This window comes from Calliphora vicina, chromosome 3 (assembly GCF_958450345.1).
Source record: "Calliphora vicina chromosome 3, idCalVici1.1, whole genome shotgun sequence".
NCBI classification, from domain to species: domain Eukaryota; kingdom Metazoa; phylum Arthropoda; class Insecta; order Diptera; family Calliphoridae; genus Calliphora; species Calliphora vicina.
In genome coordinates, this window is record NC_088782.1 from 14,570,096 (window position 1) to 15,723,528 (window position 1,153,433).

At 29.2% G+C, this 1,153,433-nt stretch overlaps 30 protein-coding genes and 2 long non-coding RNA genes across 39 annotated transcripts; 17 read left to right on the forward strand and 15 right to left on the reverse strand.

The window, feature by feature from the left end:
* The first annotated feature begins 1,814 nt into the window (after positions 1-1,814).
* Positions 1,815-51,360, forward strand: Msr-110. Of its 2 annotated transcripts, XM_065505479.1 has the most exons (7): positions 1,815-2,299; positions 18,785-18,819; positions 27,979-28,180; positions 48,483-48,751; positions 48,823-49,531; positions 49,588-50,131; positions 50,710-51,360. In XM_065505479.1, the coding sequence occupies exons 1-7, from the start codon at positions 2,204-2,206 to the stop codon at positions 50,730-50,732; spliced, it is 1,878 nt and encodes a 625-aa protein (XP_065361551.1). In that variant the 5' UTR covers positions 1,815-2,203; the 3' UTR covers positions 50,733-51,360. The 2 variants fall into 2 exon arrangements, with proteins under 2 accessions (XP_065361551.1, XP_065361552.1); XM_065505480.1 differs by lacking the exon at positions 18,785-18,819 and having other exon boundaries at positions 1,826-2,299; positions 27,983-28,180.
* Positions 51,361-51,454: 94 nt separating this feature from the next.
* bc10 lies at positions 51,455-54,155 on the reverse strand. Its single transcript, XM_065505481.1, has 2 exons — positions 53,298-54,155; positions 51,455-52,036 (listed from the first exon to the last, which is right to left on the reverse strand). The coding sequence occupies exon 1, from the start codon at positions 53,668-53,670 to the stop codon at positions 53,431-53,433; it is 240 nt and encodes a 79-aa protein (XP_065361553.1). The 5' UTR covers positions 53,671-54,155; the 3' UTR covers positions 51,455-52,036; positions 53,298-53,430.
* Positions 54,156-54,520: 365 nt separating this feature from the next.
* Positions 54,521-57,515, forward strand: Uxs (UDP-xylose synthase). Its single transcript, XM_065505130.1, has 2 exons — positions 54,521-55,630; positions 56,477-57,515. The coding sequence occupies exons 1-2, from the start codon at positions 54,821-54,823 to the stop codon at positions 57,017-57,019; spliced, it is 1,353 nt and encodes a 450-aa protein (XP_065361202.1). The 5' UTR covers positions 54,521-54,820; the 3' UTR covers positions 57,020-57,515.
* Positions 57,516-62,534: 5,019 nt separating this feature from the next.
* Positions 62,535-69,143, reverse strand: ERR (estrogen-related receptor). Of its 2 annotated transcripts, none has more exons than XM_065503885.1 (3): positions 68,488-69,143; positions 64,123-64,760; positions 62,535-64,057 (listed from the first exon to the last, which is right to left on the reverse strand). In XM_065503885.1, the coding sequence occupies exons 2-3, from the start codon at positions 64,708-64,710 to the stop codon at positions 63,017-63,019; spliced, it is 1,629 nt and encodes a 542-aa protein (XP_065359957.1). In that variant the 5' UTR covers positions 64,711-64,760; positions 68,488-69,143; the 3' UTR covers positions 62,535-63,016. The 2 variants fall into 2 exon arrangements, with proteins under 2 accessions (XP_065359957.1, XP_065359958.1); XM_065503886.1 differs by lacking the exon at positions 68,488-69,143 and adding an exon at positions 64,865-65,014.
* A 1,450-nt stretch (positions 69,144-70,593) lies between these two features.
* On the forward strand, positions 70,594-206,481 carry Abl (tyrosine-protein kinase Abl). Its single transcript, XM_065502729.1, has 9 exons — positions 70,594-72,298; positions 173,750-173,803; positions 196,418-196,961; positions 197,033-197,448; positions 198,376-198,962; positions 199,269-199,494; positions 199,610-199,730; positions 199,801-200,225; positions 202,559-206,481. The coding sequence occupies exons 1-9, from the start codon at positions 72,004-72,006 to the stop codon at positions 205,465-205,467; spliced, it is 5,577 nt and encodes a 1,858-aa protein (XP_065358801.1). The 5' UTR covers positions 70,594-72,003; the 3' UTR covers positions 205,468-206,481.
* Positions 206,482-212,973: 6,492 nt separating this feature from the next.
* On the reverse strand, positions 212,974-215,113 carry LOC135955147 (uncharacterized). Its single transcript, XM_065505457.1, has 2 exons — positions 214,779-215,113; positions 212,974-214,711 (listed from the first exon to the last, which is right to left on the reverse strand). Exon 2 carries the CDS (start codon positions 214,310-214,312, stop codon positions 213,032-213,034), a length of 1,281 nt encoding a protein of 426 aa, XP_065361529.1. The 5' UTR covers positions 214,313-214,711; positions 214,779-215,113; the 3' UTR covers positions 212,974-213,031.
* A 3,071-nt stretch (positions 215,114-218,184) lies between these two features.
* Positions 218,185-220,995, forward strand: Mo25 (calcium binding protein Mo25). Its single transcript, XM_065506534.1, has one exon. It carries the CDS (start codon positions 218,778-218,780, stop codon positions 219,798-219,800), a length of 1,023 nt encoding a protein of 340 aa, XP_065362606.1. The 5' UTR covers positions 218,185-218,777; the 3' UTR covers positions 219,801-220,995.
* A 4,434-nt stretch (positions 220,996-225,429) lies between these two features.
* Prosbeta6 (proteasome beta6 subunit) lies at positions 225,430-226,392 on the reverse strand. Its single transcript, XM_065504670.1, has 2 exons — positions 226,212-226,392; positions 225,430-226,147 (listed from the first exon to the last, which is right to left on the reverse strand). The coding sequence occupies exons 1-2, from the start codon at positions 226,298-226,300 to the stop codon at positions 225,529-225,531; spliced, it is 708 nt and encodes a 235-aa protein (XP_065360742.1). The 5' UTR covers positions 226,301-226,392; the 3' UTR covers positions 225,430-225,528.
* Positions 226,393-227,791: 1,399 nt separating this feature from the next.
* On the forward strand, positions 227,792-232,923 carry ntc (nutcracker). The gene is made up of 2 exons (XM_065504583.1): positions 227,792-228,439; positions 232,101-232,923. Exons 1-2 carry the CDS (start codon positions 228,223-228,225, stop codon positions 232,889-232,891), a joined length of 1,008 nt encoding a protein of 335 aa, XP_065360655.1. The 5' UTR covers positions 227,792-228,222; the 3' UTR covers positions 232,892-232,923.
* A 25,761-nt stretch (positions 232,924-258,684) lies between these two features.
* LOC135954095 (myb-like protein Q) lies at positions 258,685-356,288 on the forward strand. The gene is made up of 3 exons (XM_065504160.1): positions 258,685-258,738; positions 268,225-269,287; positions 356,071-356,288. The coding sequence occupies exons 1-3, from the start codon at positions 258,685-258,687 to the stop codon at positions 356,286-356,288; spliced, it is 1,335 nt and encodes a 444-aa protein (XP_065360232.1).
* Positions 356,289-371,055: 14,767 nt separating this feature from the next.
* LOC135955306 (cuticle protein 5.1-like) lies at positions 371,056-371,578 on the reverse strand. Its single transcript, XM_065505659.1, has 2 exons — positions 371,529-371,578; positions 371,056-371,358 (listed from the first exon to the last, which is right to left on the reverse strand). Exons 1-2 carry the CDS (start codon positions 371,538-371,540, stop codon positions 371,137-371,139), a joined length of 234 nt encoding a protein of 77 aa, XP_065361731.1. The 5' UTR covers positions 371,541-371,578; the 3' UTR covers positions 371,056-371,136.
* A 7,134-nt stretch (positions 371,579-378,712) lies between these two features.
* LOC135955145 (vitelline membrane protein Vm26Ab-like) lies at positions 378,713-379,240 on the forward strand. Its single transcript, XM_065505452.1, has 2 exons — positions 378,713-378,761; positions 378,832-379,240. The coding sequence occupies exons 1-2, from the start codon at positions 378,750-378,752 to the stop codon at positions 379,099-379,101; spliced, it is 282 nt and encodes a 93-aa protein (XP_065361524.1). The 5' UTR covers positions 378,713-378,749; the 3' UTR covers positions 379,102-379,240.
* Positions 379,241-395,510: 16,270 nt separating this feature from the next.
* LOC135954101 (cuticle protein 38-like) lies at positions 395,511-395,870 on the reverse strand. The gene is made up of 2 exons (XM_065504167.1): positions 395,859-395,870; positions 395,511-395,786 (listed from the first exon to the last, which is right to left on the reverse strand). The coding sequence occupies exons 1-2, from the start codon at positions 395,868-395,870 to the stop codon at positions 395,511-395,513; spliced, it is 288 nt and encodes a 95-aa protein (XP_065360239.1).
* Positions 395,871-397,950: 2,080 nt separating this feature from the next.
* On the forward strand, positions 397,951-398,461 carry LOC135955853 (cuticle protein 16.5-like). The gene is made up of 2 exons (XM_065506221.1): positions 397,951-397,994; positions 398,064-398,461. The coding sequence occupies exons 1-2, from the start codon at positions 397,983-397,985 to the stop codon at positions 398,337-398,339; spliced, it is 288 nt and encodes a 95-aa protein (XP_065362293.1). The 5' UTR covers positions 397,951-397,982; the 3' UTR covers positions 398,340-398,461.
* A 3,313-nt stretch (positions 398,462-401,774) lies between these two features.
* Positions 401,775-402,325, reverse strand: LOC135955276 (cuticle protein 16.5-like). Its single transcript, XM_065505613.1, has 2 exons — positions 402,220-402,325; positions 401,775-402,149 (listed from the first exon to the last, which is right to left on the reverse strand). Exons 1-2 carry the CDS (start codon positions 402,229-402,231, stop codon positions 401,874-401,876), a joined length of 288 nt encoding a protein of 95 aa, XP_065361685.1. The 5' UTR covers positions 402,232-402,325; the 3' UTR covers positions 401,775-401,873.
* Positions 402,326-402,924: 599 nt separating this feature from the next.
* On the forward strand, positions 402,925-403,431 carry LOC135954469 (cuticle protein 16.5-like). The gene is made up of 2 exons (XM_065504647.1): positions 402,925-402,972; positions 403,043-403,431. The coding sequence occupies exons 1-2, from the start codon at positions 402,961-402,963 to the stop codon at positions 403,304-403,306; spliced, it is 276 nt and encodes a 91-aa protein (XP_065360719.1). The 5' UTR covers positions 402,925-402,960; the 3' UTR covers positions 403,307-403,431.
* Positions 403,432-408,135: 4,704 nt separating this feature from the next.
* On the reverse strand, positions 408,136-408,866 carry LOC135954468 (vitelline membrane protein Vm26Ab-like). Its single transcript, XM_065504646.1, has 2 exons — positions 408,820-408,866; positions 408,136-408,547 (listed from the first exon to the last, which is right to left on the reverse strand). Exons 1-2 carry the CDS (start codon positions 408,829-408,831, stop codon positions 408,278-408,280), a joined length of 282 nt encoding a protein of 93 aa, XP_065360718.1. The 5' UTR covers positions 408,832-408,866; the 3' UTR covers positions 408,136-408,277.
* Positions 408,867-409,437: 571 nt separating this feature from the next.
* On the forward strand, positions 409,438-409,935 carry LOC135954467 (vitelline membrane protein Vm26Ab-like). Its single transcript, XM_065504645.1, has 2 exons — positions 409,438-409,486; positions 409,561-409,935. The coding sequence occupies exons 1-2, from the start codon at positions 409,475-409,477 to the stop codon at positions 409,828-409,830; spliced, it is 282 nt and encodes a 93-aa protein (XP_065360717.1). The 5' UTR covers positions 409,438-409,474; the 3' UTR covers positions 409,831-409,935.
* A 51,527-nt stretch (positions 409,936-461,462) lies between these two features.
* LOC135954412 (myb-like protein Q) lies at positions 461,463-863,646 on the forward strand. Of its 4 annotated transcripts, none has more exons than XM_065504580.1 (11): positions 461,463-462,920; positions 534,612-534,776; positions 537,582-537,680; positions 544,543-545,118; positions 822,864-823,121; positions 825,469-825,759; positions 828,701-829,019; positions 829,510-829,539; positions 859,741-860,084; positions 860,154-860,430; positions 862,041-863,646. In XM_065504580.1, exons 1-11 carry the CDS (start codon positions 462,050-462,052, stop codon positions 862,054-862,056), a joined length of 3,246 nt encoding a protein of 1,081 aa, XP_065360652.1. In that variant the 5' UTR covers positions 461,463-462,049; the 3' UTR covers positions 862,057-863,646. The 4 variants fall into 4 exon arrangements, with proteins under 4 accessions (XP_065360652.1, XP_065360651.1, XP_065360654.1 ...); XM_065504579.1 differs by having other exon boundaries at positions 461,464-462,920; positions 859,738-860,084; XM_065504582.1 differs by lacking the exon at positions 829,510-829,539 and having other exon boundaries at positions 461,465-462,920.
* Positions 550,986-584,727, forward strand: LOC135954415 (uncharacterized). Its single transcript, XR_010576257.1, has 2 exons — positions 550,986-551,532; positions 583,362-584,727. It is a non-coding gene; the product is annotated as an uncharacterized LOC135954415 (long non-coding RNA).
* Positions 718,472-889,169, forward strand: LOC135954414 (peptidoglycan-recognition protein SB1-like). The gene is made up of 4 exons (XM_065504584.1): positions 718,472-718,477; positions 888,353-888,400; positions 888,470-888,808; positions 888,876-889,169. The coding sequence occupies exons 2-4, from the start codon at positions 888,361-888,363 to the stop codon at positions 889,055-889,057; spliced, it is 561 nt and encodes a 186-aa protein (XP_065360656.1). The 5' UTR covers positions 718,472-718,477; positions 888,353-888,360; the 3' UTR covers positions 889,058-889,169.
* LOC135954978 (peptidoglycan-recognition protein SB1-like) lies at positions 881,196-881,955 on the forward strand. The gene is made up of 3 exons (XM_065505242.1): positions 881,196-881,278; positions 881,344-881,682; positions 881,744-881,955. The coding sequence occupies exons 1-3, from the start codon at positions 881,239-881,241 to the stop codon at positions 881,854-881,856; spliced, it is 492 nt and encodes a 163-aa protein (XP_065361314.1). The 5' UTR covers positions 881,196-881,238; the 3' UTR covers positions 881,857-881,955.
* A 2,227-nt stretch (positions 889,170-891,396) lies between the features above and the next one.
* Positions 891,397-904,335, reverse strand: LOC135955895 (uncharacterized). Its single transcript, XR_010576314.1, has 3 exons — positions 904,200-904,335; positions 903,183-903,402; positions 891,397-902,492 (listed from the first exon to the last, which is right to left on the reverse strand). It is a non-coding gene; the product is annotated as an uncharacterized LOC135955895 (long non-coding RNA).
* LOC135955894 (uncharacterized) lies at positions 903,437-904,183 on the reverse strand. Its single transcript, XM_065506299.1, has one exon. The coding sequence runs from the start codon at positions 904,119-904,121 to the stop codon at positions 903,591-903,593; it is 531 nt and encodes a 176-aa protein (XP_065362371.1). The 5' UTR covers positions 904,122-904,183; the 3' UTR covers positions 903,437-903,590.
* Positions 904,336-918,157: 13,822 nt separating the features above from the next.
* On the forward strand, positions 918,158-926,127 carry pyx (pyrexia). 2 transcript variants are annotated; one of them, XM_065505134.1, is made up of 7 exons: positions 918,158-918,536; positions 919,075-919,861; positions 922,529-922,873; positions 923,146-923,639; positions 923,717-923,800; positions 924,703-924,968; positions 925,047-926,127. In XM_065505134.1, exons 1-7 carry the CDS (start codon positions 918,510-918,512, stop codon positions 925,918-925,920), a joined length of 2,877 nt encoding a protein of 958 aa, XP_065361206.1. In that variant the 5' UTR covers positions 918,158-918,509; the 3' UTR covers positions 925,921-926,127. The 2 variants fall into 2 exon arrangements, with proteins under 2 accessions (XP_065361206.1, XP_065361207.1); XM_065505135.1 differs by having other exon boundaries at positions 918,158-918,518.
* Positions 926,128-930,176: 4,049 nt separating this feature from the next.
* LOC135954541 (uncharacterized) lies at positions 930,177-931,603 on the reverse strand. Its single transcript, XM_065504730.1, has 3 exons — positions 931,555-931,603; positions 930,670-930,741; positions 930,177-930,585 (listed from the first exon to the last, which is right to left on the reverse strand). Exons 2-3 carry the CDS (start codon positions 930,701-930,703, stop codon positions 930,287-930,289), a joined length of 333 nt encoding a protein of 110 aa, XP_065360802.1. The 5' UTR covers positions 930,704-930,741; positions 931,555-931,603; the 3' UTR covers positions 930,177-930,286.
* Positions 931,604-934,362: 2,759 nt separating this feature from the next.
* Positions 934,363-937,123, reverse strand: Kaz1-ORFB. The gene is made up of 3 exons (XM_065504795.1): positions 937,023-937,123; positions 934,906-935,253; positions 934,363-934,698 (listed from the first exon to the last, which is right to left on the reverse strand). The coding sequence occupies exons 1-3, from the start codon at positions 937,042-937,044 to the stop codon at positions 934,658-934,660; spliced, it is 411 nt and encodes a 136-aa protein (XP_065360867.1). The 5' UTR covers positions 937,045-937,123; the 3' UTR covers positions 934,363-934,657.
* A 3,433-nt stretch (positions 937,124-940,556) lies between these two features.
* On the reverse strand, positions 940,557-948,117 carry Dis3l2 (Dis3 like 3'-5' exoribonuclease 2). The gene is made up of 3 exons (XM_065503896.1): positions 945,396-948,117; positions 945,204-945,323; positions 940,557-942,525 (listed from the first exon to the last, which is right to left on the reverse strand). The coding sequence occupies exons 1-3, from the start codon at positions 947,960-947,962 to the stop codon at positions 941,895-941,897; spliced, it is 3,318 nt and encodes a 1,105-aa protein (XP_065359968.1). The 5' UTR covers positions 947,963-948,117; the 3' UTR covers positions 940,557-941,894.
* On the forward strand, positions 942,764-944,812 carry LOC135953874 (V-type proton ATPase catalytic subunit A-like). The gene is made up of 2 exons (XM_065503897.1): positions 942,764-944,647; positions 944,704-944,812. The coding sequence occupies exons 1-2, from the start codon at positions 942,812-942,814 to the stop codon at positions 944,797-944,799; spliced, it is 1,932 nt and encodes a 643-aa protein (XP_065359969.1). The 5' UTR covers positions 942,764-942,811; the 3' UTR covers positions 944,800-944,812.
* A 2,249-nt stretch (positions 948,118-950,366) lies between the features above and the next one.
* Positions 950,367-955,534, forward strand: elg1 (enhanced level of genomic instability 1). The gene is made up of 5 exons (XM_065504234.1): positions 950,367-950,594; positions 950,840-951,679; positions 951,838-952,900; positions 953,119-954,944; positions 955,029-955,534. The coding sequence occupies exons 2-5, from the start codon at positions 950,868-950,870 to the stop codon at positions 955,309-955,311; spliced, it is 3,984 nt and encodes a 1,327-aa protein (XP_065360306.1). The 5' UTR covers positions 950,367-950,594; positions 950,840-950,867; the 3' UTR covers positions 955,312-955,534.
* Positions 955,384-959,033, reverse strand: LOC135954162 (cytochrome b5). The gene is made up of 3 exons (XM_065504235.1): positions 958,884-959,033; positions 958,682-958,813; positions 955,384-955,886 (listed from the first exon to the last, which is right to left on the reverse strand). Exons 1-3 carry the CDS (start codon positions 958,995-958,997, stop codon positions 955,758-955,760), a joined length of 375 nt encoding a protein of 124 aa, XP_065360307.1. The 5' UTR covers positions 958,998-959,033; the 3' UTR covers positions 955,384-955,757.
* A 5,270-nt stretch (positions 959,034-964,303) lies between these two features.
* On the reverse strand, positions 964,304-1,127,269 carry fwd (phosphatidylinositol 4-kinase beta fwd). 2 transcript variants are annotated; one of them, XM_065504576.1, is made up of 12 exons: positions 1,126,369-1,127,269; positions 1,032,385-1,034,081; positions 975,434-975,545; positions 972,510-972,885; positions 971,985-972,230; positions 968,851-971,466; positions 968,670-968,788; positions 968,467-968,604; positions 968,131-968,405; positions 967,972-968,060; positions 967,716-967,880; positions 964,304-965,955 (listed from the first exon to the last, which is right to left on the reverse strand). In XM_065504576.1, the coding sequence occupies exons 2-12, from the start codon at positions 1,033,680-1,033,682 to the stop codon at positions 965,768-965,770; spliced, it is 5,622 nt and encodes a 1,873-aa protein (XP_065360648.1). In that variant the 5' UTR covers positions 1,033,683-1,034,081; positions 1,126,369-1,127,269; the 3' UTR covers positions 964,304-965,767. The 2 variants fall into 2 exon arrangements, with proteins under 2 accessions (XP_065360648.1, XP_065360650.1); XM_065504578.1 differs by lacking the exons at positions 1,032,385-1,034,081; positions 1,126,369-1,127,269 and adding an exon at positions 978,882-979,055.
* Between the last annotated feature and the right edge of the window lie 26,164 nt (positions 1,127,270-1,153,433).

Sequence of the window (1,153,433 nt, forward strand, 5' to 3'; positions counted from 1 at the left end):
GCAAATTTCTTGATTGAATCAGAAATTTAATTCTTTCTGTGTAAAAACGCTGAAATTTACTGTATTTTAATAGAATACCCATATGGTAACCATTAAAAAATAGTTACCATATCGAGGGCCAATATTCAAAATCCTCTATCTTGAAAAACACAACTTTTTAGGAGAGCAAAACAACTGTTTTTTTCGCGTATTACTTGAGTTATTAAAATTTGGTATTCTACAATATTTTTTAGACGCACCTACTGAATCTCACATATAATTGGTTTTTAAAATTTTGCATTATTGTGGACTTTATGATAGATAGAGGGTTTTGCTTTTCAAAAATATTTAATGGTTATGTATGAAATGATCAGATAAAGGGTTTTGCACTTTAATACAAATTAATTATTTTTATTTCATTCATGTCATCTATCAGTTTTTAACGTGATTTACTTAAGACAACTTGATTTATTTAAGATAGCGTCTAATAATACAATATTATACCAAAAATTATGGAACAAAATGTTTTTATTTTGCTTTTGTAAAAAAAAGATAGAGGGTTTTGCATTCAGAAAAAATATTTGTGTAAGATAGAGAAATAACAAAAATGCAAATAAAACAGCAAAAAAAGAAACATGTTTGTTATAAAATTCATACCATATATGAGGGCTGTTTTACTGAACATTTTACCATCAAAAAGTAATTTTCGTGAAAATCAAAGATAGAGGGTTTTGAATATAGGCCTTTGCTATACATTATTTTGTAATGAGTGGTCGTTACCCAGCACATTATTTTATTTATTGTAGTAGGGTAGGTACCTATTTTTATACAGGTTGGTAATGAACTTTTGCATTTAACGAGACATTAAAACCACTACATATTAACTTGAGATAAATTATCTCGTATATGGAGAAGTGAGAGAGCTAGACTTTAAAACACAAAAAACAATCGATCTTGCCGGTTCGATTCCCACACAAGGATAATTTTTCTGTTTTTTTTTAAGCTACATATTTTTGGGGTGAATACATTTTTAAGCGAGACGCAAGAATTTTGTCAAATCGCGAACAAAAATAACTAGTGTTCCAGTGAAATAATAAGTAGTTATTGGAGCTAATATTACTTGCTGGCTTACTAGGTAAGTAGAGTTTTTTTATGGGAACCTAATAATTTTGAATTTATCTTAGAAATATACATTAATATTCATGGCCATGTTTTTGAAAACTGAAATTACGAAATGTAGATTTCAAACAAAGTTTCCATTGTTATTGTTACTCGCTGTATATTTCCAATCTCAGTTTTCGATATATATTTCTGTCTTTTATGAACTTCCAACAAAAATCGCTAAATCGACCATACTGTTAGCTACTAGTTTTTTTTAATTTTTCCTCGGATTCATTCAAATGATCATATTTAAACCTCATTATTATGAATTGTTTTGTTTTGTGTTGTTTTTTTTTATCTTCAATATTTTTTTTGTTTGTATGTTTGTTTTTATATATTTTTTTAACCATTTTGCTTTGTTAACAATTTTCGTTTGTTTTTTTCACATTCATTTAAGTCTGATGATGGACTTTGTATGTATAAAGCAGGGGGTTTGAATGTGTTTTTTTTCAATTTTTAATTCGCTTTTTTTATTTATTTGTTTGTGTTGCCTACATTACGTTGAGGTGTTTTCGTAATGGTAGTGGTTTAAAGTTATTTTTTTATTTTTTTTTTTAATTTTTTATATTTCAGCTTGATTATTTCAACTAAACAAATCTGTAGAAAAATCTGAAACTCAATGCTGAACTAACTGCAGACGTCGAGTGGCAGTCGTTGTATTAAGACGTGTTTTACGGATCTGAAAACCAACAAATAAATTTATTTAACAAAAAAAAAATTCAAATAAAAACTAGTTTTAAATTTCTTATTAAATAGAAAATAAAAAACAAATAAACAAGAAATAAAAGAAAATTCCTTTTACTTTTATTTACAAAGAAAAGTTGTGTTAAACAACTTGTTTGTAATTATTAAAAATAAAAATAAATAAAACATAAATAAGAAAATTACAAATTTGATAACAAACTGTGATAGTTTTTTAACAAAAAGTACAGAGAAAGAAAAACAACAGAACATTTTGTTTTTAACATTTAAAAACAATTTGATTTTATTTTGTGAAAATCAAGTGATCAAGTGGTTTTGTTTTCAATTTGGGATCGTTTGAGTGACTGTGTGTGTTTTATAGATGACCGAAAAGGATACTGCTTCAATGACTACCGTGCAAATGAAGGCCGATTATGCCGCTAGTGAGGTGTATAGCACCGCTAGTGAGCCACCACCGGTAAGGATGACTTTTTTTTATTTATATATTTATAGTACATATCTATACTTCATTCATTTTTTAGGGATTTAATTTTTTTTTTAAAAAAGAATTAAATGTTTTTTTAATCCTTTAAATTTTTTTATAATTCAACAAAAATTTTTTTTTTTCATTAGATCTGCTTAAGAATTTGTTTTAAATCCCTTGAAATATGAATTTTTCTTTCATTCATTTTTAAGAACTAAATATTTTTTTAGCTCGTTAAACATTTTTATAATTCTCAAAATTTTTATTTTTTTTTACATTAGACCTGTTTTAAATTCCCTGAAATACTTATTTTTCTTTAAATATTTAAAATGTTATTTAAAAGTTTAGTAAACCATTTATATTCAATATTATTTGAGCTGAGTTATTTAAATTTGAAGAATTAGCTTCCTTTATTAAAGAATTATTTAGAGGTTTATACATTTATATAACTCCGATTTTTTTGGACGTTTTTAAACACAAACAAAAAATAATTTTTTTTAAATTTTTAATATTTAAAAAAAGACAATTTATTTGTTTTTTATTTAGCAGTATTTCCGTAAAAAATAAATTTTTAGTTTAAGGACATATTTTTACCTCTTTGGTTTAAAATGAGATCGAAAGTAATCAACATGTTGAAAATTTAGTTATAAAAATTATGCAGAGATTCTCATGTAGCAATTCTTGTTATGTTGTAGCCCATAGAGTGTGAAATATTTCTAGTTTTTCACGATCACTTTGTTTTAATTAAATAAGTTGCAACTTCAAAACATCATTAATATTTTCTTTTGAAACTAATTTTAAAATTGTTTATTTTGTTTAAAAGATATAAGTTTCACCTTTTAAATAGAAAAAGATTTCTAAAAATCAGTTAGAAAATGGCTGAGTTACGACAGTTTAAAGCCAGGATGCTCCCCCAACTAAAAGAAAATACTGTCGGTTATGTTTTTTTTAAACACCTGTTTTGGAAATCTACTTTAATATGATTTTTCACTAAAATAAGAAAACAATATTTTACTGCTTTATGATCAACTTGATCGTCAAGGAAATAAAATTTTGTTGAAAAATTGTAGTTTTTTGAAAGTTAAACGATCATAACTCAAGTGTTTTCCAAACGATTTCCTATTTGAAAGGTAAATCATATAAGATTTTAATAAAATAAACAATTTTAAAATCAATTTAAAAACAACATACTTACCCCTATTTTCTCAATATCTGGTTATCGTTTTTCGTAACGATAAACCTCCAAATAACATTTTTTTTGTATGAGAACTGCCAGTTTATCGTCACGATAAAAAATAACCAGAGATTGAGAAAATTGGGGGTTATACTTTCGAAGATGTGATCGAGTACATAAAAAAGTACCAAACGAAGTGATCGAGAAAAACTGTATTTCCGAACTCGATGATATTCTATACAACAGAATTGCTATAAGAGTATCCCTACATATCTTTGGTGTTATTAAGACTTCGAAAAACCATAAATATTCATCAGGATTTTTGAAATTTTAGGAATTGTAATAGAAAACCAAATTATGTATTGTTTAACACAGAGAACATATTAACATTTAACAGAATATTATTCTATCTTTAAATTTAAATAAAACAAAATGTGTATGACACTATGTCGAAACTTGACACATTTTTGTTATGATAAACGTCAAAATTGTTGTCAGGATATAAAAATGTCCGTTATAGTCGCCATTTATTTGTATTATTGCTTTGTTATTACAAAATTGTTACCCCCATTTTCTCAATATCTGATTATCGTTTTTCGTAACAATAAACCTCCAATTAACATTTTTTTCATAATATACATAATTTAAATAATCAGAGATTGAGAAAATGGGGGTTAGTGTTTTTACTCCGACAACTTTGTCTTGTAAACAAAAGTCATTTATTGTTATGACATATATTTGTCAAGTATAGACAGGGGTGAGATATCGTCGACATTTTTTATTCGTTTGAAAGACCTATCGATGCCATTATGTATTGAACATAACATCGTGCATATGTCCATGACACTAGCGCATTCTAAATTTGATGGATGGCATGGATTATGTTGAATTTTTGAGGGCCGCTGTGGTTTGTGGCTTAATTGCTTAGACCAGCGAGAAAATGTCTAAGCGGTGCCACGTGAGATGATACTGCCCCCAAATCGCTCGTGCAGAATGTCTAATGTGGCATGAGCTGTGTGGAACGTCCAAAAGATGTGGGTAATCTTCGACCTGAAGCGTTTACCATAAACGGTAATGACCTGATCAACGTCGTTCTCGAATAATTATGGACTACATGTCAAAATTGTAATATATAGGGAATTATAGGATGTCCGTTGTTTTTAGGGACTTTTATTTTGCGAATAATTTAGACAATTGCGAAACTAAATGAAATAGTTCTCGAATGTATTCCTCCATTTTAATCAAAACATGTTTGTGGAATAAATCAGTTTTGGGTAAATATGACATTTACATATTTCGCATACAAATTTATTCAAAGTATTGGCCATTCCCATCTTTCTGGCAACATATGGATTCCGAGACAAAAGAAGTGCACATTTTTCGAGGTTAAGAACGATTCAAGTCAATATCGGATAATCTGTTCCAAAGTGAAGCGTATCCGATCTGCATTGATCGAAACAAATACACCGAGAAAACAGATTCATAGTAGCAACCGAATTTCATGCCAATCGAATGATTCTGCCTTAGTGAGCGAATTTTTCAGTTGTTACAACTAAATTTTAGAAGCGATAACATAAGTTTGGTTGCTTCATTCGAAATTCTTCTTTATCAACTGATTTTCTGATTCGGTTGCTACTACGAATCTGTTTTCTCTGTATAGTAGTCGGATGGGACACGGACTTCATTCTAAATACTTTTTAACAGATATTGCAATATGTGGCCGAGAGTTGTCATGATGGAATATTACGGCCGCATATTCTGGTAATTTTTCGGGCATTAGTCGCTTCAACCGAATCAGTTGCGTTCGTTACAGGTTTGCTGTGATGGTCTGGTCAGATTTCAGCAGCTTATAATAGATAGATCCTTTTGCTCCCACAAAATATAGAGAATTACCTTAGCGCCATGGATATTTGACTTTGGTGTCGATTCGGCTGGTTGTCTTAGCTTCACATACGATCTCTTACGCTTGGGGTTATCGCAATGGATCCATTTTTCATCGCAAGTATTGATTTTCTTTTATAGCGTTCAAGCATCATTTCGGACAAGCAAAATCGTCTTTCAAGGTCTCTCGGCTTCATTTCGTATGGTACCCATCTCCAGGTTTTTGGATAAATCCTTCTGCTCGAAAACGTTTCGAAATTGCTGCTTGAGTAGCTAAAAATGATTTTGCAAGCTCTTGTTTAGTTTTACAATAATCTTCATGGAGTAATGCCTCCAATTCTTGTGCTTCAATCTTTTTTGGCTCGTCTGGGTGATCTTTGTCTTTCGTATCAAAATCACCACTTCTGAACCGCATAAACCATCTCACTCACATTGAAAACGATGGAACACATTCACCATAACCTTTGGTGGCAATCGGCACTTTTTTCAAATTAAAGAAGTAAAGCAAAACTTCCCGCATATAATGCTTTGTTGATACAAAATTCGACATTTTCGAAGCAAAAACAAGTAAGAAAGTATGGTCGCTCAAGACCGACCATATAATACCCTACATTAAGTAAAAGAGCAAAAACATTTTTCTTTTAAAATTTCAATTATTTATATTTTTGAGTGATTTTCGGAAGTCGGCCTTATTTGGGGGCTATGACCAAATATGGCCCGATCACCATGAAATTAGGTCTTGTGATTTTTGTCTATATTAAAGTTTACTATGTTGAATTTTGTGTGTATACCAACATTTTTAAGCGATTTATCCACGTTAAAGTGATTTTCGGAAGCGGGTATATATGAGAGCTACGACTACTTATGGACCGATCGTAACAAAATTTGGTGGCATGAATTTTGTGTATATAAAACTTATTTGGAGCGGAATTTGTGGAGATACATATATAAATTAACATTTATTACCGATAAAGTCCAATTTCGGGAGGACATTTGTATGGGGGCTAGGTGAAATAATGGACCGATTTCAGCCAGTTTCAATACGCTTGGTCCTTGAGCCGAAAAAATAATATGTAGCAAATTTCATCGAAATATCTTCAAAATTGCGACCTGTACTCTGCGCACAAGGTTTACATGGATAACCAGCCAGCCAGCCGACCAGACGGACGGACGGACATGGTTTAATCGACTCAGAAAGTGATTCTAAGTCGATCGGTATACTTCCCCACTATGGTGGTGTAGGGTATACAAAACTTTGTTGTTTACACTATAATGTTCACTAACTAAGTGAGAATAAATGACAGATATTTACCTTTTAAAATGACATATGTATCTCTTGTAAATCCCTCATTTAATTTCAAATGGTGGATCAGATAATAATATAAGTATGAAGGTGATCAGTAATAATGAGTATTATTAAGAGTAAAATTCCCAAAATTCCAATACTCCAAAAATATAGAGTGGTATTTAATTCAGAAAAATGTGTACTTCTAAAACAATGTATTGCCCTTATTTTATAAAACCCTTCACCATATTTCAAACCATTTTTCACAACGTTTTTTTTTTTTCTAATATTTTGAAACACAAACAACAGATGGCGCTTTAAAGTACACAATTTAAATGTTGTTTTACCTTATAAAGTTCACTTGCTCTAGATTCAATGCAATTGACAAATATGTCATTTCAACAAAAAAAGTTTTGAAATTGAATTTCTGACAAAATTCTCTTATTAGCCTAAAATATTTTGGCTAATTAAATTTAAATCAAAAATAAAATAATTTAAACTTAATTCATTTATATTAAATGTCCTCAAAAAGTTTAAAAAGCTGCTAAATAAAACAACACTTACCTAGTTGATACGAGTACAACTCTAATTACCTTTAAAACAAAACACTAGTTTAGTTGAAAACCTTGAATCTGGGTTAGTGATGTGTGAGTTCGTTCAGTTTTTTTTTCACATTATTACAAACTATAACTGCTAGAGTAACTGCAAAACAAATTACAAAATAAAAAAGGTAACTACATCTTACTTAGTAGTTTGCGGCATAAATTCTCAACAATCTCATTGTACATAGTATTTATTTTTAAATACTAGATTTTTCTTACAGCTTTTCTCAAAGTCTTTGTTGTGGCTTTTAGTTCTCTTCTTAGTTCGTCAATCTCTAAAGCTGCGTGCTAGTTTCGATTTCGAAAAAAAAGAATTGAAATAAAAAATGCCATGGCCATTTTATGGTAGGAAATTAAAGATTTATTTTAGTTTTTTCTCGTCACATCAGAGCTAAAGAACAAAATTTCAATTCAATGTAGTCACGTTCGTTCGTTCGTTAGTCTCACTTTTTGTTTTGCAAGCTTTATCAAAGAGTTTGTGCAAGATTTGGTAGCTATGCTGTGATATTGAAGTTGCAATAGAATTTGAAATATTCATTTAGTCACAACACGAAATTGTAGGCCAGCGCAAATGTTGCAAAAGTTTTGTAAGTAAGTAGTAGGTGAAACCATAAAATCAAAAGTCAAATGTTTGATCAAAAATATTCAGCAAAAGTTTATTTGATTACTCAATACATTTTTAAACTATTTTGTAATGGATTTGAATTAAATAAAACTTGAATAATTCAATAAGCCATTAATTCTATAAAAACTGAATTCTCAAAGGAATGAATTCAATCAATTTGAAGCACAAAGGAATTAAGCCTATGAATTAGATCGTAATGAATTCTTTAATGAAATGGTTAAGAGGAAAAGTTTAATTTGATTTAGAAAATTGAGTTAAGAATTAATTAATTCATTCCAACATTTGTTTAAACATACATACATACTTTTATTTTATTTAAATTGTGTATTTATTTGTACTTTTCCTAGACATCAACAATTTCAAAGACCTCTGTATTTATTGCAAAAAAAATGTACTTTAAAATAATATTAAAACATGGATTGCATGTTAAAAAGCCGGATTTAAACATCATTGTTAGTTATACTTATTAAATTAATGCATGGTTTTTAAATAACAAACACGAGGGCAGCATGATAAATAAATTGGCCTTAGGGAGTTAAAAGAGATATTAATATTAAATACAATACATTGTTTTGAGTTAGGTAAACTGAATTTAGCAGCCACATTTAAAACCGTATTAAAATCAGCTCAACAGAAACATAATTTAAATTAAAATGTAAAGAAACTCCCTTAAAATATTGTAGATTTTTTAAATGGAAACAATTTTCAGCTGAAAATCTTCTTCCTGGTTGTTTAACTGAGATCAAACTGCAGGAAATTTTTATCGATTTTAAACTCAGTAGTGATTAATCTCGTGACTTATGCAATTAAATTGAATACAGTTTTATGTTCCGTATCAGGTAAGTTCCTTAACCTGTTATGGATATGCTGAGAAGTATTAATTTGACCCCTTTTCGGAAGCCTTCATATAAAATCTTAGAATTGAATGGTTTATTTCAAAAACCAATCAAGCAACAAATTATTGAGTTTGAGTAAATCAACTTAGCAATCTAAAAATTACTTTTACAAAATTGGGCATTAAGTAATCGCTCAATAACTCAATTTTGTATGTTTTGTTGCTTGACTGGTTTTTGAAATAAACGATTCAATTAGAACCGATCCCTATACCCGAACAACTTCTGTGACAGTTTCCTAAGACTTTCAGACAAAAATAGCATATGAAACTCAAAATCCTGTATGATGAGAGCATTATCCAGAGTACTTTCATTGGTCTCCTAAGTTTGTCTTTATTGAGCTATAATAACATTATAATAAGTCCCGGTCCACACTGTGAAACATTTGCTGCAAAACATTTGAGTTTGTTGATGAAAGGGGAAAGAGGAATGAACAAGGGAACTTTGTTTCATGTACATGAATTTTTTGTTGAGTATGTCATCCACATTTATTCGTTCATATTCGTACTGTACAGAAATGTTAAAAACTGAAAAGCAAAAACTTCACTGTGTGGACACGAATACAGTTTCAAAAGAGAATTTAAAAATGTTTTGCAGCAAATGTTTCACAGTGTGGACCGGGACTAACGAGCAAATCAACCCACGAAAACATATCCCTAACACCCATTAACACGAAGTCTGGTTATGTGTTAACTAAGAGTTATACTGACAGTTTTCATACAAAAATAATTTTAACCGACATTATAACTATTAGTTAACGCATAACCAGGCTTCGTGTTAATGGGGGTTAGAGTACCAAATAACCATGAAAATACAACTAAAAGTTGTAAAGAATTAGTTATTAATTAAATTTTCAAAATCAAATTAAATTTTAGCTAAGTACCATTCCATTAAAGAATTCATTGAAACTTATTATGAAATCTATAGAATTGAATTAACAAAAATAGAACTATTTTAAAGCTTAATGAATTTTATTACAAATTAATTCAATAATGACAGAATTATAATCAAATAAAACTCTTGAATGAATTGCTGACATTTTTTTAAAAGGTTCGAAAGAATTAATTCTTAATTAAATTTCCAAAATCAAATTAAATTTGATATCTTAAACATTACATCAAAGAATTCATTATGAATTAATTCCTTAAAACTTTAATGGTATTGAATTCATTCGTTTGAGAATACCTTCTTTATAGAATTAAGTCCTTATTAATTGAATGAAGAACAAATAATTTCATCCAATTTGGATTATATAAGGCATGAATTGCTGACATTTTTTAATTTTGAATTAACCCAATAACCACAAAAGCCCCCAAAATACCAGCACTTGAACATTTTGTTGGAATTCGACTTGAATGTAAATATAATTATGTTTTAGACTTGAAAAATATTTCATTAAATCCCAATAAGCACAAAAGGCCCAAAAATTCAAGTTCTTGAACATTTTGTTGGAATTTGACTTGAATGCAAATGTAATTATGTTTTAAATTTGAAAAATTAAATATTTTTCAAACAAAAAGCATATGGCTTGAATTTATGTTTCCTTTTTACTGGAGAATGCTATTGAAATAAAGTGCAATACAACTGTAATTCAATTGCTTGACTATAATTCAAGGCTTGAATTACACTTGCTTTCAACTTGAATTCCAGTAAAAATGCTTAACGGCAATATTTTGGAGAATAAATTAATTTGAAGCTTTGAAGAGAAATAAATTTCTAGACGTCTTATTAAATTAGAAATACATTATTATTCTTGTATTTAAAGAAAACCTGTTATTATTTGTAGAAAAACTCCAAAGAATTCGTATATTTCAAATAAAAAATACGTGTTAATATTCTTGTTAAAACAATAGTAGTGGAAATGGCTCAAAATAACTCAATAACATAACAATAACCACCAAAGCCCAAAAAATTCAAGCACTTGAAGATTTTGTTGGAATTTGACTTGAATGCAAATGTAATTATGTTTTAAACTTGAAAAATATTTGAAAAATTAAATATTTTTCAAACAAAAAACATATGGCTGAAATTTATGTTTCCTTTGAAATAAAGTGTAATACAACTGTAATTCAATTGCTTGACTATAATTCAAGGCTTGAATTACACTTGCTTACAACTTGAGTTCCCGTAAAAATGCTTATTGGGAATGTAAACATTTACTAAATTAATTTTGTACAATTATTTGACATATTCTTATTTATAATTTAAATAATAAAAAAAATCCAATCATTTAAGGTTCCGTTTTAAGCAAAAAACCCCCATAACCGATAGCAGAAAGTTAAAATGCATAATAATGCAAACAGAACTTTATTTAAAAATAAAAAATTTTCTCAACAATCATGCAAAAATTAAATAAAATGACAACAGCCACCACCATAAACGTGACATTTTCTTTAATTGAATAACAACTGCTAAATAATAAAAAACAAATAAAAAAAACAAAGTTAAAATGCAATGAAAATAAATTGCAAAACCTCTTTGGTTATGAAAAAAATACAAACAAATTTAATTTTCAAAAAATAAACGTAGCCAAAACAGCTTTAAACCTGAAAAGAATTTCAATGCAATTTAATGAGAATTTATCATTAAACCAAAAATGAACGTGCATAAAACTTCAAAATCTGTTTTTAAATTTAAAAGAAGAAAAAAATATATAAATTCTGTATGATCATCTTTCTAATGATCATGTTTTTTTTGAGAGCCGCGATTGTCACTTAAGTTATGGAGAAGGGGATGTATAATACGTTTCGTATTTCTTTAAGTGACGATAATAATCACCTGTTTGGCAAAAATTTATTTAGTTGTTAAACATTTTAGCTTGAGATTGTACACTTGTACTCGTATATTGTAATTTATAAAATTGCATATGAAAAACAAACACACTTTACTTACATACATACATATGTTTATAAATATTTATCTATATCTCAAGAAAAAAAAATAAGTTTATATGCATTAATAAAGCTTTAAAAAAAGATTTTTTTATTATCATCATTTATCAAAAGTAATGGTGTTGCATTTAAATTAACAAAAAAAAAACATGTACACATTTTTGCAAAATTTACATTTACATCGGATGGTTAATTTAACGAAATGACGCATTTGCGTTAAGTTAAGCAATGCTGCCATAAAACCAAACGTCAAAAAAAATAAAAAGAAAAAGGTTTAAGATTTTGCAAGCTTAAATTACCATAAAGTGGAATTGTATTAATAAAAATTTATTTGAATACTTTTAATTTCAAGAGGTAATTATAAAGCTGCCGTTAGAAAAGTGTTTAAATGTGTTGGAAATTTATGGACCAATCCTCTTCAAAGCCCCAAAAATTCAAGCACTTTTTGTTGGAATTTGACTTGAATGCAAATCCTCTTCAAAGCCCCAAAAATTCAAGCACTTTTTGTTGGAATTTGACTTGACTTGAATGCAAATGTAATTATGTTTTTAACTTGAAAAATTAAATATTTTTCAAACAAAAAACATATGACTTGAATTTATGTTTCCCTTTTACTGGAGAATGCTCTTGAAATAAAGTGTAATACGACTGTAATTCAATTTCGAGACTATAATTCAAGGCTTGAATTACACTTGATTTCAAGCACTTGAACATTTTGTTGGAATATGACTTGAATTGAAATGTAATTATGTTTTAGATTTGTAAAATATTTGAAAAAATTAAATATTTTTAAAACAAAAAACCTGTGGCTTGAATTTATGTTTCCTTTTTACTGGAGAATGCTATTGAAATAAAGGCTTGAATTACACTTGATTTCAACTTGAATTCCAGTCAAAATACTTATTGGGTTTTATTTGAGTAGAACTCATTCATTCAACTTTTGAATGGTTCAATGTTTGTTAGTACTAATTCAAAGAAGATTTATTCATTGATGAATTAATTCATAATAAAATTCATTCAGCCTTTGAATGGAGATTTTTATTAATTCAAATCTAATCCAAATTGAATGAAAATATTTACACTTCGTTCAATTAATAAGAAATTAGTTCTATAAAGAAAGAATTTTCAATGAAATAAATTCAATACATTTGAAGTACTAACGAATTAAGCCTATGAATTAATTCGTAATAAATTCTTTAATGGATTTTGAAAACTGAATTAAGAATTTATTCTTTAATAAATGTTAGCAATTCATTCCATAAATACATTCCGAAAGAAACAAATTCTTTCCATAAATTAGCATAAACCCTAAATTTTATCGCAAAAATAAAATTCTCGAGTCTCTGATCTGTCAAAAAAAACTTTCTAGAAAATGTCTCTTTAGAATCATTTTAATTAATTCAATTTAAGCTTAATTCACTCCAACCTTAATTCGGAATGAAAAGATATCAGCATTTTATTTCATAAAATTCTTTATCTTAATTCAAAGGCTTTTATTTCATAATAAACTTCATTAAATTTTAAATAATTCAAATCTATTGAATTATTTAATTCAAATTTTAAATAATTTAAATCTAAACCAAATTGTAATAGATTTGAATTGAAGAAAAATTCTATCCTTCAGAAAATGTTATCACACATTTTGATTTAATTCAATAACGAATTAATTCTCAAAGGAATGAATTCAATACATTTCAAGTAAAAAGGAATTGAGTCTATGAATTTATTCTTAATGAATTCATTAATAGAATAGTTGAGATATTCAGTTTTATTTAATTTTTAAAATTCAATTAAGAATTAATTCTTTCAAACCTTTTATAATCCAAAAGTGATTGAAAATATTTTTACTTTCATTCAATTAGTTTGGGTTTTGCTTTTAATCATTAAAAATTAATTGAAACGCAGTGTCTACAGGATATTTGTATTAGATTTGAATTGAAGAGAAATTTAATCATTAAATAAATTTAATATATTTGTAATATATTTGACTTAAAGAAAACTTTAATGATTCAAAAAGAAATAAGTTTTATAAAGAATGAATTCGCAAAGGAATAATTCAATACGTTTGAATTAACGGAATTAAGCCTATGAATTAATGTATATTGAATTCTTTAACGGAATGGTTAAGAGATAAAATGTTTCATTCAAATCTTTAGTTTAAACCCATTAACACGAAGTCTGGTTATGCCTTAACTAATAGTTATACAGTCGGTTAAAATTATTTTTGTATGAAAACTGTCAGTTTAACTATTAGTTAAAACATAACCAGACTTCGTGTTACTCGGGGTAACTAAAAAAAAATATACAAACTTAAACCTTTAAAAACTTTCAATTTCCAGTAACTAATGTCAACTTAAAGCCAATTACCTTTAACTCCTCTCTAATTAATGCTAATCTCCTTCTTTTATATTAGACAATAAACAACTTTATGTAAAAATTTACGACATTTATTACACCAACGTTGTATCATGTGATCTCCTTAAGTCTGACTTAAATCTCTCTAAAAGCCCTAAATGTTAAAACATCATAAAACATGTTAAATGTTAATTGCAATTATAATAATAATTAATAATTAACTTAATACACAGCAACAATAAACAAACGTAACTAGTTACAGTTGCCTTATTTAATTATAGTCTTAAATAGACAAAAGTAAATGTAAATTTTTAAATTAAATATTTAAACATAAAAACCATTGATTTCCTTAAAATCAGAGAGTGGAAAAATATAATATAAAACTAACTCACGATATTTTATCTTATCGACAGTTACACTGCAAAAACCAGTTCAAATAATTTATAAAAAATGTAATAAACAAGTTACTTTTTATGAGTATTAACAATATAATAAAAAGTAAATAAATTAACATCAAGAGTCATGCACTTGTTGTATAAAATATCAACACAATTTAAATTATTTTTTTGTAGAAATAAATTATAAATTGCGAGTTTTATACATGAGGCAGGGGGTTAAAGGCAGGGAAATATTAAATAAAGAAACAAATCCTAGTTATATATTAAAAAAAAATTTAAAATTTATAAATTATAATAGTTAATGCACAAATGCAGCATTGCTGCTTTATAATGAAAGTTTAACGTTGAAAAAAATGCATATTTGGCATCATTGCTTTATGTCAAACTTGTCAATTTGATGTTGTTAGTGATGCCACACAAATTACAGATCACTTACCAAGGTACTCTTTATCTTAAAATATGTCCGATATTTTACAAACCTACTCACACTACGTCCCTAGCCAAGGTTCGAAAGAATTCATTTCTAATAAACTTCTCAAAATCAACTTAAATGTTATCTCTTACGAATCAATTTGTTGTATTAATTCCTTAGTACTTCAAACATATTAAATTCATGAATTCATTTCATTCAATTCATTCATAATAGAATTAATTCTTTATTGAGTCATTCAAGATTTCATTAATTCAATAAAAAAAAGTTCAAAAGAAATAATTTTCAACTCAATTTTCAAAATCAAAGGTTCTGGCCAAGGCGTGTTAATACGTCCAGGTTCTGGCTTTAATGAATAAGTTATTCAAAAATATGTATATATGTCCAAAAATATTCATATTATATTAATAATTTGAGAGAATTAATTTTCGAAATTCAAATTAAATTTTCTGTCTTAATCTTTCCATTAAAGAATTCATTACGAATTAATTCATAGGCTTAATTCCTTAGAACTTCAAACGTATTAAATTCATTCGTTTGAGAATATATTCTTTTCATTATTTATTGAATGAAGAACAAATATTTGCATTCAATATCAGCAATTAATTCCAAACCTACTCCAAGATTTGGAATTAATTGCTGACATTTTTCCTAATAGAATTAATTCAACGATAAATCAATTTTATTCAAATAAAAGCTTTTGAATGAAGCTAAATGAATTGCTGATATTTTTAATTATGAAGATTTTAAGGTATTAAGGTATTAAGCTCAAATTGAATTAATACGAAGCTCTGATCCTGATATATTGTCGATATTTTAAACGCCTTATTACACTATGTTCAGACTATCTATCGAGCACAAGACCAGAAATTACGTACATAAGTTTGTTTATGATATTCTGTGTGGGGAAAACGTGTCGATGTTCATGTCCACTCAAGGCGAATTCACACAAGGTGGAGTCAGTCAAACAGCTGATTACTTTTTATTCGCTTGTTTGGTTCTAGCGTCTGTCAAAGTTTGTTTTTATATTTCAATATCTGAATTAAGATCTAATTGAATTAATAAGAAACTATGATGAACTATGTTCAGATTATCTATCGTTTTTGTGAGCACAAAACAAATCGTCGGCAGAATTAGGGACACCAGTTTGTTCATAATCTTCTGTGTGGGGAAAACGTGTCGATGTTCATGTCCACTCAAGGCGAATTCATACAAGGTGGAGTCAGTCAAACAGCAGATTACTTTTTCGCTTGTTTGGTTCTAGCGTCTGTCAAAGCTTGTTTTTATAATTCAATATCTTACATATTCTTTGTTTATTAACAAAATATTTATTTTTTACATAAATAAGTTAAGCCTCCACTATATTAAGTTTTAATAAACATTTTTTTTAATTTTTGTTTTTTGGCATTTGGTAAGACGTATTGTTGTTTTTGTAGAACTGCGGAAACCTTGTATGAATTTCTAAATAAATTCATGAGCAGAAAAGAAATTATTTGCTGAGTGAACAAATTGATAGCTCGTCTAGACAGGTGACATTTCTCTTTGTAATATTTTAAAATGTCAGACTTTTTGTGTGAAAATGACATTTGAGGGCTGACAAAAATGTGTAAACAAATATTCTGATAATATTGTTCAAACAATAACATAACATCGACAAGAGTTGTCCACACGAGACAAAAAAAACATGAACTTATCATCGTTAATAGTTATCCACACGAGACAATTTCAGGAGGGGACAAATTGATGGCCCTTCAAGACGGGGGTTAATATTATTATCAAAGTGGAGTTGTCAGCAATTTTAATGGTATCACTGCCAACTATTGTCATTAAAGATACGTTTAGATTATTTAACAAATCCTGACAAGCGGCGTCTCATTGCGAATCAATTTCAATATGTATTTCTGTCTTGACAATGTAGACAATTTGTCAGCCTAATGACAAACGTGTCATTTCATTTTTCAAAAAATCTTGTCTAAGTGATGATTAGAAACGTACATTTTGTATAAATAAATTCCAAAACAAATTCCTTTGCGTAAATTGTGATTTATAATAAAACGTGATAATGAAATACAATTATAATGGAAAGAAAAAAAATTCATTAATAAACACATTTTCTACAATTTACTAGAGGTGTATGAAAAAATATAGTATATGAGTTTGTTGTTCCGTTAGTATCACTTATAAATATTCATTTAAAAACCCTTCAAATGTCTAAGTAATACAGTAATAAAGTAGACGTCAAAAATACAAAGACAAAATGAAGGAAATTCTGTCAAAATATATTTTACTGCCCTAAGCTTTTGGTCACAGATTATTAGAGATATAGAACAAATGACAGTTGTCACAAAAGTAATTTCGAACCGTATGGTTATTTTGACGTTCTACAATCACTTTTCAATAGTTGCGGTTTGCAGAGCGAGACAAATTACAATTTTCATTAGGCAATGAGTGGGATATCCAAACCACAACCATTTTGACATTATCTTTGGTTCGTTTTCTATTGCCATATTATTGAAACCAGCTGATTCACATCTGTATAATTTGTGCTTTTGGGTATTGAAAATCAAACAAATTGGGTTTGCAAATAAGGCTAAAACTCAATCTCCAAAAAATTTTCTGAAAAGTTTACTAAAAATTATTTTAATTGTTGTTGTATTTGTGTATGTGTATGTGAAGAGGTATCAATGTTGTGACTAGAGTAATTAATCTTTATAATTCGTATTATAAAATTAGTTTATTTATTTAAAACAAAAATTATCTCAATACCTTTAATTGCTGTTTGTGATTTATGTGTTTAACATTATAAAAAGCTTTTAATTTTATTTATTTTGTCAGGTTTTAATATCTCAAAACTAATAATTAAAAATCTAAATATTATTTTAATGGCGCATTTAAAGATACCGGAACTGATGACATTTAAACACCATAATCGAATTTTTAACCACGCTTTTATAATAAAACACTATTGTTATTATTATAATTTTTTTTCGAAATTTATATTCAATATATTGCTGATCAAGATATAACTGAAATAAGTTATAAACGCCGGCTTTTGAATCAATAATAATTTAGTTGCTGTTCCTTAGGCAACAACAAATGTTAAACATATGCAAGACAGCAGCTTTTTTTTTGAAATGTGATAAGAATTTTTTAATTAGTTATGTCTAGAAATTGTTTTTAAATTAATTATGAGTAATTGTAAGCGTAAGCTATTTATAGTTTAAACAGTGTGACAAATAATTTCACATACCTACATAGTTTTTTTTATTAATTTCTAAAGGTCTAATACAAATGGATGATTTAGAATCGTTTTTATAGTATCGAAATTTCGTAATTGTAGCAAGCAAAAAAAAAACTTCTCCTGTAAAGTTAGGACTCGATATAATAGTTAAATTATATTATTAGTTTAAAGAAAATATGAAATTTATTTCTCGAAAGTATTGCCGAAAGACTTGTCATTCTAGAATTTGCTTTCTAAGCCAATTCTAATTATTTTACTTTTCTAGCTATATTATTAGTTTAAATGGTTTTCATATACTTAGCTAATTTATTTTTTTAAAAATCCAGCATATTCATTTGATTATTTTGAGTTATTTTTCTTAATCTTCTGTTTTTTTTCTGTTAACTATATTTTGTTTTTATTTTTTTTTTCTTCTATATTTTATGTGTCGGTTCATGTTATGTTATCAACCTCCACCCCATAATTCCAACAAAAATTCCCTTCATAACTTTCAAATAAAAAAAAAACCAACACCTCCACCAACCACCACCAACGAAACATGATGGGTTAAATGGATTCAAAAATAAATACAAAAATACCATTAAATGAATATAAAAAAAAAACATAAATAAAATAAATGTATAAATCCCCTTCACTCACATGATAAATGTCTGAACAACCAACAACAAATAATTTTGAAAATTAAAAAAAAAACAAAACTGCAGCTGGGATTTTTTAACTATAATCCACAACAACAACAGGTTTGTTGCTTAAGTCTTTTGTTTCTTCTTCTTCTCTCTCTCTCAACTACTTCTCTGCTCTACCACTTTGAACTACTTACTACACATAACCATTCAAACTAAAAACTACTTACTTCAGCTACAGCTACATGTACATTTAACTACATTTTTTTGTAATTTTTTGCATTTTTACTTATTTCTATTATTTCGAATTAAGAAATGCCAAGCACTCATTAGTTTTGCACTAAAACTAAAATTTGTTTTAAGAAAAAATCTCACAACACACTTTCGCAATTGCACCTTTATATGTACTTATTTCAATATATTTTTATTTGTATTATATTGTAGTTATAAAACATAATTAAAATGTCATTGTTTTTTTTATTTTATTAATGTGTAATATAAGCCAAATAATATAGTTTCATTAGTTGCTTACATTTTGCATTTTTGTTAATTTTCTTCATCTTTAAATAAAACAATTGTTTTTCATAGTTTACTTAGTTTTCAGCCAAATTATGAAAATATCATAATAAGTAATAAAAAAAATTACGTTAATGATGAGAAAGGTGATATAAAAAAGACATTCACTTTTGCCTAAAACTTAAATATACATGAAGATGTCATTATTAGTAATAAATGTAGCAACTTTTAATAGCTACCCAAATATACAAATTATTCAAATTGTAGACAAGGCGGATTTAATTAAGTATGATGTCTTAATGTAAATTCATATAACACTTCACACCTTTACTTTACTTTTTTATATCTTTTTGGCAAGTAGTTACTTTGGCATTTCACTCACTACCAATTACAGCAACGAAAGAGTAAATTTTAAAATTCAAATTAAATTCTTTCTCTTAATCATTGCATTAAATAATAATTACAAATTAATTTAATTGAATGAATAAAATTCATTTAATTGAATATTTTATGCATCTTAGGATATATAGATAAGATTCAATTGACACTTCATTGGCCCCATGTAATGTAGAGTGTAGATAGTTTACAATTTTTAGTATTTCACTTTCGGTAGTAATACTCAATTGTCTCATCATATGTAAGTTATTTTTTCTGACATAAATTATACCTTTATTCTGCCTTTTACCCTTGTTTATGTTCTTTTCTGAAAAAATGTAGTTTGGTAAGCGTTCTTTTCAAATAATGTTGCCCTAAAAACCTGAAAATGTGCTACACGTTTCACCCTCAATTTTATCAAAGGGTTAAAGCTGGGTTAGCCGAACGTTGATGGAATATAATCGTAATTTTTACTTTACGTAAGGCAATTACATTTTATCAGTATAACTGCTCTAATTACTTGATACATAACAGAAACGATCAGCTGTTCCGTTCCGTTAAGGATACATTATACTACTGTCGGCTAATCCACCCTTTAGGAAGGCAGCACCAAGATGCATTTAATAAGGTGTCATCGGGAGCACAGCTAATTATAGAAATAGCAAGCGATAACGTCAAACTATACTTATAAAAAATATTCGCCGGCACGCATTTATGTCAAACTCCGTATAAAAAAAAAATTGTGAATTCGCCTGTATTTATTTCAATTCGCCACTGCTGTCACCAAGGCGTATTTAACAAGGTGACAGCAGTGGCGAATTGAAATAAATACAGGCGAATTCACTTATTTTTTATATATAGAGTTTGACATACGGGCGTACGTGCGAATATTTTTTATATATGTAGTTTGACATTTGTGCGTACTATTTCTATAATCAGCTGTGCTGCCGATGGCACCTTATTAAATGCACCTTGGCTGTCACCTTATTAAATAAGCCTTGGCCAGCACTTTTTCCATTAAACAGCTGTTCTTGTTATTGTTTTAGAAATTCGTTTGTGTTAATGAAATATTTTTTGAATAAAAGTGTTAAACTGGAAGCAAAAAATCCATAAAAAGTCCTTTATTATGTTTGCCTTTAGTATATTTTATGTATCCTGGGTAATCCAACGACCGGTCAATTGTCACTATAGAGTCCCTATGTAATCTAAAGTGTAGTTAGTTTTGTTTTTTTATATTTCACTTTGGCAAATATCGCTTTATCTGCAGGTTGCATTAATCAATACAAATCCTATAGCTTTGGGTCTATTGTAATTTTACTGACTCTTATTATATCACTTCGAATATTTTATTATATTTGCCTTTAGGATTTTTTATATATCTTGGGTAATCTAGCAAAGAGTCATTTGTCACTTTAGTGTCCCTAAGTATCTATAGTGTAGTCAGTTTAATATTTTTTTTATATTTTATTTTTTTTATTTATATTTATTATAATATTTGCCTTTGGTAACTATCTGCTCAATACTCTTATTTTAATTCGATTTAATTTTATAAGTAGTTTAAAATAATACAAAGGATTTTGCTAGCATTATGCTGATATACGATTGAGTTGAGTAATATCAACCATCTTTTAGTTGGAATGTTGAGGTCTATTAAGTAAGCATATAGGTAGCTAGTGAGGTAACTGATTCATTGTAGTAAATAAGTAGTAAATGCTTTTCCAAACGTTCACTACTTTGAACCAGCTACCACAATACATCTAGGAAAGCCATGTAGGGTTAATTGACTTCCTTGTATACAACAATAAATCATCACATTCATATAACACTTCACACATTTACCTCACTATCAGTCCTATATATGATCATTATGATCATTATCTTGCTTTTAAACCATTAATATTGCATTTATGTAAAATATTTTTTTATAATTTTTTTTCTCTTACCCAACAAATGTAAACATTTTTTACAAAACAGAATATGTTAATTACGTTTTAACCTTATATGGGAGTGCCTTTGGTAACCGCCAGTTACTGGCACACATGCTGCAACGTTAAGATCAAACATTAAACCCACATATTGTTAAACAATTTTATTTTGAAATACATATAGGTAATCAAGAAAGTTAGTTTTTGGTTTCAATCTTTAGTACAATAGTTGCTCTTATTTCCAAATACTTTGATTACCTTATAAAACTGAACAAGTGTTTAAGTATTGCACAGATTTTTAAGTAAAGTAGTTTCCTAACAAGTGTTAATTACAGAATAATATTAACAAATGTTCAATCATATCTATTATAGAGAATTTTATTAATGTTTGAATGAAACACAGATTTTTAATTAAAGTAGTTTTCTAAACAGTAGAAATTTTCAAAATGTTCCAAATCTATTATAGAGATATTTTTACAATCGTTTGAATGAAATACATATAAAATTTGTTCAACATTTTCTTTAACAGATTGAAATGAAAATTAATTTGAGCAAGTTTACATTATAAGATGGCGAATGCAAAGAAATATTTTACATTGCCAAAGTTTCATACTCACTTATTTACAAACTTACTAAATGTTCCTTCATCCCTTACTCTATGTCTATACTTGATAAATTTTTGTCATGACAAACGTCAAAATGGTTGACAAGATAAAAAATTATGAGGTTAGTCCCCATTTATTAGTACTATTGCTTCGTTATGACAGAATTGTTAGTACTTTTGCACAGACAATTTTGTATTTACAACAAACATCATTAATTGTTATGATAAATATTTGTCAAGTATAGACAAAGGTTAACAGATTAAACGCAAAACAAACACAAATTGAATGAAGAAAAAATATTTTCATTCTATTTGGATTAAATTTGATTTAACAAAAATTTAAACATTCAAAGATTGAATGAATTTAATTATGAAATAATTAATTTCATTTAATTTTTATTTTATTTAGGAACAATTTCTTGCCCACACATGATTTTGTCTCGTGTAGACAACTCTTCACGATGTTATGTTCTTGTTCAAACGACATTTTTATGAACATTTGTTCGCACATTAGTTCAAGGACGGTTATCAAAAATGCTGGGTCATTACAAATTGTAATATATTTTTTTAAATTAATCTCTAAAAACATTTTTACTTTCTTTGAAAGTTACACAAAATAAAATAAATTTAATAATAATAAAACATCAAAATCAAGCAACAGCAGATAAAAATTTTAAATAAACACTTACGATATATAGCTTCACTTCTAGACACTTTTTAAACACTTTTTAACAAAATCAACTTAAATTTACATTGTTGTCAAGATTTACTGACTTTTTATTAAAAAAAAAAGTAAAATAAATATTTAACAACACACAACTCTAGATAGGATTTATCTACCGAAAATATAAAATATAAAATTTTATTAACAACCTAAAAAAAATATTTCGCATTTCAGTTTTCGTAGCACTCCAAGCTGTCATAAAGTGCAAACAAATAAATTCATGTCATTTCGAATTTGGAAATGTTAAAGTTAAGGTTCAACCAAAATCTCTTTTTTCTTCATATGAATCACTATTGTTTGACTGTTGATTTATTTTTAACAAAAGATTGTCAACAAAATTCATGATTAAGAGAAAAAAAAAATTGCTCAAGTAAAAGTATTGTTTAAAGATGAATTTACGTGTACTTGGTGTATTTGTATCACTTTGTTTTTGTGTAGCTGGGGCTGGGAAGGCTTTACTTACACACGAAATTTCATCATGAAATTAACAAAAAGGGTATAAATTCGTTTATGTGACAAAGCAAAACTTTCTTTATTTATGGGTGAAAGTCTTAGAGATTTATTACTAGTGAATGGTTTTATTTGTTTTAACAAACATTATTTTGGTACTTTAAATGGTTACTGTAGTTATGGATAACAATTTGTAGGAAATCAGTTACGAGTTAGTCGATTTTAAGCTACAAATTATATTTGATTTAGCCGCTACTAACAAAAGACTAGATCATCTTAAGTCTACTCCAATTATCCGCCGAATGCATCTATGATTTACCGCCGACAATTCTATGTATATCGACTTCGTTCTCTGATTAGTGTGGTTGCCATGTTTCTTAGCTTTGTCTTCTTTTTCTTGCAATTGTCATTCATTAGAAACTAATATGTTTGTTTACAAACAAAAGGTTATCTACTCTCTATATAGACAGGGAGTAATAAATGAGGACTATACCTGATAATGGTTTATCTTGACAACCATTTTGACATTTATCATGACAAAAATGCATCAGGTATAGAGAAAGGGTTAAAAGTTTCAATAAACATAACTAAAATAATGTCATAATGTACCCACAATAATCCATCTTTAAATTGGACTTTAAACCCCGACTTTTTTATATATTGCATATCAAAAAAGGTCATTGTTTTAACAAAATAATTTAACATATTTTTCAGCATCTTTTATTACCTTTAAAATAATCAATATCTTAAACATTATAAAATCTGGTACGCAATAATTTAAAAAAACCTAAATTTATTTTATAAAAAATTTCCATTTAATGTCAGTTTTTTGTTTTTTGTTGTTTATAATTAAAATTAACAAAATTTTATAATTACTTTTCATTTCAACTCCCCCTTAGCCAACCTCTTATAAATTCAAGTTTAATTTAAAATATCAGCTGAAACTGATATTTGTAAAGTAATACAACAAGATTTAAAAAACAGACGTTGTTGAAAAAAAAAGAAAAAAAAATTTAAAACCTTTTCAAATTAATGGCGTCTGTTTGCTTGATTAATTTTTTTATTCAATACTTTTTTTTATTTTGTTTATTTTTTTTTCTTTTGAGCTCTTCAAATTGCTTAAGTCTTAATTGAATTTGCAAATATTAAGCTGTTTTTTTTTATTATTATTAAATATATATTTGAAAAAAAGTTACACTTGATTGCTAGTTTAGCAAATTCAATAAATATTGTTATTGTGAATTTTTTTTATTTTTTTAAGTTAATTTTAGAGTGAGTGTGTGATTTCTAGAAGCTTGAAAAACGTGTAGAAGATAGTAGAGAGCAAAAAAAAACAAGAAACCAATAAATTGCGCAGCAAAATAATAAAGAAAACAGAAATATGGAGAAAAAAACTTATTTCAAATTTGTTAAGCTTAAATTATTATGACACAAATGTTTCAATATTTTAGTATTTCTATATTATATGTAGTGCGAGTATTTTTATAGTTAATAGTTGTTAAATTCAAATTGTTGGCTTTTTCCATAAACTTACATCATTTTCATAATAATGAGAAACATAAATATTTGTTATTTCTTCACAATATTCACAATAATAATGTCTATGCTAAATTACTTTAGTAATGGCGCAATATTAGAAATACCTAAAGTATAAACTTCAACAAATTCCAAACATTTACAAATACATTTTGAAATTTCTTATTTGAAAAATTTACAAAAAAATTTTCAACATTCGAGAATAGTTTTACAAACTTGAGTGGAATATATACTCAATTTTAGAAATACTTTTATTCTCAAATGTCGATTTCAAATAAAATATATCTGTGAAATAGAAATTATGTTTCATTATTTTAAATTTTATGTATGTATGTCCTTTATATCATCTTAATGTTTGAGAATGATTTGAGAAATTACAATTTTTCAAACTTTTTTCTCAACTCAAAAGTAATTTTATTTTAGGTTTAAATATGGTTTTACAATAACATTTGATATCAAATGGAGAAATTACCATTTTTCTAAAATTATCAAACCTCAAATCAACCCCAAATTTAGTTTTGAGAAAACATTTGATATTGAATTCCTACAAATCAATCAATCAACCTCAAATTCAATTTAAATATGAAATTCACAGGGGTTTGAATTGGGTTTGAGAAACCTTTGAGAATTACATTTAATATCCATGGAGAATATAAGCTTTGTTGATATAATTTAAAAATAAAATCTATATAAACAGTCTTTCTTTGCCATAAAACCAATTTGTTAATTTTAGGTTTGAATATGATTTGAGAATTCATAATGTTTCAAACTTTTTTCTCAACTAAAATTTAATTCTAGGTTTGAAAATGATTTGACAATAACATTTGAAATGTAGAAAATATAATTTTTCTAATATTATCAAACCTCAAATCAACCTTAAATTCAGGTTTGAAAAACCTTTGAGAATTGTTGATTTAAATTTAAAACAAAAAAGTATATAAACTGACTGTCTTTGAACAGTCATTTGAGACGAATAAAACCTATTTGGTCACTTGAGTTTTGAGAAAAATGATGATTTCTCAAATCTTCAAATCAACCTCAGGTTTTAGAAACCTTGGAGAATTGCTGATTTAAATTTAATTTATATAAACTGACTTTCTTTGAATAGCCATTTGAGACGAATAAAACCTATTTGGTCACTTGAGGTTTGAAAATGATTTGGGAAATCATAATTTTTCAAACTTTTTTTCTCAACTAAAATGTAATTCTAGGTTTGAAAATGATTTGACAATAACATTTGCTATCAAATGGTGAAAATACCATTTTTCTGAAATTATGAAATCTCAAATTCAGGTTTGAGAAAACTTTGAGAATTGTTGATTTAAATTTAAAACAAAAAAGTATTGTATATAACCTAACTTTCTTTGAATAACCATGAGGTTTGAAAATGATTTGAAAAAAATCATAATTTTTCAAACTTTTTTTCTCAACAAAAATGTAATTTTAGGTTTGAAAATGATTTCACAGAAACATTTGATACAAGAAATGAAGAAAATACAATATTTCAAATAATATCAAACCTTAAATTCAGGCTAAAACTTTTTTCTCAACTACAATGTAATTTTAGGTTTGAAAATGATTTGACAATAACATTTGAAATGGAGAAAATACGATTTTTCTCAAATTCAGTTTTGAGAAACCTTTGAGAATTGCTTTAGATGGTAAATTGCTACAAATCAATTAAACTCAAATCAACCTCAAATTCAATTTAAATATGAAATTCTCAGGGGTTTGAATTGGGTTTGAGAAACCTTTGATAATTAATTGATTTAAATTTAATTTATGTAAACTAGGGTTTTTATCCCGGGAATTCCCGGTACAAATTTCCCGGGAATTTTTCACTACCCGATTCCCGGGATTTTTAGTCGGGAATCCCGGGAATTAAAAACTGATGAACAAGTTAGAATACTATTTTTTTTCACCAAAAAAACAGTAAAAAGTTTTTTTCAGTTTTTTGCTTATATCTCGGCAATAATAGACCTCTTATTATTATTTATTTGGGGTTTTTCGTATGAAAATTTAAAAAGTGAATTCATTATTTATAGATTTTATTTCCTAATTGAATCATTCTAATTTCTTTAAAATTCTTCTTCAAATCCTTAACAAAATAGCTTCACAAATTTATTAAATCATTAAATTTTTCTTCAATTTTTCTTCAAATCTAGTACAAAAACTCTTAAGACAATTTTTTCAATTAATTTTGTAAATGATTTAATTTAACAAAAATTTAATCATTCAAAGTTTAAATAAATTCTGTTATTAATTAACTTTAAAATTAATTCAGTTTAAACAAAGGCTATGAAATGAATCTAAAAAATTCAATATTATGAATGGATTTATGGAATGAAAGGCTGACATTCTTTAATTACGGATTAAGATTTTAGTGAATTAAGCCGGGTACCCGAGAATGTAGAAAAAAATTTCCCGATTCTCGGGTATCAAAAAAGATCGGGAAATTAAAAACCATTATGTAAACTGACTTACTTTGAATAGCCATTTGATACGAATTCGGTCACTTGAATTTTGAAAATGATTTGAGATCGAGACATTTTTCAAACTTTTATCACGATTTGGAAAAAATTAATAAAATCATTGAGTATTTACGAAAAACTTAAAATAACTCGTTCTTAAATCCAAGTGTTAGAAATCGACACTTATTTTCTGAACTTTTGAAACCCTATTTTATGTAATAGGAAGCTTTTGATGATAATTATTTTTTGATTTGGCGAATTGTCCAAAAAAACTATGATAAAGTTCGGGAACTAATATTGTAAGATAGTCATAAGAATTGTAGTGGAATTGAAGCATGATTTATATCCGAAATATTTTGATTCAAAAGTATTTAGCACTTGTCATTTAAAATTGTAATTAGTAATTAGTAATATTTATATCTAATTTTCTCATGATCACTTTTTAAAAAACGATCACCAAAAGTTGAAATAACGCCAAAATGTGCACATTTTATCAATTAACACTTTTACAAACCTATTAGTATTGAAAATTAGTCATAGTTTTGTAGAATTTCTATAATATTTATCACCTTCATCTCTAATTAGCAAACACTCTATCTATTATACAGCTAGAAAATTGTATTTTCCCACAATTTTATCATAAAATTTATTTCAATTCTCTATTATTTCCCTTTACAGGCCTACAAACGTCAATCCAATTCCGTGAAAATTGCCAAAATTACCGCATTCACTATAATTGTGTGCTCATTTATCTTGGGTTCCTTCATTTTGGCCTCTTCGTATTTGCAAGCCAAGGCTTCGTGCGATCAAGTGCAGGCACTTGATTCGGTTTTGGAAAAAGAATTGATGTTGGAAACCTTGCAACAAGTCAATAAGGTAAGTTTATTAAACTATGTATTGAACAATTTTTGTAATTTAAAGGTCTTGGTCAGTAGTCGTAATTAAAATTTAATTGTGATAATTAAATTTGTAAATTTTCACACAAATACTTAAATAAATAAATTGTATTGGCCAATTTATAACTACTTAAATAAATAATGGAAAATTCAAATTCAAACATGTATGTATGTATGTACCTAGTACCGACTAGCACCTACTTTATAAATTTGAAAAATAAAACCTTGTTTGAAACTAAAACTTACTACTACTACTTAAATAAAACTACAAATAAAAATAATCATCAAGGTTCATCTTGGTTTTATTTTTTTTATTTTTGCAAATTATTTATACGAGAGAAAAAAAATTTAATTTAGCTTTTAAACAATAGTTTTAGACATGCAAAATAAAACCAATGGATGGATGGTTAGATACAATAACAATAAACTGCATGTACTTCCACATAAATTGCTAAATAATGGCTGTCTATTTGAAATCTAAAAAATCTTCCATATTTTTTTATTTTTTGCTGCCGGTCATTGCACACGCTATATTTTTTTAACATTTTCTATATTTAAAAACAAATTTCAAATATTTTGTTGTTTTTTTTCAAATAATTAGCAGATGTTTCTCGGTAATTAACGGATATTATTGGTCTATTGTATATTTTTGTTGAGTAAATGACATGAAATTAATTTCAAGCTTTATTAGTTTTATTTTATTTTTTTGTTTTAATTTTTGCAACAATTTACGTAAATTGTTAAAAATAATTTTAATGGAAACTTAGTACAACCCAATAGACCAGAAAATTATGTTGGACTTTTGATTTGTGTTAGTTTTCTGTTTTACTAAAGGGCTAATGACTTGAAATTTAATGCTTGATTGCTATTGGATTTAAAATAATTTAGGGATAATAATTAGCAAACATTTTTCAATATAGATTCATAATAAGCAACTTTAAAAAACACACACACATAAACTGCAAAGCGTTTTGATTGTCTACAGATACACCCAGAGTCTCTGGTGGGAATCGAACCCGCAACCCTCTATGACTTAAAAACGCTGGATTTTTTTTAAAATTTTTCGCTTTTATTTTGAAACATTTGTACAATATAAATTTATTCAAAGCATTGGCCATTGTTAGCTATGACATTTTCCCATCTTTCTGACAAAAAGATCATAATTTCTTTTGATGAAAGAACGAAACAAGCCAATTTCGGTTACTCTGTTCTAAAGTGAAGCATATCCCAGAGAAAGACTTCTGCATCGATCGAAACAAATAGTAGGGGGATGGGGCAAGGTCTGGACTACAAGACGGGTGAGGCAAAACTTCCCAAACACATCTTTCTAAGTTCTTTTTGACAGGTATTGCAACATATGGCACTGTTTCAAGTCTTGCCACATATTCTGGGCGTTTTTCCGCCAATGTTCGCTTCAAACGAATCAGTTGTGTTTGGTTTAGGTTCCCTGTGATGGTCTGGCCAGATTTCAGCAGCTCATAATATATAGGACACTTTGGCTCCCACCAAATACAGAGCATTATCTTAGCGCCGAGGGTATTTGGCTTTGGTGTCAATTCGGCTGTTTGGCCGGGCTTCACATACGATCTCTTACAATTCGGTTTATTCTAATGGAACCATTTTTCAACGCAAGTAATGATTCGTAGCAAAAATTATATTCTTTCGCACATTCAAAATCGTCTTTCAAGGTCTCGCGGATTTCAATCCTGCAGCTCGCAAACATTTTGAAATTGCTGCTTGAGTAGCTCCCAATGATTGTGGAAGCTGTTGTTGAGTTTGACAACAAGCTTCATTGTGTAATGCCTCCAAATCTTGGTCTTCAATTTTTTTGGCTGATCTGGACGATCTTTGTCTTCCGTGTCAAAATGGAATGGCGGCTAGTGGACGGACCACAATTTTGGTTGCCTCGGGACGCTTGCGATGGTGCCATGTCCAATTGTCTTCCAAAAATAAGCGACCATTTTCTTCGACGAGTTTCGTATCTTAAAAGATCCCCACATATGTATTTCAAACAATAATCGAAGCATTTTGTTCACTCCATAAAAGGGAACTCCATAAGATTTAAACAAATCAATCTATGCTTCTGGCCTTTGCAAAATTTCATCTCCCAAAATGTGTAGAAAACAGCACACAATTTGCTTCAAAGTACTTCATGTGAAATCAAATTTTGTTCACAAAGAAAACTGATTCCTAGTGAAAAAAGTCTTTTGTAGGCAATAGAATGATTGGATTGTAACTCTGGCTTCTTACGGCTCCATTATTTGAAATACAAAATACTGAACAATTTTATTGTTGAATCTTAATCATTATACTAACAACTTAATTGGGTTTCCCAAAGAAACTCGATTATTCTTGGCTCGTTTTGAGTGATTTATCCATTCGTTAGCTGTGAGATTTCAAGATAAAATGCATATGTGCAATATATGTCGTCTGTCGCAAGCTGAGAGACATCGATGAGAGTATTCGCATTATATTTCTTTGACAGACATTCAAATATTTTGTATGGCTTTTAATAAAATCCTCCACTGCAAATGCTTTAACTTCAAATACTCCAACCTCATCTCATTAGACTTCGAAAAATGTTGTCTTCGCTATTTGTTTTTGTTGGGCTGAAATAAATATATATTACAGAGTTCCAAATCAGGGCATGATCCATGAATTTGATGATTTGAACACACAAATTGTTTCAGCTGTCCTAGGAGAGCTGTCATTATATTCAGCTACTTATTGCTGCTTTAACTTATCTCTTTAAGAATTTCTGACCTTTCATTTATGCATTGCTATTTTGAGTTTAGCTAGTTTCAGCCGATCTGAAAAAGCTCGAATTGTACCTTGGATGAGCTTTTAGTTTACAGCTTTTAGAGCTCACTCCTTCAGTCGTCACTAAGAGAGAGACCTTGCACTGTCTTTGAGAAGGAGTATTTTATTGCTGTTTTATTTTATTTCTTTAGGAATTACTGCAAAATAAACCAGATGGTCCATTCTATTTATGCGTTTATGCTTTAAGTCAGACATCGGCAAAGAGCCACCTTAAGAGCTCTCTGGTTTTATTTTCTTTCACACGTACGTAATTGGCAAAAAAAATGACAAGAAATCATTCTTACAAACCTTTGTATCAGTGCACTGAATGCCAGAGAGCGGTACTCAAAAAACGCAAAGTGGTGTTAGTGTGCAAAGGCAATTTTACTCTCTGCCGATGTCTGCTTTAAGTGGTCTTAAACGTTCATGTTTCAATCGACCTAAGAGAGCTGAAATGGTAATAGTGGAGAGATTGTTTGACAGCTTGTTTCCTTCTTTCTGAAATATCCCTGCACATTCACATTGATTTTTATTCTTCGAGAGAACTTTCACATCGAAGAAATTTGTACATAAACTACTCTTGTTAAATTGTACATCTTTAAAAATTCCATGGACAATTACAGTTCGATTTCGTTATCTGTAAAGTCGACATAAAAAACGAAATGGCACGATTAACTAACCCTAAGCAGGGGGTTAGTTTACCTCATTTTGATTACAATTAGACTGTCTGTTAGATGCTCCAAAGCAGTCAACTCATTGGATTCACATACCGGTTACATAGTCAGTTACCTTACCAGTTAGCTGGTTACTTGATCAGCTACATAACTAGATATTTTAACATGTACGGGGCTAACTGAACTCAAAAAGACATCTCATAGACTGTCCAATAACCGATTGCTTGTAAACAAGGCACCATCTGACAACTCTCCTAACAACTTTCTAAAGTGCAGAACCAAATAAGCGTTTAAAGTAACTACATTCTAGATTACTTAGAGACACTTAAGCGACAATTGTCTTCACACTAGATTACCTGGGATATATAAAGTAACCAATTGTCATCTCTCTTCACTACAAAGAGCACAGACGTGCCGAATGACCCAAAATGTATAAATTGGAGTTAGCCTAGTGATTAGACATTAGTGACAATTACTGTCTTTAAGGAATCCATTGACTATTTGCTTAATTGCTTGGTAATGCCAATAAATACTTCAATGTTTAAGTCTCATGGCTCATAATCTTTCACTATCAGTTCTTGTATCGATTTCTTGTGGCAAAACAAAGAAGAAATTAATCAAATATGTCGGCAATCGAAAAATCTGTTAATATAATAAAATGTTTGGATTTTTTTGGAAGAAATTTATAAAAATTGTCCTGGAGCGAAGGATAAACAGGGACAACAATAAAAAAAATTATAGAATTTTCGGTTTTAGCAACTGAAATTCAATTGAAACCACATGAACAAGGTTAACTAAAACGAATTTGTATTTTAGAAAAATTGTTTTATGCTAAATTCCCAATTTTTAATTTGATAAATTCACTGAAATTTATTGTTGTGGGATAAGCTAGTTCCTATGCGCATTTCACTGGTTGCTTAGGCCAGATCATCAGGAAACCTTTTCCCAAAAGGCTTTAGAAAAACTAAAGATATTATATAAAATAAAACTATAGAGTGTTTGAGAATTACAGACACTCAAGCTTTATTTGTAAAAATATCAAAGCTTATTTGGTTGCAGGGAATAATATTTTGAGAATAATATTTTAATATTGGTTGCAGAGAATAATATTTTGTAACAAAAGCAAATTTGGTAGTGGAAACTAAAAGAACTGACAGATGTCGAACAATTCAGTTGAAATAATTATTCAATATGGTTCACAGAAACGAATGTAGGCTAAACAAACTAATATTTTGTTAAAGCAAGTGAAGCAACTAGTTATACAAACTAATTATCTCGCTTTACAACAAGTTCAATTGTGTCATAGGAAACTGTGTTCTCTGTTCAAGACTGGGAAACTTTCCCGAATAGTTTTACAGTATAAGAAAGAGTTGGAATTTGAATACTTTGTGTAACCAGGAATTATATTCTCCTCCAAAATTAATCAAACTATTTCAAAGCATCTGCAGAAGATGACACATACAATTTGAGAAAATAGTGTGGAAATTTTCCACAAACTTACTTACGAGTATTATATAAAAGTAAAAGTTTATAATTATATGTTAACAAACTCCCACGGATTATACCAATATACATACAAAGATGTTTATTGCTACAACTCATACAAATAACAAATATTTCATTAACCAAACAATTTTGGAAAAACGCAGATTCCATCATAAATCGAAATGAATATGTATGTATGTTGTATTTTTGGAGTATGTTGCAAATAGTAAAACACTTCAAAAACTATTGTAACAAAACAATGAAATCAATGAAGTAAATTTCCATAAATTATTTCCAACTGACTTAACAATAACAATAAGCAACAACTGCAAATGAATTAAACAGAAACAAATAAAAGAAATGTTAATATGAAAATGAAATAGATTGATACAGATTTGAAATGCATTGGCAAATGCCAACAAAATGCATTACAAAACAATAACAATAACCATTTTTTCCTTTTTTTTTGTCTGTTTTTTTGAATTGGGTTATTTATGCAAATTTTTTATTTTTTTTTTTGCGCAAACAAACATTTAAATATGGAGTTTATAAAGTAAATTGCATTAAAACAAACTACGTAAATTGAAAATAAAGTAAAACAATAACAATAACACCACAAAGTGAAAGCTGTATTTGTTATTAAACATTAAACAATGTTTTCACAAAATCTTAAGAAAATAAATAAAATAAAATTGTTATAAAAAAAATTACAAAAACTTATATACAATACATAAGACACTCGATACGATACGCTACGCTACAAATACATATAATAAATGCATCTCTGGCAAATGCCAAAGTTAAGCTTTAGCTTTAGCCAACATACTCTACAACAATCTCTTCTCTATATACGTCAAGTGGTTTAACAGCAGCCCATTATATAGAAAATTTAAAACAAAGATAAATTTTTATATACAATAAAACAGCTTAAATATTTTTTACAGCTGTAAGATGGCAAACATCCAAAATAAAAATAAAAAAAAACCACTGCAATTTCTTAAAATTTTTTATTTAGTTGGTGTCTTTTGGTGTACACTGGTGCATGGCACCAGTCATTTTGTTGATTATGCTTGTTTATTTTATAAACATACTGGTATTTGCCACATTTCTGTTGCTGCTGCAGCGGCTGTCGAGGATGAAGATGATGATGACGTTAATGTTAAACAAAAGCTTAAGTAAATCAAAAAAACCAGCTTAAAAAGCCATTTACTTTTAAATATAATAAACAACGAAAAATAAATACAATTTAATTTCAATTCACATACTCACACATACTCGTATAAACCCAGCAGTTTTAGGAGACAGTCCCGAACTAGTGATTTTATCCATTATTTAGGGTGACAACTCGCTAAATGACTAGATACTTAGCACTTGCATATCCTAAGAAGGGGGACAATTGACCGTTTTTATTTACAATGAGACTGTCTAATAGCTGGTCCAAAGTAGTCAACGCATTGGATTCATATACCGGTAACATAGCGTTAGTTACATTTCTAGCTACCAAACTGGTTACTTAATCAGCTACATAACAAGTTATTTTAACTTGCTAATTGACATTAAATAGTCAGCTAAAATGACATCATAGACAGTCTAATAAAGGATTGCAAACCCACCTTCGACAACTCTCCAATGGATTGCTTTCTAAAGTGCAGTAAAAATAAAGGTTTAAAGTGACTTCACCATAGGTTACTAAGAGACACTAAAGTGACTATTGACTTCACGCTATTTTACATGGGTTGCCAGTATACTTAACTAAAAATAAACTGAATGAGAATAATATCAACACAATTTGTATAAAACCAGTTTGTTCGAATTACTCACAAAACGTTTAAAGATACTTAAGTGACAATTTTGTCTTCACTCTCGATTACCTGGGATATATAAAGTAACCAATTGTCTTCTCTCTTCACTACAAAGAGCACATACGTGTCAAATGACCCAAAATATATAAATTGGAGTCAGCCAAGTCACAAAGTATACAGAGGCGTCACGAGACAGAAAATAATATAGTTCTGTATTTGTTTCATTTTTAGTAACTGACCTTTTCATTTTGTTTTAGTCTTAATTTTCTGCCGCAATAATTCAATTTCTTTCCGATTTAGTTTGATGCAATCATTTATTTTTGTAATATTTCACTTTTAATTGCCATTGTACATGTGGAGTTTTATTTTGCAAATGTAAAAAACAACCAAGAATTTTGTTTCATTTAAATTTACACGTAAACAATAAACACATTTTTATAATTTTCCATTTTCAAAAATTTTGTCACAGACTACGAAAAAATTGTCTTACAAATTTATTTGTTTGTTTTGTTCACATTTCTTTGTCTACCAAATTCGTGTTGTATATAGCGTTTTGCTTTAACACATCACTGATATTGTAGTACAAAATATATTGCTATCTTTTTTTATGAGAACTGCACTAACATCTGATTTGGCGTTTTTTAAACGTCAACTTTGACACTTCTGTATATTCTGTGGCCAAGTGATAGAACATTAGTGCAGTAATGTTCACGCCATACAACAATTGTTTGAAAAATTTACACACATTTGTTACGCTCTTTTAAAAACTTTTGTTCATTCATCGTTTAGCTCTCGATGAAAACACATGCGACGGACTATCGTCATTTTTTTCAGACATTTACTAAGCATTGTTGTTGGTTGTTTTTGGACGAAGCATAGCAAACACAAGCGTTTCAATTGCAATTGAACACATAATAACAAAGTCAAAATTAAATAGAATTTAGGCCGTATAATGCATATTTTTTCTTTTCCTTAAAATTTAAATTACATTCATTAAATAAATTGGTTATATGTGACAAAAATTCTAAATCTAAACTTTCATTATTTTGTTCTTATTTTAAATGTTTGACATTATGTTTGCTGGGTAGCTCTCTCACCAATACATCTTCATTTTTATTTTTGAACATCACTGCATTAGTGACAATTACTGTCTATAAGAAATACATTGACTACTTGCTTAACTGCTGGGAAGAGTTGGAGTACACACATATTTACATACATGTGTGAATGCTCTTACTTTGATATTCAAGTTTCTCTCTTAAATTGTTTGTTTTATTTGGGGTTTTTCAGATGACTAGAGCACAGTGGTTCGGGCAAATGATTTTGATTGTTAAAAGTTCATTCAAATTTAAGAAAAACATTTAATATAGCTGTTAACAATCTTAACCCTTTAATGCATATTGTTGCCAATTGTCTACATTCCAGTTCCACTTAATTTTAGACGAATATAAGCTTGATACTAATTCAGATTCTAATTCCGAAAAAATCAAATGGAGTACGAAAAGTTTCAGTTAAAGAAATTCTAAATCAAACTAAAGCTAAAGGAAATATAATAAATAAAAATCAACTAAAAATTTGATATTTTATAGAAAAATTAAAGTAAAAATCTTGCATTTAAGGGTTAAATCGCTTTAATCATCTTTAAAAAGGGTTTTTCAGTTAGAGTTTTTCTTTAGTTTTAAATTAAACTCTTAAAATATAATTGGGAGTCAGCATTGTTACCAGTATCTCTCGAATTATGTGAGTAATGTTGGCTTCCTAGAATTAAATCGTAGCTGGTTTATCGACGAATACGTTTTACTTCAATATAAATTTATTTAAAGTATTGGCCATTGTCAGCTATGACCTTTTCACATTTTGCTGGCAACATATTGTTACGAAATTGTACTTGAATTCAAATATAACGATTTTAACGGCTGATTTAAAAGTAGCATAATGCTTTCAAGTAACAGTGCTGTAAAACTGTAACATATCTGTGGGCATTGTTAAATAAAAGCTTTCAGTTGATTAGATTGTAAGTTGGCAACACTGTATTCGAGTTCGAATATTCAGTTAAAGAACATTGTAGAAAGTACACCACAGATGGCGTATGATCTAGAATATTCGAACTTTGACAGTTAAAGAGCTTTCTAGATGGTAATGCAGTGTTATAAACAGTGGCAGAGGTTGCAGTCGTGAGTGAGTTTATCAGAGACGCTTTTCGGATAAACATCATCTAAGTGCCTTAAAGTGTGTTGTGTTTTTAAAGTAAATTCGTGTACATTATAAATTGTGTCTGTAATTCTGAGAATTTATAAACGCGTATAAAAAAACATTGAGAGGCTATTTAATTCTGTTGTTGTTGAACATTTTAAAGAAATAAAGAGTTGTTACAATTTTCAAACTACTAAACGGCTTTTATTTGCAATCAAAAGTATCCGGTTTATTTAAAGGAAATAAACCAGCGTTTTGAAAAGGTTAAAACGTAACAATATATATAAAAATGAAATGGTCCATGTATGTAAAGTCATCACGTGAGAACGGCTGGAGCTATTTGGCTGATTTTCAGGACATGGTTTGTTAAGAAAAAAAATTAAAAAAGTCCGGGTAAAACTATGAATTTATTTTTTTGAGTCCAGCCAACAGTAATAAAAAATCTCCCTAAAGTATGTAGTACAAATTTAGATTTTTTATTTACAAATAAATAAGAACAGGCGTATGTGGGTTGGAGAAACTTGAAGAACTAACATTAGTAAATGCTACCGGGCGAAGCCGGGGCGGTCAACTAGTTTTAAATAGTTTTTAACAGGTATTGCAACATATGGCCGGGAGTAGTCATGATGGAATATTACGGCCTCATATTCTGGGCGTTTTTCGGCAAATATTCGAATCAGTTTCATTCGGTACAGGTTCCCTGCGATGGTCTGGCCAAATTTCTGCAGCTCATAATAGATGCTCCCACCAAATACAGAGAATTACCAAATACAGAGATATTTGGCTTCGGTGTCGATTCGGCTGGTTGGCCGAGCTTCATATACGATCTCCTATGCTTCGGGTTATTGCAATGGATCCTTTTTTCATAGCCAGTAATGATTTGGTGAAAAAATTAATTTCTTTTATAGCATTCAAGCTGCATTTTAGACATACGAAATCATCTTTCAAGGACTCTCAGCTTCAGTTCGTATGGTACCCTGCTTTTGGATGAATCCTGCTGCTCGCAAATGTTTCGAAATTGCGGCTTGAGTAGCAGCCAATGATTTTGCAAGTTCTTATTGAGTTTTACAACAATTATTGGTCTTTAAACATTTTTGGATGACCTGGGCGATCTTTGGCAAAATCACCACTTTTGAAGCGCACAAAGCATTTTCCGCACGTTGAAACCGATGGAACACATTCACCATAAGCTTCCGTGAACAATCGCAGCTGCACTTTTTTTAAATTAAAGAAGCAACGCAAAACTTCCCGCATATGACGCTTTGTTGGTACAAAAATATCCATAAATAACTGCGTAATTTAATTTAAATAATAAAATATAGTTTTATAGCGTTTGAGACAAATGTATGATAGATATCTAAACATCGTAAAAATGAAGCCATAAAACCACAGTTTACACTTTGTGATGAACAATAAATTGTCAGACTCTGTCATTGAGTCTCTGCCCAGCAGTTAAGCAAGTAGTTAATGTATCCCTTTTCACTAATCTCTAATCACTTAACTGACTCCAATTGATATATTTGTGGATCATTTGACACATATGTATGTGCTCTTTGTAGTGCAAATAGAAGACAATTGGTTACTTTATACATCCCAGGTAATCTAGTGTGAAGTTAGTTGTCTCTAAGTAGTCTGGAGTGTAGTCACTTTAAACGTTTATTTTGTACTGAACTTTTTTGTGAGTTTTTATACAAAGTGTGTTGATATAATTCATGTAACCTAGCGTGCAGTCATTTGTCACTTTAGTGTAGTCACTTTAAACGTTTTAGAAAGTAGTTATTTTACCAACCAGAAATAATGTTCTATGATATGTCTCTTTAACTGTCTATTTGAAGTCAATTAGCACCCATACATGTTAAATTAACTAGTTATGTAGTTGATCAATTAACCAGTTAGGTAGCTAGTAAGGTAACTGACTCTATGTAACCGGTATGTGAATCCAATAAGTTGACTGCACCAGCTAATTGCAATCAAAGAGGGTAAATTGACCACCTGCTTAGGACATGCAATTGTTAAAATAACTAGTAACGTAGCTAGTTATGTAACTAGTTGTCACTCAAAATGATAGGTAAAATCACTAGTTCGAGATAGTATCCTAGAACTGCTGGGTGTCTATATAGTATGACTTGTTCGATTGTTTGTCTATTAGATGAGTGACTCAAACATTAGCACCATTATACATAAATACATTAATACATATGTCAAACTATGTATATAAACATGTATATAAACATTTATGTATATTAAAGTACACTGAAAATGAATGTCTGTCAAATATGTTGAATGTTTTTTTTTTCTTATAAAATGTTATTTTGTTTTTTTAAAAGTTGTTTTGTTGTTGTGTTTTCAAAATTATGTAATAGTCAATATTGTATTTGTTTCTAACAAATTGTTAAATTTTGTTTTACATGCTTAATGACAAGTAAACAAAAAGCTACACGTTTGTTTCAAAATGTATATTTAATCATAAAAACATCTTTTTGTGTCCAAATTTTTCGGTATATTTCTTCTACATTCATTTTGTTATTTCCTTATATTTTTGGTTTTTTTCCTCTATCTATTACTTAATAGTAATTTAATGTGTGTTTTTTTTTTGTTTATTTTGCTACCTGTTTTGTTTTGTATTTTTTCTTTGATTTTTGTTATACTCCAAAAACTTTAAATGAAGGGGATTTTTAAGAAAGAATCATTAAATAACAAACAAAAATAAACAATTTAAAGATTTATTATAGAGATTTACGGAGCTGGCTAGAATTGTATGGAAGATTTTTATTTTAATTATAATTGGTGGTTGTAAAGTAGCAAAAAACTTGAAACGATTAAATTAATTTCAATCATAAAAATAATTAATTTCTTTTTTTTTTTGACACACAATTTGTGGCAAAATTTTATTTATATGCGCAGAATATTAATGGATTTTAGGTTTTGATTTTAATTGCACTTTGGGAAACACAAGTTTTAATTATTTAAGAGTTTTGCGGTTTCGTGAGACTTTTTTTAACAATGATTTTTAAAATAAAATACTTAAAGCAGCCTTATTTAAAAACTCAATAATTTGAAGATATTTAAAATGGCAAACATTTTTTCAATCTGGCTAAATTTGTTCTTCTTAGTAATGTACCCTTGCAAACCTTGCAAATGTAGCAAGTCTAGCAATAAAGACAAGGCCTTGTAAATATACAAGACAAACAGTTCAATGTTATACATTTTGAAGCTTTTTCTACGATAAAACAATTTAATGTTAGATGTTCAAACTCTGGCAAAAGGGTATTGTAAATTTGCAAGACAAACAATTGAGTGTTGTGAACAAATTTAGAAGCTTTTTATACGATTTGATAAAACAATTTAAAACTAGATAGTCGAAATGGAAAATACTGGCCAAATTTGCTCTTCACAGTAATATACCCCTGCAAATCTTGCAAATGTATTAAGTCAAGCAAGTAAATATATGCAACTGTGATTTACTACAATCTAGCAAATTTTTCCGAACTAGAAACCATTGCAAATGTAGTACTTACGTCTAGCAAAAACAACAAAATCTATGAAACTTTGATTTACTACACTCTAGCAAATTTACAAGACTGGAAACCATTGTAAACTAGCCTTGTAAATATGGAAGAAAAACAGCTGACAAAGTATAAAACAGCAAAATCTATGAAAATGTGATTTACTACACTCTAGCAAATTTGCAGGACTAAAAACCAACTATGCAAGACAAACAGTCGGCTATTACAATAAGTAGCTTGTTCGATTTCAATTAAGCAGGGTTTGATATTGATTTTGGGCAATAATTAGAGACTAGCATCATTACCAATTGTCTTGGGAATGTCATGTTGAATTTTTCAAAATTAGAAGCTAATGAATTTTGTTAGGAATCTTGCCATTCTCTTTGAAATTTTTCAGCTCTAATAAATTAAATATTCATTTACATGTTAGATTTCTATCCGCTTAGTTGTGTGGTGTTAAGTGATTTCTAAATTACTCTAGTTTCTTTACTTCTTGCTCCACAGATTTGTTCTTATTTTCTATACTCTGACAGAACACTAGTAGTCATATTTTCGCTTTTCATTAACACTAAAGTTCTAATTGTTTTTTGGTAATTTCTTGGGTCATGTTTACACATGTCTTTTGTGTCTAAACATATGTAAAAAAAATATATAGGTCTTTGTAAACATTAGTATGTGCCCCATAAAAATTGTTCCCTTTTTTCAAACTTGTTTCATCTTATTGTTTTTTTTTTTTTAATAAAAGGTTGCTAATACTTTGTGTTCTATATATTTTTTTTTGAAATAATAAAGACCAGTCTTTTATTTGTTAAGCTGGTTTTTAGTTTATTCAAATAAAGTGAGTCATGTTGTTTTGTTAAGTATTTCTTATTAAATACAAATAAATTAACTCTAAATTGATTCAGGGAAATGAAAGTTAAAGAAAAAAACAAAATACTAAAACGGATGTTTGTTTAAGATATTGGTATTTGGTGAGCTTAACTATAGATAAAATGATTAATAAAACAAATAGAAAGGAACTAAAACAATGTATGTATATAGTATTATTATTATGAAAACTTTACGTTAAAGATTCTTAAAAATATCAGGATGTTATGGTCTAATTTCATGAGTATATTATAAAATATGTTGCTGCAACATGTTGCTAATATTAAGTTGCAAAACTTGTTGCGGTAGGTTTTTAGCTACAAAAATATATAGTATATAAATAAAAAATCTGAAATGTAGCAACATGTTGCCATTAATGTTTAATTAATGCATAATGTTGCTGTTATATATATAAATACAAAATCTAAAATATTGCAACATGTTGTCAGAAAAGGGCAAAAGACAATATTTAAAAAAAAAATTACTTGAATATTTATAAAATAAATCACAATGCTCCTATTATAAATAATGCAAAGTTTTCCTGTTAAATCTATAACATAAAACTTTGACAAAAAAGCAAGACACAATTTTTAAACAATTTGTTTAAATATACAAACTATCTCTGAAACATGTTAATTTCACTATTATTAAAAAACAAATATCATAACAAATAACGTGTTTTAATGAACTAATATATCACCTGTAACTAGATATTTTTACATCCATTTATGACAATGCTTCTGCAACATGTTGCTTTAAAGGTTAATGAGTAAAATATGTTGCTAGCAAAATATTTGTCAAGGCAGAATTTAAGTATAAAAAATCTCTCTGCAACATGTTGCTTGCATTATTAGTAAGCTTATATCAAAATTGTTAATTTTTCTAAACAAACATGTTGTCAGTTATTTTATAATATATTATAAAATGCTGGTTCTAAATCTTTTACATAGAATTATAAAAATATTTTGCTAATATCAGCAACTAGTTTTATGTTACGCAATGAACTTAAAATTATCATCAAAACGTGGCCATATATGTTTTGATTCATTTTTAATTCCTTTAACAATGTTTCTGCAACATGTTGCTTGCAATATTATTAATAAACTAATATATATTAAGTAATGAACTTAAAAAACTCAGTAACATGTTGTTAGATATGTTTATATTCTTTTATGTGATATAAAAAATGTTTCTGCAACATGCTGCTTGCCTTAATATTAATAAACAAATATCAACAACTTTAAAATAACATCAAAATGTTGCTTACAAAATTATTAGTATACTGATATCCGCAACATGTTGCTAGATATGTCTATATTCAACTATACTATAAGTATATTAAAAATGTTTATGTAACATGTTGCTTGCGTTATTATTAATTAACAAATATGAGCAACTTCTTTTATGTAACATAATGAACTTAAAAATGACATCAACATGTTGCTATATATGTTTATATTCTTGAAATGAATTTAAAAATAACATGTTGCTTGCTTAATTATTAATATACTGATATCCGCAACATCAACATTTTGCTACATGTTTTATTGTATCTATATTAACAATTTTTCTGCAACATGTTGCTACATATGATTCTTGCATTATTATTAAGCCAATATCAGCAAATTTGTTTTATTTTATGTCAAGAACATAAAAAACCCATCAACATGTTGCTAGATATGTTTATATTCCAATTTAGTATATTACATTGTTTCTGCAACATGTTGCTTATACTATTAATGTGTTAAATGTAATACCTGCAATATATTCTTAAAATTTCCATTAAATATTAAAATTTCATAACAATTTCTTGCTATATATTTAAGTATATGCCATTTAAATTCACCAGTTTAGTTTTATTATACAAACACCCACAACATTTTTGTTAACAGATAATTTATTGTTTACTTTAAAAGGCGGAAATCTTTTTTTTTTGCACAATTTCTACTCAATTTAAGTTTTATGCTTAAATGATTTCTTCAAATAACAACTAAATACATACTTTATTTGAAAAACGAACATTTAACAACCTGAAGTATTATGCAAGTAACAAAACAAAATTTATACATAATTTACCACAAAAGAAACCAAACAACAACTAACAACTAAATAATAGAGTAAAATGAAGCAGCAGTTGTATTTACAAGATGTTAAAGGGTCATTTCCTTTACTATTTTTTTTTTTTGTTTAATTTGTTAACAAAACAGCTTCTTCATTTAAAGCCAAAATAAATCGTGGTTATAATTCATCTTCTCATCATTAGCGTTTGTTTTTCTTGATTTTTTTTGGTTAAAGGAAAGGAAAAACAAGTTTTTCTTTTATGGTCTATAAGACATTTTAACGATTCGTTTTGTAGCTTTTTGCCATTTTTTCAAAGTTTTTTTTTTTCATTTTGTTGCTTGAAGCTGTTGTTAACAATTTTGGTATATTGTTTATGCCAAAAAAAAAACCAAAACTAAACACAAAAAAATTGTTATAAAAGGTTGTTGTTTTGATTTTGTGGTAGCTAACGCTGCTGCTATATTAGCTGGTTACTTAAAGTTTATTGACTTTTTATAAAAGCTTGATTTGTTAACCTAAAATTGTTGAAAAATGCCAAGAAAAACAATATAACAACCAGAAAACCAAATATTTGGTTGTGCAATAAATTGTAAAGATGATGTTCGCGTTATTTACATAAAAAACAAACAGAAAATTACATAAAATTTTAATAAATATTTTTAACAATTGCGGCCATATGAGAAAGGAAATGTGTGCAACATGTTGCCAACGTTATGCCTAAATGGGTTATTTCATTATAATTTACTGAAATTAAAAACTTAATTCAAATATATGAATATTTTTTGTAGCTTCTAAAGACACGTAAATATTTTAAACATTTATTTTCAAAAATATCTGTAATGCAACCTGTTATCTTTACACATTACTTTAAATAACGACGAGATCAATATTTCCGATAGAATTAATTATGTGGGATCATTCTGATTGGAAAGAAATCTGGTCAAACATAATGTCATGGAATGGTTAAAAAAGGCGACAGAGGGTCTTTACTCTTCCGAAGCTCTATTGAAAAGGGAGTTTTTTCCCTTTTCTCATTTTTCCTATTCAAATTCTATGTTAAAACAAGTAAGAGAGCTATATTTGGCTGTGCCGAATCTTATATACCCTTCACCAAATTATACTTTAAAATACATTTTTTTAAATATTTTTAGGTAAATTGTTTTTCAAAAATTTTTTTTTTTTAAATTGTTTTTTAATTTTTTTTAAAAATTTTTTTTTCCAAATTTTTTAAAAAAATTTTTTTTTAAAAAATTTATGACAAAAAAAATTTTTGATGAAAAAAAAATTCGGGTTAAAAAATATTTTTCCCGAATTTGACCCATTGTAGGTCCAACTTACTATTATAGCCTTATCTACATCGTTGCAATGGACTTTGAAATATCTATCATTAGATATCCATATTGTCTATATTAATGACTTAGTAATCCAGATATAGATAAAAAATAGGTCAAAAATCGAGGTTGTCCAGGTTTTTGGCTCATATCTCCGTTATTTATGAACCGATTTTGCTGATTTTAAATAGCAAACTTCTCGAAAGCATGTCTGACAGAATTATTGAAGATTTGGATCCCGAAGATATCTGGGGTCTTCAGAAAATTGATTTCAACAGAAAGACGGACGGACATGGCTTAATCGACTCCGCTATCTATAAGGATCCAGAATATATATACTTTCGGAAATGGAAAATGTAGAAATTACAAACGGAATGACAAACTTATATATACCCTTCTCACGAAGGTGAAGGGTATAAAAACGAAAAGGGAAAAAACTCCCGGGGAATTTTTTTTCTTAATTGGGCTGTATATGTATGTTGTTGTTACAACAGGTCTGCTGTCGCCGAAAGTTCTTCCCTGAAAAAAAAACTCCGGTGGATACAGCTGTCACCGAGTTGATAATATTTGACCAAGTGAGACTTGAATCGTTTCAAAGTGAAAATCTAATTGTCGTGGTAATGGAAGTTTTCATCAGACATTGATTGTGACAGTTGAAGAGGAATATATTCCGATAATTTAGGACTAAAGAGTTGTAGATAACGAAATGGATTATCAGGAATAGTTCCTGAATACATCTAAACAAACAGCGTATTAACTCATTGCTTCCGATGACTGGAAGACATATCTCTTTGGGCAGCAGATGATGATTGGATGTTAACTACAAACATACCTAGCGAATACTACAAACATACCTGAGATCGAGGAGAGTCTTAAATAAATGTTATGCCATTGTCCCAAGTTGGAAAAGAAATTAATAGTATTTACTGTTAAGCATAGTCCGCACGGTAGAATTAATCTAAGTTTAATAAAGCATATAATAAGCTCCAATTTAATACCTAAATTGTTCCCATAGTTCCAGCTTTGTATCGAGCTCAAATTGGTTCTAATGTGGAGATTCTATTTGCACAGTATTCCTTTATATTGCTCCGATTCAATATTGTCTGATCTATTGGATGTATTCGGAACTTTATTGAGCTAAGATTAGTGCTAATGTAAAGACTCTGTTTGCCTAGTATTCCAATAGGTTTAAGTATGTTGGAATTGAATCAACCAAGCATTCTCCTCTAAGCGAAATCGGAGACATAGGAAATTAGCCATCTATACGGACTCCCATAAAATAACTTCTGAACATCTTAAAGATGAAGCAAAATTTCTACTCTGGAACAATTCCAGCAACAACTCCTGGAACAATGTATCGTGCAGGGTTTATTTGATCGCGGTTCTTGACAGTTTTGAAAGAAAATCAAAGATAATCTATCAGTTTCGCGATAACTTCTGAACACCATCTTAAAGATGAAACAAAAGTTCTACTCTGGAACAATTCATTCTGGAAAGTCGTCGCGGAGTCATTCAATCTCGGGATAACACAGGACCACGGTACTTATGAGGATAACATACAGAGATAACTATGTGCAGGGTTCATTTAATCGCTTGACAGTTTTTAATGAAATTCATATAGAATCTACCTGTTTCTCGATCGAAGGATAACGTGTCGCATATAAGAGACGTCTAAAACATTCTGGAAAGGTGTGGAGAACAGACTAATTGTATTCTTAACCCGTTTAGAATGTGCCATCACCAACCGTCAAGATCCCACTGACACCACAATATGTTCAACTGACCAGCCAATCTTATAAATCTATTATCACTGGACTTCACATCCATGGAGAACTCGTTGATGTGTTGACTCGCTCTCAATAGTTGTTGATCATGAACTTGACTACCGATCCCCAAAAAAAAAATATTTCGATGTTTGCGAGGGTTGTATTGAAAACTAGGATCATGAAACAGATCGTCACAACAATTGCGAACACGATGATGAAGATATCAAAGTTATGAAAGCTATTCGCCCCATGTTTAAACGAAGGCCTCTAATACACGGTTGTCATATTCGTACAAAGTTGTCAGAAAATGTACAATAAATGGTTAACAACCATATGTTTCAACATAAGTTTTCATGGTTGTGTTAACCATTTTCTGAGCATGTTTCTGACAATCTGACAACCGTGTATAGCTGAAGACATAGGGTAACATAGAGACGAGACTAGTCAATGTCAATGTATTTTGTTTTTGTATCAGACATATGATTTGTTGTTTGACAAATCGGAGTGTCTCGTCTCTATGTATAATTCTCTATGGCTGAAGACATGAGAGATTAAAATAATGCCATCACAAACATTAAGAGTTATGTTGCAAAAAATAAAAAAGTTTGAATTGTTATAAATTGGAAATTTGAATAACATATTTGTTTAAAAATCATTTAAGTTTAATTAAATACAAAATTATAATTTTAAGCAACAAATTATTGTTGCTTACTAATGTATTTAATTATAACAAAAATGCACTTTCATTTATGATAAGTATTTTTGTTTTTAAACTAAATTTAAACAAAAAGATTCGTTTTTTTAAAAAACGAAATACAAGTTTTTCTTTTTAACTGACCATAACCCAGTTTTTATTATTAATTTTTTTTTTGTTCATTTAGTTTTTCTTTAATAATGTTTTAATGTTTTCAGTTGGAAATCAAAACAACCATTGTAATTTATTTAAATTAATTTATCATGCTTTGCAACATTTTAGTTTTGTATTTTTTTCATACAATAAATTAATGTGCAAACCCATTAAGCTTTTTAATATAATAAATCGTGATTTAGATTTTTGTTTAAATAGCCATAGATTTAATAAGATTTATATATTATTATTATTATTGTTGTGTTTGTTAAACAATAATTCATTTGCTGATTATTACAAACTAAAAACAGGTAAAAATTATCAACACAGCAGAGCGTGAACTGTGAAATTTTAATTTTTATAAAAAGCTCCAAAAGTATTTATAACTCGGGGCATAGAAACATTTCTGGTGTATATAGTTTTAATTTGAATTTAGATACAAAAAAATTTGATAATCATGTAAAAATATGTTGCTTTTGTTGTCACTATATTCTAACAAAAATTTGTTTAAAAGTTTAACTAGTACAAAAATGTATGTATTTAAGTTATTAACCTAAATTTGGTTTAAAATTTATTTAGGCTTTTTTTGGCGTCTAAAATACATCCGTTAATTATTTTATTACAAAAAAATTACAATTGTTGTAGTTTAAAATGTATGCAACATGTTGCTAAAGTTATTATCAACATGTTTTGTAAACATGTCAGATTTTCTAATTGTTCAAAAATGCCTGAAATATTTTTTGGAAATTGCTGCTTGAGTAGCTTGCAATGATTGAGCAAGCTCTTGCTGAGTTTGCCTCCAATACTTGGTCTTCAAACTTTTTTTTGTGTGGCTTAGGCGATCTTTTAAATCCTACTTTTAAAGACCTTAAATTTAGTTTTAATTTAATTTGGAATTTTTCTTAAACCTTTTATATTAAATATATTTTATTTTGCTTTCTTTAATTTTAGGAACTTCCTCGCGCTGAAGCTCTATTGGGTCGTGAAAATATCAATGATGATGATTTGCAAAATCTCGACAAAGAAGAGCCCATCAGAAAGGTGGAACATAAAATGCATAAAGCTGAACACAAGCCCTCCGAAGAAGAGACCAACATGAATGAGAATAACGATAGCGAGAACAGTGAAGAGGTCGATGAAATGCAAAAGTATCCGGGTAAAATTCCTTTGGAATTGGACTTAAGTGATTTGGCTGCTGCCTTATTGCAAAATAACAAAAGGTAATTTTATTTTACAACAAAATTTAAAGAAATTTATTAAAATTGTAAACATATTTTAAAACCTTTTACAGATCTCGCATGAATTGTGTTGTAGAACGTAAACATGCCGAAGAAATTGTTGACTCGCCCTCGAAAACTGTTGCTCTGCCCTTCGGCATGAACTTGACCACCGATCCCAAAAAGGCTCGCATTACCGGCGAACGTATTTCCATCTTCTGCGAGGGAGGCAATGAAAACAAGGATCAAGAATCGGGTCGTCACAACAACAACAACAACCGTGAAGAGGATGATGAAGATATCGAAGATGTTGAAGCTATTCGTCCCATGTTTATACCCTTCCAACGTGTACCCATACCATTCGGTGCCATTCCCAATCGTTTCCCCTTGACTCATATGCCTCAGCGTATGGAACCCATGATGCCACCTCGTCACCAACAAGAACCACAACATGGTTTCTTGCGTCAATTGCCTCCTCCACCACCACCATTCCAACAGCAATTGCCCATGCGTCCCCCTATGCCACCACAAGAGATGCAAGCTCCTCATCCAGAACCTCAACGTATTGTACGCATTCAATTCCATCAGATTCCTATTAGAGAAATGATTCATGTTGCCAACGATGTACCTCAACAAATCTCTGTGCAACAACATCAACAACCTTCTGCAGTTCAACAACAACAACAGCAGCCCCAACAAACCCAACCCCAACAAGTGCAAATTCAACAACAGCCCCAACAACAACAGGTGCCCCAGCAACGTCAAGAATTCCCCTTCTTCCAAGTAATTTCGAATTCATAGCTCTTTTAGCATCAAGTTATTTTGTATCTTCTTTTCAGATTCAACGCATGCCCTTGGGTTTGGCTTTGGAACGTGCCGGTATCACTGCTGAAGATTTAAACAACATTCAACGTCTCACCGAAAATCGCATCAACGAAGAATTCCGTCTCTTGGCCAATGAATCCGATGAAGATGAGACCAGCAACAGCTCCGAGGATGATGATGAAAACGATGATAATGAAACTCCTGTTGCCCCTCAAGCACAGCAACAACAACAGAACAAACCTCAAGCTCAAGATCAACAACAAGCTGAACAACAGCAGCAACAGCAACAGGCTGAACGTCAAGCTCGCATGCAAGAATTGCCCATGCCCATCCAACGGCTTATTCTTCAACCTTTGCCCGAACAACCCCGTGATACCATGACACCACCAATGCCCGATCAACCCATGCAACGTTTGCCCATGGGCCATCCCGGCTGGGGTCGTAGTTTAGCTCAACCCGTCAGCATTCCCGTTCCCATGATGGAGGCTCAAAACGATATGTCAGCTCAGGATGATCAATCGTCGGCCCAAACAGCTGAAGAGTCTGAAAGACCACACTGTAAGTTTTAGGAGACACAGGGGTTTTGTGTAACTAGTGAAAGTAGAGGAGAGTAAATTTCTACTCGCATCAGGCGGGTTATTCCGTAACTCGTTTTGAAATTAAACATTTTCGAGAACACGAACTGATATTCCTAGAGTGTCTTATGACTTATAGTTCTGGGGTATAATCGCCTATTAGGTACACTTGCATTCATTTAATATAAAATTAAAATTTGTGGTTCGGGAAAACTGCACACATAGCAAGCGTTTAAACTTTTTCTTTCCCCTATAGAAGAGATTGATGTTAAACATCAGAAAAAAATATTTTGGTTGGTTTGAAAATTGCTTTAAAAGGAAGTATTAAAACAGTAAATCTTGCAAATTTTGCGACTTTACATTGAATTTGAAATCAATGATTTTGATCTCCTCCTTATTTTGAATAGAATTGACAGATTTTATAAGTAAAATCGAAGTTCGGTCATTTATTTTGAATTCATCAAAATATTGATATTTTTTTCTTTTTATTTCTTTTTAATATTCTAATATTTTTTAATTCTCATATATTTTTTTCTTTTTATTTAATTTTACCCCTTCTAGTTGTCCAGCCCCGTTCCGTCTAATCGTTTGATTGTAATAAATCATCTGTGATGTTTGCTGCTGTCTTTTTGTATCATCTACTTTAAATCTATAAAAAAAAGAACACAAAATTGAATTTGAAATTCTTATTTTTCTTTCAAAAACAAAATAGAATAAATATTCATATGGCAGCCTTAATGTTTTTTGAACAACATGTATAAATTTTTTTACCCTAATTAATTGTTTGGTTATTTGTAAAAAAAATGATGTTAATTGGTGTATAATATACATTATATATATATAGAAGATATAAAATATATTCCAATAAAGTGAAAAATTTTAATTTATAATTTTTTTAACGTTTTCTTTTTTTCGTTTGTTTTTAATTTTTTCCCTTCTACACTTGTACTATTTAATACAATATGTATGAATGTTTTTTTGTTCAATCAACCAATCAATCAATCTTTATAATGTATAAAATTTATTAATGTATTACTACTATATAAAATATACTATATTTTTGTGAATCTTTTATTAAAGTTATAAATAATTGTTGTTAAATTTTAGAAATTTTTTTGTAAAAGGAATTTAAAATAAATTTGTTTTGTAAGAGAAATCAGAAAACCCCAATAAAAAAATAAAAAAAAAAAATTGTAAATAAGAAAACAAAAATGGATAGTGTGATTTTATTTGAAAAAGGGAAATTTCGGAAAAGAACATTCTTAGTCACTATTAACTTTTTTAAGCAGCTTCATAAAAAAAGACGTTTGTTCATTTAATTGTAATTTTAAATTTATTTGTTTTAATTTGTTTGACTAAATTTGTTACGTTTACCGCAGTAATACAAATTAAATATAGATCTTTACTTAAAAATTCTAAAAAAAAATGTTATGTGAAAAAACAATTTAAAAACAATTTCTTTTAAATCAGTAATACATATTTACAAAATCTCAAATGTTTAACTACATTTAAAAGAAAATAAACACAAAACGATAAAACAAATTCTTATGAATTATACACTATAATTTCTAGGTATGAAATTATTAAATGAATTAAACTTAATTTTCTTTTTTTGTTTCGTTTACATAAAATAACAACCACTCTTGTTAATATTTATTAATTATTATTAAATTTTTTTTGTTATAAATTATTTTAAAATCGTCGTCACTTAGGCTTTTAAAATTTAATCGTTTAATCATTTATTGTTTTAATATTATTAAAAGGTGTCGTCTAGAAATCGTGTAAAAAGCGTATTTTTAAATTTTTTACATGCCTTAAATTTTAAAAGCACTTGACATCTACGAAGACTACGGTTTCTGTGTTTTTGGGGGGGTTTACATTATTTTGTCTAAAAAAAAAGTAGATAAAGAAAAGGTTTCCAGAAAAAAAAATTATATTTAGTAAATTGTTGATTTATTATATGATATATAATAATAAAAATGGTTGTTAGTGTAATTAAAAAATAAATGATAATGTTAAGGAACTGATAAGAAGTCAGGGATTTAATTTATATCAAAGTAAATTAGGCGAGCATAGTACAGAGAAGGGCTAATTGTTTTGAATATAAAAAAATACACTTTTATCAAAAGTGATCCCGTGTTATTAGTCAGACCGAAACAGTTCTTTTCAGGCTAAACCCGAACCTAATAAAAAAAACAAGTAAAAGAGCTATATTCGAATGTACCGAATCATATATACGCTTCACCAAATGATACTTTAAGATATAAAGATTGAAATCAATGTTTGGTGAAATGTTCTTTAAAAAATGGAGGTAAAAAAAATTCTGAAGATAATTATTTTAGGTGGAGAACATGATATGGTACGAGAGTGCGATTATATCTTGTTTTGTTCTATCATGCTATTTCCTATATAAAATACTGTTTTTGAACAAGTATTTTGAACAACCAATTTTTCGGGATGACTTTTAAATATCTATTAAGTGTCTTCAACATTTTACGAAAATATATTAGTAATCAGGTTTAAGCTACAATATTTTACAATTGTTTCTCCTTAAAAATTCCATAAACTTTGTATTTTATTCGGCAAATTTTGCACGAATGTTAACCGAAACCCGATATCGATCGATCGAACCCCAATGATTTGATCTTATTTTTAATTTTTTTATCAGAAAATACCATATTTATAGATATTTTAGTTTTAATATTTATTCAGGTATGTCACACACTTGAAATTCGTACGAAAGTGTAAACTAAAATACGTTTTAGTTATCACTTTTATAAAAACAAAAATCACTTTCATGTGATTTTTCAATGTAAAAATGGAAATAAAAGAAAAATTTTAAAATGTTTCATGTATACTTTTAGGAGGACAAATTAATATTTCTTTCATAAGATTAAAAACAATATAAAATGTGCCTTAAGGTATGTGAAGTTTTTGTAGCAGAACGTTTTTACAAAACGTCATGAATTGGAACATAAAATTATTTCCACTTTCGTACAAATTCTGTTTACATAATTTATTCGAAACTACAGTCTGCAGTTTTTACGGGTTTGGACCGAGAATCCAAGAAAATTGTTAATTATATTAAAAAATTGAATTAACTTAAAAATAAATTTTTATAAATATTAAAAGAAAATCCTTCCACTTACCTTTAAAAATGATTTATGGTATCCACTCTGCTATCTCTCATACATCTAAATGTATTTAAACTATCGTGTCTGGTTTGAAAAGTCCAAAAGATCTTATTAACACTAAAATTATCACAATTCTTATCACCAGGGTTTAGCCATTTTCACATTGATGTCCCTCACAGTTGCCCCAGAAGATGCAATTGCCAACACCACTGTAGCAGATGAGAAAAACAGCTGTTAAGAACACAAGACTACAAATGGTGCAGGGTTTGCGCTCCAGAAAGAAACCAATTAAATACAGCACAATAAACATTACATGTGTTTCCATAAGAGCAGGATTGGTGGGCTTTGGCAACAACAGCACCGGCAACAAACATTGTAAGCAATACATATTGACTTTATATCGAGGTATTACAGGCTATTTGCCGGTAAGCGCTGATCTTCCGTTGTTTGCTATAGTAACAAGCAATAGCAATTCTTCGGTTTGTTTAAAACAAATTTTGTAGTAGCTTAGTTACAATCATTTATAGCACTATTCGTCGGGGCTATCTCTTGCGTTTGTAATGAATTTTACAAAGAATTTTTTACAGCAATTACTTTTTGCTGGCAGGCTAAATAAGTAGACTTTATCATCGATAAAAATAATAAAAGACACGCGTCCGGTTTCTTTTTCTTTCTATTTACTGCTAATTTTTTTCGTTTGTTTGCACCAGCCCCTTTAAGACAATATTTATTGCCTTCAATTGACTCTAATGCTAATTAACTTTAAGCATTTTTGTTATTTCTTTGAATACACTATACTGTTTTTAATTTAAACGAGTTTTAAATGATTATTTTTAGATTTTAAAGGACTAACAAGTTTTTTCTGTAAATAGTTTTTTTCCATTTAATTTTCTGACAGTTCACGCTTGTAATAAAAAATAACACAGAGTTGATGTTTTAAGTACTAACCTTAAGCAGAGTTGCATTAATAAGTCTAATCTTTAACATTTTACCGGTTAATGAAAATTCTGATAAATTACAATCTATTTCGTTTTATTTTTTAGTTTAATTAGCTGTTATTATAAATATATGTAATATAAATAATTTACCCCTTAATATCTTCTTATATTTAAATAACGTTCATTTTTAAAAAAATATAATACTTTTGACAAATAGATGTCACCCCTCATACTTGTTTACTATCAACAGCTGATTGGCTCAGCGTATACCAACAACAACACATAGAAACAGAAAACAATACAGCAACAACACAGATGTGAGATTTCAGGCCGATAAGAACCATAGAAAGACAAAAAAAGATAAAAACAGAAAAATTATAAATTTAAATGCAAATACAACTTGTTTTCAAACAACCACAGCTTAAAGAAACTTACTCGACACGTTACGTTTAGCAAGAACCAGAAATCGGAGCAATATTTGTGTGTAGAGCACAGTGTTTTTCCACCGCCATCACTACAAACAACAAAGCAACAATCCGCCGCTTCAAAATAACACCCAGAAATCCCGAAACATTGTCCACAATCTATGAACTAATCATTATGTGGACAATAACAATAACGAAAAAGCGCTGGAAAGAAATAGCAATTGCCGTGGTATTCTTCATATTTATTGTTGTGTTCTATAAATCCTTGTCAGCCAATGATTTAAACCAGTTCAAAGATAGATTTCGCAGCAATCAGGTTTCCGACATAGAGTCTGAAGATTTGCTGACTATATATGCGAAACAACAACAGCTGTTGCAGCAACAACGCTATGAATTGGAGAAAACCAAAGCCGAATTGGTGAAACTACAAGACGATATGCGTGCCTTACAAGCGAATACACCGCGCAAATATCCCAAAGTGAAATATTTAAATTATAAAAACCGCAAACGAATTTTGGTGACGGGAGGTGCGGGTTTTGTGGGTTCCCATTTGGTGGACAATCTAATGTTGGCCGGCCATGAAGTAATTGTGGTGGATAATTTCTTTACCGGTCGCAAACGTAATGTGGAACATTGGTTGGGTCATGAAAATTTCGAATTGATACATCATGACATTGTGAATTCTCTGTTCATAGAGGTGGATGAAATCTATCATTTGGCCTCACCGGCCTCGCCACCCCACTACATGTTCAATCCGGTAAAGACTATCAAGACAAATACTATGGGTACGATAAATGTTTTGGGTTTGGCCAAACGTGTTATGGCCAAGGTGTTGATAGCCAGTACCTCGGAGGTATATGGTGATCCCACAGTACATCCTCAGCCGGAAACGTATTGGGGTCATGTGAATCCTATTGGTCCGCGAGCGTGTTATGACGAGGGCAAACGTGTTTCCGAGACTCTAAGTTATGCGTATGCAAAGCAGGTAAGTGAAAAGTGGTGAAGGGTATATAAGATTCGGCACAGCCGTTAAAATTTCAAAAAATTCTGTCTTTTCAAATTTTATTTTGTTTTAATGATGCTAACAAGAGATATGAATGTTAAACAGAAAATTGTACTTCTTAACAAAATATGTATTTTATTGTTAAACAATTCTCTCCATTCAAAAATCATTTATTTAAATACATTTGCTTTTTATTTGTCTTTAACGGAAGCGTTTCATTATTTAAATATGTTTTAGGCAAAGTGGCCTAGTTTTGTTATTATTGACAGAAAAGAAAACAACTTTTTGAAATGACCTTCAAATAACCTTCAATATATGCAACCGTTATTACTTGTTTAAATTGAATTACAAATAAAGAATTTGTATTTTAACGGCGTTGTAAAAATTCTGTTTCCTTTAAAAACTTATGGACCCAGTTGTTGCATAATTGAGAATGTTAATATTGAAAATCTTAAAAATCGGTTCACATAATTTCAAAAAAGCCAATTAAAATTCATATATGTATTTAACAATCAATCCATTTTTGTGGAGCATCATTACTGATTCTACTTTTTTCAGAATATTGTGAAATTGAAATGGAAAAGCAATAACAAATTGACTGATGTTATTCTACTTGTTAGATATTTTTGTTTATCAAAACAACAAATCTTTATAAAAAGTGACATTATCATTAAATAAAAACATTATCATTAGATAATAACAATAGAAATACTATTACCACCACTCTATTTACAAAATCACAAAAAGTAGTAATTACATATGTATTTTCTTTAAAATCATTAAATTAAAACTTGTTTCTTGTTTAAAATTGGTTTGCTTTCATTGTAGGAAAAGGTGCAGGTACGTGTTGCCCGCATATTCAATACTTTTGGCCCACGCATGCACATGAATGATGGTCGTGTTGTTTCCAATTTCATTTTACAAGCCTTACGCAACGAAACCATAACCGTTTATGGTAATGGCAAACAAACCAGATCATTTCAATATGTCTCTGATTTGGTCGATGGCCTTATAGCCTTAATGGACTCCAACTACACACAACCGATTAATATTGGCAATCCAGTTGAGCATAGCATAGAAGAGTTTGCGGTAATCATAAATAAGCTAGTGGGCGGACAAAGTGAAGTGAAACAAACCCAAGCCATGGAGGATGATCCTCAGCGTCGTAAGCCTGACATAGCCAGGGCCAAGAAATATCTCAATTGGGAACCCAAGGTGCCGCTCAAAGAAGGTCTTCTTAAAACCATCGACTACTTTCGCAAAGAATTGGAGCGTTCTGATCGTTTTGCGAAAAATTCTAAAAAATATTTTGAATCTCGAGATTTAGAGCGTTCCCAAATTCGTTTTCATTTTGATCCCGGCAATGATTAGTGCTAGTGGTTAATTACTAAAGTAGTACGAGATAAAAGGTTCATTTGTAATCATAATATAAACTGTACTTAGCTTAGTAGACATTTTCAAAATACTGTTAGTTATTTAAGTAACATGAAAAACACACATTTTTATTAATATAGAATCATACATTGAATCTAGTCGCTTTTTTACACATGTAAATAATAATTAAATTGTAGTAGAACTAGTTTACTTTCGTTTTTTTTATTTTATTTTTTATATTGTCGTAGTTTTAAACCACTTCAATTCTCATATTTTATATAAATGTAATATGTATGTGCAAAAACGTGCAAAATGCACCACCACCAACCCCTTACTCACGTTATATTTCTATTATTGTAGTTTTCTTTTTTTATATGTGTAATATACATAATTATAAATATGTTTCTATATAAGGTTTTAGTTTAAGTATAAATTAAACATATTTTACTAAGAAGATTGGAAAATAAAAGACACGAAATTTTAAAAACACTAATTTCGACTTTATCACTTTAATTTTGAATACTTCATAGATACAGATTATAATCCTTCATTAATTTGGGTAGGAAATCTAAGTGACCACAGATTATCTTCCTTTTTCAATTTAGACCACTATTAAAGGATCTACAGCCTATTTTATAATTCCACATAAAAAATCGATTTTTGGTTGAAAATCTAAGTGATCACAGATTATCTTTCTTTTTCAATTTAGTCCAATATTAAAGGATCTAGAGCCTATTTTATAATTCCATATAAAAATTCGATTTTTGGTAGGAAATCTAAGTGATCACAGATTATCTTTCTTTTTCAATTTAGTCCACTTTTAAAGGATCTACGGCCTATTTTATAATTCCATATAAAAAATCGATTTTTGGTAGGAAATCTAAGTGATCACAGATTATCTTTGTTTTTCAATTTAGACCACTTTTAAAGGATCTACAGCCTATTTTATAATTCCATATAAAAAATCGATTTTTGGTAGGAAATCTAAGTGATCACAGATTATCCTTGTTTTTCAATTTAGATCACTATTAAGGGATCTAGAGCCTATTTTATAATTCCATATAAAAAATCGATTTTTGATATGAAATCTAAGTGATCACAGATTATCCTTGTTTTTCAATTTAGACCACTTTTAAAGGATCTACAGCCAATTTTATAATTCCATATAAAAAATCGATTTTTGGTAGGAAATCTAAGTGATCACAGATTATCTTCCTTTTTCAATTTGGACCACTATTAAAGGATCTACAGCCTATTTTGTAATTCCATATAAAAAATCGATTTTTGATATGAAATCTAAGTTTTCACAGATTATCCTTGTTTTTCAATTTAGACCACTTTTAAAGGATCTACAGTCTATTTTATAATTCCATATAAAAAATCGATTTTTGGTAGGAAATCTAAGTGATCACAGATTATCCTTGTTTTTCAATTTAGATCACTATTAAAGGATCTAGAGCCTATTTTATAATTCCATATAAAAAATCGATTTTTGGTAGCAAATCTAAGTGATCACAGATTATCTTTCTTTTTCAATTTAGACCAATATTAAAGGATCTAGAGCCTATTTTATAATTCCATATAAAAAATCGATTTTTGGTAGGAAATCTAAGTGATCACAGATTATCCTTGTTTTTCAATTTAGATCACTATTAAAGGATCTAGAGCCTATTTTATAATTCCATATAAAAAATCGATTTTTGGTAGGAAATCTAAGTGATCACAGATTATCCTTGTTTTTCAATTTAGACCACTATTAAAGGATCTACGGCCTATTTTATAATTCCATATAAAAAATCGATTTTTGGTAGGAAATCTAAGTGATCACAGATTATCCTTGTTTTTCAATTTAGACCACTTTTAAAGGATATACAGCCTATTTTATAATTCCATATAAAAAATCGATTTTTGGTAGGAAATCTAAGTGATCACAGATTATCTTTCTTTTTCAATTTAGACCACTTTTAAAGGATCTACAGCCTATTTTATAATTCCATATAAAAAATCGATTTTTGGTAGGAAATCTAAGTGATCACAGATTATCCTTGTTTTTCAATTTAGACCACTTTTAAAGGATATACAGCCTATTTTATAATTCCATATAAAAAATCGATTTTTGGTAGGAAATCTAAGTGATCACAGATTATCTTTCTTTTTCAATTTAGACCACTTTTAAAGGATCTACAGCCTATTTTATAATTCCATATAAAAAATCGATTTTTGGTAGGAAATCTAAGTGATCACAGATTATCCTTGTTTTTCAATTTAGACCACTTTTAAAGGATATACAGCCTATTTTATAATTCCATATAAAAAATCGATTTTTGGTAGGAAATCTAAGTGATCACAGATTACCCTTGTTTTTCAATTTAGACCACTTTTAAAGGATCTACAGCCTATTTTATAATTCCATATAAAAAATCGATTTTTGTTAAGAAATCTAAGTGATCACAGATTATCCTTGTTTTTCAATTTAGACCACTATTAAAGGATCTACGGCCTATTTTATAATTCCATATAAAAAATCGATTTTTGGTAGGAAATCTAAGTGATCACAGATTATCCTTGTTTTTCAATTTAGACCACTATTAAAGGATCTACGGCCTATTTTATAATTCCATATAAAAAATCGATTTTTGGTAGGAAATCTAAGTGATCACAGATTATCTTTCTTTTTCAATTTAGACCACTTTTAAAGGATCTACGGCCTACTTTATAATTCCATATAAAAAATCGATTTTTGGTAGGAAATCTAAGTGATCACAGATTATTCTTGTTTTTCAATTTAGACCACTTTTAAAGGATCTACAGCCTATTTTATAATTCCATATAAAAAATCGATTTTTGGTAGGAAATCTAAGTGATCACAGATTATCTTTCTTTTTCAATTTAGACCACTTTTAAAGGATCTACGGCCTACTTTATAATTCCATATAAAAAATCGATTTTTGGTAGGAAATCTAAGTGATCACAGATTATTCTTGTTTTTCAATTTAGACCACTTTTAAAGGATCTACAGCCTATTTTATAATTCCATATAAAAAATCGATTTTTGGTAGGAAATCTAAGTGATCACAGATTATCCTTGTTTTTCAATTTAGACCACTATTAAAGGATCTACGGCCTATTTTATAATTCCATATAAAAAATCGATTTTTGGTAGGAAATCTAAGTGATCACAGATTATCTTTCTTTTTCAATTTAGACCACTTTTAAAGGATCTACGGCCAATTTTATAATTCCGTATAAAAAATCGATTTTTGGTAGGAAATCTGAGTGATCACAGATTATCCTTGTTTTTCAATTTAGACCACTATTAAAGGATCTACGGCCTATTTTGTAATTCCATATAAAAAATCAATTTTTGTACGAGATCTAAGTGATCACAGATTATCTTTCTTTTTCAATTTAGACCACTTTTAAAGGATCTACAGCCTATTTTATAATTCCATATAAAAAATCGATTTGTGGTACGAAATCTAAGTGATCACAGATTATCTTTGTTTTTCAATTTAGACCACTTTTAAAGGATCTACAGTCCATTTTATAATTCCATATAAAAATGGGAAATAGGAAATCTAAGTGATCACAGATTATCTTTGTCCTCCTTAAGGGCATTAAGGATTATCTTTCTTTTTCAATTTAGTCCACTTTTAGTCCATTTTATAATTCCATATAAAAATTCGATTTTTGGTAGGAAATCTAAGTGATCACAGATTATCTTTCTTTTTCAATTTAGTCCACTTTTAAAGGATCTACGGCCTATTTTGTAATTCCATATAAAAAATCTATTTTTGGTAGGAAATCTAAGTGATCACAGATTATCCTTGTTTTTCAATTTAGACCACTTTTAAAGGATATACAGCCTATTTTATAATTCCATATAAAAAATCGATTTTTGGTAGGAAATCTAAGTGATCACAGATTATCTTTCTTTTTCAATTTAGACCACTTTTAAAGGATCTACGGCCTATTTTATAATTCCATATAAAAAATCGATTTTTGTTAAGAAATCTAAGTGATCACAGATTATCCTTGTTTTTCAATTTAGACCACTATTAAAGGATCTACGGCCTATTTTATAATTCCATATAAAAAATCGATTTGTGGTACGAAATCTAAGTGATCACAGATTATCTTTGTTTTTCAATTTAGACATCTTTTAAAGGATCTCGGCCTATTTTATAATTCCATATAAAAATTAGATTTTTGGTAGGAAATCTAAGTGATCACAGATTATCTTTCTTTTTCAATTTAGTCCACTTTTAAAGGATCTACGGCCTATTTTATAATTCCATATAAAAAATCGATTTTTGGTAGGAAATCTAAGTGATCACAGATTATCTTTCTTTTTCAATTTAGACCACTATTAAAGGATCTACAGCCTATTTTATAATTCCATATAAAAAATCGATTTTTGGTTGAAAATCTAAGTGATCACAGATTATCCTTGTTTTTCAATTTAGACCAATATTAAAGGATCTACAGCCTATTTTATAATTCCACATAAAAAATCGATTTTTGGTAGGAAATCTAAGTGATCACAGATTATCCTTGTTTTTTAATTTAGACCACTTTTAAAGGATCTACGGCCTATTTTATAATTCCATATAAAAAATCGATTTTTGGTAGGAAATCTAAGTGATCACAGATTATCCTTGTTTTTCAATTTAGACCACTTTTAAGGGATCTAGAGCCTATTTTATAATTCCATATAAAAATTCGATTTTTGGTTGAAAATCTAAGTGATCACAGATTATCTTTCTTTTTCAATTTAGACCACTTTTAAAGGATCTACAGTCCATTTTATAATTCCATATAAAAATGGGAAATAGGAAATCTAAGTGATCACAGATTATCTTTGTCCTCCTTAAGGGCATTAAGGATTATCTTTCTTTTTCAATTTAGTCCACTTTTAGTCCATTTTATAATTCCATGTAAAAATTCGATTTTTGGTAGGAAATCTAAGTGATCACAGATTATCTTTCTTTTTCAATTTAGACCACTTTTAAAGGATCTACGGCCTATTTTATAATTCCATATAAAAATTCGATTTTTGGTAGGAAATCTAAGTGATCACAGATTATCCTTGTTTTTCAATTTAGACCACTATTAAAGGATCTAGAGCCTATTTTATAAATCCATATAAAAAATCGATTTTTGGTAGGAAATCTAAGTGATCACAGATTATCTTTCTTTTTCAATTTAGTCCACTTTTAAAGGATCTACAGCCTATTTTATAATTCCATATAAAAAATCGATTTTTGGTAGGAAATCTAAGTGATCACAGATTATCTTTCTTTTTCAATTTAGACCACTTTTAAAGGATCTACGGCCTATTTTATAATTCCATATAAAAATTCGATTTTTGGTAGGAAATCTAAGTGATCACAGATTATCCTTGTTTTTCAATTTAGACCACCTGGTTTTATATTGATAGAAAATAAGTCTTTGTTCCGGGTAGACTTATAGTTAGGCAATTTTTCAAAAATAATTTTAAATTAAAACCACATTGTTTTTTTTTGTTGTTATTCTTAAAAATTTACATTATATTTACATATTTATACATAATATATGTATAAAAAATAACTTAAAATGAATTCTTTTGTTAATTAATATATTTCTATAGAAGTGTTTTAATATGAGCCTTTCAATTTCTATATAAAGTAAACTAAAAACCAAAAAATCTTATAGTTTTAAAAAAACTCTTTGGTTGTATGTATGTATTTATGTTTTTTTTTATAAAACTAGTTAAACTTACTATTTTATTGTTTAAAGAAAACAAATTAATGAATTATTTAAATGTGAGTGAGGTAATCTAACCACTGCCATTAGGTACTATTTCTTTCAATAGTTTTTAGCTTAAAAAAAAAATAAATTCACATAAGACTAAAAAATAAAATAAAATTCAACAAATCATATTAACTATTGTATATTTTTAGATCTTATACAATTTAAATGAACGAAATGCTAAGATTGTGAAACTGTTAAACCTCACCGTGATACAGGTTCTAACATTTCGGCAAATAACTTCTTGAGAGTTACCAAACCTTTGGCTTTAACGCTACGCCAAAAACTGCGTAGAATACTATCGGCTTGTCGCAGGGCTGGCAGTAAAAGTAGCAGTTGTTGTTGATGCGAAACAGCTGAGCTGTGTCGCAATAGATAGACAACATCATTGAGAGAATTCAAGATGGAATCACGAAATGCCCTTAAGGAGGATTGATCATCCAAATTGATATCACAATTGGTTAAAATCAAAGCTTTAAGTAGATAATATTCCTCGCGTCTAACCGAAATGCGTTCCAAGCGTTGGGCCACCTGCAGACAATGATAATAGAATTCAGTGTAGCCACATTCTTTGGCCAACAACTCATCCATCCACAGATCTGAGCCAAAACACAATTTACCATTGAAGGGCAGCGAACGAAAGATGAGCTGCAGTGTCAATATTTCCGGCCAGGTGACCTGTAACAAATTCATTTGATCACTTAACTGCAGCTCCACAAAACCGGGTATACTCTTGGCCCAGCCTATAACATTCACCAGTTCGGTATCGTACAAATTACTCAGAGTTACCAGTATATCGTGAGCATCGCTGTTGTTATTGGTGGGCGATGATTTCAATTGAAAAATGCAAGTTGTGGTGGTGGAAGGTGTATTCGAACTTGCCGCCGTCGAAGAGGTTGGTGTAGAGGGTGGTGACAGTTCCCCGTTGTCGTTTGTATTGCTACAGTTCGTTAAAAGATTGAGCTGATGTTCATGTTTGATATTTATGGGTGATGAATTGGTAGTGGCGATTTCATCCTCTAGGAGCGATGACGAGGAACTACCGCCAGTATTGCTTTGCTGCTGCACTGATTTGACGGAGAGTAAATCCGGTTCATTATTACTAAGAGCATCCAGAATTTTGACATCACTAAGTGAGGTAATGCTCGACTGATAGAGTAATTGCATTGTTTGATATGAATTGGAGACGGGATTACGACGATACTTTTGGCGACCACCACGTACGCGATCCAAGCGTACTCCTTCCTGAAAATGTGTGGACATTGTTTAATAGATCAGTCAAATGAAAAACTTCTTGGTTTTCAACTTACCTTCAACATGCCCATTAGTAGACATTTCTGAAAACGACACGCCTGACAAGCCTTCCTCCGTCTCTTATTGATCTCACACTCATTGTTGGCCGGACAGGTATATTCAATGTTGCCTTGTATGGTGCGTTTAAAGAACGCTTTACACGCCTCACAACTTGCCACACCATAATGAAATCCGGAAGCAACATCTCCACACACCAAACACAAACGTCTCAGGTCATCACGTATGGAATTACCTGAACTGGAACTTTGACTAGGATTTGAAGCCTGACCAGCAGCTGAACCATTATTTCCACCCTCTTCCGGATTATTGTATGAACCATTACTGTTGAGACTTAAGGTGGTCGTAGAACTGCACATTTGACGTTCCGGCGAAACAGAAGGTGAAGATTTCATACCATTAGCCATGCCACCACCACCGCCACCACTGTTTGATCCACTGTTACGTCTATTATTATTATTGCTGTTGCTGTTGCTGCTGGTAGTCGGTGTTGTGGTGGAGGGACTATAGCATGTGATATTATTGAGATTAGATCCCGTATCTTGAATTTCCTGTTTTATATTAAGGACACTCATGCTGTCGGTCATTGCTTATTATTGCTATTGGTGTGGGTGTGTGTTTATAGTTTTGAATTTTACTGCAAATAATGATAAACAAAAAAAATTAATATGAATTTGCAAAGATATAAACGATTAGCAGGCAAGAAATTAGTTAAATGTCAAATAGTACACTATCACATACCTACAAATTTTGATGTGATAGAATATGAATTTATATATTTGTAAAACGTTTCTTCTGAGTTGCCCCACTGCCTGCCAGTAGTCTCAGTCAATCAGTCAGTTAGTCCATTTGATTACAATCTGCTCACCACTATACTCTTCAAACTACACTACACTAATGCAATTCTAATTTTTCATTTGATTTAGAGGTTTTGAAACAGAGTTGCCCTGAAGAGGAACGATCTAAAATTTCTTAAATAAATTTAGAATAAAATGTTTTCAATAAATATTGTCTTTATTTAGTTAAATCTAATGTTTTATTTAACTACTACATATTTCTTTAATAATATATGTATGTACCTATGTAGATATTTATTAGTTTCAATTAGTGCTCAAATTCTATGTATATTAATTTAGTTTTCTTATCTGGCAACAGTATCTCGTTAAAAATGCACAAGAGTATGGCCAGCAATTATCGAGAGAAAGTATAGCAGAATTGTGCTGAGAACTCAAATGGAAAAATAAATTTAATCAAAATGTAAAATATTTTCATTTTGAATGCAAAAAATAAATGACATTTTATTAGTACACACATGCAATGGGGAAATATGGATCAGGGTCAAATGTGTAAAATATACTTTTAAATTTAAATTATCCTATGTTTCGGGAAAGGATTATTTTTGCAGAATAATGTTAGTTTAACCTTTTTGGATACGATGGTCGCGCAAAACTTTGGAAAAAAAAAGTGAAAAGTATTGAAGAAATTAAATCGTATGTAGAGTTTTGCTTTTTTAAAGAAGCGATTAATTGTATCTGCATCGACATCAATTCCATAACCTTTTTGATATATTTTTGTTCATTCTACGCTAATTTATTTGTAATTTCTAGGACTTCTCTTACAATTTTCATTAAACTTTAATGGACATCCTGTTCGTGACAAACTTTCATATCTATCAAACCGTTTATAGTTCCTATGGATAGTTTGGACTCTAGATTTTGACAAACTAACGATTTCCCCCACATTTGCCTAAATTTTCCTTTATTTGACAACTTGACAACTAATGTTCCGAAGTCGGCGGATATTTTCTATATTTGCACCATTTTGAGATTCATTGTATTACAATTAATAAAAAATTAGCACCAAATCTCACACACGCTGCTACTATAAATATAAATCAACTGATAAATTGTGAAATTAACGGCTTTATCATAACAATTTTGTTTTGGAACGCTTCATATGTAGACTGTTGCAATAATTTAAATTTTAACAAACAGTGACCATAGTTTTTTAAAAAAATGTATTGCAGTGATGTAAAGTGTACCCTGGTAAATATTTACAAGTGGTAATTTTCAAAGATTAAACATTAAATATAAAATTATTCGCAAATTAAATGAAATGTCGATATCGTATGTAGAGTTTTGCGACTAAGTGTATGTCTAGTATGTGAAACTTGGCTCAACAAGTATCTTTCTATTAAACATAAAGATTTTTACTGCTACAGAAATGATCGTGAGGAAAGAAGAGGTGGAGGTGTAGCAATTAGTATTAAAAAAATATAAACCATCAACTTTTACACCCCCTAAATTCATCACTTATTGAAAACATAGGCCTAAAAGGTAATGAGTGCATAAATATCTACTCATGTTATTTCCCCGGTGGTTCAGTTGGAATCGATTCAACTCGTAAAGAATTATTCAAATCGAATATTCGGAAACTGACATCCTACGAAAATTTCATACTCGGTGGTGATTTCAATAGCAGACATAGTAGCTGGGGCTGCCTTAGAAATAACAGCTGGGGGAATTTATTACAGCAAAATCTCTACAATCACCATTTTGAAGTTGTATCTCCATACGAACCTACATATCTTCCTTCTGACCCGAGGAGACAACCTTCCACGTTGGACTTCTTTATAACCAACATGTCACAAAATTAGCTGTAAGAACAACGATCTTTCTTCTGACCACCTTCCAATTATTTCCATTGTTAGCTTAAGTGTTAATAGAATTGTGAATTGTTTTCCAGATTTTAGCAAAACAAATTGGAAATTATTCGCAAATTATATAAATAGAAAGCTTCCCACACCAATTAATTTAAATGAAATCCATCACCAGCACCAAATTGATAACATGATAACAAATTTTAATAGTGTTATTTATACCAGTATCGATGCTTGTGTTCCCAAAAAGCAAACAAAAACAAACCAATTCGTTTTGCCGAATAACATAAAGGTTCTGATCCAACAGAAGAAATTCTGCGGATATAATATACAATTTAGAAAATGCCTTATCAATTTTAAATTTGTATTTCAACAAATGGAAAATGCTTGTAAACCCTGAAAAAACCCAGGCTATATATTTTTCAAGAAAACGTAAATTATGTTTCTTACCTCAAAGACCATTGCAGTTCTTAAATAATAATATTGTCTGGGATAATAATGTTAAATATTTGGGTATTCTAGTTGATAAAAAACAGAATTTCAATGAACATATATCATATACTATAAACAAAATTCATAAAATTACAAATATTTTATATCCATTAATCAATAGAAATTAAAAATTAAACATTGAAAACAAAAAATTAATAATTAAAGCAATTTTTCATCCTATAATGTTTTACTGCGCACCTGTATGGTCGACAACTGCTAATGTCCATATCAAAAAAACTACAAGTGACACAAAATAAGTTACTTAAAATGTTATACAATATGTTTTGTTTTTACTGGAGAATGCTATTGAAATAAAATGTAATACAGCTGTAATTCAAGGCTTGAAATACACTTGTTTTTACCTTAAATTCCAGTAAAAATGCTTATTGGAATTGTTAAAAAAAATGTTGGTGCAAAATGATTGGACAAATTTAGGTATTCATGGGTTTTTGGTTATATGTCAGCCATTTGTTGGCCGATTTTCTCGATTGGGTGTATGAGATAAAAATGGGGGATGTTTTAAAATTTTTAGATTTTATTTTGAAACATTTGTACAATATAAATTAATTCAAAGTATTGGCCATTGTTAGCTATGACCTTTTCCCGTCTTTCTGTCAATATATGGAAGCCGCGCCAAAAGAACTGCTCATCTTTTGAGGCTAAAATCTCCTAAAATCATAAAGGCTTGATTTTCCAATTAGAAAGATACCTATATGAAAACTCTCTTCATGTCAACATTTTTTCAAACTTGCCCATATGATAAGCATTAGAAATCGGAGTCGAAAAAAATTTGTTCTGTGTAAACTACAATATATTTTACGGAATTTGTTTAAATTTTACATCTAAACTTTCGAAATTCCTCTTTAAAGAAATTATTTAAAAATCCATTTCATAATCTCATTAAAATCGCATTTAATTCCAACTGAAACAATTCTCTAAAAAAAAAAACACTCACGATTATAGGCATTACTTCCCATCATAGTAATCACTAGTTAACGGCACTTGAATGTAAGTATTATTGTAATAAACAATAACAACTAACGAATAACAAATACAAAATAATAAAAAACAACTACAACAATAAAAAACGGGAAGAGAGATAACAAATCAAAACAATTGATAACGAAATCACATTTTATATTTTCGCAATTTCAACATGAAAAAAATAAAACATTTTTATTTAATATATGAAAAAAACACAACCTGTACTTACTTGTTTATTTATGGATTAACAACAGTTTATTTTTTTCTTATTGCGCTTTTCAATTTTAATTAATTTCAAACAAATACATTATTTTTGCTTAAAAATCCAAAGTTGAATGGAAATTTGGTATTTTTCTTTGTTGTTGTGTGTTGCCTTGAATGTCAGCAGACGATACAAAATTTATATGCAAATTTATGACACCAGCCACAGTGACAATTTTTTCTGCAGGTGGGGGTGCTCCACAATAATGAGACACACAAAAAAATATGTAGTACTTGAAAAAAACTCTACACCTTCATTGTGAACAAAACAATTTAAAAAATAAATAAATATTATTTGTCTTGTTTACGGCTAAACATTTGTGTAAATTGCAGCAGAAAAAAATAAATTAATTGCTACGCTTTCTTTCGCTTTTTTATAACTTTTATACAATAATCGATTTTTTTCTTATAATTTGTTTTAATGACCACCATAAAATCATTATGGAATCATTTATGTTTTTTCTTTCTCTATTTTTGCTTGATTGTTTTCAATTTATTGCAATAATTTTTGTTGTTGGCACATTTATTTAATTTTAGTTAAATTGTAATTATTTCTCAATGTTTAATTCTTAATTAACACAAAGTTTACGAAATATTTTGTTAAAAATGGAAATATAATTTTTTTTTTTACATCAAATATAAAATGTCAAATTTATGAGTCTAGACCTCAGAGTTGTATTTAGTGGTAGTATTTTGTATTTTTGGTACTAAATGTGGGGGTAGGATTATAAAAAGGGAGTGCAAAGAAATTGATACAAATCGAGATATCTGACAATGTTTATATTTCAATATTCTGTATATCCCAGGGACTGTCTCCTCGGGGTGTATGGAAATAATTTTCGAACAGTTTTGCCAAATGTATCGCGGGGAGATAGCAACCAATACCAGTTTAATTTTCCCTGCGGTTAACAGTTCGAGAACTAGTTTCCAATTCTAGATTATTGATAGCCTCAAGGGGAGTAATTTTTAAGAATTTCTTAGTTTTACGATACCAAATGTGTAGTTGTTCTTAAACTCTCTTGCTATTTTAAATTATATTATTTTGGAGTAGTTTTACGAGAGCTTTCTCCAAAATGTTGAGTTCTTACAGTAATTTTTTATAATTTAACTGCTGTAACTGCTGATACATATATAAATTGAATATTTATCACATTAGTTTTTTGCTTCAATCTCGAATTAAAATATTTTATTATTTTGAATTTTTTCAAATCTTGACTCTAGCCAATTTCATAATGAACTTATTGTGCAAAAAATTAGAAAAATAAATTAACAAAATTAATAAATTTTGTAATAAACATGTAAAACATGTCCTAAATATTAATTTTAATTAATTTAGTTTCTTTCTTGTAGGACTTTTAAAATTTCCATTGTTTTGCTAGTGCTAAGTATAACCACATTCTATAAATAATTTTTTGTTAAACTTTAATGATTAAAAACGCAGAAGTTTACTATATTTAAATAGAAAATATAAAAAACTTTTCATTTTTTCTCTTAGAAATATACATTAATATTTTATAAAAGGTAATGTTTTTCAATACTGACATTACGAAATATTGTTTTCAAAATAAGTTACCATTATATTGTCACTGACTCACAGTTGTTAATTTTATAAGACAATAATGACACTTTGTGTTCCATTGGATTATACAATGGGTCAAATTAAATATTACTCGAAAATTATTAGGAAGACATCACATATATAACAAAATGTTGAAACCAACGATATTTATATAAAAAGGAGCATACCAAAATGGATTACATTTCTTTACTCAGAAGAAAAATAACTATTAAATCATAAAAACATATTTGAATATTTGGTGTGATGTTGTTCTTCAATTATCAAACTAGACTTGCTTTATTTGTTAGATTCCACAATTCTCCTACACAAATTTCCAATTAGATTGTTACTTGCAAATAATGTACTACTTTTCGGCACAACTCTGTACATTTAAGAAACACTACAAAAGAAAAAACATGATGAAAATGTAGAACGAAAGAAATATACAAAAACGAATCTTGTAGTAAAAAGTAAATGAAAACAATGAAAATTACTACGAAATTTTACAACTACGTCAAGAAATACAAGAAAAATTGGAAAAACGAACAAATGCAGTCGGAATGTCTATAAAGGCGCACGACGTGTAATTATTATTTTTTTGCGGTGCGCATGAAATTTAATATAAAAAATCTAATAAATATTTCAAAGAAAATTAATTAAATATCCCCTAAAACAAAAGAAAAATTGCAAAAAAAAAAAAATTTAAGAAGAAAAATGTGAAATAAAAGTTAAAATTTGTCAACGTAAAAAAATTGTCGCCAGACAATTGGAGAAAAAAAATATAAAATACAAAAAAAAATTAACCATTTCAAGGAAGAAAAAAGGAAATCGCAAGAAAAGTTGAAGAAATTAACAAGTAAAATGATGTACTACCAAATATTAATATTAAATGGAAACAATTTTAACATATTTCAAAAATGGCAAAATTATTTATAAAGATTAAAACAAATAATTTAAACGTGAGTTAATAAATTATAGCAAAAATAAAAGTGCAGACATTGAAGTGCAAGTGCTCCGTAACACAGCCAGCCACAATCACCGACAAACGACTCTAGTGTTTAGGGCGTGTTTAAAGTGTTTGGAGAAATTAATAAAGAAATTGTTTAACTTAAATATTTAATAAAAATAAATCACCTATAAGTTTCTTAAATAACAAAATAGTTTTGAAGAGGTAAACTTATTTGCAAAACTTACAACAAAAGAAAAAAGTTGATACCTTTGAAAATAAAAAAATCAATTTGTAGTTTTTTTTAATGATTGCAACTTCCTTTTTGTAGTTACATTCTTTGGATACGGTGTCTACTACAAGTGCGAATTATAACAACATAAGCAAATACAGATAAAATTTAAAACGAAGTCTTTCCATGAAAAGATAAATATAAATATACAAAAAAGTGTTAAACAACTTTTTTAAAATAAAATATGTTTTGCAAAAACAAATAAAAATAATTGCCAAAAATAAATTCAACTGGGAAAAAATCTTACAAAAAACCAGCAGCTTTTACACCCACCCACCACCGTTTTGTTAATTTCCTTGTTTTCTTCTTCATTCTTCCTATTTTAAATTCTCTTCTCAGTAATACCGTTATTTCACAATAGTGTTGTTAGTGTACGTGCTTGACAAAGTGTGTGAGTGTGTGTGTTTAGTTGATCCTTCGTGTAATCCTAACAAAAAAAAAACAATACATTATTTTCTCTTATTGTTGTAATTTTTTTAACACAAAACATTTGTCTCATTTACAACTCTCTTTGTAAATTTTCTTGTGAGTGTGTATTTGTGGCTCTGTATTTACAATAAAAGTAAAAACGCAAAAGAAGAAATTTACGAAGAAGAAAAGGAAGTATTTTCCTGCTTAATTTAACTCTTATTTGACTGCCTTTTGACCCCTGTGTTTTTGACAATATCACATAGAATAGAAAACAATAATGGGTGCTCAACAAGGCAAAGAACGTGGCTCGCATTCTAGCGGCAGCCATGGTGGCACTGCCAGTTGTATTGGTGTCTCCAGCAGCAGTCCTGTTGGCTCTCATGGTTTGCCGGTGAATGCTTTAGGTGCTGGTTCCACATTGCGTGGCTCCCGCATAAAGTCATCGCTGCCACCAGCTGCTGTCAGCGGTGGTGGTTTACATCGTTCGGGTGGTGTCTCATCAGCATCGTGTCATAATCCCAAGGATAATCGCTGCAATCCAATTGGATTGAATATCTTTACAGAACATAATGGTAAGTTTGATTTTATTTGTAATAGGTATGTATTATTTTTTATTGGGATTCTTGTTGGAATAATTGGATTTTTTATTTGCAAATATTTGAAAACAGGTTTTACATGTTTTAATTAATAAGGACGTTTCAATCCAGTTAGAAAATTCAATAAAATTTTTCTTAATGAAGAATGCAAGTAGTTAATAAATATAACCCTAGTGCACAACAAATTTAAATTTACTAAATATTTATTTGAAAACATACATGTTTAATTTTCAAACTCTTTCTATCTTTGATAATAAATATGAATTTTTTTTAAATTTGTTGTTGTTATAGCAGCGTGAATAATTTTACAATATTAAATCTGGGGGTTCTGCAATATTTTATTTTTATTTTATTTTATTTTATTTATTCAATTGTAATATACACATCTGCTCAAAATAATAGATACACCAAAATTTATTTTTTAAAAACGAAAAAAAATAATGGTATATTGTAAAATTATAAAAAAAATTCAGTCGATTTTTATTTATAGTTAAAAGGAGAGTAAAAAACAAAAACAAAATATTTCATAATTAATAATAAATATTATAAAGTAAATTAAATTTCTTAAATTTCGAAAAATTTGGTGCTCATAATAATAGATACATTTTTAAAAATTATTATTAAACAAAAGCTAATAAATTTTATCTTAAAAAAATTAGTTTATTATTAAAGTAAAGCTAGTATCCAGTATATCCACCTTTGTTTTGTAAAACTTTCTCCACTATTCTGGGCATACTGGATATCAAGTTCTGACACTTCTCCAATGGATTCTCGTACCATATTTTTTGCGTTTTCTCCCATAAATCGTCTTTATTTTTGAAAACTTCCTTCGAAAGCCTTATCTTTAATTCACTCCACAAGTTTTCTATTGGGTTTAAATCAGGGGATTGGCTGGGCCAGCTTAAAACAGGTACGTTATTCTCCAAGAACCAGTTTTTAACTAATCTTGAACTATGTTTTGGGTCGTTGTCCTGCTGGAATGTCCATATTAATGGCATATTTTCCGATGCATATGGAAGCATTACGTTTTCCAATATGTCTCTATACCCACTAGCATTCATGGTATCTTCTATTCGGAATATCGGACCAACACCATTCCATGAAAAGCAACCCCAAACCATTATGTTTCCCCCGCCATGTTTTACCGTCTTTTTTGTAAATTTAACGTGGAATTCTTTTCCTTTTGGTCGGCGTACATTTCTTTGGCAGTCGTTTCCAAACAAATTTATTTTTGTTTCGTCGCTCCATAAAATATTTCTCCATTTTTTTTCGCCTTCACACCCGGACCATTGTAAGTGCTCTTTAGCAAATTCTAATCTTGTCTTGATATTTTTTTTGGCGCATTAGTGGCACTTTTCTGGCAATTCTTCCCGGCAATTTAGCTTGTAAAAGACGACGACGAACTGTTTGTGGACTGATTTCGTTACATAGCTCCGCAGAAATAGCTTTCGATGATATGAAAGGGTCTTTTTTAACCATAAGGACGATCCGCCTATCTGTTTCTGGACTGGTTTTCTTTGGTCTACCGCGAGTTTCTCTTTTTTGTTTTTTAGATAAAGCATTTTGGACAAAATGTAAAGATCTTCCTATGCTCTTTGCTATTTCCCGTAATGATTTTCCTTGATTTCTCATCGTTTGAACAATTTTTTTCTCATCTTCGGTACAATGATGATTTCGTCCCATTTTCTTCAAAAGAGTCCTATTTTTTATAAAATTGTTGCTAAAATTTAAATTATACTTACTGTTTCACGTAAATAGGAACAAAAAATTGCACAAAAAAAAAATTGTATATAAACAAATTACAAATTACTGATGTGTATCTATTTTTATGAGCAAATAATTTTTTGTAATTCAAATAAATTCGTTTTTAAAAATCAACATGAAAGCAAATAGTTGCCAGATTTTTGACTGACATGACATTGCCAGATAGAAATTTTAATAATATGATGTATTCTTAACGCTTGCGAGGAAATTTTCAATGTTACCGCCATTTAAATTTTTTCCAATTAGGTGTATCTATTATTTTGAGCAGATGTGTATGTAGCCATTTGGCCAATAACAAATTATATTACAAGTATTCTTATTATCTATGAGAGCTTCCATACATCCTGACGACTCCTACAAATATATGTTCAATTAAAAAAAATGAGATAAGATTTAATAACCCTAATTATCAGTTTAAATCAAATATCATTCAAATTAAAAAAAAAACAATAAGTTTACGCTTAAAAGTAACAACTGCCATTGTAAAAGATATCAATCCAAAAAATTCTGCTACATCTGCTGGACCTAGTCAAGTAGGGCTGGTTGGACAGTTGAAAATGTGGAGGGACTCTTTTTTGTTTTGAATTCGTAAATTGTGCCAGGTTTTCATTAGTATTTAAATATAATTAATATTAAAAAATCAATGTATTTTTTTACTTTATCTGAAAGGAACAGATTTATAAATCGGTTCAAGATTATAATTTATCAGATTTTGTAATTATGGTACTTTTGGAAATTTTTGTTTCAATGAACTAATTTTATTTCGTATATATTTTTAAAATAAAGTTTTCAAAATTCTATGAAAACAAAGCAAAATAGTTGGAAAACTGTATGAATTTCTAACCAATATCAAATGAATTTGTACAAGGTGTATTAATACGCTGAAGTTACGATTATTATTTCTTTATTTATGTTGTTTTTTTTTCGATTCTAAGCTCTCACCTGATTAATACGCCTTGGAATTTGTATATTAAAATAAAAAAATACAGTATACAAAAGCTTTTAATATATAATTTATAATACATAATTTGAATATTTTTATTAATATCAAAATTTATAATTTATTATGAAAATTTGAATTTTCATATTTATTTCAAAGAATAATTTTCTTTCTTTGCATACAATTTTAAAAATACCTTATTTATTTAATAATTTTTAAATTCATAGGTTTGAATCGATGTTTATTGGTTAAGGACCAGATTCAGAAAAACATCATTTTCAATTTTTTTTAAAAAAATTCGAAATCGAATTTGTGTTTGGGAAAAAATCGAACAGTTAATTTCGATATTCCAAGAAAGTCGAATAGTCGATAGAAGTGCAAAATAGTAAATGCAGAAAATCAAAAAATTTATAAATAGAAAGTACGGTCTTTTTTTAACTATCGGGGTTGTCGTAGAATCCAAACGGTTTTGAAAACGACAGAAAAAGTACATTGGTCTCGTAAAATCAAAAGTTATCGGTTTTATATGCAATCTAGAATTCCTTATCGATTAAACAAAAAATTATATTGGATTTCATAAGTCAAATGTACATTTTTTGTAGTTTTCAAAACCGCTTCCACCAATGATTGGATTCTATGACAACCCCGTATATAGCAAGTATTTTTAAAAAAAAAATATATTATTATTATACCGTTTTTGTAATCGTTTTAAAAAGAATGTCAAAAATCTATTCTTCTTAGGGAAAAATCGTTTAATATCTCTGGAGTAGTATAGAAATATATTGGAGTGAACTTCATCTAGGAATTTAGTTATGAAGATTTTTTTTAAAGATTTTTTAATTCTTTTTTTGCAAATTTGAAGCCAAGACCCACTCGAAAGTTCTCGTTGTCATAAAATAATATATATGTATATGTACTAGGGTGATCGGCCCGGTTTTTAATAACCGGTTATAACCGGTTTCGGTTTTTTTTGAAATGCCCATATTTCGAATATCGAAGAAACCGGTTTTTCCCCCTCGAATAGCCGTTTTTTTCTAAAAGTGTGTTTTTTTGAGTTTTAGTGTATTAAAATAAAAACTCTAACTTTAAAAAAATCGATATACTCCAAAGCAATTAAACTGTGTTTTATTCCTAAGAGGTTATTTTAGCCTTCATAAGGGTTTCAAATTTACTGACGTTAACGATCTTCGGGTCAAATTTGACCCAAATAGAAAATATGTATATATATTTTTCGGCAACTTTTTTTATAAAACCTAACGTAGTTTTTGACATTTGAAATTAAATAAAAGTCATAAAAATACAATTTTAATTTCAAAATGGGTCAAATTTGACCCGAAGACTTTATGAAGTATAAGAAAAACATAGCTTTGGCATCTAACCGGAAAATCGAGGTTCTCATACAAGTGTAATGTTCAGCTGGTATGATGAAACGAGACAGATATATGTATGTATATTAGTGCTACCAAAGCTCTGAAAACATTTAACTTAATTGTGCGTAACAAAAATTCAAGATTTTAGCTCCAGGTCAAATATGACCCCAAAAAAAAACAAAATAATGTATAGATATGTGTGCCAATTTGTTTTTCTAAAAACCTAACGTAGTTGTTGACATTTGAAATGAAATAAAATTCATAAAATATGAAAAATATCAACCACTCACTTTTAGAAAAAATTCAATTTTAATTTCAAAAGGGGTCAAATTTGACCCGAAGACCTTGTGAAGGTTAAAAAAGTAATCAAAATTAGAATTAAAGGCTTATATTTCGTTATTAGAATATATGTTTTTTCTTTATCTTAATAATATGATCTCTTTTTATACCCTTCACCTTCGTGAGAAGGGTATATATAAGTTTGTCATTCCGTTTGTAATTCTACATTTTTCATTAAAGTATATACATATATTCTGGATCCTTATAGATAGCGGAGTCGATTAAGCCATGTCCGTCCGTCTGTTGAAATCAATTTTCTGAAGACCCCAGATATCTTCGGGATCCAAATCTTCAATAATTCTGTCAGACATGCTTTCGAGAATTTTGCTATTTAAAATCAATAAAATCGGTCCACAAATGGCTGAGATATGAGGAAAAAACCAAGACAACCTCAATTTGTTACCTATTTTTGAACTATATCTAGATTACTAAGACATTAATATAGACAATATGGATATCTAATGATAGATATTTCAAAGACATTTGCAACGACGTATATAAGACCATAGTAAGTTGGAACTACAATGGGTCAAAATCGGAAAAAAAAATTTTAACGCGATTTTTTTTTCCAAAAAACATTTTAAAATTTAAAAAAAAAATTGAAATAACAATCAAACAAATTTTTTTTCCAAAAAATGAAAAAAAAACAACTGGAAAAAAAATTAAATTTTGTTTACCTAAAAATATTTAAAATTTTGAAGTATAATTTGGTGAATGGTATGAAAGATTCGGCACAGCCGAATATAGCACTCTTACTTGTTTTATTTTGTTATTTACTATTATTTTAATAAATAAAACTTTTTTATTCTTATTTCTATGCGTTGTAATATTTTGCCAAAAAAAAAAAACCGCTTAACCGGTTATTATTAAAAAACCGACACCGAAACCGGTTTATATTAAATTGCAATTTTTCGAAGAAACCGAAAACCGGTTTCTAAAAAATGTCGAAGAATCGATCACCCTAATATGTACTCACTGACATAAAATTTAGTTTACAATATAAAAATTTTCAGTAGAATCTAAAAATCGGTTTTTAAAAAAAATAATTTTTGGCTTATTCTCGGTCAATTTATAAACCGATTTGAATAATTATTTAACTTATGCTGTCTTTGTATTGGTTTTTTTCAAACTTTTTAAATTCAAAATGACATATAAGTTATTTAAAAAAACCGCGTTCAAAAGATGCGACATATATTGTAAATCCCGCATTTTTAAATCATACAATATGAAAAATTTCCGTAGACACCAAAAAATCTGGTGTTTTTGTAGCTTATTTTCTGTCAATTATAAAACGATTTGCATAATTATTTCAACAGAGTTAATTCTGAAAGTATTCCTGCGAAATTTCAAACTTTTTATAGCTATATTAAATGTTTGTAAAATTGGGGAAATAATCGACTTATTCATCTGGGTTTTTACTTATATCTCAGTCTGATTTTTATATCATTTTCTGATTTTTAATACTCATGACTATATGTACATCAATCTACATAAATACATACATTGTGAAGAAAATAAATATCCAAAATGTTATATTAATTGTCCAAAAATTTGATGGATTAGTTTTGCAAAATAAATAATAAAAAAAATAACTTTCAAATTTACTATATCAAACAGATGTCTTAACAATAAAAAAAAATACTAACGTTATCTATAAATTTACATATAAATTGAACTTGAATTCATTGTGAGTTAATTTCCAATAAACATCTGTTTTGTTTCAAATTTAAAATGATAATAATTTATGGTTAAAATAAAAAAAACTGCAACAATTTTATAACAGTAAAAAGAATGATATTTTTTATTTAAATAAATTATAAATACATATTCAATCTCTTTTTTAAAAACAAATTTTAAATAAAGAGATTAAAAATTTATTTCGAATGGGCACCAAAAAGAAGAAGAATTCGTTTTATTATTATAAGAAAAATATGACAATTATAAAACTAATAAAAGTTATTATATGTTATTAATAAATCAAACAATTAATATATGTTTAAATATCATTAAATTGTAACTTCTTCAAAATATTATTAGTAATTCTGAGTACCCACCAATAACCAGCATTTGCCAAATCAAACAAAAATATGTTTTGTTATAGCAAATTTATTAAATGAAAATTAAATTAACTTAAGGATCAAAATTGTTTACTTTGCACTTTATATTATCTCGGAAAAAAAGCACAAAAAACGTAGCATGTATAAAGTTGAATCAATATCATGGCAGAATAACATAAATACAAACAATAAAGTGTGTAACATGTGAAACGTGAAGGAGTAAAGTACATTATTGTGTACTGGCTGGGGAGGGGTAGAAATATTCTTACAAAGTACAATAATACACAAACAAAACATTTGAGTAAAAAAAATTAGAGTTTAGTGGAATGGAAGGAGGTTTAATAAAAAGAGCTGAAACGAAATTATATCAACAATATAACAAATATATTATTAATATTAATGAAATCGGCAGTTATTATTGGCAGAGATGTCAAAGAATTGTATTTTTTTTTGTCAAAAATCTCTAAAAATTATACTATACCCTTGCAATATTAATTTGTGGCGCTATAAACTAGAATATATTGAGGATTAATGTATGTTCGTCTGTTCAGTTTGTCGGTTACGAAGGTCCCCGACATCTGACGGACGGCAATATTCATCCTTATCGTGGTTGACGTAGGCGTTTACCCCTATAACCCAATTAACTTTAAACAAATGAATTATAATTTGAAAGGCCCAGCTAAAAATAATCTATAGCTTTATAGAAACGTCAAAAATTGTGAATATTGTCAAAAACCGCAATATTTTTCAGTGTTGTACAATTGGTACAAATTTCATACTTTAATTAACATCCCTGGCTCAGATTTGTTCTCTGCCTAAGTGTGAAAATTAAATTTTGTAACTTTATTTTTTTTTCTCTTTAAAATTTTATTTATTTTAAAGCAATTCTTTGTATTTTTTTTTTGTGTTTGGTGTGACTTTGAGTTTTGGTGCTTTAGATTTTATACACATAGTCACCCACACTTTATTACTAAAACCCAACAACCTCCCACCCATTACCCACCATCATTTATTCATTCATACCTTCATCCATCGTACAACAAAATTAAACAAAAGAAATGCTCATACTTTAATTTTCTTCTTTTACTTTACCAGCAGTTCTAGGAGACAGTGTCGAACTAGATTACTTATGCCCGTAATTTCAACAAATAGATATCTACGGTGTAAAATACCTAGAAGATGAATTTACCTAAAAGGTAACTTGACATTAATTTCAAATCAATATCTTACGGTTTAAAATTGCCAAATATTTTTACTACATAGGTATCTAAGCACTGATAGATTATCTATTTGTTAAAATTTCGGGCATTAGAGATACATAAGTGACAATTGACTTCACGATAGACTACCTGGGTTATATATCCCAGTTACTAGTTGACTTCTATATACACTAAATAGCCCAAAATATATAAATAAGTGCAAATTAGTGTCTATAAGGGATACATTAACTACGCAGCAGTTCTAGGAGACAGTACCGAACTAGTGATTTTACCCATTATTTAGGGTGGGAGCTAGTTACTTCAACAGCCACATGACTAGTCATTTTAACACGGGCATGTCCTAGGCAGAGGGTCAATTGTCTCTTTTTGATTAGAATGGGACTGTCTAATAGCTGGTCCAAAGTAGGCAACGCATTGGATTCACATACTGGTTACATAGCGTCAGTTACCTTGCTAGCTTTGTAACTGGTTACTTGATCAGCTACTTGACTAGTTATTTTAACACGTGCGTGTCCTAAGCAGGGGCTCGGTCAATTGACCCTTTTGATTACAATGTGACTATCAGATAGCTGATCGAAAGTAGTCAACGCTTCTGGTGGGTAAAATAAAGTGTAGTACAAAAAAAAAGTATGAAGTGACTTCTCCATACGTTACTAAAAGACACTAAAGTGACTATTGACTTCATGCTATGTTACATGCGATACCAGATACTTAAGCAAAAATAAAAATAAACTGTATGAGAATTATATCAACACAATTTGTATAAAACCAGTTTAGAGACACTTAAGTGTCAATTGTCTTCACGCTAGATTACTTGGGATGTATAAAATAACCAATTGTCTTCTCTCTGCACTACAAAGTGCACACACGTGTCAAATGACCAAAATATATAAATTGGAGTTAGCCAAGTGATAACACATTTGTGACAATTACTGTCTTTAAGGGATACATTGACTACTTGCTTAACTGCTGGGATGTTACATGGGATACCCGATACTTAAGCAAAACTAAAAATAAACTGTATGAGAATTATATCAACACAATTTGTATAAAACCAGTTTATACGAATTACTCACAAAAACGTTTAAAGTGACTACACTCCAGATTACTTAGAGGCACTTAAGTGTCAACTGTCTTCACGCTAGATTACTTGGGATGTATAAAGTAACCAATTGTCTTCTATCTGCACTACAAAGAGCACAGACGTGTGAAATGACCAAAATATATAAATTAGAGTCAGCCAAGGGGTAAGACATTTGAGGGATACATTGACTACTTGCTTAACTGCTGGGTTGTTATTATTTTTTTCCTTTTTGTTGGATTCCGTGTTGTTGTTGTTGTTATTGTTGCTTTGCTTATTAAATGTGTATGCGTGCGCACTTATACAAATACACACAATGAAAGAGTGGAAAAACATGTCATGTTGTCGTTTTTCTTATAAGAAATTGCATTTTACCAACAAACAATAATAACAGCAGCAACAACAACAACAACAAGTGGCTGTAAAACATGGTATATAAAGTAATTTATTCATTAACCATTAACTACGGAGCAGATACTTGCGCCTAACGGCTGTAAGCCGGCTGAGGCGAGCAGCCGATAAATTTTAAAAACCGCCGAAATTTTTCCGGCTTAAGTCGGCTTGAAAATAACAGTTCCTTAGTAATTTCAAAAATTGTTTGGAATTTCACTTTTTAAATATTTAGAATTTGAGTACATAGTTATTCTTTAGTCGGCCACTTTTGGATTCAGCCGCTGCCGCCGTGAAATACAGTCGGCGCAGGTCTTTCCTGCGGAGGTGGGTCAGCCAGCACTAGGTTGGGTCGAATTGTAGGGGGACCGAAATTCATTCCAAGAAACTTTGTATATGAAACTATAGCTCAAAAGTGAATTTCGAGCCTCTGGATTTTGTTATGAGAAAGTCAAATATTCGTTAATTTTCACAATATTTTCCTAAATTTTCCACAAAAAAAGCGATAAAATAAAAAAAGTACTAAAGCGCTCTCTGGCGGTATTTATTATTTGGCGAAGAAACTATAGCTCAAAAGTAAATTTCGAGCCCCTATATTTCATTAGCAGAAAGTTAAATATTCGTCTATTTTCACCACAATTTCCTAAATTTTTCTCAAAAATAAGGAGATAAAATTAAAAAAAAAAATACGAAACCGACCTCTGGCGGCACTCACAATTAAAACCCCCACATACACATTTGGCTAGAGGTAATAAAATTAAATTTTATCTCGATTCTTGAATATATTTTGTGAAAAATACCTATTTTGAAAAATCTGGGTGAACGAAATTCAATTTTGAGCCCATAGAATGGGGCGATTTTAGATGCCAACCGAACTTTAGATGCGTTGCAAAGGCAACCACAAATTTCTGGTTGCCAATTTCGCAACAGAAAATCATAGCTGCCAGTAGCCATATCTAATACCATTTTGGAAGCTGACAACTCAACTTTAGTTCTGTTCATAATAGATCCACAAGAAACGCGATGCGCTAAAAAAATTTGACCTTCAAACGAATCCGTTGCGTTGGATGCAGGTTCCCTGTGATGGTCTGGCTAGATTTCAACAGCCAATAATAAATAGGACACTTTTGATCCCACCAAATACAGAGCATTACCATAGCGCCATTGATATTTGGCTTTAGTGTCAATTCGGCTGGTTGGCCAAGCTTCACATACGATCTCTAACGCTTCGGGTTATCATAATGTATCAATTTTTCATTGCCAGTAATGATTCGGTGCAAAAATTATCTTCTTTTATAGCGTTGAAGAAGCAAAAGACATACAAAATCGTATTTCAAGTTCTCCCGGCTTCGATTCGAATGGTGCCCATTTTCCCTAATTTTGGTTAAATCCTGCTGCTTGCAAACGTTTTAAATTTGCTGATTGAGTCTCAACGATCTCTTGTTGAGTATGACAACAATCTTCAGGGAGTAATGCCTCCAATTCATGGTCTTCAAACTATTTTGGCTGGCCTGAGAGATCTTTGTCTTCTTCTTCAAAATCATCAGTTCTGAACCGAACAAACCTTCTCTCGCACATTGAATTCGATGAAACACATTCAATATAAGCTTCGCTGAGCAAGCGTTACTATCTTCAAATTAAAGTAAAGCTAAACTTAGATTTGTAACATCTCAATAAAATCACAAATATTTAAAACTAGTTGACCGCCCCGGCTTCGCCCGGTAGCATTTACTAATGTTAGTTCTTCAAGTTTCTCCAACCCACATACAACTGCCTGTTCTTATTTATTTGCAAATAAAATATCTAAATTTGTACTGCATACTTTAGGGAGCTTTTTTTATTACAGTTGACTGGACTCAAAAAAAAAAATAATTCCGAGTTTTACCCGGAATTTGTGAATTTTTGTTTTTTTTACAAACCTGAAAATTTCGAATCGAATAAAAACAAGTAAGAGAGCTATATTCGGCTCTGCCGCATCTTATATACCCTTCACCAAATTATACTTTAAAATAAATTTGTTTAAATATTTTTAGGTAAACAAAATTTAATTTTTTTTGTTTTTCAAAATTTTTTTTTTTTTAATTTTTCAAAATTTTTTTTTTTTTAATTTTTTTAAAAAAGTTTTTTCCAAAATTTTTTAAAATTTTATTTTTTAATTATTTTTTTTTTAGATTTAAATTTTTTTTTTTGAAAAACAAATTTATGACAAAACAAATTTTTTGATGAAAAAAAAATTCAGGTTAAAAAATATTTTTCCCGATTTTGACCCATTGTAGGTCCAACTTACTATAGCCTTATCTACATCGTTGCAATGGACTTTGAAATATCTATCATTAGACATCCATATTGTCTATATTAATGACTTAGTAATCCAGATATAGATCAAAAATAGGTTAAAAATCGAGGCTGCCCCGGTTTTTGCTCATATCTCCGTTATTTATGGACCGATTTTGCTGATTTTAAATAGCAAACTTCTCAAAGCATGTTTGGCAGAATTATTGAAGATTTGGATCCCGAAGATATCTGGGGTCTTCAGAAAATTGATTTAAACAGAGAGATGGACATGGCTTAATCGACTCCGCTATCTATAAGGATCCAGAATATATATACTTTATAGGCTCGGAAATGAAAAATGTAGAAATTACAAACGGAATGACAAACTTATTTATATATACCCTTCTCACGAAGGTGAAGGGTATAAAAATCAGCCAAATCGCTCCAGCCGTTCTCACGTGATGCCATTACATACATGGACCATATAATTTGTATATAGATAGATAAGTTCTTTTCAGCAGTCACTTTAAAGCAATAAGTCATGCTTTTAACATTGTACTTTTTAGGTTTCAATTGTACCCTTCCCCCCCCCAAGAAGCAAAAGTACATTAGTAGCAATTTCTTCATCCCTGCTTTAAACCCATAAGGGCTAACGTCCTAAGGTTATAAATAATGTTTGCTTCTATTCTATGTAATTTAAGCCCCTATGGTGGTGTTTCATTCTCTGATGTTTCCTCTCTTTCTTTGCTTCGTTATTATTTTAATTTTTTTTTTCTACGTGTATTTTAACAAGAAGAGGGTTGAAAAAGTATTGTACAAACACTTAGACAAACATATCTTTATATTTGTTGTTGTTGTTGTCTTTATTTACTTGGATTTTTATTATAACCGGAAGATATTTTACGCATTTCTTTAATTTGCTTGACATTTACTAACTCTCAGTATATGTAACTACGCATGTAGTAAACTATTATACATACTTGTTGTTTTAATTTAAAAAAGAAAAAACAAAAAAAACAAAAACCCACCGGAAAACTTTATTAACTGCCAGCAGTTTTATGATTTTTTCAACTGGATTTTGTATTTGTTGTATAATTGCACTTATCACTCATTTATTCACTCACTTACGCACTTATTCACTCAGTGGGTACTGGTGGGGGCCATTTTAGAATAAATATTTGGCTGTCTGTGTGTTGGAGTTTACTAATTGGCCATTTAAGTGGCCATAATAAATCTAATCTCTTCTAGGAAATAAAAGTGTTTGAGGGAGAGTGAAATTAAATTGCATGCAAAGATTTCTGGGCCATAAATCTCTGTCCTACCACAATTCAATTGAAATGTTTTGAATGTTTTTCTATTTTTGTCTATTTTGTGTTTAAATGAAATTTGATTATAATACGATTGTGGTTTAAAGGCATTTAGATTTAAGAGAGATTTTTCGAATGGGCTAAACAATTCGTTTGATGTACAGAGAAAACGGATTCGAAACCGAATTTAGCAACCGAATTTGTTGCCAATCGAATGATTCGATTGCACACAAAGAATTTTTCGGTTCTATCAACAGAAAGTCAGTTGACACAAGAAGAATTTCGGTTAAAGCAACCAAACTTTTGTTACCTCTATTTATTACCTTTCTATTTCTATTTGTTACCTTTCTATTAAGTCTAATAAGTTCTTAGCTTCTCTGATATTGTTCAGTACAGTTGTTTCCTTCATGTTATTTTCTTCTCTTATTTTTGTTACAAAACATTGTAAATCCTCTTATGTTCCAATAACCGGCCGGCATTTACAATTACGAACAAGTACGCTAACTTTGGTCTCGTGTTAAGTACAATTTTAAGTATTGTTTAGCGTTTTTTGTTTGTTTTAATTCTTCTATTTGCTTTTATTTCTATGTCTGTATTGTCTGAATCCCCGTTCGTATGCGTGACCAAGTGTCATCATAAGCTCCGACACCTCACCGGACCTTGAGCGCAATTGAAAAAAATTTAAAACAATTTGTTTAATTTAAGTGAACGTTAACGGAAAATATAAAATATAAAATACCAAACAAACTAAATAATAATAAACTAGACACACAGTTAAGCGCTCGTTTAAAATTTAGTTTTGTTTAATAAAAACGCATTGGTCTCTTGTATATTAAATAATTTGACAAATAGAATTTGTGTCATATTGAGGTTAGTTTTAATGAAAGAAGAAAACCATAAATTATTTGTTTGTTTTGTTGGCTTTGTTTGTGTTTAAATACTAAACAAACTTGGGATTTAGTTTTGTTGTTTACTGTATTGTATGTAAATGATTTATTATGGAAATTAGGAATTTGTAAAGAAAGAATGCTGGCTGTAGCATAAGTGTGTTTTTAAAAAGTTGTTGATTTCTAATTTTGTTGTTTATTGTTTTTCAAAAACAATAAATCGTGAAACAGACTTCAATCTATCAGATTCAATTCTATAGGGCCTTAATTCGTTAGAATATTGGCATAAATGAAAGTTTGTGATATGGAGGTTCCTCATGTTTTTGGCTACATTTTAGCTACAACTCCTTTGTAGGTAAGAGCTCAGACTTCTATTTCAATGCAAGAGTTAAGTATATACCGATAAAAATTACATTATCACCACATAAATTTCGACGAATTCAATTATTCATAGATTTGTTGGTATTGAAATTTCAGAAAGGCAAACAGATCAAAGACAGTCTATTGTCCTTCATGACAGGGTCCTGTCGCCTCTAATTTTCCTCCAAACTACTTGGAATTTCCTAGCTTTGTTGGTATTGAAAGTTCTTCGGTGAACAGATCAAGGACAGTCTTAACACTTTACTAGTCTCCTCCAAAAATGCAAACAGATCAAAGACAGTCTAACACTCTTTGTCCTTCAATATGGAGTCCTGCAGCCACTAATTTTCCTCCAAACTACTTGCAATTCCGTAGCTTTGTTGATTTTGGAAGTGAACAGATCAAGGACAGTTTAACTCTACTAGTCTTCTCCAAGACTAATCTTCTCCAAACTCCTTGGAACTCCACAAGTATTAGACATGATTGTATACTTAGACGAATGCAATATTCACCCTTGTCGTTGTTGCTGTAGGCGTTTTATGTCGTCCACAGTTTCGTAGTAGATAGAATAAACATTTCAATTCCCCATAGTTTTAATGGTATTGACATTTTGAAGGTAAACAGATCAAGGACAGTCTAACACTCCACTATTGACCTTCAAGAAGGTGTCCTGTCGCCACAAATTTTCCTTCAAATCACTTGGAATTTCCTAGCTTTGTTGGTATTGGAAGTTCTTCGGTGAACAGATCAAGGACAGTCTTAGCACATTACTAGTCTCCTCCAAAAATGCAAACAGATCAAAGACAGTCTAACACTCCTTGTCCTTCAATATGGAGTCCTGCAGCCACTTTCCTCCAAACGACTTGGAATTCCGTAGCTTTGTTTCTCCTCCAAGACTAATCATCTCCAAACTCCTTGGAACTCCACAAGTATTAGACATGATTGTATACGTAGACGAATGCAATATTCACCCTTGTCGTTGCTGCTGTAGGCGTTTTATGCCGTCCACAGTTTCGTAGTAGATAAAATAAACATTTCAATTCCCCATAGTTTTAATGGTATTGAAATTTTTAAGTTAAACAGATCAAGGACAGTCTAATACACCACTATTGTCCTTCAAGACGGTGTCCTGTTGCCACTAATTTTCCTTCAAACCACTTGTAAATCCCTAGCTTTGTTGGTATTGGAAGTTCTTCGGTGAACAGATCAAGGACAGTCTTAACACATTACTACTCTCCTCCAAAAATGCAAACAGATCAAAGACAGTCTAACACTCTTCTATTGTCCTTCAAGATGGAGTCCTGTAGCCACAAATTTTCCTTCAAACCACTTGGAATTTCCTAGCTTTGTTGGTATTGGAAGTTCTTCGGTGAACAGATCAAGGACAGTCTAACATTACTAGTCCAAGACTAATCTTCTCCAAACTCCTTGGAACTCCATAAGTATTAGGCTTGATTGTATACGTATCCGTAGGTGTTTTATGCCGTCGGCAGTTTTGTAATAGATAAAATAAACATTTCAATTCTCCATAGTTTTAATGGTATTAAAATTTCTTAGGTAAACAGATCAAGGGCAATCTAACACTCCACTATTGTCCTTCAAGACGGTGTCCTGTCGCTTCTAATTTTCCTCCAAACTACTTGGAATTTCCTAGCTTTGTTGGTATTGGAAGTTCTTCGGTGAACAGATCAAGGACAGTCTTAGCACATTACTAGTCTCCTCCAAAAATGCAAACAGATCAAAGACAGTCTAACACTCCTTGTCCTTCAATATGGAGTCCTGCAGCCACTTTCCTCCAAACGACTTGGAATTCCGTAGCTTTGTTGGTTTTGGAAGTGAAGAGATCAAGGAGAGTTTAACTCTACTAGTCTCCTCCAAGACTAATCATCTCCAAACTCCATGGAACTTCACAAGTATTAGGCTTGATTGTATTCGTTCACCTTTGTCGTGGTTGCTGTAGGCGTTTTATGCCGTCCACAGTTTCGTACTAGTTAAAATAAACATTTCAATTCTCCATAGTTTTAATGGTATTCAAATTTCTTAGGTAAGCAGAACAAGGACAATCTAACACTCCACTATTGTCCTTCAAGACAGGGTCCTGTCGCCACTAATTTTCATCCAAATTACTTGGAATTCCATAGCTTTGTTGGTTTGGAAGTTCTTTAGTGAACAGATCAAGTACAGTCTAATGGCTCGATTATGGTTGGCAGCCGAACTTCAGTTGCGTTGCTAGAGGGCATCCACAAAGTTCTGGTTGCGATCTGTAATACCATTTCGGTTGCCATCTATAATCGACCGATAACACTCAACTAATCTCCTCCAAGACTAGTTTTTTCCAAAATCCTTGGAACTCCACAAGCATTAGGCTTGATTGTATACGTGGACGAATGTAATATTCACCCTTGTCGTGGTAGTTTGTAGGAAAATTAGTGGCTTCAGGAGTCTGGCTTGAAGGACAATAGTGGAGTGTTAGATTGTACCTGATCTGTTAACCAAGAAATTTCGTTATCCCAAATGAACACTTTGGGTGTTACTTTTTCACATATTCCGAAATAGGAAAGTGCTTGTCGGCAGCTCTTGAGGCATGATTCAAGAAACCTTGCTAACTACAAACAAAACGATTGTTCGGTCAGTGGTCTACTAAACAGCTTACGTTTGGTCACTTTCGTTGATACCCGGTGGAGAAATATTAAAAGCTATGAAAATGCAACCTTAAAAATTTCCGAAAACTATATACATAAGAAAACATTATTTTCAAGCAACAGTTCCTTATAGGATGTCAATGGAGGAAATATCCCATCTTCGGCATCACTTAGTTGAAGGCTGTTCCCAGTTCATTCTAGATCGGACCTACTTAAGTACGTGGAGAGCATACAGAGGTATGTATGTGCAGGATCCAGTCTCTCTTACATTCATAGAGACTCGGAGTTACTCTCATGCTGACACATTACTTTCTCTGTCGATGTCAACGGAGGAGTCATCTAAACTCCAACATTATACAGTTGGAGTTTTCAACCGAGACATGTCGGGAAAGACCTTTCTATGCACAAAGTAAAACATTGTACACGAAAGCTTTACAGGTATAGTAGGATACTTCATGAATATCGTACTTCGAGGTCTGTCATCGGCTATAGATGACGCACAGAAGAATCTGTTGGGGAAAACAAGGAAATTGCTCTTCGGCTCTTGAGACATGATTCAAGAAACCTTGCTAACTACAAACAAAACGATTGTTCGTTCAGTGGTCTACTAAACTGCTTACGTTTGGTCACCTTCGATGATACCGGAGAAATATTAAATTCTGTCAAAATTCATCCTTAAAAATTTCCGAAAACTATCTGCATAAGAATACAAAGATTCTGCTGCTTCAACATTATTTTCAAGCAACAGTTCCTTCTAGGATGTCAATGGAGGAAATATCCCATCTTCGGCATCACTTAGTTGAAGGCTGTTCACAGTGCATTCTAGATCGGACCTACTTAAGTACGTGGAGAGCATACAGAGGTATGTATGTGCAGGATCCAGTCTCTCTTACATTCATAGAGACTCGGAATTACTCTCATGCTGACACATTCTAAACTCCAACATCAATGAGTTGGAGACATGCCAGGAAAGACCTTCCTATGCACAAGGTGAAACATTGTACACGATAGGTTTACAGGTGTCGTAGGATACTTCATGAATATCATACTTCGAGGTCGGCCATCGCCCATAGCTGATGAGCAGTAGAACCTGTTGGGGAAAATAAGACTGGTTCTGGCTCAAATGAGTTCGATATGGGTTAACATAGTTAATACCCAATGGTGCCGAATATACACTTCCTTCTGGAACTATTCAACTACCAGGCAACCATATTTAACTTCGCCTGTTGGATTTAGACTACAATTCCTTGGGATTGAACTCAATTCAGAATTAGGATTAAAAAAATGTTAGAAATAAGGAGAACAACAAATAATTTCCTTGAAATATCATTTATAATGTTTAGAAGACATCAGGTAACCTCGAACTCGAACACTTTGAGGTTTCCTGACTAGTTTTTGAGCCTTTGAAGGTATTAAATTTGATGTTTAATCAAAGAACGTTGAATGACAATTCTTAACTACTCCAAAATATTTCAACATTTTGGAACTTTCTACAAATATTAGTTTGAATCCATTTTTGACGTGACTTTTCCACATCGAACGAAACTAGTCTGAATTATGAGTTGGTAGTTTGGTAGTTAGTTCCACATTTTACACCTTTTGATCGAATATTTTTTAGCATTCCTTTTGACGAAGCGAAACCAGCCTTGTTTGAGCGATAGGGATGACGACTGTCGATCTTAAAACATCAGTTCCCCTTGCATATCGATGTTTTATGTCACAACAATCGATTTTGCAATATGTTCACTAAATTCGTTCTGGATCGAAGGAAGATTACGTTTAAATTGGGAAAACGACGAAATGTGATTGTTAACAGAGATTTCCTTCTTCATGAATGAATTTCGTTTTTTGAGCAGACAGCCAAATATTCATACAATTTAATGATTTGCGAGTACCTAGTTTCAGTAATAAGTCATTGGACGATTTTTCAATATTAGTTTCGATATCTAATAGATGTTTTCGGTTACAACAATCTATTTCGGAAGATGTTCATGTAATTCGTTCTAGAGCAATTCGGGAAATTTCGAAATTTAGCTATTCTTCTCGAATAAATTTTAATTTGAGACATCAGTCGCTGATATGTCCAGATACCCAGTTGGATCAAGCTCAATTCAGTGATAGAGTTATATGATGATCTCACAACATTAGTTCTGGTAGCTGCAGAACAATCGATTTTGGACGATCTTCAAGAAATTTGTTTTGGAGTAAACAAGGATTGCGTTTGTATTTAGAATATAGCGAAAATCAGATGTTCTCTCTTAAAGGATAAATTTAAGTTTGATACAGACATCACTGAGTAGCAGTGGGGTAGTACTCGATCTAATTGTTGCGAGAACGCGATATGGTATGATGTTTCATCATCAGTTGAAGCAATTAGATTGGCACAAAGGAGATTCTTTCATCTAGTAGTTGTAAAAATAGCTAAAAACACTTGTAGTATAAAATATCAAACAATATGAAATAAGATTTGACGTATCTACATCATTGTCAAACCAGAGTACCAAAAAGAAGTACAATTCGGTAATAGTGAAAAGAGAAATGTGAATTTATCCTAGGATTGTCCTAGGATTTACTTTTTTATTTCCATTTTTTGAGGTTCTGTCATGAAAATGTGCTATGATTAGAAGTACTTTAATTATTTTTCTTTGCTGGGAAACATTATAGACACTAAAACTTATTAATAAAAACCAATAGAAGAAACGAAATTGTGGAAATAAATTAACAAACAAACCAAAACAAAAAAAAGAAAAAAGAGTTCCCATAATGAAACCAAACAAATTCAGTTATTTTTTCTTTATTTTTTTTCTGAACTCAATGAAGTCCCCAACATGCCAACAGCAAACGGCAGCCAGGTAAATACCAACCATGAAGACTGAATATGCAAGAGACAAATTGTAAACCGAAGATTACATACTCGTACTACAATACAAACACTAAATACACTGAATGCTAACCAAACAGTGCTTATTACTACAAAATATGCACCAACATTTTATTTCTATTTTTTTTTAGTTTTTAGTTTTTGTGGATCTAATTACTGCTAAAGTAAAGAAAACAAATTGTGATGTAACAATGAAAATCGTATGCAACCAACAACTTAGTTTACAAACTATAGTAGAAATATGTTGTATGATGGATGCATGCAGATAATAGGAAAAACAATTATTCGAATAATTGAGGAAAAAATTTATATTTTTTATTTAAATGAATAACATTTTTCAAATTTAGTTTAAAAAATTATTCGATTAATAATTGCCGATTAATCGAATAGTCGATTAAATTAATTTTCAAGATAAAATTTTTAAAAAAAAATTTTAATTAGAAAAGAGTGCCATTGCTCACCAAAGCTTATGGTGAATGTGTTCCATCAGTTTTGACACGAGAGACAAAGATCGCCCAGGCAATTATTAAAGACCAAGAATTGCAGTCATTACTCCATGAAGATTATTGTAAAACTCAACAAGAGCTTGCAAAATCATTGAGAGCTGCTCAAGCATTAGTTTCAAAACGTTTGCGAGCAGCAGGATTCATCCAAAAGCAGGGAAATTGGGTACCACACGAATTGAAGTCAAATTAGATCGAAATATCTTCAAAATTGCGGCCTGTACTATCCCACAAGGTTTCCATGGACAGCCAGTCAGTGTGCCAGATGGACGTAAAGGCGGAAAGTTATTCAAAACGTTTGCGAGCAGTATAATTCACCCACAAGTAAGAAAAATTGATACCGTACGAGTTGAAGCCGATAACCTTGAAATACGATTTTGCATGTTCGAAATAATGCTTGATCGCCATAAAAGAAAATCATTTTTGCACCGAATCGTTGAAAAATTGGTTTCATTACGAAGCGTAAGAGATCGTATGTGAAACCCAAACTCAAATATCCATGGCGCTACAGTAATTCTTTGTATTTGGTGTGACCAAAAGGGTCTTACCTATTATGAGCTGCTGAAATCTGGCCAGACCTTCAGAGAGAATCTGTGCCGAACATAACTGATTCGTTTCAAGCGAGCATTGCCCGAAAATCGACCGATCAACCAGCCAAATCGACACCAAAGCCATATATGCATGGCGCTACTGTAATTCTCTGTATTCGGTGGGACCAAAGGGGGCCTATCTATTATGACCTGCTGAAATCTAGCCAGACCATCACAGGGTACCTGTACCGAACACAACTGATTCCTTTCAACTGAACATTGCCCGAAAAACGACCGATCAACTAGCTGAATCGACACCAAAGCCATATATCCATGGCTCTACGGTAATTCTTTGTATTTGGTGTGACCAAAAGGGTCTTATCTATTATGAGCTGATGAAATCTGGCCAGACCTTCAGAGGGAATCTGTACCGAACAGAACTAATTCGTTTGAACCGAGCATTGTCCGAAAAACGACCGATCAACCAGCCGAATCGGCACCAAAGCCATATATCCATGGCGCTACTGTAATTCTCTGTATTTGGTGGCCTATCTATTATGACCTGCTGAAATCTGGCCAGATCATCACAGGGAACCTGTACCGAACACAACTGATTCGTTTAAAGCGAGCATTGGCCGAAAAACACCCAGAATATGCAGCCAGACATGAAACTAAAATATTCCATCATTATATCACTCGGACACATGTTGCAATACCTGTTAAAATCTATTTAGAATAAAGTGGTTGGGAAGTTTTCCCTCACCCGCTTTATAGTCCAGGCCATACCCCGTCCGACTACTATTTATTTCGATCGATGCTTAACACTCTCTTCAAGCTTCACTTTGGAATCTGATATCCGATATTAGCTAGATTCGTTTATGGCCTCAAAAGATGAGCAATTCTTTTGGTTCGGAATCCATATGTTGCCAGAAAGATGGGAAAAAGTCACAGCTAATAATGGCCAATACTTTGAATTTAAAACCGATAAAGTCCTATTTCGGTAGGACCGATTTCAGTCAGCTTTAATAGGCTTCGCCATTGGGCCAACATATACAGTATTGGCCATAACTAAAGCACCCCCTCAATGGATTAATTTTGTTGATAAAAACGATAATTTTATTAAAAATTAATTTAAAATGATAAATCATATAAAAACTCAAAACGCAACGGACAAAACAAAAGCACCCTCTTATAAGATGTTTAAAAATTTGACTCGGTAGTGTATATTTGCAATATGAATTATCGGGAATCACAATAAATGGACTTAAAAATTCCAAAAGATAAAAATAATGGAAGTTGTAGTGTGTAAAATTTAAGTTTTTTACAGTTTATTGTGAAAAAAAAACAATGACAAGGAACAAGTACTCCAGTGAATTTAAAATTAAAGTTATTGAAGACTGGAAGATGGGGTTATCACTACATGAATTGAGTAAAAAATATTCAATTAACAGATCAGTTATTTCCAGGCACGTTTCAAAATTTTTTAAGACTGGTCGCATATCACCGGTGCATTATGGACACGATATTATGATTCCTTGATCAAAAGAGCAATACAAAAAGATCCCACAGCATCAGCTATTCAAGTACGAACAAGTTTAAGATTATGCGTTAGCGAAAGAACAATCCGTATAAGAGTAGTAGAAGCCCGATTATTCAGCTGACGACCAGCAAAAAAACATTTCTATCAGTTAAGAACAAGAAAGCTAGACTGAAATTTGCCAAAGCCCACATCGACTGGAGTGTCCAAAAATGAAAGACAGTACTGTTCCCTGCCGAATCCAAATACAACTTAAAAAGTTCCGCTGGAATAAGGCGTGTACGCAGACCAAAAGGAGAAAGACTGAATCCTAAGTATTGCAAAGGAACAATTAAACATAGAGGTGGCAATGTAATGGTCTGGGGTTGCTTTTCTGATCAAGGATTTGGGCAAAATCATAAAATTAATGGGATTATGGATCGGTTCATGTACCGTGATGTATTGAAAGCTGTAATGTTGCCTTATGCCAGTGAAGTGATGCCAATTATAGGGAGCTTCCAACAGGATAACGATCCTAAGCACCCCTCCAAAGTTTGTAAGACTTGGCTACAGAGCAATAAGATTCAAGTTCTTCATTGGCCTGGTCAATCTCTCGATCTCAATCCTATTGAGAACTTGTGGCACATTGTTAATATGAAAATAAATCGTGAAAATTGCTCAAATAAGGATCGGAAATTTTCACGATTTATTTCATGTCGTTAAAATAGACTGGGAAGGAATATCGAAAAACGCCATAAAAACATAATATCTTCTATGCCAAAAGATGTTCTTGTTCCATCTAAATTAAAGGATTTGCAACAAATAATTTTGCTTTAGTTTTGTCCGTTTCATTTTCTACCTTAAAATATTTTTTAATTTTAAGTTACCTCTTATAGAAAGGTTAACTTTGAAAGTATTTGTTTATCAATACTAAACATATTAACAAAGGAAAATAATACATAATAGATATTTAAAACTTTGATTATATACAAAAAAAATATCATATGAAAAAAATTCATTGAGGGGGGTGCTTTAGTTATGGCCAATACTGTATGTACGACCTGTACTTTGCGCACAAGGTTTACATGGACAGCCAGCGAGATGGACGGACTGACATCGTTTAATCTAGTCAGAAAGCTATTCTGAGTCGATCGGCGTAGGGAGGGTATGCGTTTGTGATGTGGTGTGGTGTGGTATAGGCTATAAAAATTCTGAACTTTTATTCGATTAAAATTAAAACTCGAATAATTGACAAGCCTATCAGATACTAACTATACTTTAGTATATTAGCAGTGGATATATTACCAAAAAAAAACAACAACACGATTTGCTAATATAGACATCGTTCGAGTGTGTGTTGATGTAAAAGATTTGCGAAATTTATTTTTAGTTTCAGTTGTTTTTTTTTTCGTTATTTTCGCATAAACCATACAAATGTTGACAAATTATACAGTAGATAGCAGCCAAAAGATACATTACATACTACATACGCAAAAGTAAAATTTTGTTTAAAATTACTAAACAGTAGTAACGTTAAAGTTTACATAAATGTGTAATATTTGAATGTTTATTTTTTTACTTTTAATTAATATTTATTTAATTAACAAATACATTGTAAATAATAAGGTTTCTTAATATAAATACAAACATTTGTTTAATAAGAGAGTTAAATGAACTCAAATCTATATAAAGTTATTACCACTATTTAATGAATATTTATTTACATTTAACTCTTAATTATTTGGAATTCCTTGGCCAAAAGTGTGGTTAACTATGTATGGTAAATAAGCTATGAACTAAAGTGGCAGAGCACTATTAGGCAATTTTTGTGCTGTAATTAACATGCCAGACAGGTACCGAGTTTTGTCACTTAATTAACACACCTTCATGCAAACGAAAAATAATAATAAATAAATTGAAAAAAAATGCCCATTTGCTGCAACTGCCAAAATTAACTAAATTTGTTATATTAGGACACATTTCCATAATAAAAAAGTATAAAAAAGATTTCAGAGAAATACATCTGATATTTTCACACTCGTCTAAGTCAGAGTTGAATCTATTAAGATCACTTTTAAAGAAGTTATTCAATCTGAATTCTTAAGTGATTTAGAAGATCACAACTCTTGTCGACACTCTCCAGTTTGGATACCAATTTGGAAAGGACATACTATAAAAAAAATTTTATTTAATTTTTTGTTGCAAATCCTTTTTTTGGATGGCACAATAACATCTCTTGGCATTGAAGATATTATGTTTTCATGGTGTTTATCGATATTCCTTCCCTGGCTTTTTTAACGGCTTGAAATAAATCGTGAAAATTTCCGATCCTTATTTCAGCAATTTTCACGATTTATTTTCATATTAACAATGTGCCACAAGTTCTCAATAGGATTGAGATCGGCAGATTGACCAGGCCAATGAAGAAATTGAATCTTATTGCTGTGTAGCCAAGTCTTACAAACTTTGGAGGGGTGCTTAGGATCGTTATCCTGTTGGAAGTTCCCTATAATTGGCATCACTTCACTGGCATAAGGCAACATTACAGCTTTCAATACATCACGGTACATGAACCGATCCATAATCCCATAAATTTTATGATTTGGCCCAAATCCTTGACCAGAAAAGCAACCCCAGACCATTACATTACCTCCTCCATGTTTAATTGTTCCTTTACAATACTTAGGATTCAGTCTTCCTCCTTTTGGTCTGCGTACACGCCTTATTCCAGCGGAACTTTTTAAGTTGTATTTGGATTCGGCATGGAACAGTATTGTCTTTAATTTTTGGACACTCCAGTCGATGTGGGCTTTGGCAAATTTCAATCTTGCTTTCTTGTTCTTAACTGATAGAAATGTTTTTTTTTTGCTGGTCAGCTGAATAATCGGGCTTCTACTACTCTTCTACGGATTGTTCTTTCGCTAACGCATAATCTTAAACTTGTTCGTACTTGAATAGCTGATGCTGTAGGATCTTTTTGTATTGCTCTTTTGATCAAGGAATCATAATATCGTGTTTTTTCGCGAACGACCTCCAGAATGCACCGGAGATTTTCGACCACTCTTAAGAAATTTTGAAACGAGCCTGGAAATAACTGATCTGTTAATTGAATATTTTTTACTAAATTGATGTAGTGATAAGCCTGTCTTCCAGTCTTCAATAACTTTAATTTTAAATTTACTGGAGTACTTGTTCCTTGTCATTGTTTTTTTCACAATAAACTGTATAAAACTTAAATTTTGCACACTACGTCTTACTATACTTTTATCTTTTGGAATTTTTAAGTCCATTAATTGTGATTCCCGATAACTCACATTGCAAATATTCAGTACCGAGTAAAATTTTTAAACATCTTATAAGAGGTTGCTTTTGTTTTGTCCAATGCGTTTTGAGTTTTTATATGATTTATCATTTTAAATTAATATTTAATAAAATTATCTTATACTAAATGAAAATTAAATGAACATTACCAATATTAGTTAATAAAATATATACAAAATACATCCCAAAAAAGCCGTTTTTATGAAAAAAATTATGATTTGAAAAAATGCATTGAGGGTGTGCTTTAGTTATGGCCAATACTGTATGTCTGTTCTTAACAAAGAGAAATATAGCGATCAGTAATACCAACTATTTATGACTAAAACTCGTAGTTAATTACCTCCAAACGCGCTAAAATTCTGAATGTTATTTCAAATGAGATCTTTAGTTAAAAGTAAGGTTATATTTATATTGGCAGGAATATTAATCGAAAGTTCTGCTAATTTGATTGCTTCCAACTTAATTCTTTGAAGTTTCTCTTGAAGTAAAGGACAAAACAGAAATTTTACTCCTTAAATAAAAAATTCAGTAAGCAATTTTTTATTTGAATTATTTTTTTTTTACTTAAAGCTAATAAAAATGAAATGAAAATTGTTGAAAAATCTTCCTAAGACCTTAAAAATAACCATAATCTTTCTTGAAGATTGTCAAATAACCAAAAAGTGTCAGGTATCCATATGTATTCAATATAGCGAAAGGGTTAACTGAAGTAGTCATTTAATACCAAAATATGACTATCGAATTGAAACTATTTTTATTTTTTACTTTTTGTTTATATTTAACCACAAATATTGAGGGGCAAAACGCTTAGCCTTATTAAAACCTCAATATTAAGTATATTGTGGTTAAGAGTGAGGGAAATACATACTTTCAACTGGCCATTTTATCTATATATATAAAAGAGTAACGTTACTGACTGACTGACTGATTCATCATCGCACAGCCCAAACGGCTGAAGCTAGAATCACGAAATTTTAACTGTGGGTTCCTCCCTCCCCAAAACGATCCGATAAGAAGGGATTTTTGGAAATTCGAACGTTTAGGGGGTAAAAAAGGGTAAAAACGGGTAAATTCGGTAACCTTATATCTTCAAAACTAATAAAGATACAAAAAAACTTAAAATAGCATGTTACTCCATTTAAAAAATAAGCTGACAGGTGTTTCGTACTTTTTGGAAATTCGAAACTTTTAGGGGAGAAAACGGGTAAAAACTGTATTTTGGTACTTTTTTTGCACCCTATGTATCTTTTAAACCAATAAACATAGAAACAAATTTTAAATCGTATTCTTTAATTAACAAAAAATAAAAAATATAAGTTTGGTACTTTTTGGAAATTCGAACCTTTAAGGGATAAAAATTGTGTTAATTTTTGGTACTTTTTCATAAAATATGTTTTTCTATAATTTGACATAGACATACGAATATTTTATTATGAGCTCCCACCACGTTACAGAAATTTATTTGAATGAAATTGTACCACCTCAATGGGGATAAAAAAGGTACCAAAAAGGGGATAAAATCGGGAAAATACATTATATTTGAAATTATTAAGCCAATTTTGATAATTTTTTTAACGTTGGTTCCTGGATTCATACAAAAATTAACTGACAGGGTGTTATTTGGAACTCGAGTACCAAGGTGTATATTGGGCCAAATCCGGGTAAACAGTTTGGTACTTTTTTTAAAACATATTTATTCTTGGGCACATTAACACAGATTTTAATATTTTGATACATGCCTGTAGCATAAACAATTTTGGCAAAATGGAATATTTTTAAATTTCAAACTTGAGGGGTGTTCAAGTAAGAAAAGGGAAATTGGTACTTTTCTCCTAATGGTACTTTTTTAACATTTTAAATTATTTCAGTTATCGACATTAAAGTTAGCTGATATGTATTTGAGTGAAGTTAGTGTTAGGAATAGGGGATAATATTTAGGTACCAAAATGTGTGAACTGTACTATAGGTACTTTTTTGTTCTTCTAATGGTACTTTTTTGCAATTTCTATAATAATGGACTTAGAAACATGAAATTAAGCATACATGGTCCTAAGTGAGTGAGAATTCTAAGGGGAGACTTTTTGGTACTTTTTCTTTATTCGAATGGTACTTTTTGTAATTTCTTCACCAATGAACCTAGAATCATGAAATAAAGCTTATATGAACCCGAGTGACTGGAAATCCACAAGTGTATACTTTTTAGTACTTTTTCTATATTATAATAGTTCTTTTTTGAATTTTCTATAACAATGGACTTAGAAACACGAAATTAAACATGTATGGTCCTAAGTGAGTGAGAAGTCTAGGGGGAGACTTTTTGGTACTTATTCTTTATTCAAATGGTACTTTTTGTAATTTCTTCACCAATGAACCTAGAAACATTAAATAAAGGTTATACGGACCCGAGTGGGTGAGCAACTACAAGTGGATGCTTTTTGGTACTTTTTCTATATTCTAATGGTACTTTTTGAATTTTCTATAATATAATGGACCTAGAAATATGAAATTAAGCGTATATGGTCCTAAGTGATTGAAAATTCAAGCGGATACCTCATGGTACCTTTTGTTTATTCTAATGGGACTTTTTTTTAATTTTCTATAGCAATGGACTTAAAAACATGAAATTAAGCATACATGGTTCTAAGTGAGTTAGAATTCAAGGGGAGACTTTTTGGTACTTTTTCTTTATTCGAATGGTACTTTTTGTAATTTCTTCACCAATGAACCTAAAGCCATGAAATTAAGCTTATATGGCTTATTGGAGTGAGTGGGAAACCACAAGTGGGGGATTTTTGGTACTTTTTATATATTCTAATGGTACTTTTTTGAATTTCCTATAATAATGGACCTAGAGTTTCCAAAAAATCGAAGAATTTCAAAACCGCGGTTTCGGTTTTAAAAAATTAAAAACCGATCGGTTTCGGTTTTGTGATAATTTATTAAATCTTAAGTATTATAGAAACAAAATTAGTTGATAATATAGGAAATGATATACAAATCTAAAATTCAAACTTGACGGGTTATGGATTAGTGAATGCGAATTTAAAAGTGATAATCAATGGTACTATTTCCTTATTGCAATGGTACTTTTTGAATATTTTATAATAATAAACCTAAAAATTTTAAATTAGGAACACATTTTGCATTTTCTATAATAATGGACCCAGAAATATGAAATTAGACATTTACAATTAGATTCACAAAGTGAGACTTGATAGTACTATTTCTTTCTTCTAATTGGGGTGGCGAAGCGCACCGGGTCAGCTAGTATTTAATAAACTTGTGGTCACTTATTAAAACTTAACAATAGTTATAGCTAAAAAATAAACACCCAAAACAATTTTAAAATTTTCTTCATATTTCTTCTTTACAAAACCTCATTTCTTTAAATCTTTTAATGGACCCCCACAAATTGTTGAGCTGCCATGTAAAAAAAATAAACAACTTTTCTCATACTAATAATAAAGTTGTGAGAATGAGAAGAATTTTAAACAAAAATTAATACAAACACACCCATCCCCCCCCCGCTCACAATTGTAACAACAACAACAACAAAAACCAGATTAGCATTAGAAACATTAAATGAAAGTATGAAAATAATAAACATAAAACAATATAAAGTGATTGTAGGAAAAACAATAAAACTAGAAAAATAAATCTGGGAAGTTTTTTTTGCTTTTGCGATTTATTACAACAATCTAAATTCTTGAAAAAACTAAAACTAGAACATACTTTTCATACTTTTAAGGAAAAAATAAGAATAAGCACCGGGAATATATGCAAACAAATACAACAACAAATCATAAAAATGCAAATTTTCTAAATGAAGGAAACACAAAAACAACTCTTAACTGAATTGATATACATATAACAACAACGACAACTACAACAATATTTGAAGTATTATTGAAGAGAGTAGAGTATGATGGCTGGCAAAACAAACAAAAAATACATATTTAGAAGAGATGAAAAAGTGAAATCATTGACGTAGAGAATTGAAAACAAAAAACAGAAATACTCGGTATAATAAAAACGAAAAAAGGGGCGATAAAAAACCCACAAAGTACAAGTTTGATAATATTTGCTTACAGTCAGTCAACTACATATTATAATAAATTTATCGTCAACTGCTGGAACAGAATTGTAGATGTTTGTATTTGTGCGGTTTAAACAAATTAACACTTTTTTTATAAATAATATAAAAAAATATAAAATCAAGTAGTTTAAATGATGAAACAATCTTTAACTTTAAGAAGAAACGTGTGTAACTGGGAATTTTTTCAGTCTATCCATAAAAATTATATATTTCTAAGAAAACCAATAGAAGAAATCACTGAAAAATACTTATCATTTCTTCAAAATAGAAATAAATATTGTATGTTAGGCTTAAAAATACGTTATATGCAATAGATGGCGTATCTTTTGAACGCGATTTTTGTTTTCAATAACTGATAAGGAGTGAGATCGTAAAAACCTTAACACACGTTTTTCCTTAAAACTGTTAACCCAAGTATTATTTGATTTTTTTTGATCAAGTTACCTTTGAAAAGTATATCAGTTATTATGTTTAATGTCAATTATTTTCATTTGTTGTTAATCTGATTAAAATAGGTGACGAGAAAAAATTGAGTACTAAAATTATTAAATATTTTCAATATAACCCAACTTGGTCCTACAAAAAGTTGGCCAAACAATTAAATCCAATGTTATTAAACAGTATCGGTAGAACTTGTCCCTTACTAGAAAACCTAGTTCGTTTAGAAGGAAGGTAGAATGTTGTTTCTAAAGCCAATAAATATAAAGCATTTTCAAAAGAGTTCCGGAAAAGGTTCATTAATTCATCACTATTGATTAGAACTATAAAAATAATATTTTTTACTAGCTTGACCCGGTGCGCTTCGCTACCCCTGTCGCAGTAAAATAAAAAATATATAGCCTATTGACGCTTCCCAGTAATGATCTATCTACGTTCCAAATTTCAATAAAATCGGTTCAGCCGTTTAGGCGTGATGCTCAAACAAATAAACAAACCAACAAACAAACTTACAAAGACATTTATATTGATATACAGTATTGGCCATAACTAAAGCACCCCCTCAATGGATTTTTTCAAATCATAATTTTTTTTGATAAAAACGGCTTTTTTGGGATGTATTTTGTATATATTTTATTAACTAATATTGTTAATGTTCATTTAATATTCATTTAGTAAAAAATAATTTTATTAAAAAAAAATAATTTAAAATGATAAATCATATAAAAACTCAAAACGCATTGGACAAAACAAAAGCACCCTCTTATAAGATGTTTAAAAATTTGACTCGGTACTGCATATTTGCAGTGTGAATTATCGGGAATCACAATGAATGGACTTAAAAATTCCAAAAGATAAAAATATAGGAAGACGTAGTGTGCAAAATTTAAGTTTTATACAGTTTATTGTGAAAAAAAAAACAATGACAAGGAACAAGTACTCCAGTGAATTTAAAATTAAAGTTATTGAAGACTGGAAGACGGGCTTATCACTATATGAATTTAGTAAAAAATATTCACTTAACAGATCAGTTATTTCCAGGCTCGTTTCAAAATTTTTTAAGACTGGTCGAAAATCTCCGGTCCATTCTGGAGGTCGTTCGCGAAAAAAACACTATATTATGATTCCTTGATCAAAAGAGCAATACAAAAAGATCCTACAGCATCAGCTATTCAAGTACGAACAAGTTTAAGATTATGCGTTAGCGAAAGAACAATCCGTAGAAGAGTAGTAGAAGCCCGATTATTCAGCTGACGACCAGCAAAAAAAAAAAACATTTCTATCAGCTAAGAACAAGAAAGCTAGACTGAAATTTGCCAAAGCCCACATCGACTGAAGTGTCCAAAAATTAAAGACACTACTGTTCCCTGCCGAATCCAAATACAACTTAAAAAGTTCCGCTGGAATAAGGCGTGTACGCAGACCAAAAGGATGAAGACTGAATCCTAAGTATTGCAAAGGAACAATTAAACATGGAGGAGGCAATGTAATGGTCTGGGGTTGCTTTTCTGGTCAAGAATTTGGGACAAATCATAAAATTTATGGGATTATGGATCGGTTCATTTACCGTGATGTATTGAAAGCTGTAATGTTGCCTTATGCCAGTGAAGAGATGCCAATTATAGGGAGCTTCCAACAGGATAACGATCCTAAGCACCCCTCCAAAGTTTGTAAGACTTGGCTAAACAGCAATAAGATTCAAGTTCTTCATTGGCCTGGTCAATCTCCCGATCTCAATCATATTGAGAACTTGTTGCACATTGTTAATTTGAAAATAAATCGTGAAAATTGTGAAATAAGGATCGGAAATTTTCACGATTTATTTCATGCCGTTAAAATAGCCTGGGAAGGAATATCGAAAAACACCATGAAAACATATTATCTTCTATGCCAAGAGATGTTCTTGTGCCATCTAAAACAAAGGATTTGCAACAAAAAATTAACTAAAATGTTTTTTTATAGTATATCCTTTTGTCCGTTTCATTTTCTACCTTAAAATATTTTTTGATTTTAAGTTACCTCTTATAGAAAGGTTAACTTTGAAAGTATTTGTTTATCAATACTAAACATATTAACAAATGAAAATAATACATAATAGATATTTAAAACTTTGATTTTATACAAAACAAGTAAGAGTGCTACATTCGGCTGTGCCGAATCTTATATACCCTTCACCAAATTATACTTCAAAATTTTAAATATTTTTAGGTAAACCAAATTAAGGCCCTAATTTTATAAATCACGTCACCAAAGTGATATTTATGTGCAAAGCAAAAACAATAATTCACACATTTCAAAAATTTGTTTTTGTTTTATGTACACAATTTTCAAATTATGAAAGGCAAATCAACGCTTGAATTTTTGTGCGTTTGTTTGGTTCACAAGTTGTACATAAAACAAAAACAAATTTTTGAAATGTGTGAATTGTTGTTTTTGCTTTGCACATAAATATCACTTTGGTGACGTGATTTACAAAATTAGGGCCTTAATTTTTTTCCAGTTGTTTTTTGAATTTTTTGGAAAAAAAATTTTTTCGATTGTTATTTAAAATTTTTTTTTTTTAAATTTAAAATTTTTTTTTTTTAAATTTAAATTTTTTTTTTTTTGTTTTTTCAATTTTTTTTTTTTTTTTTAAAAAAATTCGGGTTCAAAATTTTTTTCCCGGTTTTGACCCATTGTAGGTCCAACTTACTATGGTCTTATATACGTCGTTGCAAATATCTTTGAAATATCTATCATTAGATACCCATATTGTCTATATTAATGTCTTAGTAATCCAGATATAGGTAAAAAATAGGTCAAAAATCGAGGTTGTCTTGGTTTTTTCCTCATATCTCAGCCATTTGTGGACCGATTTTGCTGATTTTAAATAGCAAAATTCTCGAAAGCATGTCTGACAGAATTATTGAAGATTTGGATCCCGAAGATATCTGGGGTCTTCAGAAAACTGATTTCAACAGACAGACAGACAGACGGACAGACAGACAGACAGACAGACAGACAGACGGACATGGCTTAATCGACTCCGCTATCTATAAGGATCCAGAATATATATACTTTATAGGGTCGGAAATGAAAAATGTAGAAATTACAAACGGAATGACAAACTTATATATACCCTTCTCACGAAGGTGAAGGGTATAAAAATACCACATGAAAAAAATTCATTGAGGGGGTGCTTTAGTTATGGCCAATACTGTAGATAAGTTGTAATAATAATGTTAATCAAATAAAAAAATCAGAACTATAGGTTTAGTGGTTTCTTTTTTATTAACATTTAAGTATGTTAAGATTTTTTTCGATCTCACTCCTTATGTCATTTTGAAGGGTGCATATCTGTAATTTATTCTCAAATAGTTATTGAAATTGGATACAATATGAATTGAAGCCGAGAGACCTTGAAAATTTTGCAAATCATTTTAACACCGAATCATTACTTCCAAAGAATAATGTTAATCCATTACAATAACCAGAAGCGTAAGAGATCGTATGAGAAGACTGGCCTAACTGGCCTAACTGGCGCTAAGGAATTATCTGTATGGTGGGACCAAAAGGGTCATATCTATTATGAGCTGCTGAAATCTAACCAGACCATCACAGGTAACCTGTATTGAAAGCAATGTTTCGTTTGAAGCCGAGCATTGGCCGAAGAACGACCAGAATATGCAGCCACACATGAAACCGTAATATTCCATTACGACAACGCTCGGCCACATGCTGCTATACCTGTTAAAAAGTATTTAGAATGAAGTGGTTGGGAAGTTTTGCCTCACCCGCTTTATATTCCAGACCGAGCCCCGTCAGACTACTATTTGTTTCGATCGATCAAGAACATTCTCTCGAGAAACGCTTCTCTTTGGAATAGAGTATCGGATATTGGCTTGATTCGTTCGTGACCTCAAAAGATGAGCAGTTCTTTTGGCTCGGAATCCATATGTTGTCAGAAAGATGTGAGAAGGTCATAGCTAACAATGGCAAATAATTTAAATAAATCCCGCATTTGTAAGTCATAAAAACATAACAAGTTCGTTGGTTTGCCCCTTTCAATTCATTTCAATTGCAACTTAATTTCTTTTAAATGGACTCTAAACCACAATAATGATGACAGTAGTAACAACAACAACAGCAATAACAAATGTTATTTATATTTGTCATTATTCACTCGTCTAAAACATGTTTCTTCATGTCGCTGCCTGTTAAGTAGTATTTCCTCCTTTGGCGTTTAATTTTCGCTGAGACGACGAGTATTTAAGTAAATGAAAGACAACAAAATAAAATAAAACAAGAAACAACCATTTGAGATTTTCAATGAGTTTCAGTTGCTGCTGCTTCCACTCACATACATATTTTCTTCTTCATACTCTTCCTCCTAACACTATGACAAAAAGTCTTAAGCTTTTCCTTAGTATAAACTTTAAAAACACAAGGAGAAAAAGAGGAAAAAAAAAGTGATTAAATAAATAAATATTTGCATAGTAGCAAGCAGGCAACAGCTACAAATTATGAGGAGTCAATGAAATGACGACTTCCAGCGATACGGCAACAATTTACGTACGTCCATCTATCTACGTGCAGTCTATATGAAGGGATGTTAAAATAGTTGTAGTAGTAGCAGCAACAGCAGTAGTTGTAGTGGAGTAGTTTATTTTATTTTTATTATTAGCATTTATGTCGCTGTGGTTGTTGTTGCTGCTGTAGCTGTTTTATTTATGAGTGTTTTTTGCACAAGTATTACACGGCGAGTGTACGTACCTACGAAGATCAGGGATGACAAATATTGATTTCTTTTTTTTTTCGTTCCATTAAATATTTAGAGCATGTTCTCAATCTAAACCTGTCCCATCATGATTTTTGTTTTACAATTGTGGATCGCATTAATATCTAGTAAAAGACTTATCATTGCATTCAAAGGGATATGCTTCAAAAGCGACCTGGACCTGTCGACTATACTTTTATTTGGCATGTTCATTTATTTTATTTCTTTAGGGTGCCAAATAGTTGAATAATTCTGTTTCTATAAAGGAATGTTTTAAAATTATTTAAAACCAAAATTTATGATTCAATTCCTTCAAATCTAATTGATAATAGAGTTTGCTGGCATAAGACCGCCATGGTCTTCTTTAGTTCGAGGTGTTTTCCTGACTATGGTTGTTTATTTCATTTGCCTGTGTCATACTTGAGGCTATTTTGACAGTGCACTATGGTTCAGAATACAAATATGTTTTAAATGTACGAAAATTCAAAATGTTTTGTCTCACATTTCCATATAAACTCAAGTAAAATTTGCAAGATATTAAAATATTTTCAAAACGCTGGTTTATTTCCTTTAAATAAACCGGATACTTTTGATTGCAAATAAAAGCCGTTTAGTAGTTTGAAAATTGTAACAACTCTTTATTTATTCAAAATGTACAACAACCACAGAATTAACTAGCCACTCAATGTTTTTTTTTTATACACGTTTATAAATTCTCAGAAATAAAGACACAATTTATAATGTACACGAATTCACTTGAAAAATACAGCACACTTTAAGGCACTCAGTTGATGATTATTCAAATAGCGTCTCTGATAAACTCACTCACGACTGCAACCTCTGCCACTATTTATAACACTGCATTACCATCTAGAAAGCTCTATTTCTACAATGTTCCTTAACTGAATATTCAAATTCAAACAGCGTTGCCAACTTACGATCAATGGTCAACTGAAAGCTTTTATTTAATGATGTCCAGATATAATACAGTTTGCTATTACAGCACTGTTATTTGAAAGCATTATGCTACTTTTAAATCAGACCTTAAAATCGTTATATTTGAACACGAACAATTTCGTAACAATTGATCATTGATCATATTCTATAACACAACCAATTTCCAATTATCACGCATCCAAATTCCAATTAATTTATGATTTTCTGCGATATTTCTCTGAGACTTTGCAAGTGTTCCTACCAATCGCCATGACAGTCTTGATCCTTTCTCCTGTCAAAGAATTCTAGACATCATGGAAGTGACAATTGTTGCCCAAGGGCATGTTCTTGCTAGCCACAGTATCATCCAAAGACGAACCTTACACTACATATTATTGGGTACATCACTTAAAAATGTGAGATTTTTTTTCAAATGTTTAGCTTCTATTTGGAAACATTTGTACAATATAAATTTATTCAAGGTATTGGCCATTGTTAGCTATGACCTTTTCCCATCTTTCTGGCTACATATAAATTTCTTTTGAGGCCAATATTGGATACTCTTTTCCAAAGTGAATCATATCCCAGAGATATCGTTCTTCATCGATCGAAACAAATTGAAGTTGGACGGGGCAAGGTCTGGACTATAAGGTGGGCGAGGCTAAACTTCCCAACCAATTATTTCTAAATAGTTTTTAACAGGTATTGCAATATGTGACCGAGCGTTGCCATGATGGAATATTACGGTCTCATGTCTGGCCGCATATTCTGGGCGTTTTTCGGTCCATGCTTGCTTCAAACGAATCAGTTGCGTTCGGTACATTTTCCCTGTGATGGTCTGGCCAGATTTCAGCAGCTCATAATATACAGAATCCTTTTGCTCCCATCGAATACAGAGAATTACCTTATCGCCTTGAATTTTTGGATTTGGTGTCGATTTGGCTTGGGCTTCACTTACGATCTTTTACGCTTTGTGTTATTTTAATGGATTAATTTTTTATCGCAAGTAATGATAAAAAATTAATCCATTAAAAATTAATCCATTAAGTGTTCAAGCCTTATTTCGGACATACAAAATCGTCTTTCAAGATCTCTGATCTTTAATTCGTAAGGTATTCAATTTCCCTGCTTTTGGATGAATCCTGCTGCTCGCAAACGTTTTTAAATTGCTGATTGAGTAGCTGCCAATGATTTTGGAATCTTTCGTTGAGTTTGTCAGCAATCTTCATGGAGTAATGCTTGCAATTCTTGGTCTTCAAACTTGTTGTCTTCCTTTTCAAAATCACCATTTTCGGAATACCATTCCTATCATGATTTGATGTGCTATCAAGAATGAATCTTAGACGAATCTACTCCTTCATAAGCGAATCTGGTTGGTTTAACTCGTAGACAACGGAAGTATTATTAATACCCTGCTGTTTAAATCTTGGGTATCACAATGAGATCAGTTTTGAATGGACCCAAGTGAACTGCTTGACGAGTGGCTGCCCGTGGTAGCTAACCGAGCAAACCGTTTCTCGCAGTCAATTGAGAGTAAATATTGCCTGTTTCTCTAAATGCGAACGAACGTTTTCTTTCGTATTTGAAATTGAAAACAACAAATCAATTTTAATTTTTTTGTTGTTTTCAATATAAAATACGAAAGAAAATGTTCGTTCGCATTTAGAGAAACAGGCAGATAGTTTTGGTTTCAATATTTAAATACTTATTGTAAAGTCAGTTGTTGATATCTCAGTCGTATTTATGATGTAAATTTCCGCCTGGACTACGCAGGTACTGGGCAGTCTGAAAGACATAAAAATTTATTAGTTCAAATTCCCGAAGCCATACAACCTGAACCCAGCTCGATCATTGCGATTGCCCAACCACATAAAAGGGTCGCACATCAGATTTAAAGAGGCAAGACAAAAACCGTTCCTCAACTTGAAGATCCACACACCCGGTATTCAGAGAAAAAGCTCTTCCTCTTATTTTGGTGTATAAAGCCATAGTAACACTTATAAATAGTCAGAATAAGATCCTTGATACAGAGGACTACAAATAGTTTAAGTTCTCCTATTTTGTAACAAAAAGTTACACTTATAAATTGTCAGAATAAGGTTCTTGGTTGGACGTTTTATAATTTTAACCTCAAAAATGTATCTTTTGAACCATAGTGCTGTTTTCAGTTTTACATGACACATCTCTTATGCATGCATTGGCATGCGTGTCTCAAAAAGTGTTGTAGTTTTTTTTTTTTGTTTAGTTTAGTTTCCTCTCGTCTACAATTGAGGAAGACGACGAAGTCGTCTGGTAATTTTGAGACAGTCATTATAAATTTAAGGCAACAATCTTGTTTCTCTCTATTTTTTTTTTGCCATAAATCTTAAATATTTATTTAAATTTTGTTTTATGATGAACAAAATTATGCGTAAAATATTATTAAATATATGAGTAAATTAGTGAAGGAAATTATAAATTTTATGAAAATTATTGATTTTTTTATAAATAAAATGTTTTATTTATAACATTTTATGTAGTTTTTGGAATGTAGAAATGGAATGGAAGCTTTAAATTAAGAATAATTAAAGCAAATAATGTTGATAATATAGGGTGCATGCTTAAATGTCAGTAGAACGACATTACTGGGCATGGCCATATTGACTCTGAGGGATGTTTTTAATCCTTAGTCTGTAATCATGGATCAAAATTGTCCAAACTGTTTTTAAGGTTTTTTATTTATAAAGTGAAATATTCGAATTATAATTGGATATTGTTACATTTTTACCTTTTAAAAGCGGTGGTTTATTTCCCTTAAATAAACCAGATATTTTTGATTGCAAATAAAAGCAGTGTTAATGCCAAAAGGTCTTATCTAGTCTTTTGGTATTAATAACAGTAATCTTTTATGTTTTCAACATACATATATGGTAGCTGTATGCTACGAAAATATATATGTCCTTGTCTCAAATAAGACCTAAACTAAACTGTCAGAATGTTTAAAATGTCTAAATGATGTTTCCCTTGGTTCTCCTAACTAAAATTCTGTCTATTCCTGTTCAACAGTCAAATTAAGAGATAAACTTCTCCGAATAAAGAAAATATTCATCCTAAATCCTAATACTTTGTATTTGTCTTTTTATTTTTATTTTTATACCCTTCACCTTCGTGAGAAGGGTATATATAAGTTTGTCATTGCGTTTGTAATTTCTACATTTTTCATTTCCGACCCTATAAAGTATATATATTCTGGATCCTTATAGATAGCGGAGTCGATTAAGCCATGTCCGTCTGTCTGTTGAAATCAATTTTCTGAAGACCCCAGATATCTTCGGGATCCAAATCTTCAATAATTCTGTCACACATGCTTTCGAGAAGTTTGCTATTTAAAATCAACAAAATCGGTTCATAAATAACGGAGATATGAGCAAAAAACCGGGACAACCTCGATTTTTGACCTATTTTTGATCTATATCTGGATTACTAAGTCATTAATATAGACAATATGAATATCTAATGATAGATATTTCAAAGGCCATTGCAACGATGTAGATAAGGCTATAGTAAGTTGGACCTACAATGGGTCAAAATCGGAAAATATTTTTTAACCCGAATTTTTTTTTTCATCAAATAATTTTGTTTGTCATACATTTTTTTTCCAAAAAAAAACTTTAAAAACTAAAAAAAAAAAATTTTAAATTTTTTTTTAAAAATTTGGAAAAAACTTTTTTTAAAAAAAATTAAAAAACAATTTTTTGAAAAACAATTAAAAAAAAAATTAAATTTTGTTTACCTAAAAATATTTAAAAAAATTTATTTTAAAGTATAATTTGGTGAAGGGTATATAAGATTCGCACAGCCGAATATAGCTCTCTTACTTGTTTTTTCTATTTTCATTTCCTATTGGGGTTTTCAAATCGTTTTCGAGAAAACAAAATAAATAAATTATTTTGTTTTCTAAGGACTCTGAGATTATTTAAATAATTCCCAGCCAGAATCCTATTCCCGTAGCTTTTCATCTCATCAAGCAGTTTAGTAGTTTACAAATTGTAACAACTCTTTATTTATTGCAAATTTACACTACAACAGTTTAAATTCACAACTTATACGGCACACTGTAAGGCAGTTAATTTATCTTTACTTAACAATGCTTCAAATTAGACTGACTGGTGGATGTTTTCACATACACTGCATTACCATCCAGATGTTTCCAGCACCATTTATCGATGCTTCTTGAAAGTTCTATTTCTACAATGATCAACTCAATGCTCAAAGCCAAACCAAAAATTATGTTATTTGCGTTTCATTTTTGAAATAGGGTTAATCTCTCACCACAGAGGAATTTAAGCTGCATTCTTGAACTCAAGCTGTTATGATGAAGTTTAAGGCCTGCACTTTTGAGTCGTAAGGCATCTTTTTAGATTAGTCTAATAAGACTGCATTGAAATTATCTTTATTTCTTTAATAGGAATTTAATTATTTTCAATTGTTCTTTAGTTTAATTTATATTTTCGTCTTCAATTATTTGGTCAATTCACAAGGTCTCTTATCATGTCATATTGTGTTAATGTTCTAATATTTCACAATGGTTTAAAAATGTTATTGTTGCCATTCAAGCAAAAAATGTCCTAAACTATTACTACTCTGTTAGCTATGTTTATTGTGCTGTCGTAACCAACCAGCAGAGACCTGCGCCGAACCCTAATAGCCGCATACGCCGAGCCGCCGAGTCGCTGATAATATTCGGGAGCCGACACTGAGAATCGCAGTCAAAAAGTTATAGTCTGGAAAAATTATGCAAAGCCGCCATACCATTTTTCACAAGCCGCCGCCACCGATAAAAGTGTTCGACACAGGTCTCTGATAATCAGCTGTTTTTGTTTACAATTATTTTTTGAACAAAATTTGTTTTCGTAAAAGTGTAAAAGTGGTTGCAGAATAATATGCAAACAAATTTAAGATAATCTTTATTTACTTGAGTCAGCCATTACCACCTCGAAAATGTATTTTTCGCACAAACCGGATATTATTTTAGATTTCTCACTTGGCATTGTTAAAGAAAATTTTTGTTATTGTTTTATTTTGTATCTGTCTTTTATATCAGCTGATTTAGATTTGAAATAGCACACTTAGTTATGAGGGGTTGTTCACAACAGTCGTATTTTTTCTTGTTATTATTTTAGTACTTCTGAAATTAGGACACCTTGTGAATTAGCTTATTGTTATTTCTTTTATTTTTAACACCAAAATCTAAATTTAAATTCAAATATTTTTTACACAATTTTATAAATATTTGTATATTGTTTATTCAACCTCTCTCAAGTTCAAGTTTATAAAAATCATTTAATTTCAATTTGTTTATCTCAAAAAAATAAATAAGAAACTGAAAAATGTTTGTATTTAATCAAACAAAAGAATTTCCCATTCTTTTGCCTGTCATTCGTTTTGTTTTTCTCTTAACATTTGATGTTTATAATACTCTACTTAATATTTTTCATTAATTTGTTAAGTTAATTATTGTAGACAGTTTTCGAATCGAACGGAATACTGAAAGAAATATTGCCAACCATATGGCAGAGTGGCGAGTAAGTGAGTGCATGAGTAAGTGTTAAAGAAAACAAAGTTCAAAATTTTTATTTTTATTGCAGGCGTCAAATGGCGGCATACAGGCGCTGTCGCCTGTCATCCATGCTCTCGCTATATTTTTAACACAATTAATTTTGTGTTGGGTGTGGAAGCGAGTTTTTCTTTTTTAATTTTAAAGTCAGATGCATAGCAGACAAGATGATTTGACGTTATTGGGGAATTTTGAGTTGGAAATTTCTACTCCCTAAAAATAATTAGGAAAATTTTACTATACAGCAGCCATTATTGTAATTATTGCAGTCAGTTTGTCAGTCATGCTTTTGAGTTACAATTAATGAATTTTGTTGTTTGCAGCTTGTCGCCATAGTTTTCCGAGACAAATTGTTAAGAAAGATATGGTACACTGGGAAAAATTGGGAATTTGCACATAAATTTCACTATCACAAGTAAAAAAAAATTTGTCAGCCATTTTTGTCTGTGTCTAGACCTCTTTTAAACATTTACATAAATTTCTAAAAATTTTACTTGATTTCCAGCCATTTTTTCTTTAAATGTATTTCATACTTTATCAGTATAATATTTTCATGTAATATTCTATACTTTTTTATTTTGCTTCATGTGTTCTGCTAAACTTATAAATTTTTTCCTTGATATTCATGACAATTCTTCAGGGAATTCATCTCCTAAAAAAAGCACAACGAAACCAGTCAAAACCCCCCTTAAATGACATTGTTTTGTTTTTATTTACGATATTTTCATAAGAAAATGTCTGTTTATTATTGTTGTTGCTGTTGACAATGAAGATTTTGTTGTTCATTGGTTTTTGGTTGAGTTGTTGTTACATTTTTTCTCCTTCTTCTTCTCGTCATAATGGGAGCATAAATTACTTTTGGGGATTTTCTTACTCATCATTCATTAGTATTTTTTTTTATTTGTGTGTAATGTTATTGTATCTCTTTGTTTTGTTTTTGTTTTGTTTTGTTTTTGTCATGCTTGGTTGTTCACATTCAATTGAGTGTGTGTGTGACCATTGGGTATTGATCAAAAGGGAGGGAATTTATCTAAATTTAATTATAAGTAAGTTTTTAATTTTTTTACTCGAAATTCAAATAAAAAATGAATTTGTTTTACCCCATCTATGATGTAGTTTTAAATTTGTTAGCATCATAAATGTTATAATTTATAATAATAAAACGTTTGAATGATTTTTTTTAATGATATCATTAACAATTTTTTAAAAATTTTTGGGATTTTTTTTTGGGACTTATGTTATTTTAATAGGGAGTGTGTGTTAGAAATTAAAATTGCCTTATATGGCTTAAATATGTGTCTTATCTAAATAATAATTTGTTATACATGTGTTTTATATAAGAATTTTTACGTATTTTTGTATTTTTTATTAAATTTTTTATAGCATTTTGTTGATATAAATTAATACTTATTTTATTTATCTCTTTTCTTTCTAGGTAAATATAAAATTTTATTGATTTTTAAATACTTATAAATGGTATGTGAACATATGGTATGTAAGAAATTATAAACTTTTATTCACTTAATATTGCAATCAAAAGATATTGGAACATTCCCGAGTTAAGATAATTTAAAATATTTGTTTTTTAATTATATAAATGACTAATAAGGAGACAGGACAAGTCCAAGAAAATTTTTAGCTTGACACTGTACAAGAGCTTAAACAGCCTGAGGCTGTGATCTAAGAACTTGAGGGTCAGCAAACTTCGGAGTTTGCTACAAACAGACCTAGTTTAAGCGGAAATGGTCAACGAATATAAATCCAAAAACATATAAATCATCATAATAAGGTCCTTGGTACAGAGGACTGAAAAATTTGATATAAATAGTTCTTTTGAAAGACTTCATCTTCATATTTTTAGTATAAAGGCACAGAGGACTGAAAAAATGCATAACTTCATGATCATGCATTTCACTCAATACTACTATGCAATTTAAAAAGTACTATTACTACTAGTTTTTCTAAAAAAAAGTAGTATTTCTACTACTTTTTTCAAATAGTAGTATTTCTACTACTTTTTTAAAAAAAGTAGTATTTCTACTACTTTTTTAAAAAAAGTAGTATTTCTACTTTTTCTACTACTTTTTTTTCAAAAAAAGTAGAAATACTGCTTTTTTTAAAAAAGTAGTATTTCTACTACTTTTTTAAAAAAGTAGTATTTCTACTTCTTTTTTCAAATAGTAGTATTTCTACTACTTTTTTCAAATGGTAGTATTTCTACTACTTTTTTCAAAATGGTAGTATTTCTACTTCTACTCTTTTTCTTTTACTATTTTTTAAAAAAAAAGTATTATTTCTACTAGTATGTATTAAAAAAAGTATTATTTTTTTAAAAAATTAGCAAAAAAAAAGTAGTAAAAATTACTTTTTTTTTTAAAAAATACTACTTTTTTTTAAAAAAATATGTAGTGAAAAACTACTACTTTTTTGAAAAAAGTATTTCTACTACTTTTTTCATAAAGTAGTATTTCTACTTCTACTCTTTTTCTTTTACTATTTTTAAAAAAAAAGTATTATTTCTACTAGTATTAAAAAAAGTATTATTTTTTGAAAAAAATTAACATTTCTACTACTTTTTTTTTAAAAAATACTACTTTTATTAAAAAAGTAGTATCTTTACTAATTTTTTTAAAAAAAGTAGTATATCTACTACTTTTTAAACAAAAAGTAATATTTTTTTGTATTTTTACTACTTTTTTTAAAAAAAGTAGTATTTTCTACCACTTTTTTTCAAATAGTAGTATTTCTACTAATTTTTTGAAAAAAGTAGTATTTCTGCTAATTTTTGGAAAAAAGTAGTATTTCTAATTTTTTTAAAAAAGTAGTATTTCTACTACTACTACTTTTTTTAAAAAAAGTAGTATTTCTACTACTACTACTTTTTTTTAAAAAAAGTAGTATTTCTACTATTTTTTCAAAAAGTAGTATTTTTACTACTTTTTTTAAAAAAAGTAGTATTTCTACTATTTTTCAAATAGTATTATTTTTACTTAAAAAAGTAGTATTTCTACTACTACTACTACTTTTTTTTAAAAAAAAGTAGTATTTTCACTTCTTTTTAAACAAAAAGTAATATTTCTTTTTGTATTTTAAAAAAGTAGTATTTCTACTACTTTTTTCAAATAGTAGTATTTCTACTACTTTTTTGAAAAAAGTAGTAGAAATACTAAAAAAAGTAGTATTTCTACTACTTTTTTTTTAAAAAAAAAGTATTTCTACTACTTTTTTCAAATGGTAGTATTTCTACTACTTTTTTCAAATGGTAGTATTTCTACTACTTTTTTCAAATGGTAGTATTTCTACTACTTTTTTTTAAAAAGTAGCATTTCTACTACTTTTTTGAAAAAGTAGCATTTCTACTACTTTTTTGAAAAAGTAGAATTTCTACTACTTTTTTCAAATAGTAGTATTTCTACTTCTTTTTTCAAAAAGTAGTATTTTTACTACTTTTTAAAAGAAAGTAGTATTTCTATGACTTTTTAAACAAAAAGTAATATTTCTACTAATTTTTAAACAAAAAGTAGTATTTCTACTACTTTTTTGAAAAAGTTGTATTTCTACTACTTTTTTGAAAAAGTAGTATTTCTACAACTTTTTTCAAATAGTAGTATTTCTACTACTTTTGTCAAATAGTAGTATTTTTACTCCTTTTTTTAAAAAAACTAGCATTTCTACTACTTTTTTAACTACTTTTTACGAATCGATCGAAGCAGAACCTTGTGTCTGGGATACTCTTAACTTTGTAATAGAGTATCCGATATTGGTTTGATTCGTTCATGGCTTAAAAATATGAGCAGTTCTTTTGGCTCGGAATCCATATGTTGCCAGAAAGGTTGAGAAAATGTCATAGCTAACAATGGCCAATACTTTGAATAAATTTATATATTGTACAAATGTTTCAAAACAAAAGCTAATATTTTGAAAAAATTCCACATTTTTAAGTCTTACACCCAATTATTATATTTTAATTTCTCTAGAAGGCAATTTTGAAAAACAAAAAGTTGTATAGGTATTCAAAATTTAAAATTATTTTTATAGAATAACTGTACTTTCAGCTGATAGGGTTGTGTTTTAGGTGTAACTGTAGCCAACCTTGCTGTAAACAAAGCCACAAAACTTTGACAAATGTTTCTTGTTTTTCTTTTTGACAATCAAAAGTTTTCATTTCGAAATTTAATTTTTCCAAATGTCAATTTTTAATAGCAATTGTAATAAAGTAAATTATTAACAGACCACAAATGCAATAGAAGGAAAATCCATATAGTAAAGTTCTGTTATTGCTGCATATATTTTGATATAACCCCTTATTGTTGCAACATGTTCAAGTGCAGCATGCGTAAGTAGCAAGCAGCAGGGAAGTAACACAATGACAACAGCTTTAAACAAATGTTGTTGCTAAAAGAAAACTGGGTGTGTTTAATAATATTTTTTCATTTTCTTTATATTTTTCTTTTTCCTTAGAAGTTTTTTATTTTCTTTTGTGTTTAAAACATGATTGACAACATGTTTTAAGTTAATAAAATTATAAGGAAGAACAACCAACAGATTTAAATTTTGCTATAAACAAATAAAATACTGAGGCAGTAGAGCCCAACTAAATAGCACTAAAGTGCAAATGAATTATAAAAAATCTTAATGTTATTTGTATAACTAAGAATTAAAGCCGATACTATCTCAACTCAATTTAAATTTATTATAAATTTGTGCTAGTTAAATAACCAACACTGTTTATTTTCCCTTTTATGCAAAAATATGCATTTTTATTTTATTTCAATAGTCACGTCTACAATCCACAGCCACTTATAGTGTACGTACATACGGGTAGCTCACTCCATATCACGTGCTTTACAGCCACACGCACTCTCATTCCTTCACACAAACACACACACACTCTGCAGAACACAGAAAATGCATCTCACTGCCATGTGACGACGATGTTGAATCCTCTGGCAACATTTTTGCACAAAATAAATTGTAAAAGTGCATTCTTCCATTTATTTACACATTTCATTGGAAATTGTTTTAAAATAAATGTTTAGAATATGCGACTGACTGACTGACTATTACTGCTCGCTCCTTGCAGTTGAAAGAAAAATACTTAATAAATATAAAATAAATAAGAAATGAAATGAAAATAAGAAGAATTGTAATGAAATATAAAAAAAGAAAAATCTATAAATAGAATTTACATGTTCAGCAAATGTGTTTATTCGATAGTTCTTTTCCATAAAATGTCATGGTCGGTCTTTCTTCCAAACACCATTTCAATATGCAAATCAGAAAAACAAAATAATCCATAAAAATGCAGGATTTACAATAGATGGGGTATCTTTTGAAAGCAGTTTTTGTTTTTAATGACATATACTGTATGTCATTTGAAAGGGTACATATCTGTCATTTATTCTCACTTAAATATTGAACAATATAGTGTAAAAATGTCGAAATTTGTGCCAACGAATCGTCATATGCGGGAAGTTTTTCTTTACTTCTTTAATTTGGAAAAAAAGTGTCGCTGAAGCAAAATGATTGATTAGCAAAGCTTATGGTGAATGTGTTTCATCGGTTTCAACATATGAGATATGGTTTGTGCGGTTCAAAAGTGGTGATTTTGATATGGAAAACAAAGATCGCCCAGGCCAGCCAAAAAAGTTTGAAGACCAAGAAACGTTTTCCAGCTGCAGGATTCATCCAAAAGCAGGGAAATTGGGTTCTAAACGAATTAAAAAAGTACTATTTTTTTTTTAAAAAAGTAGTAGAAAAACTACTATTTTGAAAAAAGTAGTATTTCTACACCTTTTCTCAAATAGTAGTATTTCTACTACTTTTTTCAAATGGTAGTATTTCTACTACTTTTTTTTAAAATGGTAGTATTTCTATTTCTCCTACTTTTTTAAAAAAAGGAGTAGAAAAACTACTACTTTTTTTTAAAAAATTAGCATTTCTACTACTTTTTTTTAAACAAATAGTCCAATGTCCATACGAAATCGTCTTTCAAGGTCTCTCAGCTTTAGTTCGTTTAGTCACTATTTGTTTTTTAAAAAAAGTAGTAAAAATAATACTTTTTAAAAAAGTACTAAAAATACTACTTTTCCAAACAAATAGTAGAAATACTACTATTTGAAAAAGTAGTACAAATACTACTTTTTTAAAAGTAGTAGAAATACTACTTTTTTAAAAGTAGTAGAAATACTACTTTTTTAAAAAAAAGTACTAAGAAATAATACTTTTTTTAAAAAAGTAGTACAAATGGTACTATTTTTAAAGTGTAGTAGAAATAATCCTTTAAAAAAAATACATACTACTTTTTTTAAAAAAATACATACTACTTTTATTAAAAAAGTAGTATCTTTACTACTTTTTTTTAAAAAAAGTAAAATTTCTACTTTTTTAAAAAAATGTAGTATTTCTACTTTTTTTTTAAAAAAGTAGTATTTTTACTTTTTTTTTAAAAAAAGTAGTAGAAAAACTACTACTTTTAAAAAAAGTAGTATTTCTACACCTTTTTTTAAATAGTAGTATTTCTACTACTTTTTTTCAAAATGGTAGTATTTCTACTACTTTTTTCAAATAGCAGTATTTCTCCTATTTTTTTTAAAAAAAGTAGTAGAAAAACTATTACTTTTTTGAAAAAAGTAGCATTTCTACTACTTTTTTGTTTAAAAAAATAGTCCAAGGTCCAATAATTTTTAGATTTCAAACGTCATTTCAGACATACGAAATCGTCCTTTAAGGTCTCTCAGCTTTAGTTCGTTTAGTCCCTATTTTTTTTAAAAAAAAAGTAGTAAAAATAATACTTTTTAAAAATGTACTAAAAATACTATTTTTCCAAACAAATAGTAGAAATACTACTATTTGAAAAAAGTAGTAAAAATATTAATTTTTTAAAAGTAGTAGAAATACTACTTTTTTTTAAAAAAGTACTAAGAAATAATACTTAAAAACAGTAGTACAAATGGTACTATTTTAAAAATGTAGTAGAAATAATCCTTTAAAAAAAAATATTGAAAATAATACCTTTTTAAAAAAAATTCATACTACTTTTATTAAAAAAGTAGTATCTATACTACTTTTTTTTAAAAAAGTAGTATCTATACTACTTTTTTTAAAAAAGTAGTATTTCTACTTTTTTAAAAAAAATGTAGTATTTCTACTTTTTTAAAAAAATGTAGTATTTCTACTTTTTTTTTTAAAAAAAGTAGTATTTCTACTTTTTTTTTTAAAAAAAGTAGTAGAAAAACTACTACTTTTGAAAAAAGTATTTCTACACCTTTTTTCAAATAGTAGTATTTCTATTACTTTTTTCAAATGATAGTATTTCTACTACTTTTTTCAAAATGGTAGTATTTCTAAAGTAGCTTCTACTACTTTTTTGTTTAAAAATATAGTCCAAGGTCCAATAATTTATAGATTTCAAACGTCATTTCAGACATACGAAATCGTCTTTCAAGGTCTCTCAGCTTTAGTTCGTTTAGTCCCTATTACTTTTTTAAAAAAAGTAGTAAAAATAATACTTTTTAAAAAGTACTAAAAATACTACTTTTCCAAACAAATAGTAGAAATACTACTAAGTATTAAGAAATAATACTTTTTTTTTTAAAAAAGTAGTACAAATGGTACTAAAAAAAATTACTAAAAATAATACTTTTTTTAAAAAAATACATACTGCTTTTATTAAAAAAGTAGTATCTTTACTACTTTTTTTTTTTAAAAAAAGTAGTATTTCTACTTTTTTAAAAAAATGTAGTATTTTTACACCTTTTTTCAAATAGTAGTATTTCTACTACTTTTTTCAAATGGTAGTATTTCTACTAGTTTTTTCAAAATGGTAGTATTTCTACACCTTTTTTCAAATAGTAGTATTTCTACTACTTTTTTAAAAAAAGGAGTAGAAAAACTACTACTTTTTTGAAAAAAGTAGCATTTCTACTACTTTTTTTTCAAAAAAACATAGTCCAAGGTCCAATAATTTATAGATTTCAAACGTCATTTCAGACATACGAAATCGTCTTTTAAGGTCTCTCAGCTTTAGTTCGTTTAGTCCCTATTTCTTTTTTAAAAAAAGTAGTAAAAATAATACTTTTTAAAAAAGTACTAAAAATACTACTTTTCCAAACAAATAGTAGAAATACTACTATTTGAAAAAAGTAGTAAAAATATTACTTTTTTAAAAAAAGTATTGTTTTTTTAATTTTTTTAAAAGATTATTTCTACTACATTTTTATAATTTCCTGCAGACAAACCCATAGGATTTCGCGGGTTTAGATTTAAGATATAATGTAAAATCAAATATTGAATTAAGATATTAAAAAAAAATAGTACTATTTGTACTACTTTTTTAAAAAAAAGTATTATTTTTAGTAATTTTCAACAAAAATTGTATTTTTTCTACTTTTTTCAAATAGTAGTAGTATTTCTACATTCTACCGAATGAAATACTCTTTTTAGTTTCTTACTTGCAGTGGTCAGCCTCTATTTAGCAGCAGGAGCTCTGTTTTATTGCCAATCTCCTCTACAATTCCTCTCTTTGGTGAGGAATCTATAAATTTCTATATTAGAAATATATATTTTAGGTTTATGAGGAATTTGGCACTTAGAGTAATCCAAGGCCATTAAGATTAGATACTTGAATTCTCTGATACAATTGTTGATATCTTCCTGACACTGTATTTTTTTGTATTTCAACCAATCAGTCTTGAACAATGAAAATTCTTTATGAGACGATGGATATTGGCAGTAAAAGTTTTTTTGAACGGGAAGATAGTTCGTATGATATTTCTGCAGTAATAGAGTCTCTATTTAAATTCCTTGTTATGGCAAAATCTCTTAGATGAGGAATTTTTTTTAGGATCAGAAGGCCAATAAGTAGACTGATCAGGTGATATAAAATCTACGCTATTTTTTCGATCAACTGGAGTCCTGTAAACGTATGATTCATTAATCTGGTTACACAGAAGTCATTATCAGTAGAATAAAAATGTGTTAATGACTAGAAAATAATCAGTTATATAACAGCCTTAAAAAAAGTCTTAATACGACTACTTCTAAGTAATACAGTGGGTATGTAGTAGTGATTGAAGAGTCTTTACCAAGTTATTGTTGCGTTACCAAGAAAATACCAAATTGAAATGTAAACAATATTGAGTAACAGCAAATGGATATGCAGAGAAAAACCAAAATAATATTGAGATATAGAAATGGTGTTGTGTGTCTCTTTCACAGTTTATAAATATAAAATTTATATCCCTTTTTTTATTGTTTTTGTAAGAAAATTATTGTGATAAACAATGACATCTTTAAAGGAGTGGAACAGACACAAGAGAGGCAGAATTGGAGGGAGTTATAGCTTTACAGTTTATTATAATGATGATGTTGGGTAGTGACTGACTACAACTTGCATTTTCCATGGAAATCGAAATAAAATTAACATTTTTATTACATGTGCTGACAAATAATTTATTAGACTTTGGAATAGAGGATGAATAGAGCAGGAAATACTTTAAGTTTTCTTAAGCGCCCCAAAAATAAAAAAAAATAAAATGCATATAAATAAATTTGTGGGGAAATAAATGTCATTAGAGTGGTAAAGTTGTAAAAGAACTTTGTCTATGTTGATTTTCACAAGAGCTAACAGGCGCCTTTATTATAAAATTTAAGAACTTGTTAGATTGTAATGAAAAATGTTATGTTTATTTATTTGTAAAATTAACGAAATAAATCATTTAATCACAGTTCTATAAAACAAATAAAATTTACAACTAAATTAATACAAATTAACCTATAAAACTAAATAAATAATTACAATTTGAAATTAAAATAAACACAAACAATAATAGACAGTAAAAAACATTAAACAAACAACACAAGGTCGAAAATATTAAGGTTATGCAAAAAAAAAACACGAAAAAACTAAATAAATAAAACTAATCAAACAAATATTTAAATAAAACAAAAATAAAAACTAGCTACTACCAGCCACAATTTACTCAACATGTACCACAGACGACAGAGCAAATAATTTAAACAAAACAATATATTAACAAGAAGTCAGAACACAAGCAACCTGTCATAATGACAGCCAGCAAAAATGAGCAAAAAAATATTAAATAAATATGGAAAAAAAGTAAAGAAAGAAGAAAACAGAAAACCAACAAAAAAAAACAATGACAGCAACCACAACAAAAATAAACTAAAAACTATTAATGCCAAAAACTAGAGCAATTTACAGTTGACTAAACCTGTTAATAATTTGCGTTAACAACCACAACAATAATAATAATAATAACAGCAGCAGCATCAGCTACAACAATAACAACAACAACAAATCATATTTTACCATCATCTAAAACGAGCTGAACACAACGACTAATGGCAGGCGGAGGCTCAGGGAAATAGAATTAGCAACTTTACGATACAGTGGGGTTGTATGAAGGAAATGTTGAGCTACAGTGAGTGACATATGTAACAGAAACTTTTTTTGAAAACTATGACCTTTTATTTATTGAAATCTAAATGGAAATTTCTAAGATACAAGGGCGGGTTATTAAGTCCGTGACTTTTTGAATGAAACACAGGTTTTTGGATAAAAAATTATGTAATTTTTCAACATAATATCCTTTGAGCTCTATACACTTTGTCAAACGTTTCCTTCCAAAAATAAGATTTGTCGAGATCTTCAAAATATGTATTTTTTGGAGTGTAATCTCTTTCCACGGAGGCATTTCTTCAGGTTTGGAAACAAGACAGGTGGGAGAGGGAGCAATTCGTAACCTAATTCAGACATCGGCAGAGCGTAAAATTGCCTTTGCACACTAACACCACTTCATTTTGTATTTGCGTTTTTTCAGTAGCGCTCTCTGAAATTCAGTGCACTGAGGCAAAGGTTTGTAAAATTGTTTGCGATAATGATTTCTTTTATTTTTTTTGCCAATTAGGTACGTGTGAAAGAAAATAAAACCAGAGAGCTCTTAAGGTGGCTCTTTGCCGATGTCTAATTCATGTAGTTTTGCCATGGAAACTGCACATGTGTGAAACCTTTCGTGCGCCCGATTGTGAGCAAATGCGGCAATCATCTTGCGGAAAGCTTTCTCATACCCAAGTGATCATTCGAAATTGAAACCACCGAGCCATGTGAGATTTCAATATCTTTCAATATCAGATCGGCCAACACTATATCGTTAAATTTTTCAATTGTTTCGGATATAAAGACCTCAACTGGGAGTCCAGAACGTTCGGAATCTTCCGTGCTTGTACGACCACAACGAGATTCATTAAACGATATTTTTACCATTGAAATTGATGGTACCCATAGTATTTATCAAGCTTAGCCTTTATTTGAGTGACGGTTTTTCCGCAAAAAAAATGCTTAATGAGCACAGGAAATTCACTTTTTTCCAATTTCTCCTCAAGTCACAAGGTAGTCTGCTATTAATGGCTGTCAAACACAAACTAAATGATGCAGCTTATTCAAATTTTGACAGGAGTCAATTGACAGGTGGATGTTGACAGGAGCAGTGTTGCCCTTTCAGTTTAGAACATAATCAATTTCAGAGTTTTTAAGATTTAATACATTTTTTTAGAGAGTGTTTTTACTTATTAGCATTTCAATGCATTGGCAACAAATTTAAACTTTTGTAGAGTCCGCCGGGAGTTTTTTTCCCTTTTCTTATTTTTAACATTGAATTGGAAAAGGAAAAATAAGAAAATTGAAAAAAACTCCAGTGGAATTTTGGTTCACAATTGGGCTGATAGCCCAATTATCATATGATGAAGGACTTATCATAATATGTTGCTCTTGGCTCATAATCTGGGAACAACATATTATGATAATATAATTCATCATATAAATGGTTGTCACAAACATATACTTGTTTACTGTAACCATATATATGGTTGACACAATCATGTGAATTGCTAATTAACCATATTATGGTTACCACAACCATGTAAATAGTTACTGTGACTATAATATTGTTAAAAAACTTAAAACACTATTTAAATGGTTACAGTAACCATGGACAACTATATTTTTTCTCTGCGTGTTGAAACCATAATGCTAGGCCACATGTTTCAATACCTGTTAAGAGCTATTTAAGGAGTGAGATCGTAAAAATATTAACACAGGTTTTTCCTTAAAACTTTTAGCCGAAGTATTACTTGTTTTTTTTGTGATCAAGATTATGCTTAATGTCAATTATGTTCATTTCTTGTTAATTTGATTAAATGATTAAATATTTTCAACAAAACTCAACTTGGTCCTAAAAAAAAGTTGACCAAAATATCAAAGATCTGCCGTCAAACTGATTCCAATATTATTAAACAGTATCGGAGAACTTGTCCGTTGATAGAAAACCTGGTTTCTAAAGCCAATAAATAGAAAGCATTTTCAAAAGAGCTCCCAACACACCCAATAGGAAAGCAGTCCGGATAGCTCAGTACTCGGACTATTTGTTACGAAAAGTTAAAGTCAATGCAGGTTTAATAACATACAAGACTCAAAAAGTTCCTGGCAGGAACTCTGCTAAAAATTTAGAGGCCAAAGGCGGAGCATGGAAATTGAAGTCAAATTTTATAAAAAAAAAATACTGCTGCTGCATAATAGATGACGAAACGTATGTTCTGGAAATTGTTCGCAGCTTCCGGGTCAATATTGTTTATGTTGCTGACGCTCGAGGGAATGTTGTAGCAATGTTTAGGATCCAAAAGCAGAAAATTTTCCCAAAAAGGTCTTGGTATGGCAAGCAATATGCAGTTGCGCTAAAAGAAGCCAAAAATTTGTTACAAAAGGGTTCTATAAATACCGATATTTGCATCAAGGAATGTTTACAAAAGAGGATGCTTCCATTCATAAGACTTATTAATGTGTCTACTTATTTTTGGCCAGATTTGGCATCATGTCACTATAGTAAGCAAGGTCTGGAGTGGTAAAAGAACAATAATGTGGTATTTCTACCAAGAGAGACAAATCCTCCAAACTGTCTGGAGCTAAGGCCAGTGGAGAGATATTGGACTCTTGTTAAAAGAGAATTGGAAGGTGTCCAAAAGTGAGTGAAAGCTCAATAAAAACCTTAATGGAAGGGTTTCCGTAAAAGGTTCATAAATTCATTACTATTGATTAGAACTACACCATTTTTCATTGAAATTGAGAAAATTCCAAATGAAATTGAGAATTTCAAATTGAAATTGAGAAAATTCCAAATGGAATTGAGAAATTCCATTTAAAATTGTGAAAATTCCAATTGAAATTGAGAATTTCCATTTGAAATTGAGAATTTCCATTTGAAATTGAGAAAATTTCAAATGGAATTGGGAAAATTCTAAATAAAATTGAGAAACATTATATACATAAATTATTTTAAATTAAAAAAAAAAATTAACGATTATATCAGATGTGGAAGGATGTGGTGGTCTGGATAGAGAGACCAATTTCAATTTATTTTGTCGTAGAAAATTTGGTTGGTCTCGTTTTGGATCCCGAACAGTTCTTTAGATACCTACTTCCCCTACATCCACCTGATAGGTGCAATTGGTACCGCAGGTATTATTCAAATGGATAGTCGCAGAGGTTCGTTCACTGCCGAAAGCGCAAACAAATGGGTCAAAAGTGTTGATAGCAAGAGTTGGGTAATCAGTTATCTGAACTCGTTCTGGTATGTGACAATGTCCCTTGCCACAGTCGTTTACGTGAAATTTTCGACAACTCTCCAGCAAAACTTTTACCATTGAGTCCCTATTCACCAATGTTTACCCTATTGAAATAATTTGGTTAAAAATGAAAAGTATTGTAAAGTCAAAGATGAATATACCAACCGTAAATCCTCCTAATGTAGGAGAGCAGAGGATTTTATATCTCCAAGAATTAATTAACGATTCCAAGTCCTGTATAACTACTGGAGATTGCAGTAGAGCTATACAACATACAACATCATTCCACCAAAGTGCTTTGGAATTGCTAGATATTCCTGTTGGTCAATAAGACTGTGTATATATGTTCTATGTTTAATGTATATTATTTATGTAGAGTAAAATAAAATTTTCTCAATTTCATTTGGAATTTTCTTAATTTCATTTGGAATTTTCTCAATTTCATGGAAATTCGCAATTTCAATTGGAATTTTCTCAATTTGAAATGGAATTTCTCAATTTCATTTGAAATTTTCTCAATTTCATATTGAAATTCTCAATTTCATTTGGAATTTTCTCAATTTAAAAAGGAAATTCTCAATTTAATTTGAAATTTTCTCAATTTAAAGTGGAAATTCTCAATTTTAATTGGAATATTCTCAATTTAAAAAGGAAATTCTCAATTTAATTTGGAATTTTCTCAATTTAAAATGGAAATTCTCTATTTCATTTGGAATTTTCTCAATATTGTTACGAAATTGTACTTGAATTCAAATATAACGATTTTAACGGCTGATTTAAAAGTAGCATAATGCTTTCAAATAACAGTGCTGTAAAACTGTAACATATCTGTGGGCATTATTAAATAAAAGCTTTCAGTTGATTTGATCGTAAGTTGGCAACGCTGTATTCGATTTCGAATATTCAGTTAAAGAACATTGTAGAAAGTACATCACAGATGGCGTATGTATTAGTAACTTCTAGACAGTTAAAGAGAAATCTAGAGTGCAGATGGCAGTGTTATAAATATTAGCAGAGGTTGCAGTCGTTAGCAGTTTCATCGGAGACGCTTTTCGAATAAACTTCAACTAAGTGCCTTAAAGTGTGCTGTATTTTTCAAGTGAATTCGTGTACATTATAAATTGTGTCTTTATTTCTGAGAATTTATAAACGTGTATAAAAAAAACATTGAGTGGCTATTTAATTCTGTGCTTGTTGTACATTTTAAATAAATAAAGAGTTGTTACAATTTTTAAACTACTAAACGGCTTTTATTTGCAATCATAGTATCCGGTTTATTTAAAGGAAATAAATTAAACGTTTTGAAAAGGTTAAAACGTAACAATATCATGTATAATGTTCTCAATTTCAATGAAAAATGGTGTAGAAAAATAATAAATAAAAAAAATAAAAATTTTAGGTTTAGTGGTTTCTTTTTTATTAACATTTATGTATGTTAAGATTTTTTTGATCTCACTCCTTATAATGAAGTGGTTGGGAAGTTTAGCATGACCCCCCTTTACAGCCTAGACCTTGCCCCGTCCAACTATTATTTGTTTCTATCGATGCAGAACACTCTCTGGGATACGCTTCACTTTGGAACAGAGTATCTGATGTTGGCTGGATTCGTTCTTGGAATCAAAAGATGAGTTTAGAATTTAGAAGTTATTTATTTAGTTTGCCCCACTGTGCTTTATTAGTAGCACATCATTATCATCATTATAATAATAATAAAGCTGACTACTACTACTACTAGTAAATTCTCAACAGATCGCTACTATGGAGATACAGTAATATGAAAATTAATATAACAGTTTCTTTCTTTTCATGCCTTTCATTTAATACGATTATCACAAATTGTTCTTGTTTAGATTTCTTTTATTTAAAAATTACTATTACCTACAAAGTTCTTTGGAAATGTTAAGATCATTAACAAGTTCTGTTGCCAGAACATAAGTTCAAATTAGCCAGACAGCCAGCTATATTTCTTTTAACGTATCTGGCAAACTTTATATTTTTGCTTTATATGATGTGTTAATTTATTTTATTATGTTCTTCTTTTGTTTTTGTTTAATAATTCTGTAAAATTGTGTTTTGCTTTAATTAAGATTTAACAAATCGATTTTTGTTTTTATTGTTTTCATATCACGTTCTCATTTCAGTTCAGTACTTGTGTTGTTTTGTACTTGTAATAATTGCGTATTTCTTTATGGAGTTGGGGCTTCGTATCACGTAATTAGAGTACAATAAGCCTTGACCTCCAATATCGATGTTGGAAAAATAAGTGAATATGCAGATTGTATTTTTATTTATTTTTTTTGCTGATCTCTTTGTTTTAACACATACAATTTGTGTTATTTTTTTCTTCTCTTCACTGAAATTACTAAAGATTCTTGGGCTGTTTTGTAATTTGTTTGAAATAAAAGTTTTCCAATTACGATAATAAATTATAAAGGGCTTACGGGTGGTTTGTTAATTGCTTGGAGTGATGGTTATGAGTAAAAATGGGTTAAATTTAAAACTGCGACAAGAAATATCTTATAGATCCATGGGATTTGGAGAAAGAAATCTGCTAACTGCGGAATGAACGAAAATTGTCATAGGTTTTCATCTTGATGTTTTAAATAAGGTGCAGAAAATCTAAAAATCCGCAAAAGTTTGTCTACAGTTTTCGAGTTCAAGTTCATGAAAACTATTTTTGTAATTTCTTATTTTTATGACTATTTTCGATGCGATATATGTGAAAATAAATTTTTCTGCGGTCCACACGTGAACAAATGATGTTGGCTATAATGATTTCCAAGTTTATTGCACGTGGAGACCCCATGTTAACAATTCTTTGACATAAAGCAGTGATGACAAATACAGCTTTTCAAACGCTTAACTTCTTTTTAACAATATATAAATATTTTGCTGTAATTTTTTCTTTTATTAAATAAAAAATTCTGTTGACAAAAAAAAACAACTCAAAACTTTTAGCAAGTAACTGTAAAACTTGAAATTTTGTTAATGAGTTTATATTATGGTTTTTTATGCATGACAACAAATTATTATGTTAATTTACATAATAGTTGAGTTTATAAAAGAAAAAAAAACATAACAAAAACTACAACTACTATCTATTTATATGAATCACCAGTTCAAACAGAAATACCTAACAACTTTACATACTTATACAATAATATATTATAAATAAATTAAAAATAAAAGCAGCACTCGCATTAAATAAAATAATAACATACTGTCTGCATATAAAATTGAATGCACTCACTGAAGCGTATAATTACAATTGTATGCTAAACTGATTAAAATTATATAAAAAAAAAAAATTAAAATTAAAAATTTATAATGAAACTCTTGCCATTATAGCTGGTGGTTTAATATTCGTAACAAGTGTTTGAAATTTGAGGCAAATATTTGTTTTTATTTCAACAAATTTAAAAAGGAACCATGGTCAATGTCAAAAATGCACTGAACAAAATAAAACAAGATAAACAGTATGTTTAAAGTCATATAAAGGTGTTTTGAAATTAGTACGGGAAATATTGTGTAAGGAAAATAACAAATAAACTACTGTAAACATTTATAAACGAACTACTAGTAAAAACGTAGGATTGTTTTTTTTTTATATTTTCAGCAGCTTACAATTTTCAAAAATGTAATTTAAAAATCTAATTTTTCAATTTCTAATAAAGTTTTTGCTTTTGTAATGGGGATTTTTCGTATATATTTTAGGAATTCATAATTTTACTTCAAAGATTTATTTTCCAATTAATTTGAAGTAATATTTAGCATTTTAAATAATAAATAATAAATTTTAGTTTCCCCGTAATGGGGATTTTTCGTATATATTTTAGGAATTAAAAATTTTACTTCAAAGACTTATTTTCCAATTAATTTGAAGTAATATTTAGCATTTTAAATAAAAAATAATAAATTTTAGTTTCCCCGTAATGGGGATTTTTCGTATATATTTTAGGAATTCAAAATTTTTGTTTAAAAATCAGTTATTTCAATTAATTTGAACAATTATTTATTATTGGAAACAAAATCTAACAAATTTAAAAAATCATAAATTTTTCCGAAATTTGAAAATCTAATAAATTTTGATTTCCCCGTATGGGGATTTTTATATAATTATTTATGAATTCAAAATTTTTGTTTAAAAAACATTTTTTTTAATTAATGTAAAGTAATATTTATTATTTTAATTAAAAAAATAATTAATTTTAGTTTCCCCGTAAAGGGGATTTTAAGTACATATTTTAGGAATTCAACAATTTTAGTTTAAAAAATCTATTATTTCAATTATTTTGAACAATTATTAGCATAAAGAAAAACTAACTAATTTTAGTTTCCCCATAATGGGTATTGGGATTTTTTTACGTTTATAGGAATTACAAATTTAACACAAAAAAATCAAAATATTTAATGAATTTGAGGTATTATTTAACATTTTCAATAAAATCTAATAAATTTTAGTTTCCCCGTAATGGGAATTTTTTGTACATATGTATTTTAGGAATTCAAAATTTAAGTTAAACAATTTATTTCAATTAATTTGAACAATTATTTATTATTATAAACAAAATCTAACAAATTTTAATTTCCCCAGATTGGGGATTTTTTGTACGTATTGTAGGAATTCCAAATTTAACTTGAAAAATCTAATTTTTCAACGAATTTGAAGTATTATTTAAAATTTTCTCCAAAATCTAATACATTTTAGTTTCCCCGTAATGGGTATTTTTTGTACATATTTTAGGAATTCTAAAAGTTACTTAAAAATTTTAGATTTTCATTTAATTTAAAGTTTATTAAATATTTCAGATTAAAAATAATAAATTTTAGTTTCCCCGTAATCGGGATTTTTTGTACATATTTTAGGAATTCAAAATTTTAGTTTAAAAATCAATTTTTTAATTAATTTAAAGTATTATTTAATATTTTTAATAAAAAAATAATAAATTTTAGTTTCCCCGCAATGGGGATTTTTTGTTCATATTTTAGGAATTCAAAATTTTGGTTTAAAAATCTATTATTTCAATTAATTTGAACAATAATTTATTATTAATAAACAAAATCTAAGAAATTTTAGTTTCCCCATTATGGTAATTGGGATTTTATGTACGTATTAGTGTTCCTAATTTCCCAGACTTTTTCCTTTCCCGGGAGGAAATTAAAAAATCTTTTTAATCCCGGAAATTCCGGGGATTTTTTTAATACTAAATTAAACCAAAAACCAGTAAATTTTTTTCGAATAAAATTCTGAAATACAGTTAGAAATTTCTGAAATTCAATTAAAAATTAAAAAATGGATATAATAGAATAATTCAATTAGCAACAAATTTGGGCATCATAAAGAATCTGAATATTGTAACTTTCGGAAGAAAACGTATAAGGAAATTCCCGAAAATTCCCGACAAACATTTCCCGAAAATTTTCCGGGAAATTTTTCTCGCGTAGGAACACAGTACGTATGTATTGTAGGAATTACAAATTTGACATAAAAATCAAAATTTTCAATGAATTTTAGGAATTATTTAATATTTTAGATCAAAAATATATATTTTAGTTTCCCCGTAATGGGGATTTTTAGTACATATTTTAGGAATTCAAATTTTTAGTTTAAAAATCCATTTTTTTAATTAATTTATAGTATTATTTTATATTTTAAATAAAAAAATAATAAATTTTAGTATCCCCGTAATGGAGATTTTTTGTTCATATTTTAGGAATTCAAAATTTTAGTTTAAAAATTTATTTTTTCAATTAATCTAAAGTAGTATTTAACATTTCAAACAAAATCTAATCGATTTTTGTTTCCCCGAAAAAGGAATTTATGCAAATATTTTCGGAATTCCAAAATTTACTTTACAATTTAAAATTTTCAATTAATTTGAAGTTGAAATTCTATATTTCACATGATTTAAAGTATAATTTAACATTTCAAACAAAATCGAATAAAGTTTAGTTACCCCGTAATGGCAATTTTTTGTACATATTTTAGGAATTCAAAATTTTAGTCTAAAAATAAATTTTTGCAATTAATTTGAACCAGTATTTAACTCCTCAAATAAAATCAAAAAAATTTTTCTTTCCCCGAAATGGTGATTTTTATTACATATTTTGGGAATTCAAAATTTTAGTTTAAAATTCTATTTTTGCAATTAATTTGAAGTAATATTTAACATTTTAAATAAAAAATAATAAATTTTAGTTTCCCCGTATTGGGGATTTTTAGTACATATTTTGGGAATTCAAAATTTTAGTTTAAAATTCTATTTTTGCAATTAATTTTAAACGTTAGATAATAGAATTTACTTTATCTTTTTGTTGCAAAGTTTTAAACACAAAAATTCTAAATTGTATTAATGTTTTTTTTTTTATTTTTAATGACTGTGAATTCAAGCAATTAATTTAGCTGATAATTAAGATTTTTAGTGTCTTTCTGGTAGCTAGTAATATTTACTATTCTTGTTATAAAGAGTTATTTATTGTTTATATTTGGAGTTGTTTTGTTTTAATGCAAAGGAAGTTCTTATTGTTTATGGAAAAAAAAAAAACGTTCAAGAATATTTACTTTTAATTCCTATAAAAAGACATTGATGCCACTTATTATTTACGTGCAGTAAGAAATAAACCAGACATGACGTGAAATTCATTTCCGTTTTACTTTGAATTTCAAGTTTTATTTTAATTTCCAATGATATCTCTCTTTCTATCTCTCTCTCACTGGATATCTTAAACTAACTGTATGTCTGTCTGTCTCTCACTATTGTCTCTGTATTTACTTTACTTTGATTGCAATAACAAAAACAACGGTTGTTAATTTTGTGTAAATGAGATGCTGCTCGAGAATAATGCAAAATATGATATTAAGGGTATTCATTTAAAGCGGGTTTTTAACATATTAAACTATTTACATGTTATCCTCTTCTTGTGAATATTCTTATTTTGCTGCCAATGTTTGTTTATATGCTGCTATTCAAAGTAATAAACGAATGAGTGAACAACTACAAAACCAGAATTTAAATAAGTACGAGAGTTGTAAGTAGTTGCTGCTGCTTCAGAGAAATGTAGCAATTGAAAATCATCATGTCATATTAAATTCTATTTATTTACACTTGTTAATTTCTTTCTTCTTCCTTTTTGTTTGTTTCTTCAATAGTGATTTTGAATACATTAGAATTTTGCATTTTGAAATCAGAAAAGAAAAACAGAAATTTTATTAAGAAAAAAATAATGCACAAATAAGAGATTTTAGCATTTGAATTTAAGACAAAAGTTTGTTTTACTAAAACGTTATGATGTGAAAAATTCCTATAAAAGAGCAAAATATTTATAAGACATTGAAATAATTAGGGCTGCTAAAAGGATTTGCTCAAGCAAATTTAGGTTAAAGATATTTTCTTTTTAAGGCACTAATTTCACTTTTCTTTTATAAATTATTATTTGTGATTTCTGATTTTTTTTACCTTTAAAAAATCATTTGTTTTTTTTATTTTCTAATTAACCTCATTATTTTTAGTTTTTGTTTGTGATTTTAATAGTTTTGCAGAAAACTTGTAGTTAAAGTTTTGTGAAAATCTCTGCATCATGAGTTTAATTTCATGTTAATCATCAAAACTGCTTGTAATTATGTTTTAAATGCCAAGATTTTTAACTAATAAACTTTTATTTCTTACTAAATAAGAAATAATATGCGAAAATGTGTCTTGGGTTTTTGTCATTACAATAGAAAATCTGTGATGAAAAGATTTGATTAAATTTAAGTGCTTTGAAAAGGCAGTAAAATGGGACATTAAAAGAAATTTGAGAGTTTCAAAGTATAAGGAGTGAGATCGAAAAAAACCTTAACACACGTTATTCCTTAAAACTTTTAACCCCCAAGTATTATTTTGATTTTTATACCCTTCACCATGAGTGGCAAGGGTATATATAAGTTTGTCATTCCGTTTGTAATTTCTACATTTTTCATTTGAGACCCCACAAAGTATATTCTGAATCGTTATAGATAGCGGATTCGATATAGCCATGTCCGTCTGTGTGTTGAAATCAACTTTCTGAAGCCCCCAAATAACTTACTCCGAAATTCTTCCGGTTCGGTTGCTATTTAAAATCGAAATCGAGAAAATCGGTCCACAAATGGCTGAGATGTAAGGAAAAAACCAGGTCAACCTCGATTTTTGACCTATTTTTGACCCATATCTGAATTACTAAATCATTAATATAGACAATATGGATATCTAATGATAGATATTTCAAAGACCTGTGCAACGACGTATATAAGACCATAGTAAGTTGGACCTACAATGGGTCAAAATCGGAAAAAATATTTTTTAACCCGAATTTTTTTTTTCACCAAAATTTTTTTTCACTAAATCATAAAAAAAAAATTTTTTAAATTTAAAAAAAAAAAATTTTAAAAACAATTTCGAAAAAACAACTGGAAAAAAATAAAATTTTATTTACCTAAAAATATTTAAAATTTTTATTTTAAAGTATATTTTTGTGAAGGGTATATAAAATTCGGCACAGCCGAATATAGCTCTGTTACTTGTTTTTAATCAAGTTACCTTTGAAAAGTATGTCAGTTATGATATTTAATTTTAATTACGTTCATTTGTTATTAATCTGATTAAAATAAGTGAAGAGAAAAATGTGCGTACTAAAATGATTAAACATTTTCAACAAAACGCAACATGGTCCTACAAAAAGTTGGCCAAACAATCAAAGGTCTGCCTTCAAACTGATTTCAATGTTATTAAACAATATCGGGGGCACTTGTCCATTGATAGAAAACGTGGTTCAGGTAGAAGGAATGGTCCACATGATGTTTTTAAAGTCAATAAATAGAAAGCATTTTCAAAAGAGCTCCCAACACATCCGGTAGGAAAGCAGTCCGGTTAGCTCAGTACTCGGACTATTTGGTACGAAAATTTAAAGTCAATGCAGGTTTAAAAACATACAAGACTCAAAAAGTTGCTGACAGGAATGCTGCTAAATATTTAGAGGCCAAAGACAGAGCACGGAAATTAAAGCCAAATTTTATATATTCGGCTGTGACAAATTATTCTTCAAAATTGAAATTTTAAATATTTTTAGGTAAACAAAATTTATTTTTTTTCCAAAGTAGTTTTTTTTGGATTTTTTTTCCAATTGTTATTTTAATTTTTTTTTTAAATTTAAAAAAAAATCTTTTTTTTGGTGAAAAAAAAAATCGTGTTAAAAAATATTTTTTCCGATTTTGACCCATTGTAGGTCCAACTTACAGTATTGGCCATAACTAAAGCACCCCCTCAATGGATTTTTTGAAATCATAATTTTTTTGATAAAAACGGCTTTTTTGGGATGTATTTTGTATATGGGGGATTTCATGTCAAGTGAACCAACTTTTGAAATCGATGTCTTCCGATCGGGATGAAATTTGCACCAAGGTTAGCTCTATTGGATAGTAACTCAGACACAATTTTTCAACAACATCGGTCGAGAACTCTCTGAGTTATAGGGGGTAAAATTTTGACAATTTGGTCAAACAGGGGTTTTTTCTTATCCATGTAACTTATTACCTATTGTTCTTAGCAAAATGTGTTCCAAATAGTATAGATAGCTATTTCTTCGATCTTTCGAAAAAAAATATTTAAAAAAAAAAATAAAAAATTTTTAATATTTTTTTTCCGAAATCAAAAACTTTTTTGACTTTTTTTTAAAATACGCTATTTTTTTTTATTTTTTTTTTTTTCTTAAAATAAAGTTTAGATATTTTCCTTGAACACCTACTTGGTCGCTTAGTGGGATGCGAGTGGGATATCTATCAAAATAAATATTTTGTAACTCAAAACATACAATTTTTGACTTTTTTTGCAAAATCAAAAACTTTGTTGACTTTTTTTTTTCAAAATGGACCCTTTTTTAATCTTTTTTTTTAGGTCAAACAAAAGCTTAGATATTATCCTTGAAGACCCTTTTGGTCGCTTAGTGGGATGCGAGTGGGATATCTATCAAAATAAATATTTTTTAACTCAAGACTTACAATTTTTGACTTTTTTTTTTGCAAATACGATTTTTTTTTCCAAATGGGCCCTTTTTTTTAAATTTTTTTTGTAGTCAAAAGAAAGCTTAGGTACATTCCTTTAAGATATTTTTAGTCCCTTAGTGGGATGCGAGTAGGATATCTATCAAAATAAATATTTTGTAACGCAAGACATACAATTTTTTAATTTTTTTTTGCAAAATCAAAATTTTTTTCCAATATGGGCCCTTTTTTAATTTTTTTTTTTTGCTCAAAAGAAAGCCTAGGTCCATTCCTTTAAGATATTTTTAGTCCCTTAGTGGGATGCGAGTGGGATATCTATCAAAATAAATATTTTGTAACGCAAGACATACAATTTTTTAATTTTTTTTTGCAAAATCGAAATTTTTTTCCAATATGGGACTTTTTTTTAAAAATTTTTTTTGCTCAAAAGAAAGCTTAGGTCTTTTCCTTTAAGACCTATTTTGTCACTTAGGAAGATGTGAGTAGGATATCTATTAAAATAAAAATGTTGTAACTCAAGACATTCAATTATTGACTTTTTTTTGCAAATTCGAATTTTTTTTCAAAATGGGCCCTTTTTTAAAAATTTTTTTTTAGTCAAAAGAAAGCTTAGGTCCATTCCTTTAAGATATTTTAGGTCCCTTAGTGGGATACGAGTGGGATATCTATCAAAATAAATATTTTGTAACTCAAGATATACAATTTTTGATTTTTTGGCAAAATCAAAAACTTTTTTGACTTTTTTTTAAAATGGGCCCTTTCTGTAATTTTTTTTTTTGCTATAAAGAAAGCTTAGGCCTATTCCTTTAAGATGGTTTTGATCGCTTAGTGGGATGCGAGTGGGATATATATCAAAATAAATGTTTTGTAACTCAAGACATACAATTTTTGTGTTAAAACATTTATTTTGATAGATATCCCACTCGCATCCCACTAAGGGACTAAAAATATCTTAAAGGAATGGACCTAGGCTTTCTTTTGAGCAAAAAAAAAAAATTAAAAAAGGGCCCATATTGGAAAAAAATTTTGATTTTGCAAAAAAAAATTAAAAAATTGTATGTCTTGCGTTACAAAATATTTATTTTGATAGATATCCTACTCGCATCCCACTAAGGGACTAAAAATATCTTAAAGGAATGGACCTAAGCTTTCTTTTGACTACAAAAAAAATTTTAAAAAAAGGGCCCATTTGGAAAAAAAATCGTATTTGCAAAAAAAAAAGTCAAAAATTGTAAGTCTTGAGTTAAAAAATATTTATTTTGATAGATATCCCACTCGCATCCCACTAAGCGACCAAAAGGGTCTTCAAGGATAATATCTAAGCTTTTGTTTGACCTAAAAAAAAAGATTAAAAAAGGGTCCATTTTGAAAAAAAAAAGTCAACAAAGTTTTTGATTTTGCAAAAAAAGTCAAAAATTGTATGTTTTGAGTTACAAAATATTTATTTTGATAGATATCCCACTCGCATCCCACTAAGCGACCAAGTAGGTGTTCAAGGAAAATATCTAAACTTTATTTTAAGAAAAAAAAAAAATAAAAAAAAATAGCGTATTTTAAAAAAAAGTCAAAAAAGTTTTTGATTTCGGAAAAAAAATATTAAAAATTTTTTATTTTTTTTTTTAAATATTTTTTTTCGAAAGATCGAAGAAATAGCTATCTATACTATTTGGAACACATTTTGCTAAGAACAATAGGTAATAAGTTACATGGATAAGAAAAAACCCCTGTTTGACCAAATTGTCAAAATTTTACCCCCTATAACTCAGAGAGTTCTCGACCGATGTTGTTGAAAAATTGTGTCTGAGTTACTATCCAATAGAGCTAACCTTGGTGCAAATTTCATCCCGATCGGAAGACATCGATTTCAAAAGTTGGTTCACTTGACATGAAATCCCCCATATATTTTATTAACTAATATTGTTAATGTTCATTTAATATTCATTTAGTAAAAGATAATTTTATTAAAAATTAATTTAAAATGATAAATCATATAAAAACTCAAAACGCAACGGAGAAAACAAAAGCAACCTCTTATAAGATGTTTAAAATTTTGACTCGGTACTGCATATTTGCAATGTGAGTTATCGGGAATCACAATGAATGGACTTAAAAATTCCAAAAGATAAAAATATAGGAAGACGTAGTGTGCAAAATTTAAGTTTTATACAGTTTATTGTGAAAAAAACAATGACAAGGAACAAGTACTCCAGTAAATTTAAAATTAAAGTTATTGAAGACTGGAAGACGGGGTTATCACTACATGAATTTTAGTAAAAAATATTCAATTAACAGATCAGTTATTTTCAGGCTCGTTTCAAAATTTTTTAAGACTGGTCGAAAATCTCCGGTGCATTCTGCAGGTCGTTCGCGAAAAAAAAACACGATAATATGATTCTTTGATCAAAAGAGCAATACAAAAAGATCCTACAGCATTAGCTATTCAAGTACGAACAAGTTTAAGATTATACGTTAGCATAAGAACAATCCGTAGAAGAGTAGTAGAAGCCCGATTATTCAGCTGACGACCACCAAAAAAAACATTTCTATCAGCTAAGAACAAGAAAGCTAGACTGAAATTTGCCAAAGCCCACATCGACTGGAGTGTCAAAAATTAAAGACACTACTGTTCACTGCCGAATCCAAATACAACTTAAAAAGTTCCGCTGGAATAAGGCGTGTATGCAGACCAAAAGGAGGAAGACTGAATCCTAAGTATTGTAAAGGAACAATTAAACATGGAGGAGGTAATGTAATGGTCTGGGGTTGCTTTTCTGGTCAAGGATTTGGGCCAAATCATAAAATTTATGGGATTATGGATCGGTTCATGTACCGTGATGTATTGAAAGCTGTAATGTTGCCTTATGCCAGTGAAGAGATGCCAATTATAGAGAGCTTTCAACAGGATAACGATTCTAAGCACCCCTCCAAAGTTTGTAAGACTTGGCTACACAGCAATAAGACTCAAGTTCTTCATTGGCCTGGTCAATCTCCCGATCTCAATCCTATTGAGAACTTGTGGCACATTGTTAATATGAAAATAAATCGTGAAAATTGCTGAAATAAGGATCGGAAATTTTCACGATTTATTTCATGTCGTTAAAATAGACTGGGAAGGAATATCGAAAAACGCCATAAAAACATAATATCTTCTATGCCAAAAGATGTTCTTGTGCCATCCAAATTAAAGGATTTGCAACAAAAAATTAACTAAATTTTTTATTTATAGTATATCCTTGAAGCGGTGCTTTAGTTTTGTCCGTTTCATTTTCTACCTTAAAATATTTTTTGATTTTAAGTTACCTCTTATAGAAAGGTTAACTTTGAAAGCATTTGTTTATCAATACTAAACATATTAACAAATGAAAATAATACATAATAGATATTTAAAACTTTGATTTTATACAAAAAAATACCATATGAAAAAAATTCATTGAGGGGGTGCTTTAGTTATGGCCAATACTGTACGTTGTTGCAAAGGTCTTTGAAATATCTATCATTAGATATCCATATTGTCTATATTAATGACTTAGTAATCCAGATATAGGTCAAAAATCGAGGTTGTCCTGGTTTCCATATCTCAGCCATTTGTGGACCGATTTGGCTGATTTTAAATAGGAAACTTTTCGAAGATATCTGGGGTCTTCAGAAAATTTATTTCAATAGACAGACTTCTCACGAAGGTGAAGGGTATAAAAATATTCCTGCTGCATAATGGATGACGTAAAGTTTTTTCCTCATATGTATGTATCTTAGCCATTTGTGGACCGATTTTGCTGATTTTAAATAGGAAACTTCTCGAAGATATCTGGGGTCTTCAGAAAATTGATTTCAACAGACAGACAGACTTCTCACGAAGGTGAAGGGTATGAAAATATTCCTGCTGCATAATTTAAAAATTTTTCGCAGCTTCCGGGTAAATATTTTTATATTGCTATCCTCCAAACTGCCTGGAGCTAAGGCCTGTGGAGAGATATTGGGCTTTTGTTAAAAGAGAAATGAAGAGCACAAAAAAGGTGTCTAAAATTGTGGTAGATTTTAAACGTAGATAGGACAGGAAGATTTTTTCGATCTCACTCCTTAGATGGAGTGGTTCGTAAGTTTTGCCTCACTCGCTTTATAGTCCAGACCTTGTCCTATTCTACTACTATTTGTTTCGGTCGATGCAGAACGCTCTCTCTGCGGTACGCTTCACTTCAGAACTAGCTAACAATGGCCAATACTTTCAATAAATTTTCAAATGTACAAATGTTTCAAAATAAAAGCTAAAAATTTGAAAAAATCCCGCATTTTTAAGTCAAGCTCCCAATATTTTGAGCAAGAAAATTATACAGAAATTGTTAAGAAAAGTGTGTAGTATTACCTAGTTCATGGATTGCTCTCCCGAGCAATATTTTAGACTTAACCAAGTCTTTCTAAAAGCTTAAATCTACATATCTCTTATTTGCTAATAAAACCCACTGTAAAACTTTTGGACTTGCCTTCATTATTTAGCTTAAACAAGATAAAATATTGACTTTTGAACAGTTTCACCCAAAAAACACTTGCATGCAAACAAAAATGACAAATTCGTCATGTTGTCTCTTTATAACAAATAAAAAAAACAAAACAATCATAAAATAAAACTTAATTTGTAAACCAAAAGAAACGATAATAATAAAATTATTATTTGCCAAAAAAAACATATTTGTTTGTAGGCCTTTTTTTGGTATAAATTCCAATAGGAAAATAATATTATTGTTTACTTTCGTTTTTTTTTCTCTATCCCTCTCTCTCTTTATTTACATTTCATATATCTAAAATTGTTGTTATTATTAGTTATTCAGTTAGTAAGTAATGCCAACTAAAAGTAATAAAACTAAAAATATTATTATAAATGTTGTTTTCCGTTTGGCAATGTTCCCAATATTTCTTACTTTATAAGCAGCAATTTCAGTTTCTAATTTGTTGTCAGTTTATTTTGTTCATGTTTCAGTTTGATTTCAAAAGTTTAAAGACCCGCATTTCATGATTATTTGGAGCTGTTTTATTTAGTTTTTTTATATTTTTTCAAAAATATACAATTGCAATTTTTTATGTTGCATGTTGTTAATGTTTATGGCCAATTTTGTGTATTTTTTAAAGCCAATTTCTTGTTATAGTTTGTAGTGAAAGAGTAAAAAAGTGAAATTATTTTTTTTTCTTTCTTTCTTTCTTCGTTAATGTTGCTATTAATGGGTATTTTTAATAGATTTTGTAATTATTATTAATCATTTTAACGGTCATTATTCGGACAGGTGATTTATAATGTTTAGTGTTAAATAGAAAAAAAGTATAAATAAATCATTTTGTTTTGTTAATTATTACAAATATTTTATAAGCAATTAAAATTATCAATAACACCTAAATATTTCATATTTTTATGGTTAATAAAAGTGACATTCACTTAGTAACTATTGTAATTAATAATAAAAATATGGACAACTTAATGTCATTAACATGTAATTTCTAATCAATCATTAACAATGAGAGTATTTTGTACAAACTTATCAAATTTCGTTTGTGCAATATTAAAATTATTTTTAATATTAATGAAAAACAAGTAAGATATTCGGCTGTGCCGAATCTTATATACCCTTCACCAAATTATTCTTCAAAATACAAATTTTAAATATTTTTAGGTAAACAAAATTTTTTTTCCAGTTGTTTTTTTAATTTTTTGAAAAAAAAAAAATTTCGAATTGTTATTTTAATTTTTTTTTTAAATTTAAAAAAAAAATTTTTTGTTTTTTAAATTTTTTTTTGGTGAAAAAAAAAATTCGGGATAAAACATATTTTTTTCCGATTTTGACCCATTGTAGGTCCAACTTATTATGGTCTTATATACGTGGTTGCAAAGGTCTTTGAAATATCTATCATTAGATATCCATATTGTCTATATTAATGACTTAGTAATCCAGATATATGTAGGTCAAAAATCCAGGTTGTCGTGATTTTTTCCTCATATCTCTGCCATTTGTGGACCGATTTTGCTTCTCGAAAGCATGTCTGACAGAATTATTCAAGATTTGGATCCTGAAGATATCTGTGGTCTTCAGAAAATTGATTTCAACAGACAGACTGGCATGGCTTAATCGACTCCGCTATCTATAAGGATCCAGAATATACATAAGTCTAAATCAGGGCGTATTGATTTAACTGGAGTGTTGATTTAACTGTTGGTAGTTTTAAGTTAAAATGCAATTGTTTTTATTATAAATTAGTTGACCGCCCCGGTTTCGGCCGGTAGCATTTACTAATGCTAGATCTTCAAATTTCTCCAACCCACATTCACCTACCTGTTCTTATTTATTTGCAAATAAAATATCTAAATTTGTACTGCATACTTTAGGGAGCTTTTTTATTACAGTTGACTGGACTCAAAGAAAAAAATTTCCCAGTTTTATCCGGAATTTTCCATGTCCGTCTGTATGTTGAAATCAACTTTCCGTAGCCCCTAAATAACATACATACATATGTACATGTCGGGAATTCTTCCGGCTCGATTGCTTAAAATCTACAAAATCGGTCCACAAATGGCTGAGATATAAGAAAAAAACCGGGAAAACCTCGATTTTGGCTTATTTTTTATCTATATCTGGATTACTAAGTCATTAATATAGACAATATGGATATCTAATGATAGATATTTCAAAGTCCATTGCAACGATGTATATAAGTAAGTTGGACCTACAATGGGTCAAAATCGGGAAAAATATTTTGAACCCGAATTTTTTTTCATCAAAAATTTTTTTTGTCATAAATTATTTTTCTAAAAAAAAAATTTTTAAAAATTAAAAAAATAAAAATTGGAAAAAACTTTTTTAAAAAAAAATTAAAAAACTATTTCGAAAAGAAAAAATTTAAAAAAATTACAAAAATTTTGAAAAAAAATTTAAATTTTTTTTACCTAAAAATATTAAAAAAAAAATTATTTTTAAGTATAATTTGGTGAAGGGTATCTAAGATTTGGCACAGCCGAATATAGCTCTCTTACTTGTTTTCTTTACAAACAATCTCATGAACATTTGGAATCGAATAAAAAAAAATCATCCAAATCGCTCCAGCCGTTCTCACGTGATGCCTTACATACATGGGCCATTTCATTTCAAATAATATATAGATATAGACTTATATGTACACAAAAAACTGTGGCTGAAAGAGTTAAGCATTTAGAAGTTTTAGTTAAACCCATTGTGCATTTATTTTCAAAGTTCGCTCTTAAATGTTATTTTGTTTTTTTTTTTATTAAATTTTATTATTTTACTTTTTAAATTAAAAAGTAGGTTATCATTACAAATAATTACATCACATATGTTTGCCATAAAATGTTTTTTTTTTTTTAAATGTCAAGACATGTCAAACAATCATAAGGTTGTCATAAGACAAAAAAGTGTATGAAATAAAAACAAAAAGTTAAACATTTTAGAGTTTATATACAATTTTGAACTGTAATTATAAATATGTCTGGTTGTTTTTTAAAAGGGTTACGTTTATAATAAAAGAAAAAAAGTTTTCATTAAAGTAAAAGGCTTTTTTTGTGACATAGAAAAGTTTAACTGACAGCGTAATAATAATTATTTGTAAAACATTTGGTTAAAAAAGAAACGAAAATTGTTAACAAATATTAAAAAAACGATTCATTAAATATGTATTTCCTTTATTTTTAACCAAGCTGTCAGTTCAAGGATACTGTGAAATTCACCTTAAATCAAGTTGACAACAGCTCCTTTTTATTTATTTACGTTTACATTTATTTACAGCTTACTCACATACACACTCGCTCTCTCACACACATCAAACATAACTTATGGCTGACATTGTCATTTAAATGGCGGCTATGTTTATTGTATTTAGAATTTTTGTTGTTATACAGTTTTTTTTTCTTCTTTTTGTTTGTTAATTTTCTTTTATTACAACAATTTTATTAAAGAAGTGGGAAAAACAAATTCATTCATGACATTCTTGTTGTAAATATTCATTCATTGATTCCCAGTTTCTTTCTTTTTGCTTTTTGTTGTTGTTGTTAGTTTAAAGTGGGTGCCACTCTCATGCAACACACCCACTTGAATTTTTCAGTTTTTTGTTTGTTTGTGTCAGAGAATGTTGTGTATTTTACTTTTGTGGGGGGATAAAATTATAACAAATCATTTGTAGAGTTTAGGAAGAAAGAAAAATAATCAAAATCAAATTCTATGATATTTATGCAAATGAAAATTATACTCATTGGTTGCTTTAAATAATAAAGTTATAAAATGTTGTATTGTTAAGTAAATTAAGGGATTTTGAAAGAAGCAATAACAATAATAATAATAATAATTTTAAGATATAAAACCAAACATTCCAAATGTCAAATGCATTTTGTGTGTTCATTAAGGCATTATTAAGAAGTAGATAAATAATAATAACTCAAAATATCTACATTAACTTATTATTACACCCACTACAGTAAACATAATAATGTGATATCTATAATTTTTGATTTATATGATTAATTTTAATGAAAATTATATTTTATTATAGAATATTTAATACAAATTTATTTTGTGTTATTAAATAATAATATAATAATTAATATTTTTGTATTTGCTCTTTTCTTTGCAGGTAATTATTGAAATAAATTTAATTTAATTGAAATGTTTGATTACTTCATTACATATTAGTAAGTACTTTATTCACCTCATTTTGCCTACTCGAAGATTCTCTGAGTTTTCATTCATCAATGAGCTCTTAATTTATTTTTGGGTTGGACCATTTGTAAAAATAATGTAAAAAATGCATGAAGAAATTTCTATTTTATTAAAACAAAAATTATATTGAAAATTTTTTTTATAAAGGACGTTCGTTAAAAACACCTAATTGTTTTAAAATTGTTTTACAATATTAAATTTCTATATTATTTTTTCTTAATGTTTGATTTTTGTCTAAGGACAACAATGTCTGAAAAACAAAAATTAATGTGTATTTTTAAGCAGCAGACATCAAACATTAATCATACTCAATCCTTTTAAGAGGCAATCATTTGTGTTTTTTTTTTGCACTGTCATTTCTCCATCTTTCTCTATCTCACACTCTCCACTATTTTTGGCAATGCCATCAATTTCTGTGATGCCAAGTTTCATTTTTTTTTAAATGCTACCGCAAAATTGATAATTTGTCCATGATGCCAAGTTGGAATATACTCGTATGTAGCTGATAAAAATAAAATTAAAATTTAATTCGTAAAAACTAAAATCAATTCCAAAAAAATATCTAAAGTAATTTTTATAAATTAAAGATTATTTTTATTTTATTGTATACAAATATATACCTACGACAATCAGATCTGAGGTGTTTCTGTTTTGATATATATTTACATGTATTAGTAAAGGGTCTTCCATTAGGGAACTTTGACAGTTGATGGAGGCCATATTGTTGAAGCTACATCAGTAGAATTGGCTGTCATTTATTCAGTTTATTTTGTCGCAAAGGGTCTTCCATTAGGGACTTGCGAACTATGACAGTTGATCGCGGCCATATTTGTTTTGTCAAATCACCATGGACGGACAGACAACACATGGAAATGATAAAATTGTTTTATCAAAATGAATGTACTGTTCGGGCAACGTTCCGTTAATTTTCATCAAAAAATCATCTTCAGCGATAAGGGCCATTTCCTGATGGTGATCTAAAAGCTTCACTGTTTAATGTGGATTTTGGGTTGGCGACGTCAAAATGCAAATATATCTGCATTTGTGAGGGACAATCCTCAAAAAAATTAACATGACATTTTTAAAGACATTTTTCAGTTCTGAACCTACCAGAAAAGATTCCGAGACGTGATATACAGTATTGGCCATAACTAAAGCACCCCCTCAATGAATTTTTTTCATATGGTATTTTTTTGTATATAATCAAAGTTTTAAATATCTATTATGTATTATTTTCATTTGTTGATATGTTTAGTATTGAGAAACAAATGCTTTCAAAGTTAACCTTTCTATAAGAGGTAACTTAAAATCAAAAAATATTTTAAGGTAGAAAATGAAACGGACAAAACTAAAGCACCCCTTCAAGGATATACTATAAAAATTTTAATTAATTTGTTGTTGCAAATCCTTTGTTTTGGATGGTACAATAACATCTCTTGGCATTGAAGATATTATGTTTTCATGGTGTTTTTCGATATTCCTTCCCATGTTATTTTAACGGCATGAAATAAATCGTGAAAATTTCCGATCCTTATTTCAGCAATTTTCACGATTTATTATATTAACAATGTGCCACAAGTTCTCAATATGATTCAGATCGGGAGATTGACCAGGCCAATGAAGAACTTGAATGTTATTGCTCTGTAGCCAAGTCTTACAAACTTTGGAGGGGTGCTTAGGATCGTTATCCTGTTGGAAGCTCCCTATAATTGGCATCTCTTCACTGGCATAAGGCAACATTACAGCTTTCAATACATCACGGTACATGAACCGATCCATAATCCCATAAATTTTATGATTTGGCCCAAATCCTTGACCAGAAAAGCAAACCCAGACCATTACATTGCCACCTCCATGTTTAATTGTTCCTTTGCAATACTTAGGATTCAGTCTTTCTCCTTTTGGTCTGCGTACACGCCTTATTCCAGCGGAACTTTTTAAGTTGTATTTGGATTCGTCAGGGATCAGTACTGTCTTTCATTTTTGGACACTCCAGTCGATGTGGGCTTTGGAAAATTTCAGTCTAGCTTTCTTGTTCTTAACTGATAGAAATGTTTTTTTTGCTGGTCGTCAGCAGAATAATCGGGCTTCTACTACTCTTATACGGATTGTTCTTTCGCTAACGCATAATCTTAAACTTGTTCGTACTTGAATAGCTGATGCTGTGGATCTTTTTATATTGTTTTTTTATTCGCGAACAACTCCAGAATACACCGGTGATATGCGATCAGTTTTAAAAAATTGTGAAACGAGCCTGGAAATAACTGATCTGTTAATTGAATATTTTTTACTCAATTCATGTAGTGATAAGCCCGTCTTCCAGTCTTCAATTACTTTAATTTTAAATTCACTGGAGTACTTGTTCCTTGTCATTGTTTTTTTTCACAATAAACTGTATAAACCTTAAATTTTGCACATTACGTCTTCCTTTATTTTTATCTTTTGGAATTTTTAAGTCCATTCATTGTGATTCCCGATAACTCACATTGCAAATATGCAGTACCGAGTCAAATTTTTAAACATCTTATAGAGGGTGCTTTTGTTTTGTTCGTTGCGTTTTGAGTTTTTATATGATTTATCATTTTAAATCAATTTTTAATAAAATTATCTTTTACTAAATGAACATTAACAATATTAGTTAATAAAATCTATACAAAATACATCCCAAAAAAGCCGTTTTTATCAAAAAAATTATGATTTGAAAAAATTCATTGAGGGGGTGCTTTAGTTATGGCCAATACTGTACCTCAATTAAATTGAAACTTCTACCTTTTGAAAATGTAAATTTTTAGATTTTTAATGATTTTTCGAAAATTCACATATTGACATGTGAATTAATGAATTTTTTAAGTTCTGACCATGAGATTACAGGACGGGATATACCTCAAATTTGAACCTGCTACCGAAATCTTTAGAACTTATTTTGAAAATCAACATTTTTCTGTTTTTAAAGATTTTTTTAAAAGTCACATATTGACAATTTTACTGAATTTTTTAAGTTGTGACGCTACCAGAAAAGATTCAATGACGGGACATACCTCAAATTAAAAGTAATTGAACGTGCTACTGGGATATTTTTAACTTATTTTGAAAATCAAAATTTTAGATTTTTAAAGATTTTTTTAAAAAGTATTACCATTTTACTGAATTTTTTTAGTTCTGATCCTAGCAGAAAAAATTCCAGGAAATACTTGAAATTAAAGGTAATTGAACGTGCTACCGCAATCTATAAAATTTATTTTGAAAATATAAATTTTTCGATTTTTAAAGATTTGAAAAGTCACATATTGACATTTTGGACTTGGCATCATTACAGTTCAAGCTAACAATATGTAAATTGTTTTCGTTCACTTTCGTGTATTTTTGGTCCAGTGGGGAATGGTTAATGTTCAAATGTGCCTTTAATTTACATTTTCTTGTAACTTTTTCCAATTTTTGGCATCCCTTTATACTAAAATGTAGTTGGCATCATTGCTTTTAAATGAAGGAAAACAAAGATGTCTGTCTCTCCCTCTATCTATCTCCACTCTCTCTCTCTGTAGGGAAGCTGTTTTATGCAATTTGTGTTATTGACATTTAACTAAAATATGTAATAAATGGATGGCAGAAAAAATATTATATATTGTTCCCAAAAGAACACAACTATTTTATATATGAATTTACATGCGGGTGGTTAAATTCCGGTAGTTTTTATAACAAAAAAAAATGGAAGACAACCAGCGCCATTTACAAAAATTGTAACTCTTACTTTTTATTATGGCTTTTTTTGTAGTTTTTGTTATTATTAATGGTCATGTATACATTTTTGTTATGTTTGTTTTGCTTTTAAAGTTTCTACCATAGTTTTGGCATTAAGCCAAACAAATATACAAAATATGTATATTTCTACATGTAATATTGACAACTACCCGCCTACCCATTACCATTACCATTTTCAACATAGTAGACACAGCTCCATAGAATTATCTAAAGTCTGGCAAAATATTTACGTGCTTTTTATGTTTCTTTTCTCTTTCATTGTGTACTTGCTACTAGACTCTATTATTTTACAAGTATTGACAAAAAAAAAAGAACTTCTATTCTATAACAACTGCTGCCTGCCATTTCTTTTTTATTTACTCATACTCTTGAGAGGTATTCCGAAAATGGTTATGTTATGGCTGTAGCCCAAGAATGCCAATATAACTTCCGCTTTAATGGTCAAATGTAATAAAATTGTATAAATTAAGGAGAGAAAACACCAGAAGTTTGTTTATTTATTTCTATACATTCGTTGATAGAATTTCAAACATAAATATTTATGTATTTTTTGGGGGTTTCATTGTTGTTAGTTTCATGTAATTGTTGTCGTCGTTGTGCCCTTTATTATTGCCTTTCTCTATTTAGTCTAATCTAGATGAGGCCAAGGTTATTGCACGTACTAGTACGTAAATAAATAGTACGTACTACCGACCGTATGCTGTCAACAACTATAAAACTGCAGCCAAACCTCAACCTTCATCGAGCCAACCAACCAACCACCACCATTCAATAATTTTCTGTCTACTGATTTTAAGATTCTGTTGTAATAACAACATTTTCAGGGATTTTCATGTGGTAAGTGTGGTGTCATCGTAATGGCATCTTTAAGTTTTCCTTTCCATGACACATACAACTTCTCATACAGAGGAACGATTGGGAGATTTGATTTCTTGATTTTTTTATTTTACAGCGATAAAGGAAGCTAGCATTTTATATTAAACAAATTTAGCATCACTTCTTTATAGTAAATAGCAAAGTTGGCTACCGTTACCGTTAAGCTACCGTTACACCTAAAATATCCTTTCAGCTAAACTACGGTTATCGTTAAGCTACCTTTACAGAAATAACTGCAATTACAGTTACCGATATAATGGTAAAAATCGTTACCGAAATATTTGCAAATACCGTTTCATATAAGCTACCGTTGCCGAAAATATAGCTAACGGTAATTTAGCGGTACCGTTACCGGTATAATCATAATTTGTATTACCGTTACCTTTGAACTATTTCGAATTATTAGCCAATATTGTCTATTCGATCGGACTCGGTTTCGGATTACGACAAAAATCAGTCTAATAACAGTATTCGGTAAAAATTTGGAGGAATATCGAAATCCAAACTTTTATAATGGAAAAACATTGATTATGGAAATTTAAAGGAGAAACAAGTTTTGAATATATTGGGTGTATGACATAAAAATGTAGGATATACAGTAGATGGCGTATCTTTTGAATGCGGTTTTGGTTTTTAATAAGTTATCAGCCCAATTATGAATAAAAATTCCCCGGGAGTTTTTCTCTTTTCCCTTTTCTCATTTTTCCTATTCAAATTCAATGGAAAAAACTCCCGGGGAATTTTTTATTCATAATTGGGCTGTATATGACATTTTGAAGGGCACATATCTGTTATTTATTCTCAAATAGTTATTGAACATTTTAGTGTAAACCACAAAGTTTTTTTTTGCTTCGAAAGTGTCGAATTTTTTGGCAACAAAACGTCATATGCGGGAAGTTTTGCTTTACTTCTTTAATATTGAAAAAAGTGTCGCTGTAGCACACCGATTGCTCAACAAAGCTTATGGTGAATGTGATCCATCGGTTTCAAAGTGCGAGAGATGGTTTGTGAGATTCAGAAGTGGTGATTTTGATACGGAAGGAAAAGATTGCCCAGGCCAGCTAAAAAAGTTTGTAGACCAAGAATTAGAGGCATTACTCCATGAAGATTGTTATCAAACTTAACAAGAGCTTGCAAAATCGTTGGGAGCTACTCAATCAGCAATTTCAAAACGTTTCTAAGCTGCAGGATTCATCCAAAAGCAGAGAAATTGGGTAACACTCGAATTGAAGTCGAGCGACCTTGAAAGACGATTTTGTATGTCTGAAATTCAGCTTGAACGCTATAAAAGAAAATCATTTTTGCAACGATTCATTACTTGCGATGATAAATGAATCCATTACGATAACCCGAAGCATTTGGGAAGCCCGGCCAACCAGTCGAATGGACATCCATGGCGCTAAGGTAATTATCTGTATTTGGTGGGCGTAAAAGGGTGCTATCTATTATGAGATGCTGAAATCTGAACAGACCATCACAGGGAACCTGTACGCAATACATCTCATTCGTCTGAAATGAGCATTTGCCGAAAAACGGCCAGAATATGCAGCCAGACATAAAACCGTAATATTTCATAATGACAACTCTCGGCCATTACCTGTTAAAAATTATTTATAATGAAGTGGTTGGACGCATAACGCTCTCTCTGGGATACGCTTCACTTCAGAACAGAGTATCAGAAATTGTCTTGATTCGTTCTTGGCCTCAAAAGATGAGTAGTTCTTTTGGCGTGGAATCCATATGTTGGCAGAAAGATGGGAAAAGATCAAAGCTAACAATGGCCAATACTTTGAATAAATTTATGTTGTAAAAATGATCAAAATAAAAGTAAAACATTGAAAAAATCCCGAAAAATCATACAAAAAATATGACAAAAAGTCTAGTCATTAGTCCGGTCAATAGTCTACTCAATAGTTCGGTCAATAGTCTATTCAGTAGTATAGTCCGGTCAATAGTCTACTCAATAGTCCAGTCAATAGTCTAATCAAAAGTACAGTCAATAGTCTAGTCAATAGTCTAGTGAGTAGTCCAGTCAATAATCCGGTCAATAGTCTAGTCAATAGTCCAGTCAATAGTCTAGTCAGTAGTATAGTCAATAGTCTAGACAATAGTCCGGTGAATAGTCTAGTCAATAGTCCAGTCAATAGTCTTTTTTTTCTATTTAATAGTATAGTCAATAGTCTTGTCAAAAGTCAAGTTAATATTCCAGTCAATAATCTGGTCAATGGTATAGTCAATAGCCTAGTCAATAGTCTAGTCCATAGTCTAGTCAGTAGTACATTCAATAATCCGGTCAATAGTCTAGTCAATAGTCTGGTCAATGGTATAGTCAATAGTCTACTCAATAGTCTAGTCAATAGTCCGGTGAATAGTCTAGGCAATAGACCAGTCAATAGTCTAGTCAATAATCCGGTCAATAGTCTAGGGTAGTTTTAAATTTATGTTCACTCTAAATAAAAGTAATTTTCTCATTTGTTTTTTTTTTGTTGCAATTCAATTTCTATTTTTACTATATCCTTTTTAAACAATTTTACATATTTATTTTACTTCCCTCCCTAAATCAAAATAAACTGTTTTACTATCATTCTTTCTATTTAAGGTTTAATGACAAATGAACTTCTTTATTCATTTCTTCATTATCTCTATAATGAATGACAAATATTTATTGATTTTTTTGTGTCTACTTTTAATATTTGTTTTTTTACATTTTCTCTTTTTTCCATCTTCAATGAATTGGTATCCGTTTTTGTTTTATTTTTTGCACAACATATGACAAATCTTTTCATTCATTCATGCATCCATCCAATCCTTCAGACATCCCAGGCTGCCTGCCAGTCATTGACGAAAGCTACACAAAAAATAAAAAAACCAACAGTCAGTTGTCAACACTTGCATAATGGATATTTAACCCTTAAGTGCTAAAGGGTGTAAAATTGGGTTTGACGGATTTATAAAATTTTGATTGATTGATTGCAGATTAATTTTGAACAATTCTAAAATAAATTTTGACTATTTGCAACCGTTTACTTAAATCTTGTGGACAATAATGTGTATAACAGTGTTTTCTATAGAAAATCTTGTGTATAATACAATTTTATATTGAAAATTTAAGGCTTATTTAAAAAGTGATTGATTATATATGATATTTTATGTTTTCCATGTAAATATATCGATTTTTAATCAGTTATAATTAACATTTTATGATACCAGTGTTTCCTGTTTCAAATTCCCTTTTAAGGGTTAATATAGTAGTAGACTTATTTGTGTAGTACTACGTAGTACTTTCATATAGTAAAAACAAATAGAGTAAACTAGTGGTATTGTTTGAAACGAGTAGTAATTGTCGTACTCTAAACTTGTAGCCATTCATTTATTTTCATCCTTTGGAGAACAAAAAAAAAACATAAAATATCGTCCAGAGCAAAACCTTACAAAAACCATACTTTGCACTTCAAATCAACATAACCAGCGGGAAAAGCCTGCAGTAACGAGGCCTTTCTAAACGCCTTTTATTTCCAGCCACAATGTTTACACGACATGTCATTGGAAGCCAAGGCCTTGGCTACTTGCTTCTGTTAGAGGTTTGGTAGAAGGTCTTGCGTCGAAGTCCTGATACCTGCCGTTTTTGCCTCATAAAAGGTCTACATAGGAACTTTTTATTAATGTCCGTAATTTCAACAAATAGATATCTATGATGGAAAATTGAAACTTGACATTAATTTCGGGTAAAAATTACCAAATATTTTTACTTCATCAGTAACTAAGCACTGATAGATATCTATTTCTTGAAATTACAGGCATTAAACGCATACAAATTAAAAAAATAGTTGAAGGTCTGCTGACGCAAGCCTTTAAATGGGGTTATTATTGAGTGTATGACGAGAGATTTTTTTCAAATTTGTAGCTATTATTTTGAAACATTTGTACAATAAAAATGTATTTAAAGCATTGAACATTGTTAGCTATAACCTTTTCCCATATTTCTGGCAACATATGGATTCTGAGCCCAAGAACGAAGCAAACCAATTTCGGATACTCTGTTCTGAAGTGAAGCTTATCCCAGAGAGAGCGTTCTGCGTCGATCGAAACAAATAGTAGTTGGACGGGGCAAAGTCTGGACTATAAAGCGGGCGCTGTAAAACTCTCCAACCACTTCTTTCTAAATAGTTTTTAACAGGTATTGCAACATGTGGCCGAGCGTTGTCATGATGGAATTTTACGGTTTCATGTCTGGTTGCATATTCTGGGCATTTCTCGTTCAATGCTCGCTTCAAACGAATCAGATGCTTTCCAGATTTCAGCAGCTTTTGGAGCCACCAAATACAGAGCATACCTTAACGACATGGATATTTGGCTTTGGTATCGATTTGGTTGGTTGGTCGAGCTTCACATACGAACTCTTACACATCGGGTTATCGAAATGGTGCAAAAATGATTTTCTTTTCAATTCGTATGGTAGCCAATTTCCCTGCTTTTGGATGAATCCTGCTGCTTGCAAACATTTTGAAATTGCTTATTGAGTAGCTCCCAATGATTTAGCAAGCTCCTGTTAAGTTTGACAACAATTTTCAACAATTTTTTTGGCTGGCCTGGGCAATCTATGTCTTCCGTTTGAAAATCATCACTTCTGAATCCATCTATCTATCGCACGTTGAAATCGATACACATTCACCATAAGCTTGAGGCCAAGAACGAATCCAGCCAATATCGAATATTCTGTTCCGCACTGAAGCGTATCCCAAAGAGAGCATTCTACATCGATCGGAACAAATAGTAGTGGGGCGGGGCACGGTCTGTACTATTAAGCGGGGACGCAAAACTTCCCAACCACTTCATTCTAAATACTTTTTAAGCGTCATGAATATTTGGCTTTGGTGTCGTTATACTTCGGGTTATCGTAATGGATTCATTTTTCATCGCAAGTAATGATTCAGTGCAAAAATTATTTTCTTTTATACCGTTCAAGCTGCATTTCAGACATACAAAATCATTTTTCAAGGTCTCTTAGCTTCAATTCGTATTTCCCTGCTTCTAGATGAATCCTGTTGCTTGCAAACGTTTTGAAATTGCTGCTTGAGTAGCTCTCAATGATTTTGCAAGCTCTTGTAGAGTTTGACAACAATATTCATGGAGTAATGCCTTCAATTCTAGGTCTTCAAATTGTTTAGCTGGCCTGGGCGATCTTTGTCTTCCGTGTCAAAAATTACCACTTCTGAACCGCACAGACCATTTCTCGCACGTTGAACGCGATAAAATAATTTCACAATAAGCTTTGGTGATCAATCGATGTACTTCTGCAGCAATTTTTTTAAATTAAAGAAGTAAAGCAAAACTTCCCGCATATGACACTTTGTTGGCAGAAAATTCGATATTTTCGAAGCAAAAAAAAATCGTTGTTGTTTACACAATAATGTTCAACAACTATGTGATAATAAATGACAGATATGTACCCTTCAAAATGACATATAACCAATAAAAACAACAAACCGCGTTCAAAAGATACGCCATCTTTTGTAAATAGAAGGAGAAGCAAAGCTCTTCTGGAACACCTCCTGAGAGAAAACAGAATTAAGAATGATTGAGTATCGGATCTTATAGAATATGTAAACATGTCTTTTAGAAGGCCTACGAAGTGAAGCCCTAAATATTTTTTTCCTTTGGATATGTATTTCACACATACTCTCTCACACAAACACCCATACAAATGCAATTAATTGCAGCTCTGTATGCACATGTACTATGAGTATTTTTTGTTGTTGAGCTTATAGTAAGTGAATCCTTATAACAAAGGTCCTGTCAAATTTGTGATTCTTGCCTTTTTTTTGCATTTGTTCGGTTGACTTTAAAATAGAGGGTGGTTTCAATTGTAATTCTGTATTTAAACATGTACTCGTCTCGTATTTTTTTCTTCTCTTTTTTTTTTGTATGAGCCTGAGTGTTTCTTGTTATTTTTACATCTAAATTTAATTTTATTGCTCCCTTTTATTTGTTGGAGGGTTAACCCTGGCATTTAGTGTTAATACCTTTATTCGTTTTCTTTTTGTTTTGTGTGAATTTTTCTTTTTTTTTTTGTCATCAGCATATAGTTTTACAAAAACCAATTAAACATATTGCTTTTATTTTTGCTCAAGGAAATAAAAGGGGAAAAAGGCAAAAATAAAAAAAGAAATGTTTTGGTAATAGGAAAATCGTGTATGAGTTGAATTGTAATGTTGTAATTTCATATGTTCTCTATTGTACTTAAAGTTTCTGGCTATAGATTATTTATTTTATTTTTTTAAATTATATTTCTTCGTACATCATGGTTTGTTTTGGATAATTGTTTGAAACGTGTGTCAGGTTAATATGTCTTTATCTGTGAATGTGTGCTGGGTGTGTGTTGACCTTATGTCAACAAAAAAAAAAGCCAAATGTCATCTGTTTAAGGTTTCAATCGATTTTTCTCTATTTGTTTTAGTTTGGTAATAAATATATTATTAAATAGTTTGGGATTAAATTGAAAAGGGATTGTAAATTTAATAACTGTTAAAGGTTTTCTATAGAAAATAATGCTAGACTTAAGGGTTTTCGAATTAATTACTTCAATTTGAGCTTAATACACTCAAATCTTAATTCGTAATTAAAAAATGTCAGCCATTCATTCCATAAATTCATTCCCAACTTCTAATTGTGTTGCTTCATTCAAAGTCTTTGAACAGAATTCACTCATAACGGAATTTGTTCATGACAGAATTCATTCAACCTTTGAATGAATCAAATTTTGTTATTGGGTGTATGACTTAGAAATGCTTGAAAAATCATTAGGAGCTACTCAAACAGCAATTTTAAAACGTGTGCAAGCAGCAGGATTCATCCAAAAGCAGATAATTTAGGTACCATACGAATGGAAGCTGAGAGACATTGAAAGACGATTTTGTATGTCTGAAATGCTGCTTGAACGCTATAAAAGAAAATAACTTTTGCACCGAATCATTGATTGTGATGAAAAATAGTAGCATTTTTACTACTTTTTTAAAAGGTACTATTTCTACTACTTTTATTTAAAGGTACTATTTCTACTACTTTTTTTTTAAAAGGTACTATTTCTACTACTTTTTTCAAATAGTAGTGTTTCTAGTACTTTTTTAAAATATTAGTATTTCTAGTACTTTTTCTACTACTATTTTTTTAAAAAAATACTATTTGTACTACCATTTTTTAAAAAGTAGTATTTCTACTACTTTTTTCAAATAGTAGTATTTCTACTACTTTTTTCAAATAGTAGTATTTCTACTACTTTTTTTAAATAGTAGCATTTCTACTACTTTTTTAAAATAATAGTATTTCTATAGAAAAATTAGCATTTCTACTACTTTTTTTTAAAAAAATTAGTATTTCTACTACTATTTTTTTAAAAAGTAGTATTTCTACTACTTTATTCAAATTGTTGTATTTCTACTACTTTTTTAAAATAGTAGCATTTCTACTACATTTTTTAAAAAAATTATATTTTTTAAAAAGTATATCTACTACTTTTTTCTTAAAAAAAGTAGTATTTCTACAACTTTTTTCAAATAGTTGTATTTCTACTACTTTTTTTTAAAAAAATTACTATTTCTACTACTATTTTTTAAAAAGTAGTGTTTCTACTACTTTTTTCAAATAGTAGTATTTCTACTACTTTTTTCAAATAGTAGCATTTCTACTACTTTTTTAAAATAATAGTATTTCTACCACTTTTTTTAAAATAGTAGCATTTATAATACTTTTTTTAAAAGTATTAGTATTTCTACCACTATTTTTTTAAAAAGTAGTATTTCTACTACTTTATACAAGTTATTGTATTTCTACTACTTTTTTAAAATAGTAGCATTTCTACTACTTTTTTAAAAAAAATTATATTTTTTAAAAAGTAGTATATCTACTACTTTTTTTCAAATAGTTGTGTTTCTACTACTTTTTTCAAATAGTTGTATTTCTACTACTTTTTTTGAAAAGTAGTATTTCTACTACTTTTTTTGAAAAGTAGTATTTCTACTACTTTTTTCAAATAGTTGTATTTCTACTACTTTTTTTGAAAGTAGTATTTTTACTACTTTTTTAAAATAGTAATTTTCTACTACTTTTTCAAATAGTTGCATTTCTACTTTTTTTTTTGAAAAGTTGTATTTTTACTACTTTTTTAAAATAGTAGTAGTATTTCTACTACTTTTTTTTAGAAAGTAGTATTCCTACTACTTTATTCAAATAATAGTATTTCTACTAATTTTTAAAGGTAATGCTCTGTATTTGTGGGATCAAAATCATAAGCTGATGAAATTTATCCAGACCATCACTGGGAGGGAACCTGTATCGAACGGAACTGATTCGTTTGAATCGAGTATTGGTCGAAAATCTGCCAGAATATGCGTCCAGACATGAAACCGTAATATTCCATCATGACAACTCTCGATCACATATTGCAATACCTGTTAAAAAGTATTTAGAATGAAGTGGTTGGAAAGTTTTGCCTCACCCACCTTTTGGTCCAGATCTTGTCCCGTCCGACTACAATTTGTTTCGATCGATGCAGAATGGTCTCTCTGGGATACGCTTCATTTTGGAACATAATATCCGAAATTGGTTTGATTCGTTCTTGGCCTCAAAAGTTGAGCAGTTCTTTTGGCGTGGAATCCATATATTGGTAGAAAGATGGGAAAAGGTCTTAGATAACAACAATGGAGAAAACACTTCAAAGCTAAATCAAATTCTATAATATTTATTCATTGGTTAGTTTAAATAATAAAGTTGTAATATGTTGTATTGTAAAGTAAATTAAGGGATTTCAAATGTCAAATGCATTTGTTGTGTTAATTGAGGCATTATTAAGAAGTAGATAAATAACAATAACTCAAAATATCTACATTAGCGTATTATTACACCCACTGCAGTAAACATAATAATGTGATATCTATAATTTTTGATTTATATGATAAATTTTAATTGAAATTACATTTTATTACAGTATATTTTATTCAAAATTAATTTTATGCCATTAAATAACAATATACTAATTAATATTCTTTTATTTGCTCTTTTCTTTGCAGGTAATTATTGAAACAAATTTAATAGAAACATTCGATTACTTCATTACATATTAGTAAGTACTTTATTCACATCATTTTGCCAACTCAAATATTCTCTGAGTTTTCATTCAATCTCAAAATGTAAATATGTTTTACACATCAATCCAACATTTATATACCAGATTTTTAATATTTTTTTTCTATTATTTTTCATAAAATCCGTTATATAAATAAAGATTTTAATATTTAAGACATTAGGGCAATTTTTGTAATTTCATTCATAAAAATCTAGGGAAAAATATGAGGGTTAGCAATTGTAAGATTCTTAGATATACAGTGGTTGACAATACAACTGAAACGGATTACGAACTGTCAATTTTGTTAGCATTGCCATACTTTTCAGTCAAAATTGTTCATACGAATACATATAAATATTGGAAAAAAATTAAAGTAGAGTAAATTATGTAAATATTAAAAACTATAATAATGTTAATAAAGCTAATAATGTTTCAGATGTTTGTGTTTTGACAGTTCTAGTTTAGGGTTAACTGGCCAATGACCTAGATTATAAACTATATAAACAATAAGTAAAAAACTAAAATTAAAGTTTATGCTAGATTTAAACATGTAGACATGTTAGCTTTTTAATGAAAGCCTGTTTAAATTCTAAAATTGTTTAATAAAGATTTCAATTAATTTCTCAGAAAGATTTGTCACTTCATTATTAATCCCCACTATATTAAAAAAATCTTTTAATTTTTCTACAAAGAAACTAATCTTTCAAGCAGTTTTTTTTATCTTTTCTGATTTAATTTTTATGAATTCAGCTCGTTTATTTGAAATTGTACTTTAAACTTTTTAAATGTCACTGCATAACAATAATTCTCATTTGCTTTTATTGTGAGACGACAACGACGTCGACGACAACGAAACAAACCAAATCATTATATTTAGTTCTAATTGTGTTGTGATGTACTTAGTTTCTCCTTTGCCTCTCTCAAACAAAAGTTCCAGTGAAAAATCTCACGCCATCACAAATGTGATGATTATAATGTTTACGAGAACGGCAACTGATGATGAAAACTAGGTCACAATATAAATGATAAATTCATGCAAAAATTATATTTTATGTATAAATATAACAAGTGAACAAAAGCTAACAAGTTTAAAAATAGTTGGTCATAAAAGACGACTTTAAACGGGGCATACAACATAGTTTTAAAACTAAATAGAAATTTCCAAAAAATGTTTTTAAAATAATTAAGGCGATTTAATGACAAGTCATTTTACATTAATTCTCTGGGTGTATTATGACAAGTGTACTTAGTTTAACCAACTGTTTAGTACCAAAAACAGCAACCATGTAATAATCTATCTAGCGTTTAAAAAAAAACCTTAATTTAATGATGATATTTTTGCGATTTATTATTTATCATCTCTAAACTATGCTCATCAGTTTTTATGTAGTAGGGTATAATAAAATAGATTTAAAAGAACTTTATTGTTTATTATGCACTACAAAAACACAAAACAAAAAAATATTGAGCGCAAAACAATTTTATTGCCCTTGGCAAATTTAAAGAAACTTTTAACTGTGTCTACAATAAGATTTCACTCTAGAAATCAACACACAAATATAATAAAATGCGTACAATTCTCTAAATCTAAATTTACTTTTAATTTACAACGCAAAAATTGTCAATGTACTTGTAAATACATTTGTTACATACTTTAAAATTAAATTGAAAAAGTATGTACAAGTGCAGGATAAACTTAAAAATAAAAACTTTTACACAAATGAAAAACAATTTGTTAAAATAACTTAAAAAAAAATTATATAAATAGGGATGATTCTTTGATGATTTTTGCTGAGATCTAAAGTTGGAAGAACAACCCAAAATTCTACTTTACTTTATTTGTCACCACTTACGCCTTCTTCTTATTTTTTGTTGTTATTGTTGTGTTCATTTGCTAAAGTTTTAAAGTACTTTGCCAAAAAAAAAAAACAAATCAGAAATCTCCCCCATTCTGCAAAACATGTTAAAGATTTCAAAACATGTAAAATTACATTTTAGATTTTTTGAAGTGTCACAAAATAGTTAAGAATTAAACAAAAATGTTCTATAGAAAATCTTGGGTCTTAACACAAAAATTTTCTATAGAAAATCTTGGGTCTTAACACAAAAATTTTCTATAGAAAATCTTGGGTCTTAACACAAAAATTTTCTATAGAAAATCTTGGGTCTTAACACAAACATTTTCTATAGAAAATCTTGGGGCTTAACACAAACATTTTCTATAGAAAATCTTGGGTCTTAACACAGAAATTTTCTATAGAAAATCTTGGGTCTTAACACAAAAATTTTCTATAGAAAATCTTGGGTCTTAACACAAAAATTTTCTATAGAAAATCTTGGGTCTTAACACAGAAATTTTCTATAGAAAATCTTGGGTCTTAACACAAACATTTTCTATAGAAAATCTTGGGTCTTAACACAAACATTTTCTATAGAAAATCTTGGGTCTTAACACAAAAATGTTCTATAGAAAATCTTGGGTCTTAACACAAACATTTTCTATAGAAAATCTTGGGTCTTAACACAAAAATTCTCTTTAAAAATCTGGGGTCTTAACACAATTTTATATAGAATTTAAAATTCCACTTCCCTTCCTGCATGTAGCTGATTCTGAACAAAGTTTTTTTTTTTAAGTTCCTGTCACCTAAAGTCTGAAAGTGACTGATGAATGTAATTCTGTAGTCCTCTCTTTGTCTCTATCTAGCTGTATGTCAAATTGTACATAAAAAAAGTTGGTATATTTTGTCATCTTTTATACTTTTCTTTTGTTTTACTGCAGTGTAGTGTGTCTGTTTGTCCGTCTGTCTGTCTCTCTTTATGTCATTTTGATGTCGAGTACTGTTGTAGATGGGAGGAGGTTAGTTGGTTTTTGTCTCGTTTTCTGTACCCAAAAAAAAAAAGTCATTTGTGATATTTATTTGCATTCATTAAATTTCATTCATTTTAAGCAACAACAATGAAAAAAAATGTCTTAATTTTTACTTTTAAGTTGTTTTTTATTTTACTCATTTCGTTTCGTCTCGTTTGTTGATTTTTTGAAAAATTACAATTGTTTAATGACAAAAAAGCCAAAAGTAAATGATAGTCTGCTATAAGAAAAATAAATTTAGATAGAAAATAAACAAATATAGTGATTTAGTTGTGGTGATTTTAACAGAAAAAAAAGGAAATTTAAAAAATTCAAGACTAGACATGAAATGTCTCATTAACCCTTTATAGGATATGGACATTAATTTTATTTGGAAATTAACTTCAAGTTTAAAATCACTGTTTGTAGGTTTAAGAATTTAGTTTTTATTTTATCAAATTAACAAAATTTAATAAATTTGATAAAATAAAAAAATAGCACAATGAAACTTTCATTGAGATGGTTTCATTGAATTTAATTTTTTTTGTTTGAATTTTTTTATGAAAAATTTAATTTTTTTTATATTTTTACTCTAAACTTTCTTATTGAAGTTTTTTAAATAAAAATCTCTGATGGAAATATTGCCAATTCAATTTGGCAACACTATGCCAACACTGCTTAATATTCCTGTTATTGTCAACACAGTTTGTGAAATGTAAACAAAACAAATCACGATTTTACCGTTACTTGATTTGAGAAACAAAACAAACAACAGAAAAATATCAGTGTTGCCGCTAATTGCAATTAATACAGGGTTAACATTTCAATATATGCGAAAATTCAAAAAATTTCATGCTGGATTGAAACAAAAAGCTCTCTCTGATAAATATTCATGTCATAAATCCAAAGTTTACAAAATTATAAAAGATTTTGTGAAACAGTTACTATAAAAACTCAACATTTGGGAGAAAGACTTCGTAAAACTATTTTAATTTAATAGAAAGATAATTTAAGAAATTTCCAAAAATTACTCTACGGCAGATTATCAATTTAAAATGATGCTGGTTAGGTTGCTATCGTCCTGCGAAAAAAACCTCTTAGTTCTAAAACAAAAAAGTACTACTTGCTAAAAAACATTTAAACTGGTCGAGACAGAAATTGAATTCTGTTCTCCTTTCGGAAGAAAACAAATGCAATTTAAGAGTCAGTGATCAGAGAAGAGACTGGACCCCAAGTACACAAATAAGACAGTCAAGTTTGGCGTTTTCTATTGGAGCTGTTTTTCAGGGCATGGTATGGGTCCAATTCATATCATGAAAGTTAGCTATGGTCTTTTCTCATCTTTCCGCGCCAAACAATCTTTTGAGGTCAAGAAAGAATCAATCCAATATCGGATACTCTGTTACAAAGTTAAGCGTATCCCAGAAAGAGCGTTCTGCATCGATCGAAACAAATAGTAGTCGGACAGGACAAGTTCTGGGCTATAAGGTGGGTGAGACAAAACTTCCCAACCACTTCATTCTAAATACTTTTTAACAGGTATTGCAACATGTGGCTGAGCGTTTTCATGATGTAATATTACGTTTTCATGTCTGGCATATTCTGGGCGTTTTTCGGCCAATGCTTGCTTCAAACGAATCTGTTGCGTTCGGTACAGATTTCCTGTGATAGTCTGGTCTGATTTCAGCATCTCATAATAGGTAGGACCCATTTACTCCCACCAAATACAGAGCATTACCTTAGCGCCATGAATATTTGGCTTTGGTGTCGATTCGGCTGGTCGGTCGGGTTTCACATACGATCTCTGATGCTTCGGGTTATTGTAATGGATCCATTTTTCATCGCAAGTAATGATTCCGTGCAAAAATGATTTTCTTTTATAGCATTCAAGCATTATTTCTGACATGCAAAAAATCATTCAAGGTCTCTCGGCTTTAATTCGTATTCCCTGCTTTTGGATGAGTCAAACTGTTCGCACACATTTTAAAATTGCTGATTGAATAGCTCCCAATGATTTAGCAAGCTCCTGTTGAGTTTGACAACAATCGTCGTGGAGTAATGTCTCCAATTCATGATATTCAAACAGTTTTGACTGGCCTGGGCGATTTTTGTCTTCCGTGTTAAAATCACCACTTCTGAACCGAAAAAACCATCTCTCGCACGTTGAAACCGATGGAATACATTCACCATAGGCTTCGGTGAGCAAGAAGTAAAGCAAAACTTCCCGTATATGACGCTTTGTTGGATCATAACCTCAAACTTTCCCACCCTATACATTTACTTACTTTTGCCAGATTTAAACGTTTAATATATAATTTATAAATCTCTAAAATGTTTGCAAGTGAAAAATGTTTCATTAATATTTTTTATTCATAAGCAAATTTAAGCCACAAGACCTTATTTTTTTACATATAAATACATATCGTTGGTGTAACCAAAAAAAGAGCTAACAATGTAAATGTAAGGGATAAATATCACCCATAAAGATATATTCTAATGACTGTAAGCTTTCAGATGGTCGAATAAAAATCTAGTAATAGGAAAGATAATCTTTTTGTGGGCCCAGCAACGGTATGTAAACTTTTCTTAGTTTCTTTTTTTTTATTATTATTTTAGTTAATCTCCATTTATTATTCGTTCTTGAAAAATGTTTTTTTTTCAACATATTTTTTGCATTTTAAACTCGTTTGTTGAAAAACTCACCCACATATTGTGACAAATGTACTCTTGATGAGCACTTATGCACACATTCTGGTGCATTAGACACAGCTCTCCGCTACAAGCTGTCTTAGTAGTCAGTAGTCGGTACTACATATAGCAGCCAGAAGAAAATAAATGTAAATGTTTTAGCACCATAAAATATAATCATGCGACAATATATCAAGCACGTCTTAAAACACTTTATGTGCAGAAAATTTTATCAATTTTTTTTTATTTTTTTCTTTCAACATTACACTTCTTTTGTTTTCGCAAGGAACACATTAAATAAAGCAAGGAAAAGAAACTTAAAGATAAACAACACAGCGATTTGTTATCGCAGAAAAATATACTTAAACATTTCTGGTATACCACCATACATACATATTCTATTTATTAATATTTTCCAACATTTTTCTCTTGTGGCTGAAACCCACACGTATTATAAACATTATAGGGACTTCTTATGAAAGAACAGCACAGAAAGAAGAAAAAAAGATGTTTAAGAATAATAAGGAAAAAATGTCAAGAACATTTAAAATATTTCTTTTTTTTTAAAGAATTTCATGTTAAAAAGTGACTTAACATGAAGAAATTTAAAGCGTTTATACTGCTGTCTGTTTTTATATTGCCCCTTAAGTTATGCTTTATGTATTTAAAATAGAAATAAGGATAAGCTGTAAATGTGTGTGTGACAATATAAGCAACATAAGGAGTGTAACAATAAAACGAGTATTACACATTTTGCTTATCAATTTCATTAATATTTAAATGACTAGGGAATTGAACTCAAAACCAACAGTCTTAAAAAACTTTCGAAATATTAGACAAAACCATGAGCAAGATAATAATCTAATAGGACGGGTCAATAGGTCCTTGACTTTTTGAATGAAACACAGGTTTTGGGACAAAAAAATATTTTATTTTACTAGTCTCCTCTGAGTTCTATACACGTTTCTCCAATTTTTGTATACCTTTCAAAAAATAAGATTTCTCGAGGTCATCAAAACAGGTATTTGTTTGTGAGATGATTTCATCGTTGGAGTCAAATCTCTTATCGCCCCGCCATTTCTTCAGGTTTGGAAACAAGAAATAGTCACACGGGACTAAATCTGCAAAATGGGACGGATGAGGGAGCAATTCGCAGCCAAAATCAACGATTTTTGCCATTGAATCTAAACATGTCTGCACTCTAGCATTGTCCTGGTGAAAAAGAACTTTTGTCTTGACCATAAACGTCAAATCCTCATTAAATCGACCTAATAAATTGGCATAATATTCGCCATTGATTGTTTTACCCTGTTGACTAAAAACGGTCGCCATGACTTTATTGGCTGACACACCCATCTTGGCTTTCTTTGGCGCCGTTTCATATAGATAAACCCACAGTTTAGAATGTGTGTAAATATAAATTCGTATTTAACTAGTAGAGACACAAACCACATTTTGCAACAGAGCTTATTTTGTAGTTAACAGTGCACTGTTACGCATTTAACAGAGGTAGTATTTAAGAGGTAGTATATTTAGGAGGCTAATACAGGAGAATGGAACCAAGTCCATGACCAAAACTATATTGAAGTGGTACTCCATGAGGTCTATAATAATGAAATATCGAAAATATTTATAGAATTTACAAATTTGGATTGTAAAAATGGTAATTTTTGGAATGGTACACGTCACACACTATATAGGTTTGGTAGTCCAAGGGGTGCCTAATGATGCACTATTAGAAGGATAGCCTTTAAAGGGGTTATTATTGGGGTTATGACTTAAAAATGTGATTTTTTTTTTTAAATTTTTAGCTATGACCTTTTTCCATCTTTCTGTCAACATATGGATTCCGAGCCAAAAGAACTGCTCACCTTTTGAGGCCAAGAACGAATCAAGCCAATATCGAATACTCTGTTCAAAGTGAAGCATATCCCAGAGAGAGTGTTCTGCATCGATCGCAACAAATAGTAGTCGCACGGGGCTAAGTCTGGACTATAAAGCGGGAGAGGCAAAACTTCCCAACCACTTCTTTCTTAATATGTTTTAACAGATATTGCAACATGTCGCCGATCGTTGTCATGATGGAATACAGTTTCATGGCTGGTCGTATATTCTGGGCGTTTTTCGGCCAATGCTCGCTTCAAACGAATCAGTAAGATTTCAGCAGCTTATAATAGATAGTACCCTTTGGCTCCTACCAAATACAAAGAATTACGTTAGCGCCATGGATATTTGGCTTTGGTGTCGATTCGGCTGGTTGGCCGCACTCCACATACGATCTCTTACGCTTCGGGTTATTGTAATGGATCCATTTTTCATCGCATGTAATGATTTGGTGCAAAAATTACATGCAAAATCGTCTTTTAAAATCTCTCGGCTTCAATTCGTATGGTACCCAATTTCCCTGCGTTTGAATGAATCCTGCTACTCGCAAACGTTTTGAAATTGCTGCTTGAGTAGCTCCCAATGATTTTGCAAGCTCTTGTTGAGTTTGACTACAATCTTCATGGAGTAATGCCTCCAATTCTTGGTCTTCAAACTTTTTTGGCTGGCCTTGGCGATATTTGTCTTCCGTGTCAGACCACTTCTGAATCGCACGTTGAAACCGATGAAACACATTCACCATTGGCATTGGTGAGCAATCGCTGTGCTTCAGCCGCACTTTTTTTCAAATTAAAGAAGTAAATATGGTTTTTATCCCATACACAGTACAACATTTTTCAGTTCATTGCTTTGGGACTCAATTCTGACAATTGCACGTGAAAGTAGCCCCTAAAATAAGAACTTCTGCATCATTAGTTTTGTCAAGTTGGCTGCCGTAATAATTTAATGACCATACGAATTTTTATTCCTCAAGGTGGATTTTTATCACTTTTTCTATATTTTAGCACGGTTATATCTCGTATACCGTACGGACTATCTCTTTTGTGGCTGAAGGAAAGTTGTAGATATTGAATAGTAGAAAAAAAGTACGGAACACACCTACCCGAAAAAGATGCATCCAGTGCCTTAAAATCGCAAAAATACCCATTTTTTTAAAAAAAATACCAATTTTTCACCTTTTTTGCTCAATAACCGGATTACAAGTCCAATTATGGACCGATCACCATGAAATTAGGTCGCGTGATTTGTGTCTATATGGAAGTTATTTATCATGAATTTTGTATGTATACCATCATTTTTAACAGATTTATGCACTTTAAAGTGATTTCCGGCGGGTCTTATATGGAAGCTATGAATAATTATGGACCGATCATAATACAAATTTTTGACATGAATTTTGTATATACAAAACTTATTTGGAGCGAAATTTGTGTAGATACATATATAAATTAAACATTTATGACCGATAAAGTCCAATTTCGGGAGGACATTTGTATGGAGGCTAGGTGAAATAATGAACCGATTTCAGCCAATTTCAACAGGCTTCTTCTTTGGGCCGAACAAATTATATGTACCATATTTTTTTATGATCGGTCCATAATTAGTCATTGCTCCCATATAAGACACGCTTCCGAAAATCACTTTAAAGTGCATAAATCTGTTAAAAATTATGGTATACATACAAAATTCATGATAAATAACTTTCATATAGAAACAAATCACACGACCTAATTTCATGGTGATCGGTCCATAATTGGATTTGTAATCCAGTTATTGAGCAAAAAAGGTGAAAAATTGGTAAAAAAAAATTAAAAAATGGGCATTTTTGCGATTTTTAAGGCACTGGATGCACCTTTTTCGGGTAGGTATGTTCCGTACTTTTTTTCTACTATTCAATATCTACAACTTTCCTTCAGCCACAAAAGAGATATTCCGTACGGTATACGAGATATAACCGTGCTAAAATATAGAAAAAGTGATAAAAATCCTCCTTGAGGAAAAAAAATTCGTATGGAAATTACATTTTTACGGCAGCCAACTGGACAAAACTAATGATGCAGAAGTTCTTATTTTTGGGGCTACTTTCACGTGCAATTGTCAGAATTGAGTCCCAAAATCATGTGTTGTACTGTGATATGGAATTACCGGTACAAATTTCCCGGGAATTTTTCCAATTTTTCACTACCCGATTCCCGGGATGTTTAGTCGGCAATCCCGAGAATTAAAAACTGACGAAAATACATAGAAAACAAGTTAGAAATACATTTTTTCACCAAAAAACAGTAAAAAGTTTTTTGCTTATATCTCGGCAATAATAGACCGTTTATTATTATTTATTTTGGGTTTTTCGTATGAAAATTTAAAAAGTGAATTCATTATTTATGGAATTTATTTCTTATTGAATCATTATAATTTCTTTAAATTTCTTCTTCAAATCCATAACAAAATAGCTTCAAAAATTTTTTCATTTAATTTTGTAAATGATTTGATTTAACAAAAAATTAATCATTCAAAGTTTGAATAAATTCAGTTTAAACAAAGGCTTTGGAATGAATCTAAAAAATTCAATATTAGGAATGGCTTTATGGAATGAAAGGCTGACATTCTTTAATTACGGATTAAGATTTTAGTGAAATAAGCTTAAATTTTATTAATTAATTCGAAGCTCTGATATTTAATAATTATAACACTAAGTTTTTATAGGAAATTTGGCTATAATATTACTAATTTACAGTATCATTATATATTTCGGGAATAGCCGGTGTAGAAAAAAATTTCCCAATTCCCGGGAATCAATAAAGGTCGGGAAATTAAAAACCCTAGAAGTAAAGCAAAACTTCCCGCATATGACTCTTTGTTGGTACAAAATTCAACATTTTCTAAGCAAAGTTATTAAAAACAAAAATCGTGTTCAAAAGTTAATACATTTAGTGGAAATCAGTTCAGTTTTTGTTTAAAAATTCAAAACTAACAGTTTCGATGTGATGGAGAGACAATGCAAAAAAAGACAATTTTTAAATAATGTCAAATAATCGCTTAAATGAAAGTGGACCCCTTATTTTTGTTATCTTGCTAGAAATTAAATTGCTCATCTTTGGCAACTACAACACTTTCTTCATTTTCACATTAACACACTGAAAACTAACATGTGAAGACACTTAAACTATTAATATTTAATATCAAAACATTATTAACAATTATTATAATGTATTTTTTATTGCTCAGAGTGAACGTGTCAACACAAACGGCAAGAAGCACTTAGGTTAATGACCTGAAATTTTTACTAAATAAATGTACATACGCTATTTATAAATAGAGTAGTAGAGTGTTTATATTTAGGATTTGTTTTTTTTCTTTTTCATTTTCGTATAAATGTTGCTATGTTTAACATCATTCTGTCATTCATTCATTTATTTATTTATTCAACCATACAATTCTATTTCAAAGACCTTTTTTTTAAAAATCACTTGCACTTAGGCCTTACTAATCATTTAAGATGCATTTTGTCTTGAGGATTTAAAAAATAATACAGTTTTCTATTTTGTTTGTTAACTATAATAAAGGAAAAAAGAAAAACCATAAAATTAGCACAAAGTCGATTAACTTTTAAAAGCAGCTTCTTCTTAATCTATATAAATATAGTTTTTTTTTACATTTACTTCAATTTTCAAGTATTTATTCATTCATTCATCCATATAACAATTTCAGCATTTTAGCCAAATATGTATTTCTACTTAAGAAGAAGTTGTGTGTTTTATGTTTAAATGTAGGCTTTTCTTTGTAAAACAAAGAATTTTTCCACTTCATTTTCCATATTCTACATTATTCATTTATACATAGAGTGTGTTTTTTTAAGACCGATAGAATTTACAAAAGGATTAACTGTGAAACCATAGAGAATAGACATAGAGCGGAAACTCTCTTGTTAAAAACCTAACTCAGTTGACAGAAACCTAAGTGGTGAGAATCTATTAGGAGAAAAAACTATGTGAAATCAAAAACAAGTAAGAGAGCTATATTCGGCTGTGCTGAATCTTATATACCCTTCACCAAATTATACTTAAAAATAAAATTTTTTAAATATTTTTATGTAAACAAAATTAAATTTTTTAATTGTTTTTCAACATTTTTTTTTTGAAATTGCTTTTTTATTTTTTTTAAAAAAAGTTTTTTTTTCCAAATTTTTTATTTGTTTTTAATTTTTTTGGAAAAAAAATTCGGGTTAAAAAATATTTTTCCCGATTTTGACCCATTTTAACTCAAACTTACTATAACTTTATCTACATAGTTGCAATGGACTTTGAAATATCTATCATTAGATATCCATATTGTCTATATTAATGACTTAGTAATCCAGATATAGATCAAAAATAGGTCAAAAATCGAGGTTGTCCCGGTTTTTTGCTCATATCTCCGTTATTTATGGACCGATTTTGCTGATTTTAAATAGCAAACTTCTCGAAAGCATGTCTGACAGAATTATTAAAGATTTGGATCCCGAAGATATCTGGGGTCTTCAGAAAATTGATTTCAACAGACAGACGGACAGACAGACATACAGACGGACATGGCTTAATAGACTCCGCTATCTATAAGGATCCAGAATATATATACTTTATAGGGTCGGAATTGAAAATTGTAGAAATTACAAACGGAATGACAAACTTATATATACCCTTCTCACGAAGGTGAAGGGTATAACAAGTAAGAGAGCTATATTCCTTATATATACCCTTCTCACGAAGATGAAGGGTATAACAAGTAAGAGAGCTATATTCGGCTGTGCCGAATCTTATATACCCTTCACCAAATTATACTTCAAAATAAAAATTTCAAATATTTTTATGTAAACATAAATTATTTGTTTTTTCCAAAGTTTTTTTTTTAATTTTTTGGAAAAAAAATTTCGAATTGTTTTTTTTAAATTTAAATTTTTTTTTTGTTTTTTAAATTTTTATACCCTTCACCATGAGTGGCAAGGGTATATATAAGTTTGTCATTCCGTTTGTAATTTCCACATTTTTCATTTGCGACCCTATAAAGTATATATATTCTGGATCGTTATAGATAGCGGAATCTATATAGCCATGTCCGTATGTGTGTTGAAATCAACTTACCGAAGCCCCCAAATAACTTACATACACGATTCATACATCAATATCTCCGAAATTCTTCCGGCTCGGTCGCTATTTAAAATCGAGAAAATCGGTCCACAAATGGCTAAGGAAAAAACTAGGACAACCTCGATTTTTGACCTATTTTTGAACTATATCTGGATTACTAAGTCAATAATATAGACAATATGGATATCTAATGATAGATATTTCAAAGACCTTTGCAACGACGTATATAAGACCATAGTAAGTTGGACATACAATGGGTCAAAATCGGAAAAAAATATTTTTTAACCCGAATTTTGTTCATCAAAAATTTTTTTTGTCATAAATTCTTTTTCCAAAAAAAATTAATTAAAGAAATTTAAAAAAAAAAAATTTGAAAAAACTTTTTTTAAAAAAAATTAAAAAACAATTTGGAAAAAAAAGGTCTTTGAAATATCTATCATTAGATATCCATATTGTCTATATTTATGACTTAGTAATTCAGATATAGGTCAAAACTCGATGTTGTCCAGGTTTTTTCCTTATATCTCAGTCATTTGTGCACCGATTTTCTCGATTTTAAATAGCAACCGAGCCGTACGTATTCCGGAGATAAAATAAACAAATTACTCAACAAAATCAAACAACTGAGTTAGGTCTTTGACAGAAGAGTTTCCGATGTATGCGTATTTATCTATGTGTCATACGAACTGTTATACTACGTTCACTTTTTGAAATTTATGATCAGTATACTCTGGCAAATCATCATGAAAAGATTGAAACTTCAACAACGCTACCAAATTATCCAAATTTACTTTGAAAATCAGACATCCAACTTATAGACGACAAAATTTTGGTTAGCGATGAGGCTAATTTTTTGGCTTAAGACTCCATTACATTCAGAAAAATGCACCGTTTCATTAAAAAATGAAGCCGGAGCTCGAGTTACTGTCAATGGAGATTGTTACCGCACCATGATCAATGATTTTTTGTTTGAAAATATGGATGACATTGATCCGGGCGAGATGTCGCTTCAACAGGATGAAATCAAAATTTTGCGATAACTTGATTTCGAGAAATGAACCTGTCAATTGGCCTGCAAGGTGGTATTTGACATCTGTCGATTATTTCCTGTGGGGTCACTTGAAGTCACTGGTTTATGCTGATAAACCAGCAACAATTGATGCTTTGGAGGTCAACATTGTTCATGTTATTCGTGACATACGATCAGCAACTCTCGAAAAAGTGGCTCGATATTGGACGTCCAGAAATATGCCCGAAATCATTTTCAAATGTTAATGCCATGTATTGATCTTTCGAATAAAAACAATTTTGTGGTTAAAGTTTCCTTTTTCGAGTTATTACAATTTCAAGTTCTATCGGGTCTTAAAAAACACCCTTTACATACCTATGTAACTAAATATATCTTATAATCTTATAATCGTGTTTAACATTTATTATATAGTTTAGTCTCGTTTCATGTTTGTTCTTACTAATTTATTAACAATAAATACACACTCACAAAAAAAAAGTAATATATATTATTTTATATCGTTTTTTTTTCTTATTCCCCTTCTATTTTAGGCACACTACACAGAATACCACAACGTGATACAGGAAAATATCAAATTAATTTAGGTAAAATTTAGTTTTTAGATTAACACTGCACAAATTTTCTATTTAATTTCTAGAAATTTATATAATATTTTATGTGTGTGAAGTTAAATTCGAATTTAACTAGCACAGACAAAAACCACATTTTTTAACATTGATCATTTTACAGTCTACATAGCACTGTTAAGCACTTAACAGTCATCATAAATAAATTGTAGTACATGAAATATATCTGAAATATGTATCTGAAATAATTTCAGAACTATAAAAAATAAAAAAAATAATAAAAAAATAAATTTCTGACGTGAAATAAAAGTAAGATAGTAATAATTAATATTGGAATTTAAATAAAATTGAGTTTTTTGAAAACAAAAGCTGGAGAGGATTAGTGACCATTTTGGGAATTGTGTGGAAGGTTCGCATATTACACTATATAGATATGGTGGTCCAAGAGGTACTTGTTGGAACTGTTATAGTGGGATACCTGAAATAATCTTGGGATTTGAGAAAACTTAAGTTTTTTGAAAAAAAAGCTCGAGATGATTTGTGACCATTTTGGAAACTGGGTGAATGGTTCGCATACTATACTATATGTAAGTGTTGGTGCAAGGAGCACTTGTTGGAACTGTGGTAGTGGGATATCTGAAATAATCTTGGGATTTGAGAAAATTTGATTTGAAAAATAGTATTTTTTTGAAAAATTTTCTGGAGAGGATTTTTGTCCATTTTGGGAATTGTGTGGAAGGTTCGCATATTACACTATATAGATATGGTGGTCCAAGAGGTACTTGTTGGAACTGTGGTAGTGGGATATCTGAAATAATCTTGGGATTTGAGAAATTTCGACTTGAAAAATGTAATATTGCTGGAGAGGATTAGTGTCCATTTTGGGAATTGTGTGGAAGGTTCGCATATTACACTATATAGATATGGTGGACCAAGAGGTACTTGTTGGAACTGCGGTAGTGGGATATCTGAAATAATCTTGGGATTTGAGAAATTTCGACATGAATAATTTTATTTTTTTTTTTGAAAAATTTTCTGGAGAGGAGTTTTGTCCATTTTGGGAATTGTGTGGAAGGTTCGCATATTACACTATATAGATATGGTGGTCCAAGAGGTACTTTTTGGAACTTTAATAGTTTAATTAATTTAATTTTCAAAAAAAAAAATTAAATTTTTCAAGTCGAAATTTCTCAAATCCCAAGATTATTTCAGATATCCCACTACCGCAGTTCCAACAAGTACCTCTTGGTCCACCATATCTATATAGTGTAATATGCGAACCTTCCACACAATTCCCAAAATGGACACTAATCCTCTCCAGCAATATTACATTTTTCAAGTCGAAATTTCTCAAATCCCAAGATTATTTCAGATATCCCACTACCACAGTTCCAACAAGTACCTCTTGGACCACCATATCTATATAGTGTAATATGCGAACCTTCCACACAATTCCCAAAATGGACAAAAATCCTCTCCAGAAAATTTTTCAAAAAAATACTATTTTTCAAATCAAATTTTCTCAAATCCCAAGATTATTTCAGATATCCCACTACCACAGTTCCAACAAGTGCTCCTTGCACCAACACTTACATATAGTATAGTATGCGAACCATTCACCCAGTTTCCAAAATGGTCACAAATCATCTCGAGCTTTTTTTTCAAAAAACTTAAGTTTTCTCAAATCCCAAGATTATTTCAGGTATCCCACTATAACAGTTCCAACAAGTACCTCTTGGACCACCATATCTATATAGTGTAATATGCGAACCTTCCACACAATTCCCAAAATGGTCACTAATCCTCTCCAGCTTTTGTTTTCAAAAAACTCAATTTTATTTAAATTCCAATATTAATTATTACTATCTTACTTTTATTTCACGTCAGAAATTTATTTTTTTATTATTTTTTTTATTTTTTATAGTTCTGAAATTATTTCAGATATATATTTCAGATATATTTCATGTACTACAATTTATTTATGATGACTGTTAAGTGCTTAACAGTGCTATGTAGACTGTAAAATGATCAATGTTAAAAAATGTGGTTTTTGTCTGTGCTAGTTAAATTCGAATTTAACTTCACACACATTAATATTTTACTAAATTATTAACAATTATTACTAAAATTACATACAATTATTTATTTAAAAATTTATGGGTAAAACAATTTTGTAAGGAAAATAACTTTAACTGCTAATATTGAGGGTAAGACTTAAAAATGTGAGATTTTTTCAAATGTTTAGCTTTTATTTTTAAACATTTGTACAATATAAATTTATTGAAAGTAAAGGCCATTCTTAGCTATGATCTTTTCCCATCTTTCTGTCAACATATGGATTCAGAGCCAAAAGAACTGCTCATCTTTTGAGGCCAAGAACAATAATCAAGCCAATATCCGATACTCTATTCCAAAGAGAAGCGTTTCTCGAGAGAACGTTCTTGATCGATCGAAACATATGAGGTGGTCTGAAGGGACTCGCTCTGGACTATAAAGCGGATGAGGCAAAACTTCCCAACCACTTCATTCTAAATACTTTTTAACAGGTATAGCAACATGTGGCCGAGTGTTGTCATGATGGAATATTACATCATGTCTGGCCGCATATTCTGGGCGTGTTTCGGCAAATACTCGATTCAAACGAATCAGTTGTGTTCATAACAAAATCCATGTGATGATCTGGCCAGATTTCAGCTGTTCATAATACATAGGACCCTTTTGGTTCCACTAAATACAGAGCATTACCTTAGCGCCATGGATATTTGGCTTTTGTATCGATTCGGCTGGTTGGCAGGGCTTCACTTACGATCTTTTACGCTTCGGGTATAGTAATGGATCCATTTTTCATCGCAAATAATGATTCGGTGCAGAAATGATTTTCTTTTATAGCGTTCAAGCAGCATTTCGGATATGCAAAATCGTCATTCAAGGTCACTCGACTTCAATTCGTATGGTACCCAATTTCCCTGCTTTTGGAGGAATACTGCTGCTCGCAAACGTTTCGAAATGGCTGATTGAGTAGCTCCCAATGAATTTTCAAGCTCTAGTTGAGATTGACAACAATCTTCATGGAGTAATGCCTCCAATTCTTGGTCTTCAAACTTTTTTGGCTGACAGATCTTTGGAGATCTTTGTTTTCCGTTTTAAAATCACCACTTCTGAACCGCACAAACCATATGTCGAACGTTGAAACCGATGAAACACATTCTTCAATTCGTATGGTACCCAATTTCCTGGCTTTTGGATGAATCCTGCTGCTTGCAAACGTTTTGAAATTGCTGATTGATGTGTAGCTCTCCATGATTTTGCAAGCTATTGTTAAGTTTTACAATTCTTGGTCTTCATACTTTTTTGGATGGTCTTGGAGATCTTTGTCTTCCGTGTCAATATCAACACTTCTGAACCGCACAAACCTTCTCTTGCACGTTGAAACCGATGAAACAAATTCACCATAAGTTTGGTGAGAAATCGGTGTGATAAAGCGGCACTTTTTTTAATTTAAAGAAGTAAAGCAAAACTTCCCGCATATGACGCTTTGTGGGCACAAAATTCGACATTTTCGAAGCAAAAAAAACTTTGTTGTTTACACAATAATGTTCAATAACTAAGTGAGAATAAATGACAGTTATGTAACGTCATCTATTGTAAATCCCCTATTTTTTATATAATACAGAGAGCCTCAAAAGTGAGTAAACACCAGTGATTTTTTTAAGATCATGAAAATCATTATATTCCGACTTAAATCTATTTGAGGCTCTTTGTATATTTTCCAAGGCTTATCTCTTTCGGCGTGTCCTTCAAATCTATCATCCTCCGCGACTTCGGTGCTTGCATCTTCATATTGGAATACATAATGACTCCACCAACAAACTTCTGCAAGCAATGCATGCAGCTTTTATTTGTTCCTTTGGAACCGCTCTCCTTTTCCTGCCAATTCGGTGGGCAATTGGTGTAAGAACTCATCAAAGTGATGATGCAGAACATGTAATTTCAATGTCATTGCTATGCATTGATTTTATGAAAGTAATTTAATTTACTGAATTTCCCATTGCAGAAAAATGGTGAAAAAAGATATAAAAAATTTAAATTTTTGGACATCTTAACAATTTAGAGGCACTTTTTTCTGCTAGTCTGTAGCTAAAATTGTGCCGAAGACAGGAAAACAAAATTCCAATTGGTTTCCGAGATATAGCCGGGTGAAGTTTTGATAAGTACTTCGATAAATTCCACACGAGATGTAGTTTGCATTTTATGTGTTGCACACTGTGTGATAACAAATGTAAACATAAACAAAGTTTGACAGAAGACCTACATTAAACCACGGCGAATTGAGAAACAGCTGATTTTATGCACTCACCTTGCTAATACGCCTTGGTCTGCCGTAAAAATCTATTTAAAAGACATTTTGTCGAGAAATATTTTTAATAAAAAGTTTTAACAGCTTATAAGGCACAAAATAAAAATCAATTTGATTTTCATTACAATTATTTTCAAAGTTATCTTTTAACTCTCTCTCCCTTAAAGTGGCCATTTTTTTCTTATATTTTGTATTTTTATACCCTTCACCACCATAGTGGGGAGGGTATTATGCGTTTGTGCAAAAATATTAGTCTAACACCCACCTTAAAGTATACCGAACGACTTAGAATCACTTTCTGAGACGATTAAACGATGTCCGTCCGCCTGGCTGGACGGCTGGCTGTCTGGTTGTCTGTCCATGTAAACCTTGTGCGCAAAAGTACAGGTCGCAATTTTGAAGTTATTTCGATCAAATTTGGTGCATATAATTTTTTCGGCCCAATGACCAAGCCTATTGAAATTGGATGAAATCGGTCCATTATTTCACCTAGCCCCCATACAAATGTCCTTCCGAAATTGGACTTTATCGGTCATAAATGTTTAATTTATAAATGTATCTCCACAAATTGCGCTCCAAATAAGTTTTATATATACGGAATTTATGTCACCAAATTTTGTTAGGATCGGTCCATAATTAGTCATAGCTCCCATATAGACCCGCTTCCAAAAATCACATTAACTTGCATAAATCTCTTAAAAATGTTGGCAAACACACAAAATTCAACATAAATAACTTTCATATAGACATAAATCACACGACTTAATTTCATGGTGATCGGTCCATAATTGGTCATAGCTCCCATATAAGACCCACTTCCGAAAATCACTGACGAATATAAATTATTGATATTTTAAAAGAAAAATGTTTTTGCTCATTTACTTAGTGTAGGGTATTATATGGTCGGGCTTGACCGACCATACTTTCTTACTTGTTTTGTTATATGAAAGGTTTTTTTTTTAATTTCAAACGATTTTATTTACACCTGATATACAGATTTAAATTTGTAAATGAAAAATTATTAAATATGCTTATTAAAGATTGTCCAAACATAGGTTAAAAATCTGATATTTCTGAAATTATATATTTCTTGAATAATTTGTAAACATAAAAATAACTGTAGGTTCTACCTTTATTTTCATGTACTTACCACTTACCCTAGACCCCATTTATACATATTTATTGTTTGAAAACTCAATAAACAATAACAAAAACCTGCTCACTCGTACGAATACAAAATACGACCATATTTTATTAAATTAATTAATTAATATTCATTGCAGCAGATGAAATTTATTAAATAATTACAAAGAAATGGTCATTTATAAATCGAACAGAAATTTAATAAAAAATAATTTGAATAAATTTTGTATGAGTGCATATAATATTTATTAAACAGAAAAATGAAAATAATAAACAATAAGTAAAAAAACTCATTGAAGTTTATAAACAATTTCTGCCAGACTTTTTTGTTATAAAATAATAAAAATAATGAAGGTGTATTATATGAATATATGTACATATAAATTATTTGCACACAGTAATATTTATAAAATGAACTATAAAATAATGGGTGTTTAACAAAATTTAAAGCAAATAAACAGATTTTAAGAAAGTTATAAAAGTTTAAATTAAAATTGTAACTTATTGCAAAAAATACTGGAATAATAAGTGGTTAGTTTTAAGTTTCGTATTGAAATACACAGTATATTTGATACCCTGATTCCTAATTTTTTCAATGCTACTTGAAGTGTTCGAGAAATTGCAGGGGTAAAATAAACGAATTTACAACATTTTATTAAATTATTTTAAAAGTTAGGAGCTTTTTAATAACAGCTTATAGTTTTTCTATACATAAACCTGGAAACTTTCTTGAAGAAAAGGCAAAACATGGACCAGTTTTATCTAATGCCTTGACATACTGCTTTTTAAGCTCCAATTTGATGTGTAACAATGTGTGTAATTTTTTGAGTCATGGAAATATAACCATATACGGACACCACTACCTGATAAAAGACCCAAAAAAAAGACCCATGTCTCCCAGTTTTACCCAAAGTCATGCACTTTTTTTATGGGCCCTCAAAGATTTGGGGCCTCGGTTTAATTTTTTGCAAAAAAGTGATAATTTTCTCAGGCTCATATCTTGCAAACAGTTTGGAATTTTGATTTACTCTTTGAGGCAAAGTTGTAGCCCTTGTTATAAAGAACAAAAATTGTGAACATATAAAATCAAAAAAACTTCATCTTCAAGATCAAAATCGCAAAAAAACTTTAAAAAGGTCAAAGGTCTTATCAAGACACTTAAGGCATCCTGTGAAATATTTGAAGACATCGTTACCACTTCAAAATCGCTATCATGTTCATCCGAAACATCTTCCAACATCTCTATGTCCGACAAATCTGATAGATGTTGATTCATAGCAGATGCTACGTACATTGAATAAAGTAGAGGTCTGTTAGCAGACGTTAAATCAGGATATAACATTTTCATTTAATTAATATCATGTAATTTAACAACACAAATATAACAGATATTAATGTGGTTTGTCGGTTCTGTAACTTAAAAATCTGTTTTTTTTCTTCAAATTTTAGCTTTTATTTTGAAACATTTATTTTGAAAATATCTTCAAAGTATTTGCCATTGTTAGCTATGATCTTTGCCCATCTTTCTGGCAACATATGGAATTCGAGCTAAAAGAACTGCTCATCTTTTGAGGCCAAGAACGAATCAAGCCAATATCGGATACTCTGTTCCAAAGTGAAGCCTATCCCAGAGAGATCGTTCTGCATCGATCGAAACAAATAGTAGTCGGACGGGGCACTGTCTGGACTATATAGCGGGTGAAGAAAAATTTCCCATCCACTTCTTTTTAAATAGTTTTTAACAGGTATTGCAACATGGGGCCGAGCGCTGTCATTACGGAATATTACGGTTTCATGTCTGGCCGCATATTCTGGGCGTTTTTCGGCCAATGCTCGCTTCTAATGTGAAGGTCTGGCCTGATTTTAGCACCTCATAATTTTTCATCGCAAATAAAGTATATATATTCTGGATCCATATAGATAGCGGAGTCGATTGTGCCATGTCCGTCTGTCTGTTGAAATCAATTTTCTGAAGACCCCAGATACCTTCGGGATCCAAATCTTCAGTTATTCTGTCAGACATGCTTTCGAGAAGTTTCCTATTTAAAATCAGCAAAATCGGTCCACAAATGGCTGAGATTTTTGACCTATATCTGGATTACTAAGTCAATAATATAGACAATATGAATATCTAATGATAGATATTTCAAAGACCTTTGCACGACGTATATAAGACCATAGTAAATTGGATCTACAAAATATTTTTTAACCCGAATTTTTGAAAAAAAAAAATTAAATTTAAATAAAAAATTTTAAATAACAATTGGAAAAATTTTTTTTTCCATAAAATGAAAAAAACAACTTAGGGAAAAAAGAAATTTTGTTTACCTAAAAATATTTAAAATTTTTATTTCGAAATATAATTTGGTGGAGGGTATATAAGATTCGGCACAGCCGAATGCAGCTCTCTTACTTGTTTATATATATCTGGATTATTAAGTCATTAATATAGACAATATGGATATCTAATGATAGATATTTCAAAAACCTTTGCAACGACGTATATAAGACCGTAGTAAGTTGGACCTACAATGGGTCAAAATCGGAAAAAAATATTTTTTAACCCGAATTTTTTTTTTACCAAGTTTTTTTTTTTGCTAAATATTAAAAAAAATGTCTTTATATTTAAAAATTTTTTTTTTTTAAATTTTAAAAATTAAAAAAAACAATTCGAAAAAAATTAAAAAAAAAACAACTTTTAAAATTTTTATTTTGAAGTATAATTTGGTGAAGGGTATATAATATTCGGCACAGCCGAATATAGCTCTCTTAATAGTTTCGTATTAAGTAAAGCAAAACTTCCCGCATATGACGCTTTGTTGGCATAAAATTCGTCATTTTCAAACAAAAAAAAAAAAAAAAACTTTGTTATTTATAATGCACAATAACTAAGTGATTATTAAAGACAAAAACCACGTTCAAAAGATACGTCATCTATTGTCAATCCCTATCCCTAAATTGTACCAAATAAGTCATTGGTGTACCATTTTACTTTTCAAGATGGAATTGTACCAAAAAATCCCTGATAGAAACTCAAACAAGCCTGCGGATTTGAATACGGATTCTGATTATCAGAAAAATTGTAAATAACGCAGTTTATTTTGCATTATTATCAAATTATGTGGCAACCATATTCAAAATGTGTAATAAACACCCGTTATATTTAACTTGCGAATAGTGAATATAATTTTCAACTTAGTAAACAACAAATTAAAATGAGAATTGATAAACCGGGGTAAATACTTAATAGTAGTAGACACAAAACGGAAGTTGTTTGTTGAATGTTTGAAAACAGTTCCGTTCAAAATATAAACAAAACACACACAATATTTTCACCTCTATTAAAAATAAAAACAAAATAGTATTGAAAAAAAACACTAGAAAAATAAATTTTAAATCATATTGAATGAAATGTATAAAAACCATAAATAATACAATAATTAATTAATTATTCCTTAAGCATACAACTGCTACTATATATTTATAATTAATTAAATGTTTGTTTTGTTTTTTTTATTTTTTTTATTTTTTTATAAACAATCTTTCTCTACTGAGAATGATGATTATTATTATTTATATACATTTCTTGTCTATTTTAATTGACCCACTAAATTACTGGCCACATATTTTTTCAATGTACACACAGAATTTATTGGAATTTCCTACAACAATTTTTGCTGTTTCAGTTTTGTTTTCTAAAAATTTGTAATTCCCATTCATTTATTTCTTCAGTCAGTCAACTGGCATAAAAAATAAAAGAAAAATAAAAGCAAAACATATTCAAAACTCAGTCAATAAAAACAGATTTTATGATGATGTGTATAAATGTTGGGAATAGACACTGTGTATCTATATTATAAATGTTTGCATTTTTTTTTTAAATAAAATCCTCCTCCCCACTTAAAAATCTAATAGATACACAGAGAAAATAGATTCGGAATAGCAACTGAATTATGATTCAGACTTAGTGACCGAATTTTATAGTTGTGGCTATCAAATTTTAGAAGAGATAATAGAAGTTTGGTTGCTTTTATCGAAATTCTTCTTTATCAACAAGCTTTCTGTTCATAGAACCTAACAATTCTAGGTTTGCAACCGAATCATTCGATTGCCAACAAATTCTGTTGCTACTACATACTATCTGTTTTCTCTGTGTATAGAGATTTGTTTGTTTAGAAAAATATTTCAAAGAATACAATGAAATCTTTTCAAATAGTCTAAAAAATTCTCTACTCACATTCATGCTACATTTATATGAGTCTTCTTCCACGATGATGTTAAGTTGCAGAGGCAACTTTATAAGATCAATGATGGTCATATCCGTTCCTATATAAATATTAATTTTTCTTTCTTTTTATTGTACATGTTATACTCGTTCGTTGTGTGTGAAAAAAGATGTGAACTATTTTCTAAATTTATTTACTTTTTTTTTCCTCATCTTCGTTTTTTTTTTTGCTACTCGCTATGAGAAAAACTTATGACATGTGATTTATAATAAAGGAAGTGTCTTGCTTTGGAAAACAAAAACTTGTAAGAAATTGGAATTTTTAGATTAAAACATAGAGATAATAATAGTTTACAGAAATCTGTAAATTGTCAAAGTTATTACTAAATATTGTAAAGGGTTTGTTTTGAAATATTCAATTTGAAGAAAAAGTGACTAATCTATAACCTTTTTCCATCTTTCTGGCAACATATAGATTCCGAGCCAAAAGAACTGTTCATCTTTTGAGGCCAATATCGAATCCGGCCAATATCGGATACAATGTTCCAAAGCGAAGCGTATCACAGATAGAGCGTTCTGCTTCGTTCCCAGCCACTTATAAATAGTTTTTAACAGATATTGCAACATGTGGCCGAGTGTTGTCATATTGGATTATTACAGGGTGCCTTGATAGACTAGTCGATAGTGTGCTGGACTATTAATTTGAGGGTTGCGGGTTCGATTCCCGCCAAAGACTCTGGGTGTATCTGCAGACAAGTTAAACGCTTCGCAGATTGTGTTTTTTTTTTTTTAAAGTTTCATGTCTGCTCGCTTCAAATGAATCAGTTGTGTTTGGTACAGGTACCCTGTGATGGTCTGGCCAGATTTCAGCAGCTCATAATAGATTGGACCCTTTCAGCCCCACCAAATACAGATAATTACCTTATCGCCATGGATAGTTGGCTTTTGTTGGACCATAGTAAGTTGGACCTACAATGGGTCAAAATCGGAAAAAATATTTTTTAACCCGAATTTTTTTTTTCGCCAAAATTTTTTTTCACTAAATATAAAAAAAAAATTAAAAACTAAAAAAATTTTAAAAAACAATTTCGAAAAAACAACTAAAAAAAATTTAAATTTTGTTTACCTAAAAATATTTAAAATTTTTATTTTAAAGTATAATTTGGTGAAGGGTATATAAGATTCGGCACAGCCGAATATAGCTCTCTTACTTGTTTAAGTTCATATAACAACATTAATTGTTAAAGCTTCTAACATTAACATTAAAGCTCTAGAAATAGAACATTCTAGTTTTGTCCGTTAAATAATTCATGAAACTACTAGATGTATATAAATAGTAACAGCAAGTTGCAGAAGGTCAAGTTTACCCTACAATCTTTAAAACAGTAATTTATTTATTTATTTTATAACTAAAACTAGCTGATATTTTGAGAAATTTAAATATGTGGAGGAGTTATTTATTTTCCATCTGGAATTTCAATTTCAAAAATATTGTAGCGAAAAATAAAAACAAAGTGTTTTTTAAATATGTAGCTTCAAATCACATCATTAATGTAAGTAAGTTGGAACTTACTTAGTAGAAAACGAGATTTTTATCCAAATTTAGAAGGACCTTTCAATTTACGTTTCTTTTGTAATTCATTACTTGTTCAGGAAAAAGGTTACTTCATACAAAATCTTAACAATGAACCAAAAAAAACCTTCTAACTTTCAAAAAAAATGGCTGCATATAATGAAAAAGAAGCCAACAGAAACAAACATGCAGTACCAAACCTACATAAATTGACAACATTCCAAAGCAGAAGTACTGATCGCTCGTAATTGTCTGCTTAAAACAAAAAAGGGCAACAAAATGTGTCCGGTCTTTTTTTTTCAACACACAACACAACAGAAACAAACAATCGAGTTAAAATTCTTTCATTCCATAACAAATAAAACAAAAGAATAAAGAGAAAAAATTAAACAAGTTTATTTTCAAAAATATAACTAAACAACTACTCGTAACTAACATTGAATAGAATTTTCATAACTTTCTTTGAGGCTTCTTTTTTTTGTACATATTTAGTACAACATATTGTTGTTTGGTTTATTTGGTTGATTCTTCCTGTAAGTAGAAAAAACAAGTTACGCCTGATTTCACCTTGTCGTTTTTTTTGTTTCCTCTACTGAAAGCTATTTATTCTTGCTGCTATTTTCTTTAGTAAATTACCTTGAAACTATTATTTCCACTTTTTTTTGTACTTTTAGTAGAATGTACAAAAAAAAACAATCTTATTATTTCTTTGTCATAGACAATATGTTGTCTTTTTTTATATATATTTTGCTTCTTTTTATTATTAGTGTTCTTTTTCAACAAGTTTGTTATTATGTTCCAGCGTATTATATCACTATTTCGCAAAGAAAAGAAAAATACATTCACGTTTTTGTTCTTTATAATTTTTTTTAGAAAAAAATAACAAATTATGCTTCTAATGGTGAGTTAGTGTTGTAATTTGTTTGTATTCGATTAAGAGAGTTATCGATTAAGGTAGCTTTACTAGATCTGGGCATTAATCCGGTATTGTAGGTGTTACAACAGCTGATTCTTCTGATAACTACAATGTAGTGTAATCCATTAAATTAGATTTCTAGGTATTTAGAGAACTTGAATGTAAAGACAAATTTAATTTAAATATGGTATATTCAAACTCAAATGAGTTGTTATGCATTGCTATGCTAACTCAAACACATTGTTATGCTATGTCCTTGCAATGAAACCAAATTGTTTTGCTGTGTCATGAATTATACTAGCTGCTGTTCATGTTTTTCTATAATACTCGGCTATTATCATGACCTTATAACAAATATAAATGCATATTTCTAAGATACGAGAGCGGGTCAATAAGCCCAAGACTTTTTGAATGAAACAGAGGTTTTTGGATAAAAAATAATTTTATTTTTCAACATAGTCTCCTTTTAGCTCTATACACATTGTCCAATGTTTCTCCAATTGTTTTATCCCTTCCAAATAATAAGATTTGTCGAGGTCATCAAAATTGGTATTTGTTTGTGAGATGATTTCATCGTTGCAGTCAAATCTCTTTCCGTCGATCCATTTCTTCAATTTTAGAAACAAGAAATAGTCACTCGGGGTTAAATCTGGGGAATAAGGCAGATGAGGTAGCAATTCGAAGACTATTTCATCGATTTTTACCATTTAAACTGCACTCTTACCTTGTCCTTGTGAAAAATAACTTTTTTATTGCCCAAATGTGGTTGTTTGTTCAAATTCTTATTAAATCGACCCAATAAGTTGGCATAATATTCACCATTGCTTGTTGTACCCTTTTGAAGGAAGTTAATGTGGATTCTAAATCCCCAAAAAGGTAGCACAGACCTCATTCCTGGTAAAAATTTAATTTATTAAATTCGCAGCTGACTAGAGTCTTATCTAGTACCACGGGGATCCTATGGCCCCAGAACTTCGGTCCTGTAGGATCATTGGTGAGATCACTTCGGTGAGCACGTTGTGGCTGTGGTTTAAAACCCAAAGCGAGTAGAAGATCGTTGGTTAATGCACTGATATTTGGGCTAGTTACTAAATGCTGTTGCTGACCCAACAGAGCCATTGAAAGTAGCAGATAGCAACTGGCGTTGTGCTCAGGAAACGTATTGGGGTAGTAGCATTCGTGATGTACTGGTCGTTGGGCTTGGTTCTCGGTCGAGGTCACTTTGACTTTTATCGACTGCGAACTTTTGAAGATCACACATCGGACTGGATTACCAGGCCGGATGTTGCTCATTTGATAATTGTCAGCTACTTGTCCATATAGCGGTTGAATAACGCCTAACTCTCCTGCTAAGTTGTCACCCATACGGCGGAAAGCTTTCTCATACCCAACTGATCATTCAAAATTGAAACCACTGAGTCATGTGAGATGCCTATGCTTTCCACAATCTCTCCGCTCGGTCTACCCATATCGTGAATTTTTAAAAATTGTTCGGTGTAGAAACTTAAACTAGGTCTGCTTTTACACAGGGCAAGTTTTCTTGCGCAAGTCTAGAGTTTATAGGAGAGAGAGGCAAGAAGAAAGAAGAGGGGTACACACTTGCTTGTACTGGCAAATCTCTTCAATTCTCTTTTGTTTTCTCATTTTCACTATGGCGTCTATTAGGTTTTGACATATAAAATTGAACACAGACTTGCTGTGTGTAAACAGACGAGCAAGTTTAAAAGGGAATCGAAGAGACTTGCTTCAAGTAAACTTGCCCTGTGTAAAAGCAGACTAGGCGTCCAAAACATTCGGCATCTTTCGTGCTTTTACGGCCACAACGAAATTCAGTAAACCACTTTTTTGACATTGAAATTGACGGTGTAGAGTTCCCATAGTATTTATCAAGTTCAGCCTTGGATGAGCACGCGAAATTCACTTTTTCCATTTTCTCCTCAAGTCACGCAAACAAAATGACGCAGCTAGTTAAAATTTTGACAGTAGTCAACTGACAGATAGATGAATGTTGGCCTTTTTCGCGCAAGAGTCATAGGAAATCATGGGACAATATTTGAGAGAAAGACCTTGTAAAACTACTACTCCAAGACAATTGTTAGGGAGAGAATTCCAAAAATGACTTCCCGGGACACAGAAAAAACTAAATTCAGTAGAAGCTATTATAAAATTTTGTTTTTGAGCACATGATTTGAAACTGTTTAGGAAATAGATTTTTCTGTGTCCCGTGAAGTCATTTTTGGAACTCTCTTCCTAACAATTGTCTTGGAGTAGTTGTTCAAAATTGGAAATAATTAGTTCTCGAACTATTAGCCGCAGGGCAAATGAGGCTGGTCTTTCGCCCCGCGAAAATAATTCATATTTCTAAGAAACAAATTACTAATCGTATGCAATTTGCTAAAGAGCATTTAAACTGATCGAGACAGCAATTAAATACTGTTCTCTTTTCGGATGAATACAAATACAATTGAAGAGGCAGTGATGGGAGAACATTTGTAAGACGACCGAAGGGGAAGAGACTAGGCCCGAATTACACAAATAAGAGAGTCAAGTTTGACGGTGGCAATATTATGGTTTTAGGCTGTTTTTCAGACCGACTGCATTTCATTTCAAAAATATATTACTATACCTGGAATTCAATCAATTATATTTCTATACGCTGAGGAAAGCCCCTACTTCGGAGATTCCAGCACGACAATGATCCCAAACACATCTCAAGGGTTGAAAATGTAAATGTGGTGGACTAAACTTAAATTTATCAGAATTTTTACAATATTTTGAATACAAATGAATCGAATTTAAACGATTAATTTCCTCTAACGAATAATCGGAATCACTAACCTAACAGTTTCAATAAAACACTATGTATTTGTTGCATGCATGTTTCAGAGCAGCAGTAAGAAAAATTCATTGTCTGTTTTTTTTTTCGTTTGTTTTCATTTGTTATACGAGCAATGTACTGGTTTTTCATGATCACATTCCAAGAAGAAATTGTTTTTATTAAGCAATTTCTTCTCCGCTCTCTGCCATCTTTTCCTATACAAATCCCCAGTGGTTGTGATGTGAGTTGGATGGATGAATGTTTCGACGAGTAAGACTTTTGCCTTGCCTTGTCTTGTACAATTTTACTAAATTATTCATTAGTATTTTAAGTGAATCTGTTACTGTTTTTTATGTTCAAAGTCTTGAATATAAATACTTACAGTACAACTACATCCTCTGGGGTATTTTATTAGTAATGTTAAAGTGAACATGTACTAAAAGGATAGATCAAGGTCATTTTAGACATAGATTGAACAAATACAAATTAAACGTGATAAAACTTTTGAATTTTTTTTTTTTTTTTGGGAAATTAAGTTGTAGGTTATTTCCAATTTTTGGAGAATAAAATTGATGGTTAAGCGTCTACAAAGTAGCTATGTTGGCTTCCAATAATACACTGTAATTTGTCAATTATTTCAAAAGCCCTATATTTGATTTTGATATGCTGAATACTTTATTTTAAACGCAGAATAACGGCGACATTTTAGTTTTGTATTAAAATAGCTTATAAATAAACAAAATTAATAATATTATTAACCTGAAATGAATGGCTTTATTATCTCGAAACCTTCTTCTATTAAAATTCATATATATAACGGGTGGACAAATTTGAGGTTAGGAAGTAAATTGACTGTCAAATGATGAATATCAAGTATTGAACTGTCATCCTTTGACATTTATTTAGTACAAACATGGAACATTTTTAACCATGGAACGCAACACTCATGAGCAACGAATTTTAAATATGAATGTTTACTTTGAAATGTTGAAAATTTTTCTGCAGCTTTTCGTAAAATTCTAGCAGTTGTTCCTCGTTGTCAGGCTCCTTCAGAAATAATGATAACAGATTTTTTGTGTTCACGATTGGCTAAAGTTGAAGCAAGAACAATTCAGTTGGTGCATGGAAAATGTCCCAGTTGCATAATTTCCCGATTTTAATTTAACCGCTGGACTATTTTATCTGGGGTCACAAAAAACTGATGCTCGATTCATTGAGAAAAGCAATGTATTCTTGCAAAATATGGTTCAAAATTTTGTGAAAAGAGTGGACGTCTGCAGTCGTGTTAGAGGTGGACATTGGCCCGTATCATATTCGATTATTAATTCCCATATTTCGACTTTATATTGCATCAATAAAACTAAATTTGTCAAAAAAAAGACAATTTACTTCATAACCTCAATTTTGTTTGATTACATTAAAAATTTTATACCGGAAATATTAACAAATACTAATTATAATTATAGCCAACCAATTTTCAATAGTAACTACACCTATTTTTCAATTAATATTAACTACCTAAATTGTATACATTTATAAAATACATTTAAAGTTTATATTGTTATTGTAGCCCAACAAAAACCAATCAATTTCTAATGTCTTTTTGTCTTTCAATTCATATATGTATTACATTTCCACAGTTCCACTTCATCTAATGTTAAGCTCTGTTTTCTTGAGATAATATTAATTTCCCAACATGGGAAATATGCAAAGCACATACATACATATCAACATAGTTTGAGAAATATAATCAGTAACACCCTCTAACTATAAGTATCTCATGACAAATCAAGCATGGCTAAACAGGAAAAAGATATTACCAGCCAATAAAGACGACAAACATGAATTCAATACAATACAATACAAGTAGAGATGAATGACAATTGATAGAGTTACAAATGCATAAATATTATGGGTATTCACAGTCAACTAAAAATATCTTAAAGTTAAGATACAAGATACATAAACATCGTGTGGTATTTTACACTTTACTGTGATTATCCTTTATATGTATTTGCATTTTGTTTTTTTCCAAAATGATTTCTTTCTCACATGGGAATTTATGACATTAAATTGTTATCGTAACAGTTTTCTCTATTTTTTTATTTTTGAGATATCAATGACAAATTCGTTACTAATAATAGTTTCAAATGTAACAAGCAATTGATTTCTTTATTCCAACTGGTACCAGCAGTAAAAAAATATATTCAAGTCAGTTAAAGTATGGTTTTTATGGGAAAACTATGACAAACTAAAGGTTGTTGGTAGTGAGATTTGTATTAATATTTCAACAAAATCTTATGAGAAGTGGTTCGATTTAATTTTAACGTTGTAGATTCTGACTTTATGCAGTTGTTGGCAATACAATTCAAAATATTCAATAAATTGGTTAAAATCCAAAAGTTAAAAAAAAATTAAATTCTGGCTCTTTTAGTGACTCAGTATTTTGTTGGCTATCCCTTGTTTTCATTACCGCTTTAAAGCAACGATCCTTTGAAATATGTATTTTGTCATTCCCTTATAAACGCATTTGATAAAACTTCCTTCGAGATCAAATTTTGAAACCGTATTTTGCGATCTACAATTTCCCATAGGTTTTCTAAGCAGTCCACTTCAAAACACGTACCACTCGGTTTTAACCCAAGATTGATCCTGTCAAAAGGCATCTGTCAGTGAACTCCTGTCAAAATTTGAACAAACTGCGTCATTTAGTTTATGTTTGACAGCCATTGATAGCAGACTACTGCGGAAAAGACCATCACTCAAATAAAAGCTAATGTACTGTTTTTCTATAGCGAACGAGTGCTTTGAGTGGAAATTTAACATGTATTTTGTTATTGTAACAAAAACAAAATACATGTAAAACGTCCACTCAAAGCACTCATTCGCTATTGAAAAACAGCACATAAGCTTGATAAGTACTATGGGAACTGTGCACCATAAATTTCAATGGTAAGAAAGTGTTTTACTGAATTTCGTTGTGGACGTAAAACACGGAGGATGTCAAATGTTTTGGACTGCGAGTTGAGGTCTCTACTCCCGAAACAATTGAAAGAAAATTACGATATGCTGTTGACCGATCGGAGATTGAAATTTCGAGAGATCTCAGATGGCTTAGCGGTTTTTGGGAATTTCTTAAACTCTGTTGCAATGTCTTGGATTAGTTTTACGAAGACTTTCTCCCAAATGTTGAGTTTTTAAAGTATCTATTAGGGTATTCAATTAATCGGGTTTCTAGTTTAATCGGTTAACCGAGCAAATAATTAATCGGGATTTAGATTTATTCGGTTAATAATCGGTTAATTTAAAATTATTCGATTAACCGAATAATGTCTATTTTAATTTTACATTGAAAATACAACCACGAATTTTGGGTACAAAAACATAAAAAACAAACAAAACCATAACAATTCAACCAAAAAATAATAGCAAATAAGGTATTTTAGATCCTTTTTGTATACAAAAAACTAAATTTTTTTTAGGATTTTAGTGAGATCTTCTGAAATAATGTTTTAAAAAAAAGAATATAATTTAATTTTTTTCCTCTTAAACGATTTTTTTCTTTAGATTTAATAAAACTTGACTTGGAAAAAACTCTCTCGATGATTGTAGATGTTAGAGAAATCGAAAGCATGATAAAGAATATCCAATATCTCAGCTTTTTTAGTTTTTTCTAAGCATATCAAATATTTCGTTATATCATCGGATTGTTTTAAATATTGAATACTTTTGATAGTTTCGTTAAGTTCTGCCCATTTGAAAGTATTGTAACATGAAATTTATTGAATATTTAAACCTTTTTATACTTAGGTTTATTGTATTACTATGTAATATTATTTTGGCCAAATTGGCTTTTTATTACTGAATAAAATAAAAATAAAATAAAAAAAATAAAAAATGAACATGTAAATGCAAACAAAGTTTCAAATACATGTAAATTAAATATGTCAGTTGTTATTCTCACTAAACATTTTTCTTGGATGTTTGAAAAAATATATAATTTTAATTTGAAATTTGTATTTGAATTGAAATGGAAAAAAGGAATTTCGGTTAATCGGTTAATCGACACAAATTAATCGGTTTATTTGTTATTTGAAAATCGGCAATTTTAAATTATTCGAACAGTTAACCGTCCAAAATTAATCGGTTAACCGATTAACGGTTAATCGATTGAATACCCTAGTATCTATCTCACGAATTTATTTATAGTTTTAGAAAACTTAGTAAATTCGAATTTGTCTTAGAAATATACATAGATTTATATTTGGTAAGAGGTCATGTTTTTGAAATCTGAAATTACGGAATATAATTTTCAATGTAATGTAACTCACTGTACATAAATAATCAGCTTTTCATTCCAAGGAGCGATTATTAATCGATGATGGATGAAGCGATGAAAATTTAAACCTTTTTATTGCCCAAAAATTAAAATTTCTAGGAATATGACACATATTTCCTTGATAAATTCCAAAACGAAATTCTGACAACTTTTTTGATTTGTTTGCCAGTTTTACTTGAGGCAATCAATTCAATTTACATACAAATAACTTCTTAATGTTTGCAATGATGTTTGTGTTTTTCTTATTTTTTTTTTTTGGTACATATTTATATTTATTCTCAATGACTTAACTTTCCTTCTTGTTCCATTCATAATTTCAATATTTTGTTCATCTTTATATTCTTCCTCTTCTTTTACTTTAAACTCAAACAAAAACAAATAGTAAATAAAAAGTTCACCCACACAAATGCACGCATAAGTAAACAATTTATTATTTGACATTTTACTCAATTTGTTGTTGTTTTTTTTATTTTTTTCTCTTAATGAAAATGGGGCCCCCCTTTGAGAGCAAAAACAGCAACAACATCGCCATCATCAATGCAATGAAAACGGAAGTTTTGTATTATTTTCTTCATAAATGCCCATTTTATTTTCACTAAAACATAAAAAAATAAAAACAAATCCACATTCGGTTGTCATAAAATTATCATTTTATATGAATGGACGACATAAACAGAGATACAGATAACGAAAGATATTAATGAACAGATGATGGGACAAAAACATGAACGACCGACATATTATCATGTCATGTCATTTTGTATATTCGTATTCTATAATAATGTAAAAAAAAATAGACAATTTTTAGTGATGCAATGGAAATGCATCACTAAAATACAAACAAATAAATATAGGGACATTTATTTGAATGAAAAATTATATGAAAAATTTTTATGACAAACAATTGTCAATTTATGTGAAATCAAAGATTCTAAAGAATTAGTTCTTAATTTAATTTTCCAAATTAAATTCTCTTAACAATACCATTACGAATTAATTTATTATCTTAATTTCCTTAGTACTCCAGACGTAGTATTGACTTCAGTCCTTTAAGAATGCAGTCCTTATTAAATCTTTCAAGATTTCTTTAATTCAAATCCATTACAAAATACATAGCTTAATAAAATTTATTGAATGATTTAATTTTTCTTCAATTCAAATCCATTACAAATAGGCTGAAGTCAATTTGTTTTGGATTTGAATTAACAAAAATTTAATCATTCTCAACCTTTGAATTTTGTTGTGAATTAATTACATTGTGAAAAAAGTCTTTGAATGAAGCTAGATTATTTTATTTTGGAAATGGATTTATGGATTGAATAGCGACATTTTTTTTAATTACGAATTAAGATTTTAGTGATTTAATCTCAAATTGATTTACAAATTAATTCGAAGCTCTGTGTGAAATACTGTTGAAATTGAGAAAATTCCGTACATAATTGAAAATTTAAAATTGAAAAAATTCTAAATGAAATTAAGAGTTTAAATTTCAAATTATTCACGCGCAATAAGCTTGGAAATAATTATGTACTCAACTGTCAAATTCTATTGGCAATATCATATATATGTTCACGTATGGACCTCAGAAATATTTATTTTCAAATATATTGCGAAATAATTGTTCAAACTTTTTTGTAAATAATATTCAAAATATGCTTTTTTAACCTTCGCTTTACCAAAGGTTTTTTATGTTCATGGTTTACCAATACCCACCCGGGTGACACTACACTTCTATACGAACGAAATTTTAAAAAATTTAAAAAACCTTATAAAAAGTTTAAAATGTTTGTATTAAATTCTATAGAACTCTAAAATTTGTTCAGTGAGTACAAATTTCATTTAAATCGAAACAGAATTAAAAAAAATATTAATCCAATAAAAAAGATGTGGTCACCCGGGTGGGTATTGGTAAAGCGAAGGTTAAATAGTGTTTTTAATTTGCAAAACAAAATAAAAGTAATAATGATAAAAGAATATAAATTATGCTGAAAAATCAAGGAATAATAAAAAAGTATTCATAAACGTCCATTTTAAATAAAATTCCGTTATTCTGTGGACGTTATTTCTTATGTTAAGAAATTAAAATTACGCGTGGAGAAAATTCCGAATGATACTGAAAATTTAAGATTGAAATTGGTAAGATTTCCATTGAAATTGCGTAAATTTCTCAATTTCATTTAATTTGTTTCCTTACTTCAATTGCAATTTTTCCAATTTGAAATTCTCGATTTTATTCGGATTTCTCTTAATTTCATATTGAAATTCTCAATTTAATTTGAAAAATTCACAATTTAAAGTAGAATTTCATTTGAGAAATATTGAAAATATCATTTAAAATATTCTCAATTCCAATAAAAAATTGTGAAGTTTTGGGTGTATGACTAGTTTTGGCGGTATTTTTCAAAAATTTTTGTTTTGAAACATTTGTACAATATAAATTTATTTAAAGTATTGGCCATTGTTAGCTGTGACCTTTTCTGATCTTTCTGGCAACATTTTGAAGCCAAGAACGAATCAAGCCAATATCGGATACTCTGTTCCAAAGTGAAGCCTATCCCAGAGAGAGCGTTCTCATGGATTAAAAGAAATAGTAATTGGAAGGTTCACGGTCTGGGATATAAACCGGGAGAGGCAAAACCTCCTAACCACTTCATTCTAAATACTTTTTATTCGGTGCAAAAATTTCTTTTATATCGTTAAAGCATCATTTCGGACATGCAAAATCGTCATTCAAGGTCTCTCGTATGGTACCTAATTTCTATGCTTTTGGATGAATCCTGCTGCTTGCAAACTTTGTTGGCTGGCTGAGTAGCTCATTGTATTTCATTCTGAAGTTTAGTCTATTTTCTACGTAATTTTTAATGCCCATTCCAAAGATTGCAGTTTTAAATTAAAAAAATATTTAGTTATAAAACAAATATCTAAACAATTCGAATACATTTTGCAAAACTTTTTGGTTGTGATTAAATTTGTTTGTATTTTAAATTAAATGTTTACTCACATGAGCAAAACAAAAAACCTAACAGCACTCAAACATATTATACCCATGAGAATAAAAACATAAAATCCAAATTTAAATTGGTTGTTGTCTGCAAAGTTGTTAAAATAAAAAAGAAAAACATTTGGCCAACATTTCATTTAAATGAATATTTGTTTTGATTTAAACAGACAGAAATTAGCCTAGACAAAAACACACTCACAGTTTACTTTTATTACAAACATATTTTAATGAATTTTATTTACTTTTTCCTATGATTTCAGAAGCTCTCTTGCAATCGAGACCCCTGCCACATATACCAGCTGGTAGCTCACTACTAGGCGGTGTACCAGACACAGGCGACCTTTTGGGACAAAGTCAAGATGGCATTTCATTGCACACAACACAATCACATAGTCAGGGGGGACACAGTTCAACTACATCGGGGTTTGAGTCAGCCCACAGATGGACTTCCAAAGAAAATCTCTTAGCGCCTGGACCCGAAGAAGATGATCCACAATTGTTTGTGGCTTTGTATGATTTTCAGGCGGGCGGAGAAAATCAGTTGAGCCTCAAGAAGGGTGAACAAGTACGCATATTATCGTACAACAAGTCAGGCGAATGGTGTGAGGCCCACTCCGATTCAGGCAATGTGGGCTGGGTGCCCTCAAATTATGTTACACCCCTGAATTCCTTGGAAAAACATTCCTGGTATCATGGTCCCATATCGAGAAATGCGGCCGAATATCTATTAAGTTCGGGTATAAATGGTAGTTTCCTGGTAAGAGAAAGTGAAAGTTCACCAGGTCAAAGAAGTATTAGTTTAAGGTAAATATAATTGTTTATAACTAAATTATTTTTAACTAAAAATTTAACTTGAATATTTGTTTAAATTTCAGATATGAAGGACGTGTTTATCATTATCGAATATCTGAAGATCCCGATGGTAAAGTGTTTGTGACAGCCGAAGCCAAATTTAATACTCTCGCCGAATTGGTGCACCACCACAGTGTGCCACACGAGGGTCATGGACTGATTACACCCCTCTTGTATCCAGCACCAAAGCAAAATAAACCAACAGTATTTCCTCTAAGTCCCGAACCCGATGAATGGGAAATTTGCCGCACTGATATTGTTATGAAACACAAACTGGGTGGTGGCCAATATGGTGAAGTTTATGAGGCGATATGGAAACGTTATGGCAATACGGTTGCTGTTAAAACACTTAAAGAAGATACAATGGCCCTTAAGGATTTCCTTGAAGAGGCAGCCATTATGAAAGAAATGAAACATCCCAATTTAGTGCAACTAATTGGTAAGTAAAGACCAAAACTGCAAATAATATTAAATATATGCACCGCACAGTTTGTGGCAGCAGTTGAGGGAGGAGAATTTTTTTGCTTAAATAAAATTTGAAGGAGTTTTAGTTAAAAGGATGATGTTAGCTGAGTTTCTAAAAAAGGGTTATGATTATATTTACAAAGCTGTAGTTGATAATCATAACCAAATTACCAGTTATTGTAGCCAAGGGATAGAAAGAGTTTTTCATGTGCTTTTTGTAAATGATGTTTTTTCATTCATGTTTCCTAAAGAGTGTGTAAATTAGTACAAGAAAAAGTTTATTAGTGAAACCAAACAAAAAAAAATATCAAATGAGGAGGATGCTGGTTTCTCTGTCTGTCTGTCTATGTATAATTAAAAACGTTCGCTTGTATATTAACTTTGGAGTTCTTGTGGATAATTAGGTTTTAAATATTTCGTTTCTTTCTTTTACTTTTTTTGCTAGTCATAAGTTTATGCATTGTAAGCTAGTTCCTTTATGAAGTTGAAATATTTTTCAAAAGAAAAGTAATGTTATATGCAAAGGCACGTGAAAATGACATTTACTAAGAGAAATCTTATAATTTAATTTTAAGTACTTTTTGGAAACAAAATTTAAAATAAATCTTGAACATATCCAGCTAAAAAAAAGTGAGGGAAAAGAAGATGGGTGACCTGAAGTAGTTAAAATTTTGTTGAAAAACCAATGAATTTGTTGTCATTGGAGGGATGTTGTTAATTTTTGACAACTTGTACTGTAAAATTTCGATATTTAGATGTAATATTTAAGTAAGGTGTACTAAGGATTTTGATTTGCTCAATATTAACTCATTATTATCCTGAAAAAGTGTTCTTTAAACTAACCACTAAACTGGTAACTCTATGTTTAATATTTCCTCTCATTTTCATATTTCTTCCTTAGGTGTATGTACCCGTGAGCCACCATTCTATATAATCACTGAATTTATGTCTCATGGCAATTTGTTGGATTTCCTGCGATCAGCCGGTCGTGAGACCCTCGATGCCGTAGCCCTGCTGTATATGGCAACACAAATAGCGTCGGGCATGAGTTATTTGGAAGCTCGTAATTACATACATCGTGACTTGGCTGCCCGTAATTGTTTGGTGGGCGATAATAAATTGGTTAAAGTGGCCGATTTTGGTTTGGCTCGTCTGATGCGTGATGACACCTATACGGCACATGCGGGCGCCAAGTTTCCCATCAAATGGACCGCCCCCGAGGGATTGGCCTACAATAAGTTCAGTACAAAGTCGGATGTGTGGGCGTTCGGTGTGCTGCTATGGGAAATAGCCACGTATGGCATGTCGCCATATCCGGGCATCGATCTAACCGATGTTTTTCATAAATTGGAGAAAGGTTATCGCATGGAAAGGCCACCGGGCTGTCCACCAGAAGTGTATGATTTAATGCGTCAATGTTGGCAATGGAATGCGGCGGATAGGCCGACATTTAAAAGCATACATCATGCTTTGGAACATATGTTTCAGGTGGGTGAAATATGGGAAAGTGGTTGTTTAATTGGTGGTGGTCGTGTTGGTGTTGGTTATACGAATAATGTCGATGACGACGATCACAATATCGACGGTGACGATGAATATGAAGATGACGGCATTGAGCTTTGATTTAGACTTGATCCATGTGAGTGGGCAAATGAGCAAAATCATGGCTATAACAACAATGCTATATGTAGACAAATTACTAAAAAACTAGATAAAAACAATTGTTGTTTAGATAAAACAAATAATAATAGATATAGTAATGGACAACCACATCTTAATTTCTTCGATCTGCAGGAATCATCTATAACCGAAGCGGTCGAAAAACAATTGAATGCCACGACAACAACGACGACGACAAATATTGGTCAAAGTTTAACGCCACAAATGTCGAAAAAGGGTATAATGCAAGGCAATACGCAGGGTTCACAGGGTAATAGTGGTGGTGGTGGTGGCGGTAATAGTGGTGGTGGTCTAACACCAGGTGGTCATCACGATCAGCAAGCCAGTACCCCCATGTCAGGTAAATTAAAACTGTTCTTACAAAATTCTCTAAAAAAAATTCCCCACACGAACAAATTAATACAAAAGTTTTTACATAATTTTTGTTTTAAAAAAACAATTGTTTATCGTTACAGAAACTGGTTCAACCTCAACGAAACTATTAACGTTTTCCAGTCAAGGCAAAGGTAATGTGCAAATGCGTAGAACCACCAACAAACAGGGCAAGCAAGCACCAGCTCCACCCAAAAGAACCAGGTACATTAGCTTTTTTTATTATTTCCCTTGAGCTTTTCAATATAATTAAGATTTTATTTCTGTTTTGTAGCCTACTGTCATCAAGTCGTGATAGCACATATCGTGATGAGGACAACTCGGCCTCAGCTCGTCAGCTTATAGATGAAATGCATACCAATGGTAAAACTGTTTACAAATCATTTACCTTAAGTAGAAATTGTAAACCCCTACATTCAACCTATTATTCTACCACTGCTACTACTGCTTTTAATAACAACAACGACAATAACAATGATATTGCTGATGTTGTTGTTGTTGGCGGCAATAGTTCTTGTACACAAAAATTATTAAATAGTGATAGTCAAAATTATTCTTCTACTTGTACTACACCTACAAAATCGTATCGTACCACAAACATTGCGAGTACTACTACTAGTTCTACTCCCCCCAACGCGGGTTTTGCTATAAAAAAATCCACATCTTGCAGTAGTTTTCTAGTTGATATATTATTTCGAGGTATTTGTCCGAAGCGCAGTAAGATTAAATGTATTTTTTTTACTTTTTTTATTATTTTATTTTTATGTAACTTCATATATAATTTTATTGATTTTTTTAATGTAACGTTTGTCTAATATTTTAGTTTTTGTTAGTATTTTGTTTGGTACATTTGTTTTTTTTTAATTGGCTTGATTTTATTTACGGTAGTTTACTAAATATTTTTACTTTATTTACTTTTTTAAAAACTTACTAACATGTTTATTTTTGCCTTAATTTACAGATAAATTTTTAACATATTTGAAAATGGATTTGCAACATACATACTTGTTATTACAGATTTATTTTGAAACATTTCAAAATTCTACAATCATCTCTATTCTCAATTGAAATCTGCTTATATTATCTGATTAAAAGTTTGTTTTACTAAATTTATATTGGAAGGCATTAAAAATTTTCGACAAGGCATCGAAACTTACCCGCTCCAAATTTGTTAAACAAGTTCTTTATGGTCATACAAAATTTGAAGTTTTTCAGTGTTTTTTTATCGAGTTTCGAAGTTAAAAATTTATACAAATTTACAATATATAATCACACCTATCGTGAAAAACATGTGAAATTTATGTTCCCATGAAATATCCATTTCCCTCGAAGGGAAAATTGCTATCGTGATATTCCTCTAAATTTGTCATTCACAATAGTTGATTTTCCATCTAAAAATTTCACAACATTGTGGATTTTTTCACATGAACAAAGTTTATGAACGAAAAATGGCAAAAGCGAACATATTCCATGTGAAATATTGATTCGCGATAGGGGTGAATGCTTCCTTATAGGGAACATTTCGGGAATTTCTTTATAAGTTTTTTTCTTAAAGTTGCACAGTTAAAACAGATTCGTTGGGAGTTTTTGCAAATTTAATAAGTTTAAGGTCATATATGAACCCTCATTCTAAGATTGTGCAAATTTTCAAGTTGAACACTCGAATAATTAAAATGTTATGAGCTAAAATATGGTCTCAAGCTAGTTCTTTAAAGAAATTAATATGAAAATCTAACAAAATCTCTGTGATTTGATATCGGAGAAGGCTTCCTATGTATTGAAATAAATAAATTGAATTAAAACAAGTAAGAGAGCTATATTCGGATGTGCCGAATCTTACATACCCTTCACCAAATTATACTTTAAAATTCAAATTATAAATATTTTTAGGTAACAAAATTAAAAATTTTTTTTTTTCAAAATTTAAAAAAAAAAATTTCAAAATTTTTTTTTTTAAATTTTCAAAATTATTTTTTTTAAATTTTTTCCTAATTCCAAAAATAAAATAATAATTATGACAAAAAATTTTTTTATTGAAAAAAGAAAATTGCGTTAAAAATATTTTTTCCGATTTTGACCCATTGTAGTTCCAACTTACTATATCCTTATATCGTTACCATGGACTTTGAAATATCTATCATTAGATATCCATATTGTCTATATTAATGACTTAGTAATCCAGATATATAAAATAGGCCAAAAATCGAGGTTGTCCCAGTATTTTTCTATATATCTCAGCAATTTGTGGGCCGATTTTCTCGATTTTAAATTGATGTATCAATCATGTTTGTAAGTTATATGGGGGCTACGAAAAGTTGATTTTAATATACAAACGGACATGCCTATATCGACTTCGCTATCTATAACGATCCAGAATATATAGGTATACTTTGTGGAATGACAAACTTATATACATATACCCTTGCCACTCACGGTGATGGGTAAACAAATTACAATTCCGGAAATAGCTATTTTCTGACCCTTTGGGTTAAAGTCTCTCATAAACCGAATCCTCTCAATAGTCAGATTTACAGATTACAGTAAGATTTTCTTTAAAAAATTTTCAAGTAGTCAACATTTTTGTATTTATTAAAGTAAAGCATCTAATTCTGGCTAATACGGCAAGCAAACATGGTAAAAACTAGTCAGATTTACAAATTTGAGTCTGAAAAACAAAATATTACATTGAAATGTTGAGTATAGGAACCTGCTAATCTGACTATTACTAAAAGAAAACTATTATTTATTTATTTCACTCATTTGCTTTTATTTATGTTATTTATTTATTAATTTAATTATATTAATAACTGGTTTATTTATGTTCTTGCTACGCTTTGGAATGTGGAAATGGACATCACTCATCTATTAACTGTCTCTTCTGTCCCTTGTTCTTTCTCTAAAAACACCACTGAAAAACAAATAAAAAGATACATGACTCTATATTTTCATAACTTATTCCCAAAACATGTTTGTTTAATAAAAAAAAAACCCAAATTTAAAATCATTCTCATATCCTCATCTCTCTCTTAAAGGTCTCACCCGTGACATAAATAATCTTAACCAACGTCACGACTCGGAAAATGACAATACAACCGGTGATCCTGATACCGATCATACAGGCGATAGTTTGGAACAGAATTTAACAACACACTCAAAAATGCAACATTCCATGCATGTTGCCAACAATATAGCACCACGTGGTGCCCAGACTCACTCTTCATTCAAAAGACCCACACCCGTTATGGGTAATCGTGGCCTGGAGACACGTCAAAGTAAAAGATCTCATCATGCTGGCAGAACGGATGCGAACACAGTGGCTGTCACTACACCGACCATAAATCAAATTACACCTGTGGCTCAACCCATACAAGTGGGAGCTTTGGAGGTAATGAATGTTAAGCGTGTGGTAAATCGCTATGGAACTTTGCCAAAAGTCCAAAGAATTGGCCAATTTCTAGACAGTTTGGAAGACGGTAATGAGGGCACTGGTGTTGCGACACCCACAAATGTGGTGGCACCACCAGCTACAAATGGCCTAAATGGCAGACTACCTAAGAATACTCCCCCTCCTTTGGCTGCACCCTTGCCCCAACAAATGATACGCAGTAATTCATCGGGGGGCGTGACCATGCAGAATAATGCCTCGGCCAGTTTAAATAAGTTGCAAAGGCATCGTACTACAGCAGATGGTAGCAGCATGATGACATTCTCTTCCTTCCGTGGCAATAGCTCGAGCAATTCGCCCAAACGTAATCAACAGCCGGCATTGGCTAATTTGGAATTTCCACCACCTCCTCTGGATTTGCCACCACCCCCAGAAGAGTTTGAAAATATGCCTCCACCACCGCCGCCACAGCCAGAATGTGATTTGACATCTCCTCAACCTTATACCCTGCAGTTGGGTATTAAAACCAAAACTATCTGCAATGATGTTTCCAATACTGCTCCCAGTGTTGAGGAAGCTAGTTCCAGATTTGGTGTTTCTCTGCGCAAGCGTGAACCCTCTACAGACTCCTGCAGTTCGCTGGGCACACCGGCTCAAAATGACAACAATAATGGCAATTTGCAAAGTCAAGAATTAACCATGAAGGAAAAGTTAATGGCTGAAATAAAAGACAGACAGGTCAAAGACAATTCCTCCACTACGGCCAATATACAAAATGGTAACTCCAGTGTAGATCCCGTGGCTCTATTGGTCAACGAATTGGCCGAGAGTATGAACTTGCCAAAACAAAACAAGCAATTGGCCGCAAATCCTCCAGCACCCAAATCTCCGGCCTCTACGAATGAACTAAACTCGGCTAGTAATACGAACACATTCAAGGCGCAATTGAAAAAGGTGGAACCTAAAAAAATACCCACCCCCACTCAGAAACCCGAAAATCAAACCAACATAATCGATTTCAAGGCTCACCTACGTAGAGTTGAGACAAAAACCAATACTCCCGAGACAAGCGCAAAAGACAAAGATATTAAAAAAGACTTAGAAAAGGACACTTCATCCGCAAATGCAACATCATCAACGACTGTTAACAAATCACCAAATGCCAATGCAAAAACCATCACTAATTCGTCAGGTTCATCGACTTTGAATCGCAAAGATGATAAGAAATTTTCCACCACCACACATTTAACACAAAAGACTGAAATTAAAATTGACCTACAACAGCAGCAGCAGCAACAACAGACAACCCAAATACAAAATAATACCAATCAATCGAATGCCAATAATAGCGAAAATAATACAGATTCGACTACAACTTCTGCTGCTACGGCGAACAGTGAGGCCAGCGTGGAATGTGGAAAACGGCGCAGCACAGGTAGTATTAATAGTTTAAAGAAATTATGGGAACAACCGGGTCAAACGACTGCAACCGGAAATCAAAATCAACCAGATTATGCCAGCACACAAAATATGCAAGGGAATGCTACCATTACCAATGCCATCACTACCAACAACATTAGCTCCTCCACACAATTGTCTCCTAAATTTGCATTTAAACCTACCACTAGTGGTGGTTTAACAACACCCACATCTGGCACCAACTCCTCGCAACTACTGCAACAACAACAACGTTATCCCCTTAGTAGCACACAAATATCACCCAGAATTACCAACAATAATAGCAATAGACCACCACCATTACAACCTCCACCCCCACCACCTCCTCAACACCACCAACAACATCATCATCAACAACAGCAACATTCATCCCATACCAATTCCAACAATCATAGTAACTCAACAACATCCACACATTTAACAAATTCTATTTCCACACAATTCACAGAACTCAACACAGTTAATAGTTCACACAAAACTACATCCGCAGCAGCAGCAGGAGAAGATTCGCAACAGCAGCAGCAAGAAAATGATCTCATGACTCAGTCCATGTTCGTGGAAAATACCAACTCATCTGCCGGAGTCAATAACAAACTCACCACATCGACTATAAACTCAAAACCAGCCGTGCCACTAAAACCCACCAAACTCACCATTTACGCCACGCCCATGGCTCAGAAAATTGCCTCAGCTGGTGGCAATACAGACATCACAACCAACACCAACACTACCACCACAAACTCAACCACCAATAACGCAGCGCCCGAAAACTCAACAAAAATCTCACGAGAAAGTATTTTGGAATTGGTGGGTCTCTTGGAGGGCTCCCTCAAGCATCCCGTCAACACCATATCGGCTTCACAATGGCTACAACTCAGCGATAAATTGAATATACTACAAAACTCTTGTGTCGTCTTTGCCGACAACGAGTGCATGCCGCCACACTCGAAATTCCATTTTCGTGAGCTGGTCACGCGGGTGGAAACACAATCGCAATCATTGCGTACAGCCGGTACGAAAAATGTCCAGGACAATGAACGTTTGGTCACCGAAGTTGGTCAATCACTCAAACAGATAACGAATGCATTGCATAGGTAAATATTAAGAAACGGGGTGGGCGGGGAATTGTGGTTAGATTCAGAGGGGAATTTTATAAAAAGACAAAAATAAAGCAACAAAAAAAATATATACGAAATAACAAAAAAACAACACACAACTCCAAAGATAAAAGACAGATTTATAATTAAATACATAATAATAAAAAAGGGAAGTAAAGATAAAACTTAAATATAGTACATACAACAATACATACACATATGCATACATACAATTTATACATAAAATTTATGAAAAAATAAAAGAATATAAAATTCCCAGCTAAATCTTAGTGAGATTTGTTTATGGAATTTAAAAATACGTACATATGTTGGATTAATGGATTTTTCTATATAATTTTTATTAAGATATTGGGAGAAAATTTTAATAACTTACTTACTACCTCTAAAACTAGGATAAGTAAGTTATCAACTTTTAAATAATCTCATTTATTGCAATATTGAAAGCCACAAATCAAACCAAACAAAGAGTTCTACCAATAACTAAAATTCATAGACTTTCACTTGTGTTTTATGAAACTTTTTCATAAAATCTGAATAAATTTTTATAAAAACTTTTTTTAAAATTTTTATTGGCATTTTTGGAGCACAATCTATCTATCTATATATATAAAAATGAAATGGTCCATGTATGTAATGTCATCACGTGAGAACGGCTGGAGCGATTTGTCTGATTTTTTTTTATTCGATTCGAAATTTTCAGGAGATGGTTTGTAAAGAAAAAAATTTTAAAAATTACAGCTAAAACCGGCTTTTTTGAGTCCAGTCAACTGTAATAAAATTTAGATATTTTATTTACAAAAAAATAAGAACAGGCAGGGTTGGAGAAACTTGACGAACTAACATTAGTAAATCCTACCGGGCGAAGCCGGGGCTGTCAACTAGTTTATAATAAATCTTAACAGATTTTAATTACCGAACAAACATATTATACAACAGTCTTATGACATTAGAAGATTCAAAATTGATATATTTGGGGGATTACAACGGTCTGCTATTAAGTCATATTGTCATAATGTCCTATTATATTATAATAATTGTTGTTGTGTTTTAAACAAAAAAAGTATTATTTTATGACAAAACAATAAACATAGTTCAAATGGTCTTGTTAGTTTAGAACTTTTTTGTTTGAAACACAACAAAAATTTGATTAAACTATCATAATATATTAGGACATTGTGACAATACCATTGTGTGAATACCCCAATAGTTCAGAATGTCCTATTAGTTCAGAACTTTTTTGTTTGAAGCACAACAATTTGTTTAAACTATCATAATATATTAGGACATTATGACAATATGACTTAATAGCAGGCCGTTTGAATCCCCCAATTTGTGTAGGAAAACAAAAAAATAAATCATTTCAGCGCTAAGAAAACTTTATTAGACTTTTTTAGTAAAAATATTAGATGAATAGATTTTTTTTATTCGATATTTCGAAATTTTTCTATTTATTTTCTCAAAACACAAAGACAGCTACAATTTTCTTCTTCTTATTCCTAAATTACGCACTGTTTTGATAATAAAATGTGTCATTCTCTGACGTTGTGTATAGCAATATTACGAATATTAAACTAGTAGATCAAAGTGGACTACGGTTAGATTAAATTTATCTGATTATTAATTAGCATTTGATCATCAATTAAAAACCGCATTAAGAAGTTAATTATCAAGAAATTCAGGCAATTACTAAGCAAATATTCCCGGAAATTTTTCACGAGTAGGAACCCTGTGACAGACTTTTTTTTGTCTTGAATATTTCTATGTAAATTATATGTACATTTATAAAAATTTTAATATATCGTCCACTTAACAAAACAATAGTGTATAATTTGTTTGTCATTTCGAAATAATTGATTTTAAATTTTTTGTGTTAGTAGACATCTGGAACAAAAGTAATATTTCAATTGATCTTTGGAAGTAGAATTTCACCAAGTTTTGACCACATATAGAATCAGTTATGTAGATTCTTTAAACTCGGCTGGAATTATATATGAAACTTTTCAAAATTCGATTTCCAAAATTCTCCTGTTATTATTGCCTCAACCTAAAACTGAAAGCTTCTAGGTTGTTGCTGAGGTTACTATAACAAACTATGACATGGTCCAACTACAGGCCTAAAATGCTGAAAAAAATTAATATGTAATAGAAAAAATAATAACATGGCAATAATATACATACATATCTGTGGACTTTTGATAAAACAACTTAAGTGAAATTTTCAAAATTATCAGGAGAGTGTAAAAACTGTTGAATTGATCGATAATTTTTTATATTATTTGTCCTTAAAGAATTTCGAATGCTTTGTATAATTCTTAGAGAGCTTTCAAAATTATTTAAGGACAACTAATATAAATAATTATCTATCAATTCAACAGTTTTTACGCTCTCCCCTGAAATTTTTAAAATTCCACTTAAGTTGTTTTGTGAAATCATATTATGATTTTCAATCAGTGCTTCGAATTGATTAATTCAATTAAAGTTAATTCGATAAAATCTTAAATCAGAAATTCATTCGATAAAATAATTCCCAATAAAACGAATTCTTTAGTTTTTTTCAACATTTGAATTTAATGAATTTTTTTTTATTTTTGGTTTTGTTCTTAATCATTTACAAAATTACTGCCTGTTTCTCTAAATGCGAACGAACGTTTTCAATGTAAAATACGAAAGAAAACGTTAGTTCGCATTTAGAGAAACAGGCAGTTAATTAAAAAAATAGTTTAAGGCTTATTTGAAATCGATTTGTATTGAAGAACATTTTATTAAGCTATTTTTTAATGGATTTGAATTAAAGAAAACTTGAATGATTCAATAAGAAATTATTTCTATAAAGAATGAATTCAACACGCTTGAAGTGCTAAAGAATTAAGACAACATATTAATCCGAGCTGAATGGTTTAATGGAATTGTTAAGAGGATATATAAGGCCATCAGCGCAAAAGTGTTGTAACCCACAAAAGTGGTGTAAGTTGAATATACCACTAAATAAATAGTTTGGGGTTACAACACTTTATAATATGATTTTGAAAATTGAATTAAAAATTAATTCTTTGAACGTTTAATAATAGATTTGAATTGAAGAAAAAATTTATCATTCAATAAATTTTATTGAATTGAATTATGAATTAGTTCTTACATTTGAAACTCCATTTAGTTTGAAAATTATGTTTCTAATTTTGATTTATATAAAAGTCTATATAGCGACTGAACGAAAAGTGGTCTGCTGTCTTCTTACTGATTGGCGGCTAACATATTAACAAAAATGAAATGTATTTAAAAATTTAAAACCTCCATTGGATATAGTGAACGTTTTGAAACAGCTGACATATTTTTCATGCAATTGTTGTCATACAAAATGTTGTCTTGATACAGGGTATAACTTTTAAAATATTATTAACTGGCATTTTAAAAATGTTGCCCTGTAACAAGGCAAACTTTTTTAAAGAAAACTCCTGTAATATTTGCTAGTTTTTGCAGCTTGACTTTCATATCGTTGAAGCTGTGTGTCAAAATTCAAATATCGTGTGAGTAATCTAGGTTGTTTAAGCTTCCATTCAGATCCCATCTTATACCATTGCTATTCTGCATTGCCCTAGCCGTAATAGTATCAAGAACAATGTTGAAGAGAAGTGGCGATACTCGTATTATGCATTCTATTAAATAAATCGTCAACAAATTAATATTAAACCTAGTATATTCGAAATTTTTATATAAACTTAAAACATAACTTTTATTACCATTTCAAATAATATTTTCCATATACATATTTCCAATTCCAAAAAAAAAAAAAATCCAAACATTTAAATTAATTTAAAAAAAACTGTGTACATTTGAAAAATGTTTATTTCTTTATGAAATTCACCAAACCAAATACGAATATTTGAGAGCATTTTAAAATGTTTTTAAAATTTTATTATATTATTCTACCTTATAAAGTATTCTAATCTATTCAGCTACATAGGACTTTTACAAATTTTCATTATTCCTTTTAAATTCCATAAACAAATCTTTATTTTATTTGTAACTCAATTAAAAACATTTTCGAACACTTAACCACAATTCGTTTTTTTAGTTTGTTTTTTATTAAAACATAAAGTAAATCATAATTTTTAAGCTTCTATACAATTTATACATCTACCAATACTATATACATACATATATATATATATAATCTTAAATAAAAAAATATCGTACATATATTTTTTCTTGATAATCTATCTATATAAATGAAAACCAACAAAAAATGATATATTTATAAAATCTAGTCATAAAACAAAACATTATTATATATTTAACAACAACAACAAAAGTAAATAATAAATAAATAAACATAAAAAGAAAAAAACTAAAACATATTATTATATAAAATAAAATAAAAACAAACAAACAAAAAAACATATTCTAAAATGAAAATAAAGAATAAGCAAGAAAACTCCATTTAAATAGTAGAACGTAGTAGTTTCATACATACTTACATAAATATATTTATCATGCATATAAATACATACGATACATTAAATACATATTATACTTTAATTACTTATAATAATATTAATAATAATAATATACATTTACATATATGCCTAATTATAATTTTGTTATTTAACTTAAACTCTCTACAAAAAATATAATTTTTTTCTTTTACTTTTTTTTAAAAAAAAAAACTCTACTTATTAAACATTTGTTTCGACCAATTTTGTGTTTGTTTCTTCTATCTAAGCTTTAGTTTATACATAAATATTTTTTAAACATTTTTATTTCTTTTTTTTAATTTGCAATTTATTTCCTGTATTTATTTGATTGATTTATAATTATTATTATTTAAAAAAAATGTTTGTTTATTTTTTCCTATCAAGCCAAATTAATTTTAAATAAAAAGAAATCATATTTTTATTAAATTACAAAAAAAAAAAACACATCCAACATTATTAATTGCATTTTATTATACAAACATAAAAAATATATGTATATCGCACTTGATCAACTCAAAATTTTTAAAATTTCACTTTTTGCAAGAAATATTGAAATATTTACAGAAGAAAGATATTGATGTTGTTCAATATCTATCTACTGTAAATATTTCAACGTATTCCGATTACTCTTTCATCTCGAAAACCACTTTTGAGAGCATTTTCGTGATAGTGTAGTGACTACCTTTATATAAACACAAAAGTATTATTTTGAGTTAATACAAAAGTTGAAATAGAAATGGTATTATTTTGACTCAACTTTATTCAAGTTAAAAATAATCAAATTGTTTTATTTAAATTTGGTTTTATTTTGAGCTGATACCATAGAGAATAGACATAGAGCGGAAACTCTACTGTCAAAGACCTAACTCAGTTGTCAGAAACCTAAGGGGTGAGAATGTATTAGTAGAAAAAACTATGTGAAAACAAAAACAACTCTCGTATGAGTTATAATTTTGAGTAATTTTTTTTTTTTTGAGTTTTTTTCTAGTTTCCGATCTATGTTTCTCTATGGTTGATACTATTTTGTTGATAAAATAATACAAAATAATATCGAAAATTTTCAAAAAAAATGGTATTAACTTAAAAAATTTATTTTTTTTTGCAATAATTCCCAAAATTTAAAAAAAAAACAATATAAATATATTTTTAAATGGAATTTGTTTACTATGATGTATTCGGATTATCAAATTCTCTTAAAATGTAACCACAAAAAGTGTTTGACTTATACTGAAAATTTTGAGTTAATACCCTCTTGTTGATCAAGTACGATATTGGTTTCTGAAATTTCCCTTGAAATTTGTTATTAATTTTTGCTAATTTAAGCAGTGGTTTATAAATTTCATAAGACTGGAGCTGAGGAGTTTTCGAGTTGATATACAGTAGTTCAGCCCCTCAAAGTTGGTCACATCGGGACTCACATTTAAAAAAAAACGCCAAAAATCCATTTATGATCCGAATGAGCTGAAATCTAAAATATAAATAGTCCTGGAGAAGGTCTACAAAAATGCGGTTATCTCTATTAGTTCAAGAGATACTTATTTAGGTTTATTTTTTCTTCTTAATTTTGCTCGATTTTTTCGTTTCTTCAATATGACAGGCCTTCGGAGGGTCGACATTTTTGTTTAAGTATCAGCTATATTTGCTATAAAACTCTAAATAAAATAAAAGAAACTTTCTAACTGTTATCTCGTCCTTATAAAAAGTTCCACGCCTCCAAAGTGAGAACATGTAAAAAGGGCCGTATTTTTTACGTTTTTTCCCAAAAAAGTTCCTATATTTTTTTCTTTTTCAGAAAAAAAATTTCTTCGAGACTATATTTACTCTTCAAAAGTTCCATAAACTTTGCCCCTTTTGAAAAATTTATACATTTTGTCATATATTGCATAAAAAAAAGTTTTTAAACCGCACAGTGGTCATTGTTAAAAAACATAACTCTTGCAACAACAAAATACATACTAGTCAATAGGTGTGTTCGCGTACTTTCCAGTAAAAAATATCCAGTAACTTTATTTTAGAGAGTAAAAATAAATTTCTCTCAATCTGAAAAGTAACAAAATAAAATACGCGAACAACAATTTGTAAAAATAAGTTGTATTTTATTATAAATTAATTTAAAACGTTTGTTTTGGGCTATTTTACTTCTTTTCTTTGCAAAACTTGTAAATTGTATTAATTTTCAACTTTTTAGTTTTGTTTGCATTTGCAACCATATGTTTTAAACGTTTTTTATGTTGATATTTTTTACTGGACAAAAAATGTCCAGTAAAAAATATCATGTTCTCTATCTACGAACTGTCAATTTTAACACTCTCTTGCTCTCAAGTTTTTAAAAGTAAACGAACGGAATCCCGTAACTTCCAGTAATAATTTGTACAAATTATTACAAATTATCAAGTACGCTAACACAACTAATGTATTTTGTTGTTGTATCAGACATATGATTTTTTGTAGTTTTATATACCACAGCTGAGATTGAAAAACTTGGCCATATTTCAATGAATAATTTTTACGTTTTTACGAAAAAATAAGTATTCTTGAGAATAACTCTTATTAGGCAACGTACAACATATACTAAATCAAAAATAAAAGTTATGAGTAACGAAAAAAAATATTTAGAATAACTTGTATTACATTGCATTTATTGTAATATTTAAAGCCACATTTGAGCAATTATACTACTACATACTTAACTTTGAACATCAATATTAATTAAATTTATTTTTATTGAAAATAAATATTGGTTATGCCCGTAACTTCAACAAATAGATAACTAACTATGGTCTAAAATATCCAGCCGAAAAATTGACATACTTATAACTTAATATTAATTTCAAATCTATATCTACCGGTAAAAATTACTCCATAAGTAACTAGGCACTGATAGATATCAATTTGTTGAAATTAAGGGCATTAAAGAAACAAAATTTAATTTTTACCATATAACAATTATGTATAAATTTTTTTAGATATTTCTTATAACAGTTATGTCTCTGGTATAATTCCATATGTTTGACTAAATTTATTTGGAATTGTAAACAATATAATTTTGTTTAAATTTTAAAATTCAATTTTCTATAATGGAGCTTCTTCACTTAGCTCAGAACAGTATTCTTCGTGAGTATCATCTGCCACAACGATCTGTTGTTGATAATTATTAACAAAATCTGCATAGAATTTTAGATTTTCATAATTCTGCCAGTGCTGGCCAAACAGTTTTTCCATCAAATTACTAACGTATCTAACTTTCAGAGAATTAATTTTTACAGAATATGGTTGGATCAGTTCTGGTTGTATATTTTCCAGTTTAAAATCTTTTTTACAGATACTGCGATATTTGTTTTGATTAACATGAGTTCTGTAGTTTTCTTCACCTGTTATAACAACTTCTCCTTGATGGGTTTTTCTGAGAAAGAATTTGTTTGTAGTGGAGAATTTAAAATGCCATCTTCTGGGTGGCTGTAGAAATTCTTTGCTTACATCTTTCCATTTTTCAACACTACACACATCTATAATTTTTAGAACGCTACCAAATTCTGTTAGAACTTTTTCATATTCCTCGGGAAATAAAATGTTTTCGATTTTCTTTATACGTTTCTCAGCATTGGCAAAAACTCGGTGAGCTGGTAAAAAAGAGTGACCGACAATGGGAAATATAAGTTCAATTTGTTTCAGTGATGAAGGGGCTTGAGAAAACCACTTTAATAACATTGCAATTATAATGGCATTTTTATTTTGACCTGCAGAGTCGTCTGCTATTAGGCGTAATGTGATGATGTTATCATTAAATCGGGTATTTTGTAAACGATGATGGAGAGCGGATGCAATTAGGTTTGCATTTTTAGAAAACTGATTTTCAGTCCAGGCATAAATGAAGACAGTCTCGCGTTTGAGTTTTGTTGTAGATGGTCCTTGGACAATAGTAAAATTTTGAAAGTAAAGCTGGGTACTGTTAGACTCAGCTTGGCCATAAACTTTTGGTAGAACTTGTTTTTTCTGGCAGTCAAAACTGAGAATCAAAATTTCAGGATTTTCATCTTTTAATAATTTGTAAAATTCTTTATATTTCAATGAGTGTATCCGCTTTTGTGCCATGAAAGTTGGTTTTAAATGTTTGTCCATACATGTTGTAATTTTGTCTGACAAATCGCTGCAAGTTGAGCAGACAATTTTTCTTGGAAGTTTTACTTCCAGATTGAATTTTGAATTAAATATTGAACGGAAATAGGTTTTCTTTACTTTTAATTCATCCGGGCTATTTTCATTATATATTTTAAAAAGTTTATTTTTATTCAATTCATTTGACTCAACACATTTTAAAGAACTCAAAAAGCTTGATACAGCTGATTTTTTCATCTCATATTTGTGGCTGCAATGATCTCCACCACGTTTTTCAACCGGTGTCGTTCCTTGTTCATGAAATCTTTCATAACATAGTTTAATCTAGATCTTGTAATGCTGAGTACAGCAAGGAAACTTTTTTGGCAAACAGGCACCAAACGTGTATTATCAATTTTGGGAACAAAGCATTTCGTTTGAAAGATTTTTGAAGTCCTTTCACATTTTGTGGGCCTTCTTCGCTGTATTGACGATGTAGAACAGTATTTTAGAATAAAGTCATCTTGGTAAGCCTTAGATTTTTTCGCATAAAATATATTGTGAAAGTACTGAATGTCCTCTTGATTTAATGATTTGCAATCGTAAGCCTTGCTATTGTGGTCACAAACTATCTTGGGCGATTGTTTTGATGAGTATCTGCAAGCAAATTCATGCAATTTTAAATTATATTATATTCTGAAAATTGTATACATACAATAAATACCTTTTTATTTTTTCTAAATTTCTTTTCCATTTATTGGGGTTTTTTGCCCTAGCGCTAGCACACAGCTCCATTTTAATAATATAAAAAAACGTATGAACTCCAAGCGAACAGTTGAGAGGTATAAAAGCAAATGCAGCAATCTCCACTTGTTTAGTTTCTGTAAAAAATAACAAAAACCTGTATCTGTATCTATATCTATATATGTACCTATTTATGTTTTGTTACTCAGTATAATGGAATTAGTTGAAGATAAGAAACAAGTTTTAACCAAATACACATAGGGGTTTTCAAACAAATACGATAAGAAATTTGGAGATTGTTATGTTTGCTTTAACTTAAATAAACATTTCTACGTTTGAGATAGTAAAATGAGTAATCGAAATTAAAATAACATGAAAAGAGACTGATCTGTCAAATTCAGCAATGTTTGTTGTTATAACAAACACAATAGCAACAAAAACAACAGGGAAACTTTGACAGCCCAGCCAACATAAACAAAAACAAACTGCAAGTGGTTTTTGTGAATGTTGTAGTTGTTGTAGAATCGCTTTCACCAAATAATTAATTCACCTTGATAAACAATTTAAGATAAATTGAGTGATTTAGAAAGGAATAGGAATTCATTCCTTTCTTAAAGTAATTAAGATTTTTTTAAATTAATTAGACTAAAGAATTAAGTCTATGTTAATTGCGACGGGTTCAACTTTAGTAATGAAATTTTATATGTAATTTTCAATCAAAATCCTTTAAACAAAAGTATATACAAGTAGTCCCACTCTTTGACAACAGTACCTAACTCTATGTATAGTGAAAAGGTACCTAACTCTAAATATGTGTTAGTAACCAAATTAAATGTTCAAATTTCAAGACATTTCCAAAGAACTCTGAACGCACATGGTACCCGTATATGTAAGAGAGTAATTTTAAAAAATTGACAGTCGGACTACTTGTTATACTTTGCTATAAAAAAAACTAATTTTTGAGATTTATAAATTAATATTGAGAACAAAACAAATATAAATTAAAAAAATCAAATTAATATTGAACAAATACCAATTGAAATTGAGAAAATAAAAATTATAATCGAGAAATTAATAATAATAAGTAGGAGTCACCCTCGGAGTGCAGGTTTTTTTAAAAAATTTAAAATTTGAATAATGAATTTATTAGTTTTTAATCTTTGTTAAAATTTCTTAATATTACCTAGGAATTTTCTTAATTTTCGTAGACTGATCACAGTTCATGGAATAATTTAAATTTTCTTCAATTTATTTTTAAATTGTAAATAAAAGTTTTATTCGATCTTAATTTTGGTGAAAATTAAAACAAACATATTCAGAATTTAAAATTTTTAAAAAATTTTATGTATTGAATACGGAACTTTTTCGAACTATTTTGCAAAATTCATGATTCGAGTTGCAAATTTTGGTAGGAATTTTTATTTTTAATTTGTACGGAAATTTTATAATTTATTTATTTTTTATTGAACTTTTGTAAGAGTAACAAAATAATGCAAGTAACTAAACTACGATTTTATAAATAAACTATATTTTATTTGAACAATTTTCAATTTTGCTTAATTATTTCATATAGCTTACAAAGCCTATATTTATGTATGATTTGAAAACTCGATTTATTTTTTTAGCGGTAAATTTTTTAGTTTTTTTGTTATATGAAAAAAAAACAATTTAAAATTCAGAAACAAAAACCTCATGTGAATGAACATCATTCAGAAAAGGCTGCAAGTCTTTCTTTTATAAAATTGATTAAAACAAGTTTGATTAAAATTAGTTTCGTAGAAATTAGAAATGAATATTAAAAATTTTCTATGAAAATTATTTTTACTATAATTTCGAATTTCAGTATTATTTAAATTTTGATAATCAAAAGTAGTGTTATACGTACATATTTCTCTATTACTCCCAAGTTAAGACCAAACCAATTTTGTAAAATATTTTATTATTTACTTTAAAATTTGATTTATTATTATTGTTTTAATAAATAAAATATTTTACAAAATCAAAAGAAAAACCATTTTCATTCGTATAAAAACTAAAAAGAAAATATTTATAAATATTAATAATTTATATAAAAAGAAAAAAGTATTTAACTCAAGTAGCAAGTAGTTTTGATATTCAAATATCGATGTCCGTTTTTTGCCGCAACTTTTTTAGAAAACAACAAAAATAAAATATTTTTATAAAAAATTAAACAACAAAAAAAAAACATACGTAAATAAAAACTATTATAAAGCTTTTATTAGTAATTTCAATATTATTTTTTTAAAAAACAAAAGAACAAAACAAAAAAAAACTACAAATCATTATAAAATGAAACTCAAAACAACGCATTTTTAAAACTTCATTAACAAAACCATTAACAAAATATATCAGAAAAATATTATTATTAAAACAAAAACAAATATATATTATTAAACAATAATTATTTCTCATTAATAATAGTATTATGTGTGTGTGAATTACTATATTAACAAAAAAAATTAATATATATTAAAACAATTTAAGGGCTTTATCTCCATTTTAAGGATAAAGAAATTGATATTAATTTTTATCTTAAACATACATATATTTTCATTATTTATTTTAATCTTATAATTTAGTTTTAAACTTATAAAAAAATATATGTTTTTAGCATTTAATTGTTAGTCATTAATATTATTAAATAATTTTAGTCATTATAAACAAACATAAGCATTAATAATAAAAACAATAACTTTAGATTTTGTCATTTTAATTATTATAATTATTAACATTTAAACACATTCATAATAATTATCCTAATTTATTTATATTCTTTTCCTTTAGTTATTTTTTGGAATATAATGAAAAAATTTCTCGAAATGCAGAATTATAATAAAAAAAAGAAATGTCGTATTTAAATAACGAAAAACTATAATAAAATTAACAAACACAAAAATATATAAAATAGTTTTGTCATACCAAAAATATTAAAATGAGTTGTATTATTTCGGGGAAAAATGGTAAGACATTTTGATGAAATGGGGATGCAATGATTGTTTACTACTTCATAGGTTCGAAGAAATTAAGTTTGATATATTAATTATTCTATCTTAACGAATTGAATCATTTATTTCAAAAACCAGTCAAGCAGCACATTATTAATTTTAAGTAAATCAAAAACCAAATTAAGCTCAAATAAATTTTTTATAATCCGAACTCGCATTACCAAACTTAATGATGATCGGTCCATAATTAGTCATAGCTCCCAATTTAGTACCTTGAGACTCCGACAATTTGAAATTAACAGTTGAATTACACTAATCGAAACCCCTACCCCAAGAGTTGCAACATTTAAGGCAAATGATTGGCAATACCGTTGAGAGAAAGGAACACACATCAATAGTATGGCAGCACGACGGCACTAACAAAATTTGACATTTCACAAGAGTGGCAGCACGACATACAAAAGGTAAAAAGAAACTTTTTTACATATACGCAACTCGTAAAAGAGAAAAATTATAAAAAAAATTATTGAAAAGTAATTACAAAACGATAACGATTGCTGTAAAAACATTAAGAACTCTTAGCCAAACGAAATTTGTTAACAAGCATTAAATACGAATTAAACCAGTGTTAAGAAAACAAAAAAAGTCTTCGACAAAAGAGTTTCAATTGTATTGTCTGTCCGGTTGAAATAGTCACACACGCTGCAAGCAGAGCCAACGGCAGAGAACGAAGAACGACATAAGAAGAAGGCAACAGACACACAATACACTAACTACACCACTGTACTAAGCACACAGTGAAACGACGACGAAGAAGACTACTACAACGCTGTGAAAAGAAGACACCCTTTAAATAAAACAAAAAAAAAATATATAATAAAAAATCGGAAAACAAAAGAGAAATTGAGACAAAATAACGCAAAGGTTTTCTGTTTTAGATAATCTTTGAACAAATAACAACAGTTTTTTCCTTCTCACGGTTTTATTAAAGATCCATCACCATTCGCAGCATCATGCCTTTGTTTGGTAAATCACAAAAGACACCTGCTGAACTGGTCAAGTCGTTGAAGGAGGCGATCAATGCTCTGGAAACCGGCGGAGATCGAAAGGTGGAGAAGGCCCAAGAGGATGTTAGTAAAAATCTTGTGAGTATAAAGAATATGCTGTATGGAAGTTCAGACTCTGAACCACCGGCCGACTATGTGGTCGCTCAATTGTCTCAGGAATTGTACAATAGCAATTTGTTGCTATTGCTGATACAAAATCTACAACGTATCGATTTTGAGGGTAAAAAACATGTGGCTTTGATATTCAATAATGTGCTAAGGAGACAAATTGGAACAAGATCCCCCACGGTGGAATATATTTGTACGAAACCCGAAATATTATTTACCCTAATGGCTGGCTACGAAGATGCCCACCCGGAGATTGCTTTGAATTCGGGCACTATGCTGAGAGAGTGTGCCCGCTACGAAGCGCTGGCCAAGATAATGATACACTCCGACGAGTTTTTCAAGTTCTTCCGCTATGTGGAGGTGTCTACCTTCGATATTGCCTCGGATGCGTTTTCCACCTTTAAGGAGCTGTTGACGCGTCATAAATTGCTGTGTGCCGAATTCTTGGAAGCCAACTATGATAAGTTCTTCACCCAACACTATCAGCGTCTGTTGAATTCAGAAAACTATGTGACACGACGCCAGTCCCTCAAACTATTAGGCGAGCTATTGTTGGATCGTCATAATTTTACCGTCATGACACGGTACATTTCTGAACCGGAAAATCTTAAGTTAATGATGAACATGCTCAAAGAGAAATCCCGTAATATACAATTTGAGGCCTTCCATGTCTTTAAAGTGTTTGTGGCCAATCCCAACAAACCTAAGCCCATACTTGACATCCTGCTACGTAATCAATCCAAACTGGTTGATTTTCTGACCAACTTCCATACGGATCGTTCCGAAGATGAACAATTCAACGATGAGAAGGCGTATTTGATTAAACAAATCAAAGAATTAAAACCTCTGCCCGAGGCTTAGTGGGTTTGAAAAAATACAATAAATAACATCAGCAAACAAAACAACATCATCAAGCAAACAACTACAACTTCAAAAAAACAACAACAAAATATCCTATTTAAATATTAAAGAAAAAATGCCAAAATGCATAGAAACGATTAAATGAAGACGTTAGAACTGCATACAAAAAAATTAAATTAAACATTAACGGGAAAAATCTACGCAGCAGGAGTCGATGGAGGACGTATGCCGGCCCACAAGGAGAAAACAAAACCAAAAGACTGCTTGGCAGCCGAGTTTGGTTTTTTTAACATAAAAAACTTTAAACCTAGTAATAGTTTTTCTAGTAGTTTAACAAAAAATTAAAAAAAAACGTGTTAAAATAATGCGTTACCGAACCGTTTAACGACCGACAGAAAAAAGAAGAAACACTACTTTTAGCTTATAATAAATTTATAAAAAAAACATATGAACACTTAAAAAAAAGAAAAAATACAATAATTATTTAATTAAAAATTAAATTTTTAAAAACTGAAAAACAACTGAATTTAAACTAAAAGAAAATTATATTTTATAAAAGTAAAATTTAAAACAAACAAACACTCTTTAAAAACACACACTCAACTCAACACATGCAAAATCATTCACAAACACACCACAACCTTTTAAATTAAATCTCTTGAGATTTAGAAATAAAACAGAAATAAAAGCAAATCCACAGAAATTTAACTTAAACCCCTGCCGACCCCCTGTTTCCACACCAAACACTTCCTCTTAACAAACACACATTCAATCACTCACACAAGTTGTTGTTGTATATTCCATAAAAAACAACCCTTTTAACATTTTTATTAGTTCAAACAAAAACCAAAAGTTTTTAAAAATTTTTAATTGTTTAAAATTAAAGCCTCTTCCTTCCCCCTTCTTACATTGTTTCCCTCGCCAAACACTCTCTATATCAAACACTTTTTATCTGTTTTGAACAGTTTCCAAAATATTTGTATTTGTTTCGTTTAATTGTCAATAAATTGCTTTCGAATTAAGCTGAACTTAAACTAATTAAAAACAAACACACACACACACACATCATATTTAAAACAGTTTATTCAAAATAAAAACAACAACCTCTACATTACTGCATATATTATTATAAATTATATTATTATATAATAAAGGAGAAAAAAAAAAGAAAGAAATAAAAACACTAAAACGAAAACGAGTAACGAACAACCAACAACTTCATGAAGGTTTCGAGCACAACAACAGCGGAGTCGCAAGGTTACAAGGATGTTATACTGCAGTGTCAAATAAGGATATTTTTGGCAAGGGTAGGTGAGCAATACATGTTTGTTTTCAATAATAAATCAGATTTTGAAAAGTTTTCCCAAGGTCTGTATAAGCAATTAAAGTTTCTTTTTCTAATGCAAGAAAAAAGGTAAATTAACTGAATACATAAATCACAATTTGGTACATAGAAATTTTAAAATATAATTATTACTGAAACAAGAAATGAAAAACGATTTATTTTTGAGGAGGAAGGAAAGAAATTCAAATTTGTAAAAACTTGGTATACAGGTTATTTATGGTCATATGAAGTTGCTTATAAATGTTTAACTCGCATTGGTTTTTCTTTTATCGTGGTTCAAATTTCAAATTTTATACAAGAATGATGTAAACTTGTTCAAGTTCAATTTTATAAAACTTTTTAACCGCTTATCCAATTTTTTACAATATTGATCTGTAATGTTTATGTACCCTAGTTTCATTAGAAATATAGTATCTCAGCCAAATAAAACAGGACAACCTAAATTTTTGGCATACTTTTTATCTATATCTGGATTACTAAGTCATTAATATAGACAAATATGGATATCTAATGATAGATATTTCAAAGTTCTTTGCAACGTCGTATATAAGTCCATTGTAAGTGGGACCTACAATGGGTCAAAATCGGGAAAAATATTTTTAACCCGAATTTTTTTTTCGTCAAAAAAAAAATATTTATAACAAAAAACATTTTATTTTTTCAATAATAAAATTAAATTTTAAACAAATTTTGAAAAAAAAAATTTGGTAAATTTTGTTTACCTAAAAATATTTAAAATTTTTATTTTAAAGTAAACCTTTACGTATATAAGATTCGACTAACCCCCATTAACACGAAGTCTGGTTAGGTGCTAACTAATAGTTATATTGTCGTTTAAAATTATTTTTGTATGAAAACTGTCAGTATAACTATTAGTTAATACATAACCAGACTTCGTGTTACTGGGGGTTAATAAGATAAAAATAACCAGAGTTTTATAAAAATTGAGCATTAAGTTATAAAAATATTCACAAAACCGTAAATACATTTTTTCAAAAATAAATCCCTAAATTTCATGTCCCAATTCTGAATTTCATATGTATTTTTAATTGTGCAATGAATTATATTTAAGGAAAATCGTAGGAAAATGGAAGATGTCTTCTTTGAGATATCATTTCTTCAAACTTTAAAATCTACGATTCATTGATTATCGTTAATATGAGATCAAACATTATAAAATGTTTGAGTTTTATTTTATGTATTTTTCACGCGTCTATTAAAATATATGAACTTATGTATATAAAAACGAAAGTAAGGCGAATTTCGAAATTCTGGAAAACTTTAAATTTTCAGAACAGTTAAGGTTCAACAATTTATATTTCGTTTCGTCATTATACATACTAGTATTTCTAAAAGCATTTCGCACATATTTTTTATTTATTTTTCCATTTATATAATTTGTCGCCAAACATTATTAAACAAACGTGTCATTAAGTTAAATTTCATAGCAATTTCCTATAAATTTCTTCGATTTTCTTAGGAATCCACAAATTTGTCATGGTCTAAATTAAACTGACCTACTGATAAATACTTAAAATTTCAAATTTAAATAAATTAACTAAATTCATAGAATACTTTTTTTTAATTATGAAATACACAGTGTGTTTATTATTAGTCATCGTTTGTCCACTACTACAAACATTTTATTGTTATCTTTTAGACTCCCTTTTGTCATAACTTTTTTTTTTCTGTTTATGTTAAAAAATACGAAACCTAAATATTTTTATTATTTATCAATGAAACAAGATACAAGTGTAAGCGTTTATTTGCAAAAGCAAAGACCATTTCATTCATTAAATAAATACAATAATAACTGCAATTATTTATTTTGAAATTATAACAATCAACACTAATCCCTAGTATGACGGGGATTTGGAAATATACATATCGTCACCTGAAATTCAAAAGGTCGTAAAAACCAAAAAATTCAAAATTAAGTTTTAATTCGGAAATTTTTTTCCTTTCTAATGATTAGTTGTGATGACCAAATTTGTTGCTGATCGAATGATTCCATTATTTCTATAGATTTTTCAGCCCTAGACAATCAGACAATCAGTTTTCGAAAAGAAGCATTACGGTTGAAATAAATTAACTTTTGTTATCCCAACATAAATTTGTCTGCTTTATTAGTTTTTAGTTTAATTTATTATTTAGAGTGTTGTATTCGGATATGCCGAATCATATATACCCCTTTACCAAAGTATTTTTGGTGAAATTTTTTTCTCGATTTTAAATTGGGAAAACCCGGTTTCGGTGTTATCCGAAAAGTGTGTTTTTTTTTTTAAAAAAAAAAGTGTTTCTAAAAAACCATTTTGATATTAAATTTTTTTAAGAAAAATTCCAAAAATACATATTTCATAATTCTGTATTTCTGATTTCAATTTGACAGCGTTTTTCATATTAAAACAAATGTGATTTTTTTGATTAAACATTTTAAAAAATTTTAAACATAGTTAAGGCATAATCAATGTTTAATTAAATACATATATTTTTTTCATACAAAAAAATATTTAGACATTGATTAAGCTTAACTATGTTTAAAAATTTGATAAGTTACCCGGCCTTAGTTTATAAATTTTACAATGATATGCTTAAAAATATATATGAAGTTCTTTCATTATTGTTCGAAATATTAGGAACTTTTTACTTAGTGTTTTTATCTTGAAATCCCCTCATGGTCCCACTCTTAATTGTATATGTAAAATTCTTTAGAAAATGGATAGACGATCCTGAAAGGCCATTTATAGATAAACAATTCTACTATATTGGTTCAAGAGCTACATTCGGCTGTGCCGAATCTTATATACCTTTCACCCTTTAGCTACAAAATTTAAAAAAAAAATTGTTTTCGAAATTTTTTTTTAAATTTATTACTGAAAAAAAAATTATTTTTGATGAAAAAAAAATTCGGGTTAAAAAATATTTTTCCCGATTTTGACCCATGGTATTTGCAAATTACTATGGCCTTATATACATACATCGTTGCAAAGGACTTTGAAATACATATCTATCATTAGATATCTATATTGTCTGTATTAAATTAATGCTTTAGTAATCCAGACTGTCCTGGTGTTTTCCTAATATCTTAGCCACTTTTAAGCAAACGAACCGGATCTATAGCGGATATATTGATGTATGAATCATGTATGTAAGTAATTTGGAGGCTACGGAAAGTTTATTTCAACATACAGGTGGACAGACGGACATGGATATATAGACGCTGATATCTATAACGATCCAGAATATATATATACTTTGTGAGGTCGCAAATGAAAAATGTTGAAATTACAAAGGGAAAGCTTTAGGAAAATATAGGGTACATAAGTAATGTGAGACAAATATTGTAAAAATTCGATTAGCGGTTAAAAATGTATATTAAACTAGTTGATCGCCCCGGCTTCGCCCGGTAGCATTTACTAATGTTAGTTCTTCAAGTTTCTCCAACCCACTCACACCAGCCTGTTCTTATTTATTTGCTAATAAAATATCTAAATTTGTACTGCATACTTTAGGGAGCTTTTTTATTACAGTTGACTGGACTCTCAAAAAAAAGAATTTCCGAGTTTTACCCGGAATTTTTGAATTTTTTTTCTTTACAACCATCTGAAAATTTCGAATCGAATAAAAAAAAATCAGCCAAATCGCTTCAGCCGTTCTCACGTGATGACATTACATACATGGACCATTTCATTTGTATATAGATAGATTGAACTTGAGCAATTTTACATCATTCTATATAAAATTTAAACTATGAAACTCGATAAAAGACAAAACAAAGCAAATTACTAATTATTGTATGACCATAAAGAAACTGTGTATCAAATTTGGAACGGGTAAGAAACGGGATGCCTTGTCGAGAATTTTAGTTTCCTTCCAGTTTTCTTATTTACAATAAAATATAAGTCCTCGGGTTTGAGTTATATTCAAAACGTGTTTCTCCTTTCATAATCAATCATCCTTATATTGTAAGGCACTGGCGTTTTACGCCATCGACAGTTTATTTAATCTAGTACGAAACTGTTTTTGGCGTAAAACAAAAGCTTCGGCATTCGGACAAATACTGGCCGAAGCCCGATTTTAGGGTTAATCGGATGGTAAATATTCGGTCAGACTCTACTCAGAACCACTTTCTGGTCCATAGTAAAAAATTTTGAAATGAGGTAACACGTTGTAATTATAAAGCTGATACTCTACATTTAGTTCGCAAAGGATAATTTACTTTTAAACACGTTGTGTTCCACGAATGTTCTCAAAATGCATTCTCAAAGACAGTTTCCCAAAATATTACAAAAAAAATCTTTTACGTTTATTGAATAAACCCATTTCAAAATAATTTCACTCGGAAATACACATTAAATTTATTATATTAAAAAATAACTCCGTTTAATCCTTTCTCAATTGAACTTCCTTAACTTCGATTCCGTCCTTGGTAATGATATTAATCATAACAGCATCACCGGTATAAATGTCACGTTCAGCGGCCGAAATAAAGGTATCAGTGGCAATAGCCACAGCACGTTCTTTGGGTACTTTGGGAATTTCGCCACCCTCCAACTTCATATTCTTAAAACCAATTTGATTATCCAAAACAGGTTGCAACAAGGCACCAGCTGAACCGCCAGCTCTATAGGTGGTTCTTTCACAATGACCAATGGGATCATATGAGTATACTACACCCTTACCCTCATTATCCAAACCGGCCAAAACATTCGAAACATAGTAGGGGAAGAAACGTTTGTTGTACATCAATATAGACAACATTTGAGCTATGGCATCTGTGGACATAGTCTTCAAGTGGGTGTGTTCGTACATTTGCATGCGGGCCCTTACCAAAGCGGTCAAAGCCAAAGTATCACACCAGCAACCGGTAGAACCCAAAACAGTTTTAGGACTCAATTGGAATAGTTTGTTTTGTTTGCGGGTGTGGATGGAGTAGCCACTACTTAGACGAGTATCAGCCGCAATAACCACATAATCATCTCCAGCAATAGCTACAATGGATCTGAAAACAATAAATTTGACTTAAGTCCGAACTCTTTAACCTCATTTCTCGAGCAATAACTTACCCTCCATTGGATTCATAAGGCGAGAAATCGTGATGCTGGGCACCGGGTACTTTATAGTCTGGAAACTGTTCAATGCCAAGGAAATTCATTGTAAGGTTTTTTTATTATTTTCTACAATATTTGCAGTGATTTTGCGTAAAAAATTGCGGCTGTTGTTTTTACAGACGACAAGAATGACAAACGAAATTTTGTTTGACGCTGGGTTGTATTTTAAGGTAGTATATGAAAGCTTTATGTAGCCTACGAAAATGCAACACTGCATTTGTTTACGTATCGTGTGGAAAAGAGAAGCAGAGATAAAATGTCATATTTGAAAGGAGTTACCCGACTTTTTTAAGTTAATAAAACGGATATATCGTCTATGCGCCAACAGGAAATCGGCTAAACTCTAGTTTATTGGCGCCTCTCCGGATTGTTACCAAATTTTCAGGAGTGGTACAACATTGTATGCTATTTGTATTGTTTTTGTCAGCAGTCCATATTGTGCTTTTACAATTTTTTGACAAAAATAAAAAATGTGTTATTTTCCCGATCATTTTTAGAATATTTATATATTCAAATATGTTTAAAATATGTCAAATTAAACATATGCATTATATTTACGATACTTAAGGCTTTCATTTAAAGTATCATACGGCCTATTAACTTTATTTATTTGAAGCCGGTGTTCGGAAAACCTGAGTTTAAATCCCTTTCGCAAAGCTGTATGCCGGCAGTTTGAAATAATTTTTATGCAAATCCTCAATTCTACTACCAATAAAACAGATATTAAAAAGCTATAAATATTGGCTACAATTTATTGTACAATAATAACTACCATTATTTCGGAATATTCTGAAAAAATAGTTATAAAACAACGAAAATCCTGAATTGGATTGAAATACATATACATATATGTCAATAATTTGGAATGCTTCATAATTCCATTTTGAAGCTATTTCGAAAAGCTTTCATACGATATAAAAAATGTTGCGACCCCACACAAAATATCTAGGATATTATAAAATTTACGTTTCTGGCTATCAAGCTTCAGTTTGATTCACAAATTGATGGGACTACATATTATTGTTTGCTTTGCATTTAATTTTTTCTAATCATTTAATTGATATCAATTTTATTGGTTGTTTGGTTGGCTCCGAATAGGTTAAAAATGAGAGAATAATGAAAAACTTTGCCAGTTTTGTATGAACTGGGACATAAAAAAATCTTCGGATCAAAATTCCAAAATCTGGAATTGGGTCCAAAAAATATCGTAATATAATTTCAGTTTCATCTTCAGAGGCCCATAACTCTGAAAATATGGACCGGCGAAAAAAGTTTGTTTTTCAAAGAAACTACTTTCAAAGTTTTTTTCAATGTTGGCCATAAATAGATTTGATCCAAATTTTCCAAAGTGGATCGGATTTTTGTAATAATGTTTTTCAGAAAGTACACATAATAATCAGATGAGGCAAACAAGTTATACTGGCAACCCTACATTCTAATCAGAATAGTACCTTTATTGTACAACTCTGCAACGAATCTGGTTTGCAAAAGAAATGTCACAAACTTTTTGCAAATTAGTTTTTTTTTAACTTGTTGAATCTTGTTTTGTAGAATTTTTGTTTTATTTTAAATTGACGCGAGTGTTTGTGTTTTTATTTTATGTTTATGATTTCTTAAAAATAAAACATTTAATTGACTACATTACAATCTATAATTAATTATAAAAAATAATGTGGTTTCAATAAAAATCGAAAATAAAATAAACGACTTTGATAGTGGTTTTCAATTGCAAAGAATAGAATGAAAAAAGAGCTGCAAAAAGCTTGAAGCCGTGAATTTGTGTAAAATAAAATGCGAAAAAAATAAATTAAAAACCAAATGATTAGTGTTTCTTTTTTGAGTGTGTGTTTCAAATGAAAAATAAAATGTCATGTAATATTTAATTCATGAAATTCGTTTGTGTAAAAATAAATTAAAAAAAAGTGCTAAATTCCTTTAATTAAATAAATTCATTAAAAAATCAAACATGTCTCAACATTCCGCTGCTTCTACTACTACGAATACAACTACTGCTGTTACTACGACGACTACTAGTGAGGAGTCCTGCGTTAAACCTGGTTCTTCTTCGACGGGATCTTTGAAAAAACAAAAGCATAAGGATGCCGAAGTACCCTTAACTGATGACTTTGTTTTAATGTCTGCTCCTGATAAATTCAAGGATAAAAATATCAACGAATGTAATGGTAAGTTCTAGAAATTAAAATGCAGCAACGAAACTTGAATTAGATACTTTGAATACAAACTCTGATTCAGAATTGTAAATTGTTGTTATTTCCTTTTTGTGTTTTTAATTTTTATTTTTGCATTAATCTTTGATTATTTTAAATTGATTCAACTTTTAGTTGTGGTTGAAATAATTGAATTGAATTGCCATTGCTATTTGTTGTTATTGCCTGATTTGTAAATTTTTTTAATTTTGTTTCGAATGTTGCGTAAATTTGTTTCAATCTATTAGGAAATTAGCTTATACTGATTTTAATTAAATTATTATGCACAATTTGAAGTTGCTACTCTTTTTTGTATTCATTTTTTAAGATATTCTCAGTTTGTTTGGAAAAATTTAGGTCAATGACTCATTTGTAGCATAAAAAAGATAAAATGTTAAGTTAACTTAAGTTTGTTAAAGACCTTGATCATGACTTTCTTAATTAGGTATTTAAAAATCAACAAATTTCAGTTGTCTCTCGGTGTTACTCAAGTCGTTAAAGATCAGCTGTTATAAAAAAAAATGCAATTTTAAAGTTTTCTAATTTCCTAAACGATAAAATCGCACCAGTTTTTACTAGTGATTTTTAAAATGACTTAAAATTTTTATTTATTTGTTCAATTTCAAGTTCAGTACTGACTGCATCTGCAAGTTTAGATATGCTTTTTAGAAAATGGAAAAAATAAAAAATATTCTTTTTCAATCTACATATTTTGCTTTTTAAATTAAATAACTGGCGTTTCACGAAAATATATATTATCACTAAAAGACCCATTTCACCAAAAAACAGATATTTTTCACTATTAGCTTTTTTCACTAAAAAACATTATTTCACTAAAAAAAAAATTACTGAAAAAACAAGTTTTCACTAAAAATCTAATTTTTACTAAACATTAGATTTTGCATTGTTTTTCAGTAAAAACTGAATTTTTACTAAAAAACCGATTTCTCACTAAGAAACCGAATTTTTCCCTAAGCAATTGATTTTTCACCCAATTTTTCAAAAGTTTTTTTTTTCCAAAAATATGTTTTAATATCAATTGTATTTCAATAATGATTTAATGCTAATTTTTTAATAATTTATTTATTTATTTACAATTTTTATTTATTTATTTATTTATTTAATTTCACGTAACATATGAAGCCTCTGTAGGCCAATAAAATATATATTACAAAGATTTAATTTGGTACCAACTTAGTGGAAAAATAGGGCTGGCAAATATCTGTCGATACCAGACTCTTATACTGGGCCATTTTTATCTAGAACTGCTGATCTTTTGAGAACAATAACGAATCAAGTGTTCTGAAGTGAAGCGTATCCTAGAGAGAGCCTTCTGAGTCTTCTTTTAGTCCCAACAAATACAGAGTATTAAGTTAGCGCCATTGATATGGGCTTTGGTGTCGATTCGGCAGATTGGCCGGGCTTCACATATGATCTCATGCGCTTCGGGAAATGGATCCATTTTCCATCGCAAGTAATGAATTGGTGCACAAATGATTTTCCTTTATAGCGCTCAAGAAACATTCCTGCATATGACGCTTTGTTGTCACAAAATTCGACATTTTCGAAGCAAAAACAACTTTGTTGTTTACACTATAATATTCAATATCTAAGTGAAAATAAATGGCAATTATGTATGTAACCTTCAAAACGACATAAAAGTTATTTTATAAGGAATTTTATTTAAACATAAATAATGAAATTCTATTAGAATTTTGTGATTTTAGAGAAAAAAATCAATATTCGAAATTAAGTTCCCATTCTCGAAATAGCTAAAAACCATACAAATTTAAGGCAACCTATAAAGAACAGTATTTAAATTAATTAAATAATTTTAGCAAAAATTTATATTGTGGTTTTTGCTGTAAATCTAATTTTCAAAATTAAGTCCAAATTCTAGAAATTTCGAAATTTCGAACTTTTAAAATTTTGATATTTTATTAAGAAATTTTATTTAACTTTGCAAATATAGTTGTATTTAGGATTAAGTTCGAATTTTCGAAATGAATAAAAAATTTAGTTTAGGTTTTAGCTGTAAATCAAATTTTCAAAATTAAGTTCGAATTTTCGAAATTACAAAAAAAACGTTTAAAATTTTGATATTTTATTAGCAAATTTATTTTAACTTTATGGCTATGCAAAAATAAATGTTTTTAGGATTAATCCATAATCGAAGCAAAGTTCGAATTTTCGAAATGGATAAAAAATTTAGTTTTTATTTATTTTATCGGAAATTTAATAGTTTAGTGATTTTAGAGTAAAAATCAATATTCGAAATTAAGTTCGAATTTTCGAAATAGTGGAAAACTATACAAATTTATGCCAACTTATAAGAAATTGCATTTAAATTAATAAAATACATAAGTTAATTTTAGCAAAATTTTATAGTTTTTGAGGTATAGCACATTTTGAAAGTTAAGTTCGAATTTTTAAAATTAAGTTAGAATTTTCAATATTAAAAAAAGTATGTTTTTTTTCGAAAATTTATCTTAACTATATATTTATGCAAATTTATGCAGATTTTCGAAGTTAAGTTCGAATTTTTGAAATTGATAAATAATGGATTTTGTCAGAAATTTAATTTAAACCAAATAAATTTAACAATTTTGATACAAACACATTATCGAAATTAAGAATGATTTTTCGAAATTACAATAAAATTTTCAAAACTATGATGTTTTATAAGTTTATAAGAAAATTTATTTTAACTATATACATACATAACTATACATACATATTTAGTTGATTTTAAATTTCGGAATTTATATATTCGAAATTAAGTTCGAATTTTAGAAATTGTTAAATACTTTTTCAATTTTATTTTTATTTTTATTTTTATTTATTTTATCAGCAATTTTATTTAAACTCAATAAATCAGTAATTTTTATTAAAATTTTGTAGTTTTTAAGTGGAGATTCAAATTCGAAAATAAGTTCCAATTTTCGAAATTGCCAAATACCTTCAAATTTATAATATTCTACTAGGAATATTATTTTAACTATATAAATGATGCAATGCTATATAAAATTAATTGGTTTTAAGTTAAAATCCATATTCGTAGGTATGTTCGAATTTACGTATTAGTTTTTATCAGTGAATTTAGTGCAAAACTGGTGGGTGTTGTACCCAAAATTATAATTTTCTCTATTTGTTTGTATATAAAATTATTTGATTAATTATTTATATTACATTGCATGTGAATTCCTTTTATAATAAAATAATGTAAGGAATACCGGCAAACGAAAAAGAATATATTTTCCTTGTAATAGTTAAATCTTATATTTTTTTATTTTGTAAAATATTTATCTAAAAATATATGAAACATATGTTATTTTAATTCGATTATTTGTTTACCCGTGTATGTGCCTAATTTTTTAATAACCTAAAAACGTTTGTGCTCCTGCTGTTTTATTTTTGCAACTCAAAAAAAGTTTTAATTTTTTAACATTGAACACCAACAGGTTTGTTAATCATATATTTTTTTGTTATTTTGTAAATTAATTTTTGCATGGCTTTAATTTTGACTACACTTTGATCCCCCCCCAACAACTCAATTAATCATAATCACTTGTTTAATCCTGTTTCAATTATTTGTATTTGTATTTCTTTCTTTTCTTCTCTTTATTCTCCTTTGCAGTGGTAAAAAGACATCGCAGTGACGCATCGCCAAATGAAAAAATAAATCTTGAATGTCTGCTCTTATCGGATACATCACTAACAAGTGGCATACCACAGCATGTTGAAGTTCTCCTGCAACATTTCAATAATACACAACTAACACAGGCAGAAATACTATTTTTACTTGTTTATATAGTGGCCTTAGAATCTGGATTTGTTGGTCTAGCGGGTTATGAGCAGGCGAAATTGTATCTGGAACATTTATTAACCATAAGCTCATTTCATGCAAAAAATGTTTTACGTTTATCACACCTTAAACCCAACTACAACTTAACGGAAGACAAAACACGTTTCTGCTTAAAATTACGCACACTAATAAATATGCAAGATGCTGGCGACTATGTGTTTGCTTTACTCACTGGCTTTGTTACCGGTGACTTTTTAATAGTCACCTTAACTCCAGCCACTTCAACATGTGCCAACGGTTTTAGCTTAGCTCTATCTATTGGTCGCTATGTACTTTCCATGCAGTCGAAGAATAAACCTTTATATCAACGTTTTCATAAACTAGATGAACTCTCGAATATTTTGCGTGATCAATTGTTTGTGCCCATGCGTTGTCATCATATTCGCTTGTTGCAGGGATTTATTTATACCGCTTTAGATGGCTTGCCTGTGGAACTTTATGATCATATTTTTAAATACTTAAGCAAAAATCAATTAAAAATATTGGCCAATGTTAATAAATCATTGTATGATTCTGTTAAAGGCAGCAAATTTACACAAAAATATAGGGACACAAAGGTTTAAGGTTTAGTTTTAAGGGTTTTTTTCTATTTTGGTAAAATGTTAATAAAAACAAAAATATTTTGAAAACTTAAAGCAAACTGTTGTTGTTTTATTTCAATAAAATGTGTTTATTTTTTATATTTAGTTTTATTATTTTGAGTTCTTTGTTTAATTGTTTGTGTTGGTTTCAATTCTGTATTTAAATTTAATTTCAGAAACGCCGGACTCTCCTACCTCAGTTTTAGGTGTAACCTTTGCTGATGATACTTTAGGTAAGTGGTGAACTAAAATTTTAAATTATTTGTTTTAAGTTATGCTGGTCTTTTGCAATTTAAAATTGATATGCCAAAGATTGGCAACAAAGATGATTTGAAGATTTCAGTTCATATAAAACTTGTTTATGTCCAATTTCATCACCATATTAATTATAATGAATCTTCAAGTCATTTTCTGAGTGTGACCTTTTATGGAGTCTAGAGATAAATGTTGGCCGATTTTCAAGCCAATTTGAATCTGTTCTCTGTATAATTTCAGAGTACTTCAATCAATATATTTATTACTTCTCAAACAGTATTCCAAGGGGACATTTCTATGGGGGCAATGTGAAATCATAAACCGATGTTGCTCATTTTTCAATACCAAGCAAACCTTATCAACAGAGACCAAGCTAGCTCCTTTTGTTTTGGATCCTATTGTGTTTTCAAATAGACAGACGGACGGACATAGCTAGATTTTTATACGCTCACCATCAGAGAGCTACGCCGAACGGCTATTAGCCGGCTGAGCCGAGCCGACGATAAATTTTCAAAGACGCCATTTTTGATAAAAGTGCTGTCGCAGGTCTCTGTCCACCATATCTTTCGATGGTGTGTATAAAAATCGTACACAGAACAATAAATTGGGATATGGGTCAAAAATAGGTCAAAAATCGAGGTTGGTTTTTTCCTTATATCTCAGCCATTTGTAAACCGATTTTCTCGATTTTAAATAGCAACCGAGCCGGAAGAATTTCGGAGATATTGATGTATCATTCGTTATTTGGGGGCTTCAGAAAGTTGATTTCAACACACAGACGGACAGACGGACATGGCTATATCGACTCCGCTATCTATAACGATTCAGAATATATATACTTTGTGGGGTCGCAAATGAAAAATGTAGAAATTACAAACGGAATGACAAACTTATATATACCCTTGCCACTCATGGTGAAGGGTATAATAAACTTCATCTTCAAGATCAAAATCGTAAAAAACTTTAAAAAATTCGATTCGTGTTGCACTGTGTTACGCAGCAGATAAATTTACCTAAAAGGTAACTTGACATTAATTTCAAATCAATATCCAGGGGTAAAAATTACCAAATATTTTTACTCCATAAGTAACTAAGCAATGATAGAATCTATTTATTGAAATTACGGACCTTAATCGTTTTTAAATTTTTCTTTTTATACCCTTCACCTTCGTGAGAAGGGTGTATATAAGTTTGTCATTCCGTTTGTAATTTCTACATTTTTCATTTCCGACCATATAAAGTATATATATTCTGTCAGACATGCTTTCGAGAAGTTTGCTATTTAAAATCAGCAAAATCGGTCCATAAATAATGGAGATATGAGCAAAAAACCGGGACAACCTCGATTTTTGACCTATTTTTGATCTATATCTGGATTACTAAGTCATTAATATAGACAATATGGATATCTAATGATAGATATTTCAAAGTCCATTGCAACGATGTAGATAAGGCTATAGTAAGTTGGACCTACAATGGGTCAAAATCGGGAAAAATATTTTTTAACCCGAATTTTTTTTCCAAAAAAAATTTTTTTTGTCTTACATTTTTTTTCAAAAAAAAAAAAATTTGAAAAAACTTTTTTTTAAAAAAAATTAAAAAATAATTTCCAAAAAAAAAAATTAAAAAAATAAATTTAATTTTGTTTACCTAAAAATATTTAAAACAATTTATTTTAAAGTATAATTTGGTGAAGGGTATATAAGATTCGGCACAGCCGAATTTTATTTTAATAAAATTTCATAAATTTTCTTTAATAGATTATTGTTTGTATTGAATTGTTGTTACGCATTCTTTAAATTTAACGTAATTTTTAATTCTAAATAATCTTCTTGATAAGATAATACAATTGAAAAGAAATCTATAAAAAATGTGATAAAAGAAATTATTAAAATATATGAACATACATATGAGTTTTGTAATAATTTTTAATCAGTCATTAGATCATTTCTAAAATTTTTAGAATTTGACGTCTTTTAAATGCAATTAAATATCATTGATTTGAGGTTTTTTTGTGCGAATGTCAAAATCTCATAGAGTATTCAAATGTGCACTTGTCCTTTACAGGGTTAAGCTACCAATTCCTCTGCCAGTTATGTTCAGTGTATAAACATTTACTTGCATTTCTTATTGCTGATGCCGTGTACCAAATGAATATAAATAAATATTCCTTTAGAGGGTGTTTGGGGGTATGTTTAGGTGGTGGAATTGTATATTTTTATTTCATCTTTTGTTTCTATTTTGTAAAGAATAAAAAAATGTTGTGTAAATACTATTTACTTCTTTCTATTGCTATTTCCAACGTCAATTCGTGGTTGCGTTGTGCTGTGAATTTTGCTGAGAACCTATTCAATGTTTGAATAGTGATATCATTTAATATTGAAATAAAATTGATAACAAATATTTGCGCTATCAACGACAAATGACTGACATTTCTTATCATTGGAAAATGAAAAATAACAACAATTATATAAACAAAATATATGTACATATATATTTATTACTACAGACTTACGTACATACATAGTATATATTTTTATAAACTTACAATCTAAACATATGTTGAGGGAATACAACTATTATTAGTAAAATTACTGCACTAGATTTTAAACTATACTATACTAAGTAAATACAAACAGTAAGGTCCAACTATTTAGCACAAATTCAATTAAAAGTAAATTTAAATAGGCAACTGCTAACTACTTGACCAAAACTGTTTTTATACCTAAACTTTTCTAATAAGTTTATACAACTTGTTCTCTAAACTCTTAATTTGTTTCTTAAACAGTAAATAAGTTACAAATATAAAATGCGCCAAATATATTTATCATCCAACATACTGCAAGAGTGAGTTCCTTATCAAAGTTCCATCTAGGAACGTATGTATGTGCCTGTATTGCAAACAGCATCCTTTAAAAGCTTTTCAATTGTAAAAGCTCAATTTTTTTCATTAAATGGATTTGAGTAAAGTTTATCACTGTTAAGTTATCTCTCTCTCACTCACTCTCACCATTACAAATTTAAAAAGAGAAAGTTTTACTATTCACATCGTACTCTCTGGCTCTCTGTGTGTAAATTTTATATAGTGTAGTTGTTTTTACTACTAAAGTTCGATTCATATAACAAAATATCCTTTATTAATACCCGTGTGTATAGTTAAAGTTCGTTCAACTTATTTGGGTGTGTGTGTGTGTGGATGAGTGTGCCAGTGTTTGTGAGTATGATTTGAAATGCAAGTAAAAGTCTTTTGTATGCCACATTAGAGATGGAAATTGAAAATCACAATAAATGAAAAATAGTACTTTTTAAAAGGTTTACAATAAAGATAAACGATTAAGAAAAAAACTCGTCAACAACTTATCAAATGCCCGATGAAATATTATATTGGGTGTATGACTTAAAAATGGTGATTTTTTTTATTTTTAAGTCATACACTTTGAAACATTTGTACAATATACATTTATTCGAAGTATTGGCCATTGTTAGCTATCTTTCTGGCATCATATGGAAGATATCCTCATCTTTTGAGGCCAAGAACGAATCAAGCCAATATCGAATACTCTGTTCCAAAGTGAAGCGTATCCCAGATATAGCATTCTACATCGATCGAAAGAAATTGTAGTCTGGGCACGGTCTGGACTTTAAAGTGGGTGAGGCAGAACTTTCCAATCCATTCTAAAATAGATTTTAACAGGTATTGCAACATGTGGCCGAACGTTGTCATGATGGAATATTACGGTTTCATGTCTGACCGCATATTCTGTGCGTTTTTCAGCCAATGCTCGCTTCAAACGAATCAGTTGCGTTCGGTACATGGTCCCTATGATGGTGTGGTCAGATTTTAGTAGCTCTATTATGAGCTACTAGGACCCTTTTTCTCCCACCAAATACTGATAATTATCTTAGCGCCATGGATATTTTGCTTTGGTCGACTGGTTGGCCGGGCTTCACTTACGATATCTTACGCTTCGGGTTATCGTAATGGATTGATTCATTTTCATCGCTAGTAATGATTGGGTGAACAAATTATTTTCTTTTATAGCGTTCAAGCTAAATTTCGGACATGCAATATCGTCATCCAAGGTCTCTCGGCTTCAATTCGTATTGTACCCAACTTCCTGTCTTTAGATGAATCCTGCTGCTTGCAATCGTTTTGAAATATCTGCTTGAGTAGCTCTCAATGATTTCGCAAGCTCTTGTTTTGAGTTTTACAATAATCTTCATGGAGTAATGCTTCTTTCTAATTCATGGTCTTCAAAAATTTTTGTCTTACTTGGGCGATCTTTGTCTTCCGTGTCAAAATCACCACATCTGTACCGCACAAACCATCTATCGCACTTTGAAACCGATGGAACACATGCACCATAAGCTTTGGAGAGCAATCGGTGTGATTTAGCGGCACTTTTTTTTTCAAATTAAAGAAGTAAAGCAAAACTTCCCGCATATGACGTTTTGTTGGTACAAAATTCGACATTTCGACTCTGTTGTTTACTCTATAATGTTCAATAACTAAAGCTGGCCGGCCACACACGGAATGATTTGTTCGCCTGATTTGTGATTGAAAATTTTCAATTACTTGTGATTTTGTTCGCGCACAGCCCCATTAACAAGTAACAAGACGTCGAACACGAACAAATCGAACTCATAAATCATCCGTGAGAATAAATGACAGATATGCGCTCTTCAAAATTACATACTGTACCCCCCTTGGGAGCATATGGCTTCCACAAAGCATCTCCATTTTTCACGATTTGTTGCAGTTGTTTTCGCTTCTTCCCATGTAAGATTGCACTGTCCTATATCTTGAACAGCGTTGCCACTCATAAAATATTTTTCCTACCAAATTTCTAATTAAAAACTACCAAAACCTACCAAATGTATAATATTTGAGAAATGCTATATAGATTCGTTTCAAAATTAATAGTTAACTTAAAATTATATTATTGCTGCTATAAAATTACCCACACAGAGAAACCAAATTCGTGATGGCCGAAGTAACCGAATTTTACAGTTGTGGGTAAAAAATTTTAGAAGGAGTAACAAAAATTTGGTTATTTCAACCGAATTTCTTCTTTATTAACTTACTTTCTGTTGAAAGAACCGAAAAATTCTATGTGTGCAACCGAATCATTTGATTGGCAACAAATTCGGTTGCTATTACAAATCTGTTTCTCTGTGCAGAGGAAGAAAGTTATTTAATAACACTACAATCATAAATATGTTAAAATCGTTCAGTTTTCGAGATTTTATTTTTGAATCGATTTAACGATGTCCTTCCGTACGTCTGTCTGGTTGTCCATGTATTTCACATAGCCCCCATATAAATGTCCTCCAGAAATAAGACAATATCCGTCATAAATGCTTGATTTATATAGATATTAAATAACATTTTTACAAATAAATTACACCTAAAAATTCAATTCATAATTGACCATAGCTCTCATATAAGGCCCGCTTCCGAAAATTACTTAAACGAGCATAAAACTCCTAAAAGTGTTGGTATCCCGAAAAAATTCAACACAAATAAGTTTCATATAGAAATAAATTACGCGTCCTAATTTCCATAATTGGACATTTAAAGTGTCAGATGAAACTGAAATATTGAATAATAACACATATTATTAGAAAATAAAAGTTTTGAGAGCCCTTTGGCATTTTTTGAACTCAACACTACTAAATAAATACACATTTACCTGACTAAACTAAATATTTAAGAAAAAGCTATCTTCATATTTTGCAAATATGTAGTTTTATTATTTTGGCTTAACATAAGTAGTTTTTTCGTTATTATTTTAATTATTTTGTTCTTAAAAATACTTATGTATTCAGAAATATCGTAGCCTACCAAAATACGACAAATATCGGAACAAACCAACCAAACTACCAAAAGTCAATTTGTTAACTTGAAACTACCAATTTTGGTCCAATTGGACCAAAGCGGCAACGCTGATGTTGAAGTATCTTGCGCCTCCATGTATTCTTTGGCCGACCACGGCTTCTTGAACCTTGAGGGTTCCACTCTAGCGTCATCCTTGTTTTACTGTCAGGATTCTTTCTGATGGTATAGCCGATCTACCTCTATTTCCTACGTTTTATTTGTGTTAGTATGGGTTTCTCGTTGGTAAGGTTCCGTGTTGCTAATGTTTTTAGGCCAGAATATTTTGCATATGATTCTGAGACACTTGTTAATCATCCCTATCGTGAAAAACATGTGAAATTTATGTTCACATGAAATATCCATTTCCCTCGAAGGGAAAATTGCTATCGTGATATTCTCATGAACTTTTCATTCACAATAGTTGATTTTGTTCGCTACAGCTGTTTAATTTTACAACATGGGAAATTTTTTCACGTGAACAAAGTTCATGAACGAAAAATCGGAAAAGGGAACATATTTCATGTGAAATATTGATTCGCGATAGGGGTGAATGAATACCTGTAGTTTTTGCGTGATGCTGTTCGATATTAACCAAGTTTCACTTCCGTACAACAGAGTAGAATTTCCACAAGCATTGAATATTCTAAGCTTGGTTCGTCTGGATATTTGTAAGTTTCCCCATACTGGTTGTAGTCCTCCAAATGCCGCTCTCGCTCTACGCCTGTTTCAGCCCCGCCATTCGTTGATACTGTACTGCCTAGTTTTCTACGTATTCAACTGGTTGTTCTTGTAGCATGATGTTATCGGTGCTAAAGTTGTTGATTCTTATAGCTTTGGTTTTCTTGATATTTATCTCAAGTCCAACATTACGTGATAATCTTTGCAAATCTTCGATTTTTGCTTGCATGTTGGCGATCTTATGCGAGAGTAGACAAATATCATCCGTGTAATCCAAATCCTCGAGTTGCCGTGAGAGGCTACATGTTATTCCTCTTCTTTCTGAATAGCCTTCGCTCATAATATCATCCTGCACTATAATGAATAGCAGAGGTGATAGGGGACATCCTAGGTTTACTCCAGTGTTTGTGTGAAATGCTTGACTATATTCCCGTTGTGAAGAACTGATAGTTCTGCATCCTTGTACATAGCTCTTCTCAATGCTTTCCATATGACAGGCCGTCTGATGGTATCGGAGTCTTTCTTAAAATCTACGAACAGTAGCTACAGGGGAATACGTCATTCTAGAGATTGTTCTATTATAAATCGTAGAGTGTTGGCCTGGTCTACTGAAGTGATACGCCATCTTCATCAATCCCGCATGTTTAAGTCATTCACCCAATATATTCGGATTTTTTATATACTAGGCGGTAATTATGATCATTCTTAAAAAATCATATTGGCGTCTTTGATTTCTGTCTACATTTGAAGCTGAGTTATTGCTGAATCCACAACACCATATTGTTTTTATACCCTTCACCTTCTTGAGAAGGCTATATATAAGTTTGTCATTCCGTTTGTAATTTGCACAATATAATTTTCTGATCCTATTAAGTATATATATTCTGAATCCTTATAGATAGCGGAGTCTGTCCGTCTGTCAGTTGAAATAAACTTTTCGAAGCCCCCAAATAACTTACATACACGATTCATACATCAATATCTCCGGAATTCTTCCGTCTCGGTTGCTATTTAAAATCGATAAAATCGGTCCACAATTGGCTGAGATATAAGGAAAAAACCAGGACAACCTTTATGGATATCTAATGATAGATATTTCAAAGACCTTTGCAACGATGTATATATATAAGTTCATAGTAAGTTGCACCTACAATGGATCAAAATCGGAAAAAAAATTTTAACCCGAATTTTTTTTTAACAAAAATGTTTTTTCGCTAAATATTAAAAAAAAATTAAAAAAACAAAAAAAAAAATTTTAAATTTTAAAAAACAATTCGAAAACATTTTTTTTCAAAAAATTTAAAACAAATTAAAATTTTGTTTACCTAAAAATATTTAAAATTTTTATTTTGAAGTACAATTTGGTGAAGGGTATATAAGATTCGGCACAGCCGAATATAGCTCTCTTGTTTTTTTTTATCAATTTGTAAATATTTGTTTAAAAGCTATTCAATTGTTTGTTTGAGTTATTGTTTGGTTATTGATATAATTAGGGAGTTACTAAAACTAAATCATCAATAAAAAGGTTTATTTTCTAGTTCAGTTGACTTGCGGCGATATTTTTATTTGAGTCTGGACACAAAATTTACCCCCAAATTCTGCACTTTATAAAAAAAACGTTCAACTTTCAAACAAAAGTTGTAATCTGTTCAGCTTTATTATAATTTTGTCACTGTCCCTCCCTAACTTTGTCATTGCTTAAGATGTTATTAAACTCTGAAAACTTTGCTAGTAAGTAGAGGGATTTAAGTCTATCATAGTTAGTACCTTAACAATTGAAATAGTACCTTGAAAGTTACAATTGCACCATTTACTTTATCCCTGTACCACATTATTATTGTGTTTCTGCATGAGTATGTCACTCTTTCTTTCTTTTTTACTATTTTGCTCAACAGCATCCTAGTTTTTTTTTCATTCCATTTTTTTGCCAGTTTTTTTGTCGATTTTTTCGTGTATTTCAAACTTGTACTTGTTCGTTTTGTTGTTGTTGTCGTTGCTGTTGCTAGTGTTCCTCGTTGTTTGAATGTCAGTGAGAGAAAATTGGGTTCTGTCCCAGTTGGTTTAGTTTGTTACTGTCATTTGTTAAAATTCAACCAAGCATATGGACGTCTAAAGTAGAAGAATAAAAAAAAAACGTATCCGAGCCAACAAGCTGCAAATAAACATTTACTATTTTATTCCCTTTTCCATTTTCAGCCTCTCTCTTCTGTGTCTATCCTTAAAACAAATGAAACATTTATTCTTTCTTTACTCTACTTTTTTCATCTTCTCATTTGTGTATATGTATGTGTGTATGTGTTTCTTAGTTTGTTTTGTTTTGATTTTGTGGTCTTTGTTTTTGCTACTTTTTTGTTTGTTATTATTTATTTATACTTCTTTCATTTAAACTTAAATACACACACTTAGTCATTTGAAACAAGCAACATCCCTTTAGATTTTATGGTGGTAATGCTTTCATTTTTATCCTGTTTTTTACTCCAATAGCTGACTTCAATTTTTATATATATGTAATTGTTTCCCCTGTAATTGACTATTGTGTCACTTTAGTGTCTCTAAGTAATCTAGAGGATAGTCAGTTTAAATGTTTTGTTTTGGTATTTCAATTTTGGAATATTGATTTTAAAATCATATTGTTATTTTACTGGCCCTTATTAGACTGAGTAATCACACGTTTTTTACTATATACCATTATCGGTGCTGCCCTTTTGGCCCAATTTAATCACTTAAATAGTATATAGTTATACTGCAATAATAAAATGCATTTTGATAATATTTCCGACTAAGAACTTACTATTTATTAGGGTTGTCAATTATTAGATTTTTATTTTAATTGAATAAAAAAATTATTATTTTGTAATTATTCTAGTGATCGTTTAATGTTTACAATTTCCTCAATTATTCCAATGAATATCGAGTAAAAAATATTAGAACAGTGAATAAAAATACGACTTTTTGAATTTCCCGGCTCCTGTCAACACGCATCAGTCAGTTGACTCCTGTCAGAATTTGAACATTTGAAAGCAGCGTCATTTAGTTTGTGTTTGATAGCCATTGATAGCAGGCTACCTCGTGACTTGAGCATTATTTTTTGCAAAAAAAAACATCACTCAAATAAAGGCACCATGGTAAAAAAGTAGTTCATTGAATTTAGTTGTGACCGTCAAGCACGGAAGATGCCGAAAGTTTTGGACGGCCAGTTGAGGTCTCTACACCCGAAACAATTGAAAAAATCGCAATATGGTGTTGGCCGATCGGATATTGAAAGTGCGAGAGATTGTGGAAACCATAAGGATCTCACATGGCTCAGTGGATTCTAATTTAAAGGATCACTTCGGTACGAGAAAGCTTTTGTTGACAATCGGGTGCACAACTGGGTACTCACAAGTGCATATTCCATTTCAAAAATCCTTGAATTAGGCTACGAAATGTTCCCTCTTCCACCATATTCTCCGGATTTAGCAAAGAGTGAATATTTGTTGTTTCCAAACCTGAAGAAATAACTCGGAGGAAAGAGATTTGACTCCAACGATGAAATAAAACAATAGTGTATAAGCATAAGAATCTACATAACTGATTCTAAATATGGTCAAAATTTGGTGAAATTCTACTTCCACAAAGTGGGTCAAAAGATCAATTGAAATATTACTTTTGTTCCACATGTCTACTAACACAATTCAATTATTTCGAAATGGCAACAAAATTATACACCATTGTTTTATTAAGGGGGCGATTTGTAAATGCCATTGAAGATATTGCACTTTTATGCTCATATTGCATCCAAGATTTTTCAGCTTTCTCATTTCCTAGGAAATTTTTCATCACGGCAACAAAAGATTTACAAGTCGCTGCTGCTAAATCATTCATTGGATGTATAAAATCGTTGTCTTTCAATAAAAATTCCTATCAAAAATACCATCTTTAAGGTTTTCTGTACTCAAACTTTATGAAAAAGTGAAAGCTCGTTAACACTTTAAAATCGATGTCATGTTAATCAGAAAAAAATTTCACCATCCCTCTGACCCACAAAACTGATACATGTTGATTCATAGGCACATCCTCTGAGTACAGTAGAGGCCTAAGGAGTGAGATCGAAAAAATCTTATCATACATTAATAAAAGTTGTTATTTTTTTATTTTATTGAAATTATTATTACAACTTACAAAAAATATTATTTGTATAGTTCTAATCAATAGTGATGAAGTTAAGAACCTTTTCCGGAAACCTCTCCATTAAGGTTTTTATAGTGCTTTCTGTCACTTTGTTCGAACAGATAGTCCATCTTCATTTAAAATCTACCACATTTTTGGACAACTGTTTTGTGCTCTTCAATTCTCTTTTAACAGGAGCCCAATAACTCTCCACTGGCCTTAGCTGCTGGTAGTTTGGAGGATTTGCATTTCTTGATACAAATATCACATAATTGCTCTTTTACCACTCAAGACCTTGCTTACCATAGTGACAGGATGCCAAATCAGGCCAAAAATACGAGGACACATTAAGAAGTCTTATGAATGGATGCATCCTATTTTGTAAACATTCCTTGATGTAAATTTCGATATTTATAGAGCCCTTTGTAACAAATGTTTGGCTTCTTTTGCCGCAACTGCATATTGCTTGCCATACCAAGAAATTTTTGGGAAATTTTTCTGCTTTTGTGTTCTAAACTTTTCTACAACATTCCCTCGAGAATCAGCAACATAAAAATATTGACCCGGAAGCAGCGAAAATTTTTCCAGAACATACGTTTCGTCATCCATTATGCAGCAGGTATATTTTTTATAAATTTTGACTTCAATTGCCCTGCTCTGTCTTTGGCCTCTAAATTTTTAGCAGAGTTGCTACCAGGAACTTTTTGAGCCTTGTATGATTTTACACCAGAATTGGCTTTAACTTTTCGTACCAAATTGTACGAGTACTGAGCTAACCGGACAGCTTTACTACAAGATGTTTTGGGAGCTCTTTTGAAAATACTTTCCATTTATTGGCTTTAGAAACATCATGTGGACCATTTCTTCTACCTAAACCAGGTTTTCCATCAACGTATAAGTTCTCCCAATACTGTTTAATAACATTGGAATCAGTTTGACGGCAGCCCTTTGATTGTTTGGCCAACTTTTTGTAGGACCAAGTTGGGTTTTGTTGAAAATATTTAATAATTTTAGTACGCACTTCTTTCTCGTCACTTATTTTAATCAGATTAACAACAAATGAACTTAATTGACATTCAACATAATAACTGACATTCTTTTCAAAGGTAACTTGATCAAAAAAATCAAATAATAAATAAAAGTTTTAAGGAAAAACGTATGTTAAGGTTTTTTCGATCTCACTCCATAATATGGTCCTGTGGCCACAACTATGCTATGGTTATTTCATCTAAAAGGTTTAAGAGTAATAATTATATGACTGAACTGGAATTATAATATGGATGAGTTCAACCATAATATGATTGTGCTACAATCATTATATGATCAACATCAGCCATCATGTTCTTACACAACCATATTAAAGTTCATAAGGAATCATAATATGGTTGGCGGGAAATGGATAGCCACCAGAAGTGCAGGGATAATTAAACGCACACGTGAGTGTGTGTTACCACTCGTTAGTAGATTTCTTTTTTGTTCTTGTTTTCTGTTGTTTGATTTTGTGTTTTGTTTGTTAGTATTTGTGTTAATGATGCATATTTGTGCGTGCTGAAGCAAATACGAGGATAGGCTGAAAAGTTTATTTGCAAACACCAGAAGAAATGTTATATGGAATTGTCTATTTTAAAGACTTTAAAAAATTCGTTAGTTTGAAAGGAAATTTCACATTTGTAGTAGCTACAAATCTTTCGTTGCGTCTCATTTATCATTTATATATCTTTATTCTTTGTACAGAGCTGCTGTAAATTATTAACAACTCAACTTTATTTCTTTTCTGTCATTTGCCTTTCAAAAAACAGCGCGAAACTCTTCACTTTCTAGGGTTTACTTCACCCAGAGAAAAAATATAGTTGTACATATTTACTGTAACCATTTAAATATTTTTACAAGATTTTAACAATATTATGGTCACTATGATTATATATATGATTGCGGTAACCATAATATAATAAAGTTACCATCCACGTGATTATCGCCAACTATATATGATTGTAGTAAATCAATAGATTATGATAGCCGAGAACAACATAATGAGGTAAATTCTTCATCATAAAAATGGTTGTCACAAACATATACTACAATCATATACAGTGGTTGACAAAACCATGGAAACTTTCCAAATATTTCATTAGTGGCCTAAAATCTGAAATAATTTTTTAAAAAATTTTAAAATTTTTGTAGTATTTTATTTGTATACTTTTATTAAACTTAATTTAACAAAAAACAAAGGACATAATTAATTAAATTCTAAAAATGAGAAAACAAAATTAAAAGATTTCTTTATTACGGCATTGACAAAACAATGGAAACTTAGGTATTATTTTAACAAATATGGTCTAAACTTTGCAATAACTCAATATTTTGTTGGGTATCCCTTATTTTTTATAACTGTTACACATCGACGATGCATTGAACCAATTAAAGAGTCAATGGTCTCCTTAGAAATATTTTGCCATTCCCTTATAACCGCCTCCGATAAATCTTCCTTCCTGGTGTAATTTTGTGTCCTTATTTTACGATCTTCAATTTCCCATAGATTTTTTATGGGATTGAGATCTGGCGATTGGGCAGGCCACTTCAAAACACGTACCTCGTTGGATTGTAACCACTCGGTTACAACCCTAGAGGTGTGTTTCGGGTCGGTTTTCGTGTTGGAATCTCCAAACTAGGGGCATATTTTCCTCAGCGTATGGATACATAACATCGTTTAATATGTTTCTGGTATGGTATCTTTTATAATATGAATTGGGCCCATACCTTGCCCTGAAAAACATCCCCATACCATAATATTGTCACCGCCAAACTTTACAGTCTTATTTGTGTACTTTGGAGCTAATATTTTTCCCTTGTTCATCTTACAAATGTTCTCCCATCACTGCCTCTTAAATTGTATTTGGATTCGTCGGAGAGGAGCAGAACGGTTCTTTTTAGAAATGAGTGGTTTTTTCACAGGACGATATCAACCAAGACCAGCCTCATTTGCCCTGCGACTAACTGTTCGGGTACTTATTTCTAATTTTAGGCTATTAACAACCTCTCGAGGAGTTATTTTTGGGAATTTCTTGATCTCTCTCGCTATTAAATCATCTTATCTAGGAGTAGTCTTACGAGGTCTTAAACCTAAATGTTGAGTTTTTACAGAACCGGTCTCACGAAATTTCTTTATAATTTTTGAAACTGCTGATTTATTTATTGAAAAAAAGCAATTATGCGAAAAACTTAGAAAAAAAAATTGTGAAAAATTACTAGAATTTAAAAATAGAAAAAAAAAATTTTTCAAAACAGGATGCTTTTTACATCGTTCTTTTAAATATTATTTTCGTTTTACACTTCTTTCTTGCAGAAGTTTCAAAGTTTCCATTGTTTTGTCAGTAGCGAAATAGTGAATATTTTTAATTTTGTTCCCTTTTTGTTGTTTGTTTTTCAGTTAATTTATATAAATAAAACTATACAAGTAAAATACTAAAAAAAAAAATTTATTTTAAAAAAATATTTTAAATTTTGGGCTACATATGGAATATTTGGAAAAGTTTCCGTTGTTTTGTCAACCACTGTATATATGATTGCTACAATCATGTAAATCGAAACTTGAACATATTATGGTTACCACGATCTTATAATTAATTACAGTGACCATAATATTGTTAGAGAACCCTATATTTTTTTTCTGAAATGACTTTTTGGAACGTCTCCTTATGTGTACTTTATAATTACGTCTGTGTATGTGTGCGCGTTTCCTTCAAAACAAATACAATCAACATACATTCTTTGTTTCTACCAATTCACATCAAAATTTATGGGAATTCTTTCAATATGTGTGTGTGTGAGTGTGTTTATCTCCTACCATTTATTTGCAACAATTATTTCACATCTTTAATTTGAGATAATTTTTTTTAATTACGAGACATAAAATAATGTTGTATTTAAACGAATGGAAACGATGGAAATTCTAAGGAATTTCAGTAAAATATGTGAGCTGATTTGTATAATTATATGCGAGTTAAGTTAATTCAACAACAGTGTGTATATTGAAACCGACTTTCATTATTAATGATAGTCCCATTGGGTAGGGAGCAACACTTGTTTTTCCTATTTTTGGAATTTATCATTGCCTAGCGAAATTCGTGAAGTTTCCATAAAATCACTGATTTTATGAATGAAAAGTTCATGGGCTAATCACGATAGAAATTTTCCCTTCGAGGGAAATGGATATTTCATGGGAAAATTAATTTTCACATGTTATTGCCGATAGGGGTGATTTTTAGCTTTAAATTTTACAATTTAAGGCAGCATTTCAGACATGCAAAATCTTCTTTCAAGGTCTCACGGCTTCAATTCGTATGTTACCCAATTTCGCAGCTTTTAGATGAATCCTGCTGTTCGCAAATGTTGTATTTGGAGTAATGCATCCAATTATTGGTCTTCAAAAAATCACCACTTCTGAACCGTACAAACCATCTCTCGCACGTTGAAACCGATGAAACACATTCTCCATTAGCTACGGTGGGCTTCAGCCGTACTTTTTTTCATGTTAAAGAAGTAAAGCAAAACTTACCGCATATGACGCTTTGTTGGCACCAAATTCGACAACTTCGAAGAAAAAAAGAAACCTTTATGTTTACACTATAATGTTCAATAACTAAGGAGTGAGCTCGAAAAAATCTTAACACACGTTTTTCCTTAAAACTTTTAGCCCAAGTATTATTTGAAAAGTACGGCAGTTAAACATAATTAATGTCAATTATGTTAATTTGATTAAAATGAGTGACGAGAAAAAAGTGCGTATTAAAATGATTACGTATTTTCAACAAAACCCAACTTGGTTCTACAAAAAGTTAGCCAAACAATAAAAGGTCTGCCGTCAAACTTATTTCAATATTATTAAACAGTATCGGGAGAACTTGTCCGATAAAAGAAAACCTGGTTCGGGTAGAAGGAATGGTCAATATGATGTTTCTAAAGCCAAACAAATAGAAAGCTTTTTCAAAAGAGCTCCCAACACATCCGGTAGGAAAGCAGCCCGGTTAGGTCAGTACTCGGATTATTTGGTACGAAAAGTGAAAGCCAATGCAGATTTAAAAAAACATACAAGGCTCAAAAAGTTTCTGACAGGAACTCTGCTAAAAATTTAGAGGCCAACGACAGAGCAGGGAAATTGAAAACAAATTTTATACTAAAAATATACCAGCTGCATAATGGATAACGAAACGTATGTTCTGGCAAATTTTTCGCAGCTTCCGGGTCAATATTTTTATGTTGCTGATTCTCTAGGGAATGTTGTTCAAAAGTTTAGGACCCAAAGCAGAAAATTTTCCCAAAAAGTTCTTGATATGGAAAACAATATGCAGTTGCGGCAAAAGAAGCCAAACATTTGTTACAAAGGGCTCTATAAATACCGAAATTTACATCTTGGAAAGGATGCTTCCATTCATAAGACTTCTTAATGTGTCCACTTATTCTTGGCCTGATTTATCATACTGTATCTATGGTAGGCTAGGTCTTGAGTCGTACAAGAACAATAATGTGGTATTTATACCAAGAGAGGCACATCCTCCAAACTACCTGGAGCTAAGCCCAGTGGCGAGATATTGGACTTATGTTAAAAGGGAATTGAAGAGCACAAAAAAGGTGTCCAAAAGTGTGGTAGATTTTAAACGGAGATGAACCACCTGTTCGAACAAAGTGACAGAAAGCTTAATAAAAACCTTAATGGAAGGGTTTCCGGAAAAGGTTCATAAATTCATCACTATTGATTAGAACTATACAAATAATATTTTTTGTAAGTTTTAATAATAATTTCAATCAAATAATAAAAAATAATTTCAATCAAATAATAGGTTTAGTGGTTTCTTTTTTATTAACATTTATGTATGTTAAGATTTTTTCGTGCTCATTCCTTAAGTGAGAGTAATTGACAGATATGTACCCTTCAAAATGACATGTTAATTATTAACAAGTAAGACAGCTATATTCGGCTGTGCAGAATCTTATATACCTTTCACCAAATTATACTTCAAAATACAAATTTTAAATATTTTTAGGTAAACAAAATGTATTTCTTTTTTTCCAATGTTGTTTTTTTTAATTTTTTGTTAAAATTTTGTATCGATTTTTTTTTTTTTTAATTTAAATTTTTTTGGTGAAAAAAAATTCGGGTTAAAAATTTGTTTTATTTTTTTTTTAAATTTTAATTTTTTTTTTTAATTTTTTTGGTGAAAAAAAAATTCGGATTAAAAAATATTTTTTTTTCAGATTTTGACCCATTGCAGGTCCAACTTACTATGGTCTTATATACGTCGTTGCAAAGGTCTTTGAAATATCTATCATTAGATATCCATATTTCGTCAATTCACAATGTGTGTGAAGATAAATATGCCGAGTTAAATACGTTTTTGAAAAATATCGCATGCGATAAAAAAGTACTCAAAATGTTAAATAGGCATATGTGCGTAAAAATTTAAAACTTTTAATACTATTTTACGAAAAAATACATTACTTAGAGTAAATCTATAACTTCTATAAACATTTTGTTCATAATTTCTTTGTAAAAAATTATATTCGTGCTTGAAAATTTGACAGTAAAAATTTCTCAAAAATGAGTTATCTGAGGGATTTGGACACTGTGACCAAATCCTACTTCCTCAAGGAATAAAACCTAGTGGGGAATGAAGGTATTGAATAGTGCTATCAAACTGCATTAACTGTTTTTTCCAATTGTATTTGTGAAAAATTATATTTAAGGGAAGAAAAAGGGAAATAGTACACAATTCGCATACATGAGTTCTGTGAGGGATGTGGCCACTGTGACCAAATCCTACTTCCTCAAAGAATAAAACCTAGTGGGGAATGAAGGTAATGAATAGTGCTATCAAACTGCATTAACTGTTTTTCCCAATTGTATTTGTGAAAAATTATATTCAAACAAAAAATAAGGGAAATAGATCAAAATTCTCATATATGAGTTCTGTGAGGGATGTGGCCACTGTGACCAAATCCTACTTCCTCAAGGAATAAAACCTAGTTGGGAATGAAGGTAATGAATAGTGCTATCAAACTGCATTAACGGTTTTTCCCAATTGTATTTGTGAAAAATTATATTCAAACAAAAAATAAGGGAAATAGTTCAAAATTCACATATATGAGTTCTGTGAGGGATGTGGCCACTGTGACCAAATCCTACTTCCTCAAGGAATAAAACCTAGTTGGGAATGAAGGTAATGAATAGTGCTATCAAACTGCATTAACCGTTTTTCCCAATTGTATTTGTGAAAAATTATATTCAAACAAAAAATAAGGGAAATAGTTCAAAATTCACATACATGAGTTCTGTGAGGGATGTGGCCACTGTGACCAAATCCTACTTCCTCAAGGAATAAAACCTAGTGAGGAATGAAGGTAATGAATAGTGCTATCAAACTGCATTAACCGTTTTTCCCAATTGTATTTGTGAAAAATTATATTCAAACAAAAAATAAGGGAAATAGTTCAAAATTCACATACATGAGTTCTGTGAGGCCAGTATTGGGGATTTGTCCCCAAATATGGGGATTTTGTAATGATTTTGGGGACAGAAAATTTCGTTTGGGGACTGGGGATTTTATTGGGGATATATTAAAATATTTCGCGGATTTTATGGGGATAAATTATTTAGGATAGGTTTGTTTTTAGTACCGGTAATAGCAATAAGTTATCAATAATTGAACTTTATTTCATGTTCTTTGAATTGAAAATGGAGATGTTTAATGCTATTAAATGTGCGTATAATAACACTTAATATGTTACAATCTTTAAATCCGAATCAGTATCTCCAAAAAGTTGTCTAATTGTCGAATTTTATGTGCAGATCACAACAAATTTAGATGGTAAGGTTAAATTGAATTTTCAATCGGTTATTCTCAAATCGGTTTATGCAAAATCTTTGGATGAATATTATCAAAAGTAACTTTGACTAATTTATAAGAATTTTGGGTTGAAGGAACTTTCTTAATATTTTAACAACTAATTTGATCGGGTATTGGCCAATTAATTTAATATGAAGTTTAGTTTTTGTGAAAATTTCAAGAAAAACAATATTTTTGGGGATATATTTAATTTTGATTGGGGACAGGCATCAAAAGTACCTGGCATCTCTGGTTGCACATCCAAAAGAGAATTCTCTTTCAAATATCAAGAGAATCTTCGGGTTGTGTTAAGCTGCATCAATGTTGGAGTATGTGTGCATGAGTTAAATAAAAAACTAAGTTGGAAGTTGGAAGGTTGAATTGTATCAATGTCAGTGTATATGTGCATAGAACTGCTGAAATAATTGAAATAAAAAATGAGTTAGAAGGTACATTTAATACATACATGCTTTCATCTGCAGATGTTTTTTCTTAAAGTTCGATCATTTTTTATAAAGAAACCACTTGCTGCATCATCGAGTTGTGTTATGTTGATCAATATAATGATAAATTTCTTTAAAACACTTACAAAACATGCAACATCGCAGTAATGACATGTTTAGCAACACTAGCTAGAAACATTTTAAATAGCATGTTTACATTTAACTAACTTCGTTTTCTAACAGATTTTAGTACTATTTCCCTTTTTCTTCCCTTAAATATAATTTTTCACAAATACAATTGGGAAAAACGGTTAATGCAGTTTGATAGCACTATTCATTACCTTCATTCCCCACTAGGTTTTATTCCTTGAGGAAGTAGGATTTGGTCACAGTGGCCACATCCCTCACAGAACTCATATATGTGAATTTTGAACTATTTCCCTTATTTTTTGTTTGAATATAATTTTTCACAAATACAATTGGGAAAAACAGTTAATGCAGTTTGATAGCACTATTCATCACCTTCATTCCTCACTAGGTTTTATTCCTTGAGGAAGTAGGATTTGGTCACAGTGGCCACATCCCTCACAGAACTCATGTATGCGAATTTTGTACTATTTCCCTTTTTCTTCCCTTAAATATAATTTTTCACAAATACAATTGGAAAAAACAGTTAATGCAGTTTGATAGCACTATTCATTACCTTCATCCCCCACTAGGTTTTATTCCTTGAGGAAGTAGGATTTGGTCACAGTGGCCACATCCCTCACAGAACTCATATATGAGAATTTTGTACTATTTCCCTTATTTTTTGTTTGAATATAATTTTTCACAAATACAATTGGGAAAAACGGTTAATGCAGTTTGATAGCACTATTCATTACCTTCATTCCCAACTAGGTTTTATTCCTTGAGGAAGTAGGATTTGGTCACAGTGGCCACATCCCTCACAGAACTCATGTATGCGAATTTTGTACTATTTCCCTTTTTCTTCCCTTAAATATAATTTTTCACAAATACAATTGGAAAAAACAGTTAATGCAGTTTGATAGCACTATTCATTACCTTTATTCCCCACTAGGTTTTATTCCTTGAGGAAGTAGGATTTGGTCACAGTGGCCACATCCCTCACAGAACTCATATATGAGAATTTTGTACTATTTCCCTTATTTTTTGTTTGAATATAATTTTTCACAAATACAATTGGGAAAAACGGTTAATGCAGTTTGATAGCACTATTCATTACCTTCATTCCTCACTAGGTTTTATTCCTTGAGGAAGTAGGATTTGGTCACAGTGGCCACATCCCTCACAGAACTCATGTATGTGAATTTTGAACTATTTCCCTTATTTTTTGTTTGAATATAATTTTTCACAAATACAATTGGGAAAAACGGTTAATGCAGTTTGATAGCACTATTCATTACCTTCATTCCCAACTAGGTTTTATTCCTTGAGGAAGTAGGATTTGGTCACAGTGGCCACATCCCTCACAGAACTCATATATGTGAATTTTGAACTATTTCCCTTATTTTTTGTTTGAATATAATTTTTCACAAATACAATTGGGAAAAACAGTTAATGCAGTTTGATAGCACTATTCATTACCTTCATTCCCAACTAGGTTTTATTCCTTGAGGAAGTAGGATTTGGTCACAGTGGCCACATCCCTCACAGAACTCATATATGTGAATTTTGAACTATTTCCCTTATTTTTTGTTTGAATATAATTTTTCACAAATACAATTGGGAAAAACAGTTAATGCAGTTTGATAGCACTATTCATTACCTTCATCCCCCACTAGGTTTTATTCTTTGAGGAAGTAGGATTTGGTCACAGTGGCCACATCCCTCACAGAACTCATGTATGCGAATTGTGTACTATTTCCCTTTTTCTTCCCTTAAATATAATTTTTCACAAATACAATTGGAAAAAACAGTTAATGCAGTTTGATAGCACTATTCAATACCTTCATTCCCCACTAGGTTTTATTCCTTGAGGAAGTAGGATTTGGTCACAGTGTCCAAATCCCTCAGATAACTCATTTTTGAGAAATTTTTACTGTCAAATTTTCAAGCACGAATATAATTTTTTACAAAGAAATTATGAACAAAATGTTTATAGAAGTTATAGATTTACTCTAAGTAATGTATTTTTTCGTAAAATAGTATTAAAAGTCTTAAAATTTTACGCACATATGCCTATTTAACATTTTGAGTACTTTTTTATCGCATGCGATATTTTTCAAAAACGTATTTAACTCGGCATATTTATCTTCACACACATCAATTCACAAGGTCTCTTATCAGTCATATTGTCATAATGTCCTAATATATCACGACTCGGCAGCTCGGATTAACCTACTCTTAGGCATTCGGCACAGGCCTCTGCTGGTTGGTTACGATAACACAATAAACATATCATACAGAGTAGTATTATTTGAGGAAATTTTTTGCTTGAAAAACAATAAAAACCATTGTGAAATATTAGGACATTATGACAATATGACATAATAAGAGACCTTTTGAATTGACCAAATGTCTATATTAATGACTCAGTAATCCAGATATAGGTGAAAACTAGGTCAAAAATCGAGGTTGTCCTGGTTTTTTCCTCATATCTCAGCCATTTGTGGACCGATTTTGCTGAATAGGTTGGATCCCTAAGATATCTGTGGTCTTCAGAAAATTGATTTCAACAGACAGACATGGCTTAATAGACTCCGCCATCTATAAGGATCCGGAATATAAATATTTATAAGGTCGGAAAATTATATTGTGGAAATTACAAACGGAATAACAAACTTATATATACCCTTTTCACTAAGGTGAAGGGTATATAAACAAAAACCCCGTTTAAAAGATACGCCATTTATTGTAAATCCCTTATTTTAAGAGACAGTTTTTGACATCGTATTTAAATATGAATTATATTTAAGTTCTATTTAAATACGAAAATGAGTTTCTCAGTGCTTTTTTAAATGATACTTAAATGGTCAACGTTGGCCATTTAAATTCTATTTAAGTTTCATAAACTATCATATGTTTTTGACAGCTGACTTTTGTTGTTTGGTTTTTTTCACTCTATTGTAGTGAAAACAAGTAAGAGTGCTATATTCGGCTGTGCCGAATCTTATATACCCTTCACCAAATTATACTTCAAAATTTTAAATATTTTTAGGTAAACAAAATTTAATTTTTTTTTTTGTTGTTTTTTTAATTTTTTGGAAAAAAAAATTTTCGATTGTTATTTTAATTTTTTTTTTTTAAATTTAATTTTTTTTTTAAAATTTTTTTTTTTTTTTAAAAAATTTCGGGTTAAAATTTTTTTTCCCGATTTTGACCCATTGTAGGTCCAACTTACTATGGTCTTATATACGTCGTTGCAAATGTCTTTGAAATATCTATCATTAGATATCCATATTGTCTATATTAATGTCTTAGTAATCCAGATATATGTAGGTCAAAAATCGAGGTTGTCTTGTTTTTTCCTCATATCTCAGCCATTTGTGAACCGATTTTGCTGATTTTAAATAGCAAAATTCTCGAAAGCATGTCTGACAGAATTATAGAAGATTTGGATCCCGAAGATATCTGGGGTCTTCAGAAAACTGATTTCAACAGACAGACAGACAGACGGACATGGCTTAATCGACTCCGCTATCTATAAGGATCCAGAATATATATACTTTATAGGGTCGGAAATGAAAAATGTAGAAATTACAAACGGAATGACAAACTTATATATACCCTTCTCACGAAGGTGAAGGGTATAAAAAACCTAAAAACAGCGTCTTGCTCAACTACAATTCCGATGCGGGGCAATTGGAGCTTCTTTTGTGCATTTTCCTACCAATAATTTTATTGTTTAATGAACTTTTATTCCTTATTGGGCAAAATGTATCAATTTTTGTTTTGGTTGAACAGCTGTTTTAAGCAAAACTATCGATAAATTTTTGATATTTAGTAGTGCTACCATACTTTTATCTTATTTAAATAAGACAAATTATGTAGCACTGAAAAACTCAAACTGTATTTAAATACAATTTAATTTTAAGTAAAAATTAACTAAATACGTAAATAACAAGTCAAAAACTGGGCATAAGTGATACAATTGGCTACTGATTTGTTTCGAACTCATATGTATGCCCCGAAAGTCAGCATTGTTTGTCTCAACTGATAGCCAGTTTCATTTCTATTGTCCGGTTCGAATGAATGTAGTTTTCATTTAACTTTAAACATTAGGAAAATTCCCCTAAATAATTTATATATTGTACATATACACATGTACCTGGGAGTATCCCTATTTTAATTTGACCTGGAAACCTAATTTTCTATATCAATTGAAAAAAAAACCATGAAACAATATTTAACAGATTTCTATGGAAATTTCATACATATTTGAAAACTTGCTTAAACACAATAAAGACATTAAAACAATGGACCGTTTTTGTTTGATTATAAAGATAATAAATGTTTAACTACAGTCCGACTAAAGACAGGACTTTGCAGTTCATCCTGAAAACTACACAAACATATTGTTTATACTTTTAAAGAGGGTTGGGAGGGGGTGTTTAAATGTCTAAATGTCGTAGTTATTTTGGGTTTTGTTATTATTATTTTTTACTTTTACTATGAAACACACAATAACAACAATATTTATCAGTGTGTTTTGTTTATCTCATCTCTCATAGCTCAAGGCAATATATACATTTTTTGTTTCATTTTGTTGTAAGACAGGATAATACAAAATTACAACAACGAAAAAAAAATATGGCTAAAAACAAAATATTACAAAACCATAGAAAATAAATTAGCCCAAAAAAAAAAATTACAAAAAAAAACAATGTTTATTGTTCATTTGTAGAACAGGCACACTCTGACAGCTGAATGTCATACACTTGGCTTTTGTTGTAACAATTTTCACTCTTTATTACTCACTTGCAGTTTTAAGGCAAAAAAAGAAGAAAATGTAAAGCTTTTAGCATCACTAAAGCTTTTTCTTTACTCATTTCCATTTATCTGGCTCTCTTTCTCTTTTACACTCGGTGTAGTTTCTTTTTGGGAGTTTTTGTTTGACTTTATTTTGACAACAACAACAACAACAGCAACTATACGAGTAGACATTTTTATAAATGAACCGTTTTACAGGACATTTCATTTAAGGATAATGGCACATATTTCAGTTTCATTTCGGTGCTGGTTACAAGAGTTTCTAACCTTTGCTTGTTGTCTCTTAACGCAACCACAATTATGTGGAACGAAATTATTTTACACACAACATAACCCATACAAAATCTCAGCAACAAAATAAAAAAAAATAAATAAAATAATAATAAAAAAAGAGCAGGGAAAATCGCGTCGTGAACTTGACACACAAAGTAAGAAATTTTGAAATTTAGCAGTGTTTACCGTTACGTTTTGTGGATATTTGATGTGTGTATTTAAACCAAAAAAAACGAAACTTTACGAAATATTAAAGTAACGACAACAAATTGAAATAAAATAAATAAATAAATAATAAATATTACTGGTTTTTAAGGAAAAATTAAAAAATAAATATCTCTATTTTATTAAAGCTGGCTGCTGCGTATTTAGTTTTTCTTTTTATTTATTTTTTTGTATCATAACATTAATGTAGCTCTTAAGCTTTAAAGAAGTTTGTGGTTTTATACTTCTTTGGATATTTTCATCTTTCTACTACTTCTTCAAAGTGAATCTCTTAGTGGTGTTTGATAGAGTTTGTTGTTATTGTTATTTTTTGCACTCTACACCATTTCCTTAAGGATTTTTTAAGGGAATTAAGGAATATTAAAAAACGAAATGAAAATTTTAAATTTAAATTTAAGTAAATAAAATAATAAAATAAAAAAGTGTATTCGTGCAAGTATTTTGAGTGAAAATTTAACAAGAGTTCTGCAATTTTATTGGGTGTATGACTTCAAAATGTGGGATTTACTATAGATGTTTTGAACCCAGTTTCTGTTTTTAATAACTCATATGTCATTTTGAAGAATACATATCTGTCATTTGTTCTCACGTAGTTATTGAACATTATAGTATAAACAACAAAGTTCTTTTTTGATTCGAACATGTCGAATTTTGTGCCAACAAAGCGTCATATGCGGGAAGTTTAGCTTTACTTCTTTAAGTTGCAAAAAGTGCCGCTAAAGCACACCGATTGCTCACCAAAACTTATGGTGAATGTGTTCCATCGATTTCAACGATCCAGATATGGTTTGCGCGGTTCAGAAGTGGTGATTCTAAAACGGAAATCAAAGATAGCCCAGGTCTGCCAATAATTGGAGGCATTACGCCATGAAGATTGTTGTCAAACTCAACAAGAGCTTGTAAAATCATTGGAAGCTACTCAAGCAGCCATTTCAAAGAGTTTGCGAGCAACAGGATTCATCCAAAAGCAGGGATTTTGCACAGTCAAAACACATTCGTAATAGCAACCGAATTTGTAGCCAATCGAATGTTTCTGCCTTAATGACCGAATTTCGCAGTTGTGGCTACAAAATTTTAGAAGTGGTAGAGTTTGTGGTAAAGTTTGGTTGCTTCAACCGAATTTCTTCTTTATTCACTGATATTCTGTTGCTAGAACCGAAAAATTCTATCTGTGCAACCGAATCATTCGATTGAGAATAAATTCGGTTGCTATTACGGATCTATTTTCTGTGTGTGGGTACCATACGAATTGAAGCCGAGAGACTTTGAAAGACGATTTTGCATGTCCGAAATGATGTTTGAACGCTATAAAAGTAAATAATTTTTGCACCAAATCATTACTTGCAATGAAAAATGGATACATTACAATAATTCGAAGCGCAAGAGATCGTATGTGAAGCCCGGTCAACCAGCCGAATCGACACCAATGCCAAATACCCATTGCGCTAAGGTAATGCTCAGTATTTGGTGGGACCAAAAGGTTCTTATCTATTATGAGCTGCTGAAATCTGAACACATCTTCACAGAGAAGCTGTACCGATCGCAACTGATACGTTTGAAGCGAGCATTGGCGTAAAAACGTCCAGAATATGCGCCCAGATATTCCATCATGACAACACTCGGCCACATGTTGCAATACCTGTTAAAAACGATTAAGAATGAAGTAGTTAGGAAGTTTTGCCTCACCCGCTTTATAGTCCATACCTTACTCCGTCCGACTACTATTCATTTCGGTCGATGCAGAACGCTCTCTCTGGGATACGCTTCAGTTCAGAACAGAGTATCCAATATTGACTTGATTCGTTTTTGGCCTCAAAGGATAAGCAGTTCTTTTGGCTCGGAATCCATATGTTGCCAGAAAGATGGGAAATGTCATAGCTAACATTGACCAATACTTTGAATAAATTTATATTATACAAATGTTGCAAAATAAAAGCTAAACATTTTAAAAAATCCCGCATTTTTAAGTCACACACCCGGATTTATTTTCCCTTAAAGGCAGTTTTTGGTGAAAAATCGTTTTTTTTTAAAAAGCTTTCTTTGTTTTTTAGGTTTGAGAAAGATTTGAGAATAAAACATCATATTTCAAACAGTTTCCTTAGTTGAACAGACCGAAATCTTCATTGTAATTGCTCTAACCTAGTATTTTGCATTTAAATTCAAATTGATTTGAGAAATAATGTTTTCTTAATTTGATATCAAATGTTAATCTCAAATCTTCTTCAAATGCTTTTGATAAATTGTGGTTTCTCTAATTTGATATCAAATATTTAACCACAATTATTGTCTTTCTAATCTAAAGTCAAGCCTAGATCTTAATATTTAAAATTATTTAATAAAAATAACCGAATAAGGAGTGAGATCGAAAAATCTTAACATACATAAATGTTTATAAAGAATAAACCACTAAACCCACAGTTTTGATTTTTTGTTATTTGATTGAAATTATTATTACAATTTACAAAAAATATTATTTTTATTAATCTAATCAATACTGATGAATTTATGAACCTTTTCCGGAAACCTCTCCATTTAGGTTTTGGACACATTTTTGCAGCTATTCAATTCTCTTTTAACAAGAGACCAATATCTCTCAACTGGCCTTAGCTGCAGGCAGTTTGGAGGATTTGCCTCTCTTGGTACAAATACCCCATTATTGTTCTTGTACAACTCAAGACCTTGCTTAAAATAGTGACAGGATGCCAAATCAGGCCAAAAATAAGTGGACACATGAAGAAGTCTTATGAATTGATGCATTATCTTTTGTAAACATTCCTTGATTAAAATTTCGGTATTTATAGAGCCCTTTGTAAGAAATGTTTTTGCTTATTTTGCCGCAACTGCATATTGCTTGCCATACCAAAAACTTTTTGGAGACATTTTCTGCTTTTGATTAACTTTTCTACAATATTCCCTCGAGCATCAGCAACATAAAAATATTGACCCGGCAGATGCGAAAAATTTCCGAACATACGTTTCGTCTTTTCGTTTTTTATACCCTTCACCTTCGTGAGAAGGGTATATATAAGTTTGTCATTCCGTTTGTAATTTCTACATTTTTCATTTCCGACCCTATAAAGTATATACTATATTCTGGATCCTTATAGATAGCGGAGTCGATTAAGCCATGTCCGTCTGTCTGTCTGTTGAAATCAATTTTCTGAAGACCCCAGATATCCAAATCTTCAATAAATCTGGCAGACATGCTTTCGAGAATTTTGCTATTTAAAATCAGCAAAATCGGTCCACAAATGGCTGAGATATGAGGAAAAAACCAAGACAACCTCGATTTTTGACCTATTTTTCACCTATATCTGGATTACTAAGTCATTAATATAGACAATATGGATATCTAATAATAGATATTTCAAAGACATTTGCAACGACGTATATAAGACCATAGTAAGTTGGACCTACAATGGGTCAAAATCGGAAAAACAAATTTTTAATCCGAATTTTTTTTTTCAAAAAAAAAAAAAAATTTAAAAAACAAAAAAAAAAATTTTAAATTTTAAAAATTTAAAATAACAATCGAAAAAATTTTTTCCAAAAAATGAAAAAAACAACTGGAAAAAAATTAAATTTTGTTTACCTAAAAATATTTAAAATTTTGAAGTATAATTTGGTGAAGGGTATATAAGATTCGGCACAGCCGAATGTAGCACTCTTACTTGTTTTTTATAAAATTTGACTTTAATTTCCATGCTCTGTCTTTGGCCTCTAAATTTTTTTTATTTACCCTTGTCACTCATGGTGAAGTGTATTAGAATGTCCCTTTTGTAAATGGTGTAGTTCAGTGTACTGACATATTCCCCATAAACCGTTCAAACTTTGTGTATGTTTTTATTTCTGTGGCTGTATGCTTTTCTTCCTACGCTGATACGTGCAAGTATGTGTATGTATTTATGCGTAAATATACCCATACACAAAAGTGCGTACATACTCTTATTTAAAGTTGCTTCTTTTCTACACTGGAGTTTTATATAAAATCCCTCTATTTTTATACCCTTCAGCTTCGTGAGAAGGGTATATATAAGTTTGTCACTCCGTTTGTAATTTCTACATTTTTCATTTCCGACCCTATAAAGTATATATATTCTGGATCCTTATAGATAGCGGAGTCGATTAAGCCATGTCCGTCTGTCTGTCTGTCTGTCCGTCTGTCTGTCTGTCTGTCTGTTGAAATCAGTTTTCTGAAGACCTCAGATATCTTCGGGATCCAAATCTTCAATAATTCTGTCAGACATGCTTTCGAGAATTTTGCTATTTAAAATCAGCAAAATCGGTCCACAAATGGCTGAGATATGAGGAAAAAACCAAGACAACCTCGATTTTTTACCTATATCTGGATTACTAAGACATTAATATAGACAATATGGATATCTAATGATAGATATTTCAAAGATATTTGCAACGACGTATATAAGACCATAGTAAGTTGGACCTACAATGGGTCAAAATCGGGAAAAAAAATTTTAACCCGAATTTTTTTTTTTCAAAAAAAAAAATTTAAAAAACCAAAAAAAAATTTTTTAAAATTTAAAAAAAAAAAATTTTTAAATTTAAAAAAAAAAAATTTTTTTCCAAAAAATTAAAAAAACAACTAAAAAAAAATTAAATTTTGTTTACCTAAAAATATTTTAAATTTTTAAGTATAATTTGGTGAAGGGTATATAAGATTCGGCACAGCCGAATATAGCACTCTTACTTGTTATCTAATACACTCGTACAATTTTTTTTGTCGATATTAAAATGGTTTTGTGTCTGTGTTGAGAATGTGTATGAATTTACATGTGTTTAAGTGCGATCACGCACAAAATAATGTTATTTGCATAAATTTTTTTTATATTATTTTCTTTCGGCACCAGTGTAAGTCCTGCGGAAAAAATAGAGAAAATAAAAAATAAAAACAAAATAAGTAATAAAGTTGTTCAATTTAGTAAGCTGAAAGAAGAAAAAATAGTATTTAAGTAAAATATAAATTTTCAAAGAAATAAATGAAAATTAATGCAAAAATAAATAAAATTAAAAGTGAAAATTTTAAATCTTGCAAAAGTTTTTAAAGAAATATCTAAATAAATCTATTAAACGTGTTTAAAAAAAGTGCAGTGCGTAAAAATCAAAAATTAAGTGTTTTTAAATTAAATTACGAGAAAATATTGTAATCATCTGCAAACCTATTTAAGTATGTGTTAAAATCCTGTTTTTTTGTGGGTTTGCTGAACTTTATTGGAAAACCAAAACAATTCTAGCTGAATTCATAGTAATTGAATTGATATTCTTCTTAGAAATTGTTGAATTATTTGTTGGCACTTAAGTAAGCAGGAGGTTACTTGAAAATATTTGAGAATGTTTAATGAAATTTACTGTTTTATTTTGTGGATTTTGAGTATTAAATGTTTTTTGTTTTATTAAAACAATTTTGGTTTGGCTCAACCTTTGCCCTAAATTATTATTATTTGAACCCATTCAATTAACTAAAATCAATAATTTTCAATTGTAATAAATTGGTCTTTCATTAATAATATTTGAAGACTTACAAACAAAGGCCATACTAATGAAAAGTTAACTGTCATAAAACTAGTTACATGATTAGTTTCTAGGGATTTGACACCGTTACAGAGCCCTAGTGGGGGAGAGAACAGACACAAAACTAGTCTCGTGAGTGGTTCATTGTGGTTATGACACTATTTATGGAACGCAGGGGGTAAATTGACATCTTTCGGACACTCTTGTCACGGATCTAACTAACCCCAACGAAATTATTCCGTTTGAATATACTGGACAAAAAATTGTTATTCAAATTAATAGATATTATTTTTTTCATTAAAAAGTACAATTTAGTTCACATGTCACGGAAATTGTGTTCAAAACAACACTGTGTGTAATTTTGTGAGTCATGGAAATATAACCATATACGGACACCACTACATGATAAAATACCAAAAAAAAACAAGTAAGAGTGCTATATTCGGCTGTGCCGAATCTTATAAATAAATATAAATATAATAAATATTTTTAGGTAAACAAAATTTAATTTTTTAATTTTATGGAAAAAAAAATTTTTCGATTGTTATTTTAAATTTTTAATTTTTTTTTTTAAGTTTTTAAATTTTTTTTTTTTAAATTTAAAATTTTTTTTTTAAATTAAAAAAAAATTTTTTTTGTCTTTTAAATTTTTTTTTGGAAAAAAAAAATTCGGGTTAAATTTTTTTTTTCTTCCGATTTTGACCCATTGTAGGTCCAACTTACTATGGTCTTATATACGTTGCAAATGTCTTTGAAATATCTATCATTAGATATCCATATTGTCTATGTTAATGCCTTAGTAAACCAGATATAAGTAAAAAAATAGGTCAAAAATCGAGGTTGTCTTGGTTTTTTCCTCATATCTTAGCCATTTGTGGACCAATTTTGCTGATTTTAAATAGCAAAATTCTCGAAAGCATGTCTGACAGAATTATTGAAGATTACTCTCTGAGGCAAAGTTGTAGCCCTTGTCATAAAGAACATATACAAATTGTGAACATATAAAATCAAAAAACTTAATGTTCAATCGCTTCGAAATAATTTAGAAATACATTTCTTTAAAGCTGCCTAAAAGTATGCTTTATTTTATAATAATTTAATAGTTTATGGCCCAAAACACTTAATTCCTTTAGTTTTTTCTTACTAACTTATATTGACCTACCTAAATGGTGTTAAGAATCATTCCTAGGAGGTTCATATATTCTAGAAAGTTGTTTATTGAGATCTTAGGTACATTTTTGTAGTTGATTGTTTTTTGCGATTTTGATCTTGAAGATGAAGTTTTGGAGATCACGTAGTGAAGGAGAAGGTTTTTTTTGATTATTTTGAAATTTATACATAAAATTAAAAATGTTATGATGCGATATAATATATGTAATTTCGTTCAAGCTATTTGCTTATTTTTCAAAAATATTTATAACTTTTGACAATTAAAAATTCGTGGAATACTTTATTGAAAAATATGACAAAAAATGTTTTTTATTGAATTTTTGCATAGATACAAATATTTCGAATTGAAATTAAATTTATTTATTTATTTATGAATAGTTTTTAATGAAATTTCACAGATATGTAGATTTTTCTATTTAAAATGGAAAAAATAAAAACGAATTTTGAAATTTATTATCAAAAAAGTATTGAAAAAATCCAAAAATGGGAATTTTTAGTTTTTTGGCTATAATATCCATACCAGGGTTGGGGTTATAGGAACCCCTTACAAAATAATTAAAAACATATTAGGCCACCTAAAATTGGTTACTATATTTAGATATCGAATATGCGATTTTAGAATTTTTGCTCCAAAATTTAAATTTACATAAAAAATTTATGTTTTTTGAATGGACCTGGTCCCCTCGGTAACAACAATTTTTTAATTTTTTTTTCATTTAAAATATTTTATGCAAACTTAGCTTTCAGAAAGTAAATATTCCTTATACATCCTCTTAGAAATTTTTTGCGATAATTTAAAAAGAAAAAAGTACTTTTTTCCAAGAAAATTAGCGAAAAATCGTCTTTTTAAATTTTTTTGTAATTTTGGATTTAAGCATTATTTTTAAACAAATTTTTTTCTATTTGACACATAAATGTGTTGTTACTCCAACAAACGAAAATTGTTGAAAATCGGAAAATATTTGGACCCGCTGTTATCAAAAAACTGGAGTGCGGTGGGTAAAAATTTTGAAAATTTAATTTTCAAATGCGAATACCTCCTGAGCTATAAGAGATATTTGACAGCTAGGACAAGGTTTTTAATAGTGCTCGATGAGAAGATTATATGTGTGTAATTTTTTTGAAATTGGAACACAAACGAGGTCCGAGGTGTCCTACTTTGAGGACCCGTGGTCGTTCCCCCGGTGGTTCCATGAGGTCAAGGTTCAAATCTTTTTTGCGCATGTGAAATTTCATTCAACCAATCTAACCATTTGGAAGTTACAGATTTATTTCCCTTTTTTTCTGATACCACTATATAGATATAAACATTGACTTACGATAAAGTCTTACCTGCTATATTTTTTTAGTTATTAACAATTTTGATATTCTGAAACATCAGTTGGTATAAAAAATTTAAATTTTTGCAATAAAAAAAATTTAGAAAATGTCGCTTACGATAATTTGGCGCTAAGGGCTCGACATGGTTATTTTGTTTCGTGTTGCATTGTACAATTTATTAAAATGTCGCGCAGGTTGGCAACAAAATTGGATTAAAATTAAATAATTTGTTTACTTTATTTAGATATTTACACCAGTTAAGTGATAAATTCACTGGACTAGAACATTTAACGGAATTAGATTAGATTAATTCATCCGAAAAAGTCGAAACTTCGATTAACTAAAAAATACTAAATAGTTGATAAAAGTTGAAAAAGTCGATTTTTTTTATTGAAAATGTTTTTAGCAAATATCTAGCACCTTAAATGCAGATAGACATAACTACATTTATATTTTATTTACAGGAGAAGCTAAAAACGTTATAAAATCAATAATAATAAAGTATTTTTGATCGTAGGGGTCTAAAAATTAGCATGAGCATGTAATTTGATAAATAGGACCATAATCAATCAAAAAATCGATTTTGAATTGTTGTGTAGTTATTTACGTCCGTTTGCATTTAAGGTGACGATATTAGGATTCTATAAGATTAAAAAATTTCGAAAAGTCGATATCGACTTTTTGTTCGGAAAAAAGTCGAACAATCGATTAAGTTATCTCAAAAGTCGAATAGTCGAAAAAGTCGACTTTTATTTGGTCATATTGTCCTAATGTATTATAATAGTTTAAATAAATTTTTGTTGTGTTTCAAACAAAAACATTTGGAAACTAATTGAACTATGTTACTTGTTTTGTCATAAAATAATATTTGTTTTGTTTAAAACACAACAACAAATATTATAATATATTAGATCATTATGACAATATGACTTAATAGCAGACAATGTGAATACCCCAATTGTAAATACTCAATCGAATTGCAGAAACTCTAACGAAAGTGTTTGAAAATAAACAAGCCCAATTAGTAATGTAAGTTTGTTTACTATTTTATAAATTTAAATCTAACTATTAGAAACAAAAGTGATAATAGTCCAAACTAATTAAAAAGTCGAAAGTTCGAAAAGTCGACTTTTTGTTTCAACTATAGAACTCTCGATAATATATCTTTTATGTTAAAATAAGATGAAAGATCGAAAAGGTCAAAAAAAGCTGACTTTTTATAAATAGCTAAAGTCGACAAGTCGATTATTCACAAATTTCAAAAAGTCGAAATATCGACTTTTTATTTCAAGACATGCATGAAATATGAAAATCAAACAAATTTTAAAATTTAACTCAACTGGAGCAATAAAATTAAAACAGTAAAAGTCTGCTTTTACACAGGGCAAGTTTACTTGAAGCAAGTCTCGTCGATTCCCTTTTAAACTTGCTCGTCTGTTTACACACAGCAAGTCTGTGAGCAATTTTGTATGTCAATACCTAATAGACGCCATATTGAAAATGAGAAAACAAAAGAAATTTGAAGAGACTTGCTAGTACAAGCAAGTGGTTACCCCTCTTCTTTCTTCTTGCCTCTCTCTCCTATAAACTCTAGACTTGCGCAAGAAAAATTGCCCTGTGTAAAAGCAGACAAAGCGCTACTGACAATCAAGTTTTGTCTTGCTGAAATTTCTCTAATTAAGAATTTTTTAAATGGCAGCAAAGGATTTTTGAACATTTACAAATAATTTTGAAATAGATTTAGATGTTAATATTTCATTAAAACCTTTATTATTAGCTAAATTTGCTTACACATTCAAAGATAAACGATCTTTGAACTAATTCCAACTTTTTCTTTCTATTTTTCTATATTAAAACCCAAATTTTCCTTTACTAACTTTGTGTTTTTAATTTCCTAAAACAACTAAGATTTGTAATTTAAGTAAATTTTATTAAACATTTGTATAAATTGAAATTTTCCTTAAACAAATGTGCACTCTTACACAAACACACACTTACACAGAGACACATACACTTACTTACAAAATTGATGTTGAAAAAGTGCCAACAAAATAAATTCGGTTTTACCCAATACAAAAGCAAAAGTGAAAAGAAAATTAAAAAAAAAAAAAATACAACTAAAATAAAGGGTTGAAGGTCAGGTTTATTTACATAGAGAGAAGAGGATGCCACCAACAGTGTAACACTGACACTCCAAAATACCAGCACCAGCAGCAAAACCAAACAATCAACCACACTAATACTTGCAAACACAGAATTTGTTTTTTGTATAAATATTGGATAAATTTAATGACTACCAGCACCACGAACAAACTAAGCAAGATGATGATGATGATGGTGGCGATAACGATGATGTTGCTTAAATTTTAAACACTCGAAATACATTAAAGGAAGGTGTAATTACTTCAGACATTTGTTTCTTACTACATACCTGATTTTGTTGGTGCTTGGAAATAATTGGAAAAGTTTTGTAATAACAACCAAATTGTTGAACAAAAACTAAGATCTAAACCAGAGCAAATAGTTACACTTTGTAAAGTGTTCCTGCTGTTGTAGTATTAGCCACAGTTAAACACAGAGACAGCATCAACATCGCTCATCAAGTTGGATTATTCAACAAATAACGGACCATGGGAGAAAAACCCCGCTGTGTTATCAGTTGCCACTGGCAACACCGGAAATGCCGGAAACGCAAATCAAACACACACTTCTTCCGCTACAACGGCCATCAACAATCAACATTCAACAGCATTAACGACAAATGTGGTTCCTACTTCTTCCTCGTCGTCGGCTGGTGGTCAACAAAATACCCAATCAACCCTAAAAGCCACCCATCATCAGATAATGCAACAACTACAACAGCAACATCATCAACAGCAGCAGCACCACCACCATCAACAGCAACAACAACGTCAATTGCAGCATCAGCATAGTATTGCTGCTGTAGGAAGTAATCATGCCCATCACTCCCACTCGCATAATGTGTCACGTCAACTAACCCATCAGCACTCACATCCACCGCTGCTACATGCCATGGCTAATACTAATGCAAACACTACAACAACAGCAGCCCAGCATCATCTACATCAACATCAGCATACACATCAACATCAGCACCAACAGCATCAGCATCATCATCCTCCCCTGCAGCATCATATGTCTCTAAATAGTGGCAATATATCAACATCTGTGGCCACTTCCTCGGCCGCCTCCTCTTCGGCCTCCTCGTCTGCGGCAGCAGCTCATCGTCATTGTCAATCTTCCAGTGTCAACAACACATCAAATATGGCTAATACGGTGTCATCAGTTAAAGTTTCCACACATCATCATGCTCGTCATCATTTGACGCCACAACACAGATCCCTGTCGCAACAACATGCGGCTGCCACCCTAAGACGTCGTACACTCAGTCATGTACCACGTTCTTATTCAGCATCGGCTGCCACCAGTGCCGCTTCTACGGCGGATCAAAATACTAACACTCTAACCTCCTCCATGCGGGGAAGTGGCAAAAGTGGAGGTGGCAATAAGGGACAGAATGTTGTTGTTGTTGAGCGTTCACGTTGCCGGTCACCGATGATGCTGTGCCACAGTCATAGCGATGGTGAATTTCCTATGTACAAAGGTGAGTTAAAGGACAGAGAAAAATTTTTAATTTGGAAGAAATTTAATTCAAGTTATAACAAATCATTTGTTTGAACAAGTTGAAGGTTTGGGAAACTGAGAACCGGTCCCATCAACTATTGGGTGAATGACTTAAAACTGCGAAATTTTTTAGCTTTTATTTTGAACACTTCTACAATATAAATTAATTCAAAGTATTGCCCATTGTTAGCTACAATATTAGTAGAAATACTACTTTTTTTTTAAAAAAAAAGGAGTAGAAATACTACTTTTTTAAATAAGGAGTAGAAAAAAAACTTTTTTTTAAAAAAGGAGTAAAAATACTACTTTTTTTAAAAAAGGAGTAGAAATACTACTTTTTTAAAAAAGGAGTAAAAATACTACTTTTTTTGAAAAAAAGGAGTAGAAATACTACTTTTTTTGAAAAAGGAGTTGAAATACTACTTTTTTAAAACTGGATTAGAAATTCTACTTTTTTTTGAAAAAGGAGTAGAAATACTACTTTTTTTTAAAAAAGGAGTAGAAATACGACTTTTTTTTAAAAAAGGAGTAGAAATACTACTATTTTTGAAAAAGGAGTAGAAATACTACTTTTTTTGAAAAAGGAGTAGAAATACTACTTTTTTTAAAAAAGGAGTAGAAATACTAGTTTTTTTGAAAAAGGAGTAAAAATACTACTTTTTTAAAAAAGGAGTAGAAATACTACTTTTTTAAAAAAGGAGTAGAAATACTACTTTTTTTGAAAAAGGAGTTGAAATACTACTTTTTTTAAAACAGGATTAGAAATTCTACTTTTTTTGAAAAAGGAGTAGAAATACTACTTTTTTTTAAAAAAGGAGTAGAAATAATACTTTTTTTAAAAAAGGAGTAGAAATACTACTATTTTTGAAAAAGGAGTAGAAATACTACTTTTTTTGAAAAAGGAGTAGAAATACTACTTTTTTTGAAAAAGGAGTAGAAATACTACTTTTTTTAAAAAAGGAGTAGAAATACTACTTTTTTTGAAAAAGGAGTAGAAATACTACTTTTTTTTAAAAAAGGAGTAAAAATACTACTTTTTTTGAAAAAAAGGAGAAGAAATACTACTTTTTTTGAAAAAGGAGTAGAAATACTACTTTTTTTGAAAAAGGAGTAGAAATACTACTTTTTTTTAAAAAAGGAGTAAAAATACTACTTTTTTTTAAAAAAGGATTAAAAATACTACTATTTTTGAAAAAGGAGTAGAAATACTACTTTTTTTGAAAAAGGAGTAGAAATACTACTTTTTTTAAAAAAGGAGTAGAAATACTACTTTTTTTTGAAAAAGGAGTAGAAATACTACTTTTTTGAAAAAGGAGTAGAAATACTACTTTTTTTGAAAAAAAGGAGAAGAAATACTACTTTTTTTGAAAAAGGAGTAGAAATACTACTTTTTTTTAAAAAAGGAGTAAAAATACTACTTTTTTTGAAAAAAAGGAGAAGAAATACTACTTTTTTTGAAAAAGGAGTATTTTTACTTTTTTTTAAAAAAGGAGTAAAAATACTACTTTTTTTAAAAAAGGATTAAAAATACTACTTTTTTTGAAAAAAGGAGTAGAAATACTACTTTTTTTGAAACAGGATTAGAAATTCTAATTTTTTGAAAAAGGAGTAGAAATACTACTTTTTTTTAAAAAGGAGTAGAAATACTACTTTTTTTAAAAAAAGGAGTCAAAATAATGCAGAACCCTCTCTCTGGGATACGCTGTACTTTGGAACAGAATATCCGATATTGGCTAGATTCGTTCTTGGCTCATATTTTGATGATGAACTTATCTTTTATCTTTGGAAGAGAGTATCCGATACAGGCTAAATTCGTTCAGCGTATCCCAGAGAGAGGGTTCTGCATCGATCGAAACAAATAGTAGTCGGACGGGACAAGGTCTGGACTATAAGGCGGTTGGGGTAAAACTTCCAAACAACTTCTTTCTAAACATGTAGTTTTTAACAGGTATTGCAACAGGTGTTGTCATAATAAAATATTACTTCTTCATGTCTGGCCTCATATTCTGTTTTGCGGTTTTTCGATCAATGCTCACTTCAAACGAATCAGTTGCGTTCGATACAGATTATCTGTGATATTCTGGCTAGATTTCAGCAGCTCATAATATATAGGACCCTTTTGCTCCCAGCAAATACAGATAATTACTTTAGCGCATTGGATATTTGGCTTTCGTGTCGATTTGGCTGGTTGGCCGGACTTCACGTACGATCTCTTACGTTTCAGGTTAACGTTTTATATGTCAATTTTTCATTGCAAGTAATGATTCGGTGAAAAAATGATTTTCTTTTATAGCGTTCATGCATCATTTCCGACATGCAAAAAGGTCTTTCAAGGTCTCTCGGTTTCAATTCGTATGGTACCCAATTTCCCTGCTTTTGGATGAATCCTGCATGGCCTAGGACCTAGGATTTTTTATCGAAATTTTTCGTTTCCTACTAGGTGGTAGAAATTCTGAAATTAAGTGGACTCTTTATAAGCGTTTATTAGATTATCGCAAATAATGTAATAATAATAATTACATCATATATATTTCTGCTTAAAAACTCCATTAAACTCTACTACTAAATCGTTATTTTTTTTTGCTAAAACCTCTAAAAAACACTTGTTATTCATAAAGTTTTATCAATAAATATGCAAATTTGAAACAACAATTAAACTGAATATAATTTCATATAAATATGCATAGAAATTTAACAATGATTTTAGATTTTAAACTACAAAATTTAAATTACTACGACGATAACAGCAACAACACAATAATCAAAACACTACATCAATGTTGTTTACACGACCATCACACGACCATGTAAATATACTAGATATATAGATGTATGTTTGTATGTAAATATGTATGAATGAATATGTATCAGTGTTTCCAAATACTTTAATATTCAAAACACAGTGTCACTTAAACGTACATACACAGATACTTAAACCAAACAACAACAGCGATAATAAATACAAACATCCTTCCCCTCTATATACATCCATACATACATATTCATACATCCATACATACTTTTACATACAAATATTTTTTTAACTAAAAGCATCAGCAAAAATGCAAGTGTGGACTTGAATATATATCCATACATTCATTCATATAAAACATGCCAGAGAATGAGAGGATATGAAACAAAAAGGAAATAAAAAATAACATTAATGTGAATTAAATTTACTTTTTAACTAATACTTTTACAAAAACAATAATAAACACACTCTCGACTACAACATGCAGACGCTGTTAAACTTAATCACAAACACATTCCAGCGCAATCTATTACAGTGGTGAACATAATATTACATATTAATAGTAAATTTAGCAAGACTATAGCTGTAGTATATGCTAAATTTACCATCTATTGTAAATTTTGCTAGAATTTACTATAAATATTAAATTTGCTAAAGATGGTAGTTTGACTGAAAGTCGGTTGTCTGACTAAAAGACGATTGTATGACTAAAAGACGGTTGTCTGACTAAAAGACGGTTGTCTGACTAAAAGACGGTTGTCAGACTGAAAGGCGGTTGTCAGACTGAAAGGCGGTTGTCAGAATAAAAGACGGTTGTCTGACTAAAAGACGGTTGTCTGACTAAAAAACGGATGTCTGACTAAAAGACGGTTGTCTGACTAAAAGACGGTTGTCTGACTAAAAGACGATAGTCTGACTAAAAAACGGTTGTTTGACAAAAAATCGTTGTCTGATTAAATGACAGTTGTCTGACTAAAAGCCGGTAGTCTGACTAAAAGGCGGTTGTCTGACTAAAAGACGGTTGTCTGACTAAAAGACGGTTGTCTGACTAAAAGACGGTTGTCTGACTGAAAGGCTGTTGTCAGAATAAAATACAATAGTCTAACTAAAAGACGATAGTCAGACTAAAAGACGATAGTCTGACTAAAAAACGGTTGTTTGACAAAAAATCGTTGTCTGATTAAATGACAGTTGTCTGACTAAAAGCCGGTAGTCTGACTAAAAGGCGGTTGTCTGACTAAAAGACGGTTGTCTGACTAAAAGACGACAGTCTGACTAAAATACTAAAAGGCGGTTGTCTGACTAAAAGACGGTTGTCTGACTAAAAGACGATTGTCGGACTAAAAGACGGTTGTCTGACTAATTGACAGTTGTCCTACTAAAATACGGTTGTCTGACTAAAAGACGATAGTCTGACTAAAAGACGGTTGTTTGACAAAAAATCGTTGTCTGATTAAATGACAGTTGTCTGACTAAAAGCCGGTAGTCTGACTAAAAGGCGGTTGTCTGACTAAAAGACGGTTGTCTGACTAAAAGACGACAGTCTGACTAAAATACGGTTGTCGGACTAAAAGACGGTTGTCTGACTAATTGACAGTTGTCCTACTAAAATACGGTTGTCGGAATAAAAGACGATTGTCTGACTAAAAAACGGTTGTCTGACTAAAAGTCGGTAGTCTGACTGAAAGGCGGTTGTCTGAATAAAAGACGTTTGTCTGACTATAAGACGATAGTCAGACTAAAAGACGATAGTCTGACTAAAATACAGCTGTCTGACTAAAAGACGGTTGTTTGACTAAAATACGGTTGTTTGACTAAAAGACGATAGACTGACTAAAAGACGATTGTCTGACTAAAAGACAGTTGTCTGACTAAAAGACGGTTGCCTGACAAAAAATGTTTGTCTGAATAAATGACAGTTTACAGATTAAAAGATGGTTGTCTGATTAAAAGACGGTTGTTTGACTAAATGACGGTTGTCTGGCAAAAAGACCGTGGTCTGACTAAAAGTCGGTTGTCTGACTAAAAGACGGTTGTCTCACTAAAACGAAAAGACTGTTGTCTGACTAAAAGACGATAGTCTGATTAAAAGACTTTGTCTGACTAAAAAACGGTTGTCTGACTAAAAACGGTTGTCTGACTAAAATACGGTTGTCTGACTAAAGGTCGGTAGTCTGACCAAGAGACGGTTGTCTGACTAAAATACGGTTGTTTGACTAAAAGACGATAGACTGACTAAAACACGATTGTCTGACTAAAAGACAGTTGTCTGACTAAAAGACGGTTGTCTGACAAAAAATGGTTGTCTGAATAAATGACAGTTTACAGATTAAAAGAGGGTTGTCTGATTAAAAGACGGTTGCCTAACTAAAATACGGTTGTCTGACTAAAAGAAGGTTGTCTGATTAAAAGACGGTTGTCTGACTAAAAGACGATAGTCTGACTAAAAGACGGTTCTCTGACTAAAAGACGGTTGTCCGACTAAAAGACGGTTGTCTCACTAAAACGAAAAGACGGTTGTCTGACTAAAAGCTGATAGTCTGACTAAAAGACTTTAGTCTGACTAAACGACAGTAGTCGGATTATAAGATTGTCTGAGTATGATAAAAAATTAAAATTTCTGTGTTAATTTCTTTAGCAATTTTTAAATATATTTTATTCTAAAGTTAAATTCCATACTGTAAACCAAAAACATATAAAAATTGCATTTATTACAACTTTACAGGGCGTCATATTGTTATATATTTAATACAAGCAAACCAAAAAATAATAATAAAATAAAGTTGTTAAAAAAAACTGGCAGACATTTTTATTAAAAAACATTAAAATTAATCTTTATTCCTTTTACAAAATAAAATAAAGCCAATAGTAATTTAATTATTGCGGCAAAATAGAAAAAAATACAATTTTTTAGCAACAAGTTTTTGTCGTAACTTTTCATTGCCCATCAGCGTATACTTAATAATTAATTAATTGATTGGTTGGGTGTAATAAATAATATTAATCATACGCTTCTAGTGAAAATGTTAAAAGTGCTTTTGCTAAGCATTTAATTCGGATTTCTCAAAAAGATTTATGTATGAATATACAAATAGATTAGGTTTTAAAATAATAGTTTCAATTCTAAAAATAAATGTCTATAACTACACTCAAATAAATTTTCATGTAAATTTCCTACATTAATAGTAGGAAACTTTTCTCCTTCTATAATTAGGGTAAAAATACATGTTGTGTGTAAATTCAATTTTTTTTTTTTGATAACAAATGGTTTTTGTTTTTTTAGAAATAAAATATTGACAATTTGTGTATTAAACGTTTAAATTAGTTTACACACTTTATGTGTAAAACTTCAATTTATGCACAATATATGTAATTTTAAACATAAAATGCCTATTATGTTATAAAAATTGAGAATACAACATTTTGTTTGTATTTTTGCTGAAAAAAGTATGTAATTGATTTTGATAAACATATTGTGCTTAAATTTACGCATATTATGTAATTTTACATGAAAACTTACTTATTTTATAGTAGTAGATTTACATGCATTTTTTAGAGTCTACTGAACTTAGTTTTTTTTTAAACATAATTTAACAATAATTATTTTGTAAAAAGATTAACATTTGAAAATCCTTTGAAATCTAAGTCTAAAAGAGAAACCATATTATGTTCAGTTGATTCCCCTGGCGACATTTCCCCACAAAAATGTATTTATAAATATAAGTATGTCTGAGAATTCCTGGTTAAAAAAAACACTCTGTGGCATAAAATACAAATTGTGTTGTAGTTAAAGACAAAAATTATAAATTCCACCCAGCGGTATTAAAAGTACTTTACAAAATACTTGTATGTGTTTGGTACATATATTTTTCTTAATCATTTCTCTTTAAATTTAGTTTAGAATAAAAATTATTTACAACATGCCATTAAAGTACATCTAATGACTTTGTTATTGTTGTGTGTGTGGTGTACACCATTTCCAATTGAATTTCAAGAGGCTACCGTATTGTCTTTTAGTCAGTCTACAGTCTTTTAATCAGACTGCCCTATTTTCTTCAGACTATTGTCATTTAGTCAGACAACTATATTTTAGTCGAACTAAGGTCTTATACTGAAACTACAGTTTTATACTCAAACTACCGTCTTTTAGTCAGGCACCGTCTTTTAGTCAGATAACTGGCTTTTAGTCAGACAACCGTTTTTTCGTCAGACAACCTATTTTAGTGAGGCAACCCTCTTTTATTCGGACAACCGTCTTTTAATCAGACAACGGTCTTTTAGTCAGACAACCGTCTTGTAATCAGACAACCGTCTTTTAATCAGACAACCGTTTTTTTAGTCAGACAACGTCTTTTAGTCAGACTATCGTCTTTTAGTCAGACTATCGTCTTTTAGTCAGACAACAGTCTTTTAGTCAGACTTTTTGCCAGCAACCGTCATTTAGTCAGACAACCGTCTTTTAATCAGACAACCGTCTTGTAATCAGACAACTGTGATTTTTTCAGACAATTTTGTCAGACAACCGTCTTTTAGTCAGACTATCGTCTTTAAGTCAGACAACCGTCTTTTAGTCAGACAGTCGTATTTTAGTCAAACCATCGTCTGTTAGTCTGACTATCGTCTTTTAGTCAGACAACCGTTTTTCGTCAGTGAGGCAACCGTCTTTTAGTCGGACAACCGTCTTTTAATCAGACAACCGTCTTTCAGTCATACAACCGTCTTTTAATCAGACAACCGTATTTTACTCATACATCCGTCTTTTAGTCAGACAACAGTCTTTTAGACAGCCAAACGTATTTTAGTCAGACTATCGTCTTTTATCCAGATTAACGGCTTTTACTCAGACAACCGTCCGTTAGTAAGAAACGCCTGAAATACAATTGGAAATTGTGTAGTCTCTATAACAGGTTTTTATGTTTAAGTATGTGTTTGAGTGAGCGTTGAGCCAGTGAGTCAGAGAACGTGTCTAAGTGTGTGTGTGTGTAAGTGAGTTTGTGCGTGTTTGTGTGCCTGTGTTTATGTGAAAATATTATTGAACAACAATCCTAATGACTTTGTGGTTTATTTCCACCCATCATTGTTCGATGTCAAACTGTTTTCTATTATGGGTTTATCTTTTACCACTACATTTAGAAAACACAAAATATCCAGAGCTCTAGAGGAAGTGGAAGGGAGTTTGCATGTATTTATGTGTATGTGTGCTGGTGTATAAAAACACATAAAACAGAAAATAAAATAGAACAACACACTTACATAGGGACAACAACAGCATAGACATTTTCTGGGTATTTAGAGGCTTTTTACTTGCAACCAGTAACATTGACACACATTTGTAGAAATATATGGTTAAATACAAATACTCTACTCTTTCACAAGAATTCATATGAGGGACAGTCGAAAAATTTGTTTAAATCACTTGTCAAATGAATCTTCCTTAAACTGGCTGATATTCCAAATTGTTGAACAATTTAAGTCTAAAGACTCTTATATGCACAAATTCTTCTCCATCTCGACTAACTTCTTCAACTCATACTACCGACTTATAAGCAGCTGTCTTGGTTTAGATGTAATGAGAGCTTTATCAGGAAATGGTATAAATTCATACATGTGAAAACCACAAACAGTTTTGTCTTGTTTTTAGCAAAAATCCATCAATGTAAATTTATGTTAAAGCAATTTTTGTCCTGCCTTAGTTTTTTTTTTTTTTGGTTTTTGGAAAACTTTAGCTCAAATTATAATTCAATCATGGAGATAATGCTCGTTTCATGTTGCGTTTTTTTCGTTTAGTTTTGCTAGGTTTTTTTTTTTTTGTTATTTGTCAATGCTAAATGTTTTTGGCCAAGTCTTCAAGCCAATCAAGTTTTTTGTTGTGCTTGTTTTTGTTTTGGAAAATAAATTACTGTGTGACAGTTTTCTGTGTTCAAATCGAACAAAGAAATCCTAAACTAATCCAATCTTGTCAAATTGGTTTTCTTTACGTTTGTTAAAAACCACAAATGACATTTTTGCGAAATTTATTTAAAGAAATAATGCATAAAATATAAAGGTAACGAATACATACATATATTTATTTATTTATAAGCTTTATAAACTGTAAGATTTCATTGTTATTTATTTTAAGCAGTTAATTACACAAATATTCCAAAAAGTTTATTTTTGGATATCTTAATCATTTAATTTAATTTAATTTCTTAATTTTGCTTAGTATCTTAAAATAATTGTTTATTTACACGTGCTGCGTATACTTGTTACTGAATATTTCATAACGATATTAATCATACGTCTGAAGTTTTACATCAATTAAATTTGTATGTGCACAATCTCAACAATAATTAATAAATCATTTATATAAATGAATGTTTAACAAAGTTGATGTTTAACATATTTACATACCAGATTTTTGTTTAGCTTGTTGGGAAAAACAGTGCAAACTAAATTATACGTTTGATGATAATTCATAATGACATGTTAGGTGATTAGCTTTAAAAGTTCTTATAAAATTATTATAAAAGGAAACTAAAATACAATATACGCTAATAGAACCTCTCTAAACGATTTTGCGAATTTTTGGCGAATTATAAAAAATGTATGTTTTTTCTTTTGTTTTCCATTCCTCGGTGCTTTAATTATCGCCATGCTGCTTTCTTTTAGTCAGAATACCGTCTTTTAGTCAGACAACCCTCTTTTAGTCAGACAACCGTCTTTTATTCAGACAACCGTCTTTTCGTCAGACAACCGTCTTTTAATCAGAGAATCGTATTTTGGTCAGACTACAGTCATTTAGACAGACAAACGTCTTTTAGTCAGACAACCGTCTTTCAGTCAGACAATCGTCTTTTAATCACACAACCGTCTTTTCGTCAGACAACAGTCTTTTAGTCAGACAAACGTCTTTTAATCAGAGAATCGTCTTTTCATCAGACAACCGTCTTTTAGTCAGACTATGGTCTTTTAGTCAAACAACTGTCTTTTAGTCAGACAAACGTCTTTTAGTCAGACAACCGTCTTTTAGTCAGACAACCGTCTTTTAGTCAGACAACCGTCTTTTAGTCAGACAACCGTCTTTTAGTCAGACAACCGTCTTTTAGTCAGACAACCGTCTTTTAGTCAGACAACCGTCTTTTCGTCAGACAAACGTCTTTTAGTCAGACAACCGTCTTTTAGTCAGACAACCGTCTTTTAGTCAGACAACCGTCTTTTCGTCAGACAACAGTCTTTTAGTCAGACATACGTCTTTTGGTCAGACAAACGTCTTTTAGTCAGACAACCGTCTTTTAGTCAGACAATCGTCTTTTAGTCAGACAACCGTCTTTTAGTCAGACAACCGTCTTTTAGTCAGACAAACGTCTTTTAGTCAGACAACCGTCTTTTAGTCAGACAACCGTCTTTTAGTCAGACAACCGTCTTTTAGTCAGACAACCGTCTTTTCGTCAGACAACAGTCTTTTAGTCAGACAAACGTCTTTTAATCAGAGAATCGTCTTTTCATCAGACAACCATCTTTTAGTCAGACTATGGTCTTTTAGTCAAACAACTGTCTTTTAGTCAGACTATGGTCTTTTAGTCAGACAACCGTTTTTTAATCAGACAACCGTCTTTTCGTCAGACAACAGTATTTTAGTCAGACAACCGTCTTTTAGTCAGACAACCGTGTTTTAGTCAGACAACCGTCTTTTAGTCAGACTGGTCTTTTAGTCAAACAACCATCTTTTAGTCAGACAACCGTCTTTTTGTCAGACAACCATCTTTTAGTCAGACTATGGTCTTTTAGTCAAACAACTGACTTTTAGTCAGACAACCGTCTTTTAGTCAGCAACCGTTTTTTAATCAGACAACCGTCTTTTCGTCAGACAACAGTCTTTTAGTCAGACAAACGTCTTTTAATCAGAGAATCGTCTTTTCATCAGACAATCGTCTTTTAGTCAGACTGGTCTTTTAGTCAAACAACCATCTTTTAGTCAGACAACCGTCTTTTAGTCAGACAACCGTCTTTTAATCAGACAACCGTCTTTTCGTCAGACAACAGTCTTTTAGTCAGACAAACGTCTTTTAATCAGAGAATCGTCTTTTCATCAGACAACCGTCTTTTAGTCAGACTGGTCTTTTAGTCAAACAACCGTCTTTTAGTCAGACTATGGTCTTTTAGTCAAGCAACTGTCTTTTAGTCAGACAAACGTCTTTTAGCCAGACAACTGTCTTTTAGTCAGACAAACGTCTATTAGTCAGACAACAGTCTTCTAGTCAGACAAACGTCTTTTAATCAGAGAATCGTCTTTTGGTCAGACTACCGTCATTTAGACAGACAAACGTCTTTTAGTCAGACAACCGTCTTTTAATCAGACTACAGTCATTTAGATAGCCAAACGTCTTTTAGTCAGACAACCGTCTTTTAGTCAGACAACCGTCTTTTAGCCAGACAATCGTCTTTTAATCAGACAACCGACTTTTCGTCAGACAACCGTCTTTTAGTCAGCCTATGGTCTTTTAGTCAAACAACTGTCTTTTAGTCAGACTACAGTCATTTAGACAGACAACCTTCTTTTAGTCAGACTGCAGTTTTAAGGTGTGAAATCGAAAAAAACGTTAACACACGTTTTTCCTTAAAACTTTTAACCCAAGTTGTATTTGATTTGATCAAGTTACCTTTGAATAGTATGTCAGTTATTATGTTTAATGTCAATTATGTTCATTTGTTGTTAATCTGATTAAAATGAGTGACGAGCAAAAATTTCGTATTAAAATTATTAAATATTTTCAACAAAACCCAACTTGATCCTACAAAAAGTTGGACAAACAATCAAAGGTCTGCCGTCAAACTGATTCCAATATTATTAAACAGTATCGGGAGAACTAGTCCGTTGATAGAAAACCTGGTTCAGGAAAGAATGGTCCACATGATGTTTCTAAAGCCAATAAATAAAAAGAGTGCCCAACACATCCGGTAGGAAAGGTTAGGTCAGTAGGTTAGGTCAGTACTCGGACTATATGGTACGAAAAGTTAAAGCCAATTCAGATATTTCCATTCATTATTTTTGGCCTGATTTGGAGTCCTGTCACTGTGGTAAGCAAGGTGTTGAATATTACAAGAAAAATAATATGTTGTTTGTACCAAGAGCTAAGGCCCGGAGCTAAGGCCAGTGGAGAGATTTTGGGATCTTGTTAAAATAGAATTGAAGAGCAAAAAAAGGTGTCCATAAGTGTATTAGATTTTAAACGGAGATGGACTATCTGTTCGAATAAAGTGACATAAAGTTCTATAAAAACCTTAATGGAAGGGTTTCCGCAAAAGGTTCATAAATTCATTACTATTGATTAGAAATAATATTTTTTGTAAGTTGTAATAATAATTTCAATCAAATAACAAAAAAACAAAATTGTAGGTTTAGTGGTTTCTTTTTTATTAACATTTATGTATGTTAAGATTTTTTCGATCTCAGTCTTTATACATATTCAAGGTGCCTTCTTAATCTCAGAATAGCAACTTATATTCAAACTTATATTGGAATTTTATTCTCTTTCTTAGTAAATTTTGTGTTATTCTTAAACATTTAACTAATAAATTATTTTTATTCTGTTTTTCTTTCCAGGTAATTATTTAAAAACAAAATAATATTATTGTCTATTTTTAGTAAGTATCTAGGTTAGTTGATGTTAATTTTCTTTCTCCGAAATTCTCTTTCATACATAATTAATAAGTAAAATGTTGTTGCTTCTTTATTTTCAGCCCACTATTAGAATTTATTTTACATATTTTTTTAAAACCAAAAATAAATTTGTTTTTCTTAAACTGTTATTGATTAACTGCATGAGAATTTCAAGAAAATAATGTTTACTTTTATAATAGTATTTGTTTAGTAAAATTTGTGTTTACTGCCTGCCCACTACTAAATCGAGATTGGTAAACAATTCTTAGTATAACCAAGTTAAAAATAAACTCTCTTTATGCTTGATGTGTGTGTAGGCTTATTAAAAGTTAATAAACCAAAATTTGGTATGCCACCAACATTTATGGTGGAAAGAAAAACATTTACTTTTACTTAAAACCTTTTAAATCCCTTTTCTTGCGAAATAAATGAATAAATAAATAAACAATACATAAGGGGTTTTGCTGCTGCCACTGTGTATTGTATTGTATTTACATCTACACCCTAAAGTATGCTATAAATTATATTCTGTTTTGTCGCAACAATATTAATCATACGCTTAGACGATCTAAACACAGTAAACAAAAGCTGAACACAACATCATTCATAATACAAAAACAGTGGGATAGAGAGCAACTAAGTAAAAGTAATAAATATTTATTGCATAAAAAGTAAAAATTAACTAAAGTGATTAACAAAAACATGGTTTATCCATAGAATAGAAGTTTATCTATTGTTTTTTGAAATTCTATAATTATTACTATTCATTTTTAATTTGGCCCCACTGTTTCTTGTTATTTTTGTTTTATTTTTCATACATATTTTCTTTCACACATTTTTTAAGTGAAAACATACAAATAATAAACGTTTTTTTGCCGTGTTATTATAACAAAAGAATCTAAATAAATGAATTTTGTTTTAAATTTTTTTATTTCATTTTATTTCTTTCACAAACAAATTAAAAAAAAAAAACGCAAACGTTAAAAATCATAAAATTTCTTGCTAATAAACAACAACAAGAACAACGGAAAAATCATTTATTTCATTACAACAATAACAAACACTTTAATAAACAAAATGGAAAATTTTTTATTCAAACGTGTGTAAATGAAGATAAACGTACCTGGCAACCGTACAACATTGAGTCTGTATATAAATAAATATATAAATATGTATGTGTTTGTATGTATGTATTTGTATTCATACACACGTCTATAGAATTAAACCATTTGACATACAAATAAACTCAATTTGCAACAAATTTACCCGAAAATTGCTTTATTCGATCGCTTGTAAAAAAAAGAAAAAAATTATAAAAAATAAAAATAAAATTTAACCTGGTCTCAATTAAAATTGTTGTTTCGCCATTCATAAAGACACACACACACACAAACATACTCACATTTATACATACACAAACATACTTAATTTATACTGTTGCTACAAATTTGTTTTGGTCTTTATGCAGGAAATTATAGTCTAGTTTAAGGGGTATGAAGACGCGGAAATGAACTGGGTAGAGAGAGCGAGAGTCAGTGAAAAAAGGAAATTTATTTCGTTTTGCCAATTTAATTGAATGAATATTCTTTCTTCAATTAGTTTAATAACACAAGGCTGCACAGATTTTACATTTAAATTATAAAATATAATTTATGCGTGCTTATGCTCTTATAAACAGACTACCCGTCTTATACTCAAACTAAACTTAAACTATCTTTTTATCAGACAACCGTTTTTATGTCAGACTATCGTATTTATTTCATACTACTTAGTCAGACTACCGTTTTTCAGATAACCGTTTTTATGTCAGACTATCTTATTTATGTCATACTACTGTCTTTTAGGCAAAAAACCGTCGTTTAGTCAGACAATCGTCTTTTAGTCAGACTACCGTCTCTTGGTCAGACAACCATCTTTTAGTCAGACTATCGTCTTTTAGTCAGACTACCGTCTGTTAGTCAGACAACCGCATTTTAGTCAGACAACCGGCTTTTAGTCAGACAACCGTGTTTTAGTCAAACTACCGTCTTTTGGTCAGACAACCGTCTTTTAGTCAGACTACCGTCTTTTCGTTAGCCAACCGTATGTTAGTCCGATAACTGTGTTTTAGTCCGACTACCGTCTTTTAGTCAGACAATCGTCTTTTAGTCAGACAACCGTCTTTTAGTTAGACAACCGTCTTTTAGTCAGACTACAGTCATTTAGACAGACAAACATCTTATAGTTAGACAACCGCGTTTTAGTCAGACTACCGTATTTTAGTCAGACAACTGTCATTTAGTCAGACAACCGTCTTTTAGTCAGACAACCGTCATTTAGTCAGACAACCGTCTTTTTGTCAGACAACCGTCTTTTAGTCAGACAACCGTCTTTTAGTCAGACAACAGTCTTTAATCAGACAATCGTATTTTAGTCAGACTACTGTCCCTTGGTCAGACAACTGTCTTTTAGTCAGACAACCGTCTTTTAGTCAGACAATCGCCTTTTAATCAGACAACCGTCTTTTAGTCAGACTATCGTCTTTTAGTTAGACAACCTTATTTTGGTCAGACAACGTATTTTAGCCAGACAACCGTCTGTTAGTCGAACTACCGTCTTTTAGTCAGACAACCGTCTTTTGGTCAGACAACCGTCTTTTAGTCAGACAGCCGTGTTTTAGTCAGACAACCGTGATTTAGTCAGACAACCGTCTTTTAGTCAAACTACCGTCTTTTATTCTGACTACCGTTTTTTTGTCAAACTACCGTCTTTTAGTCAGACAACCGTGTTTTAGTCAGACAGACGTGTTTTAGCCAGACAATCATGTTTTAGTCAAACTACTGTTAGTCGAACTACCGTCTTTTAGTCAGACAACCGTCTTTTAGTCAGACAACCGTCCTTTAGTAAGACAATCGTCTTTTAGTCAGACTACCTTCTCTTGGTAACACAACCGTCTTTTAGTCAGACAACCGTCTTTTAGTCAGACAATCGCCTTTTAATCAGACAACCGTCTTTTAGTCAGACAACGTATTTTAGCCAGACAACCGGCTGTTAGTCGAACTACCGTCTTTTAATCAGACAACCGTCTTTTAGTCAGACAACCGTCTTTTAGTCAGACAGCCGTGTTTTAGTCAGACAACCGTGATTTAGTCAGACAACCGTCTTGTAGTCAGACAACCGTCTTTTAGTCAAACTACCGTCTTTTAGTCTGACTACCGTTTTTTTTGTCAAACTACCGTCTTTTAGTCAGACAACCGTGTTTTAGTCAGACAGACGTGTTTTAGCCAGACAATCATGTTTTAGTCAAACTCCGTCTTTAAGTCGGACAACCGTTTTTTAGTCAGACAACCGTATTTTACTCAGACAACCTCTTTTAGTCAGACTACCGTATTATACTTAGACAACCCTTTTATACACAGACTACCAGACAGACCCTATGATGGCCAGATTCCAGCAGCTCCAGACCCTTTTGCTCCCACCAAATACGGAGAATTACCTTAGCGCCATGGATATTTGGCTTTGGTGTCGATTCGGCTGGTTGGTCGTGCTTCACACACGATCTCTTACGCTTTGGCTTATTGTAATAGATCCATTTTTCATCGCAAGTAATGATTTGGTGCAAAAATTATTTTATTTTAAGATTTAGCATTATTTCGGACATGCTAAATCTTCTTTCAAGATCTCTGTATTTCAATTCGTATGGTACCCAATTATCCTGCTTTTGGATAAATCCTGCTGCTTGCAAACTGTTTGAAATTGCTGCATAAGTAGCTCCCAATGCTTTTGCAAGCTCTTGTTGAGTTTAACAACAATCTTCATGGAGTAATGCCTCCAATTCTTGGTTTTCAAACTTTTTTGGCTGGCCTGGGCGATCTTTGACTTCCGTGTTAAAATCACCACTTTTGTAACGAATAAACCATCTATCACGCGTTGAAATGAATGGAACAATTCACCATAAGCTTTGGTAAGCAATCCGTGTGCTTCAGCGGCACTTATTTTCAAATTAAAGAAGTAAAGCAAAACTTCCCGCATATGACTCTTTGTTGGCACAAAAATTCGACATTTTCGAAGCAAAAAAAAACTATAATATTCAATAACTAATTGGAAATAAATGAAAGCTTGTGAAACCCCCATTTTTAAGTCATTTAAATGTCTGCAGCTTAGTGTAATTAACATTATTACAATTCAAGGTCGTTTTTAGCATTTAAATTAGTTCACATTTTTGTTTTTTGTAAACTTGCTGGCCATTGTAATGGCAAATATTTAAAATAATAAGTGGCAGCTGGTTAAACCAATAGACAGACAGTTTAACAAGGACTGTTTAAAGTAATCTTTTTTTTTAACACAAATTTCAAATTTAAATGTTAAAAGAAACGTGTTTTCCTTTTGTAAGTTTCAACATTTTTTTATTCATGATTTTAGCTATTGCCTAACTTTTCTTTAGAATTTCAATTTATTTTGCTTATTATTATTACAATTGCTGTTATTGTAGCTTTTATCCTTTTTTGTGTCTCCTGGTTTATTTGTAATAAGTGCGTGTGTTTTGTTTTTTTGTTATTTTTCTTTTCTTGTTAAAGTTATTAAATTTTTCACCCACGCTGTAGTAAAAACATGTTTAATGTTCTTGGTTCTGGATATATTTTCTGTTGTTTTTTTGGGGGGTTTTCATCCTCATCATTGGTATATTCCTTTGTCATTGTTATTTTTCATTTTTTATTATTGTTATTTTGTATTTTAGGGGGCGGATGTTTATAAAAATTTACATTTCAGTTGTAACAACAATGTGTGGGAATGTTGTTTTTGGTCAACAAGAATTGCTAAGGTCACTTAAATGTTTTTGTGCTAGATTGGTATTTAAGGTAATTTAGAAAGTTTGGGGAACAGGAACTGAACAGGAAGTTAAAGGAAATTTGAGACAAATTAACCCTTAGACATACACAAGGGCCTGGCCAGCCTTTTTTGAATTTTTTTTTTACAATTTAAAGGTCTTTGCGGTATCGCTAGAGACTTGATTTTTCAGGTACCCTCTTGAAATTTTCTTGGCTTTATAATGGTCAAAAACGGGACAAAAAAGTAACCACGAGAGGAGATAGAAGGAGTTTTAGGCGAAAGGGAGATTTTCTGAATATTGTATTGCATATTTTTAGGGATCAATTTAAAATATCTCTAATAAACAGAATAAATGCTTGTTAATCGATCTTTCGGTCACCTTATTTTCAGTGGGAGTTGATCGTTGTACAAAGAAAAGTGAGATGAAACAAAATTCTAAAGAATTTTAAAAAGTAACCCCCTAATTCAGAAATACTAATAATTTTGTATGAAAACCACTACAGAAAATAAAAAAAAGTTTAAACAAATCTTACATTCGTGTTCCCAAATCTTTCACAAATGATTTTCATACAAGTATGTACAACTAAGTTTTCTCTCGATATCAGGGAACTGATTTTGTTACCAACTCTTTCCCCAACTTAAAGGTGTCAGCCATTAAAAGTAACGCCAGCAGGCTTAAAATATGTGGATGAGTGTAAAAAAACACCTGTAACTGTTTATTATTCTATGTGTCGTTTTTGTAACTTTTTATTTTGCGTTTAATGTCTTTTGACGTGTTTTTTGCTCCAGTGAGTGGGATGAAGATGATTTTCAAAATTTTATTTATATTAAAATGTATCCTTTTTTGTTGATCAATATACAAAGAAATTTACGCTGGCAAACATGTCTTGTCACTATATATTTGAAAACAATTTGTTATTGAAAAGACAACATTAATATTTGTTTAATGGTTAGTTTAAAAAAAATTTATTTTATGTAAAACAATGATTAAAGCAGTCCCCTGTGTCTTGTCATTGTTAACAAAGAGAGCTGAAAGTCACTTAAGATGTGTTATAAATTACATAATGTTATATTATTTAAGGAAAATTAAGTTTTATCCTTTTGTATGTTTGTGTAAAACACGCTAATATCCAGAATAATGAATATTTATTAATGAAATTCATGATGAATGTTGGTTATTGTTCTAGAATGTTTGGTATTGAAAATCAGCAAAATTGGTTTAATAGAAACAAAGTTATATAAATATAAATGGGAGACAATATCGATAAAAAATTAAATGCGAAAATAGTTCTAAATCTCTTCTTGTCTTGCAAGGAGCTAAAATTCACTTGAGTTGTGCTATAAATTACACTGTGATCCATCATTCATGGAAAATGTAGGTATATCCTATTGTCTGTTTGTGTAAAACACGCTTACATCCCTAAAACTTAATATTTATAAATGATATTCCTGTTGAATGTTTATCATTGTTCTAGAATGATTGGTATTGAAAATTAGCTAAATATGTTTAAATGAAACAAAATTATGAATCAAAATAAATGCGTAAAATGTGATAAAATAGTTTTAAATCACACAATGATTTCCTCTTTGTCTTCTCTTGCTTAACAAGGAGCTAACAGCCCCTTAAGTTATGCTATAAATTACAGTGTAATCAATTACTCGTGGAAAATGAAGCTATGTATGTGTAAAACACGCTTACGGTCATAAAACTGAATATTTATTAATGATATTCTCGCCGAATCTCCATTATTGTCCTAGAATGTATGGTATTGAAAATGAACAAAATCGGCTTAGTAGAAACAAAGTTATGAACCCAAATGTAACTCAACCTCTATATAATTTAGTGCCAGAAATATGATTAATGATTCAATGAAATTTAGACCCCTGCATTTTGTCTAAAAATCCGCTATTATCTACACAGTGTTGCATCATCACTAATGGATAATAAAGTTAGAGTCCTTTATATGTTTGTGTAAAACACAATTACTTAAGTTTAAAATGCGTCGAATCTTATATACCCTTCACCAAATTATACTTCAAAATAAAAATTTTAAATATTTTTATATAAACAAAATTTATTTGTTTTTTCCAAAGTTGTTTTTTAATTTTTTGGAAAATTTTTTTTTCGAATTGTTTTTTTTAAATTTTAAAACCTGGACAATCGATGTTGTCCAGGTTTTTTCCTTATATCTAAGCCATTTCCGGACCGAATTCCGGAGATAAAATAAACAAATTTCTCAAAAGAATCAAACATTACTAATACATTTTTAGCACATAGTTTTTCGACAACTGAGTTAGGTCTTTGACAGGAGAGTTTCCGATGTATGCGTATTTATCTATGTTTCAAACGAACTGTTAACTACGCTCACTTTTTGAAATTTATGATCAGTATACTCTGGCAAATCATAATGAATAGATTGACGCTTGAACAAAGCTACCAAATTATCCAAATTTACTTTGAAAATCAGACATCCAATCGCGACAAAATTGTGTTCAGCGATGAGGCTAATTTTTTGGCTTAAGACGAATTGTTTTTTTTAAATTTTAAAATTTTTTTTTTTGTTTTTTAAATTTTTTATTAATCACCCCTATCGCAAATCAACATTTCAAATGAAATATTTTCCCTTTTCCTCTTTTAGTTCATCAACTTTGTTCACGTGAAAAAATTCCCCATGTTGGGAAATTTTTAGATGAAATTTTGTAAACAATAAACAGCTGTTACGAACAAAATCAACTATTGTGAATGAAAAGTTCATCATGATATTCCCGATAGCAATTATCCCTTCGAGGGAAATGGATATTTCATGGGAACAAAATTTCACATGTTATTGCCGATAGGGGTGAATATTAGCGAAAAAAAAAAATTCGGGTTTTAAAATATTTTTTCCGATTTTGATCCATTGTAAGTCCAACTTACTACGGACTTGAATATGTCGTTGCAAAGGTCTTTGATATATCTATCATTAGGTATCCATATTGTCTATATTAATGATTTAGTAATCCAGATATAGGTAAAAAATAGGTCAAAAATCGAGGTTGTCCTGATTTTTCCCTTATATCTCAGCCATATAAACCGATTTTCTCGATTTTAAATAGCAACCGAATCGGAAGAATTCCGGAGATATTGATGTATGAATCGTGTATGTAAGTTATTTGGGGGCTTCGGAAAGTTGATTTCAACAGACAGACAGACGGACATGGCTTAATCGACTCTGCTATCTATAAGGATCCAGAATATATGTATATACTTTTTGGAGTGAATAATTCATTAATTGAAGGCCTTCACATTTTATCCTATGCAGCTATCTATCTATATATATAAAAAAATGAAATGGTCCATGTATGTAATGTCATCACGTGCGAACGGCTGGAGCGATTTGGCTGATTTTTTTATACCCTTCACCTTCGTGAGAAGGGTATATATAAGTTTGTCATTCCGTTTGTAATTTCTACATTTTTCATTTCCGACCCTATAAAGTATATATATTCTGGATCCTTATAGATAGCGGAGTCGATTAAGCCATGTCCGTCTGTCTGTTGAAATCAATTTTCTGAAGACCCCAGATATCTTCGGGATCCAAATCTTCAATAATTCTGTCAGACATGCTTTCGAGAATTTTGCTATTTAAAATCAGCAAAATCGGTCCACAAATGGCTGAGATATGAGGAAAAAACCAAGACAACCTCGATTATTGACCTATTTTTGACCTATATCTGGATTACTAAGATATTAATATAGACAATATGGATATCTAATGATAGATATTTCAAAGACATTTGCAACGACGTATATAAGACCATAGTTAGATGGACCTACAATGGGTCAAAATCGGAAAAAAAAAACATTTTTAACCCGAATTTTTTTTTACACAAAAAAAAATTCAAAAACAAAAAAAAAATTTTAAAATTTAAAAAAAAAAAAAATTTTAAATTTAAAAAAAAATAACAATCGAAAAAATTTTTTTTCTAAAAAATGAAAAAAGCAACTGGAAAAAAAATTTAATTTTGTTTACCTAAAAATATTTAAAATTTTTAAGTATAATTTGGTGTAGGGTATATAAGATTCGGCACAGCTGAATATAGCACTCTTACTTGTTTTTTTATTCGATTAGAAATTTTCAGGAGATGGTTTGTAAAGAAAAAAAAATTAAAAAATTCCGGGTAAAACTCGGAAATTATTTTTTTTGTGAGTCCAGTCAACTGTAATAAAAAGCTCCCTAAAGTATGCAGTACAAATTTAGATATTTTATTAGCAAATAAATAAGAACAGGTTGGTGTGAGTGGGTTGGAGAAACTTGAAGAACTAACATCAGTAAATGCCCCGACTAGTTACTTATAATTATTTAAGAACTTTTTTCTGTATACAGAAATCATAACTAAAGTTATGATTAGAAATGGATGCAGTTTAGTGTGAAGAAAATTTTAGTGTAACGTTTTTAGGAATAATATTTGTTACATTTTTATTTTTACATTGACTTAATAAAATATTTTCACCAAATTTACTTTTAAATTTTAGTAATATGTAGATATTTAATATAAGGAATTTAATTTTAAAAATTACTCATTATTTTCTTTCCTTTTCATGTGTTTTTAATAAGAAATTTCTCACCCCCTTTTCAATTAGTATGCTTTCACATTTACAGGTCTCTACAAACTAATACAAACTGTAATTCAAAGTTTGATTTAATAAAAACAAAAATATATTTTCCAAATAACTATGTGTGTATTCATTCAATTTGTATTTAAAACTGTGTGTAAATATTTTCCAAATAAATCTTTATTAGTTCAGAGTACAGCAACTTATCCAGCAACAATTTTCAATGACTTAAAAAAGTATTGGTCATTGTTAGCTATGATCCTTTCCCAATTTTCTGGCAACATATGGATTCCGAGCCAAAAGAACTGCTTACTTTTGAAGGCCAGGAATGAACCAAGCGAAAATCGGATACTCAGTTCCAAAGTGAAGCTTGAAGAGAGATGGTTATACATCGATCGAAACAAATAGTTGTCATACGGGACATGGTCTGGACTATAAAGCGGGTGAGGGAAAACTTCCCAATCACTGGTTCATGTATGTGATCACGTTCATGCATCACGTGAGAACGGCTGGAGCGATTTGGCTGATTTTTTATTTCAATATAGAAGCTCCCTAAAGTATGCAGTACAAATTTAAATATTTTATATGCAAATAAATAAGAACAGAGAAACTTGAAGAACTAAAATTAGTAAATGCTACCGGGCGAAGCTGGGGCGGTCAACTAGTTTTATATACTTTTAACAAGTACTGCAACATCTTTTTCAAATAAAACAAGTAAAGCAAAACTTCCCACATATGACGCAAAATTCAAATATTATTAAAGTACAATAATATTAAAGATATTTAAACAATAATTGCTGCAAATATAGGGTACCATACATTCGTCTATCTATTTTAAATGTATGAATCCAAACACACTTTCATTTTAATTTTTTTTTGTCTTCAAATTTCTTCACACTTGGGCGCCCTAAAGACTGACCTAGAAAATTGTTGTGCTGTAGTCGTCGTTCAGAGAAATGTTAAACTGAAACAAATTGTCATAGAAAAAAGTCGGTTTTTATATACTATTTTTTTTTCAGCATGAAAACAAAAGCTATGAAAGAAAAAAACTTGGCAATTTATAAAATTTTATTTATTTTGTCACTTCTAAAGCTAGACAAAGAAATAAACAGGGAATACAAAGAAAAGTCTTTAAATTGAAAGAACCTAAGTACTCGTACACTTGCTTAAATGTAAGGATATTTTTTTTTGTAGCTAAAAAGAGTTTTGTAAACGTTATATTTGAAATTTGGTAATTGTTTGAAGTTCTTTTATGTGTTTGAATTTTATTTATTGCAAAAATGAATATTTCAATTTTTCCCTTACAATTTGTTGTAACTTATAAACCTGTCATTTGCATAAAAACTGAGAGAGAAAAAACATAAATAAAGCAAGCATTTGAATAAATTTGTATAAATAAATTTTATTTTATATAGTGGTTGGTGCAGGTATTTAAGATTTACACAAAAAAATATTTCCGTTTCCTTTCTTCTTAGCAACTTAATAAATTGTCAATATGTGACAGCATCAGATTCCAACAGTTTGAATTAGCCTTGTGGCTAAACTTCTTCTCTTTCGTTTTTCTCGTTATTTTGTAGTTCCTTAAAGGGGAAAGAAAAACTGCTTAACAACTGTTTTGTAGGAAAAAAAAAGGATACTAGCAAACCCGGTTAACTTTGCTACACCAATTGCAGTTAAACTATAAAAGGTTTTTGCAAAAAAAGTGATCGTTTTCTCAGGCTCATATCTTGCAAACAGTTAGGAATTTTGATTTACTCTCTGAGGCAAAGTTGTAGCCCTTGTCATAAATCACAAAAACTTCATCTTCAAGATCAAAATCGCAAAAAACTTTAAAAAATTCGAACTAAATTTATAAATAAATTTTTTTTATGCTGCCTAAAAGTATGCTTTAGTTTATAATAATTTAATAGTTTATGGCCCAAAACACTTAATTCCTTTAGTTTTTTCTTACTAACTTATAAACGGTGTTAAGAATCATTCCTAGGATGTTCATATGTTCTTGAAAGTTGTTTAATGAGATCTTAGGTACAATTTTGTAGTTGATTGTTTCCTTAAATTTTGAACGGTTTGCTACCTATGAACCTGAAATGGGGAAAAAGGTAAAAAATCGAATTTTTTTAGTTTTTTGCGATTTTGATCTTGAAAATGAAGTTTTTTTGATTTTATATGTTCACAATTTTTTTTTATGGCAAGGGCTAGAACTTTGCCTCAGATAGTAATTCAAAATTCCGAACTGTTTGCAAGATATGAGCCTAAGAAAATGATCACTTTTTTGCAAAAATAACACCGAGGCCCCAAATCTTTGGGAGCCCATAAAAAAGTGCATGACTTTGGGCAAAACTTTGTCTCCCAGTTTTTTTTTTTTACTTTTATCACGTAGTGGTGTCCGTATAAGGTTATTTTTTTTCTCGTTGCACTGTTTAATTTTAAATAGTAAAAAAAGTACCATAAGCAGATAAAGTACCAATTTCCTTCCCTTTTCACTCTTGAATACCCATCAAGCTTGAATTTTCAAAATATTTCATGTTTGCGGACATTTTTTGGGATATAGATTCCAATCTGTATTTTTCATTTAGAAAAGTACCAAACTGTTTACTCGGATTTGTCCCAATCTATACTTTCACACTCAAGTTCCAAATAACACCCTGTTAGTTAATTTTTGTATGACTGCAGGAACCAATATTTAAAATTTTATTAAAATTTGCCTTGATAATTTCGAATAAAATTTATTTTCCCGTTTTTACACCTTTTTGGTACTTTTTTGTACCCATTGAAATTATACAAATTTCAGTATCGCAGTGGGTAGTAATAATAAAATATTCATATGTCTATTTAAAGAAAAGATTATTTTATGAAAAAAGTACCAAAAATAAATAAAATTTTTACCCATTTCCAAAAAGTACCAAAATTATATTTGTTAATTTCTAATAACTCTCATGCACATCGGCTGATTTTTTGTGATGATAAGTTTAATAATTTTAAATACTAAAAAAAAGTATCATAAGGAGAAAAAGTACCAAATTCCCTTTTTCACTGTTTTCAAAATACTCCATGTTTGCGGAATTTTTTTGGGATATAGATATGTTTCAAACGATTCAAATCTGTATTCATATTATAAAAAAGTACCAAACTGTTTACCCAAAAATAAATAAAATTTTTACGCCTTAATTGTTCGAATTTCCAAAAAGTACCAAAATTATATATGTTAATTTTTAATAAGAATCCGATTTGAAATTTATTTCTATACTAGTTGACCGCCCCGGCTTCGCCCGGTAGCATTTACTAATGTTGGTTCTTCAAGTTTCTCGAACCCACATACGCCTGTTTTGTACTGCATACTTTAAGGAGCTTTTTTATTACTGTTGACTGGACTCAAAAAAATAAATTCCGAGTTTTACCCGGAATTTTTGATTTTTTCTTTACAAACAATCTCCTGAAAATTTCGAATCAAATAAAAAACAAGTAAGAAAGTATGGTCGGTCAAGCCCGACCATATAATACCCTACACTAAGTAAAAGAGCAAAAACATGTTTCTTTTAAAATTTCAATAATTTGTATTTTTGAGTGATTTTCGGAAGTGGGCCTTATATGGGAGCCATGACCAATTATGGACCGATCACCATGAAATTAGGTCGTGTGATTTATGTCTATATTAAAGGTAACTATGTTGAATTTTGTGTGTATACCAACATTTTTAATCGATTTATGCACGTTAAAGTGATTTTCGGAAGTGGGTCTATATGGGAGCTATGACTAATTATGGACCGATCGTAACCAAATTTGGTGACATGAATTTTGTATATATAAAACTTATTTGGAGCGGAATTTGTGGAGATACATATATAAATTAAACATTTGTGACCGATAAAGTTCAATTTCGGAAGGACATTTGTATCGGGGCTAGGTGAAATAATGGACCGATTTCAGCCAGTTTCAATAGGCTTGGTCCTTGGGCCGAAAAAATAATATGTACCAAATTTGATCGAAATATCTTCAAAATTGCGATCTGTACTCTGCGCACAAGGTTTACATGGACAGCCAACCAGCCGACCAGCCAGACGGACGGACGGACATCGTTTAATCAATTCAGAAAGTGATTCTAAGTCGATCGGTATACTTTAAGGTGTTAGACTAATTTTTGGGCGTTACAAACATCTGCACAAACGTATAAAAATCAGCCAAATCGATCCAGCCGTTCTCACGTGATGACATTACATACATGCACCATTTCATTTTTATGTATATAGATAGATTTATTGATTGAAAGGATACATGGGGTTGCAAAAATGTACCAAAATACAGTTTTACCAAACACCCAGTATAAATTTACGTATTGTAGTGGTAGCTCGTAATTAAATTTTTTATGTCAATTTAGAGAAAAACATATTTTATGAAAAAAGTACCAAAAATAAACATGAACCTTTAATATTTGTTAATTTTTAATAAGTAAAGAATGCGATTAAAAATGTAATTCTATAATTATTGATTTTAAAGATACATGGGGTTGCAAAAAGTACCAAAATACAGTTTTTATAAGTTTTCTCCCCTAAAAGGTTCGGATGTTAAAAAGTACCAAACACCCAATATAAATTTCCATAACGAAGAGGAAGCTCATTAAATTTTCGTACATGTCAATGTAGATAAAAACATATTTTATGAAAAAAGTACCAAAAATAACTAAAATTTTTACTCCTACTAAAATTTTCGAATTTCCAAAAAGTACCAAATTTATATTTGTTGATTTTTAATAAGTAAAGAATACGATTTAAAATGTATTTCTGTAATTATTGACTTAAAATACACATGGGATAGCAAAAAAAGTACCAAAATATAGTTTTTATCCACTTTATCCCCTAATAGGTTAGAATTCAAAAAAGTACCAAACAAAAAGTACCTTTAATTTTTTAAGTAGATCAAGATGCATTTTAAATTTTATTTATATCTATATTAGTTTAGAAGATATATAGTTATCAAATTTACCCTTTTTATCCCCTAAACTTTCGAATTTTCAAAAATTTCTTCTAAGTGTACCTACATAGGGAGAGAGGGATATATGCAGTGCAAAATTCATATCTCTAACTTTTTGCGTATAGGCTGGGCGATGTGGAATCAGTCAGTCACTCAGTAACGTTACTCTTTTGTATACATAATATATATGAGGAAAAACCCCCTGTAGTAACTACTATTCTTTGCATTTATACAAAATATTTTTTATTAAACTCATGTCTGTATCTTCTATATCTATTATTTAACCAAGATTGTTGTCCTTGTTATGGTTCGTAGGCCTTTTGTAGTAATTCAGAGTGACACAGAGAGCTTGAACTTGTAGTTGTTATCATAGTAAATACTTTAGTAGTGGACTTTTTTTCTTTTTCCTTACATTTTCCCATTACTACTTGACTTAATTTCATATTATTGTCACGCATTTGCCTTAAAGCTTGTAACAACTATTTAAAGCTTTAAAGGCGATAAGAAATTATAAGATGGCAACAAAATTGTTTAGGCCAGCAAACACACACAAAATTATGTATAATTTTTGTCATTATTAAATGGGTTGGGGGGGTTCATATATTAAATGGGATTATCTGGGATTGTCAAATAAGGATTATTGTTTGAAATATTTATTTAAATTTCTTTCAAACTGATTATTTCATTTGGCAGGCGATAGAATAAGTAATTTTTATTATTAATGGGTGGAGAAAAACGGAAGTTTAGTTAAATGAAATGTGTCCTTTTATAGTTTAAAAGAAAATGGAATTTTAATCGATTTTATGGCAAGTTATTAAATATAGTTTAGCATATTATTTATAATAGTAATAATATTTACTGAAATTCAAGTCGAAAACAAGTGTAATTCATGCCTTGAGTAAAGCTATTGAATAATAGTTGTATTACACTTTATACCAATAGCATTCTCCAGTAAAAAGCAAACATAAATTCAAGCTTCTTGTTTTTTTGTTTGAAAAATATTTTCAAATATTTTTCAAGTTTAATATTTGCATTCAATTCAAATTCCAACAAAAAGTTCTAGTGCTTGAATTTATAGGGATATGTTTAAATTAAGGCAGATTTAGGAATGATCTAACAAAAACTTGCATGTGGCTAGATAATACTGATTATTTGATACTTTGTAATGACTACTACATGCCACATACATTACCTAGAAGTAGTTGAGCAAAGGCTGTGTTCTAAGAAATTAGGTAACATTTGTTTAACGGCTTCTACCAATTGGTTGAAGGATATTAAGAATATTAGTTAATACTTTTTTGAGTAACAAAATATCAAACGTTGGAGAATGATTTGATAAACATTTGAGAATATCTACGTTGTTATTTTAAAACAACATCTCAACAAAAACACAATGACAATTTGAGAAAAAATTTCAAACGTTTGAGAATGAACATAAACCTTTGAGAATATCTACGTTGTCATTATTAAGCAACATTTCAACAAAAACAATTTGTTAATTTGAGAAATTGTGTTATTTTCATTTGATATCAAACTTTATTCTCAAAGCCTTTCTCAAGCCTAAAGAGAGCATACAATTTGATGTTGATTTGAAGAAAGAAATGATCAGTAAAAGGATTGAGTCGATTGGTTGAAATATATTTTTTTTTTTGGTGTACAAATTTCAAACGTTTCAGAATATTTAATAAACATTGAGAAACCTTTGAGAATTATATTAATAAATTTTTAATATTTTTTACTTTAAATTAAACTCAAACTCTATTAAAATGTAAAAAATAAATTTATATTTAGGTTTGAGAAACCTTTGAGAATTATATTCCACGATTTTTAAAACACTTGACATATTTTTATGGGAAATATAAATATTTTTTGATTTCTAATCAAGCTCTAACTAAATTTAACGATAAAAATAATTTTTTTTTAAGTTTGAGAAACCTTTGAGATATATGTTACATGATTTTTTCCAACATTTGACATATTTTTTGATTTCTAATCAACCTCTAATCAAATTTAACAATAAAAATAAATTTATATTTAGGTTTGAGAAACCTTTGAGAATTATATTACAGGATTTTTCAAAAACTTGACATATTTTTAATGGAAATATACATATTTTTTGATTTCTAAACCAGCTCTAACCAAATTTAATGATAAACATAAATTTCTCTTTATGTTTGAGAAACCTTTGAGAATTTTGTTTTATGATTTTTCAAATACTTGACACATTTTTATGGAAAATATAAATATTTTTTGATTTCTAATCAAGCTCTAACTAAATTGAACATTAAAAATAAATTTTTCTTTAGGTTTGAGAATCCTTTGAGAATTATGTTACATGATTTTTCAAACACTTGACATATTTTTATGGGAAATATAAATATTTTTTGATTTCTAATCAAGCTCTAAACAAATTTAACGATAAAAATAAATTTTTCTTTAAGTTTGAGAAACCTTTGAGAAATATTTTACATGATTTTTCAAAAATTTTACATATTTTTATAGAAAATATATATATTTTTTGATTTCTAATCATGCTCTAATCAAATTTAAAGATACAAGTAAATTTCTCTTTAGGTTCGAGAAACCTTTGAGAATTATATTACATGATTTTTTCCAACATTTGACATAATTTTTGATTTCTAATCAACCTCTAATGAAACTTAACAATAAAACTAAATTTATATTTAGGTTTGAGAAACCTTTGAGAATTATATTACAGGATTTTTCAAAAACTTGACATATTTTTATGGGAAATATACATATTTTTTGATTTCTAATCCAGCTCTAACCTAATTTATCGATAAAAATAAATTTCTCTTATGTATGAGAAACCTTTGAGAATTTTGTTTTATGATTTTTCAAACACTTGACACATTTTTATGGAAAATATAAATATTTTTTTTTGATTACTAATTAAGATCAAACTAATTTGAACGTTAAAAATAAATTTTTCTTTAGGTTTGAGAATCTTTTGAGAATTATGTTACATGATTTTTGAAACATTTGACATATTTTTTGACATATTTGATTTGATTATAATCAACCAAATTTTACGATAAAATTGAATATCTCTTTTGGTTTGAGAAACCTTCGAGAATTATATTACATGATTTTTCAAACACTTGATATATTTTTATGGGAAATATAAATATTTATTGATTTATTTTCAATCTCTAACCAAATTTAACGATACAAATAAATTTATATTTAGGTTTGAAAAACCTTTGAGAATTATGTTACATGATGTTTCAATCACTTGACATATTTTTTTATTTCTAATCAATCTCTAACCAAATTTAATGAAAAAAATAAATTTCTCTTTACGTTTGAGAAACCTTTGAGATTTATGTTTTATAATTTTCAAACACTTGACATATTTTTGTGCTAAATATAAATATTTTTTGATTTCTCATCAAGCTCTAACCAAATTTAACGATAAAAAATTTAGGTTTGAGAAATCTTTGAGAATTATATTACATGATTTTTCCAACATTTAACATATTTTTATGTGAAATATAAATATTTTTTTGATTTCTAATCAACCTTTACCCAAATTTAACAATAAAAATTAATTTCTATTTAGGTTTGAGAAAACTTTGAGACATAATTTTTGAAACATTTAACATATTATTTAATTACTAATCAACCTCTAACCACATTTTATGGTAAAATTGAATTTCTCTTTTGGTTTAAAAAACCTTTGAGAATTAATTTTTATGATTTTTGAAACACTTGACACATTTTTATGGAAAATATAAATATTTTTTGATTTCTAATCAAGCTCTAACCAAATTGAATGATAAATTTCTCTTTAGGTTTGAGAAACCTTTGAGAATTATATTACATGATTTTTCCAATGTTTGACTTTGTTTTTGTGTGGCATTTACATGCAACTTTAATTTTTCTTTTCGTTTTAATTTTTATATCACTGCAAGAGTTTGTCATGGTCATAAAATGATGTAAAGACATCTTGTGATATTTTAAGATACTTAATTTTTACTGCTTTTAATAACATTTTAGTGCTACAAATTGCGTGGTATTACAATACTATTTTATTAAACTCTTTTATATCTCCAGAGATAAATTGAAACATTTTTGTTTTTTTTTTGTAATATTTACTACATTTCTAACCAGAAAATGTTTATTATCTTCATAGTAGTGTTATCAAATTGTTAGAACATTAAATTGCAAAGCTAAGTATAAATAGTGATGAATTTTTCATCACCCATATTTTTTTTTTATGTAGCTAATAACAATTTGTTTAGATAAATTCTTTATATTACAACTAAAAGAGGTTAGAAAGTCATTTTCAATATTGTGATAATCACCAATGTAATATGAAGTGTTTAATTTTAGTTCATAGAATATGATAAACAAAAAAAAATTCATCTGTATGATATTTTTGTGTAAAATAGTTTCGTTTTTTTATGGTAAAAAGTGTTTTACCAAATAGAGCAGTGAAAGTTTACCTCAATTAATTATTGCATTTGACAAATTTGTTTCATACAACACGGCTACTAAACTGTATTGGTTTTTCCATTACACCCCTAAATTGTTATACAATATTTTAATCCGTTGTTTGTGTTAGAACTTTAACACATTTCCCATAAATTGTATCTCTATGATGGCTTTTCCCATTGACAGATTTTGCTCAAAGCAAAGCTGTTACATTTGTAATAAATTATTATCACTATCAGTATTTTTCCTAGAATTCTGAAACAAAAAACTGTTTGAAGTTTGGTTTTTTCACAGATAAATTTATGTCAATGGTAGGTTTAAGCTTTTGATGTAAAAAAATACATTTCTCTCTTGTACATATATAAAGTTATTAAAAAAATATATCACTGTATGTTTGTTGGAGAGCATACATATCTACATTTTTCTAACACCAGCAAAACTAGTTCAGAATTGTTGAAAAACCTTGACACATTGATAAGTATTTTTGTACAATATATCTGTGATATGTTTTTTATCACTGTGATTAGTTTGACTAACACAATATGAAATGAGCATGAGTAAAACTAGAAACTGATCAGTTTTATTTAGTAGTTAAATCATTGAGATTATTTTGTATGGGGGGTATAGCTGGATTATTTGATTTATTTTGTTTGGTGGTCACTTTTCTAACCACCTTTTCTAGAGTCTTTAAAACATTTTTTGCTAAACTATTACATTGGTAACAATTGATTTATTATGTTAACTTTTTAACACTGTTATGTTATAATGTCCTTAAATTGAATATCTCTCAATTATTATTATTTTTTTTAGTATTAACAACACAAATATTTCTATATAAATATATTAAACAAATGTTGTGGAAATACAGGGAAAATTTAAATGACTTGACAAGAATTTGCATAGAATTTACATTAAATATCATGGTTTTGAAATGTATGAAGTAATAGTTGTAGTTTTCCATTTAACTAAAGAGATTTACAAAATTTAACTAGAAAATCTATTTTATAAATACATGGAGAATATTTGTATTGAATTGTAAATGATTTTTTGGAAAAAAATTAAATAATTTAAGAATACGTCTGTGCCGAATCCTATATACCCTTCACCAAATTCTACTTTAAAATAAAAATTTAAAATATTTTTAGGTAAACAAAATTAAATTTTTTTTCAAAATAGTTTTTAGATTTTTTTTTTTAATTTTTAAAAATTTCTTTTTTTTAATTTTTTAATATTTTTTTTTTGAAATTTATTGAGAAAAAATTTTTTTGATAAAAAAAAAAATTTGGGTAAAAAAATATTTTTCCCGATTTTGACCCATTGTAGGTCCAACCTACGTTGCTGCAAAGGTCTTTGAAATATTTATCATTAGATATCCATATTGTCTATATTAATAACTTAGTAATCCAGATATAGATAAAAAATAGGCAGAAAATCGAGGTTGCCCGGTTTTTTATATCTCAGTCACTTGTGGGCCGATTTCGATTTCTTGTAAAGGAAACTTACACTTAGAGAAACAACAGGGTCGAGGTAAACATAATTTAAGAGCAAAATATTATGATGAGCAGGGCAACCAAAAATATGCTCTAAAAAAAGTGTTTTATGCGCATAAAATATGCACTTAAAAACGAAAAATATGCTATTAAAATATAAAAAAATATGCACTTAAAAATAGTTGGTTATTGTTTGATTTCAAAATTTCATTAAAAAAATATATGTATATGAAGTAAATAAAATATTGAGATCATAAATTAAAATTGGTTATTATAGGATTAAATTTTGGTTATTATAGGATTTTAGTGAATTTGGCACTACATGAAAATAGTTTGATTCAATTAATTTTATTATATTTAGCAATAAATTACTATGTATTTACTTAAGTTTTAAAATTTTTAAACTAAATCTTTGTTTTAGATTTTCGAGTTTCTTAGACAATCTTAATCAATTGATTTGTCTCATCTTTTAAACTGCCTAATACTTCAAACTTTTTTTTTGGTAATTAGTGGCATAATATTTTACTTTCTCAATCCATGTGTCCCAATGTTTATAGGATCCCTACTGAGGATGTCCAAATCAATTTCTCGAAATGTTTCTATTCTATATGAAGCTTTAAAAACGTTTTTACCATTTAAATAATGTTTCAAAAACTCTATGAATAGCCTGTGTCATTTTATGCTACAAATTGCAATGGATTTTGGAGCATTCGTCATGTATCTAGATTAATATCTGAATACGGTTTCTAAAATTTAAATAGAATTATAAAAAAGCCTTACAATAGTGGAATGACTGCTGTTTACGCCAAAAACAACACTTAGCAATTTTCCTAATTTCCCTGCAATTCCTATTTTCCCACAATATATATAAATGCAGAATGTTATATGTTGCAGTATACTTCCACTTGTCATTAAGTACTAAATTAATCGTAGAGTCGTAAATACTTCTTTTTTGGGGGAGATACAAATCTAACTCTAACCTGTTCACATCGCTGTATTACTCCTATTGTTCCTTATGGTAAGAATCCACCTTCCAAATAATTTAATAAATAATTAGAAAATTCCTAATTCATTTGTTTTATTCCTTCCTTTTCGTTTCATATTGTTTTTTAAATTATTCTGAGTACAAAATCTAAACGATTTTGTTTCGGCTCAGAGAGTTTGAACATCTCTTCCAATTATCCAGCCTTTTCCCCCTTCACCCAGCTTCTCAGCTCAACAACTGCAATTAAAACAAGTAAGAGTGCTATATTCGGCTGTGCCGAATCTTATATACCCTTCATCAAATTATACCTTAAAATTTTAAATATTTTTAGGTAAACAAAACTTAATTTTTTAATTTTTTGGAAAAAAATTTTTTTCGATTGTTATTTTAAATTTTTAAATTTTTTTTTTTTAAATTTAAAAAAAATTTTTTTTTTGTCTTAAATTTTTTTTTTGAAAAAAAAAAAATTCGGGTTAAAATTTTTTTTTTTCCGATTTTGACCCATTATAGGTCCAACTTAGTATGGTCTTATATACGTCGTTGCAAATGTCTTTGAAATATCTATCATTAGATATCCATATTGTCTATATTAATATCTTAGTAATCCAGATATAGGTAAAAAATCGAGGTTGTCTTGGTTTTTTCCTCATATCTCAGCCATTTGTGGACCGATTTTGCTGATTTTAAATAGCAAAATTCTCGAAAGCATGTCTGACAGAATTATTGAAGATTTGGATCCCGAAGATATCTGGGGTCTTCAGAAAATTGATTTCAACAGACAGACAGACGGACATGGCTTAATCGACTCCGCTATCTATAAGGATCCAGAATATATATACTTTATAGGGTCGGAAATGAAAAATGTAGAAATTACAAACGGAATGACAAACATATATATACCCTTCTCACGAAGGTGAAGGGTATAAAAATATAAAAAAACTTTTTATTCAAGTTTTATCATTGGGACTCAAAATTCCCATGTTTCTTCCTTTCTTATCCATTGTACGTACCGTCTATCGATATCCACTTATATTGTTTTTTAATGATTTCTTAATAACTTTTTTTTAAAAGTTATGTAAATACATATATCAATGGGTTTTGAACGCGAAATTTTCGATGGATCATAATATTCGGAACATCTGTTGAATACTTATTCAATTTTACATTAGTGGTAAACTATTAATGCCCAACCTCCTTAAATTCCTTCTTTTAAATATATCCAAAAATTTGTTATGAAGTTGCCCATAATAACATACAATTTTGGAATTTTCTTTTAATTGTTTACGTATTTTTACTATTTGTTAAATTGTAATATTTATGTGTGTGTATATTTTTAATTTAATTGAAATATATGGAAACTAAGCACCCTTAAGTCAACGAAAATTCTATGAAGATAAGTCGATTATGGGTACTCTATTTTTGTATTTAAGTAGCTTAGACCAATTATCATTGGACCTCAACAAAATAGTAAAATATAGAAATGAAAAATTACAATACAAACAATAATATTATATCAGGAAAATAAAATAATGAAAAATAAAAGAAAATATGCAACAAAAATATGCAGTTATGAGTTAAATATGCAAAAATATGCTATAGAACGCAAAATATGCTAAAATATGCAGTAAAGAGCAAAATATGCAAAAATATCCACAACAAACAAATCGATGCCAAAATTCTTAAAATTGTCTGAAACTGATATAAAACTAACTCATATGTTTATACGACACACAGCAAAAAATATGATATTGCATATTTTTGGATGCCTTATGATTGTAATCCAAACATGTTATGATCAATATTAGCATTATAAAATATCATATTATTACCATTTTCTAAAGTACTTGTATTATGTTCCAAAACAAATATAATATGATCCAAAGTAATCATATTGTGGCCCAATGAAATCATATTATAATCCAAAGTAATCATATTATCATTACAAGTTACTTTGTGTATACGACAAGAATATATTGTTACAAAGAACACATTATGGTTGCCGTAACCATGCTGAATCAGGTTTTTTATCTGCATGTAGTGAGTAATACACATTTTCCTCTGTACTATATTAACACAACTTTTTAATTTTTTCCTTGTTTTTCATAACCTCTACGATTTTGACAAACTATCACTGTGATATGTAACTATCACTACTTTTTTTTGTTACAAATTCCCTTTAACATACTACCGAATTTGAATATTTAAATAAACTTTTTGGCTTTCCAGAAACAATACAACTGTGATATGATGAAACTGTCTATCACAACTTTAGTTTGAATTTTCCTAGCGCCATCACACCAACCAATTTTAATTATTATCAGCTGAACATTTGAATATATTTACACAAAATACTCTCTTTTTTTTAATTCCTTGTGATATTTTTTAATTCCGACCATATTTTATGCTAATTTTAGTGTAAATCATTTGAATGCATATTGCTGGCATGTATTTTTTTAACACTTTTCCTACTGGCTTTCTCTATCCTAATAAAAATTCTAACCACTGACTAAAAGCGGTTTTGTATAAACTTGTACAATAAGGGGAAACATCTGTATGCTAAAATGTTCTCATCTCTGGTATCCGGCTGCCTGTGGAAAATTGTATTAAATATGAGAGAGATAGTGTAAGAACGCGGTTAAAATTCTAATTTTCATATTGTACTGGTTTTTATCAATTCGGAGGTTGTGTTTTTTTTTATCAGATTCCTTTATACAAAAGGGTCTTCCAATAGGGAGTTCCAGGCTTTGAGAGTTGATAGCGGCCATATATTTGAAGCAACAGCTGTTGAATTGGCTGTCATTTATTCAGTTTGTTTTGTCAAATTATCGTTGAAGGATATAGCGTCCAACAAGACGTGCAAATTATAAAATTTTTGTATCCAAATGGTTGTTCTCTTCTGTTCGTTTTTGATCAAAAAATCATCTTCAGCGATGAGACTAGTTTCTGGATGAATGAGTACATCAACAAACAAAATTGACGAATTTGGGACGATACCAATTTACATGAGATCCAAGAGCGACCTATGACTCCAAATTTCTTTGAGAAAGGTGTTGGCCAGGCCGTCAACGGCGGGCGCTATAGGTCGATGATTACCAACTTATTTTTGGCCTGAATTGGATGATATGGACACCAACGACATGTGGTTTCATCATAAGGGATCTACATGCCACACAGTTCATGTCATATTCTGGACCAGCGATTTGAGGGCATGGTCATCTCACGTGGAGGTGATGGGAACTGATCACTGAGATCGTGAGATCGATTTGACAACATTAGACGATTTCTTGTGGGGTTTTCTTAACCACAACGGCCCTCAAAGCCAACATAACCTATGTCAGTGGTCAATTTCAGCCTGATTTATGCGCCAGAGTCTTGAGCCTTTCAAACAAATAACAAATTTCAATGATATCTCACACAAACTTTATTTTATTTAAATTTAACGACAGCAACCACTTAATGAAAGACCCTTTATTATGCATTTTTTTTTTCAAAATTTTGTGTTTTTATGCATTTCTAATCTAATTTGCGTTGTAAGCAACAGCAGCAGAACATTATTGTATAAAGCAGCTAGAGAGAAAAACAAAAGTGGTTGTGTTAAAGGGAAAGGAAGAGAAGCTCAGAAACAGAATAGTGACTTAGCAATTAGACTTTTTTCTTTAATTTACATGTTTTTCATTTTGCAACTACTTTTAACACTTTTCACTCACAATTTTCTTTTGTATTTTCACCGCATTTGTTTTTAATTTTCTTTTCAAGTTTAACATACGACTATGAGAGAGTAGTTTGTCTATTATTTATTTTGAATTTCATTTTAAACAGTTTAGTGTTTTGTTAAACGTTTAAGTTACAAATTTGACGGAAAAACGGTTAAAAAAAATAAAAATCTTTTTTATTTAAAAGTTGAATCTTAATAAAATTAAAAAATCAAATCATGTTGTGCCAGCATAAACTATTGCAGCCGGAAACTTCGCAGCGTCATTCTAAAAAATTTAAAAATCTTTCACTACCCTGCCAATATTGTTTGAAACCGTTTGCAAAAACCTATCAGCAATTCAAAGATATTGAAAATCAATCACCAGCACCTACAAGAGCTGGCAAAAAATATCATCGTATTGCCAAGCAAAAAGACAAATTGAAAAATAATAAAAAATTGTACAAGTTTTTGAAACAAGGTAAATAGTAATTTTGATTGAAATAGCCCTTAACCTACAAATAATCACACGATCTTGTGGGCTAATTCTGATCACCGAAATAAGAGAGCTCATGACCAAGAAATGTCTCATGGAATAATTTAATTGTTTCAGATGGTACCGTCTTTTTGAAGCCACATGTTTTCCACATCAAGAAATTAATAAGAAACATGTGTGTTACCAGTTTGAACAACGCACTCTCAAGTTTAGGTCAAGTTCATTCAAAAATTACATGAAATTTGTAAGAAACTCATTAATTTAACAAATGGTTTGCTGGTTCTCTTATCTAACCATTTGTGTTTCATTAATTTCAAGTGATATAATTTAAATTATTTTCCTTCTGTTCTATTTTTCTTTAAATATTCCCAAAAAAAGATATCGCAAACCACAAAATTAAAAACAAACGAAGTAGAAAAAAATTATCACCCAACATAATCGTAAAAGAAGCATTAAAAAAAAACTCCTATAAAAAGAAAAAGAAAAAAATAAAAAAATAGAAAAATATAAAGTCTACTTTTAGGCTGGCCTTTTTGCAATAAAATTAATGTTATGGAATATTTCTAAAGATTTATTTATAATTTGTGAAAATTAGTCATAAAGATAAAGAGTTTTGTAGTAAATTTAACTAAATAAATTTACTTTATTATTAAATAAAGAAAAGTTTAGGCTTGCAATTAAAAATTTGTTGAAAAAAACACTTTTTTAAATAAAATAAAATCAAATTCATGTTCATTCATAAACACATCAAATGTAAAAAATTGTATTGGCATGTGGCCAATGGCTTTCTATTATTATTGTTGTGATGGGGTCATCATGGGTCGTGTTGGCCTTAAAGTCAGGGTGTTGTTTTGTAAATCAATACATGTTAAATCTAAAAAAAAAAAACAAACAAAACTGTAGCATTTCTTACTCACACATTGGCAGTATGCTCTAACGCATACTTACAAAAGAATTTTGTAATTAATGTTAAAAGTATAAAAACACAAATGAAATGAAATGAGTAGAGACAAAAAAAAAAGTATTGAAAAAACAAAAACACACATAAAATAGTGCAGATTAACGAGGTTGGTAGGAGAATTGCTTTTAAAACAGGAATTCTAATTGAAGCGTTTACTAAGGATCCAATTATATTAATTCATGCAAGTAAATTCAGGGGCGCGACCAAGGGCTCTCAAAGTAGGACACCTCGGGTATGTTACATTTTTAAAACGATATTATTTCTTGGTTTGAGTTCCGATTTCAAAAACATTATACATGTTGAATCTTCTCATCGAGCACTACAAAAAACCTTTTCGTAGCTATCATTTATCTATTATAGCTTAGGAGATATTCTCATTTGAAAATTAAATTTTCAACATTTTTACCCACCTACTCCAGTTTTTTGATAACAGCGTATCCAAATATTTCCGGATTTTCTCCAGTTTTCCTTTATTGGACTAACAACACATGTATGTGTCAAATGGAAAAAGAACTGTTTAAAAATAATGACTAAGTCCAAAGTTATATGCATTTGAATTTAAAAAATTTTTAAAAAGCAATTTTGGAAAAAATAACTTTTTTTCTTTTTAAGTTATCGCAAAAAATTTCTAAGAGGATGTATAAGGAATTTCTACTTTCTGAAAGCTTAGTTTTCATAAAATATTTTAAAGGAAAACCAATTTCAAAATTGTTGTTACGGAGGGGACCAGGTCCTTTCAAAAAATACCTATTTTTTATGTAAAATAAAACTTTAGGGCATAAATTCTCAAATCGCATATTCGATATCTAAATATAGTAACCGATTATAGGTGGCTCAATATGTTTCTAATTATTTTGTAAAGGTTCCCGATAACCACGACCCTGGTATGAATATTATAGCCAAAAAACTAAAAATTATCATTTTTGGAATTTTTCAACACTTTTTTGGGAATTTCGGAATTGCTGATAATAAATTTCAAAATTCGTTTTAATTTTTCCATTTTAAATAGAAAAATCTACATAACTGTGAAATTTCATTAAAAACTATTTATAAATAAAAATTTAATTTCAATTCGAAAAATTTGTATCCATGCAAAAATTCAATATAAAACAGTTTTTGTCATATTTTTCAATAAAGTATTCCATGAATTTTTAATTGTCAAAAGTTATAAATATTTTTGAAAAATAGACAAATAGCTTGAACGAACGATATCGCATCATAACATTTTTAATTCTCTGTATAAATTTCAAAATAATCAAAAAAACCTTCTCCTGTAAAATGTGTGTTTTGTGGCTTACGATAATTTGGCGCTAAGGGCTCGATATAAGCAAAAAACCACGACTACCTCGATTTATTATTTTTGATCTATTTCTGGATTACTAAGTCATTAACATAGGCAGTATGGATATCTAATGATAGATATTTCAAAGTCCATTGCAACGATTTATATAACGTCATTGTAATTCTAACCTAAAATGTGCCAAAAAAAAAATATTTTTTAACCCGAGTTTTTTTCAGAAAAAAAATATTTGTTACTATAAAATTGTTGTTACAAAAAATATTTTTTTTACAATTTTTTTAAAGTACTCTAGTGAAAAATAAATACGATTCAGCACAGCCGAATATAGCACTCTTATATGTAATAATTATTATAGATTTTAAAGCAACTTTTTCGATGCATCTCATATATTCTCTTATAAAATATACACTGGTTTAAAGCTTAAAAAACAAAACTTTTTTTTAACACGCACACATATAAATCATACATTTATATAAATCAGTGGTCGGCATGCAAAGCCACCAGAGGGTGGGCAACAATATCGGTTATTAACTTGTAAACAACACGAATAACACAATCACAATCGAAAGATGATCAGATTGCAACATAGAAATAAATTGTTTAACAAGTTATTCTAGTCCTTATGGTTACGTTCTCTTTATGACCACCACTTATATGTATATGTGCTTTTGTAAAACTGTTTCTGTGAACATGAGACCCCCAAACATACTTATTATGTACATTTAACGAGCTGTAACTATTGCTGTTAACTAGTGTAGTTGTCAGTTATGTTGTTTTTTTTCTTCTTTTTTTTGCTCTACAAATGTATTTACAATTAGTTGAAATTATTTTTAGTTACTTTCTATTTCTATTTGATGTTGTTGCTGGCTCGGTTTCTTTTTCTTTTAGCTTCTTTCTCTGTGTCTAATATACATCTTTTGAGGTTAGACTTAAACAGAAGTGATGGGGTTTATTTTCTTATATAAGTTTGTTATTAGGTTTGCAACATCCTGTAGCATTTAATTGGGGATGCTATATTTTTTCTCTCTTAAGATTTTCATGTGCCAATAACATAACAAACAGGCCTGTCACAGAATTCCATTCCGATCGAAAGTGGAATTATTTCCGTATTTTGCTTCTTCAGAGAAAGTAAAACGAAATTTTTTTTTGGTTTTTCTAAAATTTTTAATCAATTTCTATACCAAAAGCTTCCCTATTGTTTTAATATAAAAAACGCTTTCAAATTTAAATCAGAAATATAGAATTATTAAATATTTTTGGAATTAATAAATTACACGGAATCTGAAGAACCTAAAACGAAATCGATCGGAATAAAAACTACGGAATTGAAACCATTCCGAACAAAATGTGTGACAGGCCTGATATTCTCTAATATGTTTGAAAAATAAAGCAGATTTAATACTTCAAAATCGGTTATGATCCTTGAACCATACTATGTTTACACATGATTGTGTTATGATTACTAATTAACATATAATGCAGTGATACAAAACTGATCGAAACAAATAATCAGGGGTTCTGATATAGTCATTCTGTTTTGTTGGAGTCCATAGATTTGTAAAAATCGATTGGAAAATGGCTGAGTATACGAACCATAATATAATTTAATAGCAATCATAATATGAAACTGTTCGATTAGAAACTGATAGATTCTGGAGAACGGTAACACAGTTAAACAGCAAAAAAATGCTTCAATAATTTATATATAGATTTGATGTACCAAAAATCAAGAAAAATAGCATTAACTACTCAATTTTATGTATATCAAACAAAAAACTAATTTTTTGTAAAAATGAGCGAATTCACTTAATTGTGAATAAATTCGAAAAGAATTAATCGATTTTTATGATCGATATCTTATTTTGTTCCTATTACATGTGGCTTTGGGATAAAATAATAAATCTGAAAATTCTGCCGTTTTCGATTTTTCATGATTTTTTTTAAACAAAAAAATTAGCTCTTTTCCCGTAAAAAATATATTTTTTGTTTCAATTTGTTATTATAATTCCGAAACTACTGAGCCGATTGAAAAGCAATTTGTACATAGCACGGGAAAAATTTTTCAAAATCCAATCAATCGAAAGAAGAACACTAACTACTTAATTTTATGTCAAACAAAAAAAATAAAATTTTGTGAAAATGAGCGAATTCACTTAATTGTGAATAAATTCGAAAATAATCCTTCGATTTTTATGATCGATATCTCATTTTGTTGCTATTACATGTGGCTTTGCGATAAAGTAATAAATCTGATAAATTTCAGACGTTTTCGATTTTTCATGATTTTTTTTAAACCAAACAATTTTTTATTTTAACGTTAAATATATATTTTTTGCATCAATTTGTTATTATAATTCCGAAACTACTGAGCCGATTGAAAAGCAATGTATATGTGAAAATGTATACATAGCATGGGGAAAATATTTTCAAAATTCAATTAATCGAAAGAAGAACATTAACTAATCAATTTTAAGTAAATAAAAAAAAAACTAAAATTTTGTGAAAATGAGCGAATTCACTTAATTGTGAATAAATTTGAAAATAATTAATCGATTTTTATGATGGATATCTCATTTTATTCCTATTACATGTGGCTTTGCGATAAAGTAATAAATCTGATAAATTTCAGACGTTTTCGATTTTTCATGATTTTTTTTAAACCAAAAAATTTTTTATTTTAACGTTAAATATATATTTTTTGCATCAATTTGTTATTATAACTCCGAAACTACTGGGCCGATTGAAACGCAATATATATATGAAAATTTGTATATAGCATGGGGAAAATATTTTCAAAATTCAATCATTCAAAAGAAGAACATTAACTAATCAATTTTAAGTAAATAAAAAAAAACTAAAATTTTTTGAAAATGAGCGAATTCACTTAATTGTGAATAAATTCGAAAAGAATCCATCGAATATTATGATGGATATCGCATTTTGTTCCTATTACATGTGGCTTTGCGATAAAGTAATAAATCTGATAAATTTCAGACGTTTTCGATTTTTCATGATTTTTTTTAAACCAAAAATTTTTTTATTTTAACGTTAAATATATATTTTTTGCATCAATTTGTTATTATAATTCCGAAACTATTGAACCGATTGAAAAGCAATATATATGTGAAAATTTATACATAGCATGGGGAAAATATTTTCAAAATTCAATTAATCGAAAGAATAACCTTAACTGCTCAATTTTATTTATATCAAACAAAAAAACTAAAATTTTGTGAAAATGAGCGAATTCACTTAATTGTGAATAAATTCGAAAAGAATTAATCGATTTTTATGATGGATATCTCATTTTGTTCCTATTACATGTCGCTTTGCGATAAAACAATAAGTCTGAACCATTTCTGCTGTTTTCGATATTTCATGATTTTTTTTAAACCAAACAATTTTTTATTTTAACGTAAAAAATATATTTTTTGCATCAATTTGTTATTATAATTCCGAAACTACTGAGCCGATTAAAAACCAATATATATGTGAAAATTTGTAGATAGCATGGGGGAAAATGTTTTCAAAATTCAATCATTCAAAAGAAGAACATTAACTACTCAATTTTAGGTTTATCAAACAAAAAACTAAAATTTTGTGAAAATGAGAAAATTCACTTAATTGTGAATAAATTCGAAAAGAATCCTTAAATTTTCATGATCAATATCTCATTTTATTCCTATTATATGTAGCTTTTTGATAAAGTACTAAATCTGATAAATTTCAGACGTTTTCGATTTTTCATGATTTTTTTAGACAATAAAATTTGCTATTTTCATGGAAAAAATATATTTTTTGCTTCTATTTGTTATTATAATTCCGAAACTACTAAACCGATTGAAATGCGATATAATAAACGATTAAAGGTTATGTAAATCTCAACTTTTCTAAGTTTATTTTAATAATATCGAACAAAACCTTTTTGAGTTATCATTAACTATGTGGAGAAACGTCTAAAAAAAATTCATAATTTTCATTAAATTTTTTTTAAAAAAATTTAAAATTTGGACCATATTTGTACTACTGGAACCACAATACATCAAAATAGTGTAGTGGTTAAAAAAGCCTTTAAAATTTTTTCGATTTTGTAGCCTTGTGTAATAATAGGTTACTTTTATTTTAGGTATTTTGCAAATTTTAATCACATTTTTCTGTAGGATTGCATTCTAGTCGTATTAATAGCTCTTGGCTCGTTTAACTTTTTTTTAACTTCTCTTTAGTTTAGTTTTTTTTCAACCTCAAATAACCAAACATTTTGGTCAGTAGTTTTGGAAAACCAAAAATTTAACAAACATCTTTTGGATCTTTTAATGTAAAAGTTTTTCTTCGACTTTTCTTTTGTATTATTGCAACAAAACTTTTCATTGGAAATTTTACTTTCGTCTTCGAAAGAAAAACAAAAAAGTTTTTTTGCGTGTATTTAGGTTTCCATGTAGTTATACATACATGGATATGTGTATATTGGGAGGGCTCACATTTAAATGAAGCTAAAAAACGTTGCTAATGTTCCTAGGAACATTTTTAACTTTTTCGAGAGCGAGATATTTTAAATATAAGAAGTTTCACTAATGTCTAATTATTTGTCGCGTTTGTGATTTTTATAATTGAAAGAGATGTCATCATGTACATTCCAGGCAAACTAATGTCAATTGTCTCTTTAGTGTCTCTAAGTAATGTAGAGAGTAGTCACCCACCAGAAGTAATAAATAAACAATTTAGCATCAAGTCAATTGTCACTTTAGTGTCTCTATGTCGCGTTTGTGATTTTTATAATTGAAAGATAAGTCAATGTTCACACTTTGTACATTCCAGGCAATTGTCACTTTAGCGTCTCTAAGTAATAAAGAGAGTAGTCACCCACCAGAAGTAATAAATAAACAATTTAGCGTCAAGTCAATTGTCACGGTAATATAGAAAGTAATCCCTTTAGAAAGTAGTTATTTTAGCCACCAGAAGTAATATATAGGAGAGTTAATTGTCACTAAGTGTCTTTTTTAATCCGGATATTAGTCTTTGTATTCTATGTAGGGTAAATTGAATTCCGCCTAGCACTTGAACATGTTAAAAAAGCTAATGCTGTAACCAGTGGAGACCCCCATTGCTAGGTATTATCTCTAGAATTGCTGCTACTTCAGCAACTTTTTTGAGGGCCTTCTTAATGTGTGTGTGGGTGTAATTTTGTTTTTAAAAAACTCTCTCTTTCTCTAAATATATATTTCTTGATTTGTATTTGTGGTTTTAATTCCAAGAAGGATTCTTTAACTTTTGTGGTTGTATTTTTTTTGTTGCTGCTGTATGTTTTCAAACAATTCATTCGTAACACTTACAGTCAATTGGATTTGGACATTTAATGTTTTGTTAAGGAATTTTTATAGACAATTAATGTTTTTATGCGGTAAATTAATAACTTGTGGTTAAAACGTAGTTAAAATTTTCTGATAAATTTTTAGGAAATTTGTTAAAGAAAACTTTAAATAGTTTTACTATTAAAACTGAATATTATAAATAAAGGTATAACAAGCAAAAGTTTTAATTATCAGTTAATGGATTAATGACTATTCAGTAGTTTTAATTATTGTTTTAACACAGATAGGAGCCAGCCATTACCAAACTAATTCTAAGTAATGCAAGCAGTAATGGGTCAAATAAATGACATAAGTTATAGAAAATTAAGTAGGAGAGCTATATTCGTCTGTGCAAAATCTTATAAACCCTTCATCAAAGTAGACTTTAAGATAAAGATTGAAATTTTTTTTTTTGGTAAAATTTTTTTTTTTGAAAAAAATCGGGAAATTTTTTAAACAAAATTATTATTTTATTTTAAAATATTATAATTTAAAAGAAATTTGGTTTAAAAAAATTTTATGAAAAAAAATTTTTTTTGGGGTGAAAAAAACTCGGGATAAAAAATATTTTTCCCGATTTTGACCCATTGCAGGTCCAAATTACTATGGCCTCATATAAGTCGTAGGAAAGGCCTTTGAAATATCTATCATTTGATATCCATATTGTCTATATTAATGACTTAGTAATTTAGATATAGATAAAAATAGGTCAAAATCGAGGTATTCGTGGTTTTTTGCTTATATCTCAGCCATTTGTGGGCCGATATTCTCGACTTTAAAAAGCAACCGAACCGGGACTATTACGGATATATTAATGTATGCATCATATATGTAAGTTATTTGGGGGCTATGGAAAGTGGATTTCAACATACAGACAGACAGATCCAGAATATACTTTTATTCAAATAAGTAATACGAACTGAATAAATGCTTATTTTTAATAAAATATTTCCTTAATCTAATCACGACTAATATAAAAATCCCACCTACATTAAAGTATTAAATACAGTATTAAAATAAAGCTAAAGTATTAAATTTTTAATTGAGGCTGTATGTAGTAGGTTTTAAGGTGCTTTAGGAAAAAAAAAACATTTATTATTTTTATATAAATGGAAAATTACTAAAAAAAAAACATAATCAGTTAATAAAGTAAAACTAAATTTTATCTTTACAATTACTGTAATTCGAACAACTTCACTGTGGTTTTTAGTTTGTGATATAAATAAAAATAGTACTAAATTATTATATGTAACTTTAATATCAAATGTATTTATTTTGCCTTTAGGCTTTATGTTGGTTGCAGTTGAATTATCTTTAGCATTTTGTGTAATAGTAGTATTTTTAAATATTATTGCGAAATTGTATTATCTATTTTAATTAAACAGGCTGGTTGTAACATTCATTATCTTTAATCAACATTTATATAAGTAGAAACTTCTACTTATAAACAATATTGATAACATGCTGTTATTAACATTGTTTATAAGTATGACAACATTAACAAACAGCTCTGGGTGATCACTGTAGATATAGATAATTCTTGAATTTGCTAAAAGATGGCGCTATGTAAATAAGAAGATGACTCGATAGACTAGTCGATAGTGTGTTGGACTATTAATCTGAGGGTTGCGGGAGTAAGTACTGCTTGACCAGTGTGTTTTTAAAGGGCGCTATATACATACGTGTGTGTATTGAAAGTGTGAGTAATTAAAGAGTTGTTTAAATTTTAAACTAATTGACGCTTTTATTTGCAATTTTAAAGAATCCGGTTTATTTAAAGGAAATAAACTTTTTTATATCCTTCACCATGATTGGACAAGTGTATATGGGGCATTTCACGTCAAGTGAACCAACTTTTGAAATCGATGTCTTCCGATCGCGATGAAATTTGCACCAGTGTTAGTTCTATTGGATAGTAATTCGGACACCATTTTTCAACAAGATCGGTCGAGAACTCTCTGAGTTATAGGAGGTCAAAATTTGACATTTTGGCCAAACAGGTGTTTTTTTTATCCATATAACTTATTACCTATTGTTCTTAGCAAAATGTGTCCCAAATAGTTTAGATAGCTATTTATGCAATCTTTCGAAAAAAAAAATTAAAAAAATTTAATAAAATATTTTTGATTTTTTTTTTTAAATCAAAAATATTTTTGACTTTTTTTTTCAAAATGGGCCCTTTTTATTTTTTTTTTTATTTGTTTTAAGAAAGCTTAGGTCTTTTCCTAAGCGACCTATGTGGTCGCTTAGTGGGATGCGAGTGGGATATCTATCAAAAAAAATATTTTGTAACTCAAGATTTAAAATTTTTTAATTTTTTTGCAAAATCAAAAACTTTGTTGACTTTTTTTAAAAAAATGGACCCATTTTTTAATTTTTTTTTTTGCTCAGAAGAAAGCTTATGTGTTTTCCTTTAACACCCTTTTTGTCGCTTAGTGGGATGCGAGTGGGATATCTATAAAAAAAATGTTTTGTAACTCAAGACATACAATTTTTTACTTTTTTTTGAAAAATCAAAAACCTTTTTGACTTTTTTTTTCCAAAATGGACTCTTTTTTTATTAATTTTTTTTCTCAAAAGAAAGCTTAGGTCTTTTCCTTTAAAACCTTTTTGGTCGCTTAGTGGGATGCGAGTGGGATATCTATCAAAATAAATGTTTTGTAACTCAAGACAAATGTTTTTAAATGGTTGCTGAGCATGGGATTCTCACACTCCCAAACAAAAAGAAGGGAAAAACTTTGGAGTGCGATACTAAATCTCTAATAACTCAGTTTTATCAGCGAGATGATATGAGTCGCCTGATGCCAGGGATGAAAGACTGGATGTCTGTACGAATCGATGGCAAGAAAGTTCAAATGCAGAAGAGAATGGTTCTCTGTAACCTGAATGAATTATTCGCAACATTTCAATCTGAATACGAGGATGTCAAAATTGGATTCACAAAATTTACACAACTGAGGCCAAAACATTGTGTTTTGCAGGAAGCAGCGGAACGCACACAGTATGTGTTTGTATTTACCATGAAAATGTTAAATTGATGTTGAAGGAAATCAACTTAAATTACTTAAAAGATGATTCATCAGAAGATTTACACCATTACCGCGATTGCCTTAAATTGACTATGTGCCCTAATGCTACAACTTCTTGCCACTTAGGTGAATGTTCGAATTGCCCGGAAACCACATCCATCAAAGAAAATTTAATCAACTCTTTTGATCGAGAATGTATTGAGGAGTTAAAATTTGAATCTTGGCTTCAGACTGAAAGATGCACACTGAAAACCATAATTTTAAATGTGGATGATTTTGTGGAAGAACTGTGTAGAGGATTGCTAAATTTGAGAACCCATGACTTTTTAGTCAAAGAGCAGTGGTCATTCTTCAAGGACTTGAAAACACATTTGAAGTCTGGTGAATTCATTATTTCATTTGATTTCGCAGAGAACTATAAATATGTTCTTCAGGATTCCATACAAGCATTCCACTTCAATAACGACCAAGCAACTATATTCACAGTAGTTATTTACTACATGAAAGAAGAAAACCTGGAACACAAAAGTATGGCAATCATATCCGACGATTTAAAACATGACACCGTTGCAGTTTATGAGTACCAGAAGATAATACTAAATTATCTAAAATCAAAATTTACAGTAGAAAAGGTATACTACGTTTCGGACGGAGCTCGTCAACATTTTAAAAACAAAAGTAGCTTCGCAAATCTTACAGCTCATGAAAAAGATTTTGGAATGCCAGCTGAGTGGCATTTTCATCCTACTGCTCATGGTAAAGGAGCATGTGATGGTATTGGAGCAAACCTCAAAAGAAATGCAGCGAAGTATAGCCTCCAGTGCTCTCATCAAGATCGCATCTTAGATGCGACTGCTTTATTCCATTGGGTAAAGAATTATTGTAAAGAAACTAAAATAGTTTTTAGTAGCAAAGAGGATCATGAGGAAACATTGAAAACACTAAAGAGCAGATTCGATGCTGCGGTAACAATCGATGGCACTGCTCAATACCATGCTTTCATACCGCTTGTCGATGGAAGACTCAAATTAAAAAAGTTTTCTGCATCTACTCAATGCGATTTCTTTCCAAAGCCAAAAAAGAAGCCAGCAGCGAAATCAGTAGCTGAATCTAATAACGCCAAGAAAGGATTGACAAAAAAAAAGCAGCTAATAAAGGTGACAAATAAGGAGGATAAAAGTATGGATATTTGAAAATTTAAAAACTTCATAAATTAAGTGTAAAAATAGTTATTATATAAATTGATCTATTGTGATTAAGATTAAATTTTACTAAATTATTCATCTTTTTATTATTATTATTATTATTATATATTAAATTAATTATTATTACAAATAAATAACAAAATTAAATTATTCAACATTTCCATAGAAAAAAAGTGATTTTTATTCCTAAGGTTAACATATTATGGGTATTACAGTATCGAGGCTATGAAATTTTAGTTGGGTATGTTACATACCATCGGAAAGGCTAATGTGTCTAGTTTCTCTGCGTAAGTTTAATTTTTAAGGTTTACACACAAATATGAAAAAAATTAAAATAGTGCAAATTTAAAAACCTTTGTCTTGAGTTACAAAACATTTATTTTGATAGATATCCCACTCGCATCCCACTAAGCGACCAAAAAGGTTTTAAAGGAAAAGACCTAAGCTTTCTTTTGAGAAAAAAATTAATAAAAAAAGAGTCCATTTTGGAAAAAAAAAGTCAAAAAGGTTTTTGATTTTTCAAAAAAAAGTAAAAAATTGTATGTCTTGAGTTACAAAACATTTTTTTTATAGATATCCCACTCGCATCCCACTAAGCGACAAAAAGGGTGTTAAAGGAAAACACATAAGCTTTCTTCTGAGCAAAAAAAAAAAATTAAAAAATGGGTCCATTTTTTTAAAAAAAGTCAACAAAGTTTTTGATTTTGCAAAAAAATTCAAAAATTTTAAATCTTGAGTTACAAAATATTTTTTTTGATAGATATCCCACTCGCATCCCACTAAGCGACCATATAGGTCGCTTAGGAAAAGACCTAAGCTTTCTTAAAAAAAATAAAAAAAAAAATAAAAAGGGCCCATTTTGAAAAAAAAAGTCAAAAATATTTTTGATTTAAAAAAAAAAATCAAAAATATTTTATTAAAATTTTTTAATTTTTTTTTTCGAAAGATTGCATAAATAGCTATCTAAACTATTTGGGACACATTTTGCTAAGAACAATAGGTAATAAGTTATATGGATAAAAAAAAACACCTGTTTGGCCAAAATGTCAAATTTTGACCTCCTATAACTCAGAGAGTTCTCGACCGATCTTGTTGAAAAATGGTGTCCGAATTACTATCCAATAGAACTAACATTGGTGCAAATTTCATCGCGATCGGAAGACATCGATTTCAAAAGTTGGTTCACTTGACGTGAAATGCCCCATATATAAGTTTGTCATTCTATTCTTAATTTCTACATTTTTCATTTCCGACCCAACAATGTATATATATTCTGGATCGTAATAGATAGAGGAGTCGATATAGCCATGCCCCTCTGTCCGTCTGTATGTTGAAATCAACTTTCCGTAGCCCCCAAATAACTTACATACTTTCGGTTCCGGTTCGATTGCTATTTAAAAATCGGCCCACAAAAAAAGCCAGTACAACCACGATTTTTTACATATTTTTAAACTATATCTGGATTACTTACTAAATAATTAATATAGACAACAATCTAATGATAGATATTTCAAAAGCCTTTGCAAAGACGTATATAGCGCCAGAGAAATTCGGACCTACAATAGGTCAAAATCGAGAAAAAGATCTTTCAATAAGATTTTTTTTAACAAAATTTTTTTTTCTTAAAATTGTTTTATTAAAAAAAAATAATTTTTAAAAAATTTAAATTCGGACCTACAATCGTCAAAATCAAAATCGGGAAAAATATTTTTCAACCTGGATTTTTTTACAAACAAAAATATTTTTTTATACCCTTCACCATGAGTGGCAAGGTATATATAAGTTTGTCATTCCGTTTGTAATTTCTACATTTTTCATTTGCGACCCCACAAAGTATATATATTCTGAATCGTTATAGATAGCGGAGTCGATATAGCCATGTCCGTCTGTCCGTCTGTGTGTTGAAATCAACTTTCTGCAGCCCCCAAATAACTTACATACACGAATGATACATCAATATCTCCGAAATTCTTCCGGCTCGGTTGCTATCGATCCACAAATGGCTGAGATATAAGGAAAAAACCAGGACAACCTCGATTTTTGTCCCATTTTTGACCCATATCTGGATTACTAAATCATTAATATAGACAATATGGATATCTAATGATAGATATTTCAAAGACCTGTGCAACGACGTATATAAGACCATAGTAAGTTGGATCTACAATGGGTCAAAATCGGAAAAATATTTTTTTACCCGAATTTTTTTTTTCACCAAAATTTTTTTCACTAAATATTAAAAAAAAAAATTAAACACTAAAAAAATTTTTTTTTAAAATTAAAAAAAAAAATTTTAAAATTACAAAAAAAATTATAAAATTTAAAAAACAATTTCGAAAAAACAACTAGAAAAAAATTTAAATTTTGTTTACCTAAAAATATTTAAAATTTTTATTTTAAAGTATAGGTATATAAGATTCGGCACAGCCGAATATAACTCTTTTACTTGTTTTTCTTAAAATTGTTTTCACTAATAAATTTGAAAAAAATATATTTTTAAAAAATAAAAAAAAAAAAATTTAAATAAAAATATTTTTTTTTTAAAAACCTAAAAATATTTAAAATTTTTATTTTAAATTGTAATTTAGAGAAGTATATATAACCCTACCTACAAAATAAAAAAGTACTTTTTTGGTACTATTTTTAAAAATTTGATTTTTTCATCGCGTATATGTGGTAAACGTATTTGAAATGTCAAATTTTTTTCAATTTCGTTGTATTTTTTTTATTACAAAATAAATTTTGGTATTTTTGTTATTTTTTTTCGAATCTTTGTTTAATTTACTCTTTCGATCTATTCTTCATTCCCGTTATTTGAATAACCTGTATTATTTACTTTCTAAAACCATTTAAAATCTCTTCTTTTTATGCCGGATATCAAGTGAACATTATGGAAATGGTGTCCTCATATAGTTTATGTTTTATATTTTCATTCATATGCGTATGAATATGTATCTGATATTGAATTATATTGTATTGTTCTACTTGTATTGTTCATATCTCTGTTTTTATTATTATATATCGTTTACATGGGGAAACACACACGCACACACACATTCAGTTAAGGACTGAAATCAGTCAATTTGATATTCGAAAACTTTTGATAAACAGACATTTTGTATTTGTTATTATTTACAAGAAAGTGTAATTTAAAGTTCATAAAGTTTATTTTTAAACAAAGATTTTGAAAACCAAAAATACTGGCTCTCATTTGAGGGATCACAGTCCTTTGTTTATTTCTATCAATTTAGATGTTTTATTATATTGTTTCGTTGTTTTACATTTAAACTTTATGATATACATAAATACAAAACAGCAGCAGTATTTCAAACATATATAAATATGTTTTATACTCATACACAAACAAAAAATTATTAAATACAAAAGAAATTTGCTAAAATATATTGTTTTTACGTTTTTACCTTTTAAAAACGGTGGTTTATTTCCTTTAAATAAACCTTATTCTTTTAATTGGAAATAAATGCAGTTTAGTAGTTTAAAATTTGTAGCAACTCTTTAACCAGCGTCTATTATAAACTAAACTGACTGCAACAGCTGCCACTATTTATATACAGTGTCATCTTCCAGCAGTTTCATGAATTATCTTAACGGACAAAACTAGAATGTTATATTTCTAGAGATTTTAGCATATTAATAACTGTGTATTATATAGAAGTTTTTTATACTCTATTATTTTCTTCAGTGTATTAACATTATTTGCATACACATATGAAAACACTTTCCCATATCGTTAGCAAATCTCTGTGTATATATTTTGCACACGTATGTATTGTATATTTTTATCAATGTGATCTTATCAAAAGAATTCTTGTGCATATGTTTTACAGTATATTGTATTTATACATATTTTCATACATTTTATTTATTTTGCACTCTCATTGTATGAGAAAATAATAAAAAAAAAACATTAAAAATTTTATGCAAAATCAATATTAAACAAATAATTTCAATATAAAACAAAAGCCTGTTGTTGCAATCAAATATAAAAGAATACCAAAAATTTTTGGAATAAAATGTTAAAGAAAACTTTCATAAAGTGGTAAAATATGGACAAAAAGGGTCATTGAAAATATGTTTTGTTTTTAAAATAGTTTCAGCTAAATGTATGAACATAACATTGAAATTTACAAATTTTCCAAAAAAAAAAAAAAAAATAAATAAATAAAACATGAATAGAATGCTTTATTTACTATAATAAGTTGGTAATAGTTTTAGAGTGAAAGTAATTTGTTGGATGTAAAATGGTTTTGTGGCGGAAATAATATTTTGTTACACAGAAAGAATTTTGCATAAGGATTATATAATATTTGATATTAATGCAATGAAAATTTACATTAAATTCATTGGATTAATGAAACTTGCTTCATAAAACCTATAGCAATGAAATTTTTCATAGGATCAATGAAAGTTTTACATTAACTGAATGAAATATCTTTCATTGAAAGTATGATAATTTTTCATTAATTTAATGAAATTCTTAAAAAAATCCTTATGAAATCGATTCATTAAATTTATCAACCATAATTCTTTCTGTGTAGTGTATTTCAAGAAAAAGAATGAAAAGTCGCTTAATTAACGCATTGAACTAGACAATGCATATTCAATAAAGAATAAGAAATTAAGAAGAGCTTGTAGGAGAGACAAAAGGATATTACCGATGAGCCAAAGCAAACGATTCCGCGAGCCAAAATGACACTAAAACTGAGATAACGAGAAGACTAACTGATAGCCATCAAATCCAAGGATGGAACTCTACTAACAAACGTAGATGAACAACAGCGCACCTTATCCTGGACCATCCAATAACATGTACCCTTCAACATTAGCGGATGAAATAGAGACCGCTATTAATAAATTAAAAACAACAAATCGCCAGGTTTTGTTCGGATTCCATCTGAAATTTTAAAAGCTGCCCAGGTAAAATGGCTACGATATTTTATCAACTCTTCGGAAAAATTTGATACGTGGAAAAATTACCGACGACTGGCTTCAAGGAATCCTTATAAAAATACCGAAAAAAGGTGACCTTTCGCAAAGTAAGAATTATCGTGGAATCTCACTGCTTTCTATACCATCCAAAATACTTACAAGAATCCTTCTAAATAGAATAAATAATACAATAGAATCGAAATTGCGTAAGGAACAAGCTGTAACGAAGAATGATGAAGTAATCTGTATCTCATTTTTGTAGGTTATACTACACCATTTGACAGCATATTCCGTTGCAAAATGTGGGATCTTTTAAAGAACTCTGGTATTCCACTGAAAGAATACTGTCTCCACTACTCTTTCTGATTGTTATAGACAATGTCCTTGAAAATACGGTTGCAACTAATCGACGCGGTATTCAATGGAACTTAACCAGCCATCTCAAGGGTTTAGAATACGCTGACGACATCTGTCCAATAAACATTCGGATTTGCAATCGAAACTTGATGATTCGGTTGTCTACTCAGCAAATGTTGGTCTTTTTAACACAGGGAAAACAAAGGCGATGAAAATAAGAACCGCAAACAACAAATTCTGCTACCTAGGAAGCGTGGTTTCATCAACAGATAGTGCAAGATCAGACATTGAACAAATAATTGACATAGTGCGTTCTTCCAATAGCGAAATATTTGGAAATCAACCATTATTTCAGCCGATACTAAAAGAAACATATTCAGGTCGATCGTTCTATCAGTTTTGCTTTATAGCTGCTAAACGTGGCTGACAACAACTGTACATCTGTAAACTGCTTGCTGCTTGCGTTAAATTTTGAAAATCATAACCAACGGAGAACTATATAGAAAATGTTACATTGAGCCTATCGAAATTATTATTAAAAGAAGAAAGTGGAAATGGATCGGGCACACTCTTAAGAAGGATCCAGATGAAATAAGCCGCCAAGCCCTCGATTGGAATACACAAGGCAATAGAACGAGAGGTCGGCCAAAGACCACATGGAAAAGAAGCTGGCTTAAAGACATAGAAAACAGCGGAAGAAAAAGTAAAAGTACTTGCGAATGATCGAATATCTTGGAGAAATTTTGTAAAGGCCCTATGCAGCAGGATTCATCCATACGAATTAAAGCCGAGAGACCTTGAAAAACGATTTTGCATGTCCGAAATTATGCTTAAACCCCATAAAAGAAAATAATTTTTTTTTTCACTTGCGATGAAAAATGGATCCATTATGATAACCCGAAGCGTAAGAGATCGACACCAAATCTAAATATCCATGGCGCTAAGGTTGTTCTCTATATTTGGTGTGCGCAAAATGGTCCTATCTATTATGAGCGGCTGAAGTCTGACCAGACCACCACAGGGAATCTGTTCCGAACACAACTGATTCGTTTAAAGCGAGTTTTGAGAAAAACTCCCAGAGTATGCGGCCACACATGAAATCGTAATATTCTATCATGACAACGCTCGACCACATCTTGCAATACCTATTAAAAAGTTTTTAGAATGGAGTGGTTTCGATCGATTCAGAACGCCGTCTCTATGATACGTTTCACTTTGGAACAGAGTATCCGATATTGGCATGATCCGTGGTTGTCCTCAAAAGATGAGCAGTTATTTTGACTGGGAATCCATATGTTGCCAGAAAGCTGGGAAAAGGTCATAGCTAACAATGGCCAATACTTTGAGTAAATTTATAATGTACAAATGTTTGAAAATAAAAGCTAAAAATTTTAAAAAATTCCGCATTTTTAAGTCATACGCCCAATAAAAATCCAATATTGAACGAAAATTCCACATAGACTTCTTTAAAGGTCTTATTAGTGGGTGTATCAATCATGACCATTTGTACAATAGTTTGAAAGCTGTGATCGGCATTAAGAGAACATAGATCATAATAACATGCTATAGACTTTCGTTGTAATCTATGATTTTTGATTATTATTTGATAATTTTTCTCAGCTTCTTTAACATGTGTTCGGTCACTGGTGTTCATGAGTGCCGACCACTTCTTTAAAGTATTTACGTTTAAATTTTTCATCAATAATAGGAAGGAAAATACGATTTGTAAAATATTCTTAATGGGCAATTCAAACATAAATGTACTTTGTTAAGACAATAGAACACCACAATACACAAAAGGATTTTCTTTAGAAAATTAGAAATTTTTATGTTGAACTTGTTGTTATTGCTTTACATCTTGTTTATAATAAACACTCGTTGGTTTTATAAGTAAAAAATCGAATTTATATTGAACAAAATATTATGCAGCAACAGTTACAGTGAAGCTGAAAAAAAAATACTTGTAAGAAGGGAAATTAAAAATTTCAAACAAATTGCTGTTATGAAGCAAAAAGTATCACAAAATACAAAAATGGTAAAATTTTTCAATTCTATGGAGAATATTAGACATTTCAAAATTCAATCAATCGAAAGAAGAACTAAAATTATCTGAAAATGAGCCAATTCACTTAATTGTGAATAAATTCGATAAGAATTAATCGATTTTTACGATCGACATCTTAATTTGTTCCTATTACATGTGGCTTTGCGATAAAGCAATAAATCTGAACAATTTTTGTCGTTTTCTATTTTTCATGATTTTTTTAAAGCAAAAAAATTTGCTATTTTCATGTAAAAAATATATTTTTTGCTTCAATTTGTTATTATAACTCCGAAACTACTGAGCCGATTGAAATACATATAAGAAAATTAGTTTGTAGCATGGGGAAAATGTTTTCAAAATTCAATAAATCGAAAGAAGAACATTAACTACTCAATTTTATGTATATCAAAGAAAAAACTAAAATTTTGTGAAAATGTGCGAATTCACTTAATTGTGAATAAATTCGAGAATAATCAATATATATTTATAATCGATATCTTATTTTATTCCTATTACATGTGGCTTGGCGATAAAGTAATAAATCTTAACAATTTCTGCCATTTTCGATTTTTCATGATTTTTTTTAAATAAAAAAATTAGCTATTTTCACTTAAAAAATATATTTTTTGCTTCAATTTGTTATTATAACTCCGAAACTACTAAGCCGATTGAAACGTAATATATAAACGGATTAAATCTCAACTTTTCTGAGTTTATTTTAATAATATCGGAAAAACCACCTTTGAGTTATCATTAATTATGTGGAGCAACGTCTAACAAAATCAATATATATAAAAATGAAAGGGTCCATGTATGTAATGTCATCACGTGAGAACGGCTGGAGCGATTTGGCTAATTTTTTTTTATTCGATTCGAAATTTTCAGAAGATGGTTTGTAAAGAAAAAAAATTCAAAAATTCCGGGTAAAACTTGGAAATGCTTTTTTTTTTTTGGGAGTCCAGCCAACTGTAATAAAAAAGCTCCCTAAAGTATGCAGTACAAATTTAGATATTTTATTTGCAAATAAATAAGAACAGGCTGATGAGCGTGGGTTGGAGAAACTTGAAGAATTAACATTAGTAAATGCTACCGGGCGAAGCCGGGGCGATCAACTAGTTTATAATAAAAAAACCTCTACATAGAATTTAAAATTTGTATACTGGAACCACAATACATCAAAAGTGTGTAGTGGTTTAAAAATCCTTTAAATTTGTTTACATTTTATTGCCTATGTAGTCGTTAAAATTTTAAACAGATTAATCTTGAAATTCATTAGATGAAGTAGGCTAATGTATGTTTAATATAGATAACCTTTCCCACTTCTCCTCCACTGTAAACTAAGAAAACAAATTGGAAAAAAATAAATTTCTTGCTGGTGCCTTCCAACTAACACTCTCACCTAACTGCTCTCGAACACACTCGAATAATTGGCCTTGTTATCTCTCAAATATAATCGACCACTAGTAGTTGTAGTACATACTAGTTTATCCTTTTATTAGGTTTTTTTTTCTTTTCTGTTTTTTTTTTTGCAACAACTTTCATCATCATCTTGTTTGTTTCCTTTAAATCCATAAAGTCTACTTGTTTAATAATAGATGAAGAAGACAGCAGCAGCTCGCTCTATAAGCAACATATTTTTGTAAGCAGAGTTCTAAAAGTATAAATTCAAAGGAATTGAATTCTGTGTAGAAGATTGCAGAAACAAAAATGAATTTATAAACATTAAATTCTTTCAAAAAACTGTGGAAAATTCCCAGGAATTTTCTTCTATTTTTATCATTTACATCTTGTTGACTGGTTGCTGCTGCTGCTGCTTGTTACATTGACTGGCTGGGTAAATAGTTTTCTTTCGATTTCTAAGAGATTTAAAGAAGTAAGGAACAAAAAATGGAAATAGAAAGTACATTAGGATTTCTTGCTTCAGGCGGAGTAAGGTAGGGACAAATTATACAACTTGCAACAGCAGGCTTTCATTTTATACGTTTTACAATTGAAATACAACGACAACTAGATTAAATACAAGAGTTGAATACAAAACAATTGTTGTTCACAACCAGCAAAATGACTAGAGCAGCTGAAAATGTAACAGCAGAGAAATGAAACGGAAGGAGACATTCGATTTAAGGGCTGAGAATAGTACAAATGAAGGATTTAATGTAATACAATTATAGATTATAAGGGGGCCATTTATTTTCAGAAGCTTATTAGCTTACATTACTCATTACAAGTTCACTTTTTGCAGATAAGAAAATGTCTGAGAACTCATAACACAAGGCAACAAAATCGAAAAAAAATTTAAAATTTTTTTAAACCACTACACAATTTTGATGTATTGTGGTTCCAGTAGAACAAATATGGTCCAAATTTTAAATTCTATGGAGAAGTTTTTTTTAAAAAAATTTTAATTAAAATTATAAATTTTGTTAGACGTTTCTCCACATAATTAATGATAACTCAAAAAGGGTTAGACCGATATTATTAAAATAAACTTAGAAAAATTGAGATTTACATAACCTTTAATAAATTTTGCGTTTCAATCGGATCAGTAGTTTCGGAGTTATAATAACAAATTTAAGCAAAAATTAATTTTTTTACGTGAAAATAGCTAATTTTTTTGTTTTAAAAAAATCATGAAAAATCGAAAACGGCAGAAATTGTTCAGATTTATTACTTTATCGCAAAGTCACATGTAACAGGAACAAAATCAGATATCGATCATAAAAATCGATGGATTCATTTTGAATTTTTTCACAATTAAGTGAATTCGATCATTTTCACAAAATTTTAGTTCTTTGTTTGATAAACCTAAAATTGAGTAGTTAATGTTATTCTTTTGAATGATTGAATATTGAAAACATTTTCCCCATGTTATATACAAATTTTCATATATATATTGCGTTTCAATCGGCCCAGTAGTTTCGGAGTTATACTAACAAGTTGAAGCAAAAATATATTTTTTATGGGAAAATACCAAATTTTTTTGTTTTAAAAAAATCATGAAAAATCGAAAACGGCAGAAATTGTTCAGATTTATTGCTTTATTGCAAAGCCACATGTAATAGCAACAAAATGATATATTGGTCATGAAAATTTAAGGATTCTTTTCGAATTTATTCACAATTAAGTGAATTTGCTCATTTTCATAAAATTTTTGTTTTTTGTTTGATATAAATAAAATTGAGTAGTTAATGTTCTTCTTTTGAATGATTGAATTTTGAAAACATTTTTCCCAGGCTATGTATAAATTTTCATATATATTGCGTTTCAATCGGCTTAGTAGTTTCGGAGTTATAATACAAATTGAAGCAAAAAATATATTTTTTAAGAAAAATTAAAAAAATTTTTTGTTTTAAAAAAATCAAAATCGAAAACTTCAGAAATTGTTCAGATTTATTGCTTTATTGCAAAGCCACATGTAAACCAACAAAATGAGATATCCATCATAAAAATCGATGGATTCCTTTCGAATTTTTTCGCAATTAAGTGAATTCGCTCATTTTCACAAAATTTTAATTTTTCCTTTGATATACATAAAATTGAGTAGTTAATGTTCTTCTTTTGAATGATTGTATATTTCCCCCATGATATTTACAAATTTTCATATATAAATTGCGGCTCAGTAGTTTCGGAGTTATAATAACAAATTGAAACCAAAAATATATTTTTTAACGTGAAAATAAAAAATTTTTTTGATTTAAAAAAATCATGAAAAATCGAAAACGTAAGAAATTGTTCAGATTTATTGGTTTATAGCAAAGCCACATGTAATAGCAACAAAATGAGATATCGGTTATAAAAATCGATAGATTCTTTTCGAATTTATTCACAATTAAGTGAATTCGCTCATTTTCAGAAATTTGTATATGCTTACAAGCGTGTACTTTGAGCGTAAATTTTACACGTGTTTTGTTTTTGTTACAAAAACGCAGCCGAATATAAAACTCTTATTTATGAATAGATAATAAAATTTTGGGAAAAAAACATTTATGCAGTTGTCTACTGTACTGTATACTCGTGACAAGTGTAAGATATAAAAGGTCCTTTTTAATTCGATTTTAATTGATTCTAGTCCTCATTTTATGGAAATTGTAAAAATCTCCTTCCTTATCAATATAAACTATTGAATAACAGTATTTACATTTTATGCAAACTAATTGCTAAAGTAAACATCAAAGAAATTGTCTTCAAAAAGAATAAAAAAAATCCACCTGTTGCTCTTTTTACAGTTTGAAGTTTATTTTTAACTTAAATAAACTTTTTTTTTATAAATACCAGCAAACTTTTTAACTTAAATACTAAAATGATTGACTTCTTTGCCATTGAACTTTTAAGCCATGTACTATTTCAAACCTTTTTTAGTTTGTTTCTTCTTTTTAACTAAAAATGTAATGAAAGGGAAATTTTAAATTTAAATCCTTTCATTATTTTCTTTTTTTTTTCTTCCAGTTGTTGTCATTTTCTATTTTTATTATGTTTCACAACTCTTTTATTTTTATTTTTTGGTTTGTTATGATTTTATTGCGGAAATAAGCTTATTACAAATATGTATGTATATATAATGTAAGGATTTCTAGAAAATATTTTGTTTGTAGGTCATAGCCTTTGGTGTTATATTCAAACTCAACTCAAAAGTTATTGTGATGAGGAAGAGGAAAATAATTGACAAAATGATCCATAAATAACAAACAGTCAAAGTATTTGGTGCTGGTTGAAATCAGCTTACAAATTTTTTGTAAATATTTGTAGAAAAAGTTTTGGAAAATTGAAATTTTGCTGCAGCTATTTATAGGAAATTTATTATGGTAATGAGGGTGATTATTAAAAGAGGGTTGATTAAAAAGGGACATAGAAATGATTTAAAGTTAAGGAAAAGTAACAGAGTTTAACAAACTATTAAAGCTAAGAAATAGCTTACCAAGAAGCGAATAAATACCTAAAATAAGTGGCCATTTATTCGCTCTCATTATTAAAATGGCGCTAGTGTATGTTTTGTTATTGTTTTATAAGTAAACAAACCTAAACTTAAAATGAAAATGGCGCAAACGGATGTTGTTGTAGTAATTAATAAACAAAACATTAGAAAGCCTACTATAGCTATCTCTTTCTTACTTTAGGAATTCAAATGGCTGCCTAGGGAAATATTTAAAGCAAAAATAAGCATTTTAATAGGGAAATATATGAAAAAGCCAAGTTTTTATGGAATTATACTAAAAATAAATTGTTTAAAGGCCTTATTTTTAATCAATTTTTTAATTTATTACAGTTTTATAAAACAAATTTCGTATGGAAATACTGTAAAAAAAAACTAATTAAAATTTTTAACTTTTTTTAAAAAAATTCTAAGAATGAAACTCGATAATGTATAAAAATGCATACAAAAACAGATGATTTTATTCTTTTAGGAATCGCCAAATTCTAGAGAATTTATTAGACGGTTTAAAAAATATTCGAATGTTCGAATTTTCGAACATGATCAAAATTTCAAATATTGAAAAAATATTTCTTAAATCCAAAAACTACATCTAAAATAAAATACAAATTTTAGAAAATTTTGAAATGTTTTTAAAAAATTCCAATTGTGAAACTCGAAAATGTACGAAAAAGCTTACAAAAAAAATATTTTATTATTTTAAAAATCCCAAAAATCTAGAGAAGATTTTTAAATGGTATGAAACATTTCGAAGTTTGAAATTTTAAAATGTGGAACTATCTGCTAACAAAGTAGTTTAATATAAAGCTGAAATTCGAATTTTCGAACATTATCAAAATTTCAAATATTGTAGAAATATTTAATGGAAATTTCTAAAATACAATTGGAAGTAGAACCGAAACGTTTGAGATTCTTTTACAGTTCAAATAACATAAATAATTTACTATTTCTATAACAAACATAAGCTATTATCTTTGCTAAAAACTAATTAACTTATTTAGTTTAAAATTTCATGCTGCATAATTGTTATGTTTTCCTAAACTTAAATTAAATCTGTCAGCAGCCAGCCACCTGTTTTCCTATGTTAATTTAAAAGCCCACATTTAGCCGTTTCTTGACAAACTTTTGAGCTCTAATTACGAATTTTGTTTTTGTTTTTTTTTTCTTCTCATTATTATTTTAATATGATTTCATTTTTCTTTATTAATTTTCACTTTTCTTAATCCTTTCACTTCACAAACACTTTCATTTCAACTCTGTATCAACAAATTTGCACTTTTATACTTGTACGCTTAAGAAATTTTTTGGGAAAAATTAAAACAAACTCATCTGAACTATTAACAATGGCAAGTTTTGATTCAATTTAATTTGACATGAAAGTTTCTTGTGTAATTAACATTTGCATGTATTTGAATATTATGCACAAACAAATGCTACCTACTACTTCTTACTAATACCTTCATACAAAAAAAGTTTTAAAAAAAAATGAAAAATAAAAGAGAAAAAGAAAAAAAATTACAAGTATTTATATTAAATTCATTTGTGTAAATACAGTAAAATCAAAAAATACTTCATCTTCAAGATCAAAATCGCAAAAAACTTGAAAAATTCGAAATATTTTTTTTAAGCTGCCTAAAAGTATGCTTTAACTTAATTCCTTTAGTTTTTTGTTACTAACTTATATTGACCTACCCAAACGCTGTTAAGAATCATTCCTAGGAAGTTCATATGTTCTAGAAAGTTGTTTATTGAGATCTTAGGTACATTTTTGTAGTTGATTGTTTTCTTGAATTTTGAACGGTTTGCTACCTATGGACCTGAACAGGTGAAAAAATGTAAAAAAATCGAATTTTCTCAAGTTTTTTGCAATTTTGATCTTGAAAATGACGTTTTTTTGAATTTATATGTTAACAATTTTTGTTCTTTATGACAAAGGCTACAACTTTGCCTCAGAGAGTAAATCAAAATTCCCAACTGTTTGCAAGATATGAGCCTGAGAAAATGATTACTTTTTTGCAAAATTGACACCTAGGCCCCATATCTTTGGGGGCCCATAAAAGAAAGTGGGCAAAACTGAGAGACACGAGTCTTTTTTTTTTGCAACTTTAAAGAATAAAGCTTTAACACAATTGAGCTCCACTGTCTACTTGAAATGAAAGTGAAATAAAATAAGATTTTTTCTGTTTAAATAATAATGACATACATTTATAATGCATTCATTCATCTAAATGTGTGTATAAAAGAGAAAGTCTGTCTGTCTAGATGTCTGTTTATTTGCTTTAATTAATTAAAAATGTCATTCTTTGTAAAAGAATTTGTATGAGTGAATGTGTAGTAAAAATAATTCAAAGAGCTCTAATATCTTAAAAATTATTTAAAATATTTGTTTAGTTTTTCTGCATTATACTGAGAATAATATTTAATATAACATTATATTTATTTAAATAAAATACTAACTAAACTAAACATTTCATTTTGTATATCTTTTCTTTTTAGGTAAGTTTTCTCTAGAAACTATTTACAATCCCGGTAATTATTGACACTGTTTTAAAGGTAAATAGTAATTGTAATAATTAAAGTCTACTTTTAGGCTTTTTAATATATTTTAAACACAAAAGCTAAGATTTTCAAGTTCATTTTGTAATAATCTTCTTTTCTAATGACACATTTGTAATTTTTGCAGTCTCTCAAGTAAATATTTTACTTTACCATGACTTATTTCCCTTCTTAATCTGTTTTTTTTTTTTGTTTAATATTCCTTTAAATGTCGTAACATAAGTCTTCGTTCCTTTTTTTGTATGTTCTTACATTCAGAATGTCACTTAAAGTTTCCGTTTCTTAAGAAATCCCTGTTAAAATTGCCAACGAAATACAATTTTGTTTTTAATATGTTTTTTTCTCATTTTTTATAACGTCTGACTGAACGTAGCAAAAATATGAAATGTTGCATTTCTGTGCCAAGAAAAAAAAAATTTTTTTTGAAAAAGATAAATACGTTTTCAGTTGGCTTTTTTTTTGTATGTTAGTTTGACAACAATGTAAACAAATAAGTATTTCTTTCCTTAAAAAGCACCATGGGATGGTAATAATGAAAAAAAAAATTATATTTTTTACGTTTTATTGAAAATTTTTTTAAAAATGGTTCATAAGTTTTTAAAAGTGTTTTGTAATTGATAAACAATTTTACTGATAATATTGCTTAAATTGTTCTTTACAAATATGTAGAACATTATATGGCTCGATTTAATTTGGTTCCCCAAGAAAATTGCATGTTTATCAAATCATTCGTAATTAATATTAATCATACGCACCTATGAACAATTTTATAAATTTTAAATTTTCTTTATAACCGTTGGAGATTTTAAAAATGTTAATAAAGCTAACGAATAACTTAAGTGTTTGAAATGTTTTACAATTTAAAATAAAAATTTTAATTTAACCACTAACAGATTTGGGAGTGCAAAAAAGGAAATAATAATAGGATATAATTTTTAGTAAATCATTTATTAAATAAGAAATTTACAAAAGTTTAATAAAGTTAAAGAATGATTAAAGATTTTTAAGTGACTTACAATTTAAAATAAAAATGGAATTAAACTACAACAGATAATTTACTAGTGAAATATTGGCAATAAAATAAACATTGTTTATTAAAAAGTTGACCTAAACCTTAATAAATAATAAAATTTAAAAATAAATAGAAAGGTCGAATAAAATAGAATTAACATGTAATTTAACTTTTAAAATGCCTATAGCTTGATTTAACAACTGATGGTAAAATGATAATATACCTGGCAATAGAATTGTTTTATTGTCAGATGAAACTTGTAAAAATTAATAAATTTTGAAAATATTTTTCAAGTCTTTAAGAAAAATATTAAAAAAAAAATTATGTAAGTTTCTAAAATTGTTACACAAATCTACTAAAGATATTCCTTGATTTGTTATTTACATATATGTAGAACATTTCATAGCTCGATTTAATTTGGTTCCCAAAGAAAATTGCATTTTTATAAAATGCTTACAAATTAATATTAATCATACGCACCTATGAACAATTTTACAAATTTTAAATTTTCTTTAAAACCATTATAGATTACAAAATGTTTAATAAAGTTAAAGAATGACTAAAGTCTTTTAAAATATTTACAATTTAAAACAGAAATTGATTTTAACTAACAACGTAGCTGGGAGTGCAGGAAAAGAGTAGCTACTTTAAATAGAAATATAATTTAACTTTCGAATTTGATAACAGGGGACAGTAAAATGATAATATATTCAACAATATAAATGTTGTTTTAAGTTCAAAAGAATCTATTAAAAATTAATTATTTTGAAAAATATTTTTTATATTTTAAAGAAAATTTTTAAAAATTGTTTTGTAAATATAAAAAAAAAATCTACTGATAAAGGAATATTATATTGTATACATATATGTAGAACATTTCATTGCTCGATTTAATTTGGTTCCCAAAGAAAATTGCATTTTTATAAAATTAGTCCAAATTAATATCAATCATACGCTCCTATGAACAATTTTACAAATTTTAAATTTTCTTTAAAACATTAAAGATTTCAAAATGTTAGGCAAGTTCAAAAATGTCTAAAGTCTTGTAAGTGATTTACAACTTAAAACAAAAAATGATTTTAGCTAACAACAGAGTTGGGAGTGCAAGAAAAGTCCTAAAATTGAAATATAATTTTTCTTTCGAAAAGTTTTCAGCTTGATCTAACAAGGGAGAGTAAAATGATAATACATTTTTAGAAATATAAATGTTGTTTTAAGTTCAGAAGCCTTACCAGAATTAATTTTGAATATATTTTTTAGGTTTTATGAAAATTTTCCAAAAAATGTTCATAAGTTTTAACAATTGTGGTGTATATGTTAAACAAATCTACTGAAAATATTCCCTAATTTGTTTTTTATATATATGTAGAACATTTCATTGCTGAACTTAACATAATTCCCGATGAGAATTGCGTATTTATAAAATTACTCCAAATTAATATCAATCATACGCACCTATGAACAATTTTACAAATTTAAAATTTTCTTTAAAACCGTTAGAGATTTCAAAATTTTTAATAAAGTTCACAGCTTAAAATAAACTTGAAATCAAACTATTTTGGGGATAGTTATTAATGTATTTAACTATACCAGTCTTTTTTTTAATAACTATTTGCAGATATAAAGCAACAGTTTAAAAAACATTTAGTTTCTTTTAACAGAAATTTCCTTTTACAAAATCCATTAATCTTAAGGAAAAAAACATATCACTTGTAATTCCTTTTTCAAAAACAAAAAATATGTTCCCATTTATTCATCTCAAAGGCGAGTGTGTGTAAGTGTTCGTTTTCGCTTGATTTTTTTTTTCATTCTTCAGTTGGCAGTTTTGCTCTAGTTTCTGTACTTTAATAATTTTGAGTAAAATGTTTTGTAAATGAAAAATTTTGTTTTAAAAAATATATAATACTTCTCAAGTACGAGTAAGTACAAGTACTAAGTAAGTAAAACACTTCACAAAAACACTTTTTTTGAAAAAAAAGCACACACACATACAAACATTTAGTAATATGTCTCGAAAGAAAGTTTTGAGGAATTTCTAGGGGAGACCAGGAGGCAGGAATGGTCTGGTGTTGGCTGTATGTTACATATGTCTTTAATGTTATTCTCACACGCACATATACACACACACTTAAAATGTGATTACTTGTAAAAAAAAATTGTTTTATATATTTTTATAAAAAAAAACTCAACTATATTATATTTAATATAGACAACACTATCACTACATATACTAATATGGAGTGTATGTGTGTGTGTTCTACAGTTTTTTTATTGTAACATCCGTTTTTGTTTTTCACTCTCACTCTTCTTACTCCCTGCATCGAGCTCTGTATGTAATTCTCAATGCATCTTCATCATACCAACTAACAGTGCTGACAGTAACACTTCCGTTTCCTGTACCACATATACATCTGTAAATATATACATATGTATGTATGTATGGTATGTATGTAAGTATGTACATTTGAGAATATCCCATCAGTTCTGGGACTCTGTTCCGAACTAGTGATAAAAGTAGTTTTAAGAAGTAAAAATAATTTTCAAAATATTTTTTTTATTTTATGTTCATAAATTTTCAAATGGTTATGTAAATGTTAAACACATTTACTGATAATATTCCTTAATTTGTTGTTTACATATATGTAGAACATTCCATTGCTCGATTCAGTTTGGTTACCAATGAAAATGGTGTATTTATAAAATTAGTCCCAATTAATATTAATCATACGCACCTATGAACAATTTTACAAATTTTAAATTTTCTTTAAAACTGTTGGAGATTTCAAAATGTTTAATGCAGTTCAAGAATGCCTTAAGTGTTTTAAAAGATTTACAACAAAAAAAATTTAAATTTTACTACCAACAGAGCTGGGAGTGAAACAAAAAAGTACACAATAATTTTTATTGATTTTTTTAAACGACATATTATTTTTAGGTCATCGTTTATTATTCATTATTTATTGCTAAATGTGAAACAAATCTACTGAGAATATTCCTTAATTTGTTCTTTACATATAAGTCGAACATTCCATTTATCGATCTAGTTTGGTTCTCGATTAAAATTATATTTTTATAAAATTAGTTCAAATTAATATTAATCATACAATTTTAAAGATTTTAAATTTTCTTTAAAACCATTAAAGATTTAAAAATGTTTAATAAAGTTCAAGAATGTCTAAAGTATTTCTAGTAATTTACAACTTAAAATCCAAATGGAATTTAACTAACAAACAGAGCTGGAAGTTTGAGAAAACAGGAGTTATCCTTAAAATAGAAATATAATTTAACTTCGCAAAGCAAACATTTTCATCTAACAAGTGACAGTAAAATGGTAATGCACTCAGCTGTAGAAATGTTGTTTTATGATTAAAAGAATCTAGTAAAAATTAATTAAATTTGAAAATATTTTTTATGGTTTATTGAAAATTTTGAAAAAAAAAATGTTCATAAGTTTTTAAAATTATAGTGTAACTATTAAACAAATCTACTGGTAATATTCCTTAATGTGTTTTTTACAAATATTGAGAACATTCCATTGCACGATTTAATTTGGTTGCCAATGAAAATCACGTATTTATAAAATTACTCCAAATTAATATCAATCATACGCACCTATGAACAATTTTACAAATTTTAAATTTTCTTTAAAACTGTTGGAGATTTCAAAATGTTTAATAAAGCTTAAGAATGACTAAAGTCTTTTAAGTGATTTACAATTTCAAAATAAAAGTGGAATTTAACTAAGGAGTGAGATCGAAAAATTCTTAACATACATATATGTTTATAAAAAAGAAACCACTAAACTTACAGCTTTAATTTTTTTTTTATTTGATTGAAATTATTATTACAATTTACAAAAAAAATTATTTTTATAGTTTTAATCACTAGTGATGAAATTTTGAACCTTTTTCGGAAACCCTTCCATTAACGTTTTTATAGTGCTTTCTGTCACTTTGCTCGAACATGTAGTCCATCTCCGTTTAAAATCTACCACACTTTTGGACACCTTTTTTGTACTCTTCAATTCTCTTTTAACAAGAGCCCAATATCTCTCCACTGGCCTTAGCTCCGGGCAGTTTGGAGGATTTGCCTCTCTTGGTACAAATACCACATTATTGTTCTTGTACCACTCAAGGGCTTGTTTGCCATAGTGACAGGATGCCAAGTCAGGCCAAAAATAAGTGGACACATTATGAAGTCTTATGAATGGAAGCAGCCTTTTTTGTAAACATTCCTTGATGTAAATTTCGGTATTTATAGAGCCCGTTGTAACAAATGAGTGGCTTCTTTTGCCGCAACTGCATATTGCTTGCCATACCAAGAACTTTCTGGGAAATTTTGTCTGCTTTTGGGTCCTAAACTTTTCTTCAACATTCCCTCGAGCATCAGCAACATAAAATTTTTGACCTGGAAGTTGCGAAAAATCTGCCAGAACATACGTTTCGTCATCCATTATGCAGCAAGAATATTTTTTTATAAAACTTGACTTCAATTTCCGTGCTCTGTTTTTGGCCTCTAAATTTTTAGTAGCGTTCCTGTCAGGAACTTTTTGAGCCTTGTATGTTTTTAAACCTGCATTAGCTTTAACTTTTCGTACCAAATAGTCCGAGCACTGAGCTAACCGGGCTGCTTTCCTACCGGATGTGTTGGGAGCTCTTTTGAAAATGCGTTCTATTTTTTTGGCTTTAGAAACATCATGTGGACCATTCCTTCTACCTGAACCAGGTTTTCTATCAACTGACAAGTTCTCCCGGTACTGTTTAATAACATTGGAAACAGTTTGACGGCAGACCTTTGTATGCTTGGCCAACTTTTTGTAAGACCAAGTTGGGTTTTGTTGAAAATATTTAATAATTTCAGTACGCACTTTTTTCTGGTCACTCATTTTAATCAGATTAACAAAAAAATTAATATAATTGACATTACACATAATAACTGACATGTTTTTCAAAGGTAACTTGATCAAAAAAAAATTCAAATAATACTTGGGTTAAAAAATGTAATGAAAAACGTGTGTTAAGAATTTTTCGATCTCACTCCTTACTAACAGAACTGGGAGTGCATGAAAAAAGGACATATAATTTTTAGTAAATCGTTTACTAAATTTCCTGGGATGTTCAAAGCAAACACTGACATATGATCCCAAATAAAAGGGATACATTCTTGAATTCTTGTAAAACTGCTGGGATGTGTAAGTGAATCTATGTGCTATTTTAACACATATACTGTTAAACAAATATGCACTTACACTCGCATACACTATACAGTACCAAGTATGTTTTGTGTTTTTTTTTAGTATCCTTGCAAGCTGTTCGATAGGTGACTGACTGCTCAACATTTGTGTGTATTTGCTACTGTATGTGAAGGATTCTTTTTTTGTTCACAGTTTAGTTTGTTTCTTTTATTGTTGTATTTGCTATTTTTTCTATACATTTTTTTTTTCTTTTCTTCTACAAGTAAACCAACATTTGGTGCTTCTATGTTGAATTGCTGCTGCTGCCGTTGTCTCTGTTTCTGTAGGGGTTTTTTTTTCTTTCTAGGGAACAACACTACTGTGTGGTTTCTGTTCATGTCAATAACAGTTTTGTACTCTTATAACATGTGTAAGATACAAAGGAATAGGATTTTTTTTTGTATATATCTTTTAAGTAACAAAAATCTACCAACACGTGCTAGTAGTTTTTTTTTTAAATTTTTTTGTTTTTACAAAAAGTGTTTAAAAATAATAAATTATAAATATTTACATCTTATATACAAGCCTTAATTAGGGTTTGAGGCAATTCGTTGCAATAGTATATGAATATTTAACACATTTCTTAGGGGGATTTTATTACACATGTAAAAGTGTAAAAGTGTCTTTAGCTATTTGTTAAACATGGCAACACTAGTGTTGTTATCAACTTTTGATCTAAACATTTTTATAGCTTCACTTTTTTAAAGGTAAACGTGCTTTGCATATTTTGTCATATTAAAGGAAATTTAAGATTTTTACAGAGACTTGAGAAATGATGTATGGGATGATTTATTTAACCCTATCGAGCCTTAATAGAGTAAACATCTTAAGTAGAATTACAGTTATGAAAAACGCTTTTTGGCAAACAAAAATAACTATAGCATCTCAAAGCTAACACTTTTCTCTATATAACTTCAGCATTAACTTTTTTCTACACGAATTTCTTTTAACAACTAAAGGCAAATAGAGAGAAAAGCATAGAAACATTAATTTATTTTAAAAATATTTTGGAAAATTGCTCATAAGTTCTGAAAATGGTTTTGTAAATATTAGGCAAATCTACTAATGTTATTCCTGAATTTGTTTTTTACATATTTGTAGAACATTTCAATGCTTGATTTTATTTAGTTCCTGCTGAAAATCGCGTTTTTCTAAAATTACTCCAAATTAATATCAATCATACGCACCTATAAACATTTTTCACAAATTTTTAATTTTCTTTAAAACCGTTGGAGATTTCAAATTGTTTAATAAAGTTCAAGAATGACTAAGGTCATGTAAGTGTTTTACAACTTAAAATAAAAATGTAGTTTAGCTACCAACAGAGCTGGGATAGCAAGAAAGGAGTAGCTAGCCCTTAAACAGAAAAATATAATGTAACTTTCAAAATGTTTACAGCTTAATCTAACAAGGGACTATGAAATGATAATATACCCAACAATTTAATTGTTGTTTTATAATCAGAATAACCTAGCAAAAATTAATTAATTTTGAAAATATTTCTTTAAATTTTATAGAATTTTTGTTAAAATTGTTCATAAGTTTGTTAAAATTATTTTGTAAATATTAAAAAAGTCCACTGATGTTATTCCTTAATTTGTTCTTTTCATATATGTAGAACAGTTCATTGCTTGATTTCATTTATTTCCTGGTGAAAATTGCATTTTTATAAAATTACTCCAAATTAATAACAATCATACGCACCCATAAACAATTTCACAAATTTGAAAATTTCTTTAAAACCGTTGGAGATTTCAAAATGTTTAATAAAGTTCAGGAATTACTATAGCGATTTACAACTTAAAAACAAAAATGGATTTTAGCAAGAAATGCCACAAATCCTTTTAACTAGATTATTTGATTTAACTTTTATTTGACATTAAATGTACCATCATTTCTAACTAGATTTATTCCCCAAATAAAAAAAGAACCAACCAACAAAAAGAAAAAAAGTATAAATTATACATGAAAAGTCATTAGGTGGAATTGAAATCCGAAAAATGTTTAAAAGAAAAAGCTGTCATGTTAGATTTTTTCTATTTCTATCATTTTATTGCCCTATAAAATGTTAAATGCTTTTATGCCGTAAATGCATATTTTGTTGGGTACAGTGCAGAGGAAAATTGGTCTCCACATAGCATTATTTATTGCGATGTGTGAACCGCAAATTGTCAAATGTAGCAATCCATTGAGCAATGATGCTCTACTGAGTGCTTGATCAATCACTGTGCTGTTGTTCTGCCGACGTTTTTGATTGTGCTTAGCAATAAATATTGCTACGTGGAGACCTAGGGTAAGGGAGAGTGTGAGCGTTACTTTTGCTCTTCAGCTCGTTATTCCCTTACATTACTACTTCTAAGAAGTGTTTTTTTCAAAGTGCACGAAAAAATTCATGTTTTTTCATAGTCCAGTAATAAATTTCTATGTACAGACACATATGTCGTTGCCATGGTAAGTTAATTTATCACTTACAGGGGTTAAAAATTGATTCCTGTTATCAACTCCAATTAATAATTTGGAGTTGATTTGTAATGTTTAGATAAAACTTCATTTAGTTATTCTTCTTCCATGTTGTTCCACTTTTACATTGCACTGTTGTTAAACATTTAGCAGCTGAAACATGTGTGTCCTTGTTGTCAACAGGCATTAATATTAATAATACAACATTAGCATTTTTCTTTTCGATTTCATCTTTATCAACAGAAAATGATTTCACTTCACGAAAATGAAAAAGCCAACAACAGCAGCATTTCAGGTAATAAAAATCTACAAAAATGAAGAAACAATTTTAATAGAAATCTACAGAAAATGGTTTTAGATTTAACGAAATGTAAAGGAATAAAATTAAATACTGGGATATTAAATATTGTTTAGACAATGCTACAAGCCTTGATATTGTAATTATTTAAAAATAAAATTTCGTTCTAGTTATCTAAAGCCCATTTTTGTAGCTTTTTATAATGTTCTTAAAAAAACAAAAAAAAAATTTTGAATCTTTAAAATTTCTATTGTAGTTCATGCCATAAAATGTATATCTCAATTTCAAACAAATCTACTTATTATATTCCCTGATTTGTTCTCTTCATATATGTAGAACATTTCATTGCTCGATTTAACTTGTTTCTGTAAGAAAATTGCGTTTTAGTAAAATGAGTCCAAATTAATATCAATCATACGCACCTATGAACAATTTCACAAATTTTATATTTTCTTTAAAACCTTTGGAGTTTTCAAAATGTTTAATAAAGTTTAATAATAACTAAAGTATTGTAAGTGATTTACAATTAAACACGGAAATGGATTTTAACTAACAACAGAGCTAGAAGAGCACGAAATGAGTAGCTAGTGCTTAAATAAAAATAAAATGTAACGTTCGAATGTTTACAGCTTGATCTAGAAAAGGATAATAAAATCATAATACATCCAACAATATAAATGTTGTATGAAATTTAGAAGAATATAGTAAAAATTAATTATTTTGGAAAATATTTTTTATATTTTAAAGAATATTTTAAAAAATTGTTTTGTAAATATTAAGCAAATCTACTGATGATATTCCCTAATGTGTTCTTTACATATATGTAGAACATTTCATTGTTCGATTTAACTTGTTTCCGCAAGAAAATTGCGTCTTTGTAAAATTTGTCCCAATTAATATTAATCATACGCACCCATGAACAATTTCACAAATTTTATATTTTCTTTAAAACCGTTAGAGATTTCAAAATGTTTAATAAAGTTCATGAAAGACTAAAGTCTTGTAAGTGATTTACAACTTAAAAAATAAATTAAATTTATGTAACAGCAGAGCTAGGAGACCAAGAAAAGAGTAGCTAGCTAGTCCTTAAGTAAAAATAAAATGTAACTTTCGAAATATTTACAGCTTGATCTAGAAAAGGATAATTAAATTATAATACATCCAACAACATAAATGTTGTATGAAATTTAGAAGAATATAGTAAAAATTAATTATTTTGGAAATTATTTTTTATATTTTAAAGAATATTTTAAAAAATTCTTTTGTAAATATAAAGCAAATCTACTGATGATATTCTTTAATGTGTTCTTTACATATATGTAGAACATTTCATTGTTCTAATTAACTTGTTTCCTCAAGAAAATTGCGTTTTTGTAAAATTCGTCCAAATTAATATCAATCATACGCACCCATGAAAAATTTCACAAATTTTATATTTTCTTTAAAACCGTTAGAGATTTCAAAATGTTTAATAAAGTTCAAGAACTACTAAAGTCTTGTAAGTGATTTACAACTTCAAAAAGAAATGGAATTTATGTAACAGCAGAGCTGGGAGACCAAGAAAAGAGTAGCTAGTCCTTAAGTAAAAATAAAATTAACTTTCGAAATATTTACAGCTTGATCTAGAAAAGAATAATAAAATCATAATACATCCAACAATATAAATGTTGTTTTAAGTTTAGAATAATTTAGTTAAAATTAATAAATTTTGAAAATTTTTATTATTTTTTATAGAAAATTTTTAAAAATCGTTTTGTTAATATTAAGTAAATCTACTGATGATATTCCTTAATGTGTTCTTTACATATATGTAGAACATTTCATTGTTCGATTTAATTTGTTTCTGTCAGAAAATTGCGATTTTATAAAATTAGTACAAATTAATATCAATCATACGCACCTATGAACAATTTCACAAATTGCATATTTTCTCTAAAACCTTTAGAGATTTTAAAATGTTTAATAAAGTTCAATAATGACCAATGTCTTTTAAGTGTTTTACAACTTAAAACAAAAATGGATTTTAACTAGCAACAGAGCTGGAAGAATTTTCTCTAAATTCTCACTATATAATCCCATCATTAGTATTTTGATAAACTAGTTTCTTGTATCCTCTAAAGTTCTCAAAACGTAAACTGCACTGCTTAAAAATACCTCTTCCAATGAAATCCAATAGTATGTCTCCCTATTAAATATTTTTTTTTTTTTAAATGCAAAAAATATTCAATATGGATTTGAAATGAAAAAAAACAAGCATCAAAGAAATCAATGACGTGTGATTTACGTGGGCGGTGAGAACAATAAAAAATAATAACGCTGATGATGAATAAACATCATGCTGGTGATGGCAGCAGCAATGATGTTGATGACTCTGCTAATGAAAATAATGGTGATGATGTCTGTGATGCCATACAATTTTGTGTTATTTTTTCACTTACCTTACAAAATATTTTTAGCAAATGTTTTGTTGGAAAACAAAAAAAAGTTGTAGAAAAGGCTGACATCAAATGTTTAAAAGAAAGTAATAAAAATTTCACATTAAACGAAATGAATATTAAATTTGGCGTGAAAATCATTAGACAGTTTGATAAAAATTTTGTTACATTAATGATGAATGATGAACAAGAAATTTAATTTCTTGGAATCTACCTTTTTACCATAATGAACTTTGCCCGTTGTTTATTAATTTGTTAAGGCTGTAATAATAAAAGAAAATTGATTGACAAATGGGGTTGAAAATAAGAAAAATATGAAGATTTTTAAATTAAAATTATAAATATTAATAAACATTTAAAGGCTTTTAATAAAAAAGAAAAATATTATTGCAACCCCTCTTAATACCCTTCACCATGAGTAGCAAATGACATTTTTTATTTGCGACCCTATCAATTATATATATTCTGGATATTTATAGATGGCGGAGTAGATATAGCCATGACCGTTAGGCCGTCTGTATGTTGAAATCAACTTTCGGCAGTCCCCAAATAACTTAAATACATGATTCATACATCAATATATCCTCTATTTTGCCGGTTCGGTTGCTATTTAAAATCGAGAAAATCGGCCCACAAATGGCTGAGTTATAAGCAAAAACCACAACTACCTCGATTTATTCTTTTTGATCTATATCTGAATTACTAAGTCATTAATATAGACAATATGGATATCTAATGATAGATATTTCAAACGACATATATAACATCATAGTATTGCGGACCTATAATGGGTCGAAATCTCGGAAAAAATGTTGAATTCGAGTTCTTTTCTCACAAAAAAAAAAAAAAATTAAATTTAAATTTTTGTAAAAAAAAGAATTTGTTGCTGAAAGTATTTTATTAGTGAAAAAAACAAGGTTAAACAAAATTATGGTAAAAAAAATTTTCACCGAAAAATATTTTTAATTTTTATCTTTGGAATATAGCTTTCTTACCAAATAATTTCTTAAATGAAGCGATATTTATATGTCAATTTTTAAAAACATTCTGATTTCCTCTATTAAATTTCAACAAAAATATTGATGTATTTCCACATTTCAATAAAGTTCCTTTATATTTATAAATTCAAATTAAATTCCCTTTCACTTGTCATCTGAAACAATTCATCATTTTTAATATTTGTTGTATTAAATTCCTTTACACAGCCACACACAGTATTTTTTTGTTGCCAATTAAATAAAAACCTAAGCTATTATTTGCTCTATAATTTCCTATCAGTCATCAATTTTCAAAATATGTATTCTGTATTATTATCTGTGTAATACAATATTAATAACAATAATAATGCCTGTAAACCTCAACTATCTGAAAAGAGGAAAAATAGCAAATCATATATAAATATTTGTTAACATATTTGCCATTGTGTAGATATTCGGGGTAAATGGTAAAAGGAAACGGATGTTGTTATTGTTTCGTTTGACATCAATTCGGCACGTATTTGTCGTAAAATACAGAATCACTCACTCTCACTCTGTTATGCTCATGTAACACATGCTCTCTCTTATTTTAAGCAGAGCAGAGGCACACACGTGTGTTAAGGCCGAACAAATATACATAAATATTGTTTTAAGAATGAAACGTGAAATTTATTTTGACTTTTAATGTAGTTTTATTTTTAAAAGTGTGCGTATTAGGGTGGTAAACAGATTTGTGTAGATTTTTTTCCAATGAAGGTCTATATGTCTTAGTAATCGAGATATTGATGAAAAATAATTAAAAAAATCAAGGCAGTCGTGGTTTTTTGCTGATATATCACTTATTTGTGGGCCGATTTTTTCGATTTTAAATAACAACCGAACCGGGACTATAGCGGTAATATTGATGAATGAATTCAGTTTATGCGATTTTTTTGGAACGCATCTATCGCATAAAACGAGACCTGAGTGTATGTAAGTTATTTGGTGGCTATGAAAAGTTGATTTCAACATACAGACGGATAGACGGAAAATTTTGCATAAAATAACAGACCTTTAAATCTACATCAAGAAATAAAGAAATCACTTGTTATTTTTAAACTTTTTTTTAATTTTTTTTTCTTAAGCGAACAACCCTACTGCTATAAACCCATCATGTTTCAGGATTAAAGATATAGTTTTACATAGTTACTCCCACACGCTCACACACCATTAACTGTTCTATATTAAGATTATTCCATGTATATTCTTTCGCCGGCACATGTTGTATGATGTGTGATACATTTGACCTATAACCTAACATTGTTAGCAGTTTAAAAATGATTTGCTTTATATAAAATTGGTTTAAAAAAAGGTTTACAAAATATACATTCGTTGTTATATGAATATAACATAGATGAGGTGTTAACAATTTAAACTAATAACAAGTAAGAGAGCTATATTCGGATGTGCCGAATCTTATATACCCTTCACCAAATTTTACTTCAAAATTAAAATTTTAAATATTTTTAGGCAAACAAAATTAATTTTTTTTCCAGTTGTTTTTTGAATTTTTTGGAAAAAAAATTTTCGAATTGTTTTTTTCATTTTTTTTAAATTAATTTTTTATACCCTACACCACCATAGTGGGGAGGGTATTATGCATTTGTGCAGATGTTTGTAACGCCCAAAAATATTAGTCTAACACCCACCTTAAAGTATACCGATCGACTTTGAATCATTTTCTGAGTCGATTAAACGATGTCCGTCCGTCCGTCCGTCCGTCCGTCTGGTCGGCTGGCTGTCCATGTAAACCTTGTGCGCAGAGTACAGGTCGAAATTTTGAAGATATTTCGATGAAATTTGATACATATTATTTTTCGGCTCAAGGACCAAGCCTATTGAAACTGGCTGAAATCGGTCCATTATTTCACCTAGCCCCCATACAAATGTCATCCCGAAATTGGACTTTATCGGTCATAAATGTTTAATTTATATATGTATCTCCACAAATTCCGCTCCAAATAAGTTTTATATACACAAAATTCATGTCACCAAATTTTGTTACGATCGGTCCATAATTAGTCATAGCTCCCATATAGAAAATCACTTTAACGTGCATAAATCGCTTAAAAATGTTGGTAAACACACAAAATTCAACATAGTTAACTTTAATATAGACATAAATCACACGACCTAATTTCATGGTGATCGGTCCATAATTGGTCATAGCCCCCATATAAGGCCCACTTCCGAAAATCACTCAAAAATATAAATTAATGAAATTTTAAAAGAACTATTTTTTTTGCTCTTTTACTTAGTTTAGGGTATTATATGGTCGGGCTTGACCGACCATACTTCCTTACTTGTTTTTAAACTATTTTTTGCAAAACTAAAAAAATAATTGACGGCTCTTTAATGTCCACACAGTCTGATGAGAATTCTTAACAACTTCAAAGTCCTCTAATACATTTGACTTCCTTTTTATGCCCAAATAAAGTGTGCAAGTCTTAAAAAGGTCCCCTTTTTCAGCTGTGTGCCTGACATTTATTATTATGCCGCCCGCACTCCGCCACATACTAAACAATTTTTGTGAAAAAAATATTCCCAAACTGAAGCCCCGGCATCGTTATCTTAATCATGTGTTTTTAAGTAATTTTTCAAGTGTGAATTAAAAATGTTGACTTGAGTTTGAGTTTATTTTCTCTTCAAGCGCTGCAAGCATTTCATTTATTTAATTAAGAATAAAAATAATAAAAAATCAAGGAATAAAAATTTCCTTTCCTGTTGCCACAGTTATGTTCGTATGAATTAAATTTTTGTTTTTCATATTTTATTTTTGGCACACATATGAATGTATGTGTCTTTTTTCTTCAAGTTCTGGGTTCTTCAAGAGACTCCCTTTATGGCTGCTTGGGTTTGCAAATAAAACGAAATCTGTGTGGCAATTTTGAAGAGCGTGTGTGTGTGGGTGAGTGGGAGTATTACACATGTAGTTGCGTGTAAGTGGGAATTTATGTTTATGTGTGAGTATCTGTGTTTTCATTAACATTCGTCCTTGTTTTTTATGGTTTATTTGCTTATATTCCTGTATTAAAAAGTTAGGGTTTTTATGCTTAGAGTTAAGGGGTTTTCTTTTTAATTCGAGAAATTATGATAAATATGTTATTATTTTATTAGAAGTAAATTCATTGGGTTATAATAAGTTATTTTTCAATTAAAAAATATTATATATGGGGATTTCATGTCAAGTGAACCAACTTTCGATCGGTATGTCAAGTCGAGAACTCTCAGAGTTGGATTTTGTAGAAAAAAAGTAAAAAATTGTATGTCTTGAGTTACAAAATATTTATATTGATAGATATCCCACTCGCATCCCACTAAAAACCTCTTAAAGGAATGGACCTATGTAAGCTTTCTTTTGAGCAAAAAAAGGACCCATTTTGAAAAAAAGTAAAATTTTGCAAAACAAAAAAGTGAAAAATTTTATATCTTGAGTTACAAAATATTAATTTTAATAGATATCTCACTGGCACCCCATTAAGCGAACAGAAAGGCATTCAAGGAAAAACAAAGTTTTTGATTTTGCAAAAAAAAAAGTCAAAAATTTTATGTTTTGAGTTACAAAACATTTATTTTGATAGATATCCAAGTCGCATCCCACTAAGCGACCAAATAGGCCTTCAAGGAAAATATATAGGCTTTCTGTTGAGATAAAAAGGTTCCATTTTGAAAAAAAAGTCAAAAAAGTTTTTGTTTTCGGAAAAAAAATATTAAAATTTTTTTTTTCAATTTTTTTTTTCCAAAAGATTGAAGAAATAGCTATCTAAAATATTTGGGACACATTTTGCTAAGAACAATATGTAATAAGTTACATGGATGAGAAAAAACACCTGCTTGGCCAAAATGTAAAATTTTCAGAGAGTACTGATCTTGTTGAACAAATTGTGCCTCAATTACTATTCAATAAAACTAACCTTGGTGGAAATTTCATCCCGATCGGAAGACCGATTTCAAAAGTGGTTCACTTGATATGAAAACCTCCATATATATTTTAACTGGAAAAGCTTTTTCACAAAAACTTGTTCTTACATTTTGAATTATTTATCAAAAAATAATTCAAAATGTTTTTCACCAAACAAAAAAAAAAGGTTTTCAGTTTTCACCAAAAAAATCAAAAAAGCTTTTTTCATAAAATTATTTCCACAAATTATTTTCACCAATAAACTTTACCTTATTGCTTTAAATAGCTTATTTTGCGAAAAAAAATTTACTAAAAGCTTTTTTTTAAATGTGAGTAAAATGCTTTATTAAACAAAGGTTTTTCACTTTAAAACACTGTGTTTACATAAAAAGCTTTTTCACCAAAAAAAAAAATACTTTTACTAAGAATGATTATCACCAAAAAAATTAATACAAAAGCTAATACCAAAAAAAAGTTTATTTAAGAAATTTAAAAAGCTGTTTTCTAAACAAAATTTCTACTAAAAAAGCTTTTAATTTAACAAAAAATTATTTACTAAAAATAAACAAAAAAGCTTTTTTCCAAAAAAAAAGTTTACTTTTTGTACTAAAAGAAAATTTTTCGCCATAAAAAATTTAACTTTTTTTTACAAAAAAAAAAAGTTTTCACAAAACAAGAAAAAACTAAAAAAACTTTTTTGCCAAAAAGGCAAAAATTAATTTAAAGAAATTTAAAAAAACAAAATTCTGCATCATATTATGAATTTTCAACACTTTAAGTTGAGATTTGTCATTATGAGAAGGTCTCAAAGTCAGGAAAGTGAAGAGTAGTAAATGCATTTTATTGTTTTTTTTTTAATTTTCTGACTAATCGAATAGAGGTTCTACATCGAATCTTTTTTATTTGAAAGACATTATCAACTGTTATTTTTAATATTAAAAAAATGAAAGTGAATTTTTTCCGCGATTTTTTTTTTTTAAATTTCGCCTGTTTTCTATTTTTTCTCATTTTAACCGTATCACTTTTGTTAATTTTTTCGTTTTCTAAGACGTTTATTATACCCTACACCACCATAGTGGGGAGGGTATTATGCGTTTGTGCAGATGTTTGTAACGCCCAAAAATATTAGTCTAACACCCACCTTAAAGTATACCGATCGACTTAGAATCACTTTCTGGGTCGATTAAACGATGTCCGTCCGTCCGTCTGGTTGGCTGGCCGGCTGGCTGGCTGGCTGTCCATGTAAACCTTGTGCGCAGAGTACAGGTTTTGAAGATATTTCGATCAAATTTGGTACATATTACTTTTTCGGCCCAAGGACCAAGCCTATTGAAACTGGCTGAAATCGGTCCATTATTTCACCTAGCCCCCATACAAATGTCCCTCCGAAATTGGACTTTAGCGGTTATAAATGTTTAATCTCCACAAATTGCGCTCCAAATAAGTTTTATATACACAAAATTCATGTCGCCAAATTTTGTTACGATCGATCCATAATTAGTCATAGCTCCCATATAGACCCGCTTCCGAAAATAACTTTAACATGCATAAATCTCTTAAAAATGTTGGTATACACACAAAATTCAACATAGTTAACTTTAATATAGACATAAATCACACGACCAAATTTTATGGTGATCGGTCCATAATTGGTCATAGCTCCCATATAAGGCCCACTTCCGAAAATCACTCAAAAATATAAATTATTGAAATTTTAAAAGAAAAAGGTTTTTGCTCTTTTACTTAGTGTAGGGTATTATATGGTCGGGCGTGACCGATCATACTTTCTTACTTGTTATGATTGTTTTTGTGGGTAAACAAATGGATTTTTTTTCTGAAAGTCATGATCAACAGCTGTTTTTAAAATTTTAAGAACAAAAAATAACTTAAATATTTATGCTGGTACAATTCGTTCAAAAATTTATATAAAAATTTTCACACTTTTTTTCCAAAAAAAAAAAAACAACAACATAGGGTTTTTAAAGGCGAAAATAGCAAATGTACAAATTTAATTTTTTTTATTTTTTATCATCAACCGTATCATTTTTGTTCATTTTTCCGGTTTTAAGAGGTTTATATAATAGTTTTTGTATGAAGGTAAGAGAGCTATATTCGGCTGTGCCGAATATTATATACCCTTCACCAAATTATACTTCAAAATAAAAATTTTAAATATTTTTAGGTAAACAAAATTTATTTTTTCCAAAGTTTTTGAAAAAAAAAATTTCGAAATGTTTTTTTATATTTTTATAAATTTAATTTTTTTTTGTTTTTTCAATTTAGCGAAAAAAAAACTTTTGGTGAAAAAAAAAAATTTGGGTTAAAAAATATTTTTGAAATATCTATCATTAGATATCCATATTGTCTATATTAATCACTTAGTAATCAAGATATAGGTAAAACATAGATCAAAAATCGAGGTTGTCCTGGTTTTTTCCTTATCTCAGTGATATTGTTATATGAATGGTGTTAAGTTATTTGGGGGCTTCGGAAAGTTGATTTCAACAGACAGACGGACATGGCTCCGCTATCTATAAGGATCCAGTATATACTTTAGAGTGAGTCGATTTTTTCACGAAAAATCATATAGCAGAAACGCATTCAATGGAAAATTCTAAGAAATTTTCCCCAAGAAACCATAGGTCTAAAATCGTATCTTGCGCATTTCGTCTTTTATTCAATGATATTTCAATATAATTTTTTTTTTACTAGTTTTTTTTATTGGATAAAATACGAAATGCGCAAGATAGGATTTGATTTTAGACCTATGGTTTCTTGGGGAAAATTTCTTAGAATTTTCCATTGAATGCGTTTTTGCTATACGATTTATAACTTTTTGATCGTCCATACAAATCGACCCGGCCTACTTTATGGGGTCGGAAAATTATATTGTGGAAATTACAAACGGAATGACAAACTTATATAAAAAACAGATAAGCTTTTTCAAGGTGAAAGTAGCAAAAAGCAAAGGGCCTTATATTAGACCTTGAGATAGTTACTGACCGACCACAATAAAATGTGGTCAAATTATTAAGATTTATATAAAATAAACTTTGTGTACTCAGTTTATTTTATATAAATCTTAATTAATTGATCCTTGCAAAATTTTATCATGATTGTTGCATAGTTTATGAGTATATACATAAGTGCAATTCCGAGGGGAATTTGTATGGGGGCCAGGGGAATTCGTGGACCGATTTCAATTTAAATCAGTTGGTTTCGTCCTTTGGTCTAATTAATTCTAAAACTATCAAAATAACTCAAAAAATACTTTTAATTATTTTGGCCAGGTTTTCTTATTTTCCTCTGTGTGATGATACGTTATTTTGCAGTTTATGAAACTGAAACGAAAACCCTTCTTCCTTATAAAAACAACTTCAATTTCTAATAACATTTATGATTGCCTTAGTAAGTATAAATAAATGAAAGAGTTTTTGCTTGTTTTTTTTTTTTTTTGTTTTCTGTTATTTTATAAAAGTGTATTTATTCGTTCGTCATTTATTTATTTTCTACAATTGTTTGTTTGTTTGTTTGCTCTCTCACATACATTTTAAAGCTTTAATACTTACTTAGGCGGCTATAAAAGCTCAAATACATTTAACATGATGTGTTTGTGAGTGTAGAAAAATAAATAAATTAAATAAAATGAAATAATATCTGAATGAAAATCTAAGAAGCAGCAGCTAAAAGTAACAACAAACTGATGTATTATTACATCTGTACATAGATGTAGATACATCTAACTGTTAGGGTAAGTGGGGATGTGAACTTAGTGAATTTGCAAATAATAGATTGGGTTTGGGTGTATAACAGTGTCTGTCTACTTAAACAAATATTCATTTATTACGATTCATTCATTCATTCATTCAGTCTCTCATTTATTTTTACATTTTAACCATATTTACTCTTAAACAAATATACTCGTACAACAACAACAACAACAATAACAAACATCAACTCATCTTTATTCAACTGACAACATCATCGTTGTCTATTCAAGTGTAGAGCAATTTCGAGTGCAATTTAAGGATTAAGAGGATTTCATCAAGTGTTGATATGTTTGTAAAAAGAAAATGTTGAAAAAAAAAATTAAATATCTTTTTTTCTTCTCTTCCTTATTTTTATTTTTTTTTTCTCATTTATAGTCATGTATGTGTTTGCATGAGTATTTGTGGGGGAGCATATGTGTGTTACAAGAATGTTCTGACAAGAAACTGTTTTCAAAGTATCTACGTGGATTTATTTAAAACGCTAAATTTAACATAAATGATATACGTTTAATACTTTAATGCGAGTATTTTCAGAGATTTCCCATCCCCTCTTTGTTTTGGGAAAAATCTAAATGGATATTAAGAAACGAAGTAATACAGTGGGTTGGATAATATGGCAACATAAATTAACCTGGTTGCTTATGAAAACCTAAGAATTTAGTTATTTTAATTAAACAAAAAGGTAGTTTAAGTTTTTGCTAAGGATTCTACAATTTCAGTAAAACCAAAGTTTTGTTTAGAAAGTAAAACAGCAGAAAGAACTCAAATAAAGTTCATATGTTTTTATAAAGGAATAAAACTATACATCCAGTTTTTGTACCACCACCAACTCTGTAATTTGTCAGTAACCCTTAATTGAAATAATAATACTACGCACTGTATTTTTTCACGCATAAATATCATTTACTGACTTTAATCATGCAGTTTATTGATTTCACAATCTGTAATTAAAATATTAATTTTATGTTATTTTGTTTTTTACACTTTTTAAAAAAATTATTAATTAAAATAATATTACAACACTAATTAGCCACTCAAGTGTTTGCACAGATACACAACAAAAAACCAAACAAACAGAACAGAAAAAAATTAATTATCTACCAGTAAATAAATTAAAAATTCTCATACCCTAGATTTATGTACATATGTATGTCAGAAGACGACTAAAAATAAATCATGTTTTTTTTTATTTTCATTTTAATCAATTTACTCATTTGAACATTATAATAATGAACATTTAAAATAATTTTAATAATAGTAAAATAATTTATATTAAAACTGACCTTGCCCAAATTTAAGAACGGAAAAAAGATAAATGTAACACTTATTTACAAACACTAATTACAAATTGAATAAATACATATGTGCAAACCCTGAGGTTTTAAAAATGACAATTGCCAACTTTGTAACACTTTTGAAATATGTAAAGACGATACAATTTCCTATATTTTGATATATAACACCTCTAGCAACATGTTGCTGAACTCTAGCATCATGTTGAAAACCTCTAACATCATGTTGCTGAACTATAGAAACATGCGTCTGATTCTAGCATCATGTTGCTAACCTCTATCATGTTGTTGAACTCTAGAAATATGTTGCTGAACTATAGAAACATGTGTCTAACTCTAGCATCATGTTGCTAATTTATAGCATTATGTTGCCGAACTGCAGACTTTTCCATCATCAACTATAGAAACATGCGTCTGATTCTAGCATCATGTTGCTAACCTCTAGCATGTTTTTGAACTCTAGAAACATGTTGCTGAACTATAGAAACATGTGTCTGACTCTAGAATCATGTTGCTAATTTCTAGTAACATGTTGTTATCCTCTAACATGTTGCTATGCAGCAACATCTAGCAACAGGTTGCTAACCTCCAGCAACATGTTGCTAAGATCTAGTAACATGTTGCTAAGATCTAGACATCTTGCTAGCATCTAGTAATATGTTGCTAACCTCTAGAAACGTGTTGCTGACCTCTAGCAACATGTTTATGACCTTTAGCAACATGTTGCTAACCCTATCAACATGTTTATGGCCTCTATCAACATGTTTCTAATCTCAGGCAACATATTTATGACCTCTAGCAACATGTTGATGACCTCTAACAACATGTTGCTGATCTCTAGCATCATGTTGTTAATCTCTAGCAACATGTTGTTATCCTCTAACATGTCGCTATCCAGCAACATGATGCTAGACGTTAGCAACATGATGCTAACCATTAGCAACATGATGCTAGAGGTCAGCAACTTGTGTCTGACACTAGCAACATGTTGCTAACCTCTAGCAAGATGTTGCTGACCTCTAAAAACATTTTGTTGACCTCTAGCAACATGTTGCTAAACTCTCTAATAGAGGTCAGCAACATGTTGCTAGAGTTCAGAAACATGTTTCTAGAGGTCATTAACATGTTGCTGGAGGTTAGCAACATGTTTCCGACCTCTACAACATGTTTCCGACCTCTACAACATGTTTCCGACCTCTACAACATGTTGCTAACCTCTAGCAACATGTTGCTAACCTCTAGCAACATGCTAACCTCTAGCAACATGCTAACCTCTAGCAACATGCTAACCTCCAGCAACATGTTGCTAACCTCCAGCAACATGTTGCTAACCTCCAGCAACATGTTGCTAACCTCCAGCAACATGTTGCTAACCTCCAGCAACATGTTGCTAACCTCCAGCAACATGTTGCTAACCTCCAGCAACATGTTGCTAAGATCTAGTAACATCTTGCTAGCATCTAGTAATATGTTGCTAACCTCTAGCAATATGTTGCTAACCTCTAGCAACATGTTTCTAACCCCCAGCAACATGTTTCTAACCTCTAGCAACATGTTTCTAACCTCTAGCAACATGTTGCTGACCTCTAGCAACATGTTTATGACCTTTAGCAACATGTTGCTAACCCTATCAGGCAACATGTTTATGACCTCTAGCAACATGTTGCTAATCTCTAGGCTAACATCATGTTGAAAACTCTAGGATCATGTTGCCAACTTCTAGCATCATGTTGCTGACTCTAGCATCATGTTGCTGATCTCTAGAAGCATGTTAGCTACGAACAAGTAGCTAACTTTTAGAAACTTGTTGCTGACCTCTATAATCATGTGCTGACTTTTCAATCTAGCAACTTGTTGCAGAATTCTTTAAAAATATATATCTGTTGAGAAAATCAAATTTCAAAAAATGTTTTAATGAAATCTTGAAATTTGTTTATAAACATGAGAATGTTTATGTTCATAATTAAATGAACGGGAATCAACAAATTTTTGTTGACACTTCAACGAACTTTTGTCAATCGAAAGCTTGGCAAAGGAGGATTATTTTCTTACCAATCAAGACAACTAAGGAAGTAAAATATTTTAAGGCTCAGGAAATGCAAGAAAAAATGTATTAAAATTTGTGCTATGAACTGCAGGGTACTTAATCACATGTAATGTAAATGTAAAGATATCATTGTGTTCGGAAGTATGAGTATGAATAAATAAATGAGTGAATAATCTACTACGTACGTGCGTATGCAAGTATCACAGACACTTTTCACACACCTGGTAAATGACAAAAACACTTTGAATTTAATTTAATTTTAAATAAATTTATTTTTGAATGGGTGTCAATGTTTCCCTCATATACATCTACACGTATTATAGATATTGGTTACCTTATACATCCCATGTAACCTAGCCTGAAGACAATTGTCACTTAAGTGTCCCTAAGTAATCTAGAGTGTAGTCACTATAAACGTTTACATTGTATTGTACTTTAGAAAGTAGTTATATATCACACCAGAAATTTTCTATTGGAGAGCTGTCGGAGGATGGTTTGTTCATAAGGTTATTGAACTGAGCTCCTACTTAGGACATGTAAGTGTTAAAATAAATAGTCACGTAACTACTTGTGTAACTAGTTGTCACCCTAAGTGATAGGTAAAATCACTGGTCCGGGAATGACACCAAGAAAAGCTGGGACTTTAATTTAAATTTAATTTTAAATAAATTTACTTTTATAGTGAGCATGATTGTGTGTATCTGTGTCTGATAAATGTGTTGGTGATTTGTGTTTTTGAATGAATGAATCTCTCTCTGTCTGTCGGTCCGACCGTCCGTCTGTCTACCAGCACACAATATGTAATGGTCTTATAATTTATGTTGCATGACTAAAAACTAATCGCTCGCGTCTTTAGATTAATATTAAATTAAATTATAAGTACAAATTCTGGCGTAAATTACTGACCGGAAATACCATGAATATTTTCGAAAAATTCAAAAGCACACGCAGAAATTCCAAATGATATTGTAGAAAACAGTGGAACGGGGGGTGAACAAAAAGGTAATGAAATAAAAGTATTATTTTTGTTTTGAAAATATACCGAATTCTTTATTTTAAAAAGTTTACAAAATAATCACATCAAAAATAATTTAATTTAAAAGATGCTTTTAGTCATGCTTTTTGTGTAAGTTTAAAATCAAAACAATTGTATTTTTTACTTTAATCAAGGTTAGTTTATTATAAAAAATTAGAAAAAATAAATCGAAACATAAAAATATCACCCCATTCCAAGGTATTTTGTGGAGTGGGGTGGTTAGTTTACTAACCACCGTGGAAATCGAATAATTTTGACAAAATTTTCTGACAAAATTTTCTGACAAAACAAACGAAATAGCAAAGTAACACTGACTTCGAGGAAAAATAAACACTCTTAGATTTTTTTTTATTGAATTTCACGCATTCAATAAAAAAATCAAAAAAATCTTAAACAAGAGAGCTATATTCGGCTGTGCCGAATCTTATATACCCTTCACCAAAGTATACTTAAAAATATTTTTTTTTAAATATTTTTATTTAAACAAAATCAAAAATTTTTTTTTAATTTTTAAATTTTTTAAAAATTTTTTTTTTTTCAAATTGTTTTTTAAAAAAGTTTTTTCAAAAAAATTTTTTTTTAAATTTCTTTAATTAATTTTTTTGGAAAAAGAATTTATGACAAAAAAAAAATGTTTGATGAAAAAAAAATTCGGGTTACAAAATATTTGTTTCCGATTTTGACCCATTGTTTGTCCAACTTACTATGGTCTTATATACGTCGTTGCAAAGGTCTTTGAAATATCTATCATTAGATATCCATATTGTCTATATTAATGACTTAGTAATCCAGATATAGGTCAAAAATAGGTAACAAATCGACGTTGTCCTAGTTTTTTCCTTATATCTCAGCCATTTGTGGACCGATTTTCTCGATTTGAAATAGCGACCGAGCCGGAAGAATTTCAGAGATATTGATGTATGAATCGTGTATGTAAGTTATTTGGGGGCTTCGGAAAGTTGATTTCAACACACAGACGGACATGGCTATATCGATTCCGCTATCTATAACGATCCAGAATATATATACTTTGTGGGGTCGCAAATGAAAAATGTGGAAATTACAAACGGAATGACAAACTTATATATACCCTTGCCACTCATGGTGAAGGGTATAAAAATGCGGTTTACAATATTTTCAAATTAATATATTTATCTAAGCAGAGCACCCTGACGACAAAGTTTTGCAAAAAACATAAACGATGACTTCAAAAAATTTAATTGTTTAGCAAAATGCCAATAGATACCAATAAACTATGCTTTAAAGACTATAGAAAAGGTGGTTAGTAAAGTGACCACCACTAAAGAATGTGTGTGTGATATTTTAGAACCGTGAAGATGTTGTTGTAGTTTCTTACATGTCATGCCCTGCTCTTCCAACAAGCTCGACATGTTATGGGTTGTGCAATGACATGACATGATAATGTGTTTGAAATGTCAGCAAAGCTATGCTCAAAATTGTAATGAATCACAACTAAGTAAAAGTTTAAATAACAAATATCATGACAATTTTTAGTTGCTTTTTTCTGTATTCCCTTTAAGAATCCATTGTTTTCTTGCACTGGTTCATCATTATTCGACTATTAACTTTAATATGCCTTCAAATGATTATAAACATCAACGCCAACTGGTATTTGATTCATTAATGCCATAATATAGCATATTCTCCTGTATATTCTAGTTGCTATTGCCAAAATTTTGCTAAAAGAAATGGTATGACAATGAAATTAGTATTCTGGTTGTAGGCCATATCTGCACGAGAATACATCCGCAACACATTCAACTGATTGAACACAATATGTAACGAGTAAATTGTGCCATGGCTACAATTATTCTGAAGCCATTTACAAAATAACATATGTATGGGGAGATACACATGGCAACTGGGCTCGAAAAGTTGTTGGTTGTCTAATGAAATGGGCGACAAAACTATTTAGGCCTTTGACTCTAGATCTCTCAAGGCTCTAAGGAAGGGGATAAAAGTAAAATTTCATATAAAGATCTATTGAAGAAGCCCTTGAATGTTTCTAATACTTTTTGTCAAATGTCAGCAGATTGTCAATTTGACTAAAATGTTAGCAATGTAATAGATTTCTTAGACAAGCAATTGCACCCAGAGATAAAATATAGTTGTATATGTTTACTGTAACCATTTCAACATTTTTAGTTAGTTCCTTAACAACATTATGGTTATAGAAATTATGTATATGATTGTGGTAACCATAATATGGTAATGTTAAGATTCACATGATTGTATATATCATATATATGATTGTAGTAAATAATTATGTGTTTATAATTTTACCATATAACTTTATTCTCAAAAGCGAATAAATTTTCTATTTTTTTATGCTAAAAATAAATATTGAATTCATAGAAACTTTGTGTCATTGTTAGCCCAAGAACTTTTTAACTCATGTATTATTTATATCGACATTTCAATGATGATGACGACGGTGATGATGTTACAAAACAAGATTTGGTAAATGAATCTATATTTTTGTAGTATTAACAATGTGGCAGGTATACGCTACACTATTTAAGGATAATATATACACTGAGACAATTTTTCAGAGGAATATAGTTTAATTCGCAATAAACAATGATATTTAGTTCATGAAATAATTTGATGATGTTTATAACAAACTGCTTAAATAAAATATGGGAAATTCCACGATCTAGAACGCGACAAGAAATCTTAACAGTTTCTTTTTTCTGGTTTTCCCTATATTCGTTTTGTTGACTGCCATATACTACAAATAAATATGGGATCCAGAACGCGCCAAAAAAAATTTAACTCGTTTTCCGCTGCTTCTAGAAAAATGCAAACTACTGCGAATTGGAACAAAAATGTTTAAAGGACTTCTATCAACAGAAAGCTACAATATTGGATTTTAGTTTAAAAAAATTGCTTTCAAAAATTAGGTGCCAATTCCTAGATTTTTGTTTTCGATTGCATCGAGATAAAAACGCAAATATCTGGGTTTAGGCACCTAAATTTTCAAAACTATTTTTTTTAACTAAAATCCAATATTGTAGCTTTCTGTTGATAGAAGTCCTTTAAACATTTTTATTCCAATTCGCAGTAGTTTGCATTTTTCTAGAAGCAGCGGAAAACGAGTTAAATTTTTTGTCGCGTTCGGGATCCCATGTTTATCTGATCTTTATAACATTTGATTCCATTACGCTGGTTGATATTCTGAATAATTTTTTGGCAATTTCTTGAATTTATCCCCGTTCCTACTTCTTGCGCTTCTTTAAAATTATTTTTTTTTTTCGAAATTTGTTTTTTTTATATTTTTTCCAATTTTTTTTTTAAATTTATTAGTGAAAAAAAATTGATGACAAACATTTTTTTTGGTGAAAAAAAAAATTTGAGATAAAAAATATTTTTCCCGATTTTGAGCCATTGTAGGTCCAACTTACTATAGCCTTATATACATACATCGTTGCACTGGACTTTGAAATATATATTACTAGTTGACCGGTAGCATTTACTAATATTAGTTCTTCAAGTTTCTCCAACCCACATACACCTGCCTGTTCTTATTTATTTGCAAATAAAATATCAAAATTTGTACTGCATACTTTAGGGAGCTTTTTTATTACAGTTGATTGGACTCAAAAAAAAATTCCGAGTTTTACCCAGAATTTTTGAATTTTTTTCTTTACAAACCCATCTCCTGAAAATTTCGAATCGAATAAAACAAATCAGCCAAATCACTCCAGCGATTTCCATTTAATTTTTATATATATAGATAGATTGGATATCCAGTAATCCAGATATAGATAAAAAAATAAGCCAAAAATCTAGGTTGTCCCGTTTTTTTCCTACGATTTTAAATAGCAACCGAGCCGGGAGAATTCCCTATATATTGATGTATCAATCAAGTTTGTAAGTTATTTTGGGAGCTACGGAAAGTTGATTTCAACATACAGACGGACATGGCTATATCGACTTCGTTATCTATAGCGATCCAGAATATATATACTTTGTGGGGTTGCAAATGAAAAATGTAGGAATGACAAACTTAGACAAGAACACGGTAACATTACTGCCCCAAAGAATAAAGTTGTAAGAAGTTTCAGAGGAGAGTTACTAGCAAATAAATAGTTAATTTTAATTGTGAGTTAATTTATAAACATCATGAAATCTGTTTACAATGGTTGCCTCTTCTTTGAAAAGAAATCAATAAGAGGCAAGGATAAGGCAACATTTTTGCCCCAAAGGAAAAGGCTATAAGAAGAAAGCTTCAAAGGTGGGTTACTATCAAATAAATTATTCATTTTAATGGTTATTCATTTCTTAATTATGAGTTCATAGAAACATTATGAAACCTGTTTACAATGTTGCCTCTTTTTTGCAAAGAACTAGAGAAAAGGCAAGAAAAAAATTTGCCCCAAAGGTAAATGGCTTAAGAATAAAGAATCAATGGAGAGACTACCAAATAAATAGTTAATTTTAATGGGTAGCGTTTTGAGCCCATTTAGAAACATGATGAAAACGGTTTACAAAGTTGCCTTTTTTGGAAAAAAAACTAGAGAAAGTGAAAAGAAAAGGCAACATTTTTGCCTTAAATAATATTACCATAAGAATAAAGCATCAACAGAAAGTTACTGGCAAAGATATACGTCAGTTTCATGGTTTTTGAATCAATAATTGTGAGTTTATTTAGAACCATCATGAAACTTGTTTATGGTGTTAAATTTTTTTGAAAAGTGCCCAAGAAAAAGTCATAATTTTTGCCCAAAATGAAAACGCCATAAGAAAAATGCATCAGTGGAGAGTAACTAGCAAATAAATAGTTCATTTTAATATTTATTGTTTCATTAATTGAGATATCATTTAGAAACATGTCTTTTTTTAAAAGAACTCTATAAGGGGCAAGAAAAAGGCAACATTTTCGCCCCCAAATGATAATACCATAAGAATAAAGCCGCAAAGGAAAGTTGCTAGCAAAGCAATAGTTCAGTTTAATGGCTATCGAATCAATAATTGTCAGTTTATTGAGAAACATCAGGAAACTTGTTTATAGTGTTACATTTCCTTGAAAAGTGTCCAAGAAAGGGCAATAAAAAGGCAAAATTTTTGCCCCAAATGAATATAGCATCAATGAAGTGTTACTAGCAACTATTTTAATTATTTTAAAACCCATATAGTGTCATCTAACAGTCGTTGTTTGCCTACTCTCTGTATTATTTCCCTAATGAGCAGGAAAGACACTTTAGACATAATGAACCAAAAATTAAGAAGAAAAAAATACACAAACACTAAAATATTGTATCAAAATTTAGTAATGAATCTTATTAATTTGTGGTCATTAAATAATAATGTTGTGGCAACATACAAAATTATCTAAATACCAAAAAGACAAATAGCAAAAACCACACACAACAACTATACATTTGTACGTCAGACAAATGAAAAGTAAAATTATTATAAAAGCTGGTGTTGATTTGAGGTAATTAAACAGTAACAATAGAACTTTATACAAGACAGCATCACTTGAGCAAACATTGGCTTTCCACACGTACTAACTAAAGCAAAGAAAAAGTTGACCAACACCCCCAAAAGAAAAAATAATACATCCACTAAAAAGCAGCATGTTTAAGTTTGTAAGTACCAGATATCCTTTAAATGTTTGCTTACAAAAAAAGCTATTGAAATGTAATAAATTTCCTTAATTAAACTCTCTGTCTCTTTCTCGTTCTTATTTACTTTATACTCTTTTGTGTAACTGTGAATGTTTATAGTTCCTTTTGTGCTTAATGGCTATGGTAGCTTTGGTGTTCTCTAAACCCAGTGGCATAGAACCTCATCATGCCTATTCTGCGTATCATCATTCACCTTTGTTGGCTGCCTCTCCCTATACACATCTTGATGCTGGTGCTGCTTATTCCAGTGGTTTTGTTTCACCTTATTATGGCTCTCATTTGTCCCATTTGCCTCATACCTCTCATATCTCTCATTTATCACCATATGTTGCCGCCTCACCTTATGTTGGTCATCATTATGGTTTACATCCCTATGATTCGATTTACCTAAGACGTTAAGAGGTATTTAGTGTTTAAATGTTGGCTGCTGTGTATGTCATCGAGGATGACGAAGAGTAGGATGCGGTTAATGTTTTGAGTATTATTATTGTAAAGTACTTAAGATAAGTTTAAATGTTTGTAATAAATTATGAAATTTACATTGATAAGGATTTGAATTAAAGGCTAGAAATTGTTGGCTTATTAATTAAGATGACAATTACAAAGTTTTAAAGATATTTTACGGCGTAACAGAAACATAATGAAAGAGTTTAATACCTAGCAAAGACTTAAAATGCAAGACCAAAGCCGGGTGAGACTAAATATGGTCCTAGTTAGACAAAAATTATCTTGATCGAAGAAGCACTCGTGACCGAAAGAGCTTTCATATCAAAAAGGAATTTCAATAGCGAAATTATAATAAAATGTATTGGATTTCTTCCACGTTATCGATAAACAGAATCTCAATTAAGAAAATTAAGAAACATTTTATTTGATCACGAATGCGACAATTCGAACCTTCTTAAAGTCAGTATCAGGTAATTTTCAATATATGTAAAGGTAATTTTATTTGATCACGAATGCGACAATTCGAACCTTCATAAATTCAGTATCAATTTTGATAAGGATTTGACATAAACTCTACTAAGAAAATGAAAATAAATTTTATTTGATCACGAATGAGACAATTCGAACCTTCTTAAAGTCAGTATCAAGTAAATTTCAATAGATTTAAAGGTCATTTTATTTGATCACGAATGCGACAATTCGAACTTTCATAAATTCAGTATAAATTTTGATAATAATTTGACATAATCTCAAATAAGAAAATGAAGATAAATTTTATTTCATCACGAATGCGACAATTCTCACCTTCTTAAAGTCAGTATGAAGTAATTTTCAACAGATTTAAAGATCATTTTATTTGATCGCGAATGCGACAATTCGAACCTTCATAAATTCAGTATCAATTTTGATAAGAATTTGACATAATCTGAAATATGAAAATGAAAATAAATTTTGTTTAATCACGAATGCGACAATTCGAAACTTCTTAAAGACAGTATCATGTATTTTTCAACAGATTTAAAGTTCATTTTATTTGATCGCGAATGCGACAATACGATCCTTCATAAATTCAGTATCAATTTTGATAAGGATTTGACATAATCTCAAATAAGAATATGAAGATAAATTTTATTTGATCACGAATGCAACAATTCGAACCTTCTTAAAGTCTGTATCAGGTAATTTTCAATAGATTTAAAGATCATTTTATTTGATCACGAATGCGACAATTCGAACCTTCTTAAAGTCAGTATCAAGTAATTTTCAACAGATTTAAAGGTCATTTTATTTAATAACGAATGCGATAATTCGAACCTTCATAAATTCAGTATCAATTTTAATAAGGATTTGACGTAATCTCGAATAAGAAAATGAAAATAAATTTTATTTGATCACGAATGAGACAATTCTCACCTTCTTAAAGTCAGTATCAAGTAAATTTCAATAGATTTAAAGGTTAATTTATTTGATGACGAATGCGACAATTCGAACCTTCATAAATTCAGTATCATTTTTGATAAGGATTTGACATAATCTCAAATTTGAAAATTAAGATAAATTTTATTCACGAATGCGACAATTCGAACCTTCTTAAAGTCAGTATCAAGTAATTTTCAACATATTTAAAGGTCATTTTATTTATTCGAATCTTCATAAATTCAGTATCAATTTTGATAAGGATTTGACATAATCTCTAATAAGAAAATGAAAATAAATTTTATTTGATCACGAATGCGACAATTCGAACCTTCTTAAAGTCAGTATCAGGTAATTTTCAATAGATTTAAATATCATTTTATTTGATCACGAATGCGACAATTCGATTCTTCATAAATTCAGTATTTTTATAAGGATTTAACATAATCTCAAATAAGAAAATTAAGCAAAATTTTATGTGATCACGAATGCGACAATTCAAAGTAATTTTCGATAGATTAAAAACTAAAATTTAAACAATCGAATGGAAAATTATTTCTCAAAGTCAGTATCAAGTAATTTTCAATAAATTTAAAGGTAATTTTATTTTATCACGAATGCGACAATTCGAACCTTCATAAATTCAGTATCAATTTTGATAATAATTTGACGTAATCTCAAATAAGAAAATGAAGATAAATTTTATTTCATCACGAATGCGACAATTCGAACCTTCTTAAAGTCAGTATCAAGTAATTTTCAACATATTTAAAGGTAATTTTATTTGATAGCGAATGCGACAATTCGAATCTTCATAAATTCAGTATCAATTTTGATAAGTATTTGACATAATCTCTAATAAGAAAATGATAATAAATTTTATTTGATCACGAATGCGACAATTCGAACCTTCTTAAAGTCAGTATCAGGTAATTTTCAATAGATTTAAATATCATTTTATTTGATCACGAATGCGACAATTCGATCGAAAATGAAGATAAATTTTATTTGATCACGAATGCGATAAGTCGAACCTACTTAAAATCAGTATCAGGTAATTTTCAATAGATTTAAAGATAATTTTATTTGATCCTTTATAAATTAAGTATTTTGATAAATATTTAACATAATCTCTAATAAGAAAATTAAGAAAAATTTGATTTGATCACGAATGCGACAATTCAAAGTAATTTTCGATAGATTAAAAACGAAAATTTAAACAATCGAATGGAAAATTATTTCTCACCTTCTTAAAACTGTCATCAAACTAAATTTGTTCGTTCTGTTTAAAAATTTCATCTGGTTTACTTAGTAGATTTGCATTCAAAGATATTTAAGACACTTTCAGCATAATTTCAATTACTAAGGCAACCAATCATTCAAATCTCGTGCACTGTAACTGTAAAAATAGTTCAAAGGTATTTTGGCCTAAAAAGGAATTTTATTTACAAATTCTGTTTTTTTTTTCCTCTCAACCAAAATTTTCTTTTTGCCTCAGCCTTATTAAAACTTGAATAATGTTGCCTGGCAGGCAATGAGATTTCAATAGTTCAAAAACGGAAATAATGCCAAATAGTAGAAAAATACTAGGAACAGCAACCAGAAAAATAAGGCTGCAAACGTCAGGGATAAAAATGGAAAAGAAGCAAAAGTTTTACTATTCGTTTATGGTGAATGTTAACTATACTACAGCTAAAACTGGAATTTCACAAATTAGACTAGTCTCAACAATGATAATCACACTTTCAATTGCTTCCTTTAAATGTGTTTAAGTATCTCTTTTTTTATATTTCACTGTCAAGAACGCGACATTAGCAGACCTTCTTAAATGTCTAGTTACTAGGCAGACTCCAGTTCATTTATGGGGATTTCCATAGAAAGCGCCTCCGGGGCCTAAATGTTAATGAAGAAATTATTTTTTCTACAATTATGTTAAAAAAATCTTCCAATTCACAGATTTTTAAATTTTTTCTTGTTGTATTCGAAAACGAGTTTTATTTTTTGTTGCGTTCTGGATCTCGTATTTAATGGTAGTATATGAGAAACAATAAACTAAAAGCCAAAAAATTGGTCAAGATTTCTTAATTTTTTTATTCCAAAGGTCTGCTAATAATGTCGCGTTCTCGATCGTGAAAATATATGAGAAACAACAAACTATAATGCTATCAAAAATGAAAAAAAGAAAAAATAGTTAAGATATCTTAATTTGTTTAATTCAAAAGTCAGCTAATGTCGCGTTCTTGACCGCGACATTGTAACATGTCAGAGTGTTTTATGCAGGTAAGATCCATTACAAAATATTTCTAAATCCTGCACTCGAAACTTAGAATACCCGAAAATTGCTGATTTCACAGATTTTTAAATTGTTTCTTGATGCAGTCGAAAATGAGTTTTATTTTTTGTTGCGTTCTGGATCTCGTATTTAATGGTATTATATGAGAAACAATAAACTAAAAGCCAAAAAATTGGTCAAGATTTCTTAATTTTGTTTATTTCAAAGGTCTGCTAATAATGTCGCGTTCTTGATCGTGAAAATAAATGAGAAACAACAAACTATAGCGCTATCAAAAAATGAAAAAAAGAAAAAAAAAATAGTTAAGATTTCTTAATTTTTTTACTTCAAAGATCTGCTAATAATGTCGCGTTCTTGATCGTGAAATTATATAAGAAATAACAAACTATAATGCTATCAACAAATGGAAAAAAGAAAAAAATAGTTAAGAATTCTTAGTTTTTTTTTACTTCAAAAGTCAGCTAATGTCGCGTTCTTGACCGCGACATTGTAAAATGTCAGAGTGTTTTATTTAGAAAAAATATTTCTAAATCCTGCACTCGATACTTATAATACCCGAAAAATGCTGTAGTTTATAAACATAAAGTTAGAAGCAACAATTTCTAAAGGATATTAGTGTAAAACCTGGGAATAGGTATTTTGTTTTTGTCAGTCATTGCATTCAGTCCTTCATTAAACTGCTATTGAGAAAAGTAACACAAATAAAGAACGACAATTGTAGAGAAAAGAATGAATAATGAAGCTGAAAGAAAAGTGAGTGAAAAAAAAACGGAAATTGAAATGAAAACTAAAGGAACTGAAATTTGTTAACTCGATTATGGACAAGTTAGAGTGGCACAAAGGAAAAGCAGACACATTATAGTTTTGGAAAAAAAAAGAAATTTGTTGGCTACTGAAATTTTAAAATTTTGTTGTAGAAAACAAAAAAAATCAAATAAAGAAAGTCAGCATTAATTTAACTTTTCCATCTGCTTAAAGCCACTAGGGCTAAGGAAACAGCTATTTCAGTTTTTCTACCAATAACATTTTTTTCCGCTCTGTAATAGTGGCTCTAAATTAATGACTCTGGCTGCCTGGTGTGTTTTCCTTGTTTCCTAATTTTTCTCGAGTACTTGTTATATTTCCTCGGTTTCCATCTGTCTCTGTCGGTTTGTTTGAAAGGTTGTTTGTTTGGGTTTTGCAAATTTTCGAGTTACTCTCCTAGCGTAGCTCTGGTAGCCATCCATTCCTCTTGCTGTTATGTGTTTTTAAACCATTGTGTGTTAGTTTGAGATCTAGATTTCATCAGCAGGATGTTGCAGATTTGTGGTCATTTGGCAAACATGCAATAAGTTTGTATGTCTGTTAGTACCAGCACAAATTGTTAGTTGTGTACATTTGTAATTGACTGACCGAATAAATGCAAGAATGAATGACTGACTGACTGACTGTTTAACTGGCACATGGTATAGACAAACGTAGAACTTTCTATTGTGAACTGTAGAATTATAAATACGGCCATAATGATGTAGTCAATGATGTTGCTGATGGAAAATAGTTTGATTGAATTTAAACTATTTTTATTTCGTTATTATCGTTATTTTGTTTGTAATTTTGCAGGCAACAGGTTTTTTTATTGATTAATTTTGAATTACTGGCACAACATAATATCGAATATTTAACAAATTTGATTCTTGACCAGTGCATAAATTATTTATTATTTTATTTTAAATCCATTAAAAAAGCAAAAAAAAATATAAAAAATTTAACCTTTGACCTCTACAGAAAATGGGTTCATTTCCTTTTAAATATAAAATATCAAGACCTTAAGAAATAGTAAATAGTATAAAAAATTCGCCACAGCCAAATATAACTCTCGAATACAGTCGATACAAATAGAGGTAGACGAAGAGAGTAATATTTTGAGAAACAAATTGAATTATTTTATTGAATATCACGGTGTTTAATTTTTAAAGTCATGGAAATATAACCATATACGGACATCAGTACGTGATAAAAGACAAAAAAAGACCCGTTTTATGGGCCCCCGAAAGATTAGGGGCCTCGGTGTCATTTTTGCAAAAAATTTATCATTTTCTCATGATCATATCTTGCAAACAGTTCAGAATTTTGATTTACCCTCTGAGGCAAAGTTGTTGCCCTTGTCATAATTAACAAAAATTGTGAACATATAAAATCAAAAAAAAATCATCTTCAATATCAAAATCGCAAAAAACGCTAAAAAAAAATCGATTTTTTTACCTTTTTTCCCCTGCTCAGATCCATATATAGCAAACCGTTCAAAATTCAAGGAAGCAATCAACTACAAAAATGTAGCTAAGATCTCAATAAACAACTTTCTAGAACATATGAACATCCTAGGAATGATTCTTAAAACCGTTTAGGTAGGTCTATAAAAGTTAGTAAGAAAAAACTAAAGGAATTAATTGTCTTGGGTCATAAACTATTAAATTATAATAAACTGAAGCATACTTTTAGGCAGCTTAAAAAAAAGTTATTTCTAAATTTATTTCGAGTTTTTTTAAAGTTATTTTTGCGATTTTGATGATTTAGATGAATTTTTTTTATACAATTTTTGTTTTTTATGACAAGGGCTACAGCTTTGCCTCAGAGACTAAATCAAAATTCCGAACTGTTTGCAAGATATGAGCCTGAGAAAATGATCAAAAATGACACCGAGGTCCCAAATTTTTGGGGGCCCATACAAAAAGGGCAAAACTGCGAGACACGGGTCTTTTTTTTGGTCTTTTATCACGTAGTTGTGTCTTATATGGTTATTTTTTTCTTGATGTATTGGGTAATGAAACAATCCTTTTATTCGATTTTCAACAAATTAATTTAAAATTTTTTATTAAATTTTCGCATTATTTTTTTTCTATAAAAACCTTGTAACAAAAACAAAATCACAACAATAATAATTAAAATTCTTAAATCCCCTTAAAACAACAAACTACTTGCGCAAATAGTAGGAATCAGCATAAGGATAAGCAGAGTAAGCAGCTGTATAAGGAGAAGCCACATAAGATTCAGCATAAGGATAGGCTGAGTAAGCAGAGTAGGCATAGGGAACCGTATAATCAGCAGTATAGGCAGTGGTGTAGGGTGACGAATAGGCCACAATATCAGGTTTAGCAGCAGCCAAAGCAACAACAGCCAACAAGCACAAAGCGAACTTTAAATAGAAAAAAATTAACAATAAATTGATTATTAATTTATATATAGAATTTTTTGTTTATTTTTTTAAATAAAATCCTTTAGACCAAAACTAATTTAATTTAAAAATTGTTTGCAAAAATAATTTAATAACTAACTATAGAGTAGTCGGTAGTAGGTAGTACTTACGAATTTAAACATTTTGTTTGTTTGTTTTTTAAGGGTGGTTTTGTGGTTGATTTTATTAAATGATTTAATTAAACTGATAACAAATAATTAAAAACTATTGGTATTTATAGCTTAAACAAATATTTTATTTTTTTTTGTAGTAGTTGTTGCTATTAAATATTTTAGGCCTAAATATTTGATGTATTATGTGTGGGTGGAAAGTAAACAAACATTTTTATTGATTGTTGTTGTTATTATTAAAGTTTAATGCTTTCCATAGTAAATTACGAAAGGTGTTACTAGAATTTTAAATTCAAAATCGATTTTTAATGTATTCTAAATGCTAGCAAACACATACACTTTTTACGAACAATTTATATGGTCATGCTGTCATATACATTCATTCATAGTTTTATGAGTGTAATCATGAACATATTTATTCTATCCAGACATAATGGCCCAGACAAATTAACAGCTGCTGCTTTGTTTGGTTGTTTATCAGGGATATATTATTATTTATAGAAAATACTTGGTAATGAAATGAAATTCGATTCGAATAGAGTTGAATCGAAATGAGACGATTGAAATAAAGGCGATTCGAATACAATCGATACGAATAGAGTCGGTTTGAATAGGTTCGATGCGAATAGAGTCAATTCGAATAGAATCGATCCGAATAGATTCGATTCGAATGGAATCAATCCGAAAAGAGTCGATTCTAATAGAGTTGATGCGAAAGGGACGATTCGAATAAAGTCGATTCTAATAGAATAATCGTTTCGAATAGAATCGATTCGAGTAGAGTCGATTCGAATACTAATGGAGTCGATTCGAATACTAGTGGAGTCGATTCGAATACTAGTGGAGTCGATTCGAATACTAGTGGAGTCGATTCCAATAGAGTCGATTAGAATAGATTCGATCCGAATACAGTCGATTCGAATACTAATGGAGTCTATTCGAATGGAGTCGATTAGAATATATTCGATCCGAATAGAGTCGATCTGAATAGAGTGGATTCGAATACTAATGGAGTCTATTCGAATAGAGTCGATTAGGTTAGATTCAAATAGATTCGCTCCGAATAGAGTCGGTTCTAATAGAGCTGATGCGAAAGGGACGATCCGAGTAGAGTCGATTCTAATAGAGTTGATGCGAAAAGAGAGGATTGGAATAAAGTCGAATAGAGTCGAATCGAATAAAGTCGATTCGAATAGAATATAGTCTATTCGAATAGAATATAGTCGTTTGAATAGAATATAGTCGTTTCGAACAGAGTAGAATAGGAATAGAGTAGGAGTTGAGTAGGAGTAGAGTAGGAGTAGAGTAGGAGTAGAGTAGGAGTAGAGTAGGAGTAGAGTAGGAGTAGAGTAGGAGTAGAGTAGGAGTAGAGTAGGAGTAGAGTAGGAGTAGAGTAGGAGTAGAGTAGGAGTAGAGTAGGAGTAGAGTAGGAGTAGAGTAGGAGTAGAGTAGGAGTAGAGTAGGAGTAGAGTAGGAGTAGAGTAGGAGTAGAGTAGGAGTAGAGTAGGAGTAGAGTAGGAGTAGAGTAGGAGTAGAGTAGGAGTAGAGTAGGAGTAGAGTAGGAGTAGAGTAGGAGTAGAGTAGGAGTAGAGTAGGAGTAGAGTAGGAGTAGAGTAGGAGTAGAGTAGGAGTAGAGTAGGAGTAGAGTAGGAGTAGAGTAGGAGTAGAGTAGGAGTAGAGTAGGAGTAGAGTAGGAGTAGAGTAGGAGTAGAGTAGGAGTAGAGTAGGAGTAGAGTAGGAGTAGAGTAGGAGTAGAGTAGGAGTAGAGTAGGAGTAGAGTAGAGTAGGAGTAGGGTCATATTGAATGTGTCAAGGGTTAGCGATGTTCAAACATCCAATTTTATAATCAAATCAACAATTCTAACGAAAGTTTTGATCCAAATTCAATCATATTTTTTTTTTGTAGCTCAATTTTTGTACTGTTTAGAAAAGTACTAACACAAATAGTACAAATGTTCAAACTCTATCATACCTGACTACTCTGTATGTGTGTGTCTTGTTTTGGTCGTTACATTTTTAGCATGACCATCGTCATCATCATCGTCACTGGTTTATTGTGCCAATAACCTGGCCCAACAACGTAAAATAAAACAACAAGAAAGTGAACAACACCCGACAAGAGACAAAAAACCGTGGTTATATTAAAGTTTACATAAAAAACATATGATTTTAATTTTTTTCTTTCTCTTTGTGTTTATTTGAGTTGGTTTGGTTTTTAGGTTTTTTTCAGAGGTTGCTTTTGTGTTATTTGAACCAATTATGTAATTTTTGTTCAATAGAAAAACTAATTTAGTTCCCTTGGTACAATTAGACAGACGACTAACAAATTTAGTTCATAAGGGGTAATATTAATTATAGACAACAAATTTAGTTTTTTATAAAGATTATGATGTTGAGTTTATTATTAATTATATATCGAGACATAATAACTTAAATTTGTCAGTTTCGATGAACAATTTTGTGTAAAAACGTGTATTAAAAGCTAACTAGAAACGAAATAACCTAAGCATACAAGCATAAAATCAGTTCATAAGCTATTTATGAACTGATTTTTGATGAAATTTTCAAAATTATATAAAAAATTTACTTTGAACGTTATATAGATTCTTAATAATTAATTAGTAAAATTTAGATGGATGGATTTCCTACAAAAATAAACCAAGTTATAATAGAGTTACAGTACCTTTAAATGATTGATTTGTTATGAAATCTCTATTAAAAACTTGCACTTAAATTTACTGTGGTGTCACTATTACTAAATCTCTGCCAGTATTTTATGCCAAAAGTAAATAGGATTAAAAACATCAACAAAAAAAAAAATCACAAACAAAAAGGGAAAACTTGCTGCAACAGAAAGAAGCATGTGTATGAGTGTAGTTTTCAGGATTTTTTAACAAAGATTAAGTTGATATTACAAGTGGATTTACATGCAAAATGTTTACATAGTAAAAGTTAAAAGTTTTTACACAAATAGTCGGTAGGTACGGCATACACGTAAAGGTATTTAAATGTTTATATAGTCAACAAAAGAGTACAATTATACATAGATACGTTTAGCACATACATTAAAACAACCTTAAATAATTTCAAGTTTAAAATATTGTAGAAAAAGTTTGATTACTTTTTGGAAACTTTGGCACGAGTTATATTCTATGAAATATGTGTTTGTGGCTTTATAAGGTTTTAAGATTTGTTTATTTTTATATTTATTCAAAGGATTCAAATTAATTTAATGTGTTAAGGACTGAAATCAAATTTTCTTAGATAATGCTCTTTAAAGGAGAAACAGTTATTAGTAGTGATTTTTGTGTGATACCTGAGTGCTTCTTGAATATTTTTAATTCGTGCGTTGTTTTTCTAATTTTTTTTTTTTTTTTTTTTTTTTTAATTTTGAGATTTTTTGTTAAATTGGCGATTTTTTTAAACTAGCGATTTTTCATAAAATTCATAATTTTTCCATTAAATTAATAATTAACTATTGTTGTGCAAAATTAGTGCTTTTTTGAAATTAGTAAAATTTTTTAAATTTCGCGATTTTTTTAACTCTATTTTTTTTATTTTTTGTTAAATTATACATTTATTGTAAAATTTACATCGGCATATATTTAATAGCACCTTATTTTTTTCAAAATAAATTTTGTTTCCGAAATTTTTAGAGCTTTGTTAAATTGGCGATTTTTTTAAATTTGCGTTTTTGCCAGAATTTTATTTTTTTTTAGCATGAAGATTTTTTTTTTTGTTAATATTATAAATTTAAAATTAATGATTTTTTTATTCAATAAATTTTTACGATTTTGGCGTTTTTAAATTTTTTTTCATGGTTGTCTACCATTGCCGAAATAACTGCTATAATCGGTATTTGAATTATACAATTGTAATGAATTTTTTTGCTCACCAAAGCTTCTGGTGAATGTGTTACATCAATTTCAACGATTGGGAGATCGTTTGTGCGGTTTAGAAGTGGTTATTTTGACACGAAAGAAGAGATCGCCCAGGCCAGCCAAAAAAGTTTGAAGACCAAGAATTGGAGGCATTACTCGATGAAGATTCTTGTAAAACTCATCAAGAGCTTGGAAAATCATTCGACACCAAAGCCAAATATCCATGGTGGGAAATCTAATCAGACAATTACGGGAAACCTGTACCGAACGCATCTGACTCGTTTGACGTGAGCATTGGCCAGAAAACGCCCAGAATATGCGGCCAGACATGAAACATAATATTCCATCATGACAGAGCTCGGCCACATGTTGCAATACCTGTTAAAACTATTTAGATAGAAATGGTTGGCAAGTTTTGCCTCATCCTCTTGCCCTCACCTTGCCCCGTCCTACTAATATTTGTTTAGATCGATGCAGAATGCTTCACTTTAGAACATAGTATCCGATATTGGTTTGTAAGCATCACGATTCATCCAAATACCAATTGAAGCCGAGATACCTTGAAAGAAGATTTTGCATGTCCGAAATGATGTTTAAATGCTATAAAAATTCATTTTTGGCACCGAATCATTACTTGCGATGAAAAATGGATCCATTATGATAACTTGAAGTGTAAGAGATCATATGTGAATCCCGGCCAACCAGCCGAGTCGACACTTAAGTATATTCCTCTAAGGTAATTCTCTGCATTTGGTGGGACCAAAAGGGTCCTATCTGTTATGAGCTACTGAAATCTAACCAGACCATCATAGGGAACCTGTACCGAACGTAACTGACTCGTTTGAAGCGATCATTGGCCGAAAAATGCCCAAAATAAGCGGCCAGCCATGAAACCATAGTATTCCATTATGAAAACTCTCGCGCACTTGTTGAAATACTTGTTTAATAGTATTTAGAATGAAGTGGTTGGGAAGATTTGACTCACCCTCTTGCCCTCACCTTGCCCCGTCCTACTAATATTTGTTTAGATCGATGAAGAATGCTTCACTTTAGATGAGAATATTGGCTTGATTCGTTCTTGGCCTTGAATGATGAGCAGTTCTTTTGGCTCGGAATCCATATGTTGCCAGAAAGATGGGAAAAGTTCATAGCTAACAATCGCCAATATTTTAATGAAACTTTATATTGTACAAATCTGTCAAAATAAAAGCTAAAAATTTTAAAAAATTTCGGATTTTTAAGTTATACACCCAATAATTTTACAATATTTTGTGAAATTTAATTTTAAAGTAACTTTTTGTTTGTATTTATCTTATTTTTTTGCTGTCTTTTGTATAATTTTTCGAAATCAGTAAAATTTTGGAAATTGGTGATTTTTTTAAATAAGCGTTTTTATACTCTTTTTTCTGAAATTATATATTTATTGTGAAATTTGGTTTTATTTTGCTAATGAATGTTTTTTTTTATAAATTAGCGATTTTGGAAAATTGGCGTTTTTTTAAATAAGCGATTTTTTCCAGAAATTTTGTTTTTAAATCTACAAGATTTGTAAAATTAGATATTTTTGGGAAATTTTGAATTAAAGTTTGTAGTAAGCGATTTTTTTGAAATTTGTGATTTTGGAAAATTGGCGTTTTTTTAAATAAGCGATTTTTTCCAGAAATTTTGTTTTTAAATCTACAAGATTTGTAAAATTAGATATTTTTGGGAAATTTTGAATTAAAGTTTGTAGTAAGCGATTTTTTCGAAATTTGTGATTTTGGAAAATTGGCGTTTTTTTAAATAAGCGATTTTTTCCAGAATTTTTATTTTTTTTAAATCTACAAGATTTGTAAAATTAAATATTTTTTGAAATCTGTAAAATTTGTGGAAATTTTGAATTAAAGTTATAAGTAGGCGATTTTTTTTTTATAAATTAGCGATTTTGGAAAATTGGCGTTTTTTTAAATAAGCGATTTTTTCCAGAAATTTTGTTTTTAAATCTACTATGCTTTGTAAAATTAGATATTTTAGGGAAATTTTGAATTAAAGTTTGTAGTAGGCGATTTTTTCGAAATTTGTGATTTTGGAAAATTGGCGTTTTTTTAAATAAGCGATTTTTTTCCAGAAATTTTGTTTTTAAATCTACAAGATTTGTAAAATTAGATATAGATATTTTTAGGAAATTTTGAATTAAAGTTTGTAGTAAGCGATTTTTTCGAAATTTGTGATTTTGGAAAATTGGCGTTTTTTAAATAAGCGATTTTTTCCAGAATTCTCTTTTTACTTTTTTATATTTTCTTTCCGTGATATTTAAATTTTTTGTTAATTAAGCGTTTTTTTTTTTGGAAATCAGTAAAATATTTTGGAAAACTGGCGTTTTTTTAAATAAGCGATTTTTTTTTTCATAAAATCTGTGATTTTTGAAAGTTTTTAGTTTTTTGTGAAAATTAATTTTTTTGTCTTCTATGTAATTGTGGTGATATTTTGTGATTGTCTTGTGATATGATATTTTCTTTGTAAAATTAGCCTTACACTGTTAGCAGTCATAATATTTTTGTAACATTTTCAAAGCCATTGATTACAACAAATTCAATATCACAGTAATCACAAATAAAAACTCCCTTCTTAGCAACTGAAAAGAAAAACACACAATAATTCCTTATTAAAACAAAATCAATGCCAGGGTCAAAAGTTCTTTAAAAGTTATAAAATATCAATAAATTATTGTTTAATAATCTCATAAATCAACAAAAAAAAATAAATTTATGAATTTATTAAGTTTTGTTGTAAAACAATACAATACTTTAAACGTTTTTCCTATCAATATTCTTAACTGGTATTTCATAAATTTATTTTATTTGGCTTATTCCAGTGCATTAGTTAGAATATAGAAATGAATTTAATTATGAAATGCTTCTAGAATATTTAATTACAAACACAAAAAAATTCAAACACTCAAAAGCCAAAAAAAAAATACACACTGAGACACTCAAAAAAATATTACAAAGCCACCTACACACTCTTGAACAAATTGTCTGCTGTTGTCACTTACAGTGTTAAAAAAATAATACAAACACTTGGACTTTTTTTTATATCTTTTTTTGTATTTTGGAATGAAAATGAAATTAAAACATTAAAGCCAAGTTTACATACAAACACACTTTAAATTTATTTAAACAGACAGCTGCTGACCTTCAGCAGGAAGACGTGCCTGGCTAAAAAATCAAACTGTTTTTAATTTTTATTTTTATTTTCATTTTAATCTTTTTTATTTTTGTATAAAAACTAAAAGTTTTTACCAATTAGCTATCAGTTTATAAAGTTCTGTTAACTAAACTAAAAAAACAAATCAATCAAAATGTTCAAATTCGTAAGTTTTAAATGAAAATCATTTATTTCGATTAAAAAGGATTTAAATTTTATTTTTTTGTTTTCCTTAGTTCGCTTTGTGCTTGTTCGCTGTTGTTGCCTTGGCTGCCGCTAAACCCGGTATTGTGGCTCCTTTGGCCTACTCTGCTCCCGTTGTAGCTGCTGCTCCTTATACCGCCGCCTACGCTAGTCCTTATGCTGCTGCTTATACTGCTCCCTATGCCGCTGCCTACTCCGCTTACTCTGCCTATCCTTATGCTGCCTCTCCTTATGTAGCTTCTCCCTACACAGCTGCCTACTCTGCCTATCCTTATGCTGCTTCTTATGTTTTGCGCAAATAGATTTTGTGTTTAGAGAAGAATTGTTTAATGTTGAAGTTATTTGTTGAATTTACTAATGAATTAGAAAAAAAAAACTAAATGAAACTAAAAAAAAAATAAAATAATTTTACTAAAAAAAGTGCCAAAATCCGAAAAAAAATTATGTTTTTTAAATTACTTTTTAGAAAAATAAAAGCAGACCAACTAACAAACCAAACCGCAATAAGGTTAGGAATGTTAGTTCGAATTTCAGATTTAAGGACTAAGTTGGTCTATATTTTTTTTTTTAATTTTTCCCACAATGAATGAAAATTCAAATTTTTATTAATTGATCGGAATTCAGTTGCATTTATATAGTATTGTCTAAATTTTTGTTTAAACTAATTTTTATACACTTCACCATGAGTGGCAAGGGTATATAACAGTTTGTCATTCCGTTTGTAATTTCTACATTTTTCATTTGCGACCCCACAAAGTATATATATTCTGAATCGTTATAGATAGCGTAGTCGATATAGCCATGTCCGTCTGTCCGTCTGTGTGTTGAAATCAACTTTCTGAAGCCCCCAAATAACTTACATACACGAATGATACATCAATATCTCCGAAATTCTTCCGGCTCGGTTGCTATTTAAAATCGAGAAAATCGGTCCACAAATGGCTGAGATATAAGGAAAAAACCAGGACAACCTCGATTTTTGACCTATTTTTGACCCATATCTGGATTACTAAACCATTATTATAGACAATATGGATATCTAATGATAGATATTTCAAAGACCGTGCAACGACGTATATAAGACCATAGTAAGTTGGACCTACAATGGGTCAAAATCGGAAAAAATATTTTTTAAACCGAATTTTTTTTTCATATAAAAAAAAAAATTTTTTTAAAATTAAAAAAAAAGTTATAAAATTTAAAAAACAATTTCGAAAAAAAAGGGAAAAAAATTTAAATTTTGTTTGCCTAAAAATATTTAAAATTTGTATTTTAAAGTATAATTTGGTGAAGGGTATATAAGATTCGGCACAGCCGAATATAGCTCTCTTACTTGTTTTTTTAATTTTAACTTAAAAATTAATTAATTCGACTATTCGATTGCACGAATAATTTTTTATTCTAAATTGAAACATTTTCATTCGAATAAAAAATATATTTTTTTCCTTGATTATTCATATAACCAAATTATTAAATTTTTCCCCGAAATCCTGAAAGTTCAAATCGCATATACTTTAAAATTGGAAGAGATATTGAACTAATTCGTTTTGACTTTTATTATATCCTTCACCATGAGTGGCAAGGGTTTATCGTTCCGTTTGTAATTTCTGCATTTTTCATTTGCGACCCCACAAAGAATATAAATTCTGGATCGTTGTAGATAGCGGAGTCGATATAGTCATGTCCGTCTGTATGTTGAAATCAATTTTCCGTAGCGCGCCAAAAACGTGCAAACATGATTCATACATTAATATATTGGGAATTCTCCCGTCTCGGTTGCTATTTAAAATGGAGTCAATTGGCCCACAAATTGGCTGAGATATAAGGAAAAAGACCAGGACAACCATTGTTTACCTATTTTTGATCTATATCTGGTTTACTAAGTCATTAATATAGGCATTATGGATATCCAATAATAGATACTAGCATAACCCGGTGCACTTCGCTACCCCTACCCTAGTAAAATTAAAAAAATATGAATGTAAATACGAAAATAACACATATAAAATTTGAGAATGTCTCAATTACAATTCACTTGATATTCGAAAATAACTAACTAATTTTGTATGGGAGATACCACTCCACTGCTCTGATCCCACCCATTTTTGAACCTGTTATGTAAATATCAATCTTTACTTTAACTTTCCTTTATAAGGGAGAGGTAATTCCTACTAAGCCGATCATGCTTAGCTAAACTTCGAACAGAGAACAGGAATAAATTCGTTTTTAGCTAACCTCCGTAGAATGGTAATAAATTGATTGATACAGAGTTTAAATAGTTTTAGAATTATAGTTAGTTCTCCAGATATTCAAAATTAATTATTTACTTTGTGCCACAACCACTAATACAATCCCGACTATTTTCAGCCAATCTGTGTAAAATGGTAAGAGAGCTATGCGGACAAAGTTTGAAGAACCTTGTAATTATTACTTTGTATGGGACGTGACTCACCTCCTTTTCCGACCCTTCCCATTTTGGGTGCTATGCCCTGTAATCTAATTCCGTCTATATTACCGCACAGTAATAAGAAATTAATTCGCTAAAAGTTTAAACACTTTTACAATTATAGTTCTACAGATATTCGAAATGAATTATATACTTTGTATAGGGTCACGCCCACTATTCCAATCCCGAACAATTTCAGCGAAACTATTCAAAATTATAAAAGAGCCATTTAGACTAAGTTTGAAGAACATATTTACAGCTACACCCCTCCCCCCCCCGCATATGCATAAAAAGTTTTTAAATTTGTCAAAGGTTTATAAAAGAAATTTTGAATGGCAATTTTGTTTAATTTTGATCAAGTTAAAAATTGTTTATGAATATGGGAGTTAGAAAATAAGAAAAGCACCTTCAAAATATATTTTTGTGACTTTAAATTACTAAAGTCTTCTTCTTTGTTTTCTTTAACAACTCTCACTTAAAACAGAGCGAAATCAATACTGTTTAATTGTTTCTCTTATTTATTTACAACAACAAATTGGACAAACACGCATTGCTTTGTTTACTTTTTAGCTTAAGGTTCACATGTACACGTTCTTGCATATGTGTTAGTAACATCTTTAAACGCGTATAACTCCTAAAAAACAGAACCGATTTAAATAAAATATCGCACTTGATCAACAAGAGGGTATTAACTCAAAATTTTAAAATTTTCAGTAGAGGTTAAAAACTGTTTGTTGTTACATTTTAAGAGAATTTGAAAATCTGAATACATAATAGTATATAAATTCCATTTAAAAATATAATTACATTGTTTTTCTTTTAAATTTTTCCAATTATTGCAAAAAAAATCTGTTTTTTGAGTTAATACCTTTTTTCTGAAAAAATGTGAACAATTTTATTATAAAAAGAGTCACATTTCGAATTAAAATCATAAAGTAAAACAAATTTTATCAACAAAACAGTATCAACTCAAAATACAACCAAATATAAATAAAACAATTTGATTATTTTTAACTGGAATAAAGGCTCAACTCAAAATAATACCTTTTTTATGAAAATATACGATGCATTTCTATTTCAACTTTTGTATTAACTCAAAATAATACCTTTTTGTTGTATAAAAGTAGTCACTACATTATCACGAAAATGGTCTCAAATGTTGTTTTCGAGATGAAAGAGTAATCGGAATACGTTGAAATGTTTACAGTAGATAGATATTGATGTTGTTAGTTGATTTCTTGAAAAAAGTGAAATTTTCAAAATTTTGAGTTAATACCCTCTTGTTGATCAAGTGCGATATATATTCTGCACTTCTGTGAATAAATCCCTTTAAAATGGTATATTTCTTGCCCAAATTGAATGTTTAATGTGAGCGTAAAGGGGTCTAAAGAAATCGACTTGCCAATTAATATTACGATTTCAAAGACTCTTGCAACAGCATATATAAGTAAGTCCGACCTACAATAGGTCAAAATCGGGAAAAATATTTTTTACCTCGATTTTTTTTTATCACCAACATTTTTTTTATATAATTTTTTTCACTAATAAATTTTTAAAAAATAGAACACAAATTTGGAAAAAAAACATTAAAAAATAAATAAAAATTTTTTTTTTCGAAATTTCCGTTTTTAGAAATTTGAGTTTAGATTCCAAAAAACGATTGAAAATTTTGTGAAAATATAATTTGTGTCTGTAAATTGCAAGTTTATTGGAAAGTTAGAAATTTTGTGAATTTGTCGTTTTTTGTTATTCTAGTTATACAAACATTCATATAAATGAGAATGTGAATCATGAAATGCTAAAAACCAGTAAAATTTTTTCAATATTTTTCTTCCTTATGGCTACTGTTATGTAAAAATGCGGGTTATTTTAAAATTTGTATCATTTATTTTGAAACATTTGTACAATATAAATTTATTCAAAGTATTGGCCATTGTTAGCTGTGACCTTTTCCCATCTTTCCGGCAACATATGGATTCCCATTCAAAAGAACTGCTCATCTTTTGAGGCCAAGAACGAATCAAGGCTACATGAGATAATCTCTTCCAAAGTGAAACATATCTCGGATAGAGCGTTATCGATCGAAACAAATAATAGTAGGACAGGACAGGACAAGATCTGGACTATAAAGCGGGTGAGGCAAAACTTCACAGCCACTTCATTCTAAATAGTTTTTTAGAGGTATTGTAACATGTGGCCGAGCGTTGTCATTATAAAATAATATGGTTTCATATTAGGTCTCATATTCTGTGCGTTTTTCGGCCATTACTCGCTTCAAACGAATCAGTTGCGTTCGTTACAGGTTCCCTGCGATGACCTGGTCAGATGTCAGCCCCTTTTTCTCACATCAAATACTTGTAATATTTGGCTATGGTGTCGATTAGGCTGCTTGGCCGGGGTTCACATACGATCTCCTACGCTTCGGGTTATCGTAATGGATCCATTTGTCATCGCAAGTATTTTTATACCCTTCACCTTCGTGAGAAGGGTATATATAAGTTTGTCATTCCGTTTGTAATTTCTACATTTTTCATTTCCGACCCTATAAAGTATATATATTCTGGATCCTTATAGATAGCGGAGTCGATTAAGCCATGTCCGTCTGTCTGTCTGTCTGTCTGTCTGTCTGTCTGTCTGTCTGTCTGTCTGTCTGTCTGTCTGTCTGTCTGTCTGTCTGTCTGTCTGTCTGTCTGTCTGTCTGTCTGTCTGTCTGTCTGTCTGTCTGTCTGTCTGTCTGTCTGTCTGTCTGTCTGTCTGTCTGTCTGTCTGTCTGTCTGTCTGTCTGTCTGTCTGTCTGTCTGTCTGTCTGTCTGTCTGTCTGTCTGTCTGTCTGTCTGTCTGTCTGTCTGTCTGTCTGTCTGTCTGTCTGTCTGTCTGTCTGTCTGTCTGTCTGTCTGTCTGTCTGTCTGTCTGTCTGTCTGTCTGTCTGTCTGTCTGTCTGTCTGTCTGTCTGTCTGTCTGTCTGTCTGTCTGTCTGTCTGTCTGTCTGTCTGTCTGTCTGTCTGTCTGTCTGTCTGTCTGTCTGTCTGTCTGTCTGTCTGTCTGTCTGTCTGTCTGTCTGTCTGTCTGTCTGTCTGTCTGTCTGTCTGTCTGTCTGTCTGTCTGTCTGTCTGTCTGTCTGTCTGTCTGTCTGTCTGTCTGTCTGTCTGTCTGTCTGTCTGTCTGTCTGTCTGTCTGTCTGTCTGTCTGTCTGTCTGTCTGTCTGTCTGTCTGTCTGTCTGTCTGTCTGTCTGTCTGTCTGTCTGTCTGTCTGTCTGTCTGTCTGTCTGTCTGTCTGTCTGTCTGTCTGTCTGTCTGTCTGTCTGTCTGTCTGTCTGTCTGTCTGTCTGTCTGTCTGTCTGTCTGTCTGTCTGTCTGTCTGTCTGTCTGTCTGTCTGTCTGTCTGTCTGTCTGTCTGTCTGTCTGTCTGTCTGTCTGTCTGTCTGTCTGTCTGTCTGTCTGTCTGTCTGTCTGTCTGTCTGTCTGTCTGTCTGTCTGTCTGTCTGTCTGTCTGTCTGTCTGTCTGTCTGTCTGTCTGTCTGTCTGTCTGTCTGTCTGTCTGTCTGTCTGTCTGTCTGTCTGTCTGTCTGTCTGTCTGTCTGTCTGTCTGTCTGTCTGTCTGTCTGTCTGTCTGTCTGTCCGTCTGTCCGTCTGTCTGTCTGTCTGTCTGTTGAAATCAGTTTTCTGAAAACCCCAGATATCTTCGGGATCCAAATCTTCAATAATTCTGTCAGACATGCTTTCGAGAATTTTGCTATTTAAAATCAGCAAAATCGGTCCACAAATGGCTGAGATATGAGGAAAAAACCAAGACAACCTCGATTTTTGACCTATTTTTACCTATATCTGGATTACTAAGACATTAATATAGACAATAGGATATCTAATGATAGATATTTCAAAGACATTTGTAACGACGTATATAAGACCATAGTAAGTTGGACCTACAATGGGTCAAAATCTTGAAAAAAATTTTGAACCCGAATTTTTTTTAAAAAAAAAAAAAATTTAAAAACAAAAAAAAAATTGAAAAATTTTAAAAAAAAAAAAAAAATTTAAATTTAAAAAAAAAAAAAATTTAAATTTAAAAAAAAAAATTTAAAATAACAATCGAAAAAATTTTTTTTCCAAAAAATTCAAAAATCAACTGGAAAAAAATTAAATTTTGTTTACCTAAAAATATTTAAAATTTTGAAGTATAATTTGGTGAAGGGTATATAATATTCGGCACAGCCGAATGTAGCACTCTTACTTGTTTTTTCTCAATTACCCCTCTTGGGAGCATGTGGCTACCACAAAGCACCTCCATCTTATACGATGTGTTGCTGTTGTTTTCCTAATGTAAGATTGCACTGTCCTAGTTATTGCAGTATCGGTCGTCTCCATGTTCGATGTTGCCATTAGATCCAGTCTATTGTTATTTTTGCCTTCTATCAGTTTCGTTAATCAGTTGTTGTTCCAGCTAAGTATATAACTGGTCTGCTGTACCAGGTCCTAGGATAAAGGGGCTGCCATCTGTCGTTGCCTAGAAACAGCGCCCTCTGCATATTTTGTGTAGTGGTGGGGAACCTTGCTAATCTATGATTCCTACCTTTTTTCCCCAGTGGTGGCTGCCTGACCATTTCCAGGTGGTGGCTGCCTGACCATTGCTTTCTATGGGGAGGAGTGGTAAGGGGGCTTCTTGAATTGATTCGTTTTTTAAAACTCGAAAACCATGATGAAAATGTTTCGTCCTCTACTAGGAATCGAACCTGGGGTTCTTGGTTTTGTAGGCAAGCACTTTAACCACGCCGCCACTAGCTAGTAATGATTCGGTGCAAAAATTATTTTCTATTATTGCGTTCAAGCTGTATTTCGGACATGCAAAATCGTCTTTCAAGGTCTCTCGGCTTCAATTCGTATGATACCTAATTTCCCAGCTTTTGGATTAATCCTGCTGCTTGTACACTTTTTGAAATTGATGATTGAGTAGCTGCCAATGATTAAGCAAGCTCTTGTTGAGTTTGACAACAATCGTCATGGAGTAATGCCTGCAATTCTTGGTCTGCCAATTATTTGGCTTCCGTTTCAAAATCACAACTTCTGAACCGTACAAACCATCTCTCGGACGTTGAAAGCGATGGAACACATTCACTTTGGTGAGCAATTGGTGTGCTTCAGCGGCACTTTTTTTCAAATTAAAGAAGTAAAGCAAAACTTCCCGCATATGACGCTTTGTTGGCACAAAATTCGAAATTTTCGAAGCAAAAAAACTTTGTTGTTTACACTTAAATCTTGAATAATTAAGTGAGAGTAAATGACAGATATGTACCCTTCAAAACGACTTATAAGAAAAATCGTGGTATTTTCGGCATCGGGATTTCGGTATTGGGATCCCTACTGATATTATTTTCAAACCTTTGAGAATGAGGATTTTGCTGCTACAAACTAAACGACAGATGCACTTTTTGCACTCGTTTGCGATAGTCGTTCTCGAATGTTTGAAAGAGAAAATTACGCATAAATTTCGACGGTGATACAATTTTGGAATACTGTGGTCGGGTGGCTTAAAAGAACATTTGAAGTTCAACAATTTCCAAAGAGAATTGAGAAATGAGAAGCTTCTTCATTTCTGAGGGTTGCGGGATCGATTCCCGCCAGATACTCTGGGTGTATCTGAAATCACGGCAAAAGTCTTAATTAATTTAAGCGTTATGTTTCGTGGGATATTTCTCCTGAGACATGAATTCATTTCATATCAAATAATTTACCTTCAAAATACCGAAAAATTCCCCCAAAATAAAGAAAAACCATCAAAAAATTTTCGTTAATTTTCTACTCTACTTTAGAGTAAGTAAATTTAATTGTTTTTTTTTTCAACAGTCATATAAGTTCCATTAACAAAATTCCTCTCATAACAATCAACAATTACAGCTAACAATCCCATTAAACTTAAAATCTACTTGCGCAACAAGTAAGAAGCAGTATAAGGATAGGCAGAGTAGGCAGCAGCATAAGGAGAAGCTACATAAGGAGAGGCAACATAAGGAGAGGCAGCATAAGGATAAGCAGAGTAGGCAGCAGCATAGGGAGTAGTATAAGCAGCAGCATAAGGTGTAGTGTAGGCAGCAGTGTAGGGAGCAGCAGCTACTACGGGAGCAGAGTAGGCCAAAGGAGCCACTATATGGGGTTTAGCAGCAGCCAAGGCAACAACAGCCAACAAGCACAAAGCGAACTGGAATTTCAATAATAAAAATTTATAATTAATTATAAGATATTTTTTAAATTAATTTAATTTCATTATAAAATATATTATTTTATAACTAATTTGCTGATAAAACTTACGAATTTGAACATTTTGTTTTAGTTGATTTTTGTTTTTAATTTCTTGTTAACAGAACTAATTGTACTGATAGTATTTTAGCAATAATTTTAACTATTTATACTAAATATTTATAATGGTTTTTTAAGTAGATTTCACAGCCATTAAAATTTGCATATTTTAGCCAAGCACGTCTTTTTTCGTAAGGCCGTTCGATGGACGACAGTCAGTCAGTTAGCAGTTCACTCTAAGTAGTTGTTGTGTGTTAAGGGAGTGTGGGTTTGTGTGTCATGTTAGGTTTTTTATTTTTGGCGGATTTTGTTTTTATTTTCTTTGTTTGGAACTATTGGAATTTTATTAAAGTTCTGTAATGTTAGGTTTTCTATTTGGTGTAGCTTTAAACATGTTTGTAATATTTTAAAGGCTGTTAATTCTAGAAATTGTTTTGGTTTATTAAACAATATAAATTTACTCAAAGTATTGGCCATGAACTTTTCCCATCTTTATGGCAACATATGGATGCCGAGCCAAAAGAACTGCTAATCATTTGAGGTCAAGATAGAATCAAGCAAATTTGGGATACTCTGTTCTGAAGTGAAGCGTATACCAGAGAGATCGTTCAGCAACGATCGGGTAAGGTGTGGACACTAATGCGGGGGAGGCAAAACTTTCCAACCATTTCCTATTAGAATTGAAGAAGGTCTTTGATGTTAGAACAATGATCAACTGTTAATTCACTATCCAGGCTTTTAAACGATTTTAAAGTTTTAAGAAATAAAGAAGAAAATTTCAAATATTCATCACTTTTTTTAGGGTTAGGTTTACCCCTTGTGGACCAAGGCTTTAAATCGTTGAAAAAGTTTTATTTTTTTATGAAATATTGAAAATAAGTACTTCAGAAAGTTATTTACAAAATTTCAACTTTGTGGAGGACCTGCAAGGTACCGAAAGGGACCGGCAAGGATCTGAAAGGACATGGTACCGTTGGGTAATAGATTTTTGTTTACATTTTATTTATATATTGATTAGTTTTGTAACTTTTATAAAATTTCTAAAGTCTATTTTATGGTATTTTACGAATTCGCCGTTACTCTGGTTAAGCGAATTTGCCAATAGGCAAACAAATATATTATTCCAAAGATGATAGTGCACTTCAAAGTACTTTTGGGCAAAACGGGTCAAAATATGTTTTGTTTTCATTTTGTAAGCTTATTATTGTTATGGTACTTATAAGTACCGTCGGTCGACAAAGGGTTAATTGTCAGCCGGCCATAATATAGCTCACTGGGTTTCAAACATAGGTTCCAATTTGATACTTTCAGCTTATCGCTTTATTCATCCTAAGTTTCTGGGCCTCCATCTCTCTCTCTCTCTTTGTAAACCCAATCTTTAGATAGTCAATAAATTATCCTCTGGAGTCTTCAAATGCCGGACAATGATAGAGAATATGCTTAGTTGTCTTCGCTTTCTCGTCATTAAAACTTCTACAAAAGTCATTGCAAGGGAGTCTCAAAGGCTACGAGCGTTTATACCTAGAGGCCAGTAACTAGTAATGCCCGCTATAAGGATCATTAGGAGGAGTCTAGGAAGATTTATAGCAAGTTTGGTTGTTATGCAACTTTGCCTTTTCTCCAATATTTTCTTGTCTATTCGATAAAGTTAATGCAAAAGTAGTTATACTCCCCTCGTGGAGGAATGTTAATATTACAACTAAAATCATTCAAATGTAGGAAGGTAAAGTTTCCCTCAATGACCTCATGTCCTGAAACCCATATAATGTAAACCATGAATGTCTCACTATCTCCTCCAAAGGCAGCCGGCATTCTTAGACAAATTTCCAAGTGATATAAGAATACGATAGCAATCTAATGAACGCTTTGGTATAAATATATGGGTATAACTTTCCAAATTAAGCTAGACACTGAATTTGAAATTCTGCTACAACTTTTATACCCATAATTTCATACTGAATTACGCTACTGTAATCTGGTAACTTGAGGGAGAGTTGAAATTGAACTTGTCCGAATAGATATAACAGCCTTTCATGTGATCTTGATTCGTCCCTGAATATTTATATGATATTCTACGGAATGTGGTGGTACAGGTGTTTAGTATTCTATTAAGTGTATGATTTAAAAATGCGGGATTTACCATAGATGGCATAGATGCATATCTGTCATTTATTCTCACTTAGTTATTGAACATTATAGTGTAAACAAGAAAGTTTTTTTTGCTTCGAAAATGTCGAAATTTGTGTCAACAAAACGCCATATGCAGGAAGTTTTGCTTTACTTCTTTAATTTTTGTTAAAGAAGTGCCACTAAAGCACATCAATTGCTCACCAAAGCTTATGGTGAATGAGTTCCATCGGCTTCAACGTGCGAGAGATGGTTTGTTCGTGATTGTTTCGTGGTGATTTTGACACGGAAGACAAAGATCGCCCAAGAAAGCCAAAAAGATTGAAGACTAAGAATTGGAGTCCTGATGATTGTTTTCAAACTCAACAAGAGCCTGCAAAATCATTGAAGCAATTTCAAAACGTTTGCAAGCTGCAGGATTCATCAAAAGCAGGGACGAAGAAAGTAAAACTCAACTTAGGCATCATGGTCGACAAATTCCGATCACCCGAATATCTTGGGTGTCACTTTTGATAGCCTTTTTTCCTCTCAGCGCACGCCACTGCAATCACGCATAAACTGCGAAATAGGAACAAGGTCCTCAAGGCACTAGCCGGCAGTACTTGGACAAAGAAACCTTGCTAGCAGTGGTTAACTATGCTGCTCCAGTGTGGTCGCCTTCAAAGCTGCCAAATTGCAGCCTTAAGGACCGTCACAGGCTGCCTCCCAAATTACCTCCGAACACCACCTTTAGGTGGAAACTAAGGTTGTACCGGTCAGGAAAGATAACGTCATGCTGACGCAACAGTTCCTTCTGGGATGTCACCGGAGGAGTCATGCAATCTTCAAGATCACACAGTTGGAGTCTCCCCCGAGGCATGTCAGATAGGACCTTAGAAAATACGAGGAGAGCATACAGAGTTATGTGCAGTATCCATTTGATAGCAGCTCGTGTATGACAGCAATGAACGACATTCATAGAGACTCCATCAATTTCGCGGTATCAGGATACCGTATGAATGTTGTACTTGGAGGTCGCCCACCACCGATAGCAGACACCGAGAAGATACTATCGCGTAAAACAAAATCAGGATGGTGCTTAATGGCTTAATGCCTTCTGGTCCAGCGTAGACATATGCATGTGGACAGGGTTCCCATGACACCTTTCACATATTCAACTGTCCAGCCAACCCTACTGCACTATGTCCAGTGGATTTATGGATCCACCCAGTAGAAGTAGCACAATTTCTTGGACTTGATCTTGCAGAATCCCCCAATTAAATATTGTACAATTGTTCACGCTGTTACAACAACAACAACATCAATAGCATGGAAATTGGGTACCATACGAAATGAAGCTGATAAGTAGACCTTGAGAGACGATTTTGTATTTATGAAATGCTGCTTCAACGCTTTAAAAGAAAATCATTTTTGCACCGACTCAGTACTTGCGATGAAAAATAAATCCATTACAATAACCCGAAGCGTAATAGATCGTACGTGAAGTCCGGCAAACCAGCCGAAGATCATTCTCTGTATTTGGTGAAGGCAAAAGTGTCTTATCTATTACGAGCTGCTGAAATCTGATCAGAACATCAAACGCAACTGATGCGATTGAAGCGAGCATTGGCCGAAAAAGGACCAGAATATGCGGCCAGACATGAAACTCTAATATGACATCAAGACAATGCTCGGCCACATTATGCAATACCTTTTAAAAACTACTTAGAATGAAGTGGTTGGAAAGTTTTGCCTCACCCGCGTTATTGTCCGGACCATGCCCCATCCGACTATTATTTGTATCGATCTATACATAACGTTCTCTCTGGGATATTCTTCACTTCAGAACAGAGTATCCGAAATTGGCTCGACTCGTTCCTGGCCTCAAAAGATGAGCAGTTCTTTTGGCTAGGAATCCATATGTTGCCAGAAAGATGGGAAAAGCTCATAGCTAACAATGGCCAATACTTTGACTAAATTTATATTGTACAAAGGAATCAAAATAAAAGCTAAAAATTTAAAAAAAAATCCCTCATTTTTAAGGGATAGTTTTCAAAAACAGTTTCAATTGTTTTATCATTCACTGTAAATACTTGGTAAATGCATCTGTAATTAGTTTTGTTAGATATTTAAAACAAACCTTATTAAATTGTTGGAATAGCTGGTTTAAAATCAATGTTCTATTGAGTATTATTAGTACCTTCGGGTTTGTTTTTTCATATAAGTAGTACGAGTATATTCTCTAATAACCTCCCACATCGATTTCCACAACTAATAAACTAGCTAATTTAATTACTGTGAGTAATACACATATAATAGCAATGTGCAGCACATCCGTAAAAGAATCACATTTACATTTACATATATTGTATATTTTACATTGACCATTAATGGAACTACATCCCCCCCAGCTCAGTTGCTGAACGCTAAACTTGATCACGTAGCAAATTATGTTAAAACAAAAAACAGAAAACAATCATTAAAATAACTTATTTATTCTAATTTTAAAATTTAAACTTTATTACTGCTATAAATGTAACCAAAGTGTAAAAGAAACTTTCAAATGAATGCCAAATAATAAACACGTATCCTAATCTGTTTAATGACGTAGCTGCTATAATAGTAAACACGTAGCATTTTAATTTCCAGTAGCATTTATTGTGTGATTTAGTGGTATTATGGGAAAAATGAGTAATGAAATAAAAATTTAAAGCAGACTCGCAAAATGTTAAAGTGAACAAGCAAAAACTTGCAATTAATGCATAACATACTATTCAAAGACTACTATATACCATCTGCATTACTTGGAAGTGGTTGAGTAATAGCTTAGTTATTATCTATTACTAACAGCTTATTTTAATAATTGCTTTTATGATACCTAACTGTCAATGAGTTATCAAAGTCATTATTTGTATCAACTTTTAAAAGTGCTGTACAAAATGAACGTTTAAAGTGACTACACTTTAGGTTACTTAGAGACACTAAAGTGTCAATTGACTTGACGCAAAAATAAAATAAACTGTATGAGAATTGCAATATATCGAGCCCTTAGCGCCAAATTATCGTAAGCGACATTTTTAAAATTTTTGTTTTATTGCAGAAATTAAAATTTTATGGACCGACTGATGTTTTAGCGTTCTCAGAATATCAAAATTGTTAATAACATCAAAAATATAGGGGGTAAGATTTTATCAAGTTCAATGTTTACATTTTACAGTAAACGAATTTTATCGTAAGCGACACATAGTGGTATAGAAAAAAAAGAAAGGAAACAAATCTGTAACTTCTAAATGGTTAGATTGCTTTGAATGAAATTTCACATGCGCAAAGAAGAAGTGTTGTCGAGTTTAAGTTTTGAACGTGGACCTCATGAGCCCACCAGGGGCGCGACCAAGGGCCCTCAAAGTAGGACACCGCCGGTATGTTACATTTTTAAAACGATATTATTTCTTGGTTTGAGTTCCGATTTCAATTACACATATGGAATCTTCTCATCGAGCACTACAAAAAACCTATTAATTATCTATTATAGCTTAGGAGATATTCGCATTTGAAAATTAAATTTTCAACATTTTTACCCATCCTACTCCAGTTTTTTGATAACAGCGTATCCAAATATTTCCCTATTTTCTCCAGTTTTCCTTTATTGGACTAACAACACATGTATGTGTCAAATGGAAAAAGAACTGTTTAAAAATAATGACTAAGTCCAAACTTATATGCATTTGAATTTAAAAAAAAATTTAAAAAAGGATTTTTCGCTATTTTTTTGGGAAAAAAGAACTTTTTTTCTTTTTAAGTTATCGCAAAAAGTTTCTAAGACGACTTATAAGGAATTTCTACTTTCTGAAAGCTTAGTTTTTATAAAATATTTTAAAGGAAAAAAAACTTAAACATTTTACTTATTGATGGGACCAGGTCCTTTCAAAAAACAACTATTTTTTATGTAAAATAAAACTTTAGGGCAAAAATTCTCAAATCACATATTCGATTTCAAAATATAGTAACCGATTTTAGGTGGCCCAATATGCTTTTAATTATTTTGTAAAGGGTCCCTATAACCCCGACGCTGGTATGGATATTATAGCCAAAAAACTAAAAATTACAAAAAACTAAATTTTTGGAATTTTTCAATACTTTTTTGGGAATTGTGGGATTGCTGATAATAAATTTCAAAATTCATTTTTATTTTTCCATTTTAAATAGAAAAATCTACATAACTGTGAAATTTCATTAAAAACTATTTATAAATAAAAATTTAATTTCAATTCGAAAAATTTGTATCTATGCAAAAATTCAATAAAAAACATTTGTTGTCATATTTTTCTATAAAGTATTCCATGAATTTTTAATTGTCAAAAGTTATAAATATTTTTGTGAAATAAGCAAATAGCTTGAACGAAATTATAGTATATCGCATCATAACATTTTTAATTCTATGTATAAATTTCAAAATAATCAATAAAACCTTCTCCTGTAAAATTTGTGTTTTGTCGCTTACGATAATTTGGCGCTAAGGGCTCGATATTAACACAATTTGTATAAAACAAAAAATTCACTTGATTTTATACTGCATCAGCAAAAATATTTTTTAAAAAAAGTTTTTTCCAATTTTTTTTTTTAATTTTTAAAAATTTTTTTTTTTTAAAAACGAATTTACGACAAAAAAATATTTTTTATGAAAAAAAAAAATTCGGGTTAAAAAATATTTTTCCCAATTTTTACCCATTGTAGGTCCAACTTACTATAGCCTTATATACGTCGTTGCAAATGTCTTTGAAATATCTATCATTAGATATCCATATTGTCTATATTAATGACTTAGTAATCCAGATATAGACCAACAATCGGCCGGAAATGGAGGTTGTCCCGGTTTTGTACTTATATCTCAGCCATTTGTGGGCCAATTTTGTCGATTTTAAACAGCAACCGAGCCGGAAGAATTCCCGATATATTTATGTATGAATCATGTAAGTAAGTTATTTGGAGGCTAGGGAAAGTTGATTTCAACATACAGATGGACAGATGGACATGGCTATCTATAACGATCCAGAATATATATATTTTATGGGGTCGCAAATGAAAAATGTAGAAATTACAAAGGGAATAACAAACTTATATATACCCTATAATCAAGTGACTACCCTCTAGTTTACTTAGAGGCACTAAAGTGTCAATTGACCCAAAATATATAAATTGTAGTTAGCCAAGTGGTCAGACATTAAGTGCTTGGAAAGTAATGAGCTAAAATACTAATATAATTACTCTTTACTTATACGTTGGCATTTCAACTGATTTAATACGGTGATGTGTAAATTAATTCCTCATCTGCTTCTTGAAACTTCGTAGATTTTATGTCAGTCATTACCAAACTACTTCTATGTAATGTATATGGTATGAATTAGTCATTGAAAAGTTGTTTAGTAATTGCAAGGCATTATCATGTTTTTGCGGGGTAGTTGGTAATGAATGTTGGGTTCCCCGATAGTCTAGACGATGGATTGCTGGACTATCAATCAGAGGGTTGCGGGTTCGATTCCCACCAGAAACTCTGCTTCGCAGTTTGTGTTTGTTTAAAAAAAGTTTTTGCTGGGGAAGTAGCATGAGAATTTAGTGTTCAAATTCCCCCTAAGACATAGATTTTATATTCTTACTCGCAAATCTTTAGTTTGGAAGAAAATTAAAAAAAAAAATTCATATAAACTCTCAATTTTCTAAGAATTTTGTAAAATATTAAAACAAAATAATTTTCGTTTTAAAAACTTTACTCTATAAGAGTAAATTTATTTATTTTTTTCATCAGTCATATAAATTCCGTAAACAAATTCTTTCTCTGGTATCACAGCATTTAATCCCTAAATTCCGAATCTACTTGCGCAAGACATAAGAAGCAGCATAGGGATATGCAGAGTAGGCAGCAGCATAAGGAGAAGCTACATAAGGAGAAGCAAGATAAGGAGAGGCAGCATAAGGATAAGCAGAGTAGGCAGCGGCATAAGGTGAAGCATAAGCAGCAGCATAGGGTGTAGTGTAGGCAGCAGTATAGGGAGCAGCAGCTACTACGGGAGCAGAGTAAGCCAAAGGAGCCACAATACCGGGTTTAGCGGCAGCCAAGGCAACAACAGCGAACAAGCACAAAGCGAACTAAAGAAATGAAGAATATTTAAATTAATAAATTGATGTTTTTATTTGGTAACATTTTGCTTAAAAACTTACGAATTTGAACATTTTGATTTTATGTTTTGGTTTGTTTAGTTTTACAGAACTTATTAAACTGATAATTGGTTTGCTTAATTTTTGGGTTTTTATACTAAAATGAAAAGTGTTGAACAAATAATGTAGGTGTTTAAATATTTGCATATTTTGGCCAAAAGTTGAAATTTGTTTAAAGGAAGGCCAGTCTGTTGTAGTTGTACGCACATTTGTGTTTGTTTGAGATGGTTGCTGGAATTTTAATTATTTTTTTTTGTTCAACAGTTAAATACAATATATTGGGTTTAAGTAGACATTAGCTGGGATTTTGTGTTAAACTAGATGTTTTATTTAAGTATTATTTAATAAATTATATAGTTTATAATCCATTACTTGGAATTTATTAAAAATTTGTTAATTTTTTTATTTTTAAACATCTTTTAACTATGAAAAGTATAATTTAAATGAGCAGTTTTTAGATAGCATCTGAATAAAATACTGTTTCTGTCACCCTAAGGCCTTCGTTAGCATTGTTTGGTGTCATTATTAGTGAAAATAATTAACAGCATTTAGTAAACTTACAAGCATGACTTCAAGTTTCATTCAATACCTAACTAAAAGCCTTTAATCTTTATATTTATTATGTAAACTTATCTCGTTTTTATACCCACCATCAAACACAAAATGCGATGCGTTTCACTTGTCTGCAGATACAACCAGAATCTCTGATGGGAATCGTACACGCAACCCTTAGACTAACGCACTATAGTCTAGTCTGACATTTGTAACACATCAAAATATTTCTCGCAGACCAAAGAACTATCAGTCGGATCATACTTGGATTTTTGGAAATTTTTTTTAAAAATGTCAGACCCGAGGTGGCGACATAGATAATAATGATAACACTCTGCTACAAAATGACACTTTTTGTCAGAACTTGAAAAGCGACCTAATGGGGGTTATAGGCCTAGGTGAGGACATACTAAAACCGTTTTCAAAGATTTTGAAACACCCTCAACATTTTGAGTTATTTTGAAAAAACTGTTTTAGGGTTGGTCGTAGTACTTTAGTATCTCTAACTCACACATTTTTAGACGAATTTCAAAATTTTAAACAATTATGGATAGATAAAGAATTAAGCTTTCCTTTTATGTAGGCATAAAATGTATATTTCAGAAATTGTTCCAGTTTTCATAAAAAGTTAAAATTTTTTTTTTATTTTTTTTCGTAATTTTTCAAATTCAACAATAGTTATTTTAAATTTTTTCTATGAAACCAAATTTTTTTCGCACAGTGTTTTAAAGACAATTTTATATTGACAAAAACGTGGAATTATTTATTAAAATCTGTTTATATTTGCAAAAGTTATTAAACTTTTTCGTAAAAAGTTCAAAAAAATTTACCTTGTAAATTAAATATTTTACAAATATTTTGTTTTTGTATAGTTTTTTGTTTTTTTTTTTTTATTCATATGCGCTGAAGGAGAAAATACTAAAAAAGGTATTAATGAAAAGTAACTTCTACAGTTTTCATCTGATTTGAAAAATTAAAACCATGTCTTGTTAAGAACTAAATTTTCTTTATACATTGATATACATTTTTATAAGCTTTCATATCAAAATAATCAATGGAAAGCGACTAAAATCAAAAAAAGTTGATAAATTTTATTTTGTTTTTAGATATTCTTAACAAAAACACTATATAGGGTTTGTATAGAGACAAGAGTTACCTTTCCAATAATAAAAATCACTTTTCCAAAATCTCGTTTTTAGTATTTGAATTACCGCTAATCTTCTTCTTCTAGTAAGTACATGGTAACAAAAACAGTAACTTTATTCAATAATCTTATTATCAATTAATTCCAAATAGCAAACAATTGTTTAAAACTATACAAAACCAAAACATAACAAACCAAATGTCAACGACCAATAAATAATAAACGCAAACACGCCACAAACTAAAACTGACTAACTATCATTGGCTGGCCTTCCATAAGCAGACACATACTTGACTAAATTATAATAATTTTATATGTTTGGTAACGATATAATCAATAGCATTTGTTTATTATAAAAACTCCATTATAATTACAATTTAGTATCAGTTCAATAAGTTCTGTAAAACTAAACAAACCAAAAAATAATCAAAATGTTCAAATTCGTAAGTATTAAAAAAAATTTAACAAATCAAAACATCAATTTAATAATTTAAATATTCTTTAACTTTTAGTTCGCTTTGTGCTTGTTTGCTGTTGTTGCCTTGGCTGCCGCTAAACCCGGTATTGTGGCTCCTTTGGCCTACTCTGCTCCCGTAGTAGCTGCTGCTCCCTACACTGCTGCCTACACTACTCCCTATGCTGCTGCTTATGCTTCACCCTATGCCGCTGCCTACTCTGCCTATCCTTATGCTGCCTCTCCTTATGTAGCCTCTCCTTATGTAGCCTCTCCATATGCTGCTGCCTACTCCGCATATCCTTATACTGCTTCTTATGTCTTGCGCAAGTAGATTCTGATATAAAGGATTTGATGCTGTGATACTAGAGAAAGAATTTGTTTACGGAATTTATTGACTGATGAAAAAAACTAAATAAATTTACTCTTATAGAGTAAAGTTTTTAAAACGAAAAATTTCTTTTGTGTTTATTTTTAAAAATATTTAAGACAAATTTTTATAATATTTTCTATTCAAAGCATTAGAGATTTTTTTCTATAAAGATTTGTGATCTTTGAGTTTTGGCAAAACCATGTTAAAAATTGCGGAAGTACAATAGAAGTTTTCCTTTTAATATTCATTTTTTCCATTTATTTGCCACAACATGCTGTACAAAATAGCTATACTCAAATATTGTATGCTGTGCTATGTTGTGCTGATTCAAACAATGTGTTGTGTCTTGCTATGCCGCCAGCTCAAGCATATTGTCATGTTATGTCATTGCAGGTATGCTAGGGTGAAACTACTTAAAATCACTAGCCTTTCACATTAATGCTTGTTATCACTGAAAAGACAATTTTCTCTATATTACAAATATAAAGCGTGTTTTTTTTAAGCTTGATAGAACTTACGAAAGGTTTAAGAATCAAACGAACTGTCATACTGCGCTCACTTTTTGACATTTATGATTAAAGTAAAATGAAAAAATGAATTTTACTTTAAAAATCAGTCATCGATTCGCGCAACTTATAGACTGTTTTATCGCAAATTTGTGTTCATCGATGAGGCTCATTTCTGTCTTAACGGGTTTGTTAATAATCAAAATTGCAGCATATGGAGTGAGATCAATGACCCCTTTCACACTAGGCAATTTAGTTGCGCAAGTCTCTTGTGTTTGTTGATGCCAGAGGTAATGTCGGGTTAAGGAGAAGAATATTTTACATGCTGTTTTGTTGTTGTGAAAGTGCGAAAGGGGTCAATCCACAACAGACCCTACAGACTCCATTACATCCAAACAAATGCACCGTTTGGTACGGTTTACATGGTAATGGCATCATTGGACATTATTCATTCAAAAATTAAGTCGGAGCTCGCATTAATGTCAATGGAGATCGTTACCGCACCAAGATCAATGATCTTTTTGTTTGAAAATATGGATGACATTGATGTGGTTTCAATAGGATGTCGCATCCAAATTAACTTCGAGAAATGACCTGTCAATTGGCCTCCAAGGACGATTGACTCATCTCTATTATTTCCTGTGGGGCTACGTGAAGTCACTGGTTTATGCTGATAAACCTGCTACAATCAACGTCTTGAAGGCCAACATTGTTTGTGTCTATAGGGCATAAAAAACGCACTTTGTAATATACAACAACAATTGTACTTAGAACGACCCGCATACTAATTATAGCCATTGAAAAATATAAAATTTGTCGAGTTTGTTTTATATTCGGGTTTATAACTTTTTATCTGCTTTACCAATTTAGTTAATTTTTAATAGCAAATAGCTTAGGACAATGATAAACATTCTAATTGAATTTCATTGAATTCGCTTCAGTGAATGTGATTTACACATACAGGCAGATTTATACAACTATTCCCAAGGGAAAAAATTGCTTCACTTTGTAGGCCTTCCAAAAGACCTGTTTACACATTCTAAAAGATCCGATACTCATTCCACTCTGCATTCTCTCCTTCTAAAAACCTGCAAAGTCAAACATGCTTGGTTTTGCAATTATTGCTATATGTTGTCTCTCTGTAATAAATGTATTTTGCTCTCTTTACTATAAACCACAAACATATGTTTGTTTACTGTAACCATATATATGGTTGATACAATCATATTTTTCCCGCTGAGGCCTTTAGGAAGACCTCTTTCTCCCGCTGAGTTGTAAACGATTTGAAATATTGAGACCTTAAAGTAAATCTTCTTTCTAAAATGCTAATCCAATTTAATATAAAAATTAAAGTCGAAATCGAACCTAACCGAATATTCGGCCTAATCCGAAACATACAGCAACAATGTGCTATTCATTTCCAAAAAAGTAGTTATTTTAATTTTATGACGTTTTCTTTTCTGGCACAAATTTAACCTCAAGCGCTAAAAATAGATGTGAAAGTTGGGAACCCTGCCATCAAGTGTCAACATGTTTACATAAATCAGCTGTTTAATGTGGCCATCGACAGCCGGAATCTTTTGAAAAATTCATTATCCTGCATGTCTGCCAGGTAATTAGGCCTGGCATGATAAACTCTTTCAGCATTCACTTGGAACTCATGTTCTTCGAGTTCATCCTCCATCAAATTAAAGTTAATTCCTCTATTAAACTTTTTTTTATAAAATCTATTTAATTTCGTTTACAAAAACACAAACACATAAAAACTATGAACAGCAGTCAGCTGATTGAATTTATCTGTACGATAAATAAATAATTGGCAGATGAGGTCGGGTTAGCTTTGCGACAGAATAGAAGCAAATGAGACATTGAGAAAACCAAATTTCTTTAATCGAAAAACTGATGGGAAAAAAGATAATCACCTAATGAGAAAACGGCCCTAAGAAAATTGGACTCATGCGCCAAAATATAATCAAACAAATTAGTTATTCTCGAAAATTGCAAAATATAAATTGCAGGTACGGTAAAACTATAGGAGATATTTTCATAATAATAATTCTCAATAAATTTCAATGTGAAGATAAACAAGTAAGAGTGCTATATTCGGCTGTGCTGAATCTTATATACCCTTCACCAAATTATACTTCAAAATTTTAAATATTTTTAGGTAAACGAAATTTAATTTTTTTTCCAGTTGTTTTTTTTAATTTTTGGAAAAAAAATTTTTTCGATTGTTTTTTAATTTTTTTTTTAAATTTAAATTTTAAAATTTTTTTTTGTGAAAAAAAATTCGGGTTAAAAATTTTTTTTCCGATTTTGACCCATTGTAGGTCCAACTTACTATGGTCTTATATACTTCGCGACGTTGCAAATGTCTTTGAAATATCTATCATTAGATATCCATATTGTCTATATTAATGTCTTAGTAATCCAGATATATGTCAAAAATAGGTCAAAAATCGAGGTTGTCTTGGTTTTTTCCTCATATCTCAGCCATTTGTGGACCGATTTTGCTGATTTTAAATAGCAAAATTCTCGAAAGCATGTCTGACAGAATTATTGAAGATTTGGATCCCGAAGATATCTGGGGTCTTCAGAAAATTGATTTCAACAGACAGACGGACAGACAGACAGACGTAAATGGCTTAATCGACTCCGCTATCTATAAGGATCCAGAATATATATACTTTATAGGGTCCGAAATGAAAAATGTAGAAATTACAAACGGAATGACAAACTTATATATGTATACCCTTCTCACGAAGGTGAAGGGTATAAAAAAATTCTGAAATTTGGCCAATTTTTGAATAAATCTAAAGCCGCAACATCAAACATTGGTAGGACTCTAATAAAAATCAAAGAATACAAAGTTTTCGTTTTAAAAACTTTACTCTATAAGAGTAAATTTTTTTTTTTTTTCATCAGTCAATAAATTCCGTAAACAAATTCTTTCTCTCTTATCACAGCATCAAATCCTTTAATTCCGAATCTACTTGCGCAAGACATAAGAAGCAGCATAAGGATATGCGGAGTAGGCAGCAGCATAGGGAGATGCTACATAAGGAGAAGCTACATAAGGAGAGGCAGCATAAGGATAGGCAGAGTAGGCAGCAGCATAGGGTGAAGTGTAAGCAGCAGCATAGGGATTAGTGTAGGCAGCAGTGTAGGGAGCAGCAGCTACTACGGGAGCAGTGTAAGCCAAAGGAGCCACAATACCGGGTTTAGCGGCAGCCAAGGCAACAACAGCGAACAAGCACAAAGCGAACTAAAAGTTGAGGAATATTTAAATTATTAAATTGATGTTATTATTTGAAAAATGTTGCTTTAAAACTTACGAATTTGAACATTTTGATTTTTTTTTGTTTGTTTTGTTTAGTTTTACAGAACTTATTGAACTGATATTTGTTTAACAATATTTTTTGGTTTTTATACTGATTTCGGTTTAATGAAAATTTGCATATTTTGGCCAAAAGCTTAAGCTGTTTGTGTGGAAGGAAGGTCAGTGTGGTGGTGCTGTTATTGTTAGTAAGTTATATTTACAGTGTGTGTGTTTGTGCTGGGTTGATTTAGTTTGTTGGTAGAATTTTAATTTTTTTTTTGTTTAATTGTGTTTGCTTAAACAGTTATTTAAAAGGTGTTTCCGTTTTTAATTGCTCTTGCCAGTTTGGTGACAACATATTTAGGATATCAAGTACAGACTTCTAGGGTATGTTATGTTTTAGTATATGAAAAATTCTGCACATACTTAGCGAATTTATTCTAACTAGCAGAGTTACAAATAAAACAAAATATTATTGATTATTAAATAGGAAGCATTTTATTTAAACTAACACCAAATTGACAACAATTTAATTCAAAAGCACAAGCACACAGCAAAATATGCTTTACAAACTACTTGCACTACCAAGTACTAACCTTCTTCTCCAACAAGACATTACCTGACTAAATTAAGCAAATTTTATTTGATTAACCAAATAATCCACGACATTTTTTTATTATAAAAACCCAATTATAACTACAAATTAGTATCAGTTCAATAAGTTCTGTAAAACTAAACAAAACAAAAAAAAATCAAAATGTTCAAATTCGTAAGTTTTAAATCACTCTTTTTCAAATAAAAACATCAATTTATTAATTTAAATATTCTTCAACTTTTAGTTCGCTTTGTGCTTGTTCGCTGTTGTTGCCTTGGCTGCCGCTAAACCCGGTATTGTGGCTCCTTTGGCTTACTCTGCTCCCGTAGTAGCTGCTGCTCCCTACACTGCTGCCTACACTACTCCCTATGCTGCTGCTTATACTTCACCCTATGCTGCTGCCTACTCTGCCTATCCTTATGCTGCCTCTCCTTATGTTGCTTCTCCTTATGTAGCTTCTCCATACTCCGCATATCCCTATGCTGCTTCTTATGTCTTGCGCAAGTAGATTTGGATTTAAAGGATTTAATGCTGTGATACGAGTGAAAGAATTTGTTTACGGAATTTATATGACTGATGAAAAAAATAAATAAATTTACTCTTATAGAGTAGAATTTTTAAAACGAAAGTAAATTTTTAGTTTTTTCTCTAAATATTAGTGGTTTAGTTATTATGTAGAATCGTAGAAAAGGACATTGTAATCTCCTTAAATTAGATTAATTTCAAAAGCAAGTGATCTTATGTGATAATTTTAACAACTTGGTTATAACTTCATGTTACAGATTAACTTACTTATCAATGACTACTTCATACCATTTACATTACTTGGAAGTAGTTTGGTAATGGTTGATATATAAGTTACGAAATTCAGAATTAATTCCTAACTAAAATACTTTAGCCTTTGAATGATTACATTTTTGTTAATTCAAATCTATTTCTAATTGATTTAAAATATTTTCATTCAATTTGTTATGACGTCTGAACGCACTCTAACTGTGGAATAATAACTCAGAGTCTAATTTTAGTTGTTCAGTGAATTGAAAATGTTTCAGAAGATATAAATACAATAAAAAAATAATAATACGATCGCCTGTTTCAAATCCATCAATATATTGGCTTAATTTCATTAAAAAACCAAAAGGCGTTCGATTTATTAAGTGTATAATTTGAACCATTTTTGTTTAGTTAATAGCCTTTAAGTAAATAAATTATACAATTTATTGCAGGGTTTTCCCAAAGTTTTATTAAATTAAAATTCTATATGAAATTCTTTAAGTTAATATTTCAATTCCATTAAGTTAATGTTTAAGCAATTTAAAATCTATATCTACTATATGCAAATTATAGATGTTTTTTAAGTTATGGTAAACAGATGGCAAGGAAATATATGAATTGAAATTTGTTCTACATATTTCTATATTTTTAATTTTTTTATATGAAAACTTTTCGGTTTTGGGGGTTGAATTCTTATTTCACCCCCGCGCCTGTATCCGCGCCTGCCTTAAGGTATACCTAAAAGACGAACCTACTGAAAATTGTTAAAAACGGTTAATTATTTCAGCTAGCCTCTAGCAGAATTTAGCTTTAACGCTCATAATTGCATCGTTTATTTCAAAAACCAGTTAAGCAACAAAAAAATCCAAAATTGAGTTATTGGGCGATTACTGTTTTGTAAAGGTAAATGCATCATTTAGTGCAAACAAATTAAAGCCCAGAAATCCGTGCAGAAAGAATTCAAGTGACATCACTTGACTGGTTTCTGCCTATGTAATACTAGGCCCTAATCTATTTTTTTCATAAATGTTGTAGGTCTCAATCAATATCGTGATATGAATCATTTTATGGCTCATAAATTTTCCAAGAAATCTTTGGAAAAATCTTTCTATTATAAAAATTCTCACAAATATGTTTAACAAAAATCTGTAATTTATTAATATTTTATATTTGGAAATTATTTTGAACCATTCCTTCTACCTAAACCAGGAATTCTATCAACGGACAAGTGCTCCCGATTCTATTTAATAACATTGGAATCAGTTTGATGGCAGACCTATAGTAATATTATTACAATCAAAATCAAAAGTGAACTATTATGCAGAGTGTGCCAATACAATTCACCAATCAATACCCAGCAGTATAACAAGTAGTATCCCTTATAGACAGAATTGTCACTAATATTTCACCATTGATTGTGCTTTTATAGAGCAGATAGAAGTCAATTGTTTACTTTACATCCCAGGTAATATAGTGTGAAGATAATTGTCACTTTAGTGTCTGTACGTAACCTAAAGTGTAGTCACTAAACGTTTATTTTATACTAGCTGACCCAGTGCGCTTCGCCACCCCAATTAGAAGAAGGAAATAGTACTATTAAGTCTCCTTTTGTGAAACTAATTGTAAATGTCTAATTTCATGTTTCTGGGTCCATTATTATAGAAAATGCTAAATAAAGTTACCACCAAAGTCACCTTTTGTGAATTCAAATTCATTTAGAATCATGTATGCCTAATTTTAAATATTTAGGTTTATTATTATAAAATATTCAAAAAGTACCATTGCAGTAAAGAAATAGTACCTCTGATTATCACTTTTGAATTCACATTCACTAAACCATAACCCGTCAAGTTTGAATATTAAATTTGTATAGCATTTCCTTATCAACTAATTTTGTTTCTGAAGCACTTAATATTTAATTTTTTTAAAACCGAAACCGCAGTTTTGAAATTCTTCTGTTTATAGAAAATTCAAAAAAGTACCCATGAGAGAGAATAAAAAAAGCACCAAAAAGCAGCCATTTGTGGATTCCCACGCACTCAGGCCCATGTAAGCTTTATTTCATGTTTCTAGGTTCATTGGTGAAGAAATTACAAAAAGTACCATTCGAATAAAGAAAAAGTACCAAAAAGTCTTCCCCTAGAATTCTCACTCACTTAGGACCATATATGCTTAATTTCATGTTTCATTGTAATAGAAAATTCAAAAAGTACCCTTAGACGAATGAAAAAGTACCTATAGTTCAGTTCTCACATTTTGGTACCTAAATATAATCCCTTATTTCTAACACTAACTTCACTCAGATACATATAAGCTAACTTTAATGTCGATAAGTGAAATAATTTAAAATATTAAAAAAGTACCATTAGGTGAAAAGTACCAATTTCCCTTTTCCTCCTTGAACACCCCACAAGTTTGAAATTTAAAAATATTCCATTTGTGTCTGTGTTAATATGCCCCAGAAAAAATATATTTAAAAAAAAATATCAAACTATTTACCCGGATTTGGCCAAATATACACCATGGCACTTGAGTTCCAAATAACACCCTGTTAGTTAATTTTTGTATGCATCCAGGAACCAATGTTAAAAAAAATTATCAAAATTGGCTTAATAATTTCAAATATAATGTATTTTCCCGATTTTATCCCCTTTTTGGTACCTTTTTTATCCCCATTGAGGTGGTCATATTTTATTCAAATAAATTTCTGTAACGTGGTGGGAGCTCATAATAAAATATTCGTATGTCTATGTCAAATTATAGAAAAACATATTTTATGAAAAAGTACCAAAAATAAACACAATTTTTATGCCTTAAGGGTTCAAATTTCCAAAAAGTACCAAACTTATATTTTTTATTTTTTGATAAGTAAAAAATACTATTTAAAATTTGTTTCTATGCTTACTGGTTTAAAAGATACATAGGGTGCCAAAAAAGTACCAAAATACAGTTTTCTCCCCTAAAAGGTTCGAATTTCGAAAAAGTACGAAACACCTGTCAGTTTATTTTTTAAATGGAGTAACTTGCAATTTCAAGGTTTTTTGTATCTTTATTAGTTTTGAAGATATAAGATTACCGGATTTACCCGTTTTTACCCTTTTTACCCTTTTTACCCCCTAAACGTTCGAATTTCCAAAAATCCCTTCTTTGTGGATCGTTTTGGGGAGGGGGGAACCCACAGTTAAAATTTCATGATTCTAGCTTGAGTCGCTTGGGCTGTGGGATGATGAATCAGTCAGTCATTCAGTCAGTCAGTCAGTAACGTTACTCTTTTATATATATATATATAGATAGATTACATCTAAGATTTTTAAAGCCAATTAAAAGGTCTATAACTAATTCCTGGTAATTTCCAGCCTTCTGATTTCCTAAGACATTTTTCACAACGGCAAGAACATATTTTCAAGCCGCGCTTCTAAATCATTCATTTGATCAATTCACAAGGTCTCTTATCAGTCATATTGTCACAATGTCCTAATATATCAAGACTCGGCAGCTCGGCTTAACCGACTCTTAGGCATTCGGCTAAGGACTCTGCTGGTTGGTTACGATAACACAATAAACATAGCATACAGAGTAGTATTATTTTAGGACACTTTTTGTTTGAAAAACAATAAAAACCATTGTGAAATATTAGGACATTATGACAATATGACATGATAAGAGACCTTGTGAATTGACCAATTGAATGTTTTATATCGTTGTATTTCATTAAAAGTCATATTTGTGGGCCATGAATAATACCAGCTTTTAGTTTCTCTCTATTCAAACATGTAAACCTTTTTGAAAGAAAGAAAAAACTTGGATCAGTTTTAACTAATACCTTCAAATACTGCTTTATAAGTCCTAATTTCATGTGTAATGGAGGCAAAATGATGTTATCTGTGGAAACCAAAGACGGGTTTAAACATTTTGTTTTCCAACCGTCATGTTTTCTCTCAGATGTCATTATTTCTTGATCCAAAAAATGATTTTTCAGTTCTGTTCGAATCACTTAAATATTCACTACACACTTGACACACAATGTTTGGAACCCACGGCTTATTCAGGACCCTAATATTCATCTTAAAGAAATTGGAATCCCTGTTTTTCAGGTTTTTTATAGGTTTTCTAAACTTTTTGACAGTGTGTTCTCTACAAATGTAACAAAACATATTTCGGTCATTGCGAAATGTTAAAGTCAATTTATTTATAGAAATGTTCATATCAAACGAAACGAAAGGGGCACACGAATTTACTTATGACAGCCAATATTGAAAAATGATCATAAAGAAAAACAAAACACTATATGGGAATCTCGGCTCTCATTCGTTCCAATCGAATTATGTGAAAGTAGTTGGAATCGACAGAATTGGATTGGCGACAAATTCGGTTGTGATCACGAAAATATTTCTCTGTGAATAGCTTGGTGATCAGAAAACCAGTTGGAGGATGATTTTTTTTTTCAAAATTTTTTTTTTCAAAATTTTTTATTTACGAATGTTTTCTGTCTTAAGTAAATATTCTAATTTTGATGCTTTCAAAGGCCCTTATTTAAACATAAATAGTAATAAAACCATAAAATTTTTCGATATTTTTTTTTAATTCAACTCTTTAAGAGTAAAATTGATTTATTTTGTCAGTCATATAAATTCCATTATCAAAATATTCTTTTCCTTTCATTCAACTGAAAATCCAAATCCTTTATACCCAATTGGCCTACAATCTACTTGCGCAAGACATAAGAAGCGGCATAAGGGTAAGCGGAGTAAGCAGCGGTGTAGGGAGAAGCTACATAAGGAGAGGCAGCATAAGGATAGGCAGAGTATGCGGAGTAGGCAGCAGCATAGGGAGCGGTGTAGGCGGCGGTGTAAGGAGCAGTGTAGGCGGCTGTGTAGGGAGCAGCAGCTACTACGGGAGCAGAGTAGGCCAAGGGGGCAACAATACCGGGTTTAGCGGCAGCCAAGGCAACAACGGCGAACAAGCACAAAGCGAACTAAAAATATAGATTTTTTAAAAATAATTTTTTTTTATAAAAATTTTATAATTTCATACAAAAATAGTTTTATCTTGAACAAAATTATTATTTTTTTAAATTTATTCTTTATTTTAATTAATTTTAATTTTATTTTTCTCAAACAACAATAATATTTTTTTAGTCAATTTTTTTAAATTTATTTTCTTTATTTTTATTTTTTTTAATTTTCAAATTTTTTTTCTACAAAATTTTCAAATTTGTTAAATTTTTTTTTGTTAAATCACACTTACGAATTTGAACATTTTGATTTGTTTGATTTAGTTTTACAGAACTTATTGAACTGATATTATTTGTTTGATAATTTTACCTATTTATACTTTGTGTCCGTGTCTATCTGTCTGTCCCTCTGTCTTTCTGATGCCTTGAATAGCTAAAAATTTTTGAGTGCGACAGCCAAGCACGTCTCTGTACTTAAGGTCGCTTGGTGTGGTGTTTACTAACTTGGCTTAAACACTTTTTTTATGTTTTTGTTTTCTTTTTTTTTTAAACATTAATGTCAACTAGGTTTATATTTCCTATTTGTATGGATTAGTAAAATAACTGAAACATTCATTAAAGGTTTCAAGAATGTTCGATTTTAATAAAATGTTTAAATTAAGTCTTATGCACAATATATGTTTTAAACATCAAGTGTAGTAGCCAAACAATTGTTATAATTCTTTTTCAGTTTTATAACCATTCTCAATGTTAAATATTTAAAAATCTATAAACAATAAATACGTGACGTGGCTAAGAAATATGCTAAATATTTCGAATTATTTTTTGTTAAACGAAATAAAATCGGATCAATTTTTATGTTTAGTATAAATACTACAAACAGAATTTATATTGTTACAGTTCTATTTGTTCAGTAAACAAAACAACTTCAAAAAAAAACCTAACAAAATGTTCAAATTCGTAAGTTTTAAAAATAAAAAAAAATTATTAAAATTTCTATAAAATTTTTAATTATCAAAATTCTTCCCATTTAGTTCGCTTTGTGCTTGTTCGCCGTTGTTGCCTTGGCTGCCGCTAAGCCCGGTATTGTTGCCCCCTTGGCCTACTCTGCTCCCGTAGTAGCTGCTGCTCCCTACACAGCCGCCTACACTGCTCCTTACACCGCCGCCTATACCGCTCCCTATGCTGCTGCCTACTCCGCATACTCTGCCTATCCTTATGCTGCCTCTCCTTATGTAGCTTCTCCCTACACCGCTGCCTACTCCGCTTACCCTTATGCCGCTTCTTATGTCTTGCGTAAATAGATTTAAGAATTAAGGAGTTTTGGATTGATTGTTAAAGTTAAACTTTGTTGAATTTGATAACGAAAATATGCTGCTAAAATAAAAATTTTGCTAAAAAAAATTAAATTGAATTTATTTGTATTTCTTTAAAAAAAAAAAATAGTTCTAGATTCTAGATAGATTGAAAATTAACTAAATATTTGAGTCAAAAGATAATGGTACTGCCAGCATAGCTTCTTAATTCAGCTTAGTCATATAAAATTGGACAGAATGATCAAAATATATTGGCCTGTTTCACGATGTCGAAAGAAAAATGATTCAAACTAATTTGTATGCAAACAATTCGAATAAATTTAAAAAAAAACTGAGTGTTTTTCATACAAATTTGTTCGCCTCATTTTTCTTTCGACATCGTGGAACAGGCAGTATATGTATATTAGGGTGGCCCTTAATAAACGATAGTCGGATTTTGGCCATTCTCACCCCAGTTTGGTGAACATTAGTAAAAAAATCATCCTGAAAAAATGTTAGGTAAATCGGTTGGGGCAAGCCCTCTGAAGTGTTGAGGGAAAAAATGCATTTTTTCAGTTTTTGTAAAAATTTTGTCATTAAAAAATTACTTTTCCAATTTAATTTAAAAGAATAGAAATGTGTACGCAATTGTCGTTCTAATGAGACATAAAAAACAGAAATTGGTCAAAAAAATTTAAAGTTATTAAAAATTCACGTGTCTCAGGCAACTAGAACAAGAAAGGTAGGAACAAAATTAACATAGTTCGAGAAAAATTATAATAAATGCTAATTTTTAGTTAAAATATATCCGTATTTACTTATATTCTTCGTAGGATACCGTTAACCTATTCTTAGGTATGAACAAAAAAATAAAATTTTTTTAACGGCAGTTTCAAAACTCCATTTTCAAATTTTTAAAAATTTTGTTAAACAAATTTCAGAATTTTTTGATCATCTCATTGGGATTTATTAAGAATATAATAGGGAATAAAAATGTGAAAAAATTATGAAAATATCTCTTATAGCTTTTACGTACCTGCGATTTAAATTTTGAAATTTTCGAGAAAAACCAATTATTTGGCAATTTTTTGGCGAATGAGCTCTATTTCCTTACTCTTATAAATTTTAAGCAAAAATTATTCAGAATATTATAGTCCAGATAATTCTAAATATAGTCTGAAACTTTTACTAAAATCGGAAAACGTTAACCCTTAAAGGTCAAAGGTCAAATTTTTCAATATTTGGAATTCTTCATGGAGAGATAGCGAAATATTATATACTTTTGGGCCGATTTTGATGAAACTTAAGAAAAATATAACATAAACTCTAGGGTTTATAATAACAGCACAAGAATGGAAATTAACGCTTAATGGCACTTGGGGTTAAAATGACCCCAAACTTTTAATTTTTTATGGTTTTAGAAGTTTGTTCATCTTATGAAATATTTCTTTCAACAAAAAATTTCGATTAAAGGTAAATTTTTCATTTGATTTTGTTCATGTTCCAATGTCGCGTTCTGGTACCTTAATCATCGTTTGTTTACAGTACTCAAAATCAATATCAAAAAAAGTGTGTCGCGTTCGCTATCGTAAATAGGTCTTTTTCAAAAACAAACGTTTTCTTACTATTATAATGTTTGAGGCAAAAGTTCATGGTACTGCCACAATAGCTTAGGTCAGCTTAATCATGACAAAATTGACCAGAATGTTTTGAACATATATCGATGGCTTATTATAAAAAAGGCGTAACTATTTTTTTTTTTCAAATATATCAATGAAAAAAGGGTTATATTAAATAAGTTCATTAAAATAAAAAATAAATTTTAAATTAGAAATAAAATATGATGTCTCTTTGTGTCTAAAATTGTATGGATTTTATTAAGTTTTTTCCTTCTCCTATAAAGTAACAAAAAATCTAGTTACGCCTTTTTTATATTAAGCCATCGATATACATATGTATTCTTTTTCTTAGCTACTTTTAATGACATTTTCTTCTTAGTCAATATTTCTGTCAACAACAAATTTCTATTCACAGTAAATTTTCATTTAATTTTGTTCATGTTCCAGTGTCGCGTTCTGGTACCTAAATCATCGTTTATTTACAGTAATCCACTATCATTCTAATCAAAAGGCTGAAGAATTTTGAATCAAATCGTAATCAAAAAAAGGTACTGCCTTTAATAATCACACTTAACATTTTATTTTAATTTTGAAACTGTGACGCGTTCGCTATCGCAAGTAGGTCTTTTTTCAAAAACAAATGTTTTCTTATTTATACAGTTCACCTTCGTGAATTTGTAATTTTTCATTTCCGACCCCATAAAGTATATATATTCTGGATCCTTATAGATAGCGGAGTCGATTAAGTCATGTCCGTCTGTCTGTTGAAATCAACTTTCCGAATCCCCCAAATAACTTACATACACGATTCGTACATCAATATCTCCGTAATTCTTCCGGCTCGGTTGCTATTTAAAATCGAGAAAATCGGTCTACAAATGGCTGAGATATAAGGAAAAAACCAGGACAACTCGATTTTTGACCTATTTTTATACCCTTCACCATGAGTGGCAAGGTTATATATAAGTTTGTCATTCCGTTTGTAATTTCTGAATCGTTATAGATAGCGGAGTTGATAGCCATGTCCGTCTGTGTGTTGAATTCAACTTTCTGAAGCCCCCAAATAACTTACATACACGAATGATACGTCAATATCTCCGAAATTCTTCCGGCTCGGTTTCTATTTAAAATCGATAAAATCGGTCCACAAATGGCTGAGATATAAGGAAAAAACCAGGACAACCTCGATTTTTGACCCATATCTGCATTACTAAATCATTAATATAGACAATATGGATATCTAATGATAGATATTTCAAAGACCTGTGCACCGACGTATATAAGACCGTAGTATGTTGGACCTAACCGTTTTTTTTTCTCTAAATTAAAAAAAAAAAAAAATTAAAAACTAAAAAAAAAAATTTAAAAACAACTGGAAAAAAATTTAAATTTTGTTTACCTAAAAATATTTAAAATTTTTATTTTAAAGAATAATTTGGTGAAGGGTATATAAAATTCGGCACAGCCGAATATAGCTCTCTTACTTGTTTGACCCATATCTGGATTACTAAATCATTAATATAGACAATATGGATATCTAATGACAGATATTTCAAAGACCTTTGCAATGACGTATATAAGACCATAGTAAGGTGGACCTAAAATGGGTCAAAATCGAAAAAAATATTTTTTAACCCGAATTTTTTTTTTCACAAAACTTTTTTTTCGGTAAATATTAAAAAAAATTTAAAAACCAAAAAAAAAAAATTTTAAATTAAAAAAAAATAAAATTTTTTCTACAGAAAATGAGAAAACAACTTTGGAAAAAAATAAAATTTCGTTTACCTTAAAATATTTAAAGTTTGTATTTTGAAGTATAATTTGGTGAAAGGTATATAAGATTCGGCACAACCGAATATAGCTCTCTTACTTGTTTAATAACAGCGTGTCAAAAAAATATTTATACAACAAATGTATATGTCAAAGAAAAAAATAACTGTTTAGAAATCTTGACTGACTCCAAAGTTATATGCATTTAAATTTAAAAATTTAAAAAAGGCGATTTTTCGCTAGTTTTTGGGAAAAAGGTACTTTTTTTCTTTTAAAGTTATCTCAAAAAATTCTTGAACGATTTATTAGGAATTTATACTTTTTGAAAAGCTAAATTTACAATAAATATTTTAGATGAAAACAAATTTGAAGATTGTTGATACCGAGGGGACCAGGTCCCTCCAAATAACTCCTATTTTTTATGTAAAATTCAAATTTAAGGCAAAAATTCTCAAATCGCATAGACGATATCAAAATATAGTAAACCATTTTAGATGGCCAAATATGTTCTTAATTATTTTGTAAAGGGTTCCGATAACCCCGCCCCTGGTATGGTTATTATAGATAAAAAATTAAAAAATCCCATTTCTGGGATTTTTCAATACTTTTATTTTGGGAATTGCGGAGGATTCCTAATTACAAATTTCAAAATTTGTTTTTATTTTTATACTTTCAATAGAAAAATCTATATCACTGTAAAATGTCATTAAAAAATATTTAATTTCAATTTGAAAAATTTGTATATTTGCAAAAACTCAATAAAAAGCATTTTTGTCATATTTTTCAAAGTTATATATATTTTTGAAAAATAGACAATATCCCCTATCCCCTATCCACTATCCACCTTAAGTTTTTTACGTGGTAAATTAATTAGGGAAAACTTAACATTTTTGAAAATGACAATTATCAACATAAAGTCAGGTTATTCGACTTTGCAAGACGCAGATGTTTCCATTTTGCTAAAGAAGTGGCCACTTAAAATCCGTACGGATTAAATCGAGCATGAATTTTAAATGAAACAACATTTTATACATGAAATTAAAGGTAATTTATTAAGCTTTAAAAAATATATATCTGTAGGTTTATGTGTCTTTATGCGTCCCCATTAATAGCTGCACAACTTTTCTTCCCACTTCTACCGTTATTCCAGCATATTTATTCCACTTTGTTCTCATCAAAATCTGGTTATTTACCGTACCTGCTCTCTTTTTCAATTTACGTTTAACAATTGCCCAAATATATCTCGATCGGACGAAGATTTAGGCCATTTCTTTAATTGATGTGTTTTGGTATAACATCAATATTATTCTCATTATACCGCCTCGTAGTTGTATTTGAGTAATGACAACTTGTCATTGAATAATGATAACATGGCTGAAACTTTGTATCAGATGTGTGACGTCTTATAAATGACAGCAATCGCTTTTCCAAAATCTCTTTTTATATATAATTCTGAAAATTCTTTAAAAACATATCTGAAAAGCTTGACTCTTCAAACCGCAGCTGCGGATTGCTTGTCAAATTAATATTTTGGTTAAATTTTACGTATTCATATTTAAAGGCCACACAACCACGAGCTACCGAGACGTAAAAAAATTGACCTGATATCTGCCGAAAATCAGATTTTGGCTATCTTTTAACCCGACAAAGTCGGATTTTCTAGATATTTGTGCACAATTTATTTCTAGCTTCATTTCCCATTGTGTCTACACTTTTTAAAACTAAACATAATGACTTGCAATTCATTATAGAATAATGGTAGATTTGTTGCTAAAAACCTGTGTAAATCTTATTCCATTTTGATAACAGGGGACGTTGTTATGATTACTATAGTGCGTACGAATTTTAAGTGGCCACTTCTTTTGATGCAGTTGAAAACAAGTTCTATTTTTTTGTAGCGTTCTGGATTTTGAATTTATTGTTAATATATTGGTAACAACAAAACGACAAAATCTACATTTTACACTAAAACTAGCACTAGTTTTATAATGGACTTACAATTGTTTCTTTTTTTTCTATTTCAAAGTAAATGTTCAAATGTCGCGTTCTGGATGGTGGAAATACCCATATAGCACATATTGGCAAGCTGGTTTTTTAAGACAGATTTTCATTATCTTATTATTTCTAATAATAAGTATTTCTTGTCGCAAAAATCTTTCAGAATTTCCAATGTTCCCCTAAGTTTAACACATTTTTTTTGATTACCTTAATACTTATATTCCAATGATTGTGTACAATTGTTTAATGCTCTTTTTATGAACTATATGCAACTTATAAAGATTAAAAACAAATTTCTTTCATATGTAAATAATTGCTGTTGTTGTTGTTGTGTTTACCCTCTTAATGTCAGCGTCACAATTATTGTCATTTTACATGTCTACTGCAAGCTAGTGTCCTGGCTGTCACCAGTAGAGTGGTAGTAGTCCTTCTTCAGTCAGTTTTTTTGTATGTTTGTTTTGTAGCTTCATCTTCTTTTAATGTTGAATTTTATTTGCGTTGTATTTTTTATTCTTTATTCACTTGTTTAATTCATTTCTCTGGTTGTGTCTTTTTCATACTTTTTCTTAATTTTTTTTTTATTTATTTTTTGCTCTGCACATTTTAAACTGTCATTTACAGTGGGTCTGTGGGCGAGTGCAGTTGTCTGTTTAATTGTGTTGATTGTTGAAAAGTGGCACATGAATTTTATATGTTCATATACATATGAGCATTTATAACATTTTGGTTGAATAAAGGGGTTGTTCAAAATAGGTGGAAAATGCAGGACTTGTTAAGACTTTTTCTAGGCTGCTTAAAATTTTATGAAATGACAGCCTCAGTATTGTTTCTGTTTTCACATAGTTTTTTTTACTAATTCATTCTCACCACTTAGTTTTTTGACAACTGAGTTAGGTCTTTGACAGGAGAGTTGCTGATCTATGTATATTTCTCTATGGTTTTGCATTCGTGTTTCTGAATCAGTGAAATAACTGAAAAATTTATAATTTTTAACTCTTCACTGTCACACCCTGTATTTCGATGCATTTATTCAAGTATGTTTTCATATGGAGATGAACGGCTTTATTCATTCGTTCCATTTATGAGGAGAACGATGACGATGATATAGCGACAATGATATGCGAGTGCAATGTTTATTTTATTTCATTTCCACTGACCCATGAGTGGCCATTGATGGTGCGAAAAATATAAATCCGTATAAAGTGGACGACAGCAAGTACACATTGCCCTAATACCTTTTAAAAATGCAATATAAAGGAGATAGTAACAATAACCAAAACTATGAAACAAATTAAAATACAGAGATTTTTAAAAATACTGGGAACTTTCAAAGCAGGTTATTTAAAATTTCTTCAAAGTATCGGGAAATATATTGGTGTATGACTTAGAAATGTGGGATTCAAAATCTTGGCCATTGTTAGCTATGAGCTTTTCCCATCTTTCTGGCAACATGTGGTTTCCGAGCCAAAAGAACTGTTCATCTTTTGAGGCCATGAACGTATCAAGCCAACATCGGATGCTCTGTTCCAAAGTGAGGCGTATCCCAGAGAGAGCTTTCTGCATCGATCGTAACAATTGGTAGTCGGACGGGGCAAGATCCATCTAGCTTCAAAAGTATTTGTTGCATTTTGTACAGGCTCCATGTGATGGTCTTGCTAGATTTCATCATCTCATAATAGATAGCACCCTTTTTGATCCCAAATACATATCATTACCTTAGTGCCATGGATATTTGACTTGAAGTTGTCGGGCTTCACTACGACCTCTTACGCTTCGGGTATCGTAATGAAGCAATTTTTCATCGCAAGTAATGATTCAGTGCAAAAATTATTTTCTTTTATAGCTTTCAAGCATAATTTCAGACATGCAACATCGTCTTTCAAGGTCTCTCAGCTTCAATTCGTATGGTACCCAATTTCCCTACTTTTGGATGAATTCTGCTGTATTTTATTTTACAGCCGTAGCGTGAGCCCTAAGTGTATTTGAATATAATTGCTTTTACATAAAAAATGAAAACGTTAAAAACGAAACCAATGAAAATGATGTTTTTCCATTTTTTTTTTTAAGAAATGAAAAGTGTTAAACAAAGATTATTAAATTAAGTTCTGCACGTCCAAGAGATCAAAATAAAACAAACTTATTCTTATGGTACAATTTGTTTGCATTAAAAACCAATTTTCTAGAGAAGTATTAAATAAAATACATAGTGTCAGATCGAATATTGGTGTATGCAGGCGCGGATCCAGAGGGGGTGAAATAAGAAATTCCCCCCCCCCCTAAAACCGAAAAGTTTTCATATAAAAAAAGGAAAAAAGAAAAATGTAGAACAAATTTGAATATACAAACCCCCCACCCCCCAAATGGTTGACCTGGATCCGCGCCTGTGTTTGGTTAGAAAGTTCCTCATTTAAAAAAACTTTGTCCCAACTTTACCCAAAAGGATGCATTTTTTTGGATTTGATGGAGTCTGTAGATCTGTTGTGGATCGGTCTAACTCCATATGCGGCAATTTTGTTTATTAACAATCATGTTAGACCAAAAATTTGCGATAAAACAGTCGTCTATAAGTTGCACGAATCGATGACAGATTTTCAAATTAAATCTGGATACTTTGGTAACGTTGTGCAAGCGTCAATCTATTCATGATGATTTGATTTGAGTAATCTGATAATCTGACATATTTCCTGTTCACTTAGGAACTCTACATTAAAGAAATTCTCTGGAAATTTCGTGAATTTATTTTATGATTTTATTATTTCCGCACAGATACTTAAAAGAGATTCGTAGTGATTTCTTCTGTTTTTTTCGAAATAAGACGTGTTGTCATAAATGACTGGTTTATATACTAGTATCAGCACAAATTTCTCTCCAAAAAAATGTATGTAAAAGGAAATCACTTTAAAAATTAGTTTGAGGATCAATTCATAATTGACCATAGCTCCCATATAGAGTTGTCAAACCGGTTTTCGAATTATTCGAAAAACCGGTTTATTTTAAATTTTCCGATTTTTTTAAACCGTTTTTTACAAAAGGACGATTTTCGAGTTATTCGACAAACCGGTTTTTTGTCACGAATTATTCGACAAAATCGAATATTTCATTTTAAGATTTTATGCGATTACTTTTAATAATTATTTATTCCCCTTTTTAATTTTAAACAAATTTGAATACAAAAATGTTATATTTAAATTAACAAAGCAATGTTAGCAAACTTTAACAGACAGAAGTCAGAAAACATATCGAGCAAAAAATAATCAGATGGCTTTTTAATGTCACCTGTAATAAATTCGCCTTGTTGTATCGTATGCAGTAACACTTTTAATTGACTTTTTGGTCAGAACTAAATGAAAATTCATCAAACTTTGATTTAGAATATATTGAAAGTGACTCGCAAAATTTAGAAGCTCAGCTCAGCTTAACATTAAAAGAAGTTCAAAATCTACACAAAAGAACTAATATTGCAACAACGAGCGACTTAAAACAAGATTTTAATTATTTCGACAAATTTTCAAAAATATCCATGTTTCTTCTTTAATAAAAAATAATTTAAGGAAAAAAAAATTAACTATTGTTATTATATAAAATATTTATTAATATTCTATTAATATACATCCTTTCTGTTGACTGAACGATTTTTTAATTTGTTTTAATAAAAAAATAATTTAATATACCTCAATTCTTAAATTGACAAAAAAGACTAAAAACCGGTTTTAAAAAATTAAGCTTTTTCGAATTATTCGAAAACCGGTTTTTAGAATATGTCGAATATTTGACAACTCTACTCCCATATAAGGCCTACTTTCGAGAATCACTTCAACAACCATAATCTATCTACATAAAATTCAACACAAATAAGTTTTATATGGAACGAAATCACACGACCTAATTTGATGACAATCGGTCATAGCTTCCATACAAGGCCCACTTCCGAAAATCACTTTAACAAGCATTCGTCTCTTAAAAATGTTGGTAACCAAATAAAATTTATCAAAAATATGGTGATTGGGCTTTATAAGACCCACATATGAACACCTCCGAAAATTACTCATGAGAAAAAATTCTTGAAATTTTAAAATGAAAATGATTTGTTTCATATGAACTAGGTGACGAACTAATAAACCTAAAAATTGCTTATAAGAACAAGAAGGAGTATTAAAGCTGTATTTCGCAAATATATTCTTACAAAATTGCATTATCAATTTGAATTTAACGCCCTGTAGCGGTTGTTTGCAAGATTCATCATGTTTATAAACATATTCATCTAAATTTTAGATTCTAAACTTCTACTTATCAACAATGTTGATAACACCCTTTATTAACATTGTTCATAGGTATGACAACATTATCTGTTAAATCTGCTAACCTATTGAAGCTTCGAATAGCTCTAAGTGATCATTGTGGTAATAGAACATTCATGAAACTGCTAGAAGATGGCAGTGTGTATATAAATAGTAACAGTGAATTGCAAAGCAGTGAGTGTATAGTAGGCGCTGTTATACAAAAACCGCATTATTGTTCTTTTACCACTCAAGACCTTGCTTACCATAGTGACATCATGCCAAATCAGGCCAAAAATAAGTGGGCACATTAAGAAGTCTTATGAATGGAAGCATCCTCTTTAGTAAACATTCTTTGATGTAAATTTCGGTATTTATAGAGCATTTTGTAACATATGTTTGGCTTTGTTTGCCGCAACTGCATATTGCTTGCCATACCAAGAACTTTTTGGGGAAAATGTCTGCTTTTGGGTCCTAAACTTTTCTACAACATTCCCTCGATTATCAGCTACATACGTAAGTTTCGTCATCCATTATGCAGCTGGTATATTTATACCCTACACCACCATAGTGGGGAGGGTATAATGCGTTTGTGCAGATGTTTGTAACGTATTGTATTAGTCTAACACCCACCTTATAGTATACCGATCGACTTAGAATCACTTTTTGAGTCGATTAAACGATGTCCGTCCGTCCGTCTGGTTGGCTGGCTGTCCGTGTAAACCTTGTGCGCAGAGTACAGGTCGTAATTTTGAAGATATTTAGATAAAATTTGGTACATATTGGCCCAAGGACCAAGCCTATTGAAACTGTTAGAAATCCGTCCATTATTTCACCTAGCCCCCATACAAATGTCCTCCCAAAATTGGACTTGATCGGTCATAAATATTTAATTTATATAGGTATCTCCACAAATTGCGCTCCAAATAAGTTTTATATATACAAAATTCATGTCACCAAATTTTGTTACGATCGGTCCATAATTAGTCATAGCTCCCATATATACCCGCTACCGAAAATCACTTTAACGTGCATAAATCGCTTAAAAATGTTGGTATACTCACAAAATTCAACATAGTAAACTTTCATATCACACGACCTAATTTCATGGTGATCGGTCCATAATTGGTCATAGCCCCCATATAAGGCCCACTTCCGAAAACAACTCAAAAATATAAATTATTGAAATTTTAAAAGAAAAATGTTTTTGCTCTTTTACTTAGTGTAGGGTATTATATGGTCGGGCTTGACCGACCATACTTTCTTACTTGTTTTTTTTTATAAACCTTTTTTTATTAACCCTGCATTGGCTTTAACTTTTCTTACCAAATAGTCAGAGTACTGAGCTAACCGGACTGGTACCGGATGTGTTGGGAGCTTTTTTGAAAATGGTTTTCTATTAATAGGCTTTAGAAACATCATATGGACCATTCCTTCTACCTGAACCAGGTTTTCTATCAACGGACAAGTTCTCCCGATACTGTTTAATAGAATTGGAATCAGTTGTAAGACCAAGTTCGGTTTTGTTGAAAATAATTAATAATTTTAGTACGCACTTTTTTCTGGTCACTCATTTTAATTAGATTAACAACAAATGAAAATAAGTGATATAATATTTGGGTTAAAAGTTTTAAGGAAAAACGTGTGTTAAGGTTTTTTCAATCTCACTCCTTATTTACATATTTCCTTCTTTATCGACACTAATTTAAAAATTTCCAAAAAATTTTATTGGCAAAATATATTATTATTAATATCCTTATTTGACTCATTTCAAAAATATTTGTACATATTTTAATATAATTGTAAAGAACCAACCAAAAAATCGTGAAGACATCATTTAATTACAATAAAAATTACTATTCACAACAATTAATTTTCTTTTTTTCTTTTCTTTTTAGGTAAGTGCCACAAAAAAAGACAAAAATATTTTATGGAAAAATTAGGCAAACAAAAAATGTAAGTGTAATACATAAGCTAAAATATTTGAATATAAATAAAAATGATTTAGCAGTAACTTGCAATTCGTTAAATATATTTGAAATACTATAAACCATTAATAATAATAATATTTATAATATTACTTCCTACTTATTTTAAAATAAAAATAAGCGTTTTTTATTATCAATACTTCTGTTTAAAGCTTGCACAACAAATGCCTTAAACTGTAAAGCTTTTACAGTTTAAAAACTCTTGCTGTAAACCTTAACAGAAAACTCTCTCATGCTATAAATTAAACACTCACAAAACAACTTGCATAACAGTTTAATGTTTTGTTTACCTATTATCTCGTATTTCTTCTATCTGTTATTGTATTTTACTTTGACAAGCAAATTCTTACCGGCTGTTAACTTAATAACTCAAAGACTCTGTGAGTTTGCGCCCTTTTAAGCAACCGGCATTTTTCAACAGAATGTTTCATTGTGAAAATATGCTTCTATTCATTAAGGTTTAATTTCATTCACAATGTTTGCAATACTTTTATGTTTTACAGATAAAACAAACATTTCTTTTTGCACATTTACTTAGTATAATTATTTCCATTTTACCTTAGCTTTTAGTAAAGTTTTCTTATCATCTTTTGCTTTGAATGATGTTGTTTAATTTGTTTAAAATTCGTGTGCAACCCTTAAGTTCTTATCACATGCTGTTTGTTAAAACTCTTAGAAAACAAAAACAACTTTTTTTGGGGTCATTACACTGTGATTGATAAATACAGACATCAGAGTTTACTATTTTAGATTTTCTTTATTTCTTTATTGCTGTCTTTTTTTGCACAAAAGGGGGTTGGAAAAAAGCTTGAAAAAATAAACTTCTATTTATCATCATAGAGGGTAAGAAATGGAGATAAGATAGAAAACATAATTTGTTTGAATTTTAAATTAGCTACTTAACACAGAAATAGAAAAGAAGTTGCTGAGATTTATTTGCTAAAAACTTGTTTCTATATTCAATATTTAGAGATAATTTTTAGGTTTCTGTTCTTAAAAATAAGTTCAGAAATATGTGGCTAAAAATTATAATAATATTTATTAAAATTAATCTGGCACTTAAATTTGTGTTTCATCGCTTAGGATGAGTTTTCTCCAATTGTGGCCTCCAATTTTTTTTTTTAAAAACTATTATTCAACAATGAAAAGGTGTTGCTTTCTTGTGCAATGTTCCATTTTTACTAAACCTAAACTGTCAGCTGTCAAACTGTTATTAAATATTTTTAATTTATTCTCAAGCAGCGCATTGTTGTTTCCCTTACTCTTTCGGGACACATTTTACCCATCTACATATGCACATACAAAAATTAAGAAACTTTTAATTTCATCAAAATGATACACTTAAGATAGCGAACGCGTCAAATTCACAAATAAAACTGAAATGTTTGTACACAGAAAAAACTATTTCTTAAACCGTTTCAATTCAAATATTTGTCACATATTGAACTGGTTTCAATTATTTCATAATTAAATCAAGTATTCATTTGCTCAAAAACAAAATTTCTTGATATTTTCTATTGAATTTTGAGTTTTGAATTTGATTATTTTGACAATTGAATATACAATTTTCGTTATTGGTTGAATTTCAAATACAAAAATTATTGAATAGATAATTTTCGTAATTGAAACACAAAAAATAACAAAAATGTGTTTTCAATTACGAAAATTATCTATTCAATAATTTTTGTATTTGAAATTCAACCAATAACCCCCTGTCTATACCTGATAAATTTGTATCATGATAAACGTCAAAATGGTTGTCAAGATACAAAATTATCAGGTATAGTCCCCATTTATTAGTATTATTGCATCGTTATGACAAAATTGTTAGTGCTTTTGCTCAGACAACTTTGTCTTGACAACAAACGTCATTAATTGTTATGATAAATATTTGTCAAGTATAGACAGGGGGTAACGAAAATTGTATATTCAATTGTCAAAATAATCAAATTCAAAACTCAAAATTCAATAGAAAATATCAAGAAATTTTGTTTTTGAGCAAATGAATACTTGATTTAATTATGAAATAATTGAAACTAGTTCAATATGGCATAAATGTTTGAATTGAAATATAATTTTTTCTGTGTATGCACTAAATTTTGTGTTAGTTAAAGCCTGTACATTCCCATTTTTATTAAAATTTATAGACACTTCATTAGAACGATCGCAGATTACTGGTATCAAACTATAATTTAGGTACCAGAATGAGGCTTTAAGTACCACAACTCGAAATTGGCAAAACTGAAACAGAACTGATAAAGTTACAATATAAAATCATAATATTAAGCTAATCATACTATCAACATAAAGACTAGATCATTCTACATTGGTTTTAAAAAAATCGTTTTAAAAAATTATGTTCCAACTCGAATATTTTTTGCATTTTTCTAGATGCAGTCGATAATGAGTTATATTTATTATCACATTCTGTATGCCATGTTTATTACTTATATACTTAAATATGTGGAATTTTTTCAAATTTTTTGTTTTTATATTGAAAAGTTTGTACAATATAAATTTATTCAAAGAATTGGCCATTGTTAGCTATAACCTTTTCCCATCTTTCTGGCAACATAAGGATTCCGAGGCAAAAGAACTGCTCATCTTTTGAGTCCAAGTATGAATCAATCCAATATCAGATACTCTATTTTGAGAGAGCGTTCTGAATTGATCGAAACAAATATCAGTCGGACGGGGCAAGGTCTGGATTATAAAGCGCATGAGGCAAAACTGTCCAACCACTTCCTACTAAATACCTTTTATTAGGTATTGCCACTTGTGGCTGAGCGTTGTCATGATGGAATATTACGGTTTCATGTCTGGCCGCATATTCTGGGCGTTATTCCGACAATTCTCTCTTCAAACGAATCAGTTGTATTCAGTACAGGTTCCCTGCGATGATCTGGACAGATTTGAGAAGCTCATAATAGATAGGACCCTTTTTTTCTCACCAAATACAGAGCATTACATTAGCGCCATGGATATTTGGCTTTGGTGTCGATTCGGCTGGCTGGTCGGGTTTGACATACGATCTCTTACGCTTCGGGTTATCGTAATTTCCATTGCAAGTAATGATTCGGTGCAAAAATTATTTTCTTTTATAGCGTTAAAGCATTATTTCGGACATACAAAATCGTCTATCAAGGTCTATCAGCTTCAATTCGTATGGTACCTAATTTTCCTGCTTTTGGGTGAATCCTGCTGCTCTCAAACATTTTGAAATTGCTGCTTGAATTATGTTGCAAGCTCTTGTTTTTATTTTGAAAGCAATCTTCATGGAGTAATGCCTCCATTTCTTGGTCTTCAAATTTTTTTTGGCTGACCTGGGCGATCTTTGTGTCAAAATCACCACTTCTGAGCCGCACAGCACAAACCATCCAGCTGAAATATGCTGGACATTGTATGATAATGAGCTAAAAAAAATGTAATTAATGAATACTTCCTATCCAAATTTGCTATCGAAGGTAAAATAATACAGATATTAGTGATTTTTAGTTAAATTTGAACTATTTTTTTTTATGCTGAATTTTTAGGGTACTTTAAAGTAAATTATTAATAAATGCGAATGTCTTATTTCTGACTTTTTGGTTGAATTTTCCGTTTTGATGTATTCAGGGACTAAATAATATTTTTGAGGAACATTTTAACCCCTTAAATCTCGGTTTTAATGGTGTTTTTTGCTCTTTTTTAAAAGAAGTACAAAAAAGACCCATGCCTTGAGGATTTACAGGGTTAACATATTCTACAAAAATATTCTCCGCAACATTTTACATAAATTTGCTGAACAGATTTTATACCTAAAGTGTAAGGATCACCTGGTTTCTTATGCCGATTAACAATAAGAATGTGCCTGAGTTTTGAAACTTTAACCCCCCCTCAAAAAAATTTTGTTTTGTTGTATTTATAGTGTTATTTATAAAAAAATTTCCTTTTTGAAAAAAGTTTTTTCTGTGTATGGAGTAAAAATATTTGATGATTCTTTATTGATTTGAAATTAATGTCGAGTTACCTTTTATGTATAATTATCTGCCGGTAATTTTAGATCGTAAATATCTAATTGTTGGAATCTCACTTTAACGAAAATCCGATATAACATACAGCCATATTGTTAACATTAACTACCTTATATAACGAACGTTTCAATAATTTTGTATTCGATATAACAAATGTTGAGAAAAATAAAACAAAATCAAACAAACGATAAAATTGTTAACATTGAGAGTTATATGAAGCTATCAAAAATGGCTCAAATAATCATCGATCTATAAAGAATGATTTGTATCCCCTTGTGAAAAAGGAGTTTAATTGTTGATTAGTCGACCAGAGGTAAAAACACATTCCAGTTAAAAGAATTGCTTTAAAATCCAGATCCCTAGAAATACAAAAAGGCTTTATAATGGCGGATTTCATGCAAGTGATATCAGTATTCAAAAAATACTGTTGAAGGCTTCTTAAAGAATCAGCATACAATTTACAGTTGAGCACAATCTAGCTCCTGATGTTATTCTCAAAGCGAATAAAACTGATATCTATTGGTAAATAATACCAGATAAAATGTTTGTTTACACTAGAGAACTAGTGCTCCAGGAAGAAAGTTAAGCGAGAATAGACTAATAATTTTGGTTAACGCTAATAAATGTGGAACTAAGAAGATTAAATATTTTCTTTGAAAGGCAAATAAACGCCACTCTTTTCATAAAAAAGTGCTGTTGTAAATTATCTTCATTGAAATAATGGATATTTTTAATGGTAGATCCGGAATACCTTTCAATGAGGGCTTTAATAATCCTTGGTAGTGCTTCTCTAGTCAAGCTAATGTTACACAGCTTAAAACTTATTCATAAAATATATGTATATCGATATAATGAATTTTTCGATTTAACGAATGGGCCTGACAACATATCAGTCGTTATACCGGGATTTGCATGTAATTTACATTTTTACATTAAAATCCCTTTTTATCCCCACCAACTACAATTTAAATTTCAAATTCTAACGTGTTTTCCACTTAAATTTACTGTTTTAAAAGCACATTCAAAAAAATGCTAACAATTTCCCTCTGGCAATACCTTTTTGATAAAACTAGCATGCTATAAATTTTCTTATTCTTTATCACACTCTCCCTTATCTAACACACATCAACATACATACCTGTATAAAAATCAAACATAAACACTTGATTCTCTATGTAGCTTTGTATGGCTCTCCTCGGAATTACTAAAATAAAAGAAAATCATGCAAAATAATATTTTCTTGCTATTGTTTACATTACCCTTAAATAAAACTTGGCAGCACTTAAACTCTCAGCTAATAAGAAGAATTTATTAGATAGAGAGTGAGATATAGAGAGTAAAGAGCTAATAATGTGGTGGCAGCACTTTAGTAAATATTTGTACGTCGTTAAGTGTAGGTTGCGTTTTTATTAGTGTTTAACTAAACGGATGGTCGCGTGCGTGTGTGTGTTGTTTTTTTTGTGTTATTAAAAAATAAAAAAAAATATTTGTTCATATTTTCTTCTTCTATAACTACAACTTGCCGCTTAGTAAATAGAAAATATACATAAAATTAATAATAAATTATTATTAATAATAATACAAATTTAATATTAAAAATAAATTGTGAATAATATTTTCCCTCTTAAGAAAATATTGAAATGTTCTAAAATAAAATTAATAAAAATAGTGAAATAAGGAAATTTAAAAATGGTGTTTGAGGAAAATTAAAAAAAGAAAATTAAGGTTAAATAATAAAATAAATAATGAAATATTATTAAAAACATAATTAAACCTATTATACAATGTAATAAATAAATATAAAAAATAAATAATTAAGAAAATAATGGTAAAGTTTTAAATAAATTCCTTAAAAATCAATCACCTTACAGCAACAACAATAAACTCCTTTAAAAAATGTTTGTTGTTTTAGCTTTTTTTGAAAATTCTGTTTTTTTTGCTTTAATATCAAGCAACCAACAACAAAAAAAAGTACCAAAACGAAAATTCCGGTTTAACCACTCTCAGTATGTGTCTGTCTGTCTGATAGTTGTTGTTTTTCTTTATTATCTGCTAATACTTTGTTAACGTGTTGTGTGTATGTGCCTTTTTTTATCAACCTTTGTGCCTGGTTATTATTATTTTTGCCCTAAACCTAAAGTGAATGTTAAAAAAATGGTTAAACAAAAACCCAAGAAAACACAAAGCAAACAAACAAAACAATAGCAAACACAATTGTGAGTTTGCTTTTTCCATATTACTCTCAGACTCTCATATAATTTTGTTAAAAGAAAAGCAAAGCAAAGTAAAAAACAAACTCTATAAAGTTTGTGTTTGTTGTTAATTCCCTGCATTACTGTTTTTCATTTTATAACTTTTAATAACATGTGTATTGTTGTTGTTATCAAAATTCTTACAAAAACAAAAACACAACACAGCCAGAAAGAAAGACATGAAAAAAACCGCCAGACATCAGACACTTTTAACTGTACAGGTGTTTAATCGCTTGTTTGTGCCTTGAGAAAAAAATTAAAAAAAATGTGCTCGAATTTCAGAATGTTTTTTTGTTTTACATTCTTAATAACAATAAAAAAAAACAGCAACAACAATAATAATGATATTAAAAAAAGAAAATATCGTAATTAATAACCGGAATTTGTACAGTGATTAAATCCTAAAATATCATAAAAATACAATTTAACAAAATCATAAAATAAAAAAATCATGTTTTTAAAGAAAATTTTTTATTTATTTAAATAATTACTTGATATTTTAAAGAAAATTATGTTTAGTGTACTAAGTTTGTCATGCTGTTAAAAACAAATTGAAAATGTATTATTTATATCCATTCAAGTTGATCAAATATTTACTGTCAGTTCCTTTATGCCCAAGAGTCGAATAATTTTGTATAAAAATCATTTGAAAATATGTCTGTTTTTTCGAATGATTTTCATACAAATTATTGCAACTCATTTCTTTCGGCATAAAGAAACTGCAATTTAATAACACCGTGTGTAATTTTTTGAGTCATGGAAATATAACCATATACGGACAACATTTCGTAATAAAAGACCAAAAAAGAGACGTGTCTCCCAGTTTTGCCCCCAAAATCATGCAGTTTTTTTATGGACCCTCAAAGATTTGGGGCCTCGGTGTCATTTTTGCAAAAAAGTGATCATTTTCTCAGACTCATATCTTGCAAAAAGTTCGGAACTTTGATTTACTCTCTGAGGCAAAGTTGTAAAGTCAAAAAAACTTCATCAAAATCGCAAAAAACTTTAAAAAATTCAATTTTAAACTGCCTAACGAGAGAATATCGAATTTTCATTGAAAAATTCAACAAGAAAATCTGAGAATTGAAATATTAATTTTAAACAGTGATTTTCTTTTAAACTATAGTAGAATTATATGGCTTGCTGTTGAAAGTTCTCATGTTAAAATATTTGCATTGCTTTTTTTAACCTGTAGTATGATTCAGCACGCGACATATTTTCCCGTCACTTTTGAAATAAGGATTCAAATAATTTGAACAAAAGTATGTTATTTAGTTGCCTTAATAACTTTAACTCTTTAACTAAGAACACTAGCAAGGGATTTTTAGCTTTCTTTACAGCTTTTTCCAATGTTTATTGGGAGTTATATTTTTTTCTTTCTATCACGCAACTTTCAGCCACGCTTTTTTGTGCATAAGTTTAAAATCAAAAGAATTGCATTTTTACTTTAATCAAGGTTAGTTTATTATAAAAAGTAAGAACAAAAAATCAAAACATAAAAAACCACCCCATTCCAAGGTTTTTTGTGGAGTGAAGTGGTTAGTTTACTAACCACCGAGGTGTTCGAATAATTTTGACTAAATTTTCTGAACAAACAAACGAAATAGCAAAGTAACACTGACTTCGATGAACAATAAACACTCTGTGTTATTTTTTATTGAATGCGTGAAAATCTCTTTAAAAAAACTGCGGTTTACAATATTTTATACCCTTCAGCTTCGTGAGAAGGGTATATATAAGTTTGTCATTCCGTTTGTAATTTCTACATTTTTCATTTCCGACCCTATAAAGTATATATATTCTGGATCCTTATAGATAGCGGAGTCGATTAAGCCATGTCCGTCTGTCTGTCTGTCTGTCTGTCTGTCTGTCTGTCTGTCTGTCTGTCTGTCTGTCTGTCTGTCTGTCTGTCTGTCTGTCTGTCTGTCTGTCTGTCTGTCTGTCTGTCTGTCTGTCTGTCTGTCTGTCTGTCTGTCTGTCTGTCTGTCTGTCTGTCTGTCTGTCTGTCTGTCTGTCTGTCTGTCTGTCTGTCTGTCTGTCTGTCTGTCTGTCTGTCTGTCTGTCTGTCTGTCTGTCTGTCTGTCTGTCTGTCTGTCTGTCTGTCTGTCTGTCTGTCTGTCTGTCTGTCTGTCTGTCTGTCTGTCTGTCTGTCTGTCTGTCTGTCTGTCTGTCTGTCTGTCTGTCTGTCTGTCTGTCTGTCTGTCTGTCTGTCTGTCTGTCTGTCTGTCTGTCTGTCTGTCTGTCTGTCTGTCTGTCTGTCTGTCTGTCCGTCTGTCTGTCTGTCTGTCTGTTGAAATCAGTTTTCTGAAGACCCCAGATATCTTCGGGATCCAAATCTTCAATAATTCGGTCAGACATGCTTTCGAGAATTTTGCTATTTAAAATCAGCAAAATCGGTCCACAAATGGCTGAGATATGAGGAAAAAACCAAGACAACCTCTATTTTTGACCTATTTTTTACCTATATCTGGATTACTAAGACATTAATATAGACAATATGGATATCTAATGATAGATATTTCAAAGACATTTGCAACGACGTATATAAGACCATAGTAAGTTGGACCTACAATGGGTCAAAATCGGGAAAAAAATTTTGAACCCGAATTTTTTTTAAAAAAAAAAAAAAATTGAAAAAACAAAAAAAAATTTTTTAAATTTTAAAAACAAAAATTTTTTAAAATTTAAAAAAAAAAAAAATTAAATTTAAAATAACAATCGAAAATTTTTTTTTTTCAAAAAATTCAAAAAACAACTGGAAAAAAATTAAATTTTGTTTACCTAAAAATATTTAAAATTTTGAAGTATAATTTGGTGAAGGGTATATAAGATTCGGCACAGCCGAATATAGCACTCTTACTTGTTTTAAATTAATATTTATCTAAGCAGAGCACACTGATGGCAAAGTTTTGCAAAAAATCATAAACGATGACTTTAAAAAATATAATTGTTTAGTAATATGGCAATAGATGCCAATAAACTATGTTTTAAAGACTATAGAAAAGGTGGTTAGTAAACTAACCACTCAACCGCAAAGAGTTAACTTTTATGTAAAATCCTGATAGTTTTCCGGAAACTCTTCCATTATGTTTATATATTGCTTTCTGTCACTTTGTTCGAACAGGTAGTCTATCTCCTTTTTAGTGCTCTTCAATTCTCTTTTAACAAGACCCCAATATCTCTCCACTGGAGTTGTCATTATAAAATATTACGGTTGCATGTGTGGTCGTATATTCTGGTAATTTTTCGGCAAATGTCGTTTCAAACCAATCAGTTGCGTTCCCTATGATGGTCTGGCCAAATTTCAGCATCTCAAAATAGATAGGACTCTTTTGCTCCCACCAAATACAGATCATTACTTTAGCGCCATGGATATTTCACTTTGGTGTCGATTCGGCTGGTTGACCGAGCTTCAACTACAATCTTTTACGCTTCGAGTTATCGTAATGGATCCATTTGTTATAGTAATGATCATTTCGGAGGTCTCTCAGCTTCAATTCGTATGGTATCCAATTTTCCTGCTTTTTGATGAATCCTGCTTCTGGCAAACGTTTTGAAATTGTTGCTTGAGTAGCTCCCAATGATTTTACAAGCTCTTGTTGCGTTTGACAACAATCTTCATGGATTAATGGCTAAAATTCTTGGTCTGTCTTTGCGATCTTTGACTTCCGTGTCAAAATCACCGCTTCAAAAGCGAACAAACCATCTCTCGCACGTTGAAAACGATGGAACACATTCACCATAAGCTTTTGGTGAGCAATCGGTGTGATTCAGCCGCACTTTTCAAATTAAAGAAGTAAAGCAAAACTTCCTGAATATGACGCATAGTTGGAACAAAATTCGACATTGTTAAAGACAAAAAAACTTTGTTGTTTACACTATAGTGTTCAATTACTAAGTGAGCATAAATGACAGATATGTACCCTTCAAAATGACATATAAGTTATTAAAAACAAAAACCGCATTCAAAAGATACGCCATTTATTGTAAATTCAGCATTTTTAAGGCATACACCCAATAAAATCGTGCAAATGTCTGTCGCGTCATCGCAATGGCCAATTTTCCATGACTCTGGCATAAATCGCATAAATCTAACCGAATTTGATCAATGGCATGGTTTATGTTTTCTTGAGGGCTGCTGTATTGTGTGACTTATTCGCATAGACCTGCGACTTAAGAAAATCCCACAAGAAAAAGTCTAACACAAGGTTAAATCGCACGATCTCCACTTAAGATGACCATGCCCTTAAGTCGCTCTTCCATAATGTTCAATGTGGCATGAGCTGTGTGCCAAAAGAAGTTGGTAATCATCGACAGCGATGCCCTGGCCAACATCTTTCTCAAACTCCAAAATCCACACCAAAGTGACTTTGGATGCCCTTGGATTTCATGTGGATTGTTATAGTCCTAAAATCGACAATTTTGTTTGTTGTGGACGTTTCATCCAGAGATGGGCCTCATAGCTGAAGATGATTTTTTGAGGAAAACGTAGCTCGAAAAGAACGTTTCGTTTTATCATTTGCAGGAGCTGTAAAACGCTGTAGCCGTTTATGGTGATTTGGCAAAACAAACTGAATAAATGCCAGCCAATGAGACAGATGTAGCTTTAACAATATGGCCGCTAATCACCATCAAAGTTTGGAACTCCCTATTGGAAGATCCTTTAGAAAGTTAAGCATTTGTTTTATAACATTTTAATTTTCGATCCTGGCGATTCTTTCTTTGGAAATGCCCATATAAATGTTTCTTTAATCGAACAGAAAATATAGCAGTCTATGCATTTTTTACCATTTTTGGAACTGTCCCAATGTGCAGTAATTATATATTTTGAAGAAATATTAAAATTTAAAAACTACTCTTTTAGGTCAATCTGCTTAAGTATTATTTTGCTTCTATTCAATTCATTTCCTTAAAGAAATAAGACATTGTCCAGTGTTAGATCTAAAAATACTAATACATAAACGAACTATAATGAACTTAGGTTTGTTTAAAAAGACTTATGTATAACTCATACCTTCTTCACCACCCTCTCTCTAGAAACTGAAAAACAAAAATAAAAAAAAAACATTACAACAAATTAAAAACATCATATGTCATGTCGTCCACCACATCCGAATGACAGAAAAAGTTTTTGCAACAAAAAAATAATAATTTATATTCCACCACCGTCATAACTGCTTAAAAGAAACATGTACCAACAAAAAAAAAAACATATTTTCTTTCTACTATTTATGAAAGCCATAGAACATAAAGAGCCCTAAAAGCGAAAATAACTTAAGTCCATAAGAAAATTAAAATTTTTGTTTAATAAATTATGTAAAATATTCTAAATGATCAATTTGTATTAAAACCCAAAATCAAATTTTTATTGTTGGTTAAGCTATTTTGGCTGTTAGGGGGGTCATATTATTATATGATTTAAAAATTATTGTTCTGGCTAATGTTGTTTGTTGTCCATAGTTTTGCTACTATTTTAGCATATTTATTTCGTTAGAAAAGCTATGCTGTGTTGTACATATTTTAAAGAGCACAAAGATTTAAGTGCAATAACTTAAAACAACTAAACTGAACTAAAATCTAGTCTGGTCTAGTCTAGACAATGTTCGTTTATTTACAAAGAAGAGAGAAAAACAAAAATAAAACTAAATTGAAAATTATTATTATTATTTTTATATTTAAGTTTCTCTATCTGGTTCTTCTTGATGTTGGTGTGCATGAGTGTACTCTCATGCAGCAGCAGAATTGGAAAAGTTGGTATATACTGAATACTGGAGTGAGGACATTTCCACAGAATGGTCCACCGGGATAAGATATTAAAATATAAATAAACAAAAGATTTATATTAAACAAATTTCTAAATTTGAATAATAAATGAATCTGTAGCTAATATTGGTAAACAGACCGAACAAGGCTTGTTTCACAGTAAATTGGATTTTGTTCATGTTCCAATGTCACGTTCTTGTACCTAATTCATCGTTTGTTATCAGTATTGTTGGATCGTTGTATTAAAGTTGTTGAAAATTTTAATTCAAAACAAAATTTGCAGGCTTTTCTAAGTTTGGATAATAAATGAATCTGTAGCTAATATTTTTATTTTTTGTATTTATTTTTCACATATTTATATCATAATTATTAATTAATTTCTGTCAATTTAATATAAACAAATTAAAAGAAACCAAACAAAGCTTGTGTTTCACAGTAAATTTTTCCATTTGATTTTGTTCACGCTTTAATGTCGCGTTCTTGTAACAAAATTATGTTTAGTTATCAGTACTCCGCAATCATACTATTGAAGTAACAATCCTTCTATTTAGTTCATCTAAAAATGTTACTACATATTAAAACCACATGTAGCATTTTATATTGATTATTCAAAATGTGTCTCGTTCGTCATCGTAAGTGATTGTTTTCACAAACAAATGATTTTAATATTTTAACATGAATAGTTAGATGTTTAAAATTAGAGCTGAAAGAAAAAGGCAAGCAACTGTGCAGTACTAGGGAAACATTAAAAAGTATCCACTAAAACATGAGAGAAAAATATGTTATACGTTATAAATGCCGCGTGCTAAATCTCACTAAAGACTGGAAAAAACGAATGCAAATATTACAACATGATAAGACATCAACAGAAAGCCCCAGTATTGCACTTTAGTTCGTGATTTTGGCACTTTTCTAGCTGCAGTCAAAGACGGCTTCTATTTTTTGTCGCATTTTCGATCCCATGTTTATTTTAGTATCTTGTAAATAACAAAAACTATCGTTTGCACGTTTCGAAAAATGGAAATAAGAAACCAATTGTTAAGATTTCTTTATTTTTTTTTAATTTGAAGGCGTTCGAATGTCGCGTTCAGGACCTTTTTTAAAAAAAAAACGAATGCAAATATTTCAACATGACAAAAAATCAACAGAAAGTCCCAGTATTTCACTTTAGTCGATGATTTTGTCATATTTCTAAATGCAGTCAAAAATGAGTTCTATTTTTTGTCGCATTCTCAATCCTATGTTTATTGATAGTATCTTGTATACATAAAAACGACGAAAACATATGGTCTGCACGTTTCAAAAAATGTAAATAATAAACAAATTGTTAAGATTTCTTAATTTTTTAAAGACGTTCGAATGTCGCGTTCAGGACTGTGGTAATGCTCATATGTTTTACAAACATATTGCTACTCCTTTTGTATGGAAATGAAAAAAGTTTTGTTACCCCCCTGAAAACTTTGGAATTCCAAAAGGTAATTCCAAATATTTAAAAATTTACCTGATTTAAGAAAGAAATTCTTAATTTTTGTTAATTTTTAAATTGAAATTGAGAACCCTATAAATAATGCTGAGAAATTTTCAAATAAAAATGTAAATGTCTAACTTTAATTGGAATTTTTTCCAAATTTAATTGATATAATTAATTGAAATTGAGAAGATTTCAATTGAAAATGAGAATTTCAATGTGAAATAGAGAAAGTTTCAAATGAAATTTAAAATCTCCATTAGAATTAAGAAAATTTGAAATTTTCTTAGTAAAAAATTAAACCTTTCATTCCATTTAAAATTTTATAAATTTTTGTTTGAAATTCTAAATTTCATTTGGAATTAAATTCCTCATCTTGAATTTAAAATTCATATGGAATTTTCTTTACTTCAATGAAAAATGGATATTAAAACATTAGTTTTAACAAGTAAATAATCGAAGTGCAACAAAAATTTCGTATGTTTGATACCAATAAGTAAAATTTGAAGTTAATCAGGGTATTTAATTTTCAGATGATGGCAATAAGAATAAAAATGGGTTGAAAATAAAAAAAACAAGTAAGAAAGTATGGTCGGTCAAGCCCGACCATATAATACCCTACACTAAGTAAAAGAGAAAAAAAAAATTTTCTTTTAAAATTTCAATAATTTATATTTTTGAGTGATTTTCGGAAGTGGGCCTTATATGGGGGCTATGACCAATTATGGACCGATCACCATGAAATTAGGTCGTGTGATTTATGTCTATATTAAAGTTAACTATGTTGAATTTTGTGTGTATACCAACGTTTTTAAGCGATTTATGCACGTTAAAGTGATTTTCGGAGGCGGGTCTATATGGGAGCTATGACTAATTATGGACCGATCGTAACAAAACTTGGTGACAAGAATTTTGTGTATATAAAACTTATTTGGAGCTGAATTTGTGGAGATACATATATAAATTAAACATTTATGACCGATAAAGTCCAATTTCGAGGGGACATTTGTATGGGGGTTAGGTGAAATAATGGACCGATTTCAGACAGTTTCAATAGGCTTGGTCCTTGAGCCGAAAAAATAATATGTACCAAATTTGATTGAAATATCTTCAAAATTGCGACCTGTACTCTGCGCACAAGGTTTACATGGACAGCCAGCCGACCAGACGGACAGACGGACATCGTTTAATCGACTCAGAAAGTGATTCTAAGTCGATCGATATACTTTAAGGTGGGTGTTAGACTAATATTTTTGGGCGTTACAAACATCTGCACAAACGCATAATACCCTCTCCAATATGGTGGTGTATATAGAGAGTTTTTTGTAAGAATTTTTTTCCCCCAACAATAAATTTCAGTGAATTTATCAATAACTAATTCTAAAAAAATTAATTTTGTAGTATTCCCGTATAACTTTTTAATGATAAAAAAAATTATTTTATTTAATACCTACATAAAAATAATACTTTAAATTATGTTAAGAAAACCCCAAATATTGATTTTATTAACAAAAAGTAAAAATACATACAATAATATGACTAAAATTTTCAATTTCCTTTTTACATCCCTGCAACTACACTGCACATAAATATAATAACAACAAGAACGTGAAAGAAAATTCAGCAACAAAATACATAATGTTGTTGAATTATAATGTGGTGTCTGTAAATATATTTGTTTTGTTGCTGTTGTTTATGTTATTCTCTGTGATGTTGTTTTTTTACATGTCTACATGGTTTTCTGTAAATGGATGGATATATGTAAAGAATGAGTACAAAGTGCGCAATTCCATCATTGTACATAAATATAAGTACATACACACTAAACAACAACAAGAATAACAACAACATATAAATTCCTTACAAAACATGTTCACCACACAAACATCCTAAACCTTCTACTCTCTCTCTCTGCTCCCCCCTTCAAACAAAACATCATAACGAAACAAACAGTAACAACAAAACAAAAAAACTTACAACACAACAGTCATACAAAACAAAAATACAAACAAAAAAAACACTTTCTGTTTTTAACCCTCCCCCACCCCGACGCTCTTTAGTTTTTCTCACATTTAGTTGTAATAGCTGAGAGTGTGTATGAGTGTAAATGAGTGATGGAGAAATATTTGCCATGTGATGGGGGCCAACCACTTTTTTGTGCCAACTACAATTTGGTACCGTATGTCTTCTCTGATGTTGTTGCTGTTGGCTTTAATGCCGGCATTATTGCATTGCAACGCACTTTAAGAACGTGCATTCATGTTGTTGTTGTTGTTTGTGTACTTTGTTTTAAATGTGCATGAGATTTTGTTTTATTTTGTTGACTCCATCATCCATCTCTTGAATAAAATGGAAAGAAGATGCAGACAAAAAATATGAATAACAAAGTGCATACAAATTCTGTTTATACTACTCACTCACTCACTTGTATTTTCATATGGGTCTTTGCGTACTACATATTCAGCCCAATTATGAATAAAAATTCCCCGGGAGTTTTTTCCCTTTTCCCATTTTTCCTATTCAAATTCAATGGGAAAAAACTCCCGGGGAATGTTTTATTCATAATTGGGCTGATTGTAAATACAAGTAAAATTGAGAATTAAGGGCAGCATAATAAATTAAAGACAATTTTTGTAACCCTTAAATTAAATAAAGGGATAAATCGTATGGAGTTAATAACATAAATTAAATTAATCCTAGAAGTTTGCTAAGGATTTTAAAAAATAATATTTCTATGATTTCTTCCAAAAACTCTGTCATTTAATTTTCAAATGTAGGGACATTTTCAAGTTCTCCATTACATTTTTTTATTTATAGTATTTTTGTTAACGTACTCACTCATACGTTCATAATTTTTTTTTTTTTTTTTTTTATATTTTTTTCCACAACATTTTTTTACAAGTCGTTTGATTTCAAGCACCACTTGCATGTACAAAATAAATTGAATTAAAGAAATGAAACCTCCGTCATTTATTTCATGACATTTTCATTCAACGTTTGTTTTGTTGTTTGTCTGTTTGGCGGTTTTCCTTTGTATGTGGTGCTCTCTCATCAAGTCAAAGACATTTTGACATTGCCATATTTTTTATCATGATTTTTTTTTTATATTTTTTTTTGTAAAACTCATACCACCTCATTTTTTATAGAGTTTTTAAATTTGTTTTGAAAAACTGTTAGTTTAAGCATAGAAAAGATTGTAAAAAAATATTTTAAAGCAAATGCAAATGAAATATAGAAATAATTAAGAAATTTCTGTTGTAATCATAGATAAATACACATAGATCGGGAACTCTCCTGTGAAAGACCTAACTCAGTTGTCAAAGACCTAGTACATAAGTGGTGAGAATATAAACTATGTGAAAACAAAAACTGTTTTTTTATTTCTTTTTTTTTTCGTTTTCTTTTTTTTTAAAAAAAAGTTCTTAATTAACAAATAAATGAAAAAATTTTCTATCAAAATTACAAACATAAAATAAAAAGTACCTTTTTGGTACTATTTTTAGAAAGCACTAAATTGTACTATTTTAAGAATTATTTTAATAGGAACATTTATAAAAACATTTAAAATTGTTTAAAATGACAAGAATATTTAATACTATTTTCAGGAAAGTACGTTTCTGGTACTTTTTTAAAAAGTGCAAAATTTGCAAATAAATATTTTTAGAATAATTTTTCTATTAAGATTTCTTTTACAAACATAAAATGAAAAGTACCTTTTTGGTACTATTTTTAGAAAGTACTAAATTGTATTATTTTAAGAACTATTTCAATAGAAAAATTTTACTAACAATTTTAAATATTTTTATAAAGGATGACAATATTTGATACTATTTTCAAGAAAAGTACTTTTCTGGTACTTTGTTAAAAAGTACAAAATTTACTAATAATGTATTTATAACCATTTTTCCATTAAGATTTCGTTTACAAACATAAAATGAAAAGTACCTTTTTGGTACTATTTTCACCAAGTCGCTTTTAATATGAAATTTCCATTTAAAAAAGTACCTTCTTGGAGTATTTTTAAAAAAAGTAATGATTTTGACTTTACCGTCAAAAAAAATTAAAATGTATAAAATTACTTATACAAGGCGCAAAAGTAATCCTCCTATCAGAAAATGCTATAAATTTTGCGATTGGCCCCTAATGTCAGTTCTGTTTTGACACTTGTATAGAAAACAAATGCAAAATACACGTTAATAAACAATGTTACGCTACACTGCTCCAGAACGCGGAATATTGCTGACTATTTGACCAATAATCGGTCGGTTTTTTCATCAAAAATAATCATGAGTGATGAGGCCCATTTCCATCTTAGCGGGTACGTAAATAAGCAAAATTTACGCTTCTGGGGCACTGAAAATCCGCGTGTAACCCACGAAGAGCCATTACACCCGCTCAAAGTCACTGTATGGTGTGCTGTTTTCGCTGGAGTAGTCATCGGTCCTTTTTTCTTCGAAGACGTCGCGGGCCAAACGGTTACTGTAAATGGTGAGCGCTACAGAGCAATGATCAACGAGTTCTTTTTGCCGCAACTTGATGAATTGGGATTGGAAAACATGTGGTTCCAACAGGACGGTGCAACGGCACACACTGCACGTGCCACAACCGATATGCTGAAGAATGCATTTCCTGGGCGCCTAATCTCCCGTTTTGGCGATTTGCACTGGCCAGCAAAATCGCCTGATTTGACCGCTCCAGACTTCTTTTTGTGGGGCTTTTTGAAGTCGCGGGTTTATGTCAACAAGCCTCAGACTCTTGCAGCTCTTAAAGACAATATCCGTCAAGAATGCGAGGACCTATCGCCGGAAGTTTTGGCCAAAGTGATGGAAAATGCCATAAAAAGGGCTCAAATGACATTCACATGTGGCGGCGGCCAATTACATGACATCATATTCTCGACTTGATGTAAAAAAAATTAAAAGACCAAATAAAAATAATCCACAAGAAGAATCAAAGTTTTTAATTTTTTTTTAATTATAGCCAAAAAACATCGAAAGTTTACTTTTGCGGCACCTTGTATAATTGCAATATTTTGTATCAAATCAAGATCCACGAAAAGTATTTTTCATGTTTTGTAAAATAACATAAAAGGAGAAATTATTATTTTTTTAAATTACCCATAAAATGCTCTCCGATATGTGAAATGCATAAAAACAATGTTTTAGTAAAATTTTTTCAAAAAGTACTTTTTGGGTACTTTTTCTAAAACAAGTAGTTGGTAATTAAAAAATCAATTAAATTGTCTAAAATTGTTGATAAAGGGCTGCTATAATAAATGAATTGCATAAAAACATAGCTGTAGCTAATTTTTTCGAAAAGTACTTTTTGGGTACTTTTTTGAAAAATGATAAAAGTTAAAGAAAATATTAGCTGCAACGTGTTTTCGCTCATATAATTTCAAATATTTTAATGATTAATACCAACATTTTATTATACATACTCTTCTAATAACATAGATAAGTACTTTTTTGGTACTTTTACTAATAAAAATTAGTATTTAATTAAAAAATCTATTAAACTGGTTAAAATTGTTGATAAAAGCCTGCTAAATAAATTAATTGCATAAAAACATAGCTCTAGTACATTTTTTCCAAAAAGTACTTTTTGGGTACTTTTTTGAAAAATTACTAAAACTTGAAAAAGATGTTTTTTTAAATATAAATACAAATATTTAAGGTTTTTTTTAAGTATGTTTGTTCTTTCTTTCTGGTACTTCTTGTAAAAAATACGTTTCAAACTGAAAGAATTTTAAATAAAATATATAAACTTGTTTTAGAAATGCACACAAATATATGAAAGTAATAAATTTAATATTCAGTACATTTTTCCAGAAAAGTACTTTTTGGATATGTTTTTAAAAATGTCTAAAATTACAAAATTGATTATGTGAAGCAAAGAAAATTAATTTTTAACATATTTAAAAGGTTTCTATTTGTAAAAAGCACTTTTTTAATGTAAAATTAAGAACAATCTTTTTTATTTACATTCAATTTCACTTTTACTATTTAAATTTATTTCTATTAAATAAATGAAAACAAATACAATTTTAATCCAAATATTTTGTATTCAATGAATCGACTTGAATTTATAGGCATTAATTTTAAGTGGGTTTTCAATGTTTACGTTAAATTTTGTTTGCTCTTGTTGATCCAAGTATCAAGAATTTTTATACTAAGATGCTTTTTTAACTTCCTTTATGATTCCCTTTTTTATCTCTTTGGTCTTTTCCTTCCGTTTTTTTTGTTTTCAAGTTTAAGATTTTGTCTCTCTTTGTGGCCATTCCTGCACATGATAATTTTTTCTTTACAAAATTTGTTTTCCATGGGGTTTGTTGGTAATTTAAGCTGATTTTGGTGTGTGGTGTTCAGCTCCTGCCTCAGTAAAATTGGTTTATTGGCATCTTATCTTTACAATGTTTTTGCCTTTTTCTTATATTTTTTATTTTTTCACATTTTTCTCTAGATTGTTTGTTAGCAGTAAATGGTCTTTTTGACTGTCTGAGCTTTTTCGCCTTGGAGTGTCAAGTCTGTCTGTCTGTTTGTCATTAAATTTATGCTTTCTTTAACTGAAATACTGCTTTAAAACTGACTGTGTGTAACTTTAAGCAAGACTTTCAATGTTAAAATTATTTTTCCTTTTTTATGTCATTTAGATTTTATGCGTTTGGGGCGTTTTATTTTTATACTTTTAAATATGTTTCGCTTTCAAAATGTCTTTTTGTTGTTTTTCTGCGTTGTAGTGCGAAAATTGTATCATATTAATGACTTGTCTTCATTCGTACGCTGGGGTTCATTAGGTCTTTTGGCTTGAAAATCCCATAAAATTTTATTACACTTCAAACGATGTTCAAAAAGATTTGAATAATGAATAGAGTTGGCTTTTTTGGTTTAAAATGTATGAATGTGTGACTGAATGCCTTACAATACTCAATTAGTTTCGAAAGAAAATTGAGAAAATTTTGGGAAATTGATTTTTTTTTTGTTCGAAAGGGATTTATGAGTGTTTGCGAAGTACGTGAGCAAAGTTTTAAATTTAATTTTTTTTAAACAATTTATTGTAAATCAAAGTTTTTTGTGAGCAACTTTGTTTAATGAGAAAGTTTCGTTATATAAATTGCAAATTAATAGAAATTGTTCATGAGTTTGAAGGCAGAAATGAAGCTTCCAAATTTTCATTGATTTAACTAATTTGCTATCCCACGTTACAAGAATATTGAATAATTTAAATTTAAATATTTTGGTTTTAGAAACTAAAGTTTCGTTAAGTTTTTCATATAAATAAAAATCAGAAATATTCCTTGGTTTAAATAGTTGCTTTTCTATTCTATATGATTACAGGCAAATCTCCATTTAAATGTTGTTGGTTTAGAAAATAAAGTTTCGTTAAGTTTTTTAAATTTCAAAAACTGAGAAATTTTTCCAAATTTCAATTAATGCTTTCCTATGTTACATGAATATAGTAAAATTTCCTTTCAAATACTTTTGGTTTAGAAAATAAACTTTCGTTAAGTTTTTTAAATTTATAAAAATTTTAATTTTTTTCCAAAGTTAAATAGTTCTTTCCTTTATTACACAAATGAGGAAACATTTTTATTAAAAAGCTTTTAATTTAGAAAATAAAGTTTCGTCAAGTTTTTTAAATTTCAAAAACTGAAAATTTTTTCCAAATTTCAATTAATGCTTTCCTATGTTACATGAATATAGTAAAATTTCCTTTCAAATACTTTTGGTTTAGAAAATAAACTTTCGTTAAGTTTTTTAAATTTATAAAAATTATTTTTTTTTTCAAAATTAAATAGTTGCTTTCCTTCATTACACAAGTATGACAAATTTTCAGTTTAAATACTTTTAGTTTAAAAAATAAAGTTTCGTTAAGTTTTTTTAATTTCAAAAACTGAAAAATTTTTCTAAATTTCAATTAATGATTTTCTATGTTACATGATTATAGTAAAATTGCCTTTCAAATACTTTTGATTTAAAAAATAAACTTTCGTTAAGTTTTATAAATTCACAAAAAATAATATTTTTTTTTTAATTTATATAATTGCTTTCCTTCATAACACAAATAAGGCAAATGTTTATGTTAAATCATTTTAGTTTAGAAAATAAAGTTTCGTTAAGTCTTTTAAATCTCGAAAAATGAGAAAGTTTTCTAAATTTCAATTGATACTTTCCTATGTTACATGAATATAGTAAAATTTTCATTTAAATACTTTAAATTTAGGAAATAAACTTTCGTTAAGTTTTTTAAATTCACAAAAATTTTAAATTTTTTCCAAAACTAAATAGTTGCTTTTCTTCACTACACAAATATGGCAAATTTTCTTTTTAAATGCTTTTAGCTTAAAATATAAAGTTTCGTTAAGTTTTTTAAATTTAAAAAAACTGAGAATTCTATCTAAATTTCAATTGATAATTTTCTAGGTTACATGAATATAGCTAAATTTCCATTTAAATACGTTTGATTTTGGAAATAAACTTTCGTTAATTTTTTTAAATTAACAAAAATATTTTTTTTTTCCAAAATTAAAAAGTCGCTTTCTTTTATAGCACAAATATAACAAATTTTCCATTTAAAAGCTTTTAGTATATAAAATAAAGTTTCGCTAAGTTTTTTAAATTTCCAAAATTATCTAAATTTCTTTGAAATTAGGAGCATAAAATAATAATTTAAACAATGTCGTTTAGTTATTTAAAGAACAAATATGAAATTTCTGTAATTAAACTATTTGTATGCTCTTTAGATAGGTAGGTATATGAAAAAATATGAAAGATTTACTTAATTAGGAAAATAAACTCTCGTTAAGTGTTTTCTTAAAGCTCTCACTTTTCTATCTCTGTTTATGTGCAATACAACAAATACAAATTAAATCCCTACATAATAAACTCATTCCACAACAAAGAAAATTTATTAATTCTCTTCAATTACCGTTAATTAAATATCTTCTCACTTTTTATAAATGTTCCCACTTACTGTTGTTGTTGCTGTTATTGTAACAATTTTTAATAGGGTGAATGCACCAGTAGTCGGCAGTTTAACTTTTTTTCAGTTTTTAAAGTGATACCATTATGAGTGCGAACATGGTATTGGGATGTAAATGGGTTATTCTTGTTTAGTAATTTGTATAGTTTTAGACTCAATTAATTCTTTTCAAGCAGTTTTTATTAAATTTGAGCAATTTACGTTTTTTTGAAAAAACACGATTTGTACCCGAAGTCGGCACCCTTGATCCTAATGTCGGCAATTTGTGACCCAATTGTCGGCATAGCATTTTTTATTAAGGAAAGAATAAAATCTTAAAAGAATTCAAGTTATTTTTTATTTAAAATATCAGCCATTTAAATAAATACTAATAAAAAACATAAATTAGTGCATTTGAGGTGAAACCACTGTGGGAAAATATCATATCCTACGTTTTTAGACCATCATCCTCAGGATCTTTGTCCAAATCCTCTTCACATGTGCCCCTAACTCGTTTTATCTTCCTTTTTTAATTTGTTTTGGTTTATTTTATTTTTCTATTATCACTGTAATTATGTATATGTTTGCGGTAACCATTTATGTTTATTTTATGTTTAAGTTACCATTCACATCATTGTAGCAATCATATATACATATGATTGTAGTAAATATTTATGTGTTTGTGGCAACCATGTTTATGATGTAATACTTCAACATATTGTGTTGTTCTAGGATTATCATGAAAATGATTGCCATAAATATATATTTATTTACAATCATGTTAATGGTAACGTAAACATATTATGGTTACCGCAATCATATACAATATCCCAGTGACCATAATATTATTAAAAAACTTTGAAAAAATTTGAAATGTACAACTACAACTTGTTGGGATTGGACTTGAACAGTTAAAAGGCTGAAACCAAGTATTTGAATAATTATTTGATATAGTTGGAGATGAGTAGTGAACAGGTTTCAACGTTTCATTGTGATTTTCTGCAGCTAAAGTTGGCGATACTACCATATTTTCAACTTTTCCTTGTTAATTATGAACGTGCCTGCCTCTATGGTAAGATTACTCACAATTTCAATAGTTTGATAATTTATTTTTAAGTTATTGTTCTCTTCGATAATGTCATCGGAATCAATTCTACGCTCATATTAGGAGCTAGTCGGTTGACTATTTCAAAAGCTAGATCCAAATGCGTTTCTTTTCTCAACTGATTTAGTAAAGAGCCTGTTTATTAAGGTACCTTACATGATTATTTTAGAGAGAACAGTTTAAAAACCCCTTTATACCATTTATTTCCGGGTAGATCATATACAAATGGTGTGGTTTGCTGCTCTTCCTTCACGATTGATTGAACCGTGTTAAGTTAATCCTCACTTTCTTTGGAATTAGATAACACTGTTTGCGGCCCCATTCTCATAGGACCTTCGGAACCGTATAATTTGTCCTATATTTTTGAACGCGGAACTCCATATTGTTTACTGGCACCTAATACAGAAATCGGGTCTTCTCTCGCATAGAAAATATTTTAAGGCTTTTTCAGGATATTGGTGCATGGGTTTTTTTTCTGGAGTGTCCATATTTGGAATTCTAAGATGTTAGAATTAATAATACCTACTGAATCTCTAAATATTACTCTGTTTAACGATCTCCAGTCAAATAAAAAGCTGCTGCCGAGTTCAGGATGCTTGGTCTCCTATACTCGGCAGTTCTTAAAATGCTCAATTAAAACTGTGCCGACTATTGGGTAAACTCATTTCAAACTCATTTTCTCCAAATCTATTGTCAAGAGAGATGAGTAATAAACAAATTTGTAGAATTTGAGCTTAATACAAAAAATTAGCAATTTTCCTGAAGTCGGCATCACTATGCCGACTATTGAAAATCATAGAAATTTTTGTTCCTAATGACGGCATCAATTAAAATAACCAAAAAAAATATTTTTTGTCAAAACTTTCACATTGTAGGTAATATTTAAACAAAGTTTTATCTGTTAACACCACTCTGGAAAAAATATTACTTAAATTGATATGGTTACTAACTTGTTTTAGTTGGCCTTGCCACTAAAAAATTTCTTAAAAAACAGGCACTTCCGCACCAGTTGAAAGATGGTCACTTAATGAGGATAAAAATAGATGAAAATACTCATCTCACCCAAATTTAAACATTACATAAAGATAAATGAGTGTATGTTTAATTAAAGTTAAATCTTACTTTTGTATAAAATTATCGTTATTCTTATTTATTAAGCTTTTAAGTCAAAAATGCCGACTACTGGGTCATGCCGACTATAGGAGCGTTTACCCTATGTACAACAAATACAATATGATGTGGTTTGGTTTGCCGTTTGTAATTGTATAAATTGTTTTCATTTTATTTCACTTGTTTTTTTTTCGCTCTCCTTCCTTTTTCATCAATCATCATTGTTCGTTCGTTCGTTCACACATTCCCGTTGCTGGATTTCATACAGAAGAAAAACAACAACAAAAACTATGGTAGTTGGTCAGAGAACACCAGAAAAACAAGGAAATCGGTAAAGAAAAAATAAATGTAAACCAAAAAAATAAAGCAGTGATTATTTTTTTTCTGTTATTTGTAGAGGGAATGAATGAATGGAATGACTTTTTAACTAGTGAACTAGAAAAGTTCATTGTACTAAATACAGTTTAAAAGCAAGTTACCAACAACAGCCACCAGAATAATAAAAAAAAACCAAACCTATTAAAAACAAAAATTGCAGCAACAAAAAAAAAAATTAAGGCTTATACTACGTAGTTTTTTGCTTTCATCAAAAGTTTTTTTTTACATTTCTCACCACAAAACAACAATTAACAATAAGAACATAAAACAACAACAAAATGTACTACATACTAAATATTGCACTAGTGACTAGTCACTACATAGTCACAGCAACTGTTACACAGTGGGGTTAATCGCAAAAAACTTGTATTTTTGATTTGAAAGCTCATACAAATGTGCCGGTTAAGGGCATAATAATTCTTTGAATTTAAACAGATTATGTATTTAATTTTCAATGAATAAGAAAAAAAAATAATTTTGAAAAAATTAATTTTTGGGTATAAATCAAGACCTTCGAAACTTATGAATTTCTAAATGTAAAAATGTAAACAAATTTGTCTTTAAAGTTTTGATTAATAACTTTAAATATCTACTGTACTCCACTGGATAGTACTTCTGGACAATATAAATATATATTCAAAGTTCTCGGTATGGCCTTCCAATTTTATATATTTTTTTAAAATAAAATTTTTTTTTTTTGTATTTTACTTGTATAGTTTTATTTATATAAATTAACTGAAAAACAAACAACATAATTAATTATATTCTGAAAAAAGGGAACAAAATTAAAAATATTCACTATTTCGCTACTGACAAAACAATGGAAACTTTTAAACTTCTGCATGAAAGAAGTGTAAAACGAAAATAATATTTAAAAGAACGATGTAAAAAGCATCCTGTTTACAGTTATTTTATTTTATTTTTAAATTCTGGTAATTTTTAACAATTTCTTTTTCTAAGTTTTTCGCATAATTGCTGTTTTTCAAAGTTAACGAAAATGGCTAAAGTTAAGATTTGTGAAGACTTAAAAAATAAAATAATTAACGATTTTAAAGCTGGTTTAAAACAAAAAAAGTATCTGTGACAAATACTCAATAAATAAATCAGCAGTTTCAAAAATTATAAAGAAATTTCGTGAGACCGGTTCTGTAAAAACTCAACATTTAGGTGGAAGACCTCGTAAGACTACTCCTAGACAAGATAATTTAATAGCGAGAGAGTTCAAGAAATTCCCAAAAATAACTCCTCGAGAAGTTGTTAATAGCCTAAAATTAGAAATAAGTACCCGAACAGTTGGTCGCAGGTCAAATGAGGCTGGCCTTGGTTGCTATAGTCCTGTGAAAAAACCACTCATTTCTAAAAAGAACCGTTCTGCTCGTCTACAATTTGCCAGGGATCATTTAAACTGGTCGATACGGAAATGGAATCCAAATACAATTTAAGAGGTAGTGATGGGAGAACATTTGTAAGACAACCATAGGGAAAAAGATTAGATCCAAAGTACACAAATAAGTCTGTAAAGTTTGGCGGTGGCAATATTATGGTATGGGGATGTTTTTAAGGGCAAGGTATGGGCCCAATTCATATTATAAAAGATACCATGGCAGGTATAGGATACAGAACCATATTAAACGATGTTATGTATCCATACGCTGAGGAAAATATGCCCCCAATTTTGAGATTCCAACACGACAACGACCCGAAACACACCTCTAGGGTTGTAACCGAGTGGTTACAATCCAACGAGTTACGTGTTTTGATCTCAATCCCATAGAAAATCTATGGGAAATTGTAGATCGTAAAATAAGGACCCAAAATTACACCAGGAAAGAAGATTTATCGGAGGTGGTTATAAGGGAATGGCAAAATATTTCAAAGGAGATCATTGACTCTTTAATTGGTTCAATGCATCGTCGATGTGTAGCAGTTATAAAAAATAAGGGATACCCAACAAAATATTGAGTTATTGAGTATTTGTTAAAATAATACCGAAGTTTCCATTGTTTTGTCAATGCCGTAATAAAGAAATCTTTTAATTATGTTTTCTTATTTTTAGAATTTAATTAATTGTGTCCTTTGTTTTTTGTTAAATTAAGTTAATAAAAAAAAGTATACAAATAAAATTCTACAAAAATGTTAAAATTTTTTTAAAAAATTATTTCAGATTTTAGGTCACTAATGAAATATTAGGAAAAGTTTCCATTGTTTTGTCAACCACTGTATGTATATAAACTTTAAATTGTATAACTTATAAAATAAGGGAATTTTAAAAAACATTTTAAAATACAAGCTGTTTCGAGTTCCAATTTTAGTATAATTTTAAAGCCATTAAAATAAAATTATACCGGAAAATTTACTACATATTTTCACAAAATCTGCTCTCCTGACCACATCGGCCTAGTAACGTTTAAAGGCCAAAATAATTCCATTTGTAGAAAAATATTAAAAACTAGATATGACATTTTTCTTTTCGAATGATAAACTTCAAAATTTTAAAATTCACTATTTCGACCATTGCCTGAAGTAGGGTACATGCCCATCTCGATTTAAAAATTCCTTATTAGTCATAGTAATCAAATATATAAACATATTTTTATTCATAACTAGTTGATCGCCCCGGCTTCGCCTGGTAGCATTTACTAATATTAGTTCTTCAAGTTTCTCCAACCCATGCACACCAGCCTGTTCTTATTTATTTGCAAATAAAATATCTAAATTTGTACTGCATACTTTAGGGAGCATATTTATTACAGTTGACTGGACTCAAAAAAAAAGAATTTCCGAGTTTTACCCGGAATTTTTGAATTTTTTCAAATCAGCCAAATCGCTCCAGTCGTTCTCACGTGATGACATTACATACATGGACCATTTCATTTTTATATATATACATAGATTGGGCTGTTAAGCTTTATTTTTGTCAAAAGTTTTCTTAACTCATTTCCAAATTTTGATTTTGATATTTTTTACGTTTTAACTGTTATTTAGAAATTTATTGGATTAGATGTTTTTTGACAAATTTTTTAACGAAGATGTTAGCGAAAAACAAAATAAAATCAATATGATTTAAGTTTAAATTTCAAAATTTAATCTATACATAATACATAATTTAAACTATGTTATTTGCAAACTTAGTGAAATAAAAAGGAATTTATTTACCTTCCATCTTGCTTTAGTTTCATTCACTAAAATCTGTCCATAAGTTTTCCTAACCAGAGGTGGTCGAATTTGGCACCCTGTACTTTAGTTTTGTTTTTAACACGCTGGTCACAAATTGTATTATCTTAAAGCCTATAGGCCCAACTATAATATGCATACACTAGTTTAAGTCAGCTTAAGCAACTGTGCGAATACATATAAAACGAATGTGACAAACTATAATGTACTTAAGAGAGTTTTTATTTGCTTAAGCAAAGAGCGAAGTTGGTTGCACATTCCGTAAATTTGTTTACTTTATACAAAGAAAATAAAGAAAAAAAATAAAGGATGAAGACAATTAATTTATTTTCATAAAATAATAAGAAATACGATTGTTTTTAATTACGTGTTGCACATAAATTTACAAATGGGGCTAAATTGTTTTGAATGCACGTAAGTACATTATGGCCACCTAAAACTTTCTTCGGATTTTCTTAAGCATTTGACGGACTTTTCGTTCGGTTTTGACATTAACTTAAGCTAGCTTATGCATATTATAGTTGGGCTTTATGTCCTCCACTACGATTCGTTCATACAATATTTTGCAATCGAACCTGTAGTTTAGAAGATTCAGATTTATTACAACCTTTTTGCGATTGACCCCACTGTGTATCAGTTATTAAGTTGTTGCTTTTTTGTGAGAGAGTGGGTTTTTTCACTAATAGTTCGTGAGTGAGTTTTTGTTGTTATTCTCTAGTAATGAGTGAGTGGCCTTTAACACTGCAACATCCTACTCGCCGTAATATTTAGTAGAACAAAAGTGGCGGGTACACATGTAGCGGTTGACCATCTGACATTATGTTGTTGCTAGTAAATGGGACTAGAAATATTTTTTTACATTAAATTTAATAGTTCTGGGACATTGCAATTCCAAATACATTTTTTTGCCAAAATTTCAAAACTGTGTACTTGTTGTATTTTTCTTAAAAATGTTATAAAATATGCTTTTTAACTCATTTGTGACCACAATTTTCTTATTTTTTTTTTTGCCCTGTTCCACTACTATTTGTTTCGATCTATAGATAACGCTCTCTCTGGGATATTCTTCACTTCAGAACAGAGTATTCAAAATTGACTTAATTCGTTCTTGGCCTCAAAGGATGAGCAGTTCTTTAGGCTCGGAATCCATATGTTGCTAGAAATATGGGAAAAGATCATAGCTAATAATGAACAATACTTTGAATAAATTTTAAAAATGCAGTATTTATATGTCTTATAACCAATCAAATATAATTTTTAACCCATTTGCAATTGATAAAAATATATAAAAATATGTTAAACAAATTTATGATTTAGAGACTTTTTGTTTAAAAAAAAAAATCACAACATGCGCGAATTTGCAAAGTTTGTACATAAAATTGTTATGAAAACAACTGTAGTTATATGTGACTATTTGTTGTGTGAATTTTTACATGTGTAAAGAAAACCTTAGTCGGGCCTTTAGGCCTGCTGCTTTCAAAAACCTCCACTCTTAGTTGTTTTGTATTTTTTTTTTTTTGGTGTAGCATTTGATATTTTTTAGTCATGTATAAGTTGTTGTTATTATTATTTTAAACAGCATCCAATTTACTCAAACCTGCAGCCAACTACAAACATACATACGAGTATTCCAAAGCTTTGTTCGACTACAAATTTACAGCTGCCCAAACGACCAAACAATCGCAAAATGATGGTAAATTATCGAGAAATTTTCAACAATTAAAGCTAAATCCATGATATTGTACAGAATTTAGAAAATCTTTTTCTAAATCTATGCTGCGATTTTCGGCGATGTTTTTGTTTTGCCTGCCACAAACTGAGCGAGAGCAAATCGTTAGGGATATTCGTTCTTGAATGTTTGTATGAGAAACGTTTGATGGTGATAAAATGCTCTGGTCAGCTGGTATATTCCAAAGCCTCGTTCGTTTGCTTGAATCTGTGAACATCATGATGTATGATGTTTTTGTTTTTTTTTCTACAACATTGTTGTTGATTTCATTGTTTTAGGACTTGTATGTCATTGTGATGTGAATGACAAAGATGTTGAAAATGATTTTATATTTTTATACCCTTCAGCTTCGTGAGAAGGGTATATATAAGTTTGTCATTCCGTTTGTAATTTCTACATTTTTCATTTCCGACCCTATAAAGTATATATATTCTGGATCCTTATAGATAGCGGAGTCGATTAAGCCATGTCCGTCTGTCTGTCTGTCTGTCTGTCTGTCTGTCTGTCTGTCTGTCCGTCTGTCTGTCTGTCTGTCTGTCTGTCTGTTGAAATCAGTTTTCTGAAGACCCCAGATATCTTCGGGATCCAAATCTTCAATAATTCTGTCAGACATGCTTTCGAGAATTTTGCTATTTAAAATCAGCAAAATCGGTCCACAAATGGCTGAGATATGAGGAAAAAACCAAGACAACCTCGATTTTTGACCTATTTTTTTACCTATATCTGGATTACTAAGACATTATATAGACAATATGGATATCTAATGATAGATATTTCAAAGACATTTGAAACGACGTATATAAGACCATAGTAAGTTGGACCTACAATGGGTCAAAATCGGGAAAACAAATTTTGAACCGGAATTTTTTTTTTTTTTTAAAAAATTGAAAAAACAAAAAAAAATTTTTTAAAATTTTAAAATTTGAAAAAAAAAATTTTTTAAAATTTTAAAATTTAAAAAAAAAAAAATTTTTAAAATTTAAAAAAAAAATTTTAAATAACAATCGAAAAATTTTTTTTTCCAAAAAATTCAAAAAACAACTGGAAAAAAAATTAAATTTTGTTTACCTAAAAATATTTAAAATTTTGAAGTATAATTTGGTGAAGGGTATATAAGATTCGGCACAGCCGAATATAGCACTCTTACTTGTTTTTATTGTATTCATACAAATATTTAGTTTTAAAGCTTTTGGGTGAGAGTAAAAATAATTTAGTTTAGTTGAATCCATTGAAAATATCAGGGACCGTAAATAATAATTATTTTTGAAATATATATAAGTTTGTCATTCCGTTTGTAATTTCTACAATTTTCATTTCTGACCCTATAAAGTATATATACTCTGGATCCTTATAGATAGCGGAGTCGATTAAGCCATGTCCGTCTGTCTGTTGAAATCAATTTTCTGAAGACCCCAGATATCTTTGGGATCCAAATCTTCAATAATTCTGTCAGACATGCTTTCGAGAAGTTTGCTATTTAAAATCAGCAAAATCGGTCCATAAATAACGGAGATATGAGCAAAAAACCGGGACAACCTCGATTTTTGAACAAATTTTTACCTATATCTGGATTACTAAGTCATTACTATAGCCAATATGGATATCTAATGATAGATATTTCAAAGTCCATTGCAACGATGTAGATAAGGCTATAGTATGTTGGACCTACAATGGGTCAAAATCGGGAAAAAATATTTTTAACCCGAATTTTTTTCATCAAAAATTTTTTTTTGTCATACATGTTTTTCCAAAAAAAAAAAAAATTAAAAACTAAAAAAAAAAATAAAAAAAAAATTTTTTTAAAAAAATTTAAAAAAAAATTTTGAAAATTTTTTTTTAAAAACAATTTAAAAAAAAAAATTTTCTTTTGTCAGAAATATTTGTCAGAATTTGATTTCACTGTCCAACAAATTGAGACTTTTTGATTGGAATAGAAAAGCGACCCTATAATTCTGAAAGGGCATGTTGAGTAGATCATTTGTGTAGAATAAACTTATAGTCTGAATTTTTTTTTACAGTGGGTCAAGTATTAATTTTTTGATCGAAGGTAGAATTATACTAACTTGAAAAAATGTTGTAAGTTAATGTCTGAGAGAATTCTTATTGTCAGAGTTATATTGTGGAATTTTATGGGGATTATTTTTGTGTAAGATTTTAACCCTCTATCTCCTCTCTTTAGATGTCAATTTGACCTTTTTTTCGAGAAAATCTAAAAAAAGTCCTTTCAAAAGGGACATTTAAGGATTAAAATATTCTACGAAAATGTTTGGCTGAAAATTTCAGTGGGTATCACCAAAGATACAAACGTTGTAAATAAAGCTCTTTACTCTTAATCAGCAAAAGTACCCGTCTCACATTTTTTAAAAAATCGCCAAAAATTCAAGTATGATCCGCATTTTTATACAAAAAACATGCACATATGTGAGTCATCTATTTTAGTTCAAGCGATATGCCATCTATTGTAAATCCCGCATTTTTAAATCATACATTTTTTAATCTCATGCTAAAATCAAGAAGTCGACTTTGAGGTCATGTTGAAAATTATTTGAAATTAATCTCTTTCTCAAATTTAAAATGTTTGAGAATGATGTGATCAACATTTCAGAATAATATGCTGCTAATAAGACTCTGCACAATAAAATCCAAAATTTAAAATTTGTGACATGCATTTATTCTCCAATCATATCTCAATCATATTTCAAACTTCAATTGCAATTTGCAAATAAGATGAATGAAAAACAAGTAAGAGTGCTATATTCGGCTGTTCCGAATCTTATATACCCTTCACCAAATTATACTTAAAAATTTTAAATATTTTTAGGTAAACAAAATTTAATTTTTTTTCCAGTTGTTTTTTTTCATTTTTTTGAAAAAATTTTTTTCGATTGTTATTTTAATTTTTTTTTAAAAATTTTTTAAATTTTTTTTTTTGTAAATTTAAAAAATTTTTTTTTTGTTTTTTCAATTTTTTTTTTTTGTGAAAAAAAATTCGGGTTAAAATTTTTTTTCCGATTTTGACCCATTGTAGTTCCATCTAATTATGGTCTTATATACGTCGTTGCAAATGTCTTTGAAATATCTATCATTAGATATCCATATTGTCTATATTAATTAATGTCTTAGTAATCCAGATATAGGTCAAAAATAGGTAAAAAATCGAGGTTGTCTTGGTTTTTTCCTCATATCTCAGCCATCTGTGGACCGATTTTGCTGATTTTATATAGCAAAATTCTCGAAACATGTCTGACCGAATTATTAAAGATTTGGATCCCGAAGATATCTGGGGTCTTCAGAAAATTGATTTCAACAGACAGAGAGACAGACGGACATGGCTTAATCGACTCCGCTACCTATAAGGATCCAGAATATATATACTTTATAGGGTCGGAAATGAAAAATGTAGAAATTATGACAAACTTATATATACCCTTCTCACGAAGGTGAAGGGTATAATAAATCAGTTTTCTATGTGACATCAAATTGAAAAATCAATCTCAAATTACAACAAAATATTAAATTTTAACCCCTTTTTAGGTTTTAGAAACCTTTGAGAATTTCCTTTGTTTTCAAAACTTTTCAAACGTTTGAGTTTGTTAATTTTTATACCCTTCACCTTCGTGAGAAGGGTATATATAAGTTTGTCATTCCGTTTGTAATTTCTACATTTTTCATTTCCGACCCTATAAATTATATATATTCTGGATCCTTATAGATAGCGGAGTCGATTAAGCCATGTCTGTCTGTCTGTTGAAATCAATTTTCTGAAGACCCCAGATATCTTTGGGATCCAAATCTTCAATAATTCTGTCAGACATGCTTTCGAGAAGTTTTCTTTTTAAAATCAGCAAAATCGGTCCACAAATGGCTGAGATATAAGCAAAAAACCGGGACAACCTCGATTTTTTACCTATTTTTGACCTATATCTGGATTACTAAGTAATTAATACTGACAATATGGATATCTAATGATAGATATTTCAAAGTCCATTGCAACGATGTAGATAAGTAAGTTGGACCAACAATGGGACAAAATCGGGAAAAATATTTTTGAACCCGAATTTTTTTTTACATCAAAAATTTTTTTTTGTCATAAATTTTTTTTCAAAAAAAAAATTAAAAAAATTTTTTATAAAAATTTGGAAAAAAAATTAAAAAAAAAAATTAAATTTCAATTTCGAAAAAAAAATTTTTAAATTTTAAAAACAATTTACAAAAAGTTAAATTTTGTTTACCTAAAAATATTTGAAAAAATTATAAGTTCTCTTACTTGTTTTTTTCTATTTTTTACATTTATATTCTGCAGAGTGAGGAGACAGAACTTGTCCTTTATCAATAAAATGTTGTAATTTTTGTCCTACCTAATAGGGTTTTTTTCTTCTTTAAACAGCTGCCAGATTTGAATTTATTGTCACAAATCTTTTTTTTTAACAACAATTTCCTAAAGTTTCAAAAATAATACAATATAATACTTTTTATTTCATTTATTTACATTATTTTTTCTTGTTGTTCATAATTCTTTTGAAATTCTTATTTAAATGCAGTTGTTTTACTTTTATTTTCCTGTACATCATCATGTTTTATTTTTAAATGTTGTGTAATTTATTTTTATAAAAGTAATTTTATACAATTACAATATGATTTTGTTGTTCCCAGCCCAAGTCAAGCCCAGCCAAGCCAGCCTCGTTTAAATGGTTGGGAAAAGATGACGACGACTATGATGATGTTGATGAGGGGTTTCTGTATGATGCTGGTTGCTTGTCTTTTGTTAAATTTCAATTGTTCTGGGCTGGTAGGAAAGAAAACATTTTTTATGTAATTCTTTGTTTGAAAGTTTGGTGTAGTTTACAAATGACTTTGTGGGGGTGTTTGGAGGGGTATTGGGAGACTATGACATGTTGGTATTCCAATGCCATTTAGCTAGAAATGTAAGCAATAGACTTATCATTTAAGTGGCGCCGAAATTTCTCTAGTCTTTATATAAATTGATGGCTAATTTTTTTTATTTTTTTTTTTATAGAAAATAAGCTTTTTAGTTTAGGAAAGTAAACAAAATTTGTGTGTTTTTTTAATAAGATGACAAGTTTGAAAGGCAATTTCTTTTGTAGGAAAAAAACAGGTTTTAAATAAAATTATCAGATTTCAAAACGCTAGTTCAATATTGATTTTAAATAATAGAATTTAAGGAATAAAAAATGCCTTTAAACTTGATTTTCTTGTTATCCAAATATTGTTTATTCTATTGTATTATTGTTAATGTATGACATGTTTCCATTAAATTGATGAAATCATCTCAAATAAGCAACACAAATTCTCACATAATTGAGCTTTTTCTTTCCAACTTCTTTGTAACACGTATTATTTATTTTTTCTTTTCCTCAAGCCGTTACAACAACATCTTTTAGTGGGTAAATACGTCTTTAATTTTCTGTAAAGCTCTAGGGAAATTTATCTGTTTTTTCGTAGAAACTACTTAAGAAAACAGCAAGACATAGCAGGAGAATGAGCAAAAAAAAAAAAGCTTTTTTCCTACACAGAGCAAACAGATTCATAGTAGCAATCAAATTTGTTAACAATCGAATGATTCTGTCTTGATGACTACAAAACTTTACAAGGGATAACAAAAGTTTGGTTGCCTCAACCAAACTTTTTCCTTATTAACTGAATTTCTGTAGCAATAACCGAAAAATTCAATGTGTGCTACCGAATCATTCGATTGGCAACAAATTCAGTTGCTACTACGAATCTGTTTTCTCTGTGTACATATTTTCTCCTCCAAGAAACTTGAACAAAACTGAAGAATTGTAGTAAAAATAAAACGTGTTAAGAATTTAAAATGTTTAAATCTATTTTTATTATTGTATTTTTCTCACTGATAAGCCCACTTTAACTTAAATATACTCCCTGGAAAAAAGACAATTGAATTGCTGGAAACAAAAAACTCATGCAGGTGTAAATCTTTAGAAATACATAAAGATGAAATCGTTTTTAAAGGAACATTTTGTGTCTGGCATTGCTTTTAAGTTTATTGAACTTTTATCCTTGAGTGAGGAAAGGGATTTTTCTGATGGTTTAAAATGAATTGCTAATAATTAATGTTTGTGAGAACTGCAACGATTTCAACAAAATGTTTGCCTGCTTTATAGTCATGCACAATGGGACAAAGTTTGCTTTTGAGAGCTCAAAATCCCTGTCTTTATGAAAAACTTGGTTACTGATTATATTTATCAGGTTTTACCTCATAAATAGACTTTGACTCCAAGATTGGTTATTTTTCATTCCAACTCATCTGAACACAAGGTGGTGTTACATTTTAGCGCATAATTATTTTTGCGTTAAATCGATTTTGTTGATTTTCAATAGCAAACTACTTAGGATAGTTTTTAACATTTTAAGTGAATTTCATGAATTTTAATCTGATATTTGCGCCCTGAGCGTGTTTTACACACACAGCAAGGGAAACATATTATAGTCCTTAAACTTTATAAGAATTAATACTAATTTATTGGGTTTGAAATGAATTTTGCAACGGAAATTAATACAGTTTTGATTCTGATGTTAATTTGAAGAGTTTTATATAAAACTTTTGGCAAAAAAATATTTTAGTTTCTTTAAGAAAATTTACTTTTTTTCACAATTTAAATTTTATATATTTCTACTGTGCCTCTGCTGTTTAATTGTAATTCACAGATACTATTTGTTCTTACTTCTTTTCACAAATAATCATAATAATAAAACACAAGTAAAACATCTCATCATTTCATATGGAAAAAAAAGATAAAAACCCTCAATTGTTTTATATAATACAACAACTTCCTTCAATTTAATATAAGGTTTTGTGTAGCTTCAATTTGATTTTTTTTTTTTTTTTTTTTATTTCTCAACATTATTGTTGTTTTGTGTAATTTTCTTTCCACTCACATGCCCATAAACACATATGTAGGCATGTAGTGACTATGAGTACCGGCTGCTGTCTGTCAAGTGGTTGGCTCTTGCTGAGAGGCATTCCTTCACCCTTTACTGGGCTCTGTTCTTTGGTTGCTTCTCTTTGTATTTTCAGCATTTCTTGTTTTTTAAATCTTTTGTTCTTTTTATTTCCTATTTACCGTCAAGAAGCAAAATAAAAAAAACTGTTCTTTAATTGTTTTAGTATTGTAGAGATTTTTGTTTGATTAAGATGAATACTGTACAGGATAGACCATTTTCCTGGAAATTAGCAGACCAGAAACAAAATATATGTACTCACTTTTTGGTGACCTCTATTATATTTAGTACAAAATATTATACTTTGTGTAAAATCACATTTTGGGTAAACATAGACTTTTTGTGTAAAAATCAACTTCTTTGTGTAGAAAGTAAATTTTTATGTAAAACGTGAAATTTTGTGTAAAATAACACAATTTGTGTAAAATAATACATTTTGTGTAAAATTAACACATTTTGTGTAAAATAATACATTTTGTGTAAAATAATACATTTTGTGTAAAATTTTACATTTTGTGTAAAATGTTATATTTTGTGTTAAATTAACACATTTTGTGTAAAATAATACATTTTGTGTAAAATGATACATTTGGTGTAAAATGATACATTTGGTGTAAAATGATACATTTTGTGTAAAATATTACATTTTGTGTAAAATATTACATTTTGTGTAAAATAACACAATTTGTGTAAAATAATACATTTTGTGTAAAATAATACATTTTGTGTAAAATTTTACATTTTGTGTAAAATGTTATATTTTGTGTTAAATTAACACATTTTGTGTAAAATAATACATTTTGTGTAAAATGATACATTTGGTGTAAAATGATACATTTGGTGTAAAATGATACATTTTGTGTAAAATATTACATTTTGTGTAAAATATTACATTTTGTGTAAAATATTACATTTTGTGTAAAATGATACATTTGGTGTAAAATGATACATTTGTGTAAAATGTTACATTTTGTGTAAAATAACACAATTTTTGTAAAATAATACATTTTGTGTAAAATAATACATTTTGTGTAAAATGTTACATTTTGTGTACAATGTTACATTTTGTGTAAAATGTTACATTTTGTGTAAAATGTTACATTTTGTGTAAAATGTTACATTTTGTGTAAAATGTTACATTTGTGTAAAATGTTACATTTGTGTAAAATGTTACATTTTGTGTAAAATGTTACATTTTGTGTAAAATGTTACATTTGTGTAAAATGTTACATTTGTGTAAAATGTTTCATTTTGTGTAAAATGTTACATTTTGTGTAAAATGTTACATTTTGTGTAAAATGTTACATTTTGTGTAAAATGTTACATTTTGTATAAAATGTTACATTTTGTATAAAATGTTACATTTTGTGTAAAATGTTACATTTTGTGTAAAATGTTACATTTTGTGTAAAATGTTACATTTTGTGTAAAATGTTATATTTTGTGTAAAATGTTACATTTTGTGTAAAATGTTACATTTTGTGTAAAATGTTACATTTTGTGTAAAATGATACATTTTGCGTAAAATGTTACATTTTGTGTAAACTGTTACATTTGTGTAAAATTTAACATTTTGTAAAAAATATTAGTGTAAAATGTTGCATTTTGTGTTAAATATTACATTTTGTGTAAAATATTACGTTTTTGTGTTAAATTTTACATTCTGTGTAAAATATTACCTTGTGTGTAAAATGTTGCATTTTGTGTAAAATGTCTAAAATTGTACATCTTACAAATATATTACATTTTCTGTAATTTTACATATTGTGTAAAATGTTGCGTTTTGTGTAAAATATTACATTTTGTGTAAAATGTTGCATTTTGTGTAAAATATTACACTTTGTGTAATATTACATTTTGTGTAAAATATCACGTTGTATGGAAAATATTACATTTTGTGTTAAATTATACATTCTGTGTAAAATATTACCTTGTGTGTAAAATATTACCTTGTGTGTAAAATGTTGCATTTTGTGTAAAATGTTTAAAATTTTATATTTGGTGTAAAATGTTACATTTTGGGTAAAATATTACATTTTGTGTAAAATAATAAATTTTGTGTAAAATATTACTTTTTGTGTAAATTATTAAATCTTGTGTAAAATGTGTAAAATTTAACATTTTGTTAAAATATTACATTTAGTATAAAATTTTACATCTTGTGGAAAATTTGTGTAAAATATTACTTTTCCCGTAAAATATTACATTATCTGTAATATTACATTTTGTGTAAAATATTACAGTTTGTGTAAAATCATACATTTTGTGTAAAATTATACATTTTGTGTAAAATCATACATTTTGTGTAAAATGTTATCTTTCGTGTAATATATTAAATTTTGTGTAAAGTATCATCAACTCCTTTATTCTCTCTCTATTGTCTACCAATTTGCAAATTTGTTTACCCGTCATTATTTTATGCTTTTCTATTTCACTCATCAATTCTATTCATAATTTTTAAATTGTTTTTCCCTGGCTGATGCCTGTACGTCTGTCTGCCTGTCTGTCTCTACATGATGCATGTCTGATGTGAGATGTGTTGCCAACTCCATATGGAGAGGGCATACTTGAGCTGTCTGTCATATTTTCAATTGTTTACATGGTGGCTTTGGATTTCTATAAAAACAAGATGTGATGTTTTTTTAAACTCCTTTACGTCTTTATTTCCTAATAAAAGAATTTAAAACATTTAAGTTAATGATACTTGTAAATGTGTTTAAAAATGTGTGTTTTAATAAAAATTTAAACAATTTTTATGGCCAAGTGTTGGGTGAGATAATTTTAATGACATTTAAAGAGGTTGACAATAAAAGGGGAACAATAATTTAAAAGGGAATGGGGTATTATTAGCTGTAATTGTAATTGTTTTGGTATTAAAAAAGGGGCTCATTTATCAGCATGACATTCTAGGTACAATATGTAAGAAAAAAATTTAAGATTTTCTTTAAAAATCTGGTTAGTTTTTATTAAAATTCCTTTATATTTTTTATAGATTTAGATGCCATAAGAAAAATATAAATTATTTAAAGTGTTCCCAAGTGTTTTGTTTACAAAATAAAAGTGTAAAAGTTTGCTTTCATTAATAAATATAAAAAGACGTTTCCACTTAATTTCCTTAAATATTGACATAAAAATATCATATTACAAATTTATAACAATAATAATAATTCAAACACGATAATGATGATAACATAAATAAACATGAAGGAAACTAACCTCAAACAACCCCCTACTTTCTTCCTTGAAATAAACCAATAAAAAAGGAGAGAGAGTTTTATTTTTAGACAGAAAAATAACCTGCCTAAAACACATTTCAACATCAAAAAATACATCACCATTTAAGCAAACAAACAGAAAAGTGGGGCAAGTGTTTGGCGAAGTGATTACAACCAGTTAGTTACCCACATTTTGTTTTCCTCTACACAATTAAACGAAATGAAATGTTTCGTGTTTAAAACAATTTGGAACAACACAACTTGTAAACCTGTAGCTGGCAATTAAACAATTTACACCTTAACAAATTAATTTGTAAGAATTTCCCTTTGCCACTTCAATTACAAAGTCTCTGGAGTTTGTGGCACCAAAAATTAATTGTTTCAAAAGAAAACGTGGCAACAAGACAACACAGAAATCTCATTCAACATGTCTATGCGTAGCAATAAATTAAATATACCCACAAATTTTGTACAACAACAAGCCCAGCTTATGCAGCAACAACAACAGCAACAACAGCAGCAGCAACAAAAACAACAGCATCAACAGCAACCACAACCAGAACATATGCAGCAGCAGCAACAACAACAACAGCAGCAATTTATACCGCCACCACAATATCAACAACAACAGCAGCAATTATTGGCCCAACTACAGCAGCAACATAAATTTCAACAACAACATCAGCAACTGTCACAGCCACCACCAACACAGCAACAACAACAACAGCACCAGCAACAACAAAACAACAGCAGCCATTTAATAAACAATAGTCGCAATAATTTAGCCTCTCTGGTGGCCGCCATCAATGCCAATGATCATCACACCTACGGCAGTAATGTTGGCGCCGGTGGCGGAGCTTCCATGATAAAATCCTCCTCTCCCACCCCCTTAAATCCACCGCCCTCCTATTCAGCCGCCATTGCCCAAAATCCCCCATATCAATTTTTAAATCATTATCAAGCTGGCAGCAGTGTTAATGGCCAGGATATAAATCATCCCAATAACAATTCATTGGTTTTAGCCACTTCACTTGCCGAATGCGAAGAGCCCGAGGATGACCAACATGCTTTACAATTGCAACAGCACCAACAGCAACAACAGCAGCAGCAACAATTGTGTGTGGTGGCTAAAATGCAAAAGTCCGTTACCATAACCGTTACACCTCAGCGCAGTAATTCCATGGATTATTTAAATTTTGAGGAGAAACGTCAATTAATTGCCTCCTCCTTGTCGCTGTCCGATATATTGCAGTGTAATCCGACGAACAATGTTCAGGCGGGCAAAGAGAATTTGACTGGTGAGTTTTATTTGGCATTTTGTTTTTTTTTTCAATTATAGAGAAAGATTGAAATATTAGGTTAAATTTTCTGGTAATTAATTAAAGCAAGTCTGTTTTTATTGATTTTATGTATTTTTTCACTGTATTTTTTGTATAAAAAGTGAGCTTTTATTTTAACAAAGATCTTGAGTGTAAACCGAGAATTTTTAGTGCAAAATGAAACTTTTAGTGTAAACAGAGATTTTAGGTATAAAATATTACATTTTGTGTAAAATGTTACATTTGTGTTAAATGTTACATTTTGTGCAAAATATTCCATTTTGTGTAAAAGGTTACATTTTGTGTAAAATTTTACATATTGTGTAAAAATTTTAATTTTGTGTAAAATTTGTCTAAAAGGTTACATTTTGTGTAAAATATTCCATTTTGTGAAAAAGGTTACATTTTGTGTAAAATGTTACATTTTGTGTAAAATGTTACATATGTGTTAAATGTTACATTTTCTGCTAAATTTTATATTTTGTGCTAAATTTTACATTTTGTATAAAATATTACATTATGTGTAAAAAGTTAAATTTGTGTAAAATGTTACATTTTGTGCAAAATATTCCATTTTGTGTAAAAGCTTACATTTTGTGTAAAATTTTACATATTGTGTAAAAATTTTAATTTTGTGTAAAATATTCCATTTTGTGAAAAAGGTTACATTTTGTGTAAAAATTTGAAATTTGTGTAAAATATTGAATTTTGTGTAAAATTTTACTTTTTGTGTAAAATTTTACTTTTTGTGTAAAATTTAACACTATGTAAAATATTACTTTGTGTGTAAATAATACATTTCGCATAAAATGTGTAAATTTTAAATTTTGTGTAAAATATTTCAATTTCTGTAAAATGTTGCATTTTTTGTAAAATGTTATGTTTTGTATAAAATATTATAGTTTGTGTAAACTGTTAACTGTTTTACATTTTATGTAAAATATTACTTTTTGTATAAAATTTGGAGTAAAATGCTATATTTTCTGTAAAATATTACATTTTGTGTAAAATTTTACATCTTATGTAAAAATTTATATTTTGAGTAAAAAATTTAATTTTATGAACAATTTTACAGTTTGCGTAAAATGTTATATATTGTTTGAAATGTAACATTTATTGTAAAAAATTAAATTTTGTGTAATAATTTACGTATTGAAAATGTTTTATTTTGTGTAAAAATTTACATTTGTGTAAAAATTTACATTTGTGTAAAACTTTACATTTTGTGTTAAATATTACATTTTGTGTAAAATGCTACATTTTGTGTAAAATGTTAAATATGAGTAAAATGTTACATTTTGTGTAAAATATTCCATTTTGTGAAAAAGGTTATATTTTGTGTAAAATGTTGCATTTTTTAAAATATTACATTTTGTGTAAAATTTAACACTTTGTGTAAGATATTACTTTGTGTGTAAATAATACATTTTGTATAAAATGTGTAAATTTTACATTTTGTGTAAAATATTTCAATTTCTATAAATTGTACATTTTGTGTAAAATGTTTCATTTTGAGTAAAATGTTACATTTTGTATAAAATCTTACATTTTGTGTAAAATGATACATTATGTGTAAAATATTATAGTTTCTGTAAAATGTTTGTTTTACATTTTATGTAAAATTTTACATTTTGCGTAAAATATTACTTTTTGTGTAAAAATTAGCATCTTGTGATAAAATTTAAATTTCGAGTAAAATGCTATATTTTCTGTAAAATATTACATTTTGTGTAAAATTTTATATCTTATGTAAAAATTTATATTTTGTGTAAAAAATTTAATTTTATGAAAAATTTTACAGTTTGCGTAAAAACTTATACATATATTATTTGAAATGTTACATTTAGTGTAAAAAATTACATTTTGTGTAATAATTTACATATTGTAAAATGTCTTTACATTTTGGCTGAAGATTTACATTTTTGTGAAAAATTTTACATTTAATGTAAAATTTACATTTTGTGTAAGATTTTACATATTGTGCAAAACTTTACATTATGTGTAAAATCTTACGTTTAGTGTAAAATGTTACGCTTTGTGTAAAATTTTGCTTAAAATATTTATTTTTGTGTAAAATATTACATTTTGTGTTAAAATTTATTTCCTATGTAAAAAATTTCCATATTGTGTTAAAATTTACATTTTGTATAAAAAATATTCATTTGGTGTAAAGTTTATTGTTGTGTAACAAATTACATTTTGTGTAAAAATTTATATTTTATTTAAACTTTACATTTTGTCAAACGATTTATATTTTCTGTAAAAATTTGGCTTAAGGATATACATTTTGTGTAAAGTGTTTTTTTTGTGTAAAATTTTACATTTTTTATTATATGTAAAATTACATTTTTACTTTATGATGTTAAAAATCAAATTTTTCTGCAAAATTACATCTTTCTGACAGTAACCCAATAGCACCAAAGCCTCAAAAACTCAAGCTCTTGAAAATTTAGTTGGATTTTGACTTGAATTCAAATTTAATGAAAAATATTAGAAAAATTAAATATCTTTCAAACAAAAAACATATGGCTTGAATTTATGTTTCCTTTTTACTGCAGAATGCTATTGAAATAAAGTTAATATGTACAACTGTAATTCAATTGCTTGACTATAATTCAAGGCTTGAATTACACTTGATTTCAACTTGAATTCCAGTAAAAATGCTTATTGAGAACTTTCTGTTAGATGTAACTATTTTGTGTGAATTTTGATTTATTGTTTCACAAAACCAACCCACTTGTCAGAATTACTTCTCTCTTCCTTACTTTTCTCTTAACTTTTTATCTTTTTTCACTTCTTTGACCGCAAATTATGTTGCTGTTTTTCTTTCTGTTTTGACTTTAATTACTTTTAATAAATTTCCAGCATTACTGTGAACTGTGTATTTTTGTGTGTGACATATTATCCGCTATTAAATCACTTGTGACATATTATTGTGATAATAATAACTTTATAAAAACCAAAAAAGAGCAAAAACTAAATAAAAAACAATAATAATGTTTATAACAAATTTTATGTCATATGTTACTGTCAAATGTTTTGATTATCATAAATGTCACCGTCAATGTTTGAAGTATGTTATATATTTGTGTATGAATGAGCGAATATCATGGTTGGTATGTCTGTTTGTCTTGACACACTGCTAGATGGGTTCAAACTCAACTATTTCTGTCATTTTCACTGATTTCTACAGATTTACTACGAGATATTTAGAGAAATTGTATAGTGACAGATTGTTAAAGTTGGTGAATGTGACAGTTTCATTGAGTGCTTTAATGTTATTTTTTTTTTGTCTTATAGGATATTCAATACAATTTGATTAGCAATGAAGTGAAAGAAATTAATTTAAAAATAAGAAAAAATTTATTATTTTGTAAATAATAAAAAATTATTTATTTTTGCAGAATTTTAAAATTTGTCTGAAGATTTCACTGTCACTTTTATCTATAATCTATTGTCTAAAAGATAATTTAATATGACTAGTAGCCAAGATTATGCTGTTTAAAGCTAAATACCATTAAATTTAATATAGTTGTGACATTTATTACATAGAAAAGAAGGAAAATAAAAAGCCTGAAATAGTAAGTAAATATTTAAAGCCACATTAATAGTCCTTTGTTGTGGGAAAAATGCGCACAAAAAATATTTCTACAGAATTACACAAGGCCTTCTCTATTTTCGTTTAATGCCAAAGTAGTTACACATGCTGATTTAATTATACAGTTTTATTTATACCCTGCAGTGGGTGAGGATAGACTTTATATAAATGAATTTGGAATTTTAGGATTTTTATTGCTGAATACTAAATACGACTTATATTTTCAACGAGTCTTTACTCGAAAAACTTTGATCTTGCACGTTATTTTTTAAATTATCATGTAATAGGACAATTTAATTTTGTCCGGTTCGAAGGACCAAAAGTTTATATTTCCATATCTTTTTAAATCCTAGCATGATTTAAATTCCCTAAATCCAACTTGTATTTTAAACGCTTCTTTACACGAAAAATCTTGATATTGCTCGTTATTTTTGAAGAGATCATGTTTTAGGACAATTCAATATTTTCCGGTTCGAAGGACCAGAAGTTTATGTTTCCATATCTCTTTAAATCCTAACATGATTTAAATTCTCTAAATACGACTTGTATTTTAAACGCTTCTTTACACGAAAAATCTTGATCTTGCTCGTGTTTTAGGACAATTCAATATTTTCCGGTTCGAAGGACCAAAAGTTTATGTTTTCATATCTCTTGAAATCTTAGCATGACTTAAATTCCCTTCCTTTCAAAATGTGCTGTAGGGTATCCTGTAACTCTGTCTATTTCCTCTGGCTGATTCCTCAGTGTTTTGACCAACTTTTTCTATAACTGCTGCTGTATTATTGTTGCAATTACAATGCCCATTCAAAGTTTAAAACTCATCCTTTTTGAACACTGAAACTTAATTCTCTTTTGTGCTTTAAGGATCTGTGTAAAATACATACAATGTATTATTTTTAGTATAAAAAACACAAAGCTGTATACACTCTATACATATATAGAGAATTTGTATGTATTTGGGTAAATGTAACTGAGTGTTGTGGTGGTGGTGATGCAGTAGTGTTGGTTGCTAATGGTGCTCTGTTCTTATGTGTCATTGTCCTTTACACATTGATTTTTATGATGTTGAATATTTTTTTTGCACCTTGTTTTATAATTTTTTTTGTTGTTTGCTACATTTTATATTTACCTTTGTCTACGAATTTATGCAATCAATAGGTTGTGTTACATACAGAGTGGAATTAGAGAATACTTACGGGTTTTGGAAATTTGAACTTTTCTAGTTTGAATTTTAAACATCCTCAACATTATTTTGAATATAAAAGGAAATTCTCGATGATAAATAAGTTGCAGTCGGATTAAATTGTCGACAAGGTCTACGAACAAGTGTCACGAATATAGACTATTGTCGCTCATCTTGTTTTTAATACTGGAACAATAATTACTTCCTTTATAGGTATATCTTTCTCGACAATATAGGATTATGCATTAAACACATTCACGAAAGCAGGCTACCAACTACACGAATACAAATAACGCTAGCGACAATTGTCGCCGTGTAGTCAGCTACATACTTTATTTATTATGCTGACTGCACTATTTCTGTTTATTGCCGCCTATGAAAATAGAAATTAGTTTAACTTGGCTACAGCGGCAACGGTGGTCGTGCAGCCGTGCACAGTGGGGCAAAATCAATTTTTTTTGGAAATAAGTCTTGCATTTTTAAATGTCTGGTTCGATCGGAATATTTGACGTGGGCGTAGCCAAGGAGTATTCGAGGCGAAAATCCCAAAAAAAGGTATTTTTACAATTTTGGCTATACGATCCACATTTCCTTCGGGACTGGGAAATTACTTTGGGGATAAATAGGGGGAACACATCAAGATTTCCAAAACTGCTTTTGGTTTTCTGATCCCAGCTTTGAGATTTTAGAACATGTGGCCCAAAGTTGAAATTTTGATAAAAAATAGGTCAAATTCCGAAGGACGTAGGGGCAACATAGTCGAAAAAAAGGACATGTTCTTTATACCAAAATGTTCTCCATAAAGATACCTTATAGAAAAATAGAAAATTGTTATATATTCTTAAAGGAAGTTTTTTTTTTTAATAAAAAAAAGAGTTTGACCAAAAAACAGCAAAAATCTACTATTTTTAGAATATTTAAATTGAAAATCGTTTATTTTTGTATCTATAATCGATATTACACTGAAATCTTTTGTATATTATTTATAATTTAGTTGTCAATACTTGTCGAGCCAGTTCGGTCTAAAAGAACGACCTATATTTTAAAAAAAGCGGACCAAGGTATGGCAAATTTTTAAAAATTTTATTTTGAAGTGCCTATAACTCTGAAATTATAAGAGATAAATAGAACAAGCGCTTTCGAAAAATAGAAAAATTTTTTAAATCGAATGGGTAACAAAAATATGGCACGTGTTTAAAAATTTTACATGTCGAAGGTACCCTACTTTGAGTCACCATAGCACCGCCCCTGGAGCCTTTGTAGGAGTCATTTTAATAACTTAAAGTCCTTGGCTTCACCCTCGTCAAATTTTATCCAGATTGGATTAGCCGTTTAGAAATGCCAGATTTATTTACAAGTTTAAATACAAGTTTTTTTTGAAAATTATTTTTTAATTTTTACTGAGACACCCTTTAAAAGTTAAGGGTCAAAGCAGATCTATGGATGGCTGACCAATTACTTCGATATAAATATGAAGGATAAAAAAGTGAAAATATTTTCAGGATTTGGTAGTCCCTATGGAATGACCTATAAATTCGGAACTCGGACTTAAGTTAAAACCATCCTGGTGTGGAAAAAACAATATGAAAATTTACTATTTTTATTTTAAATTTTCTTCAATTAGAGCCAAGTATTATTGTAGGATTTGTTCTGCATGGAAACCACCATACCGAGCCCTTAGCGCGAAATTATCGTAAGCGACAAAACACAAACTTTACAGGAGAAGGTTTTTTTTGATTATTTTGAAATTTATACATAGAATTAAAAATGTCACGATGCGATATAATATAATTTCGTTCAAGCTATTTGTCTATTTTTCAAAAATAGAATAGAAAAATATGACAAAAAATGTTTTTTATTGAATTTTTGCATAGATAAAAATTTTTCGAATTGAAATTAAATTTTTATTTATGAATAGTTTTTAATGAAATTTCACAGTTATGTAGATTTTTCTATTTAAAATGGAAAAATAAAAACGAATTTTGAAATTTATTATTAGCAATCCCGCAATTCCCAAAAAAGTGTTGAAAAATTCCAAAAATGGTAATTTTTAGTTTTTTGGCTATAATATCCATACCAGGGTCATGGTTATCGGGACCCTTTACAAAATAATTAGAAACATATTGAGCCACCTATAATCGGTTACTATATTTTGATATCAGATACGCGATTTGAGAATTTTTGGCCTAAATTTTATTTTACATAAAAAATAGGTGATTTTTGAAAGGACCTGGTTTCCTCGGTAACAACAATTTTGAAATTGGTTTTCCTTTAGAATATTTTACGAAGACTAAGCTTTCAGAAAGTAGAAATTCCTTATACATCTTCTTAGAAATTTTTTGCGATTATTTTAAAAGAAAAAAAGTTCTTTTTTCCCCAAAAAAATAGCAAAAAATTGCTTTTTAAAATTTTTTTAATTCAAATGCATATAACTTTGGACTTAGTCATTATTTTTAAACAGTTCTTCCGTTTGACACATACATGCGTTGTTAGTCCAATACAGGAGAAAATCTGGAAATATTTGGATACGCTGTTATCAAAAAACTGGAGTAGGGTGGGTAAAAATTTTGAAAATTTAGTTTTCAAATGCGAATATATCCTAAGCTATAATAGATAATTGATAGCTACGACGAGGTTTTTTGTAATGCTCGATGAAAAGATTCTACATGTATAATGTTTTCGAAATCGGAACTCAAACCAAGAAATAATATCGTTTTAAAAATGTAACATACCCGAGGTGTCGTGAAATGACGTGAAATTTCATTCAAACCAATCTAACCTTTTAGAAGTTACAGATTTATTTCAATCTTTTTTTTCTATACCACTGTGTGTCACTTACGATAAAATTTGTTTACTGTAAAATACAAACATTGACTTACGATAAAATCTTACCCCCTATATTTTTGATGTTATTAACAATTTTGATATTCTGAGAACGCTAAAACATCAGGCGGCCCATAAAATTTTAATTTCTGCAATAAAACAAAATTTTTACAAATGTCGCTTACGATAATTTGGCGCTAAGGGCTCGATACATTTACAATCCATCTATGTTTTAAAACTCTATTGAGTTTTTTTTTATTCTAAATCAACTTCTCTATTTTTTATTTCCTTAATAAATTTTGAAACTATTTATAAAATTTCACTTCCTACATTCAATTGCTCCATTATCAACTTAATTTAAAACCATCAATTTAAATTAATCAGCCTTAAACACTTCAAAACCCCTCTGCCTTTATAATTAAAATAAAAAAAATGCAAAAACTGCCTTTAATATTTTCTTCAATCATCTTAATTTTATTGATTTATTATAAATTTTTTTGTTTGTTTGTTGCCTTTATAGAGTTTTATCTCAAAAATATGATGCATATGGAAATTGTTTTCCCTCTCCACTTATAGGAAAAAAACAATAATTAGTAACTCGGGCCTAAGTGGTTTCCACTTTGTAGTACAAAAGAAAAAACAAAATAAAGTATCGACAGCATAAATCTGCCTGAACTGCCCTCCTGCCCTCCTGCTTCTCTTACGTATTTAATCGGTCTTTGGCCTTATTGTTTGAACATACTGTGATACAATGTACAATTGATTGATTAATTAAACAAAAAAGTGATGGGGTTATGTGTGTAGAGAAATCTGTCTGGTTTTTAAGCAAACGTGTGTATAACCAGCAGTTTTAGAGACAGTAATGTGTCCCTTTAGGTATAATTAAATACATTTTTTAGTAAAATATAAAGAAAATAATTAAATCGACTACTTTATAGATTACTTGGGCACACTAAAGTGACAATTGTCTCCATTTTGGACTACTAGGGATATGTAAAGTAATCAAGTGACTTATAATTGTGATAAAACTAAAAATATAAATTATAGTCAGCCAATTATGTAGAAATTAATGAAAAATATTGTCTAAAAGGAATATTAAAACTGCAGGGTCATATTTCAAGTGTAAGTGATGCTAGGGAAATGAGTTTTAGTGTTTGAGTAATCGATTGATTTCTAAGAGAAACAAATCAGGATTTTCAATAAGGAAGTGATAAATAACAGAGGAAGTTGTTCTAATAATGATTCCTTTCCTGGAATTGGAAGTTGTGCTCGTAATGTACAATAATGAAAATATACTCGATTACACAGTGCAACATGAAAAAAACAAGTAAGAAAGTATGGTCGATCAAGCCCGCCATATAATACCCTACACTAAGTAAAAGAGCAAAAATATTTTTCTTTTAAAATTTCAATAATTTATGTTTTTGAGTGATTTTCGGAAGTGGGCCTTATATGGGGGCTATGACCAATTATGGACCGATCACTGTGAAATTAGGTCGTGTGATTGAATTTTGTGAGTATACCAACATTTTTAAGAGATTTATGCTCGTTAAAGTGATTTTCGGAAGTGGGTCTTTTATGGCAGCTATGACTAATTATGGACCGATCGTAACAAAATTTGGTGACATGAATTTTGTGTGTATAAAACTTATTTGGAGCGAAATTTGTGTAGATACATTTATAAATTAAACATTTATGACCGATAAAGTCCAATTTCGGAAGGACATTTGTATGGGGGCTAGGTGAAATAATGGACCGATTTCAGCCAGTTTCAATAGGCTTCGTCCTTGGGCCGAAAAAATAATATGTACCAAATTTTATCGAAATATCTTCAAAATTGCGACCTGTACTCTGCGCACAAGGGTTAAATGGACAGCCTGCCAGATAGCCAACCAGACGGACGGACGGACATCGTTTAGTCGACTCAGAAAGTGATTCTAAGTCGATCGGTATACTTTAAGGTTAGACTAATATTTTTGGGCGTTACAATCATCTGCACAAACGCATAATACCCTCCCCACTTTAGTGGTGTAGGGTATAAAAAGACCTGTTTTTCCCAGTTTTGCCCAAAGTCATGCATTTTTTTATGGGTCCCCAAAGGGGTCCCGGTGTAATTTTTGGAAAAAAAAAGTGATAATTTTCTCAGGCTCATATCTTGTAAACAGTTCGGAATTTTGATTTACTCTCTGAGGCAAAGTTGTAGCCCTCCATAGGTTTGCTATCTATGGAAAAAAATGGGGAAAAAAAGCTTAAAAGATAGAAGTTTTTTGCGATTTTGATGTTGAAGATGACGTTTTTTTGATTTTATATGTTCACATCATTATATGGTTCTTTATGACAAGGGCCACAACTTTGCCTCAGAAAGTAAATCAAAATTCCGAACTGTTTGCAAGATATAAGCCTGAGAAAATTATTACTTTTTTGCAAAAATTACACCGAGGCCCCAAATCTTTGGGGGCCCATAAAAAAACTGCATGACTTTGGGCAAAACTGGGAGACATGGGTCTTTTATCACGTACTGGTGTCCATATACAGTGGTTGACAAAACAATGGAAACTTTTCCAAATACTTCATTAGTGGCCTAAAATCTGAAATAATTTTTTAAAAAATTTTAACATTTTTGTAGTATTTTATTTGTATACTTTTTTTTATTAACTTAATTTAACAAAAAACAAAGGACATAATTAATTAAATTCTAATAATGAGAAAACAAAATTAAAAGATTTCTTTATTACGGCATTGACAAAGCAATGAAAACTTAGGTATTATTTTAACAAATATGGTCTAAACTTTGCAATAACTCAATATTTTGTTGGGTATCACTTATTTTTTATAACTACTACACATCGACGATGCATTGAACCAATTAAAGAGTCAATGGTCTCCTTTGAAATATTTTGCCATTCCCTTATAACCGCCTCCGATAAATCTTCCTTCCTGGTGTAATTTTGGGTCCTTATTTTACGATCTTCAATTTCCCATAGATTTCTATGGGAAATTGTGGGCAGGCCACTTCAAAACACGTAACTCGTTGGATTGTAACCACTCGGTTACAACCCTAAAGGTGTGTTTCGGGTCGTTGTCGTGTTGTAATCTCCAAACTAGGGGCATATTTTCCTCAGCGTATGGATACATAACATCGTTTAATATGGTTCCGTATCCTATACCTATCATAGTATCTTTTATAATATGAATTGGGCCCATACCTTGCCCTGAAAAACATCCCCATACCATAATATTGCCACCGCCAAACTTTACAGTTTTATTTGTGTACTTTGGATCTAATCTTTTTCCCTTTGGTCGTCTTACAAATGTTCTTCCATCACTGCCTCTTAAATTGTATTTGGATTTGTCGGAAAAGAGGACAGTATTCCATTTCTGTATTGACCAGTTTAAATGATCCCCCTGGCAAATTGTAGACGAGTCGAACGTTTCTTTTTTAGAAATGAGTGGTTTTTTCAAGGGACGATAGCAACCAAGACCAGCCTCATTTGCCCTGCGACTAACTGTTCGGGTACTTATTTCTAATTTTAGGCTATTAACAACCTCTCGAGGAGTTACTTTTGGGAATTTCTTGAACTCTCTCGCTATTAAATTAAATTATCTTGTCTAGGAGTAGTCTTACGAGGTCTTCCACCTAAATGTTGAGTTTTTACAGAACCGGTCTCACGAAATTTCTTTATAATTTTTGAAACTGCTGATTTATTTATTGAATATTTGTCACAGATACTTTTTTGTTTTAAACCAGCTTTAAAATCGTTAATTATTTTATTTTTTAAGTCTGCACAAATCTTAACTTTAGCCATTTTCGTTAACTTTGAAAAACAGCAATTATGCGAAAAACTTAGAAAAAGAAATTGTGAAAAATTATCAGAATTTAAAAATAAAATAAGTGTAAACAGGATGGTTTTTACATCGTTCTTTTAAATATTATTTTCGTTTTACACTTCTTTCTTGCAGAAGTTTAAAAGTTTCCATTGTTTTCTCAGTAGCGAAATAGTGAATATTTTTAATTTTGTTCCCTTTTTTTCAGAATATAATTAATTATGTTGTTTGTTTTTCAGTTAATTTAATTTATAAATAAAACTATACAAGTAAAATACTAAAAAAAAAAAATTATTTTAAAAAAATATTTTAAATTTTGGGCTACATATGGAATATTTGGAAAAGTTTCCATTGTTTTGTTAACCATTGTATGGTTATATTTCCATGACTTAACAAATTACACACAGTCTTATTTATCAACATAAAAGTAATTGATTTTTTAAAATTCATTAAACAAATATTTTCGATTTTTTTTTTTTTTTTTGTTACAATTTCAATTCATTAAGTTTTTTTTGTCTGCTCATACACAACGGAAATTCCGACACATGTTTGTTTTTATTGTTGTTGTCGATTGTTGCAGGTATTCGAACGATTATTTGCTCAGTTTTTTTTTCATTTATTTTGGAATGATCAATGTAAAAAAAACTTTATACAATTGAAATTAAAAAAAATCAGCCCTATTCAGGAAAACTTTTGAATTGTTATTAAACTCCTATATTTCTTAAAAAAAGGATTCAAAAAATAGCTTTAATAGGATTAGTAAAGAATTTAAAACAAACTTTCTAAAATTGTTTTAATTTTGTTGTATGAAATTACCCTGAATATAGGAATAGGCCTGAATATTGAAATGTGTAAAGCTCTGTACTCAAGTTGATGTGTGCCTTGTTACAGACATCCACTATTATTAGTTTGTTTTTCATTTCATTTCATTTTTGTTTCACTGCAGGTGTTTTTTTGTTTCTTAATTTTATTTCCAATATTTATTTTTTTTATTTTATGAAAAAATTCCTTGTTTGTATAATTTTTATTACTCACTGCTGCATACATTATATTGAAATACTTTTAGTACTTTTTAGAATTTTATTCAATTCAATGCAAAATATTGTATATAAATTTAATATTTGTTTTATTTTTTCGTTTAAACAAATAATAAACACACATGAACTTGACATGCCACAAAATTCTGTTGAAATAGTTTTGTGTGTAAATTATATTGCATAAATTCATATAAATTACCCACAATTATTAACCCAGTCATTTGTAATAGATTTTTCTATGACAAATTGTTGCACAGTGTGCAGCATAATCCCTAGCCAATGTAATTCATTTTAATTAATTTGAGTGAAAATTTATGGTTTTTAAAGAAATTTTTAAATTTATAATGAAATTTATTACAATGTTGTTAATTTAGGGTCTGATTCACAAACATAGTCGAAAATATTATTAAAAAAATTTTATGAAAATCACTCAGTTTTTAAATATTAAATATTTTAAAAATAATTTTTCGTCCATCTTTCTGTGCAATTGTGTTTAGTAAATTTGCTATTCTGACTCAACATAATTTGTTTGTTATAATTCAAAGAAAACATAGAAAAAGTAACTTAAACACTTATTAATTGTGACCCGCTACAAACGTCCTCTACAATACAAACGTCCTCTACAATGTGTAATTTTTTGAGTCATGGAAATATAACCATATACGGACACCACTAAGTGATAAAAGACTAAAAAAAGGCCTGTGTCTCCCAGTTTTGCCCAAAGTCATACACTTTTTTTTATGGGCCCCCAAAGATTAGGGGCCTCGGTGTAATTTTTGCAAAAAAGTGATCATTTGCTCAGACTCATATCTTGCAAACAGTTCAAAATTTTGATTTACTTTCTGAGGCAAAGTTGTAGCCCTTGTCATAAAGAACAAAAATTGTCAACATATAAAATCAAAAAAACGTTAAAAAATTAGATTTTTTTTATTTTTTATATACCGCTTTGGCGAATTTTTCTCAAGAAAAATTATGTTTTACGAAAGTACCAAACTGTTTACCCGGATTTCTCCCAATCTAACAATTTGCACTCAAGTTCCAATTAACAATATGTTAATTGAAACTCGAGCACTTTTTTTTATCCACTTTGCGATGATAGAAATTTTATTAAAATTATAGAAAAATATTTACTGAAAAAAGTACCAAAAATAAATCAATTTTTTTTCCCTTTAAGGGGTAAAATGTACAAAATGCATATTTGGTATATTTTGTGATGTAAATACAATACGATTTAAAATTAATTTCTATGGTCTTTGGTACAAAAAAAAAAAAACAAAATACAGTTTTTATCCGTTTTCTTTTGTGAAGTGTTCGAATTTCAAATACTTCGAATACTTGCCAACTTGTTTTTATGTTGATGAAAATTGGTTTCCGAATTTAACCATTTTTTATCCCCGAAACCTTTGAATTTCCAAAAATCTCTTCTTAGTCTACACAGGCAGAGGTAAACCTATCGTTCAAATTTCATGTCTCTACATTCTGGCGTTTGGGCTGAGCGATGGTGAATCAGTCAGTCACTCAGTAACGGTACTTATTTATATATATATCGATAGATAATTCAAAGAAGTAATTGGAATACTTAGCTGAATTTAATGCATGTTTTGGTTTTCTGCGGATGTCCTCAGCAATCTTCCATTGTAAACATCATTTATTTAACTCACCAATTTTTCTCGAAAATAGAATTCGGGATTAAAGAATAACGAATTCATTGTAAATATAAGACAATTTCGTCTAGCTAGTAAGATGTTAAAAAATGTGATGTGGTGCCTATGGAAATAAAACCTTATTCTATATAATTTCTATTCTATAATTTCAATTCTCCAAGATTTCTCAAACCTAAACTATGGTTTGAATTGTTTGTCTGAATTTAATTTGAGGTTGATTTGAATATTAAACAATAAAGACAAATCTTATGACAATAAAAAAAAAAATCTCAAAGGTTTCTCAAACTTATAAACATAATTTAAATTGTTGTTTGATTTGAAACAAAACCCAACAAATACGGATTCAAACACTAAATTTATATTAATTTTATATCAAACTCAAATCTCAAAGGTTTCTCAAACCTAAACACAAATTTTAATATCTTATCGGAGTTAAATTTTAGGATAGTTAGCATGATATGTTAAACAAACATAAAGTCAAACGTTTGGAAATCCATGTTAATTTTAGCTTTGATATAAAACATAATTCTCAAAGATTTTGCAAACCTAAAAAGGAGTTCTAATTTATTTAAGGAGTTTAATATGAGGTTAAACGTTTGCAAATTTGTGTTAATTTCATGTTATAACAAAAATAATTTTCAAAGGTTTCTCAAACCTAAAAATAATTTTGAATTTCACACTTGAATTAAATTTGTTAATTTGAAAAAGAAGAAGAAAACACAAACAAACACTACGTTAAATATTTTTAAAAATATTTTAACTCCTTTTGATATCGATCATAATTCTCAAAGGTTTTTCAAACCTAAACAGATGTTGGAATTTCCCATCTCAATTAAATTTGAGACAACTTTCCTAAAAACATAACAACAAATACGAATTCCAACACTTACAAATATTAATTTTATATCAAACTCAAATCTCAAGGGTTTCTCAAGACTAAACATAAATTTTAATTTCTTATCACAGTTCAATTTGATGTTTGTTTGAATAATATATTAAACAAACATAAAGTCAAACATTATTTTCATTTCATATCAAAATACAATTCTCAAAGGTTTCTCAAATCTACACAGTGTTTTGATTTTCAGATTCGAATACAATCAGTGTTTAAAAAGCTACGATAACTAACAAATTTTTAACTGTTGCTACAACTACTGCTTCAAAAAAGTGTATGTAGCGGTAGCAGTAGCAGTAGCATTTGTCTTTTTTCGTTTTCTTGTTTTTTTAAAACTACTGCTACCTTCAAAATATAAAACTCTTAACAGAGCAGTAGTAATAAAACATGAATTGTAAATGGAGTAGTAGCATAAAAATACAAATCATTGCTACTGCTCTATATCGAGTTTTAATTTTTAAGGTAGCAGTAAAGTAGCAGTTGATGCAGCAGTTAAGGTAGCAATAAAAGTAGTCACAAAAGAAAATCTTCAGTCATAACACTAAAATTGACAGAATTAAACACTGTGTGTTGTTTTTGTTTTGAGAGAGTTTGAAAGAATTATTCGATTTTATTCGTCTCAGCTGTTCGTGTTGCTAACAGAAAGATCGTGTTTTCTGTGTGTATAACAAAAAAGCCGAACTTTTGTTTACAATACGACCAACTTACACAAATATACATTCACAACAACAACACATAATATACTTTTTTGGCTGAAGATTTTTATTTTTGACTTATTTTATTGCTACCTCAACTGCTACTTCAACTGCTACTTAACTGCTACTTCTCTACTACCTCAACTGCTACTTATATTACTACTAAATTTTAAAAGTAGCAGAATTAATAAAAAACTAATGACTGCTACATCAAAAGTTTTTCTTTTTTAAGGTAGCAATAGAAAATAAATTACTCTGCTACTTTTAAATTTTTCTTTTATTAGTACTACTACAACTACTGCTACCAAAATGTGAAGGTAGCAGTAGTAGTAGTAATTATTGACTCCGAGTTTTTATTAATTTTTTAACTAGACTACTTGTGTTTTTTCGTTGCTACTGCTACTTGTAGTCTAGTTTTTTAAACACTGAATACAATTTGAAGTTGAATGATAGATTTTTTTACAGGCTATTAAGGATATTTTATGCTCTCTTATTTACACACTTCGTCCACATTAATATCATACTATTTAGGCAGAAGGAACTTTGATATTATGTCACGATATCGAGCTGCAGTCACAGTCACTGCTGGACCAGTCTCATTTTCGAAGAAGTAAGGTCCAATGATGATTCCAGCCTAAAGTTTACAACATAAATATTTCATTTTCAATGTACGTTTGAAATACATTTGAGAATTTCCGAAATTGATAACAAATCTCACCCTTTTCTTGAGAAAGCTATTATTCTAAAAGGTTCGTTTCATTTCAAATCATTGTCAATTTAATAGCCAACCAAAATATTTGCTAGAATATATTGCTGTTTGAATTTTAGCGCCAAAATGACGCCAATATTTTTTTTTACAAATAACAACAGAATATTTGTAAACAAATACACAATTTCTATATTATTAATTTCTTTTTGAAGTTTTTTTTCTTCCTCTCTCTCTCTGTGTCTTTCTCTTAACAAAAATGACTCACAAAATAACTATTTATTGTTGTCTCTAAATTATTTATTTTCTATCACGACATTAAAGAAATTTTATGGCACTTTCAATAAATTATTGTTGCTGTTGTTGTTGCATAACATTTGGTTTTGTTAATAAATAAATTTTTGAAATATTTCTGCTGATTTATTTGCATAAATTCTTATAATATTCTAGCTGTTGTTTTGATATCGCTTGTAAAAAGAATACTAGCATATATTCAGATTTGATATCGAGTTGAGAATTGTATTGAAATCAAACTCTTTCTCAAATGTTAAACGTGAGAAACCATGTTTATACTTTTACATTTGAGAAAGGTTTGGATTTCAAATAATTCTCCAGTTGAGATCAAATCTCCGTGTTTGCTTAGGTTATTATAATTATTGTAATATCTTTATTTATGTTTATGAAGTGTGTAAAACAGTGTTGTTTTATTTTAGTTTTGTTTTTATTTTTAATTTCTCAAGTAGTTGTTTGTGTTTTTTTTTTGTTTATTTTTTCTCATTTACAAGCACGTTGTTGTTGTTATTATTTTCGTTTTATTTTTATTATAAAATCTTTGAAGCAAAAAGAAACTTGTTTTCACACGATCTTTTTTTATTTCTCACAGTTTGTTTATTTATTTTTTTTATGCGAATTTTATTTTATTTACTTTAGTATGTTGTTGTTTCACTTTTATTGTAAAAATAAAGCTGAAATGTTTTTGTTGTTGTTGCTACTGCTTGTTTTGGAGTAGGTTAGTAAGTAAATTTAGCAATTTTTTTTGTTATATTCTCACTATTTTTAATTATTTGTGGAAGTGGCAATGTGAGATGTGTTGTGTGGAGTGTAATAAAGTTTAATAGTTTAATTTAGTGTAGGATGAAAAAAAAATTAGAAAATCATTCAGAATTTTCCCAGCTAAAGCTTAGACTGACTTAAGAACCTTCTTAATTGCCAAATGTTTCAGTACAATTTGTTAAATATTTTACAATAATGGCTTTTTTAACTAAAATGAGAGCTTATTACACGTTTTGAGAAATATTTTTATTTTCGAATTTTTCTCAAACTTTATTCTCCAATATACATATCTCAATTGTAGAAGGCAAATACAAAATGTGAAAATTATAATACCTCAAATCAAAATTAAATTTTATTTAAATCTTAAATCTCGGTTTGGGTTTGAGAAACCTTTGAGAATTTAATTTGATACCAATTGAAAATTGTTATAATACAGCAACTATTCAGGTTTGAGAAAAGATAACTTATTACACCATTTGAGAAATATCTTTATTCTCGATTTTTTTCTCAAACTTTATTCTCCAACGTATCTGAAATGGGGAAGGTAAATAAAAAATGTGAAACATAAAAATTTTATTCCTCAAATCAGCATAAAATTTTATTTAAATCTGAAATCTTATTTAAATTTCTATGTTTAAGTTTGAGAAACCTTTGAGAATTTTGTTTGATATCAATCGCAAATTGTTACAGTCCAGCAACTCTTCAGGTTTCAGAAAAGGGCACTTATTACACCATTTGAGAAATATCTTCATTCTCGAATTTTTCTCAAACTTTATTCTCCCCATAAATTATGAAAAGAAAAATAATGTAATTGATATTCTTTAAATCAACCTCAACTTTTATTTCAATCTGAAATCTCTATGTTCGAGTTTGAGAAAACTTTGAGAATTTAATTTGATATCAATCGCAAATTGTTACAGTCCAGCAACTATTCAGCTTTGAGAAAATATAATTTTTATTCCACAAATCAATCTAAAATTGTATTTAAATATTAAATCTAAATCTATGTTTTAGCTTGAGATGCATTTGAGAAACTATTTTGATATCAATCATAAATTGTTATTGTCCTTCAACTATTCTGGTGCGATATTATGTTAAGAATGATTTCTAATCCAACCATCTTATCTTAAAATTCAAATGTTTGAGAACGATTTGATAAAGGCTTGAGAATTAAATATGAAATCAAATGAAGGTAGCATTATTTTTCAAAAGTTTTACTTAGTGTTTGTTATTGTATTTCTTTTAATTCAACCTTAAATTGAAATCAGGTTAGAAATTCAAACTTCTGTTTAGGTTTGAAAAATCTTTGAGAATTATGTTTGATATCGAATGAGAAAACCATAATTTTGTTAATATTTTACTTTGTAATTGTTAAGTATTTCCTTCAAATTGTTTAAAGATAAGAAAAATTCAAACCTCTTTTTATGTTTGAGAAACCCTTGAGAATTATTTTTGATATCGAACATAATTTTGTTAAAGTTTTGCTTTTTAATTGTTAAGTATTTCCTATAAATCAACCTTAAATGGTTTTTACATAAGAAATTTAAACCTCCGTTTAAGTTTGAGAAACCTTTGAGAATTATGTTTGATATCGAGGGAAAAAACATAATTTGTTAAATGTTTTGCTTTGTAATTGTTAGGTATGTCTTTCAAATCAAGTTTAAATTGAATTCAGATGAGAAATTCAAACTTCTGTTTAGGTTTGAGAATTATGTGTGATATCGAGGGAAAAAACATACGTTTGTTAATGTTTTGCTTTGTAATTGTTAAGTATTTCCTTCAAATCAACCTCAAATTGTTTAAAGATAAGAAATTCAAACCTTTGAGAATTATGTTTGATATCGAACATGATTTTGTTAATCTTTTATTTTGTAATTGTTAAGTATTTCTTTCAAATCAACCTTAAATTGTTTAAAGATAAGAAATTCAAACCTCTTTTTGGATTTGAGAAACCTTTGAGAATTATGTTTGATATCAAATGCAAATAATAAAATTCTTTAAAATGCTTGACTTTGTGTTTGTTATATAGTACTTTTAAATCAACCAAAATTGTGAAATTAAAATATCTGCTTAGGTTTGAGAAACCTTTGAGACTTAGTTTTGCAATAAAATTAAAATAACCCTAATGTTCGAATTGGTGTCTGCTGTGATTGAAGATTGATTAAAAAATTTTTTTATTATTTAAAATTTTCTTAGGTTTGTGAAACCTTTGAGAATTAAGTTTGAAATCAAATGAAGGTAACATTATTTTTCGAAAGTTTTATTTAGTGTTTGTTAACTATTTCTTTTAAATCAACTTTAAATTGAATTCAGATGAGAAATTCAAATTTCTGTTTAGGTTTGAGAAACCTTTGAGAATTATGTTTGATATCGAACATAATTTTGTTAAATGTTTTGCTTTGTAATTGTTAAGTATTTCTTTTAAATCAAACGTAAATGGAATTCCGATCAAAAATTCAAACCTCAGTTAAGGTTTGAGAAACCTTTGAGAATTATGTTTGATATCAAATGAATATACTACAATTTTTTAAAACGTTTGACTTTGTGTTTGTTAAGTATTTCCTTTAAATCAACCACAATTGTTAAATTAAAATAGCTGTTTAGGTTTGAGAAAACTTTGAGAATTAAAATAACATTAATGTTCAAATGTTTGACTTGGTGTCTGTTGGAATTAAAGATTGTTTACAAATATTTTTTTTTTATAATTTTAACAGCAACTATCATGATTGATTACAAATTTAACCGCAGACTTTAGGTCAAATATAATCAATCAAATATGGCGAATATTTGTAGAAAAATTATAAACTAAATTAGCAATTGTGTAAACATCGATTGTTTTATAAATAACTGGGCTGGTTTTACAACAGTAATTGTACGAATTATCAGCAAAATAAATTAATCAATAAGTAATAATGCAATATTTAAGATTATTTATTAGTTACAGTGAAATCTAGCATTAAATGATATTCATTATTATTTTTAAGGAAAGGGAATTCAAGAGTACGTTTCCCCTTGCTAATAGATTCCACTGTTTGCTCCTTTAGTATGTTTTGATAACCCCCAACAAGTCAATAACCGTAAAACAATAATAATAAAAGCAAACCTGTATAAAACTGCATATTATTTTCCCTCTTGTTCACAGTTGAATTGAATTTTAGCCACAAATAAAAACAACAATTTGATAAAGTTTTCCATAAGTTTTAACAGTTGTAAGAAATGCGCAATAGAATTTATAGAAATTTATTGGAAATTACTAAGGGTTTTGCTACAAAACTCCAAGCAACTAAAACTCAGTTTTAAGATAGTTTATTGTTGAGATCACTTAAATTTCTCAAATGTATCTCAAGTTAATAACAAACGTCTGACATTTAAGAACTGATTTTGGTATTAAATCATTGATTAATGTTAAAAGAATAACTTAAACTTTTGACCCTAAAAGTTTTTAGAAATTTGATTTTGTTCATTGAAGAGTGAAAGTTAAATCTTTGGTTTTAAATCTATTGTAATTTTCTTAATCAATTTGTAACTTAATTCTTCTTTAAAGAGATGACAATTTGTTTAAATACTAAAACAAAACTCTTAAACATTTCTAAACAAATGTTTTAAATTGTAAAACGCTTACCTTAGGATCTTATATACAGCATGAAAAGAAAGTTTGTTTACAAATTTAAATTCTTTAAAGTTTTTGGCGCTTGTAAAGGTATTTTATTTAGACCTATTTTTCTTTGTATTTATTATCGTTTTGCGCTTTACTTCATATTATTGATTCGAATTTTTTCGGGTTGAACAAAAAAATTATTCATACGAAAAAGAAATTATAGAAATTTATTCAACCGTTAAATGCACATGTTACCAATTTAGTGATAACAGCCTACGAAAAAAAAAATATAAACAGAAATAGCCAAAATAATAAGAATACAATGTATACAACCAGCCAAAAAAAATTTAACAAGTAAGAGTGCTATATTCGGCTGTGACGAATCTTATATACCCTTTACCAAAGTTTACTTTAAGAAGAAAATTAAAAAAAACAAGTAAGAGAGCTATATTCGGTTGTGCCGAATCTCATATACCCTTCACCAAATTATATATAGGTAAACAAAAATGTTTTTTGTTAAAATTTTTTTTTGTATTATTTAAAATTTTTTTTTAAATTTAAAAATTTTTTTTTTAAATTTAAAAAAAAATTTTAGTTTTTTAATTTTTTTTGTGAAAAAAAAATTCGTGTTAAAAAATATTTTTTCCGATTTTGATCCATTGTAGGTCAAACTTACTATGGTCTTATATATTGCGTTGCAAAGGTCTTTGAAATATCTATCATTAGATATCCATATTGTCTATATTAATGACTTAGTAATCCAGATATAGGTCAAAAAAAGTTAAAAAACGAGGTTTTTCTGGTTTTTTCATCATATCTCAGCCATTTGTGGACCGATTTTGCTGATTTTGCATGTCTGACAGAATTATTAAACATTTGGATCTCGAAGATATATGGGGTCGTCAGAAAATTGATTTCAACAGACAGACAGACGGACATGGCTTAATCGACTCCGCTATCTATATGGATCCAGAATATATATACTTTATAGGGTCGGAAATGAAAAATGTAGAAATTACAAACGGAATGACAAACTTATGTATGCCCTTCTCACGAAGGTGAATGGTATAAAAATTGTGGTGCAAAATTTTTGTTGAAAAAAATTGAGATGAAAACATCTTATATTCAACAAATTATACTTTAAAATAATTTTAGTTAAACAAAATTTAATTTTTTTTTTTTCAAAAGTGTTTTGAAAATTTTGAAAATTTTTTTCCGAAATAGAGAAACACCAATTTTTCCACTTTTCTTTCCTGGTATTCATATTTAATTATTGGATTTGAATACAATTTTGTTAGCAAATTAAGAAAATTGTATCAAGCTGAAATTGCATCAAATATGAATTTCAAACCTTTATTAGGTTTAAGAAACCTTTGAGAATTCTGTTTGATATCAAATGAACGTCAAATAATTTTTTAAACGTTGATATTACTGATATTTTCTAAATTAAAAACTTAGTTTTGATAAATCAAATGCTTTATCATCCTAATATCGTAATAAAATACTGGCCAGAGATGAGTTTTGCATAATGATTGTGAATAAACACTATTGTGAATGAACAAAATCAAAAATTTCGTTAAGTGCCACAAAAAAAATTCACATTACTTCCAGCAACTAAGATTACACAGACCAACTACTTAGTTTGTTGGCCTAAAGGTATGAGCGAACTACGCTGAATCCGAATCCGACTTCAGAATTTGAACATCACATCGGGTTTTCAAGATATCTAGGTTTTAAAGCCAGACGACATAAACAATTTTATGAAAAATACTGAATTCGCGCTGTTATATCGATTTACGGGGTTTTTTCTAACTGATGGAATAATTCTGAGGTAAGATTCGGATTTTGAATTTTTTTCAAAATTTGTCGACTTGTTATTGAAAATTGTTCCAAAACTTAGGGTAATTTTTTTGTTTTTATGGCTTAAGAATTGAATGATGTGTCTTGATTTAATATTTTTGTTTGAAATTTTGTTATTGAAGACAAATGTTTATTTTATTTTGTTTAAAAAGTAAAGTTTATTTATTAAAAATATTTCTTTTCCTTTCTCTTTATAGGTAAGTTTAAAATTTGTGTTCAGAAGCACAGTATGTAACCTGATATCTGGTATGTAGAATAGAACAAAATAATTGAAATTCCAAGTGTTTTTATATAATAATTTTAGTATTTTACTTATATGTACAGTGGTTGACAGAACAATGGAAACTTTTCTAAATATTCCATATGTAGCCCAAAATTTAAAACATTTTTTTCAAATAAAAATTTTTTTTTTAGTATTTTACTTGTAGAGTTTAACTTATATAAATTAACTGAAAAACAAACAACATCTGAAAAAAGGGAACAAAATTAAAAATATTCACTATTTCGCTACTGACAAAACAATGGAAACTTTTAAACTTCTGCAAGAAAGAAGTGTAAAACGAAAATAATATTTAAAAGAACGATGTAAAAAGCATCCTGTTTACAGTTATTTTATTTTATTTTTAAATTCTGGTAATTTTTCACAATTTATTTTTCTAAGTTTTTCGCATAATTGGCTAAAGTTAAGATTTGTGAAGACTTAAAAAATAAAATAATTAACGATTTTAAAGCTGGTTTAAAACAAAAAACTATCTGTGACAAATATTCAATAAATAAATCAGCAGTTTCAAAAATTATAAAGAAATTTCGTGAGACCGGTTCTGTAAAAACTCAACATTTAGATGGTAGACTTCGTAAGACTACTCCTAGATAAGATAATTTAATTTAATAGCGAGAGAGTTCAAGAAATTCCCAAAAATAACTCCTCGAGAGGTTGTTAATAGCCTAAAATTAGAAATAAGTACCCGAACAGTTAGTCGCAGGGCAAATGAGGCTGGTCTTGGTTGCTATCGTCCTGTGAAAAAACCACTCATTTCTAAAAAGAATCGTTCTGCTCGTCTACAATTTGCCAGGGATCATTTAAACTGGTCGATACAGAAATGGAAACCAAATACAATTTAAGAGGTAGTGATGGGAGAACATTAGTAAGACAACCAAAGGGAAAAAGATTAGATCCAAAGAGTACACAAATAAGACTGTAAAGTTTGGCGGTGGCAATATTATGGTATGGGGATGTTTTTCAGGGCAAGGTATGGGTCCAATTCATATTATAAAAGATACCATGACAGGTATAGGATACGGAACCATATTAAACGATGTTATGTATCCATACGCTGAGGAAAATATGCCCCAAGTTTGGAGATTTGGAGTTGTAACCGAGTAACGTGTTTTGAAGTGGCCTGCCCAATCGCTAGATCTCAATCCCATAGAAAATCTATGGGAAATTGTAGATCGTAAAATAAGGACCCAAAATTACACCAGGATGGAAGATTTATCGGAGGCGGTTATAAGGGAATGGTAAAAAAATATTTCAAAGGAGACCGACCATTGACTCTTTAATTGGTGCAAAGCATCGTCGATGTGTAGCAGTTATACAAAATAAGGGATACCCAACAAAATATTGAGTTATTGCTAAGTTTAGACCATATTTGTTAAAATAATACCAAAGTTTCCATTGTTTTGTCAATGCCGTAATAAAGAAATCTTTTAATTTTGTTTTCTCATTTTTAGAATTTAATTAATTATGTCCTTTGTTATACCCTTCACCTTCGTGAGAAGGGTATATATAAGTTTGTCATTCCGTTTGTAATTTCTACATTTTTCATTTCCGACCCTATAAAGTATATATATTCTGGATCCTTATAGATAGCGGAGTCCATTAAGCCATGTCCGTCTGTCTGTTGAAATCAATTTTCTGAAGACCCCAGATATCTTCGGGATTCAAATCTTCAATAATTCTGTCAGACATGCTTTCGAGAAGTTTGCTATTTAAAATCAGCAAAATCGGTCCATAAATAACGGAGATATGAGCAAAAAACCGGGACAACCTCGATTTTTGACCTATTTTTGATCTATATCTGGATTACTAGTCATTAATATAGACAATATGGATATCTAATGATAGATATTTCAAAATCCATTGCAACGATGTAGATAAGGCTAAAGTAAGTTGGACCTACAATGGGTCAAATTCGGGAAAAATATTTTTTAACCCGAATTTTTTTTTCATCAAAAAATTTTGTTTTTCATACATATTTTATCCAAACAAAAAAAAAATTGTAAAAAAATTTTTTTAAAAAAAAATAAAAAAAAAATTAAATTTTGTTTACCTAAAAATATTTAAAAAAATTTATTTTAAGTATAATTTGGTGAAGGGTATATAAGATTCGGCACAGCCGAATATAGCTCTCTTACTTGTTTTTTGTTAAATTAAGTTTATAAAAAAAAGTATACAAATAATATACTACAAAAATGTTAAATGTTTTTAAAAAATTATTTCAGATTTTAGGCCACTAATGAAATATTTGGAAAAGTTTCCATTGTTTTGTCAACCACTGTATATTACATTATTAACCGGTCATTACTAAACTACTTCTCAGTAATACGTAGGGTGTATAGTACTCACTACAACCTATGTTGATCAGTAGAATCATAGCATTACATATTTCTCTCAGTGTACGAAATTTCAATGTGCGTTCATTCGTTCATTCATTCATTAATTTACCCAAAAGCCAACAAAAAAAAATTCCACAACATCATGTAAAGAGCAGCATATGAACAAACGCGCAAAATAAATGAAATATTGTATCTATTTTGTTGTGATACTCATATTGTTATTAAATATAACCAGAAGGACAGACAGACAGATAGACAAACACATAAAATTTATTGAGTGTGCCAGCCAGCCAGCCAGTCAGCTCAGCCTTTGGTGGTCATGTCTAAATTAATAAACAAACCAGAAAAAAAGTATATTTTTTGTATAATTTTTATATTTATTAATGTTTTCTTGTTGTAGTAGGGTTAGGTTGGAAATAGTTACTCATCCAGTCATCCCTCCATCATCAATGTGTAGTAGCCAGAGTCAACAACATTATTAAATTCATATATCATCATGATTAAAATTAACAGAACACTGGCTTTTTGACTGTCAAACGCAAATACAAATTTAGACATCAAACAATTTTGAAATGTCAGATTTGGTTGAAATGTTAAAATACGTTTTTAGGGCATTTCATTTACATGTGTTGACTGTATAAACCAGTGGTTGACATAAAGAGTACATGAATTCAAATAAAATGTTATTTACTTTATTTCTCTGTTGTAATCTAACCAGCTATTGGTTGTAATTATACCCTACACCACCATAGTGGCGAGGGTACAATGCGTTTATGCAGATGTTTGTAACGTCCAAAGATATTAGTCTAACACCCACCTTAAAGTATACCGATCGAATCACTTAGAATCACTTACTGAGTCGATTGAACGATGTCCGACCGTCCGTCTGGCTGTCCATGTAAACCTTGTGCGCAGAGTACAGGTCGCAATTTTGAAGATATTTCGATCAAATTTGGTACATATTATTTTTTCGGCCTAAGGACCAAGCCTATTGAAACTGGCTGAAATCGGTCCATTATTTCACCTAGCTCCCATACAAATGTCCTTCCGAAATTGGACTTTATCGGTCATAAATGTTTAATTTATATATGTATCTCCAAAAATTCCGCTCCAAATAAGTTTTATATATTCAAAATTCATGTCACCAAATTTTGTTACGATCGGTCCACAATTAGTCATAGCTCCCATATAGACCCGCTTCCGGAAATCATTTTAACGTGCATAAATCGCTTAAAAATTTTGGTATACACACAAAATTCAACATAACTAACTTTAATATAGACATAAATCACACGACCTAATTTCATGGTGATCGGTCCATAATTGGTCATATCTCCCATATAAGGCCCACTTCCGAAAATCACTCAAAAATATAAATTATTGAAATTTTAAAAGAAAAATGTTTTTGTTCTATTATTTAGTGTAGGGTATTATAAGGTCGGGCTTGATCAACCATTTTGTTTCAACTTGTTTTTGTTATGAACTTGTTCAAAGGTAAACAACTGATTATGTTTTTCCCTGGCGCCTTTCAGTGCCGACCACTGGTATAAACACAAATCTTATTAACTAATACCTAGAAAATATACGAAACTATATGCTTCGCCTGGTAGCATTTACTAATGTTAGTTCTTCAAGTTTCTCCAACCCACATAAACCTGCCTGTTCTTATTTATTTGCAAATAAAATATCTAAATTTGTACTGCATACTTCAGGGAGCTTTTTTATTACAGTTGACTGGACTCACAAAAAAAAAGAATTTCCGAGTTTTACCCAGAATTTCTGAATTTTTTTCTTTACAAACCCTGAAAATTTCGAATCGAATACAAAAACAAATAAGAGATCTATACTCGGCTGTGCCGAATCTTATATACCCTTCACCAAATTATACTTTAAAATAAATTTTTTTAGGTAAACAAATTTAATTTTTTTTTAAATTGTTTTTTTTCGAAATTGTTTAATTTTTTTAAAAAAAAAATTTTAAAATTTTTTAGTTTTTAATTTTTTTTTTTTTTTAAAAAATTTATTTTTTATTTTTTTTTTAAATTTATGACAAAACAATTTTTTGATGAAAAAAAATTCGGGTTAAAAAATATGTTTCCCGATTTTGACCCATTGTAGGTGCAACTTACTATAGCCTTATCTACATCGTTGCAATGGACTTTGAAATATCTATCATTAGATATCCATATTGTCTATATTAATGACTTAGTAATCCATATATAGATTAGAAATAGGTCAAAAATCGAGGTTGTCCCGGTTTTTTGCTCATATCTCCGTCATTTATGAACCGATTTTGCTGATTTTAAATAGCAAACTTTTCGAAAGCATGTCTGACAGAATTATTGAAGATTTGGATCCCGAAGATATCTGGGGTCTTCAGAAAATTGATTTCAACAGACAGACAGATGGACATGGCTTAATCGACTCCGCTATCTATAAGAATCCAGAATATATATACTTTATAGGGTCGGAAATTACAAACGGAATGACAAACTTATATATACCCTTCTCACGAAGTTGAAGGGTATAAAAATCAGCCAGATCGCTCCAGCCGTGCTCACGTGATGCCATTATATACATGGACCATTTCATTTTTATATATATAGAAGATGCACTTCTTGGCGAACATTTTTTTTTTGTTGGTAGTCCACAATTTAAAGTGGTTGCTGGAGAGCTGAAACATGCTCTAAAATTAAAATAGTTAATTTTTCGGTTTGTTTCGGATTAGGCCGAATGATAATTTGTGTGGCCGAATATTAGATGCGGTTCGGTCTGACTACAATTTTGCAATTCAATGCAGTTGTATATATTTTATTTTCTACAAATTACAGCCTACTGTTGTCATTCAATTACAAAACTAATTAAACGTAAATTGGACAAAAAAAAACATATTAATGACAGTTTTTTTTCGAAAAATTATTTAATTTTATTGATAAATGCATAATTCATGGAAAGTGAACAAGCTCGTGCCAAACCACAATATATAAATGACTACTGAGTCATTTGTTGGAAAGAAACTAAAAACAAAACTTAGAAAATAATTCAAATAAAATATTCAAAGAATGTCTTGCGAGACAATAATGACAGTATGAAAAACAACAACAAAATAGTCAGGTTGTAAACAAAAGTCCCCACGTATAGATAGATAGACACTGTAAGAAATTTGAAATTCATTAAATTGAAAAGAAAATTCTAATAAAATAAAACACTTCAAACAGTGTAAAGACCCTTGTGTGTTGTTTTCCACACATACGGCCTGTCTACGTATTTAACAATAGCCACATTATTATGTTTGGTGATTTCAGTAGACATAGCGTAAAGAAAAATTTGACAAATTAAAATGTATTTAACCACATCTCACCCTTGTGTGGTTAACCACACACAATTCAACTTTTTTATACAGTTAAACTAAATTTGTTTGGTGATGTTCATGAAATTTCCTGCCGCATCAATTCAAAAATATATAGATATTTAAAAAGTGACATTGCTTAACCTGTTGTGTGGTTTTCCACACATATGTAACAGAAACAGCATATTTGCAGATTCTTGTAGTAAAACCGAAATATTTATGTAAAATATGTTAAAGATAAATACGTAGACAGAAAGTATGTCTGTAAAACAATACACAAGGGTAATTAACGTAAGTTTTTTGGAGGGTGTGATAGTAGAGTAGTTAAATCAGGAAAATAATTTAAAATTTTTTTCCGATTTTTTTTTTGTTACTTTATTATGACTTTTCTCTTAATGTAGTCATTACATGGCTGCAAAAAAATAGCTAAACAAAACTACAAATATTTAATGCAAAAAAAAAAAAATACAACATAAAAACGAAATTTATTAGTTAAAATAATAATAATCATCATCAGTTAACCTTGACTTGATACTTAGTTACCCAGCCAATCTGGGTGTCCTAATCAAACTAGTTATTTTTCCTATAATTTTGAGGTCATTTGTACTCTTTGTAAAGCCAACATAAGTAAATAGGTTACTTTATATATCCCTGGTAAACAAACCTGAAGTCAATTGTCACTTTAGTGTCTCTAAGTAATCTAGAGTGTAGTCACATTAAACTTTTTTTACTACTCTTAACAAAACAGCTATTTTATCCAAAGTAATTACCACAGAGATTACTTAGAGACACTAAAGTGACAATTGACTTCAGGCTAGATTATCTGGGCAGTATTAAGTAACCTATAGACTTCTCTCTGCATTACAAATAACTCTTACATGGGGATACATTGTCTACTTGTAAAACTGTTGGGTAATACTTTATTATCACTATTTTTGTTGACTATTTCTCATTTTAAGTATTTGTTAAACAGTAAATTTAAAAAATAGCAAAATTAAATTTCATTTTCTTTTTTTTTTACAAAAAATCCAAATTAAGCTGCGCAATATTTCTAGACATTGATACAAACAAATAGCGTATAAAAAATATGTGGGTATTTTGTGAATTATTTACGGTACCAGGGAATTTCACACACATATGTATAAGTAAAACATCAATACCTTCTTATATCCCCCCTAATACTTGCACTCGCAACAAAGTAATAATAGAATAATTTGAAATGTTATTACTGGCACGACACTCATCATTCATTCAAAAACTGTTTGTTGGTTGACTACACAATATCTTCATAATGATGATGATTATGATACTGTAGCCGGGCATCATTATCACTAATCACTTTTTATTTTTGTTGATTTTTTTTTTTCTTCAAAAAATTTTTTAAATATTTAATCTGGGTGTGGTGCTGTAGTGCATTTTTATTTAAAGGAATTATACATTTTTAAAGAAATGGAAGTGTTTTTGCAGAGTATTTTTTAACCCTTTAAGGACTGAAGGTGTCTTTGTTGAGCTTAAGTTTGAACTTAAATTGTGATTGACAGAGACTTTTGTCTACAACAAAAAATGACAAATATGAATTTAAAATTACGTCAATCAAAATGTAACCGATTCTCTTAAGGGATTAATTTGTTATTAAACTGTGCATGCTATTGGAAAGATAAAAGTTTTTCAATTAAAAATTATCAAAATTAATTTTATTTAATAAAAAATATCAAATACGTTTTAGCTAGCAAAATCTGTATCTTTGTTATTAAATTTTAATTCTCTATTTTATGTTTTTTTTTCTCTGACTGACAATTGCTAAATATTTGTTACACAATGTGTATTATTTAAGCAAATAGTTTATTAACATATAAGTGTTTAATTTATCAAAAATATCAGCAGCACACTTGCTTAATAATATTTACTTGTACTTGACTTCCCCCTGATTTCCCTCCTGACTACTGCAATAAAAAATGCACTAAAAACTTATTTGCATTATTTTACGACTACGATTTATTGAGTTTGTTCTTAGAATTTTAAATGTGAATTATTTATTTATATTTATAATGTTTTATTATGTGAAGCAGATACATTTTTGATGATTTTAAATAATGTGTAGCACAGAACTAAAATAGAACTAGAACAGAACTAGAACAGAACTAGAACAGAACTAGAACAGAACTAGAACAGAACTAGAACAGAACTAGAACTGAACTAGAACAGAACTAGAACAGAACTAGAACAGAACTAGAACAGAACTAGAACAGAACTAGAACAGAACTAGAACAGAACTAGAACAGAACTAGAACAGAACTAGAACAGAACTAGAACAGAACTAGAACAGAACTAGAACAGAACTAGAACAGAACTAGAACAGAACTAGAACAGAACTAGAACAGAACTAGAACAGAACTAGAACAGAACTAGAACAGAACTAGAACAGAACTAGAACAGAACTAGAACAGAACTAGAACAGAACTAGAACAGAACTAGAACAGAACTAGAACAGAACTAGAACAGAACTAGAACAGAACTAGAACAGAACTAGAACAGAACTAGAACTAGAACAGAACTAGAACAGAACTAGAACAGAACTAGAACAGAACAGAACTAGAACAGAACTAGAACAGAACTAGAACAGAACTAGAACAGAACTAGAACAGAACTAGAACAGAACTAGAACAGAACTAGAACAGAACTAGAACAGAACTAGAACAGAACTAGAACAGAACTAGAACAGAACTAGAACAGAACTAGAACAGAACTAGAACAGAACTAGAACAGAACTAGAACAGAACTAGAACAGAACTAGAACAGAACTAGAACAGAACTAGAACAGAACTAGAACAGAACTAGAACAGAACTAGAACAGAACTAGAACAGAACTAGAACAGAACTAGAACAGAACTAGAACAGAACTAGAACAGAACTAGAACAGAACTAGAACAGAACTAGAACAGAACTAGAACAGAACTAGAACAGAACTAGAACAGAACAGAACTAGAACAGAACTAGAACAGAACTAGAACAGAACTAGAACAGAACTAGAACAGAACTAGAACAGAACAGAACTAGAACAGAACTAGAACAGAACTAGAACAGAACTAGAACAGAACTAGAACAGAACTAGAACAGAACTAGAACAGAACAGAACTAGAACAGAACTAGAACAGAACTAGAACAGAACTAGAACAGAACTAGAACAGAACTAGAACAGAACTAGAACAGAACTAGAACAGAACAGAACTAGAACAGAACTAGAACAGAACTAGAACAGAACTAGAACAGAACTAGAACAGAACTAGAACAGAACTAGAACAGAACTAGAACAGAACTAGAACAGAACTAGAACAGAACTAGAACAGAACTAGAACAGAACTAGAACAGAACTAGAACAGAACTAGAACAGAACTAGAACAGAACTAGAACAGAACTAGAACAGAACTAGAACAGAACTAGAACAGAACTAGAACAGAACTAGAACAGAACTAGAACAGAACTAGAACAGAACTAGAACAGAACTAGAACAGAACTAGAACAGAACTAGAACAGAACTAGAACAGAACTAGAACAGAACTAGAACAGAACTAGAACAGAACTAGAACAGAACTAGAACAGAACTAGAACAGAACTAGAACAGAACTAGAACAGAACTAGAACAGAACTAGAACAGAACTAGAACAGAACTAGAACAGAACTAGAACAGAACTAGAACAGAACTAGAACAGAACTAGAACAGAACTAGAACAGAACTGGAACAGAACTAGAACAGAACTAGAACAGAACTAGAACAGAACTAGAACAGAACTAGAACAGAACTAGAACAGAACTAGAACAGAACTAGAACAGAACTAGAACAGAACTAGAACAGAACTAGAACACAACTAGAACACAACTAGAACAGAACTAGAACTAGAACAGAACTAGAACGGAACTAGAACAGAACTAGAACAGAACTAGAACAGAACTAGAACAGAACTAGAACAGAACTAGAACAGAACTAGAACAGAACTAGAACAGAACTAGAACAGAACTAGAACAGAACTAGAACAGAACTAGAACAGAACTAGAACAGAACTAGAACAGAACTAGAACAGAACTAGAACAGAACTAGAACAGAACTAGAACAGAACTAGAACACAACTAGAACAGAACTGTGTACATATCTGCCATTTATTCTAGCGTAAACAATAAAGTTTTTTTTGTTTCGAAAATGTCGAATTTTGTACCAATAAGTCGTCATATGCGGGAAGTTAAGCTTTAGTTCTTTAATTTGAAAAAAAAGTTTCGCCGATTACTCACCAAATCTTATGATAAATGTGTTCCGTCGGTTTCAACATGGTTTGTGCGGTTCACAAGTGGTGATTTTGATACGGAATACTAAGAATTGGAGGCATTACTACATGAAAATTGTTATAAAACACAACAAAGAACTTGCAAAATCTTAGGGAGCTAGTCAAGCAGCAATTTCAAAAGGTTTGCGAGCAGCAGGATTCATTCAAAACCTGGGAAATAAGGTACCATACGAATTGAAGCCGAGAGACCTTGAAAGACGATTTTTCATGTTCGAAATTATGTTTGAAAGCTATAATAAAACTATTTGTTTCGATCGATGCGGAACGTGCTCTCTGGGATACGCTGCACTTCAGAATAGAGTATCCGATATTGGCTTGATTCCTTCTTGGCCTCAAAAGATGAGTTCTTTTGGCTCCGAATCCATATGTTGCCAGAATAATGGGTCATTATTGCCAGGTCATAGCTAACAATAGCTAATATTTTGAATGAATTTCTATTGTACAAATATTTCAAAATAAAAGCTATACATTAAAAAAATCCCATTTTTAGAAGAACTTGGATCTTGGATTAATTCGAAATATTTGAGCTGATCTTATGAAAATGTATCAGTTTTAGAAAGGATTCTGAATATGTTGACTGAACTTTCATTAAAAAATCTATTCAAATATTATTAGAAAATCCTCATGCAAAATCTTTATCATTATTACTACAACAATTTAATTTTCTTTTAATTTCTACTACCAACTTTCCTATTGGGTTATTAACTCTATTCACATATTTTTGCACAATTCTCTAACAAATTGTGTATAATTAATAAATTTATTTGTTTGTTAACAACAGCAGAAACAAAAACAGCAAACAAAATAAATGTAGTTATGAAAAAAATTAAAACATGATAATAATTAAAAATAACAACATCAACAACAAAATATTTATATTTAAAATTATATGATTATACAATTTCTGCTACAATAACTAAAACAATAAAACTACAAGAAAGAAACTGAAATTATAATTGCTGTTGCAAATGCATTCATTCAATTCATTCTCATTCATTGTGCAAAACTGAAAAATACAATTCATTCAGTCATTCAGAGTCATTCATTCATTTTTGTTCTCGTTGTTGTTGTTGTGCATACCAACCCAACAACAAAACAAGCCAACAATAAAATGCAACTGTGGGTTGTTTGGAGTTACCAACCAATTGCGTTTGTTGTTGTGTTGGGGTTGTTGTATGAAGAATATTTTTGGTGTTTGCAAGAGTGAGTGAGTGGTTTTTTACCAGATGATTGGGGGTATTGGTGGCTGGTTATTGGTGTTGTTGCTATTGGAATAAGATGAGTATGGTAATAATGGTTGTTGCTGCTGACAGAGAACAACAAGAGCTGCTTTTGTTATTTATTACTCGCACTACAAACACACTTTCATACATTCATTCATGCATTTACATATTTATTTATTGTTGGGTTGTACTGCAGTGTTGCAAAAACTAGTAATATTGTGGGGATTTAAAAGTTTAACAAGGATTTTTTGTTTATCATCATGATGTATTAAGGTCTGGTGGCATGTGCTTTTATAGAAATTTAAAGGAATTTAAATGGCTCCTTTAAAAATAATTAAACAAATTGCTGGTGAAGTTTCTTGAATATTCAAATCATCATCTAGTATGATCTTGTTGCTTAATTTTAATTTGAATATGTCTTAGTATTTATAATTTTTTTTTTGAAATTTCTGTCATTTTATTCCTTTAGAATTCTGCCTTTTTCATTCCAAATCAACACAATCTGTTTTATTAAACATTTGTTACAATATTAATTATTGTATTGCATTATTGTTTAAAAGAATTTAATAATTTTTTTTCATTATTCTCTTTCTACTTTCGGACCAATGCATATTTGTTTGATTTCAATTGTATTGATTGCTCCGGCTTCGCCAATTTTTATTGCCTAAGCTTCTGTTATAAATGAAATTAAAACGCCTGCATTACTTGGCTTAATAATTTTAATTAAAAATTTCGCTCTTAAATTCAATTTTCTAATATTTGTTTTCTTTTATTCTTTCTCTTTTTAGGTAAGTTTTGCATAATGGCAAAAATAAAATGATAAATAATGGCTGGCTGCTGGTATGTCAATATAAAATAAATATTATTTTCAGAAGAAAAAAATTTGGAATTTTTTATGAATATATTTTGCAATGTGCACATATTTTGAAGGCATTAGGGAGGCAACTAAGTTCTAATAACTAACATCTGCAAGATTTCCTATAGAAAACTAACATTTCTACCTCAGTTCTAGTTCAGTTCTAGTTTAGTTCTAGTTCAGTTCTAGTTCAGTTCTAGTTCAGTTCTAGTTCAGTTCTAGTTCAGTTCTAGTTCAGTTCTAGTTCAGTTCTAGTTCAGTTCTAGTTCAGTTCTAGTTCAGTTCTAGTTCAGTTCTAGTTCAGTTCTAGTTCAGTTCTAGTTCAGTTCTAGTTCAGTTCTAGTTCAGTTCTAGTTCAGTTCTAGTTCAGTTCTAGTTCAGTTCTAGTTCAGGTTCTAGTTCAGTTTCTAGTTCTGGTTCTAGTTCTGGTTCTAGTTCAGGTTCTAGTTCAGGTTCTAGTTCAGGTTCTAGTTCAGGTTCTAGTTCAGGTTCTAGTCCAGGTTCTAGTTCTGGTTCTAGTTCTGGTTCTAGTTCTGGTTCTAGTTCAGGTTCTAGTTCAGGTTCTAGTTCAGGTTCTAGTTCAGGTTCTAGTTCTGGTTCTAGTTCAGGTTCTAGTTCAGGTTCAGTTCAGGTTCTAGTTCAGGTTCTAGTTCTGGTTCTAGTTCAGGTTCTAGTTCAGGTTCTAGTTCTAGTTCTGGTTCTAGTTCAGGTTCTAGTTCAGGTTCTAGTACAGGTTCTAGTTCAGGTTCTAGTTCTGGTTCTAGTTCAGGTTCTAGTTCTGGTTCTAGTTCAGGTTCTAGTTCAGATTCTAGTTCAGGTTCTAGTTCTGGTTCTAGTTCAGGTTCTAGTTTAGGTTCTAGTTCAGATTCTAGTTCAGGTTCTAGTTCTGGTTCTAGTTCTAGTTCAGGTTCTAGTTTAGGTTCTAGTTCAGGTTCTAGTTCAGGTTCTAGTTCAGGTTCTAGTTCAGGTTCTAGTTCAGGTTCTAGTTCAGGTTATAGTTCAGGTTCTAGTTCTAGTTCAGGTTCTAGTTCTAGTTCAGGTTCTAGTTCTAGTTCAGGTTCTAGTTCAGGTTCTAGTTCAGGTTCTAGTTCAGGTTCTAGTTCAGGTTCTAGTTCAGGTTCTACCTCAAGTTCTAGTTCGGGTTCTAGTTCAGGTTCTAGTTCAGGTTCTAGTTCGGATTCTAGTTCAGGTTCTAGTTCAGTTCTTACCTACAGTCAACCTTAATTTTTTGTTTTCAAAAAAAATAAAAAAAAAATATTTATGTAAATTTTGTTTTTCTCCACTTATTTTTCTGCTTTAAATTATATCGTCTCGCATTTAAATTCAGTGCTGTCTATAATAATTTATATTGTGTCTCGTCTGTGTCATCACAGACTCCCACAACAAACAGCAACAGCACGATGCTGCATGTTATTAAACATTTTAAAATCCTTTAATGGACTATAAATGAACTAAAGGATACACTGACATGACACACTTAAATATTGATGCGTCATGAAAGCTTTAAAAGGTTATATTTTTTAATATTGTATAAAAAACATGTCACTATTTATTTTAAAATTAAATGAAAAAGGTAGCAATTGAATTATAATTTTAAAGGTAGTTATTTTTGATAGACAATTTTAAGAACTTTTATATATAAAAGTGCTGTTTTAAGTTAGTGCTATTATATTTTTTTGTGATTGATTTAAAATCCTACAACTTTTCACACAACCCTCCTCGTTTGCATAACATAAAACAATAGTTGTCTGCAAAAAAAAATAATAAAAACTATTGCTTTTGATTATTCTTATTGTTCTATTTGACACAATTATTTGCGTTGCTTTTTGTCATTGAACCGGGCAAAAACAACAACTATAAAAAATAATTTGAAAAGAACAGTACTACTTGTTCGTACATTCTCATTGGTTCAGTTATTCATTCATTCATTATTTTCCCCATCCAACAAATGTTCGAGTGAATGTTTTTATGCCTCCATCATCTGTGACAAACAATTCGTTATTTCATGTATCTACGTCATTTGCCATGTCATGTCAGGTACTCGATTTTTTATTTCTACTTTTAGATTTTAATATTTTTTTTGGTTTGTTTGTTTGTTGGTTAATCTCTTGTTTTTGTGTTTGATTATTGCGAAAGTATTTGACGTTGATGAACAAATTGTGAAAAAAAATATTTGAAAAAATAAATGTTTGCTGAAAATCTTTATTTGTTTTTATATTAATTTTAAATCTGATTTTGCTTAATTAACTAAACATTTCTTTAAAAAGTGGTGAACATCTTGAGTGTCCAAAAAACCGGCAAATTTAAAAAAACGGTTTCCGGTTTAGCCGAAAAAGTGTGTTTTTGAAAAAAACGGTTTCGGTTTTTGTCTTCAAAAAAACCGGTTGACCGGTTTAAATTTAAATTTTTTGTTTAATATGAAAAAGGTCACCTTAAATTTCTTTTTATTTCTGGACGCTAATACGAAATGTGTTAAGAATTGTCTACTAAATCTTCGGAAATTTCTAATTTTTGAATTCTTAAGGCTCTATTTTATATCTTTTACGAAATATTGTCAAATGCTATAATTTTCTATAACAGAGAATAAATCAATGTTTTTAAAAATGGTATCAAAGTTTTTCATAAATATGTTTGAATGAGCTTTAGAAAATACATTTCATTAAAACCGGTTAACCGTCTTACAAAAACCGGTTTGTCAAAAAACCGAAAAGTTAAAAAAACCGTAACCGGTGGAGTTTACAAGATGAAAAAACCGATTGTTTGACCCAACCTATGCAAGCTTTTTGTGTTGTGATGATGTATTTTAAGCTTATTTTTAAAAATCTCTTTAATTTCTATTTCTTGCATCTCTCTTAAGGTTTTTTATATAAAATCTTGCCCCTGTTAAGGTTTTCTATAGATAATCTTGCATCTGTTAAGGTTTATATCGAGAATCTTGCCTCAGTTAAGGTTTTATATAGAAAATATTGCCTCTGTTAAGGTTTATATCGAGAATCTTGCCTGTGTTAAGGTTTTATATAGAAAATATTGCATTTTGTAAGAATTTATTTAGAAAATGTAGCATTATAGAAAATCTTGCCTCTGTTAAGGTTTCTCTATAGAAAATATTGCCGCTGTTAGGGTTTTCTACAGAAAATCGTGCCTCTGTTAATGTTTTTTGTAGAAAATCTTGCCTCTGTTAAGGTTTTCTATAGCAAATATTGCCTCTTTAAATGTTTTTTGTAGAAAATCTTGCATCTGTTAAGGCTTTCTATAGAAAAACTTGTCTCTGTTAAGGTCTTCTATAGAAAATCTTAGCTCTGTTAAGGCTTTCTATAGAAAATCTTAGCTCTGTTAATATTTTCTTTAGAATATCTTGCCTCTTTTAAGATTTTCTTTAGGAAATCTTGCCTCTGTTAAGGATTTCCATAGAAAATATTGCCTCTGTTAAGATTTTCTTTAGAATATCTTGATTCTTTTAAGATTTTCTTGCCTCTGTTAAGAATTTCTATAGAAAATCTTGCCTCTGTTAAGATTTTCTTTAGAATATGTTGCTTCTTTTAAGATTTTCTTTAGAATATGTTGCTTCTTTTAAGATTTTCTTTAGGAAATCTTGCCTCTCTTAAGGATTTCTATAGAAAATCTTGTCTCTGTTAAGGTCTTCTATAGAAAATCTTAGCTCTGTTAAGTCTTTCTGTAGAAAATCTTAGCTCTGTTAAGATTTTCTTTAGAATATCTTGCCTCTTTTAAGATTTTCTTTAGGAAATCTTGCCTCTGTTAAGGATTTCCATAGAAAATATTGCCTCTGTTAAGATTTTCTTTAGAATATCTTGATTCTTTTAAGATTTTCTTTAGGAAATCTTGCCTCTGTTAAGGATTTCTATAGAAAATCTTGCCTCTGTTAGGGTTTTCTACAGAAAATCGTGCCTCTGTTAATGTTTTTTTGTAGAAAATCTTGCGTTTGTTAAGGTTTTCTATATAAAATCTTGCGTCTGTTAAGATTTTCTATAGAAAATATTGCCTCTGTTAAGATTTTCTTTAGAATATCTTGATTCGTTTAAGATTTTCTTTAGGAAATCTTGCCTCTGTTAAGGATTTCCATAGAAAATCTTGCCTCTGTTAAGATTTTCTTTAGAATATCTTGCTTCTTTTAAGATTTTCTTTAGGAAATCTTGCCTCTGTTAAGGTTTCTCTATAGAAAATATTGCCGCTGTTAGGGTTTTCTACAGAAAATCGTGCCTCTGTTAATGTTTTTTGTAGAAAATCTTGCGTTTGTTAAGGTTTACTATATAAAATCTTGCGTCTGTTAAGATTTTCTATAGAAAATATTGCCGCTGTTAAGGTTTTCTAAAGAAAATCGTGCCTCTGTTAAGGTTTTCTATAGAAAATATTGCCTCTTTTCAGATTTTTTTTAGAATATCTTGCCTCTTTTAAGATTTTCTTTAGGAAATATTGTCTCTGTTAAGATTTTCTTTAGAATATCTTGCCTCTTTTAAGATTTTCTTTAGAAAATCTTGCCTCTGTTAAGGATTTCCATACAAAATCTTGCCTCTGTTAAGATTTTCTTTAGAATATCTTGATTCATTTAAGATTTTCTTTAGGAAATCTTGCCTCTGTTAAGGATTTCTATAGAAAATCTTGCCTCTGTTAAGGATTTCCATAGAAAATCTTGCCTCTGTTAAGATTTTCTTTAGAATATCTGGATTCATTTAAGATTTTTTTTAGGAAATCTTGCCTCTGTTAAGGATTTCTATAGAAAATCTTGCCTCTGTTAAGGTTTTCTATAGAAATATTTGCGTCTGTTAAGGTTTTCTATAGCAAATCTTGAGTCTGTTAAGATTTGCTAGAGAAAATCTATTATAATTTTATATAGAAAGCCTATAGAAAATATTGCCTCTTTTCAGATTTTTTTTAGAATATCTTGCCTCTTTTAAGATTTTCTTTAGGAAATATTGTCTCTGTTAAGATTTTCTTTAGAATATTTCTATGAAAGTTTTTTATTTCCGTCATAAAATCCGGCCTAAAAGTATACCACATTTTGTAATCCCTTTAAAACACCTTAAATATGCTTTAAATTGTTATTTATTAAAACTGCAACTTCTTTATTTATAAATGTAGAAGTGTGCAATATTGTAAAATGTTTCTTTTTGTCAAACTCATATTCTGCCTTGGTTTTTGTTTGCTCTGGCACTCTGTCACCCAACTTTGACCGACAGCAACTAATTAGAAATTCAAATTCTTCATAAAACATTAGCAAGTTACAATAGTGTTGGGTGGTTGGTTGGAGCTAGACAGGATTTGGTATATGAAAGAGTGACAGGCTGACTTAAAGTCAGAAAACTCTTTGTCTCACTTTTTGCCAACAACAGCAAACAAATAAAAAACAACTTGACTGTATTCGCTGTTTTACTTCCGTGTCATTATCATAATTTCCTGTTTATGCTAAATGGTCTACAATGAAGTGAATGGGAGAGGGAATAGTTAAGACCTGCTTCTTAAGTGGAGAGGTTGAGAAGAGGTGAATGCAGGGAATTCAGTTTAAGGAAGCAGTTTTGTTTTCTTAACATACTGCAGTTGTAAAAGCACTATTTCTCTAGCAAATTTTTTTTTATTTTATTTGTTTTTGTGCCAGTACCATAAATAAATGGGAAAATGTTTTATGAATGTGTTTAATTTGTATTGTTTAAAAGGTTTCGTTTAATTTTCTCACACATTTAAGAACCAAATGGATGGAGTTGGCATGTAGTTGTTCAGCTGGCAAAACAGGTGTTAAGAGCGGATTCATACATTATTTCTGTTAATGCATGAATGTGTAGTTTGTTTAAGTGCTTTTTAGGATTTGTTGAAAGTTTTTGGCTTAAAAGTTCATAGAACTAAAAACTTTATTTTGGGCAGGACTAAATGGTAGAAATTAACAAAAAGACAAACAACGCCTAACAGTAGTCTAGAGCTTCAGCAATTCCCTTAAATTCCTTTTATTATATTTAAGCATATGTTTTATGAAATTGTGAGTCCTCTCAAAACTAAAGCCTACTTTTAGGCCTAGCAAATGTTTTGTCACAAATAAAATTTCCAAAGTTTTCCATTGTCTTTTTTCCTAAATAGACTAGACACTTTATATTGATTTTTATTTCTCTTCTTTTTTTATATTATACATATAAAATCCTTTAATTTCATTTCATGTTGAATACAAGAGTAGCTTAATATTGGCTTTTTGCCAAAAACCTAAAAGGAAAAAAAAGGGAAATCAATTGTTGGCAACTAGATTTGTTAACACTCTTACCATACTCTTCATTAAAAATACTAGACTATTCTAGCTACCACTCTCCACACGAGTTGAAACTGAAACAAATTTATGAAAAAGGTCAACAAATAAACTATATTGGAAAAGAAACACAAGACTAGTTTTTAGATGGCACCAGGAGTCTACTACAAATACTGGTAATTTCTAAAAAATATATATAAAACAACTATAATAGACTTTACTTAGAATAACATACGGAGCAATAAGCAAAAGTGTTTGCTTGTCATGGTTAAATTTTAAAAATGTATTTCAAAGGATTATGAAATTGTTTAGAAAAAGTTAAGCATGTTAGAGAAGAAAACAAATTTACAAAATAGAAACTTTGTTGGAGTGAATTGAAAGTAAATTGATGGGATTTATTTAATTTAAGGGAAATAATTGGAAATTTTTTGGGGAAATTAAAGAATTATAGGGATTTATTTGATTTGTTAGGGAAGCATTATAGGAAATTATTTGTTTCCGTAATATCAGCTTTATTGCTTTAACAAATTTCTTGAAATTAAATATTTTATTTCTTAAGCGCATTCTAGTTCAGTAGAACTGAACTAGAACTGAACTAGAACTGAACTAGAACTGAACTAGAACTGAACTAGAACTGAACTAGAACTGAACTAGAACTGAACTAGAACTGAACTAGAACTGAACTAGAACTGAACTAGAACTGAACTAGAACTGAACTAGAACTGAACTAGAACTGAACTAGAACTGAACTAGAACTGAACTAGAACTGAACTAGAACTGAACTAGAACTGAACTAGAACTGAACTAGAACTGAACTAGAACTGAACTAGAACTGAACTAGAACTGAACTAGAACTGAACTAGAACTGAACTAGAACTGAACTAGAACTGAACTAGAACTGAACTAGAACTGAACTAGAACTGAACTAGAACTGAACTAGAACTGAACTAGAACTGAACTAGAACTGAACTAGAACTGAACTAGAACTGAACTAGAACTGAACTAGAACTGAACTAGAACTGAACTAGAACTGAACTAGAACTGAACTAGAACTGAACTAGAACTGAACTAGAACTGAACTAGAACTGAACTAGAACTGAACTAGAACTGAACTAGAACTGAACTAGAACTGAACTAGAACTGAACTAGAACTGAACTAGAACTGAACTAGAACTGAACTAGAACTGAACTAGAACTGAACTAGAACTGAACTAGAACTGAACTAGAACTGAACTAGAACTGAACTAGAACTGAACTAGAACTGAACTAGAACTGAACTAGAACTGAACTAGAACTGAACTAGAACTGAACTAGAACTGAACTAGAACTGAACTAGAACTGAACTAGAACTGAACTAGAACTGAACTAGAACTGAACTAGAACTGAACTAGAACTGAACTAGAACTGAACTAGAACTGAACTAGAACTGAACTAGAACTGAACTAGAACTGAACTAGAACTGAACTAGAACTGAACTAGAACTGAACTAGAACTGAACTAGAACTGAACTAGAACTGAACTAGAACTGAACTAGAACTGAACTAGAACTGAACTAGAACTGAACTAGAACTGAACTAGAACTGAACTAGAACTGAACTAGAACTGAACTAGAACTGAACTAGAACTGAACTAGAACTGAACTAGAACTGAACTAGAACTGAACTAGAACTGAACTAGAACTGAACTAGAACTGAACTAGAACTGAACTAGAACTGAACTAGAACTGAACTAGAACTGAACTAGAACTGAACTAGAACTGAACTAGAACTGAACTAGAACTGAACTAGAACTGAACTAGAACTGAACTAGAACTGAACTAGAACTGAACTAGAACTGAACTAGAACTGAACTAGAACTGAACTAGAACTGAACTAGAACTGAACTAGAACTGAACTAGAACTGAACTAGAACTGAACTAGAACTGAACTAGAACTGAACTAGAACTGAACTAGAACTGAACTAGAACTGAACTAGAACTGAACTAGAACTGAACTAGAACTGAACTAGAACTGAACTAGAACTGAACTAGAACTGAACTAGAACTGAACTAGAACTGAACTAGAACTGAACTAGAACTGAACTAGAACTGAACTAGAACTGAACTAGAACTGAACTAGAACTGAACTAGAACTGAACTAGAACTGAACTAGAACTGAACTAGAACTGAACTAGAACTGAACTAGAACTGAACTAGAACTGAACTAGAACTGAACTAGAACTGAACTAGAACTGAACTAGAACTGAACTAGAACTGAACTAGAACTGAACTAGAACTGAACTAGAACTGAACTAGAACTGAACTAGAACTGAACTAGAACTGAACTAGAACTGAACTAGAACTGAACTAGAACTAGAACTGAACTAGATTTGCGTTTGTGACTTATTTCTATAAAAATCTTATGTTTTTTAAAGTATTCTGTAAAAAATCTTGCATTTCTTAAAGTTTTCTATAGAAAATCTTTCGTTCATTAAGACTTTTCTGTAGAAAATCCTGCGTTTGTTAAGATTTTCAAAAATGTTATGTTTCATTGTTTATCCACTAATATCTATTAAAACAAATCACAAATAAATATAAAAAATTCTATAAATTTTTAAAGTTTATTTTAAGCCCATAATTAAGTTGACACATAACTCAATTTACTGACTCATCCGCTTTTGAATATAAAACAAAAAAAAGCAATAAACATTTTGTTAAACAAACATGAAATTAAATAATTTTTTGCAATTGAACAAGTCTACAATTTGTATATTCAATGAAAAAAACAACTGATTATGAATCATTAATGCCATCATAGGAGTTGTAAATTGAGCCTACACAAGAAAACGATTACAAGATAGAAAGTCACAACCAAAAAAAAAAAAATCAATTTTAAATGGTTTTTGTATGTTAATTTGTTTAAACAATTAAATAATTATATTTGTCAATATATTTAAAGACATTTTTAAACATTATTTATTTACTTGCTGCGTGTTTGTTGTTTCTTTCAACACTTAGTTAAAAATTAATTTATTGATAAATTAAGCCTTTAAAAAATGTTGGCAGTGTGGCGTACCGAAAAAATATTGTAACAAAAAACGATAATAATTATTTTATTAATGTTGCCCACACTGACAAACAAATATTCAGACACACACATTCACAGAAAAGATTAATTTGTTGTGTTTTTTATTTTTGTTAAACTTTAATTACTGTTAATTGTTGGTGGTAACTGTTGTTTTTTTTTATTATTTTTTTTGTTAATGTATGAAATAAAGAATATAATATTATTAGGGGTATTCACAAAATAAAAAAAATTTGAATGCGTATTATTGCTATCTTTGCTTCCGTGTCAAAATCGGCACGCACAAACCATCTCTGGCACGTTGAAACCGATGAAACACATTCACCATAAGCTTTAGTGAGCAATTGATGTGCTTACGCGGCACTTTTTTTTCAAATTAAAGAAGTAAAGCAAAACTTCCCGCATATGACGCTTTGCTGGTACAAAATTCTTTACACTATAATGTTCAATAACTAAGTGAGAATAAATGACAGATTTAGACCCTTCAAAATGACATATAAGTTATTAAAAACAAAAATCGCGTTCAAAAGATCTATTAATACAAGCACCACCCTATTACGAACTGTACTAACACACTTTAGTTAAGCCTATATATTTGTTGTTATTGTTGTGTTTTTTTCAAGCCTCATATTTTTCTATATATTAATTGTTCTTCTCTATTAAACGTACTAGTTTTTTTCCTCTCTATCATTCTCGGTTTTGATTTTACACATTATTTCTACTCCATATTATTTTTTGTGGTTGTTGGTTGGTGTTTTTTTTTTGGTTTTGCCTTTTACTCCCATCATGGTTGGTTGACTTGATCTCAGTTTACAGCTTTTATTTATTTGTTGTTGCAGCTTTTGCAAAAAAAACTTTATATTTTTTTGATGTAAAAATGTAATTGCTTTTTTTGCTCTTACTGAAAACTGTGAGAGATTGCTATTTTGGGTTTATGGTGTTAGTAGTGAAACTGTCACTGGGTAATTAATTTTATATTTATTATGATAAAGGCAGCAACAACAGCAATGACAAACTGAGTATCATAGACGTAATTCAGCTCATCTTTGTTATTGTTTACAGTTTCAATTTTACGTTTATTTTTTTTCATAATTTTTATTTTACTTTTTTTTTTCTCGAAACTATACGAGTAGTATCTGTGTATCTGCCTTTTAATGAATTTAGATTTGGTTACATAGTCATTAGAATGAAAGAAAAAACAACATGAGCTAATATGAAAAAATAATTATTTTTGTAACTACAGTTGAGTTGCTTTAGATTTTAGAAATGTTAAATAAAACATACGAGTACTTTCATTTGTTTTGTTAAAAATTTTAAGATTTTCCTCATGAATTTAGTTAGTTTTCTGAAAATAAGATAAAAGTTCAATGATTTTGTTCAACGTAGTGGTGTCTTACAGTGTGAGACAAAATAATAAAAAATATCGATTTTTAAAAATAATAATTGCACGATTTTCGATAGAAATTTTTAGCAGACGCAAGATTTTCCACAGAAAATATTAACAGGCGCAAGATTTTGTACAGAAAACCTTAACAGACTCAAGATTTTCTATTGAAAGCCTTAACAGAAGCAAATAGGAAACCTTAACAGATGCAAGATTTTCTATATAAAACATCAACAGACGCCAGATTTACTATAGAAAACCTTAACAGACGCAAGGTTTTTTTAAAGAAAACCTTAACAGAGGCAAGATTTTCTATAGAAAACCTTAACAGACGCAAGATTTGCCACAAAATAACTTAACAGACGCAAGATTTTCTATAGAAAACTTTAACAGACGCAAGATTTTCTACAAAATAACTTAACAGAAGCAATATTTTCTATAGAGAACCTTAACAGCCACAAGAATTTTTATAGAAAATCTTAACAGACGCAAGATTTTATATAGAAAACCTTAACAGACGCAAGATTTTCTATAGAAAACCTTAACAGACGCAAGATTTTCTATAGAAAACCTTAACAGACGCAAGATTTTCTATAGAAAACCTTAACAGACGCAAGATTTTCTATAGAAAACCTTAACAGACGCAAGATTTTCTATAGAAAACCTTAACAGACGCAAGATTTTCTATAGAAAACCTTAACAGACGCAAGATTTTCTATAGAAAATCTTAACAGACGCAAGATTTTCTATAGAAATCCTTAACAGACGCAAGATTTTCTATAGAAATCCTTAAAAGACGCAAGATTTTCTATAGAAAACCTTAACAGACGCAAGATTTTCTATAGAAAACCTTAACAGACGCAAGATTTTCTATAGAAAACCTTAACAGACGCAAGATTTTCTATAGAAAACCTTAACAGACGCAAGATTTTCTATAGAAAACCTTAACAGAGGCAAGATTTTCTATAGAAAACCTTAACAGACGCAAGATTTTCTATAGAAATCCTTAAAAGACGCAAGATTTTCTATAGAAAACCTTAACAGACGCAAGATTTTCTATAGAAATCCTTAACAGACGCAAGATTTTCTATAGAAATCCTTAAAAGACGCAAGATTTTCTATAGAAAACCTTAACAGACACAAGATTTTCTATAGAAAACCTTAACAGACGCAAGATTTTCTATAGAAAACCTTAACAGACGCAAGATTTTCTATAGAAAATCTTAACAGAGGCAAGATTTTCTATAGAAAACCTTAACAGACGCCAGATTTTCTATAGAAAACCTTAACAGACTCAAGATTTTCTACAAAATAACTTAACAGAGGCAAGATTTTCTATAGAAAAAATTAACAGAGGCAAGATTTTCTATAGAAAACCTTAACAGACGCAAGATTTTCTACAAAATAACTTAACAGAAGCAATATTTTGTATAGAAAACCTCAACAGAAGCAATATTTTCTACAGAGAACCTTAGAAGATTTTCTAAAAAAACCTTAACAGACGCAATATTTTCTACAAAACACATTTTCTACAAAAAACTTCTATAGAAATCCTTAACAGACGTAAGATATTCAATAGAAATCCTTAACAGAGGCAGAAACAACAAAGTTTCTGGCTTCGAAAATGTTGAATTTGTGCCAACAAAGCTTCATAAGTGCGAAGTTTTGCTTTACTTCTTTAATTTGAAAAAAAGTGCACACCAAAGTTTATGGTGAATGTGTTTCATCGGTTTCAACGAGCAAGAGATGGTTTGTGTCATTCAGATTTTGACACGGAAGACAAAGATGGCCCAGACCAGCCAAAATGGTTTGAAGACCTAGAATTGGAAGCATTTCTTCATGAAGATTGTTGTTAAAATCAACATAAGCTTGCAAAGTCATTGAGAGCAACTCAAGCAGCAATTTAAAAACGTTTACGAGCAGCAGTATTCATCACCAAAAGCAGAGCAATTGAGTACCATACGAATTGAAGCCGAGAGATCTTTAAAGACAAATTTGCATATCCGAAATGATGCTTGAACGCTATAAAAGAAAATAATTTTAGCACCGAATCATTACTGGTGATGAAAAATGGATCCATCACTACAACCCGCAGCTTAAGAGATCGTGTGTGAAGCCGAATCGACACCAAAGCCAGATATCCATGGCGCTAAGGTAATGCTCTGTATTTGGTGGGACCAAAAGGATCCTATCTATTATGAGTTGCTGAAGTCTGGCCAGACCATCACAGGAAACCTGAACCGAACGCAAATGATTTGTTTGAAGCGAGCTTACCGTAATATTCCATCATGATAACGCTCTGCCAAATATTGAAAAAACCTGTTAAAAAGTATCTAGAGTGAAGTGGTTTTGAAGTTTTGCTTTACCCGCTAATCCAGACTTTGCCCCGTCCGACGACTATTTGTTCCGATCGATGCAAAACTCTATATCTGGAATACGCTTTACTTCAGAACATCGCATCTGATATTGGCTTGATTTGATCTTGGCCTCAAAAGATCAATGGCTGTCAAATACAAACAGTATCTGTCAACAAGCTGCTTCATGAAGCATGATGACAGATACTTGTTGGCAGGATCAGTCTTACTCTTTCAGTTAGGAGCCAGGATATTCAAAAATTCGGGGAATTATCAAGCCCGACCACACTTTCTTACTCGTTTTAAATACAGTTTTATTAGTTACTGTAACTATGTTTTTATTTCTAGAATTTCTAGCACTTGTTTGTGGAGCTACATTCATTCATTAAATGAAGTGTTCATTCAGCCATTAATGTCCGGAAGTTTTAGTCATAATTTGCCCTAATGTCTATTAATTATTTATGAACCACTATTTGTTTTTTTTTTAAAGCGTTTTATGCTATTTCACTTAAATGAACAATGATCTTTGACTTTCAGTTAATTATGTTTTAATGTTAAACTATTTAGGAAGACTGCTCAAAAATTTTTGAAGAAAACTAGTTTTTTTTTGAAAGGAATTGATTTTGAAATAGCAATATGCTGCAAGTTCCGATTAAATTTATATAATTTTTATTATTTACTAGTTGACCCGCCCGGCTTCGCCCGGTAGCATTTACTAATGTTAGTTCTTCAAGTTTCTCCAAACCACATACACCTGCCTATTCTTATTTATTTGTAAATAAAATATTTAAATTTGTATTGCATACTTTAGGGAACTTTTTTATTATAGTTCAATGGACTCAAAAAAAAAAAAAAAAATCCGAGTTTTACCCGGAATTTTTGAATTTTCTTTACAAACCATCTCCTGAAAATTTCGAATCGAATAAAAAAAATCAGCCAAATCGCTCCAGCCATTCTCAGGTGATGACATTACATACATGGACCATTTAATTTTTATATACATACATATATAGATGTTACTTTTGATTTTATTTCTCTCCCACTAATTAAAGATTAAATTGCGCTTTAAATTACAAGAAATTTGCACAAACCCTCAACTTTAACTCTCCTCTTTTAAGAGTTGTTGTGGGAGTCTGCCTCTACTGAGAATATTTTCCAGTACATACTTTTAATTTTATGCAAATTTTGACACACAAATTGTGTTTTAAAAAGTCAAAAGAATTTTCAAAAACAAGTTTTTTTTATTTTTTATTTGAAATATTATTTATTATTTAAAGCTTAGCTTGTTGCTTGCTTTTTCATGGTAATTTAAATATTTCTATTATTAAAATATTTTTATTTTTGTGCTGTGTTGTGCTGTAAATTGCAAATGTAAATTTATACAATCTTTTCTCATTTTTTCTTTATTAGTTTTTATTATAATTGACATCATCATTATGACGATGTGTACTTTGCTGCTGTTGTTTATGGAGACAGATTTCAAATGTACAAAAGAATGTAATGAAATCTTAGACGCAACTTTTTCTTTTTATTTTGAAATTTATATTTGTACAGCTTTTTTTAACCAACCCACTGGCTGAGATGTCAAGTGTATTAAGTGACTAAAATATAAAGTGAAGAAACGAAACGGAATGAAATATTGTAACTAGACTAAACTAATTTTGGAAATTAATTTTATTCACAAAAAAATGTTTTTCATTAAAAACCATTTTCATTAAAAACTGGTTTCCCTAAAAATGTTTTCATTAGAAAGGTTTTTATTAAAAAACATTTTAATAAAAATGCTGTCAGAAAACCTTTTCATTAAAAACTTTTTCAGTAAAAACTGTTTCATTAAAAACGGTCCGGTAAACACTTTTCATTAGGAACGTTCTCAGTAACAATGTTTTGGATAAAAAGCTTTCAAAAAAAAACTTTTGCAGTAAAGGCTGTTTTCGTTTGAAACGTTTTCAGTGAACACGTTTTTTATTAACGTTTTTTTCACTAAAAATGTTTTTTATTACAAAGTTTTTCAGTAAAAAAACAGTTTTTGATTAAAAATATTTTTAAATATTAAAGTTTTCAGTCAGAAAGTTGCATTTGTCGTAAAAATGCTTTCAGTATAAACGGGTTTCTTTAAAACGTTTTTAGTAAAAACGGGTTTCTTTAAAAAGTTTTTTACCAAAAACGTTTTTAATAGTTTAATAGTTTATTAAAAACTTTTTGCAGAAACTCTTTCCATTGAAAACTTTTTTCATTAAAAATGTTTCGTATTCAGTAAAATCCGTTTTCTTAAAAAATATTTCTTTAGAAACGTTTTCGGTAGAAAGGATTTTCATTAAAAACGTATTCGTTTTAAAAATGTTTTTAGTAAATACAGTTTTCATTAAAAACTTTTCTTTCAGTAAAAATGATTTTCACTAAAAACTTTTCAGTAAAATTGTTATTTATTAACAACGGTTTTAATTAACGTTTTTTAAAAAAAAAATATTTTAAAAGTTTTTACTTAAAACGTTTTTGAAGAGCTAATATATTTTTTCAAAAACAGTTTTCACTCAAAAAATGTTCACCATTCAACGTTTTTTAATTAAAAACGGTTTTCTGTAAAAACGATTTTCGCTTAAATAATTTGTTTGTACGAAAGTTTAGCATTAAAACGTTTTTCGTGGTTTCTGTAAAAACATGTCTCTTTAACAACTTTTTCATTACAGCATTGTTTATTCATTATTACTTGTAACGGTTTTCACTTAAACATTTTTTACAGAAATGTTTTTTATTAAAATGTTTTGCCGTAAAAAAATTTCATTAAGAACGTTTTTCATAAAAATCGTTTCTCATAAAAACCATTTTATATAAAACGTTTTTCATTAAAATTGTTTTTCTTTAAACATAAAACCGTTTTCTTTAAAAAAGTTGTTCATAAAAACGATTTTCACAAAAACAATTTTCTGTAAAAACGTTTATCATCAAAATCAACGTTTTTCATCAAAAAATTTTTTATAATGACGGTTTTCTGTAAAAACGTTTTTCATCAAAACGGTTTTCTGCAAGAACGTTTTTCATAATAAGGGTTTTATTTGAAAAGTATTTCATAAAAATATTTTTCAGAAAAAATGTAAAAGGTTTTTATTTAAAAAAGTTTCTGTAAAACGTTTTTGATAAAAACGGTTTTCCTTAAAAAAGTTTTTCATAAAAATTATATACACAATATGTTTATCCGTAAAAAATGTTTCATTATGAAGGTTTTTTTTCATAAAAATCGTTACTCATAAAAACCATTTTATGTAAAACGTTTTTCATTAAAATTGTTTTTCTTTAAACATAAAACAGTTTTCTTTAAATAAGTTTTTCATAAAAACGATTTTCATTAAAATTGTTTTTCTTTAAACATAAAACCGTTTTCTTTAAAAACGTTTTTCATAAAAACGATTTTAACAAAAACGATTTTCTGTAAAAACGTTTATCATCAAAATCAACGTTTTTCATCAAAAAATTTTTTCATAATAACGGTTTTCTGTAAAAACGTTTTTCATCAAAACTGTTCTGCAAGAACGTTTTTTATAATAACGGTTTTCTTTGAAGTTTTTCATAAAAATATTTTTCAGAAAAACGGTAAAAGGTTTTTATTTAAAAACGTTTCTGTAAAACGTTTTTCATAAAAACGGTTTCCCTTAAACACGTTTTTCATAAAAATTATATACACAATATTTTTATCCGTAAAAAATGTTTTATTATGAAGGTTTTTTTTCATAAAAACCATTTTATGTAAAACGTTTGTCATTAAAATTGTTTTTCTTTAAACATAAAAACGTTTTATTTAAAAAAGTTTTTCATAAAAACGATTTTCTGTAAAAACGTTTATCGTCAAAATCAACGTTTTTCACAAACAAATGAAACAAATTACAGTTTTCTGTAAAAACGTTTTTCATCAAAACGGTTTTCTGTAAAAACGTTTTTCATCAAAACGGTTTTCTGCAAGAACGTTTTTTATAATAAGGGTTTTATTTGAAAAGTTTTTCATAAAAACGGTTTTTCTGTAAAAACGTTTCTTATAAAAAACCATTTTCAAAACCTTAAACACGTTTTTATAAAAATGATTTTCTGTAAAAACGTTTTTAATCAAAACCGTTTTCTGTAAAATCGTATTTCTTTAAAAATGTTTTTCACAAAAAAAATGTTTCATAATGACGGTTTTCTGTAAAAACGGTTTTCATAAAAACGTTTTTTTAAAAAAGTTTCTTCATTCTGTAAAAACGTTTTTCAACGTTTTTGAAAAGGGTTTTCTGTAGAAAGGTTTTTTTATTAAAACGATTTTCTGTAAAAACGTTTTTTTCATGAAAAGGGTTTTCTGTAAAAATGTTTTTCATTAACACATTTTTTTGCAAAAACGTTATTCTCTAAAATCGTGTTTCTGTTAAAATGTTTTTCATAAAAACCGTTTTTGTAATAACGTTATTTATCAAAACGGTTTTGTGTAAGAACGTTTATGATAAAAACGGTTTTATTTAAAAAGTTTTCCATAAAAACGATTTTCTGTGAAAACTTTTTTTTTTTGAAACGTGTTACTAAAAACGTTTTTTACTGAAGCGTGTTACTAAAAACGTTGTTTACTGAAACGTGTTACTAAAAACGTTTTTTTACTAAAAGAAGGTTTTAAAATTTTTTCACATAAAAAGCAAGTTTGTACCTTAACCCTCTAACCGGCAAGGCTGCCTTTAGGCGGAGTATGTTAAATGTATGTAATGCTGCTTTATTTGCTTATTTCTCCAGTTATAATGGTAAATATGGGTAAAGAGACAAACAATTTACTTATTGTGATAAATATGAACGTTCACTTGGCTTTTGTTTTTTTTTATTCCAACGTATTTCTTTTTTTTTCAAACAATAACCTGGTATATTTTATTACCTCAAAATAAAATTGGCCGGTTAGAGTGTTAATTTTAGATTTTATAACAAAATTTCGTTGTCACTCAAATGCTGTTTTGATTTTAAATCTTTAGATTTAATTCAAAATCTTAAACATTTAAAAAGTGTGGTTAAACTATTTTGCAAAAGAGCCTTTAAATTATTAAATGGCTGGTTTTTCCTTGTACATATGAAATAAATACAAATAAGTACAAAAACGAGAGTGAGTTTTTATTTAGTATTTTAAACCTAAGTCGTACTGTACTGCACTGGTATCAATTGCAAACCACAAATGGGTCATAAAATCTTTGTTTTCTATACTAAAAATGGAAAATGTGAATTGCAATATTTTTTTTTTATTTAGTTAGGTTTTTACTCAACTTTAAATAAAAATTAGTTTCATATTTGAAATGTTTTCCTTATTTAAATTGCTTTTGCTTATTTTATGAGTTTTTGGAAAAAAGAGTCATTAGTTATTAAAGCAAATTTGTTTTCAAGTTAGCGCAGCAAAAGGTGTGTTTTCAAAGGAAATGATTAAATGAAATGTTATAAATTTTCAGTAGAAATACATAGATTTACGCAACTAGGCCGAATTCTTGGTAGTTTTTAGAGGTGTGTAAAAATTCTAAATTATAATTTTTGCAGCGAGTTTTATCGAAAAATGTGTATTTATTTATGAGTCATATTTGTTACTGCTACAATTTTGTAGACATGGCCATATCATAAAGCAGAGACCAAAAATTACTTGACAGATTTCGAAAATAAGGCAAAACCAAGGATTTTAGTAAATTTTTTGTCTCTCCTGAACGAATTTTAAAAAGGGACTTATCACCTTTGCATACGAAGCTAAAGATATTTTAAATTGAAATATTTTTTTTTATATTATTTTCCAGTCAGAGTCATGCAATCAGTTTCTCTAATCTAAATTTGTTTCATTGTTCTAGCATTGTTTTCACTTTCATTCTTTTATATCTAGATCAACACCCATTTAACAAGACTCTAAAACAATTACAAATTATAACAAAATGTTAAAAAACAAGTAAGAGAGCTATATTCGGCTGTGCCGAATCTTATATACCCTTCACCAAATTATACTTTACAATAAATTTTTTTAAATATTTTTAGGTAAACAAAATTTAATTTTTTTTTTAATTGTTTTTCAAAATTTTTGAAATTGAAATAGTTTTTTAATTTTTTTTTAAAAAAATGGTTTTCCAATTTTTTTTTTGGAAAAAAATTTATGACAAAAAAAATTAGTTTGGTGAAAAAAAAATTCGGGTTAAAAAATATTTTTACCGATTTTGACCCATTGTAGGTCCAACTTACTATAGCCTTATCTACATCGTTGCAATGGACTTTGAAATATCTATCATTAGATATCCATATTGTCTATATTAATGACTTAGTAATCCAGATATAGATCAAAAATAGGTCAAAAATCGAGGTTGTCCCGGTTTTTAGCTCATATCTCCGTTATTTATGGAGCGATTTTAAATAGCAAACATCTCGAAAGCATGTCTGACAGAATTATTGAAGATTTGGATCCCGAAGATATCTGGGGTCTTCAGAAAATTGATTTCAACAGACAGACTATCTATAAGGATCCAGAATATATATACTTTATAGGGTCGGAAATGAAAAATGTAGAAATTACAAACGGAATGACAAACTTATATAACCCTTCTCTCGAAGGTGAAGGGTATAATAAATTGTTAAATATCATGCAAATAATTAATTTTAAATAGACTAACACGAGTGCAGACACCAGTAATCACATAAACCCAACAACATGAATGGCTCCAGTATGGAGCACCACTCACTCATTGCTGCCCAGCAAAAACTTCGCTTACAAAGGCTACAATGTCTTTTTAATAATGTCTTTTTTAATAACTTACTTTTTAAGTAGTAAAGTCTAAAAATACAAAATAAACAAACAAAACAAAAAAACTGTTACTTTTTTTAATTTGCCCATTTTTTTATTGCATGTTTATTTTTAGAAAAACAGAAAAGAATATTGTATTACTGTGTGAAAACCATTATTTGATGCACAATGAAATAACTAAGCAGTGGTGTAGTGAGCACAACGGCAGACTACCAAACAGAAGGTTGCAGGTTCGAATCGGGTCTGCGACTTATTTTTTTTTTATTTTTTTGTGTAAATTAAAATTCTATAAATAACTCTACTAACAAAACAACTTATTTCTGGCCAAAATATAAAGGATTACTTTTGGGACATCGCGAACAAAAATAATGACTCCTTACAGTTGAAAAATAAGTAGTTGAATCGTCAAATTCCCCTTATTTTTCGGCTTATTTGTAAGAAAAGTTTTTGCTGGGTGCTTAAGCAGAGGTTATGAATCTTTAGTTTTATTGTTTGACTTAATGATTCTTTAGTTTTATCTGGCTTTTATTTGTAATCGTTGGAGGCGTCTGCTAAAGAATGTTATTATATATTTTAAATGAGTTTTTTGGGGTTAATTTTTGTTGTCAACTAAGTAAAACTGAGTTTTTGTGTTTAAGTTGTTAGTTAGCAGAAAAGCATGTTAAAATGTTAGATATGTAGATAAGAAACTTATATAATAAAGATTAATTAAAACAAGTAAGAGTTCTATATTCGGCTGTGCCGAATCTTTTATACCCTTCACCAAATTATACTTCAACATTTTAAATATTTTTAGCTAAACAAAATTAAATTTTTCTTCCAGTTGTTTTTTTTAATTTTTTGGAAAAAAAAATTTTTCGATTTTTATTTTAAATTTTTAAAATTTTTTCTTTTTTAAATTTAAAATTTTTTTTTAAATTTTAAAATTTTTTTTTTTAAATTTTAAATTTTTTTTTTTTTTAAAAAAAATTCGGATTAAAAATTTTTTTTTTCCGATTTTGACCCATTGTAGGTCCAACTTACTATGGTCTTATATACGTCGTTGCAAATGTCTTTGAAATATCTATCATTAGATATCCATATTGTCTATAATAATGATTTAGTAATCCAGATATGGGTCAAAAATCGAGGTTGTCCTGGTTTTTTCCTTATATCTCAGCCATTTGTGGACCGATTTTCTCGATTTTAAATAGCAACCGAGCCGGAAGAATTTCGGAGATATTGATGTATCATTCGTGTATGTAAGTTATTTGGGGGCTACAGAAAGTTGATTTCAACACACAGACGGACAGACGAACATGTCTATATCGACTCCGCTATCTATAACGATTCAGAATATATATACTTTATGGGGTCGCAAATGAAAAATGTAGAAATTACAAACGGAATGACAAACTTATATATACCCTTGCCACTCATGGTGAAGGGTATAATTAGTTAAATATAAATTACATAAAGGGATTAAATTAATGAAAAATATGTAGTAAATCTAAGTTAAATGTAATGTAAGAAATTATAGCATAACTTAAGGCTACTCTAAAAGGCATTCTTAGCATCTTAATTAGTTAACAAGAAATAATGGCATACATTTAGGGGCCACAACTATAAATTAGAAAATAAACAGAAATTTAAGGAAATTTCTTATTTATTTCTAAAATTAAAATAAAAATTACATAAAATTGATTTCTTTAGTAATATTTTTTTTGATTTTTTCAAAACTGTGTATTGCTTTTATTTTATCATTATTTTAATACATATGAAAAATGAAAAAAAATAATTACCATTTATTTACATTACCTACTTTGGCCTAAATCAAAACCAACATGAAACCTCAAATAGGTTAAGCCAATATTAGTGTTAAGCACTGAGAAAAATTAAAATCTGAAAAACAAAAAAAGTCGCCACATTAAAAAAGCCCTTTTTAGCAAATGTTCAAATTATTTACTCATGCAACATACAATCTATTCCACCTACCTACCGTACATCAAATGTAGCTGAAAATAAAAATGCTAAAAAAAAGTGAACAGCAAAAAATATTGTGGTTTATCCAATCACTGTCGGAAAAACAACATGACACCAACGTCACCACAAAAACCAGCAAAAATTTCAGCAACATATAATTAGAATTTGAGGGGTATTTCATAGATGAGAGAAATAAAATGGCATGAAATTTGGTTTTCTAGAACTGCTATCATAAAATGTAAAATTATGAGAGAAATAAAATTAAATTTGATTATTGTGGCAGAAAATAGAAACCTTTCCTGGAACTGTTACCATAAAATGTAAAAAGTATAAACAGGAATATTAACAAAAAGCTCTGTTAGCATTTTAAGATCTCAATCTATAAAAAAACAAGTAAGAGCTATATTCGCCTGTGCCGAATCTTATATACCCTTCACCAAATTATACTTCAAAATAAAAATTTTAAATATTTTTAGATAAACAAAACTTATTTTGTTTTCCAAAGTAATTTTTTAATTTTTTGGAAAAAAAATTTTTGAATTGTTTTTTTAAAATTTTATTTTTTAAATTTTAAATTTTTTTATTTTTTTTAAATTTTAAATTTTTTTTTAAATTTTAAATTTTTTTTTATCCACTTTTTCTAATATTTAGCGAAAAAAAAACCTTTTGGTGAAAACAAAAAAATTCGGGTTAAAAATATTTTTCCCGATTTTGACCCATTGTAGGACCAACTTACTATAGCCTTATATACGTCATTGCAAAGGTCTTTGAAATATCTATCATTAGATATCCATATTGTCTATATTAAAGACTTAGTAATCCAGATATAAGTAAAAAAATAGGCCAACAATTAAGGTTGTCCTGGTTTTTTCCTTATATCTCAGCCATTTGTAGACCGATTTTCTCGATTTTAAATAGCAACCGAGCCAAGGGGGCTTTGGAAAGTTGATTTCAACAGACAGACAGACGGACATGTCTTAAACGACTCCGTTATCTATAAGGATCCAGAATATATGTATATAATTTATAGGGTTGGAAATGAAAAATGTAGAAATTACAAACGGAATGACAAACTTATATATGCCCTTCTCACGAAGGTGAAGGGTATAAAAACTTATCTTGGTATCATCTAGCAAGTTGTCCTTGTGCTAGAGAAACGACTCAGTGTTATAGAACAGTTGTCGGCATCGTTAATCCATCGAACGATGTTTTTCGGTACCATCCTGAAGCCATCTTGAAGGAATGATTCATAACTCAAGCAGGAATGGACAGGATTGATTTTGGATAATTAAATCGTTTATTTCAAAAACCAGTCAAACAACAAAAAATCCAAAATTTAGTTATTAGGCGATTACTGTTTTGTAAAGGTAAATGTATCAGTTAATATAAACAAAATTAAATACTGCCCCCTATTATGGTGAAGCAAAGCCGAGAACTCCGTGTTTAGTGCAGAAAGAAGTCAAGTAACAGCGTTGGACTGGTTTTGGCCTACGTAATATTAGGTCTAAATGTTGTATGTCTCAATAAATCTAAAATAAATAAAAGATTTACAATTTCTAAAAACCTACTTGGTTGGATATGAAAAGATTTATGGGAATATTTTTCAATGGCCTGCAATGGAAGCAGAATACACTGTCATTTTACTTCTGACGTTCCTAACAAAATTAAAATATTTGGTAAGAAATATTTGTTTCAAAAACCAGTCAGTTTTGGGTGGCTAGGAAGTTTTCTTTGAATTAATCAAAATCACTAATTTGCTGCTTGACTGGTTTTTGAAAAAAACTATTCAATTAACGTAACACATTGACTCGAAAAGGAACTTCATTATTTAAAGACAAAACGGCTTGATCGCCACATTTTTGTTGAGTTAATCCAGGTGAAAAATCTATGAGAATCTTTAGTAAATGTTGGCTTTTTGTAACCCAGATAAATTTTCCAAGTTTTATAAAACTCACAGAACAAAAATTGTCAAAATTTACAATGCTGCTGACAAATTTGACATAGCTCCATCAATGTTTCGATCTAACAGCAGCCCTAGTATTCCTTTTGTTTTAAATATTGGATGTATGACTTAAAAATGCGGGATTTACAATTTTGAAAAAAAAAGTTTCCAAAAATTTATTTTCAAAATTTTTTTCGAAATCGTTTTTAAATTTTTTTTAAATTTATTGGTAAACAAAAATTAAAACAAAAAATTAGTTTGATGAAAAAAAATTCGGGTTAAAAATTTTTTTTTACCGATTTTGACCTATTGAATTTTCCAAAATTTTATTTTCAAAATATTTTTCGAAATCGTTTTTAAATTTTTTTTAAATTTTTTTTAAATTTATTGGTTAAAAAAATTTATAACAAAAAAATTTGTTTTGTGAAAAAAAAATTCGGGTTAAAAAATATTTTTACCGATTTTGACCTATTGTAGGTCCCACCTACTATAGTATTTTATAAATCGTTGCAATGGACTTTGAAATATCTATCATTAGATATCCATTATGTCTATCTAATGAGTTAATCCAGATATAGATAAAAAGTATGTCAAAAATCGAGGTTGTCCCGGTTTTTCCTTATATCTCAGCCATTTGTAGGCCGGTTTTCTCGATTTTAAATAGCAACAGAGCCGTGAGAATTCTCGATTATTGATGTATCAATCATGTTTGTAAGTTATTTGGGGGCTATATCGACTTCGCTATCTAAAACGATCCAGAATATATACATATCGCACTGGTTCCTCTAAAGATTGACGCTCTATTAAAAAATTTTCAGTAGAAGCTCAAAAAATATTTTTTTTCAATATGTACATTACAATGAAACAACTGTACGGATACAACTGTAGTTTTTGGCGAAAGAGTAGAGAAAATGATAGCAGAGTTTTACAGTGGGTAGATGTGACCACTGCACATCGATTTCTTGCAAAAAGTGTAAAATGAAAAATTTTGAGTTGTCGCTCTTTAGAGGAACCAGTGCGATATGTATACTTTGTGGGGTCGCAAATGAAAAATGTAGAAATTACAAACGAAATGACAAACTTGACGCATGCCGAAGGGTATAAAAATTGAGTAACATTTATTCTGTGCCAGCTTACTTTGGACAAATATGTTATAATCTCTCTTTATTTGTCTAGAAACTTTTCAAAAGCCTCAAATTAAAACTGCTTTAAACTTAAACAGAAATCAAAACAAAGAATGTCCATTATTTTCATAAAATTTTCTACATATTCCTTAGAAAATGTAGGCATTTTTTTGTTATTTGTCTAGAAACAAGCACATGCACTAATTTAAGAGACATATTAAACATTTGGGTCAAATAAATATTTATTTAAAAGAAAAAGGAAAAATTATGAGGAGGATGTACAAAAAACAAACAAGGATTTCAACATAGAATAAAGGAAAATAAAGTTTATAAATAAGCCTAGAATATAGGATTAAACAGATAATAGGCTGGCTGGTAATAAAAAATGTCAAATGTTGACAACTTCAAACTCATTTAAATATTTAAAATTTTTATAAATTTCAAGTAGTATTTTTTTAAATAATACTTGAAATTTATAAAACTTAAAAATGTTGTACTTTTTTCATATTTAAATCCTTACCATTAAAAGAGTTAATTACCTCATATCAATAGCTTTATACTTACATTTAAAGTCCATTAAATTAAATTTCACTTTATATAAATATAAATTGCAATTAATTCCAATTAAAAAAACCAACTTTTATTGTAACTCGTGCTATTTTAAAGATTAAAGCGTTTTGTTTTCTATGCAAAATCTAAAGATCTCTCGTAAACAGTTCAATGAAACTTGCAAAAACAAGCACAGTATACTCTCATATACAGACAAACACGTAAAAATAGCAATAATAATAGGAAAAAAGTACTTGTAATTTCCTATAAAACTCACTATTTAAGGAGAGTAACAAAAATAGTACTTTTACGAACAATATGTAGTAGTAGTACGTATGTGTTGTTGTTGCCATGTTGAATTGCTTTTTTTTGTAGACAACAACAGTAATATCGTTATCATTATCAACATCTTTACATAAACACATACTACATACATACATTATCGATTAACTTGAGTAGCAGTAATTTATGTATTAAAGCGTAACTAAAAGAGATCAACAACAAACATTAACAAAACAGTAACAACAACAACAACAGTATAACAGCAATAATAAATAAGACGAATACATAATAGTGGACTCGTACTCGTATTGAAAACAATCATACGATGTGACATACACGAATGAGTGCATGTACAAACGAACGAATGTACGTACACACACTTGGAGTCAAACATGCAGTAGCCAATGCACTGCAAGTCAAGCATACATTTTTTCTTATTTAATGTACGAATGAATGTGTACAAGAAAAATGTATGAATGCAATCGTGTGCATCAGGGATGGAATATGTAAATCATTTATTTACTACAATGTTTTAAAGAAAATTCAGTAATACTTACTTGTCCTTCCCTGCTATGCAAGTCCACAGTAGTTTGTCTTTTATGTTTTTGTCAGTCAGCCTTTGGCTGAGACGAAAACACATTTTAATTCCCAGTGTTTAGTTGTTGTAGTCGTTATTTTGGAGTGTGTAACTACTGACCACAGCTGTTTATAAATGTGAATGTGTCTGAAGTTTTTTTGTGTTGTATTTTTTTTTTGTTTGTTTTAAGTTTATTACTCTTTTTATACAGTGAGTGACAATACAATGAAATTTCAGTTTTCTAAAAAATATCAATTCAAATTTACTAGCTTTTCTATTAAAAATATACAGCCCAATTATGAATAAAAAATTCCCCGGGAGTTTTTTCCCATTGAATTTGAATAGGAAAAATGGGAAAAACTCCCGGGGAATTTTTATTCATAATTGGGCTGATAGTAAATTTTTTTATTCAAATATTGTACAAATTCTTTAAACATAAAAATATTGTCATATTATTCGGAATTCATAAATTTATCCACTTTTTCCGGAAATACATCCAAAATTTATAGTTGCTGCCGTTATCTTTTTGGACCAGGTGGTCCACATACGCTTAAAGTCGGACATCTGCTGGGATATATTTTCTGTGTTCTTTAATTCTTTTTTTTACAAGTCCGAAGTTGTGGACATCTGGGTGGAGTTGCCTCCCGTGGTACAAAATTGACATTATTGTTTGAATACCACTCAAGGACCTTTTTTCCATAGTGCCTGATGTCAAATAGGGCCAGAAACATGAATAATAAAGGTAAAAGCAGTTTTTGTAGACACTCCGTAATATATATTTATGTGTTTATCGTGCCTGATGTCACAAATGATTGGCTTCTTTTGCGGCAACTGCAAATGGCTTGCCACGCAAGATACTTTTTGTATAATTTTGTTTGTTCTTCCATCAACCACATAAAAATCTTGACCCGGAAGTTGTGAAAAGTCTAACTATACATAAGTTTCATCAAAACAGGTATATTTTTATACCCTTCACCATGAGTGGCAAGGGTATATATGTATAAGTTTGTCATTCCGTTTGTAATTTCCACATTTTTCATTTGCGACCCCATAAAGTATATATATTCTGGATCGTTATAGATAGATAGCGGAATCGATATAGCCATGTCCGTCTGTCCGCCTGTCCGTCTGTGTGTTGAAATCAACTTTCCGAAGCCCCCAAATAACTTACATACATGATTCTTACATCAATATCTCCGAAATTCTTCCGGCTCGGTCGCTATTTAAAGTCGAGAAAATCGGTCCACTAGGACAACCTCGATTTTTTACCTATTTTTGACCTATATCTGGATTACTAATATAGACAATATGGATATCTAATGATAGATATTTCAAAGACCTTTGCAACGACGTATATAAGACCATAGTAAATTGGACATACAATGGGTCAAAATCGGAAAAAATATTTTTTAACCCGAATTTTTTTTTCATCAAAATTTTTTTTTGTCATAAATTCTTTTTCCAAAAAAATTAAAGAAATTTAAAAAAAAAAATTTTGAAAAAACTTTTTTAAAAAAAATTTAAAAACAATTTAGAAAAAAAAAATTTTAAAACATTAAAAAAATTTTGATTTTTAAAAAAGTTTTTTCAAATTTTTTTTTTTTTATTTCTTTAATTCTTTTTCCAAAAAAATTAAAGAAATTTAAAAAAAAAATTTGAAAAAACTTTTTTAAAAAAAAATTAAAAACAATTTGGAAAAAAAAAAATTTTAAAACATTAAAAAAAAAATTTTGATTTTGTTTAAATAAAAATATTTTTAAGTATAATTTGGTTAAGGGTATATAAGATTCGGCACAGCCGAATATAGCTCCCTTACTTGTTTTTTGACCTCAATTTTTTCGCTCGATCTTTCCCTTCTAAGTTCTTTACCGCATTGTGATCTGGAGCTTTCTGAACTTTATACGACTTCAACCCAGTATTAGCTTGCCTCTCCGCACAAAAGAATCAGAGCATTTAACTGTACGAGCTGCTTTTCTGATAGAAGTGTTCGGTACTCTAAAGAGTTCGAAAGAGGTACTCTAAAGAGTTCTTCGGTATCTTTTGCCTTACCAATATCTGTTAGACCCTTTACTTTCAATGCTCAAGTCTTCCTTATACAGAATCTTCAGATCTTTTCCTATTTTTTTTTTTTGAAAGTTCATATTGTATTTTTTTAAGTTATAATTATTTTTTCACTTCGTTTTTTCGGTGGCCATTTTGACCTAAATAACAGTTGTAAATGAATATATAAGTTTTGGCTGGAATAGTATGTATACATTTTTTTCGACTCACTCTTTGTGTTATTTTGAAGGGTAATATCTGTAATTTATTCTCACTTAATTATTAAACATTATAGTGTAACCAAAAATTATTTTTTTCTTCGAAAATGTAAAATTTTGTACCAACAAAGCGTCATATGGAAGAAGTTTTACTTCAATTCTTTAATTTGTGACGCTGAAGCACACCGATTGCTCACCAAAGCTTATGGTGAATTTGTTACATTGGCCAAAAATGTTTGAAGACCAAGAATTGGAAACTCCATGAAGATTGTTGTCAAACTCAACAACAGCTTGCAAAATCATTGGGAGCCACTTAAGCAGCAATTTCAAAACGTTTACAAATAGTATTCATCCGAAAGCATTGAAATTGGATACCATACGAATTGAACGCTATAAAACAAAATCATTTTTGCACCGAATCATTAAATGGATCCATTACTATATCACGAAGCGTAAGAGATCATATGTGAAGACCGACCAACCATCCAAATCTACACCAAAGCCAAATATTCATGGCGCTAAGGTAATGATGTGTATTTAGTGGGAGCAAAAGGCTCCTATCTATTATGAGCTGCTGAAATCTGACCAGATCATCACTGGGAACCTGTACCGAACGCAACTGATTCGTTTGAAGCGAGCTTTGGACTAAAAACTCCCAGATCCCTAATATTCCATCATGACAACACTGTAAAAAAGTATTTAAAATGAAGTCCAGACCTTGCACCGTCCGACTATTATTTGGTTCGATCGATGCAGAACGCTCTCTGTGGGATATGATTCACATTGGAACAGAGTATCCGATATTAGCTTGATTCGTTCTTGTTCTCAAAACATGAGCTGTTCTTTTGGCTTGGAATCCATATGTTTCCAGAAAGATCGAAAAAGGTCATAGCTAATAATGGCAATTACTTTGGGAATTTGTTTGGATTGTGATTGAATATTTTGAAAAGTTTCCATTGTATTGTCAACCACTGTATAAATACAATGATACAACTGAGGCAGGCGAAAAGTTGATTCGATCTTAATTTTCCATCTCTGATAGATGTTGCTGTTTTTCGTTTTTTACTGCGCTTTTTTGTTCGTTTGGTTATTGATGCCACAGTTGATTGGAAGCAGTTGTAGTAGCAGGCATCAGCATTTTATAGTTTACAATACATGTGCAAACATTCGTTTACTTACTGACATTAAGCCACTTGTTAAATATCAATTCTGATAACAATTCAAGCAAACAATTTCGACATTTTGTAAAATAGACAAATACAGTGGAACCGGCATAATATGAACTAAATAAAAGGAGAATGAAAAAAATTAGTACTAGGATTAGAATAAAGAATACAAATGGATTTAGAAAAACTGGTATATTTTCTTGCTTTTGGTTAGTGGCGTACTTTGTGAGTCAAGTTGGGTTTCATTTTATTTAGGTTCCACTGTCAACTTTATTATCACTGTAGATTTAGTAGCATCGCCATAATAATCACTTTAAAACCGGCAATTTTTAGCACATGCGCCTATGTACAAATTCTACTTGGACATGACGTCTCCTGCTTTTATTGCTGCTGTCGCTTTGAAATCATTTTACTATGAACATTTTTATTCAGGCATCATGCTGGGTTTTTTATATTAAAAATTACATATAATTTTAAAAATGACCAGCATTAAAATAGACGGTTATTTTAAGTTTAAAATAAATTGCAATAGAATAAGTATAAGAAGATAGATATTTTAAAATTTAATTTTGATTTAAAAAAATATAAATTTATAAAATTTAAACCACTTACATTTCTTTCATTTTACACCTGTTGCCAACTTTGTATTTTATAATAAATGATTTGTTCATTAAATTATTTTTTCAGTCCAAAAATTTTACTTTAAAAATTAATTCACTGTCATAAGTTTTGGTTTTTAACCATTAAATTTCGTTACATTTTTCATACACTACTTCACAATGTCACTGCAATTTAATTCATCCTCTATTTAATTTTAAAACTAAATACAAGAAAATGTTACACTAAATAACGTTGTCTATAAATTAAATGAATTTATTTATTAATTGTTTTTCTTTCTCTTTGTTTGGCATTGGCAAATAAATTTTCATTAGCTGCTGTTAATTCTATATAAAAACAGTTCATCTTTATGTTTATTTATTGGTGCAACACGCTCAAGCAAACAAACAAACACACCGAGATATTTATTGTTCCAAACCGCTAAATTGCCACCACATTCACGTGACACTTTCGCATAAATTCACAATTAACCAACGAAGAATACAACCATTCGCATGCAATCACATCCCAGTGGAGCGTCGCTAATAATGATGGTGCTTGGAAAACGTTTTGGACTGTTTGTTTTTTGGCATTTAAGCAATGCTAATCGTAAAGATGAAGTGCTTAAAGCATTTGGTTAGAGGGGGGAAATTAATGCTTTTAATAAACTCAAAATTAACTGCAAAGTTTTCTTTTTGTTGCATTTTTTCTTAAAGAAAATGTCAGAAAAAAATTATACTAAACTGTTAGATACAATGGGTCGATAATAGTGAAAATTACTGATACTTATGGAATTTTTTTTCTTGTAATTTATTTTTTCTAGAACCTTGCTATTGCTATTTGTTTATTGTTAAGCAATATCTTAGGAAAATGTAAAATTTTAAATATAATTCCCACAATTTATTTAAAATTTATTTCCCACTGTGCTTTTATAATATCACATGACAATGTGAAATGCTTGCATTCATTGCTGCTTTATGCCAACCCCTTTCCCGTTCATTTTAAGTAGTTGTGAACGCCAGTCACCATAAATTTTCATTTTAAATAATGATTATTTGTTTTAAGTTTTTCTTTCTAAGAGTACGAGGCTTAAATGGGAAATTCTGGGAGAATCTTAAAAATGAGAAATTTTTGAAAATGTTGAAATTTTATTTTGAAACATTTGTACAATAAAAATTTATCTAAAGTGTTGGCCATTGTTAGCTATGACCTTTTCCATCATATCGATTCCAAGCCAAAAGAACTGCTCATATTTTGAGGCCAAGAATCAAACGAATATCGGATACTCAGTTCCAAAGAGAAGTGTATACCAGAGAGCGCGTTCTGTACTAAAAAGCGGGTGATCCAAAACTTCCCAATCACTTGATTCTAAACAGTTTTTAACAGGTATTGCAACATGTGGCAGAGTATTGTCATGACGGAATATTACGGTTTCAAGTCTGGGCGTTTTTCGGGCAATAGTCGCTTCAAACGAATCAATTGCATATGGTGCAGGTTCCCCGTGATCGTCTATACATATTTCAACAGCTTGTAATAGATAGGAGCCTTTAGCTCCCACCAAATACAGAGCAATACCTTAGCGTCATGGATATTTGGCTTTGGTGTCGATTCGGCTGGTTGGCCAGGCTTCATATATGATCTCTTATGTTTCGGGTTATCGTAATGGATCCATTTTTCATCGCGGGAATAATATAGCGTTCAAGCATTCAAAATCAACTTTTCCCATCATTCCGGAACATTCCCAGTCAAAAGAACTGCTCATCTTTTGAGGCCAACAACGTATCAAGGCAACATTTGATAATCTGTTCCAAAGTGAATCATATCCCAGAGAGAGTGTTCTGCAATGATCGAAACAAAATAGTAGTCGGACGGGGCATGGTCTGGACTATAAAGCGGGTGAGGCAAAACTTCCCAACCACTTCATTCTAAATACTTTTTAACAGATATTGCACCATGTGGCAGAGTGTTTCCATTTTGGAATATTACATTTTCTTGTCAGGCCGCATATTCAAACGAATCAGTTGTGTTCAGTGCAGTTTCCCTATGATGTTCTGGTCAGCAGCTCCCACAAAACGAAGAGAATTTCCTTAGCGCCATGGATAGTTGGCTTTGGTATCGATTCGGCTGGTTGGCCGGGCTTCTCGTACGATCTCTTACGCTTCGGGTTATCGTAATGGATCAATTTTTTATTGATTCGGTACAATAATGATATTCTTTTTCATGCAAAATCTTTTTTCAAGATCTCTGGGGTTCAATGAATCTGGCTGATCGCAAACGTTTTGAAATTACTGCTTGAGTAGCTCCCAATGATATTTGCAAGCCCTTCTTGAGTTTTACAACAATCTTCATGGAGTTTTGCCTCCAATTCTTGGTCTTCAAACTTTTTTAGTCTGGCCTGCGCGATTTTTGTCTTCCGTGTTAAAATCACCACTTCTGAACCACACAAACCAACTCTTGTACGTTGAAACCTATGGAACACATTCACCATAAGCTTTGGTGACTTAATTAATTCCTAGATGAATTGTTTAAGACGGATTCTGAGCGCCATTAAAATCATTAAATTGCCACTGAATTTCTGTACTTTTCAAAAATTCCATCCTTTGTTTTATTAAGTAGGAATTTCCAAAGTTGTTAAAAAAGAAAACATTGCTGTCATATGGGATCAGATATTACAAGATCATCATGTAACCTGTATTGAAATTAAAGCCAGCTTGATTGACCATTTCACCTTCAAAAAAGTTTCTTTCTAGCTTTGTTTCTAAAAATCGCCCACGAAATTTTGGATGAATTCAATCTAATAAAAGTTGTTAGCGTACCAAAATTCCTTCCTTATTAAAACTGGATGTTGAGGCCTTTTTAGAAAGAAGAATTTCCCAAAATTTCCATTACCCTCCTCTTACAAGTACGAATGTCGCCCGGTAATATTGTGCATTTAATGAGTTTTTCTTACACATTTGTTTACTTTATTTTGCGTTTTTTTTTTGTTTCTCATAGAAACTCATACTATAAATACCGCAAAATTTGTTAAAACTACCTTGATTATAGAAGTCTGAGATGTTGAAGAAAAATCAACAACAGTTAAAATAAATAATAGAAAAGTTTGTAAAGAAGAAAATAAAATTTGTTTTTTCTAACAACAAAATTGCATGTCTTACAATGTAAATTGGCTGGAGTTTTGGTTACAATTCAAGGCATAAGTAGAGGAGAAATACCAGAAGTACCAGGTGGAAATAATAGGAAACTAAAAAAAAAGATTTTTTAAATAAAACTGAACATCAAATATAACAATGAATAGTCATCAAAAAAGAACAACAAAAGAATAAGTTTATAAGAAGGCTGTGTAAAATTCATAGCTTAAATTGCTATTTTCAGCACTTTGGTTTAGTAAATTTCATTACCTTACGACTTCTTTAGAAGTTGTTCTTGTACAGGTTTAGTTTTGTCTGCTATATATCTACCTAGTCTTTTCTTCTTATCGATTTCTAAATTTGTTTCTACTGGCTACTTTAATCTTATACATTTTTTACTGCTATAGCAGTTGCTATCCACAGATCTTCAATTTCTCATTCATGTTCGTTCATTATTATTAGTTGTTTTCAACAAATTATTACCTCATGAAAGCTTATGCTTTCATGTCTGTTTTTTTTTTCTCCAACAATAGTTTTCCATTTTACTATAAAATTTACTACCACAATAATTACTAAATACTACAAGTTTTTCCAAACACAAAATATGACTGTCCGTCTGACAGTTTTAACTGCTACTGTATTAAGCCTTGTTGTCCACAATAACAGCAGCAAACAACAAGTAAGATAGCTATATTCAGCTGTGCTGAATCTGATATACCCTTCACCAAATAATACTTAAAAATATTTTTTTTTTAAATATTTTTATTTAAACAAAATCAAAATTTTTTTTTAATGTTTTAATTTTTTTTAAAAAAATTTTTTTTTTCCAAATTGTTTTTTAATTTTTTTAAAAAAAAAATTTTTTTTTTTAAATTTCTTTAATTAATTTTTTTTGGAAAAAGAATTTATGACAAAAAAAAATTTTTGATGAAAAAAAAATTCGGGTTAAAAAAAATATTTTGTTCCGATTTTGACCCCTTGTAGGTCCAACTTACTATGGTCTTATATACGTCGTTGCACAGGTCTTTGAAATATCTATCATTAGATATCCATATTGTCTATAATAAGGATTTAGTATCCAGATATGGGTCAAAAATAGGTAAAAAATCGAGGTTGTCCTGGTATAGCAACCGAGCCGGTAGAATTTCGGAGATATTGATGTATGAATCGTGTATATAAGTTATTTGGGGGCTTCGGAAAGTTGATTTCAACACACAGACGGACAGGCGGACATGGCTATATCGATTCCGCTATCTATAACGATTCAGAATATATATACTTTATGGGGTCGCAAATAAAAAATGTGGAAGTTACAAACGGAATGACAAACTTATATATACCCTTGCCACTCATGGTGAAGGGTATAACAAGTGAGATAGCTGTGCCGAATCTGATATACCTTCACCAAAGTATACTTTAAGATAAAGATTGAAAGAAATTATTTGATGATACAAAATTGGGTTAAAACATATTTTTCCCGATTTTGACCCACTTAGGTCCAACTTACTAAGGCCTTATATACATCGTTGGAGAGGTCTTTGAAGTGTCTTTCACTAGATAGCAATATTGTCCATATTAATGACTTAGAAATCCAGATATAGATAAAAAATATATAGTAATCGAGGTAGAGGTGGTTTTTTGCTTATATCTCAGCCATTTGTGGACCGATTTTCTCCAATTTAAATAGCAACCGAACCGGTACTGTAGCGGATATATTGATGTATGAATCGAGTATTTAAGTTGTTTGGGGTCGTCCGAAAGTTGATTTCAACATACAGACAGACACTGATATATTGATGCCGGTATGTGTAAGGATCCAAAATGAAAAATTTAAAATTACAAACGGTATGACAAACTTATCATTGAAGTGAAGTTTATAAAAACATCTTTAAATGGAGAATGATCATGTTTTTGCAAGCAAATCAAGTCAGTGCTTATGATTAAGTCAGTACGAGTACAAGTGGTACGTACCTCTGTTTCCTCTTTGGGACTATATTATTATGACTTAAACGAACCAAAAGTGACTTGGGGAAAGGTAGTGGAGTAGCTAGTCAACTACTGTTGGCACATCTTTCTATCCAACGTATTTAGCAGTCAGCCAGAGTCAGTGTGTTATTAAAACAAATCGCCTTACAAAGAGCTGCTCACATCACACAATATGCATTTATTGCATTTGTTTGTACAACCAAACCAGACCAAATAAAAATACACCAAGTTATTCATATGATGAGAGATAAAAAATAAAATTGTGCATCACTATACGTTTAAATATGACCAAACAGGAAGTGACTGTTTAAATACACGGCATTGATAACAAAAACAAAAGTGAGTCTGAGAGATTATGATGACGACGATAATAATGATGATGTTGCTGCATGGTTGATTGTACTGTCGTAAATGTTAAATGATCAAATGAAAGTAAAATTTAAACGATTATAAGTTAATGGCTTTTTAAATGTGCGCTTTTAACATTTATTTCCTATTAAAACGGGCTTAATGGTTTGAATGCATTTTAATTGTGTGCTACTTAGATGTACATAGCTGTATAAGGTTTGAAAATTAGGGTTTTTAAAAGAATTTGTTAATAAATAGGAGATTATTAAAAATAATATACATTTTCTACATACATATTTTTAGGTTCTTAAATATATATAAAATTGTAGCATACTTTTAGGCTTCAAAAGAAACCTTAACCTTATTTAATAATTAAAACTTGATTTCCTACTTTCTCGAATATTCAAAACTGTCATGTAGCCCAAGATAACTCTGTGCTTCAAAATATAAAAAAAATTAAATATACTCGACAAGTGAATTTTTCCGTGTTGTAGGCCTGCTGGAGTTCATCATAAAAATGTACTTAGTGCATCTTAGAATTTGTGTAATACTTTTGATCTTAAATTTTATATATTCCAAATTTTCATTTACTAATTCTGTTTAAACTTTTGTTTTCTTTTTAGCTAAAAAACAAAATGGTGCTGCTTTGCGTACAAATAGTTTAGGTTCTGGCACGCGCACACCACCTTTGGAACGCAAAAGCAAATTAAGCGCTTTGGGGCGTTTCTTTAAACCCTGGAAATGGCGGCGGAAAAAGAAAAGCGAAAAATTCGAAGCAGCCTCAAAGTGTAAGTAAAACTTTTTCTTATTTTAAAATAAAACAAATTAGAAACTATGATAAAATTTTAATCGAATTTTTTTTTTATTTAACGAAAACGATTTTTGGTAAAAGAATGTTTTAGTGGAAAAAAGCATTTTATGAAAAAGAATTTGATGAACAAATATTCCTTCCACAAAAGTGGGAATAATTTTATGTATTGCTGTAATGCACACTTAACAGAAGCCATCGACTCGAAATCATTTTCTGAGTCGACTTAACGATGTTCGTCTTTCCGTAGCAGACATTTGGTCAATTACATGGCCACGAATGCGACATTCGTACGTGACATTTGTACGCCTATAAATTGAAATAGATTTTGCAAAAATAAGAGTATCTGAAAAATAATTTGGTCTTTATTTTCCATTCAGAGGGTACTATTTAAAATAATAAAAAGTTCTTTCGAAATATTGTTGTCCAAAATATTGAACGAAATAATGGTATATCGTACGTGACATAAAACGGAAGTAATTTTAAGGTACATGTAGAAATATGCGAAAATTTGCGAATTGTGAGAGTTGTTATGTTTTCTTTTAATTTCTTACACTATACGAAATATTTTGCCTTTACAATCCGTCATATTTAAATAAAAACAATCTTTGGATGATTTTATAATAAACAAAATTTAATATCGTACGTGACATACCGTACGTGACAGATTTGTTTCTTATAATAAAACAATATATATTCTGTAAATATACATATGTATACAAAAAGTAAAAAAGTGAATAGAAAATATACATTCGGTTTCAATAAACAATTTGACAATAGCAAACAATCAGAGTCAAATTCATTTTATACTACAAGCTAATTGGGAGCCTAGTTTTCGCCGCAACATAACTAAAACATTAAATAGTTAAATATAATCAGTTTAAACTATTATTTTTGTCTCTAAAATGTTGTAATATGATCTAAATACTTTCACATAGTAACATTTTATAATTTTCTTCTATTCAAATCATCTTGAAAAAAAGTTTCAAGATTTTTTGTGTTTTCTCGTGGAATTGTCCATATGTGTGCTTATATCTCGATTGCTAAGTTATGTACTTAACACAGAATATGGATATACAATGAAAGGCATATCACGGCTATGAATTTCGGACCGACAATGGGACATTTGCGGGAAACATATTTTTTTACACCCGACTTTGTTTACATAGACAATATGCATATCAAATGAAAATCCTACGATGCACAGTGGTATGAGAATAAAAAAAAGAGGGAAATTAATCTGTAACTTCTAAACCCTTACGCCGATTTGAATGATGCGCAAATAGGAAGTATAGTCGAGTTTATGTTTTGAATCTGCTCGACGAGGAGATTCTATATGTGTAATTTTTTTTAAATCGGAACACAAACGAAGAAATAGGATCATTTTAAAAATTGAACATACCCGAGGTGTCCTACTATGGGAATCTCTGGTCCCGCTCCTGGTGGGGTCATGAGGTCTAAATTCAAAACTTAAACTCTACAACACTTCCTCTTTGCGCATGTGAAATTTCATTCAAATCGGCGTAAGGGTTTAGAAGTTACAGATTTATTTCCTTTTTTTTTTATTCTCATACCACTGTGCGATGGTGTTTCAAATTTGAATTTCCTGGCTCTTAACTGAAAGGGCTTCTGTCATCAGGCATCTGTCAGTTGACTCCTGACAAAAGTTTAACAAGTTGCGTCATTTAGTTTTTGTTTGACAGCCATTGATAGCAGATTGCCTCCTGACTTGAGGAGAAATTGTAAAAAAGTGAATTTAGTCTGCTCATTAAACATAATTTTTTGCGGAAAATATTCAGGCTAAGATTGATAAATACTATTCGAACTCTGAACCACCAATTTCAATGGTAAAAAAGTGGTATATCTACACACGAAACTATTAAAAAAAAATCACGAATATGGCCGATCGGAGATTAAAGATTGTGGAAGCAATAGGCATCTCATATGGCTCAGTCGTTTAAATTTTGAATGATCACTTGGGTATGAGAAATCTGCCCGCAATATGCCTACCGCATTTGCTCATTTGCACAAAATGGTAAATACATGTGCAGTTTCCATGAATTGGGTGGGCTCTCTCTTCCGCCCTATTCTTCGGATTTAGCCCTGAGTTATTATTTCAAAAAAAGTCGTGCCGGAAAGAGATTTGACTCCAACGATGAAATCATCTCACAAAAAATACCTACTAGAGTATCCAAAACCGAAACTGAAAACCGGTCAACCGGTTTTTTCATCTTTTTAAACTCCACCGGTTTCGGTTTTCTTAAACATTTTGATTTTTTTAATAAAAATTTAATAAAAACCGGTTAACCGTTTTTTGGAAGACAAAAACTGAAACCGGATATTTGGTTTTTTGTAAAAGATAAAAATCAAAACCGGTTTTTTCAGAAACACATTTTCGGTTAAACCGGAAATTAAAAGTTTCCGTTTGTTGCTGATTGGGCTGAATAATAGATTCGGTTCTGAAAAAATATTTAAGTCGATATTCATGATCTTAAAAAAATCAACAAATTCACTGGTATTTACTCACTTTTGAGGCTCTCTGTATCTTGATGACCTCGACAAATTTTATTTTTTGGAAGGGATAAATAAAATTGGAGAAATGTTGGACACGGAGCTCAAAGAATACTATGTTGAAAAATAAAATAACTTTTTATACAAAAACCTGCGATATATATCATGGATTAGAAATTTTTTAACAAAAAAGTTTGAGATTTTTTTACTTTTATTTTTGTTTAATACTTAAACTTTATGAATAATTTTGTTTTTATTTAATTTCTATTTTTAGCCCTTGAACGCAAAATATCTGTACGTGCCAATCGAGAAGAACTTGTTCAAAAAGGTATTCTATTACCGGAAAGTCCGCTGGGGAACATACAAGAACCAGGTGAGTTAGTTAAAAAAAGACAACAAACAAATTCGGCTGTGGAACTCATAACTTATCTAAATAGATAAATTAAAGTTCAGAATTTTTAAGATCATTACTCACAAACTACTCCATTCGACTTGGAAAGAGAATTGAAATTTTTAATTTATGAAACAAGTAGAAAAATAATTTAAAAATAAAAAAAGTTTAAAAATAATTAAACCGTAGATGAATAGTGCTTCAGTAGTGCTTTTGAACTATCCAGGAATACAATTCAGAAAACAGTTGATTTTTTTCCGTTAAACATGTTATTGATCTAGTTCAATAGAGTGCTTTGATCAACTCTCCCATTACAAATATTCATTGAAATTTCTTACAAATAGAAATCCTCTTATTATTTGTAAATCCTACTTCATATTTTGTTGCATTTTGATTTACAATCATTACAACCTTTCAATCTGTCAGTCGTAAAACTTTCTTAAAATCATTCACCAACTAATCTGTTAAAAGAGATGTCGAAAGATTAAACTGTACAAATTGTTGGTATCAATCAATAAAATATACAGCAACAACAAAAAAGAACTGCAACAAAAAATTACATGCAACATAAGCAGCATTAATATTTAACTGTGATGTTTTGTGTTATGTTTAATAAAAGATGCGCAAAGCTTTGATGGATAAAATATTAGGGGTAGAGAAAGGTTTAGGAGCTGTCCTCAAACCAAACAAATTTACTTAATTGTGTAAAAAGAAATTAACAAAAAAAAAAAAAGGAAATGTGTAATTTTTATTAAATACTTTTTAATACTTTGTAATGACTACCATATACTGTATGCATTCCTTAGAGTTAGATTAGTAATGATTGATCTAATATATCAATTCACATTACCTACACATGAGATGACCATGCCCGCAAATCTCGCTCGTGCAGAATTTCCAATGTGGCAAGAGCTGTGTGGCATGTAGCATCGTCCTGTTCATATCATCCAATTCAGGCCAACGTCGCACAGCGGTATGAGAAAAAAAAGAGGGAAATAAATCTGTAACTTCTAAACCCTTAGTCCGATTTGAATAATTTCACATGCGCAAAGAGGAAGTGTTGTAGAGTTTAAGTTTTGAATTTGGACCTCATGTGCCCACCAGGAGCAGGGCCAGGGATCTCCAAAGTAGGACACCTCGGGTATGTTCAATTTTAAAAATTATCATATTTCTTCGTTTGTGTTCCGATTTCAAAAAAATTACACATATAGAATCTTCAACTCGACTACACTTCCTCTTTGCGCATGTGAAATTTCATTCAAATCGGACTAAGGGTTTAGAAGTTACAGATTTATTTCCCTCTTTTTTATTCTCATACCACTGTTCGTCGTTCTCATAAAAATATCAACCGATGATGCTGACACCCATTTTGATAAAACAATTTTATAATTTGCACTAATTCTTTAACGCTATATCCGTCCATGGTGATTTATCAAAGCAAACTAAGTAAATATGGCCGCTATCAATTGTCAAAGTCCCTATTGTAAGATCCTTTCCATAATAGACCCACAAGGAAGTGCAAGTTCGAAAATCATTTTACTTGTTGCTGCTGCTCATTTGTTATAACAAGTCACAAGACAGTAAATTTTTTACACTTTTTATACCCTTCGGCTTTGTCATTCCGTTTGTAATTTCTACATTTTTCATTTTCGACCCTGTAAATAAAGTATATATATTCAGGATCCTTATAGATAGCGGAGTCAATTAAGCCATGTCCGTCTGTCTGTCCGCCTGTCTGTTGAAATCAATTTTCTGAAGACCCCAGAAATCTTCAATAATTCTGTCAGACATGCTTTCGAGAAGTTTGCTATTTAAAATCAGCAAAATCGGTCCACAAATGGCTGAGATATGAGGAAAAAACCAGGACAACTTCGATTTTTGAACTATTTTTGACCTATATCTGGATTACTAAGTCATTAATATAGACAATATGGATATCTAATGATAGATATTTCAAAGACCTTTGCAACGACGTATATAAGACCATAGTAAGTTGGACATACAATGGGTCAAAATCGGAAAAAAATATTTTTTAACCCGAATTTTTTTTCATCAAAAAATTTTTTTTGTCATAAATTCTTTTTCCAAAAAAATTAATTAAAGAAATTTAAAAAAACAAGTAAGAGTGCTATATTCGGCTGTGCCGAATCTTATATACCCTTCACCAAATTATACTTCAAAATTTTAAATATTTTTAGGTAAACAAAATTTAGTTTTTTTTCCAGTTTTTTAATTTTTTGGAAAAAAAAATTTTTCGATTGTTATTTTAATTTTTTTTTTTAAATTTAAAATTTTTTGTTTAAATTTAAAAAATTTTTTTTTTAAATTTTAAAATTTTTTTTTTTTAAATTTTAAAATTTTTTTTTTTAAATTTTAAAATTTTTTTTTTGTTTTTTCAATTTTTTTTTTTTTTTAAAAAAAATTCGGGTTAAAAATTTGTTCCCGATTTTGACCCATTGTGGGTCCAACTTACTATGGTCTTATATACGTCGTTGCAAATGTCTTTGAAATATCTATTATTAGATATCCATATTGTCTATATTAATGTCTTAGTAATCCAGATATAGGTAAAAAAATAGGTAAAAAATCGAGGTTGTCTTGGTTTTTTCCTCATATCTCAGCCATTTGTGGACCGATTTTGCTGATTTTAAATAGCAAAATTCTCGAAAGCATGTCTGACAGAATTATTGAAGATTTGGATCCCGAAGATATCTGGGGTCTTCAGAAAACTGATTTCAACAGACAGACAGACAGACAGACGGACAGACAGACAGACAGACAGACAGACAGACAGACAGACAGACAGACAGACGGACATGGCTTAATCGACTCCGCTATCTATAAGGATCCAGAATATATATACTTTATAGGGTCGGAAATGAAAAATGTAGAAATTACAAACGGAATGACAAACTTATATATACCCTTCTCACGAAGCTGAAGGGTATAAAAATGTTGAAAAAACTTTTTTTAAAAAAAATTTTTTAAAAAATTTTAAAACATTAAAAAAAAATTTTTGATTTTGTTTAAATAAAAATATTTTTAAGTATAATTTGGTGAAGGGTATATAAGATTCGGCACAGCCGAATATAGTTCTCTTACTTGTTTTTTCACAAACACAAACTGCAATGCATTTTGCTTGTCTGCAGATACACCCAGAGTGTCTGGCGGGAATCGAACCCGCAACCCTCGGGTTAGTATAACATTAAAAACAAACAAAAAAATTTGTTCAATACATATGAGTTGTATGTCAACTGAATTTATTAATTATCGTGGGAAGGACCGATGGAATAGTTGATACAATCGTAGTTCTAGTGTTAAATCTTCTGACTATGCGCAAGGCCACTGTGTTTAAAAATACACACCATTATTTATATAGCCACCTAAAAGCCAACATTGTTTTTCTGCTTTCAGTATTGAATACAAAATAAATAAATATTTTGTTTTGATTTTAATTTTAGCAACTTTATGCACATATTTCCATTACTTTTCACTTGTCTTGTGTGTTGCATGGATCTTTGTAGAATTTATAAAATGTTTTTGCAATTATGTATGCTTGATGTATTCTGTAAATATTACGTCTATAAAATTTTTGTTCCATTCGTTTTATTTTTCTCGCTGTAGACAAGTACGAGTATTTAGTAAGAAAAACAAATCATAAATCGAAACATGATTAAAGCTAAAAAGAAACGACAGACAGACAGACAAGATTAACTAAAAACAAATTATTAAAGTCGTATAATCGTTGGAAAAAATCAACAACTTATAGACAGACAGACTGAATGATTATTTTACAAGAAGATTCGTTTAAAATGTTGGCGCGCTTTTTATTTCTTTGTCTTTTATTTTGTTTAGATTGTGTGTCTTTGTCATTGCCAACCAATAATTATTTTGGCCACTTGTGTAGAATTTTTAATGAGCCTACCGTGTGTTTGTCCAGTCATCTATCCCATGGGCAGAGAGTAACTGACCACAGATAATATTTTTATTGGTTAGTTGTTTGGTTTATGGTTAAATTAATACCTGTGTACATGGGAATGGCTATTTCTTTTATTTAACCACAGCTAAAAGTAAAAAAAAAGAATGTATAGCGAAACTAGTAAGAGAGTATGGTTGGGTAAGATCGACCATATGATACCCTACTCTAAACCGCTGAATTGTCCGCCACTGCTTAATTCAACTTGTTTATAGAAAAAAATGTTGTTGCAACATGTTTATAGAAAAAAATGTTGCTGCAACATGTTTATAGAAAAAAATGTTGCTGCAATATGTTTATAGAAAAAAATGTTGCTGCAATATGTTTATATAAAAATGTAGCTGCAACATGTTTATATAAAAATGTAGCTGCAACATGTTTATAGAGAAAAATGTTGCAGCAACATGTTTATATAGAAAAATGTTATTGCAACATGTTTATAAAAAATGTTGCTGCAACATGTTTATAGAAAAAAATGTTGCTGCAACATGTTTATAGAAAAAAATGTTGCTGCAACATGTTTATAGAAAAAAATGTTGCTGCAACATGTTTATAGAAAAAAATATTGCTGCAACATGTTTATAGAAAAAAATGTTGCTGCAATATGTTTATAGAAAAAATGTTGCTGCAATATGTTTATAGAAAAAAATGTTGCTGCAATATGTTTATAGAAAAAAATGTTGCTGCAATATGTTTATATAAAAATGTAGCTGCAACATGTTTATATAAAAATGTAGCTGCAACATGTTTATAGAGAAAAATGTTGCAGCAACATGTTTATATAGAAAAATGTTATTGCAACATGTTTATAAAAAATGTTGCTGCAACATATTTATAGAAAAAAAGTTTCTGCAACATGTTTATAGAAAAAAATGTTGCTGCAACATGTTTATAGAAAAAATGTTGCTGCAACATGTTTATAGAAAAAAATGTTGCTGCAACATGTTTATAGAAAAAAATGTTGCTGCAATATGTTTATAGAAAAAAATGTTGCTGCAATATGTTTATAGAAAAAAATGTTGCTGCAATATGTTTATATAAAAATGTAGCTGCAACATGTTTATAGAGAAAAATGTTGCAGTAACATGTTTATAAAGAAAAATGTTATTGCAACATGTTTATAAAAAATGTTGCTGCAACATGTTTATAGAAAAAATGTTGCTGCAACATGTTTATAGAAAAAAGTGTTGCTTCAACATGTTTATATAAAAAAATGTTGCTGCATTATGTTTATATAAAAATGTTGCTGCAACATGTTTATATAAAAATGTAGCTGCAACATGTTTATAGAAAAAAATGTTGCTGCAACATGTTTATATAAAAATGTAGCTGCAACATGTTTATATAAAAATGTAGCTGCAACATGTTTATACAGAAAAATTTAGCTGCAACATGTTTATAGAAAACAAATTTGCTGCATTATGTTTATATAGAAAAATGTTATTGCAACATGTTTATATAGCAAAATATTGCTGCCACATGTTTATAGAGAAAAACGTTGCTGCAACATGTTTTTAGAGACAAATTTTGATGCAACATGTTTATAAAGATAAATGTTGGTTAAACATGTTTAAAAAGAAAAATGTTGCCGCAAAATATTTATAGAGAAAAATGTTGCTGCAACTTGTTCTTTTTACTCCAATAAGACTAATGTTGCTGCAGCTTTATAAAAACTAATTTTACTGCAACACCTTTATAAAGAGAAATGTTGCTGCCACATGTTTATTAAAAAAATGGTGGCTGGAATCTGAACTAAGAAAGACAAATTCATTTAAAAAATAGCAAACAATTGTTTATTATATTTTTGGAATCTTTTAAACAAATTTTAAATCATATTCTTTACTTATTAAAATATACTACGATAAATACAAATTTGGTACTTTTTGGAAATTCGAACTCTTTGGTACTTCTTTATTTAGTTTTGGTACTGTTTCCTTAAAATATGTTTTCCTATAAATTATTGTGTACTCCGACTACGATGATGAAATTTACTTTAATTAAATTTGCATCATCATAATTGGGGGAAAAAGTACAAAATATTCAGCAAATTTTGATGAAATTTTAAACATTGATGAGTCCAGTTAAAAAAACATAACTCACATAGAAAACGAGTTCTAAGGTTTGGTACTTTTTTAAAACATATTTTTTCTTGAGACATACATATCTGTATTACAAAAAGTTTAGCTTAAATGGAGTATTTTGAAATTTAAGGGTTGAAAGGATAAAGGGAAATTGGTACTTTTTTAATATTTTAAATTACTTAACTTATCGACATTAAAGTTAGCTAATATATTTCAGAGTGAAGCAAGAATCAAGGATAATAATAAGATAATATTAAGGTACCAAAACGGTTGAACTAATGGTACCTCTTCATTCTACTAATAATGCTTTTTGAAATAAGAAATAATCCTGCTTAAATTAGGACAATGCCGCGCTAAGTCGAATAATTTTTAATATTAAATAATATTTATGAAATTATTCAGTTTTTCATTCTCATTTATTTTTGTATTTTTAACACACAAAAAAAACATCAAAAAATTATTTTATTCCTAAGAATTCGTTGTCATTTTAAATTAGTTATTTCCCTAAGCATACCTTCCCCTTTAAGTTTCATTAACATTTCCACGGATGTCGCTTTAGCTAAAGTTTAGCTAAACTTTTCGACTTTACAAAAAGCTTTTCTGTAAAAAGCTGTTATTATATTTTTCATGTTAACATGTTTACTATATGACTGTTATGTTAAAAACAGCTTTTCCCCACAAAAAAGCTTTACCACTGTTATCAACTAAGAAAACAAAAGCTTTTTTTATAATTATTATTTATTTTGTTTTTATTTCTCTCTCTCTCTCTTTTTTTAAACACATTTAGGTGAGGAATCATATTACAACAATTCGAACGCCGTTAATAATTCCAGCAACAATGGCAACGGTACGATTCACTCCTCAAACGTCCAAAATAATTCCATGCTTAATGCTACCACCGGTGGTAGCAACATTGGCAATAGTATTAATTCTTCCCAACAACAGCAGCTGCAGCAGCAGCAACAACAAGTTAACAATGCGTTAGCGATACAATTTCAAGGCAATAACATGCATAATGGTTCGGGTAATAATGGTGGAGGCGGTGGCGGTCAATCTTCTAATAATCCTGCCTCCCAAACACAAAATAATAATTCCTCGTCCACAGCAAATAGTAATAATGGCAGTGGCAACAACAACAGCAACAATAACAATAGCAACAACAGTGGCAACAATACAATTTCCGGTAATAATACAAATGAAAATTCTACATCCGGTGGTGTGCCACATTCACAGTCGGCTCCACATCAATTGGGTGGCCAGCAACAATTACAGCAACAACCACCGCCATTGACACCACTCGCTCAGCATCATCAGGCGTTGGCGCAACAGTTGCAGCAACGATTTGCCATCAGCAATAATAATGGTGAGTGGTTTTATTTATTTTTATTTTATTTTTGCTTTCTTTTTACTTCATTTATTCTATAATTTATTATTAGTTTTATATTACAAACCAAACAACAGCAAAAAAACATTAAAGTGAAGAAATTTATTAGTAAAACGAATGAAAGTCTAGGCTGCCTGGTGTTTTTGTAAGTTCTAAGGACTGTAAAAAAAGGAATTTATTTTTTTAAGACCATTGTCCAGACTTTAATGTTTTATGACTTAAGTTTTTGTTGTTTTTTTTTTCTGCTGTTATTGTCATCATCATTGTTATTGTTGTTGAAGGAGAAGATATTGTTGATGATGTTGTGGCCGCTGCTGTTGAGTTGTTTGAAATCAACATGTGAATTAGAAATGTTGCTCTATATTTTCTGCTATTATTGTGGGCTATTTGTGACAAATTGTTTGTAATTCTCTGTGTGTTTTGAAGTATTGTATAAAAAAATTAAAGTCAGACCATGCCAGCCTGTGTTGTCTCGAACACATTTCTTTTGTTGCCTTGTTGAGTGTCTAATAAAGAAGTTTTTCGTTGTTCTTTTTATGTTATTTACCGGAGAATGACTCAACATTTATGAATGAAATATTTAATTTAATAAAAAGTTAAGTTGCATTTATAAGTTCTTACCTAAATGAAATGAAATTGGATGTTATTACTAAATAATGCATAAGGTAATGTGTATTGCCTTTAATATTAAACAAAAAGATTTTAAAAATTAGACTTTGACCAGCAATACATTCTGCTGTGACAATTTTGAGAGATCATTTTTGATTCATTCAATAACACTGTGTGTAATTTTTTAAGTCATGGAAATATAATCATATACGGACACCAGTACGTGATAAAAGAAGAAAAAAAAGACCCATGTCTCCCAGTTTTGCCCAAAGTCATGCACTTTTTTATGGGCCCCAAAGATTTGGGACCTCGGTGTCAGTTTTGCAAAAAAGTGATAATTTTCTCAGGCTCATATCTTGCAAACAGTTTGGAATTTTGTTTTACTCTCTGAGGCAAAGTTGTAGCCCTTGTCATAAAGAACAAAAATTATGAACACATAAAATCAAAAAAACTTCATCTTCAAGATCAAAATCGCAAAAAACTTTAAAAAATTCGAACTAAATTTAGAAACACGTTTTTTAATGCTGCCTGAAAGTATGCTTTAGTTTATAATAATTTAATAGTCTATGGCCCAAAACACTTAATTCCTTTAGTTTTTTCTTACTAACATTTATTGACTTACCTAAACGGTGTTAAGAATCATTCCTAGGATGTTCATATGTTCTAGAAAGTTGTTTACTAAGATGTTAGGCACATTTATGTAGTTGATTGTTGCCTTGAAATTTGAACGGTTTGCTACCTATGGACTTGAACAGGGGGAAAAAGGTAAAAAAAATCTAATTTTTTTAAGTTTTTTGTGAGTTTAATTTTGAAGATGAAGTTTTTTTGATTTTATATGTTCACAATAGTTGTTCTTTATGACAAGGGCTACAACTTTGCCTAAGAGAGTAAATCAAAATTATGAACTGTTTGCAAGATATGAGCCAAAGAAAATTATCACTTTTATTCCAAAATTGACACCAAGGCCCATATTTGAAAGCGATCGAAATTCAGCACAACTTTTCAAATCGATCAAGTTCCATCACATAACAGTATCGAACGTTCAAATTAATGTCAGGTATTTTGTAGTATTTTGAAATGTTTAAAGGTTTGCAGGGGTAGTTTGCAACGAAAAGCGATTTCCTCTAACTATATTGCAATTGGTCAGGGTTAAATTTTCTTAACCCTTACCAATTGCAATCAAGTCTCTAATATGTTGCATTCAATCCTAAAATATCGCACTCGTTCAACAATACTGTATTAACTCAAAATTTTAAAATGTTCAGTAGAGGGCAAAAACTGTTTGTGATTACATTTTAAGAGAATTTGAAAATCCGAATACATCATATTAAGCAAATTCCATTTGAAAATATATTTACATTGTTTTTCTTTAAAATTTTTGCAATTATTGCAAAATAAATCTATTTTTTGAGTTAATACCATTTTTCTTAAACTCGATATTTTTTTGTATTATTTTATCAACAAAACAGTATCAAGTCACAAAACAATTTGATTATTTTTAACTTGAATAAAGGCCCAATTCAAAATAATACATTTTTTAATGGAAATATACAATGTATTTCTATTTAAATTTTTATATTAACTCAAAATAATACCTTTTTGTTGATACAAGGTAGTCACTAATTATGACGAAAATGGTCTCAAATGTGGTTTTCGAGATGAAAAAGTAATCGGAATACGTTGAAATTTTCACAGTAGATAGATATTGATGTTGTTAGTTGATTTCTTGCAAAAAGTGAATTTTTAAACATTTTGAGTTAATACAGTATTGTTGAACGAGTGCGATATGTTTTTTTGTTTTATTATTTGCTACCTTATTTAAATTTAAAAAAAATGTTTTCTGCTTCAGCAATAATCAAGTCAAATTGTTGTTTATTTAATGCACATGTTAAAATTATTTGTTTTTGTTTGTTTTTTTCCTTTGAAATATTTGTTTTAATTTAAAGCAAAAATAAAAGTAATTGTTGTTAGTTTCGTCATTGTTTATAGAAACCAACAACTCATTATTTTTAGCTGTCTTGCGAAATTGTTCTCTTATCAAATGTCCGATAAAATAAATACAAATTTAAGAGAGCATGATTGATTACAAAAGTGAAAGAGATGCCAGATTCAGTAAAATGTAACTAACTGGCCTACCTAAACGAAATTTTTTTTTTCGAATGTTATTTTAAATTTTTTTTTTTTGTTTTTTCAATTTTTTTTTTGTGAAAAAAAATTCGGGTTAAAAATTTTTTTTCCGATTTTTACCCATTGTAGGTCCAACTTACTATGGTCTTATATACGTCGTTGCAAATGTATTTGAAATATCTATCATTAGATATCCATATTGTCTATTTAATGTCTTAGTAATCCACATATAGGTCAAAAATCGAGGTTGTCTTTTCTTACGTATCTCAGGTGAGACTCCAATTTTGTAAAGTTATACTTTATATGATGTCTATGATGATATCCCAGGATGAACAATTGTGTTGTGTGTTGCTTCCTTCGAATTCCTAGATGATTTGAAGGCAATCTATGGCAGTCCAGTTTTGGCAGTTTTAAAATAATTTTCAACAAGGTGTCTCTCAAGAAAGATATCACTGTGCAGTCAGTAAGTAGTCTTTAGAGAAAAATTCGAGTTTTCGAAATTTCGAATATTTAAATATTTGAATAGTCGACTTTAGCTATTTACGAGAAGTCGACTTTTCGACTATTTTTATACTCTTCACCGTTTGTAATATCTACATTTTTCAATTTATAGATAGCGGAGTCGATATAGCCATGTCCGTCTGTATTTTGAAATCAACTTTCCGTAGCCCCCAAATAACTTACAAACATTGATTGATACATCAATATATCGGAAATTCTTCCAGCTCGGTTGCTATTTAAAAAATCGGAGCAAATCGGCCCACAAATGACTAAGATGTAAGGAACCGGAACAATCTCTATGTTTGATTTACATCTGGATTACTATGTCATTAATATAGACAATATGGATATCTAATAATAGATATTTCAAAGTCCATTTCAACGATGTATATAAGTGGGTCGAAATCGGAAAAAAAATTTAAACCGAATTTTTTTTTCATAAAAAAAATGTTTTTGTCATAGGTTAAAAAATTTAGAAAAACTTTTATGAAAAAAAATTATAAAACTATTTTTTTTTTAAAAAAAATTTTGAAAAAAAAATGATTTTGTTTAAAATTTTTACAAAAAAAAATTCAAAATAAAAAAATTTACTTTTTCGACTTTTTTGGGATAATTGTAGTTTTTGTTCGAACAATCGACTTATAGAACTCTAGTAGTCTTGTAGTTAGCCAGCATGTAGTCTTTATCCATGCCCCAACTGCTGCCAGTTATCGCTTCGAGAAACTGATTTATTTCAAGGGGTCTCAAGAATCTGTATGATGTTGTGTTGGATGAATCCTTCTATGGCATCCTCCAACTATTGTGTCAACCTGACATTTAATTCCGTAACCAAGAGTAATTAATTTCCTCGTTCGTCGAAAAAAAATTTTTTATATTCAAGTATGGGCTGTTTTTCTATAGCGAACGAGTACTTTGAGTGGAAATTTATTGTAACAAAAACAAAATACATGTAAAACGTCCACTCAAAGCACTCGTTCGCAAAACAGCACAGTAATCTAGCTTTTTGAAAACATTGTTCTTAATTGTCATTTTGAGTGTGATTGCAATGTCTTGAACTGTCGAGTTAAGAAATAATGCCAAAAATGATCTGCTTCATCGACTTCGAAGCTAAGGTAAACACCTTCTTCGTGTAGGTGGCAAATATTATGGTCGATGTCTTCTTTGCTGACAATTGTAGGTTGATTAATTTTCACGACAGCCGATATCTATGCTCCGAAATAGCCCGAGTTCTTTGGCCTATCCTTAGACTGTTAACCTCTACAAACCTGTGATAACGTCATTGCTTTGGATGCCGGTTTTCAGCATTTATTTTACTTAATTTTTGTTTCATTGGAAGTTCTTTTTTGAAGATCCAGTACCCCGTTTCTAGAACTTGTGAGAAGTTTTCGAAACGAACAAATTTAAAAATTCTATATAGTCCCGAAGAAATTTTTTTTTCTACAAAAGAAAAAATATATGGGCTTTTTTGGGAAAAAACTTAAAAAATACGGTCCTTTTTACAAGTTCCAAATTTGGATGCGTATAACTTTTTATAGGGAAGAGATAACTGTTAGCAAGTTGTTTTTATTTTATTTAGAATTTTATCACCAATATAGCTGATATTTTACAAATAAATTTCGACCCTCCGTAGGCCCGCCATATCTAAAAAACAATAAAAAGATCGAGCAAAAGTAAAAAAAATAAATCAATAAACCTGAATATCTCTTCCTACACTTGTTAGCGTATTTTTTGTAGATCTTCTCAAGGACTATTTATATTTATATTCGATTTTTTAAAAAAAATTGAGACCCGAGGTGAGCAATTTGAGGGGCTACGTACTTGTCCCCATTATCGCTAGGAAGCTGATCAAACGCAAATCAACTCGAAAACACCTCAGCTCAAACTATGTGAAATTTCGTAACAATATCTCTAATAGTTCCCAAGATACCGAATTATTTCCAAAAAAAAAGTTTTTAAACCACTGTGTGGCATCACGTGAGAAAGGCTAGAGCGATTTGGCTGATTTTTTTTTATTCGATTCGAAATTTTCAGGAGATGGTTTGTAAAGAAAAAAAATTAAAAAATCCCGGGTAATACTCGGACATTTTTTTTGAGTTCAGTCAACTGTATTAAAAAAGCCCCCTAAAGTATGCAGTACAAATTTTGATATATTATTTCCAAGTAAATAAGAACAGGCAGGTGTATGTGGGTTGGAGAAACTTGAAGAACTATTATTAACTAGTAATATATATATTTTATGGGTCTGTGATGAATATTTCGATGTGTTACAAAACGGAATGATAAAATTAAAATACCCTCCATTTTTTTTGATGGTTGGTATTGATCTCCTGAATAGTTGTTTAAAAATATATATGAAATTTTGCAATGATGAGTTTAATCTTGAAATTCTAACTAAAAATAAATATTAAAAAATTATTAATAAAAATCTGGTTAAATCTTGTTCATATTTTACGGAATTCAATTATCCGGCAGCCTCTGTATAAAACTTTTCTATGTCTGGCATTCCGTTATTATTCCCACATAACGTTACTCTTTGTTTATATGACTCTCTGGTTTGTTTTGGTTTTTGCTTATTTTTACAAGCTCTCTCTCTCTTTCTGTTTGTCTCTCTTCACATTGTTTTCATTCATATTCATTCTTGTTTTATCATGATTGTTTATAGCAAAAAATTATTATGCGTTTTTTTCGCATATACCCGCCTTCAATGAACTCAACTTAGTTCGCGTTTATTATACGCAGCGTACGGCGGTTTATTCGTTGATTTTTTTTGTACTCGTAATAATAGCAACAAAATAATAATTATTATTATAAATAATAAAATATTTGTGTAAAATAAAAAAATTTGTGATAATCTCTATATAATATGCTTTTTGTAATTAAAACAACACCAAATTAAAGTAAATTCAAAGAAGAAAAAAATTAATGAAAATGTTGTGCAAATAATATAAATAATTATACTTGAAAAGATTGATAAAGTATAAAACAAAAATTTGTGAAACATGAGATAAATTAACAAGAAAAATAAGAAAGAAATAAATAAAAAAAATAATGTTTAAATGATAACAAGTAAATAAGGCAATAATTATGGAAATTTAAGAAGAAAAAAATAAAAAGAAAAGCAGCAGCCATTAAAGGCTTAAAAGTGGAAAAAGAAATGTAGGAAAGAAAATTTTTATAACAAAAACTACTTTTATATATGTTGAAGTATGTATGTGTGTGTGTTAAAGCTACACGTGTAGGTGTATGAGTTTTTGCAAAAAAAAAAAAAAAATAAAACAAGATTTTCCTTCTATTACAAAATTTATGGTGTGTTTTTTTTGACGAGTTTCTTCTATAATCCTGGCTCTCACTCTCTTTTTTTAGCTTTTCTTTACACGTTTTTCATGTTGAATGATTTTTAAAGATTTTAATTTTTGAAAATTTCATGTCTGCGGTGTGTATTTTGCGAAAATATTTAAATTTCTGTAAAATCTTGAACGGAAATGAATTTATTGTTTTCCAGAATTTATCTTAACAATAACAACAATGAGTAAAAGTTTATGGTTCTTGAAAGAAAAAATTATAAAATATAAATTGTTTTGTGTGTGTTTTCTTTAAAAAATAAACAAAAATTCTATTTTAAATCAACCATAAAGGCAGTGGTATTAAAGTGTTTTCAAATAAAAAAAATTTTGCGATTTAGCTTCATTTGAAATTAATAGTAAAAAAAGAACTTCTCAAGAAGTCAAAAAGAAATAGAATTTGAAATTGGGAAGCAGAGAAATTTATGTTGAAAGTAGTTGACTTTTGAAGTCCTGAAAACTCAGCTCTATTTCATTCGATTTTTGTAAAAAAAATATATCAGCACTAGCCTTTCGATTTCGAAACTCATTTTCCGTTTAACCTCGTTCAACAAATGTTTAATGTTATTAATTAATTTGTTTGGTTTATTTGTGTGTGCGCTTACTCTTTCCCATTTTTTGCCCAAAAACAAAAAAAATGTGTTAAATACTGAACATTTTTATCACAATAATTTCAAATTGCTCAAAAATTCTATGAAGGTGAAGAACAAATTAATAAAGAAAAAAAATAATACTTTTAACAACAACAGCAATTGTTAAACTATTTATAATCGTAATTAAACAGTCAACAAAAATAGAAAACACATGTTTTTTCCAATGTTTATATGAAAAAAAAAACTTAAACAATGAATTTGTTTGCTTCTCATATTCTATGGCCTAAACTTGATGATAATTTGAAAACATTTTCCGGTAATTAGAAAACAGAATTTATTGAACAACAAATTAGTAAATGTAACCTTAAAATATCAAGCAAATTGTTTTGTTAAAATAAGAAAAATTAGTTTTAAAAAAATAAATAAACTAAAATGAACTGAACTGAAATGAATTCTGCATAATGTACTAAAACAAATAGAAATATAATAATAAAACTATATCAAATGAGTGAAATGTGTCATAAAATGTGGTTTTCTGAGACATAAAAATAAACGGATTAAAATCAATTTTTATAGGAGAATCACTACTTATGGTTAAAGAAAATACCAGGGCAAAACATTTAATTATTAGATAAAATGGTCTCATTGTGCACGACATCTCAAAATATAAATAATGTATCCAAAATACATATGTATATGATTTTGATCATAACTTTATAAATGTTATAATTTTTATAACTTTTATTATTTTTATAACTTTTATTATTTTTATAACTGTTATTATTTTTAAAACTTTTATTATTTTTATAACTTGTATAACTTGTTTTATATCTTGTATAACTTTTATAACTGTTAAACTTTTATAACTGTTATACTTTTATAACTTTATAACTTTTATAACTGTTATAGCTAGTTTAAATTCTTAAATTTTTGTAACTTTTATAACTGTTATAACTTTTAAAACTGTTATAACTTTTAAAACAGTTATAACATTTATAACTGTTATAATTTGTATAAATTGTATAAAACTGTTATAAATTTATAACTGTTATAACCTGTATAAATTTTATAACTTTTATTGTTTTTATAACTTTTGTTATTTTTATAACTGTTATAGCTGTTATACGTTTATAACTGTTATACTTTTATAACTGTTATTCTTTTATAACTGTTATACTTTTATAACTGTTATACTTTTATAATTGTTATACTTTTATAACTTTACAGCTTTTATAACTTGTATAATTTTTATAACTTTTATTATTTTTATAACTAGTATAACTGTTATAATTTTTATAACTCTTATAACATTTATAACTTAACTGTTATAACTTTTGTAATTTTTATAACTTGTATAACTGTTGTTAACTTCTATTATTTTTATAACTTTCATAATTTTTATACATTTCATATTTTAATAACTGTATAAATGGTATAACTTTCGTAATTTGTATACATTTTATACCTTTTTTAATTTTTGTAACTGTTAAAACTTTTATAATTTTTATATCTGTTATAATGGTTATAACTTTTATAATTTGTATAACTTTTATAACTGTTATAAATTGTATATTTGCTATAACTGTTATAAGTATTATATCTGTTATTACTATAATTTGAAAGTAAATTTTTAATTAGGCTTAAGTTAATTTTTATTATAATTTATTTGTAATAATTCAAAGAATATCACTGAATACTAAAATTTTAGACAATTGGCAAATTGGAATGCATTTTCTACGCTGCCAAGGGCGTCATCAACAATCTTCATTGTCAAGGTCTATTTGTAAATATCATCTATTTAACTTACTATTATTATAATTACAAATAGACCTTGACAACGAAGATTGTTGAATTCGATGTACATACCTTCTTGCAAAAAATTTGACCTCATTAGCTTTTCAGAAATATTACAGGAGAGACAAAAAACGTTCTAAAATCCATAATTTGAAATATTTATGAAATCTGAAATGGAGTTTTTTTTATATTGACAAATAATCGCAGCTAAGAGGAAGTGCGTTTGCATCTTATAGGTCGTTTTTTGGGACTTGTAACATTTCATATCAGAAAGTCGAGGTGATAATAAATTTCAAAATTATCAATTATTTAATTAAAAAAGTGATTTACATTTTTTGGTTGAAATTTAATGAATAAACCAATAATTTAAACAAGTATTATATATTTAGTAACATATTTATACTCAATTCCAATTGACTGAGATAATAATTTTGAAATTGTTACAAAATAAATGGACTTAGCAATTTTGTATATTTATAGATATTTAATATTAACCATTCCTGACTACTAAATATTAAAAAGTTTCAAAGCTGTATATACTTTATTGGACATTTTATGTTTTCTACACATATAGGACGGTTAACCGGTTTTTTCGATGTCGGTTAACCGAAAAACCGTTTTTTTAAAAAAAGGGCAATTTTCGGTTAACCGACACACCGGTTTTTTAAAAAGTCGGTTTTTTATAAACACTAGGTGTATGACTTAAAAATGCGAGATTTTTTTTTTAAAAAAATTTTACTTTTATTTTGAAATATTTGTACAATATAAATTTATTCAAAGTATTGGCCATTGTTAGTTATAGCCTTTTCCCATATTTCTGGCAACATAGGGATTCCGAGCCAAAAGAACTGGTCAATCGAACGAATCAAGCCAATATCGGATACTATGTTCCATAGTGAAGCGTATCCCAGAGAGAGCGTTCTGCACCGAGATAGGGGCAAGGTCTGGCCTATAAAGCGGGTGAGGCAAAACTTCCCAACCATTGCATTCTAAATACTTTTTTAACAAGTATTGCAACATGTTGCCGAGCGTTAACATGGTGGAATACTACGGTTTCCTGTCTGGCTGTATATTCTGGACGTTTTTCGGCCAATGTTCGCTTCAAAACGAATCAGTTGCCTTCGGTCCAGGTTCCTTTTGATGTTCTGGTCAGATATCAGCGCTCATAATAGATAGGACTCTTTTGCTCCTAATAAATATAGAGCATTACCTTAGCGCCATGGATATTTGGCTTTGGTGTCGATTCGTCTGGTTGGCTGGGCTTCAAATACGATCTCTTACGCTTCGGGTTATCGTAATGGATTCAATTTTCATCACAAGTATTGATTCGGTGCAAAAACATGATTTCGGACATGCAAAATCGTCTTTCAAGGTCTCTCGGCTTCAATTTGTATGTCACCCAATTTCCCTGCTTTTGGGTGAATTCTGCAGCTTGCAAATGTTTTGAAATTGTTGATTGAGTAACTCCCAATGATTTTGCAAAGTACTTGTTGAGTTTTGCAACAATCTTCATTTAGTAATGCCTCCAATTCTTGATCTTTAATCTTTTTTGGCTGACCTGGGCAATCTTTGTCTTCCGTGTGAAAATCACCACTTCTGAATCGCACAAACCGTCTCTTGAAACCGATGGAACACATTCACTAAAAGCTTTGGAGAGCAATCGCAGTGCTTCAGCTGCATTTTTTATATCCTTCACATTCGTGAGAAGGGTATACACACAGAGAAAACAGATTCGTTCTAGCAACCGAATTTGTTGCCAATAGAATGGTTCTATCTTAGTGACCGAATTTTACAGACATGACTACAATATTTTGGTAGGGGTAACTAAAGTTTGGTTGCTTCAACTGAAATTCTTCTTTACCAACTGACTTTCTGTGGTTAGAACTGGCAAATTCTATGTCTGCAACCGAATCATTCGATTGGCAACAAATTCGGTTGCTATCACGAATCTGTATTCTCTGTGCATATATAAGTTTGTCATTCCGTTTGTAATTTCTACATTTTTCATTTCCGACCCTATAAAGTATATATATTCTGGATCCTTATAGATAGCGGAGTCGATTAAGCCATGTCCGTCTGTCTGTTGAAATCAATTTTCTGAAGACCCCAGATATCCTCGGGATCCAAATCTTCAATAATTCTGTCAAACATGCTTTCGAGACGTTTGCTCTTTAAAATCAGCAAAATCGGTCGACAAATGTCTGTGATATGAGGAAAAAACCAGGACAACCTAGATTTTTGACCTATATTTGACTTATATCTGGATTACTAAGTCATTAATATAGACAATATGGATATCAAATCGGGAAAATATTTTTTAACCCATTATTTTTTCACCAAAAGTTTTTTTCTCTAAATATAAAAAAAAAAATTAAAAAACAAACAAAAAAAAATTTTTTAAATTTTAAAAAAATTTTAAAAATTCAAAATTTTTTTTTACAAAAAATTAAAAAAAAATTTTGTTTACCTAAAAATATTTAAAATTTTTATTTTGAAGTATAATTTTGTTAAGGGTATATAAGATTCGGCACAGCCGAATATAGCTCTCTTACTTGTTTTTTTTTTCAAATTGAAGAAGTAAAGCAAAACTTCCCGTATATGAGACTTTGTTGCAACAAATTCAAAATTTTCGAAGCAATGTTGTGGATTATGTTATAATTTTCAATAGTTAAGTGAGAATGAATGACAGATAGTTTATTAAAAACAAGAACCGCATTCAAAAGATTGTAAATCCCGAATTTTTAAGTCATCGAATAGGCCAAATAATGAATTTTTAAGAATTAATTTTAACAAAATTGTCACCAAAAACAAATTTTCCTTAAATATCGCCAATTTGAAATCGGTCCCTCATTAATTCTAATTTAGTGTTTATTACAAACCAAAAAATTTTTTTTAAAATTTTTGAAATTTAGTTGAACATTTTTTTTGAAAATGTAAAAATTGAAAATTGAGTTATGCATGAAATTTTAGGATTTAAGATTTAAATGGGTTATGGTTCTATGGGTAAATGAAATACAACATAGAGACAAGACGAGATGTAATTGTCAAAAACATAACTCTTGCCAGAACAAAATACATGCAAGTCAATATATTTTGTTGTTGTATCAGACATATGATAAGTTGTATTTTTGTTTGAAAAATCGCAGAGTCTCATCTCTGTCTATAATTCTCTATTACATAAACTATTTTGAACTGGATTTTTTTTTCGAAATTTTATTTTTTTTAATCATGTTTCTTTCACTCTTTGTACAACCTGTAAACGTTATCCGATTTTTCTTTTAATTTCAGCATTTGATTTTAAGTTGTCGAAGCACAATTTTAGATCTTGGGTGCATTAACTAAAAATAAGCCTAAATAAGCCTTAACTTTAGTTTTTATCTTAGTTTAACATTTAAGTTTGTTTTAACTATTTAAACTACCAGTTCTGTTAGACACTCCCTTTCTAGCATTGTTAAATATTTGACTTGATTTTCCTTAAAGTTCATTTATATATTTTATTCCAAATTGTTATAACAAACTAATTTCTTTGTAATAATTAATATTTTTTTGTTTTTATTCAGGGTGTGTGTGTGTGTGTTTTTTTCCCTAACTCACCCACAGCAATTTAACCACAAGAAATTATTATATTTATCCCTGTTTTATGGTTGGTCTTTGAACTTAAAACACGCAATAGATTGTTTATTTGAAATATAATGAAATATTCCCCATGAAATATGGTTTTCCTTTGTTTTTTTCTTCTAGTCCTTTAATTATACATAATATAGAAAATTTCGCGTTTTTTTCTTGAAAAAAAAAGAAATAAATTGTGTCTTCCTTCCTTTTTTTTACTTTAGAATAAAAATACTTTTTTTGTTATGCATTAAACACATTGAAGACAGCAGGCTTCACGACTTCACGAACACAAATGCTGCTGGCTGAAGTTGCAGCCGTGCGGCAGCCGGTGAATTCTTTTAAAGACGACAGCTTCAAAGTAAACAGCTGATTTATAATTCAGTGATGTCACTTTAATTTTTTATTTTAATAAAAAATAACCGTACAAAATTCCAAAGTAATTAAACGTTAAACAATTATTTTGAGTAAATATATATATGTGGTAATAATTTATGTACCTGTTATTAATTCATTTCAATATGGTTATCAGAAACTTCTCTTAATTAAGTAAAAAAAAATATATTTTTTTAAGCACTAATTTGATTTACATTTTTTATTATATTAGCAACACTATTTCTGTTTTGAAGTTGACAAAAATAGAAATTAGCCTAATTGGGCAGCAGCAGCAAACGAAGTCGTGTCGTCGTGAAGTTGTGCTGTCGTCAAAAGAATCGTCTTCATATAAACGTGTGTATTCTATTTTTGACAGATTGAAGTCGGAAGCCTGCTGTCTTCAATGTGTTTAATGCATTATTGTGACTGACTTCACAATAAAATTGAAGTTGAAATATAAAAATTACTCTTAAATCTCTGAATTATAACAAATAAATGTTGCTCTTAGTTTTGTTATGCTCTCAATTTCTTGCTCTATTTTGGTTGGTATCCTTTTTCTTGCCATAAATGTCTGAGTATTTGTGTGTTTTCCTTTACTTTTTATGCAATTCGTTAAAATTCTTGGAAAATTGTCGTTTTTCGAATTAAAAGTCAAATTTAAAAGTCTGAGTGTGGAAATTTTTAATGGAAATTAAAATGTACTTATTACTGTTGGTTTTACTTTAATTTAAAAATGTTTTTTTTGTAAATTTTGTAATTTGTATTATTGTTAAGAGTGTTTTATAAATTATAAATGTTAAAATGAAATGAAACGAAACCAAACCGAACCATATTAAAACAATAACAGTGTCTGAGGTCGTGAACCTCGACAAAAAAAAAGAAGAAAAGAAAAATGAACGATGGAACATAAAAAAAAGAGGAAAAACAAACATTAAATATATAAAAACCGTTAAAATTTGCTAGACAATACAGTTAGTTACACATACAGACATGAGAGATTTTTTCATATGTATTTAAACTAATTCCTAAGTGTTGGTGTTTAGCATGTGTGTGTTGTGTTTAAGTCCTTTTAATTTAAATATTCATAAACTTTTTGTTTGCAAAAATATGAGAAATTTCCTTTGTTTGTATTAGGTTTTTGTGCTTATTTTAAAGTAGTAGTTTGTTGCTATTTTTGTTTTCTTTTATTAATTCAAGTGTCTGGCAAAATATTATTTTAAGCTGTCTTTGTAGTTTCTAGGAAATTTCCTTGCGTTTTTCTTCGTTAAACCTCTAACCCTGATTTTGAAAATGTGTAAGTAAGCAATATGATTGGTGCTTGGGTGTTAATACGATTTTCTTGCCATAATTCTATTAAAAGTAATTAATTTTTGTTGTGGTTATGAGATCATTAAAATAATTAGATTTTAAACAAATTTGTTTAGGTTGAACTTTTGAATGATTTACAGGATTTTGGTAAAACGAATGAGGAGTACATCGATAAAATGGATAAAAATTACACATTTTATACCACTCACCGTAAGTGGTAGGTGGTTTGGAATTTCTACATTTTTCCTTTGCTACCTCATAAAGTTTATATTCGTCTGTCTGTTGAAATCAATTTTCCGAAGACCTCGAATAATTTAAATACATGAATGATACATCACATATATCGGCTATAGTTCTGGTTCGGTTGCTAATTAAATTCAGGAAAATCTACTCACAAATGTCTGAGATATGAACACAAAACCTCGACTAATGAAATGATAGACATTTCAAATACCATTCGAACGAGGTATATAACTGCATATATATTCGGACCGACAATGGGTCAAAATCGGGGTAAATATTTTTGAACCCGAATTTATTTTCACCAATACTTTGGTGAAGTTTATATAATATTGGGCATAACCAATTACACTCTGCTACAAAATGACACTTTTTGTCAGAACTTGAAAAGCGACCTAATGGGGGTTGTAGGCCTAGGTGAGGACATACTAAAACCGTTTTCAAAGATTTTGAAACACCCACAAAATTTTGAGATATTTTTTGAAATAACTGTTTTAGGGTAGTACTTTACTACCTCTAATTCACACATTTTTAGACCGATTTCAAAATTTTAAACAATTAAGCTTTCATAGAATGTATGCATAAAATGTATATCGAAAAAATTGCGTAGATTTTATAAAAAGTTTCGCTTTATTTTTTATTTTTTTAATAATTTTTCAAATTCAACAATAGTTATTTTAATTTTTTTCTATAAAAACATATTCTTTTTTGCACAGTGTTTTAAAGACAACTTTATATGGGAAAAAATGAGATACTACTTGTTAAAATCGGTTTATATTTGCAAAAGTTATTAAACTTTTTTGAAAAAAGTTCGAAAAAATTTACCTTGTAAATGCAAAATTTTACAAATATTTTTTTTTCTGCAGTTTTTTATTTTTTTTTTTATTCATATGCGCTGGGGGTGAAAATACTAAAAATGGTGTTAACCCTTATGTGAATAGCAAGGTACCCGGGTACCTTTGGCGTTTTCAGCTTAATTTTTTTTATAGAAACAGTTGGTCCACATATTTGAAACTTCTTGAGAACTCCTAACTTTTAATAAATTTTAAACTATCAGCTTTTTTTGACTTAAAAATTATTTTGAAGAGGCGTGGTGGAACAATTTTCATCATACACCTTTAACGGTATGGCAAGGTAACCGGGTACCTTGATACATTAAATATCAAAAAACGATTATTGGAAGTATATATTTTTAGTGAAAGGTTACTAAAATAAAATTAAAGAAAGTCGTTGTGAATATTTTAGATTAAAACTTTTATTTGCTGAAAGCTAAATAAACAAAAAAATATTTTTTTTATATGCATATTGGACAGTTTGCTGAATGCTCATTACACATCGGTTTGGAACATATGGTGCAAGCTTTACGTGTTTTTATTTGCTTCATACGTAGTTGCGAGCTTACGTGACAACTCCCTACTAGGGAACTACGACCGCTTTTATTATTTTTTGCAAACCGGAAACTTCAAAACATTTCCCAAGCACACTCTGTATTGCAGATTTGACTCATAATTGGGAGATAACTTTTGGGTTCTTAATGCGTTGATGAATGTTTTTCTTGCTCAGTTCAAAGCTTAGCTCTTTCAAAAATTGTCTGCAACAGTCTGTGGAACGCAATTGTGTATGGTTTGCCATATATAGAATATAAGATGCTAATGCTGCTACATATATAGCATTATAAAATAATTATTGTGACCATCGATTTGTTCTGCGTTTGCATGAATGAATATTAGCATAACAGTTTGTCCATATTATCAAATCCTCCTTTGGGTTTGGTGTAATTTGTTATAATTTCAGGTTTAGCCTCAAAAGTATATTATACATTAGACTTTCCATGGTGTCAGTAGTTACATTTCTCCCGGAGCTTTTGAATGGATAAAACAGTCTTCAAATGGTTTACCAGTGTATCGCAATCCCAAAATATGTTTATGGCATATTTGTCTGGCTTATACGTCATATTCTGCGTAAAACGGGTACGTCCGCGATATCCATACAACTGCTCATCTATTGAAATACACTCAGAAAATGTGACGTAAATTCTCATTCAGCATTGTCCAAATATCTCGAAAAGCAGTAGCTTTATCTGTTTCATTGCTGTGTGGTCTCTGGCGTCCACAAATCAAATTGTGGATGCCAGTATGAATAAAAATTCCTATAAAAGCATTTAATTCTTCTTCACGGAATGGCTCAAATGTTTTTATTTTCTTTGCTGTTCTGTCTATTTTTGTGTTGTAGTCGTTTACTATTTACAAAATATTGAAAATTTACTAAAAATTAAGATCTTTTGTAAGTCTCAGAGTTATTTTCAGTGATTATGCACATATTTTCTACAAAAATATCTAGTTTCCTGTACTATTTCCATATAGGTACCCGGGTACCTTGCAATGCTGTTAAAGGTGTTTTTTTTGCCATTCACATAAGGGTTAATTAAAACTTAACTTTTACAATTTTAATCCGATTGGAATAATTAAAACCATGTTTTATTAAGAACTAAATTTCCTATATAAAGATTTATAAACTTTCATATCAAAATAAGCAATGAAAGCGACTAAAATCAAAAAAGTTGATAAATTTTGTTTTTCTTTTAGATATTCTTAAGAAAAACAATACTTATAACTTACAAATGTATAAAAAACTGCACGTTTTTTTTAAGTGTAATCAGTTTTCTTTCCAATCCCGTTAACTAATTTAAAGTCGGACAAAAACTGACTGAGTTACAGATCGATAAGTTGACGAACATCACTGAAAACGGTTTTTTCAGAATAACTTCTAAATTTGAGGGTGTTTTTGAAATTTTTTGATACAATTTGTAATGTACTCACGCTAGGTCGTTTTATAAGTTTTTTTTTCCATCGTAGCACCGTGTTATTATTAAAAATTTCTTCGGCTTCGGCAAGATTTTATTTTTTTTAAATTTTTAGGTGTTAAGGTCATAACACCTTTCTGACAACATATGTAATCCGAGCCAAAAGAACTGTTCATTTTTTGAGGCCGAGAACGAAACACGCCAATATCGGATACTCTGCTCCATAGTGAAGCGTATCCTAGAGAGAGCGTTCTGCAGCGACCACTTCTTTCCAAATATTTTTTAACGGGTATTGCAACATGTGGCCGAGTGTTGTCATAATGAAATATTACGTTTCATGTCTGGCCGCATATTCTCGGCGTTTTTTTGGCCAATGGTCGCTTCAAACGAATCAGTTGCGGTCTGCGCTGGTTTCCTGTGATAGTCTGACTAAATTTCAGCATCTCATAATAGATAGGACCTGTCTGGTCCCAACAAATACAGAGCATTACCTTAGCACCATGGATATTTGGCTTTGGGTAATTGGCCGGGCTTGGGGTTATCGTAATGAATCCATTTTTCATCTCAAGTAATGAGTCGGTGCCAAAATAATTTTCTTTTATGCATTCAAGCTTCAATTCGTATGCTACTCATTTTCCCTGCTCTAGGATGAATCCTGCTTGAGTTTTACAGCAATCTTCAATTCTTGATCTTCAAACTTTTTTGGCTGGTCTGGGCAATATTTTTCTTCCGTGTCAAAATCACCACTTCTGAATCTAACAAACTATCTATCAGACGTTGAAACCGATGGAACTCATTCACAAGCTTTGTGAGAAGTAAAGCAAAACTTCCCGCAGATGACTGTTTGTTGAAACAAAATTAGACATTTTGAAGCAAGAAATAGGTTAAGTCACAGGTAACAAATTGCTATTCCTAATAAAGTAAAATGCACTCTAATTTCATGTCCAATAGTTCAGATAGACTGTCAAAGGAACGGTGTCCTAAAACGCTAATTCGTCGAACTCCTACGACAAAGAAAGAGAAAATATTCAACGACATAGAAAATTGTTTTGTCCTCTTTCTCAATTCAAGTCTCCTCAAATTGTCTCGGTCCTTGTCAAATTGACACTTCACTCCCAAATTTTTTTGTAAATGTAGCAAAATTTCATTGATGCAGCGTTTAATTTCCTTCTTCACTGCACGGCTGGTTGCAAATAACCCTATCAGCCCAATAATGAATAAAAATTCCCCGGGAGTTTTTCCCTTTCTCATTTTTCCTATTCAAATTCAATGGGGAAAAACTCCCGGGGAACAAACTCCCGCGGAATTTTTTATTCGTAATTGGGCTGTATAAAAATAAATCCATTGGTGTTAAATCACACGATCTAATGTGCCAATTCTTATCGCAACCAGGAAATGTCTCATTCTGTGGTTGAATTGTAAACACATGTGGGTTCTCTGAACCCCAAATTGGACAATTCTGACGATGAACAAAACCATCAAGGTGAAAATTTGCTTCAACATTCAATTTAATTTTGTAAGCATGGAGAAGAGAACAGACAGAAGAGAGCTTTTTTGAATTTGAAATTCTTGCTGACGATGCAGAATTGATGTACCTGTACTTCCACCAACACTCTTACACGCTGATTCTATATTGATATTTTAATCTCTAGTTTTTGGACGACCTGAGCGTTTAGCATCATCAATCGATCCAATTTTACTGAATTTTTCAATTACTCCCTTCACAATTGACGAAGTAATATTGATTTATTCTGACACTATTTTGTATGAAATGTTCGAACTTTGACCGCCAAACTTTCATTATTTTTAAATAGTGTTCGACAATTTTGGGTTGAAAACACTGTACTGCACAAAGGGCGACAAATTGAAATTTTGCATGTATTTTGGAAAACCTTTTATCATTGATAGTTATCTGAATCAAAATATATTAGTGAAATGTGGCAAATGTATTAAATCGGTTAGTTTGTTACTTCGCAATGGAAACAAAAAGCAAATAGATTAATGAACACAAAGTCAAAAAGATGGAGGCACTCCTTAGTGTTTAATTCGATACTGGCTGTATACATTATAATGTCATGTTGGTGACATTGACTTTTGAATACTGCTTCGAGTTTGTAAAATAAATTGATAAGAGCACATTGACCTTAAAGACAAACGGATGTAGAATTTATTAAAGGTCTATCCTTTTGTATAGACCCACTCCTTGAGTTAAATTCGATATTGCTTTAGGAAACGGTATACTTTTGACCTTTGACAATTTCGTTAAGATATTTCAGCATTTATTTCATACAATGACCAATTTATTGTCAAAAAGAATCAAGTTTTGTTTTATTTATAACATTTTCTTTTTTGCAAAATATTGTAACGTTTTAACCTTTTCAAAACGTTGGTTTATTTCCTTTAAATAAACCGGATACTTTTGATTGCAAATAAAAGCCGTTTAGTAGTTTAAAAATTGTAACAAATCTTTATTTATTTAAAATGTACAACAACCACAGAATTAAATAGTCACTCAATGCTTTTTATACATGTTTATAAATTCGCAGAAATACAGACACACACTTTATAATGTACACGAATTCACTTGAAAATACAGCAAACTTTAGGCAATCAGTTGATGTTTATTCGAATAGCGTCTCTGATAAACTCACTAATGACTGCAATCTCTGCCACTATTTATAACACTGCCATCTGTACTCTAGATTGTTCTTAAACTGTCAAAGCTCGTATATTCGAAGTCTAGAGTACACGCCATCTCTGGTGAACTTTCTACAATGTTCTTTAATTGTCAAAGTTCGTATATTCGAATTCGAATATACGAGTCGCAGCCAAGGTTGCCAATTTAGCCATTTTCCGGCTAGATCTAGCGATTTTATTTTCATTTAGCCATAAAAAAATGGCTAGATTTAATCTAGCCGGAAGATCTTGCTATTTTATTTTGTCCTAGCCTTTTTTATTTTATACTTTTCTTGAACATTTTTGTAATTTTTTAAAAATAAAACAGTATTTTTTATCAAATGACAAAGAAACAGTCCTTTTAAACAAATTCGTCTGTTGATGATTTGATGAGAATATTATTGGTTTTATGAAAACAGTCTTCTAAATTGTTTCAAAAAGGAAAAAAAAATATTGATATTACAATCTTTAAATCTGCTAAAATCTTTGATACTGCCTCCACCAGTAGTTTGGCTTCGTTCTATTGTTTGACCGTTTGATTGGCATGGATGCATCGCAGGCTGTTTTCAATGCTACTGTGATTTGTTCTGCCATGTCTACTACCCCGCTTTCATCGATTTGATGACTACAAAAAGCTTTTTTGCTGTTGACCTGTGTTATTATGTTCGAAAACTTTTTAAAACTGTTAAAACAATCTGATGACAATATTATGTTCGAAACTTTTTTAAAGCTGTTTATAATCTCTAACCCCCATTAACACGAAGTCTGGTTAGGTGCTAACTAATAGTTTTACTGCAGTTTAAAAATGTCAGTATAACTATTAGTTAACACATAACCAGACTTCGTGGCAATGGGGCAAGAAATGTAATATTTTTGAATTTGTATTCAGTTATTTTTGGGTTTTAGCCATTTCTAGCCATTTCTAATTCAAAATCTAGCCATTTTCTGAGCTGAAGAGTTGGCAACCTTGGTCGCAGCAAACATTCAGCGTTGCCATACTTACGATCAATAATCAACTCAAAGCTTTTATTTAATGTTAATAATGCCCACAGATATGTTTCAGTTTGAGAGGCACTGCTTTCAAATAGCATTATGCAACTTTAAATCAGCCGTTAAAATAATTATATTTGAATTCAAGTACAATTTCGTAACAGTATATCAAATTCAAATTTAAAATTCCTATAATTAAAATACTTTGTACATCTTTTTGCAATACATATCTCTAAAAAGAATGTGGCTTATTGAATTAAGATATTAAAAGTGTGCAAAAAATTCCTCCAACTAATTGTTTAGTTAAATAAATTTTTGGAATTTTTTTTCATTTTAAACTTTTGCAATAATTTTAAAAGCAAACATGATTTCAATTTCAAACAAAAATTTTGTTATACTTAAACTCTGAGGGTGCGCTACAGTAATTCAAATGAACTGCTTCAACCCTAACTGTCTTTTTTATTTACACATTTTGTAAGTTTATGATGTTATTTATTAAACAATGAAATCATTTTAAATCGTGTTTGTAATATGTATGTGTAAATCAGTTTTACATCAAAAATACTAAACCAAACTTAATGACTTTTTCCCAAAATGTTTATCATTTTACTAAGCAGTTGGGTATTGCAAATTAGCTAAATCGGTTGTCAAGAAAAATAGTTATGGACCATAATATAAGACAATTTCGAAAAATGTTGATATTTTCCTACACAAATATTTTTTCATCAACTGTTTGTACTTTCGAATTTATCTGTTAGTTTAAGCGGCCAAATGATGGCCACAACAACAACATTCGTAGATTAAACTTAATTTAATCTCCAATCTTCAAGACAAATTTGTTTAAAATTCGTTTATCAAAATATTCTACTGTGTGTGTAAATCAGGCTTACATCAAAACTACAAACCCAAATTGAATGATATTCACCCAAAATGTTTATCATTGTTCTAAGTAATTGGTTATTAAAAATCAGCAAAATAGGTGCACAAGAAAAATTGTGAGACAACATTGAAAAGTTTTTAAAATTTACAAAATCAGTAGATGTAAAAAACTTAACTAAAACTACAAAAACTAAAGAGTTTGGCTATCGTTCAAAACAAATAACTTGTTTTCACTGTGTTGTAGTGTTTTTTGTAGTTCATTATTTAAATTTTCCATTCTGCTGCTGTTTGTAGAGTATTTTCTAGCCGTGATGGCCTTTTGTGTTTTAAAATGTTTTGGTTTATTTATATTTTGTTTCTTTTCCACAATCAGTCGTCGCCGTCTGCTTTAGCCAAAACAAAAATAAAAAATTTGCGAAAAATATTCTAAAGCATAAATCAATTTCAATTAGTTAAATTATTTGTTAAATAGTTTAAGCTTTTTCTGAGAGTATTTTTCACTCTCGTCCATAACACATAAGTACAAAATTGCTCAATTGCTTTTCGAGGTCATAGAATATTAAACATTAAAGAAGGGGTAATGAAAAAGAGACTAAAGTACATTTTTATTAAGAAAATTTAAATATTAAAAATTGTTTTTGAGGAAAGTAACAGAATTAAATAAAGCTACATAAAGCAGTTCTACGAAATTCTAATAAAGTAAAGGGTCTTCCAAAAGCGACTTCCAAACTTAGGGAGTTAATAGCGGTCATTTTGTTGAAGCTGCGTCTGTAGAATTGGTTGCCATTTAATCAGTTTGTTTTGTCAAATCACCATGGAGGGATATAGTGTTCAACAACACGGGTAAATGATAAAATTGTCAACGTTCTGCAAATTTTCTTCAAAAAATCATCTTCTGCGATGATTATGGTTACGTTATAGACAAAATTGTCGAATGTAGGACGATACCAATCCACATAAAATCTAAGAGCCTCCAATGCATCCCCAAAAAGACACTGATTAGTGTGGATTTTGGGCTGTAAAATTGCCTTTTAGGCCCTTTTGCCATTTGACGGATACACTACATTTCAAACACCATACAGTGTCAACGACTGACACAGTGGCCCACAAACACAGCCGCCACTAATAAAATCATAAAATAACAAACAATAACAAACCAACAGTGGGTTGAGAGTAAAAAAAAAATAGCCACACAGAATTATTCGTTCAACATTTTTCACTCACATTTCTAGTTATCAAAGGAAAGAGTACACAAGGTGTTAAAGGTGTGTAAAATTGATCATGAAAAGCACCTAAATGGACAACAGAAAAACAAAGTAAACAAAAATAATATTAAAGTAAAAAAAATCGCAAATAAAATTTGTAAAAAGGTGGCATTAATTAACTAATACACAGACAAGATTACATTAAAATTGTGTAGGCCTCATAAAGTCTAGTTAATAAGTAGAAAAACCACAGAAAACTAAATATGTAATAAAAAAAAATAATAAATAAAAAGCTCAGGTACGAGTATTTAAACAATTTTTTATTATTGTTGTTTCAGAGGCTAATAATGTATTTAACATTAAGCACGTTTGAACAAAAAGTTTTTGCCATAAAACCTTTTAAGGGATTTTTTTTATTATTATTTAACAAAGCCAGACATTATTTAAATGAAAGTATTTAGTATTATTGAAATCAAATCATGTTTGTACACATGATAATTTTTAGCAAAATATTTGAAATATTTATGCAAAATTAAAGAAAATAAAAAAAAAACTTAATTAAAATGCATTTCAATTTAATAGAATGTCGGGGTGTAGTGACCATAATCGGTTTAATTGCTGTCTTTTTGCAGTAAATATTAGAAGGAAAGGAGAAATTTTTATATGACAATGAGAGTAAATAGTTAATAACAGGGGTCGGCACTCAGGGGCAGAACATGATCATTTAATTAAGTGTAACGCAGTGCAACAGGAAAAGATTAACCATATACGGACACCACTACATGATAAAAGACCGTGTCTCCCAGTTTTGTCCAAAGTCATGCACATTTGTTTATGGGCCCCCAAAGATTTGGGGCCTCGGTGTTATTTTTGCAAAAAAGTGATAATTTTCTCAGGCTCATATCTTGCAAACAGTTGGGAATTTAGATTTACTCTCTGAGGCAAAGTTGTAGCACTTGTCATAAAGAATAAAAATTATGAACATATAAAATCAAAAACTTCATCTTTAAGTTCAAATTTGCAAAAAACTTAAAAAAAAAATCGATTTTTTTACCTTTTTTCCTGTGTTCAGGTAATTAGGTAGCAAACCGTTCAAAATTCAAGGAAATAATCAACTACAAAAATGTACCTAAGATCTCAATAAACAACTTTCTAGAACATATGAACTTCCTAGGAATAATTCTTAACACCGTTTAGGTAGGTCTATAAAAGTTAGTAAGAAAAAACTATTGTTTTATTGAGGGGGCGATATCTTGTAAACATTTCGGAATTTTGTAGCCCTTGTCATAAGGAACAACAATTTTTAACGTATAAAATAAAAAAAAATTCATCTTGAAGATCAAAATCGGAAAAAACGTTAAAAATTACATATTTTTACCTTTTTACCCCTGTTCAGCTCCATTTGCAAACCGTTCAAAATTCAAGGAAACAATCAACTACAAAAATGTACCTAAGATCTCAATAAACAACTTTCTAGAACATATGAACTTCCTAGGAATTATTCTTAACAACGTTTAGTTAGGTCAATATAAGTTAGTAAGAAAAAACTAAAGGAATTAAGTGCTTTGGGCCTTAAAATATTAAAGTATTATAAACAAAAGCATACTTTTAGGCGGCTTTAAAAAAATTTATTTCTAAATTTATTTCGAATTTTTTTTAAGTTTTTTGCGATTTTGATATTGAAGATGAAGTTTTTTTGATTTTATATGTTCACAATTTTTGTTCTTTATGACAAGGGCTACAACTTTGCCTCAGAGAGTAAATCAAAATTCCAAACTGTTTGCAAGATATGAGCCTGAGAAAATGATCACTCTTTTTGCAAAAATGACACCGAGACCCCAAGTCTTTGGTGGCCCATAAAAAAAGTGCCACCCATTAGGGTGGCCGTTAATAAACAAAAGTTGGATTTTGGCCATTCTCACCCTCCAGTTTGGTGAACATTAGTAAAAAAATCATCCTGAAAAAATTTTAGGTAAATCGGTTGGGGATAATACGCCAAATAATTGGTTTTTCTCGAAAATTTCAAAATTTAAATCGCAGGTACGGAAAAACGATAAGAGATATTTTCATAATTTTTTCACATTTTTATTCCCTATTATATTCTTAATAAATCCCAATGAGATGATCAAAAAATTCTGAAATTTGTTTAACAAAATTTTTAAACATTTTAAAATGGAGTTTTGAAATTGCCGTTAAAAAAATTTTATTTTTTTGTTCATACCTAAGAATAGGTTAACGGTATCCTACGAAGACAAAAACTCATATACAAGTATATATGGACATATCTTAAGTAAAAATGAGCTTTTATTTTAATATTTATCAAAATATGTTAATTTTGTTCCTACATTTCTTGTTCTAGTGGCCTGATACACGTTAATGGCCTGGCGAATTTTTAATATCTTTAACATTTTTTGACCGATTTCTGTTTTTTATGTCTCATTAGAACGATAATTACGTACACATTTCGATTCTTTTAAATAAAATTACAAAAGTAATTTTTTAATGACAAAATTTTTACAAAAACTGAAAAAAATGCCTTTTTTCCCCTTGTAAATGCATCTCAAAACTTCAGAGGGCTTGCGGCACGTCTTATCCCCAACCGATTTACCTAAAATTTGTTCAGGATGATTTTTTTTTACTAATGTTCATAAAACTGGAGGTTGAGAATGGCCAAAATCCAACTTTTGTTTATTAAGGGCCACCCTAGTGTCCATATATGGTTATATTTCCATGACTCAAAAAATTACACACAATCATTCATGTTGATTACACTTAAATAAAGTGCATGACAAGTTATTATAATTCATACTCCATGTTCTCTTTCTGCCGTCCACTGCTTTAATAGGCACTAATTCGGCACTCGTGTTTTCACTTCGTTTTGTTTCGTTGATCAGAATTGACACACATCAGATCGTGTGATTTAACACCATTGGTTTTCTTTTCATGGGATGATTTGAAATCAAAGGTCCATGCCAACAAGACCAGAGTCAGCCCATAAATCTTTATCTTGTAAACCACTGTACCGTCTGCAAATATGTACCAACGAATCGTAGAAGAGGACATTGGCTTTCAGTAAATTATATTTGTGACCACCCTGTTATCTCTTTTTAGTATATTATTTTACTTTTTAACAATTAGTTAACAAATTTCATGCTAATTGCTTTCATATTTAAATTTTTTCCTAAATTTGATTTAGAATTTACAAAAATCATTAGTTTTTTGTTCCCACACACTAAAATCTCTCTAACTAAATGTGTATGACTCAAAATTTAATTGCTTGACATTGAAATTTTTTTTTGTACCAATTGTTTAGAAAAATATTTTTGTTAAACACATTTAAAAAAAAAAAACTCACATTAACTTCCGTTTTAATTTAAATAAATACGAAAAAATTCACACATTTAAAGACACGCGTTTTTCAAGATTTTGTTTAACGAAAAATGTCTTTTCTTACAAAATATTTTCTTCAATGAATTTATTTTCAGAACAATTTGTTTATAATTTATGGCCTACAATTAATGAAACAACATTTTTTGCATACAATTATAAAACAATTTTCCACACATCACACGGAAAAGAGAATGAGATTTTTGTTTATTCCAAAAAATTAAAAATGGGGCTGTATATTGATTTTGTCATGACGTTTGTAATACATCGAAATATTTTTTCCACATTGGTATGTATATATATTCTGGGTCTTCATAAGTTTCTCAGACAATCTATGTCCGTCCGTCTGTCTGTTGAAAACGTGACCTAAACGAATGGAACCAGCTGGCTGGTATTAACTTTCATAATTGTCTTATAATAATTCTATTGTGATGAATTTGGACATAAACTAGATTTATATGAACCTAAATCTTTCTAATAAATTTGTGAGGATGGCCCTATATCAGAAACATATTGTTACGTTTTAACCTTTTCAAAACGTTGGTTTATTTCCTTTAAATAAACCGGATACTTTTGATTGCAAATAAAAGCCGTTTAGTAGTTTGAAAATTGTAACAACTCTATTTATTTAAAATGTACAACAGCATTTAAATAGTCACTCAATGTTTTTTATACACGTTTATAAATTCGCAGAAATACAGACACACTTTATAATGTACACGAATTCACTTGAAAAATACAGCACACTTTAAGGCACTCAGTTGATGTTTATTCGAATAGCGTCTCTGTTAAACTGACTAACGACTGTAACCTTTGCTACTATTTATAACACTGCTATCTGCACTCTAGATTGTTCATTAACTGTGAAATATCGTATATTCGAAGCCTAGAGCTTTCTAATACACACGCTATCTCTGTTGAACTTTCTACAATGTTCTATAAATGTCAAAACTGAATATTCGAATTCGAATATACGAGTCGCAGCAAACATTCAGCGTTGTCATACTTACGATCAATGATCAACTGAAAGCTTTTATTCAATGCTAATAATGCCCACAGATATGTAACAGTTTGAGAGGAACTGCATTATGCAACTTTAAATCAGCCCTTAAAATCGTTATATTTGAATTCAAGTACAATTTCCTAAGAATATATTATCACATATTGATGGAGGGTATTCAAGATTCGGTACAGCCGAATATAGCACTCTTACTTGTTATTTTTTGTTTTAACAAATGTAAACAATAAAAATTTTCCTCGACGTTGTGTATCAATGACAAACAGAAATAGAAATAATAAAAAAAGATCAAATGAAATTGATGGAAAACTAGCAAAATATGTAGCAAAAATAATGAGAAATGGAAATTTTTGAGTGTTTAGAAATGATAAAAGGAAGTTGGCTGAAAGGCCCTAAACGAAAACTATTTTCGTCTAAACATTGTAAAAAAATAATTGGGAAAACATACAATTTGTTTAGCTTTTCAAACATATGTTTGTATATAATTGAAATCAATATTTATCTTTAGCAATTAGCAAATTTAATTACTAGATATGTATTTAAGCTTAAGAATTGTGAAAATGTGGCAGGACAGTTTGCAACAGTTTCTTAGGAAGCATTAAATTCAACTTTATATCATTTTAATTTCCCCATTTTTCTTGTCATTTAAACTTTAGTGTCCATCTTTTGCGCTTTTCACTAATTTCCCAACACTTTAACTTTAAGTCTCACAAATTTGTCAATTTTTTAACATTTGCGTGTTTGTAAAACACACAAAACAATTGCTCCTTTATTTTTTGTTTAGCTGTGGGTTTTTCGTCTGTTTGTTTTTCCATTCTATTTCTATCACTCCTTTGCCCGCAGACGCCATTTCGCCTTTAGAGGTCATTGCCAATATTTTGACCGCACACAAAACACAAAAAGAACCCTGTCATAAAAAAAGTGACACATTTCAATATCAATTACAATTGAGGTTCTTGCAATTCCCTACCAAATATACAGAAAATGTGGAAGGTTACTGCAAATCAAAATAATTGTGTCTTTCTGCTAACAATCTCCCAAAGGATTAAATTGGAATAATTTACAGTTGTTCTATTAAGCTTAATTAAAATCGATATTATTTGTTATTAATCCATCATCATTAAATTCGTAATAGAATTGTGAATGCAGAAGTTTCCCAGCAAAAAAAACCTAGCATTACCAAGTAATGAGTTAAAATATCTAATTAGTCTTCATATAATGCCAGATAATATAATTATGAAGGCAACAGTTTCCCAGCAAATCATTAACAAGTAATGGATTGAAATGAACTCAATATTTTAATTGCAGGCAACTACATTCCATGAACGTTTAGAAATAAAGTCTTATATAAGGGATTACTTTGATATTATTAAAATAACTAGTAACTAGTAACAACAATACTTTTATTCTACTAGTTATTCTATATATATTAGATTATAAACTAATCATTACTTAACTACTTTCAAGCAGGGTTTACAATTGCTACTATATTAGCCGTCAATTGCAGTAAATATACATTTTTATCAATCTGCATACTAAAAATATAGTTACTATTATAATTTTGTATAACTCTGCTAATATAAATTGCTGTTACTATTCATATATTACTATACAAATTGTAAAGTTAGTTTGCAATTTCTAGTAGCAGATACAACCAGTTGTCAACTCGTTATTGTAGCACAACAACCAAAATATATGTTCGTGCTATAGCAGCATACACACTTTTTTGCCGAACTAATATTGCGCGTCAGCATTCGTTTTTGTTTTGTTGTGCTATCAATTTTCTCTGGCAGCAATTTACATTTCTTTGGTTGCTTTGCTATGGTTGCATTGATATTTCTTGTTTTTTGGCTATTTGGATGCTGCTAGTTATTTTATTGTCAAGTATGTAATACGAAATAACGATTATTCATTAGTGTAAATATTTTTGAATCTAACTGAGATATTGACTTGCATTTTTTTTGTAAGACCAAAAATTAAAATATCTAAACAAGAAAAAAAATGTTCGGAATAAATGTGGATCAAATTGTTCCTAATATGTATTTGCAATCCTATTAAAATTTTGATAAAAATTTTAGTTTTAGAAACTCAATAAATATGTAATCTGTAATAAAATCTTTATTTATTAGCAAAACTCAATGAAATTTTCAACGTTTTTTAAATTTGTCATTCCAAATTACAAAGTGTAAAAAAACTTTTCAAAAGGTTAAAAGGAATCCCACAATTCCTAAAAATTTAAGCGAAAATCCCGAAAATGGTATTTTTTACAATTTTAACCATATGGTCTACATTTCCTTCGGGGCTGGGAAAATACTTTGGGGATAAATAGGGAACAAATCAAGGTTTCTAAAGCTGCTTTCCGTTTTTTGATCCCAACTTTGGGATTTTAGAACATGTGGCCCAAAGTTGAAATTTTTATCAAAAAATAGGTCAAATTCCGAAGGACGAAAGGGCAACATGTTCAAAAAATAGGACATGTTTTTTATATCAAAATGTTCTCTGTAAAGCTACCTTACAGAAAAACATAAAATTGTTATATGTTCTTAAAGAAAGTTTTTTTTTAATAAAAAAGATTTAAGTCACCTTTTCATCCAAAAAACAGCAAAAATCTACTATTTTTTGAATTCTTAAATTGAAAATCGTTTATTTTTGGATCTATAATCGATATTACTCTGAAATATTTTGTATATTACTGATAATTTAGTTGTCTAACTAACAAAAAAAAATCGAGCCCGTTCGGTACAAAAGTACGACCTATATTTTTAAAAAAGCGGACCAAGGTATGGCAAAATTTTAAAATTTCAATTTTGAAATGCCTATAACTCGAAAAGTATAAGAGATAAATAGCACACACAAGCATATTTTTTCAAGACATAGGCGAGCGCTTTCTAAACATATAAAACTCTTTGAAATCGAATGGGAAACAAAAAAATGGCACGTGTTTAAAAATTTTGCATGACGAAGGTACCCTATTCTGAGCCCCCATAGCGCCGCCCCTGAGGCATTTGTAGGTCCCATTTCAATAATTTAAACTCGAATACTCCTTGGCTATGCCCGCGTCAAATTTTATCCTGATCAGATCAGCCGTTTAGAAATGCCAGATATATTTCAAAAAAATGTTGATTCTGCCCAACTGTACATTGGGTGTGTTTACTGATATGTTGTTATGCACTTATCAAGAACAGCAACTGATAGCATCAATTGCAGAAATGTCAATTGTGCTATAGCACAACTACAGAAGTGTGTATTTTTGCTAGAAAAGTTTGCCAGCACAACAAAATAAAACGAATGGAGTGCAATATTAGCACGACAGAAAAACTGTGTGTGGTACTAAAGCACGAACATATATTTTGGTGGATATGCAATGGATTGTGTTTGCTACTAAAAATTGCAGACTAGCATTGCAATTTTAATAGTAATACGAACGAACAGTATGAATATTTATATTAGCTGATTGTGATGAAATGAGATAATTTCATATTTATTGCATAGTCAAATGTAAGAAATATGTTGCTAGAGCTGAATATCGAAACCCTGCTTTCAAGTAATGCAGATAGTATGTTGTAATCATTACACAGCATGTTAATCGGTATTGATATTTCATTGTCAAGTGTTTTTATGGATTGTTTTCATCGTCTTCAAGATAAATCCCAAATCAAATTAACAATATTTTCTATAGAAAAATGTGTTATCGATTACATTTTATTTAAAAATTTTGTTATCGGTAACAATTTATATTCAAAATATTGTTATCGCTTATTGGATGTAAGGAAAACTTTATTATAGTTTCTGTAAAAAAAAGTTCTTATCGTAGAGAAGTTGTTATCGATAATGATTTCTATTGAAAACTTTGTTCGGGAATAAAATTGTTTTATCGATAATAATTTCAACACAAAATATTTTTATTACTAACAGTCGATGACAAGTTTTATAGAAAACTCTGTTATCGACAATAATTTCAATAAGAATTCTTATCAATAACAATTTCTATAAATATCGACAAACATTTCTATATGAATTGTTACCATTCATTGAAAACTTTGTTATCGATAACAGTTGTTATAGAAAACATTTTTATCCATAACAGTTTTTGTAGAAAACTTTGTTATTGATAACAATTTTCATAGCAAACTGTTAGCGATAACAATTTTCATAGAAAGCTTTGTTATCGATAACAATTTTCATAGAAAACATAGTTATCGATAACAATTTTCATAGAAAACTTTGTTATCGATAACAATTTTCATAGAAAACTTTGTTATCGATAACAATTTTCATAGAAAACTTTGTTATCGATAACAATTTTCATAGAAAACTTTGTTATCGATAACAATTTTCATAGAAAACTTTGTTATCGATAACAATTTTCATAGAAAACTTTGTTATCGATAACAATTTTCATAGAAAACTTTGTTATCGATAACAATTTTCATAGAAAACTTTGTTATCGATAACAATTTTCATAGAAAACTTTGTTATCGATAACAATTTTTATAGAAAACTTTGTTATCGATAACAATTTGCATAGAAAACTTTGTTATCGATAACAATTTGGATAGAAAACTTTGTTATCGATAACAATTTTCATAGAAAACTTTGTTATCGATAACAATTTTTATAGAAAACTTTGTTATCGATAACAATTTTTATAGAAAACTTTGTTATCGATAACAATTTTCATAGAAAACTTTGTTATCGATAACAATTTTCATAGAAAACATAGTTATCGATAACAATTTTCATAATAAACTTTGTTATCGATAACAATTTTCATAGAAAACTTTGTTATCGATAACAATTTTCATAGAAAACTTTGTTTTCGATAACAATTTTCATAGAAAACTTTGTTATCGATAACAATTTTCATAGAAAACTTTGTTATCGATAACAATTTTCATAGAAAACTTTGTTATCGATAACAATTTTCATAGAAAACTTTGTTATCGATAACAATTTTCATAGAAAACTTTGTTATCGATAACAATTTTCATTGAAAACTTTGTTATCGATAACAATTTTCATTGAAAACTTTGTTATCGATAACAATTTTCATTGAAAACTTTGTTATCGATACAAATTTTATAGAAAACTTTGTTATCGATACAAATTTTCATAAAAAACTTTGTTATCGATACAAATTTTTATAAAAAAAAAACTATTATCGACAACAATTTTCATAGAAAACTTTGTTATCAAATTTCCTTATGAAATTGTGCTATCGAATTTCTTAAAAAAAAGTTAGGTATCATTAAAAATTTCTTTAAAACTGTATTATTTATGTAAACTGTTATTGCATTATAAATTTTAATACAAATTGCTGTTAAAATATCATAATCGTTCACAATTTGTGTTATTTTGAAAATTTATATTTAAATAATTTAATAAAATTTTGTTGTCAGACAAAGAAACGAATAAATCTCAGCTTTGTCTGATGAAAAATCTCTTGCAAGAATAAATAAATATTTTCTAACTCACGTGTGTGTACTTTAAAGCCTTAAGCTATGATTTAATTGCATACTTTAAGGTTTTTCAAGTGAAATAAAAAGAATTGTTGCATGCTTTGAGGATTATTTTTAAAATGACAGACAACAATGAAGTCTTAACATACCTAAACAATAGAAACAGTGTGTGGATAGATAGTAGTACAATAGTTTTTTATAAATTTGTTTGGGTTTTGTAAAGAAAATATTTTGTTTATTTAATTAAACAAGATATAAAATAAATTTTTATTTTAGAATGCACACCAAATATAAATACTAAATAAAAATATAATTTGCATTTAAATTTATTAAAAATATTGCGTGCATTTGTAAATTTAGCTTACTAAATTAATTTATAATGAACTCAAAAACTAAGAAATTAATTTTAATTTCTATGACAATGTGTTTTAAAAGTGATTGTCTATTTAAAAAGTTCTTCATGTTTAATTTGTCTTTCATTTGCCAAGCGAAAGTCTATGTGTCTGCCGTTGACAGCCATTGAAAAATACAGGTGGCAACAGCTGCAGTCAGGGTGCAATTTGGTGCTGGTTTGTCATCATTTTTTTTGTTAATTATTAAGCAAATTTCTTAAAATAGTTTAATCAAAGAGGAAATTTTTATGGAAAAACAATTTAAAGCAATTAGAAACATTTTGTTGAAACTTAATAATAAATTTCGTTGACATTTTCATAGTTTTATGGCTGGTATTTACACTTATTTTTGTTTATTCCCAGTTGCTGGAGAGATTAAGCAAATGTGTGTGTTTGGTATGTTTTTTTTTTATTATGCGTCATATTAATCATATCAATGATACTCTTTATCAGATGATTATTTTATAAGAGATTAAGTTTTTTCCGCTTACCTTAGGTTGATGGGTTTTATTATCTAAAGTATTTTTTGGCTACATATATGAAATTAAAGTTCACCTAAATATAATAGAATTATTAGGCAGATAAAATTAGAGCATTTGAAATAAGAATTTAGTTTTTATGAATTTTAAATCCTAAAATTGATTGTTTTTCAAATAATTATCACTTAAGTTATGTATTTTTCCCCTTTATTAGTTTTAAATGAAACAAGTTACTGCCCTAGGACTCCCTAGGACATGATGTATGATAATTTTTATTATATAAATAATAACATACTCTGGCGTATGAGGAATGTTTTTATTTTTCATTGCTTTTTATTAAGTATACGTACTATCTTTTACTAAATTAATTGATGCTGTTAGTTTTTTAGTAATCCAATAACTCTTTTGCATAAATCCCCAAAGTATGCCACATGTTTTTGATATAAAAGGAATATAAACATGATTTTACTATTAAACAGCAAAGTAAATACTTTGACATTTTACATTTCACTTCTAAAACTAAGCCAACACAATATTTATTGCATTTTTGCAAAAGTTTAATATTGTTGTATAAGAATCTTTTGGAATTTCTTTTAGCAAAAGTATGCTTTAATTACCTTAGGTTAATGGACAGCCAAAAGGTATGCAATAGTTTTTTTTTGTTGGTGTTCTAATTAGCAAGGTAAAAGCATTGTTGTTGTTTAATTTGTGAATTTTGTTTTAATTGGCATACCTTTTTAAAGATTTAATGTCAATTATAGTTAAACAAGAAATATTTACTTTTAATCCTTCAAGGTTTTTACCAGTAATTTATATATTTGTCCAAGACCTATTTAAAGGTTTTTTGTGAATATGAATGTTCCAAAACTTTTTCTAACAATTCTTATAGAAAACTTTGTTATCGATAATAATTTTTATAGAAGACGTTGTCATTATAGAAAATTGTGTTATTGATAACAATTTTTATAGAAAACATTGTTATCGATAACAATTTTCATAGAAAACTTTGTTATCGATAACAAGTTTCATAGAAAACTTTGTTATCGATAACAAGTTTCATAGAAAACTTTGTTATCGATAACAAGTTTCATAGAAAACTTTGTTATCGATAACAAGTTTCATAGAAAACTTTGTTATCGATAACAAGTTTCATAGAAAACTTTGTTATCGATAACAAGTTTCATAGAAAACTTTGTTATCGATAACAAGTTTCATAGAAAACTTTGTTATCGATAACAATTTTCATAGAAAACATTGTTATCGATAGCAATTTTCACAGACAACTTTGTTACCGATAACAATTTTCACAGAAAACTTTGTTATCGATAACAATTTTCATAGAAAACGTTGTTATCGATAGCAATTCTTATAGAAAATTGTGTTATCGATAGCAATTCTTATAGAAAATTGTGTTATCGATAGCAATTCTTATAGAAAATTGTGTTATCGATAGCAATTCTTATAGAAAATTGTGTTATCGATAACAATTTCGATAGAAAACTTTGTTATCGATAACAATTTTCATAGAAAACTTTGTTATCGATAACAATTTTCATAGAAAACTTTGTTATCGATAACAATTTTCATAGAAAACTTTGTTATCGATAACAATTTTCATAGAAAACTTTGTTATCGATAACAATTTTCATAGAAAACTTTGTTATCGATAACAATTTTCATAGAAAACTTTGTTATCGATAACTATTTTCATAGAAAACTTTGTTATCGATAGCAATTCTTATAGATAATTGTGTTATCGATAACATTTTCCATAGAAAACTTTGTAATCGATAACAATTTTCATAGAAAAGTTTGTTATCGTTGACAATTTTCATAGAAAACTTTGTTATCGTTGACAATTTTCATAGAAAACTTTGTTATCGATAACAATTTTCATAGAAAACTTTGTTATCGATAACAAGTTTCATAGAAAACTTTGTTATCGATAACAATTTTCATAGAAACTTTGTTATCGATAACAATTTCCATAGAAAACGTTGTTATCGATAGCAATTCTTATAGAAAATTGTCTTATCGATAACAATTTCGATAGAAAACTTTGTTATCGATAAAAATTTCCACAGAAAAGTTTGTTATCGATGACAATTTTCATAGAAAACTTTGTTATCGATAACAATTCTTCTAGGCTGCGATACGGTTCTCATTAGTTGAGCACTCCATGGTGAAATTTGGAATTTCCGTTAGAGACTAACGCTATTGAGGTTACCTGTCATAAACCATATTATAATGGGTTGTCCAGTATTTATGTCCCTACTAAATATTTATAAAAAAAACATAGATTTATATTAAATATTTATGTTTGAAAATGTGACGCCTTTTAGGTAGGCTTTGGATTTTGTTCTAGCATTTAGCAAACAGTTAAATGCTCTTGACATTTGATATGAAAGTTGTTTAAGTTGTGGAAAAGCAAGTAGCACATACTAGATAAATAAATTAGAGCAGAGTTCTTTATTGTAATTTTGCATTTTTGGTTTGAGTTGAGAAACAAAAGTATTTTATACAAAATCAAATTTAATAAATGTCTAAAAGATTGCCTACTTTTAGACATTTATTTAATTTAAAAATATGATGCATACAGGAAGCATTACTTAATGCTATTACAAGACTTTCTTACATTATTATTGATTTTCTGAAAATATTTAGAAATTGTTTTAAATATTATTATTTAGCACAAAGCCCTAACAACTTAAATTTTCCTTTTAATAAAACTGTTTTATTTACCTTTTAATTTAAATAACATAAAAGAAAAAAACAAAAATGTCATCTTCAATATAAAAATAAATTAAAATCAATTAGTTTGAAATATCAAACCATGACAACTATAACAGCAAATGAAATAAATCATCATCATAAAATGAAAATATGTATTGTATAGAGGAAAAAAGAACTTAAAACAATTGTAAAAAAAATCCAGAAACAGAAACAAACATTTGTCCATCTACAATGATGACATGTCATAACAGGCAAACAAACTGACAGTATGAGGGTTGGTGCAAAGATAAAATGTAAATATGTTAAAATTAAAGGCAACCAGCACACGAGTATTGGTCACTTGTGCTGTAAAAGGCATGTGTAACAAATTAGTGCAAGCAACAGAATATTTTTACAAACCAATTGTTTAAGTTAACAGAATAGGTTATTTTTAAAAGAAAATTTCCATTATTTTGCGGTATCAGTAGGAATTGTCGTCACGAACATTAACATGAAAACATGGCAAATGAGTGATATACACATGTATTCTAAAGGGTCTTCCGAACTTTGACAGTTGATTGGGGCCATATTGTTGAACGTTTATCTGTCGAATTAACCACCGAAATCGTGTGATTTGTCCCGTTTAGACTTTTTCTTGTGGGATTTTCTATAGTCGCAAGGTCTATGCGAATTAGACACAAATCACAGTGGACCTCAAAGTCAAAAACCTAAGTCTATTGAAAAAAACCTAACCAGAGCACAGTGGGGTAGAAACAAACATTTTTTTTTTTAATAATGGTCCGGTCGGTATAAAATTTGACGTGGGTGTAACAAATGACAAAGAGTATAGAAAATTAGAAATATACTAGAATTTGTATTTAAATTACTAAAAAAAAATATATCAGTTGTACAAAAACTAAATAGTTTTTAGTAATCCAATAAAATATTAATTCCTTTACATAAATCCCCAAAGTATGCCACATGTTTTTGATATAAAAGGAATATAAACATGATTTTACTATTAAACAGCAAAGTAAATACTTTGACATTTTACATTTTACTTCTAAAACTAAGCTAACACAATATTTATTGCATTTTTGCAAATGTTTAATATTATTGTATACGAATTTTATTAGGAATTTCTTTTAGCAAAAGTATGCTTTAATAATTACCTTAGGTTAATGGACAGCCAAAAGGTATGCAATAGTTTTTTTGTTGGTGTTCTAATTAGCAAGTTAAAAGCATTGTTATTGTTTAATTTGTAAATTTTGGTTTAGACAAGGAGTATTCGAAATTAAGTTATTTAAATGGACCCTACAAATGATGCAGGAGCAGCGCTATGGGGGCTCAAAGTAGGGTACCTTTGACATGTAAAATTTTTAAAAACACGTGCCATTTTTTTTTGTTTCCCATTCGTTTTCAAAGATTTTTATATTTTTGGAAAGCGCTAGGTCTTGAAAAAAACTTGTCAAAAGGTCAAAGGGAATGCCGCAATTCCTAAAAATTGGGGCGAAAATCCCAGAAATGGTATTTTTTAGAATTTTTTCCACATACTTCTTTTGGGCTGGGAAAATACTTTGGGGGTAAATAGGAAATACATCAAGGTTTCCAAAAAAAATTGATTCTGCCCCACTTTGCAAAGCTAGACACACACATGATACAATCTGATAAAAACAATCATAAATATTGTGAAAAAGTTTAACAAATTTTAATATTTTTTTACAGTATTAAGTGATACTTAAGCGATTTAAAACAAAATAACACCAAATTATTTAATAAATAAACAAAAAAGTTAAAAAAATATAATAAAACCAATCAAAAAATCGTATTGATAAGAGAAACAAACTAAACCAGCAAATAATTCCCGCACAAATTTTGCCCTTTCATTAAACCAATATCTTTAGAAATACCAAAAATAAAAGGTAAAATATAAAACAAACCAGAAATGTGATAACAAAAAAAAAAAAAGGAAAATAGTTTAATACGTATTAATAAAAGTTTAATAAACAAAAATCATAAATAATAAAAACCTAATAATTTTATCAAAATACCACAGAAACCCAACAAACAAATAAAGCCAATTTATTATTATAAATTAATATAAGCAATAATAATTTAATTTAATATAATATACAAAAGAATATATAAAAAAGCCTTTGCAAAGTTAAAAAAATTAAAAAAAAATTCCTTTTCCCAAAGCTGCTAATGAAAGCTATTTGTTTAAAATATAATAAAATCAAATATGAAGCCAAGTGATTTATAATAACTAAAAATGAAATTACTCTACATTTAATAAATAAAAGTAATAATGCAACAAACATTATTATTAATAAAATTATTTATTAAATCAACAACAAAATAAATGGAAGCCTTTCAAATGTTTTGCAACATCATTAACCAGAACAGCAGCAGCTCATGCAACAACATCATTAGTTTTGTTTGACATTGATTTTTCTGTTTTCAATACAGAGAGCAACATTGAAAATCAAATTTTCCAGCCTATAGTTCACAAACTAAAACAACCTAACGTGTCCTGTAACCAACTTACAGAGTGTGCATTTAAACGACTTCTTCTTTAGTTAGAAAGAAAGTTGTTTTGTTTTCCGTTTTCTATTTACTTAAGCCTACAACATACATTATTTACATTTAGCTATGTATGTGTTTTAAAGAACCTCAGCCACAAAACAACCTAACTAAGAAACAAACAAACAAACATGCACGAATATTTATGACTGCCTGTTGCCCTATGCCTACACATTACACTTACATTAACACCTATACTTGTACACTTACTCATACACTGACTACCACTACTACTACTACTACCCAAAACAACAACAAAGAAAAAATAAGGAAAACAATACAGCAGCAGTAAATAGACATTAAGTGGAAATACATATAAAAAAAACCAAGTAATTCTGAGTAACAATAACCAAGCAACTCAACCATTTACTTTCCTTCTTACATCGTTACAACGCTCTCCTCTAGCTCCTCCTCCTCTTTCCATTCATTGGCATCAAGGTTGAGCTTTAAACAAACTTTACGCTGATGATGGGATACATCATGGGTTGTGCTTGTTTTAAAGGTACGTTTTTGTTATTTCAGCTTTTAACATAAATAACACCAGAAATTTGTTTTAAACATATAAAAAATTAAAACCTCCACAAAAACCTTACACATATTTGTGTAATTTTTCATATTGTCAAATTTTAAAGCATATTTTTAGGCTTAAATGAACAAGTAAAATAAATGTTATAATTTGTTATACCAACTATCAAAAAAGATGGGGCGTATATTGATTTTGTCAGTCCGTTTGTAACACATTAAAATATTTTGTCGAACGATGATCCTCATAAGATTCTACGACGATCTACCTATGTCCGTACGTCTGTCTGTCTGTTGAAAACACGATAACAATGTTTCCCTGGAGTACTGTTTGATCAGTCATAAATGTTTTGATTGTGTGGCAATCCTGATAAAACTTTGCACGAATTAGTTCTGGCGATCGGGCAACATTTGTCCCTAGTCCATCTCAGAAAATGACTTAGACATTCATAATTGTCTTTTAATAATTAATATCTTGATGAAATTTTACACAAACAATTTGTATATGAACCTAGATCATTCTACCAACGTTTTATGAGGATCGTTCAATAATCGACCCTACTCCCCATATAACACCTGTATCAGAATGCGTATTTTGAATGCACTTGGTCCCCTGGGTATCAAAAATTATAATTTTTTTTTCATTTAAAATATTTGACGTTAATTTAACTTTTCAAAAAGTATAAATTCATTATACATCCTCTTAGAAATTTTTTAGATAACTGAAAAAGAATAAAACTACTTTTTTCTCAAAAAAATTGCGAAAAATCGCCTTTTTTAATTTTTTTTAATTCAAATGGTTGTAACTTTGGACTCAGTCATGGTTTGTAAACAATTCTTCCTTTATTTGATATATACATCTGTTGTTAATCCTATGAAAGAAAAATGGAAAAAATCGGTAAATATTTGGAACCGCGGTCATCAAAAAACTGGAGTAGGGTGGGTAAAAATGTTGAAAATTTAATTTTCAAATGCGAATATCTCCTAAGCTATAAGAGATAATTGACGAGGTTTTATGTAGTGCTCAATGAGAAGATTCTATATATGTAATTTTTTTGAAATCGGAACACAAACGAAGAAATAATATCATTTTTAAAATTGACCATACCTGAGGTGTCCTACTTTGGGGACCCTTGGCCCAGCTCCTGGTGGGTTCATGAGGCCCAGATTCAAAACTTAAACTCGACAACACTTCCCCTTTGAGCATGTGAAATTTCATTCAAATCGAATTAAGGGTTTAGAAGTTACAGATTTATTTCCCTCTTCTTTTTTTCTCATACCACTGTGCGCCATGGATATTTGGCTTTGTTATCGATTCGGCTGGTTGGCCGGGTTTCACATACGATCTCTTACGCTTCGGGTTATCGTAATGGATCCATTTGTAATCGCAAGTAATGATTCGTTGCAAAAATGATTTTCTTTTATAGCGTTGAAACATCATTTCGGCATGCAATATCAACTTTCAAAGTCTCTCGGCTTCAATTCGTATGGTACTCAATTTTCCTGCTTTTGGATGAATCCTCCTGCTCGCAAATGTTTTGTAATTCCTAATTGAGTAGCTCCCAATTATTTTGCAAATTCTTGTTGAATTTGACAACAATCTTCATGGAATAATGCCTCCAATTCTTGGTCTTCAAACTTTTTTGGCTGGCCGGGGCGATTGTTTTGCTGCATCTGTCGAATTTGTTGTCTTTGATTCAGTTTGTTTTGCCGAATCATCATGGAAGTATATAACGTTTAACGACACGTGCAAATGATATAATTTTGTTAAGAATAATGGGAAAGGGAAATAGGAAGATTTTCCGAGCAGATTTTATTTAGAATAGTGGAACAGGGAATAGGGAAAATATTGTCAAGGAATTTTTATATAAATTTCTTAATGTAAGAACATTCATCAGCCACCCTGTGTTTCGTATTATATATGGGCAATACCACGAGAATCGCTACCACGACTGAAAACACAAAAACCCTTGAAACTTTTGATTGTTTTTTTGCTATTGTCAAATTATTTATTGAAAACGAATGTATATTTTCTATTCACTTTTTTACTTTTTGTATACATATATTTACAGAATATATATTGTTTTAATATAAGAGCAAAATCTGTCACGTACGGTATGTCACGTACGATATTAAATTTTATTTATTATAAAATCATCCAAAGATTGTTTTTATTTAAATATGTTGGATTGTAAAGAAAAAATATTTCGTTTAGTGTAAGAAATTAAAAGAAAACATAACGCCTCTCACGATTCGAATATTTTCGCATATTTCTACATTTACCTCAAAATGAGTTCCGTTTTATGTCTCGTACGATATACCTTTATTTCGCTCTATATTTTGGACAACAATATTTCGAAATAACTTTTTATTATTTTAAAATATAGTAAACTCTGAATGGAACATAAAAATCAAATTATTTTTCAGATACTCTTATTTTTGCAAATTCTATTCCAATCTATAGGCTTACAAATGTCACGTACGATGATATGGAATTGCCCTTATATGTCCTTCAATTGTTAAAAGGTCATATTTTGAGATAAAAATTTTATAATTTTTTATGTTTTTAAAATTGCTTGTAAACTTTTGAAAAGTTTAATATATCTTGTATATTTTATTATCAATATGTCAAATAAATGAATATAAACTTAATGTCTGGAACATTGCTCTTTATGAGTTTTTCAAACATTTAAAAAAAAAACGTTAGCACAGACCACAGAGGTTGAACTTGATCGATTATTTACCTGCTATAAACCGTATAATTTTACTCTTTCTCTTTAAAAACTAATATTTTAATATAATTTTCTTTTCTTTCTATTTTTAGGTAAGTTTTCCTTTATTTGTATTTATTGTCTCCTATATGCAAATAAATTCATTGTAAGTATTTAATTTAGTCTTAAATTTAAAGACATGGTGTCATATTTCAGTTCAATATTGTCTAAAAAAGAATTTCTTTTTGAAAAAATTAAAAATTTATTGAAAATCGTATTTGACATCGTATTTCTTTGAGTTTCACATAAATATAATAATAACCGATGTTCTTAAGAGCTAATTTTATTATTGATTACTTATCAGCAGTTTGTTAGTGAAACTGAAACACTTCAGGATTTTCGTTGCATACTTTAGGGAGTACAAAAAATGTTATTAGCAGTTTTGTTAAGATAATGCCTGCGTTAAAAATAAGGATTAAAAGACCTTATTTAGCAGCCCCAAGAACTCAGGATACCATTGCAAACTCAAACTCCCAATAATAGGTAACCATGAGAATTTTGTAATAAAATTAAAAGTAATAAATTTAAATATAATTTTATGATACTGTTACGAAATTGTACTTGAATTCAAATATAACGATTTTAACGGCTGATTTTGAGTTGCATAATGCTATTTGAAAGCAGTGCCTGTCAAACTATAACATATCTGTGGGCGTTATTAACATTAAATAAAAGCTTTGAGTTGATCATTGATCGTAAGTATGGCAACGCTGAATGTTTGCTGCGACTCGTATATTCTAATTCGAATATTCGAGTTTTGGCAGTTAAAGAACATTGTAGAAAGTTCACCTGAGATGTCGTGTGTATTCGAAAGCTCTAGGCTTCAAATATACGAGCTTTGACAGTTAAAGAACAATCTAGAGTGCAGATGGCAGTGTTATAAATAGTAGCAGAGGTTGCAGTCGTTAGTCAGTTCATCAGAGGCGCTATTCGAATAAACATCAACTGAGTGCCTTAAAGTGTGCTGTATTTTTCAAGTGAATTCGTGTACATTATAAAGTGTCTGTATTTCTGCGGCTTTTATTTGCAATAAAAAGTATCCGGTTTGTTTAAAGAAAATAAACCAACGTTTTGAAAAGATTAAAACGTAACAATACTTTTAACACCTACTTTACTTTAGGGATTAATCCCACTGAAATTTACAAAGATCAAATCAGATTTGCATCTAGTTCAGAATAGTAATATTGTGGTGAAACGTTTATTGCTAGGGGAGTTCTTTCATGCATTTGCAAATCAAATTATTCGCCTTAAAATAGGCAAGAAATTAAGTAGTTACTAAAACGATAAAAACAATAAAATAAAATAATACTCGTTATCCCACCCGACCTGAGTCTCGAAAATAAAGATTATTCACTAAAATGAAGAACTTTCGAAATAAAAATGTTCGAGAAAATTTCCATTAAATTTTTTCGTTAAAATTTCGAAACAAAAATGTTGGAGAAATTATCTATGCTTCAAAATTTCTCGAAGGTTCGTTTTACAACAAAAAAAGCGACAGGTGTGCTCTAGGAGCACATTCTCTTGTCGCTTTCGAATGTTTTACCCGAGAAATTAATGAGAAAACTTCGATGGTGATTTCATTATCGACAGCCGTGATCAAGTGGGATGTTTGGTGATTTTCATCGTTTAATAAAGCATTTTTAGGGGGATAATTTTATTTACAAATACATAAAAATCCGCCCCCTGTTTATTACTAATTCCGGTGGGTATTATAAAATAATAAGTGTCTTGTAATCTTATTTCAAAATATACGTTCACAGATAACAGTTTTTTGAATAAGGTAGATGGGATGATTTTAACAGATTTGAAACGATTTCTGAATAGCATTATCAACATCTTCTTGCTTCCTTACTGAAAGAAGGCAGGTTGAAATGTGTATCTGATCTTTTACAAGGTCTTTTAAGGAGACCTTTCAAGGAAGGCAAGCTGGAATGAGAATTGGATGTATAAGAATTGTCAGTGGTGTAGATTATTTATATTAAAATCCCTTTAAAAATAATTAAGCATATAATTTTATCGTAAATGTAGCATATTCAAATCTATTCAAAATCCAGCATTTGTTGTTGCCTACTTTAAGGATTTGCTTTTAATATTTCCATTCCTTTGCATAATTTAAAGTTAATATCTTAAATAAAACTTAACATCTTCATAAAACCACCATATGTAGTTAAGTTTCTTGCTTCCAACTTGTGGTTCTTTCCATATTCTAGCTTTCTTCCTTGTGCTATTTTTATCTATTTACCACTAACATCTAACTCATTTCTAACGCCCGAGTCTATTATCTGGCTTACAATGCGTTTACTTACCATCAACTTAATCCCTGAACTTTATTCTAACTGTAATCAAATTGTATTTTTAAATAAAATAATAGAAAAAAAAATCCTGCAATATGAGTATTATGTTTAGTTTAGTTTAGTAGCTAAAGATAGTGGCTGCTGTGCTGAGCTGAACAGTGTCAGTGGTTTTGTTTTAGATTTTCTATTACAATCATCTTTTTGTATTTTATTTATATTTTTGTTAGTTGTTTGGTTTTTTTGCTTTCTTTCTTGTTGTCTGTGGCTTGTTAACAGAAATTTATTTAAATCTCTTTACAAGTTGTTGTGTTTTATTTATATTTTCACATTTTTTTCCATTCTTTTTTATGTTATCTCACTCTCAGCTGTATTTCGTTATGAAATATATTTTTATTTTTTCCATTTTAAAGCATAGTTTCAGGCTTGAGGTAGATATGAGGGTTTTCTGTTGTAAAATTTGTTTAAATATGAGAAAAATTGTATATATCTTATATATTTAGTTTTTGAAATATAAATTAGGGTGGCCTTATTTGTGCAATGTTTTCAATTGAAATATAAGTTCCCAGATTTCCATACAGAATATTCTGTCTTTTTAGTAGGATCTTAGTTTTTGGTATAGTTTCCTTTGACATCAGATTCTATATATCTTGGAAATATAGAGTATCTTATAAAAAATAATAAGATACTCTATATTTCCAAGATATATAGAATGTGTTTTTGGGATATTTCTTAATAATTCTCCATAAAATACATATTTTTCACTTTTGTTAATGAATCAGCTGACTACTATGCATAGTATTCAGCCTAATATACCACTCTATTTGTTAAGATAAATTTTGTGTAAAAATAAATATTGTGTGCGTGTGTGTGAAAAGGTTTGAAAGAGTGTTGTAAAAGTTTATTAAATGGAGAAGTTTTTTTTTTACTATGAGTAACTAAAAATGTAATAAAATTGTTTAAACACTTGTTTATTTAGGTTTGCTTGAGATCAGCATTATTTTAAATTATTTTATGGATTTGTAAATTAAAAAAACACTGTGACCTTTTTCCTTATTTTATTTAACAATCGTTCCTCTCTAACAAATAAATCCATTTATAATTTCTGTTAAGTTTCTTTAAGAAAATTTTCGTAATTATAGCATTTACCATGAGTGGTAAGGTAAGGGTGTTTATCATTCCGTTTACATTTTTAATTTGCAAACCCATAAAGTATAAACATATTTGGTCAATTCACAAGGTCTCTTATCATGTCATATTGTCATAATGTACTAATATTTCACAATGGTTTTTATTGTTTTTCGAGCAAAAAATGTCCTAAAATAATACTAATATAATGCTATGTTTATTGTGTCATCGTAACCAACCTGCGCCGAATGCCTAAGAGTCGGTTAAGCCGAGCTGCCGAGTCGTGATATATTAGGACATTATGATAATATGACTGATAAGAGACCTTGTGAATTGACCAATTGTTTTTAAAAACAGTGGCTTAATTCCTTTAATTAAACCGGATTATTTTAATTGAAAATAAAAGCGATCAGTAGTTTAAAAATTGTGACAACTCTTTATTTATTTAAATTTACAAAACAATTTAAATAGTCACTTTCTGAATAGTTTTTTCCTGTAATACCCACACTTTATAATTTACAAAAATATACTGGTAATGCAGTTGATGTTAACTATAATATCGCCTACGATATACTCACTACTAGCTGTTGCTATTTATATACACAGCGCCATCTTCTAGAAGTCTCATGAATAATCTAACGCAAAAATCTCGAATGTTCTACTTCCACATGATGATACTAGAGCTTTTAAAGCTACTTCACATTTAATGTTATCATACTTATAAAATAAACAATGTTAATAATATCGTGCTATCAACATTGTTTATAAGTAGAAGTTTTATGTTTATAAACATGGTGAATGTTGCAAGCAGCCATTAAAGACTTAAATTCAAAATAATAATTTCTTAACAATATGGCCTAGACCGATTATTGGATGTCTGACTTAAAAATGCGGGATTTTTTAAAATGTTTAGGTTTTATTTTGAAACATTTGTACAATAAAAATGTTAATTATAGTTTCATGTCTGGCCGCATATTCCTGGGGATTTCGGCCAATGCTCATTTCAAACGAATCAGTTGCATTCGACACAGGTTCCCTGTGATGGACTGGCTAGATTTCAGCTACTCATAATAGATAGGATCCTTTTGGTTGGCCGGGCTTCACATACGATCTCTTACGCTTCGGGTTGTCGTAATGAATCCATTTTTCATCGCAAGTTATGATTAGAATCCAGCTGCTCCTAAACGTTTTGCAATTGCTGATTGAGTAGGTCGCAATGATTTTGCAAGCTCTTGTTGAGTTTGACAACAATCTTCATGGTGTAACGTCTCCATGGTCATTGGTCTTCAAACCTTTTTGGCTGGCCTGGACGATCTTTGTCTTCTGTGTCAAAATCACCACTGCTGAACCGCACAAACCATCTCTCGCACGCTGAAACCTATGAAACACATTCACCATAATCTAATGCTAAACTTTCCGCATATGACGCTTGGTTGGCACAAAATTTGACATTTTTGAATAAAAACAAGTAAGAGAGCTATATTCGGCTGTGCCGAATCTTATATACCCTTCACCAAATTATACTTTAAAATAATTTTTTTTAAATATTTTTAGGTAAACAAAATTTATTTTTTTTTTTAAATTGTTTTTTAATTTTTTTTTTTTTGCAAAAAATATTTATGAAAAAAAAAATTTTTGATGAAAAAAGTATTCGGGTTAAAAAATAATTTTCCCGATTTTGACCCACTGTAAAGCTTTATCTACATCGTTGCAATGGACTTTGAAATATCTATCATTAGATATCCATATTGTCTATATTAATGACTTAGTAATCCAGATATAGATAAAAATAGGTAAAAAATCGAGGTTGTCCCGGTTTTTTTTTTCTCATATCTCCGTTATTTATATACCGATTTTGCTGATTTTAAATAGCAAACTTCTCGAAAGCATGTCTAACAGAATTATTGAAGATTTGGATCCCGAAGATATCTGGGGTCTTCAGAAAATTGATTTCAACAGACAGACAGACGGACATGGCTTAATCGACTCCGCTATCTATAAGGATCCAGAATATATGTATATACTTTATAGGGTCGGAAATGAAAAATGTAGAAATTACAAACGGAATGACAAACTTATATATAAAAACTTAGTTTTTTGCACTATAATGTTCAATAACTAAGTGAGAATAAATGGCAGATATGTACCCTTCAAAATGACATATAAGTTATTAAAAACGAAAGCCTCGTTCATAGGATACGCCATCTTTTGTAAATCCTGCATTTTTGTAACCCAAATTTTATTTTTCCACCAACAAAATTTGTATTCATTAAAAACAATACCACCACTATCTCGATTTTGGATCTATTTTTATTTACCATGAGTGGCAAGGGTATATTTAAGTTTGTCTATTCTGGATCGTTATAGATATCGAAGTCGATATAGCCATGTCTGTCTGTATGTTGAAATCGACTTTCCGTAGCCCCCAAATAACTTACAAACATGATTGATATATCAATATATCGGTAATTCGTCCGGCTCAGTTGCTATTTAAAATCGCGTTAATAGGACAACAAATGGCTGATATAAGGATAAAACCGGGACAATCCCGATTTTTGCCCTATTCTTGATCTATATCTGGATTACTAAGGCATTAATATAGACAATATGAATATCCAATGATAGAATTTTCAAAGTCCATTGCAATATATATATATTTTTTAAACCGAATTTTTTTTTCACCAAAACTATTTTTTGTCAGAATTTTCTTTTCAATAAATTTAAAAAATAAAAAAAAAAAATTTTTTAAAAATTTAAAAAAAAAAATTTGAGAAAAAATTTTTTAAAATAAATTAAAAAAAAAAAATTTAATTTTGTTTACCTAAAAATATTTAAAAATTTTATTTTAAAGTATAATTTGGTAAAGGGTATATAAAATTCGTCACAGCCGAATATAGCTCTCTTATTGGTTTTTCATATAACTTTAATTAAGGAATTTACATTCTTTAATGCACTTTTATTAAAATTTATTTTATATCGTCACCTAAAATACAAAACAACGTATCATCAAAAAATTCGAAATTGATTTTATTATTGATTACGATTTCCTACATCATATTACATATGTGTATAAAATTTTAAACTTTTACTATCAAAAATAACCAAGTTATAACCAAAATTGAAACTAAAGTATCATCAAGTATATGATTTTCTTGAACAAAATAACGTATACACTTGAGTAATTAATTAATAAATCGTTTTTACCTTATTGTAGGTAGTATCCTAATTTTATTTTAATAAATTTGTTGCAATTGAATATTTTTTGCAGTCTTAATGAAAATTTAATGAAGAAAATAAAAATAAAAAAAAACATAATAAAATTAAAAAAGTATATATAAACTGCTTTTATTTAAAATAAAAAAAATATTTTTATTTAAGTTTTTATTTTTTCATAAAAATTTATATTGATGATACGTTTTTTTGTTTCAGAAAATAACAATTCAAAAAAACGTAGCCACATATCTTAGAGTGTGCTTTGAAAAAATTAGTTTTTTTTCATAAAATATATTTCTAGAGTCATTGTAATTCAGATTTGAAAATTTGGTTTCAATATCTCAAGTAGTTTTCATTTTATATCGTTTTTTGCTTCTCCTATAAACTTATGAAAAGTGATGTTACGTTATTTTGCATTTTAGGTGACGATATTAAGTATTGCTGGCATTTTCCTTGTTCTGCTTTTGTTCCTGTACGAAATTCTTTTGAGTTTCCGGCCCTGCTGGTGTAACAATTTAACGTGTTCTCCCCCCAAATCTCTTTCACATGCAACCAAAAATTGTATGGTTTTTATATTTTTGGTTTTTTTTTTAATTTAAAGTGTAGGAAAACAATATATTAATTAGAAAGAAATTTTAATCAAAAGAAGAAATATGTAAAAGAAAACATATAAAAAAATTAACTAAGATTAATTTAAACCTTAATAAATGTAGAACTTTTTGTCCAGTTCGTTTGGAAATGAAGTATTTTTTTCTGAGTAAAAGATAACTTCGAAATATTATATATCATTGTATAATAGATTATGGACCATTTTCAAATATCTATAAAATATTTAATAAATTAAATAGCTACTTTTTTACTATTTGTTTGCAATTCTTAAAGAATCTTTTTGCTTGTTAGAAAATTTCGAATGAGATTGCTCTTTCAAGTTTAACTGAATCTAGGAAACTAGTTACGTATTGCTATTATTGTGATCCTCAGTGTATTTTCACTAAAATTAAATTTGTAAAACCCACGCTGCTCCATACTGCGGTAAAATCTGTGTTTTTTTACAAAGAAAAACTAAAGAAACACGAACATACAAAATATTTTCATACAATACAAAACATTTTAACTGCTGCACATACATACATGGCATGTAAGTGCATTAGGGTGGGCCAAAAAAGTCATACAAAAAACTTAATTTTAAGTCACAATTTCTTAAAATAATTGTCCCAGCTCTAAGCGTTGAAACCCCAAATCAAAGGTCAAAAATCAAATCAAAGGTCATTTTCAGGTACTGTCAGGACAAATAATTTGATAAATGTTATCTTAATCTTATCCTAATTAAACTTTCGTTTTGCTTGGTAGAATCCCTACACGGACCACCTTAATGATCCTGTCTAATTTTCAATGTTTCAGTGTTACTTTGTAGACATATACGAGGTCAATGGGAAAAGTCCTTTTAATTATAGTACAACATTTAAGTAATGCTGATTTTACAACAACAAACTCATTAGAAATAGTTTTCTTTGAAAAAACTGAAATTGATTTGAGGTTGTATCAGAATTTATTTTACAATTTATTTTTAAATGGACAGATTTTGCTGATTTTTAATACCAAACTACCTAAGACACTTGCAAACTTTCTGAAGAAATTTAATTAATGATGCTTTTATAGTTTGGAAGTGAGAATGTTTTACACTAACATACAAATATAGAAAAATCAATTTAGAATTTCAAAGAACGAGTTGTATAGTTTAAAATTGTAGTTTAAAATATCTTTTGAGTTTACGCTCGTATTAGAGATATAAGCATGACGCATCAGGACATGTTTTTCCAACAAATATGCATTTTATACATACAACCCAGCAGTTTGAAAAGTGTCAATTGGAAACCCTACACTAACTGTATTACTAGTGGGTGTATGACTTAAAAATTAAGGATTTCTTCAAATTTTTAGCTTTTGTTCTGAAACATTTGTACAATATAAATACATTCAAAGTATTGACCATTGTTAGCTATGCAATTTTCCCATATTTCTGGCAACATATGGATTCAGAGCCAAAAGAACTGCTCATATTTTGAGGCCAAGAACGAATTAAGTCAATATCGGTTACTCTGTTCTGCATCGATCGAAACAAATAGTAGTCAGACGGAGCACGGTCTGGTCTATAAAGCGGTTGAAGCAAAACTTTCCAATCACTTCATTCTAAAAATACCTTTTAACAGGTATTGCAACATGTGTCCGAGCTTTGTCATGATGGAATATTACGGTTTCATGTCTGGCCGTATATTCTGTGAGTTTTCCGGTCAATACGAATCACTTGCATTCGGTACAGGTTCCCTGTAATGGTCTGGTCAGATTTTAACAGCTCATAATAGATAGGACTCTTTTGTTCCCACCAAATGCAGTCAAAAACGATTCTAATTTTATCGCGTTTTCAATAAAAAATAGAACTCCGAATATATTGAAAACGATTTTGCATTAAACATAGTGCTATTGAAATGCTATTGAAAATTGGAAATAAGAAAACTAAATTTGTTAAGATATTACGTATTTTTTCCACTTCAAAGGCGTACGAATGTCGCGTTCTAGACCACAGAAATGCTCACTTCAAGAGAATGTCGCGTTCTAGACCGTGGAAATGCTCATTCGGAGAAGAGACCATCAAAAGGACAACATTTTGCAGTATAAATTAAGGGCCTGATTCTGAAACACGTCCGGAAAATAATTTCAAAATTATTGTATTGAAATGACTCAGTTCTCAAATAGTTTTTGAGTGCTTTTCATATAAAAATTAGAAAATTCAGATTCAGGTCCTAAAACCCCTAATTTAATGAACTGCAGGGCTATGCATCATAGTGCTTTGGCTATAAAACTATAAAATATAATGCTAATGCTTACGCCTTATTTACCTTGTTTTGAAAGAAAAATAACAAAAACAATTTTCAGGTACATAATTGTTGTTGTTTTCTTCTATTTTTTTTGTCAGAATATGTTTTGTTTTCTTCACATGTTTTCTTTTAATTTTCATATTATTCCAAAAAAATAAAAAAATAACAAAAATGTTGTCATTAACAAAAACAACAAAATCAGCACCATCGTCATTTTGCATAAGTTTTTGTTGTTATGGTTTTTATTACTGTTATTGTATTTGTTGTTGTTATCTAATGCAACGTCATTAATTTTGATATACACACACATACATATACTGAAGCATCATTATGTTGTTTTGTTTTATTTAACCGTTGTTTTCCAATTCTTACTGTCTCTCACTTGCTCTTGCTCTCTCTCTCTACATTCCTTGCAGAATACATACGTATGTTTAAGGATAATTTATGTATGATGATTTGTTTAAACTTTATAAAGGAATGTGTATACTACGAGACAGGTGTGTGTGTGTGTAAGAGCATCTGTGGGAGAGTTTTTATTGTGCGGTATATTTTTTAGTTTATTTGAACATTTTGAAGATTTTGCTATAACAAAGTATTGTATATAAACGTCATTTATTGTGGTTTACTCTTTGCAATTGTATCTTCCTCTTCAAATTTAATGCACATGCTCATAGTTTTAGTGAAAACTCTTTTGGAAGAACTATAATAAAGAGTTTGATTTTTTTGCGCTCTCTCATTTTCCTTTGCTCTTTTTGCATGTATTTGCTATAATTTGATTGTTTTAAATATTTGCGAGCATGTAAAATGACGAACCGGAAAATGTTTTTATTTTTCTTGTGATTTGTTTTCAATCATGTTTTTCTTTTCAGTTTTATGTTGTTGCAATGTTTGTTTGTGATTTATTTCTTATTTAGTAGTCGCCAGTTATTCATGTTTTCTCTTTGTTGTTTTGTATATTCTTCTTTGTTTATGTTGTTGTCTTTTTTTTTTTTTTTGTTTGCTGTAATTTTGTTTATTTTTATTTTTTTGCTGGTATTTGTTAGTTTTTTTCTTTGTGTTGTTTATTTTGTTTTTGTTGATTTTGAAGTTTTTGCTTTGTTGGTGCAAGAGAGTGTGTGTGAATTAAATTCTATTATATTTCCTTCCTTATTGACTTGTTTAGTTATTTTGTTGTTGTATTTCCTTTGTGTTTATCCTTTTTCCTTGCGCTTTATACTTTAGTTTTTACAATTGTTTATGCAAACAGTTGTGAGAAATAAAATAGGTTGTTCAGATTCTATAAGCTGCATGAAATGTAGACTATTTTAATTAAATTTTTTTGGAAACGAACGCCTCGTTTACAAATTCTTAATTCTTTAATATTTTTATGAGTGGCAAGGGTATATATAAGTTTGTCACTCCGTTTATAGTTTCAATATTTTTCATCTGCGACCCCTCAAAGTATATGTATATGTAAATTTTTGATCTATATAGATAGCGGAGTCGTCTTTCCGTCTGTATGTTGAAATCAACTTTCCGAAGCTCCCAAATAACTTACATATGTATATGATTCATACATAAATATATCTTTAATAGACCCGGTTCGGTTGCTATTTAAAATCGATACATGAAAAAAACCAGGACAACTCTATTTTTGGTCTATATCTGGATTATTATGTCAATAATATAGACAATATGGATATCTAATGATATTTCAAAGTCCTTTGCCGAATTTTTTTTGACAATAATGTTTTCCACTAATAAATAAAAAAAAAATCTTAAAAATTTGGAAAAAAAATGTTGAAAAAATTTTAAAAAAGTAAGAGAACTATATTCGGCTGTGCCGAATCTTATATACCCTTCACCAAATTATACTTAAAAATATTTTTTAAATTTTTTTTTTTACAAATTGTTTTTTAATTTTTTTTAAAAAACGTTTTTTCAAAATTTTTTTTTTTAAATTTCTTTAATTAATTTTTTTGGAAAAAGAATTCATGACAAAAAAATAAAAAATATTTTTTTCCGATTTTGATCCATTGTATGTCCAACTTACTATGATCTTATATTCACGTTGCAAAGGTCTGTGAAATATCTATCATTAGATATCCATATTGTCTTATTAATGACTTAGAGCTAGTTTCTTACTTGTCAGTTAAACTCAGCTTAACACGCTGTTATATTAAACCTGAAGCATATTTTGCCGGGATTTAACCAATGATTGTGTTTCTCACTAATAGATTAACTTTGTCAGCATTGTCATACTTTTGAGTCAAATCACATGTTTATTCCTCAAATTTGTTTATATAAATATGGCAACACTTTAAATTTTATAAGAAAAAGCAACCGCGTACATAACTTTTTTTGTAAATTTTTACTTTGTAAAAGAAAAAGTAACATTAAAGTATATAAAATGTATATTAAAAATTATATTTATGTTAATAAAGCAAATCAAAACAAAGAGCTGCTGTGCTGAATTGTTTATTTTATTTTTCATCTGTTTGTGCTTTAGCATTTTATACTTAGGTTTAACTCATCAATGATGCTCAGTTAAACCTAGATTATATAGTAACAAAACAATAAGTGAGAAACACAATTTTTAGTTTAATCTAGGTTTAAGCGATGAATGTAGATTATCTTTATCCCAGAAACTACCTCTTAGTAATGCAGATATAGGTCAAAAATAGGTCAAAAATCGAGGTTGTCCTAGTTTTTTCCTTATATCTCTGCCATTTGTGGACCGATTTTCTCGATTTTAAATAGCGACCGAGCCGGAAGAATTTCGGAGATATTGATATATGAATCGTGTATGTAAGTTATTTGGGGGCTTCGGAAAGTTGAGTTCAACACACAGACGGACAGACGGACATGGCTATATCGATTCCGCTATCTATAACGATCCATAACTTTATGGGGTCGCAAATGAAAAATGTGGAAATTACAAACGGAATGACAAACTTATATATACCCTTGCCACTTATGGTGAAGGGTATAAAAATTGTTTACCAAAAATATTTTTTTTAAAGTTTAGTTTGGTGAAGGCTATACAAGATTTGGTACAGCCGAAAATAACTCTCATACTTGTTGGGTGTATGACTTAAAAATTGCGTGATTTACGGGATGCGGGATGGCGCATCTTTTAAACGCGGTTATTGTTTTTAATAACTCATATGTTATTTTGAACTGTACATATCTGTCATTTATTCTCACTTAGTTATTGAACATTATAGTGTAAACAACTAAGTTTTTTTTTTGCTTCGAAAATGTCGAATTTTGTACCAACCAAGCGGCATATGCTGGAAGTTTGACTTTACTTCTTTAATTTGGAAAAAAAAAGTGCCAGTGAAGCACACCGATTGCTCACCAAAGCTTGTGCTGAATACCTTCCATCGGTTTCAACGTGCGAGAGATGGTTTGTGCGGTTTAAAAGTGGTGATTTTGACACTGAAGACAAAAATCACCCAGACTAGCCTAAAAAGTTTGAAGAAAAGAGAATTGGACTTATTATTCCATGAAGATTGTTGTCAAACTCAACAAGAGCTTGTAAAATCATTGGGAGCTATTCAAGTAGCAATTCCAAAACGTTTGCAAGCAGCATCATTCATCCAAAAGCAGGGAAATTGGACGAGAGACCTTGAAATACGAGTTTGAATATCCGAAATTACACCGAATCATTACTTGCGACGAAAAATGAATCCAATACGATAACCAAAAGCTTATGTAAAACCCGGCCAACCAGCCGAATCGACACCATAGCCAAATATCCATGTCGCTAAGGTAATGCTCTGTATTTGGTGAGAACAAATGGCTCCTATCTATAATGTTGAAATCTGGCCAGGAACTTGTACCGAACACAACTGATTCGTTTGAAGCGAGAATTGGACGAAAAACGCCCAGTATGTGCGGCCAGACATGAAATGTAATATTCCATTATTACAACGCTAGGCCACATGTTGCAATACCTGTTAAAAACTATTTAGAAAGAAGTGGTTATTAAGTTTTGCCTCATCCGCCTTTTAGTTCAGACCTTGCCCCGAACGACTACTATTTGTTTCGATCGAAGCTCTCTCTGCGATGCGCTTCACTTCAAAACAGAATGTCCCATATTGGCTTAATTCGTTCTTGGCCTCAAAAGATGAGCAGTTCTTTTGCTCGGAATCCATGTATTGCCAGAAAGATGGGAAAAGGTCATAGCTAACAGTGGCCAATACTTTGAATAAATTTATTATATACAAATGCTTAAAAATTAAAGCTAAACATTTGAAAAAATCCAGCATTTTTAAGTCATAAACCAATAATAAATCTAAGGTTGTCCCGAAATAGAAACATATTTGTTAACATCGTGACAATGCGGAAATTAAAAAAAAATTAAAACGCGATTTTGGAAAAAAGAATTATATCATCGGAAAGCAAACACTTTTGTCTATATAACGATTTTGAGAACCCCTGCCTTACACAATTTTTAATGAGCTTTCAAATCCAAAAAATGAATAGAAAACAAAATTAAGAGGGCAAAAACGGACATCAATATTTTCAGAATTTGTTGAAAGTATCAAAGGGGTGGGTCGCGTTAGTAATTTGGTACTTTTGATAAAAAAAGAAGAGTTTAAGTTATGAGATTCAAACAAAAAGTATAACAAAAATCCTCCCATAGTGCAATGACACAAACTTAGTGATGGATTTGAAATCCTTAAGAGACATAAGGCATCAAAGTGTCCTTATAATTCAAAAAATCTAAAACCTAGTTTGTTTTGCTGCTGTTTTTACCAGCGGCACTGTAAAGTCTCTTAACAATTTGCATGGCTCTCTGTGTTTGGTGTGTGTAAGTGTGTGAGTTTTAGTACTTGCATTTATATAGTGGTGTATGTGTGTGTGTGTTTATGCAAGTATTGTTGCTGTTGTTGTATGTTCATTAAGTGTTTGTTGCCATGGCATTTTTCCATTTACATTTTTTTGTTGCTTCTTTTAACATTTATTGCATGCCGAGTGTATTAAAGTCCATCCATCTAGTTTATTTTTTTTTTCATTCAGTTTTTCTCTTTCTCATTTAATTTTTGATTCTTATACACTGTTGCGTTTTTTTTCTGAAATTTTTTGTTTTGCAAAATATTTCCGTTTATAATGATTGTACTACAGAAATACCTGTACAGAAACATGTAGGGTAACAGATACAGCCATATATGCATAATTATGTTTGTTTGTATGTATCTATTTCTTAGTGTTGTTTATATGAATATGTGTGTTTTACACACACAAAAAAAAACTTATAATTACAATGTTTTTGCATTTATTGTACCGCTCTCCTCTGTATTTTTATTGTATGTTTTTCTTGTTGTCATTTCTTTTTTATTCCACATTACTTGACACTTTTTCCAACTCATTAGATTTCAATTGTATTTTAGTTTTTTTTTTTTTAGTTTGTGATCATTAAGTATGTTAAAATGTTAAATGTTACAAATAGTATGCAAAAAATTACAATTTGTAAAAAGTTTAGTTTTGAGAGGAATTTTTTGAAAGTCAACTTAAATTTAATATGTTAAATAATAGTTTCACAACATTAGGGAACGGTAAAAATGTGTAATACATGCATAAATATGTGCATATTTTTGGGGCAAGGACAGTGGATGACAATTTTAGCAGGCCAAATTTTTGGCAATTGTTAAGTAAATGGTAATAAACATAAACCTTGTAAACTATACAAGTGATGTGTGCAAAACTAAGAATATTAATAGAGGAGGAGATAAGCTTTTAGAGAATTGTTGGCAAAGAACTTAAAAAAAAACAAAAGTGGCGCTACATAGACCCAAAATTTATATATTTGTGTCAAAAATTATATGCAGGTTATAAAAACAATAAATCCATTAATATTTTAGACATTTTAAACCTTATTTTAACATTATAATTTATTATACTAATTAAAAAAGTGTTCATGTTCACTAGTTGTTTTTTCCACTAAACCTTAAATTTAATATATTTCAAAACATTATTCTGAAAGCCTAACTTCTCTTTAACATTTAAATAGATCGCTACAATAGTTTAAAAGTTCTTGACATTTTTAAAATCAATTATTTGCAATGTTCAAACAAATGCAAGAAAATTAATGTAAACACCTAAAAGTAGGCTTTACATACATATTTTCCTACACACCACATAACAGGGATGGAAAACTTGTTAGCAAAAAAATGTACAAAAAGTATTAAAATTTAAATCTTACATTATTTTCATTCGAAAATACTGTTTTACGCCAAATGTTGCTTAGAAAATACTTTTATAGACATAATTTTCCACATAAGTTACAGCAATACTCAAATTTTTCATTAGAACAAACTTTTATACAGACAATTTTCCATAGAACAAACTGTTATAAACAAATTTTACTATAAAACAACTCAAATTTGTCTATAGAAGAAACTGTTATACACAAATATTTCTATACAAGAAACTGTTATACACAATATTTTCCATAAAGCAAACTGTTATACACCAAAAAATTTCTATAGATCAAACTGTTATACACTATTTTTTTTAGAATAAACTTTTATACACATAATTGGTTATATAAAATACTATAGTACGCACAAGTAAGCTGTTATACAAACATTTTTCTATAGAACAAATTGTTATACAGAAATTTTTCTATAGAAATATATTGTTATACACAACATTTTCTATAGAAAAAATGTCATGTACAAAATTTTCTATAGAAAAAACTGTTATACACAAGTTTTTCCATAGAAAAAACTGTTATACACAAGTTTTTCCATAGAAAAAACTGTTATACACAAGTTTTTCTATAGAAAAAACTGTTATACACATGTTTTTCTATAGAAAAAACTGTTATACACATGTTTTTCTATAGAAAAAACTGTTATACATAAGTTTTTCTATAGAAAAAACTGTTATACATAAGTTTTTCTATAGAAAAAAATTTTATACACAAGTTTTTCTATAGAAAAAACTGTTATACACAATTTTTTTCTATAGAAAAAACTGTTATACACATTTTTTTTCTATAGAAAAAACTGTTATACACATTTTTTTCTATAGAAAAAACTGTTATACACATTTTTTTTCTATAGAAAAAACTGTTATACACATTTTTTTTCTATAGAAAAAACTGTTATACACATTTTTTTTCTATAGAAAAAACTGTTATACACATTTTTTTTCTATAGAAAAAACTGTTATACACAATTTTTTTCTATAGAAAAAACTGTTATACACAAGATTTTCTATAGAAAAAACTGTTGTACACAAGTTTTTCTTTAGAAAAAAAACTGTAATACACCTTTTTGTGTTATACACACATTTTTCTGTAGAAAAAAACTATTATACACAATTTTTTCTATAGAATAAAATGTTATATACAAATTTTTCTGTAGAGAAATTGTTATATGCAGATTTGTCTAAAAAAAAATCTGTTGTACACAAAATTGTCTAAGAGAAAACTGTTATACCAAAAATTTTCTATAGAAAAAACTGTTATACACATAATTCTTTATAAAACAAACTGTTATAAATACAATTTTCTATAGAACAAACTGTTAAAATTGGCTATACTATTTCACACAAATTTGTCTATTGAAAATATTGTTGTATTTACACAAATACAAAATATTTAATTTTGTAACAGTTTTTCTTTTTATACCAGAATCTGATGCACGGATTTATTATGGTACTTTTAAATTTGAAATAGTATTAAACAAAGTACGATCTCATCAACTTTTCCATGTCTGCTCTCCTTACATTAGTTGGCTTGTTCTTTATCAAATTATGTATGTAGTATGTCAATGGTAATTTGTCTAGAGCAACTTCCATATATGCTCGTTTATATTCATTTTAAAAACATATCGATCTTGACCTTTACAATATATAATACATTTAAACAAATGCTGTAGACTAAAGCGTGAGTATTCATGTGCATTTATCTGTATGTGTGCTGATTTTTATTGCAAACAATAAATCACTGATTGTTTTATTGTTATATTATTACTCTTGCTTGTTTTCCTTCCCCCTTTAATTTATGCAGCAGGAACTCCTGATTTTTTTTTCATATATAAATAATAAAATCATGTATGAAAAAAGTGCGTCACAGTTTATACTCACTACAGAGATTGTAGGCTGTTAAGTTAAAAAAAACTTGTTGCTGCAGTTTAAATAAGAAAATATTCTTTATGTTTATTCTTACTTTTATGATAAAAATTTATTTTTATTTTAGTTTTCTCTTTTTAGACTTAGGTCTTATCTTTGTTGGAAGATAAATATTTGCTTAAAAAATATTTTTAAAGTTACGGTTACTTTAAGTATAATTATATGTACAGAGATGCAGGTATTTGGTATCGGTGAAAACAGAATTTTCTATTTTATAATAAATATGTATATTGAAATATGATATCCACGAGCAAAAATTTGGTAAATTAGAAAATTACTTAATTAATTACACAGTGCTGAGGCAAAGTTGTAGGTAGCCCTTGCCATAACAAATAACAAATATTGTGAGCATATAAAATCAAAAAAACTTCATTTTCAAGATCAAAATCCCAAAAAACTTTAAAAATTTTTTTTTACCTTTTTCTCCTGTTCAGGTCCATAGGTAGCAAACCGTTCAAAATTCAAGGAAACAATCAACTATAAAAATGTACCTAAGATCTCAATAAACAACTTTCTAGAACATACGAACTTCCTAGGAATGATTCTTAACACTGTTAAGAATCACTTAACTAAAGGAATTAAGCATACTTTTAGGCAGCTTTAAAAAAATTTATTTCTAAATTTATGTCGAATTTTTTTTAAGTTTTTTTTTTCCGATTTTGATCTTGAAGATTAAGATTTTTTGATTTTATTTTTCCACTTTTTCTCCCACCAAATAAATACAGAGAATTACTTTAGCGCCATGGATATTTGCCTTTGGTAGGCATCGAGACATACGATCTATTAAGCTTCGGGTTGGGTCCATTTTTCATTGCATATAGCGTTCAAACATAATTTCGGACATGCAAAATCGTCGTTCAAGGTCTCTCGGTTTCAATTCGTCTGGTACCCAATTTCCCTGCTTTTGGATGAATCCTGCTGCTCGTAAACATTTTGAAATTGCTGCTTGTGTAGCTCGCAATTTTTTTCCAAAATCTTGTTGAGTTTTACAACAATCTTCATGGAGTAATGCTGCCAATTCTGACTGAGTCTTCAAACTTTTCATCAAATTTTTTTTTAATTTTAAAAACTTTTTTTTATGTTTTAGTGAAAAAAAATTTATGCCATTTTTTTTGGATTTTTTTTAAAATTTATTAGTGAATTTTATGACAAAAAAAAAATTTGGTGAAAAAAAAATCGATTTGAAAATTCGGTGTTTCAAATATCTATCTATTGTCGACGGAATGACAAACTTTCAACTCATGGTGAAGGCTTTAATGACAGATATGTACCCTTCAAAATGTTGTATAAGCTATTAAAAACAAAAATCGCATTCCGAAGATACGCCATTTATTGTAAATCCAGCATTTTGAAGTCATACACCCAATATTTATTAAATATTTGGGGAAATACCCTCATATTTTAAATAATACTGTATCATCACTTAATTTATTTAATTTATTTGCCAGTATATTGTCCATATTTATGGCTGTAATCTTTTAAAACAGCTTGAAAAGTATTTTTTTCTGCTACTCTTATAACGTAACCGTATGTTTTATATCGTATATATATTTATATTTATTTACCAGCAAAGATAAAAAAGTAAATTATTTTTATTTTCTTCTCACTTAAGTAAACATTTAAAATGCATAGAAAAGACACTTCAGCTAGCAGCAGATAAAAACAGCAGGGGTGTTTATAAAAAAAAAACAAGAAAAATAGAAAAAAACACCCATAGATTTTAAACAATACACATGTGTTAAGAACAACTCTAAGGGAGAATTAAAACAATAAACTAAAATCATACTTTGAGAGTTTTAAATGAAATATTTTAACAAATAATTTACATTTTGTTATTAAAAATATAAAAAAAATTAATAAAACTTTAAACTAAATAATTCCACAATGATTCATATAATGTTTAAATGAATGACCCTTATTTAAATATCACAGATTTTTTGAATAATGACTTGTTTTGTAGCGTGTTAAAAAAATTATAAGGAAAAAATGAGTAAAACGTGACAAATTTTCAAAAATATTCTTTAGTTTATTTAATAAAATTAAAGTAACAATTGAAAAATATAGAAAAACATATAAAAATGGTAATAATTATTTAATGCCTGACCAACGTAACGTATAATTTATTTTAATTATTTTACTAGTTAAATTAATTGTTTAGTACTCATACGTCATGCTGCTCAAATAAGGCTCATTCGTTTAAATTTAATGAATATAAGAGAGTTTAAGGGTTTAAATTACGCAACAATTAAATAAATTGAAATGTTATTGAAGCTTTTTAATTTTTTAGTGGACTTTTTGAAATAGTTTATTAAAATCAATGAGAAATTTAATATTTGTAAGGTAAACAAATTGAATTGTTTACAAAATATTAAAAAATGTCCGGCAATATAACAAGCGAATAGCAATTGGCATTATTGCTTTCAAAAATTATAATGAAAATAAATAAAAACTCGGATTTTATTAAATATTTAATAAATAATACATGTGAACAGCAAAAAAGGCTTGAATAAGTAAATTCACTTAAATGTGAATAAATTCAAAAATGATCGACTGATTTATATGATCGATATCTTATTTTTTTCCTACTACATGTGGCTTTGCGATAAAGCAATAAACCTGATGAATTTTTGTCGTTTTCGATTTTTCATGATTTTTAAAAACCAAAAAATTTGATATTTTCACCTAAAAAATATATTTTTTGCTTCAATTTGTTATTATAACTCCGAAACTACTGAGCCGATTGAAACGCAATATAAAAACGGATTAAAGGTTATGTAAATCTCAATTTTTCTAAGTTTATTTTAATGATATCGGACGAACCCTATTTGATTTATAATTAATTATGTAGGGAAACGTCTAAAAAAATTTATAATTTTCCACAAAAAATTTAAAAAAAAAACCTGTTCATAGAATTTAAAATTTATTGACCCTGAAAACCTATATAAAGAAAACAGTTTTTAAGAAAACTAGTTCAAATTAATGATTTTGTTAAAAAAAAAATCTTGCAATTATTGAGAAAATCTAAAAAAAGTTTTGTAATTTCTTAAATAATTTCCTTTAGTTTATGGCTCCTTTTGTCCCTAGTTTCATTTATACAATTTATTACCGCTTTTATTATAAATACCACTCAATCTTTAGCTGTTCTTAGCTCCACTTTGTCTTACTCCCCTATTAGCTTTCTAAACACAATTTATTTCCATTTTTAAGTTGCTTAACTTCCTTGCCTTGCACTCCATATTTTATATATTTATATATTTTTATTTCCTCTTAACTAGAAATGATTTTCTGGCATCACGTTTTCTTTAACAGCAAAAAAAAAATAAAATAAAAGCAAAATGCATTTAATTTTATTTCTTTAGTTTTACTTCAGTTTGAATTAGAAAAAGAGACTCAGAAAGTAACATGAAATGGTTTTTAAAGTGAAATATTGCACACGCACACTCATACTCACACACACAGATAAAAACCGTTACTAACTCACACACACACACATAAACAATGTTAAAAAAAATAAAAACAATTTAACAAAATTACTTGCAATAAACTCAAACTCATACATAGACATTTAAAATACAAAACACTCACATGCAGTTATTTAACTAGAAAGAGAGAGAGAGTGTAAGTATAACGGGGTTTTTGGAAAAGTAAACAGAGCAAATAGTGTGCAAATACTCCTAAATTAACAGTAAATACAACAACAATAATGACGTAAACTCACAAAAAGGGTTGAATAAAACAATGAAAACGGACATAAAATGTTACTAAATCACATCAACAGCAATTAAAGGATGTTATAAAAATTATAGACAAAACGCAAGCAGGGGAAAGGACAGAAAAAGTAAAAGCAATTTATGAATACTCTATAAGAAATTAAGTAAAACAGAAATCAAGCAAAATATGTAATAACAACAATAACAGCAGGAAAAGCAACAACTGTAATAAAAATAATAACAATGACATATGTCAACTATATAATAGGAGGGCTCTAGTTTACAAAAATGAAGTTAGTTTTTCCAAATAAAGCTTTTCAAATTGATTTTATTTTAATAAAAATGCAAAAAAAAAAAATAGTCGGGCTTGACCCTATCTAAGTAAAGGAGAAACCAGGATATTTTATGACTAGTAAGAAAGCTATATTCGGCTGTGCCGAATCTTATATACCCTTCACCAAATTATACTTCAAAACCAAAATTTTAAATATTTTTAGGTAAACAAATTTATTTTATTTTTGCAGTTTTTTTAATTTTTTGGAAAAAAAATTTTTCCATTTGTTTTTTTAAATTTTTTTTTTAAATTTAAATTTTTTTTGGTTTTTTTAAATATTTAGCTAAAAAAAAACTTTTGGTAAAAAAAAAAATCGGGTTAAAAAATATTTTTTCCGATTTTGACCCATTGTAGGTCCAATTTACTATGGTCTTATATATGTCATTGCAGAGGTCTTTGAAATATCTATCATTAGATATCCATATTGTCTATATTAATGACTTAGCAAGTCAGATATAGGTCAAAAATAGATCAACAATCGAAGTTGTCCTGGGTTTTTCTTCATATCTCAGCCACTTGTAGACCGATTTTGCTGATTTTAAATAGCAAACTTCTCGAAAGTATGTCTGACAGAATTATTGAAGATTTGAATCCCGAAGATATCTGGGGTCTTCAGAAAATTGATTTCAACAGACAGACAGACGGGCATGGCTTAATCGACTCCGCTATATATAAGGATCCAAAATATATATACTTTATAGGGTGGGAAATGAAAAATGTAGAAATTACAAACGGAGTGACAAACTTATTGTAAAAAAACAAGTTACAGAGCTATATTCGGCTGTGCCGAATCTTATATACCCTTCACCAAATTATACTTAAAAATATTTTTTTTTTAAATATTTTTATTTAAACAAAATCAAAATTTTTTTTTAACGTTTTAAAATTTTTTTTTTCCAAATTGTTTTTAACAAAATTTTTTTAAAAAAATTTTTTTTTTAAATTTCTTTAATTAATTTTTTTGGAAACAGAATTTATGACAAAAAAAAATTTTTTGATGAAAAAAAAATTCGGGTTAAAAAATATTTTTTTCCGATTTTGACCCATGTCCCATGTCCAATTTACTTTGGTCTTATATACGTCGTTGCAAAGGTCTTTGAAATATCTATCATTAGATATCCATATTGTCTATATTAATGACTTAGTAATCCAGATATAGGTCAAAAATCGAGATTGTCCTAGTTTTTTCCTTATATCTCAGCCATTTGTGAACCGATTTTCTCGACCGAGCCGGAAGAATTTCGGAGATATTGATGTATGCATCGTGTATGTAAGTTATTTGGGGGCTTCGGAAAGTTGATTTCAACACACAGACGGACAGACGGACATGGCTATATCGATTCCGCTATCTATAACGATCCAGAATATATATTCTTTTTGGGGTCGCAAATGAAAAATGTGGAAATTACAAACGGAATGACAAACTTATATATACCATTGCCACTCATGGTGAAGGGTATAATAACAGTATGTACGAATTGCACACAAAACATTTAAAGTGACTATATTTTAGATTACTTAGAGACACATAAGTGACAATTGACTTCACAATAAATTACCTAGGATGTATAAAGTAACCAATTGGCTTTGCCCTACATTACACACAACTCATGTAAACATACTTATATAAAAATTGGAGTCAGTCAAATGGTCAGACATTAGTGACAAAGAATAACTTTTATCCATTTACATGTGAACCCAGCCTACTGTTTATAAATTCGTTTAATTGTGTGTGAAATAAATATTTATGACTCTCCTTGCATGTGTGTGAACAAATGAGTGTTTGGTTGTTTATTATTTTGACATGTCACCTCCTGCTGAGATTTCCAGTAGCTTTTCCTTAAACATTCTTATTTTAATGATTATTTTATTAATACTTGTGAAATGTTAAGTGGGACACTTTTAAAATAAGAGAACAAAATAAAAGAATTTAATGTTTGATACTTGTAGTTTGACATTTATTTAAATTTTAATATTAGTAAAACACAAATATAGGATAATATCAAAAGTAAACAAAAAAACAAATAAGGTTGGCTTTTTACCCCTAAAATAACATTCGAAATAATTAAAATTCTGATAAACAAATAATACAAATGTTATCGTTTTACAGATTTGAATCGTTAGTCATCTTTAATAAACAAATTATACAAAGTCTCTCAAAAATCCGGTGGCGTATGTTTATTATTTATCTAATTTTGTAGACAAATATTATTCATACGCCTGTCTTCAAAAAATAACTTCTAAAGAAGTAGAATTTGATAATTCAGAAGTAGTAAATAATGGAGTTTTCTTTTTAGGCATAAATTAAGCCTTTATTCTGCCTTTTACCCTTCTTAGTGTTCTTTTCTGAAAAGAAATGTAGTTTGGTAAGCATATAATGTGTCCTTTTAAAATAATGTTGCCCTAAAACCCCGAAAATATCCTACATTTTTCGAACTCAAATTTATCAAAGAGAAAGCTGTCTTGTTATTGTTTTTGAATTTCGTTTGTGTTAATGAAATTTTTTTTGAATTTTTTCATTAATAGTCTTATAAATATAACACAGAGTTGAGTTAGAAGATATTTTCTTATTTTACAATTCGTATTCATTGAATCCGCTATTAATGAAACACAATGTAATGTAATATTGGTTTCTTCGTATATTAAGTTTAAATTCAATTAATTCTTATTTCAAGTTTAGTTCTCAAACCAATTTGACTTTAATATAAATTAAATTCAATATGGCCTAGAAACATAATTAAAATATAATAAATCCCTGCTCAATTTTTAGGAGTATGTATTTTTTTATGGCCTTTATTTAACAGTTTTTTTTTGGATTTTCGAGACTCCCAAGGTCTAAAATTATTCTCCATCATCTAAAAACCAAATACTGAAAATTTAAGCAAAACTGGATAATGTTTAAAGATTTCACATTTTGTTTGAAGTTTCGAGTTTTGTGACAAAAAAGCAATATTTTCCAACAAATTACAAAAATTTAATTTTGCAAAAAAAATTAGTTTTTTGTATTTTCTTTACTCATACATGTTCTGAAATCGATAACCCATTTTAATTTGATACCAAAAAAATTTCATATTTTATATTTTCAAAATCTTTATTAAACGAATTTTCAAAAATTTCAAAAAAAAATACTAAATAAAGATTTTTATGTTTTATTTTGAAATATTTGAACAATATAAAATTATTCAAAGTATTGGCTATTGTTAGCTATGACTTTTTCCCGATTTTCTGGAAACATATAGATTCGAGCCAAGAACGACTTAAGCCAATATCGGATACTCTGTTCCAAAGTGAAGCGTATCCCAGAGAGAGCGTTCTGCATCGATCGAAACAAATAGTAGTTGGGCACGGTCTGGACAAAACTTCCCAACCACTTCAATCTAAATACTTTTTAACAGGTATTATGGCCGAGCGTTGTCATGATGGAATATCACGGTTTCATTTCTGGCCACATATTCTGGACGTTTTTCGGTCTATGCTCGCTTCAAACGAATCTGTTGCGTTCGGTACAGGTTCGCTGTGATGGTCTGATCAGATTTCAGCAGCTCATAATAGATATGACCCTTTTGCTTCCACCTTATCATAGCGCCATGGATATTTGGCTTTGGTGTCCATTCGGCAGATTGGTCGGGCTTCACATACGTTCTCGTACGCTTCGTATTATCGTAGTGCATCCATTTTTCATCGCAAGTAATGATTTGATCGTATTTCAAGGTCTCTCGGCTTCAATTCGTGTGGTATCAAATTTCCCTGCTTTTGGATGAATTCTGCTGTTTGAAATTGCTGCTTGAGTAGCTCACAATGATTTCGCAAGCTCGTGTTGAGTTTGACAATAATCTTCATGGAGTAATGCCTCCAATTCTTGGTCTTCAAACTCTTTGGGCTGTCCTGGGCGATTTTTGTCTTCCGTGTCAAAATCACCACTTCTGAACCGCACAAACTATCTCTCGCACTTTGAAACCGATGAAATACATTCGGAGCCGCTGATCTTTCTTCAAATTAAAAAAGTAAAGCAAAACTTCCCGCATATGACGCTTTGTTGACATGACTCAATTACTAGTGTTTATAAACCGGTTTTTTGCGAACCGGTTAATTTAAATTGCTGATTTTCGGTTAACCGGTTTATCCGGTTTATATCACTTGAGATATATTGAACATTGACCAAACATTTGGTTTGGTTTGACCAAACATTTGGTTTGGTCAATGTCGGTTAACCGGTTAAACCGGTTTTTTCGAAGTCGGTTAACCGAAAAATCGGGTTTCTCAAAAAGGAGAATTTTCGGTTAACCGACAAACCGGTTTTTAAAAAAGTCGGTTTTTTATAAACCGATTTCCACGAATTTAAATAGCAACCGATCCAGGTTTTTATCCGATATATTGAGCTATCAAGCATCTGTGTAAGTTATTTGGGGGCTTCGGAAAGTTGATTTCAACAGACAGATGGCATGGCTATAACGGAATAAAACAAATGGTGAGAGGTATGACGAGGTCTTACCCTATTCTATTCATGCGACTAGAATTTTGTAGTAGATTCGTTTTTTTATTGTTTAAATTATTTCACTGTACGTATCACTTTTTCAGCAACTGTCTTAAACATTTTGCAGAAGCACGACTTGGTAACAAAATGTTTAGCTATTAAAGTTTTGCAGTAACTTGTTGTAAACTGACGCTCACATGCTTGTAACTTAAATTACATGTGTGAGTTTAATACTGCCCAGCAGTTCTGGTGATTGTCCTTGAAATAATAATTTTAAACTAAGGATTCAAACTACATTCAAATTAACATGTGCGTGTTCTAGGAAGAAGTCAAATGCTCTTACTACTTACAATCAATAAGTTACCACACACCTTTCTAACTGCTAACTTGACTATATATTTAAATATTTTAACTCTTATGTATCTTAACAGGCACTTAATTGACTCCTAAATATCACTGACTACACTCTTGATTACTTAGGGCCACTAAAGTGATAACTGACTCTACACTAGATGACTGGCATTGAGTAAAGTAATCATTTACCCTTGCAAAGTATACATAAGAGTCAATGAAGGGAAGTGAATTAATAAGTCATGAAAGGCAAGTCTATTTGAAATTACTCACATTGACACTATAAGAACTGAGGGGATTGTCTTTGAATATGTTTTCTTAAACCTTAAAAATGTTTTTCTTATTAATATTTATGGCCGACATTTAAAATGTTTACTTTGACTACACATGATTTACTAAAATATTAAGCTTAAGAAAAGGGGAAAAACTAAACTTGTTTTTATGCAATTAAAACTTACGTCTACATCTTCTTTTAATCATAACAATTATTTAATGATACAATTTTTTTACATTTTATTTTCCACTTTCATTAATTTGTTCTAATCAAGTAGGTAGTTTTTGCGTCATTTAGCTGTCAATTGTTTTCTTAACAAAATCAATGTTTTATTTTTCCATTAAATTTTTACTTTGCTGTATTGTCAACAATATTTATATATTTTGATTATTTATATTGGGTATATTTTTACAAATTGCTAATAAATTTTTTTTTTAAAAATAATTGATCATCTTTTGATGTTTGTTTACTTTATACAATTACTATGATATGATATTTTATTTACATTTGTGGTTTTAATACATATATTTCTTTACTTTTGTTTTTCATAGTCATGTCTGTTTGTTTTATTAACCAGATTAATTGTATTGACTTAAAGACTCTCTGCTGGACTGACTAACTGACCGACTGACTGACTGTGGCAATTAAATAAATATTTTATGTAAACAAATATATTTCAATTGTTTATTTAACAATTGAAATATTTTCGAAATTACATTGATTTCATATTGAGTGTTGACAGTATATAAGATTGACATTAAGATGTATATTTATATTTATTTGTTTATTTTATTACTTAAACGTTTTATTGATTTGTTATTATTATTATTTCTTACTAAAAAGTGTTAATTAATATTAATTGTAACTAATTTTTTTATTTTTATACCCTTCAGCTTCGTGAGAAGGGTATATATAAGTTTGTCATTCCGTTTGTAATTTCTACATTTTTCATTTCCGACCCTATAAAGTATATATATTCTGGATCCTTATAGATAGCGGAGTCGATTAAGCCATGTCCGTCTGTCTGTCTGTCTGTCTGTCTGTCTGTCTGTCTGTCTGTCTGTCTGTCTGTCTGTCTGTCTGTCCGTCTGTCTGTCTGTTGAAATCAGTTTTCTGAAGACCCCAGATATCTTCGGGATCCAAATCTTCAATAATTCTGTCAGACATGCTTTCGAGAATTTTGCTATTTAAAATCAGCAAAATCGGTCCACAAATGGCTGAGATATGAGGAAAAAACCAAGACAACCTCGATTTTTGACCAATTTTTGACCTATATCTGGATTACTAAGACATTAATATAGACAATATGGATATCTAATGATAGATATTTCAAAGACATTTGCAACGACGTATATAAGACCATATTAAGTTGGACCTACAATGGGTCAAAATCGGGAAAAAAAATTTTTAACCCGAATTTTTTTTTCAAAAAAAAAAAATTTAAAAAACCAAAAAAAATTTTTTAAAATTTAAAAAAAAAAAAATTTAAATTTAAAAAAAAAAAATTTAAATAAATTTTTTTCCAAAAAATGAAAAAAAAAAACAACTAAAAAAAAATTTTTAACCCGAATTTTTTTTTCAAAAAAAAAAAAATTTAAAAAACTAAAAAAAAATTTTTAAAATTTAAAAAAAAAAAAATTTTAAATTTAAAAAAAAAAAATTTAAAATAAATTTTTTTCCAAAAAATTAAAAAAAAACAACTAAAAAAAATTAAATTTTGTTTACCTAAAAATATTTAAAATTTTGAAGTATAATTTGGTGAAGGGTATATAAGATTCGGCACAGCCGAATATAGCACTCTTACTTGTTTTCTTTTACTTGCAGGTGAGTTGGAAATTTATTTTATATGTGATTGAAAAAGTAAGTTTTTTTTTTAATTTCAAATGGAATTTCTTTGGAATTTACCACTGATATTATATGAGGCAAAACTATTTTAAGCTACCAAAATATAGCTTACCCCACTTTTGTATTGATATTGGTAAGGACTGTATGTTATACCAGAACAGCAATCAAAAAAATTGTGGGTTACACCACTTTGCGCTGATGGCCTCATGTATACAATATGTTCGTCAAGTCATTGACTTTTTGACTTCACGCAGAGAAAAAATATAATTGGACATGGTTACTGTAACCATTTCAATATTGTTACAAGTTTTTTAAATATATTATAGTCACAGTAACCATTTACATGATTGTGGTAACCATAATATGGTTATTTTACGAATATACATGATTGATACATATACATGATGGTTACAGTAAACAAATATATGTTTGTGACAACCATTCATATGATGAAGGACTTATCATATTATGGTGCTCTCGGCTTAAGGCTTATCATAATCTGATTATGATAAAATTATGCATCATAAATATGGTTGCCACAAACATATATTGTTTGTACTGTAACCATATATATGGTTGATACAATCATGTGAATCGTAAATTAACCATATTATGGTTACCACAATCATGTAAATGGTTACTGTGACTGTAATATAGTTAAGAAACGTGTAACACTATTTAAATGATTACAGTAACCATGTCCAATTATATTTTTTCTCTGCGTGTGGAAGCCCTCTCCGGTCCAGAAAAATGTCATCTTGAATATTGAAAAATACGGAAAAACATTATATTAAGCTCTTTTTGGAAAATTGTTCTCCGTCATTTAGAACCCAAATGCTGGAAATTTTAGCTAAATCGGATAACGTTTTATTTCAAGTTTCGAGTTTAGTGCCAAAGTAGCAATATATTAAAAAAAAAAATTTCATTTAGAAATAGTTTTTGATAGTTTAAGACCAAAGAATAACACGAAGCAATGATTCTCATATTTTACAACAATAACTTCTCTCTCTTCTCACATAAAACTACTATGTGAATTCAACACACTTTTGAGAGAGAGAATTAACTTCAAAATTCCAATAGAATTACAATTCTAACACAATTCAAACACAAAGATATAATGATTTTATTAATTAATTGGGCGTTTAACATAAAAATGAGGGATTTACAATTTATTTCATTTTGAAGGGTACATATCTGTCATTTATTCTCACTTAGTTATTGAACATTATAGTGTAAACAACATAGTTTTTTTTGCTTCGAAAATGTTGAATTTTGTGCCAACAAAGCGTCAAATGCGGGAAGTTTTGCTTTACTTCATTAATTTGAAATAAAGTGCAGCTGAAGTACTGGGATTGCTCACCAAAGCTTATGGTGAATGTGTTCAATCGGCTACAACGTGACATGGTTTGTGCAGTTCTGCAGTGGCTATTTTGACACGTTAGACAAAGAACGCCCAGGTCAGCCAAAAAAGTTTGAAAATCAAGAATTGGAGGCATTTTTCCTGGGAGCTACTCAATCGGCAATTTCAAAACGTTTGCGAGCAGCAGGATTCATCCAAAAGCAGGGAAATTGGGTACCATACGAATTGAATCCTAGAAACCTTGTAACGATTTAGCTTGAATGCTATAAAAGAAAATTATTTTTGCACCGAATCATTACTTACGATAACCGGAAGCGTAAGAGATCGCATGTGAACAGCGGCCAACCAATCGAATCGACACTAAAGCCAAATATCCATGGCGCTAAGGTAATGCTCTGTATTTGGTGGGACCAAAAGGTTCCTATCTACTATGAGCTGCTGAAATCTGTCCAGACCGTCACAGGGAACCTGTACCGAACGCAACTGATTCTTTTGAAGCGCTCATTGGTCGAAAAACGCCCAGCAAATGCGGTCAGACATGAAACCGTAATATTCCATCATGACATCGCTCGGTCTCATTATGCAATACCTGATAAAAAGTATTTATAATGAAGTGGTTGGAAACTTCATTATAGTCCAGACCTTGCCCCTGTCCGACTAATAATTGATTCGATCGATCTGGGATACGCCTCACTTTGGAACAGAGTATCCGAAATTTGCTTGATTCGTTCTTGGCCTCAAAAGATGAGTTGTTCATTTGGCGCGGAATTCATATGTTGCCAGAAAGATGGCAAAAATGCATAGCTAACAATGGTCAATATTTTGAATAAATTTGTATTGTACAAATGTTTCAAAATAAAAGCTAAACATTTACAAAAAATCCCTCATATTTATGTTATTCACACATTTCACAAATTCAGCCATAAAACAAGTAAGAAAGTATGGTCGGTCAAGCCCGACCATATAATACCCTACACTAAGTAAAAGAGCAAAAAAAAATGTTTCTTTTAAAATTTCAATAATTTATATTTTTGAGTGATTTTCGGAAGTGGGGTTATATGGGGGCTATGACCAATTATGGACCGATCTCCATGAAATTAGGTCGTGTGATTTATGTCTATATTAAAGTTAACTATGTTGAATTTTGTATGTATACCAAAATTTTTAAGCAATTTATGCACGTTAAAGTGATTTTCGGAAGCGGGTCTATATGGCAGCTATGACTAATTATGGACCGATCGTAACAAAATTTGGTGACATGAATTTTGTATGTATAAAACTTATTTGGAGGAGGAATTTGTGGAGATACATATATAAATTAAACATTTATGACCGATAAAGTCCAATTTCAGAACGACATTTGTATGGGGGCTAGGCGATATAATGGACCGATTTTAGCCAGTTTCAATAGGCTTGGTTCTTGGGCCGCAAAAATAATATGTACCAAATTTGATCGAAATATCTTCGAAATTGCGACCTGTACTCTGAGCACAAGGTTTACATGGACAGCCAACCAGACGGACGGACGGACATCGTTTAATCGACTCAGAAAGTGATTCTAAGACGATCGATATACTTTAAGGTTTACAAACATCTGCACAAACGCATAATACCCTTCCCACTATGGAGGTGTAGGGTATAAATAACCAAAATATTTATATTTTGCACAAAAGAAAAAAATATGTTTTGAATTTTTTCGACATTAAATTTTTGGCGATTGAAATGAAAACTAAATTATGGAATAATTTTTTTTTTCATCAAAATTTTTTTTCTCCAAAAATTGTTTTTAATTTTTTTAAAGTATACTTCGGAGAAAGGTATAAGATTCGGAGCATATTAGATCGAAAACATTTTTTTTTAATTTTTCGAAATTTCGCATAATTTTTTTTTTTTTTGAAAAAAAATTTAAAGTTTGGAATTTCGTTTAAAAAAAAGTTTGAAAATTTAAAATTTTTGATTTGAGTTATGCATGAAATTTTATGATTTTGTTTGGCATCAAGTTGTAATGGGTCAGAAATTTGTGTATTTAAACATCTATGTATGAGTAAATGAAATAAGTAACGCTTTTTTGAGTAAATATTTGCCATGTGTGACATGAAATTTTACAAACAAAAATGCATCTAAACCCCCTGATTCGATTAAAATGAAGTGTAGAAATGAAAATTACTAAAAGTGTTTCAATCACCAAGAAAATTTACTTTGTATCTAATAATATAATCACCCCTATCGCGAATCAATATTTCACATGAAATCTGCTCCCTTTTCCCATTTTTCGTTCATAAACTTTGTTCACGTGAAAAAATTCCCCATGTTGTGAAATTTTTAGATGGAATTTTGTAAACAATAAACAGCTGTTACGAACAAAATCAACTATTATGAATGAAAAGTTTAGGGGAATATCACGATAGCAATTTTCCCTTCGAGGGAAATGGATATTTCATGGGAACATAAATTTCACATGTTTTTCACGATAGGGGTGAATATCTAAAATATTACATTTGGTCACCTTTAAAAAAGTGGTGTTAAATAAACTGTAATATATTTCTGTACTGTAATTTTAGCTTTCGAGAAGCTTTTGTCTGCTATGCAAAGTCGAACAGAGATAAAAAGCTTTTATTAACAGAATGTCTAACAAAAGCATTATTGTGAACATAAAAAAGCTTTTGTATATAACAGTGTTAATATAAAGCTTTTTTTATATTATTATGTTAAACTTAACATTAATGGTAATTAATTTTAACATAAACTTACAAATCTTTCAAGTTTCTTAACATTTAATGATTTCTTTTCTATCACAAATACATAAATAAATGAATTTTATTGTTTTTTTTCTCTTGATCTTAATAATAATAATAATAAAATTAAAAGTAAATTAGTTTTGTTGTTATATAAAATGGAAATTTGAATATTTATTTGTTTTATTTCTTAAATTTTTTTTTTTTTGTATATTATTTTCCCATGTTAACAGATGAAAACTATTTTTTAACCATTTTTATTTAAGGACATTTTAAACAACTACAAGTCAAATTACATTTTAGATTTGAAATTGTGGATTCTTTTTTTAAATTTTTACAATATTTAAATATTTCATTTTTATTTTTTTTTTTTTTTTTAAAAAAAAGTTTGAAATTAATCGTATGTTTGGCTACTTAGTTTAAAGCTCTTTGTTTTTTTATGTGGATTGGATTTTTTCCCAACATGTTTATAACTTTTGTTTACATTTTATGTGTTGCAAATAGCAAAAAAAGTTTAATTTTATTTAAATTAAACACTTTCTAGTGTGTTGCATACTGCATGCTGTTGCAATTAAGCTTAATTGTTTTAAAACTTTAGTTTTTTTTCTTCTCAATTGTGTACCACACAACATTTTTTGCTGGAAAGTTTTATTAGTAACAGCCAGCAGAGAGAAACTTTTGTAAATTTAATTCATATTGTTTGCCAGTGGTATCGTTATTTTTCAATAAATGTGATTTTTTTAAATGAAATTGAAACGGTGTAATAAATGATAGTTGGAGTATTAAAGAAAAATTGGATTAATGCGTGTAATATTTATAATAAAGTTACCTTCTAATTTGATAAATTTTAGCACATTTGAAATTTTTATATAACAAAAAGCTGGCTCAGAAAAGCTTCTCGTAACTCCTTATTAAATTAAGTGTTTTTTGGTCTCATCGTCAATTACAAATTATTTTTAAACATTTAACACAAAACCCTGGTGATCATTTAGCTGCATAATTTATTTAAAAGTATTAATGCTAACTTTAGCAAAAAAAAAAAATTGTCGTCCCCTTTTTTATAGCAACTTAACAAATAATCTTTTTAGAAATAACCCCAAAAAGAATTTGCCACATTTTTCTCCATTTGTTTTAATGCATTCCCTAAAGCAAATTTTCTGTTTCTTTTTTTGGCAAACACCGAGGTAAATGTTTTACACGAGACATCATGATGCATAGAAAGATGTAGGGAGCATTAGAGTAGACAAAAATAAAAATTGGATAAAAATTAAACCCAAGGCGAAACCATAAAATTGAAGGTTTTTGTGTGTTATTCTTTTTAAATATAATTTCAAGAACAAAAAAAAAAGTTTAAAATTAAACAAAAAAGTAAAACTAAAATGGAGGTCAATTTCACGAGTTGACAAAAAAAAAATAAGGCAACTGTGAATGAAAATATTTTTGGTAAAGAAATTTATTTCAAACAGTAAGAATCTTTATACCCTTCACCAAAGTATACTGTAAGATAAATATTAAAAATAATTTTAGGTGACAAAAAAATTTGGTTGAAAAAAATTTGGCTGAAAAAATCGAGCCATTTCTCGATTTTGAATAGTCGATTGCTACATTACATTCCATTACATTATATTACATTACATTCCATTACACTGTATTCCATTACATTACTTTACATCACATTACATTACATTCCATTACACTACATTCCATTACACTACATTCCATTACACTACATTCCATTACATTACATTCCATTACACTGCATTCCATTTCATTACATTACTTTACATCACATTACATTCCATTACACTACATTCCTTTCCATTACATTACATTCCATCCCTGAATGATTTATCAATCTTTAATTTAATCCTTAATCTAATTTTCCCCACTATTAAACTGCACAGCCAAACTAAAAACGAAAACATTATAAACTTAACACGTAAATAACACCATTATAAAATATTATAAAATGTTCAAGTCATGGCTAAGGTTAAGAAAAAGGATTGATATTCTAGAAACATTTATAAACGAAACCAAAAAAACATTGACACGCTTATATAAAAAGGACATTGAACATAATTTTGCACAGGGAGTTTTACTTTAAACAGCAAAATCAGCACAAACAAAAGATAAAACAGAAATATTTTCAACAAATATTTAAACAAAAAAAAAACTGAAAAAGAAAATGAAGGTGTAAAATAACCTTTGGCAAGATTTAGCTAAAGAAAATACAAATAAAATAAAACCTTTTTTAAGCAAAACCAGACATGTCATTGTTGTTTTAAGACCTTACAAAAGTATCAAGTTTTTAAGAGGAATTTCTTTTAGATTTTTAAAACATTTTGGATTTTTGTTAAAAGTAAATTTGCTTAAGGCTTTAAATTAAGCTTATAGACATTAAGAAAGGATACACTCAAAATTTACTTTTTAATTTGAGAAAAAGTGGTGAATGTGTTCCATCGGTTTCAACGTGCTAGAGATGATTTGTGCGGTCCGGAAGTGCGGATTTTGACACGGAATATATACATAGATCGCCCAGGCCAGCCAAAAAAGTTTGAAGACAAATAGCCTAACCATAAAAGAAATTTTAAAATTTATTTTTGTTAAAGTCAACTTTATTTTAAAATAGTTCAAAACAAGAAGCTTATTTTAAAATAATAAAACAACATTTTAAATTATATTTGAAATTTGTTTTGTAATACGAAATTTAAAATAATAGTCAACTTTAAGGCTTTTGTGGTTAGGGTGAAGATTGTTGTCAAACTTAACAAGTGCTTTGCAAAATCATTGGGAAGTTACTCAAGCAGCAATTTCAAAACAAAAGCAGGGAAATTGGGTACCATACGAATTGTAACTAAGAGACCTTGAAAGACGATTTTGCATATCTGAAATGCTGCTTGAACGCTTTAAAATAAATTCATTTTTTAACCGAATCATTTCTTGCGATAAAAAATAGATCCATTACGATAACACGAAGCCTAAGAGATCGCACGCCAAATATCCATGGCGCTAAGGTAATGCTCTGTATTTGGTGGGAGCAAAAGGTTCCTGTCTATATATATAAAAGAGTAACGTTACTGACTGACTGACCATCCCACAGCCCAAACGACTGAAGCTAGAATCATGAAATTTTAACTGTGGGTTCCTCCCTCCCCAAAACGATCCACTAAGAAGGGATTTTTGGAAATTCGAACGTTTAGGGGGTAAAAAAGGGTAAAAACGGGTAAATTCGGTAACCTTATATCTTTAAAACTAATAAAGATACAAAAAACCTTGAAATTGCATGTTACTCCATTTAAAAAATAAGCTGACAGGTGTTTCGTACTTTTTCGAAATTCGAACCTTTTAGGTGAGAAAACGGGTAAAAACTGTATTTTGGTACTTTTTTGGCACCCTATGTATCTTTTAAACCAATAAACATCGAAACAAAATTTAAATCGTATTCTTTACTTATCAAAAAATAAAAAATATAAGTTTGGTACTTTTTGGAAATTCGAACCCTTAAGGGATAAAAATTGTGTTTATTTTTGGTACTTTTTCATAAAATATGATTTTCTATAAGTTGACATAGACATTCGAATATTTTACTATGAGTTTCCACCACGATACAGAAAATTATGTTAATAATATTTTACCACCGCAATGGGGATAAAAAATGTACCAAAAAGGGGAAAAAATCGGGAAAATACATTTTATTGCAAATTATTAAGCCGATTTTGATAATTTTTTTAACGTTAGTTCCTGGATTCATACAAAAATTAACTAACAGGGTGTTATTTGGAACTCGAGTGCCATGGTGTATTTTAGGCCAAAACCGGGTAAACAGTTTGGTACTTTTTCAAAACATATTTATTATTGGGCACATTAACACAGATTTTAATCGATTGAGACATGTCTGTAGCATAAACAAATTTTGCAAAATGGAATATTTTTAAATTTCAAACTTGAGGGGTGTTCAAGGAGGAAAGGGGAAATTGGTACTTTTCTCCTAATGGTACCTTTTTAATATTTTAAATTATTTCACTTATCGACATTAAAGTTAGATGATATGTATCTGAGTGAAGTTAGTGTTAGAAATAAGGGATTATATTTAGGTACCAAAATGTGAGAACTGAACTATACGTACTTTTTCATTCTTCTAATGGTACTTTTTGAATTTTATATTGCAATGGACTTAGAAACATGAAATTGAGCATATATGGTCCTAAGTGAGTGAGAATTCTAGGGGGATACTTTTTGGTACTTTTTCTTTATTCGAATGGTACTTTTAGTAATTTCTTCACCAATGAATTTAGAAACATGAAATAAAGACTATATGGACCCGAGTGAGCGGGAGACTTAATAGTACTATATCTTTCTTCTAATTGGGGTGGCGAAGCGCACCGGGTCAGCTAGTCTATTATAAACTGCTGAAATCTGACCAGACCATCATTGGGAACTGAATGCAACAAATTCTTTTGAAGCGAGAATTGGTCGAAAAATATCCAGAATATGCGGACAGACTCATGTAATATTCGATCACGACAACGCTCGGCTTCATGTTGCAATACCTATTAAAAATTATTCAGAATGAAGTGGTTGGTAGGTTTTGCCTCATCCTCTTAATAGTCCAAACCTTGTCCCGACCGACTGCTCTCTCAAGGATATTCTTCATTTCCGAACATAGTATCCGATATTGGCTTGATTCGTTCTTTGCCTCAAAAGATGAGCCGGAATCGATATGTTGCCAGAAATATGGCAAAATGTCATAGCTAACAATGGCCAATACTTTGATTAAATTTATATTGTACAAATATTTCAAAATAAAAGCTAAATATTTGAAAAAAATCCCGCATAGTTTTCTAGACCATCTAAGAAACGATTGTGCTGATTTACAAAGCGCTTTATTAAATATTAAAACTTTATTATTCAGTATTCCCTTATCATACAATTACCCTGATTAACTTACTAGAATGTTCAACCTTAGTAGTGGTGTTTACAGTATTTAAAACCGGAAATTTAAAGTTGTTGATGTGTTAAATTTTCTTACTGTTTATATTGGCAAAGATAAGGTTGCATTAACAAAATATAAACTAACATACACTTACAATATGTTAACAAACATACATACATACATATTAACAACATGCTTACACCTCTAGAAAAAGTTTAAAGTTTCACAAAGAACTAAAACTTATAAGGATCAGCAACAAAACTCACACACTTACATGCTGAGCAAATTTTTAATTTGAAAAAAAAAAGGAAAAAACACTTGTTAAACGATAAAAAAAATGTAGTGAGAAGAAAAAAAACAGGTAAAAGTTATTTAAAGGGTTATTTAAAACATAAAGTATCCTGCAAGGAATAGGACCAGAACCATACTATGGGATCCCGTGGGCACACTATGGAAAGAATTCGTTCCACGACTACGAACTTCTTTTGGCCTGAATTGGATGATATAAACTCGACTACTCCTCTGTACGACTATGTGAAACTTCATGCCAATCGGATCAGCCATTTAAAAATGGCAGATATATTTCCAATCTATTTCGATTCTGCCCCACTGTGCAATGTCGAGAAAAATTTATCAGCAACAAAATTGAAAAAAATTTTAAAGGCTTTTTAAACAACTACATAATTTTGATGTATTGTGGTTTCAATAGTACAAATATGGTCCAAATTTTAAATTCTATGTAGAGGTTCTTTTAAAAAAAATTTAAGTAAAATTATAAATTTTTTTTAGACGTTTCTCCACATTATTAATAATAACACAAAAAGGGTTAGTCCGATGTTATTATAATAAACTTAGAAAAGTTGAGATTTCCATAACCTTCAATCCGTTTTTATTTTGCGTTTCAATCGGCTCAGTAGTTTTGGAGTTATAATAATAAATTGAAGTAAAAAATATATTTTTTATGCTGAAATAACAAATTTTTTTGTTTTAGAAAAATCATGAAAAATCGAAAACGCTAGAAATTGTTCAGATTTAATGCTTTATAGCAAATTTACATGTAATAGGAACAAAATGAGATAATGATCATAAAAATTCATGGATTCTTTTCGAATTTATTCACAATTAAGTGAATTCGCTCATTTTCACAAAATTTTAGGTTTTTGTTTGATATACGTAAAATTGCGTTGTTATATTCTTCTTTCGATTGATTTAATTTTAAAAATGTTTTCCTCATGCTATGTGCTAATTTTCGTATATATATTGCGTTTCAATCGGCTCAGTAGTTTCGGAGTTATAATAATAAATTGAAGCAAAAAATATATTTTTTAAGGGAAAATAGCATTTTTTTTTGTTTTTAAAAAATTGTGAAAAATCGAAAACGCTAGAAATTGTTCAGATTTATTTATTTATCACAAAGCCACATGTAATATGAACAAAATGAGATAATGATCATAAAAATTGATGGATTCTTTTCGAATTTATTCACAATTAAGTGAATTCGCTCATTTTCACAAAATTTTTGTTTTTTGTTTGATATACATAAAATTGAGTAGTAAATGTCCTTCTTTCGATTGATTGAATTTCGAAAACATTTTCCCCATGCTTTGTACAAATTTTCACATATATATTGCGTTTCAATCGGTTCAGTATTTCCGGAGTTATAATAACAAATTAAAGAAAAAAATATATTTTTTACGTGAAAATAAAAAAAAATTTAGCTTTAAAAATATCATGAAAAATCGAAAACGGCAGAAATTGTTCAGATTTATTACTTTATCGCAAAGCCACATGTAATAGGAACAAAATATAATATCAATTATAAATATCGATTGATTATTTTTGAATTTATTCACAATTAAGTGAAATCGCTTATTTTCACAAAATTTAACTTTTTTGATTGATATAAGGAGTGAGATCGAAAAATTCTTAACATACATATATGTTTATAAAAAAGAAACCACTAAACTTACAGCTTTAATTTTTTTTTTATTTGATTGAAATTATTATTACAATTTACAAAAAAAATTATTTTTATAGTTTTAATCACTAGTGATGAAATTTTGAACCTTTTTCGGAAACCCTTCCATTAACGTTTTTATAGTGCTTTCTGTCACTTTGCTCGAACATGTAGTCCATCTCCGTTTAAAATCTACCACACTTTTGGACACCTTTTTTGTACTCTTCAATTCTCTTTTAACAAGAGCCCAATATCTCTCCACTGGCCTTAGCTCCGGGCAGTTTGGAGGATTTGCCTCTCTTGGTACAAATACCACATTATTGTTCTTGTACCACTCAAGGGCTTGTTTGCCATAGTGACAGGATGCCAAGTCAGGCCAAAAATAAGTGGACACATTATGAAGTCTTATGAATGGAAGCAGCCTTTTTTGTAAACATTCCTTGATGTAAATTTCGGTATTTATAGAGCCCGTTGTAACAAATGAGTGGCTTCTTTTGCCGCAACTGCATATTGCTTGCCATACCAAGAACTTTCTGGGAAATTTTGTCTGCTTTTGGGTCCTAAACTTTTCTTCAACATTCCCTCGAGCATCAGCAACATAAAATTTTTGACCTGGAAGTTGCGAAAAATCTGCCAGAACATACGTTTCGTCATCCATTATGCAGCAAGAATATTTTTTTATAAAACTTGACTTCAATTTCCGTGCTCTGTTTTTGGCCTCTAAATTTTTAGTAGCGTTCCTGTCAGGAACTTTTTGAGCCTTGTATGTTTTTAAACCTGCATTAGCTTTAACTTTTCGTACCAAATAGTCCGAGCACTGAGCTAACCGGGCTGCTTTCCTACCGGATGTGTTGGGAGCTCTTTTGAAAATGCGTTCTATTTTTTTGGCTTTAGAAACATCATGTGGACCATTCCTTCTACCTGAACCAGGTTTTCTATCAACTGACAAGTTCTCCCGGTACTGTTTAATAACATTGGAAACAGTTTGACGGCAGACCTTTGTATGCTTGGCCAACTTTTTGTAAGACCAAGTTGGGTTTTGTTGAAAATATTTAATAATTTCAGTACGCACTTTTTTCTGGTCACTCATTTTAATCAGATTAACAAAAAAATTAATATAATTGACATTACACATAATAACTGACATGTTTTTCAAAGGTAACTTGATCAAAAAAAAATTCAAATAATACTTGGGTTAAAAAATGTAATGAAAAACGTGTGTTAAGAATTTTTCGATCTCACTCCTTACATAAAATTGAGTAGTTAATGTTCTTCTTTCGATTCATTTAATTTTAAAAATGTTTTTCTCATGCTATATACTAATTTTCGTATATATATTGCGTTTCAATCGGCTCAGTAGTTTCGGAGTTATAATAATAAATTGAAGCAAAAAATATATTTTTTACGTGAAAATATATTTATTTTTTGTTTTAAAAAAATCATGAAAAATCGAAAACGGCTGAAATTTTTCAGATTTATTAATTTATTGCAAAGCCACATGTAATAGGAACAAAATGAGATATTGATCATAAAAATTTATGGATTCTTTTCAAATTAATTCACAATTAAGTGAATTCGCTCATTTTTACAAAATTGTAGGTTTTTGTTTGATATACATAAAATTGATTTTCTTTCGATTCGAATGTTTAATAATCTTAACTAGGAATTTGTTGGCAAAATATCTGAAATATTTCTCCTTTGGATCCCATTGCAATAATGTAATCATGCTTTATAACTCTCTCCTACATTTTACCAAATGGTAATATGATAAATCCTGATTTATTTTTTAAGAATTATTTTTAGCTCAATTACAATTTATAATAAACAATACTATTACGTTAAGACGAACCAAAACATTTGTTGGAGCAAGCCACAGCAGTTGATTAACAAGAAATTCTCCTACGTCAATGAAACTATTAAGTACTCTGTTTAGAATTCCAAAACTAATCAAAAATGCAATAGACTTGGCGCCTGGTTGTAGGAGAGGATATAGAAAAGAAAAACAGTTTCCTTTATCAAAAAGAAACATTCTTAGAAAAGAAAAAAATACTTGTGTTTCCTAAACTTTGATAAACCTCTTGAGGTTTCAAATACTGTTTCTTTTTTTCTTATTTGTGCTGCTCACATTTTGCGTCATGTTTGCAAAAAAACAAAATAATAAAAGAAAAGTTTAGCCAAACTACTGCAACAAAACAAAGAAACAAAAAAAAAACTACTGCAAAAACTACATGCACTTGATTACGTAGAACACGATAAAAACATGAATAAAAACAAGGCACCACCACCTCAACATGCAACCAGGAACATGTGTGCAACAAACATTGTACAAACTATAGTATGGATTGTATAATAAATGATAAGGGATTTTTGAGGGGAGGAGATGTGTAGCATCTAGTTTTGAAAAATGAACAACCATGAAAATAAATTGTAACGCACATTTAGCGCGTTATTTGAATGTCATCAACAAAGAATTCATTTGTCCCTCAACCCCCCCCCCCTATCTCTCTCGTTCACAGGATAAATTTGTTGTTTTAATTTGTGTTCATTGTTGTAATGGAAAGGACAACGCCTTGAAATTAGGAACACAAACAGAAAATCATACAAAGAAACTTAAACAAAACATAAAAATAAAATTCAAAAAAAACTATAGACAATATATAAAAAAAAAACATTCTTAACACAAAAGACTCTTGGGTAACATCATGAACATGTAGAAATTTCAATGTCCTTTCCCTCCTTATGCTGCTTCTCCACTTCTACGAAATAGTTTTCGTTTTCATTTTCATTTTTCTCAACTCAATATGAAGGAAGGATGTGTAAACGTACGTACGTACGTTTTGTGTAGAGGGAGCAAAATTAGCCACTTTTTATTGTTTTTCTTGTTTTAATGTTTTAAAGGACATTATGTTGAGGTCTCTCTCTCAGCTGTTTTAATATTTAACGATGCTCAGCGAATAAACGAACTAGCGAGCTCTGATGTTAGAAATAATAATAACAATAATAACAAGGACCCTGTCAACGAAAATTAAGTAAAAATAATAGAACATGCTACGTTTACAGCGAAAGTTTGCCAGTTTATTCTGGTAATAATGAGGTGATAATTAAAATAATCTTGATATAGCGGTTTTTTTTTGGTATAAAACGGAAAAGTTTTTTTTTATTAAAAGCAGGGAATGATAAAAAGGGTTGAGGTAGAGTAAAAATTTTGTTTAAGAACATTTTTTTTGTCATAGAAAAGGAGAAACAATTTAAAGATTTCTTGTTTTTTATATTTAAAACCAGGATATTCATGATAAAGTCTCATAAGAACAAAGAAATCACATATTTAATCCAGACAGGCGCGGATCCAGAGGGGGTGAAATAGGAAATTTCTTCCCCCAAAACCGAAAAGTTTTCATATAAAAAAGGAGTAAAAAGAAAAATGTAGAACAAATTTTAATTTACAACCCCCCCCCCCCCCCCAGATGGTTGACCTTAATCCAGATTCCCAACATCTTCATAGTAGGTTTAAGCTATGAAGAAAATGTAGGGAATCTATGAAATTTTCTTTAATATTTTAAACTATTTTTTTAACACAAACATGTAAATCTCCTTCCATGATATATTTAAAAACAAGCCACGCCCACTTTCTAACTTTTTAAAAGTAGACGTGAAATAAAATTTTAAAAATTCTATTTTTGTTCATAACTTAGTTTTAAATAGGATTTGAGCTATGTTTTTGAAGATTTTATTAAAAATGTAATAAAAATTAAGAAAAAAAAATTATACGAAAATAATAAAATCTCCTTATTTATCCCATATAAAAAAATATTTTTCGAAATTGGATTTTTTATATAAGTATTAATTTTTTTCCATTTTTTTTTTTAAATTTAACAAAATTTATGACAAAAAATTTAAAAAAAAAAAAAAAAATCGAGTTAAAAAATATTTTTCCCGATTTTGACCCATTGTAGGACCAACTTAAAAAGCTTTATATACATCGTTGCAATGGACTTTGAAATATCTATCATTAGATATCCATATTGTCTATATTAATGACTTAGTAATCCAGATATAGATAAAAAATATGCCAAAAATCGATGTTATCCCGGTATTTTCCTTATATCTCAGCCATTGGTGGGCCGATTTTGTCGATTCTAAATAGCAACCGTGCCAGAAAAATTCCTGATGTATGAATTGATGTATGCAAGTTATTTGGGCGCTACGGAAAGTTGATTTTAACATACAGACGGACAGACGGACATGGATATATCGACTCCGCTTTCTATAACTTTGTGGGGTCGCAAATGAGAAATTACAAACTTATATAACCCTTGCCACTCATGGTGAACGGTATAAAAATCCAATGGTGTAAATTGCACTATCTAGGTTCCAAATCTGATCACCAAAACGAGAGAGTACATGACGAGGAAATGTCTCGTGCTGTAATGGAACTGTTTGAGGGACTACATGTCAAGTGGCACCGTCTTACTGAATCCGCTTGACGTCTACATCAATATCATACAATTTCGACAGAAGGAACTCTGTTATCATATCGTGATATGGAACGCTAGTGACACGATGTCACTTTTGGGTTATTTGAATCCCAGTAGCGGCAATTTTGATGATTAACAGAGCCAAGCAATGTGAAAATATCCTTATTTGGCTTACAAGCGTAAGTGTAAGCACATACAATTTTGTGAAAAAGAACGAATTCACTTAACTGTGAATAAATTCGAAAAGAATCCATCGATTTTTATGATCGATATCTCATTTTGTTCCTATTATATGTGGCTTTGCGATAAAGCAATAAATTTTAACAATTTCTGTCGTTTTCGATTTTTAATGATTTTTTTAAAACAAAAAAATTAGCTATTTCCACGTAAAAAATATATTTTTTGCTTTAATTTGTTATTATAACTCGGAAACTACTGAGCCGATTGAAACGCAATATATATATGAAAATTAATACATATCATGATGAAAACGTTTTTAAAATTAAATCAATCGAAAGAAGAACATTAAGTACTCAATTTTATGTATATCAAACAAAAACCTAAAATTTTTTAAAAATGAGCGAATTCACTTAATTGTGAATAACTTCAAAAAGGATCAATCGATTTTTATGACCGGTATGTCATTTTGTTCCAATTAAATGATAAAGCAATAAATCTGAACAATTTCTGATGTTTTCGATTTTTCATGATTTTTTTAAAACAAAAAAATTTGCTATTTCCACGTAAAAAATATATTTTTTGCTTAAATTTGTTATTATAACTCAGAAACTACTGAGCCAATTAAAACGCAATATATATGTGAAAATTTCAACATAGCATGAGGAAAACGTTTTTAAAATTAAATCAATCGAAAGAAGAAGATTAACCACTCAATTTTATGTATATCAAACAAAAAAGTTAATTTTTGTGAAAATGAGCGAATTCACTTAATTGTGAATAAATTCGAAAAGAATCCATCGATTTTTATGACCAATATCTACTTTTGTTCCAATTAAATGTGGCTTTACGATAAAGTAATAAATCTGAACAATTTCTGCCGTTTTCGATTTTTCATGATTTTTTTTTAAACAAAAAAATTTGCTATTTTCACGTAAAAAATATATTTTTTGCTTAAATTTGTTATTATAACTCCGAAACTACTGAGCCGATTGAAACGCAATATATATATGAAAATTAGTACATAGCATGAGAAAAACATTTTTAAAATTAAATCAATCGAAAGAAGAACATTAACTACTCAATTTTATGTATATCAAACAAAAACCTAAATTTTTTTAAAAATGAGCGAATTCACTTAATTGTGAATAACTTCAAAAAGGATCAATCGATTTTTATGACCGGTATGTCATTTTGTTCCAATTAAATGTGGCTTTACGATAAAGCAATAAATCTGAACAATTTCTGACGTTTTCGATTTTTCATGAGTTTTTTAAAACAAAAAAATTTGCTATTTTCACGTAAAAAATATATTTTTTGCTTAAATTTGTTATTATAACTCAGAAACTACTTAGACGATTGAAACGCAATATATAAACGATTAAAAAGGTTATGTAAATTTCAATTTTTCTAAGTTTTCTTTAATCATATCGGACTAACCGTTTTTGAGTAATCATTAATTATGTGGAGAAACGTCTAAAAAAATTCACAATTTTACATAAACATTTTTTAAAAAAATCTTCTCCATAGAATTTTAAATTTGGACCATATTTGTACTAGTTGAACCACAATAAATCAAAATTGTGTAATGGTTTAAAAAGCCTCTAAAATTTTTTGTTTAAACTAAAAAAATATTTTGGGACATTATGACAATACGAACTAATAGCAGACCGAATTTGTTTACAATTTTTATGCTTAGATTCCTTCGTTCATAATGTATGATTTATTTATCTCTTTTTTTATATTAACGACAACACTTTTATGTTTTTTAAGCTTTAAAATTTATAACACTCTTAGTAACAATTTTCCAAAAGAATAACTTCTTATTTTTTTGAAACTACTTTCATTTTATTTTACATTTTATTTAGTATGCTTAGATTTTATAGTTCATGTTTTAAAACTACTTTGTAATAAACAAATATATTGATTCTTGGCAATTTTATTTTCAAATCATGGTTGTACTATGTTAGCTTATATTTCTCTTTATAAATTTCCATAAATTTCTATACGTGAGGGATCTCATTACTCTAATAACACAAAAATTATTGGAAATAGTAGATTTTTACCAATACTCCTATGACTTTGTTAGCAGTTTATTTCGCTGCCTTTTTACATGTAGCATCTTGTTAAGGTATTTTTCAGGTATTTTTTTTTGTCTATAAAGACATCATTATTTATATTGTATTTTCTTGTGTTTTTTGTGGCCTGAAATTATGGCAACGTGTTTAAGCATGCTAATAAAACACGTGTGAGTTGGTCTCTACATTTTACTTTCCATAGAAGGTGAGTTAGAGGAAGCAGTTATTTTTCCGTACTTGAGTGTTTTTTTAAGTAAATGTGTTTAAATGGTTGTTGAGAATAATGTTCATGAATCTTAAAGGTGATTAGATACGTTACATTATGTTTTAGCATCGTTTCCATTATAAGGTGGCTGTTTTTCTAATGTTTATAAGCATTCATATGATTTAGGACATTTTAAAATTTTAATTATAAAGGTTCTCAGCCATAGCCATTAAAACATAATTCTTGCAACAACAAAATTCTTGTAAGTCAATGTAATTTGTTGTTGTTGTATCAGACATATGATTTTTATACCCTACACCACCATAGTGGGGAGGGTATAATGCGTTTGTGCAGATGTTTGTAATGCCCAAAAATATTAGTCTAACACCCACCTTAAAGTATACCGATCGACTTAGAATCACTTACTGAGTCGATTAAACGATGTCCGTCCGTCCGTCCGTCTGGCTGTCCATGTAAACCTTGTGCGCAAAGTACAGGTCACAATTTTTAAGATATTTCGATCAAATTTGGTACATATTATTTTTTAGGCCCAGGGATCAAGCCTATAGAAACTGGCTGAAAGCGGTCCATTATTTCACCTAGCCCCCATACAAATGTCCTTCCGAAATTGGACTTTATCGGTCATAAATGTTTAATTTATACATGTATCTCCACAAATTCCGCTCCAAATAAGTTTTATATATACAAAATTCATGTCACCAAATTTTGTTACGATCGGTCCATAATTAGTCATAGCTTCCATATAGACCCGCTTCCGAAAATCACTTTAACGTGCATAAATCGCTTAAAAATGTTGGTATACACACAAAATTCAACATAGTTACCTTAAATATAGACATAAATCACACGACCTAATTTCACGGTGATCGGTCCATAGTTGGTCATAGCCCCCATATAAGGCCCACTTCCGAAAATCGCTCAAAAATATAAATTATTGAAATTTTAAAAGAAAAATGTTTTTGCTCTTTTACTTAGTGTAGGGTATTATATGGTCGGGCTTGACCGACCATACTTTCTTACTTGTTTGTATTTTTGTTCGACAATTCAAAGTGTCTCGTCTCTATATGTACATAATATATGTACTCTATGCTCTCATCGGTGTATGTTAAAGTGGTAAAATGTGTTGCCTAATTTAGGGAGCTTTATTAATGTATAGAAGTGGCCGTCTTAAAGATGGTTATGGATGGCCATATACGGACACCACTACGTGATAAAAGACCCGTATCTCCCAGTTTTGCCCAAAGTCATGCACTTTTTTTAAGGGCCCCCAAAGATTTGGCGCCTCAGTGTCATTTTTGCAAAAAAGTGATCATTTTCTCAGGCTCATATCTTGCAAAAAGTTGTGAGGCAAAGTTGTAGACCTTGTCGTAAGGAACAAAAAAAAACCTATTTCCCCTGTTCAGGTCCATAGGTAGCAAACCGTTCAAGAAATTCAAGAAAACAATCAACTACAAAAATGTAGCTAAGATCTCAATAAACAACTTTCTAGAACATATGAACTTCCTAGGAATCATTCTTAACACCGTTTAGTTAGGTCAATATAAGTTAGTAAGAAAAAACTAAAGGAATTAGGTGTTTTGGGCCATAAACCATTAAATTATTATAAACCAAAGCATACTTTTAGGCAGATTTAAAAAAAATTATTTTAATTTTGTTTATGTTTTTTGCGATTTTGATCTTGAAGATGAATTTTTTTTTGATTTAATATTTTTTTATAATAAAATAATTGTGTGAATGTACAAACGCTAAATAATTTTTTCATTAGATTTCCTAAAGTGTAAAGTTTTTAGTAATTGACCCAGCCTAATAATATATTTAGTACACTTTTTTATATTTTATTTACAGACTTCTTGTGAATTTGTTTCTGATCAAACACACTTCCCAACAACACTTCTCTGCCTTTTGTGTAAAAATTTCTTTAACAAAATATAATTTGCTGTGTGTAATATACTGCTAACATCACGTTTACTTTAACTACTTCTGCTTCTACTTGCACTTGTACTATTCCTTTACTTTATTATACCCTTCACCATCGTGAGAAGGTTAAATATAAGTTTGTCATTCCGTTTGTAATTTCTACATTTTTCATTTCCGACCCTATAAAGTATATATATTCTGGATCCTTATAGATAGCGGAGTCGATTAAGCCATGTCCGTATGTCTGTCTGTTGAAATCAATTTTCTGAAGACCCCAGATATCTTCGGGATCCAAATCTTCAATAATTCTGTCAGACATGCTTTCGAGAATTTTGCTATTTAAAATCAGCAAAATCGGTCCACAAATGGCTGAGATATGAGGAAAAAACCAAGACAACCTCGATTTTTGACCTATTTTTGACCTATACTAAGACATTAATATAGACAATGTGGATATCTAATGAGAGATATTTCAAAAACATTTGCAACGACGTATATAAGACCATAGTAAGATGGACCTACAATGAGTCAAAATCGGAAAAAAAATTTTAACCCGAATTTTTTTTTTCACAAAAAAAAAATTGAAAAAACAAAAAAAAAATTTTCAAAATTCAAAAAAAAAAATTTTAAATTTAAAGAAAAAAGATTTAAAAATTTAAAATTACAATCGAAAAAAAATTTTTCCAAAAAATTAAATTTTGTTTACTTAAAAATATTTAAAATTTTGAAGTATAATTTGGTAAAGGGTATATAAGATTCGGCACAGCCGAATATAGCACTGTTACTTGTTTTATTTTATTTTATTAAAAAAATAAGAAATAAAGTTCATATTATACAAGAGTACAAGAAAAATGTACATAAAATTCATAAAAAATTCTTTTGTATTTCTGTTTGAAAATTTTATATTGAGGTTATTTTATTTTATTATAATATTCAGTTGCAAAACTACTACGAAATATAAAAGCCATGGCATGGCAAAAGTTAAAGGAAAAAAGTTATTTTTTTTTTTGTTTATTTCTTTATAGACATTTTTCTTTTTGACTTTAACATTGAATATAACAGAACCTATAAATTTGATTTTCTCTCGCTTTTTTCTTCATATTATTTTTAATCGATATTTTATGCAGATTTGCATATAAAAAAAATGACATTGAATATTACTAGTCTTTTGTAAGAAAAATTTTATGGAAAATATTATGAAATACCGAATAAATAATAAAGAAAATAAACAGGAAATACGGGAAACTTCAATTCCACATAATTTAAGGTTTGTGGCTGGTGGGGAGAATTAACAATTTTTGAAATAATTTAATGAAAATTGTTTTATTACAATGTGTTACAACATAAGCAAATTTAATTTAATTTGTTTGTTTTCTCCTATATCCTAGACATCACTTTTTTGACTCTTTGCGGTTTAGTGGTCACTTTACTAACCACCTTTACTATAGTCTTTAAAACATAGTTTATTGGCATTTGGCTGAAATATTATATATTTTAAAGTCATCGTTTGTTTTTTTTACAAAACATATAGTCAATTTACAAGGTCTCTTATCATGTCATATTGTATTAATGTCCTAATATTTAACAATGGGTTTTATTGTTTTTCAAGCAAAAATTGTCCTAAAATTATACTACTCTGTATGCTATGTTTATTGTGTTATCGTAACCAACCAGCAGAGACCTGCGCCGAATGCCTAAGAGTCGGTTAAGCCGAGCTGCCGAGTCATGATAATATGACTGATAAGAGACCATGTGAATTGACCAAGTGTTTATTGTTCATCGAACTCAGTGTTACTTTACTATTTCGTTTGTTTGGCCAGAAAATTTAGTCAAAATTATTCGATTTCCAAAAAAAATTGTACGATACGAAAATGTTTATCATAATTATTTTGAATGCCAACCGCCACGGTGGTTAGTAAACTAACCACCCCTCCACTCCACAAAAAACTTTGCAATTTTTTTTTTTATGTTTTGATTTTTTTCTTCTTACTTTTTATAATAAACTAATCTTGATTAAAGTAAACATTCAATTATCCTGATTTTAAACTTTAAACAAAAAAGTTTTCTTTCACATAAAGTATTAGAACGGCAACCAGTTTTTGGTCCCAAAAAACTAATCCAGTAACTAGTTCTGTGAAGAAACTTTTAATTTGTTCGTGGTTGCAAAACATTTTAATTCACTAATTTGTTTCTTTTCAAATGATTTTCTTAAATTTTAACCCCAAGCTGTTTATGACAATGACAAATTTTCTCAGTAAAAATCATTTATTTCTGTATTACATATTTCAGTTATGTTCTTTTTTTTAAAAAAAGTCTATTAAATTTTTCGGTTCATATTTTACACGTTTGCCCTTAACCATTAAAATATTATGCAGCAAATTTTGCTATTATATGAGTCTAACCTTACAAATGCATCATAAATGTATCAAGCATACAAAAATTTACTATGCAAAGCGAAAAGTTTATAAACTATTTATAAACATACGTCAACATCTTTCAACATAAACAAAAAAAAAAAAGGAAAAAAAACTGAACAAAAAAGACAAAGAATGATACACAATATACATTTTATATAATGCGGTATATGAAATCCCAGCAAATAAAATGTGCATAGTTTTCTTGCACAGAGATAACAGATTTTTTGTGATGACCAAATTCGTAGCTAATCGAATGATTCGATTATATTCACTGATTTTAAATATGTCAGCCACAAAAGAAAAAATTTGTCATTAAGAGTGAATTCATTACACAGGTTAACAGCAAAAAAAAAGGCTTCACTAACCACTATATAGATTTGATGCATCATGGTTACCTAAGTAAAGAATTTTTTTTTTCTAAAATTATGAATTTTTTTTAGATGTTTCACCACATAATTTACGATAACTCAAAGAGGGTTAGTCCGATATAAAATAAAATAAACTTAGAAATTTTAACATTTTCATAACCTTTAATCTGTTATATATTAAGTTTTAATCGGCTCAGTAGTTTCGGAGTTAAAATAACAAATTAAAGCAAAAAATATATTTTTTTACGGGAAAATAGAATTTTTTTTGTTTTAAAAAAATCATGAAAAATCGAAAACGGCAGAAATTGTTCAGATTTATTGCTTTATCGCAAAGCCACATGTAATAGGAACAAAATGAGATATCGATCATAAAAATCGACTGATTCTTTTCGAATTTATTCACAATTAAGTGAATTCGCTCATTTTCACAAAATTTTACTTTTTTGTTTGATATTCATAAAATTGAGTAGTTAATGTTCTTCTTTCGATTGATTGAATTTTGAAAACTTTTTCCCCATGCTATGTACAAATTTTCATATATATATTGCATTTCAATCGACTCAGTAGTTTCGGAGTTAAAATAACAAATTGAAGCCAAAAAATATATTTTTTTACGGGAAAATAGAATTTTTTTGTTTTAAAAAAATCATGAAAAATCGAAAACGGCAGAAATTGTTCAGATTTATTACTTTATCGCAAAGCCACATGTAATAGGAACAAAATATAATATCAATCATAAATATCGATTGATTCTTTTGGAAGTTATTCACAATTAAGTGAATTCGCTCATTTTCACAAAATTTTTGTTTTTTGTTTGATATACATAAAATTGAGTAGTTAATGTTCTTCTTACGATTAATTGAATTATGAAAACATTTTCCCCATGCTATGTTCAAATTATCATATATATATTGCGTTTCAATCGGCTCAGTAGTTTCGGAGTTATAATAACAAATTGAAGCAAAAAATATATTTTTTTACGGAAAAGTAGAATTTTTTTGTTTTAAAAAAATCATGAAAAATTGAAAACGGCAGAAATTGTTCAGATTTATTGCTTTATCGCAAAGTTACATGTAATAGGAACAAAATGAGATATCGATTATAAAAATCGATGGATTATTTCCGAATTTATTCACAATTAAGTGAATTCGCTTATTTTCAGAAAATTTTATGTGCGTACAATCGTGTACTTTGAGTGTACAATTTACATGTGTTTTGTTGTTTTTAAAATTTTTGTTACAATAACAAAACAGATGTAAAATTACGGACACCTTGTCTCCCAGTTTTGCCCAAAGTCATGCAGTTTTTTCTATGGGCCCCCAAAGATTTTTGCAAAAAAAGTGATAATTTTCTCAGGCTCATATCTTGCAAACAGTTCGGAATTTTGATTTACTCTCTGAGTCAATGTTGTTATACCCTACACCACCATAGTGGGGAGGGTATTATGCGTTTGTGCAGATGTTTGTAACGCCCAAAAATATTAATCTAACACCCACCTTAAAGTATACCGATCGACTTAGAATCACTTTCTGAGTCGATTAAGCGATGTCCGTCCGTCCGTCCGTCTGGTTGGCTGGCTGGCTGGCTGTCCATGTAAACCTTGTGCGCAGAGTACAGGTCGCAATTTTGAAGATATTTCGATCAAATTTGGTACATATTATTTTTTCGGCCCAAGGACCAAGCCTATTGAAACTGGCTGAAACCGGTCAACTATTTCACCTAGCCCCCATACGAATGTCCTCCCGAAATTGGACTTTATCGGTCATAAATGTTTAATTTATATATGTATCTCCACAAATTCCGCTCCAAATAAGTTTTATATAAACAGAATTCATGTCACCAAATTTTGTTACGATCGGTCCATAATTAGTCATAGCTCCCATATAGACCAGCTTCCGAAAATCACTTTAACGTGCATAAATCGCTTAAAAATGTTGGTAAACACACAAAATTCAACATAGTTAACTTTAATATAGACATAAATCACACGACCTAATTTCATGGTGATCGGTCCATAATTGGTCATAGCCTCCATATAACCCCACTTCCGAAAATCACTCAAAAATATAAATTATTGAAATTTTAAAAGAAACATTTTTTTTTGCTCTTTTACATAGTGTAGGGTATTATATGATCGGGCTTGACCGACCATACTTTCTTACTTGTTGTTCTTGTCATTGTGAACATATAAAATCAAAAAAAACTTCTACTTCATGATCAAAATAGCAAAAAACTTTACAAAATTCGAAATAAATTTAGAAAAAAAATTAAACTGCCTAAAAGTATGCAAAACACTTAATTCCTTTAGTTTTTTCTTACTAACTTATATTGATCTACCTAAATGGTGTTAAGAATCATTCCTAGGAAGTTCATATGTTCTAGAAAGTTGTTTATTGAGATCTTAGGTACATTTTTGTAGTTGATTGTTTCTTTGAATTTTGGACCTGAACAGGGGAAAAATGGTAAAAAAAATAGAATTTTTTTAAGTTTTTTGCGAATATTTTGGCGGCCCTTAAAAAAAAGTGCATGACTTTGGGCAAAACTGGGAGACACGGGTATTTTTTTGGTCTTTTATCACGTAGAGATGTATAAACGTATATGGTTATATTTCCATGACTCAAAAAATTACAAAATTTGTTTATTGGTTATCAAAATTTATTAAAGTGCAATCATATTCCAGTTCAACGATCATATTATAATAGTAACACAACCATAATATAATTGTGGCCAACCATATGACTCCATCTCAACTGTAATATGATTATGTAAAAGCCATATTACTACCATTCTGGTTGTAGCGCAATCATATTATGATTGAGGCCAAACTTATTATTTTTTACTGGGTAATAGTAAAGACAAAAGAAAAAAACTATTTTGTTTCCTTTTCTTCTGACACTGACATAAACATATACATATAGAAATATATTTACGTGGGTTTGAATTCTAAATGAAGGAACAGCAGTAAAATGTCAGTGAAATAGTTAGACATAAGGTAGGTGTTTGCTTTTGTTCAAAATCATCTAAATATGCAGTTTTTGTTGCTTTTGTGTGTGTTTTGTTTGCGAGTTTTTTTTTGTATTGAAATCCTTAGAGGTCCTTAATCATATAACAAACATGAGAGTGAGTAGAAAAGATAAAGAGAGAAGGAGGCTGTCTGATTGGGGACTAAAGAATTACACTTAAAAGTTCATATTGTTTTTGTGCACACACTAACACACACACACACAGATTTCAATGGACTTAACAATGGTTTTTAAACATACATATACTACACATGTACATAAGTATGTAAGTATCACTTGCTTGTGTGTATTCACTGTGCCTTTAGGTGTTTTGCTTAAAATCCACTCAACCATAATCTAAAGGTTAAAAATTATGAACGTAACTAAACGTTAAAACATTGTTGAAAATCAACCATCAAAATTGAAAGTAACGAAACAAAATCTTTGATAAAAACTGATGAATTTTGTTGCCATATTTTTGCAGACAAATGATACATATTTGTTTTGAAATAAAACTAAAAATTTTAAATGAATATAAACAAGCTTTACTTTAGTTTTATAGTTTGAAAAAAGTCATTAACCGAAAAATTTGATTTTTATTTGTGTTTTTCTCATCTATTAATTTTTTGGTTTACAATAGGGTAATAAGCCGATTTTATAAAAAAAAAGTCGACCGATCGATTTTCATAAATTATCAAAAGTCGAAAAGTCGACTTTTCAAGAAATTTTTTAAATAAAAAAATCATGTTGAAAATTGTAAGAACGTTTTACATTAGTTTAGAAACATTTAATTTCTGAAAAAAAATCAGTGTCTCGTGAAGCTTTGGAAATATTTACAAAAAAATAATATTGAAATTTTCTTAGTGAATTTCATTTGCATACATCACTTTAAATTGTGTTGTTAGTTTTTATAATTTCAAAAGGGAATCTGGTATAAGTAGACTAAATTTAAAATAAAAATTAATAAAACATAGAAATTGGCATTATATAAATAGACTTTCGAACAATCAACAAAAGTTTATATAAACCAAAAAATTATAAATTGTTTCATGCTTCCTCAGTTAAAAATAACATAATACCAATGTTCTATAAATCGATTTTCGAACAATTGTATTTGTTATTTTGGTGAGAAAAAAGCTGAGCAATCGATTTATTTTAAAAAGTTAAAAGGTCATCCAACTAAAAAAGTCGTGACGTCGATTTTTTAAGTTTCCTCACTTAAAAAGCCCTTCTGAACAAGGTTCTTTAAATTGACTTTCGAATAATCGACTTTCTGCTGAAAAAAGTTGAAATCACTGTTTGCTCTTATAAAAAAATAGAACAATCGATTATGCTTTTTAAAAAGGTCGAAATGTCGACCAACTAAAAAAAGTTGTGGAGTCGAATATGGTTTATTTTTTAAATAAAATTAATGTATTTAATGGTTGTTTCACGATATTTACCACTTACAGAATATTAAAATTGGGTTTTTGAAAAATCGAAATCGGAAAAAAATCGATCAGTTGCGTAATTTCAAAAAAGTCGACAAACTGAAAAAAAAATCAAAAATTTGTTTTTTTAGAAATTATCAGTCGAAAACTTATATTAATCGATTATGCCACAATATAAGTTGACTATAATTTAAAAAAATAGGTCTTTCTAATCAATAATATGACAATTAAGTATTTTTTACACAAAACTGGAATAAAAAGTCGAACAGTTGATTATTCAAAAAATTTAAAATGTCAAAAGTTGTCTAATACAATATCAATAAAAACCGTGTATTTTTTTAGAAAAAAATGGGACAAAAAGTCGTTTAAAAAATTCTTACAGTCCACAGATTATTAAAAGTCGAAAAGTTGATTCTTCAAAAATGTATAAGTTGACAATAATTTAAAGAAATGCGTATTTCTAATCAATAAATATGTCTACCAATTATGTTTTACATTAAAAATAAAATAAAAAGTCGAATAGTTGATTGTTCAACAATTCTAAAATCGATTATATTAAAAAATTTACCAACTGAAAAAATGTTGAAGTCGACTTTTTTATATTTTTAATGCAAAACTTCAAAATGCAGGTTTTTCAATATTAAATATGGCTGCTAAAATAGGATAAAAAGTCATTATACTATTTTAGCATAAATAGCGGTGATGACTCCTAGAAAATGTATAAAGTCAACTATAATTCTTAACATTTTGTTTCTCAGCAGAATCTGATAACTATACATTATTGCTTTAAAATAGTTTAAAAAGTCGATTACGTTATCCCAAAAAAGTTTAAAAGTCGACTTTCTGATAAAAGTCGTAAGGTTGATTTTTTATATTTTTATTGGAAAAATAAAAAAATACGTTTTTCACATAAATAATTTTGGCAACCATGTATACATACATTCGATATAGGAAAGTTTCTTAAAAAATTTCAAAAAAATAGCCGACTATTAGTGGACTTTAATTTAAAAAAATTATTTTTCTCGTCCAATTCAGATCATCATTAATTTTCTTCGTAAACATTTTTTTTAAAAAAAACCTAAAAATATGGATAAACTAAAAAAAGTCTTAAAGTCGATTTTTTTATTTTTATTAAAAAAATTTATTTTCCCTATCAATAAATATGGTCGCCATGTATGATAATAATAATATGTTTAAAGGATAAAAAAAAGTAATTTAAAAAAGTCGATCCTTAAAAAATTAAAAAAAGTCTACTATAATTTAATAAAAATGTGTTTTTCTAAATAAAATCTGACAACTATAAATTTTTTACATAAAAATTGCTTAAAAAAGTTGATACAATAAATTTTATACATACAATTTTTTAAAACAATATAAAAAGTTGAAAGAAAAATCGACTAACTAAAAAATATTTAAAATCTTTTTTTTTAATTTTTATTGCAAAACATAGGAAAATCATTTTTCTATGACAAAAGGTTGAAAAGTGGACTTTTAAAAAAACATAAAAATAAAATCGAAAAGTGGGCATTTCAAAAATCGAAGAATATATACTTTTTGTTTCAACTATAGAACCCTAATATAAATAATTTCATTACATTAAGAGAACTACTTCTTGTTCAATGATTAGGAATCAATCATTGCTTCCGCTACTATTTTTCAGCTCTTTTGAATGGTAAATTTAATTTCGAATCCATTAACAAAACCACTTTCAAAGAATCAAAAAGGAAGTGGATAGTCGTATAAGCTGAAAAATATCAGAGTAAATTATGAATTTTTCTTTTTTGATTTTTAAACATTTGTATCGGAAAAAAAGCTTTTTCGTTGCATTGAAAGTTATTTATTTACGGTTTAAATTTTTCATTAATTTAATGTAAATTCTCAAACAGTCACTTAGAAAAAAATAGCTTTTAATTAAATTTCAATATTTAACGGCTACTTTTAGTGTGTATACAAATACACTGAGCCTCAAAAGTAAGTAAAATCCCGTGAAACCGAACCTAATATTCTGCCTAATCTGCTAATTTTTAAATTTTAATCGATGTTTAGATTTTATGATTTTTCGTTATCTTAAAAAAAAGTCAATTATATCTCTAGTGTTTACACACTTTTGAGGCTTTGTGTATATAGATTGACGTTAAGTGTATTTACAACACAATCTCATTTAGCCTGCACACGCACAATAAACACACTAACACCTTCACACTGTCACATACACCAACAACACTTAAACTTCACCATACAATTCAATTTAACAGCAAAATGGCGAAAAATTCGACAAACATACGGAAACGGAATTGATGGTTGTATTTGTGTTTATGTGTGCGTGCGTTTGTAATCGTTGTTGCTGTTTTACAGCCACCTAGCCGCACACAGTCATGTAGTCAATCCAGCAACCAAACATTCTCTCAGTTAGTCAGTCATTCATTCAGTCATTCAGTGAAGCATTTAATACCAGAAGTAAGTCAATGCATAATTACAGTTTATAAATGTTAAATGTAAAACAAAGACACACATACACAAACTCAAGAATATGACGATGATGATGAAGTTGAAACAAAAAGAACAACAACAAAAATACTGGATTTCCTGGAAGCGGTTGAACATGCACAAGAGCTTTAAAAGTAATATTTGTTGAGCATTTTTTGTTCGTTTTTTTTTAATTTTTTTTATATTTTTATTAAGCTGCTTACAGGCGTTTAATTAAATTTAATGGATTTAACGTTGACAAACACACACACACATAATAAAATACACCGCTAAAGTATATAATTATGTTATTTTGTTATTGCTATAATTTTAAAGGTTTTAACAATCATACAAATATTTGTATGTACTATATATTGTATGTGAACTTTAACCCATAAATTATATTCATATCATAATATTAATAGGCAAGTCGATTTCTTTAGACCCCTTTTACGCTCACATTATACATTCAATTTGGGCAAAAAATATACCATTTTAAAGGGATTTATTCACAGAAGTGCAGATTATTGAAATCGGAAATCGGTTCAGTTTTTTAGGAGTTATAAGCGTTTAAAGATGTTACTAACACATATGCAAAAACGTGTACATGTGAACCTTAAGCAAAAAAGTAAACAAAGCAATGCGTGTTTGTCCAATTTGTTGTTGTAAATAAATAAGAGAAACAATTAAACAGTATTGATTTCGCTCCGTTTTAAGTGAGAGTTGTTATAGAAAATAAAGAAGAAGACTTTAGTAATTCAAAGTCACTTAAAAAATATGTATGTATATTTTGAAGGTGTTTTTTTTTGTTTTCTAACTCCCATATGCATTAACAATTTTTAAATTTATCAAAGGTTTATAAACAAAATTTCCATTCAAAATTTGTTTTATAAACCTTTGACAAATTTAAAAACTGTTTATGCATATGGGGGTAAATATATAATTCCCAGTAAGCACCAAAAATTCAAGCACTTTTGAGTGCTTGAATTACACATGCTTTCAACTTGAATTCCAGTAAAAAAAGCTTATTGGGATTGTACATAAGAAAATATTTATTTTATAAATGTGCAGAACTATAATTGTGACTGTTTTCAAACTCCATACGAATCAATTTCTTATCACGGCATGAAGTTTAATAAAAAATGGGACGGGTCGGAACAAATGGTGAGTCACCTCCCATACAAATTAAATAGTTATTTCTAAATATTTTGTGAACTATAATTGCAAGATTCTTCAAACTTAGTCTAAATGCTCATTTATAATTTTGCAAAGTTTCGCTGAAATTGTTCGGGATTGGAATAGTGGATGTGGCCCTATACAAAGTAAATAATTAATTTCGAATGTCTGTAGAACTATAACTGAAATAGTGTTTAAACTTTTTACGAATTAATTTGTTGTTACTGTGCGGAGTTTAGCTGAATATAGACGGATTAGAGGGTGTAACACCTCCCATACAGAGTAAATATTGATTTCGAATATTTGGGGAACCAAAATGGGAGGGGTCGGAAAAGGAGGTGAGTCACCTTCCATACAAAGTAATAATTGCAAGGTTATTCAAACTTTGTCCGCATAGCTCTCTTACCATTTTACAGAGATTGTCTGAAATTTGCATGTGTTATTTTCGTTCCATTATACGGAGTTAGGTTGTATCAGAAATCATTCATATTTTTTTAATTTTACTAGGGTAGGGGTAGCGAAGTACACCGGGTTATGCTAGTGAATAGTTATAAGGGATTTTTTAAAGTACATACTGCAAAATATTAAGTAAATGATAGTCCTTTTTTGGAGAGCTTAAAGGTCATAAATCATGTGATTTATGAATAAAATTTGAGTAGTGACAGTAGTTTTCGCTTAATTAATTTTCCAAAAAGCTTAATCATTTCGAATATTTCCCCATTTTACCCCTTTTTAGTACTTTTCCTTCTCCATTGAGATTATACAAATTTTATCCAAATAAATGTCAGTATCGTAATGAATGCTAATAATAAAATATTCATATGGGCATGTCAATTTATAGAAAAAAATATTTTATGAAATGAAAAGTACCAAAATGAAAAATATAAAATTTATATTTGGTACTTTTTGTTAAGTAAAGAATATGATTTAAAATTTAGTTTTATGTTTATTGGTTTAAAAGTTACATGGAGTGCCAAAAAGTAGCAAAATACTGTTTTCATCCGTTCTCTTCCCTAAAAGGTACGATTTTCGTAAAAGTACCAAACACCTGTCTGCTCCATAATGGGGGAGGGTATTACTCGTTTGTGCTGATGTTTGTAACTCCCAAAAATATTAGTCTAATACACGCCTTAAAGTATACCGATCGACCCAGAATCACTTTCTGAGTTGATTTATTTATTATTATTATTAAGTTCCAGCAAAAATTCGACTTTTCGATTTTTTTCATTTTTAAAAAATAAACCTTTCCGACATTTTTGTTTGCATTATTTTTAAAAATATGTTTTAAATTTATAAGTCAATTATGAGGGTAACGCAATTAAATGAAGCTCAATTAATCGAGTATTTGGAATGAATATGGAATTTTTCTAATGCATTGGTTTTTGATCAATTAAGTGGGTAATTCAATTATGCGAGGATCAATTAAGCGAAAACTACTATATTATAAAAAAACTTATGTTTCTTATGGTCATTAGCCTAACTCCTTCACTTTCTGATTTATTGTCTAAAAAATATTTATCTACATATTGTGCATATATTAAATAATATATTTATTTTTTTTTCTTTTTAGGTATGTAAATAAATATTTTGTTATAATGAAAGACCATTACTTAAAATAAATAATTTGGTAAGTTTAAATTTTGACTACCAAAAGGCTTTTTACTAAGCATAGATTTAATAAAACAGAAATAAAAAAATTTTATAACAAAAATATTTTTTTGATGAAAAAAAGTTCGGGGTAAGAATTATTTTTCCCGATTTTGACGCTTTGTAAAGGTCTTTGAAATATCTATTATTGGATATCCATATTGTCTATATTAATGACTAAGTAATCCAGATATAGATAAAAAATAGGTAAAAAATCAACTTTGCGTAGTCCCTAAATAACTTACATAACTTATTCTTACATCAATATATCCGCTATAGACCCGGTTCGGTTGCAATTAAAAACGGAGACAATCGAGCCCCCAAATGGCTGAGATATAAGGAAAAAACCAGGACAACCTCGATTTTTGACCTATTTTTTTACCTATATCTGGATAGGTAATGATAGATATTTGAAAGACCTTTGCAATGACGTATATAAGACCATTGGGCCTACAATGGGTCAAAATCGGAAAAAATATTTTTTAACCCGAATTTTTGTTCACCAAAAGTTTTTTTTCGCTAAATATTAAAAAAAAAATTTTAAATTTAAAAAAAAATGAAAATTTAAAAAACAATTCGAAAAATTTTTTTTTCCAAAAAATTAAAAAACAACTTTTGAAAAAAAAATAAATTTTGTTTATTTTGAGAAATAAATAAATTTATAAAAATATTTATTTTGAAGTATAATTTGGTGAAGGGTATATAAAATTCGGCACATCCTAATATACATAGCTCTCTTACTTGTTTTATTTTTTGCTCAAAAGAAAGATTAGATCTTTTCCTTGGAGACCTTTTTGATCGCGAGACCTTTTTGATCAATATAAATGTTTTGTAACTCAAGACATACAATTTTTGAATTTTTTTTGCAAAATAAATTTTTTTTTTCAAAATGGGACCTTTTTTTATTTTTTGCTCAAAAGAAAGCTTAGGTCTATTATGTCTTGTATAATTTGGCAGCGTCAATCTATTCATGATGAGTATACTGATAATAAATTATCTAAAAGTGAACGCAGTATGACAGTTCGTTTGACAGTTAACACTTTCGTAAGTTTTATCGGACTTAAAAAAACACCCTTTATATTGTAAATGATTTCTATAAAATTTTGTTTACATCGTAGATGATTTTTCCAAAACAAATTATATCATAAATGATTTTGATAAAAATTTATTTATTAAATATCACTAAGTCATGGAAATATAAAAAGACTAAAAGGAATTTGGGTATTTTGGGCCATAAACCATTAAATTATGTATTATAAACTAAAGCATACTGTTAGGTATCTTTAGAAAAAATATTTCTAAATTTATTTCGTGTTTTGCGATTTTTATCTTTAAAATGAAGTTTTTTTGATGTTATATTTTGTTCATTATGACAAGGGCTACAACTTTGCCTCAGAGAGTAAATCAAAATTCCGAACTGTTTGCAAGATATGAGCCTGAGAAAAGGATCACCTTTTTGCACAAATGACACAGAGGGCCCAAATCTTTGGGCGCCCATAAAAAAGTGCATGACTTTGGGCAAAATTGTCTTTTATCACGTAATGGTGTCCGTATATAGTTATTTTTTTTCGTGTTGCACTGTGTATTGCTTAACCATTAATGTCACCAAAATTTCACTTTAAAAATGTCTTGCACTGTGTTTTTTTTTAAATTACAATTTATGCTTTAACTTAAGTTCGGATGAAGGGTGTTTAAGGTTCACTACTGCCATTTAACAGCTTGATTGCAATTGGGACCACAACCGCTGTCGACAATAAGTTTGGAAAAAATCTCATTGTTCTTGGCAACATCGCTGACAAAATATATTTTGTTTTATTTTTGCTGCTATCTGTGGAGATTCTTTCATTTGTTTCATATTTTCCTGATGTAGTGCTGTTATTTTTAAGCTAACGTCAAAAAATGTGTTCTGTCGTCAACGGTGCCAATTGTAATCAAACTGTAGCTATGATATTTACACATAATTATCACATTAAAAGGTTTTTGCAACAAAGGTTTCTGTTTATCTTTCATAAAACAAAGAATGTGCGCTTAGAGGTGTCAACAGTTTTATATCCGCCATTAAAATACTTAACATTTTTAATATTTATTCTATTTAATATATTGTAGCTTTCACCCTTAAAGGATTAAAAATAATTATAATAAACTTAGTTTTATTTCCGTTTTCTGTGAGCTGAAATAAAAAATAGACACGTGCAGCTGATTTCAGTGTTACCTTTCCAGCAAACTTGCGCAAATCAAGGTCATCCTAATAAACAATTCTTTGAATGTGGCAGTTGTTGTCGTAGTTGATGGCGATGATGATGATGTGGAAAATATGAATGTTGAATTTTGCTGCATGCAACAAAACTTAACTGCAGTTGTAATTTAATAAATAACCCAAAAAAAAATCCCAAAAAGAAATAAAAAACAAAGATCAAAGCATTTGAATTTATTTATGTAGATAGATGTCCGCAACTAAATAAATGGAAATTTTGTTCTCCATTTGTCTTCTTTAACAAAACTATCTACCTTTATTTATGAGAAATATTTGTTAAAAAAATCGTAAGAATAGAAATAAAATCTATGAGTATAGTTATAAAATTGAAATTATTTAACATTTATTGTGTTTTTGTATTTTAATTTATACAATTATTTTGGGCATTAAGCCAACTGGAGCTTTGCTGCTTCTATTTGCTGTTGCAATCTGTTTGCAGCAGTTTAATTATATTGCTGGTATAGGGTCTTTGGGTTTATAAGGTTACACATTACATGACTGGCTATAATTATAATTATCATATTAAAAATTTAAGCAAAATTGTTGCAGTTTTTTTTATTTATTTAATGGTCATCTTGTGTTACACAAGTTTTAAAAGAGAAAAACGAAAAACTTGTAAAAATTTCATTTAGTTTAGTTAGTTTGGCAAAGACCAGCCATTTTTGTTTTTAATTTTTTTTACAGCAAAGCCATTTACCATTACCACATTGCCCGACAAAAAAAAAACAGCAAAAAAAGAACTGTGGCCAATAAATGAAATTTAATTACAATGACCTTGAATCTTGTGCATGTTACAAAATTTATTGAAAAATTAATTTTTAATGATTTGTTGTCTTTTACACAATACTCATACGAAAAAAATCGAAGAAAGAATTTTCTAACAATTATATGCTCCAGTGAATTTATTGTTGACAATAGCAAGATAAATTTAATTCATAACATTTGGTTAGATTTTATTTTTTCTTAAGATTTCTGTTTAAAATCAAACATTTTTTGGGTTTTCTTAAGAAATAAAGTGAACAATAGTTTGGCTTTTTTTATCGTAAGTGTTTTCTACAGAAATTGTTTGTAACATAAGTGAATCCAATAGAAATGCTATTGATTGTTTACATATTCACATCATGATCATAAATAAAAAACAAATTGAAGCAGGCCAAACAAAGCTCATTTGATTTCGTTCAATATCTAATGTCGCGTACTTGTACTTAAATCATCATCATCTAATCAAATGACTAAAAATTTGAATTCAAATCAAAATTTTATGCCTTCAAAAAGTTACAGCATATTGTCATTATTGTCAAAGTATGTCGCGTTCACTATCTGAAATTAATCTTTTTTGCCGTGGAACCTACGCTTTGGTGAGCAATCGGTGTGCTTTTCGCCCTGGTAAAGGCGAATTGTAAATTCGCCCACAGTAAAGCGCTATATATATATATTGATAAAATCAAATAGATATCAATACTGTAGGTACAGGAACGCGACATTAGAAAAAGAAAAGTGAGCCAGCCTTATACCTTATAACACAGCAGAGAATGCAGAAAATACATTACCATCGGTCTTTGTTGAAGCTGTTTATAAAAACTGTGCCAGAACAATATTTTGTGGTACACTTTTAAATATGTTATTGGCCACATATGGATTCCAAGCCAAATGAACTGATCATCCTTGAGGCCAAGAACGAATCAAGCCAATTTAAGAGACTCTGTTCCAAAGCGTTCTGCATCGATCGAAACAAATAGTAGTCGGACGGAGCAAGGTCTGGACTATAAAGTGTTTGAGGCAAAACTTCCCAAATACTTCATTCCAAATAGTTTTTAACAGCTATTGCAACATGTGTCCTAGCGTTGTCATGATGGAATATTACGTTTTCATTTTTGGCCGCATATTCTGGGCAAATCTTCGCTTCAAACGAATCAGTTGAGTTCGGTACAAGTTCCCTGTGATGGAACACATTCACCATAAGCTTTGGTAAGCAATCGGTGTGCTTTTCGCCCTGGGAAATTTTGTTGGTGGAAGACAAAAGGGGAAAATATCAATAATGTGGGAACAAGAACGCGACATTAGAAAAAGAAAAGTTTGCAAGCAAATTAGGAAAAACAACAAAGAAGGCAGAAAATACATTACAAGCGGTCTTTGTTGAATCTGTTTATAAAAAATGTGACAGAATAATGCATTTTAGTAGATGCAATCGAAAACCAGTTAGATTTTTTGTTGCGTTTTGGAACCAATGTTTATCGGTAACATTTTGGAAATAACAAAACCACAGAATTTAAATTTTGTGTCTAAACAAAATGATAATAATAAGATATTGCAAAATGGAAACTAAAAACAATATTCTCATGCTTTAGTATTGTCACTTCAAAAGCCCAGGTATGTCACGTTCTTAAATACTTATGTCGTAAAGCATTTTAATCGAATGTTTGTATAGTTTCGTAAATTTTGTGTATAGAAATCTTGGATATCTGAAATGATTTAAAAAGCATACGAATGTCACGTTCTTTACCATGGAAATTGAACAATCATTTTGATAGAATTTTCCTATATCGTATATTTTATTTATAGAAATCTTGTATATCTTAAAAAGCGTACGAATATCATATCGTAAATAGTTTCGGTTACATTTTTTTTCATTTCAAAAGCATACGAATGTCGCGTTCATAACCAAGTAAACTTATATCTTAAATCATTTTAATAGAATTTTCGTATATCATAATTTTGTCTCTAGAAATTTTGTAAATATGAAATGATTTCAAACACATACATGTCATGTCACGTTCTTTAACATGGAAATTTGAAAATCATTTTTAAAGAATTTTCGTATATCGTGAATTTTGTTTATAGAAATCTTGTATATCTTAAATTAATTTTAAGAATGTTACATTCTTCAAATATCGTAAATCATTTCGGTAACATTTTTTTCACTTCAAAAGCGTACGAATGTCGCATTCTTGATCATGAAAATACTTATATCATAAATAATTTCAATATAGTTTTCTTATATCTTAAATTTTGTCTATAGAAATCTTGTATATCTGAAATTATTTCAAACACATACTAATGTCACGTTCTTGACCATGGAAATTGGATAATCATTTTGATAAAATTTTCGTGAATTGTAAATTTTGTTTATAGAAATCTTTAATATCTTAAATGCTTTTATAAGCGTACGAATGTCACGTTCTTGATCATGAAAATACTTATATCGTAAATAATTTCAATCTAATTTTCTTATATCTTGAATTTTGTCTATAGAAATCTTGTATATCTGAAATTATTTCAAACACATACTAATGTCACGTTCTTGACCATGGAAATTGGATAATCATTTTGATAAAATTTTCGTGAATTGTAAATTTTGTTTATAGAAATCTTTAATATCTTAAATAATTTTAAAAGCGTACGAATGTCACGTTCTTGATTATGAAAATACTTGTATCGTGAATAATTTCAATATAATTTTCGTATGTTGTGAATTTTGTCTATATAAATCGTATATGCTTTATGATTAAATGATTTCTATACAAAGTTTGTATATTGTAAATGATTTCTATAATAATTTCTTTTGAAATTTTAAGCATCGTCAAATTATTTCTTTAGAAATTTCATATAACGTAAGAGATTTATATAGAAAATACGAAAATTCAATCGAAATCATTTACGATTTTGTTATTATTGTTATTTTTTATTTAAATGATGTAAATTATTCCAAAATCTAGGAATTTTTAAGGGTTAAAATGCATGATCAAGTATCAAATATTTAGTTGATTTTTATTTATTATATTTCCATTAGCTTTAGTTTGATTTAGAATTTCTTCAGCTGAAACTTTTCGTACTCCATTTGATTTTTCTGAAGCTTACATTCGTCTAAAATTAAGTGGAGCTGGAATGTAGACAATTGGCAACAATATGCATTAAAGGGTTAATTTTATTTAAAAAAAAAATTTTAAAATTTTCCAAAAAATATTTAACAGAAACCATTTTCAACTCAAATTTACTTATTCACAATTCAGTGTCTTTCTCGAATCCTTTTAAATAAACAGAATTTAAAATGAAACAGCAATGCAACGCAAAAACAAAGTATTAAATACTTTGAGACAACCCCAAAAGTGCATAAATAAAACTTTTGTTTTATTTTCTATCCTAACTACTTAAAAGCTTTAAAAGCCAAAGAAAACACAGCAAATCCTAAATAAAATAACGGAAACCTACAAAAAAATAATGAAAAATAAAACAGAAAAGATAAAGACAAACAGAACTGTTTAGCCGCAGTCATATTAGCAACACTGGCTCAGGAAATACCAGCAAAAAAGGGGTTTAAAGTATAAACATTTTAGCGTAGCAGACAGTAAATACAAACTTTTTATTAAATAGTTTCTCTTTTTTGCTGGGATTTCTTGCACATAACTTGGTTTTTCTTAAAAATCTGAAAAAAAAAATAAATTTTTTTTTAAGGTTTTACCCAAAACTTTTTTCCTTTTAAATCGATTTTGCTGATTTTCAATAACAAACTGCTTAGGACAATAATGAACATTCTAGGAGAATTTCATTAATTTATATTATGTATTGTAAACGTGGTCGTGATTTACACAAACATTCAAAGAGAACTAGTTAAATCGCCTTCGAATTGCATAACTATGTGTATTAGTGTTACAAACGAAATGACACATTTATATATACCCTCATACATTACGACTGCTAGTGGAGGTTATAACAATAATACTGGCATTATAATCACAGAAACCGTTGACTCAATTACCCTCACCTACATACAATTTCAAATAAATACTCACACACAGTATCTTTATGGTTAAATGTTTGCTTTTCACCTACAAAATAAATTCAATCTCCCTCGCCTTTACCATCTTTGTTACTCCTTCTATTTTGTTTTAAATTGTAGGAAAAGAGCGTGAAGAGAATGTTTAACATAGAGTTTAATTAAAATCTAGTTTTTTTTTATTCAACAACCTGTTTGGTTAGTGTTTTTTTGTTTTTGTGCGATTTCTTTTTTGCATTTTTTATGTTGAACGAAATCACTGCGTTAGAAATTAAAATATGTGATTAACCCTTTGAGAAGGAAATGAAATCAATTAAATTAATTAAAAGACTTGATTAAGAAACTAAATTTAATTTCTACACAGTGGGGCGACTAAATAAAAGAATAAACATTATTCTAAAATTTTAATTAAATTGAAAATAAAGTTTTTACTATAAACATTTTGCATTAGAGAATTTTTTTCGACTGCATCTAGAAAAATGCACAACATTTGCGAATTAGAACATAATTCTTTTAAACTATTTTTTAAAAGAAAGCAATATAGTCTGCCCAATCATGAATAAAAAATCCTTCCCATTTCTCTTATTTAAATTGTTAAAAATGGAAAAAGGGAAAAACTCCCTCGGATTTTGTATTCATGATTGTGCTGAATGTGGCTTGCTGTTGATAGTTGTCATATGAAAATATTTCCATTCGTTTCTGTTTCCAACCTTAAGTATGACTTATAACGCTACAAATTTTTCAGCCTAGTTTGTTAGATTAGTTGCAGCAACTTCAACAAAAGCTTCGTATTTATTATTTTTATATTGGTTCGTCAAACTTTTTAAAAACTTTAACATTTTAACTAATCGCACTGGTAATGAATTTGCTGCCTTCTTAACTGTTTTTCCCATTTTTTGCTTGTTTATATAAGGAACAAAGTTCCATTTTTCTTTAGCTAAACATTTTCTGCCTTATAAAATATTTTCCCACTGTTTGAAAATCAATATAAAATAAGTCAAACCTATTAAATTTTGATTTGAATTTAAATTCTCAGCAACCTGGTAACTAGAACGCGACATTGGAACATGAACAAATATAATAAAAATAAGTAAGAGCGCTATATTTGGCTGTGCCGAATCTTTTATGCCCTTCACCAAATGATACTTTAAAGGAATTTTTTTTTAATATTTTAAAATAAACAAAATTTAAAAAAAAAAAAATTTAAAATTTTTTTTAAAATGTTTTTTTTAAAAAAGTTTTTTTTTTGAAAAGAGTATTTATGACAAAAAAAATTTTGATGAAAAAAAAAAATCGGGTTAAAAAATATTTTTCTGATTTTGATCGTTGCAATGGACTTGGAAATATTTATCATTAGATATCCATGTTGTCTATATTAGTGTCTTAGTAATCCAGATATAGATCAAAAAGATGCCAAAAATCGAAGTTGTTCCGATTTTTTCCTATATTTGTGGGACGATTTTGTCGATAACAACCGAGTCTGAAGAATTCCCGATGTACTGATGTATGAATCATGTATGTAAGTTATTTGGGGACTACGCAAAGTTGATATTAACATACAGACGGACACATGGATATGTGAATAGCGACTACGCTATCTATAACGATCCAGAATATATATACCTTGTGGGGTCGCAAATGAAGAACGTAGAAATTACAAACGGAATGGCAAACTTATATACTTATACGCTTGCCACTCATGGTGAACATTTGTACCATATACATTTATTCAAAGTGCTGGCCATGACATTTACACGCAGAGAAAAAACATGGTTGTGGTAACCATAAACTAAGAGCAACATATTATGATCAGATTTTAGCTTGTAGTCCAAAACATATTATGATCATTATTAGTATCATAAAATATCATAATATGTTCTGAAATAATCAAATTATGATAAAAATCAATCATAATATGTTTTGAAATAATCATATTATGATAAAAAACAATCATAATATGACCCAGAGTCATCATATTTATGACCCAATTAAATCATATTATGATCCAAAATAATCATATTATTATTAAAATTTATTTTTGGAAATACAAAATTTTAATAGGATTTAGTTTTAAAGTACTAAATTCACAATTAAAATATTATTGATAAAATCAAATTTATTGTTAAAGATAATATATAAATAAAACTATAGAGCGAATGGGAATTACAGACACTCAAAATTTACTTGTAAAAACAACACAGCTTAGACAAACACCAGCACTCATAAATGGTTGGAAAAAAGACTATTAAAAGTAAACATATTTTGTTTGCATCTTAAACATATTATGACTACATAATATAATTTATCATTATATAGTTGTTGTAAACATATTTTGTTTGCATCTTAAACATATTATGACTACGCGTATATAAACCTAACATTTAATGGTTGTATATAAAAATAATATGTTTACCTAATTATCATTATTTAGTTGTTCGAAAACCATATTCATATTTATAATTGCGATGAAAATATAAACGTTTACAGTAACTATAATATTGTTGAAATTAAATTAAAACAATAATTATATGTTTACGACAACAATATATTGTTACAGAGAACATAGTATAGTTGTCGTAACCATGTTTTTTCTCTGCGTGTAGCTATGACATTTTTCCCATCTTTCTGGCAACATATGCAACATATTTTTCGGTCAATACTCGCTTCAAACGAATCAGTGACGTTTGATACAGGTTCGCTGGTCAAGATATCTGCAGCTCATAATAGATATGACCCATTTGCTCCCAGCAATTACAGAGCATTACCTTAGCGCCATGGATATTTGACTTTGGTGTCGATTCGGCTGGTTGGGCGGGCTTCACATTTGAGCTCTTGCACGCAGAGAAAAAACATGGTTGGACATGGTTACGACAACTATACTATGTTCTCTGTAACAATATATTGTTGTCGTAAACATATAATTATTGTTTTAATTTAATTTCAACAATATTATAGTTACTGTAAACGTTTATATTTTCATCGCAATTATAAATATGAATATGGTTTTCGAACAACTAAATAATGATAATTAGGTAAACATATTATTTTTATGTACAACCATTAAATGTTAAGTTTATATACGCGTAGTCATAATATGTTTAAGATGTTAACAGAATATGTTTACAAGAACTAAATAATGATAAATGTAGTCATAATATGTTTAAGATGCATACAAAATATGTTTACTTTTAATAGTCTGTTTTCCCACCATTTGTGAGTGTTGGTGTTTGTCTAAGCTATGTTATTTTTACAAGTAAATTTTGAGTGTCTGTAATTCCCATTCGCTCTATAGTTTTATTTGTATATTATCTTTAACTTTCCTAGAGCGAATAACAATAAATTTGATTTAATCAAGAATATTTTAATTGTGAATTTAGTACTTTAAAACTAAAACCTATTAAAATTTTGTATTTCCAAAAATAAATTTTAATAATAATATGATTATTTTGGATCATAATATGATTTAATTGGGTCATAAATACGATGACTTTGGGTCATATTATGATTGATTTATATCATAATAAAAATAAAATTCTACATTTTCGAAGCAAAAAAAACTTTGTTGTTTCCACTATAATGTTCATTAACTAAGTGAGAATAAATAAGTTATTAATAACAAAAACAATGTTCAAAAGATACGCCATCTATTGTAAATTCCGCATTTTTAAGTCATACAGTAGCCCAATAAAGTCTACATACAGGAATTCAAATTAAATTTCTTTCGTTGAAAGCTGTTTTTGTAAGTTAAAAGTAATGAAATATATTTGTTAAAAAAATAAATTCGCACTAAAAAAAATTAAAACAACATCACTTAAGTCGGGTTTAGTAACATTTCCTATCACGTCTACAATTTCACCGTTATTAGAGTTTTTGATTCTGAGTCAAATAACGAAATTTTTTTTGGGTTTTTTGGGCTTTAATGTTCAAAATATTATGAAACTTAATAGCCCCGTCCACCCAAAAGTAGGCGTGACCGAGAATACATTTTTCGTTATTTTACTCAGAATCAATAACTCTAATAACGGTGAACTTTTTGGGCGTTATTTGAAATTTTTTTTTTGCTAAAATCGACATAAGACATGTATTATTTATTATATATCTCATAAAATATACTAAAAAAACTGCTTTAAATTAAAGTAACATAATAATTTTTCCTGTATGTAGACTTTCTTGGGCTACTTTACACCCTAATAGATCAATATATAAAATTTTTTAGTCACAAGAAAATAGGACCATTTTTCCCAAAAATTATGGACTTTCTATGAAAGCTGAATGTTTATGCAGGCCATGTGACAAATCTAAGAATTAAAATCCCTTAAAAGGTTAATTCTCAATACTCTTTGTTTGCCTAAAACCCCGCTGCAAAAAAAGTCAACACTCTAGCTCAGAATACTAAAATTCTCTAGGTAAAGATTTTTTAGATTAATTCCACCAAAAGCAAAATGTCACTTTAACATTTTTAATTTCTATTAGTATGTAGTTGTACGCTGGCACATAAATATTTTAAACTTTTATACAAATTTCCATTTCCTAGACGTTTTTTTTCCGGGCACAATCAGCGCTCGCTCTCTTTTGCGGTTGTGGGTGAATGGTTGAATGCGAGCAAAAGTAGAAAAAAAAATTTTGAAATTGTTATGATTTACGTCAGTTAAAATAAAATCATAAATTAAAATAAAAAAACCGCCCATTTGAATACTATTTAGCAAAAGAAAACACATACATACATAGACACATATTTAAATACTTTGTTCTTCAAGCGGAAGTTACTGCACAGACGCACTCAAACACTTGTATATACACATACACACACACACATGCGAAAACATGTATACACAGTGGAGCAAATCTATACTGCTTTGGCTGGCTATTGAAAACATTGAAAACCTCAGCACGTGTTAACACACACACACACACTGACTCACACACTTACACTTTTGAATTTACTTTAATGCAATTTTTGTTGTTGTCGTAAGGATTCATGCATCCTTCCTTGTGGCTGTGTGCGTGTGTGTGTTTGTTTACTTACACTTGTTAAGGATTTTTACTCGTTTTTGCTTATTTTTCGAGTGCTTTAGCTCTGTCAAGTTCAAGTAAACTTTATGGAGAACACATACACACATAGACCTGCAGCAGTCCAAGTTCATTTTCAAGTACGTTATACATACATACGCTTAACACTCATACATTCACATGGCAACGCAAACATCTACAGACAAGTTTATGCTTGTGTTAACAGTGGCTTCGTACGCATGGAATTATTGGAAATTTCATCAGGGGGTGGTACTTTTTTTGTTCAATATTTGTTTAGGTCTTAATAAAGAAATGTACTTTTCAGGTGAATTATGTTTTAAAAGAATTCTAGGAAAAGTTGCATAGAGTTTAGTTAGTAATTGCAATATGAATACATTTTTATTAAAGTCATACAATTTCATACATTTGTTTTGTATAATTGTCAAAAAAAATCATAATAGATGACAAAACATATTGATTTATAAACTTGCAAAACATTACTGGTATTCAAATTGGAAGCAAGTGTAATTCAAGCCTTGAATTATAGTCAAGCATTAGAATTACAGTTGCATTACACTTTATTTCAATAGCATGCTCCAGTAAAAAGGAAACATAAATTCAAGCCATATGTTTTTTGTTTGAAAAATATTAATTTTTTCAAATAGTTTTCAAGTTTCAAGCATAATTCCATTTGCATTCAAGTCAAATTCCAACAAAATATTCAAGTGCTTTAATTTTAGGGGCTTTGATAGACTTTAGATTCCATAGTAGTATTTTTAAATTTGTATAAGGCTTTCAGATTTATTCTAAAATGTTTGTAATATTGTGATCTTGCTGTATTAAACCAAATTGAATTTGAAAACTAATGTAGAAAGTCAATTCTAATAAAATTTCCAATGTAACCAACCTGTAATGATATTATTCAATCTTGGCCTTGTTTTCCAATTGCTTTTCTTACGCGGTACTTTTTTTTGGAAATTTAAACAATAATTAAAAATTATTCGAATAATAGAGAAAAAATATATTCGTTTTCTTCGAATGAATAACATTTTTCTATTTAGAATATAAAATTATTCGATCTCTAATTGTCGAATAATCGAATACATACTCGAATAAATTTATTTTCATGTTAAAATTAAGAAAATATTTTTTAATTTTTTTTTTTAATTTTAACTTGAAAATACATTTATTCGATTATTTGACAATTAGTGATCGAATAATTTTATATTCTAAATTGAAAAATGTTATTCATTCGAATAAAAAAAAATATTTAATCTCCATTATTCGAATAATTTTTATTCGGATTGAAAATAAATCTATTATTCGACAATCAGTGATCGAATAATGTTGTATTCTAAATTGAAAAATGTTATTCATCCGAAAAAAAAAATATTTTTTCTCTATTATTCGAATAATTTTTATTCGATTTGAAAATAAATTTATTCGATTATTCGACAATTAGGGATCGAATAATTTTATATTCTAAATTGACAAATTTTATTATTCGAATAAAAAAAAATATATTTTTTCTCTATTCGAATAACTTTTATTCGGTGACAATCCTAGTTTATCATTGTTTAAAATTCCAAAAAAGTACCACGCAAAGAAAGCAATTGATTTTTGTTGAAATAAATCTAATCTTTTCTATACAACTGGTACAACCGGTTTTTTCGGAGTCGGTTAATCGAAAAACCGGTTTTCTAAAAAATTCCAATTTTCGGTTAACCGACAAACCGAAGCATAAGAGATCGTATGTGGTTAGCCGGGCAACCAGCCGAATCAACACCACATCCAAATATCCATGGCGCTAGGGTAATGCTCTGTATTTGGTGGGACCAAAAGATCATCACAGGGCACCTGTACCGAACACAACTGATTCGTTTATTCGAGTATCTATTATTCGACAATTAGTGATCGAATAATGTTATATTCTAAATTGAAAAAAAAAATATTTTTCTCTATTATTCGAATAATTTTTATTCGAATTGAAAATAAATTTATTCGATTATTCGACAATTAGGGACCAAAAGATCATCACAGGGCACCTGTACCGAACACAACTTATTCTTTTATTCGAGTATCTATTATTCGACAATTAGTGATCGAATAATTTTATACATATTCTAAATTGATAAATGTTATTCAACCGAATGAATAAAATATTTTTTCTCTATTATTCGAATAATTTTTATTCGGATTGAAAATAAATTTAGTATAATTATTCGACAATTAGTGATCGAATAATTTTATATTCTTAATTGAAAAATGTTGTTATTCGAATAAAAAAAATATATTTTTTCTCTATTCGAATAACTTTTATTCCGATGACAATCCTAGATTGTCATTGTTTAAATTTCCAAAAAAAAGTACCACGCAAAGAAAGCAATTGATTTTTGTAGAAATAAATCTAAACTTTTATATAAAACTGTTACAATTGGTGAAATTTAAAGAGAATAATGCTTAAATGTTATTGGAACTAGCCAATTGTCATTGTACAAACAACGCGATTGAATATTGTGGACTTCACACCAAGAGAAAATAAAGCAGCTAAATAAGTGTTCGAATTTGTCACGATTAGAATAGTATTGCACAATTATTATAGCAACTTTAAAGGAGTTTGGAAGTGGCAGTGTCAACTATAGAATAGTATAAAACTAAGTCGAAATTGATAGCCAAAAAAGAGTTTGAAAGTCTTGTGCAAAATCTAAAGGAACGAATTAAACCGATGGCGATATTTTTGCTTATCCAATGACTTCAGATTATTAGTTTGATTTAAAGGACCGCATTTCTTAAAATTAAAATATTTTTTTTCCATTATCTTTATCATTTTGGCTCATTTGACACTTATAAATACTTCTTTGTAACAAACACAAACAGCGAAGCATTTAGTCTTGTCTGCAGAAACACCTAGAGTTATTGGTGGGAATCGAACTCGCAACCCTCAGAATGTGCACTATCATCTAGTCTATACCGGCACACACATTTTCCACGATAAGTAAATTGGGTATTTTATATGTTCCATGAATTGCAATGTAAACCTAACTGCCACTTTAGTGTCTCTTAGTAATGCAGAGTGTAGTCAGTTTAAACTTTTTGTATATTTTGTTTTAAGAATTACATATTTACCCGCCAGAAATAATTTGTTGCAGATTAAAAAAAAACGTTAAGAATTCCACAGGCTACACTCTAGATTACTTAGGAACACTAAAGGACAAATGACTTTACATTAGATTATTTATAACTTCTCTTTGCATCTGAAGGCATCATACAAATAAACATTGGAGTCAAACAAGTAAATGGACATCAGTAAAAGATAATTTGCACATTTGAGCAAAACTATGGGGTATATGACTTAAAAATGCGTTATTTACAATAGATGGCGTATCTTTTGAACGCGGTTTTTGTTTTTAATAACTTATGTCATTTATTCTCACTTAGTTATTGAAAATGATAGTGTAAAAAACAAAGTTTTTTTGCTTCGAAAATGTCGAAATTTGTGCCAGCAAAGCGACATACTCGGGAAGTTTTGCTTTACTTCTTTAATTTGAAAACAAGTGCTGCTGACGCACACCGATTGCTCATCAAAGCTTATGGTGAATGTGTTCCATAAGTTTCAACGTGCGAGAGATGGTTTGTGCTGTTCAGAAGTGCTGATTTTTACACGGAAGACAAAGATCGCCCAGGCCAGCCAAAAAATTTTGAAGACCAAGAATTACTCCATTAAGATTGTTGTCAAACTGAACAAGAGCTTGCGAAATCATTGGGAGCTACTCAAGCAGCAAATTCAAAACGTTTGCGAGCAGCAGGATTCATCCAAAAGTATGGAAATTGGGTAACATACGAATTGAAGTCGAAAGACCTTGACAGACGATTTTGCATATCCGAAATTTATTTTTGAACCCCCTAAAAGAAAATCATTTTTGCTCCGAATCATTACTTGCGAAGAAAAATGAATCCATTACAATAACCCGAAGCGTATTTGAAGCCCGGCCAACCAGCCGAACCGACACTAAAGCCAAATATCCATGGCGCTAAGGCAATTCTCTGTATTTGGTGGGAGCAAAAGCATTTACAAGGTGGCGCAAAAGTAAACATCCGATGTTTTTTTGGCTGTAATTAAAAAAAAAAATTAAAAACTTTGATTCTTCTTGTGGTCTTTAAATTTTTTTTACATCAAGTCGAGAATATGATGTCATGTAAATGGTCGCCGGCACAGTTGATTGTCATTTGAGCCTTTTTTATGGCATTTTCCATCACTTTGGCCAAAACATCCGGCGATAGGTCCTCACATTCTAGACGGATATTGTCTTTAAGAGCTGCAAGAGTCTGAGGCTTGTTGACATAAACCCGCGATTTCAAAAAGCCCCACAAAAAGAAGTCTGGAGCGGTCAAATCAGGCGATCTTGCTGGCCAGTGCAAATCGCCAAAACGGGATATTAGGCGCCCGGGAAATGCATCCTTCAGCATATCGGTTGTGGCACGTGCAGTGTGTGCCGTTGCACTGTCCTGTTGGAACCACATGTTTTCCAATCTTAATTCATCACGTTGCGGCAAAAAAAACTCGTTGATCATTGCTCTGTAGCGCTCACCATTCACAGTAACCGTTTGGCCCGCGACGTCTTCGAAGAAAAAAGGTCCGATGACTCCTCCAGCGAAAACAGCACACCATACAGTGACTTTGAGCGGGTTTAATGGCTCTTCGTGGGTTACACGCGGATTTTCAGTGCCCCAGAAGAGTAAATTTTGCTTATTTACGTACCCGCTTAGATGGAAATGGACCTCATCACTCATGATTATTTTTGATGAAAAATCATCTTCCTCTTGGTGGTGATTAAGGTCAAATAAATAATCAGCAATATTCCGCGTTCTGGAGCAGTGTAGCGTAACATTGTTTATTAACGTGTATTTCGCATGTGTTTACTACACAAATGTCTAAACAGAACTGATATTAGGGGCCAATCGCAAAATTTATAGCATTTTCTGATAGGAGGATTACTTTTGCGCCACCTTGTATTTATTATAAGCTGCTGAAATCTGGCCAGACCATCAGTGAAACCTGTAACGAATGCTAATGTTTCGTTTGAAACGAGCATTGCCCGAAAAACGCCCAGACATGCAACCGTAATATTCCATCACGACAACGCTTTGCCACATTTTTCAATGCCTGTTAAAAACTATTTAGAATGAAGTTTATGAGAAGCTATGGCTCACCCTCTTTATAGTTCAGACCTTGCCCCGTCCGACTACAATTTGTTTCGATCCATGCAGAACGATCTCTCTGGGATACACTTCACTTTAGAACAAAGTATCCCAAATTCGCTTGATTCGTTCTTGGCCTCAAAAGATGAGCAATTATTTTAGCTCGGAAGCCATATGTTGGCAGAAAGATGGGAAAAGGTCATAGCTAACAAAAGCCAATTTTTAAATAAATTTATTATTGCACAAATGATTCAAAATAAAAGCTAAATAATTGAAAAAAATCAGCATTTTTAATCAGCAATAAAAAACATTAACCACGAATGTGTTGATGCGGAGATATATTTACAAATTGCAAAAATTAACAACAAAAGTACTAAATATTTGGTAGGAATATTTATGTAAATATTTAATGTTAAAAAGTACCAAAGCTTTCATGCTTCAGATTACTCATTGGAAAGTACTGGTATTTGCTTAACTTTTGCTGTACCAAAGTAATTAACTCTCTATATTTACACTGGCTCTCTTTCTCTCGCTCTGTAAAATAACTACAATTCCCCTTTTTGTAATAGTAATGAAGAAAAAAGAGCATTGGTATTGAAAAATAAATAAATTGTTTTAGCAGCGTTGGCTTTAAAGGCGCGTGTTAATAAATTGTATGCCATATTTTTCATATATTTAGTATAAATTCAAGGTACATATATTATACAACTTTATACTAATTACAAATGTTTTACACAATGAATGGCATTTATATGTATCATTTTTTTTAAGGTGAATTTTAATTTATTTTTATTTTTCTCATTCAAATTGTTTGTTTGTTTGGTAGTTGGTTGGTTGGCACGTTGAATGCAGTTTAAACTTCCTTTTGGGTTTGTGATAAACGTTTTGTGTTGCTGCTGCTTTTGGAATGAATTGTCCTTTTGGTATGAATTTCAGTTTTTTTTTTTTTTGCCAATGACAGCCAAGGTTGAGTTGAAGGCTAATTGTTTAAGGATATTGTTCGTGTTTTTTTTTGCTTTATTCCGCAATTCAGCTTTTATTTATTTTTACTAGAGTCACCAATTGTTTTTATAAATTATCCTAGAACTGTGTGTGAGAGTATGAATAAGTTTATCTAAGTATTTGTTAGCTGTGTGTGTTTGCGTGAGCATCCTTTGTTTATGATGATGTTAATGATAATGAAGGTTGTATTAGAATGGTAGGGTTTTTTTTCTGTTGTAAAGTACAAGGACATTTATTTTCTTTATTTATATTACAAACATGATATTTACTATGTGTGTGCAGTTTATTTTTAAAAATACATATGTATATGAGCTGTAATTTAATATGAAATTAATATTAATATGAGAAACAAGGATAACAATTACTTATTTATAATTTTCAATACCGGGATGTTTAATGAAAAGCTGTTTACATCCTTTTCAATGGTGAGAAGGGTTTTTAAGACATATATGTTTGACATTTTAGTCATAATTTCTATATATTATTATTCATAACCTACCCTTTAAACTATAAATATTCTGCTTTATTATAGGTAAGAGAGACGATTTTCCGCAATATGTTTATTAAACTTATGTGATGTCCATGTGAAATACTTCAATAGTTGGAGAATTAAACAGACTAGATTACTTACGAACGCTATAGTGACAATTGACTCCACACTAAATTACTTGGGATATGTTTGCTCTTTGCAACCGGAATAACTATATATAAATTGGAGTTAATCAAGCCAAGTAAATAGAAATTAGTGAAAAATACTGAAAACAATATTAAAACTGAACACTTTACAAAATACAACAACAATCACGACTACCATAAATGCTTGTTTACTCATTACACCAACCTAAAAAATATTCAAATTGTTTGAGGTTGTCTCACATTTTGGTTCATGGCATTTCCTCTACTAACCCGATTTTACCGATTTTCAATAGCAAACTGCTTAATACTATGATAAACATTCTATACAAATCTTACTAATTTCGGTTGTGTATTATGGACGTTATCGTGTTTTACACACACGCTTTTTTTTCCCAAAAAAATTACTTTTTACAAAATAGTTGAGTGTTTTTCTCACTGCTTTTGATTATGTGATTAATATAACATTAAGCGGAAAACTCGATGAAAATATGAAAAAAAACACATGGGAAAAACACAAATATTCAACAAGGCATCGGAACAAATTTGTTAAAACTGGGTACATATATTATTTATGGTCATAAACAATTGTAAATTCAAGGTTCAAAGTTCAAATTTTACATTACATCAATTATTTATAACATTTTAACCGCAAACAGATTCGTAGTCGGTTGCATACATACAATTGTTTGGTTCTATCAGAACATAAATCAGTTGCTAAAGAAGAATTTCGGTCGAAGCAAGCAAACTTTTGTTACTCCTTCTAAAATTTTTTAGCTACAACTGTAAAATTCGTTTTCTAAGGTAAAATCATCAGTTTTCTCTGTGCGCTTATCCAATTTTTATAATATTGGTATCATAAGGTTGCGAAAATAAGTCCGCAACTCTTTGAATTTCCCTGAAATGGAACCACTACTCCTGTCATCAGACATCTGTCAGTTGGCTCCTGTCAAAATTTGTACAAGCTGCGTCACTTAGTTTGTGTTTGACAGCTATTGATAGCAGACTACCTCGTGACTTGAAAATAAATTGAAAAAAAGTGATTTTCTTCTTATCATTAAGCATTATTTTTTGCAGAAACAAGTAAAGGCTATGCACCATAAATTTCAATGGTATAAAAGTGCTTTACGTTCTGGACGCCCAGTTGAGGTCTCTACACCCGAAACAATTGAGACGATCGGATATTGAAAGTGCGAGATATTGTGGAATCCATAGGCATCTCACATTTAATCGATCACGGGTATGAGATAGCGTTCTGCAAGATTGCTGCCGCGTTTGCTAACAATCGGTGCAGTTTCCATGACAAAAATCCATGAATTAGGCTACGAAATGAGCTCAAAGACAATGACAATGTTGAAAAATTAAATAAATTTTTAACCAAAAACTATTCAAAAAGGCATGGGTTTTTTAAGTTTAAGTTATTTTCCTAAAAATTCTATTATTTTCCTCACAGAATATTGGACCAAAAAATTTTCCTTGAACATAGAATATCTCCAAAACGATATCTTCCATTCTAAAGATTTTCCTCAATTATTATCTGCCATTGTATGGTCTACAACACATAAAAAATTCAGATTTACATTTGAAAATTGTTTACCTTCCGACATGTTCAATTTTGATCCGCATAATAAAGGGTTTGTATACAATATTCTGAAAAATTTACTCCTCTTTTTTCCCAATCTTTTTTTTTTTGATGGTGGGTATATAAAAACATTCAAATCAAACTCCCAAAATAAAGAAGAAAAATAAAAACACATCCCAAGAGATTAATTTGTGCGCATCATATTAATCACAGTTGCTAATTAATAAAAATGAAACAACAACAGACAAATCAATAAGAAAATAAACACAACAAAACAAGAATTTAATGAAAAATATCAACATAAAATATGTTTGGCAAGGAATTTATGAAGAAATACTCACACTATTACTCAAGCTATACAAACATTGTTATTTTCCTGCAGTTCAATGAACTAGTTCCGCCACGTGTGTATTAATTACCCACTAAGAACTACTACTAAAGAATTTTCAGCACACGGCAATGTTATTTATTGGCATATTCTACATCATCAGTGAGTTGTTTTTTAATTTAAATTTTTTTTTAAAAAACTTAAGACGAATATCTGACTATTAGGGAATATACAGGGGAATTGTAGTGCAAATGATAATCATTTAACTACCACAGCGAACTAGTTTGTTGTACAATTCGTAATATAGCTAGTATAAGATTTCCAATTGGCACTTTTCAAACTGCTGGGATAATTATTTACAAGGATATGTACGTGTAGGAGTATCTCAATATGATTGTTGTTGTGTAAACACACTCTTATAGCTGCTGTATGTGTCTAGCTGTGTTCATGTGAGTGTTTGGTGTAAATATGTGTCAATTAGCTATATGTGTATACTGTTGTTATTATGTTGAAAACATAAAAATGTAATGATCCAAATAAGCCATATTAAGATAAGACACGATAGATACAATATACACATATCCATGTATATAAACGAATGTATGTATGTGGTTGTGTTAACAAAAACAACAACTAAATGTATAAATACACATACTCATATGCAGACACATACTTTTGTAGAATTATCAAACCAAAAAAACCAGAAGAGCCAACACGAAAAAATCATCAATTTGTATAAAAATACAAAAAAAAAATGTATGTATTATAATGAACTTACAGTGAATAACAAAATGGATTTAATATTTTTAAAAATATTATAGATTTGCATAAAGCACAACAGGTTAAACCATAGAGAATTGACATAGAGCGGAAAGTCTCCTGTCGAAGACCTAACTTAGTTGTCAGAAACCTAAGTGGTGAGAATGTATTAGTAGAAAAAACTATGTGAAAACAAAAACAACAATCGTATGTGTGATTGCATGTAAACCTCCGACAACTCTCCAATAATTAACTTTCTAAACTGCATTCAAACTGCAAACGTTTAAAGTGACTACACTCTAGGTTACTTAGAGACACTAAAGTGACAACTGACTTCACGTTAGGTTACATGGAATGTCAGTATACTGAAGCAAAAATAAAATAAACTGTATGAGAATACAGTTAAATGCAGTATACAATTAACTTTTAAAGTGACTACACTCTAGATTACTTAGAGACACTTAAGTGGCAATTGTCTTCACGATAGATTACATGGGATGTATAAAGTAACCAATTGACTACTATTGTCGTTAAAATGAGTGACGAGAAAAAGTGCGTACTAAAATTATTAAATATTTTCAATAAAACCTAACTTGGTCTTACAAAAATATGGCCAAACAATCAAAGGTCTGCCGTCAAACTGTTTCCAATGTTATTAACCCTTTCACGACCATAAGACTAATTTTTGAACAATTCCTGAACATGATGTAATCGAACTTGTTTTATTCTAAACACATTAATAAGAGACACGCTTACGAACTAATTAAAATTAAAATGGAACACATTTTTTTTTCGTTATTTAGTTATTCAATATTTTTGTGTCTGGTCGTCAAAGGGTTAAACAATATCGGTAGAACTTGTTTGTTGATAGAAAACCTGGTTCAGTTTGAAGGTATGGTCCACATGATGTTTCTAAAGCCAATAAATAGGAAGCATTTTAAAAGTAGCTGTCAACACATCCGGTAGGAGAGCAGTCCGGTTAGCTAAGTACTCGGACTATTTGGTACGAAAAATTAAAGCCAATGCAGGTTTAAAAACATTCAAGGCTCAAAAAGTTCCTGACAGGAAATCAGCTAAATATTTAGAGGCCAAAGACAGAGTACAGAAATTGAAGTCAAATTTTATAAAATGGATGACGAAACGTATGTTCTGGCAAATTTTTCGCAGCTTTATGGGTCAATATTTTTATATTGCTGATGCTCGATTGAATGTAGTAGAAAAAGTTTAAGACCCTAAAGCAGAAAAAAGTTCTTGTTATGGCAAGCAATATGCAGTTGCGGCAAAAAAAAACAAACATTTGTTACAAAGGGCTCTATATATAACGAAATTTACATCAAGGAATTTTTACAAAGGAGAATGTTTCCATTCATAAGACTTCTTAATGTGTCCACTTATTTTTGGTCTGATTTGGCATCTAGTCACTATGGTAAGCAAGGTATTGAGTGGTAAAAGAACAATAATGTGGTATTGTGCAAATCCTGTCTGGAGCTAAGGCCAGAGGAGAGATATTGGGCCCTTGTTAATGGAGAAAGGTGTCAAAAAGTGTGGTAGATTTTAAACGGAGATGGACAACCTGTTCTAAAAAAGTGTCGGGAAGCACTATAAAACCATAATGGAAGGTTATCCGAAAAACGTTCAAAATTTCATCACTAGTGATTGGAACTATAAAAATAATTTTTTCTTGTAAATCGTAATAATAATTTCAATCAGAAAAAATCAAAACTGTAAGTTTAGTGGTTTCATTTTTATTAACATACATATTGTCACCTAAAATGCAAAATAACGTAACATCATTTCAAAAACAAGTAAGAAAGTATGGTCGGTCAAGTAAAAAGCAAAAACATTTTTCTTTTAAAATTTCAATAATTTATATTTTTGAGTGATTTTCGGAAGTGGACCTTATATTGGACAATTATGGACCGATCACCATGAAATTAGGTCGTGTGATTTATGTCTATATTAAAGTTAGTTATGTTGAATTTTGTGTGTATACCAACATTTTTAAGCGATTTATGCACGTTAAAGTGATTTTCGGAAGCGGGTCTATATGGGAGCTATGACTAATTATGGACCGATCGTAACAAAATTTGGTGACATGAATTTTGTATATATAAAACTTATTTGGAGCGTAATTTGTGGAGATACATTTATAAATTAAACATTTATGACCGATAAAGTCCAATTTCGGAAGGACATTTGTATGGGGGCTATAAGAAATAATGGACCGATTTCAGACAGTTTCAATAGGCTTGGTCCTTGGGCCGAAAAAATAATATGTACCAAATTTGATCGAAATATCTTCAAAATTGCGACCTGTACTCTGCGCACAAGGTTTACATGGACAGCCAGCCAGCCAGCCGACCAGACGGACGGACGGACATCATTTAATCGACTCAGAAAGTGATTCAAAGTCGATCGGCTAATATTTTTGGGCGTTACAAACATCTGCACAAACGCATAATACCCTCCCCACTATGGTGGTGTAGGGTATAATGATAAAAGTAATGGGCAAAAAAAAACACTGAGGAATTAAAAATATCTATGATATAAACTTAATTTCTCCCATTTGATCATTAAACAGAATGACAAACTCATTTCCAAATTATAATCTTGCTCTTTTTTATTATTTCTTAACTTATTCATCATTATGTATCAACCATTGGATTTTGGTATTTTTGTTATGTTATTTTACATTTTAGGTGACGATATATGTATGTTAAGAATTTTTCGAAATCAGTCGTTAAACCCACTGGTCGTACAAAAACACTTCCGAAGCTGGGTGTGATTGAGTTTGAAATTCCAGGATTGTCAATTCGGCGTCATGGACAAGAATTGCAAATTTCTTACTACGTCTACCATAATTCTTTGAAAATCAAGGTCAATAAAACGACTACACTTATCGTTTGCACTTAACATATTACTTTTGAAATGCTATCCAAAACTGAATATTTGTTCAGTTCAAAGGCGTACAAATGTCGCGTTCTTCACCATGGAAATTCCCACATCATAAATATTTTTAATTAATGTATACCTGCTGTTGTTAAATTATCTATACTATCTATTATCTTGCTGCTTTATTTTAAAATCAGGTTTAAATTTTCCTATTTTTGTTTATCGATTAATCACACTGAAAATAATCATTATACATGTATTTTGATTAAATTGCCATTTTTTATTGCTGCCACTCCTCGATAAATTCTCACTTATGCCACAACACACACATTTACAAACAAAAACGTGTAACGGAATTTAAGTAGAGGATGTAGTACTGTTTTATAATGCCAACATTCAACACTCAACAGTCACTCTCGTACACTTAAAAAAATGATGGGGCTGCGTATATCATTAGCATTATTCAATGTGTATATGTGTGGATGTATATTAGGGTGTATATATCTGTGAATTTTTGACAAAACAGCTTAAGTGGAATTTTAAGATTTTTCAGGAGGGCGTAAATACTGTTGAATTGATCGATAACACCGTCCAACAAATTGAGACTTTTTGAACTGAATAGCGACCCTATAATACTGAATGTTGAGTAGATCATTTTTTTAGAATAAACTTATAGTCCAGCTGGTCTGGATTTTTTATTTTTTTTTTGCTATGGGTCAATGTTTTAATTTTTTGATCGAAGACAGTATTAAACTAACTGAAAAAAATGTTGTAAGTTAATATCTGAGAGATTTCTTATTGTCTGAGTTATATTGTGGAATTTTATGGGGATTATTTTTGTGGAAGATTTTTACCCTCTATCTCCTCTTTTTAGGCGTCAATTTGACCCTTTTTTCGAGAAAATCAAAAAACGTCCTTTCAAAAAGAACATTTAAGTATTAAAATATTCTACGAAAATTTTTCCCGGAAAATTTCAGTTGGGGTTTCCAAAGATACAAAAGTTGTAAATAAAGCGTTTTACGCTTAATTAGCAAAATTACAAACCATCTCGGAACTCACATATTTTAAAAAAAATCGCCAAAAATCCAAGTATGATCAGGATGAGCTGATGGTCGCTATTCTGTTTCAAAAATGCTGTTTATTTAATTGTTTGTCATTGAGGAAGTTTATTATTTGCCTCAAGGAATTATACAAAGCTTTCGAAATTCTTTAAGGTCAAATAATAAAATAATTATCGATCAATTTAACAGTATTTACGCTCTCCTGAAAAATTTAAAAATTCCACTTAAATTGTTTTGTCAAAAGTCCACAGATTTATTTTCTAATATCGATAGACCATTATGACGTGATACCAAAAAAATCTTATGCGATTTTGTTTAAATTTCCCATATTTGGTTATTAGATGATGGATAACCATTTAGATATTGAGAGCATTGAAATCCATTGCAAAATAAGGGCCGCCCTAATGTTCATTTATATATTAATATATGTATGTGTGTATTTGTGTGTGTTTACCCACTAAAAACGATAGAAACAAAAGGAAAAAAGTGAAAACAACAACTGATAACAACCATTTTATAAGTGTATAGCTGAAATTTGCTTTCTAATTCACCATTTTGCTTTTTGTTTTCATTTTTATTCTCTTCTTAAGAAAAATAACAGTGAAAACAACAACAAAAATAAAAGAATAAAAAGCATTTTCTCAATAATATTTAAATGCCACTCACGTCTAATTTGTATGCTTGTGTTAATTCTTGAGTTAAACAACAAAAACAACAAGCTACATTTATGAGTGTGTATGCTAAAGTGTTAGTGTTAGTGTGAGTGTGTGTGTTTGTATTCTGTTAGAAATCATTAAGTGAATATGAACACAAAATTGCTTTTAATGTAAATTCAATAATAACGATGCTGCTGTTGATGACATTGTCGATGACGTTAAGTAGCAAGCCGCAGTAGCAGTGACATCAGAATACGATTTTGATACGCCCGGACAAATTGAATTGTAGAAGGATCTCCTTCTGCAAACAACCAACCATAACTGCCAGCCAGCAAAGAAAAACATTAAAAATTAATGCAAAATGCCGAATGTTGTTTGATGATGTTAATGACATGTATCAAATTCAAACTAATTTGCACATTAGTTGAATAATTTATACATATACCATACATATATTGAGTAGCATTATGCATTATTAAAACAATTTTCAATTAACTGATTTAATTTGAAATTTTTAAATCTATACAAAAGTAAATTGTTTATGAATTTTTCTTGTCAGAGGATATTGAAGTTAATTTGCAATTTAGAGTAAGGAGTGAGATCGAAAAAATCTTAACATACATTAATGTCATTAAAAAAGAAACCACTAAACCTACAGTTTTGATTGAAATTATTATTACAACTTACAAAAAATATTATTTTTATAGTGATGAATTTATGAACCTTTTCCGGAAACCCTTCCATTAAGGTTTTATAGGGATTTCTGTCACTTTGTTCGAACAGGAAGACCATCTCCGTTTAAAATCACTTTTGGGCACCTTTTTTGTGCTCTTCAATTCTCTTATAACAAGAGCCCAATATCTCTCCACTGGCCTTAGCTCCAGGCAGTTTCGAGAATTTGCTTCTCTAGGTGCAAATACCACATTATTGTTCTTGTGCCACTCAAGACCTTGCTTGCCATAGTTACAAGATACCAAATCAGGTCAAATATAATTGGACACATTAAGAAGACTTTTTAATAGAAGCATCCTCTTTTGTAAACATTCCTTGATGTAAATTTCAGTATTTATAGAGCCATCTGTAACAAATTTTTGGCTTCTTCTGTACCTACTGCATATTGCTTGCCATACCAAGAATATTTTGGGATAATGTTCTGCTTTTGGGTCCTAAACTTATCTTCAACATTCCGTTGAGCATCTGTAACATAAAAAAATTGACCCAGAAGCTTCGAAAAATGTTTTCCATACGTACATTTCGTCATCCATTATCCAGCAGGTATAAAATTTGACTTCAATTTCCCTGCTCTGTCTTTGGCCTCTACATTTTTAGCACAGTTCCTGTCAGGAACTTTTTCAGCCTTGTATACATTTAAACCTGCATTGGCTTTAAATTTTCGTACCAAATAGTCCGAGTATTTAGCTAACCGGACTGCTCTCCTACCAGATGTGTTGGCAGCTACTTTGAAAATGCTTTCTATTTATTGGCTTTAGAAACATCATGTGGACCATTCCTTCTACCTGAATCAGGGTTTCTATCAACGGACTAGTTCTCCCGATACTGTTTAATAACATTGGAATCAGTTTGACGGCAGACTTTTGATTGTTTGGCGAACTTTTTGTAGGACCAATTTGGGTTGGTTTTGTTGAAAATATTTAATAATTTATTCACAGAGAATACAGATTCGTGATAGCAACCGAATTTGTTGCCAATCGAATGATTCGGTTATACACATAGAATTTTTCGATTCTATCAACAGAAAGACAGTTGACAAAGAAGAATTTCGATTAAAGCTACCAAACTTTTGTTACCCCTTTTAAAATTCTATAGCCACAACTGTAAAATTCGGTCACTAAGGTAGAATCATTCGATTGGCAACAAATTCGGTTGCCATCACGAATCTGTTTTCTCTGTGTTCTTGATATTTATCCTCATCCTCAAGTCCTAAATACAATGACGATATTAACTAAGCAGTTTGGTATAAAAAATTAGTTATCAATGAAAATAAATTTATCAACCAAAAGACAATCTAAAAAGAATTTGCCGGTTTGTACGAATAACTCACAAAAAAGTGCTGCACAAAATAAACGTTTAAAGTGACCACATTCTAAATTACTTAGAGACACTTAAGTGACAATTGTCTTCACGCTAGGTAATATGAAATGTATAAAGTAACCAACCGGATTCGACTCATCCAAATACAACATTCTAACGTATTTCTTTTGTATTTTTCATAACAAGCCACTGTTCACCATTAAAATTGTTTCATTAGCAAAGCATTATGGAAGTAAAATACATTTTCATCATGAAAAAATTAACAGAAAGACACAAACTAATAAATTAATCCCAAAGGTGTTAATATGTATTAACAAAAATAATTCCATATGCTAACTTATTGATTTTGTTTAACAACTAATAATTACACTGTTCTCTAACAAAAACTTGAAGACTTTTGTAAATTGACTTGACCTTTACAAATTTTGTAAATATACTCAAAAACTTTAAAAATTTTAAGCCATATTCCTGAATCCAAAAAAAGAAATCATGACTTCAAGAATTTCCTTCTGCAATTCACGGGCGATTGTGCGATTGTTTGCATTGAACGTTGACAATCTAGGGACAAAAAAATTGATGAACGATCCTGGAGAGGTCACGACCAGAACTCACATGTGACACCTTCTTGTTGAAATCCCATGTTGTCCACCTTATGTTGTCTGTTATCATGTCGCGATATCGAGCACCAGTTACAGCCTTTACTTGACCAGCCTCAATTTCAAAGAAGTTCAAAATCCGTACCGTCTCCTAAACTGTCAGTTGTCAAACAGTTTTTCTTATTTTTTTGTAATTAAATAATTTCAAAACTCACTAGCTGTATGTGAGTAATATGTAGGAACTTGTTTTATACAGATTATGTTGATATAATTTTCAATTAGTTTATTTTTACATAAATAGTCAGAGTTTAATGATAAGGTTTGTAGCTGATACTGCCTTCGTGTTGCTCTACCAAAGTACAATCCGAATCTAAACCAATATATGCTCTTGTAGTTTTTCCGATTGTAAAAACTTCCCAGTTCTTCTTACATTCGTATTTTAAGTAGTTGTAGTTGAATTCAAGAACTTCCGAATTCTTATTGACTTCGTTGTACTTTAGCCGATTTTAAGAACTACCGAATTTTTCTAACATTCGTATTTTTTCATCTCTCTTGTGATTGTAGAGATCGTAAAACGAGTCGGCTGCTTAACAAAGCTTATTGCAGAGGATTTTCCAAATATTGTAAAATTTGGATCGACAATGGGCCAATTTTGGAAAAAGTTTTGCAGGCCATTTACATCCACTAAGATACTACTTAGTCATTGTTTCTTTTCTCTTTCTATTGTAGCACTGATAAAAGACCAAAAAAAAAGACCCGTGTCTCCCAGTTTTGCCCAAAGTCATGGGACTCCAAAGATTTGGGGCCTCGTTGTCATTTTTAGAAAAAAGTGATCATTTTCTCAGATTCATATCTTGCAAACAGTTCGGAATTTTGATTTACTATCTGAAGCAAAGTTGTAGCCCTTGTCATAAAGAACCAAAATTGTCAACATATAAAATCAGAAAAACTTCATCTTCGAGATAAAAGTCGCAAAAAATTCCCCTATTCAGGTCCATAGGTAGCAAACCGTTCAAAATTCAAGGACATAATCAACTACAAAAATGTACCTAAGATCTCTGTAAACAACTTTTTAGAACATATGAACTTCCTAGGAATGATTCTTAACATTGTTTAGGTAGGTCAATATAAGTTAGTAAGAAAAAACTAAAGGAATTAAGTGTTTTGGGGCATAAATTATTATAAACTAAAGCATACTTTTAGGCAGCTTAAAAAAATTATTTCGATTTTTTTAAAAGTTTTTTTGCGATTTTGATCTTGAAGATGAAGTTTTTTATATGTTCACAATTTTTGTTCTTTATGACAAGGGCTACAGCTTTGCATCAAGATATGAGCCTGAGAAAATAATAACTTGTTTGTAAAAATGACACCTAGGCCCCAAATCTTTGGGGGCCTAGGTGTCACGTAGTGGTGTCGTATATTGTTATTTTCGTGTTGCACTGTGTAATTAAACCCCAATTGGAAGCTCTTGAAAATAATTTCATTAAATGTAATATAAAATGTAACATACATAAATTACCCACAAAATGCAACATAATTTAAGCCTAAAGATTATTTCACCAAAATACTTGGCCATTAAATTCCAAACTTGTTGCTTAAAAACTCTTACCAAGGCTCATACAACTTTTGTGTTACATGTTCAAGAAAAATAACTTACTTATGCGTACATATTTATGTATTTTCATAAAGGTCAAAAGTCACTTGAATTTCCTAAAAGAACTTTAGCATTTCAGGAATTTTTTATAACATTCTGTTGTATTTAGCTTAAAGTTCACATCCTTTGGGAATTAGTATGATGATACGAAAACACACACAAAAAAATAAAAACACATGTTTACCTGGGCAACAATATTTTTTACATCGTCATGAGCGTAATCATCAGCACAAACATATGAATAATTGAGCTGCATGAAACAAAGACAAGTAAAACAAACTGGGTAATATTGTATGGAAATGTATTGTAAGAAATTGTAATGAAAGTATGAAGGGTTTTTGTTATTATTACATGTTAACCCATTAAAAACCAAGACCATTTAAAATGAAAAATTTTTAAATTCATTTATTTATTTAAACTAAAATACGGTAAAAGAACATATAAAATTAAAAAAAATTAAAAAAAAAATTTAGGAAACATGTTTTTGGGGCTGTACCTGAATGGGTACAATGGCGTAAAGTGTATGCTATTTTTATAATGTGTGAAAATTTTTAAAACATTACTTTTTCAACACAACGCAATATCGTATTGTTCAGACAACCATCTTATTCTGTTATGACATTCACCCCATCGTAGGGGATTTTTTATCCTTTAAGGAAATTGGTTTCCAGGAGTAGTTGCGACACCAGAAGCCAGTATAATTTGTATATGGGTCTCACTTTGTCAGTAGCATCTAAGTTAGTGTTATCAGCCAAATTAACAAAACGTTTTATTTCTTTGAATCTGTTCCGTGATATAATTTCGGAAATTTTGGAGTGCGAGTATCCTCGCAGAGCATCCAATACATATCTTCTTTTGGCATAGAGCGATATTCACTGTAAAGCAAAATACTCAAAATATATTCAAATCTTCTGCGTTGAAGGATACATTGTGCTTATTAGCTTGCGATGCATAAATGCAAGTCTGCTAAATGGTTAAACTAAAAACCTTTTCCCATTCAAGTATGAAATAATATTGAACTCATTGTCCAAAAAAATAGTTTGAGACATTTGAACATCGCATGGTCTTATTATCCAAATATAATTTCTTTTGCTTGATCTTGAGGGCATTATTATCTGTCAGAATATCTCAAGTGGAACATCATCGTCGGTATCACTGTCACAAAATACTTATATTTCACCTGGTACATCCGATCTCTAACAATATCGTCAGCAACACCTTCATCTTCATCCGAATCTGATAAAATATTAGCTATCAAAATAGTGGTGCTCATATTTTTCCCATAAATCTAGTTTTTAAAACTTTTGCATTAAAAACTTCACGTATTGATGGTCTGAAATTCTATTTTAGCGTAAGAAAAATCTTAAAAAAAATAATACATATCAAGCCATTGTACCCAATTGGGTACACCGATTTTCCTAATCACACAACTTTGTCCCAAATAATTATTTTTCTTATACATTTTTATAAAATGTACACATAATAAACTCCACTTCACAAAATTATAAAAAACTCTTGCTTTCGTAAAACTGTGTTTGCTCCCCGCAGCTCAATTGTTACTAACCTCGCTAATATTCCAAAAAATTATATAGCATTATAAAAACAGGACAAATATACCTTAAGGGTATTATTTTTTTAAATTGTTTATGTGTGATGTTTAAAAACACAGTGTGTTGAATGCAAAATCACAAAAAAAGTTGTCAAATTTATCTTGTTAAAAAATTTATGAGTATTTGAATATTACCTTTTTTCTGTACTCAAGCAGGTACAATGGCTGGGAATGGGTTAAGTGCACAACAAAAACATAAAATCCTTACTTTTTGATTTTGACATTAGCCGGCTTTGCTAAAAACAAAATGACAGATTTATGCAGAAAAATGATTATCATGGAATATCTGTACGCCAAAAGTCATGATTTATTCCTGGAAATTGTTAAATATTTGATAACGCTTTTATATTTCAGCATACATTTTTCAGTTATTAAATATTTGTTAAACAAATTGGATTTGTTTTTAGAAAATATTCATTTTTTAAGACTGTCTTAATCTGTCATGGTAATTGTATTCTGCTGTCTTAATTTTTAACCAATATTACTTTAATATTTGCTAAAATATGCTGTCAAAATTTATTAAAATTACTGAGGGAAAAAAAGGTTAAAGGTTATCATCAGGGAAACCAAAATATGCAAATGCATGTTTTTTCTGGTGAGTCTAATGATTACATGGATAAGATATTTACACGTTTCAGAACTATTTAAAAATGTTGGCATCGATTTGTTAGTGCATATTCTTGCATATTTTACCCTTAAATGCATATGTTTGCATTTATTTGTTTTAAGAGCATATTTATGTCATATTTTTGCATTTTTAGAGCATATTTTACTGTTTAATAGCATATTTTGACTTTATCAAAAACAAATTTTGTCTTACTTATTTTTCGCTGTTGTGTTACGGGTTTTTACTTCCTTTGTTTAAAATTCAAAATTGAAAAATATATGGCTTTTTTTAATATAAAATTAGCACTACTTTAATAATAGCGCCATCTAAATATCAAATTTTAGTTCTAATTCAAACTTAACCGTTCTAAGTGTTAAAGATATATTGGCCCATAATCATAGTCAAACACTAAAGTCGGTTCTTTTTAAAAACAACTTTAAATTAAAAACCCACTTTATATTATTTCCCAACTATAGTCAAAATTAAAGTATGTTTTAAATTGAACCGACTTTAACTGGGTGTCACCTCACATGTAGAAAATGTTTTCATACAATATACAAGGAAATACAGACCGCTGAACAGCTGACATAGAAAATTAAAACAAAAACCAAAAAAAGTAAACAATAAAAGTAACCGGGAAAACTAATGAAAAAAAGTTTTTTGTGGTGGAAAAATGGAAAAGATAAGATTAGTATCATATTTAGAATATTTTGGTACTCATTTTATTGATAACTGTTCAATAATTGCAAAATCTCTCCCAAATTCTTGTAACTTAATTTTTTTTAACTTTTTGCCGAACTTTTTTACATGGCGAAGAACAGCTCACTTGTTAAATGAGTTAATAACAGCTTCAGCTTGTTTTATATTTACAGTCGACTTTAACGTCAAAAATATACTTTAACTTGTCTATGGTAGACCTAAAGTCCACTCTTAAGTAAAGACGACTTTATTTCTATTAAAATATACTTTATTTCTGACTATGATTATGGACCATTGTCTATTAAATTTGCTCCTATAACATCAGTTGATGTCGAAAGAATATTTTATGTATAAAAATGTTTTCAGATCCAATAGACACAACGATTTTTATTTGAAAATTTAAGTCAATATTTTGTAATTTATTGCAATAATAACCTTAATTGAAGAAGTGACTTTATATTTATATAAAATATCAAAAAATACCTCTCGAGGCCTTTTCATAGATTATTGTTTTTATGTTGAATTAATTTTGTGTTATACTTGTTTTAGTTCATATTATTATACCCTACACCACCATAGTGGGGAGGGTATAATGCGTTTGTGCAGATGTTTGTAACGCCCAAAAATATTAGTCTAACACCCACCTTAAAGTATACCGATCGACTTAGAATCACTTTCTGGGTCGATTAAACGATGTCCGTCCGTCTGGTCGGCTGGCTGGCTGTCCATGTAAACCTTGTGCGCAGAGTACAGGTCGCAATTTTAAATATATTTCGATGAAATTTGGTACATATTATTTTTTCGGCTCAAGGACCAAGCCTATTGAAACTGGCTGAAATCGGTCCATTATTTCACCTAGCCCCCATACAAATGTCCCTCCGAAATTGGACTTTATCGGTCATAAATGTTTAACTTATATATGCATCTCCACAAATTCCGCTCCAAATAAGTTTTATATACACAAAATTCATGTCACCAGATTTGTTACGATCGGTCCATAATTAGTCATAGCTCCCATACAGACCCGCTTCCGAAAATCATTTTAACGTGCATAAATCGCTTAAAAATGTTGGTATACACACAAAATTCAACAATGTATATTTTTTGGTTAAAAATGATGTAAAAGTTTTTTTTTTAGATTTTACTGTATATTTAAAACGCTTAAAACGCTTTTTTGGAGCATATTTCCGGTTTCCCTGGTTATCATAAAGCAGGTATAAAGTTCAAATTTTCTAAAGTTTGTAAGAAAATTTTAGAAATTTTTTAGTTTGTAAAAAGTTTAGTGTCCTTTGAATGTAAATGTCTAAGGGGGAGCGAGATGTTTCTGGGAAATGGTGTAATGTAGAAAATGTTTGTGATTGGAAAAAAATTGTTTTGTTTAAAAATGTGGAGTTTCTCAAAATGTTTGACTTTTATTTTGGACGAATCTAAAGTGAAGTGTATCCCAGAGAGAGCGTTCTGAATCGATCGAAACAAATAGCAGTCGGACGGGGCAAGATCTGGGTTATGCGAAACTTTGCAACCACTTCATTATAAATAGTTTTTAACAGGTAACATGTGGCCGAGTGTTGTCATGACGGAATATTACAGTTTCATTTCTGGCCACATACTGTGCGCGTTTTTCGGCAATGCTCGCTTCAAACGAATGAGTTGTGTTCGTTACAGGTTCCCTGTGATAGTCTGGCCAGATTTCAGCAGCTCATAATAGATAGGACCTTTTTGCTCCCACCAAATACGGAGCATTACCTTGGCGCTATGGATATTTGGTGTTGGTGTCGATTCTGCTGGTTGGCCGCGCTTCACGTACGCTCTCTTACGCTTTGGGTTATCGTAATGGATCCATTTTTCATCACAAGTAATGATTTGGTGCAAAAATGATTTTCTTTTATAGCGTTCAAGCTTTATTTCATATTTTTTTTTTGGATATTAATTAAAATGGAAAAATGGAGAGTGTTTAATAGCAGGACGAGATAATGTAGTTCAATCATAATTGATTTATTACTTAATCTATTAAGGTATTGAATCTCCTTAATAGATTAAGTAATCTATCTTTAATTATTCATATATTTTATAAGAAACTTACCACCCCAATTATGAAAAAAAATCTCCGGGAGTTTTTTCCCATTTCTTATTTTTAACATTGAATTTGAATAGGAAAAATGGGGAAAAGGGAAAAAATTCCCCAGGAGTGTTAGCATAAAAACCTCAAATATCTTAAACAGATAAACACTGATATAGGTCAAAAATCGAGGTTGTCCTGGTTTTTTCATCATATCTCAGCCATTTGTGGACCGATTTTGCTGATTTTAAATAGCAAACTTCTCGAAAGCATTTCTGACAGAATTATTGAAGATTTGGATCCCGAAGATAACAGGGGTCTTCAGAAAACTGATTTCAACAGACAGACAGACAGACGAACATGGCTTAATCGACTCCGCTATCTATAAGGATCCAGAATATATATACTTTATAGGGTCGGAAATGAAAAATGTAGAAATTACAAACGGAATGACAAACTTATATATACCCTTCTCACGAAGGTGAAGGGTATAAAAATCCTTCAACTTAAACTTTTCAAAAAAAGATTTAATATTATTTTAAAAAGTCCAGCCATAATGTCTAATGCATTTTAAACAGGTGCTATTTTACCCTAGACATATTTCATACATTTTTAACCAAAATAAATACTTGCACTACAATTCCTGCTCAATTATTATTTAAAAGTTGACTTTTGAACACAAAATACACAAGTGAGTGGGTTTTTATTAAAATTTCTTAACATTCAGTTTCTTCTTATTTTGCAGCAGTATTTATGCAAAGTATAAACTTTTTTTTTAAACAAAACAAAAATATTTAAATAATGTAGAAAAACTTGTAGAGAGAAAATAACAAAATAACTATAAACAAGTAAGAGTGCTATATTCGGCTGTGCCGAATCTTATATACCCTTCACCAAATTATACTTCAAAATTTTAAATATTTTTAGGTAAACAAAATTTAATTTTTTTCCAGTTGTTTTTTGAATTTTTTGAAAAAAAAAAATTTTTCGATTGTTATTTTAAATTTAATTATTTTTTTTTTTAAATTTAAATTTTTTTTTTTTTAAATTTTAAAATTTTTTTTTTTGTTTTTTCAATTTTTTTTTAAAAAAAAAAAAAATTCGGGTTCAAAATTTTTTTCCCGATTTTGACCCATTGTAGGTCCAACTTACTATGGTCTTATATACGTCGTTGCAAATGTCTTTGAAATATCTATCATTAGATATCCATATTGTCTATATTAATGTCTTAGTAATCCAGATATAGGTAAAAAATAGAGGTTGTCTTGGTTTTTTCCTCATATCTCAGCCATTTGTGGACCGATTTTGCTGATTTTAAATAGCAAAATTCTCGAAAGCATGTCTGACCGAATTATTGAAGATTTGGATCCCGAAGATATCTGGGGTCTTCAGAAAACTGATTTCAACAGACAGACAGACAGACAGACGGACAGACAGACAGACGGACATGGCTTAATCGACTCCGCTATCTATAAGGATCCAGAATATATATACTTTATAGGGTCGGAAATGAAAAATGTAGAAATTACAAACGGAATGACAAACTTATATATACCCTTCTCACGAAGCTGAAGGGTATAAAAACCACAAACCGTAACACCACAAGGACATGGTCATACCAGGGAGAGACCATTAAATTTTTCAAGTACAAACAACAAAGTTATTAAACTCTCTATACTACGTTTCACTGTTAAACACTACTTCACTCTTTTCCACTCTTCTCCTTGCCGTCTCTTTGCTTTGCTTTACTTTTAGCTTTAACTGTTAAATACAGCAATAAATAAATAAAAGTAGGAATGAATTAGAGAGAAAAATGAGAAGGAATGGAAACTACTTGTATTTATAGTTATTGTTTTTGTTATTATTTGTGTTTGTAATGATAGATGGTTGTTATTTGTTGTTATTTTTGCCAACACTTAAGTGTGGGTCTGTCTATATCTGTGTGCAGTTAGTATAATTAAAAACAAATGTAAACTAAAATTTTTCGTTTTTGTAAATAATTATCCGTAAGATGAATGAATGGCTGAATGAATTGATAATAAAGTTATTTGTTGCTGCTGCGTATATATGTATATTGTGCTGTATCAGAGATAATTAAGCAGTTTTCCGATATGGCCAACTAAATTACAATTATTTCCAACTAAAATGTATAAACAAAAACTTTTGCTAATGACAACCAAAAATTAAACATGATGAATTAACGTTTATTTGTTTTGTTAAGATATCTATCTATGTATCTAGATCTGTTGTGGCCAAAGAATTTTTAAAAGCAAATCTGTTTAATGGTTTTTGTCATTTACATTAAATAAATTACTTTTGTTAAATGATAAATGGTGTAAATTTGGGAAATTAAAAATTAATTATGAAATTAGCTTGAAATAAAAGTAAAATTTATCGTAATTTTCTTATTCGAGATTTTTGCATTAGAAATCTAGTACATTTCAAATTTTAAAATTTATAATTTTACATAAACATTTTTAAAAAAAAATCTATCCATAAAATTGATGCATCAAATTTATATAATGATTAGTCGATACTTTTTTTTGCTGTTGACCTGTGTAATTATTGAAAAAAAAACTGTTAGTGTTTAAATTAATTTCTCGTTTAAATTATGAAAATAGCTAATAAAACAAACAAGTTATAAAGAAATATTTAAATTTAGTCATAATTAATATTAATCATACGCCACTTTATACTTTTTTTTGTAAAACCTTATTTGAATTGACTGCCAATCCTTAAATAACACTCTGCTACAAAATGACACTTTTTGTCAGAACTTTAAAAGCGACCTAATGGAAGTTGTAGGCCTAGGTGAGGACATACTAAAACCGTTTTCAAAGATTTTGAGATATTTTTAAAAAACTGTTTTAGAGTAGGTCGTAGTACTTTAGTACCTCTAACTCACACATTTTTATTTTAAACAATTATGGATAGACAAAGAGCTTTCATAAAATGTATGCATAAAATGTATATCGAAAAAATTGCGTAAGTTTTTATAAAAAGTTTTTAGTTATTTTTTATTTTTTTAATAATTTTTCAAATTCAACCATAGTTATTTAAATTTTTTTCTATAAAAACCTACCCTTTTTTGGACAGTGTTTTAAATACAACTTTATATGGAAAAAAATAAGATATCACTTGTTAAAATCGGTTTATATTTGCAAAAGTTATTAAACTTTTTTGAAAAAAGTTCGAAAAAATTTACCTTGTAAATTCAAAATTTTACAAATATTTTTTTTTACAGTTTTTTGTTTTTTATACCCTTCACCTTCGTGAGAACGGTATATATAAGTTTGTCATTCCGTTTGTAATTTCTACATTTTTCATTTCCGACCCTATAAAGGATATATATTCTGGATCCCTATAGATAGCGGAGTCGATTAAGCCATGTCTGTCTGTTGAAATAAATTTTCTGAAGACCCCTGATATCTTCGGGATCCAAATCTTCAATAATTCTGTCAGACATGCTTTCGAGAAGTTTGCTATTTAAAATCAGCAAAATTGGTCCACAAATGGCTGAGATATGAGTAAAAAACCAGGACAACCTAGAAATTTTTTTTCCAAAAAAATTAAAAAAACTGAAAAAAAAATTTTGTTCACTTAAAAATATTTAAATTTTTTATTTTGAAGTATAATTTGGTGAAGGGTATATAAGATTCGGCACAGGAATATAGCTCTCTTACTTGTTATACCCTTCACCATGAGTGGCAAGGTATATATAAGTTTGTCATTCCGTTTGTAATTTCCACATTTTTCATTTGCGACCCCATAAAGTATATATATTCTGGATCGTTATAGATAGCGGAATCGATATAGCCATGTCCGTCTGTGTGTTGAATTCAACTTTCCGAAGCCCCCAAATAACTTACATACACGATTCATACATCAATATCTCCGAAATTCTGCTGGCTCGGTCGCTATTTAAAATCGGTCCACAAATGGCTGAGATATAAGGAAAAAACTAGGACAACCTCGATTTTTGACCTATTTTTTGACCTATATCTGGATTACTAAGTCATTAATATAGACAATATGGATATCTAATGATAGATATTTCAAAGACCTTTGCAACGTATATAAGAAAAATCGTCAAAATCGGGAAAAAATATTTTTTAACCCGAATTTTTTTTTTGTCATAAATTCTTTTTCCAAAAAAATTAAAAATGTTTTTTAAAAAAATTTTAAAACATTAAAAAAAAATTTTGATTTTGTTTAAATAAAAATATTTAAAAAAAAATATTTTTAAGTATAATTTGGTGAAGGGTATATAAGATTCGGCACAGCCGAATATAGCTCTCTTACTTGTTATACCCTTCACCTTCGTGAGAAGGGTATATATAAGTTTGTCATTCCGTTTGTAATTTCTACATTTTTCATTTCCGACCCTATAAAGTATATATATTATGGATCCTTATAGATAGCGGAGTCGATTTAAAAAAAAATTTTTTTTTTTTAAATTTAAAAAAAAAAATTAAAAAAACAATCGAACATTTTTTTTCCAAAAAATTAAAAAAAACAACTGGAAAAAAATTAAATTTTGTTTACCTAAAAATATTTAAAATTTTTAAGTATAATTTGGTGAAGGGTATATAAGATTCGGCACAGCCGAATATAGCTCTCTTACTTGTTTTTATTCATATGATCTGGGGGAGAAAATACTAAAAATGGTGTTAATTAAAAGTTGAATAACTTTTACAATTTTAATCCGATTTTAATAATTAAAACCATGTTTTATTAAGAACTAAATTTCCTATATATGTTGGTACAAAGTTTTATAAACTTTCATATCAAAATAAGCAATGAAAAGCGACTAAAATCAAAAAAGTTGATAAATTTTGTTTTTCTTTTAGATATTCTTAAGAAAAACAATACTTATAACTTACAAATGTATAAAAAAAACTGCACGTAATTTTAAAGCGTAATCAGTTTTCTTTCCAAATCCGTTAACTAATTTAATGTCGGATAAAAACTGACTGAGTTACAGATCGATAAGTTGACTGAAAACATTTTTTTCAGAATAACTTCTGAATTTGAGGGTGTTTTTGAATTTTTTTGACACAATTTGTTACTCAGCAAGCCCTATAACCCACGCTAGGTCGTTTTCAAAGTTTTTTTCCATCGTAGCATCGTGTTATTAAATTTTCTTTATAAAATAAAGTAAAAAGGTATAATATTTGAATATAAAAAAATTATTGTGAATTTAATTGAAAAAAGTGTGTATAAATTTAATTATAAATGCAATTTTCTGTAAATACGCAATTAAAATTAAAAAACAATGTAAAAATTAACAGTTTATTTTTGTTGTTGTTGTTGCTCAATGTGAGAATAATAAAAAAAAAGAGTGTAACATATGTGTTTGTTGTTTTGGCTGGCCTAAATCCTATAACTGTTTTTTGCAAGCAGTATTTGAAAGAGAGTTAGTGTGGGGGAGAGAGCTAATTATGCTTATTGGCAATTATTTAATTTAGAGCAATGATCATTAGGGTGAGAACAATATAGTTATATTTATATAGGTTTGTTTTAGTTACAGAGTTAAACATAGATTAGGGCATATAACAGTTATGTAAACTATATTCAACTGTTTAATTATTATGAAAACCAATTGAAATTGCTTGCAATTTACTAGTTTTTTTGAAACAATTTTTAATTAAAATATAAAAAAATTCTTAGTATTATGGAACATTTCACAAATTTTTCAATTAGAGTTTGTTTGAATTAAAAAATTACAATAAACTATTTGTTTAAGGATAACTCCACTTTTTTGCCATATTTTGTTATAGATTTTTTTATATTTTGTAACTTATTTATTCCTCAAATATACAAACATTTTAATTTAACATTTTTACTTTAACTTTAAATTGTTTTAACAATATTTATATACTACATATTTATAATGTATTTTTTTCTATCTTGTATATTTTCAGGTAAGTCATTTATTCTCTAAACATTTGCTGTCATTGACATTGGTCGTTATGTAAGTTTTAGATTTTCTTCTTTAAAATAAACAAAGTATTTATTTGTTAAGCAGATTATAGAGAAACAAAACCATTTACTCTTTCTTTACTTGCTTTATAACAAGAAAACTATATAAATTGAGGTATTTCCTTTAAAAATACACCTGTGATTTGTTTGCTTTGCTGCAAGCAATTTAGTTTGTAGTAAATATTGCAATAAGAAAAAAAAAACAAAAATATTAAGCAGAATTTATTTATAAGAAATATTTTAGCTGCAGTTTTTAAAAAGGTTTTTGCAACAAATAATAAACAATAAGAACTTAAGCTGTTGTCAGCAGTAACTACAGGTCTGAGTTTAAGTAATATTCACTTAAATATTTTACATTACTATAGCTACAAGTTGAAGAAAGGATAAAATTAAAACTCATTATTTCTGATTAAGCTGGTGTTTTTCTAAAATAAACCGTTTAAATAAGAGACACAGAACTCGGATTTTTTGTATTTTTGTGGTAAATTTACTATGCATGCTAAATAGAATTTAAAATATATGATATTCTAAAACCTTTCATCCCAAAATTCATCTGAAATAATATTGTAGGTCCTTTCGTTATAAAAGCATTTCAGTTTACAAGACTTTTTTAAGTGTTGTACTAGTAAGAGCTAAAGCCCTCAACAAATTCATTAATAATCTCTGAGTTTTATATTAAACATCGGAGGTAAAGGCTAAAACTAGAGGAAATTAAGCTATATATATATGAAACTGCAAGTGTGTAAAGTAATTTGTAGTTTGAAATTTCAAAATTGCTGATTGAATAGAAAAGTTATTAAAAAATATGTAAATTTAGTTATAATTAATATTAATCATACGCCTTAGGGAACTTTTAATTTTTAAACACAAGTTTAATTTATCATTTCTATTAAAAATCGAAAAATAAAAATAATTTTTTAAGAAAGTGGAAATATTTAAAACATAAAAAGTAAAGTTATAAAGAAATATGTAAATTTAAGCATAAATAATATTAATCATAAGTCACCTTGCACTTTTCTTTAAAACAAAACGAATTTAAAGTCCAACGTGAAAATTTTTATTTTATTACAGGTTTATAAATTAAAATTTCAACACAAAACATGTTAAATATCTGGCTTAACCAAGCAAAAATTTTAAATTTTTATAAAAAAAATTTTGAGTTTAAAGCTAAAATTGAGAGTTTTTGTCTTAAACTAGAAGGAATTTATGTTAAAATCTAATAACTTACTAGTGTTTAAAGCAATTTATGGTTTAAATTTTATAAATATATGATAAAATAAAAAAGTTATGAAGAAATATGTAAATTAAGTAGTATTAATATTAATCATACGCCTCATTATATTTTCACCTTTAAAATATGAATTTAAAGTCTAGCTTAAGTTTTTTAAAGGTTTAAACAATAGTTTAGTACAAAAACAAAATCGTTTCATTTAAATTTATAGCGCTGATGTACATAAAAGCACAAAATAGTTAAAATCATAAAACTGTATTTTTGAAATTATTAACATATTAAATTAGTTGTGAGATTTAAGATTTTAGCACTATAATGCAGTCAATAGAACAGCATACTTTTGTATTGAAAATATTAAATTCTTCTAAAATGTTTATCAATTACTTAACTTTACAAAACCTTCTAAATACATAACTTGACAAGTAATAAAATTTTAAATTATTCTAAATAAATTTTTGGAATTTTTAGCAAAAATCTATTATTTGATCTTACACCAGACAGAATTTAAATAAATATTTAAGAGACTGTAAGTGTTTGAAGGAATTTTCAGTTAAAATGTTTTAAATTCTTGATAAAATGTTGTAATTATAAAGAAAAATTTACATTTAGTCATAAATAATATTAATCATACGTTAGGGTATACTTTTCCTTGTAAAATATGAACTTTAAGTGTAAATTATGTTTTATTTAGGAATAAGCTATGGTTAGTACCAAATAATTTAATAATTTAGTTGTATTTACAAGAATCCATTCATAATTTTCAATGCAATTAGCTCTATGTTAGTAAAATATAATTAAATGATTTGCACCTAATAAAATCCTAAGTGTACATTTAACCAGAGATCAAACAAATAAATAACTAAATACAAGGTAGTGTTTAAAGTAAATTTTAGTTTACATTTTTGAAATAGATTAGTTATCCAGAAATATGTAAATTTATTCATAATTAATATTAATCATACGTTTCGTTACGAGTTCGTGACATTTTGAATTTCCCGCATATTAACTGGAAGAGCAATACTGCTCCTGTCAACGGGCATCTGTCAGTTCACTCGTATTAAAATTTGAACAAGCTGCGTTAGACTACCTCATCACTTGAGGAGAAATTGGAAAAAGTGAATTTCGTCTGCTCATTAAGCATTATTTTTTCCAGAAAAAAATCATCACTCAAATGAAGGTTAAGCTTGGTAAATACTATGGGAACTCTGCTTCATCAATTTCAATGGTAAAAAAGTGATTTACTGAATTTCGTTGCGGACGTACAAGCAAGGAATATGTCGAACGGTCTGGACTTCCGGTTGAGATCTCTACATGCGAAACAATTGAAAAAAATCATGATATTTCAAACCACTTACAAGACATCTGTAGTAAATTTAATTAAAAACTAACAGGAAACATTTAACAGAAATTATTCATAATAAGGGCCATTATTACAACTTGCCGTTATAGTTAAAGGTAACTTTAAGCAATAGAAAAGGGTACCCTTAAAGTTAACTTTAAGTATAACGGCAAGTTGTAATAATGGCCCTAAAACTAGTAATATTTATGAAATATAATAACTGTTAACTGTTGAAAAACTATTTAAAATTTTTTCAAATAAATTTATTATTATTTTAATAAGCTTCCTAATGTTGTGTATAGAAACAAAGATATATATAATATATTAACATAAAAACTAACACAGTTTAGATCATTTTCCTTTTCAAAATATTAAAATACCTATTCATTTACGAAAGTTGTGAGCAAATAAACAAAACTAATCATAATTAATATTAATCATACGTCCCAGTACACTTTTCATTTCAATAAACACATTTTTCTATCTACATAACAATTTATTAAAGTTTCTATAGTAATTTAAGCTAGAAATATAATAGTTTAAATACTTTTAAATACAAGAGATTTGTCTTGTAAAATTCTATGAATTCAATGACTCAATTTACTAAATAATCATTAAACTCATTTTCCCTTTTTGTTGAATTAAACAATTTTGTTGCCATTTTAATTTGCTTGTCATTCAAAACTAATTAAGCTTTTAATATCTAATTGTCTGTCGTAAATACTCTTTCCATTAGAGCTAACAAATTAAATTAAATGTTTTTGTAGGGCTTTAAATTTTGCAAAACGCATATGGTGTTTTAAAAGTAAATTTAATCAATATTTGTGGCATACACACACTCTGGATATAAAGTAAGTTGAAATGCAAAAAAAAAAATAAAAAAAAAGCTTTTTGTATTCAAATTTTACTTAAAAGAAAAACTTGACTTACAGATAAAACTAAATAAACAACAAAACATAAAGCACAAGAAAACAAACAACACACAATAATAAACGACCTCCTATAAATATGCAACAGTTTTCTGTACTTTTATAGCTAAACATCATGCTGGTCTTTAAGAGCACAAAACAAAAAATGAGCATGAATAAACCCCCTCAATAGAAAATACCAGTGAGTACATTATGCAACAGGCTACAAGGCAAAAAAAAAACAAAATAAATGTATAATAAATAAAGCAACAACAGCAATTACAAAATACTCGTAACCAGCTACATTTACTCTATGTAGTTAAAAACAATTGAGGCTTTTTTTTCAATTCGCACAAATATACAAAAAAAATATTCTCATCATTCTCACAAAAATACAGTTTCTCTACCGACAATGTCACCATTAATTCCAGCATACCATTTTATACATTGAAATTATACATAAAAAAATAAGTAAAACAGGATGTAATAGTAAGTGCAAAAGTGTGAGTTTATGCATGTTAGTGTGTCCGCAATTTATGTATGTTAAAATTATCTCACCATTTAGTCGGTCTATTTATTGTACACATATTTTTCTTAATGCTGACATTTTTTTTTCTAGGCTTATTTTGAATATAAAAGATTATACTTAAATCAGCCATGGATGTGCAGAGTTTTATCAACGCCTACTTACCTCCACAGTCATATGACTGACATCATTTAAACACTGACACGTAAACGTTCTTCCGTTTTTGTTACCTTTTACGAAAACTGTAATGCTCTCTCAGTGTTTACATTGGCAATAAATTGCAACAACAGCCAGCAGATATTTAGTAACTGAAAAAAGCTTTTAAAATGGGGAAAATATAAATTTAAATGAAAAGTACTTTTTTTAGAATTAAAACTTAAGAAAACTATTAAGGATAATAGGGATACATTTGGAACAGATTGAATTATGTTTCAATAAACCATTTAGAAATATATTTCTTCATTCCATCTAGTTTTAAAAATATTCTGAAAAGACCATCGTACTTATATTGCAACTGTTAACCCTCCGTTAATCGCAACTGATCCAGTTGATACTGGCAAAATTTTTTTTATTGTGAATTTTTTTAAGCACCCTAAATTTTAAGCTATTTTTGGATAAAAATATATTTTTACCGCAATTTTATTTTTATTACTCTTTTAAATACTTAGAATTTAATATTATTTTCATGTTTTCGAAATAAAAAGTGAAGAGATTATTTTCAGACGAGCATTTTATTTATTGATATCAATTTGATACATTGCGACTAGTCTTGATTGAAAATGATTGCGACTAACGGAGGGTTAAATCATTTTATGGAAATAGTCTGCTGGCATCTATGCAGTAAAACTCTTTAAAACCACCGTAAACTTACATTAAGCTATAAATTCATGTTTCTAAAAGAGAAAAGTATAAAGAGGCGTATGATTAATATTAATTATGACTAAATTTACATAATTGTTCATAACTTTTCTGTTTTTATAGCAATTGATGGAATTCAAACTAAAAATTACTTAAAACACATGTAGTTTCATAAACATTTTATTTAAATTACCTGAAACAGTCTTGTATCTATGAATATTACACTAGAAATTCGACAATTTTCTATTTTGAGGGCGATTTTTGTTTTTAATAACTTATATGTCATTTTGAAGGGTGTATATCTGCTATTTATTCTCAATTAGTTATTGAACATTATAGTGTAAACAACACTACAATGTCGAATTTTGTACCAATTTAAAAAAAAAACGTCTCTGAAGCACACAGATGGCTCATCAATGCTTATGGTGAATGTGTTTCATCGGTTTCAGAAGTGCTGATTTTGACATGGAAGACTAAGTTCACTCAGGCCAGCCAAAAAGTTTGAAGACCAAGAATTGGAGGCATTACTCTATGAAGATTATTGTCAAACTCATCAAGAGGTTGCAAAATCATTGGGAGCTATTCAGTCAGCAATTTCATAACGTTTGCAAGCAGCAAGATTCATCCAAAAGCAGGGAAATTTTGTACCATGTGAATTGAAGCTGAGAGTCCTTGAAATACGTTTTGTACGTCTGCAACGATGCTTGAATGCTATAAAGGAAAATCAGTTTTGCACCGAATCATTACTTGCATTAAAAAAAATGTATCCATTACGACGTCATATGTGAAGCCCGTCCAACCAGCCGAATCGACACATAAACCAAATATCCATGGCGCTAAGGTAGTTATCTGTATTTGGTAGCTGCAAAAGGTTGATATCTATCATGAGCTTCTGAAATCTGGCCAGTCCATTACGGGTACATGTACTGAACGCAACTGATTGTTTTGAAGCAGACATTGTCCGCAAAAGGTACAGAATATGCGGCCAGACCTGAAATCTTAATATTCCATTCATTCCATGTTGCAATACCTGTTAAAAAGTATTTAAAATTAAGTTTTCCTTACCCGCCTTATAGTACAGACCTTGCGCCATCCGACTACTATTTTATCGATCGATGTAGAATGCTATACCTGGGATACGGTCCACTTTGAACAGAGTATCCGAAATTGGCTTGATTCGTTCTTGGCCTCAAAAGATGAGCAGTTCTTTTGGCTCGGAATCCATATGTTGCCAGAAAAATAGGAAAAGGTCATACCTAACAATGTCCAATACTTATAATTATAATTCAGTTGTCTATTTTGTGTGACAAAATAAAAAAATAAAAATATTCGATTTTGAAATTTCCAATGATAAATGAGATTTTCCGATTTTGTATGCCCTTTTGCCAATAGGATTTGTATCTACTTTTTGAATGGACACCAAGTTTGTTAAAATCTTGAACATTGTTAATTCCCCACACAAATTGCACACTTAAGACTAGAAGACATGAACAAAATCAATAAATTTTTGAATTACGTTTGTATGCAATTTGAAGTATCTGATCAAATTATTGGTCAAAATACAACCATTTTAAATAATCTATAAATCGACCATCATATTAATTTATAAACAACTTTTTTAAAATTTAAATAAAGCAGACTTGCTTCTGTCGTATACAATTGTTTCTACCTTAAGTGTGGTGGGACGTATGATTAATATTAATTATGACTTAATTAAAATATTTCTTCATAACTTTTCTTTATTATAAAAAATGTAAAATATTTAAAGTGAAATAAACTTGAAACCGTTCCACTCTATATATATATATATTTATTTGTTTTCCCCATTCGTTTAAAACCTTACGCTTGTTTTTTGCCATAAGCTTCGAAAAATATCTTTAAATTAATTATTTGATTATGAAAAAGGTAGTTTCTACTTCAAACGTGATATTTTACAATAATTTTGACCACATATGGTGTTTAATCAAACAACTGGTTTGATTAAAAACCTCAATATAATTATTTGAAAAAACATATCAATCCACACTCGCATTAATATATTTTTTTTAATTTAAATAAACCAGTCTTATTTCTATCGTATTAATTTGTCTAAGCCTTAATAAAACATTTATTGGACTTCAAATTCATATTTTAAACACAAAAGTATAATGGGACGTATGATTAATATTAATTATGACTTAATTTAAATATTTTATCATTAAAAATTAAAAAATTTAAACTAAAGAAATGCTAGTTTGTGCATTTCTTTATATATATATATTTATTTACTTTAATTTTCCTTAAAGACCAAACACTTGAATTTTTACTTTAAATTCAATAAATATTAATATCTAAATTAAAATTTTAAATAATTAATAATTTTCCTAAAAGTACTTTTTACATAAAAAGTGCAATTTTATCATGATTGTGAACACATCTGCCGGTTGTTTGATTTAGCATTTAATTTTAATACTTTTAAAAAACTTTTAAATCGACTCTCTTATTCATATATTAACCAGTTTTTTTAAACAAAATTAATTAAAACAGTTTTCTTTCTATAAAATACAACTGTTTTATCCTTACGAAACTGTTTAATCGACTTAAAATTCGTATTTAAAAACAATATAGTAGTTACGAATGATTAATATTAATTATGGCTAAGTTTACATATTTCTTAATAACTTCTATATTTGATAACAAATTTAAAAAATTCAAACTTGGAACACATTTTCTTCCCTTTGTATTTATTTATTTTCCCTTTAGTTTAATGTTTAAAATTTTTTAAAAAGTACTTTTTACTAAAAAAGTCCCATTTCATCATCATTGTTAACACTACTGCCACTTGTTTGTTTAAACACCTACGCATAAAAGTTTATTTAACACTCTCTGCTTATTTTTCTCTCTTTCTCTCAGTTATTATAATCGAGAAAAGCTTTTGCTTTTTGTTTGAAAACAAAACCAAAAGCTTTTTGTTATTGTTTGCGATAAATTCCAATATTTCCCCTTATTTGTTTGACGTCTTTGTTATTGTTGTTCTCTCTCTCTGTTTCGACTACGTAACAGTAATTTATTGTTATTTTCATTGCATGAGTATGAGTGTTTAACATGCGCATTTTATTACAAGGATGTGTTTGTTTTGCCGCTAAAATGTCCTTGTATAAGTTCACCCATACACGCTTATCGCAAGCTCTTTCATACAACAAAACGAAACTCTTTTTAACAAGTAACGTTGCTGTATACAAGAGACTTGTATATGTTGTTTATATACATATGTATGTAGGTGTTTACGCAGCGGCTTTTTTGTTGTTGTTGTACTTGAATACATATGTTCGTGAGCATGTTTCGTCGTGCAGTAAATCATGTAATATTGCTGTGACAGGCTGCCTGTGTGGGTGTGTGCGTAAAATTGCATGATGAGAGCATCATTTGTAATTGTGGTTTTTCTCTGTATTGCACACAACTCATAAACTTGCATTTTATATTGTAGTTTGTTGCCTGCCCGTTTATTTGTTGTTATTTTGTAATCAATGCTGCTTTTGTTGCCTCTATAGTTGTTTACATTTTCTTATGAATTTATCTGTTGTGTTGTTTTTTTTTTGTTTTTTGGTCTTGAACTTGATTTTTAAACATTGTGTTTTGTTTGGAACATTTACAGAATAGCAAAACAACAAATAAAGCAAACCGCAGCAGAGATCTTATGTAAACATTTGATTAAAATTTTTGTGTTACAATTGATTGATTACTCTCGAAACTTGTTGGAGAATTTCTTTGTATGACATGTAATTGTAATATTTGAATTAAAAATGATGATGCTGAAATTGCTAGTTTCATTAAGAAAAAAAGTTTGGGAAAACTTGTTTGCGTTTTTCGTGAGAATAAAACCTTGATAGACCTATGACCTTCTGCTGCCATATATAAGACGTTTCCATGAATTATCATTAAACAAATGTTTGATTAAGATTGTGAACAATAAAGAATTTACTAAATAAATGAGAATAATTTATAATTTTAGCACAAATTTAAAAAATGTTCTACAATATATAAGGAAAATCAAAACAATTTTTCAAATTGTTTTCTTTTTATACTTAACAATGCTTAAATCAATCGCGTTTATAATTTTTCTCATGGCGCTCAAAAGTTATTTTGGTTTGTGGTTGAAAATTTTAAATAATTCTTAAAAATACAACTTTTTCTTAACTTTTTGCGGTATAGTGGTCACTTTACTAACCACCTTTTCTATATTCTTTAAAACATAGTTTAGTAGCATCTATGGACATTTTCCTAAACAATTATATTTTTTGAAGTCATCGTTTATGGTTTTTTTTGCAAAACTTTGCAAAATATTTGCTCTGGTTAGATAAATATATTAATTTGAAAATATTGTAAACCGCAGTTTTTTAAGAGACTTTCACGCATTCAACATAAAAACACATAGTGTTACTTTGCTATTTCGTTTGTTTGTTGAGATAATTTTGTCAAAATTATTTGATTTCCAAAAAATTGTTTACGCAACCAAAATTTGTATCATTTACATACCTCAAAAAAACCTTGGAATAGGAAGGTTTTTTTAGGTTTTGATTTATTTTTTCTTACTTTTTATAATAAACTAATCTTGATTAAAGTAAAAATTTCAATAGTAATTGAAATACACTAAAAGGAAACATTTTCAATTTTATTTTTTGCACAAATTTTTTTGGTATTCATGCATCGCTGTAGTTGCCTGAAACCAAAATGTATTTGGATATAAATGTTGCTGCAATTAAAAAAATAGGTGTTTTCATAATATAAATTTTTATAAATTTACTTTTTTTAAAAAGAAAAGGAAAATTTCTTTATAATTTCGAAAAAAATTTGAAAAGTGCATAAATCTTGAAATATCCCCATTTTAAATAATCGACCCTCGTATTCATTTATAAATTTTTTTTTAAAATATAAATAAAGCTGACTTGTTTATATCGTATTTAACTGTTTCTAACTTCATAAAACTTTTATTGACTATAAAGTTCTATTTTAAACATAAAAGTGTTGTGGGACGTATGATTAATATTAATTATGACTTAATTAAAATATTTCTTCATAACTTTTCTATTTTATAAAAAACTTTAAATGTTTAAGGTAAAATAAACCTATAACAAATCCACTCGTCTATATATTTATTTGTTTTCCCAATGTATGAATACCTTTGGCTTGTCATAAGCTTCAAAAAATATATTTAAATTCAAATATTTAATTATTAAAAAAATATGGTTTACTTAAAATATGTTATTTTACCATAAATTTGATCACATCTAACACTGGTTTTTTGAACATTCAAATAATTATTTGAAAAAAACTTATCAATCCACCCTGGTGTTAATATATATATTTTTTATTTAAATAAAGCAGTTCTTAGATCTGTTTACACCTTAATAAAACATTTATTGGACTTTAAATTCGTATTTTAAACACAAAAGTTTAGTGGTACGTATGATTAATATTAATTATGACTTAATTTAAATACTTCATCATAACTAGGCTATTTAGTCAATAATTTCAAAAATTTTAACTAAAACAAACTTAAAACACTTGCACTACTTTACATATTTCTTTACTTTTATTTTCATTAAAGACCAAAAACTTGAATTTTTTACTTTAAAGTCAAGAAATTTAGCTAAATGAAATTTTTTAATAATTTTCATTTTCCTAAAAAGTACTTTTTACATAAAATGTGTAATTTTACCATCATTGTTTTTTTTTATTAAAAATTAAAGGAACATTTTTTTTAAATTTTGCAAAATTAATGAAAAAAACTCTTATAAGTTTCAAAGCATATTTTTAAATGGCGATAAGAGGTGAAATATTAATAATTAAATATTTCGCATTCACAGGAGTCTTCCTATGTACTACCTATATGTATCACTTATTTTATTTAATTTCGAAAACCAAAAGATAAACAATTTGAATTCAGTTTTAACAATTCTCCAAAAGTTTTTGATTTTCCTCATATAAGAAAAACCTAGAAAAACATTATTACTTGCAGATAGTGCAAATTATTAGCTGCTTAAAAAACTGCAGATACCTTTAATCAAAATAATATACTCTGTATAATGCACCCATACGTATGATTAATATGAGATTTATGAATTCCCCATTAAATATTACTCATACGTCCTCAAATCATATTACTCATTAAATGCCTCAAGTACTTACTACATTTTCAAAATATTCTTGTCTCTTTTTATAAAAATTTGCTTAAAAAAAAATATTTCCCTTGAAAGGAAAATACTTGTTTTTGAACAACCTTCTTGACTCTTGGCCAAACGTTAACTGAGAAAACATCAACAGAATACCAAATAAAAAATTAAAAAAAAAACACGACAACAAAAAGCAAAAAAAGAATTCGGGTTACTATCACAGTATGTATCATCATTGTTGTCAAAACATACACAAAAAATACAAGAAATTTCTTTTACTAAACATGAAATATACCAATGTCAATGTGTTAGTATAAAACCGAAAAGGACTAAAGCACATACATACGTACAATAAAACGGAAACCAAATATTAATACACATACTATATATGTAGTAGTATTTGTTTATGTATATGTGTAAGCGCCAGCATGTGTGTGTGTGTATGTCCATGATTCCCTGCTGACTGTCATACATTTATAACAAAAACACCCGCGCAGATCACATGCTAAATTCAAATTCAACTACTAACAACAAAAAATCAACAGCAACAGCAATAATACCAAATACAACAAAAAAATCCATACAGCTACACATACACACAATAACAACAATACTGCACACATACATAAACAAGAAACAAACAAAAATTGTATAGAGTATTGTACGATTTCAAAAATACAGCAGCAACAGTCTTACAATGACGACCACAACATCAGCCAACAATGTTGTTGATGCTGTTGAAAATGTTATTAAAATCAGCAGAATAGTACTTTTGGGCAAAAAGTACTTTTTTGTTATTTTTTTTTTAATAAAACAAAAAACTTTTAAAATTATGTTCTATGGAGACTTTTTTTAGAAAGTATGTGTCCATTTTCCATAGGTAATTGTTCTTTAGAAATTTTGCTTTTTCTAAGGACAAAATTTCATATGGAAAGACAACTTTGTTTTCTCTTTATAGAAAATAATTTTCTTTATAAAAATGTTTTGTCGCTTTCAAAAGAGTAGTTTTTTTATTTTCTTATCTTTTTAAATACAGAGTATAAATTTTCTATTTAGAGAAATATTTTATACAAATTAAAATAAATTTTTCACTAAACATTGGTTTTATTTATTTTATATAGAAATTTTCCGTAAAGAACTTGCCTCTCTATTCTATAAGCGAATTTTGTTTCTAGAAAATTTGCCTCTCTTTCCTCTATGGAGAAAATGTTTTCCTCAGACATTTTATATAGAAAATGTATCTCTATCTTCTCTATTGATACATATATATTTGTTTTTATATAAAAGGACTTCCCTAACACTACATTTTATATAAAGAACTTGCCTCTCTATTCAATATGTGTATATTTGAATAGAAAATGTGCCTCTATTTTCTCTAAAGAGAATATTTGAACATCTCTTTTAAGGCAACATTTTATATATATCTACCTTCTCTATATAGACATTTTTTTATATGAGAAAGTCGAAGATAAATTTTCTAAAAAATCCATCATTTTAAAAAAAAACCTGTAGAAAATTTATCTGTCTCTTTTTCAATGATATTTTTTCTACGGAAAAAATTCATCTGTCTCTTTTTCAAAATTTTTGTTTTTTTAGAAAACCCATCTTTATATTTTCGAAGCACAATTTTCATGCTCTTTTATACATTTTGAAAGAAATTTTCTATAGAAAATATAAAAATGTATATGAAAAATTGTCTATCGAAAATTTACCCCTCTGTTCTCTAAGGAGACATTTCTATAGAAAATGTATGTCTCTCTTTTAACGAGAACTTTTATATAGAAAATATATCTCTATCTTTTCTATAGAGTAAATAGTCTTCTCTAAATAGTATATATTTTCTATAGAAAATGTAACTCTATATTTTTCAAAGAGAAATGTTCTTTTTGAATACAAATTTTCTATAGAAAATTGTTTGCTCTTTTTAAAGAGAAATTTTCTATAAGCAATTTTTCGCTCTTTTTTAAAGAGAAATTTTTTATAGAAAATGTATCGCTCTTTTTTTAAAGAGAAATTTTCTATTGAAAAATTTTCGCTCTTTTTTAAAGAGAAATTTTGAAAAATGTTCGCTCTTTTTTAAAGAGAAATTTTATATAGAAAATTTATCGCTCTTTTTTAAAGAGAAATTTTATATAGAAAATTTATCGCTCTTTTTTGAAAGAGAAATTTTCTATAGAAAATTTATCGCTCTTTTTTGAAAGAGAAATTTTCTATAGAAAATTTATCGCTCTTTTTTGAAAGAGAAATTTTCTATAGAAAATTTATCGCTCTTTTTGAAAGAGAAATTTTCTATTGAAAATTGAAAATTGATCGCTCTTTTTTGAAAGAGAAATTTTCTATAGAAAATTTATCGCTCTTTTTGAAAGAGAAATTTTCTATTGAAAATTTATCGCTCTTTTTTGAAAGAGAAATTTTCTATAGAATATTTTTTGCTCTTTTTTGAAAGAGAAATTTTCTATACAAAATGTATCGCTCTTTTTTTAAAGAGAAATTTTCTATACAAAATTTATTGCTATTTTTTTTTTTAAAAAAATTATCTATAGAGAATTTATCGCTATTTTTTTTAAAGAGAAATTTTCTATAGAAAATTTGTCGCTATTTTTTTTGTTTAAAGAGAAATTTTCTATAAAAATGTTTGATTATCCTTTAAATGAGAAAATTGTCTATATAAACTAGTGTAGGTCATTTTAAAGAGACATTTTCCATAGAAAATTTTGTTGCTCTTTTAAAAAAAAAAATTTCGGTAGAAAATTTAAACGCTTTTTTAAGCAGAAATATTCTATAGAAAATTAGGTTGTTGTTTTTTGCTTTAGCAACTTGTTGTCCTTCTTATAGAATCACTCATTTTATAGAAAATTTCTGTCTCTTACAATTTTCAAACTTTTGTTCTTTGTGTCCAAATTAAATTTACTTAGTACTTAAATACCAAAACCATTATCCCTCAATAAAGATGTTGATGATGATGTCTTTTCGCAATGAATTTAACTGAACCAAGAACAGAATTATCATGTTCGTTTTGTTGTGCTGCTCTGCTCTGTTCTGTTCAGTTGAATTGTATTGAGTTGAGTTCTGTTCGTTGTATTTGTGTGTGTGTGTAATAAATGAGCAAAACTTTTTATTTGGCTAAATTTTGTTTCCGTTGAAAAACAACACAGCATCATTTTCAGTTTGTTGGCGAATTTCGAACGTGGCAGACGCCTTTTTTTAAGTGCGCGCTCTCTTCTTTTATTTTTTATTTTTAAATGAAAAAAAATATTTTAAATATTTTTTTATTTTAAACAAACAATTGGGGAATAAATAAAACATTAAAACGAAAAACGACACACTCACTTAAAACAACAAAAAAAAGTGATGTAAAAATTCGAAAAAAAAAAAATTAAAAATTTTTATTTTATTTTATAATTTTTTTCTTAACTAAACAAGTGGTTTATGAAAACAAAACGCCACAAATTGGTTTCAATACTACAAAATATCGAACGAGCTAAAGCAAGATATATATTTATAAACTAAACGAGCATAAATCTAAAAAAGAATTTAATAAATTTTATTACAAACAAAAATAAATTGTGACAAATATTAATAATTTGCAAAACAAAAACGAAAACACAACAATAGAATCAAACAAGTGCAAAACGAAAAACAACGGAAGCTAAGCAAAAAAAAGGCGCGTGAAAAACAAATAAAATTCTTGTGTATTTTATTTAAAAACAACTTTTTAAACAAAAATAGCAAAAAATAAAGAGTAAAGAGTCAATGTTTTGACTATTTAAATGTTTTTTTTTTCTTTATTTTGGCATTAAACTATTAACATTGACAATTGTTTTGCTCCCATCTCTGGCTCATTGACCGTGAATTATTATTTTAAAAATAAAATTTTCAAATTTGTTTGAAATTTATTAACAACAAAATAATTAACAATTTCTTCCAACAAAAAACAAAAGTAACACAAAAATACAAAACCAAAACAAGTTAATAAAATTATTAAAAAAAACATTCAACATTATATTTATGTCTATTATTAAAAAGTCTTGTTAAAAAATTAATAAATAAACAAATAAATAAATCAAAACAGTTATTTTTAATAATCAAAAGAAATATTAAACAAATCATAAATCGAAAAACTCGAAATAAACAAATCATTTATTTATTGTTAAAAATATATTACAAATTGTTGTCTGCTTTATAAAAAACAAAATTATATATAATATTAACAAATCAAATCTATATGTAAGTTTTGATTTTTGCAAAAATTATTATTTTTTTTTTTTTTTTTTGTAAAAAAAAAAGAATATTAGCAAAAAATGTGCGTCATTCTTTTCACACACATTAAAGATATATTTTGAGTCATTTATTATAAATTCTTTTTGTTTTAATATTCTAAATTTTTAATGTCTTTTCATGTGTCTTAAGATGTTTTATTGTTATTTCCATTTTTAATCTTGATAAAAATTGTTGTTTTTTTTAAAAAAAAATTTATTTATTATTTAATGTGTGTCAAAAGAAAAATATTTTATTCAAGTATATTTTCAGTGGAATTTTTCTTTTAAGAGGATATCTTAGGAATTTCATATAACTTTGTATAAAAAAGAATGATACAATTGAATTATTTAAGGCCTTGCTATTGTTTAAGTTCAAAATAAATCTTAAAACTATTAATTTCTTAACAAAATATTTTTTGGTGGAAATTTTATATCTATAAAAAATGTTTTTATGAAAAGTTGGAGTGACTTGTTAATTCTTTTCACTTAAATTTTTAAATTTATTATGAATATGGGGTAACGTATTTTTTTTAAAAAATATAAAATTCCAGAACAACATGTTTGTAACTTTTTCACAGACATTTTCTATAGAAAATAGTTGCCTGCTTTTCAAACGAAATGTGTGTACAAACTCTTTGTCCCTTTTCATAAAAGATATTTTTATACATTTTAGTATTTTTGTAAACAGAAACGTTTTTCTATTTTTAAGAAGAATTTTGTTTAAATACATCATTAACCCTCTAACCCGCAAAAATGCTTAAAAATAGACGAGGAATAATATTTTTTAGAGTAATTATGGGTCATAATAAGCCATCAGAAACTAGTTTGCAAATTATGTTTAGGAACCAGGTGCAAAAAGATGAAGAGTGCCTCAGGGCATTGTTGTCGGTTTAGGTGTAAACACAATAATTATGATACGATTTTATTTAAAAGCTAATGAAAAAGAACTAATAAAAAATATTGCGAATAGATCGGGCGACTAAAAGCTAGAAAAATTTGATTAAAAAAAAAATTACACACAAAATTTCACTCACAAACCAGCTGACAGATCAAAAACTAAAAGTCAGAATGCATTTCGACATTCGTAACTAAAGTCACAGTTAAATTTAAAAAAAAAAATTATGATTACTTTAAGATAATTGGTGTTTTGTAATGCATGCTTTGAGGCACTTTTTAGAATTTTTCTGTTTTCTGTAAAAAACCAGTTCTATATAAAATGTTGTACCGCTTTTTGAAAAGAATCTTTCTTGGGGAATTTTTGAAAGAAAAATTAAACAAGGTTAAGTAAGAGAGCTATATTCGGCTGTGCCGAAACTTATATACCCTTCACCAAATTATACTTCAAAATCATGGCAGAATCAACCAGGTACAATTATTAGAAAGTATGTTCTCAATTATAATTTCCCTAAAATTTCAAACAAAAGAAAATGAAAAATATCAAAATGGAATGTCTAAAAAAAAAAATAATTTAAATTCCAGTTTTGTTGAAAAAAATCAATTTGAGAAGTTTATGTGTGAAAAAAAAAATAAATTTTACGAAATAAAAATGTAAAATATTAAAGTTTAACGCAAAAAATTTACAAAAACGCTCAAAAATCAAATGAGATATAGTGATAACATCCATATTTCGACGTTGTAGGGGTAAATATTGACAACTGTCCCTAATAATTGTACCTGGTTGATTCTGCCATGCTTCAAAATAAAAATTTTAAATATTTTTAGGTAAAGAAAATTTATTTTTTTTGGCAGTTTTTTTATTTTTTGGGAAAAACAAATTTTTCGAATTGTTTTTTTTTTAAAATTTAAATTTTTTTTTTTGATTTTTCTACATTTTTTTAGTATTTAGCGAAAAAAACTTTTGGTGAAAAAAAAATCGGGTTAAAAAATATTTTTTCCGATTTTGACCCATTGTAGGTCCAACTTACTATATACGTCGTTGCAAAGGTCTTTGAAATATCTATCATTAGATATCCATATTGTCTATTTTAATGACTTAGTAATCCAGATATAGGTCAAAAATCGAGGTTGTCCTGGTTTTTTCCTCATATCTCAGCCATTTGTGGACCGATTTTGCTGATTTTAAATAGCAAACTTCTCGAAAGCATATCTGAAAGAATTATAGAAGATTTGGATCCCGAAGATATCTGGGGTATTCAGAAAATTGATTTCAACAGACGGGCATGGCTTAATCGACTCCGCTATCTATAAGGATCTAGAATATATATACTTTATAGGGTCGGAAATGAAAAATGTAGAAACTACAAACGGAATGACAATCTTATATATACCCTTCTCACGAAGCTGAAGGGTATAAATAAGAACATTTAAAGAACAATGAGGGATTTGTTAAATTTTTTAGCTTTTATTTTGAAACATTTGTACAATATAAATTTATAATTGACCAATTTTTAATACTCTGTTCCAAAGTGTAGCGTATACCAGAGACAGCGTTCTGCATCGATCGAAGCAAATAGTAGTCGGATGGGGCAAGGTCTGTGCTATACAGCAGGTGAAGCAAAACTTCCCAACCACTTCTTTCTTAATTGTTTTTAACTGGTATTGCAACATGTGGCCTACACAGAGAAAACAGATTCGTGATAGCAACCGAATTTATTGCCAATCGAATGATTCGGTTGCACACATAGAATTTTTCAGTTCTAACAACAGAAAGTCAGTTGATAGAGAAGAATTTCAGTTGAGGCAATCCAACTTTAGTTACCCCTTACAAAATATTGTAGTCACAATTGTAAAATTCTGTCACTAAGATAGAATCATTCGATTGGCTACAAATTCGGTTGCTATCACGAATCTGTTTTCTCTGTGTACCGTTGTCATGATGGAATATTACGGTTTCATGTCTGGCCGTATATTTTGGACGTTTTCCGGCCAATACGAGCTTCAAACGAATCAGTTGCTTTCGATGCAGGATCCCTGTCATGGTCTGGTCAGATTTCAGCAGCTCATAATAGAATATAGAATAGTACCTTGCGCTATTGATATTTGGCTTTGGTGTCGATTTGGTTGGTTGGCTTCGGGTTATCGTAAATTGATCCAATTTTCATCGCATGTAATACGGTGCGAAAATTATTGTCTTTTATAGCATTCAAGCAGCATTTCAGACATATAAAATCGTCTTTCAAGGTGTCTCAGCTTCAATTCGTATGGTACCCAATTTCCCTGCTTTTGGAGGAATCCTACTACTTGCAAACGTTTTGAAATTGCTGATTGAGTAGCTCGCAATGATTTTGCAAGCTCCTGTTGCATTTGTCCATAATCTTCATGGAGTAATGGCTCCAATTGTTGGTCTTCAAACTTTTTTGGCTGGCCTGTTGTAAAGCAAAACATCCCGCATATGAGGATTGTTGGCAAAAAATCGACATTTTCGAAGCAAGAAAACTTTGTTGTTTACACTAATCCTTCAAAATTTCCAAAACAATACATATATATATAACTTTATTAGTGACTTTTTCTATAGAAAATATTTGGCTATTTTTCCCTTTTTCATAACAGACATTTTTATAAATTTTGAACAGAGATTTTCTATAAAAAAATTTTTCTATTTTTAAGAAAACATTTTCTATCGAATTTTGTTTAAATACATGCATCATTTTTAGATTTGTTTACCTTTTTGTAGATAATCATTCTTGGGAAATTTTGTTTGCTCTTAGTAAAGAAAAATTGATAACTCTGTCTTAAAAATAAATTTTCTATAGGAAATTACATCGTTTTTTATAGAAATTGTTGTACCTTTTTCAAAAGAAATTATCTTTCCAAAATGTTCTCTATTTTGAAACATACGATTTTGAAAAAAGTTTTGTCTGTCTTTTTAAGAAACATTTGAAAAGGAAAATTTGGTCACTATTTTTTTTTAAATAAATATTCTATAGAAAATTTTTGTAAACATCTTTTGGAGATGTTCGCTCTTTTAAAGAGTTATTTTCAGTAAAATATTTTGACGCTCTTTTTAAAGAAACATTAATGGCGTTTTTCTTTCTGACATAATTTATGATTTTATTCTTTGTGTTCTTTGCTGAAATATGTAAATGTTTGAAATAATTTTGCCTTTAAAAATATGCTACAGATTTTACCCTTAATTTTATCTAAGGCTTAGAAAGACAGCATTTTTAATTAAAACAGCTGAGGAGCCGCAGAAAAAAAATATACTTTTTCGATTTTCTTTTTTTGGTTTTTTTTATAATATTTGAGTTGAAATCTTCTAGAAAAAAAACTATTTTAAATGAGCAAAAAATTACATTTTGTTCTGCGGCTCCTCAGCTGTTCTTGTTTGTGTTTTTGAAGTTCGTTTGTATTAATTAAAATGCAAGTTTTAGATTATTTAGAAGCTACAAAAAAAATTCATTAAAAAACGCCATAAGTGTGTTCATTTACACACAATTTTTTACTAGTTTTACTATTTTTACTAGTTCTTTAAAATTTCCGTTTTATTACACAAAAAAATAGTAAAATCTAGCAGGTATTTCTAGAGAAATAATTTTTCTCTTTTACTACTTTTTCCTTTACAAATATTCCTAGTAAAAATAGCTAAATATTTTTTTTTCTTTTTCCAAATAATGATTGGATTTCGTTTGTTTACTTTTTATATTTTTGCGAATATTTTTTATTATTTTTCTCTTATTTTATTAGTTTTACTAGAAATGAATTCGAACACTAGAACTATTTTTCGTAGAAAAATTGTATCGCACTTTTTAAAGAGATTTTTAACACTATTTTAAAAATAAAAAATATTCTTCACCAAATTTTACTTTAAAATACAAATTTTAAATATTTTTAGATAAACAAAATGTTTTCAAAAATTTTTTCTAAATTTTTTTCAAAAATTTTTTTTTTCTTAATTTTTTTAAAAAAAATTGTTTAAATTGATTAGTAAAAAAAATGTATGACAAAAAAATTTATTTGTTAAAAAATAATTGGGTTTCAAAAATATTTCTTTCTGATTTTGCCCCATTGTAGGTCCAAATTACTATAGCCGTATATACATCGTTGCAATGGACTTTAAAATATCTATCATTTGATATCCATATTGTCTATATTAATGACTTAGTAATCCAGATATAGATCAGAAATAGACCAAAAATCGAGCCATTTGTGAGCCAATTTTCTCGATTTTAAATAGCAACTGAGCCGGGGGAATTCCTGATATATTTATGTATCAACCATGTTTGTATCGCTATTCGCTATCTATAACGATCCAGAATATATATACTACTAGTTGACCGCCCGGCTTCGCCCGGTAGCATTTACTAATGTTAGTTCGTCAAGTTTCTCCAACCCTGCCTGTTCTTATTTATTTGCAAATAAAATATCTAAATTTGTACTGCATACTTTAGGGGCTTTTTTATTACAGTTGACTGGACTCTAAAAAGCCGGTTTTAGCCGTATTTTTTTAATTTTTTTTCTTTACAAACCATCTCCTGAAAATTTCGAATCGAATAAAAAAAAATCAGCCAAATTGCTCCAGCCGTTCTCACGTGATGACATTACATACATGGACCATTTCATTTTTATATATATAGATGTGGAGTCCCAAATGAAAAATGTAGAAATTACACACGGAATGACAAACTTACAGATACCCTTGCCACTCATGATGAAGGGTATAATTAATGGCTTTGACTGGTGTTGAGCTACTAACGTCTAGTTTTTCAGTCAAACACACTAGAAACCTGTGCTAAAAGCAAATCGTTCATTACCAACCTGTATAAAAATAAGTATCCTGCCTGGCCACCACTCATTACAAAATATTGTATGTGGCAACTAGTTGCCATTACCAAAATTCACAAAATTTCATCTGGGTAGTTAATTTGTGAAATTTTCAAGATCTTCAGCAGACTTTTCCTCGTATCCTCTTACCATTACTTTTCAGTATTTCTAGCTTTTCTTGTTTGTCTTTAACAAGTTTTAATTAAACACTACTCGTACCTTAGTTTTATTTAATTTTTTTCCTTAGCTATTCCTGGGTATATTTAGTCTTTATTTAATTAAATATAAATTTGTAAGACCGTGTGTTAAAGTAGCTGAACATTTACTTTTGTAATTACACTCTCTTTTTTATACACTTGTAGCTGTCACTAGCATACACAGTAATAGACCCACTTGTGTGAGAAACTTATACAATCACATACTTAAAGCCGAGTTGGCTCAACAACACAACATTAAACTTAATTTTCATTAAGTTTCTTTTAGGCGCAAAATTACACAAAAGTTTTAATTGTATGTGTTGATATGTGTGGGAGAGTGAGTGTGTGAATTTATGTTTATTTTCTTGTTTAACTTTATGATGTTTTTGATACACAGCAACATAGATTTCCATTAACAATCATGTGTAGGAGAAGACCCACAAAAAAGGAAATAAAGTTTATTCTAAATACTTGTTTTGGTGGAAGTTATAGCTGTTTTAGGTAATTGCTGCTTCTGTTTTACAAAGGACACCTTAGAATTCTTGTTTTAAGTTTCTTGATTGTAAATTTAATTATGTTGGCCTTAAGAAGCCATTTTATTAATATCAAAGCCCCATAATTGTTTAACAATAAGATTTCTTATTGTTTATTTTCACTCTATTGTTTCTGCATTTCTATCAAACTTTTCTTGTGCTTTTTTTTGGATTTTCACTTTATGGTCGTGGTTCTTTTCTGTCTTACATTTTCTTTATTTTAAGCTGGCAGCCAAGGCAGCATTAAGAAAAAGTTTTTCTGTAAAAAATAGAAAAAAAAATACTTTAATTTTTATGTCATTCTTGCTGTAGCTTTTGTTAAATTTCTCTAGAATATTGTTTAATGTATTATGTATTTATAGTATTCTTTTGTATTAGAACAAATTGTTTAATTACTTTCTGTGTTTACTTAGAAAAGCGGCGAGCAAGCGAGCGAGTATGATGATGATGATGGCTCTTGTATTGAAAAATAATGCTGGCTAAATAAACTTTTCATAAAACAAAATTCTACAGAAAAACAATATTGATTCAAGCTTAATAGTGTTAAAGTGCTTCAACATTATTGATTTAATTGAGTAAATTATTTATTAACAACTAAAAAAGTTGAACTAAGTTGACTAAAACAACAACGATGCTAAACAAACAATTCTATTGAATTGTTTGTATTCAGTTGTTTTTTAATTTTATATTTTCTATACAACAAAAGAATTAATTAATTTAGAAAATAGTAATAGAGAATGTGAAGGACAAAATCTCTAAAGTCAAACAAAACACAAAAGAAACTGAATTGAAAACAGATTTATTAAAGTTTAAACAGGTAATGCAGAGGACATTTGTTATAATATGAATTAAATATTAACTCATTTTGTTTAGGAGCTCTTTAAAGATTGAACACATTTGGTTTTGCAGTTAATATGCCAAACATGTAGCATAAAATTTCAATATTTATAAGATTTAATTTAAGTTTTACTTTCTTTGCAACCTACTTTCCTACTTCATTTCATCTGCCAATTATAAATTTAATCCAAGAAATTTATATGGCATATTTTTGGGGGTATGTTCTTTTATTTCTGTTGAAGCCTTAAAGCAGATTTAATATTTTTTTCTTGTTATTTCTAACATTACGTGCTCTCATATATACATTTTGTTAAACCAAAAGAAATATAATATGAAAAAAAACAAAATTCATTGCCTATATTAAGGCAAAGTTAGCAAAACAATTTTGCTGGTTATTTTTCGTTTAACAAAAAAAAAAAAGAAAGAAAAATTACTCACGTTTCATTTGCTGCTGCTCTTGTAATTTTAGCAACCATATGCTTTTAACTTGTTACTAAAAAACACACAAATATAACAGCTTTATTGAGCTAAGCCGAATTTTATATACTCTACTCGAAAGAAATAAAACTGTAGCCAAGCAAAATTTGGAAATTAATTTTGAAACTAGACAAATCACACTGCATGGTCCCTGTAAAAAACTAACCAACTTCTAGGAAAATTGAAGTAAACTTTATTTAAAGGCATTTCATATCAAAATGATTTTTTTTAAATTTTAAATTTTAAATGTTGAAGTGTATAAGAAAATCACACACAAAAAAGTAGCGTTGTGGCAAAATGAAAAGCAACATTTTAAGCCATATTTTATTTTCGCCTTAATTGTAACATCATCAACTTTATAACCATAACAACATGGAGGGAAGTAAAAAAAACCTTTACAAAAAATATTCTACATTTTTTTTTTAATACTCTAGAGAATTACAACAATTTTTTCCTGTTATTCCTCTTAAAATGAACTCTGTGTTGATGTTTCTTTGGCCTTTTACTAAACACGGACAGTTAGAGTTAACTTAGTTTTTTTTTGTTGATGTTACTTGCTGGTCAAGTTCAGTGCTAAGTACTTCCGTTTCGTTAGTAGTTTCCTTTTCTTTTGCTCTCTTTTTATTTATTTGTTACTTGCTTTATAAAACATTTTCTTAAATAATTTTACAAGTTTTAAATTTAACGGACATTTAATTTCCTTTTTATAACATTTTGCTAACTGCTGCTACCAGAAGGACTTACACATATAAAATTGTGTATTTCTCTTTATTTACCACATAAATTAAATAAATCATCATCTTTATATTTATGGAAATTTGAGGCAGAATTTATTTTAACAATTTTATGCTCAACATTAAAATAATTTACAGTTTAAAGATAAAACTTGAGCTTTGTTTTAGTTCATATTTCTCTAACATTTTCTTCCCCTCCCTGACCATTTTCCTCCATTGTTTATTAGGTTTCCTTTTTAGAATTATGATGTTACTTAGTTTTTACTTTTACTTGTACCACAATCATTTTGATTTTAACTTAGTTTAATGTAAGAAAAAATTACTACCAAATATATAAAAACCCTGAGACATAAAATGTAAAAACGTTTGTTTTTTTTTTTTGTTAAGCCTTAAAGTAGGCTTTATTTAAATTGCTGGCTATTGTTTTTGTTTGTGCCCGAAAGACTAAAATTCATTTTGTCATAAAAGAAAACAAAGTGTTTCTTATTTTGATGCGGGGTCATTAGTTAAAATCAATAAACAAGTCAAATATTTGTGTAACGTGCTGTAGTCATAAATATAAAATAAAATTATAAAGGTTTTTAAACCAGAAAGGTCGTAAACATTTTCTAAAAGTAGCCAAATTTTTATTACACAATTTTTAGTGCAGTGTCTTTCTGTCTGTCTGACTACCTTAAACAAATTTTGTAAGATTTTCAAAGTCAAGCATAATTTATAGTTTTGTTTTAGGAGTAATATATTTAGCTTATGGGGCAAATGGCCTCAAGAACATTGGAATTTCATAAGAATCAAGAAGGTTTGTATCATGCTCCACTTAAAATGCTGTACAGTATTGATTTTACAAATTGATTTCGTAAAAAACCAATGAATTTGTTTATGGTTGCTCTGGATTGTTATAGATAGCGATGTCGAAGATATAGCCATATCCGTCTGACCGTCTGTATGTTGAAATCAAATTTCCGTAGCCCCCAAATAATTTACATCCATGATTCATACATGAATATATCTGCAATAGATCCGGTTCGGTTGCTATTTAAAATTCAATAATTCCGTCAGACATGCTTTCGAGAATTTTGCTATTTAAAATCTGAGGAAAAAACCAGGACAACCTCGATTTTTGACCTATTTTTGACCTATATCTGGATTACTAAGACATTAATAAATACAATATGGATATCTAATGATAGATATTTTAAAGACATTTGCAACGACGTATATAAGACCATAGTAAGTTGGACCTTCAATGGGTCAAAATCGGAAAAAAACATTTTAACATTTTTTTTAAATTTTCACAACTGGAAAAAGATATGTCAAAAACCTTTGCAACGGTAAGTCGGAGCTCCAAATCGGGAAAAATATTTTTTTACCCTGAATTTTTTTTTTCACAAAAAAAAAATTTTTTTCACAAATAAATTTAAAAAAAAATTATTTTAAAAATTAAAAAAAAAATTATTTTAAAAATTAAAAAAAGTCATGAGCTTGTCTCATATTTTACTTAACACCTTTATTTTTGCAGTCCCCCAAGTTTGGTGATAAAGATTATAAATAAATTTCTAAAATGTTTCTAAAGTATTTAGGACAAGAGCGTGTTTAATACAGACTGTCCATCAGCAAAACTGAATAAGAATTTGAATTGAAGTTGTGTCATATTTTGATTTTATTTTTTTTATATTGCACTAATTTGACGAATGCAGTAACAACAAAGAAAATATAATTTTTTTGGTTATGTCATATTTTTGTTAACAACATTGTTTATACTCCACCAAATATAGTGATTTTCAATTAAAAACTGTCTAGGATAATAATAACGATTACACTGTGTGTAATTTTTTGAGTCATGGAAATATAACTATATACGGACAAAAAAGAACCGTGTCTCCCAGTTTTGCCCAAAGTCATGCACTTTTTATGGGCCCCCAAAGATTTGGGGCCTCGGTATAATTTTTACAAAAAGTGATCATATTCACAGGCTCATATCTTGCAAACAGTTTGGAATTTTGATCTACTCTCTGAGGCAGAGTTGTAGCCTTTCTAACAAAGAACAAAAATTGTGAACACATAAAATCAAAAAAACTTCATCTTCAACATCAAAATCGCAAAAACACTAAATAAATCGTTTTTTTACCTTTTTTCCCCTGTCCAGGTCCATAGGTAGCAAACCGTTCAAAATTCAAGGAAACAATGAACTACAAAAATGTACCTAAGATCTCAATAAACAACTTTCAAGAACATATGAACTTCCTAGGAATGATTCTTAACAACGTTTAGGTAGTTAGTAAGAAAAAACTAAAGGAATTAAGTGTTTTGGCCCATAAACTATTAAATTATTATAAACTAAAGCATACTTTAAGGCAGCTATAAAAAAATTTAATTCGAATTAATTAATTTTTGCGATTTTGATCTTGAAGATGAAGTTTTTTGATTTTATATCTTCACACACACATGGACAAATTGAATTACGATAGTTTTTTCTATCAACTTTTTGCGGGCTATTTACATCTGCTCCATTGAAAAAGTCTTATTATTTGTATAAAATAGGTACTTATTTATTTATAGTAAAATTTCTCTTCATTTTTCCTTATAAAATGCAAATCCTTTTTTAAAAAAAAAAATATGTTTATATTTATTAATTTTAATCCTAATACATCAGCTTACACCAAAGAGGTTTTCTTTGCTAACTCAATATTTAAAATTGTTAAGAAATTTAATAGCTAAAGAACATATAAAATCCTTTTATCCTCTTAAAAGAAAAATATTTATAAAACTTTTCTTAAAAAAAATTCCTTTAGAAACTTAAACAACAATAATCAAAACAACTAATTGTTAAATATACATACAAATATATATACTATATTAAAGAAGAAAAAAAAACATAACAAAGAAAACATATTTAACAGATTTTAAAAAATCAATTATATTTATGATAATGCTATTTATTTGTATAAACAAAATAAACTTGATAAATAAAATATTTATTAGAGAAAATTAAAAACATAAATAATTTGCAACTAAAGTGCTTCTACAACAGACATTATATATAAAAATATATTTAAACTACATACAACAACTATACAAAAAAATATTTATATAGAAATATAGAGAAAGAAAAATAAAGTTGATATCAATATTTATAAACTGTTAATAGATTTACAGCGTACAAAAAGCCAAACAAAACCAGCTTATTTCCATTTTTATTAAACACAACAACTAAAAAGTTAATTTACTTAAATATAATTGTGGTTTTACAAAAATTCAACAGAGAAAAAACATTTTGAAAACAACACACAACAGCAGAATTTTAAAACATAAAACTATTAAAAAGAAACAAAACATAAATTATAACTAAAATAAATTAAATCCTATTTAAATAATACAAAAACATATAATAAAAGTTAAACAAAAAGAACTACGACAACAAAATAATTAAATAATTAAATAAATAATAATAAAAACTAATAAGCTTCCACACGCATACACTCAAATTAACTAATATAAATAAATGTTTTAAATATTAATTATTACAAAATTATTATAACAAAAACAAAACAATTAAAGTTACTATTTTAAACAAAAATCAAACATTAAATAAATTATATTTAAAACAAAAAGAAACTAAAAATAACTGGAAAAATATCAACTATTTTTGTGTGCAAATTTTATTCCAAAAAAAGACAAAATAAATAAAAATATATTTTTTAAAACCCTTAAATTTTAACCTAAATGTTACACTATCAGCAAAACGAACAATATCCACAATTGTTACCCTCAAATCGACGACAACAACAGCAGCAACAACAAGTTCCCCTTTTGAAAGTCTACTACTTAAGATTAAATTCCAAAGAAGACGGCTCTAAAGCAGCCGCCTGTTTATTCGAAAACAACCCCAATATTAACAGCAGCAACATTAGTCGAAATTGCAATACAACCATGAAAACATTAGCTCCCAATATACGACGGCGACGTCGTTGTGAACGTCATCATTTGGAATTGTATCATGGCAATGAAGGCGGTGGCCATAAGGCCTCTACCTCATCGACCTCTTCACCTACCACGGAATTTCCGCCAAAATCAAAATCGGCCTCGACCTCACCCATCAGTGATTTGGGTATACCGGCGCCTCCCATTACACCGCCGCCCGCTTTCCTTTCGGAGGGCTATCGGCGTTCGACCACGCCCAGCAAGAGTGCAGCAGTTAAACGGTCTTTAGGTGAGGAATTATGATGTTGTTTTAGAGTTTTAAATTATTATAACAGGCATTTATAAATTAAATCTTGTTAAAAACACCATTTATGGTAATTATGACCTTTTGATTGCAAATATCTGGTCAAAAAAAATGTCCAGAAAAGCCAGTTCAAAATTTCGAACAGTTAAGTTTAAACATATGTGATGTCCCGCATTTGCATGTAAATCATGGTTTTTATATTTTATGAAACATTTACATATGTTGGCAATAGTTCCTCATGTTTATTATTTTAATTTTATTTATTTTACTATTTTTAAAAATTAATTTAAAAAATGTCTATTTTTAGACACTTTTTTTTAATTTAATGTAATTGTAGAAATTTGCATTCGAACAGTAAAAATTTTATTTTTACTGTTCGAAAAATCGAACATCGGAGCGAAATGGGTTAATTAAAACTAAATCATATTTTTTAGCACATTAGCTGAAAATTCTCAGCCCTTACCGATACAAAGATTTACTTTTATGGCGTTTTCCTCAAATGATGTTGCCTTAAAATATGCTACATGTTTTATCCTCAATTTTTTCAAAGGGTTAGAAAGTCAGCACTTTTTAAACAGATTTTCTTGTTATTGTTATTGATGTTCGTTTGAGTTAATGAAATAATTGATGATCTATTGGGATAGTCTGAAAATGTCAAAATCAACAAGGTACGAACTTGATCGGTTTTTTTGCTATGAATTCCGCGCCAAAACAACTGCTATCTTCTGAGGCCAAGAACTAATCAAGCCAATTTCTTATCTCTGTTCTGAAGTGAAGAGAGCGTTCAGCACCGATCGAAACAAATTGTAGTAGGACGGAGCAAGATGTGGACTATAAGGATGGTGAGGCAAAACTTCCCAACCACATTTGTCTAAATACTTTTTAACAGATATTGCAACATGTGTCCGAGCGTTGTCATAATGGAATATTACAGTTTCATGTCTGGCCGCATATTCTAGGCGTTTTTCGGTCACTGCTCACTTTAAACGAATCAGTTGCGTCCGGTACAGGTTCCCTGTGATGGTCTGGCTAGATTTCAGCAGCACCAAATGCTGAGCATTACCTTAGGGACATGGATATTTGGTTTTGGTGTCATTTCGGCTGGTTGGCCAGGTTTCACATACGATCTCTTACGCTTCGGGTTATCGTAATGGATTCATTTTTCACCACAAGTAATGATTCGGTGCAAAAGTGATTTTCTTTTACAGCGTTAAAGCAGCATTTCAGATATACAAAATCGTCGTTCATGCTCTATCAGCTTCAATTCGTACGGTAGCCAATTTTCCTGAATTTGGATGAATCCGCTCGCGAATTTTTTTAAATTTTTGATTGAGTAGCTCCCAATAATTTTGCAAGCTCTTATTGAGTTTGACAATAATCTTCATGGAGTAATGCCTCCAATTCTTGATCTTCAAACTTTTTTGGCTGGCATGGGCGATCTAAGTAGAAATCAACTCAAAAACACCTCAGCACTGACTATGTGAAATTTCATTAACATATCTCCAATCGTTCACGAGCTATACCGAATTATTTTCTAAATAAAAAGTTTTTGAATCACTGTGCAAATGAGGCTGATCAAGCAATAAATGTTAACAAAGTTTTTTCTGCCTAAATATAATGATATTCATGTGAAACAAGATAGTGCAAAATCCCATACAGCCCTTGAAAGAATTCAATTACTGCATGAGCCATTTGTTGATCGTGTACTCTCTCGTTTCGGTGATCGTATAATTTGTTGTTGTTGTTTTGAAGACAATGATGATTAAAAATTATTCGATTGTGGTTATTTTAACAATTACATCGCATTTCAAAATACTTTGAAAATGTTTGACTAAGACTAAGAAGAAAAGAAAATAAACACAAGGTATTTAAAGGGTATTCCTAGTCGATTTGGCTATATTCGTTAGTGTCAATCACGCTCACGTCTAAAATACAGAACATAAATTAAAGAGATTTACCTAGAATGTTTATCATTGTCCTAAGCAGTTTACTATTGAAAATCAGCTAAATCGGTTTAGTTGACTCCAAGATGTAAAGCAAAATATGAGACAAGTTCCAGCAATTTTTGTATATTTTTAAGGAAACTCGTTTTTATACCCTACACCACCATAGTGGGGAGGGTATTATGCGTTTGTGCAGATGTTTGTAACGCCCAAAAATATTAGTCTAACACCCACCTTAAAGTATACCGATCGACTTAGAATCACTTTCTGAGTCGATTAAGCGATGTCCGTCCGTCCGTCCGTCCGTCTGGTTGGCTGGCTGTCCATGTAAACCTTGTGTGCAGAGTACAGGTCGCAATTTTGAAGATATTTCGATAAAATTTGGTACATATTATTTTTTCGGCTCAAGGACCAAGCCTATTGAAACTGGCTGAAATCGGTCCATTATTTCACCTAGCCCCCATACGAATGTCCTCCCGAAATTGGACTTTATCGGTCATAAATGTTTAATTTATATATGTATCTCCACAAATTCCGCTCCAAATAAGTTTCATATATACAAAATTCATGTCACCAAATTTTGTTATGATCGGTCCATAATTAGTCATAGCTCCCATATAGACCCGCTTCCGAAAATCACTTTAACGTGCATAAATCGCTTAAAAATGTTGGTAAACACACAAAATTCAACATAGTTAACTTTAATATAGACATAAATCACATGACCTAATTTCATGGTGATCGGTCCATAATTGGTCATAGCCCCCATATAACCCCACTTCCGAAAATCACTCAAAAATATAAATTATTGAAATTTTAAAAGACAAATTTTTTTGCTCTTTTACTTAGTGTAGGGTATTATATGGTCGGGCTTGACCGACCATACTTTCTTACTAGTTAACATTGATAATGTTGCTGGTCTTGTTGGTTTATTGTGTATAAGCCATCATGTTGCTAACAATTCAATTGATGTATTTTTAAAACTGTTTAGAAAAGAGCAGTAAATACATAAATTCAAAATACTCATGTTCATGTACGTAAAAGGACATAAATGTTGAAAACTGTGTAATTTGTATAACGTTTTTAACCACCCACAATTTTTTTTCACAATAAAGTCTATTTAATTGATTGTGCTAAAAATCACACAAACAAAAAATTGCTATCATTTTAAGCCCTCACTTTTGCCTTTCTGCTTACCAATCAATTATGACTTGTTCTTGTCAAATTTTATTTTTCAAATTAAATAAAAAACTCCCTAAAAGAACTAGTAAAAAAGAAAAATATATTTGAAATATATAATACATAATAATAAATGACATTTATTGTTTACATCATCATCATTTGACAACTATGTAATACATTTTTCATAAATTTTGTACCCATATGTATGCTACACATTTTAACAATATAAATATCTGTATGTATGTATGTATATTTTATTTCAATTATTTTGCAGGCTCTTTTGTTGTTGTATATTTCACAAACTGTTACTTTAAAGCTCTTTTGTATGCTATTTACTCTATGGTAGATACATAGATGTTCAATAGGGAGACTTAAGAAAATTAGTTTTTTTTTTTTTTGATTTCCTCATATTTGTGACAAAGCAACTCCATACAGTTTTGTTAGTTATATGATAAAAAACAGCTTTAAATGACATTAAAGAAATCTCAAGGAAAGTCCAAGCATACTAGAATTTTTTCTAACTTTTGGTCCTTCGATCCAGATCGACATAACATCTACAGTCTATTTATTTTGAAAAGGTATAGCCCTCCTAAAACAAACTATACTATAGTTTATAACATAGAACACATGTTTTTGTTACACTCCTAATGTACATATTTATGTACACATATGTATAGATAACCATATATTTATTTTATACATGTTGCCTAAAGTTATGCTTCAGTTGTCAACCATTTTATGCATAAAATTTTTGTATGACATGATTTATTCTAAAAAAAATGAAAACCTTATTGATATTTTGTTGTTGTTACTGTTGTTATTGATAATGTTAAATGTTTACAGCATCAATCATATATCGTTTTTGGATCCAAAAAAAATAATTTATTGTAAATTTTGTGGCTGTATTTTTTGTAATGTTAAAGGGAAAACTGGTCCTTTGTTGGCTAGTTTTTCCATATTGTGGTTTCATAAAGCCTCAAAATACTTTTAACACACAATTTTTTTTAATTAAGCCACAGTTTTGTGGGTATTATTAGTAATTTTAAGCTATTTTTTTATATTTTAGCCTAAAATTATGCAATATTTTTTCATACGTTTTACTAAATTTAAAACAAGTATATTTAAATAGAAATTATAGTTTATACTTAAATTTTATAAGGAAATAAATTCTCAAAATTATATTTAATCTCAATTTGGATTAATTTTTTTTGTAAAACTAAAAAAAAAATTTTTTTTTAGAAATTTTAAGAAATTAAAATTTTTTTCTTTTTATTTTTGGTAGGCATTTAATTTCATTAAAAGCTGTTTTTTATAACCTCATTTTTTACCTTTTCACTTTAGTTGTTCGTTTTAATAACAATTAGTGCTTTTATTTAATATTTAAACAATTTTTATTCAAATACCACACTCTTTCAATTAAATTATTTTATATTCTTTTATCTACATATTTGTTTCTAACCATTTTAGTTTATGTGTTTACTTTAGCAAGCAATAAAATATTATATAGTAGATTTTATTGAATCATTGCGCCTGCTGATATGCTAAACAAATTTTATTTATATTGTATTTCTCTATGTTTGTATATAGAGTAGTTAGTTTATCAATAAAATAGTTTTTAATATTTAGATAAAACATTTGTTAGAAATGGCTTTTTGTTTTAATTAAAAATGCATACAAAGCATTAGAAGATTGATGGGAAAGTTTTATTTAAATAAAATGTAAAATAATAAAATGAAATTAAAGTTATCGTGAACAAATTTAAGTAAATAGAGAGCATACATTATGTTTGTATTTAAAACAATATATGTAGCATATGTATAGGGAATTTGCTAGGCTGTAGTTTTAGAAGGTCTAAATACCTATTACGTCAAATATTTCTGCAATATGAACAAATTCTAAGGCTTGAAAAGTAATAAAAAAAAACTATAAATAACCTATTTTGAAATTAAAAAACTTTTAATTAAAAGTTCTCTTGCTAACACATCTTTAAAGCTTTAAGGGTATTTAACTAGTTCATTTAATAACAAACATTTAAATAATTATAGCATACTTAAAGCATTAACAAGTTGGTAAACTAACAGCCTACATAATTTGTAATCATAGCTGTTGTCTCCTATTACTTGCTCTTCCTAATATTGTTTATCAATTCATTTCATTTAGTTTTTGTTTGAAAACACAAACTTTAAATATCTATAGCATGCCTTTAGGCTAATTAAATACTTGTTAAAGTTTCTTTATTAAACTTGGAGCAAAAATTTTTTGTCGTTAAAACTAAAAACAAAATTAATGAAAAAAAACTTAATTTCCAGTTTATAAAAGATCTGGAGCATCTGTATGGGAAGTTTGCAAAGCAATACGTTTCATTCTGCTTTATGACTCATTTATATTTTGTAAAGACATCATATTTTTGCTGATTAATTCTTTGCATTCCTATCCAAACATACCTGAGCTTTAAAACATTTAAATACATTTCATTGTTTTTCCATTTTAACGAAATTTTTTTATGTCGGTTAGTGTAAATCATGCTCACGTTTAAAGTACACAACTTAAATTAATGAGATTTACCTAGAATGTTTATAATTGTGCTAAGCAGCTTGGTATTGAAAATCAGCTAAATTGGCTGAGTAGATTCCAAGTTGTGACACAAAAGGAGAACATTTTTAAAGACATCAGTTTTTAACATTGTTATACTTTAATACCATGTACAATCCTAAAATACCTCTTAGTTGTATTTTTGAATTATTTTAATTCGATTTAGCAAGGTGCGTTAGTGTAAATCAAGCTTACATCTAAAGTACGGAACAGAATATGATGATATATACCTAGAATGTTTATCATTGTCCTAAGCAGTTTGGTATTGAAAATCAGCTAAATCGGTTTAGTATATTTCAAATTGTAAACCAAAGTATGAATTAACCTCGAAAAAAATTTGTATTTTTAAGAAAAATCTATTTTTGTTGATACTAAAAAAAAACTAATATTTATTGATATCTAGCCACAATGTTGATATTGTTTCATTTGTTGTTGTAGTTTTTTGAATTGTGGGTGTGTGAAGGGACATCAATGTTCAGCGCATTTTTACTATAATTCAAGTTGAAAGAAAGTATAATTCAAGCCTTGAATTATAGTTGACCACCCGGCTTCGCCCGGTAGCATTTACTAATGTTAGTTCGTCAAGTTTCTCCAACTCTGCCTGTTCTTATTTATTTGCAAATAAAATATCTAAATTTGTACTGCATACTTTAGGGGTTTTTTTATTACAGTTGACTGGACTCAAAAAAGCCGGTTTTAGCCGTAATTTTTAAATTTTTTTTTCTTTGCAAACCATCTCCTGAAAATTTCGAATCGAATAAAAAAAAATCAGCCAAATCGCTCTAGCCGTTTTTTATATATATAGATATATTTAATTTTTTCAAATATTTTTCCAGTTTAAAACATTATTACATTTGCATTCAAGTCAAATTCCAACAAAATGAGCAAGTGCTTGAATTGTTGGGGCTTTGATACTTATTGGGAAGCTATAGCGCACTTAAATTATTTACCAGTGTTTACATGATTTTTTTTTTATCAATTTGAACATTATTTATTTTAATTTCAATTTAAAATGATTTTTTATACACATACATATTATATATGTTAGAAAATTTAAATTTATATTGTTCTTAATTACTTAGACAAATAACCAAATCCACACAGCTATACACAATAATTAGCCTTAAGCTAGACAATACATTTGTAATATTATCTGTATTGTATTATTGGCCACATTGTGTTGATAACAATTACCACATACATACATTGTGAATTGCATTGTTTTGTCTGGCAGAAAATGGTCTTTTTCTATTTATAATCTAATTTAATAAAAACCATTTTGTAATGCCTTGAAATGTAGACAAAGTAGCAAGAAATTCAAAACTTGGAAAAATTAGAACGACAAACTTTAACAAGCAATTAGCCTTAAGGTATGCTATAAATATTATCATAGAAAATTTACAATTAATTTTAATGAAGTGTTTAACAATAATAATGATGTAAACTATAGATAAAAGTAAATTTTAAAAACTATTAAGAAAGATTTTGTTGCAAAAGACAAAGTTATAGTAGTTTTAACTATATTAAGATTTAATGAATTAGGTGTAATTGCAATTAAATAACAATAATTAAAATACATTGAAACAAATGTTGATAACTTTGTATTTTTGGAGTTAATTAGAAATACTTTGTTTTCTATAAGTTTATTTTATTAAACAAATAAAACTATATCAAATATCAATGTTTATGAATTCGCCTGTTTGTATTATAAGTAGGGGGCGAATTTTCATGCATTTATAAATAAAATTATGCGCCAAAGAATATGCTTTATTAAAAATAATAATTAAAACATGAAAACAAACAAACAGAACCAGTATTGATCTGTGTGTTTTTGTTGTTTTTCGTTGTAATAACTATTTCATTTAACAGATTGCCTATCTTTAGGAGCATAAATTTATTTATAAATGCATGAAAATCCGCCCCCAAATTATAAGCTATGCACCCATTAGTATGCTTTATATTTGAACCTTTATTCGAATGTACATAATAATTTTAGCATTTATTATTATATTGCCGCAATATATCGTTATTTTTGGGTTTATTTTAGCCTTAGGTTAGGTTTTAAATATTCTTCTGTTCAAGAATATTCGATTATAAACTTATTGGGTTTTAGAAAATAAATCTAACACATAAGTTGACCCCAAATTTTATTAAAAAATGATTGCAGTTTAAGATATATTTACATATTTACTTTGAAAAGAATATTAAAATTTTGATTGCAGTTGTAGTTTTGCTATCCCTTTTACTCAACAGCCTTTAATTAATTTAGTTCTTTCAAAAAATTAATGGCATAACAAACGTATTCTATTTAACTGATTTAAAAATGTTTACCTCAACTAAGACAATAACAGAAATTAAGTACAAAAGATCCTCTTTAAACTAGTTGATTTTAAATATGTACTATATTTTATCTATTGCATAAAAGCGAAAACTAAAGCATACATATAGGCTTGTTTGTTGTTTTAATATTTAATAGCTTTAATTTGTTGACTTTGTGCTTCATGCTTCATGCTGCAAATATAAAATTCCTAGAATTTATGCTATTTTTTTTTTCAAAAGGAAAATGTTAAATATTTAAGACTCCTACATCGTGGCATAGTTTTTGTAGTTGAATGCAGCAGTTGTTTGCTGCCATGGCAACCATTCAAGATCTATGCTCACAAAATAGAGCGGAAAATAGTTTTTTAATCACTAATAGGATTTATTTTGTTTACAGAATTATATTTGAATGGCTTCTGTGTTTCATCATACTCTACTTTTAAAGTGCATACTTTTCAGGTAGAAAATATGTTAAAGATTTAGTTATTTGTTTGTTCTGTGAGTAGGAAGTTGTAGGGGTTTTGAGAGAAAAATACTTAAAATTTTAAGGAAAATAACAATTAACAATAGAGCAGTTGGTTTCTTTAATATTTACTTGTTATAAAGAGCATACTTTTGGGTGCAAACTTAAGAAGAGTCGATTTTTATTGTTTGGTTACACAGTGCAACACGAAAATATATATTGCCATATAGGACAACAACTACGTGATAAAAGACCAAAAAAAATGAAACGTGTCTCACAGTTTTGCCCAAAGTCATGCACTTTTTTATGGGCCTCGTTGTCATTTTTGCAAAAAAGTGATCATTTTCTCAGGCTCATATCATGCAAACAGTTCGGAATTTTGATTTACTCTCTGAGGCAAAGTTGTAGTTGTCATAAAGAACAAAAATTGTGAACACATAAAATCAAAAAAACTTCATCTTCAAAATCAAAATCGCAAATAACATTAAAAAATCGATTTTTTTCCCCTGTTGAGGTACATAGATAGGAAACCGTTCAAAATTCAAGGAAACAATAAACTACAGAAATTTACCTAAGATCTCAATAAACAACTTTCTAGAACATATGAACTTCCTAGGAATGATTCTTAACACCGTTAGATAGATCAATATAAGTTAGTAAGAAAGAGCGAAAGGAATAAAGTGTTTTGGGCCATAAAGTATTAAATTATTATAAACTAAAGCATACTTTTAGGCAGCTTTAAAAAAGTGTATTTCTAAATTTATTTCGAATTTTTTAAAGGTTTTTGCGATTTTGATTTTGAAGATGAAGTTTCTTTGATTTAAATTCACTTCAAATTCTAATTCATATTATCTACATCCCTCTGTCTGTGTATTGTTAATGTATAGCATTTTAAGTTAGGCTTGATTCAGTTCTAATATTCAACATATTCTTGATTCTTATTAAAAAAGTCGATGGCTGGCTGTGTGTGTGTGTAAATCACAGTCATGTTCCAAATACAAACTCAAAATTAATGAAATTTTCCTAGAATGTTTATAATGGTACTAAGCAAATTGTTATTGAAAATCATTAAAATCGGTTTAGTGGAAAAAGGTTAGAAATAAAAATATGAGACAACCTTGATAACAATTTTCTACATTATAAGCTCTAATTTTTTTTATTCAAGTGTTTGTTTACTCTTTTTCTTGTGGTATTATTATTATTTTCAACTTTGTGGACAAATTTTTCCAAAATAAAAGCCTTTTTCGAAAAATACAAAAAAAAACTTTATCAAAAACTTTGTTTACCCCTTCACCCACAATTATCAATCTGCTAAAATATCATCATTCATTTCGTATAGATGAAATTACTTTATAACAAAGTTATAATTTCAATTTGATATGTATTTTTAAGCTAAAAAAAAGAAACTTTCTATCAATTCAAAATATACTTAAAATTTTGTTGTGAAAGAAAGCCAAATGAAACGAAATTATTTATACACAAAATTTATAACCACAAACAAACTTATACACAAAACCAAAAATTTATGCAAATGCAACAAAATCAATGAATAGATTTAATAATATTATGTATTATGCTGTGCGTATTTGTTCACTCTAACTTTATTACTTTTTGGGTTTTCCTAAATGTGTAAAATTGTGTGTAAAACTGTTAAAATAATTTGTGTAACATGGCAGAAAATAGAAAAATAATACTTTTCTAAATAAATTTTAGGGTAGTGGTGTGTGGTATTAACATAGTTGTGTAAAAATAATTCTATTATGAATTTATAATATGTCTTCTGGATATTTATTTAAACACAGTTTTGATTAATATGTTTATATTATTTTATTTTCCTTTTTTGGTTGAACCTAAAAGTATGCCTTACATTTTGATAGGGTTGTTTATAATCCTTTACAAATATATTCATAATAAAGCCCTAAAGTATACAACAAATTTTTGTTCAATTTATATTTAAAAATTAGCTATTAATATGTTGTTATACAAATTCAATAGCAATAAAATAATGCAACAGTTTTGCATTATTATATAGTTGTAGAGTTAGATTGGAAAAATTATTTTTTGCAGATAGAGTATTAACAAGTGCATTATTGTTTATTTTTTTTTTTGAATGAACCTAAAAGTATGCCTTACATTTTGATAGGGTTGTTTATAATCCTTTACAAATATATTCATAATAAAGCCCTAAAGTAGACAACAAATTTGTGTTCAATTTATATTTAAAAATTAGCTATTTATATGTTGTTATACAAATGCAATTCAATATTGCTATTGAATTATATTGAAAAATAATGCAACAGTTTTGCAAAATTTGTAGTTGTAATTCAATATTGCTATTGAATTATATTGAAAAATAATGCAACAGTTTTGCAAAATTTGTAGTTGTAGATTTAGATTGGAAAAAATTATTTTTTGCATGATGCAGTATTAACAAGTGCATTTAAAACAAGTAAGAAAGCATTATTATTATTATTTTTTTTGGTTGAACCTAAAAGTATGCCTTACATTTTGATATGGTTGTCTATAATCCTTTACAAATATATTCATAATAAAGCCGTTAAGCAGACAACAAATTTTTGTTGAATTTATATTTAAAAATTAGCTATTAATATGTTGTTATACAAATTCAATTCAATAGCAAAAAAAAAATAATGCATCAGTTTTGCAGAATTTGTAGATTGAAAAAATTAGTTTTTGCTGCGGGAGTTTAACAAGTGAATTTAAAAAGTTAAACAAAATAAATTTCAGTTCTATATTAACTACTCTAGCTTGAAGTCAATTGTTACTTAAGTGTCTCCAAGTAATGTAGGGTGTAGTCACATTTTTGTTCTGCAATTTAGACAGTAGTTATTTTACCAATCAGAAGTGATTAGCTAGGAAGAGCAAGTGTTTTTTAAATGCTTAAATACACTGTATAAAACGAAATATATGGGGACCAAAAACAGATAAAAGACCAAAAAAAAGACCCGTGTTTCCCAGTTTTGCCCAATTTATTTTATGGGCCTCGGTGTCATTTTTGCAAAAAAGTGATCTTTTTCTTAGGCTGTTTGAAATTTTAATTGTTGTAGCCCTTGTCATAAAAAAACACTTCATCTTCAAGATCAAAACCGCAAAAAACTTTAAAAGATACGAAATAAATTTTTTTAAAGCTGCCTAAAAGTATGCTTTAGCTTATAATAATTTAATAGTGTATGGTCCAAAACACATAATTCCTTTAGTTTTTTCTTACTAACTACCTAAACGGTGTTAAGAATCATTCCTAGGAAGTTCATATGTTCTAGAAAATTATTTATTGAGATCATAGGTACATTTTTGTAGTTGATTGTTTCCTTGAATTTCGAACAGTCTGCTACCTATGGACCTGAACAGGGAAAAAAAGGTAAAAAAATCGATTTTTTTAATTTTTTGGCGATTTTGATCTTGAAGATGAAGTTTTTTTGATTTTATATGTTCACAATTTTTGTTCTTTATGACAAGGGTTACAACTTTGACTCACAAAATTCCAAACTGTTTGCAAGATATGAGCCTGAGAAATTTATATTTTTTTTTGAAAAAATTACACCGAGTTCATCATCAGTGTTACTTTGCTATATCGTTTCTCTTGGTCAGAGAATTTAGACAAAATAATTAGCTTTCAAATAAATTAACAAGCTACGAAAACTTGTATCATAATTAGTTTTAATGCCAACCTCCATGGTGGTTAATAAACTAACCACCTCATTCCAGAAAAAAACCTTTGTTTTTCTTATTTTTTATAACAAACTAACCTTGATTAAAGTAAAAATACAATTGTTTCGATTTGAAATTTATGTATAAACATAAAATCGTGGCTGAAAGGGTTAAGTACTTTCCCTTGATTTTATTCTTTTGGCATTCGTTGACAACTATTGTATTGGCGAGCTATATGTTTACATACACGCACATATGTATATGTCTTTTTCATTAAAAGCCAATAGTGTTTGAACTGCAATTTGTATATTTTCAAATGTTTTTGAAATTCTATCTAATATAATATTATTTGTACTTAATACTTGTGGTGAAATGTATAGTTGTATAAACATAACATTTCCTCAATATTTATCTGAGAATTTTTTACATTTATTTATTTCCTACTGCAATTTCTAAATGAAAACAAATTTAATTTCAATTTCTCATATTTCAATTTTCCCTTCACCCCAATATTCTTTTACACCTGCTGCGTAATAGAAGCCGAGATAAATAAAAACAAAAATTGGAAAATACTGTAAAGAAATATATTTTTCAATTCCATTTAATTTTCGATTTCCCAGGTACAATTCACATTCAAAGTAACGTTTGTTTTTCCCCCAACTCTTTTACACGCTGGCTCTAAATATTTCTCATTTTTTTTCACAATTTCATTTATAAGGTACTTGTAACGATATCCTTGCATTCTGGCTTCCTGATGGTTGGTTGGTTGGTTGGTTGTGTGTGTTGTCATAAATATTTCTCAGTCAACAAGTTCGTTTCATATCGAGTTATTGATATGAAGAAATATAGAAATATAAATAAATAATAAAACAGCAACAGCATCAAGGATATCAATCAAAGATATTAAATTTACTTAGTAAATAGCTTTATATATTTGCTTTTCTATGTGTGTGTGTTGCCACACTCTCTCTTTCCCTCTCTTATGTGCATATGATTTTATTTAATAGAAATATTCTTTGATAGTTTTTTTTTTCTATCATTTTCATATTTGTTAAAAGAAAATCCCCACACAATTCAATCAATATGTTGGCAATACTTCCATAAAATAAATAAATAAATATTTAAAGGAATCTTTTTGTCTATAAATTTCAAAGAAGCTTAAAAATTATTAAATAGTAAAACATAGGTTTCTCTTATGGAAAAAATACGATTACGACAATACGATACGACTGCATTTATAAAGTTCATTAAAGCCCTGCATATGTTGAATATGAAAGTGTTTAGTGTCACTCCATGCCATGATCTTGAAACGTTGTCGACATGACATGCAAAGGCAATGCAGAACACAACATAATATACAAATAGAATTCGCTCATTTTCAAAAAATGTTAGCTTTTTTTTGATACAAATAAAATTGAAGAACATTAGCAACTCAATTTTATGTATATCAAACAAAAAACTAAAATTTTGTTAAAATGAGCAAATTAACTTAATTGTAAATAAATCCGAAAAGAATCAACCGAATTTTATGATCGATATCATTTTATTCCTATTATATGTGGCTTTGCGCTAAACCAAAAATCTGAACAATTTCTGCCGTTATCGATTTTTCATGATTTTTTTAAAACAAACAAATTTGCTATTTTCACTTAAAAAATATATTTTTATACCCTTCACCATGAGTGGCAAGGGTATATATAAGTTTGTCATTCCGTTTGTAATTTCTACATTTTTCATTTGCGACCCCACAAAGTATATATATTCTGAATCGTTATAGATAGCGGAGTCGATATAGCCATGTCCGACTGTGTGTTGAAATCAACTTTCTGAAGCCCCCAAATAACTTACATACACAAATGATACATCAATATCTCCGAAATTCTTCCGGCTCGGTTGCTATTTAAAATCGAGAAAATCGGTCCACAAATGGCTGAGATATAAGGAAAAAACCAGGACAACCTCGATTTTTTACCTATTTTTGACCTATATCTGGATTACTAAGACATTAATATAGACAATATGGATATCTAATGATAGATATTTCAAAGACATTTGCAACGAAGTATATAAGACCATAGTAAGTTGGACCTACAATGGGTCAAAATCGAAAAAAATAAAAAAAAAAAATATAAAATTTTAGCGTGGGGAAAATGTTTTCAGAAATCAATTAATCGAAAGAAGAACATTAACAACTCAATTTTATGTATATCAAACAAAAAACTGAAATTTTGTGAAAATTAGCGAATTCACTTAATTGTAAATAAATTCAAAATGAATGAATTGATATTTATGATCGATATCTCATTTTGTTCCTATTACATGTGGCTTTGCAATAAATTGATAGGTTTGCATAATTTCTGTCGTTTTCGATTTTTCATGATTTTTTAAAACAAAAAAATTTTATATTTTCACATAAAAAATATTTTTTTTGCTTCAATTTGCTATTATTACTCCGAAACTACTGATCCGATTGAAACGCAATATATAAATGGATTAAAGCTTAAGTAAATCTCAACTTTTGCATGTTTATTTTAATAACATCGGACTAACCCTTTTTGAGTTATCATTAATTATGTTGAGAAAAGTTTAAAAAAAAAATTATAATTTTACTTAAATTATTTTTTAAAAAAAAACCTCTCCATAGAATTTAGAAAATATTTGTACTACTGGAACCACAATACAACAAAATTGTGTAGTGGTTCAAAAATCCTTCAAAATTTTTTCGATTTTGCTATGTTGCCAGTAAGCAAGACGGACGGACATAATTCAATAGACTCAGAAAGTGATACATGTTATACTAATTTGTATTGAACTAATTTATTCCAATTCCTTGTCTAATGACTGCTTTTAAATTGTGTCACATTTAAATACTCCCCCATAACTGTCTAATGAAACAGCATTTATGGTTATTTTAATAAAATCCTAAAGGTTTCACATATTAAAAAAACCTATAAAATATCAAGGATTTCAAACAAATCATTAACATATTTGTTCTTCTCTTTCTTTACTATATATGGATGTATAAGTGACTGTAAATAAATAATAATAATAAAAAATCTTATAAAAAATTATGAGCGAAATAAATATTGGTATATTTTTCAATAAACCGCAAATAATACCCCCTACTTAAGGAAGTTTTATGTGGCCAACCTCTAAGTATATATTGAAAGGACCTTCGTTATATAGTATAAATACATACATATGTATGTATGTATTTATATTGTTTATTTGCGGTAGGTGTATGTGTGTTTGAGTTTGTAGTAAAAACCATTATATGGTTGTAATTTTAACCTTGGGAAAATAAACTGTTAAAAACCATGAGTTAAAATTTGACCACAGTCATCATTATAGTATCAGTCAGCAGCATCATCATATCATATTTTTTTTATCTAGGAAACAACATCATGAACATTTATAATACACACGGGCGCAAACAAGCTCAGAAATATGTATGGACAATATATATAGACAGACATAAATACGCTGCAGTTATTGGAACTAGTTTGACGTTAAGGAAATTTTTAGTTATTGGAAACAAATACACATTACATGTTAATGATGGTTTTTGCATGGTACTTTGATGACTTTTTTTGTTTTTCTTATATTTTTATCGCTTGCCTCGAACTCTGCTACAGTTATCTTTTTCACAATAAGCTGTTTGGTTTGTTAATGCAGATATCGAACTAGCAATTATTTACTTGGTGAAAAGTAATGCATGAAAAACCAAAAAATAGTTTACTCCAGTAACAGACAGGTCTTTAAAACTGTCTTAATATCCATTGATCTAGTACAAAGCTAACAATTGTTACCTTTAAAACTGCAGGGTATATATAAATAATTCGAATACCCATACTAAGGTAACACACCAAATAACAACACAGATATTTGAAAGAGTGATTTAGAAGATCAATTTCACAAAAACTAGTATTAATATTTGTTAATTTTTTTTGCTATTTTTTTGTATTCTCTCTGTCTCTCTTCAGTGCATAAAGAAAGGTTGCTTCTAAATTATATTCGATCCAAGTACGTTTAAATTCGCATTTCTCTAACATCTAACAATTTGTATAACTTATTTTATTCAGTGGTCATGAAAAATAGCAATATACACACTAAGCATGTGCATTCGTCGCTGTCTCAGTGACGACTAAACAAAAGAGAATAATAATATGTGTGTAGTTAGCTTGCACAATTGTGTTATGAAATGGACATCGCATTGAAATATAAATCTCGAAATATAGCTCGATTATTGTCCGATGATTTGGAGAAATACATCCAAAGAAATTGAATATATTTATTAAACAAGTAAGAGAGCTATATTCGGCTGTGCCGAATCTTATATACCCTTCACCAAAAAATTACAAAATTTTTTTTCCAAAGTTGTTTTTTAATTTTTTTGGAAAAAAAAAAATTTTTCGAATTGTTTTTTTAAAATATTTTTTTTTTAATTTCAAAAATTGTTTTTTTTTAATTTTAAAAAAAATTTTGGTGGAAAAAAAATTCGGGTTAAACTATATTTTTTCCGATTTTGACCCATTGTAGGTCCAATGGTCTTATATACGTCATTGCAAAGGTCTTTTAAAATATCTATCATTAGATATCAATATTGTCTATATTAATGACTTAGTAATCCATATATAGGCCAAAAATATGTAAAAAATCGTTGTCGAGGTTTTTTCCTTATAAATAGCAACCGAGCCGGAAGAATTCCGGATATATTAATGTATGATTCGTGTATGTAAGTTATTTGGGGGCTTCGGAAAGTCGATTTCAACAGACAGACGGACAGACAGACATGGCTTAATCGACTCCGCTATCTAAGGATACTTTAGGGTCGGAAATGAAAAATGAAGAAATTACAAATGGAATGACAAACTTATATATACCCTTCTCACGAAGGTGAATTACGAATCTTTCATTGGGATCTGTTCAAGTTTTATTCCTGGTTTTATTCGAAATTAGTTCGCCATATTTGAGCTCAGATAGATGAAGCGTTTTATGACTCTATCAAGGGGAAAATTCCACTAGCTATTGTTGATAAGGGCGGCCTTAGGATTTCTTATTAGACATTGTTGTCTTTGTAGTTTCTGTGGATAGCAAGACGAAACCTCGAAGCATGTACTTGGCGATTGCCCCCCCCCCCTAGGTCCATGTAGAACGAAGTTTCTCCTCGGTGTCATACTGACACCATTTGACATTTTTAACCTTTCACCCAACAGGATTTTATGTTTCATTCGTGAACTTTACCATTTGTTGAGAAGTAAAGAGCTGAACAAAAGATCCTTTCTGGTCGTGGTGCTTAAATCCAGTCCGTTTAATCATTGCATTAAAAAAATAACTTCAATAGATGAAAGAGAACCATCAAAGAACTAGTCTAGTGATTGGTTCCTCGGGAATAGGGACTGCTTCTACTTCTAACACTTTTTAAAAGTGATTTAGAGGTTTTTATACCCTACACCACCATAGTGGGGAGGGTATTATGCGTTTGTGCAGATGTTTGTAACGCCCAAAAATATTAGTCTAACACCCACCTTAAAGAATACCGATCGACTTAGAATCACTTTCTGAGTCGATTAAGCGATGTCTGTCCGTCCGTCCTTCTGGTCGGCTGGCTGGCTGTCCATGTAAACCTTGTGCGCAGAGTACAGGTCGCAATTTTGAAGATATTTCGATGAAATTTGGTACATATTATTTTTTCGGCTCAAGGTCCAAGCCTATTGAAACTGGTTGAAATCGGTCCATTATTTCACCTAGCCCCCATACAAATGTCCTCCCGAAATTGGACTTTATCGGTCATAAATGTTTAATTTATATATGTATCTCCACAAATTCCGCTCCAAATAATAAATTCATGTCACCAAATTTTGTTACGATCGGTCCATAATTAGTCATAGCCCCCATATATACCCGCTTCCGAAAATCACTTTAACGTGCATAAATCGCTTAAAAATGTTGGTAAACACACAAAATTCAACATAGTTAATTTTAATATAGACATAAATCACACGACCTGATTTCATGGTGATCGGTCCATAATTGGTCATAGCCCCTATATAAGGCCCACTTCCGAAAATCACTCAAAAATATAAATTATTGAAATTTTAAAAGAAAAATGTTTTTGCTCTTTTACTTAGTGTAGGGTATTATATGGTCGGGCTTGACCGAAATAAGAGAACAAAATGTATTTCTCAATCATCCTCCATTACATTAAGAGCAATGCACATATATCAGCTGAGATGCAGATATATTGGCTTTGAGGGCCGCTGTGGATTTTGGTTTATTCGCATAGACCAGCGACTTAAGAAAACCACACAAGGAAAAGTCTAATGGTGTCAAATCGCACGATGTCGGTGGCCAGTTTAAATCACCTTCACATGAGATGACAATGCCCTCAAATCGCTCTCGCACAATGTCCAATGTGGCATGAGCAGTGTGGCACGTAGCGCCGTTCTTTTGAAATTGCACTTCCGAATAGTAAACTCAACTTCTTATTTGATTACTTGGAAGTTATTTTTTGTTTGTATTATACAAAACTATTTAGTTGAAAGAAATACCTACGAAACTTAATGGCTTTACTGGAATACAAATTTTCCTTTTCATAAACCTCTGAATTTTGTGAAATTTCTGGAATTATTTAACTTCTCAACTTAATCGTACTTTTTTACCATATTCTTTATACATTTTTAAACAAATGAATCCATTATTTATTTTGCTCTCATACAAAACTAAATTACAGTGTTTAAAGTTCTGTCATGACCATTGAACATCGTTAGCAATTGAAGCGTGATGATTTTGTGTGCTACACGTGTGCTCTACAAGGACACCAAGGACATCAGCGCAGCAACTTCTACATAGTTAGATCAAAAAATAATACACATCATTCACAATGTTTAAATATGTATGTGTAGTATAAAGTATAAACTCATCTTTATCATATTTATGGTAGAAATATATCTTTGGGTATTAACCTTTCTTTAAGTTTATCATTCATCTTTGCTACTCCCTACTCTCCTCTTCTCAAGACTTCTTGTCTATCTTTGTTTGAATTATATTTTAGGTTTTAGGTAACAATATTCGGTCTATTTTTTATATATTTTGTTATTTATTTTCGGCCTTTATAAGTTCTTTTTCTATTTGCGAAATATAATTTCAAGTTGGTTGTAACTTAATTGTGTTATGTACAAGTATTAAGCTTTATTTCGCTGTTACTTCTCAGTCGTCTTTATTTATTAATATTGAAAAATGTTTTATATTGATACTTAAGTTGTAAGTTGTTGTATTACTTATATCTTGTTTATTTGTTTGGTTTTTATTAAACTTTTTGTTTGTGTTAATAAATAATGTATAATTACAGTCTGTTACACTAGAATAAACACAGTTTTTTTTTGTAAGTTTTTGTGCAAATCTTTCTTAATGATTAGTTAGGGATTTATTTGTCTAGGTTTATTTGAAATTGTAGGACACTAGACATTATCTTTTATTATGTTGCATATTTATGAGCTCCTTAAAAGATCTCAAATTTGTAGCATAGTTTTGGGAGCTATGGCTCTAAAGCAACACTGTATTGTGTCTTGGCTTGCTAGCTTATTGTGTCTTAGCTAAATGCCCTCAGAAATAAAATGTCGTTAGTCAGTGAATATTCAATAAGGTTACTGGCACAGGCTGAATTTGACAGTTAGCTTCACTTAACAAAACAAAATTTAGGTTGATTTGATTATTAAAATCAGTTTCTGAAAGTTGTAGAAAAAAACAAAATATTTAAATGCCTTTTTTACCAATGTGAATTAAATTTGAAGACTTGTGTTAAATTTTTGGCCGAATTCAATTAAATATTTAAAGAATTTTTACTATTATTGAAGATTTTTGAAAAATTACTAAATTTCTAAATTTGACAAATATTCAAATTTTCAATACTAATAAAAACAAATTTCAATCTTTTTCATTGCAGGTATGGAAATATTATTAATATAATAACTATATTTAATCAAGCAAGTATAAAATGTAAATATATTTAAGAACAAGTAACGGAGCTATATTCGGCTGTGCCGAATCTTATATGCAAATTATACTTCAAAATAAAAATTTTAAATATTTTTAGGTATACAAAATTTGAATTTTTTTAATTTATTAGCGAAACAAATTTTATGACAAAATTTGTTTTTATTTAAAAAAAAAAAAAATTTAATTGTGAAAAAACAATTTCTTTGTGAAAAAAAAAATTCGAGGTAAAATTTTTTTTTCCGATTTTGACAAATTGTAGACCGTTGCAAAGGTCTTTGAAATATCTATTATTGAATATCCATATTGTCTATATTAATGACTTAGTAATCCAGATATAGATACGAGGCTATCCTGGATTTTTCCTTATAACTCAACCATTTGTGGGCCGATTATCTCGATTTTAAATAGCAACCGTACCGGGTCTATAGCAGATATATATAAACGGAATGACTTGCCACTCTTGGATAAAAATCGTTTAAGGCAACCTAAAAATTTCAAAAATTCTAAAAATGTGGCTAAAAATTAAAAGAAGTCTTAAACTTTTGTAAATAAATTATGGCAAATGTATATTTTTAACTTCGACTACTTACAAATGCCTTCAATTATATTTGTGTTCGTTTACATCCGTCACAAAACTGGTCCCATGATTGGTTCCTCGGGGTAAGGTACCGGTTCTAGTTCTAACATTTAATATGATACGAACCTGTCACTTTAACATGTCCTTTCACACTATGTATGAGGTCGAAGCAAACTTGTTCTGTTTTGCATATTTCAAAGGGTTTCATTATCTTTAAATTTAAATAAAACAAAGTTTGAAGGCCCCTCGATGCCAGAATATAATATGGCGCATCCGAAATGTTCAATAATCAATTACTCTGGCACATAAATCAGGCTAAACTTGAACGATGGCATGGATAAGTTGGCTTTGAGGTCCGCTATGGCTTGTGGCTTATTAGCATAGACCTGCGACTTAAGAAAACCCCACAAGAAAAAGTCTAACGGTGTTAAATCGTACGATCTCGGTGGCCAGTTCACATCACCTCCATGTCGTTCTCCAAGAAATATGAACCCAAGACGCCGTCAACCAAAAATCCTCATAAAATAGTGACTTTTTCCGCAGCAGCCAATGCGACAGATGTAGCTTCAATAATATTGCCGCTATCAACTGTCAAAATTCGCATGACCCTATTTTAAGACCCTTATATTGGGACCGAATTACCTCTTTCAATATGGAGTCAAATTTATAAAAAAGAAAGGACAAAAGATTTGATTGAAACTAATTTATTTTATTTTTTGCTAATTCTATTTAAACTCCATTGATAAATTGTCAACATTTTATTATAATTGGACAAGTGAAGTTTAAATTATAAAAATTTTCTGCTAAGTATCTATTATAAAGTTTTATTGCCCTCAATACAATTTCCCGCAGTGTATAAACAGTGATTTTTATACATAAATGTTCACAGTACAAGTATTTATATTTTGATGTATTTTCTTTTTTATACTTCCCCAACTTGTAGGTCCAGATGTAATTGGAATTTTTTTCCGTTCTACTCTTACACATACTCATACATACATATTTGTATAAATACCCAGCAGTTAAGCAAGTAGTCAATGGATCCCTTAGAGACAGTAATTGTCACTAATGTCTGATTACAAATTTATATATTTTGGGTAATTTGACACGCATTGCAGAGAAAAGTCAATTGATTACTTTATACATCCCAGGTAATCTAGCGTGAAGTCAATTGCCACTTAAGTGTCTCTAAGTAATCTAGAGTGTAGTCACTTTAAACGTTTTTTTTGTGTTTATACAAATTGTGTTTATATAATTCTCAATCTTTTGCTGGAGTATTCTTATATCTCAGGTAAGCTAGCATGAAGTCAATTGTCACTTTAGTAACTCTAAGTAATCTAGAGTTTTTAGTGATGAAGGTTTGTCGGCTATTGGACTGTCTAGGAGATTAAAATTGCCCTCAATACAATTTCCCGCAGTGTATAAACAGCGATTTAAATCTTCTAGACTGCCTATTTAAGTTCAATTAGTTCCCGCTTAAAACACGTACGTGTTCAAATAACTAGTTATGTAGCTAATCAAGTAACGAGTTAGGTAGGTAGTTAGGTAACTGACTCTATGTAACCGGTATGTGAATACCATGCGTTGACTACTTCGGGCAAGCTATTAGACAGTCCGTTTGTAATCCATGAAGGGTCAATTGGCCACCTGATTAGGACACGCACATGTTAAAATAACTAGTCACATAACTCACATAAACTCACTATTTCGCAACAGTCACCCAGCACTTCTGGTTAACTATACATATTCGTATGTATATAAATTTGTAAGTATGTGTACTTTTCATGCCTCATTAGTTCGTTGTGTTGAAACATGTAATGGCAAGTTTATTCTTGTATAAAGTTTAATTTACTTTATTTATTTGCCGTTTTTTTTTTTTGAAAGTAACTTTTTTATTTATATTTTTTTAATATGTTTTATACATTGAAAGCTTTAATACACATTTAAGTACTACTATATAAATACTCTTTATCCGTTTTTCAAAGCATTATTTTTTTAATAAACTCTTGATAATTTTTTATGAATTAAATGCTTGTCATAAATTCAATACCACACGCTTATAAACAAATATTTAACGAGAAATAAATTGTAATGCAAATACGTTTATAATTTGAATACCTTGGGGAATGAGAGTTGTGATTTTTTTGTTTGCAAATAAGAAATTAGTGGAGAATGCTAGTGGAAAATTATAAAAGATTTTAAAATTTTACAAAGGATATTTAACATGTCAAAGGTTTTTGTGTTTATATTAGCAAGCCTAAAAGTAGGCTGTTATTTAATTTAATGCATAAAGAAACAATGAGTTTAATTCTGTTTGAAAAAATGTCATAAATAAAGCTATAAAGTAAATCCAAAAGAAAATAAAGTATAATTAGTAGAATCAAATCGAAAATATTTGATCTAAATAACTTATCTTGATAAAACAGTAATCACGTCATTACACTAAATCTGCTTTGCTAATGATAACACATTGATGATAAAACTCCATTTTATTTTCCAAGACACATAGCTAAGACACTATAAGCAAGCGAAGACACAATACAGTGTTGCATCCCAGTAGTATTGGGAGACTGTCCGGAACTAATGATTTTACCTATCCTTTAGGGTGATAACTAGTTACATAACTAGCTACGTTACTAGTTATTTTAACACTTGCATATCCCAAGCAGGTGGCCAATTGACCCGATTGGATTACAATGATAGCTGGACCTAAGTAATCAACGCTTTGGACCAGTTACATAGGCCCTAATTTTGTAAATCACGTCACCAAAGTGATATTTATGTGCATAGCAAAAACAAAATTTCACACATTTTAAAAATTTGTTTTTGTTTTATGAAAAAAATGTTCAAATTATGAAAGGCAAATCAACGCTAGAATTTTGTATATAAAACAAAAACAAATTTTTGAAATGTGTGAAATTTTGTTTTTGCTATGCACATAAATATCACTTTGGTGACGTGATTTACAAAATTAGGGCCATAGAGTGAGTTACCTTACTAGCTACCTAACTGGTTAGTTGATCATTTACTGATGTCAATTGACCTCAAATAGTCAGTTAAAAGAACATCTCTTAGACAGTCCAATAACCAATTGCTTGTAAACAAACCTTCTGGTGGGCAATATAAGTACTTTTTAAGTGTACAAATATTATTTGATTATTTGCTTGCAATAATGTAATTGAATAGATGCTTAACTATCAATTCCTAGCAGTTGTTTCTAAGCTAAGCGAAGACACAATATGGTATTACAAAGACAATTTTCGAAATCATATAGCTAAGACACCATTACCAAGCTAAGAGATAAGACATGATGGCAGGAATAAATCAACAATATTTACTACTTTTCCACTGTGATTAACATTAGTTTTGAATAAATTATCTCGAAGTATTTATTTCCACTACGTTCAATATGTTTTGTTATTCGAATTTTCGAAAGTATGATGGAGTAAATTAAATATCAATTGTCAAAGTCACTTTAACAAACAATTTATTTTATAAGAAAATTCTTAACAATCAAAATTTTGCTCAATTTGTACAGAAAATATTAGCAGGACCAGAGTTATCAGCCTTTTGAATACTTATTGACAAACACCATTATATTTTCGAAGATATTTAGCTAAGACACAACAGGAAACTAAGCGAAGTCACAATACAATGTCGCAATGTAAATTTTGTAGCAAATTAAGTATTTAGTTTGAAACGATTCGCTTATATGCAAAATATATAGGAACTGTTACAGAAAATCAAGTTATTTAGTTCCCTTCTTGGAAGTTTGAAAGCACTCTAATGCACTTCCGAAATAGCTTCTTGTAAATCAAATTCTCATGAATAAAATTCATTTGATTTTTCAGGGAAATAATTTCTTAACTAAAGCTTTATTGGGGATTTTTTTGTTTGCATGTTTTACAGTAGTACTGAAGTCCTTTTGAAGTGCTATAGCAGTACTATGAAAGAAATTTCCTCAAATCTAACCATTTTTAATTTTATCCTGTCATCTCAGTGCTATTTTACAATTTTCTCAGTTTGATAAACATTAAAGACATGTCGCTTTTGTTCATTTGTCTTGTTAGTTTGAGAGTTTGTGTTTTTTTCAGTTGTCCATTAATTTGTGTTTCAACAAATTTGCCCATCTAAGCATAAAGAAAAATAAATTTTTCATTTATTATCTAAAACGCAGATCATCTGTAAAAAAAAACAAGCATAAAACGTTGTCGGAACAACAAAAGAAAATTAACAAAAAAAAAACCGGAACAAATGAAAGAAATTCAAAGAAAACAAATGCGTTATTCAAAGGCAGAACCTTAAAATGATTAAAACTTAAAAATGTTAAATAAATGATAACAATAATTTATAAATATTTAATCAATGTTAGTAAATGGTTACAATTCAGTGGTTGGCATAAAGAGAACATGGTTTATTATAACATAAAAAGCACAGTATATATCAGTTGTATTCTGATCAGCTAATGGTTGTACCTTCTTAGAGATACTTATTGTTTTGAGTAACCCTGGTGGTTATGAGTGCCGACCACTAGTAAAAAACATCACAATGAAACAGTTTAAAGAATCAAACACCCTTTTTCTCTATAAATTATTGAGTGCTCCCTTCATAGCTATTTAAACATAAATATTTATTTCACCAAAACTAATTTGTAAACAATTCAATTATTCTTTTAATCTTTTACGGTTTAAATCCAATCTAAGGCTTTTTTAAACACATGACAAGCTTTTGTGGGACAAAACTTTTTTTTAAGTAGCTGGTTGGTGTTTTTTAATTTTAGTTTTTATTTAAAAGTATTTTGATGAGTATTAGTTTTAAAATAGTTTTTTTTTCTTCTGTTGTTGTTTTTCTTTAGAAGTTTCTCTTAAACATGCTGTCAAATTATGTCATACTGATTACACTTGTTTTTTAAGTTCTACTTTTTTTTTTGTTTCGGTTTCATTCCTTTTCTCATTTATTTTCCTTGTTCAGAGACGCACACACACAAGTTTGTTATATTCTTTTTCCATAGCATACTTTTTGGCAATTTATTTTTAATGCTTTGTAATACTTTCTTGTTCTGTGTGTACTTTTATGATTCCTTTTTGAGCTGGATTTTTACCATCATATATACACGCTGTTGCTTTGGCAGCCACTTTATCAATGTCAGTTGTGCAAAAAACAAGCTGTAGAGTTGCAGAGCGCCAAACAAAAAATAAATGCGAGGTTATTAATATTTACTTACGCCAAAAGTTGCCAAAAAATAAAATATTAAGAAAACAAAATATGAAAACAACAAGTACAACACCACAGAAACAAACTAAAAAGTGTGATATAAGCCTGATCGATAGGCTTTATGTGTTTGTAGTTAGTTGTATTCTTTTAAATTACTTTTTTGTTGCCAATGAAATTAAAAAAGAATATCTATACATATATACATGAAATCTCAAATTGACATTATGAAATAGATATATATTTGTACACCTGTATATAAATTCGTTATGTTACATCATTAGCTTCTATAGATTCTATAAGAACTGTCTCAAAGTTCATAATGTAATTCAGTTATAGTATACATTGCTAGAGATTCTAGCTATCCATCAAAACCTTCCCTTAATTATAATTATATCAAAGTACTGCTTCTAATTTTTGTAAAAACCCATCATGTCCTAAAACTCTTATTTTACAAGTGTTTACGTATCTGTGATTTAACTGAGAGTCGAACCCGTAAAAAACGTATGTGTTTGTTAGTCTAGGGTCTTGTAAAACGCTTCTAGTAATTGAAGTGTTTTAATATTCGAATTTTTTGAATCAATTTAATGTGCTTTTAATAAGGGAATTACCAGCAAACGAAGCTATAGACTTTTTATTTTAAAAAGCCATGCTTATTTAAAAAGCCACCTTTAGCTAGTTATTAGTGTAACACTGTATTGTGTCTTCGATTACTGTGTCTTAGCTAAATATCGTCGAAAATAAAATGGCGTTTTTTAAAGCATATTCAATAAGCTGACACCACTAACACAGCTGATTTATTGTATAGCCATAAATCATATTTTATTATACCCTTCACCTTCGTTAGAAGGATATATATAAGTTTGTCATTCTGTTTGTAATTTCTAAATTTTTCATTTCCGACCCTATAAAGTATATATATTCTGGATCCTTATAGATATCGGATAATTCATCAAGAATTTTGTCGGACATGCTTTCGAGAAGTTTGCTAATTAATATCAGAAAAATCGGTCCACAAATGGCTGAGATATGGGGAGAAAACCAGGACAACCTCGATTTTTGACCTATATCTTGATTATAAGTCATTAATATAGACAATATGGATATCTAATGATAGATATTTCAAAGACCTTTTCAATGGCGTATAAAAAACCATAGTAAGTTAGACATACAATGGGTCAAAATCGGAAAAATATTTTTTTAACCGATTTTTTTTTTCACCAAAAGTTTTTTTTCGCTAAATATTAAAAAAAAATAATTAAAAAACAAAAAAAAAAAATTTTCAAAAAACTGGATAAAAAATAAATTTTGTTACCTAAAAATATTTAAAATTTTTATTTTTAAGTATAATTTGGTGAAGTGTATATAAGATTCGGCACAGCCGAATATAGCTCTCTTACTTGTTTTTAGCTAAGACACAATAAGCGAAGACACCAAATAGTCCGATTACTGAGCTAACAGGACTGCTTTTCTACCGGATGTGTTGGGAGCTCTTTTGAAAATGCTTCCTATTTATTGGCTTTAGAACAATGATGTCCATTTCATTTTGCTTTCGCGCTGGCTTAAAACACACATATTCTTATTCTCTTTTTACTTCTGTGAACAATTTTTTCAGATTTTAATCAAAAACCAAAAAAAATATTTTACATACATATTTTAAATATTTACAAATTTGTCGGACTCTCAATTAATGAGCTTTGATAATATGTTGCAGACAATTTGATTAAGATTGTTGACTCCATTATTGTTAACAAATAAAGCCTTAAAAATATTGACAACTTTTATTTAGTTTACTAAACTTTTTTTCAGTGCAGCTCTCTTTCTCTCACCAATACTATATCATATGGGCCATTCCTTCTACCTAAACCAGGTTTTCTATCACGGCCGAGTAACATTGAAAACAGTTTGACGGCAGACCTTTGATTGTTTGGCCAAATTTTTGTAGTACACACTTTTTTCTAACAAATAAACATAATTGACATACTTTTCAAAGGTAACTTGCTTAAAAAGTCATGCTTAATTGTCAAATTCAGCCATTTGTTTTAGCTATAAAATAAATCAACTGTGCTAGTTGTGTCATTTAATTTTCGACGATATTTAGCTAAGACACAGTAAGCGAAGTCGCAAGACAGGGTTGAACTCGATTTGCACTAAATCAAATAGTTTGAAATGTTTTGCTCTTATGGCAAATAAAGAGAATTAAATAATAAAATAAAATGAAAGTTTTCGCTGGGACATCGTAGTTAGAGATTACTGCAATTTTCATTGCATACAACATAGGTTTTAACAACTGCATTATTCTGGTAAGTTTTCATAACAAGCTATAAAATATTCTTTATATACTGATATCATAAAGTAATATAATAAAATTTAATTTGAAATGAAAACATAAGTCTTTGTGAATTTGCAATGCATTGTTTAAGTATTCAAGAAGTTTGAATATAAAATCTCTCTCCCTCCTCCCCATTTTAAATTTCTTTGTGGTCTTAATGACTTAAGCTGATAATAAGCTTATGCATTTAATTTACTCCAATAGCTGCTATAAATAAAGACGATTTGTATGTTTTGAATAAAATACATTCTAATAAAGATATTTGAAATATAACGACCGACAAATAAAGAGTGCATAGCACAGTGGTTTATGAACATTTTAGTTTGGAACGTTTGCAGATATCAAATGCTGCAGTTTCTCAACCTCTGGTTATTTTTTATCGTGAAGAAAAACGATAACCAGAGATAGTGAAAATGGTAGTTAAAGATGAAAATCTGCTTTACCATTTAAAATGATTTTGCACGAAACTGTCTTCGTTAAACATTGTTTATTTTGTATCACTTTAGTTTAGCAGAAATGTCGGAAAATTCAAATATTGCATGAATTTTGGGACACCCATTAAAAATCTTTACAAAAATGCAAAAAAAAAACTCTTTACTTTTAATTTTAAATTCTACAGTCATATTTTACTTGATAAAAACTACATTTTTTATCAAGACGCTCCTGATTAATAAATATTATTTTCTCCTCCCATAAGTAGGCTATGAATTAGAATAACTTTAAAATATGTTTTAATTTTGGGCTGTATTTGTTTTGTCTTAAATATTTATTATAAGTATATATAAATTTAATTTAATAACTACTTAAAAAAGAAGAATATTAATAACTGTTTAATATTTTCCTAAAAGTAGGCAATAATTCATAAATATTTAAATACACCTTAATGTATGCTATAATTTATATGAAATACATACATATACTTACAAATTACATTAAAATTTTTAAGATTTTTTTTATTTATTAACTTTTCCTGCAATAGTAACATTTTAAATTCCCCCTATTCATATACAAAGCTTTCCCTTAAAGTAATACTTATACGTATGTATATGTTGTCCTTAACTTAATCGTTAAAATAATTTCCTGTAATATAAATTAATATTTCTTTTATGTTCAACACGTGGCCCCATAAAACAGAATTATAGTCTTACATTTTTTTTGTATACTTATGGCCAACATTCACATGGTTTCTTTCTCAGAAATGTTATGCAGAAAAAACTGTAGCCACTGTGTGACAAATAGTATAGGAGTATAATTTACTCGTATGTCACATAAAGAAATTAATTACTTTAACATACTCCAGCTACTTTAGTACAAATACTATACTATATGTACTAGTACTATGTGGGTAAAGTGTAGCAGCGAGTATTAATATGTATAATCTCACACCTTTTACTCAAATACTATATGGGCATAATAAACTATACCATTACATGAGTACATACCAGCAAACCTTGGATATGGTTTCGCACTAAGAAATAATTTAAATATTGAAACTAGTTACCCACCAACCTATTATCAAGGCTTTTAACAGGTCAATAACCATTTACTAGGGCAATTACTCGTGAATGGTGGTCCTTTGGTGGCGTGTATAACAAATAACTTAAAACTATAAAATTTACAATAGTAGCAGCCAAACTCATAGTAAATTCAACACATAGAGGTCAACTTACCTATGTTACTAGTACAAAATTGATAATTCTTCGCCTTGTCTGCAAAATAGCCTAATATAGAATTTTTGAAATTAATTTTTGTTTCACCATTTGTGATCCTAATTTTTGGTATATTTCGAATATATTCTCATAATAACTCATATTAAATTTTTATTAACAAATGCCTAAGGTTATCATAAAAATAATAAAAAAAATATGACATAAGTCATTTTGCTGTTAAGGCTTATTGCTACTTTTATAACTGCCGGGTTTGCTGTTAAGAGTGTAGGAATAAAGTAAATGTAAAACTACTTTATGTGAACACATTTAGAAAATATTGTTTTAGACATTTATTGCCCAGAAATTTTGCTAGAATAATAAAAGGAAATCATTTTTCTTGTTTTTCTCTCTTTAAACAAAATAAAATATTGATATTTTTACTATGATTACTATGAGTACATCATAAAACAACTACAATATATTTAAAAGGCCAGAGTTTTGTTAAGTTAAACTATGAATCTTTTTATACCCTTCACCTTCGTGAGAAGGGTATATATAAGTTTGTCATTCCGTTTGTAATTTCTACATTTTTCATTTCCGACCCTATAAAGTATATATATTCTGGATCCTTATAGATAGCGGAGTCGATTAAGCCATGTCTGTCTGTCTGTCCGCCTGTCTGTTGAAATCAATTTTCTGAAGACCCCAGATATCTTCGGGATCCAAATCTTCAATAATTCTGTCAGACATGCTTTCGAGAATTTTGCTATTTAAAATCAGCAAAATCGGTCCACAAATGGCTGAGATATGAGGAAAAAAACCAAGACAACCTCGATTTTTGACCTACAGTGAGCCCCAAAAGTGAGTATACACCAAAAATTATATGACTTTTTTTAAGATACTGAAAATCCTAAAATTTATCTATCGATTAAAATTTAAAAGTTTCGGATTGTTGGAGAATAGGTTGAATAATAGATTCTGTTGTGAAAAAAAAGATTCAAGTCAGACTATAATGATTTTCATGATCTTAAAAAAATCAAAAAATTCGCTGGTGTTTACTCACTATTGAGGCTGTGTGTATTTATATCTGGATTACTAAGACATTAATATAGACAATATGGATATCTAATGATAGATATTTCAAAGACATTTGCAACGACGTATATAAGACCATAGTAAGTTAGACCTACAATGGGTCAAAAACGGAAAAAAAAATTTTAACCCGAATTTTTTTTTTATTTAAAAAAAAAAAATAAATTTAAAAAAAATTTTAAAAATTTAAAATAACAATCGAAAAAATTTTTTTTCCAAAAAATTAATAAAAAAAAACAACTGGAATAAAAATTACCTAAAAATATTTAAAATTTTGAAGTATAATTTGCTGAAGGGTATATAAAATTCGGCACAGCCGAATATAGCACTCTTACTTGTTTTTATGCTGTTTACAGTAGAACATAAAAATGTTGAAATAAACTTTCAAAGTATAAAATTTATTTAAGTAAGTTATTGTGTTGGCAACATCATCATAATATTTTTATTATGTATAAAAGAATACAATGTTACTTTTTTTTGTAATAAGATTTGTACTTAAACTAGGTACGTACGTATATACAATTAAAAAAAAGTGAAATAAATCTGTAATTTATTATTGAGTTTAATAATAAAACTTATCCTGTAATAAAAAAATGGATTGAAAATTAACAAAATACAGAAATTTATCATAATTTGTTTTGTCATATATTTTTTTTGCACTGTTTTACCCATCACGGCATTACCAATAGTGCAAGAAACCATCTTTTGAAGCCATTAATTTTACTAGTGGCAAAGATAAGATACAAATGTTATATAACAAACTGAAGCAAATGCTGTATTTTTCCAAAAATAGATAACATTTTTAAAAATTAAAAAATTCACGAAAGCCTTGTTCAAAAATAAGTTTCAAAAAACTTTTTTTTTTTTTTTTGAATTTTTAATTTTATAAAAGGCAAGATATACAATGTAAGTGTAGAAAATTGTATCTTCTTTTCAAAAATGTATAAAAATTTTAATTGTTAAAAAATTTTTGGAAACGAAACTAATTTTTAACAGATTTTGATTGAAAATTAAAATATTTATATGAATAATTTTTAATGAAATTTTACATTTTTTTAAAAAATGCTAGAGTGAAAAAAGAAATTAAGATTTGTATAGAGAATCTCACAATTCCCAAAAAACTTTTCAAAACTCCCAAAAATGGAATTTTTTATATATTTGTTAATAACACTCTGCTACAAAATGACACTTTTTGTCAGAACTTGAAAAGCGACCTAATAGGGGTTGTAGGCCTAGGTGAGGACATACTAAAACCATTTTCAAAGATTTTGAAACACCCTCAAAATTTTGAGATATTTTGAAAAAACTGTTTTAGGGTAGGTCGTAGTAATTTAGTACCTCTAACTCACACATTTTTAGACCGATTTCAAAATTTTAAACAATTATGGATAGATAAAGAATTAAGCTTTCATAAAATGTATGCATAAAATGTATATCGTAAGTTTTTATAAAAAGTTTCGCCTTATTTTTATTTTTTTTTTTAATAATTTTTCAAATTCAACAATAGTTATTTTAATTTTTTCTATAAAAACCTATTCTTTTTTGCACATGGTTTTAAAGACAACTTTATATGGGAAAAAATGAGATATTACTTGTTAAAATCGGTTTATATTTGCAAAAGTTATTAAACTTTTTTGAAAAAATTTCGAAAAAATTTACTTGTAAATTCAAAATTTTACAATATTTTTTTTTCTACAGTTTTTTGTTTTTTTTTTATTCATATGCGCTGGGGGAGAAAATACTAAAAATGGTGTTAATTAAGTTGAATAACTTTTACAATTTCTATTCGATTTGAATAATTGAAACCATGTTTTATTAAGAACTAAATTTCCTATATATGTTGGTATAAAGTTTTATTAACTCTCATATCAAAATAAGCAATGAAAAGCGACTAAAATCAAAAAAGTTGATAAATTTTGTTTTTCTTTTAGATATTCTTAACAAAAACAAAACTTATAACTTACAAATGTATAAAAAAACTGTACGTAATTTTAAAGCGTAATCAGTTTTCTTTCCAAACCCGTTAACTAATTTAAAGTCGGACAAAAACTGACTGAGTTACAGATCGATAAGTAGACGAACATCACTGAAAACGTTTTTTTTTAGAAGAACTTCTGAATTTGAGGATGTTTGACGCTTTGTTGATAGAAAATTCAACAATAAATGACAGATATGTACCCTTCAAAATGACATCTAAATTATTAAAAACAAATTCATCGTTCAATAGATACGTCATCTATTGTAAATCCCACATTTTTAAGTCATAAGAAATTTATTTAACTAAATCCTTTATTAAATATAAATTTTAAAGCGAACACATGACTTTTATGCATTGTTTTTAAATTGCCTACTTTAGGGAGTCTACTTTAAAGTAAAGATTTATGTTTAAAAATAGTAAAAGAAAATCTTACCTTATTTAAATATTATATTGTTAAATTTTGTTGTTTTTTTTTTATTTTCAACTTTATTTGTATTCCCTTTAAACATTTTAGTTTCATTTAATTTTTTGTAAATATTTTATTTTACTTTTGGCAAAATGTCAATGAAATTCGTTTTTAAAAGCGAGCTATAAAATATGGCCAAAAGTTTCTTTCACTCTCTCTCCGCTAACATTTGTTGGTGTTTGTAGTTTTTTTTTTTTTAAGTGACATGTGTAAACTGTTTACACATTCCTATCGCACATATGTGTGAGCATTCAAAATGGAGGGATTTGCTACCTTTCAAATATACACAACAGAGGGTGTTTAAATGTGAGTGTAATCTAAGTGACACTGTGTGTATGTGTTAAATGTGGCCTTCAAAAGTTATAGACCTACAAGTGCGAGGTCATTGCGTGGTAAAATAACAAATATCGGCTACAAAACCACTAGAAAAAATAACAACAGCAACCAACCAAACAAACAAAATTGTTTAACAGTTTTTATGAAAAAATGTTGGCAAAAAAATTTATATATTTTTTTTTTGCCAACATTTCAGCCCAAAATTTATTTGTTTGCTTGCTTTGTTTTCAGGCTAAAATGAAAAATCCAAAAAAACAGCGAAAATAAAAATAAACAGTAAAAGAAATGTATAGCCAACCTGAGGCTGTTGTTTAAGTGCTGCTTTTTCAGCATGGGTGTGGTCGTTCCCTACACATATAATCACTAAAATCCACATGTTTTAAATGTTTACAAAATTGCTGAAGCACAGTTAAAGTTTTTAGTTAAAAAAATTTACACATTTTTTTTAATAAAAAAATAAAACGTTTTATTTAATTGCATTTAAAATAAAACGGTGATCCCTGTTGCGGTTAAATCAATTTAAATTTTTTTTGGTTTAATTTTATTTAACATATTTTATGGTACTTTTTTATAGTACTTGGTTTAAAATAATTAAGTAAAATTTTAAATTATTTTTTGTTTACGAAAAAAACAGAAACTCTTCTGGTAAGTCTACTTAATAAAATTTTAAATATTAAGTTCTTAAAGCAATTATTAAGATGCTTAACATTAAACTCGTTTTATTACTGTTTGTACTACACGCAGAGAAAAAACATGGTTGTGTTAACCATAAACTAAGAGCAACATATTATGATCAGATTTTTGCTTGTAGTCCAAAGCATATTATGATCATTATTAGTATCATAAAATATCATATGTTTTGAAATAATCAAATTATGACAAAAATTAATCATAATATGTTTTTAAATAATCATATGTATTATGTCATAAATCAATCATAATATGACCCAAAGTCATCATATTTATGACCCAATTAAATCATATTATGATTCAAAATAATCATATTATTAAAATTAATTTTTGGAAATACAAAATTTTAATAGGTTTTAGTTTTAAAGTACTAAATTCACAATTAAAATATTATTGATTAAATCAAATTTATTGTTATTCGCTCTAGGAAAGTTAAAGATAATATACAAATAAAACTATAGTGCGAATGGGAATTACAGACACTCAAAATGTACTTGTAAAAATAACATAGCCTAGACAAACACCAACACTCACCAATGGTGAGAAAACAGACTATTAATAGTAAACATATTGGCCCATAATCATAGTCAGAAATAAACAAGTAAGAAAGTATGGTCGGTCAAGCCCGACCATATAATACCCTACACTAAGTAAAAGAGCAAAAAAATTTTTCTTTTAAAATTTCAATAATTTGTATTTTTGAGTGATTTTCGGAAGTGAGGTTATATGGGGGCTATGACCAATTATGGACCGATCACCATGAAATTAGGTCATGTGATTTATGTCTATATTAAAGTTAACTATGTTGAATTTTGTGTGTTTACCAACATTTTTAAGCGATTTATGCACGTTAAAGTGATTTTCGGAAGCGGGTCTATATGGGAGCTATGACTAATTATGGACCGATCGTAACACAATTTGGTGACATGAATTTTGTGTATATAAAACTTATTTGGAGCGGAATTTGTGGAGATACATATATAAATTAAACATTTATGACCGATAAAGTCCAATTTCGGGAGGACATTTGTATGGGGGCTGTGTGAAATAATGGACCGATTTCAGCCAGTTTCAATAGGCTTGGTCCTTGAGCCGAAAAAATAATATGTACCAAATTTGATCGAGATATCTTCAAAATTGCGACCTGTACTCTGCGCACAAGGTTTACATGGACAGCCAGCCAGCCAACCAGACGGACGGACGGACGGACATCGCTTAATCGACTCAGAAAGTCGATCGGTATACTTTAAGGTGGGTGTTAGACTAATATTTTTGGGCGTTACAAACATCTGCACAAACGCATAATACCCTCCCCACTATGGTGGTGTAGGGTATAAAAATACTTTAACAGAATTAAACTCGACTTTACTCTAGAGTGGACTTTAGGTCTATCATAGACAAGTTAAAGTATACTTCTGACGTTGAAGTCGACTTTTAATATAAAACTAGCTGAAGCTGTTATTAACTCGTTTAACAACAGCATCAGCTGTTATTCGCTGAGTAAAAAAGTTCGTCACAAAGTAAAAAATGTTTAAGTTACAAGATATTGGTAGAGATTTTGCAATTATTGAACAGTTATCAATAAAATTAGTACCAAAATATTCGAATTATGATATTCATCTTATATATTTCATTTTCCCACAACAAACAACTTTCTTTCTTTAGATGTCTCGGTTATTTTTATTGTTTACGTTTTTTGGATTTTTTTTTTAATTTTTTTGTCAGCTGTTCAGCGTTGCCACTTGTCTGTTTTTGTTGTATATTGTATGAAAACATTTTCTATATTTGCGGTGGCACCCAGTTAAAGTCGGTTCAATTTAAAACATACTTTAATTTTGACTATTGTTGCAAATTAATAAAAAGCAGGTTTTTATTTTAAAGTTGTTTTTAAAAAGAACCGACTTTAGTGTTTGACTATGATATGGGCCAATATGTTTACCTAATTATCATTATTTAGTTGTTCGAAAACCATATTCATATTTATAATTGCGATGAAAATATAAATGTTTACAGTAACTATAATATTGTTGAAATTAAATTAAAACAATAATTATATGTTTACGACAATAATATATTGTTACAGAGAACATAGCATAGTTGTCGTAACCATGTCCAACCATGTTTTTTCTCTGCGTGTAGGGTTTCTATCTAATATAATTTCTATTTAGAATTTCTAATGAGAAATTTTCTTAATTTGCAGTTTAAAAGTCTTGTCTCGTAACATTAAACTCACCTTGCATTAAGAAACAGCAGATTTAAACATTTCTTTTTATTTATAAATCCAGAAAAAAACGTGTCGATTTCAGCTTATTTTTTTAAATTAAATTTCCAACTGCTTTCGAAGCTACAAAAAAAATCCATTTAAAGTGAATACAAAACAAGTACTATAAACAATTTATATTTATAACAAAATTAGCCGGTGTATTCCCCAAAGAATTAACACTTAAAACCATGCATGCACGTACACGATACTCGCCACTCACTCACACGCCCACCCACCAACACACAGACAACAAACTTATTGATTGTAGTTTTATTGTAATTGTTCATGTAATATTAACCGGAAATGCAAAGTTGTGACTTTGCATACATACAAACAATCAAAGTTTAGTGTAGGAGGTAATCACCAACACCAGTACGCACACACACATTTTTGCCGGAAAATGTGTGCTGAAAGTGTGTGGCAGCTTTATGTTGGCAATTTAATCTCAGTTTTTGTGGAAATTTTATATGTATATGTATATGTATATAAATATAAATATTATTTTGTTAATTTCTCTCGCTTCACACACACATGTGTTAAAAAAAACAACAACAAAACAAGAGAATTGCAAACTATTTAAAAAAAAAAAAAACATACACAGTTGTGTTTCCTGTCATGTGTAAATTTTCATTTCCATGGTTGTTCAGTAGGTTGGCCCTTAGTTTGCAATTTGCCGTTTTTTCAATGCTCCCTAGATCTAAAATTTTTCTTCGTCATGAAAATATTGCTACTTGGACTGACTCACAACTCGAAATTTCATATAAAATATAAAACCTCTAAACGTTATCCAAGTTTGCTAAAATTTTCAGCATTTGAGTTTTATATAAATACCATGAATTTTATACCTTGCGAGCATCAAAAATCGCAAAAGAGCAAACTAAGAGCCACCCTATTATACAGTTGCGAGATCAGGTCACAGTTTAATATTTCTCTTTTTATTATTTGCTGTGAATATGCATAAATTTTAGTTCAGCTCGTGCACATTTTTATTTTATGCATTTTGCTAAATTATTTTTTTATATAAACCAGCCAATTTAAAGAAATTAATATTCAAACTAATGTTAGAAAAATATTGGGAAAATTACTTAGAATTGCAGGATTTATTAAAATTTTAATCTATTATTATGAAAAGTTTGTACAATAAAATGTATTCAAAGTATTGGCCATTGTTAGCTATGACCCTTTCCCATCTTTCTGAAACATATGGATTCCGAGCCAAAAGAAATGCTCATCTTTTAAGGCATGGATACTATGTTCCGAAGTGGAGCGTATCCCAGAGAGAGAGTTCTGCATCGATCGAAACAAATAGTAGTTGTATGGGGCACGGTCTGGACTATAAAGTGGGTGAGGCAAAGCTTCCCAACCACTTCATTCTAAATACTTTTTAACAGGTATTGCAACATGTGACCGAGCGTTGTCATGATGTAATATGCTCGCTTCAAATCAATCAGTTGCAATCGGAAAAGGTTCCCTGTTAGGGTCTGGTCAGATTTCTCAGTATTTGGTGCTCCCACCATGAATATTTTGCTTTGGTGTCTATTCGGCTGATTGGCCGGGCTTCAAATACGATTCCTTTGATAATGAAAATAATAACGCTTCGGGTTATCGTAATGGATCCATTTTTCATCGCAAGTAATGATTCGGTGCAAAAATGTTTTTCTTTTATAGCGTTCAAGCATCATTTCGGACATGCAAAATGATTTTTCAAGATCTCTCGGCTTCAATTCTTGCTGCTACTGATGAGTTTACAAGCTCTTGTTGAGTTTTACAACATTCTTTATGAAGTAATGCATAGTTCCTCGCTAGTATTGTCCAGAATACGAAGATTTTCGTCAATTTACGCGTACACAACCCGAATGTAAATAACAGAGAGTAAAAATACAAATATTTTATTTAGTTGCTTGATGTTGTTGCGGATATTTTATTCAGCCCAATTATGAATAAAAATTCCCCGGGAGTTTTTTCCCTTTTCCCAATTTTCCTACTCAAATTCAATGGGTAAAAACTCCCGGGGAACAACCTAACGGGGGAATTTTTTATTCATAATTGGGCTGATTGTTTAACCATACATGCACACAAAATTAAGGCCTCCATTTACGGGACTATGAAGTAGTGCCTCCAATTCTTGGACTTTAAACTTTTTTGCCTGACGTGAGCGATTTTTGTCTTTCTTGTCAAAATCACCACTTCTGAACCGCACAAACCATCTCTCGCACTTTGACACCGATGGAACACATTCACCATAAGCTTTTGTGAGAAATCGGTGTCCTTCAGCGTCACTTTTTTCAAATTAAACAAATAAAGCAAAACTAAATCCTGCATTTTTAAGTCATACATTTTCAAAAAAGATATTTTTATACCCTTCACCTTCGTGAGAAGGGTATATATAAATTTGTCATTCCGTTTGTAATTTCTACATTTTTCATTTCCGACCCTATAAAGTATATATATTCTAGATCCTTATAGATAGCGGAGTCGATTAAGCCATGTCCGTCCGTCTGTCTGTTGAAATCAATTTTCTGCAGACCCCAGATATCTTCGGGATCCAAATCTTCAATAATTCTGTCAGGCATGCTTTCGAGAAGCTTGCTATTTAAAATCAGCAAAATCCGTCCACAAATGGCTGAGATATGAGGAAAAAACCAGGACAACCTCGATTTTTTACCTATATCTGGATTACTAAGTCATTAATATAGACAATATAGATATCTAATGATAGATATTTCGAAGACATTTGCAACGACGTATATAAGACCATAGTAAGTGGACCTACAATGGGTCAAAATCGGAAAAAAAAATTTTATTTTGAAGTATAATTTGAAGTAATACTTGTTTTCAAATAATAAATGTTTTATTATAAAACAATATTTTAAATTCAGTTTGAAATTTGTTTTACGGATTTAAAATAGACTTTTCGGCTTTTGTAGTTAGGCTGAATGTTTATTGCTGCATTACTATGTATGCTAGTATGTGTGTGAGATCTTTATTTTCCTCTAAATTAGATTTGCATACATTTTACTGTTATTGTGTAAACTTTTGTAGGAAGTTCAATTATTAAATTTGTTTAATTTATTTAGTTTGCTCTTTTTTTCAATCTTTTTTTTTTTGAAACCCAAATAATTATACTTAAAATGTAAATATTTATATACCAGCATGCATGAGGGTAATTTTCAATTTGTTTGCTAGACCATAATGCATTTTAAGTTTAAATTTTAGCTAATAAAACTGCATGTATAATTTTATAATTAACTAAACAGTAATTTGGGGGAAAAAAAATCTAATTAAAATTCATCAAATATTTATGTTGACATTTTAGCTAAATATTTGCGAGGCAGTAATTAGTTGAAATAATGGAAACTTTGTAAAAAAAATATAAGTTTTTTTAAAATTTTGATCTAGATTTCCAAAAAAAATGTATCTTTCCTAATCTTTTTTAAATCTGAATCTGAACTTAAAAAATTAAAAATTTTTATTGCTATTCTTTACATTTAAATTTATTATTTACATTTTATTAAATAAACAAAATAAGTATGTGTTTATACATACTATATTGTATATCCAGCTTAATAATAAATAAAAACAAAAAGAACATGAATTTTGTATAATGTAAAATTAATCTTTAAATTAAAATCACCGCGACATTTAATGCAGATGTGGTGCTAAAATGTTTACTTAAGGCCAAACCAAGCAAAACTAAAAAAAATGGCAGCAGCAAAAAATCCACTCACACACAAATAAAAAAAACAAAAACACTCCCAAAAAATAACCGTAACTTTAAACCCCGCAAAAAAATGTAAACAAAACAAACAAAAAAAGATACAAAAATAACAACACTAGCTAGAAAATTTAAACAACAACAACAACAAAAAATATATTGCCAAAATAAATGGAGCCAGCCACTCACTCATACTCTGGCAGGAACAACAAAACGAAAAAAACCCGAAATGCTGCTCATACAACATTTAGCCGAAAATCCTAAACATACATTCGTTTACAAAGGAAGAGGGGGAGAGAGCGAGCCAGAGAAAGAGTTAAGAGTTTTTGTTATGAATGTTATTTATACATACTTTTAACATGTGTGTTTGTTTATGAGTTTTTTTTCTTCTGTTTACGTACGTGTTCGAGCGTATGTTTGTGTAATAAAATAAACACTCTGTCTTTACACTTGATACAATTTTTATTTTAAAGGATATAAAAGGGGAGGTAACTCCTCTACACGGCTGATTATCAGCATAATGACACAGTTTCTAGTTGTGAACAAGTATAAAGGATTAAAGATGAACAATTTTTTAGGACTTTTATTAAAGTCCTTTTTCAATTTCAAAATATTATTTGGAAAATTAATGAGAATTGAAATAAATTTAAAAATAAATTTAAAGGTTCAAATTTAACAGTGAAGCTCACTTGCTAAATCTATTTACCACTCTTTTATGGTTTTAATTTACATTTTCCTATAAAACATTTTGCTGTTATGTTTTTTTTTTTTTTTGTTTCTGCAAAAAATGCTAAATTTCTAGAAAGAAAAAAATGTTTGTGTGTAACGAACAGCTTGTTTTAACAAGTAATAAATTTAAAGCAGTTACAAAATCCCTTTTAAAAGGATTTTTTTTTAGTTTTCTTCAGAGTGTGTGTTGTTTTTTAGGGTAAATGGTTGGCTGGTTTGTTAGTTATTTTATTTACATGGAAAATTTATGCAAATTTGAGAGCAACGTAAAAAAGCGTATGAATAGTTGTAATTATTGTTATGGAGCAGAAAGCATTAATAAATTTTGTAAAAGAATTTTGCCAAAATTCTTATGTCCTTTTGAAAGTGTTTTTAAATATTTAAGGATTTTTAAATAAATGTGTTTTTTTATATTAAAAACTAAAACAGGGATTTGTTTTTTATGTAAGATTAATATTTTGAGGAGTATTAACCAAGAATTTTTTAAATAAAATTGTTGTTTACTTAAAGAAAATAATGGGTAAAGTTCTTAAAACAGATAGAATTACTTTTTGAGTCGATTAAATGATGTCCGTCCGTCCGTCTGGCTGTCCATGTAAACATTGTACAGGTCGCCATTTTGAAGATAATTCGATAAAATTTAGCACATGCTTTTTTTCGGCCCAGGGACAAAGCTAATTGAAACTGGCTGAAATCAGTGCATTATTCCACCTAGCCCCCATACAACTGTCCTCCCGAAATATGACTTTATCGGCCATAAATGATTAATTTATACAGGTGTCTACCCAAATTTCGCTCCAAATAATTTGTATATATACCGAAGTCATGTCACCTAATTTTATGATGATCGGTCCATAATTGGTGATAGCTCCCATATAAGGCCCACTTCCTAAAATCACTTTAACGAGCATAAATCTTTGAAAATTGTTGGTATCCAAATAGAATTCAACAGAAATATGTTTCATATACAAATAAATTACACAACCTAATTTCATGAGGATCGGTCAATAATTGGCCATAGCTCCCATATAAGTTCCCATAAATTATTGAAATTTTTAAAGAAAAATTTTAATTTTAAAATGGGAAATATCGTAATAATCTATAAATTTAACTAGATTTTTGTTATGACCTTAGATCGGATCTAAAACATAGAATTGGAATTGTTTGAAATTTTACACATACCCAAGAAGACACCACTTACCCCCTGTCCTTTTCATTATTACCTAAATTTACCCAACTTCTTTCAATTTCAATTAACTACACAACAAACTAAAATTCCTATTCAATACTACCATAATAATCTTACTTAAACTTTTGGACATGAATGACACATGTTGAAAACTAAAGCCACACATAAATGTGGTTTTCTACAGCATACTTTTAGATGCTCGCTCTATACAATTTCTATTAAGATTTCAATCTCTCTAACATTATTTTTCATTTATATTCATTTGCTAAATCAAGGACATTAAAAACCTATAAATTTTATTTTAGTTTTTTTTTATTAAAATAAAATCTTTTGTTCCTTGAAAAAAAAAACCAAACTGAAAAAATTAAAAAAAAACAACAAATCTCTAATGACTTGAACCTTAAAACTCAACGCAATACCACAGCCAAAGCACTTCATTACAGTCAGTAGTGAAATAAAATAAAAGACTTGATGAGTAAGAAATAAAAAAAAAACGAAAAAAAATACCACAACTATAAAGGGAACCAGAATAAAAAGAAACATCAATATTCTTATGGAATGTTTAACACCGAGTTAATGAAAGTGTAAAGAAATTTGTGGTTTATAAGGGAAAAACCAACAACTACACACACACACACCCAAAACACAGATGAGTATAAAATCCCAGAGCATGTCATGAACCCTGAATGAAACTGAATAATAAATTATTGTTTTCAGATTTGACAGTTCAAACTGAGCACAAGAAGAGGAGTAGTTGAAATACACTTTCTATATAAAAAAAATTAAAGTCATGTAATGAAGAGTCCCAGCGGGAAAAAATGATAGGACTTCAATTTGTAGGCCTTCTAAAAGGCATACTTACACATTCTAAAAGATCCGATACTCATTCCACCCTGCCTGCTCTTAGAAGGTGTTCAAGAAGCCCTATGAATCCCCTTCTAATAACAAGTGAGCTTGTTGGCTGCCAACAGCCCATCATAAGTAGGCCTTCTCTCAGCCCTCTAACAGCAGCGAGTATGCAAGGCCTTGGCTCGCAATGACACGCCGTGTAAAATTGAAATGATTTTGCAATGCGGCAAAATGATTTTGCAAGTCCTTGTGTCTGCAAAATGAGGCATTTAGGAAGGCCTCTTTACTGCATCTTTTTCCCGCTGGGGTACATTGGCACACATACATATAGTATAGTAGTATAGTTTGTGAGTGCATGCTTACAATGAAATTTAAATTAAAACAGAAACACTCACACAAAAATGTGTAGCATAGTTTGGGGAGCTTAAATTGAGGGATGTATAAAAGTTTAATGAACATCTTGTCAGAGACAGTTTGTTTTTTTTTGTTCAAAATTTAAAATGTATAAAAGAATACAAATACAAAGTTCTGCTATGGAAAAGCTTTCGCTTTATTTGGAATTCTTCTTACTTAAAATAATCTAATTTGTAGAACGTAAAAAGATCTTAATTTATTTTATATTTGTTGGATTTTTTTTTTTCTGGTTTTTTTAGGGTACTTGTGTGGAAATGTGTTAGTTAAACAGTAGCAACAAAATTAAGAAGCGTTGAAATAAAGGAAATTAAAAATATCCTTTAAGGAAAAATTATTAACAAGGCTGGTGTAAAGGAAATGAGTTTGTACAAAAAATGTTGGAAAAAAATATAATTTCTGAAAAAAAACAAATATTTTTATAATATTGTATATAAAGGGGGTTTGTTTAAAATAAGTAAAATAAAAAAATTATATATTTAGCTTTAAGGAGGCGATTTATTATTTAGTTAAATTACAGAAAAATATTTATATAGAAAATCTGTTAAAGTGGAATGTTAAATATTTGCTTAACAGAAATTAATTGTTTTTTCTCAAGCAAAAAACTGGAAATAAAGCATAGGTTTCATGTAAATAATTTTGTATGGGGGCCTTTTTTAGTTTTTATTAACCGCTACCATGAAAAAGTGATTTCTTATTTATATAAACTAAAGACCTGCTGTACAAAAATGCCATACTCAACTACATATTGTGCGGTGCATTGCTATGCCAATTTAAACACACTGTCTTGTTATGTGATTGCAACCTGACCAATTTGTAACTTATTTAAAGGGAGAACTTTAAATTGAATTGAAACAGAAAAAATGGTTTTTAATATTCTTTGAATTGATATTATTATTGAGTGCAAATGTGTGATTTGCCATTATTTTCTATGATCTTTTCCCGAATTTCTGGCAACATATCGAGCCCTTAGCGCCAAATTATCTTAAGCAACATTTTCTAAATTTTTTTTTTATTGAAAAAATTAAAATTTTATGGACCGACTGATGTTTTGGCGTTCTCAGAATATCAAAATTGTTAATAACTTCAAAATTATAGAGGGTAAGATTTTATCGTAAGTCAATGTTTACATTTTACAGTAAACGAATTTTATCGTAAGCGACACATAGGGTATAGAAAAAATAGAGGGAAATAAATCTGTAACTTGTAAATGGTTAGAGTGGTTTGAATGAAGTTTCACATTCGCAAAGAAGAAGTGTTCTCGAGTTTAAGTTCTGAACGTGGACCTCACCAGGGCCGCGACCAAGTGTCACCTCGGGTATATTACATTTTTAAAATGATCCTATTTCTTAGTTTGCGTTCCAATTTCAAAAAAATTACACACATAAAATCTTTTTATCGAGTGCTACAAAAGACCTAGTCGTAACTATCAATTGTCTCTTATAGCTTAGGAGATATTCGCATTTGAAAATTAAATTTTCAAAATTTTTACCCAACCTACTCCAGTTTTTTTATAACAGCGTATCCAAATATTTCTCCAGTTTTCCTTCATTGTACTAACAACACACGTACATATGTGTCAAATAAGAAAAGAACTGTTTAAAAATAATGACTAAGTCCAAAGTTATATGCATTTGAATTTAAAAAATTTTGAAAAGCCAATTTTTCGCTAATTTTTTGGGAAAAAATAACTTTTTGTCTTTTTAAGTTATCGAAAAAAAATTTCTAAGAGGATGTATAAGGAAATTGAACTTTCTGAAAGCTAAGTTTTCATAAAATATTTTAAATGAAAAAAAAATGAAAAATTTTTGTTACCGAGGGGACCAGGTCCATTCAAATAACACCTATTTTTTATGTAAAATTAAACTTTAGTGCAAAAATTCTCAAATCGCATGATCGATATCAAACCGATTTTAGATGGCCCAATATGCTTTTAATTATTTTGTAAAGGATTCCGATAACTCCTACCCTGGTATGGATATTATAGCCAAAAAAACTAAAAATTTCCATTTTTGGGATTTTTCAACACTTTTTTGGGAATTGCGGGATTGCTGATAATAAATTTCAAAGTTCGTTTTTATTTTTCGATTTTGAATAGAAAATTTTACATAACTGTGAAATTTCATTAAAAACTATTCATAAATAAATATTTTATTTCAATTCAAAAAATTTTTATCTATGCAAAAATTCAATAAAAAACTTTTTTTGTCATATTTTTCAATAAAGTATTCCATGAATTTTTAATTGTCAAAAGTTATAAATATTTTTGACAAATAGACAAATAGCTTGAACGAAATTATAATATATCGCATCATAACATTTTTAATTCTATGTATAAATTTCAAAATAATCGAAAAAACCTTCTGCTGTAAAATTTGTGTTTTGTCGCTTACGATAATTTGGCGCTAAGGGCTCGATATGTATTTCGATCCAAAACAACTGCTCATCTTTTGAGGCCAAGAACGAATCAAGCCAATATCGGATACTCTGTTCCAAAGTGAAGAATATCCCACAGAGAGGCCTGGGCGATTGTCTTCCGTGTCAAAATCACCACTTCTGAATCGAACAAACCATCTCTCGTACGTTGAAACCGTTAGCTTTGGTGTGCTTCAGCTGCACTTTTTTTCAAATTAAGGAAGTAAAGAAAAACTTTCCGCATATGACGCTTTGTTGGAACAAATATTCGCTAGCTTAGTACGCAAACGTAACAAGTCCACTTTTGATTGAAATTATGATTTTGATGCAGAAAGATAGTAAAACATAAGATAAATATTTTGTAATAAAAAATTTCGTTATTTTGTTTCTAAATGATGATTTTTTATGATCAATTTATAAAATAATAAAACAAGAAATTAAAATTTATTGTAAGAAAATGTGCTAAGTCCAGCCAAAAAACACAAAATCATAAATATCAAAAGAGCTAAGTCCCTAAAAATGGCTTCAGTTTCTAAAGTCATTTCATTTATTTTATTTTTTCAACTGATACTTAAAGCCAACAGATCATAGGAGAGCACTGCGTTCACAGATCTAAAGAATATTGAAAGCAAAAAAAGATAGAACGTTTTTTGTCTCTCCTGTGAAATTCAAAAAATGGGACTTGGCACGTTTGCGTACTAAGCTAACGATTTGAATTATTAAATATTAGTTTGGCCAAGCAGCCTAATTACTAAAAATATTTAACTGATAGATTAGTAAGCCTTTAACTAAACTTGATAATAATTTATTTTTATCTCTTTCTCTTTTATTTTCAGGTATGTACATTTCAAATGAATGCAATGAATAAATAAGTAAGCCAATTAAACTGCTTTTTTATAACTACATATACATATATATTTAAATTTCTAAAAATAAGCTAATCTAACTACATACTTTCAAAAACTACATATTTCAAATCCTAATTCTATACCCTTCATAATTTTCACATCTATTAAAATCTATTGTCTACTTTAAGGCCATTCACATACACATAAAGATTTATAGATTAAAAAGTTGGTTTTGTCGCCCCTATAATCTAACAAATTGTTAATAGTTTTCACTTAATTCAAGTTAAATCACTTAAGTTATCGAAATATAAATCTGGAAAACAGCTACATAACAACTATGTAGAACAACACATTGTTAAACCAAAAAGCATAAGAGACATTGAAAAAATACTTACAATAAAAAAATAAAATGTATTTTATATATAGAAATAATGTTTAATAAAAAAGACAACGACTTCTTATCACACAAATATTGACAATAAAAAAATAACCGAAACCAAAGTCAAAGTGTTCGACAACATTTGCTGATGTATAAACATTTTATTTTATTTATATTGTTGGAAATTATAAAACAACAATTGCTCAAATACACACATATACACAATTTAAAAACCAATACTTGCTTAAAAATAACATACACACATACATACACATATTTTTCATCATGAATGAATAAATGAATGAAGTAGTACAAAAAAAATATCACTGGCATTGTCATGTCATGTGCCAGGCAACACTACAAAAACAAGTTGACAACTTTCACAGACAAAGGACAATGACAACAACAACTATAACTACAACATCATCATCATCCTCACCACAGCAGAACATAAAACACAAACGTGACAATTTAAAGATGAAAAATAAATGATAGTGAGCGAAGCAGAGTTAACTCGCTGAATAATGAAGAGCAAATAGCTAAAGAACAGCAACAACAAAACTACAAATTACTGTATTGAAATTGTATAGCAAAAATTAAATTGTTTAAAAGCAGACAAAATCTTATATGTAAACATTTCGCTATTTTCAGCAATTAAAATTTATTTCAAAAAAAGTTCATTAGCAAACAGTTGAGACCAACGAAAAATGAAAAATGGTATGAATTTTAGATAAAACAAGTAAGAGAGCTAATTCGGCTGTGCCGAATCTTATATACCCTTCACCAAATTATACTTTAAAATAAATTTGTTTAATAGCCGTAGCTGCTAGAGTTTTTTTTAATTATAATTTTAATTGTAATTAAAATTGATAAATTTGTGGGGCATTTCATGTCAAGTGAACCAACTTTTGAAATCGATGTCTTCCGATCGGGATGAAATTTGCACCAAGGTTAGCTCTATTGGATAGTAACTCAGACACAATTTTTCAACAACATCGGTCGAGAACTCTCTGAGTTATAGGGGGTAAAATTTTGACAATTTGGTCAAACAGGGGTTTTTTCTTATCCATGTAACTTATTACCTATTGTTCTTAGCAAAATGTGTCCCAAATAGTATAGATAGCTATTTCTTCGATCTTTCGAAAAAAAATATTTAAAAAAAAAAATAAAAAATTTTTAATATTTTTTTTCCGAAATCAAAAACTTTTTTGACTTTTTTTTAAACACGTCCTTTTTTTTTTTTTTTTTTTTTCTTAAAATAAAGTTTAGATATTTTCCTTGAACACCTACTTGGTCGCTTAGTGGGATGCGAGTGGGATATCTATCAAAATAAATATTTTGTAACTCAAAACATAAAATTTTTGACTTTTTTTGCAAAATCAAAAACTTTGTTGACTTTTTTTTTCAAAATGGACCCTTTTTTAATTTTTTTTTTTAGGTCAAACAAAAGCTTAGATATTATCCTTGAAGACCCTTTTGGTCGCTTAGTGGGATGCGAGTGGGATATCTATCAAAATAAATATTTTTTAACTCAAGACTTACAATTTTTGACTTTTTTTTTTGCAAATACGATTTTTTTTCCAAATGGGCCCTTTTTTTAAAATTTTTTTTGTAGTCAAAAGAAAGCTTAGGTCCATTCCTTTAAGATATTTTTAGTCCCTTAGTGGGATGCGAGTGGGATATCTATCAAAATAAATATTTTGTAACGCAAGACATACAATTTTTTAATTTTTTTTTGCAAAATCAAAATTTTTTTCCAATATGGGCCCTTTTTTAATTTTTTTTTTGCTCAAAAGAAAGCCTAGGTCCATTCCTTTAAGATATTTTTAGTCCCTTAGTGGGATGCGAGTGGGATATCTATCAAAATAAATATTTTGTAACAATTTTTTAATTTTTTTTTGCAAAATCGAAATTTTTTTCCAATATGGGACTTTTTTTTAAAAATTTTTTTTTGCTCAAAAGAAAGCTTAGGTCTTTTCCTTTAAGACCTATTTTGTCACTTAGGAAGATGTGAGTAGGATATCTATTAAAATAAAAATGTTGTAACTCAAGACATTCAATTATTGACTTTTTTTTTGCAAATTCGAATTTTTTTTCAAAATGGGCCCTTTTTTAAAAATTTTTTTTTAGTCAAAAGAAAGCTTAGGTCCATTCCTTTAAGATATTTTAGGTCCCTTAGTAGGATACGAGTGGGATATCTATCAAAATAAATATTTTGTAACTCAAGATATACAATTTTTGATTTTTTGGCAAAATCAAAAACTTTTTTGACTTTTTTTTAAAATGGGCCCTTTTTGTAATTTTTTTGTTTGCTATAAAGAAAGCTTAGGCCTATTCCTTTAAGATGGTTTTGATCGCTTAGTGGGATGCGAGTGGGATATATATCAAAATAAATGTTTGTAACTCAAGACATACAATTTTTGTGTTAAAACATTTATTTTGATAGATATCCCACTCGCATCCCACTAAGGGACTAAAAATATCTTAAAGGAATGGACCTAGGCTTTCTTTTGAGCAAAAAAAAAATTAAAAAAGGGCCCATATTGGAAAAAAATTTTGATTTTGCAAAAAAAAATTAAAAAATTGTATGTCTTGCGTTACAAAATATTTATTTTGATAGATATCCCACTCGCATCCCACTAAGGGACTAAAAATATCTTAAAGGAATGGACCTAAGCTTTCTTTTGACTACAAAAAAAAATTTAAAAAAGGGCCCATTTGGAAAAAAAATCGTATTTGCAAAAAAAAAAGTCAAAAATTGTAAGTCTTGAGTTAAAAAATATTTATTTTGATAGATATCCCACTCGCATCCCACTAAGCGACCAAAAGGGTCTTCAAGGATAATATCTAAGCTTTTGTTTGACCTAAAAAAAAAAATTAAAAAAGGGTCCATTTTGAAAAAAAAAGTCAACAAAGTTTTTGATTTTGCAAAAAAAGTCAAAAATTTTATGTTTTGAGTTACAAAATATTTATTTTGATAGATATCCCACTCGCATCCCACTAAGCGACCAAGTAGGTGTTCAAGGAAAATATCTAAACTTTATTTTAAGAAAAAAAAAAAAAAAAAAGGACGTGTTTTAAAAAAAAGTCAAAAAAGTTTTTGATTTCGGAAAAAAAATATTAAAAATTTTTTATTTTTTTTTTTAAATATTTTTTTTCGAAAGATCGAAGAAATAGCTATCTATACTATTTGGGACACATTTTGCTAAGAACAATAGGTAATAAGTTACATGGATAAGAAAAAACCCCTGTTTGACCAAATTGTCAAAATTTTACCCCCTATAACTCAGAGAGTTCTCGACCGATGTTGTTGAAAAATTGTGTCTGAGTTACTATCCAATAGAGCTAACCTTGGTGCAAATTTCATCCCGATCGGAAGACATCGATTTCAAAAGTTGGTTCACTTGACATGAAATGCCCCTTGTTTAAATATTTTTAGGTAAACAAAATTTAATATTTTTATTTTTTTTAATTTTTTTTTTAAAAAATTTTTTTTCCAAATTTTTTTTTTTTATTTTTTTTTTTTTGAAAAAAATTTATGACAAAAAAAATTTGTTGATGAAAAAAAAAATTCGGGTTAAAAAATATTTTTCCCATTGTAGGTCCAACTTACTATAGCCTTATCTACATCGTTGCAATGAACTTTGAAATATCTATCATTAGATATCCATATTGTCTATATTAATGGCTAAGTAATCCAGATATAGATCAAAAATAGGTCAAAAATCGAGGTTGTCCCGGTTTTTTGCTCATATCTCCGTTATCTATGGACCGATTTTGCTGATTTTAAATAGCAAACTTCTCAAAAGCATGTCTGACAGAATTATTGAAGATTTGGATCCCGACGATATCTGGGGTCTTCAGAAAATTGATTTCAACAGACAGACGGACAGACAGACAGACGGACATGGCTTAATCGGATCTAGAGGATCTAGAATATATATAGTTTATAGGGTCGGAAATGAAAAATGTAGAAATTACAAACGGAATGACAAACTTATATATACCCTTCTCACGATGGTGAAGGGTATAAAAAGGAAAAATACCTAACAATGTACATAAACCAATGGAACTTAGGTGAAAATGTTGGCTAAGTCGGCTGTTATGAACTCTATCTACATGCTTAAAAAGGATGACTTAATTTAGAGCATCTATCCTGCTTTATGTTCCGATTCAAAGCAGCTTTTACTTTGAGTAACTCAAAATAATTATCTATTTTCGAATCTCAATGGTAAACCACTTTTTATTAACATTATAGATTCGAAAGAAACTAATCTTAATCTTAGCACAAATCTGAATAATCTCCAGCTAAAATAAATTAATCTTGTCACAACAATGATGCTTATTCTACGATCTGGCTTATTTTCAATACCAGACAGTTTAGCACCATGATTAAGATTCCAGCCGAATCCCTTTAATTTCGGTTTAGTAATTTTGACAGGAGAGTGATTTACACAGACAGACAAAGGCACAAAGCTAATACGTTTTTTATTTGAGAACCAACTTTAAAGGACTAAAGCAGGATACTGGTGTGCGTCAATAAAATAAAATAAACATTAAATAAAAGCTAATTTCAAAGCAATATATAAACTTTGAAGTATCAAATCCTATGTGATAAAATACATGAACTATAGGTCATTTAGTTGAGCATAAATTTAAATAAAAATGTTTAAACAAAAATTAATATAAGCGTACAGAGAAAACAGATTCGTAATAGCAACCGAATCTGTTGCCAATCGAATGATTCTATTGCACACACAGAATTTTTCGATTCTAGCAACAGAAAGCCAGTTGATAACGAAGAATTTCGGTTGAAGCAACCAAACTTTTGTTACTGCCTCTACAATTTTGTAGCCACAACTGCAAAACTCGGTCAATAAGGAAGAATCATTCGATTGGCAACAAATTCGGTTGCTATTACGAATCTGTTTTCTCTGGGCGAATATTTATTAAATTGCAAGGTTCTCTTCTCAAAAAGAAACGACCAATTAAAAAACTTTTTAACATTGAATGAGAGCAAGTTGTTAGCAATTACAAAAAATATATATCCCTTTATTTTGATAATGTATGACTTGAAAATGGGGGATTTACAATAGATGGTGTATCTTTTGAAGGCGGTTTTTGTTTTTAATAAATTAAATGTCATTTTGAGCTGTACATATCTGTCATGTATTTTCATTTAGTTATTGAACATTATAGTGTAAACAACATAGTTTTTTTTGGTTCGAAAATGTCGAATTTTGTACCAACAAAGCGTCTAATGCAGGAAGTTTTGCTTTTCTTCTTTAATTCGAAAAAATGTGCGGCTTAAGCACACTGATTGCTCACCAAAGCTTATGGTGAATCGGTTTCAGCTTGCGAGAGATGGTTTGTTCGATTCAAAAGTGGTGATTTTGTCACGGAAAACAAAGATCGCCCAGGCCAGCCAATAAAGTTTGAAGACCAAGAATTGATGGCATTATTCCATGAAGATTGTTGTCAAACTCAACAATAGCTTGCAAAATCATTGGGAGCTACTCAAGCAGCAATTTCAAAATATTTGCAAGCAGCATGATTCATTCAAAAGCAGGGAAATTGGGGACCATACGAATTGAAGCCGAGAGACCTTGAAAGACTATTTTGTATGTCCGAAATAATGCTTGAACGCTATAAGAGAAAATTATTTTCGCACCGAATCATTACTATTGATGAAAAATGGATCCTTTACGATAACGTGAAGTGTAAGAGATCGTATGAGATGCCTGACCAACCAGCCGAATCGACACCAAAGCAAAATATCCATGGCGCTAAGGTAATTCTCTGTATTTGGTGGTAGCGAAAGGGTCTTATATATCGAGCCCTTAGCGCCAAATTATCGTAAGCGACAAAACACAAATTTTACAAGAGAAGGTTTTTCTTGATTATTTTGAAATTTATACATAGAATTAAAAATGTTATGATGCGATATAATATAATTTCGTTCAAGCTATTTGTCTATTTTTCAAAAATATTTATAACTTTTGACAATTAAAAATTCATGGAATACTTTATTGAAAAATATGACAAAAAATGTTTTTTATTGAATTTTTCCATAGATACAAATTTTTCGAATTCAAATAAAATTGTTATTTATGAATAGTTTTTAATGAAATTTCACAGTTATGTAAAATTTTCTATTTAAAATGGAAAAATAAAAACGAATTTTGAAATTTATTATCAGCAATCCCGCAATTCCCAAAAAAGTGTTGAAAAATTCCAAAAATGGTAATTTTTAGTTTTTTGGCCATAATATCCATACCAGGGTCGGGGTTATCGGGATCTTTTACAAAATAATTAGAAACATATTGAGCCACCTATAATCGGTTACTATATTTTGATATCAGATACGCGATTTGAGAATTTTTGGCCTAAAGTTTTATTTTACATAAAAAATAGGTGTTTTTTGAAAGGACCTGGTCCCCTCGGTAACAACAATTTTGAAATTGGTTTTCCTTTAGAATATTTTACGAAGACTAAGCTTTCAGAAAGTAGAAATTCCTTATACATCCTCTTAGAAATTTTTTGCGATAACTTAAAAAGAAAAAAAGTTCTTTTTTCCCAAAAAAAAAATAGCGAAAAATTGCATTTAAAAAATTTTTTAAATTAAAATGCATATAACTTTGGACTTAGTCATTATTTTTAAACAGTTCTTTCTACGTTTGACACATATACGCTGTTATCAAAAAACTGGAGTAGGGTGGGTAAAAATGTTGAACATTTAATTTACAAATGCGAATATCTCCTAAGCTATAACGAGGTTTTTTGTAGTGCTCAATGAGAAGATTCTATATGTATAATGTTTTTGAAATCGGAACTCAAACCAAGAAATAATATCGTTTTAAAAATGTAACATACCCGAGGTGTCCTACTTTGAGGGCCCTTGGTCGCGCTCCTGGTGAGCCCATGAGGTCCACGTTCAAAACTTAAACTCGACAACACTTCTTCTTTCAAACCAATCTAACCATTTAGAAGTTACAGATTTATTTCCCTCTTTTTTTTCTATACCACTGTGTGTCGCTTACCATAAAATTCGTTTACTGTAAAATATAAACATTGACTTACGATAAAATCTTACCCCCTATATTTTTGATGTTATTAACAATTTTGATATTCTGAGAACGCTAAAACATCAGTCGGTCCATAAAATTTTAATTTCTGCAATAAAACAGAAATTTTAAAAATGTCGCTTACGATAATTTTGAGCTAAGAAGGGCTCGATATTATGAGCTGCTGAAATCTGACCAGACCATCACAAGGAATCTGTACCGAACGCAACAGATTCGTTTGAAGCGATATGCTGCCAGACATGAAACCTTAATACTACATCATGACAATACCTGTTAAAAAGTTTTTAGAATGCATTGGTTGAGCTTTATAGTAGTTCATGGCTTCTTTTATTAAACTATTTACAAGTTAGCTTTTCCATCGACCTACTGCTTATTATAATTTTGTTTTGATTTTCTCTTCCCTTTTGTTAACATTTTTTAGATATTTCGGAAATTTTCTTTAATAATTATAAAGATTATTTCTTTACTTTAGCATATTTTCCGGCATATTATAGCACTGCCACATATCAAAGCATACCTTTAAGGTAACAAAAAAAGTTTAACCAACAAAAGTTTTACAAACACACACCCACACAGCAATTAAACAATTTTCCAAAGCATATTTTTCAAATACAAAATTAAAGCACAAATTTTAGGGGTTTTACAATTAGGTTGATCTTTTGTTTTTGTTAAATTTTTAACATTTTTTGTAAAAGAAAAGTAAAAATAAACTTTTTGTTATTAATGGAAATTTATTACTTATGATTTAAGCAAGAAAAGGGATTCTTAAAAGCAGATAATAAATATTTATTAAAACAAAAAAGAAACACTTTGAAATTGAATAATAAACCTTAATGTCCTTCTAAGAAAAGCCAAAAATTGTTAAAACTTCAAAGCCAACCTTAAGTTTCTTTGTTGTATTTTAAAGGTTTAGAACTAAATAACCAACAATTTAACAACAATTTAAGAATATTTAATTTTTGTTAAATAATATTAAATGTTTTACCTTAAATAATCATTTATTTATTAATTTTAACTTGTGGTTTTCCGCTAAAATATCCAGCTGTTTTTCTCTTGAGATGTTATTTAAACTTTGTTTTATTTAATTGCTGCACTGCAGCATTTTTTATTTTAATTTAACCTCTATGTTTTAAAGTGCTGCTTGCTGCTCTTGCTCTCATAGTATTGCTTAACTTGCCCCTCTATCCCTTGCTTAACATTTAATGTTAGTTTGTTTAACATTTTTGTGGAATTTTTTTTTTTGTAATTGTGATAGTTGTAGATTTTTATTTAATTTCATATGAATATGTTTGTCTATGTGAGAATGTTTGCATGTCCCTTTTGTAGAATAGTGTGTGTGTTTGAGTGTGATTCAACACTTCTTACTAATTAAGTGACCATTTATGTCGTTTGCAAATCATTAGTAACAATTTAAAGAGTAAACTTTTTTTATTCAAATGGTTTTTCCTATTTCTGTATGTGTGTGTTTCCTGGTATAATCCCAGCAGTTCTAGGAGATAGTCCCGAACTAGTGATTTTACCCATAATTTAGTTTAGGAACTAGTTACTTCAATAGCTAAGAGACTAGTTATTTTAACACGTGCATTTCCTAAGCAGGGGGTCAATTGACCCTTTTTGTTTACAATGGGACTGTCCTATAGCTGGTCCAAAGTAGTACTAGCTACCTAACTGGTCAGCTACACAACTAGTTATAAAGCCTAGTACTCTGTTCATATTTGCGAAAAATCATGGTTTTTTCATGCGAAAAATTTTATATGCTGTTTGACAGGTCGCTGTTGCTTTTAATTTTGTGCGAAAGAAGTGCTGCGTATGTTATTTCGTGTGGAAATAAAAACAGAGTACAACTTTTGCGAAATTATTTCGCATATATTTCATTCCAAATATTTTATATGTAGTTTGATAGCATTTCGCACGAAATTTTGAACAGAGTACCTAGCTAAAGGGAGCAAGAGGAAGCTAATTGTCCGTAATTAGTTAGTTAAAACGACAACTCATAGACAGCCCAATAAACGATTGCTTGTAAACAAACCATCCTATGACAACGCTCCAATAGATTACTTCTATTTAAAGTAACTTCACTATAGGTTACCAAGAGACACTAAAGTGACTATTGACTTCACGCTGTAACATATCAGCGGGATATCAGTATATTTTAGCAAAAATAAAAATAAACTGTATGAGAATTATATCAACACAATTTGTATAAAACCAGTTTGTACGAATTACTCACAAAACGTTTAAAGTGACTACATTCTAGATTACTTAGAGACACTTAAGAGTCAATTGTCTTGTCGCTAGATTACCTGGGATGTATAAGGTAACCAATTGTCTTCTCTCTGCACTACAAACAGCACATACGTGTCAAATGACCCAAAATATCAGACATTAGTGACAATTACTGTCTATAAGGGATACATTGACTACTTGCTTAACTGCTGGGAACTGTGTTTTTATATGTGTTCACACATCCTGGAAATACTCAAAACAGCAACTAAAAATTTTCCAATTTTTTTTTTGTACAATATAAATCACAATCATGAGATAGAGTGTGGTGCATGTTGTGAAAGTGATTTTTATTATTCTACTTGGATAAAACAAACGAGAGTTGAGTGTTATGTTAATTTTGACAATATTAATTTCTCATGTGGAAAAGAGGGGTAAGTTATTCCCGGCTATTTATGTTCACATTTTAGAATGTGAAATTTGCACATTATTTGGAAATTTGTTTAATACCAAAAAAAAATGTTAGAAATGTCTAGAGGAGGCAAGGATTGTGGGTCTTCCGAAGGGTAGTTAAAATCATTATGGGCAAGTTTTTGGTAATATTGAAAACCTTAGGACTAAAGCATTAACATTTTAAAGAGAGGAATATATTCTGTCAATTTTCAGTATAACATTTACCATGATTCATGATTTAGTGATAGTAGTCGGACTAACCAAGCTCTGGACTATAGGCGGGTGAGGCAAAACTTCCCAACCACTTCATTCTAAATAGTTTTTAACAGGTATTGAATAATGTGGCCGAGTATTGTCAAGATGGAATATTACGGTTTCATGTCTGGTGGAATATTGTGGGCGTTTTATGGGCTCACTTCAAACGAATCAGTTGAGTTCGGTACTGATTCCCAGTGATGGTCTTGTCAGATTTCAGCAGCTAATAATAGACAGAGAGCCATGGATATTTGGCGTTGGTGTCGATTCGGCTGGTTGACCGGGCTTCACTTTGGGTTATCGTAGTGGATCAATTTTTCAATTTACCTGCTTTTGGATGAATCCTGCTGCCCGCAAATGTTTTCAAATTTCGGCTTGAGTAGCACCCAATGATTTTGTAAGCTCCAGTTGAGTTTCATAACAATCTTCATGGAGTAATGCCACCAATTCTTGGTCTTCAAACATTTTTGGCGATATTTGTCATCCGTGTGAAATCACCACTTCTCACCACAAGCTTATCTGTTTTCGATCGAAACAAATAGTAGTCAGACGGTGCACGGTCTTGACTATAAAGTGGATGAGGCAAAACTTCCCAACGACTTCATTCTAAATACTTTTTAACAGGTATTGCAACATGTGGCCGAGCATTGCCATGATGGAATATTACGGTTTCATGTCTGGGAGTTTTTCGGAAAATTCTCGCTTCAAACGAATCAGTTGCGTTCGCCACAGGTTCCCTGTGATGGTCTGGCTAGATTTCAGCAGCTTATAATAGATAGGACACCTTTGGTCCCACAAAATACAGAGTATTACCTTAGCGCTATGGATATTTTGCTTTGGTGTCTATTCGGCTGGTTGGCCGGACTTCACATACTATATCTTACTTCGGGTTATCGCAATGGATCTATTTTTCATCGCAAGTAAAGATTCAGTGTGAAAATTATTTTCTTTTACAGCATTCAAGCATCATTCCGGACATGCAAAATCGTCTTCCAAGCTCTCTCATCTTCAATTCATATGGTACCCAATGCCCTGCTTTTTGTTGAATCCTACTGCTTGCAAACGTTTTGAAATTGCTGAATTCTTGTTGAGTTTGAAAACAATCTTCATGGAGTATTGCCTACAATTCTTGTTCTTCAAACATTTTTGGCTGGCCAGGGTGATCATTGCCTTCCGTGTCAAAATTACCACTTCCGAACCGTACAAACCATCTGTCACACCTTGAAACCGATTGAACACATTCACCATAAGCTTTGGTGGGCAATCGGTGTGCTTCAGCACCACTTTTTTTGCAAATTAAAAAAGTAAAGCAAAACTTCCCGCATATGACGCTTCGTTATCTCAAAATTCCACGTTTTCGAAGCAAAAAAACTGTTGTTTCAATGTTCAATAGTAAGTGAGTAAGTAAGTGAGAATAAATGTCAGATATGTACCCTTCAAATTGACATAAGTTATTAATAACAAAGACCACGTTGAAAAGATACGCCATCTATTGTATTTCCCAATTTTTTAATTTCTACAACCAATACTATTTAACACAATTTTCATTAACAAAACTTAAAAAAACCCTATTTCATATGCAGCCTAAAAGCACACTAAATTAAATTTTATAATAATAAACTCACCCATTTCATGTTCCCTTTTAATTCCTTTTTTATTACATCTTTAATAAATTTTTAGCACTTTCTGTATGGTTTTTATGATTGTAATATTTTCTATTAAAAAAACAAGAAAAAAGTCTCGCTCCTTTTACCTCCTCCCAAAGAGCCTTGACCATGACCGTCACTCATATTCTCTACTGGTGCACATGGTAAACAATTGTTATTGAATATATGCCATTGTTATTGTAATCATCATCAAGTCTTATCACACAGACAATGGAATACAATACAATACATTTCAACACAATACAATACATGGCCATTCCTTATCCATCATCAACAACAACATCATCATCATCGTCAGTAACATCATTGTCAGGGACATTTATTCAACATACAACATCAATGTCGGTTTTCGTTGTTTTCAAATTTAAAAAATATTTATTTTTACTTTATTGCTAAAGAAGGTTTTTTTTTTGTTTCTTCCACTAAATGCTATATTTATGTTTACTGGCTAAAAGTATGCAGTAGTATGTTTCAGAAAATATGAAAAGGACTCTGAGCTTTTTTTTGCAGTGTTGAATTAAACGCTTCAGCAATAACAAAAGATGTAAAACACTAAGTTGAAGCAAAGAAAAATGATTCTTCATGGTCATGACCAAAGTTTTTTTTTATTTTTGGTTTTATTGAATTTTTTTGCTGTGTGTTGTTTTGTATGACCATAAATACATTCATTTCTCGGAAAAGTTATGACAATTTTTTTCTTCTATTTTGTATTTGTTCGTTTTATTTTTATTTTCATTTATGTTACGAGTCCTTTTTATCTAAATGGCGTTATTTATTGTTATGAATGGAATTCATTTTATTAGCCTGCAGGATATGTTAAGTAAGCGGAAAAGCAACATTAAATGTTATTTAACTAGAATAATTTGGTGGAATTGCATGACACCCTGCGAAGCTATTAAATGTCGAAGGTTATGTTAGTAATACAAGATATAACTAAATAATTCAACAATAGCCATTTTTTCTAAACCAATTTTTAAGAAAAAACACAAGAAAGTAATATATTATACACAGAGAAAACAGATTCATGATAGCAACCGAATTTGTTGCCAATTGAATGATTCGGTTGCACACATAGCATTTTTCAGTTCTAACAACAGAAAGTCAGTTGATAAAGAAGAATTTCAGTTGAGGCAACCAAAATATTGTAGCCACAACTGTAAAATTCCATCACTAAGATAGAATCATGCGATTAGCAACAAATTCGGTTGTTATCACGAATCTGTTTTGTCTGTGTAACTAAATTTAGAAAAGATTATTCAATACTTTTTTGTGGAATTTATGAGAATTCTTTTACAAAATATGCTTTGAAATTTCCCTCCTTTTTTAAGTGTGCCTTAATTCACTCATATCTACTTTTAACTTAATTTAAGTTCTTTAAAATATTTCTGAAATCCCTAAAACTTTTTCAGTTTTAACCATAAATTTAGCAAATTAAATTATTTAATCAATCATTCAATATACAAGAATAAATTTTTTCTATAACAAAATTTGTGTATAACAGTTTTTCTATAGAAGAATTTGTGTATAACTGTTTTTCTATCGAAATAATTGTGTATAACAGTTTTCTTATGGAAAGTTTGTTTCGTTAGAAAAACTTGTGTATAACATTTTTTCTATAGACTAATTTGTGGGTAACAGTTATTTCTACAGAATAATTTGTGTATAACAGTTTTTTTATAGAAAAATTTTTGTATAACAGTTCTTTCTATAGAAATATTTGTGTATAACTGATTTTTCTATAGAAATATTAGTGTATAACTGATTTTTCTATAGACTTGTGTATAACTGATTTTTCTATAGAAAAACTTGTGTATAACTGATTTTTCTATAGAAAAACTTGTGTATAACTGATTTTTCTATAGAAAAACTTGTGTATAACTGATTTTTCTATAGAAAAACTTGTGTATAACTGATTTTTCTATAGAAAAACTTGTGTATAACAATTTTTTCTATAGAAAAACTTGTGTATAACAATTTTTTCTATAGAAAAACTTGTGTATAACAGTTTTTTCTATAGAAAAACCTGAGTATAACAGTTTTTTCTATAGAAAAACCTGAGTATAACAGTCTTTTCTATAGAAAAACCTGAGTATAACAGTTTTTTCTATAGAAAAACCTGAGTATAACAGTTTTTTCTATAGAAAAACCTGAGTATAACAGTTTTTTCTATAGAAAAACCTGAGTATAACAGTTTTTTCTATAGAAAAACCTGAGTATAACAGTTTTTTCTATAGAAAAACCTGAGTATAACAGTTTTTTCTATAGAAAAACCTGAGTATAACAGTTTTTTCTACAGAAAAACCTGAGTATAACAGTTTTTTCTACAGAAAAACCTGAGTATGACAGTTTTTCTATAGAAAAACCTGAGTATAACAGTTTTTTCTATAGAAAAACCTGAGTATAACAGTTTTTTCTATAGAAAAACCTGAGTATAACAGTTTTTTCTATAGAAAAACCTGAGTATAACAGTTTTTTCTATAGAAAAACCTGAGTATAACAGTTTTTTCTATAGAAAAACCTGAGTATAACAGTTTTTTCTATAGAAAAACCTGAGTATAACAGTTTTTTCTATAGAAAAACCTGAGTATAACAGTTTTTTCTATAGAAAAACCTGAGTATAACAGTTTTTTCTATAGAAAAACCTGAGTATAACAGTTTTTTCTATAGAAAAACCTGAGTATAACAGTTTTTTCTATAGAAAAACTTGTGTATAACATTTTTTTCTATAGAAAAACTTGTGTAACAGTTTTTTCTATAGAAAAACTTGTGTATAACAGTTTTTTCTATAGAAAAACTTGTGTATAACAGTTTTTTCTATAGAAAAACTTGTGTATAACAGTTTTTTCTATAGAAAAACTTGTGTATAACAGTCTTTTCTATAGAAAAACTTGTGTATAACAGTCTTTTCTATAGAAAAACTTGTGTATAACAGTCTTTTCTATAGAAAAACTTGTGTATAACAGTCTTTTCTATAGAAAAACTTGTGTATAACAGTCTTTTCTATAGAAAAACTTGTGTATAACAGTCTTTTCTATAGAAAAACTTGTGTATAACAGTCTTTTCTATAGAAAAACTTGTGTATAACAGTCTTTTCTATAGAAAAACTTGTGTATAACAGTCTTTTCTATAGAAAAACTTGTGTATAACAGTCTTTTCTATAGAAAAACTTGTGTATAACAGTCTTTTCTATAGAAAAACTTGTGTATAACAGTCTTTTCTATAGAAAAACTTGTGTATAACAGTCTTTTCTATAGAAAAACTTGTGTATAACAGTCTTTTCTATAGAAAAACTTTTGTATAACAGTCTTTTCTATAGAAAAACTTGTGTATAACAGTCTTTTCTATAGAAAAACTTGTGTATAACAGTCTTTTCTATAGAAAAACTTGTGTATAACAGTCTTTTCTATAGAAAAACTTGTGTATAACAGTCTTTTCTATAGAAAAACTTGTGTATAACAGTCTTTTCTATAGAAAAACTTGTGTATAACAGTCTTTTCTATAGAAAAACTTGTGTATAACAGTTTTTTCTATTTAACAATTTGAGTATATAGAAAAATCTGTGTATAACAGTTTTTTCTCTAGAAAATTTTGTGTGTAACAGTTTTTTCTATAGAAAAATGTGTGTGTATTGCTGTTTTTTCCATAGAAAAAATTGTGTATAACAGTTTTTCTATTGAAAAATATGAGTATAACAGTTATTTCTATAGACAAATTTGTGTAACATTTTTTTGTATAGAAAAATGTATAGAAAATATAAAATTTGAAATATAAAGTTTGACATTTATTCTTTTGTTATGCTAAGTTTTATATAAATCCGACCAGAAGTTCAAAAGTTCTATTAATAGTAAATAAAAAAAGTCTTGATTTAAATAAGAAACTTTATTTTTTGGGGAAGCACCAAAGTTTATCATAACATCTGTTGTATTTGAATTTTGCCACTTTCATTCCATAAAACCACAATCATGGCCACTCATATGTCTTCAAAATGCAAAGATTCAGCACTACAATATTACCCTGCAGTTCTTGGAACTAATAGCCTGTTCCTCGATTTCGTAAGAAAAAACAAGGGAACGAAATTTAGTCAATGAAAGTCAATTCAAATTAGATTAGAGTTGAAAATAGACTCAAAACTAACTAGTGTGTTGTATAAGTTGCATTGATGAGCTTTCAAAACTGCTGGGAATTTTTAACATTTATTTAATTAGACTGGACCAGCAAACTGTTATAAAAGCCACTGCTGGCTGGCTGGCTGCTCCTTTTGCAGAATGCCATCACAATTGTTGTTGCATAAACATGACTAGTTAAATGGGAAATTGATGCAACAATTCGATTTAGAAGAGAACATGTTGCATGCCATTATAAAACAGATTTAGGTATAGGGAGAAACAAGGAAAGTGAGAAGGGAGGGAGTTCACTCACATACATAATTCATATTACGCCAATAATAAATTAACGAGCCATCATCATCTCCATCTACATCAGCTGAATTAGCAGTGTTCACACTAATTTTTATCAAATGAATGAATGACTAAACTACACTGACCACAGTCGTTGAAATTTTTGTTGTTGCTGTGTATAGCAGCTGCAGCAGCAGTCTTTATGCATGTATGAGTTACAAAATACAAAATGTAAATATAATTAACACAATACACATGCTAGCACTGCTCTAAAACAGTCCACCAGCAAGGACCAGTGTTAGGCTGGGTGGGGACTTTGAGTTTTACTCGTACATGTAAAGATTTATTTATATTTAAACGTGAGAGTATTTACATTTTTTTTGCATGCATATGATGGCATTTGTTTTACAATTTGTTCAAACATGAATGAAATAAACAGCCATCCATCCAGGCAGCCAACCATTAGTTTAGTCACACATTTTGTGGTTGTGTAGAATTTTTCAAAAAATATTTCGCTACACAAAAAAAATACGGAATAAACGACATGTACATTGGTCTACATGAATGAAATTTGAATTTGTATATTTTTTAGTTTTTTTTGTTTTGTTGTTGGCTAATTTTATAATAGATAAACAAATTTAAGTTATTTTTTAAAGATTTTTTTTAAATAATTGTTTGTTTTTTTCTTTTTACGAAATCGTGACTTTTTAGTGAAATATTTGGCAAATATTTTGTTGAAAGAATTTTTCAAGGTTAAACCCCCCTATATAATTATTTGACAAGCATAGGATAATTATTTTTTGATATGATGTCAAAAAATATTGCAATAAGTTATTTTCAAAATAAGGAATGAACAAAGTAAACAAATAGTAATAGAAACATTTTACTGTGTCTCAATAATGGTTCAATGAAAAGCCTGCACAAACGATCAATTCAAATTTAACAGTGTTAAAAGTATTCAACTTCTAGACCAGATATCGACTTACCTAGCCACCAGGGGTCGAACACCACACAGTTAGCGTTATTTAAAAAAAAAACATAAATATTATATACAATAGATAAATATTAAAAACAATTTTTTTGTAAAAATAAAATTTCTTGAAAAAATGAAAATTAGTCACGGTTTTTTGCTTATATTTTAGCCATTTTTGAACCGATTGTTTTCTTTTTTAAATAATAATCTAAGTTGGACTGTAGCGAATATGTTGATGTATCAATCATGTATATTAGTTAATTTGGGTCTTCGGAAAGTTGATTTCAACATACATACATAAATATTAGAAATAAAACAAATAAGAGAGCTATATTCGGCTGTGCCGAATCTTATATACCCTTCATCAAATTATACTTCAAAACAAAATTTATTTTTTTCTTCAAAGTTGTTTTTTTAATTTTTTGGAAAAAAAATTTTTTTTGAATTTTTTTTTAAATTTAAAATTAAATTTTTTTTTTTAAATTTTAAAAAGTTTTTTTTGGGTTTTTTAAATTTTTTTTAATATTAAGCGAAACAAAAAACTTTTGGTGAAAAAAAAAATTCGGGTTAAAAAATATTTTTTTCCGATTTTGACCCATTGTAGGTCCAACTTACTATGGTCTTATATACGTCGTTGCAAAGGTCTTTGAAATATCTATCATTTGATATCCATATTGTCTATATTAATGACTTAGTAATCCAGATATAGGTCAAAAATCGAGGTTGTCCTGGTAGCAACCGAGCCGGAGGAATTCTAGAGATATTGATGTATGAATCGTGTATTTAAGTTATTTGGGGGCTTCGGAAAGTTGATTTCAACAGACCGACAGACAGACAAACAGACGGACATGGCTTAATCGAATCCGCTATCTATAAGGATCCAGAATATATTGCTCATTTGCTGCAACAACGTTATTTATAAAAAAAAATTCGTTTCGAGAAAAATGACTTTGAATGTTTAATGACAGAATACTATTTCTTAAATAAGTGTTCAACAAATCATGCGATTTCTGAAATAAAACCTGATTTAAATAGTAGATACTAATATCTTTCTAATCTGTATTTAACCCAAGGAGAATTCATATAAGGTGTCCTCATTAGCCCATCTGATCATCAGCTGTTTTATCCAAACTGTCAAAATTTGTGTTTGTGTTGGTGCGCGCCATATACATGTGTGTGTTTGTATTTGTGTGTTTTTAATGCGTCCACTTTTTTCTGTTGTTTTATATTCAATTTCTTATGTTTCTCCATGCGTATTTTAACATCCTCCACATGAAATGAAGCAATAAATATACATATTACACTAGCTTGTTGTTAAATTCCACTTTAATATTGAATTCGCCTTACTTGTGTTTTTTGACAGATTGGGTAAAAAGCAAAAACAAAATGTATGTTGTTTTTGTATTGTTGTAATTGTTTTAGGGACGAGTACACCTTATATGAATTCGCCTTGATTTAACACAAATTTTTACTTGTCAAATATACGAGAAAACATGAATTTTTATTTTGACGTTTACAAGAAAAAAACACTCTCTTACAAAAAATAATTGACTTTTTTTAAAACTGATAAAACTAAAGAACGGCGCATATTTTGTACTACTCAGTTCAAAACACCCGGACTTTGAGTTATGACGTTATAGCGTCGGAAAATTATATTGTGGAAGTTACAAATGGAATTACAAACTTATATATACCCTTATCACGAAGGTGAAGGCTATAAAAATAGACTTATTTTGGATGTAAATATAAAATTTAAGCCAAATTTTTAACAAAATAAAGGCTGTTTTGCATAACCCAATATGTTCTGAATTATTTTGCAAATTTTCTCATTTTTGGGATTTTTAAATAGTTTTTTTTGGGAAACTTTCATAATATTGAGAAATCAAAAAATTTCCTTTAATTACATGTCATAATATTCCATTTAAATTACATTTATTTAACTTGAATTTAACCACACAAGCGAAATAATGTCCAACTAATGCTTTTACACATGTTTTAACTCCAGTCCATAAACAATTTTTTTTTTAATATAGAAAAGAGAGAAAAACTTTATTTCAACAACAATATATGTACATGAGTATAAGTATTAAACTAAAATCCTTTATTCTATCTCTAAGTTATTGCTATATGAGTGATAGAGGACTAAGCCTACCTAATCCTCCTTCCTTAATCCCTAAAATATTTCAAATAATATTCAATAACTTTGCCTTTCTGCATGCCCCAGTGAATGAATGAATAAATTGTGAACATGTATAAATTCTTGTTAACCAATAAGGAAAAATGTTGTAAGCAAAATATGTTTTTATAGAAATTTAATATATTTTTTTTTTGTATATTAATGTGGTTTTTTGTTGTTGTCTAACTTATGTCACTTTCTAACAAGTGTTTTTGTTATAAAGGAAATCATTTTCTTTTTCTTTTATATATGAAATCATCAATATTTTTGTATGTATTTGATATTTTCACATTTTGTTATTTTCTATTCAATATGTTGATTTTTGTTCTCTAAATCTTAGGGAAATAAAAAAAGTTGTTCTTTATCCTTTAAACAATAGCTTTAACATAAAGTTACAGCTTTCAATGGGACTAAATTTATTATTAAATGTCAGTTAAATATTTATGAAAATAAATTGATTGCAAACAAATAATGGTATTTCTTTATTTAATAGAAATAGACATATAAAACTGAAATTTATGAAAAGGTTCTGATCTCGTTTAGCAACTTAATAAGCTTTCTTAGAGCATTTGTATAAATAAATTCAACTGTGCCGAATTTTAAATACCCTCTACCTAAAAGTAGAATTAAATAAATGCTCTCATCTTTAAATCAGTGGTTGGCACTCACAGCCACCTGGGTCCGAACTTTTGTTTAAATGTAAAAAAACGAATGTTAGACAAATTGATTTTTGTGCATCACAAAAACACCACACTACAATATTTACTAAAGTCATGTTATGTTTATGCCGATCCCTGCCCTCAAATGACACCCAACACTTTATCGCATAAATGGCGCCAAATTGAAATCTTGGTTTCGATCAATCAACACGTTATAATATGATAATAAGTATTTGCATAAATCGGATGAAGCCCTAGACAATTTTCTCCATTTGTTTAGCTTTTATTACAGCAATAAGGTGTTTGACCCAAACGAAAGATACTTGATGTTATGAACTTTCATGAACTTCCCTAATTGTTCAGGGCTTTTCACTATTGTATCCCAATACCATTGGGATGTAATGATGGTAGAAATGTTTGAATAAATTTCAAAACTTCTGGAAATGTCAAACAAAAAACATGCCAATTAATGGGATAAAAGCTGTATAATCTTTTGTTAGCTGTAGTGTTCAACAATTAAGTTGACATGTTAAGATAAAACTAATCAATTTATCTTGGTTGTTGTCAGCTGTAATAAATTGTATAAGTTGTATTGTAAATCAAGAAAAAAAACAAGTAAGAGTGCTATATTCGGCTGTGCCGAATCTTATATACCCTTCACCAAATTATACTTCAAAATAAAAATTTTAAATATTTTTAGGTAAACAAAATTTATTTTTTTCCAAAGTGGTTTTTTTCTTTTTTTTTGGAAAAAAAAATTTTCTAATTGTTATTTTAAATTTTTTCAAAATTTTTTTCTTAAATTTTAATTTTTTTTTTTTGTTTTTTAAATTTTTTTTTTTTTTTGGTGAAAAAAAAATTCGGGTTCAAAATTTTTTTTCTTCCGATTTTGACCCATTATAGGTCCAACTTACCATGGTCTTATATACGTCGTTGCAAATGTCTTCGAAATATCTATCATTAGATATCCATATTGTCTATATTAATGTCTTAGTAATCCAGATATAGGTCAAAAATAGGTCAAAAATCGAGGTTGTCTTGGTTTTTCCTCATATCTCAGCCATTTGTGGACCGATTTTGCTGATTTTAAATAGCAAACTTCTCGAAAGCATGTCTGACAGAATTATTGCAGATTTGGATCTTCAGAAAATTGATTTCAACAGACAGACGGACATGGCTTAATCGACTCCGCTATCTATAAGGATCCAGAATATATATACTTTATAGGGTCGGAAATGAAAAATGTAGAAATTACAAACTTATATATACCCTTCTCACGAAGGTGAAGGGTATAAAAATAAGTGAAATTTGTGTTTAAGGTTTTCTTAAATTTACCGTTAAATTAAACAATAATTTAAGCAGCCTATAAAAACATCTTATTTATTCATATATTGTTAAAAACATATAAACAAAATAATTTATATTTTTATTTCCCATATTTGTTTCATTTCACAATTTCATATTTTTATTTGAGTCATAAAAACAACCAAATTTATTTATTATATATTTCCTTATACAGCCTAAAAGTATGCTACACTGGTATGACTATAAATACTCGTATAACTTTGTTGAGCAACAAAAGTTATATTCATGTCACAACAAGTAGCAAGAAGGAAAGAAAAGAAGAAACGAACGAAGAGCGTAAAAAGTTTTTTGTTTTATTTCCAAGTTTGGAGTTGTCATTTCACACGCTCTTAAAAGTATGTTAATAAATGTTTATTAAATATTCGCCTAAGTGTAGGTTATAGCATGAAAAAGTTTATTTTATGTTAGCGAAGAAAAAGAGTATGAAATTTTGTTCGTACTTTATTTTAATAAAGAAACTTTTGTTTGTTTTGTTTATTTATCCATTTATTTGGTGTATAATTGTCAAAATTGATAAAATAATGCACATAAATTTGTAAATTGTGGATTTTGCTAAAATCTATTGTTATAGATTATTACACTATAAATAAGCAATTTAGACAGTTTTGTTAAATAAATACCAAAGAGAATGTTTTGAAAACTTTTGAGCATAAATTTAAAACCAAATAAGAAAAATTTATAAATTTAAATAAACAATTTTCTGGTACTTTAAAGGACTTATTCATAATTATTTTTTAAATTTATATTATTAGGATAAAAATACATTAAACCAAAAATTATTTTTTTTTTATTTTAATATTTTGTAAATTTTATGGAGATTTAATTTTTTATTTTAAAAACTATTTCTACTACCTTCAACCAAATTTTTTTTTTATTTTTCTTTCATAAATTTCATTTTTTACAAACATCAAAATAAACTTGACTGAGTTCAAAGTCAATGCTAAATAAATGTGTGGGAAATACACTCAACGTAATCACATGCCATGTATCAAATATTTAAACATTTAAATTAAGAAACAAATTTTAAAAAAAAAACAACAAAAATTTTATAATATTGTGCCATAAATCTAATAAAAAAACAAAAGAATGTAAATATTTACAGCAGACTATACCAAAAATAATTTTAGCTGCCAAATTTTCACACAATTTGTGCGTTCATTAACACTAAGAAAACTGAAATATAATGGCGCAAACAAAATGAAAAATATCTTAAACGTCCCACCGACTGTCTTACGCTTTAATATACAATTTAAGCAAATTTTTGTTTAATAAAAAAAAAGTAAATAAACATTTCTAAATGCTTAATCATTAAAATGTGCTACTAGAAAACAATACAACGAAACACAACAGACATGATACATAAAACAACTCTCATATATAAGAAAATTCCCATGTGACCAGAGCATTCGAACTTTTTCCAAACTTTTGTAAGACAAACATTCCAGAATTGCTATCTCTAACGACTCCGAAAATGTTTACAAGTGTCTTAGATTTAGCATTCTGAATTTATTTTATTAACCAAAAAAAATTATCTAAAAATTATTGAGTATTATTCGGCATCAATTATACTGTGTGTAATATCTTTAGTAATGGAAATATAACCATATACGGACACCACTAAAAAAAAACTCGTGTCTCCCAGTTTTGGCCAAAGTCATGCAATTTTTTTTATGGGCCCCCAAAGACTCGGTGTCATTTTTGCAAAAAAGTGATAATTTTCTCCGGCTCATATCTTGCAAACTGTTCGGAATTTTGATTTACTCTCTGAGGCACAGTTACAACCCTTGTCATAAAGATTAAAAATTGTGAACATATAAAATCAAAAAAACTTCATCTTCAAGGTCAAAATCGGAAAAAACTTTTAAAAAAATTTTAAAGCTGCCTAAAAGTATGCTCTAGTTTATAATAATTTAATAGTTTATGGCCTACCACCTACCTAAACGGTGTTAAAAATCATTCCTAGGAAGTTCATATGTTCTAGAAAGTTGTTTATTGAGATCTTAGGTACATTTTTGTAGTTGATTTTTTCCTTGAATTTTGAACGATTTGCTATCTATGGATCTGAACAGGGGAAAAAAGTTTAAAAAAAATCGAATTTTTTACAGTTTTTTGCGATTTTAATGTCTTTTATCACGTAGTGGTGTCCGTATATGGTTATTTTTTTTCGTGTTGCACTGTGTTATCTTATGAATATATTTGTTCGAGAATTATTCGATTGTTTGGTCAATTGGTTTAATAGTCTTCTACACATTCCAACAGTCTTATTGAAGAAGTGAGATAGAGAAGCATTTAATTATTTCTAATCGTTAACAACAAGTGTCTGTATGCATGAGTTCAACATATTGAGTTAGTTCGTGGTTTTCATATCTGCGTATGAGGATTTTGCTAGTTGGGGCATTAAATTCATTGTTGTTTGATGTTCTTTTTCTTATTGTTTAGATATTTTGTTTTAAGGTGAAGTTCATTAAAATTCCTCTAATCCATTGGGTGAAGGTCGTCTGATCGTTAGACAAAAATACATTTAAATTCTTTCAGTTCTTTAAAATTTTTGCGCATTTTTTAGAGATTAGGAATAAATTATTTTTTGTTAAAGTAAACATTTCAGAGTTTTGAAAAAAGCATATAAAAGGTGTTCCAAAATTCTCAAAATATTGGAATTTGCCGCCATTTGTGCAATATAACAGTTTGACAGCTGAAAGTTTAAGGTTGGAAAAATCGAAATCAGCGCATTTTCATTATTGAACAAATTTGTTTTTTAACGAGTAAGAGAGCCGAATCTTATAAACCCTTCACCAAATTATAGTTAAAAATAAAATTTTTTAATATTTTTCGTTAAACTAATTTTTTTTTAAATTTATTTGTGAAGAAAAATTATGACAAAAACATTTTTTGGTAAAAAAAAAAATCAGGTTAAATAATATTTTGCCCGATTTTGAACCATTGTAGGTCCAAATTACTCTAGCCTTATATACATCGTTGCAATGGACTTTTAAATGTCTATCAGTAGATATCCATGACTTAGTAATCCAGATATAGAGCAAAAATAGGCCAAAAATCGAGGTTGTCCCGGTTTTTTCCTTACATATATCTCTGCCATTTGTAAGCCGATTTTCTCAGTCCTTATATGAAATGAATTGATGACATATCAATTCATTTCAGTTATTTTTCTATGCTTTACATTTGCTTTAATTAAAATCTATAACACGTAGTTGACTTTTAAATATTTCGTTTTTGCTAAAATTTAATGTTTTCATTACATTTAATTTCGATAATTACATTAATTGAGTATTAGCTGTTTAACATTTTGCAAACGTACACAGTTTGTTTAAATAAATTAAATACGTGGAATAAAGCAGCAAAAAATAAGGTCTTTTGAATTTACAGAACAAAACACAATCCCTAAAAATATGCTTTAAATTGTACAGGTTTCCTGTGTTGTGGGTATATTTAGGTATTTAACAAGTCATAAAGCTTATTTTTTCTACTTTTCTACATTTTGTGTAAATTTTTTTGTATAGCAACTCATTTTTTATTTCCGAGTTGGGTTGTAGAGGCTTGTTTTTCTTCTTTCGTTTCTTTTTTTAAGTATAAACCCTCATCAATATTAATACTTAAGACATAAACATGTATTTCATTTATTTTCTGGTAGTTGTAGTTGTAGTTTTAGTTTATTTCTTATTTTCTATTTGCCACTAACATTTGTGTCATTTCCTTTAACAACTCCCTCTATACAATAGCTTATTATGGGTGCTTGCCCTCACTTGTTCCTAAACTCCTAAAAGTATGTTATTTTCTAGTGATATAGTGATGTAGTATACTTAAAATTGTAGTTGTTTTGTTCAGTTTTATCCATTTTCCTTATTTTGTAAGTAGTCATGCTTTGACATGTTTCAAAAACCTTGAAAAAAAAAAGAAAAATATTTCTACATTTCGACATTTATTAGCCAACATCTTGTGAATGAAATAATATTAACAAGACAGGCCTAAAGTTAAACGAGCTGTAGAAGAAAAATGTTAAAACTAGACTATAGGAATATATTTATTTAAGAGTTGGATAATCTACAGATATTTTACATTTTATGTCAGCAACCTAAAAGTATGCTTTAAATGTTTGTAACTAAGTAACTAAGCAATAATAAGTATGCTATTATTTTTAAAAAAAGAAAAATTACTGTTGTAAGTAGGCTTTTTAAACTGGTTTCTTTTTAATTTTAATGCAAAACAAGTCACTTTTGTATTGTAGAAATTTCCAATTGGGCTGACAGTTATGGTTACAGTCTGGTTACATTAGTGTATGTATGTGTGAATGGAAAACATTTTCCATTTAGGTTTTGGTTTATTTTTTTTTTTTGTAGTGTAGTGTATTGTATTCCTTTTTGTATTTTTTTGGTATTCGTTACCATACCATAACCTCAATTTTGTGTTATGTAACTGCTGTTATTATATACATATACTGCATACTTTCCTTCATTTTCTTTACTTTTTTTTCCATTTTGGTACACGAAATTTTTGTATTCTTCCCTAGATCCTTATTGTAAGTGTACATGTGTGTGTCTGTGTATATATATGTATATGTAGTACAACATTCTTTGCCATTGTCAAAGTACAAGAATTTACAATGAAATCCTGAAATCCTAAAAGCCATTTTGCCTGCCACTTCTTATGTATGTGTATGAGTCACTGAGTTAGTGTGAGAGTGAGTAAGTAAAATTCTATGTCATTGTATTTATGTGTGTGTATGTGTAGGGTACATGTGTATTTTAGTATTAAATTGTACTTAAAATGGATACAACAGCAGCTTTGCACATATGTGTAACTTTATGTCTCTATATATAATATGTACCTTCTACTTTTATACTAACGTTTATTCGAATAGGGTTAAAAAAATGTTTCACTTTGGCCGCCAAACTTTTTCATTATTTTTAAAATATTGTTCAAAAATGAAAAAGCGTCTCTCGCTCTCTCATGAAATTCTCCATTTTTAATAACCCTAAACTATCAGTTATTCTTTTGGTAGGAAACTAGAGAAATGGTGACAAATTCAAATATTGCTTGAATTTTGGAGTACACTCTATTGCGTCTTCCAATCGCATTTATAAAAATTCCAATGAAATTCGTTGAAATTTTTACAAAAATCGACAAAATTTTAAAGGCTTTTTAAACCACTGTGTAGTCGTGATGTATTGTGGTTCCAGTAGTACAAATATGGTCCAAATTATAAATTCTAAAAAAAATTTTAAGTCAAATTATAAATTTTTTTAGACGTTTCTTCACATAATTAATGATAACTCAAAAAGGTTTCGCCCGATGTTATTAATATAGAATCCGGAAAATGTTTTTATAATTCAATCATTCGAAAGAAGAACATTAACTATTCAATTTTATGCATATAAAACAAAAAACTAAAATTTTGTGAAAATGAGCCAATTCACTAAATTGTGAATAAATTCGAAAAGAATCCATTGATTTATATGATCGATATCTCGTTTTGTTCCTATTACATGTGGCTTTGCGATAATGCAATAAATCTGAACAATTTCTGCCTTTTCGATTTTTCATGATTTTTTAAACAAAAATATTTTCTATTTTTACGTAAAAAATAATTTTTTTTTCAATTTGTTATTATAACTCCGAAACTACTGAGCCTATTAAAACGCAATATATATGTGAAAATTTGTACACAGCATGGGGAAAATATTTTCAAAATTCAATTAATCGAAAGAAGAACATTAACTACTCAATTTTATGTATATCAAACAAAAAACTAAAATTTTGTAAAAATGAGCGAATTCACTTAATTGTGAATAAATTAGAAAAGAATCAATAGATTTTTATGATCGATATATTATTTTGTTCCCATTACATGCGGCTTTGCGATAATGCAGTAAATCTGAACAATTTCTGCCTTTTCGATTTTTCATGATTTTTTTTTAAACAAAAAAATTTGCTATTTTCTCGTAAAAAATATATTTTTAGCTTAAAATTGTTATTATAACTCCGAAACTATTGAGCCGATTGAAATGCAATATATATGTGAGACTTTGTACACAGCATGAGAAAAATATTTTCAAAATTCAATTAATCGGAAGAAGAACATTAACCCCTCAATTTTATGTATATCAAATAAAAAACTAAAATTTTGTGAAAATGAGCGAATTCACTAAATTGTGAATAAATTCGAAAATAATCCATTGATTTATATGATCGATATCTCATTTTGTTCCCATTACATGTGGCTTTGCGATAATGCAATAAATCTAAACAATTTCTGCCTTTTCGATTTTTCATGATTTTTTAAATCAAAAAAATTTTGCTATTTTCACGTAAAAAATATATTTTTTTCTTCAATTTGTTATTATAACTCCGAAACCACTGAGCCGATTGAAACGCAATACATGTAAGAAAATTTGTTTGTTGTATGGGGAAAATGTTTTCAAAATTCAATCAATCGAAAGAAAAACATTAACTTCTCAATTTTATGTATATCAAACAAAAAACTAAAATTTTGTGAAAATGAGCGAATTCACTAAATTGTGTATAAATTCGAAAAGAATCCATTGATTTATATGATCGATATTTCATTTTGTTCCCATTACATGTGGCTTTGCGATAATGCAATAAATCTAAACAATTTCTGCCTTTTCGATTTTTCATGATTTTTTTAAAACAAAAATATTTTCTATTTTCACGTAAAAAATAAATTTTTTTCTTCAATTTTTTATTATAACTCCGAAACTATTGAGCCGATTGAAATGCAATATATATGTGAGACTTTGTACACAGCATGAGGAAAATATTTTCAAAATTCAATCATTCAAAAGAAGAACATTAACTACTCAATTTTGTGTATATCAAACAAAAAACTAAAATTTTGTGAAAATGAGCGAATTCACTTAATTGTGAATAAATTCGAATTCAATTGATATTTATGATCGATATCTCATTTTGTTGCTGTTATATGTGGTTTTGTGATAAAGTATACATTTGAACAAGTTTTGGCGTTTTCGATTTTTTATGATTTTTTTAAAACAAAATAATTTGCTATTTTCACATAAAAAATATATTTTTTGCTTACATTTGTTATTATAACTCCGAAACTACTGAGCCGATTAAAACGATATATATAAACGGATTAAAGGTTATGTAAATTTAAATTTGTCTAAGTTTATTTTAATAATATTGGACTAACCGTTTTTAAGTTATCATTAATTATGTGGAGAAACTTCTAAGAAAATTTCTAATTTTACTTAAAAATTAAAAAAAATATCTATCCATAGAATTTAAAAATTTTACCATTTTAGCATGAAACTTATATAGTGGTTATTCAAGCCTTTATTGGCTGTTGGCCTGTGTAATTATTACATTACAAGTCTATCACTGCGTATGATTAATATTATTATTAATTTGACAATTTACCATGGGAACGTATGATTAATATTTAATATTATTATATAATAGAAAACTACTAAATACTTTAATTTTATATATATTTTAAACAATATTGTTGTAATAAGGATCGATTTTGTTTAAAAAAACACTTGTATTTTAACATAAAATATATTAAACCCCACATTCATAATCAATTTTTAAATTAATCTAAGGTTTATAAAACAAAATTTCCATAACATATTTATTTACAAACATTAAAAATAAGGCCTTTTATAAGGCATTAAAAACTACAATAAGTTTAAATAAAGAGAAGGACTAAAGTCATTTTTAAAGATTTCCAATGTAATTTTTTCGAAACAAATTTATAATTTCTTAATGGGGAAACAATTATATGTGTTTTAACCTTATTCAAACCACTCACTGTGTTGCCACTCTTCCTTTTAACAAAATTTCATTTTAAAGTTTATTGTAATAAAAATATTTACAAAATATTTTCGTTATAGTTGTTACAATAACAACATAGCAAAACAATTGAACTAAACAAACAATACAATTTGTTTAATAAACTTGAAAACTTGTTGGCCAATGGGAAGAAGATACAGACACTTAAATTACCAACTTAAATAGAGTTTTATATTCTCTTGCACAAACTTGAAATTGAATTGTAGAGTACTAAAGGAAATCTTAATTAAAATGTCTACCCAAACTAAAAGATTAAATGTTAAACAAAAAATTCAATTTCAACAAAAAATAAAAATAAATAGAAATTTAATTTAAAAAGCAAACAGTTTCCAAATAAAAGTTTTTAATCTTTTCGTAAAAATATAATTATAATCTTGCTTTCCTGGTAATCTATTTCGAGATGTAAAGCCCACACCTTTAGGTGTTACTTAAAGATATATATACATTTATTTTCCATATATTTATTTTCCCAGCAAACATACAAACAAATCTTTGAAAATTATGATATCAAATGTAAAAATTTAAACTTTTTTTATTTTACTTTTACTTTTTTAATGCTGTTTTATTTTCAAATTATTCTCAAACCCAAAATTAAATTTTATAAAATAAGATAAAAAGTTGAAAGAAAGTTGTTTTCTTAAATTGATTTTATTTTTATTTCTTATCAAAGGTATCTCAAACCTATACAGATGTTTGAATTTCACATTTGAAATTAATTTGAGGTTGATTTGAGAAAAAGTATTGTTTAAATTTATTTAAACAATTATTTTATCAATTGAAATTGAATTTAGGAAGCAAATATTTAATATAGGAATTTCTCTAACATTTATGAAATCTAACTCAAACTATTGACATTTGAGAAAGGGAGAATCAATATAAAAAAAAATAAAAAAAATAATTTTGTTTTATATCAGTTTTTCTCAAACCAAAACAGAAGTTTGAATTACACATTTAAAATTAATTTGAAATTGATTTAAAATTTGTAGAAATTGTACCAAGTATTTTTCTCAAGTCATTCTCAAACCTATATTTAGAAAAAAATTTTAAAGATTTTATTTCTTTGCAAATATAATTCTCAATATGTACTGGTTATAAAATCATTGCAAAAAGTCAAACGTTTAAAAAAGTATATATTTCATTTTCAATTTATATCAAAAGTTATTCTCAAATGTTTCTCAAACAGAGGTTTGAATTTCACATTTAATGTTGATTTGAAAAAAATAATTTTCGAAAAAAGTTTTTCTCAAATATTTCTCAAACCTCAATTTAAATTTTAGAATCAACTTTTAAATGTCAAATAAAGTTCTCAATTAATTGTAAGAGTTTTTACAATCATTAAGATAAACAAAGAAACAAAAAGTCAAACATTTGAAAAAGACAGATGTTTGAATTTCACATTGAATTCAAAAAATACCTGAAAAAAGTATTTGTTATAATTTTATGTTAACAAAGGTTTTTCTCAAATAATTCTCAAACATAAATTAAATTTTCAAAAAACGAAAAAGAATTGCTCAATTTAATATCATTTCGTTAGTACCAACAAATACAAAATCAAAGCTTTCTCACAACTAAATACAAATTTAATTTTCACATTTGAATTCAATTTAAGGATGATTTGACAACAAAATGTTTGAAAATTTTATTTTTTCAATTTGATATCAAAAATATTATTCTCGAGTTATTCTCAAACCTAAAATAAAATTTTAATTTAAAAAAAAAACTATTAAATGTATGTTTTCTTGATTGTGATGTAATGTTTAGCAATTCTTTTTAAAAACTTTTGACATTTGAGAATCGGTTTGATTTCAAATTATTCTCGATTTTATATCAAACCTGACGGTTTACTGGAAACAATTATCGAACCTTTTAAAAAGGTTTTTATTTTCATTTTATATTAATATTTATATATTTAAACCTACCTCAAGCTTAAACATAGGTATGAATTTTACATTTGAAATCAATTTGAGGACGACTTGAGAAAAATACGTTGTGTTTTTAGTTTGATATTAATAAATTTCATATTTAAATAAATTTGAGGACGATTTGAGATAAATATCTTGCAAAAATTGTTATTTTCTCAATTTGATATTAAAAAATTACACATTTGAAATCAATTTGAGGACGACTTGAGAAAAATACCTTGTAAATTTTATTTCACTTTAAATTCAATTTGAAAAAATAAAAAATTAAAAATTGTGTTTTCTCCTTCATATTAACAAATGTTTTTCTCTAATCATTCTCAAACTTAAATTTACTTGAGAAAAATACCTTGTAAAAATAGTTGTTTTCTTAGTTTGATATTAATAAATTTCATATTTAAGGACGATTTGAGATAAATATCTTGTAAAAATAGTTGTTTTCTCAATTTGATATTAAAAAATTTCACATTTGAAATAAATTTGAGGACGATTTGAGAAAAATAAGTTACAAAAATAATTTTTTTTCAATTTGAGATTTTTTCCCAATTTTTGTGAAGAAAGCTAGTATACTCAAATGATTTCAATTCTTTGGCAAATATGGCCAGTGTTTTGATAAAAATGTTGAAAATTTGAGCCTGATTTTCAAACCTTATTGTTAGCTGGGTTTTGCTATAAAAATTCCGTATATGTATTTACCTTAAGACTTCTTTGGATTAAACTGTATTTAGTGTTGTATAAACTTAGGCTGACTGGCTTGGCTGTCTGTCTATAGCAGGCCTTTAGGGGCTTTATTTAAATATGTATTTTATTAGTTTTATAGAAAAAAGAAAACAACATTTGTAATGACGTTTTAATATTTGTTAAGTTTTGTTGGAGGGTTGTTTAGATTTGTTTAACAAATTCAGATAAAATTAGTTTTTCAAGAATGTAAATATACATATTTCTTAAGTTGATTAATTGTTTTATTTTTGATTAACATGTAATTAATTATTATATTTCTTTTCTTTATCTTTGCAGGTATGTTGACTAGTTTGGAATGGAAATTTATAAGAAAAGCAACGGAAATTGTATGAAATTATATAGAGATATTACTTTAATAAAAGAGACAATAGTGGTAAAACATAAATTGCAAATATTTTATAAAGTTCGCAACTAAACACTTTTTCTGCCATATGAGTTAATTATATCATTTCCCCATCTTGTATAAATACAAACAGTTATAAAATGTCAACATGTGACCCTCTAGATGTTTCAATATAATTCTAGAATTTATCTATTTTTAAATTATAATTTCACAACAAATTGTGAAAATATACAAATATATTTATATACATACATGCAAATGAACTTACATATATTAAAATTCCTTCATTAAATTAATTACCAAATATCATAAATAAAATTCTTCTTCACACTCATACTTTTTCACATTTCCCTACAAACACTAATAAACCTGCTCTTAATACAGACATAAAAAAAACAAATATTTTAAATTTTATACAAAATATTTAAATTTAAATTAATTTAAGCAGCTTAAATAATAATATAAATATGTAGATATAAAAGAAATTAATTAATTAGTATGCACAATTTGTAGCCAGTTCGTTTTTACAATTATGCAGCTATTTAATGTGATTAAGAACAAAATGGCAAAATAATAAAAATAGACTTCACAATCCTAGCAAATATGACTGACATATTCTTTCAACCCTCCCACTTCATAAAATGAATATTCTCCACTTCATACTTCCCAAGCTTTTGCTTAATATCTACGCAATAATTTTCAAAGGATCTTAATTGTAGCCACATAAAACAACTAAACTCTTTAGCTACGAATCCTTTTAGAGGTCCAAAGGGAATTGATCTTTTATATAAAGTCAAACGTTTGAAACTGGATTTTATTTCAAATACATTCTCAAATGTTCCTCATTATTCTCAAACCTGAGCTGAAGTTTCAATTTCACACTTAAAACCAATTTGTAGTTAATTTAAGTTAAGTTTATTTGAGACTTAAATATTCATACATATTATAGGTATAATGGATCTGAATATAAGAAAACTTAAAATTATAATGTGTTGTTTTAATACAATATATTGTTTCACAGCAACAAACTTGTCCGGTTAAGAAAAATTTTTTTTATAATAGAGTGTGGTGCTTGCTGTAGTTAATTTCAAAATTGTAAAAATAATTTTTCCAAATATTTTCTCCAGTCATATTTTTTTTTTTGCAAATACAGGTTATAAAATAATTGCAATAACCCATTATAGAAAAAGTCAAACATTTAAACAAATATTTCATTTTCAATCTTGTCAAACTGAGGTTTGAATTTCACATCTGCATTACATTTGATGTTGATTTGAAGAAAATGTTTTTCTCAAATCTTTCTCATACCTCAATTTATATTTTAAATCAACTTTCGAATTAAAAGAAGAGGTTTTAATTTCATATTTGACTTTAATTTAAGTTATTTTGGTAAAAAATCCTCAAATCATTCTCAAATATAAATTAAATTTTCAAAAAACGAAACAAATGCTCAATTTCATATTATTTTATTAACAAGATTTTAAAATTATGGTAATAACGCCAAAATATATTATTTGATGTCAAATATAATTCAATTAATTGTAAGAGGTTTTACAATCATGGAGATAACCTAAGAAACAGAAGTCAAACATTTGAAAAAGGATTTTATGTTAATTTCATATCAAGCTTTATACTGAAAGTTTTCTCAAACCGTGACAGAGGTTTGAATTTCACATTTGAATTCAATTTGAGTTTAAAATAACTGAACAAATTATTTGTTATACAAAATTTATACTAACAAATATTTTCTCTAATCATTCTCAAATCTAAATAAAATTTACAAAAATCGAAAAAAAATATTGCTGAATTTCATATCATTTCATTAACAAGATTTTAAAATCATAGTAATAATGACAACAAATACAAAATCAAACGTTTGAAATAGGATTTTATTTTCAAATCAAAAGGTTTAAATTTCACATTGTAATCCATTTGAATTTTAGACATTTTTTTCCTCATTCTCAAGCCTATATTTAAATTTTAGAAAAATGTTTAAAAAATAGAATTTTTAGAATATTTTTTCCTCATTTTAGAAAAAAAAATTCTCAAATCTTTCTCAAGCCTAAATTTAAATTTTAGAAAAATGTTTTAAAAATAATTTGATAACAATTCCACATTTAAATTAAATTTTGGTTGATTTTAAAATAGATTTTTCCCATATTGATATCAAATTTTATTCTCAAATCATTCTCAAACAAAATATTATTTTTCAACTTACTAAATTTTAAAATTAGTAATAAAAATTTATTAAAGCAGTGTCCTCAATTTTATATTTAATATTATTCTAAATTCATCAAACTGGGTTTAAAATCATAACTCCAACAAACACAACAACAAGGATTTTATTTCACTTTTAAATTCAATTTGAAAAAATTAAAAATTGTGTTTTCTTCTTCATATTAACAAATGTTTTTCTCTAATCTTGAGGATGATTTAAAAAAAAAAATTTTAAATGTCTGCTTAATTTGAAAACAAATTTAATTCTGAATTCAGCATAACAGGATTGTGAAATCATAGCCAACATAAATTCAACCGTTTGAAAAAGAATTTTATTTTCAATTCATATCAGGTAATATTCTCAAAGGTTTCTCAAATCTAAACAAAACTATTTAATTTCTGTTTTGTATTCAGTTTGAAAAAATAATTTTTTTTATTTTTATTAACAAATGTTTTTCTCTCAATCTCAAACCTAAATTTAAATTTAAAAAAAAAACCTTTAAAAAAGTTTCCAATTGAAATTAAATTTAATTCTGAAGTCATAACAGGATTATGAACTCAGAGCCAACATGATGTTTGAGAAATGATTTTATTTTCAATTTATATCAAATATTATTCTCAAAGCTTTCTCAAATCTAAACAAAATTTTTAATTTCTCTTTTGAATTTAATGTGAAATGATAATCGAAGGAATAAATCAAGAAACAAAAACGTTTGAGAAAATGAATTGTGTTAGCGTTTGATATTAAACGAAATTCTCAAGTTGTCTTAATTCAATAATTGAGATTTCTCAAATTGCTACTAAACGTCCCATTTTGTTAAAAAGTTCAATATTCTCAAGTGTTTAACATTTGAGAAATTGCTTAATTATCAAACATGAATGTTTGCTGAGAACTTAAACAGCTTTTACACAAATAATCCATCAGATTTTAATTCTCAGACTCAAATTAAGAAAGCAACTGTTTTTCTCAAATTAAAGTTTAATTTTGGGTCAGAGCAGGAATTGAATAATAAAGTTTGGAAATCAAATTACAAATTTACAATTCTTAAAATATATTTTCTTACAAATCAATCTCAAATTGAATACAAATGTGAAATTCAAACCTCTGTTTATATGTTTGAGAAATTGTTGAGAATTACGTTTTTTTATCAAGTAAAAATAACATTATTTTCCAAGCGTTTGATTTTGTATATGTTGAAATATGCATATAATTTATTCAATAAGACTTGAGTTTAGGCTTGAAAATTACTTGAAAATAATAGTTGATATTAAATTCTGAAAACTTAATTTTTCAAAAGGTCAAAAATTACTCTTTAATTCAAATTTAATTGATATCTAATTAAGAAAACATAACTTTTTTAAATTTCAAATTCATCTCAAATATATTTCAAATCTCATATTTAAAGATAGTTTCAGGTTTGAAAATAACATTTGATATCAAATGAAAATAATATAAAAGCGAAAAAGAAGACTCTGCTGTCAAAATTCCCGTATTGAATAAGATTGTTTGACTTCATGTCTCCATGCCATTTATCAAAACAATTATGTAATTTGTGAGATTTAATAAGACTTTGAAGTGTATTTCCTTGGTTTTTTTTTTTGTCTTTCTATATTTCTTTTAATATTTATATGCATACAAGCGAGCTTATAAGATCTAATTTAAAATAAAAAACATTTCCTAATGGCCACGATATTTCAAAACATTTTGCAAGTGTCTTAAATTAATTTATACCCAAACATTTTTTACAATATGCCACATTGCTAAGTATTTAGCATGAAATTAAATATAAATTTTTCTTAATCTACAATACATCTTTTAAAGAAGACACCTTAAAATAAAACCAAATAATAATGATAAAATTTATTAATTAAAAACAAAAGCCTTTTACAAGCTTTTTCTCCCATATTATTATTTTTTTTGAAAATGAAACTGATTGCCAAGTTTATTTCTAAATAAATAAACATGTTTATTAAAGAAATATTTATTTTGCTCTAAAAAATTTCCATTTTCTATCTAAATTTGACAAGTGATGAGAAATTTATAAATCTTGCACAAAAATAAAAAAAACCCAAATTGAAAATATTGAAAGTGTTGACAAATTTGTCACAGTTTACTGCTATAAATAAAAATCTTGATTTTTTGTTATTAAATCATAAGAATTTAATAAATTTCGTTTTTTTTTTCTTAGAAATTTTTTTGGCAAAATTTATTTAAATTTATTTTCGTGCACTTCAGAGCTCATTTATTTTCTTACTCATGTGCAGCACCAATTTGTAATTTTATGGATTTTTTCCTTACTCGACTGGCTTTGGTGCTGCTGCTGTTTGAGTTTTCTAATACTCAAACTTATACTTTCGTGTTTTCATATCGAGTTAAAAGTAATAAATATTTATTTGAAGGTTACCGTGTAAATTGCTTTTGGAAGGAGGAAATGTTAGCTAAAAAAAAAAGTAGAATGCTAAACACGTTTGGAAAATTACTTTTGTGTTTGAGAAACGTGCATACTAGGAGTAGGAGTTTTGAACCCTTAAATATTTGTTAATATTTTAACAATATTTATGAGCTTTAGAATAAGTTAGGACAGCAACTATCAAGGTTTCTCTTAAAGAAAAATAAGTTTCTTAAAATGTAGTCTCTATCTTGTGTTTTAGCTTGTCTTATTTAAAATTATTTGTTATTCTTTAGTTTTACCATTTTTTTTTAATTTTTCAAAAAATTAATATTATTCATACGTCATGTTGTACATTATAAAATACAAGAGTTTGTAAATCTTTTAGTCTCTTAGATTTTGAGTACTGCTGGTTGTACAAAAATTATTATTAGAACATTTCAACATTTATATCACAAAAATACCAAAAACATGAATCAAAAATGCTTATATTATACATAGCAACATATTCACACATGATAGGAAATCACATACATTTGCAACATTTGTCCTTAAGAATAATTTAACAGTGCATTCTTGTAAATAACAATAAGGGAGTCTCGTAATTTAATAAACAATTATTATTTGTGTAAAAACGTAGTTTATGTGTAAAAATATAGTTTTTGTGTAAAATCGTAGCTTTTGTGTAGAAACGTAATGTTTGTGTAGAAACTGAGTTTTTGTGTAAAAACGTTGTTTTTGTGTTAAATCGTTGTTTTTGTGTAAAATCTGAGTTTTTGTATACATACGTAGCTTTTGTGTAAAAGCTGTGTTTTTGTATAAAAAAGTAGTGTGTAACAATGGAGTTTTGTGTAAAATCTGAGTTCTTGTGTAAAAATGTTGTATTTGTGTAAAAACGTAATTTTTGTGTAAAATCGTATTTTTTGTGTAAAAACTGAGTTTTTGTATAAAAACGTATTTTTTATGTAAAAACTGAGTTTTTGTGTTAAAACTGAGTTTTTGTGTTAAAAATGAGTTTTTGTGTAAAAACGTAGTTTATGTGTAAAAACGTAGTTTTTGTGTAAAAACGTAGTTTATGTGTAAAAACGTAGTTTTTGTGTTAAAACGTAGTTTTTGTGTAAAAACGTAGTTTTTGTGTAAAAACGTAGTTTTTGTGTAAAAACGTAGTTTTTGTGTAAAAACGTAGTTTCTGTGTAAAAACGTAGTTTTTGTGTAAAAACGTAGTTTTTGTGTAAAAACGTAGTTTTTGTGTAAAAACGTAGTTTTTGTGTAAAAACGTAGTTTTTGTGTAAAAACGTAGTTTTTGTGTAAAAACGTAGTTTTTGTGTAAAAACGTAGTTTTTGTGTAAAAACGTAGTTTTTGTGTAAAAACGTAGTTTTTGTGTAAAAACGTAGTTTTTGTGTAAAAACGTAGTTTTTGTGTAAAAACGTAGTTTTTGTGTAGAAGCTGTGTTTTTGAAAACGTAATTTTTGTATAAAAACGTATTTTTTGTGTAAAAACTGATTTTTTTGTGTAAAAACTGGGTTTTTTGTGTAAAAACTGAGTTTTTTTTTTGTAAAAACTAAGTTTTTTGTGTAAAAACTGAGTTTTTTTGTGTAAAATCGTAGTTTTTGAGTATGTATAATCGTAATTTTTGTGTAAAAGCTGATTTTCTGTGTAATAACTGCGTCTTTGTGTAACAGAAGAGTTTTTTTTAAAAATGGAGTATTTGTGTAAAGGCGTAGTTTTTGTTTAAAATTTTAGATTTGGTTGAAATCTGAGGTTTTTTAAGTTAAAGTTTGTGTAAACATATTCAATCTGCAGATTTTTTTCTGGCTGACATCACAAAAAGGATGAAAAATTCACAAAACTTTGTAGTATAAACATTTTATAGAATTTAGAAGTTTCCATAGAAAACTTTATATATCAGTATATCAATTTTCTATTGAAAATATAACAATTTTCTATAGAAAATTTTGCGAAATATAAGAGTTTTTAAAATACAATTTAACGAAGTATAACAGTTTTCAATAGGCAAAATTTAAATTTTTTCTAATGAAATTGCAAAAATCATGTTTAAAATAAAATATATTTTTAGCGGCACACCCTTTAATTTAAACTGCTGAATACTTCACATCTCTTTTACTATAATATATTCCCCCCGTCTCACTCTTCTTACAGCTGCCTGTAATTTTATTACACAGCTAGAAAAAGACACGTAGTTTTTATTTTTATTACAAATCGAGTGACAATTTATATAAAGTGACTTGTCAAAATATAATTCAATGTTACCGAGAGGTGCTTGCTCTATATTCTATATAAATTTCTGCTCTATTTTTAGTTTTTCTTTTTTTGTTTTCAACAAATGAAATCTCAAACATAAAGACCGTCTGCTTTTGTAAATATTGTGTGTGGTTTTATATTTGTCGGTCTGACCGTCCGTCTCTGAGTCTGTCGTTTGGTTTGTTTTTATATGTAGATTTTCTGCTTTGATTTTTATGACGTTTAAGTATTTTCACTTCTAAATTCATCTCTAAATTTGTTTGTGCTTCTGTGTTTTCTTTTTTTTCAAGAGATGCCAGCAAAATTTTTTTTTTTGTTTCTAAAACAAAAAAGCGTATTTTGTTTTCTCTTGTAGACAAAAATTGTTGATGATTCATTTAAAACAAATTTGTAGATTTATATGGTGTGTGTATTCTATCTTGATTTTTTTTTTTTTTGGTGCATTCATGACATTTTACTTAAATAATTTATTTGCAAAATAGTTTTGCTTGTATTTATAATTTGTTAATAAATAAGATGGAAAAAAGAAAAACAGGCAGAAGGAAGTAGAGTATTTAAGAAAATATGAATATTATAATTGAAATTAAAACTAGATTTTCTTTTGTAAAACATTATGATTTGTTAGGATACTTATACTTATATGGATATTTTTTTAACAAACATTTTGAAAACAGAGATTTATTTATGGTTTACTTTTGTCCTTTCTCTGTCTGTTCTCTCTACCACTTGTTATCTATTGTCCTTGAGCGTAATACAGTTATTTAGGGACTCATTTATATACACAATTTTCAAATATCAACCGAAATTGGAAAACAAATTACAACAAAGACACTTACAGTGAGTTTTCTGTTTTATAATTGTTTCAAATTATGAGATTATGTATAAATCAAGTTTTTGTATCAAACTAGAGTTTTTGTGTAAAACTAGAGTTTTTGTGTAAAACTAGAGTTTTTGCGTAAATCTAGAGTTTTTGGGTAAAACTTGAGTTTTTGTGTAAAACTAGAGTTTTTGTGTAAACCTAGAGTTTTTGTGTAAAACTAGAGTTTTTGTGTAAAACTAGAGTTTTTGTGTAAAACTAGAGTTTTTGTGTAAAACTAAGAGTTTTTGGGTAAAACTAGAGTTTTTGTGTAAAACTACAGTTTTTGTGTAAAACTACAGTTTTTGTGTAAAACTACAGTTTTTGTGTAAAACTACAGTTTTTGTGTAAAACTACAGTTTTTGTGTAAAACTACAGTTTTTGTGTAAAACTACAGTTTTTGTGTAAAACTACAGTTTTTGTGTAAAACTACAGTTTTTGTGTAAAACTACAGTTTTTGTGTAAAACTTGAGTTTTTGGGTAAAACTTGAGTTTTTGGGTAAAACCTGACTCTGTATAAAAAACATAATTTTTATGGCTTGCGTAAAATCGAAGTTTTTTGTAAAATCTTTTTAATAATATAGCCAAGCAAAGAAACGTATAAAATGATTTATTTTTATGTTTACAATTTCACAATTTCTCTGTAATATTTTTAATTAAAACTACTTAAGATTTCTAGGTATTTGTCTGAAGAGGTGAGAATTTAATTAAAGTTTTTTAAACTAGTGAATGTTTTCTTGCGTGTGTCTTGCTTATTATTTTGGATAACTTTAAACAGTAATTCTTTTTCCTACAAAGTGTTGGTATTTAATAAAATACATATTAAAAATACACCAACAATATTTTAATATTTTCAATTAAAAATCAATTAACAATACTTTTGTTTATTAACTCTTGGCATTTAAATTCAGCTATCAAATAGAAAGCAATCAAATGGAGGCGGTAGTAATCAAAAGTGTTTAAAACAACAAAATTATCAATTATTTTAATAAACTTAGACAACATCTTAACAATAAACATTCAACAGTTTTGAGAGCTCAAGTTTATAGACATTTGTTAATTGAAACATGATCTGTCTTGTCTGTACAAGCAAAAATTGCTTAATAAAATTTAATTAAATTTTGTAACTAAGGGAAATTTGAATAGCCTGCTTTTTTTTAAATTAAATTTCGTTTACAAATAATAAATCCTGGGTAAACAACTAAACCTCTCATTAGATGCTACTTGTTTAAACAAACTTTAAATATTTATGAAAGTGAAAAAGGAGAATTTTCCTATTTAAACATCACTAAGAACAAGGCTCTTCAACAATAAATTTTAACAAATATTCTATGAAATGTTAATTTAACTTATTTGAGTGTGTTGCAGAAAAAATTAACAAAAAAAGTTCTGCTTTAATTGTGGAAATGTTGTAGGATCAAAACAATGTACAAATATATATGAGTTTGGCCTAGTGTAATTTTTAGAAAAGTTTCCATGCCAATAATACTTTAATACACGTGTCGTGCCGTACAATATAAATGGCTTAAATATGAAAAAGCACAGGTTTAAATAATAAACACACTGCAAAATATGTATTTCTTTGTGTTGATAAATAAAAATAAACAATTTTCAATTTAAAACAAATAAAGAAAACTAAAGAGAATTTCCAAATATGCATTATTATTTATAATGCCGTAATATGGACAGATTTATATGAAATATTTTTATTAATTTTAACAAACACATATAACTCTTTAAAAGCTATAAATATAAACATTATTTTTGATACAATTTATAACACCCCGTACATTAAGGGGCATGTGTAATCCATCACAAAGAATTCTGAGGTAGGCGCGTGAAAATATTTGCATTCTTTCTGTTTATTTATAATTTTAGCAAATTATTTTCTTAATACATACATTATTACATTGATTATTGTATTTTTTTTCATTTTTATTTAATTTTGTTATTTGTTTACAATATTTTTTTGTTTACATTGTTTTGCCATTGACCACGTACATGGCCGTTATTTTATTTTGGAATGGGAAAAATAACAACCTCGACACGGAGTTGTTTATACGAGGGGATGGGGGAAGATTTGAATGCACTTTATACTCACTCACCTCACTCACACTTTTTGTAGAAAATTCTGGAACAAACGTCATTAAATTTCTTGTTTTGTATTATTTTCTACGTGGGCTTATTTTACTCAAACTAAACTCCGTCACATAAATACAACGTAGTGCATGCAGCTTGTATTTTTTAAAATAACATATAAATTTCATTCATAAAAATGAATTTTGAAATACATTTAGAAAAGGGTGTGTGTAGGATGGATATTTAAACACACGTTTTCTTTTCTATAAATATGTAAACACATACATATGTATATTGTTTATGATTGCAATTTTATTTATTTATTGCTAAAAGTGTGAAATCGTACATATTTTATTGCAAATGACGTTGTTTAAGGTTTTAAAATCATTCATTCATTCGTTTGTTCATTTAGAAGTGGGCGCAAAAGTTGTCAGTTTATTTGTTTAGCTATTTTGAAATCTTTTAAATAATGTGTTGGCATTTGTTTGACATTGACATTTACATTGTATACTGCGTTTAGTAATAACAGGAAATGGTGAAAAGTATTCCGTTTGTTAAGTCCCTTAAAAGGTAATCAATGCAAATAAACAGCAACTGATTTACAGCAAATATTCAATAAATTTAGTGACTTTTAAAACAGAATTGTAAATATTGTAATATAACACGTTATAACATATTTGGTATTCCGTTGAAAATGCCATAAAGCTTAGAAATTATTAAAATTCAATAGAATGTTAAAGATAAATAATATCTGTAATAGGTTTTATTATTTAGTAGTTTATGTTGTTTTCTGTTTAATAATATAAAAACAATATAAATAAAATAAATTTATTTTTTACACAATGTATTTTTGAAACCTAGTCTATGTAAAAACTGAGATTTTTTGTAAAAATTGTGTTTGTAAAAACGTAGTTTTTGTGTAAAAACATAGATTTAGTGTAAAAATGTAGTTTTAGTGTTAAAAAGTAGTTTTTGTGTAAAATCGAAGTTATTGTATAAAAACGTAGTTTTTGTGTAAAAAAGTATTTTTTGTGTAAAAAAGTATTTTTTGTGTAAAAACATAGTTTTTGTGTAAAAACTGAAGTTTTGTGTAAAAACTGAAGTTTTGTGTAAAAACGAAGTTTTTGTAAAAACGTACATTTTGTGTAAAACGTAGTTTTTGTGTAAAAACGCAGTTCTTGTATAAAAAGGTAGTTTTTGTGTAAAAAAGTATTTTTTGTATAAATACTGAGTTTTTGTGTAAAAACATAGTTTTTGTGTAAAAACGTGGTTTTTGTGTAAAAACGTAGTTTTTATGTAAAAACGTAGTTTTTGTGTAAAAACATAGTTTTTGTATAAAAAGGTAGTTTTTGTGTAAAAAAGTATTTTTTGTATAAATACTGAGTTTTTGTGTAAAAACATAGTTTTTGTGTAAAAACGTAGTTTTTGTGTAAAAACGTAGTTATTGTGTAAAAACGTAGTTTTTGTGTAAAAACATAGTTTTTGTGTAAAAACATAGTTTTTGTGTAAAAACATAGTTTTTGTGTAAAAACATAGTTTTTGTGTAAAAACATAGTTTTTGTGTAAAAACATAGTTTTTGTGTAAAAACATAGTTTTTGTGTAAAACCGTAGTTATTGTATAAAAACGTAGTTTTTTGTATAAAAACGTAGTTTTTTGTGTAAAAACGTAGTTCTTGTGTAAAAACGTAGTTTTTGTGTAAAAAGTATTTTTTGTATAAATACTGAGTTTTTGTGTAAAAACATAGTTTTTGTGTAAAAACATAGTTTTTGTGTAAAAACATAGTTTTTGTGTAAAAACGTAGTTTTTGTGTAAAAACGTAGTTTTTGTGTATAAACGTAGTTTTTGTGTAAAAACGTAGTTTTTGTGTAAAAAGGTAGTTTTTGTGTAAAAAGGTAGTTTTTGTGTAAAAACGTAGTTTTTATGTAAAACGCAGTTATTGTGTAAAAACGTAGTTATTGTGTAAAAACGTAGTTTTGGTGTAAAAACGTAGTTTTGGTGGAAAAATTTAGTTTTGGTGGAAAAACGTAGTTTATGTGTAAAACAGAAATTTTTTTGTAAAAGCGTAGTTTTTTGAGTACAAATTTATTTTTTGTGTAAAATCGTACTTTTTGTGTAACAACGTTGTTTTTGGATTTTCAAATTCTCTTAAAATGTAACCATAAACAGTTTTTAGCTTCTACTGAAAATTTTAAAATGTTGAGTTAATACCCTCTTGTTGATCAAGTGTGATATATATTTGTACATTGTTTTGCCTCCTACAACATTTCAACAATTAAAGAACCTTTTTTGTTAAATTTTTTTTCCGAAAAACACTCAAATAAGTTAAATTAAAATTTCATAGAATATTTGTTAAAATTTGTTGTTGAAGAGCATTGTTCTTAGTGATGTTTACAAGGAAAATTCTCATTTTTTCACTTTCACAAAGATTTAAAGTTTGTTTAAACAAATAGCAACTTATGAGAGGTTTATTTGTTTACCTAGGGTTTATTATTTGTTAACGAAATTTAATATGAAAAAAAGCAGACTATTCAAATTTCTTTAGTTACAAAATTTAATTAAATTTTGTTAAGCAATTTTTGCTTGTACAGACAAGACAGATCATGTTTCAATTAACAAATGTCTATAAACTTGAGCTCTCAAAACTGTTGAAAGTTTATTGTTAAGATGTTGTATAAATTTGTTAAAATAATTGAAAATTTCGTTGTTTAACCCACTTTTGTTTAGATTACTATCGCTACATTTGATTGCTTTCTTTTTAATTGCTGAATTTAAATGTCAAGTTCTATGGTAAAAAGGAGTTCAAAGGAAGGAGACATTCTTCAGACTATGCATGGAAACAAAAGCTGCATCACTACGTTTAAAATAGAAAATATTTAAATAGAATCATAAACATATTAATCAAGAAATTTATAATGAAAGAAAGTAATAAAATGTTCCATCACTAATGTCTTTTGACAAATTAATATTAATCATACGTCACATGATACAATTTATTTTATTGCATATTAGTATGAGAATATATAAATGAATATATTTTATGAGAATTTTTTGCTAAATTTATGTACATATATTCAGTAAATTTAAAAAAAAATATATGGGTGTATTCTATACATTTTCTTTTATTAAAACAAAGTTTGAACATCATTACATATTAAAACGATCATCATATATTGCGTATTATTATCCTTAAACTGCATATACATTTGTGAAAGTTGAAACCATAGAGAATATATACATAGAGCGGAAACTAGAAAAAAACTCAAACCAAAAATTACTCAAAATAATCACACATGCGTCTGTTGTTGTTTTTATATAATTTTTTTACTAATATAGTCCCACCACTTACGTTTTTGACAACTGAGTTAGGTCTTGGACATTAGAGTTTCCGCTCTATGTATATTTCTCTGTGGTTGAAGCCTTTAATAAATTTATGACAGTATTTATTTATTTATTATTTTCACTACAATTATTAATACCCTTATTATTGTACAATTTGTATTACTAAATAAATAATGAGTTTGTGGATTAAAGTTAAAAGTTGTTTGTTTCTGTCTGTCTTTATGTAAATTTTATTGAAATTCATTTCATCAAAGTGGTGCTTATCATTATTTTTACTTTCGCAATTAATTCATAAACAAATTTATTAAACTTCAAGTAGTTTATATTTTTGTATTAATGTTTGTGGCATATTTAATTACAAAACAATTGCAATTACATTTACATTTATTTGTGTTTAAAATAATTTAATTAATTGAAGTGACGGCAAAATAGATAAATATAGAATGATACCTGACAGATATTGATATGGATTTTAAATGAAAGATGAGTTGATATTAAAGAGAAATGCATAAATTACAATATTCAATTTGTTAGAAACAGATTTATATAATGAAAAATTATATTAAGGATTTTATATAAACTAAAGCCTTATTAAAAATTATACTTTGTCAATAAAATTAAAATTTAATGTTGAAAAATAACTAAATTTGTATTTAAATATGTTATAAACTAAAAACTATTTAAATATTTTAACAAATAATCTTTAATTTTTCAAACAAAACAAAAGTTATTAACCTTTTAAAAATATGCTCTAACAAAAATCGTTTCATATTAATCAAATAACTTAATGGCGACATTTATTTTTAAAACTATAACAAACTATTAAAAAAATTAAAATATTTTTCCCCAAAATTCATCAACAACAAAATTTAAGCAAAAAATAATCTTTAAAAAAAATATCAAAAACATTTGTCTTCTATTATGACACTACTAGTATATATATGACTTTCAACAACAAATCATCTACATCTTGAAAAATCTCTTATTAAAGCTTTATATTATTTTGTTTGCGTGAAATAAATATTGAAAATTTCTCTAATATATTTGAAAACAATTGACGCCATTAAATTGCTGTATGTGCAATATTTGTGAAGCCTCATAAATCATTATAATGTTGGGGTAAATATTTAGTGCAATATTAAATTTAATAAATAATTTAGTCAAACAAAATACATACATATTTGACAGATTATTGTTCTTGAAAGAAATGAAGGAATGAAAAGAAAAGTTCATTAACAGCATGGCCTCGAGCTTGAAAGTGAGTTTGTTTGGTCTTTAGAGATTGTGGATGAAGTATATAAATATAATGGGTTAGTAGAGAATTTATTAGGTGCCCTACACATTTATAAGAAAAAGTGTCACAACAAAACTTCTTGCAAACCCTTGAAATTAACACATGGTTGTTGACATTTATTTAGTTTTATTTATAAATCAGTGGTCGGCATCTATAATCACCAGCGAATATATTCGTGTATTTATTGTACCTCCACAGAAAAAATTATATTTCAATTCAAACATTTATCCCATACTGAACTGGTTTCAATTATTTCATAATTAAATCAAGTATTCATTTGCTCAAAAACAAAATTTCTTGATATTTTCTATTGAATTTTGAGTTTTTAATTTGATTATTTTGACAATTGAATATAAAATTTTCGTTATTGGTTGAATTTCAAATACAAAAATTATTGAATAGATAATTTTCGTAATTGAAAACACATTTTTGTTATTTTTTGTGTTTCAATTACGAAAATTATCTTTCTATTCAATTATCAAAATAATCAAATTCAAAACTCAAAATTCAATAGAAAATATCAAGAAATTTTGTTTTTGAGCAAATGAATACTTGATTTAATTATGAAATAATTGAAAACAGTTCAATATGTGACAAATATTTGAATTGAAACGGTTTAAGAAATAGTTTTTTCTGTGTCTAAACCAGGTATAGATCTAGCTCAATGTTTATGGAGGGGAAATTGAGTTATTTCTACAATATTTTTTCTGTTCAAAATATGTTACTTTCTTCCCTTCCCGTGGATCCAAGTCTGCTCTATACAACATAGTTTATAAAATGTTTCAAATAAGAAACAAAAATCACATGACAATAAAGAAGGAATGCATTTAATATGCTATTATAAATCATATTATCTTTATGCCGATCACTAATTTAAATACATAAAATCATAGATATAGAGCGAAGACATATCTGATTATTTTTTGGAAACTTTAAACTAATTTTTTAACATTTAGCTCAGATGAGAACTCAGTTAGAGTAAAGATAGTCTTACAGCAGTGATCGGCTTAAAGAGAACTTGCCACAATTTGGTATATATTTGCATATTTACCCTTTAAAAAATAGTCCTTTAATTTTTCGATACTCATTATATTTTAATTGACCTTGGTGTTGGAAGCTAATTTAAATATCAGATTACCATTTTCCCCTAGTGGCTATGGGTTCCAACCACTCACTGCCTTACAGTGAGATGAATGCGTAAATTTATAAACTTTGTGGAATGTTTTCAATCATTGCCATAAAATATTGTTACGTTTTTACCTTTTGAAAACGATGATTTATTTCCTTTAAATAAACAGAATGCAAATAAAAGCAGTTCAGCTGTTTAAAAGTATCTTTATTCAAATTTACATAACAATTGAAATACACACTTTATAATGTTCAAAGGTAAAAAAGTTAGGAATCAAAGAATTAGCAAGGTTCTCCACCACTACACCAAATACGCATAGGGCGTTGTTTCTATGCAACGACAGATGGCAGCCCCATTATCCTACATCAGATAAATCAGCAGATAAATCATTTACTTAGCAGGAACAACAACCATTTAACGAAAAAAACAATAGACTGGTTCTAATGGCAACATCGTACATGGAGACGCACGATACTCCAATAGCTAGGACAGTGCAATCTACATGGGAAATACGCGAAAAACAACTGCAAACAAACCGTATAAGAGGAGATGCTTTGTGGAAGCCAAATACTTCCAAGAGGGGTAATGGAGTGAAAAAAAATAATGTTCAAGTATACACTGGTAATACAGTTGCTGTTAATTCAAACAGTCTAATTCTATCATTAACTAAACAGCAACTATAATCACTGCCACTATTTATACACAGCGCCATTTTCCTTCCTGAAGCTTCATGAAAGTTCTATTTCTATAATGATCAACTCAAAGCTTTTATTTAATGTTTTATGTCCACAGTTATGTTAACTGCTATTAAACGGTCTGTAAACAACATTGTCCACAATTAGAAGTCTCCAGAAATAGAAATGTTGAGAAACATGATGCATCTTGCAACCAGACGTTCAAATACAATTTCGTAACAATTGCAAAATTAACAATCGGTGTTGTAGCGTTGTAAGTTGTTTGACATAAATATATAGAAATGAAAACAAAATATTAATAAAAACAAAATACGACATACAACGATACGACACCGATTGTTAATTGGGCAAATATTTTTGTTCATTTGAAGATACAATTTCAAAGGAACATTAATAACACAGATAATGTAAAGTGAGTCTTACAATAGTGGTCGGCATAAAGAGCACGTGCCACAATTTGATAAATATTTGTGAGAAAATTCTGCTTTTATTTTCTACAACACACAACTTTTTCATTGAACTTTATTTACAAGATGTGAATTTAGCCAGCAATATTCTTTAAAACTAAACTTGAACTAGCTTAAGACATTTGTTTGTATTAAACATATATTCAAGCTGGAATACAAATAAAGTACACAAACTTTATTAATTTAGGTTTATTGTATGAGTGTATACATATTTGTCTACCTACATTAACACACGCCTAAAAATATCCTAGTTGGAAAAAATGCTAGGTCTTCACTTTGTAGGCCTTCTAAAAGACCTGGTCACACATTTTAAAAGATGCGGCACTCATTCTACTCTGCCTTCTCGCAAAGGATGATCCAAGGAAGGGCTTTACTTCTGTTTTTAAAAAATGTGTTTAAAGTCCATTCTTTAGGTTTTATGCTGAATTCATTAAGAATATTTTCCCTAATAAAGGCTCTTTAAAGGCTTGATTCAACAGATCTTCAATAAGGCTTTAATTTTGAAGTTTTTTAATAGAATGTCCTATGTAGACATTCTGTGAGGCATTACGCGGCAGGTCTCCTTACAGTCCTTCAACAGAAGACTTTCTAATATGGCTTCTTATGTAGGCCTTCTATCAGCAGCTCCCAAGGACATGCCGTGTAAAATTGAAAAGATTTTGCAATGCATCTCTGTGTCCTTGTATCTGCAAAATAAGGCCTATAATAAGGCCTCTTTAAAGCATATTTTCCCCTGCATGGGAAATGATGATGACGATGATAAAGTATGTGTGTGATTACACGAATATTTGCATTGCATACCTTAAGGAATTATTTGCCAACAAATATACTGTGATTTTCTCTCTCTCTCTCTCTCACAAATACTTCGTCACTCATACTCCGCTGGCTTGATTGCTTTTGCTTGCCCCGGTCCATTTTAATTTACTACATACCATTTCCGAAATATTACACAAATATGTTGGCCTATTTGTAAGTTGAATGTGTGTGTATGTAAGTTTTCGTATCTGCAAATCTTCTGCAATAAATATTGTGTGCGTGTGTGTGTTGCTGGCTTCATGCCAAATAATCTCAACGAAAATATTTGCTGGTATGTTGGTGTGTATGAATGTGTGGCATTATAAACTATTATGTTGTAGCCAAAGTTGAGTTTAACAAATCAATTTTCATGAAAATGTTGCGATACCAACAAACATAATCACAATAAAAGTAAGCCCGCCAGAACAAAACAATTGAACATTTAGGAAACTTTGGAAAAATTAATAATAAGATTTGGGTTCTCGGTGTAATTTTTGCAAAAAAGTGATCAATTTCTCAGGCTCATAATTTGCAAACAGTTCGGAATTTTGATTTACTTTCTAAGGCAAAGTTGTAGTTGTAGTCATAAAGAACATATAAAATCAAAAAAACTTCATCTTCAAGCTCAAAATTGCAAAAAGCTTTAAACAATTCGAAATAAATTTTTTGAAGCTGCCTAAAAATATGCTTTAGTTTATAATAATTTAATAGTTTATGGCCCATAACACTTAATTCCTTTAGTTTAGGAAGTTCATATGTTCTAAAAAGTTGTTTATTGAGATCTTAGGTACATTTTTGTAGTTGATTGTTTCCTTGAATTTTGAACGATTTGAGACCTATGGACCTGAACAGGGGACAAAAGTTAAAAAAAATCGAATTTTTTAAAGATTTTTTGCGATTTTGATCTTGAAGATGAAGTTGTTTTGATTTTATATGTTCACAATTTTTGTTCTATATGGCAAGGGCTACAACTTTGCCTCAGAGAGTAAATCAAAATTCTGAAGTGTTTGCAAGATATGAGTCTGAGAAAATTATCACTTTTTTGCAAAAATTACACCGAGGCCCGTAATCTTTGGGGGCCCATAAAAAAGTGCATGACTTTGGGCAAAACTGGTAGACACGGGTCTTTTGTTTTGGTCTTTCATCGGGTAGTGGTGACCGTATATTCTTTTTTTTCGTGTTGCACAGTGTAATTCAAAATTTCGAATAAATTCTCCTATTTTTAAGAAAATCATTCAAATAGTTCGCAAACATTTGTTTTTTGAGAAAAGGTTTTGTTTCAAATTATTATCAATGACAAGCATTCACTGGATGAATAACTAACAAAAACAAATTCAAATATTTAAAAAAAAAATTTTATTATTTTCATTTAATATTAAACTTAATTCTCACAAGTTGTTTAAACGCAAGCAGTGCTTTTGGCATTTGAGTTTGATTTGAAAAAAGAAATTTTCTAAATTTAATTTACTTAATTTGGTATCTAATTTTATTCACCAATCATTTTCAATCCTAAATTTGAATTTGGAAAAGTTTTAATTTCTCAATTTGACATCAAATATTATTCTCAAATCGTTCTCAAGTTCGTATTATCAACTCTTGAGAAAATCATGAGATTTTTATTGGATTTCATACATAATTTTCAAAGGTTTCTCAAATGTAAACAGAGATTTTAATGAAATTTAAAAACAAAAATAATATTTTTAATTTCATATCTATCTTGAGAACAGCTAGAGAATGCAACTATTTCTCAAATTGAGAAGAGTTTGCCTTTATTTCTCACTCTGAAACATTTGTCAATTGAGAAAGGTAATGATACCAAATTAAACCGAAATGTTTGCTGGCTTTACAAGTATGTATTTATTTGTTTGTATATTTTTTTTTTAATCCAAAAAATCAAGTGCATATTTTATGAGGATTTATTTTTTTGTTGTTGTGTTTTTTTTATATTTTCTGCTGTTATTGCCATAAATTCCGGCTGTTGTAGTTGCTGTTGCTGTTCGAAAGGAGCGTAAACACTAATACAAACAACAGAAATTACAGTCTTTACAACACTCAATTTATTTTCAACAAGTTCATGCTAATTGGAAATAAATTTTTTATATAAATAACAAAATTTTTTTTGGGTTTGTTTTCTGTAAACTTTTTCGGTAAACAATAATAAATAAATGGCTACAAGAACTAAACTAAATAAATGGTAACAATTTGTGTTTTGTAATTTTATAGAAAATAATATTTTTATGAGTAAAAGTAAAAAAAAATACAGGTGATTGTTTTGAGATTTATGATAAGGATGTTGAAAATTCCATTTTCCAAACACTGATGAACTTTAAGAAGCATTTATTTTTATGTCTTAGCCTCTGGTGAGAACTAAGATAGTGTAAAGCAGTGGTAGACACTCATATATACCAGGGGCCGTATGCGAAAACACGAATGTAAGCGAAGCTCGTTAAATGTATCAAAAGGGAGACAAATTGGGGAAACAATCCGAAAATTCGTTTTATGCAACATTACAATACATAAATTAATAACGTATATAATGTCACAGTTAGTGGCACCTGCAATGGATGGAAATCGTTAAAAATATTTTTTAACTCGAATTTTTTTTTACCAAAAAAAATTTTTTATCATAAAAAAATTTTTTTATCATAAAATTTTTTTAACAATAAATTTTGGCATGGAATTTTTTCACAAAAAAATGAAAAAAAAAAAAATTTTTTTAAAAAATTTTTGAAATGAAAATTAAAAAAAAATTTGTTTACCCAAAAAAATATAAGATTCGGCACAGCCGAATATAGCTCTCTTACTTGTTATTAAATGTAAGTTTTTAATAACTATCGGCCCCTAAACCTCTTTACCCCTTAAATCATCAAATCATTTACACTGCCAATAAATTCCTTACGCCTCTGAAATATATTATAATTAAAAAAAAAAGATATATTTTTGCGTGGGTGTAATTAGGAATTTGATTTTGTTATTGTTTCTAAATTTCTCTTGGCTGCTGGCAAATATACATCTATTAGTTTTTAACAAAATTAAATATTTATATTGAAATAAATGTGGCGAATTGGTGGCGGCGTGAAATCTCTTTTTATTGCGTTTTATCATCTTCATCAATGATGTCTGTCTTTCATCAAAAACATCAAATTAGAAATTAATTCGATTATTTGCCTGATGAATATAAGCAAGGAATGTGTGTATTTTTTTTTAATTTTTTTTTTTTTTTTTGCAATAAATACAAATAGCAAGTAGTAAATAAACATTTGATGTCAATTAATTAAAATTTAATTTCAAATTGTTAGAATTAGTGTGAATGTTGTCAGTTATCCAACATTTTGTAAATATTTTTTAAAAATCAATGGGGGTTTCAATGTTATATTGTCTATGGTCTTAATTAAGTTGTTAGAAAATATATTTTTTTTGTGATTTTTATTATTTCCGTTTTATTACTTTTTTTTGTTGTTTTCTATAGGTTTTTTATATTGAAAATTTATTTTCAACACTTTTCATAAAACATTGTTTTTTATTAGTTTTGTTGTTTTTTTTAGCAAATATTTTTCATACAAATAGAAAAACAGAAATTTAGCGAAAAAAAAATTAAAGTTTGACGTCAAGTTTGTTAGATATGTTTTTAATTTGTAAATAGTTTGTGTTTTTTTTTTTGTAGAGAAAAATATTTTTGTTTTTTAATTTAAAAAAAAATAGTTTTCTTTTTGTTTGTATAGATTTATGGGAAGATAATAAAATTCTAATAAATCTATACAAACAAAAAGAGAAATATTTATTTTTTTTATCGCCTAGGACTAGGCAACATTTTCTGTGTAAATGCATGCTATCTTTTTGTTATAAACACCGGGGTTTTTATATGCAATTTCTTTTTATGGGAACAAATCAAAATTTTTATTTGCAATTGCTATAATAAATAGTAAACTTTATAGAGAAGAAAGCTTTAAAATATCTTCAGCACAAAACCTTTATTTTAGCCTGACATTATACAAGAAATTAGGTCAATTACATAGTGCAACACGAAAAAAAATAACCATATACAGACACCACTACGTGATAAAATAACAAAGTCATGCACTTTTTTATGGGCCCCCCAAGATTTGGGGCCTAGATGTAATTTTTGCAAAAAAGTGTTAATTTTCTCAGGCTCATATTTTGCAAACAGTTCGGAATTTTGATTTACTCTCTGAGGCAAAGTTGTAGCCCTTGTTATAAAGAACAAAAATTGTAAACATATAAAATTAAAAAAACTTCATCTTCAAGATCAAAATCGCAAAAAACTTAAAAAAAATGCAATTTTGTTTACCTTTTTTCCCCTGTTCAGGGCCATAGGTAGCAAACCGTTCAAAATTCAAGGAAACAATCAACTACAAAAATGTACCTAAGATCTCAATAAACAACTTTCTAGAACATATGAATTTCCTAGGAATGATTCGTAACACCGTTTAGGTAGGTCAACATAAGTCACTATGAAAAAACTAAAGCAATTAAGTGTTTTGGGCCATAAACTATTAAATTATTTTAAACTAAAGCATACTTTTAGGCAGCTTTTAAATTATTTCTAAATTTATTTAAAATTTTTTTGCGATTTTGATTTAAAGATGAAGTTTTTTTGGATTTCATATGTTATAGTAAATAAAAATCAAATAAATATTTGATACTTTATACAAAAATAAAAGTAAAAATCATGCATTTAAGGGTTAAAGTTTCATATTATGTTTTTTTTAAGAAAAAAATCGGCTTAAATTGTTTCTTTGCTGTGTATAATGCATCATTTTATAATTGATTTCAATTGCTAATAGTAACAAGCATTTCACAAATCCTCTTACATATTTTTTTTTCAAAATAACCTCAACGCATATTTTAATAATATGCCCTAAATTAAGAATTATCTAACATGTTCATCACTCCAATTAATCACTTTAAAATCCTTAATGTAGACTACAAAAAAAACCTTACACAAATTGCACTCTATTAGCTAAATATTATAAAGTCAAATAAGCCCCTAAAAATATACTTCAAATACATCATATTTTTTTGAAGATAATTCTTCATTTTCTTTCTTGCTACCTTCTTCGTCTGTCTATCTCCTACTTTCAATTGTATGAGTATTTAAAATATAAAAAATGAAATATTATAAGTATAATCAAATAAAATTGTATATTTCCATTCAATTACACAAAAAACAATTTATTAACATAAAGGTCAGCATAACGAAAAAATAAGGAAAATATAAATTTGTTAAAAACTACAAGCAAAAAAATATATATTGCCTACTTTCAGGGCATACAATTTCATATATTTTTACATTATTTACGAGCAACTCAAATACACTCAGCAGCACAACTCTACTCCAATTCATATACTAATTTCGTTTTCCTTTTCATTTTTTTTTTTTTATTTCTAACATTTTTAAACAGTTTAAGTTAAAAGTGGCCTCAAATTGTAAATAAACATAATTTAATTTGTTTTTTTTTTCTGTTGCCTACATTATGGTTGTTTTTCTAAGCAGCATGGTGGTTGCTGGTCTGTCAGAGGTTCGGTCCAGAGCCATGGGAATGCCAAGGAAATTGTAAATAGATGTGTGTGTAAGAAGAGTGTTGGTGTATAAGAGAATTTTTTGCCAACATACATTTTAACTTAATGATGCTTAAAGTTTAAACAAGCACAACTTGTTGTAGCTGTTGTATTTTTTCTATTTATTTTAACTTTTGAGAGGTCATTATAGTAGAGTAGGTAAAACCAGACATTACTGTTTGTTTTTGTTTTTAATAAAACGAAAAAACGCTTGGTAATAAGAGTTGCTAAAAAAATAAAAGTTTTTGGTTTTTAAATTTATTTTTCCTTAACTTTTTTTTGCCATTGTATGCTTTTGTCATACAACAAATTCAGTTTTTATAGCATATTTTTGGGCGGGCTAATATATTTAATTAGTACTTAAGCTTTATGCGCGAAAAACTTTTGATTAGTCTTATTAAACAAATTGTTGTCTATTGTCAGGTCAGGTTTTTCTAAATTAGAAAAACCAGCAAGGTTGAGTAAAATAAAAAGTTTACAAACCAGCTATGTAATTTTTTTGTATATTTTATAAATAAGCCTTAAATATTGTGAATTCTTGGTTAATTGCAATAAAATTTAATTACGTTTAACTAAGAAAATTCTAGAATTACTTGTTTTAGAACAAATTTAAAGGGAATCAAAAAACTATTGCCTATATTCAGGCAATTTTAATTAAATTCAATTTAGGACATCAAAAATAACAATTAAATTTGTGTACATTTTACAAAACATACTAAAAAGTTGTGAAATATTGCTTAAATACAATAAACGTTAAGTAATTTTAACTAATTTAAAACAATAGTTGTATTTTTATAACAATTCGAAGAGATATTAAAAAACGATTGCCTATATTCAGGCTATTTTTATTAAATTCAATTTAGGACATCAAAAATAACAATTAAATATATGTACATTGCTGAAATATTGCTTAAATACAATAAACGTAAAGTAATTTTAACTAATTTAACTCAATTGTAGCTTTCTTATAACAAAACTATTGCCTATATTCAGGCATTTTTTTTAATTAAATTCAATTTAGGATTTCAACACGTAACCACAATTAAACATATTAAATTTCCTTTTATCCTTTCAATCAGTTTAAAGCATAAAACCATAAAATGATTAATAAACTCCCTGAAGCTTTAAGCCTCAGTAGACATTTAACACCAATTTGAAAGAAAAACACGTTGGTTTCACAACAACATACAACAACAACAACAGCATACAGGTGAAAAGTGAAGGTGCTACCTATACAAAACATATAGAATTCTGTCAAGGTAGAAACACAAACGCAAAATACTGCAAGAGTAGCAGCTACACTGTTTGAAGGTGTACAAGTTTGAAATGAATGAGTTTTGCAATCTAATCTAAAGTAAAATATCGTTCAAAAATTCTTTAAGGAAACGGTGTAAAGTGAGAAATTAATGAAAGAGTCTATTAAACTCAAGTTCATATACGCCATACAAAATATTAAACCGCAACAATAACACACATTTGTACAAAAACATATGCAATCTTGCTGGGTTTACAGATTCCTAAAGTAATGTTTTCTTTAAATAAATTACAAAAACTAAACTCCACAAAAACAACGGTTGGGTAGAATACGTACTTTCTAAAGTATTTGTATATTTAAAGTGACTACATTCTAGATTACTTAGAGTAACTAAAGTGACAATTGTATACTCGCTAGACTACCTGTGATGTGTAAAGTAACCAATTGATTCCTATTTGCATTACAAAGTGCTAATAATTGAAAAATTAGACAAAAATATGTAAATTGGAGTCATTTAAGTTATTAGACATTAGTGTTACTTACTGTCTAAACTTCTTTAGTAGTCAATGCAGAACTGCTGGGGTTTGGACATATGAGGAGCCGCAGAACAAAAGGTACTTTTTCGATTTTTTTTACAAATTTGTTTTTTGGTATTTTTATAATATTTTGGTTGAAATCTTCTACAAAAAATCAATTTTCCAAAATTTTTAAATTTTCAAAAAAAGTACCTTTTGTTCTGCAGCTCCTCATCTATGGGTACATAAGTATAAATTCTGAAATGTTGTCTTAATTATTTCTTTAAAGTAAATCATTCATTTATATTACTGTTCTCTCTTCTCTATGCACAATGAAGCAGCAAAGTAATTTATTAAACTTTTAAGATTTCCCTAGCCTTTTGTAAAATGAGTTTTTGAGTGCAAGGAAAGAACGGGGAAAATGGAAAACCACACAAAATCTTAGAGTGGAAATTTCAATTAAAGCTCTTTAATTTAACATGTATGAAGGGTATTTGAGGCATATGCAACTGCTATAAATCTTAGATGAACTACAATTATAATAGTGAAGAAAATCTTAATATTAAAATAATTTAAGTAATTTTGCAATTGCTTTAAATTGCCATTTCTTAGTTTTTTTTTTTCTTATTACTATAATTATTATTATTAATCATTAATTTACCCCTGTTTTTTTTTTCATTTTAGAACCCAGAAAAGACAAGACTGATGCACAACACGGTGGTAATGGCACACTATCACCCAATACCGAACAGCCACCCTGTCAGGGTTCGATGTTGCCACCACCCGGTGGCGGCAACGTTATTGGCTCTCAACAAAATCACTCACACATGGTTAGTGGTCGTGATCAACATGATTCCCATTCACAAAATTCCAAAATGGAACGACCCAATACATTGGGCACCAATAAACTAGCACGACGTGTCAATGTCTGCTATGAACACTGTAAGTAATAGTTTCGAATTTAAAAAAAAATAACCATAACCCAGATAACAAACAGATATTATGGGATCATGTTCAAACAGTCCGACCTTCTGTTTGTAACATTCTTAAAATTATCACAGTTTCTTGAAATTTATCGATATCTAAATTGTATCCCAAAATTCAAACAAGATTTGAATTTGCCGCTATTTGTACAGTATAGTGTTGCCAACCAATCACATAAATAAAACAGTTTGACAGTTGATAGTTTAGGGTTCGTAAGAATGAAGTATCACAAAAGAACGCATTTTCATTGTTTTAACCATAGAGAAACATAGAGAACATAGAGCGGAAACTAGAAAAAAACTCAAACCAAAAAATTACTCAAAATAAACACACATACAAGTATTGTTTTTGTTTTCCCATAGTTTTTTCTCCTAATACATTCTCACCACTTAAGTTTCTGACAACTGGGTTAGGTCTTTGACAGGAGAGTTTCCGCTCTATGTCTATTCTCTATTTCAATACTATTTCAAAAATAATTAAAATTTCGTAGAATATTGACTTAACTACGACAATTGCGAACAGAGCAATTGAAAAATTCAGGGAGATTGGATCAATTGGTAAAACAAACTGGTCGACCAAAAACGAGACGTTGCAACATTAAATTCGGTATCATGGATATGAAATGCAAATTTCAAGAAGTTCTTTGCTGCGTATAATCGCTTGATTAAAAATTGATACTTGAACTGAAGCCTAATGATCATATACAGCGAAGAGAGTTCGTTGAATGGATCCCTTTTTTTTTTGAGCAAAATCATTAAAAACGATGAAGCACACCTTCACCTTGGTGGGTTGGTTAATCGCAAAAGATTGCAGCATTTGGGTTTAGAGAATCCACATGTGATTGCCGTGACAATGTTTCACTCATTGGGGAAAAAGAGTCTTCGAAAAAGAGTCTTTTATTTCTGATCGATGTAGCGACATGATAACAGTACTCGATGATATTGATATGGACGACATGTGGATTCATCAAGATTCGACACATGCCAACAATTCAACTACAGCATGATACATTTCCTGGTCGTGTCCTCTCTCGTTTAGATGATCAAAATGGGCCCACTATATCGTGTGACTTAATTTTGCATTTCTTTTAATGGGGTTATTTGAAGTAAAATTTGTATGCCATCATACTCACAAGCACCCGCGCATTGAAGTAGGAAATTCAACAAACATTTTCCTGAAACATCGAATGTTAGAACATCCAGTCACGCCCTGCGTCCAACCGAAGGTTCCCTATACAGCACACTGAAAATTAAGTCAACATCTAACCTGAATTATAATCTATAAAATCCGGCCAAAGGATGTCTATAGCTTGCAACCTTATTAAATATTTTAATATTATTATTCTTTTTAAGGCGTCATAATATTTCTGGACGAAGTTCTCAAATTGGATATTATGTCAAGCCACCACCGAATAAGCATGAGATGCAAAGAATCCTTTATCTAGCGAAATATACGAAATTCACCAGATTTTAAAACCCCTGAGTCCAGCCGAACACCATCTCTGCAGTACACTCATTCACGAAACAGGACTCTAATCCGTTATGAATCTGCTATAGTCCAGGTTTGGTCGCCATTTAAATAGAAAAAAAACACTCGATTTGTTGACCTATTTTCGATCTATATATGGATTACTAAGTCATTAACATACACAATATGAGGGTTCGTTTTGCAATAAAAGCCAACTCGGTAAATTTCCATTCTTTTTCTCACATTTTTTTTATACACACCCTTTTGTTAATACCAGAATAAAACCCCACAAAACCACAACATAAAAAACAACAGAATAAAAAAAAAACAAAGTTTTAAAAGAATATAAATCAATATTGCAGTTCATTTCCGTTTTCCGTGACTGCTATTGGTAAAAAATAACACACATACAGGCACACAATATTTATGTATGTGTGTATGAGTAACTGTATGTGTTTGTTTTATCTTAAACTTGACACATAAATTTTAAAATCTGTCATAAAAAGTATTAAAAACAATTTTTTTCTCGGAGTTCACTTTACACACAACACAGAACACAGCAAACCACACACAGCATACAGCAGCAAACACTAGTTGGTTTTTACCATGTAATAAGTAATTCCTTGGGTGAGAAATATTTCAACACTTGCAGCCACCAACCCAGGGAAACTTATACTTTTTTCGCGGTATTTTTTAAGAGCATGTCATACATAGTTATACATATACTCTAGATGCTGCAAAAAATGCAGAAATTTATAAAAAAAAAATATATTTTCTTTTTTGTTAAAGCCCCAATGATAAGAATTATTTTATATGTATGTTCTTCTTTTTTTTCCAGATCCCGATGGTTCTTCAAATGCCATGATGGGTGGTCCTCCGGGTAGTACACCACCACCTTATGCTGATGCTGGTGGTCATCATCACCATCATCATGATGGACGAGGTGGTGGTAAAATGGTTGGCGGTGTTATGCTGTCTGAATTGCCAGAGCCTCCAATACCGGTATCGGAAATTGGTCCCATCCCACCGCCTCCTATGTTTTCGACACCATCGCCAACATTAGTGGCTGGCAGACCGCATGGCCCGGGCGCCATTAACGATAAAGATTATCAGCCATACGATGATTATGGTAAGTTGCTTTATTTTTTATTTAAATATTTAAAAGTTTATATTTTTGTTTTGAAATTATTATTGATAATTAAATCGGAATATATTTGGAAATGATACTGTCCAGCATATATTACATGTGTTCATATAAAAAATCTGATTGAATTTCCCACAAGTGTCACATCAAAAATTTCAGGAGGAATAAATCATAATTTGCTCACATCGAATGATTATCTATAAGTTTTCTTAAAGAAAACAATTCAAACTACTTGATTTGCTCCAAATCATATCGAAAATTGTCTATGCTACACTCTAATGTGTCTTCGCTTACTGTTATATTGTGTCTTAGCTAAATGTCTTCGAAAATATAATATTCACTGCATACATCAAGGCTGCGCTAGTGGTTCTGCTGATTTCTTGTAAAGCAAACCACAAAAGGCAGAATTTGACAGTTAAGAAAAACTTTTTAAGACAAAATGTATATTTCGTGCTTTTGTAAGGGTGGCAATTACTTTATTTAAAAGATTGATTAAATTAATTTCGATAATTCTTATGAAAAAAACCTAAGAACAAACTGTGTAATGATTTAATGAAATTTATGTCCGTGTCCTCTACAAAAAAAAGCAGTACTCGTATGACAAACTGTTAACACATCACACTTTATGATACTGATGTTAGATTCTATCAATGTTATCATTATTAAATATGATCTACCCGGAAACTTGTCCCAAAATCACTAGGTTCTCGAACGACTATATCCAGCAACACTTAAAATTTTTGATAACATCCATAAAACTAGTTCGCAACCACCCTTAGAATCCAATCTGTGAGACATTATTATGATTCTTATGTTATTCTATAGAGTTTCATAGGAACTAAAGGGTCTTCCATAGGGACTTCTGAACTTTGGCAGCTGATATCGGCCATATTGTTGAAGATACATCTGTCGAATTGATTGTCATTTATTCAGTTTGTTTTGCGAAATCATCCTGGACGGATAAAGCGTTAAACAAAACGTGAAAATGATAAAATTGTTTCATTAAAGTGGGAGTTCTATTCTGGACCTATTCAGGACGATCCCTATTCAGGACGATCCCATTTCAGGACGATCCAATCCACATGAGATCCAAGAGCGTCTAATGCAACCCGAAAAAGTCAATGTTCGGTGTGGATTTCGTGGATGCGGCGTCATTTGTCCATAGTTCTTTCAGAACGACATTAACGAGGCCATCATGTCGATGATTACCTACCTCTTTTGCCCGGAATTGGATGATATGGGCACCAAACGATATGGTTTTAACAGGACGTCGCTACGTGCCACATTTGACATTCTGCATCTCACGTAGACTTTTCTTGTGGAGTTTTCTAAAGTCGTAGGTCTATGCGAATAAGTCACAAATCACAGCGGCCCTCAAAGCCAAGAGTCACCAGAGTCATGGAAACTTGGACATTTCGAATACAAATGCATTAATTTTGATTAAGAAAGCCATCAAAGTGAAATTATATAAATATTGCTTAGAATGATTTTGCTCGAAATGTGACCCATAAACTTTCTTTATTTTTGAAATATTGTTCAACAATGAAAGCGCATTGTGGTCTCGTGTAAAGCTCCAGCTCCATTTTTACAAACCCAAAATTGTCAGGCTGTTTTGAGTTTGTACTTTGGACTACTCATGTTTCAAATGTCGAGAGAAGCTTTTAGTGCCTAGATCTTTTAAAATGATGAAGAAATACTTCACTCTATCAGATCATCTTACTATTATATATGTATGTTCAAGAAGCTTTTGGAAGCTTCTTGAACATGCTTAGTGAAAGACCCTTCTAAATTTCAGATTGCTATTAGACAAACACTTCATTTGTTTATAAAATTATAAAAAATAGTGACTACGAGATATTTGCCTACTCTAGTAAATTAAACCACTTTTGCCTCAACTAAATTTAGGCCCCAAAATAAAGAAATTTACTTTATTCCTTAAATTCAGTTCATTACATTTCCAAGAATCCTGAAAACAGTATTTTTTATTAGTTTGTGTACTGACATCAATTAATTAAACATCTTCCCAGAAGTCTGACTCAATTATTCATCTTTATTAATACCATATATATGCCATTTTGCAATTTTCTATTTGTCCCTTTTACAAATGATTGCCTCCCCTTGTAATAAATCTACACCAAACCTCTTGAAAGCGATTTTCTGCTTCATTTTCATAACTTGCTTTCTTCACTCTCTCAATTAGATGAATCAATATTAGGAATTGAAAAGGCCTTCCCTTTTCCCTCTATTAGCCGTAGTATATACTATATATTTTCTTGAAATTTCTTCATAATAATCCTTATGCAGTACTTAAAGCTGGTAAAGATCTTCTGCTATATTCATATTTATTGTTACGCTAGAAGCTGTTAATAAACATGATTTGTTAAGTGGCAGTTGATGCCACTAACTGGGGGGTGGCTGGAGCTACAAAAAGAAAAATGATTTAATATAATGGAAAATAATATGAGCAGCAGGGCAAAAATCTACTTAAAGATGTTGAAGTGGAAAATGTAAATACTAGCACGAGCAAGAAATATAAGAAAACTGAAGAAATATTTAGAAAATAGCAAAGCATACTTTAAGTATGAAACAAAAAAGGCGAAGGAAAGGAATTTCCCCCAAAAAAAATCTGAGCTAAAATGTTAGCATACATTAGAATTTAAATATGAATTAGTAATTCAATTTGTTTAGGGAAGTTCTTAAAATTATGTAAAACATATTTGCAGGTTAATAAATTATTAAAGCATACTTTTCGGCAGCATAAACAAGCAAGTAAATTAAATATGTATATTTCCCTTACAGATAATATGTAAAGCATAATTTTAGATGCTTCTTGTTTACTAAGATATTATAAAAATTAAATATTAAAGCATACTTTTGTTTGCAATAAAAAATATTTCAAAAAAAATTATTTTCTTTTTCCCTTTAGATAACGATAACGAAGACGATAACGGTTCTGACAATGACTACAACTATCAAACGTATTCCAATCATATCGACACACAACGCATTGAGGAAATTCCAGCCAAAGAGCCCAAACTAAATGCAGTTCCTCTCAAGTCGGCCCTTAAAAAGAAACCGGGACAGAATTCATCATCTCCCGCCACCCCCATACAGGATCACAGCAATGCCAATGGTTCGCTGCCCCAGGGCATGGGTATGGGCAATAGCAATAACAGCGGTGGCTCGTCAACCAATCAGCGTCCCCTGGTAGTACGACAGGATGCTACCAATAGTTATAATCTTAAGTAAGTACAAAACTTTTTCAAAAATCTTAAAAAAACCAAGTTTTTTTATTTCCCTTTAAAAAAAATTAAATAATTTAAAATTTAACACTTTAGACAAATTTTGTTTGGTTTTTGAATGTTATTTTTTTCATAAAAGAAAATTTACTTTATTAATTTCTTTTATTAAAACTAGAGTAGTTGATGAATTTATAAAAAAAAAAAGCAAAATATTTTTTGGTTTATTTGAGTTTTTATTTTCCAATATTACAAAGAAATTATTATATTATATATTGTAACTCTAACTATTTTTCTTTCTTCTCAATTCCCACTTTTTTTTCTCCAAATTTCTTTTTCTTCCCCCATTTGTTTCCCCTCACATTTTCTTTTTTTTTGTTTGTTTCGGTAACACAAAAATTTGTTTAAATTTTAAATTTATTTTTGTGCTCCTGTTAAAACCTTTTCCCTTAACCCCGATTGTTTGGTTTTCTCTCCTGTTTTTAACCACAATTAGGCCCATACTACGACCACGGATTAGAATATGGTAATAATTTAGAATATTTTATTTTATGTCAAAAACAAAAATATAACAATTACACTTACAGAAATGTCTCTAAAATTATTTATTCTCTATGTGATTTTTTTCTTTGGTTGATTTATAAAAAATTTGGTTGCATTTTTTTATTATTTAATTCCCACCTTAAAATAAGTGTTTAAATTGAAATAAAACGAAGGACTAAATTTGTGACATACATTTAATTTAGATGTTTTAAATAGATTTATTAGAATCTATGGTTAGATTTTAAGTAAAACTCTTCAAAATTCTCGATTTATTTTAAATCATATTGAACATTCGCTTTATATGCAACACTGCAATGAAATTTGCTTGAAATCCTATCAACAATTGTCTGTGCTACACTGTTTTGTGACCTCGCTTAACAACCTATTGTGTCTTAGCTAAATGTCTTCGAAAATAAAATGACGTTTGTTAATCAAGGTTATAAAAGTTGATATTACAGCTCAACTGTTTTCTTTTACAACAAAAAACCAATGGCAGAATTTGACAGTTTGATTTTGGAAATTTTGATTGATTGATTTCGAATATTTGAACAACAAACCACTTAGCTATATTTACACTATCTGAGCACAGAGCTTTCAATTAATTTATTAATTCAATTTAAAGATAATTCACTAAAATCTTAATTCAGAATTTATAAATAACAGCGATACATTCCATTAAGCCAATACCAAAAGTATCAATTGTTTAGCTTCATTCGAAACCTTTTATATGAATATTTTATTAGGGAATTAATTCATAATAGAATCAATTCATTAAATTTGAACTAAATTCACTAAATTCTCAAATCTGAATTAAAAAATATCAGCAGTTTATTCCAAAAAAAAACCATTCCAATAATAACCAATTCTTTAGCTTGATTCAATAACATTTTTTGAATACCAAAGCAGCAAAAATTCAAGCACTTGAACATTTTATTGGAATTTAACTTGAATTTAAAAAAATCACATGCTTTGAGTTTATGTTTTCTTTTTACTGGAGAATGCTATTGATATAAAGTTTAATACAACTATAATTGAATTGCTTAACTATAATTCAAGGCTTGAATTACACTTGCTTTCAACTTGAATTCCAAAAAAAAATCCTTAAAATGGATTCATTGTTGAATTAATTCATAATTCATAAGGGAATTAATTTATAATAGCATCAATTCATCAATATGAGTTTAATTCACTAAAATATTAATTCAGGTATAAAAATATCAACAATTTATTCCAGATATTCCAATTTTATTTTAATAAAATCCATTAATTTTTGGATTAATTCATAATGAAATTGTTCAATTCATTCTCAAATAAGAAATTATTTAGTTATTCAATCTTTTATGAAGTCATTCCACTACATTGTGGAATGACTTCATTATTACTTCATAATCAATCCACAATTAAATTCATTCAACCTTTGAATGTTTAAATATTTGATAATTCAGCTTCATTCAACTTGATTTGTTTTTAATCATTTACAAAATGAATTGAAAAATATAGTTTGGAATTGAAGACAATAGAATCATTTAATAAATTTGGAATGATTTAGTAAGTTATCAATTCTTAAAGGAATGAATTTTTTACGCTTGAAGTACTAAGGAATTAAGCTTATGAATTAATTCGTAATAAATTATTTTATGGAATGGTTAAGATATCAAATTTAATTTGATTTTGAAAATTTAATTAGAATTTAATTCTTTCGAACTTTTGGATTCGATATATTAGTTTACTAAGTTAGTTTGTAGTGGATTTTAAATAGAGACAAATTGAATCAATTCTATAAAGAGTTAGTTCTACAAGAATGAAATTAATGAATAATTCTATTAAGTAATCTGAATATAACAATTTTAAATTGATTAAGAAAATTAACTTAGAGAGTTAAGGAAATTCTTGGTTTCTTCAAATTTAAACACTTATTTTTAAACAAAATTTTATTTCAAAACTTTACACTTCCACTTAACACTACAAACACTCCACATTTTATGTTCCCTTTTTTGGAAAAAAACCCTGGTTTCACCTATAAGAAATTTTCCAAATTGGCAATATGTTTTGCACACATTTTGTTAAATTTATAACCTTTACAATTATTGAGCCACAAAATGCATGATTTTTTTATTAATTTAATTTAAGTTATTTTCCTTTTTGTATTAAATAACTAAGGTAATTTAAATATTTCCTTTTTTTCACATTTATTTTACACACACTCAAATACTCTCATTTGTTTTGAAATAAAAATGCATGTGATTTCTGTTGGTTATTTTATTTTTTTTCATGTTTTGAAATACACAATTTTTTCTCAGTTTTATTTCACTTCTCATAGTAAATGATTTTTTTGTATTTATTATATATATTTAACCCCATTGTTTTTCAGTTTTTCTTTATTTTGTTTGTTCATAATACGCCAGTTATTTTAATTTCAAGAGTAAAATTTATATTAATGTAAAACACATTCACTTATGCATAAACATGTTTACACATCAGTACTTTTGAATTTAAAACAAAAACGAAAATACCATCATACAAAAAAAAACTAAATAAAATTACAGTTAAATATGGATTATGGGGGAAACTCTTCCCCATCCCCGCCTCTCCATCTGTTCGGTAAATCGAATCCGAGTAACGTTTTCGTTTTTTAACGAATTCATATATTTTGGTTTTGTAAATCGCAGACTAATGACTTAAATTCATAGATAACTGCAGGCTACCGACCACAATCTGTCAAAATTAAAACGAGTGGCTGCAAGGCTACACGACCACCGTTGCCAACATATGCTTTAAACACATATACTGCAGCAGGGTACCGAACACAATCCGTCAAATTTAAAATAGACACGTTTATATGAAGATGATTTGTTTGACGTCATCAGAGCTACACGGCTTAACGACCACCGTTGTCGCTGTAGCCATCTTAAGCTAATTTCTATTTTCGTAAGCGACAATAAACAATATGTATCGAAACGTCAAACTTCACTGTCAGCTGGTTAAGATGTTGCTGCCATTTTCATTATAATTGAGTAGCTGACTACATTGCGGAGAATGCTGCCAACGGTATTTGTAGTTGTTGTTGTTGTAGCAGCATGAACAATTTACAATAATCAATCTGGATGTTCTGGTGGTTCTGCATGTTGTTCAAGTCCAAGAAATTGAGCTACTTCAACAGGATGAGTCCATAAATCCATTGGACTGAGTGAAGTAGGGTTGGCTGAACAGTTAAATATGTGGAGGGTGTCATGAGGACCCTGACCACATGCTGGGCATAAGTTAAGGACGGCACGGTCTATGCGGGACCAAAAGGCATTAAGCCTGTTGCTCCATCCTGATCTAAGTTGTGCCAGAACGACTCTTGTTCCACGCGGCAGAATCTTCTCGGCGTCTGCTATCGGTGGTGGGCGACCTCCAAGTACGACATTCATACGGTATCCTGCTACCGCGGAATTGATGGCGTATCTGTGAATGTCGCGTACGAGCGGCGATCAAATGGATCCTGCACATACCTCTGTATGTTCTCCTCGTATTTCCGAAGGTCCTGTCTGACATGCCTCGGGGGAGATTCCAACTGTGTGATGTTGAAGTTTGGATGACTCCTCCGATGACATCCCAGAAGGAACTGTTGCTTCAACATGACATTGTGTTCCTTGACCGGTAGAACCTTGGTTTCCTCGTGAAGGTGGTGTTCGGAGGTTATTTGAAGGCAGCCTGTGACGGTCCTTAAGGCTGCGTTTTGGTATTTGTAGTCGTGTAGCCTGCTGTATTATTTAAAGTATTCAGCTTATTGCTTTTTTCATAGGCGACAATGAACAATATGTATCGAAACGTCAACCTTCAATATCAGCTGGTACGATGTTGCTGTCGTTTACATTTCAATTAGGTAGCTTGATACAGGGCGACGATTGCTGCAAACTGCATTTGTAGTCATGTTGCTGTGTAGCCTGCTGTAGTCTATGTGTTGAAAGCATCAAGATATATTCTTTTGACTCTGTAGTAAACAAACCTGTTTAAATGTTCAAAATCGTGCGATTCAGAGATCACCAATTTGTCAATTATTCGTTCGATTTATAGCATAAAGGCGTATGATATGATTTACAAACATTTTAACATATCTCGATTGTTAGTTTTAGTTTTCTGTCAATCGAAATTTTACAGTTCTTGTAGGGAAAAAAATCGTTTGTATTTTATATGCAAACCACTTGCAACATGTTGAACGGAAAAACAAAAAACTATTTTTCATTTTAATACTTAGTATACACTCTTTATAAATTCATCACAACTGTTTATTTCATAAAATGTTATTAAAGGCCAAAAAATTTACACACGCAAACACAAAAGTGTTTCTTTTTCTTAAGAATTTCTTTAGGAAAACACAAGACGTCTTGCTTTTTTATTTGGTTAGAAATAAAACATTTTGAAGAATGTCTGTCTTGCTTAAAATCTTAAGCATAAAATTGTCGTTTTTATAAATGGTTTTTTAATAATACAAAGTGTAAATGTCATCAAGTGGAAAAAAGTTTAGGAATTCTATAAAAATATTAGTTCTAGAAGTATAAGCAAGTATTTATTAATTTAAAAATACCTAATTATACTCCTCAGACATGCAACTGCATGCTTTTCATACGAATTTTCCTCTAACTGTTAAAGATGCTATAACCTTTTCCCATCATTCTGACAACATATGGATTCCGTGCCAAAAGAACTGCTCGTGGCCAAGAAAAAATCAAGCCAATTTTGGATACTCTATTCTGAAGTGAAGCGTATCCCAGAGTGAGCGTTCTGCATCGATCGAAACAAATAGTAGTCGGACGGGGCAAGATCTGAACTATAAGGCGTGCGAGACAAAACACCCCAACCTCTTCTTTTTCAATAGTTTCAACAGGTATTCCAACATGTGGCCTAGCGTTATCATAATGGAATATTCCATTTCTATACTCTGGTTTCATGTCTAGATTCTGGGCGTTTTCGAATCAGTTGCCTTCGGTACAGGTTCCTTGTGACGGCCTAGCCAGATTTTAGCAGCTCATATTAGATAGGATCCTTTTGCTCTCACCAAATACAGACATTTACCTTATCGCCATGGATATTTGGCTTTGGTGTCGATTCGGCTGGTTAACCGGTCTTTAGATACGATCTCTTACGCTTCGGGTTATTGTAATGTATCCTTTTTTCTTCTCAAGTAATGATACGCTGCAAAACTAATTTTCTTTCATAGCGTTCAAGCTTTATTTCGGACATGCAAAATCGTATTTCAAGGTTTCTGGGCTTCAATTCGTATGGTACCCAATTTCCCGGCTTTTGAATGAATCCAGCTGCTCGCAAAAGTTTTGAATTTTTTTTTTTGACAAGCACTCAGGGGATGACCCCTACTTAGGCAAAGAATTGTGTTGGAACTAGAAAAATACACAGAAAAAACAGATTCGTAGTAGCAACCGAATTTGTTGCCAATCGAATGATTTGGTTGGACACATACAGCTAGAACCCAAGCTACAGAAAATCAGTTAATAAGGAAGAATTTCGGTTGAAGCTACCAAAATTTTGTTAGCCTCTCTAAAATTTTGTAGCCATAACTGAAAAATTCGGCCTCTAATGCTGAATCATTCGATTGGCAACAAATTCGGTTGCTACCATGAAACAGTTTTCTCTGTGTAGGTTATGGGAGAGAGGATAGAGGGAGTAGTGTTTGTGGACATTTGATTTGAATTTTCCTATATTGAAAGTGACAGGAAATACTTCAGGAGGAAGCATATTCCACATACGGACAGCACGGCTAAAGAACGAATTTTCCCTGTAGTGTGATGTGCGATCCACTGTCCAGTCGACAACGAATTGATGAGCCCCTCGCCTAAGACCATGTGAGTTGCGTAAAAAACTGCGAGTTTCGCGAAGAAGTTCTCTAATTTTGCAGAGCACATACCATTGTAGTATCGGTAGAACAGTGAAACACAACCCACATTGCGACGATGTTTCAGTGAGTCAATAGAGCTGTATACCCTACTGTACGAGGTCGAGTAACTCCAAAATAGACTTCGAAGCACCAGCGAGTAAATGAGAATTGTATTCCATTTTAGGTCGCATATAGGTGTTGTAAATAGTAAGGAGAACAGATGGAGTGAAGTATTTCCTACACCGTTTTAGAAAAACATGACTTTTGAAAGGTTCCTTCGACACTTGAATACTCATGCCTAGGACATCAAGAGCTTCTGATTCCTTAATATTTTCACCACCCATAAAAACAAATGCAGCAACATATTGAGTCTTGCGTGCATTAAAATCGACTCTATTCGCACAACCCCATTCAGAGATTGTCCAAGACCTTGTTTAAGCGTAACATTCTAGTTTCGCCTCATTGGCCCAATCTCCATCAGGCTTGGTCTACAATTGAATGAATATGAATGACAAATGTTGCTGTCATCTGCAAAATAGTAGATAGGGTTGGAAGTTTGACGTAGAAGGTCGTTTAGAAAGATAAGAAATAGAGTAGGAGAAAGAACGGATCCTTGTGGTACCCCTGAATTGATATTGAATTCGAGAGATTCCATTTATAACAACTCGTATAGTGCGATCTCTGAGAAAGCTCGATATAAATCGAATGCTGTTATTACCGACATCAAATGCAATAAGTTTTGATAAAATGACACACTCCATCGACCGCCTTAGAAATATCTAGAGCCACCACTTTACTTTCGCCAAAACGGTGTATGGAACGACACCATTTTTCCGATAGAAAAGCTAGCAAGTCTCCTGTAGAGCGTCCTCTGCGAAAGCCATACCATAAGCTTTTCTTCAAATTAAAGAAGTGAAGCGAAACTTCCCGCATATGACGATTCGTTGATACAAAACCTAAAATTTTCGAATCAAAAAAATCTTTGTTGTTTACACTATAATGTTCAATAACTAAGTGAGAATAAATGACAGTTATGTACCCTTCAAAACGACATATCAGTTACTAAAGACAAAAACCGCATTTAAAAGATATGCCATGTGCTATGAATAACGAATTTTTATGTTACACCCAATACAAATCCTTCAAATTTGACATAATTTTTAATTTTCCATATACCCGAGGTACCCCACTTTGACACCTTGAGGTTCCGGAACACAACCTCTCTCTTTAGAGAGAGTTTAGAGCCCCTTTTCAAAACTAAAACTCAACATTATCTCCTCTATAGCCATGAGATACTTTATTAAAATCGCTCTATCTGTTTAGAAGTTACAGACGTATTTCCACTTTATATTCAGTTCCAACACTAAGCAACATCTTCATTTTTTTTACTGTGGGAGACAATTTCTATGGCATCTGTTGTGAATCCCGCATTATTTAAGTTATACACCTAATACCAATCTTTCAAATTGGATAGAGAACACAAATTTGACATAATTTCTAATATTTCACATACCCGAGGTAACCTACTTTGGGATCTTGAGGTTCCGGAACACAACCCCTCTCTTTGGAGTTTAGAGCCCCTTTTCAAAAGTAAAACTCAACAACACCTCCTCTATAGCCATGAGATATTTTATTAAAATCGGTTCATCCGTTTAGAAAATACAGATTTATTTGCACTTTTTATTCAGTTCCCACACTGAGCAACGTCCTTAATTTTTTTTACTGTGGGAGACAATTTCTATATCTACAAACTCACGAGTGTCAAAGTTTTTAAAAACCAATTATAATTTACTAATTCAAATTTCAAACCCAGCCTTTTGAAAACCATCATTAGCCAATTTGACCAAAATTAATTTAACTCTTGACTTAACTTTAATTAGAATTCACCCTTTTTTTCATGCAATTTACCTCCTTATTAAACACAATTATTATAAGTTTCTTTAAGAAGAATGCTCTTAAACATTAATAACATTTAAATCTTGCCTTTTTTAAAAGCCAACAAGCATTAACTACAAGAATATTTAATAACCGAGGAAGGGAAATAAATCTTATAAAATCTTAAGAAAGTAAAATATTGTATTGAAGTAACTAACTAACTATCATCATCCTTTGAGAACATTACAAGTAGTAAATTATTAAAAGTTTAATGAAAAAAGTAAATGTAAATGGAATATAAAAAAAAATAAAACTGCAACATCATCATCTCTAGCACTATCAGCTCGAGCTTACGAAACACGTGTAAAACATTAATTATGCGGGAGACAGTGACAAAAAAATTGTTTAGCAGTGATTTCTTAAATTTTTTTGTTTGTGAATAAAACTTTAATCAGAAATCATATTTGAAGTGTAAAATATGTAAGTGAGTGTTGTGAATGACAGTGAGTTTTTCCATTTTTTTTTCTTTTCTACTTAAGCTTAAAAGAAAAGGAACAAAACTGAAAACAACTATGAAGAAATGACGAAGAAAAGGTACAGGAAATAGAGCATAAGCTGAGCAGCGCTTTAATAAAAGTGTTTTTCAAACATTTTACATACAAATGTAGGAAAATGTATGTTTAAAAATCATCATATTTGTTGTTAGGAAATCCTTTTTGAGAAAACAAAAAAAAAGACAAACAAAATCGTATCATCTCCATATGAAAGCCATCTCCTTATATAGTGTAGATTCTTTAGCCGTGTGTATTCAAGATATTCGAGAGTGAGTGGGAGGAAAAGGAAATGGTTTTTTATGGAAATGTGTTGTAATATGAGCATATTATATAAGCATTCATTCACATTCAATACTACAAACATCCCAGCAGTTTTAGGACACTGTGCCGAACTGGTGATTTTAGCTATCCTCAGGTTAACAACTGATAGCTGGTCCAAAGTAGTCAAGGCATTGGATGCACAGCTCCATAAATAGTTATTGTAACATGTACGGGTGCTAATTAACCTCAAAATAAAGGTCAAGGTTAAAAAGACAGTCCAATAACCGATTGCTTTTAAACAAACCTTCCTTCGACAACTCTAATACTTCTGGTGATTAAAATAACTACTTTTTAAAGTGCAGTACAAAATAAATATTCAAAGTGACTACACTCTAGGTTACTTAGAGACATTTAAGTGACAATTGTCTTCACGCTAGATTACATGGGATGTATAAAGTAACCAATTAACTTCTCTCTGCAGTACAAAGAGCACATATGTGTCAAATTACCCAAAACATATCAATTGGAGTGAGCCATGTGGTCAGACATTAATGACAATTACTCTCTATGAGGCATACATTGGATACTTGCTTAACTGCTGGGATATTACGTTTTTATTCTTTGTTTTCCTTAGTGATGCTGTTAAATACCCCAGCAGTTCTTGCCAAATAACCCAAACAAGTGAGTTTAGCCCTCATTTAGGGTCATTACTAGTTACAGAACATTGGCATGTCCTAGCCGTGAGTCAATTGATCTTGCATTAAACAAAAAACACAAACAGTAAACTCCGCATTACAAACAGTAAACTCCGCATTAATTATTATTTAATGATAATTAACTCTCCAATAATTTACTTCTGGTGTGTAAAATCAGTTTTCATACCAAAAAAGTTAAAGTGACTACACTCTAGACTACTTAGAGACACTAACGTGACAATTGACAGTATGATAGATTACATGGGATGTATAAAGTCACCAATTAAATTCTCTCTGCATTACAAAGAGTAAGCTCTTGATACATGACCCTAAAATATATAAATTGGAGTCATTTAGAGAAATTTTCTTTCTAAAATGGATTTATTCACTATTTTTGTATTCAGCACTGCTGGGTCATGTTGGTGTGTGTGTGTATTTATTTGCTCGCATACACAACATCAAAGTAGTAGAATATCGCGAAGTCATTGTTATTTGACAAACGTGACGATTCGATTTTAGAATTGTACGCCATTTTGTTTGCTACGAATACGAATAGGAATAAATATTATAGTAAATCAAATTATCATTTATTTTTCTTAGCATTAGTTTAGGGATTATATAAAATGATGCTATAGGCATACATAGTTTTTATGGATGGATGTTCAGATGGTGTGATATGGGTAATTTCAAAATTAAACGTGACCTAGTTTCATATTAATATTTATATCGATGAATATATAATTTAAATAAAGAGAATGCTAACGGCTGGTAGTTGAGGTTAGTCCTACTTTAAAAATAAAATACAAGAAAGAAAAGCATTAGTAAATCGCTTCTATCGACTTAATCGTAACCGAATAACGTTTTCGTTTTTAAATCGAATTCTCGTGATTTACTCGAACAGCGAAATAATTCAAAATATCATATCAATCAGAGCATAACCACCGGGTGATCATGTTCCATGTTTGCCTTTAACCAACACAAAAATTCATAAAAATTATAATTTTTTTTTTTCTCCATTACCCCTCTTGGGGGCATTTGGCTTCCACAAAGCATCTCCATCTCCAGTGAGATTGCACTGTCCTAGTTACTTCATTATCGTGCGTCTCCATGTATGATGTTGCCAATAGATCCAGTATTTTTGTTATTTTGTATCAGTTGGTTGTTGTTCCAGCTAAGTAGATGATTGGTCTGCTGTAGCGGGTCCTATGATACATGTACGATGTTGCCATAAGATCCAGTCTATTGTTATTATTGCCTTGTATCAATTTCCCTAATCGGTTGTTGTTCCAGCTAAGTGGATGATTGGTCTGCTGTAGCTGGTCTAGGATAATGGGGCTGCCATCTGTCATTACCTAGAAATAATGCCCCCTGTGTATTTGGTATAGTGGTGGGGAACCTTGCTAATCTTTGATTCCTACCTTTTTTATTAAATAGGCAACAATTTTTGCAATCAACAGCTAAAGAAAGAAAGTGCATATTCGCTCCTATTCTGTAAATCTGTTAAAAACGAATAACTATCAAATTGATATTTTGTAAATCCCTCGATTTTGTACAGTGAAGCTGGTTTGTTTCCAAACGTTATAACCCATATTCCATGTTCTCTAATTGATGACTACTGATATACATAAAATCAATGTTTTGAGAGTTCATTCTTTATAGAATTAATTCGTTAATGACTCATTCAAATTTTCTTTAATTTAAATCCATAAGAAAAGACCTTAATAAAATTCAAATCTATTACAATTGAATTAAAAACAACACAAAAGCAAATTAAATGATGAAAAAATATATTGATTCAATGAATGCATTCAAATGTTGTATTAATTTTAATATGAATTAACTCCAGTATGAATTTTTCACTTGATTCAAATCTGAGATTATGTTTTTAGTGGTAATTTTTAGTTTGCTTATTAAATTAGCAAAAGCTAAACATCAAAATCTCCTTAGATCTTTTATGGAAAATGTTTCTAAAAGATGCTTAATTTGCATATTATTTTGGTTAATATGTATGAATAGTTATGTATGCATGCATGTTTTAAACGTTTGAATATATACCCTGTAGTTCGGAGAACTAAATCTGTAACATTAGATTAGCTAGACAGTCCTTAGAGTTAACACTAGTTACCACACAACCTACTAGCATTGGTTTCGTGGGTAACAAATTGATATTCTTTGCGTATTTATTCAGGTAATTGAAGAACCCAGATGAGTTATTGCTAAAAATACAATTTTCTCGACTCAGTGCTTATTTTGAATATCTTTTATATTTCAGCAAAATATGCAAATTTTTGCAAGAGATTTTTAAAATACATAAAGTGTTTTCTTTCAACTTGATTTGCCTGTAACTCAAATCATTCTCTTGACATAAATTCATGGCGTAAAACGCAAATCCTTATGAATATAAAACACTGTTTAAAATCATTCTTATGAAAAACCTAAAAGTATGCAGAGTTTATTTTAAATTGTCACAGTCAAAATTTATACCACTTTAGACTTTTGTAATGTCTATAATTAAATAAGTCTTTCAAACAATTGAAAAGTTTATTACTACGATACTGATAAACATAAGTAATATATATTTAATGAATATATAAAATATTTACAATTTGTTGAATTAAACAAAATAAATTTAAAATATAAGAAAAAACCAAAGCATACATTTCAAGGAAAAGAATGAAATCAACTTTCACTTTCTTCTTTTTATAACCTACACCTTCGTGAGAAGGGTATATTTGTATAAGTTTATCATTCCGTTTGTAATTTCCACAATATTGTTACGAAATTGTACTTGAATTCAAATATAACGATTTTAAGTGCTGATTTAAAAGTAGCATAATGCTTTCAAATAACAGTGCTGTAATTGCAAACTGTAACATATCTGTGAGCATTATTAAATAAAAGCTTTCAGTTGACCATTGATCGTAAGTTGGCAACGCTGTATTCGAATTCGAATATTCAGTTAAAGAACATTGTAGAAAGTACACCACAGATGGCGTATGTATTAGTAAGATCTTGAATATTCGAATTTTGACACTTAAAGAACAATCTGGAGTGCAGATGGTAGTGTTATAAACAGTGGCAGAGGTTGCAGTCGTGAGTCAGTTTATCAGAGACGCTTTTCGAATAAACATCAACTGAGTGCCTTAAAGTGTGTTGTGTTTTTCAAGTAAATTCGTGTACATTATAAATTGTGTCTGTATTTCTGAGAATTTATAAACGTGTATAAAAAAAAAACATGAGTAAATAAAGAGTTGTTAAAATTTTCAAACTACTAAACGGCTTTTATTTGCAATCAAAAGTATCCGGTTTATTTAAAGGAAATAAACCAAGCGTTTTGAAAAGGTTAAAACCTAACAATATGTATAATTTTCCAACCCTATAAAGTATATACAGTGAGCCTCAAAAGTGAGTATACACCAAACATTATTGGATATTTTTTAAGATAATGAAAATTCAAAAATTTTAAAGTTTCGGTTTGTTGAAGATTGGCTTGAATAATATTTTTGTTGTGAAGATTAAGTCGGACTATAATGATTTTCATGATCTTAAAAAAATCAAAAAATTCGCAGCCTTTTGAGGCTGTGTGTATATATATTCTGGATCCTTATAGATAGCGGAGTCGATTAAGCCATGTCTGTCTGTCCGTCTGTTGAAATCAACTTTCCGAAGCCCCCAAATAACTTACATACACGATTCATACATAAATATCTCCGGAATTCTTCCGGCTCGGTTGTTATTTAAAATCGGTCCACACATAAATGGCTGAGATATAAGGTAAAAACCAGGACAACCTCTGGATTACTAAATCATTAATACACACAATATGGATATCTAATGATAGATATTTCAAAGAACTTTGCAACGACGTATATAAGACCATAGTTGGACCTACAACGGGTCAAAATCGGAAAAAAAATTTTTTAAACCGATTTTTTTTTTCACCAAAATTTTTTTTTTTGCTAAATATTAAAAAAAAGAAAAAACAAAAAAAATTTAAATTTAAAATTTTTTTTTTTAAAAACAAAATTTTTTTTTACAAAAAATGGAAAAAAAAACTTTGGAAAATAAAATGAATTTTGTTTACCTAAAAATATTTAAAATTTTTATTTTGAAGTATAATTTGGTGAAGGGTATATAAGATTCGGCACAGCTCCCTTACTTGTTTTATTATAAATCAGTGATCGGCATAAAGAGAACATGGATAATAATATGTTATGCAGTTTCATTATATTTTGTAATGTGTTCTGCAATTTATGATAGTGATTTTAGTTTCTTATTTGATACAATTTATGAACTTCGTTTCGTGTCGTTTACAGGTAGATAACCGATCGGCTATGGTAGCCGATGATTTGACAAACACTATATTGAGATTTTAACATTTTATGATCCACAGATCTTACAGTTTCTTTATAATTCAATTTCACTAGTAACGCTAAACCTTGAGTTGCACTAGTCAGTAAAAAGGCAGCTAGTCTAAAATTGTCATTTGCCACTTTTAAAACTGCTGGGTAAGTTACTCTGATAAGTTGCAAAAATATCCGAGAAATTTTATTCTTATTTGAATTCAAGGCATTTTCTTTATATATAATTTTTTTTGAACAACCAAATGAGACACTGATACACACAATTTTGGGTGTCATATTACCATAAACGAAGAACACACATGCATATTGACTAATATTTACAATGCATATAAAAGTTTATTTGTGCTTTTAACCCAGCACAAAATTTTACTTTAACTTGTTTAAAAAAGCAATAAAGTAAGCAAAGATTACTGATAATATTAAAAGACGTGCTAAATAGCTTTACATTAGTATTTTTAAAAACAAACAAACAGCCTAACTATAAAACTAATTTTAAAGTTAATTTTTGTTAAATTCAACTTTATTTTAAAGTAGAACTTTTGTTTTTTCCGTAACATAAGAAAGAAATATTTTAAAAAAGCCTTCAAAAATATTTTTCAATGAATGTATAGAATAATAATCAACTTTATGGACTTAAAATCGACTTTAAGACTTTTGTGGTTAGGCTGATATTCCTTTACCTTTAAATCTGCCTCATTTTGTCTGCTGGGCTTTATAAAAATGTATGTTATACATATTGTAAACATAAAGGAGCTGTATTATGCAGATAAGTTTAGTTTTTCTTTTTGTGTAGCTTCCTTTCATTTTGGTAGTTGTCTATTTTATTTCAGTCTCTATTGTAAATGAAGACGTGTGTTGCATATGCAACTAGAAAAATACGTATTCAACTTGAAAAAAATATATATATACTCTCTCCCACTCACACACACATACACACCCACTCTCTGTCACTGATAAACATTCCAACTTATGAACATGCATACACGTATGTAATAAAAATCTTATAAAATTGTCTGCATATTTTCAGGCATAATTAAAAAAGGAACTTATGTAGCAAATAAAGAAGAAATGTCTTTAACTTACGAATTAGTTTGCAAAAGCTAGTTATATTTGGGAGATATAACAAGACATGCCATAATTACTTGTAATTTTTAGCTTCTATTTTAAAACATTTGTACAATATAAATTTATTCAAAGTATTGGCCATCGTTAGGCTATGACTTTTTCCCATATTTCTGCCAACATATGGATTCCGAGCCAAAAGAACTCCTCATCTTTTGAGGCCAAAACCGAATCAAGTCAATATTGGATACTATGTTCCAAAGTGAATCATTTCAGAGAGAAAGCGTTCTGAATCAATGGAAACAAATGGTAGTCGGACGGGACACGGTCTGGGCTATAAAGCGGATGAGGTAAAACAACCCAACCGCTCCATTCTAAATACTTTTTAACAGGTATTGCTACATTTGGCCGATTGTTGTCATGATGGAATATTACGGTTTCATGTTTGGTCGCATATTCTGGACAATTTTCGGCCAATGCTCACTTAAAACGAATCAGTTGCATTCGGTACAGGTTCCCTGTCCTGGTCTGGCCAGATTTTTAGCAGCCCATAATAGACTGGACCCTTTTGGTCCCAAAAAATGCAGAGCATTACCTTAGCGCCATGGATATTTGGCTTTGGTTGGCCGAGCTTCAGATACGATCAAATACGCTTCGGGTTTTCGTAATGGATCCATTTTTCATCGCAAGTAATGAGTCGGTTGCATTTCAGACATGCAAAAGTCGACTTTCTAGTTCTCGCGGTTTCAATTCGTATGGTACCAATTTCCCTGCTTTTGGATGAATCTTGCTGCTTGCAAACGTTGTGGAATTGCTGCTTGAGTAGCTCCCAATGATTGAGTTTTACAACAATCTTCATGTAGTAATGCCTGCAAATCTTGGTCTTCACCACTTCTGAACCGAGAAAACCATCTCTCGCACGTTGAAACCGATGGAATACATTCAACATATTGTTACGAAATTGTACTTGAATTCAAATATAACGATTTTAAAGGCTGATTTAAAAGTAGCTTTCAAATAGCAGTGCTGTAAAACTGTAACATATCTGTGGCATTATTAAATAAAAGCTTTCAGTTGATTTGATCGTAAGTTGGCAACGCTGTATTCGATTTCGAATATTCAGTTGAAGAATATTGTAGAAAGTACACCACAGATGGCGTATGTATTAGAAAGCTCTAGACAGTTAAAGAGCAATCCAGAGAGCAGATGGCAGTGTTATAAATAGTGGCAGAGGTTGCAGTAGTTAGTGAGTTTATCAGAGACGCTTTTCGAATAAACATCAACGGAGTGCTGTGTTTTTCAAGTGAATTCGTGTACATTATAAAGTGTGTCTGTATTTCTGCGAATTCATAAACGTGTATAAAAAAAACATTGAGTGACTATTTAATTCTGTTGTTGTACATTTTAAATAAATAAAGAGTTGTTACAATTTTTAAACTACTAAACGGCTTTTATTTGCAATCAAAAGTATCCGGTTTATTTAAAGGAAATAAACCAACGTTTTGAAAAGGTTAAAACGTAACAATATGTTTTGGTGAGCAATCGCTTGCTTCAGTGGCACTTTTTTCAAATTAAAGTAAAGCAAAACTTCCCACATATGACGCTTTGTTGGTACAAAATTCAAATATTTCGGTAACGTTAATGGTATTTTAGAGATATTGGCAGTCTACCTGAAAGGGTATTTTAGTTTTAACGATAGTTTAACACAATTTTTCACATTATTTTCTTATCATAATTTCTTTCCAAGTAAAGTCAACTTTGTCATATAACTCCTTTCTTTATTCTTAAGCAAATATAAATAAAAATATATTTTAAGTCCTTTTTAACTAAACCTACACACTCCCTACTACATATTCGAACATTCGCAGTACTTTCCCAGCAGTTTTGGCTAAGTGTTCCGAATTAGTTACAGAATTAGCTATGTGATTAGTTATTTTAACACGGAAGTTAATTGATCCTACACAAATTATAAACACTAAACTCCCCATTACAAAAGGACACTTACCCCCATTTTCTCAATATCTGGTTATCGTTTTTCGTAACGATAAACCTCCAATTAACATTTTTTTTCTTATGAGAACTGTCAGTTTATCGTCACGATAAAAAATAACCAGAGATTGAGAAAATGGGGGTTAGTGAATTAACTTTTGTTGGGTAAAATAACGAACTTCTAAAGTGCAGTATAAGAAATGTTAAAGTAACTACATTCTAGATTACTTAGAGACACTAAAGTGTCGAGTGTCTTCATAATAGAGTAACTGGGATCTATAAAGTAACAATATGACTTCCCTTTATATTACAAAGACCACATAAGTGGCAAATTACCCAAAAAATATATAAATTGGAGTCATTTAAGTAATAAGACATTAAAGAAAATTACTGGCTAAAAATGAGACATTGACTTCTTTTGTACAAAATGCTGAACTACAGGGTTTACATTGCAAAACAAATTCGTTTAAAGCAAGCAGTAGAGTATCATTTTCCATGCAACTATTTTTGCAGTTAGTTTTTAATTTTATTTCAACTTTTTTTGCTTATTTTTATCTTATAATATAAATGTTTTTCTGCTGCAAGAAAAAAAAACACACATACAATACAATAAAATGGAACTTTTATTGGCATTGGAGTGGAGCATACTCGTGTTTTTTTGTGCTGCTCCGGACTTATTTTCAATACAATTGTCAAGTGTTTAACACTGAAATTGCATTTTGCATACAAAATGGCTGAAACGATTTTAAAGGGAAAAATAAAATTTGTCTAAATTTTATTTTTAGAGAGATAAAAAGAAAATGAATTATTGTTGGAAATGTAAAAGGAACTTGCAAATGTTTTTTAACTCTAGAAATTATATGGAAATTATTATTATTTTCAACTGTATTTAATATTTCTATGAAAATAATTTATTTTTATAAAAAGAAAAGGAAATGTTTCAATCATTACCAGATAATCGTTACAAATCTGTAAATAGATTTCAAAACAACATCAAAATTGTTAATGGCGTTCGGCCCCTGGTGGCTAAGCGTGACGATCACTGCTTTGGGAGGTAATGATTGAAAACACAGATGATTTTTTATTTATATAAGTTTATCATGACCAATTCCTTATTTGAAATATCTTTTAAATCCCAAAATTTACATTTTATGTAAAACAATTTTAAAATACTTTGTGTATTTATACCCTTCACCTTCGTGAGAAGGGTATATATAAGTTTTTCATTCCGTTTGTAATTTCTACATTTTTCATTACCGACCCTATAAAGTAGATATATTCTGGATCCTTATAGATAGCGGAGTCGATTAAGCCATGTCCGTCTGTCTGTTGAAATCAATTTTCTGAATACCCCTGATATCTTCGGGATCCAAATCTTCAATAATTCTGTCAGACATGCTTTCGAAAAGTTTGCTATTTAAAATCAGCCAAATCGGTCCATAAATAACGGAGATATGAGCAAAAAACCGGGACAACCTCGATTTTTGACCTATTTTTGATCTATATATGGATTACTAAGTCATTAATATAGACAATATGGATATCTAATGAAAAAACAAATTAAATTTTGTTTACCTAAAAATATTTAAAAAAATTTATTTTAAAGTATAATTTGGTGAAGGGTATATAAGATTCGGCACAGCCGAATATAGATCTCTTACTTGTTTTTCATTATTTTTCTTTCAACTAGATTTTCCTCTAACTCAAATCATTCTCTTAACATAAATTCATGCCATAAAACTCAAATCCTTATGAATATGTAACATGGTTTAAAATCATTTTTATTCAACACTTAAAAACAAGCACAGATTATTTTGAAGTGTCACAGACATAAACTGTCAAAATTTGTAAGCTTTAGACATCTAATCTGTAGTGTCTATAATTAAATATGAAAGTGTCTCAAACAATTGCAAAGAAAAGTTTATTGTTACAATACTGATAAACATAAGCAGTACATATTTAATTAAAATGTAAAAAAGTTTTTGAAATCGTCCTTGTCTTTATTTAATTAAATAAGAAAAAACCAAAGCATACATTTCAAGGAAAAGAAAAAGTAAACAAATCTTACTTATTTCGTTTTTTATAATAGAGCAGTGGTCGGCTTAAAGAGAACATATAGATAATAATGCTTCAATTTATTAAAATAAATAAATGAAATTTCAAATATAAGAAAAAATCAAAACATACAATTCAAAAGCAAAAATCAATATCTTACTTTGTTCTCTTTTTTTTATAGAGCAGTAGAGGGCTTAAAGAGTACAGGGATATTAACTTAAATTCATTGAATTTCGGCCCCTGATAACTATAAATGCCCACCACTGTTTTAGATTTTAAGAAATTTCAATTACAATTGTTATTTTTTTTTCAATATTTAACTACAAAACAATATGCATAAATATTTTATACATGATTGCATTACATTTACAATGAGCATGTTAACATGACATTTGGGTTTTTCTCCTAAATTTTGTCAAGTTTTGGGAAAATATGTTACGTTTAGAATTTTGTTCTTTTTTCAATTTTCTTTAAAGAAAACACAAATCTAACCAGATTTCTAATGTAAACATTTGTGACAAAAACAAAACAAAGATAAATATAAATCTCAAAGGAGGAATAACCACAAAACCCACAAACAATGCCAAAGGAATTATTTATTTATTTATGTTGTCATCAGATAAAATTTGTAAAAATATAAAAATCGTTTACGAAAATTTACATAAATTCTGGTGTAGGTATTAGAAATTAATGTGCAGTTTTTCTATAACGAACGAGGACTTTGAGTGGAAATTTACCATGTGTTTTGTTATTGTAACAAAAATAAAATACATGTAAAACGTCCACTCAAAGCACTCGTTCGCTATAGAAAAACAGCACATAAGGTCTACTATTTATAAATAAAACAAAGTGGGCGTGAGATATCATCGAAATTTTATAATCATTTGAAAGGCCTATCGATGCCCTTATATATGGAATATAACATCGTGCAAATGTCTGCCGCGGGTTCGTTGGATTTTCCATGACTCTGGCGTATAAATCTGGCTGAATTTGACCGATGACCAGGGGTATGTTGGCTTTGAAACCATAGACATGCGAAAACCCAACAAGAAAAAATCTTTCGGGGTCAAATCGCACGATCTCGTTGGCTAGTCCACATCATCTCCATGTGGGATGACCATGCCCTCAAATCTCGGTCGTGGAGAATGTCCAATGTGGCATGAGCTATGTGGTATGTAGCGCCATCCTAGTGAAACCACATGTCGTTGGTGTCCACATCATCCAAGAAGTTGGTAATCATCGACTTAAAGCGCTCGCTGTTGAGGAAAATCGGTCCGTTCTCAAAGAAATAAGGACCGATGACTGCGCCAGCCCAAAATCCTTACTAAACAGTGACTTTTTCGGGATGCATTGGACACTCTTGGACATCATGTGGATCGGTATCGTCACAAATTCGACAATTTTGTTTGTTGACATAACCATTCATGCAGAAAGGGTCCTCGTAACTTTCCTCGAGCAGAACACCCATTTTGATAAACAAAATTGTATCTTTTTCACGTGTTGTTGAACTCTATATCCGCCTTTGTTGGTTTGGCAAAACAAACTAAATAAATGACACAAAATTCGACAGATGTAGTATTAACAATATGGCCGCTATCAACTGTCAAAGTTCGAAAGTCATTATTAGAAGACCCTTTATTTATATTGGACGGGATTTTTTCAAATGTTTAGCTTTTATTTTGAAACATTTGTAAAATATAAATGTATTCAAAGTATTGGTCATTGTTAGCTATGAGTTTTTATCATCTTTCTGGCAATAAATAGATTCCGAGCCTAAAGAACTGCTTATCTTTTCAGGCCACGAAGGAATCAAGCCAATTTCGGATACTCTGTTCCAAAGTTAAGTGTATCCCAGAGAGAGCATTCTGCATCGATCGAAACAAATAGTAGTCGGACGGGGCAAGGTCTGGACTATAAAGCGGGTAAAATGCAAAACTTCTCAACCACTTTATTCTAAATATTTTTTAACAGGTATATTACGGTTTCTCGTCTGTCCTCATAATCTGGGATTTTTGCGGGCAATGCTCGCTTAAACGAATCAGTTGCATTCGGTACAGGTTCCCTATGATGGTCTGGCCAGATTCCAGCAGCTCATAATAGATAGGACCTTTTGGCTCCCACCAAAAACAGAGCATATTTGGCTTTGGTATGGATTCGGCTGGTTGGCCGGGCTTCACATACGATCTCTTACGCTTCGGGTTATTGTAATGGATCCATTTTCCATCGCAAGTAATGATTCGGAGCAAAAATTATTTTCTTTTATAGCGTTCAAGCTTGATTACGGACATGCAAAATCGTCTTTCAAGATCTCTCTGCTTCAATTTGTATGGTAGCCAATTGGGATGAATCATGCTGCTCGCAAACGTTTTGAAATTGCTGCTTGAGTATCTCCCAATAATTTAGGTAGCTCTTGTTGAGTTTGACAACAATCTTCATAGAGTAATGCCTCCAATTCTTGGACTTCAAACTTTTTTGGCTGAACTGGGCGATCTTTATATTCCGTATTAAAATCACAACTTCCGAATCGAGCTAACCATCTCTCGCACATTGAAACCCATGAAACACATAAGCTTTGGTGAATGTGCTTCAATTTCCCTGCTTTTCGACGAAAACCTTTTGAAATTGCTGCTTGAGTAGCTCCCAATAATTTTGCAAGCTCTTGTTAAGTTTTACAACAATTTTCATGGATTAATCGGGGTGTCATAGATTCCAATCATTGTCGGAATCGGTTTGGAAAACGACAAAAAAGATACATTTGACTTTTGAAATCTAATCTAATATTTTGTTTAATCAATAAAGAATTTAATTATAGATCGAATATGAAACCGATAACTTTCGATTTCACGAGACCAATGTACTTTTTCTGTCGTTTTCAAAACCGATTCCGACAACGATTGGATTCTATGACAACCCCGAATACCTCCAATTCTTGGGCTTCAAACTTTTTTGGCTGGCCAGGGCGATATTTGTCCTACGCCATCTATTGTAAATCCCGCAAAAACATACCAATAATTGTTGATTTTTGTAAATTATATAAAAATACTCCTTAAGTTAGGCAGCAATATTATTTATATTTGTCAGCCTAATTGTAATATTTGAATTTTTGTTTTTGTTTGGTCTTTTTATTATTATTCCTTTCTGCCATTCTCTTAAAAATGGTGATAGGAATTGAATCAACAAAAACACGAAAGTAAAATTAATCATCTCCGACTTAATATAAACATTTAAAGAATTATTCGTTACTAAAGTTGAGAGCTGAAAAAGCTGATTTAAGAGCTTCTTAAATTTGCCTTAATCTGTTAAAATTTAAATTTTAATTGCTACAAATTAATTAAGCTATTTATAAACAAAACTTAATTATCTGCATTCTTTATCTAGCATAAATACAGCCGCTATATTTCTATATTTATAAAATTTAATGCCACATCCTTCATAGTTAACTTTAACTTTAAGAATGTTAGAAAAATAAACATAAAAACCGTCTAGTATTTTTTATAACAAAAATTACTTAACTTTGAGTTTTTTATAGCAAAAAGGTGGTACAATATACTAAATAATATAACCTAGAAGTATACACTACAATATATACATAAATACTTAGTATAACCTAAAAGTATACTCTGCTTTCTACATTAAAAAAAAAAATCACTCTCCTTGACTCTTACCTGTGTTTAGTGTTGTGAAGTGTTATTTATTAACCTTCTGAGCTGATACTTTAGAGCCTAATTAACATTTTTTGGTCGGTGGGCTGTCGATGCTTTTGTATTTATTTTTATTATTTACTTTACTTAACAAAGTCTGCTGAAAAATAATTATTTCTATAAGAATTCCCCATTAATTTGGTACTCCTCTTGCAAATGCAAAATGAAATTATTAGGTATAATATTTTACGAGCAGCAGCAGCTTCAAGAGATTTTCATTTCGTGGTACTTTATAAATTAAGGGAATATAAATTTTAAGTATGAACAAATTCTTGTTGTTTTTCTTCTTTCCTTTTTGCCAATTATTTGTAGAATTTTGCAGATTTTTTCGTTATATTGTTTTTTTTTCGTGTATAAAAAAAGAAACCTACAATATCCGATGATATTAACATGTCCTTGCAAGCTGATGATGCTTAAAATGATGATGGTTTTAGTACGACGATGATGAGGATGCTGCTTCTGCTTCACTACTCAACTCAACTCGACGATTATTTTCTACTGTGGCTCTAACATTATGAGTATTTTGTTACTTGTACAAGTTCGCATTTTACAGTTTTATTGTAAATGTTTACTGGTAGAGATATAAAAGGAAACAATCGTAAAAGGCCATTCAGAAACTAAAAGATTTTGGTCGGAGTTTTCAAAAATGTTACTTTGCAAGACAACTTCCAGCCAAATTAAAATAAAACTTTATATGTTGTTTTATTAGCCTAAATTTGGTCACAAATATCAGTACAGATTAACATTCCAGCAAAGACTTGGTAATAACTTGGAATTACTCAATAACTTACTTTTCAATGACTACTACATACCGTCTGCATTACATTAAAGTAGTCTTGTAATGACTTATTTATCATCTGTTATATAATCAATTATTTTGTAGTCATTTTGTTCTGATAACGGAGAGACTCTAAGACGAGTTATTTAAGCCATTACTTGTAACTAGTTTTAGTGATATTAAAGTAATGAAATATTTATAAGCGGTTGTGATAAGTACTTGCCTCCAATGACATCACCGTGTTAAAATAATCAGTTGAAGATCTATTGTTTAAGTAGTCAAATAACAGAATTTTGCATTTTAACTAATTTTAAAGTCATTGACTATAACATACCATTCTCATTACTTAGAAGTAGTTTGGTAATGACAGCCTAACCTTAAATTACGTTTTTATTGATAACAACATCTGTAGGTCTTTCAAATTAATATGATAATAATAGACATTACATGTAACTAGTGATTTTAATAATGCCAAAGAAAGCACTTATTTAACTCCTTATTAGTGGTAACTAGTTGTCTCCAATGACATCAGGATTACATGATAATTCAATTTGGTAATGCAAATTTCTGCTGGTGTTGGAAATATAATATTTCTCTTTTCCTTTTATCACTTTAAAGACTGTCTTCGTTTTAAGACACATCTGTTGTGATTTTGTTATGGCATTAGTTAGAAAATGAACGATTTTTGTTCACAATTTTATTATTATTTTTTTTTACATTTCTTTTTTGCTGTTAACGAAGGACGTGCGTGATAAATTACAATCAAGCGATATTTTATATTTGTAGAATACTATAAATGTAAGCATGTGTCTCTGTATTTATAAGATATTCCAGCAGTTCTGGCTGACTGTCTTGATCTAGTGATTTTTGTTATCATTTATAGTTAACACTGGTTTAACATGTTTGTATCCTAAGTGGAAGTCAATTGATTACAAAGAGTAAAACTCCCCATTACAGAAGCACACCTAGGTAAAATACATTCTTTCTAAAGAGCAGTACAAAAAAGCTTAAAGTGACTCCACTCTAGATTACTTATAGACACTAAAGTGACGACTGACTTCACATTAGATTACCTGGGATGTATAAAATAACCAATTGACTTTTATCTACATTAAACTACTCCAAAATACAATTGACTGTCCAAAAAGCTGAACAAAAGAAAATAAAAAGTAACTACACCCTAGATTACTTAGAGACACTAAAGTAGCAATTGATTTCACAATAGATTAGTTGGTATGTTTAAAGTAATTAGACATTATTGAAAATTACAGACTAAAAATAATACATTGACTACTTGTAAAACTGCTGGGCTTTCCGTTAGTTATTCATCCAATCATAAAGTCTATTATTTGTGTTTGGGTATTAGAATAAGAGAGTGGCACTTACTTATTAACCCAATCATGTTTTATTTGGTTTTAGTTTAAGAACAAAAAACGATTTTGTGTGTGAAATTGGGAAAATCATGTGGGACATAATAAAAATTGGGTGAAATAGTAACAGGAACTTAATTAGATGGAAATATTGGATTACTTAGAAATCAGAAACTAATATATCACCTTTGTTGAAAACATAACTACTCGCATAACTACCTTTGTTGAAAACATAACTACTCGCATAATCTTTTTTTAAATACATATAATCTAATTTATATAAAAATCTGTCTAATGGACGTCCTAGAATTCGGACATGGTTTAAATTTACCACCATTTGTACAGTAAACAAAAAAAGGATTGACAGCTGACAGTTCAGGGTTAGTAAAAATGGTGCATTATACGACAGAATAATTCGTTTTAATTTTTTAACACTATTTCAAAAAGTAATGAAAGTTTGCCGGCTATATAGTTAAAAAATTTCATCCAATCAAATATTCCGATTTGACTTAGATAACTGTAAAGAGAGTATTTGGAAAATTCAGGGAGATTGGATCAATTGGTGATGCTAAACACAATGGTCGTCCAAAAACCAGACGTTCAAATGTCATCATCGAAGCAATGTGTGTTGCTGAAGATCCAGGAACATCAATTCGGCGTCGTTGGCAAGAATTACAAATTTCAAGAAGCTCTCTACAGTTTATACTCTCTGAAGATCTGCGTCTCCATACTTACAAAGTTAAATTGACACAAGGACTGAAACCTAATGAACATGAACATCGAAGAGAAAACGAATAGATCGTGAATTTCTAGTAAAATTATTCTAGGAGAGGAAGCATATTTTCACCTTGATGGCTCTCATAATCTTCAAAATTGTCGTATGGGATTGTGGAAAATCAATTGCATTTGCAAGCTGTCACTTTTGGTGCGCATTTTTGGATGGAAGAGTCATTGGATCATACTTATTCGAATATGAGGTTGTTAAAGCTGTGAATGTTATTGGTGATCGATAGCTGAGTTCTTCTTTGTGCCGAAATTCGATAATATTGATGTTTCAACAAGACTGTGTCACATACCATACAACTCTTCGTGTACTCTCCCGCTTCGTTGATCAAAATTGCAGCATCAAGAAAATTCATTCACATTTATGCAAAATGATAATGGAAAATTAGCTCGATGTGCTGTTCCAAACATAACCCTATTTAAAGATTGAAAAAGCAATAAGAATTTGAAGAAAAGACTCTGTTTTCTATTTAATTCAAATCTTGGGACTTTATATTATTCATTTGTCTTGTTCCTATTTAAAACATATTTGAGAAATGTCATCGAGTTTTGTTAGTTAACAGAAAATGACAAGTACACAAACAAATTCAAACTATTCAAAATTAGCCATACTGAACTGAAATTACACACTTATATTACACACTTTATAATGTACAAAAATACACACTTTATATACTTTAACAGCGCCTATGATAAAACTCAACTGACTGCAACATACTGTACTTATTTATACACACAGTGCCATATTCTAGAAGTTCCATTTCTAGAGCTTTCGGCAGCTCTAATGTTCATGTTAGCAGCTTTGACGGTTAATGTTGGCAGCACTGTGCTGCCAAGTATCCAATAATGGCAATGTATACAAAAGCTGTTGGATGTGGAAACTCATGTTAAAATCGTTAAATTCAAATTGATAGTGCAATTGTTGTATAAAAACTGAGCTACTGTAGGAAATAATGGTGTATTGACCAAATCATAACCAAAAATTACGATAAAAAGATTTTATTACTAAAATTTTTCACTTCAAGTGAATACCTCTACCATCATTAGCTAAAATTTATTATGCATGTGGATATGTGGATAATATAGAAGAACTGCCGTGCTTAACACGTCTTAATTTAAATAAATATAGAACAGAACGAGCAAGACAAAACGTTTTTTAAACATAATTTCATTAATATTAAATTCCAGATTTAGGTTTTTGTTTCTCAGTTACCTATCTAACTGCCATCTATGAAATATACCTTGTAATGTTGTTTTACATAATTAAAGTTGAATAAATTTTAACTGACATCAATTACTAACGTTGTTATGTTTAAAGATGAAGAAAAATGAAAACCAACGGATGTGACATTGAAATAACTGTCACAATATTTAATCATTTGAATTTGTTATAAAATTTAAATATTAAAGTTTAATACTGTTTGAATTAAGGATTTCTTTTATGCACTTTATTATTATTATCATCTACCATAAAGTGAAGAATTTAGAATATAGAGAAATGAAAGAAAATATATTTCAATTATTTATGCATTAATTTAGTTTTGTTTGTTTCTTTACATTTAGCCATAATGATTTAAGCCTATGTTAAACTGAAAGGTCAAATTGGATTTTTACATTTTTATTTTTCAATTTTATTTCTATTGATTATCAGGCTGACAAGATGTCATTTAATCTATTTTTTATTTAGAAAATAAAAAAGAAAATAACAAAAAAAATATGTATGTATGTGTATGAACGAGTATTAGGAAAAACTAATAAACGAAAGGTCTATTTGTGCTTCAATAAATAGAATAGTTATTGTATGTTGCTCTTATTTTGTTAAGGTTGATAAAATATCGAAAGCTTAGTAAGCAATTGAGTTAAGTCCACTTTTTTGACATATGACAACATATGGAAATTAAATATAGATCCCAGGAAAAACTGTATTAGTTCTAGAAAGCTTGCGTATAGCCAGTATCCATTCTAGTTTGGCTTTACGACTAATGATTTTTGTTTGGCTTCGGAACAAGTTCTATGGAATCTTTTCGAAGCCAGTACCCCTTCCTTGGAACGGTTCTGGTACCAGTTCTTTAACCAATGATTTTAGTTTGAAATTGTCAGCCTCGGAACTAGTTCTATGGAAGCGATATATAACTAACACTCCTTCTTAAGAACGGTTCTTGAACCAGTTCTGCCAACGTTATTAAAGAACTACATTTTATTGGGTGTATGACTTAATTATGCAGAATTTACAATAGATGGCGTATCTTTTAAACACGATTTTTGATTTTAATAACTTATATGTCATTTTGAACATATGTAAAAAACAAAGTTTTTTTATGTTCGAAAATTTCGAATTTTGTACCAATAAAGCGTCATATGCGGGAAGTTTTGCTTTACATCTTTAATATGAAAAAAGTACCGCTGAAGCACACCGATTGTCCTCCAAAGCTTTTGGTGAATGTGTTCCATGGGTTTCAGCGTACGGGAGATGATTTGTGCGGTTCAGTAGTAGTGATTTCGACACGGAAGACAAAGATCGCCCAGGCCAGCCAAAAAAGATTGAAGATAGAGAATAGAGAATAGGAGCACAGAGAAAACAGATTCGTGATAGCAACCGAATTTGTTGCCAATCGAATGATTCTATCTTAGTGACCGAATTTTACAGTTGTGGCTACAATATTTTGGAAGGGTTAACTAAAGTATGGTTGCCTCAACTGAAATTCTTCTTTATCAACTGACTTTCTGTTGTTAGAACTGCAACAAATTCGGTTGCTATCACGAATCTGTTTTCTCTGTGAGTCATTACTCCATGAAGATTATTTTAAAACTCAACAAGAGCTTTGCAAAATCATTGGGAGCTACTCAAGCAGCAATTTCAAGACTTTTGCGAGATACAGGATTCACCAAAAAGCAGGAAAATTGGGTACCATACGAATTGAAGCTGAGAGTTCTTGATAGACGGTTTCGTATGCCCGAAATGATGCTTGAACTCTGCAAAAAAAAATAATTTTTGCACCGAATCATTAATTGCAATGAAAATGGATCCATTACGATGATCCGTAGCGTAAGAAATCGTATGTGAAGCCAGGCCAACCAGCCGAATCGACACCAAAACCAAGTATCCATGGAGCTTAGGTAATTCTCTGTATTTGGTGTGAGCAAAAGGGTCCTATCTATTATGAGCTGCTGAAATCTGACCAGATCATCACAGGGAACCTGTACCGAAAGCAACTTATTCGTTTGAAGCGAGAACATGAAACCATAATATTCCATCATGACAACGCTCGGCCACATATTGCAATATCTGTTAAAAAGTATTTAGAATGAAATGGTTGGGAAGTTTTGCCTGCCCACTTTATAGTCCTGACCTTGCCCGTCCCACTACTATTTGTTTTGATCGAAGCAGAACGCTATCTCTGGGATAGCTTCACTTTGGAACATAGTATTCGATATTGGCTTGATTCATTCTTGGCCTCAAAAGATGAGCAGTTCTAAACGAATTTTAAAAAATCCCTTCATATTGGATCTACATATGGAGAGAAGAACCTATAGTCCAAATTTCATGCCTCTACCTTTTGGGGTTTGGGCAGTCACTGAGTAATGTTACTCTTTTATATATAGAAATAATAAAAAATATCCATATGCGAGTACTTTTAATTAAGGAATATTGGTATTGGCATAATTTCACTTCGTATAAAAAGTACCACAACATTGGTAAACAATTTAAGTGAAGAATAGCTGATTTTATTAACCCTTAACTTGTATCATGGGGTCAAAATGGACTCCAACATTAAAAAAAAAATACTTTAAAACAAAAGGATACTATTTATATAAGAAAAAAAGTTATGTTATATACAAAATGAATTAATAAAACGTTTCCTTCTATATAAGAAAATGTTGTTTAATTTAAAATAATAAAATATGTTTAGAACAGTAAATATTTCATTTCAATGGGGTCAATTTGTACCCCCGATACCAATTACCTAACTGGATATATCGACACCAGTTAAGGGTTAATAATAAGTGTAGCTTCCACAAAACATTTTTAGTATCTTCTTGAAAATTATGAAAAATGGGCTTGGCTTGTTTTCTCACTAAGCTAAGGTTATGCATGTTTTTTTTCTGTGTCTCTATGTCTTAAAAAGTTTCATTGTCCTGCATTACTTGTATATGGGATTATCAAGTTACCTTTGAATATTTTTATATGCAATAACAAAATGAGTGAGTGGCTTGTGCATAAATAAATTTAGAAAATACAATTATTTACACCCAGGAAAACTGGTTAAAAAATTATAACAAAAACACAATGAAATTTTTTAATTAAAACAACAAAGTTAAATAAAGTGCTCTAGGTGTAAACTACATTTCCATTTGACAGTATTAGCTATAAGAAAGGAAACTATAGAAATTTACTACACCAGATCAAAAGCTATTTTAAAGGAAATCTAAATAAAATTGGGCACATAATGGAAATTTCGGAACACATTTTCACACATCATTGAATTCACATAAAAAACCTTTAAAAATTTGTGATTTTATTTATTTTTTATAAAAAAAAACAGATTTCGCATAATTTCACACAGCACTTTATTAAAAAGCATGTTTACTAATTGAAAAAAAAACACATTTTCACTTAATTAATTTTATATTTAACACAACCATAAGTAGAAACACTCTACCACCCAAAACTACTGCTAACCCCTAACTCACCATATATATAGTCCAATAATATCCCCAGTAATAAAAAAAAGTCTAACTGTGATATTTTCTTTATCTTTTTTTCTCTCTCTCTTTTATTTTTGCGTGTCTCCCCCGCCGCCTTGTTTGCTTCCAATAGTAGGCAACAAATGTTTAACATTAATTTACCATGTACCATGGAGAACAAGGAGAATGCACGGCCATATGTGATACGAGAAACGAGTAGTGATAGCAGTGATGATGACAGTCGTGTACTCTATCGTGATGATGATACATCACGTCAAGCCAAAATAGCGCGCAAGGAATCGTTATCATTGAAATTGCAATTGCGTCCGGACAAGCAGGATCTCATCAATCGCAATATCTTGCATCCGGTCAATGATAATGATATTAAGGAGAGCAAGGAGGCCATAGGAGCAAGATTAATAAGACGTTTATCCATGCGACCCACAGCCGATGAATTGGTGGAACGTAATATTTTAAAGAGTGAGTATAACACATTAATTTCAAAGCTCCCAGATTTCTTTAATATTTATTTTATTTATCTCTAAATAGCAACAACACCCGCCGAAGAGAAAAAGCAAAAAGAAGAAAAAAAATCATATTTATTGCGCAAGTTGAGTTTTCGACCCACCGTCGAGGAGCTGAAAGAAAAGAAAATTATACGTTTCAATGATTATATTGAAGTGACCCAAGCTCACGATTACGATCGTCGAGCCGATAAGCCATGGACAAGACTGACACCAAAGGATAAGGCTGCCATACGTAAAGAATTAAATGAATTTAAATCCAGCGAAATGGCAGTACACGAGGGCAGTCGGCATTTAACAAGGTAATTTATCTCTCTATCTATCTTTAATTTTAATTCAATTCATTTTAGGTTTTTGTTGAAATAACTCTATTGGAAAATTAAAAAAATAATTTGTATCATGGGTTGTGTTACCATAGTAACCGACAGACTGTGTTAAGCTATTGTTTAAAAATGCAGTCAAGTGAAAAATTTACAATTTCCTTGTTTATTTTGATGTGAACATATACGAAAGCAATTAATTTTAAATTTGTTTTTTTAATAATATGTTAGAAATTTATAGCCAGCACTAGATTTTTTATAGAAATCCAACGCTAGCTCAAAATTTCCTATAGAAATCCAACGCTAGCTCAAAATTTCCTATAGAAATCCAACGCTAGCTCAAAATTTCCTATAGAAATCCAACGCTAGCTCAAAATTTCCTATAGAAATCCAACGCTAGCTCAAAATTTCCTATAGAAATCCAACGCTAGCTCAAAATTTCCTATAGAAATCTATCGCTAGCTCAAAATTTCCTATAGAAATCTATCGCTAGCTCAAAATTTCCTATAGAAATCTATCGCTAGCTCAAAATTTCCTATAGAAATCTATCGCTAGCTCAAAATTTCCTATAGAAATCTATCGCTAGCTCAAAATTTCCTATAGAAATCTATCGCTAGCTCAAAATTTCCTATAGAAATCTATCGCTAGCTCAAAATTTCCTATAGAAATCTATCGCTAGCTCAAAATTTCCTATAGAAATCTATCGCTAGCTCAAAATTTCCTATAGAAATCTATCGCTAGCTCAAAATTTCCTATAGAAATCTATCGCTAGCTGAAAATTTCCTATAGAAATCTATCGCTAGCTGAAAATTTCCTATAGAAATCTATCGCTAGCTGAAAATTTCCTATAGAAATCTATCGCTAGCTGAAAATTTCCTATAGAAATCTATCGCTAGCTGAAAATTTCCTATAGAAATCTATCGCTAGCTCAAAATTTCCTATAGAAATCTATCGCTAGCTCAAAATTTCCTATAGAAATCTATCGCTAGCTCAAAATTTCCTATAGAAATCTATCGCTAGCTCAAAATTTCCTATAGAAATCTATCGCTAGCTCAAAATTTCCTATAGAAATCTATCGCTAGCTCAAAATTTCCTATAGAAATCTATCGCTAGCTCAAAATTTCCTATAGAAATCTATCGCTAGCTCAAAATTTCCTATAGAAATCTATCGCTAGCTCAAAATTTCCTATAGAAATCTATCGCTAGCTCAAAATTTCCTATAGAAATCTATCGCTAGCTCAAAATTTCCTATAGAAATCTATCGCTAGCTCAAAATTTCCTATAGAAATCTATCGCTAGCTCAAAATTTCCTATAGAAATCTATCGCTAGCTCAAAATTTCCTATAGAAATCTATCGCTAGCTCAAAATTTCCTATAGAAATCTATCGCTAGCTCAAAATTTCCTATAGAAATCTATCGCTAGCTCAAAATTTCCTATAGAAATCTATCGCTAGCTCAAAATTTCCTATAGAAATCTATCGCTAGCTCAAAATTTCCTATAGAAATCTATCGCTAGCTCAAGATTCAAAATAATATTCAATAAATTTCAATTAAAAGTAAAAACTTTTATTAATTCCATTCTTTTCTTACAGGTTCCATAGGCCATGACAATTGCAATGGCAGAAATTAACAACAACAAAAACTCCATACCCAACAAAATTTTGTGCAACAAAATATAAAAAATTTTAAATAAAAAAAAGTCAAAAATACAAAAATTTAAAAAAATCATAAAAATTGTAAAACTCACAAAAAATTACAAAAAAAAAATATGCAAAAAATACTGCAAAATAAAAAATCAACTCAAAAATTTAAACAAAACAAATATATTGTATAATTAGAAAACGAAAAAACAACAAGAACAACAACTAATGGGTTTCAACAACTACAACTCATATTAAGCCAACAATTTTATTCAGCTAATACAACAAAAACAGCAGCAGCAACAAAACGAAGAAGACTTTTAAGGAATTTCAAAATTTAGAAACATAATAATTTTATATAAAACCTAAATTTTTAAGAAATTTATAAGAAATAATTGTTTTGTTTGTTAAAAAAAAGGAAGGTATTTAAGTTTTTTTATTTTCTGTATGTAAACTTTAGTTTTGTTTTTAGTTTTATTTTTAATTTATGTCAAAACTTATTAAATAATAATTATTTGTTTTTTGATTGTTGTATAATAAAGCAATAAGTTATTTTAGTTACATAAAATATTTTCCCCTGATATTAAGTCAAAAAAAATCCCAGATATTGTTATAAATTCCTTAAAAGTCAAACTGTTTAAATTGAAAAACAACAAAAGTTTTCATATACAGCTGAGTTCTCTTTTTTTTAAATTAAGAAAGTTTCAAGAAGAAAAAAAAAGTAAACTTTAGTAACACAACTTAAGTGTTAAAACAAGATTCCATTAAGATTAAACATGAAAAACAAAAAACAAATTAATTATAAATAAAACTTAAAAATAAAGATTTTTAAATAACAAAAATGAAAAATATTTAAACAAAAAATATTGTTAACATTCAAAATAAATAAAGTAAAAGAAATTTAAAAAAACATAAAAAAGAAAACGTAGTGAGAAAACAATAATCAACCCAATTTAAACTGAGATCTTTTGAAAAGAAATTAAACACAAACAATTTAAAATGAAAAAGAAACAAAACATTAAATAAAAAACTAAAAAAACACAAATATTTTAACAAAATTTAAACCAGAAATTTAGAAAAACATTAAACAGACACATTCAAATGCCACAAAATATTTATGAAAACAAAACTAAAATCGAATCAGGCGTAAATTTTTAAAACTTTAAATTTATTGAAAAGAAAAAGATTTTGATTTTGATTTTTGTTAAAAAAAAAGTATCTAAGTGATATTTGTTATTTTTTTAGGAATTTCCATTTTCTAATTGTTTTATGCCTGATTATGAAAACAAAAATTATTAAAATAAATTTAATACTTTACTAATTAATTGTTTAATTTTCATTGTACATAATAATATAATTCTAATTATTATTATTTTTAATTGTTTTCTTTCAATTTAATTAAAATAATTCATTGTTTTAAGTCTTTTATTATTAAAAACACAAAATAAAACCGAAACAAGATAAACAACAAAAAAAAAACAAACAATTGAAATTTCTTTTATGTAGTAATTACAATAATAACAAATAAAATGTTAACAAATTGAGAAAATAACAACAAGCCAACTTTTTTCTACCAATTATTTTTTGCCAGAATTTCTTAAATGATTTATTAATAACACTGTATAGGTTCGATTCTACTACCAAAGGGTAGTAAAACCTTATACTCAGTTTGGGGATTTTGGTGACCAATTTATTTTTATGTGACTCCAAATCTTTCTTCTGAGAATAATTATAACACAGAGCAACAACGCAAAAAACACACGGTCATGATGTATAGGTTCAACTCCTCTACAAAAGGGTAGTAAAACCTTATACTCAGTTTGAGAATTTTGGTGATCAATTTCTTTTTATGGGCCTCCAAAACTTTCTTCTAAGAATTACATTTTTCCACGAATTTCTTAAATGTTTTATAACACTGTGCAACATTGCAAAAAAACACACGGTCATGACAGTATAGGTTCGACTCTACTACCAAAGGATAGTAAAACCCTATACTCAGTTTGGCGATTTTGGTGACCAATTTGCTTTTATGGGCCTTCAAAAATTCTGAAAATCAGTGGGCCCTCAAAAAAAGGTGTCATCAGTTTTTGGCCAACTGCTAATTCAGACTTGGTGATACCGCTTGACTATATATGACAATAATATAGCAAAGAGTCCACCAAACAAATCTTGGCTACATTGTTTGCCAAAAAATAGCCTTTTCGTGTATTTAAAAAAAAAAACTTTGTTTAAACGTCAAAAAATTGTAAATACGAAAATTTTAAAGCTACAAAGTGATTTTTATGAACAATTTAGAGACATGTTCGGAATGCATTGACATAATGTTTTTCATTAGCCCGTATTTATTGTGAATGATCTTCACAATTTGTTATTTTACCTAGGCAGGTCAGAGTTTCGAATTAATTAATTCAAATTGATCTTAATTCACTAAAATCTTAATTCGGAATTAAAAATATCAGCCATTTATTCCATTAATAGATTTCTTGCCAACTATTTATAGTCGTCTTCTGATTAGAACCAAAAACATTTTTACCAATGTCGAACATTTTAAGTTCGACAGAAAGCTCTAGCCAAAATCTTAGATATTCACCCCATATCGGCAATAACATGTGAAATTTTGTTCTCATGAAATATTCATTTCCCTAGAAGGGAAAATTGCTATCGTGAAATTCCCCATGAACTTTTCATTCACAATAGTAGATTTTGTTCGTAACAGCTGTTTATTGTTTACAAAATTCCATCTAAAAATTCCTCAGCATGCGGAATTTTTTCACGTGAACAAAGTTGATGAACGAAAAAAGGAAAAGGGAACATATTTCATGTGAAATATTGATTCGCGATAGGTGTGATTAAAAACCATTCACAAAAACTCTTCTCTCAACACCTCTGACATTGTGATTCAATAACAAATTACATGGCAATTAGAGTTTTTCTTTTCCCGAACTTTTTCATTTCCCGGGAAATCGAGATTAATTTTGAAATTTCCCGGGATCCCGGGACATGTCTTTGGTTTTAAAAAGTAATTGGATACAAATAAAAAAATCCTACAAAAATTTAATAAACTCGGGGTTGTCATAGAATCCAATCATTGTCGAAATCGGTTTTGAAAACGACAGAAAAAAGTACATTGGTCTCGTGAAAATTAAAGTTATCGGTTTTATATTCAATTCAGAATTAAATTCTGTTTCGATTAAACAAAAAATTAAAATGGATTTCATAAGTCAAATGTATCTTTTTTGTCGTTTTCCAAACCGATTCCGACAATGATTGGATTCTATGACAACCCCGACTAACTCGATTTCAATCTTCATTAGATTTTGTTCTACCTTCGTTATATTTCAATTAACTCTGTTAATTCGCAAAAATTAAATAGATCAAAAATTAAGTAAAGATGTTAATTAATACTTGAAGAAACCCCAATAATATTAAACAAAATTCAATTCCACGGAAGGTGGTTTTATTCCAAACATTTTCGTTTTACTCTTTGTGAATAAGCAAAATACTAAAATAATTCCACTTTTGATGAAAATAGAATTTTGTGACAGCCCTGAACGTTAACGAGTTTTTGGAATAATTTTAATACTGAACTTGCTATTGGTCTATTTGGGTTAAATCGTTTTTGTTGTATGAATCTTCTGCATTTTTTTTTTGGAGCTTTAAAGATCTTCTAGAGAAAGTGAAGTTCAAAAACCATCACATAAAACTACGGATTTCGGGATGAAAAATTTTGCGGAATTCCCGGGATTTTTCGTCCCGTGTTCGACAGCAGTAATTAGCCCACTGGTCTTTGAGAACGCTATGTTTGACGAATGTTTTTTTTATCGATATCGGAGATAGCTTCCCAATAAAACGGTTGTCATTTATCATGTAAAATTTGGGCATTGAGAACTTGAGTTGCGGTGGTGTGCAGCAGGAGCCAATGGTTTTTTAATGTCTTACAAATGGTGGTGTACTATTCCGAATTGATCTACTATGTCCATCTAATGGCACTGTAGTGATCGATATAGACAATTTTATTCCGGAAAATAGGGAAAATATGTGTGAATTATATTTTAACTTATTTTTAAAAACCTTCGGTGACACTTCTAATACCAGAGGCATTTTATTACAATATCGAAATTGTAATAAAATGTTCACATTTCTTGCTCTATATTGAATGTTATAATATCAAATATGAAAATTACGATCAGTTTTACTCGATATCGAATGAGGTAATTCGGCCCCAGCTATTTTTAAATTATTTCAAACAATTAATATAATTTTTGTATGAAAACTGTCAGTATTTCGTCACTATAAAAAGTAACCAGAGATTGAGAAAATGAGGTTAAGTGCTTTAGTGGTTCTAGAAAATTACTGTCACAGTCTTAGTGCCGACATACACCATGATTTTTAAGACGTAGTTTTTGTACGTCTTAAAAGTCATGGTGTAAATCGGCACTTAGTAATTTCGTTTTTTGTGGATGATACTGTACTCGAATATTTTCTTGTTTATACCCAAAGTCTGCAATTACTTTACTGATTTATGGGAGATTTATGACAGGTTAAGAAACTGATTTTGATGTAACATGTGCCTCCATTGTAGTTTTTATATACATACATATGTTTAATTCGAAAGATTTAGAAAAATTTTTACATAATTTTCGATTTACAAAACTCATGTTTGCAAAATAATGTAAAAAATTTGATTAATTTTAACAAATACGAAATATCAATTTCTGAACATTAAACTAATAGGCAACAGCCGCTATTTTCACCTCCAAACAGTTATTTTATTTTAAAAGCTGTTAATTTTCAATGAATTCCAATAATTTCCTTTAAAATTTATTCTTCTACATTTATACATTTACATCCCCATAAAGTACACATATATTCTGGATTGTTATAGATATCGGAGTCGAAATAGTCATGTCCGTCTATCCGTTGGTATGTTGAAATCAACTTTCCGTAGCCCCGAAATAACTTACACACATGATGGTACGGTTGCTATTTAAAATCGATAAAACCGGACCGCAAATGGCCCAGATATAAGCCTCGATTTTTAACCTATTTTTTATCTATATCTGGATTACTAAGTCATTAAAATAAATAATATGGGTATCTAATCAGATATTTCAAACACCTTTCCAACGACTTTCCATAGTAATTCGGACCTGCAATTTGTCAAAATTGGAAAAAATAAATTTTAAATCCAATTTTTTTTTCACCAAAAAATATTTTCAATCTATATCTATATTTAAGTATATTTTGGTGAAGGGTATAAGAGTTTCGGCACAGCCGAATATAGCTCTCTTGTTAATGTTTGGTTTTGTTTAATAAATATCTTTATTAACCCAGATATGCCGACTGTACTACATGTAGTACATGTAGTTCTTGTTTACAGGATACGTCACCTTTATCAAAATACCATTTTTTTTTGTTCACATACTTAGTACTCACCACTACCTCATGGGAGATTGTGTGATCGCATTATTTTTTTGCTACTATTTTTGAGTTATTGAATTTTTAGTTTGTGATATTTTCAAAATACCCATACTGAAAGTAAAATTTTGTACATTTACAAGTGAATAAATACTATATTTTTTGGGAATTTATATTTATGAAGAATAGCTTGATTGTTATATGCATGAATGTTTCATTATTACGTTTTAGTTTTTTTGTTGTGACCCCAAAGTCCTATATATAGGACGACTTAAAAACCACTTTTTCAATAAATTTTTAAAAAACATTAATTGCTGTTTTTTTATTTCTCATTTGCTTCCAAAATAATATAAAAGTACTTTTAAAATGATCAAGCTCAAGCCGTCGGCATATCTCGGTTAATTTAATGTTTTCACAATAAAATAAATGTAATAAATTAGTCATTTACAATTACAAACTTTATTTTATTGTAAAAGACAATTAATTTTAGTATTTAACTACATTTCATTAATATAATTTAAAACATTATTATTATTATTAAAAACATTTTTTTTTTTATTATTATTTATTTTCAACAACCTAGCCTATTGGCCATAATCGGTTATAAATTTCTACTTAAAAAAAAATAGTTTACATTAAAAAATTTAAATATAAAATAAATTAAATAATTATGATATAAATTAAATAAATATTATAAATAAAATTGAACAAAGTCAAAACTTAAACTCAAACATATTATATACAGTGGTGGCCACGAATTTAAGACAAAAATAGTTTGCTAAATTCCACGTGATTGTCAATTATTTGTTCAAATATTTCCACACATATGTATGCATGAGGACTGTTTTAACACACAAGTGTATTTTATTCGACTGTGTTAATTCATACATATTCACCACGAACACATAAACTTTTTCTACAGCTTGACCAGAATTTATATCATTTATATCATTATATTTTTATTATTATAAAATATTCAGACCAAATTTCGTATTTTTAGTTCCATTAGTTTCGGTCATATCATGTTATTAACAGCGGATGTTCGCTGAGGTGGGTCAACGTATTTCCACATATCTTTGTCCATATATGTTTTACCGATTTTTCCAAACATTTTCCAGAAACTACAAACATTAATAATAAATTTCATACCCTTAGATGTCCTTTTATTTTGGCTCTATCGCACTTAAAATTCAGTTGATGAAAAAAATGCAAGTATTTGTCTTAAATTGGTGGCCACCACTGTATATATATTTTGTATAATTTACTTTAAATTTTGTATAATTCAAGTAATTTGTTTAGTTCAAAAAGAATATTTGTTAAAATTTTTAATAATTTGCATTAATTTAATTAATATTGTTTTAATTATGTTTAATTTTTTTTTTGTAAAATTGTTTTGTATAACTTTAATTAATGTAATTTAAATTAATAAAATGTATGATCACCTTAATTTCCTTTAACCCTTCTCCATTATAAATACATATAATTATTAAAAAATATTACTACAATTTATACATTAATAAATACAAACAAAACAAGCCAAGTGAAAAGAAAGAAAAGAAAAATAAAGTCTTCATTTAATAAATAATTAAAAAAAAATATATACATATGAGTAATTTTTCATTTATTTCAAATTTTAGTTGCATTCACTTTCCGTTTAACTATATAGAACGATATTACTTGGTTTTACGTAAAGATCAACAGAATTTTTTGGTATCGAAAAATATACTTATGTTTCGATATCATGTTGGTTTTTGAGGGCAGCTATGTTTTGTGGTTTATTCGCATAGACCCTACAAGAATAAGTCTAATGGGGTCAAATCTCGGTGCACGATCTCGGTGGCTAGTTCACATCACCTCCACATAAGATGACCATGACATCAAATAGCCCGTGCAGAATATCCAATGTGACATGCGCTGTGTGGCACGTAGCGCAGTCCTGTTGAAATCACATGTCGTTGGCGTCCATATCATCCTATTTAGGCCAAAAGAATTTGCTAATTCAAATCTAATACGAATTGAATTTAAATATTTTTTCCTCATTCATTTTATATAAACTTTACTTAACCCATTTTAGATTTGAATTGAAGAAAAATTGTTTGTAATGGATTTGTATTCTTGAAAATTGTAAGGATTCAAGGATTAATTCCTTTGTAATGAATTTTTTAACAGAATGGTTAAGAGATACAATTTATTTTGATTTCGAAAATTTCGAATTAATTCTTTTGATTCTTTGATATGAATTTATGTGCTATTCATTACAGTGAATTCAGATGAAGGATAAAGTATTGTATATCTGTATTAAGCCTCTCATTACTAAATTACTTGTAAGTAATGGAGACGCTACATAGTAGTCATTACAAAGTATGTTAATCAGTACCAGGATCTTTAGCTATGGAATTGTAAAATTTTTTTGAATTTCGTATTGTATTGATTTATTATATCCTTCACCATGAGTTTCAATTTCTACATTTTTCATTTGCGACCCCACAAAGTATATATCGGTATAGATAGCGAAGTCGATATAGCCATTTCCGTCTGTATGCTGTATGTTCCGTAGCCCCAAAATATCTTACAAACATGATTGATACATCAATATATCGGGAATTCTCTCAGCTCATTTACTATTTAAAATGGAGAAAATCGGCTCACAAATGGCTGAGATATAAGGAAAAACAACCTCCGGGCCAACCTCGATTTTTGGCCTATTTTTGATCAATATCTGGATTACTAAGTCATTAACATAGACAATATGGATATCTAATGATAGATATTTTGGACCTACAATAGGTCAAAATTGGGAAAAATATTTTCTAACCCGAATTTTTTTTCATAAATTTTTTTTAAAAAATTTAAAAAAAATTTTGGAAAAAATAAAAATGTGGAAAAAGAAATTTGAAAAAAAAATTAATTTTGTTTACCTAAAAATATTTAAAATTTGTATTTTAAATTATAATTTGGTGAAGGGAATATAAGATTCGGCACAGCCGAATATAGCTCTCTTACTTGTATTTTTTACAAACCCGTCCTTAATCCCATAAATTTTAAAGAAATAAGAACTGCGTAAGCCTCATCCTTTTATAGAAAAAATAGAACGTTTTAATTTTCTATTTGCATTCTCCTTTTTAAAGATATAACGAATAATTATTTGCACTAATAAATTAAAAATTCAAGCAATTGAAAATATTGGAATACTGGAATTTTACTTGAATTAAAATGGTATAGCATCTTAAACATGAAAATTTTAAATATTTTCAAACAAATATTTGACTTGAATTTAAATAAATATAAAGTGTAATTCAATTATTCAATTGCTTGACACTGGACTCAAGGCTGGAATAAAACTTGCTTTCAACTTGAATTTCAGAAAAAAAAACTTATTGGGTATTTTTTCAATAAATCCTTGATACATACTTTTACAATTTTAGTTTTTTTTTGGATTTAAAACCAAGAATTTTAAACAATATTTCTTGTTATCCTTTTTTTAATATCAACATTTTTCATTTGTGACCCCGTATTCTGGATCGTTATAGATAGTGAAGTCGATATAGTCCATCTATCCATTTGTATGCTGAAATAAAGTTTCCGTAGCCCACTATGATCCTAGTTCGGTTGTTATTTAAAATCTAAAATATCGGCCCATAAGTGGTCTCGATTCTTCACCTATTTTGGACGGTTAACTGTTCGAATAATTTGAAATTGCTAATTTTCAAATAACAAATAAACCGATTAATTTGTGTCGATTAACCGAAATTCCTTTTTTTTGCACTTTAAAAAATTTGTTTGTATTTATTTTTCCGTTTCAATTCAAATTCAAATACAAATTTCAAATTAAAATTAGATATTTTTTTGAACATCCAATAAACATGACTAGTGAGTATGTATAACAACTGACATACATATTTAATTTACATGTATTTGAAACTTTGTTTGTATTTACATGTATAGACGAAACTTTTTTTTGAAATGAGTCTTTTATCATAACCAGGGCAACCAAAAATATGCAATATCATATTTTTTGCTGTGCGTCGTATAAACATATGAGTTAGTTTTATATCCGTTTCAGACAATTTTAAGAATTTTGGCATCGATTTGTTTGTGCATATTTTTGCATATTTTGCTCTTTACTGCATATTTTAGCATATTTTGCGTTTTATAGCATATTTTTGCATATTTAACTCATAGCTGCATATTTTTGTTGCATTTTTTCTTTTATTTTTCATTATTTTATTTTCCTGATATAATTTTATTGTTTGTATTGTAATTTTTCATTTCTATATTTTACTATTTTATTGAGGTCCAATGATAATTGGTCTAAGCTACTTAAATACAAAAATAGAGTACCTATAATCGACTTATCTGCATAGAATTTTCGTTGACTTAAGGGTGCTTAGTTTCCATATATTTCAATTAAATTAAAAATATACACACACAAATATTAAAATTTAACAAATAGTAAAAATACGTAAAAAATTAAAAGAAAATTCCAAAATTGTATGTTATTATGGGCAATTTCATAAAAAATTTTTGGATACATTTAAAAGAAGGAATTTAAGGCAGCTTGAGACAGTTATGGTTGGGCATTAATAGTTTACCACTAATGTAAAATTGAATAAGTATTCAACAGATGTTCAGAATATTAAGATCCATCGAAAATTTCGCGTTCAAAACCCATTGATATATATATTTACATAACTTGTAACGATACAATGGATAAGAAAGGAAGAAACATGGGAATTTTGAGTCCCAATGATAAAACTTGAATAAAAAGTTTTTTTATATTTTTTTAATTGCAGTCATTCCACTATTGTATGGCTTTTTTATAATTCTATTTAAATTTTAGAAGCCGTATTCAGATATTAATCTAGATACATGATGAATGCTCCAAAATCCATTGCAATTTTTACCATAAAATGACACAGGCTATTCATAGAGTTTTTGAAACATTACTTAAATGGTAAAAAAGTTTTTAAAGCTTCATATAGAATAGAAACATTTCGAGAAATTGATCCTCAGTAGGGATCCTTTAAACATTGGGACACATGACAAATGAATTGAATCAAACTATTTGCATGTAGTGCCAAATTCACTAAAATCGAAATTTAATCCTATAATAACCAATTTTAATTTATGAGCTCAATATTTTATTTACTTCATATATATTTTTTTAATGAAATTTTGAAATCAAGCAATAACCAACTATTTTTAAGTGCATATTTTTATATTTTAATAGCATATTTTTAGTTTTTAAGTGCATATTTTATGCGCATAAAACACTTTTTTTAGAGCATATTTTTGGTTGCCCTGATCATAACTAAACGAAACTATTAAATTAATCAAAATCTAAAACAATCCAAAAAGGAATATTCTTTATCATGCTTTTGATTTCTCCAACATATACAATCAGAGAGAGAGTTTTTTCCAAGAAAAGTTTTATTAAATCTAAAGAATAAAATCTCTTAAATTATATTCATTTTATAAAAGATTATTTCAGCAGATCTCACTAAAACCCTAAAAAACTCACACATCGCTCATCAACGTCATAATTAAAAAAAAAAAGTCTTTTTGAGAAAAACGTCTTTGAATATTTTATGACATTTTACTATTTCTTAAATAAATTTTCAACAAATCATGCGATTTCAGAAATATAAATAGTATTTGTTAATATCTTTCTAATCTCTATTTAACCCAAATTTTTATTATATTTACAAAAATAATCTCAAATACCTTATTTGCTGTTTTTTATGTTTTTGTACACAAAATTCGTTGTTGTATTTTCAATTTAAAATGAAAATAGAAATTATTCGGTTAATCGAATAATTTTAAATTAACCGATTATTAGCCGAATAAATCTAAACCTCGATTAATTATTTGCTCGATTAACCGATTAAACCAGAAACCCGATTAATTGAATACCCTAGTATCTAATGATACATATTTCAAATACCTATCATTAACGCCATATTAATTCGGACCTACAATAAGTCCGAAGTTTTTTATTGCGAATAATATTTTCAATATTTATATTAAAGTAACTTTGGTGAAGGGTATACAGGACTTGGTATTTTTACTTGTTTTATATAAAACTGTTTTGAAATTTATTCACAATATTCAAATATTTGACGAATTGACCGTAACCACTATTTTAAGCTAATCAGTATTTGATCTTACATGACTTTTGTAAGAGGAAACAACTTCAAAAAATTGGCCTATTCTTTTGCCTCCTATTTTTTATTATTTATATAACTCTATATAATGCGATCTCCTATAAATTAATGTTTTAATAAATATTTTAGTGATCACATTTCTCATGTGAACGTACCTTTACTTAATTAATTATATAATTTTAATAACAAACAATATAAACAAATAAAAATGGAATAAATCGATTATTTAAACAATTTTTTATTTGTACATATCATCAAAAAGTAGTCTAAATAAATGAAATAAAATAAAAATTTAAGAAAAAAACTAAACATTAAACTTCACTTAATTCAAAACAAACAAACAAAAAAAAAGAGAAATAAAAATTATATTTTCTACTTGCTTTATAACAGACAAAAAAAAAATAAATAAAATTTATAATAAATTTAAATAAAAAAAAAAAACACATAATAAGCCTTAACACAGTGGCAACTATTAAATAATTTAACAAATATTGAACAAAAAAATATTTAAAATAAAAATTAAAATAAATAGCCTGACCAGTATTTGAAATATATAAATAACTAAAAGAAAACATAAATTTGGTAAAAAGAATTAAAACTTAAAATAAATTACAGATGCATAACATATATTAAAACCCAAAATGTAGTGTGTATTTTTTCAAAATCCCCCCCCAAAAAAGAAATTTAAATATTAAAAATTTTAAGCAAGAGCAATAAATTAGAAATTTAAAATTATATATTTAGTATTGGTATATATTGCTACAAATTAAATTAAATGAAATGAATTTAAAAACAAACAAAATTAGCAACAGTCATAATAATAATAATAAAAATTATGTTGTATTTATTATTAAAATATAAAACAGAAGCAAACAGCAAGAAAACAATTCATTTTGTAATTTTCAAAACCACAATGAAATGAAATCTTTATAAATAATTAATAAAAATATGTAATTAAATTGTTAAAAGACATTTAATTATAAAAAAAAGCTCGCGTAAATGCTCGTGACTAATTAATGGTTAAAAAAAAACAAATAATGAAAAAAAAATATTTGCAACAATATAAATATTAACCAAATATTAGAAAAATATTGAAACAAAATATTAATTAAATTAAAAACAAAAACTAAAACTTTATTATACAATTAAAGTAAAAAAGAAATGCTATCTGATCTTCCTTTTTCACTCAAATAATTCGAATACTTTCCTTGTGTTTTTATTTTATTTCAAATTTTAAATTGTTTACAAAATATGTGTAAAGGGGCCTTTTCGAATAATATTTTTTTGGAAATTTATTCATGCTATGTTACTGCTATATAACCCCCTGTCTATACCTGATAAATTTGTATCATGATAAACGTCAAAATCGTTTGTCAAGTTAAAAAAAAATTATCAGGTATACAGGCCTGTCAAACATTTTGTTCGGAATGGTTTCAATTACTTAGTTTTTATTCCGATCGATTTCGTTTTAGGTTCTTCAGCTTCCATAATAATTCGATATTTCTGATTTAAATTTGACAGCGCACAGTGGAGCAGAATCGAAATTTTTTGGAAATAAATCTGGCATTTCTAAACGCCTGGTCCGATCGGGACCATGCGTTGTTGAATGACTTGTGTTGAATAAAATTTATAAAAAAATTTTAGTATGAAAAAGTGCAATATTTTTGAAGGACGGAGTTTTAAAGTGGCATATTTTTGAATCTAATTGAGATATTGACTTGAAATTTTTTTTGTAAAACCAAAAATTATCTTATCTAAACAAATAAATATAGCTCGGAATAAATGTGGATCAAATTGTTCCTAATATTTGCAATCCTATTAAAATTTTGATATAAATTTTAGTTTTAGAAACTCAATGAATATGTAATATGTAATAAAATCTTTATTTATTAACGAAACTCAATGAAATTTTCAACGTTTTTATAAGTTTGTCATTCTAAATAACAACGTGTAAAAAAACTTGTCAAAAGGTTAAAGGCAATCCCGCAATTACTAAAAATTGGAGCGAAAATCCCAAAAATGGTATTTATTACAATTTTGCCTATATGGTCCACATTTGCTTCGGGGCTGGGAAAATACTTTGGCGATAAATAGGGAACACATCAAGGTTTCCAAAGCTGCTTTTTGTTTTCTGATGCCAGCTTTGGGATTTTAGAACATGTGGCGAAAAGTTGAATTTTTGATAAAAAAAAAAATAGGTCAAATTCCAAAGGGCGTAGGGGCGACATATTCGAAGAATACGACATGTTTTTTATATCAAAATGTTCTCCTTCAGATAAACATAAAATTGTTATATGTTCTTAAAGAATGTTTTTTTTTTTAATTAAAAAAGGGTTAAGTCACCTTTTCGCCCAAAAAACAGCAAATATCAACTATTTTTTTAATATTTAAAATGGAAAATCGTTTATTTTTGGATTCATAATTGATATTGCTCTGAAATCTTTTGTATAATTTTAGTTGTCTAAGTAATAAAAAAAAATCGAGTCCATTCGGTCCAAAAGTACGAACCATATTTTTAAAAAAGCGAATATGGCAAAATTTTAAAATTTAAATTTTGAAATGCCTATAACTCGCAAATTATAAGAGATAAGAGCGCTTTCCAAAAATATAAAAATCTTTGAAATCGGATAGGAAACAAAAAAATTACACGTGTTTAAAAATTGTACATGTCGAAGGTACCCTACTTTGAGCCCCCATAGCGCCGCCCCTGGATCATTTGTATGGCCTATTTTAATATCTTAAACTCGAAACGTTTAGAAATGCCAGATTTATTTCCAAAAAATTTCGATTCTGCCCCACTGTGCAGCGTTTTTCATATTAAAACAAATGTGAAGTCTCATTCCGAAATAAATTGTCGTTTTACTTTTTCTAAAGAAGCAAAATACGGAATTAATTCCACTTTCGATCGGAATGGAATTCTGTGACAGGCCTGATAGTCTCCATTTATTAGTAATATTGCTTCGTTATGACAAAATTGTTAGTGCTTTCGCTCAGACAACTTTAGTTGTGTTCGCGTACTTTCCAGTAAAAAATATCCAGTAACTTTATTTAGAGAATAAAAATAAATTACTCTCAATCTGAAAAGTAACAAAAAAAAGTACGCGAACAACAATTTGTAAAAATGTGTTGTATTTTATTATAAATCAATTTAAAACGTTTGTTTTGTACTATTTTACTTCTTTTCTTGCAAAACTTGTAAATTTTGACTGACAAAAAATTTCCAGTTAAAAATATCATGTTCTCTATCTTCGAACTGTCACTTTTAACACTCTCTTGCTCTCTCGTTCCAAGTTTTTGAAAGTAAACGAACGGAATCCCTTAACATCCAGTACGCAAACACACAATTTGTCTTGACAACAAACGTCATTAATTGTTATGAATAAATATTTGTCAAGTATAGACAGGGGGTAAAATAAACGTTAACACATGATGCTCTCTACATCGTTTTCTAACATATTCATTTTATTTTGGACTTCCATCTTGTAGAAGATTAAAAGTTTCCATTATTTTGCCAATACTATGAAGTAAATCAAAACTAAATAGTAAATTTGAATTTATCTTATCATTGATGCTTTTAAAAACTGAAATTATGGAATATAGTTTCCATTGTATTGTTTCTGATTGTATCCACAAAATAGTTCCGTGTTGATTCGTAACTTAAATTTAAAAGAAAGTATTCAAAATATAACAATATTAAACCATTTCTTGGCCCCCTTAATAATATTCAAAAACGATTATTGATTTAACCCAAAAACCTTTTATAAAATGCCCAAATAATGAAATAAATTTCAAATTTGATAGAAATCCTATAGCTTTTTAACTGGTTTTCAAATATAATTTATAAATTCAAGCTGACATTTATAAAACTTTGATATATAACAAATTTAATTAAAACTAACTTTTATATTTTACTTCACTTGCTTTATATTTTTACAAAAAAAACAAAACCCAAAACTCTTTATATATTAACAAAAAAAAAACAAAAACAAAATCTAGCAATAATTGCACACTTTTCTATAAAACGTTTACAAAATATTATTTTAAAACAAAAACTAAAAACAAATAATATTGAATGTCCTTAAATTAAATTTTAAAATAAAATCTAATTTCTAGCTTATACATACAATGTACATACAAATTATAATTATAATATATAAATAAATAAATATACAATACATATATTTAATTAATAACTAACAGCAACAAAACGAAATTAATTTATAAAATAAAAAAAACAAAACAAAAACTTTCGTGTTTAATTAATTTTAGTTTAAAAAACAAATACTTTCTTTGAGTTTTTTTTTTGGAAAAACGAAAAAAATAATATTAACAGAATTAATGAAAAAATATTGAAAAAAATACAGTAATTGTAAAATACATATATAAGTAAACGACATACATTATATACATACATAAAATACATACAAACATACATATATATTTAAACAAAAAACAACAACAAAACAAAATATTGAACATGAATAAATTTCAGTAAATTATTTAAGATTGGAAAAATTAAAATGTGTTTTATTTCCATAGATTCTATAATTCCAAGAAAATAATAGATTAGATCTTAGTGTATGGACTAACATCTGAGAATCGTAAGTTTTATAAGTAATCTTGAAGAAATGTTTTGTGAAACGAAATACATATATACTGAAATACTTTGAAATCAGAATTCGAATTAATTAAATCAATTTGAGCTTAATTCACTGAAATCTTAATTCGGAATTAATGGGTGTATGACTTAAGAATGCGGGATTTACAATAGATTTCTTAAATTGTGAATGCGGTTTTTGTTTTCAATAACTTATATCTCATATCTGTCATTTATTCTCACTTAGTTATTGAACATTATTGTGTGACCACCTGTCTATACTTGACAAATATTTATCATAACAATTAGTGACGTTTGTTGTCAAGACAAACTTGTCTGAGGAAAAGCAATAACAATTTTGTCATAACGAAGCAATAATACTAATACCCTGTCTATACCTGATATATTTTTATCATGATAAAGGTCAAAATGGTTGTCAAGATAAAAAATTATCTGGTATAGTCTCAATTTATATATTAGATTTTGCTCAGGCAAGTTTTTCTTGACAACAAAATTAATTGTTATGATAAATATTTGTCAAGTATAGACATGGGGTAAATAATAATCGAAAATGTCGAATTTTGTGCCAACAAAGCGTCATATGCTGGAAGTTTTGTTTAACTTCATTAAATTGAACAAGTAAGAGCTATATACGGCTGTTCCGAATCTTATATACCCTTCACCATATTATACTTAAAAATATTTTTTTTTAAACATTTTTATTTAAACAAAATTAAAATTTTTTTTAAATATTTTTTAGTTTTTTTTTACTTTTTAAAAAAATTTTTGTTGGAAAGGAATTTTTGACAAAAAAAAATTTTTGATGAAAAAAAAATTCGGATTAAAAAATATTTTTCCCGATTTTGACCCATTGTAGGTCCAACTGACTATTGCCTAATATACATCGTTGCAATGGACTTTGAAATATCTATCATTAGATATCCATATTATATCTCAGCCATTTGTGGGCAGATTTTGTCGATTTTAAATAGCAACCGAGCCGGAAGAATTCCCGATATATTGATGTATGAATCATGTATGTAAGTTATTTGGGGGCTACGGAAGGTTGATTTCAACATACAGACGAACATGGCTACATCGACTTCGCTATCTATAACGATTCAGAATAAATATACTTTATGAAATGCAAATGAAAAATGTAGAAATTACAAACGGAATGACAAACTTATATTGCCACTCACGGCGAAGGGTATATAAATAAGTGCAGTGAACCTCACCGATAGCTCACCAAAGCTTATGGTGAATGTGTTTCATCGGTTTCAACGTGAGAGACATGGTTTCTGCTGTTCAGAAGTGGAGATTTTGACACAGAAAGCAAAAATAGCCCAGGCCAGCCAAAAAAGTCTGAAGACCAGGAATTGAAGGGAGGCTTCACTCCATGAATATTGTTGTAAAACTCAACAAGAGCGTGTAAAATCATTGGGAGCTACTCAAGCAGCAATTTCAAAACGATTGCGAGCAGAATTCATCCAAAAGCAGGGAAATTGGGTACCATACGAATTGAAACCGAGTGAACATGAAAGACGATTTTGCATGTCCGAAATGAGGCTTGAACGCTATAAAATAAAATCATTTATACACCAAATCGATAATAATAACCCGAAGCGTAAGAGATCGTATGTGAAGCCCGGCCAACCAGACGAATCGACACCAAAGCCAAATATCCATGGCTCTTAGGTAATACTCTGTATTTGGTGGTAGCAAAAGCATTCTATATATTATGAGCTGCTGAAATTGGGCAGACCATCACAGGGAACCTGTACCCATCGCAACTGATTCGTTTAAAGCTAGCATATGCCGAAAAATTACCAGAATATGCGGTCAGACATGAAATCGTAGTATTCCATCACAACAACGCCAGGCCACATTATGCAATAGCTGTTAACAACTATTTAGAATAAAGTGGTCACCAGTCTTATAATATAGTCTTAGCAACGTCCGAATTAGGGTTTGGGATTTCCCGGATAATATTATTTTCCGGGAAACGGGTGTGAAAATTTTCCCGGTCGGCAATTCCCATACCCCAAACCATAGGGTACAACTAGAGGCGCAACTGAGAGTAAGCTGAGAGTAACAATAATTCCTCTCTTCACACGTACTTGTGAATGTGAATTCAACATACTTGTGAGAGAAATTAACACATTAAAATACTTGAAATTTTACCTTTGATTTTCCGACTAAATACAGACCGAACCACTTTATTACACTTCTATACACTATTTTATGAATTTTTTTAACAAATTTTCAGCACATTTTATTTCCGAAACACGTTAATTTTGCTCAAACGGAAAAAAATATTTTTTATTAATTTTTGACACTTAATTTTATTTGTGGTGGAATTTAATTTATTGAACAGAGTTTCAATTTTTGGTATTGAAAATAGAAGAAAATTTACATAAATTTAAATTTTAACATTTTTATACAACTCAGTGTGTCTGGTGAAAATTAAAAAGGCACCAACACAATCTCAAAACTTTGTACTAATACATTCTCACGACTTAGGTTTTTGACAACAGACTTAGGTTTTTTCCCTCTCAGTAACGCTTCTATGGATATATTATTCTATGCCCCAAACCCTATTCCGAATACTATTTGTTTCGATAAATACAGAACGCTCTCTGGCATACGCTTGGAACAGAGTCTTCGATATTGGCTTGATTCTTTCCTGTCCTCAAAAGATGATCAATTCTTTTAGCTCGGAATCCATATGCTACTTTGAATAAATTTATATTGTACAAATGTTTCAAAATAAAAGCAACAAATTTTTAAAAATTCCGCATTTTTAAGTCATACACCCAATAATACACAGTAAAGCAATTGAACCTAAAGATCATTTAAAAAATCCTAGACGCAAATATTCTACATTTAAAAACCTTTCAATGTTAGAATTATTGAACAGTCACAAACTAAACATACTACAGACCACAAGCCTCGATTTTACAATAATAAAATGGTAAATTTATTAAAAACTATTGCTTTACTAGCCATTGGTAAGTGTATTCAAAATACTAAGAAATAAATTAAAATAATAATGAAAACTAAATAAATTTTTCAGCCTTGCCCGCCTGTTTATGTGTCACCATCAAGCCACGCAGCAGTTGGGGTGCAACCCCAGCTCTTTCAGACACCCACATAGATGGGGCCGTTGACAATGTGTTTTTATATCATTTAAATAATTCGTATAACTGCTCCAATGAATTTGCTTGCCAAACCCGTATCAAGTATATACAAACTGATCATATGGCTCATCGTAATTTCAGTGATATTGCCTACAATTTCCTAATTGCTGGCGATGGCAATATCTATGAGGGCCGTGGTTGGGGTGTGCAAGGAACTCATAATCCCAACTACAATAATAAAAGTATTAGTATTGCGTTCTTGGGCAATCTTGAAAGTGAGTTTGATTTATATGGGTTTTACAAAACTTGTTATTTATTGTTTGTTTTTGCTTTTAGACTCGAAACCCTCGAATGAAATGGTGCAAAATGCTAAAGATTTAATAGCGCTAGCAGTTAGTGATGGTTATTTGAAGGAGAATTATATTATCAGAGCTCGTTTTAATGAATGATATAATCAGGGCAACCAAAAATATGCTCTAAAAAAGTGTTTTATGCGCATAAAATATGCAGTTAAAATCGAAAAATATCCTCTTAAATTATAAAAAAATATGCACTTAAAATAGTTGGTTATTGTTTGATTTCAACGTTTTATTAAACAAATATATAAGAAGTAAATAAAATAATGAGCTCATAAATAAAAATTGGTTATTATAGGAATAAATTTCGATTTTATTGACTTTGGCAGTATATTAAAATAGTTTGGTTCAATTCATTTTATTATATTTAGTAAAAAAAGTGTTTACCTAAGTTTTCAAATTTTCTAACTAAATCTTTGTTTTATATTTCCGTAGAGTTTTTTAGACGATCTTAATCAATTGATTTGTCTCATCTTTTAAACTGCCTAATACCTCAAGCATGTACCCTAATGTTTATACGATCAGTAAGGAGAGGATGTTCCGGATAAATTTCTCGACGTGTTTCTATTCTATATAAAGCTTTTAAACCCACTTTTTTATCATTTGTTTCAAAAACTTCTCCACATGCGTTATGTTTTCTTCCAAAATTTAAATAGAATTATCAAAAAGCCATACAATTGTGGAATGATTTGTTCTATTTAATCCTACGGAAATTAAGAAACCTTTTTGATTTTTTATAATTTTTTTTTCATTGGGACTCAAAATACCGTGACATTTCCTATGTTTCTTCCTTTCTCATCCATTGTTTCGTCGATCGATATCCATATATATCGTTTTTTAATGATTTCTTAATATCTTCGTTACAATTTGTGTAAATCTATCAACGGTTTTGAACACAAGATTTTCGGTGGATCCTAATATTCTGAACATTTGTTGAATAGTTGTTTAATTTTATATTAGTGGTAAACTATTAATGCCCAACAATAACTATATCAAGCTACCTTAAGTTTTTTTTAATGTATCCAACATTTTGTTAAAGTGCAATTTACTTAAGTTGCCCATAATAACATCCCTGCATGGAATGCAAATAGTGAATTTGTAGTGATTTACTAGTGACATTGTCAATAGTACTACTGACCAGATGTACCCCAGCCAATGTAATCTTTTATTGACAATTTACATTAGCTTCGACTTAACAAAATAGTAAAATATAATAATGAAAAATTACAATACAAACAATAAAATTATATTTATAAAACAAAATAATGAACAAAAAGAAAATATGCAGTTATGAGTTAAATATGCAAAAATATGCTATAAAACGCGAAATATGCTAAAATATGCAGTAAAGAGCAAAATATGCAAAAATATGCACTAACAAATCGATGCCAAAATTCTTAAAATTGTCTGAAATGGATAAATAACTAACTCATATGATTATACGACGCACAGCAAAAATATGATATTGCATATTTTTGGTTGCCCTGGATATAATGTTGGACCCATTGGTTAAGTCAATAAATTTAATGCAAAACAACGTAACAACAAAAATAACAAAATCTAATGTTTGATAGATGAATTTCTTAAAAAAAATAAAAAAATTAATAGTGTTTTATTCGGCTGAATATTCGTATTATAATTTAATAAGGATCGTATTATAATTTAATAAGGACGCAGAATATATGCATATACTTCTGTAGGTCTGCGATGAATATTTGGATGGGTTACAAACGGAATGACAAAACCCCAATATTTTTTGATTTTGATTGGTTTTTCATGAAATAAACTCATCTTCTATTTATTTACTTAATTTTATTTTAAATATTACAACTAAAATAATTGCTATCGGAACAGAGAAAGAGTATTTACTATTAGCTACATTCGGCACTAATATATATAAGGGGACATCGACAGACTAAGGACATCTTTTGTGCCTGCACTTATCTGAGTACATTTGGAGTCGTTCCATGGAACCATTCCTAACAATACTAATTATATAACGTCATTCGAATTTTAATTAATTCATAATAAAATTCATTTAACCTTTCAGTAGTTAAATTTTTGTTAATTCAAATCAAATCCAAATTGAATGAAAATTACACGGTGCTACGATGGAAAAAAAACTTGGAAAACGACCCAGGGTTATAGGTCTTGCAGAGTACATAACAAATTGTGTCTAAAAATTTCAGAAACACCCTCAAATTCAGAAGTTATTCAAAAAAAAACCGGTTTTCAGTGATGTTCGCCAACTTATCGACCTGGAACTCAGTCCGTTTTTGTCCGACTTTAAGTTTTTTTTAATGGGTTGGAAGGAGTGATTGAATGGGTTGGAAGGAGTGAAATTTTTGAAATCAGTCTAAAAATGTGTGAGTTAGAGGTACTAAAGTGTTATTTTTCAGTATTCAATTTTTTTTTGTTTTTAATTATTTACAGAATTAATTGAAAAAATTTTTTATAAAACTATTTGTAATAGAATTGAATGAATTGAAGAAAAATTAAATCGTTTATTTCAAAAACCAGTCAAGCAATAAAATGTTTTTTTTATTTTTAAGTTGCTCAAAATCAATAATTTGTAATTAGCAATTTTGTAATAAATTTGAATTAAACAAAACTTGAATGATTCAATAAGCACTAAATTATATATAGAATGAAAACTTAAATGAACAAATTTAATACGATTGAAGTACTAAAGAATTAAGCATATGAATTTATTCATAATGAATGAAATTAAGAATTCTTTTGAATCTTTGATATACATATTGATATAAACAAAATATCCATAAAAAATTTGTCTTTTTTTTTTTGATAAATTTAAAAATTGATTATGAATAAGGCCTATAATGATTTTTCAATAATCACATTAATTCTGACTTGCTTTTTCATACGTGTTTGAAAATCAGCTCATTTTGTGGCGTTAAATACATAATTAAACACGTTAAAATTAAATGTTTTATTTGAAAAATGGATAATTCGTAGGTATTTTTTAAGATATTTATAGACGGCAATACTGAGTATTAATATTTGTCAAAAACTCAAGTATCATAATATAATTTCATCGTCTAAACAAAATTTGTATTAGATTTTCAAAAAATACAAATGATTTTTTTGATTTACTCTCGGTATTCAAAATTTGTTTAAAACAATTCTAAAACTTTTTATTTTCATATGTATCGGTATGCATTTATAAATACAAATAAGGCAAACAAAAATGCCAAGAAAATATAAAATAAAAATAAAGTTTGCAGAAATATATAAACCAACAAAGAAATAAAATATTTGTAATAGTATCATCAAGGCGTATTAATCAGGTGAGAGCGTCTCGACAACAAATACAACAAAGACAATATTTCTTAGTTGTCAAGAGACTGAGAATGTCAAAAGTAATATGGCATATGAGAAATATAAAAAACAAACAAATAAAAAAATAAATGAATTACTGGTAGTTTTTTATATGAAAAATATAAAAAACAAACAAATAAAGTATCATTTATTGGTAGTTAGCTCTAACACGGTATTTTTTGGAAGATTCAATATTAAAAACGTCGAACGGGAATAAAAAGTTTGGTGATTCCAGTGGAACTATCCAGCTATCTATTTAGCCATGTCCGTCTGTCTGTGTAAAACCCTCGTACGTCCAAAATACACAACCAAATTCTTCCAAGGAATTTGATATTGAAAATCAGCAGGAAAACAAATCTCATGGACTAAAATGGGAGTCAATCTCTAAAAAATTTGATGTATTTTCACCAAAAAATTTCCAATATTGCATATTTTGTTTACTGCAAAGCTTTGAAAAAATTTTTTAAAACAATTTTCAGTTTTTTTTATTATTTTCAATTCAAATATTGTGAATGTCAACAACAAACAGTAAACAACTTTTGACACTTTGAAACACATCATAAATAAATAAACAATAATCAGCTGGGCTCGTAACTTCACCTTATTTAATACACCTTGAGTATCATGTAAACAATAAATATTTTTTTCGAAACGATTTCTTGACATACCGAATGGTTTCAATAATATTTTAATTTTGAAAAGTGTTAATACTCTGTATTGCCGTCTATAAATACCTTTAATGAACACAAACATGAATATAAAAATAATATTGTTGAAAAAATTTAAAAAATCAAATCCTGCGAATTATTATTTTAATTTATATTAAATTTCTAATCAATATACATAATAATTTTGTTAATTTAAAAAATAAATGCTCAAAGATGAAAACACAATAAATTAATATGCGAACGGCCGTGTTTAAACAGTTGATGTTTTTGGAAAAACAAGCAAGAAACCTTGGATTTTGTAATTTTGCAATTTTGTTGCTAGTAGTGTCATTGACTCAAATTTATTTGTTATTTTTTCAAATTTATAAATCCTTAGGAAATAATAAACATATAATTTTATTTATTGTTACAGAAATAGCTCAATTATTATTAACAATTAATATAAACAATGAGTGACAATTAGAGTATGCAAAACCGAAAACGAAAACCGTTCATCCGATTTTGTCATTGTTCTAAACTCGACCGGTTTTTTCAAGACAGTTAACCGGTTTTAATGAAATATGTTTTATTTATTTATTTTTATTTATTTAATTATTATTTTCAACAACCTAGCTTATTGGCCATAATCGGTTATAAATTTCTACTTAATAAAAATTTTTTACAAAAAATTTAATTAATGAATTTAATTAATAAAAATATAAATTATAAATATAAATAAAGCTTAACACAAATTGTACGAATTGTTTTCTAAAGCATAATTGAATACATATATTTTTGAAAAACAAAATCATATTTCTTTACATGTTTTGTATGTTAAGCTGTTCAAAATTTCGTGTGAAATGCTGTCAAACTACATATCGAGGGCCTATATTCAAAACCCTCTATCTTTGATTTTCACGAAAATTACTATTTGATGGTAAAATGTTTAGTAAAACAGCCCTCATATATGGTATGAATTTCATAACAAAGATGTTTTTTTTTTCTGTTTTATTTGCATTTTTGTTATTTCCATAGAGAATAGACATAAAGCTGAAACTCTCCTGTCAAAGACCTAACTCAGTTGTCAGAAACCTAAGTGGTGAGAATGTATTAGTAGATAAAACTATGTGAAAACAAAAAGAGCTTAAGAATTTCTTAAAAATTACTATCCTCTCGGGGTGTTATCAATAATCTAAAATTGGAAATCACTGTTAGCCGCAGGGCAATTGATACTGGCTTTGGTTGCAATCGTCCCGCGAATTTCTAAAAACCGTATTGCTGTATATAGTAACAGTTTGTAGGCCGATTTCCCCAAATTTCAATAGCAACCGAACCAGTACTATATTGATGTATCAATCATGTATGTAAGTTAATTGGAAGTTTCAGGATTTGATCTCAACCCACAGAGGAACAGACAGACATGACTACATCGACTCCGCTATCTATAACTATCCAGAATATACACACCGTATATGGTCGCAAATGTAAAAAGTTAGAAATAACAATTCATGGTGAAAAGTATAAAACAATTAATTTCTTAAGAATTTCTTAAGAATATCTTTGGTTTGTGACCTATTAATTGAATATTTACAAAAGTTTCCATTGTATTGTCAACTACGAGCTGTCTGTTAAAACTTGCTTTTAAAGTATCCAAAACCGAAAACGATCACCCGGTTTTTTTACTTTGTAAACTCCACCGGTTCCGTTTTTTTAACTTTTCGGTTTTTTGACAAACCGGTTTTTGTATGACGGTTAACCGGTTTTAATGAAATATATTTTCTAAAGCTCATTCCAACATACATGTTTCAATCAATATTTTTAAAAATCCATTTTTAAAAATATTGATTTATTTTATAGAAAATTGTAGCATTTGACAACATTTCGTAAAAGATATAAAATAATTTCATAAAGAATTCAAAAATGCTAATTTTTGCCATTAAATAAAAATTTAATATAAACCGCTTAACCGGTTTTTTTAAAAGACAATAATCGAAACCGGTTTTTTGGACACTCTACTTGCATTGCTTAAAGTTTTTTAGTGCAATAATTTAACTGATCGCAGTCCTTATTATATTATTTATTTAGCAAAAGAAAACGTAATTGATTCAATTAAACTATTAGGGAAATGGTAAGTTCCCTAAGTATTTTATTTTTAAACAATTAAATAATTTGTTGAAAGCCTTTAGGCTATATTAATTAAAAGTTGATAAACAAATTGTTAAATTTACCAAATTGTAGTTAGAAATTTTGGAAATCCCTTTAGTTCTTTTTTTGTGTTTTAGAAATTTTCTTAGAAATGTATACGCGGACATGAATTTAGTTATGTATAAAGTTGTATGTATGAATTTAATAAATATTTGTTTTATTAAAAATAGAAATAAAAAATTTACACAAACAAATACATATTTTGAAATGATACAAAGCAAAATACAATGTGTAAATCCCCTGCCAGCAAAAAACAGATAAGCAAATGAACCTAAAGATCAGCAAGAGAAGCAAAATATTCTACATATGTAGGTATAAAAACCCATGAGTCGAAGAATTGATCAGTCATAATTAAACTTAGCATACTACAGACCACAAGTCTCATTCTTAAACATACAATAATAAAATGGCAAATTTATTAAAACTTATTGCTTTAATAGCTGTTGGTAAGTTTAATGAGGAATTTATAATAATAAAAAAATAACTGATAATTAACCAAAAATAAATGAATTTAGTCTTACCTGCCTGCTTATGTGTCACCATCAAGCCACGCAGCAGTTGGGGTGCAGCTTCAGCACGTTCACCTTCCCGCATAAACGGAGCCGTTGACTATGTCATTATCCATCATTCAGACAATCCCAATGGCTGTTCAACAGAATCAGCTTGCCAAAGACTGATTAAGAATATACAAACCGATCATAAGGGCCGTCGTAATTTCAGTGATATTGGCTATAATTTCATTATTGCTGGCGATGGCAATGTTTATGAGGGACGTGGTTGGGGTCTGCAAGGTTCTCATGCCCCCAACTACAATCGCAACAGTATTGGCATTGTGTTCTTGGGTAATTTTGAAAGTAAGTTGTAGTAGTTTTTTCTCTTTTATTTCTTTTTATTTATATGTATATTTCTTATTTTGTTTAGACTCCAAGCCTTCGAATCAAATGTTGCAAAATGCTAAAGATTTAATAGCCCAAGCTGTTAGTGGTGGTTATTTGAAGGACAGCTATACTTTGTTGGGACATCGCCAGACTAAGGCCACCTCTTGCCCTGGCACTCAGCTGTATAATGAAATTAAGACCTGGCCTCATTGGCGTAATATTTAAGTTGTAGTCTTTATAAATCACTATTTAACATTATATTGTAGTTTTTAAACTATTAGTCACTAATTTTATACAATTAAAATAAATGTTTAACTGAAATATGGAGCACTTCTAACACTGGGATGTACTTATTTGGAACATTTCATCTAAACTAATTGAGATCACAGAAAATATTTTGTATGTGTTTATTATTGGTTTTCAATTTATGTCCTAAGCTTGTAATTTTAATTAATTTATTAAAAAACACTTTAATAAGTTATAAAAAGATGTGCGATTAACTTCTGCCACATGATTCAACGATAGTAACGGTACCTTTCAAAATGACAACATTGTTGCCAGTTTAGCGTTTTCCAGGCTTGAGTCAGCCTTTTTACGCTGTAACCTACTTTTTGTTACAGAGTTGCAAAAAAATTGTAGTTTTTATGTCTATACCTGATAAATTTTTGTCATGATAACGTTAAAAAGAGTTGTTAATATAAAAAATGATCAGGTATTGTCTCATTTTAAACCCTTGTCGATACTTGACAAATATTTATCATAACAATAAATGACGTTTGTAGTCAAGACAAAGTTGTCTGAGCAAAAGCACTAACAATTTAGTCATAACGAAGCAATAATGCTAATAAATGGTGACTATAACTGATAATTGTATATCTTGACAAACGATTTTGACGTTTATCGTGACAAAAATTTATCGACAGTATTATTGCTTCTATACTTGTCAAATATTTATCATAATAATTAATGACGGTTTTTTTTTTCAAGACAAATATTATTAAGTAGAAATTTATTACAGATTATGGTCAAAAGGCTATGTTATTGAAATAATAAAAATATCAAAATATGTTAATTTTGTTCCTACATTTCTTGTTTTAGTGGCCTGAGACGCGTTAATGGCCTGGCGATTTTTTAAAATTGTTTAACCAATTTTTGTGTTTTATATCTTATTAGAATGACAATTACGTACACATTTCGATTATTTTAAATTAAATTGCAAAAGTAATTAATTAATAGCTAATTTTTTACAAAATCTGAAAAAATTAAATTTTTTTCCTCATGTAAATGTACCTCAAAACTAAATCGCAAGTCGGCACGGGTTGCAATCATGATAGAAAGACAAAATTTCATATTTAACTATTGTTTTATATATCAGCCCAATTATGAATAAAAATTCCGCGGGAGTTTTTTCCCTTTTCTCATTTTTCCTATTCAATTTCAATGAGAAAAAACTCCCGGGGTACAAACTCCCGCGGAATTTTTTATTCATAATTGGGCTGTATATGTATATACAAAATAGAGGGTACGCGTTCCAAAATTCCAAAATTTTTGGGACACTAGGGACTATACCTGATCATTTTTTATCTTGACAACTATTTTGACGTTTATCTAACAAATTGTTAGTGCTTTAGCTTTTAGGTGGTATCTTACTTTTTTTAATAAAGACTTTTTTTATAAAATATATTTCTAGTGTCATTGTAATTCAGATTTGAATATTTTGTTTCAATATCTCAAGTAGTTTTAATTTTATATCGTTTTTTGCTTCTCCTATAAACTTATGAAAAGTGATGTTATGTTATTTTGCATTACGATTTGTTTAGCGTTTATGAAAATACCTTGGCTGCTCCAAAAGAAGGAGACATCGCAATTCTATCGCCTGTAATATTGAGAAAAGTGAAGGAAAATGTTATTAAACTAATCTAGTTTTGCTGATAGTCAAAACTTTAGACAAACAAATTTGTCTTTTCTATAAATTATGATATTGTTGAATTAAATATTCTGAAAGTACATATTTGCTTTCAAATTATAGAGTAAACCTTCTTCGGCCCGTTTTAAACTCATCGCTGGCAACTTTTTAACTTTAAATATTTTTAAGACCTTGAAGAACAAATATATCAGTTTAAAGTATAAATAATTCTACGTCTGCCGAATAGCCTTCTCTTCTACGTTTCAACTGAATATTCGACTTACTATTTAGAGCAAAAATCTAATTGCAAATTGTTTTCAGGGAAAACTAATTTTTCAACATATGTATTAAAATTCCTTAATATAAAAGCTTTCTACTCCTGCCGTTAATAAATCTCAAAATATTTACAAATTTAATTGCAATGAGAAACCAATTCGGTAAATCCGAATATTTTCTTTTCATAAATAAAAACAAATGTAGTATGATTTAAGTTTCACAATCAAAAAATTTCACTTTTATTGAATGTAAATTGTTGGTTTTTTTAGATATCTATATTTTAATATTAAATAATAAAGCATTGTATTTTTTTCAATCAAATATTAAATATTTTATTAATAAGTATTTCAATTTAATATACAAATAATAACACATTGCAAAATTTAATTTTTTCAATCAAACATTTTTTTATTAATTAAGTTTGAGGTTTCTATTGATGTATTTAATTTGCAAGTGAAACTATTTTCTTTTAATATTTTTTTTCATTTACTTTTTTCAAATAACAAATTTTATTTAACAATTTTTGTTACATAAAACCAAAAAATATGATTAGTGGAAATTTTAAATGTTTTAAATAAAAAAAAATGATTATAATACAAATTCTACACAATTTCGAAGGTGTCGTTATCAGAGGAATTCAAATTTCAATATAGTTTAGGTGAATTTGTTTGGAATAGAAAGAAAAAAACCATCCTTATTATTGTTGGCAATGAATTTAGTGGAGTGATGGATGGAAAAAAAGTAACAAAGAAGCAAATCAGCACGCTGGATCCCTCGCCGCCGTCGATGTGATGTTCCCACGCCGCAGTCAAAACTTGGTATCCCTCGCCGCCGTCAAAACTTGGTATCCCACGCTGCCGTCAAAACTTGGTATCCCTCGCCGCAGTCAAAACTTGGCATCCCTCGCCGCAGTCAAAACTTGGCTTCCCTCGCCGCCGTCAAAACTTGGTATCCCTCGCCGCAGTCAAAACTTGGATTCCCTCGCAGCAGTCAAAACTTGGATTCCCACGCCGCAGTCAATACTTGAAAAACGCCCCTATACAATGCTTAACCGGAAACCTGCCAAACAACGAAGAACCTAGGAATTGAACCGCTACGCCGACCCTGCAACTCCGCCCTGCCCCGATGATACATGGATGTCCTACGTCGCCATCAGCACCTGGAGAATCCCCGCCGCCAACAATATGTCGAAGTCCCTCGCCGCCCTCAGCACCTAGAAGACCCTCGTCCCTCGCTGCCGTCCGCAATGAAAATCCCACGCCGCCGTCTGTACCTGGAGAACCCCCGCAGCCATCAAATCGTAGAAGTCCCTCGCCGCCGTCAGCTCCTTGAAGACCCACGCCGCCGTCAAATCATGGAAATCCCTCGCCGCCGTCATATCATGGTAGTCCCACGCCGCCGTCAAAACTTGGAAGTCCCTCGCCGCCGTCAATTCGGAAATATTTCAAGGATTTGTTGGTGATGATAGTGCTGATGATGTTTTAAAGTTGATTTGTTGGTGATGATAGTGCTGATGTTAAAGTTGATATGTTGGTGTTGTTATGTAGTAAACTGTTGTAATTTGCTGAAGACGAATAGATATTCTTCCCAATAGAATTTTTAAGATTTGCCGCATAAAACTATAGGGGCTGGACTCAGAGACATATTCAAAGTAGTGGAGAACAACTGACAGTCCCAGGATTTTAGATGTATACAAGCAAAATTGGTGGTGTTGGATGTAGTAGTAGTATTCGTTAATAAGAGGAAAGGAATGGTAATTCAGTGGTCCTATAGCATCTTGAAAGTGAGTGGTGGCAAGTAGAACGTCTGCTGCCACAAAACTCAAGGATTTGGTTGATAGATTAACAGCTCAAGGATTGATCGCATAGCAACCAGAACGAATGTGATCGAACAATAATTGATGTAATTGATATTTAGTTTCTAATACTTTCTAATGCTTCTGATTTCAAAGCGAAGTCGTCCCTCTTACGTTGGACGATGTTGTGGATTTATTATGTGTGTTCGTTCTTGTTGAAAAGTCTGTTTGAAGTTAAGAAGTCTTTTTTTCTCTAGTTTATACGCGTTCGTTCTCTCTTTCTCTCATTTATGCTCTGGATAATTTTAAACTCAGTGGTGAAATTTGAATATAGAAGATCAAGGTGTTTGGTAGTAGTGATATTATGTATAATAAGATTTAAATATAGAGTCCATAAGTCGTCTCACAACAATATTCATTTAGTAATCAAGATGACAATCGCTTTTTAGAGATCATAAAGCAAGCTTTCCTCTTCAACTATGTTCTAGGACCGATCGATGGTGATGATAATGATGACACAATGGTGTTTTTTTGTACAAGAACTCTGACCCAGCATTTTCTCAAAGATTTGTTATAGATTTAATTGTGTTTTTTTTTAGATAAAAGTCATTCTTTAGCAAAAGTTGTTATAGTTATGGTGTTGGTGATGATGATTATTATTTAGGCAACATGTAAGACTTGAAGTGTGTTACAGCCCTCTATTTATTATATCTCTTTCTCTCTCTCTCTCTAATCTGAAGATTTGGGAACAACAACTCAGGTGTTTGGAATTTATGTCGTTAATGATATTAAGATTGTCTGCCTCATTTTATAAGTTTTGTGATTTTAGTTAATGTTTATTACAGGGATTGAAGATGGAAGATGATTACCATAAATCGTTGTGGCAAACGCATCAAAGAATTCGGAAGACCAAAGTCTGTTTTGCAGTTATTTTGAAGAAGACCCAAAGTCTTTAGAATTGTTGTCGTGTATTAGCAGCTGCATATTTGGAAGACTTTGTATTCGTTGTAGCAACATTACAAACTTCTTCATTTTGTAGTTGAAGAAATGTTGTTGATTTGATGATGTTTGATGATTCACATCTTTGGAAAATTTAAATTAAATTTGTTGTGGTTGAAAGATTTGTATCTTCAACGAAGATGTAGTAGTAGTAGTACTGTTTGGAAAATGTAACATCATTTCCAATATAGTTTAATAGGAGAAGAATTGATGTGTTGTATTAGGTGTTTAAAGGCTGATATGATGCATTTGCTGTTTAGGACATATTAGAGGTCCTGGTTGTTGATGATAACGAAACACCTTGGTGATTTGTATAAATTATAATTATGTGTAGTGGTAATCAAGGATTTCAGTTGCTAATTTGTGGCTGCCGGTTTGGATTACGGTCGCAGATTGAAACTAGGTTTTGGTAATAAATACTTTACTCTCTCTCGCCCTCTCTCTGAATTGCATATCGTTAAACTAATCTCCTGGCTCATGTATTCCCTTGGCTTTTTTTGGAATCGCAAAACCCTGTGTGTATTTATCTCCTCTCTCTCTCACTCTCCCTTTAGATATCCCTCATAGACGATTATAGGCTTTTGTGTTAATTTTCCGCTTGCTTTCATTTCTCCCTCTCTCGCACTCAAATGTTTGTATTTTGTACAGGTCGGGATCACATTCATTCATTCCCCAGCAGTAGTTGATTTGATTTCAGTTAATTAATTGTAAAATTTCAAAATTACAAAACAATTTATAAAAAAAAACAGAGTTTAACAAAAATTATTTTACAAAGAATTGTTTAAACAACAAAATGAGAAAATACTTTACAAGAACAGAATTAAATAAAATTAATTTAATTTAACAAATTTCGTTACTATCTAGCTACAAATCTAAAAAGTGACATTTCATAGTTTGTGGAATAATTAATTGTAGTAGATGTAGAATAGAATATTTTATAACAATGACTAATATTTGACAATTGTGGAAATACAAAGATAATAATTCATTTAAAAAACTATTATAGGCAGTAATACAGATGAAAATTTTGAACAAAATTGTTATTTATAGTATGTAGTTTAATTTTTTTTTGGCGTACAAAACATTTGAGGGTTTGATTGGTCTGTTTTTCATTTCTTTTTCGGTTACATTTCATTTTTATCTTGTTTTGGCTTAAAAATTATCGTTTTAAATTGTAAAAAATTAAAAAAAAAATTCTTTTGCTTTTTTTTTGGTTTTGATTGAAATTACAATGAAAAATAAATTAGAAAATAGCTGGTTAAAAAAAATAGTTAGAGAAAGAAAATAGAGTGGGCGCCGTGTTTCTGGATTCCCTTTTTAGAAACATGTAATGGTTTTGCGTTTTGTGTTTATGAAGCCCTGCTGAGTTGTTGTATCGTATAGATTCCCTTTAACGATATTTGTAGATGGATGGATAGAGATATTTGTGTTCGTGGTGGTGTGTGGTAAAGTGGATAGGAAAATGAAAAATTCAATACATTTATAGTACTTGTGCTTGGAGGGAAATGCCTGTAAATGGTACAAATTAGCCAAGAGGAATTGAAATTTAAAAAATAACCTGTTTTCTTAAGTTTTATCGGTCGATTGTCAAGCTGGCGAGTCAACAATGGCTGTAGTCGAGTCAAGCAGCAGCTGACAGAAAACAGCTCTTCTTCACAATCACACTTAAATAAATGTTCATTCAGTTAGGGAACTTGGTTGGTTTATACCAGCAGCTGATTTCAAGCAATAAGTGTAGCCCACAAGTCTGGCCCTTACAAGTCATACACAGGCACCGATCAACTGCGTATGAAGCTAGAAAATATTCTGGATCTACTCTACTGGCAAAACAGTAAGCAAAAAAAGAGTCTTCAAAGAAATAGAAAAATAAAAACACAAAAAAAGAGAACAAAAACAGAAACCAACAACAGTCTGGGGTCTGGTTAAGCCACTCTTCTTCCTGTTCGTCTATATTCGCTCTCTTCTTCGCGACACTCCTCTCTCCAATCTAAGGAAAGCCTCAATTAATGCATATTTATGCACAGGCACCGATCAACTGTGACATAATGCTAAAACTTTGATAATAATAATAAAAAAAAATAGAAAGAAAATTCGAGAAGAAAAGAAACATTCCCATATTTTTTGTTAGTGCTAGTCACGGCGCTCTTTGAGGAAGAACGCTTGGCCCAAACTACTTTTGTTAAACTGTCTCTCTCTTTCTCCCTCTCATCACTTGTTATTTTTTTTAAACAACTTATGCACAGGCACCGATCAACTGTGACATAAAGCTAAAAAAGAAGTTATAAAAAAAGAAAACGTAGAACAAAAAAAACAAACAAATAAAAAAAAGAAAGAAGAAAAGAAAGTTTGACAATAGTTGTCACCCCCAAAATGGAAGCTCGCTCTCTCACCATGTCCAGGCACCGATCAACTGAGACATGAGGCTACAAAAAAGTTAATAAGAAGCAAGAAAACAAGAAAGAAATACGAGAAAGAAAAAAAACGTTGAAGAGCTAAAGTTGAATGTTGTCTGGCTACGTGTTCTCTCTCTCTCTGTCTGTCTTTCATTGGTATAAATTACATTAAGCCTTTTTCAATCTGTTAGGAATGACTGCCTCAAAATTATGCACAGGCACAGTTCAACTGTTACATAATCCTATAAAAATCAAAAAGAGATGGAAAACAAAAAAAAAATCTATTTTTTTGTTGGTTGGTTGTTTTTTTTGACAGCTGTACTGCTGCTGTTGTTTTTAGACACGTTCTTCTGAACATGCATGTAGCGCTCGCAAGTAAGTTTTCACACAATTTCTTTTGCAAAAATATAGTGGAACTTTCAAGCAGCATGGGTTGGCTGGCTCAGTCTGAGCCGCTTGTGTTGTTAGGCATTTTTTGTACATCATATTTCCAACAAAAGCTACGACATTATTTGTTTATACTGATATTTGAGCGAGTATTTGGTGAATGGGTTTTTATTTTTTGTGAATGTGGTTACATTTCAAATTTGTTCTCTAAAATTTACGTTTGTATTTATATGACTATATACTTAAGATATCCAGAAGCAATGTCATCCAACATACATAATATAAGACTAAACAAAACAAGTGATTTTTATTATATGGATAAATTAATCATACGAGAGTGATGATTTTTACAAAGATGTGCTCTATTTAACGAATTACCGAATCTTTAAGGGTACAAAGATAGGATTTACATTCGAAGTACGATCGATCATATGGTACATGATCTTTCTATAGAAGCAACAACGCCGGGTAATGTGACTTCTTTGGGTTTTATTTTATGCCATAAGTTACAATCACAAGTTTTTCAAGCCTTTACTCTAGAATCAAATAGTAACCACACATTAATTTATAAACTTTTCCTTCAGTTATACTCTTTGCACATGTTTATTAGATTATGAATAACATGATTTTTAATTTAAATATTTAAATAATGCCTGGTGTTCAGCAGCTAATGTGTTAGATGTTACAAAATTTGCCATGATACACGCACTCTCTGAGTGCGGCAGTGTTTGGGTTTTAACTCACAAGTTGCATTCGTATTTAGAATTTATGATCACTCTCACACTTTGTGTGGCGATTTATTTCAACTTTATTTATCTGCACTTGCAAGTTAAATATTGCAACCATTGTGTGATGTTACATCGAACACAACGGCATTCGAGGCTTATGATTAAATAATATTTTGCGATTCCCTTAGCAATTATTTCATTAGCGTGTAAATAAAGATTAATTTATGTTTGTCGATATGAAAATTATAAAAAAAATCATGATTCATTCGTGTGTCTTAAGCATACACTTACACTCTCGGCTTTAGATTTGTTTGTTCTTGAGTTTTGAGATTGGAATTTTTTGTTCAAATGGAGATGAAGCCACCAGATTTTCAACATTTTCATCATCATTATTTAATAACATTTGCGATTCCCTTAGCAGTATTAAGCTTCTTTTTTGAGAATGGGGTGGGTTGGTGGCGCTGGTGGTTGTGGTATTTCTTTGCTGTTTTATTAGGTTTTTATGTTCTGTAAGAAATTCATACAAGTTTAAAGTCAAAAGTTTAGTGTTAACCAACTTTGGAGCGAGTTGGTTGGGTTGTTCCCTTAGCAGCAGCAGCTTATCATGATCAGCTCTTACACATACACATGGAACACGCACAAAAATCATTAAAAATTTTATATATTATATACTTATGCTGCAACGTTATTGTCACAAAAAATATTAGCGATTCCCTTAGCTATATTTTTAGAGTGCTTGTGAGTTAGCTAGCCAAGTCTCTTCACATCAACGGAAGTGTGATATGAAGCGTGTTTTTTGTAGAAAGAACAAATAACAACAGGACTCTCTCTTGATCTGTAAAAGGCATAGTAATTCAAGAGGTGGCATTCAATATTAGTTGGTAAATCTTACATGATGATCGATCGGACACACACATTTCAATTATACCGCCGGGGTAGGAGTTTCAGTGTTAGCTGCCGGTTTTTGTTTTTGATTTTTTTATCACGAATGTGTGAATTTTTGTGCGTGAGTTTTTTTCTGTAATAAATTCATCAATACGGGTTACGATATTGGTTAAATATCATAAAAGAGCGATTCCCTTAGCGTACTGGTTTTTTAATATTTTTTTATTTATACTGTGTGTATGTGATGAATTTCTTTCTTTAGCCAGCCATCTTATTTACACATATGGTTACTTTCTCTTTCTCAATTAGATTTCAGTTGTCAAATACTCTTGTTCTTGTCAGCGACAAACTTCAGCTATAAAAACACAAAGAGTAGAAACTGGCAGACAGAAAGAAAATAAACAAGAAAAGTAAACGAACAAACAAACATTAAAGCGATGTGTGTGTTTCAGTTCAGCACTTGACAATTCTGTAGATGAAGAAGATAAACAAATACTTTTGCACATTTTGCTCAAAGCAAATTAGATGACAGACAACTACGATTTAATAGATTTGCTGCAAAAAGCGCATTAATGGTTCAAAAGATATTTTTTGTTTAAATATTCTTACGATTTATACTGTGATATTTTCATAAATGGTTGCCTTCATAGACTGCCAACATCGTTTACTAGTTACAAAACAAAATCAGCTGCTTGAATGTTTCTTTTTTTTAAGAGTTAAAATCTGTTATAGCCTGTAAAACACAATTGGAATTAGGAAACCAATAGGATACTTTCTTACGCCTTAAATTGTATTTTCAGATTTCTTAGAATTTCTCAAGTCTCTGTGATCCTTAGTAGAGTCTGCTAGTCCAAACCACATGGTTTTCTATAAAGTTTCTTTTTAGATTTAAAATAGTTTATAGCCTGGAAAATACAATTGGAATTAGCAAACCAAAGGGATACTACTTTCTTACGCCATAAATTGTATTTTCAGTTTTGATCCTTAGTAGAGTCCAACCAAGCAACTTAATTTTTCTATATTTCTCTATAATTTAATTTAGAAAATATTCATAGATTATTTGCGCAGCAAGGTTGTTTTACAAACTGTTGCCGTTATTATATAAAAACATAATTTAAAGTCAAGAATACATAATGTTAAGAGATCCTTACGTAGTAGCAAAGTTGGTTTTGATGGCTATGGGGCCAACCAATTGTTACAGCAGATAATGTGTGCATTGGGGGCTAAAACGATGATAAAAGGTATATTGAGTTCAAGGTAAAAGTAAGCACCTGTCTGTATGTAGCCTGTGAAATAAACAGCTTCGTTTTTCAGTTTAACCTTTTATGTCAGGAAAAATTCTAGTAGCTCTTTAGAGTAATCAAGGTGGTCGATTTTAAATATCATGCTGATTTCTACCTATATGATGTTCAAAAATTATGCCCTCAGGTACAGATCAACTGAGTCATAATGCTAAAAAATATTAGAATTGTATTTGTTAAAAAAAACGCCGTCATCACAATATTGTGTGGAGTGGAGTAGTATTCAAGTCATCGTGTCTAGAGATTAGATTGCAGCCGTTGTCTGTAAGAATTGAATTAGTTGTAAAAACAAACACATTGTTTTCTTACACTTTTAGGTAAATAAATGTTTGTGCAAAGATCAATAGGATTGATCGCCTTCGTAACAATCAGTTCTGCTGCCGAGGCACCAATTTCTTGGAAGTAGCTAATAATGCTGGGTACAGGACAATACACTATTGGAAAACTTTAAAACGGTTGCAAGTCGCCTCAGTTACAAATATAATCGTCTGTAAAAATGGTATTAGTTGGAAAAACAATTTCATTGTTTCTTACACTTCAATAAAATGGATTAGAAAATTGTAGAGTTCCAAGAGCCAAATTTCCAAACATCTTCCTCGATCAACTAATGAGTGGATGTTGGTCCTTAACAACAAATTATGGCTCAGGCACAGATCAACTGAGTCTCATAATGCTAAAAATCAGAATTTTTTGTGTGATTTGTAAAATTTATCACCTGCCTGCTTCTTGTGCATCATCACGATTTGCCACATGTTGCAATGGAAACTTTTTTTTATCATCATAAGCGTTAACGTCAACTCGTGTTACTCTAGAGTAAGTGAACCCCAAACATTCATTACTAAGACAAATTATGGCTCAGGCACAGATCAACTGAGTCGCATAATGCTAAAAATCAAATAAATGTGTGTAATTTCTTAAAAATTTAACACCTGCCTGTATGTATCGTGTGTTAATGTTGAGCTTAAAGCATATCCATGTAACCGAGAACTGAATCTAGGTGATCCCAACAAAATAGTATGTTTCAAATTATGGCTCAGGCACAGATCAACTGAGTCCATAATGCTAAAAATCAATTTAAATATTTGTTTTGTAAAGAAATTACAATTTGCCTGTTTTAAGAGTTATACGCCGCCAAATACAAGATTAATACAGATTAAAAGTGTCTCCCAATAACGCCCAGGAACGGTTCGGTTCATTTGAGTCATAATGCTAAAAAATCAAAATCAAACATTGATTTGCTTAAAATGTCAACCTGCCTTGTGGTGATTTATCTTTTGAACTCCATTTGAAATCCAGAGATTGTAATTTTACTTTCAGTAATATGTGTATGGATCTAATTTGCCCGTAGCGAGGTTTTCAATACCGCTTGTCTGTAAAAATTTGATTAGTTGTAAACACAATTTCATGCTTTCTTACACTTTTGGCCAAAGCTAGCTCAAGAAATTGTTCCGACTGGATGATTCAACCAAAGATGCTCAGGGACCGAACGTTCGTTCAACAGCTAAAAAGGTTATAATCAAATATTTAAGTGTCTAATGTTCAAAAGGACCTGTTGCATGATCTGGGAATCTAGGTGCAAAACATCGCTTGTACGTTATATATCACTCTCTCACAGTTTCAGAGTTTTGTTTTTTCAGATGTCTGTAAAAATTGAATTAATGCTTAAAACAAAATTCATGTTTTCTTACACTGTTTGTGTCGTCACATATTATCAGTAACTTGGTAACTTCGTGTATATAAGTAGGGATGCTATATTTTCATATTATGCTCAGGCACCGATCAACTGAGTCATAATGCTAAAAATTTAGAATTTTCATTACAATATAAAAGAAAACCTGTAGCTTGTTTATGGGTGGGTGTCTCTCGCTGTGGGAATTATTGTGGTACTGCTAATTTTATGTAATGGCTGCTTTAAACAACAATGGCTTTAGTTGTTATCCAGCTGCTCCAGAAGTTCTTGAAATTGTATTTCACCAATCAAGCAACAGTTGCTGCAGTCACTTTCAATGGTTCAAAAAACGGGCTATAGAGAATTTTTAAAATTGTTTGCCTAAAAAATAAATGTTGATAGTAATTTTGTCCGACATGGAAATAAGATTGTTGCATTTTGCCAAATGCGTTACGGCATATTCCAGTCATTTCCTAAAATGTTGGGTTTATGTAGATTGGGTTAGGGTAGCTAGATTTGTTTGCATAGGCATTCCTAAAATTATATAGTTATTTGGAAAATATATGATAATACCGCTTACGAATAATATGTAATGTTAATTGTTCACGCAGCCAAATTTATCCGAGTTTCAGTTGAATTTTTCGCCGAAGCCCATAGAAGAAGAATAGTAGAAAAACAACGACAAATTTCCAGAATTTTCTTGTTAGGGGAATAGAAAATATATGTTTAACAGCTCAACGTCGTAATTGAATGGAATGAATTATCAAGAGATATCCATCCACCAAGATTGTTTAAATTGTACTGAAATTTGTGTAAAAAGGCATAGATTTATAAGAGTAGATTTCATAAATACCAAGTTTTTCTTTCATGAAATCCATATAGTATGTATGTACGTATGTCTAGTAGAGATGAATGGATGATTATCGATTTCTTTGAGACGTTGATGACGACAACTGCGCCCTTACACAACAAAACTCCGTTTGCCAACGTGGTTGGTTGGTCGTAAGCAAAATGTCTATTCACTAAAACAGCTCTCGTACCGTACGAAGATTTAGCTACGTAATGTACTTGAAAATGTGTAGAATTTGCTTACAGTTGGAGCAATGGTGGTGGTAGTTTTAAGTAGTTAGGAGAAACAAAACGGGTGCTTTGTTGATAAATTAAAAGATGTTTATAACTCACTCTGCGTCACTTATTTTACTTTTTTTTATATATTTTCTGTACAACCCAGTAGTTGCTACATCTGCTCATCAAATGTTGGTTAGAAATTGTGCTTTGTGTTTTATACATGAGGATGAAGTTTTGTTATCACCAATAAACACTGGAAAATAAAATTTTCATTTAGGTTTTTTTTTACAAGAGAAATAATAAGACATAGTTTAAGTTTATTTTTTTTTAATAAGCCATTAATCAATGAGTATTTTATTTCAAAATTTTTTTCATTTTTTCTTTCAATATAAATTTATACAATCACATTTAACTATTTGCTTACAATTACAAAACAAAAATGTACATTATTAGGTAATTCAATATGAATCAAGAAATATTTTTAATATTTTTTTTAGTATACATTCACTACTAGTTTCCCCGAAGCTGAAAAAATGATTACTCATATTGAAACAAACAAAAAAACAGAAAGTCAGCCATTATTATTTAGTGTTTTGCTTTGTGTTGTTTTCCGTACTACTAGTGTTGGAAAACGTTCGCATATATTTGATTATGTTATACATACACTTCTTCACACACGAACAAAAACTAGTCGTGTTTACGTTTTATTTTATTCAGCCATCTGTTTACACACATTTCTGTATGTATACAGTGGCCGAATGTTGTGAAATATGTGTAACTAGTTGTTTTTTTTCATCACAAAATGGCGTCGTTGTTTTTTTCTTTTGTTTTTTTTTATGAGTAATCATTTTTTCTTCTAGAATTTTTCAGTTTTCAAGACATTTCACTAATTTTTCAAAATTTAATACATACTAAAATTAAAAATAAAAGAAAATTTACAAACCGATTATGTTTCTCATGTTTTCCACAACCAGTCGTTGACATTTTAGCTGAAAGACCCTGTTTCTTTTTCAGCGTCACACCACTTTGTGCTATTTGCATCATGGCCTTTAGAAGTGACCTACAATGGATCCACACACACTCTCACACATTGTGGTCTATTTAAACTTCCTTATCCACCACTCATGGCTGTGTTGATTACAATAGACAAAGGTCCCAACGGACTGTAAATGGAAAAACTTTCGTAATATGACTCAAATACAATTTTTTTTTTTAAACACAAAAGATATTAATGGATGATAGTAATAATATAAAATTCACTCTACTTAATTAAAAATATTCAATCTTTTTTCAAAAGTCTCTCTCTTGCACATTACTAGCAAAAACAATTTAAATACATATAACTTAAGCACTAACTGGACACTCGTATTGAATGATAATTATGTTCGTGGTGCCCACTGATATCACCATGTGATTTGTTGGAACTTTTTTGATCAATATTTCTGTTACTACTACTACTAATACTGCGCATAAAGTTATCTAATTCACTTAATTCACATTTCCATAAATTATTTATTTCTTCACTTTGTTTTTCTTCATTATCATGATTATTATGGTGGGAGACCAGTAGCAACTGATCGTTTCTTCCTTGGCTTCGATGGTTTGTTGGAGGCAGATGATGGCTTTTGGGCATGAGTTGGTGATTTTTATTGATTTTCGTTTGAAATTCTAACCACTTTTGAAAACGTTCTTGTTGTTTGCGTCGCAATTCTAATTCAGCAGTCATTAGAGCTGTCGACAAAATGGCGCATACTCGTAAATTGCCACCCGAGCGTAGCTTGCGTTTCATTTGCAATTTTTTTAAACGGAAATTTTTAACCCAGTCTCCCAATGTCTTGGGATTTTGACCAAAATCTTCATCAATATTATAAATGGCTACCATTTTATTTTTTAAATTATTGTTGATTATTTAATTTTTAATATGTAATTAAATTTACACTTTCTTGTAACTAAAACACACCTTTACTGGGAATTTCAGCTATTTTCAGCACATAACCTCAATTTCACAATTAGGTTAGACTTTTTATTTAACACTTTACAACACTGCAACTCGATGTTCACCGTACAATGATTTGCCAACGACTGTTTGTCGAATCATCTCTGTGCTTCGCTTTTATAGTCACAAGTTTCCACCCCAATGTATTCTTAACCAAACTACATCCAGGTACCTGAATCGTTTATTGTTAAATTCTGCCTTTATCTGAGGAAATTTCTAGAAATCTTTTGTTTGGTAATTTTACCTAATGCTTAAGAAACCCTTAGTAAATCATGTTTTCCTTAAATTCTTCAAAATAATCCCTAATTATGCCTGCAAAAAAGTGCACCTAGTTTAGGTATACATATGCTAACAATTGTTTCTTTGTTTTCTTATTTTATCTTGCTGTTTTCTTTGTTTGCTTGTTTCGGTGCTGTGTTTAGTTGTCTTATCAGGGTTGTTTTTTTTTCACAATACAGAAATATTGGTGGTGATGGGAAAAATGTAGATTAAATTTACATTAGGGAAAGCCATAAAAGACTTTAAATTGAAAACATGTTTTCAGAAATAATTATGGCAAAAATATATGAGATGATAACTATAGGTATAAATTGTTATTATATTTTTAAACGCTTCAAAATAATCCATGCAAAACTTCGTGGGAATATTTTAAAAAGAACTTTTTTTCACATTCAAGAGAACTTTTTGTTAAATTATTTAATATAGAAGTATTTGTTTTTATTTGCAAATGCCTTTAATAATGTAAAATTTCAAACATTAGAAATTCATATTATTCAACAATAAATTTTTAATAAAATTTATTCAAAAACTTCTAAAAGTACTAAAACCTTAAAAAGTACGAATCGAGTATTTTAGTTTATAGTTCCAAAAATAACTGAAAATTTAAGATCTCGATACCCTATTTGGTTATGCGAAATATCGTGCTCATTTTTAGGAAAAACCTCACATCTTATTAAATCCGCCATGTTGAAAGATACACTTTTAAAAAATTTACATTTTCAGTGGTTAGCTTTTGAAATATGTACGTACCTATGTACATTTTCATCAAATGTTTTAGATTTTCTTTGGAATAAGATTTATTTTGTAGAAATAAGTTTAAAAATGGTGATAACAATTTCATTATGTCCTTGAACTAAGTTTTTTCTCAATCAACCCTTAACAATTTTTTAGGGTATTTGTATTTTTAAATACAAATGAATATTTCTACAAACAAATGTGTTCAAATTCATCTTAATTTAATTCTTAAAATAACCCTTGAAATCTCAAATGACACAAGCATCTGTTGCATGTAAATTTAAAGCTGTTCCTTTAAAATGTTCTTTCAGAAATACAAATGATATGTGGAATGAAATTTATTTATACAATTTTTTATAAAAACAGATTCAAAAAATACTTAAAAACTGAAAGACTCAGAATTAACTAAGTTATTCTTGGGTATTTAAAATAAATAATGAAAATCTATGATCCTTATATTTAGAATTATATAAAAATGCTTATTTCCCACCACAGATCGATTTTTATATGAAAATTATATAAAAATGTTTATAAAGAGTAATCTACTGGGTTTAATATGAAAAATCTAGAATTGCTTATAAAAAAATCCAAAATTGCTTATAAATCGTAAACTAATGGGCTTAGAGCGAATATAATGAATATCTGTGATCACTCGTATTTCCAGCCAAAAATTTATTTTTATATGAAAAATTCAAAATTATCTAAAATTGCTTATAAATTGTAAACTAATGGGTTTAGAGCGAAAATAATGAATATCTGTGATCACTCATATTTCCAGCCAAAAATTGATTTTTATATGAAAAATTCAAAATTATCTAAAATTGCTTATAAATTGTAAACTAATGGGTTTAGAGCGAAAATAATGAAAATCTGTGATCACTCATATTTCCAGCCAAAAATTGATTTTTATATGAAAAATTAAAATTATCTAAAATTGCTTATAAATTGTAAACTAATGGGTTTAGAGCGAAAATAATGAAAATCTGTGATCACTCATATTTCCAGCCAAAAATTGATTTTTATATGAAAAATTCAAAATTATTTAAAATTGCTTATAAATCGTAATTTAAAGGGTTTAGAGCGAAAATAATGAATATCTGTGATCACTCATATTTCCAGCCAAAAATTGATTTTCAAATGAAAAATTCAGAATTATCTAAAATTGCTTATAAATTGTAAACTAATGGGTTTAGAGCGAAAATAATGAAAATCTGTGATCACTCATATTTCCAGCCAAAAATTGATTTTTATATGAAAAATTCAAAATTATCTAAAATTGCTTATAAATTGTAAACTAATGGGTTTAGAGCGAAAATAATGAAAATCTGTGATCACTCATATTTCCAGCCAAAAATTGATTTTTATATGAAAAATTAAAATTATCTAAAATTGCTTATAAATTGTAAACTAATGGGTTTAGAGCGAAAATAATGAAATTCTATGATCACTCATATTTCCAGCCAAAAATTGATTTTTATATGAAAAATTCAAAATTATCTAAAATTGCTTATAAATCGTAATTTAAAGGGTTTAGAGCGAAAATAATGAAAATCTGTGATCACTCATATTTCCAGCCAAAAATTGATTTTTATATGAAAAATTCAAAATTATCTAAAATTGCTTATAAATTGTAAACTAATGGGTTTAGAGCGAAAATAATGAAAATCTGTGATCACTCATATTTCCAGCCAAAAATTGATTTTTATATGAAAAATTCAAAATTATCTAAAATTGCTTATAAATCGTAAACTAATGAGTTTGGAGCGAAAATAATGAAAATCTGTGATCACTCATATTTCCAGCCAAAAATTGATTTTTATATGAAAAATTCAAAATTATCTAAAATTGCTTATAAATCGTAAACTAATGAGTTTAGAGCGAAAATAATGAAAATCTGTGATCACTCTATTTCCAGCCAAAAATTGATTTTTATATGAAAAATTCAAAATTATCTAAAATTGCCTATAAATCGTAATTTAAAGGGTTTACAGCGAAAATAATGAATATCTGTAATCACTCATATTTCCAGCCAAACATTTATTTTTATATGAAAAATTCAAAATTATCTTGCTTATAAATCGTAATTTAAAGGGTTTAGAGCGAAAATAATGAAAATCTGTGATCACTCATATTTCTAGCCAAAAATTGATTTTTATATGAAAAAATCAAAATTATTTAAAATTGCTTATAAATAGTAATTGAAAGGGTTTGAGCGAAAATAATGAAAATCTGTGATCACTCATATTTCCAGCCAAAAATTGATTTTTATATGAAAAATTCAAAATTATCTAAAATTGCTTATAAATTGTAAACTAATGGGTTTACAGCGAAAATAATGAAAATCTGTGATCACTCATATTTCCAGCCAAAAATTGATTTTTATATGAAAAATTCAAAATTATCTAAAATTGCTTATAAATTGTAAACTAATGGGTTTAGAGCGAAAATAATGAAAATCTGTGATCACTCAGATTTCCAGCCAAAAATTGATTTATTATTAATATGAAAAATTCAGAATTATTTAAAATTGCTTATAAATAGTAATTTAAAGAGTTTAGAGCGAAAATAATGAAAATCTGTGATCACTCATATTTCCAGCCAAAAATTTATTTTTATATGAAAACTTCAAAATGTTGAATTAATGTGTTATGTTATGATATGTACTGTATTTTATTTTGTATTTTTATTATAGTAGTATTTTGTATCTGTTGAAACTTCAATTCTCATAATTTTTCATTCTTAATAAAACATTTATTACAAAAGGTTATGAGCCCAGGAAACTTTGAGAAATAAATTAAAAATTTTATTTATTTTAATAAACTTAAAATCCAATATAAGCAATAATTTTTCAAGAAGATATTTCAAGATATTTCAAGAAATTTAAGAATATTGCAAGCAATTAAAAGTAATCGCTAAGAAAATGGATTTGTCGAAACATGTTAAGCCTCTCCAAAATGAAATGGATTATCCAATCTGGAAACGTAAGATGCGTGATTTATTAGATTATCACGAAGGAGCAATTGATGTCATTGAAGGTAATTTAATGAAACCAATTCCACTACCGATCGATGCAACAAGCGAGCAAAGAAAAATATATAAAGAGGAAGCTGATTTATATAGAAAAGCTAACAGTTATGCGAAGTCGATGATAACAAGCGCGGTAAGTGATGACGTATACCAAAAGATAATGGATAAAGAAACTGCTGCAGAAGCTTGGGAATCATTAATGCAACAATTTGAAGCAAGATCAAAGGACCAACTTTTTAAAATTTGCATTGATTTCTTTTCATTTACCTGGAACCCAAATGAAGATGTAAGTTTACATATAGCTAAATTGAAAAGTTTGTGGGTGGAAGTGAACAACGGTTTAAAAGGGAGGAATGAAAATCAATTGCCAGATGTATTATTGGTATGTAAAATTCTTCAAATTTTGCCGAGTCAATTTGATACTTTCAAATCAAGCTGGATGCTTTTAACAAAGAACGAAGAAAAGAATTTTGATGAAATGTCCGCACAGCTCTGCATGTATCAAAGAAATTGCAAAGGTGTAGATGTTCTCAAGAATGATGAAGCATTAGTGGTAAATAATTTTAAAAAGAAGACAACACCATCAATACAAAATTCAAATAACAAGCCGAATAAGAAATCTGATGTCTGTAACTACTGCAAAAAGAAAGGCCACTGGTTACGTGATTGTAGAAAATGGATCAGCGATGGTAAGCCAAGAAAAGAGATGAATAATGAAATTAAGTGTACATCACATCGAATACTGCCTCTAATTTGTGATGAAATTAATGCAATTAAAGAAGATTTTTCAAATGATTGGTGGATTGATAACGGTGCAACAAGACATGTTACAAATAATAGAATATTATTTAAAACGTTTGAAAACTTTAAAGACTCCTGCAAAATTAAGGCTGCTGGAAAAGAAGTTTTGGATGTCGTTGGTAAGGGCACTATAGAAATTCAGTCAAAAGTAAACAACAGAGTACTCGTTTTTGATCTAACTGATGTTTGGTATGTCCCAAATATATCGAGAAACCTCTTCTCAGTGTTATCTACTCAAGATAAATTGAATAATAGTGAATTTAGGTCGACTGCAACAAATTGTAAACTTTTAGTGAACAATGAAGTTTTGTTAGTTGGTCACCGTGAGGTAGGAGGTACCTTATATAAGGCAGATATCGAACCAATTATTCCAAGTGCAAGAAATGAAATTAATTCTACCGAAGCTGACAATACATTACAATTATACCATGAGCGATGGGGACATCAAGATAAACGTCACGTGCAACAAAAACTAAAAGAAGAACTTGGTATAAATGCGAAATTGGACAATAAATTGTGTGAATCCTGTATTTATGGAAAGTCTCATCGTCTACCATTTGGCAATAGAGAAAAGGCAAGTAGTCCAGGTGAATTAATGTCAGCAGATGTATGTGGTCCATTCCCAGCATCTTTTAGCAAGAAGAAATATTTAGTCATATTTAAAGATTCTTATACTAAATATTGTTTTGGATACTTCCTGAAAGAAAAATCCGAAGTTAAAGATGTATTGAAGGAAGTTTTGGATTTTGCAAAGACTCAAGAAAATCCTATAAAAGAATTTTTAAGTGACAATGGAGGTGAGTTTGATAATTTTGAGATAAGAAAAGTTCTTAAAGAACATGGAGTAACACAAAGATTGACTGCTCCATACACTCCACAACAAAATGGTGCAAGTGAGCGGGAAAATAGGACAGTCATCGAGATGGCACGAACATTTAAGTATTCAAATAAGAATGTTAAATTTCCTGAAGCGATTTGGGCTGAATTAGTTCGCACAGCCATATATATTTTAAATCGAACACGCAAAACTCCTGTTGACGGTAAGAGCCCACATGAGCTATGGTTTAGAAGAAAGCCAAGAATTAATCATTTAAGAATAGTTGGAAGCGAATGCTATGCCCATGTACCATGCCAGAAGAGAAAGAAGATGGATTCAAAAGCAATCAAGGGTTATTTAATTGGCTATGATACAGAAGAACGTTACCGAATTTATGTAAAGGAGAACCACAGTTTAATTTTATCAAGAGACGTCAGATTTAGTGAAGAACTAATAAATTGTGATGATATTCAAGATGCTAGAAATTACACTTCGGAAGACAATAGTGAATATGTTAAACTACTATTTAAAAATTATGATAAGCCTATGAATGATATTCTGGTAGAAGAACAGATTCAGCCAATTACTTCAAATAATCAAGGAGCCGTAAGTGATTACCAGCCAAGTCCACAGGAAAATGATTCAGATTGTGAAGAAGATAATGAATTATTTGAGGAGTGTATTAATGATGATTTTTCGGATGTTAGTGATTTTCTTGGTTTTGAATTTAATAAACGTAAGCGAAAATTAAGTGATGAAGAAGAAGAACCAATAAGTAAACGTTTAAGAGATCGCACTTTAATTCATAACTCAAGATTTGATGACTATGTAATGGCAGCTCAGGATTTTGTAAATCAAATTGAAACTCCATTGACTTTCACCGATGCAATTAATAGCGCACAGAAAGATGAATGGCTGAAAGCGATGAATTCCGAGATAAGTTCTTTAAATGAAAATCAAACATGGATAATGGCTGATCTTCCTGAGGAATCTAAAGCCCTTCCATCAAAGTGGGTATTTAAAGTAAAAACAAATCCAGATGGGAGTATAGACAAATTCAAAGCAAGATTAGTAATCAAAGGCTTTAGACAACGTAAAGGCATATACTATAATGAAACCTTCAGTCCAGTCGCAAAATTAGGAACAATTAGAGCAATATTGAGTGTAGCTGCAAGTCAAAATATGTACCTTTCTCAATTCGATGTATCAACAGCTTTTCTGTATGGCCAACTTGAAGAGATTATCTATATGAAACAGCCAGAAGGTTTTAATGATGGTACTAACAAAGTATGTCAGCTTAAAAGAAGTTTATATGGATTGAAGCAAGCGCCACGCTGTTGGAATCGTAGATTCGGAAATTATTTATTGAAGCTTGGCTTTAAGGCCAATGAAGCGGATCCTTGCTTATATATGAGAGATAAAGAAGGTAAGAAGTTAATACTAGCTCTATATGTAGATGATGGCCTAGTAGCTGCCACAAATCCCAAAGAATTGGAAATATTTTTATCTGAATTGAGAAATGAATTTAAAATAACAGCCAAAGATGCAAGTTATTTTTTGGGGCTGGAAATAAAAAGAAATAAAAATGGCATAATTATTAGTCAGGAGGCTTACGCAAAAAGAATTTTGGATAGATTCAGATTCTCTGAATGTAGATCAGTTTCATCGCCAATGCTAAAAGGAGAAATTTTCGAACCAGGGAAAGAAAGTGTAAAGGGTTCTCAATTTCCTTATAGACAAGCTGTAGGAGCCATCATGTATTTAATGTTGGGAACAAGGCCAGATTTAGCTTACAGTGTTGGGTTTCTATCGAGAACTTTAGAAAACCCTTCGAATGATGATGTTGTCCGTGTTAAAAGAGTTTTTCGCTATATTTCTGGAACGTCAAAGTACGGAATCTTTTATAACAATAAATCAGACCAAAAACTGAAATGCTACAGTGATGCAGACTTTGGTGGTTGCAAAACAACTGGAAGATCCACAACGGGTGTTATAGTAAAATTTGCTGGAGGCGTAATTTCATGGTTAAGTCAAAGGCAAGCAATGGTAGCTACATCCACAACTGAAGCAGAAATTGTTGCAGCCTCAGAAGCAACAAAGGAAGTTATTTGGCTTAGACGTCTTTATGCTGAGTTAATTGGATTAAGTGATATTCCATTACTACAAGTCGATAATTCTGCTGCTGTACGTTTAGCACAAAATCCACAATATCATAGAAGAACGAAACATATCAGTTTAAGGCATTTCTTTGTACGTGAGAAAGTCAGTGAAGGAGAACTTGAGGTTCAACAAATTTCTACACAAAATCAATTAGCAGATTTGATGACAAAACCCTTGCAGCCAACAAGATTAAAGATGCTCTGTGATCAAATTATTATTATTATTATTATTATTATTATTATTATTATTATTATTATTATTATTATTATTATTATTATGTTTATTAGTATTATTAATACTTTGAAAATTACACATTGACAATAAATTATTACAAAATTGTGTTTCTCTTAACTCTATAAAAATCCAATTACATTATTTTTAACAAATTTAACACACTCTTTTCTAAATATATATTCATTTGTTTCAGATTTTACGTTATTCGGTAATGAGTTATAAAGTCTAAGTCCTTTGTAGAATAATGATAACTGCATATTTGTTCTCATGGCTCTCTGTAGTCTGAAATCATCGGCATTTCTCAGACTATATGGTTGTAACTCTCCCACATAATTTATTTGCTCGCATAGATATGCTGGTGCTTTCCCTCTTTTCATTTTGCGTATAAATAGCAATGTGTTTAACTCTAATCTGTTTTTTATATTTAGCCAATTTAGTGCGTTTAACATATGATTTATTGATGTATATCTATTGCATTTTAAGATGGTTCTCATTGCCTTATTTTGTAATTTTTGTAGTCTTTCTATTTGTGTGGTTTTAAAGCACGTATATAAAATTGTGGAACCAAATTCAAAATGTGGTTTTATTATGGTATTGTAAATATTTATTGCTGTTATTGTTGATATTTTGTTTCTAATTCGTTTGAAAAAACCAATTTTCTTGGCAATTTTTTTACATATATAGTCTATATGCTCTTTGAATTTCATTTCTTTGTCTATTATGAAACCAAGGTATTTTATTTGTCTTACTTTTTCTATTGTTTCTCCATTTATTTGAAATATTGCACTACTGTTCATATTTATTTCTATTATCTTTGTTTTATTTTCATTGAGCTTCAATTTGTTCATTTTTAACCATTTAGAAATATTATTTATATCATGTTTTAAATTACTATGACAATTTTCTTCACTATCACTCTCAGTAAATATTAAGGTATCATCAGCATATAAAATATATTCACTTCTCTCCAGTACATTTGGCATATCATTTATGTATATAATAAATAATAATGCACCTAGAATGGAACCTTGCGGAACACCAAAATCATTTTCAATTGGATATGATTTAACATTGTTAATTTTAGTTTTTTGTACTCTGTTTGTTAAATATGATTGAAACCATCTTAGTTCAGTGTTCTGAATTCCATACATATAAAGTTTTTTTATCATTATTTCTCGGTCTATTGTCTCAAATGCTCTTTTAAAGTCTAAAAATATTGCCATTATTTTATTGCCTTTTTTTATATTTTTCCATCGATTTATTACGTAATTTACTGTTGTTTCACATGAGAAATTATTTCTGAATCCCGATTGATATTTTGATAATAATGAGTTTTCTTCCATATATTTTACTAATTGATCTTTAACCACTTTCTCTAAAATTTTTTCACATGTTTTTAATGCGTTTATTGGTCGAAATTCTTCACATCTTTTTGTATTTTTAATTTTTTCAATTGGAGTTACCATTGTTTCTTTCCAACTTTCTGGAAATTCACCACTCTCTAATGATTTATTTATTATATTTAATAGTGTATTACCCACTAAGTTCCAATTATCTATTATAATTTTACTCGATATTTTGTTATAATCTGGTTTATTATTCATTTTTTTTATTATATTACTTAATTCTAAAATATTTATTGCACGAAATTTGAATCTTTGTGTTACTGGTTGTATATTATTTATATATTGCACTTTTTCGATGTCTTCTCTTATATTTCTGATACTGCTTACAAAATAATTGTTGAAGTTGTCTGCTATTTTTTTATTATCCTTATATTCTACCTGGTTAAATATCACAGTTTTTATCACAGTTTGGTTTTTTCTAAGCACTAAATTTTTAATTTGGTTCCACATTTGTTTTTGGTCTTTGGCATTGTTTATTTTATTGTTTATGTATTTATTTTTTTCATTTTGCAGTTTCACTTTATATAAATTTCTAAATGATCTATACGTTAACCACGCTTCATTTGTATTTTGGAATTTAGCTATTTCATGTTGTCTGATTTTATGAATTCTCATTATTCTTAATTCCGTATTAAACCATTTATTGATGTTATTTTGTTGTACTATACATCTTTTAATCGTACATTTGTTCACCGTTTCTTCAAAACATTTATCTAGCTGTAGGGCTTTCGTATTCAAGTTATCATTTTCATTTCTATCTATTATTGCACTTAAATGACTATAAAATAAGTTCTTATTATATTTAAATGTCTCTTTGTATTCAGTTTTTTCTTTTGGGTAGTTTTTTGATATTTTAATGTTTATATTTAATGACTCATGGTCCGCTATATTGTTTTCTTCGCTGTTTTCTACTGTAACATTTCCACTATTTGTCAACACGTAGTCTATAATTGTTTTAGATCTGTTTGTTACACGAGTATAATTATTTACTATTTGTCGAAGACCATTATCATTTATGCTATTTTCGATTTTGTGCTTATAGTAACTATTTTGTTTCCAGTCAATATTAAAGTCTCCACTAATTATAATATCACAGTTAAGATCACAGATTTCTTCTAATATTGCATCAAACGCTGTACAAAATTCGGCCTCACTACAGCTAGGGGACCTGTATACTGCACCAATTACTAAGTGTATGGTATGATATTCTGCTTTGCAAATTAATATCCAGTATTTTGAGTCTTCGATTTTTTCAAGTATTTTGGTCATTCTCCACATTTTTTTAAAGTATATAATCACACCTCCAGTTCTTCGGGAATTTGATAGAGATATCATTTGTTCATAGTTTTGCAATATTATTTCACTAACTTCATTTTCTTCAGTAAAATGTGTTTCGGACAGTATTATGAAATCGAAACATCCAATTTCAGCCATTATTTCGATTAAATTAAAGTTATTTATTAATCCTTGAACATTTGTGTATATTCCACGTATATTCTTTGGTTGTTACATATATAAACCTAAATTCCTTTTCTTCATTTTCAATTTGTTCTGGTATACTGGACATTCTTTATTATTTGTTAGATGATTTTCATCTAAACCTATGTTTAGTCTGTTGTTCATTCTCACACAGTTTATACATTTGTTTATTTGTTCATTATTGCATTCCTTTGTTTTGTGATTCCCATGGCATTTCAAACAACTCTCTTGGTTCTTACAGTCTTTCGCTATATGGTTATATCCTTTACATTTTAGACATTGGACCACTTCTGTTCCATCGAAAACTCTACATCTTTCCCATCCCAAATTTACTTTTTGTGCAGTTATCAGTTTGCTGTATGTATCATTGTCTACTATTAGTTTTACCGTGTATATTATTTTATTATTTATTTTATAATTATATTTTTGTATTATTTTTATTTCACCATTATTTATTATAGGATTTTGTTTTTTTAATTTTTCTATTATTTCCGATTCTGCATAATCAAATGTTATGTCCGTTATTTTAATTTTTAAATCTTTTTGACTGGGCACCTTAATTTCGTAATTTTCATTTAATTGATTTTGTATTGCATTTCTTATTTTTTCTCTTTCTTCAATATTTTCGCTTTGTATTACCACTGTCCCATTTTTTCTGTTTTCCACCCTAGTGATTTTTAAATTTACCGGATCAACTTTATTTAGTTCTTCTTTCGTTTTCTCTACACCCTGTCTTTCCTTTGGCTTTACAATAAGTGGCACTTCTTTATTTTGATCTGGCAACACTATTCTTTTTTTTACTGATTCTGCATATGACAGTTTGTTTTGTTTATCGTTTGTTTGTTTGATCACTTTTTTTATTTCATTGCACATATTGACATTCTTTTCCTCAATTGATTTACATATTTCTTTGTTGTTTTTTTCTATTTCATTTACATATCCATATATTTTTTGTATTTCTGTAACATTTTTTTCACAAGATTTTTGAACATTTTCCATTTTTTTTATTCTTTCTCCAAACCGACTTTCAATAGCTTCCAATAATTGTTTAATTTCACCTTCATTTTGGTTTAATGATGACTCGAATTCATGCTTATAGTCAACCAAAGTTTGCTTATTTTTGATCACTTCATATTGTATTTCTTTTAAAACCAAGTCGACATTATGTATATATTGAACACAATCATCACACATAAAACGAATAAAGTTGTTTGCTTCTAAAATGTTTGATGAGTATTGGTCAATACCAGAACATTTAGTGGAGCTATGATAAGTTTTATTACATACTCCCATGCATCTTATTCCTGTTTCCCCACGAATTGTAGTTTTACATTTGCTGCACTCAGCCATTCTGAGTGGCTATAAAACAATTTATATAATTAAAGAAAATATATGATCTTCACTTAAAGTTTAATTATATTTCAGCACTTTTTGATATTTTTTATAGTTTTTAATAGTCCTATCTATTTTTTTAACTATTTTTATACCCTTCACCTTCGTGAGAAGGGTATATATAAGTTTGTCATTCCGTTTGTAATTTCTACATTTTTCATTTCCGACCCTATAAAGTATATATATTCTGGATCCTTATAGATAGCGGAGTCGATTAAGCCATGTCCGTCTGTCTGTCTGTCTGTCTGTCTGTCTGTCTGTCTGTCTGTCTGTCTGTCTGTCTGTCTGTTGAAATCAGTTTTCTGAAGACCCCAGATATCTTCGGGATCCAAATCTTCAATAATTCTGTCAGACATGCTTTCGAGAATTTTGCTATTTAAAATCAGCAAAATCGGTCCACAAATGGCTGAGATATGAGGAAAAAACCAAGACAACCTCGATTTTTGACCTATTTTTTTACCTATATCTGGATTACTAAGGCATTAATATAGACAATATGGATATCTAATGATAGATATTTCAAAGACATTTGCAACGACGTATATAAGACCATAGTAAGTTGGACCTACAATGGGTCAAAATCGGGAAAAAAATTTTGAACCCGAATTTTTTTTTAAAAAAAAAAAAAATTTAAATTTAAAAAAAAAAAAATTTATAACAATCGAAAATTTTTTTTTTTCCAAAAAATTCAAAAAGCAACTGGAAAAAAAATTAAATTTTGTTTACCTAAAAATATTTAAAATTTTGAAGTATAATTTGGTGAAGGGTATATAAGATTCGGCACAGCCGAATATAGCACTCTTACTTGTTTTTATTAATTTTTTTATATTTTTAAGAGCTTATAAAATTTCGCTTTTTTCGCTTTTGACGTTTACACGATTATCGTGTAAACGTCGGCTTAAGGATCTCTAACATCACATAACAAGGGAAAGTGTTGAATTAATGTGTTATGTTATGATATGTACTGTATTTTATTTTGTATTTTTATTATAGTAGTATTTTGTATCTGTTGAAACTTCAATTCTCATAATTTTTCATTCTTAATAAAACATTTATTACAAAACAAAATTATATAAAATTGCTTATAAATCGTAATGAAAATCAGTGATCACTCATATTTCCAGCTGAGTTTTCTAAAATTGCTTTTCTTTCAGTGCACATATCTTCAATATTGCTCTTCAAAATGCTCATAATTTCAGTGGCTAAAATCAAAACTGTTATAAATTTACAATAAAATAAATATAAACACAATTGTAATAATACATATTTCACAAAAATGTTCATTGATAATTTGGATTTTTAGATTGTTTTTGGTTTTTCCAAAATTTGTTTTTAATGGAACACCCGCACCTCCACTGCCACCCTGTTCCATTGGTATCCAATCAAAACAATCCAGCAGTCGAGTGCTGGAAATGGTGAGTAAATAAACAAATTATAACAAGTGCTTTAAGAGTGTGCAGAGGAAGAAAAATAAAACATTATTTTCTACAAATACAAACAATATTAAAATTGATTAGCACGATCATCGAACTTTCAATACAATTCGAAATGTTTTTTGGCCAAAAAGAGATCAGTAACGGTAAAACTATAGAACGAAGTAGATGAAAATCTGCTAAAAAAGAAAAAAATTCGAACGATTTGAAAACGCACACACAATTGTGATGAACTGAAACGCTCCTGGAAATTAATTATTTGCTAAATAAACAAAATAAAATATATTTGAATTGTTGTTTTTTTCGTTGTTCGTTTTTCATTTCAATATTTATTTAAAATAATTGAAAATGATGAGTGTTGGCTATTTGTGTTTTATGATTTAATTTCAAAACATAAAGAAAAGGAATTTCGTTTAACAAATTTAAGAAATAAATAAATTGAAGTAACAAATAATTAACTAGTGATATTTAAAATCTAATATATTTAGTAGCAGAAAAACAATTTTCCATAATGGAAAATGTAAGATTTTCTATTATTGTAAGTGCTAATTAATTCATTTGTCAATTGTAACAGAAAAATCTGGTGAAAAAAGATGTGTGAAAGAATATATTCTTGAAAAACTGTATAAATTTTTTAATAAAGAATATTAACTATTATATTAACCCCCATATTCGTAAACAATTTTTAAATTTATAAAAGGTTTATAAAACTAAGGGCTATTATTACAACTTGCCTTTAAGGTCGTAATAGTAAAAGTTAACTTTAAGTTAAAGGAAAAGGGTACCCTTAAAGGTAACTTTAACTATTACGAACTTAAATGCAAGTTGTAATAATAGTTGTAAAACAGTCGAACAAGTTTAAAAGGGAATCGAAGGGACTTGCTTCAAGTAAACTTGCTGTGTGTAAAAGCAGACTTATTATTTGTAAAACTACTAGAAATCCCTTTTAAATTGTATGAATATTCAAATTTTGCAATTAATACTATTTTTTAATTCTTTCAAATAACTGCAGTTTTTAGTTTTTCGTTATAACGTTATTAACGTTCATTTATTTGCTTGTTTTCACACCTTTCAAGGAGAACGATTTAAAACGTAATTCCGAGAGTGGTGGCATTGACAATGAGGTGTTCTACGATAAACGCAGCATTTCAAGTGAAAGTAACAGCGATGCATTATTCAGCGATGAGGCGCATGAGATTTTCATGTCTCAACAGCAAAACAAAGTCCTATGGGACAGTCAAGAAATCGAGGAAACTTTAGCTCAGGCCAACAATGCCGATGAGGTGTTTCGTATGGTGAAGACGGGTACATTCACCGAACTCGAGCCAGCCTCAAATGATGCCCAGCTGGCATTGCTCTATTGTTCCATATATGGTTGTGTAGAGCATATAAGCTATTTGCTTGATCACTGTGGCAGTGTGCCAAATTGCTGTGATCCTCGTGGTCGAACGCCTTTGCATTTCGCCTGTTGTCGTGGTAATGCTCATATAGCCAAAGTATTGCTGGATCGTGGTGCCGATCCGAATCGTTGGGATGCTGAAAAGGAGGTAACACCTCTCCATTGTGCGGCAAGTGCTAAAAGTGTTGAATGTATACTGCTGTTGCTGAAGCGTAAAGCTCACATCAATATTGGCCTTGAAAAGCGTTCGGCCTTACATTTTGCTATTGATCGCAATGCCATTGAATGTGTGGAGACTCTATTGAAATATGGCGCTGACCCAAATACCCCACAAGTCTATACGGAAACTCCGCTGCATACGGCATGTGCTCTCGGCTATGCCAAATCGGTTGAACTGTTATTGAGTCATGGTGCCGATGTTCGTTCTCAGTTTGGAGAGGGTAAACTGACAGCATTGCATTTGGGTAAGTGTTACGTCAATATGATCATGAGTTTCATGTTATTCCGGTATTTGTTTCTTTTTATACATTTTTTTTTGTTTACATTCCATTGAATTGAAAATTGTTTTTCCATTTCACATGAGCAGTAAATATGTATTTTTTCGTGGAAAACATGTGTACGAAACGAATGATCGACTGACCGCTCAATGGTTTGTTTAAATTTAATAACATTTTGTTTTTTTTTTGGTTTAAAACAATGCGAACGTGCATATTTTGTAATAAGAATTCTTTTATTTTGTTTAAACAAATTATTAATTTTTAAATAAACATTTATTTGTGTCTGCAACTAATACATACATACGTAAATTGTTTAAAGGATGTAAATAGTTGTGGAATATTGAAAAATGTGTTAATTTATCATTTGTTACAACAACATTAGTATTCATTGAAACTACATGTGTAGAGTGTTGAGTTTTGGGACCTCGAAAGTCACCCGTACATTGACTTTCGAGGTCCCAAAACACATACAGTTAGTGACAGTACAATGGTAACTATTTTGGACAACTATGTTCCATAATTTCACGAACAAATATATGTATATTTCTAAGATAAATTCACATTTACGGGGTTTTAATATAGTAAATTGCATTAAGTTTAACCAAAATATTGTATGAGGCAGTTATAATCGGACATCGTATTATTTTCACGAGAATCTCTGATCATGGTGTCGCGACCTTTAACTTCGATCCTCCAAAATGGACTCTGAATAGAGGCCGGGGTTTATATGATCAACAACGATATTAAACGGTCATATAGACTCTCTGACGAATGCAGCGCCTTCAGGCAGAGATCTCCGCGATCTGGAAAGACACTGAGTTGAATAAAGGTCTATAGTGACAGTCAGCCGGCACTTATGTCTTTGAAATGTAATTTAATACATTCTAGCTTAGTGGAGGACTGCGGGAGAGCTCTTAAAGAATTATTGCTACGATACTTAATCAGATTGTGTTGAGTACCAGGGCCTGTAACGTATAGGGAAATGATGCAGCCGATAAACTGGTCAGACATGGCTCAGATCAGTTAGAGCTCCTATTTGACACTACAAGATTCCGAAAGGCCTTTTGGCTAAAACTGTATGCAAAGGCAACCAAAACACTAATTGGGTCTTAGAATACTAGTAGGAATGATAACCGATCACTGCTCAATTTGGACCTTTATAACAATGGCAAAACAAAGGAAACTTTTAAACTTCTGCAAGAAACAAGAATACAAAAAATAAATATATAAGAGGGCGGGTCAAAACGTTCGTGCCTTTTTGAATGAAACGCAGGTTTCATTCAACATTTTATCCATTCTAAAAAATAAAATTTGTCGAAATCACTCTTTCCGCCGAGACATTACTTCAGGTTTGGAAACAAGAAATAGTCACTCGGTGCTAAATCCGGAGAAAGCTACGGAAGAGGGAGCATTTTGTAGCCTAATTCATGAATTTTTGCCATGAAAACTGCACATGTGTGCACCCGATTGTGAGCAAACGCGGCAGCCGTCTTGTGGAAAGCTTTCTTATAACTAAGGTATTATTCAAAATGGAAACCACTGAGATATGTTAAATGCCTATGGCTTCCACAATCTCTCGCACTTTCAATATCCGATCGACCAACACCATATCGTGATTTTTTCAATTGTTTCGGGTGTTGAGACCTCTACTGGGCGTTAACAACGTTCAGCATTTTGTACGGTCAAAACGAAATTCAGTAAACTACTTTTTTACAATTAAAATTGAGGGTGCAGAGTTCCCATAGAATTTATCAAGCTTAGCCTTTATTTAAGTGATGGTTTTCAATCATAATATTAGAGGTAGTGATGGGAGAACATTTGTTTGGAGGGTGAAGGGAATGAGACCGGACCCGAAGTACACAAATAAGATAGTGAAGTTTGGCGATGGCAATATTATGGTGTGGGGTTGTTTTGCAGTTCAAGGTATGGTTTAAATTCATATCATTAATACTCTGACTGGAATCGGTTCGAAGGTTCGATAGAATCAATTCCTAATTAAATTTTCAAAATCAAATTAAAGTTTATTTCTTTACCAACGAATTAATTCGTTGCATTTATTTCTTAGTACTTCAAAAGTATTGAATTCATTCCTTTGAGAATTCATTCTTTATAGAATTAATTCCTTATTAATCATTCAAAATGTCTGTAATTCAAATCCATTACAAAACAGCTTAATAAAATTTATTAAATGAATAATTTGTTATTCAAATCAATTGATAAATGAATTAAAGCAAAATAAAAATAAATTGAATGAGGAACAAATATTTGAATTAAATTTGGATTATATTTGAATGAAGAAAAATTGAATCATTCAATGGTTGAGTGAATTTGATTATGAATTAATTCTATTATGATTAATTCAGCAATGAATGAATTCTATTTGGATAAAAGTCTATGAATGAAGCTAAAGAATTAGTTTTAGTGCATGGATTTGGGGAATGCCTTTGCTGATAGTTTTTAATTCTGAATTAAGATTTTAGTGAATTAAGTTCAAATTGAATTAAACCGAAGCTCTATAGAAAATGTATTTTAAATGAAATTAATATATGTATAGTTTAACATTGCTAAGGATTTTAAACTTAAAGTTACTAATTAAAAAATGTCTTTCCACATTTTATTACGTCCCTTATTTAGCTGCTGAAAATGATTATGTTGAATGTGTTAGTCTTCTATTGGAAAATGGCGCAGAGGTGGACTGCCGCAATGCTAGTCATCAGACGCCCCTACATTTGGCCTGTCTCTCACAATCAATGGAAACTGTGGAAATGCTTATAACGCATGGAGCTAATGTAAATGCTATATATCGGGATGGGAGAACGGCATTACATGCGGCCATAGTAAAACAATCACGCTGCCTGGACTGTTGTAATGTGTTGCTGAAAGCGGGTGCCAATGTCAATAAGGCGGATAATTATGGCTATACACCGTTACATATAGCGGCTTTAAATGAATTTAGCAATTGCGTTTACACTTTTATAGGTGAGTAGTGAGTTATTTTAAATAATATTACCCCCTGTCTATACCTGATAAATTTGTATCATGATAAACGTCAAAATGGTTGTCAAGATAAAAAATTATCAGATATAGTCTCCATTTATTAGTATTATTGCTTTGTTATGACAAAATTGTTAGTGCTTTTGCTCAGACAACTTTGTCATGACAACAAACGTCATTAATTGTTATGACAAATATTTGTCCAGTATAGACAGGGGATTAGAAAAATATTTTAAATTTATTTAATTATTATTTAGAACATGGTGCCGATATCACCGCCCGCACAGATGGCAATGTTTCAGCTTTGTCGTTCATAGTACGCCGTACACCCGAAATTATACCCAAACTAATGGCCAAATTCGATGCTTCCATTAAAGTGAATGATCATGAAATCGGTGATGTTGATTGTGAGATTAAATTGGATTTTCGTTTGCTGGTGCCACCCGGCTCATTAGAGCGCGGCGAAACCGAATTGCTATTGTCCCTGATCGAAGTGGGTCAGAAGCGTATAATTATGCATCCGTTGTGTGAAACGTTTCTGTTTTTAAAATGGCGTCGAATACGTAAATTTTTCCTCATGTCTCTGCTATATCATGCCATTTATGTTATACTATTCACTCTGTACATTGTGGGGGTCTATGCCCACAGCTGTGAACAGGACAAAGAGTGTGTGGGTCGATCTTATATACCTACAGTGGGATATTTTGTTATAATTTTAAATATAATCTTATTGGGTAAAGAAGTGTTTCAGGTATGTTGAGTTAGGAATTGAGAAAATCAACAATCAGACAAAATGCATTATTAATTGATTATTATATTTTATTTTAGATGGCTCATGGTCTGCAGGGTTATGCGAAATACTGGGAAAATTGGCTGCAATGGGCAATTATTTTGGGAGTTTTATTGTGTGTGGTGAGTTAGAATAATTTTATTTAATCCAATTTAAGCCTATAACGCACAAGAGTGCCTCAAGGCATGAATTACAAAAAGTATCTCAAAAAGTAATTATAACTTTTTTTTTAAATTTAACTGACTTTAGTTACAGATTTGTTAACATTTCCGTCGAAGGTCGAAATGCATTCTGACTTTTAGTTTTTGTTCTGTCAGCTGTTTTGTGAGTGATGTCATAATTTTAGCACATAATTTAGCACGTGTGTGTTAATTTTTTTTTATATCAAAGTTTTAGTAACTTTTAGTCGAACGATCTATTCGAAATTTTTTGTATTACTTCTTTTTCATTAGTTTGTCAATGAAATCGTATCATAATTATTGTTTTTTACACCTAAACCGGCAACAATGCCCTGAGGCACTCTTCACCTTTTTGCACCTGGTTCCTAAACTTAATTTGCAAATTAGTTTCTGATGGCTGCTCTGAGTTTATTGGGTCATAATTACCCTATAAAAAATTATTCGACAACTTTTTTTAGCCTTTTAAAATTTGCGGGTTAGAGGGTTAAGATTAATTCACTAAAATTTTAATTCAGAATTAAAAAAATATCAGAATGCATTCCCCAAATGCATTCACAAAAACTAGTTCTTTAGCTTTTATTTGAATATAATTCATTAATTGTTGAACCAATTTAAAATGGAATTCATAAACTTTTCATAACAGAATTTATTCAACCTTTGAATGATTCTATTTTCTAAGTTCTATGGAATTAATACAACGAATTAATTAAGAGATAAATTTAATTTGATTTTGAAAATTGAGTTAGGAATTTATTCTTTCGAACCTTTGAAAGCAATAAACAGTCTACTTTAAATCAACACTATATAAATCATTCTGAATTTTTCATCTATTTTTTTTTATAAAGACCCCCCAAATATTGATAGTTGGCAAACTACAAGAGGTTCCGGTTTGGCAGCATCATGTAGCGGCCGTTGTGGTTCTACTGGTATGGGTCGAATTAATGATGTTAGTGGGCCGATTTCCCATATTTGGTGTTTATGTGCAAATGTTTACAAAAGTGGCGGTGAATTTTGGAAAATTTCTCTTGGCCTATATTTGTTTACTGATAGCATTTGGCTTAAGTTTTTCAGTATTATTTAATGATTACAAAGCCTTTGAAAGTATTACCTGGTAAGTTTTATATATAAAAAAAGTTACAGTTTACAATTTGTTCTAAAAATGTACTATTTAAACCACTTCTATTTTCAGGTCTCTTTTAAAATCCATAACAATGATGTCGGGAGAATTAGAATTCGAAGATATATTTTATGGTGATGTCCCAGTTAAATATCCCGTAACCTCACATTTTATATTTCTCAGCTTTGTGCTCTTGGTTACCGTGATCTTAACTAATCTCATGGTGGGTTTGGCGGTCAGCGATATTCAGGGTCTACAAGTTTCTGCTACCCTCGATCGTTTGGTACGTCAGGCCGAATTAGTATCACGACTGGAAAGTTTATTCTTTTCCCGCCTGCTAAGAGGAGCTCCTACCAAAATTTTAAAACTTTGCAAACGTAGTGCTCTCTTAAGAACCTCACGTAATAAACTGATGTTTATTATAAGGCCCAATGACCCCAGAGACAGTCAATTGCCTGAAGATATTAAACTAAATATTTATAAGCTAGTAGCCGAGCGCAGGGATCGTAATATGAGCATACGTAGGCGAAAATTTGAAAGTAATTATTCAATGTTTCAGAGATCTCTGCAGCGCCAAAATTCACCCATACGCAAGGAGCGAACACCGTTGCGTAATAACATAACGGATTTGTATGAGAAGAAAGAAATGCAGCGTGGCGAAAACGAACAATTACTAAGGCCACGCTCGGCTACGAATGTACCGAATGTTTTAGCGGGTGAATCGGATTTGGCGGTTAAATTAAAAAGTCATGTTAATAGTATATCAGATGTTAGATCGGAGATTCAATTACTTAAGACACAAATAACCGATATGATGGATAAATTTGATAAATTTATGGATTGTACGGCGAAAAAATTAAATTTCACCGTAGAGGAGTTGTGTCGCATCAAAATGTTGTTGGATCAAAAATCCAATATGAGACCAGAAAAAACTTTTAAAGTTTGATTTTATACACAGCCCTAGGGACAAAAACAAAGTATTATTTTATTATTTTTATAAAAATACCTTCACATGTGCTATTTTTTTATAAGTGCCTTAAATGTTAAATGTAGCCTTAACACTTTTTTTATTATTTATTTAAAAATGTTCTTAATTAACATAGACTTTATAAGTATATTGAAGTATACGTAATAAATATAGTTATGAACTATACGGACTTAGCTGTTCTTTAAATTATTTTATTTGAAATCTTTTCAATATAGCAGGTTAAATATTTCCAATAAGCAGTTTTACTGGAATACAAGTTGAAAGCTAGTGTAATTCAAGCCTAGAATTATAGTCAAAATTTTTGGGGCTTTGGTGGTCATGTTATATATCAATGGTTAGAGAATTTTGTCTATTTTTCAGTCTATTCTGAAAAAGTCACTTTTATGATGAAGTTCAGGCGACGAATTTGGAAAAATATGGAACTGCACACGTAACCCACGATATAGGAAAGTTAGTCCAAAGGGTCCTAAATACGACTGCATAAGTCGAATTTTTGAAATAATTTTGGAATTTGAGAAAAACGGTTTTAAAAAAGTCTATTTTGAAAAAGTCACTTTTATGATGAAGTTCAGGCGACATAAATCCATTAGAAATTATCAATGATTTGATTAAATTAAAATACATATACTTTACTGTCAAAATTCCATTAACCATCTGAGATTGCAAACAAGTTATTATGTTTGATTTTACGATATTAAGCTGACTAAAAACTCGCTCCACTTCCGCATTTGACCATGGCATACAAATAATTTGCAAAGTAAAATCAGCTAGTTCTTTGAAAATATTATTTTCTACGGAATTCTGATACTGCAAAAGCCAAACCAAAACAATGTAGTATCTATTTGAAAGATATGTCCACCTAATAATGTAGATGTTACTGAAAATTGTCTGGACAACATCCAAATTGTTGCAAATATGGAATAACATAATTTTTTATTGAAATACATTATTTACTATCTATTTTTGAAAAAAATGTCTCGGTTTTTAAAAAGTAAAAAAATTAACTTAGAATCAATTGATTCAATAGCGATATACGTTTTGTTTGAGGACAAGGTTCGGCATATAAATGTGTTCACAGATGTGAACACTGTTATCTGTTAATAAAATTTTACAGTTATATAGTTTTTTCTATTAAAAATTAAAAAATAACAACAAATTTTGTAATTTGTTATCCTGAATCCCGTAATATCCATACCAGGGTCGAGGTTATAGGAATCCATTACAAAAATTCCAATAAATGCAAATATAACTAATTTTGAATTTCAAAAACTCATGTAACAGTTGCTAAAAAACGCACTTAAATTATTTTAAAAAGCTTTCAAAGTTTTTGAAATGAAATATCTGTTATATTTGCATTTATTGGCATTTTGCGATGAGTGCCTTGAGGCATGCTTAAGCATTAGGTTAAGAACATATTGGGCCATCTAAAATGGGTTACTTTATATTGATATCGACTATGTGATTTGAGAATTTTTGCCCCCAAAGTTAAATTTTACATAAAAAATAGGCGTTTTTTGGTGAGCCTGGTACCCTCGGTATCAAAACTTTTAAATTGTTTTTTTCATTTAAAATATTTGATGTAAAGTTAGCTTTTCAGAAAGTATAAATTTCGTATACATCTTCTTAAAATTTTTTTAGATAATTTAAAAAGGTAAAAGTACTTTTTTTATTACGTTTTTAAACAATTATTTTTGTTATTTGACACATACATTTATTGTTAGTCCAATAGAGGAAAAATGTAGAAAATTGGGAAATAAATGGACCCGCTGTTATCAAAAAACTGGAATAGGGTGGCTAAAAATTTGTAACTAATTCTTTTTTTTTCAAAAATATCAATGAAGAAAGGGTTATATTAAATAGCTTCATTAAAATAAAAAAAAAATTAAATTAGAAATAAAATGTGATGTCTCTTCTGATTAAAAATTGCATTAAAACTTTTTTGTGTCTAAAAATTTATGGATTTTATTAAGTTTTTTCCTTCTTCTGTAAAGTAACAAAAAATCGAGTAACGCCTTTTTTATATTAAGCCATCGATATGTAATTTTTTGGAAATCGGAACAAAAACGAAGAAATAGGTTCGTTTTAAACATTTAAAATCCTCGAAGTGTCCTGACCGCGGCCCTAGTGGGCCGATAATTCAAAACTTGTGAAATTTCAAACCGGACTACTGTTTAGAAGTTTATTTCCCTCTTTTTTTCAATCGTTTATTAAATAATTTCTTTTCATCATGTCTCATTTTTCTTCCGTAAGAATGTTTAAAGAAATCTAATAAAATCAACCAGCATTTTTAACATTAATCAACAGGGCAACCATTGTAGAATTAGCAAGGTACAATTATTAGAAAGTATGTTCTCAATTATACATTCCCTAGAACGTCAAACAAAAGAAAATTAAAAAAATATAAAAAGGAAATGCCAAAAAAAAATAATTCAATTTAAATTTTTATTACAAAAATTTACTAACAATTGAAGAAAAACTATATTTTTTTAATAAGTGTGTATAATTTCATTTAAAACGTAACAAATTTAAAAAATATCGCGGTAACAAATTAAAAAAAGTTAAGTGATTAAATACATAGTTTGACGTTTAAGGGGTGAACATTGGAAACTCTCTCTAATAATTGTACCTGGTAACTGATTGTACCATGAGGGCAACCAAAAATATGCTCTAAAAAAAGTGTTTTATGCGCATAAAATATGCACTTAAAAACGAAAAATATGCTCTTAAAATGCAAAAAATATGCACTTAAAAATAGTTGGTTATTGTTTGATTTCAATGTTTTATTAAAAATAATATAAGAAGTAAATAAAAATTTGTTTAGTAATTTGTTGCATAATATTGTAGGGAGAGGATATCAAGAATTTCTCGAAATGTTTCTATTCTACATAAAGCTTTAAAATCTACTTTTTTTATTATTTGAATTATGTTTCGAAATCACTATAGAGAGAGTTTGTAATTGTTTGGTAAAAAATTGCAGTGGATTTTGGAGCATTCATCATATATGAAGATTAACATTTAAATTTGACTTCCAAAATTAAAACAGAATTATCAAAAAGCCTTACAATAGTGAAATGATTTGTTTTCTTTTAAACTGCGGAAATATAAAAAAAATTTTTTCCATTTTTATTACTGGAACTCAAAATCCTTTCTCATCAATTGATTGTATTTTAATGATTTCCTAATATCTTTGTTACAATTTGTGTAAATCCATCAACGTGCTTTGAACGTGATATTTTCGATGGATCTTAATATTCTGAACATTTGCTGAAAAGTTGTTTAATTTGACATTAGTGGTAAACTGTTAATGCCCAACCATAACTGTCTCAAGCAACCTTAAGTTTTTTTTTAATGTATCCAACATTTTGTTAAGAAGTTGCCCATGTTCTTTTCTTTTAATTTTTTATGTATTTTATACTATTTGTTAAATTTTGTTATTTGTGTGTGAATATTTTTAATATAATTCAAATGTATGGAAACTAAGATTCCTTAAGTCAATGAAAATTTAATGAAGATAAGTCGATTATAGGTACTCTAATTTTTTCTTTAAGTAGCTTAGGAATATTATCATTGGACCTTAACAAAATTGTAAAATATAGAAATAAAAAATTAAAATACAAGCAATAAAATTATATTTAGAAAACAAAATATTGGAAATAAAGAAAATATGCAACAAAAATATGCATTTATGAGTTAAATAGACAAAAATATGCTATAAAACGCAATATATGCAAAAATATGCAGTAAAGAGCAAAATATGCAAAAATATGCACTAACAAATCGATGCCAAAATTCTTATAATTGTCTGAAACGGATAAATAACTAACTCATATGTTTATACGATGCACAGCAAAAAATATGATATTGCATATTTTTGGTTGCCCTGTTAATCAAGTTTAATTTTATCATGAAGGTGAAGAAAAAAAACTAAAAAAAATGTTAACACAAAATATCCTGAAAGTTTATTTTTTTCTTTTAAGCTTTGAATAATTTTCTCGTTTTAAACGCCAACAGCAATCACCTAACATAGTAGTGTAAAAATGGACTTGAAATCGTTTTTCAGAATCTTTGCTGCTTCCGTCATTACTTGGTAAATCTAGCTATTCTGAAATCTCAATTTAATTTTTGGAGGGAGGTCAAGTAGGTTCTGGTTTCGACATATAGATGTAGATCCGTAATTTAGTTTTCACAATAGTTTTGAACCAAAAACAAATATATTTTTTTCATGTACATATACATTTTTATATTTATTATAAGCCTAAAAATATGTATCTATCAACTCTAAATTATAATCTCTTATTAATAAACAATGCATGTGTTTACTTGATTAATAACGCGGAATCATTGTTAACCATTTGTCATTGCTTTGATTCCATTGTAGGGTTCCATCCTGTGGCTGTGGATCGGTTTCTTTAACTTTGGTCCATGTGTTTGATACAGGATCATAAACAAATGTTTTCGAGTCTAAGGGTGGTGGGGGTGGTGTGTTGATAAAATGAGTACGTTGAGTAGTAATGGGAACAATCACTGGTTTAGGGGGTTCAGGATCTTTGGGATTTATTAACTCATATTCAGCATTTGGATTTCGTGAATCGGGAAAACCATAAATGGACGATATGAAAAGACCTTAAAATTATAAACAAAGTTGTTGATATTTACTTATTTATAATAAACAAACAAAAATATATTATTTAAATAATCAATACTTACCACTACATATCAATAATTTCAAGAAATTCGCCATGGTTAATGAATAAATTTGATAAAGAAAGAAACCTGTTTTTATACCCTTCAGCTTCGTGAGAAGGGTATATATAAGTTTGTCATTCCGTTTGTAATTTCTACATTTTTCATTTCCGACCCTATAAAGTATATATATTCTGGATCCTTATAGATAGCGGAGTCGATTAAGCCATGTCCGTCTGTCTGTCTGTCTGTCCGTCTGTCTGTCTGTCTGTCTGTCTGTCTGTCTGTTGAAATCAGTTTTCTGAAGACCCCAGATACCTTCGGGATCCAAATCTTCAATAATTCGGTCAGACATGCTTTCGAGAATTTTGCTATTTAAAATCAGCAAAATCGGTCCACAAATGGCTGAGATATGAGGAAAAAACCAAGACAACCTCTATTTTTGACCTATTTTTTACCTATATCTGGATTACTAAGACATTAATATAGACAATATGGATATCTAATGATAGATATTTCAAAGACATTTGCAACGACGTATATAAGACCATAGTAAGGTGGACCTACAATGGGTCAAAATCGGGAAAAAAAATTTTGAACCCGAATTTTTTTTAAAAAAAAAAAAAAAATTTGAAAAAACAAAAAAAAAATTTTTAAAATTAAAAAAAAAAAAAAATTTTAAATTTAAAAAAAAAAAAATTTTTAAAATTTAAAAAAAAAAAATTTTAAATTTAAAAAAAAAAAAATTAAATTTAAAATAACAATCGAAAATTTTTTTTTTCAAAAAATTCAAAAAACAACTGGAAAAAAAATTAAATTTTGTTTACCTAAAAATATTTAAAATTTTGAAGTATAATTTGGTGAAGGGTATATAAGATTCGGCACAGCCGAATATAGCACTCTTACTTGTTTTTCCTACAAATATGAACTTTACAGTTTCACAAATAAATCAGTACTAAATTGATTTGTTTAATAAAAATTATTATTTTATTTACTTTTTTTTTGTTTTTAATTTTCATTGCAAATCTCATTGCTATTGTATGAGATAATCTTGGAATTCATTTGAAACATCATTTCATTTCACTCCATCAGAGCTTTGTAGAGACTTTCTACACAGTCGAGTCATATTTTTTATGTGAATTGAATAATTATCTCTTCAACTAATTGAAATTTAAGACAGTAAAACTGAATACGTTAAATGTATAAGACATTGTATATATTCATTCTCTTAGGAGATGACGTTGAGTAGTTTTAACACGATCTTACAATAAGAGATGTTATGTTGTGGAATCTTGAATATTAACTGCAAACCTACATATATTTAGGGGCGCCTTCTTAGGGCGGGTTGAAATATCAAATACCAATTAATAATCAGATTCGTTTATGTATTTGGGTTCTAGTATTGCCATACACAACATCAGAAAATCTCACATTTTGTTATCAAAACAAAATATAAGAAGAAGAATAAAATTTTAACTGTCTTTGTGTGAAAAATTCAAATTAAAACAAAAAATCTTTTCAAATAATTGTCCAATTCACAATCGATGTCGTAGGGTTGTAATGTTGTATGTCATAAATATTTTTCAAACAAAAACCAAATATTAATAAAACAAAATTACGACATACAACGCTACGACACCGATTGTGAATTGGACAAATATATTTTCAAGTCTTATAAATCTTCCATAGCACTGGAATGATAAATTGTTTATGTTTTCCTACACAAATAGCTGTTTGTACTATCGGATTTATTTCATCGATTTACCCGCCAATATTGGCGATTAAATTAGCAAATAAAAACAACATTCGTAGATTAAACATAATTTAATCTTCAAGTAAAAAAACGCTCTTAACTGTTTTATTACAGTCGAACATGGTAAAGACAGGAAAGAGTATAGATCACTTTGGTCCATAGAGTAAAAGTCAGATAAATTAAAGGAGTAGCAGCAATAGAAGTAAGGAGTATGCACCAGTCATTTGACGGATACTAGGTCACCCCGTGGAGATTCCCATGTCCGGCGTGAGTAGCCGATCGATATTCCTAATAAAGACATTGATGTATTCTAACTTCATGTCCGATATCTCAGAAAGACTATTGAAAGAACAATGTCCCAGAAACCTAATGCATAGATCTCCTAATGCCGGGCAATGACAAAGAAGATGAAAAATGGTCTCATCCTCCTCTTCGTTCTGACAGCTTCTACAGAAGTCGTTATAGGGCCATGGCCTAGTCTCCTCGCATGTTTGCCACGAATATTCCTGCCTGCCTGATATCTTGTTATAACTGAGTCAGTTAGCCGCCCGTATTCCTGAATGTATAGAGAGACTTGTTGTGTCAAGTAAAGGTTCATCCATTAATTCCATATTGTATGGAATTGAGAAACCGAAGTTTCTCGATAGGAAGAGCCGATTATACTGGCATGGCCGTATGATCCATGTTTCCATGCAACATTCGCATTTAGCCAGAAGGCCGGTCGAGCATGGTTATCAAGATAAAAAATTATTAGGTATAATCCCGATTTATTAGTATTATTGCTTCGTTATGACAAAATTGTTAGTGCTTTTGCTCAGACAATTTTGTCTTGACAACAAACGTCATTAATTGTTATAAAAAATATTTGTCAAGTATAGACAGGGGGGTAAATGATTTAAATCAAAACATATTTTATGAAGTAAACATACACAGATTACACAGATAATAAGCTGTGTATTGTTATTTTGACGTTCTACAACCACTTCTCAATGATTGTGGTTTGCAGAATGAGAGAAAAAAAATACAATTTTCAATAGGCAACGAGTGTGATATATATTTGTCTCTCTTTCCAAACCACAACCATTTTGACATTTTCTTTTGTTTGTTTTCTATTGCCATATTACTGGAATCAGCTGATTTATATCTGTTTAAGCTGTGTAAACATATTTGAATTCAATTTGAATTAGATTTGAATTAGCACAAAATTTACCATTCAAAAGTTGAATGAATTCTATTCAAATAAAAGCCTATGAATGAAACTAATGAACCCGTTTATTATGAATGATTTTTTGGAATGAATTGATGGCATTTTTAATTCTGAATTATAATTTAAATGACTTAAATCTAATTTATAAACAAGCATATTAATGAGAATCAATAAAGTATTTCATACTTACTAAGAACAATGCCAAAGAAACATAATAACTAAGGCAAGGATTTTCATGCACTAAAAAATTAAAAATATGCGCTTATAATTGCACTAAAAATAGAGAAAATATGCACTAAAAATAAAAACACTATTTCCATTCGAAATTAATAAATCTATATCTTCAAATTGAGATCTAATTTCTTCGGCTACTCGATGTTACATGAATATGTTTTGAATAAAATACCTTTAGACTATTGTTGCTACAAAAATATATCAAAAGAAAATTAAATATGCAATAAAATAGAAAAATATGTTAAATATATGCATTTAAAAGAAAAATATGCATAATATGCATTTATAACAGAATATGCAAAAATATGCAACAACAAATCGATGCCATTTTGTTGCAAATTCTTCGATTGGGAAAGATAAATTGCCAAAAGTGATTTTGAGTTACTGACTACAAACATGCATTTGCATAGAAATCCTTGCCCTGATAATTACAAATAATATTTGTATAATAAATAACAGCTCTTTTTTAAAACCCCTCTTATATAGAAATTATTATTTGTGTATAAAAAAAATAACATTAAACTTGACTTGTATAACCTGTTTATTTTAAATAATGGGGAAATTTTATTCAGAACAATCTTATCACTAAAAAGACTACTTAGGTATTTAAGACAAAATTAAAAATGTATGTAAATTAAAAGAATATTTAAAACAATGAATTTAAAACAACTCAAAACAAGACAAATTAAAAAAGAAACAATAATTTTGTTTATAGACTGTGAATATCCTTAGTCATTTTATCTAATTACTTAATAAATAGTGAGATAATCAACAGTCAGTATTTTATTTAAAAAAAAGTACATATTAAAATTAAAATCTTACAAAGGATTGCAAGTACCAATACGCAAAGCAGCTACGTCTGTAATAAATTTAAAATTAAAATAGAATTGTTAATGAGATATTTTTGGAAAGTTTTTAGGTAAATATTAAAAAAATGTAAGGGTATTTACAATATTTATTATTTTATAACGAAATAAATAATAAACATTGTGAAAAACTTTTATAAATGCTTAAAAAATTTCAATATTTTAGTTTTAAAAATTATTATTTTATTCTACAGACTTACTTTTACCACATCTTTGGGCACAACCCAAACGTCCATTATTATGATAATTTTCCATATCTGTACCACACACGGGATTATATTCCATGGTGGAAGGACACGACTGCAGGCAGGATAAAAATTGTGGTGATGCTGTAGTTACAGTACCAGCTGGAGCAGCTGTTGTTGTCACAATATTACCATTATTCACGTTGTTATTGTTGCTGTTAGTGTTGCCTGGGAAGAAGACATTGTTGTTGTTGTTATTGTTTGGCAAGAATGGATTGTTGCCACCGCCAATAAATCCTTGATTTGGAAATTGTTGAATGGGAAAACGTTGTGGTCTAGCATAGGCAACGGTAACGCAGAGAACTAAATATAGCAAAAAAATATGTATTAAAATATTTGGTAAAATAAAACTTCAAAAATAACTGAATAATTTTGCTGGAAAATCGAAGTAGAAATCGAAAATAAGTTTAATTTAACGAAATTTTATTACATCTTAATAAACTACATAAAATTGTTTCAAGTTTATTGAATATTTTAAATCTTTCTAATCGTTAAATATATTTTATTCACATCGCGTGTTAGAAAAAATAAAACCTAATGACTGTAACCAAGATTTATTTATATGATCTTTAATTCAATACAAAATCTGTAAATGATTTAAAAAAATTTGACATTCATGACGACAACTATCTCTTACACTGAAAATAACTATAATTTTAGTAAAATTATCTAAAAGAGTTTGTTCAAGGTAATGTTTTTAATACAAATATTTACTTGATTCATAACAGGGAATGGTTAAGAGATAAAATTTAATTTGATTTTGAAAATTCAATTAAGAATTAAGTCTTTCGAACCTTTACTATAGAGTAAATATTAGAGGCAAACCTTTTTTATTGCTTTGATTCCAAAGCAGGGCTCCATCCAATGCCAGTGGATTATCGTTATATGAAGGTATGAATCTGGTGGTGAGATTTTAGTGGGTTCATTATCTCAAAGAGTTTAGTCAATGGCAAGTTTTGTAGAACTCAGAATACCCAGATTTAAACCTTTTTGAAGACAATTTACCTTAGATCCAATGTAAACCTCAATAGACAGCATGAATTTCCGCCATAATTCTCCTAGAATTTATTTATTTTAGTCCTAATTCTGTTTAATATTAAAAAAAACTACTCAATTTTATTTAGTTTTTCCATACAAATCAAAAACACTTTAATTTCAATTAATACGAGTTCGGGTCAATAAGTCCGTGACTTTTTGAATTTCCCGGCTCCATTCAACAAACATCTGTCAGTTGACTCCTGTCAAAATTTCAACTAGCTGCGTCATTTAGTTTGTGTTTGACAGCAATTGATAGAAGACTACCTCATGACTTGAGGGGAAAATGGAAAAAAGTGAATTTAGTGTACTCATTAGCATTCTTTTTTGCGGACAAAATTCAAACCAAGGCTAGCTTGATAATTACTATGGGAAGTCTGCACCATCAATTTCAATGGTAAAAAAAGTGGTTAACTGAATTTCATTGTGGCAAGCACGGAAAATGCCGAAAGTTCTGGACGTCCAGTTGAGGTCTCTAAACCCGAAACAATTGAAAAAATTCACGATTACGAGAGATTATGAAAGCCATAGACATCTCTCATGGCTGAGTGGTTTCAATTTTTAATGATTACTTGGGTATTAGAAAGCTTTCCGCAAGATGGGTAGGGTGTTTGCTCACAATCTATTGCATTTACATTAACCAATGCGATAAAATTTCATATCTGGTAGGTTACAGCGAAACTCCTTGTGAAAATGAAAATATTCAAATTTATTCTTTCAAATAAAATTACTGAAGAACCTCCTGAGCGGCATATTAGAATAATATGCAGACTTTCATATAAAATATAAGGGCCTATGCGCTAAGAGCTAAAGATACTCGATCATTTAAGGAAAAACACACTTTTTATGGAATTTAATTTTCAATAACCAAAACTTTAATTCAATTTTTCTTTGCATTGTTATAGAATTTTCTTTCACACGTTTAGATTTCACAACATTAAATAAAGTCATTAAGTTGTTTTCTCTATAAAAAAAATACTTTCTTGTGAAAATTAATAACTAGTTGTTAATAAATAATATTATTTTTTTATATTTACCAAATATTAATAAAGATTTCATTTTAAAAATTTATTTAAATTTTTTTAAAAACTCTTAACTGATTCTTAGGTTGTCTGAAATGCTACTGTTAATAGTTGGCAGCGAAAACTTCTGTAAATACCTCTACAAAATAAAATATATTCTCAACATACTAAATACAAGATGATAAATTATTAAAGAAATATACATATGTATGTATGTATATTTGAACATGCAGATAATATGGAAATAAAAAATCCCAATATTGACATTGATAAGTTCAATAATACTCATATAACGCTGGTGGATGCTTATGGATTTACCGAAAAATACAACAAATCCGATTTAAATCTCAGTTTTACTCAACACATGTGCTGTTTGTTGAGTACGATGAGGTGTGTAACTAAATCAGGTTTCTCTTTGTTAATAAATGAATGCGATTTATTTATTTATTATTAAATTAATTAAGAGCATTTATAATAAAATTAATAAAAATAAAATATTTTATTTTTACTAAACCTAGTCATTGTGGCAAGCAATTTAATACCTTCGTTAGGTTACTGTTATTGGCAGTGAGTAATATTTGAGGGGTTTCTTTTTGTAAATTTTTTAATATAAAAAAAAATAAACCACAAATTAGTTGGAAAATAAGGAAGTTTATGTGAAATCCGGTTTATTATCAAGCCACTAAGAGATAAAATGGAAATTGACTTTAAAACTAATCTGTATCTAGTACAGACTTTATAGATTTATATTCAAAATATGTTTTCAGCATATTTAATCTCTTATTTAATTTAATAACACGAAAAGAGAATTTGATTTACTTATCAATTTAACTTATTTGAAGATGTTAAACAACATAACATTTTTATTAATAGAGGTTTAATACACCCACTTTAAAAATAAAAACTTAGCACAAACTATAGGTCATAATTTTAAAAATTATGAATTAAAAATCTAACCAACATAAAGCTTTTGATTTTATATAACTACTACTTATCTCCCATATAAAAAATAATGTGAAATATTGTATTATTTGCGAAACAATGGAAACTTTAAATTTCTGCAATACGTTTTTGTCCTTTAGGTGGAGATGTCCGTTAATAAGATAGTAATTTTTTAATTTTTTTTATTGAAAATTTTATTTTTAATTACAAACGATGATAAAAGTCTTAAATATTTCATTGTTTTAATTTATATTGTTCTTCTTTAAAGCAGTATCTTTCTATCTTTCTTCTTCAGCTTATTATACCCTTTACCTTCGAGAGAAGGGTTTGTCATTCCGTTTTTAATTTCCACAATATAATTTTCCGATCCTATAAAGTATATATATTCTGGATCCTTATAGATAGCGGAGTCGTTTAAGCCATGTCCGTCTGTCTGTTGAAATCAATTTTCTGAAGACTCCAGATATCTTCGGGATTCAAATAATTCTGTCAGGCATGCTTTCGAGAAGTTTCCTATTTAAAATCAGCAAAATCGGTCCACAAAAAACCAGGACAACCTCGATTGTTGACCTATATCTGGATTAAGTCATTATTATTATAGACAATATGGATATGTAATGAAAGATATTTCAAAGACTTTTGCAACGACGTATATAAGACCATAGTCAGTTGGACCTACATTGGGTCGAAATGGGAAAAAAAATGTAAACACAAAATTTTTTTTAAAAATTAAAAAAAAAAAAAATTTTAAATTTAAAAAAAAAAAAAATTTAAATTTTAAAATAACAATACGAAAAAAAATTTTACAAAAAATGAAAAACTACTTGGAAAAAAAAAATTTTGTTTACCTAAAAATATTTAAAATTTTTATTTTGAAGTATAATTTGGTGAAGGGTATATAAGCTTCGGCACAGCCGAATATAGCTCTCTTACTTGTTTTTTAATTCGGTAATTTGTTCCAAGGCTTCTTTATCGACATGTTATAACCGCCTTTCTCTTATTCGGTGACGATGCTACCTTCATCTTCACACTAACAGATAGTTAACAAAAGTTATTGGCCATTAGATTCCCTTAGAATTAGATTCCTCATATAAATTGTCTGTAGAAGCGTGTCTTATCAACGTTTCAAGAGTTGAACAAGTGGAATTTTTGTGTATCACAAAGCGTCCATAAACTGGTCCCAAGTGTATTATATTTTCAAAGAAAATACGAATGTACAATAAATGAAAAAACCAAACCTTCCAAAAATAAGATTTGTTGAGACATTGAAGTAGGTATTTTTTAGTGGGGAGGGTATAATGCGTTTGTGCAGATGTTTGTAATGCCCAAAAATATTGGTATAACACCCACCTTAAAGTATACCGATCGATTTAGAATCACTTTCTGAGTTGATTAAACGATATCCGTCCGTCTGGCTGGCTGTCCATGTAAACCTTGTGCGCAGAGTACAGGTAGCAATTTTGAAGATATTTCGATCAAATTTGGTACATATAATTTTTTCGGCCCAAGGACGAAACTGGATGAAATCGGTCCATTATTTCACCTAGCCCCCATACAAATGTCCTCTCCTTATCGGTCATAAATGTTTAATTTATATATATATCTACACAAATTTCGCTCCAAGTAAGTTTCATATATACAAAATTCATGTCACCAAATTTTGTTACGATCGGTCCATAATTAGTCATAGCTCCCATATAGATTCGCTTCCGAAAATCACTTAAACGAGCATAAATCTCCTAAAAATGTTGGTATATACACAAAATTCAACAGAAATAACTTTCATTAAGAAATAAATCACACGACCTAATTTCAAGATGATCGGTCCATAATTGGTCATAGCTCCCATATAAGGCCCACTTCAGAAAATCACTCAAAAATATAAATTATTGAAATTTAAAAGAAAAATGTTTTTGCTGTTTTACTTAGTGTAGGTTATTATATGGTCGGGCTTGACCGACCATTCTTTCTTACTTTTTTCATTGTTGGAGTCAAATTTCTTTTAGCCGAGACATTTCATCAGGTTTGGAAACAAGAAATAGTTACTCAGTGTTAAATCCGGAGTATAGTGCACATTTTGTAGACTAATTCATGAATTTTTGCTATGGAAACTCCACATGTGTGTACGCAGCAGCCATGTGATTATTTAAAATTGAAACCACTGAACCATGTGAGATGCCAATGGCTTCCACAAACTCTCGCAATTTCAATCTCCGATCGGCCAACACCATATCGTGATTTTATTCAATTGTTTCGGGTGTAGAGACCTAAACTGAGCGCCCAGAATGTTCGGCATCTTCTGTGCTGTACGACCACAACGAAAATCAGTATAAAAGATTCGGCACAGCCTTATATAGCTCTCTTACTTGTTTATTCATGATTGGGCCGATTATGAAAAATGAAATTCACTGGATATAGATTAGTTTTTGATAAATATTTAATACGTGTTCAAATATTTGGGAGTAACATTTTTTTCAATTTTAAATTATACGTGATACAGGGCTTTTTAAACCCAATTAAATTATTTTTCGAGCGCTGTGTGTAAAAAAAAATTATACACTCACCTATGATGGTACTCTTTCCCCCATAATTATGCATAAAACCATCTTTTTAATTTTAAAAAAAAAAATCTTTTTTATTCATCGTATTTTGCCATTAATTTAACTTAAAGAAATACATACATTTTATTCAAAACACAATCACTGTTAAAAAGTTATATTTATGAAAAATAGCTTCAATAAAAAGCTTTTAAGTGAAATGTATTGTACATATAAATTAAGCTTTGTACAGTAACACGAAACAACTTTTACGTCTTAATTCGCAATTACAAGTTGTTACAATTTTGTTAAGTTTTTTGATACATGAACGAACACTTATTTAATGAACATTTTATTTTTTAAATAATTTTCAATCTGAAGGGAATAAAAATTGTAATGTTTTTAGTTAAAAAATTATATGTATATATTTTTTTTATATAAATAATGTAGCTTTTATTTAAAATCTAAAATACAACACTTCAGCTAAGATTGTACGTCTTTTTTAAACCTGCCATAAGTAATGGCAAGATGGAAGGAAATACATGTAATGTTATGTTTTATTATTATTTGATGTCTTCAATTTGTGTTTGTAAATAATAAAATAATAATTTAAAATCTAAAATACACCACTTCTATTAAGATTATACATCTTTTGTAACCCCGCCATAATGGCAAAATGGCAGCGGCTGGTGAAAAATGTTGTTAGTCGTTTAAATAAACGAAAATAAAAATTTCAAAACACTAGTGAAATTTGTTTTAATATCAAGTTATAAAATTATGTAGGGGAAAAACTACATACATACTGAGAAATTAAATATATATTAATTGAAAATTCCACTAAATACTTAAATTCATGGAGCAATTTAGACTAGGTACAATTATCAGGAGGAGTTGTCAATATGTATTACCACAACGTCAAACTATAGATTTAATCACTGCTATTTTTTTTATAAAATAAATATACATTTTTGTTAAAATTATTTTACAAATTCTTTTGTTTAAAGTTACAATAAATGTATAATTGAGATAGTACATACTTTCTTATAATTCTACCTAGTGATGTTCTACCATGCTTATGGTATTGTAAAACAAAAAATCATTTTTAAAAAAAAATCGTTTTTATAATTTGTGAGTTTTCGAATTGAAATTTTTTTAAAAATTCTAGTAGTCATTTAGTTTTTAACAATATAATGTTCAAACAGCCACAGTAAACAATTTACTCTTACTTGTCCTGTGTTTAACCAGAGGTTTATAAATATTTCGAATTAAAAGTTTCTCACAATAAGGAAAAGAGGTACCGACTGTTTTACAAAATTACTCAACCAAAAAAAAAAAAAAAAATAATAAAAAAAAAAAATCTATGAGATGCATAAATTATAATTTGTCGTCATTATTCCATTCCTCTAATTTACTTGTCATTCGCAAGTGCATAAAATCTTCCATTCTCCTTCCTGTTTTTCATTTGCATATTTCTCTTTCTCGAATTCGATGATGATCTTTGTTGGTTGATATCCTCATCTTGTTCGGATATAGAATCGCTTTGATGACGATGTCTTATGCCATTGTTCGATAGTTTTTCTTTTTTCGAGGATTCTTTACTATTTTCACGTCTCTGGTTCATATCGGGCGAAGCAAAGAAACCACATATTTTGTTACTGCGCAAAACTAAATTTATATCTAAGGTCGAGAAAAGCTGTAACTTTAGTGGTGGTATTTGTGAATTTTTCTCCGTAATGCAAATCGAGTTAGGCACATTGGTTGTATCCACTAGAACCTTTTGTAATTTGTACGTAATTGATATTGAGTGACCGGTATCGATAGTTACAACACTCAGCGTGAGTTTAGAAATCTCGGTGACAACCGCTTTAACAGTGATCGACTGTTTGGCTTTGACATAACGCGTAAAGAATAGTTCAATTGCTTCGTCACCGGCATTTTTGGCATTATATTTTTGATCATTGCAAATTTTTGCCAAATGATGTAATTCGTCGGCGGTTCTTTTAGGTGGTGGGCAGTAATTGAGGGCAGCGGCAAGTAGTCTAAAAATAAGTAAAGAATTTTTGTTAATTAATAAAATTCCAAGTTGTTTGCTTTTAAGAAAAGATTATTTCATGTATCATGGAGTGTTTTTGCTAAAAATTACAATACTAAATGTAAAACCTACAAAGTAAAGGCAGTTTCAATAAAATATTTATATATTTTTGCCCCGATTTTATACTTTACCTGTGTTGCAAACAAATTTTATATGAAAACACTTTCGTTCTAAAACTTTGTATAAATAAAAGTCAACAAGAATTAAATATTTAAATAAAAAAATATTTAAAAATGGCAGCTAATCAAGAGGATTCTAAAGAAAGCCAGCTATTAGCAACACCTGCGAAAGAGATCTCTATACAACAACCGAACGATTTCCATACAAAAAAACAAGGACAAGATGAAGACAATGAAATGAGCTATGGCCGTGTATTTGCCGTATCTGGGCCCGTAGTAACAGCCGAATGTATGAACGGTTCGGCCATGTATGAATTAGTAAGAGTTGGTTATTTTAAATTGGTAGGCGAGATAATACGTTTGGAGGGCGATATGGCCACGATACAAGTGTATGAGGAGACATCTGGTCTAACGGTAGGCGATCCTGTAGTACGTACTGGCAAACCTCTTTCTGTGGAATTGGGTCCTGGTATTATGGGTAATATATTTGATGGCATACAACGACCTTTGCGTCATATATACGAGCAAACGAAATCGATTTATATACCCAAAGGCATAAATATCAAAAGTTTATCTAGAGATAAATCGTGGGAGTTTGTGTCCTGCAATCTGCGTGAGGGTTCGGTAATCACGGGAGGCGATATATATGGTTTTGTTAAGGAAAACTCATTGGTAACACATCGTTTAATGTTGCAGCCACGTGCCAAAGGCAGAGTTTCGTATGTAGCCCCATCGGGTAACTATACAATCGATGATGTTATTTTGGAAACTGAATATGAGGGAGTAAAAACAAGTCACAAAATGTTACAAGTCTGGCCAGTAAGACATCCCCGGCCAGTGGCCGAAAAATGGCCTTCAAATTATCCTCTTTTAACGGGTCAACGAATAATTGATGCTTTATTTCCCTCTGTGCTGGGGGGAACGACTTGCATTCCGGGAGCTTTTGGCTGTGGTAAGACGGTCATTTCACAAGCTCTCTCGAAATATTCAAATTCCGATGTTATTATCTATGTGGGATGTGGTGAGCGAGGCAATGAAATGTCCGAAGTTCTAAGGGATTTTCCTGAACTCTCTATAGAAATCGAGGGTGTGACAGAGTCCATAATGCAGAGAACAGCTTTGGTGGCCAATACATCGAATATGCCAGTAGCAGCAAGAGAAGCTTCCATATATACGGGCATAACACTGTCGGAATACTTTCGTGACATGGGCTTTAATGTTTCCATGATGGCGGACTCCACCTCGAGATGGGCCGAAGCTTTGCGTGAAATTTCTGGTCGTCTGGCAGAAATGCCGGCCGATTCCGGTTACCCGGCATATTTGGGAGCACGTTTGGCTTCCTTTTATGAAAGAGCTGGTCGCGTAAAATGCTTAGGCAGCCCAGACCGTGAAGGTTCCGTTTCGATTGTTGGCGCCGTTTCTCCACCTGGTGGAGATTTTTCAGATCCTGTCACTTCCGCCACTCTGGGTATAGTACAAGTTTTCTGGGGTCTTGACAAGAAACTGGCCCAACGTAAACATTTTCCCTCTATCAACTGGCTGATATCCTACTCCAAGTACACACGTGCCTTAGACGATTATTACGACACAAACTTTCCCGGCTTTGTGCCACTCCGAACAAAAACCAAAGAAATTCTTCAAGAGGAAGAGGATTTATCGGAAATAGTGCAGCTAGTGGGTAAAGCATCATTGGCGGAAACCGACAAAATAACTTTAGAAGTGGCAAAAATGTTAAAGGATGATTTTCTACAGCAAAACTCCTACTCTAATTACGATCGTTTTTGCCCCTTCTATAAAACGTTTGCTATGTTGAAGAACATGATTACGTTTTACGAATTGGCTAGAAATGCTGTCGGAGTTGCGTCACACACAGAAAATAAAATAACATGGAATCAAATACGCAATCAAATGGGTGGTATATTGTATCAGTTGGCCTCAATGAAATTTATGGTAAGATTTTTAAACAAATTTTTCATGTTGATAGTATATTAAGCACGTTTTTGTAGGACCCTTTGAAAGATGGCGAGCAGAAGATTTTAAACGAATTGGGTCAATTAAATGAAGATATGACTTTGGCTTTCAATAATTTACGTGGTGATTAAACGCATTTGAGGTTATCAGTGTATAACATGTTTTCATAATATTTTACTTATTTAAATAAACAATTTTGATATTTTAAAAATTGTGGGTAAAAAAGTACACCAAAGTGTACTTTAACATAAATATTAACAATTTTCGGTAAACAAAAAAAGGTGTAGGTTATTTTTTTCACTAATAATTTAAAAAAAAATAAAAAAATAATTTAAAATTTTTTTTTTAAAAAAAATTTGGAAAAAAAAAATAATTTTGTTTACCTAAAAATATTTAAAATTTTATTTTAAAGTTTAATTTGGTGAAGGGTATATAAGATTCGGCACAGACGAATATAGCTTTCTTACTTGAGTTAAAAATAAGAATGCAGTTAAAAATTTATTTTTCTGTATATCAAAATTTTCAAAATACTCACCTATGAACAAGTATATCGGGATAACGACGAATTGGGCTGGTAAAATGTGTGTATATTGGAACAGATAAAGCATAATGCCGTAAGTCTGCCTCTTCAGTTTTACCCTCACTGCAGAAATAACTAAAAATAAAAAGAGTAACACAATGTTTAACATTTTAAAACAACAGGTCAATCAAATTATATATGACTTACTTAGCTCTGGCCATTGGTTTTGTCAGTAAAGCACTCAAGCAAATATCCACAGCATTTGGATCGCTGGCTTGTTGAGTTAATCGCTGAATACTATCTTGAACAGCTTTCGATGAACTAATGTCGAATTCTAAACCCATACTGTTTAAACGCTCCTTCAAAGCTTGCATAGATTTTTGTAATGGTGGCGAATGATTACGCAAAATGGAGGTGTCGGGAAAGTGATCATGTATGAATTTAGCCACTGACTGATTAGCTAATAACATGAATTCTTCGATTAGAAAATTTGCTTCTTTACGTCCTTCTATTTCGTAGGCTATAGGTTCGCCCGTCTTGGGATCCATTTGGAAGCGCAATTTGGGATTATTTATTGTTAATGCACCGTTTTCATAACGTTTAGCTTTTAACTGCTGGGCTATCTGTTGCAGCAACAATACACGCCATTTAATATCATTCGGTGTCCATTCATTTACAATATCGGGAAAATCATCTGTATCAAACTCTTCCGTGGGATTATCGATTATCTTTTGAGCATGTTCATAGGCAAACTGAGTACATGAATTGATTATGGAACGTGTAAATCGAGGTGCACCGAATTCTTGTGTTTCGCTGTTCCATTTCCAAAAAACTGAAAAGGCAAATTTATCCTCTCCGGGCAGCAAAGAGCATCTAAAACACAAAGATGGTGGCAGCATGTGTATGACTTCGTTAACCAAATATATCGAGGTTGCTCGATATTTCACTATTTCATCCAATTCGGAGTTTTCTTCCAGATAATACGAAACATCCGAGATATGTACGCCAATTTCGTATTCCTGATCGTTCAGTTTTTCCACCGATACCGCGTCATCTAAATCTTTGGCAGTTAGGGGATCTATGGTAAAAACACACTTCTTACGTAGATCTTCACGATGTTTTAAATCTTCCTCGTTGGGTAGGGGCATTGGGTCTTTATACATATCAAGGAATTTTTGCTCATAAGGCTTTATATCCCTCAGGCCATTGTGCAAAAGTATGGCTTTAATCTCTGCCTGCAAATCACCAACTTTTCCCACTTGCTGTACTAACTCTCCTATGCAATGCCCGTTTCTGTCTGTTTTTAAAACTCTAACCACGTAAAGATTGTCTCTTATAACAGCTTCCGCAGCAGTGGCTATCATCTCATCAACGCAATCAATCTGGGGTATATAAACCATGGGTACTCTCATATCATGTGGCTTTAGTTTGAAGAAATAATCCGATTTGAAAACAGTGGTGTCTACAAAACCTATTGTACCCACAACTTCTCGCATCTCGGTTTGCTTTACAATTCTTATAACAAATGCTTTGCGGCAATTTTCCGTTACCGTGGCCATGCTGGTATCCAAGACATCGGTTATTGCCTCATTATCCGATTCGGGCAAAGAATCAGATAATAATTCATCTTCTGCTAAAGACACAGAATTGTTGCCTCCCGTAATGTGTGACGATATTTTCCTAATCTTTCTGTTGGACAAGCTGCCTTCTGCAGTTGTCGTCGTATTATTATTAGCTGATACTTGATTCAAAACAAACGCTCTAACAATATCACCTTCAAAAGCATAGCGTCGGGCCACTGGCATTAAGATCATGCCATCCTTTTCTTTAGTATATCTATCCGTGGACATTGTTATAAACGATTGCCTATTATTTTTTCGATTTATGCGTATTTCTGACTCTACAATACGTCCGAAACCAGCCTGAACCAATGTCTTAGCATATGACTCCAAGTTGTTTATGTGTTTTTTTAAGCATTTATATTTTTCTATTTTCTCTGCTTGATCTTCTCCAAAATATTGCGTAAGTATATCATTAATGTACTTAGCAAAAATATCTGCTGGAGTTAATTTAACTTTTTTATTTTTCTTTTTGGTTTTTTGCTCCTTTTCTTTAGTTATTGTCTTTTCAGAATCTCTTCTAAAACCATTTCTCTTTCTTCCTTCTGCCGAGGTAGAAGGCTCATTTAATAGCGAATTTGAAAATATCGGAAAATTCTGTAAACCACTAATCTGATGGGACATTTGTTCTGCCTTTGATTTTAAGTTGTTATCGTTTAACGTTAGCTTCCGTACCAATTCTTGTAGGCCCTCTACCAGGTTTTCTAACTGTTTTTTCGTGTGCTGTTGGAGTGGCTTGACTGTTTCTACTTTTGCTATAGCTCTATTGGGCTTAGTAACTCCATTCGGTAAGATGCCATTAGGCCAGAACGATGCCTCTTTCTTGTCCATAGCATGCAATGCTTTCAACACTTTCATATCATTTTCTTTTAAGGCATCTTTATTGCTTTCTACTCGATTCTTTTGCAGCTGCAATTGCTCACGTTTTGTTGCCAATTTTTTAATAATGGTATTAGTGCGCTCCGTTAATTTTGCCAACGATTGGGGTTTCTTGTTTTCATTACTACTTGTTGATGGTTGAACCAGCGTTACCTGCTGCTCCACTATCACTTTGGCGTCATTTTGATAACAATCTGTTTTGTTGCTGTTTTCATTGTTTTGTTTGGACCCATCGTCGGTTTCTTGCGAATTTCCATTTTGTTCTTTACTTTCCATTGTATTGTGTCTATATCAGCTTGAATACCTTTTTTACACTAAAAATTTGTTTCCCTGTTGTAACCAAATTTCTTTTCACTACAACGTTTTCTTTTTATCTGTATGTATATTATGAAATAACAAATTATACTATTTCGCCATTCTTGTCAAATACAGAAAAAAATTATGTGAAAAACGAAAATGGTTTACCTACAGTGATGTAAAAGTATTCAGTATTTGGGTATTGAGTAGATAATACCGATTGTTTTACTGAGTACTCGATACTCAAAAGTAACTACTCGATATTTTCAGAGTTGCATTTTTTTTAAACAAATTTGAAATTTATTAAAGTTTTATAAAACAAAAAATCCCTAAAAACTTGTTTTATTGGTGTTTAATGGAATTAAAATTATATTATGAATAAGCGGTTTAAAATCAAAAAGAACCATATTTATTGTTATTATTTTGACAGTATTTTTATTTTATTTTAAGCAGTACTTTCGTTTAGTTCAAGAATTTATAAAATACATTAAACATAAACATAAAAGTATCGATTAGTATTAAGTCAATACTTGAAAAGTATTGAATAGTATAGAGTACGAAAAAGTATCGACTTTTTACAACACTAGTATTAATAGGGGTTTTTTATAAAGGGGTTGTTTTACTAAAACTTTTCTGAGAAAATGGCTGAAAGCAGCTGTTTGTTGTATGTGGAAAATTTTAAAAAATGTGTATTAAAACCAGGGATGCAAAAACTAAACTGTGTTTGTGAAGGCGAATTCACATAAGGTGCACTCCTACAACAATACAAAAACAACATACATTTTGTTTTTGCTGACCAAGGCGAATACAACAATATACAATAACAACATAAATTTTGTTTTTACTTACCCCAAGGCGTATTTAATTAAATGCACCTTGACTTACCCCAAACCAAGGCGAATTTATATAAATTCCCCATTGCCGAATTTATATACCAGTGGTGTCGATTCTACAACAAGTACATTTACAAAAACCACTTGCAATTTGTTTTTGTTTATGTGGTTTAAGCTGTCAAAGTTTGCCTATTGTTTTTGTTACTTTTACGTTTGTTGTAGCATTCGCCGCAACAAACACAAGATAATTTGACAGCTCAAACATCTAACACGCCTACCTAAACAAAAGCGTAAGGCGGAACGTTTTTTTCCGCTTAGCTTTAACGCTGATATATCATACCTAAACAAAATGCCTGTTGTATTTGTTGCCGGGACGCACCTTGTTAATACGCCTTGAAATATCCCATCCAAGGTGCATTTAATAAGGTGTCATCGGCAGCACAGTTGATTATACAAATAGCACGCACAAATGTCAAACTACATATATAAAAAATATTCGCCCGTACGTCCGTATGTCAAACTCTATATATAAAAAATAAGTGAATTCGCCTGTATTTATTTCAATTCGCCACTGCTCTCACCTTGTTAAATACGCCTTGAACAGTTGTATATAAAGTAAGGCGAATTTAATAACAAAATTGTGGAAGATTTATTTATATTTATTTCATGTGGAGGATGTTAATATGTTCGAAGAAGAGTTTAAACGCGTGGAGAAACAGAAGAAATTGGATATAAAACTACGGGAAAAAAGTGGACGCATTAAAAACACCGAAATTAATGTCTATGATTTCTTAGCATTTCGAATTCGCTTTGGTATTGGTGAGCGAAAGAGAATTCCACTGAAAGAAAAGTTTAGTGAACTAAAAAAGATGTCTGAAGATAAACACTTTTTATATTTTATCTATTTTGCCATAGCTCCTATATAAGTCACACTTCCGAAAATCACTCACGAAAAAAATTATTTAAGTTTTAATAGAAAAATGTTTTTGCCTATTTACTCAGTATAGCGTATTGTCTGGTTTGACCGACTTTATTTTTTTAACTTGTTTTTAATACTGTAGCAATGCTCACATAATATATTAGCAGTATTCAAAATGTAGAGTACTTGGCCTAGTAAAAAGTAGTAAAGCTATTTATTGACAAACATTTATATTTCTAATGTATTTTGTTTTTAGTTTTTTGATATTTTACTACAATACCAGGCCAAGTACTTACTCTACATTGAGAATACCGCTATTATTTGAACAAACTTGTTGCTGTAATAGTCGGTATATTTCCAAAAACTGGCTCCAGAATGCCTTGATTCCAGTTTTTTCCATCATGGACTGAATATTCATAACTACAGCCCACATTTGTGGTGACTATACAGGACTACTTTGCATTAATTTGGTAAAGATGATACGTTACGTTACGACAGAGTACCGAATAAAGTTACCAGATTGCATTAATGAAATTAAATAATAATATGGCGTCTCTATACAAAAATGTCATTAACCCTCTTTGACGTTTCGTTTCGCGCGCCATTTGCTTTGACAAGTAAAAAGTTTACTAAAATTCCGTAAAAAATTCAATTAAACAAAAAAAAATATATGTATTATTTATTATAAATGTTTTGAAAACTTTTCGAAGAAAAAACAACAAATAAATTCCTTTACAGAATTCAAATCGAAATGTGCTCTAATAAAATGTGATTCCAAAAAAGTCTTGTTGGCACGAATGTCTAATGTGGTCTAGCTAACGCTACAATAAGAAAACATTTTGTGTGAATAATTTGAATTGTAAGTGTGCTCTATTTAGAATAAAGTTAATATTTATAAAAATAATACTCGATTTGTATGTGCTAAGTATTTATTTTTACGTGTAAAATTTTCACTCTGCTTTTAATTTTTTTTTATTGTTCATTGCCAAATGTACTTTGTGATTTTATTATTTTTTGTGTTGTTCTTTTTTTATTTCTTTTGTAAATGTGTGGCTGCTTCTGATTTTTTTCTTATAAAAAACAAAATATAATTTTTGTGTTAAGCTTTATTAGTTAATGTGAAAAGTACAGTATGACTGAATTGAATTCCTATTCAATTGAAAACAATTTAAACACAGCCGAAAACCGAGCTGAAACCGCTCCAGCTTCAAATAATAAGACTGTTGAAGACTCTGGACAACTACCCGTGGTGGTGCACTACCCACGTTTGGATTCGAAAATTATTTTGCAAAATATGGAAGAAGTTTTGGATACGGTAAAGAAACAACACAAAGAGAAACATAGACGCAAAAAGGAATTAAAAAAATTGGCCATGATTGAAGCTGCCAATGGCACAGAAATTGTTGCTGCTACAGAGGAGGAGTCAAAGGAAAAGAAAAAAGAACACTCTGAAAAGAAACATAAACACAAAGATAAGGAGAAACGCCATTCAAAAAAGAAGCCGCTGCAAGAGAAATCTACCGTGGAAAATGGCAAAATATTACAAGAGAGTCCCGTTAAATCTGGCACAATTTTACAGCATTTTCCACGAACACCTAAAAAAGATGAACAACAACCATCCAACCCAGACGACGAAGTCGAAGTAATCGTAAAAGATGAGAATGAATGTGAAAATACTGAAAAAGTGTCAACTCCTCCCAAAAACTCCAAAGTCACTAATGCTTTTGAGGTCATGATGAATGCACGCAACAAATCCATTGGTTCTAATACACCAGGCAAAGATTCACCTTCGCCGGTTAAAGACAGGGAATTGGGAGCAACAAATGCAAAACGCAAACTGAAATTACAGGAGTGGGCGGAACAAAAAGGTGGCGCCAAACGTAAACTAGAGGAAGAGGCTCGCGCGGCCTATGTCGATGAACAGTTGGAGCAAAGAGCTAAAAAGTAAGTGAAATATATATTCTTTTATATATACAATATGTATTTTTAAGTTATTTATAAGTTTATAATTATGGGAACTCTAAAGGGTTTACCGCTCCTTCAGTGAGAAGAATAGTCACAATATCGAATTTGTTTTTTAATAATCATTACTTTCCATTCAGATTTAAACAAATGCTGGTGTCTGGAGCCAGCCCAAAGACTTCTTCTACTGCAGCTGCAAAAACAGAGACCAAAACAAAAATTAATAAAAATAAACTCAAGGAAAACACTCAAAAGGATAAACCTAAAAAACGTAGAGGCCCCAGAGCTCGACGTTTAAGTTCTGTTGACTCTGTAGATTCATTGGAACCATTGACGCCTACAAAAGTCGATAACGAAACATCTGAATTTTTAGCAAAACTAAATTCTCCCACAAAAAAACGAGACAGTCTTTTGGGCTATTTTCCCTTAAAAGAATCACCCAAAGAATTAGCGACTAAACAAGTCTCAGAAGAGATCACTAAACATGACGTGGAAACACCAAAAAGAGGTGGTAAGAAGGTGTCCACTAACCATAGCACTCCCACTGTAATTAGTCAACAAATGCAGGAAGATATAGCATGTGATATTGGTACGCCCAGTGGTAGGCCAAGACGTTCTTGTGCAGGCAAAACGCGATATGACTATGATTTAGAAACTAGTCCTACAAAAGCTGCCAAATTAGCAAAAAATACTCCTGTGCGTAAAGCGGCAACTCGTAGAGTTAATACACCGAGCTTAAAGGTGCCTCAAGAAGAGAACTCTGTTGACATTATTATTCTAGACGATAGTACAAATATGAGTGGTTGTGGTACGACTACACCACAAGGAACACCTAAAAAATTAGCACCGCTTTTTATGCGTTCACTGCCAAAACCCTGTCAAGATCCGGAAACTCTTAAAGCACGTAAAGCCTTCCTGCAATCAGGAGTTCCCGAAAAATTACGCCTCGAACAGGAAAAACAGAAACAATATGAACAAAATTTCGAGGAAACAACGGAAATTTTCCCAAAAATTTCCCATGTAAAGCAATTAAATGAAAATGAATTAGTTCTAGATACACAACTGGCAAAGTGTTCATTTACATTGACTGCTGAAGAAAATCTACAGATGTCTCCATCGCCGACCAGAAAGACTAAAGCAAAGCTGAATAAGCGGCAATCAATTGTGGGCACTTTATCCGACTGTATGCCACAGGATTTTCAGGTTAATAAATTGTTTTTTTTATGTAATTTTAATTGCGTTATTTATAAAAAAATAGTTTTCAATCATTATCTTAAAAAAAACTTTGGTCAATACTTTTTCTAAACATCTGGTTTCAAATTTTTTTCAAATATCGTAAAAATTTCAATATGATCCGGCATGGCCGAATAAGCTCTTCATCTAGTTTTTTATTTTTAATTAAATTATTTTACTTTTTTTAGTTACAAAAACACAAAAGCCCACAACAGTTCAGCTTGGATCAAATTTCATTGCCTTCTCTGGCGAATAAAAGAGCAATTGTAAAAAATTGGAAAACAGAATTTGAACGGTTTCCCACTTATAAGTGTTACAATCAAATGCGCGAAAAATATCGTTATTTCAGTGCTATAGATTCAGCCCAAGACACTGAACAAGTAAGCGAATCTTTTGTGGTTACACGACAAACACGTCGTTCTTTGGAAGCTCACAAGAAAAAAGAGCCCGACAATCCAGATGAAGAATATAAACCTCCGCCAACTGCACCCAATGGTGAATTGCTGTTCAGTGAGAAATATAAGCCTTTATTGTTCGAACAAGTCTTGGTCAATTTAAATCCAGTAACACAGCTGAAAGAGTTTCTAGCTAACTGGTCAAATGGTGGTACAGGAAGTGCAAGAAATTCCCAAACTCTGGATGAATCAATGGATTTAAATGATCCGACTTGCAGTAATCAGGGACCTTCTTGCAATACTGTCGTACTTTTGGGTCCCGTTTCAAGTGGCAAGACAAATGCCGTTTTTGCATTGGCCAATGAAATGAACTTTAATGTGTTGGAGATTAATGCAGGCATGAAAAGAACGGGTAAGCGCTTGATACAAGAACTGCAAGAGGCAACTCAATCCCATCAAATACGTAAGGATGCTGCTGGTACAGGTTCTTCACAAAAAAGTCTATTGAAAATGTCGTTGAATGGCCTGAAAACAAAACTTAAAAGGCAAAACTCCAACTCCAATCAATTGGAAGCACAAAACAGCGATTCAAACTCTTCGGATCTACAGCAATCAGCTAGAAAATGTTTAATATTAATAGAGGATGCAGATATTGTATTTGAACAAACCGACGCTGGTTTTACCGATGCTATCTATACGTTGGCAGCTAGCTCCAAGCGACCTGTTATAATTGTAGCTTCAAATCCCAACTGCGCTCATTTGCAACGTTTAATGTCTCAAAATACCATAAACTTTTACTCTCCTAATGTATTAAACATATCAAAATTTTTAGCTGTTTTGTCGCTCATAGAAAATTGTCCGGTCCAACTAGATGATCTCATTTCTCTGTATTTGTATAATCGTAGGGATTTAAGAAAAACTTTATTGGAATTGCAGTTCTTTATACAAAGTGGTGGCGACAGACAAAGGCAATTGCTGCAGGAAAAAGGCTCAAAATCAAATGAAAAGGTAAATCCTAATTATTTTGCTTCGCCACGCAAGCGTCAATTCTCGGTAGAACAACAAGCCACTGAAACACCGGACAGCAATGTACCCAGCGATAAAACAAATACCATTGCCAAAGCAATTGATCAAGTTTACATGCATCGTTCGTTATTCGAATACTACACTGTGGGACAAAATTCGAAATGTCGCCTACCATTTCCCCTAGATTTCCATCTCGTTAATGTCAATCTAAATGAAATATTTCAAGTTTCCCGTAAACTTAAAGAGGATATAACACAAAAAACCTGCGAAGCCCTTACTAAACCTGCAGCAACAACGAAACGTAAATCGAAATCACCGAAAAAACAATGGTTAACCGCAGCCACGGCAAAAGCCAAAACTCCCTTGGATAATTTGTGCGCGTTTTATGAAAACCTTTCAGTGGCAGCCCTCATGGATGAACAAGACAATATGTTTCACTATCAAAATCAATTCAAACAAAAACCCTCAATTGTCGATCGCCTTAAGCCAAATATTTCTGAGAGTATTTCACATTGTCTGTTGGAAAAAGCCATTGAAGTTAATTTGGATGCTGAGTTTTGTCCCTACAATCTGTTTGATACACCCAAAAATAGGTTAGACCCCATAATATACATACATACATACATTCATACATGTTTTTCATATTAAAATAACTAAAAATTTGAATTAAATTTCAGTATATCATTATGTGAGGAATTGGGCTCAATGCAATTGCGCTCCAATCGTGCCCGTAACTTGGACTACGAACCTTCTCTACGCTATATATGCCGTAGTGAGAAATTACGCTCAACATTGGAACGACGCTCGACACGTTTCTATCATTATCTAAGAAATTATTCCATCAATGTGTGCAATTTTTCCACTGCCCATTTCGATCAGGCCTGTGAAGTATTTCGTATAACAGATACCGAAGAAAACCAAACAACTAATTCTATATTAGAAATAACCAAACCTGCATAGTCAATAATTTCCACAACAAAAATATAGTTTCTTCGTACACTTTCAACACTTAAAACTCAACAAGAAAGTAAGTTTATTTAATGTATAGTTTATACTTTTAATTGCAAAATAAAGCCAATATTAATTTTTATTTAATCTATTCGTGTATATACAATAAATACATACATACATATACATACTTTAAATATATAAAACAAAATTAGCATAATAAATGTTCTACGAGTAGTTTCTATTCTATTATTATAATTTTTTTTTTCTTAATAAAATTAATAAAATTAATTTTTTATGTCGTTAAATATACATTTGAAAAATTAATAAAGAAAAGTAATATAATTTTGTTTTAATTCAAAATTTAAATTACAATTTTATATTACATAGATTACTATACATTCTTACATTAACTAATTGGTAACTATATATGTAGATATTAAATTATTTTAAGTTTCTCAAAAACAAAAGAACAATTTTAAGCGCTTCTTTTCTTTGCAACATTGCTGTTGGTCCATTGTGGTTTCTGTGGGCAATTTTTTGGATTCAGTCGTTGAAATTGTAGATATAACACATTGTTGGGAGCACTGTAATGGAAAAAAATAGAATAAATTTCCTGGTTTTATACTTTAAAATAAACAGTTCTTTGAAACATGTAGATGATATCAAAAAGGCAAATTAAAAAGGCAAGCCTTGAAGATGAAAAGCTCGTTACGATAAGAAATAACCGTTTCAAATATTCAGAAATATGTATCCATCTAAGAATGCCATAGACATAACGCAGGATAAAATTCAGCAATGTGCCTTTCAAACGAAAGGCGATGATACACACCTATGCACCTAAGATGATCCACCAATGAACATATTAATATCAGAAATATAATTTTCGAAAGCATATTGTAAGGCAGATATATTTTAATGAACAAAATACAAAACTTGATCCTTAATAATATGCTCAACTACCTTTGATAACGCAGGAAGAATGGAAATCAGCCTTAAATCGTCAACATCATGCACAACGATAACGTATTACTAAAACCATCAAAAAAATATTGTTATACTTATCCATATCAACAGAATTTACAAAATAATCAAAGTCACACAGGACATCCTGTTCCTTAGAAAAACCATATGCATTCAAAACTCCACACATTTCGGATTAGACGAAACCGGAAAACAATCCACTTTTGAAATCACTCGATTCACAGAGAAGCGGAAATATATTTGTTTGCTAAAATATTCACCCTTATTTTGGTTGGCGTATGTGTTTTACGCCTATGACAGTTTTGTACTAGATTAAAGGAACAGGTTACATTTCATCTTTAATCTAGTACGAAACTATCGTAGGCGTAGAATACATACGCCAACCACGATAAGGGTGATTTTTTTGCCTTGGAAAAAATAAAGCAGTTTAACATAATTTATAATCAATTGGGGATTCAAACGGTTTCCTATTAGGTCGTATTGTCATAATGTCCTAAAATATTTTTTTAGTTTAAACAAATTTTTCTTGGGTTTTTAACAAAAAAGTTATAAACTAATAAGACTTTTTGAACTATGTTTATTGGTTTGTCATTTTTGTTTGCAGCACAACAATAATTTGTTTAAACTAAAAAAATATTTTACGACATTATGACAATACGACCTAATAGCAGACCGTTTGAATCTCCCAATTATTAATTAGAACATATGAAAGAAGTTGTATTATTTTTAAATGAAACATTGCAGTAAACAGCCGTATCAACTTTGATAATTCAATTTGGTTTTATCATTTATCATAGAAAATCCGTAACCTTAACAGGAACCTTATGGACATAAAATTTTAGTTTGATTTCTTCTTAATGACCGAATTTTTCTGCTGTGGCAGACCGCTTTCAAGCTTTTCCTCAGTATTTTTCTTCCATGAGAATTTGTTGTCGCAGAAGGTCAACACCGTCTATTTTTGGCAAATTAAATTTCTCAACCCTATGTCACCTTGTAAAGTGTAATAGTTCTGTTTACACCCATTTATCCTGGTCCAGGACGAGAGATCACCTAGAGCTATCTGCATGATTTCAGTGATTGTTGAAAGAAACTTTCGCTTGAACAGAATCGGGGTTGTCATAGAATTCAATCATTGTCAGAATCGGTTTTGAAAACGACAAAAAAGATACATTTGACTTATGAAATCCAATGTAATTTTTTGTTTAATCGATAAAGAATTTAATTCTAGATCGAATATAAAACCGATAACTTTCGATTTAATGAGACCAGTGATGTACTTTTTCTGTCGTTTTCAAATTCGATTACGACAATGATTTGATTCTATGACCACGCCGAATCCTACCTTTAGATTCAAAGATCCTATAAATAGAATTAACCGCTAGTAACCATAGCAGTGCAACAACACTCCCCCTAGCGGTGTAACCCTGGTGAATCGTCTCATAATCTTATCATCCCCTAGAGTTGAGTTGATACTATTACTACCCAGCATTGAAACTATCCAAATTCAACTAACGAATCTCTTATTGCCTCTATCTTAATATTAACAAAGGCTCTCTCTATTTCCAATAACAAATTTAAACCACTATTATTGTTATTATTTTCTCTAAATATGAATATCCTTAGAAGTTGTAATAAAACTTCAGTTTAATTCATACTTAATTTTTCTGCTGTGGCTGAAAAATTGTAGTTCAGTGTGAAAAATTCGGTTATTTCAACCGTAATGGTTGTTTGTCAACTGACTATAATTACTAGAACCGAATTATAAAATTAATAACAAATTTGGTCATCACAACGAATCTGAAGAAAACGAATTAAAAAGTAAACTTATAAAGAAATTACCGAAAATTTAAAAAAAAAAAAAATTTCCGGAAAATTTTTCTCGCGTATGAACACTAGAGTTAACTAATTTTCGAATCATTCGATTGGAACAAAATCACAACGAATTTGTTTTATCTGTGCAGTTATAAACCGCAACTTTAAAAAGATAACTTTTAAAGAAATTTTCGAAATATCCCGATTATGAACCCTACTTGTGAATGTTAATTTATTGCAAGAGAGGAATATGAAAAATATAATTTTCTGTATCGTGACTTGTCTGTATACTTTGTGGTAGCAAGACAATGCTAAAAATCCTGTTTTACCGGATATAAACGACTATTTCAATAATATGAAGTTCGAAATTTTCGAAAAACTATTTGTGAAAACATTTTCGGGAAATAAAATTAACTTTCGACAGGGAAGAATTTTATCTCAGGATAACTTTACATAGTTGGTTAAATATTTTTTAAAAAATGTAAAAAGTAAATTTAACCAAAATGTAAATCAGTTTATTATTATTTTCGAAAAAGTTTAATTTTTGAAATACTACGTTAAATATTTGTGTGATTCATATACATACTTGATTATCCACGATTCCAATTTTATATAGTTTCATATCTTGTATAGCATCTATGGAATGACCCGCATCATTGAATGCTTTTGTAGCATCTTTACCAGCATATTCCAAAATTAATTCATCTCCACCAGGATGCTAAAATTTTAAATATTTCCTTTATTTATCAAGTTTTATTACACCAATGAAATTATTTTCGTTAACATACATCTTTTAAAAAATTAGTCACATCATAAACAACACCTTTAACCACAATCCACACTGGTTTGCCATTTTTACCATTATTTTCTGAGATTTCACACAATGTAAATGTTTGAGACATTTTTTATTTTAATTTTTGTTCGTTGTTATATTTCCTGCTACTAACTTGTTAACTTCATAAATGCTACTGTTGAGAATAATTAAAAATTTGTTTTCTTTAAAAGGTTTTTTTCTATACATATTTGCATTTGTTGCTTCTTGCTAGTTTAATAATCGTAGTTATACTACTAATAGATAATAGTTTAGTCGTCTTTGATTCATTAAAAAAAAATTTGCGTGTGATTGGTTTTTATTTATATTTTTTTTATCTGCTATAAAAAACATAACTTTGGAGTTTAAATTGTTTGCATATTGTTTGTTTATTCATGTTCGTGTATGTATTTGGAGAAAAAAAGTTATTGACTTTTAATTTGTTAGTCTGTAAAAAAAACAAAGAATTTTTGTTATCAATAATACAAATTTAAAAAAAAAAAAAAAAACAGTGGGCGTCAATGTTTCAATTCGTGGAAGTAAATTAGTAATAATAAGTGTATTTTGTGTAAAAAATACACAAAGGGTTATTTTGAAATGAAACACTTTTAACATTTTTTTAAGTGATTTAAAAAGTGTCACTAGAACCGACATAAGCCTGATTTCATCCCGAGCATGATTAACATTATTTGAAATTGCACCTTTGAGTTCTGACATTACGTTATACGTCACACAGAGAAAATAGTTTTGGTTGTAATAACCGAATTTATTGCAAAACAATGATTCAGCCTAAATGACCGAATATTTCTATTGTGCCTGGAAAATTTATGTAGGGGTGACAAAAATTCGGTTATTTAAATCGTAATTATTCTGTATCAACTGATTTTTATACCCTACACCACCATAGTGGGAAGGGTATTATGCGTTTGTGCAGATGTTTGTAACGCCCAAAAATGTCAGTCTAACACCCACCTTAAAGTATACCGATCGACTTAGAATCACTTTGGCCGTTTGGCTGGCTGACCACCTAAACCTTGTGCGGTGATTCGACTTAGAATCACTTTCTGAGTCGATTAAACGATGTCCGTCCGTCTGTTTGGCTGGCTGACCACCTAAACCTTGTGCGCAGAGTACAGATCGCAATTTTGAAGATATTTCGATCAAATTTGGTACATATTATTTTTTTGGCTCAAGGACCAAGTCTATTGAAACTGGCTGAAATCGGTCTATTATTTCACCTAGCCCCCATACAAATGTCCTTCCGAAAGTGGACTTTATCGGTCATAAATGTTTAATTTATAAATGTATCTCCACAAATTGCGCTCCAAATAAGTTTTATATATACAAAATTCATGTTACCAAATTTTGTTACGATCGGTCCATAATTAGTTATAGCACCCATATAGACCCGCTTCCGAAAATTGCTTTAACGTGCATAAATCGCTTAAAAATGTTGGTATACTCACAAAACTCAACATAAATAACTTTCATATAGACATAAATCACACGACTCGGTCCATAATTGGTCATAGCCCCCATATAAGGCCCACTTCTGAAAGTCATTCAAAAATATAAATTATTGAAATTTTAAAAGAAAAATGTTTTTGCTGTTTTACTTAGTGTAGGGTATTACATGGTCGGGCTTGACCGACCATACTTTCTTACTTGTTTAATTCGAAAACTTATAAAGAAATTCCCAAAATTTTCCAACAAAAATTGTTATATTTTTACCCCCTTAACGTTTCAAAGTTTCATTTTTTTTATAGAGATAGAGAATCCCACAGTCTTTATGTTTTCCATTCTATCTATAATTAGTCTCATGAATATAAACCTTGAAACATTGATATACTACATACTATTTTTTTTTTATCATTTGTTGATTACATTTTAGTATCAAGAATTCTCTATGCAAATTGCATTTGTAACTTATCTTAAAAATTTCAATAATTTCCGTTAAATTCCTTTAGTAATGTTTTTAAGTTCATTACACTCTTTTTTTCTCATAATTGGCCTTTAAGTATTTCAATAAATTATTTTTGATATTATTATCGCTTTAAATTAAAAGCTGTTACAAAAACTATGTCGGCATATTATTATTTGCTTTCACTATCAGTTTAATGTTGTTCTTTCTAATGCCTAAAACGTTTAAACATTTTCCAACTTTTAAAAACGTTTGTGATAAAAATTTACGTGACAGTTTAAACATTTATAGATAATTTTAAATCAAAAGGGTATAATAATACAGGCATACATACTCTTACATAGATATTTGGATTGCTAAAACAAGTCTTATTTATAAGTGCAGGCAAAAGAAGTGAGCTTTTAATGTACACAATTGAAATTATTATTAAAAATATCATTATTGTTGTATTACAAAAGAGGTCATTAATAATGAAGTAAACAATAATTTTGGAGGGCTACATAGCAACGTATTTCTTTAGAACAATAATGAAAATTAAAAAAAAAAAAAAATTAGCAAGATAAAGAAATTCTTATGTTTTTTTGTGTTCTGTTCAGGATCACTTTTTGAAATTGGCAAGGTCTATTGAATTTGCCAAATCCAGGCCGGTTACTTCGTAATCCGTAAACAAAAATGTTCGAAAATTGTGCTAAATACATTGAAATACGAAAAGATTTCTTTTCGAATCGAATTAGGGAGCAACACCCCATCACAAATAAGTTTTATATAAACTTAACTCGCCCTACCAAATTTAGTCCCGATCGGTCCATAATTTTCGATGGCTCCCATATAAAATCTCTGAAATATGCTGGTATCCAAATAAAATTCAACAATAATAAGTTTCATTTACATATGTATACGCAAATCATGCCACCATATTTTGTGACGATCGAATAATAAATATACAGACCTCCAATATAAGTCCCACTTCCGAAAATCATTTTAACGAGTATAGGTTTCTTAAAAATTTTGTTATCCAAATAAAATTTAACACAAAAAGTTTCATATAAACAGAAGATAGCCATCAAATTTAATTATATACTTCGTGCAAGGTATCATTTAGTCGGGCTTGACCGTCTTTACATTCTTACTTGTTTTTTTTTACATTTTTGAAAAGTGGTAAGTATTGAGTTCAGATAGAACAATATGGTTACAAGTCTCATAGCAGCATTAAGAACAACGCTTGTGGACATAAGAACAACAGGAAGCCAATTCAGCATTTCAATGAGCCATATCTAGATCAGTGCCGGAAGCTAATAAGTAAGTAGTTATTGAATTGAATATTACTTTTTAGCTTAAAAAACATCGCCAATGTTTTTAGCAACATATAATCAATCTCCATTGTAAGACCCCAATCGAATGAAATATAGTGGTTTCAATAAGTCCGCGACTTTTTTTAATTTTCCGGCTCTTAACTGAAAGGACAACAATGCTCCTGTCAACAGGCATCTGTCAGTTGAATCCTATCAAAATTTGAACAAGCTGCGACATTTAGTTTGTGTTTGAGAGCCATTGATAGCAGACTACCTAGTGACTTGAGGAGAAATTGGAATTTCGTCTGCTCATTAAGTATTATTTTTTGCAGAAAAACCCATCTCTCAAACCAAGGCTAAGCTGATAAAAGCTATGGGAACTCTGCACCATCGATTTCAATGCCGAACATTCTGGACGCCCAGTTGTGGTCTCTACACCCGAAACAATTGAGAAAAAAAATCAAGAAATTGTGTTGGCCGATCGGATATTGAAAATGCAAGAGATTGTGGCTGCCATAGGCATTTCACATGGCTCAGTGGTTTCAATTTTGAATGATCAGTTGGGTATGAGAAAGATTTCCGCAAGATGGCTGCCGCGTACACAAAAATGTAGTTTACATGGCAAAAATCCATGAATTAGGCTACGAAATGATCCCTCTTCCATCCTATACTCCGGATTTAGCACCGAATTTCTGTTTCCAATCCTGAAGAAATGTCTCGGCGTAAAGAGATTTGACTCCAACCATAAAATCATTTCACAAAAAATACCTATTTTGTGGGTTGATTATGGATGGTAATCGAACTTGTCATCCATAATCGACAACCTGACAAATTTAATTTTTATTAAAATCTATAATTCCTTTAACAATTTCATTTGGAATAATAAAATTTGTTTCTATAGTTGCAGATATATCGCGTTTTAAATGCAATTGTAATTAACAGTTAATATATTCAAAAATCTGATATGGTAACACTGTCAAATTAAGTTTTTAAACTTCTTTAAAATTCTGTTTATCAATTGCACTTGGAACGGTTGCAATTGCTCTACTAGTTTACGAGATATAGCGCTTTGAAAATATCCCACATTTAAACAGATTTTTAAAACTTGGCAGCACTGTAATTGTATTACGACAACGCCATCTATTGGGCACCATGATTTTTGTGTGACAAAAATAATTTTGGTCGTTCACTAGATGGCGCTGTCGTAATGTAATTGCAGTGCTGCCAAGTTTTAAACATTTATTTAAATGCGGGATATTTTCAAAATGCTATATCTCGTAAACTAGTGGAGCAATTGCAACCATTCCAAGTGCAATTGATAAACAGAATTTTAAAGAAGTTTAAAAACTTAATTTGACAGTGTTGCCAACTTTCGAAAATTTCGTTAAATAAGGGTTATCTTTAAAATTAAATATCTTCAAAGCTATTGAACCAAATTCAACCATTCCAAGGGCTAATGATAAAGGAAGTTATGAGAAACCAAAAATTTCATTTGACAGGAATACCAGGTGACTTTTTCATTAACTTAGCAACATAAAATTGTGGTATTATCTTATTGACATACAAATTTTGAAAACTTAAAAAGCTATCAATGTCTAATCAAAGGTAATTATTAAAGAATGTTTTGAACATAATACAAAATTATATTTGGCAGAGTTGCCACACTATCGATATATTTATTAAGCCACAAAATTAAGTGATATGTTCAAAACCTAATAATTTAAAAGCTAATTAAGGTTTTGAAATCAAATGAAAATTGTATCACATGTATTGGACAACCCTATGTCTAAGCCTGATAAATGTTTGTCATGATAAACGTCAAAATGGTTGTCAAGATAAAAAATTATCAGGTATAGTCACCATTTATTAGTGTTATTAATTCGTTATGACAAAATTGTTGGTGCTTTAGCTCAGACAACTTTGTTTTGAAAACAGACGTAATTAATTGTTATGATAAAGATATGTCAAGTATAGACAGGGGATAAGGGATATTTTTAAAGGGTATTCCAAAGAATGCTTTTTTTGTAATAATTCCTAATGTTTTAAAAATATTTAAAAATGTTCCTGTACCAAATTCTGCTGTTTTAAAAATTACAAATATCAAGTTAATATTTATTTTGATAAAACTGCCATATTTTGTGTATCTTATTACTTTTTGCAAAATCTCTTTAAATAAAACTCTCATTTTTCGTTTTGATTTAACATTTTTCTTATATATATCTTTTTATTTTAATTTAAGCAAATAAAAAAATTATTTTTTATTTTTTTGTTGTTGTTATGTTATGATTTTTTCCACTTTAGTTTTTAATTTCGAATGATGTATATGGGATGCATGTTATAATAATGTGTATGTTGGTTTATAATTGTAAATCTTAAATTTTAATTATTATTTTTCTGTTGGTTTTCGCACATTTCTTTATTTTTTTTTTTAATTTCCATTATTATGTTTTATACAATATTTAAAATAAATTTTGATAAGTGTTGTTTAAATTTAGATTAAAATTAATGTATGATGTATTACAAAAAACGAAAAGACACTTTAAGTGTCAAGCTGGGGGTTTGTTTGTTTATTTAGTTTTTAATTAAATATTTATTTTATTTATGTTTTATGATTTATTTTAGCTAATTTTAAAGAAGAGAGTGCAATTAGTTTAGGTTTAATATATTATAGCAGATATTATTTATTTATTTTTTGTTTGCTTTATTATTATATAAATGTGTGAAAACTTGACGAGCTTTAATAACAATTTTTTGTTTTTTTGTTTAAGATAAAAAATATTTTTATTTTATTTAATATATTTTATTATATTTTAGACATACATTTTAAATGTTAACAAACAAAATTACACTCATACGTTTATACAGACAGACACATACATTATATATTTAGGTATTTTATTTTTTTCTTTAAATTTATTTATAATTTTAAAGGCTTTAAAAGTAGTTATTACATATTTACTATTTTTTTTATTTAAAGGTTCTTAGAGAATTGTATTTTTGTTTTATTAAATATATAAGATTATGGGGTTTTGATTTTAAAGAAAAAATTATTAAATTATACACGTACATATAAAATTGGTTTTAATTTTTTTTTTTGATTTTTTTACATTAAAATATAGGCAAAGAAAATAATATAAAATATGTTTATTTTCTTATAAAAAATGGGAATTTTGAGTTTTAATTTTGGGTTTTCTTTTACTAATAGAAAATTTAGTTAAATTTTACACACAGAGGGGGGGATATTTTCTTTATAAAAAAAAGAAAAACTATAATTTATATATGTATAATTTAAAAAATGGTAGTAATATAAAAAATCCTTAATTTAAAAATGTTGTTTTAATGTTGTTTTTTTTTTATAATTTATTTTAAATATATGTTTTTTTGTTTAAATTTATATTAATAATATTATTATATTTTGTTTTGTTTGTTATTTAAACTATATTTACACTCACAATATCATTTTTTTATCATTATACAAAATGATTAACATTTTTATTTAATTATTTTAATCAATAACACTCACACTTATCCTGTTTTTTTTTTAGGTTTATGTTAGCAAATATAAACACACAATACATTTTCACAATATTAGTTTAATTTGTTTGTTTTATTGATTGGCGGTGTTTAAATTTTCATAAAAAACCTTTCTCACAATATGCCATTCGTATAGTACTGATAGCCATCGTATAATTTGGTGGAAAGACTCTTTAGGGAATCTTGCACCAGCTGTTCAACTTTACGTTCCATTTCCTGTTCGGTTAGATTCATGTGGAAACGTTTACGGAGATTCTGTACGGTTCCTGAGCAACCATTTTTAAAACAAGGTAATTGGGCATCTAAAAGAAGAGACAGAGAGAGAGAGAGGAAGTAATATTAATAAACTTGTTAATAAAATTAGAGATAATTTAGCCACCAATTCGTATAAGTACTTTTAGCAAAAATTTTATTTAAAAAAAAATAGTTTTTAAATTTTTTTTTTGTTTTCTATTTTCACTTAAAATAACCTTTTTAAGAGAAAAAAATGATACGTATTTTTAAAGTTTTTTTTATTAAAAATAAATTTTGTAAAAAAGCTATTTTTAAAAAATCTTATTTTAGAAATATCATTTTAAATAATTTTTGAAAATGTTTTTTTAAATCTAATTTTGGAAAAAATTAAAAAAGCTTTTTTTGATTTTTTTTTTTTTTTTAAAATAAATTTTTGGGTGAAAAGTTTTTTTTTAAATATTTTTTGTAAAACGCTTTTTTAAAATACAAGGTGGCGCAAAAGTAAACTTCCGATGTTTTTTGGCTGCAATCAAAAAAAAAAATGAAAAACTTTGATTCTTCTTGTGGATTATTTTTATTTGGTCTTTTAATTTTTTTTACATCAAGTCGAGAATATGATGTCTGTAAATGGCCGCCGCCACAGTTGATTGTCATTTGAGCCCTTTTTATGGCATTTTCCATCACTTTGTCCAAAACTTCCGGCGATAGGTCCTCACATTCTTGATGGATATTGTCTTTAAGCGCTACAAGAGTCTGAGGCTTGTTGACATAAACACGCAACTTCAAAAAGCCCCACAAAAAGAAGTCTGGAGCGGTCAAATCAGGCGATCTTGCTGGCCAGTGCAAATCGCCAAAACGGGAGATTAGGCGCCCGGGAAATGCATCCTTCAGCATATCGGTTGTGGCACGTGCAGTGTGTGCCGTTGCACCGTCCTGTTGGAACCACATGTTTTCCAATTCCAATTCATCAAGTTGCGGCAAAAATAACTCGTTGATCATTGCTCTGTAGCGCTCACCATTCACAGTAACCGTTTGGACCGCGACGTCTTCGAAGAAAAAAGGTCCGATGACTCCTCCATCGGACTTTGAGCGGGTGTAATGGCTCTTCGTGGGTTACACGCGGATTTTCAGTGCCCCAGAAGCGTAAATTTTGCTTATTTACGTACCCGCTAAGAAGGAAATGGGCCTCATCACTCATGATTATTTTTGATGAAAAATCATCATCGTCACCGACCGATTATTGGTCAAATAAATAGTCAGCAATATTCCGCGTTCTGCAGCAGTAGCGTAACATTGTTTATTAACGTGTATTTCGCATGTGTTTACTACACAAATGTCAAAACAGAACTGACATTAGGGGCCAATCGCAAAATTTATTGCATTTTCTGATAGGAGGATTACTTTTGCGTCACCTTGTATTTTTGGTGAAAAGCTCGTATTGAAAACGATTTTTAAATTATTTATTACGAAAAAAATATTAAATAATTTGATTTTGGTAAAAAAGCCTTTTAAATAAAATCTTTTTTGATGAACTTTTTAGCTCGTGAAAACGTTCTTTTTTTAAAAAAAGCAAATTTTTGATTTTTTTTTTAAAAAAAGATTAATAGTTTTAGAATAAACTATTAATCATTTTTTGAAAAAATTATTTTTTTAGAATTTTTTTAAAAGTTTATTTTTGAAAAAGACTTTTTTTGCAGAAATTTTTTTAAATCTCTTTTTATTTCAAAAATCCTTTAATGGACCAATTTATATGTATATAGGACATGGGGCCTTCAACTTTAAATCTTCTTCTAAACTTAGTTCTAACTAAATAATTGAAAATACTTACTGCTGCGCATAATTTCCACAAAATTAATTATACGATCCATATGTTTGCGGGCCGTCATCATGCCCACCAACAATAAACGATTAAATTCACGCCAATGTTCCGAGTTTGTGCCACCCATGACATCCACAAATTCGGGAGTCAATTTAAAAGGAGATTGTTCGAAACCTAAAATGTTTAAATAAAAACGTAGTAAATTTTTATGAAGAATACTGGGGGAAAAAGTTTGAAAATTTTATATTTTCTATAGAAAACCTACCTAAATTTTTAGGTGATATGCTTAAAATAAAACCAAAATCAATGTGTATAATATGGCCATCAGAGTGCAGCAGTATATTGCCATTATGTCTAAAAAACAAACAAGAATTTTATTATAAATACATTTCTTCTCATATTGTTTTTGTTATTATTCACTCACCTATCTTTAACTTGCAACAAATACGATATTAAACAATATGCTGCACAACTTTGTACGAAATTCTTTTGAGCCACACGGAAAGCATCACTGTCTGTGGGTCCATACTCATCGATGAAATAGTCACGCAGTGATTTATTGGAATTCTTTTTGATTTGATGCAATGACACGGTATTAAGTATGGGCTCAATAAGACCACTGTCATTGGACAGGCAGACAATTTTATAGGGACGCACCCAGAGATCAACATGTTCTTCTTGCCAAATGATTTTGAACATCTATAGGAGAACATCAATATTAAAAATAAATCCTACTAATTTTAAAACAAAAGAAACTTACATGCAACAATTGGGTGGCCATTAGTTCTTGTCGCAAATCATCTCCACACTTGACAATGGCCGAAAGTAGACGCCAATTGGAGAGATGACCATAAGGCGAGGATTCGCGTATTTGTTTCTCTTTTTCATGCCAAGGTTCCTGTTAATTTAAAATAATAATATTAATAGCTATTCATGTTTATATAAAGTGTTTGCAAAAATTACCTTAAGAGCTGCTGCTGAGGGATCTTCAGGATCATTGCTGAATGATTTTGTATTTTCACAAGTTAAATTATTACAATGGCGGGTACGTACATCTCCAATATTGAATAAAACAGGCATGCCTTAACAAAAATTAACAATAAATATTTAAAAATTTTCAATAATTTTATAATAAAAAACTTACCCTGATCCCTTGAATCACACGAGTCCAATGACATCTGTGAAATGGCATCACGTTCGGATTGTGAACGCATTTTACGCATATGGATGTGTATATATTGAGCTGTTATCTCGTCATCTTCTTGAGACCAAACATCATCTTCGTTTAGCTGAGGTGGCGCCAAACAACCACCAACACTGCTGGCTGCAGTACTAGTAGTATTTGTTGATGTTGCTGCTGTTGCGTTATTATGTTCCACAGAGGAACATTGTTCAGCTATGCCTGTTGATGATTCCGACAACAATTGCTCCTTCTTATGTCTACACGATGAACCGCTATGACTACTGCAACTGGAAGTACGACTACAAATGGCATGATGCTGATGTTGGTGTTGAGAATGTTGGCAAGTGGTGAGACCACCCTCTAAGTGTTCCTCGGATTTTGTGTGACGCAGAGATGGCATCATTTTGGGTATGAGTGATGAAGAGTAGATGTCGGGCACTTCTACCACTTCCACATAGATAATGTAGGGTGTCTTATCTTTCGAATTTAAAACAGCAGTCTTTTCCTCTGTGATGCGCACAACATGATGTGGAATGTCTGAATACAATGGTAACCAAACGCGGGCCGGAAGATTCTTATTGATCAAATTCAAAAACATTCTCAAAGCCGAAGTCTTTTCGGCCTTTGAGGGAAGTGTGGTTAGATTTTTCCCAACATTTATGAGAGCTTTCATGAATTCTTTTTGGGGTGCCGTTTTGGGGGCACTGCATGAACACACCGTCTTATGGCCCAGCAAATCGTTGACCTGGCCGCGTACTGTTTCGAAACAGGTGCAGCCATTGTCGAAGGCGCGACCGGAGGTTAAATCTCCGAGACATAATTTGGCGGGTGTGGTAGGCAAGGTTTGTGTAGTGTACGGGGGTTGTTGATACAGTCGATTTGATATACTTAAATTAGAACTAGCATGTCTGGAGTCGGCTAAGAGTACCGTGGCGTCTGATTGTGATCTGTGATGTGTTTTCTTGGTCAAAGGAGAAACCACGCCGGGTATGCTTTGTTGAACAGCTTGCGATGGCTGAGCCAAGGGTGATGTCTGCAGCTCTTTTGTATCACCTTTACTCAATTGCTTGCGCTCCTTTTTGGAGAAGATTTCCTTCATCAAAGCCAACTGCGATTTACGACTACCCATAGTATCGACATGCTGATAATTATAGGCCTCCAATAGCCATAGGCACTTTAGAGAAAAGTCCACCGATTTACGACATCTAATGGTCAAATAGGGATCTAGCACTTCGGCCAATTCGTCCATTTGTATGTACATGACAATCAGTTGCGGTATATACAAATCGACCTCCTGGTCGGGAAAACTAAAAATCTTGTTGCCAATGAAACTTAGAACGCCCGGTTCTTTGGAGTAAAACAGATAATGTATGGCGAAATGTATGTTAAAAACTGGGGATTCAAAAAATCTCAATAGGCCACTGGGACCTTTTTCAGTCTTTTGTTGATTCGCTAATTCCTGCGAAATTGTAGGACATTTAATGAAACATTTCACTACACCCGGTACTTTGAGCTTGTTCAAAGATGATATGGAAGATGATTTCGTTATGGTTAAAGAAGAATTGTTATTATTAAGGATCGAGGAAGTGGCATTAGGTACTTGTAAGTTTAAAGTCTTCTCCACACACTCAGTCAATGCTAAACTATCTCTTTCAGTAGATTTCTCTGTGATGCAGCTGACATGATCTTGGCCCGGTGTTAAAGGTGTTGTTACCGGCGAATTGTTGGCCAAAGCGGCGGCTGCCGCAGCAGCTGCTGCTTTTTTACTGGCATTTGTTGTTAATAAACTAAAGAATTCCTTCTTCTTGGATATATCAGTAGGAGATTTTATTTGCTCTGTGGGTGTGCCGCCACCACCAGCCGTGTTAGTGTTATCTTCAGTGGTTTTTTGATTTTGTTTTGAGGCATTTTTCTTTTCGTGATTTTCGATTATACTTTGAGCTGTACGGAATATAGCATTTTTAGTGGCACCAAAGAAATTCTTGAATAAAACATCATTTTTCGAAGATTCACTAGGGGTCGAAGGCGTCTTGTTGCCACTAGATGTTGTGGGCACTGCTGTTGTTGTGGCAGCTGCTGGTTGAATACCAACATTTAAAGTGGGCGTAGGACAGTCTACTACATCTAGGGAATTGCTTTCATTAAGCGTTGTGTTATCAGAGTCCGTTGTAGTAGTACATTTTTCCATATTTATAGCGGCTTGTGACATGTTCATTTCGCGATAACGTTGTCGCTCACTTATGGTATCGGCATCGGCATCTCCAGCTGACTCGATGTCATCTTCATCCCCTTGATCATCAGCATTTAAGGTTTTATCCATATTATTACCAGCATGGTGCTGTTGTATTACATTGCTGTGTTTCTTTTTCGAGGGCCTGAGAGTGCGACAGTCGGTGTCGGGCGATTGATAGAAACAGAGATCCGATTGCAACATATTGTACTCCTCATCCATGGAATTAGTTTCCAGCATATCAATGCATTCTTCTTCATTGTCCATTTCGCCAGAATCTAGCGATTCGTGAGAATGCCGTATGCGATTTAAAGAGATTTGATCGGAATCCGAACCACAAATAATACCTGGAATATAATAAATGAAAATATTTAGCATGTCAATGATTATTTGAAAGATATGTATGACATATAATTGTGTAAAGAGTTTTCGATTGTAAAATTCATGGTACAATTAAGAATTAAAGTTGGTTGAAATAAAATTTAATAGCAAGTGGAGTCATTGTACTCATGTCAATGTTATACGAGGGACAAAACGAAAAAGTTTGATAAAAATATGCATTTTTGAACCCTTAATCTTCTGAATCCGTAGCCATACAGGATTTAAAGTACTCTAAAATATGGAAATTCGTTTTAGTTTGGTTTTAACTTTTTTATATAAGATCCAATGTTTACAATATTGGTCTCATAGTAATTCTTATGTACCCTAGTTTCAAACCGAATTTAAAATTTTTAAGCAACTTCAAAGAAACTGTGTACCAAGTTTTAAGAAATCAGGAACGTGTAAGGAACGATGCGTTGTCGAAAATGTTTGATTGATGTTGTTTTAAAGTGTAATTGTGAAAAAAAAAATTGCTAAAACTTACCAGAATCATCTGAACCCAGACTGGTTAGATCCTCGCGTTTTTTACCATTTTGATTGACATGACCTGAACCATTTATAACGGCCAAAGCATTATTTGAACCACTAGCAAATGATGAGTTGGTTGATGAAGCATTAGAGGAAGCGGTAGATGCTGATGAAGCAGCTCGTTGTACCGTAGATGAAGATGATGATGTGGCAGAATCTGATGATTTAGGTCGTAAACGTGCGCTAGGACAATATGGCTCTACTATAATGAGAAAACCAAACAACAAAAAATAAAACAGAAAATTAAATAATAATACAAATACAAATACAACAAAATATACACATAGTACACAGTACAACAAGTAGGTAGGTAGGTATGTATGTATGCATGTCATGTTGTCCGTCCGTCCGTCTGTCTTTTACATTGCAATTAAAATTTGTAAATCTAGTCCACAACGAACAAAGACTAAGAATCATACTAGTCGAGTAAAGTAAAGGAAACCTTTAGCAAAATAATACATAACCATTTCATCTCCCATACCTATGACTGTATTATTAATATCATTGTGTAATGCTGCTCCGCCTCCACAGCCACCTCCGCCTGCTCCACCTCCTAATGAGGATTGTTGTGCTGTCAGTATGCTTGTGGGTTCTGTTGTTGAAACAGTTTCAATTGCAGCTTTCTCATACGCAGAGCAAGACGATAATGATGATGAGGCTCCAGCTGCTGCATTAATAGCGGCTGCCGTTGAGGCATTTGTTGTTGTCGATGACGTCAGTGCGGGTGTTTGGGTGGTGGTAAGCGCCGCTGTTACATTTGCTGCGGTCGTTACAATTTTCGAGCACATTGTTGACCCAAGTATAGATGGTGTACAAAATGTATTCTCACTCTCGGCATTGGGTGAAGAGACTTCAACCTAAACATAAAAAATATAAGAGATAAATTACAGCTTATTAAGAGCACACACAATATATAAGCTTCTTTTCATATATGAAATACAAAAAGGATTTCAAAATACATATAACAGACATATTTACTAAATATTAAAATTGTTAAAATAAAATATTTAAACAAATTCTTAATGATAAAACAATTTAAATTATCTTTAAACCTTTAAACTATCATGTTAGTATTTAAATTTAGAGATTATTTAAAAATATATGCCTTAGACTTTTCATTATCATTTGCAGTCGCAATAAATTGTATACAAAGAAAGCACTACTACTATTTACTACTCCTGTCTACGAGTAGTTGATAAAACAAAGGTAAATATCACAAATATTTGTATATTTTCTGGTTGTAGCTAAAAATATCTACATTTATAAATATTTTAAGATAACATAACATTAAATAATAGAAAACCTTATTGACAATTACTAATAATAACTAAAGTGTAGATAAACAAATTAAATTAAAACAAAAATTTCCCTATTTTGGGCCATTGTCGCTCCGAACGTCGATGGAGATGTCATTATAATTTCTATCATTAAATATCCAAATTGGCTAAGTTAATGGATTAATAATCCATATATACTAGATGCAAAACCGAGATAGTCGTTGTTTTTTTTCTATTTCAACCATTTGTGGACTGATTTTCGGATATATTAATATATCAATCATCTTTGTAAGTTATTAGGAGACTTCGGAAAGTTGATTTCAACATACAGACGGACATGTATATATCGAAACAAATGACCATTCATGGTAAAGGCTATAATAAATGAGAATCATAATTAGAGAAATGAAGTAAGTATTCAATATTATTTAAGAGAAATCTTTAACATGGTAAGAATTAAGATTTGTATTGAACTAATTAAATAATCAATCGTCTTCTTTCAAATATTTTGACATTCGCTAGTAACCGCATCTGATTAAGTCTCCATAATGTTCTTTTTTTGAGTCCGTTTTAAGCGATCTACAATTTCCCATAGGTTTTGTATGGGATTGAGACCTGGCGATGGTGCAAGTCACTTCAAAACACGTACCTCTTAGGGTTGTAACCACTTGGTTACAATCCTAGAGGTGTTTGAACAAAAAACATCTCTACACCATAATATTGCCAGTGCCAAACTTGCCTGTATTATTTATGTATTTGGGGTCCAGTCCCTTTCCCTTTTCTTTCATAGCTGCCTCTTAAATTGTTTGTGGATTCATTCGAAAAGAGAACAGTATTTCATTTCTGTATCGACCAGTTCACAATTTCTTTTGAAATTGTATTATATTATGCAGTTAAGCATGTAGTCAATGTATCCTTACCCCCTGTCTATACTTGACAAATATTTATCATAACAATTAATGACGTTTGTTGTCAAGACCAAAGCACTACCAATTTTGTCATAACGAAGCAATAATACTAATAAATAGGGACTATACCTGATGATTTTTTATCTTGACAACCATTTTGACGTTTATCATGATACAAATTTATCAGGTATAGACAGGGGGTTATGGACAGTAATTGTCACTAATGTCTGAATACTTGGCCGACTCCAATTTATATATTTTGTGTCATGTATGTGCTCTTAGTAGTGCAGTTGAAGTTAATTTCTAACTTTATACATCCCATGTAATCTAGCATGAAGACAATTACCACTTAAGTGTCTCCAAGTAATCTAGAGTATAGTCATTTTAAACGTTAATTGTGTACTGATGTTTTTTAGGAGTAATTTGTACAAACTGGTTTTATATAAATTGTATTGAGAATTAATACAGTTTATTTTGTTTTAGCTTAAGTATACTGAAATCCCATGTACCTAGCGTGAAGTCAATCGTTACTTTAGTGTCTCTAAGTAACCTAGAGTGTAGTCACTTTAAACGTTTATTTTGTACTGCACTTATTTTACCCACCAGAAGTAATTTATTGGAGAGTTGTCGGAGGAAGTTTTGTTTACATGCAATCGATTATTGTAGCTGATCAAGTAACCAGTAGCTAGAATCTATGCAACCGGTATGTAAATCCAATGCATTGACTACTTTGAACCAGTTTTCAGGCAGTCTCATTGTAATCAAAAATGGTCTGCTTAGGACATGCACGTGTTAAAATAACTAGTCACGTAGCTAGTCATGTAACTAGTTGCCACCCTAAATGATAGGTAAAATCACTAGTTCGGGACAGTCTCCTAGTAGAGCTGCGTACTTTGTATTAAATTGTATACGAGCAATTTTTACATATTCTTTATTTTTTTATATTTTAATCTTCTTTCTTTAAAAGTTTCCATTGCTTTGCTAAAGCTAAGAAGAATAATCACTGTCTATAAATGTATTTTTGTTAAACTTTGTGAGATAAATTTCGAGACTAATTCCAGTGTATACTGTCATTTAGTCGATGTCTTCATTGAGGTCTATGCTAATATTGACTTACTTCAATATTGAAATTTAAAAGTTTATTAGGAACAGTGTTTTTACACCTCAAAATGGTATGTATAATATTGAGTTTCTTTTTCCACATTATTAAATTCACTTACCTCTGGTATCCTTTGTAAAGCACTATCCAGACTACGGTTACGATGATGTTGTGTTAAATTAATGCGGGTATTAGTCACTTGGGAAACGGGAGGCAATAAAATGCCCATAGATCTAAAAAAAAATAAAAAGAAAAAACTTATTAAACAAATTTAATAATAAAAAAAAATTTTGTCAACTTTAAAACAAGTACATAATATTATGGAAAAAACAATTGATTGACCTTTTGGCATAACAAAATAAACTAAACCGACTGAAGGACAATAAAACAAAAACAATAAATTAAAGCAAAGAAAAACTAAGGAAAATTAGAATATTACTAATGGCAGAATAATATTATTGTAAAATTATACTGCAGACACACACACACTTTAGTATTAACGAAGATAATTTTAAGGAAATGATAAATTTAACACATTTTTTATATAAAATTTTGTTAACTGCTGCAAAACAAGAGGTTTAAATTTCAGTTAAATCTTACTAGATTTATTAATTATTAACTCCTAAATCTACAAAAATATATAGATTTTTCTATTATTTTGCACAATTTTTTTGCTACAATTATTAAATTTTATTATTATTTTTTTTTTCTATTCTTTACTCTATCACCACAAAACAAAAATTGCAATTGTTTTCGCTTTGAAATGCCAAACAGAGCTCGTCGTACGAACAAACGACTGCTGATGAGTACGAAAAAAAAACAAAAATACAATAAAAAATAAAAAAAATATATATTCAATAGAAAACAAGTTGATAAATAATAATACAAAAAAAAAAAAGAAAAACATTAAACTCATACAAATAATAAACGAACCTTTAAAATACACACGACGACTCGCAGTGTTTGTTGGTTGTATGGCTGACTAATAATTAAACAACAACAACAGCGTTTCCATGAACAAAACAAAAATAAATAATATTATTATTATGATGGATGGGTTAGTTGTTGTTGTTGGTAGGTGTAGTATATATTTACAAGTACTCTTTACTCTTTTTTTACTACTATTTTAGTTAGTGAGTAGTTTATACTGAAATATATAGATACATATGTAAGTAGTAGTAGAATGTACTAAAAAATACTTGTAATAATATAAAAGATAGATAGAGAGAGAAGGTTTTTCTTAGTGATAAAAAGACAAAACATGAAAAAACAACAAGTTGAATTAAATTTGTTTGGCTCTTAAAATAAAAACAAAAAAGCTAATAACTACGGTAGTGTATAAGAGAAAATGCGAAGAAATTAAATTGTATGCCAAATAGAGGAGAAGAAAGAAGAAATACTAGTGCAATTTTAAATCATTAGCGGTGTTCACTATTAAGTGCAAATGGTCTTGCATCATTGCAAATGCCAAATTTGTTATTGTGTGTATTTTGTTATTGAATTACTGTAAAATTTTGCATTTGCAATACCATTCGCACATAATAGTGAAATCCGCTATAATTAAACTTAAAATGATTTTTTGTAAAAAATTTTTTGTTTCTTTTCGCTATTAAGCTAACGATGACTGAATTCTAAAATCAATGTTTTTTTTAAAAAATGTATTTTAATCTAAAATTTCTAAAACGATAGTCCGGAAAGTTCATAAGGTACCTAGGTATATTTGAGTTTCAGTTTAGAATTTGGACTTTACAGAGCAACGCCGGTATCATGCGTTACTTTGGGAATATTCTAAATTGATAGCGATAGCAATTTTATTTTTTTGATCCGATTAAAAATATTGTTCTATACCTATATGGAATTGCATTATTGAGGTAGTTGCACCTATAAATTATTTCTTAAAGTTCACAAGATTTACGAAATCTCCGGATTTCTCTTAATTAACTAAAAAATTGTTTATTTTTTTTATAAATAAAAATAAATAAAATTTCATAAAAATTGATTTTTTGAAATGTAAAAACCACAATAATAAGCAATTTTAGTGCACGATTGAAACAAAAAACTATCAGTGATATATATTTAATAGCAAGATAGTTTTATAAATTCCCAAAAATTTAATTCGAGAACTGTTAACTGCAGGTCTTGGACGCCTCACAAAAAAACTTTTTATTTGTAAAAACAGCCAAAAATAAATTAAACTATTCGTGACTGAAATAAAATACTGATTTATTTTCGAATCAATCTAAATACAATTTCAGAGGTAGTGATTTGAGAACAAGACGGCCGAAGGGAAAGAGACTGGACCCAAGCAAACAAATAAGTCAGTCAAGATTGGCGATGTGAATATTATGAAGTGTTTATCAGGACAATTCAAATCATAAAACAATCGGATACAGACCCATTTTAAACGATGTCTATCTAAACGCTGATGAAAATATACCTATAGTTTGGAGATCCAGCACGGCAATGTCCCTAAACAAGCCTCTAGGGCAGACGCGGATCCAGGTCAACCATTGGGGGGTGGGCTACAATCCTGTGAGGTACGTGTTTAGAAGTGGCCTGTCCAATAGCCATATATCAATCTCATAGAAAACATATGGAAAATTGTAGATCGCAAAATAAGGACTCATAATTAAATTGTACCACGAAGGAGGCCTTATCAGGAAATGGCAAAATATTTCAATGGATTGACTCTTTACTTTACTCCAACAAAATACTGAGTCACTAAAAGCTCTAGATAATTTTTGTAAAAATTAAAACCATTGTTTTCTTGATACTTGGTTGTTTGTTTTTATTTTCAGAATTGAATTATGTTCTTATTAAGAAAATACTAAAAACATACAAGTTTCTTAAGATATTTTTTGTATTTTGAATATTTGGAAAAGTTTCCATTTTATTGTCAACCGCTGGACATAACATATCCAATTCAAAAACAATTTTTTTAAAAAATTTGTTTTATAAACCTTTGCTAAATTTAAAAATGGTTTTATGTATTTAGAAATTTGTTTTTATAAACTTGTTTAATTTTAAAGGATTTTTCATCCAATTTTTTTTTAGTACAAATCTGTGTAATTCCATAATAGCAGACTATCAAGTTCATTGATTAAAAGGCAATGGATTTAAAATGACACTTAACAGTTCGAAAATCAATATCACAAAAAGATAGAGAGACAAAAATTGACCTAGTCCTTAAAATTTTACATAAATTTACCAAAAAAGAAACAAGCAAATAAAATTAAAAACAACTAAAGAGAGTTAAGATAAGAGTGAAGAGCGAGCGCATGTCTATAAAAATAAAAGAGAAAAACTTAGCAAGAAATATAACTAAATTTTTATTAAATATTTCTGAACAAAAAAAATAAAAAAAAACATGAACTAGATAAGTGAGCACTAAGAAAATGTACGTAAATGTTTAAACAATAATAAAATGCAATAAACTGGAATTTAAATTGTTCAAATGATTTATACAAACAAATTAAATACACAATACTAACAACTTATCTAAGTATTATATATTATAAAAGTATATTTAAATAAACACTAGCAACAGCAATAAATTATTGAAAACCTACCACATGTTATACATTTTTTTTTAATTATATTTTATGAGAGCTATTTAAAAGTTTTATAACATTACACAAATTTTAATAATTTTATGATTATTTTATTAAATTTTTTTATAAATATGTTTCAATTTGAACTTGTATTATTATTTTCTTTTATTATGACACGAACACAAAAATTTGTATTTTTCAAAAATTCTCTATTTTATACCGCACCCAAGAGGAGTAAATAATCAAATACTACTAAAGTACTTTAGAATATATATTTTGCAATAAACCCCCATAAACAGCAAAAAAATTCTATATAGCTAAATAAAGAGTATAAATGAAAGCTTTCATAAGAATATTTAAGAGAGAGAGATATTGACCAAAAAGTTGCAAATAAGCTAACACAACAAACTAAGAAATATTTAAGATATTCTTAACAAATGAAAGTAAAAAAGAAAAAAAATTTTAAAGAACTTAGCGTTAAAAAGGAATAGCAAAATAAAAACAAATAGAAAAAAATACAAAAAGTAAACAAAACAAAGATAAATGAATATAAGAAATGTAGGCGCCTTAAGGTGTTAAATTTATTTATTTAACAAATACAAAAAATCAAAGTGCAAATGTACGTAAAATTACAACAAAAAAATAAAAATACTTTTCCCTAAATAAATTGATGAGTAATAAAATAAAAATAAATTTAAAGATCTGGTGTTGTTAGTTAATTTATTTTAGTATAAACTTTTGGCATTATACTAAAATATTTATGTGTGTATTTTAAATTAAATTTGTAAAGTTTCAACATAAATAAATTTTCGAACATAAGTTAAAATTTTCCAATTAAATTTTGAATTTTCGAACATGCTATTCCATTGCCATCAAGTTCATGTATGATCTAGAGATTATTTTAACAGCTTTGACAATTTCTCGAACATAACATCGAATTTTCGTATTTGATTTCGTATATTTGAACATAATATTGCATGAATGTCAAATTTCAGCCTGGTTCAAAATTATGTTACAAATTTTGGCCTAAACAAACATACGAAGGCGGGTCAATAAATCCGTGACGTTTTGAGTAAAACAAATTTTTTTGGATAAAAAATCATTTTATTTTTCAACAGTCTTCTTTGAGCTCTATACGTTTGTCCAATGTTTCTCTAAAATAAGATTTGTCGAGGTCATCAAATTAGGAATTTTTTGTGAGATGATTTCATCGTTGATTTCAAGAAATATTCACTCGGGGCTAAATCTGGAAAATAGGGCGGATGAGGAAGCAATTCGTAACTTAATTAATGGATTTTTGCCATGGAAACTACACAGGTGTTCACCCTTGCGTTTGTGGACGATTGTGAGCTAAAGCGGCAGCCATCTTGCGGTAGCCAGAGTTCAAAATTAAACGTCCAGAACGTTCGGCATCTTCCATGTTTGTACGGCCACAACGAAATTCAGTAAACCACTTTTTTACCATTGAAATTAATGGTGCAGAGTTCACATAGTATTTATAAAGCTTAGCCTTAGTTTGAGCAATGGGTTTTTCGCAAAAAAATGCTTAGTGAGCAGACGAAATTCAGTTTTTTCCATTTTCTTCTCAAATCACGTGGTAGTCTAACAGGCATCTGTCAGTTGACTCCAAATTTTGACAGGAGTCAACTGACAGATGCCTGTTGATAAGATACAGTTAAGAGGCGAGAATTTCAAAAAGTCACGGTCTTATTGACCCGATCAAGTACAAACGTTGTAAGTTAAATAAAAGCTTTACAAAATAGGTATAATTTGCAGGACTCTGGTGCTCGTAGTTACAGCAATTTTTAAATTATTTTTTATGTTTAATATTTGCTATAAAGTTATCATTCAGTAAAATGTAAATATGTTGTTAGACTTTTTATTTTAAATTAAAAAACAGAGTGGAAGCACTTCCTTAGCAACAATGTCCAAATCATTTTGTAATTATTTTTAAAACTTTTTATATTACACATCGTATACAATCTAAAAGTTTAATTGATTGTGAATTATAACTAACATTTTACTTATTTGTTTATGAACAAATTTATGTCATATATCATAATTACATTTTTCTTTATTTATATTTTCTTATTTGTACAAACCGCCTCTATTATTAACCTATATTTTCCAGACTTTACGCATTTACATGCTGTTTGCAGACACTTAAAAGAATATATTCGTAAATTTGATTTTAGTTGCAGTTTTACGCAATTTGAATAATCTAACATTTTTAAGCATTTAGAATAACCAACCTATTTTACTTAGAAAAAAATATTAATATACCAAAAGCTTACTGGCAAAACAAGATAACTCACGTCCATTTGAGAACTTTTAACTATTTTTACTTAAATTCTATGAAAACATGATAAATCAGGCTTATTTGAGTATTGATTTTATGTATTTTATTTATTAAATACAAGTTTTAAATTGCTAAAGTTCATTTCTTGTTTTTGTAACATATCATATTATTCTTTTATTTTACTGACATCATCATTTATGTTCGTTATGACATTTAATATTAAACAACTGCAATTTGATATTTTACTTACATATGTATTATGAAATATCACAATAAAATGATTTTTGTTCACTAAAAAGATATGGAATTTGTATTTTTCTACGAGTACTCTCGTATAGTGACAGAAATGTTATCTCGAAATTTGAGAAAAAAAAAATATAATTAAGATAAAATATTTTATATACATATGTACATAACTGACATATTAAATGAATAAGCAAAATTATATTAATGACTATTGCTTTTTTATTTAGTTTATATTTATTTAGAAATTAGCAGTGTTTTAATTATTTTGAGTACAAAAAAAAATAATTTAATAAATGATTTTGTTAAGAAATTGATTTATTTTAACTAAATACAAACTAAATTATTGAAAAAAGTTAAATTTGTATCCAAAATAATAAATTGTTATTCAATATTTTTTAAAATTTAATCATTTTCAATGAAATATTTGCAGTTTTGTCATATACCATAAATATATAAACAAAAATATGTTTGTTTTCCATCATAGTTTTAAAACGTTAATGAAATGTTTTAACTCTAGCAGCTAATTGATTGGTTTTGCTAATTGATGTTAAATGAGTGTAAATATTAGTGTCCCTCGTAGTTTTTTTCTCATTTAAATGTCATTCTATTGTGAATGCTACTGACAAGAAGAAGATGAGAAAAAATATTGTCAGTTTAGAGGTTTTTTAAGCACTTATCAATTCGTTCAAAAGATGAATGCATATATTTTTATAAAAAACATTTCTCATTTTAAATCTCTTAAAAATATTGACTATCTAGACAAAATATTGTAGCAGTTACTTAAAATTTCAATTGTTATATTTGCTAAAACGAAAAAAGATATAAAAAAGGACATTTAAAAAGAAAAGGAATATTTAATGTATTATACAATACATTTGGCAATGTTACAACAAAATTAATGTGTTTGGTCATATTTTTTAAGGAAACACTAGACAAAGTAGTTAAGCACAAATTAAAGAGCAAAAATTACAATATGACAACAGTAGTTTTAATCTAGCAAATGAAAAATATATAAAATTTTTTTTTTTTAAATTTAAAAAAAAATTATTTGATTTACCAAAATTAAGTCTAAAAAAGAACATTATACATATAAATAGCGAGAGTTTCATTTATATAAATCTGTTTTATGTAAAAATTTAACTGAACTCAGTCCTTAATTTAACCATATACATGTAATTTCATTTACATTTTTACATCTAAAGAAAAATGCCAAAACATTTTTTTTTTTTTTTATCATTTTCCATCTTTTTGTAATTTATTCCATACGAATAAATGATTATACGATTTTACTACCATACAAAAAATTCATTAGAAATGGCTTTCTTAATAAAAATGATTTTGCAAAGAAAAAAAAAAAGAATTGAAGGTCATGTGGTCATAAGTAGAAAAAAACATACTTTATTTTTGCTTGTAAATAGAAAAATTTAAATCATACACAGATTATTTATAGGGAGAGAGACTTATGTTATTTGGATCTACTACGGCGTCACAGCTTGAAAAGCTAGAAAATGCTGGGCTAAATTATTTAACAAAAAATTAAGCTTTTATTGAGTTTATAAGCATGTTTTACATTATAATTCTATTCATAACAACACAAATGTAAATAAACACATAATACACATACTCGTGCAAATTTATTTACTATACAGTAGAATGTTTATATTAAAAGCATGTGAAATTAAATTTATAATATTAAAGAAATTGTCTAATTGACAACACTAATCGAAACTAAGCAACTCTGTTAACAGTTATAAAATGGCAACTTTGTTTACATATTTTACAGTATTACCATATGTTCAAATTATTTTTGAGAATACCGGGAGCCAAAAAACCGCTATTAATTTATTATTACCACCATGTTTGTTATTTTAAATTAGAAATCTGAAAATTCTTTAATTTTAAAAGATTCTACTGTATGTTTTTTATATATCACGCTTTTCAAATGCTTTTGCCTTCTAGAAATATTTAATAGAAAACAAAAATGTTGTACATATGTATGATTGTATGTGAATAATGTTTATTAATATCTATAACAGATGTTTACACATTAGACTGCTACAAAAAAGTAAAAAAGAAAATATACTAATCTGTAAACTAGGGACCATACATATCGTACTAAATTGCGTTTCTAACAAGCTACAGTTTGTTACAATACAATGGAAACTTTTTTTGAAAACTAAAGTTTGACGGTAGCAAAAACTGTTTATCGGGACAACTGTTAGATACTATGACTGGAATCGGATATCCATTTAAAAGATGTTATGTATCCATACGATGAGGAAAATATGTCCCTAGTTTGAAGATTCTAGCCTTTTTTTATACCCTTCACCTTCGTGAGAAGGGTATATATAAGTTTGTCATTCCGTTTGTAATTTCCACAATATAATTTTCCGAGCCTATAAATATATTCTGGATCCTTATAGATAGCGGAGTCGATTAAGCCATACCCGTATGTCTGTCTCAATTTTCTGAAGACCCCAGATATCTAATGATAGATATTTCAGAGACCTTTACAACGACGTATTTAAGACCATAGTAAGTCGGAAAAAATATTTTTTAACCAGAATTTTATTTTCACCAAAATTTTTTTAAAATTTAAAAATAAAAATAAAACATTTTTTTCCAAAAAATAAAAAAAAACAACTTTGGAAAAAAAATAAATTTTGTTTACCAAAAAATATTCAAAATTTGTATTTTGAAGTATAATTTGGTGGAGGGTATATAGATTCGTCACAGCCAAATATAGCTCTCTTACTTGTTTAATATATTTTTGGTCACTGCATTATCCCTAACGAGAAAACTACAAAGTGATGCCAATTACTGCAAAAACGCCAATTTAAAAAAGAAATAATTTTGTTTCATGGGATCAGTCTAATATAAATGCTACTTATATTTCAGAAAAATCTAGTTTGCAGAAAACATTTTTTTCTGTTTTTTTCTAAAAACAATATTAACTGGTTTGCACGTTTTTCTGTGTTTTTTTTTACATTTGCACACAAACAAAATTGGAGCAAACAATTATTATAAAACTTATATGATGCTCAACATACTCAGATACACGCTCATACATAAGGTATATTAGAGGGGGTTTACAGTTGTGTGCAATTAAATAGGTTTGTAAATGGCAATTAAAAATGTTTGTGCCTGCCTGCAGCTAATATACAATTTAATGCATAGTTAAACATCTCTGCTATAAGAAAAACACTAAACACACTGCTTTGATTAACACTGAACACACCCCCTTTGATTAAAAAAAATAAACAGGGTGGCCAAATTTCTGTTTTATTTCATTTCTATTTACCAAAATTGTCTACAATCTCAGCTAATTTTAAATTTCATTGAAAAACTCTTTAATTTCAAGTCCTGAAATGAAAGTGTTTGTAAAAAACTTTTAATTTCTTTTGTCATCATCTTAGACTTAATAATGCAAACATTACAACATGCTGCTGGATTATTTTTTTTTTTTATATTTCTTTGCTTTTGTACTTGAGTAATTTAAACAACTTATACACTTGACTTAAATTCGATAGTCACGTTGATATGAAACTTTGTTTTTTCTTCTATTTTTACTTGTTTTAAAAGTCGTTTATTTACAAACTATAAGAGTGCAAGCAACGTGTGCAGTATATATTGTAGTAAAATGTGAACATTTAATACATGTTTGAAAACAACACACAAAACTCTAATGAAACTTTCAAACCAGAGTCTGTCTATTATTAGCTCCCCCTTTCTACCCACCACACTTCAAAATGTAATGTCTCTAAAAAAAAATTATCAACATGTAGCAAAATACTTAGTTATAAAAGAAAAAAAAGGGGCAAACCAACAAAGAAACAAGGTACGTGTAAACAAAGAGAAGTCAACTGTGTGACTGTGTCCATGAAGGATATAAAAAGTCATCTACCTCTGTTTATCTGCCTCTCTAAAAAAGTAGTAGGTATTGTAGTATGTATACCACCACCAGCACCATCATCTAATAGTCCTGCCTTAACTTTTAAAAGATTAAGAGCATAAAACAAAAAAGTTGTGTTGACGACGACAACGAAGATGACAATGACGATGTCAAATGAAAGTTGTAAAAAGTAAAAAGAAGCAATTCATTTACTCAACTTTCCATCCCTGTGTAGCATAGTTGCCAGATGAATTGGTCGAAAAATATTCAAAATTTTAGAAAAAAATTAACAATTTTGGTAAGGCAATATTTTAAAATAAGATCGGAAACTCTCATGTCAAAGACCTAACTCAATTATCAAAAACCTATGTGTTGAGAATATATTAGTAAAAAAAGCTATGTGAAAACAAAACCCACAAGGTGTAATTTTTGTGTTTGAGTTTTTTCTAGTTTCCGCTCTATGTATATTTCTCTATGTATATCAGTTTTCTATCCCTGTGTAACAATGTTGCCAAAAGAATTAAATTTTGCTCAAACAATGTGAAGAAAAAATGTAGTGGTATAAAAAAAAACACAAATTTCAGAAAAAATCGCCAATTTACAAATAAAAGTTTTTTGTGAATTTTGCAAAAAAAAATTTGATTTTTGAAAAAAATATATTAAATTTCCAAAAACGATAGTTTTACAAATATGTATCTTCAAATTCACATAAACTTAAAATCAATTATTTTTTCGCTAATTTCGCTAAAAATAAACAAAAATTAATTCAACCAAAATCTTCCTAATTTTGCATATTTTAAAACTACATATTTTAAATTTACAATAAAAAATAGCTTGATTTTTGTGAAATCTATAATTTTTATCGAAAAAAGTATTTCTCCAAACCAATTTATATTTCGAAAAAAAAAAACGCAAATTAAAAAAATTTAAAAAATCAAATTTTTAATAAAAACTGTGCCGAATCTTATATACCCTTCACCAAATTATACTTCAAAATAAAAATTTTAAATATTTTTAGGTAAACAAATTTATTTTTTTTTAGTTTTTTCATTTGTTTGGAAAAAAAAAATTTTCGAATTGATTTTTAAAATTTAAAAAAAAAATTTTTTTTGTTTTTTATTTTTTTTTTAATATTTAGCGAAAAAAAACTTTTGGTGAAAAAAAAATTGAGTTAAAAAATATTTTTCTGATTTTGACCCATTGTATGTCCAACTTACTATGTTTTTATATACGTCATTGCAAAGGTCTTTGAAATATCTATCATTAGATATCCAGATATAGGTCAAAAATCTAGGTTATCCTGGTTTTTTCCTCATATCTCAGCCATTTGTGGACCGATTTTGCTGATTTTAAATAGCAAGCTTCTCGAAAGCATGCCTGACAGAATTATTGAAGATTTGGATCCCGAAGATATCTGGGGTCTTTAGATAATTGATTTCAACAGACAGACAGACGGACATGGCTTAATCGACTCCGCTATCTATAAGGATCCAGAATATATATACTTTATAGGGTCGGAAATGAAAAATGTAGAAATTACAAACGGAATGACAAACTTATATATACCCTTCTCATGAAGGCGAAGGGTATAAAAACATTACTTTAAAAAAATCGCCACATTCACAAAAAATATTAAATTTCACAGAAAACTAAAGTGTCGTTATCTATAATTAGAATATTATTACACATAAAATGAGCAGTTAGGTAAAATAATAATTAATTTACCAAAAATGGCTAATTTCGTAAAAAAAAACTTAAAAAAAATTATTAAGTAAAAATGGCTTATTTCATAAAAATTCATTAAAAATTTCATTTATTTCTTAAAAAACGAAAATTAAAAAAAGCGCTAAATCTATAATTTCAATTAAATCGCCAATTTTATCAACGATTATTTCGTAAAAAATATCTAATTTCTAAAATAGTTTTAAAAAAATTTTTAAATTCACAATTAAAAAAATAAATCAAAAATCATATTTCTCAAAAAACCACCAAATCCTTAATTGCAATGCAAATTAAAAAAAATCGCCAATTCATAAAAAATATAAATTTTCATAAAATGATTTTTTTTTTCTAATTTCACTAAAGCCAATTTTCAAAAAAAAAAAAAAAACAATAAACTTATAAAAACTTTAATACATAGAATTTTTTTTATATAAATTGAATGAACTGCCTTTCATTGGTTTCAATTCATAATAAATATAAAAAAAAATACATTTGTACTATTAATTTGTTAAACAATTTTAAATTTTATACGATTAAGTAGAATTTTTATTTATATTTTTGTATTATTGAAGAACAAATTAAATTTTTTTTGGAACAAATTTGTTTTTGCTTGTTTTTCAGATAGAATGAAAAAATGCTTGTTTGTAAATTTGTTTGATTTTCAGATTTGCATGTAATTATAGCAAAAAAACATTTGCATTATAATCTATTATTGGTTTTCTCATGAAAAATAAATTCCATAACAAAAATAGAAAAAATCAATAACAAAAACTACTTCATGTTCAATTCTAAAATATGTATGAACAAATTAATTCTCAAAATTTTAAAGTTTTGGGAATAAATTTACAATTTTTAATTCATACAGTGAATGTATAAATACTAGGGATGCCAAACGGGACTGGGTTTTACAAATCCCGGGATTCGGGATTTTAGAAATGTAAATCCCGGGATCCCGGAATTTTTCGGGACCCCGGGATTTTTCGGGATCCCGGGATTTTTCGGGACTTCGGGATTTTAGTTAAACGTCAAAAACATCAAATTCAACAATAAAAACTATTGATTTCATTAATATATTTAAGTAAAAATATAACAAATCAAAAACTAATGCATTAAATTAAAATAAATGGTCCATGATTTCCCCTAGCTCCATACAATTGTCCCCCGGAGTACTGTTTGAGCAGTCATAAATATCTTGATTATACGGCAATCCTTACAAAATTTTGCACAAAATAAGTTGTAAGTACTCTGAAATTATACTGTAAAGTACTGCGGAAATCGGACTACATTTGCCCCTTCAGAAAATAACTTGAACATAAATTTCGTAAAAGTGTAAATTGTGTAAAAGCCTGTCAATGGAAGGGAGACGTGCTGCTTCCTGATTCAAATGAAAAAATCTGGCTGCGTTTTAATTTGAAGCGAGATTATTATAAATATGCTGAAATTTAGCTTTCTAAGTATTTTGGGTGCTTCAAAAATCTTCCTAAAATATCAAAAATCTCATAATATTTCGGGATTTGTTAATCCCGAAAAATCCCGGGATTCTTTTTCACAAATCCCGGGATTCGGGAAATCCCGATCCCGAAAAATCCCGGGATTTTCGGGATCGGGATTTCGGGATTGGCATCCCTAATAAATACATTCCAGATACGAAATGTTTTTTATTTGTGTAAAAATCGATAATTTCCAAAAAAAATGTAAATTTTGCGCATAAATTTCAAAATCATTAACAAAAAAAATTTAGAAAAAACGCAAAAATCAAAAATTTCCAAAAAAAAAAAAATATTACCAATTTTGTAAATCCAAAACCGGGATTTTCACACTGAAACCGAAACTAATATTCGGCCTATTTCGAAAAAAAATAATTATTTAAATTTTTTTTTATTATATTTAAAATTCCATAATCTAATTTTTTTTCTTTATAAAAGTTCCGTTTTGGTATTCTTCCAAATTTTATTGACACGAGCCAGTCGTAAATATGGGGGATTTTGAAAGGCGATATTTTAAAATATTTCGGGGAGTTTATGGAGTTTTTTTATTATCGTTGATAGCAATAAATTACCAATAACTGAACTTTATTTCATGTTCTTTGGATAGATATTAGACATGTTTAATGTTAAAAAAAACAAAAATCTGGCAACAGTATGATTTGTAAAGGGGAAGGGAACTGTATCTCTCTTTCTCTCTCGCTCAGTAGTCATTGAAATGTTTTACTACTTTTTCATATTTTTTTTTGTAGTCATATACTCACAACAACATCTCAGTGTATTGATTATTTTTTTCCTAGGTTGCATACATTTTAATATTTATTTGAAAGCACTCTATACTAGGGAGGAAAAATGTACTTGTAAAACCCGTTACTAATATAAATTTTAAAAAACTTAAAAAAGCTTTTTGCGCGAGATTTTCGTCCCTTTTTATGGCTGCCATTCCTGCTTTTTAAAGTTCCTTTTATAGTTTACCAATATTCTGCTATTGGTTTCAATTAATTTGTTTCGGTTTCCTTGGCATAATGACAACAGCCTATGTCAGGACAAAAAAACCCACATCTTGGTGAGCCATCGTTTTGTGCGCACAAGAACAAAACTTCGGCAGAACTTCGGACAGGCCTTTTTTCAGGTTCTTCTGTTAATTTTAAATGGCAGGCATCGAACAAGAACATAACATTGACAAGAGTTGTCCACACGTGACAAATTCATGAGCAAACAAGAAATTGTTCGCTGAGTGGAAAAATGTATGGCTCGTCAAGACGGCGAGTAACTGATTTGGATCTTACAAATTATTCCAGTATAATTAAACGCAAAAATTACCAACTTATTCTTACCCTGTGTCAAGTCCATACATAGCCTAAATCGTTTTAGTAGAGAACAAATTGTTTTGCTTCTTTTTTGTTTTGTCTATTTCACTTAGAATGTTTTTTACAACTTCCTTCTTGTACTGTCGGAAAATTAAACTATATACATACAAGTAAGTAAGACAAGTGAAATTATAGTTATAAGTTCGTTGAACGTGATAATATGATGTTACTTTTTTCCCATTTTGAATATTGTACAATAGTAAGTGGTAGGTAGATAGGTAGATATTGCTTTGTCAGGTCTATTATTACGTCTACTACGATTTGTTGCAAATGTTTGTTGTTTATGGAATTTTCTACTTCTTCTAACTTCCATCTTAAATGGGGGGTTTCATTTACTATGTACTACAATTTCTTTCATTCATAGCCAGTATTTGCCATTTCTTTATTTTCATTTTGTTGCTATTTTGTAAACAATTACTAAACAAATTTGTAGTAAAAGAAAAGAGTTTGTAGTACTACGACGAGTGCTTGCTGATTGTATGGTTCCGTTGTAAACTCTCGTAGTAAAAACAGTGTAGTATTACGGCTGAACGTTAGACTGGTCCTCTAAAACAAATTTCTTTATTTTAGTTATTTATTTGTATTTTAATTGAATTTGTCTAGTAAAAATAAACTTGGGAATTCTTAAATCTCTTTAATTTCACTTTTTGTAAAAAAGTTATTTTTTCCAAATAATCTAGAGCCGGCCTAATGTTTATTGTTATTTTGTTTTGTTGCACTTTTCCAGGATGGCAAGTGTGTGTGTGAGTGTGTTTGTCTTATGTCAATTTGCCACTGTTTGCCATATTGTTGGGGTTTGTCTCTATATATTTTTCTTCTTCTCTATTTTTATAGCAGTATAACGTTTGCTCTCGTTGTTGTTGTTGTTGATTTTGCTTGGCTGTGCTATCAGTTTAGTTGGTTTGTTTACAATTTAATGGAACTTTTCTTTTTCATTACAATTTTCTTGTTTTTCCATGCAGTAAAGCCATGTTTGAGTTAAATACCATTTGTTAGACAAAAGGAAGGGCTCCGTTATGTTGGAAACCCATGCAATACATTACCCGCCGTCTTGGTTAGCAATCAATTTGTTCACTCAGCGAATAATTTCTTGTCCGCATATGAATTTGTTGCGTGTGGACAACTGTTATCGATGTTATGTTTTAGTTTGAACAATATTGTCAGAAGTGGCGATTTTGACACAGAAGACAAAGATCGTCCAAGCCAGCCAAAAAAAGCTTGAAGACCAAGAATTGGAGGCAGAATCATTGGGAGCTACTCAAGCAGCAATTTCAAAACCTTTGCGTGCAGCAGGATTCATCCAAAAGCAGGAAATTGTATATCAATCAACGAATTAAAGCCGAGAGACCTTCAAAGGCGATTTTGCATGTCTATAATGAGCTGCTGAAATATGACCAGCCCATCACAGAGAATATGTGACGAACGCAACTAAATTTTTTGAAGCGAATAATTAAGTGGTTGGGAAGTTATGCCTCACCCGTTTATAGTCCAGACCATAGAGAAAATATACTGTGAAAACAAAAACAACACTTGTATGTGTAACTTTTTTGAGTAATAGTTTTGTTTAAGTTTTTTTTCTAGTTTCCGATCTATGTATATTTTCTCTATGGTCCAGAGCATGCCCCAACAGAAAGATGGGAAAAGGTCATAGCTAACAATAATCCATAATCATAGTCAGAAATAAAGAATACTTTAAGAGAATTAAACTCGACTTTACTTAAGAGTGGACTTTAGGTCTATCATAGACAAGTTAAAGTATACTTCTGACGTTGAAGTCGACTTTAAATATAAAACTAGCTGAATCTGTTATTAACTCGTTTAACAACAGCATCAGCTGTTCTTCACCAAGTAAAAAAGTTCGGCACAAAGTAAAAAAATGTTTAAGTTACAAGATATTGGTGGAGATTTTGTAATTATTGAACAGTTATCAATAAAATTAGTACCAAAATATTCTAATTATGATATTCATCTTATATATTTAATTTTTCCACAACAAACAACTTTTTTTCTTTAGTTGTCCCGGTTACTTTTATTGTTTACCTTTTTTGTTTTTGTTTTATTTTGTATGTCAGCTGTTCAGCGTTGCCACTTGTCTGTATTTTGTTGTATATTGTATGAAAACATTTTCTACATTTGCGGTGGCACCCAGTTAAAGTCGGTTCAATTTAAAACATACTTTAATTTTGACTATAGTTGCAAAATAATTAAAAGCAGGTTTTTATTTTAAAGTTGTTTCTAAAAAGAACCGACTTTAGTGTTTGACTATGATTATGGGCCAATGTTTCAAAATAACAGCTAAAAATTTTGTAAAAATTCTGCATTTTTAAGTCATACACTCAATACAAAAAAACATCAGTTTTAATTTAGAAAATAGTTCAGTAAAGTATCTGAAAAAATTATAAATCATAAACTATAATTATAAACTTGTCCTAAGCAGGCATAAAAAGTTTAAAATGTTTGTGTATGTAATAATAAAAAGTTACAAAAGCTAACGTTATTACAATTTTTGTAATAAACATTTAAAATAATAAAAAATCGAAAGTAAATAGAAAGTGAAAGTAAGGTATGTAAAATAGAGGACAATAAAGAAAATTCATAACTATTAAAACAACATTTTCCAATGTCAGCTGGACATAAATTTTAGAAAATACATAAGCGTAGTTTAGTGTTTGGTGCAAATATCTTGCAAATTTGACATGATTTTTTTATGGTCTCACCTTTACAACACTCCAATTAGTTTTGCTTTAATGCATTGTGTAATGAGTTAGCATCACTGTCTCTCTCTCTGTTTTTCAATATGGCGGAAATTTAGTTGAATTAATTTCCTCCATATTGAAAAACAGAGAGAGAGAGAGACAGTGATGCTAACTCATTACACATTGCATACAAGATATTACCCTATTTTAGTGTTTTTTTACTTTTCATAACTGTTTGAATGTTTACAAAGAATAGTGTATTCATAATAAATTGCATTTGGAAGCTTTTGCATTTTAAAATGCATAATATGTAGAATAACACTATTCTGAAATGGTTAGCAAGTGTAAAGTTATACTACTGTGTACGTAAAATGTTTCAAAGTTTCAAATTAAAGCATAAAGTGTACTTCGAGTGGTATGAGTAATATTTTTACAAAATATTAACCATTTCAACACCAAGATAATTTTCTGAGTATATAATAGATGCTCAGATATATTTATTAAACCAATGCATCAGGAAAGCTAGTTTTTCTTTCACTAAAAAAAACGTAAAAAATTGTAAGTATAATTTGAGTTAATTTGATCACTTAGCATCATAATGAGAAATAATTTGTAGATTAGTTTCCAAATCTATTGCGATTAATTTTGTGCATAACCCTTTGAGGGTTAACTGATATTAATATCAATGTCCCATTTTCGAGTTTATCCACTATAAGGACGTTTATTTCCAAAAATAGGAAATAATTTTAAAAATTTTTATAGAACTTGCTCTTCTTTCAGAATATAGAAAATGTGTCTGTATATTCCGCTAATGTTGCAATTTCTCCATATGAGGACTAATTATTTTAAAGTTGTTTAATTGATTTCAACTATTTTTGTATATGTATTTCATTGTAAATATTTAACTTCAATGCTTTATTATTAAACTAAAAATAAAGATGCATTACAAAAAATTCTAAATATAAAAAGAAAATACCTTTATAATTTAATATTTATGTTGTATCTATGATGCTGTTGACAGACTATGAATATTAATTGATTTAAAACAGAACAAAATAAATATTTTTTATACAAACAACACACAAAAACCAGTCAGTCAGACAGACCATTTACAAGTTTGCAACAAAAAAATATTGTAATAACAAAAAAAAAAATGTTGCCAACTAAGTGATTTTAGCACTAAACCTATTGTTGTTATTGTAACAGGTTGCTATAGCAAAAATGATTTTCCCTGGGGCAAAAACCTTTCAGTGCAAACAGCTTTGGCCACATGACAAATCAGCCAAAAATGCTACATTCGATTTCGTGTTTAATTTAAGATTTAGTTTGGCAATGCTTTGTCTCACACTGTATTTCTCTAATTTATGGAGTGTCGCAAAACAATTGATACTTTTTGAATCGATTAAACAAATAATCAAACATATTTTATGGCATCACTGGCGCGAGTGTAAGTACGTATGTACTCGTGTATGTATGTCTTCAGTAAACAACAACAAAAAAACTCGTTAGTTGACAGAGTAATGGAAGAACCAGAAGAATAATATTTATCGTTATCGGAAAATATGAAAACTAAAGAAAACATTAAAGCTAATTTTAGCAGCACAGCTAAACAGATATGTATAATATGTATAAAAATACATACATGTACGTAGATTTTTTCTTACTAAAAACGTAAAACAGTTTTAGCAAATCTGTATGGGGTTGTTGTCATAAATGTACAAAGTGTAGGCTGACATGTGTGTGTAACATTTGACAAACGTTACAACATGTCAAAATGAAAAGTGCGAATATTGACATACATCAACAAAAATGTCATTGTGAATAAACGTGCTCAGAAAGTAACAATAATAAATAAGTAAATATACAGCATGTACTACATAGATATAACATAATCCCCGTACGAATAGGTCTCGCTTGATATAAATAATTTTTTTTTTACTCTCTTTTATCATATTTTTTTTCATGTCCGCATGCTTAATAAAAAAAATTTCGCAAACAATTTCAAAGCGAGTACATTTGAACGTAGGTACTCAAAGTTTGCCTGTACTTTGTAAACAATAACAAGTGACATGTTGGAATTTCAATGATTCCCATAAAAAAAATAAAAAAGAGACGTAGTAAAAATTTTGTATTATTAGTATTTTTGGCGTTTGCTTTTAATATTGACCACTTTATTGTGCAAATTTGTATAATTTAAACTTTTTTTAAAACAATTTTGTCAGAAAAATAAAAAAAATTAAGCCCACTTGTCTGTTATTTTGTTTATATTATTTTAAATTAATTTATTATTGTTGTTATTTAAAAGAAATTTAATTTCTAGTACATTTATTGAAAAGTTCAATGAACGGGTGAAAACTATTTTGTGGATATTTGAAACTCTAAATATTGGTAGTGTTTAACGCCTACTTAGTTTAATAGTTTGTTCACAAAGTGCCTCAGTAAATCTGATAGAATATATCTAATCGATGATTTCATATTATTTTAAAATCGTAACTCACTTTCAAGTTTGTAATAGGGCTTTTCAAATCTATTTAAAATCGGTTTATAAATGACTGAGTTAGGTCAGTCACTAACTCCAGATTTTGGACGTATTTTTTAAAATTTCAAAAATAAAGTATGCAATCAGGCCTTCCAGTAATTCAATTGGTATTAATTATGTTTTTTAAAAAATTCTTAAAGCTTTACTTACGAACTGTGTTAAAAAAATATAAAAAATTTACCTGCAAATAGAAGAAAATATAAAGTAAAATTAGTTTAGATGTAGTAAATAATTGCACAATAATTTTAGTTACATATTTTTATTGTTTTTAACACCAAAATAACTTATTAATATAAAAAACTACTATATTTTGTAATATTATTACAAAAGTACAGAATTATACAACTCTGTATCAAAACAAACACTAACATGCGTTGCCAACCTTCCAAATGATGTAAAGAGAACAACTAAGTTAAAAGAAGCTGCCATACTTACTTGTTTACGTTTTAAATATGGCAATAATCAAGTTTATACTTCATTAAATTATTAGATAATATTTCCAAATTGATCTAAACATTTGTTTAATATTTAAAATATACCCAGTTTTTTTTAAATATTTATTCCATAGTTAACCTTTGTACTTTTATATGCAAATGTTGTTATCATTAAAAGCTAAATAAATGAACACACAAAATTGTGCAATATTTTTTTTTTTTTTAGTTTTTGTAAATTAACACCAAACCAAAGTCATTAACCCCAAAATTAAAGCTTTGGCATGCAAAACATTTTCCAGTGCACATAATATTTCATAGTTTTTTTTTTGTTTTTGTTAAATTTTTGTAAAACAAGTGCTTATGTGGTCAACAGCAGTTTTATTTTTAAATTTACAACATTTATACATAATAATTATAAATAATACGTTTTAATGTTTTTTTCCAAACACACAAAATAAAAACAAACCAAACTCTATATTACAAAATGGTAAAAGTAGTGTAGTTTTAAATGAAATTATTATTAAAATATTTCTTTAAAACTACATTTAATTTGTAACGGCTCATATACAACAAACATTAAATTATATTTAATTATTGTTGCTGTAGCTGTGGGTAATAATAAACATGAATTCAAAGTTGTGGTTTTTTTGTAAGTTTGAAATAAATTGAATATTTTCCTATTATTTTCTTTAAAAAAAAACAGATTTTTCATTAATTTAATGAATTTCCTTATTATTGATTTTGCTTGGTTAAATAAAGTTTTGCTTATTTTCTTAAGCACCCTACCAATAACCATGGGAGTACATGATTTTCCCCCCTCATATTTACCACAAAGCATATCTTGGTCATTAAACAAAATATTTATTTATTATTTTTTTAAATAATTATCAAAAACACTTAATAAATATCAGTTTCCTGTGCGACAGAAATGCGGAACTTGTTGAATTCATTTATTTAAAATCAATCGTGGTAAGACTTGTTTGGTGTTTTTATGCTGTTGTTGTTTAACATGCAGGTTATTTCTTTTTTTATTTTAATTTTTTGGTAAATATTTTAATACTTGAATAACTTTGAATATTTTTTATGTATTTTGGTATTTGCTTTTTAAAAATGTTTAAAACTTTATAAATGTTTAATTTATAAACACAAAATAATATAAAGAAAGTTGTTTTTAATAATAAATTTAATTTAAATCTTATTTACAAATAAGTTAACTACAACAAGGAAATAATTATTTAAAAAAATATGGGTTTGCAGCCAGGCTAAATGTGGCTTCGCTTAATGGCAACTTTGGTCTAAAGAGCAATGGTGCCAACTATTCTTCTTCTTCTTTGAAATTGACGTTCATACAGAACGACTACGGTGATGCCAAATGGTAAAAACCGCCATAAACACTGGGTTCTTTACCCTACGTCTCCACGTAGCAATATTTATTGCTGCAATTGTCAAATTTGATTGCGTCAATAAAATTCGCGAATGTAGACTGCAAATTGCCATATGTAGCAATCCATTGCGCAATGATTGCTCTACTGATTGCCTGAGCAATTATTGCTAAGCAATAAGCTGTCAGTTCAGTTGTCATTAATGTAAAATTGCATCTTTCTATGATTCGGTGCGATTAATTCATAAATATTTAATTTATTTAAGATCCAAAAGAAGAAAAAAACAATGAAATTAGTGAAAAAAATCATTCAACGCAAAATAAACCACTGTTTTTCATAGAACATCTCTCGTTGAAAATTTTGTATTTGTGACGAACGTTTTCTCCACCTAAAGCAATCAGCAATCACTCTGCTGTTGTTCTGCCGACGTTATTGCTTGTGCTTAGCAATAAAAATTGCTACGTGGAGACCTAGGGTTATTGTGGAATTTGTTCCATTCCAATGTTGTTAATATAACAAAACAGTGTTAGTAAAATTATAAACAAAAATATGTCAATTATGTAAGTACATATGCATTTTAAAGCAATATATGTAATAATAAATAAATTAAAGTGTTAAATAATAATAAACATTATAGAATACTAGTCCTTAAACTAGTATTCTAAGCTTTAAACTTTAACATAAACTACATATTTCGATAAATACCACAAAACCTCAAACTGATAATTATATCTATGGCAACTATAAATTCAAACCATAGCTGTGTGTTTTAATTGCATTTATTTAATATGAAAACAAATTTTAAAGTCTTAAATATTTAATGTTAAATTTCATTCCATTAATTTGTTTGTGTGCTCTTACAAAATCAAAGTTCAATGGCATTTCAAAATACTTGTACTCGTATTTCAAATTGCACTTTATTTCTTGGTTGGCCTAGCTACAATGATACTTTAGAATTTGTACTAAATACAACAAAAACATTAGCTTATAGCCTGTAGTACTAAATTCAGTTTTATAGGGATTATATGTACATATATACGGGAACCTCTAATGAAATAAACAATAATAACAAGCGTTTGTTTGGCTGGACTGCTGTGAATGGATGCAATTTATTACTTTTGCAGAGTATGAGAGTAGGAATTTAGAAGAAGAAATAGAAATTGAATGCATAAAATATGTTTGAATATGTAAAATAGAAAAATTCTACAGAGTTTAAAAAGACTAATAACATTAAGATTAAGATAGTCACTAGTTAAGTGACTAAGAAAAAAATAACCTCTAAATGTCTGATTTGTCATTCCTAAAACGATTTGAAATTTTAAAAAGATATGAAACGAATATGAAAATAATAATTTGCGATATTCATGCATTCTTCTCCATTCTTTGCCCATTTATTGAATGCTTTGCAAATAGTTGAAATTAGAGATTTCTTTGTGTAATTATTGGGTCCTTCAATCTTGCAAAATTGCAAAATGTCTTTGTCATCCAATAAGGAAATACAAAGGATTGTAATTGCGCCTTTACGACACTCAAAATTGTTCAGCTTTCTTGTAATGTGTATTGCGTTGGCAATACTTTCATTATTTCTCTTTTTCAATATGGCGATCGAAATCAGTTATAAATTTTATTTTGTTGTTGTATCAGACATATGATTTGTTATATTTTTGTTTGAGTGTCTCGTCTCCATGATAATAGAGAAAGTGAAAGAAAAGAACAAAATAAACAAAGAAAAACAATTATTTGTTAAAATGTTGCCATATTTCAGTTGATTTTTTTATAGTTTGGAAACATTGTTTCAAAGTTTAATAAAGAAACGTGCGTTCACAATTAATTAAAACTACAATTGTAAGCTTTTGCTTTTCTCTAGTTTGTGTTTTCTTAAACAATGTTTGAAATAATTGTAATTTATTTTATTAAAATCTCCGAATAATTTCACATTTTCCTTCGGTCTAGAACGAAGAATATTATTTTTTTAACTCAATTATTCAGTTAGAGTAATTAAATATTTATTGCAGGCGTTAAGTATTTTATTGTAAACTTACCCTTAATTGCAATTAAAGCGAACAAATCAAAATTAAATTCAGTTGGGTTACAATAGCAATTTGATTACAATTTATTAAGCTTAACTTTAAAAAAGAAATACTTGACCTTATAGATTTTTAATAAAGATTTGCAGTGAAATTTCTGTAAGAGATTTCCCACCAATATTTTGTCTGTGTGTTGTAATAACATACATTTTTAGAATTGTTGTAATATCTATTAATTTGATTATTATTGATTATCAAATTAAACATTAAAAAACGTTTGACCTTATAGATTTTTAATAAAGATTTGCAGTGAAATTTCTGTTAATACAGATTATTAAGAAATTTGCGAGCAATATTCTTAGCTGAGTGTTTTTTTTGCAAAAGAAATACATGTGTTATAATTTAGCCCCTTTTTGATATTTTTCGAAACGGTTTATTCTATTTTAAATTGTACCCGTTAAGGTTTCCAGAAGTTGGCAACACTGTTGTCAAATGACGTTACCCTACATAACGGATAGTGCTTTTGCTCATCCCCTGTCTATACCTGATAAATTTTTATCATGATAAACGTCAAAATGGTTGTCTAGTTAAAAAAATATCAGTTATAGTCTCCATTTATTAGTATTATTGCTTCGTTATGACACAATTTTTACTGCTTTTGCATAGACAACTTTGTCTTGACAACAAATGTCATTTATTGTTATGATGAATATTTATCTAGTATAGATAGGGGTAATGTAGAACTAGAGTCACAAGTGGGAGTAAAATATTTTAAAAATTTTTACTCTCTCCCAAATTTTATGGCTGACACAACAACAAAATACATTGATTTACATTTATTATGGATGGCAACTGAACTAAAGTTGCCTTGTCAGTTTCCAAAATGGTATTACAGATGGTAACTGGCAGCTAATATTTATACCTGATACAGTTTTGTCATGATAAACGTCAAAACGGTTGTCAAGATTAAAAATTATCAGGTATAATCTCCATTTATTAGTATTATTGCTTAGTTATGACAAAATTGTTTGTGTGAAAATTACATTTTATGTCAGGCATAGTTGTACAATTGTTCTGACAACGTTGTTCGAACAAGAACATGGCATCGACAATAGTTGTCCTCACCAGACATATTCATTTGCGGACAAGAAATTGTTCGTTGTGTGAACAAATTGATGTCTTGTCAAGACGGGGGTGGTAATCCCAGCTTGATTGATAAACGGAGTTATTACACATTTAATAGAGCGCATGTTAGCTATTAAACTATATCATAAAACTGATTTTTACTATACCAAATGCAAAATGTACAATTTACAAAATAAAAAATTGAACTGTCAAATTATTTATAAAAATCGATCAATCCAACAGCGCTGACTGAGTTAGCCGGCTTAAAGTCTTTGTAAAAATTGCATTTGATAATTATTTATTAATATCTTAATATCTTTTAACATTTATTTAATGATTTAATTATTTTTAATGGCTGTTTTGGGCTGTGTTTTTCCAAGCGCATATTTGCTTAAATATGTAAGTATTTTAAACGAAGTTCAGAGTCAAATACACTGCAGGTACTCCATAGTCCATAAAAAATTCTTAGGACAAATACAAACATGTATGAAAATACATATATAGGGATTAAGACTTCACCTGTGTAATAATTTTGTTAAAAATGTTAATTACTTAAAAACATTTTTTAAAGCATAACTAATTTCTTAAAGCTACTAGCTTTAAAAAAAAACTAAAAATATATAACAACATGTTAAAGTCTAGAGTAACTTGCAAATAATAATAAAAAAAATATGTTTTTGGTTATAAACTTGTTGTTTTATGTTAATGTCATATAACAAACTTGTGAAAAAGTTTATTAGCTTTACTTTTTCACTAAAAACGCTTTTAGCAAATCGTAAAATTCATATTTATTTTTAGAGTGGTTAATAGACTGGTATATACATAGAAATATTTGGGTTAATTAAACCAAACGGAATGTAATTAAAATAAGGCACGTTTATAAGCAAAAAAAATAAGAAACAGAACAATAAATTAAGAGTTACATATAAATTCTAATATTGTTTAGTAATTTAACCTCATTTAAGTAAAAGTGGTAAATGGTAATTATAAAAAGTATGGCAACTTGATATAAATTAACGAGAGAGAGAGGGAGAAATAATATGTCCCGTTAAGACAATGTTGTCAAAACATCGTATCTTTATTTTAAACTTAAATTTACCATAAATTGTCTTAATGAAGCTTAAATATACAAATAAAACACCTTTCTTTTTAAAGTCTGTCTGCTGCTGAGTATAAAAAATGTTACATTTTAATCTAATTAAAAATTTAACAATGACCAAAATAATTGTATCAAGATTTATGCTGAAAAAAAAACCCAAATATTAAAACCAAAAATGCAGCTGGTTGTTGGCTCGTTTGTACACTTAAACTATACATTGCAAATTTAAAGCACCTGCTTTTCAAAAAAAAAAAAAAAATTATTAAAACAAAAGTTGCACACTGTGTTTTTTTTTGGAGTTTCTTAAAATCCCTGTTTTAATTTGGTCATGTTAAAACATGCAGTCCAGCTGTATTCATATACAGATACTGCAAATATACAACAAAGTATTAAATTGTATTTGGCCAGCTTAGAATGTAAGAAAGACCTGACCAGCTGCTATAAACTGGTGGCTTTTTAGTGATTAACTTTAAGCTAAAAACCATAATTTTGTTGGGGCATTTCGTTTCTTTTTGCTTAATGCAGGTATATGAAGTTTTTGTGAGTCTTATTTTAGAGTTGTGGAAAAATTAACTTTTTAAATTATAATAAAATATTTAGTTTAACTACATATCTAGTGAAAGGTGTATTTTTGGTGTGACTATTTTTTTGGGGGGTTAAAATAACTATGATTATTAAAAACTAAGAAAAATAAAGAAACTTTAAGATACGTACATAGTTACATAGTTTAATTATAACTGGTTCCAAATAGTTATAGAAAATATATTTTTAAATAAATTTAATGGAAAACAATGAATTTCAGAATTTTAAACACTTATGTGTTTAGGAATTATAAATTAATAATAAATAAGGGACGGATTTCATGCATTTATTATTGGAAAATTTAAGCCTAAAATATGCTTCAAAAAAATCAAAATATAAATTTAAAAAATATGAATTTATATTTTTAAGAAGAGTTCTCCGCTATTATTGCATATAAATCCGTCCCCTAATAATAAGCTTTTAAAATCTTTAAACAATTAAGAAACATTGCTTAATTTTTAATAATTCCTAAGAAATTAAGTATCTACACCTAAAATGTATTACCCCATCTCTAATATAATTTACTTTACTTTAAAGCATTATTGGCAGCATTTAAAATTTCCTTAAACGAATTATAATTTCTCCCTTTTATGTTTTACTCTGCTCCCCAATATTTGAAATTTATTCAAAATGACCCCTTGCATAAATACAATTTTATATATTCAATTATTTAACTCTCCCACTTCACTGTTTACATTACCCTTTTACACAAACACACACACACAACAAAAAGAAGAGCCAATTACTAACGGTAAAATTTCTAACAGCACTCCTTAAGTTAAAAGGAATAGAGCAGAGAGGGAAGTTGAGCCCTTTTTTTCGAGCATACAAAAAAAACTGTTGCTATGAACAACAACAAAGCTGCAGAAAACAGGGAATAATCATTTAAATATCTTTAAATGTTTACAACAATAATGCGATTTAAACTCACTCGTTGTTGGCTATTAGAGGAAGAGGAGTTTTACACTGTCTCAGCAACAACAAACAGCAAGCCACCGTGTAAATACTTTATGCAATAAAATGAATAAATACCATGAAGTGAAACCATAAAATTTTACAATTAATTGTTACATTATTTAACATTTCAATGTAAGTACTTCGCTGTACTGTATTTGGACATACTTACATACATTTCAGGGTTGGAAATTTCTGTAATATTTTATTTTTCTTGAATTTCGAGGAGTGCGGTTTGAATTAGTGTGACACTTTGGGGTTTTCCTAGTTCCTTTCGAATTAAACCTACTTTTTTTATCGAATTTTTTAATTTAGGCTCTATTTTACTCTAAAATCCCAAAGCTGAGATTGTAAAAAGGGCAACATTCATGCTATTATTTTAACAGACCCCGACTAAATGTGATTTTTGATGGGTAAAATTAAAAAAAAAATTATTTTTCTAAATCTTATATTTGTTTCCATCTTTACATTTTTTAAATTTCAGAGAAAATTTTACTCCAAAAAAACATTTTTTGATCATATGACAAAAATTTCAAAACAATATTTTGTAAACAATCTGAACAATTTTGAATTTTATAGATTGTTTGCCAAAAATCCACCTACAAATCTTAGCCTCTGTAATAAAATGTTTATAAATGTAATATTGTACATTTTTTTTTTATATTTTCATAAATTCATAATTCTTTTGATTGCGAATAAAAACAGTAGTTTAAAATCGTAACAACTCTTTATCTATTTATACAACAACACGTTTATAATTCACAGGAATACACTGGTAATGCAGTTGATATTTTTTCTAACAGCGCCTATGATAAACTGACTGACTGCAACCTTCTGCCACAGTTCCATCTTCTAGTAATTTCATGAATTATCCAACGAACAAAACTAGAACTTTCTAACCCCCATTTTCTCAATCTCTGGTTATTTTTTATCGTGACGATAAACTAACAGTTCTCATACAAAAAAAATGTTAATTGGAGGTTTATCGTTATGAAAAACGATAACCAGATATTGAGAAAATGGGGGTAAGAGTTTTTAACAGCGTGTTATCAACATTGTTGATAAGTATAAGTTTCTACTGATGGAAATGTTTATAAACATGATGAATGTTGCAAGAAGTCGTTAGAGACCGTTGAATTCAAATCGTTAATGCAACTACGTAAGAATATATTATTACAGTCACTATTTAAATATAAACAATTTTTTCAGTCAAATCATGAAAAAAAAATCCTATTTTTAACACTGAATTTGAATAGGAAAAATGTGTAAAGGGAAAAAGGGATTTTTTTATTCATAATTGGGCTGATTATATTTTTATCCGAAATTTCGAATTTAAAATCCCAAACGAAAAAAGGATTTTTATGAAAATCAATCTATTTTAAAACAATTTGAGTGTTTTTCATAAACATTTTTATACCCTTCACCATGAGTTCGAGAAAATCGGTCCACAAATGGCTGAGATATAAGGAAAAAACCAGGACAACCTCGATTTTTTACCTATTTTTGACCCATATCTGGATTACTAAATCATTAATATAGACAATATGGATATCTAATGATAGATTAGATCAAGGACCTGTGCAAAGACGTATATAAGACCATAGTCAGTTGGGCCTACAATGGGTCAAAATCGGAAAATATATTTTTTAACCGGAATTTTTTTTTTCACCAAAATTTTTTTCACTAAATATTAAAAAAAAAAAATTTTAAAACTAAAAAAAAAAATTTAAAAAAAAATTATTAAATTTAAAATAAAACAACTGGAACAAAATTAAATTTTGTTTACCTAAAAATATTTAAAATTTTTATTTTAAAGTATATTTTGGTGAAGGGTATATAAAATTCGGCACAGCCGAATATAGCTCTCTTACTTGTTTTAAAACCGTTTGTTACTGAATTAAGGGTTAAACTGAGAAATATTAATAAATTGATGAAATATTGTCAAAAATTCCTTAAAGTTCAAATCGCCGGTACGGGAAAGTTATGCTTATATGTATTTATGTTTCGAATTTTAAATAATAAGAAACATTTTTTCCATATTTCATCTAGCAAGACATATTTGCTGATCGAACTCCCTGGCATGGGGATTTCGGTGATCCGTTAGTTTTGACAGGTAGGTTAAACTGGAGAGTTTGATTCCCTCGCGAATTATGGGGACATTGAGTTCCATATGGATGATATGGATGTTGTTTTCCTTAACAATGATGACTGCTTACATTGCAATTTTTCAATGTTAGATTGTCTAGGAGCAGACAGTGGGCGGGATAATTAGTAAGTGCAAAGTTTAACTTAAAATCGTTTCGACAATTAGCAATTTCTACAACAATCAAATCTGATTTGAAAATTATAAAATGGAGTTGTAATCTAAAAGTGAAAACGTTCAAACCTTCTTTTAATTCTTAAGGTTTTAAGCCAGTAATTAAGTGAAATCGATTTAGAAAAAAATTACTTTTTCAGTTTCAAAATCTCCAATTCCCATGCCTGTCACAACCATTAAAGTGGGGTTTAAATGATAACAAAAAAAAGTTAAATAATGCAAAACTTCAGTTCAGCAAAAAGCCACACCCTTTAACTGTGGTTAAAGTACTTGCCTAACGAGAAGAGATAGAAGTGGGTGGCGGGAGAGAGTAGATTTGAAATGTTTTAAATTTTTGTGTTTTTCTTTAGGTACACAAGAGAACAATTGTGAATGAAAAATCATATTCCTTTTTGTGTGAGCGTTTGTGTAGGTGTGTATAGGAGCAGAAAGAGTAAAAAATTAAGGTGACGTTAAATTTATTTTAACACCTCATAAACAGTGATGCCAATAGTTATTTCTTTATAAATAACCCTATGTCTATACCTGATAAATGTTTGTCATGATAAACTTCAAAATGGTTATCAAGATTCAAAATAATCATGTATAGTCTCCGTTTATTAGTATTATTGCTTCGTTTTGAGAAAATTGTTAATGTTTTAGTTCAGACAACTTTATCTTGACAACAAACGTCATTAATTGTTATAATAAATTGAGTAATGTTAATGCAAATATCCCATGACAAAATAATCTGGCCGCCCCTGTACTGTTGCCTGATGTTAATGTCGGTTGGGGCTGCTGTGATTATAATAATTGTTCAAGATATCTGTTTCTTGTTGCTGTGTAGTAATTTCGTTATAACGAATTTTGTATCTATAACAGCATATTATTGTTGTTGCCACTGACACTTGCTTTTGAAATTTATGCGTGTAGCATGTAGCAAGCATGGGTATTTATTTGTGTGTATGGGGGGTTGGTTGGCAACCTGGCCAACATCTACCACACCTTGTGGTAGGTAGTGGTGGCAGTAAGTGTAGCAGAAGGTGGTGGGTCGTTCGTTGTAAGCAACAAATTATGCATTAAGAAAGCTTGTTTTGATTTGTGTTTTTGCTGTGAAGTCTTGCTAAGTCGGAGGTGTTAAGGTATGTTGTACTTAAAAATATGTAAGTAAAAACATCTGTGTTGGTTTTTTGTTAAGTAAGTATTTTATAGAAGTTATTTCTTGGAAGATAATATTGTTATTTATAACTTATTTATAGATTTGAAGCTAAAAATAAATTGTGATTGGCAAGGCAAGTGTCTACAATAGGTACACAAAAGTAGCCTTAAAATAGTTAAAATCAATTAGAAATATTTATAGCACTGTAATACTGTGCTATAGCAAAGAAATACTCGCTGAGTGACTAAGGGACTTTAACTTCATTGTTCTAATTTAGAAATTTAAAAAAGTTCCTTCTAAATTTGAAGTTATTGTCTTAAAATTTTTAAATTGATAGGAAAATAAATTTTATAGGGCTGTTAATCTGTCATTTATTCTCAGAAATTATTGAAATTAGTTTTACTTCGAAAATGTCAAAGTAGAGCGGTCTACTATAGTCCAACAAAAATGCAAAATATCATAGATTTTTTTGTCATATCATGGCGCCTTTGCAACACTCAAAGTGTTTAATCTTTAAGTCACTATGAATTGCGTTGGCATCACTGTCTCTCTCTCTCTCTCTTTCAATATGGCGGATAATAATAGAGAAAGTGAAGGAAAAGTGCAAAATAAGATGTTGCCATATTTTGGTAGTTTTTTTGTTTATCAAACATTGTTTTAAAGTCAATGAAAGGAATTTCTATCAATATCAATTTAGAAATGTAAAATCAAATTAGGTATCATTGCTTTAGGATTCTATAATAGCAAGAAGTGACAACAAAACTTGTTTTGGTAAGTAAATCCAGATATTGGGTGTATTTTCAAACGAATACCACTGTTATTTCAAAGCCTAAAGGTATTTATAGACGGCAATACTGAGTATTAACACTTTTCAAATTTAAAATATTATTGAAATCATTCGGTGTGTCAAGAAATCGTTTCGAAAAAACATTTCTTGTTTACACAATATTATTACAAATATTTTATTTCTTTGTTGATTGATATTTTTCTGCAAACTTAATTTTTATTTTATATTTTCTTGATTTTTCTGTTTGCCGTATTTGTATTTATAAATACATACCCGATACATATGAAAATAAAAAAGTTTTTGAATTGTTTTAAACAAATTTTTAATACCGACCGTAAATCAAAAAAAACATTTGTATTTTTTGAAAATCTAATTCAAATTTAGTTTAGATAATGAAATTGTATTATGATACTTGAGTTTTTGACAAATATTAATACTTAGTATTGCCGTCTATAAATACCTTAAACAATATTCTTGGAAAAATTTTATAAAAATTTATAATTGATTTAAAATGACTGCATTAAGGTTTCGTTTAAAGCAAAAAAAGTCACAAAAAACCTGGTTTTCTGAATCTATTCAAAATTTTAAAACATTGATGATAAAGTACTCAAACTGGTCTAAATCCCACATTAGTTTAATTGGCGAGTATATTAACTTTTATTTTTACTTTGTATACATTGTTTTGAAAATATAAAAAAACTATTTTATCATTTTTCTTTTAAACTGCTGCTGGTAAATTCTTTAAAAATAACTAGAATTTTCTTTATAAAACCCACGTTTTTGTTATATTTATGTTTATTTATGTATGTAAATAAATAAAAAGAGAAGAACAAGAAAAAACAAGTGAAATAGTTCAAGGATACTTTTAATACACTTGAAATGTAACACAAGTACAATTACTATAGAATAAAATTTGCTGGTATTACTAAAGGCAGGGTGTAGCAACAATAAATGTAAAATTAAGTGAAAAATATTAACTAAAACAAATACTAAACATAATTAAACATTGAAAAATATAAAACGTTCATAATAATCCTTATTTGAAAGGATATGGCAGCATTACTTCTTACATTATGTGGCTAATCTCTCAAAAGAGAGATCATGTTAAAATGGCGCTAAAACAATATGCCAGCTTCTTTTCGGATACTAGTTGGCAAATCTCTTAAAAGAGAGAGTATGTTAAAATGGCGCCATGACATAAGAAAAATAGTGATGCCAGACTTATAGTTTAAATTGTAATGCAACACCCTGTTCTTATACATATGTATTCATATTTGCTGATGCACATGTGAAAATATTAATAATAATAAACTCTTCTTATACATATTCTCTATTCAGGAAAAAAAAAATACAAAGAAATTGAAAATGGAAAAAAACCATGCTGAAATGAAAACATTTCTTGCATTATTTTACATATTTTATTTTATCTACATCAATTAGAGATGAGAAAGGGTTTGACAAGCAACACTATAATGTCCTTATGTAGGCAGCAATTCATTCTCTACAACTAAATGTAACTAGAATAAAGAAAGCCCCTAAATACATACTTGTAAAAAAAAATAATCAAAAAATCCTAAATAAAAAAGAAAATAAATCTTGGGTTTGCAAAAGAAAATGGGGAAAAAATTCAATGAATTCAAAAAGAAAGATAAAGTTTGCAAAAATATAATTGCAATATGACACAATAGCCACAAAATAAAATAAAAATTGATTATATATGTATATAGAAATAGCTAGATTAAAATTTCGTTGTAGCTTAGTGTTTTAAAAATGATTGTAACATAAATATTTTTGTTTAAAATTGTAATAAATTTTAAATATTTAATAGTAATAATGCATTTGTCATATTATATGGTGTATACAACAAAGTTAATTAACGTTTATGGTAGTGGTTTTTGTAATTTATTTAGAAAATAAATTATTTAAATTGAAATAAATTATGCATGTAAATATTGTTATTGTTGGCTAATTTTGTGCAAATTTGTAAACCCAAACACAACCACAATAAATTTTAAATAAATCACTTTATTTATAATTTAATATATTTGTATTAATACATGTTAATTAAAGGCGACAATGAAAAAAAAAATAAATAAAATATTTGTGGATGCCAAACAAAATGCTACATTTAATAAATTAGCTAGCAGTTTAATGTGTTGCATTAATTTCATAAATTTAAGTTAATTTTATGAAGCTGTAATAAATTTAAGCTCACCACGTAATAACAGAGTTGTATTATGCTTGAAATTTACTTAGCTTCTTTTTATAACATAAACATTCACTATAAATTGATAGCCCATGCAGGGATGGAAAGTGGATATAAAGTATCCAACCAAAATAGCTTTAAAAAGGAATGACATCACAAAACATACGAATAGGGTATATTTTAAACAGTTTTTAAACTACAATAATAATATACATATTTTATAAATTTAAATTTATTCGCTTAAAAAATGTTCCCCCTTCAATGCATTTTTTTTTGCAAATCAACCATATTTTTCTGGTATTTTACTCTTTAGATGTTTTTTTTTTGCTTGCAAACAAATTATTCTGCTCACAATGTTGGTCAAGTGTATTTTTTCCAATTGCAAGGTTTCCGTTCCGTTCATATTGTGTTGTTTGGTTTGCATTGGTTTTCTTTAATGTTCAACGATGACGACGACGTCGACAATGTTTGTAGCTACAATATATAGTTGACTTGGCTTATTGGATGACTTAAGCTTTTGTGGTATTAAGAGAGTGTATTTGTACGTGTGTTTAATTGTAGACAAGGGTAAAAAAATATTTTAAAAAAAGAGCAAAAAAAATATCTAGAGAAAAAAAAAACACACAATTTATCGATTTAACCAAACGGCTTAAAGCAGCCAAGAGGTTATGTGTCAGTACAAGTGGAGAAAAAAAAATAAAAAAACAATCCAAACAATTTAAACAACAAACATGTGTATTATTATTGATGATGGTGATATAATTGTCGATGGAATTTGTTTTGCAATATTCTTGTTGGTTTAAGCTCAATGTTTCAAAGAAAATTATGGATAAAAATAAACTGCAAGCTAAAGGCTAATCTATGGAATTTTAAAATTTAAAACTTGTAACAAATCGCAGTTTAAAGTTAAGCTAAAGCTTAAATATCAAGATATCAAGATTCATTTAATCGGTCGCTCTACTTTTATTAAATGATTTAAGAGGCTCGACTAAGTTAAATTTTTAATAACAAATCATAGTTTTAAGTTAAATTAAAGCTTATTTTCTCACTGTCTAGTTATTTAATCGGTCAAAATTCAATAATATCTATACTTTTGTTAAAAGATTTAAGATACCCGTCTAAGTTAAATCTGGAAAATGACTAATTTGCTTCGAAAATGTAGTGTCACAAATGAAAATATGTTTAAAAAATGTAAACCACTTTATTTTCTCTAAATATTAAAGAATAACCTTAGATGTTTAATTTTAAACACCTTAATAATTCCCATAACAACCATTAATACGATATCTGGTTAGAAGTTAACTGACAGTTATACCGTCTTATAGTTATACGGTCGGCTAAAAGAATTTTTGTATAAAACTGTCAGTATAACTTTTGTTTAAAACATAATTTTTATATGTATTTATTATTAATAGAAACATAATGGTGGTAAGAATTTAAAATTTCACATTATATTAAGTCTACCTGCTAGAAAAGTAAATTTTCCTATTTTATCAGTTCTTATTACACATTAATCTATTGCTAATCTAATGTTTTAGAATAAATTACAGAATTTTTCAGTTGCTGCTAAAAAATTTTGGTTGGGTTGTAAAATACGGTTTTTGCACATAAAAAAGTATGGCAACTCTAAGTGAGAGAGAGGCTAAAAAATGGCAGCTGTAAACAACGTTGCCATTGTGAGAGAGAGGATAACAAATGGCGGGTTTAAACAGCGTTGCCATTGAAAAAAAGTCACGGGGATATCTTATCCACTTCAATCCTTTTTATTTGTTATAATAACTGTACAAAATACCAAAGAATCCAAAAAATTATCTATTTTGTTTTATTAATGCAAATAATTCCATTGATAAATCTTTTTTTTATAAAACTCATTTATGGTTATTTTCAATTTAATTTAAATTTAGTTTAAACTATTGCAGTAAACGAAACAAATATTAAGTGTGTTCGCGTACTTTCCAGTAAAAATTATCCAGTAACTTTAATTTAGAGCGAAAAATGTCCAGTAAAAAAAAATGTTCTCTATCTACGAACTGTCACCTTTAACACTCTCTTGCTCTCTCGTTACAAGTTTTTAAAAGTAAACGAATGGTATACCGTAACTTCCAGTGAAAATTTGTACAAATTATCAATTACGCGAACACAACTATTGAAAACGAGCCTGAATTTATATTAAGTCAATTATCTTCTGTTTGATATGTGTATCCCGATAAACAGATTTTTCTAAACCAATTGATTCCAGTTGATGAAGTCCTCAGTTTTATCAAATAACTGGATCTTAAACATATCGAAATTATAATTGAATTATGGATAAAATATTTATTAGTAATTGCGGTTTTAGGGTACAACTGGGATAATTTTTGGTGTAAAATATTTTGAAATTTGTAATGCAGTTCATTTTAGAAGGGGGCATATCAAATGTCAAGGCAGTCAAAATAGAGGCATGTAGCACAACAGTAACGCTGCACATAGGCCTAAATTCCCATGTCTTTTGGCTAATACTTCAAAACTGAGTTTTTTCTGTAGTTGTGAATTTATGGTGTTTTCTTTTCTGAGAAAAATGTTCCATTTATGTTACCATTGGCGCAGGGGTATGTTCCATTCTAAAAATGTATGCAAACATTCGAAAAGTTGCCGTTTTCCTTTCTAAATATGTTGCATAAATAAGTGGTAAATATGTTACATATTTCACCCTCAATTATATCTCAGGGTGAGATACCCTTTTTTGCAACTGCGTTAAGTACTTTTTTTGCAATTGAGTAACAGCTGATTTCTATTATTGACAATCAGTGTTGTTAATGCTGTTGGCAAACAAACATAATTGAATATCGAAAGTCGCTTTAACAGTGTTAAATATCGCTTTTTAATACAAAATTCATTCAATATTTGGCACGCTAAATATACATTAGTGTTAAGTGTAAAATCAAGAAATTTTTTTGTTCCATTCTAATAGAAAAAAATGTTTCACTTTGCAAGGGTGTGTGTAACATGATAAAAATATTATATTTTAGAAAAGAAAACACCATTAGTCTCAAAATTTTTATAAAAAAATAAGCTTTTTGTGACCAATAAAAAATATGATTTTTAAAGTTTTCTTATTTTTATCGGAATTTAATAAACCTTTTTAACTTATTTGTGACCAATATGTGAAAATATATCAAAATAAGTTAAAATAAAAATTTGTTTTGAAAAAAAAAAATAATTTCGTTTTTTTATTTTTGATGGAGAAATGGTGGGAAAGGTTTTTTTATTCTCTTGTAAAGTTTGTACCCTCGATTTTATATTTCTAATCTGAAACCACTTTCTGTGAAATCTACTGTAAATTGTCCAAATTGTACAATATTCTCTGATTAGGAAATTTAGTTTAGAGCTACAAATCCATGTGGCAGCCTCTTATTTGTCACATATAGGAAGGAAATTTAAAATAAAATTCCTTATTTCTTCTTCTTTGTCCTCATGCAAAAAAAAAAGGTATGAAAAATCCCTTGTCAGCAAATTTCAACAAAGAGAACTATTTATCATTGTTGTTGTTGTTCTTATATGCAAATATAAATGTATGTGACTGATGTTGTTGTTGTTTTTTTTTTTTTTGCCACAACCTCAGACAGCTAGACAATCAACATAATTTAGCTCACGTTCATGTCTCGTGATTGCTTATTTATGAATACTAGAGGTCATAGTTAGTTAAGACGAAGACAGGAGGAAAGGCAACAAATAAAGTTGTTGCAAAGGAAATTTTTATAACAAAAAAAAAAAAAAAAAAACCAACAAAAAGTTGTAAATAATGTTGCTAGAACGTGTAATGTACTCCTCTATGAGTACTATTCGCACAAAGTGTAATATGTGATGATGATTTTAATAATGATTGTTGTTATTGGACGCCAAATATATTGACGCCATCAACATTGTCTTTAAATGCCGGCTCTAGCAGTATCAAAATGTACAGAAAAACAATCAAGAATTTATTATTTTTAAAAAAAGTGATACCCCATACAAGTTATGGACTGACTGACTGACTCCCCTTTTTTTGTTTTATTTGCAATATGTATACAACAATCACATGCAACCGATAATGACAGCAACTTCTTCTCACATGCACAAACGTTTGTTGTTATTTTTTTTTGTACATGTTGATGCCATTTATAGCCTCACCCATTTTACATGTCAAAAATGGGGAGAATAAAATACGAAAAACAAAAACATTAACTAAAAAGCCTCTGTCTATGTTGCGTGTTTAATAAAAACTAAATTTCCTTTTTCCTTATTTTGTACAATTAAATAAGAACATAAAAAAAAAAAATAAAAATTTCGTAAGAAAATATTAAGGCTTGGCGTTTGTTAATATTACAGCAATTGTAGTGTGAATTTGTGAAAACTTGAGAATAATTTTGTTTCCCCACACAAGGATCTATGTATTCTGGAAATTAAGTTAAGTGGATTTCTTTCATTATTCCAAAGTTCAATTTCTTACTTTCAATTCATTATTTATAACAGAGTTAGAACGAAAATAACTCAGCCACTTATATTTAGTTATAAAAACTAAATCACTCAAAATAACTGATATAAAATGATTCATTTAGCGATTTTATATGAATAAACCGCTAAATGTATGAATATGGTTTGTTTTTTGCAAAATTAGCTGATTTTGGTCAAATTTATGAGATTGAAAATAGCAATTTGTTGTGAAATGTTTAAATTTGGCATTACCGATTTGTATTCCAAAATTGGCGTTTTGTGAATTTTAAAATTTTTATGCAATTAGCGATTTTCAAGAAATTTGCGATAGTTTTCTGTACAAATAGCTACAGGTTTATAAAACAAATTTTGTATGGAAATTCTGTTATAAACCTTTTCTAAAATTAAAAATTGATTATGAATAAGGGGTTTTATATTTATTTGAAAAATAAGCGATTTTAGTTAAATTAAAATATCAATCAAAATTGGATTTTTTTTGAGAAATTAACGATTTTTTTGAAGGCATTACCGATTTGTTAAAATTAAAATTTTTAAAAAAAAATTGAAATAAATTCGATAACTATTATGCAATTTTTAAATATTTTTTTTTTTAAATTTTGCGCATTTTTTTCAAAATATAATATTATCTTCTTTTATATAAAACATTTTTTCAACAATAATAAAAATAAGCGATTTTTTGTTTACTACATGATCAAAATTGGATTTTTTTTGATAAATTAGCAATTTTTTTAATTACAAAATTTTGGAATAAATTCGATAACTATTAAGCGATTTAAAATATTTTTTTTTTAAATTTTGCGCTTTTTTTCAGAATATAATATTGTCTTCTTTTATATAAGAGAATATGTCTTTCAATAATAATAAAAATAACCAATTTTTGGTGATATTTGTGATTATTATCAAAATTGGATTTTTTTGATAAATTAGCAATTTTTTGATTAAACGAATTTTGTTAAAACGAAATTTTTTTTTTTAAAAAAAATTTAAATAAACGCGATAACAATAAGCTATTTTTAAATAATTTTTTTTTTAATAATAAAATATAAGCAATTTTTTGTGAAATTGATTTTTGGTGAGAAATTAACGAATTTTGAAATATTAGCGATTTCAATTCAACTAAATAAACGCGATGAATGAATTGGCTGTTTTTGAAAGATTATGAAATATAAGCGATTTTATGAATTAGGCGATTTTTTTGTGTTTTTAGTGTTTTTTAATTTGGCGATTTTTTTAAATTGGTAAATAAGCGTTTTTTTATATAAAAAATAATTTCAAAATATTAGGAGATTTTTTTTAAATGTTTAGCTTTTATTTTGAAACATTTGTACAATATAAATTTATTCAAAGTATTGGACATTATTAGTTATGACCTTTTCCCATCTTTCTGACAATATGTGGATTCCGTGCCAAAAGAACTGATGCCGAATCAAGCCAATTTCGGATACTCTGTTCTGTTTCCGTGCCAAAAGAACTGATGCCGAATCAAGCCAATTTCGGATACTCTGTTCTGTTTCCAGAGAGAGAGAGCTATTTTTATGAAATTTTATATTTTTTTTAAATTGTAATTTTTTGTCAAAAAATTAACCCACAAGAGTGCCTCAAGGCATGCATTACAAAACACAAATTATCTCAAAAAGTAATTATAATTTTTTTTAAATTTAGCTGTTACTTCGAAGCTCGAAATGCATTCTGACTTTTAGTTTTTGTTCTGTCAGCTATTTTATGAGTGATGTCATAATTTTAGCACGTGACATTTTGAGTGTCATTTTTTATATTTTTTTTAAATCAAAGTTTTACTAACTTTTAGCAGCCCGATCTATTCGAAATATTGTTTATTAGTTCTTTTTCTTTAGTTTTTCAATAAAATCGTATCATAAGTAATGTTTTTTATACCTAAATCGTCAACAATGCCCTGAGGCACTCTTCAGCTTTTTGCACCTGGTTCCTAAATTTAATTTGCAAATTAGTTTGTGATGGCTATTCTGAATTTATTGGGTCATAATTACCCTAAACAAAATTATTCGACAATTTTTTTTTAGCTTTTTTAAGTTTGAGGGTTAAAGATTTTTGAATAATTTCCGATTTTTTTTTACGCTTTGACAAATTGTGGGTTTTTGTGAGTTTATCAAATATTAACGCTTTTTTGTGAAATTGTTATTAAAGTTGTTGGAAAAAATCATTTTTAAGAATTATGAAATTTTATATTTTATTTTAATTTAGCGATTTTATAGATGCTAGCGTTTTTGTTTATAATAAGGATTTTTTCAAAAGCAACAAAAATAAAATCAAAATAATTGGTGCTAAATAACCGATGAAATGAAAGTGAACCTCTTATATTAAGTGCGAATAGCTAATTTAAAAAAAAAGAAACAAAAATTGACATGAAACAATTTTGATAGAAACGAAAATCTATCATCAAAAATCATCTGAAGTTCAACAAACTCTATTAAATTTTCATTTATAAAATAAACTTATTTCTCTATACAAATTTAATCCTTAAAAACCAACCACAATTAAATCCTTACTAACTTAACTAACGATAATAACTTAAACAATTTCAATTAGATTTACATGTTTTTTTTTTGTAGTGTGAATTTGTAATTGTCTAATTTTAAATGACTTGTCAATTTTGTCCCTTATTTATCTAATAAATTACTTAAACACACAATTTGCCAACTGTTCTCTTTATATTGTAGCAGAGTAAATGTTACAGTTACTCATTGTTATTGCTGTCTACTGCCTAGTTAGTTTAACGTAAGTAACTTTCCGTGATAATCTAGAGATTAACTGCCAGTGCTACTGTGTGTTCTTGTGTGTTTCTTTTATTTTTTGGCAAAATGCCAAAGTTAATTTATAATGTGATACAAAGTGTAGCAGCAGGGGCAAAAAAGGTAACTAACAACATTATCTAAATGGCTTTTAATGTGGCCATAATTTGCTTCCGTTTTATTTGCAGCATTTTTTTTTTTTTTTTTGCCAGAACAAACCCATCAAATTTAAGTCAATCAATTTAATTTGTAAACATAATTAACATTTAGTATAAGAGAGATGTGTTGCTCTGAGTTTTATTGTTTAACTGGGTGAGGTTTTGAAAGATTTTGCAAATTGAAAAAAGCTAAAATTTTGTTATAAATTGCAGTAATTTATTATTGAGTTTGTAAAATAAAATAATAAGAAGAAAAATAAACAAAGTAAAAGGATAATGTGAGATAAAGCTTAAACATTTGTTAACCTATATGACTTCCCGATAATTTCAATGTAATCATAAAGAAATTTTTATAAATTTCTTAATGATTATATTTTAGTTTTAATTTTTTTGCAAAATTTATTAGTTTTCACAAATTGTGCCGCCATTTTTTCATTACATTTTCTTACTACCTTTTAACTACAACCCTGCCATTAAAGTTGCCAACTTTTTTTAATATTTGTTTACATTCTCCCCTTGCTCACTTAAACTCACTCTCTTGTTTTAGGACCCTCATTTTACTGCTGCTTGAATCATTAAAATCATTTGTAAATAATGTCATTTTATATTAACAAGAATTTTTATTTAACCATAATTAAACATGCAATGCGTATTCACATGTCGCTGTCGTCGTTTTGCCTTCATTTTTATTAGTTTTAGTTTCAGTTTCAGTTTTTATGGGCAAAACAAAAACAAAAAAACACACATAAGTATAATAAACATTATAGTGCTGCCACCATACACTTCCTGTAATCATATGTAAAGCTGTCATTTAGCGCAAAACAAAACAAAAAAAACTTTTTTCTTTTTAGACAGGCGTCAATAAAATTGCCACTAAATATTTCAATGTATAAAATATGTAGTATTTTGACTGAACCTGGTTAAGCGTATGACCCCGACTCTAACCACTAAAGCAACTAAAACATCACTAAAAATTATACTGGTAAACCAATGTTTAGCTCACATAAATTCTCATAAAAATACAAACTATTGTGCATAAAGAGTTCTAGTTTGCTTAACAGGGGAGGAGCAATGGGGGAACTGAAAAAATGGCTGTGGTCAAGGTGCAGTTGAGTTTATGTTTTGAACTTGGCCCCAGAGTGGGGTACTCCGGGTATTGAAAACATTAAACATTATACCAAAAAAGGTCTCCATTCGAATCAATATTTCAAATGAAATATTACTCCTTTTCCTTTTTTCGTTCATCAACTTTGTTCACGTGAAAAAATTCCCCATGTTTTGAAATTTTTAGATGGAATTTTGTAAACAATAAACAGCTGTTACGAACAAAATTAACTATTGTGAATGATAAGTTCATGGGAATTTCACGATAGCAATTTTCCCTTCGAGGGAAATGGATATTTCATGGGAACAAAATTTCACATGTTATTGCCGATAGGGGTGAATATAGAATCTATTGGAAGAGATCTACAAAAAAAATCATTGTACGAACAAATCGTCATATGCGTGAAGTTTTGCTTTACTTCTTTAATTGGAAAAAAAAGTGGCGCTGAAGCCCATTGATTGCTCACCAAAGTGGTGATTTTGACACGGAAGACAAAGATCGACCTGGCCAGCCAAAAATATTTGTAGACCAAGAATTGCAGTCATAACTGCAAGAAAATTGTAGTAAAACTCAACAAGATCTTGCAAAATTATTGGGAGCTACTTAAGCAGCAATTTCAAAACGTCTGCGAGTAGCAGGATTCATCCAAAAGCAGGGACATTGGTTACCATACGAATTGAAGCTGAGGGACATTTAAAGACGAATGTGAATGTCCGAAATGATGCTGGAACGCTATAAAAGAAAGTAATTTTTGCATTGAATCATTACTTGCGATGGATCAATTAGGATAACGTTAAGAGATCTTATGTGAAGCCCGGCCAACCAGCGGAATCGATACGGAATTGACACGGAAGACAAAAATCGCCCAGGCCAGCCAAAAAAAATTGAAGACCAAGAATTGGAGGCATTAGTCCATGAAAAACTCAAACAGGAGCTTACAAAATCATTGGGAGCTACTCAATAAGCAATCTCAAAACTTTTGCAAGCAGCAGGATTCATTCAAAAACAGAGAAATTGGGTACCATACAAATTAAAGCCGAGATACCTTGAAGGATGATTTTGCATGTCCGAAATGATGCTTGAACGCTATAAAAAAAAAAATTTAGCAGCGAATCATTACTTCAGATGAAAAATGGATCCATTACGTTAACCCGAAGCCCGGCCAATCAGCCGAATCGACACCAAAGCCAAATATCCATGTCGCTAAGGTAATACTCTATATTTGGTAGGACCAAAAGGGCTGAAATCCGACCAGACCATCCCAGGGAACCTGTTCCGAACGCAACTGATTCGTTTTAAGCGAACATTGGCCGAAAAACGCCCAGAATCTGCGGCCAGACATGAAACTGTAATATTCCATCATGACAGCACTCGGCCACATGTTGCAATACCTGTTAAAAACCATTTAGAAAGAAGTGGTTGGGAAGTTTTACAATACCATCCGACTAATATTTGTTTCGATCGATGCAGGTCGCTCTTCTGGGATACGCTTTACTTTGGAATAGAGATTCATAAATTGTGAAGAAATGAAATTGGAAAAAAGGAAAGAAATCAGGTGCCATAAAGATAATTAAAGTGAAAAACCCAGTCCAAAGAAAAATTAAGAAAAAAAGGACAGGATATTAGTATAGACAGAGATTCACATAGTCCCGTTAACTATTAATAGCCAGCCTAGATATATCCCCCAGTTCATAATCGAATCATTCCCCTACCCATTTTTGCCTGAGACCCTGTAGTCTAGGACATTTACATAGAATATGTTTCTAGTTCCTCAATAACCTCGCACAACCAACATTAGTCCTGTGCGCCCATATCCCATTTAACAATGAAGGCTTCAATTAATCAGTGTCCGATTATCACTCCTACTAAAGACCTGAGACTTTTCCTATCCAACTCAATTAGTATTCTGGTTGCCTTTGCATCCAACTTTGGCCAAATAGCCTTGGACAGGCTGCAATCTGTCTTAATACACCGGGATTGTTTCGTAGAGTCCCGGAATCTTTCGAAAATCCTTATAGGTGGATATGGGCGCACAGGACTTATGTTGGTTGTGCGAGGTATATAGTGGCATATCGTAGGTATAACCTCCCCATCCCTACTATTCCAGATCCGAAGACTGCCAGGCCAGTTCAGCTGCTATCTCATTCCCCTGTATGTTACAGTGCCCTGGTCCCAAAACAATCTCCTTGTGTATAATTCCAATAATGCTTCTAGATTCATATAGTCCCGTTACCTAATAATAGCCAGCCTTTTGCCCTGATAAAGCCTAGTAGATTTCCTAGATCATATCTAGCTATATCCCGCAGTTCATCATGGAATATTTCCCCAGTCAATTTTGCCTGAGACCCTGTAGCCTAGGACTGTTACACGGAATATGTTCTACTGTTTCTAGTTCCTCAATATCCTACAATTGAGCAGTGCCCCGTTATCACACCCACTAAAGACCTGAGACTTTTCCTATACAACGCAATTAGTATTCTAGTTGCCTTTGCATCCAACTTTGGCCAAATAGCCCTGGGCACTCTGCAATCCATCCTACTACACTAGGAGTGGTTCGTAGAGTTCCGGAAAATTTCGAAGATCAACCTATAATAGTGGAATATTGAAGGTTTAACCTCTCCGTCCCTATTAATGCAGTCCAGATCCGAATTCTGCCTGTTCCGTTCAGCTGCTATCTCATTACACCTGGTACCCACCACAATCCCACCACAATCCGATTGTGTATCGTTCCAATAATGCTTCTAGAGACCTCTTACAGTTCAGTTCTATGTTCGAGTGTATCATATGGCATTTCAAAGACCTCAGTGTCTACATAAATTCTCATTTCAGAACCTTCTGAGACGTGTGTCCTTATCAAGTCCTTGGCTTTCCAGATCGCTAGGATCTCTACCTGAAAGAGTCTCCCCATTCGTCTGGTAGTCTGTATGACTCTTTGATGGCCTCATCTACTACATAAACTCCGGCTCCCGTGTCAGATTCCATTTTGCACCTCCTTCAAACAGCTGTTCAGATCCTAATCACTCGTTCCTACTTGGAAAGACAATTGGAGGTGAAATACCGAAGTCTAAATTCGTTACCCTATGGACCGAAATCCCAGAAGAGATGTTAGCCTGATAAATTAGACCTACATCGTGAAGAAATTCTCAATTTAACTTATTTCATTGGACTCTAGTTCTAGTATACCCTAGATTTCTGAGAAATCCTGAGAATTTTAGAGAAATCCTGGATAAGGAGCATTTTAAGTTGATCCAAACTTATTGGAATTTGCCTGGTGTTCCTCGACATTTGTGAGTAACTGTAGAACTCTAGTTGTTGGTTTTGAGTTTAGTATTTGCTGTAGAGTGAGTGAGTGAATGAGTATGAATAATAAATAAATAAATGATGAGGAGGGTTTTAATATAAATTGTGTTGTATGCAAATAACAACAACAGCAACTAAAACAACAATAATAAAAATATATGTTGTTGGTTTTTGTTGCCATTATTATTGTTGTTGGTTGTTGGAAGAAGTAATACATTTGCTTTTAATTAACGCAAAGTAAACAAAACGTATTTCACATGTTGGATGGGTGGGTTGGAGCTGTGGATGGCGGGTATTAATATGTAGAAGAAGGGATGGAGTGGTTGTATAACTATGGTCTAGGCGCCCATTTTATGACCACAATATTCACATGAGTGTGTTATTAGCCGTGTTTAAAGGGCAGCCTTTTTTTCTGGTGGAATTAATAATTGCCAGATGGAGAGTGTGAGCAGAACAAATGTAATTCGCGTGTATCTTTGTACTTACAAGGAATACTTTTTTATTTTAGTTGGTTTTTTAGGAATTTTCAGCATTTTCCATCAAGTCTTTTTACAAGTGTTGATGTCACGAGTTAGAAAAGTTAATTCTTGGTTTGGGAAAGGGATGTTTACAAAAAAATGTTAAAGTTTACTGTAAAAATTTGCACAATTTATGTGTGAAATATTGATTTTCTTTTAAAAAAAGGAGTGAGTCTGTGTGTATAAAACAAGATTAAACATTGTACAATATCCGTTTCCTTAGGATATACTTTAATTTTAATTTTTTCCACTTACACAGCATAAATAAATATTTAAAAATGTTGGTATGTTGGCTGCTCTTCATTCCGGCTTAAAATTTATTACTCGTACAATTTTTGTGCAGCCAGAAAAAATTTTGTTTTTTTTTCCTTTTCCAAAAGAATGTGCCAGCCAGCAACAAAGAAATCACTGACCCAGTTACAAGATTAAGAAACAGTTTTTTTAAGCAAAAGGGAAGATGGCCACATTATAAACTCAATTCCACAAAACAATGAACCCTGATTTGCGGAACCGTCAACATTACCATGTTGTCAGGGGGAAAATAAGCTGCATTCTTTAGAAAACAGTGAAAGTGCTGGAGTTTTTTTTTCGGAAATAAAATTTAAAAAAGAAACTGAAGGAGGTTTGTTGGAAGGAATTTTGTACCTTTCTTTGGCCCTAACGTTAAACGAACTTCAAGTGTTATCAAGTGTTGTTGGTAAAGTATTTAGGTAGCCGGGAAAATGTGTTGAATACCATAATTAAATCCTTCGTTTTCTTTTCTTAAAATCATACAATGTTTATTGTTAGAAAGTAAAGCAGAATTTGTTTGAAATGGTTGACTGCAAAAACACAGCAGGATCTGGGTTTTTATTTTCAAATGGTTCTTTGTGTCCTTATTATGCAATTACCCCAATGTAAGCTAAATTAAATGGAGAATGATTAAATCTCTAAAGAGAAATTTAAATATAGCACAAGTATTTACCATATAAATGTATAACAGAGACCTAGAGGAAGAGTAATAATTAAAAGTAATTAAGAAGAAATGAAGAAATTAATATTAACATTAAAAAGATGTGAAAGATGAAGGGTGGCTACTTATATTGTGAGATATTGCAACACTGGTGTAGACAACATAAATATGACATTAGCATGACATCCCCTCTTTCTAGTTCTCACATAGATTTGTCTCGTGTGGACAACTCTTGACGATGTTATGTTTTTATTCGAACAACGTTATGGTCGGGGACATTGTGGTGTCGGTTATGACTTCTCTCCCTTTATATCTCTGAGCTTTCTCAGAGATCAGTTCGTTCTTTTCACTATTCCTTATTTTTTCTAAACGACCAACCTACGTCAAACTTCCAACCCTATCAATTTTTTTGCAGATCACAGCAATATTTGCCACTCCTATTCATTCAGTTATAGACCACGCCTCTCCAAGATTGCCTTAATCGGGACCTTGTGAAAATCTCTGAATGGGGTCGTGCAAATAGGGTCGCTGCTTTCAATGCTCGTGTTGCATGTTGACACAAAAACGAACGACAGACCATGTCGCTTCATCTGTATGTATGGGTGGTGTAAATATTGTGGAATCAGACGCTCTTGATGATCTGGGCTTGAGAATACAAAGTGATGTCCGCTGGTCTAAACATATTTTTCAAGTGACAAAAGTGTCTCGGTTTTCTGAAACGGTGTAGGAATTACTTTACTCCATTCTATCCGACCGAAAATGGAATACAACTCCCATGTATGGGCCGGTGCTTCAAAATCAATTTTGGATCTTTTCGAACGCGTACAGGAGAGTGTGAAGGTGATCATTGGTAACAGTAGGGTATCCAACTCTATTGATTCGCTAGAGCTGCGTTTCACTGTTCTATCGTCACTACAATGGAATGTGTTCTGATCAAATTAGGGAACTTGTTCCTGATACCCCCAAATTTTTACGTAATAAACATTTTTCATCAAGAATACATCCCTTTGTGGTCGATTGGAAAAATTCGTTCTTTAGCCTTACTCTTCGTATGTGGAACAAACTTCCCGCGGAAGTATTTCCTGTCATCTTCAAAGTAGGAAAGTTCAAAATGTCCACAAACACTACTCCCTCTTTCCTCCTCCCTTAATCTATTTTCCTAGTTCCAACACAATGCTTTACATGAGTAGGGGTCAGATCCTGAGTGCTGGTCCAAGAAGAAGAAAAAAAATTTACTACCTTCAAAAGTGTAAAACAATAAATGGCCCAACTTCGATGATTTGATAAAAAACCAATGCATTTGGGCCAAAAAAAGTTCCTTTTAATCACGACAAAGCACACATATTCAGTTTCCATGACAAAAATCAATGAATTAGGCAACGAATTGCTCCCTCATCCGTCCTATTCTTCAAATTTAGCCCCCAGTGACTATTTTTTGTTTTCAAACATGAAGAAAAGGCTAGGCGGAAAGAGATTAACCTTCAACGATGACACAAATAGCTATTTTTTAAAAAAAAAATGCTAAAAAAGCCAAAGAAAATTGGAAGTCTCAGACAGTCCATTAATGGTAGTGAAAATTCAAAAAAAAGTATCTTCTGATATTTTTTATTTTAGCTTTTTATGAACTCTTTAACTAATTCGTTTGAAAATCTTAGATTTATTTGAATTTTTTTTCAAAATCACCAACATTTTAAATCTTAAACACCGAAAATTATTTGCAATTAACTTAACTTCAAAGTTACCACTTCTCTTATCGATTATTACCCCATAACAAAAAATTTGTTACAACTCCAAAATAATAAAAAAAAAAACTGTCTTATCATCTTAAATGACACACTTGGCAATACAAACGGTCTCTAAAATAAATCCATTCAAAAAATGTGTTAAAATAATATTTCAAAATTTGTTTGCCTTTTTTTTTACCCATTTTATTTAAAGTTTGTTGTTTGTTTTCCCCGTCATAGATAAATCAATTTAGTTGCTGCTGTTGTTGTAGGAAAGAGGGAGGTGTTTATAAAACAAATAAAACAAACGTTTAAATGTGGAATCAAAATATTTTGTTAAATGTTTGGAAATTGCATTTTAGATTGTGTTGGCTCGCACTATACAAAAAACATATAGCGTCAAATGAAAAAAAAAATGTCAGAGAAAAATATGTCATACCATTGAGACAACAACAATAACAACGACAAAAAAACAATGAATTGCAGCATGTCAAATCACATACAAAAACCCAGCGAGTACAACATACCAGCCAAACATACGAAGTACATTCGTACAAAGTACAACAACAATGAATGTTTGCAAATACTACAATGAATACACTACACTACTGCATTCACACAGCCATACATTCATGCAGATATGATATGTGAACTGTACAGTTATAAAAAAAATTAAATAAACATTGAGTAAGAGATTTAAGTGTAAGACAAAGTGTTTACAGATGTGTTTCTATCAATAATTGTAAAAATATTTAAAATCTAACCACTTTGATTGATTGAAATCAAGGCGAATTCATATAAGTTGTCCTCATCCCTACAACAAGTACAACAATACAAAAACAACATACATTTTGTTTCTGTTTTTTATCCAATCTGTCAAAAAACACAAGTAAGGCGAATTCAATATTGGAGTGGAATTTAGCAACAAATAAGTGTAATATATATTTTTTTTGCTTCATTTCATGTGCAGGATGTTAAAATATTCGATGATGAGTTCAAACGCGTGGAGAGACAGAAGAAATTGAATATATAAAGACAGAAAATAGTCAAAATTAAAAACAAACAAATACAAACACACACATATATATGGCGCGCACCAACACAAACATAAATTTTGACAGTTCGGATAAAACAGCTGATGATCAGCTGGGCTAATGAGAACACCTTATATGAATTCGCCTTGATTGAAATGCAAAACATTTTTCGAAATCGATACATTAGTGTTTGCTTGAAACGTTCAACCATTATTTTGGCTGCTAAATTTCACTTAGTTCTGAAACTCTTCTCTAGTTCCTGTCTTCTTTTATAATTGAAAAATGTTTTTAATAATTTCCCCAATTCTGGAAAATGTTTGGTACCGATTTTGTTGTTTCTGTACCATTATATACCGTTTAAGGTAACTATCTTCAGAGGAAATAAAATGGTCTTTCGACAATGTAGAATCTGGGGGTGTCTTATCTTCACTTCTGTAGAATTTGGCCATAAAATGTCCGCTTAGTAAGTTGGATTCAATGAGGTGTCGTCTATGCGGACGATGTAACCGCAATAGTTGCAGGAATGGCAAGGGCAATTTTCCTAGGACAATTATTGCATCTTCGCTCTAAAACGACCCGAGTCTCACTCGGCCAAAGGTTATAAACTCAGCGACAGCTGTAACAATCGGAAGTTTTTTCACAGGGAACAGCAGAGCTGTTACAACAACGGCAATGTTTGACATGACTGTATGAAAGCCATAGGCATGAGATGTCGTATTAGACCAGGAATGTGAACTGGCTATTTGATGCGTTTACTTGAGCGATATTATTCTCTGAAGTCTCTATCTTGTGGAAACCACATGACAGGGCCTCAAATTTTGAGAAGTTATTAAGAAGAATGGCGCATGAAGCCTGCATATGACTTCAACGAGATCGCTTTTTACACTACTGAACTGGATCCCAGTGGATCTTAGGGCCAGGAAATTGGCATTAATCACAGCCTTTAGGTTTAATGTGATCGGTGCATGGATGGTATCGTCAGGTCAGGTTAGTATTATTGGAAGTATACACAATCTTCCGGATCATATTGATTGTTAAACTCCTAGGTTCGTTTTCTCGAGAAAATTTGGTTTTTAATTCCGAAACACACGGGTTGGGATTTGTGAGTCTCTCACCTGATGCGATGAGCCTCTGCATTTACACGGATTGCTCTAACAGAGGGGTGTCCACATCCAGGAATTTGTGATAGGGATTTCTATAAAAACAGCAGCCAACCGGCTTAGATTGTCGGGTAGAGATATTCGTATATATACTGATAGCCAAGTTGCGATAAAATCCCATAGAGTCTGGTCTAGGATTGCCGGGTGTCCTTGAATGGGAGAGCCAAACATTCATACACAAAGAATACAGTGGTGTCACGAGATAGATCATAAATTAGGTATCAAAATTATTATATCTTTCTCTTTTTCCATGAGAGCTGCTCTAGGAAACTGATTTTGGCATTTTTGATGATGACTTGACGAAAAGAGACGCTATGAAGCTCGATTGTGTTATAGACTTCCTATGTGGCATTCACTTCGAAGACCTTCTCGAATTTTAGCCCGATAAGCATCTAGTATGAATCCACAAGGTAGTCGGCGGGCGATCTGATGCTCGCCTTAAGATCTGAGGGCTAATTCTCACATTCGTAATCGAAATAAATTTTGGATGCTTCTAGTTTTTTAGTAAAACTCGCTCGTTATCGAATGCCGTCAATATAATTTCTATACATTTTATTCGATATGGAATAAGGGAATCCCAAAAATAACAAATCTCGCTCGTTCCAATAAGTATTCGCTCGTATAAGAATGTGAGAATTAGCCCCCCGGAGAAGAACCTTCTGCAAATTATGATTGGAGTGACACTGCTAGAGAAGCCAATAACAGAATGCAATGTTTCAGTGGGATAGAAGGATGACGGAAGAAGAAGGATGAAGTGACATTATGTTGTCTAAGATTAAGTAACATATCAGTGATCCTTACTAAGAGTTCGCTCAAATAAGGTGGGGGAAATGTCTTGGATTATAACGCTCACTACCGAGTGTCACTTGTGATTACCAGACACTGTAAATATGGCAATGCATGAGACTTGGTTTACCGAATAATGACTTCTTAAGGAGCTGTCATAATGAAGAAAAAGAAGTGACTATTTTTCACTTTCTCTGTCAATGTCTAGGACAAGAAGACCTCAAATCATTCAAATGACTTGAATTTCTAAACTTTTTGTTTGATATTTACTGCAAGTTTAGGAACACTACTTTAATATACTTATTTATTAGGAATAAGAACAGGTTACTGGAAACGAATATGTAAATCGCGTCTCTTGGTGTTCTCAAATCCCTCGAATGACTGGAATTTCTAAACTTTCTTTTACACTACTATCTATGTTCTAAAAATTAATGTTCCCTTCTCTATCTTTTTCTTCTCTTTTTCGTGCTCGAGTTGGTTTGTTCGGTTCACAAGTGGTGATTTTGACAAGGAAGACTAAGACGCCCAGGCCAGACACAAAATTTGAAGATTAAGAATTGGAGGCATTACTACATGAATATTGTTGTCAAACTCAACAAGAGCTTGCAAAATCATTTGAGAGCTACTCAATTTCAAAACGTTTGCCAACAGCAGGATTCATCCAAAAGCAGGTAAATTAAGTATCATACGATTTGAAGACGAGAGACCTTGAAAGACGAGTTTGCATGTCCGAAATGATGTTTGAACGTTATGAAAGAAAAAAAAGAAAGAAAAAGATGCTGAAATCTGGCCAGACCATCACAGGAAACCTGTACCGAACGCAACTGAGAGAGCATTGGCCGAAAAACGTCCAGAATATGCGGCCAGGCATGAGACAGTAATATTCCATCAAGACAACACTCAGCCGCATGTTGCAATGTCTGTTAAAAAGTATTTATAATGAAGAGGTTGAGAAGTTTTGCCCCACCCGGTTTATAGTCCAGACCTTGCACCGACCGACTACTATTTGCTTCGATCGAAGCAGAACGCTCTCTCTGGGATACGCTTCATATTGGAACAGAGTATCCGATATTAACTTGATTCGTTATTGACTTCAAGTTAATATAATTGAGATTTAAATTGGCTTGATTTTAATTATTTCCACATTTAAGTTAAAAACAAAATCTAATTTTGTTTGAACACCGTATAAAAACTTTTAATATGCAGTGTAGAAATACAAATCCATACAAAATGGAATGTGTATTTACTTGTTCGTTTGGTTCTCTGTACGGCGGTATGTTTTGGGAAAATATTGTTTGATGTGTGATGAGACTCTTGATTTTTAGTTGACGTTCATTTGTATTTATTTAAAATGAATAGAGGGTAATTTAGGTGATGGCCAATATAATGTTTAAATTAAATAAGAGTTAATTTATTTTACAACAGAAAGAAGAAGAAGAAAAAAAACAGCAGTAAATACCACTTAAAGCAACTGTGGTGGGTACACTGAGCAGAATAATGGCCACAAAACAAAATTGTAAAATTTAGGTAAATACGATTTTTACACAATAAATATTTGATTTAATGAAATTATGGTTTAAATTTCAATAATTTTAAACAATTACTTATATGAATATGAATAGAAAATGTTATTTGTGCATTAAAAAGTTTCCATTTCAAAGAAAGAGAAAACAAATTGAATTTATTTGAACTTTCAATTGGATTCATTTCCCAGCAGCATCTCTAGAGTTTAAAACATGATAGCTTGTGTTACTGGTTATCGAAAATGAACATTAAAACACTAATGTTTATAAAAATAGGTATCCCCTAGTTTTAAAATTTACAAAATAAGGACTAAGGAAGGAAATTTATTCTAGATTTAGTGTATTTTGTATTCTATCCACAACTGCCAGCATTCCAATTCCCCTACGCACTTAACGTTTTTACTAATCTCCAGCTATGTAACGTGTGCCTCGAATAGAAAAATAAAAATGCTTGAATTTTGCTTTGTTTTGCCTTTACTTTTTGCTGCGATTTAAATCCAAGACGGAAATTGCATTGCTTTACCAGAGATTTGCCTCTATTCTATTTCCAATTCCATTGAAATTGATGTTTAATACCATTTAAGCTTGTTCTTCAAACCAATCCTCTTCTATTCCTCCCTCATCGTCTTCATCTTACACTACTTTGGCTTTATTCTTTGGATGATTGGATGCTGGTTGGCTGGTTGGCTGCTTGAATATTTCATTTCATTTTTTGCTATTGCTGCTTGCAGAGAAAGAAACATTATAATTGCATAAAGTTGCACAAGTGTAGTAGTAGGCGTTTGGTTATGTTCCAAGCATTCCAAGAAAAAGGGGTTTTTGTGCATGTGTCTGAGCATTATTATTGAGAGTTTTGTTTTTAGTTTTATTTTCTTTTGTATTTTTTTTAATGGGTTTTTAAGGTTTTAGCCATTGCACAAGCCATTATTGTTATTTTTATTTTTTTTTTCTTAATTTTTCTTATTTTCTGTACGTTTTTTTTTTTGCAATATAAATTGTGTTTCTATGGTTTTAACGAGGTAAAGTCTTGTTTTCTTAATTTCTTTATTTTCTAATATTGTTTGTTCTAGTTTCTGCGCAAATGTTTTTTTAATATTAGGTTTTCTTGTTTGTCGTCGTTGGCTTTGCCTTTAGACTTTAAGTTGGGAATCTTGTAGGTTTTTGTAGACAACACTACCACCCCTGCTCACCTTTGGGGGTACATATAGGATTACTGTTGCCTGTATAACTTCTAGATATTTCCTCTGTAGGACTAGCTATATCCATCTGTGTGTGTAAATCACGCTCTTGGCCAACGTAGCAGAGCATTATAAACAAATTTTTTCCAGAATGTTTGTCATTCTTTTAGGCAGCTTGGTATTGAAAATCAGCAAAATCGGTTCAGTAAAAGAAAAGTTATAAACCAAAATTTCACACAACCCCGAATATATTTTAGCTTTTGCGAAAATAAAAATTCAATATTTATAGTGTTTATAATTGTTGTTGTAGTTCTACAAATGAACAAATGATATTTTAAAATGGTACTGGAATCTGGAATCGAAGACAGTCAGACTTAAGATATATGGCTCTTGCTGAGGCCTGACGGAAGTTCTTAAGCGAATATCTTGCCTACCCAAATTCGTAGAGTCCCCTCTGAACTCAGCGTTCGTACGATTAAAGTGACTAACCATTCAATCGCACAAGCTGATCATCGAAGAGCGGGGATTATCTTTTCATCATTTCGTTGAAAGAATCATCATTTCAAAACAAGATCCGATGTCGAAGAGATTTCAGGGTGGCCTGACTGTCCGTGTAAATCCGAATATTCTTTACAGTAAAACCTCATTGAGTTCGGAGCACTTTACAACCGGATGAATATTACACTGGTTAAGAGACACGCTTTCCTAAATACCCCCCGCCCCTAATATTTTTGAAGATCTTAAATGAGTTTCCATAGATATTTTGTATCTATCGTCGTGTTGTGAAATAGAAAAAAGGAAGGTCTGAGTGTGCAAAATAGTCAATGCTGTCCGGGAGTCCACCGAGACAGTCCAATATGACTAAAGTTTCTCCTAGAGATCTACGTTTGAAGCTATATTTGAATTCAATAAATATCTATGTGGAAGCTTAATTAAGATGAATTAAAGATCCACGATTGAAGTTGAAATTTGATATTTTAAGGATCCACGATTGAAGCTGAAATTGGATTCAATAAAGATACAGGATTGAAGATGAAATTTGATTCAATAAAGATCCATGATTGTAGCTGAGATTGGATTCAATAAAGATCCTCAATTGAAGCTGAAATTGGATTCAATAAAGATACAGGATTGAAGCTAAATTGGCTTCAATAAAAATTCACGAGTGAAGCTGAAATTGGATTCAATAAAGATCCACAATTGAAGCTGAGATTGGATTCAATAAAGATTCACGAGTGAAGATGAAATTTGATTCAATAAAGATCCACTATTGAAGCTGAAATTGGATTCAATAAATATCCACGATTGAAGCTGAGATCGGATTCAATAAAGGTACAGGATTGAAGCTGAAATTGGATTCAATAAAGAACCACGATTGAAGCTGAAATTGGATTCAAAAACGTTCTACGATTGAAGCTGAAATTGGCTTCAATAAAGATCCACGATTGAAGCCAATTGGATTCAATAGATTCCCGATTGAAGCTGAAATTGGATTCAATAAACATCCACGATTGAAGCTGAAATTGGATTCAATAAAGATCCACGATTGAAGCTGAAATTGGATTCAATAATGATCCACGATTGAAGCTGAAATTGGATTCAATAAAGGTACAGGATTGAAGCTGAAATTGGATTCAATAAAGGTACAGGATTGAAGCTGAAATTGGATTCAATAAAGTTTCACGATTGAAGCTGAAATTGGATTCAATAATGATCCACGATTGAAGCTGAAATTGGATTCAGTAATGATCAGCGATTGAAGCTGAAATTGGATTCAATAAAGATCCACGATTGAAGCTGAAATTGGATTCAATAAAGGTACAGGATTGAAGCTGAAATTGGTTTCAATAAAGATCCACGATTGAAGCTGAAATTGGATTCAGTAATGATCCGCGATTGAAGCTGAAATTGGATTCAATAAAGGTACAGGATTGAAGCTGAAATTGGATTCAATAAAGATTCACGATTGAAGCTGAAATTGGTTTCAATAAAGATCCACGATTGAAGCTGTAATTGGTTTCAATAAAGATCCACGATTGAAGCTGAAATTGGATTCCCTGAAGATTCACGATTGAAGCTGAAATTGGATTTTGTAGGAATCTAAGGATCCACATCTAAATCATAAATTTGATGCTCTTAACATCTTCGATTGAAGCTGAAATCCTATTCTGTAAAAAGCTATGATTGAAGCTGAAATTGAATTCTGTAAAGACTGACGAATAAAGCTAATATTGGATTCTGTAAACATCTACTATAGATTAGAGCAACTTTCTTAGTCATAAGATAAACGGGATGAGAGTTCAGCATGACACATAGCGATCAAAAGTAAGATCCTATTAAAGGTCCTACATGCGTCACTCTAAAGAGTCGACTGTGAAGATCTTAAAGGGAGATTGTATCCCCCCAGTGATAGACACTTTACAAAAAATTGTCTGGGTGTGCAATAGTCATTACTGTCCGGGAGCACATCGAGATATGGTCGAAGTTACTTCGGTTTCATACGCCAACTTTATCGATCTTTAACAAAATATTATTTCACTTACCTAAAATCCAAACTTAAATTCCTCTGATGCGTTGAAGCTCGTTTCGGCGGATTGCTGCCATTTCCAGAAACACCTGCACCATTCATGCCACTGCCCGGTGTACCGGCTGCTAAACTCAAATTTGGACGACCATGAACCGAGGGCATTGAATGATTGATGAAACGACTCAAACTCAGACGTGGCTTTGAGTAGCGTGTATGTTTGGGTGTTGTGGCAGCCGAATTGATGGGAGTACCACCCATACTCTGGGTGTTGGGAGGCAAGGAAGCCAAACTACTGCTACTATTTGGCATTATGATGGGCAATGTAACGTTTGATGATTTGAGAAATGCGGGCACATACTCGGATGACGTTGTCGATGATTGTGAACTGCGACGCGTTACCATAGTGGGCGATGAGGGCTGTGAATAATCGTTGCTGCTGACATCACAACCGGTGGTGGATGAACAGGAGCTGGGACCGGAATTGCAAAGAGCCAGAGAGGTATTCGAATTGGAAGAAACAGATATTGAGGAGGAGGATGATAACAATGAGGGGGAGGATGTATTACTATTCAGACTCAAATTCAGACTTTTGGCGGGACTTGGTAAGGTGGCTGATGTTGTAGTGCTTGGCGACAACTGTTGTGAGCTGTTGGCGGCAGCTGCTGCCGCCGCTGTGGGCGCTATGGGACTGTGGACCACCGTGCTGTTGCTTTGATCGCTGGAACTACTGCTGGTGGTGCTAGTGCAAGCGGTTATAGAATGTTCGGATTCATCATCGTCCACTTCCTGCAAGTGTGCTGTGGGACTGCTGGTCAAACTGTGTTGACCATTCGTTATGGAGGCATAATCGTCCAACGAGTCCTGACAATTGCCATTTTCTGTTTGTGCGGCCGGCACACCAGCCGCCATGAGATTTTTGCCACCATTCATATTACAATCGGCCAAGGAGGACTCCAGGGAGGTGGGTGTCAAACGCACTGTTTGTAAAGGAACATGATCGACCACATCGACACCCTGCACCCCAGCTACCGGTCTAAAATTAAGCATATCTGTTTCCATCAAATCATCTGCACCCACTATGGGCGACAGCAATTTGGTGGCTGTATCGATTTCCCGTATATGCCTCAGATACTGATAGCTATTGTCCTGGGCATTAATGGCCTTCTTTTTGGAGGAGGAGGTGGTCAGTGTATTGGCAATCATGCTTAAATTATTGTGTTTACTATCGTGGCAGCCATTATTAGAGCCCGCCGTGTTGTTGGCCTGTTGGCTGGAATTCTTTTTGGCCTTAAATGCAGATATAACGGAATTCATGTTGTTTTGAGTATATTAAAAGATTTAGTTGGATTTTTGTGTAAGAGCGACGAGACAGGGACAGAAATTATGAGTATTTCTTGTAATTTATCTTTATTCTTGCAAATAGCTGGTTGCTGCTTTCTTAATGTTTTGATTTTATGTTTTGATGAGAGGAAGCAAAGTGTGTTTTGAGAGAGAGAGTTACTTGGAGAGTCTTAAGCCATTTTTAAGAGAAACACAACCTTTACATCTACAATTTAAATTTAATTGTTCGCCTTTAGACATTTTTTTCTTTGCCCTTAAAAATCAGGACATTTTGCTCAAGAATTTCTTAGAAATGTTAATGTTGTGACTTATTTAAAGAAGTCATAAACTCTGCAAAGAGCTGTAAAGGCAGAGAGGGTTCATGATGGCAAACTGTAAAGAGAGAAATAAAAATTTTAATTTAATTTAGTATCTCCTTATAAGGTTATTTATTTAAGAAAAAATCGTTAATCTTTTCAATTATTTAACAAACCTACACACAAATGATTGTTTTAATAAAACCTAATAGACAGGCATGAAATCCCTACCTTATAAGGTGGGGATTAGTGTAATAACTAGACACCAAGCGCCAGTTGTTTTTTTTTTATTATCAAAGACATATTGTTTTTCTTTAAATTAAATATTTACAAGTGATGTGATTTCCATTGGTGAGTAATTAAATGTTATTAATTAGTTTACTAATGTTTTTTTTTGTTGTTTAAAGTGTCCTTGTCAAATTTGTTATATTTATAAGCAGGTTTATAGAAAGTTTTGTTTTACTACAATAGATAAGATTATTTATGTCATTTATTTACTTATTTATTTTGTTTATAGATTCTAGCTATAACTGACAAAAAGTTGTTATAATAAATTTTAAAAATATAAAAAATATGATTAATAACACTGTGCTACAACGAAAAAATGATTTCGATTTATTTTCTTGGAAAAGTTTCTCTTTTCTGACCAATTTTTTTTAAAAAAAAACAATTAAGATGCAATATTCGGCTGTGCCTTCACCAAATTAAACTTTAAAATAAAATTTTTAAATATTTTTAGGTAAAAAAAATCTAAAATTTTTTTTTTTTCCAAATTACTTTTAATTTTTTTTTGTTTTCATTATTGAAAAAAAAAAATCAATAACAAAAAAAATTTTTTTTGGTTAAAAAATATTTTTCCCGATTTTGATCCATTGTAAGTCCACATAACTATAGACTTATATACATCGTTGCAATGTACTTTGAAATATCTATCATTAGATATCCATATTGTCTTTATTAATGACTTAGTAATTCAGATATAGATCAAAAATAGGTCAAAAATCGAGGTTGTCCAGGTTTTTTCCTTATACATATGTCAGCCTTTTGTGGGCCTATTGTCTCGATTTTAAGCGTATTGTTGAATTTCCCGGCCCTTAACAAAAAATGGGCAACACTGCTCGTGTCAACAAGCTTCTGTCAGTTGAGTCCTGTCAACATTTGAACAAGTTTATGTTTGTCAGCCATTGATAGCAGACTATCTTGTGACTTGAGGAGAAATGGGAAAAAAGCTCATTAACCAAGGCTAAGCAATATCAATTTCACTGGTAACAAGTTTTTTAATTTTTTTAAATATTTAGCGAAAAAAAATGTTTGGTGAAAAAAAAAATTCGGGTTAAAAAATATTTTTCGATTTTGACCTATTGTAGGCACAATTTACTGTGGTCTTATATACGTCGTTGCAAAGGTCTTTGAAATATCTATCATTAGATATCCATATTGTCTATATTAATGACTTACTAATCCAGATATAGGTCAAAAATCTAGGTTGTCCTGGATTTTTCCTTATATCTCAGCCATTTGTGGACCGATTTTCTCGATTTTAAATAGCAACCAAGCCGGAAAAATTGATGTATGAATCGTGTATGTAAGTTATTTGGGGGCTTTGGAAAGTTGATTTCAACAGACAGACAGGCATGGCTTTATCGACTCCGCTATCTATAAGGATCCAGAATATATATACTTTATAGGGTCGGAAAATTATATTGTGGAAATTACAAACGGAATGACAAACTTCTATATACAGCCTTCTCAGGAAGGTGAAGGGTATAAAAAAAGTGGAATCGTCACATGCGGGAAGTTCCAAATCATTGGCAGCTACTCAAGTAGCAATTTTAAAACGTTTGCGAGTAGCTGGATTTATCCAGAAGCAGAGAAATTGGGTACCATACGAATTGAAGCTGGGAGACTTTGAAAGACGATTTTGCATGGCTGAAAGGCTGCTAGAACGCTATAAAAGAAAATCGTTTTTGCATCGAATCATTACTTGCGATGAAAAATGGATCCATTACGATAACCCGAAGCGTATGAGATCGTATGTGAAGCCGGGACAACCAGCCGAATTGACACCAAAGCCAAATATCCATGGTGCTAAGGTAATTCTCTATATTTGGTGCCAGCAAAAGGGTTGTATCTATTATGAGCTGTTGAAATCTGACCAGACCATCACAGGGAACCTGTCCCGAACGAAACTGATTCGTTTGAAGCGAGTATTTGCCGAAAAACGCAAAGTATATGAAGTCGTAATATTCCATTATGACCAGACCAACTACTATTTGTTTCCATCGAGCAGAACGATCTCTCTTTGGGATACGCTTCACTTTGGAACAGAGTATTCGAAATTGGCTTAATTCATTCTTGGCCTTGACAAAACTCTATTTAGAAAAAGGAGATTGAAAAGCCTTTTAGTCCAGACCTTGTCCCGTCCGACTAATATTTGTTTCGATCGAAGCAGATCGCTCTCTCTGGGATACGGTTCACTTCAAAACAGAGTATTCGATATTGGCTTGATTCGTTCTTGGCCTCAAAAGATGAACAGTTTGGCTTAGAATCCATATGTTGCCAGAAAGATCGGAAAAGATGGCCAATAGTTTGAATAAATTTTGTATATTGTACAAATGTTTCAAAATAAAAGCATTTTTAAGTCATACACCAATAAATTTCCTCGAAATCATTCATTGAAAAAGTATTTTAGACACTTAGCAGACGGTAATAGATTTTCTAACCCGCTACAGGCTTCTTCAGTTTGTAAGAACTCTGTAAAAATATTTGTGTTTTCTATAGAAAATCTTCAGAATAACAGTTTTTTCTATTGAAAAACTTGAGTATAACAGCTTTTTTTTATAGAGAAACTGATTCTAACAGTCTTGAGTGTAACAGTATTTTTCTATAGAGAAACTGAGTATAACAGTATTTTCTATTGAAAAACTTGAGTATAACAGCTTTTTTTAAAGAAAAACTTGAGTATAACAGTTTTTTCTATTGAAAAACTTGAGTATAACAGCTTTTTTTTATAGAGAAACTTGAGTATAACAGTTTTTTTCTATAGAGAAACTGATTCTAACAGTCTTGAGTGTAACAGTATTTTTCTATAGAGAAACTGAGTATAACAGTTTTTTCTATTGAAAAACTTGAGTATAACAGCTTTTTTTAAAGAAAAACTAGAGTATAACAGTTTTTTCTATTGAAAAACTTGATTATAACAGCTTTTTTTTATAGATAAACTTGAGTATAACAGTTTTTTTCTACGGAATAACTTGAGTATAAAAGATTTTCTATAGAGAAACTTAAGTATAACAGTTTTGTTCTATAGAAAAACTAAGTATAACAGATTTTTTCAATAGAAAAACTTGAGTATAACAGTTTTTTCTATAGAGAAACTTGAGTATACATTTTTGTTAAAATGTATAAAATTTTTGAAAAACTGAGTATAACATATTTTTTCAATAGAAAAACATGAGAATACAAAATTTTCTTTAGAGAAACTTGAGTATAACAGTTTTGTTCTATAGAAAAACTGAGTATAAAAGTTTTTTCTATTGAAAAACTTGAGTATAACAGTTTTTTATATAGAAAAATTTGAGTATAACAGTTTTTTCTATTGAAAAACTTGAGTATAACAGTTTTTATTTATATAAAACAGATTCTTCCATCAATTTCAGATCGGTCTCCAAGCGGGTGCAGTCTGCTCAGTTTCTGAATTACTTTTTTAAAGTATTCTTGAGTAATTACAAATAAATTAATAATAAATATAACTGAACTATTAAAGAGTTATTGAAACAATCATCCTAATAAATCTATCTATCATTCACTCATTTAATTTAGACATTCTTCAAAAGCAACATTTACTCGTATTTGGTTAATTTATTTAGGTGGGTTTTATTTATTATTTTTTTGCTACAACTGACTAATCAACAGGCTGCGTGTTAAAATGTGGTTAAAATGAAAAGTATATAATTTATATAGTTTTGTGTATAAAGAATATTTGTTGTTAGTGGAGATTTGGCCACACAGAGATATAAATTAAGAAGAAAAAAAAAAAAAAGATTTTAAAAATTCACACGTGCTAGAGAGATTAAAATAATATTAAACTTATTTCAAAGTGCGTAGTGAACAGGCACAGTAGGGCGGAATTGTTTAGAAACATATCAATTTTAAGCTTGTGTTGAAATATCTATAAAACAGAAGTTTAAGTTTGAATATAACTTAAACCCAGTTTAAACATTAGTAGCTTAACTAGAGCTTTATTTTATAAAGACAAATATTATAGTTTTCTTAGCATTTTCTCAATTAGCTCCACTGTAGTATGCAAAAATATCCAGCTGTGTTAATATTTTATTTAGTTACAAAATGCGATATATTTTCCCCAACATTTTCAGGTATAAAAATATATATTTAACCCCACAATTTGAACCATAACATCAGCATGAACTTTGGCTAAATTATTAAATACTACTGACTGAATCAACACAAAAATAAACGGAATTGATATCATTTCCCCAGTAAAAACATACAAAACCTCTAAAAAAAAATAAATAAAATTGTTTTAAAGTTTGTGTATCTTTTCTACTTGGGTGTTTTTTTTTACTGAATTCTCGTTTTTTTATTTAGAAATTTTTGTGTTAAACAAAAATTGTAGTCACTTCAAGGTTAGATTTTCATCATCATCATCATGAAAATGTGTGAGAGGAGAAGAGCACTGTGCCGGGTATTCAATTTTGCACTTAAATTAATTGAAAACTTGTATCATCGTCCACAATTTTTGTACTCGTACCCATTATTACTCTGTACATACATATGTACTACAGTGAGCAAATATTTAGTATTAGATGTTCTAATGTTGTTTCTAAGCGTTTTGTCTTTTTATACCCTTCAGCTTCGTGAGAAGGGTATATATAAGTTTGTCATTCCGTTTGTAATTTCTACATTTTTCATTTCCGACCCTATAAAGTATATATATTCTGGATCCTTATAGATAGCGGAGTCGATTAAGCCATGTCCGTCTGTCTGTCTGTCTGTCTGTCCGTCTGTCTGTCTGTCTGTCTGTCTGTTGAAATCAATTTTCTGAAGGCCCCAGATATCTCCGGGATCCAAATCTTCAACAATTCTGTCAGACATACTTTCGAGAATTTTGCTATTTAAAATCAGCAAAATCCGTCCATAAATAACGGAGATATGAGCAAAAATCCGAGACAACCTCTGAAAATTTCATCAAAAAACACAATGTATTGCATGCTTTGACAAAAAACAACAAAACGTATGTTTGGATGTTTTGTGTATTTTGTTTTTTTTTGTGTTTTGTTTCTTTTGGCGTTGTTGTTGTTTTTTATACAACTAAACGGTTGTTTGGTTGTGTGTTGGTTTTTTTTTTTACAAAAAAGCAACAAAACGTAGGCTTGGATGTGCAGGCTTTGCGTATTTTGTTTTTTTTTTTGTGTTTTGTTTCTTTTGGCGTTGTTGTTGTTTTTTAAACAATTAAACGTATGTTTGGATGTGTATTGGTTTCATTGGCTTGCGTATTTTGTTTTTTCTTTTGGTGTTTTGTTTCGTTTGGCGTTGTTGTTTTTTGTGTTCTTGATAAATTTAGGATGCTGTACGCTGAAAGTGGGCAATGTACATACATATATACTAATTATAAAAAATAATAATGCATCCACAACAAAGGTGAAGGGTATATAAGATTCGGCATAGCCGAATATAGCACTCTTACTTGTTTTTACTCACTTCATTTGTTTGTTTAAATAGCGCATTTAATAAAAAAAGCATGTTTGCTCTTGGATTAGGTCATGAACTTCTAACATAACTAGCACGAACAGGCAGGAATTCACTAACTCTGGTGACATGTTAGAGATAGAGAGACGGACAGCTAGGGTGGAAAGGTTAAGTGTAGTTGTAGGAGTATAACAGTATAGTTTGGCATTTAGAAAAGTATTTCCGTTTCCAGTGAGTAATACACAGCCCTGATTATTTTATTGTCTGGTTTGTTTGCTTACACATTATTATATTGTGCTATTTTTGTTACTATTTAGATTAAACATAATTGCAAAAACTCAATTTATAAACTATTTGAAACGTCACAACAATGTGTCGTGTCAATGAACGTAGAGATTGTGTGAGAAATATTATTTATTTAGAATACTCAGCATTTTATTAATTGTATTTACTTCCTTATGAAAATTTATCAATAGATTGTTATTTAGACTCAAGTTCAATTATTTGTAATATGCAATTCAAAGAATTCATGGAAAAAGTATTTTAGACACTTAGCAAACGGTAAAATATTTTCTAACCCACTACAGGCATCTTCAGTTTGTAAGAACTCTATACAAATATTTGTGTATAACTGTTTTTTCTATAGAAAAAAACTGGTATAGCTGTTTTTTCTATAGAAAAATGGGTTTATAACAGTTTTCTTTATAGAAGAAATTTTGTATAACAGTTTTTTCTACAGATATAGATATAGAAATTTATGTATAATAGATTTTTCTATAAAAATTGTTGTATAAAGCTTTTTTCTGTAGAAACATTTGTGTATAAAAGTGTATAGTTGTTTTTTCTATAGAAAAACATCAGTATAACAGTTTTTTTCTATAGAGAAACATGAGTATAACAATTTTTTCTATAGAAAAACTTGAGTATAACAGTTTTTTCTATAGAAAAACTTGAGTATAACAGTTTTTTCTATTGAAAATCATGAGTATAACAGTTTTTTCTATTGACAAACTGGAGTATAACTGGAGTGTTCTATAGAAAAACTGAATATAACACACTTTTTCAATAGAAAACTTGAGTATATCAGTTTTTTCTATAGAGAAACTTGAATATAAAAGTTTTTTCTACAGAAAAACTTGAGTATAACAGTTTTTTTATAGAGAAACTTGAGTATAACAGTTTTTTCTATAGTTAAATTTGAGTATAACAGTTTTTTATAGAGGAACTTGAATATAACAGTTTTTTCTATTGAAAAACTTGAGTATAACAGTTTTTTTTATAAAGAAACTTGAGTATGACAGTTTTTCTACAGAAAAACCTTAGTATAACAGTTTTTTTTTATAGAGAAACTTGAGTATAACAGTTTTTTCTATATAGAAACTTGAGTATAACAGTTTATGTATTGCAAATCATGAGTATAAAAGTTTTTTCTATTGAAAAACTTGAGTATACCAGTTTTTTTATAGAGAAACTTGAGCATGAACATTTTTCTACAGGAAAACTTGAGTATAACAGTTTTTTCTATAGAAAAACATGAGTATAACAGATTTTCTATAGACAAAGTTGAGTATAACAGTTTTGTTCTATAGAAAAACTGAGTATAACAGACTTTTTTAATAGAAAAACTTGAGTATATAAGGTATTTCTATAGAGAAACTTGAATATAACAGTTTTTTCTATTGAAAACCTTGAGTATAACAGTTGTTTTATAGAGAAACTTGAGTATGACAGTTTTTTTTACAGAAAAACTTGAGTATAACGGTGTTTTTATAGAGAAACTTGAGTATAACAGTTTTTTCTATAGAGAAATTTGAGTATAACAGATTTTTCTATTGAAAAACTTGAGTATAACAGTTTTTTCTATTGAAAAACTTGAGTATAACAGTTTTTATTTATATAAAACAGTTTCTTCTATATAAAAAATAGCTTATAACTGTTTTTTGTACAGAGAAACTTAAGTATAACAGTTTTTTATAGAAAAACTTTAGTATAACAGATTTTCTATAAAGAAACTTGAGTATAACAGTTTTGTTCTACATAAAAACTGAGTATAACAGTTTTTTCTATTGAAAAACTTGAGAATAACAGTAGTTTATATTGAAAAACTTGAACAGATTTTCTATAGAGAAATTTGAATATAACAGTTTTGTTCAATAGAAAAACAGAGTATAAAAGTTTTTTCAGTATAAAAACTTGAGTATAACAGTTTTTTCCATAAAATAATTTGTGTATAACAGTTTTTACTATAGAAGAACTTGAGTATAACAGTTTTTTTTTTCCATAGATAAACTTGAGTATAAAATTTTAATATGTGTATAACAGTTTTTTTTAAACGAAAATTTGTATATAAAAGTTTTTTTTTAGAAAATGTTGGGTATAAAAATTAAAGAGTTCTTTGACAACTAAAAATAGCTGAAGAAGCGGTTCAGAAAATGCATTCTGCTAAGTGTCCTTTTCAAGGTATTCTTTCAATAGTATTAGTATGAATTATTCGAATCTATTATTTCAAACTTTTATTAAAATTTAAAGGCCCTTTTTGCATGACCTAAAACTCTGCTGCCATAATCTTCATTTATTTTCATATTACATTAAAATAAAGAAAACATTCATTCCATTAAATAATACATAAAAAACCATGACGTTTCTTTTTCAATCAAAATCGAATTTCTGGTTAAAAGACGACCAACAATAGACCCATTAAACAGTGATGCATGTACTTCACTCCCACTAGTTACACCATTAATGTCTACCGAAGGATATTAAACAACAACAAAAAAAATGCTATACATTTATAAATATTTTATTTTTATTTGACCTCTAGAGTAAAATTATTGAGGACACACATATAAAATTTATAACTTATTAACACTTGTTAATGGCCAACAGAAAAAAATGTATGTCATACAAATACAAACGGAACTTTTATTATGGTTTTTTTTGTATAATAAAAGGAGAAAAGCGGCTGCTATTAAGCGAAAAATAAAAATCGATAGTAAATAAGTAAAATATGTATTAAAATTTATGTTAAATATTAATTTTAGCTGTTGAAAATTCTTGAAGACTGATTTTATATACATATGTAGATATGTAGATGACATGAATACTTGATACAAATGGGCCAAGGATTTTGTAGTGTTTTTGTCAAAGAAAAGGCAACAGAAACAAAAAGTTATTATTAAAAAAACCAACGGTGTGTTTTTGTAAACAAACAATATTGTTCATTAAACTAAAAATGGCGGCAGTGCAGAGAGTATGAAATCTTACACTCAGGAGAAGTAAAATCAGTGTTAACAATTATGTATAAAGGAAATTAAGCGGGAAAAATAGACAATAATGGTTGAAATTAGTATTATTTTAAAATGTATTTTAAGGAGATTAATATAAAATAATAATAAGAAATAAGAAAAACTATAGCAAAAAATTTATTAACTAAATGTTCATAGTTTTTGCTTTATAAATATTATTTGCATTATTTTTGTTTGTTTTTATAAACAACAAATTTAATTTTTTTTTAAAGATTAGTTTTAATTAAACATATTAAATTGCCAAGCTGATTCATTAAACAGATTTCTACAGACAATACAAATAAATAAATAAAAAAAACCCACCTAAAAAGTGGTGCTTAGAGACACTGATATAACAAAGTTTGACACTTTGAGGTAATTTTTTATATTTGAAATGATCTCAATTTAAAAGATTAATTTTATGTTTGAAATAATAATAAAAAAAGTAGAAATAATGAATGAAGTACATTTAAAATATATAGATATGGGGTATTCCATGAGGAATAAAATTCCACACCTCCTTAAATGAATGCCATTATAATTTTGCTATTTTTTTGTTTTCAAATACCGAAATTTATAAAACGGAGAAAATGTGTTTAGAAAAGTGCCCACTGTGACGTCATTTACCGTGTGATAGTAAAAAAAACTTTGTAAGTATAGAAATAACATGTAGGGCTAATATGAGCTTTTTCGAGGATCAATGCGTTTTTAGAATTTTTTCCTCAAACCTAACATTTTTTTTTTTCAAAATTGGCCAAGTTTGTAAAGGTCTGGTTCTAAATTTTACTGTAGATGCTTTTGCATTACATTCTCTTTCCGGATCGTATAAAAATTATATATAGTCCCGATGAGAATTTTTGCTACAAAGAGAAAAAATATAGGGACTCCAAAAAAATACGGGACTTTTTACATGTTCCAATTTTGGATGCTTGTAACTTTTTATAGGGACGAGATAACTATTAGAAAGTTTTTAAAATTGTATCGCCAATATAGCTGATATTTGAAAAATAAATTTCGAACCTCCGTAGGCCCATCATATCTAAAAAACCATAAAAAGATGGAGCAAAATTTAAAAAAATAAATAAATAAAACCTAAATATCTTTTGATCTAAAAGAGATAATCTACACAAGTAAGAGTAGATCTTCTCAAGGACTATTTCAAATTTCAGCTCATTTGGATTATAAATGAATTTTTGGCGATATTTTTTTAAAAAAAAAATTGATTTTGCTAATTAAGCGTAATGAGCTTTATGAACTTGGTGTCTATGACTTTGGTGTCTTTCCGGCAAAAATGTTCGTAGAATATTTTAATCCTTAAATATCCTTTTTTTGGTTTTCTCAAAAAAAAGCTTCAAATGGACCCCCAAAGAGAGGAGCTAGAGGGTTAAGATCTCCACAAAAATAAAAGTGTTAGTAAAAGTGTCGCTTCAATAAAAAAATTAAAATTTTACCGCACTGTAAAAAAAAAACCTCTGATCAGCTGCACTATAACTTTATTCTACAAAAATGATATACTCAGCATGCCCTTTCAGAATTATAGGGTCGCTATTCCGTTCCAAAAATTATGTTGGACAGTGTAATGTATTATTGATTACTAAAGAAGGTGTGCTCATTAGTTAGCCACCTTTGTTGTTTATTTTAAATTAAATTTTAATTTTTTTTTTGAAATTGCTGTATTTAACAGGGTGTGCTATTTAGCTAACCATCACTGTTTTAAATTCTAAATAATTTTTAAGATAATTAAGTCAATTTTTAAATAGATTTTAAAGATTTTTTGAAATTACTGCTTTTTAGAGGGTGTGCTATTTAGTTAACCATGTCTGTATTAAATTTTAAATACGTTTTTATGGAAAATTTAGACTTTTAATGATTTGTTAAAATTGGTTTTGAATAATTTGGATAAAAATATAAAAATTAAGAGGGTGTGCTATTTAGCAAAGCACAACTGTCTTAAATTTTTAAAGCTATTCTTGCAAAAAATAATAAAAAATTTAACTTCATAACATTAAATTTAAAGTCTTTACCACAAATTTGAGGCCAATCAAATAGATAATTAATTACCTAAAAAGAAATAAACAAAACAATAAATTAAATTTTTATAGAGACAAAAATAAAAGGAATTTTTAAATAAAAAAATAGATTTTTAATTTAAATTTTAAAACAATTTAAAATTTTTCTTTATAACCTAAAAATTACTTTTCCAATTTTTTCGCATATATTCTCAAACCTGCCCCATCAATCTTTCAAATTTTGGTGGCAGTTTTTCAGCAACACTAATTTATTATATTAAAACTTTTTTGTATACAATATTATTTTTCTAAAAAATTGTTTTATTAAGTACTGAAATTTAATGAGCTAGAAAAATACAAAATAACAAAAAAAAAAAACAGAAATTGTGGCGGTTTTGGCTTGATGGTTGAGGTTGGTTGAATGACGCTGAGAATGATGTCGGTACGAGGAGAGAATGTTGGCTGTTGATGATGTGAAAGCATACAATTTCTAATTTTCTCATAAATTTCCATATGGAAAAAATCGAAAATTCATGCATAAACACTTAAAAATAATGAAGAAAATATTGTATGTAGAATGTATTTCCAAAACCATTTTACCATGAAAATTACTAATTTAATTATATAGGTTTTTTTTTCTATTACTAGTATATAAATCGAAAATAACATGATTCACAGTGGGGCGAATTCAAAAATGAATAGTAAGAAATAAAAAACTTTCAAATCATTAAAGCAATTCATGGCAAATTTTAGAAGAAAAAAAAATTAATTTTTAGGAAAATTGTTTCAAAAACAAAAATCAATAGCTTTTCTATTGAGTTTCCTAGTTTTGTACTTATTAGCGCAGTAGTTTAGAAATTGTTAATTGATTAACATTTATTTTCCACTGTGCGCCTGTAATAAATATTAAACAGCAGCAACAACACTGTTTCGAGGCTACAACAATAACAATAATAAAAAAAAGAAAACAAGTAGGAAAAACATATTAATGGAAAAAGCAAAATAAGGAGAAAAACAAAGTACTTAAAGAAACAAAATAGCAAAAACAAAAACAAGTACACGTTTGAGAGAAATACTTAAGAATGTTAATAGATTTTAAATACAAGACATCACAACCAACCACACCAACAACAACACTACCACAAAACCCACCTCAACTACACACTACTAGGGGCAGAGAGGGAGAGCGACAGAGACAGTTATACAAAAGACAAGAGAGACTGTAAAGGAAGCAACCCAACAACCGTTATAGGGGTATTAAATTACACAAAAATATTGTAATTCAATTGATAAGAAGGCAGGCATCTTAAAAGGGGAGTTAGGCTTTTTCATACAAATAAACAAAATTCTTTAAGAAAAAAGGCAACAAAATTTGTTAGTCAGTCAAGCGTAACTTAAAAATAATAAAATAAACAAATTTTAATTGAATTCTATTCTATCCTATGTTAAATGATGGGAAAAAATTTGTTAAAAAAAATTTCAATAATTTAGACAAAAATCTATAGATTTTCGTTGCCAGGGTCGTTATTTTGTTTTATTTACTAAGTTTATCATGTTTTTTTCTTTCTTTGTTTATTTGTTTAAAGCAATGAATTTTTTTATTTTATAGAATAAAAACATACACAAAGAACCCTGATCTCGTAACCTACAACTGTCAAAAATAAACGCCCAATGTTTTGTATTAGAGAAATATCAACAAATGTTTTGTTTTTTATTATAAATTAAGTTTAGGGTATTCAGTTTCTAAGAAAAGTGAATTTAAATAATATTAATTTAATTTGCCATTAAATTGTGACATATTTAATATCCTAATAGTTTCTATAAGCTCTTGATTTTTAGTTGGCAACAAAATTTAAAACTATTAAAAATCATTCGTATTAAATATCAAAACAAAATGTCAATGCAAATACATGAGATCAAATGAGGAGCCGCAGAACAAAAGGTACTTTTTGAAAATTTTGGGAAATTGATTTTTTCTAGACCCAAATAATACAAAAATACCAAAAAATCAATTGGTGAAAAAATTCGAAAAATTGCCTTTTGTTCTGCGGCTCCTAAAATAAGGACACCAAGTTCAATAAGGACCTCATGATTCGGACGAAAATAGCAAAGAACAATCAAAGATTTAAATAAAACTGAGGGACAGTTTATATAAAGTTACAATAGAAAAATTCGGTAATTTTTGGTAATTTCAATGAAAATTAAAATATTTCAATGTATTTGTTTGGAATTACCTTAGTTTTCGATATAAATTTCAAGGCAAAAGTAGTGTTGATGACAAAACAATTTTAATCATCATAAATCAGCTGTTGTTCGGTCTAATTGAGTGACAGCAGAAATATTAGTGAACACCCTTAATAAACAGCTTACAAAACATTCATTAAATACGATTATTATTATTAGCACTTTCTCATATTACATTCATTATCATTTATAAATAAAAAAAACTACAAAAATATCCACAAAAAATACCCACTATATTTAAAAATAACAAACTATTAAACAAATAATTATTAATATAAATACAAATAAAGCTAAAGAAATGAAAACATGATTGACAGCAAAACAAAATACTTGAATGTCAAATACTAGCAAGTAAATAAGAAAAATTCAATTTCAATTTATATATTTTTTTTTTTGGAAATCATTTAAAAAAAAGAAACTCTATAATTATAACAATATGAATGATTATATTTTATTGTTATAAACAAATAAAGATAAACGTACTTGTATTCATAATGTATCAAATAAATATTATTTACCTTCAAATTTAATTAATAGCTGGTTTTTCAGCAAGTAGTAGTAGTTTTTTTTTTTCATAATAAATATTGTTTTCTTTTCATTCATAATTTCAAATCTTCTTTCTTGGCCTCCCCAGTGTGTTTGTCTGCTATATTTCTTTGATTTTTTCGGCATTTTTTTTTTCGTTAAAGTTTTCTTAACAAGTGTTGGCATTTTTATGGCCAATTATTTTGGCCATATTTTTTTTTTGTTCAACAAAAGTGTTTTTGTAGTTTTATAAATGTTAGTTGTTTTTGTTTATAATTCACCTTTATTTACTTGATGTTGAGTCTTAATAGACCTCATACATCAATCTCTTGCATTTTACTTTCGGTTTTCAACAGACAATACAATAATTAACCCTTTTTAGAGCAATTATTAAACAACAAAAAAAAAACATTAAAAACTTTAGTTTTTCTATTGCCTCTAAAAGTTTAATTCATTACAATTAAGTCGCCCTCTTCTACTGTTGTTCAGCATTATTTATCATTTTAAAACTATTTTTATAACTCTAATTATATATTTGCCCTAAATTTTCTTAATTTTAGCTAAAAGTAACTTTTTGTAATTAAAAATACCAAAAATTGCAACTAAGCTCGATGTCCTACTAATTTATACAGCTCTGGTAGCAAGACAACAAGAGCTACCAGAGCTGTGTAAAGTAGTAGTACATCGAGCTTAGTTGCAATTTTTGGTACTTTTAATTACAAATCAGTATGTTTAGCTTAAATTAAGGTAATTTACAGCAAACTAATTATAAAGAGTTACAAAAATAGTTTTCAAATATTAATTACAATAGGGCGACTTAATTGTAATACTAAACTTTGAATTTTTCTTGGAAAAATTTTAATTAAATTTTACTTTTCTAAATTTTACTTTACTTCTAAATTTCATACAATCTTTATAAAAATTTAAAAAAATTGTCTTTATAATTATTTTCATTATAAAGAAATTTATCAAGTAAAATACAAGAAACTGACATTAGCTTTAAAAATGTTGGGAAATATGTTTCCGTTTTTTTTAACTTTACAAATTATTTCCAAAATATTACAAAAAATTGAACACCTAATGGGTTAATGTTTTCTTACATTGTTTATTTATTATAATATATTGTTTGTGTGTGAATTTACTTTCAAGTTAGATTGTTGTTGTTTTTTTTAAAAGCAGGTTAATGTTTGAAATCATATTAAATATTTATTTGACCCCAATTATTATAGATTTACATACAAGTGCTTGTTGTACTCACTCACTAGCGTACATAATCGTAAGTAATAATTATTGGACCTTCAGTTTGTAAAATGTTTACGTTTTAATGTAAATATTTAAATATAAAGTGCAATATTTATAGACAATTTTCAAAAAGAATTTCCAAAGGTGTTAACAAATTATTGTTCAATGAAACTTAATCAATAGAGGTATTAGACATATGTTACGTTTTAGATAAAAATAAAACTTAGAAATGCATTGTTTTGAAAGCTCTTTACATTGCAGTGTTTTCAAGCAAAAAACATCTAAAATATGGCTACATCTTAACAAATAATAGATTTTATTTGTTTAATTTCTTGCACTTTCTCTATTATTACAATATAATTTCGCCATATTGAAAAGAGAGTTAGAGAGAAAGAGTGATGCCCCTAATAATACACCAGTGTTACCAACTCTTTATGATTAAAATGCGCCTTGCTTTAAGTCTGTCTGCTTTTATACAGGGCAAGTTTTTTAAATTCATGTTAAACCTTTCAAATCTGCTCACCCCTTTTCCAAACCAGTTTTATAAATATTTTTATTTTTACACAACACAACCATGACGTTAATGTCTACTTAAACTTATCAAACACTCATTTATTACAATATAAAACATATAACAACATGGGGAAAACCCAGAACTTTAATCACACATTAATACACTACCAGTGTCCATACACTTCCCTAATCCCTACTCCTCCACACGCCCTCTCCGCCACCATTAACTACAGAAAGGGAAATCCTCCTGTCTTAAAATAAATTATATGCATGGTTTTTATCACTTTATGTTAAAATAATAAAAGAGATGTTTTTTTGTTTGTTGGTTTGTGAGAATAAAAATTCTGTACTTTAACCCCAATTAACAACAATTCAATTGTTATTTTTATATATATTTTTTGTTTGATGTTGTAGTTGTGGGGCACTTACATGGTGTGAAAAGCAAGAGTTAATATTGTAATTTATAACAAAAAAAAAAAAAAAACAAGAAAAACAATTACAATGTTTTATAAATTGTTTTTTTTTTGGTGGATTCTTATAAAACGGAAACAGGCGTCATGCTTAACATCCGTCCATCAGGGATCCATTAAAAAATAAGAGACAACAACAATAACATCAGCCAACAAATGCCCTCGTTATTACAAACTCCTCTCCTCACACAAAATACACTTCCATACATACACTTGCACTATCATTCTCATTTACTTTACAACAACACCCAACAGAGCTGTATTTAATGTTGTCAACATTTATACACTGTAAGAAAAATTAGTAGTAAATGTAAGTGTTGTCCCCCCCATTTCATTTAATCGTTATCATGCAAGAGTAAATTATCTCAAGCTATAAAATAATATTACGATGACTATTTTTAAATGAGTTTTTTTATGTAAAAAAACCTTATTGCAAAAAATATGTGCGTAATTCAAGTATTTTTTTTTGTTCATGTTTTGTTTATTTCACGCTTATGGTGTTTGAAACAGTAGCAGCGTATTATTTAAACAAAAAAAAAAAACATAAATGAATACGAGTAGTGTTTATTTAAATTTCAGTGTTGTTTTTTTATAAACAAATTTTGTTTTATTTATTTTACAACTTCTTTTGTATACAGACATTGTAATAAATAAAATTGCAACATTATTTTCTTCTTTGAAACAGTAAAAGCCAGCAATTTTTTAAACAAAAATAATTGAAATGTTGTAAACAAAAATCCAGGGCTGATTATGATTTAAACAAAAAACAAGATTATTATTTTGTTAATTATTTCATTATAAACAAATACAAATTAAAAATGGCCATTGAATGGTACCAAAGGGACTACTAAAGTAACTAGTGGCTATAAAATAAGTGAAAAATGTTATGAATTATACAAAAGTGGGCAAAAGATTCTAGCTGTATTGCTAACAAATTTATTTCTCACCTTAAAATGTTGTTGAACTTTAAACAATTTTTATTTTAGAAAAAACTAAAATTTTTTATAATAAATTTTATAGCAAAACTAAGAATAATTTTCTAAATTTTATAGACATATTTTGGCGTTAGTTTATTGAAAAAAAACATGGAACATAAACTCTAGGCAATTTTATGGGCTACTTAAAATAAAATGCTTAATTAAATTTATGCTGATGAAAGATAAACAGTAAATTTAATGGACAATGTAAATTATTTTATAATCAAGAGTGCTTAAACTAAAGAAAGATGTTTTAAATATAAATAATTTTAACATTAAAATAAACAATATGAAAAACTTCCCTGAGACTTATGTAAATTTTTATTAAGAATCATTAACAATAAGTTTCAACAATACAACTAATAAAAAATAACATTACTCATGTTCCCATAAAAAACACAAGTCTGTTTTATGAAAAGGGTGGAATTTCAAGGTTAAAAGCTTTTGCAAAAAATAAAGATTTTGGATGAAACTTTTATTTTATTTGTTGAGGAAAATTTTAAATATTTGTGACCTTTTTAGAAAGTTTAGGAATATTTCTATCTTTTTATGGATTTATTTCTATTTCACCAGAAGTGGAAATATCTAAAATTTTCATTTGCGAGGGCGTGGCAAAGTAAATAGTTATTATGGAATATCTGGTGATCTATAATTGTGAAAGCCGAAAAACTAAGACCACTTTCACACTAGGCAATTTAGTTGCGCAAGTCCCAACAACAAAACAGCATGCAAAATTTTCTTCTCCTCAACCCGACATTACCTCTGGTATCTACAAACACAAGAGACTTGCGCAACTAAATTGCCTAGTGTGAAAGGGGTCGTTACAATTGTGTGCAGTTTGGCTGAAAATAGGCATAAATGGGCGTGGCACCACCCCATACAAAGTAAATAATTATTTTCGAATATCAGGAAATGAAAATGGGGGTATTGTATTAGTGGGCGTGGCACCTCCCATACAATGTTAATTATTAATTTCGAATATCTAAAGAACTATAATCTTATTACTGTAAGGAGTTTGGCTATATATGAGCATGATTGGATATATGGGCGTGGCACCACCCATAAAAAGTAAATAATTATTTTCGAATATCTGGAGAACTATAATTGTGAATGTCTTTAAACTTTGTAGGAAACAATTCCATATCACGGCATGAAGTTTAACCAAAAATGGGAAAGATGGTGAGTCTCTTCCCATACAAAGTAAATAGTTATTTCTAAATATCTTGAGAACTATTACTGCAAGATTATTCAAACTATTTTTTATACTTTCAATGACAAAAAACAAGTAAGAGAGCTATATTCGGCTGTGCCGAATCTTATATACCTTTCACCAAATTATACTTCAAAATAAAAATTTTAAATATTTTTAGGTAAACAAATTTTTTTTCCAAAGTTGTTTTTTTTCATTTTCTTTTTGTTAAATTTAAAATTTTTTTTTAAAAATTATTTTTTCCGATTTTGACCCATTGTAGGTTCAACTTACTATGGTCTTATATACGTCGTTGCAAAGGTCTTTGAAATATCTATCATTCGATATCCATATTGACTATATTATTACTTAGTAATCCAGATATATGTAGGTAAAAAATGTTGTTTCCAATTTTTTAACAACAGATTTCATTTCCAAACAAAATTCCTAAATTTTGGAACTCCTGAAAGTTAAAACACAGTGCGTTTTTAAAATATAACATTTTCTTCTTCTTTTTCTCGTTGTTTAGTCTGGTTTATTTTGCTTTCTAAATAGTAGGCATCACTGCTTTATTTATAAACATAGAGAGAAAGAGAACGTTTTCTTCTTCTTGTTCTAGATATATTGCCTTTTTTCTTCTTCTTTCTAAATAAATCTCATGCAATTTTTGTTGTTGTTGGTAAGTTTCTTTTAATATCAAGTCATCAAATCAAATAGTGTATAATTTGCAATGAAAACATTCCACTTTTATTAAAATATTATTTTACTACAACTAAAGTTATTGTAAAACAAAAACTTCATTATTGACATTGTCATTATCATCATAATTGAGAATAGATATTGTTTACAAATGTACGAGAGTTACTAATTAAGTTTTGAAGAAAACCTGTGGCCTAATTCATTTCACAAAATGAGATGTCATCTGTTATTTGTGGATAAAAATACATTTATGCATTGATTTTAATAAAATTTGATTCGTTTTATTAAAAACTTTAGATATTAGATATTTTTTAATCAAATAAGAAAAATTGTTTCGATTTTTTTTATGAATTTTTAAAAATCATAAATATCTTTTCTGCAAAAACTTTCGTAATATCATCGAAACAATTGAGCCGATTAAAAAATAATGTTTGTATAACTTGGAGGAAATTTGATGTAGTCTTTATGAGTATGTAATTTATTTCTACAATCTTAACTAGTAAACCTCGTATAAACGAATTAAATATTTATATATGTATTTATACGTTCTTGTAGTCTTCGCATTCTATCTTCATCACTATCAACAGCAACTGTCAAGTTGCATAAAAAGTAAGTTAAATATAAAATGTTGCTGCAATTTGTTGCATGCTTGGTTGATCATCATGAATAATTAAGAGACATGGAAAAACGTCTAGTTTTAAGGTGACCAGAACGTAAGATAAAGAATTCTTAAAGAAAAGTGAACTATATATCAATAAAATCAAAGAATTCGTAAATAAATTCCACAGGTTTAAAAGAATTGTAATGGAAAATCTTGAAATAATTTAAATAGTTCCTTATAAACGCAACATTGACAATATTGTTTATAGTTTTTTAGTTTTGTTTTCATTTCTTGGCTGCTGTCTCTATGACAGCAAATAGATCGGAAACTAGAAAAAAACTGCAAAAAAAAGATGATTCAAAAATCACATATACGAGTTTTGTGTTCACATAGTTTTTCTTACTAATACATTCTCACAACTTAGATTTTTTACAACTGAGTTAGGTCTATGACAGCAGAGTTTCCGATCTATGTTTTAGTTTGTTTAGCTTTATTTTGTTATGTTTTCATTGTTTTTCTTTTGAATTTTATTTAAAGCTCACATTATTTTCCTTTTCTTTACTCCATTTATTTATATATTTTTTTTTAAATTTTATATTAAGTTTTTGTGGGTTATCGTTTTAGTATCAAAGAGCTGGTTGGTTTGTTTTTATTGCTGTTGATGTACATTAAAAATCATTCTGACATACTGACTGATGATGCACAACATGCAGTACAAATAAATAATTCAATGCACCCATCCAGTCATCCGAGAATCTACACAATTTTCTTTGCCTGGTTTACCATAATTTGGTATGGTCAGGGTAAGAAATGAATTGATTCTAAAAAATGTATATATACATCGAAAGAAATGTTAATAATCTTGAATATCAGAAAATTTTTAATATAATTCGATATATAACCACATTTTCTTGAATAAGATCTGCCTTTAAATATCAAAATAATGCAACGAAACTGTTAGAATCCCGAAAAAAACATAAACTCTGCATTACAGATTATATTTGGCATCACATTTCCCCCAATACGATTTTTTTCACTTTACAGCTCCTGCTCATGACAACAGCAACAACAAAAACAATATAGACTCCAAAAAATGCAAAATATAAATAAACGACAACAACAACAAGCTAGTTGTTATTTTTCTGCAAGACCCCTCTGTGCAAAATAAAGGCAAATAAATTAAACGAGTGATATAGTGAAACTGACAACAACATTAGAGGGGTCGCCAAACAAAGAGGACAATTTTCTCCCCTTCATACATCCACACGCAACACGTGTGTAGTAAAAACACAAAAAGCAGGCAGAGTTTCTTAACTACCAGAAAAAATACAAAGAACCCTCCTGAAAAAAGGGCAACCCCCAACAAGTGAGAGTAAACAAACAGATAGAGAATACCTTTCTTTCACTTTGTTGTTTTTTTGATTTTCTTCTTCTTCATTTGTTTACATGTTGTACAATGATGCATTCTTGTTGATTGTTTTTGTTTTTTTTCTACTGATTACTTTTCTGTTGTTTTGCTGGTGGTTTGAGTTGACGTTGTTGTTGTTTTTATTTTGATTGATGATAAAAATATTTGGTTTGTTGTTATTGTCATTGTTGTTGATGCTGTGATGATTCAACATGATATTATTGTATGTGTGTGTTAAGCTTGTTCTTTTTAATTTTAATTTGATTATCCCCCCATTCCCAGACAAAAATAAAAAGCTGCCTCAGAATTTAAGCACAAATTCCTTTGCATAGGCATTAAAATTAAAGAAAAAACATACTATAACATTGTTTTAAGTTTAATTAATTGCTAGAAAAGAAGGGAATCATAAAGCTATTTTAAAGAAATACTTAAACAAAATATTCTTTTGGAAAAATGCTTAAACATTTTAAAAATATTTGTGGTTAATTTGTAAATTTGAGTTTTAAGTTCTTTTATTTTTATGAGAAGTATTCCCTTAGGGCACATTTAAATATCAATGACTTATTATTGTTCTTTATTAGTATCATCTAAAATTTAAGTAGATACTCTTCATGATCTTTGACATGCGTTAAACATGCCGTTTACAGAATGATAATTTAAAACTGAAATTGAGAAAATTCCAAATGAATTTTAGAATTTCAAATGAAATTAATAATTTTTATTAGAAATTGGGATGATTCCAATTGATATTGAGAATTACAATTTGAATTTGGGAAGATTGCAATTGAAATTGAACTATGTAATTTCAAATGAAATTGAGAAGATTCCAAATAAATTTTAGAATTTTAATTTGCAAACATTTCAAATAAAATTGAGAATTTTAATTAGAAATTGGGATGATTCAAATAGAAATTGAGAATCAGAATTTGAAATTCGGAAGATTCCAATTGAAATTGAGGAAATTTTAAATGAAGTTGAGAACAATATTGGAAAATTCTTAATGAACTTTGAATTTGGAAAAATTCTAAATGAAATAAAACTAAAAAAAAAGAATGTGTAAGAAATCTATATTTCAATATTTATTTTATTCTGATAATTTCTTTTTGTCAATTTGTTTAAAGTCAAGATTTGCTAAATAATAAACAATTTTAGTGATGTATTGGAGCAAAAAACAATTTGTGATAAATATTCAATCAGCAGTTTTAAACACTCGGCATTAACATGTGAAATTTTGTTCCCATGAAATATCCATTTCCCTCGAAGGGAAAATTGCTATCGGGAATATCACGATTAACTTTACATTCACAATAGTTGATTTTGTTCGTAACAGCCTTTTATTTTACAAAATTTCATCTTAAAATTTCACAAGGGGAATTTTTTCACGTGAACAAAGTTGATGGACCTTTTTTCGTCCATCAACTTTGAAAAGGGAAAATATTTCATGTGAAATATTGATTCGCGATAGGGGTGACTATAAAAAATGTTGAGAGAAAGGTACTTTAAAAACTCAACATTTGGAAATCTCGGTCAACTACTCCAAGATAATGATATTTTAATAGCGAGAGAATTTAAGAAATTCCCAAATTCAATAGTTAAAAATTGGAAATTAATTCTGGAACAGGTAGCCGCAATGTAGGGCTGGCCTTGGTTGCTATCGCCCTGTGAAAATTTATTATTTCCCACAACAAAATATCTCCGAAATTCTTCCGGCTCGTTTGCTATTTAAAATAGAGAAAATCGGTCCACAAATGGCTGAGATATAAAGAAAAAACCAGGACAACCTCGATTTTTGACCTATATATGGATTACTAAGTCATTAATATAGACAATATGGATATCTAATGATAGATATTTCAAAGACCAATGCCGACGTATATAAGACCATAGTAAGTTGGACCTGCAATAGGTCAAAACCGGAAATATGTTTTTTAACCCGAAAATTTTGAATTTTTTTTTAAAATTTAAAAAATCGAAAAAAAGTTTCCAAAAAATTAAAAAAAAATGTTTTTTACCTAAAAATATTTAAAATTTTTATTTTGAAGTTAATTTGGTGAATGGAATATAAGATTCGGCACAGCCGAATACAGCTCTTACTTGTTTTTTATAAATCAATATAATATTCCTTCCTTAAAAAAAAAACTGAGCTAACCTCTATTTAAGCATATAATATATGAATTAATGTACGACCGCGTTATTTTCCATATTTAAATTAATTTTTTTTGTTATTCGAAAAATTGCAACTTTAATTTAAAGTGACATTAAATGGAATTAACTCCCAGTTGAGACACTTACTTATACGCTCGTTCGTACACTCACAAACCCAGCGCAGACCCAACCAGACCAGCCAAACAGACAGACACACAGTCATTCAAACACATTATTATGCAAAGTATATGAACTCATTAAGATAATGTATCATTACATACTTCTCTCCTTGCCACCATCTCCAGCTCCACCAACTAACCCAGCATCTTCCCCCTTTTGAAAAAGCTTGTAGTAGCAACAGTGGCAGCCATTAGTAGCTGCAATTCGTGTTAAACCGACTACTCAAGTCTGTTTGACAGCCAAACAGCCACAGAGTCAGCCACACAAGCAAATAAATAAAAAGTTTCTTTCTTTGGCAAATAAATTTCAAAATTCACGGTTACATGTACGAGATGTGGTGGGAGTTTTGCCATGACGACAAGAGAGTCTGAGGAGGTAGCAAATACTTTGCTACTTCCATATTACATGTGTGTGTGTGTGGAGGAACCACACAAAATTAATTTCCTTTTTTTTTGAAAAGAAAAAGTAGAAAAAAACAGCAAACGACATGATAAATATTTCATACTTTGCAAGATAAAAAAAGAATATTTGAATACAAGAACAACAAACTGCAAGAAACTACATTTAAATTGATAATGATCGACTTACAGAGAACTTATAAAAAAAGCAAGGCAAGAAGTCACGAACCAGCTAATGAAAACATTTAAAATGTATGTATAACAGTTGCAAGTTACAGAAAATTAGTAGCAACACTGTTTGAAATGCAACTCTGTTAAGAAAGAGAATTGACAAGAATACAGAGGGTTGCCAAATCATTTAGAGATTAAATCTTTAAATAAAGTAATAAAAATCCTTTAAATTTAGGTTTTATTAATATTGTTACGAAATTGTACTTGAATTCAAATATAACGATTTTAAGGGCTGATTTAAAAGTAGCATAATGCTTTCAAATAACAGTGCTGTAAAACTGTAACATATCTGTGGGCATTATTAAATAAAAGCTTTGAGTTGATTTGATCGTAAGTTGGCAACGCTGTATTCGAATTCGAATATTAAGTTAAAGAACATTGTAGAAAGTACACCACAGATGGCAGTTCAAGAACAATCTAGAGTGCAGATGGCAGTGTTATAAATAGTGGCAGAGGTTGCAGTCGTTAGTTAGTTTTATCAGAGACGCTTTTCGAATAAACATCAACTGAGTGGCTTAAATTGTGTTGTGTTTTTTTTAAAATAAATTCGTGTACATTATAAATTGTGTCTGTATTTCTGCGAATTTACAAACGTGTATAAAAAACATTGAGTGACTATTTAATTCTGTTGTTGTTGTACATTTGAATAAATAAAGAGTTGTTACCATTTCAAACTACTAAACGGCTTTTATTTGCAATCAAAAGTATCCGGTTTATTTAAAGGAAATAAACCAGCGTTTTGAAAAGGTTAAAACGTAACAATATTTTGGTTTAAATTTAAAGAATTTCTTTGATAAGAACTTTTACAAAGTCAAAATTGTCTAAATTAATATACATATTCGTGTACTTTGTAGGTCGGGTTAAAAAACTCCCAAAATCTGGAGATAGTAATAAACAAGTAAGAATAGTGTATTCGACTATTTTGTGGGTGAAAAATTGTTGACTTAGTAATCCAAATATAGATATAACAAGTAAGAGAGCTATATTCGGCTGTGCCGAATCTTATATACCCTTCACCAAATTATACTTTAAAATAAATTTTTTTAAATATTTTTAGGTAAACAAAATTTAATTTTTTTTTAATTGTTTTTCAAAATTTTTTTTAATTTTTTTTTTTTTTTTAAAAATGTATGACAAAAAAAAATTGTTTGATGAAAAAAAAATTCGGGTTAAAAAATATTTTTCCCGATTTTGACCCATGTAGCTCCAACTTACTATAGCCTTATCTACATCGTTGCAATAGACTTTGAAATATCTATCATTAGATATCCATATTGTCTATATTAATGACTTAGTTATCCAGATATAGATCAAAAATAGGTCAAAAATCGAGGTGTCCCGGTTTTTTGCTCATATCTCCGTTATTTATGGACCGATTTTGCTGATTTTAAATAGCAAACTTCTCGAAAGCATGTCTGACAGAATTATTGAAGATTTGGATCCCGAAGATATCTGGGGTCTTCAGAAAATTGATTTCAACAGACAGACGGACATGGCATAATCGACTCCGCTATCTATAAGGATCCAGAATACATATACTTTATAGGGTCGGAAATGAAAAATGTAGAAATTACAAACGGAATGACAAACTTATATATACCCTTCTCACGAAGGTGAAGGGTATAAAAATGTGTAAAACAAGTAAGAGTGCTATATTCGGCTGTGCCGAATCTTATATACCCTTCACCAAATTATACTTCAAAATTTTAAATATTTTTAGGTAAACAAAATTTAATTTTTTTTCCAGTTGTTTTTTGAATTTTTTGAAAAAAAAATTTTTCGATTGTTATTTTAAATTTAATTATTTTTTTTTTTTAAATTAAAAATTTTTTTTTTTTAAATTTAAAAAATTTTTTTTCCCGATTTTGACCCATTGTAGGTCCAACTTACTATATTCTTATATACGTCGTTGCAAATGTCTTTGAAGTATCTATCATTAGATATCCATATTGTCTATATTAATGTCTCAGTAATCCAGATATAGGTAAAAAATAGGTCAAAAATAGAGGTTGTCTTGGTTTTTTCCTCATATCTCAGCCATTTGTGGACCGATTTTGCTGATTTTAAATAGCAAAATTCTCGAAAGCATGTCTGACCGAATTATTGAAGATTTGGATCCCGAAGATATCTGGGGTCTTCAGAAAACTGATTTCAACAGACAGACAGACAGACAGACGGACAGACAGACAGACAGACAGACAGACAGACAGACAGACAGACAGACAGACAGACAGACAGACAGACAGACAGACAGACAGACAGACAGACAGACAGACAGACAGACAGACAGACAGACAGACAGACAGACAGACAGACAGACAGACAGACAGACAGACAGACAGACAGACAGACAGACAGACAGACAGACAGACAGACAGACAGACAGACAGACAGACAGACAGACAGACAGACAGACAGACAGACAGACAGACAGACAGACAGACAGACAGACAGACAGACAGACAGACAGACAGACAGACAGACAGACAGACAGACAGACAGACAGACAGACAGACAGACAGACAGACAGACAGACAGACAGACAGACAGACAGACAGACAGACAGACAGACAGACAGACAGACAGACAGACAGACAGACAGACAGACAGACAGACAGACAGACAGACAGACAGACAGACAGACAGACAGACAGACAGACAGACAGACAGACAGACAGACAGACAGACAGACAGACAGACAGACAGACAGACAGACAGACAGACAGACAGACAGACAGACAGACAGACAGACAGACAGACAGACAGACAGACAGACAGACAGACAGACAGACAGACAGACAGACAGACAGACAGACAGACAGACAGACAGACAGACAGACAGACAGACAGACAGACAGACAGACAGACAGACAGACAGACAGACAGACAGACAGACAGACAGACAGACAGACAGACAGACAGACAGACAGACAGACAGACAGACAGACAGACAGACAGACAGACAGACAGACAGACAGACAGACAGACAGACAGACAGACAGACAGACAGACAGACAGACAGACAGACAGACAGACAGACAGACAGACAGACAGACAGACAGACAGACAGACGGACATGGCTTAATCGACTCCGCTATCTATAAGGATCCAGAATATATATACTTTATAGGGTCGGAAATGAAAAATGTAGAAATTACAAACGGAATGACAAACTTATATATACCCTTCTCACGAAGCTGAAGGGTATAAAAATGGGACGATTTTCCCGAATTTAAATATGCAGTAACCTAACCGCAACTATAGCAGATATATTGAGGTATCAATCATGTATGCAAGTTATTTGGGGGCTTCTGAAACTTGATTTCAACATACAGGCTTATTTATATATACCCTACTTAACCACTCATGGTGTAGGGTATAAAAATGTTTATTGGTGACTTTGTAAATCTTAATGAATCCTAATTTTCTTAAAAATTTTAATTAATGCATTTATTTCTAAATAAACTAAAATCATGTTTTCATAAAATAAAATTTTTAGTTTTTCTTTTAAATTGTTATTATTAGAATAAGTATTTTAAAGCCTGACTTTTTCTGAATATCAGTTATTATTGACTTAAATTGATTTGCAAAATTCAGCTCCTGCAAAATGGCTTTTTTGCCATGTGTTGGCATCACTGTCTCTCTCTTTTTCAATATGGCGAAATGGAAATAATAGAGCAAAGGGAAGAGCCAAAGAGAAAAAACAATTATGTGGATGTTGCCATATTTTATATAGTTTTTTTTAACTTGGCAAACTTTATATCAAAGAATTAATGACAAAAAAAAATAATTTTGGGGCTATTTTCAAAAAAGGCATGTCACCTAAACTTTTCCTTTAAGTCCTTTAGGCCAATTTAATTTTTAAGAATATTGTGTATTTTACAAAACATAATATTAAATTTTCCCGGAAATTTTAGCCAACAATTAGAAATTTGTATAAGCGGAATTTAATATTTTAAGCAATTGTTCTGGGAAAACAAAGTTTATTGATGTTACAAATACCTTCCCCATTCAACACTACCCCTTAAAAAGCAGCAAAAGAAAGAAGATGATGAAAACTATGTATGTGTGTACATTATGATGCCTGATCTGTAGAACAATTTCAAAAGTAAAATAATATTGAAATGGAAACAAATTGCAGAAGAAATAAAAACATGATTTATTGAGAAAATTTTACAAAAAAAAAAGAAACACAAAGTTACAAAGTAAAGAAGATGTTTTTTGCACATCTTTCTTTTTGTGTATAATTCCAGCAAAGTAGCAAGAAATTAAACTACAATGGCTCATTGATTTCAGACGAAGAAAAACTTTACAAATTATAAATATTTGTTTTTATTACAACTCAAGGGGCAGACAAAACCCCCCACAATAAAGCAGGAAACGGAAATAAGGTGAATTTTAACAAAAAAAAAAATACTTAAACAATGTTAACAAGCTTTTGCTTAATACTTAATTTTTGAAATAAAAATATTTCTATGGACATGATTTTATGCTTTTCGCATAACTATTTAATGATTTATGTTTAAACATTTGGATTTTTAATGTCTTTCTTTCTTTCTCCCTTTCCCGCTTAAATTTTATATTGTTAACATTTATCTCAATATAAATGTCTGAACACACAATAACAAGTCACTTGAAAAGTTTTCAAAACTAATTTGTAGAAAATTATTTAGATAAATGTTGTGTTTTAAGTCTTGTTATCATCATGCCTTCTAATAAGTATATTTTTCTTTTTATCTCAATATTTGAAAATTAAAAGTTTAACACAATTTGTTTTAAGTTTAATTTCTCAAAACAATTAATATAAACAAAAGAAATAAATATCACAAGGATTTAATTTTGTTCTTGGACATTTCGAAATTTCAGTTTGTGTATTCTGACACACGTACTCTTCCACACATTTAATCCCTGAGATTTTCTGTGTAAATTCCCTAAAGCATGTCTAAAATGGCTACACTCTCCTAAGACACGCACCGTCATAGAGTATGAGAATTAGAGTAGAGCATTATTATGATAATAACAAAACATCATATTGCCTTAACAACAACAATAAGATTAAATTACAACGTTGACAAAGCCATTTATTTTCATGGTTAAAAGAATTTTTGATTTTTGTTTAGCAGCTTAACAAAAAGAAAGAGAGAAAATACCCAACACAAAGGGTGACCATATTTCAGTAAACTTAATATGGCAGCCTTGTTTAATATGGGGTAAGTTAATACAGGGTTGTATTTAGAAAGCAGGGATGTTTATATTACATTAATACAGAGTTGTTTTTTTTACACAAGAGATAAATTAAACCCTGAAATCTAAAAGAAAAGTTAGTTTTCAAACAAAACTCAATATTTTTAATAAAATTCATTAAATATTGCATAAAATATAATAAAAAACATATTCTTAGCGAACAATTTAAATTGAAACCAGTTTAAACTTAGTTTTCAGCAAAACTAATTAATTTTTTTTAATTTTATTTTGTAGCTTGAAATGAAGAGTAACATTATTAAGTTTTTATTTATTTTATAACCTGAAATGAAAAATAATCTACAGCTGGTCTCTCTAAATTTAATTCAAACATGTTGAAATGTCTTACTAAACAAAAAAAAAGACTTCTAAATTCGTTATCCTTTAAAAGTTTATGCTTTATCTTGCCAAAAGAAATAATAAATAAAATTGTTTTTCTGTTGAAGAAAAAAAAGAAATATCACATTATTATTTCAATACTTGAAACCAAAATAACAAAAAAAAAAGTTATAAAATACCTATTGAAACGCTTGACTTAAACAACTAATACATTTTGCCTGGCGGTGCTCTTTTGTATTTTCTGGTGATAAAATTATAATAAATTTTCTTGACTTTTTCTTAAGAAACCTACATCTTTGTGTTAAATTCCCCTAAAATTCCCAGGAGATTAACCATTCGTTACAGCTTACAAAAAGTAAAGGAATAAATGTTTGAAAACACATGTTAACCATGAATAATTTAAATTCAAAAAGTATTAAAGGAAATTTAATGAGGAATCAAATTAACAAATTGTTTTCTTTTTTTAAGTTATATTTACCATTTAACCTTTAACTTCAATTATTGTTTATCTAAATAAGAAAAGAATTCTAAGTTTTGTTTCTAATTTCAAATATGAGTAGGCGCTGACCAAGATTTGTTTATTTGTTCTTTTGGGAAATAACAAAATTAAGTGCAATGAATGAACATTTCCTATAAAAGGAGAATTTACTTAAAAAAACCAACCACAAAAATCTTCAAGATACTTGTACAAACCCATTCATGGGAACCAACATTTTCAAACAAGTTGGTAAAAATCTTATGGTGCGTAGGTGTTACAAACAGATAAACTATACATTCATAAGAAGTACATTTTAGAAATACAAATAAATAAAAAAATAAATTCATACTTGAGCTGTAAACGTGCCTAGACAGATGATTGGATTTCTAATGAAAATGGAATAGATATAATAAACAGACTTGATTAGTATTAATCATAATAGTAGGGAGGGTAATAAATTTTGGAAAATATTGGATACAAATAAAGCAATTTAATTAAAATTATGTAAAATATCTTTTAAATAAAATAAAAAAAATTAGAATTTTTTTTAATTTTTCAAAATTTTAATTTTTGGAGGCTCATAATTTAAATTTTTGTTTAAAATGATTATCATTGGAATAAGTTTTATGAAAGCCTGATATATTCTGAATAAAAGCCAACATTTTTTACTTAAATTGAGTTTCAAACAACAAAGTTGTGTTAATTATTATAAAATAAAAATGTTTAATTTTATTTTTAAATTTTTCTATTTTGGAGGCTAATAATTTAAAATTTTTGTTTCAAATGATTATCATGGAATAAGTTTTTTGAACGCCTGATATATTCTGAATAAAATCCAACATTTTTTACTTAATTTGATGTTCAAACAACAAAGTTGTGTTAATTGTTCATTTTTACAAAATTAAATTTTTTGATTTTTTTTTTTAAATTTTCTATTTTGGAGGCTAATAATTTAAAATATTTGTTTAAAATGATTATTATTCGAATAAGTTTTATGAAAGCCTGATATATTCTGAATAAAAGCCAACATTTTTTAACTTAATTTGATGTTCAAACAACAAAGTTGTGTTAATTATTAATTTTTATAAAATAAAAATTTTTTATTTTTTTTTTAAATTTTTCTATTTTGGAGGCCAATATTTTAAAATTTTGTTACAAATGATTATCATTCGAATAAGTTTTATGAAAGCCTGATATATTCTAAATAAAAGCCAACATGTTTTACTTAAATTCTGGTTCAAACAACAAAGTTGTATTAATTATTAATTTTTATAAAATAATTTATTTTTATTTTTTTTAAATTTTTCTATTTTGGAGGCTAATATTTTAAAATATTTGTTTAAAATGATTATCATTCGAATAAGTTTTATGAAAGCCTGATATATTCTGAATAAAAGCCAATAATTTTTACCTAAATTGAGGTTCAAACATCAAAGTTGTATTAATTATTAATTTTTATAAAATAAATTTTTTTTTATTTTTTTTTTTAATTTTTCTATTTTGGAGGCCAATATTTTAAAATTTTGTTACAAATGATTATCATTCGAATAAGTTTTATGAAAGCCTGATATATTCTGAATAAAAGCCAACATTTTTTACTTAAATTGAAGTTCAAACCACAAAATTGTATTAATTATTAATTTTTATAAAATAAAAATTTTTAATTATTTTTTTTAAATTTTTCTATTTTGGAGTCTAATAATTAAAAATTTTGTTACTAATGATTATCATTGGAATAAGTTTTATGAATACCTGATATATTCTGAATAAATTCTTATATTTTTCACTTAAATGGATTTTCAAACAACAAAGTTGTATTAAATTATCTAAATAGGGAAATTATGTTTTTTTTTTTTTAATTTTCCAAGTTTAGAGGCGAATATTTTACAAAATTTTTGACAAACGATTACTATTCGAATAAGTTTTTTCAAAATCTGATGAATTCTGAATAAAATCAGCTATTTTTTATTTAAATTGATTAACAAATATTAAATTTTTGTTAATATTTCTATATAGGAATAGGATCAAAATTTTTTTAATTTTGGAAATTAATAACTTCAACATTTTGTTTAAAACGAATATAATTTTAATAAGTTTTTCGAAAGCCTGATTTATTCTGAATAAAATCTTATATTTTTCATTTAAATTGATTATCAAACAACAAAGTTGTATTAAATTTTCTAAATAGAAAAATTATTTTTTTTTTTTTAAAAAAATTCCAAATTTGCAGGCTAACAATTTAAAAATTGTCGGTAAACCATTACCATTTGAATAAGTTTTTTCAAAGTCTGATTAATTGTGAATAAAATCAGCTATTTTTTATTAAAATTTATTGAAAAATGTTAAATTTGTGTTAATTTAGACAAAACTTTTTTTTAATTTTTTTTTTTAAATTTTATCAATTTTGGAGTCTAATAATTTCAAAATTTTGTTTGAAATAGTTATTATTTAAATAAGTTTTTTGGAAGCCTGGTATATTCTGAATAATATCCAATATTTTTTACTTAATTTGATTTCAAAACAATAAAGTTGTGTTGATTTTTCTAAATATGGAAATTTTGGCTATAATTAAAATTTTTTTTTTTTAAATTTTTATTAATATTTGAACTAAAAAAGTTTTTAAAAAGTATGTAGAACTCATTACTGAGAAAAAACATAAATTTTATAATTTTGTCACGCCCACTTTTTCAATATTATTCAAATGGGCGTGGTTATGTACCAATTATTATTAAAAGAAATCAAATTAATAAATTGCTCCAATTTGCTGATATATTTAAAAATTACTTTCAAGTTTGCTTCAAATTTAAATTTTCTTAATAGACACCTTTAAAATTAAGTAGAGTAAAAACGTGTAAAATATTTTAGTAATCTCCCCTAATAATTTTTACTTTTTTTTTTAAACTTCACCAACTTTAAGCTGTATGAATACAAGATTAACCATAATCGTAGTGAAAAAGGAAACAAAACCACACGATTTATGAGCGCTAGTGCGATTTTAGGCACAGCTGCACTTGGGAATCGATTATTCAAGCAGAAAATTCAACAACAAAATAAACAGTTTTCGTATTATTTACTCACAAGTTAATTTATGCCAACGAATATATAAAAAAACTAATAATAAAAATATAGATAATTTGTTAAATAATCATACAAGGTGTGTTTATGAATTGGTTTGCAAAAATGTGCACGTGTATTTCACATAAACATGTTTCAAATGATGAGAAAATATATAAATTGCTGTTTATTATTATTCCCATTAATATTGCAATATTGAAAATAGGCTAAGGGGAATTGAGAGCTTAATCAGGCAACTAATGAAAGAGCTGCAATATTTAAGCATAATGAATATTTTTGGGAATTTCAAGTGTTCTCAAAATATAAAATGAACTGCAGCCAACTTCAGGCTAAAAATAAAACAATAATTTTAAATTAAACTCTGTGTTTATGATATTAGTGTTATTTAAGAAAGTTCCTTAGCACAAGTATCATCAGTTTAAAAACTTTTCAAAATCATTTGGCTTTGTTATCATATTTCTATGGAATAAAACTTTTATTCCTTATATTTCATAACAACAATCTAAAGGTTCATAAGTTTGACGCTTGTTTTATTTCAAGACTTCGCTTGAGCATGTTTTTTTTTAAAGAAAATCTTTTATATTTTCTATAACAACCACAAGAAAAACCAAACCAAGTTGTTTAGTTTAGTTTACTTGTATGTAAAAGTATACAATACAAGTGGAGTTTCTTAGAACTTGCCATCTAATAAAAATAATAATAATAATGATAAAGTTTCTCTTTTGCAATTGGAAAATATTTGTAATATTGTCGTGTACTTGTTTGAAGTTAAATACAGGTTAAAAGTGGCCAAAGAAAAAGTTTAAGTACCTGATGTTAAGCTGCAAATAATAATGATTTGAAAATATATTTTTAGATTTTTTTATTTTGTTGAACTTTTTATGTGTGCAAACAAATTTCAAAGTATCATTCTTAGCACTTGTGTCATGGTTGTTGTGGTGCTAATTTCAATAGCTAGAAACAGCAACAAATAAAAGAAAATATGTTGTAAAGTTTTATTATTTCTGTGTAAATAATTAAAATAATGAAAAGTAGCTAAAAGCAATTAAAATGTTCTTTTTTATAGTTAAACAAAAGCTAAATTTGCCACTCCTCGTGTTTCTTTTATATTAAGCTGTGTAACAAATTAAATTTTGGTTTAATATATTTTAGAAAATTAGACAAATATGTACATTTTTTTAAATGTAAAACCACGAAATTAACTTAAAAAAAAATAATTCTAATTTGTTTTATAAAACTTTAATAAAATGTATTTCCTTTGTAGTTTAAAGAGAAATAAGAAATTGTGTATTCCTAAATTATGTTATGATATTCTATTTACTATAATTTCCCATAATTTTCTTAATAAATTTAAAGAAATTTACATATAAAATTTAAAAAAATAAAAAATAAAAATTTACATATAAAATCGCCTTAAAATCCATTTATTGGGCAAAATGTCGCTTAGTTGGCAGCACTAATTGTAAATGAGAAATAACGGAAGAAGAGGAAGAAACGGAGAAGAGCATCTATACCAGTGTTGGCAAGGATTTGATTGAAAAACTTAAGCTTTAAAATTAAATTTTATTTTAAAAAGTAAGTTTTATAAAAATTATGGTTATTAATAATTTAAATTGCTTCATGGACGATTATCAAATAACTAAACTTACTTATTTATGATAAACTTTATATATATACTCGGAAAAGGTAAAAAATTTAATGTAGAAAGGACATAACTGTCGAAATAACTAAACATTTAATGAAAAAACTCATTAAAATTATTTCACTAAGTTTTGTTAATTTTTTTATCTTCTGGTAATTTCGAAATTTCGAACTTTAATTCTGAAATGAGTTAAAGTTGTCAAAATTCCCATAAAAACACATTAAACTTATTTCACTAAGTTTTGGAAATAATTTTTGTTAATTTTTTTCATTTTCTGGTAATTTCGAAAATTCGAACTTAAATTCTGAAATGATTTAAAGTTGTCAAAATTACCATAAAAATTCCCCATTCTTATTTCAGTAATTTTTAAAAAGATTTTTAAACAATTTTACCAGTTTCTATCATTATCGAAAAATTCTAAAATAAATTCGAAATTGATTTAATTTCTAAAATGATAAGTTTTAATAATAACTTCTTTGTTAGTCAAATTTTCCTCAACTTTATATGAAATTCTACAATTTGCAATGTTCTGTCTGGCAATTTCGAAAATTTTATCTTAATTTCGAAAAATATTTAAAGTCTCTAAATTACAAAATTTCTTATTAAAAAATCATAACAATATTATTCGATAAGTTTTCGAATCAATTCGAGACAATTTTATTGCTTTTTTCAGTTCTGGTAATTTCGAAAATTCGAACTTAAATTCTGAAATGATTTAAAGTTGTCAAAATTCACCATTCTTATTTCAGTAATTTTTAAAAAGATTTTTAAACAATTTTACCAGTTTCTATCATTATCGAAAAATTCTAAAATAAATTCGAAATTGATTTAATTTCTAAAAAGATAAGTTTTTATAATAACTTCTTTGTTAGTCAAATTTTCCTCAACTTTATATGAAATTCTCCACAATTTACAAATTTCTGTCTGGCAATTTCGAAAATTTTATCTTAATTTCGAAAAATATTTAAAGTTTCTAAATTACAAAATTTCTTATTAAAAAATCATAGCAATATTATTCGATAAGTTTTCGAATCAATTCTAGACAATATTATCAGTTTTTAGTAATTTCGAAAATTTGAAAGTGATTGAAAACAACCAACATACTTTAATAGAATTTTAAAAAGTTTGACATGAAATTCTAGATAATTTTATCAATTTCGAAAACGTTTTAAGGCTGCCAGAATATCACATTCCCTATTAAAAATCTCTGCAATCTTACTTCATCATGTTTTGGAAGTAAAAAAAAAATAATTATAGTTATTTCGAAAAGTCGAACTTAAATTCGAAAATGATTTAAAGCTATCGAAAACTATAATTTCATTAAAAATGCACATCCAAGGAAATTTTAGAATGTTTTGTATGAAATTCTATATAGTCTGATCAATTTCGAAAATTCAAACTCCATTTCGAAAACTGTTTAAAGCTGATAAAATATCTCCAAAACTCCAAAACACTTATTTCCGTAAGTTTTACAAACAATTCATGGCAATTTTAGCTGTTTCGAATTCAAACATAAATTCGAAATTGATTTCAAGCTTCTAAATTAATAAATTTAAAAAAAAAAATATTTGTCAGTCTAATTTAACTAAGTTTTATATGCAATTAACGACAATTTGAAAATGTTGCAATTTCGAAAATTTTAAGACCCCTTTCACACTAGGCAATTTAGTTGCGCAAGTCTCTTGCCCAACAACAAAACAGCATGTAAATTTTTCTTCTCCTTAACCCGACATTACCTCTGGCATCTACAAACACAAGAGACTTGCGCAACTAAATTGCCTAGTGTGAAAGGGGTCTAACTTAATTTCGAAAATTATTTAAAGCTGCCAAAATAACAGATTTTCTTAGTTAAAGGAAACTTAGTAAGGAATTCTAGGCAATTTGAATAGTTAGGCATTGTGGCGGTCTTCCTTACATTGCTTATGGTAAAGGGCAGATAAAGGGCAACATTATTGCTTGAAAATAAAACAGTTTTACAAATGTTGACCTCACTTTTCCAAAAATTTTAAATTCTAATTAATAATATGACCATTTTAATTAATTTTTAAACCACAATTGGAAAATTATTGTTTTTCCTTACATTATTTCTAGTAAAGGGCAGAAAAAGTGCAAAATTTTTTGCTTGGAAATAAAACAATTTTAAAATTGTCTGTATAATTTAATATCGTGAGAGATTGACAACCGTTTTAATTAATTTTAAGCAACAATTTTTAAAAAATCTTATTTTTCTAAATTTTTACAGGTTTCAGGCACTATCTATCTTACATTGCTTATGGAAAAGAGCAGGGACAAGGGCAAAATTTTAGCTAGAAACTAATGGCGTTTTCTTGTCTGATACAACATTTTTGCAACATATTTTGTACCATTTATTAAAGGTTAACCATATTCTAATGTGTTACATTTTTAACGATCACAAAAGAAAAAAAATCATTGCCATTTATGAAATTTTCTGTATGTAGCTTCTAAATATTCGAATGACAAACTCCCTATATAAAAAATTAATGAATTCGCTCGTATTTGTCTGAATTCGCCACCTACACCAACTGGTATATAGATTCGCCTTGTTTTTTTTCAATTTCTCACACATCCTCTATTATTGTAAAAGAGAGAGGGAGAATGAGTGATGCCAATGCAATACACTTTGCAAAAATAGTTTTAACATTTCAGTGTTGCAAAGGCGCAATGGTGTGACAATTGCAATCATGTGTAATTTGTTGTTAGAATGTAAAATAAAGCTGTGACATTTTCATATACAATTTTAAAAAACCATTTGCACCAAACACTGAACTAAAGTAATGTAGGATTAATTTATTTTAAAAATTAACAAATCAAATGATTTTAATCAGTAATAATTGTCACATGCAATTTTCAACCAGAAGAAGAAATTATTAAGAAAAAAATGAATGACAAAATTGTTTAAAAAATAATCTTAAATATAAATTATTTTGTCATTTTTTACGCATTTTTTAACACAATTTAAATTTTACACATTTTCAGATTTCTTTTTTTATTTTTTTTTTGCATTATCAACTTTAAGAAAATTTTATTATACATTCTATTATAGTCTTTAGTGCGGCAATGCGAAAAATAAAAAAAAATAGGAAAATATTTATTTTTTTAAGACTTTTTTTTATGTATTTCATTATATTTGCATCTTTTCTATAACTTTATCTAAGCACTTCTCTCTATTTGTAACTCAAGTGTAATGCAGTTTTTTTTTTCACAAAAAACTTCAAGTTTAGTTTATTTTTTTTTAGGTTGTTTGTAAGGCTTTTTCTACTCTACTAGTTTTGATTACACAGAAAGAAAAATAGAGGAAAGGAAAATAAATACAAATGCAATCCTTTTACAGAATACTAGTACGGAGAAAGAAAGAGAACATGGAATATAATCTGTTGTGCTCTGACCAGCGACGGTGATTTTTGTTGCCAACATGATAACCGATCAATAAACGATCATTTCCGACTCCTGGCAGCTATGAGTGGCGATGTTTATCCAGTATTTTGATTGTGTTTTTTTACTTTTGATTACATAGTAATGAGTAAAGTAATGTGTTGTAAAGAGAACTATCGCCAGCTTAAATATAATTTGTTGTAGTTAATTTAAAATTAATTTTTTTCAGTGTTGTACTTCCACCTTTATATTATCTATCTATCTACGTATCAACAGTCTACTATTTCTAAAGTATTACGCAAATTTATTTATTTATATGTATAAAAATATGTATAGTAAGTAGATTTTTCCTCCTTTTTATTTAATTTCTATAGAGGGTTATGCGTTGCTGGTTTATTGTTTTTTTTTTTTGTGTTTATGAATATCTGAATATCTTGTGGTTTTAACTACCTGAGTTCTGTGTTCAAGTATTATTTTTCATCTCAAACAAATTTTTTTTCTTACAATTTATTTTTTTTGCAGCATTTTTTTTTCGTTTATGGAAAGAAATACTACACAAAATATTGCGGTTTTTTGTGTTGTCGCTGTGTTATAACTAGAGTTCTTTCGGCTTTGTGAAATTTATACCAGAGTATATAAACTAAATAATCTAATATACATATTATATTTGCGGCTATAAAGAGATGTTTATGAAAATTTCCAAAAAAAAAAAAAAAAACTAAATAAATTTCATTAAATTAAAGGTTTTAAATAACTTAAACAACTATTTTTGTGTTGGCATACCAACATTTTTAAATCAAAGGCTTAGGAAAATTTAAGCCAAAGTTTAGGTTAATGGTTAACCAGCATGTTAAGCAGATTTTAGGCTACTTTGAATTGTAGTTTGTTAAAAAAACATAAGAAATAAATTTTTAACAAAATGAAACTTTTCTCTTTTTTATTCACACTTATTTATTTAAAAATAATTAAATTCTTATGCTTAATTCTCAGAGTCACATAAAATCGTCTTAAAATCCATTTATTGAGGAAAATGTCGCTTAGTTGGCAGCACTAATTGTAAATGAGAAAAAACGGAAGAATAAGAACAAGAAGAGGAGAACAACTATACCAGTGTTGCCAAGGTTTATTTGAAAAACTTAAGCTTTTCCACTTAAATAGTTAATTTTTTTTAAAAAAAAGTTACTTTTATAAAAATTAGAGTTATTAATAGCTTAAAGTGCTTTCATGAACTATTACTAATCAAATAACCAGAACTTACTAAAAGGCAAGAAAGGACAAAACTTGGAATTATACAAAGCTGTCAAAATAACTTATTTCACTAAGTTTTAGAAATAATTTTTGTTAATTTTGCCATCTTCTGGTGAACTTAAATTCTGAAATGATTTAATATTGTCAAAATTCTCAAAATTTTTTATTAAATTAAAGGGTTTAAATAACATAAACAACTATTTTTGTGTTGGCATACCAATATTTTTAAATCAAAGGGTAGGAAATTTTGCTGATTTAAGGCTCCTTTGGATTGAAGTTTGTTAACAAAATATTAGAAATTATTAAAACAAATCATTCTTGCCACATACATTATTTTGTAATGAGTGGTCCTTACCCAGCACATTATTTTATTAAGTAGAGTAGGTAGGTACTTATTTTTATACAGATTGGTATTGAAATTTTGCATTTAGCACAGTTTTCTAGTGTGTTTGACTGAAAAGCAAGACGTTAAAGGTTCAATACCAGTCGAAGCCATTCACAATTTGTTTATATGTTTCTTTATTTATTGAGTTATGCTATATTTACTGCAATAGATCTGAAAATATCTTAAATTTGAAACATCATTTTCCCAGGATTTATATAACTAATGGCATTGCCATATTTTCCCATTTTAAGCTGATACAAATTTATACTGATCTGACAACTCTGTGGCAAACACAGGGACGTTTAAAAATTCCAGAAAAAAACTCAAACTTTTTATGTAAATTTATCTGCAGCATAAAAAACTGCATAGAAAATGTTGAAAACATTGTGATACGCATACTATAGGGATACATTTCATGATTTTTAGCTTTTATTTTTTATTTTTTTTCATTTGCTTTATAGCCATTGCCATTATAAAAAATATTTATTTGTCGGAAAAAAAATATTTGAAAAAAACTTGCTCTTCCTCTTTGTTATTGTTAAATATGCATGATTTTTGTTTGCAGATATACATATTTAGTCTATGGAGATTCTAAAGTTTTTCTTTTATATTTTTTTGTTTCTATAAACAAATAACTAAGAATAATATTTTCCTGTTTATTAAAAACAAAATAAATACATATTTTAAAACTATTGCAACTAATTGCAGCTGCTGGTATATTAATTAGAAACATAAAAAGAATAGCATCAAAATGAAAAAAAAACTTACAATTTTATATATGATTTTTCAATTAGAATTTAGCCAGCAAACTCACCTAAAAATATAGAAGAAAAATAAAAGATTATGGTTAATTTAAGTTTAAATCAATAAAAATTGTGATTTATAATAAAATATAAACTTGTCAAATTATTATTAAAGTAAAGAATGGTAGTTATTTAATACTAAGGAGTGCTTCGTTAAACACCCAGAGGAATCGAAAACTAAAAATTTTCATGACCCAAACAGTCGAGAACTAAATAGAAATGGACTGCTGGTACTTGAAATGCCACCGACAACTTCTCAAAAAAGCTTATTGTCGTTATTTCAAATAATCGTCTGTAACATAGAATTAATTAGTCACACTTAGTTGTTGAGTTAATTTGAAACTCATTGTCTTCTGTTTATTTTCGAGAATTTAAGGTTTTTCGACAACTGTAGAAGTAGTTAAGTTATATCAAATGCATTTTTATGCATTCCCACATCAAAATACTTAGGATTGTAATTGCTTTAACTGTTTGCCATGTTTATTGTGTTGGCATCACTCTTTCTCTCTGTCACTCTCATTCACAATGTCACGAAATGAAAATCATAGCGAAAGTGAAAGAAACAGCAAAATCAAGGCAAATTTACTTACAGGTATACCCAATTCTACAACAAATACAACTTTACCAAAAACAACATGTACTTTGTTTTTGTAAAATTATTTGCTAACTGTCAAACAGCTAAACAACAGCAGACTGCAAAAATCAAAAACAGGGGTGAAAATAAATAAATACGTGAAATTTACTTTCAATAAGTACTCCATTCACTTTTATATTATGAATTATTCACTTTTCTTCTATTTTATATTTTTTATTAAAAGAAACAAAAACGTTAATTTAAATTAATAACGAAATGTAAACAAACTTTGACAGATAGAAGTGAAAAAACATATCGAGCAAAAAATAGTCAGCTGGCTTTTCGACGTCACCTTATTAGATACGCCTTGCAGCAAAATAAACAAAGAACAACAATGCATTTTTAAGATGTTGCCATATGTAAAGAAAACTGGAAATTTCGGATGCACGCCACCCATCAAAGCCGCGGCGGAAAACATAAAACTTTACATGCGGAAATTGATGTTGCAAGATCGTGTATGTGAAATTGATGCATTCTTTGCCTACATATTAGTATGACATGAACTTATGGCCGTTAAAAGGACTTGTTCAACCTAAATATGCTTTAAATGACGAATTTAAGATCTTGCCGGACAACTCTAACTAAACAGTAGTTATCTGTGGGGATTATAAAGGCGTTTCAAAGTTCAACAAAAGTTATTTGCTCATGAAGCTATTTGAAATAAATTAAGAAAAGGATTAATTCGGATGATGTCCATTGTATTTGGAAAAATAATAAGAATAATGATTCTCTAAACAAGTATCATTCGCATAGAATTAATAATTTATTATTTGTTCAGAACAAATTTATAAACCGACTGTAACTATAAGTGTAATAAAAAGTGTGTGATGACTTGATGATGATGATGATGATGGTTGGTACTAAAAAAAAACAAAACAAAAAAATCTGTGCAGCAAATAGCAATAGAAAGAAAAAAGAAAACAACAAAATAAAGTGAAATTTGTTTGTTGTTTATGGTTTTTGTTATGAATGTGCAAAAGATCCATTTAATCTAACAGAGCGTAAAATAATAAAACAGCAACAACAAAAGAAACAACAAGTAATTATGAAAATGTAGTCTAAATACCAAAAATAAAAACAAAAACTGTAACGCAAAATATAGAAAGAGCAAAAAATAAATATATAAACAAATTGTGTAAAAATATTGCTGCATGTAGCCCAGTTTTAGGTTGGATTTTTTTTAGATTTAAAGGTCTTTAACATTTTTACAAATTGCAAAAAGAAATTGCTGAAATACAGATTGTAATGGACAAATATTAAGCTTAAAGATAACTAAGCCCTTTATTCGGTTTCAAATTAAAGCAATAAATATTTAATAACAATTGATTCAGGTCTAGACTACTTTATTTATTTTTCTCTCTACTCCCTCTTCTTTTTTAATATCTTTGTTACAAATGTTTTTTTTTGTTTAATATTCTACCTATATCTAAATTATTACGAAAAGTTATTTTAATTTTAATCCCAAGCAATAAATTTTAGTTATCAATTGGTTCTTGTCTAGACTAACTTGTTTATTTATCTCTTGCTCTTTTTATTGAATTTCTCATCTCTCCCTCTTCCGGTAACACAAAGAAGACCTAATAATGACTGACAAAATTATGTCGTTTATATTTTGTCTATTTTAATGTTGTATTTTTCTGTAACATTTGCATAAATTTTGTGGTTAAATAACGTTAAGTTTTTTTTTTGAGCAAAAAAATATAAACAATAAAAATGTTAATTTTATAACTGAATTTGAAAAAATACAAACTTAAGAGGGTTTTTGCATAACCCCCTTTAAAAAAAACGAAAGACCAGCTATTTTTAAACTTTGTAAAATGAAAATATAAAGAAATGTCAACAAAACGTTTAGATTTTAGTTCAAATTTTTGCAAACTTAATTGGTAAAAGTAGTAAGTCAAGCAGCCTGTCATTATCATCATAATGACATTTAAAAGACGCTTTTAAAAACAATTAAGTTACTTGCCGTCATCGTTAACAAAAATTCATGACATCATAACCTGTGGGTATAACTAGATTATCAAACAAACAAAAAAACTACATAATACAATAATAAAAGTTGAAAATAAATCTGAGTTTGACATTGAATGGTATTTAGAGCTGTTTCTGAGTCCCTCTCTTTTTTGCTCTCTCAAAGATTCATTATGGACATTCAACTACGTTAACAAACCGGTGTCAGGGCTTTTAAAATTTTTACTGCTAATAATAACTAATACGGTATTGACAACTACTGCTAAATGGCTGGCTGACTGACTGGTTTTTCGTTTATTTTTGTTTAAACATTCACAAGACCGCATTTGCAGTTCCCAAGAATGTGGGTTGGTTTTTTTTTTATTTTTGAGTTTTGCTTTGAAATTTTCAATTTTAAATTTATTTTATGACACATTGTGATTTGTGTGGATTTTTCGTGTAGTTGTTAAATGCAGTTTTTTATTAAAAAAGAATTAATTATTTAAATATTTGTATATTTATTTTGAATATCTAATTTATCTTATCTAATTGCTTATGAGTTACGTTTTTGTTTTGTTATAATTGGGAAATATTTGTTTGTATTTTTTGCAAATGATAAGAATATTTAAATTTTTTATTACTTGTTAGATATTTTGTTTAAACAAAATTTAGTTTCTCGTTTTAGTATAACAATTATCTATAGAAATTATGTTGATCGAGGACAAAAGCTAGAAAATAGAATATAGATCAAGGTATAACAGTTTTGTATAGAATATAGATTGCTGTATAATAGTTTCCTGTAGAATATAGATCGAGGTATAACAGTTTTCAATTGAATGTAGATCAAGGTATAAGAGTTATCTATAGAATAAATATCGATGTATAACAGTTTTCAATTGAATGTAGATCGATGTATAACAGTTTCCTATAGAATAAATATCTATGTATAAGAGTTTTCAATACAATATAGATCGAGGTATAACAGTTTCCTATACAATAAAGACCGATGCATAACAGTTTTCATTAGAATGTAGATCGAGGTATAACAGTTTCCTATATAATAAAGATCGATGTATAACAGTTTTAAATTGAATGTACATCGATATATAACAGTTTCCTATAAAATAAAGAACGATGTATAACAGTTTTCAATAGAATGTTGATCGATGTATAACAGTTTTCAATTGAATGTAGATCAAGGTATAACAGTTTTCTATAGAATAAATGTCGATGTATAACAGTTTTCAATATAATGTAGATCGATGTATAACAGTTTTCAATAGAATGAAGATCGAGGTATAACAGTTCCCTATATAATAAAGACCGATGTATAACAGTTTTCATTAGAATGTAGATCAAGGTATAACAGTTTCCTATGTAATAAAGATCGATGTATAACAGTTTTGAATTGAATGTAGATCAAGGTGTAACAGTTTCCTATATAATAAAGATCGATGTATAACAGTTTTCAATAGAATGTAGATCAAGGTATAACAGTTTTCTATAGAATAAATATCGATGTATAACAGTTTTCTATATAATGTAGATCGATGTATAACAGTTTCCTATAGAATAAATATAGATGTATAACAGTTTTCAATACAATGTAGATCGAGGTACAGTGGTGGCCACCAATTTAAGACAAATACTTGAATTTTTTTCATCAACTGAATTTTAAGTGCGTTAGAGCCAAAATAAAAGGACCTCTAAGGATATGCAATTTATTATTAATGTTTCAAGTTTCTCAAAAATGTTTGGAAAAATCGGTAAAACATATATGGACAAAGATATGTGGAAATAAGTTGACCCACCTCAGCGAACATCCGCTGTTAATAACATGATATGACCGAAACTAATGGAACTAAAAATACAAAATTTGGTCCGAATATTTTACAATAATAAAAATATAATGATATAAATGTGAGAAAATATGTTTATTTAAAAAAAAATTTTTTTGGTCAAGTTGTAGAAAAATCTTATGTGTTCGTGGTGAATATGTATGAATTGATACAGTCGAATAAAACACACTTGTGTGTTAAAACAGTCCTCATACATAAATATTTGTGGAAATATTTGAAAAAATAATTGACAATTACATGGAAATTAGCAAACAATTTTTGTCTTAATTACCTGGCCACCACTGTATATCAGTTCCCTATATAATAAAGACCGATGTATAACAGTTTTCATTAGAAAGTAGATCAAGGTATAACAGTTTCCTATATAATAAAGATCGATGCATTACAGTTTTAAATTGAATGTAGATCGATATATAACAGTTTCCTATAAAATAAAGATCGATGTATAACAGTTTTCAATAGAATGTTGATCGATGTATAACAGTTTTCAATTGCATGTAGATCAAGGTATAACAGTTTTCTATAGAATAAATGTCGATGTATAACAGTTTTCAATAGAATGTAGATCAAGGTATAACAGTTTCCTATAGAATAAAGATCGATGTATAACAGTTTTCAATAGAATGTAGATCGATATATAACAGTTTCCTTATAATACAGATCAATGACAAACAATCCTCTATACAACACAAATCGATGTATAACAGTTCCAGTATATATCTATGTATAAGAGTTTCCTATATAAAAATATCCATGTCTTTCAGAGAATATAGTTCGATGTATAACAGTTTCCTATTGAATAAATATCGATGTATAACAGTTTCCTATAGAATAAAGACCGAAGTATAACAGTTTTCAATTGAATGTAGATCAAGGTATAACAGTTTTCTATAGAATAAATATCGATGTATAACAGTTTTCAATTGAATGTGGATCGAGGTATAACAGTTTCCTATATAATAAAGATCGATGTATAACAGTTATCTATAGAATATAGATCTATGTATAAGAGTTTTCTATATAAAATTTCGATGTCTTTCATAGAATATAGTTCGATGTATAACAGTTTTCTATAGAATAAAGATTGATGTATAACAGTTTTTAATAGAATATAGATCGAGGTATAACAGTTTTTAATAGAATGTAGATCGATGTATATCAATTTTCTATAGAATAAATGTCGATGTATAACAGTATTCAATATAATATTGATCAATGTATAACAGTTTCCTATAGAATAAATATGGATGTATAACAGTTTTCAATAGAATGTAAATCGAGGTATAACAGTTTCTTATAAAATATAGATCGATGTATAACAGTTTTCAATAGAATGTTTTACATTCTACAGATTATCGTATAGATCGATTTATATTCTAAGAAAAGTGTTATACATTGACATTTATTCATTGAACCGGATATATATCCATCTTTATTCTTTACAATACTGTTACGCATCGATCTTTATTTATAGAAGAGATCGATCTTGATTCTATTGAAAGCTGTTATACATCCATCTTTATTCTATAGTAAACTGTTACACATCACTCTATATTCTATGGAATACTTTTAGAAATCGATATTTATTCTATAGTAAACTGTTATACACCGATCTAGATTATATTGAAAACTGTTATACAAAGATCTTTCGTTTATAGTGAACTGTTATACATTGATCTATATTCTATAGAAAACTCTTATATATTAATATTTTGTCTATTGCAAAATAAACTATAAGCAACAGTTTTTAAGCTTTATGTTTAATTTCCATTAATTTGTAGATTGAGTGACGTAGTTCCTTTAATTGTTTATTTATATTTTCAAGTTCATTGAATAATAATTCTCGTATTTCAATTATTTTCTATTATATTTCTGTTGCTGTAGATGTTTTATTAAATTTTAATGCATGATTTACCTAAAAGAAAAACGTGTATTGCATGTTTTAATTACGTGAATTAGAATTAATTAAGTTTTATTTACAACAAAAAAAACGTGATAATTTGTTTACTTCCACGCTGTTTGAGCTGAGAGCAGTGTTTTTAATTAAATAAAATATTAAAACAGAAACTAATAATGTTTGGATAAAATTAACTAACTCCCATTTGTCCCTTAAAACTAACTCCCTTCAATTGCAGTGTAATAAAATGGAAACTAAATCAAACAACATTGTTGGAAAATACTTTATTTGGTTTTGCTTTATTGTGATTTTTTTTGTAAACAACCACAAATAGTTTGTAAAAATGCTCACACAATACACAAAAGCTTGGCAATTTTGCAAAAGAATTTCAAAAAAAAAAATAAAAAATCACTGCTGGAAAACAAGTTTGAAAATGTGACATGTTTGCCAAATATAGAACGACACTGCAAAACATTGAAGAAATAATTATCAAAGAAGATTAGAAAACAGCAAAAAGAAGAAATAAAAGCAAAAACAAAACTCAAAGCGTTTCCATACCATTATAGGAAATGCAGTTTATTTCTACTAACTCTCCACACCCTCTCTCTCTATCCCTGGCTCATTTATCACTATCTGCTTTATAAAGCCAACAATTACACTGAAAGAAATTTGTAAATATATATTTTATGTGAACAGTTTCTTAAGATTTTAAATTTTAAATGTCAGTGTAACAAAAGCGGAATTATTTCTTTTTTTTTTTCAATTATCTCTTGACAAAGTCAGTCAGTCGTCATTCAGTAATAAAAAGTGAAAAATTTTTTATCTTTATTAGGAATGTTGTGCAGCAAAATCTTGTTGCTTTTTATTCGCTTTGATTAAAATGTGCAGAGAAATTAAAATTTTCTATAAAAAATGTTTTTGTTGTTTGTCATTTGAAAGTTCATTGTGAGATTTTGTAACGTTTCTTTAGTAGCTGTTTGGTAAACCGTTAAATTTTTGTTTCATGAAATTCCTTAAAAGGTTGGATAAAGATTAAAGAAATACCTATTACAGATTAGGTGATTTATAGAAACTTTGTTACAGTAGCTTATAGAAAGAAGTCTTAATCGGTTTTATTTTAAAAGTAAATGTAAAGAAAAATCATCATAAATGATTTGTATCGAATTTTTCAATCTGAAACATTTTTTGTAGACATTTTTATACCATTTTTATACCCTTCAGCTACTTGAGAAGGCTATATATAGAAGTTTGTCATTCCGTTTGTAATTTCCACAATATAATTTTCCGATCCTATAAAGTATATATATTCTGGATCCTTATAGATAGCGGAGTCGATTAAACCATATCCGTCTGTCTGTTGAAATCAACTTTCCGAAGCCCCCAAATAACTTACATACACGATTTATACATCAATATCTCCGGAATTCTTCCGGCTCGGTTACTATTTAAAATCGAGAAAATCGGTCCACAAATGGCTGAGATATAACGACAACCTGGATTTTTCACCGATATCTGGATTACTAAGTCATAAATATAGACAATATGGATGTCTAATGATAGATATTTCAAAGACCTTTGCAACGACGTATATAAGACCACAGTAAGTTGGACCTACAATGGGTCAAAATGGTAAAAATATTTTTTAACCCGAATTTTTTTTTTCACAAAAAGTTCTTTTTTTGCTAAATATTGGAAAAAAAATTTTAAATTTAAAAAAACAATTTGAAAAAAAAATTTTCCAAAAAATTAAAAAACAACTTTGGAAAAAACAGTAAGAGTGCTATATTCGGCTGAGCAGAATCTTATATACCCTTCACCAAATTATACATCAAAATAAAAATTTTAAATATTTTTAGGTAAACAAAATTTATTTTTTTTCCAAAGTTGTTTTTTTAATTTTTTGGAAAAAAAAAATTTTCTAATTGTTATTTTAATTTTTTTTTAAATTTTAATTTTTTTTTTGTTTTTTAAATTTTTTTTTGGTGAAAAAAAATTCTGGTTCAAAATTTTTTTAACGATTTTGACCCATTGTAGGTCCAACTTACTATGGTCTTATAATGTGTGTGAAGATAAATTCGTATTTAACTAGTAGAGACACAAACCACATTTTGTAACAGAGCTTATTTTGCAGTTAACAGTGCACTGTTATGCATTTAAAAGAGATAGTATTTAAGAGGTAGTATATTTAGGAGGCTAATACAGGAGAATGGAACCAAGTCCATGACCAAAACTATATTGAAGTGGTACTCCATGAGGTCTGTAATAATGAAATATCTAAAATATTTATAGAATTTACAAATTTGGATGTCTGTTTCGAAAACAAATTCTTTAGAGGATCATTGGTAAAAATGGCCATTTTTGGAATGGTACACGTAACACACTATATACGTTTGGTAGTCCAAGGGGTGCCTAATGATGCACTATTAGTGGGATAGCTGAACTAATTTTGGGATTTGAGAAAATTGACTTTCAAAAAAATATGATTTTTTAAAAAATTCTTTAGAGGATCATTAGTAAAAATGGCCATTTTTGGAATGGTACACGTAACACACTATATAGGTTTGGTAGTCCAAGGGGTGTCTAATGATGCAGTATTAGTGGGAAAGCTGAACTAATTTTGGGATTTGAGAAAATTGACTTTCAAAAAAATATGATTTTGAAAAATTCTTTAGAGGATCATTGGTAAAAATGGCCATTTTTGGAATGGTTCACGTAACACACTATATACGTTTGGTAGTCCAAGGGGTGTCTAATGATGCAGTATTAGTGGGAAAGCTGAACTAATTTTGGGATTTGAGAAAATTGACTTTCAAAAAAATATGATTTTGAAAAATTCTTTAGAGGATCGTAAGTAAAAATGGCCATTTTTGGAATGGTACACGTAACACACTATATACGTTTGGTAGTCCAAGGGGTGCCTAATGATGCACTATTAGTGGGATAGCTGAACTAATTTTGGGATTTGAGAAAATTGACTTGTCATACTATAAAGATCTTCAAAATAAAAACTAAACAATTTTTATTGAAAAATTTGAAAAAATTGTGTATCGCCCAGTGATTTAATAGAAAACTGTTACACAGCGAAATGTAAGCATAATCATTATTTCAAACTCCCCTCCATTTAACAATAGTAAAAAAACAATTAACTATTATTAATAATTCATTAATTTCATAAGAAAGAAACATAAACAGTAATGAATTTATTTTGAAATCCGAGTATAAACCATTATTATTTTAATTACAATATTTTTTTAAACATTTTTTTAACAAGTGCTTTTATGTTATATCTGCAACATAATTTGCCATTTCATTCATCATTTAAGCAAATTATTTTTCAAAATTTTAAATGGATTAATTGCACGTTTTTATTATAACGATCTGTCCTCCCCTTCTCCTACATTTTGTTAGCATTTATTGACAGTTTTGTGGTATTTATTTTTTTAATTTTTGAAAGTATTTATGTTTAAATTGACCAATTTTTTGGTGGCATTTGTGTTGTATTGTTTCTACTTTTTTTATAAGTTAGATAATCAAGGTTATCAAGGTTTTTTTTAACTAAGTATTAAAAAAAATGTTTGTGTATAAAATAAGCATTTAACTAACTTGAACAAATACAATAATAAAGATAAATTGTATAATATTTAAATGTTTAAAACTTCTATTGTTTTAGAAGGGTATTTCCATAGGAAATATGAGAAAATAATGAGAAAATAAACATAATTTTAAATTAATTTAAATTTTTTAAGCCTTTTTGACATTCTTTTTGACTTAACTAGTTAATAAAACGATTTTTGGTTGTAAATTAGTTAATTTATTTATTTTTTTAATTTCTATTAAAATGTAAAGGAATTCTTTTTTTAAAGATTTTACTTATTTTTTTGAAGACTTATAGCAAAGCTTTTTATTTTTTTTTAAATTTATTTTAATTATCTTTTTGTAATTTTAATTACCCAAACGTTTTTATAAGTTCCCTTAACTTTTATAGAATTTAAGCAATTCAATGTTTGAAAAAACCAGCGAGTGCACACTGATAACATTAGATAAATTTAAATGATTAGATTAAAATAAAAATAGAAAAAACACAACAAAAGCCACTAAAATGAATTTAGTTTCTTATAAAAACTTAAATTAAATTACAAATTAACTGTTAAATGGCATAAAATGGTGGGTTATTCTCTTTCAATTAAATATTCTAGGCTGAAGGCATAATAAGAAAAAAACAAATTTCATTTCCGGTAATGTTGCCATTTAATTTCTCTCTCATTACAAAAAGAAAACAAACATGACTACAAAACAGTAACAACACTGATTCTAAGGTTCTATTTACATACAAAAGGGTCTGGCAATCACACGTATTGTCACCATTCAAGGTGTTGTTGTTGTTGTTTGTATCACACAATCAACTAGTTAGAGTTGTTATTGTAATTGTTGTATAATGATAGCAGTGATAGTTGTTATTGTTTTGTTACAGTAATAAAAGTAAATTGTTATTATTGTAATAAGTAGATTGTTTGTAGAACAAGAAGAAGAAAACTAATGTTATTTTAATATCAAACTTCCTCTCACACTCACTGTGTGTTTCACTCTGCTTCTTGTTTTTTCTAACCTTCCGTTATATTAAAGGGGGAGTGAGTGAGTGTTTGTTTACATTTTGTTGTTATTGTTTTAAAAACATTGACTACAATTAGTTCTTGTATCATTGTCACATTATTTGATTAAATCTAGATTTTCTTTAAGTTTTTTTTTGTATAAATTCCTAGCAAATTACATAATTATTAAGGCTAATGCATTTTTAATATAAATAATGTATTAAATAATGTCATAATAACATAATTAGCCAGGTATTTGTAGGTATAGTTAGTAAATTATTTAATGTCTTGTTTTATAAAAAAAAACTGTCGCTTTTTTTCACTTAGGTTTAAATGTCATCATTTATTTTATGACTTCATTGCTCTTGATTTTATTTTTGTTTTTAGAATATTTAAAACTGTTTGACGTGAGTGTGGTTGGTAGTGAGCAGTAAGGTTTGTCATGATTATTTTTTTATTTTACATTACGAGTAAGTACAGAAAAAAAAAAATAAAACAACAAAATAATAATAAGAAAATAAAGTCAACAATATAAAATAAGTTCAAGTTCATATAATGAAAAATTTCAATGTCATTTTATATGTTTTAATTTAAAACAACATGTGTATGAACCAACTATTTGTTTGTATTATAAAAAAATTCGGTTAAATAACAAGTAAATAATGTGTTACTTGTTAAAGTTTTGTATATTTAAGAAGTTTTTTTTAAAACAATAGTTAAAAACGTTATAGATTTAAGAAAAAAACTTAAAAATGTTTAGGAGAATGGAAATTTTTGAAATATTTTAATCAGCTGAAAGGAAATAAGGTAGTCTTAATATATTTCGATTTTTTTTTTATCAAAAAGTCGATCCAAAAAAGTCGTCAACAGAAAAAAGTCAAACTTTTTATTATTAAATGAAAAAAATTTTAAAAAATATATTTTTCTTATAATCAAATCAGGCAATCATATATTTTTTCCATTAAAATAAGTAAAAGCTCGACTTTTATTATTAAAGTCGAAAGGTCGACTATTCAAAAATGTATTTAAGTCGAAAGGTCGACCTTTTGTTTCAGCTATTAAACTTCATTTAACTATTAATGCTATATCTCGATTTTTTTTCAGCAAAAAGTCGAAACCAAAAAAGTCGTCAACGGAAAAAAGTCAAACTTTTTATTATTAAATGAAAAAAATACGTTTTCCTCATCAATAAATCAGGCCAGCATATATTTATTGCATATATACATACATATATAGGTAAAAAATTAACTTTTCATAAATTATCAAAGTCGAAAGGTCGACTTTTTAAAAATTTATAAAAGGCGAAATAACGACTTTGTATTTGAACTATAGAACCGTAATATTTATAGCAATATTTAGACTCAATAAAAAATTTTAAGTCTTAAAAAAATGTATAAAAGTCGAAATAACAACTTTTTTGTTTCAAATATTAAACTTCTTCCAACTATTAAATTGAAATATTTTATATCAGCAGAAATGAAACTAGGCAATCATAATATATCTTGATTTTTCTAGCAAAAATTCGAAATCCCAAAAAAGTCGTCAACTGAAAAAAGTCAAACTTTTTATTTTTAATGTAAAAAATTTAAAAAAAAATGAGTTTTTCTTATCAATAAATCAGGCAGACATTGTTTCTTACATTTAATTAGGTAAAAGGTCGTCTTTTATCATTAAAGTCGAATGATCGACTATTTAAAACTGTATTAAAGTCGTTTGGTTTAAACTTTACAACCCTAGTATTATTTTCTTTTTCTAATATTGACCTTTTCAGCAAAAAGTCGAAATACAAAAAAGTCGTCAATGGAAAAAAGTCAAACTTTTTTTATTGTAAAAAATTAAAAAAAAAATTGCGTTTTTCTCATCAATAAATCAGGCAACCATATATTTTTTACATTAAAATGGGTAAAAAGTTGACATCTATTATCAAAGTCGAAAGATCGACTTATCAAAAATTTATTAAGGTCGACTTTTTGTTTCAACTATTAAACTTCTTTCAACTATTAATACTACATCTCGATTTTTTTTCAGTAAAGTCGTCTATTTGAAAGAAGTCAGACTTTTCATTGTTATTATTTAATTTTTTTTTAAAAAAAATGCGTTTTTCTCTTCAATAAATCCGGCAACTATATGTTTTTTTTAAATTAAAATGGTTAAAATGTTGATTTTTTATAAAAAATTAAGTCGAAAGCTCGACTTTTTAGAAAATTATAAAAGTCGAAAAAACGACTTTTTGTGTTTTTCTCATCAATAAATCAGGCAACCATATATTTTTTATATTAATAAAGGTAAAAATTCTTTAAATTTACATAAATTATCAAAGTCGAAAGGGCGACTTTTTAAAAATTTATAAAAGTCGAAATAACGACTTTTTATTTCATCTATAAAACCCTAGTATTTATAGCAATATTTGCCCTCATTTTTTAGTTTTAGAAAATATGTTCCCCCTTCAAATATAATAATGCATTATTTTCATTATTTAATATTGACCTCTGGGGGTCAATTTCACTTAATTACAAACAATAAAATCATCATATCAAGAAAATAACAAAAAATTAAATACAAATGTTGTATGCTCCGCTGTCATATCTGAGAAATTTATAAAATGTCTGTCATAAAGCTACTGTCAAATGTTTTTTTTATTACTAAATTTGAAACTTTGTAAAGATTTTTTTTAGGAATTTTGTTTTCAGTTTTCTTTGTGTACCATTCGGTCTCCTAATACTCCCCCCTACATAAGCATGCAACAACAAAACAAACGATCTGGTTGTTTGTCTCTGAAAAAAAAAATCTCAAATTTACATCCACTCAGCTGCATTTATGTTATTTATACGTTTAATCATCTGTCATTTTTTAATGTTTTTTTATTAAGAAAAAAAGTTGGTATTTTTTCAAAATGAACATCTGCTGGATTGTTGGAAATACTCATAAGGGTCATATGTATGCTGTTTTAAAAAAAAATAGTTTTTGTTATCTTTTCATTTGGGTGTAACTTTTAACAATAAACTGAAGAAAAAATATACAAGTACATACTACATGAAGTAAAAAAAAATATAAATATAAAAAGATTAACAACACATACATTTTTCTTTCAATTAACTTTAATTTGTATTTATTTTAAGCTTCATTAATGGGCACTTTAGAGTTGGTGTGTTTAAAAAAGAGATTGATTGTTTAAATGCAAGCCTAAAAAAACAGTAATCAATAAAATTGGACAAGCTTAAACAAATAAATATTTGTTTAAAAGCCAGGTATTAAACTTTCTAAAATAAACAGTTTTATTAATTCCCTTTTTAAAGCAAAATAACTGTTATTTTTTCTCCCGATTCTCTTGAATTAAATCCTGAGAGCTTAAAACCCAAGATGGCCGTTCATACTTGTTTAAACAATATGGCCACTTTAAAAAAACAAGCTGCCATATGTAATGTAGTTTAAATCCTCAAATTTGACAACTCTTTATTAATAATGAATTCCCCTGGATTTTAACTTATTTTTTCCCCCATTTATTTACTGCATGTCTGCTTTTTTTTATTAAATCTCATTAAATTTGCGGTCTTTTTATACCCTACACCACCATAGTGGGGAGGGTATTATGCGTTTGTGCAGATGTTTGTAACGCCCAAAAATATTAGTCTAACACCCACCTTAAAGTATACCGATCGACTTAGAATCACTTTCTGAGTCGATTAAGCGATGTCCGTCCGTCCGTCCGTCCGTCTGGTTGGCTGGCTGGCTGGCTGGCTGGCTGGCTGGCTGGCTGGCTGTCCATGTAAACCTTGTGCGCAGAGTACAGGTCGCAATTTTGAAGATATTTCGATCAAATTTGGTACATATTATTTTTTCGGCTCAAGGACCAAGCCTATTGAAACTGGCTGAAATCGGTCCACTATTTCACCTAGCCCCCATACGAATGTCCTCCCGAAATTGGACTTTATCGGTCATAAATGTTTAATTTATATATGTATCTCCACAAATTCCGCTCCAAATAAGTTTTATATACACAAAATTCATGTCACCAAATTTTGTTACGATCGGTCCATAATTAGTCATAGTTCCCATATAGACCCGCTTCCGAAAATCACTTTAACGTGCATAAATCGCTTAAAAATGTTGGTAAACACACAAAATTCAACATAGTTAACTTTAATATAGACATAAATCACATGACCTAATTTCATGGTGATCGGTCCATAATTGGTCATAGCCCCCATATAACCCCACTTCCGAAAATCACTCAAAAATATAAATTATTGAAATTTTAAAAGAAAAATTTTTTTTGCTCTTTTACTTAGTGTAGGGTATTATATGGTCGGGCTTGACCGACCATACTTTCTTACTTGTTTTATTATGGTTATAATTTTAAAAGCAAATTTTGTTTTATATTTATTTTATAAAAAATTATATATATCAGTTTGTCATGTACTCGCATTGACGTAAAGCTGAGGTTTTTTATTTGTTTGCTGTTGTAGTATTTTAAATTAAATTATCATCATATATAAATTTTATATAATATTGTTCATCTACTTTTTTTTTCAGTTAAATATTTATATAGAAATTTACACAAAGTGCACTTTGGAAATATGAAATTAAATTAAAAAAAAAATAGATCAACAAAAACAAGATAAAGTTAGTTGGATATAATCACTGGAATTTGGTAAAAAAAAATAAAACAATTAGAAAAAAACTGTATATTAAAGTGAAACTTTATTCAGCTTAAATAAATGTTGAACTTATTTAAACATAAAATGAAAATAATTAATTGAAAAAATTTAATCTGGCTTTAGTTCTATTTAAAGTGTAACAAGTAAGAGAGCTATATTCGGCTGTGCCGAATCTTATATACCCTCCACCAAATTAGACTTTAAAATAAAAATTTTAATTTAGGTAAACAAAATTTAAGGAACAAATTTTTTTTTAAATTTTCATTTTCAAATTTATTAGTGAAGAAAAGTTTATGGCAAAATTTATTTTTTATATTTTAAAATTTTTCAAAATTTTTTATTTAATTTTTTTTTTAATTTTTAGTGAAAAAATTTTATGACAAAAATTTTTTTTGGTGAAAAAAAAAATCGGATTAAAAAGTATTTTTCCCGATTTGGACCCATTGTAGGTCTAATATACTATGACAAAGGTCGCTTCAAGGGTCTTTGAAATACCTATCACTAGATATCCAGATTTTCTATATTAATGACTTAGTAATCCAGATATACATATATCAAAAATAGGTCAAAAATCATGGCTACCGAACCGGGTCTACAGCGAATATCTATATTGATCTCTGAATCATGTTTGTAAGTTATTTGGGGGCTCTTTTTAACTGAAATTCTCTGCATTTTTGTTTGTCATTGTTATGACAAATACGATTTATTCCTTCGTTCAGCTCTGATGCCTTTTTCACAGAAATGTAGTGTTTTTGAGCAGGGGATCCTCAAAACCAGATTTTCAAAACCATGACCTTTGACCTCTTAATACAAAATAACGACATCAATATCGTTTTAACGGTGAAATGAACAAGAAATTGGTATATTGTTTGGTTTTAAAGCTCTGATGCATTTTTTTCTCAAAACTATGTGAGAAGAGAAGCCTCAAAACCATGACCTTTGAACTCTTAATACAAAATAACGACATCAATATCGGTTTAACGGTGAAATGAATAAGAACATTTTTCAAGCCTCAAAATCATAACCTTTGACCTTTTAAAAAATATGACTTTTTGAGCAGGGGAAGCCTCAAATCCAAAGTTTCAAAACCATGACCTTTGACCTCTTAATACAAAATGACGATTTCAATATTGTTTTGAAGGGGAAATGAACAAGAACACTGTATACTGTTTGGTTTTAAAGCTCTGATGCCCTTTTTCGCAAAACTATATTAGATATTAAAACTTTATATATTGACCTCAGCAGAAGATATCATACATTTTAATTTGCAGATTTCAGGATTTAAAATGTTTCGATTTTGAGTATTGTTGGCCAGCTTCAAACTTTTCTACAAAAATGTGGAGGAGTATTTCATTATTAGCAAGACTTTCAAAAAATATTCTTTTGAAAAAAGACCCAAAACCATGACCTTTGACCTTTTAATACAAAATAAACTTGAAACTTTCAACAAAAATGTAGAACAGTATTTCATTATTGTTATAGATTAAAGAAATATTGGGTTTTTAAGCAGGGGAGCCTCAAAATCAATGACCCAAAACCATGATCTTTGACCTCTTAATACAAAATAACGATTTCAATATTGTTTTGAAGGGGAAATGAACAAGAAAATGGTTTTAAAGTTAAAAACGATTACTTAAGCATACTATAGTGAAATTTTCAAATTTTTGACTATTTTCCAAATGCCCTAGATTGAAAACTGAAAACATAGCAATGAATTCTAGCAAATTTATTATATCTATAGAGAATTTTCTTTAAATCGCAATGATATGACAAATCTCCCCTGACGTGAATTGTTTTAAATGACAAATCTGTTTTATTTTTAATTTGCTTTTTTATTTATTGCAGTGAAAGTTATAATCTAAATATATAAAAAGAAACATGTGGGTGATTTTCTAAAAACAACCACTGGATCACTGGCAGTGATTGACAAGTGTGTATGTCAATAAAGTTTAAAAAAAAATAGAAAACAAATATAAAAAATATATATTGTGGCTGCCCAAGCTAATTATGGAATTTATACAGTGATAAACCAAACAAATTACAAAGCCATACCTCTTTGTCAACAACATTATTATGAAATGTTTAGTTTAATCAAAGAATTCTTTAAGAAAGGACCTTAGAAAAGGATTTAATGTAAAGAATTTTATATAAAATATTTAATTTGTTCCTCTGTAAAGGAACTGAAAACACAAATATAAAAAAATTCTGATATACATACATCGTATTTGATTTGTATTGCTTAAATAAATTATTCATAATGGACATACAACACGATGTCTCGATTTATAGCTTTAAATTTACTTATATTTCAAAAAAATCATTAAACTTACTTAAAAAACGCTAAATTTGATATGGAAGACTTCAAATGGGCAACACTGTTTGTTTTGTGCTTTCATTTATATCGCCATTTTGAAGAGAGAGCGAGAGAGGGAAGTGATGCAAATGCATAATAAACATTGTGCGTGTAGCAGTGTTGCCCAATAGCTTTAAGAAAAAAGGCTAAAGACGAGCAAACTCTTGAAATAAACTAAAATCTATATTTTGTATATAAATTATAGCATTTTTCAAAGAAATTTAAAATTTCTGCTTAAAATAAAAGCTGCAAACAAAAAATAGCAATTAGAATAAATAGTTTTATAGAAAAACAGATGTTTTTATTTCAAAGTATTTAAACAAATTTAAAATAACCCTGATTATTTTTAAATAGATCCCTGTCAAACTTTGACAGTTTTTTCTTAAAACACAAACATTAACTCTAACCTTGACTCTTTATTATTTACACTACCACTGTATTTAAACAAAAAAGCTTTGTCAAATTAAATTTAAACAAATCAACGAAAAAAATTTAAAATTTTATAAAAAAACTAATTTTATGTTTTTCACTTGTTTTCATACCTCAATTAACAAAAATATAAAAAATATTTTCACTTTAATGGATTGTTTTTTTTTTTTAAACAACAGTAAATAAATTAATTTTCTGATGTTAATGGGAAAATAAAAAAAATAAATTTATTTCTTTTTTTTTAGAAAAAATTTTGTTTGTAATATTAGCTTACCAAGCATGAATTTAAAATTAACGTATTAATATCACACAATTTATTATGGCTGTAAGTACTAAATATTTAAACATATTACATACATTTGTTTGTTTGTTTTTTGTTTAAACACCTTGCCAAGATCACCTGATGATCAACATTATCATTATAATAATGATGAGTTCAAACATGTAAACAAGTTACTAACCTGCAAATAGAGTTAGAAAGAAAAGAAGAAACAAATTAATGAAAGTTAAAAGTAATAAATTAAAATTGAATAAGACTTGCAAACGGGTTTACTATTGAAAAAACGATCATTAAAGTTGGTAAGGATTTTAGGCAGTTTTTCCATACAAAATTCCTTTTGTAAATTTTTGTAACTTTAATAATCGTTTTTGAATATAAAGATAATTCTTTATTTATAATTTTCTTAGGGAATATTCACTTAGCAATTCAACTATTTACCCAGGAAAGAGTGACATATTAGCCATTAATCTAATTTCATTACTCCCTGTCTATACCTGATAAATTTTTATCATGATAAACGTCAATATCGTTGTCAAGATAAAAAATTATCTATAGTCTTCATTTATTAGTATTATTGCTTCGTTATGACAAAATTGTTAGTGCTTTTGCTCAGACAACTTTGTCTTGACAACAAACGTCATTAATTGTTATGATAAATATTTGTCAAGTATAGACAGGGAGTTAGGTTAACCATAATTTCACAAAAACTTTAGATGTTTTTGTTTTTTTTTATTATTAAATTAACCCATAATTAAATTAATTACATTTTTCAATTATTTAATTAATTCTGATTTCAAATTCCTCACACTTAATGTGAAATTCCACGGAAATCATATTGTATATTCATATTTCTGGAATGTGTTAGACAAACAAACAAATTCCAATTGTTTATAATAATAAAACAACATTAGTTATGATGTCATAGTGATAAACAAAACAAAAAAACTGTCCAATTATAAATATAATTATAAATCTAAATTTAAATTAAAACATCTGTATAAAACCGGACGGAAATTGCATTTTTCAATGGTGTTAATGCAGTTTTATTTATATAAAAACAATAATATTAGAAACAAAACAATGCATTTAATTTAAAACAGAGACAGAGGGTGATAAAAAACCATGTGGGGAAGCATAAATATTATTAAAACAATATCATACAATTAGTTTACATATTAAAGGTCTTTGAATTTAAATGAAAAATTTTAAATTAGGAACAAATTGTCTTGAACTCTTGACAAAAACGTTATTTGTATTGTTAAATGGGGCAAATTGCTGGCAAAAATGCAAAATGTTGAATTTTTAGCAATACAACAATAATTTACAAAGTATAATTATTGTATTTGCCACACTAATCATGCTTATCTTTTATATTCTCTATTATTTTCATGTTGCCATATTGAAAAAGAGAGCAAGAGAGAGAGGTAGTGATGCCAATGCAGTTAACATAAAAAAACCGCTAATTGCAACATTTAACTGCATTGGCATCACTCCTTCACTCTCCTGCTCTCTCTTTTTCAATATGGCGCAAAGAAAATAATAAAGAAAGTGAAAGAAAACAGAAAAATAATGATATGTTAAGATGTTGCCATATTTTAGTAAGTTTTATGCTTTAAAAACCTTATTTTAGCAACCACAAAAAGAAAAATAAGTTGAATTAATGACAAATTAAAGCCTTTGCAAGATTTTAAGAACTAAAAGGCTTCTTATAATGAATTTCAGGATTGTTTACCAAGGGATGCCGTATTATATAAACAATTGTTTATCACACAGTTGCAATATTTAAAAATGAAATAGTAATTAAACAAAAAGGGTGTTAAATTGTCTGAGAACCTTTAATAATTATATTTTTTAATTAGGAATTAAGCAATTTATGATTCATAATAATATAAAATACATACAACTTTCTTATATAAAAATTTCTCAGCCTTTGCACCAAAGATGCTAAAATATACTAATGCCAAAGGCGGAGGAGAGGGAATTATTTATTTTTGTTTTCAATACTGCAACACAAAATTAAAATTGAAAAAAGGAAGAAAAAAAAAAACTAAAGAAAACGTGACATTTAAAAAGCATGCAAATGAATAAATCAGCATAAATATTTTTATTTATTTCTTATAAAAAGAAACTGCAGCAAAAACACACTAACTAACTTGCATTCTATAAAACTTATTGAAAAAAAACACAACTCAGAAAAGAAAGCAAGAAATTAAATGAATAAAGAAATATAAAAAAATTCACACCAAACTCTATAATGCATTCATATTCATTCATCTTATAAAACGTGAATTGAAATAAAGAAAAACAAAAATAAATGTTTAAATAAAACATCATTAAATCATAATTATTTATAAAATTTGCTAGGTTATTGAAATAAAAATAATTACTTTGTTTGCTTATGAGAGAAAAATTATTAAAATTTAAATATTATTATAAATTTTTTCCCACTTAAAGCAGATTTATTTTACAAAGAATTCATTTGTTTATTTTAATTTCCAGAGAATCAGGGGAAAGACATAATTTTACGTGTCAAAACCTGAAAACTTTTACAATTTAGCAGGAAGATGTGAACAATTTAAAATTGGGCATAAAATTGTGTTTTGTTAAAATAATTTCAGGTTAATTTGTAAAACAAGACCAAAAAAAGAGATTAAGTTTAAGAAATCTTTCAGAAGAAAACAGTTCAAATTTAATTTCTTGGCAGTTTTGTTAATTTTAATTTTATTTATGTAAATGACTTTAAACTGAAATGGCACGAATTCGTTACAAATATAAAGTTTTGCCTATAAATTGTTCGTCATTTATACAATCACTCTAGGTATACAGTTGAAAATACAATGGACACTTTTCCAATTATTAAATTAATAGCTCAAAATCCGAAAAAAAGTCTTAAGAAATTTTAATCTTTTTTAGTAAATCATTAATATATATTTTTATTAGTTTTAATAACAAAAAACAAATAGGAAGATTATTATTGAGTGTTGTTTTCACATAGTTTTTTTTCCTAATACATTCTCACCCATAGATAATAGACATAGAGCGGAAACTCTCCCGTTAACAGACCTAACTCAGTTGTCAGAAACCTAAGTGGCGCGAATGAATTAGTAGAAAAAACTATGTGAAAACAAAAACAACACTTGTATGTGTGATTATTTTGAGTAATTTTTATAGGTTTTTACAAATGAGTTAGGTCTTTGTCAGCAGATCTATGTGTATTTTTCTAAGGTTTAAAATTTTTATATTTATATATTTGTTTGTCGTTAATTGTTGTTTTTATGTGTTTGAATCAAGATTTAATGGCTTTTAAATCATTTAACTTCATTTAATTTCATCTGTATTCATGTTAAAATATTAAATTTTTACTACTATTATATAATTTGATTACTTTTTCCCAGCATAAAATAACCTGATTTAAATAATATTACTCAATCGTTAACTGTCACAAAAAAAAACTTTAATTATTTCTTCTACAAATCTTTACAATTTTAATAAATTCAACACGTTTCTCCAGCTACATTTTACTACAATATTGACATAATATTAGATAATAAATTAAATTAAAGAAACAATAAATAAAATAGGTTATTTTATATCTTTACCATTTCAATTTAAACATTTGTTTTTTTGGCAAAGGAAATTTATATTATATTATATTATTTCAATTCAGCTGATTTGCATGCAAAACAAAATTTCGAGCATAAAAATAAAAAACAAACTTAAATTAAACCAAGAAATATTGCGAATTTAACATTCACTTTTAAATAAAAAAACAAAACCATTGAATAAAAACCGGAAATAAAAAACAGTTTAATAAAAATCTGTTTTATTTGATTGGTCTTTTATTTGTACAACTGGTTATTGATTTGAACAAATTAAAGAAGAGCTATCTATAATAAATTTGAATAAAATTGAACAGGTTTTTTTTTTTAAAAAAAAACTTTTGTTTAATCAATTAATTATAGCATTTTTATGAAAAAAACAAGACTTTTTTTTAACAGAAAAATTTCCTATTATTTTTATTTCAATACCAATCACATCACATTCTTTATTTAAATTTACTGAAATAATTAATAATTTTTATTTGAAATTTTATTTTAAAACAAATATTTTTTTTTAAGTAGCTGCATTTTATTTCATTATTTTTAATTGAAAACAATAAATTTTATTTTTGAAATTCCCTCAAACACAACACAAAAAAACACTGCAACATTCTCTCAATTATAAATTTAAATAATAATAATAAATGTATGATGCAGTAAACCTGCTACATATTTATTAAAATATATATTTTTTTCTTGCTTATTTTCTATTTAAAAAGACACTCACAGTTTTGTGAGTTATTTTTAAAAACCACATCATTATCAAGGCCATAGTAATAAGAAGAAATATAGAGAAAATAAAGACACATATAAACAATTTTATTTAATGACAGCTATAATTAATAATAACACAACAAACTGTTTTATTAAAAAAAACGGTATACAGGCAAATGTAGTAAATATGACACCCACATGTTAATAATAAAATTAAATGCAGTTTTTTTTACCAATTATTATAAAAATTTTGATTCTAAACGCATCAATATTTAATAATGAATGTTTTTATTTTTTATTAATTGGCCACACTGTTTGTAATGGCAGCCATGTTGACAGTTGGTTTTTGGGTGGTGAGCCAGAGTTGCCATATTACATGTTAAATAATAAGAGAGAGGTGAGAAATTTGGTGAGCTAAATGTTTTTCTCTTAAGTTTCTTTTAATTTATATAAAAATAGGCCCTAAATGATGTAAAATTTAAAATAAATTTAATGTTTATTTTAAATTTTACAGATAAATGTCAAATAAATAAAAAAATATTTTCCAATAATAATAAAATATTGGGTAAATTTAAAATTTACGGGATTTTTTAAAATTTGTATCCTATAATTTTAAACATTTGTACAATATAAATTTTTTCAAAGTATGTATGATCCATTGTTAGCCTTTTCCCATCTTATAACTTTTTTTTAGTACATACAAAAATTACAAAACCCAATTCGTACATACATATATGTAATCAGACTGAGATAATTTATGTGTATTTAGTGATGGAGACACATTAAATATTTTCAAATCAATCTCCCCATTTAGTAAATGAATTTGGGGACTATCATTTTGAAATTAACGGTTCAACTTATATAATAACAGTGCTGTAATAGCAAACTGTAACATATCTGTGGGCATTATTAACATTGAATAAAAGCTTTCAGTTGATTTGATCGTAAGTTGGCAACGTTGTATTCGAATTCGAATATTCAGTTAAAGAACATTGTAGAAAGTACACCACAGATGGCGTATGTATTAGTAAGATCTAGAATATTCGAGTGCAGATGGCAGTGTTATAAATAGTGGCAGAGGTTGCAGTCGTGAGTGAGTTTATCAGAGACGCTTTTCGAATAAACATCAACTGAGTGCCTTAAAGTGTGTTGTGTTTTTCAAGTAAATTCGTGTACATTATAAATTGTGTCTGTATTTCTGAGAATTTATAAACGTGTATAAAAAACATTGAGTGGCTATTTAATTCTGTGGTTGTTATTCATTTTGAATAAATAAAGAGTTGTTACAAAAAAATCAAAAGTATCCGGTTTATTTAAAGGAAATAAACCAACGTTTTGAAAAAGTCGGGGTTATTAGGAGCTCTGGTTTATACATATTTTTTTCCATATCTTTTTAAACATTAAAAATCAGTTTCTAAATGACTGAGTTAGGTTTCCTTAAGTGCTTCCTTGCACGTATGTATTTTTAAAATTTGAAATATGTTGTAATCAAGGTCTACAATTTCCAATAATTCCATTGGCGTTATTGCCTTTTATTAAAAATATTTATAGATTTACTTACAAACTTTGTTAAAAAATATAATAAAAATTTACCTGTAAATAGAAGAAAAGACAAAGTAACATTAGATATGCAGTAAATAAATAATTGTAGTTACATATTTTTATTGTTTTTATTATCAAAATAACTTATTAATATAAAAAAAACTTCTATATTTTGTAATATTATTACCAAACTACAGAATTATACAACTCTGTACCAAAAGAATCACTAACTTGCGTTGCCAACCTTCCAGATGATGTATAGAGTACAACTAAGTAGCCAACCTTAAATAAAATCATATGTAAATTATTGTTGTTGGTCGAAAGTTCTTCCCTGGGGAAAAAACAGCAAATAAGATTTGGATCGTTACGGTCCAAAGAATCCAATTGTTGTGGGAAATTATGTAAATTGTTGTCCAATCCAGCTTTCATTATGTATCTATCCATTATTTCAAAGCCCAAAGGATTTCCCTTTTTATAGCTTTTTAAAAATTTTAAAACGATTAAGAATTTGCTGGCTTTAGTTTCGTTAGGTGCAGTAACAAATCCAGCACAAACACCATTTTTACAAATCCCCTAGTAATTCCCATGGAAACCTTCAATATGTTTGTAGTTTTACAAAATTCTCTTTCATACATAACATTTCATATTAAAAATAAAATAAAAATATACATACTCGTCCATATAAAAAAAGTGTATTCAAGGAATTTGTTTAAAATTCAACTCGTGCGTTTAAAATACGAGAATACGACGACAACACAAAAAAAAAATTGAACGTCAAGTTGTCAAGTCTTGTTAACGGAGTTTACTAGAGGAATATTTACAAACAAAACACACACCAGCTAAACAACAACAACAACACAGTAACAATAAAAATAAATAATAAAAAAAATGAAAATAATAACAGAACCTTAAGAAAAACAAAGCAAAATAACAAGAACAAAAAAGCTACACTTTGAGAAAAAATCAAATCACAACAGAGAAAATCACCTCAAATAATTCATGTATGTACTTGTAATGGGACAACATCCCAGGAAAATGTTGGTATTGTAGTTCAGAGAGAAGTCAATTGGTTACTTTACACATCCCAGGTAATCTAGAGTGAAGGCAATTGTCACTTAGGTGTCTCTAAGTAATCTAGAGTGTAGTTAGTTTAAAAAGTAGTTATTTCTCACGCCATAAATAATCTAATCTACAGTCTCATTGTAAACAATGCCTGTATTAAAATAACTAGCCACGTAACTAGTTGTCACCCTAAATTATAGATAAAATCACTAGTTCGGAATAGTCTCCTAGAACTGCTGCAACGGTAATGGATCAGCTGACATTAGTTGCTGAAGTAAGAACAGATGGTATGTAGGCCACATTGAAAAGTATGTTAATCTGTAATGTTATCTCATTACCAAGTTTTTGCTGGGATTTTGAATTGAATTGAAGACAGCAGCTACAAAATATGTAACTATGTAAATACCTTTTTTTTCAAATTACAAACATATTTAGATTTACATTTTTAATATAACAACCAACTTAAAAAAATAATAATAATATGTAATACAGCTTAAGAATATTAAATATGCTGCAAACATTGTTTATATTTGTTTCTTTTTTTTTTGTTCTTCAAAAGGGTGTAAAGCTGAACAGAAAAAAAATATTTTTTTTTTTTTATTTCTTTTACTGACTGACGGAAGTTGTTGTTTTAATTTACATCAAATTACTGTTACTTACCTGACTGCCACACGCAAAACCTTAAATATCGCTTTATTATATTTTAAATTTTAATATGAATACGTTGAATACGAATATTTCATTATTTCTGTGTGCAAATTGCAAACATTCATTTTTCTTCTTTTTATTTCTTGGCACCAAATATAGGAACAACTATTTTAGTAGGCTAAATTCAGTTAAATTTTTTAATTGGCAAAACTAAAAAATGTGTAAATTTAACACACTTTAATGCCTAGTTTGGGTTACTTATATTTTAACTAAAAATCGTACAACTAAACTTAAACTCCTAAAATTTAAATTTTTAATTGCAAAATTATTACAAATTCCACATTTTAATGAAATTTTCAGATTCAATCAGGAAATTATTAGATTTATTCGAATAACAATTTATTTACTTTTTTATTTTTAATTGCGAATTTGGTACAAAAATTCCAGGTTCAATATGGAAATTATTCGATTTTTATTCGATTAATTTGCAACAAATTCCCCATTTCAATTTAATTTACAGATTTAACCTGGAAATTATTCGATTAATCGGTTAGTCGAATCAAAAATTTAGTTACTTTTTTATTTTTATTTGCAAATTTGGTACAAAAATTCCTAGTTTTTTTTTTAATTTCCAGATTCAACCTTGAAATTATTCGATTTTTATTCGATTAATCGGTTATTCGAATTAAATTTGTTTTTACTTTTACTGTAAATTTGGTACAAATTTCTCATTTTATTTAATTTCCAGATTTAATATGAAAATTATTCGATTTTTATTCGATTAATCGGTTATTCGAATTAAAATTTATTTTCTTTTTTTATTTTTAGTTGCAAATATGGTACAAATTTTAATTTAATTTCCAAATTAAATCTGGAAATTATTCGATTATTATTCGATTAATCGGTTATTCGAATTAAAATTTATTTACTTTTTTTTTAATTTCAAATTTGGTACAAATTGTTACTTTTATATAATTTCTAGATTCAATCCGGAAATTATTCGATAATCGGTTATTCGAATTAAAATTTATTTACTTTTTTATTTTTAATAAAAAATTTGTTACAAATTCCTCATTTTTAGTTAATTTCCAGATTCAATCTGGAAATTAATCGGATATATTTTTATTCGATTAATCGGTTATTCGAATTAAAATTTGTTTACTTTTTAAATTTGATACAAATTTCTCATTTTAATTTAATTTCGAGATTTAATATGGAAATAATTCGATTAATTATCCGAATAAAATTTTTTTTACTTTTAATCGGTTATTCGAATTAAATTTTTTTTTACTTTTACTGTAAATTTGGTACAAATTTCTCATTTTAATTAAATTTCCAGATTTAATATGAAAATTATTCGATTTTTATTCGATTAATCGGTTATTCGAATTAAAATTTATTTTCTTTTTTTATTTTTTGTTGAAAATATTTAATTTCCAAATTAAATCTGAAAATTATTCGATTATTATTCGATTTTTATTCGATTAATCGGTTATTCGAATCAAAATTGATTTACTTTTTTATTTTTAATTTCAAATTGCTTATTTTTATATAATTTCTAGATTCAATCCGGAAATTATTCGATTAATCGGTCATTCGAATTAAAATTTATTTACATTTTTATTTTTAATAAAAAATTTGTTACAAATTCCTCATTTTTATTTAATTTCCACGTTCAATCTGGAAATTAATCGAATATATTTTTATTCGATTAATCGGTTATTCGAATTAAAATTTATTTACTTTTTACTGCAAATTTGATACAAATTTCTCATTTTAATTTCCAGATTTAATATGGAAATTATTCGATTTTTATTCGATTAATCGGTTAATCGAATTAAAATTTATTTTCTTATTTTTATTTTCAGTTGCAAATTTGGTAGAAATTTCACATTTTAATTTAATTTCCAAATTAAATCTGTAAATTATTCGATAATTATTCGATTAATCGGTTATTCGAATCAAAATATATTAACTTTCTTATTTTCAATTGCCAATTTATTAAAATTTGTTTCATTTTTATTTAATTTCTAGATTCAATCTTGAAAATATTGAATTTTTATTCGATTAATCGGTTATTCGATTTCAAATTTATTTATTTTTTTATTTTTAATTGCAAATTTGTTACAAATTCCTAATTTTAATTTAATTTCCAGATTCAATTTGGAAATTATTCGATGAATCATTTATTCGAATCAAATTTATTATTTTTAATTGCAAATTTGGTACAAAAATTCCCCATTTTAATTTAATCTGGAAATTATTCGAATCAAAATTTATTTACTTTTCCTCATTTCATGCCACATTTTCAAATTCAATCTGGAAATTGTTCTATTTTTATTCGTTTAATCGGTTATTCGAATTAAAATTTATTTGCTTTTCTATTTTTAATTGCAAATTTGGTACAACTTCCTCATTTTAATTTAATTGCCAGATTTAATCAGGAAATTATTCGGTTTTTATTCGATTAATTCGATTCAAAATTTATTTATTTTTAGTAGCAATTTTTCTACAAATTGCTCATTTGAATTTAATTTCTAGATTAAATATGGAAATTATTCGATTAATCGGTTATTCGATTAATTGGTTAATCGAATTAAAATTAACCTGCTTTTTATTTTTAATTGCAAATTTTGTAAAATTCATTTTAATTTTCAGATTCAATCTGGAAATTATTCGATTAATCGGTTATTCGAATATAAATTTATTTACTTTTTAATGGCAAATTTGTAACAAAATCCCTAATTTTGATTTTATTTACAGATTTAATCTGGAAATTATTCGATTTTTATTCGATTAATCTGTTATTCGAATCAAAATTAATTTACTTTTTTATTTTCAATAGCAAATTTGTTGCAAATTCCTCATTTTAATTTAATTTACAGATTTAACCTAAAAATTATTTGATTTTTATTCGTTTATTTTATTCAAAATTTATTTACATTTTTAGTTTTAATTGAAAATTTGGTACAAAAATTCCTCATTTTCGAGATTCAATCGATTTTTATTCGATTAATCGGTTATTCGATTTTTATTCGAATAAAAATTTAAATTTATTTTCTTTTTTATTTTTAACTGCAAATTTGTTAGAAATTCCTTATTTTAAGTTAATTTCCAGATTCTATGTGGAAATTATTCGATTTTTATTCGATTAATCGGTTATTCGAATCATGATTTATAACCTATAAAACCAAGCAAATCAAGGATTAAAGCAAATCGTAGATTTATTTTTACAAAAATTATTCAGGTTTTTTAAACGAATAATCGTTTATGATTCTACGAGAGTTTCTATGTATATTTTGAGATTTGTAAGGTACGAGACGTTTATTAATACACGAAGTCAGAATGTTTTGTAATATAAGTGCTGTTGGCGTTTTTAACAAAGACTTGATCAATTTATCGCAAATGAAAAAAATTTGAATTAATTAGAGAATATAAACGTGCGAACATATCTTGTAATTTTTGAGCTAAATTATTTTAATTATGCTAAACCGGTTATTTAAACAATTAATCATTTGTAGCTCTGCCGAAAATCCAGGTGTAGTTATAACATTTATTTATTTTAATTACATATTTCTGTATTTGAAATAATTATTATTTATTTTTTTTATATTTATTTCAACATTGCCAGTGGCCAATAAATTGTTTTGTTTATTACGTGTTTTGTTATTTTTAATGAAAGAAAAATAAATAAATACATAAATATTTTAAACTGTGAATGTCAAAAACCAGCATGAGTTTTTGGTATTTTAACAAAATTCCATGTAATCATTTCAGGCAAAACATATTCCAATTAAATCAATATTTCTCAAAGCTATTTAACCTTAAAAATATTTAGAACATCTTGCTTGTTGCTTCTGGCGGCATTTTAATGTTTATATTTATTTGTTTTAAAAAATTCTTTGTTTTTTTTTTCTTCTTCACATAAACTTGTTTTTCTTTCAAGTGAAATTTTGATTAATTTTTTTAATTTGCCACTCAAAATTTTATTGTTCTAAAAATAATTTTCAAGCTTAATTTGCATAATTAAAATTGTTTTGTTGAAAAAATGAAAATTGAATGAAGAAAAAAACACTTTCATTTATTGGATAGTCTCTATAATTTGAAAAGATTTGTTTGGGTTTTATGTTCCCACTTATTCGCATTTATTTTGGCAACTACGCCCCAGGTTTTTTTTATAGCAAAGTAAACTCACATGAGATATTTTTACTTTTTATAAATGTATTTATTTATTTAATTTTAATTTTTTGTTTTTCTTTTATTTTGATGTATAAATTTTTCGTTTGTCTTCTTTATTTTTTTTTGTCAAAACGTGATTTGTCAATTTTTCAAATGAAATATATACAAATTAGTGATTCAAATTCAAAAATAAAACATGAAAAACCAGCTACATCCGAACCAAGGAACGTGAAAAATAAAGCAAGCGACAAGTTCATCAACAAAACAATATTCTAAAAATATTTTTATCTCGTATTCATTTCGTATTCATCATCAATTCTATAAAATTGACACTTGTTTGAAATTTTTGGCAACATAAATCTTTCTAACAAAAATCTACAATGTCGCCAACATTAAATAAAATCAAAGTCCATAATTTCGCACATGTAATTAAACAAAATCCCAAATTATTGACTTGTAATTCATATATGAATTTCTTGCGCTATTACAAAACTCAAAATCCTCGATTGGATTTAAGGAAACTTCTGCAAAATGGTTTTAAAGTCTGGATACATTTAAAGCCTGGACAAAGAAAACAATTTACACAAAAGGTTGGATGAGTTTAAAATTTAATGGAAATATAAAAATTTTATAAATTTTGTATTTTAAGAATATTGAACAAGCTGGAGATATTATGCCCCGCTTAAAATGGTCTGCCAAATCTGCGGTGAGGAAAGTGCCGCGGCGACGTATGCCAAGGTCTTATAGGAAACGTCACTTGAATGCCGATAGAAATATTAAAAGGCGTAACCGCTATAAGAAACGTTGGCTGAGATATGGACGCAAACAATTTCCAGGTCATTTCAATTAGTTGACAGTTCTTTTTTATTTTGTTGTAAATTGTGCTAAAAATACAGATTTACTGTACTAATAAAAACAAAGCTATTAATAAAACGTTTCGAATAATTATTCGAATGAAAAATCGAATATTTTTTTTATTTTTCAAATAGATATATTTTATTTTATCATAATTAGAATAAGTAATTAAATAATCGTTAATTTTATCAACCGAATAATCGAATAAAAAACCGAATAATTTTCATTCCTATTTTCTAAAAAAACGTTGATAAACTGAGTTTAAAAAACGCTTTAAACACATTTAATGTTTAATAAATAATCTCAGTTACGAATAACCGATTATTCGAATCAAAATTCGAATATTTTATTTATTTTTTAAATACAAATTAGTTTTATTCCATCATAATTAGAATAAATAATTAAATAATCGTTAATTTTATCAACCGAATAATCGAATAAAAAACCGAATAATTTTCATTCCTATTTTCTAAAAAAACGTTGATAAACTGAGTTTAAAAAAACGCTTAAACACACTTAATTTTTAATAAATAATATCAGTTTCGAATAACCGATTATCGAATAAAAATTCGAATATTTTATTTATTTTTCAAATAAAAATTAATTATTTTATTACATCATAATTAGAATAAGTAATTAAATAATTGTTAATTTTGTCAACCGAATAATCGAATAAAAAACCGAATAATTTTTATAAAACTGATAAACTAAGTTTAAAAAAACGCTTAAACACATTTAATTTTTAATAAAAAATCCCACTTTCGAATAACCGATTATTCGAATAAAAATTCGAATATTTTATTTATTTTTCAAATACAAATAAATTATTTTGTTCCATCATAATTAGAATAAGTAATTAAATAATCGTTAATTTTACCAACCGAATAATCGAATAAAAAACCGAATAATTTTCATTCCAATTTTTTAAAAAAAACTGAGTTTAAAAAAACGCTTAAACACATTTAATTTTTAAAAAAAAATTCTTGTTTCGAATAACCGATTATTCGATTAAAAATTCGAATATTTTATTTATTTTTTAAATACAAATTAATTTTATTCCATCCTAATTAGAATAAGTAATTAAAAATAATCGATAATTTTAATAACCGAATAATCGAATAAAAAAACCGAATAATTTTCATTACTATTTTCTAAAAAAAACTTTGATAAAACTGAGTTTAAAAACGCTTTACACACATAATCTTTAATAAATAATCTCAGTTTCGAATAACCGATTATTCGAATAAATATTCCAATATTTTATTTATTTTTCAAATAAATTAATTTTTATTTTATTGCATCATAATTAGAATAAGTTATTAATTAAATAATCGTTAATTTTAACAACCGAATAATTGAATAATTTTCATTCCTATTTTCTAATAAAAACGTTGATAAACTGAGTTTTTTAATTTTTAATAACCTTCGATTATATCAACTAATTTCAGCTTCAAATAACCGATTATTCGAATAAAAATTTTATTTATTTTTCAAATAAATTAATTTTTATTTTATTCCATCATAATTAGAATAAGTAATAATCGAATAAAAAACCGAATAATTTTTTTTCCTATTTTCTAAAAAAAACACTGACATTTTAAAAAAAAAAAATGCTTTCATTTTTAATATAGCTCGATTATAGCCAATAATATCAGTTTCGAATAACCGATTATTCGAATAAAAAATTGAATATTTTATTTATTTTCCATAAAAATATTATTTTTTCATTTTCTCTTCAAATTGTAATACAAATTAGTTAAATAATCGCTGATTCGATTAAAAATTCGATTAATTTCTTCTTCCAATAACCTATTATTCGAATAAAAATTTGAGTATTTTATTTATTTTTCAAATACAAATTAATTTATTTATTCTACTATAATCATAAGTAATTGAATAATCGTTAATTCTATCAAACGATTAATTGAATAAATAACCGAATAATTTTCCTTCATATTTCCTAAAAAACTTTGATAAACTTATTATAATTATATGAAATAATGACTTTTTGAATAAACGATTATTCGAATGAAAATTCGAATATTTGATTAAACGATTAATCGATTAAAAATGCGAAAAAATTTTCTATTTCCAACAAAAACATAGTTTTTTTTTAATGAAAAGTAAAGACATCAACAAACACTGAATTTTCAATAATCAAACATGGATAAACTTGTTTTTTATAAACATTAATGCTAAAAAAAACTTTTTTTTAAAAAATTCAAAAATAAATTTTGAAAAAATTTTCTTTGCCATTAAATTTTTTTCACTAAGTCCCGGTCCACACTGTGAAACATTTGCTGCAAAACATTTGAGTTTGTGGATGAAAGGGGAAAGAGGAATGAAAAAGGGAACTTTGTTTCATGTACATAAAGTTTTTGTTGAGTATGTCATCCACATTTATTCGTTCGTATTCGTACTGTACAGAAATGTCAAAAACTGAAAAGCAAAAACTTCACTGTGTGGACACGAATGCAGTTTCAAAAGAGAATTTAAAAATGTTTTGCAGCAAATGTTTCACAGTGTGGACCGGGACTAAAACAGAAAAATGTTGAAATCAAAATTTACTCAAAATTATGATTTTGGAAATGAAAGTTTTAAATTATTCGCTTAATCGGTTATTTGAAACATGATTAAAATGAAAATAATAAAAAACAAGTAAGAGTGCTATATTCGGCTGTGCCGAATCTTATATACCCTTCACCAAATTATACTTCAAAATTTTAAATATTTTTAGGTCAACAAAATTTAATTTTTTTTCATTTTTTGGTTGTAATTTTAAATTTTTAAAATTTTTGTTTTTTAAATTTTAAAATTTTTTTTTTTAAATTTTAATTTTTTTTTTTAAATTTTAAAAAAATTTTGTTGTGAAAAAAAAAATTCGGGTTTTTTTTCCAGTTGTTTTTTAATTTTTTGGAAAAAAAATTTTTTTGGTTATTTTAAATTTTAAAATTTTTTTTTTTTAAATTTTAAATTTTTTTTTGTGAAAAAAAAATTCGGGTTAAAAAAAAATTCGGATTTTTTTTTCGATTTTGACTCATTGTAGGTCCAACTTACTATGGTCTTATATACGTCGTTGCAAATGTCTTTGAAATATCTATCATTAGATATCCATATTGTCTATATTAATGTCTTAAGGTCAAAAATCGAGGTTGTCTTGGTTTTTTCCTCATATCTCAGCCATTTGTGGACCGATTTTGCTGATTTTAAATAGCATACTTCTCGAAGGCATGTTTGACAGAATTATTGAAGATTTGGATCCCGAAGATATCTGGGGTCTTCAGAAAATTGATTTCAACAGACAGACAGACAGACAGACGGACATGGCTTAATCGACTCCCCTATCTATAAGGATCCAGAATATTTATACTTTATAGGGTCGGAAATGAAAAATGTAGAAATTACAAACGGAATGACAAACTTATATATACCCTTCTCACGAAGGTGAAGGGTATAAAAAATAATTTTATTTGATTAATCGAATAATAATTTAAGTTTGTTTGGAGTTAAATAAGTATATTCGAGTAAACTGTTATTTGGAAAAACTAATTTTTAAGTTTATAATTCTAATTTTAATGATAATGGAATTAAACAATTTATAAGTATTAGTATTAGACAATATATTCGAATAATCGTTTATTCTCCACTATGTTATTTTGGTTTATATTCGAATAATCGGTTATACGTTTTTTTAATAAATTATTCTAATCATGATGATAATGGGTTCCAATAATTTATGAATAAAACTAAACATTATATTCGAATAATCGGTTATTCGCATCAATATTTTTGTATAGTTTTCTGTTATTAGAAATATACAATGTGATATTTCTATAAAAACCTTAGTTTTCTCATGTTTTCTTTTTGAAAAATATTTTATTTATTTGGTTTTTACTCCATTAATTGTTTATTCCCCTTAGTTTGAACTAAAAAAAAAGTAGTAAATCTAGTAAACCTGACATAATTTTTTTTGCCAAGTGGAGTTTTATTTTTTGTCATTTTACAACTTCCAGTTAAAAATAAACGTAAATAAAATTATTAAATCATGTAAAACTGAAAAACAAACCATGAATGGTGATTGACTCTTAAGTTTTTTTTTCTATTTTTTTATTTTCTCACTTTTATAAAAACGCCATGCACCAAGAAACACCGGAAATTTTAGCCAGCAGTTAAAAAGAAAAAAAAAATATTGGACACTAAATAAAAAAAAACTATTTTAGCCAAAACCAAACAGCCAACATGTGAGCTCTCCAATACGAGTACGAATATTCATGTTGCTTTTTTTTATTTTTGAAAAAAAAAAAATAAAATAATAATAAATTAATGGAAAAAACAAACTTAAAAGTGAAAGTCTACTTTTTTTTGTTGGTTTAAACATGTTACTAACACAACGACTTCTGCCTCAACTCCACACATCTAAACATGATGATAAAACTATAAAATAAATTACTGAATGTATGAATGAAATGAAGAAATTAAGAGTTTTATTTTTTTTTTTTTGTTTTGTATATTTTGGGCTGAAGTGTGGAAAAGTTCACTGAAGCTTAAACATTTCTTTGTAGCAAAAAAATCATAATTAAACAGCTTAATGTTTGCATAAATTTCTTAAACAATTATGTTTAAATGTAAAAGAAATAATTTGGTAGGCCTGTATGTAACCATTAAATTAGCATATATAGTAATTTTTAACTCCTTTTTAAAATTCTCGAATTTAAAAATAAGATTCGCGAAGAGAATAAGGAAGTCTTAAATTAGAGTAGTCCTGCCAGTAACATATAGTGATTTAAATTTTTTTTTTTAAATTCTCGAATTTAAAAATAAAATTCGAGAAGAGTTAAAAAGAAGAACTGGTTCATAAGCCTTAGTATAAGCTATTATATTTAGTTAAAAAATAACTATTATCATTAAATTCGCATATAGAGGGTATTTTAAACTTTTTTTTTTTAAATCGTGAATTTAAAAATAAAATTCGCGAATATAAAAATAAGAATGTATTTGTAAGCCTAAATTTTAATTTATTTTATTTAGTTAAATGTTAAATAAAGATGACTATAATCATAAACTGGCTTAAAGAGTGATTTTAAAACTTTTTTTAAAACTCGTGAATTTAAAAATAAAATTCGCGAATATGAAAGAAGAAGAATGTGTTTGTAAGCCTAAAATTATATTTAATAAAATGTTAAAAAAGATAACTATAATCATTAAATTGGCATATAGAGCAATTTTGAAACTTTTTTTTATAATTCGTGAATTTTAAAATAAAATTCGCGAATAGAAAAAAAATAATTTATTTGTAAGCCTAAATTAAAGCTATTTTATTTAGTTAAATGTTAAAACAAGATGACTTTAATCATTAAATTTGCATCTAGAATGATTTCGAAACTTTTTTTATAATTCCTGAATTTAAAAATAAAATTCGCGAATTTTAAAAAAGAGTTTAATGTTAAAAAATATGACTATAATTATTAAATTGACATAATTTTGAAACTTTTTTTATAATTCGTGAATTTTAAAATAAAACTTTTTTATAATTCCTGAATTTAAAAATAAAATTCACGAATTTGAAAAAAGAGTTTAATGTTAAAAAAACGAGTATAATTATTAAATTGACATAATTTGGAAACTTTTTTATAATTCATGAATTTTAAAATAAAACTCGGTGATAACAAATAGAGGCATTTGTTTGTAAGCCCAAATTTAAGCTATTATATTTAGTTATAGATTAAAAATGCTAACTATAATCATTAAATTGGCATATAAAGGGATTTTGAAAAAAAAAATTTAACTCGTGAATTTAAAAATAAAATTCTTGAATTTTAAAATAATGTTCGGGGGATAGCAAATATGACTTTAATCATTAAATATGACTTTAATCATTAAATTGGCATTTAGAGTGATTTTGAAACTTTTTTATAATTCGGGAATTTTAAAAAATAAAATTCGCGAATTTTAAAACAGAGTTTAATGTTAAAAAAAGAAGATTATAATTATTAAATTGACATAATTTTGAAACTTTTTTTAAGCAAAATTAAAAAAAAATATTAAAATATTTATTCGAATAATCGGTTGTTCGAAATACCGAATAATTCTTTTTATAACAAAATGTCGTTAATTTTCAATAATTTCAACAAAGTTTAAAAAATTATTCGGTTTTTTTATTCGATTAATCGGTTTGTTAAATCACCAAATTTGTAATTTTCATATGAAAAAAAAATTATTCGAATAAATTTATTTTCATATTAAAAATAAATATGTAATTATTCAAACGAAAAATCGGTTATACGAAGAATTTATTTTTTTAATAGAAATTAAGTTCATGGAAGTTAGGAAAATTATTTAGTTTATTATTCGATTAATCGGTTTGTTAAATCAGCGAATATTTATTCTGATTTTAATTATAATGATCATATGCTAAATAAAAAAATTAAAATTTTTTATTCGAATAATCGGTCGAAATACTGAAAATTTGTAAGTTCTTAATCCGATTTTAATTATAATGAATGACATTAAATAATTAAATTATTCGAATTTTCATTCCAATAAATAATTTTCATTTGGAAAATAAAAAAAATTTTAAATTTTTATTCGAATAATCGGTTATTCAAAATACTGAATATTTGATATATAATTTAAACAAGTTTAAAAATTTTAAAACTTTTTTTATAATTCGTGAATTTTAAAATAAAACTCGGGGTTAGAAACTAGAGGAATTTGTTTGTAGGGCTAAATTTAAGCTTTTATATTTAGTTATAGATTTAAAAAAGCTAATTGTAATCATTAAAGTGGAATATAGAGGGATTTTGAAACTTTTTTTTTATAACTCTTGAATTTAAAAATAAAATTCGCGAACAGAAAAAAAAGAATAAATTTGTCTTATTATATTCATGTTATTAATAATAAATATTGACTATAATTATTAATAAAGACTGATTTTTAAAAATTGTTTATAATTCGCGAATTTTATTTTTAAATACATGGAGAAAAATAATGATTTTGTAAACTTAAATTTAGAGGAATTTTTTTATAATTCTCAGGAAAAAAATAATAATTTCGTAAACCTTTACTCAACCAATTATATTTAGTTAGAATTAGATTAAAATATAGAAGAATTTAATTTTTTTTTTTAACTCGTGAATTTAAAAATAAAATTCGCGAACAGAAAAAAAAGAATAATTTTTTCTTATTATATTTAGTGATAATAAATATTGAATATAATTATTAAATAGGCCGAATTTTTAAAAAATTGTTTATAATTCGCGAATTTTATTTTTAAATTCACGGAGAAAAATAATGATTTTGTAAATCTAAATTTAGCCTATTATACATATGTATTGAGATAGAAGTAAGTGTTTGCAAACCTAAATTTAACTTAAATTGGAATATAGAGGAATTTAAATTTTTTTTTAATTCGTGAATTTAAAAATAAAATTCGCGAATTTGAAAAAAGAGTCAAATGTTAAAACTTATAGCTGTAATCATTAAATTTACATAATTTTGAAACTTATTTTATAATTCGTGAATTTTAAAATGAAACTCGGGGTTAGCAAATAGAGGAATTTTTTTATAATTCGCGAATTTTATTTTTAAATTCTCAGGAAAAAAAGAATAATTTCGTAAACCTTTACTCAACCAATTATATTTAGTTAGAATTAGATTGAAATATACAGGAATTTAATTTTTTTTATAACTCGTGAATTTAAAAATAAAATTCGCGAACAAAAAAAATTAAAGGTTGCTTGCTTATTACATTTAGTAACTGACTATAATTATTAAATTATAGGGTAATTTTAAAAAAAATTTTATTATTCACGAATTTTATTTTTAAATTCGCAGAAAAAAACCTAAAATTTAACCTTTTAAATAATTAACAATTCATTAGTTTAGAACTTTAAATATTTGCTGCAATTTCAATAATTTTGTATGAAACCCAAAAAAATATTCTCCGAATTTAGTCATTAGCTAAATAAACTAAATATTTTTTTGCAAAGTTTTCATAAATTTTTATAAACAAACTCTTTGTTTACTAAGCTCAAATATTTGTTTGAATTTTTGTTGATTTTTCTATAATTGTTGTCCTCTTTATTAGTTTACCAGTGTATATATTTCGAAACGGAAGTACACACAGCAACGGTTTTTATAATAATAAAAGCAGCAACAACAAAAAACAACGACATAATAAGAAATACAGTAAATATAGACGGAGACACAAACCTACAATTAATATATTGATAATAATACTATTATTGTATGTATGTATGTCATTATTATATATTTTTTTTTAGTTATTATTAATAAATAATAATAAACTTAAAATCAAACTCAAATAATTACCAATAAAACGGAAATGAAAGAAATGAAATACAATAGAAAAAATACAATAACATAAAGAAATCATTTACTGTTAAAAGAAATATTTAAAAAAAAATACAGCTGTAAAATGTAGTAATTAATAAATAAATAATTGATGATAATTACAATTATAAATAAGAGATTAAAGATTTTTTTAAATATATGAAAAACCTGGAATTTTAAAATTCTCAGTTTTTTGCCCAACCAGCCCACTGTTTTCTCAACTAAATTTTTATAAAAACTTGCTTTAACACTTAAAATTCTTAAAATTTTATTTAAAAACGCAGATTTTTTTTAAATAATAATTTAATCAAATTAAATTAAATCAGTTTAAATTTGTTCATAAAATTTAACCAAAATTGACAAGAAAAAAAATCGTGTTAAATTAACACAAACAAGCACTAGAGTGAGTGAATGATTGTAAGAATCTGGTTTTTGTAAAACCCCCGGCAAAAATAAAATAATTAAAAAAGAAAAAATGATTAAACAAAATCAAAATTTCGAGTACAAGTTCCAAAATTCAACACAAGTCTCTTTGATATAAATGAAAAAAAACTGACCAAAATAATCAAGTACAAACGCACTTGTCAGCATAAAACAAAAAACACTTGAGACAAACATCTTTGAAGAATAATAAAATGTTTATATTCGAGAAATTAGGATTTCGACTTAATTATTCTTAAAATAATTTTTGCGAGAAAACTAATCAAGAGATAATTGTGGCTTCTTTCATTTTTATTTTGTAATAATTAGCAACTATTACACCTTTTAATTAATTATTTAGCATTATTAAGAAACCCAGCTATTAAATGAAAACAAACAAAAGATTATTCGATTAATCGGTTAGAGTAAACAAAGATTTTTTAATTATGTTTATATAAAGGTATCAATAATTTATTTTTATATGGAAAATATCCGAAATATTCGTATATTTAATCGATTAAACAAAATCGAATTATACAAAACAATCATTATTTACTTTTTTATATTTTCATTCGATTAATCGGTTTGTTAAATCATTAAAAATAATTAATTTTCATAAGCAAAATTAAAAAAAATATTAAAATATTTATTCGAATAATCGGTTGTTCGAAATACCGAATAATTCTTTTTATAACAAAATTTTGTTAATTTTCAATAATTTCAACAAAGTTTGAAAAATTATTCGGTTTTTTTATTCGATTAATCGGTTTGTTAAATCACCAAATTTGTAAGTTTTTATTAGGATTTTATTTATAATGACATGCAATAATTAATTTTTATATGAAAAAAAAAATTATTCGAATAAATTTATTTTCATATTATAAATAAATATGTAATTATTCGAATGAAAAATCAGTTATACGAAGAAAATTTTTTTAATAGAAATTAAATATCGATTTCGATAATTATTATAAAATATTAAGCTCATCAAAGTTAGGAAAATTATTTAGTTTTTTATTCGATTAATCGTTTTGTTAAATCAGCTTATATTTCACTACTTATTCTGATTTTAATTATAATGATCATATGCTAAATAAAAAAAAAATAAAATTTTGTTTTCGAATAATCGGTTATTCGAAATAATAAATATTTGATATAATCTTTTTGGCGTTAATTTTCAATAATTTCACCAAAGTTTGAAAAATTATTCGGTTTTTTTATTCGAATAATCTGAATATTTGTTATAGTTCTTTTTATAAAAAAATTTCGTTAATTTTCAATAATTTCACCAAGTTTGAAAAATTATTCGGTTTTTTTATTCGATTAATCGGTTTGTTGAATCACCAAATATTTAACTCCGATTTGATTATTGTAATGGCATCCAAAAATAAATAATTTTCCTTTGGAAAATAATAAAATATTAAAATTTTTTATTCGAAAAATCGGTCGAAATACTGAAAATTTGTAAGTTCTTAATCCGATTTTAATTATAATGAATGACATTAAATAATTAAATTATTCGAATTTTCATTCCAATAAATAATTTTCATTTGGAAAATAAAAAAAATTTTAAATTTTTATTCGAATAATCGGTTATTCAAAATACTGAATATTTGATATACAATTTAAACAATTTTGAAAAATTATTCGTTTTTTTTATTCGATTAATCGTTTTGATAAATTACTAAATTTGTAAGTTCTACATCCGATGTTAATTATAATGAGATGCAATAATTAAATTATTTGAATTTTCATTCCAATAATTTTCATTTGGAAAATAAAAAAAATATTAAAATTTTTTATTCGAATAATCGGTCGAAATACTGAATATTTGTTATACTTCTTTTTATAACAAAATTTCGTTAATTTTTCAATAATTTCACCAAGTTTGAAAAATTATTCGGTTTTTTTAATCGATTAATCGGTTTGTTAAATCACCAAATTTGTAAATTCTTGTTCTGATTTTGATTATAATGACATGCAATAATTAAATTATTTGAATTTTCATTCCAATAAATAATTTTCATTTAGAAAATAAAAAAATATTCAAATTTTTATTCGAATAATCGGTTATTCGAAATACTGAATATTTGATATAATTCTTTTTTATCACAAAATTTCGTTAATTTTCAATAATTTCGCAAAGTTTGAAAAAATTATTCGGTTTTTTTATTCGATTAATCGGTTTGTTAAATCACCAAATTTGTAAGTTCTTCATCCGACTTTAATTATAATGACATGCAATAATTAAATTATTCGAATTTTTATTCCAATAAATAATTTTCATTTAGAAACTAAAAAAAATATTCAAATTTTAATTCGAATAATCGGTTGTTCGAAATTCTGAATTTGATATATTTCTTTTTATAACTAAAATGTCGTTAATTTTCAATAATTTCACCAAGTTTGAGAAATTAATCGCTTTTTTTATTCGATTAATCGGTTTGTTAAATCACCAAATATTTAAATACTTATTCTGATTTTGATTACAATTTTCATTTGGAAAATAAACAAAATATTCGAAATTTTATTCGAATAATCGGTTATTCGTAATTTTATTCGAATAATCGGTTATTCGTAATTTTATTCGAATAATCGGTTATTCGTAATTTTATTCGAATAATCGGTTATACGTAATTTTATTCGAATAATCGGTTATTCGTAATTTTATTCGAATAATCGGTTATTCGTAATTTTATTCGAATAATCGGTTATTCGAATAATCGGTTATTCGTAATTTTATTCGAATAATCGGTTATTCGTAATTTTATTCAAATAATCGGTTATTCGAAATTCTGAATTTGATATATTTCTTTTTATAACTAAAATGTCGTTAATTTTCAATAATTTCAGCAAGTTTGAAAAATTATTCGATTAATCGGTTTGTTAAATCCCGAAATTTGTTTGTTCGTATTCCGATTTTATTTATAATGATGTAATATGTAATAATTTTCATTCGAATAAATGAATTATTTATTTGCTTTTTAAATCGATTAATCGGTTTTTCAAATAATTATTTATTTACTTATTGCAATTATGATTATAATACAATATGTAATTAACTTTTATATGGAAAATAATTAAAATATTTGAAATTACATTCGAATAATCGATTATTTGAAACGTTGATTATTCTTTATTAAAAATTGAGTAGTTTCTGTTCTTAAATTTTGGATAAAAATAAGTTATGAAGATTTTAGGAAACAGGATAATTAAGTGGTATTTCATTCGATTAATCGGTTACTTAAATAAGCAATTATTTATTTGTTTATTCTAATAAATATTTATGGAATAGAATAATTTAATTTTACATAAAATAATAAAAAAATATTTTAATTTTCATTCTAATAATTGATTATTCGAAAGCGTGGGTATTTGGTAATTGTTCTTTTTTAGGAATTAGGTATTTTATGTCGTTAATATTAAAAAAAACCGAGTTTCTCATTTTTTTTAAAAAAAACTTAAAAATTATTCGATTAATTTTTCGATTAATCGGTCAGTAGAATCAACGATTATGGAATAACTTGTTCTAATCATGATTAATTTTTATATGAAAAATAGAAAAAAAAATAATCGAATTTTTATTCGAATAATCGATTATTCGATCGTTTTTATTTCCATATCGGGCATTTTATGTATTAAGGTTTATAAAAAACTAAATTTGTCAATTTTTTTTAAATAGATAATTTATTCGGTTATTTATTCGATTAATCGCTGTCTAGAATTAACGATTACTAAACAATTTATTCTAATTATGATTATAAAGGCAACCAATAATTAATTTTTATATGCAAAATATTCGAATTTTTATTCGATTAATCGTTTATTCGAAAGAATTATATGCTATAAAGATTGTTTTATTAGGCTTTTTTCTCAAAGGGTTAATAACTAAAGCAAACATTTTGCAATGCGTTTTTTATTTGTTTCAGTTTTGTATGTTTGCTAGGTATGCGTTTGTAATTATTTCTAGTCAATGTGACCTCTGCCGATTTAGTTTTAATTAAACATAAACAACTATAAATACCAAAAATAAATGTTTGAATGTACTATGTGCAAACAAATAAACAATTAATGACTATTAATTTACCAAAATAAAAAACAAAGGTAAAAATAAATCAACATGTTTGTTGGCCAAATTCATACATACATTCAGGTCTTTCAGTTTTTATTTTCGTATTTCTTTTTTTGTTTAACATTTTGGTAACAAAATCTATGCTGTTGACCAAATTTGCCAATCAAACAGCCAACGTTTGTTCATTCATTCATTCATTGATTTTTATTATTTTGGCTTTTAAAATGATTTTGAAATTCTTTATTTTTGGAACACTTCATGCAGCTCTTGCTGAACACAACACAACAGTATTATTTACTAAGTTTAACAACAATTGTTTAATGTTGTTGCTGTTGCTGCTGCTGTGTTTTTTTCTTACCATGGTTATAAAGATTTCGTAAAAATTCAAAAAATACTTGAAAACAACAACGACAATAACGAATCTTTTAGTGCGAGTCAACCGTATTTTTTTACTAATATTATTATTATTTTTTTTCGTTAGCGGTTTTTACTTTTTGTAACACAAATATTCATTCAGTCATTGAACTTTTTCAAGAACGCCATGTGTTGTTGTCAGCTTTTCAGTTTATACTTTTGTAGCTCTGTCTCTTTCTTTCTCGTTTGTATCTATAACTCTTGGCATAACTCTAGACATCAAAAATAAAAGATCCAAAATAACTAAATGTATAATTTGGCTTATACAATATGAAAAAAGAAAAACAATAACAACAATTGGTAGCAAATGTATTAGAAAAGAAAAATAAACAAAAAAATATAGAATACAAGAATTCATAACATAATAAAAACAAACAAGATTAAAGCATAACATAACATTAAAATGAAAAAAAATATAGGTTTCTATTGGATCTAAAAGTTCTGTTCCACTGTTAACTATTTTAATTGTTAGCAAAAGATTTCCAAACATTTATTTGGGCTAATGTCGCCAAAACGTCTCTGAGAAAAAAACTTGTTTTGTATTAAATGTCAGGGATCACTTTAGAGGTCTGATTCTAAAATGATAGCTCGATTTTAACAAAACTTCTAACATTAATAGCTTTAAGTTTCTGATTGCAATTCGTATATATCTGGGGGATATTAACCTTAAGAGTGTATATGGTTATTAAGTTATATGCAGCGATCATTACTAGATCACACAAAGAGAAATCCAACTACATACAATCTACAAGATTGCTAGCAACATGAATAACCATTCCCACGACACTCCTGAACGATTATAAACTAACACAACAATCAAATTTTATATATAATAAACTTATAGTTGAATTGTTATTCGAATAATCGGTTATTTAAAATAGTTATTTTTTGCTTTGAATGTTTATTTATAGATACATATTTGAATTACCAAACTTTTTCTATCTATAAATTATTCGGTTTTTAATCGTTCAATCGGTTTGAAGCAAGTATTGTTGTATTGTATTAATTATTAACTTATTTATGATTAATTTTTATAAAAAAAATTAAAAACTAATTAAATTTTAAATCGAATAATCGGTTATTCGAATCAGCGAATAATAAATTTTATTTCAAATTATTAAAATCAAAAATTAATTTTTGTAGAAAACAAAGTTTTTTTTGGAAATAAACATATTTTTTTTTATTCGATTAATCGCTGTGTTGAATTGACGATTATTCGAATAATTATTATTTGATATCGTTAATTTGTATAAAAGAAATATAAAGAAAACTAAAAATTAATTAAATATTTAAACTTTTAATCGAATAATCGGTTATTCGAATCAGCGAATAATTCCTTTCATTTGAAATTATTAAAAATTAATGTTAATTTTTGTAGAAAACAAAGTTTTTTTTAAATAAAAATTAAATATTTTAATTTTCAATCGAATAATCGATTATTCGAATCAGCGAATAATTTCTTTTATTTGAAATTCTAAAGAAATAATCAAAATTTGAGAAAACTATTTTTTTTTTGGAAATAAATTTTTTTTTTATTCGATTAATAGCTGTATTGAATTGACGATTATTCGAATAATTATTATTTGATTATCGTTAATTTTTATAAAAAAAATATAAAGAAAACTAAAAATGATTTAAATATTTTAAATTTCAATCGAATAATCGGTTATTCGAATCTGCCAATACATTGTATTTGAAATTCATAAAATAGTGTTTTTGTAGAAAACTTTTTTTTTAAATTAAAAAATATTTTTTTCATTTTTATTCGATTAATCGCTGAGTTGAATTGACTATTATTCGAATAATTATTATTTGATATTGTTAATTTTTATAAAAAAAATATAAAGAAAACTAAAAATTAATTAAATATTTCAATTTTCAAACGAATAATCGATTATTCGAATCAGCGAATAATTTATTTTATTTGAAATTATTAAAATCGACTTAATTTTTGTAGAAAAAGTTTTTTTAATAAAAATATTTTTTATCTTTATTCGATTAATCGGTGATTCGAATAGACGATTATTCGAATAATTATTATTTAATATCGTTATTATTTATAAAAATAATGAAAAAAAAAACTAAAAATTTAATATTTTGATTTTCAATCGAATAATCGGTTATTAGATTCAGCGAATAATTCCTTTTACATATTTTAAATTCTAAAGAAATAATAAAAATTGTTGTAGAAAACTAATTTTTTTTGAAAATAAAAATATTTTTTTTATTTTTATTCGATTAATCGGTGAGTTGAATTGACGATTATTCGAATAATTATTATTTAATATCGTTATTATTTATAAAAATAATGAAAAAAACTAAAAATTTAATATTTTGTTTTTCAATCGAATAATCGGTTATTTGAATCAGCGAAAAATTCCTTTTATTTGAAGTTCTAAAGAAATAATCAAAATTGTTGTAGAAAACTAATTTTTTTGGAAATAAAAGTATTTTTTATTTTTATTCGATTAATCGCTGAGTTGAATTGACGATTATTCGAATAATTATTATTTGATATCGTTAATTTTTATAAAAAACTAAAAATTTAATATTTCAATTTTCAATCGAATAATCGGATATTCGAAACAGCGAATAATTCATTTTATTTGAAATTCTAAAGAAATAAACAAAATTGTTGTAGAAAACTAATTTTTTTTGGAAATAAAAATATTTTTTTTTATTTTTATTCGATTAATCGGTGAGTTGAATTAACTATTATTCGAATAAATATTATTTGATATCGTTAATTTTTATAAAGAAAAAATTAAAAAAAAAACTAAAAATTAATTATGTATTTCAATATTCAATCGAATAATCGGTTATTCGAATCACCGAATAATTAATTACTTTTATTTGAAATTCTTAATGGAAATAAAAATATTTTTTTTATTTTATTCGATTAATCGGAGAGTATAATTGATGATTATTCGAATAATGTTTATAAGGGAATTCGATTAAAAATATTTATGAGAAAATATCTGAAACAATTAAAATATTCGAATAATGTTATTAGAAGCAAAGATTCATTACAAATTAGAAGCAAATATTCATTACAAATAAGGTAATTATTCGACTAATCGCTGAACTGAATCACAGTTCATGTTTTACTTTCCAATTATATTTATAATAAATATAATTCAATACATGATTTCTTAAGGAAAATAACTGAAATATCTCAATTCGCAATCGAATAATAGATTAATCGAATCAGCAGTTAATTTATTTTATTTGAAATAATTAAAATCGAGACTTAATTTTTGTTGATAACAATGTTTTTTTTTTAAAAGAAATATATTTTTTTATTTTTATTCGATTAATCGGTTATTTGAAGCGACGATTATAATTTAGTTATTCGAATAATGTTTATAAGGGAATTCGATTAAATATTATAATTAAGATAAGTATAGATGATTTCATTTTCAACCGAATAATCGGTTATTCGTATCAGCGATTAATATAGTTTATTCAAAGTTATTCAAAATTAGTCTTAAGTTTTGTAGAAAACAAAGTTTTTTTGTTTGGAAATAAAAATATTTTTTTTTAATTTTTATTCGATTAATCGGTGAGTTCAATCGACGATTATATTTTAGTTATTCGTTTAATTTTTATATAGGAATTCGATTCGATACAATAGAAATTAAGTGCAAATATGATAATTATTCGATTTTTTAATTCGATTAATCGTAAATAAAAAATTTTTTTGAAAAAAAAAATATTTTTTATTCGAATAATGTTTAAAAATGAATTCGATTAAAAATTATAATAATTAAGATAATTGAATAAATGATTTCTTAACTGAAATATTTCAATTTTCAATCGAATAATCGGTTATTCGAATCACCGATTAATAATTGAAATTATTAAAATCAAAACTTAAATTTTATAGAAAACAAAATTTTTTTAAAAAAAAAAAATTTTATTCGAATAATTTTAAAAATAAATTCGATTAAAAATTATAATAATTAAGATAATTGAATAAATGATTTTTTAGAAAATATAACTGAAATATTTTAATTTTCAATCGAATAATCGGTTATTCGAATTAGCGAATAATACCTTTTATATTTGAAATTATTAAAATCAAAACTTAAATTTTATAGAAAACTAAATTTTTTTTAAAAAAAAAAAAATTTATTCGAATAATTTTAAAAATAAATTCGATTAAAAATTATAATAATTAATTGAATAAATGATTTATTTCTTAAGAAATATAACTGAAATATTTCAATTTTCAATCGAATAATCGGTTATTCGAATCAGCGATTAATAATTGAAATTATTAAAATCAAAATTTAAATTTTATAGAAAAAAAATTTTTTTTAAAAAAAAAAAAATTTATTCGAATAATGTTTCAAAATGAATTCGATTAAAAATTATAATAATTAAGATAATTGAATAAATGATTTCTTAGGAAATAAAACTGAAATATTTCAATTTTCAATCGAATAATCGGTTATTCGAATCAGCAATTAATATCTTTTATTTGAAAATATTAAAAATTAGTCATAATTTTTGTTGAAATCTAATTTTTTGGGAAATATTCGATTAATCGGTGAGTTAAACTGACGATTATTCGAATAATGTTTATAAGGGAATTCGATTAAAAATATTTATGAGAAAATATCTGAAATAATTATTGGTTATATGACTTAAAAATGCGGGATTTACAATAGATGGCGTGGCGTATCTTTTGAAAGAGGTTTTCTAGCTCTCTCTTTATTTATCCTAAATTTAACACATTAATAAACTAAACATAATTGAAATTAAACAAACAATCAAAAAAAAAAACAAATTACTGATTACAAAAAACCCTAAAATAAAACTCTCGTGAGTTAATGACAGTATCAAAATTAAATAATCTTTAGGGCCTTAAACTACATTTAACAGTCTTATCAAACAATCTATAAAGAACAAAAAATGCAACCTTTAACCATTAAAACTCGTTTTTTGTTCAAAATAAATCAAAGAAAATTATCAAAAATTTGTAATCATTTTTCATAACATTTTTGTTAATACAAATACATAATATTTGAAGGGTCTGGGGTCTGGTCTGTCTATCGTTAAAGTAACATTTTTAAAATAAATATTTATTTTCAAATATAAACAAACATGACCACACCGAGGCTTGTAAACATAGAGAAATACACATAGAGCGGAAACTAGAAAAAAACTCAAACAAACAAATTACTAAAAATAATTACCCAGTGTTGTTTTTGTTTTCACATAGTTTTTTTTACTAATACATTTCACCACCTAGGATTTTGACAACTGAGTTAGGCTTTTGCCAGGACAGTTTCCGATCTATGTGTATTTATATATGGTGTTAGCCATTATAAACCCTATTTTTTTTCTTTTTTTAACACAAATTTGTTTCATGTTTGAAATTTTTTTATCGAACCATCAAAAAAATTGTAAAAAAAAATAATTTTTTGGGAATTTTATTTCAATATTAAATATTGATTTAGTTAAACACAATTAAAAAGGTTATTAACAGTTTTTTTATAAACAATTGTTAAATTTTTGTAGCTCATGCTTTTATTTTTCATTGTTTTATTTTAATTCCATTTAAATAGGTTTTTTTCAGAATTTTAATCTTTTGTTTTAATTGTTTGCTGTTTGTTGGTTTATTGATATTTGACATTTTAAAGTTCAATTTTTTTCATTTTGCTGATTAAATACAAAAAAAACACACAAGTTTTAAATTGGCATTTTCCTTTCCTGTCTGCGTTAAAAATTTGTACAAAAACCCATAAAAAATAAAGAAAAAAAAAACCAAATGTGGGCCGTTTAGTCAGCAATATGCCAATAAAAGTTCTATGGACTTTTGCATGAAATTAAGGGTGTTCAAAGGGAGATTAACCGGAATGGGGGTTTCAATCAAATCATTATTTTTAAGAAAATTTAGTTTAACATTAAAAACAGTTCAAAATCCATACAAAAGAACTAATGTTGCAATAACTAGCGACTTAAAATAAGATTTTGATTACTGGGACAAATTTTCAAAAATTAAATATTTTATAGCCCTACAATGCTATTTTAACAGTTAAACTCACTTTAACTATAATTGAATGTGTTTCTTCTTTAATAACAAATTAATTAAGGAACCTCAAGTCCTCAAATAATTCAAATTTAAAAGTTTTGTTCAAAAACCAGTCAAGTAACAAAAAAATAAAAAATTAAATTAATGGTTTATTACTATTTTGAAAAGGTAAAGGCATCGTTTTATGCAAAAAAATTACATAATTCCCACTATTATGGTGAAATAAAGCCGAAAAATCCTTGTTTAGTGCAGAAAGAAGTCAAGTGATAGAGTGTGACTAATTTCTGTCTAAGTAATACTAGGCCATAATCTATTTTTATCATAAATGAAAAAAAGAAAAATAAAAGATTTACAAGTTTTGAAAGCCTACTTGTTTGGATATGAAAAGTTTTATTGGAATTTTTTTCAATGGCCTACGATGGAAGCTGAAAGCATTGTAGGACGAGTGTATGAAAGCATTCAGAACAAATATGTAAATATAAATGTAATGTTATGTTTATCAAACAGTTACACAAATGCATAACTTTCATGGGAAAAAATATCAATTTTATAAAAGTAATTTTTAGGTTATTTTACATTGATTAATTTAAAATAAATAATTTGTTGCTTGACTGGTTTTTGAAATAAACAATTCAATTGTATTCTCTTCTTAAAATATTTTTTGATAACTCTTGCTACTTGCCATTCGGCAACAGCAAACATCCATTTATTGATATCAAAATTTAAAAGACACCCTTTATTTATTATAGTTTGTTGATAAAAAATTAGTTTTTCTATAATTTTTGCCTTAAATTATTAAATTTTTAACTATTATACTTAAATCAGATTTCCAACTACTTAATTCTTTATTAATTACTTGTTTTATTACTTAAAATTACATTTTTCTTTTCCAATTTCCCTAACTTTCCTTATTTTAACGTTTTATTTTATTCACCCATCATTCGCTTGACAAATTGTAATGGACAACACTGTTTGCATTTTCACCAAATACGCAAAAACAGCAATAAAAAAAACAACAACACAAACTGAGCCAGAGAAAAATTTACAGTTTGAAAGGCACTGCTGCTCACTTAGAGAAAAGCAAACAAAACAAGAAAAACAAAGACAAACTACAAAAACACCAAAAAATACATGACGAAAAAAAAACATTGATAAAAAAATCACACCAACAAGGAAAAGAATGACAAGCATAAAAAGGATTTGGCAAGAAAAAAGGAGCGCCCTTTTTTACAACAAAAAATCTAAAACAGGTAAAAGAAAAACACGTTCGTACAACAAAAAAAAATCACATACAAAAAACAACAACGAGAAACCAGAAAAATTTGCAACAAAGAGACAAAGGTCAATTTCATATTTAATCAGAAAAAATGGCAAAAATTCCAAACTTACCTTTTTTTATAAAGAAAACTTTTTAGAAATTGATAATCCTTGATTTAAAAACTTGTAATCCTTTTAGGTTTCGTTTAGTTTTTCATCGATATTTAAACAATTTAATGTTTTTTTACACAAAAACTTTCACTTGTTTGGTTATTTTATTTAAAATATTTTTTGTTAATGATGTTTATTTGAAATATGCATTTTGCTTTACCATTAATAATTTTTATGCTTAATATGTTGTAAACTTGGTTTTAAAATATGTATTTAAATTTGTTTTTTTTAGTATTATGGAAGCGGCTTTTGTTTGTTTTTTTAATAATTTTATTTTTGCCACTTTTGTAAATTTCTAAGGTTTCACTTGGCCACAGTAAAAACAACTGAAAACTGATTTTTATTTTATTTCACACTTTTTAAATTTTTTTTTTCAAAACACTAAACTTGTTTTATTATAGATATAATTTAGTAAATTTTATGTTTTTTTTTTTCTATAAATAATTTATTTTCCTTTATTGGCCATCAAAAATCTTTGCGACAAAGACTGCGCCTTTTTTCTTTCAGATTTTTCCAACTCAAGTTGCTGTTTCTTTACTGTTTTAAAACATTTTTTTATTTTAGTAATTTAATTACTTTCTTTAATAATTTAACTAAATATTTTCATTTGATTGATTTCTTTAAATATCTTTTTTTATTTTTCTTTTGTTTAGTAAAATTCTTTCACAAAATATAAACAAAAAACACTCCGTCTTCTATGAATTTCACGTCTGCACTCGACTACAACTCGCACGAAACTACAAAGACACATTTTGCTGGCCATAGATTTTCAGTAACCGATAACCACCGATTACTTGAGTATACTTTGTAGTTTTTTCTGACATTATGTTTTGCTCCCCTGTTCGTAACTAAACGGAGAGTCGTTTTTCTAGTATTTGTTTTTTTTTTCTCCTTCTCTTTTCTGTTTTGGTATTTTTGTTTTGTGTTTCTTTGTTTTTGTTTTCATTTCCATGTGTACAACAACGAGTAGTGTTGTAAAGTGTTTTAATATTGTTTTGTTTACAAGCAAATACAAAAAGAACTGTTCTCGTGTTCGTGCACACGCACGAATGTTACTTGTTGTTGTTTTTATTGTGGTACAGTGCTGCAGAAAGTGTTGTAAATAATGGTAAAAAATATTTATAATAATAAATAGCTAAAGGGTGTTTTTTTAAGCCCAATAATACTTGATATAAAAAATAACGCAAAAAATTAAATTTTAATAAAAAAAATTTTTTCAAAAGATCAATACATGAAGTTAAACATTTGAAAATGATTCTGTTCTTGAAAAACGCATTCTGGACGTCCAATTTTTGAAGAAATAAGGTCCTATAATGTCACCAGCGTGCAAACCACACCAAACGGAGCATTTTTCTGAATGTAATGAATTCTTTAGATTCTATTATGGATTTGTCCAACTCCATATGCGGCAATTTTGTTTGTAACAAACCCGTTAAGCCAAAAATTAGCCTCATCGCTGAACACAATTTTGCGATAAAACAGTCATCTATCTATAAATTGCGCAAATCGATGACTGATTTTCAAAGTAAATTTAGATAATTTTTTAGCGTTGTTCAAGCATTAATCTCTATTCATGATGAATTGCAAGAGTTAAAAAGTGATCGCAGTATGACAGTTCGTTTGACAGTTAACCCTTTCGTAATTTCTATCGGGCCTTCTAACCCTTTATAATTAAATAAATTATAAATAATTTTAACAATATTTAAATGTATTTTTTTATACCCTTCACCTTCATGAGAAGGGTATATATATATATATATAAGTTTGTCATTCCGTTTGTAATTTCTACATTTTCCATTTCCGACCCTATAGAGTATATAAATTCTGGATCCTTATAGATAGCGGAGTCGATTAAGCCATGTTCGTCTGTCTGTCTGTTGAAATCAATTTTCTGAAGACCCCAGATATCTTCGGGATCCAAATCTTCAATAATTCTGTCAGACATGTTTTCGAGAAGTTTGCTATTTAAAATCAGCAAAATCGGTCCATAAATAACAGAGATATGAGCAAAAAACCGGGACAACCTCGATTTTTGACCTATTTTTGACCTATATCTGGATTACTAAGACATTAATATATACAATATGGATATCTAATGATAGATATTTCAAAGACGACATATATAAGACCATAGTAAGTTGGACATACAATGGGTCAAAATCGGAAAAAAATATTTTTTAACCCGAATTTTTTTTTCATCAAAAAATTTTTTTTGTCATAAATTCATTTTCCAAAAAAAATAATTAAAGAAATTTAAAAAAAAAAAATTTGAAAAAAAATTAAAAACAATTTGGAAAAAAAAAAAATTTTCAAAACATTAAAAAAAAAATTTTGATTTTGTTTAAAAAAAAATATTTTTAAGTATAATTTGGTGAAGGGTATATAAGATTCGGCACAGCCGGATATAGCTCTCTTACTTGTTTAATTTTTTTTGCTCAAAAGAAAGCTTAGATATTTTACTTGAAGACTATTTTGGTCGCTTAGTGGGATGCGAGTGGGATATCTATCAAAATAAATATTTTGTAACTCAAGACATAAAATTTTTAACTTTTTTATTTGCAAAATCTAAATTTTTTTTATAAAATTTTTAGCTTTTATTTTGAAACATTTGTAAATATAAATTTATTCAAAGTCTTGGCCCATCTTTCTGGCAACATATAGATTGCGAGCCAAAAGAACTGCACATATTTTGAGCCGAAGATCGAATCCGCCAATTTCGGATACTCTGTTCTAAGGTGAAGAGTATGACAGAGAGAACGCTCTGCATTGATCGAAACAATAGTATTCCGAGGGGCAAGGTCTTAACTATAAAGCGGGTGAGGCAAAATAATAATAAAGTTATCAATCTTATATCTTCTTGTGATAAGTACCAGTTCCATCTTTCGTTTATATTGTTTAAAGTTATTTTTTTATACTTCTAGATACATTTTTATCACTGTGTCACTATTTCAATCAAGGTTGCTAAGGTTGATCAACTACTAGGACTACGTCATCTGCAGACCCCACTAGTTTTGATCCCCCGACTATTTACCCAGCTATTAATTGATCTGTCTATCCATACATCTATATATCCATTCATATGCTTTAGAAACACTATTGATGATTTACTTAGTTCGTAGCTTAAAATTGCTTCAATCCTGGGCTGTAGTTTGTAAGAAAATAATCAAGCTCTAGTTAAAGAAATCATCGACTGAAACTCATCAAACAATTTCAAAATAAACGTTTTGAAGTCGATCGTTTTCCATTCCATTATGTGTAACAAAATCCATTGAACTTTAAAAGCTCTTTACAAAACCCACCTTAAATACAAAGCCCGGCGTTAATTGCAAAGGAAATTCTCAATCAACAAGAATATTTTTCAACACAAAATTCTAAGATTAAGATCAGAAGATGCTGAAGACTCTATATCATAAAACGCACACCATAAATAGTGCAATAACTAACTGAGAAGAACAACATCAATACAATAAAGAAAAACGCCTAGAAAAAATAAATTTATGTTTCAAATTGTATACGGGAAACTAACAATTAACATAAAATGAAATAAACTCATATAAACTGGCCGCACATTATTCAACAACATATTGAGTAATTTAAATAACATTCCATTAAAATCAGCGATCCCCAAATTAGAGCAAACCAAATGAGATTAACATATCATATGTACGAGAGAAATTTAAGCTGGGGAATCACTGCTTTAAGTATAACGATGTGATCTACTTCTTTTTCGTTTAATTCATAAAACTCATACTTGCTTTATTATGAAAATTACAAATAAAAAAATCTTTAAATTCCTTAAATGCAAACACTCGTAACAATGCAATGTATTCGAAAATTATGTTCATAGTCCGTCCAATACACTCTCACGCACACATCCCGTACAATATAGAGTACAATGGTCAAGTATGTGTAAGAAAAAAATAATTGAAATTGAACATAATTTAAGTAACGATTCACACTGGCCGCTAAATAATTTATAATTTAACACACCTACTTTTTGGTTGTCGTCCCCCACTCAGTTGATCTTCTTTTTGAAGCAGGTTTTAGTTCCTTTATATTTCCAAGATATTTGTAAGATTTCTTTTTAGAATAACTAAGAATTTTCGCATTAATTTTGCCTTATTTTCAAGTTCTAAAAATTTAAAGATTCTAGGATATTATCGCTAAACAATTTAGCAATTCTTTATTTGCTTAACATTATTCCTAACAAATGAACACCAGCTCTCTTGGGACCATAGATTATTCACTTTGTGATATCCAAAAAAGATCATGTTCCAGTTCCCCAATCAGGACATTTGCAAGTTTTTGTATGGTTCAGTACCGTAACAACCTGATCACGAATGAACGAAACATTGTTCTCGCCTTCATTACAGATTGCCTTTTCCGGAATCTTTTTAGATACGAGGGCGAGTCAATTTTCAACATAGTCTCCTTTAAGCTCTATGCAGTTTGCCCAAAGTTTCTCCAATTTTTTGTATCCCTTCCAAAAATAAGATTTGTCGAGATCATCAAATAGATTTGTGAGATGATTTCCGCCGAGACATTTCTTCAGGTTTGGAAACAAGAAATAGTAATTCGGGGCTAAATCTGGAGAACAGGAGCATTGCGTAGCCATCTTGCGGAAAGCTATCCCATATCCAAGTGATCATTTGAAATTGAAGCCACTGAGACTTGTGAGGTGCCTATGGCTTTCACAATCTCTCACACGAAATTCACTTTTTTCCGTCCACTCCTCAAGTCACGAGGTATTCTGCTATCAATGGCTGTCATACTCAATCTAAATGACGCAGCTTGTTCAAATTTTGACAGGAGTCCAATGACAGATGCCTGTTGACAGGACCAGTGTTGACCTTTCAGTTAAGAAGCGGGAAAATAAAAAATTCACGGACTTATTGACCCGCCATCGTATTTACGAAAGTTGCCATATCCACTGTTTCACTCTATAGCAGGCGCGGATCCAGAGGGGGTGAAAAATGTAGAAAAAAATTTAATTTCCCCCCCCAAATGGATGACCTGGATCCGCGCCTGCTCTATAGCCTTTGTCAGGTTTGTTTACTTTTTAATACGGATTATTTCACGATTTTCTCCTTTTCGTTCCTAGAATATTCAACAAAAACGGACATTAATGCGGTTGATATCTTTCAGTATGCTAATGTTACTCATAGTAGGCATGATCTATGCCTTCTTTCCGGAAGGTTTCTCAGTTGTTTACTATTGGAGACAATTTCACTTACTAAAGGAGCAGCACTTGTAAATATGCTACGGTAGAAATTAATCGTCTGGTCATTTGTCTTTTATATTTGGAATTATCCTTGACAATATCGATGCAGTTCCCAAAAGCTTTCTCTCGAAACCATTTTAAGTGTGGCTTAAAATAATGACTGATGTTTAGGATTACTCCCAAGTATTCTAAGGATTCAGTTTGGGACACTCAAAAAATCTTCGTTTGTTTACATGGATGGCTTCTCTGTCTTGTTTGCAGCAAGAGTTAAGCTTTTGGCTCCTAACTCTGACTATGCTGACGGTTGATCCAGTATTATCGTGTGATTGTTTGTCTTGGGTTTTTGGAATTGTCGATAAAGTTCCCAAGAACTTTCTCAGAAACTATCTTAATGAGCGTATCAAAATATAGTCTGCTTTCCAGCATTACTTCCTGGTATTTCAAGGATTGTTTATAGCTCATATCCAAATGAAGATCCAAACGATCTTCATTTTGTTACAAAGATTACTTCTGTCTTGTTTACAGCAAGTGTTAGGGCACTGCTACACGTTCAATATATATTGACCGCGATCCAGTAACGTGTAGCTAGCAGTATTAATGGATCGCGATCCAAATCGCAGAATAACCTCATTTTGAGTGATCCATTTCAATGGATCGCGATCCAAATATCGCAATATATATTGAACGTGTAGCAGTGCCCTTAGGCTTATGGAAGACTATTGAGGATTTAGCTTGTTCGGAGTGTAAATATATTTATAAAAACTCAGTGTAAACACACTATTGATATCTCAAGAAAATCTCTTAAAGCACACATTTCTATAAAGTTTGAACTTGCTTGGTAGGCAGCATACATACTCTAGTTATATATTACGAACTGGCAGCCATGTTTTTACAAGTGTAAAATAAATATGAAAATATTTTACTTGCGAATACACACAGATACATTAAGCACGCAGTCAAGATGATCACTTTGAATGAATTTGAAGATTGTTGACGGTTGTAAATTATTGTTGTGGGTAGTTAGTTGCACTAGTTTTGCACTAAATTGAACAATAAATACAAAGATTATTGAACTTTAGAGTACTTGACAACGTTGTCGTCGAAAGTGAGAAATAAATATATTTAAATATGTTTTTTAGTTAATTAAATTGTCGGACATTTTCAAACCATTTTAAACAATTTAGTTTTATTAGATCGTGAGGCATATTAAAAAGCTAGAAGCTTTTTTAAGTATATTAAAAATGTGTTTAAAAAATTAAGTTTAATTCAAATAAATTTATAATTTTTTACATAAACTTTCAAGCTGCATATAAATATTTGTAAGGTTTTCAATAATATATCATAGATTTTGAAAGTTTTAAAGCTTTTAAAACTGTCAGTTTTCAGTTTATGAAACTTACAGATGGGTCAAAAGTTTACATTGAAACAAATTCTTTTAAAATCTTAAGAAAACAATTATTTGTAATTATAATTTAAACATAAATATGTAAGTACATATTTTTAATTTGTTGTAGCTATTTTTAAATTCCAAACAATAACATTCGTTATCTACAGTTTGCTGCTGCAAACTCGTACTCGTACATCCCAAAGATCACAGTTAATCTTCGTTTAACGATCTTTCAATTTGAGCGCGTTCACAATGCAACATCATCTCAATTATAATTTCTGTTGTTGTTGTTGTTGCTGCTGCATTTAAAGCTCGATCAAAAGATGAAGAAAAATGAATTTATTTAAGAAAATCATTTGTTTGCGCTCGTAAGCACTTTGAATTTATGTCTACAACGAATAGAAAACATAATTTTAAGTTTTTTATTTCATCTTAAATTAAGACTGTCATGAAAATTGTAGTCTTAAGGAGAGAAACAAAATAAAATAACGCAAAGCTGCTGCTGCTGCATCGTTTTCAATTCAATTGAAACAGCAATCTTAATACAGTGTGGGACAAAAGTACTTAAGTTGTTGGAGTATGTTTTCACAACTACTTGCTGACAACATATGGATTCCAAATCAATAGAACAGTTCATCTTTTGAGTCCAAGAACGAATCAATCGAATATCGGATACTTTAGTTAAACATGATTTTTTTAAAATTTACTAATTTTCAAACATGATAAATTACGATAGTTTCATATTTGTAAAAAAATTTGAATTTCCCTTTTAAATCAAAATTTCCCTATTAGGGAAATTTTATTTAAACTAGATTTTCTAAAGTTTTATTAATATTTAAGCTTATTTTCTATCAGGGAATTGAAATTTATTATAATTTTATAAATTTCCCTTTTAGGGAAATTTTAGTTAAACATGATTTTTTTTAAATTTACTCATTTTCAAACATGATAAATTACAATAATTTCAAATTTGTAAAAAAAATTAAATTTCCCTTTTACATCAAAATTTCCCTATTAGGGAAATTTTATTTAAACTGGATTTACTTAAATTTTATTAATATTTAAGCTTATTTTCTAGCAATGAATTGAAATTTATTATAATTTTCGAAATTTCTCTTAAATTTCAAAATTTCCCTTTTGGGGAAATTTTAATTAAACATGATTTTTTTTTAAATTTAATCATTTTCAAACATGATAAATTACAATAATTTGAAATTTATAAAATATTTCAAATTTCCCTTTTACATCAAAATTTCCCTGTTAGGGAAATTTAATTTAAACTGAATTTCCTTAAGTTTTATTAATATTTCAGCTTATTTTCCAGCAATGAATTGAAATTTACTAAAATTTTTTAAATTTCCCTTAAATTTCAAAATTTCCCTTTTAGGGAAATTTTAGTTAAACATGATTTTTTTTTAAATTTACCAATTTTCAAACATGATAAATTACAATAATTTCAAATTTGTAAAAGATTTTAAATTTCCCCTTTATATCAAAATTTCCCTATTAGGGAAATTTTATTTAAACTGGATTTTCTTAAGATTTATTAATATTTAAGCTTATTTTCTAGGAATTAATTGCAATTTACTAAAATTTTACAAATTTCCCTTAAATTTCAAAATTTTCCTTTTAGGGAAATTTTAGTTAAACATGATTTTTTTTAAATTTATTAATTTTCAAACATGATAAATTACGATAATTTCAAATTTGTTAAAAAATTTAAATTTCCCTTTTACAACAAAATTTCCCTGTTAGGGAAATTTTAGTTAAACTGGATTTTCTTAAGTTTTATTAATATTTAAGATTATTTTCTAGCAATGAATTGAAATTTATTATAATTTTAGAAATTTCCCTTATATTTAAGAATTTCCCTTTTAGGGAAATTTTAGTTAAACATGATTTTTTTAAATTTACTCATTTTCAAACATGATAAATTACAATAATTTCAAATTTGTAAAAAAAAATTAAATTTCCCTTTTACAACAAAATTTCCCTGTTAGGGAAATTTTAGTTAAACTGGATTTTCTTAAGTTTTATTAATATTTAAGCTTAATTTCTAGTAATTAATTGAAATTTACTAAAATTTTAGAAATTTCCCTTAAATTTAAAAATTTCCCTTTTAGGGAAATTTTAGTTAAACATGATTTTTTTTAAATTTACTAATTTTCAAACATGATAAATTACAATAATTTCAAATTTGTTAAAAAACTTAAATTTCCCTTTTACAACAAAATTTCCCTGTTAGGGAAATTTTAGTTAAACTGGATTTTAAGCTTAATTTCCAGTAATTAATTGAAATTTACTAAAATTTTAGAAATTTCCCTTAAATTTCAAAATTTCCCTTTTAGGGAAATTCTATTTAAACAGTTATTTTTTAAGTTTTACTAATTTTTAAGCTTGTTTATTTATAATTCCTTTCCTTGGGTCCACAATTTTAAATCGATATATGATACTGTGTACATTAATATTCATTATCGAGCATTCTACAATGTCAAATACCTTAAAAAACTTTTTCCTTTCACTGTACAAATTTTATTAGTTTAATGGCATCAACAAATTAATGGAATTTGCTCAAGAGTATTCAGTCCATTAAAACATCACTTAAACAAAACACTTCTTATAAATAAATATTTTATTATTTCAATATTTTAATGATACAATAAAAAGAATTAGAAAATTTAAACGTTTAAAAATTTAAAACAATTTGGATATTTTTTTTTTATTAATTTTTCACACCCTCCCTCATACAAATATTATTTGGCGGCAGCTATAAAAAGAAGGACAATTATAAAACTGTACCAAAATTGAATTACAAGCAATTTATAACGCTCGTCCTTTAACAAAAAAAACTCCATTATTCATTTAGTCATTTCATTGATTCAAACACACCACATTAATGAAGCGTGTTGTTGTTTTTAAAAATTTTTAACTTTAATCCAACCATCATATGCTCAAATAAAGAAAAAAGAAATAATCAAAGTGATTGAAAGCAATTTAAACAATACTCCCTCTATCCCATGCTGTACAGAAACCGTAGAGAAGGCCCAAAAAAAACTGCTACCGAAAAATATTGCAACTGTTGCTAAAACTGCCGGCACCCTTCCTTTTCCATTCATCTATCCATCCATCCCCTTTTATGTTGTCTAAACAAAAATTATTAAAAGCATGATGTAATCCCAATAAAGATGTAGTGAAGGGATGGGTTCGATGGACCATTAAATTTGTTACTCTTGAGGTTTCACTACAACTGCATGCTAATATTACAGTTTTCCAGCTTTTGTTGTTATTTTGACGATAAACGATCAATGTTTACTTACGTTACTTCAATTTCGAGAAAGTTTTGTAATAGTTTTATAGAATCGTTGGTGGTTGCTCTTGTTTGCCAGAGTCGATGTCATCATTAAGATTACATCTTAAGGAATGTTTTACATACAAGTCTCTAAAATACACTTACTCAAAAGTACTACAAACACATTAAATAAACAACCACAAATATCTGTAGTAATAACTATTTACTTTACAAAATTGCTGAAAATCGGTCAAACAACTCAATAACATAGTTAGTTCTCTGGCTTTTATGTTTCTTCGTCAGTTACTAAATATGTTCAGGGATTTTGTAAGATATGCCAAAATTAATACCTTATAGTTGGGGTGACCACACTTGTTTACAAAATCCTCCAAAGTCCTCAGACTTTGTGTGAACTTCATGAGAATTTGTAGGGCTACTTCAATGACTTGCAAGGTGGGCTACCGTTTCGAAACGATTTAAAGGTAAAGATAAACTGTGGATTATTTCGGTAACTGTATTTGGTGTTGTTCTGTAATGTCATTTTTAATGATTGATCTGACTGATATAACTGCCGTTATCCAGCTGAAATATTGGGTATATGACTTAAAATGCGGGATCTCATTTATTATAGTCTGAACAACGTTGTTTTTTTTTGCTTCGAAAATGTCGAATTTTGTACAAACAAAGCGTCATATGCGGGAAGTTTTGCTTTATTTCTATTTATTTAATTTGAAAAAAAGTGTGGCTGAAGCTCACCACCGAAACTTATAGTGAATGTGTTCCAACGGTTTCAATGTGGAGAAATATATTTTGTGCTGTTCAGAAGTGGTGATTTTGACTCGGAAGACAAAGATCGCCCAAACCATCCAAAAAAAAGTTCGAAGACCAAGAATTGAAGGCATTCCTCCATGAAGATTGTTTTCAAACTCAACAATATCTTGCAAAATCATTGGGAGCTACTCAAGCAGCAATTTCAAAATGTATGGGAGCATCAGGATTCATCCAAAAGCAGGGAAATTGAAGCCGAGAGACCTTGAAAGACGATTTTGCATGTCCGAAATGATGCTTGAACGCTATAAAAGGAAATCATTTTTGCACCGAATCATTACTTACAATGAAAAATGGATCCATTACGATAAAATTACATAAGAAATCGCATTTGAAGCCCGGCCAACCTGCCGAATCGATACCAAAGGCAAATATCCATGACCCTAAGGTAATACTCTGTATTTGGTGGAAGCAAGAGGAAGTATTATGAGCTGCTGAAATCTGAACAGACCATCACAGGGAACCTGTACCGAATGCAACTGATTCGTTTGAAGTGGACATTGGCCGAAAAAAGCCCAGAATATAGGACCAGACATGAAACCGTAATATTCCAACATTACAATGCTCGGCCACATGTTGCAATACCTGTTAAAAATTATTTAGAATGAAGTGGTTGGGAAGTTTTGCCTCACCCGCTTATAGTCCAGACCTTGCCCCGTTCAACCACTATTTGTTTCGATCGATGCAGAACACTCTCTCTGGTATACGCTTCACATTTGAACAGAGTATCCGATATTGGTTCTTTTGGCTAGGAATCCATATATTGTTGAAAGTATATGACTATCACTCAACACTCATGCAGTACATTATTTTGGAAATATAACAATGTTATGGTATGGGAAGATAGCGGGAATAGAATTTGTGAACATTCGATTTGAATGTGACAGGAATAACTTATTTAGGATGTTTATTCCACATACGGACAGTACTGTTAAACACGAATTCCTTGTAATGTGTTGTGGGATCCACCGGCAAATCGACCACAAATCTAAGAGTTATTATTGAATGGCGTGTATTACATAGAAATCAGCTGGTATCAAAATCCTGATTGAGTAATTCATTCAAAATTTGCCTCATTGTCCCAATATCCCACCCCTCCGGGCACGGAAATGCATCTTGGATGTTGTGCTTCGAGGGGAAATATGGAGCGAAACCGGGGCTCCGAGATGCACGGATCTCATTCCTGGTGAGAATTTAATTCTTTTAAATTCGCAGCTGACTAGAGTCTTATCTAGTACCACGGGGATCCTTTGGCCCCAGGACTTAGGTCCTGTAGGATCATTTGGGTTGGTCACTTCGGGTGATGACGTGGTGGCTGTGGTTTAAATCCAAAATCGCGGGAAGAAGATCGTTGGTTAAAGTACTGATGTTTGGGCTAGTGATGAACTTCGGAACACCAAATGAATCTTCTAAGTGCTGTTGCTGAGTACAACAGAGCCATTGAAAGTAGCAGATAACAACTAGCGTTTGTGCTCAGGAAATGTATTGGGATATTAGCATCCGTGATGTATTGATCGTTGGGCTTGGTTCCTGATCTGAAGTGTGCACACTCTGACTTTTATCGGTCGGGAGCTTTTGAAGTCAGAGATCATACATCGGACTGGATTACCAGGCCGGATGTTGCTGTTCTGATAATTGTCCAGGGCTTGTTAGTTGATTAGCTAGCTATGGATGGCTGGGATTAGATAGCCCGAGCTCTCGAGCAAGGGGTTTGTGCAATGATCCGTGCAATCTTGTGCAAGAATTTGCAAATTGAGCGTTCTTTGGCAAGGCATTCAATGGCGGTGATAGATGCATTGTTTCTATCCGGTGTTTAGACCACCATGAGATATGGCATATGCGTCAGGTGCTCATGTAAATCTAAGACACATCTGTCCCAATATCCGTCAGGCTCTTCCTATAAATTAAGGAATATGAATGGCAAATGTTGCAGTCATCTGCAAAATGATAGATATTTGATGTAGAAGGTCAAAGTAAGAAAGAGAATAGGGGAAATAACAGAGCATTGCAATACCTCCGAATTAATAATAAATTCAATTGATGAACTCATGTACAACAACTCGTATAGTGCGATCTCTGAGAAAGCCCGATATAAATCAAGAGAAGTTATTACCGATCGGCGATTCATTGCCCCAATTTCCGACAGTCTCTGGCAATAGTTGAATGAATATGAATGGCAAATGTTGCTGACATCTGCAAAAGCATAAATAGGGTGGAAAGTTTGTCGTGGAATAGTAAGGTAAAGATAAGGAAAAAGTAGAGAGACTTGCGGGACCCATTAAGTAATCTTGAACACGCTTGATTACATCCCATTTACAACAGTTTGTATAGTGCGATCTTTGAGAAATGTCGAACTAAATCTAGAGATGTACCATTCCACAATCCTATTGAAAACCTTGGAATATCTTGATTCTCTACTATACTTCCGCCAAAACGATGAATGAAACGAAACCATATATCTGCTAGAAAGGCCAGCAAGTCTCCCATAGAGTGTTCTCTACGAAAGACATAATGGTGTTTGCTGAGTAAATGATTGGATTCTTCATACTCTCAATAACTTTAGAAAGTGCAGAACAAATGGCTATTGAGCGATAATTATCAGGAGTATCCCATTTTTGGAAATTGATGTTACATTTACAACCTCCCAACATAAAGCAAAGATAGAAGGCAACATCGTTGCGATTAATGAGGGGTACTACAGAAAGATGGTAACCGATTTCTGGTGAATAAAATTTAAAATCATATCATCAAACATTTGGTTTGTTCTGCACTAAATAACGTTGTCGTGTAATATTAAGCTGATGAGAAAAGTGAGATCAGTTCCCTAACTAAACCAGCTGATGGTTATTTAACCTTCTAATCTGAGCCACTAAAAATTACGGTTCAATGACGAAATTAGTTAAAAGAGTCAAGATAGCTAAACAATCTTAACAATATCCGGAGTACTTCTTGTCATCTAGAGTAGAAAGAGGAAGTTTTTGCAGACTTATCACTACAGGCAGATTCGGACATATGTGGAATGTGGAGGGAAACATTGACCTATTCGTAGTATAGAAAGACTCCTCATATTAATCGAGGATAAATCTTGAAAGAGGTTCGACAATTATGCTATGATTTTCCACTTTATTGGTCAAACTATATGGTTTTCCAAGTGAATTTGAAGTAATGTCACCGCATGATACTGAAAATAATTTCAAGTTAAAGCATTCGTTTGATTTGAGAAATTGTTGAATGAGATATAACAGAATGTAAACTTGGAAGAGAGAGAGACTGACATTTCCAAACTCCATGTCGTAGCAACTCAATCTGTTATTGAATATAAGATAAAATTGAATTTAAAAATAAACCATTTGGCGATTAGATAGTTTTTCATGATATGAATATCATGGATCTATTCCAGTTGCTCAAAAAGAAGCCATTGGAGTGTTAAAATTCCCTGGTCCCTAGCTGAGCAAATTGGGCCTTTTTTTAAACAATTTAAATACGGAGTTTGTAGAAATGCCGCTCGGTATAAGTAAAAGAAAAGTACGATGGGTAATACAAAATATTAATCGGAATTGGGGAGATATTTGGAGGCTTTAAGAAAGCCATAGATCGCCCAGCAAACTTTGGCGATCCCATGTACGATGGGAAATGAAACAAATTAATCAGAACCCTATAAAGATATTTGGATGAAACTATTTTCACAAGATCCACCTTAAAAACTTCTGGTATTTTTCGGCGATGGTCACCTTTGCTCATCTTTATAATTTAGAGTTCAATAAACAGCGCGAGGTCTTTGCAATTTTATCATTTATACAAGTCATAACAAACAACAACAACAATGACAAATATTAAATGTACGTATATCCTTATGCCCTTCCATCCTGACAACACCCCTTCTTCAGCTGCTGCTGAATCTTCTTCTTCGTTATCGTCGTCATCGTCAGCCATCAATGACACTTGCCAATAAAATGACTCATGAAAATCTAGGCCGACAAAACAAACAGAAAGAGAGTCTTTTAGTGGTTGAGAGTGGTATTAGTATGTGTTTGTAATATAAACTGTAAATATTACAGTAAAACAGCAGCTACTACCAATGTGTGTGATGGTAGTCATTGATGGGCTAGTCAATGAAACATTTCCTACTGCTCGTACTCGTATATGAACTTGGCAACCGGAAATAGTAAATGTCAAACAGATTCATTTTATCCGTTAATAAAGCAGGAAAATAAAGAAAGCAAAAATATTGTATTGAAGAAAAGCAAAGCAAATGCTCGATAATGCTTGTTTGCAAACTTCTTTAATAAATATATCCTGTGGGATTGTGAGAATGTGGCAACAAACAGCGTGCAATGGAAAATGACTAAATCTGCTATGCACAAGAAAAGATAATGAAAAGTCAATCTCCTAGAAAGTACAGCGTAATGAAACAGTAAATAATGACATGCTATGGTGGGATGGTCATTGACCACAATGAGAAATGACAAAAACAGTTGAAAATTTTCTCATTAAGTTTTTAGTGGTTATAAAAAATAGTTAAGAATGTATTCCCTATAGCTAACATAACACACCTTAAATACTGTTCACTGCTAAAACTCTAAACTCTCCCTGATTTATTTATTCATTATTTTCTTCGTTAAGCAGGATGTTTAACTACACTTCATTACACTTAATTTTAGCATTTCATAATCCTTTCAGTTTTATTCCCATTTTTTTATGTTCATTTACACACCATACCACCAGCCATTACATAATAAATTCATTCATATGTACAAACCTACAACCATTAAATATTGAATTACATTAAATCGATTATTTCGTTCAACATCACTGAATTTGAATAAAATTCAGTTTCTCGTTAAACTCCTTGATTATACCCACCTATACAAACATAAATTCAAATACAAATTCACCCACCTACAGATTCAATACATTTATCCACTTTCATACGTACACATTGCATTTCCACATTACATATTTTAAAAATTGGAGCGCGTTTCCGTTTCTATAGATTTTCTTTATTTCTTTTGTTGCATTATAAATCTTTTGTGCAAAAGCAGAAAACTTCATAAATTTATTGGAAATTGGTAAATTTATGTGCTATTAACAGAATAAAACATAAACTTTATTTATGCACACCAACAAAGTAGGTCTGCAGGTAAGAAATAAGTATTTCGAATACTAAATACGAAACACATTTTCATTTCCGTTACCAACATAATTTTTAATTTAATGCAGAATCTTTAAGAAAATTAAATAATGAAATTTTTCACAGTTGCAGGATTCTAACTTACAGCCCATACTGAACTAGAACTGAACTAGAACTGAACTAGAACTAGAACTGAACTAGAACCTGAACTAGAACCTGAACTAGAACCTGAACTAGAACCTGAACTAGAACCTGAACTAGAACCTGAACTAGAACCTGAACTAGAACCTGAACTAGAACCTGAACTAGAACCTGAACTAGAACCTGAACTAGAACCTGAACTAGAACCTGAACTAGAACCTGAACTAGAACCTGAACTAGAACCTGAACTAGAGCTGAACTAGAACAGAACTAGAATTGAACTAGAACTGAACTAGAACTGAACTAGAACAGAACTAGAACAGAACTAGAACAGAACTAGAACTGAACTAGAACTGAACTAGAACTGAACTAGAACTGAACTAGAACTGAACTAGAACTGAACTAGAACTGAACTAGAACTGAACTAGAACTGAACTAGAACTGAACTAGAACTGAACTAGAACTGAACTAGAACTGAACTAGAACTGAACTAGAACTGAACTAGAACTGAACTAGAACTGAACTAGAACTGAACTAGAACTGAACTAGAACTGAACTAGAACTGAACTAGAACTGAACTAGAACTGAACTAGAACTGAACTAGAACTGAACTAGAACTGAACTAGAACTGAACTAGAACTGAACTAGAACTGAACTAGAACTGAACTAGAACTGAACTAGAACTGAACTAGAACTGAACTAGAACTGAACTAGAACTGAACTAGAACTGAACTAGAACTGAACTAGAACTGAACTAGAACTGAACTAGAACTGAACTAGAACTGAACTAGAACTGAACTAGAACTGAACTAGAACTGAACTAGAACTGAACTAGAACTGAACTAGAACTGAACTAGAACTGAACTAGAACTGAACTAGAACTGAACTAGAACTGAACTAGAACTGAACTAGAACTGAACTAGAACTGAACTAGAACTGAACTAGAACTGAACTAGAACTGAACTAGAACTGAACTAGAACTGAACTAGAACTGAACTAGAACTGAACTAGAACTGAACTAGAACTGAACTAGAACTGAACTAGAACTGAACTAGAACTGAACTAGAACTGAACTAGAACTGAACTAGAACTGAACTAGAACTGAACTAGAACTGAACTAGAACTGAACTAGAACTGAACTAGAACTGAACTAGAACTGAACTAGAACTGAACTAGAACTGAACTAGAACTGAACTAGAACTGAACTAGAACTGAACTAGAACTGAACTAGAACTGAACTAGAACTGAACTAGAACTGAACTAGAACTGAACTAGAACTGAACTAGAACTGAACTAGAACTGAACTAGAACTGAACTAGAACTGAACTAGAACTGAACTAGAACTGAACTAGAACTGAACTAGAACTGAACTAGAACTGAACTAGAACTGAACTAGAACTGAACTAGAACTGAACTAGAACTGAACTAGAACTGAACTAGAACTGAACTAGAACTGAACTAGAACTGAACTAGAACTGAACTAGAACTGAACTAGAACTGAACTAGAACTGAACTAGAACTGAACTAGAACTGAACTAGAACTGAACTAGAACTGAACTAGAACTGAACTAGAACTGAACTAGAACTGAACTAGAACTGAACTAGAACTGAACTAGAACTGAACTAGAACTGAACTAGAACTGAACTAGAACTGAACTAGAACTGAACTAGAACTGAACTAGAACTGAACTAGAACTGAACTAGAACTGAACTAGAACTGAACTAGAACTGAACTAGAACTGAACTAGAACTGAACTAGAACTGAACTAGAACTGAACTAGAACTGAACTAGAACTGAACTAGAACCTGAATTAGAACCTGAACTAGAACCTGAACTAGAATCTGAACTAGAACCTGAACTAGAACTGAAGTAGAACTGAAATAGAACCGAACTAGAACTAAAACTTGAGCTTCTTCCTCAAAAACAAATGAAATATATGATTAGCCTTGAACTAGAACCTGAACCAGAACTTGAACTAGAACCTGAACTATAACTCAACTAGAACCTGAACTAGAACTAAAATAGAACCGAACTAGAACTAAAACTTGAACTTATTCCTCAAAAACAAATGAAATATATGATTAACCTTTAACTACAACCTGAACTAGAACCTGAACTGGTACCTGAACTAGAACCTGAACTGGAACCTGAACTAGAACCTGAAGTAGAATCTGAACGAGAACCTGAACTAGAATCTGAACTAGAACCTGAACTAGAACCTGAACTTGAACTGAAGTAGAACTAAAATAGAACCGAACTAGAACTAAAACTTGAACTTATTCCTCAAAAACAGATGAAATATATGATTAGCCTTGAACTAGAACCTGAACCAGAACTTGAACTAGAATCTGAACGAGATCCTGAACTATAACTGAACGAGAACCTGAACTAGAACCTGAACTAGAACTAAAATAGAACCGAACTAGAACTAAAACTTGAACTTATTCCTCAAAAACAGATGAAATATATGATTAGCCTTGAACTAGAACCTGAACTTGAACTAGAATCTGAACGAGATCCTGAACTAGAATCTGAACGAGAACCTGAACTAGAACCTGAACTAGAACCTGAACTAGAACCTGAACTAGAATCTGAACTAGAACCTGAACTAGAACCTGAACTAGAACTGAAGTAGAACTAAAATAGAATCGAACTAGAACTAAAACTTGAACTTCTTCCTCAAAAACGAATGAAATATATGATTAGCCTTTAACTACAACCTGAACTAGAATCTGAACTAGAACCTGAAATAGAATCTGAACGAGAACCTGAACTAGAACTAAAATAGAACCGAACTAGAACTAAAACTTGAACTTATTCCTCAAAAACAAATGAAATATATGATTAACCTTTAACTACAACCTGAACTAGAACCTGAAGTAGAATCTGAACGAGAACCTGAACTAGAACTTAGTTATTCTTTCAAAAACAAATGAAATATATGATTAACCTTCTTAAATTTGCTTGAGGATTTTTTACAAGTTTTACTTATTCTCTACGGTTCTTAAACAAATTCCATATAATATTCCATTTGCCATTTAATTACAATTTTACACATTTATTTAACCCAAAGCCAATGGATGAATGGCTGTATCTTTTGATTATAAAGAAGTGTTATAATAATGATGATAAATGTAAAATAAGTTTTTTTATTGCATAACGAAAATGTAAAGGAAACGGAACCTTAACTCAACCGACCACACAAAAAATAACTTACATACCAACCAAACAACAACAAAATAAACTAAGGATAATGAAAGGATTGTTATTGAGAGAAATAACAGACAAGTAACAAGTAGAAAATTGCTACTCAAGGGGTCAGACCAAAAAAAAAAAACACAAGAGTGATAATAAATACACAATACATGATATGAAATGTTACAACTCCATACTGATAAAAATAGGAATGCGAGAACAAATGACCATCATATATCTTGTTATGTGTTAACCCTAAAGGTAACCCTTTAGTTTTGAGAGTGACGTAGATATATCACTTTTAGATAGAACTTTTGTCTAAGGTCTTGTCATTTGTCACTTATGTGTCCTTTGTAATGCAAAGAAGTGTTAGTTGTCACTTTATTGTCTCTAAGTAATCCAGACTGTAGCCTATTTAAAATATTATTTTTAGGAAATTGATGTTTAAACTATCAAGCGTAATCTATTATCACTCATTGTGTGTTTGAAACCAGATTTTTTGACTGTTTTAATGTTTAGACAAAGTTGTAGTCACTTCAAATGTTTAATTACATCTTTAGGCTTCAGCAGGAAAGTCACCAGAACTACTGGGAAACCTTAAAAAGATAGGAACACATACATTTTTTTCATTGTGTGCCTTTTGTATACATTGTAACCTATTGTAGGTTTTTATAATCACACACCCGGGCAGGATTATTACGAACACACTCCCACATACATACACACGCACACTTTACACCTTTTCAGACATTCCAATGTCAGTTAAAGTGATTTTTGTAGAACTTAACTTGACATGAGACATGACAGACATCCAGGTAATTCATAGGTAGATCACATTTGACTGACTGACCGAACGAATGAATGAATGGCATAATGACGAACTAACATAACTTACTAGCTGCTGACTTCTAATTAAACGTAAAAATAAACACACTACTTGACACTGAAAGAAAGGGATGCAACTAATTTCATATGAAATTCTGTGTCGGTTCCCTGCAACAATCAAATTCATTTTAATATAATTTTGAAATCACTGTTACTTAATATCCATAAACTTTTTCATTTAAATTGTAAGAAATATAGGCGTCTCAATTAACGAAGAATAAATCACAGGACTGATTGTGTGTCTTTCGATTACAAAATAAATATTTTACGGAATTTGCATAAAACCTGTAGAACATAAATGAGCTTAGCCAAATTTATAAACCTTTTTCTACATTTATAAATTTGTTTAAAGGAATCAGTTCTAGTTCAGGTCTAGTTCAGGTTCTAGTTCAGGTTCTAGTTCAGAATCTAGTTCAGGTTCAGGTTCTCGTTCAGTTTCTAGTTCAGGTTCTAGTTCTGTTCTAGTTCAGCTCTAATTCAGGTTCTAGTTCAGGTTCTAATTCAGGTTCTAGTTCAGGTTCTAGTTCAGCTCTAATTCAGGTTCTAGTTCAGGTTCTAGTTCAGGTTCTAGTTCAGGTTCTAATTCAGGTTCTAGTTCCGGTTCTAGTTCCGGTTCTAGTTCAGGTTCCAGCTCAGGTTCTAGTTCAGGTTCTAGTTCAGGTTCTAGTTCAGGGTCTAGTTCAGTTCTAGTTCAGTTCTAGTTCAGTTCTAGTTCAGTTCTAGTTCAGTTCTAGTTCAGTTCTAGTTCAGTTCTAGTTCAGTTCTAGTTCAGTTCTAGTTCAGTTCTAGTTCAGTTCTAGTTCAGTTCTAGTTCAGTTCTAGTTCAGTTCTAGTTCAGTTCTAGTTCAGTTCTAGTTCAGTTCTAGTTCAGTTCTAGTTCAGTTCTAGTTCAGGTTCTAGTTCAGGTTCTAGTTCAGGTTCTAGTTCAGGGTCTAGTTCAGTTCTAGTTCAGTTCTAGTTCAGTTCTAGTTCAGTTCTAGTTCAGTTCTAGTTCAGTTCTAGTTCAGTTCTAGTTCAGTTCTAGTTCAGTTCTAGTTCAGTTCTAGTTCAGTTCTAGTTCAGTTCTAGTTCAGTTCTAGTTCAGTTCTAGTTCAGTTCTAGTTCAGTTCTAGTTCAGTTCTAGTTCAGTTCTAGTTCAGTTCTAGTTCAGTTCTAGTTCAGTTCTAGTTCAGTTCTAGTTCAGTTCTAGTTCAGTTCTAGTTCAGTTCTAGTTCAGTTCTAGTTCAGTTCTAGTTCAGTTCTAGTTCAGTTCTAGTTCAGTTCTAGTTCAGTTCTAGTTCAGTTCTAGTTCAGTTCTAGTTCAGTTCTAGTTCAGTTCTAGTTCAGTTCTAGTTCAGTTCTAGTTCAGTTCTAGTTCAGTTCTAGTTCAGTTCTAGTTCAGTTCTAGTTCAGTTCTAGTTCAGTTCTAGTTCAGTTCTAGTTCAGTTCTAGTTCAGTTCTAGTTCAGTTCTAGTTCAGTTCTAGTTCAGTTCTAGTTCAGTTCTAGTTCAGTTCTAGTTCAGTTCTAGTTCAGTTCTAGTTCAGTTCTAGTTCAGTTCTAGTTCAGTTCTAGTTCAGTTCTAGTTCAGTTCTAGTTCAGTTCTAGTTCAGTTCTAGTTCAGTTCTAGTTCAGTTCTAGTTCAGTTCTAGTTCAGTTCTAGTTCAGTTCTAGTTCAGTTCTAGTTCAGTTCTAGTTCAGTTCTAGTTCAGTTCTAGTTCAGTTCTAGTTCAGTTCTAGTTCAGTTCTAGTTCAGTTCTAGTTCAGTTCTAGTTCAGTTCTAGTTCAGTTCTAGTTCAGTTCTAGTTCAGTTCTAGTTCAGTTCTAGTTCAGTTCTAGTTCAGTTCTAGTTCAGTTCTAGTTCAGTTCTAGTTCAGTTCTAGTTCAGTTCTAGTTCAGTTCTAGTTCAGTTCTAGTTCAGTTCTAGTTCAGTTCTAGTTCAGTTCTAGTTCAGTTCTAGTTCAGTTCTAGTTCAGTTCTAGTTCAGTTCTAGTTCAGTTCTAGTTCAGTTCTAGTTCAGTTCTAGTTCAGTTCTAGTTCAGTTCTAGTTCAGTTCTAGTTCAGTTCTAGTTCAGTTCTAGTTCAGTTCTAGTTCAGTTCTAGTTCAGTTCTAGTTCAGTTCTAGTTCAGTTCTAGTTCAGTTCTAGTTCAGTTCTAGTTCAGTTCTAGTTCAGTTCTAGTTCAGTTCTAGTTCAGTTCTAGTTCAGTTCTAGTTCAGTTCTAGTTCAGTTCTTGTTCAGTTCTAGTTCAGTTCTAATTTCTCTAAAATATTTTCTTAACTTTTCACAGTGTAGTTAACTATAAACAGAAATATATGTATATAAGTATGATGTAAGGATAACTTACTCCTCACAACAATTTTACAAGTTAATTAATGAAATGTGTACAATATTTTCGACAATGTAAACACACAGCAAATACTAAGGAAAACAAAAATCCAGGTAACTGCCATCACATGCCAGTATTAACTTAAATTTCTAAGGTTTACCTAACTTCTGGGTGGATTTTCCTTGCCACAATGACTGCGTGAGCGTAAGCAACAGCAAAAAAGGTCAACCTTTGAGCAGTATTATGTCAGGTTAAGCCAGGACTTAATTTTTAGTAGTTCTTTACTTTTTTTGTTCTTTTTGTTTTGCTAAAAATAAATACACATTACGTGTTGCCTTAAACTAAATAAATACATATAGTTCTTTGTTATTTGTTATGCAAATGTAAATTAAAGTATTTACAAATTAGAATTTCCTAATTGTTATTGGTCAGGTATTTAGGGTTCTGTTTTTTTTTCTCTAAGAAATGTGTATTAAGACATTTTTTTAAAGAATTTTTTGATTAATTACTTTTTAGATTATTTTCGTAGATTAAATAGTTCCGGAGAATTTTGTTAATATTTATGATTGCAAAATGAAGAGTATTGGTTTATATTGTTACTAAATTATAAAAAAGATTTTACTGGGAAATAAATGTTTGATTTTATTGATTAGCCATTCGAAGAAAATGGAAAACTTACTTAAATTTCACATCTTAAATAGTAGAGATGTACATACAAATAAAGTGAGTGTGACAAGAAATATTTGAAACATAAGAGAGGAAGGATATCATTTGACACTCCTTAATATAAATATGTATAGCCGGACAAGATTCCGGCAGTGGTCCCAAAGTGTTGAATTGAAATGGATGATATGGATAACAACGTCATGCCACATTGGACATTCTGCAAGAACTATTTGTGGGCATGGTCATCTCAAGTAGAGGTTATGTGAACTGACCATCAATAAAGTGCGATTTGACCCCGTTAGACTTTTTCTCAAGTCGCAGGTCTAAGCGACCCTTAACATTGTTTTGTTAAAATTTAAAGACCCTTTAGATGCTTATTTTATCCATGTATCCATTGTGAATAATTTTATCCCAAAAATTCATAATTTATTTTGTTATAAAACGTTCTTTCCTACTCTGTAAGCAAAGAGAAAATAAAACCTAACCCAGACAGATAATATTCATGAACACTTTAACTATTTGTCATGTTTCAGTCTTAAACATACTTTTAACGCAATCAATACTGCTTATTTGTCAATTTGTGCTTATTCTGATTTCAATTCTTGATTTTGATTTTATGAATGTAAAGAATAATGGAATAAATAGACACTTTCGTCTGGACAATAAATCTAAATTATTTCCATTTTTTTTAGTTCTTTCTTTCGATTTGTAACTTTTAGTCAAACAATAAGAAATCTTCATACTTAGATCTTCAATATCCCAGCAGTTCTAGGAGACAGTTCCAAACTAGTGATTTTACCCATCATTTAGGGTGGGAACTAGTTGCTTCAATAGCTACGTGACTAGTTATTTAAACACGGGCATGCCTTAAGCAGGAGGTCAATTGACCCTTTTTGATTACAATGATACTGTCTAATAACTGGTCCAAAGTAGTAAGTTACATTACTAACTACCTAACTGGTTACTTGATCAGCTTCATAACTAGTTATTTTAACATGTACGAATGCTAATTGACCCCAAATAGTCAGCTAAAAAGACATATCATAGACATTCCAACAAGCGATTTGCATGTAAACAAACTCTCCTTGACAACTCTCCAATAGATTGCTGCTGGTGAGTAAAATAACTACTTAACGTGCAGTATAAAATAAACGATTAAAGTGACTTCATTATAGGTTACTAAGAGACACTAAAGTGACTAATGACTTCACGATATGTTAAGCTGGAGGTCCACACTACGCATTCCGTGCTTTTCCTATCTACTTCGCATTCTACACTTCAAGTTACATGCGATGCTTTTCAAGCGTCAATTTTTTGATTTATTATTAAAAAAAACTTGCGTTTTCTGCAGCTTTTATTTATTTTTTCACCATTAAACTTGTTTTAATTTATTAAAATTGAAAAATACACATTAAAAAAAGAATATAAATTGTCAAAATCAGCTGACATGTTCGTGCGCCGCTTGTGACGCTTATAAAAGTAGAAATTAGATCTACTTTAAGCATTCTACGCGTCAAGGCATTCTACGCTTTTGTACTTGTAACTTGCAGCGTACAAATACATTGATTCTACTTATTTGACAGACGCGTAGAATGCGAGAAAGCGTAAAACGCGTGGTGTGGACTTTACAGTATACTTAAGCATGAATAAAAATAAACTATATGAGAATTATATCATCATAATTTGTATAAAACCAGTTTGTACGAATTACTCACAAAACGTTTAAAATGACTACACTCTAGATTACTTAGAGACACTTAAGTGACAATTGACTTCACGCTAGATTACCGGGGATGTATACAGTAACCAATTGTCTTCTCTTTAAACTACAAAGACCCAAACTATATAAATTGGAGTCACCCAAGAGATAGGACATTAGTGACAATTACTGTCTATAAGGGATACATTGACTACTTACTTGCTTAACAGCTGGGAGTCTTCAAACTTAGATATTCAATGTCTGAGATTGAGTATGTCCCCGTCCATAGATCCTACTTTGTAACTGTAAATAAATAGGGGAAATTTGTTATACAATTACAAATAATTTGTTCGTTTGTTTGTTAAATTGTATGCGTGAGTTCGTATGTGTATTTATTTAGAAAATCAAATAAAATCTAATCAAATTAAATTAAATTTTATGTTTGTTTGGATTTTTATGGGGTTTTATACAATATTTATTTATTTATTTATTTCTTTGTGACTCTACTAAATATATTTTATTGCACAATAGAACCAGCAGCAACAGCCAGCATATTGACAGACATGTCAGACCAGGGGAGTATGTAAGAGCAAGAGTGTGAAAAATCATTGCCTTAAAGCAAACATAAAATAAAAGTATTTTTTTTTTGTGACAAAAAAGAATAAGATGAATTATTACCGGAATTAATGTTTTGTGGAGGTAACAAAACATTTTTTTATGTTTATTAGGGGGCGGTTAGGCTTTCATCAGTATAATGCTGAATTATATTGATAAAAATATGGTGTTGAGAAAAGCGATTTATCACAACAAGTATAATACGGAGGTTACTACTAGTGTTTTGAATAAAAATCAATATTTATTAGCGGAAATTATTTTAATACTTTATGAAATACTCTTTATTAAAGTCAATCCAAATCCCAAGTATTTCTATTTAATGTGCGACATCCAAAATTAAAAAATAATTTCGTTTCTACTGAAACGAAAACAATTCAGAAACGATACGGTGACGAACATCAGTGTTTTTCAGTTTCAGTTTTCGTTATCGGCACCGATTACGGTGTATGCGGAAACCCAGCTTAATTGGGATTTCTCATTCCCGTCTTCATAGAAGATTGCCTATGTTCAAAAAAAGCATAGAATATTTGTGTTTGCTCAATGTTTTTGTTCTCTCCACTTGGGAACATATGGCTTACATAAAGCATCTCCATCTTACACGATTTGTTGTAGTTTTTTTCACGTCTCCCCATGTAAGATTGCACTGTCCGTCTCCTTGCTTCTTGAACCTTGAGGGTTCCACTATAGCGTCATCTTTGGATTCTTCCTGATAGTATGGCCGATCCATGGGTTCCTCGTTGGTAAGGTTCCAGAGATCCGTGTTGCTGATGTTGTTAGGCCAGAATATTCTGCATATGATTCTGAGGCTCGTGTTGATGAAAACTTGTAGTTTTTGCGTGATAGTGTTCGATACTAACCAAGTGTCACTTTCGTACAACAGAGTAGACTTTACACATGCTTGGTTCGTGTGGATATTTGTAAGTTTCTCCATAATGGTTGTAGTCTTCCGAATGCCGCTCTCGGTTTATTGAGCCTGTTGTTTATGTCTGTTTCAGCGCCGACATTCGTTGATAGTGTACTGGCTAGATATCAGAAGCTTTCTACGTATTCGACTGGTTGGCATTGTAGCATGATGTTATCAGTGCTAACATTGTTGATTCTCATAGCTTTGGTTTTCCTGATATTTATCTCAAGTCCAACATTGCGTGCTAATCTTTCCAAATCTTCTACTTTTGCTTGCATGTTGGAGATCTTGTGCGCATAATCCTAATCCTAGAGTTGACGTGAGAGGGAGGCTCCATGTTATTCCTCTTCTCTCTGAACAGATTTCGCTCATGATGTCATCCAGCACTATAGTGAATAGCAGGAGTGATAGGGGACATCCTTGTTTTACTTCAGTGTTTTTGTGAAATGGTTGACTAATATTTCCGTTGTGAAGAACTGATAGTTGTGCATCCTCGTACATAGCTCCGATGATTCGAGTTATTTTCTGGGGTACTCCTTTTCTTCTCAATGCTTTCCATATGACAGTCCGTCTGATGGTATCGAAGGCTTTTTTGACGTCTACGAACAGTAGGTACTGGGGAGTACTCCATTCTATAGATTGTTCTATTACTACGCGGAGTAATTCCTCTCCAGTTGTTTCAATCTTTCAAGTCGCCACGTTTCGGTAACTTAACGATAATGCCAAGTTGGAGGTAGCATTCCCTTTATCACGTAAAAT

What these genes read in the sequence shown, in the direction of transcription:
- Msr-110 (XM_065505479.1), top strand. Translation starts at nt 2,204, where the DNA reads ATGACCGAAAAGGATACTGCTTCAATGACTACCGTGCAAATGAAGGCC. An exon ending in CCGCTAGTGAGCCACCACCG is followed by an intron (nt 2,300 to 18,784) that starts GTAAGGATGACT and finishes ACAAAACTGCAG; the next exon opens with CTGGGATTTTTTAACTATAA. An exon ending in TTATTGCAAAATAACAAAAG is followed by an intron (nt 48,752 to 48,822) that starts GTAATTTTATTT and finishes AACCTTTTACAG; the next exon opens with ATCTCGCATGAATTGTGTTG.
- Uxs (XM_065505130.1), top strand. Translation starts at nt 54,821, where the DNA reads ATGTGGACAATAACAATAACGAAAAAGCGCTGGAAAGAAATAGCAATT. An exon ending in GTTATGCGTATGCAAAGCAG is followed by an intron (nt 55,631 to 56,476) that starts GTAAGTGAAAAG and finishes CTTTCATTGTAG; the next exon opens with GAAAAGGTGCAGGTACGTGT.
- elg1 (XM_065504234.1), top strand. Translation starts at nt 950,868, where the DNA reads ATGACTGAATTGAATTCCTATTCAATTGAAAACAATTTAAACACAGCC. An exon ending in GTATGCCACAGGATTTTCAG is followed by an intron (nt 952,901 to 953,118) that starts GTTAATAAATTG and finishes TACTTTTTTTAG; the next exon opens with TTACAAAAACACAAAAGCCC. An exon ending in TTTGATACACCCAAAAATAG is followed by an intron (nt 954,945 to 955,028) that starts GTTAGACCCCAT and finishes ATTAAATTTCAG; the next exon opens with TATATCATTATGTGAGGAAT.
- LOC135954541 (XM_065504730.1), bottom strand. Translation starts at nt 930,703, where the DNA reads ATGGCGAATTTCTTGAAATTATTGATATGTAGTG. An exon ending in GAAATTATTGATATGTAGTG is followed by an intron (nt 930,586 to 930,669) that starts GTAAGTATTGAT and finishes TATAATTTTAAG; the next exon opens with GTCTTTTCATATCGTCCATT.
- Dis3l2 (XM_065503896.1), bottom strand. Translation starts at nt 947,962, where the DNA reads ATGGAAAGTAAAGAACAAAATGGAAATTCGCAAGAAACCGACGATGGG. An exon ending in AAACCAATGGCCAGAGCTAA is followed by an intron (nt 945,324 to 945,395) that starts GTAAGTCATATA and finishes TTTTATTTTTAG; the next exon opens with TTATTTCTGCAGTGAGGGTA. An exon ending in CCCGATATACTTGTTCATAG is followed by an intron (nt 942,526 to 945,203) that starts GTGAGTATTTTG and finishes ACTTATTTTTAG; the next exon opens with ACTACTTGCCGCTGCCCTCA.
- fwd (XM_065504576.1), bottom strand. Translation starts at nt 1,033,682, where the DNA reads ATGAATTCCGTTATATCTGCATTTAAGGCCAAAAAGAATTCCAGCCAA. An exon ending in GTGTGATTCAAGGGATCAGG is followed by an intron (nt 968,789 to 968,850) that starts GTAAGTTTTTTA and finishes ATTTTTGTTAAG; the next exon opens with GCATGCCTGTTTTATTCAAT. An exon ending in TGGCCACCCAATTGTTGCAT is followed by an intron (nt 968,406 to 968,466) that starts GTAAGTTTCTTT and finishes GTTCTCCTATAG; the next exon opens with ATGTTCAAAATCATTTGGCA.
- LOC135955147 (XM_065505457.1), bottom strand. Translation starts at nt 214,312, where the DNA reads ATGAAAAAATCAGCTGTATCAAGCTTTTTGAGTTCTTTAAAATGTGTT.
- bc10 (XM_065505481.1), bottom strand. Translation starts at nt 53,670, where the DNA reads ATGTATTGCTTACAATGTTTGTTGCCGGTGCTGTTGTTGCCAAAGCCC.
- Abl (XM_065502729.1), top strand. Translation starts at nt 72,004, where the DNA reads ATGGGTGCTCAACAAGGCAAAGAACGTGGCTCGCATTCTAGCGGCAGC. An exon ending in TATCTTTACAGAACATAATG is followed by an intron (nt 72,299 to 173,749) that starts GTAAGTTTGATT and finishes CTTCTATTTTAG; the next exon opens with GCACACTACACAGAATACCA. An exon ending in CAATTTAGTGCAACTAATTG is followed by an intron (nt 197,449 to 198,375) that starts GTAAGTAAAGAC and finishes TTTCTTCCTTAG; the next exon opens with GTGTATGTACCCGTGAGCCA.
- Mo25 (XM_065506534.1), top strand. Translation starts at nt 218,778, where the DNA reads ATGCCTTTGTTTGGTAAATCACAAAAGACACCTGCTGAACTGGTCAAG.
- LOC135954095 (XM_065504160.1), top strand. Translation starts at nt 258,685, where the DNA reads ATGACCGAATTTCGCAGTTGTGGCTACAAAATTTTAGAAGTGGTAGAG. An exon ending in TAGAAGTGGTAGAGTTTGTG is followed by an intron (nt 258,739 to 268,224) that starts GTAAAGTTTGGT and finishes TTGTAGTATTAG; the next exon opens with CCACAGTTAAACACAGAGAC. An exon ending in TGAATTTCCTATGTACAAAG is followed by an intron (nt 269,288 to 356,070) that starts GTGAGTTAAAGG and finishes TTCTAATCTCAG; the next exon opens with GCAACATATTTATGACCTCT.
- LOC135954162 (XM_065504235.1), bottom strand. Translation starts at nt 958,997, where the DNA reads ATGTCTCAAACATTTACATTGTGTGAAATCTCAGAAAATAATGGTAAA. An exon ending in TGACTAATTTTTTAAAAGAT is followed by an intron (nt 958,814 to 958,883) that starts GTATGTTAACGA and finishes TTAAAATTTTAG; the next exon opens with CATCCTGGTGGAGATGAATT. An exon ending in TTGGAATCGTGGATAATCAA is followed by an intron (nt 955,887 to 958,681) that starts GTATGTATATGA and finishes TTTCCATTACAG; the next exon opens with TGCTCCCAACAATGTGTTAT.
- LOC135954412 (XM_065504579.1), top strand. Translation starts at nt 462,050, where the DNA reads ATGTCTATGCGTAGCAATAAATTAAATATACCCACAAATTTTGTACAA. An exon ending in GGGGAACATACAAGAACCAG is followed by an intron (nt 537,681 to 544,542) that starts GTGAGTTAGTTA and finishes AAACACATTTAG; the next exon opens with GTGAGGAATCATATTACAAC. An exon ending in CAATGTCTGCTATGAACACT is followed by an intron (nt 823,122 to 825,468) that starts GTAAGTAATAGT and finishes TTTTTTTTCCAG; the next exon opens with ATCCCGATGGTTCTTCAAAT.
- LOC135953874 (XM_065503897.1), top strand. Translation starts at nt 942,812, where the DNA reads ATGGCAGCTAATCAAGAGGATTCTAAAGAAAGCCAGCTATTAGCAACA. An exon ending in TGGCCTCAATGAAATTTATG is followed by an intron (nt 944,648 to 944,703) that starts GTAAGATTTTTA and finishes ACGTTTTTGTAG; the next exon opens with GACCCTTTGAAAGATGGCGA.
- Prosbeta6 (XM_065504670.1), bottom strand. Translation starts at nt 226,300, where the DNA reads ATGAATTTCCTTGGCATTGAACAGTTTCCAGACTATAAAGTACCCGGT. An exon ending in CCTTATGAATCCAATGGAGG is followed by an intron (nt 226,148 to 226,211) that starts GTAAGTTATTGC and finishes TATTGTTTTCAG; the next exon opens with ATCCATTGTAGCTATTGCTG.
- ERR (XM_065503885.1), bottom strand. Translation starts at nt 64,710, where the DNA reads ATGACCGACAGCATGAGTGTCCTTAATATAAAACAGGAAATTCAAGAT. An exon ending in TACTAATGGGCATGTTGAAG is followed by an intron (nt 64,058 to 64,122) that starts GTAAGTTGAAAA and finishes ACACATTTTCAG; the next exon opens with GAAGGAGTACGCTTGGATCG.
- pyx (XM_065505134.1), top strand. Translation starts at nt 918,510, where the DNA reads ATGGAAAATGTAAGATTTTCTATTATT. An exon ending in ATGTAAGATTTTCTATTATT is followed by an intron (nt 918,537 to 919,074) that starts GTAAGTGCTAAT and finishes ACACCTTTCAAG; the next exon opens with GAGAACGATTTAAAACGTAA. An exon ending in TTGCGTTTACACTTTTATAG is followed by an intron (nt 922,874 to 923,145) that starts GTGAGTAGTGAG and finishes ATTATTATTTAG; the next exon opens with AACATGGTGCCGATATCACC.
- Kaz1-ORFB (XM_065504795.1), bottom strand. Translation starts at nt 937,044, where the DNA reads ATGAAATCTTTATTAATATTTG. An exon ending in GAAATCTTTATTAATATTTG is followed by an intron (nt 935,254 to 937,022) that starts GTAAATATAAAA and finishes TGCTATATTTAG; the next exon opens with TTCTCTGCGTTACCGTTGCC. An exon ending in TGCCCAAAGATGTGGTAAAA is followed by an intron (nt 934,699 to 934,905) that starts GTAAGTCTGTAG and finishes AATTTATTACAG; the next exon opens with ACGTAGCTGCTTTGCGTATT.
- LOC135954414 (XM_065504584.1), top strand. Translation starts at nt 888,361, where the DNA reads ATGGCAAATTTATTAAAACTTATTGCTTTAATAGCTGTTG. An exon ending in TATTGCTTTAATAGCTGTTG is followed by an intron (nt 888,401 to 888,469) that starts GTAAGTTTAATG and finishes AAATGAATTTAG; the next exon opens with TCTTACCTGCCTGCTTATGT. An exon ending in GTTCTTGGGTAATTTTGAAA is followed by an intron (nt 888,809 to 888,875) that starts GTAAGTTGTAGT and finishes TATTTTGTTTAG; the next exon opens with ACTCCAAGCCTTCGAATCAA.
- ntc (XM_065504583.1), top strand. Translation starts at nt 228,223, where the DNA reads ATGTCTCAACATTCCGCTGCTTCTACTACTACGAATACAACTACTGCT. An exon ending in AAATATCAACGAATGTAATG is followed by an intron (nt 228,440 to 232,100) that starts GTAAGTTCTAGA and finishes TCTCCTTTGCAG; the next exon opens with TGGTAAAAAGACATCGCAGT.
- LOC135954978 (XM_065505242.1), top strand. Translation starts at nt 881,239, where the DNA reads ATGGTAAATTTATTAAAAACTATTGCTTTACTAGCCATTG. An exon ending in TATTGCTTTACTAGCCATTG is followed by an intron (nt 881,279 to 881,343) that starts GTAAGTGTATTC and finishes TAAATTTTTCAG; the next exon opens with CCTTGCCCGCCTGTTTATGT. An exon ending in GTTCTTGGGCAATCTTGAAA is followed by an intron (nt 881,683 to 881,743) that starts GTGAGTTTGATT and finishes TTTTGCTTTTAG; the next exon opens with ACTCGAAACCCTCGAATGAA.
- LOC135955894 (XM_065506299.1), bottom strand. Translation starts at nt 904,121, where the DNA reads ATGGTAGCCATTTATAATATTGATGAAGATTTTGGTCAAAATCCCAAG.